We start from the raw sequence: 1,153,433 nt of genomic DNA, 5'->3' as shown, positions 1-1,153,433 counted from the left end.
AAGCCCCACAATGGCTCTCAAGGCCGCGTTCTGCACAATCTGAAGTTTCTGAACACTTTTCAAAGGTAGCCCCATGTAGAGAGTGTTGCAGTAATCGAACCTCAAGGTGATGAGGGCATGAGTGACTGTGAGCAATGACTCCCTGTCCAAATAGGGCAGCAACTGGTGCACCAGGCGAACCTGGGCAAACGCCCTCCTCGCCACAGCCGAAAGATGATGTTCCAATGTCAGCTGTGGATTGAGGAGGACGCCCAAGTTGCGAACCCTCTCTGAGGGGGTCAGTAGTTTCCCCCCCAGGGTGATGGACGGACAGATGGAATTGTCCTTGGGAGGCAAAACCCACAGCCACTCTGTCTTGTCTGGGTTGAGTTTGAGTTTGTTGACACCCATCCAGTCCCCAACAGCCTCCTGGCACCGGCACATCACTTCCACTGCTTCGTTGACTGGATTAACATCTCCCCCTCTTGAACTGAAGTGATATGAGCTGCTAATTAAATGCAGGTAGCAAGCTGTTTCATAGACCATCACAGAAACAAAAAAAAATAAATCTGGAATTTGAATCAGAAAGCTATTACAACAGGAAAATCCCAAGAAGAGTTGTCCACAAACATAAATTTCATTTAAATTTGGTGAGAGGCAAGAGAGAATACCAGACCTTGTGTCAAGTTCACACACCCAAAAGACACTTAACTAAATATGGACTTTTTCATGAGAAATGGAGATAAAGGGAGACTGGCAAACAAAAACAACCTGATGCAAACTTTAAACTTCTTCAGATTGGAACTTTCCAAGCATCATTTCTCACATACCTAACTAAATTTTCAGAACCCAAAAAGAGAGCACCACTGAGAATGAGAATTCTACAGCCTCATCCAAGCCAATTCTAAACACCTATTTTTCAAAGTGCTAATAAAGCAGGGGTGAAATTCAGCATGTTCTGACAGGTTCTGGAGAACCAGTAGTGGAAATTTTGAGTAGTTCGGAGAACTGGCAAATACCACCTCTGCTGGCCCAGAGTGGGGTGGGAATGGACAGTTTGCAATATCCTTCCCCTTGAAGTGGGGAGGGAAAGAGAATTTAGCAGTATCTTTCCCCTGCCACACCCACCAAGTCATACAGTCTGACAGTCTCAAAATGGGTGAACAGTGCAGTCAGGCGGTAGGGAAAGTAGGATGCTTGGCTGCATAGCTAGAGGTATAACAAGCAGGAAGAGGGAGATTGTGATCCCCTTATATAGAGTGCTGGTGAGACCCCATTTGGAATACTGTGTTCAGTTCTGGAGACCTCACCTACAAAAAGATATTGACAAAATTGAACGGGTCCAAAGACGGGCTACAAGAATGGTGGAAGGTCTTAAGCATAAAACGTATCAGGAAAGACTTAATGAACTCAATCTGTATAGTCTGGAAGACAGAAGGAAAAGGGGGGACATGATTGAAACATTTAAATATGTTAAAGGGTTAAATAAGGTTCAGGAGGGAAGTGTTTTTAATAGGAAAGTGAACACAAGAACAAAGGGACACAATCTGAAGTTAGTTGGGGGAAAGATCAAAAGCAACATGAGAAAATATTATTTTACTGAAAGAGTAGTAGCACCTTGGGACAAACTTCCAGCAGACGTGGTAAATCCCCAGTAACTGAATTTAAATATGCCAGGGATAAACATATATCCATCCTAAGATAAAATACAGAAAATAGTATAAGGGCAGACTAGATGGATCATGAGGTCTTTTTCTGCCATCAGTCTTCTATGTTTCTATACCTACCAAGCCACACCAAGCCATGCCCACAGAACCAGTAGTAAAAGAATTCACCACTGCTCTCAGCTATGATTGACAGCCCAGCCTGCTGGTAGGTATTTCTTTCTTAGGTTTTTATGGTTTAGCTTAGCTGCGGTTTGTTGCAAATTTCCTTTTGCAATCTGCCCTATCTCAACTGTTATTAGCCATTTCTAAAACTGGCTGTGATATTGATTTAACACCAGAGACAGGGAATAAGTGTGTAATATTGCCTACTGGTGGTTACTATCTACATTTTTACTACACTGTCATCAAAATATGCCATGCTCATTATTTTAGTTTGTCCTATGACTGGATGTTGGATCCTATGTCCCATTGTGCTCATTGTGTATCCTATCATGATACTTTCTTCAATAGTCTCTATAGTCTACTTTCTTTTCCTTTGGAAATGTAGCCATATATTTTATCTCCCAACCTTCTAATATAATTTATACTGCACTTGCTGCAGAATGGTGTGGAAATGGAGATTCCCCCAGGAGTTGGGACTCGGGAGTGAATGGGGAGTTTGCAGTATTCTTCCCATGCCACAGCCACCAAACCTTGCCCACAGAAGCGGTAGGGAAATTTTTTGAATTTCACCCCTGAAATCAAGACTATCCAGCAAAGGAATTAATTCACAAACCCAGAGTTAATCTCACCTGTGATACACCCAGCAATGAACTTTCATGGGCAAGACCACTTCCTCTGGTTAAATGAGCCGGGGTGGCGCAACAGGTAGAGTGCTGTACTGCAAGCCACTGAAGCTGACTGTAGATCTGAAGGTCAGCGGTTCAACTCTCATCACCGGCTCAAGGTTGACTGAGCCTTCCATCCTTCCGAGGTGGGTAAAATGAGGACCCGTATTGTGGGGGCAATAGGCTGGTTCTGTTAAATAGGGCTATTGCTAACATGTTGTAAGCCGCCCTGAGTCTAAGGAGAAGGGCGGCATAAAAATTAAATAAATAAATAAAATAAATAAATAAATAATCAGTTTTGAAGATTGGGCGATAATTTGATGATGTCTAAACCAAATTGTGTGGTCTGGAAAAAAAGGTTAAAATCACCAGACATCTGTTCCACATGTTGCCCTTTGCAAGAGGGAGCAGGGGAACACACTGTTCATGATGTCATATAAACACCGTGACTTATATCTTTGTAGAAGAACTCCACATGCTAATAATAGTAGTGAAATTTGTATGAAGACATGATTGCATGCATCATTCAGTCGGTGCTGTAGACACTGCTGACTGGAGTTTAATCGCTTGCTCTGAGCAGATGCAACACAATCCAAATAAGAACATATAAACATTAAAAAAAAAGCATAGCAACCAAATATAACAAAGCAAAGAGGACACTCGTTCTGTTTCCAGGTTTATCCTGGGATACTGCAGGAGTTGAGATTTTCTTTCAAAAACACCAGCTGCTCCACCTGCCCAGGTCCTAGGAAGATGGATTCCAATCACACCTGCTGCTGCATAACTTTTCACCTGCAGTACGGGCTGATGGACACGTGGCAGCAGTGATTAGTAAAGCATTTTGTTATAAAAAGTCTTCGGAGAGGGGCGGCATACAAATCTAAATAATAATAATAATAATAATAATAATAATAATAATAATAATAATAATAATAATAATAATAATAAAAGATTTCAGTAACAAAAGCTTGCAAGTCTGAAAGTACTTCTTACGTTTATTCTCCCAAAAACAAAGGAGGGGCCCTTCTTAGATATTGTCTCCACTCCTACTACTCTTTCAGGAATTGTTTATCAGAACATTGTCCAGGTGACTCTTTCTCCCAATGATGGGCTCCTACGGGTTACGGTCAGGTATGCAGAACTGGTAGAAAAATTTTGAATTTTTTTCTTTTTTTCCCTTCTGGGTTCCTGGGTGTTTTTCCTATCACAATAAATGACGTTGAATGTGTATAATTTTAGAAAAACTGTGCATGTGTGTGTGTGTACATACATATACAGTTTATATAGTAGATGTATATTTTTGTGTGCCTGTGTATAATAGGTATGTACACATATGGCATATATACATAGAATTAAATAGCATCTTTTGGATGTTCAGTAATAGTAAATAGATAGGGAAATTGTATCACTTTGAGGCGAGGAGAGGCCAGGCACCCTTGCCCTAACCCAAACCCTTGACGTGAGTGACGTCAAGTTGGCCACCTTTAAGCCAGTCACATGACCTTTAAGCCACTCCCTGGTCACATGACTGGAAAGCCACCCCCACAAAATAAGCCACAATCGCAGTGTGGTAGTAAATTTTTTTTGCAGCCCTTCACTGCTTTCTTCTGTTCTTTAATGTCACTTCCCACAACCAGTATAATAGGTGTTTGTCAGTGGTGAAATCTAGTTACCTTCCCTACTGGTTTGGAGGTGCGCGTTTTGCATCATATGTGTTTTTTCACCCTCTGCACATATGCAGGTTTTTAAAAAGGAAAATTGCAAAATCTGGGTGGGCAGAGGCTCACACGGTCATTGCTCCTAGTTCTCCAAACCACCAGCACCTGCCGCTACCGGTACATCCAAACTGGGCCAAATTTATAGCATTTCACCTCTGGTTTCTGGGCAGTTCCTTCAGCAGATTCAGAACTTTAAGGGAGTTTCCCAAAGACTTTTATACTTCTTCTCATAAGTAGGTGGCATGAAATGTCTCAGTATTATTCAACTTCCTTGGTTGCCTACACTAAACCCCACCAAGGATTACAACCCCTTCAACCTTCAGTGAGGACTCTGGGAAAGGAGGCTGTCAACTGCTACTACTAAAGAAGTCTGCAGACTTTAGCTACTACTAGGAATTGCTACTAAGAATGTGCTGAGGACTTGCTATTAGGACTAGGTCTAGTTAAAAAATGAACCTGCCCTTCTACCCTTTTTTGCTGCCAACTCTGTAAATCCTAGGCTAACCTGATCAACTAATTTTTCCATTGCCTTGGAATACTGTTGCCATACAAGTTCCTTGTATACATGGCATTAACTTATTCTGTCATATTGCATTACCGTCTGGTTTGGAAGCATTAGTGTTTCAGCCAGGAAGGCGGTGAAGAGGGTGGTAAGGATGACAGATGAGATCATTGGTAGTTCACTTCCTTCTATCCAGGACACGGCATATAAGTGATGCTTGAGCAGAATCCAGAGGACAGACTGAGATGCTACACATCCTCTTCATGACCTGTTTTCCTTGTTACCTTCAGGAAGGGGGCTTCGTGGTATCCGAAGCAGAGCACCTACATTCAGTCACAGTTTTGTTCCACACAGCATCAGCTTTGTGAACTCTCAAGTTTCCTCTTTCGCTACGTATTCAAAATGGAAAGCGATTAGTGTGTGTGTGTGTGAGAGAAAGAGTGTACACACACGCACAGGCACACATATATGTATGTATGCATTGTGCAGGTATATATTTATGTATGTATATAGTATATGTATATGTATCTATTTGGATAGATATGCACTTACTCTTGAGAGCAGGCAACATTAAGAATTTCATTTTTAATACGGGCCAGTAAAAAAAAAGGACAAGTTGTCTGTCTGTCTGTCTGTCTGTCTGTCTATTTATCTATCTATCTATCTATCAATCATCTATCTATCGCTATCTATTTGACGGGCCCCAGGGGAAGAGCCTTCTCTGTGGCGGCCCCGGCCCTCTGGAATCAACTCCCCCCGGAGATTAGAACGGCCCCCACCCTCCTTGTCTTTTGCAAGTTATTCAAGACCCACCTATATCGTCAGGCATGGGGGAACTAAGACATCTCCCCCAGGCTTTCTTATATTTTATGTTTGGTATGTATGTGCTGTAAGGTTTTTTAACAGTTGGGGTTTTTTATATAATTTTTATTATTAGATTTGTTCCATTGTTATACTGTTTCTATTACTGTTGTGAGCCGCCCCAAGTCTTCGGAGAGGGGCGGCATACAAATCTAATAAATTATTATTATTTTTTATTATTATTATTATTATTATTATTATTATTATTATATTATTATTATTATTATTATTATTATTATCTATCCATTCATTCATCCATCCACCCATCCATCTACCTACCTACCCATTCATATAGTAGTCAATCCTTAAATACCTTCTCAGATACAGTCACTTAATAGAGATACTGTATACAAGAGCGCACAAAAGGACTTTTGCTGGGATGAAGTGGGAAGAAATAAAGGAAAGACGAATTAAAAGGAAGGAACTGAAAGAACTGCGATTAGAGAGACATAAGCAAAATCTGGGGGTTAGGTGAGATGGAAATTTAATACAATGGAATTTAGATGGAAAGAAAGTGTCTTGAGCAAAGTCATCCAGTGATGAAGGTTAACTTAGATTCCATGTGTCAAGGTCCAAAGCTGCAACCACTACCTGATGCCGGTAGTGTGTATTACAGATATCTTTCCAAATATATTTAGAAGATATGTGAACAGTGATGAACGACGGTCTTGTATGAAATTAGTTTTCTGCAGCAAGGGCCTTTGGGGGGAAAAAGACTGACCTTCAGGGAAGAAATGGAAAACTCAATAAGGCTCTGTTAGAAGCAATGCAGCCATTTCCAGTGGATTTAGAGTACTGGAAGATGGGGAGATATCAATCTTGCTCAAACCATTGTTGGCACCATTGAAAGGCCATATACTTTGTTTTCTAATCACTTGTGAGTAATTAATGTAACCGCACTGATTTTTTTTTAAAAAATAAAATTTTGGCACTAGATCTTCCTTATGATAGTTTAGCAAAACTTGGCAACCTTCTGAGATATTCCAAGAAAGTCATGTGCTCATAAGAAACAAACTTCTTCCTTATTCTGTTAACGCAATCAGCCAGCCAATGGTTTTCACATTAGTGTTGAGCAGGGCTGTCAAACTCACAACTCACAGACCGGATGTGTCACAAGTTGGCCATGTTCATGCCAGGTTTAGTAAAGGGGGAGAAAGTCGTAATACATCATATGACAATGTGAGTTTGACACCCTTTATGCAAAGTGTTGAAACTATTAGCTGAAACGTTACCACGAGCCATATGGGAAAAACTCCACTGATCTGTTTAGACAAGGGTGCTGGGTCAATGTTCCAAATAGCATCCGAAAAATAAATCAGAGTCCAAGGCTTCGCCTTCTTCAAAGTTTCAATTTATTAACAGGGCCATGTTAGCAGAATTGGAGAAACCTGAATCTTAAGTTACAAGGGTATCTACACCCGGGTTAGAGTTCATTTCCTTGCATCTCCTCCCACAAGTCCATCCCATGAACCATGCATCTTCTGCCAGTGTATCCTGCAACTCCCAGCAGCTTCTGGCCAGATGCTGAACAAAAGCTGACCTTGAGAACCTAAAAGGTATGTGTTATGGCATTCAGCCACACACACACACACACACACAGAGTTCCCCTAGCAAGAAACATTCTAAACCATTTAAATGTGGGAGGTCAAAGGCTTCAATAAAATATTGCTGACAGATGTTTCCTTACCCAGATGCAGCTTCATTTTGTTTTGACCATATGAAGGACCAGTGTTGCAGCAGGATATCCTAAAGTTCATCTTGCAGTGAAAAAATAAGCCTATAGAGCAGTGGCTCCCAACCTTTTTTTGGCCATGCCCCCCCCCCAGCATCTCTAAAATCCTGATGCCCCCTCCCCCATGACATATAATTCTTACTATTCAAAAAGTGAACTCTACACATGTAGAGGAAGCCTAAAAGGTCATTAACTTGATTTAAACAAGGCTCCAATTGCCCCAATTAAAAATCAAATTGCCCCCCTGTGGGGCGTGGGCCCCACATTGGGAACCACTGCTATAGGGTAACAGGATGGAGCAGAAGTTTTCAAACTTGGCAATTTAAAGACCTGTGGACTTCAACTTCCAGAATTCTCCAGCCAACATAGCTGGCTGGAGAATTCTGGGAGGTAAAGTCCACAAGTCTTAAAGTTGCCAAGTTTGGGGAGCCCTGGATTGGAGGCTGCAAATCTCCTCTCATGGAGATTGTCTGGATCTACACATCCTGACTTGTTTCCCACCTTGGTTTCACTGTTGGTGATTACTGCTGCCACCAACTACCGGTACTTTTCAGATGGTCCTTCGACTAACAGAGATGGGGCTCTCGTACTTTGTCCTGTCCTTTGTCTACATGAGAGGAGTTAAGTGAATGGAATTAAACAAAATTAAACTTTGAAAAACAACAACCTTGAAATATAAGATATATGAAATTTGATATGCAGAGATAAATGCAGTCGTTTGGCAGACTGTATGCCCTCTATAATTAATAATCTAGGCAGGATCTCTGCTTCCAAATTAAATTCTAGGGCACAAGAATTTAATGAAAAGCACAATAAAATGTACTTGTCATGTCCAAACATTACTCAGAATATTCTTACCTGTGCAGAGGAAAAACAACAAGGGACAGTAAGATATAACTAGCACATATACACAAAGAAAGGTTAAAATGTTCACATTACTTCCTAAACAGAACCCTTTCAAAACAAATGGGTTTTTAGATGCTTTTAAAAAAATATTAGATTTGTTTCTTGGTCATATTGTTATTATTATTGTTGTGAGCCGCACCGAGTCTCTGGAGAGGGGTGGCATACAAATCTAATAAATATTATTATTATTATTATTAATAATAATAGTAATAATAATTATTATTATTATTATTTTTGTTGTTGTTTTCTTCTTGTTCTCCTGGATCTTCTTAGGCTTCTTGAGGAAACTCCAGCCATTAGTCAATGCTATGAGGGCATGGTAAACCCCATTCACTTTCCCATTTCAGGCACAGCAATGTGTTACTCCATTTCTCTTCAAGTTCTTAAAAAAACACGCTTTTCCAGGAGGGGGAGTTAGAATGGCATCTAACTAGGCCAAAGGACAAATTTCCTTCTTAAATGTGGATTGCAGTTCAAATGTTGGCTACTGGCCAGCCAACCCATCAAAAAAAGTGGGGTTGCAGGATGTGCATATATAACAGTATGTGTTACATGTGGACATTGAACTCACACATAGGTGACAAGCTGGTGTTTCTCAAACCTGGTCACGTTAAGATGTGTGGACTCGTTCCCAAAGGGTTGAACTCCACACCTCTCAGAGAGCCCAATTTAAAGAATGGTGGTTTATGTATTGCCATCTAAGCCTTTCAAATTCAACAAAAATAGTTCTTATATTTACCTCATGTTCTTTCCTTTGGAGTTCTAGGAGGCATATGTGATCTCTGCTAATTTTATCCATATTGTTCTCTGAGGGAATTTAAATGGAAAGAAAGTGTCTTGAGCAAAGTCTTCCAGTAATGAAGGTGAACTTAGATTTCTTATGTCAAGGTCCAAAGCTACAACCACTACTTGATTCCAGTAATGTATATTACAGGTATCTTTCCAAATATATTTAAAGGATATGTGAACAGTGATGAATGATGCTCTTGCATGCAATTAGCTTTTTTGCAGCAAGGGCCTTTGGAAAAGAAAAAAATAGGGAAAAAAAGACTGACCTTTGGGGAAGAAATGGAAAACTATGAGGAAATGGAAAATGGAAACAATGCAGCAGTTTCCATCGGATATAGACTACTGGAAGATGGGGAGATAGCAATCATGCTACTGGAAGATGGGGAGATAGCAATCTTGCTCAAACCATAGTTAGCATCTTTGAAAGACCACTGGGTTCATATACTTCCTTTTCTAATCACTTGTGATTAGAAATGTTGTTCCGGAAAGTTTAGTAATGGACTATGGGTCCACATAAATTTGAAATAGGATTTTAGAATTAACTATGAAGAATCCTCCCCATGGGAAAATGCTTTTGTTTTGAATTCTTAATAAGACTTTAAAATTTGAACACTAGAGGGAACTAGAAGGATTTAAAGGTTACAATTAAAGAAGAAAAACATTCAATCTTAACTTAACAAATACAGAATGAAGAAAAATATTTTGACACTAAGCCTGTTGAAGAATAAGTTTAAAGAATGGACCCAGAAGTTAATTTTAAGAATGTCTGCCTCTATATATAACCCTGTATTTAAAAGATATTAAGAAAGAGGAACAAGTTTTACCTGACAAGATTTAGACTGATATTTTTATTTTTTATTTTATTTATTTATTTTGACCAATACTACACAGTGAAGAGAAAGATATGTAATAATATAAGTAAAGAAAAGAATAGAAGATAAGATATAAAAGTACTGTATAGGTGAACATATTTGAAAGGAAGAAAAGATAAATGATTTAGACTGAGATGAAAGTGGATTTAAAAGCAACAGGTTAGGAGAATGACACGAAAAAAAATGTTAAACTGGACATACAAAGAAATTGACTGCTATTTTAATAATGAATATATAAATAACAAAAGAAGAAAATAACCTGTATAATTTTCCTATATTGGACTTACCAAAGCTTACTTATTTAGTGATTTGAAGGATTTTCCCTAAACTCTACTGAAGATGTTACCTAACCTTGGTAACGAAATGCTTGGAAACCAACCCATAAGCTTGGAGAATGAACCTTTAACCTTAAGGAATCCATTTCTAGAAAATCATTTTATTCGAAAATGAACTTCTGCTTGAGCCACCCACATTTTTTTTTGCCATCCACAGGCTCTGGAGGCTTTCCTGAAGCCTGGGGAAGGCAAAAATGATCTCCCATCCTCCAGAAGGCTGAAAATAAACTGGAATCTGGTTTTCACCATCCACTGGCTGTGGAGGGGTTTGTGTGTGCATGCATGTGGAGAGGGCATTGCATTATGTGTGTTGTCGTGCCCCTTTTAGCATCATGCTGAAAATGGTTTACCATCACTGGTATAGGGTCTCCTGCTTGGGCAGAGGTTAGGTCTAAGAGACCTTCAAGATCCCTTTCAGCTCTATTCTGATTGATTGATTATTTTATGTGGTGATGTATATATGGTTATTTACCAATACCATATTTAACTTATAAGACTTAAAAATGTTCACGCAGGTTGTCAGGTAAACATTCTCAACTTAGTGTCTACTACAGTTCTTAGGGGTCAGTTCTGAATAAAGCATGTCAGATCAAGGCTCTTTCTTTACTTTAAGGATCTTAGAATCACATTTAACCTTTGATTAAGAGGTTGTACTGATTTTGCATTTAAAATTTATACACGACAAGCACTTTTGTTTACGTTTTAATTAAAATTTATTCTATGTACAGTTCCCAAGCCTAAGTCAAGGAAGAAAATTCACAACATTGAACTTGACACATTCACCAATCAAATACGCTTAATGTTGCATTCATAAATTTAAAAAAAGAAAGAAAGGAGCAGATTTAGCTATCACATCAAACCAAAATACAGATGATATAATGTGCAGGGAAAATGGGATAAACCACATTATATTTCTGGCTTCCAAGAAGCTGCGTTCATCCACCAATATCCATATGTTCGATACATGATCTGCATTTTATTTAATTAATTAGTTGCCCATTTTGATATACATTCTTAAATGTTGCACACTCTTTGAGGATCAACCAGAAAAGAGGAAAGCGGTAAGAACTTGCTTACAGAGGCTGAAAAATATCTTACTTACTATTCTGGAAAGCTGTACCAGGGGGAACATCTCTGAATTATTTTTCCCTCCCTGGTCAGATTGTTCCAAGTCTCTTCTCTACTAAAAAATAACCCTTTTTCTCCCTGAACAGAAGATCAACAATCTGATAATGAAAGAAAGTCTCTTCCTTCTTTTTTTGTGAGATGTGGATTATTATCAATCTTTCACAGTATATCGCCTCCAACAATCTGGTCCTCATTTTACCTACCTCGGAAGGATGGAAGGCTGAGTCAACCTACATAAACATGACAAGATAAATAAATACAAAATTATGCATGTACCCACATATGTTACATGGAGTAACATGTTTGATACAGTTGATATAGTTGACACAGTTTGGATGTATAAATGTACATAGCAAGAGAAACGAAATCCTGCAAATTTACCAGACCGGTGGGCATAGGGAACAAAGCTGTTACAAGAATCCTGCTAGAAATACTTTGAAACCTCCTGCCAGAGGGTTGGAAGATTGGATTATGCTCCCGCCAAACACTAACCGGGCCTGAGCCTGCTTAGCTTTCTCAGCACAGAGAAAACAACTTTGAACGAGCCACCTATCTCAAAGTTCCACCTTCCCATCCCTTCTCTTCCCCAAAGATAAAAAAAGGCGTTCGTCTTTCTCTGAAATCCAAACAAGCTTCTGGGGGCTCTGTTCTACCAAGCTGTGCCTAGTTTCTCTCCAAATCTCCCCAGGTGGACACATCTCAATCTAAAATAACACCCCCCCAAGTCTGTTGCAAGCATCGATTAAATCATGCTCCATTAGTTTTTTTAAAAAAATATTTTTTATTTTAAAAAGGCCCTCTGTTAGTGTGGGTGGCACCATGTTCGGATTCCTGGAACCGCCGTTGAACAAAAAAGGTATCATCTAGATCCGGACACAAGAGATATGCAAGGTTTTAAAATGGGTTTTAAATTATCTTTTTAAATTTTTCTTTTTTGATGTTTTTCCTTTATTGTAAGCCCCCCAGAGTCCTTTGGGAGTTGGGCGGCATATAAATTAAACAGATAGATAGATAGATGATAGATAGATAGAAAGTTCCTTCCTTTTAATTTGTCTTTCCTTCCCACTTCATCCCAGCAAAAATCCTGTTGTGTGCTCTTGTATACAGTATCTATCTCTATTGAGTGACTTGTATCTGAGAAGGGATTTAAGGATTGACTACTGTATGAATGGATAGGTAGATCGATAGATCAATAGATAGATGACAGGTAGATAGACCGATCAATAGACTGATGATAGGTGGGTAGGTAGGTAGGTAGATATAATAATAATAATAATAATAATAATAATAATAATAATAATAATAATAATAATAATAATAGATTTGTATGCCGCCCTTTCCGAGGGAGAGTGGCGGATAGATAGATAGATAGATAGATAGATAGATAGATAGATAGATAGATAGATGATAGGTAGATAGACCGATAGATAGGTAGATAGGTGGATGGATGGATGGATGGATGGATGGATAGATAGAATAAATTCCCTGCCTCTCCGCTGTCCAACCCAAAGCACTGTGGAAACCCTGTTCGCCTCTCTATGGCAGCGTTGGGTTCCCTACCGCAGCATCTCCCCTCCGCTTGTCTCACGCCACTCACCTGCACGCGAGAGCCCGCATCCCACTAAAACACGTGGCCAGGCGCCCCGACATGCAGAGGCTTGCGAGAGAGAGAGAATGAGAGAGAGAGAGATCTGCCAGCTCCTTCCTCCACGTCTCCTTTCCCCCGCGGATCCTAAGGGCCGGCCGCCCGCCCTCTTCGCCGAATCCTGCCTCGATCGCTCCCACTTGCCCTCGCCCCCCCGCCCACTTCCTCCGTGGAATCTCCGGGGGGGGGGGCGAGGAAGAAGCCGAGGGAGGGGAGGGGTGGACGCGGCATGAGTCACGCCCGAGCGAAGCGGGGAAACTCCAACTCCTCCGCCGAGGCCGACGCTATTTCGAAAGCGCATGCGCGGCCGGAGCCTCTGCTCTTTTCTCCCCCACCCTCCCTTCCTCGCTTCCCCCCACCCTCTCCCTCCTTTCCTCCCTCCCTCCTTCCCTCCCTCTCTTTCTCTCTCTCCCTCTCGCTCTCACTCTCTTTCTCTCGCTCTCTCTCGTCTTTCCCTGCCGGCTGGGTGCTGAAGCTGGGCGGATGGCAGCAAACCAGCTCCGCTAGGGACCAAGCTTGCACCAGCCTTTTTTTCCCCGGGATCGTTCAGTGCCAAGCACAAACCGTCAGGCGGGGGTGGGTAAGATGGACCGCTTTTTTTTTCTTTCTTTCTCTCTCTCTTTCCCTCCTCTTCTCTCTCTCCTTTCGACCCTCCGCCTTGAACAAACCGCTGGCACCAAAATGTCTGCTTTATTATTAAACCGGCGCTTGGAGATAGAGCTCGGGCTCGACCAGGCGAACCGCGAGGGAGGCGAAGGGCAGGGAGGGGCTGCCTGCCTGCCTGCGTGGAGTGCCAAAGCGGGAAAGTGGCGGGGCTGAGGGCGGCCAGAGGTGCACGCCTGGGTTTCTTGGGTTGCTGGCTCTGTGTGTGTGTGTGTGTGTGTGTGTGTGTGTAAGTGAGTGTGTAACTGAGTGAGTGCGCGCGCACGCGCTGGTGTGTTCGAAGAGTGTGTGTGTGTGTGTGCGCGGCGGTGGTGGTGGTGGGGAAATGTTGTTTCTCTCCAGTGATACAGAAAAGGAGTGGGAGGGAGGGGAGAGGCTCGGCGTGGTGGTGGCTTCCCTGGACCTGCCCTCCTCGCGCTCGGTGGTGCCGGCGGGAAGATGCTGAGGGGCTGGAGCGAAGGACTTGAGGCAGGAAGGCAGAAGACACTGGGGAGGGCTGAAAGAGGAGGACCTGAGGAAAGGAAAGGGGGGGGGGGGAAATGGGGAGGGGAGAAAGGTGGGGAGGTAGGAGAGAAGGGGAAAGCTCCGTAGAAGTGCAAACGTCCTTTGAAGATGTAAAAAGAGACACCCACCCCCCTTCTCACCAGGAAATAATACAACATTGGAACTTGCTTTGCCTTCACCAATCTCTTTGGCAGCTATAGGATCATCTACTTCTCCTCTCCTTCTCTTTCTCCTCCTTTCTTTCTCTTTTTCTCTTCTCCTTCTCTCCTTCTTTCTTTTCTCTTATCTTTCTCTTCTCCTCTCCTTCTCTTTCTCCTCTTCTCTTTCTCTTGTTCTCTTTCTCTCCTCCTTCTCTTTCTTTTCTCCTTCTCCTCTCCTTCTCTTTCTCCTCTTTTCTTTCTCCTCTTTCTCTTCTCCTCCTCTCCTTTCTTTTCTCTTCTGTTTCTCTTCTCTCCTTCTCTTTCTCCTCTTCTCCTTCTCTTGTTCTCTTTCTCTCCTTCTCTTTCTCTTATCTTTCTCTTCTCCTCTCCTCTTTCTCCTCTTTTCTTTCTCTTCTTCTCTTTCTCTTCTCCTTCTCTTCTCTTTCTCTTCTCCTCCTTCTCTTTCTCTCCTCCTTCTCCTCCTTTCCTCTTTCTCTTCTCTTCACTTCTCTCCTCTCCTTCCTTCCTTCCAAATTTTATCTCCTCCACCACTCTCCTTTCCACCACTCTCTGTAAAGAATTGCCATTCTTTTTTTTAAAACAGCCATTCTTTAAAAACATCCGTAGAACTGGTCAGAAGGAGAAGGAAAAGAAACGAATCCTAGAGTAGCACCTTTGAGGTGAAGAGGACACCCGCACCCACATGTAACACACACATGCTTATAACTGAGGAGGTGGGGCACAGAGCTTTTGTACGGTCAGCCAAGAAAACATTTCCTGCCCTTGCCAGTCCACTGGAGTTTCTTCTGCTTGGCTTGAGACCTATTTAGCTTCTTCTCCCCGACTGAGAATGCCTGAAGTTGGAGGAAAGGCTTAGATCCACCGAGAGACCCAGAAATGTCAAGTGAGGTGTGGGGAGGGGGACACTAGCTGCTGTAGAGATAGACAACCAAGAGGATGGTTGCTTCTGAGAAGTGGAGTCAACTCGTTTGGAAGTGGCACCTGGAATTTTGGCTGCTTCATAGATTGTCTTTAGCAAGATGACCAACCACCCTGCTGGTATTGAAATGCAAAAGAAAAAAAAAAGAAGTAAAGGGAAGGAAGGGCCTAGTCTTTGATCGATAGCTTTCCCCCCACAGAATCTCCATCTTTCCCTCCAGGATATAGCAGAGTGTGATGAATCAACATGCTTTATTTGTAACTATCTACTCTGCTTCTGTTATTCCTTTTGTAGTTTCAGATTGCTGTAATCTCCAGCAGCTTTAGACAGAGAGGTGGCTCAAAATCTTTCCTTTCAACCTAACTTAAGAAGTGGGGATCAAAAGCTACTACTTTTGCGTATAGTTTTCTTATAATCTGTTGTGTTACAGAGCACTCCAGAGTTACGGTACTATTTTAAATTCATGCATTGGGGATCATGTTCAGATTTAAAACAAAAAAGCCTATTAAGCCTTTGGTTACACTATATTTGTAAATGTACGTCGCAGAATCTTACTTTTGAATTACGATTCTTGTTATTCTAGTGTTCATAAAGACAGGTATACTCAGGGTAGCCCCTAGCAAGTCTCCAACCTGTTCTGAATGTGTTCATTTATTGTAACAGATGTTCATATAAACAGCATTTGAGCCTTGATTCATCATGATTGGGTTATAGTTTGATTTGGTTAATTTAATCTTATCTGTGGTTTTCATTAATTTGTGGGCGTTTACCGGAATGTTCTTTTTCCCCCCTTATGTATCTTTTCTTATTCTTGTGGTAGTTTTGGCACTCAAAATCAAGCCCTCCTACACTGGGTGTTTCAGCACCATCATCAAGGATGGGTCAATGTTGATACCACGGTTTCAGTGTGGTTTGGGTTCCACTTGCTGTTTCCATAGCAGTCAGGTTTTAATAGGGTAGGGTTGCTAGCCCTATGCCTAACTCTCCTCTTTTATCAAGGCTTAGAACCAGCAACAACAGCTGCTAAACTATTCAATCCATCCAATGCCCACTGCAGGTGGAGTTATCTTCCCCTATTGAAGAGCCCTTAGGGATTCAACAATCTATAAATGCAAATCATAATAATAAATTCTATAATATGCTTTGGCAGATAGTTTACTCAAATAATAACATGGAATTTATTGGGAAGTTAATATCAGTGTGGTCATTTCATTTCATTTTGTGTTATCTGAAATTTGCCTTTTCCTTCCTATCTCCCTTCTCTTGCATATTTATTCAAATGAGCCCCAAATGTGAGGGTTGTTTCCCAGTGGATGTTCATAGGACTGCAATTTTAGATTGAAATTATAAAAGTAGATTCCTTTATGATCCCTTCAGAAAAAAACAGATTAGCTAAGGTTCAGCATTCATGGAAGAGTTCTCCAACAAATTGTGTTTTATATAAGTGAAAAGTATGAATAAATTTCAGTGGGTAATAGAATTTGATCGGTGTATCATCAGAAATGTTCTGTTCATGAGTGTTGGGATAGCAAAGCTTCACACAACTGTTCCTCAATTTGGCAGTCTTTTCAGTGTGACTCATTGTTAAGATCTTCCTAGGTTCCACATTTTGTGTTTCTCATGCTTGTGTGACAACGTGTCACTTTTAACTACTTTGGAAATTTTGTTGAAAGGTAGTAAAATATTTATAAAAATAAAATATAATATTTTTGAAGCTATGTGAGGTATGTGGAAGTTCTCACATTGTCCCCACATAAATCAGATTTATTTATGATACATATAGATGTTATCAGTGTAAAAAAGGTGAATTTTATTTTCGAGACACCAACAAATTTGGATTTTGCCTAATTGATACTTTATCCCATTCCACCTTTTGCTAAAAGACAGAGAGTCACCTGAGTTTCACTAGGTTTTCTCTAGAAGTTTCATTTTTATTTTCTCCATAATTCCCATCTCAAAAATGAGGAGTATAGTTGCAGAACAGAATGCTTCTTCGAAACATAGGCAATGCCACAAAGGAAAGCATTAGATATAAAAACATCAGCCTTGCCTTTCTTGCTCAATACATTTGCTCTTAGTTGGAAAAATCCAATACGTCCATTTAATTCCCAATCAGGCCGTTCACTGGGATTCTTAAATTTAAGAGATTATAAGCAAGTTGCTATTGACCCTTTGTACTAATACTCTTCTAGGATATATTCTGCTTTGAGTTTAATCAATAAAGAGAGCTTTTCTCTAAGCACTGCTGCTTGCAATAGAGCCAAATGGACTGATGGATAACTCTTAGTACTGTTCTAGGAATATGAGTGTATTTGAACAAACAGGATAGAAAGGTGATCCTAGACAGCAATAGCAATAGCACTTAAACTGCTTCACAGTGTTTTACAGTTTGTTTGTTTATTTATTTATTTATTTTATTTTATTTGTCAAACATGTATAGGATAGTAGTAGTTTGTATAAATATAACATAAGTAAAAAGTAATGATAAAAGAGGACAGTAGGACAGGGACGGTAGGCACAGTGGTGCACTTGTGCACGCCCCTTACAGACCTCTTAGAAACAGGGAGAAGTTGACGGTAGACAAACTAAGATTAAAGTTTTTGGGATTTGGGGAAAAAACCACAGTGTCAGGTAGTGGATTCCAGGCATTGATCACTCTATTGCTGAAGTCGTATTTTCTGCAGTTGAATCTGGAGCGGTTTATATTTAGTTTGAATCTATTACATGCTCGTGTATTGCTGCGATTGAAGGTGAAGTAGTCATTAACAGGAAAGACTTTTTGGTATATGATTTTATAAACTACATTTAGATCAGATCGGAGGCAACATCGTTGTAAATTGTGTAATCCCAGTATTCCAAGTCTGGTGGAATAAGATATTTTGTTGTGAGCAGAGGAGTGAAGGACTCTTCCTGTGAAATATTTCTGGACTCTCGATTGTCTTAATGTCTGATATGCAATGCAGATTCCAGACAGGTGAGCTGTATTCCAGAATTGGTCTAACAAATGTTTTGTAAGCTCGGGTTAGCAGTATAATATTTCCAGAGAAGAGGCTATGTAAGATTAGATTAACAACTCTTAGTGCTTTTTTGGCAATGTTGTTACAGTGAGCTCTAACACTTAGGACATTGGATATGAGTACTCCAAAGTCTTTGACAAGAGTGAGGGTCATCTACAAGTTTATTTCCTCCAAGTTTGTATTTTGCATTTTGATTCTTTTTGCCAATGTATAGGTCAGAGCATTGTTGACTGAGAAAGCGGTTTACAGAGTCAGCATATTGCCTTCACCAATCTGGGCCCTCATTTTACCGACCTCAGAACGAGTCAGCCCATGAGCCAGTGAGGATTGAACCCCTGGCAGTCAGCAGAATTAGCCTGCAATTCTAACCACTGCACCACCATGGCTCCTAGGATTGCATTGGCATCATTCAGTCTCGAAAGACCATGGTACCATGCTCTGGATTCCCCAGAGCATGAAGCCTGGGTAGGTTAGCTCCTGTTATAGTGTCACTAGAAAGGATGCAAAAACTGTATATCCCATACAACAGGAAAAAAGCATTGATATTTGGCTTATTATTTTCATGGTCTGCATTTTTGATTGGAGTATTCTAAAGTAACTCTCAACCTGTATTGCTGAAACTAGAGGTAATTCATTCAAATACTGCAAGTGGCCCCTGGAAGGATACGTATGAAAAAATGAAATGGCCAAAACTTTGGAAAATTGCCAAATCTTTTGAGAGGTTGAAGCAGTTTGCAAAATTACAGGTAGGAAAGCTATTTTGAGATTCTCACACAATCTCACAATATTTTGGCCTTTAAAAAATGATATGGGGTCTATGGACACTGCTGAGATCGGTCATTGTGCTATGGTGCCTATAGGCATTATACTTCAGATTCTTTGGGTTATGCAATTGTCTTCAAATAATAATGAAAGGAATGGAAATGTTTAGAAATCACTGTTATGGAGTCCATAACTTTTACAGATAGCGAAGACCTCTTCCCATTTTTTTCTATTATCTGGTAATCTGTGATTATCTTATTTCAAAGGTTTCTTTGAAACGCTGCGATTTTGACATATTTATCTGAGCCACCAGACTGTTCATCTAAAAACATCTCAAAACATTTCTCAGGTTGTTTTCTGATATCTGGTATCTACTACATTCAGTAATGGGCAGCCCAAATTTTTACTGCCACACTGTGGGTGTGGCTTAATTTGTGGGTGTGTTTTAATGGTCATGTGAATGGGTAGGAGTTGCTTGCCAGCCATGTGACCAGGTGGGAGTGGCTTGAACAATCATCATCGCTCAAGTGAACTGTTAAGTCCTTGACTTACAACCTTACCAGTGTCGCTCGCTGGGGTGACAATTTGCTTTGTGTTTCCCGCGCTCTCCTTCCTGGGTGCCCCCCCGCCTCAGGATGGGTAGCTAGGTGAACGGGTGCTGCCAGAAGCATAAATGCTGTCAGCGTCACTTCCACCCACACCTTCTGCTTGCACCTCAGGCAGGAGGTGGCCGCGTGAAGCTGGAGGGGAGCTGGGCAGGAGAGATGGAAGCTCGTCTGAGGCCAGGAAGAAGGAAAGAGGAAAAAAGCAAGGAGCGCAGATGCAACAGCAGCAGGGGAAAAAAGGAGAGTCAAGCCAAGACCGGTAATCCAGGAAATGACAGCAGCCAATCAACTGAAGCTGCGCACACATCTTCATTTCCGCCAGTGGAACTGCGTTCCACTCCGTCCTGCCTGCTGCCCACCCTGACTACATTTCTTAGGAATGTCTCCCACAAGTTTAGCACAACTGTAGCACTCCTTCCTTCATTTTTGCCACATGACAACAGTGTGAGTTAAGTTGAGAGAGGGTAACTGTTGAAAATCATCAAGTGAATTTGTGTAGCTGAGGTGAACTAAACCACAGGAGCCACAACACTACAATGGTTCTCTTTTACTGCTTCTGTTGAAGGGATATTTACTGCATAATGATGCTATATAATTACATAATTATGCTATATAAAATTGTTTTCCCTAAAAGAGATTAGGGAGGCAGGCCATTAATGTTCTTGACAGAAGATGTTTCAGTGACATCAAAATAGATGAAGATGAAATATATTTATATATATTTGCACACTATAAATATATTGTCTGAAAAAGAAGTGTTCTTATTTTTTGTTGGGACGTTTTACCACAGAGTCTCAAATCAGATACTTCTTTAAACTGTAGGAAAACTTAAAAATAAACCTCAGCAGACAAAAGAAGCACAATTAATTATATTGCAGCCCATTTCTTAAAGGTGCAGTAACAAACATTACATCTGCCTTTTTTCCAATTTTGAAGTATATCTGCTTTTCTTGGCTTCGATAGTGTTATCAGTGCAGAGTAGCTAGTAGATAAATACTGTACTTGAATCTTGGTGAAGCTCAGCCTTTACAGTTACTGATATTGTAGCCTTTATACTTAGAAACATAGAAACAGAAGATTGATGGCAGAAAAAGACCTCATGGTCCATCTAGTCTGCCCTTATACTATTTCCTGTATTTTATCTTAGGATGGATATATGTTTATCCCAGGCATGTTTAAATTCAGTTACTTGGGATTTACCAACCACGTCTGTTCCAAGCGTCTATTACTCTTTCAGTAAAATAATATTTTATTACGTTACTTCTGATCTTTCCCCCAAATAACCACAGATTGTGCCTCCTTGTTCTTGTGTTCACTTTCCTATTAAAAACACTTCCCTCCTGAATCTTATTTAACCATTTAACATGTTTAAATGCTTCAATCATGTCCCGCCTTTCCCTTCTGTCCTCCAGACTATACAGATTGAGTTCATTAAGTCTTTCCTGATAAGTTTTATGCTTAAGACCTTCCACCATTTTTGTAGCCCATCTTTGGACCCATTCAATTTGATCAATATCTTTTTGTAGGCGAGGTCTCCAGAACTGAACACAGTACTCCAAATATGGTCTCACCAGTGCTCTATACAGCAGGATCACAATCTCCCTCTTCCCGCTTGTTATACCTCTAGCTATTCAGCCAGGCATTCTACTTGCTATTCCTACCGCCTGACTGCACTGTTCACCCATTTTGAGACTGTCAGAAATCACTACCCCTAAATCCTTCTCTTCTGAAGTTTTTGCTAACACAGAACTGCCAATACAATACTCAGATTGAGGATTCCTTTTCCCCAAGTGCATTATTTTACATTTGGAAACATTAAACTGCAGTTTCCATTGCTTTGACCACTTATCTAGTAATGCTAAATCATTTGCCATATTACATATGCCTCCAGTAATATCAACCCTATACCTACTTGTTAGGTAATCATATAAACTCATCTTTCCTGGACTATTGCTTGCCCTAATGGACACATGTGGCAGTTCCTTCTGAGCCTTGGGGAAAATGAATCTCGCATCTGATGTTTTCTAAAGATTCTGCTGGACTCTCAGATGTACCCATAGCAGTGGCCAAATATCTTCTTGAATATCTTGTTTTTTTCCTAGATTAGTTCTATTTTCAGATAAACACCCCTATGAATAGGCTTCACAATTCATATATTTCGAGTTTATGTTCTTTGGACACCCTGAATGGGCTGCATCTCTTTTTGTCTTCAATTGCTGGTTATCATTTTGATGATAGCCTCCATTTAGTTCTTAACCAGTTTCACATTACTATAGCAATGATATGTCCCACATACTGTAGCTCACTTCATTGATGATAGCAGTAGCACTTAGGCATATATAATGCTTCACAGTGCTTTACAGCCCTCTCTTTTTTTTAATGATAAACTGTATTTTGCCTTTGTTGAAATACCCATTGCCAGAGGACTCTCCATCACCTTCTTTCGAAGGTCATCATGCTCTGCTTTGTAGAAGCAGCAGTTATCAGATCATCACGTGCAATTCTTCGATATTTTCCAAAACATTCGTAGTTCTTGTCTTAGAATATTTCAATGTGTTGATTTGATGACAAAAAGATAATGTAATTAAAGTATGCTGCCTTGATGGAGAGTTCAGTGGGCATAGCTATGTCCATGTTGCATGTAGTGATATTTATTAATCATAACCTTTCTCATCTCAGATGATGAAGATATGGTGGAGTTATTTTTATTTTTGGCTCCTCTGATATTCTTTTCTTTTGGTATGGGGAACTGTTTTCCTTTGAATGCCTTCATGAAATTTTTGGGACACACTCAAGAGTTGCATACCATATACCCATTCATTCATTCATTCATTCATTCATTCATTCATTCATTCATAGAAGACTGACAGCAGAAAAAGACCTCATGATCCATCTAGTCTGCCCTTATACTATTTTCTGTATTTTAACTTAGGATGGATATATGTTTATCCCAGGCATGTTTAAATTCAGTTACTGTGGATTTACCAACCATGTCTGCTGGACGTTTGTTCCAAGGATCTACTACTCTTTCAGTAAAATAATATTTTCTCACGTTGCTTTTGATCTTTCCCCCAAATAACTTCAGATTGTGTCCCCTTGTTCTTGTGTTCACTTTCCTATTAAAAACACTTCCCTCCTGGACCTTATTTAACCCTTTAACATATTTAAATATTTCGATCATGTCCCCCCTTTTCCTTCTGTCCTCCAGACTATACAGATTGAGTTCATTAAGTCTTTCCTGATACATTTTATGCTTCATTCATTCATTCATTCATTCATTCATTCATTCATTCACTCACTTGATTTTTATGCCACCCTTCTCCTTAGACTCAGGGTGGTTTACAACATGTTAGCAATAGCACTTTTTAACAGAGCCAGCATATTGCCCCCACAATCCGGGTCCTCATTTTACCCCCTCAGAAGGATGGAAGACTGAGTCAACCTTGAGCCAGTGATGAGTTTTGAACCACTGCCCTACAGATCTACAGTCAGCTTCAGTGGCCTGCAGTACACCACTCTACCTGCTGCGTCACGCCTTGCCATTCCATGCACTTCTATGCACTTCTATGTTTTTTCCATGACCCTTTAAGCTACCAACAATAGCAAAAGGAATTTTCCTGTATACAAATCTGTGGTTGTGATATTTTCCTGGAAAACAACCTAGTCTTAATACACCTGAATTAAATCCCCTTTATATTCTGGCTTTGGGGTGAATTCTGGCTATATGTATTATGTGTATGAGATTTATGGCAATGTGAATCATGCTGATTAAGTAGCAATGGCTGATTGTCAATGATTATGAGGATTATGAGGTCAGTGTCTTTTGACTTTACATGAGATATCGGAAAGGCAGATAGTAGTGTTTTGATAGCCCACCCCTAGTTGTTCAGTAGCCCCCGTAGCATGGTGTTTGCGTTTGAATAAATGAAGATTTGAAGCTGATCTCCCATTTTGTTTGTGTATTATACTGTACTTCACCATAAACAGTTATGAGAGTTTATGTTGTCCCTGAGCATAACCTGAATCTATACTCTTGGTTCAGGTTAAGAACTTTGTACTGTACCGTTGGGTGAAATGATTTGAACCTTCATACTTCCAACATAAAATAGAATAGAGAAGAATAGAATTCTTTATTGGCCAAGTGTGACTGGACACACAAGGAATTTGTCTTGGTGCATATGCTCTCAGTGTACATAAAAGAAAATATAGATTTGTGAAGAAACATGTAGTACAACACTCAATGATTGTCATAGGGGTCAAATAAGCAATGAAGAAACAATAAATATTAATAAAAATCTTAGGATATAAGCAACAAGTTACAATCATACAGTCCTAAGTGGGAGGAAAAGGATGATAGGAATGATGAGAAAAAACTAAAACATTGTAAGTATGCTCTAGGTTGATGTATTAGTTCATAAGTACATGTGATTTGACTTGTCCCTAACAGAACATCCTATTCATTTGATGGTCTTCTCAGCAGGATTCACTTTACCCATGTGATAGGTATCTCTTGACATGCCTTTTAGCTGAGTCTAAATTAATGGCATAGGTTCTGCAAATATCCACCGCCTGTGAATTTGGGACAATGGCATCCTCAGGTCAGAAGAGAGGGCCAGGCATCCTCAGGTCAGTCTAATTAAAACAGCATAGCTCAATTGTGATTTGAGCACATCTCTTTTATGCATAAATTGGAGAATGTTGAATGTATGACCAAAATGGACAGAATTTGCATTTCATAGTGTGACACTTTTATCATTTTGACAAAAGTAGCAGGAGCCTGGGGATGTATGTATCTAAGGACAAACATAGTGAGATCAAGTGCAAGAAAAACCAACCGCTTAGACACTGGTTTGGCCAGAGAGCTAATTAGTGGAATCCCATAATAAAATTTTATAAGGAGGCTCAGCCATTGTTTCTAGTTGAATTTGTATCTTTCTCATACTGTCAAGCTATCTCATGCCTGTTTAGCAGAATCTTGGCTTTGTTGAATGATAGCAGAACTGCATTACATTAGGATTCTGGACATTTCTAATGAATCATCCAAGCATCTTGTCTGTGCCATACAAGTAATAAGAACAACGTGAAAGGACTGAATGCTAAGTTTTGTGATTTCTAATTTTGTTTGCACTTTGGCAAAAGTAAGTAAAGCTTCTACAGGTTGAACATATATCTTGGTATTTTCATGAAGGGACACACGGGTGGCACCCGGAGCCATATTGGAGGGCTCTCGAAATTTTGCCATGTTTCAGTTCCAGCGCATGCTGGTCAGCTTATTTTCGGCCTTGCGAAAGATCATTTCGTCCTCCAGACACTTCAGGGAATGTTCCCTGAAGCCCCAGAGACAAAAAAAAATCCCCCAATGGACAAACAGGAAGTTCAGAAAAATGTACTTCCAGTTTGCCATTATGCTGTTTTTTGCACTCTGGAGGGTTCGGGGAAGCTTCCTGAAACCCCAGAGTGTAAAAAACAGCATAATGGACAAACCGGAAGTGTGTTTTCCTGAACTTCCGGTTTGTCTGTTTGGGCATTTTTTTTCACCTACCAGGCTTCAGAAAGGCTTGTGCGCATGTGCGGGGGGCAGAGCAGGAGGTGTGCATGCATGGGGGAAGAGGGAAGGGGCGAGGGCATGCGTGCACATGCTAGCACACCCACCCACACCCTTTTTGGCATGCAAATTAAAATGGCTGTAGACTGGCACTGGTCTGTGGCATTCCAGAAACCAAGCCATGCAAACAAGTGAAGCCCCATCTACAGAATGCAGGCAGCCCATGAAACCACGTCCCTTCCTGTCCACAGAATCAGTCCTTAGTGCCCAAAAGCTTGGGGCCGCTGCCCTAGAGCTAAGCTTCTCAGCCCAGACAGTCCATGTACCGCCTCTATGTTGGTCAAGGCAGGCAGGATTCCCTTGAGTACCATTGGTTGGGGGTCAGGGGAAAGGGAGGGTCTTGCCTCCTCTTTCCGCTCAAGATCCCCATGTACAATTGGTGGGCCACTGTGTGACACAGAATGCTGGACTCGATGGGCTTTGGCCCGATTCAGTATGGCTGTTCTTATGTTAATTGGTCAGGTTCCATTACAGCAGCACCAATATTTCTGATAAAAACACTGAATTCAACATTTCACCTTTTTAACCCTGCTCCTATGCTCGGGTCTATATGACCCGAAAAGAAAGTTGAGACCTTGTAGATTATTTTTCATGAGGATCTGAAACTTGTGATTAATTGACTTTTCCTCATTTGAGGGGTTCTTACCATGAGTGTGGCTTTTTTCCCCATTTTGTTTACTTTTTGCCACATGCTGATTGTTACATTTCATTACACCCAAAACAGTACAACTGTATAGTAAATGCGAACACAGCAGGGTTTAAAAAAAAAAATGAGAAGAGCAATTTTATCTGTTGCTACGCATTAACATAGGAGGAAATAAATCAAAGAAAATATCCCGAATAAATACAAAAAAGGATGCAGGTTGGAGATTTCTGCTTTTATTGAAAAAGTGTCATATTTTGTTTTTTTATATAATACTATGGAAATGATAAAAGTATGGTTTTACATGCAATTGTCTGTATCGATGGACCTGTCATTGCCCAAAACATCAGCAGCAGCATAAAATCGCAGCTGCACCGTCTGTGGAGTGCATTTGTCTCCTTTTTCCACTTTTCTCAATTCCCAGAAGAAAAATGGTCAACACTTACCTGCCTTTTCTTATTATGTTTGACTTAAAGCAGGTCTTTCTAGGTTGTGACCTGCCAAGCTAAGGATATTGCACTTAGACTTGGTTTTCTTCTTTTTCCTACCTATTTGAGCTAAATGGTAAAAGCAGGAGGTTATCAAGAACAATAAGCTACTAACAAGGAATTTTTTTGCCCTGAACTTGAAAACCATTAATATTTTCTAGGAAGTGAAACAGAAGCATGCTCCCAAGCTTATATGACAATTAGTAGCTCCACTCAGCATACATAGTCTTTCTCAGAATCAATGTCAGTGGCTGAAGTATTTAATGAGAAAGATACTCCTGCAGTCATGTCCTGTTTGTAGGTTTCCCTCTGTCACTGTTTGGACTCTATGGGAAAGAAAATAATTGAATAAATATGCCTTGCCTGGCCTTTTTATGTTTTTATGACTAATTAAATGGAAAATGTTATTGTTTCTTTTCTTTTTTAGTCATTATGCATTGTGCTACAAAGGTATTTAGATGTCCTGAACCACAGTTTAGAAATGGTCCTCTAATAGTTTTTAGAGGACACGTTCTCATGAGGCAGCCTTGGTCTCCTTTCAGCCCACTCTTAATTCCTAGCAGTAATCAATTTAAAAACACAGTTTTCTGGCCCTTCCCAATACGAATCTGGGTGTATCTACAATCTTTAAAATCTTGGGCATTAATTTCTGTTGAAAGGCTAAAGTGAGTGTGGACTACTAGAATAGACATGGGCATAGACATAGGAGTAGGAGAATAGAAAAGAGAATCGAACTGAATAGAATAGAATAGAATAGAATAGAATTTTATTGGCCAAATGTGATTGGACACACAAGGAACTTGTCTTGGTGCATATGCTCTCAGTGTACACAAAATATAAGTTCATCAAGAATCATAAAGTACAATACTTAATGATAGTCTTGGTACAAATAAGCAATCAAATCATATTATGAACCAGTCAATATAAATTGTAAAAATACAAGCAGCAAAGTTACAGTAATACAGTCATTTGTGGGAAGAGATGGGTGATGGGAACAATGAGAATAATAATAATAAATTATATAATAATATAAACCATTATTATGTATCTTTGCAATTTATATTGACTGGTTCATAATATGGTTTGATTGCTTATTTGTACTCAGACTAGAAGATTAGTAGCAGTGCAGCAATACTAGCCCCATGATCTTTTTGCTTTGGATCACAGGATACCAACCTACTCATTTAAGGTGCAAAGTTCCGTTCAGGTATTATGTGGTCTTCAGCTATACAGGTAGTCCTTGACTTACAACAGGTCATTTAGTGACCATTCAAAGTTACAACGGCACTGAAAAAAATGACTTATGACTGTTTTTCACAGTTACAATCTGTACAGTATCCTCATGATCAATATATCAGATACCTGGCAACTGGTTCATATTTATGATTGTTGCTATGTCCCAGGGTCATGTGATCACCTTTTGACAAGCAAAGTCAATGGAAAAACCATATTTACTTAACAACCGTGTTACTAAGTTAACAACTGCAGCAATTCACTTAACTGGCAAGGAAGGTTGTAAAATGGAGCAAAACTCTCTTAACAAATGCCTAATTTAGCAACAGAAATTTTGGGCTCCATTTGGTCATAAGTTAAGAACTACCTGTAATTACATGTTCTGGAAAACTGTCCGCCTTGATAATGAGGACATATATTCAGTGGTTAAAAAAAGATTGTTTTAAAAGATGAGACATTTACACTAAGAAATGGATAGATTCCTGGCCCCATCCTATTTGCATTCAATTCTGCCAAGGAGTTTTACATAGCAATGCTTTCTGTTATTATTTTGGGAAATAAGCAGTGTCAATTTTGCCCACCCTACCATCATTTGAAATACATCATTTTTGTGAGATACATCCGGTTGTTGTCCAATGCCATTGTCAAATGCAGCCACTCATTGCTAATTATGACATTCACTTGCCAGTTTATTTATTTAGGAGCTGGAATGAAATTGTTGTGCTATTTGAGTCAGGCTTTCAAACAATTTCAAAGTGAAAATCTGAATTTATTTGATTTTAACTTTAAGTACCACTAAGCATGTTCATATTTTTCCCTACCAAATATTTTAGTTTAATTATTTATTCAGTTTAAAGTTATTTATAATAATATTCTAAGCATTTGCTTAGAATGCAAAATGGAATACATTTTACAAAGTTTAATTCAAATAAACTAAAGACATTAGAATATGACCAGCTCTACAACAACAGATGTTTACATTATTTTTTAAAACACTACTTTTAAAAAAAAACCATATAGCATTATAGCTGATATGGCCCTGCTATATATATATTGTTTTTAATAATTGCTCTTTTTTTGCTGTATCTTTTCTTGGAATCATATAACAATGGGCTGGAAATTCAGCTGAGAAATCTGCGACTTAGACATTCTTAATATTGCTCACCAGAGTGTCATGTCTTTCAAGGTCTTTATGACATTTTTCAGATGTATATGTATTAATGCTCAGATCCATATCACAAAGTAGAATATGCAAACCATCTCACGCAGGGGAGCATATGTCATAGTTCTTCTATTGTTCCTCTTAGCTAAATAAGTTTCATGACTAAGCTGGACTACTTAGTTCTAGCAAATATTCAGTTGCCGGTCCAATTGCTTTTATATGTAAGCACAAAATAGATAAAGGCAGCATCTTGCTCAGCAAGCAAAATGATGACCTAGTTTAACTCAGAAATTACAAACCCAAGTTATGATGCTATCTTTAAAACAATCTTCTATACCTTTCAATGGGAAATCCAAAACCTCAAACATAAAGTAACAGAATGACAGAGTTGGAAGGGACCTTGGAGATCTTGTAGTCCAACTCCCTGCTTAAGCAAGAAACCCTATACCAGTGATGGCAAACCTTTTTTTTCCTTAGGTGCCAAAAGAGCATGCGCACCCACTATCACACATGTGTGAGTGCCCACACCCATAATCTAATGCCTGAGGAGGGCGAAAACAGCTTTCCCCGCCCCTCTGGAGGCTGGAAATGGCCTGTTTCCCAACTTCACCCTCCCCAGGCTCCAAAGGCTTCCCTGGAGCTGGGGGAGGGTAAAAACAGCCCCCAGAAGCCCTCTGGAAGCCATGAACACCTCCCAGAGCCTCTGTGCGAGCCAAAAAGCAAATGGCCAGTACACACATGCACATTGAAGCTGAGCTAGGACAACAGCTCGCGTGTCAACATATATCTCCTATACCTTTCTTCTATTCCTATATCTCTTCTTCTATTCTTTCATTGATATGTTCTATTACTATACTGTACCTTCTTTTCTATTGTTTCATAGATATATTTTACTATATCTCCTCTATAACCTTCATCATGTATTTTACTATGTGTATATAGATATATACCCACTAAAACCCTCATTGTGTATTGGACAAAATAAATAAATAAAATAAAAACGGCTCACGTGTCAACATATATGGCCACCCGTGCCATAGGTTCGCCATCACTGCCCTATACCATTCCAGACAAATGCTTGTCCGATCTCTTCTTAAAAATCTGCAGCTGGAGAACCTATAATCCTGTAGGCAAGTCATGCCACTAATTAATTGTTCTGTCAGGAAATTTCTCATTAGTTTTAAGTTAGTTCTCTCCTTGATTAATTTTTATCCATTGCTTCTCTGTTGGAACAGATTTTCCTTAGCATCCGCCTAAGATTTGGACTGCAGAGCTCTTGAACATGCATAGATACAATCAGGATGAAATTGACAGAAGAATTCAGAATGAAAGAAAAATTCTGGGTTGAGAGGCTTTTACAGTAAAATGCCTTTTGAACGCGGGCGCTGTTCATCTAGTGCACATTTTTCTTTGTATAAAAATTATAAAGGCTTCACACTGCAGACATTGGACTGATGTTGATCTCCTTCGTTCACGGCCTAGTACTGTTCTCCACTAATTACCACTTGCAAGGTGATATATTTAGTTCCATTCATTTAGTTCTCGTGTTATATAGTCCCTTGGGGTGGTGGTGGGGAGAAATCAGTTGTTTCATTTCATCAATTCAATAGCAGGATAATTTCAGGCAGAAATAATAGAATTCTGTACAAACTTAGAATTGCTTGCAGAAAAAGAATGCATATTATTTTCAAGCTTCTGCTTAACATGATTTTGATTATCTATTTTGTAAGTGGTTTCAAATCCTTGTGATCATACTTATATAACTGTAGAATGTTGAGAGCAGTTCATAGCATTTGGCAGATATTCAATATCTACATAAATAGCAGCTTTATATTGGGCTATAGAAGAAAATACTTGTTTGGCTCATAGGGGACATCACTGCATGCTCAATAAGCTTAATTGAATCTACCACACAATATAATAATGTGTAATGTGGAAGTTATCAAAAAGCAAAGCTCCCTGCAAAGAGACAAAAGGTTTGAAAATTAAAGCTACTATTTTTATTGTGAAAGTTTGGAACTGATGTGACTGAAAATTCCCTCCCTCCCTCCTTCCTTCCTCCCTCCCTCCCTCCTTCCTTCCTTCCTCCCTCCCTCACTTTTGTGGGATAATTATGAACTCAATTCTAAAATCAGAAATATAGGCAATGTTTCATATTTATTGAGTGTATTAATTTGATGAGCACATCTCTTCATCCCTGAGTTCAAATCATCAATGAAAATGATGAGCAGACTCCAAACTGGGACAGTTACTTCTTGGACCTTCTTGACAATAATTACTCATACTTGATAAGTACTCAATTGATAACTACTCTTTCAAAACAGCTTATCAACACACTATATACATAAGTGATAATAGCTTTCTTCTGCCATAATACCATATTTTTCAGAGCATAAGATGCACCAGAGTATAAGATGCACCTTAGTTTTGGGGAGGAAAATGGGGTAAAAAAATCTACTTACCAAGTATTCATGTGGCTAGCATCCTTAGTCTGGTCAGCTTCAGCACATTATTTTATCCCCTGCTTAGGGCTTTAAAAAAAAAAACCTATTCAGAGAGAGTAACAACAAAAGAGCTTGCAAGCCAGTAATAGCTGGGAACATCGTTAGCACCTGAAAAAAAAAATTTGGGAGCAAGTAGAGCAATGGAAAAATCCCTGCAAAGACTTAGGGCTTGGAAAACATTCTTGACAGAGAGTAACAATGAAAGAGCTTGCAAGCCGGTAAGAGCTGGGAACAACGTTAACACCTGATTAGGGCTGGAAAGAAACTTATTCAGGGCAAGTTAGAGCAATGAAAAAACCCCTGCAAAGACTTGGGGCTTGGAAAACATTATTCGCAGAGAGAAAAACAATGAAAGAGCCTGCAAGAAAAGAGCTGGGAAGATCATTAGCAGCTAGTTAGAGCTGGAGGGAAAAAAACCCCCTACATTCACAGTATAAGACGCACCCAAATGATCAGCCTCTTTTAGGGAGGGAAAAGGTGCATCTTATATTCCAAAAATATGGTACTTTCTTTTGAATCATAAAGTTGCCATATAGGAATTGATGGTGGTTATCTTAGGCTACCATCCTGCACATCATCAGGATATAACACTCACAACAGAATTAAATGCTTTATCCTTTCCAATCTGGTATGTCAGCTTTCAATTTACATAAATATTAGCCAGTACTTTCAACATGTCTGGATGGATGATTTGCAGATGGCTTTCTTTTTTTCCATTACTTCTTTTTTTAAAATCCCACCCTCACTCTCACTCTTCCTTTCATTGACTTCAGACAGCTTCCTTCCTCTTCCCTTTAGCTAAGTCTCATCTTTTCTTTCTTTTTTTGGGAATCTCAAGCCTTTCTATTTTTTTGTTCTCTTCCACCTTTCTCTCAGTTTGGGATCCCCTGACCTTCATAAATTAGGCTGAAGGCCACATTGCATAGATTGCCCTGGATGTCTCAGGGCTGAAGAGCAGATCAATGAGAACATTAGATGAGTTTGATCCCACTGCCAGCAACCCTGGTCCTTTCTGTGTTCAGTGATGTCATAACTCTTTTCAATAAATATACTTAACTTCGTTGCCAGGAAAATAAATTTGGACACCATCCCTATATCTACTGATGCAACTTAATTCGGTGGCACTACTGAATAGATGTTATTCATACTTTTATAATGATGGCTTTCTCTTTAATTGCATATTTAGCCCATCTATCTCAGTTCTTTTTCCTTGTCTCTGTCTCACAAAAATCTTTTGTAACCCATTTCCTGAATGTAAGTGTTTCCATTCCCAAAATTTCAACCTTATCTGTTATATTTTGGCTACATTTTTAAAAAATACTTCCTTTTCCACTTCAAGGTTGACTCAGCCTTCCATCCTTCGGAGATGGATAAAAGGAGGACCCAGATTGTCGAGGGCGATGTGCTGATTCTGTAAACTGCTTAGAGAGGGCTGTAAAGCACTGTGAAGCTGTATATAAGTGCTATTTCTATTGGTATTTTCATAATTGCATCTATGTGCAATCAACAACTGCTGAAGGAGATGTGTGTTTAAGACAAGGATAGTGACTATTACAAAGTATCTGAATTTAGTTTCTTTTACAATAAAGAATTATCTTGCCTAAATAACATTAAAAATAAAATCTAATATTAAAAACAGAGCAAGTTATATCTTGCTATCTTTGAATGTTTCCCAAGAGCACAACTTGCATGGAGTCTCACTGACTGACAGTATTTGTTTCCTTTTAAAAATCTTAATGCACAGCCCAGAAGGATGTACTAGCATACTTCCTTAGCCCCCTTCCCCAGGGCGGGGGTGCTGGTGGTGGTTGAGCTTCCTTCTGATATGCTCATTTTGTGATATTGCAGTTATTACAGTTCTTTGATCTGTAATTTGTTCCCATATGTATCAGTGGGAATGGACAATTGGCAACAGACTTGGTAAGCCTTGAAAGCTGTTTTGTCATGTCCTTGATCCTTGGTCTCGTAGACAACTCATCTTCTGAATTGATGGGTCCATCTGATATATGATTGCTTCAATTCCTCCTGGTAATGAATCACCAACTACCATGATTCCTTTTTTTATTTTCTTATGGGGTACAGCAGTGTTTTTCAACTTCTGCAACCTGACGATGGATGGACTCATGGTTGAAGTCCACCCACCTTAAAGTTGGCAAGATTGAAAAATAATGTGGTATTTTTGTCTCTGGGATCATTTTTCTATTCTGCAGTGCCTATTCTCTGAATGCTCAAAGCCAGCTCGATCGGCAAAGCCTGTTTCTGAGTTCTAACAATGCAGAATGACTTCTATGCCTCCTGTGTCTGGTGGTTATTTATTTATTTAGAGGTTGATTTATTATTATTTATTTATTATTTATTTATTTATTATTTGGATTTGTATGCCGCCCCTCTCCGAAGACTGATGCAGCCACTCACTCACTTTCAGGGGGACTTTCAAACAATAAAAAAACCACAATATAGAAAAGAATAAAAACAATAACAATGGTGACAACAAACAGTCAAACAAGCTACCATTTTCTCTGGTTGAAACTCCTTTTGTTGAATATGTTACTCTTTCTGATCAACTGATGTGTGGTCCTCTCACTGTTCCAGTCATTTTATATTCACTTGAAGGGCTTCAATGGCGAACCTATTTCGAGCATTAGCAGGGCACAATTTTAGACATCTATCGATTCGGGGGGGTGGGGGGTTCCTTCTTAAGAAGCTACCAACAGGAAAAAAAATTCTTATTGTACTTTCTCAGGATCTTGTGTTATTCAGCTATTTGACCCCAAGCAAACTGCTGTTAGTTCCCCCTTTTTGCTGGTTCAGTGAGCCCATGTCCTACTGCCAGACCTGCTTATACAGTGGTACCTCATCTTACGAACGTCTCTTCTAACGAACTTTTCAAGATACGAACCCAGTTTTTTAGATTTTTTTTGCCTCTTCTTCCGAACTATTTTCACCTTACGAACCCAAGCAGCTGCTGCTGGGATGAAGGGGTTTCTTTTCCCCCTTTTTTTTGAAGAAAGAAAAGGGAGGGGCTGCTTGGAGTAGGAAACATTTTACAGAGAACAACGTGCTTGCAAAGAAACTGAAAGGGTGTCTTTTTAAGCAAAAAAAGGGAGGAGGGAGGAGCAGCTTGGGGGAGGAAATTTTTTGCAGAGAACAACGTGCTTGCAAAGGAACTGAAAGGGTGTCTTTTTAAGAAAGAAAAGGGAGGAGGGAGGGGCAGCTTGGAGGAGGAAAATTTTTGCAGAGAACAACATGCTTGCAAAGGCACTGAAACGGTGTCTTTTGAAGAAAGAAAAGGGAGGGGCGCCCCCCTTGCCTTTCTTCCTTCCCACTCACCCTTTAGCCTAGCCTTGCTTCTTCCACCCGCCCCCTTTAGCTGCTCCTCCCTGCCCTCTGTTCGCCTCCCTTCTAAAGTTTGGGATTTTCCTGAAGGATTTGCACGCATTATTTGCTTTTACATTGATTCCTATGGGAAACATTGTTTCATCTTACGAACTTTTCACCTTACGAACCTCCTCCTGGAATCAATTAAGTCCGTATGATGAAGTACCACTGTATTTCATTTCTCAACTGTGGGCTCATCTTTTTATCCTGTTTATATTAATATAGAGGCACGTAAGTACAGTGGTACCTCTACTTAAGAACGCCTCTACTTAAGAACTTTTCTAGATAAAAACCAGGTGTTCAAGAATTTTTTGCCCCTTCTTAAGAACCATTTTCTACTTAACAACCCGAGCCCGGAAAAATTTCCCAGGAAATTTGAGAGCAGCACAAAGGTCTGGCCAGTTTCCTTGCATTCCCCCTGGATTTCTCTCTCTGGTGCAGTGGGTGGGAGGCAGCCTCGCACCCGGTGTAGAGGAGGTGTGTGCTCCTCCTTGCTGTCTCAGAATCCCTCTTTAAAAAAAAAAAAAAAAAAAAGCCTTAAAGTTTTAGATTTTTTTTATTCCCCTCACCTCACCTTCTTCCTTCGGCAGCAACTGTCCTCCTCCTCTTGTTCTTCCTCTCCCTCCCACCCAAATTCCAAGCTTTTATTTCTTTCCTAATGGGTTTGCACGCATTATTTGCTTTTACATTTATTCCTATGGGAAAAATTGCTTCTACTTGCAAACTTTTCTACTTAAGAACCTGGTCAAGGAACGACTTAAGTTGTTAAATAGAGGTCTCACTGTAAATGATTTAAGTGACGTGTCCTCCATCTCCTCTTCAAATCACTGTAGAAGCAGAGTTTTTTCAACTGTTTTTTCCCCTCTTGATTGAAACTTTGCAATTTGAAAGTTTCTGATGCTTCATTGATGATAGAGTCAGTGACAAATTTGGGCTGGGATCTGCTCCACATCACATTAGATACTTTACTCTGCTATCTTTTTAATCACTGACCATTGCTTTTTGTGTCCATTTTATTTGGAGATGCAAAAAATACTAGAATCCTGGGTTAGTAGACATGCTAACAAGGATGGATGGATGGACAGACGGATGGATACAAATAGAGGTGGACATGACAAAGATTATTGATCTTCTCAAAAATCAATATACCAAAAAAAGGTGAATTTGATTGGTGAGGTGTAGGAGAAACATGGCATAAAGCAGAAAAGTGGCACAACTCACATCTTAGTTGAGTAAGGCTTTCCAAAGCAAAGCTATTTGCATGGTAGAGACATGAAACAGAGAGTTAAGGAAAAAACAGAGGTGCAACAGGGATGGGGAAGCGAATTAAACATTTACTTAAAGAGAAAAGATTCTGTCAACTTAAAGATGCGATCTCAAAGTTGCAACATTTGGTGCCAATCCTTTGCAAGACTATAAACTCCATGTGACTTGCATCTAAGGAGATGTTGCTAAATTTTTCTTTTAATAAAATTTTGTTACTGAAAAGGTGATAACCAGATCCCTGCTGAATATCAGTGAAATATTACTTTGTGATATAAAGAATTAGAATTGATTTCTGATTATTAAGGAAGAGGAAGAGGGGATATTTTGTTTGGGTTGGATTTTTATCTCAGGATATTGGCAGGGGGAAGGGAAGGGACCCATTTGCCTGATCAGAAAGGCATGCAATTTGCAAAAAAAATACCTAGAATTCCCCATCATTAATCTATCATAAATTCTAGAAAATGATTGATACTTTTTTTTTCTATCTGTAGGAATTTGAGAGTGAAAGGGGGGAAATTTTCTTTTAATGTCCCAACGACTGATTAGGTCGCACAGAGTTGGCATGCTCCAGGTCCCATCGGCCAAACAATGCCAGCTGGTGGGACCACAGGGTCCTTCTCTGTTGCAGCCCTAGTCCTCTGGAACCAACTGTCCCCAGAGATTCGTACCACCCCCCACTCTCCTTGCCTTCCGAAAAGCACTAAAAACACATTTATGTTGACAGGCCTGGGGTTGTTGAACGATAGCTCTCTGTTCCGGCCATTAGTATATATGGGTGATGACTGTGTGTTGTTTTATTGGGTTTAAACCTTTCTGTCCGTTTTTGTTTTATGTATTGGTGCATTTTAATTTTTGTAACAATTTTACTGTTGTAAGCCACCCTGAGTCAGCTAGGGGAAGGGCGGCAAATTAAATTAAATTAAATTAAATTAAATTAAATTAAATTAAATTAAATTAAATTAAATTAAATTAAATTATTAAATTAAATTAAATTAAATTAAATTAAATTAAAAAATTAAATTAAATTAAATTAAATAATTATAAATGGATGGATGGATGGATGGATGGATGGATGGATGGATGGATGGATGGATATCCCTGTCCTCAGGCAGTCTCACATTGAAACTGCCTCTCTCCATTTAGTCTTTCTTAATTTTTAATTGTTTGTGTTATTATTATTTTATTATGCTGTGTCACCCAGAGTCTCTATGATAGCAAGATGGATGGTATTTAAAATAAACAAACAAACAGTTCAAGAATATCATCCTTGATGGGCCTCATTGGTGAGGCACAATAAAGTTCAGTCATGAGGTCAGTGTAATCTGTGTTGGCATACTTTTTGTAGACTCCAGGACTCACCTGCCCATAGGAATTATCCAGATTATTCAGCAGGAAGCATTCATCTTCTAACCAAACACAGTGCACAAAACAGAAAGTATCCCTTGTGTGGTCCTTGATGCTCTCTGAGCTTTCTTGCTTCCTCGCACAGACATTTCATGACCCAAACCAGGTAACATTAACGTGATATTACCAGTTCACTCAAAAGCATGCATACCACACAAGGGGAAAGCAATAACAGACCCATCACATTCCTTTGTTCCAAAGTAGATCCCTGCTTTGGCTGTTTGCTGATAAAACAACCTGGGAAGAATTCCAGCAGCTATATTGTGCATGCTTTCCTCACATTGTTTATTCTTTCCAAGCCAACAGAATGCTGGAATGAAATTTTGTAAAGGTATAGGTTGGAGGGAGGTCAGATCTTTTTCAGCACAAAAACACTCGGAAAGCTTCAAAAAATGGGGCATAAGGAAGAATGGTGGGGAAAGAACGATTGAGTTAAATAATGGGGGTAAACAAATCCATAAACATCCCCCACACAATGAAACTACGGATTTCTCCATTCAAAGCCTCTTCTATCCTCCCCATCAAATGGCCTAGAACCGAGCTATTATTAAAGGACTGGAAAGAAGTCCAGGAGTTGTGATATTCACGTGACTTATTATTAACTTTCTGTTTCAATTCAGTAAGGCTGGGCAAAGATGCTCCACAAAGCATGTTATTGCAAATAATGCCCCTCTCTTAGAATGGAGAGAGTGATTTGTTGCATGTTTCTTTCGAAAGCCATTTCATGGGGTTGCACACAAGTACTTTGTTTTGCCTGCAGTCCAGTAGAAATAGTGCCTCTGCGTTGCACACCCATGTTCAGGCACTGCAGACAGTTTTCAAAGCAGCTGGTGAGCCTTGCAAAGGACATGCCTGTTTTAATGTTTCAACAAGAAGTGCTTTTTCACCCTGAAGTGCCTTACAAACCATCTCTTTTATATTCTGCACAGAGCCCAACCATTCAGTGCATTTGAGAACATTCCCAAGTCTGAATGTGGAATAATGGCAAGATAGAATTGCAGTAAATGTTATAATTCATAGCACTGAGTAAGACCTATTTACATCTCATTTGAAAGGTACTTTGACAAACAGACACTTTATACTTTAAAAACAAATTTCCTATACTATTATTCAATATAATTGTTCCATTTAATTTCATAGTTTTTACACCTAGTAGTCTGCCACCTATCGTAGAATCATGAGTCAACTCTGTTGCAATGACATTTCTTTTTTATAATAGTTGACATATAGTTGGTTGATAGTATTGTAGAGATAGATAGATGATAGATAGATAGATAGATAGAGAGAGAGAGAGAGAGATAGATAAAGAGAGACAGACAGACAGACAGACAGACATTAATAATGCAGCACACAGAAAGCCTGTCTTTCATTTGTCCTTTGAATGTTTTTCTAAAGACTACACTTGTACTGGGCATCGAATTTCACTGAACTGGATTTCAGTTCATATAGAAAAAAATGCTGGGAAAGCTATTAATAATCAAGTTTGTATATTATTAGATATCCCATGGGATTTAGTATTATGTTGCAAGTTGTCTGTTGCTTGGGGAGTGTAAGTCCCAAGAATATTTAAAGTAACCTAAATTCCAGTAAGATACAACGTCCAATGTTTTTAGTAGCCCAAAGAATGACTTGTATGATTTATGTTTGCGTTTTCAGTCTGAACTTTACTGGGTGTTTTGAAAATGATAGGCTACTTTTTCTAAGCTAAATTGTCCAATCTTACAGATCTACATGGAATCTCTGAATTTCACTTTCTAATATAAACCTGATGTTACCTCTAGAGATAATGAAAAAATAATTGTTGTGAGCATTTATCCCTAGCACATCAATATATTGAGGGATGGGTTCTATTTACTTTCCCCACCGGTTTGCATCACAAAAAATGTGCATGTTTTACACGCGCTTACACTTGCATTGCTCACACGCACATGTCACTTCCTGAAAATGACCTTTTCCACATGTATAGAAGCCTTTGCACATGTACAGAGGGGTTTTGGGCAATCTGCAGTGACCGGAGGATCGGTTCAGAAGCATGGGCCACTGATCATCGGTGCTGGTTTGGCGAGTGGTGCTAAATTTCTGCTACCGGTTCTAAAGAACTGGTCCAAATCTGCAGCAACCTACTACTGAGTATATCCTGACTTTTGAAGAGAGGCAGAAAAGTTAATATCTATATTGAAATCCACACATAGAAAAGTAAATTCCCAACGTAACTATACTTTCAATGTAAGCTAATATCAAACCACAGTAACAAAATCAAAGTAGTAATTTGGGAGTCTCTGTTCTGGAAAGAATCTTCCTTCATCTGTTTTTCCTTGAAAATATGTAATGTTTCCTTAATTATTTGCATTAATTCCATAAAGTAAAAGTGATAATTCTACAGCTTTGTAGTCTCGTATAGCCAAGAAATAAAGCTCAGTGTATTCCTTATAAGGTATATCTGAGTTTACCTTTAAGTATTTTAAGAATGCTTGGAAACTGCAAATATTTTTAGCATTTGCTGGTGTGTTTCTAGAAGGATTACTTCTAACATGCTAGATTTTATGTTTGAACATAATCCAAATTGAAGTATAAATCCTTTCACTGAGAATTTCATTGCATCCTTCAATATTAATAGAATTAATTGCGCTACCTTAGAAAGAGAAAACAATATATGCCTGTAAAATTATCTTGAAATATATTGTTCAAAACGAGACACTGTTTAAAGTAGAGGGGAAAATTTGCCAACTACATTCCTTCATGTCAGTAAAGTGTATACAAGCATATAGATGTGGTCAAAAGTGATAAAAGAAAGAAAGAAAAAAGAAAGAAAGAAAGAATGAGAGAGAGGAAGAGACACGAAAGAAAGAAAGAAAGAAAAGAAAGAAAAAGAAAGAAAGAAGAGAAAGAGAAGAGGAAAGAAGTACAACAAACCTTGCACTAGAGGTGGTTTCAGAAGATGCTTTAAAACAACATAGCAATCTAGGGCTGGAAGGGATCTCCAAGGTCATCTAATCCAACCCTCTGCTCCAAAGGGTTACTTCCACCTTACACCATGTGGATTATTTCAGTGCCTCTAATAGAGAGGAAAATTTCCAGAAAGGAAAAGGAGTTTGCTAGGACAAGGCTGCCATACAGAGGAAGGCAGAGATAGTCCTTTACTTATGATCACAATTGAGCCCAAAATTTTGGTTGCTAAGCAAAAACGTCGTTAAGTGAGTTTCACATTTTACTCAATCCATGACATCTCCTGGCTCTAATAGTCATGTGCAAACTAGGGAAGTACATCTGAAGGCATGTGTAATGTTCTAATATAGAGAAGTTATAGTTAAATGTGGGGCAAAAGTGGACTTTGGGTGTGTTTTTCCAAATGCAGTGTGAGATTAAACTCACTTAAAAGAAAAAAAAGATAGCTGAATCTTTAGCTATAAGCATAGCTTCTTCTTGACTCTCTTGTGCCTACTCTTCTCTGGCCAAAATCCAAATTCATGGCAGCTGTTTAAATCTCAATCCACACACTAATGTTCCTCAACCTTTTCTCCAACTGACATACCAAAAGGATATTTTTGTGGGTGGAACATGCTTGACAGTCTACCTTCCTTGAACCCAAATGAAGGACAGATGCACAAACAGGGCACACAGTGGCAGGCAGAACACACTGTATGTTTTATCTCTTACGAGTCCAGCATGCTTTGTTTCCTGTCTTCTTTATATTTTCTTAAGATGTCTGATTTATGAGTAATCATTCTCTCACTTTACAGCTTTGCCCCCTTTCTCTTGAATAATCTTCCTGTATTTTTTTTTAACTGAATTTTCTTTGCTAAACTAGTCACTTCCTTTTCTTTTCCCAACCAGTCTTCCTGGCTTGGTCAGGCATGGTTGGATCGGACTCCTTGGTCTATGTGCTTTCCATGTACCTAGGTCTGCATGCAGTCTTCATGTGGAGTTAGAGAGTTCAGCCTGACACAACACAAGGGGGGATGGGAGGGATAGTGAGTAGTCAGAGGGGAAAGTTACTAGACACAACCAAAGATTCCTTTCTCCAAGCCAAGATCACAGTTTTTTCTGCCTCAACTGAAGAGAAGAGGATGTTGATAAGCCCCTGCACACAGACTGGCTCTCGTGATGAACTCGTGGGTGTCGGGGATGTAAGATGAACCTTAACCTAGGTGGGATTCTGGGAACTATGCAAAATCGGAATGACAATGGCGTAGCCAACATGGTTCTGTTAATAAATCGAGCTCTGATTGAGAGAATTGGACTGGGACTTAGTTTATTTCTCAGATGCTATTTGGAATGCTGACACCATTGCTACCAGCTCATGTGTGCACTCGTGTGCGTGCATGATGCTTCTGCACATGCACAGAAGCATCTCAGGCGGGTGGACATAGCCTCCGACTATCGCCGCACCCCATTCGCAGAAACAGGCCGAACAGGAACAACCCACCGCTGAACTCTGTATATTTTGTATCTTTTAAAAACTCTGAACCTCAACTTTGTTCCTTCCTCAGTTTTCTTCAGTCTCCTGGAATACTGGCCACCTACTTCCTTAATGGGAAGAGTGTCACGCTGTGTATTGCCAGCCCCAGAGACATTCAGAGACATTCAGTAATTAAATAGTTAACTCCATGTATGTTAATTTAGCTTTGCCCATTATGATGTAAATCCTGTCTAGTCACTTCCTCTCAGTTTGGGGAAGAAGGAGGAAAATCTCCATCTTGTTTTAACTTTCTAGCCATGTAGACATGCGTGAAAGCCTGTGATCAGGCAAAAACTCATTTATTGTTTTCTATTAATAAAAGTAACTTCGTTTTGAAGCTTTTCTCTTATTTCATCCATCGACCTCCAGATTACATCTGTTGCAGCTCACGCGGGCTGTGATTGATGATTTATAATCTTGACAAAGAGGGCTCCACAGTCCTCCTTTGTGCAGGCTTTAACAGCTCTAGACCTGATCTGTTATCTTGCTCTTCTCCCTCCCCTAGTCTTTAACACAGACATTCATAGAAAAAGAAAACTAACCTGGAAAGCAAATTGGTAAATTTGGCCCAATCGCAAAGATAACATTTTCAGTCTGAAAATTAACTCTTTAAAAAAAAAAATCAGTTGGGAAATGTCAAATGTGTAGTTATTGGCAATAACCATTTTATGAAACAAAATGTTTAAAGAAAAGCAGGTGCACCATCATTCAAAAAGATGTTGCAATTCACAAAGACAGGTTGTTTTTGTGGAATGTACATCAAACAACTAATCAAAGGGTTGGCAACCATGGGCGCTGAGAAAAAAAATGGCCAGAGCCTTGACTTGAAGAAAATTATAGATAACTCTGCCACAATGAAAGCTATCGCCTGGTTATTAGTAAGACAAATAAATTATCAGTCAACTTCCTTCTGTAATTGCAGCAAAATCTTCATTTCTTTCAGAGTGCTAGAGTGATGTTTTTCCCTGTCTTTCTAGCCATTTGCTTCCCTGACTTAATGGTACCATGTTTTCCCAAAAATAAGACCCTGTCTTATATTTTTTTTGAACCCTGAAATAAGCGCTTGGCCTTACTTATTGCCATGCACTCAAAAGCCTGGTTGGGCTTATTATCAGGGGTGGTCTTATTTTGAGGAAAACAGGGTGCTTATATTGCCCCTGCTATCAGGGTTGGTTGGAGCTTCATTTAAAGCTCAGCTAGGACTTTAAAAGACTTTAAAGGTAGGTTAAAAAACAAAGGTTTCTCTTTGCCATTGTATTTATGCTCAGCCTAGTTGCTCAAAAAGGTGCAACCCAGTAAGTTCGATTCAGTACGTATTAATTCAACTAGCTCAGCTTGATCTGCCACTTATTACTCAATATTTTATTACTTGTTGCTTTATAAGTCGAAATGCCAGGGACTGAACCTGAGGCTTTTTCACTGAATTATTCTCTCTTTCTAAGCAATGGATTTACGCTACGTTTCCTACAATTTAATGTAGCTGCATTTTGGTGGTGGTTGTTCTATCAAGTCAGCTCTGGCTCCTGGTGACCATAGGGACAAGTTCCTGCAGGGTTTTTTTTTTAGTAAATAGTATCACCAGTATCTTCTTCTTCAGAGAAGGACAGTGTTTATTTGTTTGTTTGTTTGTTTGTTTGTTTGACTTTTATGCTTCCCAATCCTGAAGGACTCAGGGCGGCTTACAACAATAGTATGAGTACAATATAAATAGATACAAAACAGTAAAAGAAGTCGAACATTATCTAAGATTAAAACATAACAAAACTAAAACCCTGTTAAAAGTTATTATAAAAAATAGTGATCACACTCATATGCTATACACCAGTGTTTCCCAACCTTGGCAACTTGAAGATATTTGGACTTCAACTCCCAGAATTCCCCAGCCAGCGAATGCTGGCTGGGGACTTCTGGGAGTTGAAGTCCAGATATCTTCAAGTTGTCAAGGTGGGGAAACACTGCTATACATACAATTGGCCATCGAAGATGTAAATTTATGCCTCCCAGGCATGCCGGCAAAGCCAGGTCTTCGTGTTGAAGCATCCTCAAGCATTTGCCAAAAATCCTCAAGCATTTGCCAAAAATTGGCAGCAATTATATAATACATACTGTAATTTCTAGAATAGTGATGACAAACCTTTTTTGGCTCAGGTGTCAAAAGTGTGAGCCCACATTCATAATACAATGCCGTTCCCTCACGTACAACTCCCCCTGCTGCTCCCTGCACATGTGCACAAACTCCCCATGCTTCCCCCACCACGCATGCTCACAGGCCTCACTGAAGCCTCTGGACTTCCAGTAGGCCTGTTGGGCTGTTTTTCGCTCTCCCCAGGGTATAGAAAACCCTCCCAAGCCTGGCGAGAGTGAAAAATGGCCGAAAAGAAGGGTGAATATCAGCTGGAGCTGACATAGGGCAACACCTCACATGCCCTCAGATATGACTCCATGTGTCATCGATTCGGCATCACTGTTCTATAATCATCAGATGTGAAAAGAAGGTAGAAGCTGAGCACTGAGGACACGATCCTGGCAATCATACACCAAGTAGATGGCATCTGAAACAAACCTGGGACTGCTTGCTTCTACTGTGTAGGTTTGACTCACTGTCCTTTGGGGCTATTTATTATGTATTTATTTTACTATGTTTAAATTTTTTCTGCCCTGTGTCTTTGGATGAATATAAATCACTGAGCCTAAATGTTGATTTTCAGATGCTGAATTCTGATAGCCCTAGCTGCTTTTGGAGCTAATTTCCTTATTTCCGATTTGAAGCCTGTCTTTGGTTCAGTTGCAAGCAGCTCAAATATGTTGATTTCCCATTGAGACTGGTTTATTGGAAAATCTCTGAGATAACTGATATCCTTGTCATAGTTTATTCAGCAGTCAACGAAGGAAAGCATCCTAAAAGTATCTTGATCTTTATCTTCTTTATCCAAATTGAATGGATTCACTGTTTCTAACTGTTTATAACTGGAGGAAGTTCTTAATAGTTTGTATAATAATAATAATGCAGCTAGTGAGTTCTAATTTTGTGCTAATATTCAGTATAATATCAGAAAACTGGGGAATTGACAAAATATAATATTTATGTGGTAGAATTTGAATGCACTAATATGATTTAAAACATGAAGCTGGAGATACATGGATATGACTAACTTCAACCAATTTCTAAGTTTTGCACCACTAGTGAGTAATTTCATTTCAAGATATTTACTACTACACGTTTTTATTCTCTTTAACTTTCAATTTGTATTGGACAAAATAAATAAATAAATAAAATTTAAAAAATTCAAGCATTACATAAATTATATAAACAATTCTTTCTTAATATGAAATTATTCACCAGTAGTACAATATTTAGAAATAGGTCATGGATAGTATTTGAATTAAATCACTGGAAAACAACTTGAAGATCCATCATTTAAAAAAATATTGCTAGCAAAAATAGTTTTGCATCTTTTAAAACTGATGTATAAAGAAATTTGAAAGAATTCTATTGTCTCTAGTAAATTTCTGAAACAGTAAACAGGTGGATACTGATTTTTCCTGGGCTACAAAAGATTTTACTCATTTCGGCATTGAATTCATAAAATAGGACAGGATTAGGGCTGGCTTTAGCCAAAGAGTACACAGGCACTAGCCTGGTGTTCCACAGTTGATAGGCTACTCATTCTTCAGAAATACTAAAAATGCAGATTTTTAGATCCACAAGTGTTCCATCAATGTGGCTAGGGATACGTTTATCTTACTGTGAAACATTTACTGTGCAGTGATGGGCTACCAAAATTATTACTACCACACTGTGGGTGTGGCTTATGCATTTTGTTTCAACATCTTTCAGTGCAAATTGGGTGCACTGGGGTGGAGCTCCAAATTTTGCTACCAGAACTGCGTTCCTGACCGTTCCCGTAGGAGCCCATCACTGATAGTGTGTGTGTGTGTGTGTGTGTGTGTGTGTGATAGTACATATTTTTAATGTTATGTTTAAGTATGCTACACATATAGAATATAATTTGTCAGCTATAAAAATTTAACTGCCTTGGATATGGCTCCTGGAGGGACCACGAGGCGAAAAGGAAGCAGTATGCTCCCTCCCATATTTGGGTACACCAGGGTGATTCGACAGAAGGAATATGTGTGTGTGCGTGTGTTTGTGTGTGTACATACATATTTGTTTTCATAGATTTTCACGGATATAGACCTGCATACATATATACAGTGATCGGCTACCATTTTTTTTACTACCACACTGTGGGCATGGCTTATGCAGGACGCCCTGCATTTTGTTTCAACATCTTTCAATGCAAATTGGGTGCTCTGGGGTTGAGCTCCATTTTCACTACCCTATTGTGTTCCCCCCATCCGGGCAGTAGCCCACCCCTGATTATTTACTATATAAAGTGTATGTACGCACCCACAGCTCATCTAAAATTATACACATTCAACCTCATTTACTGCGATAGGAAAAACATACCCAGAGCTCAAAAGGGGAAAAAAGAAAAAAAAATATCAAAATTTTGCTACCGGTACTGTGTACCTGACCAAAATTTTGCTACCGGTACTGCGCACCTGACCTTACCCGTAGGAGCCCATTGTTGCATATATTTACACACAGAGAGAGACAGTGTGTTTGTGTGTATAACATCAGGGTTGTGTGCATATACATACATAGACACATTTATATTGTAAATTTTTGTGTTTGTCTGTGTGTGTATGTGTGTGTACACACACATATACATACACTGTAAGCAAATGGTTAATTGTTATTTTGAAATAAGCATCAATGTGTGTATAGGGGTTCATACTCTTCAATTTCAAAAATGGGTTAAGTGAGGAAAATAAGAACAGCAGATATCAGCTTGGCTTTCTTGTGTCGTGGCTGTCAAGGTAAATCTTATTCCTTAATTTAAGAAAACCTGTTTGCTTGTAGTTATTCCAGTTTGGTATAGTATGACATCTGGGTACAATATTCCTGTTTGATGGTGTTAAAAGTTAGCTGAAGTCAATAACAGTGACAAACATGTAACTTGCTCAGAGCCATCTACGATGCTTTCTTTTGATATATTGTTTTCTGAAAACTTTGTACTGAAAACAATTATACAAATCCTATTTCCCTTCACTTATATTAGTTCAAAGGATGAGGAAATCATAGTCTCTCCTTATTTGCAGCATTCATCTCAATGTTTAAATTATTTTTCAAATGGGAAAAAGCAGCAAATAAATGTACATTTGAATGTGTCAATTAATTTAAATTAAAGAGTGTCGATAACTAATGAAAATGATGTGCCTCTTCCATAGGAATATCATCCCAAGGCTTAAGAAGCCCAAGGGTTTTTAAAGATATCTAGAAAATTTTCTTTTTACAACAAATCTATACCTTTGATTTAATAAAAGTAATATTATTACTTAATATTATTAAGAATCACATATGGTATAAAAAAATCAATAAATATTTCTCTCCTCTTGTTCTACTATCAGGATTACTCAGAAAAAATTATATGAGGCTCTAAGAGTTTTTCTATTTAAATCCATTTCTAGTTTCTGTGCCCACTATGTCCTTGTATTATTATTATTATTAATAATAATAACAATAACAACAACAACAATAACAGTAACAACAACAAAAACAACAGAGCTGGAAGGGACCTTGGAGGTCTTCTATTCCAACCCCCTGCTTAGGCAGGAAACCCTACACTACTTCAGACACATGGTTATCCAACATCTGCTTAAAATCTTCCAATGTTGGAGCATTCACAACTTCTGGAGGCAAGCTGTTCCACCGATCAACTGTTCTGACTGTCAGGAAATTTCTCCTTAGTTCTAAGTTACTCCTCTCCTTGTTCAGCTTCCACCCATTGCTTCTTGTTCTACCCTCAGATGCTTTGGAGAATAGGTTGTCTCCTTCTTCTTTGTGGCAACCCCTGAGATATTGGAACACTGTTATCATGTCTCCCCTGGTCCTTCTTTTCATTAAACTGGCCATGCCATTATTCTTCATAATAAGTCCATTCTTTCTAGAATATTTTTTCCCTACAGTACTTTTTCTCTCCACTAATACTGATTTTTGGAAAGGTTATGGCAATTTTAGTCAAAAACACATGCATTGTTCTTTCTATTACTAAGAAGTGGTCTTGTCATTCTAAGAATTTTGTACTAGGTTTTGTTCTTCAAAAGTGAAGAATACAAAAGTAGAATAGAAGAATATTTGCTTCAATACATGAATACTCGTAGACAACTTTCGTGATAATATTTCAACTGTTCACTTTATAGAAAGTTATGGTCACAGTGGGATTCAAGTGGACAAAAATATTCCAGGTATCATACTGAATTAAAATGAACCATGGACAGAGAAATAAAAACACAAAGAAGCAAAAGCAAAAACAGAAAACCAACAGATTTTAAAGGCTATTTTCTGTCAAGGAAAAGTTTTGTGTGTAAATGTGGCATAACTTCAAATAAGAAAAGTATCATTTTAAAAAATACCTTCTTCTTATTTGCCAGATGGTGCATATTTAATATTGGCAAGCTTTGCTAATGGTTCTTCAGAATCTAATTGAGAAAAGGGAAAAGAACTTGATTTAAAATGGTCAAGAGATCAATGGCTACCCTATCGAAGTAAAATAGGCTGATTAGGAATACTACATTTGATTGTAATCCTGAACACATGCATTAGAGAATTGGACTCTCTGAAGTAACTGGGATTAATCTGGAGTCAATATAACATTGCACTACCAATCTTTGACTTTTTTGGGAAATAAATGTAAAATAAGGGTTGAATGGAAGATAAATTCTAAGGCTGTACTAGTGTAGATTAGTTTAGATATTCAAGTTAAATGTCCAATAAAATCTTCAAATCAAACCAGCTTTCCAAATTGAATAGGCTAGATGAGTGATGGCGAACCTTTTTTTCCTCGGGTGCTGAAAGAGCATGAGAGCATGCTATCACACCCATAATTCAATGCCTTGAGGGGACAAAGACACATTGCCCCATCCTCCGGAGGACCTGTAGAGGCTGAAAATGGCCTGTTTCCCAACTTCTGGTGGGCCCAGTAGGCTTGGGTTTTGCCCTCCCCAAGCTCCAAAGGCTTCCCTGGACTGGGGGAGGCTAAAAATGCCCCCGGAGGCTTTCTGGAAGCCAAAAATGCCCTCCGAGAGCCTCTGTGTGAGTATAAAATCAGCTGTCTGGCACACTCATGCACGTTGGAGCTGAGCTAGTGTAACAGCTCGCGTGCCAGCAGATATGGCTCCGCATGCCACCTGTGGTACCCGTGCCATAGGTTCGCCATCTAGATGATCTGAATAATCAAATAAGATTCTTTAGAATCAATTCAGATAATTTTGTATATGCAACAACAGTGGATTTTTCTAGGTTAGTTTGTAAATCTTAATTAAATTAACCTAAACTGATGGTTTGGTAGGAACTTCTGAATCAAATCAGATTCATTTTTCAAATCAAATCAGTATTCAAGCTGAATTTTCTCTGGGGGTTTTTTGCCTTTATTTATGATTTTTTTTTCCTGTTTGCATGTAGTAACTGATGCTGTTTCTGGTATGATAAAGCTATAATCAAAATATAGGTCTGGTCATATCATAATTTGTATGCCGCCCCGAGTCTACGGACAGGGGTGGCATACAAATCTAATAAATGAATGAATGAATGAATGAATAAATAAATAAATAAATAGTTTTCTGCAAATGAAATTATGGGCCCTGGCTGTAGGAAGTGCATAAACCAGGATATTTTACATGCCACTTGCTTAGTACCTCACTGTTGGAATTTATAAGAATTGTAATTGAAATCACCTGAAGTAGGTTGTCTATCCAGCTGCAGAAAGTCAGAGAATCATATAATTTATGAAGGCTGGTGGGTTCCAATTTACCTCGCTTCTGGTTCACTTCCTCCCACACCTCATGGGCGTGCATATGCGCATGCACAGTAATGAAAAATCCAGGGGAGGAACAAAGCCAAAAAAAGATGGCGACTGCATGCACAGTGCCGGAACTGGGCTTTGGAGCATGCTCAGAAGGGGGAAAAGTTCAAAAAATAATAATTTTTTTTTAAAAAGATGGCAGCGCTCATGGACCGATACTGACCCAGTTTGGTGACATCATCATGACATCACCAGCAGGTCGCTACCAGTTTGGGTGAACCGGTCTGAAGGGAAGGAACCCACCTCTGGGTGGTACGTGCAAGAACCACAGTGGCACAGTGGTTAGAATGCGGTAATAGCAAGTTAACTCATTGCTCACTGCCAGAGTTTGATTCTAACTGTCTCAAGGTTGATTCAGCCTTTCATCCTTCTGAAGTCAATAAAACAAGGACCCCTATTGTTACAGGGCAATATGCTAACTCTGTAAACTGCTTAGAGGGGGCTGTAAAACATTATGAAGTGATATATAAGCCTATTGCTATTTAGTTCAATACCTGCTCAATTGAGGAATCCACTAAATAAGTTTTAAAACATTCAGAGAGATAAGGCACAACTTTTCTTACATCTGCTCTGTTGGGAAATATATCCTAATATCCATTCCAAATTAACTTGCTTTCAATTTTAACCTGTTGGCCATTGTCCTGTTTTCAAGTTTAATAAAGAATTAATTCAATAATGCACCGGGACCAGATTTTTCAGCCAAAATCATGATCATCATGACAGAGAAATCAGCAGGATTGTGGTCTAAGTCTTAGCAATAAAAGGCATATTCCCTTGCCCCCAGAGGCAACTACTGATTTGTGTAATGGAATGGAGAAGAGGGATTTTCTGGCATGCACAATTTTGTCTTTGGTGAGAAAGGGTTTATGGCTTCTCAACAACTGCTATGTGGGACAATTGCCATACTCTGTCTAATTGTAGAACTGGCCCTGTCTACGATCTTTACACTTTGTTGAGTCATAGAATTGCGAGTGTTAATGAGGAGGGTGGAGCATGTGTGAATATATAGGTTAACAGTACTGGTGGCAGTCTTATATCTGTCAAGATTCTATTTCATGACATTGTTTCAAGGCCGCAGGGATCGTTCCATGCTAATTACTTTTATGGGCAGAATGCAGTATGTGGGAATTAATTATTCCTAAATGTGGCACCAGGCTTCTGTGCAACGTCTATGCAGTTTGCAATGAACTATGCTTCGTAGGGCAGCTTGCTGTTTAATTATAAAGGACCACAGAACAATTTTGGTCTATGAATGAAATTAATAATAACATTCTCTAACTTGCTTCTGCTTAATGGTGTCCATCAGTGGCTCAGCTGATTGATTGCTTCTCTAAGTAGAAATGACAATACCAATATTAGTGACAACTAATAGAGGATGTTGCTGGAATAAATTATATGTGCAGTTGTGCTTCTCTTAGAAATAGAAATACTTGGTTGTTTCACTATCAATATGTTGCCTATAAAGATTTGATCTATTCTTTGGGCCCTATGCATCTAAAGTAGAAGTCATATACAAATTTAGACTACTGAAATCAGTAGGATATATTTTGGGGCATAAGTACACTTGGATATGAACTATAGAAAATTGTTTTTATCTATTCATCCATCTATCCTTGGTGGGTTTTTAAAATCATTCATAAATTTGCTTAGGCTCCAGACAGCAAACAATAAATTGGATCTTCTAAATATGGCCTTCTTGCTTCTTTAAATATTATATAAGACTAGACAGAAACAACGGAAAAACGTAGCATGATAAACCGAATATGGTTATTCACAAATTTCTGCTGAAACCAATTAAGAAAAACTTAATTGATTTTAACCCAGTTTAACTATTATGGATATCTCTAAAGGATACAAAACAAAATGCAGAATTATTTCTTTCGGACTGAAGAATCTTGCTCCCATAATTTGGCAATGAGGGAGGCAAAAGGAATAGTCAGCATAAAACAATGTTATTGTCGTTATACAGACCTATGCATTATTCATCTGCTGCGTGTATAGAGCACCAGAATCTGAATAAAGATCAAAGCTGCCCCGAGTCTTTGAAGAGGGGCAGCATACAAATCTAATAAGTTATTATTATTGTTATTATAATTTGCCTATAATAATAGTAACAATGACATAGCCAAGAGTCTGGCAGAATAGAGTTCCTAGATCAAGGCTGTCAAAATCAACCCATGGGCTGGACATGTCACATGTTGGCCACGCCTATGCCTGGTTTAGTGAAGAGGGTGAAAATCCCAATATGCCGCGTGACACTGCCATGACGACTTGAGTTTGATACATCTGTCCTAGATGGTAGCATACATCTCATTTTGTATGTTATAAAGTTAAATTGTACTATACCATAATCTCCTACATTACCTAGATCAGTGATGGTGAACCTTTTTTCCCTTGGGTGCCCAAAGAGCATATGCGCACACTATCATGCATGCGTGAATGCCCATACCCGTAATTCAATGCTTCCCCTGCCCCCCAGAGGCCCTCTGGAGGCTGGAAACAGCCTTTTTCCCAACTCCTGATGGGCCCAGTAGGTTCCTGTTTCGCCCTCCCCAGGCTACAAAGGCTTCCCTGGAACCAGAGGAGGATTAAAAAAAACCTCCCGCATCCCCCCCCCCGGAGGCCCTCTGGAAGGCAAAAATACCCTCCCAGAGCCAAAAAATTACTGGCCAGCATACACATGCACGTTGGAGCTGAGCTAGGGCAATGGCTCATGTGCCAGCAGATATGGCTCCGAGTGCCACTTGTGGCACCCGTGCCATAGGTTCGCCATCACTGACCTAGATATTAGATATATTTTTCTCTTTCTCATTGTCACGTTTCATGTAAACAATGCCTACATCCTGGTATCTCCAGTGCAGTCATTTTTCTGAACAGAAAATGCAAAATGCTACAACAGTTTTATCACTTTGTCTTAAATATCACCTAGTGTTACATAAACTGTGAGATGCACTTCCGAGATTATGAATAAGAAAAAGAGCTCCTGAAGCTAAATGAATTTTGAATAATAAGAAAGGACCTGTGAAGGATTTTAGTTAAGTTTTGCAGTCTGAATCTCAAGTCTAATAATCTCACTGCCTCTGGGCCAACAATAGGCATTTGGCTCTTTTTGTTCTTTTTGTTCATTTGGCTCTTTTTGTTCCACCTTGCCTATCCCAGCTCTGCTCTTCAAAAGCATCTGGGCAGGTAAGGAAGTTTGCCATTTCACCCTTTTGGTTCTCCATCCAATCCCAATGGTACCTCTACCTAAGAACGCCTCTATTTAAGAACTTTTCTAGACAAGAACCGGGTGTTGAAGACTTTTTTTTTTGCCACTTCTTAAGAACCATTTTCTATTTAAGAACCCGAACCCGGAAAAATTTCCCAAGAAATTTGAGAGCGGCACGAAGGCACGGCCAGTTTCCTGCCATTCCCCCTTTAATCCTGGCCATCTTGAGCTTTTCTGGGCTGCCAGAGGAGCCTTTTGGTGGCGCTTAAGGAGGCTTTGGCAGTCCAAAGTGAATGAAGCATTTTCCTTTCTCTGGGCGCTTGAAGAGGGAACAAACCTCTGCCAGTGCCCGGAGAAAAGAAAGGCTCCCTTCACTCTGGGCAGCCCAGAGCGAATGGAGAATTTTCCTTTCTCTGGACACTTGAAGAGGGAATAAACCACTTCGCTGTGGTGACTCCCTCACGTTGCCTCCCATACACCCGGCATGAGGTTGCCTCCTGGAGCATCTGGATGTGGAAAGGCAAAAGGGGGTGCTTCACCCCACCCGGATCAACTCAGCTTCAGCCAAACTAAGGAGTCACCACAGTGAAGGAAAGGCGCTGGCTACAAAGCGAGCGAGAGGAGTGGGGAACCCTTCAGCATGGGAAGGAAGAGGAAGCAGGTAGAGCAGCAGCAGCCACTTTTCGGTCAAAGGATTTGGAGGTTCCCCCCTCTCGCCCGCCTGGGTTTCTCCCTCTGGCATAGTGTATGGGAGGCAACCTTGTGCCGTGTGTATGGGAGGCACATGCTCCTCTTCGCTGTCTCAGAGTCCCTCTTTTTTTTTTAAGCCTTAAAGTGTTGGATTTTTTGATTCCCCTCACCTCACCTTCTTCCTTCAGCAGCAACTGTCCTCCTCCCCTTCCTCTTCCTCCTCCTCCCACCCAAATTCCAAGCTTTTATTTCTTTCCTAATGGATTTGCACGCATTATCTGCTTTTACATTTATTCCTATGGGAAAAATTGCTTCTTCTTAAGAACCTGGTCATGGAACGAATTAAGTTCTTAAGTAGAGGTACCACTATAAATATTTTAGTGAAGTAATGAACTATCTTCCAAACATCTCATGGATGGATAGGATGTCCTTAAACCTGAATTCTTGCTGTCTTGGCCTGAAGGGCAAAACATGAATTAGGAGAAAGGTAAAACTGTTCAGTGGGTAGATAAATACTGCCAAGTTTTATTCCCCATAGACATGAAAGTATTTGAAGAGAAAGGAAAATCTTTTGGTTCCCTGAACACTTCCTCCAAGGCTAGAGGTCCTTTATGATTACTACCCAGCAATTTTCCCTCCTTTTTTCAGCCAAAGGAAATCCTGCTTTATTAATTAGGGACAGCAAAACTCCTGAGATAAAATTTGGCCCCTGTTAAGTCTCTTAAGCCCTGCTGTGGTTGATGGTATCTGTAATTTTGAGTTTGAAGGTGGGTCTGAGCTATTGGGATGTGTTTAGTTGCATTCCCTTGATTTTCTCTTATGTCTACATTCTTGTACCCACAGAGGTGCTGAAGTAGCTGAGATGAGAAAAAGGCAACAGTCCCAAAATGAAGGACCATCGGCTGTGTCTCAAGCTCCTGGAAACCAAAGGGCCAACAACACGTGTTGCTTCTGCTGGTGCTGTTGTTGCAGCTGTTCATGGTATGTCATGCCATCTTTTGCGTACCCTTTTGATAGGTTATATGGAAGAGTCAAACCCATCAGTTGCCTGATGCAGAAATTAGTTGGGGGTGGTGGGAAGGGACAGGGATGTTCTGCTGATAAAAGACATTGTACAACAAGTGCTTATTTGGTGCTGATTTGTTAGGAAAAGCGCTCGGGTTTCCCTTATATCTTTGTTCGTTGTGACCTTTGTGTGACTTCAAAAATGTGATTAGTTGCCATTCCAGATACGGTAATAACATTGCTACCTCCAAGAATACATTCATATCTGAGAAAGGATACTTCGTTTGACATTTTCACACTTTGTATATAACTTGACTTTATTAATTGTCATTGGGTCAAAAATTAGATCACTTTTAAAGTGCCTTGAATCCTGGGGTATTTGATCAGTCTTCTTTCTATGATCTTCTTAATATTGCCATGCTGTTGTAAAATAATTATCTGGTAACTCCCACTGAGTTTGGATAAAAGTGTGCTACGCTTTCTGACTTTTGAAAGGATTCCAATTCTTGGGGTGCAGGTGGGGTTGGATGAGGAGCAGAGAGAAAGCCAGTGCATGTTGAATGAAAAGCAAATACGAGCAGGATCATCCTGTTTATTACTACAGTATTTGATAATTTGATGAATAACCTACAGAACATATTTATAGTCTGGAAACATTCAAAATCCGCTGAGATTCTTCAACTGGCAAAAAGCCATCATTTTAATGGGGATGGGGCCAGGAAAATTGTTGCTACTCAGCTCTTCCTACAAGAATCACCAGCTCAGGAAATCTGAGGCTAAAATCAGTGTTTATTTTCTGTTTTTAAAATAACCTCAGATAATCATGTGACATTTCCAGTATGTCCAGGGTGCCTGTCACTAAAAAGCATATAAAACTTTAATGTAACAACATTTGTATGTGTGCGAAACAGTCCAGCGACATCAACAAGGCTGTATGAATTTATAGAAGCTACTTCACTTGCTGAGGGGTTCCATACAGCTGACATAACCTCTTTCTTTCTGTGAAATTCCATTTCCAAAATTTCTTTGCACTGTAGCACTGGGACTGGTAAGCTGTAGCTTCCAGAATAACTTTATACAGCTCTCAGCCCAGTTTTGAAAGACCTCTGCCAAAAATCAGTTTCAGAGCCCTGGCAGGAGAAATTTGTTCCTTTTCCAGCAGTCTCTTGCTTGAGGAATGAGTGATTATCAGAGAAGGGAAATGGGAAGTTGGAAAATGAGAGAAAGAGAATCTGTATGGAGTAATGGTTAAGACACCAGGCTGGAAATTGTATGAATTCTTGTCTCTCCTTAGGCATAAAGTCTCCGGAGAGGGGCGGCATACAAATCTAAATAATAATAATAATAATAATAATAATAATAATAATAATAATAATAAACATCGCAATCCCAGGAGACAGCAGAATTGAGGAGAAGCAGCTAGAGAAATTAGTGAAATACGAAGATCTAAAAGTCGAGCTGCAACGACTCTGGCATAAGCCAGTGAAAGTGGTCCCAGTGGTACTTGGCATGCTGGGCGCAGTACCAAAGGATCTCAGCGGACATTTGAAAACCATCGGAATTGACAAAATCTCCATCTGTCAATTGCAAAAGGCCGCTTTACTGGGATCGGCAAACATAATTCGCTGCTACATCACGCAGTCCTAGGTGCTTGGGAAGCGCCCGACTGGTGATGAAATACAAAATTCAGCATAGTGATCTCGTTTGCTGTCTTGTACTGACATAATAATGAAGCTAACTTGGTGACCTTCGGCCAGCCATTCCCCCTCGCTTCCAGAAAGGAGGCAATGGCAAACCACTTCTGAAAAATCTTGCAAAGAAAACTGTAAGGACAGTCACCAAAATGTCGCCAGGTGTCAACACTGACTTGAGAAAGTGAGAGAAGGGGAGAGAGGTGGAAAATCCCAATCCAGAGGAGGGTTTCAGCAGATTCTGACCAGTTCTGGAGAACCCGGTAGTAGAAATTTTGAATAGTTCGGAGAACTCATAAATACCACCTCTGACTCACCCTGCCCCTGTCTATTCTCTGCCTCCCGAGTCCCAGCTGATTGGGTGGGAATGGGGATTTTGCAGTATCCTTCCCCTGTCCCGTCTACCAAGCCACACCCACAGAACCGGTAGTGAAAAAAAATTGAATCCCACCACTGTACCCCTTCCCCCCTAAAGTCCTCTAGAGGCAGGCTCCTAGAAAGACTAGAAAGCCTGGGGAGAGTAAAAAATGGGCATGCCATCATGTGCTGGGAGTGGGGGAGGTCACATGTGCATGTGCAGGGGGGGTTCATGGAATCATGGATGTGGACATATGTGTGCGTGACACACACACACACACCGCTCTCCCCTTTTGGCATGCAGATCAAAAAATGTTTGACATCACTGTTATATATGATATAAGAACTGCCAAGGACTAATAGCTTAATTAAATTATATTTCCACTCCTCTTTAAAAGCAGACTTAATTTATGTTAATAATTCTTGACTGGGACTTTTGAAGCATGGAGTTCTTAAAAAGCCATATTGGCAAAGTTCCAAAATACTATATGTCTTTCTATATACAAACTTGCAAATATTCGGAGTTTACATACCATCATTCTTTACTTTTCTAGTGCTCCAGTGTATGTGTTTTTCGTCAACACTAATACTGTGTACATCTATACAACATTCTTTTTAGAATTGGGACACGTGAAGTTCCATTATCTAGAAAATTAGCAGGGTAGATTCAAGGTTGTGGTAGAAATACCACTGCTGATTTTTTGTTTTTTCATCTCTGTTGCCATCCAATGGGGATCCAGATACAGTATTTATATCCTCATCATTAGGGTGGTCCATTGGGAGGGCTTACCTGTGCATCCAAAAGCAAGCCACTCTGTGTGATTTAAGGATGTTCATAGAAGATAGCTCTGATGGGTTAAGGCACACATAGATTCAATTACAAAGAAAGCAAGAAAAGATAAAAGCAACTTGTTTGGAGCAGAATTCAGATCACCTTTCTCCTTCTGGATACTCCATAAATCCCACAATTGGCACAATAATTTTGAATACATCTAGAAAGTGCCAGCTTGGAAAAGTTATTTTTTAGGGAGCACTTCATCCTGTCTTAATCAGTGGCAGTGGGAATTTGCAGGTTCATATTTATTAAGGAATTGGAAAATACATTACTAAACTAGTCATCGGAGAGGGACGGCATACAAATCTATTATTATTATTATTATTATTATTATTATTATTATTATTATTATTATTAATCAGAAGGCAGACTTTAATAGCTACGCTTATAGGGAACACAACAATACAAATTAGCCAAGGATATGCTGCAGAGGTGGGTTCCTCCCGGTTTGGACCAGTTCACCCGAACCAGTAACAACCCACTGGTGATGTCACAATGACATCAAGGAACTGGTTTGGTTGGTGCCGGTCCGTGGAGGTGGCCATCTTTCTTTGAATTTTTATTTTTGGAATTTTTTTTCTTTTTTTTTTCTTCTGAGCATGTGCAAAAGCCAAATTTCCAGCACTGCACATGCGTTGCGATCTTGTTTTGGGAATTTAAAAAAAATTAACACGAGGCACAGGCACGCATCATGGGAGGAAGCAAAGCAGCAGCGAGGTATGTTAGAACCCATACCTGGTATGCTATATGCTTGAGCAGTATTATTGATTCAGCCTAAGGTTCTATCTCTGCAGTAAACCTTTTATTGGAAGTTGGATTGGCAGAATAGAAGGTGGAGTTCACTCCAGCCACAATTTCAGTCAGAATGAGAATGAACTGTTCTATATAGTTAAATAATTCATACCTTCTTTAATGGATGGTACCTTTATACCATGAATAGAAATACTAGATGTGGGTGGACAGAGTTTTGCCATTCAAGGACGCCTCTGTTTTATTCTATCTTTTAAATTGCTTTGATATTAGGAAACTACTAGACTATGCAGTAAGGTACACTGTCATTAAAAAAAGACAAATAATCCTTCTACTGGCTGGAAAGAGTTCATTATTGAATCTCGGTATTTTGGCATTTTTGTGGATATTTCCATCTGAGGAAATATTAAGTCTTTTGTATTTGTATTCTTCTAAAGTTCATCTACATATTACCTGCACCAGGGGTGTGTTCCAATTTTATTTGCTGCTGGTTTGTTCAGGGATATGGTGAGGGTGAACTCAGGGGCACAGTACCTAAAAAAGCTATTGCACATGAACAGAATCTAAAAACAATATGGCGGTGCCATAGGCGCCACCAGGGGTGGGTAGCAGGCAGGATGGGGTGGAACACAGTTCTACCAGCGGAAATGAAGATGCGTGCGCAGCTCCAGCTTATCGGCCGCTATCACTACCTGGATTACTGGTCTCGCCTTGGCTCTCCTTTTTTTTCCTGCTGCTGCTGCTGCGTCTGCACTCCTTGCTTTTTTCCCTCTTTCTTCCTTGGTGGCCTCAGACGAGCTTCCCTCGCTCCTGCCTGGCTCCACTCCAGCCTCACGCGGCCACCTCCTGCCTAAGATGTAAGCAGAAGGTGTGGGTGGAAGCGGCGCTGGCAGCATTTATGCTTCTGGCAGCATCCGTTCACCTAGCCACCCAGCCTGAGGTGGGGGGGGGGTGACCCAGGAAGGAGAGCATGGGAAATACGAAGCAGATTGTCAGCCCAGCAAGCGACACTGATAAGGTTGTAAGTTGAGGACTTAACAGTTCACTTGAACGATGATGATCGTTCAAGCCACTCCCACCTGGTCATATGATCAGCAAGCCATTCCTATCCAGTAACATGACCATTAAGCCACACCCACAAAATAAACCACACCCACAGTGTGGCAGTAAAAATTTTGGCTGCCCATTACTGGGCGCCACTGATAGAACCAGCTCAGGGGGTGTGGCAGGCCTGGGTTGTTGCCAATTCTAGCGACTCAGGCCACCAAGTTACTACTGGTTCTATAGAACCGGTCCAAACCGGGAGGAACCCACCTCTGACCTATACCCACCCAACTACCAATTCACTTGGTACAATTCAGAGGTGGGTTCCTCCTGGTTTGGATCAGTTCTTTTGAACCAGTAGCAACCAGCTGGTGACATCCCAATGATGTCACAGAACCAGATAGGTCAGTGCCAGTCTGTGGAGGCCGCCATAGTTGTTCTAAAATGTTTAAAAATTTATTTTTTTGGATGGGGGGGTGGGTTTCTCTGGGTTTTTTTCTTCTGCACATGTACAGAAGCTGAGTATCCAGCACTGTGCATGCATCATCATCTTGTTTTCAGCTTTAAAAAAAAACACTGATTTTTTGCTACAATGCATGCACGGCCCCATGGTGCAGGAGGAAGTGAACCAGCAGCGAGGTAAATTAGAACCCACCCAGGTGCAATTGTCTTAGAGATTTGAGGCTGAAAGTGAGAGAATGTTATGACTGAGCACTCCTATACTTGTCTAACATTTCCTGACTCTGGAAAGGCACTATGTTTTAAGATGAACAATGTAAATGGTTCATTTTCTTCCTGTGCGGATTTGCATGTTTGACATGGTTTAATTATTCAGTCACTAAACTGCATGTTGAAGTCATATCTTCATTTTCTTACTACCTATCAGAGTATACTTTTCATACGGAGGGGTCTATCCCCAAAAAATGAGTCAGAAATAATACTATGTTACTTTAGTAATATAGCTTACAGTAAGTACAGCAGTAAACGTTTGAGAAAAGGAAAGGAAGGAAGAAGTACATGCAAAGATGTGGGTCTATTCAAGATATTTTAAATTTTATTTTCTGGATTTAAGCTGTAAAGTAATACAACTGTACTCATCCAGTTTATATTCCATGACTTATAGAAAGATAACAGCATTCATCTGAGATATAGCTAAGATGCAGTAGAGGCTCCTTTCCCATTCAGTTAGGATGACAGCTTTAGTACTATCCCTCCCCTCTCCTTCAAGGGGCAACCAATGAGAAAATGAAATGGGGGGAAAAGTCCATGCTTTACACAAGGTGGAAAATGTCTTCTTGTATTTTTGGCCTATGGCTGGGCCTCTTTCCTTGGCTGATGCCTTTCCTTCGCTATTCATATTGCGCTGGCCTTCCTGAACCCATGCCAACATCTAATAACCATTTTGCTTGTTCCAGGAAGAAATGTTACCAGGAAAGATGACTGTATTTCTTTGAGTGAAGAGAGTGCCAACCACTCTCAGATGGCAAATAGGGGGGTTTTGCATAAAGGTTTTGCATAGATTTTTCACACATAATGTTTATAAAAGCTTTGCTATGATCAAAACAAAGTATTATTCAAAATCCTGAAAGGAAAAGACAGAAAGAAGGAGAGAAGTTGACACTTAGCTGTACGATGTGTAATTGCAATTTTTCCAAATTGGTTGAGGATCCCTAGCCTTCCAAACGACACATAGTTGTGTGATTTTTAGTCAGCTTCAGGGTGGATATTTTGGGGCCTATAACAGTAGTATATCAGTATTGGAACTCAAGATCCCAACAGCTTCCAGGAATGAACTAAGAATCAGCAGCTGGCATAAAACCCCAAAACAAAAATTGATTTTCTTTCCCACACACTGCTTTGGTAATCTGAAAGCACTTCTTCCTGACCTCGCTACACAAATATAAGTATTTTATTAAAAGGACAATTTCCCTTGTATGGGTTTAACTGCGAATAAAATTACAGAAAAGTACATGAGCCATGCTTTTGTCATTATTTTTACAGCAATTTGGGAACATGTTTGGCATGTATGTGTTACATTATTAGTCAGATCTTTTTTTCTTCTGAACTGAGAATGGATTGAAATCGAGGATTTAAGCTAATCATTTACACATTTGTCTTACTGATTTGGAAGGGGGGTGGTTTAACACACAAAATCATGCTTCTTTTACTTTTAACACTCTTAAAAACTGTTGGCTATTCTCAGTCCATTACTTTAGGTAGGATACATTTATAAAGACCAGCAGCAGACTAACCCAACTTGTGCTTGAATGTAACCCACTCTTTGCACATAACACAATCACAAGAACTTTGTTGGTGCATGATAGATGCTGTCATGTTTTTCAACCGCTTAAGCAGATTCATTTCTATGACTTCTTTTATTTTGATTATTTATATAAAATCTTTTTTTTATTTGGCGAGGTTGATGGCTCATTTGAAAAGCTCCAATAATTCTCAACTCAAATTGAAGAAATTTAAATTACAGAAATTTAAAAGTTACTTTTCTCCTGCTGAAATCTTTGAGTTCCTTCCAGATAGCTTTCATTATGTTATTTTTTTTTAAATCAAGTGAACAGGCTTTTCCAAAGCAACATAATTCAGTTAGTGCTGGCTTCCCTCAGAAACTCAGTGTTTGTACTTCCTTAATATTGTGCATTGCACAGATAGCCTTTATTATACAATTGCCCCATTTCAGCACCACATTTTATTTGGGTTGAGACCAGGGATGGGTTCCTCCCAGTTCGGACCGGTTCGCTCAAATGGGTAGAGACTAGTGATGGGCGAACCCAACGGTGTTCGGGTTCGGCAAATTCGGATGAACTTTACGCAAAATTTGGCTAAACCTGAACCGAACCCGAACTCGAACGGGGAATCCCTCCCACGAAGAGATTCCGGGGGCAGAGCTTTGATGTCACCGGCAGGTTGCTAAGGATGCCAAGGTGATCACTTCCTGGATTCCATGGGAGGAATTCCATGGGAGGGATTCCCCAGCTCCTTCAAAGGGAGGTCTTCACGTAAAAATAAACATTGTTATTTTTACGAAAAAGGACACCGCAACGGTGCTGCAAGCAAAGGGCGGTCCTTTCACATAAAAATAAACAACCTGGCGGTGACGTCAAAACTCCGAACACCGAACACAACCCCGAACTTTGCCCGAAGTTAATTTTGGGTTTGTGTTCGGCATACCGAACACCGCAAAATTCGGTACAGACCCGAATTTATTTATTTTATTTATTTATTTATTTTGTCTCATATACAATGAGGGTTTTAGTGGGTATATATCTATATACACATAGTAAAATACATGATGAAGGTTATAGAGGAGATACTCATAGTAAAATATATCTAAGAAATAATAGAAAAGAAGATATAGTAATAGAACATATCAATGAAAGAATAGAAGAAGAGATATAGGAATAGAAGAAAGGTATAGGAGATATAGGAGAGCAATAGGACAGGGGACGGAAGGCACTCTAGTGCACTTGTACACGCCCCTTATTGTGCGAGTTCGGTTCACCCATCACTAGTAGAGACTGCTGGTGATGTCACGATGATGTCACAGACTCGGTTCGGTCAGTGCCGGTCTATGGGTGCCACCATCTTTTTTTAAAAATTAATTTTTTTTTTTTATTTTTTATTTCTTCTCAGCATGTGCAGAAGCCAAGTTTCCAGCATTTGGCATAGAGTTGCCATATTGTTTTTGGCTTTTTAAAAAAAAAATATATTTGGGATGCTTTGGTACTGTGCATGCATGTGTGCGCAAAGTGCATACGTGCCCATGAGGCTTGCCCACATAGCATAAGAGGAAGCGAACCAGCAGCGAGGTAAGTAGGAACCCAACCCCGGTTGGGATGTATGCAGAGGTGTCACTGATATATCTATGCATACAGGTACAACACTGATGATGTCATGATGCATGTTTATTTATTAATCATTTATTATTTATTAATGAGATTTGTATGCCGCCCCTCTCCGCAGACTCGGGGCGACTCACAGCAATAATAATACAATGTAAACAAATCCAATATTTAAGTTAATTTAAAACCCCAATTTAGAAACCAATCATACATACTAGCATACCATGCATAAATTTTATAAGCCAAGGGGGAGGGAAAGTATCAATTCCCCTATGCCTGACAACAGAGGTGGGTTTTAAGGAGCTTACGAAAGGCTAGGAGGGTGGGGGGCTGGGGGCAACTCTGATATCTGGGGGGGAGTTGGTTCCAAAGGGTCGGGGCCGCCACAGAGAAGGCTCTTCCCCTGGGTCCCGCCAAACGACATTGTTTAGTTGACGGGACCCGGAGAAGGCCAATGTGATGTCACTTACTTCCTCAGTTTTCCATTTGGAACCCTTCCATGCTTTCTCACAGCTTCTTTTCATCCTGTCTGTCTCAAGGCATTCCAGTGATTTAGGCCTCTTCCTCTGGCAAGAGTACGCAGTTGTGTGAATCATAAAGCAGCAGCCTGATTGGCAATTTGATAGAGAAGATGACAAAATGCTGCTGTGATGTTGGCTGACATTTATGACTGAACATGGGTGAACTGACTGCTTAGTATCTTGATATAGTGTCCTTGGATTTCATTCAGCAAACATGTGAAGTGTTACCAGTTGCAAAATGAGGGTGTGAACCCGGATTTGCAGCATATGTATTTACTATTCTGCAGAGACACCTGATGTGCAAATACATTATATATCTCCTCTCCCTCGCTCCTGCCTTTCATTCCTCGCTCCCTCCCTCCCTTCCTCCCTCTCTCTCTGTCTCTCTCTCTCTCACACACACACCAGGTTTGCTACATCCATTAAAATTAAGAACCCAACCTACTGAGCACAAACCTACTTTGTGTAAAGCAACATTTTAGGAGAATTGAAGAGCAATGGTTACGAATCCATTGTCAGGTGTTCATTGAACAATCATTTCCAAGGATATTTTTCTGGTCATAGGAGAATCACATAGGGCATGGACAGGCAAAGTTGGCTCTTTCAGGTGGACTTCAACTCCCAGAATTCCTGAGCTAGCATGAAGTCCACTAGTCATAGAAGAGCCAAATTTGCCCACCCCTGACATGGGGAAACCTGTGTGCTTGCGTGGTGGGGTGCATGCATGGGGAGCACTTGCATTGTATTTTGGGGGCTCATATGGCACCCCCTGGGCCCCGTTTTGGCTTCCAAGTTGGTGCAGGAGGCCTTCCAGGCCCAAAATAGGGCATGGGGGTCATGCAAGGGTCTTGCCCCCCAGGGGGGCGGTTACATGTGCATGCATGGCAGTCACATGCATGGGGGTGGGGCATACAGGGGCACATAGGAGGTTGCGTATGCATACATGGGGGTCACATGCATGGGGATGGGTCGTACAGGGGGCATACACATACAGGGCATGGGTGGATCGTGCACACATTGCATTATAGGTTTAATTTAATTTAGTTTAGTTTATTATATTTGTATGCCGCCCCTCTCCAAAGACTTGGGGCGGCTCACAACATAACAGTGATACAATACATTACAAATCCAATAGTAGAAAGTTAAATAAATTTTAAAAAACATTAATACATAGTAAAATCCCTAACTATACAATCATACACATTCAACCTAATCCATCATACAGTAAGGCTGAAAACATAATAAAAAGGGGGAGAAGGTGGTAATTATCCCCACGCCTGGCGACTAAGGTCGGTCTTCAGCATTTTACGGAAGGCGAGGAGGGTGGGAGCTGTCCGAATCTCTGGAGGGAGTTGATTCCAGAGGGCTGGGGCCGCCACAGAGAAGGTTCTTCCTGTGGGTCCTACCAGCCGACATTGTTTGGTCGACGGGAGCCGGAGAAGGCCAACTCTGTGGAACTTAATCGGTCGCTGGGATTCGTGCGGCAGAAGGCGGTCTCTGGTCCGATGTGCGAGCACACATGCTTTCAGCACATGACGACTAAAAGATTAGCCATCATTGCTACAACATACAATAGTGAACATCTCCCTCCCTATGAAAAACAAAAGTCAAGCCGAGCTCCTTAACAATTCTTTCGGTACGTTGCCATCTATAGCTTCTTTAAAGATAGGATATATTTCCAGAAACAATGGCTACTTTTCCATTATTTTCATTTTTGTGGCATTCCTAGAATCAATCAACTTAATGTGACCAAAATATTTATTTATGATTTCCAAATAAATTGAAGCCATCAAACATACTTGTGGTGTTTTCTTAGGCATGAATCAGAATGATGACATTCAGAGCCAAATTTTATCTTTTTACTGAGAAACTCTGCACAACTTGGGTGCGGTGCCCAAGTTTGATAGCCTATAAGTCACCCCACCTGTCAAATATTTACTCTGCAAATATATAATAAGTTCTGATTGAGGAACTGTTTTCTGGAAGGCATTTTTAAAATAGAGACATCGGGCTTGGCGATAATGATCAAAATGATAATCTGTCTGATGTGAATGATTTATTTTTTTTATTTTTTTTGTCTTTCATGGCCACCTTTTACAATAAGACTGAAGAAATTGCATGCTGTGTTTTAAGTTTGATGGATATCTCTGATGCATTTTTTAAAAGACCAGCTATTCCAAGGGTGTCAAACTTGTGCTGTCACGGCGGCTTCATGTGATGTATAATGACTTTTCTCCCCTTTGCTAAACTGAGAGTGGGGGTAGCCAGCACGTGACACAGGCCATGAATTTGATCCCTCTGAGCTAATCAAAAACATTTTGCAAGGAATCCACAAGCAGACAGCTGTATTTATGATTTCTAAGCACTGTGATCTGCATCAGTTTGGAGGCCTAATCAAAAAATCTGTTAGGTGTCAATTTTGCTGAAGAAACAATATCATCGTGATAGTTGATGGTATAGGAATTCTATGTGTAATTGCTTAAATTGTGCAGGGATATGGAAAGTGTCAACACTTGATTGATTAAATGTTATGTCTTTTTTTGGATAGCATTATGGAATCATTTTTGTAGATCAATTATTTACTGTATTTCTATTTCATTTATATTGTTTCCAATGCTCAGAACATCCAGAAGCTTTATCTAGAATCATATGGCTGGAAGGCATCTCAGTGGTCTTCTAGTCCAGCCCTCTGATCAAGGCAGGAGCCTTATGCCATCCTAGTCAAATGGTTGTCTAGTCCAGTGTATCCCAACCTTGGCAACTAGGAGATATCTGGACTTCAACTCCCAGAATTCCCCAGCCAGCATTTGCTGGCTGGGGAATTCTGGGAGTTGAAGTCCAAATGTCTTCAAGCTGCCAAGGTTGGGAAACACTGGTCTAGTCTACTCTTGAAAACCTTCAGTGATAAGAGCACTCACAACCCAGGATTCAAGCTAGTCCATCGATTAATTGCTCTCATTGTCAGGAAATTTATCTTTAGTTCTAGGTTTCATTTTTATTTTATTTTTTAAAAAGTAAGTTTTTAGATTTAGTATTTAAAAACTAATTAAAAATCTAATGTAAACATTTTTAAAATGAGAAAGAGGTGGATATACTCACAAAACATGTGTGAGTGTTAATAGCATAATCAAGCACTAATTCTTAGGAAGTTAGATGCTAATACCAATACCTTAGATTCTGGTTTGTAATTTCAGAAAGACAGACTGTTCTCATCTTACGATCATTCAGTGACTGTTTGAAGTTACAACAATACTGAAAAAAGTTATTTATAACCAGTGAAGGGCTACCAAAATTTTTACTACCACACTGTGGGTGTGGCTTATACAGGGCACCCTGCATTTTCTTTCAACATCTTTCAGTGCAAATTGGGTGCTCTGGGGTGGAGCTCTACCCCACTGCATTCTCCCCCCCCCCAGTTCGGGCAGCAGCCCACCCCTGCTTATACCTGTTTTTCACACAATTTTCAATTTCAATTTTAGTACAAATTGAAATGTTTGAGAAGTGTCTTTATGATGGGTTGCAATGAACCCAGGGGTGGGTGTGGCTTTAGGGTCATGTGACTGGGTGGGAGTAGTTTGACAGTCATGTGACTGGATGGGAGTAGTTTGGCAGTCATGTGACTGGGCGGGGGTGGCTTGGTGATCGTGACTGGGTGGGTGTGGTCAATTTGATGTCACTCAAATCAAGGGTTAGGATGCCTGTCCCCTCCTCACCTCAAAAGCTTCAACGAGCTATTACTACTACTTAACATCCAAAATATACTATTTAATCCTATGTATTTATTTATTTATTTATTTTACCTATTTTATTGGATTTCTAGGCCGCCCTTCTCTTGTGGACTCATGGCGCCTTACACAATAAAATCAATGGAAGTACAAAATATGGAAAACCCAATATAAAACTGAATGTAAACACCCAAACAATTAAAAAATCGTTTAACTAACATCCAATCATAATCATTCACTCATACTGTCAGCCGGAGCAAGAAGGCCATGCTCAATGGCCCCAGGCCTGCCGGCAAAAATGTGTTTTTTAGAGCCTTACGAAAGGCTAGGAGGGTGGGGGTGGCGCGAATCTCTGGGAGGAGTTGATTCCAAAGGGCCAGAGCTGCCACAGAGAAGGCCCTTCCCTTGGGCCCCACCAGGCGACATTGCTTGGCTGATGGGACCCAGAGAAGGCTGACTCTGCGGGCTCTAACCGGCTGCTGGGACACATGAGGCAGTAGACGATCCCGTAAGTAATCTGGTCCTAAGCTATGTAGGGATTTATAGGTAAAGCATGCAAGAAAAATTAAATTTAAAATAAGATTTAAAAATTTAATTATTATTTTTTTAAAAAAAAAGAAACTCAAAACAAGAGGGAGACTGCATGCAGTGCCAAAAACTACAGAAGAAAAGAAAACTAAAAAAAAATATTCAAAGAAAGACAGCGGTGCTCATGGACTGGCACTGACCCAATCGGTTTGGTGATGTCATCGTGACATCACCGACAGGTCGCTACCAGTTCAGGCGAACCAGTCTGAACCAGAAGAAACCCACCCTTGGATGTCCTGGGATCATATGATTTGCAACCTTCTGATCAACAAAGTCAATGGGGAAGCCAGATTCACTTAACAACTGCGTTAATAATTTAATAACTAATTTAATAACTAATTTAATAACTAATTTAATAACTAATTTAATAACTAATTTAATAACTAATTTAATAACTAATTTAATAACTAATTTAATAACTAATTTAACAACTAATTTAATAACTAATTTAAGCCAGATTCACTTAACAACTATGGTAAAAAAAGGTTATAAAATGGGGCAAAATTCTCTTAACCACCATCTTGCTTAGCAATGGACATTTTGGCCATAAGTCAAGGACTACCTCTAATGACCTAGTCCTAGCACATTTAATTCAGAAACCTGACCATGGTATTCTGCCTCTGATTACCGTCTGCTTTTAAACATTTAAAGTTAAATCAGACCAGGTTATCTGATTAATATTTATTCACTGGTTTGGAGTTCAACTTATGGCACTGTTTTGAAAAAAATATTGATAAAGTAGAATAAATTACAGTTTAGTATTTTTAAACACTTGAGACTAGGGCACAGATATCTGGGACCGGGAAAGCTCGAAATCACTACTTAATAAAATAAAAGTCTTGAGTTTCATAGAGATGCACATCTGGTTTTATTGAGTGGCTGAGCAGAATTTAGTGCGTTATGGCCAGATAAAGAAAAATTACCACCCAATCTCCTGCAGTGTAAGGTAAACTAGGAAACTTTTGACTTAATTTATTTTCTCACAGCCCAATTTCCTACTTGCACAAGGATTATTTTCTAACCACATATCATTCCAAATCAGCTTAATATGTCAGTTACAGCAGAAATAAGAGTCTTGAATTTTGGAACTATTTTTGGAAACAGTAGAATTGGGCAAATCTTTCAAGACTGCCTCTTTTCTTAGATACCAAGAAACTCTCAGTTAAAAAGAAACATTGCTGTCAGCTTTTGCCCTTCTTAGAAATCAATATAAGTAATTCCTTCACCACACAGACTCAACCGGTCTGCTTAAAGAAACTTTCATAGACTCTCCCATAATGTATGTTTATTTTAATTTAAGCACCTTTTCTTCCTTTTTTCCCTTCATGGTTGCATTTGTTTCATTCACTCAGTTGAATGAGTATTGGAAAGAAATTACCATATGTAAAAGGTTCCATCTGTCAGTAGGAGACAATTGCAACCAGCCCCAAAGAAACATTTATTTCAACCTGTACTTAACATCCCTACAATAAGCACTTGTCTCAGGTGATGGATTGGGAAGGTTGATGGAATTCCTGATTACCACTCTTACTGCTCAAGTACTTCCCTCATGGCCAAAACAATAACATGCCAAGTTTCACAGCAGTTCCATCTCTTTCCCTTCAGGCTATGCGAGGACCCATCCCTCTCCAAGCTTTCAAGGCTGATAAAATTCAACAATTAAGGCAATCTCTTTAATTTCACAACACATGGACAGACTTCCACACAGTTTCATCTGGGGAACTGTGACTATCCTAGACTAAGCCAAGTCCAAAAATGATACAGAAGCCAGGTACTCTGACAAATTGGCCATCAATGGGCACATAGACATAAACTTTATCTACATACCATTCAAAAAAGACAATCAACAACCCCCCAAAAGAGGGGAGGGATCAAAACAACCTCCCTCACCAGTAATCAACACCCAGATGAGCAGAGATTAACGCCAAGATTAACATCAGAGCAATAAACAAGAAGTAAATAATATTCCAATCAAAGAACTATTGAATAAGATAACAGTAAACATTCCAATCAGAAAACCTCCAAAACCACTTCTCCTAATACTGATGGGCAAGCCACTGAAATATAAAACGAGATCAGACCCCATTCTCTTCCAGCAGCGATGATGTTATCTCGTTTGGGTAATGAAAAGAAAACAATCTAGGCATCGTCTTTAAGGCTCAATGATTGGAATTGAAACTTGGGTGACTGGCAAGTCAAAACTGATCACAGTTCTTGTTTCCCTTAAGCAGACCATGACTTTTCTACTACACTCTGGAAATACATGTCTATTTGCCAGCCTCCTGGGAGAAGTTCAGCTGGCCCCTATCCTGATCAGTTGTCAAAGAACAGCTTAAGACAGCGGTCCCCAAACTACGGCCCGCGGGCTGGATGCGGCCCAACGAGGTCTTTTAACCGGCCCGTGGCAAGCTCACGAGATTTTACTGGTCGATAAAATAAGCTCCCGAATCTCCTGTCAACTCACCGCGGTCGGCTGCTCAGCGAGGAGAAGGTGGAGAGGAAAGGGGGCGGGGAGGAAAGCGGGCCTGCAATTGGCCCCTTCCTTTGTCGCCTTTAGGGAGAGAAACTGTTGCTGCCCTATGGCAGAGCAGCAACAGTTCCTCTCCCTAAAGGCGAGAAAGAAATTGGCCAATTGCAGGCCCGCTTTCCTCCCCGCCCCCTTGCCTCTCCACCTCCTCCTCCCCTCCTCCTCCGCGGTGAGTGGACGCGAAATTCATGAAAAGGCGATTGGCAATTGAAAAACTGTCCACTGAAAGTCACAGCTAAGTGCACCATGGCTAAGTTTGTGTGTGTGGGGGAGGCGGCTGCTTGAAAACCCCTGACCTCCATCGCCTCCCCCCCACGGCACAAGGCGAGCACACCTCGCCGCTGACACAGGCGGCAGGGACTGCCCTGTCCCCCTGTCCCCCCTGCGCAAAACTACGCAGCCCCAGATCGCTCGCTTCTCCAGCCAGCAAAGCCGACTGCCCGGCTTTGCTGGCTGATGCAGGAAAGGAAAGCGTCACATTTAAAAAGCACGCCACTTTCTGGGACTGCGGCGCCGTGGTGGCCTTCAAGCGCGGCCCTTCGTGGCGCCCCACCACCCATTCCTGCAGGAAGAGATCGGGCACTTTACCGGGAGGTGGAGGCAGCTGGGTGCCGGGGAGGGCGAAGGAGTGGACGTGCCTCTCAGCTGCAGAGCGGAACGGGGGTGGAAATCAGTGGCGGAGTCCGGCGCTGGGGCCATGCGGGACCACTCATCCAGGCGCGTGTGGACCAGCAAGCCTGGATGAGCGGTCCCGCATGGCCCCAGGCCCCCAACGCCGGACTCCGCCGCTGATTTCCACCCCCGTTCCGCTCTGCAGCTGAGAGGCGCGTCCACTCCTTCGCCCTCCCCGGCACCCAGCTGCCTCCACCTCCCGGTAAAGTGTCCGATCTCTTCCTGCAGGAACGGGTGGTGGGGCGCAGCGAAGGGCCGCGCTTGAAGGCCACCATGGCGCCGCAGTCCCAGAAAGTGGCGTGCTTTTTAAATGTGACGCTTTCCTTTCCTGCATCAGCCAGCAAAGCCGGGCAGTCGGCTTTGCTGGCTGGAGAAGCGAGCGATCTGGGGCTGCGTAGTTTTGCGCAGGGGGGACAGGGGGACAGGGCAGTCCCCGCCGCCTGTGTCAGCGGCGAGGTGTGCTCGCCTTGTGCCATGGGGGGGAGGCGATGGAAGTCAGGGGTTTTCAAGCAGCCGCCTCCCCCACACACAGAGATAAGGGAGAGAAAGAAAGAGAGGGACAGAGAGAAAGAAAGAGGGACAGAGAGAAAGAAAGAGAGGGAGAGAGAGAAAGAAAGAAAGAGAGGGACAGAGAGAAAGAAAGAGACAGAGAGAAAGAAAGAGGGACAGAGAGTAAGAAAGAGAGGGACAGAGAGTAAGAAAGAGAGCGACAGAGAGAAAGAAAGAGGGACAGAGAGAAAGAGAGGGACAGAGAGAAAGAAAGAGAGGGACAGAGAGAAAGAAAGAGAGGGACAGAGAGAAAGAAAGAGGGACAGAGAGAAAGATAGAGAGGGACAGAGAGAAAGAAAGAGGGACAGAGAGAAAGAAAGAGAGGGACAGAGAAAAAGAAAGAGAGGGACAGAGAAAAAGAAAGAGAGGGACAGAGAAAAAGAAAGAGAGGGACAGAGAGAAAGAAAGGGACAGAGAAAGGGAGAGAGAGAAAGAGAAAGAAAGGTAGAGAGAAAGAGGGAGAGAGAAAGAGAGTGAGTGAGAGAAAGAGAAGAGAGAGAGAAAGAAAGAGAGAGGGGGGAGAGAAAGAGGGAAAGATAGAGAGGGAGAGAGAAAGGAAGAGGAGAGATAGAAAGGGAGAGAGAGAGAAAGGAGGAGACAGAGAGAGGGAGAGAGAAAGAGGGAGAGATATAAAGAGAGTGAGTGAGAGAAAGAGAGAAGAGAGAGAAAGAAAGAGAGAGGACAGAGAGAAAGATAGAGAACTAGAAAGACAGAAGGACAGAGAGAAAGGGAGAGAGAGAGAAAGAGGAAGAATAAATATTAAATATTGTATTTGTTCCCATTTTGTTTTTTACTTTAAATAATGTATGTGCAGTGTGCATAGGGATTTGTTCACATGTTTTTTTAATAGTCCGGCCCTCCAACAGTCTGAGGGACAGTGAACTGGCCCCCTGTGTAAAAAGTTTGGGGACCCCTGGCTTAAGATCCTGTTCAGCTCGGCAGGAGAACAACTGCTCCCGGACTCATCTGCCTTTTAATTGAAGTTTGTTTTAAATATTTAAACAGCCAAACAGCGTCCTTTTTTTTTTTTACTGTGGATTATTTTATTTAATTGTTTTACGGTTTTTGCTTTTGTATACTGTTCTGGGACGTTCCCTGTTCTTCATGGGACAAAGAGCTACGCAGAAATAAAATAAACAAAGGTATTTACCTAAGATATTACCTGCTGAAAAGAAAAAAGCATAGAAACACACACACACCTATTCACAAAGTGTTAACATTTAATGTACCTGTGCATTACTGCTCAATATTTTAATCCCTCAGAAGGCAATTTTGTTGGGGAGTGTCAATAGTCACAAGGAACAAACTTCACTAGGAAGCAGTTTCTTTACTTACATTTTAATATCCATCTGCTTACAGAAAAAGCATATTCAACCCTTTTTAAAGGGTGTCAAACTGGTGCCCACAGGCTGAAGGCATCACTTGCAGGCCATACCCATCCCAGCTCCGCAAATGGGAAAACCATCACAACATGCCATGTGATGGCCACATGATGCCACAAGTTTGACAACTATGTTCTAAGTACTTTATTTTTTCTATCTGTCTCCTGTTGTTCTCAATGCCCTACTACTACTTTTCACACCAATCACATCCACTTATATTTTTTTTTTTAAATCGGCCTCAGTGATAGTAGCATAATTCAGACCAAGAAACATGACCAGACCACAAAACCTCAGAAGGTTCCTAGCAGTGCTGGATATATCGCAATTAAATATTTTGACATATGATGCCAATTATCTGCATTGCTTATTATAGTCTACAAATTTGAATATTTATTTATTATTTATTTATTATTTATTTATTTATTTATTGGATTTGTATGCCGCCCCTCTCCGCAGACTCGGGGCGGCTAACAACAATGATAAAAACAGCATGTAGCAATCCAATTAATAAAACATCTAAAAACCCTTATAATAAAACCAAACATACACATATAATAAAACCAAACATTTTCTCTTGTAATACACAGGATGAATTATATCATTGTACTGAAGTTTTCAAAGATTTCAAAGGAAAAAGCAAGTGCTTAGAAGAAAATGATAACCAATTTGAGTACTTCATGTAATGTTTATAACACAGCCTACAGGGTCTGATTTTTTATAATCTTTGTACATATGAAGGTATCAGCATTCAATAAGCATTTTTCATATTATATTTCTTTATGATTAACTTATGATTTAGGCTCCAATATGTTGCCGTGCTATTTATTTCAATTTGTTTGTTCAACAACAAAATCACACTAAATGAATGAAACAAATTGTAATGTTCATTTCTCCACAGTCAAATGCATATTATCTAACATGAATGTTGATTTCTTGAATTTGGATTATTAATCTCATTATTAAAATTCTAGACCTGGAAGAAAAGGATCCATTATAATCATCAATTCTAAACAATTTTAGCTAGTGCCAAGCTACACTGGTTCTCTGAAGTTGTCATGTGCCATTTTCTTTACCACATATCGCAAAAAGGGAAGGTTAGATTACTGGATGAAATTTGTCTAATATGGTGGGACCCAGGGATGGCTTCTTAAGAAGAGGTGAATCAGGGCCTCCTTTAGAGATAAAGGAAATATTCCCACATTCAAAGGATTGACCACACTAGAATGGACTCAGGCGACATAACCCATGCTGCTTTAACAAACCAGGAAGTGCATGGATCTAGAGAACTAATGGCCGAGCTCACACTCCTAAGTTTATTGCTGAATTACTGTGAAATCTCCATTACTGTCCAAAGGCCATGGCATTATGGTGTACCTGGAAGGACGAAACGTGTCCAGGAAATTCATACTTTGGAAAAGTAGATTCTAGCACACACAGCTCAATCACAGCACAGAATTGGTTAAAGAAAAATTAAGAATCTTGGAATTACAGTTTACTGCATGCACTAGACTATGATTATAATCCTTTCCAATGCATAACCTCCTCATTAGAAAATAATTCGGTATCTGGCCAAGATATTCTAAGGAGTAACAAATCCTCCATACACTGTTCACTTAAAGTGCAAAATAATATAGGTGGCAGTTAAATAAAGAAATAGCAGCAGACCCCTAAAAAATTAATCATTTTCTGCCTTTTTATGATCATCCACATAAACTAGTAGTTTTCTCAATGTTTTTTCCTTAGTCTTAAAAGGTATTGTTCAGTTACTCTAATAGTATTAAAATGCCATCCATGCATCCTATTTGATTGTGATTTTATCCATTTATGGAGGGTGTTAAGGAGTGTGAGAACCCTTGAGTTATCAAGGACATGCACAGAGGAAAGGTGGAAGTCCAGCAAACATCCAGGAGATATGAGTAATTATTCAGTCATACAAAACAGATATATTAAAGTTCACTTAGTGTTTACTTTAGAAATAGCACAGTCAAATTAAACAGTCTGATCATACACATTCAAATCATCAATATCTATCAATACAATAAAAATATTGCAAGCCTGTCTTTATCTTACATATCAGACATACATTATATCTTATAAATACATCACAGAACTTACTACATCAGTCACAATGAATCAGCAGAAAGAACAGAGAGAGAAGAGAGAGTGAGAATCATGTTTTCGGCTCCCTCTTGTGGCAATTTGCAACACTACCTCTTAAAGCTACAGTACTTAAATACATACAGGCATTCATTGTTAGCTTGTTTATATATTGCCAACCCAACTGTTTGTACATAGTACTAACAGAGTGCAACATTTCCATTGAGTTGAACTCAACTCTGTAACACAAAAAATGTTTCACGAAAGCTATGTTGACTCTCGGTTTTTATTAGAAATCACTTGTAATAAAGAATTAGGTTTTTGGACAAAGACATTATCTTATGAATAATATGCCCTCATAGATATGGATCACTCCACTTCCACTTCTATTTATTTCTGAAAAATAAATATCTTGCTCTGGTAGAGAACATTGAAGACATGTTAAGCCTTGTATCCGTTTCTTTTGGATAGTGACATTATGTTTCGCTGTTTTCAGGCTTATTTTTGCTCAGATTTGTTTGGAGTGAAGCAATATAGAAATATCAATAATAAAAATATGTATATATATTCATATTATCAAGATCTAATAATGGGAAGTAGTTTATTATTAAAGTAAACAAATTTGTATTGGCAAAGTTTCCGAATCAAAATGTTATTCATCATTTTCATGGTATATATTGAATACATTCTGCCAAGAAATCCTCTCGTCTTAATATATACAGTGTGTGTGTGTTTGTGTGTGTGTGTACACACACACCTATCTAAAAATGATTGCAGGCACCTGGAGGCATATGTTTTATTCATTTAAAATGATATATAACTTGATTAATTCTCAGGACAATGTCATCAGTCATTCTCTGACAAGCTCCTCATACTGCTGAGGTAATGCTATTGTATGTTTCCCCCTTGTTACTTTTTGGAGAATATTTTAACTCCTTGCAGATATACATTGAACACAACTTCTGCATTTGACACAGAGGGGATAAGTTTAGACTGGGAGTGGTTTTTCTTGTCCTCAAATCTTAACAGCTGAACCTCAAGATGTGTTTACCTTATGGGTGGCTGGCTAGTCTGTGGTCTCAGTTGGTTTGTTCTTCACTTTATCCTTCTGCAACATGAGTTTTCTGCTCTGGTATCGGCCTATTTTGGAAATGCCACATGTGTCAATAGGGAATCTCTTCAGCAAATTTTCAACACAGAAACATTTAACTTCCTTATTCCACCGTAGCATTAATTAAAACACTGGTGATAATTATTCAGGATTAAAACTACAGCTTGATGTAGCTGTTTCCCATCCTGCCTCCAGGATCCTCGTGTCTCCCCTCTTCTCTGGATTATGGGGTTTCCAGAACATATAAGACAGGTTGTCAAACTCAAGACCCACAGGGGCCTTGGATCTGGCAAGCTGAGTGCTTCGATTTTCCCTGTGGGCCCATCCTGGAAACAGTAAAGGACTAGCCCGTGGTGCCTCTACCAGACATAATGGAGATCAAGGAGGGCCACACGCAGGCCTCCTGGCTCTGTTCGTGGTCATGATGGCCTCCTGCAGCCCTCTGCCATTGAAAACGGAGCTAGGCCAAGCGGGGCACTCCCAGGCTCAGTTTTCATTGGCAGAGGGCTGAAGTAGGCCGTAATGGCCTGAAACAGAGTCTTGATGAGTGACATTCATCTGGCCACACCCATCGTGGCCATGCTCACATGCCCCTCGCCCCTGAGGTCAGCCACAACCCTGATGCAGTATAAGATAACTAATGGCACAGCACTGAGACAATGACTCATGTCTTAAATTGTGTTTGTTACTTTCTTATGTTATATATGCATGCCATATAAAAATACAAATTAGGCAGTACAGTGTTCCCTCGATTTTTGCGGGTTCGAACTTCGCGAAAAGCCTATACCACGGTTTTTCAAAAATATTAATTAAAAAATACTTCACAGTTTTTCCCCTATACCACGGTTTTTCCCACCTGATGACGTCATATGTCACTGCCAAACATTCGTTCGCCTTTAATAATTTTTTAAAATAAACTTTAATAAATAAATATGGTGAGTAATAATCTAAGTGGTTGCTAAGGGAATGGGAAATCACAATTTAGGGGTTTAAAGTGTTAAGGGAAGGCTTGTGATACTGTTCATAGCCAAAAATAGTGTATTTACTTCCGCATCTCTACTTCGCGGAAATTCGGCTTTCGCAGGCAGTCTCGGATCGCATCCCCCGCAAAAAGTGAGGGAACACTGTATATTCTGCATAAAGGATTGCAATTAAGCAGGGGCTCGGATCAGCTCTGAATTTTAAAAAAAATCCAAGCCCTTTACATAAAAAAAGGAAAGAAAATGTTCTGACTTTAAATTTGGGGAATTAAAGACCAGTGCCACTAGGACCTAATGAACTGACTAATAGTACTGCTAAATTAGAACTATTAAAATATGTAAAAAAATATGCCTGAGTTAGAATTTATGTAATGGTTTTCAATTCTACTGCTCGATCTTGAATTAGAGCATAATAAAACACCTATACTTTTTCTTTCTCAGCATGTTTCTGTGCATGTGGTTTGACTTAATGCAGATAGAAAGATGTATTGGAGATATTTAGTTATCCTATTGAATGAAATGTTATGGAAATTGTACTTGTTTTTTAATTTAAAAAGGCATATTCTCCTTCTCTTGATTTTATGACAGTTGAGGAAATACTCTCGATGGGAGTCTTCCAAGACCAGGGCACCCTCTTATAGGGGAGTTCAACCATTGGTTTCCACTTGCTCACAGAAAAGTCTCGCCTTAATTCTGCCATTTCTCTTAAAGCTCTGGCTTGCCTTATATGTGTTACATTCATTACTTTACATTAATTTTCTCTAGACAAAATAAAGTGTTGTACTACATTGCAGCCTCACTGTTAGGAATGAAGATAGAGGAGACAGCACAGGAAGACCGACACACACTAGCAAACTGGAGAGCATCCATGTCATTGAAGAGTGGTAAGTTTTTCATTTGTACTGTTATTTATTCAGTTAGTTAGTTAGTTAGTTAGTTAGTTAGTTAGTTAGTTAGTTAGTTAGTTAGTCAAAATGTGTACAAAATACAGTGGTACCTCTATCTAAGAACACCTCTACTTAAGAACTTTTCTAGGTAAGAACCGGGTGTTCAGGATTTTTTTTTTTTTTGCCTCTTCTCAAGAACCATTTTCCACTTAAGAACCCGAGCCCGGAAAAATTTCCCAGGAAATTTGAGAGCTGCATGAAGGTCCGACCAGTTTCCTACCATTCCCCTTTTAATACATCCGGTGTGAGGTTGCCTCCCGGAGCGCCTGGGTGCAGAAAAGCAAAAGGGGGTGCTTCACCCCGGCCAGATCAACTTGGCTTCAGCCAAACGTCATCACAGTGAAGGAAAGGCGGCGGCTACAAAGCGAGAGAGCATGGGAAGGAAGAGGAAGCAAGTAGCAGCAGCAGCAGCCACCACCTTTCGGTTAAAGGAGCAGGAGGTTTCACCCTCTTGCCCGCCTGGGTTTCTCTCTCTGGCGCAGTGTATGGGAGGCAACCTCGTGCCTTAAAGCCTTTGATTTTTTTTCCTCCCCTCACCTTCTTCCTTTGGCAGCGACTGTCCTCCTCCTCTTCTTCTTCCTCCTCCTCCCACCCAAATTCTGAGCTTTTATTTCTTTCCTAATGGGTTTGCATGCATTATTTGCTTTTATATTGATTCCTATGGGAAAAATTGCTTCTACTTACAAACTTTTCTATTTAAGAACTTGGTCACGGAATGAATTAAATTCTTATGTAGAGGTACTACTGTATTAGGTATTGGTCTAAACATAAACAAAAGCAAAATAGGTACAAGTAAATTTGGACAATAGGACAGTAAGATAGGGACGGTAGACACAATGATTATTGCAGAATTATGCCGAAATAAGAATTATTATAATTTAATGGAGGAAATGATTATTTTATTTTTATGTATTTGTTTGTCAAATATTTACAAGAAAGCAGGTATAGGCATAAACATAAACATAAACAAAGTAAGTACAGATAAATGAGGACAATGGGACAGGGATGGTAGGCGTACTGGTGTGCTTATGCACGTCCCTTACGACCTCTTAGGAATGGGGTGAGTTTGACTGTAGACAGTCTAAAGTTAAAGTTTTGGGGGTTTGAGGAAGAAACCAGAGTCAGGTAATGCATTCCAGGCATTGATCACTCTGCTGCTGAAGTCATATTTTCTGCAGTCTAGTTTGCAGCGGTTTACATTAAGTTTGAATCGATTGTGTGCTTGTGTATGTTGCAGTTCATGACGAAGTATTCATTGATCAGTAGGACATTGTAAGCAGATGATTTTATGAACTACATTTAGATCAGATCAAAGGCAGTGCGGGTTCTAGACAGGGGAGATGTATTCGAGAATTGATCTAGCAAATGTTTTGTATGCTCTGGTTAGCAGTGCAATATTGATTAGGGAAAGTGCTGAAGTTCATTCTTACTTACTCTCTCCTTGCTTAGTGTCTGCATTCCAATTCAGTTTTGTGAACACATGACACAGAGAGAGAGTGAATACATGACACAGAGAGAGGGAGAGAGATGGGGAGAGGGAGGATGAAAAGGAGAAGAGAAAGGGAGTGGGAGAGAGAGAAAAAGAGAGATGCTGGGGAGACCCCAGGTTGCTGTTGTCCCATTCAGATAAAATTATCTCAATTTTATCTAAAGGAGGCAAAAGCAATCTGATGTCTGGTGCCTGGCCTGTTTATTCACCTTTTCTGTCCCTTCAAAAGGGGGAGGGCTTGCTTACATTAACCACAGTGTCTCTTCCTGAGCTACTTTTCTCCATGACAAAGTGCTTTCTTACAAAATGCTAATGGGAAGTTAACAAGCTGGGCTCTGTGACCTTAATTAGTTGATTAGAACATTCTTGCCTCCCACTGCTGCCTGAAACTGATCAGGCCCTGTTGTCATTAATGGACACACTGGTTAGAAAATATATATTTTTTATTACTGTTTATTACCATCTATTTGCAAATAGTCACTACCTAAAGTAGTTGCTCAATGAGGAGTGGCTATATGCCTTATCTGATCTTAAGTCCACAGAGATTTTTCTATTTATGTGCATACATAAGAAAAAGTCATGTAACTGAAATGCATCAAACCAGAATAATCTTTTCTTCCATAACTATGAAAGGGCACTTAAAGCATAGAAAAGGACATATGCACTGTACATACAATCACATACAACGGTTTGTTAAATAGCTTACTTTAAAATATGTCAATAAGAATGGAGGAAGTGTCTAAAATTCAGAGATTTTATTTAATGGAACTTATGAGTTTTTCAGGTGAGATTTTGGGAAGGCAGGAAGCATTTGTATCCCTTAAATAGCACACTTCACTTCCTGCTATGTTATAGAGCTCCCGATTATGACATCACATCGGCGAACAAGTTAATTTCACTACTAACGTGGGCAACCTCTTACCCACACTCTCTTATTTTTCTTGGTGATGTCAACCTACCTCATATTAACTAGACACTGAATGAATGTACAACTGAATCCATTCATTCAACCCTGTACAATGCTATTACCAATCTAGGGCTCAATATATGTCTTATAAAAATCAATATAATGATGGGATAACCAATTATAATTTTAAAAAAGCAAACTATGGTAACATGGATGCTGACCTCTCATCTCTTGTTTGGCAAATACTATTCTCTGGCCATAATACTATTGAAGACCACTGTAATATCTTTTTGCTTGAAATCAAAAGAGTCATTAAACTATATGTACTACTAATAACCACCAAAACCAAGAAAAACAAATTACCGATAAAAGTAAGAAAGCTCCAATCCAAAATAAGATCTCTTTGGTGAAAAAACAAAACTGGCTACGTTGCCAACTTTAAAAGGCGCTACAAAAATCTATGCCACCGAATAAAGACTGAATGCACCAATTATCACATTAATCAAGAAGAAAACCTTCTACGCATAAAATCCACCCATGCTTCCTATAACTTTGTAAACAACCAACTCAAAGACTCAAGATCCATCCCATGACCTAAACGACATAATGGTAAGGACTATAACGATGAAACTGTTAAAGCCAAACTCTTTAACACATTATTCGGTTCAGTCTTGTAAACAGCAATGGTTCATGCCCAATATTTCCTAGTAACACAAATAATTACAATGATCTAACACAAATTGATTTTACAGAAGATATTGTTGAAAGGCATTATGCAACCTAAAACCATCTCTATCTATTAGACCTGCTGGACTATCTGCATCCTTCTTTAAAAAGCTCTCCACAGCCTCTAAGCATAATCTTTGATAAATCTTTCAGGACTACCTCCTTACCCAATTTATGGTCACTAGCCACAGCCATCCCTATCTTCAAAAAAGGAGATCTCAGCAACGTCAAAAATTATAGACCAATCTCATTACATTGTGTCACTTGCAAAGTCATAGAATAAATCATAAGCCAATCTATAACCATCCACCTAGAAACTAACAACCCATTTAGGTTGTTAACAAACAATTTGGTTTTAGGGAAAAAATATCCTGTAATCTGCAACTTCTACACTGTAAAAACATATGGACATACACAATAGGTGCAATTTACATAAACTTTTGTAAAACCTTTGATTCAGTGGTACATGACAAACTACTTCTGAAACTAAAATCGTATGGCATGTCTGGAACACTACATGATTGGATAACTGTGTTCCTGTCAAACAGACAAGTGGTTAAAATACCAATTCCTATTTTCTATCAAATCCTGCCAATAGTGTGTCCCTCAAAGCAGTGTTTTAGGACCCACACTCTTCCTACTTTATATAAATTACTTTTGTGATCATATTATAAGCAACTCCGCTCTCTTCGCCAACAATGTAAAATTATTTAACACCACAGAAAATGCTGCTGCCCATCAGACCTTGATTAGAATAGAATGGAATAGAATTTTATTGGCAAGTGTGATTGGACACACAAGGAATTTGTCTTGGTGCATATGCTCTCAGTGTATATAAAAGAAAAAGATACATTTGTCAAGAATCATGTGGTACAACACTTAATGATTGCCATAGGGGTCAAATAAGCAATGAAGAAACAATCAATCTTAATAAAAATCTTAGGATACAAACAACAAGTTACAGTCATACAGTCCTAAGTGGGAGGAAAAGGATGATAGGAATGATGAGAAAAACTAGTAGAAATAGAAGTGCAGATTTAGTAAAAAGTCTGACAGTTTTGAGGGAATTATTTGTTTAGTAGAGTGGTGGCGTTCGGGAAAAAAATGTTCTTGTGTCTAGTTGTCTTGGTGTACAGTGCTCTGTAGCGTCGTTTTGAGGGTAGGAGTTGAAACAGTTTGTGTCGTGGATGCGAGGGGTCAGTAAATATTTTCCCCGTCCTCTTTTTGACTTATGCAGTATTACTGGTCCTCAATGGAAGGCAGGTTGGCAGCAATTGTTTTTCTGCAGTTCTGATTAGCCTTATTATTATTATGTATTAGAATGGTCATACAAGTGGCAACTTCAAATCTCAACCAACAAATGCTTTTTACACATTGGCAAAAAGAATCAGAACACAAAATACAAGCATGGAGGACACGACCCCCTTTCTGTCAAGAACCGTGGAGTACTCATACCTAATGATCTAAATGCCAAAGCCCACTGTAACAACATTGCCAAAAAGGCACTAAGAGTAGTCAATCTAATCTTGCCTAGCTTCTTCTCTAGCAATATTCTATTGCTAACTAGAGCATACAAAACATTCGCTAGACCAATTCTCGAATATAGCTCACCTGTCTGGAACACGCACTGTATATCGGACATTAATACAATTGAGAGAGAGTCCAAAAATATTTCATGAGAAGAGTCCTCCACTCCTCCGCTCGCAACAGAATACCTTATTCCACCAAACTTGAAATCTTGGGCTTATACAACTTAGAACTATGTCACCTTTGAACTGATCTAAATGTAGCTGATAAAATTATCTGCCACAAGATCCTACCTGTCAATGACTATTTCAGCTTCAACCATAACAATACATGAGCGCACAATAAATACAAACTTAATGTAAACCGCTACAAACTCAACTGCAGAAACTATGACTTTAGCAACAGAGTGATCGATGCCTAGAATTCACTACCCAACTCTGTGTTTTTTTTCTCCAAACCCCCAAAACCTTAACCTTAGACTGTCTAGTGTTGACCTCACCCCATTCCTAAGAGGTTTGCAAAAGGCATGCATAAGAACACCAATGTGCCTACCATCCCTATCCTACCATCCTATTGTCCTCATTTATCTGTATTTACTCTATGTTTATACCTATACCTGCTATCCTGTACATTTGACAAAAAAATAAATAAATAAAAATAAAATAATTATTTCCTCCATTAAATTATAATAATTCTCATTGCATTCACTTCTGACTTATGTATATTGGCATAATTCTGCAATAATCCACAATATCCTTGGTGATACATTTTCCAATTGTAGGTGTTTTTTTAAAGCCACTTTTGTTAAAGTGAAATTACGTATTCTGTGTTTACAGTTTTCATTCCGAGTTTTCTCTGGGTTTGCACTCTATCATAGTGCCATCTTGTGGCCAAAACATGTTTCTGTAATACTTTGTCTAATTTCAAAGCATTTCCCTATTATCTACTGCCAAGGATTCATATTTTGATCCTTTTTATACTATTTGGATAATGTATTTCTCCTCACAAATAGCTGGTAATATACATTTTCAAATTCATTCATACATATAGCAGAAGTCCTGATGTTGTGTGTGACTGTAGCTTGACTGTAAAGACACATCCTTGCTATTTTCTGAACAGCAATAAGAAACTGATTCTCTCATCCCTTTCAGGTTATTCTAACTTCCCAGTGTAAGTTACATGCCTAGAATTCCTGTGTGATTTCTTATCCAAGTATGAACCAGAGTCAACCCTGTTTAGTTTCTAAATCCAAACAAAAGTCAGGCAATTATTGCCACCTACTACTGTGAGACATTTTTTATAGACTGCGTACAACAGCATAAATTACTAACTAAAGGAGAAGGGGATGTCAGAGGAAGAGATGATTAGATAATATCATCAACACAATAAACATGAATTTAGGCAAATTCTGGGAAACAGTGGAGGACACGGAGAAGGAGGCTGGCATGCTATGGTCCATGGTATCCCAAAAAGTTGGACATGATTTAGTGGCTGAACGATAACAATTCTGTCTTCTTTATTGCCAGTTTTTTTTTTTTAATTTATTGGATTTGTATGCCGCCCCTCTCCGTAGACTCGGGCAGCTAACAACAGTAATAAAAAACAGCATGTAAATCCAATACTAAAACAACTAAAAAAAACTTATTGTAAAACCAAACATGCATACATACAAACAAACATACCATGCATAAATTGTAAAGGCCTAGGGGGAAAGAATATCTCAGTTCCCCCATGCCTGATGGCAGAGGTGGGTTTTAAGGAGCTTACGAAAGGCGAAGAGGGTGGGAGAGTATCTGAGCTTCAGGCTTTTTTTTCTTAGAACGTTTTAAATGTAAAAAAAAAAAAGATTTGTATCTTTTGTATCCATTTCTGAATAAATGTTTATTTTTAAAAAAAACAACATAAAATGTCCCGCTTGTCCTTTGACATTTCAATTCTCCAAAGACAGACTTTAAAAATATAAGTGCCCTGCAATTTAAACTATTTATAAAAGATATACCTGCAGCTGTTTGAATCTATTTGCATACTTTTGAAAATATTTTTTTGAACAATTTTTGATCTGGGAACCATAAAGCCAATAGAGTATGCAATAGCAAAGTGATGCATAAAAGCATCCAAATTCAGAAACTCATCAGGGAATAATAAGTAATAGTGTGCTTTGATGTCAGTATGCCATTATAAAGTCTGATAGCAGCAAAGCATACAAATTTGCTCCCAATTGAATAAACATTTTGTTTTGTATATCTTTAAATTCACCTTTCCCTATGAATTGATCTGTGAATTTTATTTTATTTTTTATTCTGATAATTCCACTTCTAACCTATGATAGCAATGATTGGCCAGTAGGCACCAATAAACAGAATAAACAAAGAACAATGTGCCAAAGAAACCATATATTATTTATTTAAAGATTTGCAATCCGTATTTGGGTTATAAAATTGATTTTAAAAACATGACCATTCATAAGTATATAAAAATACATGATGAATATTATCAAACATAAATAAAAGAACAGGGTAGAATAGAATTTTTTATTGGCCATGTCTCATTGGATGCACAAGGAATTTGTCTTGGTGCATATTTTATTTATTTATTTTATTGGATTTATGAGCCACCCCTCTCCGAAGACTCGGGGTGGCTACAACATATAAAATCGCAATGAAATACCTCTTAAATACAATTTATCTTAAAATTAACTAGTCTAAAAACCCATTTAATTTCCAATCAATCACTCCCATTCACACAGCAACCATACATTTCATTCATTGGCCAGGAGGCAAATAATTAATAGCCCCAAGCTTACATTGAGAGCATATGCTCAGTGTACATAAAAGAAAAGATATGTTTGGTAAGAATCATAAGGTCCAAAACTTAATAGTCCAGGTACAAATAAGTAATCAAATCAGATTAGGAACCAGTCAATATAAATTGTAAGGATACAACTAACAAAGTTACAGTCATACAGTCATTAGTGGGGGGAGATGGGTCATGGGAATGATGAGAAGATTAATAGTAGGGCAGACTTAGTAAATAGTTTGACAGCGTTGAGGGAATTATTTGTTTAGCAGAGTGATGGCATTCGGGGGGGAAAACTGTTCTTGTGTCTAGTTGTTCTGGTGTGCAGTGCTCTATAGCGTCCTTTTGAGGGTAGGAGTTTGAACAGTTTGTGTGTAGGATGTGAGGGGACTGTAAATATTTTCCTGGCCCTCTTTTTGACTCATGCAATATACAGATCCTCAATGGAGGGCAAGTTGGTAGCAATTGTTTTTTCTCCAGTTTTAATTACCCTTCAAAGTCTGTGTCTGTCTTGTTGGGTTGCAGAACCCAACCAGACAGTTATAGAGGTGCAGATGACAGACTCAAATATGCTGCACATCATCAATTTTCCCACTTCTTTTAATTATAAAAGATATATTTTGTCCCTTAATAAAAGATGTTTTATTTTTCATTAAAAGCCAAGATAAACAGATCAAAACAGAGGGACACATTAAAAAATATTTGTTACAAAAACAATGATTGAAGCATTTAGCAGTAAGGAATTTCTCATCATTCCATCATGAATTCAATTGGGAATCAATCCAGGACATTTTTGGTTGCAGTAGTAGATCTCTCTCAGGACAAATAGTTGCTGGAAAAGATCAGTGAGTCTATAAACCACGCAATATTCAGAACTGTAGAAAAAACAATTGCTGCCAATCTGCCTTCCATTGAGGACCTGTATACTGCACCAGTCAAAAAGAGGGAGGGGAAAATATTTACTGACCCCTTGCATCCTGGACATAAATTGTTTCAACTCCTACCCTCAAAATGTCGCTACAGAGCACTGCACACCAAGACAACTAGACACAAGAAGAGTTTTTCCCGAACGCCATCACTCTACTACAAGGTTCGACAAACCCAGGCGCCTGGTCGCCAGTGGCGCCTAGAAAATGTTGTCTGGCGCCTAGAAAATGTTGCCTGCTGTACTGTATGTCAGCGTTTCCCAACCGGTGTGCCGCCTGGGCAGGGCGCTGCGGTGCCTCTGACCTCTCCGCTCCTGCCCGATGCCACGGTTTCTGGCGCTCTCCTGCTGGGTCCCAAAGAAGGCAGGCAGGAAGGAGAGCTCCATTCTTCGCGCCTTTTTCCCGCCTTCCTTCTTTGAGGCCCAGCAGGAGAGCGCCAGAAACCGCGGCATCGAGCAGGAACCGGGAGGTCGGAGGCACCGGCACGGCAGCGCCCGCCCAGCTGAAGGTTCCCTGTCGTCATCGGCAAGTGTCCTTTGGGGCCCGGCGGGAGGGCACTGGCGGTGGGAGCGGGGGGGGGGCCGCGGCTGCAGCGGCACAGGCAGTCGCGGGGAGATGGCGGGGGGAGCGGGGGGCGGCTAAAGCGGCCCCGGGCACCGTTCCCTGTACGCTTTTCCAGGGGCGCGCAGGGAGCCGCGGCCACCCGCCCGCCTACCGGATTTCCCTCCGCGCGGCTGGGGAGGTGGATTCGCCGCCCCCGCCAGCCCGATCTCCCTCCAGTGGCTGGTGACGTAGTTCTACCGCCCTCGCCAGCCTGATCTCCCTCCGTGGGGGGGTGGGGGGCGACGAACCGACGACCGGGGGCTGTCCGTCCGTGTTGGGTGGTGCAGGGCAGGCACAGGCAGCCCCAGGGGAGAACAAGGGAGGGAGAGAAAGGAAAGAGAGAGTAAGGGAGGGAGAGAAAATTGAATGAAGGAGGGAGAGAAAGAAAGAGTAAGAAGCAGAAAGGATAGAGAAAAAGGAAGAGAAAGGGAGGGGGAGAAAGGAAAGAGGGAGGAAGGGGGGGAGAGAAAATTGAATGCAGGAGGGAGAGAAAGAAAGAGTAAGAAGTAGAAAGGATAGAGATAAAGGAAGAGAAAGAGGGGGAGAAAGGAAAGAGGGAGGGAGGCGGGAGAGAAAATTGAATGAAGGAGGGAGAGAAAGAAAGAGTAAGAAGTAGAAAGGATAGAGAAAAAGGAAGAGAAAGGGAGGGAGAGAAAGGAAAGAGGGAGGAAGGGGGGGAGAGAAAATTGAATGAAGGAGGGAGAGAAAGAAAGAGTAAGAAGTAGAAAGGATAGAGAAAAAGGAAGAGAAAGGGAGGGAGAGAAAGGAAAGAGAGAGAAAGGGAGAGAAAGGGAGGGAGAGAAAATTGAATGAAGGAGGGAGAGAAAGAAAGAGTAAGAAGTAGAAAGGATAGAGAAAAAGGAAGAGAAAGGGAGGGGGAGAAAGGAAAGAGGGAGGAAGGGGGAGAGAAAGAAGATATGAAGGAGGGAGAAAAAGAAAGAGAGATAGGAAGGAAAGAGGGAGAGAAAGGAATGAGAGAGAAAGGGAGGGAGAGAAAGGGAATGAAAGAGGGAGAAGGGGTGAGAGATAGAAAGGATAGACAGAAAGGGAGAGAAAGGAAAGAGAGAAAGGGAGGGAGAGGAAGGAAAGAGATGAGAGAGGAAGGAGGAGACAGAAAGAGAGGAAGGAAGGAAGAGAGAAAGAAAGAGGGATGGAGAGAGAAAGGAAGGAAGAGAGAGAAAGAGGGAGGGAGAGAGAAATAGAGCGAAAGGGAGGAAGAGAGATTTTTTTTGTCCAAACTTTTTTTAGCGCCCCCCCCCCCCATGTTCCCCAGGATTTTGAAAATATGAAAAATGTGCCGCGGCTCCAAAAAGGTTGGGAAACACTGCTGTATGTGTATACAGTATATTTTTCCCGCCTTGTGTTTACGCCCAGAAATGGTACATCTTGGCTTCCGTAGCTCCGCCCATCAACCTCGGAGCGAGCTGCTTTCCCAGCGTCCCCTGCGCTTGCGTGCGTCTCTCCCTCCCCCCCTTGCCTCCATTCCGCCTCCTACTCGAACCCCTTCACTCCCCCCCACCGCACACAGACGCTCCGATCTTGGCCGCTCACCCGCCTTCGGAGAGAAGCGGAAGCCCCTCCCCTCCCGGCGTGAGGTTTTGTTCATTCCTCCTCCGGCCGCGTGCGCGGTGACTTCCGACCAGTAACCCCTCCTCCCCCCTCCCCCCCTCACCCGCGTCCCCGGCCCGGTCTCCCTTTCCTTCTTCTCTGTTTCGGTTTCTGACTAACGGTCTCCCCTCGGATCCCGACGGGAGTACAGCAGAGCCGGCTCGGCGGAGCCAGGCCTGCGCCGGGGGGGAGGGGGTGAAAGCGATGTCAGGTGGAGACTCGGCAAAAAACCAAGTTTGCTTAAAAAAAATTCTGGCTCCTAAATTTTTTGGCTGGCTCCTAGATTCTGAACAACTTTGTCGACCCCTGCTCTACTAAACAAATAATTTCCACAACACTGTCAGACTTTTTACTAAATCTGCACTTCTATTCTACTAGTTTTTCTCATCATTCTTTCATCCTTTCCCTCCCACTTAGGACTGTATGACTGTCACTTGTTGCTTGTATCCTAAGATTTTTTATTAATATTGATTGTTTCTTCATTACTTATTTGACCCCTATGACAATCATTAAGTGTTGAACCTCATGATTCTTTACAAATGTATCTTTTTCTTTTATGTACACTGAGAGCATATGCACCAAGACAAATTCCTTGTGTATCCAATCACCCTTGGCCAATAAAATTCTATTCTATTCCATTCCATTCTATTCTATTCTGTTCTATTCTATATTCTATTCTATATGAACTAAGCCATAAGTTGCATAGATATGATTTATAGACTTAGTACAACTTTTCAAGTAATTTGAAGCACACATTGGTTTGTTCTTATTGTTTCTATCATGGGGGTTAAAGCCAATCTGAATAGGGTTTCAGGTGCCTGTGCACAATAATGTTTTAAATTAGTATTCCAAGCATAGCCCAAGATGAAGAAAGGGTGCTGACTTTAAGGATCAAGTGATTCAGGGATGGGTTTTAACTTACCCTGCTGCTGGTTCACTTCTTCCCACACCTCGTGGCAGCACCTCACAGTGGCAAAAAAATAAAAAAAAATCCCTTCCCAAAAAGCTGAAAATAAAATGGCAACTGCATGCACAGTGCCAGAAACTTAGCTTCTGTGCATGTACAGAAGGGGAAAAAAAACCAGAAAAAAATTAGATTTTTTTTTTTAAAAAATCACCCCGCAAAAAGATGACGGCGCCCACAGACCAGCACCAATCAAACCAGTTCTGTGATGTCATTGTGATGTCACCAGCTGGTCACTACCGGTTTGGGTGAATCAGTCCGAACCACCAGGAACCCACCTCTGAAATGATGGGTCTCTTCCAATTTCCCCTTCTTTATTCTGGAAACATTTACAATTTTTCACCTCAAAAGAAATGCATGCTAATTAAGTTCAAGCCAATAAGGTCTACATAAAGAGAACCATTGGCGTGCTGGAGTCAATACAAAAAAGAAACAGCTTCACATTAAATTTTCATTATCACTGGGATAACTCACTGGGATTTCTCTTTCCACTGTTATTTTCCTTCCTTCCTTCCTTCCTTCCTTTCCTTCCTTCCTTCCTTCCTTTCTTCTTTCTTTCTTTCTTTCCTTCCTTTCTTCTTTCCTTCCTTCCTTTCTTCTTTATTTCCTTCCTTCCTTGCTTTCTTCTTTCCTTCCTTCCTTCCTTCTTTCCTTCCTTCCTTTCTTCTTTCTTTCCTTCCTTCCTTCCTTCCTCCATCCCTTTCTCTGCCAACTGTTTCTACCACGTATACTTGCTGAAAGGAAGCAAAAGGCAACCCACAAGGCCAAAAAGTTATCAATTCCAAGCACCCTTATAAAGTTTCATTGGTTCATTCTTGAAAGAGAATTTGATTCTGATGCAAGAGCAATTTCACTGATTAGATGCAAATTTATTTTCGTGGGCTTTGACTCACAATTCACAGCATGTTGCACATCTTTCCTCTACAGTCTATTATTTTTTAATCCAGTTGGAAGAAAGCGAAATCACTTTCAGAGCCTCTTCAAAGGAAAGTTAGAAGGTGGTTCAGATATGAGTTCATATCCATTTCACTATAAAGTCTTCCAATGCTATTTTTTTTACTGCCTGTGCTCACTAAATCCCAAAGAAATACATTAGCAGGCAGCTCTTCTAATGTCTGGTGTTTTTAGCAGTCAGGCAAGTTGCGAAGTGGTGGAAAAGTAGCTAATAAGAAGAAAAATAAACCTACGCAGTACCAACGTACTCTGCTGCCTCGCAACAATAAAGTAAACTCAAAAATACAATTAAAATAAATTGAAGGATAGTGAGGTATAATGGGGAAGACATTGAACTGGCAACTTGGGAATCTAGAGTCTAGTGCAGGAGTGAGGAACAATGGTGCTTTTATGACTTATGGTCTTCAATTCCCAGAATTCCTGAGACAGCAAGACAAGTCTTCATGACTTGTCTTGCTGTCTCAGGAATTCTGGGAGTTGAAGTCATAAAAAGGCCATTATTCCCCACCTCTGGTCTAGTGCCTGTCTAGTGCGTCCTCAGCCACAAAAAATTATTCTGAGAGAGTAACAATGAAAGAACTTGCAAGCCATAAGAGCTGGGAACATCATTAGCACCTGGAAAAATACAGTCTGAGCAAGTAGAGCAATGGAAAAAACCCTGCAAAGACTTAGGGCTTGGAAAGTATTCTTGGCAGAGAGTAACAATGAAAGAGCTTGCAAGTGGGTAAGAGCTGGGAACATTGTTAGCACCTGGTTAGGGCTGGAAAGAAACATTTGAAGCAAACAGAGAATTAAAAAAAATCGAAGACAGGGTTTGGAATACATTCTTGGCAGAGAGTAACAATGAAAGAGCTTGCAAGCCGGTAAGAGCTGGGAACATTGTTAGCACCTGGTTAGGGCTGGAAAGAAACTTACTTGGAGCAAGTTAGAGTAATGAAAAAAACCCTGCAAAGACTTAGGCCTTGGAAAACATTCTTCACAGAGAGAAACAATGAAAGAGCCTGCAAGGTAAGAGCTGGGAAGATCGTTAGCAGCTAGTTAGGGCTGAGGGGGGGGGGGGAAGCTACATTCAGAGTATAAGACGGACCCTAATTATCAGCGTCTTTTTGGGAGGAAAAAGGTCTGTCTTATACACTGAAAAATAGGATAGGAAGGCGTGCTTGAGTTCCTGAACAAGAGGCAGCAGGATGCTTCATAAATAAATGTTTGGTAGGGAAAAATACTTTTTTCAAAATTTGAAGACATTTCAGTCTATTATTATTATTATTATTATTATTATTATTATTATTATTATTATTATTATACAACTAAATCCAATAGAAAATAAATAGACTTCAGTGAGATTGTAGATTACAGAGAGTGGCTCAGCAGAATTGAATTCAAGAGAAACAAGTTAGTTGTAACTGGCTTAAACAATATGGCTTTGTCAGATTTCAGGTTTCATCACTATGTCTTGGGATACATCCCACTAAACAATATAAGACCACCTGCAAATAAAACCACTGTATAACAATATATGTAGTGGTCTGACATTTGGGGGTATTGTCTTTGTGATTGCTTTTTTTTTTTTTTTGCAGCCAAAATCCCACCGCTGATGAAATTCTAGCTTGGGCTCAGAATTTTGACAAGATGATGAAAATACCAGCCGGTAGGAATATTTTCAGAGAATTTCTTCGAACAGAATATAGCGAAGAGAACCTCCTATTCTGGTTAGCATGTGAAGACCTGAAAAAAGAACAGAACAAGGATGCTATTGAAGAAAAAGCCAGACTTATATACGAAGACTATATCTCTATACTATCGCCAAAAGAGGTAGTCTTTTAAAACCTACCAAAGAATATTAGATGTGCACCATGCTCTGTTTGCATATACAGTGTGATACATTTAGAATATTTCTCACCACCAGAAATCTCTATCAGAAAACGTTACCATATGATGGACAGTAGGGTAGTATAATGAATAAACTGTTTGGATAATCCTAGATGGAAACATGCTTGTCTGTTTGTGTGTGCGTGTGTGTGTTCATATATGTGTCTGTCTGTGTGTTTATTGTTCATATATATATAGTAGGATCTTTGCAATGGATTGAGAATTTCCATGAGAAAAACTCTGAAATAAGGATAAACAATTTTCAGCTAATTGTTCCTCTATCAGCCTTTATATCCCCAGAAAACATGATTTCCCATCCTTCCATTTCTTCTAACAGGAGGCATTCTTGATTTCTTTCTACATGTCACAGGAAACTCTGGATCCAAACAATTCACATGGATTTATTCTACAGTAAAAGTGTTTAAGAGTGCATGCTTGCATTTTTAACATAATTTATTCTCACATCCATTAAGACATTATTTCATTTAGTGTAGCAGAGCATTCATTACTTACATTGATGTCTATAGAGATTTTCAATCATCCAAGTTATTGTTATCCCAAAGGTGCTTTGCCAAAAGGTTTTGGGTGGACTGGTTTTGTTTTGTCTTTTCCTTTGAAAATATTTCACTCCTCATCCAAGAAACTTCTTGTTAGAATGGAAGAAGCTTCTTGCATGAGAAGCAAAATGCTTTCAAAGAAAAAAACCCAAGAAAGTCCAGTTCTCTTTGGCAAAAGCAACTTTGGGGCTATCCGGAGCAAATTTAACGTTCAAATTTCAGAATTCTTTTCTTCACATGAATATTAGTGTTTTGTTTCAGTTAACATTTCGTCAAAATTTTTAAAATCTAAAGTATGGTATTTAGTACCAAGATAAATGCAAACATTTTCCCAGTTAAAGATTCAGTGGTAATTTGATTTTGGTACCAATATGGTTTTTACATGTGTCCTGGACCTAAAGAATACTATATTTAACATCAGTGTTGAAATGATATTATACTAAGGCAAATATCTCTCTGTAGTCCAGATAAGTTAAATCTATAGATATAATTTTGGTTTCATTGATTTTAAGACACCCTGGAGAACACTTGTAATTGGGTTTATGAAGATAATTCTTTATAGGTAAAGTCCCAGTTGAGTGCAGCTGTATTTAATCTAAAAATATGCTGATTGGTCTGCATAAATTCTTCAAAGTGATCATTTAATTGTCTTTTCCTCTCCTCTTTAGGTTAGCTTAGATTCACGGGTGCGAGAAGTGATCAACAGAAATTTGCTGGACCCCAACTCTCATATGTATGAAGATGCTCAACTTCAAATCTACACATTAATGCACAGAGACTCTTTCCCTAGGTTTTTGAACTCTCAGATCTATAAATCTCTTCTCGAAAGTACAAGGAGCTCTACTTCTGAGACTTAAGAGTAATTTGGGGGGTTTGAAATCTTGATTTAGCTTTTGGGGCATGGGTGGGGTCAGGACTATTAGGATGAAGACAGAGGTAAAATTTTTGAAGCAACAGGGCTGCTCTGGAAGCACCTTCACTGCATTTAGTCCAAAATGTACCCTTCCCCTCCAGAGTCAAGCTCTGGGGAAACCGGTCCTGCCCCTTAAAGCAGAAGCCGGATGTGCATGGTGCTGATTTGTGAAGCCCCGCCCCACCCCGTGATGTCACCAAGAAACCTCCCTTGCAATAGCTGGAACAATTTTGCACTTTAAGAAGAGTTTCCTTTTTAAACGAAGAAGGCAGGAAGTGAACAGAATTAATAGTCTAATGTTCATCCGCCCTTTTGTTTTGGGTGGACAGGAGTAGGAAAAGTGACAAGACTGGAAAGCTTGTGCTTTTTTCAATTCATTGTTCTTCGTGGCTGCCATTTCAGCTGCCGATTCTGGTGGGAAGATGGGCTCAAGCAGAGCTGAGGGACGAACCGAAAAGCTCTCTTTTTATATTACATCTGTCTTCACCTTAGTAGTTCAATAACACCTGGAACTGAGTTCCTGGAGAACTACAGTTTGGCACGAGTCTGGCTACTGTGAAGCAAACGAATATACACAAAGGTCTTTGTCTACATTTACCAAGGTCTATAATTCTTGATTTTGGAAGGGAGAGAAAGTAGATTTGCCAAATCACACTTATTCAAATACTTTTACACCTGCAGTTAAGATTACAATGATGTTCTTTCCGTTTTAATGAAGGGTGTCCTTGTGTATCCTCACACTGCATGTGCAAAGCAAAACTGCTTCACTTTATCACTTAGTTGTTGCAATATTTAATCCAACAACATAAATTATATCTATATTTAAGAGCATTGTGTGCAATATGGTCTTATGGTACACACGCAGGGATTATTGCAGTGAACCTGAAAACAATATGACTTGCGTTTAGCAATGTTAATCCCCATGATCTGTGGAGAAAAATCCATTGCTATATAAGACAGACAACATTTCTATGTAAGAAAAAGAGCAAGAAGTGAATGTTATTTATCATCCTTTATTTAAAATTCAAAACAGAGGATTCCTCTGGTTATTGACTGCCAGAATTGCGGTATTTTCATTACAGAAATGTCAAAACTAACAACAAACATCAAAGCACAAGCTACATGAAATAAATCAAATGGAGAGACACAATCTATAAGCTGACATTGTTTATAATTGTTATAAAACAGATAATCAATGTACATTTCAGATGTCAGATACTGTAATGGATTTATTAAAGACTGGCTATCCAGTTATTTAAAATTGTTGTGTAATGTTATGTAATTCGCAAAAGGAAAGAAACAAAAAAAAACACTTCCATTCAAAGAATCAAGTCTAGAAAAAAATTATGGTTTAAATTTAAAAGATACTTTTTTGAAAAATGCATGAATGTAGCATTTTGGTCTGCATTGGACACTAGCATTTGTCTATACATTTGCTTTTCTTAAAACTTACGGTATGTCTTGTGAAAAGGAAAATTTATATTTTCAAAGAAAAAGCTAAGGAAGAATTTCTTCTGGCATTGCTAATTTGAAAGGGTTCATTTATGGGCCAGTATTGTGGAAATTTAATAAATATTAGATTCAAAACTACTGGCCCCAAAACAGTGGCAACAGTTGTTCTTTTTTTCTTTTTTAAACAAACATCTTTCTAAGCACTAGTAAAACTGAAGACATTATGGGGTCTTCTGTTTATCTTGAGTTGAATTTGCCAGGGTCAACCTTTTGCACAAGGCATCCTATAGTGAATATGGATTTAGCCAAGAGCTGTTTTTCCTCTTGTGAAATTCCCATTTACTTCAAATGTGCAATTGAAAAGTCCCTTGGAGATCCTTTTCTTTGCTGCTAGTTCAATTTCCCTAAGTATATGCTTGCATCTTTAAAAAGAAATAGCAAATTTCTAAACAAAACAACCAAAAAACCCTTGTCTTAGAACCTGTTCATTTTAATATCCAGTCTTGAGATTTTCTTTGAAGAATTGTTAAGGTGCCACAAAACAGATATATATATATATTGAAGGTATTATGAACTCTAGATTTGATGCTTGGGGATATTCTATAAACCGATTCTTCTCCCTGAAGTTAACTTCTTGTTACTGTCCATGATCAAGATGGTGATAAACAAATAGAATCAAGTTATTTCATGTTAGCTACATGTTAGTCTGCAAGTTATTCCCGAATTTATCTACAACTTAATGTGAATGCATTCGCTGAACATGCTGAGTCTCATTCATTGAAGGGGAAATTTTGTTGGAGCAAAGTTGTGAATTTTGCCCTCTGAGGTTGCAGTTACATTACATAATGTATAGATGACATTAAGCACTGGATTGTTCATTCTAGTCCTAAACATCTGTGCCAGCAGTGCCCCCTACGTGCTTGCATAATACTGGAATCTCTTGACTATCTAATGTCCTTGAGAACTCTATTTCCCCAATGTAAGTCCTTCATTGCTAGTAATTATGTCATTCACTTATTTTGGAAGGGACTCAATTCTTTTTCTCTTTCACTGCCTCTTCATATTTAATTTATTGAACATGTGTCAAAGGGCAGAGGTTTATGTGGTTGGGAATATACCTATTACTTTACTTACAATACTTGAAATCTGTAAGCTTAAGAGGCATGTTGGGGAGATGTGGACAATTTAGCTAACCATTTCTTAAGATCTTTTGGTTTTGTAATTTATACAGAATTCAGGAGACAAGACTTTTGTAAAAAAAACAAAAACAAAAAAAACCCCAAGGGCTATTCTTTATTCCCTATGCAACTCTTTTAACTGTTGTAGTGTGTGATGAAATGGGATTTTTAAAAAAGGCAAAAAAAGTGAGAGAAAATTCTGCAAAGTAGAAAAAAATAAAAGGTCTGTTTACACTGGCGTTTGCTGACTATCCTACCATACTCAGCACTTTGAAATATTGTTGTGTATGAAAATGTAGTTTAAAATGCAAGACAAATTATTTATAAAGGACATTCTTTTAATAAATACCTGTTTTATCTGAAAAGTGTTATTGTGTTATGATATACTTTATTCATGTTGGTTATTAATTTACCATTATGAATAAATTGTAAAGGTATATTGATAGAATCATATCTTCAAAGATGTTTACATAAACAACCTTTTTTTCTAAAGGAGAAGGTAGCAAGAAAAAAAAAGCAAACAACTGCCTCCTCCTACTGTGAATTTCTCATAATGAAATAATTTAAGGCTCATTATCTGAAATAACCGTGGTATTCCATATTTATAACACCACAGTAAAAATTACATTTCCTATGGTACTCTGTATGTGCGTGTGTGTGTATATATGTATGCATATATGTATGTATGTATATATTTATATTTATATTTATATATATATGCATATATATACACATGCACACACACACACAGTTTTCCCCAAAATAAGACATCTCCTGATAATAACCCCAATTGGGCTTTTAAATGCATGGCAATAAGGCCAAGCACTTATTTCTGGATCCAAAAAAATATGAGACAGGGTCTTATTTTCGGGAAAACACGGTATACAGTATATCTGTCTGTACATATTTATATGACGTGGATTCTGGTTTGTTATGGTGTTTGAGATACAACTATCTCTGGTGCACAAAACTAGGTCTATGTAATCAGAAAATCTAGCATGTATTCAATATTGAGACTTCATATTTTCAATGTTACTATTTGATGGTGACCTGTTAACCAGAAGCTATATTTATAAGATACTTTTACTATAGTAAGGCAGATGTCAGCTTGACAGGACACCTTTCCTGAGGAACCTTAACCAAATAAAATTTGTGAGGGTCTGCCAATAGCACCTAGAATTATGGTACTAGACTTCCTTTTATGAGTATTTTGGTCATGATATGGGAGATATCATTATGAATAAGATGTCACATTTGAACTGTTTCCAACATTACTAAGTGTGTTGTTCCAGTGAGATTATGTTACCATAAGAGCCTATATCCTGATTTTTGTTGGATTTATAGGTTGGCCTATTGTATACTCTGTATTTTATATATACTTCCTAGGAATGAATGTATATTTTAAATCCATCTGGCAAATAGATGTAGACACCCACACCACATAACCCTTGTGTCATTTAAAGAGATGCAAAAACAAAGGTGGTTGTTGATGTCAACTTTCTGCAAATAAAAGAAATAGCCAAATTTATCTCATTCTACTTTTGCATACCTCAGTTTTCAGTTCTCTGAAAGGAATATTGACAGTGTATTAAATGACAACATAATCTCATTGCTCTCGGTCAATTTGCAACATATAAGCAGCCAATGATTACACTTCTAAAATGATTACTGTGCATGTACTATACAATACTTTTAATATAAATGAATTGCTTAATTATACTTACCACAGGCAGAAATAGACTGAAGATGTATTTACTTCTTGTTTTGGGATTTTAATGAGATCACAAATATATAAAATAAATATAATGCTTTTGATTAACAGATCATTGTGACGAAGTTATATGTACAAGTTGTCATGAAAATATCATTCAGGTCTCTAATTCATCCAAGTCAGGAATGGAGGTATAGCAAGAAGGAAGAGGGAGATTGTGATCCCCTTATATAGAGTGCTGGTGAGACCACATTTGGAATATTGTGTTCAGTTCTGGAGACCTCACCTACAAAAAGATATTGACAAAATTGAACGGGTCCAAAGACGGGCCACAAGAATGGTGGAAGGTCTTAAGCATAAAACGTATCAGGGAAGACTTCATGAACTCAATCTGTATAGTCTGGAGGACAGAAGGAAAAGGGGGGACATGATCAAAACATTTAAATATGTTAAAGGGTTAAATAAGGTTCAGGAGGGAAGTGTTTTTAATAGGAAAGTGAACAAAAGAACAAGGGGACACAATCTGAAGTTAGTTGGGGGAAAGATCAAAGGCAACATGAGAAAATATTATTTTACTGAAAGAGTAGTAGATCCTTGGAACAAACTTCCAGCAGATGTGGTTGGTAAATCCACAGTAACTGAATTTAAACATGCCTGGGATAAACATATATCCATTGTAAGATAAAATACAGGAAATAGTATAAGGGCAGACTAGATGGACCATGAGGTCTTTTTCTGCCTTCAGTCTTCTATGTTTCTATGGATTCTACTTACCTTCCCTAACAGTTCGCATTGCGTGCATGCTCCCATCATGTCATGCAAATGGCTCTCTGCACATGTGCAGAAGCCTCTGCGCATACGCAGAGGGTTTACCAGCCGCTTTCAGGAAGCAGCAACCAGAAAACTGGTATGGGGGCGTGGCCAGATGGCCATTGCAGCTGGTTTGGCGAGCAGAAACAAATTCCCGCCACCGATACAGGCAAACCGGTCCAAACTGGCAACAACCCACCACTGATCCAGAATGGAACAGAAGCGGGAAAATTCTGAATGCATGGTCAAGTCCCTTTTGAGACAAGCAGAATTCCCGTTTCTGTTCCATTAAATTAAATTGAAGTAGCAACATCTGGGCTTCTTGAGAATACATTGGCTCAAATAGCACGTTGTGTAGTGTGTGAGCCTAGATCTAGGACCCGGGGACAGTGGGGTGTCAGTGGAGATTTGTCTTGACATTTCTCAGACTCCCTCAACCATTTGATTTCATTGTTATATGATTCTTTTAATCAAAAAAAAAATCAACGAAGGATCAGAAATCTGGGATGGGCACAGCAAAGCACCTGGCATATGGGAAGTCTGGGAGATCGGTCAGACCAAGATAGTTTTCTTCTGTCCCATTCAATTAAATTGAAGTACCAACATGTGGTCTTGTTAGGAAGGAATACAGAAGGTGTTTCTCCTCTTTTCTTTCTGGGGCAATTCTCACTGCCCATATTATGCAATGAAATTTCATTTTAATATACCAATTGTTGTACATTCAAAGTGATAAAGTTATTCTAAATCTATTGTCTCACACTAAAATTCCTAAGACGCCTCTCATCCAAATATTAACTGGAATCCATCCTGTTTAGTTTCCAAGCACAAACTAAATCTCTCTCTCTCAATCTCTCTCTCTCTCTCTTATTTTTATTTATTATATTTGTCAAACTAGTATAGAATTATAGTTTGTATTAACATAATAAAGTATAAAGAAGTGACAAAAAGGATAATAGGACAGAAGGACAGGGACAGTAGCCACAATACTGTGCTTATGCACGCCCCTTACTGACCTCTTAGAAAAGGGGAGAGGTCAACAGTAGATAATTTAAAGTTGAAGATCTTGGGGTTAGGGGAAGAAACAACAGAGTCAGGTAGTGAGTTCCAGGCATTGATCACTCTGTTGCTGAAGTCATACTTCTGCAGTCAAGTTTAGAGCGATTTACATTTAGTTTGTATCTATTATGTGCTCTTGTGTTCTTGTTGAAGGTGAAGTAGTCACTAACAGGAAGGACGTTATGGTGTATGATCTTATGAACAGCAGTTAAATCAGTTCGGAGGCAACGTAGTAAATTGGCTAACCGTAGTATTTGAAGTCTGGAAGAGTAAGATAGCTTGTTTCAAGAGGAGGAGTGAAGGACTCTTCTTGTGAAGTATTTCAGGACTCTCTCAATTGTGTCAATGTCATTTATGCAATGTGGGTTCCATACAGATGAGCTGTATTCGAGTATTGGTCTGATTAATGTTCTGCAAGCTCTGGTTAGTAGATCAGTGGAGAAGAAGCTGCATAAGATAACTCTGAGTGCTTTTTTGGCCGTGTTATTACAGTGAGCTCTGGCTACAGTAGGTCATTGGATATGTGTATTCCAAGGTCTTTGACAGAGTGAGGGTCAGCTATGAGTTCATTACTTCCAAGTATGTATTTAGTATTCTGATTCTTTTTACCAATGTGTAAGACAGAGAATTTGTTGGTTGAGATTTGAAGTTGCCAGTTGTTAGACCATTCAGCGAAATGATCAAGGTCCTTTTGAAGGCTAGCAGCGTTGTCGGTGGTATTAAATAGTTTAACATCTTCAGCAAATTAACATCTCTCTCTCTCTCTCCCCTCTCTCTCCCTTACTCACTCTCAGTCTCTCTATCCTCATGCATCTAGTTATCTGTCTGTCTGTCTGTCTGTCTGTCTGTCTGTCTACCTATCTATCTATCCACACTGCTAAAAAAAATAAAGGGAACACTCAAAGAACACATCCTGGATCCGAATGAAATATTCTCATTGAATACTTTGTTACGTACAAAGTTGAATGTGCTGGCATGTGAAATTTATTGTCAATCAGTGTTGCTTCCTAAGCGGACAGTTTGATTTCACAGAAGTTTGATTTACTTGGAGTTATATTGTGTTGTTGAAATGTTCCCTTTATTTTATATATATATATATATATATATATATATATATATGTATATGTATATGTATATGTATATGTATATGTATATGTATATGTATATGTATATGTATATGTATATGTATATGTATATGTATATGTATATGTATATGTATATGTATATGTATATGTATATGTATATGTATATGTATATGTATATGTATATGTATATAATCTGCTGCCCATCTCATTGTTGGAAGCGACTCTTTAAATCCAACTTAGTTTTTATTTATTGAATATAAAGCCTGCCTTTTGCACATGAGCTTATGATGGCATGCCATATGCAGTGTCCTTTCCTCATGTCTGTCTCCACAGCAATATTCCTGGGAGATGGGCTAGGTTGAGATAATAATAATAATAATAATAATAATAATAATAATAATAATAATTTATTGGATTTGTATGCCGCCCCTCTCCATAGACTCGGGGCGGCTAACAACAATGATGAAAACAGCATGTGACAATCCAATAATAAAACAACTAAAAACCCTTATTATAAAACCAAACATACACACAGACATACCATGCATAACTTGAAATGGCCTAGGGGGAAGAGCTATCTCAACTCCCACATGCCTGGCGGTATAAATGAGTCTTGAGTAGTTTACGAAAGACAGGGAGGGTGGGGGCAATTCTAATCTCCGGGGGGAGTTGGTTCCAGAGGGCTGGGGCCGCCACAGAGAAGGCTCTTCCCCTGGGGCCCACCAAACGACATTGTTTAGTCGACAGGACCCGGAGAAGGCCAACTCTGTGGGATGACTGGCCTAATGTCATCTAGTGATCTTCTGTGTCTGAGATGTATCCTAAGGACCACAAACAGATTTCTTTGTGGTTGGAGAAATATCTCCAGTCTTGACTGTCAGAAGCTATCTCTGTCTACAGCCCCCTAAATAATAATGCGGAGATAAAAAGATTAAAAAGCTTAATACAGTTTCCTGGCATGTTGCAGTGATTTCTTCCTTTTGAAAGAATATTTTCAAGTTCATCCCTGGTTTCTTTTACCTGGGCTTCTCCATTCAAGGGAAATTCTAAACAAGCTAGTGAGAGGCACAAATTATTTCCAATGATTCTATTTCTTGCAATTATCACTTGGGGAGAAAATGACTTCCCAAGAGGGAATAAAAAATAACTCTCCACAGAGACTTTCACCTGCTGGTCTGTAAACAGCAGAGCACTTGTTTCCTCGGGAGCTCTGATATTGAGCCTTGTTTGAAATTACTCTGTAAATGTTTACTGACCATATTAGAAATCCAAATTATTGTGTACACATCATGTAATCTGCTCCCATGGGGATTAAACAAGCTCAAGAGTTCCCCTATAGTGCCTCAGAAATAAATGGTTATTAAACTAGTCTTCTCTAAATTTCTCTAAACCAATCTAAATTCACACATGAAGTTTGTTTAAATTGTTAATATAAAAGGGAGTGGCTATTATAGCCAGGGAAGGGGGGGAGGAGTGGCTATTATAGCCAGGGAGAGCCTTTGCCTGCGTAGACTCATTGCTCCGGAAATTGCAGGTTGTGAGTCTCTCTTGCTGAAGTTGGACTTAGGGGTTCAGGTGGGCTTATTTCTCACGTACCTGCCTCCCAGCTACGTGTCAAAATCCCTGCCTGTGCTACTCGAGGAGGTAGCCGGGTTGGCGGTGGAGTTCCCCAGACTCATTGTCTTGGGGGACTTCAATCTGCCGTCACTCGGTGAAACCTCTGGGTTGGCACAGGAGTTCATGGCCACCATGACAGCCATGGACCTGACTCAAGTAATACAGGGTCCGACTCACGAGGGAGGGCACGCACCTGACATGGTATTCCTTTCCGAGCAATTGAGTAATGGTCCGAGATTAAGGGGCTTAGAAGTGTTGCCTTTGTCATGGTCTGACCATTTTCTGCTACGGCTTGACTTCCTGGCTCCAATCCTTCCCCGCAGGGAGGCGGAACCAATGAAGATGTTCCGCCCCAGACGCCTGATGGACCCAGAGGGCTTTCAGACGGTGCTTGGGGTTATTCCAGAGGCACTCGTCCACAGTTCGGCGGAGACCCTTGCTGAGGTCTGGAACAGGGCTGCGGCAGGGGCTCTCGACCGGATTGCGCCTTTGCGACCTCTCCGCGGCGCTAGACCCCGTAGAGCCCCATGGTTCAACGAGGAGCTCCGGGTGTTGAAACGCCAAAAGAGACGTCTAGAGAAGCGATGGAGGAAGAGTAAGTCAGAATCCGATCGAACACTTGTAAGAGCTTTTATTAAGACTTACAAAGTGGCGCTCAAGGCGGCAAGATGCGCGTACCATGCCGCCTTGATTGCATCAGCGGAATCCCGCCCGGCTGCTCTGTTTAGGGTGACCCGCTCCCTTCTTAATCAGGGGGGAGTTGGGGAGCCCTTGCAGAGTAGTGCCGAGGAGTTTAACACGTTTTTCGCTGATAAAGTCGCTCAGATCCGGGCCAACCTCGACTCCAATTGTAAAACAGAGTCGACTGACAACGAGTCAGTCGAGGTGACTGGGGCACGTACTTGTCCACCTGTCTGGGAAGAGTTTGATCTGGTGACACCTGATGAAGTGGACAAGGCCATCGGAGCTGTGAGTTCTGCCACCTGCTTACTGGATCCGTGTCCCTCCTGGTTGGTCTCGGCCAGCAGGGAGGTGACACGGAGCTGGGCCCAGGAGATTACCAACGCTTCCTTGGGGAGGGGAGTTTTTCCACCACTCTATAAAGAAGCGCTTGTGCGCCCCCTCCTCAAGAAGCCCTCCCTGGACCCAGCCGTACTTAACAACTATCGTCCAGTCTCCAACCTTCCCTTCATGGGGAAGGTTGTCGAGAAGGTGGTAGCGCTCCAGCTCCAACGGTCCTTGGAAGAAGCTGATTATCTAGGTCCCCGACAGTCAGGCTTCAGGCCCGGTTACAGCACGGAAACCGCTTTGGTCGCGTTGATGGATGATCTCTGGCGGGCCCGGGACAGGGGTTTATCCTCTGTCCTGGTGCTCCTCGATCTCTCAGCGGCTTTCGATACCATCGACCATGGTATCCTTCTGCGCCGGTTGGAGGGGTTGGGGGTGGGAGGCACTGTTCTTCAGTGGTTCTCCTCCTACCTCTCTGGCCGGTCGCAGTCGGTGTTAGTGGGGGGTCAGAGGTCGGCTCCGAGGTCTCTCCCTTGTGGAGTGCCTCAGGGGTCGGTCCTCTCCCCCTTGCTATTTAACATCTACATGAAACCGCTGGGAGAGATCATCCAAGGACATGGGGTGAGGTATCATCAATATGCCGATGATACCCAGCTTTACATCTCCACCCCATGCCCAGTCAACGAAGCGGTGGAAGTGATGTGCCAGTGCCTGGAGGCTGTCGGGGCCTGGATGGGTGTCAACAGACTCAAACTCAACCCGGATAAGACGGAGTGGCTGTGGGTTCTGCCTCCCAAGGACAATCCCATCTGTCCGTCCATCACCCTGGGGGGGGAATTATTGACCCCCTCAGAGAGGGTCCGCAACTTGGGCGTCCTCCTCGATCCACAGCTCACATTAGAAAACCATCTCTCAGCTGTGGCGAGGGGGGCGTTTGCCCAGGTTCGCCTGGTGTACCAGTTGCGGCCCTATCTGGACCGGGACTCATTGCTCACAGTCACTCATGCCCTCATCACCTCGAGGTTCGACTACTGTAATGCTCTCTACATGGGGCTACCTTTGAAAAGTGTTCGGAAACTTCAGATCGTGCAGAATGCAGCTGCGAGAGCAGTCATGGGCTTACCTAGGTACGCCCATGTTTCACCAACACTCCGCAGTCTGCATTGGCTGCCGATCAATTTCCGGTCACAATTCAAAGTGTTGGTTATGACCTTTAAAGCCCTTCATGGCATCGGACCAGAATATCTCCGAGACCGCCTCCTGCCGCACGAATCCCAGCGACCGATTAGGTCCCACAGAGTGGGCCTTCTCCGGGTCCCGTCAACCAAACAATGCCGGTTGGCGGGGCCCAGGGGAAGAGCCTTCTCTGTGGCGGCACCGGCTCTCTGGAACCAGCTCCCCCCAGAGATTAGAACTGCCCCTACTCTTCCTGCCTTCCGAAAACTCCTCAAAACCCACCTTTGTCGTCAGGCATGGGGAAACTAAACATCTCCCCTGGGCACGTCAATTTATGCATGGTATGCTTGTGTGTGTGTCTGTTATCATATGGGGTTTCTTTTCTTAAATCGTTAAATTTTAATTACTGTAATTGGATTGTTGTGACTGTTTTTACATGTTGTGAGCCGCCCCGAGTCTTCGGAGAGGGGCGGCATACAAGTCCAACAAATAAATAAATAAATAAATAAATAAATAAATAAATAAATAAATAGTCAGATTTAATTGTTTCAGCGGATTATAGTTTAAGATTACCTAGCACAGATTTATAACACTCAAAGCATAAACAAGTTTTAATCTTCACATTTAGGTTAAATACCCTGCATTCTTATCGCACTTTCTCCAAAGTAAATATGTCCTGCACAATTTGCTTTAAGTCCATCAGACTTCCATATGTTTTTGCAAAGAAAAAACAGAGGCAAAGAAAAAGCCTTGTACAGTATTTGGAAGAACTACTCAGGAAAAAAACCTTGCATCCTATGTTTTACAAACATCTGTTTCATATTAAACAGGATAAACAATGCAAGGCTCTTGTGTTACCCCTGGGCTCAGCAGCAGAGTAGGAAACAATCGCTGTTTGATTTTCCTCAGAAATTGAAAGAAAAGTGTCACTCAATGAGTGACACTTTTGAACTTAAAATTTCTTTGAGAGCCTTAAAACCTCAATAGTTTTTAGGCTCTTTCTCATATCGTGGTACGGTGTCCTGCTCCCAGCCTTGTGATAGAAAGAAATAAGAAAATTAGTAGTACTTTTACCGGATCCAGAAAAAATGCTCAGCAAACTTCCTTCCCTCACACGAAGGCCGCTGGTTTCTGAAGCAGCTTTTGGGAAAATGGGTAGAAAACGGGACAGACAGTCGAATCTAGCAATAGTAATGCTGGCCTTGTGAAATATTTTCCATGAAGGTTATAAGTCATTAAAAAAGGAAGGAAAAATTTGGCTGCTGGCTCTTTTCTCTGATAGATTAAAAAAAAAATACTCACACACCTTCATGGTTGGATGAGAGGATGAAGTCATACAGCAGACCAGTAGAGCCATGCAGTTGCTCAACCTCCATTATATTCCCTTCCACACAAATCAGGAAGTTTGAAGGCTTGTTCCATTCAGTTGGAAAGAACTAGTTCTAAACTGCTGATAAAGCAATACCTCTATTTACGAACTTAACTCATTCCCTGACCAGGTTCTTAAGTAGAAAAGTTTGTAAGTAGAAGCAAATTTTTCCATAGGGATCAATGAAAAAGCAAATAATGTGTGCGATTGGAGAAACCACAGGGAGGATGGAGGCCCTGTTTCCTCCCAGGAGATTCCTAGGGAGGCCCCACGGAGGTTTCTACTTGCCTTTTCCAGCCCTGTTTCCTCCCAGGAGATTCCTAGAGAGGCTCCACAGTCTTCTCCCTGACCGTTCCGGTTATAGATTCGGAGGCTCGGGTTCTTAAGTAGAAAATGGTTCTTAAGAATAGGCAAAAAAATCTTGAACACCCGGTTCTTATCTAGAAACGTTCGTAAGTACAGGCATTCTTCGGTAGAGGTACCACTGTATAACAATTCAATGTTTTTAAACCAGGGGTCGGCAAACCACAGCTTTGGAGTCAAATGTGGCTCTTTGGGGGCCCTGCTGTGGCTCCCCGCCCATCACTGGTTGGGTTTGCCCTCCCCTCCCTCACCTAGCCTGAGAAGGTAAAGGCGATGGCAGTAAGGGCAATGGCGGGGCTGATTCTCCAGCACTGGTTGAGGAAAATAACCATCTTGGCGAAGGCTTCCCTTCGGGTGACCCTCCTCCCCCTCTTGTGACTCCCTGACTGGCAGTAGCAAGGCCAGGAAGCAAGCGAATGCCAAAAAGCAGCAAAGGTACACTCAGAGGGCAGGCAGCTGCTTGCTTAGGGAGGATCTTTGGATGCAGCCTCCTTTACAGCCATAAGGATCTGCCCATTGCCTTGCTGTGTCCCATCCTGTCTAACAGCGCCCCCAGCAGTTCTTTGGCCAAGTGGGGTGGGCTTAAGCTCCAGCCAAAGCGGCAGGACGTGACAGCTGCCTTTGCTCCAGTGACCAGTGGGTGGGGACGGCATGGCAAGGCGATGGGCTGATCCTTAGGGCAGGAGAGAGGCGGTCCTGTAACTGCCTTCATGCCACATTTGTGTGTAAGGCAGCCTTCGTGTCCTGCTGCTTCAGGCTGGAGGTCAAAGAGCTGCAGGGAGAGGGCAAGACACAGTGGACAGATCCTTAGGGTATGCCGCCCCAAGTCTGCGGAGGGGGGCAGCATAGAAACCTAATAAATTATTATTATTATTATTATTATTATTATTATTATTATTATTATTATTATAGGGTAGGAGAGAAATGTCGAAAGACCCTCTTTAAGCAAGCAGCTGCCCACCCTCCGCATGTGCCTTTGCTGCCATTGGCTGCATCTCCCCACATGCCACAGCCAACCAGGCAGTCATGAGAGGGGAAGGAGGGTCATCCGAAGAGAAGCCAGGGGTTGCAATCATTCCTCAGTACACAGAGAAGGGGAGAGAGAGGGAGAGAGATGGGAGAGAGAGATGAGGGCAGGAGGGAGGGAGAGATAGGTGGGGAGGAAGGGGGAGATAGGGAGATGGGGAGAGGGAAAGAGAGAAAGAAAGATGAGAGGGAGAAAGAGATGGAGAGGAAAAAGAGAGATACCTTTTTCTCATAGATAACAAAACAGAGCCACAAAATCTGGGTAGTCGTAGCAGGGGGGGGGGGTGTCATGTGACTCGGTGGGAGTGGCATCAAGTTGTCACACTCACCCAGGTTTTGTGGCTCTGGGTGTTTTGTTTTCTCTGGGAAACGGGTGTCCAAGTGGCTCTTTGAGTTTTTAAGCTTGCCGACCCCTGTTTTAATCATCTGAAACTAGGGAACTAAATATCTTGGAGCAGGGAAGCTAGAAATCACTACATAATAACATACAGTCTACGGAGAGGGGTGGCATACAAATCTAATAAATAATAATAATAATAATAATAATAATAATAATAATAATAATAATAATACAAGTTGCATAAGGAGATGCATCATAAGGAGATGCATCAAAGCAATGGAAACTGCAGTTTAATGTTTCCAAATGTAAAATAATGCACTTGGGGAAAAGGAATCCTCAATCTGAGTATTGTATTGGCAGTTCTGTGTTAGCAAATACTTCAGAAGAAAAGGATTTAGGGGTAGTGATTTCTGACAGTCTCAAAATGGGTGAACAGTGCAGTCAGGCGGTAGGGAAAGCAAGTAGGATGCTTGGCTGCATAGCTAGAGGTATAACAAGCAGGAAGAGGGAGATTGTGATCCCGCTGTATAGAGCGCTGGTGAGACCACATTTGGAATACTGTGTTCAGTTCTGGAGACCTCACCTACAAAAAGATATTGACAAAATTGAACGGGTCCAAAGACGGGCTACAAGAATGGTGGAAGGTCTTAAGCATATAACGTATCAGGAAAGACTTAATGAACTCAATCTGTATAGTCTGGAGGACAGAAGGAAAAGGGGGGACATGACTGAAACATTTAAATATATTAAAGGGTTAAATAAGGTCCAGGAGGGAAGTGTTTTTAATAGGAAAGTGAACACAAGAACAAGGGGACACAATCTGAAGTTAGTTGGGGGAAAGATCAAAAGCAACATGAGAAAATATTATTTTACTGAAAGAGTAGTAGATCCTTGGAACAAACTTCCAGCAGACATGGTAGATAAATCCACAGTAACTGAATCCTGGGATAAACATATATCCATCCTAAGATAAAATACAGAAAATAGTATAAGGGCAGACTAGATGGACCAGGTGGTCTTTTTCTGCCGTCAGACTTCTATGTTTCTATTTTTCTATTTTTATTGAATGATGGAACTGAATTTAGTGGTCAGAGCATTATAACTACATAAACAAAAATGATCATCCAGCCCACTGTAGTGAAACATGAAATAGGAAGTTTAGGTCAGGGAATACTGTACAATAGAATAAGAGTTGGAAGGGATCTTGTAGGTCATCTCATCCAATTCCCTGCTCAAGCAGGAGATACCAGGGGTGTCAAACCTGTGGCCCATAGGCTGAATACGTCATGCGCTGGCCACGCCCACACCCAGTTTAATGAAAGGGGGGAGTCATGATATGTCACATGACAATGCTGTGACAATGCAAAATTGTCACCCCTGCCCTACACTATTTTCTGACAGATTGCAATCCGTTCTCGGAAGCTTCCAGTGACGACGCCCAAAGACAAACTGTTCCACTGGTTGATTTTTCTGTCAGAAAATTTTTGATTTCTAGGTTGAATCTCTCCTTTATATGAGGACTGAGTCAACATCAATTTGATAGCAGATATACAGTCAACACTGAGTGGACTTGAAAAGTATTTAAGTCTATTCTCTTCCATGTAAATCAGCATGTTTGAAGAAAGGAAGGCTTGTTCCATTCAGTCGGAAAGCACTAGTTCCTTAACACAGTGTTTCCCAAGCTTGGCAACTTGAAGATATCTGGACTTCAACTCCCAGAATTCCCCAGCCAGGGAATTGAAGTCCAAATATCTTCAAGTTGCCAAGGTTGGGAACCACTGCCTTAACAGATTGGCCTGATCTAGCTTCAGCCTTCCTAACCAGAAAACTGGACCAAGTGGAAGATCCAATGTGAGAACATGTCCTCGATAAAAGGTAAGCTGACCACTTTGGAACCTTGCAGGTGAGTCCTTACTTTATACAAACAGTTTTTGGAGAGCCAGTATATATATTTTTTATCAGACACATAGAATAGACAACTAAGAAATAATCTATCACTGAGAGAGGTGGAGAATAGCAAGATCTGCCCTTGAAGATCATTAGGAAGCTTCAACTTCAGATTACAGCTGCACAAAGTGTGGTGATAAGATAGGTGGTGGCACAGTGGTTAGAATGCAGTACTGCAGGCTACTCCTGCTGACTGCCATCTGCCAGAAGTTCGACAGTTCGATTCTCACTGGCTCAAGGTTGATTCAATCTCCCATCCTTCCAAGGTGAGTAAAATGAGTATCCAGATGGTTGGGGGCAATATGCTGACTCTGTAAACCACTTAGAGAGGGCTGTAAAGCATTATTAATCAGTATATAAGTCTAAATACTATTGCTATTGCTAGTAACTGGAGCTAAATATATGGCACATGTAACACCACTCCTGCGTAAGTTACCATTGGATTTCAAGATGCTGGTGATCACCTACAAAGATCTACATGGCTTGGGATGAGGATACCTGAGGAATCAACTTTTTTCTAGAGTTTCTACCCTCCAACTAGATCAAACAGGATGAGCATGCTGCAAATCCTGTCAGCCACATAATGTCAGCTGAGGGGGACTAGAAGAGAAACTTTTTCTACAGCAGCCCCTGCTCTGGGGAACATCTTTCTTTTGGAAATTAGAAAAGTCCCAACCCCATTAGCCTTCTGTAAAGCTTTAAAGAGCTGGCTATGTTCCTGAAGCTAAGGCGAAACAAGGCGTCCTGGCTATAATATTAACAGGTCAAATGTCTTATTTGTATGTACTTGAAGTAGACATTTTAATGGGTTTTTTCCCATGGTTTTTACTGTTTTTATTTTAAGATGTTTTTACGATTTTAATTGTAATATATGATTTTGAATTGTGAGCTGTCCAGATATTTGCTGAGAAGCTGAGCTACAGAAATCAACAACCTCTCCATCGAGGATTCCATTCCAGTGTTAATGCCTTCTGACATATAGGACATATTCCTTTTAAATTCATTCCTCTAATTGTGTCACAGTCTGTTTGATTTAGAAAAAGGGTTTTGTTTTTAAGAACAGCTGTAATATTTCTCTGTGGTTGTACTTGGGAGAGATTTCAAGATAACACCATATGACTTTGACCTCTTGAGGTCTCTGAGAAATTTAATTAGCTAGTCCACTGTACCCAGCTGTTTCTCAATTCTTCCCTCTTCCACTACTATTTGTTATGGATGGAAATGATGATCAGAGGCACAGAAATATGTTTAATGTACTAATTAAACATATTTCTGTGCATCTGCCTTCAGTACAGACTTTCCCTGGCTTACAAAGCACCAACACAAGTTGAAACATCCATGACAAGATTAATACAATTGCAACAATATGAAAATGAAATCTGTGCCATATAAGCCCAGATAAGATCTATAAAAGTAGAGTTGGCAGCAGCAGTCCCATCAGCAAAGGTTCTCTGACAGTTTGGTCTTTGTGAGTTTTTGTGACTTTCTGAAAGACCAGTAAACAGGGATGCCTAGTTGCAGTTGTGGAAAAGTCTAAATCAAGCTGTCGTCCAATAGACCCATGCCACATAGTTTTGACATTCATCTCACTCCGGTCTCTTCCGACCCATCCAAGGCTTGTTAAAGCCAGCGTATTTCCAATCATTGCCAAGCTAACCAGAGGAGGCTAGTCAAAATTTGGGACTACCTTGGGCAATTTTCGGCATTTGTTGCAGTTCATTGAGCCGGGATTATGAGCATCGACAAGGACCAATTAGCCTGGCCCTAGCTTTCCTTCCTTCCTTCCTTCCTTCCTTAACGTGTCAATGTGGACCAATTAGCCTGGCCCTAGCTTTCTTTCTTTCTCTTTCTTTCTCTTTTTCTTTCTTTCTTTCTTTCTTTTTTCCTTCCTTCCTTCCTGAACGTCAATGAGGACCAATTAGCGTGGCCCTAGCTTGCTTTCTTTCCTTCCTTCCTGTCTTTCTTTATCCTTTCCTTTCTTCCTTCCTTCCTGTTGACGAGGACCAATTAGCCTGGCCCTAGCTTTCTTTCTTTTTCTTTCTTTCTTTCTTTCCCTAGTTTCCTTCCTTCCTTCCTTCAAGCAGGGGGAAACCCCACTTTAAGATTTGGGGTCTGGCTAGTATAAAGAAAAAAAATAGGGGCAGGGATGAAATCCAGCTGGTTCTGAAGAACTGGTAGCAGAAATTTTGAATAGTTCGGAGAACCAGCAAATATCACCTCCAGTGGTGTGGGAATGGAGATTTTGCAGTATCCTTCCCCTCAGGAGTAGGAAGGGAATAGAGACTTTGCAGTATCCTTCCCCTGCTATGCCCACCAAGCCACACCACACCCACTAAGCCAAGCCACAGAACCTGTAGTAAGAAAAAATTGATTTCACCGATGATTAGGGGTGACATGATAGCAAAATTTCAGAATTTGAGGGGCTTCCACAAAGAAGAAGGCGGGTGTCAAATTATTCTCAAAAGCATCAGAGGGCAAGGTAAGAAATACTGTTAGAAACTGATAAAAGAGAAAAGCAACCTGGAATTAAGGAGAAACTTCCTAACAATAAAGACAATTAACCAGTGGAACAGCTTGCCTTCAGAAATCATGGGCGCTCCAACACTGGAGGTTTTTAAGAAGATGCATACTGGACAGTAACATGTCTGAGATTGTATAGGTCAGGAATTCTGGGAGTTGAAGTCCACATGTCATAGAAGAGCCAACTTTGCCTGGAATAGGTTCTCCTGCTTGAGAAGGACTGGACTAGAAAACCCCCAAGGTCCCTTCAAGCTGTATTCTATTCTAAGGGGCAAATGCTCCCTCTTTTTTGGTATCACAGTACCTCGCATAGAAACGCGAAATACAACCTGAACTAACTCTCGTCCTCGTTCGTTGGTATCTACCAGCGTAGGAGTAGACAAAGTTGGCTCTTCCATGACATGAGTACTTCAACTCCCAGAATTCCTGAGCCAATTATGCTAGCTCAGGAATTCTGGGAGTTGAAGTCCATATGTCATACAAGAGAAAACTTTGCCTATCCCTGCACCAGCGAGAGTGGAGGAAAGAGCGGCAACTTCCGGTAGTCATTGCTCGGTCTAAGCGACGCGCACGGGAAGCGGAAACTTGTCACTGAGTTGACCTCAGCATGTGGTTCTTCAGCCGGAGTCGAACGGCCTGGCGGAAGTTCGCCGTATCTTTTCCCTTGGTGCCCGCCGCCCGTTCGCGATGCGGCGGGCAAACCTTTACGCGACGTTGGCTCAGCAGCCAGCCAGATTTGCGCGAGTTGTTCGCCAGGCCGGCGCTTCGGCGCTTCCTGGACCATCATTCCCGGACGGAACAGCAGCCCGGCGGCTTCCGTTCGGCATTGGCAACGCGGATTCGCCTCTTGGAAGACAAGGAAGAAGAGCTGCGTGAGACGGAGCGCTTGGCGCAAGAAGGTGAGACGCCTGATGGCTGGATTGGTAGAGGACGGTGCGCGGTAGGACCAAGGTTAGGGGTAGGCAAAGTCGGCTTTTCTATGACATGTGGACTTCAACTCCCAGAATTCCTGAGCTAGCATGATTGGTTCAGGAATTCTGGGAGTTGAAGTCCACATGTCATAGAAGAGCCGACTTTGCCTACCCCTGACCTAGGTGACATCACCAGCCCGCCCAGCAGGGTCCCTGAACATATCCGAACTGCATTCTAACCACTGCGCCACACTGCTACCGTATTCTCGCAGCCCCATTCTGAAGTTGGGAGTTTCCTAATGGTCTTAAGTGGTCTTCAAGGGGAGATGTTTGACTTCCCCACCCTCCCAGGATAGTTTAATTCTCAGTTGTCTTATTCTGTATATCTGATCAAATATATCCCAAATAAATATATGATTTGGGACAAAAATAGCAATAGCATCTAGATTTATATATCGCTTCATAGTGTTTTTACAGCCCATTCTAAGCGGTTTACAGAATCAGCATATTGCCCCAAACAACCTGGGTCCTCATTTTATTTATTTATTTAGTCAGTAAGTCAAGTATTGGTAGTATACAAAGATATAACAATGTTTACATGCATGATACTAGTAAGAGAGAAACATTAGGACAGGGGACAGAAGGCACACTGGTGCACTTATGCACGCCTCTTACTGACCTCTTAGGAATCCATTGAGGTTAGGTCAACAGTGGATAGTCAAAAGGCATAGTTTTGGGGCTTAGGTGATGATACTACAGAGTTAAATAGTGAGTTCCATGCATCAACTACTCGGTTACTAAAATTGTATTTCCTGCAATCGAGTTTGGAGCAGTTTATTTTAAGTATGTATCTCTTCTGTGCTCGTGTATTGATGTGGTTGAAGCTGAAGTAGTTAACAGAAAGGAAGTTGTAGCAGATGATTTTATGGGCTAAGCTTAGGTCGTGTTTAAGGCGATTGGAAGGATGGAAGGCTGAGTCAACCTTGAGCCGGTGGTGAGATTTGAACTGCTGAAACCCCCCAAAAGTGTTTATATAAAGTAAGGACTCATCTTGAAAGATTCCAAAGCCCCAACACTTGTGAGCTTCAAGGCGAGACTGGACTTCCATCTGTCCCAAATAGTGTAGAACTCTTGCTTGGGGGAGACTGGAGTTGGACTAGATGACCTACAAGGCCTCTTCCAACTCTAATAATCTAAGCACACTTTGGGTTAAATCTGGCCCCTGGTCCTTGAGTTTGACACCCCTGGTATAGGGTCTCCTGCTTCGGGAGGAGTTGGACTAGATGACCTACAAGGTCCTTTCCAACCTTGTTAATTGTATGCTATTCTATCCCAGGACATAATCTTCCTGTCTCATCTTTCACTGTAGGGGACTGGATGATCATTTTTTCTTTATCTAGTTATAATGCACTAATCACTAAATTCGGTTCCATTATTCAATTAAAAAAATGCATCTCCCTATGAAAATCAATATTTTATTACTTAGTGATTTCTGGTTTCCTTGCTCTAAGATATTTAATGCCCTAGTTTGAAATGTTTAAAAATATTGAATTGTTATAGTGCTTTATGAACAATTTAGAGAAAATGTGCAATTAAGAGCAGTGAATAAGCAGATTCACTAGCAGTGAATAAACGTAAATGATTGGTTTGGTTTACTCTCTCTCTATATATATATATAAAGCAGATGGTAATCTGATACAAAATGCTATGCCCAGATTTCTGAATTAAATGCTAGTTTATTACAGATAATCTTGAACTTACGACCACAATTTGAGCCCAAAATTTCCATTGCTAAGCAAGACAGTTGTTAAGAGAGTTTAGCTCCATTTTATAATCTTTCTTGCCAGTGTTGCTAAGTGAACCACTGCAGTCATTAAGTTAGTAATGTGCTTTTGAATCTGGCTTTTCCATTGACTGTGTTTGTCAGAAGGTCACAAAGGATGATCATGTGACCTTGGTACACTGCAACTGTCATAAAATAATGCCAGTTGTCAAGCTTTCAAATTTTGATCCCATGATCGTGGGAATGCTGCAACCGTCATAAGCATGAAAAATGATCATAAAGTCACTTTTTTTCAATGCTGTTGTAACTTTGAACTATCACTAAATGTATAGTTGTAAGTTGAAGACTAGCTGTATGCCTCCAATTCTTGTGGTTGATATCTGAATAGGGGAAGAGTTAAAAATACTAAATAGTCAAGAGAGAGGAAAGGAATTGTGAACCAGAGAAAAAAGATTAATAGTACCGGTACTATGATAATAGTGTGCAATCCTATTCTAGATGAAAACGAAGACTTGCGGAAGCTTGCAGAAAAGGAAGTTATTTCCTGTGAGGAAGAGATAGAAGAATTGAGACATCAGGTAAATTACTTATTGAAGCATGACATTTAAATTCAAGACTAACTTCTGTTTTGATAAGGTACTATTCAAATGCTATTATTTGGAAGTCTTCCTCTCCTGACCACTTCGTTTATTTTTTCCACATGCTGCTAAATTTCAGTTCTTTTCAGGATTTAATTTCAGGGAAGAATCCCATGAATCTGAAATAATTTTTGTTATGAATTGAAGAGAGTGTGTATGGTTTAGGAGTTAACTTGTTATTAATACTTTCTGAGCTTAGTTGGTTTCTTAAAGATGTTTCATTACCAGGCTAGTTTCAGTGAGTTGGTAGAGATTTGATGTTGAATCTTATGTATACTTAACTCATCTAAACCAATTTATCAACTAACACTAACCAATTGCACAGTACGTGTATTTGTTGGATTTAAGGAAAAATATAGCACAATTGTAATATATAATGCTTAAAATATATGTACTGACGTGTTTTTGTGTTTGTAAATATATGTACTTTTTAAAAATTTCAGCCCATTCTGGGCAGCATTCCTTTCTGAGGGAAATTTTACTTAAGTAAAAAAGGGCTTTTTATGTATTTCAGATAGTATCACTTTTAATTCCTTCAGAAGAAACTGACAAAAATGATCTTGTCATGGAGGTGACTGCTGGAGTTGGAGGGCTGGAAGCAATGTTGTTCACTGCTGAGATGTTTGATATGTATCAACAGTATGCAGCGTATAAAAATTGGACTTTTGATATTCTGACATATACTTCCAGTGTTATAGGCAAGTATCCTTTTGAAATTCTACGATATACTTCCAGAACTATCAGAAAGTTGTCTTGAGATAACAAAAGAAATTCTCAAACTCTATAATATGTAATGGAGAGTGAAGATTCTCATCATCAGTATCCTTTCAGGGATGGAAATCATATTATTTCAGTACTGGTTTTTTTAGAGAGTTTAAGAATGCTAAAGGTACCATATATACTCGAGTATAAGCCGACCCGAGTATAAGCCGAGGCACCAGTTTTGCCACAAAAAAACCCTGGGAAAACTTATTGACCCGAGTATAAGCCGAGGTTAGAAAATGCAGTGGCTACTGGTAACTTATAAAAATGGAAACCAATAAAATTACATTAATTGAAATATCAGAAGATTACATGTTTTAGAATATTTATTTTAAAGAAAACCAGTAAACTAGCTCTGTAAATTTAAAACAGGATTCCTTCTCATCATCTCATCATTAATTGGATTTACATTATTGTTCTGTTTTTATATATGCTGTGAGCCACCCTGAGTCCTTGGAGAGGGGCAGCATACAGATCCAGTTAATTAATTAATTAAATAAATAAATAAATAAATAAATCTGTATATCCAAACAGAGCTTCAGCATTAGCTGCTGTGAGGTTATCAGCATAGAAAACCAGATAGGTAGGTAGGTAGGTAGGTAGGTAGGTAGATGATAGATAGATAGATAGATAGATAGATAGATAGATAGATAGATAGATAGATAGATAGATAGATAGATAGATAGATAGATAGATGATAGATAGACAGACAGACTAGTGAGACAAGCAAAACTTGCAAAACACAGACAGCTCTTGTGGTTTTGTATCCTAAATATGCAGGTCCTATTAAGAATCAAACTCATTTTTAAAATATGTAAAATGCTTCCCCTCATATTTGTTAATTGAAACTTGCTCTCAAACCCACTTTATAAAAGGCAACTTTTAAAGATCCACAAACACACTTTAGGAATTCCTGTCTAGCTCTTGCCTTATTAGTTCCTATCCAAGCAAGAATAGCAACTACCACAAAATACCATTTTTTAAACAGTTTAAATCCTTTCAAAGGAGGGGGAGGAGAATCTAACAGCAGGGGGGCTTTTTAATCCAACTAAGGGCAATGCAGAGAGAGCAAGGAATAGTTACTGTAAACCTGTTGACAAATACACACAGGGAGTAAAAAAAAAAAAGCCTCCGGGTTTCAGCAAGAGGTAGCTGGCTTTTTTCACGGTGGGGGGGAGAGGGCATACACACACACACACACACACACACACACACACACACACACACACGACCTCACCGGCTTTCCATTGCTTTTTCCCCCTCTCGGTTGGAGCACATGGCTGGCTCCTTTGCTTGAGCCAGGAAGAGGAAGAACCAGCCCCACCCCTCCCACAGCTCCCACGGCAAGTGAGAGGGGGGAAAAGCTGGTGCCTCCTCGCTCTGGCTCAAGCAATGGCGCCCTCTTGTGGTGACTTTGTCAATGACCCGAGTATAAGCCGAGGTTGTGTTTTTCAGCCCATTTTTTGGACTGAAAAACTCGGCTTATACTCGAGTATATACGGTACCTTATATAGTGATCATTTGCTTTTTTTCTCATTGTCACATTTTATATTGTTTTTAGCTGTTGTGAATATTGTGAGCTGCCCAGGGTCCTGCTGGAGTTGGGCAATATGTAAATATCACTAAATAAATAAATAAATATATTTTTATTTTACTTTGACGTTGCCTGTTTCCAAGTAGCTCACAATATAAAAACACAAAACAGTACAATAAATAAAAATGCAATAAGGGAAATAAACAACATATTAGAACCATGTAAGGGCATTGTATATGTTAGAAGTCAGACAAATGGGAGACATGCAAATGAGACACAAAAACCTACACAAAAGAACAACTATTCTTTCTTCATGAATGCCTACATCTGCATGCCCTGCCCACCACTGTAAAATGTAGACCTCCAATAAATTGCAACTAGGTGAATCATAGTTCAACAACAGACACTCATGAATACAGACAATGTGTTTCTGAACTTTTGAATAACTTTTTTTTTCTGGAGGCTTAAATTTTGTGTTCGCTTTTACTGTTTTTACAAAATTAAGGTGGCTTAAGACATGCTTCTGCCAGCATAAAAGGCCTTGAAGCATATGGACATTTGAAGTTTGAAGGAGGAGTACATCGTGTTCAACGCGTCCCAAAGACTGAGAAGCAAGGCCGCATTCATACCAGCACAATGACTGTAGCAATACTACCACAACCAAGTAAAGTATGTGGTTACTACAATACTTTCTGCATTCTGATAAGAGGATTCCATTCTGTTACACTTTTTCACCCTACCTATTTAGTACATGAAGACTAATTAGGACAGCAAATTAATTTATAGTTTGTTGAATTTGGAGTTCAAGTAGTCTGTTGTTAGAGAATAAGCAGTGTTTATTTCCTGTTCCAGATAACTCTGACAATTAATCCTAAAGACTTAAGTATTGAAACTAAAAGAGCCAGTGGAGCTGGTGGCCAGCATGTGAATACAACTGATAGCGCCGTACGGATAGTCCATATTCCTTCAGGTATTGGAACATGACTTTCAAATGAGTGATTTTTTTTTTAATATGCTCTCGTGTTTTATATATTGCTCAGTAACAAGGTACATGCTTTATAGAAAATCATAGCTGTCATTGTTGTCTACAACTTGGACTGAGGATGTTATTGAATATAGAACATTTCAGCAATGTAGCATAAGGAAACTAACCAACCAGGATAAGCTCCAGTGAATTCTCATTCTGAATATGCAGAAGGACATTACCTGGAATCTGTTTTTTCAGTGTTCCAGTTAAGATTGGGGAGAAAAATATTCTTTGCTTTGTAAAGGATGATGTAATGAGATTGTACATTGCCAACAATGCAGCCCAGTACATCTTTATGCAGAAAAGTGTGTGTGTGTTGTATAAAACAATTTTATTTGCAGCCTTCTCTCAACATTCTTTCAAACTTTCTTTTTCTACTTGTACCTATACTACATTCATTTTCTTAGAACTAATAATGTATAATAGATTGTATCTTTCACTGCATACAAACCTGTTACAAAAAATCATAGAAAAGATCAATATATAGCACATATATAAAAATATATAACAGAATTGTCATTCTAATCAAGTTCTGTTCTGATTCTGCTACAGCTTCAATAGCATATTTGTTTCCAAATCCTGGAATCTTATTCTTAAGTTTAAATATAGAGCAGTTGTATCGTTCAACTAAAAATGCAAAGTACTGTAATCTTCTGTACTTATTATAACTTAATATCTAAAATACATTTTCGTGCTTTACATATTTCTAATTTTATTTTATTTTTTGGCCTAACTTCTACATTTCTTCTGTCGTAGGTGTAGTATCTGAATGTCAACAAGAAAGGTCTCAAATTAGAAATAAAGAAAGAGCTATGGCGCTTCTTCATGCTAAACTATATAGTATCCAACTTGAAGAACAAACAGCAAAGATACATAATTCCAGAAAGATTCAGGTAAAATACGCTAAATTGTTCTTCGGATCTAAGGATGTTCTGCTGTAATACTGTAACTATGGATGAATTTGCAGCTGAGATGGGGGATGGAGTTAAAAGAATGGCTGCCTTGGAGTATTTGCAGAAGAGAAAGCAATGGAAAAGTGACTTCCCACCCAGCCACTCTAAACAAACATTATCCTGGAAGTGCTTATCTGGTTGTTCTCAAGAGAGTGCAGTTAGTCTAGTGAGATCAGCTCATGGTGTCATTCTGGTTCCTTGCATCAGATTTTCTGAAGGCAATCAGTAGTGCACTGATACCCAACTGTTTCTCTCAAGCTTCAGTTGTAAAGAAAACAAGAACTGGTGAGAAAAGCTGTTTTTGCTAACATCATAAAGAAATAAAAATAATTGAAAATACCATTCATTATTTATTCGCTGTATCGGGTCAGAGAATAGTGAACATGATCTAAACGGCAGATGCCAGCAGACTTTGTTAATAAGCCATAATATTTTGTGGTGTTGGCTAAACCAGCTCATGTTGAAAATTGAATTGAATTTGATTTTATTTGACTTCTATGCCACCTAATCCCGTAGGACTCAGACGTGGGTTATAATTTTGATAGATGTGGTTGAAACATAAGTGATGCACAGTGAACCCTGAAATGTTACTGAGCATTGGTAAAAGATGCAGTTGTGTAGAACAGCGTTCTGCTAAATAGGTGCCCTGTGAATGTTGGTCTTTCGAAATTCCCAGCCAACAAGCTGGGTAATAATGGAAATTGTGCTCCATAATATTTTGATGGAACTTGGGGCAGGTTGTTTAAATTGTTTTGTCTCGGTTTCTTTATTTCTTTTTCTTCTCCCAAACCACTTTATTTAAAATTTCTCCTTGGCTGAGAAAAAGCATATTTAGATGGAGATATGTAAAAGAGGTATTAATGCATATGTGTCACGGTTAAAATAATTGCCTATGAGTAAATGTAACTAACCTTCCTCCAAATTTCCTGTCCCTTTCTTGAGCAGTTTAGAGTGGAAGCTCTTCAGAACAATGTAGGCAAAGGGGGATTTTGGATGGGAAATTGGGCGAAGGAAGCGGCCTACGATCTGAAATTCCCCCCCCCCCCCGCCTGCCCCTTTTCTTTGCCCGGTTTTTCATCCAAAATCCTCCCTTGCCTGCCCCTTCTCTTGGCCCAATTTCTCATCCAAAATCCCCCCTTGCCTACCTCTTTTCTTGGCCCGATTTCCCATCCCCCCTTGCCTGCCGCTTCCTTTGCCCGATCTCCCATCCGAAATTCCCCCTCTGATTTCGGGCGGCTACGGAGAGTTGCTCAGACATGCTGTTTTCTAGCAGAAGGGATGGGGGGTAGAGCCCCACACGGCAATGCCTGGCTCCAGTTTCCTTGTGATCATCAGAGCCTGCAAACATAAAAGCACTTGTTTTGGCTGCTGAAAATGGTTTGTGAGTAGAGGGGGGAGGAAATCTTGAATACTCTGTTCGTATCTCAAAAAGTTCATCAGTAGAGAGAGATGTTCATCAGTAGAGGTACCACTGTACTTAACTATTAGGACGTGTAAAAGGTTTACTGATTAAATTTTTCCCTCTGTTTAGATTGGGACCAAAGGAAGATCAGAGAAAATCAGAACTTACAATTTTTCCCAAGATCGGGTTACTGACCATAGAATAGGCAAGTCAGTACATCACATCGAAAGATTCATGCTGGGAGAAGAACTGCTAGATGAAATGATAGAATCAGTAAGAAAATACAGTGAATATGAGGTGTTAATGGAAGTTATTTCAGAAAACGATGCAAGCAGACCAAAATGACCTTCATCAAATCCCAGGCCATAGGTAGGAAAGTGCTTTCCAAACTAGTTTGCTGCATATCTGCTTGCACAGAATTGATTTACAATCCCATACATATTGTATATCAGTTTATTTTGGTACTGCTTAACACCCAAACAAATATTGATTACCTCTAACGAAGGGGTTGAATACACCCTATCCCATGGCCTGGGAGAATAGCCAGGTATTTAAGGCCATCATGATACGAGCTGTCCATAACTTAGGGGGACCTTATTCTACAGAATAGATGCCACAACAGAGAAGCTAGGCTTCCCAGGTTCTGAAAAATGATATGATCAAGGGGAACTGGAGCATGTTGACTCTTAATGACTGAGCAGAAACCACAAGAAATAGGCAGTCTGTCAAATAACCAGGCTCTATGCCATGCAGGGTTTTATAGGTGATAGGTGATAACTTGCACCTTAAATTGCATCCAGAGGCATACTGGCACTCTAGTGCAACACCAGGAAATAAAGTGTGCAAGGCTAAAAACAAGCTGACACTAAATGGCTAAGCAGGCCTGTTTTCTAATTTGTTTTTGAAGGATTTTTGTGTGTATAAAATTTATATGCTGCCTAATTCCCAGTGACTCTGGGTGGCATGAAGGCCTACTGCTGTTGTGAAAAAGCATCAATGTTCCTGGTAGAAAGTGCTTTCTTGATGTTCTAAAACTGTAGTCAGCCTGATTGAAATTATTTCCCTTAATTAAGGATTTACTCTTTGCTAATAATTATTGGTGGAGTTCTTTATCTTACATACAATAGATTTTTGTCAGCATTGCATCAAAGATGGGAGAATCTAGGATTTTACTGGTTTAGCAGTTTAAAAAAACTTTTAAAACTCTGCGCCTGAGTAGCAGCAACGCTTTTTGAAATTCTTGAAGAAAAAAAGAATTCCCAAATTCCTTTTCCATTTGAAGAGAAACTCTGAGGTGCTTTCGGAGCTTGATTGGTTTCTTGCAAATGTTTCATTATCCAAACTATATAACATCTTCAGGGCTGGTAATGGAGTTTGCTCTCAGCTTTCCTTTTCCATTTAGGTAATCATATATCCTTGTAAAAGGCAAGTCAAAGCAATTGTCTATGTTAAGAAAAGAGGAATCTATGTCTAAATGCTAAAGAATGTATATTTTGTAACAACTTTTATTTGAAATAAATTATATTGAGAAATGTCTTTAAGAATCAGATTTTTCTGAATACTAATACCATACTGAACACAAGTATACTAAATATCAAACCAGAAAAATTTCTTTGACTACACAGCCTTCATTCAAGGCAGATTCAGGTTCTCACCCATGCTTCTATTTATTGTCTTATTTTGCCACCTGATTTTGCACAAAAAGTAAATAGGGCAGTTGTAGAAGATCAAACTCTTCCCAGCAACTCTCTCATTGGGCATTTAACTGCAGAACTACTCTACCAGAAATAATGGGGTTTGTATCCCTTTATAAATGCATTAGCTTTCAGTTTAAAATTTGAAATAGCATGAATATGAAAAGTAGCTGCACCCCAGGACTGAAAAGTTCCCCAAACTTCTTGCATAAGATAAATAGGGAATGTATTATTTTATTCTAAACAGTCTAAAAATATATAACAAAAAGTAAATGATGTGGAAAGACTCAGATTTAGTTCCTAATATTTGATGAGAATGGGTTCTCAAGGGGAAAAAACTTGATTACTATATCCACATACAGACTTAAATAGATGTCACAATTCACTGTCCTGGATGGAACAGAGCTACCCTTTTAGTTCCAGTTTATAAAGTTAGTACAGAATACCATATTTCAATCTCTCAATATAAGAAAACATAATATAATGCACTCATTTTAGCATTTACATAGAAATTATTTTCTTTATTATATGGTATTTTCAAATTTGCAAAGTGTTTGAGTTTTTCAAAATAAAGGTAATATCTCTTGATGTTTTAAAGCTGTACTCAGCCTGATTGAAATTATCTCCTTTAAGGATTTACTGTGGCAACTTTAAGTAGAACTACCAAATTTCAGACCCTGTAGCCTGTGCATGTAGCCTCGACTTATGACCACAATTGAACCCAAATTTTTTTGTTAAGTGAGATATTTGCCCCATTTTACAACCTTTCTTGCTTAAGTTGTTAAGTGAATCCCTGTAGCTAAGTTTGTAACCTGGTTGTTAAAGTGAATTTGGCTTCTCTACTGACTTTACACGTCTGGTCGCAAAAGGAGATCACATGATCTTGGGACATAGCAACATCATAAATATGAATCCATTGGCAAACATGAATTTTGGTCACATGATCATGGGGATGCTGCAACAGTTGTAACTGTGAAAAACGGTCATAAGTGGCTCTTTTCAGTGATGTTGTGACTTTGACTCACTAAATGATCTGCTGTAAGTCGAAGACTACCTGTATTCTGCCACAGTTGATGGTTTCACAGGTTGCTTAAAGAATTCCAAATGTTATCCCTCTTCGAGTCAGTAACTGAAGCCATTTGTATCTCTGAATGGCACTAGCCATCCTTAGATCATGCTAATAGTAAAGTATCTTTATAGCTAAAAGAATGGAATACAGTAGATGTATTGTTTAGATTTTTAAATACATAATATACTTTCTTGAATGAGGTAGTTATATACACCTCCTGGAGAATATTTACTTTGATGAAAATAAGTTTAATTAGAAGCCCTTTTTCTTTCCTTAAACCGCTTCATTTTATATTTTGAGAAATTGTATTATGTTGATATCTGAAATATATGGCTTTAATTCATCTGATTTTAGTGTTGACATTTCTTATAATGATAATATTGACAGATCATCTCCAAAGAAATTTTAATGAAAAATTGAAGCATTAAATGTTTATAGGGTATCTTTTTAACTTTACTAAATGTGATTGGATTTCTTCATAGATTAATCAATATCCTCTCTGTGGGCTTTTAAATAAATAGCCTTGGATTTTAAAATATATTATGTAAAAACAAAGGGAAGAAAATACAGTAACACTAAGCCCAAATCCTAAGGGCAAGCTATTTATTAATTATTTATTCGACTTCTACGCCGCCCAATCCCGGAGTATTCAGGGCGACAATAATACAATATAAAAAGGTACAAAGCAATAAAAGAAGTGGAATATAATATCTAAATATCCAAGCTAGTCTTTCCATTTCTGATAAATGCCTTTACTTTGAAGGATATAATTGTGGGACATAAGTGCTTCATCCCAAAGTCACATATACATAATTTAATAAAGCATGGTTTTCCAAGTAACACGGGCAAGATTCAAACAGTAAAATAACACAGGGTCACTGTTGGGAGGTCGAGAAATTTTCTATCATGTACCATGCATATAAACATCGTTAGATTTTTGTATACCACCAATATGTACTTGACAAAACAATAAAATAAAAATAATAAATAAAAATCGGGCCAATGCTTTGGATGGCCATAGGTTGCCTACTGATGTCCCGTGCTGAGAATCGCAGCGGTCCGAATTAAATGGCCAGCAAAACCTGCAATTAAAAAAAGCCAGGACTGAAGGGAGATGGGATCGGCGCCTTATAATACGGGCCATAGGGTCTCTTCCCCCCACACGCACACTTCGCGCCCTGTAACCACATCCTGTCCCCGCGCTCGTCGTCTCAAGCAGGCAGGAACCCGGGGGATGGGCGCGAGACGCCCAAAGGGCCACGTCCAATAGAACGTCCCTGAACAAGGGAGAGCGCGCGAGCCCTGCCGCACTCTGGGCAGGCGCCGCAGCATCTCCCGCGCTCTGGCAATGCCTTAGTCAAACTCCCCCCTCAAGCCCGCAAAAGAGGGCGGGAGCGCGCGCTTAGCCGGCCTCTCTTTCTCCAACCTTTCCCCGCGCGCGCGCTCAAAGTCTTTTTAAATCCCTTGGCTGGAGCTGAAAGCTGGCGGGCAGAAATGGGAGGGGGGGGGAGGGAAGAGTCCCTTTCAACGGCAAGGCACACCTCGCGAATCGGCATTGGCCGCCGCCACTGGCTTCTCATTGATTGGCTACCCGGCTGGCTTAGAGCTCCTCCTAATTGGCTCTTCGGTTTTGGATACCAGATTTAAACCTTTTAAAAAGTGCCCGGAAAAAAAGATTTCACTCAGAGCAGACGGAGCCTGGTCAGTCAACACCCAGAGACTGACTTGGGGGAGGGGGGAAAAAAGAAAGCGCGAAAGGAAGCACCGCTTTTTGCCTGCTAAGAAAACCAGCCGCTTCAGGTACCGGGGCATGTTTAATTAGGAGGCTTATTTTGCAGGAGGATCGTGGTTCTGTTCATGATTCGACCATAAGCGGATTGCTGATAAAACGAGGCTCGGATGAATGGGCTGGCCCATAAGGGGGTACTCAGCTCTGTGATGGGGGGAGGAGAAGGAATATGGGGCTGCAATACTGCAAAGCCGACCCCCAATTGCCATGGATTGAGAAATTGACGCGGGCAAAAAGTCCCGCCAGCGGAAAAAGCCCATCGGCTTCTTCCCGCGTCTTGGCCGCGGGTGCCCGCAGGAAAATCTGCATCGTTCCCCAGCATGTTCTTAATCTACTGTACGAATAAAAAAATATTCTGGGGGTTGGGAAAGGACGATCATTCCCCCCACACCAAATCCTCAAGTTGGCTTCGCCCTCCCACAAAAATGCAGCCTTGGGGTATGGGGAGAAGCGTGGCCCTTTACTAATGGAGGTAGGAAATGTTCGATCGCGCTGGGGGACGTTTATCTCCCCACCCCACCCCATTTCTTTTTCTTAGAGGCCGCCTCGCAGTTAAAGCGCGCCCGGCGGACTCCATTTCCAAAAGCGCGGGGCGAGTTTGAGAAGCTCCCTCGCTTTTTGCTGGAGCGCGCCAGTAAGTCAGATTAGATGGCAAGGGGGCAGTTGGCGTGGCTTCTGAGGCCCCTGAGCTTCCCCCACCCCCGACCTTGAATTAGCACCAAAAGAAACGGCGGGGAAAGCTCCATTTTTGAAAGGTTTTGAGAAAAGAAAATTTAGCCAGGGGCAGAACTCTCCCGCCCTCCCGCTTGTCCTCTGTCTGCCTTTATTAAAGGGATCTTTTCTGTCAAGTTGGCAGCTTTAAAATTTTGGGAGGAAAGAAAAATGATCTGGAGTAATCCCACCAGGTGAGGCAAAAAAAGGGTTGGTTTGTGGCCTCTGACATATGTATGAATACGTGGTCTATACTAGTCTCCATTTTCCTTATCAGCAAAAAAAATGTTATAAACATACAGACACATATATATTTATTTATGTATTTATTTATGTATGTATGTGTGTATATATATAAAGTCCAATTCATAAATATGTGTGTGTGTGTGTGTGTGTGTGTGTGTGTGTATATAAAGAGAAGAAGGGGAAATCACAAATAGGCAGAAATTTATATTTGCTGTGATGGTTTACTTTGGAATGGGCCATGTTCAGGCCTTTTGTCATTAACCTGAACCCTGAGTCTCATGAGGCTACATAAACTAAAAACTTAAGCATTGGATTTGGCTACATGCATAGCCTATGTGTCTGTAATCAGTTCTAAAATGTGCTATCCTTCCCTGTTCCCTTACCAATAATAATAATAAAATAATACCTTTGGTAATCCCTTACCAATAATAATAAAATAATACCTTTGAAACTACCTTTATGGCCCTCCAGGTTTTTTTAAAACTCCTTGAGTTAAAAAAAAGTTGAAATTTAAGTATTCTCATCCAAGCTGATTAAAAAGTATACGTAGTACATTTTTCACCCCAAGCACATGTCTTTAAATATCTCTTGCCATGCAGCAGTTGTGCAATTCAGCCGGTTTCAAAAATGATTCTGAAACTGCATCTGAAGGCAATATAACTAGGTTAGCACTAGATAGCATAACCTGGGTGGTGGCTTCATTGTACCATCTATAAATAATAGGCTTCAATTGATCCTTTTTCAAATGATATGATATCCTAAATGTGTATAACCTATTAAATACTTCTGGAACAACTTCCATTAGTAAATTGGGGTAAGGTCATTTTCCCTCCCTTTATTCATCCATTGTGTAACCTCCACATCTACACAACTCTAGGAACAGAAGGGAGAGAAAATTATGTGAATGGGAGTTATTCATGCCCAATCCAGCTTTATGAAAAAAGATATCTAGATTGCATTGCTAGCTTGTTTGAAAAAAGTTCTTACTTTGTATTTTGGGGTAAAAGAAAATTGTCTACTTACCTTTACAGCACAAGAACAGTTGGAAAATGTGTTCTGATTAAAAAAGTAGATCAAAAACTATTCAATCTTGCCCATACAGGAAAACCACTATTACAGAGTCTGAAAAATGGCTGACCAAATTCAGAGTCCTTAAGCAGATGTGATTTGCTAACATCTTGCCAATGCAGGAAAACCACTGCTACAGAATGTTCAGGAAAACTCACAATCCTTAAGATTTATTAACTACTTAATAAGTTATTGTATACCAACAATGTGTGTCTTAAGTTCCTCTAATCAATTTTGTGATAAATATACCATATTTATTGCCATCTTTAATTTGAGTTCTGTTGAATTGGTCTGTATGGAAATTTTATTGAGTTACTGTATATGCAGAATAAAACAGTGTTTTCTTGTTTTGTCTGAAGTCTTGCCACTTGTATTAACCCTTTTTATAGAATGCCACATTTCCACAGTGCTTTTAGAGCTATTTACAATTATCAACAAAATTATCAAGAATTATCATAAAGTTGTTGATTTTGTTTTTTAAAAAACTGTCCTTTACTTTCAACCATTCTCTAGTTTACAATGCTTTGGACTAATACAATATATATATTTCTTAATTTCAGGGAACATTTGAAAAGCTACCATAACCACTGAAAATGAAACGTGATTTTAATTATACCCATGTTTACTGTGGATCTTCACCATTAAAACTAACTGGAAAAGAAGCAACACCAAAAGAGCCTTGCTTTGAGACTTACAGTGAAAAATACAAAGGCTCTACCCAAGAAAAACTATTCTATGGTGACCTGAATCATGCAAGTCCCAATAATTTTAACCTCAAAAGTGAAGGAAAACCTATGCATAACAAAGAAAACAAAAAAGTATCATGGGGGCATATTGAGACCGCCAATGAAATTGATAATGAAAATGAAGACAGTGGATATTCATCTTTGCTGGGTATTCAGCACAAACCCATTGATGATGACGACAGCGTACTGTTAGCAGGGAATATCAACAATTTACCAAATCATCCTTTCAGTCCAAGAAAGAATTTACTACCAGTCCTCCATTTTGAAGAGCTTGTCTGCTCAACTTTGAAAAAAACTAGCAAACGGAATCCAAAGTCATGGGCTCTTGTCTTAGATAAAGTGGCTTCAAGGAAAATGGACTTTGTGAATCTGATTGGCAAAAAAATGGGATTAGATAAGATAGATATTCTTGGAGAATTATTTCATAGGAAATTCAGACACCTTTTAGCAAACATCTTAATACATCTTAACTATACAGACCTAATAAAGTAAGTTCACAATGTTGTGTTTTCCCTTGGCAAAATAAATATAAATATGTTTCCCTGGGCAAAATGCTAGTTTTCATTATGTGAAAATATTTCACAAGGAGACTAAAGCTATATTCAAAAACGTATTTCACAAATAGAACAAGATTTGCATATACTTTACAGCATGGGCTGTATGTTCATATAAAATAACCATGGAGGCCATTTTTTTCCTAGTTATAGCATTGAGTACATACAAAGTTCTGAAGAGAATTCTGACCTTTTCAAATGTACTAGGATAGTGATGGCGAACCTTTTTTTTCTTGAGTGCCGAAAGAGCGTGCATGCGCTCTATCACGCGTGTGCAAGTGCCCACACCCATAATTCAATGCCTGGAGAGGGCGAAAAAAGCTTCCCTTGCACCCCAGAGGCCTTCTGGTGGGCCAAGTGGGCTCGTGTTTCATCCTTCCCAAGCTCCAAAGGCTTCCCTTGAGGCAGAGGAGGGTGAAAACGCCCTCCCCCACCCCCCTGGAGGCTCTCTGGAAGCCAAAAACACCCTCCCAGAGCTTCTGCGAGCCAAAAGTCAGCTAGCCAGCACACACATGCATGTTGGAGCTGAGCTAGGGCAGATACGGCTCCGGGTACCAGCTGTGGTCATTGTTAGTGCAAAAGAAAATGTATTCCTAAAGGTTAAAGCAATGCAATTTTTAGAATCATTTTTCTTTTCTCTCTTTAATGAAATGGAGATCTTTTCAAAAAAAAAGGGTAGGATTTTTTTCCCGTGTCTGCATTGCTCTACTGTCAAACACAAGGCCCAATCTGGCCCACGAAGTACTTAGATCTGGCCCACAGAGGCATTCTGGAAACAGTGAAGGATCTGCCTGTGCATCTGCCATTGAAAACTGAGCTCAGAAGCGCTGAATAGCCATTCCGAACTCTGCTTTTGCTGGTAGAGAGTTGCAGTAGGCATGACAGCCAAAAATGGGGCTTGGGATCCCGTTTTTACTGGCAGAACGCTTGGGCCACCACAGGCACTCCCAGCAGTGATGTTGGGCTGGCCACTCCCATCCCGGCCTCCAAAAGTTCAAAAGCAATCCTGATGCGGCCCTCAGTGAAATCGAGTTTGACATCTCTGCTCTAGTTGATACTTTTCTATATCTTTAAGGAGAGAAGTCGACTAAAAGCAGTAAAAATGACAGTTTTTTTAAAAAAACATTTGTATTATATGTGTATTTAAAGTTTCTATGGTGTTTGTTAATTAATAATTGGAATACTTTCTGATTTTAACTATGGCTTTTCATTCCACAACAGCATGGCTAAAGTTAGCATTACTTGGAAGAAAATTCTCCTTAGTGACAAGTGGGCTTTCCAGATGTATAGCAAAGCACTAAAACTCAGTTTGGTAAGTCTAGTGCTTCTTCTCTATCTTTACCATAGAGACCTGAATTTTTATAAGCTGAATCCCCTGTAAACTATATAGCAGGATTGAGGAGTTTAAACATGCAGTTTTTGTTTGTAAACATAGAAGTGGTTCAAAGAACGGTATGCCACAAACATTTAATTTTTGTACATAAATATTTTTTTAAATGTAAAAATAATGCGCAAGAAAATAAAATTGTCAAAACAACCATCAGGGAGATCTTTCTGGAGAATTGCTTTCTCCAAACATTACTCTGAAGCTGTTATGAGCAGACAATGTATGTAACAAGTGGTCCCAAACTGACTGATTAGATAGAGGTTGAGTGACTGGCTTTGGGTAAAAAGGCTAAAATAAGAAACCACTTTAATTTCTATGACATAAGTTATTTTTCTGACAAACGCGTCTTCGGAGAGGGGCAGTATAGAAATCAAATAAATGAATAAACAGAAAACAGACTTCTCCTGAGTGAATCAAGCTGGGGATTGTTTTCTGGATTGTTATGTGTGTTGGGCCTGTTCTTTGGGCATTATATGAATTTCGTTGTATGGGTATACTATATATACACGTGCAATGAAAATAATAAAGTAATTAATTAAAGTAAGGGGGGAATTAGTTAAATTTTCAATTCCCCAGTCATTTCTGAAAGGCCTATTTACTGTACAATGTATGGAGAGATGAAAACGTGTTATGTGCAAGCATAGTAATGAATTGTTATATTTTCCAACAAGCAAATCATTTTATTGTTTGTTAACATTTTATTTTCTCCTCAGAATAGCAACACAGTAGCTGTCAAACAGTCTGATACAAGAGAGTATGCTCTCCATCGTGAACCATTAATGTATATTCAGAAAATAGCAGCTACACAAATCAACTTTTCTAAAAAAACATCCCGAATGAAAGCAAACAGTCAGAGTAATCAGACCCCTTCTTTCAGCCGGCATTCACAATTTTCTGAGGTAATTATAAATTTTTTAATCTTGATTTAATATACTGAAAGTACTGGAAACCTGTTATTAAGATTGTTAGACTTAGCTGCAGAATCTTTTGGAGCATAAGCAAACAAAGACAGGAGAAAAAATTGACTATGTCTCTGGGCAACCTCATAGCAACGAGTTTTAGTATGACAAAGTTTGAGAACCTTTGATATCCACAGATTAATGTGTAATAATGAAAAGTGATGAACTTAGTTTGAATGATTCAATCAAATCATTAGCAACCTGGGCAAGAAGTTGCACCAATTGTTATTTTTAATATTTTTTTAAAAATGTAAATTGCCAGGGTCCCTGGGAGTTGGGAAGCATATACATATACATTAAATAATTATATTCTACCACAGTAAATTATTGGTACAATACTCCATTTTGAGGAACTAGTGGGCATTTGCAAATAAGATGGTAATTTTTTAAAAAAATCATTTCCTAACCAATAGCAATATCATTTAGACTTATATATCACTTTATAGCATTCTCTGGGCAGTTAGAAACATTATTTGCATATTGCTCCCAACAATCTGAGTCCCCATTTTACCGACCTTGAAAGGATGGAAAGGTGAGTCAATCTTGACTTCTATCAGGAATAAAGTCAGAATGCGGGCAGAGTTTTGCCTGCAGAACTGCATTTTAACTTCTGTACTTCCAGGGCTCAATGAAGTATTGATCACTGCAGTATTTGAAGCCAAATTTCATGTGCCCAACAACAAAAGCTTTCAGTATGAAACTGATTGTGCTCTAGTCAGTTTGAAGCTACTGTGCCAGGCTAGAGACTTCTCATCAATTAATTTAAGCTCACGGAACTAAGCTTATAGGCTTAAAATTAGGACTTTTAAAGAAAATGCTATGTTATTGAGAAAAGCAACTCAGAAAGCTATACCCTTTTTATGAAATCTATCATAATGGGAAATAAATCAGGCACAAGGTATTGTATTAAAAAACCTCATCTGTATGAGATGGTAACAGCATTTCCTTTTCTCAATCACATGTTTAGGAATTTTACCTATTGAAAAAAACACAAACAGGTTGGTCACTAAACAAGTACGGAGTATATTGTGAAATTACTTTCTAAACCTGTTCCATATGGTTATTCCAGGAAAGTGGTTTAAAAAAACTTCAAAAGTACATTCTGGATTATATTGTTTTTGTTTTGCTTTTTTAGGTTGCAAAGACTTTGAAAAATACTGACAGTTTGAAAGTTTGCCATCGCTGTGGTTCCCCTGCAAAATACGATTCCCATCTGCAAAGGGCCACGTGTGTCCGAGAAGGCTGTGGTTTTGACTTTTGCACAAAGTGCTTGTGCAGCTACCATAGTGCCAAGGATTGCCTCACTGGGAACCCTGTAAAAATGTCTTTCAGACTAGGACCTCCTCCTTGTAGCAAAAAAAGCAAACACAATTTACGGAGGCTATAATTTCCCTGACATAAATTTGAGCTAGAGTATCGTATTTTGATTTTAAGTTCTGAAGAGGAGTGAATGTGAAAGTTGTGGTTAAAAAATGCAGAGGTTTTTTTTATCAAAAAATCTATTTTAAAGAATTTTTTCAGATGTCTTCCTCTCCCCCTTTTAGAAGAATGTTTAGAATTTTTAAACTAGTTTTACATGGGAATTGTACATGGCAACCTTGACTTAACAAATAGACTGACTGGATTTTTATTAAGTTGGGGGTAGTAACATTTATTTTAAAGTTTCTTGTTATATGGCCTCCAACGTCAGGCCTTTTTAAAAAGCTTTTCAGAGTTTTTACAGTACCACCTATAATAAGCAAATAATATTTAATGTACTTACTATGCCATGTTTTTATTAAATGAACATCTGATTCAATCATTAATTATATGAGACCTTTTTATAGATACCCTTGTTCTGATAGCTGCTGAAAGTTCATGTTGTCCTGTCCTATTTCATCTCCATTACTAGGTAAAGATGCCTAGAAATGTGTATATTTGTAAATACTTAAATATGTGTCTGTCAATGGAAAAAATAAAAATTATCTTTATTAATAAAATCATCTCTGCTATTTTGAATGTTATAGCTTTTAAAGATTAATGATGCTTCCATGGTAGCCAACTAATCACTTCAATTCAATGTTCATTAGTTTTCCCATTGACATACCTAGGTTGTACATGAGTTCATGCATTTGGAAGCTATTGTTTAGCATGAGCACAAACTTGTGCATGAGGGTGTGCCCAGATTTTTTTTTCTAATTACCATGTTTTTCAGATTAATGCACCAAGAATTTGAAGAGGTAAGTAAGGGAAAAAAGTTTTTGTCCTCCCTGCCCCCCAGGCCTCCCAAACTCTCTGTACACCCCATTTTTGCAAACAAATGCATATCATATTTAGGGCAGGACAATGTATTATTCCCCTTTGCCCCGAGATCTCATCTATTCCATTGTGCCCTTTATTTTACAGAACAACACAACATTTACCGTAATAGCTACAAAAAGCAACCAGAAACCCTCTTTTTAAATTTTTTTATTCCAAAGCTTAAAAAATACATGGCTGGTAGTTCATACTGACAAACTACTACTTTACTATCCAATATGTAGATTAAAAACTGGCCAAGGGGAAGGTTCTTAAAAATCTCTCAGCCTAATTCAACCTCACAGGATTGTAGTAGAGAAAATGGGAAGTGGAAGGATCATTAGATGTTTGCTAGCTTTTCTGTGGACCAGTGGGGATGTGGTTTCCTGTGCTGCCTAGTTTCTGGGCCAGGGGTTGGGAACCCCCGATATATGGAATAAAGTTGGGTTTTTAAAAATTGCCTTCCAAGCGATATGTTAGCAACCAACCCAATGTAGATCTTCATTCACTTAAAAACTCTTCTGAAGCTCAGTCAGGCACATTTAAAATGCAGTGCTATTTGTTGATTTTCATCTACTGCTTTGTGTAAAGCAACACCTACTCGGGTTTGGCTCTAGCAAGATGGAGGTTCTGTTAGTCACTACCAGGAGCAGCTTAATGCCGTCAGTATATAGACCAGTGACAGCAAACCTTTTTTTGCTCGGGTGCCGAAATAGCGTGCATGCACACTATCACACATGCGCAAGTGCCCATACCCATAATTTAAACAGCCTGTTTCTCAACTTCTGGTGTCTCAGTAGGCTCATGTTTTGCCCTCCCCAGGCTCCAAAGGCTTCCCTGGAGCTGGAGGAGGGTATAAACGCCCACCCCCACCTCCAGAGCTCTCTGGAAGCAAAAAACACCCTCCCAGAACCTCTCGGAGCCAAAACTCAGCTGGCCGGCACACATGCACATTGGAGATGAGCTAGGGCAATGGCTCACATGCCATCAGATATAGCCCCACGTGCCACCTATGACACCCCTGCCATAGGTTCGCCATCATTGATATAGAGGCAGAGGTGGGCTGCTAAGGTGGAATGGTGACGTGGTCACCTCTGGCTCTGAGTGCTAGCGGAGTCCAGCGCAATTAGCTACTGCACCTGTGCCGGTAGAATCATGCACGGAGACGCAGGTACACCCATGTTTCGGGGCGGCTTTTTGCTTCCACGTGCGATGTGAGAGGTCAGTAAATATTTTCACAGTCCTCTTTTTTATTTGTGCAGTATACAAGCCCTCAATGGAAGGCAGGATGGTAGCAATTGTTTTTTCTGCAGCTCTAATTATCCTGTAAAGTCTGTATCTGTCTTGTTGGGTTGCAGAACCAAACCAACAATTAGAGAGGTGCAGATGACAGACTCAATAATTCCTCTGTAGAACTGTATCAGCAGCTCCTTGGGCAGTTTGAGCTTCCTGAGCATATTCCCATTATCTCCATATTTTCAACATATTTATTTATAACAAGATTTATTGCAGCCTTTTCAACTTGCTTCTTTTTAAATAGGTGTATTGCAATTTTAAAAAAAATAAAATTTGGCCATCGAGTTTCATTTTGTTTTTTAAACTAGAGGAATTGCTTATTCTTAAGCAATTTTAAATTTTCCTGAAGTCTTACATTCTTAGCTATTCCACAATACAGTATTAGCTATTCCACAAAGAAAGAACCACTGGATGGTGCTGTTGCATATTTTATGACCAAACAAAAATAGACGTGGCTTCAGGGAAGCAATTTCCTTAATCTCAGATGGATATTAAGGAATCAGAAAAGGTCTTATTCATTGTTTTCTTTATGGTGCTATTATGTGCTAAGGTACAGCCACCTCGACAAAGTTATAGAAGAACAGAAAGGAAATGAAGTGTAGGAAAAGAGGGAGGCATGCACATATTTGTAAGATTCTAAAACTTCACAGACTTCTAACTATGGTGTTATTAACATTCTATTGATACATCTACACCAGTGGTGAAATCTACTTACCTTCCCTACTGGTTTGGAATCCGACGCTTTTTCACCCTCTGCGCATGCACAGAATGCTTTGTGCATGTGCAGAGGGTTAAAAAAGAAAATGGCGATGTCCGGGTGGGTGCGCGGACCCTTGCGCTGTCATTGCTACTGGTACGCCCGAAACAGTAACATTTCACCCCGATTTACACATACATACATAACTTTCACATTTTAAAAATACTATACTCCTACCATCACTAACACCAAAAAGTAAACGTCCAGAAAGGAAGGGAAGTATTGTAGGGAAAGAGGAATATATTTTGAAAAAGTGAATGGGAATTTGTGGGTTAATACTGGAATGTTTTGATTCTTGATTCTGTTTACATCATTTGATTGTTCAGAATATCAGAGTTTGTTGCATAAAAATGAAAACCAGAAGCTCATACAGATAACTGATTCAGCTGGATTCATTAACTTCTTTAGAAACATAGAAATATCTATACAATACAACAAGTAGATTATTTCTTCAAGTAAACACAAGTAGAGAGTTAGTTTCATTTCGGCAGAGCAGAAGAACAGAGTGGGCTGAGGGAACAGAGTGGACAGAAAGTACAGAGTGAACTGAGCCACCTCCAGCCTTAAGCTTAAGTATTCAGTTTCGCTTCTCTGCACAGACTCCTATTGGAGTTAGCTCCTATTGGATGACTGAGTTTCTATGCCTATTCATTGGCTGATCTTGTTACCATTGGCTCTTCCAGTTCATGAATATCTTAATCTAGAATGAATTTTGTGTGATTACATTACTGTGATAGGGAAGAGAAGTGTGGACCTGGCAATTTCTGAGATAGGCCTGAGTCTAGGCCAGTGATGGTGAACTTATGGCACACATGCCGGAAATGGCACGCAGAGCCATCTCTCTGGGCACGCCAGCTGTCATCTGTTGCTCTTCTGGGTTCTAGTGCACATATGCACACCAGTCAGCTGGTTTCATGGTTTCGTGCATCAGAAACCAAAAGACCAGGTGAACAGTGCGCCGTAAGTAGTGGGTTCTACTTACCTTTGTTGCTGATTCGGGAATGGGAACATGCAGGTGCGTGCTTGAAATACTTTTGTTCATGTGCAGAGCATTTTTTGATGGTGTCCAGGTGGCCAGAGCCTCAAGCCTCCACCACTACTGGTTCACCAGACTAGTGAGAACCGATAGCAACCATCCCTGGTGTGTATGCCAGATACTGTGTCCTCGTGATAAAGTTGTGGGTGTGGGGTTGAGGGATGAACTTTAGCCTGGGTGGGATACTGGAAGGAAGTTAGTATCAGAATGGCCATGGTGTGACCAACATGGCTCTGCTAATAAATCAAACCTTGGATGAGAGACTCGGACTGGAATCAGATGCTGATTTGGGGCACTGACATCAAATTCCGATACTAACATTCTTCCAGTACCTTATCCAAGTTGAAGTTCATCCCACATCCCTACACCCTCAAGTTCATCACGAGGACCAGTCCAAGTGCAGGGATTACACTGACTTCTTCTTTACTTCAGTTGATGCAGAACAAAAGATGACCTTGGACTCTAAGAAAGGAATTTTTTGTGGCTAGTGACTTTCCCTCTCATGCAACAACCCCTACCAGTTCCCCTAATACTATTCTATTGTGGCAGGCCAAAGTCTCTAACTCCACATGATGGCTTTGGCCTGACACACTGGATGCTTGGTTTCCCTGCGTGAGCATGTGTGCCGGGGAACTGCTCTTCTGGGTTCTGCAGCTCCTCCGCGTGTACACGTGCACTCCCATTTTGGTACTTGGTGCTGAAAAGATTCGCCAACACTGGGCTAGGCTATAGTTGCATCATTACATATCTTACCAAAAATTCTTTCATGCAGTAGCTAGAAACACAAAACAATTGAAATGGTATTTCGGTCAAGCTTAATGTTGTTTGGATAGTTGCTAGAGCATAACACCTCAACCACATGAAGAGTTTATTTTTTTTGGACAGGTGTCAAAAGATTGTGGTGGCATAAGCAGTCATAAGAGTAGTACACTTTTTAAAATTTCCATTCTCTTTTGAAATCTAGGATAGTTGATTGGTTAAATATAAACTCACAATTTAATTTTTCTTTCTGAGCATCAATTGATTATCCGAAATTTTAAAAAAATACTTGATTTTTGAAAAAACAGGATTAAAATATAAAAACTCTTGTTCTAGACCAGTGATGGTGAACCTATGGCACGGGTGCCATAGGTGGCACACGGAGCCATATCTGTTCATTTCAGCAGAGCAGAAGGACAGAGTGGGTTGAGGGAACAGAGTGGACAGAGAGTACAGAGTGAACTGAGCCACCCTCAACCTTAAGCTTAAGTATTCAGTTTCGCTTCTCTGCACAGACTCCTATTGGAGTTAGCTCCTATTGGATGACTGAGTTGCTGACAAGCCATTGCCCTAGCTCAGCTCCAGCACATATGTGTGCAGCTGTGTATATGCAGCCAGCTGATTTTTGGCTCACACAGCCAGGGCATTTTCAGCTTCCGGAGTGCCTCCGGGAGGGTGGGGAAGGGCGTTTTTGCCCTTGGGGAAAACCTCTGGAGCCTGGGAAGGGTGAAAAACAGGCCTACCGGACCCACCAGAAGTTGGGAAATGGGCTGTTTCTGACCTTCAGAATACTTCCGGGGGAGACAGTGGGGGTGATTTTCACCCTCCCCAGGGATTGAATTATGGGTGTGGGCACTCACAAAGGTGCAATAGTGTGTGCGTATGCGCTTTCGGCACCAGAGGGGAAAAAGGTTTGCCATCACTTTTCTAGACATTCTGTCATTTATTCTACTTCCATCCCTACCTCATTTATCTCCCCCCCCCCCGAAGTTTAACTCTTTACTCTTTTGATACTTATATAGCATTTGCAAATACATGAATGAACGGTCTTGTTTCTTTGTTCCAAAAATGCCAGAGTATGTCATGGAAATCTGTGGGCTGGATGGGATGGAGGAAATAAAAATATGAAGATAGCTGGTGTGGCATTACACCTGAAGCTCTACCAATTTTTTTTAAAGCATCTACATCAGTAGTTGGGTGATGCTGACATGCTGAAACAAAAAGAGATGGGAGAAAATGAAGTGTGGATGATACTGTTGGATATAAGAAAATTCAAAAATAAAATAGTATACAGAAATGTATATAAATGTAGGAGATTTCATTCTGCTTGGGCAGGAGGTTGGATTGGATGACTTACAGGGTCCCTTCCAACTTGGATTTGTTAAATATTAGTTGCTTTACGATAGTTGGAAAAAATATGCTGACATATATCCTTTTGTTAATTAAGAAAGAGGCCCAACTAAGGGACATTCCTTAATGCTAAGGGAAGACTTATAAGAACGTGTTGTATTTGCAAAATTATGTTATTGGAGTGGTGATGAAAGAGATGCTGTGGTCCCTGAGGCATCTTCCGAGGTGGATAAAATGAGGACCCGGATTGTGGAGGCAATATGCTGGCTCTGTTAAAAAGTGCTATTGCTACCATATTGTAAGCCGCCCTGAGTCTAAGAAGAAAGGCGGCATTAAAAAAAATCAAATCAAATAAACAAACAAACAAACACATAAATAAATGACTAGATGTGATCGGTGACTATATCTGATAAGAGGGGCATGGGGGGGCATCGAGATAGAAACTAAAATGTAATGTTGTGGAAATCTTAAGTGTGGCTTTTGGCTCAAACCTCAATTTATTTAATCAATTTATAATCAATTTATAAACTGCCCAATTCCTTCCGAACTCTGGGAAGTTTAAGGTCAGACTAAATGGTCCACTGTGCTTTGCAAACTGCTATTATTATTATTATTATTATTATTATTATTATTATTATTATTGTCAGTGCAACACAGCAAACAAGATCACTATGCTGGATTTCGTATTTCATCATTAGTCGGGTGCTTCCCAAGCACCTAGGATTGCGTGATGTAGCGGCGAATTATGTTTGCCGATCCCAGTAAAGTGGCCTTTTGCAATTGACAGATGGAGATTTTGTCAATTCCGATGGTTTTCAAATGTCCGCTGAGATCCTTTGGCACTGCGCCCAGCGGGCCAAGTACCACTGGAACCACTTTCACTGGCTTATGCCAGAGTCGTTGCAGCTCGATTTTTAGATCTTCGTATTTCACTAATTTCTCTAGCTGCTTCTCCTCAATTCTGCTGCCCCCTGGGATTGCAATGTCGATGATCCATACTTTCTTTTTCTCCACGATCACAATGTCTGGTGTGTTATGCTTCAGAATTTGGTCAGTCTGAAGTCGGAAGTCCCACAGTAGTTTTGCTTGCTCATTTTTGACCACTTTTTCGGGCTTATGATCCCACCAGTTCTTTGTCACTGGTAAATGGTAGTTCCGGCACAAGTTCCAGTGGATCATCTGTGCCACAGCATCATGTCTATGCTTGTAGTCAGTCTGTGCGATCTTTTTGCAGCAGCTGAGTATGTGATCGATTGTTTCATCTGTTTCTTTACAGAGTCTGCACTTTGGATCGTCTATTATTATTATTATTATTATTATTATTATTATTATTATTATTATTATTATTTCTTTCCAATAAATACTCTATTTTTTCAATTGATCCAAGTTTCTTTTGTTATTTCTAACAATACAAATGTTCCTGTTGCTTTCAGATGAAAAATTGGAAGGAAGGCATGTCTATATCAAAACCAGTTTAATTGCATGTTTCCCCAGGAAGGAGTTAGTAACCTTAATAGCACTAATTTCCATAATCAGTCTGGAGAGGAGTTTAAGAAGTTTTCAGTAAGCAATTTTCAGCCTTGGTATATTAATGAAAATAAAAGAAATGAATGCTTTGTCTGAAAAAAATGTAGATAGTATACATTAATAGGGTGATATTAAATTGTGGTAGGGCATTAAGCAAGAAACAGGCAAGGAACTCTTTTTACAGTCCCTGAAGTTGGAACTTAACTAAGCCCTCTTTATATCACTACTATAAAGTCTTTTTCCTTCTCTTTCCCACTAGAGGGCCTCCTTCCTCTTTCATTTTGCATCTTGTCAAGAAGCAAAATCAGTTAAAGATGTGTCCAAGATAATTATATTCATAGTTAATCAGGCTTGAATCATAATATGATATAAGTACCATGTTATGTTTACGATTATTTTATAAGGACTTGCCTGAATCTTACTGAATCGTAAATATAAAATTGCCTCCCAATATCAAGTAACAACAAAACAGTTAGTCACACCTTGCAAATATATTTTATGCATCAACGTGTTTATACATCTCAGGTTAAAACACAATAATCATTTGGGTTAAACTATGGAAGCATTTTTTGAAATATATGCCCTGATCCTTAATTATATCCCCAAAATAACAAAGGAAAAGGTTGAATTCTGTGATCGGTCCAAATAAATGCTCATTTACATATTTATTCATCCATCTAGAAACATAGAAACATAGAAGACTGACGGCAGAAAAAGACCTCATGGTCCATCTAGTCTGCCCTTATACTATTTCCTGTATTTTATCTTACAATGGATATATGTTTATCCCAGGCATGTTTAAATTCAGTTACTGTGGATTTACCAACCACATCTGCTGGAAGTTTGTTCCAAGGATCTACTACTCTTTCAGTAAAATAATATTTTCTCATGTTGCTTTTGATCTTTCCCCCAGCTAACTTCAGATTGTGTCCTCTTGTTCTTCTCTTCACTTTCCTATTAAAAACACTTCCCTCCTGAACCTTATTTAACCCTTTAACATATTTAAATGTTTCGATCATGTCCCCCCTTTTTCTTCTGTCCTCTAGACTATACAGATTGAGTTCATTAAGTCTTTCCTGATACGTTTTATGCTTAAGACCTTCCACCATTCTTGTAGCCCATCTTTGGACCTGTTCAATTTTGTCAATATCTTTTTGTAGGTGAGGTCTGCAGAACTGAACACAGCATTCCAAATGTGGTCTCACCAGCGCTCTATATAAGGGGATCACAATCTCCCTCTTCCTGCTTGTTATACCTCTAGCTATGCAGCCAAGCATCCTGCTTGCTTTTCCTACCGCCCGACCACACTGCTCACCCATTTTGAGACTGTCAGAAATCACTACCCCTAAATCCTTCTCTTCTGAAGTTTTTGCTAACACAGAACTGCCAATGCAATACTCAGATTGAGGATTCCTTTTCCCCAAGTGCATTATTTTACATTTGGAAACATTAAACTGCAGTTTCCATTGCTTTGACCATTTATCTAGTAAAGCTAAATCATTTACCATATTACAGACGCCTCCAGGAATATCAACCCTATTGCACACTTTAGAGTCATCGGCAAATAGGCAAACCTTCCCTACCAAACCTTCCCCTATGTCACTCACAAACTTATTAAAAGAATAGGACCCAGAACAGATCCTTGTGGCACACCGCTGAATAGATCTATCCATTTATTCCAAGCATTTTTATATTGTTCAATAAGAAAGACCTCCAGAATGGCTTGAAAATAAAGTCCATGTCCTAAAGTGTTTAACCAAGAAACAGGAGCCATAAACAGATGTATTAGAAGAGAGAAGGAACCAAGGCAAACTTAGGTAAGGGTTCTGTCAGACATTCAGTAACCAGATCTACATGTATAAGGTTCAAACTCAGTACTTTATTATATGTTGCATATTATTCAGCTTTCTCCCAAGAATACTAGTTTTAATCTAGGAACAGATAGATAAGGTTCTAGAAAGCTTAAGAGGGGGTCAGTTCTGGGCTTGTAAAGGCTACATAAGGACTTGAGGCTAATTTGGTACTTTGAGGCTTCCTCACCCATGTGTAGCTGAGTGTTTCCCTACAGGTTCTTTGTTTTCATATATTTTTGGAAGATAAAAAAAATATGCCTTTCAGCTTATGGACCTGCTTCTCATCCCCCCACTCTCTACAATTCCATAGAAAGGAAGGGGGAACTTTGGTCAAATTGGGTTCTCAGCAGAGTCAGTAAAATGCTCGTTTTACTGCCTCCTTTTTTTAATCACTTTGTATTCCATGTATTAACACAATTACTTCGATACAACATACAATTCATATTTGCCCTAGTAATAGCCAATTATTTTAGTTTCTTCTTAATTATAAAACCAGTTTTCCCCCATCAGCTCTACTTGATTGTCCAATTTCATATTTTTGAAAGGTATTTGTACACAATGGACTCAGAGGTTTATTACCAAACAGTAGAGGAATTGGATTACTTTCTTACACTGGAGAGTTGAAAGATTTTCTGAGAAGGGACAAAGAAAAAAAATGAAAAGTTGTGTGCTCTTGTGTTGTTGTGGTTGAAGCTGAAGTAGTCTTTGACAGGCAGAACATTGCAACATATGATCTTGTGGGCAACACATGTGGAAGGGGTCGTGCGTGCATACACAGGATGGTGGGGTGCATGGAGGAACCTTGAATTATGGGTTTGGGCATGCACACACGTGTGATAGCACACACTTGCATGCTTTTGGCACCCGGGGAAAAAAAAGGGTTTGCCATTATTGCTCTACCCCATTGACTTACATATGTAATTTATCCATGTAATCCTCTTAGCAATAATTCACGGTTGCCTTATTCTTTCAGCCTACACCCTTAGTATTTCCTGTCAGGTGTCATCTAAGAATTAATCAGGCCTAATCCTACTTTCCAGGTCCAGACAAGCCAACCTCTCTCCTTGGTGTTCTATAATGTTCTCTGTGATATCAAGAATGTTCTGCTGAATTCTCTACCACTTTCTGTTATTATTTTCCAGGTTAAGACCAAGTAGACTAAGAGTTGCACTTGTAATGTGAACTTTGAGTTTAAAAAGCTATATCCTCCATGGATTGGCCTTGTGAAGGGCCAGCATTACTTCTAGGTGTGCCCAAGGGTGGGCTTCAAAAATTTCAGCAATGGCTTTTCTATCCAGTTGCTGGATGGGCGTGGCTATGGTGGGCATGGCCTAGTCTGCCTCTTGCACCATGGCAGGGATATGCAGATTTTTGCCTTCCCCAGGCTCCAGAGGTTTTCCTTGAGCCTCTGAGAGGACAAAAACTGCTTCCCCGGATTCTGGAGGCCCTCCGGAACTTCCAGGAGGCCCATCTTTCCCCCTTTCTGAGCCTCCCCGCAATTAAATGTAGATAAAAGTAAAGCCCTACACTTAGGTAAAAACACCAAAGTTATACATATAAACTGGTTGAAACCAGGCTTAATAGCAGTGACTGTAAGAGAGATCTTGGGGTCCTTGTGAACAAAGAGCTAAACATGAGCCAGCAGTGTGCAGCAGCAGCCAAAACAACCGACGTAATCCTAAATTGCATTAACACAGCAATACAATCTAGATCAAGTGAGGTACTAATACCACACTATAAAGCCTTAGACAGACTGCACCTGGAGCATTGCATCCAGTTTTGGTCACTACACTATAAAATAGATATTGTGACTCTAGAAAAAGTGCAGAGGTGAGCAACCAGGATGATCAGGGGACTGGAGACTAAAACATATGACGAGTGGTTGCAAGAATTGGGCATGGACAGAAGGACCAGGGGAGACGTGATAGCAGTGTTCCAATATTTGAGGGAGAGAGGAAGAGGACAAGCTATTCTCCAAAGCATCTGAAGGACACAAGGAATAATGGATAGAAAATGATCAAGGAGAGATTCAACCTGGAAATAAGGAAGAACTTCCTGATGGTCAGAGCGATCAACCAATGGAACTGCCTGCCAGGGGAGGTGGTGAACTCCCCAACTCTGGACACCTTCAAGAGGAGATTGGACTTCCATTTGGCTGGGGTGCTGCAGGGTTTCCTGATCAGGCAGGGGGTTGGACTCGATGACCTAATGGTCCCTTTCAACTCTATTAATAAATAAATAAAACCTAGAAATGAGGAGGAACTTTCAGACAGTGAGAACAATCAACCAGTGGAAGAGCTTGCCCTCGGAAGTTGTGGGAATTTCATCACTTGAGACTTTCAAGAAGAGATTGGACTGACATTTATCAGAAATGGTATAGGGTTTCCTGCTTGAGTAGTGGGTTGGACTTGATGACCGCCAAGGTCCCTTCCAACTCTATTCATCTGTTAATCTAAAATGGGCTGTGTGGAGACTCTTGGGGGGGGGCAGCCATAACATTAGCTAGGGGTTCTCCCAAACTCGGGCGAACCCATAGCATCCCACCCCTGGGTGTGCCTCTTCAGTAATGGGAGGAATTGCTGTCACTAAATGGTGGGGATGACATGATGTTCTGCCTAATCACTGCTTCACTTAGTGATGGAAATTCTGGTCCTGATTAAGGTAATTAAGCAAGGATTGCCTGCATCATCATAGAGCCAGTTTGGTCTAGTAGTGAAGGCATCAGGCTAGAAAATGAAATACTGTAGTTGTGGTCCCGCCATAACCATGAAAGCCAGCTGGATTATCTTGGGCCAGTCTCTCTCTCTCCCTCTTTCCTTCCCTCCCCCCTCCCGCTCTCTCTCTCCCCCCCCCTCTCCTCAACCCACCTCACAGAACTGTTGTTATGGGGGGAAATAAAAGGAGAAAAGGGTGTTGGATATATTCATCACCTTGGATTAGTTATAAAAAATAATAAAGGTGTGATCCCAGCGACCGATTAGGTCCCACAGAGTTGGCCTTCTCCGGGTCCCGTCGACTAAACAATGTCGTTTGGCGGGTCCCAGGGGAAGAGCCTTCTCTGTGGCGGCCCCAACCCTCTGTAACCAGCTCTCCCCAGAGATTAGAACTTCCCCCACCCTCCCTGCCTTTCGTAAACTCCTTAAAACCCACCTTTGCCATCAGGCATGGGGAAATTGAATCACCTCCCCCGGGCCTATACAATTTAAGTATGGTATGTCTGTGTGTATGTATGTTTTAATAACGGGGATTTTAATGTTTTCTTTTTTAATTGTTAAAATTATTAGATTTGTTATGAACTGTTTTCTATTGTTGTTGTGAGCCGCCCCGAGTCTATGGAGAGGGGCGGCATACAAATGTAATAAATAAATGAATGAATGAATGAATGAATGAATGAATGAATAAATAAATAAATAAATAAATAAATAAATAGATACATATAGATAAAATCAAGACAATTAGGATGCTATCTTCTATACAAGGCAATCAATGTCTTGCTTATCTTTAATGTGAAGATTGTGACCATGTGATGCAGATGGGGGAATGATGTGTTCTCCACTGAATCACTCTGCCAGTAGCAACTGGCATCAATATATTTAAGATGATTTAATAGCAATAGTTAAGACCAAAGCCCTAGAAAATTAACTGGCAGGTAATGTGTGGGGGCAACATTTGTAATGATTACCAGGATTACCTATGGCCTTCTTGATGCAGTTCTGCGTAATAGCCATATTGGAGAAGAGTTAAGAGGCTTCAGATGACATTTAATTTTCTTCTGAGAATATTCAGACTTGTAAAATTCTCTGCAAATGTAATTGGTCTGCAGACTGCAGAAGAAGCCCATATTGAAGTAAAGGCCAGTCCCAGGAGATGTTTTCTCCTTATATGAACCTTGAAGATTGTGAAATTCTTTGCTACCTCCTTAGAAGCCTCATATTCTCAGCCATACAGGGTTGTTCCAAAAATGCTTTTTTTCCAAGAAGTAACTGGACTTTCTTTGAAGACATTTTTGCTTCTCATCCAGGTGGCCTTAAGAGCTTGCTAAAAGAATGCAAATGACCAGGTGACTGCAAGGAATATAAATCCTTCTATTTCCCACTATCCAGTCAGAGCTTGGATGAGAAGTGAAACATCTTCAAAACCCCCCCAGAAAATCCAGTTGCTTCTTGAAAAGTAAGAAAAGCACCTTTGAGTACCAGGAGTCCAGGACAATGCTGCACTTTCTCCATCTTTTAAAACATCTTCCCTGGCCTTCACCATTCTTTAATATACTGTCTGCAAAGTTAAAAGCAACACCGATAACTATGGACATTACTTATTACACAAAATCCAAAATTGTCAAGTACACTACATTTCTTGAAAAGTATATTCAAACCCTATTTCTTGAAAGCATATATGAAACTAATAGCATGGGCTGTAACATAGATTTAGTTAAGACCAAACTAGGTGTGGGATGCAAATATTCTTATTCTGGTTAATTTCTTCTTTTGCAATGGAGGAACTTCAGAGTTTATCAACAACTGGGGAGAATTTTCCATTGAACAAAGAAGAAAGAGTCAACCTATTCTCCAAAGAACCTTAGGGTAGAACAAGAAGCAATATATGGAAGCTGAACAAGGAGAGAAGAAACTTAGATCTAAGAAGAAATTTCCTGATAGTTAGAACAATTAATCAGTGGATCAGCTTGCCTCCAGAAGTTGTGAATGTTCCAACACTGGAAGTTTTTAAGAAGATGTTGGATAAATATCTGTCTGAAGTAGTGTAGGGTTTCCTGCCTAAACAGGGGGTTGTACTAGAAGACCTCCAAGGTCCCTTCCAACTATGTGAAGAAAAAAAAAAGAACCATTCTTTTGAATATGTTAGTTTGGTCTAGCTCAGCCCAGGACAAAATTAAGCTTTCAGCAAACTTAATGCTTAGCAGAAGAGTTTGATACTAATCAGCAGTTGGTCCTTCGTTGGTTTTCTACTCATAGAAGACCCAATTGAGTTTCTATCAATGGCAGTAATCTTATACAAACTTATTCTATAGAATCTCTACATGTTTCTAGAGACTGAAGATCATTGTTATTTCTCACTCTACTTTTCCAAGCAGTGAAATGTTCCAAAGGACTTTATACCCCTTGGAGGGAGAACTGAACAAATCATAAAATTGGAAGACACCATTTTGGACCATCTAGGTCAACCAGAGTAATACAGAACAATAACTTCCTGTGATTTAGAATTATACTTCTGTTTGATGCAATCTAAAATTGCTGTTGGCAATTATGTCACACCCCTGGCTCATACTGCCTTTGTATTCCACTACTATTCAAATATCTTTTTTTTAAAATAAATTTTTCAAGTAACTTTAACAAGCCAGGTTTACATTTCCTTCTTTCCTTCCTTCCTTCCTTCCTCCCCCATCTTTATTATTATTATAAATAACTCATGGTGGTGAACACATGAAATATTCTTCCTTCCTTCTTTATACCTTGATTAGATTTTTTTTGCCCATCAGGAATTTTGCACTTGTCTCTATTAAATTAGTTGCATCCCATTTCTCCAACCTTATCACTTCAACATTTATTTCTGTTGCCTGGAATATTAATGATCTAACATGATGCTGTGTCATCTGCAGATCTGATGAGTAATTTTTCTATCTCTCCATCAATATCATTAATGATTACTCTGAAGAGTGGGAGGTCTGAGGTGGGTTCCTCCTGGTTGGCCCAAACCAGTAGCAAACCACTGCTGATGATGTCATGGAATCAGTTTGGTCAGATTGCTGGTCCATGGAGGCTGCCATCTTTTTTTGCATTTTTTTTTCAGATTGTTTTCCTTCTGTGCATGCACAGAAGTCAGGTTTTTGGCACTGCGCATGCGTCGCCATCTTGTTTTGGGATTTTTGGAGGGGGATTTTTAATTTTTTTTTTGTTACTCTGCATGTGCACACCCATGAGGCATGGTCACGCAGAAGGAAGTAAACCGGCAGTGAGGTAAGTTATAATTCACCCCTGTGTGGGATCCTTGTGTCACAATAGATACTTCTCCCCAAGAGAAACCTCTAGTAAGCTTGAAAACTTAATAAGATTTTCAAGCCAACAATGTATCCACTTATTTATCATACCAACTAACCTATATTTAACTAATTTGTTTTTTTTAAAAAATATATATTTTATTAGATTATAAAAAAAAGAAAAGAATATTTAACTAATTTGTTAATCAGCATGTCATGTAGTATGTTGTTACATGGTTCCCTGAAGCCAAGTTATAAATACAGTTTTTCCACAGTCTCTTAATCTAATCAGAAAATGAGATAAGATTAGCCTGGCAAGATTTGTTCTTGACAAATTCAGTCTGACTTCCGGTAATTACCATATTGATGTTCAAGTTGGTTAGAGATACTTTTACATTCCGTACAAATCAAACTAACTCACAAAAGGAATGTGGCTCTCTCTATTTGGCAGCTCTCAGCATGTGCCCCTTTTACCACCCAAAAATGTTTCCTTGTTGCTGTAGGACATAGGATTAAATCAATGGAGTGTAAAGAATTACTAACAATTGGGTGGATTCCTATGTAATAGATACTTTAAGTTGATATCTGTGTATAAATTAACCTTTTAATGTTTGCAAAAACTGTGACTACCTATACCAGAGGTCAGCAACATTAAACAAAGAGCCACAAAGGTCCTAACCAGAAGCCCTCTGTTCAATTCTAGAGCCAACTGAAGTCCACTTCCCCCACCATAGAGTCTCCTCCTAGCGTGGCATCCTTTTTCCACTGCTGACTGGAAGTCTGGTTCCACCACCATAGAGTGTCCTCCTAATGCAGCATCCTTTTTCCTCTACCTGTCCTAGCCAAAAGCCCTATCAACTGTGAAGCCTACTGGCAACAGGGAGCTGCAGCAGAGGGATGAAAGACCAACATGCGGCTCCAGAGCCATGGGTTGCTGACTCCTGACGTATGTCAACATATCAATATTTTACTTGTTTTTAGATAAGAGATATCTTAGTCCCATTAAGTAGACCACACAGCAAAATCAACTCTACAGGTTACCTACAACTACTTATATTGAGGTTAGTTATGATAACAGAATATTGCATTGTGATGTACCTCCTCTTGTTTCTTATAATTTAATGAATTCTGGAAGTATTTGTCTGAACTTCTTCCAAACATTACCTGGATTTTAAAAATGTGGAACCTTGACAGGAATCCTCTTTTTGCCATATAGAGTAATCCCAATATTATTAATGGTTTACTAATATATAAAATTTACTTTTCAAGAATAGTCAGCATGATTGCCCTCATTTTAAATTAGCTTCATTAGGCTCAGCTTTGATGAGAATTATCTGCTGAATTATTTAGAAGAGTATGCACTGAAGCTATTATGTACAAAATTGCACTTCTCTCACATTTTCTTCTGCTTGAAGAGGCCTGTCACTTTCAATAAGGCTCTCGAAGATTAAGCACAATTCTTGACATCAACCATCAATGTTTGACTCTGCAAGAATATCTAGTGGAAGATAAAGGCGTGAACACACTCTTACACTGTAAGGTTGTGATTGATTCGAAACACTCACTGATTAGACATTATTCTTTTCTCTGTCTTCTATTTACATAGTGTCAGATTTTTGATTAACTCAAAATACATCAACCTTTTGGCCAATATCAGACTAGATCCCATTTTGGACATTTGATTTTTTTAAATTCCCTATAAGCTCAAGTAATTCACATCAGCACATATATACATCATAGCTAGTGGTAAAATCCTTTTTTTTACTACCAGTTCTGTGGACATGGCTTGGTAGGTGTGGTGTGGCTTGGTGGGAGTGACTTGGATGTGGTAGAGGAAGGATACTGCAAAATCGCCATTCCCTCCCCACTCCTGGGGGAAGGATATTGCACAATCTCTGTTCCCACCCCACTCTGGGGCCAGCCAGAGGTGGCATTTTCCAGTTCTCCAAACTACTCAAAATGTCTGCTACCAGTTCTCCAGGACTGTCAGAACCTGCTGGATTTCACCTCTGAACTTAGCAGTGAACATAATTTTTAGCAAACAATTTCTTTTCTTGTTTCTATTCAGAAGCGTATCTTAACAAATAAAGGCCACTACAACCCTATAGTCAATGTCAGATTAAATCAGGTTGGCCTATTCTCTCTGTGTGTAATTATGCAGCTGAATAATAGTGTATTAAATCTTGAACATCAGACATTTAAAGAAATTGAAGAGAGGAAAGTCAAGAGACAACAACAAAAAGAAACAACAAAAACACATGTCAAAATCATTCAGCCCCTTTAAACGTTAGAGCAGGTAGCATATCAGATACATTGCATTTAACTGAATAACGTAATAAATTTCCAAACTGTTTTACTGCGTGTACTAATATGGTGTTATACTAATAAATATGTAATCATTAGTATATAATTAACAAATTGTATTCTGCTCCTGCTAGTAATATGCACAAGCATCCTACTGTTCATCTGATACAGCATACCAATTAATCGAAATCAGTATTAAAAATAAAAGATCATATGGAACACCCATAAAAAGTTCCAGAAATTTGTCTCTGGAACTTATTACAGATGTTCTGCATACTTTCTTTGTTTATTAATTGGATTGAATATGAAGGTGTCTGGAATAAATGGATGAAATGAATGGAGTTATTCATTTTCTGATGACTGCGCTAAAAAAAAGATGTTGAACTGGGAACAGCAGATTTGTGTAATCAAGAACCAAGTGATTAACCTGTATCAGCAACCAAATTTAAAACTTAGTCTTCAATAGGAAACGACATGACTACCATTTTTGGAAGAGAAGTGTATTCCCTGAATTACTGACCTGCAATTCTTGACACACAAAACTCTGAAATAATGATTAGGCAAAACTTGGAAGTCAAGAAAGAAATTTTGCTACACATGATAATGCTAAGTCTTATTCATCATGAGCTACCCAAGGGACAACTGCAAAGTTGGATGACACCATCTTCAATGGTGATGGAGACACTTCTCCATCATGCAATCCAAATTTGGTGTCCGGCAATTTCCCAAAACTGATGGAATAGTTTTGTGGGCATTTGACAGAAATAAAGAAGTAGAAAGAGTTCTTAGGATCTGTTTGAGGTATGGAGTTCTACTAAAGTTATGGAGGTAGAGGCACTATTTTTCATTTGGCCTTGTAAATATGAAAAATTGTAAGATTTTCTCCCCCTGAGACTATTTAGAGAGCGTACAAGCAACCAGTCTGACGCTTTGTAGGGAATATTTATATAGACTCCTAGGTTGATATAATATTTTCTTGAAAATCTGCACATATTTTTCAGGTTTGTTTGAGAAAGCAGACCAAAATGTTTTGGCAACATTTTAAGTTGGTTGGGTGGATAAATTAACATATGAATTGTTTTTTCTGGAATTGTAACACACCTTAATTAGAGAGAGTATAATAGTTTGCAACAAGAGGCAAATATTTTATTCTGACCGTTACTGGCATGAAAGCCTTTTATGTTTCCGACATTGTCATCTTCTTCAACCACATTAAATTTCAATTTGTTGACATCTGGTCCCACACAAATCAAATCAGAAAGATTTGACATTACCAAGCTGTGCTCAACACAATCGCAACAAAGAACTGAATTTGAGAGACACAGAACTTCAGAAATGATAGTAATTGCATTTTCTTCTCGTAGGGAGAATTCCAGTCAGGCACATTTCCACAGGGGATTTGAATTTCCTCAGCTGTTGGGCTCCTTCTGATTTCCAAAAGATCTACTCTTATGAGTTGGGAAACCCTCTGGATTAGAATACAAAATATACTGCTGGAGGCAGACAGCCCAGGGGTCTGGGTTGATAAGGTTTTTTTCAAAAGTGAATGTGAAGGACCTCTAATAAAGAAATTAAAGCGATGCAGTCAAACAAGAAACCAGGAGTCCTTGAATTCCTGTCCCGCCTTAGGCTACCTGGTTGACCTTGGGCCAGTTCCTCTCTCTCAAAACCAGCTCACAAAACCCTAATAGTAATGGTTCCCAACACACAAACGGTTATTAACAAAAAATAAATAAACATCAGGTGCTTGAAATGTGTTAATGTCTAACCACTGAGTGGTGGTGTAGTGGTTAGAATGCAGTACTGCAGGCGAAATCACTGCTCACTGCCAGGAGTTCGATTCTAACCAGCTCAAAATTAACTCATCCTTCCAAGATGGGTAAAATGAGGAGCCAGATTGTTGGGGGCAACATGCTGACTCTGTAAACGGCCTGGAGTGAGCTGTAGAGCACTGTGGGGCAGTATGTATGTCTAAGTGCTACTGCTATGCAGGGGTGGGCTGATTCCCGGAGAGGAGGGAATGCAGTGTGGTAGCAAAAATGGAGCTCCATCCAACCAATTTGCACCAAAAGATGTTGAAAGAAAATGCAGGGCAACTTCTTTGGGCAACCTCTGCGTTCTTCCTGAAAGCCTTTAGCAACTCTAAAGCCGGCGATTCTGCTACAAACAAAAGTGTCTAGGAAAAGTATAAGGAAATAAGATCTGGAATTAATTCTATGTGATCTGAGTTTCTGTCACTTCCTTCTTTCCGAATGGCTATAATATTCTCTAGAACAGAGGTCTTTATAGCTGTCTGGAGAATTCTGGGAGTTGAAATTCATAAGTCTTAAAGTTGCCAAGTTTGGGGACCCCTACTCTAGAAAAATAAAATGAACAATGCTTGAAACCTAATGCAAGCCACTCCTACCCGGTCACATGACCATCAAGCCACACCCACAAAATAAGTCATGCCCACAGTGTGGTAGTAAAAATTTTGGTAGCCCTTCACTGCTGCTATGTATACAAATGTTCTGTACTGTCGTTACTTATTTATTTCATTGTTATTATTGGTAGCAGCCATAACGTTTAACAATCCCTTTTTCCACTAGAAATAAATGTTACTGATTTTCACAATTGTTGCCATAATTTAAACACTTCAGAATACTATGATCTCTGTTCTATCTTGGGTTGAGTTAAGGCAGAGCTGGGCATTTTATAGTCTGCAGGCCACATCTGGCCCTTTGGCTGCCCCTCTCCAGCCCACAGCATTGGGGCATTGGGGAAGTATCAGCGAGGGGAGGATGTCAGCAGCAGACTTCCACAACAATCCCAGTTTTTCGTGTGGTCCCTTGGGAAAATTAATTGCCACCCCCTAATTAGCTAGTAAAATTAAGTCATACCAATATTTCAAGAATCAAAATTGATTTAATTGGTGGTTGACCCAGCAGACAAAACTAGGGGATTAGGTAGCATTAGAGTGGTATAACATATGCCAAGGTTACAGAAATTATAAACATAGAAATGAAACAAAAATAATTATGTGAGAAGTGGCATCGTTAGTATAAAACTAAGGAACATAATAGCAGTCTGCCAAATATAAGTTGTGCGAGGATGAGAGACACCGGGAACGGTATCAAGGGAAGGAAGAGAAAGTAGAAGGGGGAAGTAGAGGAGTGGAAAGAAATAGAAAATAGAGAGAATAGAGAGAAAAGGAGAAGGGGGAGAGAAAGAGTAAGAATGTAGGAAGAGGGGATGAAGGTTGAGAGGGAAGTGTTGAGTCAGACTGAAGAATAGGAGCTGAAAAAGGTGCAAAATAAGATATTGGTTTATGAAATATTGAAAATGTATTATTTATATATTTTAAGGCATATGTGTTTTGTTATAGAAATGGAATTTGTAGATTTTTATAAAAACATATTTTTTTGAAAATTTTGAAAAATAAAAGGGAAAGACATACATGTGTCCATAACAAGTGGTGAGATATTTCCAAATAATACTTTCTTTAAGTAAATATGGTTTACATTCTTTCAAACAAAATGAGGTACCCCTGCCTATTTATTTAATAGAATTAGTTAAATTATACATAGCAATTAAAACTTCACTGCCAGGGAATGTGTTTCCTACATTAGATGCCTCACTCAGAAAGAAGAAGAAAAAACAATTACATTAATTTTTAAAAATAGCCAAGAAGGAAGTGCACATTTTCCTTCACAATCCAAAACCTTTTATTTTGTTTAAGTACATTGTATCATAAAATATACCATGTTTCCTAAACATTTTCCAATATTGAAAAAATATTGAAGAATATTGATCAAGTGTTAAGATATGAAAGCCTTTTTTTTTTAAGGGATAAAAAATTATTTTGTTTTCTCTGAAAATTTGCTAACGGAATGTGAACCAAGAATTTGAAAATTTCTGTGTCTAGGCTATAGGTGTCCAACACTGACAACTTTAAGACCTGTAGACTTCAACTCCCAGAATTCTCCAGCCAACCCCAAATGCCCAGAATACTCAGAATTGAAGGCCCCAGGTCTTAAAAAGGTTGTCAAGGTTGGACACCCCTAGTCTAGTTACACCTGTTCTCCAGAAGAGGGCAGCACTTAGAATGCTGGTGAGGAATATCAGAACCGCCAAGCTGATCTGTAACATCTTTTGCCTTGAGAATGTGTTTTCATAGTGCCTTATTGGAGACCCTTTATCTGTTCAAAGATAGATAAAGTGTTGTAGGCAAGGCTTTAAGGAATAAATAACTATACAATAAATAACTATAGAATAGAATTCTTTATTGGCCAAGTGTTATTGGACACACAAGGAATTTGTCTTTGGTGCTTATGCTCTCAGTGTACATAAAAGAAAAAGATACATTGGTCAAGAATCATTTGCTACAACACTTAATGATTGTCATAGGGTTCAAATAAGCAATGGGGAAACAATATTAATTTAAAAAATCTTAATGATACAAGCAACAAGTTGCAGTCATACAGTCGTAAGCTGGAGGAAATGGGTGATAGGCCTGATGAGAAATAACTAGTAGTAATAGTAGTGCAGACTCAGTAAATAGTTTGACAGTGTTGAGAGAATTATTTGTTTAGAAGAGTGATGGCATTCAGGAAAAAACTGTTCTTGTGTCTAGTTGTCTTGGTGTGCAGTGTTCTGTAGCAACGCTTCTATCTAGACCAAATGCCAAATTTGTCTTTTCTCCACAGACTGTTGTGTCTCTTCATGCTCACCTGTTACTCTTCTAAAACTCCAATCCCCTGTCTCTTCCATTTAGATCTCATTCTGAGCTATTATTCCTGATGCACATTCTGTGTTCCCCACCTTCTTGCTTCAAGGCATATAGTTTGAGCAACAAAACTTCCTATTCAAAAGTTTCCTGGGGTGGGGGGAAAATAACAATGACGTAAGTAAGATGAGAATTATATAAGTAACTGTATGATTACAAGACATTACAAGAAAGGAGAAGAAGATTGAAGCTGGCAGTGAGCGTGTCCATAAAATCTTTACACTTCTCTGAATCAACTCCAGACCTATATTCTCTTGTTATCTGCATTCATGGTGGCACAGTGGTTAGAATGCAGAACTGAAGGCTACTTCTGCCAGTTGCCTGCAATTTGTCAGTTTGAATCTCACCAGGCTCAAGGTTGACTCAGCCTTCCATCCTTCTGAGGTCAGTAAAATGAGGACCCAAATTGTTGGGGGCAATATTCTGACCTTAAACTCCTTGAATGGGCTGGAAAGCACTATGAAGGGGTATATAAGTCTAAGTGCTATTGCTATTGCTATCATATAGCTGGTGATGGCAAAAAAAAGTGATCTTTGTTGATTGTAGTATGTGTGGTCACTTGATTACCCCACTGAGGAAAACTCCTGCATCTCCCTCTCTTCCTATTTGTTCTGTCGAGCTCTCTGGTAGAATCCTCCCGAAAATGCACAGATACAATTTCAGACACACACACGTTTGAAAATTCAAAACAATGTTCTTTATACCGAAAATGCAAATAAATGAAGCACTCTTTTTGTATAGCAAAGAGCACTCGTCTCCAAAACAAACTGGTAATTTGTACAAGTCCCTTATCAGTTCTGTGATACTTAGCTTGCAGCTGTGAGGCAATTCACAGTCCTTCTTCTTTCACAAAGTGAAACACACTTTGCTCTGGTTTAGTTTCAAAGCGGGGGGAAATCAGCACACAAAGGTCAAAGTCAGCAAAGCAGGCACGAAACACAATGATCAGATAATCCTCCACAATGGCCAAACCCACAGGCTGCTATTTATAGCAGCCTCACTAATTACCACAGCCCCACCCAACCACAGGTGGCAGGAATTGGCAGAGCAGTGTATCATATGCTTAGAAAAGCACATAAATAACATCAACATATATTAGAATAGTTGCTGAGTAGAAGGACCTGTCAAGTGGTCATGGTACTTTTCCCTTTATGAAGCTATGAAAAAAGTGCTCTGCTGCTTAAGCTCATGAATGTGGTTAGCTCTGGCCCAGCTCCTGCCCCAAGGACTGTGGATGTCATTTTCTTTGATAATAATCATTTTCTTTGATAATAATCTCTCAGTTGTTGCTGTCTATGCATCGCTCTCCGCATGCCTGGCTGTATCATTAACTCTTGTTCCGAATCCAAAGAGGAGCTAGATAATTGATCTCCTTCTGAGCTGTCTGCCACACTCTCCTACTCCCTGTCACTCATGTCTTCGTGGTCAGAGGAGCCTTCATCAGCAGATTCCACTGGGAGCAAAACAGGCCTGCAGCATGTGGATGTCTCCCCCACATCCACAGTCCTTGGGGCAGGAGCTGGGCCAGAGCTAACCACATTCATGAGCTTAAGCAGCAGAGCACTTTTTTCATAGCTTCATAAAGGGAAAAGTACCATGACCACTTGACAGGTCCTTCTACTCAGCAACTATTCTAATATATGTTGATGTTATTTATGTGCTTTTCTAAGCATATGATACACTGCTCTGCCAATTCCTGCATTGGTTGCTGATCAGTTTCCAAGCACAATTCAAAGTGTTGGTAATGACCTATAAAGCCCTACATGGCATCGGACCAGAATACCTGCGAGACCACCTTCTGCTGCACAAATCCCAGCGGCCAATCAAGTCCCACAGAGTTGGCCTTCTCCGGGTCTTGTCGACTAAACAATGCCGTTTGGCAGGACCCAGGGGAAGAGTCTTCTCTGTGGCAGCCCTGGCCCTCTGAATCAACTCCCCCCCGAAGATTCGAATTGCCCCCACTCTTCCCACCTTCCTCAAGATGTTGAAGACCTTTCTATGTCACCAGCCATGGGGGAACTAACTATTACCACAACCTTTTTTCTGACTGTAATACATGAGAATGGTGTGATTGTGCAGTAACGATTGTTTTTAATATTTATGGGTTTTAAATTTACCTTGTTATCTAATATTGGATTTGTATTCTGTATATTGTGTTATTGTTGTTGTGAGCCACCCCGAGTCTTCGGAGAGGGGTGGCATACAAATCTAATAAATATAAATATATAATATAAATATATATTTGAGAATTCAGACAGTATTGACCTAAATCATTTTGAATGTTTGGGAATCTTTGCAACTATTTCCCTGCACCAAAGGAGTAAGAGTAAATTCTGTCTGCTTTCCTCTTTTCTTCACTAGACATGAGCCCATGTACAAAACAGCAAAACTTACTTACTTACTTACTTACTTACTTACTTACTTACTTACTTACTTACTTACTTACTTACTTACTTACTTCTTCCCTCCCTCCCTCCCTAATTACCTGTAATGCTATGTATTAATTACTTTGGGAGACAGGAGGAGAACCAGACTGAACAACCGGCAAATACAAGTTGTTTTAGCCCCCAGAAAGATGTAAAAGCAAGAGTAGGTCCTGACTTACCTTGCTGCCGGTTCACTTCCTCCTGTGCTGCGTGGCCACACCTCAGAGGAGTGTGCGTGCAAAGTGCATGCGCATATGCTCAGTGGCAAAAAAAATCAAAAAATATCCCAAAAATCCAAAAACAAGATGACAATGCAGGCACGCTGCCAAAAACATGGCTTCTGCACATGTGCAGAAGAAAAGAAAACAGAAAAAAAATTCCCTCAAATTTTTTTCCCAATTTTTTTTAAAAAAAATATTTTAAAGATGGCGGCGCCCACAGACTGGCCCACGACCAAACCGGTTCCATGATATCACCAGCAGCTTACTACTGATTCAGGCAAACCAGTCCAAACCAGGAGGAACCCACCTCTTTCTAAAAGATTTCAATCCACAGAAAGAGGGAGGGCACAGAAAATGTTTCAGAGGGGATTCTTCCTAGTCTTCTGATAAGGAAAAGAAAGGGAGGGGAGAAATACTTTCAATCTTACAACATTACAATAAAGATAAGTCCAGTTCTTCTAGTTGTACTTCCTGTCTGGATTACTTGGCTGATCTAACAGCACCTTTTTAGTAAGTACTCCTTTCATCTGAATATATTAAGAAGGAAGTTGGGTCATAATCTATGACTAGGCTAGCTGTCACTTATCCACCATCTCAATTTAGAAGTTCAGATTCTATTTCATCTCTCCACCTCATTTAGTGATTACATTATCCAAATCCTAATGTCTTTAGAAATTAGTATATTGTAGCCAATCTTGTATAAAAAATACTTTTAAATTTTACTGTCTGCATCAGCGTGCTATGACTCCGTATTCATCCTGAGTCAGTTCTTTACTTCTTATGGGTCCTTGAAATAAAGTCGTCCTAAGCTGGGAAGTGAATCCCTTCTAATGCTTTCCCTAAAAATAATTATTTCAGAAAAACATGCCACTTCACAGAGCATACGTAACTACCGGCTGAGTTTCTATTGACATGTGATGCTTTTCATTCTCAAAGATACTGAGTTTATATGGAATTATTAAATAGAGGCACAGGTAAGAGAACGTTGGTGCCTTCTGTACATATGAATTATAGTGGCACTGGAATAATTTGTTCCCTGAGGCATTTCCCAAGGATTCATAAATCTCAATTACACTTAATTCTGTTTTGTGTAAGAAAAAAAAAATCTTTAGGAAAGCAGTCCATTGGTAGGATTCCTACAGGTACAGGCATCCTCTATTGCTTCTTGTTTTCTGAAGGGAAGGCCTCCAGTTAAGTCAGGCCTAGGGCTAAATTTGTACCAGCTTTCCTGAATTCCAAGTCATCAGCTTCATTCCTGTGTTGTCCCATTCTCTGTCTCTGTTTCCCTTCCCCTTCCTCCCCCCCTTTCTCTCTCACACACTTGTGCTTTAGTGGGTTAATGAATAGTTCCCTGCAACTCCCTTCATCAAAAACTCAGAACTATTCCATTGACGTCCAGCCACCAGCAGCCCAATGCTAGTCCACAGAGCAATGAGCCCATAAGGCCTTTGAAAGTTTCCCAATCAACATGAACCACCAGGGAAAATTAAATCCACAGTGCAAGAAGGTTCATGAGGCAAGAAAAATCTGGAATTCACAAGGCATGATCCAAGTCAACCCAAAGCAAGGCAAGAGTCACAATGACCAGAAAACACAAAGCTAGGGACATGTTGCTCCCAGCATCACTTCCATCTGTCTGCTATTCATGAGGAAAGACAAATCTGGCCAGCTTCAAGAAGGGTGAGACTTTATCCTCATGAGTAATCTGGCCAACCTTCTCTATTCTTGCCTTTTCTTTACCCTACATGTTCTTGGATTATATATAGAAGGCAGTTCCTCATAACTGACCATCTACAGATGCATACTTTCCTCTATTTATTTATTTGTTTGTTTGTTTGTTTACTTACTTACTTACTTACTTACTTACTTACTTACTTACTTACTTATTTATCAAACAAGTATAGTATTATAGTACATACTAACATAACATAACATAAGTAAAACGTAGTAACAGAAAGGATAATAAGACAGTACGACAGGGACATTAGGCACTTCTGCCCGCCCCTTAGAGATCTCTTAGAAAAGGGGAGAGGTCGATTGTAGATAATGTAAGGTTGAAGATTTTGGGGTTGGGGGAAGCAACAACAGAGTCAGGTAATGAGTTCCAGGCGGTGACATCTGGAGAGGTATCTCGGAAAGTGTTATGTTATGAGGTGGTGGTGGGTTTCCATCACCTCCATTTCAAGAATTCAAGTGCCAAGCAGGAATTAAAACAGACTCAATGTCTTCAAATATGAACCAGGGCTAATTCTATTTAGCTTCTAGGATCTGAAGTCTTACATTGGGTTGTTATGCTTCTTGGGTAGATTTGGTCCAGTTTATAAATGCTTAAATATTTGTTTATTTATTTATTAATTCAATTTCTACGGCTGCCCATCTCAATCAATGATTTGGGGTGGTTCATAAAATAATTAAAAATTTAAACAAATAAAAACCGTTAAAACAGTAAAACCAATAAAAGCCATTAAAACATCCAGTTTAATAGCACTTAGACTTATATACTTCTTCACAGTGCTTTACAGCCTCTCTAAGCATTTTACAGAGAGTAAGTATATTGCCCCCAACAATCTGGGTTCTCATTTTACCCATCTTGGAAGGATGGAAGGCTGAGTCAACCTTGAGCCTGGTGAGATTAGATCTGCCAAACTGCTGGCAGCCAGTGATCAACAGAAGTAGCCTGCAGTACTGCACTCTAACCACTGCGCCACCAAGGCTCAATATTAATGTTAAATAAATATACAAACAAGATTTTCATTTTTCTGTAAAGAACAAGGCCAATGTAAGTCAACAGGTCCATCTGAATCAAGCTCTAATATATCTGCATTGTGATTTAAGAATTTTTGATACACAAGGGCACTTTGGCTGATCCTAAATTTGAATGACTTCTGGTCATAGAATTACATGTTATTTACCCTGTAGATGCTCAGAGGTCAACAGAGGTCTTTAACTCACCAAAAATGTTCAGAGAGTTTTCAAGTTCAGTATTTTTATAATGACACTTCTACTATCCTAAAAGTCATTGGTTAAAGTGGACTCTGGTTGAGTTGATGATTTCAGGACTAATTGGTCCATTCCACTTAAATTTCATCATCTAGCAATGAGATATAACACAAACCATTTTTTCCACAAGCCTAATCCTCCTTTGGGGTCCTTGGTGCTCCTTGAGCTTGCTTGTTTTCTTGTAGATGTTTTATTACCCTAACTAGGTAACATCATCACCAATGCTAGTAAGGAGTGCTGGTTGTTTGCTGTCAGCTTATATTCTGTTCTCTTGCCTGTCTATGTAGATGGGGTCTATTTTAGAGATTCTTGGGTTGGGCTGTTTACTGATGGCTTTTTCGCAGTTTCTTGATTGGAGTGTTGCTTACTTGATTGTTGGTCTGAAGTTCATCTTGGAGTTAATCTATGCTGATCTGATCTGAGTGCTGATTACTGGAGAAGAGATGCTAGAGGTTTTTTTCTCTTTTGGGCTGGTTGATTGTCTCTTTTGCATAGCCTATAGATGTTATTAATATCTAGGTGTCTACAATCAATTAGGAGATAATTGGTTTTAATCTATGGAAGATCTACTATAAATATCTATATAGAATCAATTATAAATGTTTCAATACAATTATTTTAATTTCTAATTAATGTTAATATTTACAAAATAAATTTATCTAATAGAGATTCAAACAATTCATTAGTTAATGTTGTATGTAAAGGGTAGAAAGGAGAGTAAGTATAAAGTGGTAGGTTTAGAAAAGGAGTAGATTTAAAAAGGAAAAAGAAAGTAGAGAGAGTATATATATTTTATATAAAAAGAGAAATAACAATCTAATTGACAATCGATTATATCAGAAATATTATATGTAATAAAGTTTTTTTCAGTTAATTAAGTATATAAAGTATGCAAAAAGGATATATATATATATATATATTGCTACTAGGTTTCTAAATCTTTTACTATATTAATCTAAATATTAATCTAAATTATTTAAATACAGAAAAAAAAGGAAAGAAAGGAGAGAAAAGATGTTAAGTAAATACAATTATTACTTTAAGTAACAGTAAACTATTATTATAATTGCTTATAAAATTAATTTAATAAACAGTTAATTTATTAATTTAATAAACAGTTAATGAGGTCGTTTTCTTATCTTTTTCAACGAAGTATCTTCAGTATGTTTGGATATGAAGTTTAAAACGTTTCAAAGATATTCCAAAAAAATGTTCCACCGGTATTGTATGGACAAATACCTGAAATGTATATACAATAATATATATAAGCTGTGATATAACAATACTGTTTACCCTACTCCCCTCCCACTTTTCTTTTCTGTACTCCCATCCCCCTTCCCCGTTTTATTCCTTTTTGTATAAATTAATAAAGTATATATTTTTTTAAAAAAAATTATATCTAGGTGTCTACTGTCCAATCCTTCTGTACTCTGGATTTCTGCTCTAGCACAAAGAACATCCCCCCCCTCCCCAGTGATGGGTTTCTTTTTTTTTTTACTACAATTCTATGAGCATGGCTTGGTGGGCATGGCAGGGGAAGGATACTACAAAATCTCACCACTCCAGGGGAAAGTTACTGCAAAATCCCCATTTCCTCCTGATTAGCTGCGACTCTGGAGGCAGAGAATAGATAGGGGTGGGGCCAGTCAGAGGCGGTATTTACCAGTTCTCCAAACTACTCAAAATTTCTGCTATCGATTCTTCAGAACTGATCAGAACCTGATGAAAACCACCTCTGATTCCTCCCTCAAGCAGTGCTGTACTTCAGTTGCCAAGTACCATAGATGTCATAGATGTCATTTTAACACAGTTTCTTGCGGGGTTCCCAGTCATCTAACCAATCTTGTTCTGTTCTCTACAATTTTACTCACGTGTTAATTACTCAAGTGTTCCTTTATGTTGAGTTCCAAATGTACAAAGGAGTACATTTGCTATCTAACATCCAAGAAGGCCAAATTTTTAGGACTAATATGCCTAATATTTACCTCTCACTGATGATTTTTACTTGACTGTAAAAAATATGACTTCAGTAACCGAGTTGTCGAAGTGTGGAACTCATTACCGGACTGTATAGTGTCATCCCCAAACCCCCAACAGTTTACCCTTGGATTATCCATGGTTGACCTATCCAGATTCCTAAGAGGTCAGTAAGGGGCGAGTACAAGTGCACTAGAGTGCCTTCCGTCCCCTGTCCTATTGCTCTCCTATATCTCCTATACCTTTCTTCTATTCCTATATCTCTTCTTCTATTCTTTCATTGATATGTTCTATTACTATATCTTCTTTTCTATTATTTCTTAGATATATTTTACTATGAGTATCTTCTCTATAACCTTCATCATGTATTTTACTATGTGTCTATAGATATATACCCACTAAAACCCTCATTGTGTATTGGACAAAATAAATAAATAAAAATAAAAATAAATAAATAAATAAATAAAAATAAAAGGTGTGGGTCTTATTCTCTACAGTGGTGGGTGTGCCAGCAAGAAGTCTGCTGTATTGTCTGGCCGTCAGGATTCTGCTGTGAAGTCTCATAGCCTGCCTGTTGGGAAGAACAGGTTTTTCTCTGTGTTTATTTTTCAAACTATAAAGTGCCTTTGTTTGTACCAGCGTGTCTGGCTGTTTTTTCCAGTTGGTGTTGAAGTCTGGGGGCACCCAGACAGAACATTTTTATTTTTATTTTTATTTTACAGTCAAGTAAAAATCATCAGTGAGAGGTAAATATTAGGCATATTAGTCCTAAAAATTTGGCCTTCTTGGATGTTAGATAGCAAATGTACTCCTTTGTACATATGGAACTCAACATAGGAGAGCATTAATGCATGCAATAGTGATATTGGCCTTAAAACTATTTAGTTCCACATTGAAAATGATCCATGAATAATTGAAGCAGGAAGAATGAACATAAATAGACTTGATTTTCAAACTTTCCTGAGAAAAATAGACATCATCAGGATGAATCCTCAGATTGGTTCTGCATGTTGGGGCTGCTTGGCATTTTCACTTGAGAGCCTCTTATTAAGGAAGGATTTTATGCTTCTCCCATTTTAGCTACTTTAATTTGCCTTACTGGAGCTTTGCTGGAAAACTAGAATACTGATTTTGCTATGCTTAATATACACGCCAATTCTGAGTACTTGTGGAGCGTGCTCTTTTTCAGTGAGAAAGAACAGAAAGGATTTATTGTATGATTATTAAAATATCCTGCTGGTTCTTGTTAATATACCCTGCCATTTTTTTTAGCATTCCTCATATGCTCTAGAGCACAGGTAGTCCTTGACTTATGACCAGAATTGAACCCAAATTTTATGCTGTTAAGTGAAAACATTTGTTAAGGGAGTTTTGCCCCATTTTTATGATCAGTTGATAAGTTAGTAATCTGGTTGTTAAGTGAATCTGGCTTCCCCGTTGACTTTGCTTGTCAAAAGTTTTCAAAAGAAGATGAGAGGAGTTTTCAAAAGGAAATCACATGACAATGGGACACGGCAATGTTCATAAGTATGAACCAGTTACCAAACATCTGAATTTTCATCACTTGGCCATGGGGATGTTATGAAGCTTATAACTGTGAAAAATGGTCATAATATTCTGATCTAGGCTTCCTGATAAATCATAAATGACAAATGTAGTCCCAAAACCTCTTTTTTATTTTAATGGCTATGAATTCTGTTCATTCCCAGCCTAATAAGTCCCAAACAATTTCATCTATCTGTCTGTCTGTCTGTCTGTCTGTCTGTCTGTCTGTCTGTCTGTCTGTCTGCCTGCCTGCCTGCCTGCCTGCCTACCTATCTACCTATCTATTGGATTTATTTGCCGTCAGAAATCTACCAGTCTTTCAGAAGAATGTTGATAAGCACCAACCTTTATCTCTCTTGACATGCTGACAAAGACCTAATCCGCAAGGAGCTTTGAAAGGCCAAGCAGAATACAGAGTTCTGAGCTGCTGAGTTATACCAATCAGAATTGAATAAAGTTGCTTCTTGCAACGAGCACATCTATTTGCTCAACTTTTGTATCCAATGGGAGGGGCTAATAATCTCCATTCTTACTCCAGAGTAGTCTTTTTACTCTGTAAGTGTTCTTGCCTTCTGGCAGCTCTGCGCATACGCCCATTGGGAATAGGCTCCCCCTGTTCCTCTGCCTCACTTATGTCAGCCTCTGAAGGCTCTGAAGTCAGCACAGACTTCCCAGACATCCTGGGCTGGATCTCTGCCTTTGGCACCAAGCCTTCTCCAGACTCCAGGCCTGGTCCATGTTCCTCCTCAGCCTCCTCACTGTCTGACTCGGCTGCTGGTGGACCACAATACATAAGTCACTTTTTTTCAATGCCATTTTAACTTTTAATGGCCACTAAATGAATTGTTGTATAAGAGTCTAATAAGATCTCTTGCTGAATTCAAACCTCCAACACAAAGCAAGACCAATTAAAGAAACATATGTAGAATACTATATAAAAATACTATATAAAATATCAGGACATAATTTATCTTTTCTGCTATTGAAACATGCCCTACCCTACTTGTTCAGTCTTTGTGACTCTCTTCACATGATTAGTATTATCTTCTACAAAGTTATTGTCTTAATCTGCCTTTGCTAGTTAATGCTTAACAATCATGTTCGGAAGGGCAAAATTAATCTCCAATGGAATCTAATTAGATTCAAGTTTGAAATTTGACTACATTGTAATGTGCTGACTTATAATAAAGCTCTGATGCAACTGTGGTTTTCTATTTTTCAGAATGACTCTTCAACATAAATGGCTTAAAAATAAATATTATTATTTATTAAATTTATATGTCGCCCAACTCCCAAAGGACTCCTTAACAACAGAATAAATATTAAACATATCTTAAGCATTTAAACAATTAAAATCCATACATATCAATCCATGGCCAGATCTTGACGATTACAACTGCGAGCTCAATGGCCCCAGGCCTGCCAGAAAAACCAGGTCTTAACTGCTCTTTGGAAGGTCAATAGGATGGGGGCAGGCCTGATCTCTGTTGTGATTCCGTCTGAGGCCCCTCAGGGAACTGCTGATCCTCTGCCGGCTTCCTGCTCAGAGGGGGAGGATGAGGAACAGGAGGTTCAGGCAGACGGGGAGGAGGAATCTCAGGCTGAGGGACAGGGAGGACAGCCAGAGTCCCCCGAGAGGGAGCTCTCCCCAGCAAGCAGCCTGGAGTCCTTAGATGAAAATGCCTGGAGTCCTTAGATGAAAATGCACAAGCAATAATCAATCTCCGGCAGAGAAGAGCAACACAACGAAGGGGACAATTAGCCAGGTACTTTCAGCACTAAAGAGGCAACAGCTGGGTTTGGGTGTGGTGCTCTCTGGAAAGGCTGAAAAGGCAGACCCACCCTTCCTGGCTTGTGGAGTATTATCTTTGGGAGTCCTGGGACCTGGCTGTAATCTTTGGCGTCTTGGAATTCTGGTTTGTGACTTTGAATACTGAAACCTTGGGGGGAAAAGGTTTGGGTCTTATTCTCTACAGTGGTGGGTGTGCCAGCAAGAAGTCTGCTGTATTGTCTGGCCATCAGGACTCTGCTGTGAAGTCTCATAGCCTGCCTGTTGGGAAGAACAGGTTTTTCTCTGTGTTTATTTTTCAAACTATAAAGTGCTTTTGCTTTTACCAGCGTGTCTGGCTGCTTTTTCCAGTTGGTGTTGGTCTGGGGGCACCCAGACAGAACAATCTCCAGAGGTAATTAGTTCCAGAGGGGCAGCCACAGAGAAGGCCCTCCCCTGTAGGCCAGTCAGCTGACACTATCTAGCTGACAGGACCTGGAGGAGACCAACTTTGCGGAATTTCACCGGTTGCTGGGAGTCATGTGGCAGAAGATGGTCTCAAAGATAACCTGGCCCCAAGCCATGTAGGGCTTTAAAGGTAATGACCAACACCTTGAATTGTGCCCAGAGACCAATAAGGAGCCAGTGCAGTTCACAGAGGATTGGTGTACCTAGGTGTACCCACAACAGCTCATGCCACTGCATTCAGGACCAGTTGTAGTCTCTGAGCACTCTTCAAGGGAGTGTAGAAGCGCATTGCAATAATCTAATCATGAGGTGACACGGGCATGATTGACTGTGAGCAGTGCCTCTTGATTCCGCTAGGGGCACAGTTAGTGCACTAGATGAACTTATGCAAAGGTCCCTCTAGCAACAGCTGCCAAATGTTGACCTCGTTTTAACCCCAAATTTCGAACCCATTCTGAGGGAGACAATTTTCGCTCTCCCCCAAGAGCCATAGATGGACAGTTGATATAATCTTTAGGAGGCAATATCCATATCTACTCAGTCTTGTCTGGTTTAAGTCTGAGCCTGTTGACTTCCTTCCAGATCTTCACAGCCTCAAGGCACCAACGCATCATATCCACTGCTTCACTGAATTGACATGGGATGGAGATATGTAACTGGGTATCATCAGCATATTGCTGATACCTCACCCTGAATTATCAGATGACCTCACCCACTGGTTTCATGTAGATATTAAATAGGAGGTGAGAGAGGACTAAGCTAGGCACTCCACAAACGAGGGGTCTAGGAGTCGATCTCTGTCCTCCTACTAACACTGACTGAGATTGACCAGAGACATAGGAGGAGAACCACTGTAACATGATGCCTCCTAACCCCAACTCTCTTAGTGATCCCAGAAGGATACTGTGGTCAATGGTATCAAGAGCAGCTGAGTGGTCAAATAGCACCAAGATTGAGGAGTGACCCCCAACTCTAGCTCACCAGAGATCACCCATCAGCATGACAAAAGCGATTTATTTATTCGTTCGTTCGTTCGTTCATTCGTTTGTTTGTTTGTTTGTTTGACTTCTATGCTGCCCAATCCCCAAGGACTCAGGGCGGCTTGCAACAGCAGTACAAGTACAATAAGAATAAATACAAAACAGTAAAAGAAGTCGAACAGTTAACTGAAGTAAAAACATAACAAACTAAAAAAAAACCATAAACAGTTATTATAAAAAGAAAATCACACTCATATACATACACACCATTCTTACAGTTAGCCATCAAGCTGTGAATTTATGGCCCCCAGGCCTGTCGGCAAAGCCAGGTCTTCATGGCCTTGTGAAAGGCCAGCAGGGTGGGAGCAGTACGGATATAGGGGGGAAGTTGGTTCCATAGAGCCGGGCAGCCACAGAGAAGGCCCTCCCTCATGGTCCCGCCAACCAGCGTTGCTTAGTTGATGGCACACAGAGGAGGCCAACTCTGTGAGCTCTTATTGGTCTCTGGGAGGTATGCAGCAGGAGACGGTCCCATAAATAGTCTGGCCCTGAGCCATGTAGGGCTTTATAGGTAATAACCAACACCTTGAATTGTGCCCGGAGACTAATAGGAAGCCAGTGCAGCTCGCGGAGCAAAGGTGTTATATGGGTGTACCGAAGTGTACCCATGACAGCTCTCGCAGCTGCATTCTGGACTATTTGCAGTCTCCGAACACTTTTCAGGGGTAGCCCCATGTAGAGCGTATTGCAATAATCAAGACAGAAAGTGATGAGGGCCTGAGTGACTGTGCAGAGAGCCTCCTGATCCAAGTAGGGCCGCAACTGGTGTACCTGGCAAACCTGGGTGAAGTTCCCCCTGGCCACAGCTGAAATGTGATGGTCAAAACTCAGGCGTGGGTCCAGGAGGACACCCAAGTTGCGGACCCTATCTGAGGGGACAATATCCCCCCCCCAGAACAATGGAGAGACAGATTGAAAAGTCCCTAGGAGGGAAAGCCCACAGCCACTTGGTCTTGTCTGGGTTGAGTCTGAGCCTGTTGGCCTCTATCCAGATCCTCACAGCTTCCAGGCACCGACACATCACATCCACCGCTTCACTGAATTGGCATTCAGTGGATCTTCAGGGCCTTTCGAAAGGCCAGGAGGTGGGGGCAGTACAAATTTCCAGAGGGAGTTGGTTCCAAAGGGCCAAAGCCACCACAGAGAAGGTTCTTCCCCATGTCCCCGCCGGACAGCAGAGAAGGCCGACTCTGTGGGACCTGATTTCCGTGCTGCAGCCAGGCCTGAAGCCAGATTGAAAAGGGTCCAGATAATCTGTTTCATCCAATAACCAAAGGAGTTGGAGTGCTACCACTTTCTCAACAACCTTCCCTACAAAGGGTAGTTTGGAGACTGGATGAAAGTTCTTTAATTCAGCTGGATCCAGGGAAGGCTTCTTGAAAAGGCGTCGCACAACCACTTCCTTTACTGGTTGTGGAAAGGATCCCTCACTCAAGGACACATTAACTAACGCCTGGAGCCAGCCTCGTGTCACCCCCCTGCAGGCCAAAACCAGCCAGGAGGGGCACGGGTTCAACAGACAAGTGGAGGAATTCATCACTCCTACTGCCTTGTCCACTTCCTCAGGAGTCACAGATTCAAATTCATCCCACACAAAGGGACTAAGACTCGCCCCTGGGTGTCTTAGGTTTCTGCTACAATGCAATTTATTTCTGAAAGTGCGCAGTTAAATATGCTCTTGTCCTTTTATAGAGAAATAAGCTATGCTTGAAGTTGCATGCTCATTAAAAGGAAGGAGCTTCATTTGGTTTTGGAAGTGTCATGGCCATAGTTCCCTCTAAGCTGAGCAGTGACTGCCGCTCAGACACTATACTTTTCCGCCCACCCCCCAAAAAATTAGAGGGAACACTGGTCATGGCCTTCATATGTAACTTTATTATCTCTCATTTAAACTTGCTAAGTATCCTGATATTCTACAAATAATTAGTCATCTTTTCTAATAGTATTTTGAAATGCTGCTGTTTCAATTGTTCTTCTGATACCATAATGTTCATCTATTACTCTGATTTTCTAACAAAAGTTCGTAATTGTTCTGTCTCTTGCCCAAAGCATGATAACTTTTTGCAGGAAAAACATACATTATTAATAGTTAGCCTCACAAAATCCAATTTAACCAGATAACCAGAGATGGCTTAATTATTACATGACTGAAATTTTAAGAAAAATGCCACCCTTTAGCTGCAAAATAATCAATACTTAGACCAAATAAATATTTGTACAGAAAAGCGATTAAACTCACACATCATTTCTGTTCATACATAAAATTTCCCCATATACCCATTAGTTATTGGTCAAGTTGGTCTCTAAATTTGTTATTTCAAAGTCATCCTCAGATGCATTGTAGTTTTAAATTGATTTATCATCAGTTTTGTTTTTGTAATATTTTCATTACAGGTTCACTTTATCTGATTTTTTTCAAATAAATAAATAAATACCTAAATATTAAGAGTTAGGTGGCATGCAAATTAAATAATAATTTCAGATACTGGAAATTTATCAAACATAGATTTCTGACGTGTCTACCGTCCTCTAAGCTGCTTCACACATGCTTTGTGTCTGCTTCTAGCAATGTTTTTGAACTTCCATATAATTATCATAAAGTGGCTGAGGATGTAGTGCTTATTATTTACTTTTATGCTACTTTTGTGTCTCTAGAGCAGTGCTTCTCAAATAGTGGGGTGGCCCCCACGGGGGGGGGGGGGAACAGAGCAATGCCAGGGGGGTATGTGTGACTCCAGGGAATATGTGTGGTCCCTCTTTATTTATTCCCCTAACTAAAAACAGGCTCTACTGAGTTCTGCTGGACTTACTCCCAGGTAAAAGGGTAGTGCAGCCTTCCCCAGCCAATAGTTTGCTTGCAGCTTATAATAAGTAAAATAATAAATATTAACATTAAAATTCCACTGGGGCCCAGATCGGAGAGTTGAAGGGTGTGTGTGCAAAAATTTACTTCTTCCAGGAGGTGTGTGTGTGTGTAACAGAAAATAATTGAAAAATTCTGCCCTAGAGCAAGGTTCCCCAAAGTGGTCAGTCAGTCTCAAATGATATTTGATGGGCATATCCAAGGGGTCAATCTGGGTTCAAAAGAGGTTCATAAAATGTCTGGGAGTCAATAAATGGTCAATAAATGATGGAACATCAGTTGGAATCAAATCATCTCTGCAGAGCTCCATGCTTAGGACTGAAAGCAAAATGGTTTCATGGCAGGTCAGAGTTACTCTGAGTTAGATTGTAAGTCACCAGCAAGTATGGCCTTGAGTTTTCTCTTAATTTCCCTTAAAAACATTGCTGTTGTTTTTTTGTTATTGTTGTTCACAGCACTATTAAAGTAGTATTTATTCAATTATTTTCATATAATAAAACTTTGGGGGCAAGGAACAACCTGAAACTTTGGAATGAAGAGACAATTAGCAGGGGATCATAAGTATTTTATTTTGCTTTATTTATTTGTTTGTTTGTTTGTTTGTTTGTTTGTTAGATTTGTATGCCGCCCTGCTCCGCAGACTAGTTTGAATGAAAATGGAGAAAAAAAATCAGGCAGTTTACTGTCTTCTACGGTAAAGATAGTATTCAAAGTACTAAGGGGTGAAATTCAGCAGGTTCTGGAGAGCCGGTAGCGGAAATTTTGAGTAATTCAGAGAGCCCGCAAATACCCCCTCTGCCTGGCCTCAGAGTGGGGTGGGAATGGAAATTTTGCAATATTCTTCCCCTGCCACGCAGTATCAATGGGGATTTTGCAGTATCTTTCCATCAGGCCATGCCCACAGAACCGGTAGGGAAATTTTTTGAATCTCACCCCTGAAAGTACTCCATATTAAATGGGATACGCAGTGAAATACCATAGGTAGCATTTGCACAGGAACTGCTGGTTTCTGGTTTGTAGCATTCCAATGGTCACCAAATGCTTCTAGTTCCCTGAAATATAATTAGACAGGGAAACCTCAACTGAGTGGCTCTTGGTACACCAGACTTTTCAAGCCACAGACAGAGGACCAAATTTCCATGACAAATTACCTCAGGATGTCTTCACATCATTTGCTTCAGTTTATGTCATTTGCATAATGATTTGATCACACAAATTGACACAAATCACTGCAATTATATACTTTCGTATTTAACCCACAATTTATGAATGAAGGATACATCCTTGCCACAATTAATCCATTAAGAGGAAGTTGTTTGCAGATTGGAGAATTAAAAAGGTGTTATTGCTTACACTATATTTGGGAGAGCTTGAAACTGATACAATTCTAGAGAGACATGGTCGTTTTCAACCTTTAGTACTGGTCCATAATAAACTTGAAAGAAGAAGGAGGGAGAGAGGGAATTGATTTAATTTGGATATTATTGTTGTTATTGACTTTATTTTAGCTTCAGGTGGAAGCCAACAGCTATAATCTTTTTTCATTTTAAGATGCCAGGATATCAATTTTTCCTGAATTCAGACACCAAGTTTCAAATTTTGGAATGTCTATACTGTTGAAATTAGAAGACAGTGTGTTTTTAGGACTAGATAAAATGCAAGCAGTACTTGGTAAGATAAAAGGAAGGACCAGCAGAAGATACCTTACATTGTTTGATATCAATCCTTATCCGTAATGTATATCCAAGCACATACCATTTATTTGTCTGTTTATGAAGTGCAGTATGGGCTTTCCTTATTTGTTAATTTTTATCTGAAGTAAAGATGAAAGTATTTTATGAGAATAATATGTACCGTATTTTTCAGTGTATAGAACTGTTGTGGTTAGCTCTGGCCCAGCTCCTGCCCCAAGGAATGTGGAGGTTGATGTGGGGGAGACATCCACATGCCGCAGGCCTGTTTTGCTCCCAGTAGAATCTGCCGACAAAGTCTCCTCTGACCAAGGAAGCGTGAGGGACAGGGAAAAGGGGAGTTTGGCAGACAGCCCAGGAGGAGATCAGTCATCTGTATCATCCCTGGATTCTGAACAAGAATTATTGACACATCCACGCATGCATAGAGTGATGCATAGGAGACAACAACTGAGGGATTATTGCAAGAGAAAATGAAGCCACCTGTGGTTGGGTGGGGCTGCTGTAATTAGTGCTACAGATAAAAGTGCAGCCTGGTGTTTTAGCCTCATGGCAGTTTATCTGATTCATTGTTTCGTCAAGATCATGGTTTTTGCTCTTCAGGATTGTGTGTGTGGACTCTCTGGACTTTAGAATTGGACTCAATTTACCAGTTATTGGGTGAGCAATTGGACTGCATTTAACCTGTGCTTTGTGTGTACCAGAAAATCCCTTTGACATTTAAAAAGGGAGCTGTTTCTGTTTTTCTGTTTATAAAAACTTTTGGGTTTTCCTTTTATTGTGTGGTGTGTGTCTTCATGGACTAATTACCCTGTAATTACGGGCGGTTGAGACACACCGGCAGAACAAGGACACAACTTTTTCCTCCCTAAATTAGGCTGATAATTAGGATGCGTCTTATACACTGAATTTAGCTTTTCCCCCCAGCCCTAGCTAGCTGCTAACGATCTTCCCAGCTCTTACCTTGCAGGCTCTTTCATTGTTTCTCTCTATGAAGAATGTTTTCAAGCACTAAGTCTTTGGAGAGTTCCTTTCATTGCTGGAATTGAAGTCTACAAGTCTTGAAGCTGCCAAGTTTGAAATTTGTAAAAGGTGTACATGGTTTTTAAAAATATACCGTATTTTTCGCTCCATAAGACGCAGTTTTTTTTCCTCCCAAAGTAGGATGAAAAATCAGCCTCGTCTTATGGAGCGAAGATGCAGGCAGGGAGGGGGGGGAGGCTGCGAATTCGGAAGCGCCATCCCGCCGGCTGGCTGGCTAGCTGCTGCCTGGCCCACCGTTCCCCGTAAGCTACGCCCGTGAGCAGGCGTGCACCCCCAAATACACCCGAGCGCCCTTTTCCACGGGCGCGTGCTCCCCATCCCCCTGCCAGCCCGTGGGGAGGTGGGCGGGGGCGGGGAGGTGTGGCAATAGGAGTAAAGGGAGCCGCGGCCGCCCCTGCCTCCCCACGGTGCCTCCGGCCAAATGCGCCCCTGGCTTCTCCACGCTGCCCTATTGCCCGCCCGAACCGCCTCCTCTGCCACCTCCTGCGTTTGGGCGCGATCTGCCTCCTCTCCTCTGCTGCCTCCTCCTGCCTTGGGGCGCAATCTGCCCCCTCTCCAACGTCGCTGCCTTCTGCCTTGGGGCGCGATTCACCCCCTCTCCTCCTCCGCCGCCGCCTTCTGCCTTGGGGCGCGATTCGCCCCCTCTCCTCCTCCGCCGCCCCCTGCCTTGGGTGAGCAATCCGGGAGTCCGGGACAGGGTGGCTTTACGCCATGAAGAGAAAACGGCCGACTTTTCCCTGCTGCCGGAGCCGTTTCCTCTTCATGGCACAAAGCCACACAGTCCCGGACTCCGGGATTGCTCGCCCAAGGCAGGAAGCGGCGGAGGAGGAGAGGGGGCGGATCGCGCCCCAAGGCAGAAGGCGGCGATGGCGGAGGAGAGGGGGCGAATCGCGCCCCAAGGCAGAAGGCAGCCATCTGCCCAGACAGAAAGGAAACAAGAGAGAGAAAGTGAGAAGAAGAGAGAGAAAGAGGGGGAGAGAGAGAGAAAGAGAGAGGGGGAGAGAGAGAAAGAGAGGGAGAGGGAGAAAGAGAGTGGGAGAGGGGGGAGAGATAGCAAGAGAGGGAGAGAGAGAAAGAGAGAGGGAGAGGGGGGGGAGAGAGGGAGAGGGGGGAGAGATAGCAAGAGAGAGAGAGAAAGAGAGAGGGAAAGGGGGAGAGAGGGGGGAGAGAAAGAGAGAGGGAGGGAGAGAGAGAGGAGATAAAGAAAGAGGAGAGAGAGAAAGGAAGAGAAAGAAAGAAAGAGGGATAGAAAGAGAGAGAGAGTGAGAGATGCTCAGTGAGCCTTTCTTTGAAGTTGCCTTTCTTTCTTTCTTTCTTTCCTTCTTTCTTTTTCTCTCTTGCTCTCTTGCTCTCTTGCTCTTTCATTCTTTTTTCTTTCTCTTGCTTTCTTTCTCTCCTTCCTTCCCTCATTCCATTTCTTTCATTCCCCCTCTCTATTTTTATTTCTCTTTCATTTTCTTTCTTTCTCTCTTTCTTGCTTTCTTTCTTGCTCTTTTTCTTTCTCTCTTTTACCTTCCCTTCCTCTATTTCTTCTTTTCTTTCTCCTTCCTACCTTCTTCCCTCCCTCCCTTCAGTCCTTCCTCTCTTACTCTCCCCTTTCATAAGTTTCCTTGCTTCCTTCCTCTGTTCCTGTCCCTTCCCCCTTTCTTTCTTTCTTTCCTTCCTTCCTTCCTTTCCTCCCTCCATTTCTTGCTTTCCTTTTCCTTCCTCCCTTCCTCCCTTCTTCCCTCCCTCACTCCCTTCTTTCACTCCTTCCTCTCTTCCTCTCCCCTTTTTGGCTCAAAATATTTTTTTTCTATTTTCCTCCTCTAAAATCTAGGTGCGTCTTATCAGCAGGTGCGTCTTATAGAGCGAATAATACGGTACATGGTTTTAAAAAGTATACATGGTTGTAAAAAAGTATTCTGCTACACTTGTATTTTATTAAACAATATACTATTACATTATTTGGTTCAGAATACTTTTTTCCTTGTTTTCCTCCTCTAAAATCTAGGTCGTCTTATAAACTGGTGCATCTTATACACCAAACAATACGGTAATTATTCTAAAAACAGCCAATACAGGTAGTTCTCAACTTACAGCCCCATTTCTTTTTCTTTTTACAACCCTGTAGTCCTGTATTGGGTTCCTACCAATATGGGCCACTCTATAGCGTGGTAGCGAAAATAGAGCTGCACGTACAGTTCTGCGTGACCGGCAGGTGGACGCGAACACCAGCGCAAGGTTTGGCTTCACCATATGCGCAGGAAGCCAGATCTTGCTCGCACAAGATTTTGCCGATGTTCACTGATTTCTTTGCTTCCACACATTCCGAAGCATTCTACACTGAAGCAAAACAACACCGAAAATCAGCAAAATCAAGCACATGAGCATCTTTGTGCAAGCATGCAGGCACAGCTGGTCACACAAAGCTAAACACGCAACCGCACCAGTAGCAGTGGCAACAGGGAACCCTTGCCTGCTGTAGTTCCTGAATTCAGGGTAGAGTCAGGGTGACTAGGTAGAGCTGAGTATTACTGGCCGGATGCCCTTCCTGACACCTACCTGGAATTTGCAGTAGTTATTCTTCTTTGTGCCCTAAGGGAATAAACATCTGCCACTACCTAGGATGAAACTTGCAATCTTCTAAATGGGAAGGCAAATTTCTTCACCATTACATCACCATTCTGCTCTTTGAGCTGAAATTTTCCATTGCTAAGCAAAACAGTTATTAAGTGAATTTTACCCCCCTTTATAGAAACATCGAAGTCTGACAGCAGAAAAAGACCTCATGGTCCATCTAGTCTGCCCTTATACTATTTCCTGTATTTTATCTTACAGTGGATATATGTTTATCCCAGGCATGTTTAAATTGAGTTACTGTGGATTTATCTACCATGTCTGCTGGAAGTTTGTTCCAAGGATCTACTACTCTTTCAGTGAAATAATATTTTCTCACCTTGCTTTTGATCTTTCCCCCAACTAACTTCAGATTGTGTTCCCTTGTTCTTGTGTTCACTTTCCTATTAAAAACACTTCCCTCCTGGACCTTATTTAACCCTTTAACATATTTAAATGTTTCGATCATGTCCCCCCTTTTCCTTCTGTCCTCCAGACTATACAGATTGAGTTCATTAAGTCTTTCCTGATACGTTTTATGCTTAAGACCTTCCACCATTCTTGTAGCCCGTCTTTGGACCCGTTCAATTTTGTCAATATCTTTTTGTAGGTGAGGTCTCCAGAACTGAACACAGTATTCCAAATGTGGTCTCACCAGTGCTCTATATAAGGCTTTATGACATTCTTGCCACAGCTGTTAAGTGAATCTGGTAACACAGTTGTTCAGTGAATCTGGTTTCCCCACTGACTTTGTTTGCCAGAAGGTCGCAAAAGATCAATCGCATGACCTAGGACACTGTAACCATCATCGATACATGCCAGTTGCCAAGCATCCAAATTTAGATCCCATGACCATGGGGATGATGGAAAAAAATGATAAATAATAATAAATCACCTTTTCAGTGATTTTCACGCTGTAACTTTCAATGGTCACTAATAAATGGTTATAAGTTGAGGATTACCTGTGTTGTATTTTGAATTAGGTAAATGTGATAATGGCATGCCAACTCATCATATAAGAAAATCAAACTCAGGAAAGTTTGATAAAATTATTGCTATATGAAGTAAATGGTCCAAAGAAACATTGGAATAATTGGATGGAGAAAGACCAGTTCCAAACTCTTCATTTTTAATAAAAATGCTACAACTGTGGGTTTGTTTGTTTTTTTAAAAAATGATATTGTAAAGTTGTTGCTGCCACCATTAAAGCTGCTGGTAAATATCCTAATAAAAAATCCTAATATCTTCAGTACAAACTGAACCATAAGTCAGCTTATGATTCAGCTTGTCCTTACCATTTTTTAAAAAAATGATAATAAATATCAGAAAGAAATATAGGCAGAGGTTAGGCATCCTTGGATTCTTATTTATAATTCAAAAAGGAACATTAAGCTTTACCAGTGCTTCTCAAATAGTGGGGTGTGCCCCATGGGTGTGTGTGGAGTAATGTCAGGGGGACACGTGTAACCCCGAGGAACATGTGTGGTCCCTCTCAATCAATTCCCCTGGATGGGGAGTATTTTTCCAGTTGCACACTGTTTCAAACCTGGAAGAGAAGATGGTGGGGTGGCTGCATGGGTTCTTCTTGTTCTCAGCAGGCACCATGGTAGCCATGAACGGCATTGCAAACCTGCTGTTGGACAAGGAGGAACATCTTCTGCAGCTGGGTGAAAGCTTCAAAGGCACCCTAAAGCCTCCTTCCACACCATTTGCTGTGAGTGCTCGGCAGAGGTGGCACTTATGGGCCAGGCTGTTGATCTCAAAACATCAGCTTGAATAAGCTGGCCTGGCCCTGTGTCAAAAGAGGGCTTTAAGCATGGTCGCCTATGCCTACCTAACCAAAAATAGGCTCCACTGAGTTAAGTGTAACTTACTCCCAGGTAAGTGGGTAGAGCAACCTTCCCCAGCCAATAGTTTGCTTGCAGCTTATAATAAGTAAAATAATAAATATTAACACTTGTTGTGATTAGCTCTGGCCCAGCTCCTGCCCCAAGGACTGTGTATGTGGGGGAGACATCCACATGCCGCAGGCCTGTTTTGCTCCTGGTGGAATCTGCTGATGAAGGCTCCTCTGACCAAGATGACATGAGTGACAGGGAGGAGGAGAGTGTGGCAGACGGCTCAGAAGGAGATCAATTATCTATCTCTTCCTTGGATTCAGAACAAGAGTTAATGATACAGCCACGCATGTTGAGAGCGATGCATAGGCAGCAACAACTGAGAGATTATTATCAAAAAAATGAGGCCACCTGTGGTTGGGTGGGGCTGTGGTAATTAGTGAGGCTGCTATAAAGAGCAGCGTGTGGGTTTGGCCATTGTGGAGGATTATCTGATCATTGTGTTTCGTGCCTGCCTTGCTGACTTCAACCTTGGTGTGTTGCTTTTTTCCCGCTTTGAAACTAAAGCAGAGCAAAGGGTGTTTCACTTTGTGAAAGAAGAAGGACTGAGAATTGCCTCACAGCTGCAAGCTAAGTATCTCAGAACTGTACCAATTACCAGTTTGTTTGGAGACGAGTGCTCTTTGCTATACAAAAAGAGGGCTTAGTTTAAGTGAATTTTCGTTATAAAGAACATTGTTTTGAATTTTCAAACGTGTGTGTGTCTGAAATTTGTATCTGAATTTTCGGGAGGATTCTGCCAGAAAGCTCGACAGAACAACACTGAAATTCCATTGGGGCCCAGATCAGAGAGTTGGGGGGCATGAAATATTTACTTCTTCCTAGGGTGGAGCATAACAGAAAATAATTGAGAACCACTGAGTTATATTATCAGTCTGGCTACATATTATTTCCATTAACTTACGGAAACGCTTTCATCAGTTTCTATTATAATGTCCTTTACCAATCTAGGGCTTTGTATTATAACTTACATATTACACACACACACCGGTAATACCTTACTTATTGGACCTTGCAGATAGAGTGCCTAACTGGGTTATTTGGGAGGTTAATATGAGGTACTTTGGGTTAAACCTACTTTCCTCGATCAGCTGTGCCATTTCAATGGCTAAATGGAGTAATTGGGGGATTTAACTATAGTATTTCTTTGCACATCTCTGGTCTCAATGGTCATTTAGGTTCCTATTCCTCAGCACCATATTGGTGAGGAGGAGGAGAGAGAAGTGAAATAGGAGTGAATATGGTTTCTTTTATCTGTTCACTGTACACTGAATTGGTAAAGCGGCCACCACATTCTCTAGACTCACAAAGAGAGAATGGCTTAATAAGAAGCTGACAGAACATAGAAAGATCCAGGTTTATATAGTCTGTTTCCTGAGCACACTCTTCTATTGCAGTGAGTCTTGGATCCTTTATGCATGGAAACAGGGAAAATTGAATACCTTTCATATGTGCTGTTTCCAAAGTATTCTTGGCATCACCTGGCATGACAGAGTTCCAATAATCTTGGAACGTGTTGTGGTTAGCTCTGGCCCAGCTCCTGCCCCAAGGACTGTGGATGTGGGGGAGACATCCACATGCTGCAGGCCTGTTTTGCCCCCACCCCGGTGGAATCTGCTGATGAAGGCTCCTCTGACCAAGAAGACATGAGTGACAGGGAGGAGGACAGTGTGGCAGACAGCTCAGAAGGAGATCAATTATCTAGCTCCTCCTTGGATTCAGAACAAGAGTTAATGATACAGCCATGCATGTGGAGACCGATGCATAGGCAACAACAACTGAGAGATTATTATCAAAGAAAATGAGGCCGCCTGTGGTTGGGTGGGGCTGTGGTAATTAGTGAGGCTGCTATAAATAGCAGCCTGTGGGTTTGGCCATTGTGGAGGATTATGTGATCGTTGTGTTTCGTGACTGCTTTACTGACTTTGACCTTTTGTCTGCTGATTTTTCCCCGCTTTGAAACTAAACCAGGGCAAAGTGTGTTTCACTTTGTGAAAGAAGAAGGACTGTGAATTGCCTCACAGTTGCAAGCTAAGTATCACAGAACTGATAAGGGACTTGTATAAATTCCCAGTTTGTTTGGAGACCAGTGCTCTTTGCTATACCAAAAGAGGGCTTGGTTTAATGAATTTTCATTATAAAGAACATTGTTTTGAATTTTCAAATGTGTGTGTGTGTCTGAATTTTGTACCTGTGAATTTTTGGGAGGATTCTACCAGAGAGCCCGACAGAACAGAACGTGATGGAATTTCTAGCATGTAAACCCTATTGAAACAACGACATCTTCATTGGCTTGGGCATGTTGTGAGAATGGATCATGGGCGCATTCCAAAAGATCTCCTGTATGGTGAAGTAGTGCAGGGAAAGTGCCTCAGAGGGAGACCACAGCTGTGATATAAGGATATCTGTAAGAGAGATTTAAAGGCCTTTGGAATGGACATTAACAGCTGGGAAACCTTGACTTCTAATCATTCAGCTTGGAGGCTAAAGACGCAGCATGGCCTTCTCCATTTTGAAGAGACACTTATTTATTTATTTATTTGTTTGTTTGTTTGTTTATTTGATTTGTGTGCCGCCCCTCTTCATAGACTCAGGGCGGCTCACAACACAATAAAACAGTTCATAACAAATCTAATAATTTAATTTAAAATATTTTTTAAAACCCATTATTAATCAGACATAGGTACAAACATAAACATACATAAATTGTATAGGCCCGGGGGAGATATTTCAATTCCCCCATGTCTGATGACAAAGGTGGGTTTTGAGGAGTTTACGAAAGGCCAGGAGGGTGGGGGCAGTTCTAATCTCCGGGGGGAGCTGGTTCCAGAGAGTCGGGGCCGCCACAGAGAAGGCTCTTCCCCTGGGGCCCGCCAAATGACATTGTTTAGTTGACGGGACCTGGAGAAGGCCCACTCTGTGGGACCTAATCGGTCGCTGGGATTCGTGTGGCAGAAGGCGGTCTCAGAGATATTCTGGTCCGATGCCATGAAGGGCTTGTTCAGCCAGCTGAGGTAAATAGGCAGTCCCGGAATCAGTGAAATCTAGGGACCGGGCATGGGGCAGAATGGATTTGCCCTCAGTGTGGAAGAGATTGCCAATCTAGAATTGGCCTGTTTAGCCTCACTAGATGCTGTTCTGGGAACTCTTTCCAGAGCAAACTCTTTTCAACCTCAGCCTATTCCCCAAAATTGGTTCTGTTCCATTTTTATCATTACATTTATCTTGACCATGTTGGGAGAGTCTCAAAGATGACATTCCATTAGGCTGGAAAGAATAAAAATGGCTACAGGGAAAATGTCAACCTTCTAACCTCCTTGGTAACCAATGGGAGCTCTAAAAAAAGGCAGGGAGGTGAGCGATTGAATTATCCCATTTGGGCACTGGGGATGAAAGAAAGTGGCCTTGGGGGGAGAATGACTCAATCTGATGAAATTTACAAAGTGTCATAGATAGGCAGGGTCATAGTGGCATCAATGCCCTGACTGATTAAGTAGGAAAAGGCAATGGAGAGTACACTAGAATAAATATTCAATATGTAGTAGCCTTGGAAAATATTCATCTTCCATTAAATAGCCCTTCTAGATGCTCCTCCCACCCCCAATTATATATTAGCACCCTTTAGTTTAGCTCTTCCAGATAAGACTGCAAAATCTGGCAAACAGAAGGGAAATGCTCTAAAAAACATTTAGAAAGGCCCATTTTGCCAAATGAGGTCAATTATTTCAACTGAGAAATTAAACATTAAATTTTCCATTCTAAAGTAGTCAAGAGACTCTCTTCCCTTTGGGAGAAATGATGCTATGCATCACTCCCTCCCACATAGGAAAAGTTTGATGAGAATACACTTTCTATGAAGGTAGCTTTCTTCCTGGCAGGGATGTAGAGGTCTCTGGTGGTAAATATGAATTTTGGGGGTCAAGAAGACATGTTTTTGGCCTTCTTCTCCCTTTTTTTGTGTGCTTTGAGTCAATGTTGAAGTTTTACAACATCTCGAACAAGTTCCTATAGTTTTCTTGGCAAGGTTTTTCAGTAGTGGTTTGCCATGGTCTACTTCCTAGGACTGAAAGGGACTGCCCAAGGTAGCAAAACTAGCTTCAGTCCAGCGAGGACTGGAACTCACAGTCTATTGGTTTTTAGCCTAGTGCCTTAACCATTACACTGAGCTGGCTTTCTGACTTTGGTCTAGAGAATCTATAACATAAGTTCTTAATTATCTGCCTGAGCACTCGAGTCACTATTTTTGAAATCTATCCTGATAGTACACAGGGTTTGAGAACACAAGTGCATATCTTGGGGGTTCCTTGCATTACAGATGTAAGGGAGTTGTTAGTTTTGTAATAGCTATGAGAGGTTCAAACTGAAAGCCCAGTAATGTTATGGTGAGTTTGCAGAAGAGACGGAGTAACGACACGGACACAAGAGCTGGATTTAAACTGGGTCATTTTTATTAATAATAAATTAGCATAATTTACTCAATTAAATTAGCATAAATTAACATACCTAACTATGACCCAAACAATGGACCTGCAGGGTCAAACAATTGCTTCCGGGGCGGAAAGTGACGTCAGATAAACTTCCTGGGCAACTTATGGGTGTAGCTCCATGCTAGTCCAGGTGAGGGACCTCTCCCTCACCTGAGACCCTGCCATGCACTTGCATGAGGGGGGTCCCGCCGGCTAACCCCTAACAGGGGACTTAAAGGTGCGGGACCCAAAGACAGGTTCCCCCCAACTGCTCAGGTCGCTTCCACCAAAAGCTTGGAGAGAACCTGTCAATCATCCCCAAAGATGCCCAACGGAGAACACGCAGTTGCTAAACCACCACCCAGTTTTCCGCCCCTAACCTGCCACGGAGCGGGGGTCAGATCTCTATCTTGGCCCCCCGACTCCCCCCTCTAGCTGCGCCAGCTCACGCAGAGACCGCTGCAGGTCCTGTAAGAAAATGGCGTTCCCCTGTTCTGACAGGTGAACGCCGTTGGCCAGGTAAAGCCACGGCCGATCTGCAGTGATGAGGGGATGGGCCACTACAACCCCACCTAATTCCCTGACTATCCTGCCCAGGGCCTTATTTACTCTACGCCTGACCCGGTGAATGGCCCTAAGGGAAATGGTGTCCCTCCACGTGATCCTCGGGAGGATCTCTGACCACACCACTTGCGTGTTGGGCCACACCGTGCGAAGCCGCCGCAGGTCTTCGCTCGCCTGGATGATCAATGGCAGACCCCCAAGCAGGCACAGGTCATTGCCACCGAGGTGCAAGACCAGCCATCTGGGCGCAGCAATGGGATGCCACCCTCCCAGTCCAACCTGGGCGCGGCCGTGGGAAGCCGCCCGCCCAGTACCGCTGGGTGCAGCCGTGGGATGCTGCCCCCCCAGCAACGCCGGCAGGAGTCTCTCTCACCACATACCTCTTCGGCCCATCCAAACGACCTTGACCCACCATCCCAATGACAACTGGGTCCCGATGGCACTTCTGGCTGCTGAGCGGCCGGCCCAAAATATCATGCTGTGGCCGCACAGCAGCGCCGTCGGTTTCGTATTGGCATGGGGACCTGGAAGAGGACACAGAGAGGTTACCTAGCCTAAGCCCTGCCCTGAATCCTCAGCGGGCCTAACATAACCCAAATATGCCACCGACCACCAGCGGCCGATCTCCCAAATCCTCTGGGCCAGGAAACCTGAAAGTGCATCGCTAGTGGCGGCACCGATACGGAACGAATGCGTTCCATAGCCGGCGGGATCCATGCCTCCCTGAGCCACTGCTCTGGACACTAACACCCAGAATTGATAACGGGTCAGCGGGGTACCGTCTTGATGTTTAAAAAAGTACCCTTGCCCCGACCCCCTCAAGCTACAATAGTGTTGTAAAGTGGCCACCGGACACACAGACTGGTCTGTGGCCGCGCTAAGCTCTATGCGAACCCCTCTGTGCAGCTGATCTGTCTTGGAATGCCTCACTAAAAGGGAGACACCCCCCTGCCTAAAGGCTAGATCAGTGTACTGGAAGGCACGGAGTGACGTGTCAGCCTGTGAGGAGGCCATGGCCTCGCTGACCCTAAGGGCCCCAAAAAACATGACACAAGTAGCTGCCCTAAAAAGACGGGCCTCGTACAGAGAGGCACACAAACTGTCCAAAGCTTGATTAATAAGCGACAGCTGCTCAACTGTCAGGGCCTGGCGAGTGTCAGAAGGGGTCCCCTGTCGCTCCCTCACCCAGCCTTCCAGCATCTTCCGAATGCGGAAATCACTGGAGAAATCTGCAAACCCCCCCGCCTTGGACCAAAAGGCGAGGCCGGCTAACCTGGACCTAATCGTCCTAACTGAAAGGCCACGCTGCCTAAGCTGGACACAAAATTCTGCCAGGTGTTCTACTGGGGCAGGCCAACTATGGGGGTAACCCCTATCTAGCCGGAAATCCCCAAACTCCTTACCTGCATGCTGGTAAGCCCTCAGGGTGCCTGGTGCTACCGAGAGGGCAATAGCCCTGGAGGCCTCTTCTCTCCACTGCTCAGGAGCCCGCCCAGGCTCCAAAGATGGCCGGGGAATGCCTCTGGCGCCTCTCGGGCCCACGGGGCCAGGGTCCAAAACCTGGACAACTGACCACGGGACAGGGCGTCAGCCACCCCGTTATCTAACCCAGGGATATGTCTGGCCAAAAACAACGCGTTTAGGGACAAGGACCTGTGCACAAAATGGCGGACAAGCCGCATGACCCTGTCACTCTTAGAGGACAGGGCATTCACAACATGGACAACCGCTAGGTTGTCGCACCAAAAATGCACAGTCTTGTCCCTAAACTGCTCCCCCCAAAGCTCTAGGGCCACTATCAAGGGGAAGAGCTCCAAAAAAGTCAAATCCTTAACCAGTGTAGAGGCGCTCCATTCCAGAGGCCAAGCCGACCAGCACCACTGGTCACCTAACACTACCCCAAAACCACAAGTCCCCGCGGCATCTGAACAGAGCTGCAACTCAGCTTCCAAAAGAAGCTCGTGCCTCCAAAAAGACAGTCCATTAAATTGTTCCAAAAACTCCCGCCACACTCAGAGGTCAGCCCTGACCCCTGTGCATAAGCGGGTATGATGATGGGGCAAACGGAGCCCCTTCATCGCAGTGTATAACCTCCTAGAAAAAGCCCTGCCCGGTACAATGACCCGGCAGGCAAAATTAAGGATCCCTGCTAATTCCTGGAGCTGCCGAAGGGTGACCTTCCTGCAGCCCAAGATGAGATCAAGCTTACCCCTGATTTTATTCAACTTGTCCAGGGGCAGTCTAGAAGACTGCTCCTCTGAGTCCAATTCAATACCAAGGAAGGTAATCTTGGTAGCGGGGCCTTCGGTCTTCTCAGAGGCCAAGGGCACTCCCAACTGAGCACAAAGGGCTTCGAAGTCCCGCATTAGAGCAAAGCATTGCTCTGAACGCGCAGGCCCCGCCATCAAGAAATCATCAAGGTAGTGAACGACCGAGCCCAGACCACTGCGCCTCCTGAGCGCCCACTCTAAGAAGGTGCTAAAGCTCTCAAAAAGAGAGCATGAGACAGAGCAACCCATGGGTAAGGCCCTGTCCACATAAAAACCACCCTCAAAGTGGAAGCCCAACAGCTCGAAGTCGTCTGGGTGTATGGGGAGGAGCCGAAATGCCGACTTAATGTCGCATTTACCCATAAGGGCTCCAACCCCACACTCCCTAACCATGGCCACGGCCGCATCAAAGGATGCATACTGGACTGAACAAAGTTCGTCAGGAATGAAATCATTCACTGACTCCCCTTAGGGAAAAGACAAATGGTGAATCAACCTAAATTCACCACTCGCCTTTATGGGGACCACCCCTAAAGGTGATACCCTAAGATTCGGGAAGGGCGGCTCCGGGAAAGGCCCGAGGACCCTGCCCTCGGCCACCTCCTTCCGAATCTTCTCCCTAACGATGTCTTCATGTCCCACAACCGATCTAAGGTTGTCGGACATGAAGGCTTTCCTGACCCCCATGTAAGGGATCCTGAATCCCTTTGAGAAACCTAGCAAGAGAGCAGCCGCTCTCGATCGAGGGTGGTAGTCCACCAATCAACCCTCAAGTGCCTTTAGATTAATTGGGCTGGGCCCCTTTTCCCCCAATAGGCGGGGGCGGCTTTGCTGGACCCCCTCCCTTCCTATCTGCCCCCTTTTTGGGGTGGGGGCACACCGCAGCAGCGTGGGTACCCCTACAATTCCCGCATGCATGTTTGTACTTGCAAAAGGGGCGAAAACACACCCCCTTTGCAGCAAACTCGTGACACGCAGGGGAGGCTCCCTTCCCCGCTCCCCCCGTAGCCGCCTTGGCTGGTGTGGAAGCCACAGGCTCCTCCTCCATAAAATGACCGCTATCGGTCCTGTCGCACCCTTCCTTGCCTGACATATATGTGGCCTGGAACCATAGGTCCGGCACAACCATATCCCAAGGCAGGGAGGGGTCGTAACCCAGCCGCATCCTAAAACCTTTGTTGTAATGCTGCCAGATAGTACCCTTATACTCAAAATGAGCCCTAGCAATTAGGTCACTATATTTGAGCATGGCAGCGGCCCTAGCCGGCTGCCTCTGAATAACAACTGAGGCATAAGTCAGGAAAGCGTACAGCCATGAGCTAAAACACTTGCTTACTTTGGTCTTTTTAGGTTTCTCCCCGGGCACTACATCCTTGTCCTGCTTGGGGACCTCTCTGTTCAATAGGGAGAAGAGGTCCACATACTCCCCCTTCCAAATCGCCTCCTTCACCGACGGGTGGAGGTGGAACCCAAAGGGAGTGGCTGGTAACCCGCATGGGATGGCCCCTGCCTTGAGGCTGACAAACGGGTCCCACATGGTGGAGGCCCCCGTCCCCAACACCCCTAGCCTCGGTGGGTACACCAAAGGGGGCGGGGGCATAATAGCAGGTGCTGGAGGGGTCCAACCCCCCACCCCAGGCCCCGGTGGAAAAACTACCCCCGGCGCCACCGCCGGCTGAGCCGGCGGGGACCAGACCTGGCCGCATGTACCTGGCAGGGACCCCATAAAACTAGCCCCGCTCCCCAAACCCGGCGGGTTAAGCCCTGAACCGGGCAAGGGAAGGAGCGAAGTGGAGGACAAGTGTGGTGCAGCCTCACCTGTCCCGTACGGGGTTGAAGACATCCACGGGGGGCCCATCCTTGCAGGGCCCTGCAACGCCGCCATCTGCCCCGACTGGGCCATCCGCTCGGTCTGGGCCATCTGCCCGGTCTGGGCCATCTGCCCGGCCTGGGCTACCTCCTCCTCCTCCGGATCTCTTCCCCAGGCCGCTGATGCAGGCAGGGGGGGCTCGCCCAGGCCCGAGCCGGACCGCCAACGCTCCAACTCGTCCAACCTCTCCAGGACCCTGGCCCAAGAAAGAGAGGGAGAAACATCGGGGTGAGGGGCTGGGGGCATAAACCCCACCACCCCCTCTGGTGGGACCACCCCAGGGGTCCCCTCCATGCTAGCCTGAGCCCGGGCAGAAGGCCTCAGAGCCCTCCTAGGCCGCACTGCTGGTTGGGCCGGGGGGGGGCGAGCTTGCCTCTTCTTAGGGGCCATACCTTGGTGCAACCCCTACCCAGGAAAAACCAGGCTGACCAACGAGCCCACAGGCCTTACCAGGGAAGGCCCGACGGCAGGCAACCCCCAAAGTGGTGACAGGGAAACTCCACCGCCCTGTCCACCCCACGGGGCACAAAGTGAAGGCCCCACCCGGGGCGAATGAAATGAGGGGAAATTAAATGCTGAATGTGGCTTTATCCCCAGCCACAATCCTTTGCTAGTGCCACACGCCGCTCCGCCGAAAATGGGCGCCCCCCCCACGACCCGCCGCGCTGAACAGCTCTCTTCGCCCAAAGCCAAAATGGTGGCCGCAACACGAGGCCACCCAAAATGGCTGCCACAAGCAGGCACTCAGCCGAGTGTCTGCTCTGCTGCTGAGTCTGGCCGAAAAGGCCGAACCTGGGCCTGCGCACCCTTAAATAGGGCCAGCAAGCCCCACCCAGACACGTCAGCAGTCAGGCCACGTTGGCCTGACTCTCGGCCGAAGTCTCGCCTCGCGAGACTTCGACCGAGACCCAAGATGGCGGCCGCCAAGAGTCCGGTGTCGGCCCGACCCTCCTGCAAACGTCGCCAGAGGGTAAGTCCGCTGGCGCTATTTTATGAGAGATTATAATTGTCTATAATGGAGAATTGGATCTAAGCAGTGAAGGGCTACCAACATTTTTACTACCACTTTATGGGTGTGGCATATGAAGGATGCCCTGCATTTTCTTTTAACATTTTTCAGTGCAAATTGGGTGCTCTGGGGTGGAGCTCCATTTTCGCTACCCCACTGCCCCCCCCCCCCCACTGTCCGGGCAGCAGTCCAACTCCCTGGATATAAGAAAGTTCTGATGAATGAAATCTAACTTCTAAATACAAAATGGGTGATACTGTATTTTTCAGTACATTTCTATTGGATCCTCCATTTGGGAGCAGGGTTTTGGGAAATTAAAAAGTGGATAAGGAGAATTAGTGTCATGTTGATATTAATATCCTCCTGCAATCTAACACAGGATTAAACAGATTAAAGGTGAAGAGTCGAGACAATGAAGGAATACTTTATTCCTGTATTTTTGTCATATTTGACTGAATTTTCAGGATCTTAACTGTCAAGTGGGTAAAATAACTTAGACTTTACAAAGGCCTCTCAAATCATTGTGCATTAAGGAAGGATCTTTAGAGAACTGAAATGGAGGCAATTCAATTTTCAATTCAATTCAATTTATTAGATTTGTATGCTGCCCCTCTCCGATGTAACAACATCATGTGATGTTTTTGGATCCGAAGGAACAGTTGATCACATCATTTGGGATTGTTTGCATTATGACAGTTGTGCGCTGTTGCAGAGATTCTATGATGTTGGAAGGAGAATTCTATTTAAGTTTTTTGGCTTTTTTAATTTTTAAGTTTTCTTTCTCTCTCTCTCTCCCTCCTTCCCTCCCTCCCCCTCTCTCTCCATTGAATCTGAAACATGCAATAATAGGTTCCTCTGAAATTCTTAATCAAAATTCTTAATCTTATGACAATGAGCCTTGAAGAATGACTTTATATATCCATTATTTTAGGTGCAAGCCCTCTACATATGTTTTCAACATCACTTCCCAGTAGGACTGAAAGTGGCTTGACTTCAGCCAACCAGCAATTTTACTTGTTGATTTTAGAAATATGATTAAGCATATGCTAACAACTCTCCTGCTAAAATCAGTGGGATTTCAAAATGACAAATTAAATTTGGATACTTTCTGTTTCATATATTTTAGAGGCATGCCTGAGATATTTGAAAAAAGTCACTTACATATGACTTGCCGTGTATAAATAGAGATACATTTGTGAAATTGACTATAATTACTGATTGTCAAGTTTCTTGCTTCATAATGCACTGCTGTTTTACATTCTAGAACTTAACAAGATTTTGATTTCTAAATGAATTAAAGTATCAGTAAGGCATATAGGAAAAATTAGATTCTTTTTTTAAAAAAGAGCTAGGCATAGAGATTAAAATAAGAGGATTTGGAGCATTCAGGAGATGAGGTTTATTTGAAGACAGAAACTGGTTAGGCTGGACCAAACAGGTGTATTGACTGAAATGGAAAATATGCAAGTCAAATAACATCCGGTTTCTTTCCATCCATTTCATTAGACTGGTTGTCCCTGGATGCCAGCTCTCAGAGTCATCCTGCCACCAGCCAAAACTGAGAGTGGCAGTTCATTGACATTTGGATGGAGATGATTCAGATTCTATGAGGACGGATTTAGATGGTCTGCTTCCTAAAACGTTTAGACCTACATTTAACAGAGTTCCTTGAAAAAACCACACATTGACTGGGTAATATTCCACAATAGATCTGTGCCTATGAAAAAACTAGCTCAGTCCAGGGATTGTGTACATAAAACAACTGTATGAGATGTTTTGATATAGGCTTGCTGTGTTTTGAAATAGTTCTAATAGGCTGAAAGTCCTGATTACCATTAATGGTCCTTTAAAACTTACTCCTTACACTAATGAAATGGGAGCAACTTCAAGTGGGTAAATTCACTTTTCCAAGGCAGAGGAAAAATATTGTCATATTTTTAAAGTTAAGGTTTAGCCAACTTAACTTGCTCCCCTATGCTTCATGGATTTACCAGTTTTCACAGGCAAATGGGGAAAGACTGAAGACATGTGCCCTTACTCCTACTGTGAAAATCCTGAAAACCTGGCTCTTCTGGTAACCCTGGGTTAGATTGAATAAGGGTCTTGGGTATTGCATTGTATTCTTTCGGAATGGATGCTTTCTGCTTTCATTTCACAAAACTGTAAACTGACACAATTCCCAATGGCATTTAATCCAATTAAAAAAGCCTCAAGATGAAAACCACAGGATATACTTTTACAATTTTCAAGTCTGCATTAAGTATTTTGTGTGTGTGTGTGTTCAACATTATGTTTCCATTTGGGTTTTGATTCTTTTCTGCATTGCAGAAAATGGGTGTGGTTTCACCTAGGAAATGAAGCTCTAGGGCATGTTTGGAAAGGTTATTGACTGGCCTCCCATGTGTTGCGGTATAAACTGAGACTTTAACTATACAGTGGTACCTCATCATACGAACTTAATTGGTTCCAGGAGGAGGTTCGTAAGGTGAAAAGTTCGTAAGATGAAACAATGTTTCCCATAGGAATCAATGTAAAAGCAAATAATGCGTGCAAATCCTTCAGGAAAATCCCAAACTTTAGAAGGGAGGCGAACAGAGGGCAGGGAGGAGCAGCTAAAGGGGGCGGGTGGAAGAAGCAAGGCTAGGCTAAAGGGTGAGTGGGAAGGAAGAAAGGCAATGGGGGCGCCCCTCTCTTTTCTTTCTTCAAAAGACACCGTTTCAGTGCCTTTGCAAGCATGCAAAATCTTTACTCCTCCAAGCTGCCCCTCCATTTTCTTTCTTAAAAAGACACCATTTCAGTGCCTTTGCAAGCATGCAAAATCTTTACTCCTCCAAGCTGCCCCTCCCTTTTCTTTCTTCCAAAAAGGGGGGGAAAAGAAACCCCTTCATCCCAGCAGCAGCTGCTTGGGTTCGTAAGGTGAAAATAGTTAGGAAGAAGAGGCAAAAAAATCTTAAACACCGGGTTCGTATCTTGAAAAGTTTGTTAGAAGAGGCATTCGTAAGATGAGGTACCACTGTATTCTTATAATATGGTTCATTGCACAATCAGTCGGATGTTCAGACTAGATTTGACATTCACCTATTGAAGCCTTCTCAAGGACCTGGAATAAGGAGGTGTTGTTTGATGGTGTTACATCCTGGTGCCACAGGATGCAAACACTGCAAGTAAAGTTGACTGATGGGGATGTTTTGAACGTCAAAGGTCTTCAAGTGGTGCTCCAGATACTTTGGGATTTAGGCACCTATTACTTATTGGTACTATCTTTGCCACAGTCACCCTACTTCTATTTGCAGGCCTTTACATTTTGTGATCCCCCCCCCCAGGTCTTTCTCTTCTACTCTGCTGTCTCCCAGTATTCTTATTATTATCAGGCAGGTTTTAACACAGTAATCCTCTGCATGTTCTAAGAGTGTTATAACCACTCTGTTGTGTTTGTTTAAAAAATAATCACAGAAAATCTGTGATTGGTTAAGACGCGGCTATTCAGAAAATAGCCGCGAAAGTTAAATACTTGTCAGTTAAAAGAAGCCCGCCGTTTTAAGAGAGTATAAAAGGGCAACGGGTTAGCCGTTGCCCTCATTCGGGAAATCTGCTGTTCCAGTGCTTGTGATTTGCCTCGTTATGAATAAACCTGTTCTGATTAAACTACCGGAGTCCTGACTTTTCAGTGGCGACGAGGAGGTCGAACTCCCGCAACGCAGCCATGAACTCGGCCATGGCTCCACCACCGCCTGTATTCAACTCCGAGACGGAAGCTTGGACCTCATACATGTCCAAATTCACATTTTTCCTGAAAGCGAGCAATCTACATGACGCCGATGACGACAGGAAGAAAGCTATATTCCTCGCTTATTGCGGCACAGAAGTCTACAGCCTAGCCTCTACGCTCGTTGACCCAGACACTCTGGAAACCATCGCATGGTCAGCTCTACAAGCAAAACTTGCCGCTCACTACCAGCCGACGACTCCTGTCCGCGTATACCGCCATCAATTTGCTCAAATGCGGCAAGCGGACGGAGAATCTACCAACGATTTTATTACTCGGCTACGCGCACTCCTTCCAAAGTGCAAATACAAGGATCCAGAGGAACAGTTGATTGACCGCCTTATCTTCGGTCTAACCAATATCACGCTACAGAAAAAATATTTAGTTGATGAGGATGCCTCCCTCCAAGACATTCTTAAGGCAGCAAAAGCCTCCGAGGTATCCGAAACGTCTGTTGCCGAAATTAAACGCACAACCTCAACCGTTCATCACATCCCCGATGAATCACCTTGGCACGCCTGCTCTCCCGATGAAAAACACTTGGAATCCGCCACTCCAGAAGACACCTGCCTCCAAATCCGAAGAGCTCCTGACCATGACGCCAAAGAAGCACCCCGTGCAGACAGATGCGCCGGCTGCAACGGGAATCATCCTCGTTTTCGCTGCCATTTCAAGGACGCCTATTGTCGCCGTTGCCAGCGCCGCGGCCACATCGCTGAAGTCTGCCGCGCCGCCAACCCTACTCCAGCAAATCCGCAAAACCAACGACCCTACTTTTCACCAAGGAATCGACGACCGCCGTTTTCACGCAACGTTTCCCGCCCGGCTGACAACTCGCACTCTTCAAACCAACGAGGTAACTCCCCTTCTTCTGTAAACTGCAATTTTCCCGCTGCAGAAAACAAGCTATTTGTTTCTCTTTTCCTCAACGGCCGTCCCTGCGAAATGGAATTAGACACTGGCTCCAGACATTCCATAATGCCTTGGGGAAAACTTAAATTATATTTACCTCGTGTAAAACAAACTGACTTAGAACCTTGGGAACCGGGTTTGAGTGATTTTCAGGGTCATAAGATTCCAGTACTAGGATGTTTAAATGTTCCTGTTGCTTTTAAAAAATTTCAAGGGTTTTTACCTCTTCTAGTGGTTGACGGTCCTAAACACACATTACTGGGACTTAGATGGTTACAACCCTTAGGCATTGAAATTTCAGGGGTTAACAATGTATGTGACTCTTTTGACTCAAATGACTTATTGAAAGAATTCCCCGAAGTTTTTTCTAGCACTCTGGGTAAATATACAGGCAGCCCCATATCATTTAATTTGGACCCAAATATTTCTCCCATCCGACTAAAGCCCCGCAGAATTCCCATCCCACTTTTGCCTAAAGTGGATGAACAATTGGATAAATTAATAGCTCAGGGCATCTTAATTCCCACTGATCATTCTAAATGGGAAACTCCTATTGTAACACCCGTTAAACCGGATGGATCTATTAGAATTTGCGCAGACTATAAAGCCACGATTAATAAAGCCTTACAGCATAATGCCTACCCAATCCCAGTCGTGCAACAACTCTTACACACATTAGGAAATGGGTCCATCTTCGCGAAGTTGTACCTAGCCCAGGCATATCAACAGCTTCCCGTTGATCAAGACACCTCTGAGGCCCAGACAATTGTAACGCATAGAGGTGCCTTTAAATGCACCCGGCTCCAGTTTGGAGTCTCTACCGCCCCTGGCATCTTTCAGGGTCTCATGGAACGAATTTTAAATAATATTCCAGGGGTCGTCCCATATTTCAACGACGTATTAATATCAGCCACATCTAAATCTGAATTATGGGACAGAATCAGGCGCGTTTTAACTAAATTTAAAGACACAGGACTCCATTTAAAAGCAGACAAATGTTCCTGGGCCGTTCCCAAAGTAGAATTCTTGGGCTTTACAATAGATAGATTTGGAATTCACCCCACAAACGACAAAGTTGAGGCTATAAGAAATGCTCCCACCCCCTCAGATAAGACAGATTTGCAAGCATTCCTAGGACTCCTTAACTTTTATTCCGTCTTTCTTAAACAGAAAGCGATGGTGGCAGAACCGCTTCATAACCTCCTAAAGAAAGACTCTGCCTGGACGTGGGGACCAAAAGAACAAGCCGCTTTTACTGCAGTAAAAAATTTACTTTCCTCCAACAGTGTTTTAGTACAATATAATGTAGCTATGCCCTTGTCCTTAACCTGCGACGCTTCACCGTTCGGCATAGGAGCTGTCCTCAGCCATAATTTTCCAGACGGCACAGAAGCCCCGATAGCCTATTACTCTAAAACTCTCTCTTCAGCGGAAAGAAATTACTCCCAACTCGACAAGGAGGCGCTAGCCCTTGTCGCTGGAGTTAAACGATTTCATTATTATCTTTGTGGTCGCCCCTTTACTTTAATCACCGACCATAAACCGCTTTTAGGCATTTTGGCGGGAAACAAACAAACTCCCGCCTTTCTCTCCCCTCGCATGACTCGTTGGGCTATTTTTCTTGCCGCTTACAATTATACATTAATCCACAGGGGGGGGAAAGAGATAGGGAATGCCGATGCATTAAGCAGGTGCCCCCAAACAGAATTGGTCAGTGATCCAGCCCCTGCCTCAAGCATTTTATTAATTGAAACTAGTAAGCAAACTTTATTAACAGCGACAGAAATAGCCAATCAGACACAAGTAGATCCAATTTTAAAATATATTAAACAATGGATATTAAAAGGATGGCCAAATGAACAGCAATCAAATCAATTTCAACCCTTTAAGAATAGACAGTTTGAATTAAATGTGTTAAAAGATTGTATATTATGGGGAGACAGGGTTGTTATTCCAAAATCCTTACAGAAGCAAGCATTGCAGTTATTGCATATAGGTCACCCAGGAATAGTCAAAATGAAAACTATTGCCAGAAGTCATTTATGGTGGCCGGGATTGGATAAGGACATAGAGTCATGGGTTGGTGGTTGTGTACCCTGCCAGAGAACAAGACCCAACCCACCAAAAGCCACACCATCAGAGTGGCCAACACCAAGAGGGCCCTGGTCCAGAATACATATTGACTTTGCGGGACCAATCAGGGGCCAATCCTTTTTACTAGTTGTAGATGCATACTCCAAATGGCTGGAAATTGAATTCATGGCATCTACAACTACTAGCGCAACTATAAAGGCATTAAGGAAAATGTTTGCCACACATGGCATTCCAGACATTTTGGTATCTGACAACGGGCCTCAGTTAACAGCCCGTCAAATGGAACTATTTCTTGCAGACCAGGGCATAAAACATGTGCTCACCCCACCTCATTTTCCCCAAGCTAATGGGCAAGCAGAACGAATGGTTAGAACCACAAAGGAAGCATTAAACAAAGCACCATTAGGAGATTGGCAACAACAAATCGATGAATTCCTAACCATTCAGCATATTACGCCATCAGCGTCCACAAACAAAAGCCCGGCAGAACTTTTAATGGGCAGAAACCTTCGTTCTAAATTGGACAGAATTCACCCAAATTACCACAATGACCAAAAAGAAGTAAAATTACAAAGCGAGAGACAGTTTAACATTGGGGATTTAATTTACGCTAAAGACTATGATTCAAACGATAAATGGAAAGAAGGAACGGTATTAGATAAAACCGGGTTAAAAACATACATCATAATATTAACAGATGGGCGCCGTTGGCATCGGCATGTCGATCAACTTCGCAAAAGAATTAAGACTAACCCAGACATTTTGCCTACTGTAGACAAACCAATAGAGGACTTACCAGAACCACTTCGAGACTCCAGCGATGGCTGCTTGTTGCCCCTGGCGGCCGGCGAAGATCAAAATGCATCATCGCAACCAGGCCCGTCAGAGACTAGCCTTAGCGGAGCAACGGAGCCGTCCGTCCAGGAAAGCAGCTCCCAGCAAAATGAACTGCGCAGGTCCCAGAGATCTGTAAAGCCACCAATCCGCTTGCAGGACTATGTGACGTGGATTAACACGTAATCATGGTCTCAGCCAAAGAGGGAGGGGTGTTGTGTTTGTTTAAAAAATAATCACAGAAAATCTGTGATTGGTTAAGACGCGGCTATTCAGAAAATAGCCGCGAAAGTTAAATACTTGTCAGTTAAAAGAAGCCCGCCGTTTTAAGAGAGTATAAAAGGGCAACGGGTTAGCCGTTGCCCTCATTCGGGAAATCTGCTGTTCCAGTGCTTGTGATTTGCCTCGTTATGAATAAACCTGTTCTGATTAAACTACCGGAGTCCTGACTTTTCACACTCCACTATTGCAATACCATTGGTGACAGTTGCAGCAGAGGTAAGAAAACTATAGGGTGGTGATATCACTGAAGCAGATGGGTAGATGCTAATAAATGCAGGTGGCTGCCTAGAAAAGAAAAAGAGAGAGGCGCATCAAGCAAAATGTGTTGTGGTTAGCTCTGGCCCAGCTCCTGCCCCAAGGACTGTGGATGTGGGGGAAACATCCACATGCCACAGGCCTGTTTTGCTCCCGGTGGAATCCGCTGATGAAGGCTCCTCTGACCAAGAAGACATGAGTGACAGGGAGGAGGAGAGTGTGGCAGACAGCTCAGAAGGAGATCAATTATCTAGCTCCTCTTTGGATTCGGAACAAGAGTTAATGATACAGCTACTCATGCGGAGAGCGATGCATAGACAGCAACAACTGAGAGATTATTATCAAATAAAATGAGGCCACCTGTGGTTGGGTGTGGCTGTGGTAATTAGTGAGGCATCCTGTGGGTTTGGCCATTGTGGAGGATTATCTGATCGTTGTGTTTCGTGCCTGCCTTGCTGACTTCGACCTTTGTGTGCTGATTTTTCCCCACTTTGAAACTAAACCAGAGCAAAGTGTGTTTCACTTTGTGAACAAAGAAGGACTGTGAATTGCCTCACAGCTGCAAGCTAAGTATCTCAGAACTGATAAGGGACTTGTACAAATTACCAGTTTGTTTGGAGATGAGTGCTCTTTGCTATACAAAAAGAGTGCTTCATTTATTTGCATTTTCAGTATAAAGAACATTGTTTTGAATTTTCAAACATGTGTGTGTCTGAAATTTGTATCTGTGAATTTTCGGGAGGATTCTACCAGAGAGCTCGACAGAACAAAAATGAAAGCAATTACTTAGCTATCACAAGCCAGAAAACACTCCTTTCCCTTTGGAGCAAGAAAATTGCATTTATGGTGGATTGGGAAATGTATGACGACATCTATTCCTACCTTCCAAAAACAATGGATAGACCATACTCATGGCAAGACAAGCTGTCAGTATGGGTATGCTCAGATATTCTGAACAATCGTCTCAGAATTATTCAGACCTCACTGTTAGATTTGCTTTTGGACATCTGCACTTTCTCATTACTCTTCTGAAATTCATAACATTGTACTTTGCCTACCTCAATGGATGAGGACGGAGCCAAGAGTCAGTCAGTCTGCCCTCTGAGCTAAATCAACACTTAAATTTATTTGTTGGTCCTTCCCTGCCTGTTTTGATCTGAGTAAAACCAGATCTTGAAGACACTGCCTTGGTTTAGATAATTATTTTAGAAAAGAATTTGCTAGCAGTTTGCTTCCTATTTACACTCTCCCCTCCGCCATTAACTGTCCACAGTAATTATAACCCTAGTTTTTTGGAAGTTAGCCAGGTGAGCAAATAAGTTCTAAAAGGGGATGAAATATAATGAAGTGAGATTCTGAGAAAACTGCAGTATTTGGATATGATACCAGGAATGTAGTAGATACCTGATGTGCATTTGTGTTTGTCTGTGTGTGATGGTGACTTATTTATTTGTAAAAGTATTCTCCCAAAAGGAAGACTTTCTAGACCAGTGATGGTGAACCTGTGGGATGGGTGCCACAGGTGGCACATGGAGCCATATCTGCTGGCTGATTTTTGGCTTACACAGAGGCTCTGGGAGAGCACTTTCAGTTTCCAGAGGGTCTATGGGGGGATGGGGGAGGGCATTTTTGCCCTCCCCAGACTCCAGGGAAGCCTCTGGAGCCTGGGGAGGATGAAAAACGGGCCCAACAGAAGTTGGGAAATGAGCTGTTTCTGGCTTCCCGAGGGCTTCCGGGGGGGGGGGGGCAAAGATGGCAATTTTTGCCCTACCCAGTCATTGAATTATGAGTATGGGCACTCGCGCAGGCACGGTAGTGTGTGTGCATGCACTTTCAGCACCCGAGGGGAAAAATGTTCGCCATCACTCTTCTAGACAATCAGAATGATACCAGGAATATAGTAGATACCTGATGTGTGTTTGTGTTTTTCTCTGTGTGGTGGGGATTTATTTATTTGTAAAATTTAATGGCCACCCAAGATAACTACACTTATGTCAGGCTACATATTACAAATATTGGGATCACCAGAATAATTGGTAAATAGGCTATTCTGGTTGCTTAGTAAACTGACCATCTGGAAGATTTTCAACCAAATATTTCTATTTTATAAAATGAGAAATAACAATCTACTTTTCATGATTGATTGGCAATAAAACACATGTTCGAAAGTACATTGAATATGATATGCATAAATATATAGTCAACCTTATAATAGTGATTTAAGTCGTATGGTTCTTTTCTTTCTGATAAAATGGAAACACTATTATATTGTTTTATGAATTTCAGATGTTTTAGTCCACTGTTTTCTCTGACTCACTGACTGGTGATTTTATTTTGTATTGAGCACCAGTTAATAAATTCACTTATATTATATTCCCTATCCCTAAAGAAAAATGTTAAGAAACTATAGATAGAAAGTTCCATATGTGTAAGCGATGATGACTGTTCAAAGTGATTTCTATTGAAAAAATAATTAGTTTGCTGGAGTTGAAATTCAACCCAGGGTATATTTTTCTTCTGTTCACAATCTTATTAAATTGGCTTCGTTATGTTATTGCAGACAACCCAGCTGCCTTTATCACAAAGCTTAGGCATCCTTTATTAATTATGCACTTACACATATAAACAAAATACTTGAAAAGTATAAACATTTGCACTATGAAGCTTATAAGTATGAATCTTACTATGTAACAAAAACATATTATGTTTGAAATGATATGCATAAATATAAGACTGAAATCATGATATGATCACATGGCATACATTCTAGGAGTAATTATCACGTTATACTTCAGTGGTCTGTAGCATCTGTTGTACATTCATTCCTATACTTGAGAATCACTTCAGTTCCTTTCAGCCAGCTGTCCTTTATAAAGCTCACCGTATCTCCCTTTGAAAATTTTATGAAGGATTATTTGAAATATCACCTGCCTCTCAGGAGTCTGTCCATGGTTTCAAAGATTGTTTGTTCTGTATAATATGAAGTTCAAAATGGAAGACTGTGACAGATCTCCATGTAAACTCTAGAGCAGTAGTTCCCAACACGGGCCCCATGCCCCATGGAAAGGAGAGGGACAATTTGATTTTTAATGGGGACAATTGGAACCTTGTTTAAACCAGGTTAATGGCCTTTTAGGCTTCTTCTGCATGAGTAGGAGTTAAGTTTTTGAAAGTAAGAATTATATGTCAGGGTGGGTGGGTGGGTGGGATAGAATCAGGATTTTAGAGATGTTTAGGTGGGGCACTGCTAAAAAAAGGTTGGGATCCACTGCTGTAAAATATCCTATTTTCTAAGGGACTTTTGGTCTTTTTCATGAAAGATCTGCATGAAGAATCTTATGAAAATCTTATGAAAATTAATATTTAAGTGCATTTCTCTCACTGAATACATTTATATGCATTTTAGTACATATGTTTTGGTACAGAGATTTTGTCCCCAAACTAATCTTAATATTTATTCTTCTGTAAATATATGCATCAATGTACATAGTGTAAATGCTTTTTTATACTTTAGTAAAAATACAAAATGAATCACAATATTAGGAAAGATGTAGATATAAATATTTATTTATTAATTCAGTCAATCAATACAAATGTATAGTCATGTTCAGATTCATATTTATGATTCAGATACAAAAAATAAACAGTTTATTACTAACATAAAAATCAAACCATTCTCTCATAGGAGGGATGTCAGTATAGTCAGAAACTGGATGTTCCATTCAAACAAATATTCTTTCCAACTGACAGAATAAAATCTGCTCAAATACAAGGATTTCAAAGTCATAATCTGATTGGTTTCTTCTGCAATATCTGGATATGCTTTCTCATCTAAACCAACTGAAAGTTTTTGGTCTGGAAGTATTTTTCTACAGTAGTGATGCTCACTCATTAATAACTGAAGCCCCACTAATAACTCGGTTGAAGAATTTGGACCTCATCATTAGACTTTTAAATGTATTATCGTTATTTTTAGATTTTAATTATTAGATGTGTCATCATGTACTGTTTTTATCACTGTTGTGAGCCGCCCCGAGTCTCCGGAGAGGGGCAGCATACAAGTCTAATAAATCATAATCATAATCATAATATAAACAAATTATGTTTACAGACATTATCTATTTACAGTCAGTTTTAAAGTCATTATTTTTTTTTTACTTTGTGAATCACTGAGAGTACTTTTGAGCACCATTTAGGGTTGCCACTGGTTGAGAATCATCATCTGCTATGCATAACTTGCTATCAGAAAGAAGAAGTTTGTTTATATGTTTATAGCCATTAAGTTACTTATCCTGTGTCAAATATTGATCTCCAAATACCTATTATATAATTCAATGAAATTGCTTGAGACATACATTTTTTTCATTGTTACCCAAATTTGGGTAAACACCTGGAATTTTTTTAGTTGCTATAAATCTCAGAACAAGATAAAATCAATCCAGTCTGCATTACTACACTGTGATTCTCTAAAAGATTTATGAATTTTCTTTTCTATAAAGACCAATCCCAGTGTTCTTCCAAAGTTCCAGTGAAAACCCTAATATATTATATTTTTAGTGTTGGTTTATGAGACCTGTAATACTGAGTCTTATCTCAGATATTTCCCATGTGTTAAGAATCTGGATTTTACAAGGGGGCTTTGTATTGTTTTGTTGTCTTCAGATCACTGTATTCTGAATTTCATAGGTTGCTCTATCGCAAGCACCTTTCATATACATTCTCAGGATATATAGTCTTCGCTGACTGACTCCTCTACCAAATAAAAGACTGGGACATGTTGAACAGATCACCCCATATCAAATACTACATTCTTCCATCACTAGACCATGGAGGCAATGCATGCAAGAATGCTTTTATTACTTCTTCATGTCTTTTCATGTCTTTTTCATTTATTAAAGGCAATTTTAAAAAGAACCTCACCCACAAATACCCACTCATGATATGATAAAAGTTTTTGAGCCTTATTCACAGTAGCATCTACAGGGGAGTTTTCAAAAAAAGATTAAATGGGGGTGGAGCATTGCAATGCGTCCTTTGTAAATATGTGCATTTGCAATCCTTCCAAGGTGGGTAAAATGAGGATCCAGATTGTTGGAGGCAATATGCTGATTCTGTAAACTGCTTAGAAAGCACTGTGAAGTGGTTATGTAAGTTTTATTGCTATACAGTATTTGCCATTGAAATACGGTAATATGTATAGGAGGAGAAATACAGATCTGGTCTAATTTTCTAGGAGTATATAATAAATTTTGGAGTATTAAAATGAGGCAAACATTTCAAAAAGGAAATTTAAAATGCTAAAACTATCACTACAATATAGCATAAGAGCCATAAATATGATCTTACCACTTGATATATTCGGATTAAATATTTGAAATATTCAAATGTTTGAGGATGGCATAAAAAATCAACATTCTCAAACAAAAATGTTAATATCATTTGTTTCATTTCTCCATTTAAGAGCCTTCATTTTAAGAAAAAGTAAGTAAATACACTTTTAAAAAGTTTTTTATATGATAATTTTGAAGGGATTTAAAATGGTTGCAGGTTGTCCTTGTTTAATGACTATCAAAATCACAATATACCTCCCCAAAAGGTATAATTTGATTTCACAATTTTGGCAATCTCACACACCCTCATGGTTACATGATCTGGGCAACAGGCTCACAATTACACCAGTTTGTAATGCCGTGCAGTTACTGTTAAGGAATGTGCAGAATGCTTGAGTTATCAAGGACATTTACAGAGGAAAATGTGGGATTCCAGCAGATATCTAGGAGATATAAGCAATTATTCATTCATACAAGACAGATACATTGAAGTGTATAAAATAGTATTTACTTTAGAAATAGCACAGTCAAACAGTCTGGTCATACACATTCAAATCAGTCAATATCTCTCAATACAATAATAAGATTACAAGTCTGTCTTTGTCTTACATATCAGACATACATTACAGTTTACAAATGCAGCAAACTAACATCGAACACAGAGAGCTTACTACATCAGTCACAGTGAATCAGCAGAAAGAACAGAGAGAGCAGAGAGAGAGAAAAGCATGATTTCTGGCTCCCTCTTATGGCAATTTGCAACACTACCTTTTAAAGCTGTTGTACTTCAATACATACAAGCATTCATTGTTAGCTTGTTTATATATTGCATATATTGATATGTACTTTATGGTTTTATCCAATAAACAAGATTCCCTTAATGACCACAGGGTTCCTTTAATAACTGCAGTGTTCATTTAACAAGTGCCACAAAAGTTGTAAAATAAGTGCAATGATGTGGTGACTCATTTAGTGACTGCAAGGACTTACAATGGTAATTCCAGGCTGAAACATTAGATACTATCTGCATTGATTTTATCCACAATTGTTGCTTAACATTGTTTGTACCTTGTCATGCTGAATATTTTGTTAGCAGCACCCAGAAGGTATTGAATAGGCAGAGACTGAAAATGACTATCAGTTACATTTATGTGTTCAATTAAAACAGACTCACTCTCTATATTGCAACAATCTCTGGTGCAAAATAAACTGCACACATGTTAGTCAGAAACTCCCCCAAATAAGAATTCGTTCTGGTTTATGTTCCAAAGTGCACCAGTGATATATAGTTTAATTACAGAGTGGGTGATAGTTTTACTATCTATTAGTATTGGATGCTATTTTATTATCTAAAACTGCCTCTCTTTTCGCTAAATATATATACAAACAGGTTTCAGGTTACAGTGCAGACAATGCACAAAAGGGCAAAGAACAGGTTAAAGTATAATATTGGGGTGATCTACTATTAATTTGGTTCCAACCTTTTTCTTCAAAATGCTTTAAATTTTGGTGATTTTTTTCAATTTATTTTTAAAATGTTTAAAATAGAAACTTCAAAAATTGTTTCAAATTTTTTTGTCTTTACACTACTTTTAAAGTGACAGATTGTAGTCCATCTTTTTGAGCACATGACTAGAGGGTACTTCAAGAAGTTCCCTGTGGCCACTCGTCTCATCTATTTATTTTATTTTTATTTATTCATTTGTCCAATACACAAGTACATATAAAGAAAATAGACATGGGATAATATAAAAAGGGTGAAAGTGGACTTAGAGGAGAGGAAATATGACAGGAAGAGAATATATAAGATAGGTGAAAGAAAGGAAAGACAATTGGACAGGGGACGAAAGGCACACCAGTGCACTTAAGTACGTCCCTTACTGGCCTCTTAAGAATCTGGAGAGGTCAATCATGGAGAGTCTGAGGGAGACGTGTTGGGGGTTAGGGGTTGACACAATTGAGTCCGGTAATGAGTTCCACGCTTCGATAACTCGATTGTTGAAATCATATTTTTTACAGTCAAGTTTGGCGCGGTTCGTATTGAGTTTGAATTTGTTGCGTGCTCTTGTGTTGTTGCGGTTGAAGCTGAAGTAGTCATTGACTGGTAGGACGTTGCAGCATATGATCTTGTGGGCAATACTCAGATCATGTTTTAGACGCCGTAGTTCTAGGCTTTCTAGGTCTAGTGATATGTCAGGAAACAGATTTCTAATAACAAGATGAAACCACAAAGGCAATTTTGTGCCAATCATGGCTCTCTTGAGCTGATGCAATAGAGAAGAGGGTACAAAGTAGTTGTGCAACAATCACAATTTCAGCTAGTGTTGTGTCTCATCTAAGCCATGCCTATTGCAATTCACTTTTCAACACATTGACTTAACACATCTCATGCTCCATCCTTATCTGCATCTGGTCATTCTAACAATGACTAAAGTATGGTCAATATCATCTTACTATCTATTTAAATTTTTCCCTTTTGCAAGAACATAAGAAGAGCCATGCTGAATCAGACCAAAACCCATCGAGTCCAGCATTCTGTGTCACACAGTGGCCCACCGATTGTCCATGGGGATTTTGAGCAGGAAGAGAAGACAAGACCCTCCCTTTCCCCTGACCCCCAACAAATGGTACTCAAGGGAATCCTGCCTGCCTCAACCAACATAGAGGCGGCACGTGGACATCCGTTTCAATAACCACCGATACACTTGGCTTCCATGAATCTGTCTAATCCTGCCTTGAAGCTATCAAGGCTGACAGCTGTCACAACCTCTTCTGGAAGTGAATTCCATAAACCAATGACCCTCTGGGTGAAGAAATATTTCCCTTTATTTGTCCTCGCTTTCTTACCAATGAGGTTTAGGGAGTGCCCCCTTGTCCTAGTATTGTGTGATAGAGAAAATAATTTTTCTCTATCCACCTTTTCTATCCCGTACATGATTTTATACACTTCAATCAAGTCATCCTTTAAACGCCGTCTTTCAAGGCTGAAGAGACCAAGGCTTGGTATCATAAGGGAGGTGCTCCATTTCCTTTATCATTCTTATTGTCCTTTTTTGCACCTTTTCCAGTTCCATTATATCCTTCTTGAGGTGACCAGAACTGTACACAGTACTCCAAGTGTAGTCTCACCATCACTTGGTTTATCTAGCAGCAAGTTTATAGTCAGCGGTGGGCTACGAGCCAGAACACTAAATTGTGCTCGCTGACGCAGCTCATAAGTGCTTGCGGGGCCAGTGTGATTTTGCTTCTGCACCTGTGGAAATCTCGCACGGAGCCGCAGGCGCACCCATGTTTTGACAAGATTTTCCCTGCAACTCCATGTGAAATTTTTCTACCTCCATAGGTACAGAAGCAAAATCGCACTGGCCCCGCAAGCATTTACGAGCCGCGGCGGTGAGCACAATTTAGCGTACTGGCTCGTAGCCCACCCCTGTTTATAATAGTACATAAGACTCAAAACAACTTTTTTTTTCATTACTGATATATTACTGATACACCAAATAATATATTAATATACCTTGTCGTATCTCCTGATAACTTCTGCTATTTATGCAGATTTCCCCTTTACCCTCCCCCATTTATTTAACTTTTTTTTCTTACTCCTTATACTTTTCTTTTCCTAAATATTTTATAGAATTCTAATCTTACTTTTCTACTTACCTTTCTAGAAATAAGTCTTCCACTATTATTACTAACATTTATTATCCTTATAGGTTTTAATTAACATGATAAGATAGATAAATGAATTATTGATAGTAATAAGATACAAATGTGAATATTGAATTTTTGTTACATTTTGTTACATATATTCTGAAATATATTATCATGTAATAAATACCCTTACCCACTTTGAATCTATGCACCCCCTTCCCCCCCATTAAACCTTCGTTAATTAATAAACTTAATTTTTTTTTAAAAAAAAAGACTCAAAACAACTACATTTTAAACCAATATTTAGTATCAGATTTGAGATACTGTAATTGCTTCAAAGTTATATACATGATTACAAATTGTAAAACCTGAAACCAAACTGAAGGAATCCATATGATCAACTTATCCAAGAATGAGTGGAAGTATATGAAAGCTGTTTGTAATTCTATTCTTGGTCCAAGGAAGATTTCCTTAAATGAAGTCTGGCATAATCCCTGTGGAGATTCTCAGTCATTCAGGACGTGGTTGTTTGAGCTGAGCTGAAGAAGCTTCATGAATGAGAAGCTAAATGTCATCAAAGAAAAACCAGAAAGTCCAGTTGCTCTTGAAAAAACACCTTTGGGACAAGTCTGGCATAGGTTATTTAATGACATCCTAGGTTCATCTGATGAGCCCTTTCTTGCTTATTATTAAAACCCTTCTGAATGTTTGGGATATAAATAGCCCCAGCTAACAGCATCTGATTAATAATTATGGAGAAGACTTCTCAAAATGCATCAGTTTACCTACTCAATATACCATTAAAGGAAATAGTTGAGAAAATAAATAATTAGAATGGGCAGAACTGAATGATAGGAGGAGTTGCAACCAATACAATGTTCAGATAAAATAAATCTGAGTCCAGGATAGAATTATAATTTAATAAAGCATGTCAGACATGACCTTTCCCAATTCTCATGCAAATAAAGGAAGGAAGGGGGAAATGGCTTTCAGATTTGCAAGATTCTGTTACTGTAACCATATAATAAAAGAACTATTGATTTCCACATTGTTGTTTGCTTTCAAGTTGGGTATACCTTGGAGAAATGACAGTAATTAGTCCTACTTCCTTATCAACTAATTTCAGTTGGAACCTCTGAAAGTCATTCAAGAGCATAGGATTTAGAAGTGGACCCAACCTACTTATGGACTCCATAGCAGCCAGATATGATAGCATCCAGGTTGAAGCATATATGAATAAGAAATCACAATCTGCATCAGAGTTCTTTCAAACCACTCTGATCAGCAAGAATATCCTTTCTACCCAATCCACCCCCTGGACTATTATTGGGGAAAAATTGTAGGAAAGAATGTTACTCTCCCCTCAGTTCCTGAAAGAAAGGCAGGACCTAAATCTAACAGACAAACAAATAAAACATTTTCTAGACCAATTCTTGAATACAACTCACCTGTCTGGAATCCGCACTGCATATCAGACATCAATACAATCAAGAGAGTCCACAAATATTTCACAAGAAGAGTTCTCCACTCCTCTGCTTGCAACAGAATATCTTATTCCACCAGATTTGAAATTTTGGGCTTAGATAGCCTAGGACTTTGCTACCTTCAATCTGATTTAAATGTAGTTCATAAAATCATCTAACACAATGTCCTACCTGTCAATGATATCTTCAGCTTCAACCGCAACAATACAGGGACATACAATTGATTCAAACTTAACGTAAAATGCTGCAAACTCGACTGCAGAAAATAAGACTTCAGCACCAGAGGGATCAATGCCTGTGGTTTGTTCTCCAAACCCCAAAAAACGTAACCTTAGATGTGTAAGGGGTGTGAATAAGTTCACCATTGTGCCTACCGTCCCTGTCCTATTGTCCTATTGCCTAATTTACCTGTACCTACTTTGCTAATGTTTATGTTCATACCAATAGTTACTACTTTGTACATGCTTGACAAACAAACAAACAAACAAATAAATAAATAAATAAACAAACAAACAAACAAACAAACAAATAAATAAATAAATGGAGTTGGTTTAAAACTCAGTTTTTTCTTGGATTTGATGAAATTCACTAAGTTTTTCCTTGTTTGAATCCCATTATTCCCACCCATTCTCCTGGCAGCTTTCCACTCCTCTACTCCTCTATGATCCAAGATGTTGAGCTTATCGACAAAACAGTTCTTGATAAGCAGCCCATCTTCTTAATCTCTGAGTAAACTGTACTCATGATATTTTGTCAGGAGCTGGCAGGCTACATTCTGCAATTACCTCATGTTCTTTACACAACCTCATTATACATTTACACAAAGTAAGAGTTGGGCAAGCAGCTGCAATGTCTCTCCTTCTCTATGCACTTGGCATATTTATAAGCATTTGCAGGTTAGCATCCCTTTGGACTTCATCTTCCCAGCATTTCCTAAGCAAAGGGGGCAGATTAATTGTTATAATGATCTGAATCACATAGACATTCATCAATGCAGTTGCTCTTTGTCTTGAGAGAGAGAGAAAGAACAAGTTAAGAACCTGCTCTTATCCAGACTAAAAATTAATTTAGTAATTTACACACAAAATAGTGCCTGGAAAAAAATTGCATTTTAGTTTGAATTAATTGCTTTCTTTTATTTTCAGTTGAAAGACCAGATGTTCACTTTGGAAGGAAAGTCCCAAATGCAGAGAACATTCTCTAAAATGACCATCTCTTTGGTTCTTTAAAAGTTAAGTTCTTTGAAGTTAAGATAGTCATTGCAACCTCAGGACAAAACTCTTCCCTTATTGCCATTAACATTAAAAGGGCAGATGTGGCAGAATATAGTTGGGAGTCATAGGAGGAAGGAGCTTTTTTCCCTAGAGGACAAAGAAAAGGTACAGCTTGGAATGTCTGGTAGGCAGAAAGAGGCAAACATGGGCCCTCCCTAGCAATTCACAGAGTATGTTAGATTGTTATGCGGACAGTTTGTTGCTTTAATCTGGCAAGATTCTGTTGCATGAATCCTGAGAGTTGAAGAGCACACATCTTAAAGTTGCCATGTTTGAACAACACTGATCTAGAGTGACCAATAATACAAACATTAAGTCTACATCACAGAAGTTGATAGATTCATCATATCACTTTCAATCATTCAATCATTCCCATGTTGGATGAGGCATTTGCTTTGCTTAGTTCAAACTTGATTAAATCTACTGCTGGGGAACAGCAGAGATTCATTTCTTCCCACATTTTTCATCACTAACCAGTGTTTTATTGAATTCCATGCTTGAATTCAGCTGTAGAATGTATTAGCTCTCTTTTCATTCAGCTAGGCTTTTCATACTTTAGATAATACCTGTTTAGACTCTGTATCAAATGTACCATGTGCGCAGTACAGCTTGCTATTTTAACCTCTTCAAATGTAATCTTCAAATTTAATCCGTAGCTTTATTTTATTACTTATCGCAAAGTGAACAACTTTTACCATATTGCATGCCTTGCACATTACCGAAATATTATCTCTTTCATGCCTTTTTTCTTTAATGTAACAATCATTTTCTAAAAATAACAAATCATCCAATGAAGCCAGGACAGCTTTTTTCTTTACTTTTTTTACTGTCTGGTTTTCTTTGAGGTTGAAGACATCAGCAGGAGACAGTAGAAGGACTGCTTCTCCATGGGGCATTAAAATGTTCGTTGGCCCCTTTGGCCCCCACACGATTGGCTAAAATATATCTAAATTTAAATTTGATTTGATGGAAGTGCAAAAAAAGAGCAAGGCACCTTCTTTCATCCTTGGTGGTTATGGCCTGAAGCAAAGACATACAAAATGGTCAGACAACCACATAAATCTCATGGCCACCTATATCAAGCAAAGAAATGTGGCAAACATAATGTCAAGACCAAAGATAAGAAGGATCCTTGCAGCATCATTTTAAGAAGTAGGGAAGATTATCAGCCTCTGAATAATTCTAATCATCTAACACAGTCATCCCATAGATTTAAAAACACACACACTACAGGATTGTCTATTGTTTTGTTAATGTTCTCAAGCAGCCTTCTTAAATATAGTCCCCTTCTGATATCTGGACCCCATGCATCCAGGACAGCTGTAAAAGGAAACATTTGGAGAGCATGAGTTTGAAGAATGTTAATCTAAGACATTGCATGAAGCTGATGATTTTTACCATATCCTCACAGGTTCTGTTTACCAGAATTGGCCACTTGAAGTGAACTATTTGATTTACTTGACATTAAAATCATTCTCAGTGGTTCTCTGCTTGCCAGCAATTTCTGAAATAATTTCCTGTGGCATCTGGTTTCAGAGAACTGGAAAAAGAAAAGAAAGAAGAGGAAGGAAGGAACAGCCACTTAAAATATTCTGGTTATTCAAATTATACGTATTATTGTTAGCATCATTATTCATCAGGAAACCTTTATTTATTTTTTCTGTAAATCATGTAGGTTCGGGAAATAAAACAGATGAATACTTTACTGGGAAGAGAAGAGGAAGAAAAGATTCAAACAGCAGCTATATATTTGATTGATAGAAGGAGGTATTCTGGTCTCCTGTCTGTCATAATAAACCTTTTGGTTACTGGTTGGTAGTGTAGGTCAAAAATGTGACTTCTCCCAATGCTGGCATACCAGTTTAGGCAATTGCCACTCCATTTATTAATTCCCCACACAAATCTAGCAATGGTTAGCATTAGGGTTTATATTTTGTAACATTCTCTGCTAATATGAATATTCATGCATCTTGTAGCCCTAAGACACCTGAAATCAAACAGATTTTTTGCCAGATCATTTCCCCAAAAATCTGTTTTGAAAGTGAGGAAACGATTGGATATACAATGGAATAAATGCTCTTAGATCAGATTTTTGTAATCTACTTTAGGATAGGCAACTGTAGGAACTAATGTTCCCCCCAGACACTTTTGTCCCAACTGACTTTTCAAAAGATTCTTTTAATAAAAATGCACAAGGTTGCAAAGCTGCAAAGCTGAGTACTAGCTTCTAACAACCTATTTATTTGCAGCAATGTGTCCCACCAGGCTGGTAAAGAGCATTCCGGGAAATTAATTTGCTTTTTGCTAAATGTGTGCTTTGTAACTGGCAGGCAAGTGTACTATATTTCCTGTTTTATAAAAGCCCTCATCACTAATTCCTAAAATCACAGATGTTTTTCCAGTATAAATGCACCAGTGTGCCTACCGTCCCTGTCCTAATGTTTCTCTATTATTAGTGCCAATATCATGTATATAAACATTGTTATATCTTTGTATACTACCAATACGTAATTGACAAAAAACCCGGTTTTCTAATCCCTGAATTCTATTTTATAAAGTTTTCATGGTTCTTGGATCCCTTTTAGAACATTTTTCTCCTAAAGGTAACCTGCCTAATTACACATTTTATTTCAAGTGATTGCACGAATAATTATTTACAGTCTTCTTTTGGCACCATAGAATATTTCACTCTGTGATTTTAGATTTAAATTATTAAGCTTGGCAAGATAGCTAAGGAGGAACAGCAGACAATATTTGAAAAAATATACCCAGGGGTGGGCAGCAGGCAGGACGGGGTGGAACACAGTTCCACCGGCAGAAATGAAGATGCGTGTGCAGCTCCAGCTGATCAGCTGCTATCACTTCCTGGATTACTGGTCTTGATTGGGTTATCCTTTTTTTTCCTGCTGCTGCTGCTGCAACTGTGCTTCTTGCTTTTTTCCTCTGTCCTCCTTCCTGGCCTCGGACAAACTTCCCTCTCTCCTGCCCGGCTCCCCTCCAGCCTCATGTGGCCATCTCCCACCTGAGGTGCAAGCAGAAGGCGTGAGTGGAAGTAGTGCTGGCAGTTCACCTAGCTACTCAGACTGAGACGGGGGTGGAGGCAACCCAGGAAGGAGAGCACGAGAAACATGAAACAAATTGGTAAGGTTGTAAGTCGAGGACTTAACAGTTCACTTGAATGGTGATGATCATTCAAGCCACTCCCACCTGATCACATGGCTGACAAGCCACTCCTACATAGTCACATTAGTATTAAGCCACACCCACAAAATAAGCCACACCCATAGTGTGGCAGTAAAAAATGTTTGCTGCCCATTACTGCCCAGGTAGCAACCACTCATGTGGTGTACAAATCAGATGGGTAGAGTTAACTCGGGTATTGCCTGATATGACCCTGTATTGTGCCTGACTATATAGGCCTTCAAAGTAATGAGAAGTATTTTTTTTAACAATCATTATTATTACAATTGACGATCAGTTAATCAAAGTTAATATGTATATTATTTATATATCCCTCTAATAATACAAATATTTATATTTTCTGCTCTTCAATATGTACACATTTACTTTCTGCTCCTAACTGATATATTAATATTTACACCTCACACATTCTTCTCCTTGTTTTTTAACTACTCGTACAGTCTGTTCCACATTACGTAATATTCAGAATCTTCTTTATCCTGTAGCTCCTTAGTCATTTGGTCCATCTCTGCACATTTGAGATTTTTTTAAATAATTTCTTCATCATTAGGTATGTAATTTTGTTGCAATTTTGCTGCATAAGTTATTCTGGCGTCTGTTACTTTATGTAATACTAAATAATATATTTCTTTTGAATAATAATAATAATTCCTAACAAGTAAAGTTCTGATTTCCAATCAATACAAATTTTTATTATTTCCTCTATTATTTTTCTAATTTTTATCCAAAGTTTCTTTGCTTTTTCACATGTCCACCACATATGAAAATATGTACCATGCATATTATGTCACTTCTAGCACAGCGATGAGATTTAATTTGATATTTTTGCCAATCCTATGGGAGTTAAATGCCACCTATAAAACATCTTGCACTGATTTTCTCTAAATGCCGTGGCTACTATTAATTTTGAATTTCTTTTCCAATTTTTTTCCCCATCTATCCAATTCAATGTTGTACCCTAAATTTCGTGCCCATTTGGTCAAAGTTTCCTTTACAGTTTCCTCTTCCAATTCATATAATAATAAAAATAAGTAATGAGAAGTATTTTGAATTGGGCTTCAAAGCTATTAGGAAGCCAAGGAATAACCTCACAATTTGTGTTACTTTACAATAATAGAATTGGTCCATCACTAGTGTTACCATCGAATTTGGGACAAATTGGAGCTTCTGAATCATCTCCAAAGGCTGCTATGTGTAGATGTAACAATAGTCCATGGGGATCAAGGCATAAATTACTGTCAGAACCACATCTTAACTGAGTTTAGGGCCTAAAACTGTTCATCAGCTGGTGCTTCAAATTTACCTACTGCAGTAATAGACTACCAGCCTTCGTAGTTCATTAACTGACCTTACATTCTGATTTTGAATCTATCACTTTTTGCATTCTATAAATTTGAGAGTGGAATGTATTTGAGATCCTAAAAATATGCATAATCCAAAATAAAGAAACAAAGATGTCTATATCACTGTCATATTGGCAGATACCATTGCTTTGGCATTTCCAGGTCTCCTTATCTGTTTAGCACTTTTCTGCAATATCAAATGACCGCATTGCCTTCTATATTGTCCAGATCTTAGACAGACAGGGTAGGGGTTTCATGTCACAATTTCTCCTAGAATTGCCATACTGGAAGAATAACCTGCAGGGGTTGTTCTAGGTTCTTTTGTGATATATTGCCAGCCTGTGTTTTGCTGAGCCACAAGCCTTTCTTCAGGTTGGAAAATTTGATTAGCACTCAATTGAACAGTTGGCTCAAATCGGAAAGGGTAAATTAAACAATGGGGATAATTTGTAATTAGATTTAGCACTAGCTAAGTAGCCAGAGCATATTCAACATTTTCAGCTATCAGGAAAGGAGGGTTTTTTTAAAAAAAACAAAACACGGTGCATGTTTTTCTTCCCAAATAATTATTTTAGGCTGTTGCCCTCATGATATATAAAAACAAACTAAAGGAATTCACCAGGTCTTAGCCCAAATAAATAATGATATGGTGGGATAACAGAGAAGCCACGCTATAATTTGTGCATAAACCTTTCAATGGGTAGCTAGATTGGAAGACAGAGATATGAACTCCCCTTCCCCTTTCTTTCTTCCTTTCCACAGATATAAAGCCCACGTTTTCATAGCAAAAAGTCATTCTAGGAAGCCTTGCAATGTGGTGAACAGACTGATTTATGGAAAGAAAAGAAAAAAAATAATCAAAAGTAACTGCCTACTAATTCACACCCTTAAAATATTAGAGTATCTATATGGATCTGTTCTATAAATTAAGCAGTAAACCAGTTCAGATTTACTGCATATTAATCTCAACATCTATAATCTGAGAACGTGTTTAAGATGAAGGCAAAAACAATGCAAGAGTTTATTTTATTTTATTTATTTTATTATTTTATCAGTATTTTTGTCAGGGAATTACCCAGCAGCAGTCCAAATGAAGCCACAGAAGCTTACACAAACTTGTAATTTTATGTAAATAAATATATTTTACATCTATACCTACAGCAAACTAAATAGTCGGAAGCATCATGAGGTAAATCAGAAACCACACAGGGCTCATAGAAGAAAAAGGTGGGGAAAAAGGGAAAGTCCCCCTCTACATACACAGCAATCGTTCACAACTGTGTGTTCTGGCTCACAGCACAACCCTTCTGCTCCAGATATTAAATCTAAATATTTTTATTTATTTAATGGAAAGTAAAACCAGATTATTTGACTGCTGGTAAGAGGCGCAAAGCTGGAAACTCATCCGTAAATAAGAAAGGGGCTCGGGTTATCTATGCTGGAGAACTGGAAAAGAAAATACTGTATATTCTGAACATGTTCAAAAAACTTCCTCTCCAGTACCTCAGTACCTATTTAAATAACAATTACAATTTTCAGTCAAATCAAGCATGTTGTCTGTCAGGTCATCAGGATTTGAGAACCATGATCTTAATTGGGTTCATTGTTTTTATTTGGAAGCATTTAGGAAAAAAAATGAGTGTTTAGCTACAGTGCTAATGCTAGTTGTATATATGGTTATGGAGAAAACAGATTAATGGAGGGAACTAGAGATTGACATTTTACATTTTGATTACACAAGATATCAAGCTTAACATTCATGACTGCCCTGCAGCCTTCAGATCAGTACATAGGGGAATTTTCTGCTCTGTCAACTACTCTGATTGAATCTGATTTACATATCATGTTAGACTTGGGAATGGGGCTGTTCCAAAAATGCATCATTGCACTTAAGGGTGAAAGCAAAGAGGACGTCCTTATTTCACTAATCATTAAAACATATAGGAATATAAGCAAAGAAACGTTGGACTTTAATTTCAATTATCATTCAAGAAACTCCTCAGTTTGAATTCAAAGCTCATTCAGGAGTCTAAAGAGGTTATTAAAGCTTTTATTTTGTATTTAATAGGAATTCTCCCTTGTTTCTTTTTACAAGTGTTTGCTCAGATGTTTGGAAGTTCTCATTTTTATCTAGATAAGCCATTTTTACATTGCGGAAAGCTTCCACCGGACCAGAATATCTCCGGGACCGCCTTCTGCCGCACGAATCCCAGCGACCAGTTAGGTCCCACAGAGTTGGCCTTCTCCGGGTCCCGTCAACTAAACAATGTCGTTTGGCGGGACCCAGGGGAAGAGCGTTCTCTGTGGCGGCCCCGACCCTTTGGAATCAACTCCCCCCAGATATCAGAGTTGCCCCCACCCTCCTAGCCTTTCGTAAGCTCCTTAAAACCCACCTCTGTCGTCAGGCATGGGGGAATTGACATGTTCCTTTCCCCCCTAGGCTTATAAAATTTATGTATGGTATGCTAGTGTGTATGATTGGTTTTAACTTGTGGTGTTTTAAAATTAATTTAAATATTGGATTTGTTTACATTGTATGGCGATTGCTGTGAGCCGCCCCGAGTCTGCGGAGAGGGGCGGCATACAAATCTGATTAATAAATAAATAAATAAATAAATAAATCTCCTGAATGAAGATTAGAGATATGAATGGGCACTCACAATCTGCACTTTTCTTCTGCTGAATTTGGCCCATTTTTTTTATCATTCTTATCTGACTCATATCTGATATGGATACATATTATAGAATCTGGTTTTTTTTCTTTTTTTAAATTCAGTCGCTGCAACTATTGGACCAGGTGGAAGAGAAGCTTGTTCCTGATAAAAATAGGATAGAATGCAAACAAGCATTGCTGGAAAATTGGGCTAATTTTTAATGCAACAATATCTCATCTGGACATCGTGGCAAGGAAGGTTGCTTTGAAGAGAAAGTGAAATGGTGTAAAGTAACTATTATAGAAACATAGAAACATAGAAGACTGACGGCAGAAAAAGACCTCATGGTCCATCTAGTCTGCCCTTATACTATTTTCTGTATTTGATCTTAGGATGGATATATGTTTATCCCAGGCATGTTTAAATTCAGTTACTGTGGATTTATCAACCACGTCTGCTGGAAGTTTGTTCCAAGGATCTACTACTCTTTCAGTAAAATAATATTTTCTCATGTTGCTTTTGATCTTTCCCCCAACTAACTTCAGACTGTGTCCCCTTGTTCTTGTGTTCACTTTCCTATTAAAAACACTTCCCTCCTGGACCTTATTTAACCCTTTAACATATTTAAATGTTTCGATCGTGTCCCCCCTTTTCCTTCTGTCCTCCAGACTATACAGATTGAGTTCATTAAGTCTTTCCTGATACGTTTTATGCTTAAGACCTTCCACCATTCTTGTAGCCCATCTTTGGACCCGTTCAATTTTGTCAATATCTTTTTGTAGGTGAGGTCTCCAGAAGTGAACACAGTATTCCAAATGTAGTCTCACCAGCACTCTATATAGAGGGATCATAATCTCCCTCTTCCTGCTTGTTATACCTCTAGCTATGCAGCCAAGCATCCTACTTGCTTTCCCTACCGCCTGACTGCACTGTTCACCCATTTTGAGACTGTCAGAAATCACTACCCTAAATCCTTTTCTTCTGAAGATTTTGCTAACACAGAACTGCCAATACAATACTCAGATTGAGGATTCCTTTCCCCCAAGTGCATTATTTTACATTTGGAAACATTAAACTGCAGTTTCCATTGCTTTGACCATTTATCTAGTAAAGCTAAATCATTTACCATATTACAGACACCACCAGGAATATCAAACCTATTGCACACTTTAGAGTCATCGGCAAATAGGCAAAACTTCCCTACCAAAGCGTCCCCTATGACGTTACTCACAAACATTTTAAAAAGAATAGGACCCAGAACAGACCCTTGTGGCACGCCACTTGTAACCTGTCTCTGCTCAGAATACTCGCCATTAACAATAACTCTCTGATGTCTACACTTTAGCCAGCTGCAAATCCATTGAACTATCCAGAGATAGTTTATATTATAATGGTGGAAAAGGTGGTATGTCCTCTTCTAAGTTATAGCTAAATAAGTACAAATTCAACGCGTACCACTGTTAATTTTTTTGTACATATGAACTACATTTATGTATTTCTTACTACAACAATAGAATTCTCGCAATAAATTCCACAAAGTAAGATTCTGTTTACATGGTGTGAGCAAATAAAGAACTGAACTTTGGCTGGATTGCTCTATGTTATTCTGAGACTGGGACTGACATTGGTCTTGTCAGACTAAATCCTTACTGAGGAGTCCTTGGTGCTTTCTGAACTTGCTTCTTTGCTTGCATTTCATTACCCAAACTAGATGACATCATCATTGCACTGATGATATTACCTAGTTTGGGTAATGAAATATTTGCAAGAAAACAAGCAAGCATGTCAACCCTGAGATACAAATATTCTCCTTTATTAGTAAATCCTTACTATTCTCACCCTAATTGATTTACTCTGCAAGATTCTAGGGAGTGGCTATGTTAAATATAAAAGGCCAGCCGCTCAAGGCCGGCCAGCAGTTGCAGCGGGGCCAAATAACATAGTCACCGGCGGTGAGTATCTGGGGGGACGGTGATCACCTGGCATGCCCAGCACTTAGTGCAGGGCATGATGAGGCATGAGGGTGGGGTGGCAAGATACAGTATAAAAGGCAGGCTCCCCGCTCCCTGCCCTCTTTTCATTTGGCTCGTCGGCATGGTGGCAGGCACCCGCCCACCTTCCCCTTATCACAGTGTGACCCTGGGGGGGGAGGCAAGTTGGATTTTTTTTGCGGCCACAATGCATTTAAGTTTCAGCCATTTTTTCGCCTACTCCACACTGGGGATGGATGGGGAAGGGAATGGTTAGGGGGTACTTAGCAGGGTCATTTCACTCGGATTAGGTCAATTGGATTAAATCCCTTTGGTCACTGGGGAAGTTGATATGGAGCAGAAAAAAGGGGCTAACAGCAAAAGGGCATCTCCTTTTGGAAAGTGATGGGCTGCCCCTCACCAGGAGCCCAAGGCCTACATAGGTCCAGGTGATTGGGGAGCGGGTGCTCTTGGGGCTCATCTGCCACAAGCATACAGGTGACAAGCCTTCCCACATGCCTTGGGAGTGGCTAAGAGCAAGGAAGGTCAAGTTCAAGGCCAAGGGCATCATTCCTTCGCTCAGCAAGGAGCTTTGCCATAGTTACCCAAGAATGTTTGAACATGAGTTCTGCCCCATTTGATTCACCTCTTTAAATTAATAAAGTGATCCATAAATCCCAGCTCTGTGTGGTCCGTGTGTTTATTGCAGCGTCTGTCGCAACTCTTCATCTCTCTCCAATCTAGCTCCAAATTGTGTTGTTTCTTGTGTCGCCCCACTCCTTGGAATGTGCAACATACCATGTCCTTTTTCGCAGACACAATCCACCATAGATCTATTCATGCCGAAATTGGATCTATTAGGAAAAATTTAGTTTTGATCCTGGCATTGAGCAAGGATTTGGATTCAATACCTTAAAATTATGCTTTCCAACTCTGTTATTCTATCTGAACAAACAGGCGTCACTGGATAACATTGATATTTCATTGCATTATACAGTACTTTATAGAGTAATGAGCTATTACATTAATGGGGGTGTTTATAAATCAAAGTTTGCCTGCTACATTTTTTTAGTGTCCACAATAATAATAAGCAATGCTTCAAAGGCACTTTATATTAGAATTGCCTTAAAGAGATATATTTATAGTTTTTATTATTATTTCAGTGCCCCCCTGTTTGATCTTCTCTATAATTTATATGACTCATTCTATTCACACTAATTTAAAACCACAAACATAATCTTGGTATTAAAGGGCAGGGATAACCTTAATACCTATTAGAGGCAACTTGCAAACTGAAAAACGGTTATAATATTCTATGAATAGTCACTGCTATCATTTTTGTAGAAAGGATATATTCTTTTCAATTATTTCTCCTTTATCAGCCAAAGTCCTCTCTTTCTTTGCAAGTATTCATTGAGTCCCTATTCTCAAAGCATCATGGAATGACTCTGAGGTCATGTGCTTGCAAAGATGTGGTGTTCCATCCTTTTCCCAAGCATGTATCTGCGTACGTGGAAGCTTTTTTTAGACATTATGTGGCAAGGGAAAGAAGTACATCATTTTTTAAAAAACTTTTCCAAGGAATATATATACCATCATCCTCATGCTTCAAGAAAATGCAGAGAGTCAATGTGATGTAGTAGTTAAAATGTTAGACCAAGATTGGTAAAGCCAGTTCCAGCTCCTACACACACACACACACACACACACACACACACCACACCTACACACACAGAGCAACATCTTCCTGGTCCATGCCAAAGTTCAAAGCAACTGAAAAGAGCAGGCAGAGCTGGGGATGGGAGGGTGAGGGAGACGGAGTTAAACATGTCATCAATCTAGAATCCTTACATTGCCACAAATAGTTCAAATCCAGCCCCTCTTGAATTCTGTTGACCCTTATCTAGTGCCAATGTAATGCTGATGGTAAATTGACTAGAGCCTTGTGTATAAGCTTGATGAATCATTTGTGCTGTGTATAAGCTTGATGAATCATTTGATCCCAATCCTTTGCGCCTGACAGATTAGATTAGATTAGATTTATTGGATTTATATGCCGCCCCTCTCCGTAGACTCGGGGCGGCTCACAACAATCCCATGCCCATTGTTTATTCTTTTTTTTAAAGGCAGGGTATATAAAGAGTACCACACCTAAAGATAGTTTGGTGGCCTGTTTTATCAGTGACATCATTATAATCCAAGACATTTGATTTTTCTGCAAAAAGATATCATTAGAGAAATATTTTTAGAGTGCCACTGTTAATTCTTCCCTTCTACAGGTGTTGGACTAGGGAGCATGTGTAGTTCTCTTTACCTTAACTGTTACAAGCTGTGATCCTGATGAAAGGCTCAAAGGCAAAAATGATTGCACATTGAAGTTGGGAATTGTTCAAACTTTTTAAAAGCAGTCAGGTTTTCACAAGCCTTGCTAAACTTGGTGGGATTTATTCTAAAGGATACTAACATAGGTTTAGTCATGGATCTTTAAAAAAAAATTGTCTGAGCAAACAAAATTAGTCAATAATATATCCAGTGGCTCTATAAAGTGAAATGTAGATATCCATTTTAAATTGTTCACATAGTTCCCTAACAATTTTATAGGCTTAAAGATTTTACCTCCTCAAATGTGAAAAATGAATTTGAAAAACAGAAAGCTGCCACATATAGATTTGGCAGTGGGAGGCATGAAAAATCATGGGCCTGAATCTTGCTTTGGATTTGAGTTTCTGCCTGGTTTTATATTCTCTCAAATACTAAGTTGAAATAGGCTATTGCCTGAATCATCAGACTGGATCCCAACTAAATCTGTATATCACTACACTGTAGGACTCCAAAGCTTGAACTAGTAGGTGTTATTTATGTATCTCTGTCCGTCCCTTTTCCAAAAAACAATACTGTTTACACATCATTTTTCAAAAATATATATCAGATGATTTCACCAGGAAGATTTTTGTGACCATATAAAAAAGTTGTGGTCTTCAGTATCAAAGGCCAGTGAAGTTTACAGCACAGTCTTTAGAATAAATTGTAATCTGATTATATGAATATTGCCTGCTTTTTAAAATTAATGTATGTTTTAGCTGGAGGGATGAACTATTTAGTTTAAAAGTTGATTTTAATGAAAGGAAGCAATGAAGGAGGGAAATGAAAAGATTGTCACTTGTAAAGTTTATAATACAATATTCTGCACTTGTTTAATGTAAAAGGAATCAAGTCCGCTTTATGTTCCATGTGACTAATAGAATAAGCAATAAGAGGTAACACATGTCAAAAAGAGCCAGTGTTTGTTGTTATCATTTTGGATTGACTCCAGGGGTGAGATGCTACCGGTTCGGCCCGATCTTGGTGTGCCAATAATAATAATAATAATAATAATAATAATAATAATAATAATAATAATAATAATAATACAGCAGAATTGAGCAGAATAAGACAGCAGAATTGAGGAGAAGCAGCTAGAGAAATTAGTGAAATACGAAGATCTAAAAATCGAGCTGCAATGACTCTGGCATAAGCCAGTGAAAGTGGTCCCAGTGGTACTTGGCACGCTGGGCGCAGTACCAAAGGATCTCAGCGGACATTTGAAAACCATTGGAATTGACAAAATCTCCATCTGTCAATTGCAAAAGGCCGCTTTACTGGGATCGGCAAACATAATTCGCCGCTACATCACGCAGTCCTAGGTGCTTGGGAAGCGCCCGACTGGTGATGAAATACGAAATCCAGCATAGTGATTTATTTGTTTGTTTGTTTGTTTGTTTGTTTGTTTATTTATTTATTTATTATTTATTTATTAGATTTGTATGCTGCCCCTTTCCGTAGACTTGGGGGCAGCTCACAACACAATAAAACAATTCATGACAAATCTAATAATTTACAATTTAAAATAGTTAAGAAAACCCCATTTTTAAACAGACATACCTACAAACATACAATACATAAATTATATAGGCCAGAGGGAGATATCTCAATTCCCCCATGCCTGACGACAAAGGTGGGTTTTGAGGAGTTTACGAAAGGCAAGGAGGGTAGGGGCAGTTCTAATCTCTGAGGGGAGCTGGTTCCAGAGAGTCGGGGCCACCCCAGAGAAGGCTCTTCCCCTGGGGCCCTCCAACCGACATTGTTTAGATGACGAGACCCAGAGAAGGCTGACTCTGTGGGACCTAATCAGTCGCTAGGATTCGCACGGCAGAAGGCGGTCTCGAAGATATTCTGGTCCGATGCCATGAAGGGCTTTATAGGTCATAACCAACACTTTGAATTGTGACTGGAAATTGATCGGCAACCAATGCAGACTGCGGAGTGTTGGTGTAACACGGGCATTTTTGGGAAAGTCCATGACTGCTGTTGCAGCTGCATTCTGCACGATCTGAAGTTTCCGAACACTTTTCAAAGGTAGCCCCATGTAGAGAGCGTTACAGTAGTCAAGCCTCGAGGTAATGAGGGCATGAGTGACTGTGAGCAATGAGTACCGGTCCAAATAGGGCCGCAACTGGTGCTCCAGGCGAACCTGGGGCAAACGCCCCCCTCGCCACAGCTGAAAGATGGTTCTCTAATGTGAGCTGTGGGTCAAGGAGGACGCCCAAGTTGCGGACCCTCTCTGAGGGGGTCAATAATTCCCCCCCCAGGGTGATGGACGGACAAATGGAATTGTCCTTGGGAGGCAAAACCCACAGCCACTCCGTCTTATCCGGGTTGAGTTTGAGTCTGTTGACACCCATCCAGGCCCTAACAGCCTGCAGGCACCAGCACTTCACTTCCACTGCTTCGTTCATCGGACATGGGGTGGAGATGTAAAGCTGGCTATCATCAGCGTACTGATGATACCTCACCCCATGCCCTTGGATGATCTCACGCAGCGGTTTCATGTAGATATTGAATAGCAGGGGGGAGAGGACCGACCCCTGAGGCACCCCACAAGGGAGAGACCTCGGGGTCGACCTCTGACCCCCCACTAACACCGACTGTGACCGACCGGAGAGGTAGGAGGAGAACCACTGAAGAACAGTGCCTCCCACTCCCAACCCCTGCAGCCAGCGCAGAAGGATACCATGGTCGATGGTATCGAAAGCTGCTGAGAGGTCAAGAACCACCAGGACAGAGGATAAACCCCTGTCCCGGGCCTGCCAGAGATCATCCATCAACGCGACCAAAGCAGTTTCCGTGCTGTAACCGGGCCTGAAACCCGACTGCTGGGGACCTAGATAATCGGCTTCTTCCAAGGACCGCTGGAGCTGGAGCACCACCACCTCCTCAACAACCTTCCCCATAAAGGGAAGGTTGGAGACTGGACGATAGTTATTAAGTATGGCTGGGTCCAGGGAAAGCTTCTTGAGGAGGGGGCGCACAAGCGCCTCTTTATATGTTGTTGGAAAAAACCCACTCCCCAAGGAAGCATTTGATCTCGTTTGCTGTGTTGTACTGACATAATAATAATAATAATAATAATAATAATAATAATAATAATAATAATAATTTATTAGATTTGTATACCACCCCTCTCCAAAGACTTGGGGTGGCTATCGGTGGTTCGGAGAACCAGTAGGAGCAGCAGGGCAAGGCTCTGCCTACCCACCCAGACATTGCCATGTTCGGTTTTTTAACCCTCTACGCATGCGCAAAGCATCTTGTGCATGCACAGAGAGTGAAAAAGTATGCATGCACAAGTGGAGCAAGTGTGGAGTGAGAGCACACACACAAATCGAGAGCACAAGCGAACCTATAGGGAAGTTAAGTAGATTTCACTGCTGATTGACTCAAATAAGCACGTTAAGTCTCATACCATGTGTCAATGTCACTTTTATGCATTTAAGACCCATGCACCGAAAATATCTGTAATTTGTATCAGCAGCTCAAAACAGTAAATATTTTGAAAGTTATTTATAGAGAACTAAATTTAAAGCAGGAGTGCCTTACAGGAGATTAGAGTCTGCTGATAAATTTCTGAGTGCTTTGCAATCAATCATAAGAATGCAATGATGCCTTGTTGTTTAAAAGCAATAATAACTAGATGGCACAGCTCCCCACTCCTCTTCCAAGCCCCTGCCCACAAATAGAAATAGAGCATAGGGATGAAGGTAGTTTAAATAAGCAGGCATTGAAACATCATCAGTACACAACAGGGTTTTTCTGTATAAGATCTCTGGCTGAGATTTCAGGTAAATCCAGTTATCAGGTCAAACTTCCTTGCCTGTGGTTACCAGATATCCAGCAAAAAAATGAATATCTCCTTGTGGTTATCCTAATGGTCTCCATTCAAAACAAATAATGTCTGACTTTCTAATTGAGCAGTTTGCTCTGGCACAGTTTCCTGATAAATATTAAGGGCAAGTTTGAAGACTTTTGCACCTAACAGGGCAAACAACTAGAGCTAGTACATTGCACCAGAGGCGGAATAAGAACACAGACAAGAGCTGGGTTTAAATGGGTTACTTTATTAAAGTTAAATGATTATCAACCAATAACCAGGACCTGCAGAGGCCACTAAAAAATTTGGGGCGGAAATAATTCACAAATAACCTTCCTGGGCAACTGTGGGCATAGCTCCTTGCTGAACAAGGTGAAGGTACCACTCCTTCACCTGGTTCCTGGCAATGCCCTGGCATGTGGGAGGGCTCACCATCCCATCCCCTTCCGGTTATTGGGATAGGTGAGTCCAAGGGGCACCCCCTCTCCAATCTCCCAGGCCAGATAGACACCATGAGCTCCTGGCGAGTGGCTGCCCGTCATCTTTAAAGTTGCCCAAAGTGCTCCCCAGTGTGGGATAAGTGAAAAAACGGTCACTACTAAAGCACTGTGACCACAAAAAATTCCTATTCAGCCCCCGTGGGCGACACCTTCAAGGCACACTGTAAGACAGGGAGGAAGGGAGGTCTTCCGCTTCTTCAGGAGTTGGAGGGCGAAGGAAGAATGACCGAGGCACAGCCCTATTTATAGAAGTCGCCCAGGCACACCCCCAACTCCAAAAGGCAGTGCGCAGAAGCACAAAGCCAGGCAACAGTGATCTCATGATCCCCCTGAGATCGCTAATGCCTCATTGGCAAAGCACCAAGGCCATGTTCTTCCTGGGCCCGGCGCAATTTCAGCTGGCCGTTAAATCGTGCATTTGTTATCCATGTGTATTGTGAGATGTTAATTGATTTGTTGTCCTTTTCTCTCTCATCAGTATGTAAATACAATTATTTAATAGTAACTATTTCCTTCTTTCCTCCATTTGTAATTAAAACTGTGCTAGCAGTGTGTGCAATATGGGTGTATATAGGTGTACCAAAACAGGTGACATTGGTGCCTTTACACCATGTCCAAATCTCATATATTAAGTATACATGTCAGGGATGTGGTGGCTCAGTGGCTAAGATGCTGAGCTTGTCAATCAGAAGGTTGGCAGTTCAGCATAACAAAGTGAGCTCCTGTTACTTGTCCCAGCTTAAACCAACCTAGAAATTTGAAAGCATGTAAAATATGCAAGTAGAAAAATAGGGACCACTTTGATGGGAAGGTAACAACGCTCCATGCGCCTTTGGCATTAAGTCATGCTGACCACATGACCATTGAGATGTTTTCAGACAGCATTGGCTCTTTGACTTAGAAATGGAGATGAACATTGCCCCTAGACTAGCCCACAAGTGTGGGGGGACCTTTACCTTTCCTTTATGCATAAGCATCAATCATGCTTCCTGCTACACCACAGAATTCTTTAATTCTGTGTTTTTAGAATTTTGCTTCAGCCGGAGAACATTCTAATTCTAACAAGGAGAAACTAGAAATTAACTATAAATTCTAGCCCTGATTAAAAGTAAATATATGTGGCATTTAATGTTAAAAATGGGAGGATACATTCGGCTTCTGAGCAAGATGTCTATCTGCTTCAACTACACAGGCAGATATTTCAGAGAATATTAGCAATTACTATTCAACTCTATACAATTTATATAGACAGAACTTAGGTATTGTATGAGCCATGTTTTTTCTTGGGTTTTTTTATGTGAAAGCAAGAACAATGCCTTTTGGAAGAACTAAAATTAAATGACAGAGTGTATTATTTTTTTGCAGTCTCCATGAAAATACTCTCTCTCATTTATCTGTCAATGCTTTTTCATTTTGATAAACTTCCATTGCTGCTATGAAATAAAATGATAGAACCCTGTTTGCAATGTGACATTATTCAGTATTCATAAACAAGAAACCTGTTTCACATCATTCCAATCACCTATCTAGTGAAAATATTTAGTTGTATCTCCAACTCATTAAAGCCTAGATTGTAACTTAAAGGAGTAAGCACGACAATTCATCTTCACAGCCATTTCTGTTCAAAAATCCACATCACTAAATGAGGCCCTTTCCTCTGTCATTATTCTCTGAATATCTCAACAGCTTTTTTACGTGGAATCTCCCTGTAAAATTGAAATGGAAGAAATGAAGGCATCTCCTTTTCATGTTGTTGTCATTGACATACTGCTATCCCATGGTCTACTTTAATGCTGCAGTGATAATATAATGGCTCTCTGGACATGCAACACCAGAAGTCCTGTTGGAATCATGTTCCCAAACATCCATGGTTTATTACAATGACACAGCTATAACTAGCAGGAACTTTGAGTTGAGGTTTGATTACATTTAGTAGGAAAAAAGATCCCTAAAGAATAAATATAATAGTATATAAAAATTATTTTGTTCGTCTTATGAACGCCTCTACTAACAAACTTTTTGAGATATGAACCCAGTGTTTAAGATTTTTTTGCCTCTTCTTCCGAACTATCTTCACCTTACAAACCCGAGCCGCCACCACTGGGATTCCCTGCCTCCAGACTTCCGTTGCCAGCTGAAGCGTTGGGATACCCCTGAGCCTCCCCTTGCTGGGAATCCCCGCCTCCAGACTTCCGTTGCCAGCCAAAGTGCTCGTTATTACATAGCTGGGATTCCCCCGAGGCTCCCCTCACTGGGAAACCCCACCTCCAGACTTCCGTTGCCAGCCAAAGCGCACGTTATTGCATAGCTGGGATTCCCCTGAGGCTCCCCTCACTGGGATTCCCTTCATTTTTGCCAGTGCTGCTTTGAATCCCAGTGAGGGGAGGCTCAGGGAAATCCCAGCAATACGAGAACGGGTGCTTCGGCTGGCAATGGGAGTCCGGAGGTGGGGATTCCCAGTGAGGGAAGGCTCAGGGAAATCCCAGCAATGCAAGAACAGGCACTTCAGCTGGCAATGGAGGTCCAGAGGCAGGGATTCCCAGCAAGGGGAGTCTCATGGAAATCCCAGCAATGCAAGAATGGGTGCTTCGGCTGACAATGGAAGTCCAAAGGTGGGGTTTCCCAGTGAGGGGAAGCTCAGGGAAATCCCAGCAACACAAGAACAGGCACTTCAGCTGGCAATGGAAGTCTGGAGGCAGGGATTCCCAGCAGTGCAAGGCGGGACCCAGGGGAAGAGCCTTCTCTGTGGCAGCCCCGACCCTTTGGAACCAACTCCCCCCAGATATCAGAGTTGCCCCCACCCTCCTTGCCTTTCGTAAGCTCCTTAAAACCCACCTCTGTCGTCAGGCATGGGGGAATTGAGACTTTCCCTTCCCCCTAGGCTTATAAAATTTATGCATGGTATGTCAGTATGTATGATTGGTTTCTTAAATTGGGGTTTTTAAAATTAACTTAAATATTAGATTTGTTTAGATTGTATTATTATTGTTGTTAGCCGCCCCGAGTCTATGGAGAGGGGCGGCATACAAATCTGATTAATAAAATAAATAAATAATAAATAAATAAAAGGGGTGACTTTTGGGATGGGGTTGCACACATTATTTGCTTTTACATTGATTCCTATGGGGAAAATTGCTTCTTCTTACGAACTTTTCTACTTATGAACCTGGTCACGGAACGAATTAAGTTTGTAAGACGAGGTACCACCATATAGGGTTATTTATTATAAGTGCACCAAAGTTTATTACTTATTTATTTATTACTTAGATTTGTATGCCGCCCCTCTCGGAAGACTCGGGGCGGCTCACAACACGTGGAACAAATCATAAATAATCTGACAAATTTAAAATATTTAAAGATTTAAAAAAGACCCCATATACTAACAGACATACACACAAGCATACCATATATAAGTTAAACATGCCCAAGTTGCTAAGGAATTGGATGGCCTCTAAATGTAGATAACTCAATCAATAGTCACATAAGAAGAAATATAAGAAGTTAACAGAATCCACCTAAGCAGTATAAAATAAGATGAAATGTCAGCCATCTCTGTCTACATATACACTTACATTTATCCAGTCTTGTTGCTCTTTTTCAGTTTCCTCCTTCATGAAATGTGAACAGTCATCCTGTTATGTGGTGGGTTTAGAGCACAGTAGAAAGAGGAGCGTGCTTAATCATTTATTAAAAATAAATGTTGCCAGTTTGAAATGAAGTTTTTACAGTGGTACCTAAAAGAGAATTTGTTCGAGTGAGGCTTCCTCCATTCATGAGATTTTTTTAAAAAGCTTCATCACTGTATTTTCAGATTTCGAAATGCCAGTAAAGATCTGAGAAACAGATGTCAAGTGGTTTTTGCAAATCCCTTTCAAAGTCATCTTAAGCCCAGTGGGAATGGCAAATCAAAGTTTATGTCATTTTGAAAACTTCCAGAACCAGGCTCTGCCAAGAATAATCTTACCTATTGCCTCTAAATCATCAGTCTCATCCAGACAAGCCTGGATAGTTCTTTGACTCTCTTTACGGGCCAGGGCAATGCCTTGGCCAGTGAGCCAAGTTCGGCTTGTTCAATCTCTCATCCTTACAGCACTCAGGAAATTGTCACAAACCTGTTGTTCTCCAGGTCTTGAGACAACTGTATTTATGTGGTCCCCTATTTCAGGGGTGAAATTCAAAAATTTCCCCTACCACTTCTTTGGACGTGGCTTGGTGAGTGTGACAGGGAAAGGACACTGCAAAATCCCCATTCTCACCCCACTCCTGGAGGAAGGATACTGCAAAATCCTCATTCCCACTCCTGTCCAGGGGAAAGATACTGCAAAATCCCCACTCCTGGGGGAAGGATATTGCAAAATCTCCATTCCCACCTCACTCCTGGGGGAAGGATACTGCAAAATCCCCATTCATGCTCCTCTCCAGGGGAAGGATACTGCAAAATCCCCACTCCTGGGGGAAGGATATTGCAAAATATCCATTCCCACCCCACTCCTGGGGGAAAGATACTGCAAAATCCCCATTCCCACTCCTCTCCAGGGGAAGGATACTGCAAAATCCCTAATCCTAGGAGAAGGATATAGCAAAATCTCCATTCTCACCCCACTCTTAGGGGAAGGATACTGCAAAATCCCCATTCCCGTTCCTCTCCATGGGAAGGATACTGCAAAATCCCCACACCTGGGGGAAGGATATTACAAAATCCCCATTCCCACCCCACTCCTGGGGGAGGGATACTGCAAAATCCCCATTCCCGCTTGAAGTTGTTTTAATTAATCCAGAGTTGTTGGTTTTGTTGTAGAGAGATTCTTGACCCGAGAAGAGGGAGTCAACGTATTCTAAAAAGATCCTGAGGGCAGCATAAGTTGTAAAAGATGGAAAGATCCAATTTAGAGTTGGAAAGAAATTTCCTGAAAGTGGAAGCAATTAACCAATAAAACAGCTAGCCTCCAGAAGTTGTGGGTGCTGCATTATTGGAAATTTTCAAGAAGAGATTGGAGAGTCATTTATCTGGAATGTATGGGATCTTCTGGTTGAGCAGGGAGTTGTACTAGAAAGCCTCTCAAGTCTCTTCCAACTCTGCTATTCTGTATTATATTCTGCTGCTCTTCAATCGCTGTTATCTTGGTACCACATATCCTGCTTACTCAGGAGTGGTTTCAATTTACCCTGCTGCCAGTTCACTTCCTCCCGTACCTCGTAGGCAGGCATGTGCTTTGCGCATACCGCACGTGCAGTACAACATACCCTCAAAAAATTTTAAAAGCCAAAAACAAAATGGCAACTGCATGCACAGTGCCGGAAACTCAGTTTCTGTGCATGTGCAGAAGAAAAGTTGAAACGCCAGAAGAGACGTCTAGAGAAGCGATGGAGGAAGAGTAGGTCTGAATCTGATCGAACACTTGTAAGAGCTTTTATTAAGACTTACAAAGTGGCGCTCAAGGCGGCAAGATGCGCGTACCATGCCGCTTTGATTGCATCAGCGGAATCCCGCCCGGCCGCTCTGTTTAGGGTGACCCGCTCCCTTCTTAATCAGGGGGGAGTTGGGGAGCCCTTGCAGAGTAGTGCCGAGGACTTTAACACGTTTTTCGCTGATAAAGTCGCTCGGATTCGGGCCGACCTCGACTCCAATTGTAAAACAGAGTCGACTGACAACGAGTCAGTCGAGGTGACTGGGGCACGTACTTGTCCACCTGTCTGGGAAGAGTTTGATCTGGTGACACCTGATGAAGTGGACAAGGCCATTGGAGCTGTGAGTTCCGCCACCTGTTCACTGGATCCGTGTCCCTCCTGGTTGGTTTCGGCCAGCAGGGAGGTGACACGGAGCTGGGCCCAGGAGATTACCAACGCTTCCTTGGGGAGGGGAGTTTTTCCATCACTCTATAAAGAAGCGCTTGTGCGCCCCCTCCTCAAGAAGCCCTCCCTGGACCCAGCTGTGCTTAATAACTACCGTCCAGTCTCCAACCTTCCCTTTATGGGGAAGGTTGTTGAGAAGGTGGTGGCACTCCAGCTCCAGTGGTCCTTGGAAGAAGCCGATTATCTAGGTCCCCGGCAGTCGGGTTTCAGGCCCGGTTACAGCACGGAAACTGCTTTGGTCGCGTTGATGGATGATCTCTGGCGGGCCCGGGACAGGGGTTTGTCCTCTGTCCTGGTGCTCCTTGACCTCTCAGCGGCTTTCGATACCATCGACCATGGTATCCTTCTGCACCGGCTGGAGGGGTTGGGAGTGGGAGGCACTGTTCTTCAGTGGTTCTCCTCCTACCTCTCTGGCCAGTCGCAGTCGGTGTTAGTGGGGGGACAGAGGTCGGCTCCTAGGTCTCTCCCTTGTGGGGTGCCTCAGGGGTCGGTCCTCTCCCCCTGCTATTTAACATCTACATGAAACCGCTGGGCGAGATCATCCAAGGACATGGGGTGAGGTATCATCAATATGCGGATGATACCCAGCTTTACATCTCCACCCCATGCCCAGTCAGTGAAGCGGTGGAAGTGATGTGCCGGTGCCTGGAGGCTGTTGGGGCCTGGATGGGTGTCAACAGACTCAAGCTCAACCCGGATAAGATGGAGTGGCTGTGGGTTCTGCCTCCCAAGGACAACTCCATCTGTCCGTCCATTACCCTGGGGGGGGGAATTATTGACCCCCTCAGAGAGGGTCCGCAACTTGGGCGTCCTCCTCGATCCACAGCTCACATTAGAACAACATCTCTCAGCTGTGGCGAGGGGGGGCGTTTGCCCAGGTTCGCCTGGTGCACCAGTTGCGGCCCTACCTGGTCCGGGACTCATTGCTCACAGTCACTCATGCCCTCATCACCTCGAGGTTCGACTACTGTAATGCTCTCTACATGGGGCTACCTTTGAAAAGTGTTCGGAAACTTCAGATCGTGCAGAATGCAGCTGCGAGAGCAGTCATGGGCTTACCCAGGTATGCCCATGTTTCACCATCACTCCGCAGCCTGCATTGGCTGCCGATCAGTTTCCGGTCACAATTCAAAGTGTTGGTTATGACCTTTAAATCCCTTCATGGCACTGGACCAGAATATCTCCGAGACCGCCTTCTGCCGCACGAATCCCAGCGACCGATTAGGTCCCACAGAGTGGGCCTCCTCCGGGTCCCGTCAACTAAACAATGCCGGTTGGCGGGCCCCAGGGGGAGAGCCTTCTCTGTGGCGGCACCGGCTCTCTGGAACCAACTCCCCCCGGAGATCAGGACTGCCCCTACTCTTCCTGCCTTCCGTAAACTCCTCAAAACCCACCTTTGCCGTCAGGCATGGGGAAACTAAACATCTTCCCCTGGGCACGTTGAATTTATATATGGTATGCTTGTGTGTGTGTGTATGTTAGTATAGGGGTTTTTCTTAAATTTATAATATTTTAATTAATTGGATTAATGTATTGGATTGTCTTTTCACTTGTTGTGAGCCGCCCCGAGTTTTCGGAGAGGGGCGGCATACAAATCCAAATAATAAATAAATAAAATAAATAAAATAATAATAAAATTTCAGAATTTTTTAAAAAAAGATGGCGGCACCAATGGACCAGCACTGACTGATCCAATTCAGTGATTTCTGTCACACTGAATATTTGCCAGCCCCTCAGAGACATTCAGTAATGAAAGAGTTAACTGGGTGTGCTTTATTAAAATCCTCCTATTATGATGTAATATCCTGCCAGCTCACTTCCTTCTTCTTCAATTCCTCACTCTCTTCTCCCCTATCCTCCATTATGTAAAGACGTATTTTTGAGTTGTCCCTCGAGACATGTTTTATTTCTGTTTTTACAATAAAGATATCTTGTTTTGAACAAATGACTAAGGCTTTTATCCATCGACTCCGCGGGGTTAAGGTTCTAACGGACTTTAATCACTTACAAACCGCAACATGGTAGCAGAGGATGGTTCTCTTAATTAAGCCTAAAAATAATTGTGATGTCATCAGCGGGCCACTACCAGTCCCGGAAAACCAGTCTAAACTGGGAGGAGCCACTCCTGCAGTTACTCCTCAAAGCATTCATTTCCTTTCCCTGTATAAAAGAGACATTGACAAAAGTGAATCAAAAGCTGTCAGGAAAAATGTGAGATCATAGAATCTATGAGACCCTTGAATTGGCTGAGGTAATTAAGCAGTTATTCTATTAAAACAAACAACTAAATATTCACCTACCTAAGTTTTGGATCATTTCAGTAATTTGGGTTAGCTATCTTTGGGAGATTCACCCCTACATTGTGGAAGCAGACAGAACAATGGGTTGGCTGAAATCAATATGTCAATCAAGAACAAAATGGTCCTGAAAGAGGAGGCAAGTGAGAAGACCTCAACATGCATTGCCTCACCAAGACATCTTGTTTTTCAGTTCAAAAATTCAGTAACATGATTCCTCTCAACAAATGGATTCTGGAAGATAAACTTAGTGAGAGACTTTTAAAAGCTCCATTGTGTATTAAAATGTTTTTTAAAATAAAATTTAGAAAGCTAAAAATAATATACTCCACCTCTTTTCTTAATTCACACTTTATTCTGTGTAAGAATTATTCTTACAACCAGCTACATATTATTTTCAAAATGGCAGTGTGCAAACCAGTTCTGGAAAGGAATCAAAAATGGTTTAATTCTCATGTTTCTGTTGTTTATCAAAGTTTTGTAAAGGACTACTCATGATTCCACTAGCAGGTCTTGGCAAATTGTTTGAACAAAATCATTAGAAAGACAGAGTTTGAATTTATCAGTTGGACAGTTTCAACAAAATTATTTTCACAGCCATGACCAATGGCCATTTTCTTGCATTATAGCTTGCTAGAACTGCTGTATATACATTTTCTATATCACAGCTTGCTAGAACTGCTGTCTAATTTGTAACCTCCCTACTTTTAGTAGCTGAACTGTGAAAGAGCCAATGTGTTTAAACTTGTGGATATGCATTTATTTATCAGTTTTGTGGTGTCCGCTGAGCAATTTAATAAATCAAGGCATGCCCCTCTCTCCCTTCTCAACATATAGTAAGATTTTTGAAGATTTGGCTATCACTAAACCAAGTTTTTCCTAGTTAGTTTACAAATGTATTGGAACAATATAAAATAAAAATAAAATAAAAATCCATACATCCCAGCAGTAATGAGCAATTCACTGCTTTCTGTAGTTCTGCATCCACTGTAATAGAAGTTCCTGTGAATCTATTCAAGGGCAATTAGGACAAGTTATCACAGACTAATGTCATGATTTGAAAGATAATACCCATAGTAACTTCTGTAACTTGGCTGGTCCAGTAATACACAAATTGTCAGCTCTCTTTATAGTGCTAAATGATAGAAAAAGTCCAGTGTTCGCTTGGTTTTAAAAAAATAGTGTCATACTTTAATCCTTTGAGTCATGATGCAGAACTAACCATACATAGAGGATACAGAAAGAGAGATTTAGTGAGATAAATCAAGCTGAAAGCTCTGAGTCATTGGTACTCCAGAAAAAATGCAGGCAAGGTGGAGTAAGATATATTTTGACTGTTAAAATAAAAAGAGGTTATTTTTTTAAGGAAAATCAAATCATGCAATCTATTATTTAAAAATGTGAAAATACATAAAATAAGGATTAGCATGCTTTATTGCTCCACCTTACAATGTAACTAAGAGCTAAACAACTGAAGGCACTATTTTTGTTTTATTGGACTTTCAGATTGGACTGGCCTTGTTAAACTCCCAGGAAATACAGAAACAGTAAAATAAAAAAAGATTACAGACTGAAATGGAATATGGAAAGACACATGGATTTCCTGATTTTAAAAAATCTCCACTTCTAAAGGAAGGGGTTAGTTTGTTCAATTTTTCTGTCTCAAATTTCTCTTTCTCCAATAAGTAAATAGCAACTTTGAGACAGGAAAACAATTTTTTAAAAAAGCAATTCTGTCATGATAAATACGGTAACTTACTCTACTCTATTTTGATTGCGGTTTTTTAGATCTTGCAGTCACAACTTTTTTACTCCTGATTTACTACTAGTTAATTACATTTGATTAATTTATAATGGAAGCTTGATTATCCTGATATTTTATTCCAAATATGTCAAATATCTCTAAGAGATTTCTAGATAGCATTAAAAATACAGAATTATGCCAAAACAGAAAATGATATTTGCAATAAAAAAAGCTCAACTAACACACAGTAAAAAAATTGGCTGTTCAGACATTTAGACTTTGATTGATTGAGTGATCATTCAGCTATGTGTCATCAAGTTGCTGCCTACTCCTAGTGATCACACAGATAGATTTTCTCTAGGGCGATCTGTCCTGAGATGAGTTCATCCTGGTTTGCACCGGTTCAAAAGAACCAGTACCAAACTGTTGGTGACATCATGGAGGTGCTTCTGTCAGGCTAGTCTGTGGATGCCACCATCTTTTTTTAAAAATTATTTTTGTTTTGGAATTTTTTTAATGATTTCTTTTCTTCTGCGCATGTGCAGAAACCAAGTTTATGACACTGCTCATCCACCGCCATCTTGTTTTTGGCTTTGGGGGCAGTGGGCAGCCCTTCATATCTCCAGGACCGCCTTCTGCCACATGAATCCCAGCGACCAGTCAGGTCCCACAGAGTGGGCCTTCTCGGGGTCCCGTCGACTAAACAATGTCGTTTGGTGGGACCCAGGGGAAGAGCCTTCTCTGTGGTGGCCCCGACCATCTGGAACCAGCTCCCCCCAGAGATCAAAATTGCCCCCACCGTCCTTGCCTTTCGTAAGCTCCTTAAAACCCACCTCTGTCATCAGGCATGGGGGAACTAAGATACTCCTTTCCCCCTAGGCCTATGCAATTTATGCACAGTATGTTTGTGTGTATGATTGGTTTTTAATAAGGGTTTTTAAATTATTTTAAATATTAGATTTGTCATACACTGTTTTATTATTGTTGTTAGCCGCCCCGAGTCTACGGAGATGGGCGGCATACAAATCAAATCAAATCAAATCAAATCAAATCAAATCAAATCAAATCAAATCAAATCAAATCAAATCAAATCAAATCAAATAAATAAATAAATAAATAAATAAATAAATAAATAAATAAATAAATAAATAAATAAATACTCTCCTAAAACATTAACTCTATATTTCTTAAGCGCTAAACAGAATAATTTAACCCTAAACTTTTCAATTTCAGAACTATAGTACAACAATCAAAGGATCAAAGTGCCATGGTCATTTGATGGGTCTTAAAGATCCAGTTGTGGATGATTTTAATTTATGTACATTATAGCATGTCTGGGTTAAGGAAAAAAGGTTTTGATTTTTATCTTAAAATATTTCCCTTTTGCAATGTGAACAGGGCTGGATTAATTCCAGGGGTTTTTTTCTTTTACATAGCCACCTATACCATTTGTCCCAGACTTTATAGAAGACTGTGTCTTCTCTGTCTTTAATACTCATAGTCACCTGTTCATTTCAGCCAATTCCATTCCATTATTTTGTTTATAATATGTGTATTAGTAGGTATAGAATCCTTTTTCCAATTTTGAGCATAGCAAATTTTTGCGGCGGTAATCAAATGTGTGATTAGGTATTTATCATCTTTTAAAATATCCATATCAACCATTCCCAACAAAAGTGTTTCTGGTTCAAATTTAATCTCTATTTCAGTTATTTCCTTTATCCATTTCCATACTTTTTTCCAAAATTGTCTGAATGAATGTTTTTTAATGCTCCAGGGTTTTCAGAATGGGTTTTAGAATAGTTAATTATATTAATTGGATTTTAGTAATTTATATTGTATACTGTTTTCTTTGATGTGTTGTGAGCCAGTCCTTGGAGAGGGGCAGCATGCAAATCCAATTAATAAATAAATAAAAGATCAAAGGATGGTGAAATGAAGACCTGGGGGATTTTATAGAGCTATTGATGATTCTCCCTTCTGGCTTCCCATTTGACTTTGCAAGTTGGAATGTTGCAAGTTGGGATCATGGAATATTGCAGCCAGATGTAAATGCAAACCAAGCATCTGAATCATTGATTATGTAACTGCGGGGGATGCTGTAATGGGCATAGTTCATGGTCATAAGTTGTTCAACCCTGAATGAGTAGTCAGTACTTGAGGATTATAAAGATAATTATAAAACACTGGAATTATTATAATTTTTCACTGTGTTCAGTGGATGTTTGGTGTTTTTGCTTCGCTTTCTTCCCAATTTAGACTACAGTCCTGGGCTGTCCAGGTGATCTCCCATCCAAATATTAAGCAGGTTAAACTGTGCTTAGTTTTTTCCCCCTGAAATCAGCCAAAGAATAAAAGTGCTAGCAACAGGTTTAACCAGCCAGCAGTGATTTGTAGTTGCTATAACTCTTTGCGCAATCCGGATAGCTATGGAAGAGGGCTCGAGGGATAATATTGGTCTTTTATTTGTCCTCGGTTTTAGCTACGCTACTTCTGTCATAGCCTTAATCCACAGTCACAAATAATATGAGACACAATTTTTCCCCAGCCCTTAAATGTAGTCTTTTCTAACATGTTGCCCTCTGAAGTATTAGAGCTGCAGACATAAGATACCTTTAGAGTTTCAGGTTGGAGGAGGTGGTTCAGAGTTGAAATTCAGCAGGTTCTGACAGATTCTGGAGAACCGGTAATGAAAATTTTGAGTACTTCAGAGAACTGGAAAAAAACACCTCTGGCTGGCCCAAAGGTGGGGTGGGAATGGGGTTTAAGCAATATCCTTTGACCAGGTGTCGGAGGGAATGGGGATTTTCCAGGGTCCTCCCCCTGCCATGCCCACCAAACCATGCCCACCAAGCCATATCACGCCCACCAAGCCACACCCACAGAACTGGTAGTAATAAAAGTTGGATTTTACCAGAATTTATCATTTCCTCATGAAACATCTACTTAAGTTTCTAAAATATTCACATTCCTGTAACAAATGTGTAGCTGATCATGGCTGATTGATTATGTGTCATCAAGTCATTTTAACTTCTGTTGATCACAGAAGCTAGATTTCCAACCATGACAATGTATCCCTAGGCTGGCTCTTCAGTTCTTCCATTGGTGTACTCGTCTTTACTATAGTGAGTCTATCCACCTTGCTGTTGATCATCCTCTGCTTCTCTTTCTTCCCACCTTTCCCAGAATTAGATTATTTTAGTGGGACTTGTTCTAGATAAGAACAGAAACAAGTTTATCTTTTTTTAAAAAAATATTAAGATTCAGAGAATAGATGGGAGCGAGTCCAATCAGAGGTTGTATTTACCGGTTCTCTGAACTACTCAAAATTTCCACTACTGGTTCTCAAGAACTGATCACAACCGGCTGAATACCACCTCTGAACTAAAGGTATATACAGGTAGTTCTCAACTTACAACCTTTCATTTAGTGACCATTATAATTTACAACAACTCTGAAAAAAGTTACTTATCACCATTTTTCACATTAATGACCCATTGCAGCATCTTCATGGTCACATGATCAAATGTTTGGTAATTGGCTCATGTTTATGATAGCTGCAGCTTTCCAGGGCAATGTGATCACCTTCTGTGACCTTCTGACAAGCAAAGTCAATGGGAAAGCCAGGCTTACTTAACAACCATGTTACTAACTTAACAACTGCAGTGATTCATTTAACAGCTATGGCAAGAAACATTGTAAAATGGGATGAAACTCACTTAACAACTTGCTTAGCAACAGAAATGTCGGGCTTAATTGTGGTCATAAGTTGAGGATTAACTGTAACTAGATACCATTATTTCAAATGGTTAAATGTTTCTGAATGATGAATTGGATCATTAAAATATCGAGAAGAAAAGCATTGTGAGTACATATGTGTGTGGAGTGCTTGTTTTGATCTTTGTGGGTGATATTATGCATGATCCAATATAAAAAAGCTGCCTGGTGAGTTAATGTTCTATCCATTAGTAATACTCTCAAAAAAGCAAATAACCTGGCAAGTTCATTAAAACCTGGGAAGTCTACTTTTCCAGTTACTCAGCCTTGAAGGGAAATATTGTTGAACAGAGATTTGCACTATAGAACCCAGTATGTGCAGCAATACCGCCTCTTTGAAAAGTTGGCTCAGTTTCCAGAGGAAGAAGGCAGAATAGTAACTTGTGGAGTATGGAATGAATCATAAAGTTATAATGCAAGCTGCGGTTTCAACTGAATTTCTTTACAGCTGCCCAGCTGCAAGCTAATTATTTGATAGGTAATCCATCTGATAATCTTTTTAGCTGAGGATAAAAAGAGGCTATGCTATTCTTCCTGTCTTATTAGTTATTACCAGCACCGTGCTTTCATATTACATCTATCTATCCACCCACCCACCCACCTATCCACCCACCTATCCATCCATCCACCCAACAAATCCATCCATCCATCCATCCACCCAACAAATCCATCCATCCATCCATCCATCCATCTATCTATCTCAGTCATTGTGAACCTATGGCACTGGTACCACAGGCGGCACATGGAGCTTATCTGTTGGCACGCAAGCTGTTGCCCTAGCTCAGCTCCAACATTCACGGGTGTGTCTGCCAACTGATGATTGGCTTGCATAGGGTCTCAGGGAGGCCCTTTTTGGCTTCCAGAGAGCCTCTGTGTGACATGGGGAGGGCATTTTACCCTCCTCTGGCTCCAGGGAAGCCTTTGGAGCTTGGGAAGGGTTAAACACAAGCCTACTAGGCCTACCAGAAGTTGGGAAACAGGACATTTCTGGCCTCCAGAGGGCCTCCGGAGGGGGGAAGCTGTTTCCACCCTCCCCAGGTATTGAATTATGGGCGTGGGCACTCATGCATGCCTGACAGTACACACACACACACTCTTTCAGCACCCGAAGAAAAAAAGAATTTTATTGTATAGCACCGAATATTTGGTGACATTTTAGGAAGGTTGAAGTTTTTCCCAATATTTTTTTCTCAATAATTAAACTTAAGGATAAAATATTTATTACTGTGATTCTAAGAGGACTGGTAGCTGGATGCCCATGCTTCGCTACGAAACTGAACTCCTTAGCATGGAGTTGAATGTCTAAACTTCATTGTTTATTTGCATGGAAGGGTAAAACTCCACTGCTATAGTTAGCTATCATCGACATATGGAAGGAGATACAAGGGACTAGCATTCTCCCATTGAAGATAAGCAGAGAACCATCAGAATAGCAAATTATAACTATACAATAAGGTTTTCTAACAATTGTCAATATTAGAAATTGAAGCCCTGGCTACCTCTGTTGAAAAATAATTTAGATGAAACAATATTTAGCTTGTCAGTTTTCAGTCTTGAACTGGCAGGTAGTTTATTTATGGGTGCTGAGCTTTTTCCAGTTTGAAAACGATCAATGGCGATTTGAGTAAGTCATGTCTCAAGAGGCTTCACTTGCTGGCTCTACAAAAGCTAGGCTCATTGCTTGAAAAGGTCAGCCAGTAAACCAAACTTTGTTAAGCTGGGGAAGCACTTGGGAATCAGGCAGACTGTGTGCAGACAGAAGATTTCTACTTCCCACATTCTGTTTTGCCAGTTTTCTGGGAAAGTAATTTCACCACCAACCCGTATGTGTTTGCCTCTCCCTCCCTCCCTCCCTCCCTCCCTCCCTCTCTCTCTCTCTCTTTCCACATATTTAGTCCATCAAAATATTCCCATATCTACTATACCTTGCTATAGATTTAACCATTGCTCCCAGTGACAAGGCAATGTTCCTAAAAGCTCCATTCCAAATTCAATCAACTTATTTTCTGGGGTGATGCCCTGTGCTTCAGGAACATCATTTTTCTGCTGACATTAAGGAATTTATTTTGACTTGGTGAAATACCTTGCTTCCATCCAAGTTTGGGCATGACTGTTAAAAGTCAGGACTGCAATCTTTTTTATACTGATTGTTCCCAACTTGCGACCACAATTGAACCTAATTTTCTGTTGCTAAGTGAGACAGCCATTAAGTGAATTTTGCCCTATTTTACCACCTTCCTTGCCTCAGTTGTTCAATTAGTAGCATGCTTGTTAAGTGAATCTGACTTCCCCATTAACTTTGTTAGTCAGAAGGCTGCGAAAGGTGAAGTGATCTGGAATAACCGCAACCATCATAAATATGAACCAGTTGCTCAGGACCCACATTTTGACCACATGACCATGTTGCAACAGCCATAAGTGTGGAAAAATGTTTATAGTCACTTTTTTCAGTGATATGGTAACTTGGTCACTAAACGAACTGTTGTAAGTTAAGGATTGTTTATATAACGATGGGAGGCAGCAAAACACTGCTATGTTTCAGATGGATCCCTTTGTGCTTTATTGCTGTCTATTTCTGAAATATCTTGCTTCTTCTCCCTTAAGGCGGAGTTAGCAAGGATGAAGGAAGAACAAGAGAGAAATCCCTGAATTATCCAGCTAAGAGCCTAAGTCCCTTTCTGTATTGACTATAAACAGCAACTTTTGATGTATTTTGCTTCTCTGCGTTATTTGTCTTTACTGAAACTTCAGGCATCAAAGCAACAGACAGCAACAGGAGACAGAGAGTTTGTATGAGTTAAACCAGCATACATACAGTATGTGCAGTCCGACCACTCTAAAGTTATTATTTACAGTGTAAACATCCATTTTTATTATATAAGAATCATAAATATCACAAATTTCACTCCACAATATATATTCATTTTGATTTTAAATAATGAAATCATCTCTTTGAAATACTATGAGAAACTCAAAAAATAGCTTGATCTTTTTTTAGGATTTTTATTCTTGCAGGATTTCTTTTTTTTAATGAGTCATCTTTAGAGGTTCTGGGGAAGAAAACAAAAAAAATGATTGTAAGTGTTTAAGACAATTCAATGAAGAGCAATGACATTTCTTAACAATTTGGTCTCATTAATTAATAACTGTTAGCGTGTATTCGAGGTTTTATGTATTCCCAGGAATGGAAAGAAATATTCATCAGTTGATTTACAATTCCAACTACGATGTCTCCCATAGAATAAAATCATAAACACCAGACTATATGGGTCCCACAGCCTCTCCTCCCCCCATCACCCACTTGAAATGTCTTGACAAACAGAATGGCTGCACCATGATTTTCTGCTAGGTTCTATTTTTCTCAAAATAAAAAGATACACACACACACAAACACACACACATAAATATGTATAAATGCCAATATTGTTTAAGGGATGTCTAGCCATTGATCATGCCAACTGGGTTGACGGGAGCCAAAGTCCAAAACAATTGATGTCTCTGAACGAATCATTGTGTCTATAATTAGACAATGGATCCTCACATTGAAATAAAGGAATAAAGGAAGAACCAGATTGGATAAAATCATGGGAAAGTAGCATCCAGAGGAAGCTACTGTTTTCCAGATAAAGGAGAGAAATTTCATTTTGTCCTTCCCTTCATTTCCAAAGACCATAATTGCTTATTTTCATATTATTCCATGGATAGTTCTTATAGCATGCCCCTTACATAACCTCTTAGAAAGGGGGAGAGATCAATTGTAGATAATCTTTGGTTAAAGGTTTTGGGGTTAGGAGTAGAAACCACAGAATCAGGTAGTGCGTTCCAGGCGTTGATTATTCTAATGCTGAAGTCGTATTTTTTGCAGTCTAGTTTGGAGTGGTTGATATTTAGTTTAAATCTATTTTGTGCTCGTGTATTGTTGTTACCAGAAAAGCTTTAAAGGGGGATTAAACAAAAATCATGGTTGATAAGACAATCAATGGCTATTGACCTATATTGCCTCTAGTATGAGATATATGTCTGTTCAATACTTGTTGCTCGGGAACAGCAGTGGTGAAAAACGATGCCCAGAAGTAGCTGTTATGATTTATAGAAGAATTAAATTGATAACCTTGGAAGCAGAATGCTGGGTTAGATAGCATTTAAGCCTGATCCACCATGCTCCTTTTTATGTTCCAATGCTACATGTATAGTCCAGTTTAATGTCTTTTACGTAGGGTTTAATATTTTCACACTTGTCAAGACATGGCTCTTCCCTATGTGCATCGATAATTGAACATTATATCAGGGGGAAGCAAATTATAGCAACATTATATCAGAGGGCAACAAATCAAAGGATACAGAGCATGTTTAGAACTAAATTAGTCTATGTTGGATCCTGACAAGCATGCCTGCTGGCTGGTATCCTAAATAGAAACATGCTTGTTAAGATATTGCAAGGCCAATATTTTGAACTAGGTACAGTTGTCTGTCATGAGAGTCCACACTTTCTCCAGATATATCAATTCCCACTATTTATGTCTGATAAGGTTCTTTGTCTCACTAAATTCCATCTCCAATAAAAGATCTAGACAAGACTGTCCATTTTAATCATAATCCATTGAAAAATGTATTTTCCTTCATTGATTGCTTTTGACTGGCTTAATGCAGAACAACTCTCTGCTTTGAAACTATTGCATAGTTTCAGTCTCATAGTTTGAGAGTGATTGACAGGCAATCAAACTATGAGGCAATAATCGGTAAATGCTGGTCTGGTATGTCGGGGTAAACTTTGGGGATTGTCAGCTACAGATTCAGTTTCAATTAATGAGACGGATATGAAGGAAAAAGCTATGGCTTATCTATTTGTCTGTCTGTCTGTTTGTCTGTCCTGCTAAGTGGACAGTTTGATTCCACAGTAGTTTGAATTACTTGGAGTTATATTATGTTGTTTAAGTGTTCCATTTATTTTTTGAGCAATGTTTCTATCTATCTATCTATCTATCTATCTATCCATCTATCATCTAATGTGTTTCTCCAAAAATAAGACATCCCCCAAAAATAAGGCATCCCCAAAAATTAGCCCTTCCCTGTAAATAACCCCACCCCAAAATATTTAACCGCACGAGCAGCCAATCCCCACTATTTCCCCTGGTTAGGGTTATGGATACAGAGCTGGAAATCAGGTAAGATGGCAAAAGGAGACCTGTCTTGCTCCATGCACCCCAAAATAATAAGACCTCCTCAAAATTAAGGCCCAGTTCTTATTTTGGAATCCCCAAAAATATAACACAATTTCGGGGAAACACTGTATCTATCTACTATCTATCTCATTAAAGGTAAGTGCTTGTGCCATGATCTTCAAAAAAATGACTCTTAGCTTAATTAAGGAGGAGACACATTGAGCTACAGCAGCTTAATATTCACAGTTTAAGAAAAATCCCAGGAAACTGAGTAAGTTAACCATATCAAACTACTAATTTTCATTAGCTTACATATATTTAAGCCCTGCTGTTATCTTCTTGTGATATGAAGTGTTATAATTCATTATATATATAACTTTTCCTTTTCATTAACAGCAAAAATATGTTACTCTCTCTCTCTCTCTCTCTCTCACACACACACACACACACACACACACACATCTGGATTACAAGGCAGAGGCTGCAGGTTCTAATTCCAGTAAAGGTATGGCTGACTGACGAGAGCAAATAAGCTTGAAGTAGATCTATACTAGTCTCCCTTCCTTTTCATTATCAGCAAAAATATGTTACACTTATAGATTATAATTGTCAGCTATAAAAAGTTTATCTGCCTTGGAATATGGCTCCTGGTAGGGCCGAGAGGCAAAAAGGAAGCTGCATGCTCCTCCCATGTCTGACTATACCAGGGTGACTTGACAAAAAAAAAAATCACATATAACCCTTTCCTCGTACAAGCTAACAAGGAGATAAGCCTGCAGTCAAGTGGCTAAGGCCACTGCCTTACAAGGCAGAGGCTGCAGGTTCCAATCCCAGTAAGGGTATGGCTGGCTGACGAGAGCAAGTAAGCTTGAAATAGATCTATACTAGTCTCCTTTCCATTTCATTATCAGCAAAAATATGTCATGTGCACAAACACATACACACACACAGACACATATGGAAGCAATATGCTCCCTCCCATATTTGGGTATACCAGAGTGATTTGACAGGGGGGAAAAAAACATATATAACTCTTCCTTGGTACAAGCTGAGACAGGAGGAGAACCTGTGGCCTAGAGGTTAAAAGTTACTGCCAGGGGTGGGCTACTGCCCGGACAGGGGGTAGCGAAAATGCAGCTACCCAATTTTCACTGAAAGATGTTTTTAAAAAATGCAGGGCCTCCTGCATAGGCCACGCCCACAGTGTGATAGTATAAATTTTGGTAGTCCTTCACTGGTTACAGCCTTATATGCAGACTCCCCAGAAATCCCAGTAAGGATATGGCTAGCTGATGAGAGCTAAATAGCTTGAAATGGATCTATACTAGTCTCCCTTCATTTTCATCATCACGCACACAAACACATACATGGAGGGGAAAGGAGTAGCCACATCAGGGGTGTGAAGGATTGAAGGTCAGATCGTTTCTGTGATTGGAAAAAAAAAATCAACCTACCAGTGGAAGGCAATTCGGAAGACGCAGATAATCATACAGCGACATCCCCATTATTTTCTAAAAAGACTGGTTCAAGCAATTCTCCTCCATCTGGAAGGTTGGGTCGGTTGGGATCTTCTTGGCTAAATGGCAGAGAAACAATGCAGAAATTGTTGAATTCATGGAGTGAATTAATCTTAGTGCTTTTATCTATTATTGTGCCAAACATTATAGTGCTTTACTGAAAAGATACAACTCAGCAGCTTTTGTTATATAAAAGATCATATAGCTATTCTATGAAAACATAACACAAAACTTTTTATTTAGTAATTATCAAACTACCATTTGAGAGTTAGGTCTCCAATTCTTTGCTAAATAATTCCTTTGCACACAGAAAGATGTCAAAAAATAACAAATAGAAGATGCAGAAGTCATGCTCACCTTTCTTTCAGTACAAAAATCTTCTGTGATTTAAAACTATTTTTATTATAATTTGTCCTCAAATTACAATAAAATAACTGAAAGCTGCTGTTATTAACTGTTTTTTCCATGCATTAAAAAGAAGATTTTGTTCATAGGTTATTACTGTCTGATCCTTTTAAAACCCAGATATTTTTAGGAATTTCCTCTGCCTACCTTCTTTTCCCAGCAAGAATAGAGTCCAGGTACTTCTTCGCTGCTATCTGTTGTAATAAACGGCTGTAGCTGTCAGTGAAGAGAGCATCCGAGTGACGTTTGACAGGCATCTGCTTATCAACGGGATTGTTGTTTCTTCAAATAAAAATAGAGTTGCAGGAAGCATATTAATGCACAAGCCTTTCAAAGACTGGGCCAGTCAACATTCATACTTTATTTATTTTTATTTATTTATTATTTAGATTTGTAGGCCGCCCCTCTCCGCAGACTCGGGGCGGCTCACAGCAAGATACAGCAAAAACATGACAAATCCAAATAAATTTAAAAGATTTAAAAGATTTAAAAAGAACCCCATTTACATTTACTAACAAACACACACACAAACATACCATGCATAAATTGAACATGCCCGGGGGAGGTGTTTCAGTTCCCCCATGCCTGACGGCAAAGGTGGGTTTTAAGGAGTTTACGGAAGGCAGGGAGAGTAGGGGCAGTTCTAATCTCAGGGGGGAGTTGGTTCCAGAGAGTCGGGGCTGCCACAGAGAAGGCTCTTCCCCTGGGGCCCGCCAACCGACATTGTTTAGTTGACGGGACCCAGAGAAGGCCCACTCTGTGGGACCTAATCGGTCGCTGGGATTCGAGCGGCAGAAGGCAGTCTCGGAGATATTCTGGTCTAGTGCCATGAAGGGCTTTAAAGGTCATAACCAACACTTTGAATTGTGACCGGAAATTGATCGGCAGCCAATGCAGACTGCGGAGTGATGGTGAAACATGGGCATACCTAGGTAAGCCCATGACTGCTCTCGCAGCTGCATTCTGCACGATCTGAAGTTTCTGAACACTTTTCAAAGGTAGCCCCATGTAGAGAGCATTACAGTAGTCAAACCTCGAGTTGATGAGGGCATGAGTGACTGTGAGCAATGAGTCCCGGTCCAGATAGGGCCGCAACTGGTGCACCAGGCGAACCTGGGCAAACGCCCCCCTCGCCACAGCTGAAAGATGATACTTTTCTTGTAAATCTCACTTTAAAAAAACAACAGCAGCAAAACCACTTGTCTTAAACTTACCCTCTGGTCTAATGGATTACCCCTGATTAAATGCTACTTGGGTTTGTGAACATATTGACTCTGAAGGGAAATCATAGCTAGAATTTAATATCCAAATATAAATTGTGGAATTTGGGCCATGTGGCAAATAATTATTTTTTTAATTGGTCTTGAAATAGTATCTGTCATCAATAGGTGCCATCCCCAAAGTATCTAGCATATTTAAGCACAACAGTGAAATGCCTGCAAATGAATGATTGACATCACTTTTCCAGTATAAAACGAAGGAGACCAAAGGCAAAGGATGTTTCTGGACATGTGTTCTGCTCTTCCAGAGGCATCAGGGTTCTTAATTGATTTGTTCACAGTTTGATTCAATTGTTCACAGTTTATTCAATATAACTGGTTTGTACCTAATGCAAAGTCATAATGGGCAGGTTTTTGGGTCACCACCATTTTGCATAGAGCACACTATCAGAGCTTTTCCTAAGTTATGTTCTAGCTTTAAAAGTTTCCATCATATAAAGCTGAAACTCAAAAAATTAGAATATCATGCAAAAATGTATTTATTTCAGCAGTGCAACTTAAAAGGTGAAACGTAATATATGAGAGAGACTCATTATATGCAAGGCAAGATAATTCAAGCTGTGATTTGTTATAATTGTGATGATTATCTCATAAAATTAGAATATTACATGCAATCAATAAAACAAGGATTATACATAGAACAATATCGGACCTCTGAAAAGTATAAGCATGCACTTAGTACTTGGTTTGGGGCCCCTTTGCAGCAATTATTGCCTCAATATGCCATGGCATGGAAATTATCAGCCTGTGGCACTGCTGAGGTATTATGTGTTACTGAAATAAATGAACTTTTGCGCGATATTCTAATTTTTAGAGTTTCAAACACCCCCCCTCTATCTATCATCTATCTATCTATCTACCTACCTACCTACCTACCTACCTACATACATACATACATACATACATACATATGTACATACATCTGGATTCCCCAGAGCATGAAACCTGGGTAGGTTACTTTGGGAGATAGCCTGTTACCCAAGCAGCAGATCCCCCCTCTCCATATTCCAACCTCAATTTCTTTTATAAATGTATTCTTGTATTAGATTTATATCCCACCTGACACACACACACACACACACACACACCCAGGAGCTCAAAGAATCATGTAGAACAATGCTTTGGGGTTTTTTTTTCCTCTCTCTCTCTCTCAGGCTCAGCCTGGTGATCTCCTATATTGGTGGTGCTAGGCAAATCCATTGTAAAACACACATCAGTTTCTGAATGGTCTTTAAAGCTAATCCCAAACATAACCTATTGCAGCAGATAGTCAAGACATGAATAATTGAGAGAAGGGCCTCCCATTCCAGGAAAGGTCATGTTGTACCAGATGGAGTTGTGTAGTCTTCCTTAATATGTCTCCTACCATCTCTTTTTTTTTTTTTTGCAATAACAAAGTTAATAACAAAATAATGTGCTATAAATATCTCCTCATCTATAATTCAAATTTCTAAATTCCCTGCCTGGTTCAGTTAAAGGCTTCTTCTTCACCACCACAAACCAAAACATAAAAAATTACAAAATTCTGAATTCTATGAACCATATAGGAATATTGAAATCCCCTCCACTGGAGAAACAGGTGGTACAACGACTTACCCAGTCCTTTTTCCCATTAGGGATTCCAAATACTTCCTTGCAGAAAGCTGACCCAAAAGTTTGCTGTAGCCACTTGTAAAGAGTCCATCAGCATGTCTTAAATTTCTATAATGGATTTAAAATGTATGGTCAACATTATTATACGGAAATGAAAAATAACATTTACTGGTGATATGCATAAAAATTGCTATGAATTCACTATTTGTTGCAAAATCTTTGTTTCAAACAGGACAAGCCGAACTACAGATCAGAAAGCATCAGTGATTTTATCAACATTACTTTACAAATACTTCCCCACCCCCCCAATGTTTATTGGATTTCAAATACCTGTCAATAGCACTGGACATATCAAAATAGAACTTCTCATTATCAGGTACAGCAGTCTGAAGAAGGTCCGCCTCGGGTTTTAATGAACTTTGGGTGTCATCAGATTCACTTTGTCCATCAAATGGCATTCTGTATCCTAGTCTGAGAAAGATTGGAGGAGAGGGAATAGGATAGCAGATAATTTTGAGAATGATTTGGAAGGAGGGCATTCTCATAGGCAAGGACTTCAAAGATATTTTAAAGTCACCTACTCATGTCATAATGGTGGCATGCCTTTGCATTGCCTGATAGCAGAAGGAAACCATGCTGTGCTCTCTGAGATTTTGAATCCTTAGCTTAACTGAGCTATATAGATCAATTACTTAAATATGGATAATTTTATTGAGATAAGCTATGAGGAAAAAGAACACATACATCTGATGGTAAATATATAGGAGTTGAAATCCCCACTCTAATCTTAAAATAAAATAGGAAAGGGATCGGTTTTTGGGACAATATTAGATCAGGAATTCATTGCAAATCCTGACTTTTTGTTACATATTTCTTAAAAATAGCTAGCTAGCTAGGTAGGTAGATGATAGATAGATAGATAGATAGATAGATAGATAGATAGATAGATAGATAGATAGATAGATAGAGCCTCAGTGGTGCAGTGGTTAGAATGCAGATCACTGGCTGACAGCAGTTTGGCAGATCGAATCTCAGTAGGCTCAAGGTTGACTCAGCCTTCCATCCTTCCAAAAGCAGTAAAATGAGGAGTCAGATTGTTGGGGGCAATATGCCTACTCTCTCTAAACCGCTTAGAGAGGGCTATATAAAGCTATCTGTCAAAGTCATTCCCAAGGACCATTGCATAATAGAATAATAGAGTTGGAAGGGACCTTGGAGATCTTCTGATCCAAACCCCCTGCTCAAGCAAGAAACCTTATATCATTTTAGACATTTTAGACAAGTGGTATATAAGTCTAAATGCTATTGCTATTGTTACTGTAGATGCATGGATAGATAGATAGATAGATAGATAGATAGATAGATAGATAGATAGATAGATAGACAGACAGACAGACAGACAGACAGACAGACAGACAGACAGACAGACAGACAGACAGACAGACACACACAGACACACACAGACACACAGACAGACACACAGACACACAGACACACAGACAATCCTAAATATTTCCTTAACACCTTTTCCAGGACTAATCAAAAACTAAACACAAAACATAAATTTTAGAATTACTCTATGAATTATGTTTTGGCAGATGTGATGGGTTAATATTGAATGCAATAAACAAATAGGTGATTTGATATAATATAGCAATAAGTTCCCTTTCATGAGAAATCCTTTTCTATATCAAAAAAGAAATCTGAAAAAAAAATAAAAATGCTAATATAGTTAGTAAAAGTGAGCTAGCAATTTGCCCCATCCTGTTTCTGATTTGTTCTCTTATTATGGTTAGTTTAAATAAATAGGGCTGCAGTCAATTTGTGGCGCATACATGTTAATGTGAGGGTTATACATGCAAGATTGATGTTAGCTAGTCCAGACAAGCACAACCAGGGCTAATAGTTTTATTTTTATTACAAGGTCAGAGACTTTTGCAAGACTGAAAATATTTATCAGAATATTTACCCTCTGAAAAACTAAGGAGACAGACACCTTCTCTTCTTCAGATTTAATTATTAATTATCAGACTGTTTTCTTGGCTGTGGGTCTTCCCTGCTATCTATCAAAGTCATTCCCAAGTACCATTACATAATAGAATAATAGAATTGGAAGGGACCATGGAGATCTTCTAATCCAACCCCCTGCTCCAGCAAGAAACCTTATTTTATTTTAGACATATGGTTGTCTAACCTCTTCTTTAAAATCTCCAGTGAAGTAGTCCCCCACAACTTCTGAAATGAAAGCATTCCACTGATTAATTCTTCTAAACTGTCAGGAAGTTTATCTTTATTTCTAGGTTTTTCTGTCTCCCATTACTTCTTGATCTGCCGTTAAGTGCTGTAGAAAATAGATTGACCTCCCACTCCATCTTTGTAGCAGCCCCTTAGATATTGGAACACTGCTATCATATCCTTCCTAGTGCTTCTTTTCATTAAATGAAGCACTCCCAATTCCCAAAACCCTTCTTCATATGTTTTAGCTTCCAGTCCTCTAATTATCTTTCTTGCTCTGCTCTGCATTCTTTCTAAAGTCTCCATGTCTTTTTTATAATGTGGTGATCAAAACTGGATGCAAAGTAATTGCATGAATGAATAATACACTGTTTTCTGGTCAAAGTAGTGCAACTTCCAGAAAGTTTTTCTCTGTAATTCTAATCTAGATTACTATACTGATATTTCCTTTTGGTCTTACATCTAAGTACTAACCAGGCCAATCCATGCAGGCCAACCCTGCTTCATTTCTTAAGATTTATAATACAATGCTTTCTGAATATCTCAAATATTTCTGAGACTTATTGCTAAAGGAAGTCCCTAAGTGAAGGTGTGTCCGTTTTATTACGTGTGATATAGTAAGGTGTGCTCTTTTATATGAATGAAACCATGCAAAACAAGCTCATAATCCAGATCCCATAGCTTCTCATAAACAAATATAGTGACTACTTGAACAATTTTCCAAATAATTAAGAACATCTTATTTATATTCACAAGCTAGCAGCTGCATAATGACATTACCTGCTTACAGTTGTATGTGCATTTGCATATATAGAAATCTATCCACACACACACATATTAACCCCAACTTTGTGTTTAATAATTTAAAGACACCCAAACTGAAGGGCAGTAAATCCCCCAGTTAAATCTCTATTATTCTTTTTTTTAATGTTTACGGAACTAGTTTATCATTTCTATCCTACTCCATTATACAAGTAAAATCCAATTGCAAATAGCTCAAAAATACCTAATTCATTTACCTAAATAAATACTCCGGATCTATTTGTTAAAAATTAAAAAGTAATACTCTTCAGATGACTTTGGGACAGTGGAAGAAATATTTAGATTTGCCTATCGTTAGATATGCCTATCAACACAAGTAATAATTTGTCTTAATTCAGTCAATAGGATTCAAGTAGTTCTTAAATTTGCAAATTATCAATTGTAGGAGAGATTGCTTAGGATTTTCTTACCTTATAGCTGAGTATGATCCTAAAGGAGGCAAGGCAATGGCTTGAGAGCAGAAAACATAGAGGAATGTTAAAAAGAGGAGAAGATGGGAGCTATTTCTGTGTTCCATCTCTTGACCTAGATTGGCAAAAAGACAGAAATATACCTTTTATGCTACCAATGTTCAATGTTTGATAAATAAAGATCTTGTCAGAAGTTGTTTGCCTTTTGTGGAAAATCGGTACCATTGATATGATGAGGGGGGACGGAGGGAGGGAGTGGGAGAGGGAGGGAGGGAAGGAGAGAGAAAGAGAGATATATTTATAATAAATGAGAACTACTATAAATGTAGTTGTAGATCTCTCTCTCCCCCCTCCATCCTTCTCTCTCTCTCTCTCCCCCCTCCATCCTTCTCTCTCTCTCTCTAGCCCTCTCTATCTATCTATCTCCCTCCCACCCTCTCTCCCTCTCTCATTCTCTCCCTCCCTCTCTCCCTCTTTCTCTCCCTGTGCTCATTTATAACTTAAATATGAATTAAGAATGTGGTCTAGACATTTTCATTAAATACTCAAAAGGATAGAAATTTCTTCATTGCGAATACACTTATACTGATTTATACAGAGAAACTGTTACTAGTAATTTGAATAACACCAATAATATATTGAATATCATAGCTATGCTCAGCTACTTGATAAATGCTTTTTTTCATGGGATTAGGCATATGGCATACAGAGAAATTTTAAATGAATCCTGACATTAAAAAGCCATGACTGAAGTTGAGGTACAAGAGGATATGTGGGTGTGGGGAGGAAATAGAGTGATTGACAGATAAACAATTCTGCTAATTATATATAATTAAACTGTCAAAATATTAACTTAGATCATCTTGATTTTCAAAGTAATTTTATCCTGTCATTAAAAATAGAATCAAAGAACTTGTATTAGCTGAATTTGTTTTGAAGTTATGATGGAGAGTGGAGCCAAACATTTGAAATACCAGTAAACTCATTGAAAATTAGTCCATAACGTCCACATAAAGACATCTGAAATTGGAGACAAGAAAGAGGAAAAAGCTTGTTCATGGTGATCCATTTTTCTGAAAATATTTCTCCAAGGAAGAGTATGATCAAATAAAAAACACATAAAACTTCAAGCTCCTACAAAATTTTGTTTTTACTTCCAATTCACAGCTTCCCCTGAGGAATATCTTCACATTGCTCTACTGAAATTGTATGCAAACAACTATGCTTTATTTCATTGCTTTTTTAAAAAAAGTATTCATTTTGTATGATCATAAGAATAGAGCTAATATAAAATTATTGTTTTATATTAACTCTATTCTTATGATCATACAAAACAGTACCACTGAAGAGCAGAGTACCACTGAAATTGAATAGTGAATAAATAAGTGAATAATTTTAGAGAAATGGGAGCTAAACTATATATTAGTTATACTCTTTAAAAATGTGAAATGTGAAAAATGATGGGAGGAAAGCCTTCATGATTTATTTTAAAAGTTTTAAATTGTATATAAATATAAAGGAAATAGTTTAAATGATCAGAAGGAGGCGAATAATGAGAAGAAAAGGAAAAGGGAAATTCAAAAATAATATGAAATAATGAGTATGAAGTATGCATTTTTAAAAGATAAACTTTTGTTATTTGAGAAAGAAATCAGAAAATCATCCCAGAAGAGAAATTCATATTTTGAATTCATTTTCAGCATTCTTACACTACATTGTGATAACTGTTTGCATTATTATTAAATCACACCAACTTCACATACATACAGAAAATTTAAAATGGGTTTAAGGCAAAAAATATTTCTCTCGACTGAAATGAACAAATATCAACTTTTACTTACAAAGGCAGAAGATGAAATTTTGGATTCTTCAAAAATACTTCAGTGGTAATTTTTGCACAAGGGAGACGTGGAGCTCTCCTTGGTGCTGAATTTCTTTTCAACGAGCCACACTTTCTTCTTCTGATACCGAGCAGAGTACTCAAAGGCAAATATCTGGTCTGCTGGTCTGAAGTTTTCCAGCCTGCTTTTCTTTGTGCTTAGTGCAGCCTTTCCAGCTGCCTCATTTCATAGGTTTATATATACAGGGCCACTTTTCCACTTCAGAAACAGCTATCGCATTATGCAGGAGACGTCACATTCCCCAGGGGGTGTATGGAAATATCCGTCATGGTTTTGTTAAGGATATTATGAGACAAAGGAAGTTCATATTTAATTCAAGGAAGGCAACCTCCCCCCCCCTCCCTGATTAGTCGATTTATCACTTGACTGATGAACAACTCAAGATGAGTAAGATTGGGACAGGCAAAGTGTTCAACTGTTTTGGGGAATGTGGAATTTAACTGGTAAGACAGAAACCTTATCAACTCATATTGATTGGGATGGCTACCCCTTTCCAAATTCCTTGAGGAGAAAGATGGTTACATGGGTCTAGCATTCATACAGAACATCAGTCCAAATTGTAAGAGGAATTGAGAGATGTTTGATGTTTTCAAAGGCGTCGCATTTGTTTGAATTCTATCAGCCATAGCTGAGGAATGTATTAAGATGAATATTTAGGAGGTTAAACAAATGTGTGAAAATAAACTCAACTGTTCTAACTTACAAAACAGTTCTGAAAAAAGTTCACTGGAGAAGGGAGGCCTATAAATTTGATTAAATAAATAAATAAAATAATGTACAAGTGACTTTAAAGATGCATGGGCTAGAAAAAGAATTACTTCCTAAGTAGAATTTCCTACTATTCTCAATTTTAGCAGAAATAATGTGTTCTTTTAATTTTTATGGTTTATGAACAGAGTAAAAGAGAATTTTAAGTAAAGAATTTTAAGTAGAGAATTCAAGTAAAGGTTCCTCAATAGATTGTTCATTTTGTTTCTATTAAACACCTAATCATAGGATAAAGATATAATTAAGTTGAGATACAGATAAAAATATGTATGATGTACATTTATAGATATATAAATGTACCTACTATTTCAAACAAAATATTTTCTTAGTACATTTACAAATATATTGTAGAGGGATAAAAGAGAGGCTATCTAAAATGTAAGTTCGTCATCAGCTAGGGAATTTTGTATTTCTTACAGTTAGTGATTATCTGTTCAGGATAGTATCTGTTTGAGCAATTAAATAAATTGTTGTATTTTAAGGTACATTTTATAAAGCACACATGTCCACAAGGGTGGTGGTGGGTGTATTTTCAATGACCTATTATTAAGCATGTTAAGCTCAGTCAGGTTTACTTTTTTCCCCTAACTGAGAAACCTGACAGAACAAATTGTCTCTAGGTGCATCACCAATATTTCCTATGTCTGACATATTTGTAAAAAAAAAAGGAATACAAATATCACCCTACCTAGCAACAGAGGCCTTATCATAACCAATATTGTTAATTTATACAGTTTTATATAAATGCTTTGAGGTGTGTGTTTGTGTGTTTGTGTGTTTGTTTGTGTGTGTGTGTGTGTGTGTGTGTGTGCATAGCTGGGTATTTACTGTTCACATATAATTCCTAATCTGTGGCTTCTGGACAAGGCCACAGTTGATGGACAATTAGGAAAAATTGCTTAGATTAATTTTAACAAGAGCATCTTTGGTTTTATTTTTTAAATTTTTTTAAATTGATTTTTAATACTTACATCTTAATACATTCTAATGCTTTCAGGTGTGTCAACATCCATATATTCACATTTACATTGATATATTATAAATTTTTATGTTTGTACACATATTTCTTTATAATGTTCTATCTCTTATTGTTGATTTGCATTCCATTTTTGTGTCCAATTGTATCACTTCGTCCAGGTAGCATAGTCATCTGAGTCCTTTTGATCGTACAATTCCATAGTTAACATTTGTATGAGCATCTTTGATTTTAAGTTGATGTGATGGTGAGAAGAGGTGAGTTAATGAGATAAAAATATTACTTGTGGTGAATCTGTACTAAAAATAGAAAACTGTGATACTTTTTAAAGCAATCATGGTCTTAATATTCAGAAATAATACCATAAGTATGTGAGGCATTTATATCTACAAGACTAACCAGTCAAGCACAAGTGATTTTCCCCTCCAACATTCATTCCCACAAAATGTTGTAGACCTCCACTTCCAATGTATATTTTGCATGTAACCCTTGTGAAGTAACCACTTGTGAAAGCTGCAATAAACAACCACTGCTTAGTTTTGAAGATGAAAGCATGATCCAGCCAAATTAAAATATTAATACTAAATTCCATCAATTCCTATGGAGAAAAATAAGCATGAAGCTAAACAATGCTTTGGAGTGGGTTTTTTTTTCTTTTTTTCAGTGGAAAACTAATTTTCACTGAATGTTTGGCCAGTAAGTGTTGGAAGATAAGTTCAAACAACCATAAATAAAATACCACCGAAATTAGAAGGACGTATTCAAAAGTAAATCCGTTTAGTCTCAGAGCCTACCAAACAGAGAAGATCTTCTTCCTTCTAATAAAGTTTTCATCTTTTTATCTTGCCTCTGATTCATGAGTTTGTAAGATTAGACAAACCGGGTGGAGAACCTTCAATGATCTTTAATCATATTTTCTAATTCATTTATTGTAAAAATTAAATGAAGTACGGTCTGGAAATCTGACAGCTGTGACCTAAACCAGAATGCCTACAAAATACTAATTCCCCAGGAAGCTTGTTTCCTTTCTTATTTCATGATTGTTCAGGGGGGGGGGGAACCCCTGTTCTGCCTTAGAATGGAGGGAAAGAATCAGGGGTGGGCTACTCCCCCCTCCCTGGACTGAGGGGGGAGAGGAATGCAGTGGGGTATCAAAAATGGAGCTCCATCCCAGAGTAACCAATTTGCACTGAAAAATGTTGAAAGAAAATGCATAAGCCACGCCCACAGTGTGGTAGTAAAAATTTTGGTAGCCCTTCACTGGAAAGACTCTATCTCTTGCAGTCATCAAAGTTCTCCTTCTCACATGGAAAGAGAGAAAAAGAAGAAAAGGGGGGTAAGCAATGGATTTGTCAAACCTGCCACAACTTAAACCTATAATTAGAAACAATCCTTGGTTCTATTTGGTGAGAAAGGTATATAGTTAATTAAAGGTTGGATGTATTGCAATAAAGCAAAGGCAGAAAATAAAATTGCACGCCAAAATCCTTAAGTTCTACTTTTTCCTCCACTATCTGTTTCTCCTTGTTCCCCTCAGTGTAGCAAATCTGATTCAGACAAATTGTTTTCCCAATGGACAGTGCAAGCCTACGCAGCCCCCTTCTTCTTCCAACTGGGTAACCTTAAGGCATCCTGTCGAGCAGATACAGCATTATCTTTCATTTCCCAAATCATTCCTTTCTTCATACCCCGCTCCCTGCATATTAATTTAGCACAAGCATAAGCATAAGGTGGCAACTGTCAGGACTCAAATCAAGATCAAAATCTAGGGGGAAGTTCCCTTACTTATTAAATTAATAAATATATCCCACTCTTCCATGGTTCACATAATAACCGAAAACCTTCTGCATCCTCTTTCCGATAGTGGTCTGTGAGAGCCGGGGTGGCGCAGCAGGTAGAGTGCTGTACTGCAGGCCACTGAAGCTGACTGTAGATCTGTAGGTCAGCGGTTCAAAACTCATCACCGGCTCAAGGTTGACTCAGCCTTCCATCCTTCCGAGGTGGGTAAAATGAGGACCCGGATTGTGGGGGCAATATGTTGGCTCTGTTAAAAAGTGCTATTGCTAACTTGTTGTAAGCAGCCCTGAGTCTAAAGAGAAGGGCGGCATAAAAATTGAATAAAATAAATAAATACACTTGTTTGTTATATTTGTCCAGGTTCTTATACTGAGAGGCACATTTCTCAATGTGTATATTCCATTTCACTTTCATGGATAACATCCATGGCTGGATAGATTTAACCTTCACATTCAACATTAACATACCTCTGAAACTGGACGTTGCATTTAGCCATGTACAAAAATGGACTAATTAAAACAGAACCTGCATTTACTTATTCATATACTGTATTTTTATTTGTTGGTGTGTTTGTTTTGTCAAGTACGTATTGGTGGTATACAAAGATATAACAATGTTTTTATACATGATACTAGTAATGGAGAAACATTTAAACATTTAAAGATTATTAGAAGAGCATGGAATAAGTTACCATGAAGGTGATAGACATAGGAGCAAAGGCAAGTAAAATGATATATGCTATTGAAAAAAGAACATAAGAAATTAAAGAACACAGAGGAGCAAACAGGGAGGAGGAAAATGAGGAACAGCAGCACATTAATCACTTTTCCAGATTGCTAATAGCCACAAATAAAGTTCCACGGCTTTCAGAAAGCATGCAAAGAAAGTTTGAAGCTTTGGAATAAGAAAACAATTGTGCTTCCGTATAGCTTAATAGCACCATCTAGCTGTTAAATTAAGTGTTTTACTCCTGGCAAAACTGCCTGCAGGATTTACAACATAAATTATTAGTAATATCTTTAGTTAAAATAAACATGCCATTCTATAAAACCCCATAATGCCACATTAGGAAAATCAATAAATATAATAAAGTGCTCCTCAGAAATGGAACACCAGAACATAAAACTAGATTTCAAGTACAGTTTAAAAGAGATTTTAAAAGTGTAGAGGTGGAGGAATCTTGCAACCATCATAGGGAAGGCTCATGATTCCAGCCAGATCTCATTCCTGGGTGGCAAAATCTCATTCCAGAGGGCTATCATTTCCTTTGGATGGAGTCCCAGTAATCCTCGATTTATGACCACAATTGAGCCCAAAATTTCTGTTGCCACAAGCAAGACAATTGTTAAGTAAATTACCACTTCTGACTGACCTTGCTCCCATCTGCCTCCTGAGTCCCAGCTGATCATGAGGAAATTGGGATTTTGCAGTAATCTTATTTATTATTATTATTTATTAGATTTGTATGCCACCCCTCTCCGCAGACTTATAACCATATTACTAACTTACCTGTGGCGAGAAATGTTATAAAATGGGGCAAAACTCACTTAACAACTGTCTCACTTAGCAATGGAAATTTTGGGCTCAATTGAGGTCATAAGTTGAGGACTACCTGAAAACCTAGGTCTGACATTAATCAGCATGTTAAAAGATTGGTTTATTTGCTTCTGCAATAACTTTAGTTAATACAACTGATCTATGCTCCAATTCAGTGCATGTGTTTTTCTACATCATAGATACAATATATATTTTTATTTAGGAGTGTTTTATATATATGTATGTATGTATGTATGTATGTATGTATGTATGTATGTATGTATAGATAGATAGATAGATAGATAGATAGATAGATAGATAGATAGATATCATCTATCTGTCTGTCTGTCTGTCTGTCTGTCTGTCTGTCTGTCTGTCTGTCTGTCTGTCTGGCTGGCTGTCTATCTATCTGTCTATCTGTCTGGCTGTCTGGCTGTCTATCTATCTATCCCATCTATCTATCTATTGATCGATCTATCCATCTATCCAGGAGGGATGGGACAGTGGGGCAAGGAGAACTGGGGGGGGCACGGCAGACAGAATGGGAGATGCACATCTCCACTCACCTGCAGGTGTGGGGGTGGGAGTTTGTGAGGCATTTGTGAGGTGAAGTTACGGGAGAGCCGGTGGGCTCCACTCAAGGCGGCGGGGAACGGAGCTATGGCAGTGGCATCCCAGCTTTGGGGTTTTTGAGGGGAGGCTCAGAGAAGCAGGGAGCTGCCGACTTGGCTTGGGGGCACCGAGGTGGGGCGACTCCGGTCCCCGAGCCGGTCATCCCCTCAAGCACTTTGTCGCCCCCTGGGCAAGAGGTGGGGGAGGCAAGTGCGGCTGGACTGGCTTCAATGGGCAGGAGGGGCGAGGAGGCCTTGGAGCAGACGTAGAAGGATGTCTCCCAGATGTAGAAGCCGCACAGGGTCACCAGGGCTGCTGAGGATCAGGCGGAGGGAGGTGAAACGGTGACTGGGTTAGGACTCCAGGCCACAACTTCAACTGGCCACCACTTCTTTGGCTGCAGAGATGAAGGGCAGTGTGTGGCTGTCCCCGCGGGCTCCAGAGGAGGAGGAGGAAGGGGGGCATCTTGCCCAGCTGCTCGGTCCCTGCTTCGGCATCTTCCACCATCTGACCAGCTTCTCAACTCTCCTTGGCGAAAGTGGGTGGACAAGCCAGGCTCTCTCTGCCTGCTTGGGTGCCAGGCATGGAGCCAGGGTGCCTTGGCTGAAGCCAAAGCGCTGGGATTCTCCTTTGCCACCATCGTCAAAAACTTTCAAGGAGGGTGGAAGCCCCCCAGTTGACAATCCACCAGGCAGCTTTCCACATTTGTCAATCTACCCACAAGGCTCCCTCCGGGCAGCCTCCGCTGTCTCCCCCCCTCCTCCACCCGCCCCCGAACAAGGATCCAAATGCCAGCGGTAATAAGGCAAAAGGGGTGAGTTTTGGGATTGCACATATTATTCACTTTTACATTGATTCCTATGGGGAAAAATGTTTCTTCTTACGAACTTTTCGACTTACGAACCTGGTCACGGAACAAATTAAGTTCATAAGAAGAGGTACCACTGTATTTATTACTATTTCATACAGCATACATTTCAGACACCAAATTGCTCTATTCAAGTATATTTCCAGTAGAGGGCAGTGTTGCTATAAACATGTCACAGAGAAATGGTTTATTCTTCCATTTTTAATCACTGACATTGCAGAGCAATATGGAATAGAATAGAATAGAATTCTGTATTGGCCGTGTGATTGGATACACAAGGAATTTGTCTTTGAAGCATATGCTCTCAGTGAACATAAAAGAAAAGATGTATTTGTCAAGAATCATAAGGTACAAGAGTTAATGATTGTCATAGAGTACAAATAAGTAATCAGGAAACAATAGTATTAATATAAATGGTAAGAATGTGGGCAACAAGTTACAGTCATACATAAGTGGGTGGGGATGGGTGATGGGGATGATGAGAAAACTAATAGTAATGCAGCCTTAGTGAATAGTTTGACAGTGGTGAGGGAATTATTTGTTTAGCAGAGTGATGACATTCAGGAAAAACTGTTCTTGTATCTAGTTATCTTGCTGTGCAGTGCTCTATAGTCATTTTGAGGGTATGAATTGAAACAATTTATGTCCAGGATGCAATGAATCTGTAAATATTTTCACTGCTCTCTTTTTGACTCATGCAGTATACAGGTCCTCAGTGGAAGGCAGGTTAGCAGTAATTGTTTTTTCTGTAGTTCTAGTAGGGCTACTTCTGTGATTGAGTCCTTGATTTATTCACATTTGAGTCCTTTATCCATTATACCTATAAAATGGGAACTTTTATTGTCCAGTGAGCTGAATGGTATCCTCAAGGAGAATGTTAAATTGGGGGGGGGGGATTGATTTGATTGTGAAGAGTAACTTAAAATTAAAGTTGATATTATTCCACATACAATTTCTAATTTTTATAAGTAGCTTGTGGGTAGGCATTTTTCCTTACTATAATTCAACCCAAATACTGACAGAAATATCCATTTATGTGTGTAGTTAAGTTAGGAAAGCTGAAGCATCAATTTTTAATTTCATAACAATTTATGAAATAACTGTCTATTGGTAAAGTTAAAACATTTTATGTTAAGTTACCTTTGAAGAATGAAGGACGTCAGGTCAATAACAGGAATCAACTATTTATTGAAGATCAAGCAACAGGAGAACCACGCAGGAATTAACTGGAAAATACTGAACACCTCAGGCCATGCCTGGCAGCTATATATACCCCACTGCCACATGCAGCCAGCCAATCAAAACTTTCGTATTTTCCCTCCTGAAAGCTGGGACGTAACATTTTAGAATCTATATGTCATGGGTGCTGTGGAAATTATAGAAGAATGGAATGGAATGGAATGGAATGGAATAGAATAGAATAGAATAGAATAGAATAGAATAGAATAGAATGGAGTTTTATTGGCCAAGTGTGATTGGACACACAAGGAATTTGTCTTGGTGCATATGCTCTCAGTATCCATAAAAGAAAGGATACATTTGTCAAGAATCCTGTGATACAATACTTAATGATTGTCATAGGGGTCAAATAAGCAATGAAGAAACAATCAATATTAATAAAAATCTTAGGACAAAAGCAACAAGTTACAGTCATACAGTCCTTAGTGGGAGGAAAAGGATGATAGGAATGGTGAGAAAAACTAGTAGAAATAGAAGTGCAGATTTAGTAAAAAGTCTGACAGTGTTGAGGGAATTATTTGTTTACTTCGGGAAAAAACTGTTCTTGTGTCTAGTTGTCTTGGAGTGCAGTGCTCTGTAGTGACGTTTTGAGGATAGGTGTTGAAAAAGTTTGTGTCCTCAACTAAAGCATATATTCGCAGACTGACCATATCTTATATCGCAAGAAAGAACAAAGAGAAGAAAAATCAATTCCAAAAACTACAAACAGAACTAAAAAATTTAGAAGCACCATCACAGAGCAGTCAGAGTGAAGACGAAAATAAAAAAAAGGGGGAACTAATTAGACATAAAATAAATGTAATAGAACAAGAACAATTGGCAGTAAAAATTAAGCAGGCTAAACAGGAACATTTTGAACACGCTAATAAACCAGGCCAATGGTTAGCATATAAATTAAGGAATCAAAAAGAGTCCAGAATAATAAAAAAACTAGAAGACAGTAAAGGTACATGTAGACATCAAACTGCTGAGAAAAAAGAGATAGCGCTAGAATTTTATTAAAAAATTTATAAATTTTTATAAATTTTATATACATTTTATATACATTTTATAAAAATTTTATATACATTTTATAAAAAAATTTACCACAAAGAAGACAAAAATTAGGATAAGGTCTTTGACTTTTTAAGCTCCATTGACCTACCTTTCTTAACAGACGAACAGCAACAGAAACTCGATGCCCCATTTACTATGATCAAATTACAGCAAGCACTTAAAAATAAAAAAAAATAACAAAGCTGCTGGCCCTGATGCTATACCTGCTGAACTTTACAAGTTAAATATTAACTCACTTTCAACAAATATGCTAGAGATTTTTAATAACATAATTTTAGATGGAAACATCCCCAAAACTTGGTCTGAAGCTTTGATAACCCTAATACATAAACCCGACACAGAAAAAGAAAAAAAATCAAAATTATAGACCAATTTCATTATTGAATGTAGATTATAAAATCTTTATTTCAATTTTTGCTTGTAGATTAAAAAACATCATGACTGGGATAATACATGAAGATCAAAATGTATTTTTACCAGATAGACAGATTAAAAATAATTTGAGGACAATCATAAACACACTAGAATATTATGAACAACATCCAGAAAAGCAAGCGGCCTTAATATTCTTAGATGCAAGAAAAGCAGTTGATAATGTAGACTGGTCTTTTATTAAAATACAACTCAATAAAATGAACTTTGGAACTGTTGTGGTTCCGTCTGAGGCCCCTCCGGGAACGGCTGACCTTCTGTCGGTTTCCAGCTCAGAGGGAGAGGCTGAGGAACAGGAGGTGCAGACAGACGAGGAGGAGGAATCCCAGGCTGAAGAAGAGGGAGGACAGCCAGAGTCCCACCAGGGGGAGCTCTCCCCAGCAAGCAGCCTGGATTCCTTAGAGGAAAGTGCACAAGCCATAATTGATCTGCGACAACGAAGAGCTACTCAGAGACGGAATCAATTGCCTAAATACTTTCAGCATTAAAGTGGCAACAGCTGGGTTTGGGTGTGGTGCTCTTGGGAAAGGCTAAAAGGCAGACCCACCCTTCCTGGCTTGTGGAGTTTTATCTTTGAGAGTCGTGGGACCTGACTGTGAACTTTGGCGTCTTGGAATCCTGGTTTGTGCCTTTGACTATTGAAACCTTGGGGGGGGGGGGTGCCAGCAAGAAGCTTGCTGTATTGTCTGGACATCAGGACCCTGCTGTACCGTATTATAGCCTGTCTGTTGGGAAGAACAGGTTTTCCTCTGTGCTTATTTTTTCCAGTTATAAAATACTTTTGGCTTTTACCAGAGTGTCTGGCTGTTTTTTCCAGTTGGTGTTGAGGTCTGGGGGAACCCAGACAGAACAGGAACCAAATTTTTTAACATAATTGATGCTATTTATTCCACCCAAATAGCTAAAATTATTATTAATAATGACCAAACAGAAACGTTTGACATACAAAGAGGAGTTAGGCAAGGCTGCCCAATCTCCCCATTATTATTTATTTTAACATTAGAAACTTTATTGACAAAGGTGAGAAAAGAAGAAAATATTAAAGGCTTAGAAATTAAAAAAGAAATATATAAACTACAAGCCTTTGCAGATGATGTTGTCTTCATATTGGAAGATCCAATAGCTTCGATTTCAAAGTTAATAGGTGTAATAGAAGAATATGGGAAAGTAGCTGGTTTGAAAATCAATAAAGATTAAGACACAAATATTAACTAAAAATATGACAGACTGTCAGACAAAACAATTAGAAAACAAATCAAATATGAAAATAAGTAAGAAAGTAAAATATTTAGCTATTTGGATATCAGCAAAATCCATGTCCTTAAAAGAAGATAATTATAATAAACTCCTAAAGCAAATCAAAAAAGATTTAGCAACTTGGAAGAATTTACAATTATCATTTTTAGGTAGAATCTCTACAATTAAGATGAATATTTTGCCTAAAGTTTTGTTTTTATTTCAAGTAATTCCAATAATCCCTCCCTGCCTTTCGTAAACTCCTTAAGACCCACCTTTGCGGTCAGGCATGGGGGAACTAAAGCACCTCCCCCTTGCCCATGTTGTTTTGTTGATTGATTGACTGTGTGCCTGTTTTTTATATATACTGTTTTTATGAGATTATTAATTTAAATTGTAACTAGATGGGTGGGCATTGGATTTGGTATTATGTACTGTACTGTTTTTAATTTTTGTTGTGAGCCGCCCCGAGTTTGCGGAGAGGGGCGGCATATAAATCCAATAAACCTAACCTAACCTAAACCTAACCTAACCTAACCTTTTCACAGAATTAACAAGAATAACAACAAAATTCATATGGCAAGATAAAAACCTAGAATAAAACAGTGTGCAATAGAGGATATAAGAGAAAGAGGCGGTCTTGCCTTCCCGAATTGGAAGACATACTACCAAGCTGCCTCTTTAACTTGGATTAAAGAATGGCTTACTTTACAAAACAGAAGATTATTGAACTTAGAAGGCCACGATTTAATGTTAGGATGGCATGCTTTTGTATGGTACGAAAAGTATAAAACACATTCTTATTTCAAAAGACATATAATTAGGAAGGCACTTATTGATGTTTGGATTAATATAAAGAAAGTTTTAACAGAATGGATATCTTCTTTAGAGGCCATAACCTACCCAAACTTAATACAAGAAGGCAGGATCTGGAACTATAAGGACTTAGTAGATAATCAGTGGAATTTAAAGATGAAACAGGAATTGCTGGAGACAGGTATCATTATAGATTGGTGGCAATATACACAGATAAAGTCTAGGTTTCAGAAAGATAAAACAACATATGTACTTAGAAAGGACAATAACATTTTAGGTAAATTATTAACAACACATCAAAAGAAGTTAATTGGAAAAATGTATAAATTTTTAATTAATTGTAAAAATACAGAATGGACATTAAAGGACAATATGATAAGCTGGTGTAGAAACTTAAACAAAGAAATAGACTTAAATACTTGGGAAAAAGTATGGACATATAACTGGAAATTAACAAGGTCAACTTCTTTTAAAGAAAATCAAATCAAAATGTTTTATAGATGGCATCTGCCGCCTAATAGAATTTCAAAAATGTTCCAAACAGTGTCACCTAATTGTTGGAGACGTAAGGAAGAAATAGGTACGTACTACCACGCTTGGTTGACATGCCCAAAAGCAAAAAAATACTGGAATTTAATAGAAAAATGGCTAAAAGAAATAACCCAGCAAGAAATTAAGAAAACACCAGAATTCTTTTTATTAGGCATTTCAAATAAGAAATACAAAAAAGACATATATTATTTAATAATCCACATTTTAGTAGCAGCTAGGATAGCTTTTGCTCAAAAATGGAAAGACTTTGAGATCTCAAAAGAAACTGATATATTTAAGAAAGTCTTAGAATGTGCTGAGCTTGACATGATGACAAGAAGGTTGAAAAATCAAGAAGAATCAGAATTTTATGAGGTTTGGCAAAAGGTATATATCTGGTGGGATACAAAGAAACAGAGATAACCTTATTTTTACATTATTTTAAACATATTTGTACTTAGTAGTTATATTGTATTAGATAGTGATTATTAACAAAAAAAAATCTTTCTTCATAGTTTATTTCAAGTTATAATTTTAAAATTTCTATTAAATGTTTTAGATGTGTTTTTTACTTATTATCTTACAATTGATATATTCAAGTATTTTAAAATTAATGATAAAGTTAGGGTTTTTTTCTTTTTTACTTATTAAAAATATAAAGATGACTTCTACTTTGAGAGGAGCGAATGTTGCTCCACTAAATGTTACATGTAATGTATGTTTTGTCTGTCTTTGCAATTTAATAAAAAATATTATATAAAAAAAGAAAAAGTTTGTGTCCAGGATGCGAGGGGTCAGTAAATATTTTCCCCACCCACTTTTTGACTCGTGCAGTATACAGGTCCTCAATGGAAGGCAGGTTGGCAGCAATTGTTTTTTCTGCAGTTCTGATTATCTTTTGAAGTCTGTGTCGGTCTTGTTGGGTTGAAGCACCAAACCAGACAGTTATAGAGGTGCAGATTATGCAATTTAAATAAATTTCTGACCCTTGATATGTGTTATAAGTTAATTATTTGTTCTACATTATATTTTAAAGGAATTCATTTTGGGAAAGGGAAGAGTACTGCATTTTGTTAGATCCCTGAACGTTTACATTTCTTGGCTTTTCAGAAGACTAGTAGAATATGGGCAGTATAGATATAATTAATAATAATAATAATAATATCAGGGGTAGTTGGTTCCAAAGAGCTGGGCCACCACAGAATAGGCCCTTCCACATGAGATCTGATTGGTCTCTGAGAAATATGTTGCAGGAGACAGTCCCATAAATATTCAGGTGAGTATTCATCCCTAAGCCATGTAGAGCTTTATAGGCGATAACTAACACCTTGAATTGTGATCAGAGACCAATTGCTAGTCAGTGCAGGATGCAAAGTATTGGTTTTATGTGGGTGTACCTAGGTAAATAAGTGAAGTCTGCAGAGAGGGGCGGCATACAAATCTAAATAATAATAATAATAATAATAATAATAATAATAATAATAATAATAATAATAAATGCTCTTATAAATAATTTTTCATGGAAGTGATAAATGTATGCTTGGGCTGATTTTACCTTCTTTTGCAAATAGAAATTTGATTGGTTTTGGAAAAGAAAATCCTTTGCCGCACGATAGTGGAGAAATGTCTACAACATCCATGACAGTTTCTTTGTTTATTTTGATAGTGGAATTTCCATCTATCTGTAGCTATTCTTTTTTTTTCAAAGGCTATATTTGAAATATGTACAGTAAATTGAACCAAAATATATACACACATAAACACATGTTCCAATTTTACCAGTGTTAAGCAATGAATCAACGTTAATGATTTGCAGAAATACTTCTGCTGTTATATCTCGTAGTAAATTGTTAACATGTTAATTTAATAATCCTTTAAGATAAATTAGAGTGCTCAAGACTGTATAATCAAATGTCAACCATATCATGATTTCAAAGTCCTGACCAAATACTAGATCTTGTAAGTGAATGACAAGTTATATCAGGCAAGTCCTCAACAAGTCTTCCCTATAGCATGTGTGGAGCATCTATTTCTTCTTTATGCTGGAGAAGGCTCCAGAGCATCTTGGATGTCATGCTAATATTAACTTTGCTAGGAAAGGAAGATTGGTAGGTTTTTTATATATACTTATGGAATAAGGATGTTCCCTTGCTGCTGATAGTAATAACGAAAGCAACTACAACATTGCTCCAAGTTGGTCAGCTGACTATCACATCTGTGATATGAATTTGGCCAGTTTACCATGTACTATATTGAGAACATTCCCCTAAGTTCTTTTGCAAGCTGAGGGTTTTTTTCCCACTTGTTTTTTCAAGAAAATTGCTTGGATCATAGAAGGGATTGGGAAGCAACATCTTTCCAGCCAATTCTAACCTACTCCAATGCTCCTTTCTCATTTTCCTATAAGTCTCACCTACTTTTTGTAACACTTATGTTCTGTCTGGGTCACTCCGGAAGCCAAGACCAACCCAAAAAGAGAAGCCAGACACACCGGTAAAAGGCAAAGGCAGTTTATAAAATTCAAGAAAAACACAGGTAACAGAAAATGTCCTTACAAAGAGGAAAACGCTGTATCTTCAAAAATATCCACAAAGGCAAAAGTCCATGCAGCAATACAGGATTCTTGCTGCCAAGACGAGGCTGTAGATAGCAGACCTACACCTCCCACGGGTCTTCCAAACTGCTGGGCCACAAGCCAGGAACAGAGATGTCGAGAACAAAGCAGATCACCGTAACTCCAACTGATAACACTCCACATGGCTTCAAGTGCTTGCCTGCCTTTTAAACCCTGCTAAGGAGGACCACACCCAAGCCCAGCTGTTCCTACTTCAGTGCTGATAATACTTCTTTAATTGCTCCTTTCTTCTGTCTCTGTCGCAAGTCAATGACAGCTTGTGCTTCATCCCCTAATGACTCCAAGCTACTGGCTGGGGAGAGCCCCCCCCCCATGGCTCTCATGCTGTTCTCCTTCATCCCATTCCTGATTTTCCCCTCCCCCATCCGACTGCTCAGCCCCCTCCTCTTCGCTGTCCTCCTCCGGGCATGGAGCCAGCAGAGACACAGCTGGTCCCTGAGCAGCCTCAGCCTGAACCACAACAACTTAGAGTGTAAGATATGCAGATGCTACAAGCTTTGGAACATTACTTCTTCTTTTTTTTAAAAAAAAAATCTGTTTGGGATGCTCATATTTCAAATTCCAGGAAGGAAGGAGAGGAAAAGTCTACAATTTATAGTTAACTTCACTGTTCACTTGTTATTTGCATAGAAGGGTAAAACTCCACGGCAATAGTTAGCTATTATCAACATATAAAAGGAGATACAAGGGACTAGCATTTTCCCATTGAAGATAAGCAGAGAACCCTCAGAATAGCAAATTATAACTATACAATATAGTTTGCTAGCAACTGTCAATATTAGAAATTGAAAATTGAAAAATACTTTAGAAGAAACAATATTTAGCTTGTCAGTTTCTGGCCTTGAACTGGCAAGTAGTTTATTTATGGGTGCAGGGCTTTTTCTGGTTGAAAAGAATCAATGGCGATTTGAGTAAGTTATGTCTCAAGAGGCTTCACTTGTTGGCTCCACAGAAGCTGGGCTCATTGCTTGAAAAGGTCAGCCAGTAAACCAAATTTTGTCAAGCTGGAGAAGCACTTGGGAATCAGGCAGTGTGTGTGTAGACACAAGATTTTTACTTCCCATGTTTTGCCAGTTTTCTGGGAAAGTAATTTCACCACCAAACCACATGTGTTTGCATCTCTCTCCCTCCCTCCCTCCCTCTCCACATATTTAGTCCATCAAAATATTCCCATATCTGCTATACCTTGCTAGAGTTTTAACCATTGCTCCCAGTGACAAGGCAATGTTCCTAACAGCTCCATTCCAAATTCAATCAACTTATTTTCTGGGGTGATGCCCTGTGCTTTAGGAACACCATTTTTCTGCTGACATAAAGGAGATTTTTCCCTGTTCTTTTTTTTTCTTTTTCTTTTCTTGTTTTTTTTCTTGTTATTTTTTTTTTCCTCTTTTTTCCATTTCAATTTTTAATTTTTTATCCCAGGATTAGTGATGGGCAAACCCAACAGAGTTCGGGTTCGGCAAGTTCGAACGAACTTTACGCAGAATTCGGCTGAACCCGAACCGAACTCGAACCTGAACGGGGAATCCCTCCCACGAAGAGATTCCGGGGGCGAAGCTTTGACATCACTGGCAGGTTGCTAAGGATGCCATGGTGATCACTTCCTGGATTCCATGGAATCCAGGAAGTGATTACCTTGGCGTCCTTAGCAACCTGCCGGTGACGTCAAAGCTCCGAACGCTGAACACAACCCCGAACTTTGCCTGAAGTTTGAAAAAATTTCGGGTTCGTGTTTGGCATACCGAATACCACAAAATTCAGTACGGACCCGAATTGTGCGGGTTCGGTTCACCCATCACTACCCAGGATCACTTCACTTTTTGCAGCCTTCTGACAAACAGAGTTAATGGGGTGGAATTGTGCTAAGATTGTCGCCTTGTGTCCATGTTCAGTACCAAGCTCCATCAAATTCAGCAGAAAGTTACAGAAGTTTTGGATGCTCCATCACTGGAAGTTTTCAAAAAGCGATGGTATACGTCTTCTGCTCGAACAAGCAATTGAACTAGAGCAGTGTTTCCCAACCTTGGCACCTTGGAGATATCTGGACTTCAACTCCCAGAATTCCCCAGCCAGCCAACTAGAGGACCTCCAAGGTCCCTTCCAACTTTGTTGTTCTCTATTCCAGTGATCTTAAGGTAAGTGATGAGGCCTATTTCCAAGTCATCACTCACAGGAAAGGGATCTTCATTATTGCCTTTTTTTACCCCCATCCTCCAGATTCATTTGTTGTTGTTTTTAATGATGTTTTCAAATATAGTTGAAGGCTATTGCAAATGGACAGAAAGTGGATTGAAATGAGGCACAAAAGGCCTTGTATGATGAAAACCACCAGAGAAAGGGAAGAATCTGCATTCATATACTGTATTGGTAACTGATATATACATCACAGAGAAAAAATCAAGTTTGGAAATTCATATTCCCAGGAAAAAGGCTTTGAAATTAAAATCCCATTTTAAAAGAGAAAACACCATTACGTTCTTTTAATAGCAGGATATTTATCATTGTGTTTATGCTTTGTGTCTGTACTGCAAGCCATTTTGTATTGTCTAAATAAAGGACCATGCTTAATAAGCAAAGTTAATTATAAACATGCATTAAGCAGACATAGCTACAATCATGAGACTGATCTTCAAAGTTGAGAAATATACCACACTATCTGCACAGGTTTCATTAGATCCCTTCTGTCCCAGTTCTGTAGTTTCTTCTGGCCATAGTAAGCTTCCCAGTATCTTCAACAGTCCACAGAAAAATCATAGAATTTAGATTCATGAATTGAAATCAAGAGTCTGGAAAAGCCTTTATGATAGAGTCATAGGCAGGAGGCAGAGTTTGTGTTGAATGACCGACACGAAGACTGTTACTTGGCCAAGTGAATTCTGGATGAGTGAAGCTGTTGGTGGAAGTTCCAGTAAGTGTGGTGGTGGTGGTACTGGTGGGGACCAGGGTGATCAGCTGACTCTCGGTTTCCACAGGAAGTGGAGGGCATTGGAGGAAAGGGTGAAATGTGGAGGCCCGAAAACTTGATTTCCTTGGGAAAGAATTATCCTGATCTAAAGACGCTTGCCTTTGGAAAGTGAGGCTGGCTAAGCTGAGATTACTTCGGCGCTCACAGCTGCTGTTGCGATAGAATCCAGGCCTGCTGGGCACACAACCATGAGCAGCTCTCGTACGTCGGCTGGATGAGGAGGTGCTCCAATGGGAAATGTGGGCACTGGCTCTACGGCCAGACAGGCAAGTCAAAAGGGCCCAGATTATGCTTCCAATGACAAGTCCAATGACCATAGAAACCGAAAATGCTATTATTATTTGATCTAGAAAAGAAAAATAATGGTCAGGCAATGAATAACAAATTCAATAGGGGGAAATGACATTTTTGCAATGTAGTTAATAGTACATACAACTCTCATGAAGAAATTATTTTTCAAATGAATAGACCAGATTTTTCCAACCTGTTTCTCTTCAGAAACATTGAGACTAAAAGTTCAAGATATCCTTCCCACCCTGGCCAAGAGTTATGCTAACTGAGAATCCTGAGAATTAATCTCAATATACAGAGAACAAAGATTTCCAGGGCAATCTAAAATCTTTGCCAAATCATGACGGTTGATACCTGCTGGGTACCAAAATAGTTTTGTAATGTTTTTCCGATGGCACTATGCACCAGCGCGCTTAGCCAAAATAAATGTGAATGTAAGCAATAAATGTTCGAAGTGCAAAGAAGAGGTAGGAACATACTACCACATTTGATGGCGATGTAAGGAAGCAAAAAAAAAATTGGACCCAAATTCAGACATGGATGGAAGAAATATTGGATTATAAACTTGAGATGAAACCATAAATGTACTTATTAGGAATAATTAGAGGCAAACATAGTAAAGAAAATTATTACTTAATAAATCATATACTCACAGCTGCAAGATTAGCATTTGCACAAGTATGGAAGCAAGAAAAGACCCCAAACGAAGAAATGGTGATTAAAAAAATATTAGACTGCGCCAAATTTAGCAAATTAACATATGAGATACAAAACCAACAAAATAAGAACTATTACAGAGTGTGGGAGAAATTACACAACTGGGTGGAAATTTAAAAAAATGCATAGTAAATAGAATTGTAAAAGATAAACTTTGTATACATGTTTAATGTTTGTAAATGTTTAATGTTGTTTGTATGGTGTTTAAATGTTTGTATGTTAAATAAAATCATTTTAAAAATTATTTAAAAATAAAAACAAAATAGTTTTTGTTTTGCTTTTAATGGCCATATTAAAAACTGACTTTCTCCAAAGTTTGGTAACTCAAGATATAATCTTCTAAGACTTCATCCACCTATCATCATCATCATCGTCATCATGAAATTAGGGGAACTGTTGATGCTGTTTAGAGGAAAAACATGTGTCATGGTCCCTGAGTGAGATGGAGTTCTTTTAAAAGCTTTCAGTAATCTTGTAGTGATCACCTAAAAAGAAACTTTGGAACCACTGAGGTAGAGGACTCCGTTTAGGGGAAGATTTATGGATTTAATAAACTGAAGAAGGGAGGAGGATAAAACATGGTGAGGAGGCAATATTCCTCCCATCCCCCCACCCCGCCAAGAATATGATTAGCAGGAAATTGTGACAAATTCTGAGAAAAATTCTGAATTTCTGAAAAACACTGTTCTGGAGTTATTAATTTTGCTAAGTTTCTGGATCACTTAATATAAATACCTGAACATGAAAAAAAAAAAACCTCTATAAATATGTACAGGCCATAATTCATTTTATAAATCAAGATATTGAAGAATAGGAACAAAAATGAGATATTATGCATGGCAGTTTACTATCATGTAACCAGGCAATTTAAAAAAGAAATAAAAATATTGGCTGTAGATGATGAAGTTTCTTGTTAATTGAATTCACCTTTCCATGTGCATATATCAGGTGTGCTAATCTACTACAGCAAAACTGTTTAAATAAAACAAATATGTGCCACAAGATGCTTAATTTTGCTCTGCAATGTCAGGGATTAAAATGGAAGAATAAACCATTTCTCCATGACATGTTTATGGCAACACTGCCCTCTACTGGAAATATGCTTGAATAGAGCAATTCAGTGTATGAAATGTATACTGTATGAAATACAGTGATACCTCGTCTTGCGAACCCTTCGTCATACGAACTTTTCGAGATTTGAACCTGGGGTTTAAGATTTATTTGCCTCATCTTGAAAACTCTTTCTGTCTTATGAACTCGACGAAGGGATTCCCCTCCCTTGTGACTGCCACCGTCTGGATTTCCCATTTGCTTGCTGCCCCCGCCTGAATTCCCCGACCCCTTTTGCTAGTACCTGAGGCGGGGAATGCCAGAGCTGCCCCATTTCTCTGCCACTTTCCCCTCTAGCCTTCTACTTCCTCTGCTCCCCACAGCTGCCCCATCCCACTGCCAAAATCCCACCTAGCCTGCTGCTTCCTTCGCCCCATCCCGCTGCTAAATCACCCCTCCAAAATCTTCCTATACCACTCCAAATTGCCCCCAAAATCACTCCACCAAAAGCTTCCTACACCACCTCAAATTGCCCCCAAAATCACTCCCCCCAAAGCTTCCTACACCGCCTCAAATTGCCCCCAAAACCACCCCTCCAGATGCTCCCAAGCCACCTCCAATTGCCCCCCAAGTCACTCCCCCAAAAGCTCCCTAAGCCACCCCAAATCACTTCCAAAGTCTTCCAAACTCACCTCTCCTTTCAAAACGCCTCATTTCTCCTTGCTACCTTTCTTCACTCCATTTGCCTTCGTTAGGACCTCGATTTGGGTGGCATAGGAAGTGGCTGGAGTGGTGATTTTTGGGGCAATTTGGGGCAAGGTAGGAAGCTTTTGGTGTGATGATTTTTGGAGCAATTTGGGGCAAGGTAGGAAGCTTTTGGTGTGGCGATGTTTGGAGCAATTTGGGGCAGTGTTAGCGTTCATTAGGACCTCCATTCCTCGCTTCTCCTCGCTGTACATCTCCACTCCGTTAGCCTTCACTTTGTCCGCCCACCGCTTTTTTTTTAAGCCTTAAAGTTTGGATTTTCCTAATGGGTTTCCACGCATTATTTGCTTTTACATTGATTCCAATGGGAAACAATGTTTCATCTTACGAACTTTTCACCTTACAAACCTCATCCCGGAACCAAGTAAGTTTGTAAGACAAGGTATCACTGTAGCAACAAATACTATTAGAAAGACATTTATTCCTTTAGCTCCTAATGTAATTTGGAATCTTATTATATCTTGTCATAGACAACAATGTAATAGACAAGTTTTGTTTGTTAACATTCCTATTGTTACCACTTTGATGTCACTGTCATATTGTTTTATTTTTCCAGCAAGTCCAAAGTGATGGGTGGGGTGGGGGGTGTACAGAAAGGTTACAAATGGAAAATGAGAGTGTTTTGTTATCTCCTGAAATTCTACTAATCATGCAAAATGATTACACAAATGGTGTAATTAGTGTTAGTCTTATTGCTTTCACATCTACACTGTAAAAATCCAGATGACCATTTAATGAAAGCAGGGGCAGAATTTTCTGTTTCTTTTTATTGCCACCTAGTGGTTACTTAAGCATTACATTGATATGGTTCAGTCTACTGAGATTCATTTGAAAATATCCTGAGTAGCAATATACCCTGGGTGTCAAACTTGCTGGGTCATGTTGCCGTCATGTCAGCCCAAAGCAAATGGTTAACTTCTAATTGTATGCAGTTGCTGAAGGATTTATTTCAGAAGCAGCTGCTTTACCTAATGCAATGCAGTCTACATTACTTTTGGAAACCAAATTGCATCTTATTTTCTAAATAACTAAGAGTAGACCGAGTCTTTATACTACATATTGTAATTTTGTGTTAGGCCTTGAAGTCCTTTTACTAAAATGTTCAGGCATGGAAAGATATTGTCTTTGATTTTCAACCAGTATTCTGCCGCATAAATCCCAGTGGCCAATCACGTTCCACAGAGTTGTTGTCTGGCGAGGCCTAGGGGAAGAGCCTTCTCTGTGGCGGCTCTGACCCTCTGGAACCAGCTCCCTCCAGAGATTCAGACTGCCCCCACCCTCCCTGCCTTTTGCAAGAGCCTTAAGACCTATCTATGTCGCCAGGCATGGGACAACTAGCACATGCCTCCCCTTCTGACCATTAAAAGTTATGTGTGGTTATGATTGCAATATTGAGTGTTGATTGTGTATTATTGCTTATTTTTTAAGATAATGGGTTTTAGCCATAGTTTTAATTATTAGATTTGTACTTATATTGTGTTATTGATGTTGTGAGCCGCCCCTAGTCTCCGGAGAGGGGTGGCATACAAGTCTAATTATTATTATTATTATTTATTATTATTATTATTATTATTATTATTATTATTATTATTATTATTATTATTCAAAAGAAGGCATTTCTTTCTGCCTTATTTAAACAAAATCATTAGAAAATGACATTTAATATGTACTATGCTATCAATCTAAATAAAAAGTATCTAATGCGTGTAACCACTAAAATATTAGTTCTCTTACAAAAATTACAGTAACATCATCAAGACCTATGTTCCTCTCCTAGAAAATGATGTCTGTATTCCAACAGATCTTGATTTATTATTTTCAGTTATATACAAAATTAAATTAGATGGAAGTAGCAGTTTCCTGCTGTTGTTGAGCGGCTAACCAATAAAAATCAGTTTTGCAAAAGTTGGCAAGCACAAAGCTTATTGTGGAGCCAGGCTGCTTCAGGTGTCTCTTAATAACAAGGAAATTTAACAGCATTGCAGTCTGCAAAATATCCTGCTGAAACATTTGGCAAATACATTATAAATCTTGCTGTGAGCCTCTTTGAATCTACGGAGAAGGGTGGCATAGAAGTCCAAATAATTAATTAATTAATTAAAACAGAGTTTAAAGTAAGGTTCAAATTTACCAGTTAAAAGTAAAAATAAATATCTTCTTTTTTGTTGTTTATTTATATTTATTTATAAAAAATAATATACTGATTTATAAAATAAGTTTTATAAATTATGGCCTGTCCATATTTATGGAGGTTTTTTAAAATATTGATTTATTCTGTTAAGTGACCAAGAAACTTGGCAAAACTAAGCTAAGAAATTAACAAAGGTAAATGTTTGACAAGTCGGGGGATGTGTCCTGAAGCCAGGGATGGGATTCTACAAGTTTGGACCAGTTTGGGCGAACTGGATGTTCTGACGATCAACTGGGAGCAATCCAGTTTGCTCTGATGATCAGATGGGCCACCTGCCCGCCCATGTGCTTTAATGACCTATATGTTCTCAGCTGATTTGCGCAGCAGAACGGATTGCCATGCCTCAACTTTGTTTCTCCCCAGCGGTAACACGGAAGGTAGGTTTTAGCAAAACTGTGCATCCATGCACAGCACGCAATGCATGTACACAAAGCACACAATCATCAAACCAATTGTTAAACTGGCAGGAACCCACCACTGCCTGAAGCCCCAGAATTGCATAATACTCTTAGACCTACAATGCTAATTGGTAAATCCAGGCCTTAACACTCTTCCAGAAGGCTAGGAGAATAGAGACCACATCTTGGGGGGTAAGATGTTCCAAGGGTTGGGAGCAGTGGAAAGGCCCTCTTCCCACATCCTGTCAGTCAAAATTCTTTAACTGACAGAATCTACAGCATGCACTCCCTGTCTGATTGAATGAGAGAAATTGGGATGAGATGGGTTCTCAGGTAATCTGGACCCATGGCATGAAGAACATTAAAAGTGATAGCCAACACCTTGAATTGGATACAGAAGCAAACTGGCACACCATGTATTCATGTAATAGAGGTGTTACATGCACAATTCTAGGAGCTTGTCAGAGGTGGGCTACCAATGTCAGCCCTACCGGAACGTGCCGGGAGCGCGCTCCTACGCATGCCCCTGGTGTGCCCCTGGTGTGCGCCCATGCCGGGCGCATGATTTGGCTTCTGCACATGTGCAGAAGCCAAATCTCACACAAAGACAGGCGCACACATGATTTCTGGGGGTTTTGGTTCCGCCCTCCTGCTCCCCCGGCCCGCTGCCAGCTCCCATCCGCCTGCCGCATTGCCAGCCACCACCATGCCGTCCCCAGCCCCCTAACACCACCATGAGTGGCCTGCCCACTCCACCATGCCACGGCTCTTACTTTTGGTCTTCTGGTCGATGGGCCATGGCGCGGGGAGCAGGCAGGGCGGCCCCGAGCTCTGTGCTCTCCCACATGCACCGAGAGATGCAGCATGGGAGAGCAGACAGTAAGCCACCCGGATGGAGCTCGGGTGGGTGGCTGTTGCTTGCTGGCCCCAGCTGCCACTCTAGGTGCCACAGCGAGGTTTGGCTGCTGCGCATGTGCAGCAGCCGAAATCTCACGTTGACGTCCTTGCGGCAGTGAGATTTGGGTAAAAATTGCCGTTTCTTTGCTTCTGTGCATGCGCAGAAGCAAAAAACCAGTAATTTTTAACAGAATCATGCTAGCTACATGTGCATGGCGCGTGCATGCCCAGCGGCAACAGAGCAGGCCTACGCGCTCCGTTGCCACTGCCAGAATGGTGTTCCTGCCATTCCAGGTAGTAGTCCACCACTGCTGCTTATGTTGCTGCATTCTGCACCACTTGCAGCCTCTGAATACTATTGAAGGGTAACCCCATTTATACCACATTGCAGTAATCCAACTGGGAGGATACTAAGGCATGAGTGTGCACAATACACTGAACTGCAAACTGGCTGGTTCAGGCGAAATGGTAGTGGCGGTAGCAGGAGGCTCCACCCACCCACTGGAGGTCATTATGGGCAATCTGTGCACGTGCAGAAATGGCAAGCGTATGCGTGATTGAAGCAAGCACACATGTGTTTACATCTCCAAACTGGTAGCAAAGGTAAGTGAAACCCATTACTGTTACAAAGAGAGCAAAGAAGCATCACCAACCCTTAAATGGAAGAACAGATTGTGAGAAAATGGGAAACAATTCTACCTTTACCTAAAAGGGAAATAAACTGATTTGCTGCAGATTCTCTCCCCACCCCCTCACTCTCTGTCACCAGATTTCACTTTCTTGGTTTATATTTATTACAATATCATTTGCAATATTATTGGAAATGTAATTGCATCATAAGCCCCAAAGTAATTAAATGACACTAATATGCTCCTTTGGTATTAACATGAACTGGTAAGCATAAATTGACAGATGAGACATAGGATGAAAGCAGCTAATATTATTCGAACAGAGCCTTTGAACTGAAAAACTGCCACTTTTCTTATTTTGAATGTTCCGGGCGGGCTGGCAGGGGGATGGGGAGCGCGCCCAACATTGAAAATCACCTTCGCCGGCCTCCACTGTGAGAAGAATGGAGAGAGAATGAGAGAGAGAGAGCAACAGACAGAGTAAGATAGAGAGAAACTGAGAAAGAGAGAGAGAGAAAAAGAGGGGGGAGAGAAAGAGAGATAGCAAGAGAGAGAGAACAAGCGAGAGAAAGAGTGGGAGAGAGAGAAAGAAAACAAGAAAAAGAGTGAGAGAGAGAGAAAGCAAGAGAGAGAGATGAGAGAGGAAGGAAGAGAGAGAGAGTGGGAGAGAGAGGAAGAAAGCAAGAGAGAGAGAAAGCAAGAGAGAGACAAGAGTGGAAGGAAGAGAGAGAGAGAGAGAGAGAGAAATGTTGTTAGCCACCCCGAGTCTGCAGAGAGGGGCGGCATACAAATCCAATAAATAAATAAATAGATAGATAGATAGAAAGAAAAAAGGGGAGAAAAAAAAGAGAAATGACAAAATGATTGAGGCAGAGAATGACAGGAAAGAGAGAGAAACACAGAGAGAAGCGACTCTTGATTTAAAGCATATGGTAAAAACACTTAAATAATAACAGAGAAAAAAACCCAGCCCTCACCTGTTTTTATTAATAGTTATGTTTTTGGTTTTGCTGGTTGTTTTAGTTTTAATAGTAATGGATTTTGGGGGTTTTTTTAATTGTTAATTTCTTTTAATAAAAAAGAAGGGGTTTTTTCTTATTTATTTATTTATTTATTTATTTATTTATTTATTTATACTTCTATATACTTTCCCCCCCACACTGAAACAAAATTAGAAGGAACATTGCCTACCGTACCTCCACGAAATATCTTTTCTATCTGCAAAGAACTATAATGTAATTGTGAGCATTTTCCTTCTTCTATCTTCTGTAGGCATCTTTCCATTTTGGTAATTCCTGTTGCCTAAAGTTCATATCTATGCATATTAGACAATAACATATATTGCAGTCATGGTGAACCTTTTTTTCCTTGGGTGCTGAAAGAACATGTGTGTGAGTGCCCCACCCTGGGGAGGGCAAAAGCAGTTTCTCCCACCCCCCCAGAGGCCCTTTGGAGGCTGGAAACAACCTGTTTCTCAAATTCTGGTGGGCCCAGTAGGCTCGTGCTTTGCCCTCACAGGCTCCAAAGGCTTCCCTGGAGCGGGGAATGGTAAAAAACCCTTCCATCATACCCCCAGAGGCTCTCTGGAAGCCAAAAGTGCCTTCCCAGAGCCTTTGTGTGAGCCAAAAATCAGCTGGCCAGCACACACATGCATGTTGGTGCTGAGCTATGTCAACGGCTCATGTGCCAGCAGATATGTCTCCACACCCATGCCATAGGTTCACCATCACTGATCTATAGGCTCTTATAAACTGAATGGGACCAATAGAAAGTTACAGGAATCATCAGTGCCCCAATGTATCTTGCAGAAATCCTGTCGCTTTATCATAGCAAGCAAACACTCTGCACCAGAGCCTACAAAACTTTCTTAGACCCATCCTTGAATACAGTTCATCTGTCTGGAACCCATACCACATCTCGGACATCAACACCCTTGAAAATGTCCAAAGATACTTCACCAGAAGAGCCATTCACCCCTCCACTCAAAACAGAATACCCTACGAAAGCAGACTATCAATCCTAGGTCTAGAAAGTTTAGAACTACGTCGCCTAAAACACGTTCTAAGTATTGCCCACAAGATCATATGCTGCAACGTTCTACATGTCAATGACTACTTCAGCTTCAATTGCAACAACACAAGAGCATGCAACAGATTCAAACTTAATATTAACCGTTCCAAACTTGACTGTAAAAAATATGACTTCAGCAACTGAGTTGTCGAAGCGTGGAACTCATTACCTGACTCAGTAGTGTCAACCCCTAACCCCCAACATTTTTCCCTTAGACTATCCACGACTGACCTCTCCAGGTTCCTTAGAGGTCAGTAAGGGGCGTGCATAAGTGCACCAGTGTGCCTTCCGTCCCCTGTCCAATTGTCTCTCCTTATCTCATTTATCTTTTCTTCCTTTCAAATATGTTCACCTATACTTTTATATCTTTTCTTCTATTCTTTTCTTTATTTATATTATTACCTATCTATTCTCTTCAATATGTATTATGTATTGGACAAAATAAATAAATAAAATAAATAAAATAAAAATGTGAGACTAGCAAGCAGATCCAGAGAAAGTAGACATTCTTAAGGTAAAGATAAAGATTCCCCTGGCACATATGTGCTAGTTGTTCCTGACTCTAGGGGGCGGTGCTCACCTCCGTTTCAAAGCTGAAGAGCCAGCACTGTCCAAAGACATCTCCGTGGTCATGTGGCCAGTATGACTAAATACCGAAGGAACACGGAATACCTTCAAAGGTGGTCACTATTTTTCTACTTGCATTTTTACATGATTTCAAATTGCTAGATTGGGACAAGTAATGGAAGCTCACTCTGTTATGCAGCACTATAGATTCAAACCACCTAACTGCCGACCTTTCTGATAGAGAAGCTCAGCGTCTTAGCCACTGAGCCACTGCAATCCCTTCTTTACTTCCTTCCTTCCTTCTTCCTTATTCTTACTTGCTGCTGAATTGCTGCATGATTGACAGCTTATAAGACACAGACACTTGCACACACAAAGGTGGCAGCCTTGATTGAATTGTGATTTGGGGGGACACCTCTCTCACCCTCTTCTGGGCATGCATGGTTTTTAATTTAATTTGAATAGCTGAATTACTTAATGGAAAACATTGTGTATTCAGTGACATTCCATTGTGAATTTGAACAAAGGTTGTCCTTTTATTCTTTAATGCCACTTGCATTTAACTGATGCCTTTGAGGTATAACATTCCACAGATGCTTTAAACATTTCCTCCCCTTTTCTTTGAAAGAAATAGCTTATGGAGAACAAATATGATGGCAGTACAAACTATATTGAAGAGCTGGGTGAGGTTGATCTCTCGCAATTAGAAATAAGATTCATTTTCATTTCTATCTGAGAGACTGTATTGTGGAACTGAATATTTTCACTACATTTCTCTAAGTTGTCAGAATCATTTTGATTTTATTTCCTTGTTCTAAAATATTAATATTACATGTCCATGTGACTGGACAAAGAGGTTAAACAGTACCTGCTAAAGTACTTGATGACACCCCATACAGTGTAATATTAATACTTTAGAACAGAGAAATAAAATCAAAATGATCCTGGCAACTTACAGAAATGAAGTGAAAATATTCAGGAAGAAGACAGAAATCAAATGTACAGATTTAGCAGATGATGCATGGATTGGTAATACCGGTAGTTCTTGGAAATAATTTGGGCAAACTGAATATGAGTCAGCAAATGTAATTTTAGTCTGTATCTACAGAAGTGTAGTTTCCGAATCTTGAAAAATAAAAATCCCATTCATTTTCCAGTAATCGGACTTGTCTGTACTACTCGTCTCATCTAGTCCTCCTCTCTAGTTCCTCTCAAAGATTTAGACAAAATAGACAAGAAACATTGAGAAGGATATCCAGGAGATTAGATATTAGATTTGAAATGGACACCTAACATTAAAACCATCATTAAAAGGAACAACAAACAGTGTTCTTCCTGAGTCAACTCAGGAAGCTCAGCCTGCCCTTGGAGCTGCTGATACAGTTCTACAAAGGAATTATTGAGTCAGTCATTTGTACCTCTATAGCTGTCTGGTTTGGTACAGCAAACACGAGGAACATCATCATCACCATCATTATCATTGTCGTTATTATTATTTATTTATTTTGTCAAGTACATATTGGTAGTATAGAAAGATATAACAATGTTTATATACATGCTGCTAGTAAGAGAGAAACATTAGGACAGGGACGGTAGACATGCTGGTGCACTTATGCACGTTATTATTAATATTGTTAATATTGATATTAATAATAAAGATATCAATATAAATTATTATTAATATTTATTAATTAATTATAAAAATATTAATATTACTAATAAAATGTCAATGTTAATATTATTATTGTTGTTATTTTCACAAAAAATAATACACAGCAAACAAGATTTATAGGCTGGATTTTGTATCATAATATCGCAAGTCGAACACTTCCGAAGCGTATTGGGAAGTGATGTAAAATTATTATTATTATTATTATTATTATTATTATTATTATTATTATTATTATTATTATTATTATTCCTGTCTTCTTTAATACTCCTTTTTATTGGTTTCATTATTATGATTATTATTATCTGTTTCTTTGCATGTATACTGAGAGCTTTTCTACTGGAGACAAATTCCTTGTCTAATAAATAAATCCCTTCTCTAATAAATGGCTAATAAAGTATTACATTACTTCTATTATTATGAAAATGGAAGAAATTGGGATCTTTCAGGAGAGAAGACTGATTTTGAGATATTTTCAAATACCCACAAAGATATCCACATAGAATCCATTATGTTTTCTCCACTGATATACGATATTCAGACTTAAAAACTTTAGACTTGAAATGAGGAACCATGTAATAGAAGCAGAGTAGTCACCCACTTTGTACCTGTGTCCTGATTCTTAAACTATATCTTTTCTGGATTTGCATAGTAGTCGTGTACCCCAGAGATGGGTTCCTACAAGTTCTAACTGGTTCTTTGGAACCGTTAGTAGCTCGGTGATGATGTTGCGAAGCCGGTTCTGTCTAAGTGGTTTACAGTCAGCATATTTAAATAAATACATAAATAAATACTTTATTGTCATTATATGTATATACATAGTATACCCATATAACAAAAGTCACAAGACCAGTCCCAACACACAGAACGATAAAAAAAAACATGCCCCACCCACCACAAATTTCCCATTTTGAACCACCCAAACATTTACACAACAGACCAAGTAATACTGTCCAACAGCTCACTGATGGTGACCCTTTCGTTCATTGTTAAGTGCGAGTATAGCTCTGGGATAAAAACTGTTCAGCAAACATGTGGTCTGAGTTTTAATTATTCTGTATCTTCTGTCAGAAGGCAACAGTTCAAAAAGATTGTAAGCAGGATGAGAAAAGTCTCTGAGAATGTTATGCACATTCCTAGAACAGTGAGATGTGAAGATATCATCCAGGGCAAGTAGCTGTAGCTCAATGATATTCTGAACAGTTTTAATAATTCTCTGTAGTGCTTTTTTATCTGCTCTACAGGAGTCCCCAAGAGTCCTCATTTTACTGACTTCAGAAAGATGGAAGGCTAAGTCGAACTGTCAGTTACTCTGTAGGCGCCATCTTGGATTTTGTTTCTGCACATGCAGAATAATTTTTTAGTGCTCCATGCATGCTTGCATATGTTGTGTGTGCACACATGGCACAACTCTGAGCGAACCATCAGCAAAAGGATGCAGAACCCACCCTGACGTGTCCTCTATATCCTCTAAGTCAGAATCCTATAATATAACAGTACTTCAGATATTAAAAGACAACTATCATGATCCCTCTCAACCTTGTCTTCTGTAAGCTGTGGAACTTTTAGCCATCTCTCTTAGGACATAATTCTTTAAGAGCCGTGGTGGCGCAGTGGTTAGAATGGAGTACTGCAGGATACTTCTGCTGACTTCCTGCTATCTGCAGTTTGGCAGTTCAAATCCCACCAGGCTCAAGGTTAACTTAGCCTTCCATCCTTCCGAAGTCAATAAAATGAGGAATCTTGGGGGCAGTTTTCCAATGTCTTTTTAAAAGTGGGTATCCAGATGAGAGCTGACCATAACAAGGCCTAGCAGGATAATTACCTCCCGTAATCTGTACTCTGAACTCTTATTGATGCTCTTTGACACATCATTGTTTGAATTTCTAACCCTGCAAATGCCTGATGCAGTTTTGCTTGACAAATATTATGCTAAGTAGAATTTCTCTTCTTCCATTTCTATGATGACTGATTATCTTGATGCGTAGAAATGCTTTCAAAGAAGACATTACAAGTCATGCTCAAGTTATGACTGTTAGGTCACTGACATTTTAAAATTACAGTGGTTCTGAATAGAGGTGGGTTTCAGCAGGACCTGACCAGTTCTGGAGAACCAGTAGCAGAAATTTTGAGTAGTTCGAAGAACCGGCAAATACCACCTCTGACTGGCCCCACCCCCATCTATTCTCTGTCTCTTGAGTCTCAGCTGATCGGGAGGAAATGGGGATTTTGCAGTAATCTTCCCCTGGAGTAGGGAGGGAATGGAGATTTTTCAGAATCCTTCCTCTGCCACATCCACCAAGCCATGCCCACCAAGTTGCACCACACCCACCAAGTCACACACACAGAAGTGGTACTAAAAAAAATTGAATCCCACACTGGTTCTGAATGAAGGAACTTACAATCCCTGCTCACAATTATGTTCCTTGCGGTTTCTCGCAGTCACATGAACAAAATTTGAGTGCTTGATAATCCAACCATCCTTACGACTGACCTCAGGCATGCCGCAACAACCCACCCACCCAACTATCTTCTCCTCATCCTTCTCTGCTGGTTCCCCTCAGGACTTGGGTCTGCTTTCCATTCTTCTGAGTCCCACAACTTTCTCCCTATCCCCTGTGGCACTTTGGTCACTTATCTTTTCCATACATCTCCTTCAGGAAGCAGCAGATCTCCCAAAGACCTTCCTACATGGAGGCCACATGGTACCATCCTGGAAGGAGATGCCATTTTGGGAGGGTCTGTGATGAATTATCGTCACTCCAAGATGGTGCCCACTTCTGGGAGAGCATCATGTAGCTCTGTAATGTGTAGAGAAGCTGAGGAGTAGAGCAGTTGGATCTGCTTCCAAAATATGACATCTGGGAAGCTAAGGAGGTGTTGCAGTGTAGGCCTGGGCTTGCATTAGGCTTCCCAGGGCCTTCCCCATCCCTGAAGCACCATGTGCTCTGCTTAATGATTACTATGGGGAGAACACTAATTGAGGTTGTTAAGGCAATCCCTTGGTCCCTCCTTTAATAACTGTCATGACTTGTGACTGTAACAGAGGAGCTCTCTTTATGGCTACTATTCACATATATCATCTCCAAATAGGTTGTACTAATTTGTGACAAGGTTTTTAGACAATGCTATAATAAGTCCCATATTCAGTGAAGTAAGTTATTTGAACTTTCTGTAGTTCAATTTTCTAATAGTATAAAGCATTTCCTGCTTGAGCAGGGGGGTTGGACTCCAAAGATCCCTTCCAACCCTGTTATTCTGTTCTATCAAAATTAATCTGAAGTGGTTAATAATAAGAGCTCAAAATAAAGGTCCTTTATGACTACTAATCAATATAATTTGTACTAACAGGACATTCACTGACCACTCTTCTTTATACATCTAGCTTATCTAAAAATTCATCTCTTTCTTTACAAATTCCCAAGAGTAGTAAAAACAGACCAGCATGGATCTTGATCACTAACCCACAATTTCCCTGCCTGTTTCTGTTTGATCTTTGCCCAGCACATCAAAAGGTAGAACACTGTATAGCAGTAATGAAGCAGCTGGAATAAATCAACAGTTACGTCCAATAGCAGAGAAATGTGGCCATTCTTTCCAAAACAAACAACAATACCTTCTTGGAACTTGGAAAACTAAACAGAGGCACCACACTGGTTGGATAAAGGCAGAGAAAGAATAACAGTAATGAGGATTTATTAATTTATTGGATTTCCATCCCACCCCTCTCAGAAGACTCCTAAGGGTGTCTAAGAATATCCCCCAGTTTTGTAAAACAAGAATCAAAGTATTCCATTATTTTTATAGTTTCCAGTTTAGGCTTTTAGTTTGTGGTTAAAAAAAAAAGTCTATTTCTCTACTGGATTCACCTCTGTAGATCTATTGAACAGGAAAGTAGCAATCCTGCTCTCTTTGCTGTCAGCATGAAATATCCCTTGAAGGTTAGTGATATATTTATACCTAAAAACAAACTGAGCTTCATCAAAGGCATGGAATTTGCCAATATCTGTCTCAGTTTATGATTAGTGTCATTGTTATTACTCCAACATTGCACAAACTAATGAAACTTGATTTCAAATATGGGCCAGCAACGTTAAATATTTTTCTACTTTGCAAACACTTTGTTTACCGTGAAATATTCTGATTTATACTGAATACACTAGCTACACTGGAAACAATATAGTTGCATAAGCAGAGAGAATTCAGAGCATGCAATTTAGAAACACTATTTGTATAAATAACAAGTCGACCAGCATACTTACTCCAGAAATTGGGTGGCCAGAAGTTCTCCCGACTTGTGCTGTTGTTATCCATAGCATTCAACGTGGATGAAGAAAGTAAATTTAAGAATAAAAGGGGAGTATATTAGAATTTTGATTTGGGAAAACAAAAATACCGTTACACATTCCCTAAACTTGTTCTGTTTTCATGAAAGGAAATCAGTGTATCAGATTTCCTGCTTTTATACTCAAATTAGCAACCGTTTTCCTTATCTTGCATTGCCACATGTTTCCTGAGAAAAGGAACAATTTCCTTCTCGTCATTTCCTTGACTAGTCAGTGTTTCAAGTGTGAACAGTATCTCAATCTTTTGTTTACAGCTTGTTGTTGGGTCCAGCTCATCTCTAAGAGGAGCAGAAAGATTTCCATCCCTTCTCCAGAATATTTCTATAAATGGAGCAGTTCACCCTGCATTCTGAAATCATCAAAAGGACACATGGGACTTACTACTTTCTTCATGGTGATGGAGCCATTTTAAAACTTTGTCTGCTGTTGTGCTTAACTTTTTTTAAAATTGCATTTTTCTTCTCTTGTGCTTTAGTTTGGGGCCCTAATAGGATAGCTCTTCTTGCTGTTTTGTTTTGCTTTGTTTTTTTTTTCTAATTGTTGTAATATGACAGTTTAAGTGCTGGTGCATTTTATTTTGATATTAATTATGTAAGTCCCCTCTTGAGAGTTGAGATCAGCTTCAAAATATTCCAACATACGTAATATTTTAATTAAAAATGAACACAAAACCATTCCATGTGCATTATTTAGTATTGTATTTATTTATCTCGTTTTTCCATCAACAGCTGGCAATAAAAAAGGCTCACTAAGCATTAAAATGCAATTTATAATGCATTTAAATTTACAACCATAATTGAAAAAAACAATAAACATTCAAACATCAGAAAGCCTACTTTCTGAGTGTAGATACAAGGCTAAGAAATTAAGAAGCTCTAAAACCTATTATTATTATTATTATTATTATTATTATTATTATTATTATTATTATTTAGATTTGTATGCCACCCTTCTCTGAATGCTTGGTGGAAATATTCACATTTTAGCTAAACACTGACTGGTTATTTATTATTTATTTCTTGTCTCATGTTTCTTTACTTAATAGGTAAACTGAAGACTACTTTTGCAAAAGTATATGTAATTTATGTGAAAGCTTGCAAGTGCTTTCTTCATCAGAACTCATGTTTCTCTTCCATCTCTTTATGGGGAGAAAGCATAGCAGAGTAAGCTAACATTGTCTAATCAATAATTAGAAAATACTAAACTGTTGTTTAATACCAATAATCAGACTTTAGTTTTCCTTTTTGCTTCTTTATAAAAATAAAAATCTGAGAAATGCTGCTCTGGTCTGCAGAGCAACCCAGGTTCCTAGAAATGATCAAAGGTGGCTTGTTCCACTTTAGCTTTTTCTTTTAATTAAAAAATGCAATGTATAGAATAGTTACTTGGTCACTTTGCTAGCTCCTTCCATGAAGCATGCACATATTTATGAAAACCAGCTGCTATCATCTTTACTAATAATCATATGGATTTTCCTTTACATTTCATTGTCTTTTTCTCAGTTGCCAATTCCTGCAGCTGATCACATAAAAAAGATGTTTTGTCTTTTAGATAAAATATGTGAGGCAATTGATATGAAGAATTTAGAGAGATCAGCATCAAATGGGTATTGGTAAGTGGGGATATTGTACCTGCAAACAAATCAGAAGAACTAAATGTTTTGGTCTGTAAATGTGTGTGTAAGAAACTAATGTCATTATCGTGTTTCCCTTTTAAATTCAGTGTAAAGAAGCTACAATGGAAGTTGTACCAAGAGTGGCATCTTCTGGCGTACACCCTAGTTGCACCATGAATTTTTAGTTACACAAATACAAGATCTTAGTATTATTCTGAAGTACACTTTTATAGTTCTCTGCTGGGGATGGAGATAAGTTTGTGTATGTATGCTTGTGTGTTTGCTTATTATTTTACTGTTGCATCTATTAACGTGAGTATTGGGTTTAACAGATTAAATAATTATTGATTAAATACTCAGTGTAACTATTTTGTGATTTTTGTAATTTAGATACAGAAGTATTCTAGGTGAGTTTCCTTGGTTATTAGATAGATGAAAAGAGTAAAAATATTTAAATTGTGCCTTTTAAAGAACTATTAATTCTGCTTTTTATTATTGTTTTGAACTAAAGTGAACTTGCCTTGATGCAGCCGAAGAAGAGCTGTCACAGGTTAAGGCAACCCAGGAAACACAGGTTTCTTAGTGCTAGGGATTCCAAGTGTTCATTTCAGTGACCCACAAAGCAGGTCCATTGAGTGATTTTTGGACAGCCAGGAAGAAATTACTGACTTTATTTCAAAATCATTCTGCAAAACAGGGTTTTTCATCCTTGGCTGGCTGGGGAACATTGGGAGTTGAAGTCCACACATCCTAAAGTCGCCAGGACTGAAAAATACTGCTGTGGACTGAAACCACTGAACTGCAGTTCAGCTAGTAATAAAATTCTATTATTTAAATCTTTGACTACCAAAAGAGAAAAAAATAGATTCCTCTTCTCCAAGAGATGCTTTACTAACTCAGAACTGCAAAGCTATTTGTGTTACCATCTACCACCAGTGTGGTGAAAAGTCGGTATACAGTATTTATTTTACCTACAGGCAGACAGTAGTCTCTCTACATTCTGAATTCCATTTCTCTGAATTTCACAATCACAAAGGTAGATTAGCTGCCGGATTCCATTGCACAAATAATTAAATATACAGTAGTTATTATGGGTAAATGGCGGAAAGGTGGAGAAATTAGAGGGTTATGCTCAGAGGTGAAATTCTACTGGTTTGGACCAGTTCAGGAGAACTATTAGTAGGCATGTGGCCGGTTCACTGAATCGGTCCCCTGGTCGCTGCTCGCTCATCCTGCCTCACCCAGTCTCTGCTCTGCAACTTCCCTGCCTGAAGAGCTACATCCTCAGAGAGGACAGCATATAAATCAATCAATCAATCAATCAAATAAATAAATAAATCCCTGATCTGACTGCCAGATAAGCCTATGAAGTCATAGCCTACCTAGCTGCCCCTGCCCCTCCCCCGTCCCAGCCTGTCTTCTCTACTCTCTTCCCAGCACTCCCCCATGCCCGCTTGCCTTCTGAGGTCAGCATCTAGCCCATAATGGGAGACACACCGCTTCTGATGTCTTCCAAGCTTTGCAAGTGCTTCCTGCGGAAACCCAATGTGGCAGAGGCATCAAAGCAATTCTCAGACCTGGTGCAGGAACTGCGTGCCCAGGAGATCATCCCTTATGTGGCCTGGTGCCAGCTGGTGGTGGCACGCTGCACCCAGATTCTGGGCCACCCAGCAGGTAAGGCATCTAATCATTCTTTTTTTTTTTCATTTATTCGATTTGTATGCCACCCCTCTCCGGAAACTCAGAGCGGCTCACAACACAAAACATGATACAAATCCAACAATAAAAAAGCAATTTAAAACCCTATGTATAAAAAACAATCATACATCTCAGACAAACCTTGCGTAAAATGGGAAACGGCCCAGGGGAGTCAATTTCCCCATGCCTGACGGCAGAGGTGGGTTTTGAGGAGTTTGCAAAAGGCAAGGAGATGAGTTGATTCCAGAGGGTCGGGGCTGCCACAGAGAAGGCTCTTCCCCTGGGTCCCTCCAGACAACATTGTTTCATCGACGGGACCTGGAGAAGGCCAACTCTGTGGGACCTAACTGGTCGCTGGGATTTGTGCAGCAGAAGGTGGTCTCAGAGGTATTCTGGTCCGATGCCATGAAGGGCTTTATAGGTCATAACCAACACTTTGAATTGTGACTGGAAACTGATCAGCAACCAATGCAGACTGTGGAGTGTTGGTGTGACATGGGCATACCTGGGTAAGCCCATGATAGCTCTCGCAGCTGCATTCTGCACGATCTGAAGTTTCCGAACACTCTTCAAAGGTAGCTAGTACTCTAGTCCTCATGCCTTGTCATCTTACATACTCTACATCAGGCTACCTTTGAGGATCACTTGGTGTTATGTATGTAAATACACCTTCATCTATATACTGGCCATGGATTGGACAAGGCGGGGCCGGGAAATTCAAGTGGCTGTCAAAGCCGAGCCTCCAAGGAATTTTTTTTTAAAAGAAGCCGCAAGCTACATTTTTGCTTTTTTCACTTGTTACCCCTGCTGTTACATTTTGTTTGTTTGAGGTTCATTCCAGACGATCTTAAATAAATCACTTAAAGCTATAACATGTCCTCCTCTGATTTCCGAACTAAACACTTGGAGACCTGAACTTATCCAGAATTCAATGATAAAATCAGTGATGGGTTGAATCATATTAACCCTCTGTTTGTGAGCTCCATTGGTTGCCAGTGTGGTTCTGTATGCATTTCTTTTAAGTCATATTAGCTTCACATGAACATGCATAGAAAAATGGATGTCACCGATGAATTTGCAGCACATCAGTATGCTTAGGAGGGTGGGGATTTTTTCTATCAGGCTTTTCTACCTTTCCAGGGAAAATACATGAGAAAATCCTATTGAAGGGTAACTCACTTAGGGTTAGGGTTACATCAACTGATGGGCTCCTATGGGTACGGTCAGGACTTTGGAGCTCCACCCCAGAGCATTTAATTTGCACTGAAAGATGTTGAAACAAAATGCATAAGTCACGCCCACAGTGTGGTAGTAAAACTTTTGGTAGCCCATCACTGGTTACATCTCAATGAACTCATAGAACAAAATGGATACCACCAATGAATTCACAGCACATCGGTATGCTTAGGAGAGTGGTGACATTTTCAATCACACTTTTCTACCTTTCAAGCTAATATACATTGAAAAATCAATTTGGAGGTAAACCCACTTAGGATTAGGGTTATGTCCCCGTGAAGTCATAGAGCAAAACAGGTGTCACCAATGACATTGCACTACATCACTATGGTTAGGAGGGGGGTGATGTTTTCAGCCTAGCTTTTCCACCTATCTATGTTACATACATGGGAAAATCCCAGTGGCATGTAAAACCTGTTAGGGTTAGGGTTTGGTCTCCATGAATGAATGAGAGTAAAATGGATGTCACCATTGTATGCGGATCCGTATGCTTAGGAGGGGCCTGAAATTTTCTGTCTAGCTTTTCTCCATTTCCAAGTCAAATCATGAGAATATCTAATTGGATGATAAACCTACTTAGATTTATGATTAGGTCCCCATGAACTTGAAGAGCAAAATGCATGTTGCCAAGGAATTTGAAGCCCATCTGTATGTTTAGGAGAGGGATGAGTTTTTTAGTCCACCCCTGCAGCCTCCAGGCACTACACAATTACATCCATACCTTCATTCACTTCATCCAGAATGGAGATGTATACCTCTCACATCTGACATCATTTTTGACTGATCAGTAAATAAGGCAATTGGAATGTTGTAAATCATTTCAATTGTGTAAAAAACTGGTACAGGAAATTTTGAGTTACCCAACCTTAAACATCTCCCTTTTATATAAGGTAACTAATAACTTTGTTGTTTTGTGATAAAATGTGAAGTAATTTTGAGCAATACAGTAGTCATTTATATAATGGTAGAAGTATTCCAAATATCAAGCTGGTATGGTAATTGAATTTTGTTTAAAAAGACGAAGTATTTATATGATAGAATTACCAGCCTGCAAGTGAAACAAATTATTGGGAGTTGAGATGGAACTAATAATAACAAGAGCTCTATTTCAACAAATCAATAGTCACTCATCAATATTATTGAATACAGTGGCATTTTTTTCCATTAGGTCTTCGGAATATTTATTTCAAATCAGATTTACAACTGTAAGCCATCCTGAGTCCTCTTGTAGGGCAGATTGATGGCATAAAAAATTAATCAACAAATAACTAAAAATATAAAATGTCCACATGGATTTATTTTCAGGTAATTTCAATTCCTAGCAGAGTGGTTATATAATGACTTCGCTATTGTCCAGAAGGTGGCAATATATTGTTATTTTTCCTTTTAAAATTCAAAAACTAGCACATTTTTTACACATTTTGGAACAGCTGATATTTCAGATGATGACTTGTTACATATGGTTAATGTGGTAGTGTGAGGTACACAGTGCAAAACATGTTATTTACCGTCAGCCATCATTATCTTTTTTTTCTGTGAATTATTTTCTGTTATTTATATTGATTTTTATAGCCATCTTGTAATTGCAATTCCATTTGTATTGAACATAGGATTAAAACCTACAAACAATAAAAGCAAAACATACATTTGTATGTGTGTGAGATAGATTAAAATGTTAGTTAAAATATCGCAAATGAAATGCAAGAATAAAAACTAAGACATTTCAAACCAGTCTAATTTTTCTATTTCTTTTGCCCCTTGATGCAGAGAGCAATGGATATGGGTTTGAAGGAAATATTTAGAAACATATATTTCTTTAAAAGGGCAGAAGCATTCCTTAAGTCCTGGGTAGTAGTATAAAGATAGTTGTGGAAAATGATTGGCTCCTCTCTGACTCATTGAGGTATAAGAGGGAAAGGCTGAAAAATACAGGATTGCAAGGTTCTAGTTAGATAGCCAATGTCAATAAAACTTGGTTCTAGTCTTCATGTAGAGCACTGTTTCCCAACCTGTTTTTGGCTATGCCCCACCTAAGCATCTCTAAAATCCCGATGCCCCCTCCCTGTGACATATAATTATTACTATTCAAAAAGTGAACTCCTACTCATATAGAGGAAGCCTGAAAAGCCATTAACTTGGTTTAAACAAGGTTCCAATGGCTAACATTGAAAATCAAATTGCCCTCCCTGTGGGGTGTGGGCCCCACATTGGGAACCACTGATGTAGAGTCTGTATCCTGTTTTGGGCAACCATGAAGGACTGACACTATGTGTTTAAAGGGAAAATTGATGTATCTTACCCGAATGATGTGATCTTTCTGAAAGATAAATGAGAAACATGTCTGATCTATCTCAATGTGCAAAACTTTTACAGTGAACAGAAGTATGTACCCCATCAGCCATTCTGAACATGAAATCAAACCCATATTTATTTTTCTGAAGAAAGTATGGAAATGTAAGATATGTAATAAAATGTAAGATGCCTACTAAAGCCAAACAGCATTGGGTTTGCAAACAAGGCACTATGAAATCAACCACTTCCTTTTGCAAACTTCCTTCGAGTAATCAACATAATGCAATGTTCAACAGAAGACCAGGTACTGGAAAAACTCGTATTATTTCTCAAGAATCTCTTGTGGTTAGGGCAGCATGGGGATCTTCTTCAAAGTTAAATTGTACTATTAATTTGTAGCGTCCCTGAGGTCATGTGATCAAAATTTGAATGCTTGGCAACTAGTTTATGACAATTGCAGTATTCCAGGGTCATGTGATCTCCTTTTGCGACCTTCTGATAAGCAACATCAATGGGAAAGCCAGATTCACTTAACATCTATGTCATAACTTAACAATTGCAATGATTCACTTAACAACCACAGCAAGAAAAGTGGTAAAATTGGGCAGAGATCACTTAACAAATGTATCACTTACACACAGAAAGCCTGGGTTCAATTGAGGTCATAAGTCAAGGACTATCTGTACTATATATTGTTATTGTCATCTCATACAAACTTCTAGCTGATGTGACCTGTCAATATAGAGATTGCATAAAAAGCAAAGTTGAAAAATGTCCAGTGCATATGGTATGTACATTATTTTATGATGTATGAACTCAGGATTATGGACTCAGGTCTTGAGTCACATGCTCCGTTAATATAGTTGATAGGTTCTCTTCTAAAACACACAAATATTGCATTCAATTTACATGTCTATTATCTTGTCTTGTCTTATCTCATCTAGTCAAATAATCAACAATTAATCCAGATTTGTAGCTTCGGGGTTGTTTGGAACTAAAATAACTGGTTACACATCATCTATTTCTGTGATGGTGCACCTATGGCACGCATGCTCCAGATGGCATGCAGAGCCATTTCGCCTGACATGTGCGACAGTGCCCACTCTTGTTCTCGGTTTTTGCACACACATGCGCACTTGCCAGCTAGTCTTCTGCTTACTGGTGCACATGTGGACATGATGATCAGCTGGCCTTCCTGCATGCAGCTAGTGCCAGAAACCGGAAGATCAGCAGGCCAGCTGATTATTGTACAAGTATGCGCACCAGTAACCAGAAGATTAGCTGCCCGGTGTGCATGTGTGTGCCAGAAACAGGAAGTTTATTTTCTGGTGTGTGCATGTCCACTGGGCCGCTCCTCTTAGCGGACATGCACAACAACCATACCATCAACCCCTGCTGCCCAGGATCTACATTGAAAGCCGTTCATGTTGGCAAAACAGCGCTCCCTCTTTGCTGGTGCTGCTGCCTCTTTCCAGAGATAGCGGCAACTCCTCCTCCTGCCAGCCTCAAGGAAAGCCTCGGGTTTTGCCTTATGGGGGGAGAGAAAGGTCTTGATGGGGGGAGCCGGGGTGGTGCAGCAGGTAAAGTGCGGTACTGCAGGCCAAGTTGACTGTAGATCTGTAGGTCAGCGGTTCAAATCTCATCACCGGCTCAAGGTTGACTCAGCCTTCCATCCTTCCAAGGTGGGTAAAATGAGGACCCGGATTGTGGGGGCAATATGCTGGCTCTGTTTTTAAAAAGTGCTATTGCTAACATGTTGTAAGCCATCCTGAGTCTAAGGAGAAGGGCGGCATAAAAATTGAATAAATAAATAAATAAATAATTCCTCCACCTTCTTCTCCTGCCAGCCTTCCTGAATATCTGAGGTTTTGCCTTACGCGGGGGGAGAAAGGTCTGGTGGTGTGGGGAGAACATCATAGTGCCAGTGACTGCAGGGATGCTCCAGAGAAGACCTATTGGAGTGCCAATCAGCTGTATATATGGCGGTGGCCAGCACAAGGGAAGCAGAATGCCAAACTCTCAGCTCTGCAGCTCTGGCAAACATTGTGCCAGCAAAGTTACATACGCTGGCATGCTGGAAATTGCCCAACCAGCTCTGCAGGGATGATGAACGTCTTGCATGCCACTTATCTTAGGCTGGCCGTCACCATGCACACAGCTGATCAGCACTCCAATGGGGCTTCTCTAGAGTGTGGCTGCAGTTGATGGCACCACAGACATCTCCCATAACCAGGACCTTTCTCCCCCTGCAGTAAGGCACACCCTGAGGTTTTCAGTGACTGACAGGAGGGGGGAGGAGCTGCCACTGCCTCTGCAAAGAGGAAAGCAGCAAAGTCCGTCCGGAGTCTGCAGAGAAGGGTGGTCTAGAAATACAAATAATAAATAAATAATAAGGCAAAAAGAACCAAGAAGCAGTCGATGGAGCGCAGTCGGAGTTGTTGCAATTTTTCAAGCCAAAGATGCTTTTGAGGCACATAAACACCCAGGAAGGGAAAAGGAGTGATGGCTGTTGTTCCCCTCCCCTTTCCAGAGAACAGTCCCCCACTTCTTGCTCTTCTCTGGATCTACATCGCCCAATGGACGGCTCAACTTCAGGCAGCTTGCAAACGCGCCATGACCAAGCGCCACCACCTTCTTGGCCCCTTTCTCGATGATTCCCACCTGGGCTGGGAAGAAGAGGCAAGCGGGCTTTTTATCCTAGCCCAGCAGTGGCCGCCCGTCCGGTCACCTCTCATCCAATGGAATGAGAGGGAGAACCTTTCCCCAAGAAGTCGAAAGGAGCGTGTAATCGATGAGCCAAATGTTTTTCCAGAGGCTGCTGGAGCTCCGGTTTCCTTCCTTCGATCCTTGCCCCTCCTCCTCAAGTGAAGCAGCTGCTCTGAGCCATTGGCTGAAACTCGGTTGTGTGAACTGATTCAGCTCTATCTGTCTCACTAGGCATAAACTAAGAGTGATTGGTGGGGTTGGGAGAAAGAAGGAGGAAGGGACAGAGTTTGGCTCAGTTTCCTATCCTGCCCCAGCCTTTCCATCTCTTCCCCTACTTGAGAAGCAGCTGTGAAAGGAGAAGTTTAGCTGCTCAGGTAGGATTAACTACCAGACTGGGGGAGCTGGAGCAACTGGAGAAAGGTACTTTTCTCGGCTGCCTCATGAATCAGCCAAGATCAGACCTGGGCAAGATGCGGCCCAAGGGCCTGATGCGGCCTGCCCGCTGTCTGTGACCGGCCCGCAGAGGTCGGTCCAACTTTTCTAAATAAGAACAAGGTGTTCAAGATATAATATATAATATATAATTATATATATAAAATATATAATGTATAATATAATTATAATTTATAATTATAATATAAACAACTCAGTTCTACCCAATAATATACAGTATTGGGTAGAACTGAGTTAATTATATTAGTCCGGCCCTCTAAAACCATCCCAATTTGTCATGCGGCCCCATGGCAAAATTAATTGCCCACCCCTGGCCAAGATTATCTTCTGCCTCTCCTTCATTGGTTGCTGCATATCTGTGGGCAGAGCAGAGTGTTGCTCCATGGACAACAGGCTGGTTGGTTGGCATGGCTGGCTGGATGCTGCCCAGAGCACAAGGCTAGCAGGAGCCCCCACTGTCTCTGCAAATGCAGGTCATTTGCACTGGCAAAAGTTGGTTCAAAATGTGGTGTGGGGAGCACATACGGATGGGAGTTGTGGGCATGCATGCACAGGGGCGCACATTGTATTATGGATGTTGGCACCTGGGAGTGCTGTTGTGTGCGCATGCACATACTTTTGGTACACGCTGACAAAAAGGTTCGCCATCACTGATCTATATTATGAAAATATATGATTTCTCGGATAACTGATCGCCCATAGTCTCTTCAGAATAAAAACAAAATATTTCAGGCACTACAAAATACGCTTCATTAAGAATGCCTGGTTGTTGTTGTTCTTTTTTACACTACGATAATATGCAGCAAGGGGGGGGGGTGTTTGAAATTCAACCATTCTGTTCATAGTGGTACTGACCCACAATGAGGTTATTATAGATTTTCCATTTCAGCAAAACATTCTGCCGAAAGGAATGGAAACCTAGGGAAGTGGCAACATTGCAAGACTAGTTATGATGCCTGGGACAGCGGTGGGTTGCTTCTGGTTTGGCTGAGTTCTGCAAACCAGTAGGGGCAGCGGCAGAAGGCTCCATCCACCTGCCCAGGATAGCAATAACAATAGCATTTAGACTTATATACTGCTTCACAGTGCGTTAAAGCTCTCTCTAAGCAGTTTACAGAGAGTAAGCATATTGCCCCCAACAATCTGGGTCCTCGTTTTACTGACCTTGGATGGATGGAAGGATGATCAATGTTGAGTCTTCTGAGATTCAATCTGCCAAACTGCTGGCAGACAGTGAACAGCAGAAGTAGCTTGCATTCTAACCACTGCACCATCAAGGCTCTTCCTATCTATCTATCTATCTATCTATCTATCTATCTATCTATCTATCTATCTATCTATCTATCTATCTATCTATCTATCCATCCATCCATCCATCCATCCATCCATCCATCCATCCATCCATCCAAAGTAGCAATAGCAATAGCATTTAGACTTACTGTATATACCACTTCACGGTGCTTTACAGCCCTCTCTAAGCGGTTTACATTGCCCCCAACAATCTGGGTCCTCATTTTACTGATCTTGGAAGATGGAAGGCTGAGTCAACCTTGATCCTACTGAGCCTACTGAGATTCGATCTGCCAAACTGCTGGCAGCCAGTGATCAGCACAATTAGCTTGCAATAGTGTAGTCAAACCACTGCACCACCAAGGCTCTTCTGCACATGCATAAGCATCATGAGAGTGCACACGAACTGTTAGCAACTGCATTTAGAACCCACTACTGGCTCGGAAGGGCTTAGAAATTGCCCAGTTGATGGGTTGCCAGAGATTGTGTATTTCTAGTGCGTGCCTGTGAGTTTTTTAATTGGAGGAGTGACTAATTGGGTCAAATGATGTTATGTAAATACAGCTTGTGAAATGTACAGCATTTGAAAACGATTCCATTTGTCACAAATAATGTAGTGAAATGATAATGAAAACAACAAAAATACATTTTCTTGCTTCCCTGCATAAGCAAAAGCCAGAGAAGAGATTGGTGTTTTATTTTTAGCCCTTGTATACATTTCCACCTGTCACTAATCACCCATTATTGCAGCTTCCTTTCTCCCGCTTGACTGATTGTTAAAAGAGAGGAACTGAAAAGGGCTCCACTGAAAAGATAGCTCAAAGTTATGTAAATACTGGACAAGCAAATTGTTGTCCTCATAACCTAGAGCTGTGAATAATTTTTAGGAGAAAATAATTAAGAGTTGCTTAATCTACAATTAAGGCATTCTGGACAAAAAGAACGAAACAATATGTACTGGAACAATTAAGGATAGCTTAGTCTTCATTGTCCATCAGTAGTACACTGATACATAATTTGAAGACTACTTAACTACCGGTAGTGGAAGACTGAAGTGATGAATATTTAGATACGGATTACAAAATGATCCAATAATGTTTAATCAGTTATTAAGCTGGTGTTATTATATTTGAACAAATTGGCGGGTCATCAAAACCTAAGCAAAGATATTATTTCCACATGTCTTACTACAGCGGACCCTAATCATTCTGGATTGGTGGCCTGGAATGGGGGAGGGAAGAGGGGATGATTCTGTGTGTAAATGGTAGGTGTGCACAGCTCCACTTGTGTAACTGGCATGGGCATGTGCCACTTGCGCAAATGGAGCTTTGCACATGAGCAGAAGTACCTATCATTCATGCCAATGGAGCTACGTGCAAGCATTTGCCTACTGCTTGTGGGGCCCAGTTCCAAACAGTCTGTGACCCACTAATGGGCTGTGGTCCAGAGATTGTGCACCTCTAGCTTAATATCTACCTTTCATTGTTTGGCCTTGGCATCTCATTAACCAAAATTTTCTTAACAGCTGCCACTTCTAGAAGATCCTCTAGCTTTCTGGAGCTACTTTTGGGGAGGCATGTTGTTCAGTTGCTAAGCTGCGTCCAATTTTTCATGACTCCCTGTCCTTTACTGTCTCCCAGAATTTGCCCAAATTCATGTCATTGTGTCTTGACAAATGTATATTTTATTTTATGTACGTTGAGAGCATATGCACCAAGACAAATTCCTTGTGTGTCCAATCACACTTAGCCAATAAAATTCTATTCTACTCTATGACACTAGCTAACCATCTCATTGCCTGCCCTTCTCCTTTTGCCTTCAGTCTTTCCCAACATCAAGGTCTTTTCCTGCTAAGCTCTCATTAGGAGGCCAAAGTATTTGAGATTCGTTTTCAGTGTCAAGGAAACAGAGCAGTACAAATGGAATGAGAAATTGGCAAATATTTCCACTCGCTAGCTTCTAAGAATGCAAGTAGAATTCCACAGAATTCAAATCTGAATCTAACACTTTAAATAGTTAGTCAGTTAATACCAGATCTCCAAACTATAGGGGTGTTTATCAGTGGTGGGTTTTACTTACCTTTGCTACAGGTTCAGGAATGGGAGCATGTGCGCATGATGCTTCTGCACATACAAAGAACCTTCTGCGCATGCATATAATACCTGTGATGATGTGTGGGTGGGTGGAGCCTCCCACTGCTGCTGCAACCAGTTCGCCTGAACCACGGCGAACTGGTAGAAACCCACCACTGATGTTTATCCAGCAACTAAATGCTATAAAGGCTATGAATCCACAAATCAATGATTATCCACTATCAATGGAATAAATTTCCAGGTGGGGGGGAGGGGAGAAGATGACTTTTCTATATCCCTGTCTCTAAAAATGTGAACTGGAGGGTCAACAATCAAAGACAGCACAAACACATTGGAGGCTTGGGGGAAAAAGGATTTATGTACAGTACATTTATTAACAATTACTTTACTTTACATTTTACTTTACTTTACTTTTTACTTTACTTTACTTTACCTTACCTTTCTTTACTTATTTATTTATTTAGACTTCTATGCTGCCTAATCCCGAAGAACTCAGGGCGGCTTACAACAATATAAAATTACCATATAAAATTACAAACAACAATAAAAGAAGTCAAGAAAAAAAATAATCTAAATTTTAAAACCCAATTAAAGCAACTCAACAACACGCCATTCATACAAAATCATATTCATACAGGTAGTCAAGCTAGCTGTTGATTTAGGGCCCCATAGAGCAAATATGTAAAAATCATAAATCAACACCCAAATTAATTAATGGTCAACTTTATTTTAAAGTTAACTGTTATATAAAATTAAAGTAAAGGTAACAGAAATATATAACGGATAGACTCTAATCCTAAAAGCAATCAAACCGTATCTTAAATTACAATTAGAAAAACATATTGATGCTTTCTCTCAGCCAAATTCAAGGGTTGTTGGGGAGAAAAGAAATGGAGGAAGAAATATTAGATATATTTACTGCCTTGAGTTATTTATAAATAATAATAAAGGTGAGATTAATAAAACCAAATAAATATTGAGGACACTTTTTTTTTAAAAAAAGAAGCCCTTCTGAGCAGCTGTTTTTAAAGTTTTCCAAAAGTCAACAGTAATGTTGCCATCTGGATTTGTGGTAGGGGAATATTATTGGATTTTTACTGGATTCACGATAAAATGAATATCATTGAGTTTTTTTAAAAAAGAGTTCACCTGCTTTCTTCTGGATCTCAGGGGGAGGGGAGACTTAAATAACTATTCCATTTACTGCACAAGCAGGATTTATTTGAAATCCTGTAGGTGGCCTGGTGCCAACTGCCAAGCAATGTGTAATTTGAAGTTAAAAACAAACAAACAGCACTACTGGTAGCCTAATGTAGAATCCACAGCAGGAGTGTTATGTGTGAACAGAGACTCTTAACTGCAATAAGTGCAGATGACTAATTGCAGCTTCATATACGTGACATACAGTATTTCGGTAATCTAACAGGGAGTTTACAAAACTGCAGCTTGATGTTGCCAAGCAGGGCTTCATTCTCCAGGAAAGCCAAAGCTGAGCAGTTTTCCCCCTAAACAAATTGTTCTGTCCCAGTGCCGAGCCCCCCAAGAATCAGATACACACCATCGGATTAACTAATAAAAGTTTTACTATGTACAAAAGTCTTATGCGGTTGAGATTTTTTGGAAAGAAGTTAAATGCTAGCAAAAACTTCACCTCTCTGATCATAAAGTCGTAACAGCTGGCTAGAGTCCCAGGAATAGATAAATACAATAACTAAATACTGGATTGCATTAGGCTTTCTTATCGTCGACTTATAGAATTTGGCTGGAAGCCCGGAGCTCATTAAGGAAACCAAGAATGTAGTCCTTTTAAAACACAAGCCGAAATGCAGGAATGGAAACTAGATTTCTAAGATGAATGACGTTGTTCTCTGCACTGGTGAGATACATGCCACCATCTTAAATAGCCTGAGGGTATGGCCCAATAGTCAGCAGTGCTACCCATGAGTAAACTTCATCCTGAGTAACCACTCATGCCTCCTAGAGGTCCTGCGAATCCTAGCATCAAGAAGAGGCTTCTCTTCTTCTCCTGAGTCACTCATCTCAGGAAGTGCAGAAGGCTCTGATTGCTCTTCAGCCTCTGACACCATGTCCTCTTCACTGTCAGTCTTGGGTGCCAGGAACACAGGAAACCTGTACTGCATCTCCACTGTCCCTGAGTCCATTGCTAATTGCACAGGATGCAAACGGACCACAATCTAACAGTCTTCATCTTATCCAGCAGTACCTGGGTAAGTCTATAACAAGAGTCAGCAATCTTAAACACTCAAAGAGCCATTTGGACCCATTTCCCAGAGAAAACAAAATACCGAGAACCACAAAACCTGGGTGGGCATGGCCAACTTGATGTGACTCACTCCCACCAAGTCATTTGAAACCCCCCAGCCTCGCCTACCTAGGTTTTGTGGCTTCCTATGTTTTCTTTTCTATGGGAAACAATGTGGCAATTGTTCCTCAACCAGCATCGGAGAATCAATCCTGGCTGGTTCTCCATTCCCTTCGCCCTTACCTTTTCAGGCCAGGTGAGAAAGGGGAGGACGAGGGGCATGGCCGGCCAGCGAGGGCCAGGGAGCCACAGCAGGGGACCCAAAGAGCTGCATGCAGCTCCAGAGCCGCAAACCTTGGTCTATACCTTCAAGTCACACACCTGCTACTTTCAGTGTAATGCTATCTCACCCAGAGAACCACTGTAGTTGAGAGAGAACCAGACAGTGGGTGCTCCAACACAGGAGATTTTAAAAGAAGAGATTGGACAATTGTCTGAAATGGGGTAGGGTCTCTTGCTTGAGCAGGGAGTTGGACTAGAAAGCCTCCAAGATCCTTTCCACCTCTGTTTTTCTGTTAATTCTGTCTAGTTTGGATTTAATTTTAAATGCTGTATTTTTTGGAGCATAAGATGCACTTTTTTCCTCCCTAAAAGAGGCTGAAAATTTGGGTGCGTCTTATACTTCGAATGTAGCTTTTTCACAGCTCCCCCCTCCCCATCCTTAACTAAGTGCTAATGATCTTTCTGGCTTCCTACTCCCGCTGAAGGGTTTTCCTGCCCCAAGACTTTGCAGCTTGTTTTCATTCCTACTCCCTCTGAAAAAAGGCTTTTTCAGCACTTACCAGGAAATAAAATAATGTGCTGAAGCTGAACAGACTAAAGACACTAGCCAGATGAATACCTGGTAGGTAGATTTCCTCCATTATTTTCCTCCCCGCAAAATAAGGTGCGTCTTATACTCTGGTGCACCTTATACTCCAAAAATATGGTAGTTTTTTCCTCTTTCAAATTCTCACAGCCTTCAAGCACTAGTTCTGGAATTCCAATATATAACAGCTAGAGCAGTGATGGCAAATCTTTTAGGGACCAAGTGATCAAACTGAATCCCCAAACCCATTTATTTTTCACAAAGTGCCAACACTTTGATGAGCCGAGGTGGCGTAGCGGGTAGAGTGCAATACTGCAGGCCACTAAAGCTGACTGCTAGATCTGCAGGTCAGCGGTTCAAATCTCATCACCGGCTCAAGGTTGACTCAGCCTTCCATCCTTCCGAGGTGGGTAAAATGAGGGCCCGGATTGTGGGGGCAATATGCTGGCTCTGTTAAAAAAAGTGCTATTGTTAACATGTTGTAAGCCGCCCTGAGTCTAAGGAAAAGGGCTGCATTAAAAAAAAATTGAATAAATAAATAAATAAAATAAATAACACAGCAATTAAGGTGAATAATGTTTTACTACCAGTGGTGAGATTCAAATAATTTAACAACTGTTTCTACCTAATGACCAGGTAGGGGTGGGGTCATGTGACTGAGTGGGCATGGCCAACTGTACATCACTCATGTGAGTGATGCCTGTATGAGACACGCAGGGTTAGGGAGGGAATCCAGGGGTCTCTGGTTGAAGGAAAGAAAGACCTAACATGTGTTTATGTGTATGAGAGAGAGAGAGAGAGAGAGAGACCCCACAGCTGTCAACCCTGATATAACTCTCTGAGATTATGAACCTTTTTTTCCACAGATGCTGAAAGTGCGTGTGCATGTGCTATCGTGCATGTGTGGGTGCCCACTCATAATTCAATGCCTGGGGATGGCGAAAATGGCCTCCCTCGCCCCCTGGAAATCCTCTGGAGGCCTGAAACAGCCCATTTCCCAATTTCTGGTAGACCTGATAGGCCTGGTTATTGCCCTCCCCAGAGGCTTTTCTGGAGCCTAGGGAGGGCAAATATGCCCTCCCTCATCCTCTTGGAGACTCTCCGGAAGCCAAAAATGCCCTCCCAGAGCCTCCAGGCAAGCTGAAAATCAGCTGGCTGGCACGCACATGCATATTGGAGCTGAGCTAGGGTAACGGCTCGTGTTCCAGCTGATATGGCTCTGCGTGCCACCTGTGGCACCCTTGTCATAGGTTCACCATCACTGGATTAATTGTCTTTCTCTTGGGGGAAAAGAATCTCAGAAAGGGAAGGCTGCATGCAGACCCTCAATTTATCATCATTTGTTTAGCGACCATTCAAAGTTACAATGGCAATGAAAAAAGTGGCTGACAACTGGCCAGAACACTTAAAAGAGAACTGCAGCCTTCCCCCAGTTACACAATCAAAATTCAGGTGCTTGGCAACTAGCATTTATTTATGATGGCTGCAATGTCCCAGGTCATGTGATCACCATTTGTAACTTTCCCAGCTGGCTTCTGACAAGCAAAGTCAATGGGGGAGCTTTGCTTAACAACTGTGGAGTCACTTCACAACTGCAAGGAGTCACTTACCAACCGTGTGTGGGGGGGGGGGGGGGGGGGGCGGGCTCGCCCTTGCTTACCAACGGAAATTCTGGTCCCAGATCGTAATGGTAAGCCAAGGACTTCCCTGTTTAAGTTTCATGAGAGCCACACCAAATTGCCAAATCTACCTGTTATATACGTACGTGAGACTTAAAATGCCCAGTATATTAAGCCGAGTGAAAGTATGTGATGTGCATCTGACATTTCAAGTGCAAGCAGAATAAATGAACCGCTTTTATTTCCTTTTTTTGGCAGAGGGTGGCCCTTATGGAACGCGAGGCGCACGTTTTGCTACCCAAACCGTAACTCGCTCTTCTCACTAGCTCGGTCACGCGAGAGGCTGTGTCCTTGTATTAAAAAAATGGAGGCTCTTCTTCATCCGCCACCTTCTACTATAGGTATATACATATGCATATATAATACATGCATCATCCTTCCCCCCCCCCCCCCCCGGAAACGTTACACGCTCGCCGTGGCTACCAATTTAGCTCTACACGCTGCGGCTAAACCACTCGATTAAAGAGAAAATTCGGGAATATTTCTGCTGAGGGGCAGAGGGAGAGGGAAGGGAGAGATGGAGAGGGAGAACCCGCGCTCGGCGCTGCCACAAATGTCCCCAGAGCTGCTCCTGGCTGGCGGCCAATTTGCCACAGGCAAGATTTTCCCGGGCAGGTGCGCGCGCGCGCCCGAATCCTCGGCCTCAAATAGGGCGCCCCGAGCCTGCCTCGCGCCCTAGGACGGTACTGCGCGTGCCCGGTCGCCCAGACCCGGCTCTGGCGCAGCATCTTTGCTCAAGCCTCATCTCGGAGAGGCTGTCGAAATCGACCTCCTCCTCCCTCCCCCCGCTGTCCTAGTAGAGGCGCACGCACCTGTTCTCTTTCCTCCCTTCCTTTCTAGCCCCCCCTCCCGACCAGGGAGGTTAAAAAAAAAAGAGTCAGCCGCTAAAGGAAGAAGAGCCCTGCGTGCTCCGCTGAGGGCGCAGAAAGAGGCGGGGCTTCCCGAGACCCGTTCGCTGCTAGGTGCAGTAGTGCCTGATACCTCTCGGCGGCTGCGTTGCGCGTCTGGGTGGTTTGTTTGCATGCGCGAGCGTGTGTGTGTGTGTACGCGTGTACGAGGCTGTCGCTGGGGTGGGATTGTTGCCCTCGGTAACCAGGGAACCTGCCGTGGCTTTCCGGCCGCTCCGGAGCTCTGGGAAAATTCAAGCGGGAAGGTTTGTGTGGTGTCGTTTTGAAAAGAAGGCAGTTTTTGGAGAGTCGGCGAGGGACGACCGCCGTCGCCGGCCGCCCCGGAACGTGAAGAAGGTACGGACGGCACGGGTTCTGCTCGCCTGCCTTGATTCGCGGGCGACGCTTCTGCTTTTCTTGCGCTGTCATGCCCGCGAAAGGAGGGAGAGGGGAGCTTGAATTGGGGCAGGTACAGTGCGCTTTTGGGCATTTCCGGAGTTAAAAGGAGCGAGTTGCGGTTAAAAAAAAAAGATGCGGGGGCATCTCCAAAACGAAATCTGTAGCTGCTCTGGCGATCCCCAAAGCAGTTGAGCCCCACGGTATAGTTGGACCCCGAGATGACTTGACTAGCGGCTAAGGGAATGGGGGTTGTGGTGTGATGATTTATTTATTTAAGGATGATTGACTGAATTGGGTTGCAAAGCTAAATCCGGAATGTGGCAATGTTGGGTTCCAAATTGAGTAAAAAAAATTAAAAAAAACTTCAATTGAAGGAGGGCAGGAATGTTGCCAAGATGGGCACTTTGCAGAGTGGATTGCACCTGTAAATTCTGAATCTTGATATTCAACTCGTGCAAACTGGAAAACAGGACAACTTTTGCCTAGGAAGAACTGACTCACTTCTCCTCCCCTCACCCCCTGCTTCTTTTCCTTTTATCAAATGACTGTTAGATTTATAGTATCTTCCACACATTTTAGACAAGAAGTGGTACTGGATGGAACCACCGGCAGTAATACATATTCAGATTTAAGCAGACATCGTGACTGACAATCAAATTGTTGAGCTACTTGCCTTTTGAGAATTCAAGGACCAATTCATTTAATGCAGTTCAGCTTTGTAGGGAGGTTATCTCAGGAAGTTAAGTTATTTTGGTCAGAGGATGCTATGAAACATTTTTATCTACCAATACTTTAAAAAAAATCCTTATCTCTAGATTGCTATAACATGTAATATCTTGTACAGATATTACAGCTTCACCTATAAAACAACCTGAATAAATTTCCAGGAATTTTAAAAGTTATTATTATTATTATTATTATTATTATTATTATTATTATTATTATTATTATTATTATTTGTATGCCACCCCTCTCTGTAGACTCGGGGCGGCTCACAGCAATAATAAAAACAATGTACAATAACAAATCTAATATTTAAAAATATCTAAAAACCCATTATTTAAAAAGACATACACACAAGCATACCATACATAAACTATATAGGACTGGGGGAGATGTCTCAATTCCCCCATGCCTGATGGCAGAGGTGAGTTTTAAGGAGTTTACGAAAGGCAAGGAGGGTGGGGGCGATCCTAATCTCCGGGGGGGGGGAGCTGGTTCCAGAGGGTCGGGGCCGCCATAGAGAAGGCTCTTCCCCTGGGTCCCAGCAGATGACATTGTTTAGTCGATGGCACCCGGAGAAGGCCAACTCTGTTTATGTGGCTTTTATTTTTAGACATATTATTGTGGACACCTAATAGAGTTTAGAATGTTTTGTTATGATTAAAACACAAAAGAGTAGTAATATGAGTCAGCATCTATAGTTAATCCAATAATTTTCCAATAGAGGAAAATCTTCCAAATAAGGGAGAGGGCCTAACAGATTAAAAAAAAACTTTTTGAAGAACAGGAACTCCTTAGATTTAAACCATTAATGAAGTTTGTAGGTTTTAGGAATAGTTATGTTTAATTTGGAGCTTCACCCGGCTAAAATGCAAGTTGATGTTATTTTAAACTATATGCTTATTTCAGTGAAGTGATTGGAAATAAGTACCCAAGCAAGCAAACACACAAACAATAAGAATTGGAAGTAAGTATGCATTGTAAGAAAATGCTTCTATGGAAAAATAGTAATAGGTTATTTTAGTGTACATAATCAATGGAATAGAACTTGAGTCCTCAACATGGTAGTATATATATAATACACAGTTGAAGGGATTGGATACTGTAGCCTAGAGGTTAATTTTCTGCCTTACAAGGCAAAGGTTGCAGGTTCAAGCCACAGTGAGGATAGGGCTAGCTGATGAGGCCAAAATAAGGCCGAAATAGATCTATCCTAGTCTCCCTTAATTTTCAAATTCAGCAAAAACATGTGACACACACACACACACACACACAAGCTGATACAGGAGTTGAGCCTGTAGCCTAATGGCTAAGCTCTGCCTTACAAGGTAGAGGCCCCGGGTTCAAATCCCAGTAAAACATGGTGTGGCTACCTGATGAAGGCTAATAAGCCTATAGATCTATAGTAGTCTTCCTTCCTTTTCATTATCAGCAAAAATATGTTACACACACACACACACAAGTGATTGTGGAGAGATATTTAGACATGGGTATGTGAATATGGGCTGCTTCTGTGAAAAAGAAATGAGACTATCCTTGGAGTAAAACAGGACTAGAACCGGATGTATCTACATTCTGTTTTAAACCATTTATATAAAAAAGAACAAATTAGGGAAAACATGCAGAACATGATTACTGAAATTCTTTTCAATCAATCTCTTAATCTTAGCTCTGGGGGTGGGTGGGTGGAGGTGTCATGTGACCTGAAGGGAGGGGCTTAGATTGTAACAGTGAGCAACATTCTGTGCCAATGTCAGCTTCCTCTCTCGGGGTGATGTACTGTGAAATCTGTTTTCTGGATTTTTTGCTCCACAGCCTCCAGCCAGCTCTGGCTCATTTTTGAACATGGTCTTTCTTTTGTTGTCTTCCCTTTACCATCCCTAACTAGATCCCATTCTTTTCTGATTGTCAGACAGACGGGCAGAGTTTTGAACTCTTTTTATGTAATTCCTTTCAAACATTCTCTGGGATTGGGAAGGCTAAAAAAAGAACAAAAGAGTAATTGTTTCTCAATGCCTTTCTCCCTAAACCACCTTGGGATGACGGGGCAGAAAGCGGTGCCCTCAAATTCACAGTACTGTAAATGTATTCAGACTTTTTTTTTTTTTAGATCTTAGCTCAGTTCCACTATACAGGTAGTCCTCGACTTACAACCCAATAATTGAGCCCCAAAGTTTTGTTGCTAAATAAGACAGTTGTTAAGTGGGTTTTGCCCCATTTTAGGACCTCTTGTGCCACAATTGTTAAATGAGTCACTGGAGCTGTTAAGTCAGTAACAGTTGTGTTAAGTGTATCGGGCTTGTCCATTGACTTTGCTTCTCGGAAGGTTGCAAAAGGTGATAACATTTTCTTGGGACACTGCCACCATTATTTTAATATTGGATTGTTATATGCTGTTTTTATTACTGTTGTTAGCCGCCCCAAGTCTACGGAGAGGGGCGGCATACAAATCCAATAAATAATAATAATAATAGCAATAGTAATAATAATAATAATAATAATAATAATAATAATAATAAATACTATGAATCAATTGCAAACATCTGAATTTTCATCACGTGGGGATACTGCAACTGTCATAAGTGTGAAAAATGGTCATAAGTCATTTTTCTCAGTGTCGCTGTAACTTGAAAGGGTCACTAAATGAACTGTTGTAAGTCAACAACTACCTGTATTAGCAAATGATGTAAGATAATATAATATGAGTCCTAATTAAGGAAAATACAATATTTTCTGTTTGAAAGGTAACTAACTATTTAACCCTATATCTCAAGATATGTAATTCTGAAGTAGCAGAGACAATTTTTTTTCTTATGCTGTCCTATTAATTTTATAGTCATATGTAATTCTCACGTTATGTCTTATTACCATACATTTCTGCATCAATCATCTTTGATTCTGACAAATAGGTTGCAATAGCAGGATTACCATTGATGGCTGCAGTCATATATTTACTTGCATGTGTTTCTTTGAATTTAGTATTTAGGTCCGAATATATTTGGGGGAAATACATTATTACTCATATGTAATTTCAACTAAACTCAGATGTAATCATGCTTAGGGACAGAAAATAATATTTTTTTCTTAATTTAAACTTTCATTTTTGGTAATCTTGAACAAGTTGCTAGAAAAATGTTAACACTGCTGATGTGAGTGTGTTTGTGCAAATGAGTGTGAGACTCATTTACTGTTAGGGCATAATCTCTATTTTCATCTTTAGAAAAGCTTGTCTTATAATAAACCAATACTTGGCTCTGATTGCTACACTACTTTTTCTATTGATGGTTTGTTCTGACATAGCTCTTTCACTAGAAATTGTTTTATGCTCATTACATATGGATAAAAATTACAAATAAAGGTTTGAAGATTATTATATTCAAAGTAGCAATAGAAAATAAATGGGCTTCTTAATATGCTGAAGCTCTTAGCACGCCTTTGATTTTATATTATGGTTGGAAGAAGTTTTTTTGGTTTTTATACTAATGCTGTGCCAAAACTAATGTTGTTGGTTTGGATTTAGTGTTCATTTGGCACAGTAGCGTGATTGTCTTGTCCTGAATTAACAAGATGTGCTGAAGAAGTTTGGACATCAACCATATACAGAATAGCACTGTGTAACAATATTTTGGGCTAAAATTACAGCTTGTGCAATTGTGTGCAAAGCCATTCTCTAAAGATGGTCAAGATAGGCAATGATATATGTATAGACAGCAAGTTAGATTATCTTAATTTTCGGGCATTTGACACTGCTTTGGGATATGATGCCACAAGTCATTATATGCTCCTCTTCCTATCAAATCAGAGTGGAAATTGAGATTGAAGGGCTAGATATGTTTAGCCTTCAGAGGGAATAATTTCAAGGATTGATAGCACTTTTTGAATACGTGAAACGATGTCATACTAGAGAAGGAAGGTCACGACTGTCTCTGCATTATTTTAGAACGGATCTGGGCATTTTACAGTCCTTGGGCTATATCCAGCCCTTTGGCTGTTCCTGGTTGCCCTACATGGGATCACTCTAAAATTGGAAATTGAATATAAATAACTGTATGGCATGCTGGCAGTACTTTTATTTTGCAGCATTGTTTTTATTTTGAATGCTATTTTTTTTCAATTTATGTATCTGCCTGCAATACTATACACCTTCACAGTAAGGTGTTGGTCCTATTGATTTGGCCCTCCACAATTTTTCTCCCTTGAGAAAATTAATTGCCCACCCCTGTAACCTTTCTCAACTGGGCTCCATGGAATTTATACTGTAGGTGTCACAAGAGGTTGCTAAGGATGCTGTAGGGATTGAATAAAATAAACATTTTTTGAAATTCATGTAGTGGGGGGAATTTTATGGGTCTCAAGTCAGCTGCCTGCCTACTGCTTTGCTGTTGTATATATTGTAAAATGTGAATTACATAGATTAGAAGTGAACTGTGTTATGGTCTTCATATTTTTATGCATGAGCTTCTCTGAGACCTGAAAATTCTTTTCCTGGATTCATCTGGAAAAATGGTTGAGAAAGGCTGTTCTAGAGTATGGGAAATGGAATAATGTTTGTAAATTATAGGAAGGAAGATTTCACGAGAAGGGTAGGAAAGAATCCCAATTGAAAGAGCAGTTTATCTAGAGTGGTTGTCATTTGATATCATCAGAGAGAGGCTAGAAAGACATTTTGGTGATGTTTAAATCTGAATTCCTGCATTGAATGGAAGGAGATAGACTTGATGCCCCAAATATCTCTTTCCCACACTGTGACTCATAAACAAAGTATGTTGCATTTTGCATTTCATTATTTTAAAACACCTGCTAATATTTTTTGTAAACCTTGTTCTCATCCTGTATCTCTAGATTGTTGAGGGTAAGAAGAAAACATGAGAGGAGAAAAATATTGTGTGAACTTAGATGTCAATTTTCATGTTCTGCATGTGATGATCAGCATAATTTCCATTCTAGTGAAGATAATTGCTTTAAATTAATATTGGAAACTTTCAATCATTTAATTTAAGCATCCAAAGGGCATTGTGTAACACAATTATTGTAATAACTGATTACTTGCATCCCATCTTATCCCAGAAATGCAGATTCAGGTTTAGCGAATATAACTTGTGAATAGACTCTGTTTTTGTTTTTGTAAAAGAGTTGATGTCTAACAATGTCTACTTTTCAAGAGAAAAAAAATCTAGTTTTCAACTAGATTGAGCATATAAAATTTATTTATTTTATTTCAAAAACCAGATTTTAAATGACAACAGTCAAACTCTATTGGACAGTCAACCTAAGGTATTAGGCTCCTTAGGGGGAAATAACCATATCACTTTGAAATTCAATATATCTGTGTGGAGAAACCGAGACAAATGAATCACAGATTTTGATTTAAGGAAGTCCATTCATCCTGTTATATATCACCCGCTTTCATTAGGTTAGGCATGTCCCTGTCCAGTTGACCGCTTCCCCAATGCCAGAAAGACCTGGCACTCTATCATCCTCAGCCTCTGGGCTCTTGAGATGTTTCTGGAAAGACATGCAATCCCCATTGGATGGTCTTAATTCCAGATTCTCCTATAAACCAGCTTCCGATGTGGCCATCAGAACCACTCATTCAGCACTGTCATAACTTCAAGTGATTGTTAAGTGAGGATTCCTTGTAAAATGTTTGACAAAGTACCTCATGATATTTTTTGAGGACTAGAAGAATAAATGTAGGTTGAAGCGTACCCAAAAGGCACTTGTAAATGAGCCATCAATCTGTGTGGTTGAGCAACTTTATAAATGACCTAGAAGATAAAATATTTATGATTTTTGCAGATGATGCCAAGCTCTAACTCTTTAGAGGACAAAATAATGATTCAAAATGACCCCTACGGTCTTGAACATTGGGCCATATCCAAACAGGATGATAATCAGTTATATTAGATGTAAGATCAAGTGGCAGGAAAAGTCAAAAACTGTACATGGATACAGGATTGGGGAAAGCTGGCTTTTGAATGGGATCTAGGGGTTTTAGCTAACCGTTGGATGGACATGAACAAATAGAATTATGCAGTAATTTATTTATTTATTTATTCGATTTTTATGCTGCCCTTTTCCTTAGACTCAAGGCGGCTTACAACATGTTAGCAATAGCACTTTTTAACAGAGCCAGCATATTGCCCCCACAATCCGGGTCCTCATTTTACCCACCTTGGAAGGATGGAAGGCTGAGTCAACCTTGAGCCGGTGATGAGATTTGAACCACTGACCTTCAGATCTACAGTCAGCTTCAGTGGCTTACAGTACAGCACTCTATGTGCTGCACCACCCCGGCTCATGAGAAAAGGATTATGCAATGCAATGCAGTATCAGAAACACTGAGTCTAGATAATGGGCAATAATTTGCAATTTCCTCAGTTGCCTTATTTGTATTTGTTTTAAGATAAATCTAGATGTTAGTATTATAAATCTCAAGAGTTAGGTGGTTAGCTGTCTCACACAGTTTCATTATATTATAAAGGGTTTAGGTAACACATGTAGTAGTATCCATTGTTTTGCACTGCCAATAGTCATTTTGGTGAAATGGACAACGATATATATTTGATGAATAAAATACATAAAAATTAATAAATTATTAATCCTTTTCTGGACATTGCACTTCAAAAAGGGATTATATAAAATCTAAAGAGGGTTCAAAGGATACCAGATTCATACTTGGAATAGGTCCAAGCCCTATGACGAATCATCAAAGAGCTATAGATCATGCCCCCCACCAAAAATCCTATAAAAGATATATGTTTAACTTGCAAAATAGAAAATGTTGTGGGCAAGAGGTGGTGGACCTGTTTTCTCTTGAAATCGGAGGCTAGACAAATCAAAGGGGTTGAAATTAAATACTTCAGCTTACTCAAGAAATCCCTGAGATAAAATCCTCTCTGTTGGAAATGTCTACCTGTTGGGGACGTTTAATAGATTCTTGCAAGGTGTTAGATTAGTTGACAGTACACCAGATATTCTAATTACCTGTGACTCTTGTGAGTAGCTTTAAAATACTATAGGAGTTCATGTACAATACAAAATTAGCCACATGTATACACAATATTTCATGCTATAAAATTAGTTGTACAGTAATACCTCATGATACGAACTTAATTGGTGCAAGGAGGAGGTTCGTAAGACGAAAGGTTCGTAAGACGAAACATTGTTTCCCATAGGAAACAATGTAAAGTCAATTAATCCGTGCAAGCAAAAAAACCCCCGCAAAAAAACGGCTTTCGGCGACTGCTGGGAAGCCGCGCGGCTGTTTTAAAAGGTGACAGCCGGCCTGGGGGGCTTCCCAGCACCCCCCGAACCCGGGGGGGTGCTGGCAAGCCCCCCAGGCCGGCTGCGACCTTTTAAAACACCCGCGCCACTTCGCAGTTGTCTCCCGAAGCCGAACGCGGAAGTTCGGCTTTAGCGTTCGGCTTCAGGAGACAGCTGCGAAGCGGCACGGGTGTTTTAAAAGGTTGCAGCCGGCCTGGGGGGCTTCCCAGCACCCCCCCGAACCCAGGTGGGCGGAGCAGCAGGGCGGAGCAGCGTGGAGCAAAGGGAGGCTGAAACCGCCGGTGGCTTCAGCTTCCCATTGCTCCGCGGGAGCGGCAGACTGCCTTTGTATTTTTGGCTGGGGGGGAAGCAGGAGGCGCAGGATCGGGCCGGCGGCGGGCGCACCGCGAGGTAGCAGGTCAGCATCTTGGGCGGCTGGGCAGCGGGCGAGGAGGCGCGGCCGAGCGGACCTGGCTCCGGCTAGACCTCCAGCGAGGATGGGGTGGGCAGTGGGCGCGGCGGCAGCGGTAGCGGCAAGGATGCGTCCAATTTGGGGCTAGCGGCCCCCGACGCAGTGGGGAACATCGGCGCGGGAGGCAGGAGAGGACCGGGCGACTGGAGCAGCAGCGCGGCTTCTTTTTGCCTGGGAGGGAAGGTGAAATGCCAGCGGCTCTAGCAGCTGCTACGAGCGGCATTTCACTTTCCCTCCCAGGCAAAAAGATGCCGGCATTCTGGGATGATGGGGCCGGACTTCCCAGGCGGAAGGCGTTCCCCTCTCCCCGGCATCTTTTTGGCTGGGAGGGAAGGTGAAATGTCGGCAGCTCTAGCAGCTGCTACGAGAGGCATTTCACAGCCGGGCTGGGGGGCTTTCCAGCAACCTCCCGAACCCCAAACTTCCGCGTTCGGCTTCGGGAGGCTCCTAGAAAGCCGTGCGGCTATTTTAAAAGGTGACAGCCGGGCTGGGGGGCTTCCCAGCACCCCCCCGAACCCCGAACTTTTGCCAAACTTCCAGGTTCGGGGTTCTGGGGGGTGCTGGGAAGCCCCCCAGCCCGGCGGTCACCTTTTAAAACAGCCGGGCGGCTTCCCAGGAGCCTCCGAACGCCAAACCCGGAAGTTCGGGTTTGGCGTTCGTAACTCGAAAAACGTTCGTAAGAAGAGGCAAATTTTTTCTGAACCCCGGGTTCATATCACGAGTTGTTCGTAAGACGAGGGGTTCGTATCTTGAGGTACCACTGTATTTTGTATCAAATAAAGTAATATAATGTATTATATAAAGTAATATAATGTATTATATTAGTAATACAGTATAATGTATTATAAAGTAAAATAAAGTAATACAGTGATCCCTCGATTTTCACGGGTTCAAACTTCGCGAAACGGCTATACCACGGTTTTTCAAAAAATATTAATTAAAAAATACTCCGCGTTTTTTTTTCCTATACCACGGTTTTTCCCACCCGATGACGTCATATGTCATCACCAAGAGTCACTTCTCTCTCTCTTTCTCTTTCTTTCCTGTCATTCTCTGCTTCAATCATTTTCTCATTTCTCTTTTTTTCTCCCTTTTTCTGTAATTTTTCTCTCTCTACCTTCCACTCTCCCCCCTCTTGCTCTCTCTCTCTTTCTCCCTGTCTCTCTCCCTCTCTGTGAGAACGTCTGCCCCCACCTCTCCTGCAGCCCCCTCGCTGATAGCTGGGACGAAAGCGCTCTCAGTTAAGGGACTGTGAGAGGGCGGGGCTGCCATTCTCAAAGCGCTCAGAGCGGGTACCGGCCGAATGAGGAGGATGAGAAGCCGTAGCCGCCAGCGCTGCTGCAGGAGGACCCGTGTCCCAAGAAAGCCGGTGAGAGGGGTGGATCAGGCGGGCGGGCGGTAGCGCGAGGGGGCCAGAGGCGCTGGGGGGGCGGGGGCAGCCGACATTCAAAGCAATCTTTGCCGGCCTCCGCACTTTCGTCGCTCCCTGCCCTAATTTCAAGCCCGGCTCCTTGCGCTGCCTTGAAAAAGGGTGCGTGGGGGTAGTTTTTGGCTGTCCATAGCCAAAAATGGTGTTTTTACTTCCGCACCGCTACTTCGCGGAAAATCGACTTTCGCGGGAGGTCTTGGAACGTAACCTCCACGAAAATCGAGGGAACACTGTAATGTTTTATATTAATGCACCCTTTTCCTCCCTAAAAGAGGCTGAAAATTTGGGTATGTCTTATATTCTGAATGTAGCAGTCCTAAAAAAGTGCTAACAATCTTCCCAGCTTCCTGCTCCCTCTGAAGAAGTTCCCCCCCCATTTTTAAATCTTTGCAGTCTTATTTTCATTCCTACTCCCTCTGAAAAAGGCTTTTTCAGCATTAACAGGATGCTAACGATCTTCCTGGCTTGCAGCATTTTTTTTTATTGCTACTTCCTCTGAAGCAGTTTTTCCTGCCCTAAGTCTTTGCAGGCTTATTTTCATTCCTACTCCCTCTAAGAAAGGTTTTTTCAGCCCTAACCAGGAGATAAAATAATGTGCTGAAGCTGAACAGACTTAGGATGCTAGCCAGATGAGTACCTGATAGGTAGATTCTCCCCCGCCCCCCCCCCCATTTTCCTCCTCCCAAAAGTAAGGTGAGTCTTATATTCTAAAAAATAGGGTAAGACTAAATAGAAATGTATTATTTCGTGGTGATTTTGCTGAATTTTTCTTATTGCTAAAATGAACATAAAATGAACATAAGATTTGATTAAAGTAGTATCCTCTTAAGTATTTTTTAACTTTATCTATCCATTGCAATTTAGTTTCTATCTTTTAAGATAAATATAGATTTTTGTATTATATAACAAATCTTTTCCACACATTTGTGTGTAGGAATCTTCTTTTGCTTAGAAATATGCTCGTTTGTTGCAAATTTTAGACTCTGTGCCCACTTGTGCTTAATCCTGGCATAATCATGTCCAGAGATAGTTTATTTTTTTCCTTGCTTTCACAGTTGCCCTCATCTTGTCTCCAACCCATAAGTGAGTTAGTTTTAAGTCGTTCTTAGTAGTATTGCTATAAATCATGGGTGTCAAACTCACCATGTCACATTGCTGTCATGTGATGTTTTGTGACATTTTTCTCCTTCGCAGAGCTGGGGTGGGTGTGGCCTATATGTGATGCATCTAGCCCGTAGACCACCAGTTTCATATCCCTGCATATGAATGTAGTATCTAACAAGCACACTGCCCTTCCAACCCTTCCATAAACTCTTTCAACCAGCCATAAGCTGTTAACCAGTTCAGCTTTGCTAACAGGGCTAAGCAGTGACAATGGAGGTTGGATGGAAGTTAGCACAGAAGTTAGCAGTTTCATACCAATATAGTTTTCTGCTGAAAGAAGGGAGGTGAGTGGGAAAGTCCCTCCCTTAATAGCAGGTGGGAAAGACTCTTAATATCCTTGACTAAAGTGGATAGACTTGACAGAATTAATTATCAATCAACCAACAGCTCATCTTAATAAAGTATAAATACTGCTCAAAATTATAAGTAGTCCTCAACTTATAATAGTTCATTTAGTAAACATTCAAAGTGGAGTCACGCGATAGTGATCTGGGGTTTCATTTCAGGATATGATAGGAAAGGATAGGATAGGATGATGTTTGTCCAAATTTTCAAGGAGGTCCTTGACATTGTGGATTATGGGTTGTGGGCTGTACACATTGTGTCCACAGGTGGCTGGTAAGGCCTATATGGGCATGAAATGTTCTGCCACATGTTGGGCAGACATGTGTGAGCACCATTGTCACAGCACAGCACAGAATGTTTGCTGGTTCATTTGTTGAGAACTGATTCTTTAGCTTTTCAGAGCAGCTTCTTTTTTAGTACATTTCTGGCCTGGTTGTACAGCATTTTATCACCTTTTCTACAGGCTTCCTCTTTGGAACGACATAGCTGCTTAACTTTAGCTGTGAACCAAGGTTTGTTGTTGCTGTATATTTGCAAGTTCCTAGTCGGTACACATAGGTCTTTACAGAAGCTGACATATGATGTTACAGTATCTCTGAGTTCATACAGGTCTGCAGAGGTATCTGCAAAAATATTCCAATCAGTGCAGTCAAAGCAAGTCTGTAGCTTTAACTTTGCCTCCTCAGTCCAAGTCTTCACTGATTTAATTGTTGGTTTTGTGGTTTCAAGTCTTTGCCTGTAAGCAGGTACAAGATGAATCATGCAATGATCAGAATGTCCCACAGCTACTCATGGTAAAGACCAATAAGCATCTTTTAGTGTTGTGTAGCAATGGTCTAAAGCAATGATGGCAAGCCTTTTTTCCTCGGGTGCCAAAAGAGTGTGGGCATCCACTATTGCGCATGTGTGAGTGCCCAGACCCATAATTCAATGCCTGGAGAGGGCGAAAACAGGTTCCGTCGTCCCCCTGGAGGCCCTCCGGAGGCTGGAAACAGCCTGTTTCCCAACTTCTGGTGGGCCCAGTAGTCTCGGGTTTTGCCCTCCCCAGGCTCCAAAGACTACCTTGGAGCTGGGGGAGGGTAAAACATCTTCCCAATTCCCCCGGAGGCTCTCTGGAAGCCAAAAACGCCTGTGCGAACCAAAAACCAGCTGGGTGGCACACACTTTGCACATTGAAGCTGAGCTAGAGCAACAGCTCGTGTGCCAGCAGACATGGCTGTGTGTGCCACCTGTGGCACCCATGCCATAGGTTTGCCATCACTAAAGTATTCTTGTCTCTAGTGGAACAATTGACACTCTGAAAGTATTTTGGTAGCTCTTTCCTTAAGTTTTCCTTGTTTAAATCTCCCAAAATAATAGCCAATGAATTGGGGTATTTGGCTTCAATCTCCATAATCTGATCAGCTAGATTTCTTAATGCCTTGTTTACACAGGGTTGTAGATCAATATACATAGCAATTAGTTGAAATGAAGTAAACTCTCGAAGAGAATAAAAGGATTTGCAGTTGATAAGTAAGGACCCCAAATTTTCATCACATAAACCATTTGAGAGCATTTCATTGAGGAAGCCATTATCATCGCCATGTTGGAGAAGTTAGGCTCAGTGAGGTCAGGCTCACAATTACAACATTGCAGAGGGCTACAGTCATAAGATTGCCATTTGCATCCTTCCCTGCTAGCAAATTTAGTGGGGAAGCCAGCAGGGATAATTGCAAATCGCTTCAGAAGTTGCTCCTGCCTCTTGCACCCTCCAGTCTGCATACAATTTCTACCAGCCCACCCACGGCTGATGAGCCACCTGCGTCAGGCCTTCCTTGGCCTTACTGGGTTTGCATGCAGGCTCTGTCAGACCTCCATAGCCTTCCCCCAGGCTGCTCCATTCCTCTGCAACACCTCCACAGTCCTTACCTGGTATTCCTCTCACTTGCCTAAGCCTAGCAAATATGTGGTAAAAAGCATTTAAAATAGTAAAGTGGATGAAGAAATTTATGAGAGCCTCAGCTGGTCTTTGATTTGTGAACCCCTTTTGTATAATAATAATAATAATAATAATAATAATAATAATAATAATAATAATAATAATAATAATAATTTATTAGACTTGTATGCCACCCCTCTCCGAAGACTCGGGGCGGCTGACAACAACAATAAAACAGTACAATACAAATCTAATAGTTAAAGCTATGACTAAAAACCCGCTATCTTAAAAAACAATAAATACTATACAATCACAGCCACACATAACTCTTAATGGTCAGAGAAGCCTTTTTGAAGGAACCTGCATTTTCCAGCATCACTATATTGATTTTTATGAAGCATTTGTTCAGTTATTTTGCTAATTCTCAGCTGGAACAGGAAAATGAGAATTTCCTACCAGTAAATAAACAATCCGGTATTTTAGAGCATAACAAATTTTCTGTGAAAATGTGCAAGTATCAATCACTTTTTAGAAACAAATAATGTCTTTAAGCTGTGTAAGTACAGAAGAAAAATATGCTGGTATTGTTGTTATAGTAGCCTGGGTTACAATCTCAAAATAATTGAGATCTCCATTAAATAGTGTGTTCTATTATATTCATTTGCTAACCACTTAACGCCTTTCTGGAATATTGTCATTAAACTTCACATTTTGACCTATTGTGCTACGTTAATGTGTATTCCAAGGTTTGTTCAAAATATAAGCTCACAACAATTTGTTAATCTTAGTGTTGATGTAGTGCACGATTTCTTGTTCTATTTTACCAACACAAATTTATGGTATTAAGTCATTTAGTCACATGGAATAGCCAATCAACTAGATTTCTAAATGCCTGATCTGATGAAAATATGGAAACTGTTTTTATACCAATGTACAGGTGTTCTCTCAAACTTTCTTCTGTATTTCTATACCTTTACAGGTCTGAATTGCAAACTACTGGATGAAAACAACCCTAAAACAGTGGCAAGCTGGACAGCTATATGTCTACTGCTTAAAGCTGCAATGACTTGCTATGGCATGCCATTCTGCAGCTAATAATGTTTTATAAAAAGAACTGTTGAAACATTGCACTCCAGGTAGACAACCATGCAGAAAAAAACAACACCATTGCCACGAGGCACAGTGGCATCCTCAAGACTAGCAGGAAGAACATCTCGAGATATTGCTGGAGTGATGCAGAGACTCCAAGGTAAGTGATTAAAGTAGAACATAAAAGGTTTATTTTGAGTTTTCAATGAAACATAGGGATCTGTTGTGTGTAGAGCCTAAATACATAGACTTTAAGCATCTAACCTGAGTGTTTAAAATTTGATTATTCTTTCCTCCAACATGCTACACCCACTTTTCTGAAATTATTTCTGAAGTGGCATCTAGTTCTTTTTTCCTGCTTTCCTCTCAGAATACGCTAGTATCCAATCTTAAATTTTGATATGACAAAAAAAGTGACATGACAGACAAAAAAACAGACATAGAGAAAATTAAAGGAATTCCAAGAAGTTTGCCAGTTTTTAATGCTAAATGTTTTTGCTTATTTTCTCATTTCTCAAAAAAAGGGGGGGGGGGTGTCAGTTTGTAATACCTGATTTCTCCTGCAAGTCAAGAAGATCAAGCAAGAGTTTTAAAAGATTTCATTTCTGTTGTGCTTATATACAGTTTTTTTTTAGTCCATAGTCCTGAATTATGGATGAGCAGACAATCTGTAGAGCAGAATGTTTCTGGCTTTATGAATTAGGAATTTTATATTCTGGAGACATCAAACATAAAACTGAAGACTGAATTTATAAATCTGAAAATGACAACATGTACCCTATTAGGACAAAGATAATTACTGATTGTATATTGTGGTTTGTAAGGCATTTGAATCCATTTTCCTAATTCTGCTTCTAGAACAAAAATGGGGAAAAAAATATCCACTTACTCTTTATGCTTGCTTTTTATACATGAGTATAATTTGGTGTAAACCATAATAAAACACCTATTTCACTTTTTTTTATTTTTAAATATATATTAGGAAGTTGCTGCTGACATTAGATCATTGTCTGCTTCTCACAGTAGATGATTGTTGTAAGCTTTTGGGAGAGAGATTTTTGGAGAGATTTGGGGCAAGAAATGAAGTTTTTGGGAGAGAGATTTTTGGAGAGATTTGGGGCAAGATCCGAAGCTTTTGGGGGAGCGATTTGGGAGAGATTTGGGGTGGCATTAGCCTTCGTTAGGACCTCCATTCCTCACTTCTCCTCGCTGTCTGTCTCCACTCCGTTAGCCTTCACTTTGTCTGCCTGCCACTTTTTTTAAGCCTTAAAGTGGGTTTGCACGCATTATTTGCTTTTACATTGATTCCTATGGAAAACAATGTTTCTTCTTACAAACTTTTCACCTTACGAACCTCGTTTCGGAACCAATTAAGTTCGTAAGACAAGGTATTACTGTATATTGTAATGCTTCTGTTACTTTATAGTCTAATGGTGTACAGAATAGTGATTCATATATTCATTTTCTTAATGTATTGTCTTTCTGTGGGTGTATAACGCACTTAATTGTCAAATAATTGATGTACTTAATTGTCAAATACTTTAAAAAGTTAAAGATGTAACAAGTAATATCTTACTAATAATAAGCCTCATTCAATGATTTTATGAGTTAGTATATTTAAAATTTAAAGCCTCAACTGGGACATAGATTTTAATTCACAGAATTGTTTTACCTTTTTACCAAAACTTGCATACGCTTTATTTCTTGCATTAATCTGACTTAAGCAATTTTACTGTCATTATTTATGCAAGATATTTAGTGACATTAAACCTGAAGCTATTAAATTATAGGATAGAATTTAGATTTCAAAATTCTGTTTTTACAGATGTTATATGGTATAATTACATTAGAACCTACTGTCTATTCAAAGGTAAGTTCTAATGTAAGGATGTGTAGGGCAGAGAGCAATAAAAGACAAAACCAAGGTCTGTATTTTTTCTTTATGGAAAAAGCTAAACACAGCTAGCAACTGAATATGATAATTTGGATCTGGTTGCCATAACTGAGACATGGTTTAAGGATTCTAATGAATGGGAAATATCCATACCAGGATATACACTGTATAGGAAGGATAGAATAGAGAGAAGGGGAGGTGGAGTAGCCATTTATGTTAAAGAAAGTCTAAAAACAACACTAATTCAAAATATATGTAAAGATCTGGAGACTCTCTGGATTTGCATGCAAAATAAAGACGGTTCTGTCATTAGAATTGGGGTGATCCAGGGCAATCTGAGGAATATGACAAAAAGATGGTGGATGAAATTACCCAAATGGGTGATTTCAACATGCCTGATGTTGAGTAGAATATCCCCAGTGCCCTTACATGCAAAAGTAAGAATATAGTAGAGGCCTTTACAGGAGCAGCTCTGGCACAGCTGGTTAAGACACCAACTAGAGGGGAGAATATTCTAGATTTAGTTTTTACGAATGGGAATTGGGTTTCAGAGGTCAAGGTGGGAGAAAATTTAGGTTGCAGTGACCATCTATCTTTGAGGTTTGATGTAGAAACTGATTTTGTCACAAAGGTGTTGGATCAAGGTGGTGCCATGGATATTGCCTATCTGGACTTCAGCAAAGCCTTTGATACGGTTCCACATAAAGAGCTGATAGATAAATTATTGAAGATTGGTCTTAATCCCTGGATAATTCAATGGATTTGCAGCTGGCTGAAGCGTAGACAGAGAGTTATTGTTAATGGCGAGTATTCTGAGCAGAGACAGGTTACAAGCGGTGTGCCACAAGGGTCTGTTCTGTGTCCTATTCTATTTAATATGTTTGTGAGTGACATAGGGGAAGGTTTGGTAGGGAAGGTTTGCCTATTTGCCGATGACTCTAAAGTGTGCAATAGGGTTGATATTCCTGGAGGCGTCTGTAATATGGTAAATGATTTAGCTTTACTAGATAAATGGTCAAAGCAATGGAAACTGCAGTTTAATGTTTCCAAATGTAAAATAGTGCACTTGGGGAAAAGGAATCCTCAATCTGAGTATTGTATTGGCAGTTCTGTGTTAGCAAAAACCTCCGGAACAAAGGATTTAGGGGTAGTGATTTCTGACAGTCTCAAAATGGGTGAACAGTGCAGTCAGGTGGTAGGGAAAGCAAGTAGGATGCTTGGCTGCATAGCTAGAGGTATAACAATCAGGGAGAGGGAGATTATGATCCTGCTATATAGAGTGCTGGTGAGACCACATTTGGAATACTGTGTTCAGTTCTGGAGACCTCACCTACAAAAAGATATTGACAAAATTGAACGGGTCCAAAGATGGGCTACAAGAATGGTGGAAGGTCTTAAGCATAAAACATATCAAGAAAGACTTAATGAACTCAATCTGTATAGTCTGGAGGACAGAAGGAAAAGGGGGGACATGATTGAAACATTTAAATATGTTAAAGGGTTAAATAAGGTCCAGGAGGGAAGTGTTTTTAATAGGAAAGTGAACACAAGAACAAGGGGACACAATCTGAAGTTAGTTGGGGGGAAGATCAAAAGCAACGTGAGAAAATATTATTTTGCTGAAAGAGTAGTAGATCCTTGGAACAAACTTCCAGCAGACGTGGTTGGTAATTCGACAGTAACTGAATTTAAGCATGCCTGGGATAAACATATGTCCATCCTAAGATAAAATACAGAAAAGGCAGACTAGATGGATCATGAGGTCTTTTTCTGCCGTCAGTCGTCTATGTTCTATGTTTCTATGAGTATGTCAGAAAAATACAAGGGCAAGAAATAGATTGACTCGGTTTACCTAAAAACATGACACATTACATGCCAGACAAAAGAATTATAGATAGATTATTTATTTGTTTGTTTGTTTGTTTGCCTGCTTGCTTACTTACTTACTTATTTAATTAATTTGACTTCTATGCCGCCCAATCCCAAAGGACTCAGGGTGGCTCACAACAATTTAAAATTACAATGACAATGACAATAATAAAAAGAAGTCAAAGAAGAAATGAGGAATTACTAAAATCCTAATTATGCCTGCCAGCATAGCCAGATTTTTGTTGCCTTACGAAAGGCCAGCAGGGTGGGGGGCTGTATGGACCTCGGGGGGGAGTTGATTTCATAAAGTCGGGGTGGCAACCGAGAAGGCCCTCCCCCACGGTCACCCAACCTACATTGTTTAGCTGACAGGACCTGGAGGAAGCCAACTCTGTGTGCTCTAATTGGTCTCAGGGAGGTATGTGGCAGGAGACAGTCCTGTAAATAAGTAATAAATAATAATAAGAACTGCCAATGGCAATTGTAAATGTATGAAACACAAATAACAATGTTCAGGTTAATATAATATTCTGATAATTTATTGGGTGATGGTTGGCTTACCATGATACATAAATCATTATTAGTAAATCGTAAAAACACTCTTTAAAATCATGATTTTTACATGTTGTACAAACCTAGCATGGAAACCTATATTGAAGAACAAAGTATTGTATATCATTAAAATTGTTTAAACATACTTCCTTCTTCCCTTTTTAAAGTCAGCTTTGGAGAATCTAGAATGTAGTGATTAGAAATGAGAGTAATTAGCAGCAGAATGTGATCTTAACATTTTACCTATGAAGTAATGAGAAAGATGCTCTCCCAAGAAGATTTATTAACATCTTTTTAAATTGCCAGACTTATTGATTCCTAGACATGTTTACAATAAATATCATAACTTCTGAGAAATCATAAAGCTATCATGGATGTGATTTAGTTGTAAATAAAAGTAAAAATTAAAGAAGTGTGACAAACAAATTACTAAAGCAGCTGTTGCAATATTATTAAATAGTTTGAGTGTGAAATTTGCAAGACACTTTAGTCAGCTGCTTTGCATAGTTGGGTGTAAGTGTCCTGGTTTTAAAATACCTTATTGGTTTGAAATATAACTAAGCAAAATTAAATTAGGTGCAAACCTTCATACCCTGAACTACTCCTATTAACTATATATAATCCTAAATATACGCTGCACTTCATCTTTATTGCTAGAACATAGAGCTATTTCGGTGGTTAAGAGGATTACGTGTGATCTGAGAGACATTGATTCATTATAGTTTGACATTTTCTTTTCGTATATATAATTTTCTCTCTTTAATTATGGCACAAGAACAACCCAGGTCAATATTAAATTTGGGAAGTTTAAAAACATTAATAGACAATTATATGCTAATGTTTATAAATTAATGCTTAGTCAGAAAATCCATACAGAATTCAGCATATATTTAAGAAAACAAAATTGTATCCCATTCCACTAGTGCAAGGAAGTAAGGATGGTTGAGCCTGGAGCATGCTGCTTTGTATCATGTTGTTTGAGCTTCCTGCTATTTGGCACTTCCCCCATCCCCCTGCAGCATCCTTGTGCTTTTTAGGTGGGACTCCCCCCCCCATATAATGACCCCTGTGCTGAATTACTGTACATTCACAACTAGAAATGCTGGGATTTCAGTCTCTTAGCAATGCAGTCAGGTGACGTTTCACTTTATGACTGCATCACTTAGCAACATAAATTCAGGTCTCAATTGTTGTAAGTCAAGGACTGCTTGTACTGCTGTGAAATGGCTGGCTTTATTGCAGTAGAGTGATAATGAATTTTCTGGAATTACGGTATTCTATATATAAAATAATGCTGCATAAAAATACATTTATTAAAAACTTTAGGAAGAATATAAACATAATACAATATTTTGAGAAATTGTTTTTTTTTAACTTATTTATGTATCGAATTTATTTGCTATCCATCTCACTGTCACATGATTCTGGATAGTTTTCAATCTGATAAAATGATATATGAGTAATGAATGATTAAAACAGTAAGACAAATACATTAAAATTAGTAAAGAAATAACTAAAATAGTAGGAGGTATACAATAGAATAGTAGGTGGGCCCCAGGCTACCTTAGGAATAATTTCTAAACAGAGAAGTTTATATAAATATTGAATTCTTAAGTGATACATTAAAGCATGATATAAACTTTACAACAAGAATAAGGTTCTGAGTCATCTCTGGTTGGGGTTTCCGACAAGCAGAACAAGGAAAATAAATTTTTAGCAAAAGTTAAGTGTCAACCCTGAAGCGAACCTGGATGAAGCCATTTTGTGCTGCTTCATAATTGCCATGAAGCATGAGAGAGGGAAAGTAGGGGAGAAGTAGATAGACCAATCTGCAGTCCAAATGACTGTAGGAATAAAGGTCATTGTAACAGCTGGCTGGTGAAGGAGTAGAAGAGCCTGCCAGCTATATTCATTGGACAATATGACTAATGTCATTGGGAATGGGGCAGGTTTTACTCTTTTAATTAGGTGAAAATTGCAGGAATTTTTAGAGTTGGTTTTCACCGGCTGTGCTGACATGAGGTATCCAGTAAAGATGTTCTTTGAGACTTCTACCTGCTTTCAATGGATATTATTCAGAATACTGACATTAAGCTTTGGATATAAATAGTATCTTTTCTTGAAAAATCTTGCAAGAATACAAACATCTTCAGCATTTCAGAGAATAAAATCTTACCACATTTTTCTTTGTTACCCCAAACTAGTATGGTAGCACAGTTATTAAAATATTGAATATGGAAGTCTTATTGCAATGTTTCAGTCAGCACCTTACAGCCTGAGTTTGTGTATCCTTTTTTCTGTCAAGGTCTTCTTTATTTTCTTTCGTTGTCCATAATATTAATAAGTATTTGGATTATTTATATACTTTGGCTTAATTCATATGGCCAGGCATGGGAAACCTTAACAAATTTCAAAGGAAATTGGCAAATTAGTTATGTTCTTTCTTTCTTTCTTTCTTCCCCTCCCTCTCTCTCTTTCTCTCTCTCCATCCCTTCCTTCCCTCCCTCCTTTCACCCTCTCTCTACACACACACCTTTTTCATGAATCTTCTTTTAAAATACAATTAAAGAAACCACTTTTTAAAAAGGTAAATATTTTTAGAATGAATTATAATGATGTCATATTAAGCATGACTAGTTAGATAACTGGTGCTTTCTATGTGTTTTGGACTAAAATTCCATCTTTAGATGCCACAAAACATGCCGTAAATCATGAAAGCCAAAGTGAGCATACTTGTTTTCATTCATCATGAGAATGAATTGTAATAAGGTTTTATCTATAACAGATGTTTACGCGAAATCAGTGCCAGAAAAATATTTATTAGTTGATGCCCAAATACTTATTCAAAGAATGTGGCACGATCAGGATTATTAATATAATTAATCAGACTCATTATGATGATAAGATTGAAAGAAGCTTGTTTGAGATAAAATTTGAGCAAGATGCAAAGTATAATTTAGGTGACCTTGGAGAAACTATTTATCTATGCATCTTCTCAAAAGATGTTTGAGATAAAATTTGAGCAAGATACAAAGTATGATTTAGGTGACCTTGGAGAAACTATGTATCTATGCATCTTCTCAAAAGATGTTTGAGATAAAATTTGAGCAAGATACAAAGTATGATTTAGGTGACCTTGGAGAAACTATGTATCTATGCATCTTCTCAAAAGATGTTTGAGATAAAATTTGAGCAAGATACAAAGTATGATTTAGGTTACCTTGGAGAAACTATTTATCTATGCATCTTCTCAAAGCTGTGTTCCAAGGTAAATGTAGCTGAAGGTTTGTTGCAGTTTAGTCTGTAGAAATTAGTATTCATCTAATTCCAAATTATTGAGGAATAGTAGAAAGACAAGAAATGCTTAGTCTGAACTCTTAGGTGCTGGTAGACATTGTCACAATGTCTCATATATATAAATAGAAATTGGCAATTTGCAACATCTCAACCTAAACTGTGATACAGTAATTTGCAGATACTGTATGGTCTTTTTAAAGTTATGTTATATATTATAGACCAATTGGGCTCTGAAGTTCTTCTTTTTCCAGTAATTACATAGAATTTAAATGGTTGACTATGACAACTGCCAGCTTTATGGGTTTGATTTTCATCACATAATAGAAAGTCATATACTAGAAAATATTTTGAGAATAAATAGGCAGTTCTATCTTCATACTAGCACTAAATGATTTTATTCCATTTTTAAAAACTTTTTCACACGTAATGGCTTAGGGTTTGGAAAATACACTGCTCAAAAAATAAAGGGAACACTCAAAGAACACATCCTAGATCTGAATGAATGAGATATTCTTATTGAATACTTTGTTCTGTACAAAGTTGAATGTGCACAACAGCATGTGACATTGATTGTCAATCAGTGTTGCTTCCTAAGTGGACAGTTTGATTTCACAGAAGTTTGATTTACTTGGGGTTATATTGTGTTGTTTAAGCGTTCCCTTTATTTTTTGAGCAGTATATTATAAAATACCCCAAATAACCTCCTTTTCTTAGTACATAAGAAATAAATGCAGTTGGAAGCAAGCAATAGTAAATTCATGCTGGAATGCCAGTAGGTTTTCAGAGGCTGAAAATTCAATAGAATAGGCATTTTGCAATATTTTCTGCATTTTTCAAAAGATAATGAAAGTTTAAATATTCTCAATAAAACCGTACAACAGGGGTCCTCAAACTTGTCAGCTTTAAGACTTGTGGACTGCAACTCCCAGAATTCTGGCTGCAGAATTCTAGGAGTTGAAATCCACAAGTCTTAAAGTTGCCAAGTTTGAAGACCACTGCCTTACAATAATGGGAAAAAAATCAAATAGATTTTGTTATACGAATACATTCTAAAATATATGTTAAGCATCTGAGGTATAAAACCTCTCGAATGCACATTGTGTTGGACTCTGTCCTTGAAGCACGGCCAATAAAAGTTCAAAATACTGAAATCAACAATTCAGGGTTTGCAGAAATGCAATTTTATTGTTGCAGAATATTTTAAGAAAATTTTGAAAGCCTGCCTATGTTTATTTCTGTCCCATCTTATCCTAAACCAAACCAGGGTGATTTTGAATTTCTTCCTCATGATTCCTTCAGTCTCCAGACAGTGTAATCTCTTGTCCTTAGTATCTCTGTCACATTTTCCCAAGGTTAGCTCTTAATTCCCTTCATAAGATATCAACTCCTATCATTCCAAATCTGCTTGCTAAGGAAATAAGAAGTAAAGTTGTAAGAATTCGTAGGAAAAACCAATTGCTCCGTTCCCTAACCTCTCAGCAGCCCAAGAAGCCCCAAACGTGTGCAAATGCATGGAATCCTTGCTGCATAATCAGGGCTTCTTGGGCTGCTGAGGCGGGGGGGGGGGGGGGCACGGAGATAGCTCCTGCTACCTGTTGGGCATTTTTTTTTTTGCTTTCAGTTCGCCATCATGGAAATATTATTATTATTATTATTATTATTATTATTATTATTATTATTATTATTATTATTATTATTATTTCAATACAACACAGAAAACGAGATCACTATGCTGGATTTCGTATTTCATCACCAGTCAGGCGCTTCCCAAGCACCTAGGACTGCGTGATGTAGCGGCGAATTATGTTTGCCGATCCCAGTAAAGCAGCCTTTTGCAATTGACAGATGGAGATTTTGTCAATTCCGATGGTTTTCAAATGTCCGCTGAGATCCTTTGGTACTGCGCCCAGCGTGCCAAGTACCACTGGGACCACTTTCACTGGCTTATGCCAGAGTCGTTGCAGCTCGATTTTTAGATCTTCTTATTTCACTAATTTCTCTAGCTGCTTCTCCTCAATTCTGCTGTTTCCTGGGATTGCAATGTCGATGATCCATACTTTCTTTTTCTCCATGATCACAATGTCTGGTGTGTTATATGCTTCAGAATTCAGTCAGTCTGAAGTCGGAAGTCCCACAGTAGTTTTGCTTGCTCATTTTTGACCATTTTTTTGGGCTTATGATTCCACCAGTTCTTTGCCACTGGTAAATGGTAGTTCCGGCACAAGTTCCAGTGGATCATCTGTGCCACAGCATCATGTCTATGCTTGTAGTCAGTCTGTGCGATCTTTTTGCAGCAGCTGAGTATGTGATCGATTGTTTCATCTGTTGTTTGTTTGTTGTTGTTGTTGTTATTATTATTATTATTATTATTATTATTATTATTAATTAGATTTGTATGCCGCCCTTCTCCGCAGACTCGGGGCGGCTCACAACAACAATAAAACAGTATACAATAAACAAATCTAATATTTAATAAATATCTAAAAACCCATTATTATTTTTTTAAAAAAACATACACACAAGCATACCATGCATAGCACTATATAAGCCTGGGGGAGATGTCTCAATTCCCCCATGCCTGACGGCAGAGGTGGGTTTTAAGAAATTTGCGAAAGGCAAGGAGGGTATACTGTACCTGTGCATTTTGTTTTTCTTAACTAAATGTAGAACCTTAATTTTTTCACCATTGAATTTCATTGTGTTTGATGGCACCCAATGTTCAAGTCTGTTAAGATCCTTCTGTTTCTTGAGCCTATCTTCTGGTTAATTAGGATTATTCTGGTAAACAATCTATTTTGTAGGTTTCTATAAGTAGAAATAATAGTTTCTGAAAGTTTCATAAGAGATCACAACACAAGAAGCTTCTGACTCCCAAGTCTTCTAACTCCAAGTGAATATGAATAATTTTTTTCCTCGAAGAATCTGGCAAACATGTCCTAACAGCCAGTTGAAGAATTTAACTCAGCTGTTTTTCTGCAGAGTGGATGAAGTTGTTATCCTAAACAAATGAGAATTTGTGGATGCAATAAGGGTGGAGAAATAAATATGCATATGGGTTCATACTTGCACTTGGACAGATTCATTCCTTGTTTTTCACCACCATTACTTAGCCATCTCTATTGCCGAGTCATTTCTCTGATATTTTTCATAAACCAACAGTCATACCCAACCATTTTTATGCCAGTGAGGTAAAGTGGTCAGTTTGAGTGAAATATAATACATTTAACAATCTGCTGCTTATCTATCTATAAAAAAGAGATTTAAAGCTGATATTGCGGTTATTTTGATTGGCTATCTTTTTTTTTAAAAAAAATCTTTATTAAGTTTTCACATATAATTCAACTCACACATTATTCTGATTTACAGATTATAGACCATCTCTAGTAACATTCTTATAATAAATTTTTACCTGTTACATTCCATTGTACACATTATATTTCATGCTTTTATGTTCTAATATTTATTACTTTCACTAAATGATAAATAAAACTTTTTACAAGATAACTAGATTATTTCAATTGTACTGTTGCTTCATATTAAATTATTTCTATATTCTCTTTTGAACCCATTCATGCCATTTTTGCCATGTTCGTTTAGATTCCATGATTTTGTTTCCCTTGATTGAATTAGTAAGTTCGTCCATCTCTATGCATGTATATATCTTATCTATAATTAAGTTTTCTGTTGGGGTCTGGTCATTTTTCCAGAATTGTGCTATCGCAATTCTTGTTGCACTGTTTATATGTGTTGTAAGAAGCATTGTTTGTTTTGAGTAGTGATTGGCTATCTTATTGCAATGCTCTTTCCAATGGAAAACAAATAATGATGAAATTAGAAATATTTAAAATTACAATTTATTTTGTTTCATTTATTTTGTTTGTCAAACATTTACAAGATAGCAGGTGTACATATAAACCTAAACATAAATAAAGTAAGTACAGATAAATGAGGACAATAGGACAGTAAGGATGTCTAGGGATGGTAAGCCCAATGGTGCGCTTATGTATACCCCTTACAGACCTCTTAGGAATGAGGTGAGGTAGTGAATTAATCATTGGAAGACCTGAACAATCAGGCTGGGATAGATTCTGTTATTTATGTAGTTGCTAAGAGTTGACACTGTCTTGAAGGCATTCAGTCAAGATTCACCTAAAGGAATTCAGAAATTTGTTCCTCTTTTCAAATTACTTAATGTGAAAATTTGCCCATCAAAGCATAACCTTGTTAGCAATGACACCTTGACTGGTGGCTTCTCACTTCTTCCTATGGTAATCGCTATAAAGCACAATAGTATTCATCTATATTTGATATGTTTCATATTAGTTCTGGGAAAGGATTTTCCATTTTTTTTAAGACCACAAAACCTACTTGTTAAAAAAAAACCTAGTTTCCTGGATCTCCTGGTTTCTGCCTCTCAGATATACACAAACAATGAGTCATCATGAGCACAAATACTATTGAACGTTAGCTGAGAAATGCTACCCTTTTCAGAAAAAAAATTGATGTCCCTACTTTTGTTCAAGTACATTATTTTTCTGTCTATAGTCTTTCTCTGAAGTCCCTTAAATTTTCTGCACAACACAGCTCCAAAAACCCCAATTAGGCAAAAATAGACTCAGGTTTAAAACATGGTTAAGTGTTATAGATGTCTATCCTCAATATCCAAACCTGTGTATGAATTTGTAGCTAATAAGATAGAGATGAATATTCTTTATATGATACACCTATTATGTCAAGTTCACAAATAATCTTACAAAACTATAGCAGATTTTGGTGCCCTAGTCCTTTAACATGTACCTTTTTTAATCTCATGAACTTTAAAACTATAAAAAGAATCCTGCTTGCAGTTGACTAAGAAAAGAAATTTCATGTTGTAGAGACTGTAAGATATACATGGGTATATAGCTCACTCTATTAAGAGAAGCCAGGAAATGTTGTCTTTTTCCCATCTTAAAAGACCATTTGTTATCTTACTGCTCTATTTACAGTATAGTAGAAAAATACAATAATACAAAAATCCAAATAGATTTCCACTTGTATTAAATTTATAAATCTGTTGAACAAAAAAAAGGAATGGTTTACTAATACCCAGTGATCATTTGATAGGATTGTTGGGTTTTGATTTTACAATAGTTAATCTTAATATACTAAATATTGTAAATGCCAAAAATGAAAAGCATTGTTATTCTTGCATTGGATTGTATGTGCAGTTTAAAAAAACCGAAATTTTTTAATTTTAAGAAATTTATTTTTTTATTTTTACATTGATTTACAATTTTGCTGCCAAAAATGTGAACAAATTTATACTGTGTATAAATTTGTTCGTATCTCTGATTCCAGTTGATATCTTTTTATTGAACTGTCTCAAATAGTCATTTCTTCAGTACTTAGAAGTTATTCACTTAGGGACTATTTTAAGAAGGAAAGTCACACTTGGTAAGACTAACATAATCAATTCTACTGCTGATACTTGTATTGATCTGCCCATAAATAAAGACAGGTCAAAGAATCCAAGGGCACCTTCAATTTCTTTCGCTCTAATAGCATGCGAATATGCTTTGTTAAACTGATAGAAATGTTGCGTAAAACCAAGCTGACAGAGGTCAAATTTTCATGGGTTCCCAAATTAGTACCAAAATGCCATCTTTAAAATATATTGATATATTTTTATTTGTAGGTTTTTCAAACATAAGAAAAAAAAATTCTCTCTAAAAGGGGAAAATATTTTCAATATAATATTTCAAAAGTTTTTGTTAGCTTACTATTGGGATGGGTAGTTTGAATAGTTAATTTTATATTAGTTGGCGAAGTTGTCAAACCATATGGCTGTGCATCGAGGCATGCCTGAGTGGTTCAGAAATTTTTATTCTGGCTGAAAAGTATACATGACCTACAGTTTCTTTCTTATTTGCCAAGTTGTGTTCTTTGCTCATAAGTCACATTGAAATCGGTTCAAGGAAAATGCAGGAAGAACGGAAGGAAAGAGAGAGTTAGGTAATTATTCTTCAGTTACAGTGCTACTTTTCTGAAATGGATCAATCACTCTTTCTACTGCCTTGTTCTAGTAGGAGTTGTGGTAATGTATTGAATATTTTATTTAGATAATAGAAATAGAATTCTATTTCTATTATGCTTTGGAATAACCCCCAGAGATCCATTAAGTTTCCTTTCTACTGACATTTCACAGAATAGTTATTCACCTTGGTGGGTGTATTGGGGTGGGGAGGCAAAAATGTTCTGAGTTTTTTTAATAATGTATTTGCATAATTGTATCAGATCTTCATTAGGGGCAGGTTATAAAAATTGTAAAAAGACAGTGACTCAAACAGGGAATGGACTGCTGCTGGTTCCAGTTGGGTTGATTTGTTATTGCGATCCCATTTCTTTCTTGCCTCACTTTTAGTATGGATACATGCAAAAGACCACCCTGAGTTCTTTGGCTAGCACTGCTTCACGGGGGGATTATAACCCCTCTACCCATCGACACCTGCCTTAGCTGGAATAACAATGCATTTTGAGGATTCTGGCTATTTTGCCACGGCTGCTAAATATTCCAGGGTCCAACACATTTCCATCTGGTCTGAGAATTAGGAGACTTGATCTACTAGCCAGCAACTCCTACCTGAGAACATCTGAATTCTCACTTGAAGACTCTAGGATCTTCACAAATATGTTTGTTTGTCAACCAATACAAGGAAACAGGACACATGAAAAAATGGCACAAATAAATGGACATAAAGAATGTAAAACATAGCCATAAACACATAAAATGAGTACATACAAATGGGTACAGTAGGACAGGGATGGTAGGCATGCTGGTGCACTTATGAACGCCCCCTTAGGGACTTCTTAAGAAACATGTAAGGTCCATGGTAGACAGTTTAAGGTAAAAAATATGGGACTTAGAGAAACTAACAAAGGGGTCAGGTAAAGTGTTCCAGGCATTTAATACTTTATTGGAGAAGTTGTATTTTCTGCAATCAAGATTACAGTGGATTACATTTAGTTTGTATCTATTGATAGCCCTAGTGTTGTTGCGGTTGAAATTAAAGTAGTCATTAACAGGTAAGACATTAAGGTAGATGATCTCGTGTACTAAGCTTAGGTCGGGACATAGATGGCATAGTTCAAGGTTATCCAGGCTAAAATTTGAAGTCTACTGGAATAGGGAATTTTATTGCGAGCAGAGGAGTTGAGTACTCTTCTTGTAAAATACCTCTGGACCCTTTCTAAGGTATTAATGTCCAAAATACAATGTGGGTTCCAAGCAGTATTCAAGGATCAGTCTGGCAAAGGTTTTTTATACCATAGTTATAAGTATAATGTTACCAGAGAGAAAACTTCATAAGATTGACAACTCTTAATGACTTTTTAGCAATGTTGTTACAGTGAGCTCTGGAGCTTAGATCTTTTGAAATGAGTACACCAAGATCCTTGACAGAGTGTGGGTCATATTTTATATCATTTCTGTCCAGCTTGTATTTGATGTTCAGATTTTTATTGCCAATGTGCAGGACTGAGCAATTGTTAGCACAGATTTGAAATTGCCAATTGTTTGACCATTCAGATACATAATCTAGGTTGTTTCTGGGGTAGTAGAATTGTCTGTGGTGTTAAATAGTTTTACCTTGTCGGCAAAGAGGACACAGCTGCTTACAATAAGATCATAAAGGTCATTTATATTTGGCAGAAAGAGTGTTGGTCCTAGAATGTTGCCTTGGGGAACACCACTATTAACTGCTGCTGGGTTTAATATAGTGTTCTCCAATGCACTTGCAAGGAGAGTCCAGGATGGGTTATTCTCAGCCTGATTGGCTGGGACTGAGTTTAATTTAAATATTTAGATATTAGTCAGGCACCGCCCCTCCTAGCCCTCCAGTCTAAAAAAACTCAGTTGCAGAATGGGAGTTCAAGTTTCTTCTCCTGTTAAACTTGGTTTAATGGGGGTTCTTACAGTATGTGTTTAATTAGATATTAAAGTGTTTTTCTTGTATTAATTTCCTTTTTTTTCTGTCTTCTTTTTCAGGCACTGGGGGAGGCTTCGCTTTGTTGAGCAGCGTGGGTTGATACCCTCCGCGGGGTTAACCCACTGGGCTGCAGCTTCTCTGTGGGAAGGCCCCTCGCAGGGGGCCTGAGAGGAGCGCCCGGGTTGCTGGCCTCCGCGGCAGTGCCCGGTGGATCTGGCGGTCGGCTGACGCCATGGGGGGCCTGCCCTCCATGACGGATATGCCGCAAGAAGAGGATAAAGCGCGAAAAGCCTTGGAAGACCCCCCCCCGGAGAGCCCCTCTACCCCCCCATTCCCCGCCGCTGCCGGGCTCAGGAAGGACGCGTTTACCTCAGAAGACAGCCGGCAGGGTCGGGCGCCATTTTGGTGGTGGGGGCGATCGGCGGAGCGGAGGAGGAGTTCCCGCCCACTCTTAGTGCCGCCGATATAAAACCGCTGACAAGGGAGCAGTTGGCAGGCCTCTTTAGGCCAATCTTTGGCAGCAGGCCAGGAAGAGGGAGGAGTTCCCGCCAATCTTCCTCATTAGGCAGCAAAGTCGGCCTGCCTGTCAGGGCCAGGGGGCCGCTGTCAGGACGCCATGGAGGTTGCCAGGGGGATGACCAGCCTCCCGAACAACCGGTCTTTGCTGGTCTCTTCAAGTCCTCCCTGTTCCAGGTCTTGCTGAACAAAGCCAAACTGACCATAGAACAGGCAGGGGAGAGTGGACACCAAGATCCGTCTGCTGCGGTCCAGAATACGGGGGGACTGTTTGTCCTTCCGAAACAAGAAACAGTGAACATCCCTTCCTCGCATCTGTTCTTAGAGACCATTCAGCGGCCTTGGGAGAACCCAGCGGCGGCTCAGGGACCCTCGAACCTTGACCGCAAGCTCTACTCGTTTGACCAGCAGATGGAGGACTTGCTGGCTTTCCCGACGGTGGACAAACCGGTTACCAGTCTGGTTTCCAATGCCCTGGTCCCTTCTGAATCTCAGGAGGGCCTAAAGGCAGAGGACAAAAGGGCCGAAAACATCGTACGGAAAACTCACCAGATGGCGGCCTGGGCCATACAGGCCGCCTCTGCAGCCTCTTTCTTTAACAGGGCAACCCTACTTTGGATCAAGGAGATCCAGTCGCGGGTTGACCCCGAGGATTCCCGCCTACGCCAGGACCTTAATAAACTCCTGGCAGCCACCGAATTTTCCGCTGATGCGACGGCTAATGCCGCGAAGTTTGCTGCCAGGGCTATGGCTTCGTCACTGTCATCCCGCCGTTTAATATGGCTACGCAGCTGGCAGGCAGACGTCAAGTCTAAATGGAGCCTGGCCTCGGCCCCATTTAAGGGCACGAAACTGTTTGGGGAGGTTCTCGACGACGTCTTAGTCGAGGACAAGGATAAAAAGAAGGTCATGCCCAGGTCCAAAAGGCAGGATAGAAGGTTCACCCCATATCAGAGGCGCCAGCCCTTTCGCGCAGAGCCCTCCTCGAGCACCACCCAGGCGTCGAGGCCTTTCTTCCAGGGCTCCTTCAATCAGGGGTCCTTCCGGTCGGACAGATCAGCTCCACAGGATCGCAACAAGGCCTACCAGGGACGCCGGCCCTTTAGAGGGGCTAATCGGGGCTTCCGAAAGAATAAGTGACTCTCTCACCACAGTTTCCTTGGGGGGCAGACTAGCCCACTTTGCGGGACCCTGGGCTACGACGTCTTCGGACGCCTGGGCGATGGCCACGGTAACAGAGGGTCTGAGAATCGAGTTCCTCTCTTTACCCCCTCATCGCTTCATCCCATGCCGGGTTCCCTCAGACGCCCAGAAGAGAGCCCTTTTGTATCGAGAGATCTCTCATCTTCGGGACATAGGAGCCATAGAGGAGGTGCCTCTGGAGGAGCGGGGCAGGGGATTTTACTCCGTGATTTTCCTAGTCCCCAAGGCCTCCGGAGGGGTCAGGCTGATTCTGAACCTGCGCCACTTGAACCTCTTCATAAAATACAGGAGGTTCAAGATGCACTCCCTCAGATCCATCCTCGCATCTATACGGCACAGGGACTTCTTAACATCCATAGACCTCAGAGAGGCCTACCTGCATGTGCCCATTTTCCCACTGCACAGGAGGTTCCTGCGGTTCAGTCTGGGCGGAACTCATTTTCAATATCGGGCAATGCCCTTTGGACTCTCGTCGGTGCCGAGAATGTTCACAAAGCTCTTGGACGTTCTCACGGCTTCCTTAAGACACCATTCGGTACGCATCATGGCGTATCTCGACGACATCCTTATATTGGCAAGGACAAGAGAAGCAGCCTATCGGGACCTGCAATTGACTATCCGGACCCTCGAAATCCATGGCTTCACAGTGAACTGGGAAAAAAGCCATGTGACGCCTACGACGAGGCTAGCTCATTTGGGGACTACCATAGATACCACCTTGGGTATGGTGTTCCTGTCCCCGGAGAGGCGGTCTTCCATCAGAGGACTTTTAAGGGAGCTCTCCGGTCAGAGGTTTCCGAAACTCTCCTTCCTATCGAAGCTCTTGGGGACTCTAGTCTCCTGCATCGAGGTTGTACCATGGGCGAGACATCACTTAAGACCACTTCAGTGGTTCCTGCTTCCGTTCCAACGGTCAAAGTCAATCCACCTTCACAGGGGGGTCTTTCTTACCAGCGAGGTTCGCAACTCTCTTCGGTGGTGGACCTCTCCGGCGCTGGAGAAGGGCTCCTCCTTCATGCCCAGCAATCATCTCATAGTGACGACGGACGCCAGTTTAACGGAATGGGGAGCCCACCTTGCGTCCCACCTGGCGCAGGGCCGTTGGGAGAATCAGGACTTGAGGGACTGCAACATAAACTTTTTGGAGTTAAGGGCGGTTTTTCTGGCCCTCCAGAGCTTCGTGCCCTGGGTGAAGGGACACCATATCCTGATTCTTACAGACAATGTTTCCACTCAGGCCCATATCAACAGGCAGGGGGGAACCCGCTCACGGAGACTCATGGCGGAGTCGGAGTCCCTGCTAAAATGGGCGGAGGCCAATTTAGCCTCACTTTCGGCGGAACATATTTCTGGGGTGGACAATGAATGCGCGGACTGGTTGAATCGGGAGACTCTGGACCCTGGGGAGTGGCGCCTCGACCCCACCATCTTCCAGGAGATTGTCGAGAGGTTCGGCAATCCGATTCTGGATCTGTTCGCTACCTACCAGAATACCCAGCTTCCCAGATTCATCTCCCGCTTCCCCTCCCCAGGGGCGGAAGGGGTGAATGCTCTACATCAACCCTGGCCATCCGGACTGCTTTACGCTTTTCCACCTGTACCATTGATCCCGAGGGTGATTCAAAAGGTGTTGGAGGAACGGGCAGAGGTTCTCCTGCTGGCTCCGTATTGGCTGAGACGCATCTGGTTCGCCGATCTGATAGAGTTGTCGGTAGCGCCCTACTGGAGGATTCTGTCCCATCGAATACTCCTCACTCAGGGGGCAACAGAACATCCAGACCCTCAGTGGTAGCAGCTAACCGTATGGCGCTTGAGCGGGAACATCTGAAGAGCCAGCTCGTGCCAGAGGAGGTCATAGACACTATGCAGGCTGCCCGTAGGCCTTCTACCAGGCGAGTTTACCAAGCCACCTGGGCGGCATTCTGTGACTTTTGCCAGCAATGACAGGTTGATCCGCAGGGAGCTTCGCCCTTGATGGTTCTTTCGTTTTTGCAGGCGGGTTTGGAGAAAGGCCTGGCGCCAAACACGCTTCGTCGCCACGTTGCAGCCCTGTCGACCATCCTCGTCAAGGATTACTACCGTCCTCTCACAAGGCATCCCTGGATCAGAGACTTTCTCCGAGGAGCCGCGAACATACGGCCTCCCACACTTCACCGTTTTCCGTCCTGGGATCTGTCACTGGTGTTGCACGCGTTGACAGGTCCCCCCTTTGAACCGTTACGTCAGGTTTCTCTCAGGTTCCTTTCTATTAAGACCACTTTTCTGGTGGCTATAACCTCGGCCAGGAGAGTGTCCGAAATTTCTGCATTATCAACAAGGCAGGACCTCTGTCGATTTTATCCGGACAGGGTGGTACTACGGTTGGACCCGGCGTTTGTGCCGAAGGTCAATTCCTCCTTTCATAGATCCCAGGACATTGTGGTCCCAGATTTCTGTATGCACGGGAGCCACCCTTCTGAGCTGAGGTGGCATAAACTGGACGTTAGACGTGCGTTAAAAATATATATCCGCAGGACTCAACCGTTCAGAGCGTCTGAGGCTCTCTTTGTGTCTTTTGCCAGTAGAACCTTGGGGAAGAGGGTTTCCGCTCAAACGATTAGCCCTTGGTTGCGGGAGTGCATTTCTGAGGCTTATATCGCCAAGAAAGCTTCTATTCCACCGGGGATTACTGCACACTCAACCCGCAGTGCAGCCGCATCTTCGGCTTGGAGGACTCAGGCTTCCCCGGAGGACATTTGTAAGGCGGCCACGTGGGCGTCCCCGTCTACGTTTATAAGACACTATAGGATTGATAAGTATGCTTCTGCGGAGGCAGCCTTTGGGAGGAGAGTTCTGCAGGGGGTGTGTTCTTTTCCGACGCCCCTGGTCCAGCCTGCTCCCTCCCTCTAACTGTAACTTGGGCATATCCCATCCTGGACTCTCCTTGCAAGTGCATTGGAGAAGGACCGTTGAACTTACCTGAACGGTCTTCTCGATGCACTGCAAGGAGAGTCCAGACCCGCCCGGCTTTGGGACCAGGGTCGTAGTTTATTTCTTTTTCTTGTTGGAGTTTTTTTTCTCCAGTGTATAGTTAAATAAATGTTTTGGTGGTTCATTCTGCTCCTTCGTATTATTCAGACTGGAGGGCTAGGAGGGGCGGTGCCTGACTAATATCTAAATATTTAAATTAAACTCAGTCCCAGCCAATCAGGCTGAGAATAACCCATCCTGGACTCTCCTTGCAGTGCATCGAGAAGACCGTTCAGGTAAGTTCAACGGTCCTTTTCAATTTTAATTACTTGTTGCTTGTTTGATAGGAATGCAGCTATCCACTTGTGCTCCAGAAATGCCATAAGAACTTAGTTTTAACTTACTTTTGTCATGTACCACAGAATCAAAGGCTTTGCAGAAGTCTATTTAGCTTGCATCTATTACTTTACTCTGATCAAGTTAAGAGGTACAAATGTTTTTGCAATGTATGAGTTATTATTATTATTATTATTATTATTATTATTATTATTATTATTAAATCAGCATCTAAAAAAAAAACAATAACTTATTGGACCCAAATCAGCATGGCTTTACTGAAGGCAAATCGTGTCAGACTAATCTCATTGAGTTCTTTGACTATGTCACAAAGGTGTTGGATCAAGGTGGTGCCGTGGATATTGCCTATCTGGACTTCAGCAAAGCCTTTGATACGGTTCCACATAAAGAGCTGATAGATAAATTAGTGAAGATTGGACTTAATCCCTTGATAGTTCAGTGGATTTCAAGCTGGCTGAAGCATAGACATCAGAGAGTTATTGTTAATGGCGAGTATTCTGAGCAGAGACAGGTTACAAGCGGTGTGCCACAAGGGTCTGTTCTGGGTCCTATTCTTTTTAATATGTTTGTGAGTGACATAGGGGAAGGTTTGGTAGGGAAGGTTTGCCTATTTGCCGATGACTCTAAAGTGTGCAATAGGGTTGATATTCCTGGAGGGGTCTGTAATATGGTAAATGATTTAGCGTTACTAGATAAATGGTCAAAGCAATGGAAACTGCAGTTTAATGTTTCCAAATGTAAAATAATGCACTTGGGGAAAAGGAATCCTAAATCTGAGTATTGCATTGGCAGTTCTGTGTTAGCAAAAACTTCAGAAGAGAAGGATTTAGGGGTAGTGATTTCTGACAGTCTCAAAATGGGTGAACAGTGTGGTCGGGCGGTAGGAAAGGCAAGTAGGATGCTTGGCTGCATAGCTAGAGGTATAACAAGCAGGAAGAGGGAGATTGTGATCCCCTTATATAGAGCGCTGGTGAGACCACATTTGGAGTACTGTGTTCAGTTCTGGAGACCTCAGCTACAAAAAGATATTGACAAAATTGAACGGGTCCAAAGACGGGCTACAAGAATGGTGAAAGGTCTGAAGTATAAAACGTATCAGGAAAGACTTAATGAACTCAATCTGTATAGTCTGGAAGACAGAAGGAAAAGGGGGGACATGATCGAAACATTTAAATATGTTAAAGGGTTAAATAGGGTTCAGGAGGGAAGTGTTTTTAACAGGAAAGTGAACACAAGAACAAGGGGACACAATCTGAAGTTAGTTGGGGGAAAGATCAAAAGCAACATGAGAAAGTATTATTTTACTGAAAGAGTAGTACCCTTGGAACAAACTTCCAGCAGACGTGGTTGGTAAATCCACAGTAACCGAATTTAAACATGCCTGGGATAAACATATATCCATTGTAAGATAAAATACAGGAAATAGTAAAAGGGCAGACTAGATGGACCATGGGGTCTTTTTCTGCCGTCAGTCTTCTATGTTTCTATGTTTCTATTATTATTATTATTATTTATTAGATTTGGATGCTGCCTTTCTCCGAAAACTGACAATTTTTACCTGAAACCAAATTGCTTATTAGAGAGTAGGTTATTTGTCACTAAGTGGAGAGTGATGGATTGGTTTATGATGGCTTCCATGATTTTACAGGTGATGCAGCAAAGGGAGATACTCAATAAGACCGGGGTCATCGTTTTTGAAGAGAGGTATGACTACAATGTTCCCTCAATTTTTGCAGGGATGCGTTCCGAGACCGCCCGCGAAAGTCAAATTTCCGCGAAGTAGAGATGCAGAAGTAAATACACTATTTTCTGGCTATGAACAGTATCACAAGCCTTCCCTTAACACTTTAAACCCCTAAATTGCAATTTCCCATTCCCATTTAGATTATTACTCACCATTTTTATTTATTAAAGTTTATTAAAAAAATATTTCTTAAAGGCAGATGAAAGTTTGGCAACGACATATGATGTCATCGAGCGGGGAAAACCGTGGTATAGGGGGGAAAATGTGAAGTATTTTTTAATTAATATTTTTGAAAAACCGTGGTATAGACTTTTCGCGAAGTTTGAACCCGTGAAAATTGAGGGAACACTGTATTGCTAATGACCACAGGACAGGCAAGGAGCTCATTCTAAAAGATACTTCATAGATGGTGCTTAGAGATTCAGCTATGGCATAGGAAAGCTTTTTTAGAAAGTAGGCACATATTCCATCAGGACCTATTGACAGAAATGGGTTTAATTTTTGTAATGCCCTTTTGACAGTATCTTCAGTAAAATCAATGTGGATTAGATAATTGCAATGACGTACAACTAGGTTAAACATGGTTTATGGATTCTCTGTATGTGGATTTCAAATACTCAACTAGTGATTCAGTTTATCTTTTATAGTTTTCTTTCAGTGATTCACTAGTATTTGATCTCAGTCATTTAAAATTGAAAATTATGAGATAATTTCCACTCTAGTTGGCACCCAAAACACTCTAAGTAAATCCTCTATCTAGATAAGAACAAATGTACCACTCAGTTCAGCTGGCAACAAATATAGTTCGATGTTTATTCAGTAAGCATCAGCAAACATGACAAGAATGATGGTGCAAGAACCAAGTAGAAAGAAGGAAATAAGCATAGCCTAATTTTTTTTACATCATTAAAGAAACAATTTGGTGGACTAGTTTGATGTAGCCAAGAAATATGTCATATTACATATGGAGGAATACTGTCAAAACATTTAATTCTCTCATAAAGTAGGCTAAAACTAAATACTATTCAAAACAATCATAAGAATTATGTAAACATTACAATTTCATCTTCGCTGGTGTCTTTTTAATATTTTAGAAACTTCTCAAGTTTGTTTTCTTCTGTAGAACTGTACTTTAGTTTTATATTTTTTGCCAATCATCCATGTTAATTTGTCCAAAAATTGATGCAGTATTTCAATCAAATCATCTAGTCAATTTAACCCATTAATTTACTAAAGCATGATTTGATTTGGTGAATCAGTGTGATGTAGGGATTTGATTACATCACTTTGAACTGAAATGAACTGACTCTCCATGTTGAATCTTCATACAGTTCCAAAAACATTGGCAGGAAGAGCTTTGGGTAATTTTCTTGTAAAAGGTGTTTCAAATTGAATCATATAGTTTAAACCACAGGAAATGATTTATTTTTGAGATTACAATCAGTTTTTGTCCTACTGCTAGAAACAAGAAATTCTGAAATTATATTCTTTCTCTTTTAAATTTCCATTTCAGAGAATAATAGCAGTATCTGAAGATAATAATTTATCAGTACTATCTATCTATCTATCTATCTATCTATCTATCTATCTATCTATCTATCTATCTATCTATCTATCTATCTATCTATCTATCTATCTATCTATCTCCCCTAAAAGGCATACTTTTTTCTCCCTATCAGGATTTCCTTTTGTAAGAAAGTGTATACTTAACTCTAAAACAGGGGTATCATATCAAGGTGCTTATATCTGGCCCAAGGGGCCATCCTGAAAATAGCAAAGGACCAGCCTGCTGTGCCTCTGCCAGCGAAAATGGAGCTTGGGAAGGCCAACAAACTAAAAACAAAAGGATAAATGTTTCCCCTTTTGCATTTGAGCATGCAAGAAGGAACAGGAAAAGAGAAAGGGAAAGAGGAAAGAGAAAGAAAAAGGAAAGATGGGAAGAAATAAGGAAGGAAAAATAAGGAAAGAAGGGAAAGAAGAAGAGAGGAGAATAAAGAGGGAAGGAAAAAGAAGAAAAGATTATAATGAGAGTGAGGGAGGGTGTGAGGAAAGGCCTGCTTTAGCACTTGGCCACCATAGGTACTTCTGACACAAGTGATGTTGAGCTGGTCATGCCAAACCCAATGCGTCCCTCAATGAAATTGAGTTTGACACCCGTGCTCTGGAAGAAGTAATTTAATTACACGCGACTTTTTTCCATGGTAATACTGTGATGAATAAATATGCCTAATATTATTTTATATTCATATGATTCTTACTGGGGATAGAAATCATTTTATAATCTGGATAGGATAATCCTCCTTCCTGTTTGTCATGCCCCCCTCCTCCCAATTGGAAGGCTGATTTATTAATTAATTAATTTGTTTGTTTATTTGTTTGTTTGTTTGTTTGAGTTGAAAGGGACCATGCAGGTCATCTAGTCCAACCCCTGCTAATGCAGGAGACCCTACATCACACTAGTCCAATTGAGTCCAGACTCCAGTCTTTTCCTGAAGGTCACTAGTGTTGGTTTGTTCACCGCTTCTGCAGGCAAGCCGTTCCACCGGGTGATTGCTCTCACAGTCAGAAAGTTCCTCCTTATTTCCAGGTTGAATCTCTCCTTGGACAGTTTCCAACTATTGCTCCTTGTTTGGCACTCTGGTGCTTTGGAAAATAATGTGTTCCCCTCCTCCCTGTGGCAGTCTCTCAAGTATTTGTAGATTACTATCATGTCACCCCCGACTTCCTCTTTGCTACACTATCCATGCCAATTCCTGCAACCTTTCCTCATATGTTTTAGTTTCTAGTCCCTTTATCGTTCTGGTTGCTCTCTTCTGCACTTTTTCTAGAGTATCAATGTCTCTTTTGTAGTGTGGTGACCAAAACTGAATGCAGTACTCTGGGTGTGGTCTAACTACGGCATTATAGAGTGGTATTAGCACCATCCTTATCTTGGAGTGTATTCCTCTGTTTATGCAGTTTAAGATTGTGTTGGCTTTTTAAGCCATCACTGCACATTTGTACAATCAGCAGGTTTTTTTTAAAAAGCCTACTCTATTCATCATGCGTTCAGTCCAAATTGCTTCAACATGTGGATTAAGAAACTTTAATCTCTTCTGTCTATATTACTGGAATCCCAATTTGAACTAAATTCATCCCTCCCCACTATTTGCTTGTGGGGTGAACAGTGAATAAAGCTTCCATTGGGCTAAAAGCATACTTACCTACTAGAAAGACATTTATTTGAGCATTAAACTTGTTATTTCCATGGTGGCTGTTTCATTATATCTTGACTGATTTGATTTTTATCTCACATTATATTTTATAGAACTACTCAAATGGTTAGCCAATAACAAGTGTATCATGCTTAATATATTTCTTTTTAAAAATATATATATTTATTAAGTTTTTCCATTTTTTAAAAATGTACATGATCATATTTACAGATGAATCTACATCATATATACATTCCTATGAATATTGTCTTTTAGTTGCTTTTGAATTTCTTAATATTTTATTTCAATGCTTCTTTAAAGTTTCTTTTTTTTTTGTCCATTGGTACCATTTTGTCCAGGTTTCATAATAATCCGATTCTTTTCGATTATTAAGCTCCATTGTCAATCTGTCCATCTCTGCACAGTTGTATATTTTCTTGATGATTTCATTGTCTTTAGGTATTTGCGGATTTTTCCTGTTCTGTGCAAATACAATCCTTGCAGCTGTTGTAATATGCAAGCTTAAATATTTTACATTTTTAGAATAAGTACCTCTCATAATACCCAGTGCCATTTCTTTTACTTCCCCTTTATCCCAGTTCCATCTACTTTTACATACAGAGGGTCAGATACTTTAAATTTGATGAAATGGCACTGTATTATCTAGGAAAGTATTCTACTATGAAAGATTCAATCCATCATATTCTTTATGGCAAATAAATCAATGCTGATAAGAAATTATACATGGAGTGCTAACAAAGCTCTAAAGTACTGAAAGCTATACAATAGAAGAATAAAATATCTGTGCTCTGCCTACCATGGTATTATGTCCAGGAAGACATGTTTGGGCATGTTTGTTTATGAAACGCTGTTTGCTTTTCTAACAGTGACAATAAGAAAGAGTACTTTCCCACATTAGCTAAATACTGAAGGAACAGCTTGTCTTCAAATAACTAATACACTGTATATTCAGAAAATATTTTACGACTGAGAAGTGAAAAGGTGTACGGTAGTTGTTAGGAAAATCAGGATCCTAACTGTTTCACAAATGATATTCCAGACAGCACTATGAAGTTCAATTTTGTTGAGAAAATACTGGATAGGTTATGACTTTGTAAAATTAAACACACAAATGAACATGACTGACACTTGAACAGTGAATAGATGCAGCTCTACCACATAGCAAATTTGGCATCACATTAGCATGGCAGGCAGCGACAGCATCTTTACAAGGGATACATCCTACCTTAGCTAATTTAAATAATAATTCTCAGTTTTCTCTGGTCCAGAAGTCAAGAATGCTAACTGCTCTGCTGTTCCCTACGTATATATGCAGATGTTTCAACTCATCCATTCTTCATGTGAATTTTCATATGCATAACCATTACAGTTTTTATCAGAATTCTTACCACTATGGGAATAATCAAGTTGACCAAATATACACTAGGCTGACTGGCCAAAATCAAATAATGGAGCCAAGCCTATCATTGCTTTTATTCATGTTGAGAGCATCTTTTGTGACACCCCCACCCCCGCTGAAGAATTTAGTAACTGAGCATGCGGATGGGTTTGGTTCTATTGGTGAATGATAAAATATTTATAAATACCATGCATGTCTTTCAAAAGTTTGATTGACATGTATCTTGTGACCCTTACTTGTTAAAAATATGCAGCCATTGTAATCTACGCTTTTGTTACATATAATGTAAACAGGGAAATGTCTTTTTAGGCTGCTATCACCTTTGAAAATTGTTCAGAAATTAGAAAATTTGTAACTTTAACATTGCTTGCTATTAATTTCTTGTTTCATTTCAATATTCAAAATGCCTTTCTTGTCTCTTAAAAATTAAGTCCAATTTCCAATTTCCCATATTTTGTGTCGTCCAGGTTATATTTGACTTTAACCTTCAAAAATCCCAAAATGGTTATAAATCAAAGGATGGTAGCTGGGAATTAACAGGAATGGAAAGCCTAGACATCTGGAAGATACCATATTGGCAAATGTGCATGTCATCTAATATTGAAAACTGTTGCTGTTACAGAGAAACCTGACTGATTTAGATGGCGCAATGGTCTGGTTTAAGATGAAGTACCTTCCTGTGGTTTTATAATAAAAAGGATAATGTTTATCTGGTATTTTGCAGATTGTATTAATCAATGTGTATGATTCACATTGGCTGGTGTATTATATGTATTATGTGGCTTATTTAACAAGCTATACTTGCAGTTTGCTTAACATTAATGCTTAAAATGTGAGGCTGATGTCTGTCGTATTATAAATATGGCAACTTTAAGACTTGTCGACTTCAACTCCCAAGTTTTAAAGTTGCCACGTTTGAGGACCTCTGTTATAGATGCTTTCAAACAGTACAATATATTCTAGCTTACTGCGTTCATAGATGGTGACTGGAAATATTACAAAATAATATGAAGATACAGTATATTTACAATATACTAAGTAATATAATAAGATACAATATATACTGAGCCCTAGACATACATTGTTTCAACTATTAACCTCAAAATGATGCCACTGAGCACTGCACACCAAGACATTTACTGTAGACACAGCAACCTGTTGTGTCTACAGTAAATGTCTTGGTGTGCAGTGCTCTATGGCATCATTTTGAGGGTAATAGCTGAAACAATTTATTTTCCCCCAAACACCATCACTCTGCTAAACAAATAATTCTGTCACCACTGTCAAACTATTCACTAAGACTGCATTAATATTACTATTAGTCTTTTCATTGTTCCTATCACCCATCTCTTCTCACTTATGACTATGATTGTAACTTGTTGCTTGTATCTTTATGATTTAGATTAATATTATTTTCTGATTGCCCTAGTACAGTGGATGGCGAACCTTCTTTTTCTCGGGTGCTGAAAGAGTGTGCGTGCATGCTATCGCACACGCGCGATTTCCCATACCTATAATTCAATGCCTGGGGAGGGCGAAAACAGCGTAGGCCCTCTGGAGATCAGGAACAGCCTTCTAACTTCTGGTGGGGCCAATAGGCTCATGTTTTGCCCTTCCCAGGCTCCAAAGGCTACCCTGGAGCCGGGAGAAGGTAAAAAATGCCCATCCCTGTGGAGGCTCTCTGGAAGCCAAAAACATCCTCCCAAGAGCCTCTGTGCGAGCCAAAAATCAGCTGGCCAGCACACACATTTATTTTATTATTTATTTATTAAATTTGTATGCCGCCCTTCTCCGTAGACTCGGGGAGGCTCACAACAGTAATAAAAAAACCCAATGTACAATACAAATCTAATAATTAAAACTAAAAACCCATAATTTTTAAAAAACATGCACACAAGATACCATACATAAACAATATAAGCCTGGGGAAGTTATCTCAGTTCCCCCATGCCTGATGGCAGAGGTGGGTTTTAAGGAGTTTACGAAAGGCAAGTAGGGTGGGGGCAGTTCTAATCTCATGGGGGAGCTGGTTCCAGAGTTCCATGCATGTTGGAGCTGAGCTAGGACAACGGCTTGCGTTTCAGCAGATAGGGCTCCGCGTGCCACCTGTAGCACCCATGCCATAGGTTTGCCATCACTGCCCTAGGAAAATCATTAAGTGTGTTATACCACATGATTCTTGACAAATGTATCTTCTTTTATGTACACTGGGAGCATATGCCCGAAAAACAAATTCCTTGTGTGTCAAATCACACTTAGACAATAAAGAATTCTATTCTATTTCTCTTTTTCATAGTTGTGACCCTATGTTATGTATAGCTTAATACTCTCTATGGAGAAAATATTTTCTTAATTTTTTTAAAATTGCAAATAATTATGAAGAATGATAAGGGGAACAGAACTATACCCATCAGAATCACTTTGATGAGCTGGTCAGCATAGAAATGTAATACATAAATAAAAAAGTAAATAGAGTCTCATGACTATTGTGTTTATTTTAAATATTTTAAATATACTACAGCACTGAAATATTTCTTTAAAATTATTTGATAATTATTGTTCCCAGGTTTTAAAAATTCAGTTCAGTTTTTCTTGGAATGCAGTTTCTTTGAAGTGTTCATTCATGTTTCATGATATGGTTTATGTCTTGATTGTCAAAACTCTTTAGCCCTCTGTAGTTTGAGGGGTAAGTAAAATAAGTAGTATAAGGAAGCTAAAGTAGAAATACATGTTTGCTATTATTAAAATGTACCATGTGCTGCAAATCTTTGTATCTTTTGCTGGTCTGTGAAAATGGGCAACAACTATATCCTGACTGTGAGTTGTGGTTTGACTGGTTTTGTTTTCAACAACACAGGAAATGGTATAAAATCATTCTGCCTTTTGTGAATCACCATTGCTATTTTGAAACAGACTATTTATCAATTCATATAAGTTATATAAAATATATAAGCATTGTATCAGAGCTATGGTGAAGAATATGTATAAAGCTATGGTGAAGTTATGTATAAATGCTTTTTATGCATTTATACATAAACTATTTAGCCTAGAACTCCATATTATTGAAGTCAGCATGGTTTTAATGCTGTATAATCTATATACTCCAGTAAAGATAGACCTTGACTTGGGACCACAACTGAGCCAAAAATGTATGTTGCTAAGCAAGACAGTTAAGTGAATAATGCTCCATTTTATGACCTTTCTTGCCACAGTTGTGAAATGAATTATTGCAGTTGAATTAGTAGCATGGCTTCCTCATTAACTTTGCATGTTAGAAGATTGCAAAAGGTGATCACATTACCCAGGACTTTACAACTGTTGTAAGTAAGAGTCATTTGCCAAGTTTCTGAATTTTGATCATGTGACTATAAGAGTGCTGCAATGGTTGTGTGAAAATTGTCATAAATCAATTTTTAAGTGCTGCTGTGACTTCAAATGGTCACTAAATGAAATTCGTAAGTCAAGGACTACCAGTATCAGAAAATAATGTGAAGGGTGGAACTCTGTAAAAATAACCTATATTGTGATATTTTCACCCAAGAACAATATTCCATGTTATTGTTCAAACTTCCATGTTCAAATTAATTTATAATTGGGAATAATAGCTTCAAAATAATAGGAGACTATTGCTTAGACAGCATAATGGACACTTGTGAATCTATCAAAATAGCATTTTAAAATAGAAAGTAAACATTGATTCAGTTGCAATAAAAATTAATCTGTACTGCAAATAATTTTAATGCATTCATGACTTATAAATAGAGCAAATACAATAGAACAGATAAAATACTTTTTACTAGAAGTTGATAATGGGCTAGATTCATTCCTACTCAAGAAATAAGCTAATTATTTAAATAATTAAGTCTCAGGAGAAGAGCGGCATAGAAATCTAATAAATAAGTAAACAACCAAACAAACAAACAGACATTGCAATTGCTGTATGTACATGTAGGCTTATTTGCACGGGATCCTTAGTGTTCTCTGAGCTTGGTTTTTATTTATTTATTTATTTATTTATTATTTCTTGCACATATTTCAATACCTTCAATGAAACATCTGCAAGGTAAACCACAACACTCAGAGAAAATCAATTTAATTCAGGGACTCCAACCCTGAATTAAAAATATTATCTTCTATTGATGCTTGTGCATACAGAAGATCTAGATAGAAGAGTGTGCATAATAAAGCAAAAGTTCATATTCAGGATAAAATGTGGAACATAAAACATCTTTTTGGTATTGTGTGACTTCTTCCACATACCTTCAAATTCTGATGTTGAAAATACTTTCATATTCTTCCTAGACAAAATAAATGGACTCCTTTGTTTATTTGATTTTATCAATGGGTACTAATCGCTGATTGCCCTAGTTCTCAATAATAGGAAAGTCGATTGTTCATTTTAAATATTTTTATACCCACTCATTTCTGATTAATAGTTAACAATGTTTATACATACTAAACTATTACCAGAATATAACTTCAGTAAATATAGCATTGTGCAGTAGAATCCTAATTGTATTGTTAGAAAAGGAGGGAAATTTAATTGTTTTCTAGAATAAATTTACTTTAGTCACCTTGGAGTTTATACATTGGAATTCAAAATACACACCTAAATTGTCCGTTGCATTTCTCAATTTCTTTTATTATGCTGTGTGAATGTACAGTGGTCCCTCGATCATCGCGAGGGTTCCGTTCCAGGACCCCTCGCGATGATCGATTTTTCGCGAAGTAGCGGTGCGGAAGTAAAAACACCATCTGCGCATGCGCAGATGGTGTTTTTACTTCCACCGCAGCAGCGAGGAGCCGAAGATTGGGGTTTCCCCGCCGCCTCGCTGCTGCCGCTTATCCGCGCGCGCGCCGCCGGGGCTTCCCCCACCCACCCGGTTCGTGTTGTTGCTTCCCAGCTGGGAAGCGGGCCTCGCGCGCGCGCCGCCGGGGCTTCCCCCACCCACCCGGTTCGTGTTGTTGCTTCCCAGCTGGGAAGCGGGCCTCGCGCGCGCGCCGCCGGGGCTTCCCCCACCCACCCGGTTCGTGTTGTTGCTTCCCAGCTGGGAAGCGGGCCTCGCGCGCGCGCCGCTGGGGCTTCCCCCACCCACCCGGTTCGTGTTGTTGCTTCCCAGCTGGGAAGCGGGCCTCGCGCGCGCGCCGCCGGGGCTTCCCCCACCCACCCGGTTCGTGTTGTTGCTTCCCAGCTGGGAAGCGGGCCTCGCGCGCGCGCCGCTGGGGCTTCCCCCACCCACCCGGTTCGTGTTGTTGCTTCCCAGCTGGGAAGCGGGCCTCGCGCGCGCGCCGCCGGGGCTTCCCCCACCCACCCGGTTCGTGTTGTTGCTTCCCAGCTGGGAAGCGGGCCTCGCGCGCGCGCCGCCGGGGCTTCCCCCACCCACCCGGTTCGTGTTGTTGCTTCCCAGCTGGGAAGCGGGCCCCGCGCGCGCGCCCACGCCTTTGCTCGCGCCACTTACCGGGGCAAGAGGGGGAAGACCCAGGGGAAGCCGCTCAGCCCGGTGGGGAAACTCCACCATCTACGCATGCGTGGCCATAGAAAAAAAAGGCCACGCATGCGCAGATGGTGTTGTTTACTTCCGGGTTGAAAACTCGCGATATAGCGTTTAGCGAACATCGAGGTCGCGAAACTTGAGGGATCACTGTATTACATAGTAAGTTTCATTTTCACAAAGCTGGAAGATATCCAGAGTAATCACTGAGTGAAAGCAGCATGAGTATCATATTCATGTATGTAGCGGGTACTGATTTAGGTTACCTTACTAGTGCTTCACCGCCTTACAATTTTATCTTGAATAGTTCTTGGGAAAACCACATTCTGTACAGCTCAATAAAAATGCCATCAATATGCTATATATAAGAGCCAGATTGGTCTTGTGATAAAGGCACTGAGCTGAGAACTGGGAGCCATAGGTTTTTGTCTTACTTTGGCAAGAAGCCAGCTGGGTGACTTTGAACCATTATTTCCTCAGCCATAGGAATAAGGCAAGGACAAAATCTACAGGGATTCGTCCAAGGATTGTGAGAAATCAACACTGACTCGGCAGAGTTTTTTTTTAAATTTAGCATATTTATTTGGTTGCTATTTGACCAGAGCACCCAGGCAAATAACAAAGATAAAACCAGGATCAAAGTCACAGCCCTTTACAGCAGGGGTCCCCAAACTTTTTACACAGGGGGGCCAGTTCACTGTCCCTCGGACTGTTGGAGGGCCGGACTATTAAAAAAAACTATAAACAAATAATAATAATAATAATAATAATAATAATAATAATAATTTATTAGATTTGTATGCCGCCCCTCTCCGAAGACTCGGGGCGGCTCACAACAAGCGATAAAACAATATTGTACAGGCACAAATCTACTATTAAGAAAAAACTAAAAACCCTATCAATTTAAAAATCCCTATGCACACTGCACATACCTTGTTTTAAAGTAAAAAACAAAATGGGAACGTACTATTTAGAGGGGGGAGAAGATCTGAAATTCATATATGTTTATGTTTTGTTTTTAATTTTCTTTTGTTAACATCTGATTGGCTATACAAGGTTTTCTTGGCTTATGAAAAATGTATAAAGAAAGAAGGAAGCACTTTGGCATAATGGTTAATAAGTTAGAAATATAATTGGTGTTGCACTTTTTGAAGGAACATTAAGGAGGGAATTTAATTAAAAGAAAATGAATGTAACTGGATGACAAAATTAGAAAAAAAACCTTTTGCAACTTTTTTGATGATTGATATTAATTACTAACAAAATACCACATTTTATTCATGGAAAATTAGATGGTACACTGTGTTGTTTGAATGTATGTTGAGAGAAAAATTTAAAAAAATTACCCCCCCCCAAAAAACCAGTCCTTCCTTCCTCTGTCCCTCCATTTCATTCTTCCTTCCTTCCTTTCTTCCTTGTTCCCTCCATTTCTCCTTCTTTCCTTCCTTCCTTCATTCCTCTCCACTTCTCCTTCCCTCCCTCTCTTTCCCTTTTCTTTCTTTCTCTCTCTCTTTTCCCTGTGCTCTTGTCACTCACTGGCGGGCCAGATAAATGGCCTCAGTGGACCGCATGTGGCCGTGGGCCATAGTTTAGGGACCACTGCTTTACAGTATGGGTGTCAAACTCGTCATGTCACTTTTTCATCATCTGATGTTTCACGATGTTTTCCCCATTCGCAGAGATAGGATGGGTGTGGCCTGCACATGATGTAGCCAGTTTGACACCCCTGCAGCAGGAAAAAAATACACTGAGGTCCCGTAACTGATGTGCACACTCCAGACATACATTAAGTCCATTGATATCTTGGTTCACAATTCTTGTCTGGAGCAGGATCCGTATCTTTGTGGTCTTCTAAAAGGCAAGCAGAGATGGGCCTGCTAGAGAGACCGAGGCTATTCCACACAATAGAGATGCTTCTGAGGATCCACCAAGTGTCTGTTTCACCAATGGGGCTAGAGCATGCCCATTCTGCCGAAACTGTTGGGATGGGCAGGAACCAGGAGAAAGGCGGTCTAGAAATCGAATTAATAAATAAATTATAAATTATAAGCCATTGAGGATAGGTGTTCCTGCAAGTCACTGGCTTCATGCCATGTAGGACACACTAGCACCATGCTCAGTACAGCTCCCATGGCTGCAGTGTTATATGGATATACCATGGAGTGGCTCATATTGCATTCTGGACCAGCTGAAGTTTAGCTTTAATTCCATGCCTTTTAGCCATTCCACTCTCATATATTAAGCAAAAGTATTGGACTACAATTGGGTTTTAAAAAATTAAGGACATTATTTTTCTTATGAAAGTAATGGTGTAAGGTTCTCGGAACATGAGTTATTTGTTCAATCATTATTTTCCATATTAAGCCTTGATTCTGTGTGACATTATATACAGTATGTAAAGTATTTGTGATTATTTTAATAGAATACTTTACAATAGAACAGACGCACAAGGAATTTGTCTTTGGTGCATATGGTCTTAATATTAGATATTCCAATCCTAAAATATAAGGTATTTGTTAAATTTATTTGAAACATAGAAACATAGAAGACTGACGGCAGAAAAAGACCTCATCTAGTCTGCCCTTATACTATTTTCTGTATTTTATCTTAGGATGGATATATGTTTATCCCAGGCATGTTTAAATTCAGTTACTGTGGATTTATCTACCACGTCTGCTGGAAGTTTGTTCCAAGGATCTACTACTCTTTCAGTAAAATAATATTTTCTCATGTTGCTTTTGATCTTTCCCCCAACTAACTTCAGATTGTGTCCCCTTGTTCTTGTGTTCACTTTCCTATTAAAAACACTTCCCCCCTGGACCTTATTTAACCCTTTAACATATTTAAATGTTTCGATCATGTCCCCCCTTTTCCTTCTGTCCTCCAGACTATACAGATTGAGTTCATTAAGTCTTTCCTGATACATTTTATGCTTAAGACCTTCCACCATTCTTGTAGCCCGTCTTTGGACCCGTTCAATTTTGTCAATATCTTTTTGTAGGTGAGGTCTCCAGAACTGAACACAGTATTCCAAATGTGGTCTCACCAGCACTCTATATAGCGGGATCATAATCTCCCTCTTCCTACTTGTTATACCTCTAGCTAGGCAGCCAAGCATCCAAGAAATATTATAAAATATAAACAGGATTTTTTTCTGTACTTGTTTTTCAGTTTTGTCATTGTCATTTACTAGGTTCTCTTTCATTGGTTTGTTATTTTCCTCTGCAGCATTAAGGTCTGCTATGAATTCAAGGCAAGAACTATGTTTTTAAATTCTTACCTGCAGATTTCAGTACCCAGTTATATCGAGATCATTATCAATTGAACAGGTTATGGATGCAATGTTATTAGTCATGAAAGAAAAACTTGTGCAACTTGCTCCCTTTGCTGAAAAGCCAAGAATGAAAACAATGATAGAGACACTTATTGTCATGGCAACACCCAAAAGGAATTTCTTTGGTTTCCTTGGTAAAAATCCTCTGTCTGATTTAGAGTCTGTTTATAGGACAGTTTTCAAAGTACCAAAGTCAATGAAACGAAGACAGTGTGTTCAGAAAAAAAGTAGTCTGGGCCTTTTGTTTGTTTGTTTGTTTTTCTTTGTGGTCTAAAATAGAAAGATGCATGATAGTAGTCTCTCTGTGTTATACAGATAATTACTGACGTATGACCAGTTGCTTAGCGATCATTCAAAGTTACAACAAGCTACTTATGACCCATTTTGAAGTTATCTTGGCCACACACACATCACATGCTCACATTTTGGGCACTTTTCAAACCAGCTCTTCTGTTTGGCCATTTGCAGCAGCCTATGGTCACAGAGTTGCAATTTCTGATGGTTTTCGCCAGGTTTCTGGCATTTATTTCCAGTTTCTGGCACAAAACGCCTATTAGGTAAAATTGATTGATTTAACAGCCACTGCAAAAAAGGTCATAACATTGGGTCATAATATGATGACCTACTTAATGATTGTGATGCATTACGACCATAATTCTGGGCTCAATTACTGTTATAAGTTGAGTACTACCAGTAACTGTAATAGAAGTTCTCCAGGTTTAATAGCATACAGTTTTACTCATGGACATTGCAGTTGGCTTTCATGAACCTCAGAAATCTAAGCAAGAGTAGACCTATTTAATTAGGTGGCAGACAATTAAGAAATACCACATTAACAACATACCAGAAATAAATATATCACTTCTGTTTTGGTGCCATGAAAACTCTGTAGAATTATCCTCAATCATAAGGAGCTAAACTTGACTGGAAGGAGGTTTTAATGTATCTATTCAACATCCAAATAATTGTCTACCATAAATTGATGCAGGGAACAAATGTGATTTTCTTTTTGTGTATGCTGCTAGTTCAATTAATTCATCTAATTTGTTACTAGACTTTTTGTTATGCTGGGCTTCACCTTACGAGCCCCAATTAAGTCAGAAATGTAAATTCAAACATACATGCTGTTGTAAAATAAATTGGGGAGTCAGTTTATCAAAACTAAGGTATTGTACGCACACACGCACTTTAAAACAGCCAAAGTGCTCTCCCACAAACTACAAGCCTTGAATGCTGTGAAAAACAAAAACAAAACAGAGCAGATAAAGGCAGCTGTGAAGGCGTCACAGCCCCCTTCAAGAGTCCACAAAATGTACTTAACTGTGAAATATCCAAAAAGTCTTTGTAAATCCTGAAACAGCCCAAATCAAACAATACTCGTCCTTCTCCAAACAGATAATCTCCCACGCACACTCTCAGCGACGCTGGCAATTTATCAGCAGCCCCATTAGCCTAATTGCCCCAGCCACAGGTGTTCTCCCTTATCATTTATAATACTTGCACAGTTGTTCCCTTCTTGTCATAAACCTGCGCCTGCGAGCATCTATTAATCTTCCTCTGATTCTGATGATGACTCACTAATGGGGTCATTAGCTAATGGGCTGCCTGCACCATCCGATTCTGCTTCACTCCCAGAGTCTGCCCTTGACACAGAATCTTCACTGTACGAAGCTGTTGGCAGTAAAACCGGTCTCTGAGAACGTGAGAATTCTCCCAAACCAACATCCACAGTCAACTATGAAAATGCACTAGGATATTGTACATTAAGGCAATGACTCTAAATCATGGGTATCAAACTTGCTGCATCATGTTGCCATCACGTGACAGATGGTGAGGTTTTTCTCATTCACGGAGCTGGGATGGGTGTTGTTTGTGCACAGTGATGGGCTCCTACGGGAACGGTCAGGAACACAGTTCCGGTAGCAAAATTTGGAGCTCCACCCCAGAGCACCCAATTTGCACTGAAAGATGTTGAAACAAAATGCATAAGCCACGGCCACAGTAAAAATTTTGGTAGCCCATCACTGCTTGTGCATGATGCGTTCAGCCTGCAGGCCACCAGCTGGATACACCTGCATCAGTTATATGTTTATCCGAGGTAGGATTCATAGAAAATTTTGGTATAATATAGAGTTAATTATTAAAATTATAACCAAGTGATTTCAGTTTTTGTTTTGGTTACAACACTTTGCTAGAGATGGAGAAGGTTAAGATAGGAAAAACTGAGGACAATTGCAGAAGTGAATGAATGAAAATGGTCATGGTTGATGTTTACCGTTTTAATTAATCAAAATCCCAATCACAGGCTCCCTGTACTGGTGTTATTTTCTTTTATCTATTTATATTCTGAGAAAAGAAACTATGGATACTCCCCTCAAATGCACTTTATTGTGGTTGTGACCTTCGAGTAGTTAATTGAATATGGATAGCATAACATTGCCCAAGTGCTGGAAAACTTCCAGGCATTATATCAAAATGACAGTAACATTAGACAAGCTGCTTCGGAAAGTAGATTTTATTTTGTCTCTCCTGAGAAGAAAATTCTGAGGATAAAGTGGTAGGTCCCAATTTTTCAAGGAAAACCAGCTTGGCATCAACCCCTGTGGATGTTAAAAGCTTTGTCTAACTTCAAAGTGAAGTTGAAGCAACAGCCATCCCTAGGGAATGCGGCTATCAAATGATGTATAAAAAGCTGATTGTCACACACAAGGAAATGTTATTTAAGGAACTCAAAATAGGACTTCTTGTGAATGAGAACAATATTTCTTACAAGGAGGAACTCAGCAAGTGCTTTTCTGATGAATGACAGCTAAATCTGAGCAGGATGTTGAGATCTCAAGTTTAATAATTTTTAGTGTCAAGTTTTTGCTGGAATAATATTCTATTCACGACCTGATACTGTATTTTTTATATAGCAAATAGCAAATACAACTGTTTTGCAGCTTATTTGGTTTTTGTTTAGTATGTGATCTAAATCTCCTAGCTATATTTTTTCCAGTTTAAATAAAAGCAAGGTAAAATAAATGATTCAGCCTGACATAGGACCAACTAAAATGTTTTGCAGCTGTAGTTAATTCAGTTGTGATTTTGCTTAAAGCGGGGCTGTCAAACTTCGGGCCATGGGTTGGATGCATCACACGCCACACCCATGCACAGTTTAGCGAAGGGGGAAAAAGTCCCAATACATCACGTGACGCCACCATGACAACATGAATTTGACACCCCTGGCTTAAAGGTTTGCAGTAAATCCTTTAACATATTTTAATGTCACCTGTTTGAGAAATTGCTGCCATAGAGCTGACAAGGCACAGAATGTTGGGGCAGTCTTTCTCATTGCAGCCTCTAGAGTAGTGTGTGCAACCATTATAAATTTAAAAAACCCAAACAGGTCGCATGTAGCTCTAGGAAAGTCTGTTGTAAGTTAAATCTGTTGTTAAGTGACTGGTTACTAGTCGAGGATTAGCTGTAGTGATACTGACATCAAAAACTATGGAGGGCCACATGCCACCTTTCTCTGTTCTTACTCTTCTATATAAAGAAGAGCTAAATTGACTAGATCAGCTCATGACATAAAGAAATGTATCTGAAAGTTTATCATTTTTCACTTTTTTCTTCCTTTTTAAGATGAACAAGAATCTGTGCAAAAGCGAACTTTCACAAAGTGGATCAACACACATCTAGCCAAGGTAAAACATCTTTATGCTTTTTATAGAGTAAAAATGCTGAAGTAGTAAATCAGGAGACTTGAAACAAGATCTACCACTTGTAAAAAGAGAGCATTATCTCTAAAGGAAAAGTGGATAAAATGGATAATGTTGTTCTGCCAATTGAAGTGATTCTGAAGTGTTCCATTTGTATAGTGAAAAGGGAGCTGTTATTATTACAGCATGTGTTTCCTGTATAATGCTGGACAGGAAACTAAAAAGGAAAAGGAAAGTTTATATATACTTGTCTTTCAAAACTATTACTCTCTTTTTTAAAAGTATCTTAGAAAATTATAAATGTTTTCATGAATTATTAATTATATTGATTTTAAACCGCAAACAAAATGATACCAGGTTTTTTTCTAGCTGGTATTTTCAGAACATCACAATATTTTTTTTTCTAAGAAAGTTTACAAAATTATGCCTTTAGTATTAGAAAACTAACAGATATTTTAATACCCCACAATCCAGTTTAGAAATCGGAAGTCTCTGCTCAGAGATTGGAAGAAAGTTCTGGAATTTCATTCACATTCCCTCTCTCATCTTTTAAGAACAAATATCATTAGTGAAACCAGCATACCACTTTTTAGAGGTGTGCCATTGGAAGTTTAGTGAATGAAGCCTACATATTGTTGTGGTTAGCTCTGGCCCAGGTCCTGCCCCAAGGACTGTGGATGTGGGGGAGACATCCACATGCTGCAGACCTATTTTGCCCCCCCCTGGTGGAATCTGCTGATGAAGGCTCCTCTGACCAAGAAGACATGAGTGACAGGAAGGAGGAGAGTGTGGCAGACAGCTCAGAAGGAGATCAATTATCTAGCTCCTCCTTGGATTCAGAACAAGAGTTAATGATACAGCCACGCATGCGGAGAGCAATGCATAGGCAACAACAACTGAGAGATTATTATCAAAGAAAATGAGGCCACCTGTGGTTGGGTGGGGGCTGTGGTAATTAGTGAGGCTGCTATAAATAACAGCCTGTGGGTTTGGCCATTGTGGAGGATTATCTGATCATTGTGTTTCATGACTGCTTTACTGACTTTGACCTTTTGTGTGCTGATTTTTCCCCACTTTGAAACTAAACCAGAGCAAAGTGTGTTTCACTTTGTGAAAAAAGGACTGTGAATTGCCTCACAGCTGCAAGCTAAGTATCACAGAACTGATAAGGGACTTGTACAAATTACCATGTTGTTTGGAGACGAGCGCTCTTTGCTATACCAAAAGAGGGCTTAGTTTAAGTGAATTTTCATTATAAAGAACATTGTTTTGAATTTTCAAACGTGTGTGTGTCTGAAATTTGTACCTGTGAATTTTTGGGAGGAGTGTACCAGAGAGCCCGACAGGACACATATGAGGAATTTTTTCCACTTAAAAATGGCTCTGGATAATTTTCCAATCTTCTGGAGCAAATTTGGGAGAAATAGCCCTGAAACAAGAGACATGATGGCACAATGGTTAGAATCCAATACTGCAGGCTAACTCTGCCCACAGTCTGGAGTTTAATCTTGATGGGGTTCAAGGTAGATTGAGACTTCCCTCCTTCTAGGATTGGTAAAATGAGGACCCAGATTGTTGAGGGCAATACGCTGACTCTGTAAACTGCTTAGAGAGGGCTGTAAACAGTGAAGGGCTACCAATTTTTTTACTACCACACTATGGGTGTGACTTATGCAGGATACGCTGCATTTTCTTTCAACATCTTTTACTGCAAATTGGGAACTCCATTTTCACTACTCCACTGCATTCCCCCCATCTGGGCCCAACCATGGCTGTAAAGCACTATGAAGTGGTATATAAGTCTAAATGATAGTGCTATTGCTAAAAGTGACACACTATGTGTGGAAGGGGAATTGCTGGCTGGTGTATATGCATAGTGCTAATTTCATATTATCTTCAGAAAATTGGAACTGTCTGATTAATTTATCCCATGGAACCATGGGATAAGAATTCTTATCTGTCTTGTCTGTCCAATTATTTTATTTCTTTATCACACACACACACACACACACACACACACACACACACACACAAAATGCCACCCAACTCACTATGACCTTCGGCATATACCCCACCCATTAAAAAGCAGCAAAAAAAATTACAGTGGCAACCCATCAAAAATACTTAACAACTCAAACTATTGGGAATCCATTTAAACAGGCCTGTCCTTTATCTCTATGCAAGTCCACAAATCATCAACTTTTCAGTCCTAGAGTTGGCAAAAAAAAAAGTCTGAAAAGATTTCTCAGAACTTTATAGAAACTTTTCTTATTTTAATCTTGGTCAAATAACCAAATTTTATTTTCCTTCCTTTTACTTCTAACAACCTTGATCTTTAATTCATTCTAATGCTATCAGAGATTTTTCTCTCTCTTATGTTTTTATATTTTCCATTCCAAAAATTACTTTGAGGTATCAATCTCTTTTGTAAATTCAATACAAATTATTGTCCTGGTTGTTCACTTGGCTTATCATTTGTATTTTCACTAAATCTTCAAACTTTAACCATTTTCTTTTGTATATCCAATAAAACGTCCCTACCCAGATCATTTTCTTGGCTTTAACTGCCTTCTTTGTCTTATAATCCATGTTTCTTCTTATTCGGCATTTCTGCTTCTAATATTTCTAATCTACATTCACATTTGTCATTCCTTAATTAATGTATTGTGGACATAATCTATCCATAGAAACAGATAGCGTTGCTGACATTGGAACTGCTAAACTTTGAACCTATTCTTTAAATATCTCTAGGAACACTATTCATTCAAACTTGTTCATTTATAGAGTGCATTCAAATCTATGGGGGATCATTGTCTTGTAATCTCCTTTTGAAGAGCACGTGGGTAATATCCAGTCCTCTCCTTATCTGGAGACATTCCATAGAACTCTTGGTTCTTCAATGTTTGCCATGATCGGTGTCTCCACTCATTGCCAGTTTGCTTCCCCCACAATTTAATCATGGAAAGATGCTGATTGTTAACTGCCTTTCTATATACAGACATATATCAGGGGCAGATTGTTCCCAAATATGTTTATTCACATGTATTGTTTTAGAAGAAATACTGTCTCTGATCTCTGATCACCAACAGACTTGTTTTATTTGAAATCTGAGGTGGTATTCAGCCGCTTCTCATCGGTTCACACGAATCGTTGGTGGAAATTTGGCCAAGGTCACCAAACTGGTAGCGATGGCTGGCTGGCCACACTTCTGAACTGGTCCCCCAGTAGCCACTTGCTTGCCCCACCCGCCATGTTTGTAGCTACCATGTTCTTCGTGCACATGCTTCTCATTGCCTTGCAAGTCCAATGGGATGCGCATGCATGAAGAACATGGCAACAGCACAACAATAGTTTTTTCCCATTACCTCCGATACTTTTCACCAGCTTGCGGGCTTCTTTGCTGGCTACTTTCCAGCAGCGGCAGCTGGCTGGAGGGCCACCATACTCTAGTCAGCTTGCCTTTAGGACTTGGAGCAGCCACTGCAGAGGGTAAGAAGCCTAAACAAAAAGGCAGTGATGGGGAGGAAGCAGGGATGGGCCAAGGCCACTAAAGAGTGGCGAAGGAAGGGTAGGGATAGGTAGGTGGGGGGGAAATTCCTTCCTTTTCCTGTGGGTGTGGCTAGGTGGGGGGGGGGGTCATGTGACTGAGTGGGCATGGGCGTGAGTGATGACAAGTTGGCCATGCCCATACAGTAATATACCCCCCTCCTAGCCACACCCATTGAAACAGCAGCAAATTTTTTTGAAACCCACCATTGCTTAGACTCCATAATAGAGGATAGAGCAATTTTGAATATAAAGCAAAATAGGAGGCGGTATGAGAGGTGTGAAGCCAAGGAAAAATCTATAATATAAAGATAAGACAGGAACTTGGAAGAGTTAAACAAGAGCCATAAATCTTCTTTGACAGTTATGCTTTATCATCAGGGAAGAGGCGATTAAATTGTTAATATAGTTCTTAAATAAAGCAGATACACAGAAGGTTATTAAAGAGGATTACATTTTGAGCTGTATTGTTGGGTGTCCTGGAATTGATTCATTAGAGATAAAACCTGGAGAAGTGGGAGTTAAAATTAAAAAGTCTCATTTAAGTATATATTGAATATTGGATCATCCATACCATTAGATCTGGATATTAAAGGAACAAGAATTAAAATAGATGTAACTAGTCCTCAATTAACATCCCTAATTGAGACTAAAATTTATGTTTCTAAGTGAAACATTTGTTAAGTGAGTTTTGTTCTGATTTTTTTGGTCACATTTGTTAAATGAATGACTCAATTAATAACATGGTGGTTAAGTGAAGCTGGTTTCCCCATTGGCTTTTCTTGTCAAAATGTTGCAAAAGATTTTGACCCTGGGACACTGCAAACTCATAAATATGAATAAATTGTCCTAAATATCCGAATATAAATCAATATAAATCATGTGACCATGGAATTATGTGTGAAAAATTGTCATTTCACATTTTTTACGGCTGCTACAACTTGTGAGTAATCATTAAGAATTGTCGTCCATGAATCTGTCTTCTTAAAATGAGATCTTTCTCTATCCTTTAATCCTTTTAAGAAACAGCAGTTTACATTATTTAGAATTCTACAGTAATTTTAAGTATGATTGCATTGCAGAATGTTTTAAAGACATGACAATCCTGAAAAATTTAGTATTGGTTTTTTTGCTAATGTTACATGGCCTAGTAAGCTTTTTAAAAGAGCTGCTGAGTGGATTGACATTTTCTCTAAATTGTTTACCTTACTTCTAAGACCAATTTTCTGGTTCCTCTTTGCTAGTGAAGTTTCCGTTAATATTTATGTATAAAATTTTAATATGTTACGTTTACTATAAAAATATACAGTATTTATATATAATAATATAACATCTTTTATATTTTTGCATTTTGAATTGCATTTTTGTGCACCTTAGAAGTTTTTTCCCCTTTAAAAAAAAATTCTTATTATTCTGAATAATTTTGTATCATCAATAAATGTGCCCATCTGATTCCTACTCACTCTTAAAACCATGTTATTTTATAGTATCACTGCCAGGTTATCAGACTCCACATGTTTACTTGTTAAACATTTCTAAATTAGCATAATTGAAACTAATAAACACCAGTGAGAGATAGGGGATCAATTTAAGGCCTTTTAAGAGATTCCCTGTTCATTTTTAATGCTTTCTATTACACATGAAAATCATTAATAATATTTTACATTTTCTTACACAATTTTAAAATATCATAGTGTCAAAATGAAAACTACAAATAATTATTGAGATAATGTCGTTAGCTCTTACATAATATCCTTGTGTTTAATTATTTCTGAAAATAATTATCATGCTCATTAAAAACAGACATATAGGTAGCCCTCGATGACAAGTGGGACTGGAATTTCCGTCACTAAGCAATGGGGTTATAAAGTGTGACACTTTGTGGTTCTCACACTGAGTGACAGCAGTTCTGGCATGTCATTAAGCAAATCCTGCACTGTCATTAAGCACAACATCACATGGTTGCCATTGTAACCTACTGGCTTCCTCGTCAATTTTGTTTGGAAGCTGGCAAAGTGGGTGAGTGGTGGTGTGTATGAATGCAGGATGCTGTGATATCACAATTGCAAGTGTGTAGTTTGCAATCATGTGACCATGGGAATACTGTGACGGCCAGAACCTCAAAGACAGCTTGTAAGTACCACTTGCCCAGCACTGTCATTAAGCGAGCACCATCTGAATTTGGATTGAATTTGAACATTTAAAGATTCTTTAAGAAGCCATGTTCCACCACTGTAGTTTCACTCAATCAATCACAACAGAGATGGAAGGGACCTTGGGCATCTTCTAGTCCAACTTTCTGGTTAAGCAGAAGACCCCATTTCAGACAAGTGACTTCCCAGTCTCTTCTTAAAAACCTCCAGTGATTGAGCACCCACAACTTCTGAAGGCAAGTTGTTCCAATGGTTAATTGCCCTTACTGTTGGAAAGTTCCTCCTTAATTCCAGGTAGCTTCTCTTCTTCATTAGTTTCCATCCATTGTTTCTGGTCCTACCCTCTGGTGCTTTGGAAAATAATATCCCCCCCCCCCCGCTTTGTGGCAGCCTCTGAAATACTGGAATATTGCTATTATGTCCTCCTAGGCCTTGTTTTTTCTAGACTAGCCAAACTCAAATATTGCAACCATTCTTCATGTGTTCAAACTTATATTACAAAGTAATATATTAGAAAACAATGTGCTTCAGAAATCAATTAATCCATATAACTTTATTTCAGATAATATATCAATAGAAAAAAATAAATTCATATTTATTCTAATGTAGTGAATAAGCAATAAATTAACACGCTAGCTCAAGTCATCTGTTGTGTAGTAACATTCTTGCATTAAAAGAAATCCATACACAATCTCCCAGTAATAATATTACAGAAAGTAATAGTTTGTCTTGCAAAGACAAGTCAGACTGTTGTATTTCTGTTTTCCTGTTTTGTTCTTTTTAATCATATTGAAACTGCGTTCTTGGATGACCAATAATGGGACATGGATGGAGAGAGTATGCTATCTTTCCAATGGATCCCTTATGGGCTTTTTGATTCTGTTGATCACAGTATCCTTGTGTGCTTCCCTGCAAAGATTGGAGACATTTATACTCTGTTTATTCCTTCATAACATATGATGCCAGTCTATGTATGCAATAGGAGAGTGGGAGAGAAATCAGGTCCTTTAGTACTCCATGATGGTCGTCCCTGTCCCTTTTCTTGTTTAAGATCTACATAAAACTATTGAGAAAAGCAGGGGCCGTGAAAGCCTTTGGCTTACCATTTTTAGGGTATAGAATAGAATAGAATAGAATTTTATTGGCCAAGTGTGATTGGACACACAAGGAATTTGTCTTGGTGCATATGCTCTCAGTGTACATAAAAGAAAAAGATACATTTGTCAAGAATCATGTGGTACAACACTTAATGATTGTCATAGGGGTCAAATAAGCAATGAAGAAACAATCAATATTAATAAAAATCTTAGGGTACAAGCAACAAGTTACAGTCATACAGTCCTAAGTGGGAGGAAAAGGATGATAGGAATGATGAGAAAAACTAGTAGAATAGAAGTGCAGATTTAGTAAAAAGTCTGATAGTGTTGAGGGAATTATTTGTTTAGTAGAGTGATGGCGTTCGGGAAAAAAATGTTCTTGTGTCTAGTTGTCTTGGTGTGCAGTGCTCTGTAGTGACGTTTTGCGGGTAGGAGTTGAAACATTTTATGTCCAGGATGCGAGGGGTCAGTAAATATTTTCCCCGCCCTCTATTTGACTCGTGCAGTATACAGGTCCTCAATGGAAGGCAGGTTGGCAGCAATTGTTTTTTCTCCGCCCTCTTTTTGACTCGTGCAGCATACAGGTTCTCAATGGAAGGGCAGGTAGGCAGCAATTGTTTTTTCTGCAGTTCTGATTATCCTCTGAAGTCTGTGTCGGTCCTGTTGGGTTGCAGGACCAAACCAGACAGTTATAGAGATGCAGATGACAGACTCAATGATTCCTCTGTAGAACTGTATCAGCAGCTCCTTGGTTGCAGCTTCACCTAGCAAAAGCAGCACTGAAAATTCTCCCTATTACTTTTGCTAATTTTACCTGGATTACTATAAATCACTTAATATGGGGCTTTTCTTGAAGATCACCCAGAAACGTCAAGTGGTACAAAATTCAGAAGGCTCTGGGCTTGTGTGCTGATATGGAAACTCCATATCAGCACAAAAGTGCTTGTGTAGTGCATGTCTTGTGTATATAAAAGGCTGCCTAAGTCAGCAAGAAATGATTGCTGCAGTCCTCCCCCCCCCCCGCACATATCTTGGGGTAGAGGAAAAATGAGTGAAAGCAGACCTGGTCCAGGTGACTTTGCTTCCTTTGAGACCCCTTATCAGTTCAAGGGAAGGATAACTCCCATTCTCCTACCTCCCCTGTTTCAGAAATGCTTTAGATGATAATATAATTAGTGCTGTAATGTAGGGGGTACTTGGCACAGATAGATGAGTGGTTTACTGCTGATTTTGAATAATGATTTATTATTTTAATAAGATGTTGCATTTGTACTACATTACTATCACTTTGTGCACAACGCTCAGAATCTTTTTAGATTGAAACCGTTCATACATTTTCAAAACAATCATGTGTGCTACAGTACGCTCATGTGCACAAAACCATAATGAAATGTGCACATGACTCCCCCATATGTGCCCCATTCCCATGCATGCACGTTACCCTGTGCATGTCCCACCCCTATGCATGTGCGCATGAACCCTCAAGCTCCCTGCCCCCATGTATGCACAAATTTGCTTGCTTGTTTTTTCATTCATTCATTCATTCATTCATTCATTTAACTTCTATGCCGCCCTTCTCGAAGTGACTCAGGGTAAATGAAAATAATATGTATGAAGAAATCTAATTTTTTTTTTAAAGAATTATTAATAAAAAATCCTAAAACCCCCATATACAGTCATTCCCATTCATTCAATTAAATCATTCACAACATCAGAGACAATCTTGTCTCTCACAGCTCCCATGCCTGCTGGCAGAGATAGGTTTTCATTCATTCATTCATTTATTCTATTTTTATGCCGCCCTTCTCCTTAGACTCAGGGCGGCTTACAGCATGTTAGCAATAGCACTTTTTAACAGAGCCAGCCTATTGCCCCCACAATCCGGGTCCTCATTTTACCCACCTCGGGAGGATGGAAGGCTGAGTCAACCTTGAGCCAGTGATGAGATTTGAACCACTGACCTACAGTCAGCTTCAGTGGCCTGCAGTGGCCTACAATCAGCTTCAGTGGCCTGCAGTACAGCACTCTACCTGCTGCCCACCCCAGCTCTCTGGAACCATCACGGCCCTATGGAAATTATGGAAGAGAGGCAGCAAGAATCAGAAAATAAGATAACTTGTAACAAAAACACAAACCTGTTGTTGAGGATAGGTACGTGTATTTTTAGTTTTATGGGACCATTAAGGACAGGAATATTCTATCTCTCCTGCCAATGTTTTAGTTACCTGAATATTTTAGAAAGGAGACTTTTATGTGACCTCCAGCTTTCTAACTTTAATCGTTAGGAACTGAACAAGCTAAAAAGGTAGAAGGTATAGATTTATGCTAATAAAAAGAAAGCCTTTTAAAGATTTATGGTATAGTATGTGCTATTAGCTAATGAGTAGCAAAAAGAAAATAGAGAAAATATATACTGCATATATTTGGAAATCATTACTTGAATTAAGCCAAGTGCTGATGTAAGTCAAATCATTCGGCATCTTGGAACATACGGGAGAAATCGGGTGGAATAAATGATGCGGGTATATGAACTAGTGATTTATTATTAATCAAATATGTGGAATAGTAGAAGGCGAACATTACATAGAATTCTTAAAAATGCATTTTACAAAATTGATTTGTCAGCCAAAAGTAAAGCAAAAGGGCTATATAATTGTTTGGGTGAAGGGCAAAAGGGTCATGATGGAGCTGTATATATACAACTTATTGTTTGCTTGGCTATGATATAGGAACGGTTGTTGGTTTGGTTCTGGTATAGGGCATGTATGTATTTAAAAGCTGTATATTTTTAAAACAATAATCTTTGACTCCACTTTCTCTTCTGGTGAAAAGCTAAACAAATCTAGAGCCTAGTTATGCATAATGTTCATATTTTAAAAGTCCTATTTCCAGTTACACTTTTCAATCTGTGTGACAAGTTTAAAATAATATTTGGTTCTTCTTAAGAAGTATCTGTTCTGTTGCTGCAATAGCATAATTTGAGATCATTGTTGTTAGAAGTTAAGCAGTTTCTTCCCAAGCCAGGGTACAATAAAAAGCAAGAAGATAAGGACATTGTTTGTTGCAATACAACCCAAAACAACCAATAGGCAGAGATGAACATTTGTTCCTTGTCACTCTTACAGGTTTCTAATTCAAAGATGTAAGCCAATCATTAATATTGAGCCTGAATGGCATTAGCCAATCACACACAGAGACACAGACATGCAAACGCACATACAGACACATAAAAGTTATATGGTGTTGTGGTTGGCTCTGGCCCAGCGCCTGCCCCAGGGAATGTGGAGGTGGATGCAGGGGAAACATGTCATAGGTCTGTTTTACTGCCGACAGAGTCAGGTAGCATAGTTTCCTTGAACGAAGAAGAAGGTGACTTGGAAGAGGGGGGCTTGGCACACAGCCCAGGAAGCCAATATCCATTATCTTCGGTCGATTCAGATGAGGAAGTGTTAGACCCACGCAGGCACAGAATTATGCATTGAAGAGACCAATTGAGGAAATATTACAGGAGATAAGAGAGGCCACATGTGTTTGGGTGGGGCTCCAGTAATTAGAGCTGCTGATATAAATAGCAGCGTGCTGGTTTGGCCGTTGTGGAAGATTATCTGATCGTTCTTTCTTCAGGACCGTGCCTTGCTGTTTCCAGACTTTGTTTGTTGATTTTTCACGACTTTGAAACCAAAGCAGAGCAAAGTGTGGGGGTCTCACTTCTTGGAAGAAGGAGGGCTGTGACGTTCCTTCACAGCTGCTAGCTAAGTACTTAAGGACTGATTAAGGGGATTGTACAGACTACCAGGTTGTTTTGGGACGAGTGCTCTTTGCAATACAAAAAGGGTGCTTTGTTTCTTTTGAATTTTTGTGATAAAGAACATTGTTTTTGAATTTTCAAGTGTGTGTGTGTGTGTCTGAAATTTGTGCCCTTGAATTTTCAGGAGACTCATACCATAGAGCCCGGCAGAACATATAGGCTTTCTGATTATGAAGCCTCACCTGTAGGCTTCCCTTTTTATTTATGTAGCCATGACTACAAAGACATTGTCTGCATTAAACAACAATGCCTACAATCTTCCTTTCATGTAACTTTTCTGACATGCTCACTTACCCTTGACAGAGCTAGCTCTCCCTTCAAAATGGCATCACTGTTTCTCATTATAACCTATTTTCTCACCAATTTTTGTGCTATTTTAGATATTATTATAAGAAAATATTTCAGTATTATAACTGATAGATTATGCCACAGACCAAGGGAAGAAGTACTCAAGTAGAATAATATCCTATTTGTGGACGCATCTCCCAAGTTATTTCAAATCTAAAATAAAGGGTGTGTGATATATAGAATTTGTGTACATATCCTGTAATACTTATTGACATATAAAACAGAAGAACTCTGTTGCTTTTTAGTGTTTTCACCATTTGAAAGACTAGTCTAGAGAGAAGGCAAAATTTCCAATCCAATGTTTTCGATGTTCCAATTTGGGACATTGGTTGTCCCAAAGTTATTCTCCAGCAATATGCGCCTGGAAAGGACAAGTTGAAGAGAGGTGCTACATAAAAACAAAAATGGAAGCAATAAGAGGAAATGCACAAACCAAATGTGAGAAAATAAGGGGAAAATTGAGTGAGAAAAATTGATCTAATAAAGGATCATTTTTACTATATAAAGATATACAGTATAGTTAATTAATCTTATACAGGTGTTGCTTGGGAAGGAGTATACAAGAAGTATTGTTTGCACTGTAAATAAAGATGTTTTGGAAGACTAATACCTTATGCACCTTCCTTCTATTATTTATTTATTTATTCATTCATTCATCAAATTTATAAATGTTGCCAATTACACACGAAATTACTGTAATATACCTGTCTTTATATTTTATAAGAAAAATAAACTGTGCTCAGAAAATATTAAGTATACACAAGATAATTTTTCCTGGATAATTTTGTTTCATCAAGAAAAGTTTTCTTGGTATATTTTTAGACTAATTTTTATATTTCTGTATAATAATATTAATAATAATTAAGAAAAGTAGACATATTCTAAAGTAAAGTTTGACTTTTGGTGACTGCAGAAGTAGAGCCATAAAGGAATCTTGATAAGAGTATAAGAAGTGATTCTCCTGGAATGCTTTCCAATTTTCTCATTAACACACTTTCTCTGTCACGCAAGACCTTGGACATGCTAACGATAATGGCAAAATAGGAAGGTAGAAAATCATGATTAAATTGAAGAAGATACAACGTGAAAACCGTTTGTAACTAAAGTTTTTTACTTCCAGTTTTTGTACTTTTTATTCACAGCGCACTCCTCCCATGGTGATCAAAGATCTATTTGAAGACATTAAAGATGGAATTGTATTGATTGCTCTTTTGGAGGTCCTTTCAGGACAAAAATTGGTAAGTATTTTTATATATAAATACTTATTTGTTGTTCTTGTTAATTGATCTTATTCATGCTTTGTAAATAATGGCCTTTCCCTAAAACATTGGCATGCTAATATTCTTTCCATCTGCATAATAAATAATGCATACTCTATAATATTGATCTTGGTATAATAGATGGATTTATGGATTGCCGATCATCCTGTATACTTAACCCATGCTAGAAAAGCAAATGAATGAAAAAGCATTAAATAGTGTAAATATTTTCACATTAGCATTATAGAGTATCAAGAGAGTACTGTTAAGAAATCAATCTATTTTTGTTTTATTTTGATTTAGTTCTGTGTTAGTCACTGTGATTTATAAATCACAATCTGTAATTTATTTTAAAACAAGCCATAATTAAAACAAGACCTTACAAGTTCAGTTCTCCTGGTCAGTAAAAAAAAAGATCCATGTTAGAGACTGATTTCAGACAACAGCAGTCTTTCATATCTTAAATCTAACCAATCTCCTGTAAGCACAGTCAACATGGGCACGGATCATGTTAACTGGGATTCTGAGATAGCTGGAAACATTATTATTAGGGGCTGTAGTAGTGCAGTGGTTAGACCAGCTATAAAAGCACTATGAAGACATACAGTGGTACCTCTACCTAAGAACACCTCTATTTACAAACTTTTCTAGATAAGAACCAGGTGTTCAAGATTTTTTTGCCTCTTCTCAAGAACCATTTTCAGCTTACAAACCCGACCCTCCAAAACTGTAACTGGAAAAGGTAGGGAGAAGCCTCCATGGGGCCTCTCTAGGAATCTCCTGGGAGGAAACAGGGCTTCCACCCTCCCTGTGGTTTCCCCAATCGCACACATTATTTGCTTTTACATTGATTCCTATGGGAAAAATTGCTTCTTCTTACAAACTTTTCTACTTAAGAACCTGGTCACAGAACAAATTAAGTTCGTAAGTAGAAGTACCACTGTATATAAGTCTAAGTACTAAGTGCTGTTATGCAGAGGTTTCTCTTAGAATAATTGAGCAGAACTAGGCAAATTTAATCAGAAGCCAGTTGAGATAAAATGGTATCACTGCTCAGAGGAATTTGTTTCAGGACCTTGGGAACTAAACTGCTGAAATTTTGAACAAATTAGAGCTGAAGAACAGGTATTTTATACAAGTAAGATGTGAGTGATATCTGTGAGTTAATATCTGAGAGTTAAAAATTAATTTGCTCCAAAATAGTGGAATCCTGCCATATCTATGTTGAAAGAGTAGATTTATAAAGATGCTGTTAATGTGATATCTTTTGGAGTACAATAATGAGAGGAAAAAATCATTTTTTTTACTAACGGAAAAAACCTAGTTTGTTAGTTTGTTTACTAAAAGCAAACCAAAGTTTGTTTTTTTTACTATTGGTTTTGTACCATTTACTTCTTGGATTTATAATCCAGTAATCCATGGTTTCCATATAAAACGTGCAAGCAGTTTTTTTATGGATTGTAAAATTAGATCATTCATTGCAGTCCAAATGCAATTGTCTTTTTTGGAGTGCAGACAGCTCTTTGGTTCCTATTTATTAACTTTCAATCATCTTCTTTTATGATAAGAAAAAGTACTCCCTCTTGTGGTAGAAAAAAAATTTAAACAAAGTTTTGGGGTTACTTTACTTTTATTGAAAAATACTACAAATTAATTTTATTAAAGTGAAGTATTAAAAAATTGAGCCTGAATATCAATTTTTTAAAAAATCAGGTTTTAGTCCAAATCAAAATAAAATATATTTTAGCTGTTATTTTTTTATTCACATTATGAATACAATCTGTTTTAATACTGTGATTTGTTAATGGTCCTTTTTTATTTATATTTTTTAAAAGCCTTGTGAACAAGGGCGAAAATTGAAAAGAATTCATGGAGTGGCCAATATTGGAACTGCCCTTAAGTTCCTAGAAGGACGTAAGGTAAATTTCAGAGTTTTGTAGCCATTTGCCTCTTTTGAAAGAAACTTAACCGCCTTAACTAGTAAAAAAAAATTCCCTATTCTGTAGCTGGGATGAAATTAAATGAAAGATAAAGTAAGAATCTCAGGAACTAAAACAGTAGCAATAATAAAGATGATAGAAAGTGAGTTTAATGCACTAATTTAGAACGCACTTTTCATGTTAACCTGTTACTCTGTATAAAGCATATTTTTAAATTTCATCTTCTTATTCTAAACATAATCGACATATAGGATTTTAAACACATATTTATTTGTTTTCCATGCTAGTCCGTGTATAGAAGATCACCGGTTAGTATAATACTTTTATCAAACATTCAACAATTTAATAAATTTAAACTAAAATTAATTGAAACCTTTGAAAAACATAATTAGCTATATTATTTAAGTACGCTATATAGAGAGCAAAAGGTACATAGAAATACATACTGTAGGGAATATAATGAGCAGAAATATGTTATCTAGAAAGGTAGTTGTAGTTCATCAGGCACACTTCAGGAGCAGTGGAGCTCAACCAGTTAGGACACTTGGCTGGAGGTTAGCAGCCCCACATTCAAGACCTGAGAGCTGCTGTGGGACGGGGTTGAGCTCCCATCCTTTGCTCCAGCTCATGCTGGGAACATCAAAAGAGCCCTCAACAGGGCATCCACAGGGCAACAGTGTCATCACCGCTAATCTTTTCGACCTGGAAGCACCTCAGACCTCAGTGCTTCTGACAGGAGTACAGCAGAAGGCATGCTGCCCCATACTATCTTCTCAGATTGGGGCAAAGATTTCTAGTTCTTGTCAATAGTTGTTTTCTTACCTTGCTAGTTTCCTTATATTATTTGATCTTGGGAGTGAATGCATTCTGGAGAAGAGGGCAAGCTCAAGTGGCTATGGTTTCCTACTTTTGGCAAATGGATGCAGGGAATTTTTATAAGTAAAAGAATTTGTGGGATCTAGTAATTGAAAAGTGAAGTAAAGATTTATATATCTAAAAGGTCTGTTTGAAAAGCATCCGATGCAGCATATTATTTTCTCCCTAATCTATAGAGCTGACTGCCCTATGCAGGATTTTCATGGTCTACTTTCATGTATGTTTCATTCCATCTAAGAAATATAACATAAATTGACAGATGACAAATTGACAAATTTTATGGCATTTTTTTAAAATTCAGAAGAGTAACTGTAAGTGTAGGAAAATATATTGATTTTGAGAATATATACTATTTACATTAAGGCTCATAAACATGTTCACAAATGTTTCCATCTTATATCAAACTACCCAATTGTTGTGGGCTTTCTCTAATCCATGATGATAATGTGTTTACATCTCCCTATCCAAAAATAGATTAAGCTTGTCAACATTAATTCAACTGATATTGCCGATGGAAGACCCTCTATTGTGCTTGGGTTGGTTTGGACAGTAATTCTGTATTTTCAGGTTAGTATTTTCATTTTTTAAAAATTATAGAAGACAGGTTATTACTGTTGATTGCACAAGCCAGCCAGATGTTTAGATTGGATTTAATATTTTAAACCCTTCCCATGTCTTTCCTAAGCCATAGGTATAGTTTGCTCTTCGATGGTATTAAAAGTAAAGCTGCCTCTTGCAACTGACTGATGATGATTTTGTCAATGCCAGTGGTATTCAAGTGGTGTTCCAAATGTTTTGGAATTGCACTCAAGGCATCTGTACCTATCTTCACCTTCGTTTGCCATAGTTATTCTATTCTTATTTGCAGCTTTTTATATTTTGCAATTTACTTAAATAATAAAACATCAATTGTGGGTTGTCATACAGTCAGCAAGACATTTAGATTGGATCTGGCATTTTTATCCATCCATCAAGCCCTTTCCAAGATTAGCTAGGACACAGAGCTAATAATATGCTACTATAAATAAATAATGGAGATATTTAGCTCAGAACTCATCACTCACCATACTACTATTCCAAATCCTGCTTTTTCATTCCCTAAAAGTCTTCAACTGATTTTTTTAAAAAAAACATTTAGGAGCATTTGTCTTTGATTAAATGTGTGTACATATGTGAGATGGGGTGTTCCTAGTGTCAGGATATTGTATATGTGCTGTAGTTGCTACAGTTTTCCATGCTTCATGAAGAACTTGGAGTACACTGGAGTACAGTGTTAATTACCAGGGTGGCACAGGGGTTAGAATGCAGTTTGATTCTCAACAGCTCAAGGTTGACTCAGCCTTCCATCCTTTGGAGTTCAGTAAAATGAGGACCCAGCTTGTTGGGGGCAATATGCTGAAAACATCTTAGAGAAGACTGTAAAGCACTGTGAAATAGCATATTAGTCTAAGTATCTTGCTATTGCAAACCAATTTGGAGCTCCCTGCAGCTGAATATAAATAAAAATACAGTGGTACCTCATCTTACGAACGCCTCTTCTAATGAACTTTTCAAGATACGAACCCGGTGTTTAAGATTTTTTTGCCTCTTCTTCCGAACTATTTTCACCTTACGAACCCAAGCTGCTGCTGCTGCTGCTGGGATGAAGGGGTTTCTTTTTTTTCCCTTTTTTGAAGAAAGAAAAGGGAGGGCCAGCTTGGAGGGAGAAATGACTGCATTTAAATAACTAGGAGAACAGCATGTTTGCAGGCACTGAAAGGGTGTCTTTTGAAGAAAGAAAAGGGAGGGGCGGCTTGGAGGGGGAAATGACTGCATTTAAATAACTAGGAGAACAGCGTGTTTGCAGGCACTGAAAGGGTGTCTTTTGAAGAAAGAAAAGGGAGGGCCAGCTTGGAGGGAGAAATGACTGCATTTAAATAACTAGGAGAACAGCATGTTTGCAGGCACTGAAAGGGTGTCTTTTGAAGAAAGAAAAGGGAGGGGCGGCTTGGAGGGGGAAATGACTGCATTTAAATAACTAGGAGAACAGCGTGTTTGCAGGCACTGAAAGAGTGTCTTTTGAAGAAAGAAAAGGGAGGGGCGGCTTGGAGGAGGAAAGATTTTGCAGAGAACAACGTGCTTGCAGAGGCACTGAAACGGTGTCTTTTGAAGAAAGAAAAGGGAGGGGCACCCCCCTTGCCTTTCTTCCTTCTCACTCACCCTTTAGCCTAGTCTTGCTTCTTCTACCCACCCCCTTTAGCTGCTCCTCCCTGCCCTCTGTTCGCCTCCCTTCTAAAGTTTGGGAATTTCCCGAAGGATTTGCACGCATTATTTGCTTTTACATTGATTCCTATGGGAAACATTGTTTCATCTTACGAACTTTTCACCTTACGAACCTCCTCCTGGAACCAATTAAGTTCGTATCATGAGGTACCACTGTACATGTAATAATGTTGGAATATTTACTAGATAGCAAGATGTTTTTGGATTCATATGTGTTCAAGAGAAGTTTTATTGTTTATAAAACCACATTTATTTAAACAGGGGTGAAATGCTCCCGGTTCTCTTGTGCGTTGATTGCTGAAAAGCCAGTTGTGAAGGGAAGACGAGGGTCCACCCACTGGCCCAGACACTGCCATTTGGGTTCTTTTACCCTCTGTACATGCACACAAGGCTTTGCCCATGTGCAAAGGGTAAAAGAACCCAAATGGTGGCATCTGGACAGGTGGGTGGAGCCTCATGCTCCCTTCACAACCGTCTCTCCAATGACTGACAGGCACAAGCGGACCAGGAGCATTTCACCCCTGTATTTAGGGCATATTTGACTTGCTGTTCAGTTTTAAAAAACAAATTCCAAAATGAGGGAAACAATGGACTCATTTTGCAATCTCGAGAGAGTGTTTTTTCTCTGCTCTCTTTTGGAGAGCTGACCAACAGAATAATTAATATAAAATTGCTTTTTGCTTTTGTTTCCTTTCATTAATTAAGTTGTACAAGTACTCTTTGTTTAGCAGCTTCATAATTTGGCATTTTCACTTACAGTGATAAAAAGTAATTTTATAACCAATTCTCACAGTCTTTGAAGCAAAGTAAAACTGAAGTAAGATAATAAGCACGGTTGCAGTTTCACTTCGCAACTTCTTTGCTTAATGACCAAATTGCCAGTCTCAACTGCAGTCACTAAACAAGTACCATTTTATATTACCCACAATATTTCACCTGTACATATTTTTGATATTCCAATTATTCAAGCATACTACACCTATCAAAGCAATAAGGCAAACCTAGCCATTTTATTGAAAAGTTGTCGCGATAGTGAAGATGATTAAAGTCCGTTTGAACCTTAATTACCGCGGAGGTGATGGATGGAAGCTGTTTAGTCATTTGTTCAAGACAAGATTTCTTTTTATTATAAAAGTAGAAAATAAAACATGTCCTGGTGGACAACATAATAAAATACATATTTACATGATGGTGGATAGAAAGAAGAATGGAGTTTTAGGATGAAGAAAAAGGAAGTAGTGTCAGATGTGGCAGGATATTACATCATAATAGGAGGAACTTAATAAAGCACATACAGTTAACTCTTTGATTACTAAATGTCTTTGGGGCTGTCAATATTCAGCGTGACAAAAGTAGATTCCTCTGAATTTTAGTTGTTGTTGTTCAGTTGCTGAGTTTTGTTTGACTCTTTGCAACACCATGGACCATAGCAAGCGTGACCCCCTCATCCTCCCCTGTCTCCTGGAGTTTGTCAAAATTCATCTTCATTGCGTTGATGACACTATATAACCAGCTTATCCTCTGCTGTCCCCTTCCCCTTTTGCCGTCACTCTTTCCCAACATCAAGGTCTTTTCTTTCCAATGAGAATGAGTCCTTTCTTCTCAATAGGCAGCCAAAGTATTTGAGTTCCAGCTTCAGTATCAGTCCTTCCAAATAACGGTCAGGGTTGATTTCCTTTAGAATTTAGGTAAGCCCTAATGAGTTCATGGACAGTTTCTCCCAAGATGAATTAAGATCTGTCAGAACTCTGGGCACGAAGGAGAATAATTTTTCAGTCTATAAAATAGGATTTGTTCTAACACAGTAGTTCACAACAGCTTCATGTTGTTCAGTAGTTATCTTTTTTCTATGTATGTACCAGTTTGTAATACAGTAATACCTACTCTCATTTATATCTCAAGAATGGTCTCACTGCTCAAGGAAATCTGCTATACCTTATAAAAGGGAATTAGTACGCCTTAGCATTGTGTGAAGGATCAACAATGTACACATTAATGGTGATAGATGGAGATTTTATATTGCTTATAAAGATTGTCATGTTCTTCACAGTTGGTTCCGAGGTCCTGAACAGTCATCAAAATTTTAGTAATCATATAAATTTGTAGTTTTTGCGAAGGTATAATTCATCTAGTTTAAGTTTTATTAGATTTGTATGCCGCCCCTCTCCGAAGACTCGGGGAGGCTCACAACAACAGCAATACAAAGTACAAATCCAATATAAGTTAAAAGCAATTAAAAACCTATAAATATTAAAAAACGATCATTACTACACAATCATACCAATCTCATATATTACAGTCAAAAAAAGGTGGTGCTGGGACGACAAGATAGTTATTCCCCCCATGCCTGACAACATAGATAGGTCTTCAACATCCTACGGATGAAGAGTAGGGGCAATTCGAATCTCTGGGGGGAGTTGATTCCAGAGGGCCGGGGCCGCCACAGAGAAGGCTCTTCTCCTGGGTCCCGCCAAACGGCATTGTTTAGTCAACGGGACACAGAGAAGGCCAACTCTGTGGGACCTGATTGGCCGCTGGGATTCGTGCGGCAGAAGGCGGTCCCGGAGGTATTCTGGTCCAATGCCATGTAGGGCATCTAGTTGGTTCTTGCATACAAATGGCATTTGGCCAATTCAATTAAGTGAATATGACTCTGCTTTACATCCTTTAAGATGTATCTTCTGAGAATGCAGTTTCTTATCAGGCAATTTTTGATTTGCACCTGTTGATGATAAATTTTCATGTCCTGTTAATTAGATGTTGAACAAAATGCTAACCTCAGAATTCCCACTACCCATAATACAAGGACTCCTCGACTTACAATAGTTCATTTAGGGTTAAGGTTGCAGCAGCACTGAAAAAAAGTGAGTTAGGATCATTTTTCATAGTTATGTTTGCAACATCCCCATGATCATGGGATCAAACTTCATACTTATGACTGTTGCTGTGTCCCAAGGTCATGTGATCACCTTTTGCAACTTTCTGGTAAGCAAAATCAATGGGGAAGCCAGATTCACTTAACAACCAAGTTACTAACTTATCAACTCCAGTGATTCATTTAACAACTGTGGCAAAGAAAGGTCGTAAAATAGGACAAAGCTCCCTTAACAAATGTCTCGCCTAGCAACAGAAGATTTGGGATCAATTATGGTTATAACTCAAGGAGTACCTGTACCCTGAGAATTTTTTCTTCTACACGCAGATAGAGGAACTTACAAGCAACCTACCACAATTGCAGTCACTCTGCAGTAGTACATCATCTGTGGATAGTGTCGTCAGTTCTGAAACTTCCAGTCCACCCTCTAAGAGGAAAGTTTTCACTAAAGTCCAAGGAAGTGCAAAGAAGGCTTTGCTAAAATGGGTGCAGTACACATCAGCAAGGTAAGCATGAGTTAACCAATATATCAAAATCATTTATATCAGGGGGATGAATGAAAAGTGAGAAAGAAATACATCTCTGCATACTTTATTCTATTGAAACCCTAAACAAAATTCTTCATTTCAGTAGGAGTTATTTTAAGGCAGAAGTGGCACAGTTTGAGGAGAAAGACACTGTAATTCCTACCCCAACTTGTTTCAATTGTCCCCTAAAGGTGTTTTTTTTTAAAGGCAACCAGACTTTTGCTTTTCCTTGAAGATGTTATGCTTCCAATCCAAGTAACCTTCTTGCAACATCTTCAAGGAAAAACAAAGTCCAGCTACCTTTTGAAAAATCATCTTTGAGATGACCATGACTTGGATGACTGAAAATCTCCATAGATGTCCTTCAACTGAGCTGTCAATTTTGGCATCAAAGTTAGTTAATTTTGTCACTGCTGTTTTTTGCAGCATATGAGGAGTTTTGTCAGCTAGTGTTAGTAGCATTATAAAGTGCTAAGGATTTGTACGTGGGTTGTGGGTTTCCACCTCTGCTTTGAGAAGTTATTTTCTCTTCTCTTGTCAATATAGAATATATTTATGACAGTGATGACAGGGATGAAAAAAGTAACTTTACAACCAATCTTTGCTTTTGTGATGTTGGCGTTCTATAAAGCAAAGGAAAACTAAAGAAGATGATAAGCACAGTCACAGTTTCACTTAGCAACCACTTCAATTAACAAACAAGTTGCCAGTCAGAATTGTAGTTGCTAAATGAGGACTACACGTAACTATGTTAGACAATATCTATGTACTAATGTGACACAGCAAGGGATATTGTTTTGTATTTATCTATGGCATCTTGATAGTATTTCGTACAGTGGGGGATTATATTGTTTGATGTTGTGATATTCAGACTTTGGTCCTAGTGCTGCCTTAAAGAAGCTGATGCAGGCATACCTGCTATAGGGAAAACCTTAAAAACCATCTCCAGTGACTTCCTAAGTTGACTTACTGCTTTTCTTTGACTTAACAAGAGCTTATGAATTCACATTACATCTACAGTGGGGGGGGGGGGTATTTAGTCAGACACCGATTGTGCAAGTTCTCCCACTTGAAAAGAGGCGACAGGCCTGTAATTGACTTGCAGAAAACATTTGACCTCTGTCATTGCCCACAAAGGATATATAAGGAAGTATTGAGATGAATTTTTGTTATTGACCAAATACTTATTTTCCACCATAATTTGCAAATAAATTAATTAAAAATGAGACAATGTGATTTTCTGGATGTGTTTTGTCATGTTGTCTCTCATAGTTGAGATTTACCTATGATGTCAATTACCTGGCCTCTTTCATCTTTTTAAGTGGGAGAACTTGCACAATTGGTGCCGGACTAAATACTTTTTTTCCTCACTATAAATCCCCTCTGCCTTATTCAGGCCACTTTTTTTGGGTAGAACTGTACTGAACTGTGGACCTAATCAGTCTATGTAAAGTTTCAAATAGTGTCCGATGTCTGTTGAGGTATCTTTTCTATGAAGGTATCACTTGCTACTTTCCATGTGCCAAATTATATTGGAAGAAACCTGATTTAATTCGATATGGTCTGACCTAGCCTGATTTTCCTTGATGTACTCTGCTTAGAAGAGATTTTGATTGACTACTTTGTCTGAACATCTAATTTGCAGAAGAGCACAATACTTGTGTTTCCATGTCACTGTCTGAATATATGATTAGAACTTTGAAACATGAGATAATTGGACAATAATTTAACAACATAAAACTAAATGTCAATGTGTAAGAACAAATTAATGTTTTTTCCTACACAAATTATATCCCGCTTTTTATTTCAACTGAAAATTCAGGACAGCTAATAGGTATAAGAATACAAAACACATAATCATACTAAATGATAATAAAGCCCTAGAAAAACAGATGGAGCTTTCTAAAGAGTAGGAAAAAGACCACTTTCATAGACAATGCATTCCATTGTTTAGGTATGATGAACTAAAAACCCTACTAAATGCCTGATAAGAGATCAGGGGTAAAATGCTCTGGTTTGCTCATGCCTGTCGATCGTCAGAGAGCCAATTGCGAAGGGAGCATGAGGCTCTGCCCACCCACCCTCTGAGTGTGCACAGAATGCTTTGTACATGCACAGACGGCAAAAGAACCCAAATGGGGCAGGTGGGCAGAGCCTCGCACTCCCTTCGCAACCAGCTCTCCAACGACTGAGAGGGATAAGCGAACTGGGGGCATTTCACCACTGTAAGAGATGTCTCTAAATTTGAACAGGGTGGATTTGATTTAAATCAAGTCGATTTAAATGATGATTTAATTTACTAGTAAAAAAGGCTTGATTTAAATCAACTTGATTTAAATAATAATTTTTAAACGGCAACTAATCTTTAAAGAAAAAAAAAACTCATCTAATTTTATCCACCCTGAATTTGAAGGCAATATTGATAGGAATGTCCTTGCAGATCTTGTTATACATTAATGCAGACAAAATATACCACACCCAGGGAAAATTGCAAAGAATATTACTGGTTACAGTTCTCAAATACTCTGAAAGTTATTGTGCCAAGGGCAGAATTTCTAAATTTATCATGTAACAATTCCATAGATATAAATTAAATTATATTTAAATGAGAGTTTGTTTAAAAGCAAAAATTATAGATAATTGAATAAAAAATGAAACATTCATTTCAGAAACACTGCAAATACACAATATAATAGTTTAATACTAGAAGTTCAGCTTGCTCAAGTTAGTAGTGTGTTATTTTTTTTAATTTTTAAGGCAAACTGGGATTGAAGTCAAGGATTTTGGACAAAGCTGGAGAAGTGGTATTGCTTTTCATTCAGTCATTCATGCTATCCGTCCAGAACTAGTGGATTTGGAGAAGGCAAAAACACAATCTAACCAAAAAAATTTGGAAGAGGCCTTTACAATTGCAGAATCAGAACTGGGAATACCAAGACTTCTTGATCCTGAAGGTAGGGTAACATTTAATGTGTAATTTAAAACAATTTATAAATGTTTTGATTTTTTTAAATTTCACATGTGACAAGCATTTGTTTTTATGTCTTGTTTTTACTCTATATTTTAAAAAATTGGTTCCTCATTTTTTTCCAGATGTGGATGTGGATAAACCAGATGAAAAGTCAATTATGACCTATGTAGCACAGTTTCTGAAACATTATCCAGATCTTCATAACACAGCAGGCGATGCACAGGAGGCTGATGTATGTTTTAAATTACAATATATAATAAAATTTTCTGACACAATAGTAAAGGTTTAAAGGGCATCTAAGTATAGTTTGAGTTAATGAGCATTGGGGCCATGGATGAAAAAAATGCAATTTTAAAAAATAAAGTAAAAAGCTTCATTGGTATCACAAATATGGAAAGATGGTAGATGATTTCAAAAGTTGTTTTGGGGGATCTCATGGTAATAATTTTTCCATTTTTGTCAACACTTTTTAAATATATAATTTGAATTAAAAATTGTAATTACACTACTAAAAATTAATACAAATTAAACTTAGAGAAAGAAAAGACAATGGAAAACATTAACAATGAAGAAAAAGGGAAGAAAGAAAAAAGCATATAATAAAGAAAAATATAAAGAAGTTACTTCTGATCTCCATTATAAGAATAATTCTCTACTCCCTATAAGATTAAACATTTATTAATCTTCATTACATATCTTATATGTTATGTGTAAGCAAACCCACTGTATATAATTTTTTCAAACCTGCCAGAATATTGCAAAACAAATCTTATTTTCACTTTGATTAAATAAACCAACTGTCTGATCCCTCTTTTATTTGTAACAGCCTTAATCTATAATGCAATCCAAAACTAATAGTACAGTATTTGATTTCTCTTCAATTCTTTTTTATCCCATGTCACAGTCTTTCTCAAGGCTTTAACAAGTCTTTTTTTTTTGTAGATCCAATGAGAAAACTCTTTCTAGGTCATTTTCCTGGTTTATCATTTTGTATTCCCCTTTTACTTTTAAACACCTCAGCGTCTTTTGTACATCTAATAAAGTGCCCTTTTCCATATTCTTCTCTTGGCCTGTCATTTGTAGTTTCACTTGCTGTTCTTTCTTTATCTTGTTAGATAAAATTATTCCACATCTGTCATTCATTCTTTAACATCTTTTAGACACATTCTATCCAAAGAAGCAGACATTATTGCTGACACTGTTGACATTTAGTTACTAACTTCTGGCTACATTCTTCAAAAATCTGTTATTTTGAATGTTTAACATTTTGTAACATTTTGTACCTTCCAGTGTTAACTGACAGCAGGCATGTATATATATATATTTTTCTTGTGCTTAAAATCTTTAATCTGTTTCTCATGATTTGTTTATTTATAATGTTAATTCCAAAATCTTACAGTAAAAGTCAATATTCCATATTTATCTGGACTTTCTTAATCCATTTATATGTTTCTTACATCAGAATCTTGCTTAGCATTTTGCTGTTTATTTAATTGCTGGATCTTTTTAAAGGTGGGAGTTTCAAGTTAAATACATGCAATTTGGTTGTGAGTTGAATGCTCTTTTTATTTGTCATAGAAAGATCAACCGATATTAAGAGATCTGAAAATTTGGATTGAACAATTTGAAAGAGATTTGTCAAGGACACAAATGACGGAAGCAAGCTTACAAGAAAAATACCAGGTATTTCTGATTTTCTAGTTCTAGGAAAAGAACAGATTGTGATTGAGAAAAATCATGATGACTGTAAAGTAAAGGAATTTTAATCCAACAAATAAAGACGCAATGGACTGATGAATGCTGCATTTAGATTCTGCACTAAGATTTTGAAGCGGTAGCCTTGAACAAATGTTTCTTTTTATAAATATTCTTTATGTTTTTGTACCCTTTTTAAAGCTGCATGCTGCCCATGATCACATTAAGGACAGCAGCCTCATAAATTTGGAAGATGAATAAATAACACTGTGTCCTTGTTCTTACATATTTCCTGCAGTCATTCAAACATTGCAAAGCACAATATGAAGCAAAGAGGAAACAAATTGAACGTGCAATCCAGTCTTTAAGAAAGGATGGAAAACTTTCCCTTGATCAAGCTCTGGTGAAGCAAGCCTGGGACAAAGTTACTTCTCAAGTAAGTTTCGAAGGCATAAGTATTTCCTACCAATTTTTATCTGTATGTAGAGCTAAGCAAAATGTTTGTGAGTGTTCATATTTCATATTAATACATGCATTTTTCAAATATGCACATTATTCAGAAATTGAACAAAAGTTGCTGTACATTTTTTTCATCTCTTTCACACATATTTATCTCTAAAGTGATAAAGAAAGAAAGCATCCAAAGATGGATTTACAAAGCTAGATGACATTGCACAGAGCCTGAGATAGTTATTGCAGATATTTGCAGAAATGTATGTCATAAAGAGCTATGGCATTTTCAATTTTCTTTTTTATCAAATTCACGATTCTCCAGTGCGCTGCTAAGGAGAGTCCAATGTGGGTTCAACTCTTGTGGGTTGCTAGGGACTGAGTTTTAATTGATTCAAATTGAATAGCGCCCTCTAGCTGCCTAGCAGGTCAGTTTTTTAAACTCAGTCGTAGTGTAGAGACGTTCTTTTTTCTTTCTCCTGACTATCACTACTGCAATGTGTGCCATTGTCCTTCCTCTCTCGTCTGTTGGGGATGTTCGTTTCTTTCATCAATGTGGTGTCTTGGGTGAAACTGCATTTCCACTGTTCTGTTCTACTACAAGTCATTTTTCAGAATTGCTAGATTTTATAGGCATGCCACCACATATTTTTTTTCTAAATATAATCTTCATAGTGAATTTCCATTGAAATTCCAACTTTCATCTTTAGTACTATATTCAAAATTTGATCATATAATATTTTAAAAAATTGCATTCTAAATGATATTTCACTAGCACTTTAAAAATTAACTCAATAGGTGTTTGTCATGGTTTAGGTTTAGGTTTATTGGATTTATATGCCGCCCCTCTCCGCAAACTCGGGGCGGCTCACAACAATAATAAAAAACAGTACAGTACACAATACCAAATCCAATGCCCACCCATCCAGTTCCAATTGAAATTAATAATCTCATAAAAAACAGTATATATAAAAAACAGGCACACAGTCAATCAATCAGCATCACATATTTAGGGAACAAAATAAAGCTTGGAAATGGTATACTAGATCTCTTATTGTCCTGTTTTCCAGCTTTTTGAATGGCACTTGTATCTTGATAAATCTCTTCCTGCACCTCTGGGCCCTATCGCAGCCTGGCTTTGTAAGGCTGAAACTTCTCTTAGAGAAGACCTTTCCATTCAGCAGTCTCATGAGGAAACAGCAGATACGTTACACCGGAAACTTGAACAGCAAAAGGTTTGTATATTTTAGTTAAATGATATTATTTCTAAATTTTATTATACATACGGGAACATGAGGATTTGAAAGTATTGTAAGTGTTGTGGCCCGCCAGCAGTCCATGCAGCTGGTAGTTAATTCAGGCAATGCAGAGGCTGATATGGTGATTTGGTACCCAAATCAGACAGTGAGGAGGCTGGAGATAACTTGGAGCCAGAGATTTAGTCAGGGCTTCAGAACCTCCAGAATCTTCCATCAGTGATGAGGAAGAAGAGGAGGAGCCTATTCTCAATGCACGGGCATGCAGAACTGCCAAAAGGGAGGAGGTCTCCTTGAGAGTAAGGCTTGGGGCTAATTGGACATTCCCTTAGCCTATTTAAGGGATGATGACGAAGGCAGCAATTTGCAGGAACAACATTTGTTCATATTTCTTTGTGTCTTGACTCCAGAAACAACTGATTGGCTCTTGTTCTGTCTCTTGACATTTTCCTGCAATTGCTTCTGGGCATTATGGCAACCACCGTTAGCTTGCTGATATCTACAAGCCCGTTGTCTCAGAATTGAGTTATTAATGTTAATGAAATTGAATTAGCTGCCAGTGTTCAGAAAAGACTGCTTTAAACTGTATTTGTGTTTGACAACTACTAAGTAAGCTCATTAGTGGTCCTTAATTAGTAAAGTAAGGATTTGTACAGACTTTGCATTGTATGCTGTGTTCTTTGTGGTCCATAGCTGGGGAAGAACAATATAGTCCGGTGATACGCTTAAACCCACAATGATCCTTAAGTGGAGACTTGATAAGAATCAGTGTTTAATTTGTACAAAACAAAGGCTGGGTAAAACATTCCCAACATATACAAAAGAGACATGTAAAGAAAGGCCACACCTTGGGGAAGGTATGTAGTCCTGTGATACCTCCAATTCTGCCCCCCCCCCTCGCCTATGCCTTCCTTGTAGCCCTGCATTGACTGTGCAGCAAGTAACGGGGGCTGAGTGCTTGGCAACAGGGAGCTGGGTGCTTGAGATATCCGCCAGGCACGGAGTAGCACAAAAAACAAGATGATAACAGATAGCAGAAGTTAGATCACTGGTAAAAGCAATTTCAATTCTTACAGGAGCAAAGCGATTCTTACAGAAGCAAAACAGCCAGTTATTATTATGTCCCAGTAATTCCACTTATTCTATTATTATTGTTATTATGTCCCTACAATATGAATGACTTCTGATATGCTGTAAGTACATAAAGTAGGCCCTGCTGGTCTATAACCATAGTAAACATTTGATTGATTTAAAAAAAGGCTAAGATACAGTATATTTACAGGGATAGAAGGAAGTCTCTTCATTGAAAAAGTACATGGATTTTGCTTCCTGGTGGACTTATTGTTGCATTTTGCAAAAATGTTTTTGAACTTCATTTCTCCTGAGTTAGTAATTCATTCCAGGCTATACATTCAGTGTGGCAAACTGCTGGGAACTTTGGAGAGTTTCATTTTAACAGCCTGGAGGGCATCTGGAAGGATAAGGCAATTATGTGGCATTTGTAGAAGGAAACAAAAAGTGGGAATTATGCTTTATTCTTGAAATTAAATGTACATTTCAAGCCATCCCCAATAAAAGGAGAGAAAGAAATGCAGTTATGCAACTTTGTCCTATTATATTTATGAAAAGACTTCAAAATGATACCCTATAGAATTATGCTGTTGGATCAGGTTTTTCTCTTAACAACGATGCCTAGACCTACATGTGTGTGTGTGTATGTGTGGGTGTGTGGGTCTAGGCATATTCGGGTCTTTTCCTGTGTAAGATTGATAGACTCCTGGTGATGTTTCAACGAGATCCCACTCATCATCTTCAGGCTGTTGACTTCAGTTTTGTGCTTGGGCGAACAAAGCATGGTCTGAGCTGCCGTCCCTCTATAAATACTGCTGGGTGGGTGTGGAGTGCTGGCTCAGCTGCTGCAAATGGGTTGGTTAGCTGTATCGAAACATCCTGATTAGTTGGTGGGGTAACACCTTGAGTAATTGATGTAGTTAGTTGATGTTTGCACATTAGTTGATGTTTGCAGATTAGGAGTGACACCCCGAGTAATTGTGGCAGTTGATGTCTGAAGACTAGTCAGCTGTTTTGTAATATATATCTGTGGTGGCTCCGAGTTTGTGGTCTGGCTATGTGTTTATGGCATGTGTCAGTTTGCTTTGTGTGTGTGTCGGAGGGGGGTGGAGCAGTTGGAGGCACTGCTGTGGTTTGGCTTCTGGGTGGTGGTTGTATTTTGTCTCTGAGGTGGGTATGAGTTTGGGTCTGGTGAGGGTGATTGGTGGCGGCCTCCTGTGCTGTTCTGGGCCTGGTATCAGTTTTCGTGGCTGGGATTCGTTTGTTGATTAGGGCTAGTTTCCAGATGTCTGGTAGGCGGGAGGTATCATTACGTTTATTCATGTTGTGGGGGTGTTTCTCTATTTCAACGGCATCCATGATTATTCTTTTGTTGGAGTGTTCAATTTTTGAAATTAATTTAGTTCTTTCAAAATCAATTTCATGTCCTGTTGTTTTGAGGTGTTGGAAAAGGGTGGAGGTTTTTTTTTCTTTTCTGTGTTCTGTGATGCATGTGTTTATTCTACTATTTGTTTGTCCAACACACACACACAAACACACACACCATATTTTTCGGGGTATAAGACGCACCAGAGTATAAGACACACCTTAGTTTTGGGGGAGGAAAATAGGGAAAAGAATCTTCTTACCATCTGGCTAGCGTCCTTAGTCTGGTCAGCTTCAGCACATTATTTTATCCCCTGGTTAGGGCTTTAACCCTGTTGCTCTGTTCAAATCCACTATACACTTGTACTGTTTACGAGTCTGTGATTTGCACCGAAAATTCTTTATTTTAAGTGCTTATATTGGTCAATTAAAAAACTTCGTTCCATTGGAAACTAGGTTGAACACACATGCACACAATGAAATAAAAATTGAAATTAAAAAAACAATGCTTATTGGTTTAGTTTGCTCATAAAAGCCTCCCCCGCCCCCTTTCTTGTGAATTGTTTTCCAATTTATAGATAGTTTTGCCTGCAAACAACGTACAATTTTAGTAAATTTGGTATGGAATTACTAGTTTGAACATTTCTGAACATAATGATATGAAAATTGAACTGAAAAAAATGATGCTTATTTGTTTATTTTGCTCATAAAAGGGCTGTTGGCCCCCCCTCATTTTTTCAAGCATGTCACTTTATAAATTTTTCTAGGCCCCTAATTCCAAATACTTTCAATAACTTTGGCATTGAATGACCAGTTTGGACATTTATGAACATAATGAAATGAAAATTGAACTGCAAACATTGATGCTTATTTGTTTATTTTGCACATAAATGTCCCCCCCGCTGTGTTCAATTATTTCAATTTATATAAAAATTATGCTGTTAATTTCAAAATTACATACAGTGGAACCCCGACATAAGAGCTGCTCTACTTAAGAGCAACTCGAGATAAGAGCTGGGAAGGGAGAGATATTTTTGTTCTACTTACAAGCCCAAATTTGAGATACAAGCGCCAAGGAGCTGTCTCCTGAAGCCAAACGCTAACTTCCGCGTTCGGCTTCAGGAGACAGCTGCGAAGCGGCGCGCGTGTTTTAAAAGGTTGCAGACGGCCTGGGGGGCTCGGGGGGGTGCTTGCAGCTTTCTTTCTTGCTCTTTTTCTTTCTCTCTTTTACCTTCCCTTCCTCTATTTCTTCTTTTCTTTCTCCTTCCCACCTTCTTCCCTCCCTCCCTCCTTTCACTCATTCCTCTCTTACTCTCCCCTTTCATAAGTTTCCTTGCTTCCTTCCTCTGTTCCTGTCCCTTCCCCCTTTCTTTCTTTCTTTCTTGCTTTCTTTCTTGCTTTTTCTTTCTCTCTTTTACCTTCCCTTCCTCTATTTCTTCTTTTCTTTCTCCTTCCCACCTTCTTCCCTCCCTCCCTCCCTTCACTCATTCCTCTCTTACTCTCCCCTTTCATAAGTTTCCTTGCTTCCTTCCTCTGTTCCTGTCCCTTCCCTCTTTCCTTCCTTCCTTCCCACCCTCCGTCCATTCATTCACCCATTCCTCTCTTGATCGCTTAAAGCCGGTCCCTGGTGCAAAAAGGGTTGGGGACCTCTGTCCTACAGGATTGGGTGGCAGAGAAGTTGAACATATGTAAATTTAAAAGTTTAAGAAAGTTTACAAGTTAAGTGAAAGAAAATTCATTATTCATTTATATGTACATGTACATTTCTTCATTAAAAACATGTCTTTCTGCATAATTTAGACTAACTTTGTGAGTTTTTTGAGGGCTGGAACCAATTAAAATTATTTACATTAATTCCTATGGGGAAAAGTCGTTCGAGATAAGAGCTGCTCGACTTAAGAGCCCAGGTCCGGAACGAATTAAACTCGTATCTCGAGGTACCACTGTACTTGTTTTTAGTAAAATAGATTTCTTTCATAAAATTAGTTCTCTGGCTATCATGTGCTTGCTTTTCAAAAGGATATTCCCAATATTTCTAGCCAAATCTACATAAAAAGTGAAATTAATGTCACACAGCAAGGCCGAGGATGGTGGCACTTTTGTGAGCAAAATAAACAAATAAGCATCATTTTTTTCAGTTCATTTATATTTTTCTTATGATCAGGAATGTTCAATTTAGTATATCAAAACTTTTTTGGGGAAATTCCTTAGAGATTTGTAGCCTAAAATATATATAAACTGACATGAAATGCTCAAAAAATGGGTGGGGGGGCATTTTGATCAAAATAAAAATATAAGCAGCATTTTTTTTCAGTTCAATTTTCATATCATTATGTTCAGAAATGTTCAAACTAGTTTCCCAGTGAAAAATTTAAGTACCTAAAAAAAATCTTAATACAGTTCCTCATGTTGTGGCGACCCCCAAACATAAGTGTAGCACTAGTTCTCCCAACAGAGCTTTAAGTTGATTGGCAGGAACGTCAGAGGGATACCCTTAATGTAAATGCCTGATTGGTTGGATTCTAAAAATAGGTCCCAAGGCGCCAGAATAGAAGCTTTAGTTCCTAACACCATGGGAAATTTCTCTTTTTCCATGGTCTCAGGCAACCCCTGTGAAATGGTCATTCGACCACCAAAGGGGTCCCGACCCCCAGGTTGAGAACCACTGCACTACAGGATGAAGGGCTCTTCCACCTGTTTCCAAACAATATAGTCCTGAGCATTTTTTTGCCAATTGGGCCCACAATACTTGCTGATATTGTTGATCAATCTTGTTTTAGATCGCTTTCGTGGACACTTTTTTAAAAGTGAGATCCACACCTATCTATACACCATCCTGTATTCTTTAGAGGGGTGGCATACAAATCTAATAAATAATAATAATAATTTTTAAACTACCCGGAGTGCTAAGAAATTAGGGTTCCCTATAAATTTAATAAATGAATAAATTTAAGCAGCAGGAAGTCAAAAGTCGCTCCTCTTCAATTGCTTTTTTACTTGTCCTTCATCATCTTATTTCTCTTTCAAATAAGGTAATATCTCTGGAACTGTGACCCTGTGGGGCACAGGCTTTCTATTGCTCAGTAAAAATAAGCATTATAAACATATGAAAACAACAGCTATGTATCAGTCTATGAATGACAGATGCCTACGTTCCCTACCTCAAGTGTAATGCTAGAGAAGTCTGCTTGACCCTTTACAGATGTCGTCTATTTACAAATGTAATGGAGCTTGCCCATAACCTGAGTATTTGTGGGAGTGAATCTCATACCTTGAACATGATTCCTCCCTCTTTTTACCCACACACTCGATAAGTAATCGATTACGCAGCTCGTTAAACACACAAGAGGTATTTCAATGTGGGGAAGGCCATGGGGCCCAGTGATAGAAAGGCTACTTGCTTAAGACCATCCAAGGCCATCCTGACCCATTGAAATACCTCATGCTGCCCACAGTTGCTTTCCCCCTCACCCAACCTGTTGTACCAGGTCACTTACGGTGCAAAGAACTCCTCCTCCTCCAGCCTGTCAGCTGCGTGCGCCTCCCCGAAATTCCATTTTGGTGTGCACAAGCATCTCTTATCACATAACTTCGAATGTTCACTAAGGGAACTCTTGTAACTCGGGGATTTCCTGTGTTCAGAAGAAATGCAAAAAGAATGTTCTAGAGCAGTGATGGTGAACCTATGGCACGGGTGCCACAGGTGGCACGCGAGCCATTGCCCTAGCTCAGCTCCAACGTGCAAGTGTGTGCCAGCCAGCTGGTTTTTGGCTCACACAGAGGCTTTGGGAGGGTGTTTTTGGCTTCCAGAGAACCTCCAGAGGGATGGGGAGGGCGTTTTTACCCTCTCCCAGCTCTAGGCAAGCCTTTGGAGCCTGGGGAGGGCAAAACACGAGCCTACTGGGCCCGCCAGAATGTGGGAAACAGGCCATTTTTAGCCTCCAGCGGGCCTCCTGCAGGTGGGGGAAGCAGTTTTCGCCCTCCCTAGGCATTGAATTATGGATGTGGGCACACACACACGCTCTTTCTGCACCCAAGGGAAAAAAGGTTCGCCATCAGTGTTCTAGAGCAGGGGTCTCCAACCGCCGGTCCGCGGACCGGGACCGGGCCGTTGGGGGTTTTCAGCCAGTCCGCGGCGCCAGGGCCCCCTCGGCCTTTCCGCGCTGCCCACCGCCCGCCCGATTTGCCCCCTCTGCTCCTCTGCCACCTCCTGCCTTTCACCGCAGCTCCTCCCGCACCCGGAACGCACGCCCTGCCCGCCTCACATTTGCTGAGAGGACTTTCGCCCCGGGCTCTCAGCAAGGGGGCTGCATGAGAGGCGGGGCCGGCGGAAGGTGATATTCAATGTCGGGGGCGCATGGGCGGTTTTGCGCGCGCTCCCTATCTCCCTGCTAGCCCACTCGGAATACTGTATTCAAAATAAGAAAAGCCTTCGCCGGCAAAGGCTTTTCTTATTTTGAATACGTATTCCGAGAGGGCTAGCAGGGAGATAGGGAGCGCGCGCAAAACCGCCCATGCGCCCCCGACATTGAATATCACCTTCCGCCGGCCCCGCCTCTCATGCAAACCCCCTTGCTGAGAGCCCGGGGCGAAAGTCCTCTTGGCAAATGTGAGGCGGGCAGGGCGTGCGCGCGTCACCGCTGAGAAGAACGGAGAGAGAACGAGAGTGAGTGAAAGCAACAGACAGCAAGATAGAGAGAAAGTGAGAAAGAGAGAGTGAGAGAAAGGGGGGGAGAGAAAGAGATAGCAAGAGAGAGAGAACAAGAGAGAGAAAGAGCGTGAGAAACAAAACAAGAGAGAAAGAGTGAGAGAGAGAGAAAGCAAAAGAGACAGAAAGAAAACAAGAGAGAGAAAGTGAGAAGAAGAGAGAGAAAGAGAGGGAGAGAGAGAGAAAGAGAGAGGGGGGAGAGAGAGAAAGAGAGGGAGAAAGAGAGGGAAAGGGGGGAGAGATAGCAAGAGAGGGAGAGAGAAAGAGAGAGGGAAAGGGGGAGAGAGGGGGGAGAGAAAGAGGAGATAAAGGAAGAGGAGAGAGAGAAAGGAAGAGAAAGAAAGAAAGAGGGATAGAAAGAGAGAGAGAGTGAGAGATGCTCAGTGAGCCTTTCTTTGAAGTTGCCTTTCTTTCTTTCTTTCTTTCTTTCTTTCTCTTTCTTTCTTTCTTGCTCTTTTTCTTTCTCTCTTTTACCTTTCCTTCCTCTATTTCTTTTCTTTCTCCTTCCTACCTTCTTCCCTCCCTCCCTCCAGTCCTTCCTCTCTTACTCTCCCCTTTCATAAGTTTCCTTGCTTCCTTCCTCTGTTCCTGTCCCTTCCCTCTTTCCTTCTTTCTTCCTTCCTTCCTTCCTTTCCTCCCTTCCTTTCCTCCCTCCATTTCTTGCTTTCCTTTTCCTTCCTCCCTTCTTTCCTCCCTCATTCCCTTCTTTCACTCCTTCCTCTCTTCCTCTCCCCTTTCACACCTTTCTTTGCTTCTTTGCACCCTTCTTCTGTTCCTGTACCTTCCCTCTTTCCTTCCTTCCTTCCCACCCTCCGTCCATTCATTCACCCATTCCTCTCTTGATCGCCCCTTTTACGGCGCCGCTGACAGCTAGCTCCCCCCCCCCCACCGGGCCATGGAAAACTGGTCTAGCTGAAAGCCGGTCCCTGGTGCAAAAAAGGTTGGGGACCTCTGTTCTAGAGAATAACTTTCTAACTAGAGAATAACTTTTTTTTATTATTTTTAACTGCACTCAGTTGGAACCTGGCTGACCAGAATAGGGACTTAAAAAAATTCCAGTGTTGATGGTATGGAGATATATGCCAATTCATATACAGAGCAGGTGCAAAACATAAACTTACCTATTTGTGTCACCTTGTTGCTAGTCTAATTAAATTGCAGCTAGTAGAAAAACATCCTCATTAAAAATACTTGTTATCTGATGATTACCAGCAATTTATTTTAATAACTGTCACTAAATATTGTTGCTTAGATACTGCAGAACCCCCCCTGATATTAGGCTCATTCTGGTTTATCTTTTACCAAATGCATGATTTAGAAGATACAGTGACTTCTGAATGGGTTACAGAATTCAGCTGTTCAGTGTTCCTGAGTTCACTATGCATTAAAAGATGCAGTGACTCTTAAAGGTTTGACTCTAATGAAGGAAATATTTCTCTGTGTGCATGCTCTAGATCTATGTGCAATGTGCAATAGGTAGAATAGAGTTCATAACTGATAGGTAAGTGGATTGATTGAGGGTAGCAAGCAACATGTTTTCCAAATGCTTTACGCAAATGCCCTGATCTATAATAAGCCAGAATTACTAGGGAACAGCACAATATCTCGAAAAGCACTTTTGTTCTGAAGAATCTCAAGCTGCTATAAACGCTTTCCCTTCACCCATAAGTGTGACAGCCTGAACAAACCTTTTCATATATTGAGTCATCAGTGCAGCTTTAAAAATTATACTCCTTAAAATTGCCAACTGTGAACCTTTTATTTTTCTTTCTCTCTCTCTCTTAAAAAAAAAATCCAAATTAGGACATGCTTAAAAATGTAGATGGGTACAGAAGGACATTTCAGGAAATCCACCGAGCTCAGTCTGTCAATGGAGTCCCTATTCCGTTAGAGCAGCTTGATGATATTGGTGAGAGGTAAGTCCGGATTCATTCTTGAATGTTGCAGTGATAAAAGTGTTGTTCGTTTCTGTTAAAATCGGTCTCTGTTTTTCAAAAGGGGGTTTTAATAGCAGAGGAAATAAGTGTTCCACACTGTAATTATCTTTTCTGGTCATCGACATGATTGAGAAAAATACTTGAAAGTGAATTAGCTATAAAATTTGAAAATGAAATACATCTGTTTGTTGTTGCTATTTGCCACCCAGCAGAAGGAAAAGCGTTCTGTAACATCATTGGGAGCTGAGAGAAAGAAATCACTGGTTGATTTAAAATATTTTAGTTTAGTTTGCCATTCTTTTCAGTATCTTTACTGGAAAACAAGCTCTATATGATAGGTTTTTCATTCTGTGTGAACGTGCTTAGAACGGAACAGTGATTCATCCCTTTCTTCACTTTATAAACCGACTCAACTAGTTTACTTTTGGTTATCAAACAGCAAGCTACAGAATAAGGAAAGTTCAACATTTAATGTCTTCATGAATTGTAATTTTATGCTCATTGCATGTTTCTGTGCTTAACTATGGGGTAATTCATGTCTAGGTTTAATTTTGTTGCCTCTTCATCTGATCTCCATCTGCTGAAAATGGAGTTCTTGGAATTGAAGTATCGCTTGCTGTCACTCTTGGTCCTGGCTGAATCAAAATTAAAATCATGGATTATCAAATATGGAAGAAGAGATTCTGTTGAGCTGCTTCTTCAGAATTATATGGCAAGTTAACCATGGTTTCTGAATGTGCAATTTTAAGAAAGAAAATATATGAACTGAAAATCCACAAACAGCTAATATGATAGTATAGTGTTATTTTTTCCAATTAATACTCCTGGTTTGATTTTAAACAGGGAAGAACTGTATAAGGAAATAGGTGGGCATGAAGCTTCCCATCTTGTGATGAGTCAAGGCACACACTCTGTTATATTTTTTATCATGCAGGCAAGGCATGCTACATGAAGCACGTTGCAGATGGATCACATTCCCTGGAACAGAGCTGGTCACTCAGCAACAATATTTAAATTTGTGCGTGTGTGTATGTGTGTGGGTGTTTATTCTGTTCTCATTGCTATGGAAGAGGTTATTCTAACCTGAATCTTTTAGGGAAGGGTTGTTAGGACAAGTAACTTTAGAATTTATCAGGGTTTTTGCATAACTCACTAGTAATTCTTTTGGAGATTGGGACTGAAACTTGATGATCAATACAGTTCATTTAGTGACCATTCAAAATTACAACAGCACTGAAAAAAGTGACCTATGACTGTTTTTAACACTTACGGCCAGTGCAGCATCCCCTTCGTCACATGATCAGAATTCAGATGATTGACAATTTGTTTGTATTATGAAGGTTGCGGGATCCCAGGATCATGTGATCAGCTTTTATGACCTCCTGACAAGAATTTGGAATCCAAATCCTCTTAACTAACTTAATAACTGCAATGATTCACTTAACAACTGATTCACTTGCCAACTGTGGCAAGAAATGTTGTAGAATGGATCAAAAGTCACTTTAAAATGTTTTACTTAGCACCATAAATTTTGGACTCAATTGTGACCATTTAACTCAAGGACTACCGTACTTCTTTTACATACAGAAGGTCTTTCTTCATTCTGCAACCTCATCTAATAGAACTGGAAAATGCAACCTGTCCTTGACTTATAACTATTCGTTGAGCAACTGTTTGAAGTAATTAAAGAAATGACTTTCAAGCAAACCTCACATTTACAATGGTTACAGCATCTCTGTGGTCACGAAATCAGAATTCCGATGCTTGGCAACTGGCATGTATTTATGCCTGCAGTATGCCAGGATTATGTGATTGCCATTTGCATTCTTCCCAGTCAGCTATAGACATGGAAAAAGTCAATGGGGAAAGCCAGATTTGTTTAATGACTCTGTGATTCACTTACTAACTGCAATTTTTCATTGATAACATGGCAAAGAAGACCATAAAAATTGGTGCAACTCAACAACCAAATGTGGGGGGAACACAATTATATAGAATAACAGAGTTGGAAGGGACCATGGAGGTATTCTAGTCCAACGTCCTTCCCAGACAGGAAACTCTACATCATCCCAGACAAATGGTTATCCAATTTCTTCTTTAAAAATTCCAGTATTGGAGCCTGGAATTCCCTCCCCTAGTCCTTCTTTTCATTAAACTGAACATACCCAGTTCCAGCAACCGTTCTTTATATGTTTTAGCCTCCAGTCCCCTAATCATTTTAGTTGCTCTTCTCTGCACTCTAGAGTCTCCATATCTTTTTTACATTGTGGTGACCAAAACTGGATGCAGTATTCCAAGTGTGGCCTTACTAAGACATTATATTATGGTATTAACACATCATGTGATCTTAATTCTACTATTCTGTTTATGCAGCCTAGAACTGCAATTGGCTTTTTTGGCAGTTGTTGCACATTGCTGGCTCATATTTAAATCGTAGTCCACTAGGACTCCAATATCCCCCTCACAGTTACTACTTTGAGCAAGATATCACATATATTATACCTGTGCATTTTGTTTTTATTGCCTAAATGTAGAACCTTACTTTCTTTAACTTTACTTTACCATTTTGCTTAGCAATGGAAATTCTGATCCCAGTTGTTGTCATGTCAAAGACCACCTGTATTCTTTTCTTAAAATTTAATTAGCTGCTGTCAGTCAGTACAGAAAGTATTTAACTAGCTCAACTTTTGCAAAAGACAATATTATATATCTGATAGGTCTAATCTTTTAATATGGCAATTTCTCCATATGTTGAATGCCATTCATCATAAATTACGTAGAATAGCGGGATAGCAAACAATTTAATTTCCATTGAAAGCTATCCAGAACTAAAATGAATTGAAAACTTAGTAGTAAGTTTATTTATGCTTACTTGATCCATTCAACTGATCCATTCCTTTTAAATGGACTGAAACCATTTAAATCTTCTAAACTAAATTAGTTATTAGCTCTTTCGTATGACAGTGAAACGACTTGCCTCCAGAAATTATCAATGGTCCAACACTGGATGTTTTAAAGAAGGGATTGGACAACCATTTGTCTGAAATAGTACAGGGTTTTCTGCTTGAGCAGAGAGTTGGGCCAGAAGTCCTGCAAGGTTTTTTCTAAATCTGTTATTCTGTTCTTCTGCAAATATAAAGAAGCACATAATATAATTTCCAAAAAGGCAAATTCCCAAGGCAATGGAAAGAGTATGCAACTTTTCAAGTTCTCTAGAGCATTTTACTGTATCAGATAAAATGTAATTATAAGAATGGAAAGAAGGAAGAAAATCCAGAAATCTATTAGGCTCCAGACTGTCTCCTGCTATGGGCTAAATTGATTGGGCTCCTGGTGCAAAACTAAATGCTTAACAGAATATAAAGCATATAAATATTCTTTTCATGCATATACATATGGAGAAATTAGAAAGATAGCTTTTCAGAGTTGTATGATTAATATTTTAAAGATCTCACACATATGCAATTTGGCCTCTTTAAACCAGTTTGAAAAAATAGCTTGTTGGAACTTTAAAAGTCGTATATTATTGTGTTATTCTCCTATTAATCATATATTATTAATTTAATTTTCCTTTAATGCTTCCTCAATGCTAATAAATATTTTCACTAATATTTTGGTCTGTTGATGTTGAGGCATTTAAATGCAAAATTATAACTATTGCATATTTTTCAAGAACTGCCTAACCTAAGTATGTGACATAGTTGCAATGCCATAGTGAATAATAACAAATATTTAATGATCTACGATTACTAAAGTTTATGTTTATATCTAAACTTTTCCAAATCAGATTAATCTGTTATCAAGCAGAACCATGTTTGCTCAAAAAAACCGAATGCTGAAGAAATCCATAAATCTTATTCTGGCCAAAAGTATGCATTGTTCTATCATGGCCTTCAGCTTGCTTTTAACTTTTTGCCAAGTATATTCAAGAAAAAAGATTAATTTTATTTTCTTATTGTTACAACTGATTTAGGTCTTAAAAATAAATATTACAGATTGATTTAAAATATCTTTATTTTAACATTTATCTGTGTCAGTATGGTTTAAAAGTTCACAAAACAGGTATGAAACCTATTTTTTCAGTTAAACTTTCACCCTCCTGTGGCCTTTGGGACAAATCACATGTTACATAAATTAGACTGCAAGCTACTAACAACCTTCTTTCTCTACTAAATGAACACTTTGGGAAAGAGAAGGACATAAGATGCATGCTCATATGCTTTGATTAACTTTTGCATGAGGGTTTAAGAAAAAGAGCTGGTGGTATTATGTGAGAGGATGTCATGTGTGAAAAGTATGAAGGTTCAATTCAATTGATTTAGTGCTAAAAACCTATGCACATGAATTTTCTCAACTACTTCTCATTCAACAACTACTTTAGTTAACAACCATCCACAGATACCATGATAAAAAATCATTTTCTAAACAATGCTGCATTAAATATCGAATTTTGTCTGTCTGATAGGTTCTGTGTGAAACTGATTAATATCTGGTCAGTTTCAGGTTGTAATTGGAGCTATTCTTCTGTGTGGCCGGGGCAGGTGGGTGGAGCCTCCTGCTGCTGCTGCCGCTGCTGGTTCATAGAATACTGGTAGTAACCCACCACTGGTTCTAATCCACTAATTAAAGTCACAGAGCTGAATTTATGAACTTTTGGTTAGGTCTTTTTAAGGAAGTGCTGTGCTGCAAAGAAAAACAACTCAAGAAAAGATAGCTTAAACAATCTCTCCACTCTGTGAGGGGCAAAAAAGGGTCACACATAGGACACTGAGTGAGAGAGCAAAGTTTCATTTATCTGAAGAAGATCATAGCAACCAGTGATCTACATAACATCAGTTTTCTCTGACTCTTTCTCTCAGTCATATGTTCACTTAGCAACCATTTTCCTTCACAACCAAGTTGTTGCAATGGAATGCAGCTGCTAAATGGAGAAAGGATGTACTAGTTGAACTAGTTCAATAGAACTAGAATAACTGGTCTTTTTGTAGTTTTATAGATTTGTTACCACTATCTTCCACCACTCTCTGATATTTATTTTTCTTTTCTTTGATTTTTCTGGCTTTGTAACAACTTAATTATAATTACCATATTTTTTGTTCCATAAGATGCACTTCCTGTCCCCCCCACCCCAAAACTGGGTGGAAATATCTGCATCTTTTGGAATGAATATGGGCGACAGGCAGCAGCGGCAAACTGCAGCAGCAATCCCCACAGCCTGGAACAGCTGATCGGTGGTATTTTGGGAGGCCGATCCAACCGATCAGCTGCTTGGAGGCAAAGGCTCCAGTGTTCCCTGGTGGAGGCAGCAGACATGGAATAGGCAGGCTTTTTGCTGTATACTGCAAGGATGCTAGCCAGATAGGATGGATGCTGGGAGGCAGAGGCAGATTTTTTGTCTTGCTTTCTCTTCTAAACCTAGGTGCTTCTTATGGACAGGAGCATGCTATGGAATGAAAAATAGGGTAGATTGTGCATGAGAAACATGTTTAGTAATAGAAGACATAATTTGCATATAGATAATCACAGATTCATTCTGTAGATTTCTCTGCCTGGCATCCTGAATGGCTGTTGAAATCTTCATTGACCTTCATGATCAAAACTGATCATTGGTCAACTTTTCTTTAAATTGCCTTATGATAATGATTTTGTCCTTGAGTCAACAAGTCCCTACATTTTTCTAGGCAGCTTTTTCCTAGGGCCAAGAGAAAATGGCTTGCATCAAGTACACTTTTCTATCCAAAGCAGGTCTCCATGTCCCCAATTCAATTGTTTGATTACTAGCCCAAATTGGATTTCATAGATTAATTTGTTCTACTATAATTCCACATCATCCTTAGTTACTTTTTAAATAATTAATATGGATGTGGTGACAATGAGGTTAACATTGGGGGCATTTTTGCACATATTTTTTTTCTCAAAGTGAAAGATAAAATTAATGAAAAGTTTAATATATATATATAATAATTTTTTTAAAAAAAAGATCTGGCAGATGAACTTGTTATATCTATTAAGCTCAAGATGAACTTGAGCTTAATAGATATAGTGAATGTTTAAAAGACTATTATCTTATCTTATTGGAGATTTCATTTTTCTTCTCTTTTTTCAGACTGTTATAGAAAATAACAAATTTTTTGAGCAGTATGAAATTACATACCAGATCTTGAAAAAAGCAGCTGAGATGTATGCCAATGCTAATGGCTCACGTAAGTAGAAGTCTATTTGTTCAGTATTATTCTTATTGTTAGATCAAGTAGAGCTGTTGCTAAGCAATTTGGAAAATGACAAAATTGGAAGCCATGTGTTTGAGAGCAGAGGACATGAATAACCACGTAAAAGACATTTCAGAGCAATTATTTTTTCTTAAGGTGATAAACATTTTCTAATATTATTTTTTATATGATATGTGGAATTTATAACCATGCTAGGATACATATCTGAATGTCACGCTAATGTCCCAATTGCATAAAAAAATTAGATTTCATGTAGCTTTTTATGATGTGTATCAACATTGATTTCAATATGAATCTAATTTCCACTTTGAAAGTTTGGTTATTCTGTTTCCCCTCTTCTTATTTGATCAACTGCAACCATCTTTTTTTAGGGTGATTAAGGTCATTCTCTTCATCCCATCTCTGCAATGAGTCAAATCATTTCAGCCACAAATGCTCTACCTCAGGCTGGGAAAGAACACTAGAGATTGTCAAAGCATTTAAAAAACTTTCTTTGCAAAATGGACTAGCTTTACTTTATGATGTGTTAAACCGTGTGTGCCCCTGAAGGCTCATCACAGCTGCTTTACATCATCACAACTGACTATCCTGGTTATCTCTGCAGATGTACCCATGCACAGATAACTCATCCATTTGGGTCACCAGTGAAACAAATGCTGTGTGAAGGCAACCAGAGAAAATATTTGGAGTAGCCATGCCAAACATTCTGGTTGCAGATGTGTTAGCTCCTTTAACTTTCCACATGGCAATTCACTTTGCAAAGTGGCTTCCCATACAGTGCACAGTGCACTTAGGTACTAATGCCTCTTATTTATTTATTATTATTTATTTATTACTTAGATTTGTATGCCGCCCCTCTCCGAAGACTCGGGGCGGCTCACAACACGTGGAAACAAATCATAAATAATCTAAACAGATTTAAAATATTTAACAATTTAAAAAAGACCCCATATACTAACAGACATACACTCAGGCATACCATATATAAATTAAACATGCCCAGGGGAAGATGTTTCAGTTCCCCCATGCCTGACGGCAAAGGTGGGTTTTAAGGAGTTTTCGGAAGGCAGGAAGAGTAGGGGCAGTCCTAATCTCCGGGGGGAGTTGGTTCCAGAGGGCCGGTGCCGCCACAGAGAAGGCTCTTCCCCTGGGGCCCGCCAACCGACATTGTTTAGTTGACGGGACCCGGAGAAGGCCCACTCTGTGGGACCTAATCGGTTGCTGGGATTCGTGCGGCAGCAGGCGGTCTCGGAGATATTCTGGTCCAGTGCCATGAAGGGCTTTAAAGGTCATAACCAACACTTTGAATTGTGACCGGAAACTGATCGGCAGCCAATGCAGACTGCGGAGTGATGGTGAAACATGGGCATACCTAGGTAAGCCCATGACTGCTCTCGCAGCTGCATTCTGCACGATCTGAAGTTTCCGAACACTTTTCAAAGGTAGCCCCATGTAGAGAGCATTACAGTAGTCGAACCTCGAGGTGATGAGGGCATGAGTGACTGTGAGTAATGAGTCCCGGTCCAGATAGGGCCGCAACTGGTGCACCAGGCGAACCTGGGCAAACGCTCCCCTCGCCACAGCTGAGAGGTGTTTTTCTAATGTGAGCTGTGGATCGAGGAGGACGCCCAAGTTGCGGACCCTCTCTGAGGGGGTCAATAATTCCCCCCCCCAGTGTGATGGACGGACAGATGGGATTGTCCTTGGGAGGCAAAACCCACAGCCACTCCGTCTTATCCGGGTTGAGCTTGAGTCTGTTGACACCCATCCAGGCCCCAACAGCCTCCAGGCACTGGCACATCACTTCCGCCGCTTCGTTGATTGGGCATGGGGTGGAGATGTAAAGCTGGGTATCATCCGCATATTGATGATACCTCACCCCATGTCCTTGGATGATCTCGCCCAGCGGTTTCATGTAGATGTTAAATAGCAGGGGGGAGAGGACCGACCCCTGAGGCACCCCACAAGGGAGAAACCTAGGAGTCGACCTCTGACTCCCCACTAACACCGACTGCGACCGGCCAGAGAGGTAGGAGGAGAACCACTGAAGAACAGTGCCTCCCACCCCCAACCCCTCCAGCCGGCGCAGAAGGATACCATGGTCGATGGTATCGAAAGCCGCTGAGAGGTCAAGGAGCACCAGGACAGAGGATAAACCCCTGTCCCGGGCCCGCCAGAGATCATCCATCAACGCGACCAAAGCGGTTTCCGTGCTGTAACCGGGCCTGAAACCCGACTGCCGGGGACCTAGATAATTATAATCTATAATCTAGGAGGAATGCTTAATCATTGTGGACTTTGTTTCCCTAATATTGCACAGGGCAGCAGTAAGGTGCTGCTATGCTTAAATATCTATGCATGCATGTCTCCAAATTCTTCAGCTCATTGACCCATCCATGAAGTTTTAGATTGCTGATCAATCCCCAAGTGTTTATTATATGAAAATTAATAAATGTTACTAATAGTAACATCAACCCTTTGGATACTCTCATTGACCCTTGGAGATCGATATTGATCACTTTGGATAAATTGCGTGTGTGAATGTAATGCAACTAAAGACATACTTTTGTTTCTTCTTCTTAAGATTACATTTAATAGTAAAGATAGTACATTTATCAGCAATAAGTAAGCTACTGCTATTTAGCTTCACAATACTATAAGGAGAAATTTCCTGACAGTTAGAACAATTAATCAGTGGAACAGCTTGCTTCCAGAAGTTGTGTATGCTCCAACGCTGGAAGTTTTTAAGAAGATGTTGGATAACCATTTTTCTGGTGTAGAGTTTCCTGCCTAAGTAGGGGGTTGGACTAGAAGATCTCCAAGATCCCTTCCAACTCTGTTATTCTGTTCTACTCTCGCAATCTCTGAATGGTTAGGGATAATGTCAACGTTGCATGACTTGAGTAAAACAGTCACTAAAATAACGTACATGACACTGTACTTGTACTAATTATTTGTATTAAGACTGTATTACTATTAGAGCTTGTTTGTTCTTAATGTTATTTCATATTGGGATTTTCATTTGATGTAAGATTTATGTTAAAGCCTCAATGCTATATTTCAGCGGAAGAAATAGAGAACATTACAAAGTTCATGAATGATACAACTACACAGTGGAGGCACTTGTCAGTTGAAGTGAGAAGTGTTCGGAGCATGTTAGAAGAAGTCATTTCTAATTGGGATCGATATAGCAATACAGTCGCCATTCTGCAGGCCTGGCTGGAAGATGCTGAAAAAATGTTGAATCAACCTGAACATGCTAAAAAGGTAAGGATTTTTTTTACCATGTACATATTTGCTAGTTTTATATCCAAGAACTGTGACAACAGGATGAACCAAGAGGCAATAAATGTCTCAACATAACCCAGTAAGCTTCTATTTCTGAAATAGAACTACCACTATTTTATTTATTTGTTTATAAAATGTACTGGCTGCCTATCTTACCAGAGGGTAATTCTGGGTGGCTTTACAGTCATAAAACACACAAACACACACACACACACACACACACACACACACACACACAGCTTTTTGCCCTGAACAATCTAGATCCTCATTTTCCTGACCTTGGAAGGATAGAAAGCTGAGACAACCTTGAGCTGGTCAGGATCGAACTCCTGGAGTAAGCAGTGAGTTAGCCTGTAGTAGTGCAGTATTACATTCTAACCACTGCTTCACCATAGCAAACATTACAATCCTATTACAGATTGGGAGAGTGGGTCTGGGAGGGGGGGAGATGGGATCTATTGTTAACCAGTCACTTCCACTATGATGCTCTCCAACTGGCGCCTCAAGCTAACTCGCAGAGCCTTCTTTTTCTCCAAACCTCAGCCTTTAGTCCAGAAGCTAAAAAGCAGACTGAAAAAACCCTGTCTTCATCCCTAGTTCCTGGTATAAAATGAAGGGAACCCACTTGATAATATCATACATTGTAGCACTTGTTTTTTTAGGAGATACAGTTGTTAAAGTATCTTGGACTCAAAGCATTTAGGGGAAGGTATATGAAACTTGTGTTCCTCTAAATATTGCTATATTTCATCTCTCAGTATTTCTCACCAGTGTTTTTGCTAGCTAGAATGCTAACTAGAATTATTGACATTCAGAAGCATGAGACAAGGCTTCAAAGGGTTTGCATTTGATCTTTAAAGCAAATTGGCTTTGATCTCATCTTAGGGGAAAAAACTGTTATGTTATATTCCAAATACCAATTTCTATTGCCTGTAAATGAAGGAGCTGTTTTTCTAGAAGCAGGAACAAGAATTGGTGCTCAAAAGATTGGGGGCCACTGGTATACATATACCAGTTGCCCCCCAAAATGCAGAATACTTAACATTGTTTACAACATTTGTAAACTGGGAGTATCCATGCAAATGAGAAGGTGACTTATTTATATTTCGTGTTGATGGGGACAAAACGTCATAGCGTGGGGGCCACAGCAGAAAAGGTGGTTTAATTTCCTGAGAAATATTTAGCGTAAAGAATAGAGTGATCATTGCATTCTTATGATAAGGGGAAATTAAACTTTCATATAAGTGTGATTTACAACTTTTTTCCAGCAATATTAACTAATGTTCTTCCTAGGATTTCTTCCGGCATTTACCACAGTGGATTCAGCAACATACTGCAATGAATGATGCTGGTAATTTTCTGATTGAAACATGTGATGAGACTGTTTCCAGAGATTTAAAACAACAATTGCTCTTGCTAAATGGACGATGGAGAGAATTATTTATGCAAGTTAAACAAGTATGTCCTCGGAGACTTTCTTCCTATAGTTTAAAGCCACTGTTGCACAGCATTATGTTAATAAGTAATTTAATTTTTTAAATTTAAATAAAGATTTGTATATCACTCATTCTATTTTCTGTGTGAAGAATTATGAAATATGGGTCTATAATTACTATAGAATTATGTTTATTATTTATTTATTTATTTATTATTTATTTATTTGACTTCTATGCTGCCCAATCCTGAAGGACTCAGGCGGCTTACAACAATAAAATAATTACAAAACAATAGAATAAGTCAAGAATATTATCTAATCTCTAAAATCCTAATAAAACTAGCATAAAATGGACATAACAACATGTATACATGTTGAACGGAATGTAAACCTTTGTCCCTTCTGTGCTTAGTGTTCTGCTGACACTTACTTCTATATTGTTTTATCTATTTTCTGTGCTTTCACAGTACGCTCGGGCTGATGAATTAGACAGAATAAAGAAGGAATATTTGGATGGAGTGGCTGCCTTGTCTGCTTTCATTGATGACGTAAAGAGGAAAATCTATGCAGATTTAGAAGTGTCCTTTCTAAATGTAAAGTTATTTGTCCAAGAAATAGAGGCAAGTTAATGAGAAACTGGGCATTATTTCTATGTACCACTGCTATATATTCTTGTTCTGCTTTTTGGGGTAAGAGCATTTTCAAGGACTTTTAAGGCAATACACTCATAATTGTTTTCAGGGGTGGGCTTCAAAAATTTCAGCAATGGGTTCTCTGCCGGGTTGCTAGGTGGGTGTGGCCATGGTGGCGTGGCCTTATTGGCCTGCTGCACCACAGCAGGTGGGGGGGGGGCGTTTTTGCCTTCCCCAAGTTCCGGAGGCTTTTGTCAAGCCTCTGGGAGGGTAAAAATTGCCCCCTGGTCTCTGGAGGCTCTCCAGAAGTTGCAACCTTGTGAAACTTTTGAGAGGCCTGTTTTTCATCCTCCCCTCCGCATAGGCCCTGCATCTACATCACATTCAAAACAAGCAGTGGGGAGACTCCTGGGAGGGGCAGGGTAGGCGGGGCCAGCCAGGAATGGGATTTGGAGGTTTTCCAAACTAGCCATAATATTAGTTATGGGTTCTCCCAAATCTGGGCAAGCTTGGAGCAGCCCATCCCCTGGTTCTCTTAACTGCTGCATCACTTTCCTGCTGTGACTTTACCATTCTTTGTTTTTTGTAAATCATATGCCTCTCCCTGAGCTTAAGTGTTAAACAAAATTTCCAGTGTGAACTATTTAAATAGAATTGTTACCTTTTTCCAACACATTGTTTTCATTGTTTTTTTAACATATATTTTAGCAGTATAGAAGTGAATCTCTAATCAATGTTCTAATAAAATAATTTCACAAAAATATTACATTAAAAATCTTCAAAGTTTGCATCCTGATATGTATGCTGCTTAAATGGTTATGGTATGTTGCATTTAATATGAACTGACATTAATTAATGCAACTGAAGGAAAGGATGCTAATTCTTAAGGCTCAGTCTTCTCCCCTACAACTGATAGGAGATTGAGCTCAATTTCTTAAAAGCCTTGTATTTTATACATAATTATTTGGAACAAAAATATTACAGGATATTAAACAAAAAGCACTCATTATGGAATCCCAGTACAAGATGATAACAAGGACAGCACAAGTGGTTACCAAGGAAATTCCACAAGAAGAAGTCAATGAAATGCTTGCTAGAATGCAGAAAATCAAAGGACAGCTCAGCAAGGTAATTACTATTCAAGTAATTTCTTAAATTACTCTAAATTACCTCCCTCTAGTGAGAGATAAGGGTGGGATTGATTTATGTTTCTTCACTGTATTTAATTATTCTGTCATTCCCAGTTTCCTTAGGGCTAGCCCAAAGACTTTCAATATGTTCCAACTGCTTCGATCTAATGATGACTTCCTTAAATTTATTTTACAGAAGAAATTATTCCTTCTATTCATTTTGCTGCCCCTTTAGGAACTGTAATTATACACAATGTATCAGGCATTTTTGGAAAAACAAAAGGGAATATAAAGATGACTAGAATTTTTTTAAAAAGAAGAAATTGAATGTGTATGCAAACCTTGGAATGAACAAAAAGCATATTATGCAAATCTTTTCGATACATATACTGAAGTCTTTGTCCTATCATTCCTCCCTCCCAAAAGCAAATTTGTGGGAAGGAAGATAATAATTTTACTAAGGGTGCTATATACGGGTCATCACTAGATATCAGAAGAAAATGATTCTATTTGTGCAAATATACTAAATGACATATTGGCTATACAGGTGGTCCTCATTTAGCTACTGCCTCATTTAGCAATCATTTCCATTGATGACAGAGATGAAAAAATAATGACCAATTATTGAATTTCCAACTTCCACAAAGCAAAGAAAAGCTGAAGTGAAAGACCATAAGCATAGTTGCAAGTTTGCTTAGATACTACGTCACTTAACAACAGGACCAACAATTGCTGGTCCTGATTTTGGTTGTTAAATGAGGACTACCTGTATTTGAAAATCAACATAAAATTAAGTAACTGTGTTAATATTTGAAGAGATTTAGCTTTCATTAGATATGTACACACGGCATTTTAAAACTCTGATGAAGTTAGCAGCACGCTAACGAAAGCTAAGTGGTTTTATTAAAGTTTCTATGTTCCGGTGATCGAGATGGCTGCTGCCTCATCATTCACACACATATATACACCAATACACACAATGGTATCTAATCATTGTATATATCTCTGTGTGAGAGGTTTGTGTTACATTTTCATCCATGGTTTTTAAAATATTTCTGTTGGTGTTAGGTTAAGGAGACCTGCCCAATTGTGCTCTTTGATTCACAAGAATTACTTCCTCATCTTGAAGAATTGGAGAAACAAATTACACATTTTCATGAATCTCTTGACAAGATCAATGAAATTATTTCTGTATTAGATCCTGAAGCCCTGCCTGCTCATGTTTTTAAACAGAAACATCAGGTATTTCTCATGCAAATACTCCAAATATGTTTTGTTTTAGTATTTATTGGGAGAAAAAAAGTATAAATGATTGATGTCTTGAATATCTTTCAACTTTAAACAAAATTTTAAGTGATTTCTAAGTCGCATAGTTCTCTTTTATAGGACTAGTTAAACCTCAAGTTGAAAAGTGGGAAGAGGATAGAATGGGAGTAACAGCCATGTCTAATATGCAAAAATCCCCATAAATAAGAATTCTGGCAATTCAGAAGCCTAGGAAAGATTTGATGTGAGCCGCCCCGAGTCTTCGGAGAGGGGTGGCATACAAATCTAAATAATAATAATAATAATGATAATAATGATAATAATGATAATAATAATAATAATAATAATAATAATAATAATAATTATTATTATTATTATTATTATTATTATTATTATTATTATTATTATTGGGACACTTATTTCTCAACCCATATGACTGGATGTTTGAACTTCCTCTAAAGTACCTGAAGTAGCATCCTTTAGACATCCACTGAAGTACCAAAATATAGCACTTCAAGCTAATAATTCAGTATCATGGGGTACTGAATGAAGAATTTGAATACTCAATATTGAAGAATCAGGGTTCCAGATGCTAAAATGTGAATATATTTCTAAAATTTTCAAGCATTGGATTCATTCATCAAAAATATTGTTTCATGGTTAGTGGACTCATCAAAGAATGTACAAGAAGGGATGGACATTAGATGCCTTACACTGGACACATTAAAAAAAATAACATTCTAAGACTCTTATGGTTTGTTCGCAGATTTCTGCAATTGGCAAAAACATCCATTGAATAAAACATGTTCACTTAATTATTGCAGCATTTGCTGAACAACCATTGTAAAATGGGCATAGTATATTTAATGAGAACTACTCATATATGATCCATAGCTCTATTATAATCCATTGCCTAAGTTCGTGATGGTGAATCTATGGCACACGTGCCACAAGTCGCAAATAGAGCTACATGGGAGCACATGTGAGACTTTTCTGTTTCAGCTCCAGTACGCATGTGCGTCCTGGCAAGCTGATTCTTTTTGCCTTTGGAAAGACAGTTTGGTCCTCTGGAAGCTTCCCTGAAGCCCTGGAGGCAAAAATAAAAAATCCCCCAATGGACAAACCAGAAGTTCAGAAAAACACACTTCTGGTTTGCCAGTCTAGGCATTTTTTTCACTGGTGGGTTCATATCAGTGTGATCTGGCGAGGCCCACTGGTATGAACCTACTGATTTGGGGCAATTTCCCCCCCCCCAGCATCTCCATGTGGAGGAAGCCTCAGCTGTGCTTCAGACGAAGAATAGAGGTCAGCATTAAGACGAGGGGTAGGTGGGAAGGCTTCTTCTGACATGGAGGCGCCAGGAAAAAAATCGCCAATAATCAGTGGGTTCACATTGATGCAGCTCTCTGGACCACACCAGTATAAACCCACCACTGCCTACCAGGCTTCAGAAAGGCCTGTACATGGGTGTGGGGAGAGGGAAGGGATGTGAGCACATGCTAGCACACACACACACACCCATTTTGGCACACAAACCAAAAAAGGTTCACCATCACTACCTGAAGTAATTTTTTTCTAATTAGATTTCCTAATATTGAAGATTCAGCTTTACTTTTCAGTTACTCCAGATAACACCTTATGTTACTCCTAATAAGAATTTGAGATATTTTAACACATATGTTTGCTGTATATTCAATTACTGGTTTTGTTTTTGCTGTTTTACTAAGTTACAAATCTTCAAGTGACTTGCATTCCAAAAAAATAAATATTTTAATGTACTAGTAAGGTGTGGGGTTTTTTTTCATCTTGGTGTATAATTTTTTTTTTAATTTGTTTAAGATATTAGAGTTTAATTACTTCTTGTAAAGAACACTTGTCAGTCTGGAAATAGACATTGACATTTTGTGGATTTCAATTGCTATCATTACCTTTTTTTTCCAAAATTAAAAGAACGGAGTTAAAATCTTATTTCAGTACCAATTCTCAAGAATCATTCAAAGCAATAAATGTTACCTGGATATGGAATTATTTAAAAAGTATTGTTTTATAGAAAATAAATTAGGAATAAAAGAAACACTGTTTGAAAAGAAATGCCGTCTTAGTGTCCAAAATATTCTTATTTTAATATTTTCATCTTTTTAAAGGATCTGGTAGCTTATCAAGAAAACTGCAAAAAAGCCCTGTTATTAATTGAAAGAAATAGTCAAATTATCACAAAGATTCTAGCTTCAAGTAAAGTGTTAACTCACTTCAGCTTTTCTGTACTTCAGAAGAAAGTGGTAGAAATGCAGGCTGCTTTTCAGGTAATCTTTTTCAATTGTAGTAATGTCACAAAATGTTTAACATTATTTCCCAACGTGAACAAAAATGTGGAAAAAAAGCCAATTTGACTAAGGTACTGTATATTACGATAAAGTAACTAAACTAAAAACAGTAATTCAAAATAGTGTCTGATAAATATTATTTGAGAATAACAATACAAATAATAACAAATTCGAAGACATGGTTTGCAAAGCTAAGCACACAAGGTATATTCAGGGATCATTGCAAACTTTTTAAAAAACAAATTCAGTTTTAGGGGAAACAAGCAATTAAGATAGAAATCACATGTGTTTGTTTACAGAGCTTAAAAATACTAGGTCAGTGAGGCTTTTAGGAATTTGGTAGTATTCATCTTAGAAAAAAGATGAGTTAAATGAGATGTTTGTAGTCTTTCTCTTGCATATTCCTTACTCAGTATTTTACTGTTAAATTTTGCTGAGACAGTTGCAAAAGAAGAGAAATGCCTGTCCGATGTAAGCGCAAAAACAGATAGTTGTTGATGTCAGTATCAGACCCCATACAAAGGAATGTCTTCCTTTCTGTTTATGTTGAACAATATCTATCACTCTTAATGTCACATGTCCTGTTGAAGCTACACTTAAATATTTACTCTGAGTAGGTGAACTAAAAGGAGTGTAACTAAAGGCTATGGAGGGTACAATTATTATTCTTAATTTTGTAGGGGAATAATATTTAATGATGTTGTAATAATGATGTCTAGTAATTCTAACTACCGTAACAAAATCCATCTCTGAACATAGCTTCTGCACTAATTAAATTAAAATCATATAACTACAATTATTTCCAGAGCCCATTCACATTAACTTAGATTCAATTTCAGAGAAGTGAGATTGTTTATACTGTATATGTCACCTGAAAATATAAAAAGGAGTGTGTAAGCTTTTTTATTCCTCATGAGTCAAAATACAGTATTACAGAAAAACAGAGGAAATAACAGCTCGAGTTTGCTGGAGAGACGGAGTAACGACACGGACACCAGAGCTGGATTTAAAATTGGGTCATTTTTATTAACATAAATTTGCATAATTTATTCAAATACTTTGCATAAATTAGCATAAACAACTATGACCCGGAAATGGACCTGCAGGGTCAAACAAATACTTCCGGGGCGGAAATGACGTTATGCCAACAAACATTCCTGGGCAACTCATGGGCGTATCTCGATGCAAGGTCCAGGTGAGGGCCAGGCCGTCACCTGTGACCTTTTTCTGCCATGCTATGCATGAGGGGGGTCCCACCGGCTAACCCGAATCGGGGAATTAAAGGTGCAGGACCCAAAGACAGGTTCCCCCCAGCTGCTCAGGCAGAAACTCCCTCCATGAGCTTGCGGAGAACCTGTCAATCATCCCCAAAGATGCCCAAGGGAGAACGCGCGGTTGCTAAACCACCCAGTTTTCCGCCCCTAACCTGCCTACCCAAATGACCAAAGGTAAGCCAATTAACCTAATTAATGCAAGCACCCCCTAACCGCACATCCAGCACCTCAGTGTGGAATGGGCGAAAAAACAGCTCAGCTAAGAGGCAGAACTGCAAAAAATTCCCATTCGGCCCCCTAAGGGCGACCCCTAAGCACACTGCAAAATAGTGGAGGGCGGGCGGGTGTCTGCTCTTGTAAAGCAGTCCGGGCGAAAAGGGAGAGCCCCGGGCCTGCTCGCCCTTATATAGGGCAAGCAGGCCCCGCCCGGACCAATCAGGGACCTGGCCAATCAGGTCCCGATCTCCCGAGCGAAGTCTCGCATCGCGAGACTTCGCCCGGGATCCAAGATGGCGGCCGCCATGAGGGACCGTGTCTCCCGGTCCCTCCAGCAAAGCCTGCCAGCCGGGTAAGTCCGGCGCTGCCCTTTTGGTGGTTGTTTTCAAAATCCAGATATTTAAGCCATTTGGAGTATAGTTTGAAGCCTTTCCCAATAGATTGTAGACTGCGTGCAAAGTCAGCATAGTACTGTTGATTTCAGATAGTAATTAATCTTGAAGAAAAACGAAAAAATATTTTTCCTTTCTCAATACTGAGGGTACAGGGATGTGAACTCAGTTTGGTAAAGCAGAAATAAAGAAACATAATATTTTTCCTCAAGTGTGAATTATAATTTTAGTTAGTGCATAAAATGGGATATAAGTCAAAATGTTTAGCATTGCAGGATTTTCTCCCCATTTTCATTTATGAAGGATATGGTGCAGAAGACCAGTGATTGGAAGAAAAATGTTGAGGTAAATAGTCGGTTGATGAAGAAATTTGAAGAATCTAGGACAGAATTGCAGAATGTGCTTCAGACTGCCCAATACTGTCTAAAAGAAAAAGGCAAACCTGAAGATCTTCTCCGAAAACATACAGTGAGTATAACTTTATAAGGCATGTTTCTGTTATAATTCATATTGCTATTGGTGGGCATAGGATTTTTATTATGTACTGTTTTTTATTATTGTTGTGAGCCGCCCCGAGTTTGCGGAGAGGGGCGGCATATAAATCCAATAAATCTAATCTAATCAATAAATCTAATCTAATTAAAATATTATTGTAGGTAGTGGCACCTAGCCAACTATAGTGAATGCCAAAAAAGCCACCAGGATGGAAATTACTTGGAGATACCAGGGCTACCAGAGTCTTCGGAGAGGGACGGCATACATATCTAATAAATTATTATTATTATTAAATTATTATAGGTCTAAATAGGATATCAAAAGCATTTGTTGTGAGCTGCTCTGAGTCCTCGGAGAGGGGCGGCATACAAATCAAACAAACAAACAAACTCCCCCCAAAAGCAGGAATTAGTTTGTTTTTGCTTTAATACACATTTATTTAACTGAATTTAATTATTTGATTTAAATATTAATCAGCACTTGTTTCTACTGTGTGTTTATTGAGTGGGTAATTTGTTTTTGGTTTTTTTTAAGGATAGATTTAATGTATTTGCTCCATAGGAATATATTTAGGTCATTTGTGAAAGCTGACATACAATTACTGGTAAGTTTAGAAATAATGTTTAGAAGTATAACTTGAGAGTCCTTGAATATTTTTACTTCTTTACAATGGAAATTAAGAACGTACAATAAATTGGAATGAGCGTAGATACCCTCAAGTCATTCATCATTCCTGTGACCATTAAATGAACACAGTCATATAATTTTTATTGGCAATAATACAGAATTGATTTTTATTGCCCTCTTCCAGGATGCTTTTGAAAGTCCCAGTTTAGATGATGGCGATATTTTCTGATGTTCTTCCATCCAAGTAATAATTGGACCTGAGGCTGCGTTGTTATAAAACCAGACAAGACATCCAGAGAGCTTTTGCCTTCTAAGGGTATTAATCCTCTGGTCTGCTCTTTAGTCTGCTCTTTATAATCTGCATAAGAAAAAAACCCCAACCTTATACATCCAAATTGCAGCTTCTTATTATGGGTTGGAGTCCTATGGAAATTAAAGGATTAGCCTAGCCCTATTCTTATAATCTAGCACTAAAGAGTCATAGAGGCACAGTGGTTAAAGTGCAGATCCTAACCGCTTCAAAGTTAACTCAGTCTTCCCTCCTCCTGAGGTCAGTAAAATGAGGACCCAGATTGTTGGGGGCAATATGCTGGGTCTGTAAACCGCATAGAGGATCGGAGTGGCGCAGCAAGTAGAGTGCTGTACTGCAGGCCATTGAAGCTGTCTGTAGGTCAGCGGATCAAATCTCATCACCGGCTCAAGGTTGACTCAGCCTTCCATCCTTCCGAGGTGGGTAAAATGAGGACCCGGATTGTGGCGGCAATTTGCTGGCTCTGTTAAAAAGTGCTGTTGCTAACATGTTGTAAGCCACCCTGAGTCCAAGGAGAAGGGCAGCATAAAAATTGGAATGAATGAATGAATGACTGAATGAATGAATAAATGAATAAATAAATGAATAAATAAATAAATAAATAAATAAATGTGCTATTTATGTATTTATTCATTCATTCATTCATTCATTCGGTTGGTTGGTTGGTTGGTTTATATACCGCCCCTCTGAAGACTCGGGGCAGCTTACAACTAATATTTAAAAAGATGCTACTCTTCCTGTGGCCAGTGCCCGCCCACTTCCATGTTTTTCAATAAAAGTAGCACAGATATAAATTGCATCCAGTTATTCATAAGATCAACCTCAATCATCCATCTAAATTTCCTGTATTAGTAAAATGTAAAGGTTCCCCTCACAGATATGTACTAGTCATTCCTGATTGTAGGAGGGTGATGCTCATCTCTGTTTTAAACCTGAAGAGCCAGTTCTGTCTGGAGACGTCTCTATGGTCATGTGGCCAGCATGACTAAATGCCGAAGGCGCACGGAACATTGTTACCTTCCCACCAAAGGTGGTCCCTATTTTTCTACTTGCAATTTTTACATGCCTTCGAACTGCTAGGTTGGCAGAAGTTGGGACAAGTAACGGGACCTCACCCGTTATGTGGCACTAGGGATTTGAACCGCTGAACTGCTCACCTTTTGGCATTAGTATTTTGTATAAAATTTTGGAATTAACCTCCTGCTTCCCATAGCAACAATATTAACGCTTAAACATGTGATAAATTTCAAAACCAGGAATTTTTCAGTCAGTTGGACCAAAGGGTGCTTAATGCTTTCCTGAAAGCTTGTGATGAACTTACTGACATCCTTCCTGAGCAAGAGCAGCACACCCTTCAGGAAGCTGTGCGGAACCTGCATAAGCAGTGGAAGGTGAGTTTTGCCAACCAGCTTTAGTTATAAGTTGTTTTTCTCTCTGTGTAGGCCCTCAGGTCTAGTGACTCCTGGACTAGTTCCTGCAGTTTTCATGGGAAGATTCCCTAGATTTCCAAACAAGTGACTGGCCCAAGGTCATCCAACTGGCTTTGTACCTATGGTGGAACTAAAGTATTCAATTTCCTAGTTTCTAATTTGTCTCCTTAACCACTACACCAAACTAGTTCTCCTTGTTTAAAGTATGCAGCCACAAAATCCATTCTGAAAGAAGAATCACTTGTGCAATTAGTGTTCTCAGTTATTCCTCTCCAGGCATCATGGAAAATTATTGTGCACTTTCCCAAGTTTACTCAATTCTGTTTTTTAAATTAAAGATACCAAAAAGGAATAAGTTACTAAGCTGGCGGGGGTAGCCAATACCCTAGAAGACAGGCTCAAATTACAGAAAAATCTAGACAGACTAACACAGTGGGCCCACACCAACAAAATGATGTTTAACATTGACAAGAGCAAAGTCCTTCATCTAGGCAGAAAAACCCCTGGACACACATACAACATGGGAGAAACCCCTCTTAGCAGTAGCGACTGCGAAAGAGACCTTGGAGTCTTGGTGGACAATCAACTAAACATGAGCCAACAATGTGCAGCAGCAGCTAAAAAAGCCAACACAATCCTAAGCTGCATCAACAGGGGAATACACTCCAAGACCAGGGAAGTCTTAATACCACTCTACTACGCCCTGGTATGACCACACCTGGAGTACTGTATTCAGTTCTGGTCACCACACTTCAAAAGAGACATTGAAACTCTGGAGAAGGTGCAAAAAAGAGCAACCAAGATGATTAAGGGATTGGAAACCAAGATTTACGAAGAGAAACTGAGGGAACTGGCAATGGATAGCCTAGAGAAAAGGAGGGCCAGAGCGGACATGATAGCAGTCTACAAATATACGATGGGATGTCACAGAGAGGAGGGGATCACTTTATTCTTCAGGGCACCAGAGGGCCGGATGAGGAACAATGGCTGGAAGCTGACCAAGGAGAGATTCAACATGGAGATAAGGAGGAACTTCATGACGGTCAGAGCGATCAACCAATGGAACAACTTACCAGCGGAAGTTGTGAACTCCAACACTGGACATTTTTAAGAGAAGATTGAACTGCCACTTGACTGGTGTACTATAGGGTTCCTGCTTGGGCAGGGGGTTGAACTTGATGGCCTTCATGGTCCCTTTCAACTGTAACAATCAATCAATCAATCAATCAATCAAATCAATCAATCAATGTTTAAAAGTATTTTTAAAATCATAATGTGATAGGTTACACAATTATTTTATTTCATGTTTTAAACTCCTTGTTTGTGCTGTGATTATGTGGTGCGTAAACAACTTTTTTTCCTGTTCTTTTTTATGATGTAACACTGCGTTGTATTTTCAGAGAAAGTTAGTCCCCTGAAATTATTCAGAAAAACAAGTTAAAGTATCTTAGTTACTGCTTCTGATACTAAATCATCTGGTTTGGTGTTAGTTAGTTTGCTTCTTTTATACCTTTATAAATACTTTCTTAAAAAGAGAACCTGGCTGTGTTTTTTATTAACATCTTTCCCCACTTTTAATTATGATGCAGGATCTCCAGTCAGAAGCTCCATACCATTTACTTCGCTTAAAAATAGAAGTGGAAAAAAGCAAATTGCTAGCAACAGTGCAAGAATGTCACACTGAACTCACTCGCCAGCATGAGCTCATGACCAAGGAGAGCAGTGAAAAAATAATTAAGGAACATAAGGTGATTCTTCCTCTTTCTGTAAATAGCCATGGAGTTTTTGTTATCTACATTGACACCTTAAAAATAAGTATAGAAAACATTGCTGTCCTGATCTAAATTTTTCTGCTTGGTATTATACCTATTATTCCAGTATAAAAAATGATATATTAATAAGTGATTTTTTTAGTATTGTATGGTAGTGATTGATCTATTGCTTATTGATCTTAGAATTTCATCTACATTGCTATTCAGCATATTTGTGCAACTTCTATGAGTAATGTTTACTTGGAACAATAAGAGTTTGAATTAACAAAAATTATAATTAAAATACCATGTCTCAGTCATATTGATACAGTGAATTTATTTATTTATTTATTCATTCATTCATTCATTCATTCATTCATTCATTCATTCATTCATTCATTCAATTTCTACAGCCACTCAGCCCAACTCTGAGTGGCTTACATTTCTTTGAGCTTAACTGCTATTTCAAGAATTTTTATTCATGCAAACAATCAAATTCATTTTGAAATATGTTTGATAAAATATGTTGCTGCTTTGTAGGCCTGTAAAATACAGCATCAGATACCTTAATGTATCTTTCCAGAATCTATTGTTTTCCTATGTCCTTTGTTTATTATTGTTCAGTAATACAAAGCACCATTTTCAGTATTAGCGGAATTTATATACTGACTTAATAATGCTATAATTTGAAAAAAATATTTCTTAGGAGATGTACAATGTACTGTACTTCATATAAAATCTTTCATGAAATTCCAAGATCAATACAATTAGACAGCTTCATTAGATATTTTTAAAGATGGGTAAATTATCCTAACTATAAAATTTCAATAATGCTTTTAAAAAAATGTCTTCTGGATACCTTGAAACTGAATGAATTTAAACTCTCTTCCACAATCAAAGTTAAGAAGCACTGCCATTTTCTTCACAGAGATGAAGTATCTTGTCTTTTTTTTACATTTTTAAAAAATAGTGAATGTATTTAGTTCTTGAATACCAAGTAGAAAGTAGATTTCTTTAACTTCATTTGTACACCAGTGGAGTGAGCAAGCGTTTCTCTTTTTATGCCATCAGATGTTTTTTGGTGATAAAGGGCCTTTACAACTGTCCGAGAAACGACAGCAACTGATTAAAGAATTGTGCTTGAAACTACCAGAATGGGATCCAATTAAAATGACATCTGAAAGTACCCAAAAAGATCTCAGTGAACTTAAAACTCAGGTTGCCAGGACTTACATGAAACTAATAGATCAACCAGATAAATGGCAAGAATACAAGAAGAGGTAAACAACTGTGTGAACAGCAAAATAAAAGACATGGATTTAAAGTACTGAACTAGAACTATAAGGTCCTTTAATGTTGTAAAGGCTATATTGCTTGTCAGCAACATTAATGTTTTAAATTGTACAAATAGAACATCAAAGAGCAATACACATAAGAAGTATAGCATCTAGATTAGAATGATTTGGAAAATTGCTGTGACTTACTAGTCATTTGAACAAGCATATTCCTCCCGAAGTGATTAAAATCCTTTGCTATGCCGAAATTTCAGATGCTAACTTGTTGAGTTCCCTTGAAACATTTTTCATTAATTCATCCACTATTGTTTGTTCGCCTATTGTTTTGCTTATCCTTCTATGACTATGTTTCAGATTTTCTGAATTACGAAGCTGGATTTCATCGAAGGAAACACAACTTAAAACAATTAAGAATGATTCAGCTGATACTACTAAATACAAACATTTTAAAACATCAATAGAGGTATATTAAAAATGATTTGAAATGGATATGTTTTTGTAATACTAAAATGTTGATTTGAAGTGGATGAAATTGATAATGCAAGCTGACATTTCTCTGCTTTTGGTATTTTAAAGATAGGTCAAATAATTCACAATAAATAGAGATGCTTGGAACAAACCTCTAGCAGACGTGGTTGGTAAATCCACAGTAACTGAATTTAAACATGCCTGGGATAAACATATATCCATTCTAAGATAAAATACAGGAAATAGTATAAGGGCAGACTTGCTGGACCATGAGGTCTTTTTCTGCCATCAATCTTCTATGTTTCTATATAAATAGGGCAATCCGAGGAATATGACAACAAGATGGTGGATGAAATTACCCAAATGGCAGTAAAGGGAGATATAGTGGTTATGGGTGATTTCAACATGCCTGATGTTGACTGGAATATCCCCAGTGCCCTTACATGCAAAAGTAAGAATATAGTAGAGGCCTTTACAGGAGCAGCTCTGGCACAGCTGGTTAAGACACCAACTAGAGGGGAGAATATTCTAGATTTAGTTTTTACGAATGGGAATTGGGTTTCAGATGTCAAGGTGGGAGAAAATTTAGGTTGCAGTGACCATCTATGTTTGTGGTTTGATGTAAAAACTCATTGTGAGCAATCCTATAATGCAACCAAAGTATTGGATTTCAGAAAAACAAATTTTAATGCAATGGGAGAATATTTAGATAATGAATTAAAGGGGAGGGATAAAATGGCAGGAGCGAGCATCCAGTGGACTGTATTAAAAAAGGCCATCTTAAAAGCCACTGGACTGTATGTAAGACAAATAACTAAAGGTAAAAGGAAGAAGAAACCGCTATGGTTTAGCAATGATGTAAGGGCTATAGTCAATGAAAAAAAGGCTGCCTATAGGAGGTATAAAGAGTCTGCAAGTATAGCTGATAGGGAGGTATATAAAATGAGACAGAAGGAGGCGAAACAGATAATATATGCTGCTAAAGCCTCAAAAGAGGAAGAAATTGCCAAATCTGTAAAGAAGGGGGATAAAACCTTCTTCAGATATATTAATGATAAGAAGAAGAAAAACTGCGGCATCACGAAGCTTAGTACCGGGAATAATACATGCATTAATGGGAATAAGGAGATCGCTGACCATTTCAATAGCTACTTCTGTTCAGTTTTCTCAAAAGACACCTTACAAAATAATACTATAGAGGGATATAGCGTTGCTTCCAGCTGTACGGATTCAGCTCCAGTGATCTTAGAAGCCGATGTCTTAGAAGAACTTGAACGATTAAAGATAAATAAGGCAATGGGTCCAGATGGCATCCACCCCAGAGTTCTTAAAGAACTCAGATCTGTCATTACTACCCCCCTGACTGATTTGTTTAACCAATCCTTGTTAACAGGAGAAGTTCCTGAGGATTGGAGAATGGCCAGTGTTGTGCCTATTCACAAGAAGGGCAGTAGAGAAGAAGCTGGTAACTACAGGCCAGTTAGCTTGACATCAGTTGTGGTTAAAATGATGGAGACTCTACTCAAAAAGAGGATAAATCAGCACCTAAAAAACAATAACTTATTGGACCCAAATCAGCATGGCTTTACTGAAGGCAAATCATGTCAGACTAATCTCATTGATTTCTTTGACTATGTCACAAAGGTGTTGGATGAAGGTGGTGCCGTGGATATTGCCTACCTGGACTTCAGCAAAGCCTTTGATACGGTTCCACATAAAGAGCTGATAGATAAATTAGTGAAGATTGGACTTAATCCCTGGATAGTTCAATAGATTTGCAGCTGGCTGAAGCGTAGACATCAGAGAGTTATTGTTAATGGCGAGTATTCTGAGCAGAGTCAGGTGACAAGCGGTGTGCCACAAGGGTCTGTTCTGGGTCCTATTCTTTTTAATATATTTGTGAGTGACATAGGGGAAGGTTTGGTAGGGAAGGTTTGCCTATTTGCCGATGACTCTAAAGTGTGCAGTAGGGTTGATATGGTAAATGATTTAGCTTTACTAGATAAATGGTCTAAGCAATGGAAACTGCAGTTTAATGTTTCCAAATGTAAAATAATGCACTTGGGGAAAAGGAATCCTCAATCTGAGTATTGTATTGGCAGTTCTGTGTTGGCAAATACTTCAAAAGAAAAGGATTTAGGGGTAGTGATTTCTGACAGTCTCAAAATGGGTGAACAGTGCAGTCAGGCGGTAGGGAAAGCAAGTAGGATGCTTGGCTGCATAGCTAGAGGTATAACAAGCAGGAAGAGGGAGATTATGATCCCACTATATAGAATGCTGGTGAGACCACATTTGGAATACTGTGTTCAGTTCTGGAGACCTCACCTACAAAAAGATATTGACAAAATTGAACGGGTCCAAAGACGGGCTACAAGAATGGTGGAAGGTCTTAAGCATAAAACGTATCAGGAAAGACTTAATGAACTCAATCTGTATAGTCTGGAGGACTGAAGGAAAAGGGGGGACATGATCGAAACATTTAAATATATTAAAGGGTTAAATAAGGTCCAGGAGGGAAGTGTTTTTAATAGGAAAGTGAACACAAGAACAAGGGGACACAATCTGAAGTTAGTTGGGGGAAAGATCAAAAGCAACATGAGAAAATATTATTTTACTGAAAGAGTAGTAGATCCTTGGAACAAACTTCCAGCAGACGTGGTAGATAAATCCACAGTAACTGAATTTAAACATGCCTGGGATAAACATATATCCATCCTAAGATAAAATACAGAAAATAGTATAAGGGCAGACTAGATGGACCATGAGGTCTTTTTCTGCCGTCAGACTTCTATGTTTCTATGTTTCTAAATAGTATAAATAGTAACAGAAATAGTGAAATGTAAAAGGAACTGGATAGATTCCAGGATAAATAAAATCAAGAAACTTTGTCTAGAAATGCTACCCTTTAGAAAGAAATCTGTACAATGTAATTCAGAAGCTTTTGAAGCTTTTCAATCTATTGACATGTTTTATACATTGCTTGATAGAAGCTTGTGTCCTGATACAGCCTTAATTGACTTACCCATGCAAACTAATGTAAACCCAGTTTTCCCTGATTTACATTAGACCTCTAATGATGCTTGTTTGCTAAATCTAATTTTCATATTGATTTTGTTTCAGGAAATTAGGCAAGATGCCTGCAAGAAGGGAGAAATTATCATCTGGTTGAAATCTAGGCTTGTTGCCTTATCTGAAGTTTCTTCTGAGAGTGAAGTAAAAAAACAAGGGGATGAACTTTCAGTGCTTGCTAGTGATGTTAAGAAAATTTTAGCCTTGTTGACAGAGGTATATTATAATTATATTATATTCACTCCAGAAGCTGTCCTTTTTTCTGTTGTTGTTGTTGTTGTTGTTGTTGTTGTTATTATTATTATTATTATTATTATTATTATTATTATTATTTAGATTTGTATGCCACCCTTCTCCGTAGACTGGCCAATTCTACAATTAATTGTAAAAATGTCCAAATTAACCTTTGAAAACAGGTCAGGTATCACAAAGTAGACTCACAAAATAATAATAGAATACAGTGGAATAGCAGAAATCTATAGATTATAGCAAGAGGTTTTTTTATCACTTTTATATCATTGGAAAATAATATAGAAACAACAAAATGAGTTGGTTGATATAATCGTATTGCATTTTGAACTGTTTAAATCATAAGTCCTACTTATTTGGCACTGAATATTTTAGAGCTTTAATATGGTTTCTGAATACAGATTGAGAAGACATTGGGTGCGGTTGGAGATTGCGTTCAATATACGGAAGAAGTAAAGGGCACATTAGAAGAACTTATCACAAACTCAAAAGAAGCTCAGACAGAAGTTGAAAAAATCTTAGATGTTGATAACTTGTTACAGGCCCAGCAAATCTTTCTCTACCATCAGGTACAATCGCTCACATACCAACTTTCATTGAATATCCAACAAGTCCTTACTGCATATATTACTGTTGCTGCAAAGATTAATATCTGAACTGTAGATAATATTTCTTTTAAAAAAATAATAATAATACTTCGTTATTTTGAATACAAATAATGCAAACTAACACATCTAAATACAAAAAAAAGAAAAAATATAAATATTACAGTGCACACACACTCTGGAGACCATTTTTTTTCTATAACAACTAAGAGATATACAATATATTCCAATTGTGCCCTTAACCACTCCAAAACAACATTTATTCTTGAGTAGGTTTATCCCCTTTGCCTACTGTAGATAATAATTAAGAACCCCTTTCACACAGGTTGAATTAGAAAGAGGGGGATATTATAATTTTCTGTAATAAAATGTTGGAGGTGAACATTTAATATTTATTTTAAAAGAGGAAAGTGCACACTTTTTGAAGTGTACTTTGCCAAGGTGCCACTGTTCTCTTCCCGTTCTCTTCTTGTCATTGTTCTTCTAATAAGAAATAGCACTTCTAAGGGTCATTTCACAATTTATACAGGGAAAATTGGGAACTGTCATCATCTTGGAAAACTATATGATAATGGTATATTTCTCAGACCATGCTTAATGTTTACAGGACTGCCTCTATTATCATATCTTGCTGCAGCCAGTAAGGGCCCACAGAGTCGGCCATCTCCAGGTCCCATCCACCAAACAATGTCAGTTGGTAGGACCTCAGGGAGGAGCCTTTTCTGTGGCAGCTCCAACCCTATGAAATCTCCTCCCTACCAGTCTTCCGGAAAGCTGTTAATACCTGGCTTTTCCGGCAGGCCTGAAATTAGAACTAGATTGATTGTAATGTATGCATGGTTTTCAAATGATGTTATCGTTTTTATTATATTGTTGATTTTATTATATTTTTTACTGGTTTTTTATTGTTGTATTTACGATTGTTGTTAGCTGCTCTGAGCCCATTTTGGAATGAGTGGCATATAAATACAATAAATAAATACAATAAATAAACAATGGTGGCATTAGATTGCTGGAAAGTATTTGCTCACCAGGGTTTTCCCTGACATTTCTATGGCAACAGCTACTAGATTAGCCTTGAAGAAAGAAAGGGAAACTGTAAGAAAGTCAAATGTCAAATGTGATCTTTTTTTAAAAATTTTTTTTGAGAATTTTACCATTCTTTGTTCTAGAATGGTAGAAAAGTTTTGAAAATTATAGATGAACTAGACCTTTCTGGTGCTTCAATAAATGAGCAGAGATTATTTAATGCTTGTTCCCTAAAACACCTTTGTATATGCCTACAGTGCAGTTATTTCTGCATTAAGACATTGCATCTGTATTTTAAATGTTTATTTTTAGCAAAAGTCAAAGCGGCTTCATGCAAAAAGGCAAGATGTGCAACAACAAATTGCCCACAGTAAAGAGTTACAAATTGAAGGTGGTCTGTCTCCTGCTGTTCAAGAAGATTTATGGAAGTTGGAGAGTACATTAGAAAGCATGCAGCAATCTATGGGACAACGTGGAGATCAATTGCAGGTATATATTCTTCTTGTAACTCTCGAGATAAATAAAGAAATGTTGGTTTACTCAATTGCTTTATACTTAATATGAGATGTTTTCTGGCAAGCTTTTTTTGGGCTTAACTCAGGTTTTAAATGCAAGATTCCTGCCAATTTTGTCAGACGGTGGGGTCAAATTGGGGTACATGGTTGGGACCCCATTGGATGGTACCAGGTTATAGCTATAGTTAGCTAAAGTAGGAAATAAATCCACCCATAGTAATGCTGTTTTAGTATTTCTGCCAAGAGACCTGCATGGTTGTGTCCATGTAGCCACCAGGAATAGAGACTGACTGCAGGCCATGTCACCCTTTTATTCTGTGAAATTATTAACTTTTCATAATATAATTATGAAGTTCAGGTATTAGGTTAATCTAGAATTTATCTGCAAAACTAAGTATCATCAGACTTAGTGAATGGTCCTCAACCTTAAGATACTGAAGGAGTCATTGACAATTTCATGGAAACTATTCCTATCCATGATTAGATGACGCAATTTTTTAAAATAATTTTCTGAAGCCCACAATAAGTTAAAATATTATATATGTGCTGTAACATGGATGCATACATAAATCTCTAGGAGTATTGAGATAAAAACAATTAATGTTTACATTTTTATTGTTGTAAACTGCCCTGAGTCCCGTGGGATTAGGCGTCATATAAATCAAATAAATTAAATTAGATTAGATTAAATTAAGAAGATAACAAAAACATTTAAATAGGGAATTAACTCACTTAAAGAAACATAATTATTTTAAAAGTTCTATTTTTGCATGCAAAAATAGAAGTGGAATTCTCATAAGACTTCATTAACGTCTGTGAGAAAGAATGTTGGACAAAATTTGAACTATTCAAATAAGGAAAGACAGATGTTTAAAAGAGGCGAACCATATTAAAGGCCATTATCACATGGCTCTTACACACTTATTTTATTCTTAAGGCTTGGAAATAATCTAAAAGATTAGTAATAATTCAATTATCAGACAGTTTTGGAATAGAGTTTAACAATTAAACTTTTGAAGCTACTTTACAATGGTTGTTTGAACTGTAAGAAGTATATAAATACTACATACTACTTACAACCTAGCTAAGGTGTAATACCACACAAACTTGGTTAATTTGACAAAAGCCTCTGGAGTCGTATTTAGATAGTACATGGTGGGGAAACAACCAGCAAATACCAGCACTACTAGCAGATGGAAATGCTATTGGGAAAATTTATATAGGATGAAGGGAAGGGCACAGAGATTTGTTACCTAGATAATTACAAGAATTTATCATTGAATTCATATAGGATTATCAACCCAGCACAGAAGACTCTTTGCTATTATTTTCTGCATTTGGACTTCCTATTGATCTTTGCTAATAGGATGCACAAGTCTTGGATCTAGCAAGGAATTTCAGTTGTATTTAATAATTGAGGTTTTGAACAGGATAATGAAAATTCTGGTAAACATGTTTAATCCAGCCTAATTGTATGAGCCAGAAAACAATAGTATTTATGCATGTTGATTATGAACTTTAATTTCCTGTCCTTCTTTTATTGTTCTGTCACTTTGCCTTTTTTTTTTTTTTAATAGCTCACAATAAACACATGGGAACAGTTTGAAAAAGACAAAGAAACAATTGTCCATTATTTGAGTCACGCAAGCTCTGCCCTTGAACGCATCTTAAGTTTTAGCAGCTTGGAGAGTTTGTCATCAGAATTAGAAAAGACAAAAGTATGTGTCCTGTAGGACTTTTACTATTCTATCTGGTATTATATTATGTTCTTATGTATTACCTTTTGTTTTTTTTAAATGTGTATTTTATTAGTGACTCCTTGTCTTGAACAATGCTCAAAGCAGGTAAATCAGTAATTTTAAAATAAATGTATACCTAAACACTTTCAACGTAATTGGTTTTTAAAGCTAAGCATCCTTTCCCTTTATGTTTTGCATCTATTGCTGATTATTTCTATAAGTCATCCAGAATGATGGTGAGCTGCAACACCTTATTAAAACTGTAAATAAATTAATAAGGGCTCAATCTGGAACAAACAGCAAATACAGAACATAGTAATTAGGATTCCTAGGTTGAAAAGATGCACATCTTCCCCTCCAAAATGCTGGGAATGGTTCCAGTCTTAAGAAAACTGAAACAGAAGGAAGTTCTGTATTATTTAGCAAAAGTGCCATTAAGTTGCATATAATGAAGAATTCCTCATTTAAATCAGATATTCTTGAACTGGTAATTTTTAAAAACCTACTTGTTGTGAGCCACCCCGAGTCTGCGGAGAGGGGCGGCATACAAATCTAAATAAATAAATAAATAAATAAATAAATATTTTGGTATTTCATGTTTACAAGAATATTCAGCTAATAATAATAATAACAACAACAATGACAGCAACAGTAATAGCAATAGCACTTAGACTTATATACTGCTTCATAGTGTTTTACAGCCCGTCTCTAAGCTGTTTATAGAGTTAACATATTTCTCCCAACAATCTGGGTCCTCATTTTACTGAGCTCAGAAGAATGGAAGGCTAAGTCAACCTTGAGCCTGTGAGATTGAAACTGCCAAACCTCTGGCATCTGGCAGTCAGCAGACATAGCAGGCAATACTGCATTCTAACCACTGTGCCACCATGTTATACTGTTTTACTGCTGTTGTTAGCCGCCCCGAGTCTGCGGAGAAGGGCGGCATACAAATCCAATCAATCAATCAATCAATCAATCAATCAATCCATACATACATACATACATACATACATACATACATACATACATACATAAATAAATGACTCGTAATAATCCGTAATAAACATCTGGAGCACCACTTGAATACCATTGACATTGAGAAAAGCACCATCAATCAGTAGCTTATATCCAGCAATGCTACATGTAATACCATCAAACAATAATTTCTGCCTCTGGTCTTTGGGAAGAACTTGATAAATGGGTATGCCAATCCCAGTCTAAATATCTGGATGATTGTGTGATCCTGGATGGTGATAATAATAATTACTTCTTGGCAAAATGTTACTGAGAATTATGTTTAACTTGCACCTCCCCCTTTTCACAGGAACTTTCCAAGAGGACCGTAGCCATGGCCATGGAAGCAGAGAATCTGGTCAGGAAGTCTTTAGCCATACAGCTTGGTCAGAGGAGCAAAGAGAGCCTTCAGCAGCAAGCAAAGTCAATTCAGGAACAAGTTAAAAAAATAGAAGCTACACTTGAAGAAGAGTATGTCCTTAAGTAGTCATAATACATTTGTTTCCTGACACAAGGAATGTATCTTTTTTGCCTTATATTAGTGCAGTGTTGAGTCTTAAAGACTTTGTAAAACTCTGTCATAAAATAATAACTACCAGAAACAACTGTTTTAATACCAAGTGCAGCAGAAGATCTGAGAAAAAAAAAGAAAGCATCAACACATTCCCTAATTGAATTTTTTTTTGTCCTTTAAGTATCCTTATCATTGTTATGTGAAGGAGCCATTGTGAATCAAATTGTATGCATTTAGGATAATTCTCCTCAATGAGAGAAATACTTTGAATTAACTACAAAACTAAAGTCATAATAATGCACTTCAATATTCAATACAGGAATAAAAAGAGAAAATTACTTGATAGATGTTAGCATAGATAAATAATGGCATTTCCTAAATGCCTGAGGGCATTTAGAAAAATCTATTATTGGTCTGCTTTTTAAAAAAAATTCTTTACAGTTCAGCTGAGTGCGTGAGAACACAAACTTTGCTTTCCTCACCCTGAAATGTGCCCTATTTCTTTTTCTCATGCTATTACCACTGATAGATAAAATGCCTATCTATCTAGTATAGCAACTTTTATGACAGAGTGAATTTAATGCTTTATACTTTGTTTCATCTTTGCTAGAACTTTAGGAGACAGGGCAACATTATTCCCATTTTACAAATAAAGTCATGGGGTTGATTTAATAATTAAAAAAAAATTTAGGCTCCAAATCAGAAATATTTTTAATATCTTAGGCATTGATTTACTACATTTAACATTGCTGATCATCATAAAAATATTTTTGGGGGTGGGGGCTAACTTTTTTCTGGACAAAACTTTACCTACACTTGTACTGTTCCTGGGTCTATTTGACTCAAAACAAAAAAATTCTTTTAGGTACTTAAATTAGGTCTTTTCGAAAACGTTTTTCACCAGGAAACTAGGTTGAACATTTCTGAACAAAATGATATGAAAATTGAACTGAAAGAAAATCGATGCTTATTAGTTTATTTTGATCAAAAGGAACCCCCCCCCCCATTTTTGAGCATTTTGTGTCAGTTTATATTTTTTTAGGCTACAAATCTCCAAGGGATTTTCCCCCAGAAGGTTTCATATACAAAATTGAACATTCATGATAATAAAAAAAATATAAATGAACTGAAAAAATTGATGCTTATCGGTTTATTTTCGAACATAAGATCATATGGTCTTATACTCGAGTATAAGCGTACTCGAGTATAAGCCTATTTGAGTATAAGCATGGGGACCCTTTTATGAGCAAAATAAACCAATAAGCATCAATTTTTTCAGTTCAATTTTCATATCCTTATGTTCAGAAATGTTCAAGCTACCAATCCCACACCAACTTTAGTAAAATAGAACACATTTTGCAGGCAAAACTATCTATAAATTGAAAAACAATTCACAAAAACGGGGGGGGGGGATTTTGTCAGCAAAATAAACCAATAAGCATTAATTTTTTCATTTCAATTTTCATTTCATTGTGTGCAGAAATGCTCAAACTTGTTTCCAAGTGAAATAAAGCTTTCAAAAAGATCAAATATAAGTACCTAAAATGAACAATTTGCGGTCTGGGTCAATTAGACCTGGGAACAGAAATTTAGGGTGTGTTTTTGAGCAGAACAGCAGGGTTAACTTAACCATTCCCTGTAGTTTAATATGATTTTTTTTCCTTGTGGATTTCTTCATCTTTTTCATTTGCTCTGTCCTCTCTAAATTATTATAAAATGAATAATTGTTTTCATGAATCGTACTCTTACTTTGTAAATTATTTAGAACTTATTTCTCCTTTATAACAAATGAGCAATTATTGTTTCTACTACCTATGAATTGCATTGTGTGACCTTATTTTTCTCCCCTTCTGAAATACCTAAGTAACTGGGCCTTGACCCTTTTTAGTACAAGTTTTGGTAAACATAATATAGCTAGATAAAACTAGATGGTTGTTATTTTAACAAAATATGCATGCATATCTACCTGGCTGGTTAAATAATTTGGATTTGAGTTTGCACATATGTATGGTTCAGTTGTATAATTCTATGGTGTCTAATGCATTCGCATACTGTGTAGGCTTGCAAAAGGGATTTTGAAAATGCCCAACTTCTTTATCTGGGTTGATAGAATCTATCATCAATCATACAGAAATATATATTGATTATCTTGGTATTTCAGTTATTTTTATTTACACTACATAATTTTGAAGAAGCTTTCTTGTTTTCTTCTAATGCACATAAACACAATATATGTGTGATTGATCATAATATACGGTAATAGTTAGTTAAAACAGATCAAGTGGAAGGGAATGGTAATATGTTAACTAGAAGCACAAGTGAAGGGTTTATTAGGAATATTTGTAAATAAAGATCAGCATTTATTTATTTATTTATTTATTTTGTCCATATTGAAGAGAATAGACATGTAGTATTATATATAAAGAAAAGGATGGAAGAAAAGTTATAAAAATAGAGGAGAAGATATATGAAAGGAAGAGAAGATATATGATATAAGGAGAGACAATTGGACAGGGGACGAAAGGCACATTAGTGCACTTATGCATTGGCTGCAATCTGATTAGATGTTTCATATAAACTTTCAAGATTTCTTTAAAGTTTAAAATTAACAAGTAATTGCATTTTAGGAAACAGTTTTCAGTGATGAAAGTACATATTAGTACACAAATAGCTTCAAAAGCTATTTGCAAAATTGTACACATAGCTAAACACACTGCCATTTTTTCACCTGCAATAGAAAAATATTCGCTGGATTCACACATTGCAATATTGCAAGATGTTTTAAACTCTAATTTATCTTGTGAGCTTCAATATTTTGAGGCATTATTGGATAGAGTCATGTATCAGGAGAGCCAAAAATAAACTAGTATGGCTAACAATTAAGCATACCTATCCTATAAAGTTAATATCTGCTTTGGACAATTAGTTTGCACATCAATCAATAAACAAATAAGAATATTCTATGTAGAATTATATGAACATATTCAGAATCTTCAGTGGCGTTTCTCTATTTTCTCCTTCATCGTAACTGTGACATGTAGTTCACTATCAAAACTTCAGCTTACTTTAATGGTTAACGTTGCACTTGCCTTACACCACATTTAAAACGATAACAATCTTTAATTCAAAACCACCCATGTAATAGCATGGTGGTTAATTTCCATGCTGCTGTAAAAATACACCTTTAAAAATAATACTTCAGAAGATGATTTGTACTTCCCACACCAGTTTTGTTCTTTTCAGAAAATGGAAAAATATATCACTTCCTACACTTTGAAGGTGATTAAAAACCAGATTCCTTGGATGCTAAAATTTTAAATTTAGAAACAGGCATTTTGTGGTTTGGTTTCTAAAATGGCATGGCATTATATAAGCATTTCTTTAAATTGGACATGTAAAAATGGGCATAGTTACATAGTAATAGAGTGTTAATTTTTTTCACTTAATATGGTTGATTTTAGTATTAAAACCATGGAAATGGTGAAAGACAAGTGGGATCAGTTTGGGAAAAAATTTGAAGCATTGTCCCTCTGGATCAATGAAAAAGAAAAAACGCTGGATGCCTTGGAAATACCATCATCTTCCCTGGATGTGCAAATCAACCAAATTAAGGTGATTGGTTCGCATTTTATGTAACCTTAAATATTGTTTTATCCCCACCACCTTCATTAAAAATCTGTAGCCAGAGGAGTAGGCTTTTAACAGCAACAGCTTTGATATTAAAAAAAATAGTAAGGCAAAAGGTTTTGCAAAAATAGTAAGGCAAAAGGTTTTAAAATAAAATACAAATTTTTAAAGTTTTAAATTAAATGACAAAAAAATCTTTGGTATATGTGAAAAGTTCAGTGGATTGTTTTTTGGTTGATGCTCTTTACATGCAAAATATCATCCTGGATATATTTTCACAGAATGTAGAATGACTTCTATTGTAATCTGTATTACAGTTACAGTATTTTATTCCAATATGTTAGATAAATTGTGTATAATTTTGTGTATTTTCTCAAGTAATGTTGAAATAATAAAGGAATGCCTGGATTCAGTATTGGTAGCTAAACCTTTTGTACATACTCTGATTTCTTTATATTATATCTATTTTCCCTCTGGAATATTACCACACATATATAGAACTTTATAACTTCGCTATCAACCTGCTGAAACTTGTTAAAGTAAGAATACTGTTAGTTCAGGTGTAGAGAAGAAGATCTAGATGTAATTTTTTTAATCGATTATGATGAGAATGGAGACTGACATATAGCAATGGAAGACAATACCTATGGTGGTGTATACTGTTCCATGGTATGTTGGACTTATCTACTGTATACCCCTCAAAGGACAGATGGAAGATTTACTTATTTGGCTGAATTATCTGAAGTTAAACATTGTGTCCTTTATCACAGCATGTATTGTACTACAGTATTAATAATATTGAATGCTTTATGTCCAACCTTTTGGACCTCAGGGACCACCAAGGTCATAATTTTAATTTCTGTGCACCACCACATTCATAATTTTAAATTTCACTTACCCTAATTTATAATTTTAAGTCCAGCAGACCGCTAATATGAATTTTTAAAAGATAAATACATTTGTAAAATAATGAGAACTTCTTTTATTAATATGAAATGTTAATCTATTTAACATTACAAAATTATAAATGTTTATTTAATTATAACAAAATATTTAAAGGTTGCTTAATTGTAACAAATTATTAAAGGTAGTGTAATTATTACAAAATAATTGAAGCTTATTTGACGGTGTCTTGTTGATGTTGTTGGGAAAGTCAGTCCCATATTCCAGAGCTAGAGCTGTAGTCCCTCCCCTCCGGTCTCCTCTCCTCTCCTCTCCTCTCTTCTTCCTGGACTGGGATTAATTGCTCTCAGCCATATCTGGCCCAGGAGCTAAGATGTCTCCATGGACCACCAAAATTTTCTCATGGACGTAATATGTATAATAAGATTGTTGTCTTTGCAGTAAGGATAAAGTAGTCCTCAGTTAATGGCTATAATTAAAACTCTACTGCCAAGTCAATTAACAACCTCAATTCTGCTACTGTCATTAAGTGAGACATCATGTGACTTGTCATTTTACACTAGTTTCTCCAGTCAGTTTGCTTGCCAGAAGCCGACTGTGATGCTTACAAATGATAAGCACATGACTGTAATTATGAGAGCTGCTCATAAAATTACTTTTTCAATTCCTTTGTAATTTTGAAAAGTCACTTCATGCACAGTCTTTAACTGAGAGCTACATGTATTTCATCAAGGCCATCTTACATTAGTTAGGGTCAATCACTCATTATTTTGAGTGAAAAAGTTCTAACACTGATCATAAAATGCATAGGAGAGAGGCAGTTGGCATTTAAGAATGTTGGTAGAACAACATTTCTTTCAGGTGGGTGGGGACATAATAAATAATTACTGTATCATTATTTACCCATATTTTTTGAATGTGGAAATATAAAAGATGGCTATCGTTAATTTAATTTCAATTAAATTAAATTAGTTCTCTTCTTTACACTTTACCTCTTACTGAGAATAAAAGTAGTTTTTTTTATAAATCCTTAAGTTTTTAAAGATAAATGATCAACATGAATAAATTCCATTGTACTAATCCATAAAGCTGCAGTTAGAAATCACTTTTCTTCTTTAAAATACATCAATTAGGGTACACTTTTGCTTTAGCATGCTTTAGCAAGAAGAGGTTGGAAGCATCAAATTATTTAAAGGGAAGAATACTAATGGTCTCCATATGGTCACAACTCCATATGTTCAAATCAAAGACATGCATGACAGCTGTATGCGAATATATTACAAATAATGTAATTTACATTACATTATAGTAAAGCACGATCTTAAAAATAAAGATTCTATCACAAGGGGAGAGTATTTCTGCGAACACTTCTTTCTTCTGAAGTCCCAACACCATAAATTCTACCATTTATAAGAGTAATCCAGACTTCAGGATCAGAAGCAACCTGAGATGATAAAGCTTTTTCTCAGAACGAGAACGTATTCTAGTTGTAGCTCAAGTTAAGACATAATATCTTATATATTTTTTCTGTTAAGAATGCTTTCACTCAAAGTATCTTTGCTGTTTATAGTAATTCTGAAAATCATATTTTAGGGCAATCATAAATAATTAGACATTATTAGACATTATTTTGTTTTATATTTACTTTATATAATTTTATCATCATGGCTTCCTTCAAAGATCCATAGCCTTTGAAGAACACAATGTAAGCTGTGTTCAATGTCACAAAACTTAGAGAATCATTGGCAAAGGTAATTATAGGTAACACTGTAGTCTATTTCATTTTGAGGGAACACTTATTCTCACTACAGCAATTCCCAATTTAGTTGATAAAGTTGGTTCTGTCTCTTATCTGAAATTCAGCCAACAAGTTGACCATCTTCTGTCCAAAGTAGCAACAAGCTTCATAGAGCATACAGCGTATAATTCAAAAGTACTCAGGGACAGGATCTAAAATGGATTTGACTTTGTGGAGGGAGACCGAGAATTTAAAGGGGCAAAAGGAGTACTTTAAGTGGTTGATGCCATTCAGTTCCTCCCTCCACCTTAAATTTTGTCTTATCTCCCAAACAACTGAAAAACAAAAGTGGTGGGTCACATTCAGCCTGTGGTCTCACATTTTTCACACTAGTTTGTAACAGTGTAAAGAGAGATGGACGAAGAATCCAAGTTAGTCTAGGCTACTTTTGTATGTTACAATGAATTCAATCATAAATCATCATTTTCCAGCTGTATGCCTTTTGCTGTGATCAGCGTGGATTAATTATTGGCAAAATAATAGAAACTATTAATTGAACCATGTGTGTGTGTGTGTGTGTTTGTCACGTACATATTAGTGGTATACAAAGATATAATATTTATATACATGATACTAGTAAAAGAAAATCGTTAGGACAGAGGACAGAAGGCACTCTGGTGCACTTATGCACGCCCCTTACTGACCTCTTAGGAATCGGGAGAGGTCAACAGTGGATAATATAAGGGTAAAGTTTTGGGGGTTAGGTGATGATACTACAGAGTCTGATAGTGAGTTCCATGCATCAACTACTCAGTTACTAAAGTCGTATTTCCTGCAGTCTAGTTTAGAGCGGTTTACTTTAAGTTTGTATCTGTTGTGTGCTTGTATGTTGTTGTGGTTGAAGATGCATATTCGACTTAAATAGCTAACTAGCTAATTCATGTTAATCTGGATGTTTTTATAAACTAGTTAGACAATACTTATTGCAATTAGAGCAAAGCCAAAGAATTCCAATCAACAAACAACTTATAATTAATTATTATATTAGCTGTACCTGAATTAGAATATATTAGCTGTACCTGCATTAGAGCAAATAAAGTATTTGATTACAAAAATGTACAAGAATGATGATTACAAGAATATTAACAACCAATGTTTATCCTAAACTACATGGACATATGATTGATAAGTGCAAATAGTCTATTAGAATTGAATCAATTGCATAGTACTTCACCCAAAAATTCCAGTAATCGTGCTATATAGAAACATAGAAACATAGAAGACTGACGGCAGAAAAAGACCTCATGGTCCATCTAGTCTGCCCTTATACTATTTCCTGTATTTTATCTTACAATGGATATATGTTTATCCCAGGCATGTTTAAATTCAGTTACTGTGGATTTACCAACTACGTCTGCTGGAAGTTTGTTCCAAGGATCTACTACTCTTTCAGTAAAATAATATTTTCTCATGTTGCTTTTGATCTTTCCCCAACTAACTTCAGATTGTGTCCCCTTGTTCTTGTGTTCACTTTCCTATTAAAAACACTTCCCTCCTGAACCTTATTTAACCCTTTAACATATTTAAATGTTTCAATCATGTCCCCCCTTTCCCTTCTGTCCTCCAGACTATTCAGATTGAGTTCATTAAGTCTATATATGCTATATGACAATTGTCTGATTACTATAGAATCATTTAAAAATTGAAAATTGTGTTACATAGGGAGAAGAATGAATACATGGTTGCAAGAAAAATAGTTGTCCAACAATTACGTTATATCAGTAACATATTTAAACTTGATAATGTAATAGTGCATGAATTATGTATAACATGATAGATAAAGATGATTGTTGAGTGCCCTTTTTTGCTTGAAGCAAAAGTGATTTCCATGTAATGTATGAAACAACCTATGATATGGCTTCTTTATGTACACTTATTTATATTTTAGGCTATTAAGAATGAAATAGCTGAAAAGGACAACGAAATCCCAAGGCTAGAAGAGGATGCTCAACTTTTCTCTCAGTATCTTACTTCTGGAGAATCGGCACATATTAAAGCCAAGATGACACAGATTAGGAGATACTGGGAAGAATTCAGAGACCATACAGAGAATTTGGAAGGAACCATCGCAGGAAGGGCATCGGTGCAGCAAAAATTTGAGGAAAACTTTAGAAAGGTAGAACACATCGATTTTGTCTAGTCCATTCAAAGAACGCAGTGGCAGTTGAGTGCTAAACCACATTAAGACACAAAGGGTCTACAGGTAGTCCTTGACTTACAACAGGTTCTTTAGCGACTGTTCAAAGTTACAATAGTACTGGGAAAAGTGACTTATGACCGCTTTCACACTTATGACCATTGCAGCACCTCCATGGTCACAAGATCAAAATTTGGATGCTTGTGGCAACTGGTTCCTATTTATGGCAGTTGCAATGTCCCGGGGTTCATGTGATTCCCTTCGGCAGCCTTCTGACAAGCAAAGTCAACGGGGAAGCCAGATTCATTTAACCGTGTTACTAATTTAATAACTGCAATGATTCACTTAACAACTCTGGCAAGAAAGTTGTAAAATGAGACAAAATTCACTTAACAAATGCCTCACTTAGCAACATAAATTTTGGACTCAGTTGTAGTTGTAGGTCAAGGGCTACCTGTATTTAAATATTGTTTTAAAAATAATGAATGGAGAATTCTGGAAGATGAAATCCATGCTCTTAAACATGCAAAGGTTGAGAAATATTGATTAAAGTATTTACTTCAAAAATAGTTGCTTCAAAATACCTTCATGGATAAAATGCTAAAATTAAAGATAAAACTAGATTGTTCGGACAGAACCAGAGATGGGCTGCTGCTGGAACGGCTAATTGTGGGGAAACAAAAACCTTGTCGAAACACGCCCGCACAAGCATCCCTGTGCAAGATTTTGCTACCTACACAGGTGTGGGAAGCAAAATTGCACTTGATCCCGCATTCATGCTCCAGAGCCGCAGAGCTGTACACAATTAGCTGTTCCGGCAGCAGCCCACCTCTGGACACAACCAAATAACAAATATATCATACACTCCTATATTATGAAAAGATTTTAACTTTTTATTTTTATTAATCACGATCTAAAGTTATATCCATATAAAGTCATTTTTAAAGTATGGATTGCTTGGGAAAAAAGGGTCAAATTAATAATCAATGATCTGAAATTGGATTTCTTCAAACCATGTTGGATGCTTTTAATGAACTGTGTGGAAGATGAAGTGCGAGTAGTGGGAGAAAAAATATGCTCTTCTGAGGCTTCCTGTGATTTATTATGTTATTTTAGTTATAGTTATTTTAGGTTAACTTATGTATCTTTAAATCAGCCCTTCTAGTCAAGAATATTGTTCCTATAAACTTCTGTTTTAAGCAAATTTGCCTGAAGCTAAATCCTCCCGTAATTTCCTACCAGGTTAGCATATATTTCTGATACACACACACACACACACAGAGGCGGGGGGGGGGGGGGGCGCAGCGGAATGCAGGGAGGGAAGGACAACTCTGCAAAAATGTTAGGCAGTTGTGCAAAAATAATGTAAATTAGGAATGCTTTCAGAAATAGAAGTGTTAATAGTCTATTTTTATCAATTAAAAGAATAGAAAGTGAATGAACAGAAGATAAATTCAAATCAAACAGCATTTATTGTGACCACCCTTTGCCTTCAAAAGAGCATCAATTCTTCTAGGTACACAGTTTTTGAAGGAACTTTGAAAGGTTCCTTCAAGATTGTTCCAAACATCTTGGAAAACTAACCACAGATCTGTAGGGTGCCTCAAATTATTTTGTCTTTTCATGTAATCCCAAATAGACTCAGTGATGTTGAGGACTCTGTGGGGGAACAAGAACAAGAAGTCTGTTTCCAAGACTACTTGTTCTTCTTTACACTGAAGAAAGTTCTTAATGGCATTGGCTGTATGTTTGAGGCTGTTGTCCTGCTGCAGTATAAATTTGGAGCCAATCACACATCTCTGATGGATAAATATATTTCTCAGCTTTAAAGACACATTGATCCTGATCAAACCTTCATTTGCAGTAATGCAGCTCCAGACTAGCAAGGAACCTCCACCATGCTCAACTATTGCCTGCAGATACTCATTACTGTACTGTTCTCCATCCCTTCGGTGAAAAAACTGTTTTCTGTTATAGCCAAATATTTCACATTTTGACTTAATCAGCTCAGCTAAGTGCTGCCATTTTTCTGTACCCACTTCCTGTGTCTTTGTGCATAGTTGAGTCACTTACTGTTCAATTCCTGGACACAGCCTGGTGAACTCCCTGGTGTGGTTTTATTGGCATGGTTCTTTAAAAGTGCTTTGCCCATGTTTCCTTCCTAGCATAAGAGAAAATAACTGGTTTAAGATTCCTCACTTAAGTTTTGTGCTTAAAGCAAGACTAAAACTCACAGTTTCTAGACTGATGCCTTAACCACTTCACCATATAGACTCTCACCTTTAGCACAAGATATTGCTACTGATATTTTTTTTATCAATATAGCACAGTAATCCTAGTGGTATGGAAGAATACTACTTCAAAAACATAAATGATTCTTAAAATCTCAGAATTAGGATTAACATAAGTGACAAGGACCAATTTAATTGCATGAACTGTTATTACAGAAATGCCATCCCTGTCCTATTGCCCTCATTTGTCTTTATTTACTTTGTTTATGTTTATACCACTACCTGCTATCTTGTATATGTTGTGAATAAATAAAAAAATAAAATAAAATAAATAAAAAATATTAGTAAAGTGCAGACTACTACTTTCACACCATGTTGACCTTATGAGCTATTGCAACTTATAAGATATACTATGAGGAATCCATTTAATTATTTAAAATGATAGAAAATGGCAGTGTAACCTCCTCTTCCTTTCCTTCCTTTTCCTTTTCCTCTTCCTCTTGTTTTATTCATTCAGATTCAAGAAGACTTAAGCAGTTCTGAAGCTAAACTGATGGAGCTTGATATTTCATCCTGTTCATTAGCAGAAACTTATAAGGCTCTCCAAGACCTTATGGTAATAAAACTTTCCATTCAAACAGCAAACATACATTGCATTCATCGGCCAGGGGACTAGAGTCTAATAGCCCCAAGCCTGGTGGCATAGATGAGTCTTCTGCGGAAGACGAAAAGGGTGGGGGCAGTGAGAATCTATGGGGGGAGCTGATTCCAGAGGGCTGGAGCCTGCACAGAGTAGGCTCTTCCTGTAGGTCCTGCCAAGCGACATTGTCTAGTTGACGGCACATGGAGAAGGCCGACTCTGGGAGACTTAACCGGTCACTGGTGCTCATGCAGCAGGAGGCGATCCCATAAGTAATCTGGTCCAATGCCAAGTAGGGCTTTATAAGTCATAATCAACAATTTGAATTGTGTCCAGAAACCGAAATATGTCAGGAAACATATCGCTTATAGACAAATTGAGAAAATATGTATTCACAGATTGGGAAATAATATACTGTACTACATCTAAACATGCTTGAATTAAGCATGTTTCTTTGTAAAATTGCTTGAATTAAACAACTTGAAATTTAATTGTAACTTTTTATTACTACATTGCAGTAACTTTTTATTACTACAATGCAGTAACTTTTTATTACTACAATGCATCTGGGCTGCTGCTGCTGAATGGCTTCTGTTTTGTGCCTTTGTATTTAACAGGACCTCTCACAAGAACTGGAAAAAACAAATCAAGCACTGATTTCTTTATCATCTTGCTGTCGCAAACTTGCAAACAAAGAAAAAGCAAATCAAGATATTGTCATGCTTCAGCAAAAACACGAAAGTATTATGAAACAAGTGAAAAAGAGACATGACTCTTTAGAGACTCATCTAGTACAATGTCAGAGGTAAAAAGTACCCCATGTTCTCTTCAGCTACAAAAGTTTTTGCAGATTTAATTTTTTTTAGTAGCACTGGATTAACAGAATTATTTATTTATTACAATATTCCACTAGATTGGAGAAGGAATTGTCTACCTTTTTGACTTGGTTAGAGAAGTGTGAAACTGCAGTCAGACCTACAGAACAGCATGTTTCTGCTGACAAAGTTAAACTAGAAAATGAACTACAATTACTTCAAGTAAGATTTCCGGGTTGGCAACTCAAATGTTTCCCTAATTTTATAGTGGCTTCATTTTTATAAAATGACATGGAACTCTCTGCTGAGTATTTGAAATTAAGCAAACCAGAACATAATGGAATAATCCATTCCTTGAAAATAACTCAATGTATTGAATTTGGTGAATAATTTAACAGAGGTTATATGCATGGCAAGTCTAGTGTCATAAAATTGACACTACAATGAATTCATTGAATGAGACATGAAAACAAAACTTTGAGTATTTATTGATAGCCTTGGAGTTTCTATGCGGTAAATCCAATAATTTCTTATATTTCAATTCGAAAAGGTAATTCACTGTGCTTTTCAGTCTTTAAACCATCATTCAGTTGCCATTGTAAATCAGGTGAATCCTTCTCAGTTGTCTCAAGAGGGATCTGTTCTAATTCTAGTAAAAAGTACAATTCTTAAGCACTCCAGGAGCTCATAAACCAAATGTTTCCTTTAATGTTTTAAACTCTCAATTCTAGTTCTCAGTTTTTTGCAAGACATGTAAAAATTAGTAAAGTTCTCAAACATTTCTAAATATAATCTCAGAGATAATGAAAAACATCAAACAGAGACAACTTTCTGAAGAAAGTCTCCATTTAATTGAAGAAATTGTAATACAAAAAGTGTATGAGGAAATGAGGAAGATCATTTCTAGTGTTGCTAAATTTGAAGCCTAAATTAAGAGATTTAGCTTCCATGTTTTTGATAGCTTGGTTATAGTTTTAAATGTGTAACAAGTGGCACAGCTTTCGAAATGACACAAATGCCTATTTTCCTAGCCAGCAGTCAGGGTACCATCTTGAGTGTTCCTGAAAAATTTGGTAAGTACCGTATTTTTGGAGTATAAGATGCATCCCCCTCCCAAAAGAGAGAATAAAAATCTGGGTGCATCTTATACTCTGAATGTAGCCCTACCCAGCCTCTCAAATGGAGATTTCAGAGACTGAAAAAAGCCTCTGAAACGAAGCTTCATTAAAAAAAGGCTCTGAAATGGAGCTTCAATCCTCTGAAATGAAGCTTCATAAAAAAAAGGCTCTGAAATGGAGCTTCAGAAAAAAAGCCTCTGAAATGGAGGTTTGAGTAGCAGGAAAAAAAGCAAGGCATAGAGCTCATAAACAACAAACCTGTTGCTAAAATTCACCTCTGGGAACAGCTGATTGGGAGTATTCCGGGAGGCCTATCCACCCGCCAATCAGCTTTTTTCTCATTTTCTTCCCAAAAAACTAAGGTGCATCTTATATTCCAGTGCATCTTATAATCCAAAAACATGCTATTCTTATCTAAGAAAAATTCCCTAATTTATGTTGGTCACCATTGGGTAATGAATAGTCAAATCTTTTATTGAGGTATCGATATAATAAAATTATGTAATACATATGAAACTCATATTGGACTGTCTTTTACTTTCTTTGTGTATTTTTCAATATTGGTTTTCAGAAACAAATTCTGGGCAAGTTTCTGTAGAATTTCAGGCAACTAGGTTGAACATTGCAAAAGCACCTTCCTGAAACCAGGAGCTAAGGCTCTTGCATATATTTATACTTGTTTTAGATTCTTTACTGTTATTGTATACTTATTTCTTAATTTCCTTGCTATATAAGCTATCTAATGCATATTTTTATGCTTCTCAGGATTTGAAGGTGGATATAGCATCTCATGATTCACATTATATCAGCTTGTTCCAATTGAATGAGATGCTATTTAAAGCAAGTTACAATGAAAGTCTGAGACCAGTTAAAAAAGAATTAGAAAAAGTTGATGAAAGATGGAAAATTCTGCCTCAGACCATTAACCAGAGGTTTGCATTTATGTATTAGTGCTTAATGATGCACACATTTATGACTGACTTAATATAATACAAATCCACAAGTTTCATTACATGTCCATAGAAAGGAGCCTACGTAATCTGAATATTCCAAGTTTATGGAAAATACAGGAAACCAATAAATCTCTCCAGATGTGGGATCACTGCAATTTTTCTTCTTATATTTTGGAAGAAGTTTCAACCATTTTTTCTTTTGAGCTATAGAGGCAATAGAGTCTCCCTTCTGTAAGCACAGCCAAAGGTCTATTTCTCTGGTTTGCTTTACAATTTTGATGTTTTTCTAAGCAATTTAATGATTAATTGTAATGTTATGCTAAATCCAAGCCTCATTATGGCTTTGCATTACGTGTAAATTTAGCTAGAATTATGCCCACATTCAGATTTCCAAGTCGGGATATAGTTCTAGATGTTTTTACTATGGCCTGGATGTTTTCTGGAAAAATGAATAATGAAAGTAATATTGATTATTTATTGATAATTGTCCACTGTGCTTTTTGTCACCTTTTCCTGGTCTTATGCTTTAGTATAAACTGAGATAACTTGGAAGTGTGCATGTGCGCACAAATGATTCTTCCAGTTGTTCATTGTAAGAATTTTATATACATTGAAGGTTGACTTAGTCACCTTTTGGATTTTTGTGCATTTTTGATTTTACTATTTATAGTCATGTGAAATGTGTATAAACATCCATGCACATTGTCACACCCACACATTGCCATATTTATTTATTTATTATTTACTTTGTCAAGTACGTATTAGATAACATATCTAAGTGTAAACATGATTTGAATACATGAAATGAATACCAATAAAATGGAACATTAGAACATGGACGGTAGGCACGCTGGTGCACTTATGCACACTCTTTACAGACCTCTTAGGAACAGGGTGGAGTCAACAGTAGACAGTCTAAGGTTAAAATTTTGGGGGTTTGGGGATGAAACCAGTGTCACCTAGTACATTCCAAACATTGGTCACTCTGTTGCTGAAGTCGTATTGTCTTCTGATTCTTTTTGTCAATGTGTAAGACAGAGCATTTGTTGGTTGAGATTTGGAGTTGCCAATTGTTTGACCATTCTGCCACAAAGTTTTTTTGAAGGGTAGCAGCATTGTTGGTGTTGTTAAATAATTTTACATCACCAGCAAAGAGAATATAGTTGCTTATAATATGATCGCAAGAGTCATTGATGTAAAGTATAAAGAGTGTTAGTCCTAGAACACTGCCTTGGGGGATATCTATGTTAACAGGTGCAGGAATTGATAGGGCACCCTCTATTTTGACCTCTTGATGTCTGTCAGGAATGTAGGGATCCAGACATGCCATAGAATTTTAGTTTTAGTAGTAGTGGATTATTCAATATTTTTATTAATTTTCTTTTATTTATTTATTTTCAATATTTTTATTAATTTTCTGTAGTAGTAGTGGATTATTAGCTGCCCAGTATCGTGTATAAAATCTTTGGCTATATAAATTATCTAAATTAATGAATTAAATAATCCCATTATTAAAAAGAAGATTACAGATTTAAAAAAGAAGGCTTGGAAGGCTGTTTAAAAATCAAGTTGCACAATGAGTGATTTTTTAACTTGGTCAATTATCTGTTTCAGTAGTTTGGTGTACTTTAAGCAGGGCCCATTCAGTACATCTGGGGATCTGTAGAAACATGGAAGGATATGCAGAAAACATTTCCTGAGATTGATTAATAATTTGAGTAGACATGATACTGTATATATATGATTATATGGAAGGATATGCAGAAAACATTTCCTGAGATTGATTAATAATTTCAGTAGACATGATGTATATATGATTATGCTGTGTTTTTTAAAGCATAATCTCATCTGAGTTGTATGAATCCTCCAATTCCTTATAGAATAGAATAGAATAGAATTTTATTGGCCAAGTGTGATTGGAAACACAAGGAATTTGTCTTGGTGCATATGCTCTCAGCGTACATAAAATAAAATATACATTTGTCAAGAATCATGTGGTACAACACTTAATGATTGTCATAGGGGTCAAATAAGCAACGAAGAAGCAATATTAATAAAAATCTTAGGATATAAGCAACAAATTACAGTCATACAGTCAACATGGGAGGAAATGGGTGATAGGAATGATGAGAAAAACTAGTAGAAAAGAAGTGCAGATTTAGTAGAAAGTCTGACAGTGTTGAAGGAATTATTTGTTTAGTAGAGTGATGGCGTTCGGAAAAAAACTGTTCTTGTGTCTAGTTGTCTTGGTGTGCAGTGCTCTGTAGCGACATTTTGAGGGTAGGAGTTGAAACAGTTTGTGTCCAGGATGTGAGGAGTCAGTAAATATTTTCCCCGCCCTCTCTTTGACTCGTGCAGTATGCCGATCCTCAATGGAAGGCAGGTTGGCAGCAATTGGTTTTTCTGCATTTCTGATTGTCCTCTGAAGTCTATGTCGGTCCTGTTGGGTTGTAGCACCAAACCAGACAGTTATAGAGGTGCAGATGACAGACTCAATGATTCCTCTGTAGAACTGTATCAGCAGCTCCTTGGGCAGTTTGAGCTTCCTGAGCTGGCGCTATACTGTATAGATTGCTGTATCCCATCATAATGTCCCTTTTTGTTGTATTGTTTTGTTGTTTGTTGATACTGTTTGTTGTATTATAGCACATGTCCTCAGGCATAAAGGCAAACCTAGAATTCTGACAAAATTTCACCCTTTTCTAGTTCTGCGGTTTTAAAAACAAAAATGATTAAAAGTATTGGTGAAAGAGTAAATGCCATATACTTACTAACCCGTGTGTCTCCTAGGATAATTTTCTTCCAATCTGTGCTTGATGAACACAGACAGTATGATGAGCTTCTCCTCAGTTTTTCTGAATGGATCAAGCAATTTCTTGGTAAACTACAGCTAACATCGGAGATTGATATAACTGATCAACAGCCCGCTATATGTCAAAATAAGGTAAAATACTTCATAGAAACATAGAAGTCTGACGGCAGAAAAAGACCTCATGGTCCATCTAGTCTGCCCTTATACTATTTTCTGTATTTTATCTTAGGATGGATATATGTTTATCCCAGGCATGTTTAAATTCAGTTACTATGGATTTATCTACCACGTCTGCTGGAAGTTTGTTCCAAGGATCTACTACTCTTCTAGTAAAATAATATTTTCTCATGTTGCTTTTGATCTTTCCCCCAACTAACCTCAGATTGTGTCCCCTTGTTCTTGTGTTCACTTTCCTATTAAAAACATTTCCCTCCTGGACCTTATTTAACCCTTTAACATATTTAAATGTTTCGATCATGTCCCCCCTTTTCCTTCTGTCCTCCAGACTATACAGATTGAGTTCATTAAGTCTTTCCTGATACGTTTTATGCTTAAGACCTTCCACCATTCTTGTAGCCCATCTTTGGACTCATTCAATTTTGTCAATATCTTTTTGTAAGTGAGGTCTCCAGAACTGAACACAGTATTCCATAATGAACCAAATAATGAACCAAATAAGTGCATTTTACCAGAAAAATTCTGGGGCATCTTCTTCCTCTTAAGTACCCATAACATCCCAAAGAACCATCTCCATCCATCCTGTTATTTCTCAGAAATTGCAGTGGCAGTATAAAGACAGGCCTTTGCATTCTGTCTCCTGCTCCAAACCAAAGTGAAGGGTGAGCTATGCAATTTGTCAGTTTCCAAACTGCTATTGCAATAGCAAGAGATATACATCTCATGTCACCAAGCAAAGGCTTACACATTTTTTAAAAAATAATATTTCTCTTGTTCTTATAGGAGCACAAATTAGAAGTGGAAGGAAAAGACAAAGAGCTACAAAGTCTGAAGAGCCATGTTGAAAAGTTATGTTCTTTCACTCAGCCAGAAGATCACAGTGTATTCCAAAACAAGGTTGAAGACTGTCTCCAGTTGTACCAAGAGGCTGATCAAGTAATCAACCGCCGTCAAGATGTTCTTCCTCATCTCAAGGCCTTTTTAGAGCTTCATCTCTCTGCATCACATGTACTTCACCAGTTAAGACAAAGAGTAGAAACAACGAAAAACATAGATAAGTCAAAATCAGAAATGCTGAAGAAACAGCTAAGTGAGGTCGTTCAAGATGTCAACAAACTGGAATCTACAGCAGCTAGTTTAGATGTATCCCTTACTAAGGCCCACTACCATCTAAAACAAGGGAGGTCTCAGCAGAGGACTTCAAGCAGTAACATGGCCGACAGTGTCTGTATAGAACTGGAATCCGTTCAGTCTTTGCTTGGATCTAAGCAAAGTGAAGCAGAGGCCCTTAGTGCTCTGTGTTCATCCATCCTAGAGCGTAAGGAACATCTCTTAAAACGAATTGAAGATATTGAAGAAAGGGCTGACAAGGAAGGACTGAAAGAACCAAACCTTCAAGAAGTTCAGCAAAGGTAAACAAAAACCAGGTTCTCAGCAGCATATTGGATTTATAATACTCGTTTCAGTAAGCAAGCATCTGTTTCTTAGTCAAAACTTCATTTTGTGTATTTTCCCCCTTATTGGACCCAAACCACTACACCCAGACTGATTTCTATATTTGCTGTGTGTTTATGCTCTTCCCTCATCCTGTAAACAATGCTAAATTTAAGTAGTTGCAATGACTAAGCATCTTCAGACCAAGGATTGAAAGAAATTGTGTATATATTTTGTTACTGTTTTCAATATAGTCTAAAAATAATAGCACGCATAATAATTCTGGAATAAAGTATAGATTGGAGCACTTTTTCCTACAAAGATTTTCTTTCTCATATGTTGGATTTGAATTGTACACTAAATAAAGAGCAGACAACTAAGTGTTGCACATAGTTCTAACTATAATCCTTGATATGGCCAGGCTGGATAGCAGTAGTGGCTTGTTATATAAAGTGCCTTTTTTATTTGTTTTGTTCAAATATACTATTTCAAGGCTGCCCTTCTTACCCACAGAGTGGCTCTGTGTCTTGTTAAGGTATAAATCCCGATTCAGTTAATCAAAACAGAAATGACTGTACCATAATGTTTTGTATGTTATAATTTACATTTTGTAATAGGCATGCATGTGGTCTGTAAATGTTAAGTATATTATATTGTTGTGCCTTCAAGCCAGTACTGACACCTAGTGATTGCCTGGCAAGTCTCTGCAATCTTGGCAAGATCTTCAGAAGGTGCTTTTCAATATCTTCTTCCTAGTTAAAGGCTTCTAATGTAATCCTTACATCCATTGTACATATTTGCTTAGATAGCTTTGTGATTAAGTTACTCTTGGATTGGAAACATTAAGACATTTCCTAGTACAGTAGATGATTTATCACTCTATATATTCCCTAGACGTAAATATAATAGCAAAAGTCTAAACTCATATTTGTTATATGCCCAAAATCTTGTATTACCAAAAGAAATATTGTTATGCTGGGGAAATATTCTCAACTAATATTCTCAACTAATTAATCAACTAATTAATTATTTTTTTGTTTATTTTTTGGCTGTAAGTGCAATGTACAAACTAAAACCAATTACCTTAACCACTACTTAATGTAGACTGATTTTGAACTGTAGATATTGTGGTTAATGCATCTAACCTGATTAAAAGATTTTCTTCCTTCTGCTGCTTTTTGTAATACCAGATGAAGAGATCAGGATAAATCTGATCCTTTTGTTCTATGTTAATGGGTTCTGATAAAACAATACCATGATATCTGAGTATAGAATTCCAGATGTTAGTGTTTATGTATAAGAATATTATAATGCAACTGAATTTATTTACCCTTATCTAAATGCGTTTGTTTGCAATAAAAATTAAGTTTACTATGTTAAGGCAGAGGCTGTTAGATCATATTAAACAATTACAGTATTTACCTTTTCCAAAGCAAAGTTTGAAAGTGTGGTATATAATTTTTTAATGATGGTATTGGTAGAAATGTTAAAACTCTCATTAATCAGGCTTCTAGAAAAATGCTATTAATATAAATCAGTTTCCTCCAGAGTTTCTTTAAAGATGCCGAAACAGATGAGCATGCTATATTTATGTTACTTTTATTTTATAATAATAGACACCAAAGCAAATTAAAAATATAATTAATGTTTTGATTTACAGGTTAAGGATTTTTAACCAGCTGGATGATGAACTGAATTCTCACCAGCATGAATTGAAATGGCTAATGAGCAAAGCAAAGCAAACTGCTTTAAAAGATAATAATTTTGCCCCAACAATTGACAAAGAAATTAATTGTTTGGAAGCAACTTGGGATGACACAAAGAAACTAATCCAAGACAGGTAAATTAGTTATATACTTATTTATGTTCCATTATACCAAGCCTTTAGTAATAATATATACATAGATCTGATGTAAAATCATGACGCTTATATTTGGGATTATAAATATAATTTTCAGAAATACAGTGTTCCCTCGATTTTCACGGGTTCAAACTTCACGAAAAGTCTATACCACAGTTTTTCAAAAATATTAATTAAAAAAATACTTTGCGGGTTTTTTCCCTATACCACGATTTTTCCCGCCCGATGACATCATATGTCATCGCCAAACTTTCATCCGACTTTAATAAATATTTTTTTTAATAAACTTTAATAAATAAACACGGTGAGTAATGATCTAAATGGTTGCTAAGGGAATGGGAAATTGCACTTTAGGGATTTAAAGTGTTAAGGGAAGGCTTGTGATACTGTTCATAGCCAAAAATAGAGTATTTACTTCCGCATCTCTACTGCGTGGAAATTCGACTTTCGCGGGCAGTCTAGGAATGCATCCCCCACAAAAATCGAGGGAACACTGTGTGTCTTTATATATTTATATATTTATATATTTATATTTATATTTATATTTATATTTATATTTATATTTATATTTATATTTATATTTATATTTATATTTATATTTATATTTAGAGAGAGAGAGAGAGAGAGAGAGAGAGAGAGAGAGAGAGAGAGAGAGAGAGAGAGAGAGAGAGAGAGAGAGAGAGAGAGACTTCTAGGACAAAGAGAACAGTATACTGGAAAACCCTAGAGTAGATACCCTTCCCTGCTCTTTCCTCCCTACCTGGGAGTAGGTAGCAATGTAGGTAGCAATGCAAACAATACTCTGATCAAGTAGGTTGCTAATTGCTTACTGTAATATAATTACAATACTTTAACTCCTGCTATGTAAACTTCAGTTTTCTAATGCCATACATGATTGTAGTGAATGTCTCATACTTGTGAAAGTATCAAAGGAATGAAGTCATAACCCAGTAAGAAATATGTATTGAAATGTGAGCACTGCACACCAAGACAACTAAACACAAGAACAGTTTTTCCCCAAATGCCTTCACTCTGCTAAACAAATAGTTCCCTCACCACTGTCAAACTATTCACTAAGCTGCATTGCTATTATTATTAGTCTTCTCATCCTTTCTATCATCCATTTCCTCCCACTTAGGACTGTATGACTGTAACTTGTTGCTTGTATCCTTATGATTTATATTAATATTGATTGTTTTTTGATTGCTTATTTGTACCCTATGACAAATCATTGAGTGTTCTACCTCATGATTCTTGACAAATGTATATTTTCTTTTATGTACCCTGAGGACATATACACCAAAGACAAATTCCTTGTGTGTCCAATCACACTTGGCCAATAAAGAATTCTATTCTAAATTCTATTCTATTCTACCTATCAAACCACTGTCAGCCATCAATATGTGTTTGATGTCGATGTCACAGTGATTCTTTCCATTGCAGGCAGGAACAGTGTTGCATCCTTCTTGATATTATAAGACAATATCACAATCTGAGAAGTGCAGTTTCTAAAGTAATAGAGGTTGCCAGTTCTGTAACGGTGGCCAAAGCCATGCTAAAAGACCAGGGAGATGTGCGAAGGGCCTTATCAAAGGTAGTTTTAAAATATATTTTCTTTTTAAAAAATGTTTGTGGAATTAGTTTCTTAAACAACTCCTTAAATCTTCACTTTTGAGGACATATCTTTATTTCTTTGCAATGAGTGATTCGTTTTTAATTAAAATGAAATGTGCAGCAGAGGACATATTTCAAGTATTCAAATAAAAAAATGTGGTATGTTCACAAAAAATAATACTACCTCCAAAGTCAAACAAATGCATTTATAAACAGGGTGCAAAACACAGCACAATGGGCAAACCGAAAGTGCATTTTCTAAACTTTGCCCGTTATGCTGTTTTTTGCATTCTGGAGCTTCAGGAAGTTTCCATGAACCCTCTAGAGTGCAAAAACAGAACAATGGCAAACCAGAAGTGCGTTTTTTCCAAACTTCCGGTTTGCCCACATGGGCATTTTTTTTCACCTACTAGGCTTCAGCAAGGCCTCTGCACATGCGCAGGGAACAGCTTAGAGGTGTGTGCATGCATTGGGGGGGAAGGAAAGGGGTGTGGGCACGTGCATGCATGCTAGTGCAACCACACCTATACCCCTTTTGGCATATGAACCAAAAAAGATTCACTATCACTGCAATAGTCAGTTGTTATTGAAAGCTGCAGCTACATTAGCAATAATTCTTGAGCAGTGAGCAGTGAGTGAGATAAGAGGGACTTAGAATTTTATGGTTTGCCCTAAATATGTTGTACCTCCACAGTATGCAGCGGTGATTCCCTCCCCCCCAATTGCGGTCTAAAATAAATTATGGAGGAGGAATGGTGGATCTATTTATGCTGTGGATAACAATAATATGTTCCTGTTTGTAGCATGAAGCAGCCAGGAACGAGCTGAATGATAGACAGACTGAATTGGATGCCTTCACTAACAAAGGAAAACACCTTATTGCAGAACTGAAAAAGATACCAAACTGTGATGCTCGGGTGATAAAAACTGAGATGGACAGTACTGTGGACAAATGGCTAGATGTAAGTGGCATATTTGAAATAAAATTCAGATAGCTGAATAGTCCAATAAAATACAAACTAAAATAAAAGCTCCTTGTGGGAAACACAATACAGGTAGTCCTTGACTTACAAACATTCATTTAGCAACCATTCAAAAGTATAATGGCATTGAAAAAAACAATTGTCACAACATTAAAGCGTTATAAAATTTTAAGAATTTGACAATTTTGAAGAAAACAACACTTTCTTTTATTTTTGTCAAACTTCTTTTTCACATATGGTGAAAATGATACCAACTACCCTTGTTTCACCATAATATTCCAGAGACCAGGGGTGGGAAATTATTATTATTATTATTATTATTATTATTATTATTATTATTATTATTATTTAGATTTGTATGCCGCCCCTCTCCGGAGACTTGGAGCAGGGCGGCTCATCGAATAGTTAATAAATTAAAGACAACTCATGAGATCCATCAATCGAGAGTTATAGCATTGGGGCTTGATCCTTTCTCTCCTGATAGGAGAACCCCTATAGTCACCTCTGCACCTTTACTGGACAAGCAATGGAGTGGATGTTCTAACTCTAACCCAATGCCTAGAAACTGTAACTAGACTCAAACTGAACCCATAGCAGTTGATTATGGGTGATGCCCCTCCCTCCTGACATCCAGATGATCCCCTCTTTGCTGGGCTTACAAGGAGTCTTGATGACATATCTCTTTAGGAAAGCATTGGAGACGATGAAGATGAACCTGCCTTTGTTAGGTAGTATCACTGGGCAATGTTGTTTTGTAGATTATTATTTTTTTCAATATGTTATCACTTGATGTAAACTAGTTAGAGCTCTTTTGAAATGACTGGCTTACGGACTACAATGGATTGAATAGAATGAAATGAAATGTTTTCTTTCATTGCTTAACAGGTTTCAGAAAAAATTGAAGACAACATAGATAAGTTGAGCGTTAGCGTGACTTTGTGGGAAGACATACTAGCCATTCGTGATGATATTGAAGGATGGTGCAATAACGCCATCTCCCAGTCGAATGATATTATAAACAACTTGGCGAGCTGTCAGGGAACTGAAGTTTTCTTGGATGAATTTCAGGTACCATAATACACAATATTTATTATTTCCAATTTTAAATTCTTAGCATGTGTTAAGATTAGGAGAATTTACTATAATATTATTAGACATTCTAAGCTGTGTACTTATATTTTTGTAGCAGAATGCCCCTAATATGTTTAATAAATAGCAGCACATTGAAGACTTCTGGAATATCTAGTTCATCTATTGGCATATTATAGAATAACAGAGAAATCTTCTAGTCCAACCTCTTTCTCAGTCTGACAACCCTGTACAATTTCCGACAAATAATTGTCCAATATCTTCTTAAAAACCTCCAGTGTTGGAGCACTCAAAACCTTTGGAGGCAAGTCATTCTACTGTGTGTTCTAATTGTCAGGAAATTTCTCTTTAATTCTAGGTTGGTTGTCGGCTTGATTACTTTCCATCCATTGCTTCTCATCTTGCCTTTGGATGCTTTGGAGGATAGGTTGATCCCCTCTTCTTTGTGGCAGCCCCTTAGATATTGGAACACTGCTGTAATGACACCCTTAGTCCTTCTTTTCATTAAACTAGACATACCCAATTCCTACCCAAGTCTTTCATATGTTTTAGCCTCCAGTCCCCTATTGTTCTTCTCTATACTCTTTCTAGAGTCTCAACATTTTTTATATAACATGGCGACCAAAACTGGATGCAATATTACAACTATGGTCTTACCAAGGCATTACAGAGTGGTACTAACATTATTCTATTTACTGGCCATTCAAAGTTACAATAGTGCCGAAAAAGTAACTTTACAAGTGGCCCCCTACACTTACAATTGTTGCCATGTTGCTATGGTAACATGATTGAGATTTGGATTCTTGGCAATTTTCAGTTTTTTACGACTGTTGCAATATCCATAGGTTACCTCATTGCTATTTGGCCACTTCATAGCCAGCTCCCAACAGGCAAAATTAATGAAGAAACCAGCACTATAAAATCACAAGGCACGGTTAAGAGATGTCTAACCTAACAACCATCTAATTTAGCAATTGAATTATTGGTCCCAATTGAGATAATTAAGCAAGGACTACTTGTACACAGAGTGGTATAGCTTTGTTGTATTTCTTTCAGTTGGAGCAAGAGTGTGTCAAGAACAAAATATTTGCTATATTCCGAGTACTATCTTTTAAATTTTCCTTATCTGAATAATGGTAAATGTTAACTTTGACAGAAAGGGAGAAATTCATTTCTCCATGTTTTCCTTTGCAGTCTCAGGTGAAGCACAAAGAAGAGAAGTTGGAGCAAATGACTTCCAAAATGAATGAGCTTAAAAAATTGGTAAATTCAGAAGAACTTCCTCCAATTCTTCTGGTAAGATAGGCTTTTCTGATTAGGGAGAGGGGTATCAAGTCCAGGAAATCAGAAGTCCAGAATGTTCAAATGAATATAGGTTACTATACAGTATTCCCTCGATTTTCGCGGGTTCGTACTTCGCGGATAGCCTATACCACGGTTTTTCAAAAAATATTAATTAAGAAATACTTCGTGTTTTTTCCCTATACCACGTTTTTTTCCATCCGATGATGTCATATGTCATCGCCAAACTAATAATTTTTGCAAATAAATAACAAAAAAAATAATTATTGTTAATAAATAATTATGTTTACAAATATCAGGATCACTATTCAATGGTGAGTACCAGTAATAATGGTGAGTAAATGGTTGTTAAGGGAATGGGAAATGGTAATTTAGGGGTTTAAAGTGTTAAGGGAAAGCTTGTGATATTGTCCATAGCGAAAAGTGGTGTATTTACTTCTGCATCTCTACTTCGCGGAAATTCAACTTTCGCGGGCGGTCTCGGAACGCATCCCCTGCGGAAATCGAGGGAACACTGTATACTAATGCTGTCTACATGAATCTGTTCTACTAAAGGTCAAAGGAAATAAGCGGTAAATAAGTGGAATTCAAGATGGGTCAGACTTAGATCTCTTGTGGGTACAAAAGGACCAATTCTGATGACATATTTGACACCCTCTCTTGTATTCTGTCTGATTATCTCCTACATTGGGCATGATTTTGCCCTGGAACCTTTTTCCATGAAATGAGAAAAATCATGGGGAAATTGATTCCCCTGGGCCGTTTCCGCTTTATGTATGGTTTGTATGAGATGTATGATTGTTTTTTATATTAAGGGTTTTAAATTGTTTTTAACTATTGGATTTGTACTGTTTTGTTGTTGTGAGCTGCTCCGAGTCTTCGGAGAGGGGCGGCATACAAATCTAATTAATAATAATAATAATAATAATAATAATAATAATAATAATAATAAAAGGCCAAATAGAGTTCAGATATTTAAGTTCTGTAGAGTTCAGGCATGAATTTCGCCCTTTAAAATCTCCCCAACAACCATAAATTAGAGGAAGTATAAATTGTTCACCGATTAGTTGAAAGGTGCTATTAGGTTTTTGTAATCTACAATTTATTTGGAGCACTGGATAAAAGCATTCTATTTGCTAAACATTGTTTGAACCAATAAAAAATATTTTTGGAAATGTTACAGTTAAAAGATTATATTTAGAGACAGAATTTACTCATTATGTAATTTTTTCTAGGACATAGCTACTGAATTTGATTCTTCTATTATTAAATGCCATGTTGTGAAAATTTTCTTTTAACAAAGCATAATATGAAACAATGCAGAATATGCATAATTTCTAGCATTGTAATCAAATGTATTTATATATTTATGAAATTTAATTAATGCCCATCTCAGTTCCAGTGGTCCATCTCAAATACCAATCTGAAAGCAAAATTGGAAATTTAAAAATAATTTTTACATATACAAACTATATATAAGAAATTTAAAAGTAAGGAAATCAATACAGTTTGTACATAATTTAATAAGTGTCAACACATACATCTTTGATAGCAAAGAGGTACAAGTTGGATCTGGTGATTAGCCATATTGATAAGTATCTATAAATTTCTAGGTTTATAGAAAGTTCTAAAGAAGTTGATTTCATAGTCTGTGGAAAAAATATCAGAGTTCATTCAATGACAAGGAAAATTCCCTTCTTTGTTTTCAGGAGCATTTCAAAGTGATTTTTCTTGTTTTCCCATTTCAAATTTTTATCAAAAATAGAGCTAAAGTTCACAACGAACTACCAGATTGACAATATTAGATGGTTTAGGTTTATTGGATTTATATGCCGCCCCGAGTTTGCAGAGAGGGGCGGCATATAAATCCAATAAACCTAAACCATCCAATACTGTGTGGTGGAGGAGAGAAAAATAATATAAATATATTTTATTTTTAATGAAAATATAAAAAATATGCATCCCTGATCAAAGACATTTTACTTGTGGACTGAAAAAATATGCCATAATATTTGATTAATAACCACCATTATATTATAAAACATTTTTTTTTAAAGTTAGGCCTAAAAATGGACTTTAAAAGTTTCCTTTTACTTTTAGTGGAGTGGTTTGTCTATTTTATTTTTTTGAATTTTTCCAAAACAATTCAAATACACCTTATTGTTATATGACTGTCACTTTTATAACTTTATATTGGAAGAGTCTTTTATTGTTATTTTAGTGTATCTATATTTAATTCTAGTTTTTAGATGCTGATTTAAAGAAGAAGATAATGCATAGCAAAACAATGTATGATACAGCTAAAGAAACTTTGAAAGATTTTAATTCTCAGAAGACACAGTTATATAATTTTGTTACTCAGATGGAAAACTGGTTTGTCAATACAGAAGAATCACTATTAAACTGCATTCATAGTCAGGTTCCATCGGATCTTGGTACAGTCAATGTAAGTAGCATAAAACTGGACTTGCTGAGCAAATTGGAATAAAAATATGGGGCATTCACTTTGTTATCAATCCCTTAAAACCGACCCTGTGAACAAATCCATTACAGTATTTGAAATATTCATCTATATTTAATTGAAAGAAAAAAAGTGAAATTTGAGTTAATCCTATGCTGTTGAAAGCATTTAAAATATCCCAGATCACATGGCTATAATGAATATCTTTCGAGCAAAATAGACTTACCTCAAAGAAATACACTTTTGTTTCTAGATTAAATTTCCTCAATCTCCAAGAAAAATTAGAATTCAGGCTGAGGAAATAAGAGCACTTGAGAAAGTGTTCTGTTCATATCATGTAGATATAGCAACATGATCAAGATCATTCTTATATTAAAATGCAGTACTTTGGGCTGCTTGATTCCACCCCCCCACCCCCCCGCCAGATTTAGGGATTATTCAGTTTGTGTTTAGTCCAGTATTGCCCTAACTGGATGTTTTAGCACAAAAAATTGGGACTTAAGTATCTTGAAGTTTGGTAAAGTAGATCCATCAACATTTCTATTAAAAGAAGTTGCTAAGCTTTGGCTATTAGTTAGTATTCCAAGGGCTTCCCCCATTTTCGGATTTTATTCTCGGATGAGAAGTGAATAACTTTTGAATTAAAAAACCTAAGAAAGTCCAGTTGCCTTTCAGAAAAAGCACCTTTGGAACACCCATGACCTGTATGATTGAGAATCTCCACAGACAGTCAATAAAACAGCTTTTAAATAATGTTCTAATGTATTTAAATATTATAATGATATCATTGTTCCTTCAGAAAATACAGAAGGAGATTCGCCAACAGCAGAACAATTTTGATTCTACTCAGGAAATGCTTAATGCCCTCTGCCGCAAATATCCATCTTTGGAGTTGGAAAGTCTTGGAGGCACAATAACATCCCTGATAAAGAAGTATGAAGCTGTGAACCAGTTGAGTTTGAAAACACAGGCTTCTTTACAGGAGTCCCTAGAAAAACATTTCTTACGTGAGTTCTTTTCATAGATACATGAATCATCTAGCCCACAGGAATGTATGCTGCAGACAAATAGGCCAGTATTAGAATAAAATTTCCATTTACATCATGATTTAATTTGGGGATTAGGTTTCCATACAATTCCTGTTATAGGAAGTATATTTTATAGATGTTTCCAAGTCATCTACTGCTTGGTTTCATGACAGTAATGCTGGAAAAAAAATAACCTTGCTATTACTAATATTATAATATGTGGATGGGGGCAAGCACAAATTTTGGGCACATTTTATGCAATATGTGTGCAAATATTCTTTCAGTGTTTTTCTGACAATATTCTTCACTTCCTCTATGAATTGCACAATTCTATCCTGGCTACTTAACTTCTCATCTTGGCTTCTCTAATCCTTATTCTGTATTTCTGAGATCATCGTGGTCTCCCAGGCTTCCTGTGACTTTTTTCACTATCCTTATTTTAGACTAGCAGGAATTAGATAATCCAGTTCAACTTTTATTTTCATTTTGTTCTGTTTGTTATATTTGCAAGGTACAACCTGCAGTCTCTTGCCACCTTTTCTATAGGCTTATGTGGGATTTCGTGAGTCCAGAACCATTGTATTGTTACATTCTTGGTGAATTATAAGTATGGAATATATAAACCAACGTCACTGTATTATATGATAATGCTTGATTTCTCCTTTTTTCTAATAAAAAGAAACAATGGAGGAATTTCAAAACTGGTATTCTAACCTGAAGATTGCAATAAAAGATATAAATATTGCAACTGGGGACAGTAAAGCTATTGAAGCAAAACTCCACAAACTACAGGTAAGTATGCTGGAATGAGTGAGTTCCATGTTGCTCAGCTTGGAAACTTTTCAAGATAATATTTGGAAATTATTGAGCAATTTTTTTGTGTGCTTGATATACTGTTTATATTGTCAAACCACTATCTTACAAAGGTCAAACAGTGGCTTTATATAACAATGTGCAACAGACAATATGCATTATTAATGACCTTTTATATTTATTTCATAGAATTCTGTCCCAAACAAAGAGTGTTGTTCAAAATCTTTTAACTCTCTTATGATATTGGTATTGTGTACAGACAGTTTGGTATAGTGGTTAAGGAACGCGAGTAGAGCCTGGGAGACTGAGTTTTAGTCCCACCAACAGGAAGCCAACTGGGTGTCCTTCAGCCAGTTACTCTCTCTCTCAGCTCTAGGAAGAAAGCAAAAACAAAATTTTCCCCCCAAATTTACCAAGAATCTGTTATGGGGGGTGGGGGGGGAGGAATTATGTATCAAAATCATAAATCCTTTCTGGGTTTTCAGACAGTTTTTCATAATTGAAAAGTTCTATATTAATAAATTATATTTGTAATTTCAATTATGGCATATTAGTTGCTATATAAAACTTAATTGTAGTTGTAAGTCTATAAAAGTACATATTTGATTGGTAAAATCAAAATCAACAAATCAACTAGTAGTGTTTGTACAATTCAAAAAATGTTTCTTGAATGTAGAAGAGTTAAAAAGTAGCATATTGTTGGGAGGTACTTATTTATTTATTCTGTCACAAATCAAATTACATAAGTAATTTGCCACTTTGTTTTTCATTTGTCCAGTCTGAAAAACATCCGTAGTATGTTATTCCAATTATTTTTCTAATGCCTTCAATAAATGTTACTGTTACTACTTCTATATTATTATTCCCTTTAGATTAATTTCTTACATGTATAGATTAATAATGTAGATTGTTATAATTTTGCTTCTTGAAAGTCAAATACAAAATAAAAATTAGGTATAAAGTATCTTCATATCTGTTTGCCTTCCCATCATTCTTTACCCTTATAAATTTGTCTATTTGTTTTACTCAGAAAGTGCTAGACTCTTTTAATGAAGGAAAGGCTAAACTGGAGTCAGCCAGCCAGGAAGGGGAAAATCTGTATACTTACTTGCCTAAACCATCTGTGAATGGTATTCAAGAACAGATAACTAAAGCTCATCAAGCATTTGAAGCATTTCTAAAACAATGTTTGAAAGATAAACAAGCTTTGGAAGAATGCATTGCAGAGCTGGAAAGGTAAATTTCAGATATCCATATTTTATGTAACATATAGGTATGTTCTTTATGCTATTCCTAAATTAAATGGAAAAAATACAAAATACAGGGGTACCTCTACTTAAGAACTTAATTCGTTCTGTGACCAGGTTCTTGAGTAGAATAGTTTGTAAGTAGAAGCAATTTTTCCCATAGGAATCAATGTAAAAGCAAATAATGTGTGCAAACCCATTAGGAAAGAAATAAAATCTCAGAATTTGGGTGGGAGGAGGAGGAGGAAGAAGGGGAGGAAAACAGTTGCTGTCGAAGGAAGAGGTGAGAGGAATAAAAGAAAATCCAAAACTTTAAGGCTAAAAAAAAAAAAGAGGGACTCTGAGGCGGTGAGGAGGGGCATGTGTCTTTCATACACCCAGCGTAAGGCTGCCTCCCATACACTGTACCAGAGAGAAAAACCTAGGTGGGCGAGAGGGGGAACCCTCCTTTGACCAAAAGGAGGGTTGCTGCTGCTACCTTCTTTCTCTTCCTTCACATGCTGAAGAGCTCCCCTCTGTTTGGCTGAAGCTGAGTTGATCCCCCTTTGCCTTTCCATGCCCAGACACTCCTGGAGGCAACCTCACACCGGGTTTATGGGAGGCACCGAAGTGGTTTATTCCCTCTCCAAACACCCTGAAAAAGGAAAATGCTCTGTTCACTCTGGGCTGCCCAGAGTGAAGGGATCGTTTCTTTTCTCTGGGTGCTGGAAGAGGTTTATTCCCTCTCCAAGTGGCCAGAGAAAGGAAAATGCTTTGTTTGCTCTGGACTGCCAAAGCCTCCTTAAGCACCACCAAAAAGGCTCATCTGGCAACCCAGAAAAGCCCGAGATGGCTGGGATTAAAAGGGGAATGGCAGGAAACTGGCCGGACCTTCGTGCCGCTCTCAAATTTCCTGGGAAATTTTTCCGGGCTCGGGTACTTAAGTAGAAAATGGTTCTTAAGAAGAGGCAAAAAAATCTTGAATACCTGGTTCATATCTAAAAAAGTTCTTAAGTAGAGGCCTTCTTAGGTAGAGGTACCATTGTAGTCTCAATAATGATTGCACATTAATTCTATTATTTCTGCCTAGCCATCTTCAATTGTAGTTTTAGGATATAATTGGGAAAAAAGGGTATAATGGCCAACACAATGGCAGTGTGAATGTTCTGTAAGATGTATTATTGCATTTTTTTTCAACTAGAAATTTAGGAGGTAAATTGGCCCATTTTGGATGCCGGTAAGTGCAGGGGGCGGATGGAGGCTCAGAAGGGTGAAAAATCGGCCTCCGGAACCTGGGGAGGCTGTTTTTGCCCTCCTGGAGGCTCAGTGAAAGCTTCTGGAGCCCAAAGAAGGCAAGAACGCCCTCCTGTTGTGGTGCAGGAGGCCAATTAGGTCACACTCCCCATCACTATACCCACCCAGCAACCAGGCAGACAATCCCTTGCTAAAATTTTTGAAGCCCATTCCTGGACAAGGTAGTATTGAGTGTTCACTGCAGAAATACATAGAAAGTTGATTGGAGCTCCTTCTTGCCATCTACTTTTTGAAGAGGTTGCTCCCGCTTTAAAGAACCTCTGTATGATTTGCAACCTTAGAACATTCCACCCATTAAATGCACTGGAGGAGGGAGACAAGACTGTTGGTGATTTGTAGTAGAAGAACTCTTTGCTGCTCACATAATTATCATATGAAGGTTTAATTGCTTTATTTTTTTGGAACAATCTTTGCCGTGTCTTCAGTTTCTTCCTTGACTGCAGTAATAAATGCACACTGTGCCAGTTGAGAATTGGTAAAGTTCCAGAGTTACAATAATTCTCATGGTTTGCTTTGCCATATTTAGATGCTTGCTAAGTATTTTTAGAATGTTTACAACTATAGAGAAGAATGTTTTTTTTGTCAGGGCTGTTCAAAACATTAGAGTTCTTTATAAGACACATCTAGATCAAGAAGGTGCATGTTGCATCCTGCATTTATTTAACAATAGTGGTACTGTTTTATTTGCTTGCTGTCTTACAGTTTTGAGGACCAGTGCAAGAGCTGGAGTTTATGGCTTCATGAAAAGGAAGAAAGGATAAACACAGAAGCTCTAGGGGAACACAAACAGCACATCCCAGATAAGAAAGACGAGGTACAGAAGGTAGAAGCCTTTTTGGAAGAACTTCTGCTTGCAAGGTATAAATGCAGATTTATTAACTACCGTAATTTTTCTCTTTTTACTTGGCTGTAGATTATAACAATTACCCTTCATTTTGTTCGTGTATTTCAGCTGTTCTGAAGTACAGCTGCAAAAAACTACAACTCTGCAAGTTTCGTTATTTACAGTATTCAATAAATAACAGGAGTTTGAATTTGGTTCTAATAATGAACTATTTTATAAGGGATTTACCTTTTTCTATTGAGAAATAAGTGAAAGTAGTTCATGTATTTGAATGTGAGGCATGTAATTTTTATTCTAGTTTTTCCTAGAATTTCTGAAAAGGGATGATTTCATCATAATGCACATTTAAAGCACAGATTGCCACTTTTTCAGCTGTATTCATTACAACTGACTAATATAGTGCTTATATTGTTGCTATCAATTAATTACATCAAATAAAATAGCAAGGTAGTAATTTAAGTTAGCTGAGATTCAGTGCTCATCTTGGGGACCGGGAATAGAATTTAACATCTTCTAGTAAGTTCCAAATTTTTATGATTGTGATTTTATCTTTTGTGTTAATCTGATTCAAATATCTTTCTTCGACAGCATGGTTCGTCTATGTGTTTTCAAAATTTTATATTTATAGATGCATTTATAACTCAGAGTTTTATTTTTTACATTTTACGTTTTTTCTTTAGAGAATCATTTGATAAACTCTCTCAAAAGGCGCAATTTTTAAGTGAGAAAGACTACAGTACTGGAATGGAGGTTCGCCTGGCCTCTCAGCAATTTTCTGCTTATCAGAATTTAATCAAGGAAGTAAAGGAAAAGCTGCGGCTCTCTCAGATAGCTCTCCAAGATCACCAGACTTTGGAAGAAGCTCTGCAGGATATGTGGACCTGGGTGAAGGATGTTCAAGGAAAGCTCAGCTATGCTGAGGGCACCCTTGGGGACAAAGTGACCTTGGAGAAACGACACCTCCAAATTCAGGTAATACAGCAACAGAATAGAAGATCTAACTTCAGAGAATATTTGTCTTAATAAAACTTTGAGTGAAGTTTAGATAAAACCGAAACTGTTTCCCAGAGTCAGTGATTGACCAGCAAGGACCAGACATGCAAGCCTTCTGAGTGATCTTGGGCTGGTCATTTTCTGTCAATCCAATTCACCCACAGGGTTATTGTTGTAGGGAAAATAGGAGGAGGAAGGTGTGTTGAATATGTTCATCACTTTGAGTTAAAGGCAGAAAACAAACAAACAAGATAGTTAAAGTCTCCAGAGAGGGGCGGCATACAAATAAAATAAAATAAAATAATAAAATAAAATAAAATAAATAAAATTAATTAAGTAATTAATTAATTAAATAAATAAATAAATAAATAAATAAATAAATAAATAAAAATATATTTCCATCATTTTTTTCTACTTTGTCCTTCATATTTACATTTTTTTTCAGTCTTCTTATATCTGGATAAAAGTTAACACAGAATATTTTTAAAGAAAAGAAATTGCATCATTTTAATGCCAGAAAAATTTAAATGTCATCATGAAATGAGTATGATAATAAGAAATGATGACAATCATCAGTGGTAAAGTGTCAATCCAATATTGATTCCCATATAAGAAAATATCCATGAGTTTTTGTCACCAACAACCCATCAATTCCCAAAATATTACTGCAAGATCACTACTAAATCTCTCATAACAGCAAATACCTACATAATTTTATATTGATAATCATATAAGGGACAGTCAACAGAAAGCAAAATCTAGGTTACTATATTTCCCTTAGAAAAGGCTACACAGATAAAAACCTTTGCTTTTTTCATACTGCAGAACAGTTAAAACAATGCAAAAGATGTTGGATAGGTATTCCTTTTTTCTGTAAAGTATTGACCTTGAACTTTTGTGTCCTAGGAAATCCTATTAATGAAAGGAGAAGGAGAGGTCAAGTTGAACATGGCCATTGGCAAAGCTGAACAAGCCCTTAAGACAAGTAATGAAGAGGGACAGAAAGTGATTCAGAGCCAGCTGCAAAGATTAAAAGACCTCTGGGGCAGCATTGTCAGCACCTCGATGAGCTGTCAAAGGTAAATCTTTATGTTGCTGCTTTTCATTCTGATATTTTTTTACCATTCAGAGGACACTTTTAGGAAATAATAATGGATTTCTCAGAACCCACAATGAATGATAAGGGGAAATTCATAGAAGGAAGTTTCCTTGTCTCTTTTTCATTTGACTGTATTTTCCTCCTCACTGGAGGAAATTAGGCCCTTTGCAAAAAGTGTAATGTGAAACACAGGGAGTTCCTGGAAAAACCATCTCAAATCCAATAATGGCAGTACAGTAGTACCTTCTGATACGAACCCCTCATCATACGAACTTTTCAAGATATGAACCCGGGGTTCGGAATTATTTTGCCTCTTCTTACAAACTTTTTTTGCCTTACGAACCCCCCACCGCCGCTAGGATGCCCCACCTCCGGACTTTCATTGCAAGCGAAGTGCCCGTTTTTGTGATCCTGGGAATCCCCTGAGGCTCCCCTCCATGGGAAACCCCACCTCCCAGGATTGCAAAAATGGGCGCTCTGCTGGGCGCCGCCTCCTGGCTGTCACCTTCTGAAACAGCTGGGGCGCTTCTCGGCATTCTTCCAAACACTGAACCCAGAAGTTAGGCAAAAGTTCGGGTTTGGGTTCAGAAGAATGCCAAGAAGCGCCACCACCTGACTGTCACCTTCGCAGAAGAGCCGTGGAACTGTCGGCCAGTTGGGAGGCTCAAAGGAAGGTGGGGAATCCCAATAGGGAATTCTAGGGGCGGAGCTTTGATGTCACAGAGATGTCCTTCCTGGGCGGCCGAAATGTGGACTCCAGGAAGGATGTCTGCGAAGGTGACAGCCGGGTGGCAGCGCTTCTCAGCTTTCTCCTGAACCTGAACGCCGAACCCGAACTTTTGCTGAACTTCCGGGTTCAATGTTTGGGAGAACACCGAGAAGCCCCCCAGCTGTTTAAAATGTGACAGCCGGGTGGCGGCATCCAGCGGAGCGCTGTTTTCGCATTTTTTTTGGGGGGGGGGGGCTTGCACGCATTAATCGGTTTTCTGTTGTTTCCTATGGGAAACATTGTTTTGTCTTACGAACTTCTCACCTTACGAACCTCCTCCCGGAACCAATTAAGTTTGTAAGACAAGGTATCACTGTATTAATCTTCAATCCCACCCACCTAACAGAAATATTGTTAAGAAAAAGGAAGAGAAGGAAGGGATGCCACTATTTTATATAAAAGATATATTAACCTAACCTTTCAATCCTGAATCATTTGGGATGGCTTTTCTTCCTTTCCCCATATTCCTTATGGTTGCTTATCTACAAACAGAAAATCATATATTGGTGCGTATATTTTGCAACATTCTAGATGTTTAAACTCAATTTATTTCCCTAAGACCTTTCATATTTTGATTTCTATGTTTCTGTTATATTAAGCTTGCTGGAGTTTGTGATAACTCAGTGGAATTGTCACCTGGAGAAGAAAAGTCAGTTGGACCAGTGGTTGGATTCAATAGATCACAAATTAAAAGAGCCTTTGGAACCTCAGAATGGCCTGAAAGAGAAATTTTCCCAGCTGGATTGTTTCCAAGCTATTGTGTCAGAAGTGGAAGAACGTTCTAATGACCTACATCAACTCATAGTAAAAGCCAGAGAAATGCACGAGAAAACACAGGATGATTCTTTTGGAGAAACTGCTCAAGAGGAGTTGAAAACACAATTCACAAATATTGCAACAGTTGCCAAGGTGAAGATTTTGCAATATGTAGGCCACCCAGAATTACAGAAGTGTTAATCAAGAAGTTTTAATGGTTAAAATGTATGCTAATATAATTATATAGCCAACACAAGTAAATGAATTACAGAACAGGTCCAATGAATCTGACAGTATTCCCACATTATGCTAAACTGTACTGTGCTTTTAAAAAAATCAGCTGAACTTATTAATTCAATCCAGTTATTTGTAATTGAAGTTAAATATAAATTAGTGTGGTCCTGATCTCTGATTTGAAATAGAACTAGAGATCTCATAGGAAAGAAATAGCAAAAATCCAACATGACTATCACTCAAAATGAAACAAGTAGGGTCAAAGTCATGAAAACAACTAAAACATAACAAAGGAAGGGGGGAGAGAGAGTTTAGAACAGATAGCAGAAAGAGAGTAGAAGACAGATCACAAATTGAATAGAAAATTGAATAATGAGGGAAACCCAATGCTTGTATATAATTTATTTTATGACATAACTATATTTTGGAAAGCTATTAGTTCCAATTCATAAGAATACCTTAACCCATACAATAGTTACAATTCTGGAAAACTATCAATACATTCAGAAAATTTCCAGAGTTTAATGTACAAATAAGTTTTGCAGTCTCTGAGATTGAATGGCTAAGGACTAAAAAAACTCAGTGTTTACATATTTTGTATTTAATCACTTCTTCCTTCACTTCACTAGTGTTGAACACTTCACAGTTTGCTCATAATGTACCATTGTTAATAGCAAATTGATGCTAATTTACTTGAATTATTTCACAAAATTCCGAAGTTCTTGGCAGGAAGTTTGAGATTAACTTTAGAGTTAAAGACCAGAGAGCTACAAAAAGCTTGTGCATGAATTGTGTCTTGTTTAGATTGGGGAGCTTTTCTTTATTTAATCAAAAAAGCTAAAACATTACATGGTTACTAATCTTTTGTACTAATAATAAATCTCTTGTTTCTCTTTAACAGATAGAGCCATGCTTGGCTAGTCTTATTATATGAGGTGGCAATAATGATATTAGGGCTGGACATACTTTGAAAATGATTCAAAAGAGTGCTTCTTCATAGCATCCCTTTACTATTCATCCAGCAGATGAAAGCTACATGAAATCTTAACAATGTCCATACAAACATGAAAACGATATGGCTGCTTTGAATGAATTTACTTTAATGAATGAACTTACTTAAGTAGCTGCACCTAATTTCAAACTTATACAGTCCCTGAGCTTAAAAATAGAGGCTTCCTTAATGAGTACCAGAAATTTATTTATTTGTACACATGCAGTTATTTTTGAAATCAATTTTGAAGTGTACAATGTTCTAGATTATATTATTGATTTTTAACTAACAGTATAATTAGGCAAAAATAGTGGTGCTAGTAAACCACTTCTCTTCCACTTATTTTCAAATTAACAAACCTGGGACGATTAGAAAAAATAAAATTGATTTTTGATTCCTTAAACTTAGTTTTGAAAAGTCTCCTTTTGATTTACAGGAAAAAATGAAAACAGCTGAAGATATTGTAAAAGACCATTTGTTATACCTTGACTCAGTGCATGAATTTTCCGATTGGCTTCATTCAGCAAAAGAAGAACTTCACCGCTGGTCGGACACATCAGGAGATTTATCTGCCATACAGAAAAAGTTAGCCAAAATCAACGTGAGAAATTGTTTTGTAGTTTCTTTTTGTACATGTATATTAAAATGTTCACATTTAATTATTTTTTTTTTAAACCTCTAATTTCTTTAGAACTAGATTGAGCACTTTTTAATTCCTCTGACTGTTTTCCTGCAGCCGAATGGAAGGCACTGAATTCTCTTGTTCTCTTTCTCTCAGTAATATTTTCTACAGGAAAAAGAGGGAGAGGACTTTTGCAAAAAAAACCCTTTTATTTTGCTAATGGGCTTTTATTAACTTTTAAAGTTGATCGTTGTTTGTTTAGACATGGTTTGGCTTTGTTTTCTTTCTGCCTGCGCTTCTGTTTTTACTTCTTCCTTACACTTTTGGTGAAACTGCCAACAGTTGTGGAACGAGCAGTTTGCAGCTCTTTAAAAAAAGCTGCATTTTGCTTGTTCGAGGCTGAAGTGGATCCCGGCCATGTCAGTTACCATGGTGATATTCCATTGCAGGAGCTGATAGATTCCAGACAGACTGGTGAGGGTCGCCTCCACAGGATCCAAACGCTGGCTCCTGCCGTGAAAAAGAACACAAGCGTTCAAGGGGGCAAAGACATGGACGCCGAAATGCAGGCCCTCCAGTCAGACTGGAAGCAGTGGGAAGAGAATGGTTTCCAGTCCCGAAACAGGCTGCAAGAGCTGGAGAGTCAGATGGCTCGGTCAGAGCAGGAGTTTGCAGCCCAGGCTGTTCTCCTGGAAGAGGCCTTGCAACACTTCAGCACGTTGCTTGCAACCTGGTCTGAAGGACGGACCCCTCTGGACAATAAACACACAGACCAAGAGCTGGTTGAATGCTGGCGGCGAGAAAAGGTAAACTGCTTTCTTTCTGTTTGATTGGTGTGTGTGTGTGTGTTTGTGTGTTGTGGAGGGGTGCAGTGGGAGGAAAGAGAAGTTGCTAATGGCCAGACAAAAACAATGCAGAACACAAGAACTGCAAAACGAGAACTTTAAATGCTCTCTCGACTGAAAAGTTAATATATTGCAGCACTGGACTGGCACAAACTCCAGCGTGGAGCCCAAAGGAAGGAACATACTTTGTGCTTGTTCCACCTATGTTTTACTTTCTTTGTTGTATATATTTTAGTTTCAGAAAGCAGAATGTTTCAAAGCAAAAGGTACCTGCTTCTAGAACGGTAGCATCTTTATTGCCAATCCAGCCCCCCTCCAAACCCACCTCCCCCCAAAAAAAAACCTGTCTGGTTCCCAGAAGTTCTCATAAGCTATTCAGAAACATAAAGATAATGAGTACTATCCACCTTCCCATAGAAGGGGAGAAAATAGAAACAAGCACTCTGGTCTCGTCAGTGTTGGGAGAAATGGGTTTTTCATTATGTTTCCATTTCTTAGAGGAACCACTTTGTGAATTTATCCACAATGTTTTCAAATTTTCATATGATCTGGTTATGGTTTATGGTTTATTGGATTTATATGCCGCCCCTCTCCGCAAACTCGGGGCGGCTCACAACAATAATAAAAAACAGTACAGTACACAATACCAAATCCAATGCCCACCCATCCAGTTCCAATTTAAATTAATAATCTCATAAAAAACAGTATACTGTATATAAAAAACAGGCACACAGTCAATCAATCAACAAAACAACATGGGCAAGGGGGAGGTGTTTTAGTTCCCCCATGCCTGACGGCAAAGGTGGGTCTTACTAGTCATTACAATTTCAAAACACCTGCGTTTACATATAAAACTGCAGGATGTTACTAATGTTGTGGAATTATTTCACAGCTTCCTGTCTGTATTCACATTGCATTTCTTTGCTCTTTTAAAAACTAAAAAAGTGGAGCCTCTTAGCAGAAGCAGAAATAAGCACATAGAAGCCTATTTAACTCAGTTTTCCAAGATGCTTTACTCAATGGTGTGCATAAGTCTTTTTGTATGGGGGAGAAAGGCTTCTTTTGCAAGTGTAATGTAAAATACATTCAACTAGTTTGTTTGGTTTTTGTGGAATAGCAATGGGTGCTCTTTGTTTTTTCCAAATTCTATAATTGCCCTCACTATCTCTGCTTACTGCCCATAGGAAACATTCCCTACACTCTTGGAATTTAAACGAAGCAGAAGGGAGTTTTGTAGGAATGTTGAACTCTGCTAGAGAAGCTGTAGTTCAAAGGGAAATAAGACTTTTTTATACTATCCTGTCACTTTGGAATTAAAGTGTGAGAGCATTACACACAGGCAATGACAATTGAACTGAAATCTTCTTAGAGGGGAAAATATATTTGAACACTTTTTTAATGTCCATTCAAAACACTGAAATAAGTGACTGATGACCAGTTCTCACACTTATGACCGTTGTAGTCACAGGACCAAATTTCAGGGTTTTGGCGACTGGCATCTATTTAGGATGTATGCAGTGTCCCAAGGTCATGTGATCACCATTTTTAACCTCAGTTGGCTTCTGACAAGCAAAGTCAATTAGGAAAGCCAGATTTGCTTAATTACTGTAAGTCACTTAACAATTGTGGTAACTTGCTTAACAATTGTAGCAAAAAAGTTTTTTAAAAAAGGACACAACTCACTTAACAACTGCCTTGCTTAGCAACAGAAGTTTCTGGTTCAGTTGTGGTTGTAAGTTGAGGACTATCTGTAAAAGCAATCATTTGGTATCAAACTAACCTTTAATGAAAAAATGTTGAAAATACTTGCTATGTCACAAGTTCCTAAACAATTAATATGATTAAATCAATTTTCATTCCATTTAAAACATTGGTTCAGTAATGCCTTCTTTAATTTCATGGGTGCAGAAGGGAATGGAGCATCACATGGAAAGGATGTGGAACAACATGGTTTTGATCAAAGCTGGAATTAGAAAACTATGATTAAATCTTATTTTTTGTTCAGTCTAATTTATTCCATTACTCCTTTCCAATTGACCAATTTCAAAATCATTTCAACTTGCCTAAAGATATTAGCAATGGACAAGGAAGGAGATAGGAACAATACAAGAAACCTTGCAAAGCTGCAATTTTGCAGTTACACTGTGTCTTCCTTAAATGATTTCTTACTTAAAAGTGTTGTGTTTCCAAGAAGAGAATGTCAAAATTGTTTTAAATTGTAAATATTATTTCTAATTTCTTACTGTATGTATAATGTGTAATATGGCCGGTACAATGTAAATTTAAAACTGATAAATCAGCACCTAAAAAACAATAAATTATTGGACCCAAATCAGCATGGCTTTACTGAAGGCAAATCATGTCAGACTAATCTCATTGATTTCTTTGACTATGTCACAAAGGTGTTGGATGAAGGTGGTGCCGTGGATATTGCCTACCTGGACTTCAGCAAAGCCTTTGATACGGTTCCACATAAAGAGCTGATAGATAAATTAGTGAAGATTGGACTTAATCCCTGGATAGTTCAATGGATTTGCAGCTGGCTGAAGCATAGACACCAGAGGGTTGTTGTGAATGGCGAGTATTCTGAGCAGAGTCAGGTTACAAGCGGTGTGCCACAAGGGTCTGTTCTGGGTCCTATTCTTTTTAATATGTTTGTGAGTGACATAGGGGAAGGTCTGGTAGGGAAGGTTTGCCTATTTGCCGATGACTCTAAAGTGTGCAATAGGGTTGATATTCCTGGAGGCGTCGGCAATATGGTAAATGATTTAGCTTTACTAGATAAATGGTCAAAGCAATGGAAACTGCAGTTTAATGTTTCCAAATGTAAAATAATGCACTTGGGGAAAAGGAATCCTCAATCTGACTATTGTATTGGCAGTTCTGTGTTAGCAAATACTTCAAAAGAAAAGGATTTAGGCGTAGTGATTTCTGACAGTCTCAAAATGGGTGAACAGTGCAGTCAGGCAGTAGGGAAAGCAAGTAGGATGCTTGGCTGCATAGCTAGAGGTATAACAAGCAGGAAGAGGGAGATTATGATCCCGCTATATAGAATGCTGGTGAGACCACATTTGGAATACTGTGTTCAGTTCTGGAGACCTCACCTACAAAAAGATATTGACAAAATTGAACGGGTCCAAAGACGGGCTACAAGAATGGTGGAAGGTCTTAAGTATAAAACGTATCAGGAAAGACTTAATGAACTCAATCTGTATAGTCTGGAGGACAGAAGGAAAAGGGGGGACATGATCGAAACATTTAAATATATTAAAGGGTTAAATAAGGTCCAGGAGGGAAGTGTTTTTAATAGGAAAGTGAACACAAGAACAAGGGGACACAATCTGAGGTTAGTTGGGGGAAAGATCAAAAGCAACATGAGAAAATATTATTTTACTGAAAGAGTAGTAGATCCTTGGAACAAACTTCCAGCAGATGTGGTAGATAAATCCACAGTAACTGAATTTAAACATGCCTGGGATAAACATATATCCATCCTAAGATAAAATACAGAAAATAGTATAAGGGCAGACTAGATGGACCATGGGGTCTTTTTCTGCCGTCAGACTTCTATGTTTCTATGTTTCTATGTAATTTATTTTTTCAGATAATGTGTTTGACTGATTGTACCTTCCCTAAAACAAGTCATATCATGATTTGGACTTCAGGGATCTCATTGCACTTTGCTATCCTATCAAACATTTTAAAAGTTTATATGAAAATGGTGAGATCACTTATGCTATGTTTTATAATTTTTCATTATGATTTTGTTTTGCAAAGGAAACTCTGGATGCCCTAACAAAGGCAGAGTCTATTAATGATGATATTAAAACTCAGTTAAATGATCTTTGCCGGTTTTCCAAAGATTTGAGCCCTTATTCTGCAAAGGTTTCCCAGTTATTTAAAGAATATAATAGGTAAGTTTCCATCTTCAGTGTAGAAAGTTCTTGATTTATGACTGTAGGTTTAATAACTGTTCAAATAGTTGAACTTATGACTGTTGTATCCCCCATGCTAACATACTGATAAACAAAATTCAGGTGTTTGTCAACTGGCATATATTTATAATGGTTGCAGCATCCCAGAGTTACATTTACAACTTTCCCAACCAGCTTCTTTCTGACAAGCAAAATCAATGGAGGAAGCTGGATTTGTTTACTGTTTGCACAATTTACTTTATGAGTGTTGATGATTCACCTGATGACCACAGTAAAAAGGTTGTAAAATCAGGTGCAACTGACTTGATGACCACCTTGCTTAGCAACAGAATTGTGGTTGTAAATCAAGGGCTTCCAATAGAAGGTTATCCTTGTTTCCAACTACATTGTGAAGTGTTGCTGTACTGTAATTACTGTTTAAATGTGTTCCAAAGCAAATTAAAATATTACACCAGTACAAAATAAAATGAATCTCTCTTTGAGCTAACAGATGCCAATGCAAGGGACACTAATTTTTTCTGAACTAACTCATGAAAACCCTATATCAGTGATGGCGAACCTATGGCACGGGTGCCACAAGTGGCACGTGGAACCATATCTGCTGGCACATGAGCCTTTGCCTTAGCTCAGCTTCAACTTGCATGTGGGTACTGGCTAGCTGATTTTTGGCTTCCAGAGAGCCTCTGGGGTGATGTGGGAAGGTGTTATTACCCTCCCCTGACTCCAGGGAAGGGTTCGGAACCTGGGAGGGCAAAACACGAGCCTACTGGGCCCACCACAAGTTGGGAAACAGGCCGTTTCCAGCCTCCAGAGGGCTTCTGGGGGGTTGGGGAAGCTGTTTTCGCCCTCCCCAGGCATTGAATTATCGGTGTGGGCACTCGTGCATGCGTGATAGCATGCACACATGCTTTTTCAGCACCCAAGGGAATAAAGGTTCACCATCACTGCCCTATATTGATCTGTTAAATAAATAGCTTATATAAATATTTTAATATTGATGTATTCGAATATTGACATAATATCAACTTTTTATATCCGCCCCGAGTCTATGGAGAGGGGCGGCATACAAATCTAATAAATAATAATAATAATATCACCTTTTCTCAACCTGATAACCTTAAGATAAGTACAAGTCGAACTCTCAAAATCCCTGGGCCAACATAATCATTGGGATGAAGTCCAATGTAGTGGTCAACATTTTTTCTTGGATCATTACAATGTTAGAGAGCCACCCTATAAATCAGGGGTAAGCAATATAGTGCTTGTAAGTACTATTAATTTATGCCCAGGTGTATCTCCTATCTCTGTCTGTCTGTCTCTCTCTCTCTCTTTCTCTCTTTGCAATCTACCCATATCTTTCTTCTTCTTTCTCTTCTTTGTCCTCCTCCTCCTTCTCCCCCCCCCCTTAAAATTGGTGTATTTTCCAAAATCTTATGACATTCAAAAACATTCACAACTTTTAAACATTTGGTAGTCTTGTGAAATATAGGCAGTTTTTAAAGAATGTACTTTCATTTTGTTGCCCAAGTCAAATATCATTTTTTCATCACCCTTACTTGAAAGACCATCCCTTGGTGCATCATGTGAAAAGTTGTAGCTATTTCTTTCTTCCTAATGTAACCACAATCTATATTTCCATTTGTCTAACATGGTACTCAAAGTCTTTGTCTACAAGCTTCAAAGGGATGCCAAAGTAAAGAGCAGGCCTTGCAACAGAGATTCAGGGCAGCCTTCAGAGACTTTCAGCAATGGCTGGTCAATTCCAAAATCACTACTGCCAAATGTTTTGATGTGCCTCAAAATGTCAGTGATGTTACAGCTAACATACAGAAAATACAGGTAATTCTTCAAATTCAATCCAGTATTTTCGGAACATTAATAAAATGTACTTAAAATGGAATGTTTCTATCTGAACCTTATTATAATATTATGAAAAGAATCTGTGACTAAAACCATGATAGACTTATACGGGCCTTAGCAAAAAGTTATTTTTTATAGTATTATCCAGTTATAAATACTTCTATTCAGATGTGTTGCTGGCTGTTTCCCCTGCTTCCCTCTTTGAAGTAGCATTTGAGGAAGTCAAATGATTGTGCTTTCATTGTAGCTATAACATAGTTATGTTACATGAATACAGAAAAATTGTGGCTAATTTGAATTATGTTTAGTGGAAACAAAGTATTACTTTGATTGCTTTTACTAAATGTCATAGTTAAAGTTTACATGTAGTTTATGACTTGCAACAGTTCATTTAGTGACTATTCAAAGTTACACCACCACTCAAAAAAGAGACACATGATCATTTTTCACGTGACCTTTATAGTATCTTCATGGTCATGTGACCAAATTCAGATGCTTGGAAACTGGTTCATATTTATGAGAGATCTTGGGATCATGTGATCACCTTTTGTAGCCTTCTGACAAGTAAAGTCAAGAGGAAAGTCAAATTCACCTAACAATCATGTCACAGTCACGGCAAAAATAGTCGTAAAGTGGGCAAAATTTACTTACAACTTTTATCATTAGTCTATATATGTGTGTATTTTGCTTACAACTTTTATCATTAGTCTATATATGTGTGTATTTTGGCTTAGGAATTCTTATCTGAAACTGAGACTGGTCAACATAAATTAAATTTAGTGGTATCCAAAGGAGAACTGTTAAGTTCTATATTACCTAAAGAAAAAGTTAAATCCATTCAGACCAAAATTGCTTCAGCTAAAGAGGACTGGAAGAAATTTATTTCCACTCTGCACCAAAAGGAAACAACTTTAGAGGTATGAGATCAATTACAAAAGAAATCAATAAGTTGAAATCATTTTTTTTTACTTTTCATTCTAAATATACTTGCACTTAATTCTATATTAAGTCTAAATGATGGATCTTATCTTTTATCTATTTTGTCTCCATCTTTAATAAAAATTTTAAAGCCATTTTGGTTTTGATCATTTTTAACATAATTACATTTTGGAAAATACAAAGGAGAATTTCTGAGAACAATTACTAAAGCCAGGCAGATAGATTCTAAAATCCAAACCTTTGTCTTGTTTACACATTAGTAACTAAAGCTTGTATTATGTTTTGAAAGGACTGGGAGGCCGTATTCCAATTAATACAGGGAAGATATGTTCCATATATCTGGCGAGTTTATTTAGCTTTTCATTAACTAAAGATTCTGGATGAATTTTAAAGACAGTCTTATATATATTCTGTTTCAGTAGTTTGGGCCAGTCAGTACAAATCGTTGGTTCTTTCTCTAAGCAAAGTAATATCTCATTTGGAACAGAAATCCCATTGATGACAATGTTAGATATAACAGCGCTTCTGGATAATGGACTGTATGGTAAAAATATTTTATGCAAAATTATGGACTTTCAATAAATGCTCCCTATTGGGATTTTTTTTTCTAGAATTTAAAGGTACAGATGAAAGACTTTGAAACAAGTGCTGAACCTCTTCAAGATTGGTTAAATAAAACCAAAGAAATGGTACAAAGCAGTAATAATAATCTGCATGACCTTTCCACTAAAAGGAGAGAGCATCAGAATCTACAGGTAATATTAAGATAAGATATCTCTATTTACTGAAGCATGTTTGGGGCCAATATATTTCTTTATGAATGAAGGCGGAGACACATGTCCCAGGATGAAATTGCAGGATCCAATCTGGCTTGGTCACTGAGACCAAAGGTTTTGTCTTCCAAGCCTTTGGATCCATGCTGGTGCACATCTTCAAGGAACTTCTCTCTAGCAGAATATGTGCTATTCTCTGTGTGGCATGCAGCGAAGAGCTACCAAAATTTTTACTACCACACTGTGGGCGTGAAAATGCACTGCATTTTCTTTCAACATCTTTCAGTGCAAATTGGGTGCTCTGGGATGGAGCTCCCTTTTCGCTACCCCACTGCGTTCCACCCCCCACCCCTGTCCTGGCATTAACCCACCCCTGGTGCTATGTGTCTGCTGTAATTGGGTTTTTAGGCATTAATTGATGGCTGGCTTTTAAGTTAGCTGCCTTTTGCTTGTGCTGTCCAGCCCTTGCCTTCTAAGTACTTGATAAGACTGATGATAAATCAGAACCCCTGTTGATTGATTAGGGGCCTGTTTCCGAGACCTCAATCACTTCCGTTACTATTTTTCTGCCTGCTCGTCCAACAATCCTGGCAGCTGCAAAATTGAACGTGTGTCCCTGTTCATTACAGTGTGAGGCTACCAATGAGTTTAGGTCTCCTAATCTGACAATGTTTCTTTTGGTTATATGTTCTTATGTATGAGCTGATTCATACGATCAGTTGAAAACATGCCATATGCCAAAACATATCATCATACCTGTTGTGGAAAAATCTAGCAAATCTCATTTCAAAGTTCAAATCCTTTTGAAAACCAGACTATTCAATCCAGTGCTGATGTGCTCTTCAATGCTGCAAGAGTAGTATCGGGTTCCTACTAGAATGGATGAGAACGCCACACCAGTAGTAAAACTGGAGCTGTGCGCACAGTTTGGGTCTCTGGCACGCGCGTGGTCACCAGGATTGGTGAGATTTTGATGACTTTTTGCTTCTGCACATGTGTGGAAGCAAAAAATCGCCAGAATCTCATGCATGTGTGCATCCCCTCGCAAGATTTTGCTTCCTGTGCATGCAAGAAGCAAAATCTTGCTGGGATGAGATCTGAAGCTGCTCGCGCGGCACATTGGTAGCGGTGGGAATGGCAACCCCCGCCTGTGCAAGGGGATATTTAATTTGTACTGCAAAAAGAATCCCTCACTCTTAGCAAAGAAAAATGTTCACAGAACAACTAGGACAGTGATGGAGAAGCTTTTTTTCCCTCGGGTGCCAAAAGAGCATGCATGCATGCTATTGCACATGTGTGAGTGCCTACACCCATAATTCAATGCCTGGGGAGGGAGAAAACAGCTTCCCCTGCCACCCAGAGGCCCTCTGAAGGCCGGAAATAGCCTGTTTCCCAACTTCTGGAGGGCACAGTAGGCTCGTGCTTCACCCTTCCCAGGCTCCAAAGGCTTCCCTGGAGCCGAAGGAGGGTAAAAACGCCCCCTCTCATTTTATTTATTTATTATTTATTTATTATTTAGATTTGTATGCCGCCCCTCTCCGGGGACTCGGGGCAGCTCACAACAAGGCATAACAAATCGTAACAAATCCAAATAAATTTAAATATTTAAAAAAGTTTAAAAAGAACCCCAATATACTAACAAGCACACACACAAACATACCATACATAAATTGTACATGCCCGGGGGAGGTGTTTCAGTTCCCCCATGCCTGACGGCAAAGGTGGGTTTTAAGGAGTTTACGGAAGGCAGGGAGAGTAGGGGCAGTTCTAATCTCCGGGGGGAGTTGGTTCCAGAGAGTCGGGGCTGCCACAGAGAAGGCTCTTCCCCTGGGGCCCGCCAACCAACATTGTTTTGTTGACGGGACCCGGAGAAGGCCCACTCTGTGGGACCTAATCGGTCGCTGGGATTCGTGCGGCAGGAGGCGGTCTCATCCCCCTGGAGGCTCTCTGGAAGCCGAAAATGCCCTCCCAGAGCCTCTGTACAAGCCAAAAATCAACTGGCTGGCATACACATGCACATTGGAGCTGAGCTAGGGCAACAGCTCGCGTGCCAGCAGATATGGCTCCACGTGCCACCTGGGGCACCCATGCCATAGGTTTGCCACCATTGAACTAGGCAATATCATAGAATAAAAAGTGGCTTTATTCGTGTTTAGCACTTTGAAAAACCCAAATTTCAGGTTATTTATTTTATAATCCCAATGTTAAGTATGGGGCTCAAAATAGCACATGTGGGAGAGAGAGAATGTTGATCAATAACAACAGACTAGGCTTCGCAGAAGGTTTATAACCTTGATTAATATGTGCATTTTACATTTTATATTTTATTTTATATGCATCACGGGCATTTTATCCTATTTTTCATTAACAAATATTGTGATTAAATTGCTGAAAAACTGCTTGGAATCAAAGCGCTATTTTGAGGAAAGGTACTTATTAATACCCCTGCTGAGGAAACAGTACACGCTGTCACATGTCAATCTGATCATTAGCAAAGGCTTAGCATTTCCAAGTCTTTTAACAGACCTTTTCTGTCCATCTACCTTTCTTGCTGCTTGCTCTTTTTTCCCCTGCATTAGTACTAAACAAACATGTGCTTATGCTTTGCAGTCTGTCCTTGAAGAAATAAAATGTAATGAGCCTCAGCTCAGCAGATTAAAAGAAAAAGCTCAGCAGCTTTGGGAAGAACAAGCTGCCAGCAAAAACTTTGTGCACAGAGTTTCTCAGCTATCATCTCTCTATCTTGCTCTGAGCAACCTGACAAAGGTAATGCTCCTATATGTGCTTTTATGCAACAAATCTGTTAAAAAGTAGTAACCTGCCTTCCAAAATGCTGCAGATCTGTTTATGAAATGGCTTCTATCTGTATTTTAAAACCAGTATGGTTGAAGGCTTACGGTATCAAGATAAATATATTAAGAAATAGAATACAAATAGGTATTGTTTTGTAAGAAAGGAACATTGTGAACTTTTAAACTAATAAATACAAGATCTAACCAGCAGGAGAAAGAAGAACACACTGCTCATTTAATGCATGTTCTCCTTAAATGATTATTTTATTTATTTATTTATTTTATTGGATTTATATGCCGCCCCTCTCCGAAGACTCGGGGCGGCTAACAGCAATCATAAAACAGCGTACAATAATAATCCAATACTAAAAATGATTAAAAACCCAGTAATATAAAAAACCAAACATACATACAGACATACCATGCATAAAATTGTAAAGGCCTAGGGGGAAAGGGAATCTCAATTCCCCCATGCCTGGCAGCAGAGGTGGGTTTTAAGTAGCTTACGAAAGGCAAGGAGGGTGAGGGCAATTCTAATCTCTGGGGGGAGTTGGTTCCAGAGGGCTGGGGCCACCACAGAGAAGGCTCTTCCCCTGGGTCCCGCCAAGTGGCATTGTTTAGTTGACAGGACCCGGAGAAGATCCACTTTGGGTGGATCACCATTTTACCATTCTGTTCATATATAAGTTTATTTTATCTTTTATCTGTTCATATATAAGTTTATTTTATCTTTATTAAATTTACTTGCTGTCGATCTCTCCATGAGAAAACTCTGGGCAGCTTACAACATTAAAAATGGTAAAAACATATATAAATATTTTGAGCTTATTATGCTCTCATCAGCTAGCCATATCCTTACCAGGATTTGAACCTGAAGAGTCTGCCTTGTAAGGCATTCGACAGAAAAAAACATATTTGTGTGTGTTTGTGTGTGTATACACACGCACACACACTCACACATACACACACGGATTCATGGGGGAGGGGGAATGTGGGATCTACTAGTGGTTCATCAGCCACCTCCAGCATGATACTCCTTCATTGAGGCCCCAGGCCATGTAGCAGAGACAGATCTTCACACCTTTATGGAAGGTATGATGGGGGCAGATCTCACCCATCAGGGAGGCAGGATGTTCCAAAGGGCTGGAGGTATAGCAGAGAAGGGTCTTTTCCTGGAATTCCTTGACCAACGGGATCTGCGGAAGGCCTACTCTGCTGGCATAGGTGGGACAGGCCTATCCCATTGATAAATAATGCATATTGAACTGAATAAAATGTGCATACTATATAATTAGCAAGTACTGTATATCCAATGTATATGTAACTTTTAAAAAATATTTCTACAGAGATACATAACTTGTTGCCATATGTAATTTTTCTTATAAATGCAAGAAGCATTTTAAAAGTATAATAAAAAGTCATCCAGCCACATTCATTAGATATGTCAAATGTGTACACTCACAGTAATCTAGTTCCAAGCCAATTTTAGTCCTTGATTCGGTTCTGTAAATCGTGGAGAAACACAGAGAAGGAAAAGTGGGGCAGTTAAAATTTTGCCCATTTTCTCATTCTGAACTTAGTTTTCTGAGATTTCCCTTTCTGATTTTTTTCAACTCTAGTGGAATGATAGATTATCTGAATGGTTGGTAATGTTAACATCTGTATGAATTTAAGGAAAAGGTCTCCAGAATGGACAGAATAGTAGCAGAGCATCAACAGTTCTCACAAGGACTGAAGGAGCTTCAGGAGTGGATGGCAGATACAATTCAGGTGCTTGAATCTTACAGCTGTCCCACGGCTGACAAAAACGCCCTGGATAATAGAATGGCAAAGCTTGAGGTAAGAGATAAGATGTCAAAGAATCCTGCACATCAGGATTTCCATTATAAAAGTTTTTATTCATTGTTTTATATTATATTTTCTAATAGTGTAAAATGGATTATATAAAATTATCTAATTATGTGTGTATTTTTTCTCTGTGTGTATGTGTATCTTATACATTTTATTTATTTACTTGGCTGGTTATTTATGTTACATATTTTACTGTAACCAAAAAAATCAATTTAGTGTTGAAATAGTTGGAGACCTATTCAATAAACTATATGATTGTTTGCAAACAATTGTGATTTGGGTCAGTATTGATATGGACACATGTATGATCTAGTTGCTAAAGAACCTGACTACCAAAGTATAAATCTCCAGTAGGCAACATCCTTATCCTGACTCTATTAATTTTAAGGAATAATGTACAGTGATCTCTCGGTTAGCGCGGGGGTTACGTTCCAAGACCTCCCGCGCTAACCGATTTCCGCGTTATATTGGATGCGGAAGTAAAACCACCATCTGCGCATGTGCGCCATTTTTTTCATGGCCGCACATGCGCAGATGGTGGAGTTTGCGTGTGGGCGGCGGGGAAGACCAAGGGAAGATTCCTTCAGCCGCCCAACAGCTGATCTGCTCCGCAGCGCGGAAGCAGCGAGGAGCCGAAGATGGGGTAAAGGCAAAGGGGAAACCCCATCTTCGGCTCCTCGCTGCTGCCGCGCTGCGGAGCGGATCAGGTGTTGGGCGGCTGAAGGAACCTTCCCTTGGTCTTCCCGCCAGATCACTTGCCGCTTGCCGCTTGCCAGTCCACACACGCCCCCCTGGATGAGCGGCCCCGCATGGCCCCAGCGCCGGACTCCGTTGCCGAACGCCGAAACCGGAAGGGGCGAGGTGGGGGAGAACGGGAGGCTCAGCATTCCGGCAGTCGCAGCGCTGGCTGTCAACTTTTCTTTTTAGCACTGGGGAGGCAAGTCAGCTCCTGCCCAGTTTTAAAAAGAAAAGTTGACAGCCAGCGATTGTTCCGCTGCCGCCAGCATGGCCTGGCTGGCAGCGGAAGATGTAACCGAGCCCACGGGGGATTCGCCTTCCTCCCACCCGCAGCCGAGACTGATCGTGGGTTCCTTCGCAACCTCGGAGAGCTTCCAGGGCATGAAAGCTCACGAAAACCAGGAAGCTCTCCGAGGTTGCGAAGGAGCCCACGATCAGTCGGCTGCCGGCGGGAGGAAAGCGAATGCCACGGGGCTGGGCTCGGCTCGGCTCCCCCCTCGGCTCCCCCCCTTACCAGCCCCGCCGCGGAAGGCTCCATTCTGTTCCCTGCCGGCCCGATTGAGCGGCCGGCGGTCTCCATTCAGGGAACAGACGTCCACCCCCTCCTCGGAGTCCCCGGCACCCAGCGTCCCCACGCCGCCTCCACCTCCCGGTAATGCGCCCGACCTCTGCCTCTCTCTTTCTCTCTCATATACCACGCCGGCAACAGGGAGAGAAAGAGAGAGAGAACTAGCGTGGACTTATTTTTTATTTTTTAATATTTTATTTTTTTAATTAATATTTTTTGAAAAACCGCGTTGCAGCGTTTCGCGCTAATCGAGAACGCGCAAATCGAGGGATCACTGTACATCGACTTTACCTTTATAAGTTTTTATTTTTTATTTTTTTAAACATTTGAATTCTGCTTCCCATGTTAAAATTGCGGATTGCTTTATAGCAGTGGCTCTCAACTTTTCTAATTCAGCGACCCCTTAATACAGTTCCTCCCCTTCCTCAAGTTTAGCACCAATTCTTCCAACAGATCTTTAAGTTGATTGGCAAGAGGTCAGAGGGATACCCCCTGTAAATACCTGATTGGTTGGATTGTAAAAATATGTTCCGAGATACCAGAATAGAAGCTTTAGTTGCTAACACCATTGGAAATTTGTCTTTTCCCATGGTCTTAGGCGACCCCTGTGAAATGGTCGTTCGACCCCCAAAGAGGCCCTGACCCCAAGGTTGAGAACCACTGCTTTATAGTGATCAGTATCTTATAGTGATTAATGTGTTTTCTCAAGGTAGTTATGCCTACCTAAGGGTTTGTTTGTTGTTAGTCTATTGGAACAGACATTTAATTGACCAAAAATACTGCTGTGTACAGGAATTTCATTGTCCTTTCTTAATTGTTGAAACACCCAGGTATCAATGAGCACTGTGAGAACAGAAAAAAACTCCTTTATTTCCAGAAAACTGTAAATATTCTTTCTGAAAACTAGATTTGTTCATTTTTTTCACTAATAACATTTTTCTCAACATTTTTTAAAATTAAATTCCTTTTTGGAAAGCCCTTAGAAAATACTGGTGAACAAAGAAAATGAAGAAACATTTAAGAAAATAAGAGGAAGATGTATTGGATTGTTTGATTCGTTAAATTATTTGTACATGAGCCGCTTTGGCACAGTGGTTAGAATGCAGTACTGCAGGCAACTTCTGCTGACTGACGGCTGCCTGTAATTTGGCAGTTCGCATCTAACCAGGCTCAAGGTTGACTCAGCCTTCCATCCAGGTCACTAAAATGACGACCCAGATTGTTGGGGGCAATATGCTGACTTTTTAAACCACTTAGAGAGAGCTGTAAAGCAATGTGAAGCAGTATATAAATCTAAGTGCTATTGGTAGTGCTATTGCTATAAATAATAAAGATGAGACACAAATATATAAATAAATAATTGGGAAAAAGGTACAAGATGACAATAAGAATAGAAACAGGGTCTCTTTGCTTTTCAGGCAATCGTTTCATTAAAGCAAGAGAAAGAAATTCAAATGAAAATGGTGGTGACAAGAGGAGAATCTGTTTTGCAAAGTACGTCAATAGAAGGAGCATCTGTGATTGAACAACAGCTGAAAACGCTTAAGGACACATGGGCTTCCCTCTTGTCTATGTGTATCCACTGCAAAAGGTAAAGCACAATATGGATATGAAAGAATTTATAAAATGCACAATATAAACTTCAGCATAACAAATTACAGAGAATAATCTACATCAATGTTTCTTAAGCACTGTGTATGTACGGTGCTAAAAACATAGCTTCTGTGCTCATGCAGAGAAGCAAAAAAGAAGATGATGACACTTATGGTGCTGCCAAGAGAACCAATTCGGGGGCCTGGCAGGCCTGAGTAACTGCCGGTTCTAACGACCCAGGCCACCAAGTTACTACTGGTTCTCTAAAACCGGTCCAAACTTGGGGGAATCCGCTTCTGGTCCTGGCAGTTCCTCAAGACTCTCTCAGATATCCCACAAATTATTTGACAGCTGTGTTGAAATGTAACACAATATTAAAATTCCATCAAACGATGGTAAGAAACAGTAGCTCTTTAAGAGTCTTTTTTTCTTTTTCACTTGCCAAAAGAACCTAATTCAAAAATTGACAAGCAACATGTATCAACAATCAGTTGTTGTTGATCAGCTATCAGGTATAAATTTTTCCTTCTTGTTGTGTATGATAATTTCCTTAGGCATTTCTCCCAATTCCACAGATTTCAGTGTTTTATTAAAAGACCAAACTCTGGGGATGTCGGCTAAGTAAAATAGCTGGGCTAGTATAGACATATAGAGACAGCCAGATTATTTCAAAAATAACCCTTAAGAGCTTTGCAAATAGCACAGCTGCTTTAATAGTTTGTAATGTGTTTTTTATGAATGCATTGTGCATCTGTAATTTAGGTATTAATATAAATAGACTAATTGGAACCATTTGTTGATAATTTATTTATTTATTTATTATTTATTTATTCATTTGTCCAATACACAATACATATGGAAGAGAAATAGACATGAAGTAATATATATAAAGATAATATGTAAACATAGAGGAGAAGATATATGAAAGGAAGAAAATATATATGATATATGAGATAAAAGAAAGACAATTGGACAGGAGACGAAAGGCACGCTAGTGCACTTATGTACGCCCCTTACTGACCTCTTAGGAACCTGGAGAGGTCAATCGTGGATAGTCTAAGGGAGAAATGTTGGGGGTTAGGGGTTGACACTATTGAGTCCAGTAATGAGTTCCACGTTTCGATAACTCGATTGTTAAAGTCATATTTTTTACAGTCAAGTTTGGAGTGGTTAATATTAAGTTTGAATCTGTTGCGTGCTCTTGTGTTGTTGTGGTTGAAACTGAAGTAGTCATTGACCGGTAGGACGTTGCAGCATATAATCTTGTGGGCAATACTTAAATCGTGTTTTAGGCGCTGTAGGGTATTTTGTTTCGAGTGGAGGAGTGAAGGGCTCTTCTGGTGAAATATCTTTGGATATTTTCAAGGGTGTTGATGTCCGAGATGTGGTATGGAATAACGTAATTGGAATTATATTATTGAATTATTCTGATACAGAACTAAGTCTATGTATTACTTTTAACATTTCAGCCAGCTTGAAGGAGCTCTCTCCAAGTGGACAAGCTACCAAGATGATGTTCAGCAGTTTACTAGTTGGATGGACAAAATAGAAGCAATTATGAATGCCTCAGAAAGACAATATTCTGAACTGAGGGAAAAGAAATCTGCACTCAGCAAATCTAAGGTTTGTAGAAAGTCTTTCCTAAAAAAAATATAATTGCAATAGCACATTTTAGTAGTAGCACTATTTTGGTCTATTGGTTAAGGCATCAGGCTAGAAAGCAAAAGACTGTGAGTTCCGGTCTTAGCCGTGAAAGACAGAATGAGAACCCACCTCAGAGGTTTGTTGTTGTGGGAAAAACAGGAGAGGGAAAGAGTATTAGGTATGTATGCCATCTTGAATTATTTATAAAAAATAATAAAGAGGAAAGAGACGGGGAGAGAGAGTGGGGGTATATAATAGATATTCCCTTGCAGAATTTAAAAAATGCTATATTTACTCTTGGCATATTGGTCTATTTCTCAACTCTGTGAGAAAGTTTCTTTCTTTAATGTGCAGTAAATAGTTCCTATTTTCAAAATACTTTAAAAAAACTTAATATATATCTGTATTCTGATTACATGTGTATCTTCAGAAATTAAATTCATTTTTTACTTCTCCTTATTGTTTAATCAACAAATTATTCTGTAAGCCACTTTGAGTTGCCATGGGCGAATAGGTGGCAGTATTAAATAAAGAAACAAATAAATAAAGCATTATTGTTACTATTTTGACCAATCCCTAAGAAGTCTAAAGAGTTCACAAATAAAATAATGGCAATATATAAGAATGCTATGGGCACAAGGTTTTAAATGTTTTATCTTTTTTAATTCAAATATTGAAAAAAAAGCTGTCAAAAAGTCTAGGACTAGGACCATAAGTCCATTTCAACATGGCTCAAGCAATATTCTGTAAGATTATTAAGTGCAGGTTTGTTATATGCTGTTCCTTTCTAGAGGTCTATTAATCTTCCACATTTTGTTTTGCACAGGTTCTGAGTTTCTTATGACCAATATGATTAATTCACAATCCAGAATGCTAACCCTTGTTTTAAATTTTGCTTTGGATTAGCTTCAAAAACCTACAATTACAGTGATCCCCCGATCATTGCGAGGGTTCCGTTCCAGGACCCCTAGCAATGATCGGGTTTTCGCGAAGTAGCGCTGCGGAAGTAAAAACACCATCTGCGCATGCGCAGATGGTGTTTTTACTTCCGCAGCAGCGAGTAGCTGAACATTGGGGTTTCCCCACCACCCACACAAACTCCTCGCTGCCGCTCGCCCGCCCTTCGCCCGCCCACGCCGTTCGCTCGCGCCGCTTCCCAGCTGAGTCCTGAAGCCAATTCGCTTCAGGACTCAGCTGGGAAGCAGCGAGAATGAACGGCGTGGGCGGGCGAAGGGCGGGCGCGCGGGCAGGCAGGCGGCGGACAAGCCGTTCGCTCGCGCTGCTCGCTCGCGCCGCTTCCCAGCTGAGTCCTGAAGCCAATTCGCTTCAGGACTCAGCTGGGAAGCGGCGAGAGTGAACGGCGTGGGCGGGTGAAGCGAGGAGTTTGCGTGGGCGGTGGGGAAACTCCTCGCTGATGCCCGCCGCTCGCCCTCCCGCCAGCAAGAGGGGGAAGACCTAGGGAAGCCGCCCAGCAGCTGATCTACCCAGCGCCATCTACGCATGCGTGCCCATAGAAAAAAGGGCGTGCATGCGCAGATGGTGTTTTTACTTCCGGGTTGCAAAATCGCCATATAGCCGTTTCGCAATGATCGGGATCGCAATACCCGGGGGATCACTGTACTACATTTACTATTTAGCTTCATTTTGTTCCTTTACAATTGTAGGCTGGGTTTTGACCTTGGCAAAGCAATTGTAGGCTGGGTTTTGACCTTGGCAAAGCAAATCCTTTTGTTTCCTGTAGTTAGGTTCTAATTATATTCCGTTTACAATACATATTATTTTAGCTGGTTAAAATGATGTTTGTCCCCTACAGTTACTTAAAGAAGAAATATTTAGTCACAGTACACTGCTGGAAGCTATTGAAGTCAAAAGCACGGGCATGACCGAGCATTATGTCACTCAGCTTGAATTGCAAGACCTTCATGAGAGATACCAACTTCTCAAAGACAGAATAATGGTATTGCTGCATTTTACAATGCTATGTTTATTCTCCTTTACCATAATTGGTTAGTGAAGGTGTTAAACAAATGCCTTTGTTTCTTTGCCCACCAATTTCATAGTACAGTGTTCCCTCGATTTCCGTGGGGGATGCGTTCCGAGACCGCCCGTGAAAGTTGAATTTCCGCGAAGTAGAGATGCGGAAGTAAATACACCATTTTTGGCTATGAATGGTATCACAAGCCATCCTTTAACACTTTAAACCCTTAAATTACCATTTCCCATTCCCTTAACAACCATTTAATCACCATTATTACTGGTACTCACTATTGAATAAGACACTTAGTGATCCTGATATTTATAAACATAATTATTTATTAACAATAATTTTTTTTGTTATTTATTTGCAAAAATTATTAGTTTGGCGATGACATATGACATCATTGGGTGGGAAAAACCGTGGTATAGGGAAAAACCGCAAAGTATTTTTTAATTAATATTTTTTGAAAAACCGTGGTATAGGGAAAAAACCGCAAAGTATTTTTTAATTAATATTTTTTGAAAAACCGTGGTATAGGGAAAAAACCGCAAAGTATTTTTTAATTAATATTTTTTGAAAAACCGTGGTATAGGGAAAAAACCGCAAAGTATTTTTTAATTAATATTTTTTGAAAAACCGTGGTATAGGCTATTCGCGAAGATTGACCCCGCGAAAATTGAGGGAACACTGTATTTGAATGATTGGATACATGCATGCATAGGTGTACTTTGAATGCATTTCTATTAGTTAAAAGGATCGCTTTTATTAATTGTGTCAATTAATTTGATAAAATAAGTACTAACATTGGCATATTAATCTCTTAGCTATTTATGGATTAATCACTGATTTAAGCACATGAGAAGCAGTACAGGAATAAAACGTCACCATTACATGCAATACAGTGTCAGGAAAATTTGTTGATTTACACCATAACGGGATATTTCTGATAACAATAGGAAACAATAACTAAAGCTGAAGGATACGTTCACTTGCATCAAGAGTACCAAAAGAATTTGAAGGCCTTTGAAGTATGGCTGGAAAAGGAACAGGAAAAGCTCAACTGTTTATCACCCCTTGAAGGTGATACAGAGAGATATGAAGCAACACTCCAAGAACTCCAGGTAGAATTTTAAAACACTCTTGTCCCAATAAAATCTTAACTTGCAGTTTATACTTCGTTTTTTAAACTCCAATTAACTTGGAGCAGGCATTAGATTTTATTTTCCAGATATATCTTGTTTCAGAATTAATATCTATGGCAGGGTCAGGCCTGGTTAGTACTTGGATGGGAGACCACATCGGAATACTGGGTGCTGTAGGCTTTAAAATGTTAGCTGCTGTGGCCTAGAGGTGGAGCTCTTCTCTCACAATCAGGAGTTTGTGAGCTCGATCTTAGGTAGAGGCAGATGTAGACTCTCCTGCTTGGGCAGGGGTTTGAACTAGATAACCTGCAAGGGCCCCTCCAACTCTGTTGATCTGCTAAATGCAGTGGCTAGGGAATTGTGGGAGTTGAAGCCCACACATCTTCAAACTGCCAAGGTTGAGAAACACTGTGCTAAAGCAATATTCTGCAAGCTTCTCAGTCTTTGTAAGGCCATCTTTTAATGTTTTAAATTTGTTCAAAGTATACAAAAATCTTATTTTGAGCAAATTTATATTGTTTCCAAACTAACAGCAATCAACCATATGAGCTTGTGAATAAAACAACTAGTTTGTATTAATTGGCTATATAATGTAAAATTCTGATCCTTTATAAAGCTGTGTATGGTTTGAAAATAATTTGGGAATTGTTCTGTCGGGCTCTCTGGTAGAATCCTCCCAAAAATTCACAGGTACAAATTTCAGACACACACACACATTTGAAAATTCAAAACAATGTTCTTTATAATGAAAATTCACTTAAACCAAGCCCGCTTTTGGTATAGCCAAGAGCACTCGTCTCCAACCAAACTGGTAATTTGTACAAGTCCCTTATCAGTTCTGTGATATTTAGCTTGCAGCTGTGAGGCAATTCACAGTCCTTCTTCTTTCACAAAGTGAAACACACATTGCTCTGGTTTAGTTTCAAAGCAGGGAAAAATCAGCACAGAAAAAGTCAAAGTCAGTAAGGCAGTCACGAAACACAACGATCAGATAATCCTTCACAATGGCCAAACCCACAGGCTGCTATTTATAGCAGCCTCACTAATTAGCACAGCCCCACCCAACCACAGGTGGCCTCATTTTCTTTGATAATAATCTCTCAGTTGTTGTTGCCTATGCATCGCTCTCCTCATGCGTGGCTGTATCATTAACTCTTGTTCTGAATCCAAGGAGGAGCTAGATAATTGATCTCCTTCTGAGCTGTCTGCCACACTCTCCTCCTCCCTGTCACTCCTGTCTTCTTGGTCAGAGGAGCCTTCATCATCAGATTCCACCGGGGGAGGGGGGGACAGGCCTGCAGCATGTGGATGTCTCCCCCACATCCACAGTCCTTGGGGCAGGAGCTGGGCCAGAGCTAACCACAACAGGAATAAATAACTATATTTGTAGGTTTGTAGAAACAATTTTACCTTAAACAATCTAGTACAAAATTTTGATTTGGAAAGTATAATATGCAACAATTTTGCATTTCAGGAATTGCAGGTACATTGTGCTGAAGGACAAGCATTGCTTAATGCAACAATCCATGCTAGAGAAGAAGTGATCCCATGGGGCGCGCCCCAGTTGGAGGAAAGAGTATTGGAATCTCTCCGTCAGGATTGGACAGGATACCAACACAAGCTGTCTGATGTTAGGGTACAACTGAATACTACTTTAAGTAGACTAAAACTGATGGAGAATAAATTTCTGAAGATGAGTCAATGGCTTAAAACTCTGGAGGAGAAAGTTAATATCAGGACTAGCCGACAATCTGACAGAGCCACAAAGGAAATCCAGCTTCAGCAGTTGAAGGTGAGGAAATGATACAATATATGAGCATCAGTAATCTTTTCTTTCTGTTTATTGCAGTCCTTGATAAGTCATACAACTGAAAGCTGAAATTCACTTCAATCTATACAGATATATTCTTAAACTAAATGTGACATATTATTATTGTTTGATATGAGCATAGAATACCTATTTGTTGTTAGTTGCAAAGTCGTGTCCAAGCCATTGCAACCTCATGGTCAACGTTATTTATTTATTCATTCATTCATTCATTCATTTATTCATTCATTCATTCATTCATTCATTCATTCATTTATTAAATTTGTATGCCGCCCCTCTCCGCAGACTCCTGGTTTCTCCTGGCCTACCTTTTTCTATCATTCTCTGGAGTCCATTTAAGATCAAGCCAACTGCTTCAGTTACTCCATCCAGCCATCTCAGAATATTCCTACTGATTTTCAAATACAAACTGAATAATCAAATTGTCACAGATAATCCCCACTCGGTTAAAGACCTCGGTATACTAATAACAAAAGATTTAAGTGCCAAAGCCCACTGCAACAACATAGCCAAGAAGGCTTCAAGAGTTGTAAACCTAATACTACGTAGCTTCTGCTCTGGCAATATCACACTGCTTACCAGAGCTTGCAAAACTTTTGCCAGACCCATCCTCCAATACAGCTCATCTGTTTGGAACCCATATCACATCTCAGACATTAACACCCTTGAAAATGTCCAAAGATACTTCACCAGAAGAGCCCTTCACTCCTCCACTCGAAACAGAATACCCTACGAGACTAGACTTTCAATCCTGGGCCTAGAAAGCCTAGAACTAAGACACCTTAAACATGATCTAAGTATTGCCCACAAGATCATATGCTGCAACGTCCTGCCTGTCGGCGACTACTTCAGCTTCAACCACAACAACACAAGAGCACACAACAGATTTAAACTTAATATTAACTTGACTGTAAAAAATATGACTTCAGTAACCGAGTTGTCGAAGTGTGGAACTCATTACCGGACTCCATAGTGTCATCCCCAAACCCGCAACACTTTACCCTTAGATTATCTACGGTTGACCTATCCAGATTCCTAAGAGGTCAGTAAGGGGCGAGTACAAGTGCACTAGAGTGCCTTCCGTCCCCTGTCCTATTGCTCTCCTATATCTCCTATTCCTTTCTTCTATTCCTATATCTCTTCTTCTATTCTTTCATTGATATGTTCTATTTCTATATCTTCTTTTCTATTCTTTCCTAGATATATTTTACTATGAGTATCTCCTCTATAACCTTCATCATGTATTTTACTATGTGTGTATATATATATATATACTCACTAAAACTCTCATTGTGTATTGGACAAAATAAATAAATAAAGTAAATAAATTTTTATGAAGCTTTTGTAATCCAAATTATAGCAAGGAATCTTTATACAACTATGTGAAAATTTTATGGGTAAGAGGAGAGGGAATTTGTATGAGTCAATGGAATAATCTTTGAATATTTGAAAACAAAGGAAAGACTGTTGACAGAGCAGGCCTTTTGGATTTACATATCAGATTTGACTGACAAATTAAAAGCTAATGTACAGTACAATAAAATAAGAAAAAACATTTTCATAAAAATGTATTTAGTACCACCTATGCAACAAGATTCTGCTTCACCATTTCTCTATTTAATAACTAAAAAGAGTGTTGTGTCTTTCTGTAATGTTGCAGCAAATATAGTCTATAAATATTATGTAAATTAAAGCCACAGGCTTATAATTCTTGATTTTATAAATTGAGATTTATGTTTCCATATTTTTGTTATTTTTAAGTGTTCTATAATCTTAGGTCATTTCTGAAATATTTTAAAAATATTTCTTTATTTCAGAATTGGCACGAAGAAATAACAGTGTATAAAAATGAAGTTGAAGAAGTCGGATTGTTGGCGCAGCATTTCCTGGAGGAAATTCATACTTCTAGTAGAATGGGAAGACAAGCAACCCAACTTGCTTCTCGATACCAAACTCTCGTTCTTCATGTACTGGTAAATAGTGAAAATGTTCTGAAAGCATTACGTAATAATTGGGAAAGATTAAGTGATTTTTTTAAAAAAGATTACTTCTAAGTGCTTTATTTTTAGGAATGAAAGTCATTCAGCTTCTCTTATCTCTATATGTCTGAAGATTTAATTATACAGCTAAATACTATGTTAAGGATCACTCACCAGCTATTAATATTCAACTGTAAGATTAGACTAAAATTAGTTTCAGTCACTTATATCATGCTGAACTGTTCTCAATCTACCTTTATAATTTTTATCTATTTTACAATTCATATTCTAAGGCAAGAGCTCTAATTCTTTTTATATAAGAATGTTAATTCAGGAAATAATGGTAGTCCTCAATTTACAATAGTTGACTAAGTGACCGGTCAAAGATACAGTGACACTGAAAAAAGTGGCATCTGACTGTTTTTCCCACTTACAACTGTTGCAGCATTCCCGTAGTCATATGATCAAAATCCAGATGCTTGGCAACTGACTTGTATTTATGATGTATACAATGTCCTAAAGTAATTTGCGACCTTTTTAGAAGCAAAAGTTACCGTAATGGGAAAGACATTTTCACTTAACAACTGGTCTGCTGATTTAATTATTGCAATTATGTACTTAACAACTGTGTCAAGAAAATCATAAAATGGGGCACAATTCACTTAACTGTCTTGCTTAGTGAAGAATTTTGGGATCAATTATGGTTGTAAGTCAAGGATTACCTGTAGAAATTGTGATTAAAAAATAACTAGTGTTTTCTGAAGAAGTCAAATTAATTCTTACAGCATCTATGTTTATTGTTGCATTTTTTCAACCTATAGTTAAGAAGACTCAAAATGTAACTACATATTGTTCTGCCGGGCTCTCTGGTAGAAGCCTCCCGAAAATTCACGGGTACAAATTTCAGACACACACACGTTTGAAAATTCAAAACAATGTCCTTTATCACAAAATTCAAAAGAAACAAAGCACCCTTTTTGTATTGCAAAGAGAACTCTTCCCCAAAAAGCTGTACAAGTCCCTTAATCAGTCCTTAAGTACTTAGCTAGTAGCTGTGAAGAAACGTCACATCCCTCCTTCTTTCCACGAAGTGAAACACACACACACTTTACTCTGCTTTGGTGTCAAAGGCGTGAAAAATCCACAAACAAAGTTCAGACACAGCGAGGCACAATCCTGAAGAACTGCGATCAGATAATCTTCCACAACGGCCAAACTAGCACGCTGCTATTTATAGCAGCAGCTCTAATTACTGGAGCCCCACCCAAACACAGGTGGCCTCTCTTATCTCCTGTAATATTTCCTCAATTGGTCTCTTCGATGCATAAGTCTGCGCCTGTGTGGGTCTAACACTTTGTCATCCGAATCGACCGAAGATAAAGGTGATTGGCTTCCTGAGCTGTGTGCCAAGCCCCCCTCTTCCAAATTACCCCCACCTTCTTCTTCGTCCGAGGAAACTGCATTCCCTGACTCCGCCGGCAACAAAACAGGCCTAGGACATATTGACGTTTCCACTGCTTCCACCTCCACATTCCCTGGGGCAGGAGCTGGGCCAGAGCCAACATCAACACATATGAAAGAGTTTTCTCAGGCACATTGATAGATCTACCATCATTGTACAGTTTCCTGGCCCTATACTTTGTAATCCACAGACTGAGAATAGATTTCTAAGCAAAGAAATTCTACTTGGATAACATGTTATGCTGTGTGATTACAGAGTCCCTTGTGAGTGGAAGCACATACAACTCTCTGCATCCTTGGTCATCTGTCTATGTCAGACCAGGAGGTGTGCAATATTGTGACAGGACAATGTTATGTTAGAGGTAGCATCAAAGTTCAATTAGCCTTTCAGCATATGAAGCATTTTTATACCCATAAACAGTGAATGGGTATTAAATTGTCAGCATACACAAGGCATAATTTTGCCTTACAAGACAGATGATCCATGTGACCTAAGACAACCAGTGTTTGTGTTTCCATATTCCATAAGAATTGTCTAGTTTGTATTAAGAATGATCTAATGGCAGCAGTTGATTTCCCAACTATATATTGCATCTTATTGATAAATACAATATTTTGCACCTTTAATAGAGGTGTGAATATAAGGAATGGATGAATAATAAATCTCACTTCTCATCTGCTTGCAGGAACAAATAAAATTCCTAGAAGAAGAAATTAGAAGTTTGGAAGAATCTGAACTAGCTTTCAGTGCTTACAAAGATTGGTCTGAAGCTATCCTTAGAAAATTCAGAAATGTTGTGACAAAATGTGATGTAGCGGAGAGAGCATTAATGGAGAAAAAAATGCAGAAACTTGAGGTAAACTCAATTGCAATTTGTCACTGCATATCTAATATAACTATATATGATATTAATGTTTATATCATACTTCTAGCACTACGGAAATGCCTAGTCGGCGGATTTACCCACTGGCTGAATTTGCACCGGGGCCGGGAAATGTGGCCTCATGGCGCGGCCGCCATTTTGAGGCCGAGATCTTGTGATTTTTCACGAGATCTCAGCCAGGCCTGGCAGCGTCGCTTTCTGATGATGCTACCGGGGCGGGGCAGGCCAGTCCTTTATAAGGTGCTGTGCCTGCCTGGGGCCTTCCTTTTCACCCCGGCTTTCAAAGAGCAAACACCCACCTGCCCTCCCTATCTTGCAGTATGCCTGGGGGGCCGAATAGGAATTTTTGGCGGTCACGATGCTTTAGTTGTGACCGTTTTTTCACCTATTCCACACTGACGTGCGGGATGGATGGTTCGGGGGTGTTTTCGCATTTAGTTTGATTTGGTTAATTTGTCTTACCTTGATCATTGGGTAGACATGTTGGGGCGGAAATTGGGAGGTGGTTAGCAACTTGTGTTCTCCTTTGGGCATCTTTGGGGATGATTGGCAGACTCTCTCCAAGAGCTCATGGTGTCATAAACCAACCTCAGCGATTGGGGAGAGGTTGCCTCTGGGTCTCGCCTCACTCAATTGCCTGGGATTGGATGGCGAGACCTCCCACATGCATGGCATGGCTTGGATACAGGTGAGGGTGTGGTTCCCTTCACCTGGATCAGCAAGGAGCTATGCACATAGTTGCCCAGGAATTTTATTGACATCATTTCTGCCCCAAAATTCTTAGTTGAACTCTTCAGGTCCCAGTTTTATTGATTAATTAAATAAATTAATTGGATTAATTGGATCACTTTTATTAATTAAATTATATTTAATTAATAAAAGTGATCCAATTAAAATCCAGCTCTGTGTCCGCGTTTTCACTCCGTTTCTGGCGCAATGTAGAAATCTTTGAACAGTGGATTTCAAACTACCTACATTAGAAAATAACTTTTTCATTGATTTACAGAAATACTGAATTTATAGAGCTATTTTAGAGAATGAAATGCAATTAAGAATGAGATTTGGAACTGGGAAATAACAATACCTGGAGAGAGAGAGGACTGAAATAGCAGAGCAAATTGTCCAACACTGCTTTTTATTTAAAGAAATGTTAACAAAACTGATTAATTACTGAGATAAAGCAGGATAGGATACTATTTGAAGGATGTTATAGATGTTATAATTTCCATCTTTCTGGTTGATCACTCATGCTTCAGAGAGAATTTGAAGCGCTCTGTGTACGAATAAAAACCCTGTTTGAATTCAGGTAAATAAAAATGTGATCAAGTGAACCAATTTCTAGCAATAGAATATCTTTGAATTTGTACAAATGATTTATTTTGATTTTAAATATTGTGCATTTTTTGTTCACAGGATCTCATGAGTGACATGGAAGTTGGTCACGGTTTGCTCAAATCCGCCCGTGAGAAGGGAGAAAGAGCTATTAAGTACATTGAGGAAAATGAAGCTGAACAACTAAAGAAACAGATCAGTGATTATGTAGAACAACTTGATGAAATGACTTGCTCTATCAGAAAGGAATGTACAACTGTAGAGAAATGTCTCCACTTAACAAAGGAATTCTTAGATAAATACAAAGTACAGACACAGTGGATAACAGATTATCAAATCATACTGCATAATACAGTAGATCCCAAAATGGAATTATATGAGAAGAAGGCACAGTTATCAAAATACAAGGTAAAGATAATGTTGTGTCTAACAAAATAAAAGGATTCTTCAATTAGAAACTTAATTCTCAGTAAATATTTTCGGACATCCAATTTGACAATCTAAATTTTACTGATGCTTATTACTACAAAAAGATTTTGACAAAATTGAACGGGTCCAAAGACGGACTACAAGAATGGTGGAAGGTATTAAGCATAAAACGTATCAGGAAAGACTTAATGAACTCAATCTGTATAGTCTGGAGGACAGAAGAAAAAGGGGGGACATGATCGAAACTTTTAAATATGTTAAAGGGTTAAATAAGGTTCAGGAGGGAAGTGTTTTTAATAGGAAAGTGAACACAAGAACAAGGGGACACAATCTGAAGTTAGTTGGGGGAAAGATAAAAAGCAACGTGAGGAAATATTATTTCACTGAAAGAGTAGTAGATCCTTGGAACAAACTTCCAGCAGACGTTGTTGGTAAATCCACAGTAACTGAATTTAAACATGCCTGGGATAAACATATATCCATCCTAAGATAAAACACAGGAAATAGTATAAGGGCAGACTAGATGGACCATCAGGTCTTTTTCTGCCATCAGTCTTCTATGTTTCTATGTTTCTAAATATCGATTCTTAAACATATTATCCATCTAATCATTAAATGAGAAGACCATCACAAAATTTCAATCATCTCCATAAGCTGCAGTCATGTAGTGTGCTCCAACAGTTTCCAGTGTCCCTGCATCTGTAATGCTGGTTAGTGAGATTCATTTTCCTGACTAATCTTCATATTGTGAGTATTAAACCCTTGTCCTATTGCAAGAGTACTTAGACTTACATAGCACTTCATAGTGCTTAATAGCATTTTCTAAACAGCTTACAGAGTCAGCATATTGCTCCTAACAATTTGAGTTCCCATTTTATCCACCTCAGAAGGATGGAAGGCTGAGTCAACCTTGAGCCATTCAGGATGGAGGGAACAGAACTGGCAAGTGAACAGACTTAGCCTGCAGTACTGCATTCTAACCACTGGGGCACCATGGCTTTTTTTTTTAAATATCTGAAAAGTGGAGATTTACCACATTTTCCACTTTGTTTACTTTTCAAAATATCTATTGTGTCAAATGCCTCCTGAATAGATTTTTTTTTTTACACAGACATACACACACGCATAATGGGAAAATACAAGATTCCTTCTATCACCTAGTTAAAATGGATAAAGTTTTGAAAGCCATCTTCAAATGTTTAAGATTATATATATTTTGCCCAGTTCTGTCCCATACAGAGAATTTTAAACTGGATTTTAATTTTAGACAGTGCAACAGACCATACTATCCCATGAACCTTTAATCAAATCTGTTGTGGAAAAAGGAGAAATTCTTCATGAATTGATATGTGATGCTAATGTAGCTAAGAATATTCAAAAACTTCAGAATGAATACCAGGAGCTCTGCAACATAGCAAAGGTATTTTTAATCGGATATACAATATTAATACTTTTTGTTATAAGTAAATTTACTGTATGTTTGTAATATGGATTATAAATATAAATTAACTATATTTCATTAAGAGAAGAGAATTCTCTTTTCTAAGAGTAATTCTTGAACCTCTTAAAATCCTGTTGAACCTGATCTTGTGTTGAGAGACGAGTCAACATCATATAAAATATCTTATCTAAGGTAGCAGTTTACAAATGAAATTAAAAAAGGATTGCCACACTGATTAATAAGAAAACTGGGCAGTTGAGGTTATAGGGATCCCTCATTTTTCGCGGGGGATGCGTTCCAAGACCAACCACGAAAAATGAAAAACCGCAAAGTAGAGAAGCTATATTTACAACATAAATATATCATTATTATTATTTATTATTATTATTATTTATTAAATTTGTATGCCGCACCTCTCTATAGACTCATAAAAACGTAAAAAACGTAAAAAGCATGGTACCCCCCCACACCGATGCCGCTCACCCCTCCGCCACCTGCCTCTCGCCCAGTGCTCCATTTAAACCTGTGCCTTAAACCAGGAGAGAAGGGGAGGAGACGTGTGTGTTCTGATGCCGATGCCACCCCCTCCTAAGAGGACGTGGGCTGTTTGGCAGAAGCTGAACTGGGTGGAGGAGGAAGAGGAGGAGGAGGAGGAGGAGGAGGAAGCCAAGCCTGTCCCCTGGCAGCTGGACCCGTGACTATGGCCATGTTCTGCTATGTGCTCAACAATCTAGTGATCATGAAGAAGAGTAGCGAGGAAGAGGAGGAGGAGAGGATGACGGGCGGGGGCTGCTGAGGAGGAGACAGGAGCAAGATCCTGCCTGCCATGCACAGACCAGGGCCACCTGAAGCCGTCCAGGGAAGTGAGAGGCACAGCAGCTATTGCCCTTTGCCTCTGGGCAGCAGCAGCGGTGGCCGTCCCGGCAGCCCCCCCCCCCCGCGTTCCTCTTCCCGCCAGCTGAGCTGCTGTGGCCCATGGAGGAGGCTCCGTTTCTCCAGTCCCCTCAAGAGCTCAACAGCCCTGTCTAGAGGAGCCCCCAGAGCCGGTCTCCTTCACCCGGCTGGAAAGAGGCTTGTGGGATGTCCCCAGTCCTCCAGTGGGAGTTGCAGAACATGTTTGAAAAGCTGCAGCTTGGGTGCAAGAGGAGGGCAGCTTGGGGTTCCTCTCTCTTTCTTCTCCCTCTCCTCCGCCGCTGTCGCCTCTCCTTCTGAAGCTTCCAGGCTTCTTCAAGAAAAGAAAAGCCGCGGCTTGGCTTCCATGCTCGCCCCCGGGGGAGGGGCAAATTGGGAAAACCCATGATGTTAAAAAAAACCACAGAGTATTTTTAAAATTAATATTTTTTAAAAAAACTGTGGTATAGGCCATTCGCGAAGTTCGAACCCGCGAAAATCGAAGGAACGCTGTATTCTCATTTGAAACAATTGAAAAGTCTCTGATTTATGTTAATGCAGATGCAAGTCACAAGCTTGGAGGAGAAAGTGAAACAACATGAAGACTATAATAGTGTCTTACAGGAAGTGGAAAAGTGGTTATTGCAGATGTCCAGCAGGCTGATTACTCCTGAACTCATGGAGAACAGTGATCTAGAAGTGATAACACAACAATTAGCCAATCACAAGGTAGGTCTATATAGTCACCAACTCTCTAGTAGAGAGATGGTTAGTGTAGTTTATAGTTCAAGTAAAGGACTGTTAGTCTTCTAATATTCATAGCTGTTCTTTAAAACGTTTTTGCAAAGATTAACAGTTGAAAAGAAAATAGAAAATACTCCTATGTAAATTGATTTCTACTAACTTAATTGGTTCCGGAAGGAGGTTGGTAAGGTGAAAGGTTTGTAAGACGAAACAATGTTTCCCATAGGAAACAATGTAAAGCTGATTAATGCGTGCAAGCAAAAAAAAAAATCGCAAAAATGGCATTTCACTGGGCACCACCGCCCGGCTGCCACCTTTTGAAACAGGCGGGCGCTTCTCGGCGTTCTGCTGAACGCCAAACCCAGAAGTTCAGCAAAAGTTCGAGTTCAGGTTTGGGAGGCCGCCGAGAAGCGCCACCGCCCGGCTGTCACCTTTGCAGAAGAGCCGTGGAGCTGTCGGCCAGTTGGGAGGCTCAAACGGAGGTGGGGAATCCCAATAGGGAATTCCAGGGGCAGAGCTTTGACGTCATGAAGACATCCTTCCTGGAGTCCACCTGGAGTCCATGTCTTCGTGACGTCAAAGCTCCACCCCTGGAATTCCCTATTGGGATTCCCCACCTCCGTTTGAGCCTCCCAACCGGCCAACAGCTCCACGGCTCTTCTGCAAAGGTGACAGCCGGGTGGCGGTGCTTCTCGGCGTTCTCCCGAACCTGAATGCCAAACCCGAACTTTTGCCGAACTTCTGGGTTCGGCATTCGGGAGAATGCCAAGAACCCCCTCAGCTGTTTCGGAATGTGACAGCCGGGCGGCGGTGCTTCTCGGCGGCCTCCCAAACCCAAACTTTTGCCGAATTTCCGTGTTCAGTGTTTGCGGCAGCGGGTTCGTATGGCAAAAAAAGTTTGTAAGAAGAGGCAAAAAGTTTCTGAACCCCCCCCGGGTTCGTATCTCGAAAAGTTTGTATGACGAGGGGTTCGTATCACGAGGTACTACTGTATATCTTTTACAGTCTGTGCTCCAACACTCCTATAACATATTTTAAGGCATTTTTACATTAACATTCAATTGTAATATATTTTCCTCTTATTTAAGAGCATTCTGACCTACTTGTAATCTATGACTTCATCATTATGTTTTAGGCAATGATGGAAGAAATTGCTGGATTTAAAGATCGTCTGAACATCCTTAAGAGCAAGGGAGATTCTTTAATTGAAGAGTGTGCAGAACATCTCCAAGCAAAATTTAAACAAAATGTAGAAACCCAGCTGCAGGGAACAAGAGATAGCTATTCAGCCATCTGTAACACAACTCAAAAAGTAAGCATCAATCTTTTAATATTTACCAGGCCATACAGGAACCAAGTGGTAGAAATTAGGTAGAAACTGGCTCAAAATAAATAAGATACTGGAATGATTTCTTAATAATTATTAAAAATTGAATTTAATAACAATTGTGAGTGGGTGGGATAACCTTGAAAACATGTAGAAAATTAGCGCTTTTTGGAAAGGCAACTGGATTTTATTTTTTCTTGAAGACATTTTGCTTCTCATGCAAAAAGCTTCTTTCTTGAAGGAAGGAAAAATTAAAAAACAACTGAATTTTGTTTTTCAATAGTCCAATTGGCTCTTGAAAAAGCACCTTTGGGACAGCCATGACCTGGATGACTGATAATCTCCATAGATACTTACAAAAGTTGAATATTTCAAGACAAACTAGAATAACGTTTAGGAAATATTCATTTTATATTAATTAGCATAGACATAGAAGATTGACGGCAGAAAAAGACCTCATGGTCCATCTAGTCTGCCCTTGTACTATTTTCTGTATTTTATCTTAGAATGGATATACTGTATGTTTATCCCAGGTATGTTTAAATTCAGTTACTGTGTATTTATCAACCATGTCTGCTGGACGTTTGTTCCAAGCATCCCACTACTCTTTCAGTAAAATAATATTTTCTCACGTTGCTTCTGATCTTTCCCCCAACTAACCTCAGGTTGTGCCCCATTGTTCTTTATGTTCACTTTCCTATTAGAAATACTTCCCTCCTGAACCTTATTTAACCTTTTAACATATTAATATTATAATGCATTATAAAAGGTACAATGATTTCTACAGTCTAGCACTCAGTTTAGCCTGCTAGACTATATTTTTGGCTGAGGGTTTATTTTCAGTTAGTAATAATCATTAATGTTAAAGGAATTCTTACTTCTTATTCTTATTTCTTGAAGGTGTATCAAAGTTTGGAGCACGAACTCCAGAAACATGTTAACCATCAGGATACTGTTCAGCAATGCCAAGCTTGGCTCTGTACCGTTTGTCCAGAGTTAAAAGCCAATTCTCATCAACCTTCCTGTTCAGCAGATGCCATTAAGCAGGTATCAGCAGTCTAAAGGGAAATGTTTCTCTCCACTCCACTCCATGCTCTCTCTTCTTCACTGTCCTCCCCTTTTCATTATCTGCTTTAGCCATCAGTTCTTTAATTTTCCAGTATCTCCTATCCAACAAATTAAGTTTGACCTTATTTTTTTTCAACAGCCAAAGCTACTTGGGAGGGAATATATTCCAAAGATTGATAAGGCCATTAGAAGTATCAACTCTGCTTTCCCAGAAGACAATCCTGGGTCAAGTGTAGATGAACCTTCTCAAACAAACTCAATGAACAGAGTAAACATAAGATATAATCCCAGCCATTGTGCAATCCCAGCCAATGTACGCTCACTCTCAGTGTGTATTATAGGGCCCCCAGATTCTTAAAAAATGTTAAGCATGTCTTTTGGTCATCAGAAGCCTCCTCATTCCTGCCCAGTGATCTGAAAACAATCACACAATTTTGTATTAAGCAAAACAAGCTCACTTGTTTATAGCTTTTGTAAAATTGGGTAAATTGATTAAATTGATAAATAGAGAGAAATGCACATAATAAGTATGCTTACTTTACTAGCTACTTTTAATCTGGGATCATTTTTCCAAAATGATATTTTTGGGTATTTACTAAGCTTCAACCTTTAAAATATGCTGCTTATAAATTTAACATGGAATAGATCCATGAAACCTAATGGCATTTCTGTTGTGTTCTACTATACAGTGATCTCTCGGTTAGCGCGGGGGTTACGTTCCAAGACCTCCCGCGCTAACCGATTTCCGCGTTATACTGGATGCGGAAGTAAAAACCACCATCTGCGCATGTGCGCCATTTTTTTCATGGCCGCACATGCGCAGATGGTGGAGTTTGCGTGTGGGCGGCGGGGAAGACCAAGGGAAGATTCCTTCAGCCGCCCAACAGCTGATCTGCTCCGCAGCGCGGAAGCAGCGAGGAGCCGAAGATGGGGTAAAGGCAAAGGGGAAACCCCATCTTCGGCTCCTCGCTGCTGCCGCGCTGCGGAGCGGATCAGGTGTTGGGCGGCTGAAAGAACCTTCCCTTGGTCTTCCTGCCGCCCAGGCAAAGGGGAAACTCCAAGATCGCTTGCCGCTTGCCGCTTTGCAGCTTGGAGCCTTGCTTCGCCTCCTTCGCTGCAATAGGCAAGCGGCAAGCGGCAAGCGATCTTGAGAAAGAGAGAGAAAGGAGGGCGACTTGCCAGTCCACGCCCCCCTGGATGAACAGCCTCGCATGGCCCCAGCGCCGGGCTCCGCTGTTGCCTCCGCCCCCATTCGGCTCTGCAGCTGAGAGGCCTTCCCGGCAGAGCCCTCCCCAACAGCTCCCGCTGCCAGCGCAAAAAAGAAAAGAAAAAGAAATCCCCAAAAGAGGCAGGCACAAAGCGGGGGCAGAAGGGGAGCTGCCCGGCAGAGGTTGCTTTTTTTCTTCTTGTGGGCAAGTGGAGGGGGGGAGAGAGAAGGGAGGAAGAGAGTGTGAGAGAGGAAGAAAGAGAGAGAGAAATGATAGAAAAAAGGGGAGAAAAAAGAGAAATGAGAAAATAATTGAAGCATAGTGACAGGAAAGAAAGAGAAAGAGACAGAGAAGTGACTCTTGGTGATGACGTATGACGTCATCGGGTGGGAAAAACCATGGTATAGCAAAAAAACCGTGGAGTATTTTTTAATTAATATTTTTTGAAAAACCGCGTTGCAGCGTTTCGCACTAATCGAGACCGTGCTAATCGAGGGATCACTGTATACCAATAATTCTTCTAAGTTTACTCTGCAAATACAATAGCACTTGTCCTTTTCCTTCAGTAAAGCTAATAAATGATCCAAACCTCAGTTGGGTAATCTACCAAAAGATACATACAACATATACGCGCACACACACAGAGTTATCTCTATGGAAGTCAATGTTACTTTTAATTAGAAAGTTAAATGTTATCTGAATTATTCATTTTAAATGTTGTGCACAATGCAGATGCATAAGCAATACAGGGTTACTTTATTAATATTTACAGAAAATTTTTTTGTCATTTCTATCAATACCATGAGCAGTTTATTATCTTGCACTATTTTTTTTAAAGCAGCAATGTCGCTATGTTTTATAACTTCCGAAGCATTTTCAGGGGAATCTGAAAATCTATGTTTTGTTGATAATCTTTTCTTCCTGTTTTTAGGTTAAACATTTTAGAGCCCTGCAAGAGCAGGCAAATACCTATTTGGATCTATTATGCTCCATTGACGATTTATCAGACAGCACAGTAAAAAATGCAGCAACAGATATTCAAGTAGCAAAGCAAATGGTATGGCATAAACTATAACAGCTGTTTTGTAATTCTTCTTAGACGTGTAATTAAGTTTTTTAATAGGTTCATATTAGGTAATATTGGTATGAAGAGATGACTACTGTACTTAAATTAACAAAGGAGATTGTATGGGATAAATTGTAGCAGCTGCTCTCATTCTTCTTAGACATGCGATTATCTTACTTTCTCATCAGTTAGGTAATAAAGAAACATGCTTAAAGCTATGCTTGCAGAAGTTATTTCCTTAGATTCCAGAATGGAAGATAATAAAGAAAGAGGAAAGAATATAACTCGGGACAGAATTCAAGGATATTCATTTGTTATGTTTAATTCTTTAAGAAAATCTTTTGTTTCCTGACAATGAGGTTCATCTAACTTGTTAAGGATGCTACATTAATTAATTTATTTTTTCATATTGAATTTTTATTGAGGCATAACTGTTATAAGGATGTCTACAATTGTATAGAATTCATGTGCAGAACTCATATAACATGAGCATTAGAGACTTATGCATGCTCTGTTTATCTTCCACTCTTATACGTTGTCTCCCCACCCCCTTCTAATGTAAATCTCCTGACCTACATAAATGGATAGTGTACATCTAAGACAGCTCTGAATTAATTACATTAAAATATTTCCATTATTCCTCCCTGTATTTTCCAGATTGAAGATAGGATAATGAACTCCCAGCATCTTGCTCAGGGCTGGGAAGAAATAAAGCAAATGAAAGAGGAACTTTGGATTTATTTCCAGGACGCAGAACAGCAATTGCAGAATATGAAGAGACGGGGGGCAGAGCTGGAATTAAATATCGCTCATAATATGGTTTTACAGGTGAAGGTAAGAAGCATCTCTCTTTTTAATAACAAGAAATACATAATTAATAGCTGGCTTCTTTGTGACAATAGAAAATTAACTAGCAGTAACATTTTTAAAGCCAGATAGAAACCTGAAAAAGATTTAATGAACTGCAGCAAAATTGCTGCACTTCAGAAACCCAGGCACTTTTCTTATAATTCATTTGAAACATGCACCTTGCTGTTCTATATTATCAATTTTGAACAAATGAAGGTGCTCGAAAAGAATTGGAACAGGAATGGCGTTTTATCATTTAGGTTATATTGTTTTTAGAAGTTGCAGAATTGAAAAGCATTTTTTAAATTCTGTAACCGAATTTGCTTCCATAAAATTCACTATAATCTGTAAATAAGAGGTTCTCAGTTTATAATTAAAAAAATGTAAGAAAATAAAATTTCAGGAAATACTTTATAAAATAAGTACATAAAATTGCATGTACATGATGTTGCTCATCCAAAGAACTTTGAAAATGGAATATATACACCACAGTGTAATCCAGCATTAGGATATTGAATTAGTAAGAAGACTCAAATAATCACATGGAACTTACTCAAGGAAGAAAAACTGTATAGCATTAGTACTAAAGAGATTTAGTATTTGGAAATCTATTTAACTAAAGTTACTAAACTAATATATAATTTATGTTTAAGAATAGCTACTTCCAGACCTACAAAAGTGTAAGGGGAAATACTTCTAAAGTATGACATTAGTGTAGGGCATGGCAAACTTTTTCTATACTATAAAGCAGTGACCTCCAACCTTTCAAGCTCTGTGGACAACCAGCAGTGGCAGGGAAAGGGAATTGTTCTGCACAAGTGGCAGGCGCGCGTGCACATGAGCAACTCCTTTTGCACAAGTGGTGGGCATGCTTGCCAACTCCCTGTATGGCCCAATGAGCCGCACCCTGCTACAGTGCCATAGCCTGGAGGTTGGGGATCCCTGCTACAAAGGGCTGGATCCAATCCTTCCTTCATCTCTACAGTTGTATCTGACCAGTTTTCAGTCCAAGGAGTGTGACAGCCATTGGGCAGTGCCAACCAGTCTACTACAGCCTATCAGTAGGAGGCTACTGATAGACTGTAGAAAGGGTAGTTTAATAGTAGTAGTAGTAGTAGTAGTAGTAGTAGTAGTAGTAGTAGTAGTAATAATAATAATAATAATAATAATAATAAGAAGAAGAAGAAGAAGAAGAAGAAGAAGAAGAAGAAGAAGAAGAAGAAGAAGAAGAAGAAGAAGAAGAAGAGTTGGAAGGAACCTTAGAGGTCTTCTAGTCAAAATCCCTGCTTAGGCAGGAAACCCTACACTACTTCAGACAAATAGTTATCCAACATCTTTAAAATGTCCAATGTTGGAAAATTCACAACTTCTGCAGGCAAGCTGTTTCACTGATTAATTGTTCTGTCAAGAAATTTCTCCTTGACAGCTGCTGCACACTGCTGGCTCATATTTAAATGGTTGTTCACTAGGACTCCACGATCCCTCTCACAGTTACTATTGTTGAGCATTTTGTTTTCTTGCCTAAATGTAGAACCTTACTTTTTTCACCATTGAATTTCATGTTTGTTTGTTAGCGCCCAATGTTGAAGTCTCTCAAGATCCTTCTGTATCTTAAGCCTATTTTCTGGAGAGTTGGCTATTCCTGCCAGTTTGGTGACATCTACAAATTTCATGAGTTCCCCATCTATCCCCTTGTCCAAGTCATTGATGAAGATGTTGAAAAGTACTGGGCCTTAAATGGTATTGGGTTTCCTACTTAAGCAGGAGTTGGAGTAGAAGACTTCAAGATCCCTTTCAACTCTATTATTCTTATATTATTCCAAAAAGTCAGCAAAACAAAAAAAAATACTACAATCTCATGAAAGGGAAAAATGCATTTGTCTTAATTTAAGACTTTGTCATAGCATCTGATATACAATTCAGTAACCCGTTTTAGATATTAACACAACTCTTTCATGCTATTTCCTTTTTGTATCTCCTAATATTAAGGACTTCAGCGAGCAGCTGCAATCTAAACAGACCGTTTTGACTGCACTGACTGAAAAAGTGAGCAAATTGGCAGAAGGGCAGGAGTCACCAGAGCACAAGGAAGTAGGACGCTTGAGCAACTATTGGCTTGATCTTTGCCTTCAAACCAGCAATGTGCTCTTACGTAGAAAAGAAGATTTTCAGAGAACAACAGACTATCATGATTGTTTAAATGTGGTAGAAGTATTTTTAGAAAACTTTACGCAGGAATGGGATCACTTGGCAAGGTAAGAATGGTCTCCTTGCCTTATTTTTGACAGATTGAATCAAGATCAACTACAGCTGTGCTTTGTTAATAGATCAGCAGTAATAATTACTAAAAAATCATTTTTTTTTTCATTTAACTTGGTACTCCCTCTTCTATCTCAGCATGTTTTATTATACCATTTAGATCTTTTTCCCTGGGAATAGAATAGGATAGAATTTTATTGGCCAAGTGTGATTGTACACATAAGGAATTTGTCTTGGTGCATATGCTCTCAGTGTACATAAAAGAAAAGATACATTTGTCAAGAATCATGTGGTGCAACACTTAATGATTGTCATAGGGTCAACTAAGCAATGAAGAAACAATCAATATTAATAAAAAGTCTTAGGATACGAGCAACAAGTTACAGTCATACAGTCCTAAGTGGGAGGGAAAGGATGATAATAATGATGAGAAAAATTAGTAGAAATAGAAGTGCAGATTTAGTAAAAAGTCTGACAGTGTTGAATAATTATTTGTTTAGTAGAATGATGGTGTTTGTGAAAAAACTATTCTTGTGTCTAGTTGTCTTGGTGTGCAGTGCTCTTTAGCGACGTTTTGAGGGTAGGAGTTGAAACAGTTTATTTCCAGGATGCAAGGAGTCAGTAAATATTTTCCCCGCCCTCTTTTTGACTTGTGCAGTATACAGGTCCTCAATGGAAGGCAGGTTGGCAGCAATTGTTCTGAATATTATTATATAGCACAGGTTTTGCACATGTACATGAAAAAAGCACTGAAAGATATCAGTGGGGTGAAAGGTAGAGTAAGACCAACCAAAGCAATCCGTGGGTTTTCCCCTACAACAGTTAATGTTCTAACCGACAGGCCTTCAGCCAAAAGAAAATCATATCAGCTTAAAATTTGATGCTAAATTTGCCAGTTTTGATTCTGCAGGAGCTGAGCCTTTACCTACCATGTCTCTAATCCTATGGACTACGTAATCCATGAGACTAAAGATCTGCTAGAATTTAAGAAACAGACTATAATCCTTCTAACTCCTCTTCCAGACTGGGGATCAGTTATCAGGACTAGAAGAGGGATAAGAGAAAGCCGAGAGTTATCTCTGCAGTCCCACAAACTGATTCTTGTGGCTTTCTTTCTCGCATTTCATCATGTAGCCTATCACCACCACCAGTTTTCATTTACTTTGATCCTGCCTTCTAGCAAGCAAATATTGTGGAGGAATATCTGGATTGTTCCACTGACCAAAACTAGAGTGATGCACAAAACTAGAGTGATGCAATGCGCCTTGGCTAATTAAGGTTGGGATGAAGGCAACAACATAATAATGCAAGGAAAAAGCAATTTGTTAGGATATGTTCATTCGGCAGCTATGGTCAAATACCAGTAGGAAAAGAATCTGTGCCAATCTCCAGCATTCCTTTTATTTATCACATAGACCTCTAACTTTTTTGCAGGCACACTTTTATATACACAGATCTATATTTCAAAATAAACTTTGCAGTGTTTTGATGAATAGAGGCAAGAAGATACACACACACCAAAAATATTTCTCCTTCCAACAATAGCTGAGCTGCTGAGTGTAGAGGCTCATTGGAATGAATTTCATTAATAAATTAATTTGTTTCTTCCTTTTCCAACTCTAAGTTGAATGATTGATGCTTTAATGGTGAAATTATAGGTGGGTTTAATATTACAAACTTTGCAGGTACATGTTGTAAGTCAAAACATACATTTACATAGTACTTTGCAATAAGAATCAATAAGAATATATGATGAAAATGTTTTCTCTAAAACTTGCTATGTAATAGAAATATTTACTTCGTTGTATTGCATTGTTGTATTTGCTTAATAGATCTGATGCTGAGAGTACAGCTACACATCTTGAGGCTTTGAAAAAGTTGTCAGTGACTCTACAGGATAAGCAGCTTGCTCTTGAAAACTTAAAGGAACAGAGGCAAAAAGTGATTGAACATCTAAATTTGGATGATAGAGAACTCGTCAAAGAACAATCAGGATACTTTGAACAGTGCTGGATCCAGCTGGAGGACCAAGTCAAGAGGAAAATACAACTGTCTGTCACCACATTACAAGAGTTGAGTGTTGTGCAAGCCAAACTTCAAGAATTAATGGAGTGGGCAGAAGAACAGCAGCCCAGCATTTCTGAAGCCCTTAAACACAGCCCGCCTCCTGAGCTGGCTCAAAATTTTCTCATGGATCACCTCACCCTTTGTAGTGAAGTAGAAGCCAAGCAGCTTGTTTTGAAAACATTAATAAAGGATGCTGATAGAGTGAAAACTAATTTAGGCCTTAATGAAAGGCAGATGCTCCAAAAAAGTCTATCAGATGCCCAAAATCATGTGGATTTCCTTAGTGATCTGGTTTGGCAGAGAAGAAAGCACTTAAATAAAACATTATCTGACAGGACTCAGTTCTTCCTAGCAGCCCTTCAGGCTATGAATCAAATTAAACAATATGAGAAAAAGATAATATCCCATGAACATATCTGTCTGCTACCAGAAGATGTGAGCAAACAGATCAAGTCTTGTAAGAGTATACAAGCCAGCCTTAAGGCCTACCAGAGTGAAATCTCTGGACTGTGGTCTCAAGGGAGGAACCTTATGAAGGAAACAACAGAACAAGAGAAAAGTGAAGTGTTGGATAAACTACACATGCTACAAAACATGTATGATATTATTTTACAAAAATGTGACCAGCGATTAATGGATCTGAAAAAACATATAGTTTCTAGGAAGTACTTTAAAGAAGATTTGGATAAAGCATGCCATTGGTTAAAGCAATGTGATATTGTTTCATTCCCAGAAATCAATTTAATGAATAGCAACACAGAACTTTATTCTCAATTAGCTAAATATCAGCAGATTCTTGAAGAGTTTCCTGAATATGAAAATCTTTTGTTGATAGTTCAGAAAGATGGCCAGGAAATTTTACCATCACTTAATGAAATGGATCGATCCTATCTTGAGGAAAAACTCAGTGCCTTGCCTCAACAGTTTAATACGATCATTGCTTTGGCTAAAGATAAATTCTGTAAAGTCCAAGAAGCAATTACAGCCCGTAAAGAATATGCCTCATTAATTGAACTGACAACAAGGGCGCTGTCTGAAGTGGAAGATCAGCTTGTAAATTTCCGTAAAACCCCGTCAACTCTTACAGCTAAAGAAGTTGGGTCACTTATGGAAGATTACAAAAATGTCCTAAGTGAAGTCATAAGTCTTGGCAGTGCAGTAGATGAATTAAACCAGAAAAAGGAAGCTTTTCGAAGCACTGGGCAGCCATGGCTACCAGAAGAGATGTTAATGCTTGCTACGCTGTATCACAAATTAAAAAGGAGGATAGAACAGAAAGTTAACCAATTAGAAGACATGACGGTGACTTATCAGGAACATGAAGAAATGTGTAAGCAGCTTGAGATGAAACTAAATTCCATAAAGGAAAAAGAAGCAGAAGTGAATGAAGAAACCCTTCCAGCTGAGGAAAAGCTAAAAACGTATCATTTCCTAGCTGGCAGTCTTCAGGATTCTGGAATCCTTTTGAAACACATTGCTGAACATCTTGAAGGGCTTTCTTCCCAGCTGGACCCATCTGTTCATGAAGGAGCTGATAATCAAGTGCGAAATTGGCAGGAAATGCTGAAAGTATTGCACACTGCCATTGGGGATAAAGTGGTGGAGTGTGAAAACAGGCTGGTAGAGAGCATAGATTTTCAAACTGAAATCTCTCGCTCTCTGGATTGGCTGGGACACATCAAAGCAGACCTGAATGAACCATTAAACATGGATACAAAACTGAACAGCATTCAAGAAGAAATTCGCACAGTTCAGATCCTACAGGAAGAAGTACAATCCAGCGTAAGGATAATGAGAGCACTAAGCAATAAAGAAAAGGAGAAATATGTGAAAGCCAAAGAACTGGTTCCTGTGGACTTGGAAAACAGCCTTACTGAGCTCTCTAAACTCAACAGTGAAGTCCAGGAAGCAATACGAAAGAGGCAGGTCAGTATGTCCTGCATTCCTATTGTTAATTATTTACCACAATATAATGGATGTGGAATACTAATCTGTTTAGGCTGCATTTCAGTGATATTAGGTACCAGATCTTCAGTATAATAAAGCAAAAAGATGACTTAAAGATTAAAAATGCATCAAATTGTTGCTCCAATTCTGTACCTTGTACCTTAAATCCTGGAAAAGTCCATGTATGTCCAGGACCACAAAGTAGAAATGCCATGCAAACACATTTCATTTTTTCCCTTTAAGTAATTAAAAGCTTTCTTGATGTCCTAAATCAAGGGTTTGATCCTAGAGTACATAACCTATGAAACAAGTTTATAATCAAATTATTGTCCTGGTATTGACATATATTCCACAGTGAAAACAGGGCTAACAAACAGATACTAAACTGTTATCTCGGGAATCAAGAATTTTCAAGAAGTGCGATCTGTGAAGTTGTCATTTTCACACAGTAGAGATGTCATTCCCCTTATGAAGTCCAGCACAATATTTTGATATATAGTATTCTGGAACAATTTCCTGATTGTAGAATTCCAGTTTGTATAATATTCTCCATTACCCTGAACTAGAATTATAATTGTTATTATTCCTGTAATGATAAGATGGAGTGGCTGTGGGTTTTGCCTCCCAAGCACAACTCCATCTGTCTGTCCATCACCCTGGGCGGGGGGGAATTACTGACCCCCCTCAGAGAGGGTCTGCAACTTGGGTGTCTTCCTCGATCCACAGCTAACATTAGAGAACCATCTTTCAGCTGTGGCGAGGGGGGCATTTGCCCAGGTTCGCCTGGTGCACCAATTGCGGCCCTACCTGGATGGGGAGTCACTACTCACAGTCACTCATGCCCTCATCACCTCGAGGTTCGACTACTGTAATGCTCTCTACATGGGGCTACCTTTGAAGAGTGTTCGGAAACTTCAGATCGTGCAGAATGCAGCTGCAAGAGCAATCATGGGCTTCCCTAGGTATGCCCACGTTACACCAACACTCCGCAGCCTCCATTGGTTGCTGATCAGTTTCCGGTCACAATTCAAAGTATTGGTTATGACTATAAAGCCCTTCATGGCATCGGACTAGAATATCACCAGGACCGCCTTCTGCCGCACAAATCCCAGCGACCAGTTAGGTCCTACAGAGTTGACCTTCTCCGGGTCCCGTTGATGAAACAATGTTGTCTGGCAGGGCCCAGGGGAAGAGCCTTCTCTGTGGCAGCCCCGACCCTCTGGAATCAACTGCCCCCAGAGATTAGGATTGCCCCCACCCCTCCTTGCCTTTCACAAACTCCTTAAAACCCACCTCTGCCTTCAGGCGTGGGGAAATTGATTCCCCTGGGCCGTTTCCGTTTTATGTATGGTTTGTCTGAGATGTATGACTGTTTTTTATATTAAGGGGTTTTAAATTGTTTTTAACTATTGGATTTGTACTGTTTTCTTGTTGTGAGCCGCTCCGAGTCTTCGGAGAGGGGCGGTATACAAATCTAATTAATAATAATAATGATGATGATGATGATGTTATTTGTGTTGTATTATTTTGTTATGTTTTTAGGAAAATTTGACTAAGTTATATAGTCTCTGTCAAAGATACTACCAAGTTTCCCAGACTGCTAACAACTGGCTTGAAGATGCTCAGGTATTGCTCCAATTTTCACAAAATGGCATTGATACAGAGAATTCAGAAGAAAACCTAAGAAACCACACAGAATTTTTTAACACTGAAAAACAGTTCCGGCTGCATTTGAAAGAAGTAAAGATGCTTGTGTCTGACATGGAGCCATTCATCCAAACTCTCAGAAAAGAAGATCTGGAGCAGAAAGTGAGGGTTTTAGAAGATAAGAGCATGGAAATAGAAAAAGAAGAACAATGTCAGAGAGAATTATTACAAAGGTACCTTTTTATTCATTCTGTTTCAGCCCTGTGGTTTTTGGTGCACACAGAAGTAACATGTACAAACCTATCTTGATAGAACCTTCACAACCCCCCCCTCTTCGTCTCCCCCTCCCTCCCTCTCTTACACCTCCCAACCCCCCACCCCCCGGTAGATTCTGAGTTCATACCTTGCTGCTGGCTAATAGAATTTATTTAAATCCTATGATCTCAGAGACTAAGCATGGCAAAATATCACATTGTTAACCCACCCCCATCAAATTAAATCATTTAAAGTTTCTGCTTAAATGTTGGCCATTTAGTTTAAAGGCAAGAATATTTGTTAGCAATACATAATTTTTATTTATTTATCTTCAATACATTCTAATATTATATGTTTTATAACTTATGACTTTTTATTATATTTAATTTTTCAAGATGTGCTTCTGAGTGGCAAAAATACCAAACAGCAAGACAACACATCATTGACTTGATGAATGAATCTGAAAAGAAGTTGTCTGAATTTTCTGTGGTTAAAACTTCTTCCCAACTGGAAGCAGGAGAAAAATTAGTATCACATAAGGTAAAAGTTTTAAAAGTCGTTTTTCCCCCTAATTAAATCACAAACATTTGTGTACTGGATTTAGGGGTTTGTGGTGTAAAAAAGGGCTGTTCTCTAAAATGTGATTCTTACCTAAAGATATCCAAAAACCTCAGAACTGATTAAATTTATGACATGGTTTTACCATTGCATAAATTGTATTTTTCAATATCAGAGTTTTATTTTTAGGCAAGTGAAAACATTTCAGTGCTGATTTTATTTTTAAATCAAATATGTACTTTCTAGGCGGGGGTTTCACATCTCCGACACTACTGGTGTGCTTCCAGAGATGTGCTCAAGATTTTGCCGTTGTTTGGCGATTTTTTTGCTTCCGTGCATGCGCAGAAGCAAAAAGAACACCAAAAGACAGCAAAATCTCATGCGTGCAAGCATCCTCGTGTGAGATTTGGCTTCCTGCGCATGTGCAAAAGCCAAATCTCATGCAGATATGCACGCACACCTGCCGGTCATGCACAGCTGCGCACGCATCTTCATTTTTACTACCACTCTATAGAGTGGCCCATACTGGCTGCAAACCATTACTGGTTCTTTCACAAGTTCACTGCTCTTCCAGAGTTGCAAAAAGTATTGTTTCATACTTGCTTGTAATATTTTGAACATTATTCAGTGAAATTACGATTAAATTATTATTTAAGCCAAATAGCTTATAAGATGAGCTTTGAATAATACATATTACATTGGAATATGACTACCCAGAAACATATTTGCACACCTGTATTGATTCACCTATATCTACTAACACTATTATCTATTAACACTATTATCTATTAACACATATAAAAACAGTGGATGCTTCTGTGTATAGTAAAACCTACATCCTTGATAGTATAAACTTTATATGTTAATATTATGTCTAATGGAAAGAAGAATTATAATATTGCAGCAAAGAGTATATTTGTTTTGATTCTGCTATAATGCATAAACATTTGCTTGAAATTCTAAAGCTGTCTTGTGAAACAAGAATTTCCTTTGGTTTTTCAGTCTCTAGTCTCCATGGTGAACTCTTTTCATGACACAATCACTTCACTAGAGGAAAAGGCATCTATCCTGGAAAAAACAGGCAATATACCCAGTAAAGCAACCATAAGTCGGTCTATGACAACTGTCTGGCAGCGGTGGACCAGACTCAGAAGCATTGCCCAAGAGCAAGAAAGAATTTTGGAAGAATCAGTGCAGAAATGGAATGTATTTGATGATAAGGTATAAGGATGAAGTTTATTCAATATCTGTAAATATTCTTAATAGCCGTTAATGCATCATATCTGCACATTGCATATATGAGGTTAACATTCAAACCGTTTTATCCAGTATTGCCATTTTGCTAACTGCAATCAATGCACTGACCATCAGCATTTTCCTTATATTTTATTATGGTTCTGAGTTTTTTAAAGCATAAAGGGGTATAGTATAGAGCGTTGATGGTGAACCTTTTTTTCCTTGGATACCAAAAGCGTGTGTGCATGTGCTATTGTGCATGCGTGAGTGTACACACCCATAATTCAATGTCTGGGGATGGCGAAAATGGCTCCCTGCCTCCTCTGGAGGCCAGAAACAGCCTATTTCCCAAACTCTTGTGGCCTGGTAGGCCCATTTTTTGCCTTCCCCAGGGTCCAGAGGCAAAAATACAGCCCCAGAGACTCTCCGGAAGCTGAAAATTCCCTCCCAGTGCCTCCGGGTGAGCCAAAAATCAGTTGGCCAGCATACATATGCACATTGGAGCTGAGCTAGGGTGCCAGCAGATATGACTCTGCGTGCCATTTGGGGCATCCATGCCATAGGTTCACCATCACTGGTATAGAGGAATGTAGAAAGCTCATTTTAGGAAGCTAAGATTAGCACTCTCAGTAGTTTTAACAGAAATATATTCTGCTATTGCAACATATACATTGTTTTGCGTTACATTGTTTCATTGATCAAACAGGAAACAAATAAATGCTTTAATGCATTAAATAAGCAGTAAATTCCAATTAACAAATAGGGCTGAATTAAAGAAACTTAAATTTCAGAACATTCATATGATTAGTTCAATCTTTTCACATCAGGCACGCCATTTAACATTGCACTTGTTATTTAATTGTATAGACCAGTTTCTCTCAACCTCTTTACCATGGAAGAACTCTTGAAATAATGTCCAGGACTTGAGGAAACCCTGCATAAAAATCACACATGGACCCATCCCAAAGTTTCACAATACAATTGGTTTCTAATCTGTACAATATACTTTTTATAATGTTTATAGCAATAACAAAGTGGCAGATAAGCAGCTGAATCACAGCAGGAAAAATTTCCACCACTATGAGTGCTAGCATTTCATGGGAGAAAAAAATGATGGTTTTTTTTCAGTCACAATCCCTTATAGAACACCTAACAACCTCTCTGAGATACATATACATACATACATACATACATACATACATACATACATACATACATACATACATACATACAAGTTGCCCATGTAAGTTTTAAGTAATATAGCTTTAATAATGTATCATACTTTTCAGATGATAAGACACACTTTTTTCCACCCTAAAAGAGGGTGGAAATGTTGGTGTGTCTTATACAACAATTACAGCTATTTTTGGCCTCCAAAAAACTCTGTCCTGTGTGTCCCATTTTTTTTGCAAAAACATGGTGTGCAGAGGGCTTGGGAGGCAAAATCTGCTCAGACCCCATTACATTCTAGCTTTGCCTTAGATTCTTTGTCTAAAAGTCAAACTATCATCTCAAAAGAAAATTAGTGAAGATTTTAGTATACCATGTGTATTGTAACAGCATATTCATTAAGGCCAAGATGGGTTATGACAAAGCCAGTTTAGTTGGTGCATAATGTGACAGTAGTACCTACACACATCTATCCAACATGTGGCAGAACATTTTGTACCAGACACCTGTGGATACATCATGGATAGCCCACAACCTGTTAGATGTCAATGGCTGAACACCATCATCAATGTGTAGATATTGAATTTGAGAATATTATAGATTATAATGGGGTGGGTGGGTGGGTGTAGTTATGGTACCTTGAAAAAAATAATAGATTGGGTTCCATTTTTTATTTAAAATTGATATCTTTAGATGCAAAAAGCAACAGAGACGCTTGATCAGCTGCACGAACGCTTACCAGAGGGCTCAGTAGAAAAAGCTTCAAAGAATGAACTTCTGGATCTTCTAGATTATCACAGTAATTTCATTCTAGAGCTGGAACAGCAACTATCATCCTTGGGTCTACTCAAGCAGCATTCTTTTAGTTTGCTCCAAGATATAGAAATAACACCTAGTTCTCAGGAACAAATGCCCATCATGCAAGAAATCAAAGCAATGCAAGACCGATGTCATAAGTAAGAAAACATTTTATATTTCTGCATCTCCTTATAGCAGAATAGTGGAACATACAGCATTGATGTCATGTTCCATTCTACAACTTGTAGCACATAGCCAGAAATCGGCTTTAGAATTTTGTCCAATTTGGAAGGCAGTGCTGCAGGAGGAGGGGAAAAGAAGAAGAATTGTCTGATTATATAAATGTGCTTGCATTAAATTGAGTTTACTTCAATGTGCAAATATAATTATCATAGTTACATTTTTCCACTATTGCTGAATGTGAGAGTTATTCAAAAGTCCTGTATAAATGATTACTTAAGCTTGTCCTTTGCTTGACAACCTGCTGCTAGGAATAAAGTGACAAGAAGATATTGCAAAGCAATTTTGATTCACTCTCCTCCATACTTACCTCAGGCCCATTTTCCAAATATTGTAGAATCTAGAATAATTTTGATAGAAAAAAAATTAATGGTTAAAACTTAGCATTATTATCCTGCCTATTAAATAGCAATAGCAATAATATTAATATTACTTGTTGTATTACCATCCTAAAATATAATTTCATCCCTGTTACATTTTTCTGTTTTGTAAATTACATTGATTACGGTAATGTTTTCAGATGTTATAAGATGAATATGTGAACTAACATCTAAACATTTTTAAAGCATGCAACAGAAGGTGAAAAAAAGTGAGAAAGTGGTTAAACAAGAATTAAAGGAACGTGAAGAAGTAGAAAAAGAGATTAATAAAGTAAAAACCTGGATTCAGGAAGGAAGAGAATATTTATTAAATCCTACAATAGAAAGTGATATTCAACTTGAAAAACTTCAGGTATGCCAAACAGATACCAATTATTGAAAACAAGTTGATGCTGTGAATATTTATTTATTTATTTGTTTTGTCCAATACACAATAATACACAATGAGGGTTATAGAGGATGTAATCAGGTAGAATGTATTAAAGAGGGAATAGAGGAGAAAATAAAGGAGTGAAATATAACTATGAGAGAATAGCAAAAAAAGATATAGGTATAGAAGAGAAGATATAGGAGAGACAATAGGATAGGGGATGGTAGGCACTGTGGTGCACTTATGTACGCCCCTTACTGACCTCTTAGGAACTTGGTGAGGTCAACCGTGGATAGTCTAAGGGTAATGTGTTGGGGGTTAGGGGATGATACTACAGAGTCCGGTAGTGAATTCCACACTTCGACAACTCGATTACTAAAGTCTTATTTTTTACAGTCAAGTTTGGAGCGTTTAATATTAAGCTCCTATATGTTGTGGGCTCTTGTGTTGTTGTGGTTGAAGCTGAAGTAGTCTTTGACAGGCAGGATGTGAAAGCAATGAGTATTTCTATTCATTTTGATGTTTTTTGTCTAAAACAATCACAGTCTCCTATTGTGACTAACCCAATGAGAAGCTATTACTATGCATACATATCAGTGCACAATCCATACAGATCTGTGAAAGACTTAACATAAAGATTATATAGTAGTCTATATAAAAGCAATGACAGCCAGTTAACAATACTTCGTAATTGTATCAAAATTTATTTCTATGCCACATTTAATGTAAAACAAGACACATTGTAGATTCCTTTTTTGTCTTCCATATACTTTAGACGCTCCTGAATGATGCCGCTATGCACCGTCAAGCAATTGAGAAAATGGCTGAACAGCAGCAGAATAAATACATGGGGCTTTACACCATTTTACCGTCTGAGCTATCTCTTCAGTTAGCAGAAGCAGGCTTGGCATTAGTAAATATACATGAGCAGGTAAAAATTGTTTAATATGACAATTTTACAACAGCTTTCAGTGCTAAAATTCCACAAGAATCACTGAACTGAGCTGTAGCGGTAAATTAATGAATGCAAAAGTAACGAAATCATCTACACCTCATAACTATCATCTACTCCCCACAACCATAAATATGGTGGCGATCCAATTTCTCAATAAAGCTGTCTACCTCTGCAGTATGTATTTCCTTGAAATCAAAGAGTCTGCATACTTTTTGTAAATAAACCTGTGGTATGGTTAGAAACACCACCATCATTATATATACATACTATACGTACAGCCAGATTGCATATTCAAGGATCATATGGAGCGGAAGGAGGAGATAGCACAGCTCTAGAGCAATCTCTTTTCCTATATTTAGAAATATATATAAGAAAATCACACAAGTCTGTTAAAGCTAGTTTTGTACAAGGATTAAGGCTAAAACCCAGAAGGTGTATTTCAGATCCATTCTTAGCTACTGAATCTCAATGTGTGACCTTGGATACTAATTGATCCTATCTCACAGGGCTACTGTTGTTAAGAAACATGGTAGAACTTATTTTGTATTCTCTAAATTGTAATATCTTGTATTCATTACAAATTCATTATAAATGTTTGTGGCTTTTTCAATATGTTCCGGTAATGTAATTTTTGTTATTTAAAAAAAATCATCACATTGTCTTTTGTATGCGCTGTAAAATTTGTCTCCTTCCTTTTTTTAACTTGTTATTTTTCCATCTGGCAGATTGAAGCCAAAGTAAAAGAAGCTCAGCAGCACAAAACATTAAATCAAGAATTTAACCGCAAAATTCAAGATGTAGCCAAAGAGCTTGATTTAATTCAATTGAAATTGAAAGAGAAGACAAATAATATAACACAAGCCAAAAGAGATCAAAAGGTAAAATATTTTGTTTAAAATGTAATTTTTGTTCAGAAAATTGAGAAAAGATGGAATTAAAACTATCTTTCATCATCAATTAAAACATGCCTTTTTCTATAAATTGTAACTGAAATGTTGAGAGTGTACTTTTATCAATTAAAAGATAGAGAGTAAGGAGTCCTCAGAATCATAATATCAGGAAACAACAACTTTATGAGGTAGTCTAGTATGAAATAGTTTTAATTATGATGGATTAATATGTGGATGCCTCATCACTTGTAGGAACAGTGGAATGTGTGTAGTACAGGTACTCCTTGGTTAACAGTAATTGAGATTGGAAACTTCATTGTTAATTGAAACAGTCATAAAGCATGACACCACATGAATGCATTGACTTATAACAGCAATCCCAGCAGCATTTGGCACAGTGGCACATGATCAACACTTGTTACTTCTTGCTCGCTTCCCCACTGACTTTGCTTGTCAGATGTTTCCAAATGGCAATCACATGGGGTGTGTGATATAATTGCAAGCTCGTTGCCAAGCACCTTGTATTCTTGAGCCATAAATGGACTATAAGTGGCAATTTATCCTTTTGCCATGTGTGATTTTTTTTTAAAAAAAAAACCTTGAGCTACTTGACAAAATAAAGATCATTTAAAAATGTAATTCTGAATAAAAATAACTTTTCACCACTTTTCTTGTGACCAAAATATTTCCTTTATTATAGAACCTGGATGAAGAACTAGACAGCTGTAACATAAAACTTCTGGAACTTGAGGCAGCTGTCCAAAGCTTTGCAGAGCAAAATCCTCAGCTAGGTAAACAGCTGACTGGCAAAATTAATAAACTGACAGAATTCCATCAACAAATAATTAGGGAAATGGAATACAGGGCATCAAAGCTAAATCAGGTATGATATGTCATCATATTGGACTGATATGTTCTGAAATTGTATCATCCAGAGTATGTTCTCATTGTGTAGGACTCAAGTTCCATAAATGATCCTCCATTCTGTTTTTACAAAATTCAGTTTCCTAATTCTTTTATTTTCTTCTTTTTTAAAAAAAGTCATAATTAATGCAAATATGTGACCCATACATCTGAGTTACCAGAAATTATTACAATTATTATTATTATTATTATGCATAGCAATGCAAATTCACAGCTGCCAGTTCTTTAGCTGGTGTTGGCCTTCATATGCCTCAAGTTCTTCCCAAGAACCTAGGATATCATTATAGTATATGTATGGATCAAGGACTGTACCTTTTTGTAATTGATGCACAGATTTTCTAAATGTTACTTGGATTTTTGGGTTATGGCACCCAGTGTCACTGGAACCATCATACCCGGTTTATGCCACAGTCTTTCAACTTCGATTTTGAGATTTTGATACTTTGTGATCTTTTCCAATTCTTTGACTTCTGTTCTACTATTCTACTACCCCCTGATATTGCCATTCCTATTATTCTTATTCTTATTATTTAACTCCATGAGAATCATTAAGTGTTATACCTCATGATTCTTGACAAATGTATCTTTTTCTCTTATGTACACTGAAAGCATATGCACCAAAGACAAATTCCTTGTGTGTGCAATCACACTTGGCCAATAAAGAATTCTATTCTATGCTATTCACACTTTCTTCTTTTCAACCATAGTTAAATCTAGCATTCACACAAGTTATTTTCACCCACCGTTCAACGTCAGTGTTTTGCATATACCAGATTTGAACACTTGAAATATAATTATGTGAAACACATGCTTAACATGCATATATGCAATTCATTAATTTTAATGTAAGTTTAGTAGAATAATACTACATTTGAGAAATGTAAATATTAAGATCTAAGTCCTGTGTATATTTGTTCTTCAAATGTTTTTTTTTTTTTTGCAGGCTGTTTCCCATTTAGATGAATATAATGAAATGCTAGAATTCATACTAAAATGGATTGAAAAAGCAAAAATTTTATTACATGGTAACATAATGTGGAATTCTGCTACTATACTCCGCAATCAATTTATATCTCATCAGGTAATAATAGCCCAGAGACCTTTTTTTTACTAATAACAATAAAAACAAGAATTGCTGCATCAAAAAACCTGTAAGCGCGCGGAAGCAAAAAAAAACCCACGCCAAAACACGGGCATATCTGCATCTCCGTGTGCAATTTTGCTACCTGCAAAGGTGCAGTAGCATAATTGCGCTGGACTCCGCTAGCACTTAGAGCCACAGGGGTGAGCAACAAGTCACTGTTCCATCTTAGCAGCCTACCTCTGGTCAAAACCAATAGCTTGAATTGGATATGGAAGTAAACTGGCATGGAATCAAACTGGCAATGCACTTGCAGAGCAGAGGTACAGAATGATGTGTGCTATTCTTGAGCCATATATGATTGCCTACGTCACTTGCATCAGCTGACTTTTCCAGTTACTCTTCAAGGGCAACTCCATGTAGAACATTACAGTAGTGTAATCAGGAGGTGATTGGGGTATATATGACCATGAGAAGAGCCCAGTGGTGAAATTGCATTTTTAAAATTACTGATTCTGTAGGTGTGGCTTAGTGGGCATGGTATGGCTTGATGGGCATGGCAGGTGAAAGATACTGCAAAATCTCCATTCCTATCCCATTCCAGGGAAGGATACTGCAAAATATCCATTCCCTCCTCACTCTTGGGGGAAGGATATTGCAAAATATCCATTCCCACCCCACTCTTGGGCCAGCCAGAGGTGACCGATTCTCCGAACTAGTCAAAATTTCCACTACTGGTTCCCTAGAATCTGTCAGAACCTGCTGGATTTCACCCTGGAAAGATCCTCCCAATATTTGAACAGGTACAACTGGCAAACTTACAAAGCTGTACAAAGGCCCAGTTAGCTACAATTGCCATCTGATGGTTGAGCAGAAGTTTAGGAGAACCTCGAGGTTGCACAGCAAATTTGTCTGAGGCAGTGCAACCCCATGTGGAAAATTGTTTCCAAAATCGATCCAGTATAGTTCAATAAAACATACAAGGATAGATATCTCCCAAAGCATATGTTCAAGCCATTCTTAATATATATATATGTCCCCTGAAGACTGGATGATTGGGCTTCTTCTAGGCAATGATTGACTTAGTAAGGAAAGGAAGATACCTCATATCAGTGGTAGGTTGCTCCAGGTTCTTAGAACTAATAGCGGTGGTGGGGGAGGCTCCACCCATCTGTGCATGTGCAGAAGCATCGCAGGCATGAGCGCAAACTGGTTAGCAAACTAATTCAAAACCCACTACTGCCTCATAAGTCCTTGACCATGGACTGCAAGTGATCTATTTAAAGTAGTTTAATAGAAATATTGAACTTTTTAAAAGATTGATGAAAAGCTAATAAGAAGCTTTGTCTGAGATCAGGTGTTTCATGCACTGGAAATTCCAAGTTGCTAATTTACTTAAATAAATCTGCATGGAGTTCAGGTCAACAACTTTTCGCTTAGCATCTTTTCACGTAATGGGGTGATTCTATATAAGTGTTTCAAGAGGTAATAACAGGCAACAGTAAACAAAGAGATTATGCAATCTTATTTCACTAATAAACACTGCTATATTAGCAATAATTAAAAATGTATTTCCAAAATCCAATTTGATATTTCAGCAAAGTTATAACATATAGGTTTTTTTTAATCTTATGTATGATTTAAAAAAGGAATAATTGCAATAATTTTGAGCTTAAAATTTAGTTCAGCTGCAGCTGGAAAAGTAAAACATCATCTATTTTATACAATTTAGACTATGTTTGAAGAGGCTGGTGAACTTCCTAGGGATCTTGAAACCATGAATGAAAAAACAGAATACTTGGCAAGTGTATATTTCACGGAAGAGATGTCTCAGCAAGTATCAGATCTTCGCAGGCAGACTGAGGATTTACAGCAGGCTATCAAACAGCGGCTACAAAATATTCAGGATGCAGCCAAAGTATGTGAAAAGCATTTTACATATACATCATTACTGTATTAGGAAAGCACAATGCTAGTTTAGTTAATTTAGATGTAACTACTCATTTTTATTTTACAAAATGTATTCTACTATTGTAATTAATATTTTAATGTATTATTTTTATTTACTTATCACATTTTGGAATACACACCCCATGAAGGACTCTGGGTGGTGTGCAATAAAATATTAAAACATAAAATTAGGATGTAAAAGTTAAAATTTGAAAAGGAACAAAAGTTGATTAGAAACATTCTTAAAAAGTAATTGAAAGATGAAGGAAAGACGTTCAAGGTGCTCTCCATTCCCAAGCAAAATCACAAAGTACTGTATGTAGATTTATTTTATTGATTGATTGATTGATTGATTGATTGATTGATTGTTAGAGTTGAAAGGGACCATGCAGGTCATCAAGTCCAACCCCCTGCCTGAGCAGAAATCCTAAAGCACCCCAGCCAGGTGGCAGTCCAATCTCCTCTTGAAAGTGTCCAGAGTTGGGGAGTTCACAACATCCGCAGGCAGGTTGTTCCACTGGTTGATTGCTCTGACCGTCAGGAAGTTCTTCCTTACTTCTAGGTTGAATCTCTCCTTGGTCAGTTTCCAGCTGTTGTTCCTCATCCGACCCTCTGGTGCTCTGGAGAATAGAGTGGCCCCCTCCTCTCTATGGCAACCCCTCATATACCTGTATACAGCTATCATGTCCCCTCTGGCCCTCCTTTTCTCTAGGCTATCCATGCCAGTTCCCGCAATCTCTCTTCGTAAGTCTTGGTTTCAAGTCCCCTAATCATTTTGGTTGCTCTTTTCTGCACCTTCTCCAGAGTTCCAGTGTCTCTTTTGAAGGGTCGCGACCAGAACTGGATGTTTATATATCACTCATAAAACATTAAGATGCTGAAATCATGTTTTCTGGTTTTGCTTGAAACTCATATTTTCTGCAACACATTTTATGTTTATAGGATATGAAAAAATTTGAAACAGAAGTGAAAGCTCTTCGTGCAGCTTTAGAGCAAGCTCAAGCCACTCTGACATCTCCAGAAATTGGCCGTTTGAGCCTGAAAGAACAACTTTCTCACCGACAGGTAGACTGATCATACCATCGAGATACTATTTGCAGAAGCCCAGTTGTGAAGCATTAATTCCTGGGTTACTTTGAGACTAGGCACTTTTCTTCAATTACTAGGATGAATGCTAATAATAAGACTCCTCCTGATATTGCACTGTGGGGTATCTATTTGTCATCTTCCATTTGGGTGCTGGAAGAGCTAAGAGAAAGGAATGTTAACTTTCTATGTTTATGTTAGCTCACAGTAGTTTTGTAGGGTATTGTACATGTGTACTGTATTTCAGAATACAGTCAATCCTCATTTAGTCAGCACAATTGGTACCGAGTTGTTGCTTACTTTATTAAGTAAAATGGTAACTACATGAAGCATCGTGATTTTACTTCAGTTTTTTTCCCTTTGCTTTGCAGACCTGCAAATGTTGTAAATGTGGGTATTAGTTATTGTTTCATTATCATCCTAACTGTTACTTTGTGAGGCAATTACTAAATGAGGACTTCCTGTATTTCAAATTTTAGATACATGTTTAACTGGAGCCACTAACCAAACAGATACATTTATTAAAGCCTAACTTTAATAAATGGGGCGAGTACAAGTGCACTAGAGTGCCTTCCGTCCCCTGTCCTATTGCTCTCCTATATCTCCTATACCTTTCTTCTATTCCTATATCTCTTCTTCTATTCTTTCATTGATATGTTCTATTACTATATTTTCTTTTCTATTATTTCTTAGATATATTTTACTATGAGTATCTCCTCTATAACATTCATCATGTATTTTGCTATGTGTATAGAGATACATACCCACTAAAACCCTCATTGTGTATTGGACAAAATAAATAAATAAAACTTCCAACTGCTTTGAATCTTTGTGATTACCATGTTTCTTAGGTCTCCTATCCCATTCATTATTGTTTTAAAATGTTCCACTGTACAATTCATTTTGAGCAATTGAGATCTAGAATTAATAATTAAATTAACTTTTAGCTCACTTTTGCAAAACACATATAGTAACATTGCTTATGTATGCTCAATGTTTCTAGCATTTGCTTTTGGAAATGGAATCGTTGAAGCCAAAGGTTCACGCAGTTCAAGTTTGTCAGAGTGCTTTACGGATTCCTGAGGAAGTTCTCACTACTCTACCAATTTGTCATGCAGCTCTTAGGCTGCAGGAGGATGCCAGTCATCTACAGCACACAGCTATCCAGCAGTGCAATATAATGCAGGCAAGTGTATATTCAAATAAGACTCAAACTAATACTTGACTGAGGAAGAATTTAGAGAAGGAAGGCTGTAAGTTTAATGGTGAACAAAAGAGCTAAAATGTATGTGAAAAGTATGAATTATTTGTATTTGTATTGTATTTGTATTTATTAGATTTGTATGCCGCCCCTCTCCGCAGACTCAGGGCGATTCACAACAGTGACAAAAACAATATATATTGACAAATCTAATAATTAAAATCTAAGATAACAATTACACATTTAAAAAACTAAAAGCAAGGAACCCCAATATAAAAAACATACATACGGTCATATCATACATTAGTGTCATTGAAGTTGACGTGAGTGTGTTTGAATGTAGGAAAGTGTACGTTGTCGCTAGTAGCATGTTAGATTCATAAAAATGATGATAATGGATGAACCAGACATAGATTTTTCGTGAACATGTTGTAGCATTATGTGAAGGGTGAAGAGAGCTAAACTAAGAACCATAAATGGAGAAACAATATCCAATAATTTGAGATGAAACTCAAATCTTGCAAGGAGTCTACGTTTGATTACATTTATTCAATAGGGTATACAGTGTAGGTAGTTTTGACTTACAATCATTTGTTTAGTCACAATTCCAAGTTATACCAACACTGAAAAAAATGACTAGTGACTGATTTCACCAAACCGTTGCAGCATCCCTGTGGTCATGTGATCAAAATTCTAACACTTGGCAACTGACATATTTATGATGGTTGTAGTATCCTGGGGTTACAGGATCATGTGTAACCTTCTGACCAGCAAAGTCAGTGGGAAAGCCAGATTCACTAACAATGTCGTTTGGCGGGACCCAGGGGAAGAGCCTTCTCTGTGGTGGCCCTGGCCCTTTGGAACCAACTCCCCTCAGAGATTAGAATTGCCCCCACCCTCCTCGCCTTTTGTAAGCTTCTTAAAACCCACCTCTGCCATCAGGCATGGGGGAACTGAGATATTCTATCCCCCTAGGCCTTTACAATTTACGCATGATATGTCTGTATGTATGTTTGGTTTTATAATAAGGTTTTTTTTTAGTTGTTTTAGTATTGGATTGTTACATGCTGTTTTTTATCACTGTTGTTAGCCGCCCCGAGTCTACGGAGAGGGGCGGCATACAAATCCAATAAATAAATAAATAAGCACATTACTAAATTAACAACTGCAGTGATTCACTTAACAACTGTGGCAGAAAAGGTCATAAAATGGGACAAACTCACTTAACTATCTTACTTAGCAAGAGGAATTTTGGGCTCAATCAGTTGGGGACTATCTCTGGTGTAATGCATATCTATTTAGAAATAAATAGCAATAGCATTGAGACTTATATACTGCTTCACAGTGCTTTACAGCTCTTTCTAAATGATTTATAGACTCACCATATTGCTCCTAATAGTCTGGGTCCTTTTTTTTACTGATCTCGTAAGGTTGGAAGGTTGAGTCAACCTTGAGCCAGTGGGGCTTAAACTGCCAAAGTGCAGTCAGCAGAAGTCACCTGCAGTACTGCATTCTAGCCACTGTGCTGCCACAGATAATCCTATTGCAACTTTGCCCTCCTCATTTTAGGTGATGATTGTAGTGATGAAGCTAAGTTAATGAAGTAGTTGTCTTATTTTACAGGCTCAATTATCTATTCTTTCTCTGTAGGAAGCAGCAGTACAGTATGAGCAATATGAACAAGAGATGAAACATCTCCAGCATATGATAGAAAAAGCACATCATGAGATTCAAGAGAAGCCCATATCAACAAGTAACATACAAGAATTGGAAGCCCAAATTTCATGCCACGAGGTATTACAACTGAGATCCAAGGCTGACTTTTGTTTTTTAAAGGCTAAAAATTACTTTGCTTTCCTATCTCATCATTTTGTCCTTTTTCATAGTAGGTAGTTGAAATTGGTAACAGCTCTTAATATAGCTACTATAGCTACATTCACCTGACGCCATTTTGATATAATCAATTGTCTTCTAAACTCCTTATTTTAAATACTGAGAGTTATATCCTACTCACTTTTAAACGTCTTTGGGGATGTTAGATTCCCAAAGACATTAGATTAACAACTTTATGCCATACATTTATTGCTAACATGTTGTAAGCTGCCCTGAGTTTAAGGAGAAGGGCGGCATAAAAATCGAATAAATAAATAAATAAATATAGCAAATTCTGTAATGTGCCATATTAGATTTATTGGTCTCCATTTTTGTTGCACAATCTTAGAAATACAGAAACATTCTACTTGCTTTCCCTACCGTTTGACTGCACATCTTCTATATTTTAATGTCAGTTGTTTATCCCTCTACCACTGTTACCAATTTAACAATCTTTTCCTATAAAGATATAAATATCTACAGACAACTTCTAATCACTCTATCTTATCTAATGTTGTATAAATAAGAGTCAAGAGTTTACTTACATAGGAATTTATTTATTTATCTTTATTTATCTTTTTCTAATACATTGACTTTTTGTTTTTAAGAAACATAGAAAAATAAAAATTGTTGGTGGCTTTTGTTCAGGGACAAATAGCTCTCTTCTCCCTATTCCCTTTTATTTATGTTTTTGTTGAGTTTCTCTTTTTACTGCACTGACTTATTTTAGGTAAAATTTAGGTAAAATAGGTAGTGTAAAAACCTGCTAGGCAACAAAAATCATGAGATCACTTTGTTCTAACTGGAAATATTTAAAAACAAAACAGGTTATGCCTACAGGCTTTTTTTTGAAGAGCAAAATATGAGAAATTACTATCATAATAGAAAGCATGTTGTTCTGGGGGGGGGGGAAACTCAGTTATGAAGTAATACAGTAAGAGTTAACAAATGTATTTTCATCTTGAGAATTTGGTACATAGTGAATATTTCTATGGAAGTTGATGCTATCACTCTCAAAAATTGCTGTGAATCAGTCTCAATATTCATCCTCAATTTCTCTACGGAGTTTTCTTTATTTGGATACATTATTTGTGAAAAACCTCTTTATATAATCCAAACCTAAAGAAAAAAGATTGATTGACATGTACAAGTTACCTGTATAAATGTTGCTGTGTCCATAGTTGCTATATGTAAAGAATTTCTTTCACGTATGTATTTATAAGTCTTCATAGAAACATAGAAGTCTGACGGCAGAAAAAGACCTCATGGTCCATCTAGTCTGCCCTTATACTATTTTCTGTATTTTATCTTAGGATGGATATATGTTTATCCCAGGCATGTTTAAATTCAGTTACTGTGGATTTATCTACCACGTCTGCTGGAAGTTTGTTCCAAGGATCTACTACTCTTTCAGTAAAATAATATTTTCTCATGTTGCTTTTGATCTTTCCCCCAACTAACTTCAGATTGTGTCCCCTTGTTCTTGTCTTCACTTTCCTATTAAAAACACTTCCCTCCTGAACCTTATTTAACCCTTTAATATATTTAAATGTTTCGATCATGTCCCCCCTTTTCCTTCTGTCCTCCAGACTATACAGATTGAGTTCATTAAGTCTTTCCTGATACGTTTTATGCTTAAGACCTTCCACCATTCTTGTAGCCCGTCTTTGGACCCGTTCAATTTTGTCAATATCTTTTTGTAGGTGAGGTCTCCAGAACTGAACACAGTATTCCAAATGGGGTCTCACCAGCGCTCTATAAAGCGGGATCACAATCTCCCTCTTCCTGCTTGTTATACCTCTAGCTATGCAGCCAAGCATCCTACTTGCTTTCCCTACCGCCTGACTGCACTGCTCACCCATTTTGAGACTGTCAGAAATCACTACCCCTAAATCCTTTTCTTCTGAAGTATTTGCTAACACAGAACTGCCAATACAATACTCAGATTGAGGATTCCTTTTCCCCAAGTGCATTATTTTACATTTGGAAACATTAAACTGCAGTTTCCATTGCTTTGACCACTTATCTAGTAAAGCTAAATCATTTACCATATTACAGACGCCTCCAGGAATATCAACCCTATTGCACACTTTAGAGTCATCGGCAAATAGGCAAACCTTCCCTACCAAACCTTCCCCTATGTCACTCACAAACATATTAAAAAGAATAGGACCCAGAACAGACCCTTGTGGCACACCGCTTGTAACCTGACCCTGCTCTTCTTTGTACTCAAGACAATTTGACAATTTTGCATTTCTTTCTCTTACATATAAGTCATATTGGGTTGAGGTCCATTCATTTTGAGGGAGAAATAGTGGTTGGTGCCTATACAGTAGTCTAATCTCAGGTGCTTTGCTTCTAACCTTGCCTCACAAAAGTATTCCAACAGTTGACTGGAATACAATTATCAATGACATTATACTTCTCTGTCTAGTCCATCTTTTGGGCAGTTGTCTTATGAATTATAAGTTCACCATAAAGGAGCTTATTAAATACCAGATGGAGGCATAGCTGACAAAAGCACATGTAAAGAAATTAAAATGTCCAGGTCTAGTTAGGTGTGTGTGTGTGTGTGTGTGTGTGTGTGTGTGTGTAAACTCATTTTGTATTCTTTGATAAGAGTTAGCAGCTATTTTTGTTTTCACTTTTTACACAGCATTATGAAGCTAATACTGTACTCTAATTCAGTATATATACATTAGAAGCCCAACACAAAGTACTCGAGTTAAAGGGTTAAACAGCTACTTCTATATCGTAGTAGCTTTGTTTTGCAATCTTTATTTGCTGTGCCAGCCAGGTTGAGTCAACATTAAGCAGATCTAATCCTAAATTGTGTATTTGCTGTAGAAAGAGAGGCTTTGATATTTGGATTTTAGTTTTAAATAAACTTGCTTGTTTGTTTTAATTCTAAATGAAACCTGGAGATAACCCCAGTTACTGCTGCACTTAAGCAATTATAAAAAGGGGCCTTTTTTCTAACCACATTTATTTTTGCTATATTTGTACAGCCAGCATATTAGAACAGCAAGAAAAAAGTGACAGCATTTGTTAGCCTTGCTTTTTATTGCCTTCTCTGTTGACTATTGTATATTCACAAAGAGAAACAGCAGTTTTTAAAAAACCACTTCTAGTTATTGCATGACCTCATTTCCCTAGTATGTGGTATCTGGAGACATTCAGCTGGTTTTGGTGCCTTGCAGGAAGGCGACGGCATAAATTATTCCCCCTGTCCCTCCCATTTTGAGCAGAATCCTGTGTGGAAATGCTTTGTCTCTGCCACCAGCTTAATCTCCTTGTCTGTGATAAGTGAGCAGTTGATTTGCATACCTGTCTCTGTTAAAGGGTTAAGTCTGCATGTGATGCAGCCTGACTTGTTCTTTTTTCCACAATCAACATCCTGTGGTTCAGCTATTGCTGTGGCTAATGTGGAGCGACTGAAACACAGAGCTGTGATTTCATTGGCTGATCTTGAAGAAGGGAGCCGGGTTTTTCTAACGGAAGCAGAATTGCTGCTAGCTTGTACTCCTTATGGCCTTTACTGATCCTGCGGTTTTCTCAGGAGCTGGCAGAGAAGATCAAAGGCTACCAAGAGCAAATTGCGTCTCTCAATTCAAAGTGCAAGATGCTAACCATGAAAGCCAAGCATGCTACTATGCTGCTGACAGTGACAGAGGTGGAAGGGCTGTCGGAGAGAATGGAGGAGTTGGATTCAGAAGACATGCTTCCTGCACATAGTGCTCACCCGTCTGTAGTGATGGTAAGCAGTGGCCGTGTAATCCACATTTATCTGTTGGGATCGTATTTTGCAGTACCACTTTCTCATGCTATTGTGGACAGGATTGCAATTATTTAGATTGTTTACTTTTTGTTAGGAGATCCCTGAATATTATGGAATAAAGGATAATAATCTCAGTTTGTGCAAAACAGTAAGGTGAACAGAAAAGTGAAGAGAAATTAGTCAGTTATCTTTGTTGGCTATCATATGGAAGGGGTGTAAGTCAACCTTTTAAAATATGTGTACTTATTTTAAAATAAGCAGTAAATCGTTCACTCTAAATAACAGTAAGTTAGGTTGAGGCTTATACCTCTAAAAACTCATTTTAAAATTTATATGTCAAGATTTTTAATATCAGATGCAGATTACATGTCTAAATGCAGAACTTGAAGAAGAATTAAAACTAAAATGTTATGTTACATATAAATTATTTAACCACCTGCAGCAGTGGTAAATTGTTACAGAAGTTTATACTGTACTAAAAACATTTTATAGATAAGTAAAATATTTCCGTGTTAACTATTAACAGTAAACAGAAGAGCATATTTAAAATAAAAACATTTTATTAGGATCATAGATCAGAAAATTAAAATTTAAAATATAAATTACACAACAAAATTAAAAGTATTTGATGGGATCTTCATCCCTGCCTGGCAATATGTGGCATTTTTCCTAGCTACATTTTGGTTGATTTCTAGTGATATGGTATTTCTAGTGATATGGTATTTAACTCATCTGGGTTTTTTCCTTGGAATTACTGGAGGAAGTGCTATACAATACTTTTGGAACTCTCAATAATAATTGCAATAAAAGAGGACTTAGGTAAAGGTTCTCCCGCACATGCATGCTAGTCGTTCCCAGCTAGAGGACTTAAGAGAACTTAAATTTTTCTATTTGTCCATTTTTGTTGGTTCCTAGGTTCCTGTACTTAACCTCATATAAGATGCCTTAAATTAATAGGCCCAGACTCAACCCCAACAAGATGGTATGGCTGTGGGTTTTCCCTCCCAAGGACAATCCCATCTGTCCATCCATTATTATGGGAGCAGAGCTCTTGCCCCCTCAGAGAGGGTCCACAACCTGGATAACTGCATTGTTTTTAGCTCTATGTTCTAGTTGTTTTTCTCTGTAATTTTTCCCACATAGTTTCCTTCTTGGTAGAATTAATACCTATCTTTTATTATTATTGTGGCTGCACTAATTTTTACATAGAACTGTTACGTAAATTCCTTAGAAATTCATCCCTCATCAGCTTTACTAACATACTTTTGGTGAATATATAGTGATCATCAGGAGGAAGAAAAAAAAGTAAAAATAAAAATTTGATTGTGTAAACGAGATTTTGACAGGCATAGCTAATGATACAGAGGTAGAGAATGTTTTGCCTGCCAAAACCAACTAAATTCAAGGATTAAGTAGCATGAAGAGTAGAACTCATCCTTCTTTATAGTTAGTCTGTGTACAGGTTTGAGAAGGGACCGCAGTCTCTTATAAACTATGTTCTGATGAAACTCCACATTTTTGAAGACATGAAATGCAAAATCTTTCTGGTGTCTGAATGATCTTCCTGTCCTTTGGGATGAATTTCCCATGGCAGATGACTGCTGGTCGCTGTCACACACTTCTGTCACCAGTTACTGAGGAATCTGGGGAAGAGGGAAGCAACAGTGAGATCTCTTCTCCTCCTGCCTGTCGCTCTCCTTCACCTGTGGCTAATGCTGATGCTTCTGTTAATCAGGTATCTTCCTCAGCATTCATTCATCTGTGCTCTCTGCAAACATCTGTGGTCCTCGTACAGTGTACAATGTCTCATTTGTTCAGTAATGCTGAGTGTAGATCATTCAAGCTGTGCAAATATAGAGCCTTTATTTTATCATTAAGAAATCACCATTCATTCTCACTTTCAAAATTAGTTTAGCATATCAAAATTATAAAAGTTCTTGCAAAAGCACAACTTTATACTAACATGTTAGATATATTTCATTATCTCTTTGTTTTGATTCTGTCAGTAGATTGTTGTGGACAGAGATAGAATATTTTCCATTGTTTTGTTTATGTGGGAACAATCCAATTTTTTCATATGATTTCAGCTGTTTTCTTTGCATTATTTTCATCTCAATAGAAAAGTTCTTTTAGTATGTATCTGCAAGTATCTCTGTACATATGGTTCCAGGCCTTCTATCCATCAAAAGTATTTCAGAATCATTTCATACCATTCTTTTTACAGTGAAAAGAAATATAAAATGGAATAAAACAGTGGAAGTTGTAGATTCTAATGTCTCCTTGCATGTATACTTGAGATTTTCTTACAGATTTTCAGTATTATTCAAGTTGTGGGACTATGAATGACAATCCAAAACTTTACCTTTCGTTTAAGTACTTCACAGGCAGTTTCAGAATATTACCTCTCTGAAATATGCAGCCTTTTTTTTCAGCCTTCATTTTTAAAATTACAGTAGGTTATTGTTATTACAGTAGGTTATTTGCTTGATAGCTAGGAAAATCTAGATGTCCAAAACTAAGCTTTGATTGCAAAAGACATGCTGAAAAATTCAATGGATACTGTCCACTGCACAGAGTGTCTCGTACAACAATGACCTTCATGGGAACTGTCTGAAGCAAATGTCATAAAAGCAGTGGTGGGCAGCACCTGCTGCGCCCAGGTGCACGGCTCCGGTAGTTCGGCTGTGCCCAGGTGCACAGCTCTGGTAGGTCAGTGGCCATGCATGCGCACAACCAGCAAGATACTGGCAATTTTTGGCCTTTTTTTTGCTTCCGTGCATGGACGGAAGCCAAAAATCACCCAAATCTCATGCACAGACGCTCACGCAAGATTTTAGTTGCTGTGTATCCGCAGCAGCTGAATCTTGTGTGAGCGCACGAATGGAGCACACTGGAAACGCCAGCGACTGGCAGCACATCACTGTCCAAAAATAAATGCCATCACAATTTTTGAAGCAAATATGCTAGAATCAGTGAAGAAAATGGATCTTATTGACTGTTTTATCAAGATAATTCAAAGTTACATCTAAAACAACTATGAAGTACTTAAAGGGAAAAAAGGTTTAAATAGTTGTCAATGATACTTTAAACTGTATCAGAAACTTGTTAATAAAAAAATCTTATTTGCAGTGTAAGTAATGAAAAAAGTGGGTATCGTAATTATATATGTAACATCTGAAATCAAATATTTATGTTATCTTTGTCATTGGCTTTATGTATATTTTAAACAGCATGTGAGTGTTTAAAGTTAGTTCTTGTCTGGCTGATAAGGTTTCCTGAATTGCAGTGCTATATGTTTATTATGTTAAATCAAAGATTGGCAAATTTATAATTCTACAGTTCTGTGTTTGCTTAAATCAGTCATAGTCATCTTCAAAGTTATTCCAATGTGTCTGGTGGTGGTGACGTTTTTTATTTTTTAACATAAAAAGTAAAAGCTATAATGATGGGAAGAAAATAAAATAATGCTGTTAAAACATCAAAAACAGGAGCTAGTACTAAAATATTAGTACTAAATTAGAATATATTCAAATTTCAAAAATAAGCTGAACTTTCAGCACTTTTGAAAATACAATGTTTTACCTTATGCTCATAGGACATTGCTTATTATCAAGCTTTATCTGCTGAACAGTTGCAGACAGAAGCATCCCAAATTCAACCTAGCGCTCCAATTGCTCAAGAATCCTATGAACCAAGATTAGAAGCCCTTTCCAGTACTAAATTGGATGATTTGCAACGTTCTTGGGAGACCCTGAAAAATGTGGTAAGTCTTTTGACGTAGGGAGGAATGGAGCAATATGGCCATTAATGGGCATGGGGATTCGTATTTATGTCAATACGAATTGACATAAATACGGAGAGGGGCGGCATACAAATCTAAATAATAAATAAATAAATAATAAATAAAATAAATACTTCCAAATTATTTAGATTGAAAATTAGCTTGCATAGGAACTGTGAGGAAACTTGCATATAGAAGGTTTCAAGGCCTAGAATAACCTTTTCAATTTAAAATTCCAGAGGTTACAAAATATTTCTAAAGTGTTAGATATGTAAACCTGACCTGTTCAACTCTACAGGTCCTATTTTTTATGTATCCTAAATAGCGCTACCCATAAACCAAGTACTAACATTAACAATTTCCCCCTCAGATAGGGCTCACAACTTGGGAGTCCTCCTAGATCCACAGCTGAGGTTAGAACAACATCTCTCAGCTGTGGCTAAGGGGGCTTTGGCACAGGTTCGACTTGTCCACCAGTTGCAGCCCTCCCATTTTTTATCAACTGCTGTAGAAATATCTTTCAGATGTGATTAAACAGTATTTGAAATTAGTAAATAGTTCAGGTACTTGTCAGATTCCAAAAAAGTGACTTCATGCCAACATGTGGGTATCAAGGAATAAAAGCAGCTGCATGCCTATTTTAAATTACCAACATTATGAATCCATATAGTACAAAGAGGAGTTTTGACAAAAGAATTTATATGAAATTTGAAAATATTAGATTTATATCATTAAATGTATCAACTAGATTCTAGTTGATAGACTACTAGGAAACTACAACTATATAAGATAAATGCAAAGTAATGTCTATTATAGTGATAATAAAAGTTCAGCAACATCTCCTGTTTATTATATAGGCTAAAAGCAATTTAATTGTAGACGGAGAGCTGTTTTGTAACAATTTAGAAACAAATTTCATGCAATAATGTTTATGAAAAAAAGAACCTCTGCATTAGTATGTCTTTTAAAAGCCTAAGGTACAATCACAAAGTGATACAATCACTAAGTGTATGTGTGTCAAAAAAAACCCTATACGAATTTATATCTGCATGCTTCCTTTTTCTTTTTAATGACATTTGTTAAAATTAACTTTCATTAAAATATTATTAATTCACTGTGTTTTCTCATTATTTAATACAAAAGTTTAATCTCTATTTACAAATACATTTTCCTTTTAGATTAGTGAAAAACAGCGCACACTTTATGAAGCCCTTGAACGTCAGCAGAAATATCAAGATTCGCTTCAGTCTATATCAACAAAAATGGAAGCCGTTGAAGTGAAATTAAATGACACTCTCGATAATAATAAGAGTCCAGAAAGCCAGATGGCTGGTCACCAGGTAAAATAAATAAATAAGCACCTTTCTTGTTCAGTTTCAAGGGCCAGGTCTTCATATTCAGCTGTACGGCAAAGTTATGTCAGACATGTTTTCATTTTTTGCCTTCTTTTAGAAAGTGATGGAAGAATTTTCTGTTTTTTTAAAAAACAAGTATTTTAAAAGGAAAGGAGTATTACTTTAAAAGTATTATGCATTTTCCAAGTGCTCATTCATTATCTTTGTTTTTACTGTAGTAATGTGCAGGTAGGGAAATAAATTGAACTTTTAGTCTCATTCCAGATAGGCTGGGGAGGCCCATACAATCTTCAAACAAGTTTGTTTGAATGGATCATCAAGTAAAGCAAATCCTCTTCCATTAACCAAATGTGCATTAGCCTCTCGCCCCCAGCCTTCTTCTTCATCACCATCCATCTTTATCTTTGCCAGTCCCTTTGAAGTACTGGCAAAGCCTGGAAAGAGGGAGTGTCCTTTTCCTTTTTTTATGAAAGGAAAGGGATTTTTCCCACCCTTCCATTGGCTTAGTAGAGAGAGCTCTGATTGGATGCTACAGAGAATGGAATGTAAAGTAGAGAATACAGGACAGTGGTGAAATCCAATTTCTTTTACTACCATTTATGTGGACATGGCTTGGTGGGCGTGGTGTGGCTTGGTAGGTATGGCAGGGGAAGGATACTGCAAAATCCCCATTCCTACCCCACTCTGGGGCTAGCCAGAGGTGATATTCTCCAGTTCTTCAAACTACTCAAAATTCCCGCTACTGGTTCTCCAGAACTTGTCAGAACCTGCTGGATTTCACCTTGATACAGGAGCAATTGAGGATAAAGTCATTTTCAGGACTGGTCATTTATTTATATGGAGGTGCCACAAGTCTGAATCTTAACTCATTGATTTTAAATAAATTAACATATTGTAGTTATAAATATCAATTCCTAATAGAGTATTTTGATCTGATTTTATGACTGTGTAGTTCTGATGTGCCTAGATGCTTAAGTGAATATTTAAATAAAGCAATTAAATATTGTATTCCTCTGTGGTACTATACACAGGATCCAATGGCATGTGCTACTCACTTTATAATACAGATAATTTTTGATTTATGAGCACTGTTGAGCCCAAACTTTATGTTGCTAAGCGAGACATTTGTTAGTTGTGCCCCATTTTACAACCTTTTTGCCACAGTTCTTAAGTGAATCACTGCAGTTGTTAATTGAGTAACTGTACGAGTCTTCGGAGAGGGGCAGCATACAAATCTAATAAATAAAATAAGTAAAATAAATAAATGGTTGATAAGAGAATTTCCCCATTGACTTTGCTTGTCACAAAAGGTAATCATCTGATCCTGGGACATGGCAACCATCATAAATATGAAGCAGCTGCTGAGCATCTAAATTTTGATCCTACGACCATGGGTATCCTGTAATGGTTGTAGGTGTGGAAAAAAACACTTTTTCCATTGCCATTGTAACTTTCAATGGTCACTAAATAAACTGTTGTATGTCAAGGACTACCTACTCTCATTGGGACTCAGCAGTTCAAATGTATTAATCATTTTAAGATATGTTTATTCCCAGAAATAATGGACTAAGTTGGTCCTGTTTAATCTCTGTCTTAAATAGGCTTTGATGGATGAAATTCTGATGCTCCAAGAAGAAATAAGTGAGCTACAAACCGCATTAGCAGACGAATTGGTGTCTGAACCATTAGAGGCAGATGCTGCCGAGCGGTTGGCTTTGCAATCCACGCTGACCGTCTTAGCAGAGAGAATGGCCACTATTAAGATGAAAGCTTCAGGAAAACAGCAGCTTCTCGAGGTACCAGGATGCTGATAGAAAGTTTTAACTATACAGTTCAGTAGTATAAATTAAAATTTTCAATGGGGACTGCAGATGTGTTGATGGATTAAGATGACACTATCCAACTCTCTAATCCAAAAACTCCATGGCTGGATGGTTTTAATTGTACTAAGTCCTGACTCCCTCATGTTTCAGTTGCACAGTTTGCTGCACATGAGAAATTTCCCTTCTGCAATATTGCTGCAGAAGCAACAGTCCTTCTCTTTATTTTCCCCATAGGGCAGGGTCAACATCTCACAATGTTGTGCAGCAATTACTAAATCCTGAATAGATTTAATTTAAGGTTGTGTGTTAAGAATAAGTCTCAGGGCCAGCAAAAGAATTAATATTCTTCTCTCCTGGGAATTGTGGACTGGGATAAATTAATCTCTCAAACTATTATCTTCTCCCTGTACATTGTGCTAACTCCTCTTTGGTGGTTTTCTTTTGCCGAGGAACGTGTACATCGTCAGAAATCTGAAACTACTTCAATCCAATCCAGGCTAGCCATTTTCTCCCATTCCTTCTCTTAGGCTAACATTTCCCTTCTGTCAGCTCTGTAGCCCATTTCAACCTTTTCCCCATTCTCCTTGAGAAACATAATGTGTGAAAAGCCCTTATTTTTTCCTATATTGACTATTTTTGCACCTTTCACCTAGGTCAAGGGTGTCAAACTCTGGGCATCACAGTGTTGTCATGTGATGTATCGGGACCTCCCCCTCCCCCTGGATGTGGGCATGGCCAGCACATGAAGCATCCTGCCCGCAGTCCAGATGTTTGATGCATCCGGCCTGGGGCCAGGAAATTACCTAACAGGATGGCAGATATTTGAAAACAAATACATTACAAATAATAGCGTGTAATTCACAGGAGAAACTCAACGAGCAACTAGAAGAACAGCGTCAAGAGCAGGCCCTGCGAAGGTATTGTTCTGAGGCAGATGAACTTGACCATTGGCTTCTGAACACACAAGCATCTGTAAACACTACATTGGTGACTGATGAGGAACCCATGGATATGGATTCTCAGTTTGTTGACTGCCAGGTGGGGAAAAAAATCTACATATTTAAATATTATTTCTGCTGTAGATAGCAGAGATCTCCTATGTGTTATTAAATTAACATTACTATGAAAAACCTAATAAACTTGTGTTTATAGAAGCATACAACTATTTAGTTGGAAGATCTTCTAGAAAGAGAATTGACTTATCTGTTTCATTTTACCTGTTTCTTGTTTGTAATAGGAGAGAGTAATGTCATAGCTACCATGCTATTTTTGCATGCAATGAGAATGACTAGTTGCATACAATAGTTTGCATCATATTAATTTCATTGTAATGTCTATCAGACATCTATGCTTCATTATATAATGGCCTTTGTGTATAGTCTTAGACAAATTGCTAGCCTGCCTCAAATTTATGTAAACTTCAGAATTCTATAAAAATATAATGTGATTCAAGCAGCAAATGATTTAACTCAGAAATCCTTAAACTTTATTTTATTTATTTATTTTATTTATTATTTGGATTTGTATGCCGCCCCTCTCCGAAAACTCGGGGCGGCTTGTCAATGTCAGAATATTTAGACTGCATATAAATAAATTATCTGCATTTCAAATTAAATATGCCAGAGATTTGTCCCTTTAAGTCGCTCTAAGTGAAAGAAGATTATGCAGAGGATCTTAGGCCATTTTGCACCAATCAGAAATATCCACTGTGAGAAGAAGCTTATCAATTCAAGAGAGCAATGAGGGAAGGAAGGGTGAGAAGTGCAGAAGTACACGAAGTAGAAAAGTAAGACGCAAGCTGTCCTAACTAAATGAGATCTGCCTATTGCAATAATCTAGGGATGTCATTGGCTGCCAGAATACTGCACTAAAGAAATGGAACATAAGCGAGCATATAAGCAACAGTGACATACAACATATATTTATCACTTACGTCTTTCTTTTCAAACAAAGTTGATTTTTTGAAGATTTTTAACAAATGAAAATTAAATGCAAAATATCTTAAGCCTGTTTCTGAGAACATTGGGTTTGAGAAATACTCAGCAGCAATGTGAAATTGTTTGAATCATTGAAGAAAGAGCGAGATAGGCTTTTGATGGATCCTTCAGAATGTATGAATTTGCTTCGTTGTTTTTGCTGCTTCAGAATATGCTTGTGGAAATTGAGCAGAAGGTGGTGACTTTGTCTGAGCTGTCCGTACACAATGAAAACCTCCTCATGGAAGGAAAAGCTCAAACCAAGGATGAGGCTGAGCAGCTGGCTCTGAAACTCAGAACGCTGAAGGGAAGCCTTCTGGAACTACAGAGGATCCTTCATGACAAGCAGATCAACATCCAGGTAAAGAACTCTTTTCAATTGGTTTTAAAGGTGTTTTGGGGGTTATAGATAACAATTAGGAAATAGTACAATGTTTACTGTTAAGAATACTCTGAGATAACGTTTCCTCTTTCTATAATTAAATAATAATCTGCCTGAGCTGATTTACTAGCTCAGTTTTATTCCCTGCTTTCTATTTTTGTCTCTCTCCATGTGTGTTTGTGCCAGCTTGTAGACACACCTTTGAGTCAGTCTTACTTCTTGGCAACGGCTCTGAAAGAGAGTAAAGAGTGTGACTGGCCCAAAGAGATCCAATTGGAACTGGGACTGACATCCATAGTCTCCTGTTTTAGTCTGGTGCCTTAAACCAGTGTTTCCCAACCTTGGCAACTTGAAGATATTTGGACTTCAACTCCCAGAATTCCCCAGCCAGCATTTGCTGGCTGGGGAATTCTGGGAGTTGAAGTCCAGATATCTTCAAGTTGCCAAGGTTGGGAAACACTGCCTTAAACAGTATACCAGTATCTGCTCAGTATTTTTTTTGTTTCTGGATAAATTTTCAAATACTGTAGCCTTGGCATAAAAATCAGCATCAATCAAATCATACATCAAATACAGTTCTGAATTCATGGTTAATTGGTTAAAATAAGAGAGAAGTGGCAAGTGGTGTTTTGTTCCAATACAGCATTTTTTGTTTAGGTAGATAAATAGATGAGGAAAGATCTGCTTTCATTAGTAGACACCTTTAATTTAATAATTCATTTTAATTCTGGAGTATTAATTTGATATAACATTTCCATATGAATGTTTTCTGTGATCATTATGGATACAATACTTGCCAGTGCACATTAAGGCTTCCCATTTTTCAACATAGTTTTTGAATTAGGATATCATCTGCCCGGTTGGTTGATTTACTTATCAGAGTGAGATGGGCAGTATATGATTTTAATCAATAAATATTTCTATATAGAAAAGTTAGTATGCCAAATGAGCCGTTCATTTATACACAATACCATTTCAAACTTCTTTTCACATATTTAGAATATCTATCCTTCTCAATTTTTTTCAACAAGGTGGTTTGTTCCAGATATCTGTGATCTTTTAGTAGGCGCATGTGTTTTATTATTTATTTAATTCTTAGTTAAATGATAAAGAATATGAATTTTTGCTAATAACCAGAGACTTATATTTTTGATCATAGTAGAGGAATGATAGTAGTTACTATTGGTCGGCATGCCAAATCACATTGCCAAATAAACAAAACATTAAAATTAGGAATGCCATCCTTTTTAAATTCCAACTGTGACATGTGAAAATAATTTAACAAGTTGTTTTGATTAGTTTGATACAGATCTGACTCGGAATAGCATAAAATAGGCATCACTATAAGTAAGGTATGGTAAACAAACATCCTACATTCCCAGATGAATTAGTCATGTTTATAAAGAGGTTAAATAGAGCTGTGTCTTGTAAAGATGAGATCATCTCCATTAAGATATCTTTTCTTGTCACATCTTCCTCTTTTATATCCCCTTTTGCTTTGTCTTCTGAGTAAATTTTCTTTAGAGACCCATTTTTGAAGCCTTAAATCTATACATAAATCATTATTATTATTATTTATTAGATTTGTATGCCGTCCCTCTCCGAAGACTCGGGGCGGCTCACAACAGCATATAAAAAACAGTATAACAATGGGACAAATCTAATAATAAAATATATAAAAACCCCAACAATTAAAAACCATGCAGCACATACACACCAAATGTGAAATATAATAAGCCTGGGGGAGATGTCTTAGTTCCCCCATGCCTGGCGATATAGGTGGGTCTTGAGTAACTGGCAAAAGACAAGGAGGGTGGGGGCCGTTCTAATCTCCGGGGGGAGTTGATTCCAGAGGGCTGGGGTCGCCACAGAGAAGGCTCTTCCCCTGGGGCCCGCCAAACGACATTGTTTGGTCAACGGGACCCGGAGAAGGCCAACTCTGTGGGACCTTATTGGCCTCTGGGATTCATGCGGTAGAAGGCGGTTCCGGAGGTATTCATCATACTAAGAAGCCAGAAATTTATACTTCAAATAGTAATCCTACTTCTATTTGTATTTCTTACTCACAATCCATCCCATTCCCTTCTTTTTCTTTATTAAAGCAGGGCACTGTACAGGAAAAGGAAGAATATAAATCAGATCTGGTCACATCTCAAGATCCCAGTGTCCAGGAGTGGCTGGCTCAGGCACAAACAACCCGTTCGCAACAACATCTAAGCATCGTACAAAGACAGAAAGTGAGCATGTTGCAAATAAAAGCAAATTGTGTATGTGTTTAGGGATATTTATTGTGTTCATTTCAGCACAGATATATGTAGATGACTTTTAAACTTGCTTCAGTCATTAATCACAAACGAGGCTCTGTGCAGTTGAGGTACACTTTGTTTTATTTCATTAACAATATTCTCAGTAGGGTAGCTTTTCTAGCTCTCTTCCTATTTTCATATAGAGAACACAGATATCTGCATTCAATCTAAATTGGAACCATTATGTAATTTATAAATTGTCATTAAAATGGGGACTATATATGGTGTTCTCAATTGTAAGTATCTACAATAAATATATGGATGGGCCAACTAATCCATACAATACTGAAGTGCAGCCTACAGAAAATAAAAGTAAAGGTTCCCTTCACACATATGTGCTAGTCATACCCAACTCTAGGGGGCAGTGTTCACCCCTGTTTCAAAGCCGAATAGCCAGAGCTGTCCGAATTTATCTACATAGTCATGTGGCTGATGCACCGAATACTTTTACTTCCCACCAAAAGTGGTCCCCCTTTTTCTACTTGCATTTTTTACATGCTTTCGAACTGCTAGGTTGGCAAAAGCTGGGACAAGTAATAGGAGCTCACCCCATTACGTGGCACTAGGGATTTGAACCGTTGAACTGCTGATCTTTCAATCGACAAGCTCACCACCTTAGCCACTGAGCCACTACATCCCTTTAAATATATAGTATATAGAGACTGCATAATAATGGAAGTTTATTATTAAATGAGCCCCATTAATATGCAATAAGATCTTACTGTGCAATAACAGTTTTTACTATTATAGATTAACACAGCTCTCCTCCTACAATCCTTCCACAGAAGTTATTGTTCTGATGCATCCTGTAATTATTTCCATTTTCTAATAAGCAGCATTCTAACATCTGCTCTAAACATGTTGTTGTTATTTCTGTTGGAGGTAATAGAATAGTAATAAAATAGATACAAATATTGCCGGATACATTTTAATAATATATATGGGTAGAGATGAACTAATCTTTCTGGAAATTATGACAGCTGCTGCTTACCAAATCTTGTTACAAATGTGCTTCTTTTTCTTTACTGTGAGAAATAGCAGTTACATGCTTAATTATATGCCTACTGCCTGAAACTGGAAAGCCTCTGAGAATGGAAGGCACAGGAGGCACTATCATTTGTCTCATTGTGTTGGAAAGGCTATAGGAGAGAGTACATTCCAAAATTAGAACTTAACCGTAATTGAAATAATTCTGTTAGTGACTCTGAAAAAAATTATATACAGTGGCGGTAGAAAAAAAGTACATATTTTGATTTCAGCTCATTTTTTTCCTTTCTTGGTAAATATCTCCAAACCGTTATAAATTTATTTATTTATTTACTTATTTATTCAATTTTTATGCCGTCCTTATCCTTAGACTCGGGGCGGCTTACAACATGTTAGCGATAGCACTTTTTAACAGAGCCAGCATATTGCCCCCACAATCCGGGTCCTCATTTTACCCACCTCGGAAGGATGGAAGGCTGAGTCAACCTTGAGCCGGTGATGAGATTTGAATCGCTGACCTACAGATCTACAGTCAGCTTCAATGGTCTGCAGTACAGCACTTTACCTGCTGCGCCACCCTGGCTCTTAAATCTAGTATTCATTGCTAGAAATATGTATTTAACGCAGTTGCTTTTGTTTGTGTTTTTTTAGGAACTAGAGAAAGAATTAGCAGAGCAAAAGAGCCTTCTTCGTTCAGTGGCAAGTCGTGGAGAAGAAATTTTAACTCAATCATTTTCAGATATGCCTTATTCTAGGTGAATATTTATGCTTAAATACTTCAATTAAGTGGATTAAATTAAATTTCCTGACAGTTAGAATAATTAATCAGTGGAACAGCTTGCCTCCAGAAGTTGTAAATGTTCCAACATTGGAAGTTTTTAAGATGATGTTGGATAACCATTTGTCTGAAGTAGTGTAGGGTTTCCTGTCTAAACAGGGGGTTGGACTAAAAGACCTCCAAGGTCCTTTCCAACTCTGTTGTAATTGTTGTTGACCATGTTTATATATTCCCTTGTAGGGAGATTGTATTAAAAAAACCAGATTATATTTAAAATAACAGATTCAATTTAAGTGTTTGTCATCTGCAGATTAAGTAAATATTTGAGTATTTTTTTCTAACTAACCATTTTATGAGAATGTTCCAATAAGATGATGCACATAAGATTGAATGACTCTACTAGTGGTAGGAAATATCAGAGAGCATCCAATTCTCACATAGTGAGGATCTCTTCAGGCAAACCTTGTCTGAAATGAAGCTCCTCAACGTGAACATGCACTGGATTTTCATGAAATTATAGTAACTTTAGATCTGATGGATAAAATTTCAGGAAAACTCTTTTGTATCTAAATCACACAGTGTGGGCTTTGCTTTTTAGGAAAGATTCAAAATTATCATTTCTCAGCATTATTTAAGATAAATTTGTTACATCTAAAACTATTAGCCTTAACAATTCATTAATATTTACTCTATTTAATTTACAACTCCTCTTGGATTGTTAGATTAATGAATTTAACTCATTTATATTATCATTATGAAAAATGGTTTTAAACAGTGATATGACAATATTATAGTCATGCAGTAATCCAGATATTTAGGCTGAGTTTGGCAATTGTCCAGCTATTGAACTTGAGATAGACAGATGTTTCTATTGCATTTGGCATTTTTATCCACCTATTAAACCCACTTCGAAGACTTGGGATAGGTAGATATTGTCGTTTGATGGTGTTAAACATCTTATTATGGTTCATTACATAGTCAGCCAGGTATTTAGCCTGGATTTGGCATTTTATCCACTTAATTGAGTCTTTCCTAACAATTTGGGATAGCCAGATGTTGTTATTTGATCCCGTTAAAGGTTATGTTACCAGGTGTAAGCGGTTCCAAGTAAAGCTGCCTTTTGCAATTGTCTAATGGTGATTTTGTCAATGCCAATGATGTAAGTTCAAGGAGGCTCCAGATTCAAATCTCATTTTAATGGCACAATTAAGGATCCACCCTAATATGCATGATTTGGAAAGTCATTAAAACTTTGGTATCTTATATGAAATTCTTACTGAAAAATCACAGTAATTCCATTCTCATGATTTGTATTTATATTTTATATGTTAGCAAGAAGCCAGATAAATTAACAGAAGAACTGAGTTTAGAAGGAGAAAAGCCCTCAAGCGAAGATCAGATGAAAATGAAATGGCAAAGCCTTAATCAAGAATTCGGCATTAAGCACAGGCTTCTGCAGAATGCTCTGGACCAAGAACAAGAACAGTCAGTAAGTAACTTTTCAGAATTATTTTTGCCATTCTTCATATGAATAATGTTAAAGGTATAGCTTAGCAATGTTTCTTATGCAGATGGAAAAGGACCTAATTTATCAAACATCTAAATAGGGACTACAGGTAATCCTCAATTTACGACCACAATTGACCCCAAATTTTCTGTGGCTAAGCCAGACATTTGTTATGTGAATTTTGCCCCATTTTAGAACCTTTCTTGCCACAGTTATTAAGTGAATCTGGCTTCCTCGTTGTCTTTGCTTGTCAAAAGGTGAGAAAAAGCAATCACACTGCAACCGTCATAATTAGGGGTCAGTTGACAAGTGTCTGAATTTTGATCACATGGCCATGGAGATGCTGCAATGGTCATGTATGATAAATGGGCATAATTTACTTTTTTTAGTGCCTTTGCAACTTTCAACAGTCACTAAATTAACTGTTGTTAAGTCAAGGACTACCTGTACTGAAGCTCACTTTATATGGTGAAGATGCTCAGAAGTTCTTGCTGGTGCAGAATGCATCAGGCAGACTGCTAATGAGAGTAACTTACTATCTAGAATTACTCCTATCTTGCAGTTGCTGTAATAGATGCATCATTTCAAGATGCTGGTTATTACCCATAACCGATATAGACTGCTCAAAAAAAAATAAAGGGAACACTTAAAAAACACAGTATAACTCCAAGTAAATCAAACTTCTGTGAAATCAAACTATCCACTTAGGAATCAACAATGATTGACAATCTGTTGGCTTATCTCGGTTAGCTAGGCTTGAAACCTTCGACAACACCGAGCAGAGAATTTTTAACAGAGCGTGGATGTGTGATAAAGCCAAGACACAGACTTAGTTAAATAAGTATTATTTACATATAAACAAAATATAAACAATCCAGAATAAGCACGAAGCAAATACAGAATAATACACACTGAGCAATTACAAGATTAGCACAAAGCAAAATACAATATAGATAATAAGCACGAAGCTAAAATACAATATAGATAATAAGCATGAAGCTTATACAAGCACAGAGCTTGGACACAACTCCCCCTTCTCTCAGGCAAAAGTAAAGGAAGTGACTGAGCAAAATAATGAGCTTTTATAGCTTCAATGAGGAAGTGACAAAACAGCCTTGACTATTAACTTCTTCAAGTACAAATTAACTCTTTGAGTGCACATTAACTCTTTAAGTACAAGTTTGGTACAAGTATACAATATGCAGTTTACAATGGCAATCCCTAACAACCATGTACCCTGTACTAACACAATCAATTTCACATGCTGTTGTGCACATTCAACTTTGTATAGAACAAAGTATTCAATGAGAATATTTCATTCATTCAGATCGAGGATGTGTTGATTTGGGCACAAAGCAAATTTTAACAGTTTGAATTGTTGGTTAATAGGGGTTATTTTTGTAATTCGCTACCCAGTGTTTTTCAGTTGGGTTAGTCTATAAGTATTGTTAAATAAATAAACATCTAAAACAATCCTAACAGGGTAAGTAAAAAAGTTTCATTTAGTTTTCTCATATGTCTGCAGTATTTTAATTTTCCCCCTCCTCTAACAGGTTTACAATAGGCCAAACCGGCTTATGTCTGGCATGCCATTGCACAAAGAAGAAGGGAAAGCTCAAGATAAAGCATCAGTTAAATCTTTACTGGTTGGTTTGAATGAGGCTTTCAAAAGTGTTCCCTCCCAGGTACAATATTTTAATTTTAATCGCTTAAAAATCTTAGCTGTTTTGTAGAACAAGTTAGACAACATTTAAATTTATTTTTTTAAAAAATATTTGCAAAGATAAATCTTGCCCCTCTATCTCTCACCAGATATATAACTAGAGTAACAGTCTTGTCTTTTTTTTCCTTGTTATTGATTTTTTTTCCAGGCTAGAGGTGCTGAAAAAGAGAATCTGCAGTTTGAGCAAAAACTATATAGAGGTGTTTCAGCTACCTCATCTTGGCTAGATGGGGTTGAACAACATTTGTTTGTTGCCACAGCCCTATTACCTGAAGTGACAGAAACGTGCCTTGATCATCAAGAAGTAAGGCAATCATTAACCTATGAGTTTAATTTGACCTCTTTTCAGTTTATTTATTTTATTTATTTATTGGATTTGTATGCCGCCCCTTTCCGGAGACTCGGGGCGGCTAACAACAGTAATAAAACAATGTACAATAATAATCCAATAAATACTAAAAATGATTAAAAAACCCATTTTATATAAAAAACCAAACATACATACAGACATACTACACATGAAATTGTAAAGGCCCAAGGGGAAAGAGCATCTCAATTCCCCCATGCCTGGCGGCAGAGGTGGGTTTTAAGGAGCTTACGAAAGGCAAGGAGGGTGGGGGTAATTCTAATCTACTTGAAGAGACAACTATACAATATATGTTTATTAGCATTAATTGAGGAAGAAGCTATGCAAAAAAAGTCTTTGTGCCTTTATGGCAGAAAGGCATATTTCATTTGCATTAATGTAAATTCCTGAGGTGTACTATAATATTTATGGAACTAACTTCTGAAGGGATGTGACAGTGAAATGAAAATTTGTTAGGGAAAAGGTTAGTGCCACCCTTTGCATTCCTAGAAAGTAAATCATAACAGACCAAATAATTTCTACAGATACAGTATGTCACAGAAATGAGCACACTCCCTCACATTTTGTAAATATTTAAATACAGTCCTTCCTTCGATAATCCAACATTCCAGATTCTCCAATGTCGCAGCTGCTTGGGGGCATGGCTGTAGGCATTTCTGCACCCCCAGACACGCCCCTAAACATGGCAGTCGTGATGGGGAAGCAAGTTGGGAGGAGGGAAGCGGGTGAGCGAGTGAGAGCCGAGGAGTGAAGCGGGCAAGCGAGCAAGAGAGCTGAGGAGTGAAGTGGGCGAGCAAGCCACATACAGTAGAGTCTGGATTATCTGACATTTTTGTATTGCGAAATATTGCAAAATATTAATTTTAAAATTTGTTTTTATTTGAAAACATTTTAGTCTCTTGCTAAAGATATCAAGGAAATGACAGAAAAAATGGATAAGAGCAAGGATTTATTTTCTCACGTGTTTCCTGAGAGCGCTGATAACCGAGATGTTATAGGAGACACTTTGGACAGTTTGTTACAGAGATTAACATTACTAGATACACTCGTAAATCAAAGATGCCAGCATATGAAAGACAGACTTCAGCACATACTAAATTTTCAGGTAAATTTTGTCCTATTCTCTTAAGATTTTTCACTGTACATTCTATTAAAGGTTGAAAAGTGGGTAATGTAATTATATTTCTCTGAGCCAGTTTGGTATAGTGCTGTGATGGCAAACCAATGGCATGCCCGCCACAAGTGTCCCACGGAGTCATATTGGTGGGTGTGCAAGCTCAGGTCATGCATGCACCAGCCACCTGATTTTTATGCCTTCTGTGCCCACTGGGGATTGGGAAACAGCCTGTTTTCAGCCTCCGGAGTGAGTGGGGGAGGTCTGTTTTTTGCTCTCCCCAAGCTCCATAATCTCTCTATGAGCCTGGGGAGGGAAAAAACAGCCTTCTTCACTCACCCAGAGGGCCTCTGGAGGCCAGAAATGGCCCTTTTCCTAACTTCCAGCTTGGTGAGAACAAAAAAAAAAAAAAAGATTCTCAGCCTCTTTTAAGAGGGGGCAGGGAAGTGTATCTTATATTCTGAAAAAATATGGTAGTTCAGTTCAGTTCATGATATACAGATAACTAAGGATGACAAGAGCTATCAGCTCAGGTTGTTGATAGTATAGCCAATGTACAATACAAATTGAATGGTGCTAGTCACTCAGTAACTGTATAGGAATTGGGAGTTCTTCTGACTTATAATAGTTTCTTCTGAAGATTTGAATCAATCTCAAAGTTTTATTACCTGTAAATTGCTTGTTATCACAAAAAGGTTGCCCGATAGAAAACTTGAAAAATAATGACAATAACATTCTGTTATTTTGCATATATTAACTTTGTTTTCAATTACCAACAGAATGACTTGAAGTTGATGTTTACTTTATTAGCTGATAATAAGTATATTGCACTGCAGAAACTAGCAGAAGCAGTTGAACGCCCTGAAACAGAACAAATACAGGTACTATTGATTGAATATTTTTATATTCTTAAAGATGGAGAAAGAGTATAATGAATACCAATGAATGAATATAATGAACAGTATAATGAATACAAAAAAGTTAGTTAGAAGATAGTATCAGACTACAGGCGGTATCCATCAGTATTTATTCTAATTAATAAATAACACCTGGAATACTTTTTGTATTGAAGTAAATAGACATGTCTTTGAAAAATAATTAAGCTTGGCAATGTTATAAATTCCAACAATAATTTAGTTTTCTTTTCTTACAATTTGTCAGATTACGTGTACAATATGAATTTATGTTTCTTAACCTGACTGAGCAGCTCTAAAGCAGAATATATATATAAAATTTACTTGGTGAATTTTTAGAACTTCAATTTTACTTGGCAAATTAGAGAAACATTTAATTGCGCCAGATGCGGAGTAACAACACGGAAACCAATAGCTGGGTTTAAATTGGGTCACTTTATTAAAGTTAAATGAACTTTAACAGATTGTCAACCAAATAACCAGGACCTGCAGAGGCCACTAGAAAATTTGGGGCAGAAATAATTCACGAATAACTTTCCTGGGCAATTATAGGCGTAGCTCCTTGCTGAACAATGTGAAGGTAGCTACCTTCACCTGGTTCCTGGCCACGCCCTTAAAGCGTGTGGGAGGAGCTCACTGTTTAATCCCCTCCAACCCAGGTCATGCGGACCTTATAGTTCCTGGTGAGAGGCAGCCCATCATCTGTCAAAAGATGCCCCAAAGGAGAACACGCAGTTGCTACCGCTGCCCATTTCCGCCCCTAACCTGCCAACCCCAGTGACCAAAGGGAAAGCCAATTATAAAATTGTAACAAAATGCGTCCCATTCCCTAACCAGGCCATCCATACTCCCTCTCTAGTGAATTTCCATTTTTGACATCAGGGCTCCTTGAAATTTAAGGTTTTTTAAATTACAGTGAATTGTTATTCTTTATATAGGCTATTGAGCAAGTAGAACAAGGGCTGAAAGAATTAGATGCAAGTATCACTGAATTAAAGAAACGTGGAGATAAACTGCAAATTGATCAATCTTTCATGCAAGAATTATCCAAACTTCAGGTAATAAAACTATTAGAAACAACTTTTTACAATTATCAGCATAGTATTTGTTTTCCTTTTTTGCTGAATTATTTGCTGAGTTGTTTATTATCTATTATCTATTTACAGATAAATAATTCATTTTATTGCTGATGAATTATCTATTTATTATCTACTATCTATTTATAGATAAGAAATTCATATTAGAAACAACTTTTTACAATTATCAGCATGGTGTTTTTTCTTTTGTGATTATAATTTAATTTAATTGACTTTATGACGCCCAATCCCAGTGGGGTTTTGATTTTTTTAATTTTTCTTTTGATGTATCAGGATATGTATGATGAGTTGATCATGATCATAGGATCACGGCGCAGTGGATTGAATCAAAATCTGGCCCTGAAGGGTCAGTACGATCAAGCTTTACAGGACTTGGCTGACCTGATTGAAACCGGGAGAGAAAAAATGGCAAGTGATCACAAACTGATAGTTGCCTCTAAAAACGAAATCCAACAGCTTCTTGACAAGCACAAGGTAAAAACAATTCCTAGGTTTATAATTTACTCTTGCTGCCATTTAGTAGAATCCTTTTCTGTAATTATCCTGTTACCCAATCTGGAAAGAGAGTAGTTATTTCAATATTATTAAATGCCACGTGGAATAATTTTAAAGCTAATGATGGCTTAAATAAATATTTTTTTATTTATGCAAATATTTACCTCAAAAGACTCATATACTGATTGACTCTTGTACAATAATAAATGAACCCTTAAGTTAAAAAACAAGGAAGACTCTGATTATTATAAAACATGGAATTCTTTTTATGATTGGTTCAATAGGAGAAACGAAAGTTCAAATTAAACCACAACAATAGCAATATATTATGACATGTGGTTTTTGATACAACAGATTAGATATGATATGCACACAGTTCTTTTGTGAAAACAAAATTTTTATGAAATTAAATCTATTAACAAAGCGTGTACAGAAGGCGGCTAAGAAAACAATAATAACAAATAAGATATTGATAATCAAAAGGAATAACAGTGAATACCGATTGTCTTTCACCAGAAAATAATTTGATACTAGAAGATATTGTATTTTTCCTCCTCACATGAGAACGTCAATAATATATTCTTCGTTATTTGGTTATTGTTGTTATTGTTGATATTGTTTATTGGGTTTTTGTTTTTTGTTTTTCATTTTTGTTTGTATTTTCTTTTTTTTGTATTTTGCAAATATGTAAATGTATATATGTTTGTTTGTTTTTCATTGGTTATTATGTTGTTTTTTAAATCAATTTAATAAAAAATATTTTTTTTAAAAAAAGAACTACATAAAATATAGAGATGATGAAAATAATTGTCAAAATGCCAAACTATGAAAAGCAGACTGTTAAGGGCTGCCTTGATATTTTGGCATCTTGTCGATTATTGCTTAATAAAATGCCAAACCATGAAAAGCAGCTCCTGTCCCTCATTTGTGTCAAACAAGCTATCAGAATAAAATGCTTTTGACTGCAAAAAGCAAACAAGACAGTGGTTTCATGTACTTCAAGGTGACAAAATATTCCCTGATTTGGGTTGTCACCTCTTTCATGTCACATGAGGTAGAGATTTTCAGCAATCATTCTCAAGACAGGATAGGTTAAATCATGTAGAATTGTATAAATTAAAATCAGTCACCTTGGATTTGACCCAGAAACCTATTTGTTTGTTTAATATAATTTAGAGTCTACCAAGATCCAAATACTTCTGGGCAACTTGTACATTTTTAAAAATAAGAGAGATCTAAAAGGCAAATTCTCTATGGCAAAAAAGAATCCTATCAACTCCCACTCTGTGCCAATACTTTGGGAAATAAGCAGTGGTGGGCTATGAGCCAGAACACTAAATTGCGCTCACTGCTGTGGCTCATAAGTTCAGAACCGCATGTGCGTCCATGTTTCAGCAAGGTTTTTTTGTTTCCACACATGCTGGAACACAGGTGCACCTGTGGTTCCGTGCACAATTTTGTTTCCTCCACAGGTGCAGCAGCAAAATCACGCTGGTCCCGCAAGAACTTACGAGCCGCGGTGGCAAGCGCAATTTAGTGTTCCGGCTCGTAGTCCACCACTGGGAATAAGTCAAATTTTAGTGGCTTTATGAATGTGGTCATAATGTGGTCAGGGTGGGAACCTTACAGATTGCTTAGCAATCATTGCTATAACTGAAAGGCAGCTGTAATGAAGCTACTACATTTTGTTCTAGTCACGTCTGAGTTGTTTAAAATGTAGCTCCATATAAAGTGAATTGGAGTAGTCTAAATGCAAAGTGATTAAGACTTGAGTCATAATGGGATAGCTTTCCCCCTCCATAAGGTTTAGACATGTTTTGACAGTACAGTAACCAGAGTGTATAGGAATATTTCAAATAATCATGTTTCAAAATTGTGTTTTAATCTTGGATATATTTAAATAACCAGTGCTATTTTGTTTTATGATGCAAAATTAGTTTAAATGCAAAACCACATTATTTTAAAATGTCAAGGATGCTTGCTTCTGACCTACTGGTAGTATACCTGTGAAGAAGGAATGTAAATTCAATCTTCTCTGAAAGATAGAAAGTTTTTTTAGCTAAGCAAGATGCATACTCTGAATAGAGCCTGCAGCAAAGTCTGTTCCATTGCCGAGAATATAAATGCGACACAAACTATGGGGAAATCAGGACATTAACATTTTAGATTCTTTGTACGACAGCAGTATATTAATGAAATATTATGGTCAATAACAAATAACGATAATTTTCTCAGGAATATTTCCAAGGACTGGAGGCACACACGATTCTAACAGAAACGCTTTTTAGAAAAATAAGCAGCTTTGCTCTTGTGAAGGAAACTCAAATCCATGTAGATTTAATGGCACAAGGCTCTGCAGTGTTAAAACAAGCTCATAAGAAAGGAGTGGAGCTGGAATATATTCTAGAGGTAAAGCCTTATTTTTTGCTTTAAATTTTAACTTTTCATTAAGTTTGCCTGTGGCATTAAAAAGTTTCTTTAAAAAGTTATTCATATTCTAAGCTGAATGATTGTGGTCTGCTTTCCTTTTTAAAGGCAAAATGAGCTGCTTTTTTGTGTACTGCTCAAGTCAACAGAGTATATTGCAAATATGGTGATACCTCATCTTATGAACCCCTCGTCATACGAACTTTTTGAGATATGAACCCAGGGTTTAAGATTTTTTTGCCTCATCTTCCCAACTATGTTCACCTTACGAACCCGCCACTGCCGCTGGGATGCTCCGCCTCTGGACTTCCGTTGCCAGCATAAACGCCCGTTTTTGCACTGGTGGGATTCCCCTGAGGCTCCCCTCCATGGATTTTGTGATGCTGCAGGAGAATCTCAGCAGGGGAATCCCACCAGCGTGAAAACGGGTGCTTCAGCTGGCATCACAAATGCTGCGATTTCACTGAGGCTTCCCTCACTGGGAAACCCCACCTCCGGACTTCCGTTGCCAGCCGAAGCGCCCGTTTTCGCACTGGTGGGATTCCCCTGAGGCTCCCCTCCATGGGAAAACCCACCTCCGGATTTTGCAATACTGCAGGGGAATCCCAGCAGGGGAATCCCACCACCATGAAAACAGGGGCTTCAGCTGGCAAAATGGGTGAATTTTGGGCTTGCACGCATTAATCGCTTTTCCATTCATTCCCATGGGAAACATTGTTTTGTCTTACAAACTTCACCTTACGAACCTCGTCCTGGAACCAATTAAGTTCATAAGACAAGGTATCACTGTATAGGAAATAATCAACTAACAAAATAAAATAAAAAGGGTCTTTTGAAATGTTTTTGAAGTTTTAACATAAATGTTTTTAAGATGCAAACAGTAGCAAAAGCACTATTACAGCCTTTTCTAAGCAATTTACAGAGCCAGCTTATTGCTTCCAACAATTTGGGTCCTCATTTTATCAACCTCAGAAAGATGGAAGGCTGAATCAACTTTGAGCCGGTGAGAATTGAACTCTTGGCAGTTGGCAGAATTAGCCTGCAATACTGCACTCTAACCACTGTGCCACCACAGCTCTTGCAGCATGATTCTGCTTTCATTTTTAAAAATGTTAGCACCAAGAAAGTACCAAAATAAGTTTGAGGAAAAAACGGAACCCAAATAGCTAATAGTGTTTTTCAGAAAATTTGGAACATTTGAAGGACTGAAGTTCCTGTTAAAATGATTTTTTAAGATGACCTATCTCTTTTTAAAAAAAATTAATATTTTTATTGATTTTTTAAAAATATGAACACACACACAACATAAAACAGGTGCTTTGTGAATAGTGCCCACCACTACTGGTGACCTATCTCAATCAATTCAGTGTGGAACAATTTTCTGTTAGAGATGTATTTGAAAAACACCTAGAAATTATTTGGCAATTATTTGGTTTACAGACTTGGATGCATTTAGAAGAAGAATATCAGGAACTCACACAGCAGTTGGAGGCTGTTGAAACCAAGATTCCAAGTGTTGGCTTGGTAGAGGAATCTGAGGAAAGGCTTACTGATCGGATATCACTTTATCAGGTAATGGCAGTAATTTGTCCATCTGCATTCATGCACATTTTGTACACACAAATTTTTTAGGGGTGACATTGCAACTCATCCTGCCATCCGGCAGCAGGTAAGAACAGATGAGACTAATGGATCAGACCAGATGTGTTTCTAGTTGAGTTAACAGCACTGAATGGATGCTTGAAAGAGAATACGAGCAGGACATCATGTCAGATATCTTTTGGATTTTGTACATTGACACTAAAAAATTAAAGTAAACATTTATTTGATAAGATGATAAAATGTATATGTGCAATCCAATGCAAATGTATGCCAATTTTTTTTTCTACTTAATTATGTATATATGAAAGGGATTTATTCTCTTCGTAGAGAATCCTACATGGGATTATTTACCTCCCCCCCCCCCCAATATCTGTTATAACCTGGAATATAAATAATTTTTGCTATTTTGGGTGGAGTTTCTTTTTTCATTAATTAGATAATTTACTTAGACATAAACGAAGTAAATGGCATATATTGCAGCACAGAACTTAGATAATCTTTTATGGGAAGCTTAAGAGAAATGGCTTTTCCCTTCTATTCCTAGCAAGACCATGCATATAAATGTATGAACTACTAAGCTTTAGACAGGAATAGTTCTTGTGCATCCCAGTGGAAAATTTTTCTATAGGTATACAAGCCCCATTTGCAGTTACATTTTGCTACTGATTGTTCTAAGGAGGAGAAAGGGAAAGTCTTCTGTCCCAAGCACAGTATTTTGGTTATGGATGACTCTTAACATCTGTCATTTATTTAAAGAAAAGAAAATAATGACTGAATATTATATGTTGGAAATAAAGTTCTCTATACTTTTCCTAGATTACAGCCTTTGTTAAGAATTTGCAAATATCATCCAAGCCTGTACCTCTATTATTTCCTGTGGCAGTTCATTCTAATTTAGTTTAGGCTAAAAGTCAACCCATACGGTTGCAACAATTATGTAGGATGTAAGTGTATGATATGTAGAATAATTGAATGTGTATGTGTGGCATGCCAGTACATGAGCATGTGTACATTTGAGTATGCATGTATGGAAAGTTAAAGTGTCTGAGTAAACTAAAAGCAAAGAATCCATTAACCAAAGAAAGAAATCATTGCAGCTTCATATTGTCTCTTATTGTCTTTTGTTATCAAAGCACCTGAAATCTAGTCTTACTCAACACCAATTCAAACTTTACCAAGTGCTGGATGATGGGAAAAAACTATTGTTCTCTGTCACGTGTTCAGAATTGGAAACTCAACTGAACCAGATAGGAGAGCATTGGTTCAATACTACCAACAAAGTTACTAAGGAACTGTACAGACTGGAAACTATACTTAAACTCTGGACAAGGTATTGCTAATGACATGAAAAAACAATAGGTTTGGATTCTTTATCATTTTGTATTTTATAGTTACCTGTAGAATATATTTTATTACTTTTTGAAATTGGAGAAAATTCCAGGAAAACAATAGTAGAGTCCAGCCTTTAAACCTAGCTAACTATTATTGGCATCCAACCCGGGAAAGAGTTAAATTATTACAGTATTTTAAGGGATTTATATACTTTTGGTTTATTGATATAGTTGCTTTATAATTTGATCATGTTGGATATATAAAACGTAAAACGTATCAGGAAGGTGCAAATTTAATTTTTAAAAAAAACCATGCTCCCATGAGAAATTCTGTATTAAAAAATTTACAGGACCAAAATATGTTTGAGATGTTATCACAACAAAACAAAGCAGGAAAAACACTTTAAGGTTTTTTATCCTGTAGAAAAAGAATCTGGTGAGCCGACCTATCATTTATTTTTCATAAAAGATTACATATAATTTTAGTACATGAATATATGCATAGATTGTTGATTAATATGATAAAACTAATGCCCTTTAAATTTAGATTTTTCAGTTTGAAAAGTTCAAAAGTCAAAAGGGGGAATGGGATGAAACACTAATTTTAAATTTATTTATTTATTTATTTATTTATTTTATTGGATTTGTATGCTGCCCCTCTCTGTGGACTCCACACCATAAGCATAGACAAAATTGAACGGGTTCAAAGACGGGCTACAAGAATGGTGGAAGGTCTTAAGCATAAAACATATCAGGAAAGACTTAATGAACTCAATCTGTATAGTCTGGAGGACAGAAGGAAAAGGGGGGACATGATCGAAACATTTAAATATGTTAAAGGGTTAAATAAGGTTCAGGAGGGAAGTGTTTTTAATAGGAAAGTGAACACAAGAACAAGGGGACATAATCTGAAGTTAGTTGGGGGAATGATCAAAGGCAACATGAGAAAATATTATTTTACTGAAAGAGTAGTAGATCCTTGGAACAAACTTCCAGCAGATGTGGTTGGTAAATCCACAGTAACTGAATTTAAACATGCCTGGGATAAACATATATCCATTGTAAGATAAAATACAGGAAATAGTATAAGGCCAGACTAGATGGACCATGAGGTCTTTTTCTGCCGTCAGTCTTCTTTGTTTCTTTGTTTCTATATCTCATCAATAATGTTTTGGGTTGGGTAGGCTATAAAAACTGTAAAATGAATGAATGAGTGATGAATGATTGAATGAATTATACAGAACTAATCAAGTATAATTCAAAAAGTCCAGAGCAACCTAAATTAATTATATTTCTTCTCCATCTCCAAACCAGATAATTTGGCTTGCAGATGCATTATTTACTTTAGAAATATCATATTTCTAAATTAAAAACATTAAGAAAGTGTGGAATCTAAGATACACTAGAAAGAAACTATAAAATACCTTCCAGGGAGGGGAAAAGTTAAATCGTATGGTTCATTGTGTAACATTCAAATTACATACTATCATGGCTCTTGATTACCATTTGCTTTTTAAAATAAGGGAGTCTTTGTTAATCTTAAAATCTGCCTACTCCTACGAAGGGAGGAATTGAAATTGATTGTATATATGTATTAAGTTTCTGCTTGTGTACAATTTTACCTAAAAACAATCCATTAATCGTAAATTAATGTGAATTTCAGGATAAAATATTGTATCAGGAACCTTTTAAATCATGAGAAATGAAAGACTATTGACTACCTGTGGCTTAATGTGAAGTAAATTTGTCCATCATGTTTATAGATATCAGAATGACTCAGCTGAGCTGATCCATTGGCTCCAGTCGGCAATGGACCGTCTGAAATATTGGAGCCAGCAATCTATCACAGTTCCTCAAGAACTAGAAATGATCCGAGATCATCTGAATGCATTTTTGGTAGGTATGAATTTAAAAAATAGAGCCATTGACATTTCACGATGTAATTGTTTAGTAATAACGGTATATTACTAAACAATTACATTGTTTCAGCTGCAGAATAACATTTATAAATCAACACATAACAGCAACATCCATAACTATTGTATATGTGGTGGCTAAATAATCATGCATGTATATATTACAATGCTGTGCACTCTTTATCATTTCAAAATAAGCCCTTTCCATTCTATTCATACTCCAAGTTTATTGATAAAACTGCTGAAATCTGCTAGTTATACCAAATTACAATTATTTCAGGAATTTTCCAAAGAAGTTGATGCAAAGTCATTCCAAAAATCTATTGTTCTAAGCACTGGAAATCATCTTCTCCGCCTGAAGAAGGTGGATACTGCATCTTTGAGGGCTGGACTGTCCCAAATTGATAATCAGTGGACAGAACTGCTCGTACAAATTCCAGTAGTTCAGGAAAAGCTGCATCAGGTATGGAAAATTCAGTTCATTACATTTAATTTCATTCAATGCACAGGCAAATATGTATTATTACTTTTTCTGGCAAACTTCTATTCAGGCATTGCTCATAAATTTCTTCTTTCCAGAAACTCAACACTGTTTTCAGGAAATAGATGGCTGCAAAAGCTTCAAAGACATGACCCAACTGGATAAATTATTTTAACATAGATAAAAAAATAGTCATATATATTCAAATGTCTGCATACTGAACGGCACAGAAATAAAATCCTGTGCATTTGTCAGCCTTGTTTGAATTGAGAGTTTTTAGTCCATTGTTTGCCCAGAGGTATACAGTGTTCCTTCGATTTTCGCGGGTTCAAACTTCGCAAATAGCCTATACAATTGTTTTTCAAAAAATATTAATTAAAAAATACTTTGCGGGTTTTTTTCTATACCACGGTTTTTCCCGTCCGATGACATCATACATCTTCGCCAAACTAATAATTTTTGCAAATAAATAACAAAAAAAATAATTATTGTCAATAAATAATTATGTTTATAATTATATAACTTATTATATCAGAATCACTAAGTGTCTTATTCAATGGCGAGTACCAGTAATAATGGTGAGTAAATGGTTGTTAAGGGAATGGGAAATGGTAATTTAGGGGTTTAAAGTGCTAAGGGATGGCTTGTGATACTGTTCATAGCCAAAAATGGTATATTTCCTTCCGCATCTCTACTTCGCGGAAATTCGACTTTCGCGGGCGGTCTCGGAACGCATCCCCCGCGAAAATCGAGGGAACACTGTATTATCTGAACCAGTGGTTCCCAACCTTTTTTTGGCCATGTCCCACCTAAACATCTCTAAAATCCTGAACCCCCACATGACATATAATTCTTACTATTCAAAAAGAGAACTCCTTTTTGTTCTTGTTATTGTTCTGAGTATGAGCAGAAGCTGAATTTCCAGCACTGTGCATATGTCACCATCTTGGTTTTGACTTTTGACGGGGGGATTTTTTCATTTTTCCAGCACTGTGGAACGCACTCCTGATATACAGTGTTCCCTCAATTTTCGCGGGGGATGCGTTCCGAGACTGCCCGTGAAAGTCGAATTTCCGTGAAGTAGAGATGCGGAAGTAAATACAGTATTTTGGGCTATGAACAGTATCACAAGCCTTCCCTTAACACTTTAAACCCCTAAATTACCATTTCCCATTCCCTTAGCAACCATTTAGATTATTACTCACCATGTTTATTTATTAAAGCTTATTTTAAAAAATATTTATTAAAGGCGGACGAAAGTTTGGTGATGACATATGATGTCATCGGGCAGGAAAAACCGTGGTATATGGAAAAAAGCCGTGAAGAATTTTTTAATTAATATTTTTGAAAAACCGTGGTATAGACTTTTCGCGAAGTTCAAACCAATGAAAATCGAGGGAACATTGTACACAATGATATACTTATCAAGAAAGTATGTATTGGCTCTTAGTTTCCGTTTGATTGACTTTTTTGTAGCACCAGATGGATAAGCTTCCTTCTCGCCATGCAATCACAGAAGTCATGAGTTGGATTACTTTGATGGAAAATGCTATTTCTAAGGATGAGGAAAACATAAAAAATATAGTGGGACACAAAGCTGTCCAAGAATACCTCCAGAAATATAAGGTATTTAAATAGGAAATAGTTGGAAAATCGCTTTACATTGATATCTGCTACGTAATTGCATTGGATCTGGTTTAGACAAGTAGATACTTAACTTGTGAAGTTGCAGTTGAAGATTGTAAAACCCTATTGATTTAGGATGAAAGTTTCTAATTACTGAACATTTGCCTGTAATTACCATGTAGAAATGCTTCAATGTTTATCTCCTGTCTGGGTTGATTCCAGCTAGTTTTAGAAGAGGGGAAGAGATCACACCTGATACAATTTCTTTGTGTGGTTCTCAGAACAAGGTGCTCTCTCTACTTTTGTTTAACATCAATATGAGCGCATCAGGGAGGTCATATAAGAACAAAGGGTCATCGATCAATATCATTGATCATCAGATATCATCAATATGGTGATAATAACTAGTTATACATACTGACAGGGCTGAACAGATATTAGTGTTATTATTGTTCTGGATATCAATATTCCATCTTCAACCCTGGTACCTGTTGGGGTATGGATTGGAAGGAACTAGCTCGGGCATAGTACTAGCAAGACTATGTCTGGGATACAAGGGCTTTCTTTTTCCAGACATTTTCAACATTTATTTTTCATAGGACATACTGTAATTCTCTACAGGATTATTTTTTGAATTATCTCTTTCCAAAAGAAATATTATAAGAGGCAATAGATAATGCCATCATCATCAGATACATATCTTACTATGTAGAATGCTGAGAACAATTTATAATTTCCCCTTCTTCAATGAATTAAAAAAAATACAGCATACTGCTGAATATTACAGCAGAAGTTTTAGCAAAGTTTGATGTAACAAAGTTTAAGTACAAACACAGCATGTGCTAGCCAGAGGTGGATTCCTCCCAGGTTGGACCGATTTGTCTGAACTGGTAGCAACCCAGTGGTGATGTCACGATGACATTATGGAATTGGTTCAGTCAGTGCCAGCCTGTGAACGCTGCCATCTTTTTTTTAAAAAAAATAAAAAATTGGGGTGTTTTTTGGGGTGGGCGGATTTTTTTCCTTTGAGCATGTGCAGAAGCCAAGTGTCACCATCTTGTTTTGGCACTTTTTTAAAAAAAATTCAGCACTGTGCATGTGTGTGCAAAGTATGCAAGTGAACATGCGGCACTTGCACACAGTGGGAGGAAGCAAACCAACAGCAAGGTAAGTTAGAATCCAACCCTGGTGCTAGCATACATATTGTACTACATGAGAATTTCTCTTCTGTCTATTTTTCACAAGGGCTTTAAGATTGATGTAAGCTGTAAGCAGTTAACCGTGGACTTCGTTAACCAATCAGTGTTACAGATTAGTAGCCAGGATGTGGAAAGCAAGCGTAGTGACAAGACAGATTTTGCCGAACAACTTGGAATGATGAATAGGCGGTGGCAGATTTTGCAGAGTCTGATAATGGAAAAGGTAATGAAATAAACTTGAGATGTGTGAACATAGCTTATCTGAAACTTTAATTGCTGTTTAAAAGTTGCAATTCTGAACAAAGAATTAAGATACGGTCTGTGTCTTCCACAGATAGGAATGTGTATACCAACTGCAGTACGGGCACATTTGTTCTGATGGTATCAGACGCTATCCATCAACAAAGCCAGATTGATGCAGTCTTATATACTGTATATCTATGTTTCCAGACAGCAGCAATGACAAAAAATGACAGCGCTAGTAGGGTTCAGTTGCTAGTAATAATACTGTGTTTAATTTAGTAAATACTGCCATTTTTAAAAGTAATTACTTTTTTTTGTTGCTTAGTTATAGTCTAACATTATTTGTCGTGTAGTAGTTTTTACTGTGTTCTTAGTATTTCTTTTGCAAATATGTTGAACATTCACTTCCCTGTTTGTCATAACAAACTTTTTGCTGAGATACAACAAAGGGGGGGAGGGGTTGATGACATTGATTCTAACAATGGGTTAGTTGAAATGCATTTCACAAAATGTGTAGAAATGTTGGCTTGATGGAAGAAATTATATAAGAATTTAATTTCAGGATCATAACTAAATTGCACAAAGCACTGAAAAGTAAAATCTTCTCATCTTCAGTTACTTGAATTCAGTCATTGTAGTATTGATCATTCCAATGAATTTGATTGATTGCTTTTGCTTGACTGAAACTTTAAAGTATGCAGTGGATTTTCATTCAATTTCAAATTCATGATAAAATAACTTGTTTTGTAAAAAAAAAAATCAGTTTTAGAAACAACTTGATTGTAAAAAGCTAGGACCAATACCCATGTATTTTTTCCAGTGAAATGTTTCTTTGTTTAACTTAGTGGAAATTAAGAAATATGTGATCTTCCTTCCTTCCTTCCTTCCTTCCTTCCTTTCTCTCTCTCTCTCTGTGTGTCTTTCTTTCTTTCTTTCATTCAGATTCAGTTGTTGGAAGGTTTCCTTGAATCATGGACAGAATATGAAAATAACATCCAGAGCCTAAAAACATGGTTTGAAAATCAAGAGGCAAAACTGAAGGAACAACAGAGAATTGGAGATCAAGTTTCAGTTCAAAATGTCCTAAAAGACTGTCAGGTAAAAACAACACCATTAATTATGAATCAAATCTGTTTTGTTAGTTAATATCACTGTAATGCATATCTGGATAGATATAAATCCCACTTAGTCAATACAATAATATTATTAATATAATTAGTAAGGTATGTTAATAAATGATGTATGAATATTCCCTATTTGGTAGAATTCTTATTTATTGGTAAATAAATTGATAAAAGAGTTGGGGATGTTTAATCTTTGGTAATATTATTGGTGCCTCTTTTCTTCCTTGTTTTCTCTATCAGTTCTTTTCCTTCATTTGTGTTGTTTTTGTCTTATATTGTTTTTTGTTTTAAAGTGTGTATATAAATTTGTAAACCACCCAGTGCAAGATGGGATAGGAATTTAATTTATTATTATATACAGAATAATGTAAAATCATAGCTGCCAATTTTTTAGCTAGTTTTGGCCTTCATACACATCAAGTTCTTCCCAAGAATCTAAGATATTGTAATTTATCGGCCTAGGTCCAAGCAGTGTGGCCTTTTGTAATTGACAGATGAAATTTTATCAATGTGCAGATTTTTTTAAGTGCCATCCAAGATTTTTTGGTATGGCACCATGGCCAAATATGCCATAACCTTTCCACTTCAATTTTTGAGATCTTTTTGATCTTCCCCAATTCATTGCTTTCTGTTCTACCATCTTCTGACACAGATGTTCTTTACTTTTAAATAAATTAGTATATTTATAATAGATATCGGTATTTCTTATTGATGATGCAGTTTATTTTTTGTTGTATTGAATGTGAAAACTCTAATCACAAATTGTTAGTAATTAGTGATTTTACAAAAGCCTTATGAGTTACAACACAATTTGACAATTTTTTCCTCTTCAGGAACTTGAAGATCAATTAAAAACAAAAGAAATAGAACTTGAAAAGGTTGAACAGAGTGGCTTTTCCTTAATACAAAATAAAAAAGAAGAAGTCTGTGTTACTGTTATGGATACCCTCCAGAAGCTAAATAATTCTTGGGCAAATTTGGACCATCAGGTAAGTAAGAAGAAAAAAGTGCCATCCTTAAATTAGGGCAGTGATTGCAAACCTTTTTTAGCTGGGTGTGCCAAAAGGGCGCACATATCCCTGCCCACAACTATAATGCAATGCCCTCCACCCGTGCATGCACACACAACCCCTCACGATGCCCCACACACATATTCATGCAGGCCTCACCAAAGCCTCAGTACTTCCAGTAGGCCTGTTGGGCCGTTTTTCGCCTTCCCCAGGCCTCAGGAGGCTTTCCTTAAGCCTGAGGAGGGTGAAAAATGGCCCAATAGGCCTAGCAGAAGTTCAGAAGCAAACTTCCAGTAGGCCCATTGGGCCCATTTTTCACCATCCATATACTTTGAGTCTTTCCCCGCCCTCCAGAAGGCCAGCACTTGCATGTGCGCTGGAGCTGACATAGGGCAACACCTCATGTGCCTTCAGATATGGCTCCACATGCCACAGGTTCGCTATCACGGAACTACTGGGTTTCAAATCACTGATATCAGGAAAGAAGTACATATATTCCGAATGATAAAAGTAAAAATCACTTTCAATAAAGAGCTGTGCCTCCATGTTCCTCTTCTCCCAACCCAATTCAAATGTTGAAGATGATTCAAAAGCTAGAAATGCAGAATAATTGATTAACTAATAAAATCCTTATGCTATGCATCAAATTAAATATAGATTAGACTCCTGAAATCATTTTACTATTTGTTTCCACTATTGATTGATTATGTGCCATCATCATTTTCAAACCACATGAGTAGATTCTTTTTCTCTATAGCCATTTTCTCAATGACTAAATGACAATGACCCTAACTTGCTCTTTCAAGTTCCCAATGATACACTAATGACAGTTAATATTAACTACATTTCTTAACATGACATAGATGTTCAGATGACAGAAACTTACAGCTGATCTAAAATAGAAGCGGAATTTCTCGTACAATTCAAAAAGGGAAGGAATAAACATATCAGAGGCTCAATCTGTTTTTTCTTTTATGTCTGAATTGCAATAGAAGAGAATCTGTGTAGCACAGGGTTGAACTGTGAAGTCTTTGATGTTTTCTAAGATTTTTTTTTTGCTTGCAGATATTTTATTTCTTAACAAGGATGCTAATGAGTGTGTGGTTTTTTTCCCTGTTTATATATAGAAGTCTGCCTTAGAAGTGTTGAGGGTGTCCTTTTCTCCTTGGTTAAGGAGAAACTTCCTAACAGTGAAGACAATTAACCAATGGAACATTTTGCTTCCAGAAATTGTGGGTGCTCATTACTGGATGTTTTTAAGAAGAGTCTAGACCAGTGATGGCAAACCTATGGCACGGGTGCCACAGGTGGCACGCAGAGCCATATCTGCTGGCACATAAGCCTTTACCCTAGCTCAGCTCCAATGTGCATGTGTGTGCCAGCCTGCTAATTTTTCACATAGGCTCTGGGAGGGTGGTTTTGGCTTCCAGACAACCTGGGAGGGGGAGGGGGATGGCATTTTACCTTCCCCCGGCTCCAGGGAAGCCTTTGGAGCCTGGGGAGGGTGAAACACAAGCCTACTGGACCCATCAGAAGTTGGGAAACAGGCCATTTCCAGCCTCCAGAGGGCCTCTGGGAGGTAGGGGGAAGCTGCTTTCGCTGTCCCTGGGCATTGCATTATGGGAGTGGGCACTCATGCGTACACGATAGCATGCGCATATGCTCTTTCCACGCCCAAGGGGGAAAAAGTTCACCATCACTGGTCTAGACTGTCATTTATCTAAAACAGTATAGGTTCTCCTGCTTGAGCAGGGGGCCAGACTAGAAGACCTCCAAGGTCCCTTCCAGCTTATTCTATTCTAGGACATTGTAAAATTGATAACCCATCTGCTTATATATCCACTATCTATTCACATGCACAGTGTTCACACAAAGGAAATTGCATAAATTTGGCTCTCCAAAGCACTATGTCTAGTCCTGCCTAGTATGTCCAGTTTTCCTGTTAGTATATCAGCCTTATTCACTCCTCAATTTTCTCCATCTCCCCAATTGAATATTCTGATTTTTCAAAGTCTTCTTTCATATGGAGTATGTCTTTAGGTAGAAGAGACTATTCATTATAGATGTGTATTTCCTGCACAAATAAAGTGATGGGGAAGCAAGAGTAACATACTCCTGTACCATTTGTGTTCTTGGCTTCTAGCCTTCATTTAAATGTTGTTAGTTTTAATGCTCTTATATTTATTATTTTATGAAAATGTAAGCTGCACAAAGTTGCTTTGGTTAGCGAGTGGGATAGATAAGTAAATTAATTAATTAATTAATTAATTAGACATCTTGCTTAAAGTGAATTTTTTTCTCTCTTCCGTTTCCATTTCAACTGTTTGCTTTCAATATTTGTACCTTACTTCCATTTGCCAATTTTCCTTTAAAGCTGTTTTCTATGCAAATTTTTTAAAAGTCTTGTCTTCTATTCACAGTTCATCCCTCTCCCTCCCTCTCCCCCCCCCCAAAAATTATCTTTCTTTCAAAGTAAAATTATTGATTTGATTATCTCCAGCAAAGTAAGCAGTTGCCCATAACTTCTAAATAAGAATTAGGGAAGGGACAGAAAATAGCTGCAATAATTACTGCATTCTTAGCTAAATAATCACTTGTTTTTTAAAAAAAATTCTGCTATAGACAGAATATGTTGTAGTAAAATATGACAATTTTTTAAAAAATTCAAATTTATTTCAGTAAATACAGTACATTGATATTTTTAATACTTCTTATATTTCTTGTTTCATTGTGACCAGGTTGGTCAGCTGAAAAAACTGTTACAATCTGTCCTTCATCAATGGAGGGTTTACAAAGCATCTTATGAAGAACTTAATAGCTACATAATGGAAGCAAGGTATTCTCTATCTCGCTTTCATCTTCTTACTGGCTCTTTGGAAGCAGTGAAAGTCCAAGTAGATAATCTTCAGGTAAGCCATAAGAACAAACACATTTATTATATTAAGCAAGATTATGGAATTTTGCCAGAATGTTAAGAAAATAAACAATTGCCACTCTAAGTGTAGTTATGAAATAAATTTAAAATTAATCCAAGGCAACTACCAACATACCAATCTTTATTCAATGGTACTTCAGGATTTCATTACTTCTTAGATTCCATCATTTAATATAACTTACCTATCATTTGTGATTTTGAAAATGAGATTATTTGAAAATGAGATTTTTTTAAAAAAAATGCTATCTTTTACATTTTAAAAAAACTGCATATTTCTGTTTGCTTGAATCTTATTTTTCTTTGTTTAGAACTTGCTAGATGAATTGCAAAAGCAAGATCATCGCTTACAAAAATTTGGGTCAGTGACCAATGCACTAGTGAAAGAATGCCATCCACCAGTCACAGAGACACTTAACAATACTTTGAAAGAAATGAACTTAAGGTATGAAAACACAGCTGTTGTTTTAAGTAAAATCTACAATATGTACCTACCAACAGATTGGAAATCTGGCGTAATGTAAATTCCCCTTTGGCAAATATTTTCCAAATATGTAGTAATTAATTGAGAAAGTAGTCTAAAAAATTCTGGACGCTAGACTAAGATTAGAATTTTTATATGGACTTTTTGTTGAAGAAAGAAGACAATGAATAGATGGTTCATGGATTTAGGGATTAAACAATGTTCAAATAAAAGGGGAAAGTTAAGGTGTCAATTACCAGATCAGGGGTCCCCAAACTTTCAGTCCTCAGGGACTACTAAATTCATAATTTAAATTCTATGGACCACTAATATGATCTTCCTAATGACCTGCTGGGTGGGCAAGGCTAGAAGGTCATGTAACTGGTTGGGCATGGCCAACTCGATATCACTCATGTTGATGGGTGCCTCACCGGCCTCTGTTAAACCCCTGCCATACACTCCTCACTTCCCTGCCCAGGCTTCTTAGAGCCCCAACAGGAAGTAGTTTTTGGAGCTAAGCAGCCCTCATGAGAAAGAGTTGGCAAAACAGCTGGCTCAATTCAAATTGGTTCTCACAGATCACCAGTAGTCCATGGACAACTGGTTGGTGACCACTGTACTACATGACAAGAAGAGCAGAAGTCATAATTCTATGTTTTCCTTTTTCCTTTTTCTTATTTTCTATCTCTTTTCTTTAACTTTTAAAACTTTTATTGTGTTGAGAATTTCTAAAGAAATAAAGGGGAAATAGTAAGTTTTGGAGGTATGTTTTGAATTACATATAAAATTCCAATTTTTTGAGCTGAAATCATTTTGTGAATATATATATGTGGAGATATATATATATATATCTTTTACATATTTACATATTTTGCTACTCTCCCTCTCTCTCTGTCTCTTTCTCTGTATGTGTGTACAGCATTTGCATATCCTTAAAGAAGTAAAATCTTGAATTGTGTAAATTTACGGTAGTTGTTAATTCATTATATAAAACACTTTGCAATTTTCAAATATATTTTTAATGTTTCTTTAAAATATCTAGCTCTAAATGCTTTTTATATCTGTTTCTTTTTTAAATTTAGAGTCCTTCTCTCCCTACCATGCAGCCAAATTGAGCTGCATTTTTGTTTCAGATAACATTGTAATAGTAGCAAAGATTTCATACATCCTTGGTGTAGTTTTCCTTTCCCAGAAACAGTATAATAATAAAAATACTTAATTTTGGAAGAACAGATAGCAATATGTAGCCAACCTTTACTAATCCTATAAAACACCAACCAAATTAAGCTTCATTGTAATTAAGCTATCAGGAAGAGTAATTCAATTTCAGTATTTTCTACTTTGTCTTCCGACTTCTTTGATTCTTTCTTCCAGATTCTCTTAACTGAAGACTACCTATGACAGGGGTCCCCAAACTTTTTACACAGGGGGCCAGTTCACTGTCCCTCGGACTGTTGGAGGGCCGGACTATAAAAAAAACTATGAACAAATTCCTATGTACACTGCACATACCTTGTTTTAAAGAAAAAGAAAATGGGAACGTACTATTTAGAAGGGGAGGGAAGTCTGAAATTCACAAAACTTTATGTTTTTCTTTTGTTGACATCTGATTGGCTATACAAGGTTTTCTTGGCTTATGAAAAATGCATAAAGAAAGAAGGAAGCACTTTGGCATAATGGTTAATAAGTTAGAAATAAAATTGGTGTTGTCCTTTTTTGAAGGAACATTAAGGAGGAAATTTAATTAAAAGAAAATGAATGTAACAGAATGACAAAATTAGAAAAAAAACTTTTGCAACTTTTTTGATGATTGATATTAGTTACTAACAAAATACTGCATTTTAATTCATGGAAAATTAGATGGTACACTCTGTTGTTTGAATGTATGTTGAGAGAAAAATTTAAAAAAATTACACACACCCAAAACAATCCTTCCTTCCTCTGTCCCTCCATTCATTTCATTCTTCCTTCCTTTTCTTCCTTGTTCCCTCCATTTCTCCTTCCTTCCTTCCTTCCTTCCTTCCTTCCTTCCCCCCTTTATTCCTCTCCACTTCTCCTTCCCTCCCTCTCTTTCCCTTTTCTTTCTTTCTCTCTCTCTTTTCCCTGTGCTCTTGTCACTCACCGGCGGGCTGGATAAATGGCCTCAGTGGGCCGCATGTGGCCCACGGGCCGTAGTTTGGGGACCACTGACCTATGATATCCTGACTGTAAATATTTAGAAGTACTTTTATCATTCTAGTTTTTTAAATCCTATATTTCTACGAAGTATAGTGAACTACATTTGTAGATGGCATCTGTTATAAGGCTACAATTCAAAAGATTTTTCTCATCTACCATCCATTATTTGGAGGATGTTCATATCTTACGTAACTTTTGCACTATTATCTGTTTCTTTTCATTTTCCAGATGGAACAATCTTCTAGAAGAAATTGCAGAGCATTTACATTCCAGTAAAGGTTTGCTTCATCTCTGGCAGAAGTATAAAAACTATTACTTGCAATGTTCTTCTACTGTCCAACAGTATGAGGATCGAACAAATGAACTTTTGAAGGCTGAACCCAATAAGGACACTGTTGATGATGAAGTTACTGCTTGGATTCATGACTGCAATGTATGTTTAATAAGCTTGTGGTGTAAACTATTGTTCTGGCTAATAGAGTCCTCTACTAATACACCATCACACAAATAAACATATTAAACTAGTATAGATTATTACAAATTAGGAAGACAGTGATAGTGAAAAGAAAATGTCTAGCTTTCCTTCTGTTATTTGTCATCACATCATTATTTTTTTCTCCAGGCCATAAGAAATAAAGGTCTATTTCAAATCAACCCACAGATGCATGTGAGTTGAGCAGAGAATACAGTAAACCCAGTTTTTTTAGGGGATGGTGACCATACTGGTCCAGCTCAAGAAACTTGGAAACTGTGGCTTTCTCCTACTACCTGATAGTATCCAGTGACAAGCTGAAGAATTTTGCTTCTTCAAGAACCTTATTCATCTTTTAGTCTTCAAGGTTCTTCTTCAAGAACCTTATTCATCTTTTAGTCCTTTAGTTCTGTTTTGTTTGAGACAGATTAAAGCAATATAGTTTGGAGGGTAAAATAATCTCTCCTCATGTGATTATTAAAACCCTAGTTTTGTTAGATAGATTAAGTGGAAATAGAAAGTCACTCAGGGAACTCCGCAGTTATGTAGATACGTGAATCTGAGTCTTTCTATTATATCTTACATATACACTTTCGAACAGTCACAATGGTTTATGTCACATTAAATCTTATCAGGTTTTTGTAAGGATTGGACATAGTTGTGCCAGGATGACATACTGTTATTATGACAAGTGCTTATCTTCAAGCATAAAGATTGATAAGAGCCTTGGTGGCGCAGTGGTTAGAATGCAGTACTGCAGGGCTAACACCACTCACTCCAGGAGTTCAATTCTGACCAGCTCAAGGTTGACTCAGCCTTCCATCCTTCTGTGGATGGTAAAATGCAGACCCAAATTGTTGGGGGCAATGTGCTGACCCTGTAAACCGCTTAGAGAAGGTTGTAAAGCACTCTGAAGCAGTGTATATGTTTAAATGCTATTGCTATTACTATATTCAGGCCCCATTCATTTACTAAAATGAATTCTAACACTATAGTTGTCATCTACAACTTTACATTTGCTGTGATTTCCATAGGATCTGCTTAAAGGCATGAAGACAATGCAAGATTCCCTGTCTGTTCTACACGAACTGGGAGAACAGCTGAAGCAGCAAGTGGATTCTTCAGCAGCAGCAGCTATCCAATCCAGCCATCTCTTACTAAATCAGAATTTAGTTTCTTTAGAGCAGGGACTCAACAGGCAGCAGTCAATATTACAGGTAGGGAAATGCTCCTTGACATGTCCGAGAAAGTAGTCTCTTATTGTACTTTCAACTAGTCACAGGGTTATAATTTTTGTGCTGCCTTAATATCATGCTCAGGACATAGTAATGTAAGCAATCAGTTTTGGAGAAAAGAACAATTCTCAAAGGATATTTATTTATTTATTTATTTATAAATTTATTCATTTGTTTGTTTATTTATTTATTGATTTGATTTGATTTGATTTGATTTGTATTCCGCCCCTCTCCGTAGACTCTGGGCGGCTAACAACAGTAATAAAAAACTTCATATAAATCCAATACTAAAACAACTAAAAAACCCTTATTGTAAAACCAAACATCCCTACAAGCAAACATAGCATGCGTAAATTGTAAAGGCCTAGGGGAAAAGAATATCTCAGTTCCCCCATGCCTGATGGCAGAGGTGGGTTTTAAGGAGCTTATGAAAGGCAGGGAGGGTGGGGGCAATTCTAATCTCCTGGAGGAGTTGGTTCCAGAGGGCCGGGGCCGCCACAGAGAATGCCTTTCCCCTGGGCCCCACCAAACGACATTGTTTTGTTGACGGACTCGGAGAAGGCCCACTCTGTGGGACCTAACCGGTCACTGGGATTCATGCCGCAGAAGGCGGTCTCGTAGATACCCTGGTCCGGTGCCATGAAGGGCTTTATAGGTGATGACCAACACTTTGAATTGTGACCGGAAACTGATCAGCAACCAATGCACACTGCGGAGTGTTGGTGTTACATGGGCATTTTTGGGAAAGCCCATGATAGCTCTCGCAGCTGCATTCTGCATTTTTTTTATTCAGACACTTACAATATTTGAGAACTGCTATATAGACCGATTTTGTTGTTGTTGTTCAATCGCTAAGTCATGTCTCAGTCTTTGCAACCCCACGGACCATAGCATACTAAGCCTCCCTGTCTTCCACTCTCTCTCTCTGAATCTACCCAAGCTCACACCCACTGTGTCAATGATAGTATTTAACCCATCACATCCTCTGTGGTCACCTTCTCATTTTGCCTTCAGCCTTTCCCAACATTCAGAGTCTTTTCCAATGAACCTTCTCTTCCCACTAGGTGGCTACTATATTTGTGCTTCAGCTTCAGTATCTTATGCCCTTCCAGTCAGGATTGATTCTTTTTATACAGACTGATAGTACAGCCTTACTTTATGTTTCTGTTTGAACTAAAAATCATTAGGTTTAAATCTTAGCAGTTCACCTTTTTTTCTAAAGCAAACAATCTGTAAATAAATATCCACATTCATTTGGCAACAGAGCTTTTAGGGCACCATTTGAAGTATGATCTTAATCAGCATAAGGTACAGCTTGATTGATTGATTGATTGATTGATTGATTGATTGATTGGATTTCTATGCCGCCCCTCTCCGCAGACTTGGGGCGGCTAACAACAGTAATAAAACAGTATATAACAATAATCCAATACTAAAAACAGTTAAAAACTCATTATGTAAAAACCAATCATACATACAGACATACCATGCATAAAATTTTAAAGGCCTAGGGGGAAGTGTATCTCAGTTCCCCCATGCCTGGCGGCAGAGGTGGGTTTTAAGCAGCTTACGAAAGGCAAGGAGAGTGGGAGCAATTCTAATCTCGGGGGAGTTGGTTCCAGAGTGCCGGGGCTGCCACAGAGAAGGCTCTTCCCCTGGGTCCCGCCAAGTAACATTGTTTGGTTGACAGGACCCGGAGAAGACCCACTCTGTGGGACCTAACTGGTCGCTGGGATTCGTGCAGCAGAAGGCGATCACTGAGGTAATCTGGTCCGGTGCCATGAAGGGCTTTATAGGTCATAACCTATAAACTTTATACTTAAAGTTATACCTTTACTTATAATGTTTCCCGCTTCATATCATTTAAACACCCCCTTTTTAATTTTTTTTTATTAGAAAAAGCTTTATTGACTATATAGACCTTTAAAAAGACAGTACATAATCTTTAGCATCCGTTTCATACTTATTTAGGTTAATCTTGTATTGTGCAATGTCTTAAACAAATTACACCTACAACAATAGAAACAGAAAGAACGAAGAAAGAAGATAATAAAAGATAAAGAAAAACACCCCCTTTTTAAATTTAGAAATATAATGTTCCTTTTTTATATTGGATTTCATGCCGCTCTAACATGGAAAAAAACCCCTGTATTAATGAACCTCCCGATTTTTAAAAATTTAAGGCAGGAGTTCAAGACTACCAGACTTTTAATCTCAGTCTGGGAGGACTGGAGCAGTGGACAAAGCAAGCGGAAGAGATGCTGAAGGTGCAAGATCCAAGTCACTCATCGGACTCCTCCATCATTCGGAATAGAATGGAAGAGCTTAAGGTGAGTTTTTGAAAATGCTTTTAAAAAAAAAATTCAAAATATTTTTTATTTATTGTTATTGGGTACTTATGTATTTATAAATTTATGTTTTTTTAAAAAAACTGAATTTTTTTTTAGAATAGAATAGAATTTTATTGGCCAAGTGTGATTGGACACACAAGGAATTTGTCTTGGTGCATATGCTCTCAGCGTACATAAAATAAAATATACATTTGTCAAGAATCATGCGGTACGACACTTAATGATTGTCATAGGGGTCAAATAAGCAATGAAGAAGCAATATTAATAAAAATTTTAGGATATAAGCAACAAGTTACAGTCATACAGTCAACATGGGAGGAAATGGGTGATAGGAATGATGAGAAAAACTAGTAGAATAGAAGTGCAGATTTAGTAGAAAGTCTGACAGTGTTGAGGGAATTATTTGTTTAGTAAAGTGATGGCGTTTTGAAAAAAAAAACTGTTCTTGTGTCTAGTTGTCTTGGTGTGCAGTGCTCTGTAGCGATGTTTTGAGGGTAGGAGTTGAAACAGTTTGTGTCCAGGGTGTGAGGGGTCAGTAAATATTTTCCCCATATTTATTTGAGAATAATCAAGTAAATTAAAAGAAGAGTGAGATTAAATACCAAGTAAAATAGGTTCCTAGCAAAGAAGATAGAATAAAGTGTTCTTATGCATGTATATAAACAGCCATTGGCTTTGTGTTTAACTTGCATTTAAGTAGTCTCATAAAATAACAAGATCTGTTACAGTAAATGATGCTCATTGCTGACTTCCTCAAGAGATGTATGCTTTTTTCTCAGTAGTCATAACATCAAAGTGTTATTAGCACAGTTAAGAGTTCAAAACTTTTATTAGGATGTATTCCAAGGAATAGTTTCATATTTGTTGCACTGAATTCCTTAGAGAGAGATCAGATATGTTATTAATTTAAAAAATACATTAACATTCTCCCTATGTCTGTAAGCCATGGGCACTTTTATCAATCTTCTTTAAAAAGGAAAAGTTATTTCCCCCCCTCTTAAATAGAACTTTGCTTGTGAGCTATCCTTAATTACAATATGGGTAACTATATAAGTTGAAAATAAAATATATTTTATCATTGTAACATAAAGCATCTAAAATAGTACTCCGGTATTAAATAAATATTTTGCAGTAATCTACCCATATTAAAAATATGACAATTAAAACTATTAAGAAACCTTGTTTCCTGTTACTTTACAGTGCCAGATGCTAAAATTCAGTAGCATGGCACCAGATTTGGACCGTCTAAATGAGCTGGGGTATAGGTTGCCCTTGAATGACAAAGAAATCAAAAGGATGCAAAATCTGAATAGATGCTGGTCAGTGATTTCTTCACAAACTACTGAAAGATTCAGGTAAGTCAGATATTGACAAAATAGTGTGATTTACACAGATTGGAGTTTTAACAAAGCATTATTGTCAGCCAACAATTCTAATCTAATGTTCAAACTAATTCTAGAATTGCATACGGTTCGGAAAGATGTAAAAATTTACTTCATTCTGTTGTATGATTTCAAGCAAGACTATTTCTACTATGAGTCAAAAAAGGTCCAGAAGAAGTCTATCTTGCCAGAACATTATTAAAATCTAAATTTATCTACTTCACTGACTGAAAGATACTTTGTGTATACCTACTTTACAAAAGCCAATTGAACTTGCCAAGGCAATTAGATGACACAAATAAAGCAAATTAGATATAAAATGTCAGAAAACTCAAACAAAAAAAGTGGTGGCCCTGGAAAAAAAATCACTCAGGAGTTAGCTGCTAGTGTCTTATCTGCAGAATCATCTCTTTAATGAAGAAGCCAAAATGACATTTCAGTGTTCTTCAGATTCTGGTCTCATTGAAATTACTTGCTGTCTGTTTTTCTGCCTTAATTGATGCTCTGTGACCTAAGGATCACTAATAATGAAAAATAATTGTCGCAGTAGGAAAATTACATGCAACAGAATAAGGCACTCAGGGTGCGAATATTATAGCAAGAAACATTACCGTGTATACTTTTTGCTTCAGATATGCTAATTAGCTGCAGGAAATCCCGTTCCTTGAGCTGTCAAATATTTTATAAGTTCATTTGATATGTATACAGTATGTGAGTAATGAAGAATTAGGGCCTTTGACTATGTTTTTGCTTATAATGCTTTTGGATCTATCTTCTGTTATATGGAAAAAATTCCAATGAAAAATAAACTAACCTTTTTGATCTGCACCTTCAAATTATGTCACCTGCTCTGCCTTTAAACAAACAAACAAAAAAGTGGGAACCTTGTCACAACTAGATTGTCTAGTCTGAACCCTCAACTATGGTTTCTTTTTAAATATTATACTGGAAATATCACACTAAGACCCTAAGCCGAAGAAAATTGAATTCAATTGAATTTATTAGATTTATAAGCGACCCTTCTCCAATGGATTCAGGATGGCGTACAAAAATAAAAAAACAAGAATAATAAACAGCATACAATCATTAAAACCCCATTAATTTAAAAATGCTCATCCATCAATCATTCATCGCTTAGGCCAGAGCAGTATGTTGATTCTCAATGGCCCCAGGTCAAACAAACTGCTTTGTAGTTTAACATAATACATGAGCTGAAACAAAGAGAGGGGGAAGAAAAATCTGATAAAAAGTAAGGTTTATAGAATTAACAGATTAAAATGTGTCTTTGATTATTGCTATCCTTTTAATTTCTCTGCAGAGAAGGCTCTTAACAAATCTATTATTAATGTGCTTAGAAAAATAAAAGTACTCCCCAACTTTTTTCCTTTAGGAATTAAAATACAGTTTTAAGTGAGACCAACAGGTTCATTAACTTAAAATTAAAGAAATAGGCATCCCTAAATATTTGTGCTTATATTCAGTTTGTTTCTATTTCCTTTTTATCAACATATTTTTTAAAATCGTAGTTGAAGTCAGTAATATTGTTTAGATCAGGTTGTCATGTTTTTTAAAACATGAAAACCTGTATGTTGAAACACCATAAGTTTGTTGTTTAGATTCAGATGAATATTGAGTTCTTCTTTATCCTTGCAGTAAGCTACAGTCCTTCATGCTGCAGCAACAATCCTTCCTAGAAAAATGTGAGACTTGGATGGAGTTCTTGGTTCAAACAGAGCAGAAACTGGCTGCAGAAATTTCAGGAAACTACCAGCTTCTTTTAGAACAGCAGAGGGCGCACGAGGCAAGTTATAATGACAGAATTCTTGAACTACTGTATCAACTTTTATTTATTGTCAGTGAAGTGGAACTATACTAATAGGGATTTGTTCAAACATATTTTGATCTCTGTTCATAATCACAGAGCACACAGCTGGATTATATAGGAGATGGAGAGACACAGACGTTAGATGGTATAAAAATGAAGTAAACTAAATGTTAAAAAGTTACGATATTTATGTAGTTACTTACTACATACACCTAACTTATATTAAACTAGCTGAAATATCTTTAAGATCCCCGAGGCATGTCACAACATTTGAGTATCACTAATGTTTGGAAATTGAAAGATGAAAAAGTGGACAAATTTTTTTAATCTGGGGTTGTAGAGAGAGAGATGGCTGCTTTTGATATTCGTTAGTTAGTTAGTTAGTTAGTTAGTTAGTTAGTTAGTTAGTTAGTTAGTTAGTTTATTCAATTTTTATGCCGCCCTTCTCCTTAGACTCAGGGTGGCTTACAACATGTTAGCAATAGCACTTCTTAACAGAGACAAGCCTGTTGCCCCCACAATCCGGGTCCTCGTTTTACCCACCTCAGAAGGATGGAAGGCTGAGTCAACCTTGAGGCAGTGATGAAATTTAAACCGCTGACTTACAGATCTAGAGTCAGCTTCAGTGGCCTGCAGTACAGCACTCTATCTGCTGCGCCACCCCGACTCATGTTAGTTAGTTAGTTAGTTATCAAACATGTATAGGATAGTAGTTTGTATAAACAGAACATAAGTAAAATTAATGATAAAAGAGGACAAGGACGGTAGGCACAATGGTGCGCTTATGCACGCCCCTTACAGGCCTCTTAGAAATGGGGAGAGGTCAACTGTAGACAATCTAAGGTTTTGGGGGTTTGGGGAAGAAACCACAGAGCCAGGTAATGCAATCCAGGCATTGATCAAAGTTGTAAGATCAAATGCAACACCAATAATAGTAGGCCAGATGTGCAAGAAATAACCCTGTAAAAATCAGTGTCTTGTTCAAAACTAAAATAATAATAATAATTACTCCCCTCACCTGCAAATGGGTGGTGGTGGTAAATTACTGCTTCAGCCTGATATGAATGTAAACAACTAGAAGAAAAAGATTGATGGAGAGTTTCCGCCTACGAAAGAGTTTGACTTGGCCCACAGTCACTGATTCATATATCAGGGCTAAGAGGCAGGTGTTCTTCCACAAACTTAATTTTGTTATAGAAGATTTAAGACTTTTCAGTGTAACCGAGCAACATTTAGCTAAACAGATGAAATGCACAATGTAGGATTGCACAATCTAAAACTAAGTTGGCAAAATCTGTGATTGAATACAAGAATTCTCCTAATTTGGGAAGATTAAATTTGGTTTCATTTCAGATAATAAGTAGACTTGAAAGGTTGGACATCAGACCCATTCTGACATTCATCCCAACATGTGGAAGCTTGACCAAAAAAAAAAAAGAATAGGGGCCATTCACATGCAGAAATTCTGCCAACCTAGCAGTTTGAAAGCATGTAAAAATGTAGAAAAATAGGGACCACCGTGTGGGAACATTTAGGCATGCTGGCCACATGATCACAAAATCATCATTAGACAGCGCTGGCTCTTCAGCTTAGAAATTGAGATGAGCACCACCCCCTAGAGTCAGGAACAACTAGCACATCTCTGTCTGGATTTTTAACTACCTCACAAGAGCTAAGGAAGAGATAAATGAAGCTTATTGGGAAAAGAAGTTCTAGAGAGCATGCATGAAATATATCTACGAATGTTCATCCATGTAGAAAATTGGAAAAATATATTATTCATAAATTACAAGCCTTTTTCCATGTTCTCTTTGGTATTATTACTTGATTTTTTTCTGAATATGTCTACAATTATATGTCTTTAATTTGATAAAGAAAAAGGGGAACTGTTACGTACAGTGGTACCTCTACCAAAGAATGCCTCTACTTATGAACTTTTGTAGATAAGAACCAGGTGTTCAAGATTTTTTTTTTGCCTTTTCTCAAGAACCATTTTCCACTTACAAATCCGAGCCTCCAAAACTGTAACCAGAAAAGGCAGGGAGAAGCCTCCGTGGGGCCTCTCTAGGAATCTCCTGGCAGGAAACACGGCTGGAAAAGGCAGGGAGAAGCCTCCATGGGGCTTCTCTAGGAATCTCCTGGGAGGAAAGAGGCCTCCACCCTGTGGTTTCCCCAATCACACACATTATTTGCTTTTACATTGATTCTTATGGGAAAAATTGCTTCTTCTTACAAAATTTTATACTTAAGAACCTGGTCATGGAATGAATTAAGTTCATAAGTAGAGGTACCACTGTATTTGTAAATTACACATTTGCATTTGTATTACCTATATGTCATATTTGCAAGATAAAACTTAACATGAATATAGACAGTGATATAAAAGCCATTAAAATGGACCACTTTCTTTATGGCTATTAGGTTTTTAAAACTATGCTGTAGACCAGAGGTCTCCAACTTTGTCAACTTTAACACTTGTGGACTGCAATTCCTAGAATTCCTTCAAGTCCACAAGTCTTAAAGTCGACAAGGTTGGAGATCCCTGCTGTAGACCAAATTAACCTATAATTAGCTACTTTGATCTTTTAAAAAAAACAGTTTAATAACTTATCTGTCTAAAAATATAATACATCCTAAGTATATTAGAAAGGTTAGAAAGGTTAAACTTTTATTTTGGAATCAGATTTTGATCTGTTTAACTCATTTGGAATTCTTTTTTTTTAAATTGTTCTTTAGCTGTTCCAAGCAGAGATGTTTAGTCGGCAACAAATTTTACATTCTATCATCACGGATGGCCACAACCTTCTTGAGCAAGGGCAGGTAGATGACAGGTATTGTAAAAAGAATTCTGACTTTCCAACTGTTTCATGTTTGAAAGATTTGCCTTTTTAATCTAATATGCATTTATTTTCCCAAAACTATTGGCACATTATAATAATGGATTACCACTATTTGTGAGATTGTATTTTTACATGACCGATATCACTATTAGTGCATTTGCTTTCTATTACATATTTATTTATTTATTTATTTATTTATTTATTCATTTATTCATTTATTCATTTATTCATTTATTCATTTATTTATTTATTCATTCGATTTTTATGCTGCCCTTCTCCTTAGACTCAGGGTGGCTTACAACATGTTAGCAATAGCACTTTTTTAACAGAGCAAGGCTATTGCCCCCACAATCCGGGTCCTCATTTTACCCACCTCGGAAGGATGGAAGGCTGAGTCAACCTTGAGCCGGTGATGAGATTTGAACTGCTGACCTTCAGATCTACAAGTCAGCTTCAGTGGCCTGCAGTACAGCACTCTACCTGCTGCGCCACCCCGGCTCATATTACGCTTGTTCACCTCCATTCAATATAGATTTTAGCTGTAACTGCAGTTCCTAGTTGCCTTTATTTTATACATATGAATTTGGATTGGCATTACTGTTTTCCACAGGGAAAAAAAATGTAACTATGGCAAACCTTTCATCCGACTATTACCGTATTTTTCAGAGTATAAAACGCACTGGAGTGTAAGACGCCCCTTACTTTTGGGGGGGAGAAAACAAGGGGGGGAAATTCTGCCTCTGCCTCAGAGCAAATAACAAACAGCACAGATGATATACACTGTTTGCTGTGTATTACTGTGCATATGTGCTTGACCCATAGAAATAGCAAAAATTGGAGAAATGTACATTATGGAAATATATTAATGCTAGAAAGTTTTCTTAAATGTAGTCACACTAACTTCTCCCAATTATTTAAATAGATCTACTCCAAACATGACTAAGTCAGGGTTTAACACAACTGCCCTAGCTTAATACTAAACATGACACTGCTACATTTCAGATTATACTTGTACAGATGCTGTTGAAATTGATGTGGCTTTCTAGAAGTATACATTACTCTCTCCTACTTAAAAGAAGATATAATAGATACAATAGCAATGGGTCCCTTCAGATCAAACATTTATTTTAAAATGTCCATTTTGTTAAGTTGTCTAAAACAATAATAAAGCAGTCTTTTAAAAATAAGTCTAATAATTAAACATTCTATAGACATTTATAGTTATTTACTTACCTCCTTGCATCCAGTTTCAGCAACTGATTAGCACAAGAAAATAAAATTCTGCCTCTGCCTCTCCGTCCTAGCAATTTGCCTCCTTGCAGCTTTAATTTCACTTTAAATTTAGCACAATGGCCTGTCTGCAGCTTCAATCAGCTGCTGGTCAAGAGGACAATAATCAGTTGCTTGTGCTAATCAGGCTCTGTGCTTCTTTGCTGAAAGGAGGTAAAGTTCTGGGAAGCAGAGGCCAAAGGGAGGGGATAGTGTATTAGACACACCCACGTTTTCCTCCAGTTTTTTGGGGGTAAAAAAAGTGCATCTTATACTCCGAAAAATATGGTACATAGTTAATTTTAGAAGTTCTCAATGAGAGCATTTCAAAGGCAAATGGATTCTACAATATAGTTATAGAAATAAATGTATTATAGTTTTTAGCCATTCTGGATGTTTTGTTTGGCTCACTTTGTTTGTATATTAAAAACTTATGTTGTGTTTCTCCTTTTTTAAAGGGATGAATTCAATTTGAAACTGGCATTGCTCAATAATCAGTGGCAAGGGGTAATTCGTAGAGCCCAGCAGAGAAGGGGCATTATTGACAGTCAGATTCGTCAGTGGCAACGATACAGAGAAATGGCAGAGAAACTGCGCAGTTGGCTGGTGGAAGTGACTTGTCAATCAGCAAGTGGGCTGGGCAGTGTTCCTATCCCACTGCAGAGAGCTAGAGCCCTATTGGACGAAATGCAGGTAACTATTGGCAGACTATTTTCAATCTAAATAGATTTTGATATCACTTAATGGAACAAATTAGATATTTCACTGTACTTATTTAGTCAAGTATAACTGCAATTATTAAGCAAAGTGAAGACTTTCTTAACAGAGCTTAACTCTGAATAACCACACAATAGGCCTGTCTAGGTTGTCTCCATGGCTCAAAGAGTATTTATGAAATGTGTAATGGTTTTTCCCAGGGACACTTTATTATAGGCTCCTCAGTATACAACAAAATTTGGATTTCCTGGACTGAATATGATTCTGGAAAAATTCCTTTGTATCTTATGTTGCAGCAAAGACCTTGTTTTTATATAATATAACACTGAAGGGCTTTTTCTACTAAAAACCTCAGCTTTTGAATCTTCTGAACAGATAGTGGGGAAATTACAAAGAGTTCATTAGGCAAGAAAGGGGGGGGAAAGAAAGGAACAAAAGAGGAAAAACAAAGTACAATAACAGCTGATGAAAGACATGCTACAAAGTTTCATTATGAAATGACTTTGAATATTAGTACAGTGATCCCTCGATTTTCGCGGGTTCAAACTTCGCGAAACGGCTATACCATGGTTTTTCAAAAAATATTAATTAAAAAATACTCCACGGTTTTTTTTCTATACCATGGTTTTTCCCACCCGATGACGTCATACGTCATCACCAAGAGTTACTTCTCTCTCTCTTTCTTTCCTGTCATTCTCTGCTTCAATCATTTTCTAATTTCTTTTTTTCTCCCCTTTTTTCTATCATTTCTCTCTCTCTCTCTACCTTCCACTCTCCCCCCTCTTGCTCTCTCTCTCTTTCTCCCTCTCTCTCTCCCTCTCTGTGAGAATGGCTGCCCTCTCCTGCAGCCCCCTCGCTGATAGCTGGGACGAAAGTGCTCTCAGCTAAGGGACTGTGAGAGGGGCGGGGCGGGCATTCTCACAGCGCTCTGAGCGGCTAGCGGCCGAATGAGGAGGATGAGAAGCCGTAGCTACCAGCGCTGCTGCAGGAGGACCTGTGTCCCAAGAAAGCCAGTGAGGGACGAATCGGGCGGGCGGGGGGTAGTGGCGAGGGGGCCGGAGGCGCTGGGGGGGCGGGGGCAGCCGACATTCAAAACAATCTTTGCCGGCCTTCGCACTTTCGTCGCTCCCCGCCCCCAACTTCAAGCCCGGCTCCTTGTGCTGCTTGAAAAAGGGTGCGTGGGGGTAGTTTTTGGCTGTCCATAGCCAAAAATGGTGTTTTTACTTCCGCACCGCTACTTTGCGGAAATTCGACTTTCGCGGGAGGTCTTGGAACGCAACCCCCGCGAAAATCGAGGGAACACTGTAGCTCCGATTGATAGTTATGTTGTTGCTTTAAGCTCAGAGCTTGGCAATTTGGCAATTCATCCCCATTCAAGGATTGTTTCATTATATTACCTGCTTTTCTTTAAAAATAATTTTTATTAGGTATTTACAATTAAAAAGGTAAAACAAAAAACAGTAGTACATGGTATAACGGTATAACAATAGCAGATATAGAGAAGACAAAGGGGGGGAAAGGAAGAATGGGGGCGAAAGGGATGAGTTGGGGATAGGAAGATATGGGAAAAAGGGGGCGAAAAAAGGAAGGGGTGTATCAGCTATAGACTGGCACTTCAGTATTATACGACCAGTGGTTTCAAATAGGTAGTATGTGTAGATGTTCTCTCAATTAAATTTGTTAGGATAATAATATACAGTGCATTAAAAATTGGCATATAGATAACAGTAACAATAACAATAAAATACTATTATTATTTTATGTTTGTATTCGATACCTGCTTTTCATGCAGAAGCAATTCTAATGGCAAAGCTTAAAAGTCCTGCTTGGATTTTGATATTACTGACTGACGTATCTGACAATGTTATGAAATTAGAGTGATGTTTCTGGAATGTCTTTGGTCTTCCCAGCTCAAAGAGAAAGTGCTTCTTCGCCAACAAGGGAGCTACATTTTAACAGTGGAAGGTGGGAAACAGTTGTTACTCTGTGCTGATGGTGAGACAGAAGCCTCTCTACAGAAGGAACTTACAGAAATCCAGGAGTGCTGGAAATTAGCAAACCTCAGACTTGAAGAACAGAAAAAGCAGCTCAGCTTACTATTAAAAGTGGGTTCATTTAAATTAATATTTATAAATCAAATAAGACTGTAATTCTTTTAAAAGCTGAATTGCCAAGACATTGACCTTGCTTATATTTGTTCCGTGTTATAGGTAAATAGATAAAATTCTTAGATTGGTTTTGTGGGATTTTATGTCTTACCTATGGCAACATTCCCTAACCTAGTGTCTTCTACATGTATCGGTAAATTCAGAAAGTTGCAGAAGTCTGACCTATGGCACCAGGTCTTTACTGTTGTTGTGTGTATTTATTCAGGCCTTCCTAATTTAGGAAACGTTCAGAGTACATTGTAAAAAACTTTTATATTGACAGTCCCAGTGCATTTGGACACTACAGTAGTATACATCCATTGTTTCAGCCACTGTTCAAAGTTACAGCAGTGCTGAAAAAAATGAGTAGTCCTCAAAGTTCCGGCCATTGCAGCATCCTTGCAGTCATGTGATCATCTTGACACATGGGTGTGTATGAATGATGCAGAGAGACACATCATGATCCTCATTTTTGATATTCCTTGCCAGTTTCTCAGAAGCAAATTCAGTGGGAAAGCCAACAAGGAACATTACAAGTCACCCCAGTAAATACGAATCCTTCACAGCATCCCTGTCCAAAGTACCCTTTTGCTGACTCTTCCAAACCCTTTGCTAGCCTTCCCATGGCCTCCACCAGCTCACACACAGTCTTCATCAAGTCATTTGTGCTCCCTGGTGTCTGCCAGCAACATTCCCCACCCCCAGCTTCACCTGTCTGACCCCCATGTGCTTTAACTGGACTCCTGCCTCTTCCCACTTAATGATCAGTTAGAACAGGGGTAGGCAAAGTTGGCTCTTCTATGACATGTGGACTTCAACTCCCAGAATTCCTGAGCTAGCATGATTGGCTCAGGGATTCTGGGAGTTGAAGTCCACAAGTCATAGAAGAGCCAACCTTGCCTACCCTTTAGTTAGAACAACACCTGGGACTTTGGAGGTTGTTGTTGGTAAATAAGCAATGTTCTAACATGACATTGTGCTTTATTACCGCATTGCTTAGTGACTGCAATCCCAGTCCCAATTGCTATTATATAACCCAAGGACTATGTGTACATGAATGAATGAATGAATGAATCGATTAATAGAAAGCAATAAGTAGGAAAACATCTCTTTTGTGAATGTGAAGTCATGTAATCCTTATTTGCAAAACAAACCCATTTTCTGAGCCTAATTAGTTGATTTTGGGGATCACTTTGACCAAAATTATTTCTTTTATTGATTATTGATGAAACAGAAACTTTATTTTCAACAGAACAGATAACAATAGATAATACTGGAATGAAATTACCAATTTCAGAGAAAGACACAGAGGTTTTAAACAAAGTATATTTTTGATATAAGGGAATGCACGTGTGTGCCTGCATAACCTTTCTGTTTTGGGGAGTATAATTATGTAATATTCACAGCCATTTATTATTTATTAATTCAACTTCTATGCTGCCCACTCCCAATAGGACACACTTATCACTACAAATATAAATTCCAACCAATTTCATATAAATTGGAATTTTGTTCATAATAAGTATATATAAATATAAAGGAAGGGAGAAGTCTTTAAACTCCCACATTGCAAACATGACAAGAAAAAGGAATGAAATAGAATTTTGCAATTTTAAGCAATTGTTTAGATGTGAACTTTCTAATTTTTTAAATGACCAAATTTAATCAATGGATAGCAGTGAGTATTCAACAGCTCTCACATTCATATACTTGTTATTTATAGGGAATCCAAAATGCCCTAATAAACCATTCCTGTGATTAAAGTTGTCAGTTACAATATTTGTTGGTATTACATTCAACTTTCCCCTTTCATTATGCTTTCTACTTTTCTGATGGGAAATTAATACAGTGTTAACTGTGTTTGTAAATTCAGGATCTGATTTTATAGAGTATTACAAAATAGTAGCTCTCAAACCTTATTAGATCTGAGTCACATGCCCCAAAGGTGCTTTTTCAAAAGGCAACTGGAGTTTTCTTGGAAGTCATTTGGTTTCTTTTCCAAGAAGTTCTTCAGCTCCGACATCTTAGTCACTAGTGAATAACCCTTGTGCCTTCTATAGACACAGATTCAATTTATATATTGTCATGGTTTGGTCAAATCTATTGTGTTGTGTAAGGGTTAAAATGTTGGATATAGGTTCAACTCTACTCTTGGTCAATGACTTTACTGAGTGACTTAGAGCCACTCACTCTTTCATGTCCCAACAAAGTTCAGTGAAAAAAAAATTACTATATTTTTCAGAGTATAAGACGCACCGGAATATAAGACACACCTTACTTTGGGGGGAGGAAAATAGAGGGAAAAATCTACCTACCAAGTTTTCATCTACCGTGTTTCCCCGAAAGTAAGACAGTGTCTTACTTTCTTTTTATCCCCAAAAGCCCCACTATGTCTTACTTTCAGGGTATGTCTTATATTGGAAAAAAATTGTCGAATTTTTTGTTTTAACCATAAAATTAACATTTAGACGCGGTGACGTATGGAGGGGGGTGGCGCGGAAGTGGGCAGGAGGCGGCGCTCATTAAGATCAGAGGGAGGTGGCAGACGTGGCGACGTATGGAGAGGGGGACGGTGCGGACGTGGGCAGGAGGCGGCGCACAGCTAGATGAGAGGGAGGCGTCAATACCCCCATGTTTCCCCGAAAGTAAGACATATGTCTTACTTTCGGGGTACGGCTTATATTAGCCGACCCCCTGAAACCCCTGATACGTCTTACAATCGGGGGTGTCTTACTATCGGGGAAACAGGGTAGCTAGTATCCTTAGTTACTTAGTTACTTAGTTATTGGATTTGTATGCTGTCCCTCTCCGAGGACTCAGAGTCTGTTCAGCTTCAGCACATAATTTTATTCCCTGGTTAGGGCTGAAAAAAACTTTTTCAGAGGGAGTAGGAATGAAAACAAGCCTGCAAAGATGTAGAACAGGAAAAAAACTGCTTCAGAGGGAGTAGGAATAAAAATAAACCAGGAAGATAGCACAGCATTAGGGCTAAAAAAGACCTTTTCAGAGGGAGTAGGAATGAAAACAAGCCTGCAAAGATGTAGAGCAGGAAAAAGCTGCTTCAGAGGGAGTAGGAATAAAAATAAACCAGGAAGATAGCACAGCATTAGGGCTAAAAAAGACTTTTTCAGAGGGAGTAGGAATGAAAACAAGCCTGCAAAGATGTAGAGCAGGAAAAAACTGCTTCAGAGGGAGTAGGAATAAAAATAAACCAGGAAGATAGCACAGCATTAGGGCTAAAAAAGACTTTTTCAGAGGGAGTAGGAATGAAAACAAGCCTGCAAAGATGTAGAGCAGGAAAAAAACTGCTTCAGAGGGAGTAGGAATAAAAATAAACCAGGAAGATAGCACAGCATTAGGGCTAAAAAAGACTTTTTCAGAGGGAGTAGGAATGAAAACAAGCCTGCAAAGATGTAGAGCAGGAAAAAGCTGCTTCAGAGGGAGTAGGAATAAAAATAAACCAGGAAGATAGCACAGCATTAGGGCTAAAAAAGACTTTTTCAGAGGGAGTAGGAATGAAAACAAGCCTGCAAAGATGTAGAGCAGGAAAAAACTGCTTCAGAGGGAGTAGGAATAAAAATAAACCAGGAAGATAGCACAGCATTAGGGCTAAAAAAGACTTTTTCAGAGGGAGTAGGAATGAAAACAAGCCTGCAAAGATGTAGAGCAGGAAAAAACTGCTTCAGAGGGAGTAGGAATAAAAATAAACCAGGAAGATAGCACAGCATTAGGGCTAAAAGACACTTTTTCAGAGGGAGTAGGAATGAAAACAAGCCTGCAAAGATGTAGAGCAGGAAAAAAACTGCTTCAGAGGGAGTAGGAATAAAAATAAACCAGGAAGATAGCACAGCATTAGGGCTAAAAAAGACTTTTTCAGAGGGAGTAGGAATGAAAACAAGCCTGCAAAGATGTAGAGCAGGAAAAAACTGCTTCAGAGGGAGTAGGAATAAAAATAAACCAGGAAGATAGCACAGCATTAGGGCTAAAAAAGACTTTTTCAGAGGGAGTAGGAATGAAAACAAGCCTGCAAAGATGTAGAGCAGGAAAAAACTGCTTCAGAGGGAGTAGGAATAAAAATAAACCAGGAAGATAGCACAGCATTAGGGCTAAAAAAGACTTTTTCAGAGGGAGTAGGAATGAAAACAAGCCTGCAAAGATGTAGAGCAGGAAAAAACTGCTTCAGAGGGAGTAGGAATAAAAATAAACCAGGAAGATAGCACAGCATTAGGGCTAAAAAAGACTTTTTCAGAGGGAGTAGGAATGAAAACAAGCCTGCAAAGATGTAGAGCAGGAAAAAACTGCTTCAGAGGGAGTAGGAATAAAAATAAACCAGGAAGATAGCACAGCATTAGGGCTAAAAAAGACTTTTTCAGAGGGAGTAGGAATGAAAACAAGCCTGCAAAGATGTAGAGCAGGAAAAAACTGCTTCAGAGGGAGTAGGAATAAAAATAAACCAGGAAGATAGCACAGCATTAGGGCTAAAAGACACTTTTTCAGAGGGAGTAGGAATGAAAACAAGCCTGCAAAGATGTAGAGCAGGAAAAAAACTGCTTCAGAGGGAGTAGGAATAAAAATAAACCAGGAAGATAGCACAGCATTAGGGCTAAAAAAGACTTTTTCAGAGGGAGTAGGAATGAAAACAAGCCTGCAAAGATGTAGAGCAGGAAAAAACTGCTTCAGAGGGAGTAGGAATAAAAATAAACCAGGAAGATAGCACAGCATTAGGGCTAAAAAAGACTTTTTCAGAGGGAGTAGGAATGAAAACAAGCCTGCAAAGATGTAGAGCAGGAAAAAACTGCTTCAGAGGGAGTAGGAATAAAAATAAACCAGGAAGATAGCACAGCATTAGGGCTAAAAAAGACTTTTTCAGAGGGAGTAGGAATGAAAACAAGCCTGCAAAGATGTAGAGCAGGAAAAAACTGCTTCAGAGGGAGTAGGAATAAAAATAAACCAGGAAGATAGCACAGCATTAGGGCTAAAAAAGACTTTTTCAGAGGGAGTAGGAATGAAAACAAGCCTGCAAAGATGTAGAGCAGGAAAAAACTGCTTCAGAGGGAGTAGGAATAAAAATAAACCAGGAAGATAGCACAGCATTAGGGCTAAAAAAGACTTTTTCAGAGGGAGTAGGAATGAAAACAAGCCTGCAAAGATGTAGAGCAGGAAAAAACTGCTTCAGAGGGAGTAGGAATAAAAATAAACCAGGAAGATAGCACAGCATTAGGGCTAAAAAAGACTTTTTCAGAGGGAGTAGGAATGAAAACAAGCCTGCAAAGATGTAGAGCAGGAAAAAACTGCTTCAGAGGGAGTAGGAATAAAAATAAACCAGGAAGATAGCACAGCATTAGGGCTAAAAAAGACTTTTTCAGAGGGAGTAGGAATGAAAACAAGCCTGCAAAGATGTAGAGCAGGAAAAAACTGCTTCAGAGGGAGTAGGAATAAAAATAAACCAGGAAGATAGCACAGCATTAGGGCTAAAAGACACTTTTTCAGAGGGAGTAGGAATGAAAACAAGCCTGCAAAGATGTAGAGCAGGAAAAAAACTGCTTCAGAGGGAGTAGGAATAAAAATAAACCAGGAAGATAGCACAGCATTAGGGCTAAAAAAGACTTTTTCAGAGGGAGTAGGAATGAAAACAAGCCTGCAAAGATGTAGAGCAGGAAAAAACTGCTTCAGAGGGAGTAGGAATAAAAATAAACCAGGAAGATAGCACAGCATTAGGGCTAAAAAAGACTTTTTCAGAGGGAGTAGGAATGAAAACAAGCCTGCAAAGATGTAGAGCAGGAAAAAACTGCTTCAGAGGGAGTAGGAATAAAAATAAACCAGGAAGATAGCACAGCATTAGGGCTAAAAAAGACTTTTTCAGAGGGAGTAGGAATGAAAACAAGCCTGCAAAGATGTAGAGCAGGAAAAAACTGCTTCAGAGGGAGTAGGAATAAAAATAAACCAGGAAGATAGCACAGCATTAGGGCTAAAAAAGACTTTTTCAGAGGGAGTAGGAATGAAAACAAGCCTGCAAAGATGTAGAGCAGGAAAAAACTGCTTCAGAGGGAGTAGGAATAAAAATAAACCAGGAAGATAGCACAGCATTAGGGCTAAAAGACACTTTTTCAGAGGGAGTAGGAATGAAAACAAGCCTGCAAAGATGTAGAGCAGGAAAAAAACTGCTTCAGAGGGAGTAGGAATAAAAATAAACCAGGAAGATAGCACAGCATTAGGGCTAAAAAAGACTTTTTCAGAGGGAGTAGGAATGAAAACAAGCCTGCAAAGATGTAGAGCAGGAAAAAACTGCTTCAGAGGGAGTAGGAATAAAAATAAACCAGGAAGATAGCACAGCATTAGGGCTAAAAGACACTTTTTCAGAGGGAGTAGGAATGAAAACAAGCCTGCAAAGATGTAGAGCAGGAAAAAAACTGCTTCAGAGGGAGTAGGAATAAAAATAAACCAGGAAGATAGCACAGCATTAGGGCTAAAAAAGACTTTTTCAGAGGGAGTAGGAATGAAAACAAGCCTGCAAAGATGTAGAGCAGGAAAAAACTGCTTCAGAGGGAGTAGGAATAAAAATAAACCAGGAAGATAGCACAGCATTAGGGCTAAAAAAGACTTTTTCAGAGGGAGTAGGAATGAAAACAAGCCTGCAAAGATGTAGAGCAGGAAAAAACTGCTTCAGAGGGAGTAGGAATAAAAATAAACCAGGAAGATAGCACAGCATTAGGGCTAAAAAAGACTTTTTCAGAGGGAGTAGGAATGAAAACAAGCCTGCAAAGATGTAGAGCAGGAAAAAACTGCTTCAGAGGGAGTAGGAATAAAAATAAACCAGGAAGATAGCACAGCATTAGGGCTAAAAGACACTTTTTCAGAGGGAGTAGGAATGAAAACAAGCCTGCAAAGACTTAGGGCAAGAAAAAAACCTTCGGAGGGAGGAGGAAGCCAGGAAGATTGTTAGCACCTAGTTAGGGCTGGGGGAAAAAGCTTCGAAAAGCTACATTTGGAGTTTAAGGCGCATCCAAATTTTCAGCCTCTTTTAAGGAGGGAAAAGGTGCACCTTAACTCTGAAAAATATGGAAGATGAAAATATGTACTCTGCTTTGTGCTGCTGGAGGAAACCTAAGTAATTAGGTTGAGAACCCATATTCTCTGTTCTTCCTTTGCTTCAATTGAGAGACATTAAATTTATATTCTACCATTCAGGACTGGGAAAAATGTGAAAAAGGCATATCAAATTCCTTGGAAAAGCTAAAATCTTTGAAGAAGAAACTTTCCCAACCATTGCCAGACCATCATGATGAGCTCCATGCAGAGCAGATTCGCTGCAAGGTACAGTAGTAATGCACATGGCAGTCTGATCCTAAAAGGAGATAATATAACATAGAATGCGATCAGGACAGATCATTTCCATCTTACTGTTACGCATGGAGCAACAGGTGACTTACATACAAATGTATTTTTTTTAAAAGTAGTTGACTCTTTCATGCTTGGAATATTTGTAAAAAGCTGAAGAGCGAGGTCATTCTTAGCCTTGCCACTACCATAGTTTAATATTAAAAATCCACATATTTCAAGTTTTCTTTAAAAGTAATTGTCTGAATATTGCCAGTTTTACCAGCGAGGAGCAGGAGTATATATGTGCTTGGGGTGGAGGCTGTTTAAAATCATGTTTTTCTATTAAAATCTCTTATGGAGCTATTATTTTCCCTTACCCTTACAGGTGGGTGAGTATACATCCAAAATATATGTTTCTTTCCTAAACTCCAACTTGGATCACAGGCAACTTATCAAACAACGTAATTTAAAACTATATTGCATAATACACTGCAGATACAGTATATGCAGCATAGTTCCCTCTAAGCTGAGCAGTGAGCAATCGCTCACTTAAAAACCATCATCAACTCAGAGTTTTCCAAACCTGCCTAGAAGCCAAGAGGGAAAGAGTGAGAGGGAAGGAGAGAGAGAGGAAGAGAGGAAGAGAGAGAAACAGATAGAAAAAAGAGAGGAAGGAAAAGAGAAAGAAAAAGAATGGGAGTAAGGAAGAGAGAAAAAAAATCAAAATCTAGTTTGAAACTAGCTCAACTATTTAAGTGGCATTTTGATATTGAGAGTTGCCCTATTTTGATTTGAGAGTTGCCCTATTATGAGCTCACTGTTATAGACACACAGTACAGTATTTTATTTTGAAATTCTCTGAGGCAAAACAGGGTGGGTTTTTTATTTGTTTGTTTGTTTGTTTGTTTGTTTATTATTTTTGTGCCGCCCAGTCCCGAAGGGACTGCCGCTCAGACACTATACTTTTCCACCCCCCAAAAAAAAAAATTAGAGGGAACACTGATATGCAGTATAGCAGCTCCCACAGAAAAAAGAATTTCTGATATTCTCTTAGGTGAAAGCAATTAAGAGGAACATGCATTTGAAATAAACCAAAACACTAAGTCTGGAAATTGCTTTTGATCATCATAATTATTCATTTTGATTTTTTTCTTTTTTTCTGCAGTACTGTACAATTTTTTAAAAAAATAAATGTTTACTTCTATATACTTTAAAGAGTTTCTTTCTCCAAAATAGGAACTAGAGAGTACTGCTGAGGGATGGACCCACGATCTTTCTCATTTGAACTTATTAAAGGAGACCCTGTCTACTTTCATTAGTGCAGAAGACATTTCGGTACTCAACGAACGTATTGAATTATTGCACAGACAATGGGAAGAACTATGTCACCAGGTACAGTAATATCACTTGCCAAAAAAATAAAAAAAATAACTATTTTTCTGCTAGGCCAGTCTGATTTGTGCAGACTACCAGGCAATTGCTGAGATACACCCTAGTTTAATGTCTGCAACATTAGGTTTAAATATAATAAGCTTGAATTTGAATGCTCAATTAGCTAGTTATGTATAATTCTTTAATCTTCATAGTTGTAATTCAGGATATATGTCATAAGTACAGGATCAGAATGCCACTCCTACTAAATTACTGCATAATGATAAAAAATCTTAATATCACAAGTTACAAGTCAACTGATAAAAAAATTTCCTAAGTGCCAACTCTCCCCACCCAAAAATCTGCCTCAACAAATCTTGGTTTGTTTTCTTAGCAGAAAAAAAATATGCCTTCCTGGGTATATGAAAATAAAATAAACCTTCTTTCATCCTTTTTTCAACTTTCCACCCATATATTTCAGTTCAAATACATTGAGACACTCCAGATGGATAGATAGTAAAAGAGAGATGCCTATCTTGTGCTGATGCCAAAATTCTAAATAAGCAAATCAAGTCCTTGCTTTCTATTAAGGTTACTTTTTCTACTTACAAATATTTAGCTGCTGTTTTGAAAAGTTCAACAAAAGTATAAATGCCCACTCAAAGCTGTTTCCTGATGCTATATTATTTTTCTGCTCTCTGAAAGCATAGAAACTCCCCATTTGCATGAGATTTTACCTAGTGTATTTGACGATGGAATAGATATATTTGATTATTCAAAACAAAGCTAAGACACTTACAAGCAAAGCATTTAAAATTCTCAATGAAGGCAGCTGTAATAATTAAAAAATCATCTGTAAGAAAGAGGTGTAGGAAGAGTCCTGAGGTTCAACTGTTCATATGTGTTAAGAAACGTAAGATAGAAGATACATATAAAAAAACAAAAAAATTGATAAATCAGGTAAGCATCCTGGATGTTTATTTTATGTTATTATTATGCCAAACAAATGGAGTAATATATGTGCTGAGTCCATTCAATTGTTTATTCAGTTTGGTGTCTAAAGTCAGGGATGGGTTAGTCATTTTTAGGCCTTTTCACTTTCTAAGATTCACAAATAAACCTTTCACCAGTAGGTAGCAGCAAAGAATTAAAATATTTATATTTCTTGGCTGTTTGTTCAACTGTATGTCAGTATATAGATCAGTTACATGAAAAGACAAGCAGGCAAACACATGGCAATTCATAGAACCTAAGTTTTTATATCGTTTCTTCCAGAGCATTCAGAAAACTCAGAAAGCATAGTTAACATCAGGAACATTTGCTTTGCTAATTACTCAGATACAGAGGTGGGCTGCTGCCAGAACGCCTAATTGTGCACAGTTCTGTGGCTCTGGAATGCGAGTGCAGGATTGAGTGCTATTATGCTTCCTGCACCTGTGCAGGTAGCAAAATCATGCACAGAGATGCACGTGTGGGCACGTTTCGGCAAGGGACTCACATGCAGGGAAGCAATCCCTTTACAAAGAAAAAAAGAAAAAAAAAGTTTCAGGCACCAGGAACCTAAGCTCCATTACAATCAATTGTTGTCTAAAGCAGCGTTTCCCAACCGGTGTGCCGCGGCACACTAGTGTGCCGCGAGACATCGTCAGGTGTGCCGCGGCGAGAGGCGGTGGAGGAGAGTGGGCGGATCGGGCGGGCAATGGGGCAGGGCGGAGAAGCCAGGGGCGCGTTTGGCCGGAGGCACCTACTGCCGCACCTCCCTGCCCCTGCCTCCCCACGGTGCCTCCAGCCAAACGCGCCCCTGGCTTCTCCGCCCTGCCCCATTGCCCGCCCGATCCGCCCACTCTCCTCCTCCGCCGCCTCCTGCCTTGGGGCGAGCAATCCGGGAGTCTGGGACTGTGTGGCTTTGCGCCATGAAGAGAAAACGGCCGACTTTTCCCTGCTGCCGTTTTCTCTTCATGGCGCAAAGCCACACAGTCCCAGACTCCCGGATCGCTCGCTTCTCCGGTCAGCAAAGCCATCTGCCCAGGAAAGCGCCGCGCTGGCCAGAGAAGCGAGCATTCCGGGAGTCCGGGACTGTGTGGCTTTGCGCCATGAAGAGAAAACGGCAGCAGGGAAAAGTCGGCCGTTTTCTCTTCATGGCGCAAAGCCACACAGTCCCGGACTCCCGGATTGCTCGCTTCTCCGGCCAGCGCGGCGCTTTCCTGGGCAGATGGCTTTGCTGACCGGAGAAGCGAACGATCCGGGAGTCCGGGACTGTGTGGCTTTGCGCCATGAAGAGAAAACGGCCGACTTTTCCCTGCTGCCGTTTTCTCTTCATGGCGCAAAGCCACACAGTCCCGGACTCCCGGATCGCTCGCTTCTCCGGTCAGCAAAACCATCTGCCCAGGAAAGCGCCGCGCTGGCCGGAGAAGCAAGCGATCCGGGAGTCCGGGACTGTGTGGCTTTCGGCCGGGCTAATGGGAGGCGGCGTGAGGCCGGGCGCTGGGGACGTCTGGGAGGGCGAGGAGGCTGATGGCTGCTGCGCACTCCACTCTCTCTCCGGCTCTCTCTCGCTCTTTCTTTTTCTCTCTGTTGCTGGCGTGGTGAACGAGAGAGAAAGAGAGAGAGAGAGAAAGGAGGGGAGAGAGAATGACAGAAAGAAAGCAAGAGAAAGAGAGGGAAAGAAAGCAAGAGAGAGAGAGAAAGAAAGGGGAGAAGGAGGGAGAGGGAAAGACATAGAGGGAGGGAAGGAGGGAGAGAGAAAGAGAGCAAAAAAGAGAGGAAGAAAGAAAGAGGGATGGAGAGAAAGAAGGGAAGGAAGGAAGAGAGAGAAAGAGGGAGGGAGAAATAGAGTGAAATGGAGGAAGAGATTTTTTTTGTCCAAACTTTTCTTTAGCCCCCCCGCCCCCCCTTCAGTGTTCCCCAGAATTTTGAAAACATGAATAATGTGCCACGACTCAAAAAAGGTTGGGAAACACTGGTCTAAAGCATGGCCAAGAAGATCAGTGACCAGTAGAAGATCCCAAGGAAACCAGCAGAGTTGATTAGAATTGCATGATTGCTGATACAGATCATGTCATTTCAGGGCACCTCCCTGTCACTCCCATTGCAATAGCTTGATGCCAAATATTAGAAAGAAACCCCAACCATGAAATCTTAAGCCATCCTTAGACCAAAGAAAGACACTGACATACAGGCAGAGAGGCATGTGCAGATGTGCTTGGGCTATCCTTGCACCTTGCACCAGGGGAGACATGATAGCAGTGTTCCAGTATCTCAAGGGTTGCCACAAAGAAGAAGGAGTCAACCTGAAGGTAGAACAAGAAGCAATGGGTGGAAACTGAACAAGGAGAGAAGCAACTTAGAACTAAGGAGAAATTTCCTGACAGTCAGAATGGTTGATCAGTGGAACAACTTGCCTCCAGAAGTTGTGAATGCCCCAGTACTGGAGATCTTTAAGAAGATGTTGTCTGAAGTAGTGTAGGGTTTGCTGCCTAAGCAGGGGATTGGACTAGGAAACTTTCAAGGTCCCTTCCAACTCTGTTGTTGTTGTTGTTGTTATCTCAAGGAGGAAATTAGGAAGTACCGTATTTGTTTCCCCCCACAATAAATTAGACAAATGCTGATTTCTGGCAATTGTGGCAATGCTTTTTAATTGTTATTAACAAGATAGCTCTGATTCCTTGTGATTGAGAAGGCTATTATAATTTCTACATTTTAAAAAGGAGCAAAAGATGATCTAGGTAATGAGAGATTGATAAACTTGTTGAGTGTTGTAACTAAATGATTGTGTCATATGTATGTTGGAAATACAGGCGGTCCTCATTTAATTATCACATGTTCACATGTAATGATTGACTGTTTGACCTTACCACAATGCTGGGAGAATGGTACTTATGACTGATCCTTGCACTTATGATACTCATTCTTTATCTCTGTAATCAAGTAATCATAATCTGGGCACTTAGTTCCCTACTCAGAGATACAGTATTAAAACATCTTGCAGTCACCTGCTCATAATTCGCATCCTTCTTTGTCCTCACTTAATAATGGAATAGAATTCATTTAATGACCCCAACTAGAGGTGTGTGACTGTCTTTTGTAAAGTAGTATATCACATGACACTGCACCATAGTTCCCTCTAAGCTGAGCAGTGAGCAATCGCTCACTTAAAAATCATCATCAACTCAGAGTTTTCCAAACCTGCCCAGAAGCCGAGAGGGAAAGAGTGAGAGGGAAGGAGAGAGAGAGGAAGAGAGGAAGAGAGAGAAACAGATAGAAAAAAGAGAGGAAGGAAAAGAGAAAGAAAAAGAATGAGAGTAAGGAAGAGAGAAAGAAAATCAAAATCTAGTTTGAAACTAGCTCAACTATTTAAGTGGCATTTTGATATTGATAGAGTTGCCCTATTATGAGCTCACTGTTATAGACACACAGTACAGTATTTTATTTTGAAATTCTCTGAGGCAAAACAGGGTGGGTTTTTTGTTTGTTTGTTTATTTATTTATTATTTCTGTGCCGCCCAGTCCCAAAGGGACTGCCGCTCAGACACTATACTTTTCCGCCCACCCCCCCAAAAAATTAGAGGGAACACTGGTTGTGAGTCCTATCTGAGGGGGAAATTGTTAATGTTAGTACTTGGTTTATGGGTAGCGCTATTTACGATCATAGTTCCCTCTAAGCTGAGCAGTGAGCAATCGCTCACTTAAAAATCATCATCAACTCAGAGTTTTCCAAACCTGCCCAGAAGCCGAGAGGGAAAGAGTGAGAGGGAAGGAGAGAGAGAGAGGAAGAGAGGAAGAGAGAGAAACAGATAGAAAAAAGAGAGGAAGGAAAAGAGAAAGAAAAAGAATGGGAGTAAGGAAGAGAGAAAGAAAATCAAAATCTAGTTTGAAACTAGCTCAACTATTTAAGTGGCATTTTGATATTGATAGAGTTGCCCTATTATGAGCTCACTGTTATAGACACACAGTATTTATTTATTTATTTATTTATTTATTTATTTATTTATTTATTATTTCTGTGCCGCCCAGTCCCGAAGGGACTGCCGCTCAGACACTATACTTTTCCGCCCACCCCCCAAAAAAATTAGAGGGAACACTGCACTGCACTTTATGGCCACATCACATAGTGGTGAAAATTCCAGTCCCAATTAGCATAAATAAATGAGGACTATCCATGAGAAATGCCCTTTCTCTGACTGATTAAAGAATGACAGAAGGTTTGATTCTTTTATTATTTTTCTTTATTTGTATCTGAACATCAGTATCTTACTATCTTGACTTTAGCATACCCTGTTGAAAGTCTGTTTGGATTGGGGCATGTTATAAAAGTTTAGAAACAAATAAATATAGAAATGCTTTAACTTTTGTATGCCATGCTAGATTGGCCAAGGAGAGCATACCAATACTGTTACATGTTCTTTTTTTAACACCTTTCATTTATTTTTTTATTTATTGTTAGAGTTGAAAGGGACCATGTAGGTCATCAAGTCCAACCCCCTGCCTGAGCAGGAATCCTAAAGCACCCCAGCCAAGTGGCAGTCTAATTTCCTCTTGAAAGTGTCCAGAGTTGAGGAGTTCACAACCTCTGCAGGCAGGTTGTTCCAATGGTTGATCGCTCTGACCGTCAGGAAGTTTTTCCTTAGTTCTAGGTTGAATCTCTCCTTGGTCAGCTTCCAACTGTTGTTCCTTGTCCGACCCTCTGGTGCTCTGGAGAATAGAGTGACCCCCTCCTCTCTGTGGCAACCCCTCATATACCTGTATACAGCTATCATGTCCCCTCTGGCCCTCCTTTTCTCTAGGCTATCCATGCCCAGTTCCCGCAATCTCTCTTCGTAAGTCTTGGTTTCGAGTCCCCTAATCATTTTGGTTGCTCTTTTCTCCACCTTCTCCAGAGTTTCAATGAAGTGTGGTGACCAGAACTGGATGCAGTACTCCAGATGCGGTCTGACCAGGGCATAGTAGAGTGGTATTAATACTTCCCTGGTCTTGGAGTGTATCCCTCTGTTGATGCAGCTTAGGATGGTGTTGGCTTTTTTGGCCACTGTTGCACATTGCTGGCTCTTGTTTAGTTGATTGGTGTTAGAAAGGAATTCAATTGTTTTGAACAGGGAACACATGCAAATAAATATATTTGGTTGGATTTATTCTTTGAAAGCTCAAGAGACAGAATGTATGCTAGCTGTGTTGGAAGGTGGGGAAGGGGGACAGAGATAAATATTTTTTTACGCCGAACATACTGAGCAACTAATTCCTTATTTCTGATCTTGAGGCATTGGCAAATTTACATTTTTACCTAATTGGCCTGACCAATTCTCCATGTAATAGAGGAGTTTACAGAGAAGAATTAAAACACGGGTGTGAAAAAAAACAAAAAAGGAAATTAGAATCACTTGTATCTTGTTTTACATATCTAAATATGGGCTGAGGTTTTTTTTTTTTTAAGTGTTTCCTTTCTCAGTAAAGGAAATACATAAGCTGAGAAGGAACTACATTTATAGAAAAGAAGAAACAGGTGCAGTAAGTAAAGCTTGGATTGTTGAAATGTATAAAAATATTTTTCCCCTCTAGGTCTGGTTTGCTTTCTGTTTAATCTTCTTTTGACCTATATTTTAAGATTTAAAAAATCGTGTTATGCATTTATTCTAAGGTCATTTTGTTGCCATTCTTCTATTTCCGTTTCAATTACATGTCACATCTAATGGGATCAGCTGAAAGTTTCAGAGACCCTAAATCTTTCTTTATTACAAGCCATCCTTCTGGACTTGCAGGATGTGCTCCGTGGACGGCCTTCTAGAAGTTGGTCAATACTTAGTCCTTTTGCAGCCACAGTGGACTGATTGAGTGATTAGGGGTGACAATAACCTAATCTGCTCTTGTAATTTCTAATTCATTTAAATGTCATTCCTAGTTTGTGTGAGGTTTTTTTGTTAACTGTATCCACCTTCTCAGTCACTCTTTAAAAAAACTAAGATAGGACTAAATCGCATAAACAAACCAATGTATAAATATGAAATAAATTCATCAATATTTGAGTCATTTATAGGAGATCACTTGGTGCAAACTGTTTAAATACTATTACAGTAATGGCTTTTTTTATCAGTGGAGGCCACATTTTTTAATTCAGTTGCTTACCATGTTTGTATGCTTACCATTTTTTAAAGCTAGTGGGGTTAGAGTAGAACAAATTAACAGCAGCAATAACAACAGGATCAAAAAATCTGATCTCATAGTCTTAGAAATTATTGCATTGGGGAAACTACTTCACACCCTTTTTCTTTTTAATGGCATAGTTGTTAAAATATGTCTCGGTGACTAGTTACAGCTCTGTACGTAAAAGTAATATATATATTTATGTGTAATCTGAGACGTAAGCATAGTTGTCTAGGCCATTGTTTTTCAACCAGTGTGCCGTGGCACACTAGTGTGCCGTGAGACATGGTCAGGTGTGCCGTGGGGAAATTAAACATGGGTCCCCAAACTACCATTCCTGCCAGAATATCCCTTTTGTGTTCATTGAAACAGGACCAGGTTTCACACTAAGTGAGTATAAATACATTTAGAAACTATATTATTAACTATATGTATAATATGTACTGCGTTAGAGTGTCATTTTGGTTGGTGGTGTGCCCCAGGATTTTGTAAATGTAAAAAATGTGCCGGGCTCAAAAAAGGTTGAAAATCACTGGTCTAGGCTATAGATATGTACCTGACTGTCATTATATGAGCTACACCTTTATCTGCAGCTGATAAGCCTCAATTCCTTTATCTTTCTCTGGAATCTAATTTTGTGTCAGGTAACTTTTCATATTTGTGTATACACTTGTCTTTCTCATTACAAATTGGCCAGAAGTAACCTAAGTAACCTACTATTGTTAAGTTTTATCTCTCTTTTAACTTCAACAATCGTCTGAGTGCAGGGTAAATGTTATGCCTATTTTTTCTTGTTATCATAATCTAGCTTTCTTCCTGTATATCTTTAAAGGTTTTCTTGAGGAGGCAGCAGGTGAGTGAGAGACTGAATGAATGGGCCGTCTTCAGTGAGAAGAACAAAGATCTCTGCGAATGGTTGACACAAATGGAAAGTAAAGTTTCCCAGAATGGAGATATCCTCATTGAAGAAATGATTGAAAAACTCAAAAAGGTACAAGGATCCTGCTTTACTCTTGCAGGCCATTCCATAAATACAGTGTTCCCTCGATTTCTGCGGGGGATGCGTTCCGAGACCGCCTGCGAAAGTCGAATTTCCGCGAAGTAAAGATGCGGAAGTAAATACACTATTTTTGGCTATGAACAGTATCACAAGCCTTCCCTTAACACTTTAAGCCCATAAATTGCAATTTCCCATTCCCTTAGCAACCATTTAGATTATTACTCACCATGTTTATTTATTAAAGTTTATTTAAAAAAAATATTTATTAAAGGCAGACGAAAGTTTGACGATGACATATGATGACATCGGGCGGGGAAAACTGTGGTATAGGGAAAAAACCCGCGAAGTATTTTTTAATTAATATATTTGAAAAACCGTGGTATAGACTTTTTGCAAAGTTCGAACCCGCGAAAATCAAGGGGACACTGTATTCATAGTTTATTAGAACTGCACCATGCAACATCCCAGGAAGCTTTCAGTGTAATATTGGCTATGATCCTGTAAGCTATTTTATAATTTGTTGTTCTTATAAAGGCCACAGTGGCTGAAAAATCTGCGTCTTATATTTCAACACACCTGAGTGTCACTAATTTGGCTAAATGGAACAATTTGCAAACTTTGGGGGATTTTATTTTCCTGGTGTCTATGCATATTATCTCCTATAAACACTTTCAGAATCATAGAACAGGATCAGTAGTGGGTTCTAAAATCCTTTATTACCGGTTTGCGCATGCGCGCAGAAGCGTTCCAAGTGGGTGGGTGCAGCCTCCCACCGCCAGTGCTACCAGTTCTAAGAACTGGGCCAAACACATTGAACAGGATATTTATTTATTTATTTATTGCCCACATTTATTGCCAGCCTATTGCCCCCACAATCCGGGTCCTCATTTTACCCACCTCTGAAGGATGGAAGCCTGAATCAACCTTGAGCTGGTGATGAGATTGAACCGCTGAACTACAGATCTACAGTCAGCTTCAGTGGCCTGCAGTACAGCACTCTACCTGCTCCCCCTCCCCGGCTCTCATGTTTATATCATATATTTATATGATATCATGTTTAGGTAGTATTTAGAGAAGAGCAACTATCTAGATAAGAGCAACTAGGCAACCATTTGTTGCTGTAAACAAGATCTTAGATGCTTACTGTGTTTTTTTTATGTTCTTCTGTCATTTAGGATTATCAAGATGAAATTGGAGTTGCCCAAGAGAACAAAGTGCAGCTTCAGGAAATGGGAGCACGGCTTGCTAAAGCAAGCCATGAAAGCAAAGCTCTGGAGATTGAGTATAAACTTGGCAAGGTCAATGACAGGTGGCAACATCTTTTAGATCTTATTGCAGCCAGGTATGTATGCTATGTATGCATGTGTTTAATGGTACTTCTTATCTTGGTATATTGCAAGTGGGATACAAACACAAATATTAATTTTAAAAAATCAAAACAAAACAGCTTAATTTTTGTATTAAGACTCTGTCAAAAAGAAAGATTTACAGTGATCTTCACTTTAAATAGGATATTGTAAATGCACTTCTTATTTACAATATCCTATTTTTCCAAAATCCTCTGCCTCTCATCTCTAGAACAGGATCTGTTCTTTTTTCTGCTACCATCAGAAGAATAACACCACTCGCATATCAGAAGTATCTACAGTATGTTACCCATTTTTCAGTGGTACTTAACCATTGGTTTCCATTTAAATATTTTGTAATTTTCTGTGATTTATTGGTATATAGTATTATGTTATGGCAGAATAAACCTTCTATAAAAGATTTTCGTATCTGCTGCAAAGGCCAATTCAAATAGATTAACTAAAGCAGAAATTGTTATTTTTTGTGCTATTAAATAGTTCCTCAGGAAGTGGTTTTTCAAGCAAATAATACCATAAAGATAGAAAAACTAAAGCAGCAGTATTTAGTCATGTTTTTATCATCCTGTTGTGACTGAAAGGAGCATTATACTTAAGACACATTTATAGTTTTTCATTTTTCAGCCATTGTAAATTATAATGGGACACCTTCAATATAAATATACTAATTTTATTAAATAAATGCTAAAATTAACTTACCTAAAGTTTATTTATCTGGAAAAAAAACCAGTATGAACGATGGATTGTTATTTTTACTCTACTATTTTCCTTTAGCTTTGTACCTTTGTTGAAATTCAGTTATTTTAGATGGTTCAAAAAATCTCTTTCTTTGCTACTTTAAAGGCCTTTAAAGGCCTCCCAACAGTTGGAAAGATTCATAAAAATTATAAAATAGGAACAGGAAGTCCAGATAGCACCCAGCAAAGGAACAAACCAAACAAATAGTCCACTCTTTATTTTTATTTGATTACACCAGCCAGACACACTTTTTCCTGGATTGCTTTTTGGACAATTGAGTCCACAGCTGCTCAGAATTTATAGTGGATGCTTTTTTACCCTTCCCCTCCTCCATTCACAGCCTACATTCCTGAAGATCACCCTGACACATGTTGATGAATGTAAGTTTTATTTAGAAACATGACCACTTGTCACGCAGCTGAGTCTCATGTTATCAGGCAGTGACTTACTAACTTTTGTTTGGAGGGTGAGCACTGTTTGCACAGTACTGTAAAGTACACAGTTTCCAGTAATAATTGGATTGAAATTGAATGCTATTAATTATTATCCTGGAAAATTTAATGCTTGTGCTGGTGGATTTACATGCCCTGAAAATGGCAGACGATCACAGTGTGGATTCAGATCTTCCTGACTGCAATTGTGATGTGTCAAGGCAAGCAAAATTTTGAATCTTTTATTATTATGCTTTGTCGTATTGCTGATCCTGATAAATAAAGGGTTCCTAGTAATGAAGAGAGCCATAAAAAATAATGGGCTCCATTGGAAAAAAATATTTCTATATGCATGGTACAACACAGAGGAAGAAAATAGAAAATGTATTTGAATGTCAGACTTTTTCCTGCTGTAAATGTGGCATGGAAAAAGGATTGTGTGGGGAATGATTTAATAAAAGTATTTCAAACTACAAAAAATCAATGTTAAAAAAAATAGAAAAAGAGTTTCAGAAAGTATTTCAAAATTTTACTCAGATTAAACAACCAAGGACTTTTGCAACATCCATATTATTTGATATTAAGACTAATATTTGGGGGGTTTGCTTTCTGTTTATTTTATTAAACAGTGTAACTGAAATTTTTGAAATCACGTTCTTGCTCCTTTTTAAAGATGGTTATTATTAGCAAACAGTTGTCTTATTTATACATAGTTGTGACCTCATGGTGCATTATAGTGCAGTTGAGTCATAATATATCTTTTAATTAAAATATACTTTAAGGTTTACATATCTGAAAAAGTTTTCATAGTATTTAATGAATAATAATAAAGCAATAAATTATCCCTGCATATATTTTAACCTTAAATATGTTTCCAGTACTGTATTTAATTCAAGGTAATACATTTAAAGTATTAATTTAAAGTTAAGAATATTTATCCAACAATAAAGATACTTCTAAATAATTGCAACAGTATCAGTGTTGAACTGTAGGATGTATTTACAAAGTTTGGCAAATTTACTGTAGCTATAGATTAAAACTGCTAAATTTAGACCTATCCTGTGCTGAAATCTGCTCTTTTTGGTACTTTTTTATCAGGAGAAAAATCCTCCCCAGCTTCTTGAAGCAATGTGGGGGAGATGTTACATTTTGCTAAGAATGTTAGCTTCCATAAATATTGTAGTTTTATCTGAGAGATCATATCGCTTTGGCCCCCAATTATTTCTTGCACGATTGTATATATTTTCAGTTGAAATGGATATATGTTATAGTGAAACTGCAGGTTTCCAAATAATATACACTCAAGTACAGTAAACTTCTGGCGAGAACATGCAGAATGAGTATCTGACTAAGACTCAAAATATGTTGTTACACTAACGTGTTCATTTCATGAATAAAGGACTGTTGACAGTTCTGTTATGATAAGTATTTAGTTTTTTTTAAAACCAGACATGCTAAAATAAACCACAAACTTTGACACTGTGACACTAAGCAAAAGAGAATTGCAATAGTATATTAAATTGAATTACTATAGTTAATTTCTGGTGGGTTTTGCCAGAAAGAGAAGAAACACATTGCAGAAGTGTGCACAGAAAGAAGCATTGCTTTCCTTGCACTAGCTTTAGCCCAACCATACAAAAAAAGAACAAGCTTATTTTCACACAATGAACAGTATTTTTGAATGATGGACCTAGAATTAATTTTAACAGTGTTTGTACATCTATATAATATGTGACTAAGTTATGAAAGAGGAAATTCTGCCTGACAAGATTGAGATTGAAACAATAGGCTGACATAGAAAAATATTTTACATTGGACATATAAAAAAAACTATCTGATGACTTAATAATTAAAAGGGATATACAAACAACAAAAATGAGAGTGACCTGGACAATTTTTATATGGGATTTACAATAGAGGCATGTTAAAAGTTTTGAAAAATTTTGTGAGAAAGAATTAAAAAAATATGAATAGAAGTTAAGTTTTACATCATTATTTGAAAGGACTAAACTAAAGAATGGGGTTGATAGAAGTAAAAGGAAGGAATATAAAGTTGGTTTATTTGAGCATAGTTAAACTTAATAGTTAGCTCACTCTGGTAACACTTAATATTTTTTTTACATCAGAACTCAATTGTTTATATATCTGTTTATAGATGAGAGATAGGACATGGCAGAAGAGTAAAAAGAGATCATTTATTGTAATTTAAGAGAAGGTGATAAGTTACTAAAATTGTTTACATTGTGATGAAAATGTGAAGGCACTTTATAATATATTTCTTTTTATATATTATATTCTTATTGAGACAACTTCAGGAAGCTTAAAATAGCTATAAACAGTTGAATAGTCATAGCAGGCACAAAAATTTCTGACTCTATGTTGGGGAAAACTCAGGTCTTCAAACTCTTTTGAAAGACAGGCAGGGGCTGGGTCCATTCAAATCTCAGAGGTAATACTAAAGTGATGGATTCATTCTGTAATATCTTATCAGACAGGCATAACACCTCTGCATTTTGTACCAGCTGTCCAAGTAGTTTGAGCACATTCTTCCCCATCCAGAGTGCTACAGCCACCAGATCCTGAGACAGAACCTTAAAACATGGCTTAACTAGCCAAAGGTTGAAATTCACAGTTTGGTATCATCACCACAAAGATTATCTCTAACTCCATTGTGACAGATGATGAGATCCTGTTGCCCAATGTCAATCCTAAGCAGAAGCAATGAAAGAGTTGAGCCTGCCACAAAGCAAGGGCCAAGGACTAGACCTCTGCCCACAATAAACTGCAACTGAATCCATTTCTAGTGGAAGGAAAATTAACTACAACACTGTACCTCCAACCCTTGAAGTCAGAAGGATCAATGGTATCAAAGTTGTTCAGTGATAAAAAAGAACCACTTCTAAGTGTGTCATAGGTCCTCCATAATTATGATTAGTGCCATATCTGCACTACACCCAGGCTTGAAACTCAACTGGAAGAGAGTTAGATAATTGGTTTTCAGTACAACAGTGTCTTATTGAAGATGGGACAAACCACCACCACCTCAACACAGATTGAATTCATCATCCCATCTCTCAAGGATGAACCAACTAGGGAATGACCCCATCCAATCCCTCAGAACTAACAAACACCAACTCTTCCTAGCTGATAGACCGTATGTCAATCAACTTTACATGTTCTGCACAGTTGGAGTGATAATCCAAATTCTTTTCCAGCAGACACCTAACTCCACCCTCCCCAGTCCCATTTATTTACCACATTTAAATGGACACCCATCTGACAACAGCAACTCTGGGCAGTATTAACCTTTCAGATGGTTTTTCTTATTCATCTCTTCCTTAAGGACTAGGCAACCTTAAACAAAACTGACAGATGGCACTCCCAAAAATAAAGTGGAAAATGATAGTGTTTTATCCCCGTTTTTTGCTACTGTGTAATCCTTAATAAACATTTTTCCTGTTATCAGAGTTTTTCTTTTTCCTCCAGAGATGCTGTTGGTGCAATATTTCTTCTGTCACCAGCTTGAAATTTTATTTGACAATTAGGAGGACTTTCATAATGTACACAAGTTACACAAACTTAAGCAAGACCTATCACCAACCTCTCTTCTCAAGAAGTGACTAGGGCTTAGTCAAACTGCACACTAGAAGATAAGGATGTTCTCCAGTGCCTTCTGAAAACTAAAAAGAGTAATTAGGCATCATATATACTTTAATATATATGATTTAAGATCTATTTTTGTTCTGATCCTCACCCTTAGCAATTTGTCAAGTAGATTGGAGACAGACAGATTGACTGGTCCAAAGTCATCCAATCAGTTTGCATGACTGACAATAAAATAGATCTACAGTTTCTATTCTTAAACACTATTATTATTATTTTATTATTATTTATTAGATTTGTATGCCGCCCCTCTCCGGAGACTCGGAGCGGCTCACAACAATAAACAGTACAAATCCAATAATTAAAAACAATTTAAAACCCTTAATATAAAAAGCAATCATACATCTCATACAAACCATGCATAAAACGGAGTGGTCCAGGGGAATAAATTTCCCCATGCCTGACGACAGAGGTGGGTTTTAAGGAGTTTGCGAAAGGCAAAGAGGGTGGGGGCAATCCTAACCTCTGGGGGGGAGTTGATTCCAGAGGGTCGGGGCCGCCACAGAGGAAACTATACCGCACTAATTCTTCCGTTCACTAGAAATATTGAACCTGAAGAACTCATTGCTAAATGAAAACAAGCCTTTTCCTATTTCCATGATCTAAAAATAATTATTGTAAACAATATATTTTAAAAGTATTCTTTTAATAGGTATCAGTATTATTTGTACTTTTATGCATACTTTTTATGCTTGCTGATGAACACACTGAGTTATGTTATTCATATCCATTCTAAAAATCAAGACTACATCGATACTAAAAATTGTTAAAATATGTCAGTTAAATAGATCTCCTGAGAAAATATGCTCATGATGTTGTCTGTGGTTTTTAACAGGATGAAGAAACTGAAGGAGACCTTGGTGGCAATCCAGCAGTTGGATAAGAACATGAGCATCTTGAGATCTTGGCTCGCCCATATTGAATCAGAGTTATCCAAAGCCATTGTCTATGAAACTTGTGATTCCGAGGAGATTCAAAGGAAACTAAATGAACAGCAGGTAAAACAAAAACATGAGGTAGAAGAGCAATCCAAACAAAACAAAAAATCCCCCAAAATGAAATATTTCCCATTGCATAATGGTGAAGGTGATCCAAGTGTGGAGCAGGTTTGGGTCTGCTGTTTCCTGTTGTACAAGAGGGCAGCAAGGAAGATGCCCTTAAATTTCAAGGCAAGTGATGCTTTTAGCATTATTCTGGTAGAATCGTCTGCTGGCTTGACCACCAGTCAACATGGAACTGCTTACTGAGCCTGCCAATTGGAGGTAAGGCACTATCATATTATGTACAGAATGTTAGCTTCTGGTTTGATTGGCTTTTTATTGTGTAGAAGTGAAATGCGAGGCATTCTTAACTGCCTTATATACAAATGAAATCTTTGTTTTAGTATTTTACAACTTTAAAAGTTGGTGAGATGAAAACAAATGTTGAATTTGGGAAGGCCAAATTATACTTCCTCCCATTGGCTGTTTCTACGTTACTGTTGTTTTTATTGTTTTCCATGCAGAGTTCAATTATGTAAACAAATTTGGATACACTGTCGGGGAAATTAAGAGAGTAATTCTAATATTCTAATATTTATAAAATGCTTGTATAAAATCAAAAATAGCTGATAGATATTCCTACCCAAGAACAGAATATTTTTCCGTCTACCTAAATGAGGCACTTGGAAATATAGTAGTACCTCTACTTAAGAATGCCTCTACTTAAGAACTTTTCTAGATAAGAACCAGGTGTTCAAGATTTTTTTGCCTCTACTTAAGAACCATTTTCTACTTAAGCAACTGAGCTGGGAAAAATCTCCCAGGAAATTTGAGAGTGGCACTAACGCCCAGCCAGTTTTCTGCCATTCCCCCTTTAATCCCTGCCATCTGGGCTGCCAGAGGAGCCTTTTGGTGGTGCTTAAGGAGGCTTTGGCAGTTCAGAGTGAACGAAACATTTTCCTTTCTCTGGGCACTTGGACAGGGAATAAACCTCTGCCAGGACCCAGAGAAAAGAAATGCTCTCTTCACTCTGGGCAGCCGAGGAGTCATCACAGCGAAGGAAAGGCGCCGGCTACAAAATGAGTGAGTGAGAGGAGAGGGGAGCCCTTCAGCATGGGAAGGAAGAGGCAGCAGGTAGCAGCAGCAGCAGGCAGTGTATGGAAGGCAGCCTCGCACCGGGTGTATGGGAGGTGCGTGCTCCTCCTTGCTGCCTCAAAGTCCCTCTTTTTTTTAAAGCCTTAAAGTTTTGAATTTTTTTGATTCCCCTCACTTCACCTTCTTCCTTCGGCAGCGACTCTCTTCCTCCTCTTCTTCCTCCTCCTCCTTCCACCCAAATTCCGAGCTTTTATTTCTTACCTAATGGGTTTGCACACATTATTTGTTTTTACATTGATTCCTATGGGAAAAATTGCTTCTACTTAAGAACATTTCTACTTAAGAACCTGGTCACAGAACAAATTAAGTTCTTAAGTAGAGCCACCACTGTATATTCTTAAGCTAAGCATTTGTCAGGTGCAAACAATCAAGACCATACATTCAGTTGAGGTTCAAAAGATTGATTGATCAGGCACAAGAATCTAGTCAACTATAAGTTCAGCACCATATTTTCCCAAAAATACGAAACTACCCCAAAATAAGGCCCAGCCTGTTTTGTACCTAATATAAGCCCTACCCTAAAATAATTCCTAGTGAAGGGGTGGACATGGCAGCGAGCGCCTGTGAGCCGACGGTGTCTGGCAGTAGTGGCAGCCCGCACAACATAGGTGAGTTGAGTACCTGTGCAAGCAGCAGATGGAAGCAATGGCAGGGGCAAGGCAGGTGATTCAGACACACCATGTGGGCCACAGGAAAGCCGAGTTTCTGTGCGCTGGAGCAGCAGGCAGCTGCTGCTCCAGCCAACTGACATCACGTAGTGACACCAGCAACAGATAGAGACAGAGGCATGGGGCGGGGGGGGGGGGGCAATCCAAATGCACCACATGAACCACTGGAAAGCTGAGCAGCTCTGAGGTGCAGTGTAGGGCAGCCGCAGGAGGCTCATCTTTGCATCTCTCAGCTTGCCCGCAGCCTGCTCCATACAGTCTGCTGTATGCCTTCTGCTCTGTGCAGCTTGCTGGCTTTTGTGTGTGCACTGAGGGGCAGAGCGCCTAGCTGGGCTGATCATCCTGAATCGTGTTTCCCCAAAAACAAGCCCTAGTGTTTATTTTGGGGCCCAAAAGAAAACAAGGGGTACTAAATTGTGACAGATAAGGGTTAATTGAATTTATTTATTTATTAGATTTGTATGCCGCCCCTCTCCGTAGACTCGGGGCGGCTCACGACATACAATAGAACAATTCACAACAAATCTAATAAATTTAAAAAGCATTAAAAAACCCCATTATTAAACCAGTCATACACACAGACATACCATACATAAATTGTATAGGCCCGGGGGAAGGGGGAATGCCTCAATTCCCCCATGCCTGACAGCAGAGATGAGTTTTAAGGAGTTTACAAAGGCAAGGAGGGTGGGGGCAGTTCTAATCTCCGTGGGGAGCTGGTTCCAGAGAGTAGGGGCCGCCACAGAGAAGGCTATTCCCCTGGGTCCTGCCAGGCGACATTGTTTAGTCGACGGAACCAGGAGAAGGCCAACTCTGTGGGACCTGATCGGTCGCTGGGATTCGTGCGGCAGAAGGCGGTCCCAGAGATATTCTGGTCCGATGCCATGAAGGGCTTTATAGGTCATAACCAACAAGAGGGGTTGGACTTGGACCATTGTGGGAACATAACAACTCTAAGTTAGTAACACACTTAACTCTTAAAATATTCAAGGAGTAAGATTCTTTCATTGAATAGACCTTTATTACAGTCAAAGACCATCAATATAATAATAATTTTAAAAAACAGAACATCCAAGAACCATTTCAGATTCTTAGAATCTAGACATTTTAGTATCTCTTTGATCCTAGTAGCAGATTCTTGGGTGATAAATGTAGTCCTTGACTTACAGCAGTTCGTTGACCATCCAAAGTTGGTCGTCACCCTGTTGTACATACTCCTGATCAGTTGGAGGATGATGAAGATATTGAGGACTCGGATTCAGATAGTGTTTATGAATTAGTGGGGCCCCCGGGGTTACAGGTAGTAGAACAGGCGGGAGGCCAGCCACAGGATGGGGCTATGAGTTCAGGATCTAGTGAGGGAGAATCAGACGCTCACTGGGTTAACCCTAAATTCAGAAGGGCCCAAAAACGTAGAGAACAGAGGTCTGGAAGAAGATATTAAGGAGAGGAATGGGTTAAATATTGTAGTGATGTATTTGGCACATCAGGGGGTCAGTGGAGAAGAAGGGTGGAGTTTCAACATTGCCGAAAGGAAAATGGATGTGTTTTTGCCATTCTAAAGTAAGCCAAAGTATTTTGTATTGTTATCAGTCAGTGCTGCTGTTTTTCAAAGTTATGTGCTTAGGAAAATAAATCTTGTTTAAGTGAAGCAGGAGGAGGAATGTGAGAAATGCAGCTAAGAAAGATAACGGACAGAGTGCTGTATGGAATGTGTTTGAATTACAGGAGAGCAGAGAAATAAATGGAATTTCTTTATTCATGAAATGATGCATTTAATAAGAGTTATTTGTAATTGCTAAACTTCTACCAGAAACCAGAACACACCCAAGTCAACAACGACTTGCTAGGTGTTGAAGTTCTTGGACATCTGGAGACAAATGACTTACAAAATTTATGACTTTTGGCTGACCAACCAAAATTGACCCATTGTAAATATACAAAAGATGTATATATCTCGCTATGATGAAGGCACACATTTGCGACGAATCACCACTGCTGCTACGCAGAATCTGGCATTGTGTCATATAACCATCTATCATTTCCATTACATATATCATAAAATATCATTTATGTTACCTTGTGTCCAGTAATAGGTTACAAATTCCGTTGCTCTTGTTTGCATGCACACTTGTGTGCGGAAGCATCCAGGGTCGATGGGTGGAGCCTCCCGCTGCCACCGCTACCGATTCGTAGAACTGGGCCATATTGGTAGCAACCCACTACTTCTTGTGTCCTGTAAAACAAATTATTGTGGGTTAAAAATATAAATATAAATATTGCATCAGTCAGAAAATTTCACCCTTTTGCTTTTCTCTTCTCTTTTTAAAAAGAGACTAAACAGCCACTTATCTGAAATGGTATAGGTTCTTCCTCTTGAGCTAGAGGCTGCACTAGAAGACCTCCAAGATCCCTTTCAGTTCTGTTCTGTTCTATTCTAGTTCTTAGCCTTGCCATATAGTCCTTACCTCAAATCATTCCCCTCTGATTATCCAAATATTTTAATCACCCCCCATTTCCCTCTCTGTCCACCGTCTCCTCTGCATTCAATTGCAGATCAACAATAAATCTACAGGATAGATTTGGAGCCCCTTCTTGATTTAACAGTTATTGCTTTTTGCCACTCTGTCATCCCCTTATCACCCAATCAATTCAGTTAAAAAGCTGACAGCCAAGATTCAAGATCCGAGTGCTGTGCAATAGGGTGAGCTCCCATTCCTTGCTCTAGTTCCTGCCCAGCTAGTAGTTCGAAAGTATGCAATACAAATAGAAAAATAGGTACCACATCAATGGGAAGGTAACAGCATTCCATGCACTTCGATATATAGTCATGCTAGCCTCATGACCATGAAAATGTCTTCAGATGATGCTGGCTTCCTTGGATAAAAAATGAAAATTAGCACTGCCGTCTACAGTCAGACACGATTGGACCTCCTTATAATTTTATTTTTATGTGCTTTCTTATATTAATTTTCTGCATCCCTCCTCCTAAATAATTGTTATCTTACCCATTTATATCTTAATTCTAATCTGAACTAATATTTTAACACCATACAAGAACTTTTAGTCTAAAGGGTTAATATTTCCCCCATTTTGTTCTTATTTGTGTCCGAATCATCTTCCATCTGGGAGCTTCATTTTGCAGCTGTTTCTCCTTGGCTTCATTTTCAAGATCATTCCTATTCCAAGTACCATCAGAGGGAATCTTCTGATGGCTCAGCCAGTTTTATTCATAACCACCGTAGAATAATATTAATTGTTTCTATTCCTTGTGGTTTCAATCTATGTTTAAACGGAAATTCCTATTTCCATTTAAACTAAATTGAAATTATCAGCAATCCTGTGAAAAGCTTAAATGTCATTATGTTTTTAAGGCGGTTAGCTAATATCTTGATTTTAAAAAATTACTATGTCTTTCCCAGTTAAATTCCTTTTCCAGCTTGTGACAAAATAATGTCTCTATGAATGTCTCTAATGGACAAATATGAACTGTAAGAAATAAATTTTACCTCAAAGAATTTTTATTCACTAAGAAATTTAATTATAATATGTCTTGGTTTATTCAGCTTCACAAGCTTGGTATTACAAATTCTGTGTGCATGTATTTTTTTTCAGAAAAGTATAATTTTGGGAGGAAGTCATTAAGTCTTCTTACTGTGTAATCCATCAGGTTGCCATTCTCAACCTTTCACTAATACCTTTGATAGACAGCTTGTTTCATCTGTTATGACAATTAATGCCTGCCTCAAATACCCTTCTCAATCTTTTTTATACTGGAGGCACTTTTAATACTTAAGCTCTTAGTTTAATTATCTTCTTGAGCAATATCTTGTATTTGCCTTAGGGTAAAATAATTGATAGATATTTATTGCAACATTTTAGACTTTAGTGTTGATCAGTTTGGAAAGGACTGTGTGAAACTGCTGCTATTTTTAATATTTTAAGATGCTTCACTTCAGCCATTATACTCAAATACTTAGTCTTAATAACAATATTTCACAAGAAATAGAATAGAATAGAATAGAATTTTTATTGGCCAAGTGTGATTGGACACACAAGGAATTTGTCTTGGTGCATATGCTCTCAACGTACATAAAATAAAATATACATTTGTCAAGAATCATGTGATACAACACTTAATGATTGTCATAGGGGTCAAATAAGCAATGAAGAAGCAATATTAATAAAAATCTTAGGATATACGCAACAAGTTACAGTCATACAGTCAACATGGGAGGAAATGGGTGATAGGAATGATGAGAAAAACTAGTAGAATAGAAGTGCAGATTTAGTAGAAAGTCTGACAGTTTTGAGGGAATTATTTGTTTAGAAGAGTGATGGCGTTCGGGAAAAAACTGTTCTTGTGTCTAGTTGTCTTGGTGTGCAGTACTCTGTAGCGACGTTTTGAGGGTAGGAGTTGAAACAATTTGTGTCCAGGATGCGAGGGGTCAGTAAATATTTTACCCGCCCTCTTTTTGACTCGTGCAGTATACAGGTCCTCAATGGAAGGCAGATTGGCAGCAATTGTTTTTTCTGCAATTCTGATTATCCTCTGAAGTCTGTGTCGGTCCTGTTGGGTTGCAGCACCAAACCAGACAGTTATAGAGGTGCAGATGACAGACTCAATGATTCCTCTGTAGAACTGAATCAGCAGCTCCTTGGGCAGTTTGAGCTTCCTGAGCTGGCGCAGAAAGAACATTCTTTGTTGTGCTTTTTTGATGATGTTTTTGATGTTAGGTGACCATTTTAGGTCTTGAGATATGATAGAAGCTAGAAATTTGAAGGTCTCTACTGTTGATACTGTGTTGTCTAGTATTGTGAGAGGTGGAAGGGTGGAAGGGTTTCTCTTAAAGTCTACCACCATTTCTACAGTTTTGAGTGTGTTCAGTTCTAGATTGTTCTGGTCACACCACAAGGATAGTTGTTCAACTTCCCATCTGTATGCGGATTCATCATTGTCTCGAATGACTCCGATCACTGTTGTATCATCTGCAAACTTCAGTAGTTTAACAGATGGATCGTATGAGATGCAGTCATTAGTGTATAAGCAATGAATTAGTGTAAAAGCAATGAATGATCATTATTAGAATTTTAAGCCCTTTTCCTGAGTATCACTGCAATATTACGACAAAGGTCAATTAGAAACAGTTCTTAAATTTTAAATCCCCACGATATAAAGTGTCAGCTAGACAGAATAAACATAAATTTATCTTGAAGCTAGCAGATTAACACGCTAAGGGTCTCTTTAACAAATGTTACTCAAAAAATATATACCTTTTAAAATGATTTACATAGCTGTAGGTGACTTGTTACTAGTAGTGTATAATTGAGGAACAAAAGTAATAATGAATAAGAGTCATAGATTTCAGCCTCTAGACCAGTATTACTCTACAGACCTGAATCATTCACATTAGCGATTATTCCTGAAAGTCAGTACAGTGGTCCCTTGACTTTCGTGGGGGATACGTTCCAAGACCACCCGCGAAAGTCAAATTTCCGCAAAGTAGAGACACTCCTTTCCTTCCTTCCTTCCTCCCCCTCCCTCCGCCATTCCTGGTTTTACTTACCCCCAGAACCTGCAGGGGCAATGGGGCGGCAAGCTGGGGGCTTTGCTGCACTCGCTGCTGGTGTCTCCTTTGGCGGCGGCGGCAGCAGCACCTGTGTTCAGGGGCAGGGCAGGGAAGGGGAAGCTCAAGGCAAGAGAGATCCAGGCCAGGACTCGAAGCTGGAATTCCAGGCCGATCAGCTGGGAGGTCGGACACTACCACTAAGGGAGATGGCTTTGGTAGGTGGGGGAAGAAAAGGCGGCAGTGGGCGGCAGTAAGGCTCGGCTTCAAGTGGAGTGTACCAACACTCCGAGAATTAAAGGGGAGGGATCGGGAGGCTGGGGCGGAAGTGGAGCTTTTATTTAAAGAAGCAGGACGGCTGAGGGGGAGGAGGAGAGTTAAAACGCACAGTATTGTACATCGGGCGGCCACAGGAAAACCCATGGTGTTCAAAAAAACTCATAGAGTATTTTTTTTATTAATATTTTTTGAAAACCTGCGAAAATCGAACCCGCGAAAGTCACAGGACCACTGTAGTAGTGAATCTATGGTGAATCTATTGCTCTTCTGGGTTCCGGTGGGTTGGCCAGCTGGTTTTCATGTGCACAGGCATGACAAAAAGTGGAAGATTAGCCGGCCATTGCTCATGCACACTCCAGGAAGATTATCTTCCTAGAGTGCACGTGCACCGGCCAGCTGGTTTGGGTTTTGGTGCTCATGCATATGCGAAGACCAGCAACAGATGCGAAGACCAGCCAAAAAATGCAGAGAGGGGATCGCTTCCTAAGGAAGCAGAGCAAGATAAGCTGGGCTTTCCTCCCTCCCTGCCCCAGGTGGTCTGGAGCACCGGAGGTCAAGCAGCCAATGAGGGTGGTGTGGTGGTGGGGTGCTACCTGCATAGATGAGTCCATGGCCTGGATTCCTCCCTGCTGGGAGCCACCATTCCCTGGTTAGCAGCAATGCTCTCTGCTCCCCCACCTCAGCAGCGCCATGTACCAGCTGGAGGAGCTCCGAGTGTGCAGCTTTGCCAGGGCTTCTCCCCGCTAGGAGTCGCAGGCTGAGCAGCCGCAGCTGGCAGAGTTTTGACAGACTAGTAGCCCGTGAGGCAGGGTGGTGGGGAGGCTGTCTACCTGAAATTTCAGGGTGGCTGCTATAGAAGAGGCTTGTCATTTAGCAGTGGGTGTTCCCCTCCTTGCTGGAATGACATCCCCAATGGTCAGAGCTGACTGCAGGGCTGATATGCTGTTGTTTGCTCATTCCACCAGCTGTGCAGATCCCCCGGGCTGTGAGCATCACTGCCTCTCTCTGGCATTTCTTCTGCATAGCCCCACTGCCCTACAAGAACTGTGGCAGCTGGAGGGAGTAGGGCAAGAGGGATCAGCTGGCTCAGGTGCACAGGGTAGCATTTGCTGGCTGGGCGGCCAGTGAGGCCCTCAATGAAATCAAGTTTGATACCCCTTGGTTAGGGTAACAGACTAGAAACCAGCAGACTGCGAGATCTAGTCCATGCCTTGGATATGAAGCCAATTAGGTAGCCTTGGGCCAGTCATTCTCTTTCAGCCATAGGAAGCAGGCAAACTCTGAAATCTTGCCAGAAAACTTGTTGGGACGTGTCCAGGCAGTTACCAGGAGTCAACAATGACTGAAAGGTGCACATATACACATGTGTGTTTGCACGCACAGAAAAACATACCTTTGTTCCTCACACAAAATTCTTTCCAAAGAAATTTTTTTTGTCAACATTTCTTAGAATAGGGTTGTAAACTATGTTCAGCAAGTTTGATATTTAGACTTGATCAGTCTACATGCCAGACAGACACCGTAATAGAAACCACATATCTTGAGGATTGTTTGTTATATATTCTATCACATTAGTTCAAGCCTCTGCCCTAGCACAAAGAGTTTGCATTTTAAAAACAAAGCTTAGTTGGGCAGAATTTGTGCATAGAGTTAGGGAATTTTTTTAAAAAACTTCCATGTTTCCTGTGCCTCATAATTAATTTATTGACATCGGCAATTGGGAAACCAAAGAAAAAGTATGCAGAAGAACAGAAGAAAGTATGCAGAAGAACAGAAGAAGTAACTGTGGTGTTACTTTTGAACAATGGACCACAAATCTAGCTAGGACTCTTACGTAATTTCTTCCCTTCCCCCCCCCCAAATTTTGTGTTAAATGTCTTCATTTTTTCTGAAGAGATTATAAATATTACTTGTCTTTAATTTCCTGCTGTGTTAATTTGACTTCTGTTCCAAATGCAAGAAATTAAGTTAAATCACATTAAAATGCAAATATATTTCAATTAGTGCTATTCGGAGACTACTTCATTAGTCTTTAGAGAATTATATTCAGTGCATTTCCAAGTTTTACAACTCTAGTTAAATCTCACATTGCTAGCAAAGTCAGGAAATATGAATGACGTAGACTTCAACAGCATTTTTAATGCTGTAAATTAAAAATACATAATTGAAAACTGTTCCAAGTGATCTATAACAAACTAATTAAGATAGAGCGTCCCCCCCAAATAAAATGTGTCTCTTGCCTCTTAATGAGTTTGCTCCTGAATTTTTTTGCCCCTGGCTAATATCCACAATTTCTCACAATTGGAATCTTAATTTTTATCACTCTGAAATAGCCAGTAAAATAGTTGCTGTTTCTTCCTCTCAGACATCTTTTGTTTTCTGGCTTCCTGTCATCACCAATACCCCCTTATCAATAACCTATTAGCTATATAGTCAGGAGGGCTTTTTAGCAAGCAATTATTCCTGATGAAATATTGGACTAAATAGTATCCAGTGGAAAAGGAAATGTCACCTACTGAAGTAAATCTAGAAAAATGAAATTGAAGAATGAGGCCCCCAAGCAAAAAGGTATTTAAACAGTTGCTGGGGAAAGCAGAGGACAAATAGACATAACATGTATGCACACGACACATCTGGATTAAAGGTGAAAAGATATAAATTGCTGATTCGCTCACAAGCAAAAGCAAAATAAAAAATTCATGCTTTGAACAGGGAATGTCAAAGCAATGAACCAAGTTAATCTTGATGTTATCAGAACAGCAGTGTCAGGAATGGCCACTGACCTTCTGGGAATTAGCAAACTGGATGGATGATTTTATAGCGAAGAAAAGAAAATTATATTAAAAAATAGCAGAGCCGCTTAAATAAACAAAAGATGCTAAAATAATTTATGGGTCGATTAATTGTTTAAGTGCCATCAAATTGGTGTTGATTCTTAACAACCACATTGATAGATGTTTTCCATGATAATCGGACCTTAACTTCTCCTGCTGGTGCTACTGTAACTTGAGTCTATTACATTGCTGTGATTGTCCTCTATTTTTCTTTCCATCCACCTTTCCCAGCATTTTATGGTTACACAAAGCATATGGTTGGAAACATGACAAAATGTGAGTTAACTGCACACATTTTGAAGAAATGCAATATGACAAACCAGCTTCATAGTAAAGCTAGACCAATTCTCGAACACAGTTCACCTGTCTGGAACCCACACTGCATATCAGACAATACAATTGAGAGAGTCCAGAAATATTTCACAAGAAGAGTCCTCCACTCCTCTACTGAAAACAGAATGCTGTACCTTTATTTCACCAGACTTGAAATTTTGGGTTTAGATATCTTAGAGCTATGTCATCTTCAATCTGACCTAAATGTAGTTCATAAAATCATCTACCACAATGTCCTACCTGTCAATGACTACTTCAGCTTCAACCACAACAATACATAAGCACACAATAGATTCAAACTCAATGTAAACCACTCAAAACGTGACTGCAGAAAATACGACTTCAGCAATAGAGTGATCAATGCCTGGAATGCACTGTGCCTGGACTCTGCGGTTTCTTCCCCAAACCCCAAAAACTTTAATCTTAGATTGTCTACAGTTGACCTCTCCCCATTTGACAGAGATCTGTAAGGGGTGTGCATAAGCGCACCATTGTGCCTACCATCTCTATCCTATTGTCCAAATTTACCTGTATCTATGTACTTTATTTATTGATTGATTGATTAGATTAGATTAGATTAATTAGATTAGATTAGATTTGCCGCCCCTCTCCGTAGACTTTTGCTTTTGTTTATGTTCATACCAATACCTGCTATCTTGTACGTGTATAAATAAACAAATAAATGAAGGACAAGACAATCAATATCAGGGATTCAAGGAAATGGGAATTGAGCAGTTCTATGATGATTTGCAACACCTCGTTAATACAAAACCAGCAACATATCTCATTATAGATAACTGGAAGACTAAATTGAAATAAAAATTCAAAGTTTGAACCTGGAATAGTGGAAACTTTTATCTTTGTATACAGATGAAGTAGGAGACAAATAGCTGTGACAAATTTAGTCATAATACTATAGCAAATCTGTTTCTCAAGCAATTCTAAAATGCAATTGTACACATGGACATTGCTGCATAAACAACACTAAAATCAAATTGACTGTATGATGTGCAACCAAGTGGGTGGAGCTCTATTCAGTCAACAAAACCAAGACATAATGCTAACTGAAGCTTGGCCCTGATCTTCTTGTAAAATTTCAGCTTAATAAACCAAGTGATTGACAAGATGTAATTTAAATAATATTCTGTTATAAAGATAGAGAACTGAAATGCATTTGAATTGTATGTCTGAAGAATTCTAGATTGAAATTCACTCAAATCATTAAATGAAGTAAACAAAAGTATTACAAAATGTAATTTTCATAAGAAGACAAAATGCCTAGTGATAGATTGAAAATTGACTAAAAAAGGCAGAAAACAAAAGACAACACATAGAAAATTCCTGAAACTAAAAATCTTCTATGACCAAGAAGAGTCAAGGAAATCTATTTACACAAGCAAGAAAAAGAAAATGAAGATGGCAATTGAATAAAAAGAACAATATAATTCTTTAAAGTAATTACAGAAATCCAGGAAATTTTTCCTGCCAAGATAAGCATAATAGACAAGGCAAAGTTCTCCTGGAAAAGAAGGAACAAAGAAGAGTTAATTAAAATATGAAGCAAAACTCTCCAATCTTAAATATCTAGATAAGGTGGTTAAATACAATCACTGCTGACATGAGAATGAGCTTACAAAGATTCAAAGAAAAGGTCATTGACAGACAATCTTGGTGAATTGATGTACTCATTGAGCAATGGATCATGGAGGGTTGAAAGAGACTGATGAGCATCATATAACAAACTAATTTTGACATTTTTTAAATTTATGTGTCCACTAAGCTCTTAGAATTCCAAATTTCTTATTGCACCAAAATCTACCTATCCCATTCTGGAATGTCAAGTGTACATCAACGTTCTTGACATTTTTAAGAGAACCGTTACATGAATACTTCTCACTTTGTGTTCACATACTCCAGTTACTATGTTTTCATAAAAAAAAGATTATCTATTATTTTCCTGCTTGTTGCTCCACCTGATTCAGTGACACGAAAAGAAATAAAGCATATGGTTGGAAACATGACAAAATGTGGAGATAACTGCACACAATTTGAAGAAATGCAATATGACAAAGAACTTAATAGTCAAGCTCAACATTTATTTACTAATCCCATCATCATAGTCAAGGCTGTTTGGGAATGGATATAATAAAGAAAGCACTTCTTGAAACTCTCTTTGCTCCTCCCATTCCGGGTTTTAAAAGTCAACATCAAACCATGAATGGAGTCCAAAAATGCAGTTGGCAAATAGTTATTGAGATAATTGATGGTATTAATATTAGATTCTTTGAAATTACCTAAAGATATGTGTCAATAATACTTAATGGATTTCAGTTAGTATACGTGTAGCCTGGTAGAACAAAATGTTTCTCAATAAAGAAATATGAACACCAATAACAATATTATAAATTCAGACAATCTATGCACTCTTTTTATCTTATTATGTTTAATAAATAAGCCACTTGATTAGAAAAATAGAAATATGTGTTGGAATTATTGGTCTCTGGCTCCTCACCCCATACCTCTGTGTGTACATGATTGCATTACTCCTTATTTTTAAATATACAGTGTTCCCTCAACTTTCGCGGGGGATGCGTTCTGACACCACCCGCAAAAGTCGAATTTCCATGAAGTAGAGATGCGGAAGTAAATACACTATTTTTGGCTATGAACAGTATCACAAGCCTTCCCTTAACACTTTAAACCCCTAAATTACAATTTCCCATTCCCTTAACAACCATTTAGATTATTACTCACCATGTTTATTTATTAAAGTTTATTAAAAAAAATATTTATTAAAGGCGGACAAAAGTTTGGCGATGTCATATGACGTCATCGGGCAGGAAAAACTGTGGTATAGGGAAAAAACAGTGAATAATTTTTTAATTAATATTTTTGAAAAACCGTGGTATAGACTTTTCAAGAAGTTCGAACCCACGAAAAATGAGGGAACACTGTATCCACTTGGAATCTAAGTCAAAAATCTTTTTTTTTGTAGAACAATTTGGTATTTTTATTAGCCCCCAAGTAGCTTTTTATTTTCCTTCATTTGTATTACAGTTTTGCTTTGCATGTTTACAATACATACAGTATTAATTAACTTCATTTTTGCCTAAGACATTCACAAGTTTATCTATTGACTTGCAGGAACTTCAAAGAGACATAGAGAAACATAGCACTGGGGTTGCATCTGTCCTTAATCTCTGTGAAGTTCTTCTCCATGATTGTGATGCTTGTGCCACTGAAACAGAATGTGATTCCATTCAGCAAGCCACAAGGAACTTGGATCGAAGATGGCGGAATATTTGTGCCATGTCAATGGAAAGGCGACTCAAGTAAGTATTTAGTGAAAGTGTAGATGATTTTCCAGATTTTTTAGAATGGAATGAAATCTAGCCAATTCTTAAATTAAGCATCTGTTAAAGGATATAAGTTACATAGGTTAAGGGATAAAAGCTACATAGACTAGCATGTGACTTCCATATGGACCAAGCATCATTACATACCCTGTTTCCCCAAAAATAAGACAGCGTCTTATATTAATTTTTGCTCCCAAAGATGTGCTACGTCTTATTTCCAGGGGATGTCTTATTTTTTTTAATGAAGAAGTCTTCCACTAAACAATTAATTTATAATAAGCTTTAAATATGGTAAATTGGAACTATTACGTCTAGCAATCAAAAATTTAATAAATAGAAGCAACATATATCAAGCACTATCAATGCCACCAATTACTAGTTTAGGTTATAATTATTAAATTATAAAATATACACAATAAAATTATTCTAAAGATTATATAGATTCCTAATACAGTGGTACCTCGGTACTCGACCACAATTCGTTCCAGAAGTGTGGTCGAGAACCGATTTGGTCGAGTACCGAATTTATTTATCCCATAGGAAATAATGGAAATGGATTTAATTGGTTCCCAGCCCCTGTTAACTCGCTGGGAACCAATTAAATCTATTTTCTTTATTTACAATGGGATAAATAAATTTGCTATTCCAAGCTGCAGGAAAGGTGGGGGCTGCTGCAATCCCGGAAGCTTTGGGGGGCTCTTTCCTCATTGCTTCCTTTTATTACCCGTAAGCAGCTTAAAAAACTTTCTCTTTCCCTGTGGCTGCAACAGCGGCGGCTTCCCTTCCAGTAGCAAGAGCGCCGGGAAGTCACGTAATGAAGGGAAGCTGCTGGAGCGGCAGCAACTGCTGAGATGGCTCCGGCGGCTTCCCTTCATCGCGTGACGTTCCCGGCGCTGTTGCTACTGGAAGGGAAGCCGCCGCTGTTGCAGCCACAGGGAAGGAGAAAGTTTTTGAAGCTGCTTACAGGTAATAAGAGGAAGCAATGAGGAAAGGAGCCCCCAGAAGCTGCCAAGATTGCAGCAGCCCCCACCCTTCCTGCAGCTTGGAGCTCTTAGAGAGCTCCTCAGCCCCCTGAAGCTGCCGGGATTATATTTCGGATAATGAACAAAATTTTCACTGGCTGTTCGGTATCTGAATTTTTGTTCAGATACCGAAGCAAATTTTTGCCAAAAATTTTGTTCGTTATCTGAAATGTACGAGAAAGGAAGCGTTCGAGTACCGAGGTACCACTGTACTATAGTTGTAAATTATAATAGTTCTTAGCAAATCTTAATTAGCAAATCTTATTTATTATTATTTATTCATATAAGTACTTATTGATTAAATTAACCTTATGAAATCAATTATATCAAATTGTAAAACTACAGTATGCGTAGTTTTGGGGGTGTCTTATTTTCGGGGAAACAGGATAGAGATTCTGCAGTAAGAGCTAAAATTTATCTAAACATTTCAATGTTCTGCTTCCTGATATGAACTATATTCTGCAGAAAAATCAATTGCTACCAACCTGCTTTTCGTAAAGGATCTCTATACTGCACGAGTCAAAAAGAAGACTGTGAATTTATAGACCCCTCACATCCTGGACACAAGCTGTTTCAGCTCCTACCCTCAAAACGATGCTATATGGCACTGCACACCATGACAACTGGACATAAGAAAATCCATAATTATTTTATTCCAGCTCAAGCTCCCCTTGGCAAGTCCACAACATATGCCCAACAATTTTAACATTGATCCCCAGTGGGAAGCCAAATGGGTGTCTGAATGTGCAGACATTTATTTATTTATTTATTTATTTATTTATTTATTTATTTATTTATTTATTTAATTTGTATGCCTCCCCTCTCCGTAGACTCGGGGCGGCTAACAACAATGATAAAAACAACATGTAACAATCCAATCCAATACTAAAATAACTAAAAAAAACCCTTATTATAAAAACCAAACATACATACTATGCGTAAATTTTAAAGGCCTTGGGGGAAAGAATATCTCAGTTCCCCCATGCCTGACGGCAGAGGTGGGTTTTAAGAAGCTTACGAAAGGTGAGGAGGGAGGGGGCAATTCTAATCTCTGGGGGGAGTTGGTTCCAAAGGGCCGGGGCCGCCACAGAGTAGGCTCTTCCCCTGGGTCCCGCCAAACGACATTGTTTAGTTGACGGGACCCGGAGAAGCCCACTCTGTGGGACCTAACTGGTCACTGGGATTCGTGCAGCAGAAGGCGGTCCCTGAGATAATCTATCTAGACATAGAAGACATGTAAATGACCCGCAAAAAAGGTGCCAGGCTTTGAATTACCCACATCACCAGTGGACAATCCTGAATAGGATTTGCACCTCACATGGTGTCTGCCAGGAATCTCTGTATAACTGGGGCATAGTATCCTCCCCTCCTTGTGAGTGTTGGAATCCAATGTCGAACCGTAGATCACATCGTGGCTGGCTGAAAGCTGAGGGCATATTCTTCTCCAGTATCTGATTTTTAAAAAAATATAAAGAATGTTGTGTTTCAATGGTTAGATGATTTAGACATTAATATTTAAACATAGATCTTTTTGACATTTATATTTTATTGTGTTCTACTAATCTAGTTGAAATGTTAATTGATATTGCTGGTTGCTGTATAGCATGCCATATGCTAAATAAATAAATAAATCCAGCTCAAGCGGGATTCAGCCAATGAATTATGTTTCTTGTTAAAAATAGTTCTTGTCAAAAGTACTGTCAGCATGCCAGTATTGTTCAATACACTATTTGTCTACTTGGGCACGTTAGAATAGGCAACATTCTTTCTTTATTACAGTTGGTAACTGTTCTGCCACAACAGTAACTAGATTAGATACCAAATAATTTCAAGGTGAAATTCAGCCTCTCATATTTTTATCTTTGTTTCAGAATTGACGAGACTTGGAGACTATGGCAGAAGTTTTTGGATGATTATTCTCGCTTTGAAGATTGGTTGAACATTTCTGAAAGGACGGCTGCTTTCCCTAGTTCTTCCGGGGTATTATATACAGTTGCTAAAGAAGAACTGAAGAAGTTTGAGGTGATTTTATCCGTCAGAAATATAACCTGTTCTGATGCAGTCACGGGATCAGATTTATTCTATTGTATTAATTTAACTCTGTTCATTTTATTTCCGTGAAAGATCAAATTCTACCTTAGGACTTGGAGCAAAGGACTTTGAAACTTCAAAAATAGATCACAGATTGTTTCTCCTGCACTAAACTGTAATGAAAATGAATCAGTGCATTGGTCATTGTATGGCTACACTAATGCAATAATTTAACTTATGGCTTATGCCCAATGGCTCCTCCTGTACACAAATGTTACAATTGACTTTCACTGGGTAATTATGTCATCCCAATGAAAAAGCATATTCAGAGGTGGTATTCAGCCAGTTCTATCTGTTTCAGGCGAATCGGTAGGGCTGACTACGGGAGGTCCTACCCACCCGCCAGGATGTAAGCACATCCCATTTATCCATGCTTTCTAGGCTGTGCGTATGCACGGAAGGCTTTGCATATGCGCACACTTACATTTGCGAACGGGTAGGGAAGATAAGTGAATAGCACCCTTGAGCATATTACTCTTTTTTAGCAAGGAGAAGGTACCTATGGTTTCTTATTGTTGTGCTATTCTTTGGTTTGGTTTGAATAAGCCAGAAAGTTTCCCTTTCTGGCTCTTTGTGCCGAGGAAGAAACGTAATGCCACTTGGAAAATGGAAGCTTTTCCCATCTCTTCCTTTCTTTCAGTTGAGTCAGAGGAGAACAAAGGAAGTGGCAACTGCATCAGCCAAAGTTAATAGATGTAATGGAAAATATAATTATGACCATCAGAAAGGGAAAATATAGGAAAATGACATAAAAAGACATGATATTACTATCCAAATTATAAAATTTGTCCAGATAAATACATTCTGTTTTTGTTTCAGAGTAAAGATAATGGCCTAGGCTTGAACTCATCCTTAACAACAATACAAAATATCCTTTAGTGTACATTACAAAAATACCCTTTTTATATTTTATTTCTTTTAATTTTGAAACTCTCATTTTTTCTTTTTCTTACCATTTCAATTATTTCAAACCATTGTCATTATGTCTAAATAGGACTTATTCTTAAGATACCCAAAGATCCATTTATATGAATGAGTCAATCAATTTATTGGATAAAAACATTCCTTACTTTCCATTCCATTTCCCTTTTACTTAATGAGGAATCATGCAATTTACTCTATTAAATAAAACTCAACAAAGTATATTTTAGTAGATGTTAAATACGTGTTCATCTGTGAGCTTTTTCTATGTACTTCATGTCGTTTTCTTTCATCCAAATGCATTTCAACTATCCACTTAGGCTCCCCTAAATATGTGGTTGCTGCAGGTATCTTAAAAAAGATATTCAAGCAGATTTTTACTTGGCTTTTAACTTCGTTTACTATTTTACATGCTACAGTAGACATTATAGAATGAGAGGAAATAAAAGAAAACTCACTTAAAAGTTTATAAAGAGAAACATTTCAATATGCATGATAGAAGAAAAGTTGCATTCCAGAAATTTTATCTTTTGGATATTTTTTATAGACAACAGAGTCGTTTACAAAGGCAAAACAATTGTTGGATTTAAGCCTTGCATTTTCCAAAATAAATACAATGTTAGTTTTTATTTGAATAGTAAAATGTGATACATATTTGAAAGAGTTTGCTTTTTTGAAAAGTCTCAGCTAAAGTATAGTTAAATTGAGTAAACAAGAATTTCAGTATAGAAGCATATCATTGTAGGACAGTAGAAAACCTTACAGCTGCCATTCCTCTGGACAAATGTTAGCAACAGATGAAATTACACATGTGGTTGACTCAACATAAGCCTCCTTGTTTAAAATCTGTCCTCTTTCTTATTGATTCAAACAGGTGCATTTGCTCTTCTGGATTTGTTTTATTTATGTTTTTTGTTGTTGTTCAACTGAATTCTTCATATAATTTCCGCTGTAGCCTGCCTTTTTTTTACTTAATCTCCCCACCCATCTACCTTCTGCAGTGACATTTACATTGAGTTGATTGATCATTTATGAGATGAAGCCTTGGAAGATATTTGCTGCTTCAGATTACATAGCTCCCTTTTGTCCTTGGCTGCAACCTGCTGCACAAATGATTGTTTTCATTTTAATCCTGTTGAGTGCTTATAAAAATGAGCAGAAATAACTCAGTTAATGTCGATGGCCATGAATGTGCCTATAGATCATTTTGTTCTGTTACATCTGGTTATTCAAGAATAGCATTTAATCCCCTCACCTCTCCTTGGTAGATCCTGAATGCACATACTGTTTTCTCCTCTCTCTCTATTGTGGTCTACCTACGCAGGCTAATTTTATGTGATAGAATAATATTACCATGCTTTCAAGCTTATTGACCTAACAAACTATGTCTATCTTTTATTCTGAAGTTGTAAGAAATCCATTCCATTATTTTAATTGTGTTAGCACTTTGTCACAAAGTAGAAGTCTATAAAGACACTATTAAACATGTTTGTATAAAGATATTTGTTTGGGATGCCATTACCAAATGGTTGCTTGCTTCCCAAATACCATGTTTTAGAAGCATGTAACACTTCATCCTAAGTATCAATATGCACCATTTTTAAAAAGTTCTATTTGACAATAGTTTGTATGGCATAGTGATTTCATGTACTACATAACAAGTAGTTCTTAATAGCTCAAGAAAATTGTTGCCTATAAAGATACTTTGCCATACGAGAAAATATACTTCAGGTAGCAATCTTTAACACTACTTTTATGTAATTAAAACTCACACTTTTTTCTCCAATGTGGCAGGGGATTTCTCTTTGATAGAAAAGTAACTAGGTACAAGCAAAAAAAAAATCAAAATCCTATTGAAGGTAGTGATTATAAGGACCAAAGTTTAATGGGTTATTTTGCTGCTGTTCTTTTTTGTAGGCTTTTCAGCGTCAAGTACAAGAAAGTTTAACTCAGCTAGAACTGATCAACAAACAGTACCGCCGCTTGGCTAGGGAAAATCGCACTGATTCGGCTGGCAGCCTCAAGTTGATGGTTCACGAAGGAAACCAGAGATGGGACAATTTGCAAAAACGAGTGATCTCCATCCTCCGCAGGCTTAAAGTATTCCTCCATTTTCATTCATTTATTTTTTTTCTGCAGTTGAAGGAACAATTTTAAGAATATCAGTTTTAATTGATTTCTTTGGATTTTGCTTTAAATGTTTAAAAGTTATGTACTGATGTGAAAAAGTTGAATCATCACGTTTCCTTTTTTACAGCATTTCATTGGCCAACGTGAAGAATTTGAGACGGCACGTGACAGCATTTTGGTCTGGCTTACAGAGATGGACTTGCAGCTCACCAACATCGAACACTTTTCAGAGTGTGATGTTCAAGCAAAGATAAAGCAACTCAAGGTACAGAAATACAAATCTAGATGATCACAATAATAAAAAGCAGAGCAGATTTTATCATTAGCTAAAATTTTATGCAATGTGATGTGTATGAAAGAAAAAATAGTAAGCTTTAAAATTATCACACACTCATAAGCAAGGTTTTATATAGTAATGTTATTGTATGACTACTACAACAGTGCCACCTAGAGTCATTTTGAGATGGGTAGCTATGTACATTTGATATATAGAAATAATAACAAACCCAAACAAGCTGTACTTAATACAAAAATCCTCTCTTCATCCATTGCTTTTTCACTGCAACTCATCCTCCTAACTATTTTATACTATATGTTTGTCACATCATAAAGTAAAGCAATAGTTTGCCAGTCAAGTCTTCTGCCTCAAATTCATTTGTTATTTAGGAATAAAACACATTCCTAAATCACATTTTTATTTTTTTTATGTTAGCTTTACAATTTAAAATAATCAAGGTAAACTCTCTGTATGACCTGGATGACTGAGAATCTCCATAGGCATACAGTATAGCAAATGGCCTCTGGCTCCTGACTTTTCTTATGTCCTGTATAATAAATTACACATTGTGTTTCAGGCTTTTCAACAGGAGATCTCTCTGAACAGCAACAAAATTGAGCAAATAATTTTCCAGGGAGAGTTACTGTTAGAAAAGAGTGAGCCTTTAGATGCAGCTGTCATTGAGGAAGAGTTGGACGAGCTGAGACGATATTGCCATGAGGTCTTTGGCCGAGTAGAGAGATACCACAAAAAGTTAATTCGTCTTCCAGTAAGTGTTAAATTTGCTGTATCAATATTTGCACATTTTGTTAATTTTAGACTTCATCATAGACTCAGTGTTCACTTCTTCAAGCATCTACAGAGTTATAGCTGTTTTGGATAACTCATGTCCTAAGTGCAGCCCCTTCAAACCCCATTCTTTTGTATTCAATAGGGCACAAATTGTAGAGGGAAAAAAGCCAAACTGATAATTGAAAAACAATCATGGGCCACTAAGGAATACCTGTTGAATTCTTCAGGTGTTCAGTGGCTACAAAACAAGAGCAGCACTGAAACTGGAGACCTAAGTAAGGCTTTTACAGGAGGGGGTATTTTTAAAAAAATTGTGGCTGGGCCTTACAAAGCTACTTGGCAGGTAGCATATACGTATTGCAAACCTGCCTTTGAGCATCTCCAAATTACACTGCTGAAGTCTGGCAATGGAACTACTGTATATGATTGATATAACTTTTTTGGGGGGGACACAAAAAAAGATGCATTAAGCCTTTTACACCTTCATATCGTTCTTTCAAGGCCCCCTTCCACTACTTAAAACTAACATTGAAAAAAAAAAAAGTCACTTATCTCTCAACTAAAAGATGTCTCTTTTAAGTTTCATATAGATGTAAGCTCTGAGCTACCCATTTATCCTAAAACATTTCCCATGTTTTTGTGAGGAAGTAAACATTTTTACATGGAGTCTTCTTTCTTCCCCAGTTTCTTGAGTGGTCCTGCAAAAATCAGCCTAAAGTAATAATAATGTGTAATAAAGAACTGCAAAATGTGAAAGGGAAAACAAAAGATCTGGTGCTTTTCCAACTTACCTCTTTCAATCTATTTATATATTTTTAATCTTGCACGAATGGATGTCACATAGCGAGATTTTTGTCCTCTTGACCTAGCAAACAGTAAAAGGGCTCCTTATGAAATGCATTCATTATTGTTTTAATGTCTCCTTCCAGCTCACAGATGATGAGCATGAGTTATCCGATCGTGAAGTGGATCTGGATGAATCAGCAGATCTTTCTGAGTTGCACTGGCATGACAAATCCGCAGACAGTGTCCTTTCCCCACATCCTTCCTCTGTTCTCTCGCTGTCTCTTCCCCAGCCACTCCGAAGTGAAAGGTCAGGGCGGGATACACCAGCTAGCGTAGATTCCATCCCTTTGGAATGGGATCATGACTATGACTTGAGTCGTGACCTGGAGTCCGCAGTCTCAAGAGCCCTTCACTCTGATGAAGAAGGGAGGGACGACAAAGATTTTTATCTTCAAGGAGCTACAAGCCTGGCAGGTAAAATCTATCAACAGATGTTTGGTCTTCTTAAATAAGATCATCTCTCTTCAATCGGCCTTCATGCTTGAGACGTTTGATGTAAGGTTATAGGGCCACCTTCTGACTTTGAAAATCTTTACTAATGTTCTCCAACTGGCACACAGAAGTAATTAGTGAGATACAAGCAGTCCCTAGATTAAGAACAAGTTCCTTTCCCAAGGTCTGTCCTTAAGCCAAATTTGTATGTAAGCTGATATACTGTGCAATGAACTTGAACTATGGCATATTTAATTTGAATCATTTTGTAATTACATTTTGCTATAGTAGGTCCCGTACTTAGCTGTAGTTGTCCTTAAATCAGAATGTTCTTAATAAAAAATGGATTTATTAGGTGACATTGCACAGTCTTTACAATTCTAGGGGGAAAAGAGAGAAGATACATTTAGGTAAAATAATTGGACCTATACTTAATTTTATTTATTTGTTTGTTTGTTTTATTTTATTGGATTTATATGCCGCCCCTCTCCGAAGACTTGGGGCGGCTTTGCATTGGCATCCTTCAGTCTCGAAAGACCATGGTATAATGCTCTGGAGCGTGTAAGGGGCGGCTTACAACACATAATTTACTGTATGCATTTGGTAATTATAGTTCCTTGTCATTTCCAATGTGTGAATTAGTAAAGGGAATCGTGTTGTCTCCTAATGCAGCAAGCCCACATGGACATATGCATAACGCAATGACTGGTTTAACATAGGATAGCTTAACCCAGGTAATCCTCAGTGTGCTGTGATCAAATCAGAGCAAGCTAAATTTACCAAGTTCGATTGATTGGTTTTGAAGAATAAAAATACAACGTAGGTAACAGAGCATCTTTTCATGTAAGAGCCGTGGTGGCGCAGCAGGTAGAGTGCTGTACTGCAGGCTACTGGAGCTTACTGTAGATCTGAAGGTCAGTGGTTCAAATCTCATCACCGGCTCAAGGTTGATTCAGCCTTCCATCCTTCTGAGGTGGGTAAAATGAGGACCCGGATTGTGGGGGCAATAGGCTGGCTCTGTTAAAAAGTGCTATTGCTAACATGTTGTAAGCCGCCCTGAGTCTAAGGAGAAGGGCGGCGTAAAAATCGAATAAATAAATAAATGTAATTTTCTATTCTGTGGAAAAATGAAAAGTAGAAGAAAAAATATTAGATCTTATCTCCAGTTATCTAGAAATAAGTACCATGAGTTTCAATAAGATTTTCTTTCAAATGCACATAGAAATGTGATCTAAAACTCAGTTTACATTTAATTCTTCATTGTATTCTCTGAATCACACATAGGAATTTCTCTGTAACTATGATGCTTTCCTTAGAATACTCAGATGCTGAAAAAGAAACTTTTGACAGGAATACTGTAATTGTGTGGCATAGTGCATACAATACATGCAGGCATGTTTTCCACTATCAGTTTCTCCTTAAAACCAAAAAGAGTGATTTTTGTTTGATGTTTTCCTTGGCACACTGCTAGGCATTAGTGCACTGCTGTTAATTTCTTTAATCAGTAGGTGTGATCATGTCCAGGCCAGGTGTTGTCCAGCTGATCATGTTGTTGACCTGCTGTTGGATGCCTGCTTCTTTGATGGGGACTAGTTCCTATTCTGGGAGATTGCTGTGAACTACAGTGGTACCTCATGATATGAACCCCTCGCCATACGAACAACCCAAGATACGAACTCGGGGTTCAGAATTTTTTTGCCTCTTGTTACGAAGTTTTTCCGTCTTACGAACTCGCCGCCGAGAAGCCCCACCACCCGGCTGTCGCTTTTTGAAACAGCCGGGGGGCTTCTCGGTGTCCTCCTGAACCCGAACGCCAAACCCGAACTTCCAGGTTCGGCGTTCATGAGGACGCCGAGAAGCCCCCCGGCTGTTTCAAAAGGTGATAGCCGGGCGGCGGGGCTTCTCGGCGGCCACCCGAACCCAAACTTTTGCCGAACTTCCGGGTTCTGCATTGGGAGAACGCTGAGAAGCGCCCGGCTGTTTCAAAAGGTGACAGCGGGGCGGCGGTGTTTTTTTGCAGGGGGGGGGGGTTTGTTGCATGCATTAATTCATTTTACATTGTTTCCTATGGAAAACAATGTTTCGTCTTACGAACTTTTTGCCTTACGAACCTCCCCCGGGAACCAATTAGGTTTGTAAGATGAGGTATTACTGTATTCAATTTCTGTGTTGTTGGCTGTGCTGCTATTAGGCTGTTGCACTGAGTATTTGGATGGTTCTTTGGAGAAGAAGGCATTAATCTTGGCCTCTGCTTCTCTAGTGCATCTCCTTAACCTGGTAGCAATTGCTTTGAGCCTTTGTTTAGTAGTCTCTAGGATTCAGATGGGATCCTGGAATCTTGTATTTTCCAGGAGCCGAGTCTTAATTGTCACACTCATCTATAATTCTATATAAGCAAATCTGAGTTGCTTTGATCTTAGCCTCTGACTTATTCTAAAGAGGGGGTATATACTACTATTCTTGACTTGTGTAGCCAAGCATCTCCAGAATTATAGTGTTGTAGCATATAACATTTCCTTGCTGATAGAAGTTAATATCTGTAGCTTAGGGTTGAACTCTGGGATCTTTGGTGCTGTCTGAGTTTGATTGTTTTCTACAGATGTTGGTAATGTCTACAAGAAAACACCCAAGCTCCGAAAGCACCAAACACCCCACCAGTTTGTGGGTTTTATCCATGATCTTATGCCTCAATATCAACATCTATGTTCTGTAATGGAGGGAGTGGCAGTGACATTCCAGCTTCAGGTCCCTCTCCAGTTGTTCTTCCAGGTCTTCTTCTTGAGTCTAGGTTAGGATGTAATGCATAGTTGGCCTATCTCAATTTGTGTGAGCAGCTTCATCTTCACTATGTTGAAGTGTTCTCAGTTGGTGTGGATGCAGGTTTTCTACCTATGTATAGTTCTTACATATCCCTTCTAGATGTACTGTTGTAGTAGCATTCCATCAATTAGAGGTTTCCTTGCTTTGTCCATGTATGGTTTGTTCCAATAGCCTACTTATTACTTATTGTCCTGGTTCCCCAACATCTGATGCAGATTCTGGAATAAGGACATTGATATAATGTTCTAAAAAGAGAAGAACATTTTTGATGTTCCATCAGATGTAGTCATCTCACAACTTCTCCATGTCCCTGAAATCCCCAAACCTGTTGACAAAGCCGCATTTTGAGGGACTTCTGTAAGGCAACCATGGCTACATACAAAATAGGGAATGGAACTCTGGTCAGTCTGTCTTGTATTGGCAGTTCTGTGTTAGCAAATACTTCAGAAGAAAAGGATTTAGGGGTAGTGATTGCTGACAGTCTCAAAATGGGTGAACAGTGCAGTCAGGCAGTAGGGAAAGCAAGTAGGATGCTTGGCTGCATAGCTAGAGGTATAACAAGCAGGAAGAGGGAGATTATGATCCCGCTATATAGAGCGCTGGTGAGACCACATTTGGAATACTGTGTTCAGTTCTGGAGACCTCACCTACAAAAAGATATTGACAAAATTGAACGGGTCCAAAGATGGGCTACAAGAATGGTGGAAGGTCTTAAGCATAAAACGTATCAGGAAAGACTTAATGAACTCAATCTGTATAGTCTGGAGGACAGAAGGAAAAGGGGGGACATGATCGAAACATTTAAATATATTAAAGGGTTAAATAAGGTCCAGGAGGGAAGTGTTTTTAATAGGAAAGTGAACACAAGAACAAGGGGACACAATCTGAAGTTAGTTGGGGGAAAGATCAAAAGCAACATGAGAAAATATTATTTTACTGAAAGAGTAATAGATCCTTGGAACAAACTTCCAGCAGATGTGGTAGATAAATCCACAGTAACTGAATTTAAACATGCCTGGGATAAACATATATCCATCCTAAGATAAAATACAGAAAATAGTATAAGGGCAGACTAGATGGACCATGAGGTCTTTTTCTGCCGTCAGACTTCTATGTTTCTATGTCTCAGCATTATGTTTCAAAAATGGCATGCATATGTGACAATTCCCACGTGTATAATAGCATAGATGACCAATTGAAAAAGTTACAAGCAATAAGTTCTTAGAAAAATCATTGAATTTGAATGAGGTAAGCATCATGGAATATACATATTAGCTTTCCCAAGTAGACCAGACAGGAGATATGACCAGTTGATATAATTTTACTTTACGTTAACAAGTCTGAATATTCAATTATTTCTCATTGAGAGACTGAGACACTAGGGAGAATCCTTTCTGAACCTCTTTTTCCACTCATTATGCTGCCCCAGGCTATGCATTCTGCTATCTGATCATTCCCTAGGTAGCATTTCTTCACCCAGTCTCTCTAGGGATTTGTCACATATCATTACAGTACATGTGTGGCAATTTGCATCTGAAAGTGGTACTTTCTTGCACTACGTTATCTCCAGGCATGAAATTATAGAATAAGTGCTAACATGATGATACTGGATTTAAGATCTCTCTTTAATTGAAGTACAGCGGTACCTCTACTTACGAACTTAATTTGTTCCATGACCACATTCTTAAGTAGAAAAGTTTGTAAGAAGAAGCAATTTTCCCCTTAGGAATCAATGTAAAAGCAAACAATATGTGCAATTGGGGAAACCACAGGGAGGGTGGAGATGCCCACAGAGGCATCTCCCCGCCTTTCTCCAGCCCTGTTTCCTCCCAGGAGATTCTTAGAGAGGCCCCACAGAGGCTTCTCCCTGCCTTTTCCGGTTACAGTTTCGGAGGCTCGGGTTTGTAAGTGGAAAATGGTTCTTGAGAAGAGGCAAAACCCCCGGTTCTTATCTAGAAAAGTTCATAACTAGAGGCGTTCATAGGTAGAGGTATCACTGTACTTAGAATAGAATGGAATAACAGAGTTGGAAGGGACCTTGGAGGTCTTACAGTCCAACCGCCTGCTTAGGGGGCTATTGCACTTTAATATAAGGGTTTTATTTGCATTGCATTCCCCTTACACAGCCTCTTTGTACCATCCATGTTTTTGTCAGATGTGCTCTGGAGTTCCCTAAACATGTAAAAGAGCTCTGGGATCACTGGATGAAAGAGAAAATCTATTTCATTAATAATTTCTGTTATTGCAATATAGCATTGGACCAGACACTATGATTAATGTCAGTTGTCTTTCTCTAAGCAAAATGAAGAATGAACTTAATCTTCTGTTAAAATTCACAGATTCCCTTCAATAATTATTGCTAAGAATCAATGGCTATGTTTTATCTTTGCAGATGTAGTGATTCCTGAGAGCCCCGAAGCCTATATAAAACTTACTGAAAATGCTCTCAAAAATGTCTGTGGTAGGCATTAAAAAGCCTAAAATTGCTATAATCCTAAAATATCTCTCGTAGAGCTTTCTTAACACATCTGCTGCTTTACTCATTACTTAACCAATCACTCTAATTTACTCAGACACACCAGCAAATTGAAAACTATTTCCTCACACAAAAAGTATCTTGTAAAATATTGTTGCTTCCAACCGGATATTTGGCAAACTTACAAAATTTGAGTTCTCTCTTTTTTAAAGTATAACAGAGTAATAGTGCTAACGTCCCCGCTCACAGTATGTAAGTTGGGGGGAAATTCATCAGTATATCATATTACATTCAGATAAGTATTAACTTTTTTCACCAACTGTATAAATTTTTATTGTGCTGTACTTATAAGGAAGGTTTTGCAGGGCCAATAAGGGTTATATGGGTGGAACTGAAAGAATATACAGGTTGCAACCGACTGTTCCAAATTTCATCTCCATGGTAACATGATCAAAATCCAGGAACTTGTCAATCGACATGTATTTATGACATTTATACTGTACAAGGGCCATGTGATCCCCATGTATAACCATCCCAACTGATTTCCAACAAAGTCAGTGGGGAAAGCTGGATTTAACTGTGATTGATTTAACAATTGCAGTATTCGCTTAACAACTGTGGCAAAAAAAGTTATAAAATGAAGCCAAACACACTTAATAACTGCCTTGTTTAGCAAACAGAAATTTGGGGCAGGGTGGCATTATGGACTCTATACAGAATAAAAACAAAGCTGGACAGGACATTGATTATTATTCTAAGGATGAACCCAAATTTTTCTCATTGCCTGATGCCTATATTAACATATCTATAAATATAAACTTCCCATAAAACTATCAGCTTGAAAAGAATAAATGCATTTTGTAAAGCATACTTCAGTAGGGCCTTGTAGTTTTGGCCCTGTAGTGTCAGGCTGGCTTCCCCTCACAGCATTATCAGATCTTCTTGTACAGTTTGAAATATCCAATATTTTCAAATATTGGATGGCATCACACATTGCACAAGCTGATTTCTACTCTCACAAGGTCTTCACCCTCATTTACATCCCACACATAGACAAACACCACATCTTTTCCGTGATTTCCCAGTTTTACTATTTCTATTTGGAACTTGCATCCAAAGAGAGGGATTAATGCCGCCAATAATTTCTACTGTGCTGAGAAGTGGATATAATTGGATTTTATTCTGGAAGAGGTTTTTTTAAAAAACCATGAAATATGAATGCTAATATTCTCCAAATATTTCTGATTATGGCTATAATTTAAAAAAAGGTGCTGTGTGTTTTTTAAAAAAGCAAATATGTATCTTGGAGTATTTTTGCTGCTTTGCAGTTTAATTTTCTACTTTAAAAAAACTCTGTAAAACTTAGACATACAAAATGAAAATATTCAGGGTTTGGGAAATTCTGTTTTCCTCGCATGCTAAAAAACTAGAAATATACCTAGGGAAGCATTCCATTTCTGAATTTGAAAGAAAATTAATGGATCGTTCAAATTTCTGGGTTGTTGGGTTGTTGTTTTTTGTCAATTATCCAAGAGAAGCCATTTGTGTTCATGTGGGATATACAACTGCAGCCTGAGCCAAATTATAGGATATATATGAAATTGAAAGGATAACAGAATGCAGTTTTCTTTTCTTTCACACACTCCCCTTTTTTGCCTAGTGAGAATATCACAAATACTTTAAAAAAATGTCTGAAGATGCAATAATATATGTAGAATATTTTGCCATCCATTTAGAGCTATTTCTAAAAATGGATTGCTTCGGTCAACACTGTATATTTTCTCCTTAAAAAATAACTTGTCCTCAATTACTGACCCATTTGCAAATTACTTATAGATTTAATTTGTCAGACATGCTATTCAGTCAACCTTTCTCATGCTTCCTAACCTAATTAACCCCACTCTCCATTTTATTGGTCTGAGATATTTTAGCTGCTCAAGTTGATAACATCTCATTTGTATAATTACTGCAGGAGAACCAGGTTCCTTGGAAACACATATTCGGCAGCTTGACAAAGCTTTGGACACAAGTCGTTTCCAAATACAGCAAACAGAGAATATAATCCGCAGTAAAACCCCTACAGGGCCTGAGCTAGATTCTAGCTACAAAGGCTATGTAAGTACTATGAGCATTGCCACTTAGTAGCTGGATAGAAAATTAAACTTCTTGAAGTACAACAATGGTAACATCATGTTCTGTCGGGCTCTCTGGTAGAATCCTCCCAAAAATTCACAGGTACAAATTTCAGACACACACACACACACGTTTGAAAATTCAAAACAATGTTCTTTATAATGAAAATTCACTTTAAACCAAGCCCTCTTTTGGTATAGCAAAGAGCACTCGTCTCCAAACAAACTGGTAATTTGTACAAGTCCCTTATCAGTTCTGTGATACTTAACTTGCAGCTGTGAGGCAATTCACAGTCCTTCTTCTTTCACAAAGTGAAACACACTTTGCTCTGCTTTAGTTTCAAAGCAGGGAAAATCAGCACACAAAAAGTCAAAGTCAGTAAAGCAGTCACGAAACACAATGATCAGATAAACCTCCACAATGGCCAAACCTACAGGCTGCTATTTATAGCAGCCTCACTAGTGACCACAGCCCCACCCAACCACAGGTGGCCTCATTTTCTTTGATAATAATCTCTCAGTTGTTGCCTATGCATCGCTCTCTGCATGCGTGGCTATATCATGAACGCTTGTTCTGAATCCAAGGAGGAGCTAGATAATTGATCTCCTTCTGAGCTGTCTGCCACACTCTCCTCCTCCCTGTCACTCAAGTCTTCTTGGTCAGAGGAGCCTTCATCAGCAGATTCCACCGGGGGCAAAACAGGCCTGCAGCATGTGGATGTCTCCCCCACATCCACAGTCCTTGGGGCATGAGCAGGGCCAGAGCTAACCACAACACATCCAAGAAAAGAATGTGAAGTCCTGCAGTCCTAACAAATTAATTGTGGCATAAGCAATCACCGGTCACGGATGGATGGATGGATGGATGGATGGATGGATGGATGGATGGATGGGTGAGTGGGTTGGGTATGGATGGGTGGGTGGATGGATGGATGGATAGTTCCAAATGCTAGCCTAAGTTATGAATTCTTAACGTACACACAACAAATAAGTGCTATTTCTATCTCATTTGTTTTGCTCACTCTCAACCCAACCAACAAATAATCATCCACACATTCTTATAATGAATCTTCTGAGTTTTATCTAGTTAAAGAGTTTGTAGAACAATTGGCAAAGAACACTCTATTTTTTAATTGCTACAGTGTGTTTTCAATGCATTGTATGCCCTTCTAATTAATATTTATCATATAGTACAAATGCAATGATACAAGTAAGTTAGTATATATATATTAAATAATTGTCAAAATAGTGACTAAACCCCACATTTCTGTACAACTAAAATGTTAGTTTGCCTATAGAAGTGTTAGCTATTTCAAGTTAAATTGTGGAAACATGACTATTGAAAAGTTTATCTGGGGGATTCTTTTTTTAAAAAAAACACAGATGAAGCTCCTGGGTGAATGCAGCAGGAGTATAGATTCAGTAAGGCGGCTTGAACATAAACTGAAGGAAGAAGAGGAAAAGGTGTGTGGATTTATTAACCTGAACAATGCAGAGCCACAAACATCTGGTAAGTAATAGTCAAATCTTCCCACATAAATATATCAAAACAAGCAGTAATGATTTACCACAGGGCACTATCCATACATCTGAATGCCCTCTCTTTTCTAGCCCTGTTGTATTCTACCAGGACCTATGGTGAGATTAAATATGTGGCCCTATTTGATGGGGACAAACCTTAAGATCAGTTGAGAATCACACAATTAATGTTTCTAATCACTTTGAAGCACAAGCAGGCACTAGCACTAAGGCAACTTCAATATGCTTGGAACTGAACTCTTTATCAGGGTAATAATTGTAGATATTTAATTAGTTTCTGAAACAATAGCTAAATCTGGGGATATTATCTCTTCTGTTAATAAAAACAGTGGCATCCAGGAGACGAGGAAACAGAACAACTGTGGCAGATTCAGAACTTAATCCTCCTGTATATACAAATATTTTCTGTTCCACTCTTATTAATTTTGTTTGTAAATTAGTTCCTGGTTATTTTTTTATTTTCTAAGAGTATATTGTGGTTTTATAATTTTGCTGTTCTAGAATCTTGTTCAGTTCTGGATTAAGTTGGAACTATTAATACAGGTGAACACATTGAAAATGAATTTGAACAAAAAGCCAGGTCCGGACTACTTATGTGGCAATGTAGTATTTTGGTTGTAAATGTATTTATTAGATTTGTATGCGGCCCCTCTCCGGAGACTCGGAGCAGCTCACAACAAAATACAGTACAAATCTAATGACTAAAAGCAGTTTAAAAATCATTAATATAAAAACAATCATACATCCCAAACAAACCATACATAAAATGGAATGGCCCGGGGGAATCAATTTCCCCATGCCTGATGGCAGAGGTGGGTTTTAAGGAGTTTGCGAAAGATGAGGAGGGTGGGGACATTTCTGATCTCCGGGGGGAGTTGATTCCAGAGGGTTGGGGCCGCCACAGAGAAGGCTTTCCCCCGGGGCCCGCCAGACGACATTGTTTCGTCGACGGGACCTGGAGAAGGCCAACTCTGTGAGACCTAATCGATCACTGGGATTCGTGCAGCAGAAGGCGGTCCCGGAGATATTCTGGTCAGATGCCATGAAGGGCTTTATAGGTCATAACCAACACTTAGAATTATCACCAAAAACTGATCTGCAACCAATGCAGACTGAAGAGTGTTGGTGTGACATGGGCATTTTTGGGAAAGCCCATGATTGCTCTCGCAGCTGCATTTTGCACAATCTGAACTTTCCAAACACTCTTCAAAGGTAGCCCCATGTAGAAAGCGTTACATTATTATTATTATTATTATTATTATTATTATTATTATTATTATTATTATTTATTAGATTTGTATGCCGCCCCTCTCTGTAGTCGAACCTCAAGGTGATGAGGGCATGAGTGACTGTGAGCAGTGACTCCCGGTCCAGATAGGGCCGCAACTGGTGCACCAGGCGTACCTGGGCAAATGCCCCCCTCACCACAGCCGAAAGATGGTTCTCTAATGTGGATCAAGCTGTGGATCAAGGAGGACGCCCAAGTTGCGGACCCTCTCTGAGGGGGTCAGAAATCCCCCCCCCCAGGATAATGGATGGACAGATGGAATTGTCCTTGGGAGGCAAAACCCACAGCGTCTTATCAGGGTTGAGTCTGAGTCTGTTGACACCCATTCAGACCCTAACAGCCTCCAGGCACCGGCACATCACTTCCAACTCATTTTAATAGAAATTGATATAATCTGGTCAGATTGAACATTCTATAATACTTCTAGAACTCATAGTAATAATAGCATGGTATACAGTTTTTAATGATAAACCTTCCCTTATTAATAGTGTAAGTTAGTGACTTAGTAGATTTTGCCTTGGAAACAATGACCCATTGTATCTGACCCAATCTGAAGGTTTTGAGAGTGTAGTATAAGGGATAAGAATACATACCTTCAGATAATTTTCCATTTTCTTGGTGTTAAATAATAGATATGAGGGAGTGTAACTTTTCAAATGGGTACTATTCCTAACTCTACGCTCCTCTGAGCTTAAATTTGGATCAAAACTCAGGAATCTACATAACCATTCCTGCCGATATCTTGTATGGGGTAGATGGAGCTATTATGATAACCCCCTGTTTCTGTTCATATTATGGAGCTGAATGTCATTTGTTTACTCATGTGGTTAATTGAAGTCAGAAGGCAGAGTAGGAAAGGCAGAGATGGAAACTCATTCTGGTGCCTTCATCATTCTTAGTGTGATGAAACATTGCAAAGTTCAATTGAACAGAAGGTTCAATTGAACACAAAGAACCAACCTAGTAGATGTGCAAGCGATGAATATAGTGGTGATTATAAGGAAAATTAATAATATAAGGGTTATGGAGATGAAAGGGAAATTCTACATAAGTGGTATCACACACCCACTCAACTTGCATAGTTTTAGCAGAATGTTAAGAATACTTGTTGGTACGGGTGTCAAGAGAGTGTTTATGCATATGTTTTGGGAATGTCCGGTAGTGCAGAACATTTGGAAAGAAGTGCAAGAGGACACTAATAGGATGTTAAGTATACGATGGACAATTACAAAGGAAATGGCGGTATTAGTCAAAAGGAACGAGATGGGAGAATTTAGAGAAAGGAAAAAAGTAGCGATAGAAAGCGCTCAGGTGGTAGTAGTCCCAGGCTGGAAGGATGTGACAAACTGGACAATACAAAATTGGTATTGGTACATGGTGGATCATATTCAGTTTGAGATTATGGATAAGAGGATGAATTCGGCCAATGAAACTAATCTGCGGGAAATGATGGGACAAGGTAAGAGGACATGTAGTTAGTAGAATTCGAGACCTAGGTATAAAGAATAAATTAGAATTACTTTATTTTTTTATTTTTTAAAAATATATTTTTTTTGATTTTGTAAATATGGTTACATAAAACAAACATAAAACAGTGCACAGTGCGTGTGCCCATCACCCGACCGACAATACCATCACCACCACCACCAATTGCGGGGGGTTCAAATATTTACTAGTTTATATATATATATTTCCTTGGCTCTACTTTGCATTTGTTATTATTGAAAGAGTGATTGGAGTTTATTTTTTACATTTGCGTCACAGATTCTACTCAGCATATAACCTTTCACCTTATTCCATTGTGTCATCAGCTTCTTCAGTTTATTTTCATCAAAGTTGTTTAATCTTATTTCCATGATTTCAAAATGTATGTGATCTACCATGTACCAGTACCAGTTCTGTAGTGTCCATTTTATAGACTCTTTCCAACCCAATACCACTACCGCTTGAGCACTTTCCAGTGCTGCAGTTTTTATTTCTCTAAAATCTCTTAGTTCTCTTTGTTTAATTAATATCGCTATTTCTTTTGTAATTGTCCAATTAATATTTAACATTTTATTTATTTCGTTCTGCACTTCCTTCCAAAATTTCTGAATTTCTACACACTCCCAGAACATATGCATGAAAATTCCTTTCTTTTGGCAACCATGCCAACAATGACCTTTCTCTTTCCCCTGGAAGTGTGCAAGTTGTGCTGGTATATAATACCATTTATGTAAGATTTTTCTTCTCATCTCTTTAACTCTTGTGTTCTTAATCTTATGTATATTTTCTACTATTTCTTTCATTTCACTTTCATCTATTTGTAAATCATTTTGCCAGCATCTTGTCAAGCCTTTTATTACTTCCTCTTCTGTTTGCGATAACATTCTATATATATTACTAGCTTGTGCTTTTGTATCATTGATCTTTTCTTTTAATATTTTCTCTAAGCAATTTTCTTCTCTCAAGAAAGCTTCTTTATTCTCACTTTTATTTAAATATTTACTTATTGCATTAATCTGCAGCCATTTCTGTTGACCCAGCCACCATTCCAGCCGACTTCTGCTAACTCTCCTGTCCTTCTTAGAATTACTTTATAATATGTAAATAGATATATTGTTCTTGAGTTAAATGGTATATAGAAAATATGCCCCCATTTTGGTGGAGGGCTATGAATGATGTTTGGTAGTGGGCACTTTGAGCACTGAGCACATTGTTATGTGTTGTGTGAATGTTTTACTGATATATTGTTACTATAAAAATCAATAAAAAATTAAATATTAAAAAAAAGGTTAAGAACCAACTCTTTTATAAAGCAAGGTCTCTTTTTTTAGGTGTGATTGATCGATGGGAGTTAATTCAGGCCCAAGCTTTAAGTAAAGAACTGAGAATGAAGCAGAATCTTCAGCAGTGGCAGCAGTTCAGCTCCGATCTGAACAACATCTGGGCTTGGCTGGGAGAAACTGAAGAGGAATTGGACCAATTACGTTGCCTTGATCTTAGCACAGACATACAGACCATTGAGTTCCGGATTAAAAAACTGAAAGTAGGTTTTCACTTGGAATTTGTTTTAACATTCTCTTGCTTGTTTATTTATTCAGATAGAATAAATTTAATTTCCTTCCATGGATGTTTTCCTGAAGTCGGCAGAAGCGGAAATGGACTGAGAGGAGATTTTGACCTTTTTTAAAATCATTTATTTATTCATTCATTCATTCATTCATTCAATTTTATGCCGCCCTTCTCCTTAGACTCAGGGCGGCTTACAACATGCTAGCAATAGCACTTTGTAACAGAGCCAGCCTGTTGCCCCCACAATCCAGGTCCTCATTTTACCCACCTCGGAAGGATGGAAGGCTGAGTCAACCTTGAGCCGGTGATGAGATTTGAACCGCTGACCTTCAGATCTACAGTCAGCTTCAGTGGCCTGCAGTACAGCACTCTACCTGCTGCGCCACCCCGGCTCTTTTATACCAAGGGTTTGGTGTGTTTTTTTAAAATGCTTTAGTGTTAAGATTTGAAACACCCCCCTCCCCAATTTTATGAAGAAAAATTATAAAGTTAGTTTACAAATTCCTTCCTAAATTTTCATTGATGCTACTTAAATAATGCTATTTCTTCATGAGTACACAATCTTTAATAGGCCAGTTATTAGCTCAGCTTGATGTCTTCCAAGTGTTTTTCGCATACCGCCGTGCCTATAAGCTTTACATTATAAAACAATGTATTCGTTTGTTATGCATTCTCTTAATAGTAAGAGGTTTTAGAAGTACCTATTACTACCCACCTGTCGAACATAATTTTCAAAACATAGCACAGTAACAATAACTAAGAAAAAAACACATTTAACTACTTTTAATGGAAATGAAATGTTGAGATGGAAAAAAATGTTTTCTGAAAAGGTTCTAGAAGTGTTTGTGTTTTTTTCCCCCTAACTTCTTTTCCTTTTCCACCCACGTTGCTATTTTCAAGGAGCTGCAGAAGGCTGTTGATAATCGCAAAGCCATCATTTTGTCCATCAACCTGTGCAGTTCAGAATTCATGCAGTCGGACAGTGAGGAAAACAAGAAATTGCAAGAACAACTGTCTCAGATGAACATGCGCTGGGACCATGTCTGCTCTGTGTTAGAAGAATGGCGCTGCTCTCTACAGAGTGCTCTCATGCAATGTCAGGTCTGTTCTGGCTTTTACTTAATCTTCGTCTTGGTGTCCTGGATGTAGCGCAGTAGGTGTGCACATAATCAGGGCCTGTTTGAAAATTTTTGGAGTTGTTCTTTAAAAGATATTTTGTTTTTCACCTTGAAAGATAGATTTTTGTAAGATTTAAATTATAATTAAATTATAATTATATATAATTATAAATTATAATTATATATTTTTTAAATTATAATAATTATATAAAATATAAAATAATTATAAATTATATATCTATCCTAAGATAAAATACAGAAAATAGTATAAGGGCAGACTAGATGGATCATAAGGTCTTTTTCTGCCATCAGTCTTCTTTGTTTCTATGTTTCTATAGTTTCCTAATACCGCATAGCAAACTAGAATAGTATCAAGCCTTATATATAGGGTCCAGCACTTTTTAAAAAAAGGTTCACTCCAGGGTGTAAAAAACCCATTTAAGATAAGTTTATGTTCCATTCCCATACTATCTTCATAGTCTAGTTTTCCAAATCACAGCCTGGAGTATCAAGAAACTGACATATTGTATGCATTTTTCTTTCCTTTAAAAAAAATAATATTTATTTATTTAAAACACTTTCACTTAATTGTCTTAATTTGGCTTAATTAATTAATCTGGCTTAATTAATTGGCATAACAAAACTCTAGCATTGCAAATTTTGGTTTGCTTCTTGCCTGCAGGAATTCTTTATGTCAGACATTACAATGAGCTACAGTTTTCTTACATCATAAAGTGTTTTGTTAAAATAAATTTTAAGGGGAGAAAGAAGATGAAAGCACAATGTTAGTTGTTAACTGATTTTAAGCAATAACTTAGAACGGGTGTCTCCAAATGTGGCAACTTTAAGACTTGTTGACTTCAACTCCCACAGCCAGCAACAGCAAGGTAAACAAGAAACTGTAGGAACAACTGTCTCAGATGACAGAGCTGGGTAGCATTATTGCGCTCTTACCTTTTGTTTTTAGGATTTCCATGAGATGAGTCATGGCTTGTTATTATGGCTGGAGAACATTGACAGGAGAAAAAATGAAATCTTACCTATCAATCCAAATCATGACTCTGATACTCTGCAGGATCATCACAGGCTTCTCATGGTATTATCCTTTTATTTTAATAACCGGAGGTCTAGGGATGTCTGGAGAACATTAATGGGGAAATAAGTGACCGTATCAAATCTTGTTTTGGGGGGATTTATTGGTTAGTGTTCATTCTTTATTTCTTCCCAGAAAGTTGTGCTAAATTATTTCCCAGAGGGCATTAATAATCCCTTCCTATCAGACCAGAAGAAACTGTTATTCTTACAGAATGAATTTCATTGTAACATTATTTTCAAGTCCAAAATATCTCACCTTTGTTCCCAACAGCAAATACGACGTGAGCTTCTAGAATCTCAGTTAAAAGTGGCCTCTCTCCAAGACATGTCCTGCCAACTTCTAGTCAATGCTGAAGGCAAGGATTGTCTAGAGGCCAAAGAAAAGGTGCATGTCATTGGAAACAGACTAAAAATGCTCCTGAAAGATGTGACACGTCACATTAAAGAATTAGAGAAGATTCTAGATATTTCAAGCAGCCAGTTGGTAAGTCTTTTCTATGATCTTCTGACCATGGCAAGTTGCAATAGCCAATTTCTTTCCAATTTGCATTTTTGCTACCAGAATGCCTTCATATTCCTTATACTGTTGTTGTTGTTACTACTACTACTCAGGTTAAAAATCTGTAAATCTTAAAAGTTTTATCATACTGTTGATAGCAAGACATCATATGGCTTACTACCTCTGTAAAGACAATTTTTATTTCTACTATTCATTGCTTGAAGGCAAGGAAGTAAACTTTTCTTAATATATTCCCAAGCTAACATTACTTTAAATAGAACTTGGTTTCTAAGAATTTGGATTGCATAGACATAAATTTGCTGAGTCTGAGTTCTGCCTGAATTTCAAGCAATAAGAGACTTCTCCATGACCAATGAAGAAAGACAGTATTTGGCTCTTGTCTTTCAAAATGAGTATTCACCATTATTTGGTATCTAAAAATCTAATTCACCATTTTGCAGACATTTGGCATTAATGGAATCTCCTTTTCCCCCTTTTAAACAAAGATTGTATTTATTTTGCTCTATATGACACACAGCTATGTTTTGTTACTGACTTTTCTTGTGTGAACAATTTTCTCACACATTTGTTGCATATTATTTATAATACATTACAGTGAAGGAGATGGTATAATGCAGAGATGTCACCAAATACAGGTAGCCCTTGATTTACAACCATAATTGAGCCTAACATTTCTGTTGTTAAGTGAGACATTTGTTCAGTGAGTTTTGTCCCATTTAATGACTTTTCTTGTCATAGTTGTCAAGTAAATCCCTGCAGTTGATAAGTTAGTAGCCTGATTGTTAAGTGAATCCGGCTTTCCTCATTGATTTTTGCTTCTCGGAAGGTCGCAAAATCACATGACCTTGAGAAACTGCAACCGTCATAAACAGTCAATAAATGAACTGTTGTAAGATAAAGACTACCTGTAATGTTGACATCCACCACTAGTTTTTTTATTCAGCTCAGGTAAGCATTAAAGGAGGGCAGTAAGCTGAAATTATTTCAGAGAAGATAAGAGGGGCTAATTACGAGTCATCTACCTAGCTGAGTGCTATTAACCTTGTTTCCCTGTCGAGATGACTCCTCCACGTTACCAGGTGTGCAATTTTGACTGCCACAAAGGGTCACGCTGGGGGGAAAAATAAGCCTTGTGCTGCTGCTTTGCTGTTTTTTCCCAAAAGAAAGTGAAATGAATGTGCATGTACACAGATTAAAGAGAGTGAGGAAAAACTTCCGAAGCGGACTGGAAAAGTAGGGAGGGAAGTGGCTGCCCACATGATTAAAGAAAGATGCTTCCCATTTTTCTGAAGCCCTTAAAAATAAATACCTTGAGCCCTGCTGTCTCCTTTCGCAGGTACCTCTCTGTATCCCAAAGTTTTGAACCACTGAACTACTCTCCAAGTGCTGACCCAGCTGCTGTGAATCAGGAGGTTGTGAGTTTGATCCTAGATCGAGGCAGGTGTAGGGTCACCTGCTTGGGCAGGGGGTTGGACTAGATGACCTGCAAGGTCCCTTCCAACTCTGTTAAATTACAACTGCTAAATCTGTTCCTACTGAATAAGAAGCACCTGGAGAGAGCAGTGATGGGAGAGAGGGGCTCAAGAGACTTGCCTTTTGGGTATCACAGGAAGACTTTTTTTATTTATCCAGGCACGATAGTTTTACGGCTTTATGTTTTTAAATTGCATACCATCCAGAAAACTTCACTTGTTTTGCGAGTTAAATATGGTGATGATCGATTGATTGATAATTGATTGATGGTGGAGGTGATGATTGTAATTGTATAATAACTAACTACTCAGGACTTATCCTCCTGGTCTTCTGCTGATGAACTGGACACATCAGGATCCCTCAGTCCAGTATCTGGAAGAAGCACTCCAAGCCGACAGAGAATGGTAATGTCACGCCAAATAATTTTTTTTGCCAGTCCTTGGGTGGAATAGCAACAACATTTAGACTTATATACCGCTTCATAGTGCTTGTACAGCCCTCTCTAAGTGGATTACCGAATCAGTGTATTGCCCCCAACAATCTGGGCCCTCATTTTACCCACCTTGGAAGAATGGAAGGCTGAGTCAACCTTGAGCCGGTGGTGAGATTTGAACTGCTGAACTATCGCTAGCAGTTAACTGAAGTAGCCTGCAGTGCTGCACTCTAACTGCTGCGCCACCCCGGCTCTTGATAACTGTAACCAAGGTAAAACGTCTCAAACGCCTCCTGTCATAGCCCTCCCCCCACAAAGAAAAGCACCAGATCAGAATAATTCCTTCCCCCACTTCCCAAAAAAACCCACCGCTGCTTCCTCAACTTTGTACATCTTTTATCCTGCATTGAGTCAGAATTTTTAAATTCTGTATAAAGGTATACGAAATCAGGACTCAAAGTGTAGCAGGTATATACATGATATGCTACTTCTTTTGAATGGGAAGCACAACTGTAAGGGATGGAAGCTTGTCTTGCCTCACAACTCCTACATCTGACTGCTCGCATTTTTAATTCTGGAGTAGTTTAACCAGTTCATGAATAACAAATTAATACATAACCTGAGTTTAAGCAAACATTACAATGGAATTTCGTACATTAACGTTTTTCAGAGTTTTGGCTCTGAGACTGACTGCTCAAAGTAGAAACCTGGGAGGCAACAACCTTGTGGGACTAGCCATTGTACTCTGGTCTTGAGAAATGTGGCCCGAATTTAAGCTTACAAACATTTGTCATTTGCAACAGCAGTCACGCAAATAGCCCCTCCCACACACTCGGCCTTGTGAGATACAGCGGACCTTGTAAGAGCTGGAAGCAGTCTGGTGACATTTGCAGAGATGGACTGAAAATATGATAAGATTGCTCTTGATAAAGAGCAGCACAAGGAAAATGATTCAAATTGGGAGGATAAAAGGAAGTAATTTTATTATTTATATTAAATTCAACACACGAGTAGTCTTCACTTAGCAACCACAATTGAGACTTTAGAATAAAATAAAGTAGAATAGAATTCTTTATTACCATGTGTAATTTGACACACTAGGAATTTGTCATTGGTGCATATGTTCTCAGTGTACATAAAAGAAAAAAAATACCTTTGTCAAGAATCATGAGATGGGATAATTACTTAATGATTATCATAGGGTACAAATAAGCATAGAGTAGAAATAACATTGCAGCCCTGTGGCCTGACATTTCAGCCACTGAGCAAAATATCACATGATTATGACTTGACTTTATTTTTGCCTTCTCAATTAACTTTGTGTGACTTAAGCCAGTTGCAAAGAACACAAATGTGGATCACGTGACGGCAGAACATTGCAACGATTGTAAATGCACATCAGTTGTGAAGTACCTGAATGGCAATCACATGATGGCAGGACACTGCAACAATTATAAATGCAAAGATTGGCCTCATTTTTTAAATACTGAGGCATTCGGTAAGCGAGGACTACCTGTATACAGATAGAGAATGCTTGCAGCATTTGAGGTACAAAATTAGATTCTTTATGTTCTTGGAAAAGAAAACTAGAAACTTGACCAAGCTCACTACAATTGCTACTCTTTAATTCTCACCAATTAAATAATGATGTCTCTGAAGAGAGAGAAAATAAGCTATTTTTATTGTGAAACCAACTGTTTTCTTCACAAAAGCATAAATTTCCCAAAGCCCCCACATACACACTTGTAAGGAATAGCAATTCCCTTCCAAGTGTGTCAGACTGTGTTTTACACAATATTCAATTCCTTTTCTTGCAGATCTGGAAATGCCTCCTACCACTTTCAATTCTTTTTTCTGTTCCCCAAAATAAAACAGCTTGTGTGTACTATAGTATATCTTGTCCTATGCCTCACTTTGACTCCTGGAGTGTACTTGATTTTAATTTCTCTCCCTTTTAAATTATTATTTCATTTATTTAATTATTATCCAGCTTTCCTTAACTTTTACAGAGCTGTCAATTTTCATTTGCTTTCTTATAAAATTACATCTTAGTTCTGTCATTATGAGCTTTATGGCCTCTAAAAATTGATTTCATTGCCTTATAGGAATATAAAGGAATACTGGCTTTTCGGGAGAGAAAACTGCAAAAATCCCAACAGCTGTGGCTCCTAAGTCATTATTTTAAACTGTGTTAAATATTTTTAAATACGTTTCATGTTCGTTAACATGAAAAGAATTATTAATTTACTGGATCAAGGAACTTTTACCAAACCATTGTTGGAAATATATTTCCAAGTTCCATTTTTAACGTTTAAAATCTGCATTCATCATTTCTAACACAATGTCTGTTTAGTGGTCATGTCCATTCATAGCATATGAAATAGTTTCATGCAATTTAGCTTTAAAAATAGTTCAGACTTAGACATTCTTTTTCTTTTTCTTTGAAATATTACAAAAAGGAGAAAAAAATCCTTCTAGCTACATTCCCTGATGCTTTAATAATGTGGTTTATTTAGCTTTATTTGTATTTCTTTGTTATCATACCATTATTACTTTTGAAGTAACTCAAACATACATGATACTTTTTCCTTCTCTTTTTCCCTACAACAACCTTCCTATGAAATAAGTTGGGTTGAGAGAAACTGACTGGCCCAAAGTCACTCATGGCTTTCATGGCTATGACAGGACTTGTGCTCACAACTTCCTGGCTGACACCTTAATCAGTCGTTGCAATTTATAAACTGTGGTTTGTTGTTTAATACTGTATGTGAATCTAGCCATTATGACATTCTCACAGCTTCTTCCCTTACTTGCCAGTTTTAATCACTTCGGTCATAGTCCAATTCCTGGTTACACACATAATCTGCATTGCTATTGAGTCTATAGCATTTTCTGCCCACCCAGGAGCATAATTGAACTGGAACAAAACTGTATTAATCATGCGAAATAAAATACTGCTAGTATAATACTGAAACTTTATTTACTCAATTTCTAAAGTTGAGGAAGATTAAGAAAAAAAATCCAATACTTAAAAAAATTAAATAGTAAAACAAAATATTTCCCATAGCTTTTTTTTAAGCTGCATTGCATTTCATGTATATTGATTTATTAGCTAGAATGTCATTTTTAATTTTACATTGTATGTTCCGTTTCACGTTCAGTTAAAAGTGGGAAAAGAAAAGCCAGTTTCCTTAATTCGTGAGAATTAGTTACTTCATTTGATTTTGTGTTTCCTTTGCTGCTCTTTTTAGTTTGATTTCATCAGTAGCTTGTCTTTATTTGCCTGGACTGAACATTCTTCTTTCTTTACCCCTGTTCATTGCAAACAGACACGAGGCAAATGTAATGTCTCACAGCCTGGACCCTCTGTCAGCAGTCCGCATAGCAGGTACCTTATTCTCCTAGTTTCTGCACTCTGTTCTAGAACTCCAAGAGGATGATGGAAATTGCCCACTACAAGGATGCTTGGCCATTCTGATATCAACAGCTTGAGTATTTTCTTTCTATAATTATTAATTTTTTCTTCCAGTTAGAATCTGATTTGAAATAGTAAAAACTGATCGCTCTTCGTTTTAACTTTGGCTTCTTCCAGAAAATATCTAAATTCTTAGATGCATTGGAATGCCTTGGCATTAAATTCATGATACTGCATTTAAAGTACAAATGGAGATTCCATTCCCAGATTCATGGCAAAAAAAAAAAATTCTTTATCATCCTCTTTGTTTCTAGAGATTAAATTAAAGCAGGTGATAAGCCAATACAGCATATCTGAATTCAAAGAAACCCACAAACCTGAATAAAATGCATAACACTCCCTTTTATTATTTTCCTAAACTTACATTCCTCAAAGTTTTGTTCTGTTTGTGGGTTTTCAAATTTCGTGAGCCCAACCAAATTTCAGGAGCTGAAACGAAGATCGCATATGAAGGTATGGCAGAAACACACCTTCACTCTAAAACAGCTTCCCTGCCAAGCCAGCGTCCTTACTTCAGCTTTAATCTTGCTTACTTAGGACCTTCCGAAAACAGCATAGGCACCCTCCACCTAGCTACTAGAAAGCAGAGTTAACAAATAAAGCTTTCATTGTTCACACCTGTCTAGAAACCTGTCTTGCCTGCAGCTAACAGTGCTTCTGCATTTCGTTGTTGTGAAATACGTGTGCTTTTATCTATTTATAATCAACAATATACTTTTCGTTCCTGGCTTTCTTTTCTTGCATGACCCAAATCAGAACGAAGATTCCAAAACGTATAACCACACTTATGTTCCAGGGCATGGATGTCAAACTCATCGCATCACGTTGCGGTCATGTGATGTTTCGTGATGTTTTTCCCCTTTGCAGAGCTGGGGTGGGCATGGTCTAAGTATGATGCATCCAGCCTGCGGGCTGCCAATTTGACACCCCTGTACTAGGACCCCCTTTCAATGTCAACAGGTGTTGTTTAAATACAGATAGCACAACATAAAATAAACACGGAACCTCAGAAAATATAGACCACACCTGCCCCTCTTTAGTGACAGAGGCTTACTAAATCTCCACAATCAGTTAGATCTCCGAGAATTGTGCAGCTAAAGTTTGCACTGACAGGAGTCCTCTGATATCACTGGAACAGGCATACTAGCATTTGTTGAATTACATTTCCAAATGCGTTGTTTGGGTTAAATTATTTTATATAGCAAATCTATAATTCATGCAAGCATAGAAGAAATTAATTGTGCAAAAGCAGAAACTACACTCAGCATTTGGTAGCAGTCTGTCCCTAGATAGGTAGAATTTTTTCCTCAATCAAAATGTTTTGAAATGTAGGAGCATGGGGAGGAATAAGGAATGTTAGCCAGCATTTATTACCATTTGTTATTCATAATGCCCAGTGTTTTTCAAAAAAAAGATACAGTTTTGTCTGCATAACTGAACCACTTTACTGGCAAATAAGGCAGAAAAATGTACCAAGCCGCCTGCTTAATATTGCGCTTATTATTATCCCTTGCAAATAGAGCCATTCTTCTTCATACATTGTGTTTACCCTTCCGCTTAACTGCTATCTTTCAGTTGCGTTTTGTTTTTAATCAAACATCAAACTAAGATATACAGTGTACCATTTTTTTCCGAGGCTGCAAATTTTCGGCCACTCAAAAAAGAACGACCCACTCAACAGAAATGGTGCTATTTTTGATGCCGTTGAGGAATGATGATGGTTTTAGGGGGGAAATTGCAGCTTGGGCTGTAAGGCAAACACTGTGTCTGTGGCCAGTTTTCTTCCTTTTCTCTTGACAAATATGTAGCATTTTTCTGCTGCTTTGGGAATTATAATGAGCAAGCTAGTGCATTTCTGGAGCATTTGGCAGCTCTTTGGAATTTGTCCGCGTTCTGGCTGTGGTTTCTATGCGGCCCTCTCAGATCTGCTTTCTCAATCGGTGTTTACTAACACATCTGTTAGCAGTACAGCATCGGTGCAACACAAAACCCAATTTGTCACCCAGACAAGCATGGAATACAAATGGGTTTCTACTGAATAGAAAAGTTAATCAAGCATAGAAGCCAGACAGGTTGTGGTTGATATGTAATGCAGTTTTAACTGATAAAAGGGGCCAGGCTGTCATTGTGTCCTTTAATATTTTGACATGCCTCTGATCTAAACATCTTGTGTTTGATCTTGCACTGGATCAGCAACCTTTAGTAGAGTAGTTTTGCTGTATGAACTAAAAACTAAGTAACCCACACAATTTTAGATTAGCTGGGTAGCGATTTAGATGAATAAATATGAAAGCATCTTATTTGCCTATTACAAACAGAATCTTTTGGTTCTCAAAACAGACTAAAGCTACCAGTTTCATACCATCTTATTTTGCTTTTCAACTATTTCTTTATATTATTGGAATCTAGCCATGGATTTAATTCTGTGTAGATATTTTAATGTGATTAAAGATTAAAGTAATTGTGCTCTTTTCTCCAGGGTGTTTACATTATGGGCTGCCTTAAACTACCTGTTTAGAACTTGGCGCCAGTGATCCAATCTGAAGTCTTAGAACCTGTTCATCAAGTACATGTTCTTTCATCCCACACTGCCTATCTAATGATACCCAGTTTCTAAAGGAAATATTTTTTTTAAAGCAGTGATTATATGGTCAGCATAAATTGCGATCAGAAATCAACTTTTGTCTCCCATTAGTGTGGCATTGCCCATAATTCCTAGTTTTCCTGTTTTACGATTGCAAAATATGTGTTAATCGACTTCAAGTGATTCAGCTACACATATATAATTACCAGAACTAGTATAGGTAAAGATTGCTTCTTAAATATGTAGACAAATGGGAGAAAAGCATTCCTTGGCAAGCAGGGCAGTTAATTAATTCTGCAGCATTTAACAAAGCAAAGAAGTTCACATAAAGCTTAGATTTCCCATATGTCAAAATACTTTATTCCTCCATATATAATATCTAGAGTTTTATTTCACTAGTATATCCCCAAGGAGAGTTCCTACCAGAACTGATTTACTAAAGTAATTTTTTGCTAGTAGCTGCTCATTCTGTTTACTGAAATAGCTTGTTTGCTACTGTTCTGGCAGTGAGGAGCAATCGGGGAAGAACATATGCTTCTCCACTAAAGAAGCAGAAAAATTTACTGGAACAAGAGTCTTCTGTCCACTGAAAGTTTTTCCTGGCTTCAATCCAGGATCAGATAGAATAATATTGTCAAGGGCATGATTTTTCAAACTGTTTTCTGCATAATCCTGAGATTTAACGAGATCTTGATGGGATTCCACGTGACAGTACAGGCAGAAAAAAATAAGTTAACTAGAACACTGTCAAATTTTTGTCACCAGGTATTTGCCTCCTAATCAAGCATTTGGGGGATTTTTTTTTTTAAAGTACTGTAACAGATTTACATTCTTAAAATTTGAAAGCCTGTATTTATTTATTTAATTAATTAATTAATTAATTAATTGTATTGATTGATTGATTACTATGATTTTGTTCTTTTAATTATTTCTTCCTGATACATAGCAATTATCTCAGATTAGTTTATTTTAAATGTTTAAAATTCAATTTAGTGAAATAGTTCAGGTCTCATTAATTAAATTGTTTCAGAATATTGTTATGCAATCAATGGCAAGAAATAGCAACACAACTACTAGTTGAATCCAATCAACTAGTCTAATCTAATTAGATCCCATTGAAATCATAGCCAATACTAATTCAATTCTACTAAATTAAATATAAGCAGATAGCATAAGCAATTACAAATCTAAAATGAAAAAAGAAAATAAAGACAAAATATCCCTTTTTTCAAGAGGCAACTAGACTTTTTGGTTATTTCTTTGAAGGCATTTCAACAATTAAAATAGAAATGTTTTTACACATTGGCAAGTTAAAGCTTGCCATTCTTTTCCTTTATTTTTTAGGGAAAATAAATATCATTTAGCCATAAAGAAAGAGCCTTGAGAGAAAAAGCAAATGTCAAACATGGGGCTTTGATGATTCACAAAATAATTGCTTAATAGACAAGAAGATGTATATGCAGAAATCAGAAACAGAGCTAGGGAATGACCGTATTAAACGTCAGATGACATTGAAATGAATGGGAAAGATGAGGATAGTGAAAGCACGTGGGGACACAAATTATCACTGTGTTTAGAAATAAATAGTACGATATCAGATTGCAAAATAGAAACAAAAAGCCTTAAAAGAAAAATGAAAAATGCCTAACAGCATTACAATCCAAAGAAGAAAGTAAATAGCCATATGAATATAGTGGATTTTGGTGTTCATTTTAATAAACTGCTATTTGATGCAGAAGGTGTCTCATGTTTCCAGTTATTCTGTTTATTCTGCCTTATATGTCCCTCCTCCAATTGCATCACCTCCTGAATATTACTTCCTTGGGTTCCAGCTCTTCATTCAGTTCTGAAGCAGAGAATAAACTTCACTCCTGCAGTCTTTCTGGAACAGCAAGAAGTACAGAAAATAAAAGTTCTTTAAAGAGAACATGTGTTTCTATAGTATTCAGAGAAAATTCCTGGAATTCTACTTCCATTGACAGTGAATTCTACTGACAATGCAAGTCAATTTAGACACAAAAGAAAGCAGTAATCAGTAAAAAGTATACATTTCAGTTTACTTTTAAAAGAATTGAACACCACTATTTGATGAAAGTCTGAAATTAGAGTCAATGGTGACTTAATTTGTAGGACTGCAACCAACCTAAGACTCACAGGTAAAGACGGATTTGAACCCAGTATTTCAGTTCTGAACATTTTAGGAAATCGGGACTATGCCACCCAGGTATTCCAGAAGTGCAAAAATCATTCCAACAGAGGAAAACCAATCCTATTCTTCATTAATTTCCACACAATCCCTGTAGTCCTCAATTTATGATCGCAATCGAGCCTAAACCTTTATGTTTACTCTGGGAAAAAATTGTTAAGTGAGTTTTACCCCATTTTACGATTTCTCTTGTCCTATTTGTTATGTGAATCACTGCAGTTGTTAAATTAGTAACCCGGTTGTTAATTAAATTTGGCTTCCCCATTGACTTTGCTTGTCAGAAGATCACAGAAAAGAATGGTGTGACACTGCAAGCATCACAAATATGAACCAGTTGCCATGCATCCCAGGTGTAAATCATTTGACCATGCAATAGTTGTGTGAAAAATAGAAGTTCCTTTTTCCAGTTGTTTTGAATGGTCACTAAACAAACTGTTGAAATTTGTATGTGCCTAATTCTAGGATCTAAATACAATCCATACTTTCCTTTTTTCAAAAGGTTTGTGCAATCAGACCCTGTACTCTTTACCACACTAAATGCAAGTGGAAAAGAGGACAGTAGTATAATGGAGTAGTATAGGGTTTCCTGCCTAAGCAGGGGGTTGGACTAGAAGACCTTTTAGGTCCCTTCCAATTCTGTTATTGTTATTGCTGCTATTATTATTTTAGTAGTAGTAGTGGTAGTAGTAATAGTAGTAGTAGTACAGCAGTAGACACATAGCTGAGGATTGAAAGCCATGAAAATAAAACTGTCTGTCAATATGAGAATCTATGTACAGTCTCAGGTGTTTGGTCTTTTTGTTTGTATTTTGGCCAATTGATTTCCTTAAGGTCCTGGAAGGCTGGGTTTAATTAAACTTTAATACAGAATGCTCTGATGTTGCTAAACATATTTTTTCAATACTTTCATAACCCAAGGCCCTAGAAATAACAAGAGATTGCCACTTCTCATCTTAACCTTGGCAGTGTTTTGATAATAATTTGCAACTTTTATCCTTTTAATCTTGGATCTCTTAACTAGCCCTATCATCTTAAACAATAACTTTTTAACTTTGAATATTCCCGTCTCCTTTTGTCAGGTGAAACTAGCAATCCAGTTCGTGATTTCAGAAGGTTACGGAGATGCCCTAAATTGCCCCCTAGTAATAAAATTAACATAGACGCACCCTTTAAGGTTAACAATGCTGCAGTCATTTTGATGAATTACTAGATATAAAGGTGGATATGTCTTCTGAATTAGCAATAAATGCTTGCCATGGCAAGCAGAAAGTCATTCTGTTAGGTTTTGCTGAATAATTTTTTCTAGGGTTATAAATCATATGACAATAAAAGAGGAAAAAAACATTATTGGTTTGATGCTGATTCAGTGCAAAAAGAGGCTATTATGTACAATATGTACTTAACTGGATGATAATATCTTCTGATTGTGTGTTGACAATATTACTGTTCTCTCGCAAGAAATGTTTGGGGGTTTTTTAAAAAAAATCTGGGCAGCTTCTTAAAGAACCATTGTTAATGCATGGCTCCTTCAATCTAATTCTTAAAATTATGTATTATAAAGCCATATCATTTGCATTCATAGACATCGATGTGATCAAGCATATCTTAAATTAGTGTGAAAGATGATTATTGTGGTTGGTAGTATTGGACATACCAGATAATTTTTAATAAAGATGCATTGGATTTCTGAACCTCACATCCAAAAAATTTGAAACCACTAATTATGAATGCCACATGTGTTTCTACAGTAAATAGTATTTGGGCAACACACGGATCCAGCTACCGTTTTCCAGAGTTGCATTGGCTTACTTCTGTTTTGGATTCTCTCTTTAGGCCCACAAGAGGTGGCTCCGGTTCCTTCCATTCTGAAAACCAGGGGCATCCGTCACGACCGCAACACTGCTTCTTCCTCAGGGTACTGAGAGCAGCTCTTCCTCTCCAGCTTTTCTTGCTGCTTCTGATTGCCCTCGCCTGTTTGGTTCCAGCGAGCGAGGAGGACTATAGCTGCACCCTCTCAAATAATTTTGCACGTTCCTTCCATCCCATGCTTAGATACACAAACGGCCCGCCACCTTTATGAAAAGATTGCCAGCAGCTCAATGATATGGCAAATGCAATAGCCAGAATTCAGTAGGATTTCCATGACCTCCCTGCTGATGTAAATAAATTAAATGTCTGTCAGTATCAAAATAAGCCATGGAATACATCAATTGGGCCTTTAAAGACTTGCATCTCTTCCATGGACTTTGACTAAGTAGTAGAAAGTTTTTCTCCCCAAACAGCATCCTGGATTTTTCAGCTACTTTTATAATTTTGACCATCGCACTATACAATATCTTGTGGAAGGCCATTTGAAGAAGGACCAGAATGTACTGCTCATTATAGAGCTATTATATACAATCTTTATTTAACTGCTCTACTGGCATTTTGAACTAAACTTACATATAAACCTATATACTTGTAAGAAACAAACTCGAGTGATTTTAGAAACCATTGTAACATACAATTTTAAAAGCTTGCAAGGCAGCATATTATTTTCCCCATTTTTGGTGGGGTTTTGAGTGAGGCATGGTGTTCTAATCTTGGCTTTGAATGCACAAATTGTAAATGGCACATTTTATAATTTTAAAAAAATGTAAGAAATGAAATCATGAAAACTTTATGAAGAACCATGGATATTAAGTATTAAAATATTTATGTATGTACAGTTTGCTAAGACTAAGTGTACTTATTTCTCGATAGAGAAACCAGGAAAATCTTTGTCTTCTTTTTAAGCAATATGTTTTGGAGCAGTGTGTGTGTATATATGTGTCTATGCGTTTTATTGATTATGTGCCATCGAGTTGGCAACCGCATAGATTTTTATCTATGATGATCTGTCCATATCTATCAGCTCTGCAAACTAACCCAGACAAGAAACACAGGCAGAAATGCCAGTTCTAAATTTAACTCAGCTGGCACTTGTCTGACTATTGTCCACACTGTGGCTTTTCTATCGGTCTCCCAAGTTCATTTCCAGATATCAGTTCATTTACCAGATCTTTCAGCAGTGGTGGAATCCAATTTTTTTTACTATTGATTCTGTGGCATGTGGTGTGGTGGGCATGGCTTGATTGTGGCAGGGGAAGGATACTTCAAAATCTCCATTCCCACCCCTTTTCAGGGGAAGGCTACATCAAAATCCCCATTGGGGAGAAGGATATTGCAAAATCTCCATTCCTACCCCAATCCGGGGCCAGCCACAGGTGGTATTAGCTGGTTTTCCGAACTACTCAAAATTCCCGCTATTGATTCTCCAGAACCTGCTGGATTTCAACCCTTATATCCCACACCGATGTAATGTTCTCTTTGTCCTCCTATTTTTCCTTTCACCTTTCCCAGCATTAAAACCTTCTCCAGGGTGGGAAGTCTTCTCATAATGTGTTTGAATTTTTTTAAAAAATCAGTCTTGCCTTCAAGTACAGTGCCGAATGGCAATGCTTTGAAAAGTTGTTTATAGATATAATTGGGAAAAGAGGTGGGTGGGGTGTTATTTCTATTATGTGTTAAACCTGTGAAGGAGTTTTTTTAGAAGAGACAAAGAGAACATTATAATAAAATCACATGGGATGCTATTGAAAGGCATTAAAGATTAAGATTTTTAATATGTTGCTGGTAGCTCTTAATGGGGTTTTCTTGACTAAATTTGAATCAAGGCTTTAAAGATATCTTTGTCGATAAGATATGGTAAGAAGAAACTTTTGTTTTATTTTTAAAGAAAGAAAAAATATGAAACTGATTTATTTGATTAAAGTTAAAATTTATGTGTTTTTACTTCTGGTAACTCTTCATGGACTTTTGCTTATCAAGATTGAATAATGAAGTTTTATAATTAGTCTGCAAATAAGAGATGAAATACAGGAAGAAGAGATCTTTGGTTGAAATGTTAGAGTTGGTGAAAATTTGTGCCGTAATTTCTTTGCATACACTTTCCTCTTTTCTCTTGTATTTATTTAAAAATTCCTGTTCCCATTTCTCTGAACATTTGAATTTCTTTTTTACTTTTTATATTTTTCTTAGTTTGTCTTGTTAGTCTTTTATCTTTGATTTTAATTTTTTTAAGCTTTAATGTAAGCCTTATAATAGGCACAAGATACCTTACCAAGCAAAGAAACCTCTAAATAGCTTCTTTACATTTATTTATTTATTTATTTATTTATTTATTTATTTATTTATTTATTTATTTATTAATTAGATTTGTATGCCGCCCCTTTCCGTAGACTCGGGGCGGCTCACAACACAATAAAAACAGTTTATAACAAATCTAATAATTTACAATATAAAATATTTAAAAACCCCATTATTAAACAGACATACACACAAGCATACCATACTTAAATTGTATAGGCCCGGGGGAAATATCTCAGTTCCCCCATGCCTGACGACAAAGGTGGGTTTTAAGGAGTTTGCGAAAGGCGAGGAGGGTAGGGGCAGTTCTAATTTCTGGGGGGAGCTGGTTCCAGAGAGTCGGGGCCGCCACAGAGAAGGCTCTTCCCCTGGGGCCCGCCAACCGACATTGTTTAGTTGACGGGACCCGGAGAAGGCCCACTCTGTGGGACCTAATCGGTCGCTGGGATTCGTGCGGCAGAATGCGGTCTCGGAGATATTCTTTACATCCAGAGTAAATAGAAAATCCAACTCCGACTACAGCTTCTTCTGCATTTTCTGTACATCACCTCATATACATTCAACCAGTCTAGTGATCCTATCCAGCAAGTTGTACAAATACATACAAACCCTGGGTTTGTGATATATCAATAAAGCAGGGGTGAAATTCAATTTTTTCCCCTACCAGGTTCTGTGAGCGTGGCAGGGATAGGATATTGTAAAATCTCCATTCCCATCCCACTCTGGGGCCAGCCAGAGGTGGTATTTATTATTATTAATAATAATAATAATAATAATAATAATAATAATAATTTATTCCTTTCCGAAGACCTTGCCAATTCTCCAATCTACTCAAAATTTCCACTACCACTTCGCCAGAACCTGTCAGCCTGCTGAATTTTACTCCAGTAACAGAGGCTTGTGGCTCTGTCCGGAAGCCCATAATTCTTTAGGTACACCCCCATATACAGTAGATGATCTAAACATAAATACCAGCTATCTGTTCCACCTAGGTCATCTTAAAATGCAGATTCATTCACACAAATACATTTCCTTCAATGAACTCTGAACTGGAATCAAATTGGTTTCATATCTTAAAACTTAATTTTATTATTTTAAAATTTGGTTGTATTGGTACCTTTTATTAAGTGGGTTATATGGGTTTTTTTACACATACACACTATCTACACGCCATCATTTTAGGATAGACAAATCAGATTACCTGCAGAAAATTCATGACAGACAAAAACGTATCTGAATCTCTTCATTATTGCTACAATGGATGTTAGGCTACATTCTTCTGTTTCTTCATTTGAAACTACGTTACTTGAGTAAAGTATTGTAATTCCATTTCTCACATTTAGGTACATATTGAGTACAGATGTTATAGCTGGAATTCCAATTTTAAAATTGGAGAATTTTTTTTGCAAAAGTTATTTCCATATTAATTTTCTTTTAAAAATTGGCACTGCATACTTTACATACTTTGAAAAGACAAATAGCTATTCACAGGACTAGAAGACAGAAATTGGAGAGAGAAAAGCAATTTGAAAAAAATGCAATTCCTTTATATTTATGAGACAAACAAAGAGTAAATTACTGTTATTAAATTCTGTAATAAAAATTGAGTTGATAATCCTTGTTTTTCCTCTAGTAAAGTCTGGAATTCTTCAAGAAGTTAGAAATCTTTTAATACCAGAATGGCACATAATGATAAATATTAAGATGGATAGACATGTCATAGAAATATATTTTCCAGTAATCTGTGTGCAAAGCCGTAGAGAATATAGCCAATAAAGAGAAGCAAGAAGCATTTCTTCCTTTAAAAATCTTTATGAAAAGACAGCTGTTAATGGATTGTCTACAGTGGGGAACAGTTGTCTACAGTGGGGAACTTTGCTGTAGATACATGAGCTGGATTACGCCATAAATCTTTATGTAAAATTAGGAGAGCTTCCCCATGAATAGCACTGTGTTTGTGTACAAAAGAAAGAAAATGAATGAGGCAAGCTTGCAATTCACCATTCCTCCCCTTTCCTCTTGTCACACCAAACAGTTTCTAATTATCACTTCCACATATCAGTGTGTGGGAGTTTACTATTCTGTCTTCCAGCTAAGAGAACACCACGTTTAACCATATCAACTCTAGAAATGATGGCTTAATGAGCAGAGCCTCTATTTGATAATAAGACTTTTTAAACTCAGAGATAACATGAATCACTCATCAAGTAAGGAAACAGAAACAAAGAACTGAGGGTAAGGGGAAAATATGAGTTTTTCTAAATAAGATGTGCAGTTTCTATGCAATGTAATCTATATAAAGGGATTCAAACTCATCACTTTTGATGGGCAGTGAGCAGACAAAATAGTTTTGTGTGCATAAAGTTACCCTATAGTTGCTTGCAACAAATTGGAGAATGTTTTATGATTAATACAAAAATGTAAAAATGCCTTTCTCTTCCCCCATCTTTCCACTGGATCTCTCCACTGGATCAAATGGATCTTCTGCTTCAGATTCAAGAAATCTGACTCAAACACATGCTTGCCATATGGTTCAAGAAGATTAAAGTACAGGATTAATAAATTCTTCAGGACTAGAAACAAATGAAATGCTCAATTACTTCATCATTTCCAAGGCTTGGACTTTGAGTTTATAGTTATTAAACATCATGCCCCAACCCACATAACAAAGCATTTTAGTTGGGGAAAAATTATAAAGATCCAACATCCTTGGATAAATCACAAATATAGTTCTTTTGATCTTGATGTGTTATAATATACTAAAGCAGTGTTGAAATCTAAATTTTTTAACTACCAGTTCTGTGGCTGTGGCTTGGTGGGCATGGCAGGGAGAGGATATTACAACATTTCCATTCTCACCCCACTCAAGGGGGAGGATACTGCAAAATCCCCATTCTCTCCCGACTCTTGGAGGAAAGGTATTGCAAAATCTCCATTCCCACCCAACTCTGGGGCCAGCCAGAATTGTTATTTGCCGGTTCTCCAAACTACTTAAAATGTCTGCTATTGGTTCTTCGGAACATATTAGAACCTGCTGGATTTCACCCCTGCACTAAAGGATAGTTTCTGTTATTCTTCAAAACATGTGGTTGATGGTGAACAAGATCCTCTTCATTAATAATTAGTGATGGGCGAACCCAATGGTGTTCGGGTTCAGAAAATTCGGACGAACTTTACGCAAAATTCAGCCAAACCCGAACTCGAACCCAAATGGGGAATCCCTCCCATGAAGAGATTCCGTGGGCAGAGCTTTGATGTCACCGGCAGGTTGCTAAGGACGCCAAGGCGATCACTTCCTGGATTCTATGGAATCCAGGAAGTTATCATTTTGGCGTCCTTAGCAACCTGCTGGTGACGTCAAAGCTCCGAATGCCGAACACGACCCCGAACTTTGCCCGAAGTTTCAAAAAATTTCGGGTTCGTGTTCGGCATACCAAACACCGCAAAATTTGGTAGGGACCTGAATTGTGCAAGTTCAGTTCGCCCATCACTATTAATAATTTAATGACATGATTTTCAATTTAAATACCTCTATTCTAACCACTGCTTAATTATTTTATAACAAAGGGAAATGTTTCAGATTAGAGAACATATAAAGGGTAACACGCATTTAAGAAAAATGCATTATGTCAAAGCTTGTCTGGTAAGGCTGTTCAAGACTGCAGAGTCTTGACATGGCTGCTTTTAAAGACCATCTCGTGTTATCTGAATCTCCACAGATGCACAGAAGCAATGCCCTGAATGAATCATGCCTCCCCAAGATCTGGCATTAAATCTGTTGAAAGAAAAAAAGCAAGGCAAGGAAAACTTTGAGTGATCTTTCTTCTATTCGTTTACTTTGAAAGCAAATAATTATAGAACCAGTTGACTTTTTTTGACTTTGCCAAATAAATAATTGTACTCATAAAAAAGTGATAAATGTAATTCATCTGATCACCAGTGAGCTGCGGATGCTATGTCTTGTAAAAACTTCAGTGAATCAGCAAAAAAAAAAGAAAGGCAAAGGAGATATAGATCATCATAAACGTCAACCACAACTCATATCAGATCCAGTCAACAACAGGCTGAAAAAAAGCTACTCTAAAGAACAGGATACATAGTTCTCAACAGAACAGTCCATGGGGTTCTTGTGTCTTTGATGTAGGAGTTGGCATGCTTTTGTGTTGTTTATTTATTATTTATTAATTTGATTTCTATGCCGCCCATCTCCGAGGACTCGGGCAGCTCACAACGTATAAAATATACAATACAAAATATCTTAATCCAATTGTTAAACCAATTTTTGGGAGGGGGTTGGTTTTTGTTTTGTTTTGTTTGGCTCTTGGCAACTGCCTGGACTAATCCCTGGACTTTTCTTGTTAAGAGCTCAGAAGTGGTTTGCTCTGGCTTCTTTCTTAGGGCTGAAAATGACTGGCTCAAACTCATCCAGCTGGTTTTGTGCCTAAAGGGGGATTAGAAGTCACAGCCTCCCAGTTGATGGCTTTGTATCTTTAATCACAGCACCAAACTGGTTCCCTAGTCCAATGGATGATTTTTTTTTTAAAAAAAAGAAGTGACCACTACCGTACATATATAAAATATATGCAATACTTGTACAGTGTTCCCTCGATTTTCACGGGGGATGCGTTCCGAGACCACCCGCGAAAGTTGAATTTCCGCGAAGTAGAGATGTGGAAGTAAATACACTATTTTTGGCTATGAACAGTATCCCAAGCCTTCCCTTAACATTTTAAACCCCTAAACTGAAATTTCTCATTCACTTAGCAACCATTTAGATTACAGTGGAACCCCGACATAAGAGCTGCTCTACTTAAGAGCAACTCGAGATAAGAGCTGGGAGGGGAGAGATATTTTTGTTCTACTTACAAGCCCAAATTCGAGATACAAGCGCCAAGGAGCTGTCTCCTGAAGCCAAACGCTAACTTCCGCGTTCGGCTTCAGGAGACAGCTGCGAAGCGGCGCGCGTGTTTTAAAAGGTTGCAGCCGGCCTGGGGGGCTCAGGGGGGGTGCTTGCAGCTTTCTTTCTTGCTCTTTTTCTTTCTCTCTTTTACCTTCCCTTCCTCTATTTCTTCTTTTCTTTCTCCTTCCCACCTTCTTCCCTCCCTCCCTCATTTCACTCATTCCTCTCTTACTCTCCCCTTTCATAAGTTTCCTTGCTTCCTTCCTCTGTTCCTGTACCTTCCCCCTTTCTTTCTTTCTTTCTTTCTTGCTCTTTTTCTTTCTCTCTTTTACCTTCCCTTCCTCTATTTCTTCTTTTCTTTCTCCTTCCCACCTTCTTCCCTCCCTCCCTCCCTTCACTCATTCCTCTCTTACTCTCCCCTTTCATAAGTTTCCTTGCTTCCTTCCTCTGTTCCTGTCCCTTCCCTCTTTCCTTCCTTCCTTCCCACCCTCCGTCCATTCATTCACCCATTCCTCTCTTGATCGCTTAAAGCCGGTCCCTGGTGCAAAAAGGGTTGGGGACCTCTGTCCTACAGGATTGGGTGGCAGAGAAGTTGAACATATGTAAATTTAAAAGTTTAAGAAAGTTTACAAGTTAAGTGAAAGAAACTTCATTATTCATTTATATGTACATGTACATTTCTTCATTAAAAACATGTCTTTCTGCATAATTTAGACTAACTTTGTGAGTTTTTTGAGGGCTGGAACCAATTAAAATTATTTACATTAATTCCTATGGGGAAAAGTCGTTCGAGATAAGAGCTGCTCGACTTAAGAGCCCAGGTCCGGAACGAATTAAACTCGTATCTCGAGGTACCACTGTATTACTCACCAAGTTTATTTATTAAAGTTTATTAAAAAAAATATTTATTAAAGGCGGACGAAAGTTTGGCGATGACGTATGATGTCATCGGGCGGGAAAAAACATGGTATAGGGGGAAAAACAGCAAAGTATTTTTTAATTAATATTTTTGAAAAACCGTGGTATAGCCATTTCGCGAAGTTCGAACCCGCGAAAATCGAGGGACCACTGTATACATATCTCTGTACACATGAATTATACATTATAATGCATATAAAAATGAGTTGGCTACCATCTCCACTTTTATAACATCCCTCCTACTCAGGGATTGTATTGCTCTTTTTTAGACAAGCAATCACTTCACTAGCTAAGAATCTTGCAGACACCAACCTTAAGGAATTGGATTCTTCCTCTTGGCCTTCCCTTTTTCAGCATTGAATCTTTAGATTAAAAATAATTATTTATTTTTTGTAATTTGTCAACAAAAATGAAAACAGGAATAATATAAAAATACAATGACAGAGATGATAGGCATGTTAGTGCACTTATGCATGCCTCCTCTATGGACCTCTTAAATATGAAGTGAGGTCCATAGAAGTCAATTTGTGACTAAAACTGCAAATTTGTAGTGGAGACAATTGAATCAGGTAGAACATTCCAGACTTTGACAAACTCAGTTACAAATATTGTATTTTTTACAGTCAAGTTTAGAACAATTTACATTGCATTTAAAGCGGTTGTTCACATTATTATTGTGATTAAAACAGAAAAAAATCATTTACAGGTAAAAGGAGGGAAGTGTTTTTAATAGGAAAGCGAACACAAGAACAAGGGGACACAATCTGAAGTTAGTTGGGGGAAAGATCAAAAACAACATGAGAAAATATTATTTTACTGAAAGAGTAGTAGATCCTTGGAACAAACTTCCCGCAGACGTGGTTGATAAATCCACAGTAACTGAATTTAAACATGCCTGGAATAAACATATATCCATCCTAAGATAAAAATACAGAAAATAGTATAAGGGCAGACTAGATGGATCATGAGGTCTTATTCTGCCTTCAGTCTTCTATGTTTCTATGTTTCTAAAACATTACATACAATTTTGTATGCAATACCCAAACCTTGAACTTGGGAAACTAGAAGACCTGGAAAATCATTCCTGAGGTCATTTAGTAACAATGACCACCTACAACCTGGTCATCATTACTCTTGTATATTTTGGGACTCGTCAGAAATGAGAACCAAAATCCTTTTTTTCACCCCAAGTTGAACATGTTTTTAAAGCAATCCTACCATCTGAGTTTGCAGCCCATTCCTAATTCTTCAGGTTTGAAGAACTGAAATATAGCAGGTTCTTCTGTGCTGATCCTTCAAAGATTTCTCCCACTATATATGGTTCAGGGATGGGTTGCTACCAGTGTGGTGGGCAACTGAGGACCGGTAGCGGCTGCCAGATTGCGCAATTTGTGTGCGACCATTCCGGTGCCAATCGTATGGATGCCACCATCTTTTTTTTTTTACTTTTTCATATTTTTTGCTTTGCACGCATGTGCAGAAGCAAAATCTCAAGCGCATGTGTGTCCCCTCGTGAGATTTTGGAATATTTTTACTTCCTGCACATGTGCAAAAGCAAAATCATGCTGGGAGCATATACACACAAGCGCATGTAGCACATGCTCACCCATGAGTCGATCGAAGCTGCGCACACAGCACACCAGTAGTATCCCGTAATAGCAATCCACCCGATATGGGTATATACTGCAGGGGAGGGGGTTATATAGAACAACATGGTTAAATTTGCTTTTTAAAATGGAACTAATAATAATATATGTTGCTGTAGGTTCAGAAGTTAACTTTGGTCTACAAATCACTTATTTCTGTAATATCACTGATCTCTGCGGCAAAGGAAGCAAAGTATACAACAGAAGGCTAACATAAGAAGGAAGCTTCTTTATTTGCTAAAAATATTTTTTCATCCTTAGCCATGGCCAGATGCAAGAATATGACCAGATTGGACAGACAGAATATGGACGGAATACAATATCCATCCCAAGGCCTTAGGTAGAATCCTGCATGACAATTATTTTAATCTAGGTATTTATTCATTTGTTGGTTGGTTTATTTATTGCATATTATACCGTTTCATCCTCTACAGGTTTTTAATGTCTCTTTTTTCAAGGATTTGATTTGATTTGTATAACTGCACATCTCAACTCTCAGTGGTGTACATCATAAAACGTTAAAACGATACAAAATATATAAGGTAGCTGAGTAAAGCTATTGCCATAGATGTTAATATAGCCACAAAATGGGACTCTTAATTCACTCTGTTTTACCCTGCTTTTGTCCCAACTGCAAAAACAATTGATTGTGGAATATTCTTTCCCCAGTGGGGAGCTACAACTTGACCTAAAATTGATCTCCTTACTCCAGTGGCAGCCTCTTTTTTCCTGGCTTAGAAGTGCAATCCTTACAATCCAAAAAATAAAAAGGTAAAGAGAAAGAGAAACAATCCATTGGATTGTGAAAGAAATAGCGCTGAGGGTCTTCATCCCCCGGCGCCTTTTGCTGGAGGCCCGGGAGACACTGGCACTCGGCGGAGCCGCCATCTTGGTTCTCGGCTGAGATCTCGCGAGACTTCGCGAGATCTTGGCCGATGATCAGGCCGGAATGGCCTGATCAGTGACGTGGCCGGGCGGGGCCAGCCAGCCCTATAAAAGGGCTGACTGGCTTGGATTGGGCCTTTTCGCCCGGACATCGTACAGCAGACACCTGCCTGCCCTCCCTATCTTTCAGTGTGCCACTTGGGGTCGCCCTACGGGGCCGAATAGGAATTTTTGGCGGCCCTGGTGTTTTAGCAAGGGCTGTTTTTTTGCCTATTCCACACTGCAGAGACGGATAATCGGTTAGGGGGTGCTTGCACCTGTTTTAGGTTATTTGGCTTACCTCTGGTCATTTGGGTAGGCAGGTTAGGGGCGGAAAACTGGGTGGTGGTTTAGCAACTGCATGTTCTCTGTTGGGCATCTTTGGGGATGATTGACAGGTTCTCTCCAAAGGCTTGTGGTTCTGACGGCCTGAGCAGTTGGGGGGAACCTGTCTTTGGGTCCCGCCCATGTAATTCCCCTTGTACAGGTTAGCTGGCGGGACCTCCCACATGCAAGTGCATGGCAAGGTCTCAGGTGAGGGAGTGGCCCCTCATCTGGATTAGCATGGAGCTACGCCCATAAGTTGCCCCGGAAGTTTATTATATGTCATTTTCCACCCCGGAAGTAATTGTTTGACCCTGCGGGTCCTTGTTAGGGTTATAGTTAATTATGATAATTATGCTAATTTGTTTAATAAATTATGCAAATTTATTTTAATAAAAATGACCCAGTTTTAAATCCAGCTCATTGTGTCTGCGTCGTTACTCCGCCTCTCTTGCAAAAGAAAAGAAGAAAGAGAAAGGAAAGGAAGGAAAGGAAAGGAAGGAGAGAAAGAAAGGAAAGAAAGAAAGAAAGAAAGAAAGAAAGAAAGAAAGAAAGAAAGGGTCCCAACTAATAAACTGGTAGTTACAAAGCTGATGTGGAAGCATTAGATATGATGGCTCAACAGTAGTATTAATATATTGTTTGAAGAAAGGATTCTTGATCTTAATCACAGTTAAGTGATTTGTATACAATGCTAAAAAAATAAATGACAACCCGATGAAAGCCATTTATTTAGCCTGCCAAATTTAAAGTTGCTTCAAAGAGATAAATAAATGACAATGTTGGTAGAAGCCAATCTTTGCTATGCATTGCAAACAGCAGATAAAAATCAGAATTTTATGAAATGGCTCTTCATCAGAGTAGAAAGAGACATCTTAAAGGAAAACTAAAAGTGCTCTGTGTTGTTTTAATGAATTTTATTTGAAGAACCAAGATGTTGACACCACTATGTTTGTTCTATTAACATCAGTATACAAAACTGATAGATTCCAGATGGGATGAGCAGGCACTTTGGGAGATGGAGCAGGTGGCCTTCTGGAGATTGCCAAATGACAAGTTTCAGCAGCAGGTCCAGCCAATAGGGATGATGATAGTGAGGGATGCTGGGAGCTGTTAATTTTATGAATGTTGGAGGGTCCAAATCTCCTGATCCAGGGTTATCAATGCGTAGATGTAGCCAATCAGAGTGAAAGAAAACTAATTTAAACCACATGGATCATGATGTCACATCATTTTCCCATTTCCAAGAAGAGAATATAAATACAGTGGCACCTCTGCTTATGAACTTAATTCATTCCATGACCAGGTTCTTAAGTAGAAAGGTTTATAAGAAGAAGCAATTTTTTCCCATAGGAATCAATGTAAAAGCAAACAATGCATGCGACTGGAGAAACCACAGGGAAGGTGGAGGTCCTGTTTCCTCCCAGGAGATTCCTAAAGAGGCCCCATTGAGGCTTCTCCCCACCTTTTCCAGCCCTGTTTTTCCCCAGGAGATTCCTAGACAGGCCTCACGAAGATTTCTCCCTGCCTTTTCCAGCCCTGTTTCCTCCCAGGAGATTCCTAGAGAGGCCCCACGGAGGCTTCTCCCTGCCTTTTCCGGTTACAGTTTCGGAAGCTCGGGTTTGTAAGTGGAAAATGATTCTTGAGAAGAGGCAAAAAACTACAACATCTGGTTCTTATCTACAAAAGTTCATAAGTAGAGGCATTCTTAGGTAGATATACCACTGTATGGGCAGTAGATTCTTGGGAGTGGGTGCAACTAGCTTTTCCGGGACCAGTGTCAGGCAAGTTGAACAGGTATTTGGCAAAGGTGAACTGATTATATGGATTCAACCCCCATAAACCTCTGGAATTAAAGTATGGCCAGTCTCTTTTCCGATTTTTCTCCAAATATTCTTTTTTGTTTCCATGTGTGAATTTAGACGTGTACATATTCTCCCTCCTATTGCAACCACAAATTGAGAATATGCAGCTAATGTGGTGTCCTTATAGCTAATAAACAAGGACACTTATTCTGGACAAATCTTTATGCACAACCCCATAGATATGGTCACATGATCACAACCTTCTGGTTTTATAAAAGTATATAGCTCTGTGATAATCCGATCAATCATGATCTCTAACTGACTCAAAGGTAAAAACTTATGCAGATTAGTTTGGAGGAAAAGTAAATCTGAGTCTGATCAAACACTTGTAAGAGTTCATATTAAGACTATTTATTTATTTGTTTGTTTGTTTGTTTGTTTATTAGATTTGTATGCCACCCCTCTCCGGAGACTCAGAGCGGGAGTGGCGCTGAAGGCGGCAAGATGCACATATCATGCTGCCTTGATTGCATTAGCAGAATCTCACCCGGCAGCCCTGTTTATTGTAACCCGCTCCCTTCTTAATCAGAGGGGAGTTGGGGAGCTCTTGCAGGGTAGTGCTGATAAAATTGCTCAGATTTGGACGGACCTTGACTCCAAATGGACAGCAGAGTCGACTGACAATGAGTCACTCGAGGTGACTGGGGCTCGCCTTTGTCCACCTGTCTGGGAGGAGTTTGACCTGGTGACACTTGATGAAGTGGACAAGGCCACTGGAGTTGTGAGTTCCGCCACCTGTTTACTGAATCTGTGTCCCTCCTGGTTCGTCTCAGCCAGCAGGGAGGTGACACAGAGCTGGCTCCAGGAGATTGTCAACGCTTCTTTGAGGGGGTGTCCTTCCCAGCTCCCTACAAGGAGGCACTCATGTGCCCCCTCCTCAAGAAGCCTTCTCAGGACTCAGCCGTTCTCAACCATTATCGTCCAGTCTCTAACTTTCCCTTTATGGGGAAGGTTGTTGAGAAGGTGGTGGTGCTCCAGCTCCAACGGTCCTTGGAAGAAGCCAATTATCTAGGCCCTTAACAGTCAGGATTCAGGCCCGGCTACAGCACGGAAACTGCTTTGGTTGCACTGATGGATGATCTCTGGGGGGGAGATTATTGACCCCCTCAGAGAGGGTCCACAACTTGGATGTCCTCCTCGATCCACAGCTAATATTAGAACATCATATCTCAGCTGTGGTGAGGAGGGCGTTTGCCCAGGTCTGCCTGGTGCACCAGTTGCTGCCCTATTTCGACAGGAAGTCTCTTCTCACAGTCACTCATGCCCTCATCACCTCGAGGTTTGACTACTGCTATGCTCTCTACATGGGGCTACCTTTGAAGAGTGTTCAGAAACTTCAGATCGTGCAGAATGCAGCCACACGAGCAATCATGGCCCTCCCTAGATATGCCCATGTCTCATCAACACTCCGCAGCTTGCATTTGCTGCCAATTAGTTTCCGGTCACAATTCAAAGTGTTGGTAATGACCTACATGGCATCGGACCAGAATATCTACAGGACCACCTTCTGCCGCATGAATCCCAGCAACCAATTGGGTCCCACAGAGTTGGCCTTCTCTGGGTCCTGTTGACTTAACAATGTCATCTGGCAGGACCTAGGGGAATACCCTTCTCTGTGGCAGCCCCGGCCCTCTGGAATCGATTCTCCCCAGAGATTCGAATTGCCCCCACCCTCCTTGCCTTCCACAAGATGTTGAAGACCCATTTATGCTGCCAGGCATGGGGGGATTAATTCTCTCCCCCACCCTTCTGACTTTAGCATTTGAGAGTGGTGTGATTGTGTAGAATTGATTGCATTTTAGTAGTAATGGTTTTTTTAATTAAGTTTTTTAATATTGGATTTGTATTATATTATATTATTATTGCTGTTGTGAGCTGCTCCGAAATCTAATAAATTATTATTAAATTATTATTATTAAGAGCCTTGAGCTTGTTTGAAAGTGGTTCATTTTCATTCAGTAACATAGCAATGCCAAATCCCACATTTTAGCTATATTATCAATTCCAGCAGATTGCCATTCTCTCAGAAATAACTTGGACAACATTACCCATAATTCAATGGCCATTGCTGAGCAGGGCACAGGTCTGCAGGTGATTTTCCACAAAGCATTATCTTAATGGCTTCACCTTCTGAGCATGGATGAAGACGACGATGAGGAGAAGATAGAGGGGTGGTAATGGCACTGATGGTATGCACTGAACATAATTGTTCATGACTGGATTTCTTTCATCAAGGCAGCCCAGTTCTATGTATCATTGCAACCCAAACTGCATTTTGCCTCAGAATCCTTTGGAATTTTGGTCTGCTGTGCTCAGTGAACCTTGGCTTTGAATAACAGGTCTTCAGGACCTGCTTTGCTAAAGGCAAAATCCAAACTGCACCACAGTTTGTTTTCCATATTGGAAAGCAGCTCAGAATGTAGGGACCTTAACATTCCTTTTTCAATTGGATCAATTGTGTGAATTGACATAACCTTCCGTTTGCTGAGGGTTTTGTGACTGCAATCTGCCTTGACAAGGTAATCTGAGTAATATACATGCAGCTTTGGAGTCTTCAGAGAGGGGCAGTATACAAATCTAATAAATTATTATTATTATTATTATTATTATTATTATTATTATTATTATTATTATTATTATCTTGCTATTTTTTAACATTCCCCACATTGTGTGCCTTTCACCTGAACAATCCTCTGTATTCATGCCAGCATATTGAAAGGGATCTATTGAAGGTCTGAAGAAAAAGTACACTTTGGGTGATAATCAACTTTTTTAAAAAAATTCAGAACGCTAAAACCTTTGTGAGTCTTGTCAATCACTTAACTGTGGAAAGTTGCAAATTGTTGGCGTCTAGAAAAGAACGGCACATTAACCAAAAATTGTCTAAAGCAAACTTTCAATGCATGAGGCATAGGCACAAACAAATAATGCTTTCACATAAACATTTCAGTAAGACTGAACAAAGCTAAACAATGTTATTTGTTTTATTAGCCAAGTCACATTTAGCAGTCTGGCCTAGCGGTAATGAGATAGTACTGGGCATTATTCACATATCTGGTCAGTGTTTGCCAAGTGTAAGTTAAGTCCATTTCCTCCCCACACATAGTCATACTACTATTTTATATAAGCTAAGATGATTGAACTCAGGGGTGGGCTACTGCCTGGACCAGGGGGGAGAACGCAGTGGGGTAGCAAAAATGGAGCTCCACCCCAAAACACCCAATTTGCAATGAAAGATGTTGAAACAAAATGCATAAGCCACGCCCACAGTGTGGTAGTAAAAAAAATTGGTAGCTCATCACTGATTGAACTGTAGACTACCTGTAAGCCAATGTACAGATGCCTGAATCCCAATAATCAGGAGGTACATGCAATGCATTAATATCCTCCTAGGCTATGATTAATTTGTTTAATGTATGTATTAAATTTATTTGTTAATAGCTTCAGTATAAATTATAGTTAATTTTAAAGCAATTTCTCTCATCTTGCCCCGATTTCTCTCCTAAAATCTCCCCCCCCCCTTTATTAATTGATCTGGAATTTACTAATATCTATGTTTGTATAGCATCTGAAAATAAATTATTGTTTCATTTATGACCAGGTTACAATAAGACAAATGATGAACACATCTTTTAATATTTAGCCTAAAATGGGATTTGTTTTCTTCCTATTTTTTTCTATCCCAGATGTAGTATTAATTCAGAAAACAAGTTCTAAAAAGCCGTTTCTTTCATAAAGGATGCTTCTGAAGCCTTTGAAATAGTCCCAAAAAAGCTATGAAAAGATTGTGTACTCCTGCCTAATTATCTGATTTGGAAAGCATTGTTCAACTATACCAGAACCATCAGGGATCAATATTATAGACACCCTAAAATTAACCCCTTCAGGAATAATGTTGATCTCCTCAATAACACTAAAACATTTTAAGCTTGAATGCACAAAAGTTAAAATTAGGATATGCCTCATTTTAACATGATGTCAGTTAATCCAATGTAGATCTGAAATTCTGACCAAGGAGAAGAAACTCACTTTGACACTAATACATATCTGAACCCGTACAGATCTCCAATCCTGAACTGTGCTTCATAAATCTTAGGAGTGCTGCAATTTTGCTTACAAATTTGTTTTTGCGATTATTGATGGTGTAAGGGATAGATGAAGAATGAACAGCATGTGATGTGAGTAACTAGAGGTGATCAGAGTTTTTGACTGAAACCAGCCTAAGATTGTATATTGAATAAATCTTCTTTAAGAGGATATATTTCAAGATTTTACCACTTCTATCTACATTTTGAAACCATTGGAATTTTTCTTTGTTTTGTTTTAATTATTCTTATGTTGTTTATTTGTTTGTTTGTTTGTTTATTAAATTAATTAATTATTCATCTTTTTCTTCACATCATTAAGCATTCTATAACATGACCTTAGATTCTAAGAGAAACAAATACAAACTACAGCTAAATGAGACAAATGTAACTGTTAATTAATTAAACGATTTAACCCCCTCCGAGATAAACTTAAAAGAATCTGTTGACATATCCCAATGGTGTAATTCACTTTTTTATTTCAACATCAAAGCTGAGAAAATCTTGACAGATAAGGTATCTTGCTGATTTTTTAAAAAAGCTATTTGTAACATTCTTTCAAATGTGCAAAAAAAGAAACAAAAAAAGGATTAAACCTTTTTTTTCTCATTTAACAAAGCAACTCTAACAAAACAGATACACCAATTATGCTACTGTATTATGTGCTTTAGCAAAAGAGCAGAGTAATTCAACAAATACATTATGGCACACGAGCCTCATAATAAAGGGAAAACTTTACAATGAAAAGGTAATGTAGTGCACAAAGCTTCATTTAAAAAAAATACAATAATGTGGCATAAAGTAGCCTGGTTTTTTTTTCTAACTAGCATCTATTGACTATTCATGTTTATCATAATCCAGCGGACACTTCAAGATTGAGGAGCAAACGACTTTGTTTTAAAAGGTGCATTGCAGAATAACATTCCTACTAAAGACAGATTGGCAGCATGGCAGCATATAAATTCAGGCACATTTGAATGCAAAACAAATAGGTTCCTTACAAAAATCTTTCCAGGACAGTGCAAAATTGTAAAGTCCCTCAAAAGGCAACAATTGTTTACAAAACATAATTCAAGACCGAAATACATCCAGAATTGAATTGAAATGAGAGAATGCACCAATGACAGGAAAAAGGGTTTTGAACATTAAAAGTGTTTTTGGTACCTCCAAGGTTTATATGACAATTATACTTCAACAATGTTAGGCTGATAGCTTAAAAGCATTGCATGAAGTTCACTTCAGATCTGAAAGGTCACATTACAAAGCCACAGTGCATTTGAAAAGAGCTTTCAGAAGAGCAAGGCATTAGACTGATTCTGCAAAAAATATAGCTTGAGATCCAAAAGTCCACTGGCCAAACAATTGGCTTCTAGTTTGGGTGTTAAAAAGCAATAGCATTAAAAAAATATGTGTATAAAACGAAGGCTCAGGTTCACACCAAAACATATGGCAAACACTAGCACCAATATCCAGCAAGAGTTGGGCACAGGATCACTGTGTGAATGAAGACAGACTTTGCAATGCTTATTTAGATGCCTTTTAAACCAGGTGGTGATGTAAATAGGAATGCACATTTCAATTCAGGGTGATTAATAAGGCTGTGATATATGCGATAAAGGCCTAACTGATTTTCAGAGGTGCTGAATCAGTCATCCTGATGTTCAGGGCAGGAAAGATATGGCAATTTGGTGGTGTCCACCTTCCAAAATCATAGCAACATGATTGATTTTAGAAAATGCATCTCACAATGTTTGCTTTTTTTTTTCACAGAGAAGCAGAGGCTTGTTGTATAGGGTTATCAGAAAGCTGAATGAGGACAAATAAGGGAAAAGGTAACACGATAATTGTTGCATTTTCATTGCATCTGTGACAAAAATTACAGGGGAGGGAAAGCCCCAAAAGCTTAAGCCTGCATGTAAAAGTATATGAAAATATTTTTCCAACATCAGAAAGATTACTTTTCAATTGCAGAATATGCTAGAGGCATGTAACTGATTAAAGTCTTGTCAGTTTCAGATAGCAGCCAAGCCAGTAGGAGGGTATTAATCAAGTTCACAGTGTGGAGCTTGTTAAATTTGCTGTTAGCACTCATTAGAGGAGTGCTGCACTCCGGAGAAAAGCTGTTCAAGAAGTGATAGTTTTTAGATACTCAAAAAGCCAACGATATTTGATTTTTAAGGCTGTGCCTGCCAGGCAGAGGACCTGAAGGCAAAAAGTAGGACATGCCCTCCTTTTGCCAGACAACTGGTAATCTTACATTTGTACTTTTGTTCCAGAGCTGTTTTGGAACTTAATCTGTGTTTAAGTTCTAAAACAGAACTTAATCTGTCTTTCTCCTGACCATCAAAACATCACAAAAGGTGAATGTTTCTTAGCCGGAGCCTAAGAGGACAATCATGGGTGACACTCCCTTATTCGTACAAAACATAAGGAAATCTTGAAGTCTCAAGGGCTTAAAGAGCAGAGAGAATCCTGGGCTTTCTACAGCCATGGGACTGCAGCGTGGCTACGTCTCATGGGCGTAGTGCACAGTGTCCCCAAAATTTAAAAAATCCCCCCCAAAATATAAAAAAACAAGATGGTGACACATGCACAGTGCTGGAAAGTCAGTTTCTGCACATGCTCAGAATGCAAAACACCCGAAAAAAATTCAGCCCCAAAATTACTCTCCAAAATTACATTTTTTTAAAAAAAAAATTGTGACATCCATGCACCGGCACCAACTGAACCGATTCTGTGACATTGTGACATCGCCACCGGGTTGCTACCAGTTCAGGCAAACCGGTCCAAACTGGGAAGAACCCACCTCTTGTTGCAAATAATGGCAACTTGACCAGAGGGGCTAAGAATATCTTGCAGCGCCCCAAAAGAGGAGGGCTGGTAGCAGTGCAGATGGCCGGGGGAAAATCTGCCTGAGCTGGAATCCGTAATGGCACTCAAATTTAAAGAAAGATTTAAAAATCGCCCTTATAAAAGCCCAAATAAAAATTTACAACTCCCTCTTTTCTTCTTTGAGCCTCTAAATCAGAAGTGTCCAACTTTGGCAACTTTAAGATTTGTGGACTTCAACTCCCAGAATTCCCCAACCAGGAAGATGACCAGCAAGCCAGCAATATTTTAGGAGTTTGCAACCCATATAGGAACCTACTTGGGGCAATGTCCTTTGGATGGGGACAACAAAACAGAATTAGCTGCCGTGAAAGTCCTTTGTTAAAGGACAAGGGTTTTTTGTGTGTTTACTCCTAGACCAAACGAAGACTGTCTTGTCTCTCAGGAATATAACATTTGATATGCAGTAATGATCTTTAACCATCGCTAAGGCTTAGGCATACATAATTGTAGATGAGAGAAGATAACTGAAAAGGGTATTTTTCCCACCTGTGGTTTTTGTTGTATTTTAACCTGTCAGCTGGTTATATAGAAGAGCTACATTCAGTTGTCTGATAGGTGAGCTTTGCATGTGTGTATTATATGCACAGAAACACACACACTGCATTCAGTAAGGTGCTTTCAACAAACAATAGCAATAAGGATAATACAATGGTTCCAGCAAACTAACAATAATGACAACTAGATATTTTTCTTAAGTTTCATACATTTAACAAAAAGTGATTTGAATTTCCAAGCCAGACCTGTTCCAGGTATGCTGGCATTAAAGCTAAAAACATCTCACCTTCCCATGCTAAGGGCCTAGTCCCATCCCTTGCCATTTCCAGCTTCCTTATTTGCATCCCTTTTGCCTGTTAATTTGTCAAGTCAAAATCATGGTTTCTGTTAGGAAAATAGATGTAGTGTACGTTACTTAAATAGACCGAGACCAATTTTAATCTTTTGCACTGTATGAGGATAGACAGAAACTGAGTTACGGTTACATATAGCTACTCCAGAGGTGGGTTGTTCCTGTGTTGGAACAATTCTATAGAACCAGTAGAGCGAATTTCCCCCAGATCGCCAAACCGGGAGCGACTGCTGGCTGGCCACTCCCCTGAACTGGCTCGCTCAGTGGTGCCATAGGCAGCACCATCTTGTTTTTGGCTCCTGTGCACACACAGAACCTGTTTTTTTGCAGATTTTTGGTACTGCGACGGCATGGGAGAAAGCGAACCGGCAGTGAGGTAAGTTAGAACCCACCCCTGATCTACTCAATTGGCATACAAAGGACCAATTGAGATCCTATACTTGAAATGTTCACCATTCACTTGGATGGGGAAGAAAGCTTCCACGACCTTCTTTCAAGGACTTAGATGGAAGTTCCAATCCATCAGAAGTGAATGGAGGAAAAAAACAACCAAAGCAAAAATACAATTAAATCTTTCTACCCTTAAGGAACCAGTAGAAAAATAGCAAAAGTGTTTTCCCTTATAAAAATAGAAATACAGAATTATATTACTGTAGTCTGATCCTATGCTTGTGTATTTAGAAATATTTTAAACTGCATTCTGTGGGGCTAAACTCCCAGTTAAAAATTTCTAGATTTGCAGTAAAGAGCTGGGTATAAAAATATCTAGATTTGCAGTAAAGAGCTGGCTATGATAAAATTTGCTTTCTTTGATTATGACCCTAGAAGAACTTTTGTTGTTAATATATCATGCAATATATTACAATATAATATGAACAATGTAATATATTGTATATACAGCATATACAGTGTGGGCATTTTGTCTTATTTGAAAGGATATCACTGTACCCATTTTCGGCAGGGCACTTCATATCAAATGTCAAAGCAGGACCATTGATTTTTGTTCTTTTTATGTTTTGAAAATAGGTACTTTATGCTATTAATAAAAAGCAAGGCCCCACTAGCAATGAAGCTCAGGCTAGACATATTGGCAAAACAAGAGGAGATCCACAACATTTAGGCATATATTTGGGAAGGGAATATGTTTTAACAAAAGTGGTTGCTGTTGACCATTTGTAGATTTTGACCTGACCTGATGTATGCCCTTCGCTTTGGAAGGGGTCAATATGTGCAGGACCCAAAGGACAGGATGTGATCTCAGCTGCAGTACAAAACTTTCTTGTCCTTTCTTCATTGTTAAGAGCCTCGGTGGTGCAGTGGTTAGAGTGCAGTACTGCAAACTACTTCTGCTGATCACCGGTTACCAGCAGTTTGGCAGATCAAATCTCACCACCGGCTCAAAGTTGACTCAGCCTCAGCCTTCCATCCTTCCAAGGTCAGTAAAATGAGGACCCAGATTGTTGGGGGCAATATGCTTACTCTCTGTAAACTGCTTAGAGAGGGCTGTAAATCACTGTGAAGTGGTATATAAGTCTAAATGCTATTGCTATTGTTCTCCCCCCACTAGTTGTAAAATTATGTTGTTTTATGTATAGAGATTCTCAGTTATCTGGATCATGGTTGTCCCAAAGGTACTTTTCTCAAGAGGAATCTGGACTTTCTGTTTTTTTTCTTAGAAGACATTTGGCTTCTTATGCAAAAAGCTTCTTCAGCCCTTGTCCAGATGGTGGAGAATGGAAGGATTTTTCTGAGAAGCAAAACATCTTCAAAGAAAATCTCAGAAAGTCCTATTGCCTTTTGAAAAAGCACTTTTGGGACTCTGTTGCTTTGGCAAATATTGGAGAGCATCACATGCAAATCCAGGACCTTGGTCAAGGAGACTGAGTGACTTTCCTACTGTGGGGTGCTGATTGGATTGAATAGACCTGGAATTTTCTGAAAGTTACCATATTTTTCGGATTATAAGATGCATCTTTTTCCTCCCTAAAAGAGGCTGATAATTTGGGTGCGTCTTATACTCTGAATGTAGGTTCCCCCCCCCAGCCCTAACTAGCTGCTAACGATCTTCTCAGCTCTTATCTTGCAGGCTCTTTTATTGTTTCTCTCTGTGAAGAATGTTTTCCAAGCCCTACGTTTTTGCAGGGTTCTTTTTTCATTGTTCTAACTTGCTCTGAATAAGTTTCTTTCCAGCCCTAAGGATGTTCCCAGCTCTTACCGGCTTGCAAGCCCTTTCATTGTTACTCTCTGCGAAGAATGTTTTCCAAGCCCTAAGTCTTTGCAGGTTTTTTTCATTGCTATACTTGCTCCGAATGTTTCTTCCCAAGTACTAATGATGTTCCCAGCTATTACTGGCTTGCAATCTCTTTTATAGTTACTCTCTGACTAAGTTTTTTTTTTTTTAAAAAAAAACCTAACCAGGGGATAAAATAATGTGATGAAGCTGACCAGACTAAGGACGCTAGCCAGATGAATACCTAATAAGCAGACTCTTTTCCCTATTTTCTTCCCCAAAAACTAAGGTGCATCTTATACTCTGAAAAATACGGTATTTTCAATTATCACCTAAATATGTATAGGTGCAGCTCTCCCAAAAAGTTACCTCCAGTGGAAAGCGAGTGAGTAGAATGAGCAGGCCATTCCATTCCTGGCATTTGGCAGCATCGACATAATTTTTCATATGATCAGTTTTCACAGTTTTCTTATGTAACCTATCAGTTAAGGTATGAAGTAGATGGTTATACGATGTACAACTGATCCATTATATTTTCATCCAGAGGTCCTTAGGTGTTTTACAATTAATTGATACAAGTTCATATTTTAATTGGGCTATGGTCTATTAGCTATTGTAATGGTCAGCCCTGAATTTCACCCTCAGATAGACATGGGGAGATATCTGTTATGTTTGGACTCTCGTTGTGAATTTGGCAGGCCAGTGAATTGAATTATGCCAGTTTTTAAAAATGATAGTGTGAATTTTCAGTCTACCTGCTTATCTTTACTTTGGTAAACTCTGTAGGGCTGAGCCATCCCCCTTGGGGGTATCTCAAGAGATTAGCATCTCACAGTTACCTTAACAATTTAACTGGGGGGGGGGGGTTCTTGCTGAAATAAACTGGAGCATCATATTGTAAGTGCGTTATTAAAAGGAATAAATTCCAACAGAGAAATCTTAAATTCATATTTTCCCTTGTTTTTTCTCTTAATTTTTTTTTAAATGGGAGTCTAACAGAATCTTAGTCCTTAACTACCATTGCTTTGTATAGTGTACTTGTCTTGTATCCACCAAACAGCCACTGAACGTTACATGTAAACATCACCTACTCAACTCAGCTGGGATTTTTGCCCAATTGATTTTAAAATGAATGTTCATCCAACTTTTCTATATGATACCAGCAAACAGAGTACAGAAATCCTCAGGCTTGTGTTTTGCTAACACAAACACACTTTTTTTTTTAATGAAACCATCTATTATGTCCAAAATTATGAATGTTCTGCCATTAATGAAGTTGACCATCATTGTTTTGGGAATCACTGGTGATTGTTGAGCATTGGAGTGCTTAGACATGGTAACAGTTCATCTAAGCCTGGTGTTGTTTTGCTTTGTTTGATGGGATGCTCAGAATCCTGTAGGCTGTTTGTAATCTGAATTCAGACTGCTTCTTGCACAGGTTCATCTTCCTGTTTGTTCACATAGCAAGGTGGTAAGGAATGCATTGAGGCAGGTGCCATGGCCAGCTGGTTTGAAATCTCCTCTTCATTGTGGGGCGTATTCCTAGCCGCAGGAGCATGCAGGCGGTGAGCATCCAGCATTTCCAGCAATAAATCATAAAGTGGCACCACATTCTTGCACTTCATGTTATAAAGGTGCTCCATCCCTTTATTGCTAGAGGTTCACATAAAAATAAAATTAAATATCATTATCCCAAGGGATTCCAAGTTTGACTCTACTATTGCTTGGGGATTTGTCTTGAACGATGCAAAGCATGTTCAAATATATTGATGAATAGCCTGTTTAAGTGGGGCAGTAAAACGTAGATTCTGGATTATAGGAGCAAGCTGACTGTGGAGAATTTATTCATTTAATTAATTAAATTTAGGCTCCACAAAATTCCAGATTCCTCTGGGTGGTTTAGTTTAAAGAAAGAAAAAGAATCATGCACATCCAGGAAAATAATTCAAAACAACCAACAGGGACTCAACACACACCCTACCCAAAATTTGGTAAAATAACAGGGATTCAAAGACTTCTGGAATTCATTGGGGAGGGAATTGTGCAAATTTCAACAGAAGGAGATAGTACTCCAGAGAGAAGGAATCAGGACCAAGGTGTCATCTTCAACCTCATATTAGTACCCCATTTTAGGAACAATGGTATTGTAGCACATTTTAAAACAAACACAGAATTTTCTAATCTCATTTGACTTTTACAGTGCATTTGAAAATACTTGGGCACTGTATAATGGATGGATCTGGAAAGAATGAAAAATGGAAAAATACAAATGCAATGACAGAAATGTGACATGAAATACATTCGGCTGTCACAATAAAATTAACACATTTGCCATTGCGCTCTCCAAAGTAATTGAGATCAGGCTCAAATAAATCTTGAGAACATCATCCGACACACCTGCTTTTGCCATTTGCAGCACAAATGAATCCTGAAGTTTAAATGATTTCTAGTATTTTAGTGACTCTCAAGGGATTTTAAACATTGGCAAAGTTTACCTTGTACAATTTTCCATGACTCTTATAATTCCCTTAAGTTTAACCATGATAGCACATTTCAGGAAGGGGTCTCTTTTACACTGAAGACAATACCAATCAGCCATGTGCTAAAGCCCACTGGGTAACCACTCACCTCATGTGCCTGATGTGGGAAAGGATGAGGAGGAGCTGAGCCAAGCGCCTATGTTGCTGCTGTTGGGAAAGGCCGGATTTGGCCATTAAATGCATCAAAGTGTCAGTAATCTTATCCAGAACACGATGGATATGCTCTTTTTCCTCCAGGGATTTCAAGGTGCTAGAAAGAAATGTGTAGATCCCTGTGGGAGGAGAGGAGAATTAGAGGAGAGGAGAGAAAATGAGAATTAGAGGAGAGGAGAATTAGAGGAGAAGAGAGGAGAGGCCAGAGAAAACAGGAGAGGAGAGGAGAAGGGGAGAGGAGAGGAGAAGAGAAGAGAAGAGAGAATTAGAGGAGAGGAGAATTAGAGGAGAAGAGAGGAGAGGAGAAAAAAGGAGAGGAGAAGAGAAGAGAATTAGAGGAGAGGACAGGAAAGGAAAGGAGGGGAGGGGAGGTAAAGGGAGGGAAGGGGAGAGGAGAGATGCCTAGCATTATCAGTATATTGTAGCAGATTTATTTATTAATCTAATGCACAGATAAAAAATAGGGTGATATAAAATATTCATTTAAATAATCAGGTAAGATCATCCCTTAGTAAGCTGATCATAATCTGATCTAGACAGATAACTCTCAGTTGAATGGCTTTAGCTTCAAATGTGGCAGATTTTCTTACTACCCGTGTATTTGAACCCTGGGGGAAGTACAATAAACTTTTTAATGAGGTCCCAATGGGCTCTCCAGTCAATTAGAAGTTTTAAATGATGTTCTATGGCTAAAACCAGAGGTGGGTTCCTGACCGTTCAGACTGATTCGATAGAACCAGTATCAGGAATTTCCCCCTGCTCGCCGAACCGGCAGTGGTGACTGGCTAGCCACACCCCCGAACCAGCTCTCTTGGCTACGCCTACAGCGGTGCCATCTTGTTTTTTGCTTCTACACATCCACAAGTGCTCTCTTTTATTTTGCTCCTGCGCATGCGCAAACCATCAGTTTTGGGCCCTGTGTACAGTGAAGGGCTCCCAAATTTTTTACTACCACACTGTGGGCGTGGCTTATGCACTTTCTTTCAACATCTTTCAGTGAAAATTGGGCGCTCTGGGGTGGAGCTCCATTTTCGCTGCCCCACTGCATTCCCCCTCATCCGGGCAGTAGCCCACCCCTGCCTGTGCACGTGTGCACGTATGGTATGGTCATGTGACATGCCATGTGGCTCGCAATGCGCACATGTCCACACAGCATGGGAGGAAGTGAACTGGCAGCAAGGTAAGTTAGAACCCACCCCTGGCTAAAACATTCAGTTGGTAGTCAAAAAAGTAATGAGTGACCTAGTAAACTGATTGTTACTGGAATGCAATTTATACATTAGAATTTTTTTAAAAAAAAATTCCCTGAAAATAAGACAACGTCTTATATTAATTTTTGCTCCCAAAGATGTGCTACGTCTTATTTTCAGGGGATGTCTTATTTTTTTCAATGAAGAAGAATTCACATTTATTGCCGAACAAAAAAAATGAACATTTATTATATACTGTACAGTAGTTGTCATCACAAACCAGCATAACCAGACATACTCTAAATCCTATCAAGAATTTTTTACTACTACCGTACCATTATGTAGTACTATGGTACTACTACCGAGTTGGATGTGTTTTAAATCTGATTGATGCAGCGTCTTGGGATGCAATTTATGGACAGCAGTGTTATATATGTTCTGTTCGGGAATACTGGGAAATGAAACGTCTCCTACATCTTACTTTCGGGGGATGCCTTATATTAGGCAATTCTACGAAACCTCTCCTATGTCTTACTTTCGGGGGTGATTTATTTTTGGGGAGTCAGGGTAGCTGATTAACACACTGTGCTCACCTTCAGGAGGTTAGATGAAGAAATTACTACAGACAGAAGCTTAATTTTGTATACATGTATCTGAGAATAAGGGCCACAAAAATCAATTAGTCATCCTTCTCAATAGGAAGAAAGGAACAAATGTTCAAGGCATCCTTCCTCAACCTCGTGCCTTCCAAATGAGATGGGACAAAAGCTTCTGAAGTTCTGGAAGCCTAACGTATCTGGAGGGCACCGACTTAGAGAAAATTTTCTCAAACTCTCAGTGAGCTAAATAAATGAAAACTAAACTCAACAGATTTGGGGGGGGGGAAATGTTTTTTCAACATTTTAAAATAAATGTTAGACAAAAATAATATAATTTAAATTGAGGTTCTGATTCTGACATATAGATATACAATAGAGGAAAATAACTGTATGACTATTAGCAAGTCAAGTAGTTTAGCACTGATCAAAACATTTTGTGGTAAGATGTAAGAACATAAGAACACAAGAAGAGTCCAGCATTCTGTGTCACACAGTGGCCCACCAATTGTCAATGGGGATCTTGAGCAGAAAGAGAAGGAAAAACCCTTCCTTTCTCTTGACCCCCAACAAATAGAATCCTGCCTGCCTCAACCAACATAGAAGCGGCACATGGACATCCGTTTCAATAACCACTGATACATTTGGCATCCATGAATCTGTCTAATCCTGCCTTGAAGCTATCAAGGCTGACAGCTGCCACGACCTCTTCTGAAAGTGAATTCCATAAACCAATGACGCCCTGGTGAAGAAATATTTCCCTTTATTTGTCCCCACTTTCTTACCTATGAGCTTTAGTGTATTTGTTTGTTTGATTTTTTTTATAGCTGCCCATCGCAGTAAATGACTGGGGTGCTTACAATTCAAAGATGGCATAATCCTGCCATAAAGTGGTGAAAATTTTGAATAGTTCAGAGAACTGATAAATAGCACCTCTGACTGGCCCCGCCCCCATCTATTTTCTGCTTCCTGAGTCCCAGCTGATCGGGAGGAAATGGGTATTTTACAGTAACCTTCCCCTGCCACACCCACCAAGCCAAGCCACACCCACCAATTCACACAGACCAGGTAGTAAAAAAAATTGAATCCCACCCCTGAATTATTGGTAGTGTCAGTCTGACATATTGAATCACAAATGATCAACCTATGGCTCAATAAAGTGAATAAATCAAGATTAAGTTAATCGTAAGTTTCTGCATCATGATGGCCAATATGGTAATAAAGCATTCTCTCATAGATTTTTTTAAACAACAAGCCATTTATTCAGAGAAGAAAAAGGAACAGAAAGAAAAGAGAGAACCTAATATAAACATTGATCACTCTCATAATAAGAAAATCATATTGTCACAGGCTCCACACCCCTTTATCAGATCATCAGTATTCTGGCTGTATAACTCAGATTCTGCAGCTGGGTGCTTGGACTACAAGCTGAAACACATTAATTCCAGAGAATTCCCATAAAAGTCAATCCATCTCTTTCACAATATAGGAGGGACCAGACTAGAAGTCAAGTTCTTAGTGCCATCAGTCTAAGTGCTGAGTATATGTAAGAACATGAATAAGAACATCCTACTGTAGTCTTAAATCTAGTGTAAGTTATAAGGCTTCTAAATAAAATCAAAGTACAGTGGTACCTCTACTTACAAACTTAATTCATTCCATGACCAGGTTCTTAAGTAGAAAAGTTTATAAGAAGAAGCAATTTTTCCCATAGGAATCAATGTAAAAGCAAATAATGTGTGCGATTGGGGAGGGGGGAGGCCCTGTTTCCTCCCAGGAGATTCCTAGAGAGGCCCCATGGAGGCTTCTCCCTGCCTTTTCTGGTTACAGTTTTGGAGGCTCAGGTTTGTAAGTAGAAAATGGTTCTTGAGAAGAGGCAAAAAGAATCTTGAACACCCAGTTCTTATCTAGAAAAGTTCGTAAGTAGAGGCATTTGTAGGTAGAGGTACCACTGTATTTATTTTAGGTTGAGACTCTTTGAAGAGTCCAATGTCATGTTTCAGAGTTGCTTTGAAATGAGATGGGCAGCAAGTACATTTAATAAATATGTCATTTTATTTTTATGAAAACAATAACTTTACATAATTAAATGGGCAGTATTTATGCTTAGTAATCAACATCATGCTTGTTACTGAAATGACATCTTGATTATGCTCTTATATCAAGAAGCAAGCTGTTCATTTAATACCTGAAGAAATTCCACTTGTGGTGTCTTGGATTACCAAGGATATGTGTAAAAATCTGCCCTATGCAGTTAACCCATATGCAGTTAATCCACCACATTTAACCCATTTTAACATGTACCCCGTCAACATGTTTGTCAGATTTCCCCCCAATTTTTAGTTGGGCAGGACTGAGCAAGTCAACATACGTAGGTGGTGAATTGTATTGACCTTCACAAGACATTAATTGTATAGGTCTGTGTAGAGGTTTTTCCACTTGGGACTGTGTGGACTGTGGCGGATTGCGTTACGGACATTTAATATACAGTAATTTATGATTGTAACTAAATTATATTAGCAGGCTGCACTATATTTTAAAAAATTGAAAATTGCTTTTAGCTGTAATTTATTTTAATTAGAAATAACATGTGTTCACTTTGGGATTGTTCCTCAGAAGAAAGTAAATATATTATTCATTATATCTGATAATTGTATGTTGCATTTAATCCTGCTTTTCCTTTATGAGTTTACATTAATAATATAACATGCAGCCTGGCTCTAAGGTAATTTAACTGCAGTGGTACTATGTTGCTTTTGATTGCCTAAGTCAGAGTCAGCCATTCAAAGTTCATTTTCTGCCTCTTGTTCTTGATTTTCCTGATAACCTGTGAATGCTGTCTTGTCTTCTAACAAATCTTCCTGTTCAAGCAGTTTCCAAAATAAAGTATGTTCGCAGTGGTGTATCTTTGTTCTTATTGAACATTAGTGTTGCTATCCTATTTTGTATATTTTAATGGTGGCTTGGTTTGGTTTTGCTTTATGCGAAAACAGAAGCACTTTCTACACGATCTGTTCAGAATGCTGATGCCACAATAACTTGTGTTGTTGGTTGCTTTGGCTACAGCAGCTTCAATCCACAGAGAGTAGGCTAATGAGAATAAAATGACACTCAAGCAAAATGAATAGCATGCTACATCCATAAGCACCTAACATCAAAATGTTAGTTGTAAACAATAAGAGCCAGTTACTATCCTAATAAGATGGGCCTGGAGGTAAGATTGCATTATGGGAGTCCCTGTTGATTTTACTCCGCTAGTAGTGGATAGTGCTCATTTCCATTTCAAGGCCACTGAGCCAATGCAGTCCAAAGACATTATTGCAGTCATGGTGTCCAGCTGTTAGAACAGCTCATAGAATGCTGTTACCTTCAAACCAAAGTGGTACCTATTTATCTACTTGCATTTGCGTGCTTTTGAACTGTTAGGTTGGCAGAAGCTGAGGCTGGAACAGGGGTTCACCTTGTTGTGTGATTCTCGAGTCTCAAACCTGGATTGCTAGCTATCCAGCTGACAAGCCCGGTGTCTTAGCTGGTAGCTACCATGCCCCCCCACCAATAATGCACTATACAGAACATATTTTTGAGTATTGTTACTATAGGACAAGATGGTTTTCCAAAACATTGTTTTAAAGACAAGTCTCTGTACTAACAACAATCAAATTTCTTCTTCTTCTTCTTCTTCTTCTTCTTCTTCTTCTTCTTCCTCTTCCTCTTCCTCTTCTTCCTCGTCTTCTTCTTCTTCTCCTCCTCCTCCTTCTCCTTCTCCTGCAATATCCGTCATCGGACATTGGTGATCATGTTGGTGATCCTATTTTTATCAACAACTGCATGAAAAATGTGCTGTTGAGTTTTGTCCAAACCAGTCCCTTAGATTTTGAAGCCATAATGTTCTTTTTCTGTCTGGACCTCATTTGCTTTCAGCCTTTCCTTAGAGGATTAAGCATGCTGTATTTTTCTGGATGTCTCATCACACATCACAAAGAACTACACAGAAGAAAAATATTTTCTTCCTGGAGTTGTCTCTATGGAATTTCCTATTTTGTACAGAGCAGTCCAAAGATGTACATGGAGTATTATTCATGGAGCATGCTTTGCAGTGAGGAAGAGGAGAGAATACAAAACTTTCTATGCTTGAACACCTGAACTACAGTAGCCACCGTCCATGCTACTATGTCAAAGGCAAGCCACAAATAAGGCCAACATCTTAGAAACTCCTTTGCTCTCTTTTCACACCTCAGATAATCTCCTCAGATATGTACGGTTAGTCCTTGATTTACAACCATTAGTTTAGTGACTGAAGTTACAATGGCAATGAAAAAAGTGATTTATGACTATTTTTCACACTTATGACAATTGCAGCATCCCATCCAATGGTCACATGATCAAAATTTGGATGTTTGGCAACTGGCTCTCCTATTTATGATGGTTGCAGTGTCCCAGGGTCATGTAATCATCATCTGTGACAGCCCGACAAACAACGTCAATGGGGAAACCACATTAACCTAATAGCCTTGTTACTAACTTACCAACTGCAGCGATTCATTTAAGATCTGTGGCAAGCAAAGTCATAAAATGCGACACAATTCACTTAACAACTATCTCACTTAGTAACAGTTGTGGTTGTAAGTTGAAGACTACCTATTTATCATATTAATGGTAAAAGGACAGCCAAATAGAACAGAAACTTGACAGGTTCACAGCAGAATGCCAGGGATCAAAGGGTTAAGTGTCAAGAACCATCTTCTGGAGTCACCTACCGTATTTTCAGAGTATAGGATGCATCATTTCCTCCCTAAAAGACACTGAAAATTTGGGTGTGTCTTATATACTTTGAATGTAGTCTTTTCAAAGCTTTTTTTCACAGCCCTAACTAGGTGCTAATGATCTTCCTGGCTTCTGACCCCCTCCAAAGAGGTTTTTTTTCAGCCGTAAGTCTTTGCAGGCTTGTTTTCATCCCTACTCCTTCTGAAAAAGGCTTTTTCAGTCCTAACCAGGGGATAAAATAATGTGTTGAAGCTGAACAGACTAAGAACGCTAACCAGATGAATACTAGTAGGTAGATTTCCACCCCTATTTTCTTCCCCCTAAAATAAAGTGCGTCCTATACGCTGATGCGTCCTATACTCCAAAAATATGGTAATAATGCTAGAAAGGATACAATGGTTGGTGATATCTGAAGCCACTGAGGAATAAAGCCAAGGAAAAAAATACGTTCTTCTATCCTTCTCTCGGAATAAATCATCCATAAGGCTAAATTGTAACTTTAAAGACACATGTCCTACTTACCAGAATTGAGTAGGATGATAGATTTAAGGCATACAAATTCTTCCCCCTGGACATTCATCATTCGAAAGCGAGAAGAAGCAGCCAGCAGCATGTCAAATATTTCTAACATGCCTTCAACACACTTTCCTTGATTCCTGCAAGAACAAATGAGAATCTAAATGCATGAGTGTTTAACCAAGAGAGCTGAAATAGTCGATTTCATTTGTCCAAGGCATCTTTTGTCCAAGACAAAAGGTTCTAAACTTGATAACTTTAAGACTTGTGGACTTCAACTCCCAGAATTCCTTAGCCAGCTGCCATCCCTCCCCCTTAGTCTGCGGAGAGGGGTGGCATACAAATCCAATAGATAGATAGATAGATAGATAGGTAGGTAGGTAGGTAGGTAGGTAGGTAGATAGATAGATAGATAGATAGATAGATAGATAGATAGATAGATAGATAGATAGATAGATAATTCATAACCATTCTCATGCTAACATTTGAAGTTGGATACAGATGTTGGGTAAGATAAATACTAGCTTACAGAAAACAATAGAATGATATATACAAGCAAGCAATTCATAAATGCAACCATCCATTTTAAAATTCCCTTGATTCCAATACTGTGATCCAAATACATCTATTTGAGAAAATTCCATTTTCGTTTCAAAATTCCAAACACTAAATAACGTCTATACAAATAATACCAATGTAATGTTGGAATTCTTACCTAATCTTCCAATTCTACACATAAATAGCTCACTGCTGTAGAAACCATTAGATACTTTTTCCTCCAACTATCCTGTCTACAAGCCAAGGTTGGAAATTTACAGCCATTGCAAAGGTTTTCAACATTAATCCTGACCATGTGGCAGTGATAAAGCGGCAGGATGTTTAATTCTCAAAAATGCATTTGGTTTTTTTTATAAATGTTCTTATAGGTTGCTATAGATCAGTGGTGGCAAACTTTTTTTTTTGCTCAAGTGCCAAAAGGGTGCATATAGCCACACCCATAATGCAATGCTCGCACACATGCATGCACGTAGGCCTCACTGAAGCCTCTGGACTTCCAGTAGGCCCGTTGGACCGTTTTCTCCCTCCCCAGGCTTCAGGAAAGCCTCCAGAGCCTGTGGATGGTGAAAAATGGGCCCAACAGGCCTACTGGAAGTTTGGAAAACAACTTCCACTAGGCCCATAAGGTCTGGGTTTTGCCATCTGCAGACTCTGGAGGCTTTCCTAAAGCCTGGGGAGGGCAAAAACAGCCTACCACCACCCTCTGGAATGCCAAAAATCAGCTGGCCAGTGCACACTGGAGCTGACATAGCGCAACACCTCATGTGCTCTCAGATATGACTGCGTACACCATCATGACTATAGATAGAAGACGGCTTCAGAAGTTTTTCATGTCCTATATTAATTAATAATAATAATAATTTATTGGATTTGTATGCTGCCCCTCTCCGTAGACTCGGGGCGGCTAACAACAATGATAAAAACAACATGTAACAATCCAATAATAAAAACAACTAAAAACCCTTATTATAAAATCAAACATACATACAAACATACCATGCATAACTTGTAATGGCCTAGGGGGAAGGAGTATCTCAACTCCCCCATGCCTGGCAGTATAAATGAGTCTTGAGTAGTTTACGAAAGACAGGGAGGGTGGGGGCAGTTCTAATCTCCGGGGGGAGTTGGTTCCAGAGGGCTGGGGCTGCCACAGAGAAGGCTCTTCCCCTGGAGCCCGCCAAACGACATTGTTTTGTCGACGAGACCCGGAGAAGGCCAACTCTGTGGAACCTTATCGGTCGCTGGGATTCGTGCGGTAGCAGGCGGTTCCGGAGGTAATCTGGTCCCATTGCTATTGCATAGCTTTCAAATCTTGATTCAAACATTTCTTTCTTTGGTGATGTCTCAACACAATATCTACTGTGAGATGATAAATCACATCATACAACCAGAGGCAGACATTTCATCCAAGTGACTGAATAGATTTTCTTATACAAAAGTAAATGGATATATTTTAAGTATGCAGTTAGAGAAGTTTTACAAATAGTTTCTTTCCCAAAAAAGGGAATGATTAACAGCAATTATTTATGACTGCTGCTTAGACTTCTGAGCAAATATTCAAGTACCGGTAATAAGTAGTTAGCCAATATCTTAATGTTCCTGAAAAAAGTACATTTTTAAAAAAGATTTAAAACAATCCTTAAAGTAAATCAATCCCTTTGAAGGTGTTTCTGCCGTTTCAGAGAGTGGCAATGTGTCTATTGAGTCTTCCAACTAAACTTTATTCTGGTAAATGGTAAAGAAATTCTGCAAAATATGATCTAAAGGACATCTACAGATTGTGCTGTGTCCATGTCATCCAGTAACAAGGGAATTAGGTTAGGGTTTTTAACTCCCTGGTTTCACAAAAGCAGTGTGAGTCTAATCCCTGAATAGATTCACTTTTGCCAACTTGGATGCCTGAGAACAAAGAACAACATAATTCCTTCAATTGGTTGACAGGAGAATGTGGGGAGGTGAAGGGAGAGCATTTAATCAGCGCTCTGCCTTGCCTATCCCCTAAAAGGATGGTAAAGAGATGCACGGCAGCAATAAGATGATTTTTATTATACTCAAAGTAACCACATTATCAACAAATTTCAATAGTATAGTTTAAGAGTGGTAGGAGGATACAAATGCATGCAGCCCTATAAACAATTGATTTGGCCTGGAGATATGTATGCAATGCATAGGTGGATATAATTTCAACAGTCTGCAATTAGTCTCTTTCTATGAGACTAATATATGAGATATATTGTAATTGGTGCCTTCAAATACTGTTTAAATAGCAGACCAATTTATCCAAGACTCTAATCCAGCTACCCGTGGCTGGTTAGATAAATATAATAACAGATCCATCACAGTCCCCACAATCCCAAGTGGAAAAACCTTACACAGATTCATAATTATGTTTTTTATTTAAAACATATTTAAGTAAAACATATTCATCAGGCATATTATCTAATACATGCCTGATGAAACAAACAAACAAACAAACAAACAAACAAACAAACGCTGGTTTTTTGGACTATAAGACGCAACTTTCACCCCCCAAAAAGAGGGTGAAAATCTGGGTGCATCTTATACTCCAAATGTATAAGTGGTGGGTGGATTGGCCCATCCTCTGAAATGGAGGTTTCAGAAGCTGAAAAAAGCCTCTGAAATGGAGCTTCAGAAAAAAGCCTCTGAAATGGAGCTTCAGAAAAAAGCCTCTGAAATGGAGCTTCAGAAAAAAGCCTCTGAAATGGAGCTTCAGAAAAAAGCCTCTGAAATGGAGCTTCAGAAAAAAGCCTCTGAAATGGAGCTTCAGAAAAAAGCCTCTGAAATGGAGCTTCAGAAAAAAGCCTCTGAAATGGAGCTTCAGAAAAAAGCCTCTGAAATGGAGCTTCAGAAAAAAGCCTCTGAAATGGAGCTTCAGAAAAAAGCCTCTGAAATGGAGGTTTCAGAGGCAGGAGGGGAAAAAAACAAGGAGCCGAGCTCACAACCAATGAACCTGTTGCTAAAATTCACTTGTGGGAACAGTTGATTGGGGGCATTCTGGGAAGGCCAATCCACCCACCAATTCCCACCATTCAGCTTTTTTCTTATTTTCCTCCCCCAAAACGGTAAATGGCTAGTATATTAGAGCAGTGGTTCTCAACCTGTGCATCAGGGCCCCTTTAGGGGTCAAACAACCGTTTCACAGGGGTCACCTAAGACCGTGGCAAAAGACAAATTCCCCATGGTGTTAGGAACTAAAGCTTCTATTCTGGCGCCTTGGGACATATTTTTACAATCTGACCAATCAGGCACTTACAGTAGGGGTGTCCCTCTGACATTCCTGCCAATCAGTTTAAAGCTCTGTTGGGAGAATTGGTACTAGATATGATTGGGGGTCACCACAACATGAGGAACTGTATTAAGGGGTCGCGGCATTAGAAAGGTTGAGAACCACTGCCTTAGAACAGCAACAAAAAAAGATGATTCAAAAGCATCTAGACTGGCTTGATCGCTGGCAATTAAAAATATACCTATAAAATTCTGCCTTCTAAATATGGAAAACTAAAACCCTTAGTATAGGTTGGGGAAAAAAACAGGCTTTTCAATAGTGCATGTGAAAGCAATCTGGATAGTTTGGTTAGCAAGTTCAATAGATGAGACAGCAGTATGATGCAGCTTTTAAGAAAACCATTGCTATTTTGAATAACATTACCAAGAGCACAGATTTGGGCCCTTGGGGAAGGAATTATTCCACCCTACCGTTTCCTAGTCAGATCCCACTTGCGGTATCCAATTCAGAAGAGGGCAATGAATATAATAAACACCTTGTTATCTACCCTATCAGGATTGGTAAAAAGATGTTTTTATTCAATATATGTTTGACTTGAGAGAAGAGCTAAGCTGAGGGAGCAGTTGAAGTGTAATCACTAGAATAGAACAGAATAGAATAGAATTTTATTGACTGTGTGATTGGACACACAAGGAATTTGTCTTGCTGCATGTGCTCTCAGTGTACATAAAAGAAAAGATAAGTTCATCAAGAATTGTAAGGTACAATAAATCAAATCATAGTAGGAACCAGTCGATATAAATCGTTAGGATATAAGCAACAACGTTACAGTCATATAGTCATTTGTGAGAAGAGATGGGTGATGGTACTGATGAGACGATTAATAGTAGTGCAGTCTTAGTAAATACAGTGGTACCTCGGTTTTCGAACGCCTTTGTTTTCATATATTTCGGATACCGAACAAAATTTTCTGCAAAAATTTGCTTCAGTATGCGAACAAAAATTCGGATAATGAACAGAAAATTTTGTTTACTACCTGAAATGTAAGATCTGAGGGGACGAGGTGAGAGGGGATGGCAGTTGGAATCCCGACACGCCCCTCCTGGCTGCCCTCTTAACAGCCGCCCATTCTCTACCTTGTAAGTGCTCCAAGCTGCAGGAAGGGTAGGGCTGGCTGCAATACCGGCAGCTTTGGGGGGCTCCTTTCCTCAGCGGTTCAGTTGGTTACATGCAGGCAGCTGCACCAACTTTTTCTTTCCCGCCGCCGGCCGCTCCGGCAGCTTCCCTTCGAGGAGCAGCAGCAGCGTCAGGAATGTCATGTGATGAAGGGAAGCCGCCAGAGCCGCCGCTGGGAAAGAAAAGGTTGAGGCAGCTGCCTGGAGGTAATGAACTGCTGAGGAAAGGAGCCCCCCGAAGCTTCCGGTATTGAAGCCAGCCCTACCCTTCTTGCAGCTTGGAGCAGTTACAAGGTAGAGACTGGGCAGCTCGAGGAGCAGCAGCAGCGCCAGGAACATCGCGTAGTTCAGTTGGTTGCCTCCAAGCAGCTGCATGAACTTTTTCTTTCCTGGCGGTGGCGGCGGCTTCCCTTCATCACGTGACGTTCCCGGCCGCCAGGAAAGAAAAAATTCGTGCAGCTGCTTGGAGGCAACCAACTGAACCGCTGAGGAAAGTAGCCCCCCGAAGCTGCCGGTATTGCAACCAGCCCTACCCTTCCTGCAGCTTGGAGCAGTTACAAGGTAGAGACTGGGAGGCTGTTAAGGGGGCAGCCAGAAGGGGCGTGTCGGGATTCCAACACCCCTTCCCTCTCACCCCGTCCCCTCAGATCTTTATCCCATAGGAAATAGAGGAAATACTGTAGATTTAATTGGTTCGCAGCAAGTCAATGGGCTGGGAACCAATTAAATCCATTTCCATTATTTCCTATGGGATAAATGAATTCGGTTCTCGACCAAATCGGTTCTCAACCACACTTCTGGAACGGATTGTGGTCGAGAACCGAGGTACCATTGTAATTTGACAATATTGAGGGAATTATTTGTTTAGCAGAGTGATGGCATTTGGGAAAAATGTTATTGTGTTTAGTTGTTCTGGTGTGCAATGCTCTATAGCATTGTTTTGAAGGTAGGAGTTGAAGCAGTTTATGTCCAAGATGTTAGGTGTCTGTAAATATTTTCACAGCCCTCTTTTTGACTAATGCCTCAATGGAAGGCAGGTTGGTAGCAATTATTTATACTCTGAAGTCTTGTTGGGTTGCAAAACCAAACCAGATAGTTATAGAGATGCAGATGACAGACTCCGTAATTTGTCTGTAGAACTGTATCAGCAGCTTCTTGGGCAGTTTGAGCTTTCTGAGTTGGCGCAGAAAGAACATTCTCTGCTGTGCTTTTTTGATGACATTTTTAATGTTGTGTTCATTTTAGATCGTCGAACCCGGAAATTTGAAGGTCTCTACTGTTGATACTGTGTTTCTAGTATTCTAAGAGGTGGAAGTATGGGTAGGTTTCTCCTAAAGTCTACCACCATTTCTACAGTTTTGAGTGTATTCAGTTCCAGATTGTTTGGGTCACACCACAAGGTAAGTTGCTCAACCTCCCATCTGTATGCAGATTCATCATTGTCTCAAATGAGTCCAATCACTATTGTGTCATCTGCGAACTTTAGTAGTTTCACAGATGGATCGTTAGAGATGCAGTCATTGGTATATAGAGAAGAGAAACAAAGAAAGCACATAGCTTTGGGGGGGCGGGATATGCTAATTGTGCAGGTATCTGATGTGATTCTGTTTAGCTTCACCTGCTGCTTCCTGTCTGTTAGGAAGCTTATGATCAACTTACAAATGTGTTCAGGTACCATTAACTGGTTCAGCTTACTTAGAAGAGTGTCTGGAATTATGGTATTGAATGCTGAACTAAAGTCTACAAAGAGGACCCTTGCGTAGGACTTTGGAGATTCAAGATGTTGTAGGATGTAGTGCAGAGCCATATTAACAGCATCATTTGTTGATCTGTTTGCGTGGTGTGCAAATTGCAGGGGGTCTAACAGTGGATCTGTGATGGTTTTCAAGTGGGACATCACTAACCTTCCAAAGGTTTTCATAAATACAGATGTTAGAGCAACTAATCTGCAGTCATTCAGTTCCTTGATGGCGGGCTTCTTTGGAACTGGGATGATAGTAGAGCATTTGAAACAAGAAGGAACATACCAATCTCTAGCAACTTATTGAAGATTCAGGTGAAGATGGGGGCCAATTGGTAAGCACAGACTTTAAAGCAAGAGAGAGTTATCTTGTCAATAAAGAGGACTTCTTTATTGCCCAAGATCAGTAATGGTGAACTTTTTTCCCTTGGTTGCCGAAAAAGTGTATGTATGCACTATTGCACATGCACAAGTGCCCACATCCATAATTCAATGCCTGGGGAGGGTGAAAGCTTCCCCCACCCAGTGAAGGGCTACCAAAAATTTTTCTTCCACACTGTGGGCATGATTTATGCAGGACACCCTGCATTTTCTTTCAACATCTTTCAGTGCAAATTGGGTGTTCTGGGGTGGAGCTCCATACAGTGCATAAACTACAACAAAGTTGATTCAGGTTCAATATGGGAGAGGGGGGGCGCATCCAGATTGTATGAGTTGTCCCTGGCAGACTGGACTCCCACTTGATTTAAAGCTCTCCTTCCCTTGAGGATTTTAAACAGAAGCTGGATAATCAGAGATGCTCCATGATGGTTCTTGCATTGACCAGGAAGTGGGACTAATTCACTCTCAACTCCATGAGTCTCAATAAAAGAGTGTGGAATAAAGGAGACCAGGAACATTTACATGGGAACAAATCAAAGCGCTTGATTATATGGGAAATGGTAGGTGGGAGATTATTACTGATGAACAACACAGCATTATGAAACCTTCAGTTTTCTTCATGATTTAACATAGTGTTGCTGTAAAGATTTGCTCGGAGTAATTTTGAACAGACATTCCAGCTATTACATTCCAGATGTGCTGAGATTACAATTTCCAGATTTCCTAATCATCCTGGCCAATATTCTTATTGGCTGGGAATTCTAGGAATACTAATTCCCACACATCCAGAAGGCACCAGGGTGGGAAAGGATAATATATGTTAATGGAATGAATCACTGCAGTCTCCCTGTTTTGAATGAGGGTAGCAAGTTTTCAGTTAAATATATAGTAACTTTTGGCACAAGTTAAATGTAGGAAAAGTAGAGAATAGGTTCAACTACACTAAAGCATGAAAGAAAACAAAATAATTGCTGAAAGAGAAGTGGCAGGTTGGATCAATAATTTATTCTATCTGAGAATTTTAAAAAATGTAGAATTGAGGCATTACTCAAAACAGTCCAGTTTTTCTTTCCAAAGAAATGGTAAATTACTATTTCATCTTTAGAAATAGCTAAGCATTGTTATTGCTGACAAAAATATTTCCTTTAGAAATAATGGAGGCATGTGGTATTTGATGACAAGAGATGAGTGGTCCATCACAACATATCCACAACATTAAAAAAAAAACTGCCTTTTAGCAAGTGTTTCTCATGATGTTCTCATCAATATCACTCTATTTTGCTTTTACTGGGTGATGTTTTATAAATAGTCCTGAACAAAATTGCCTCCAAATCTGAAATTGCAACTTGGAACACAGTCAATATAGGAAGCGGACTTCGTATACATTGATTCCTGAAGAAGTATTTGGGCAAATGGAAAATTAATAGCCTTGTGTTTTTTAAAATCAATATTTCTTCTTGTTAAACAGTCAATAAAGTATAACTCTGCCCATAATATCATGTTTACTCAAAAATAAGCATCCCTGTAATCGATATTGCTTACTTCTTATTTAGTGTGCTCAAGAACTGCAGTCTGAATATGAACCTAGTCTTCATTTTAAAAAAAACACATTATACCTTGTTTTTAGTGCCAATACACACAGGGATAAAAAAACCTCTCGATGGAAAGTTAGACAAGTTTAAATTTTTCCTGAAAAAATAAATATTTCTGTTCTGTCTCCTGCCTTACTGTCTTTCATATAACTACTATTTCACAAGTAGACAATATTAATTCAGGAATATATTTCTGTCCATTATCAGATAGTGTTCCAAAAGAAGAAGGATGAAATATTGTTGGCTAAGTAACAGTGCAATCATAACTCTTATTTGCACAAAAGGAAGTTGCACTGATTTCAATCAGATTTGTTGCTCCAGAAATCTGCTTCAGACATTGACCTAGATATTCCAAATGAAAAGTTCTTTCCATTCATTCTGTTCTCCACAAACATAGGCTCCACTAACCTTAAATCTATAGTGCCAATCTTGGTTAAGACTAACAGATTTACTATGGCATAGGTTTTCACAAGCCACAGCCTACGTTTGAAGTTATCAGATACTATTTCATAGCAATCATCGAAGACACTTTTAGTATTCCTGGGGTGTCATGTGAATGACTATCTTATCAAGGGGTAATTCTGGGGAAGAACTGATTGTAGAGGCTCTTTCACCCAAAATTACATTCCTTTGAATCCACACAATATGGTTGTTGTCTTGCCCTTCATGAGAAGTGGCCCCTCACCCATACACATCATGGCAGCTGTAATGAGCAGAAGAAATCGCCTCTAAAAACAGGAGGAAGAATCACAATCAAGATAGTGATCAGATAAAAGAAATTTGAGACCAAAGCAAAGATGTAATTTGAGAAAGCATCTCTGACATGATTGTTCCTAGTTTTTTTTAAAGACAAAGGCAGGGATAGGGGAAAACACATTCAAAAGAGTTGCTTTGAGGTACAAGGGGCTGTGTATAAATTTTATCAACACAAGCATACATGAAATAAAGGCTCAGCAGGTCCCACAGAAGAAAGAAATCTCAGAGCAATAAACAGTTTATGCTGTAACTTTTCTAACGCAAATATCCATGTTTTTAGGTGCAGAATTCTTTTCACCAAGCCTTCTGGGATAGAGCAGGTGGTGTTTTCAACATGTCAAATATCACCAAGTGAAGTTTAAGAACAAATCTCCTATTTTCATAGCAAGACAGCTGACAGACAGATGGATGGCCTCTTGCACTTTCCTTTTCGACATCCACATAAAACCATTTATATTTTTTACATAAATCCATCATGTTATGTTTTACATAACATGCTAGATGGAGAAAATTAAGACTATTAGGCAGTAATTTTTATAATAATTTCCGAGTTGGAACTTTAAAAAAAATATTCACAGAATAGAATAATGGCTCCTGACTCATAATTTAGATCATTTGGAGTAATGGGGAAAAACATTGTCAAAAGAGAAAAAAACATGGGAGACATTTTTTTCTTGCTTGTAAGCCTTTGAGTACTGGCAAGACAAACAGAGAAATGGCGACAATACAAATAATGTATTGTTCCTGCACTTCCAAGTGGAAAATCCTGTCTTTGCTCAGAATTATATACCTCAAGCCAAGAAGAAATTTTCTCTGGGGTTTGAACCTTCTTCTTAGCTGATTTTGATCTCTGCAGTGGAGTTTTCTTGTAAATAACATTTTAAACAATATAAATCTTTAAGATTTGGGAATCACATTTTCTTGATTATTTTAATTGGAATTTTTATAGTTTTGAATTGCAAGATGTTTATTAGTATTATATTTTATGGATCATATTAAATTCCTTAACTATCAAATTGCTTTATACCATATAAACTCAAAATTTGTTATCTTTTAATATTGGTTGTAAACTGTCTTGAAAGACTTAACCATTGATGTGCAGATAGTGGTTGAGACAGAGGATTGCCTAATTCATATCCCCACCACCATCAACATTAGTATTCCCACAATTCAAGAGACCCAACATCAAAGTTGTTTTTGTCTATTTTCCGTTTCCCTAATTTCATATGCTAAGGTACATTGAGTTTAAGATCACTACCACAATATCAAAGTTGGGTTCCTCTTGATTCGGACCCGTTCTTTAGAACCAGTAGCGGGAATTTCCCCCTGCTCTCCAAACTGGGAATGATGGTCTGCTGGCCACGCCCATTTCAACTTTATTATGGCCAATGTAATTATAATTATCAAAGGATCTTCCAAAGTCACATGATAAAGGGGGGAAACACACAAAACCAGTCAGAGTATAGTTGACAACTGCCTTTGCTGGCAGGAATAATCAAAATAATAAATAAAATCTTTGAGAATACATACGGTAATAGGCCAACTAATCCTAATTATTTAAATATTATGGCTGCCCATTCCAATATGCTATGGGCTGGTTAAAACATCTTCATAAAAATAAAGATACAATCTTAGACTCAAAATTAAACTAGACTCATTATACAATTATCCTATATAAAATATACTAGGTGATGCAAAAATAAAAAGTGTCAGTTCATAAGGAAGTGAATCTAAAAATCCAACCACAAAACAAAGGCATAAACATAAAAAGTGTTTCACAGTTCAAAAAAAAAAATTATTACAAAGGAGTTTAAGAGGCTTGCATATTTTAGGAGGTGTTTTTTTTTATTACAGTAGCCCTTCCCTCTTTTTGGCTATAGGATCTCTTCAGTAGCAAAGAGGTCAAAATGGCTGCAGTTATATCGCATAGCATGGCATTTACAACAACAGCAGCAATAACATTACCAAACTGCAGACTAACCTGTCCAACAATAAGTTGGGGGCAAACAGCAGCTTTCCTGGATGTTCCACAGATCTCCACACTAGGCCAATCATCAATATCTCTAACCAGGCACATTCTAGTAGATGAACTTGATCATGGAGTGTTAAGTCCACAAAGCCTTAAAAAAAAAGGAAAGGCAAGATTTATTCAATAAAGAGAACAATTTATGAGAATTTTGAGGTCTGTGCCAAACTGCAAAGCTTTGGTTGACTCATTCAGTTGCAACAGGTTCATGGATCAAAACGAAATCCACTTTGATGTGCTGAATTGGATCAGGGGGGCAGAAATAATTGGTAAATATATACGAAGACAAGGCTGGCAATTTGAGAAGTTGTTGCTTTTCTGTGCTTTAACAAAGTAGAAAAACAAAGCATACATGTTATCACAGAGTCATGGGGCTGGAAAGGATTTCAAAGGTCTTTCAATCCAACCCCCTGTTCAAGGCAGGAGTCATATGCCATCCCAGTCAAATGGTTATCCATCTATTTTTGAAAACCTCCAGTGATGGAGAATCCATAACTCTGAGAGGCACACTATTCCACTGAATAATTGTTCTCACGGTCAGAAAATATCTCCTTACTTCTAGGTTGGATCTCTCTTTAACAAACTTCCTTCCATTACTATTTGTCCTGCCCTCTTGCGCTTTGGAGAATAAGTCAATCCCTTCTTCTCTGTGATAGCCCTTCAAGTACTAGAAGACAGTTATCATATTTTCCTTAATCTGTCTCTTTGATAGGTTGGACATACCTTGCAGTCTCAACCATTCATCATAGATTTCACCTATAGACCCATCTTTGTTTCCTCTCTCTGCAAGCTTATGATTATGGTGTAAACATTATAAGTAGTAGTGGGCTCCAAAACCTGTTGCTACTGGTTCGTGCATGTGCTTGCACACGACACCTCTGGGCATGTGTAAAAGTATCCTAGGTGGGTAGTGCAGAGCCTTCAGCTGCTGCCACTACTGGTTCTCAGAACTGGGCCAAACCAGGAGCAACCCACTGCTGATTATAAGGCAATTTCCTGTTTTTATAGTAGAATCCTAAATGAAATGTGTAGTGGAATAATAGTACTTCTACATTTCCAAACTATTATGTTTTACAATGGCGTACTATTCTAATGTCTTAAACCATGTACTGGAATCAAGCATGCATTATATGCAAACACTCAAGACTAGCAAGTGCCCTACATGGAATTATGTTTGTATGCATGTGCCCACATTCATGTACACTACAGGCTTTATAAATGTATGACTTTTGTTATTAGACAATCAGAACTTATTTTTCATCTATAGGAAAAAATATATTTTTAAAAATTCTCTCTGCCAACTTCCTAATACTATTATGAAGAAAACTCAAATGTTTGTAATCTTGACTTATTTTTTTATTTTGGGATTAGTCCATTTTAAGATTGCTTTATCAGTACTAAGGTAGTGGTCTCTTTGACAAAATATTCACCATCTCCTGTTCATATTCTTGTTCTGTCGGGCTCTCTGGTAGACTCCTCCCAAAAATTCACAGGTACAAATTTCAGACACACACACGTTTGAAAATTCAAAACAATGTTCTTTATAATGAAAATTCACTTAAACTAAGCCCTCTTTTGGTATAGCAAAGAGCACTCGTCTCCAAACAAACTGGTAATTTGTACAAGCCCCTTATCAGTTCTGTGATACTTAGCTTGCAGCTGTGAGGCAATTCACAGTCCTTCTTTCACAAAGTGAAACACACTTTGCTCTGGTTTAGTTTCAAAGCGGGGGAAAATCAGCACACAAAAAGTCAAAGTCAGTAAAGCAGTCACGAAACACAATGATCAGATAATCCTCCACAATGGCCAAACCCACAGGCTGCTATTTATAGCAGCCTCACTAATTAACACAGCCCCACCCAACCACAGGTGGCCTCATTTTCTTTGATAATAATCTCTCAGTTGTTGTTGCCTATGCATCCCTCTCCGCTTGCTTGGCTGTATCATTAACTCTTGTTCTGAATCCAAGGAGGAGCTAGAGAATTGATCTCCTTCTGAGTTGTCTGCCACACTCTCCTCCTCCCTGTCACTCATGTCTTCTTGGTCAGAGGAGCCTTCATCATCAGATTCCACCAGGGGCAAAACAGGCCTGCAGCATGTGGATGTCTCCCCCACATCCACAGTCCTTGGGGCAGGAGCTGGGCCAGAGCTAACCACAACAATTCTTAAATAGGAAATTGAGAGATTATATGACAGACATACAGTATTTCCCCATTGCATAACATATTTAGATTTTCCTGCTGCATTAAAATATCAGATTTATCACTGAACGCAGTGTAGAAGTAGCTCCTTAGCATAAATCTAAACCATCTTCTCTTTTTAAAAGATACTTCTTTAGACAATGGGTTTTTTTTCAGATTCATTCTTTCCCTCATTAAAATTTTAATTCTTTTGTCCTCAGTCAGCCAACATTTTATCCACATGGAATGTTTTGCCTTCCATTACTAGTGCTCCTCCATGTCCACAAGAACTGATGGATCTCCAAATAGCCACAATTAAGGATATATCCCACATTCATGGTAGAACTTATGACTCCTATCCACAAGTACTAAGAATACATATATATGTATTGTCTGTCCAAAGTAGAACTTGGATTATTATGAGCAGTACTATATTCTGCCACAAAAGCTAATTCTCCACGATGGTACAACTGTTGTATAGATAGTCCTTGTATAGCAACTGCCTTGTTTAATTAGTTTGATTTGCAGTTAGGACTCTGGTGAATCATTATTTTTACAACCTCCACAGGTCTTTAAAACAAAAGAAACCTGAAGCAAGATCATAAGCACAGTCACAGTTTCACCTACTGCTTTACTTTGATTAATGACCAACTTGCTGGTCCCAATTGTGATGACTAAACAAGGACTGAACAATATGTTTGTCCAAGAAAGAAAAATAATCTATCTAACTTGAGACACTAAATAGCTCATCCTTACATTATTTGATAATAACAATCAAACTTTAAGGATAAGCCAGAATGTAGCCTAGTCAACAGTATCTATATCCTCCTATATCTCAGTCTAGTATAGATTTCTGCTGTAGTTTATATTTGAACAGTATGCTAATTAGAAGTTTAATAGGACACCTGTAATAATTGATTGTTCGGAGCAGTTAGTTGCGCAATTGATTACTAAAACTCTAAGTTCTACAATTGATTGCTTAGAACTAGGAACAGGATGCGCTGATTAGATCTGAGAACTATATGTCTTCTTCCTGGAGCGGGGAACAAAGCATTCTGCTGCAGGATAGGAACTGTTCTTTCTTCTATTGGAGCTTAAACTGATGAAATACTGTTTCAACTAATCTGTCCATTCTGGTATATGTAAATAAAAATAGAAGCATTCCTTTTTCTTCTTCCCATTCTTCGAAATACTGTTTTCTAGTATATCCAGAGCAGAGATCTTGAAACTTGGCTATGCTGGCTGGAGAATTCTGGGAGTTGAAGTCCACAAGTCTTAAAGTTGCCATGTTTGGGGACCCCTGATCTAGAGAGTACTAACATTATCAACAAGATGAGAAATAATAGCCATTTAAGAAGACTACCATATTTTTCAGAGTATAAGACATGACTCAGTTTTGGGGGAGGAAAACAAGGGGGGAAAGGTCTCTGCCTCTCAGCAATTTGCCAAATAGCAAATAGCATACAGCACAAATGACATACACGGTTTGCTGTGTATTCTGTGCATGTGTACCTGACCCATAGACATACAAAGAAATGGAGAAATATACATTATGGCAGTATGTTGATGCCAGAAAGTTTTCTTAAATGTAATCACATTAACTCCTCCCAATTATTCAAATAGATCTACTCTAAACATAACTAAGTCAGGATTTAACTCAGCTGCTTTATCATATAATACTAAACAGGACACTGTTACAATTCAGAATATACTTGTACAGAGCTGTTAAAATTGACATGGCTTTTGTAAACTATAAATTATTCTCTGATTTTTAAAAGAAGATACAATAGCACTGGGCCTCTTCAGATCAAGTATTTATTTTAAAAAGCTTCTTCATTTTGTTAAGTTGTCTAGAACAGAGGTCCCCAACCGCCGGTCCGCGGACCGGGACCGGGCCGTTGGGGTTTTCCAGCCGGTCCGCGGCGTCGGAGACCCAAAGCCCATGTGGAGGAAGACGGAGCCAAGCGGGGCCACCCGGAGACCTTTTCCCGTCTTCTTCTCCTCGCTCGCTCCCCTCATAGCCAGCAGCCCCGCTCGCGGGGGGATGCCCGTTCGTAGCTACCAGCCCGCCAAGCGTCGAGGGGGCTTCCGAGGCTGAAGGGAAGAGCCGGAATGCCCTTCCCGGGTTTAGATTGCTTGCTGTTGGGGGAAACGGAGGAGGCGGCGGCGGCGGTGGGGCGCGATCGCCTACTTTCTGGAGCGAGGAGAAAAGAACCGCCGCCTCCTCCGTTTTCCCCAACAGCAAGCAATCTAAACCCGGGAAGGGCATTCCGGCTCTTCCCTTCAGCCTCGGAAGCCCCCTCGACGCTTGGCGGGCTGGTAGCTACGAACGGGCATCCCCCCGCGAGCGGGGCTGCTGGCTGTGAGGGGAGCGAGCGAGGAGAAGAAGACGGGAAAAGGTCTCCGGGTGGCCCCGCTTGGCTCCGTCTTCCTCCACGCAGGATGGGCTTTGGGTCTCCGACGCCCTCGCCCGTTCCCTCAGGAGCGATGAGTGGGACGTCTTCTTCTCCTCGCTCGCTCCCCTCATAACCATCCCTCCAGCGTCGAGGGGGCTTCCGAGGCTGAAGGGAAGAGCCGGAATGCCCTTCCCGGGTTTAGATTGCTTGCTGTTGGGGAAAACGGAGGAGGCGGCGGCGGCGGTGGGGCGCGATCGCCTACTTTCTGGAGCGAGGAGAAAAGAACCGCCGCCTCCTCCGTTTTCCCCAACAGCAAGCAATCTAAACCCGGGAAGGGCATTCCGGCTCTTCCCTTCAGCCTCGGAAGCCCCCTCGACGCTGGAGGGATGGTTATGAGGGGAGCGAGCGAGGAGAAGAAGACGTCCCACTCATCGCTCCTGAGGGAACGGGCGAGGGCGTCGGAGACCCAAAGCCCATCCTGCGTGGAGGAAGACGGAGCCAAGCGGGGCCACCCGGAGACCTTTTCCCGTCTTCTTCTCCTCGCTCGCTCCCCTCATAGCCAGCAGCCCCGCTCGCGGGGGGATGCCCGTTCGTAGCTACCAGCCCGCCAAGCGTCGAGGGGGCTTCCGAGGCTGAAGGGAAGAGCCGGAATGCCCTTCCCGGGTTTAGATTGCTTGCTGTTGGGGAAAACGGAGGAGGCGGCGGCGGCGGTGGGGCGCGATCGCCTACTTTCTGGAGCGAGGAGAAAAGAACCGCCGCCTCCTCCGTTTTCCCCAACAGCAAGCAATCTAAACCCGGGAAGGGCATTCCGGCTCTTCCCTTCAGCCTCGGAAGCCCCCTCGACGCTTGGCGGGCTGGTAGCTACGAACGGGCATCCCCCCGCGAGCGGGGCTGCTGGCTGTGAGGGGAGCGAGCGAGGAGAAGAAGACGGGAAAAGGTCTCCGGGTGGCCCCGCTTGGCTCCGTCTCCCTCCACACAGGATGGGCTTTGGGTCTCCGATGCCCTCGCCCGTTCCCTCAGGAGCGATGAGTGGGACGTCTTCTTCTCCTCGCTCGCTCCCCTCATAACCATCCCTCCAGCGTCGAGGGGGCTTCTGAGGCTGAAGGGAAGCGCCGGAATGCCCTTCCCGCGTTTAGATTGCTTGCCGTTGGGGGGAAACGGAGGCGGCGGCGGCGGTGGGGCGCGATCGCCAAGTTTCTGGAGCAGATAGGCTTTGAGTTTTTGGCTGGGGGGGGAGAAGTAGGACCTTCCTAAGTTCCCCCCCCAGTCAAAATCACAAAGCCAGGCAGCCCCCAGCCGCCAAAGGAGCCTCCTCATTCTCCCTGCCCTGTGGAGAAGTGTGGAGGGCTGCGTCACTAAGCTCCACCCCTCCATAACCCCACCCCCATATGACCAAAGCCCCCCCCCACCGGGCCGTAGAAAACTCGTCTAACTTAAAGCCGGTCCCTGGTGCTAAAAAGGTTGGGGACCTCTGGTCTAGAACAATAACAAAACAGACTTAAAAATAAGTCTAAAATAAAGTCTAATAAAGTCTAACAAATTGAACATTCTGCAGACATTTATAGTCTCCTATATAAACTCCTTGCATCCAGTTCATCAGAAAATAAAAATCTGTGCATCCCTTCCAGCAATTTGCCTCCTTGCAATTAGTTTCACTTTCAGTTTAACAGTGTCCTCAAATCAGCTGAAGGTTGGTAAGCTGATAATAAGTTGATTGGCTTAACAGGCTGTGTTCTGTTTGCTGCAATGAGGTAAATTGCTGGGAGAGTAGTTGGGCTACATTCAGTATATAAGACACACCCATGTTTTCACCCTCTTTTGGGGGTAAAAAGATGCATCTTATACTCCGAAAAATAATCATTCAAAAACCTACCAATTATCATTTAATGATAAAACAGAACAGCTATCAGATAAAACATTTGAGGAATCAGAGGAACCTGTTCAAAAGTACCTTTGAAACATATTTAAATGAAATTGCAATGTACTCACAATGAACGGAATATAAGGTTTTATTCTAATACTTCTAGCACCTCTGTTATGAACTGGCTGTATTTTTGCACATGTATTTGGCACTCCTTAGTTGCCAAAAGGTATCAGCCAGTGCTGGATCACATCTAAGCCAGCTATAAATAATACACAAACGCCATTTAAAGAAAGGCCCAATATCTGAAAATAACAGATAAACTGCATGAATTTCAAAAACATTACTGAAATTTCACACAGAGAAATGATTCCTCACATATTATTCATCAACAAACTCTTGAATCAATGAGTTGTAATAATAGCATGCATTCAATGAGTTTTGAATTCAGATTAACATCGTGGTTAATCTGCACATAACCATTGTGCAATGGTTTTGTAAAACAATGAATGTATTTAGTAGTACAAAATTGAATATCAATTATCAAATTAGTAGCATTCATGAAAGATACTCAAAAAGATTTGGTAGGTTTAATTATCCTACATGAACAATATTTCAAAACAATCTGATATATTTCTGTGTGCTATATATGATTCTTGTGCTCAATCTTAAAAGGGTAGAGATAAGTACATGGCGTTCTAATTTATTGCAGTAGAATAAATGATGAGTTATTCTATTTAACCCTGCTATTCTGTTCGAAAAAAGTTCCTAATGTTATGTTCGGGTCACATACGACCCGGACCGAAAACACTTCATTTGAAGTGCTTATGTTTGGTCAATTTGAAAACTTTTTTCACTTGGAAAGTAGTCTGAACATTTCTGCACACAATGATATGAAAATTGAAATGAAAAAATTAATCCTTATTGGTTTATTTTGCACATAAATGTGCCTCCCCCCCCGTTTTTGTGAATTTTTTTCAATTTATGGATAGTTTTGCTTGCAAAATCCATTCTATTTTACTAAAGTTGGTGTGGGATTGGTAGCTTGAACATTTCTGCACACAATGATATGAAAATTGAACTGAAAAAATTAATCCTTATTGGTTTATTTTGCACATAAATGTGCCTCCCCCCCGTTTTTGTGAAATAGTCTTTACTTTATGGATAGTTTTGCTAGCAGAATGCATTCTATTTTGCTAAAGTTGGTGTGGGATTTGTAGCTTGAACATTTCTGAACATAATGATATGAAAATTGAACTGGAAAAATTGATGCATATTGGTTTATTTTGCATATAAATTTATTTCAATTTATATAAAAATTATGCTGTTAATTTCAAACTTACATACTTTTTTTAGTAAAATTGATTTCTTTCATAAAATTAGTTATCTGGCTACAATGTGGTTGATTTTCAAAAGGATATTCCAAATATTTCTAGACAAATATGTATAAACAGTGACAATAATGGCACACAGCAAGGCCGGGGGGGGCCTTTTGTGGCAAAAATAAACCAATAAGAACCATTTTTTTTCAGTTCATTTATATTTTTCTTATGTTCAGAAATGTTCAATTTAGTATATCAAACCTTTTGGGGGGAAATTCCTTAGGGATTTGTAGCCTTAAAAAATAGAAATTGACACGAAATTCAGAAAGGATTGGGGGAGGGGCTTTTTGATCAAAATAAAAATATAAGTCTCAATTTTTCCAGTTCAATTTTCATATCATTATGTTCATAAATGTTCAAACTAGTTTTCCAGTTGAAAAAGTTTTCAAAAAGATCAAATTCAAGTACCTAAAAAAAATATTTTTGGTCCGGTCATATACGAACAGAAACAGATTCGAAGTTATGATTTTTTTTTGCCCAGAAAACAATTAGCCACCACCCCAAAAATATTTTTTGATGATCAGCATTGTTAAATTGAGTAAATGAATGCCTAAGATTTTAAAGAATATTTCAGATTTGGAGCAGCCGAGGGGGGGGGGGGGGCTTATTTCTGATGTTAAAAAACCAGTAAGAATCATTTTTTTCAGTTCCTTTATATTTTTGTTATATTCAGAAATGTTCAAGCTACCAATCCCACACCAACTCCAGTAAAATAGAATGGATTTTGCAAGCAAAACTATCCATAAATTGAAAAGAATTCACAAAAATGGGGGGGAGGCACATTTATGTGCAAAATAAACCAATAAGGATTAATTTTTTCATTTCAATTTTCATATCATTGTGTGCAGAAATGTTCAGACTACTTTCCAAGTGAAAAAAGTTTTCAAATTGACCAAACATAAGCACTTCAATGAAGAGTTTTCGGTCCGGGTCGTATGTGACCCGAACATAACATTAGGAAGTTTTTTTGCCCAGCAAAAACTAAGCCCCCCACCCCCCCAAAAAAAATTCTCATAGAGAGAACCCCTGAAATGATGAACAGTCATGAAATTTCAAGTTTCAGATATGCAGGGAAAATTTTTTACAGGGACTCAAACTTGGCTTCGGGTCACATAGGACTCGAACAGAACAGCAGGTTTAAATATGTATTGTGTTGGTAAAAAGAATGCTAATTAGTTTCCCTCACATTGATCATGCTTCAAGCAAATTGCTTTTCAAGTCTCATTTGAGTGAGTGGCATACAAAAATAAATAATTAATAAATAAAAGAAAATAAATCAAAAGTCTGGTCTCTTTAATGAAGTCATTGTAGAAGGAGATTTTATCAGAGGACTGAATTCTTCCATGAGTTAGCCTAAGTACAACTATTTCATTGTTAGGCTCAGGGTTGGCTGCTGAGGGTTTGCAAGGGTTCGGGAGAACCTCTAGCTAAGATTCTGTGCAGTTCAGAGAACCCTCCCAAATCCCACTCCTGGCCCTGCCCATCCCAGGATTCCCCACATGGACCATTTTGGATGCAGGTAAGTACATGCTGCATGCAGAGGCTCATGGAGGGCGGAAAACAGGCTTACCAAAAGCCTCCAGAACCTGGGAGAGTGTTTTAACCTCCTGGGGGGATGGAGAAAATCCTATGGCGCAGCAGTGGGTTCTCCTAGTCTGGACCAATTTTTGGAACTGGTAGTGCTGGCAGCAGGACGCTCCACCCACCCACTCAGGACACTTCTGCACATGCGCAGAAGTATTGTGCATACACGCAAGCAAACCAGTGGTAAAAAAATTCCCAACTCATCACTGCTACGGAACCTGGGGTGGACAAAAATATCCCCGACTGCAGTGGTGCCGGAGACTGACTGGCAATCTCACGCTACTCACCAGACCCTACAAAACTTTTACCAAACCCATCCTTGAATACAGTTCATCTGTCTGGAACCCATACCACATCTTGGACATCAACACCCTTGAAAATGTCCAAAGATACTTCACCAGAAGAGCCCTTCACTCCTCCACTCAAAACAGAATACCCTACGAAAGCAGACTATCAATCCTAGGTCTAGAAAGATTAGAACTACGTCGCCTAAAACATGATCTACGTAATGCCCACAAGATCATATGCTGCAACGTTCTACCTGTCAATGACTACTTCAGCTTCAATTGCAACAACACAAGAGCACGCAACAGATTCAAACTTAATATTAACCGCTCCAAACTTGACTGTAAAAAATATGACTTCAGCAATCGAGTTGTCGAAGCGTGGAACTCATTACCTGACTCAGTAGTGTCAACCCCTAACCTCCAACATTTTCCCCTTAGACTATCCACGATTGACCTCTCCAGGTTTCTTAGAGATCAGTAAGGGGCGTGCATAAGTGCACCAGTGTGCCTTCTGTCCCCTGTCCAATTGTCTCTCCTTATCTCATTTATCTTTTCTTCCTTTCAAATATGTTCACCTATACTTTTATATCTTATCTTCTATTCTTTTCTTTACTTATATTATTACATATCTTTCTCTTCAATGTGTATTATGTATTAGACAAAATAAATAAATAAAAAATAAATAAATAAACTCTGCAGGAGAAAACACCACATTGTATAACTGCTGCCTTTCCCCAAATGTGTATTCCCACAAATACAAATTTTTCTCAGGTAATTCCACCAAATGTATAGAAAAGACTGCATCATCCATCAAAGGGCAGGCACTTTCTGGCAGACTGCACTCTCTGTAAGATTTAGCTTTCAGTTAATGCATATAGAGTTATTTGCATTCTTGGTTTGCCCATGCAACTATCTTGGCCACAATAGAAAAAAAAAGATCATTCATAAGAGGACATAAATTGTTTAATCTTATGTATCCTTTCCCTCTGCAAATATTTAAGCCACTCAATTGGGTATTTTGGCTGGGGAAATCACTTTGCCAGAAATGATGAATGAAGCTCTGCCTGTAAGTACAAGACACAGAAAGATTTCCTCTTCTGAATAACATCATTTTAGTTTTACATGGCCTAAGTCTAAACCAGCTGTAGGTTGTTTAAGAGATAAAAAACATTGTTGACAGTTTTACTGTGTGTATATTGTTTTCTGAATAATACAAGCAGAAAAAATGAGAGATATAGCTTGATGCTATCAGCAAATGCAAAGCTTCACGTCTCCATATTTTATTCTTTCTTAATAGAAAGGGATCAAAATTTATGAGTTGCCTTTAGCAGCACAGAAGAAAAACAAACATTAGTATGGGTTCCATGGTACCTTGCTAATTATTTAGTTTAAGCCTCAAATAGGAATCCAAGGGATTTTTTTGGGGGGGGGGGGAGAAATTGTGGTTAGTTAAAAACTGAGGCAACTTGTTTCCCCTATATCCTATAAAAGTATGGATTATATCTAGAGTTTAGCTGTAGCATGCTCAGTGGCCACACCCTGGGCTACAGCTTTGACAGCTGGCCAAACCAGGTTGAGAGTAGGTGTTGGGTCATTGACCTTCGGTGAGATACGGACTTGTCTATCCTGAGTATGTGAAGACAGTTTCTGGCGGACTGAGTGGATGAAATCTACTAGAATAGGACAACAGTCAGGAAGGTGGTCTCTGCAAGTGATGTGGTATGCTAAGAGCACGGCAAGACACAAAAGATTCCCTGGTCAACCACTGTACCCAGCCCACCACCACTGTCTTGACTCTTGTCCTGCTATTGGAGCAAGATGGAATCTGGGAAGAGAATGTGAGGCTGACTATGCGCACCTCTCCCTCGGTTTAATCAAATTCACATGCCCAAGTCTTGACATCCCCCCGTTTAGATATCAAGGTCCTTTTCAAACACAATGGATGAACATCATATCCAGAGTCCAGTGACTGAAGCCATAAAGGAATATAATAATAATAATAATAATAATAATAATAATAATTATTATTATTATTATTATTATTATTATTATTATTATTATTTATTGGATTTGTATGCTGCCCCTCTCCAGAGACTCGGGGCGGCTAACAACAATGATAAAAACAGCATGTGACAATCCAATAATAAAACAACTAAAAACCCTTATTATAAAACCAAACATACACACAAACATACCATGCATAACTTGTAATGGCCTAGGGGGAAGGAATATCTCAACTCCCCCATGCCTGGCGATATAAATGAGTCTTGAGTAGTTTACAAAAGACAGGGAGGGTGGGGGCAATTCTAATCTCTGGGGGGAGTTGGTTCCAGAGGGCTGGGGCTGCCACAGAGAAGGCTCTTTCCCTGGGGCCCACCAAACAACATTGTTTAGTCGATGGGACCCGGAGAAGGCCAACTCTTTGGGACCTTATCGGTCGCTGGGATTCGCGCGGTAGCAGGTGGTTCCAGAGGTAGTCTGGTCCAAAGCCATGTAGGGCTTTAAAGATCATGACCAACACTTTGAATTGTGACTGGAAACTGATCGGCAGCCAATGCAAGCCACGGAGTGTTGAGGAAACATGGGCGAATCTTGGAAGCCCCACGATGGCTCTCGTGGCTGTGTTCTACATATCCTGAGGATATGGGTAAAATATGGCAAGATGGCAGGAATACCATGCAATCAAATTTCCTTCTGTCTTTTTTTATGTGCATCACACAGATTACCCAGATAAAAAATAAATAAGCAGTCCTTCAATTGAGCCATCATGGACACTATTGGCTTTTTTTCACTCTACTTGAGGGAAACCTCTGAAGCCATCTTGTCTCGTTCAGATTTGTCAATTTGCATTTTGTGTTAGATTTCCTCAATCAGAGTTCAGAACAATATTTGAAATTATTTTACTCCCCAGCAAATTATCTCGCTGATCTTTTCCCTCTTTTCAAACGTATATTTTTTTACTTGTTCTTCCTTTCTTCAAAAAGATTTCTCTGGAGTTTTTTCAGAGCTGCTGTTTTATACCTTTATTACCATTGTTATTGTATTGTAAGCCACCCAGACTTACTATATGAGTGGAACGGATTGTGGTGTGTGTCCATGTGTGTGTAAATAAATATGTCCAATTACAAGTTTGAAAGGAAAAGGAATGGGAGAAAGAAAGCTAGTACAGTGTGAAGGAGCTAAAATGAAGCACATGGATTTTTTAAATGTTAGTTATTTGTCTAGAGTTATAAATTTATTTATTTATTATTTATTTATTTACTCGACTTCTATGCCGCCCAATCCCGAAGGACTCAAGGCGGCTTACAACAGTGGTACAAATATAAGAATAAATGCAAAACAGTAAAAGAAGTCAAATAGTTACCTGAGGTTAAAACATAACAAACAAAAAACCCATAAAAAGTTATTATTAAAAAAAAGAAGGGAAAAAAGGAAAAAAAACAAGAAAAAAACACACTCTCATATATATACACATGTGCCGTCTAGTTCTCTTTCTCAACTCTTTATAGTATTCTGGATACATCTTTCTTCTTTTGTTCACCCATATGCCAATACTGTAAGGTGTTTACAAAGTTGACCGTTTTACATGCTAAAAAGTTCTATTTGAGGAAATTTGTAAAAGGGTGATTTCTACTAAAATTAGAGATACAGTGTTCCCTCGATTTTCGTGGGGAATGCATTCTGAGACCGCCGCAAAAGTCGAATTTCCGCGAAGTAAAGATGCGGAAGTAAATACACTATTTTTGGCTATGAACAGTATCACAAGCCTTCCCTTAACACTTTAAACCCCTAAACTGCAATTTCTCATTCCCTTAGCAACAATTTAGATTATTACTCTCCATGTTTATTTATTAAAATTTATTAAAAAACATATTTATTAAAGGCGGACGAAAGTTTGGCGATGACATATGACATCATCGGGCGGGAAAAACTGTAGTATAGGGGAAAAAAACGGCAAAGTATTTTTTAATTAATATTTTTGAAAAACTGTGGTATAGCCATTTCACGAAGTTCGAACCTGCAAAAATCGAGGGACCACTGAACTATATCTTAGCTACAAAACTCCTGGTGATTATTTAGATGGCAACTCTATCTTCTAAGTGCCATCTAGCGATCCTCCAGAATGTCTGAGTTCTGGCAGATGTAAAGCACAATGACTTTATTTATTATTAATTAGATTTCTATGCCGCCCTATTTCTCGTACTTTATTTTGTACATAAATAGTCTTCTTTTTAAAGTATTGATACATGGGTGTGTAAAAGTGTCATCCGTGAGTGTTGCCAGAAAAATAGTCTGTTGCAAATTGCCAGCTCCAGAACATATCACCTTTTATTTAACTAAAAAAATTGATATCCTTAAAAAAAAATTGGCAGGGAGTTTTGTTTTGGGCCCTTTCCTTTTTCATCACAAAACAAATCTGTGCATGTAGAATGATATGCTTTAAGCCTAATTATTTTGTAGTCTGCATCAGGGTCCAAGATACCACATCTGGTGTTAATTATTTTAAAAGGTCATTTTACATTTGCTATTATGAACTATCCTATATAAAAGTCAGAAGAAAACCATTTAAAGGAAAATGGAGATAGTATTTACAATTGTAATTATAGAGATGGCCATAAAAATTGTCAACTTTGCATTAAGTCCTCCTTTTTAAAGGCCATGATAGCCATTTTATCTAAACTGGTCAAAATTATGACTTCAGCAGAAATTTGCAATAATCCATCTGTACAGTGTTGAGACAAGACAGAGAGGGAGAGAGTCTCTTTATATAATCACTTCATATAATTAAATGATTGCTTGTTTCATCAGGGTACTTAAATATAAAGGAAAAAAGGCAGCAGCATCTTTTACAGAGACATAAGCCAAATTTAAGCCAATATATAGTTGTTTTCAGCAACTGTTATAGTTGCACAACATTCTTTAGTTTAAATTTTTGTAGTAACAACTGTTCCTCTTGAAAGAAGATAGACAAAAGCCAGACAATATTGTCACAACAGAAAACGTCTCCTTAATTACAACCATTTATTGTAATATGTTAATACATATATATGAGAGAGAATTTGGTATAATGGTTAAAAATTGGGGAACCATGAGTTCTGGTCTATCTTAGGCATCAAGCCAGTAGCATAACCCTGAACCAGGCACTCTGTCTCAAACCTAGGAAGTAATGCCAAGCCATTTCCAAACAGCTTGCCAAGAAAATTGCAGAGACTTGTTGGTTGCCTGGAGTCAAGAATAGCTTGAAGCCATGAAAAAAGCAAAATTCAACCTGTTGGAAGTGCAACAAAGAAATAGGATCCTTATTTCACATATGGTGGTCCTGCTCAAAAGTAAAATAATTCTGGAAAAAAATTCATAAGTGGCTGTTGGAGATAACTGAAACAGATATAGAATTTACTCCAGAATGCATGCTCCTAGGAATAAAAATGAAAAAAATACCTCTCCAAAATACAATATTTAATTACCCACATAATTACGGCAGCACGGATATCCTACGCACAATTCTGGAGAAACAAAGAGATCCCGCCAGAAAATAACATCATAAACATATTTATAGATGTGCAAAAATAGATTCCAGATTCAAACCAGATTCACGGAACAATCATATTCTTCATTTAACAACTGCAGAAATTCATTTAACAACTTTGGCAAGAAAAGTTGCAAAATGGAGCAAAACTCAATAAATTTCTCATTTAGCAACATCAAATCTGGGCACAATTGTGTTCATAAACCGAGGACCAAATGTACCAAATGTACAGTTCAGGTGGATCAAATACAGCCAACTCACATAGACCATAGTTCCCATCTCCAGTTCCTATGAATTTCCATGCAAATGGAAATGCATTAATGGATATCTTCCACATTTATTTATCTTCATAGTTGGGCATTTATGAAAAGTTCCTATCCAGAATGAGTTAAGTCAATATTTGTGAAGCAATCTTCACATACTTTCCTGATTTGTAAGTGCTTTATAGGCTAAGAGTTTCACAGTTATGTATTTTGATCCCAGAATAGTATGCCTAAGTACCTCCATTCAAATCCTAGATTCCAGATTCCAGCACATCCTCAAGCCCCGTTTCTTTCAAGAGGAACCAAATTTTAATCACCTCATTAAACAGTATGATCGGTAGAAAGCAAGGCTACTTACACTTCTCTGCCAAAGAAATGTTTCAGACAAGACACTGTGTTTTAAATTTGTACTTGGTAAGAAAACAATATTTGAATAAAATCCTTCATGTTACTACTATTATCTTTTCACCTTCTGTACCAGCCATAAAAGACAACAGCTACTGAACCTCTCCTTCTGGCCGATAGCAACTGCTACTTACTAAGGGCTTCGTTAGATTAGTATCCAGGGCGATGCTATTTTGGAATTTCAAACTGGAACCACAGCACAAAAATGATTCTTTTTCTCTCAGGCATTTATTCAATATCCCCATGTCCTATTAAGAATCAGTAAATTTGTAATACATTTTACAGCAGAAATTTCAAGCCCTAGATGCAGATCAATGTAGAGGAATAGAGTGGTTATTAGGATAGCCTACATTTAATAGGTCATACCTTGTGAGGGAGGATGCCAGGTTTCAGCTTATTATTATTATTATTATTATTATTATTATTATTATTATTATTATTACTACTACTATTATTATTATTATTTATTTATTTATTATTTATTATTTATTTATGCCGCCCCTCTCCTTAGAAGGAAGTCTTATTTGATTTGATTTGATTTGATTCGATTCAATAAATTTATAAGTCACCAGAAACTGAGGCATGTTCCTGGGTTGTAAGGTTTATTAACCCATAAATGTAGGCTAAATATCTGGTGAAATTCAGCAGGTTCTGGACAACCAGTAGTGGAAATTTTGAGTAGTTCGAAGAACCGGCAAATACTATCTCTGGCTGTGCCCAGAGTGGGGTGGGAATGGAGATTTTGCAGTATCTTACCCCTGCCATGTCCACCAAGGCACACCACGCCCACCATGGCACGCCACAGAACTGGTAGTAAAAAAAAATGGATTTCACCACCGCTAATTATAATATGTGACACCCTCAAAAGATGCATCCAAAAGTTTTATTTACCTCAAAAAGAGTGTTTGGGGGTTTGTTTGTTTTATACCTCATCCTTTCCAGGCATGTTTATACCTCCTTGCCTTTCGCAAGCTCCTTAAAACCCACCTCTGTCGTCAGGCATGGGGGAATTGAAATTTTTTCCCTTCCCCCTAGGCTTATAGAATTTATACATGGTATGCTTGTTTGTATGATTGGTCTCTTAAATTGGGGTTTTTTAGATTACTTTTTAGTTTGTTACATTGTTTTCTTTATTATTGTTAGCTGCCCCGAGTCTTCGGAGAGGGGCAGCATACAAATCTAATTAATAATAATAATAATAATAATAATAATAATAATAATAATAATGTTATAATACTAAAATTTCATTTCCTTTCCTTTCCTTTCCTTTCCTTTCCTTTCCATTCCATTCTATTCCATTCCATTCCATTCTATTCTATTCCACCACACCACACCATACTACACTACACCACACTATACTACACCACACTACACCACACACCATACTATATGTATTTCAACCCTGAGAAATTTGAACCATAGAAATTTCTTTTAAAGAATTCCCTACACACTATTTTTTATATCAACCTGAATGAAAATTATTCACCATTTATTTTTATTGCAAAAATAAACCTCTTTCCCCATCTGACTTCCCCAACTCCAAGAATTATTATCAATATCATCATCTATTTATTTAGATGTTTACCTTATTATTATTATTTATTAGATTTGTATGCCGCCCCTCTCCGTAGACTCAGGGCGGCTCACAGCAATAACAAAGACAATGTAAAAACAAATCTACTAATTTAAAAAACACTAAAAAACCCATTATTAAAAGCTCTCTTTCTCTCCATCTTGGTTATTTGAATTTTAACTTAATTTTAAATGTATGGTTTTTATTTATTGTTTTAGTGTTTTATATTGTAGTTTAATGACTGTATAAAGCTCAGTGATATGGGCAGCATAGAAATTTAATAATAATAATAATAAATAATAATAATAATAATAATTTCTAGATATTACAGGAACTGTCAGTTTCCTCTTGAGACTTATTTCATTGGAAATCTGTAAAGAAAAAGGATGAATTCATCCTCTGATTTGGATTCAAATCAGAAGACTCTGCATATAGCATAATTTAAAAACAAATAAAATATGTAAATTTAATTCCACATGAATATGTTATCAGGTCTCTATATAATTCTAAGCATTGGGTCTTTTGAAAGAATCATGTGTGTAAGATTTCAAAGAGATTGGGAAAATAAATCTGTTTCTCTCCTAATTCATTCACTCAGGGATCAGTTTCAGGTAGGATTACGGATTTTAACTGAAAACAACCTTGGAAAACAACATGATAACAACATATTTGGCTGTGAGCTGTCCAGAGTCCTCTGGGAGTAGGGCAGCATATAAATCCAATTAAATAAATAAATAGACGATGTTTTTAGGTTTATTCACGGCCAAATCTAGAAAAGAGAAAAGTAAACAACTGGCTTAATCTATTGCTTGGGGGGTGGGGGGGCATAAGGATGATTTCTCAGAAACAGTATAATAGAATGTTCTGTCACTGAGTATGACAGATGACACTGGATTAAAAATAATAAGTGAAGAACGGCCTTCATTTTAGATAATGTAATAGCTAAATAAGATGGAGATAGATGATCCTGACAGGTTCAAGGTTGATTCAACCTTTCATTCTTCTGAGGGTGGTAAATGAAGATCCAGATTGTTGGGAGCAATATGCTGACTTTGTAAATTGTTTAGAGAGGGCTGTAAAGCACTGTGAAGTGGTATATAAGTCTAACTGCTATAGTGAAGATGGGGTAAACAGCCAGGAGTATTTTAGCTGCCACTGATAGCCTGGCTGTACATAAATCTGCTAGAGCCTTTTAAAATTATGCAAATTGATTGCTGTTCCCTCAGTTGCTGACAGACAATTTCATAATAATAATCTCTGTAACAAAGTACATTAAAGCTTAATTTAACAGACGTCAGTTTAATGGACTCTGGATAGCTCAGAGACATTTTTCACCTGAACTTCACCCGCATTTGATGGACCGTTATCTGTTAAATCAAGGTTAAATGAAATTGGCACTATTTATGTCAATTAAGTAATTACACAAATGATGTCAATTGACACAAATAATACATATTCAAGTGTAACGGATACTCTCTGCCCTGAGAAAAGTCTATTAAATTTAGGTTTTACTGCATTTTGTCTAGCCTGGAACTTCGTGTGTTTAGTTTCAATGGATGACCTCAAATTCTAACATTGTGAGGAGAGGTAAATATGAAGCTGCGATTTAAGAAAAGAAAAGCATTCGTGTAGTTATTTAGAGCTTATTACCACCCCTTTTGTCCAATTGTGAAATTACCTGTATATTGTAGGGAAGTACAATATTTTCATAAAAACATGAGGAGAAGAGAGGAGGGGAGGGGAGGGGAGAGAGGAGAAAGAACAGGGGAGGGGAAGGGAGGAGAGAAGATTTACACTCCTAAGTGTAGATTGGAGATATGGAGCATTAGCTTAATTTCAAAATTACACCAAAAGAGAGATTAACTCCAATATCTGAAGTGATCTGTGTGGTCTCCAGAGTCTGATGTACTGAGACCAAGGAAAAAAAGCTGTTAAAAAGAAAAACCAGAAATAGGAAAAAGTAAAAAAAATGGGCGCTCCCATCCTTTATGTATCTGGTTCTTCCTGCCACTTGTTTCAGTCCTGCCCAATGCTGGTATGTAGTTAAATCCTTCACAGTTGACTCCCGTGAAAATGGAGTTCTCAGTCAAGCGAAGTTTCCCACCCATATTCTAGACAATGGGAGAACATAACCAAATATGTTTGCCGAGTTTGCGAGGCAATTTATAAAATTTACTTTTCAGCAGCAAATTGTTAATTCATTTTTCACAATGCCACTGAAAGACGTTGACAATGACATTGCTTGCATTTTCATCCTTTATTTCAGCCAGAAATAAATTTCCTGTATTTCTGCAAATGTAAACATATCTCAGCTACCTAGGCTCTGACTGTGCCTAAATGTTCCTTTCACTATGATCTTGTTAAAACCGTCAGCAATTTGGCTTTCACTTACAATTCATTATAAATGGACTTTGCTCCCAAGAGCACTTTTTTCTCCTCACCTCTCCCACCTCCCTTCCTCACACGCTTTGAACAATTGCAAATCTTACCACTCTCATCCTGGGAGCCAAACATTATTCAGCTTTTTTGAAGTTTATCAGTGCTCAACAGCAGACTTTAAACTGTAATAATCTGCGTAACAGACTATAAAGTTAATAGTAGCTGGGTTTAAAAGTCAATAATATAGTCTACATTCAACAACTGGATTAGGATTACAGTGTTCCCTCGATTTTCGCGGGTTCGAACTTCGCGAAAAGTCTATACCACGCTTTTTCAAAAATATTAATTAAAAATACTTTGCGGGTTTTTTCCCTATACCATGGTTTTTCCCACCCAATGACGTCATATATCATTGCCAAACTTTCATCCGACTTTAATAAAAAAAATTTTAATAAACTTTAATAAAAAAACATGATGAGTAATGATCTAAATGGTTGCTAAAGGGAATGGGAAATTGCAGTTTAGGGGTTTAAAGTGTTAAGGGAAGGCTTGTGATACTGTTCATAGCCAAAAATAGTGTATTTACTTCCGCATCTCTACTTTGCGGAAATTCGACTTTCGCGGGTGGTCTCGGAATGCATCCCCCGCGAAAATCGAGGGAACACTGTATTCAAATTAAGACACAATTACAGTAGGAGCATAGAACATAAGAAGCAGGGACAGAGTAAAGATTAACAATGAAAAATAAAATAAAATATGACTATATGAATTGAACTCTTTGGCATCAGTAAATTGAGATTGAATAGAATGGGACATCTTTAGCCAGAACATCACATGAGTTATTACTCAAGACATGAAAAATTAAATAGTCTTATACTTATGAAGAGTATAGCAAGAATAGTACTTGACAACATTCATTCCAATAACCAAATAATATCTAGTAGATTTTATGGACAATCCTTTTATATGACGATCATTCAAATTTATACTTGGACCACCAAATCAAAGGATGTTCCTCTATGACTAAGTTCAATTTGAAATTTACATAACATGTGCTGCTTTTGATTGGAGACTGAAATACCAAAGTTGGAAACACGAAACAGGAAAATGTAGTTGGATTGTATGTCTCAGAAAACTGAAATGAAGCAAGAAGTCGATTTATCAATTTCTGCCACTCCAATGATTCATAGCTAACCCTGTCTTCAAACAAGCAAAATGATTCCTAAATACATTGACATCATTAGATGAATTACATAGAAATAAATTTGTCTCCATGATTTCTACAAAGAGGTGGAGGATGTTAATTATAGCATCAAAGACATGTCCAAATGCTCTCTGTGAAACAGGTCAAGAACTTTTCAGGTGTGGATTACAAGTGAAGCTAAAAAGAAGAAGAAAACCAAACAATTTTCACAACATGATCTTGAATCACTGTTTGCAAGGAAATGCTTTGAAGTCCTTAACTTCATTGAGGAATTATGGAATGAACTTAAATGAATAATTAAGGATGGATATGAAAAGAGACTGTCAAAAAATTAAGAAAAAAAAGAGAGTAAACTAGAACAGAACAAACTATGAACATTGCCAAGAAAAGAAGAGAATCAAAGCCAAGGAAGACAAACATTTCAGAAAGGAACTTAACAAAAGAGTTTCAGACAGCTGTCAAAAGAGACAAGACAGCATATTACAATATTGTAATATTGTAATATACCTGTAAAGACACTAAAGATGGAAGCAGGCATGTAAAAACAAGCAAAGCATATTACAATACTTGTAAAGGCACTGAAGATGGAAGCAGATATGTAAAAGCGAGCAGTCTTTGAAAAAAATCTCTGAACTCAGAAGATTGTTCCAATCTCTAATCTCTAAAGGATGCCAATGGACATTGAAAAGAAATTAAGGGAAGGTGGAAAGAATATACTGAAACACAAATTTGTCCAACAAATTATTCCTTACTTTTGAGAACATTTAGTATTAGAAGGTGAAGTTAGAACAGCACGATCATCATTATCTAGTTGGAAGATTATAGCAACTGATGGAATACCCATTGCAAGCAGAAGAAGAAATATCAGTTAAGTTTATAACCAAGCTATGCCAGCAAACCTGGAGGATACAATAACCAAATGAGAAGATTAGAAGATCTGCAATCCAATATCAAAAAAGGAGGAGTGTGCAAACAGTTGTGCAATATGCTTAATAATAATTCCACATGCTAGCAAAATAATGTTTAGGATCATCCAATGCAGATGGGAGCCTTACATGGAAAAAGAGACCCCAGATGTTTATGCTGGTTTTAGGAAAGGAGCATAAGATCTTATTGCTAATGAAAAATGAATAATTGAGAAAGCCAAAGAATACCAAAAATAAGTAAACATTTGCTTCATTGATTATAGAAAGGCCTCTGATTTTGTGGAAAGTGCTCAGAAAAATTGAGATTTTAGACGAGAAACATATGTACAGGTCAGGAAGTCACAATTTGGACAGAATTTGGTAAAACAGAATGACTCCAGATGATATAGGAATGTGACATGGCTTAATATTCTCCACATTTATTCAACTTATATGTGGAATATGTATTTGGAGAAACTAAATTGGAAGAAAATGAGTATGGTTTTAAAACTGGAAAAAGAAACATCAATAACCTGTACTACAGGTAAAACTCGAGTAATGCAACTTAAAAGGTGAAATGTCAGATATGAGAGAGACTCATTACATGCAAATCACAGCTTGAACTATCTTGCCTTGCATATAATGAGTCTCTCTCATAGATTATCTTTCACCTTTTAAGTTGCATTACTGAAATAAATGAACTTTTGCACAATATTCTAATTTTTTGAGTTTCACCTATATGCTGATGGTACTAGGTAATTATGTTAGCTGAATATGCAAAGGACTTGCAAGCCAAAGTGCTAAAGATCAAAGAACATGGGGGGGGAGGAGGAGAATGGAACTAAAATTAAATATAAAGAAGACCAAAGTAATGACAATAGGTAGAATAACCAATCTTAGAACTGACAATGAAGATATCAAACTAGAAGACAGGTTCTGCTTTTTAGGATGAACCATTAACAATTAAAAAAAACAAGCAATCAAGAAATGCATTGCATTTTAATATCCAGAAAAGCAGTCTTAAAGGTGAAACAACAGAGTTGTAAGGAACTTTGGAGCTTTTCTAGTCCAACTCCCTGCTTAGGCAGGAAACCTATGCAATTTCAGACAAATGGCTATGCAAGATCTTCTTTAAAACTTCCAGTGTTGGAGCATTCAAAACTTCTGAAGACAAGCTGTCCCACTGATTAACTGTTCTAACAGTCAGGTTATGTCCCCTTAGTTCTAAATCACTTCTCTCCTTGATTAGTTTCCACCCATTGCTTCTTGTTCTACCCACAAGTGCTTTGGAGAGTAGTTTGACTCCCTCTTTTTTGTGGCAAAGTCTTGGAAAAGATATTCATGAGTTATATCTACAAAGATCTGAATAATACAAGCATAGTATTCTCTGTGAAACACTATGGGAGTGAAAGTTGGACTTTAAAGAACCAGGATAGGAAGAGTATTGACAGCTTTGTACTTTGATGTTGGAGAAGATTCCTGAGAATACTGTGGACAGTCAGGAAAACAAACTGATGGATCATTGAATAAATCAACCCAGAGTTTTCACTCAAGGCAGAAATGACCAGACTTTTATTCTACTGTGGACACGTTATACAAAGAGCCACGTCTTGGGAAAAGTCCTTAATGCTGGGAAAAGTGGAAGGAAAGAGGAGAACAAGTTCACAGTGGTGATGAGCTAACTATGTGATTATTAGGAATCAAATACGACTTTATGGCACTCAACTAACACAATTTTCTCAGGCTTTAATAAATAAAGAATTTTATATCCTACCCAAGGGAATCAGTAAATTTCTTCTTTAAAAAAAAGACAGAATTAATGAATTTTCTATCAAACTAAATAACAGTCATTGAAAGAAACACAGAATTTTTGGGACACTCCTAATTAGAAATACTTTGGACATGATTACTTTACTATACCACTGTGTACTAATACATTCATTTCAGAGCAGTGAGGGAAGGGAAGAGATAATGAAACCTTGGCTACAGAGAGAAAGAAAAACTATGGAGAAACACAGAAGAAAAGAAATATGGGGGGGGGGATATACTTATACTGAAAAGAAGGGAGTTCATTACATTACTTCATTTCCTACAGCAGCTACAGGATTAGAGTATTTCGTGAAAATGACAAAAGCAGCATCACACCTTTGTGAGAGAAACTCTGTCCCTTTTATTCGTGCATGTAAGAACACATGAACAAAAGGGGTTGAACTGCATTGTGCCATAGTGGTGCCATGCTCATCGTTTTGTCATCCTTGTCCACTCACCAATGGTTGGTGAAAGAGACTTCTTTCTATCTCCATTCTGTATTAACCTCTCTAAAGAACTTGAATTAATTAGGGAGTTACAGGTTCTGGTATCCTCCAGCCTGAAACACAATCAATACATCACCCAGACTGAAATTGGAGCTTTGAGCTATAGTTGTTCTCAGTCTTCTTTATTAGAGTTGTGCACTCTAACAAAACCAACAACAATTCAGAAGTAATTTAGCCCATAGCACTTCACCGTTACTCATTAAATCACTGCAACTTCCTTTCAGACTTCTAGAATAAAGGTGTGGCTTATTTAACAAATCAATTCATTAATATTAATGAGACTTTTGAAGCAGTTATGTAGAAGGCTAAAAAAACCTCACACTTTTCTAGAAATGCCACAGACGTGCAGTGCAATGCACAAGGATCATAGCAATTAAAAATGTTTTCAAATCATGCACACTTCTCTTTATTTCATTTCCTTTATCATCCTTTAGGAAGTTTATGATAAAATCTGCTCATTCTGTTGCCATTATCTAACTTTAACTTGTTGCATATATCCTACGATTTTTATTAATATTGCTTCTTCATTGCTTATTTGACCCCTATGACAATCATTAAGTGTTGTACCACATGATTCTTGACAAATGTATATTTTATTTTATGTACATTGAGAGCATATGCACCAAGACAAATTCCTTGTGTGTCCAATCACACTTGGCCAATAAAAATTCTATTCTATTCTATTCTATTCTTAAGCACAGCTGCCTGAGGACATAAGGGGGTAATTGGTGAAGACACACAAAATTTCACCCAACTAACCAAGAGATAAATTAGCTACACTAATTAGATGTATCCAGAACTATCACTATCTTCCTGGTATGGTAATAGAAAGGGGGGGAAAGTACATTTTTATTTTTAGGATTTGTTTGTTTTTTATCAGAGCTAAAGTTCAAAGATCAGTTCTCCTCAAATATTGGGAATATTTCTAAATCGTGAGATTCACGTCAAACAGTGTGCATATGTACATATGCACAAATATATCACCAAAGATTTACTTGTGGGAGAAATAATTTGTGTTACATAGGGGTTGGACAGATAGGTTAGCAATCATTTAAAACCCTAGGAAATCTCACTGTGATAGAAAGAAGGAAGAAAATACTGTCTGCCTTTCTATCACATGATATTCTGTCCGTCTGTCTGTCTGTCTGTCTGTCTGTCTGTCTGTCTGTTTCTCTCTCTCTCTTTCTCTTTCTCTCTCTCTCTCTCTCTCTCTCTCTCTCACACACACACACAAACACACAATTCATAGACATGCCTTCAAATCATTCTTAACTCCTAACAATTGCCTGGACAAATTCCTGCACTTTTTTTGGTAAGATTTTGGAAGCCATTGTTCCTAGAGCTGAGAGAGAATAATTGGCCCAAAGTCACCCTGCTGGTTTTGTCAGTCGTCTGGTTAAAACTATAATACACAAAACTGGTTAGAATAGAATAAAGTAGAGTAGAGTAGAGTAGAGTAGAGTAGAGTAGAGTAGAGTAGAGTAGAGTAGAGTAGAGTAGAGTAGAGTAGAGTAGAGTAGAATAGAATAGAATAGAATAGAATAGAATAGAATAGAATAGTTGGAAGGGACCTTGGAGGTTTTCTAGACCAATCCCCTGCGTGGGCAGAAAACCTTATACCACTTCAGATAAATGGTTATCCAATATCTTCTTAAAAACTTCCAGTGCTGGGCATAGTTCCCTCTAAGCTGAGCAGTGAGCAATCGCTCACTTAAAAATCATCATCAACTCAGAGTTTTCCAAACCTGCCCAGAAGCCGAGAGGGAAAGAGTGAGAGGGAAGGAGAGAGAGAGGAAGAGAGGAAGAGAGGAAGAGAGAGAAACAGATAGAAAAAAGAGAGGAAGGAAAAGAATGGGAGTAAGGAAGAGAGAAAGAAAATCAAAATCTAGTTTGAAACTAGCTCAACTATTTAAGTGGCATTTTGATATTGATAGAGTTGCCCTATTATGAGCTCACTGTTATAGACACACAGTACAGTATTTTATTTTGAAATTCTCTGAGGCAAAACAGGGTGGGTTTTTTATTTGTTTGTCTGTCTGTCTGTCTGTCTGTCTGTCTGTCTGTCTGTCTGTCTGTCTGTCTGTCTGTCTATCTATCTATCTATCTATCTATCTATCATCTATTTATTTATTTATTTATTTATTTATTTATTATTTCTGTGCCGCCCAGTCCCGAAGGGACTGCCGCTCAGACACTATACTTTTCCGCCCCCCCCCCCAAAAAAATTAGAGGGAACACTGGTGCTGGGGCATTCACAACTTCTGGAGGCAAGTTGTTCCACTGATTAATTGTTCTAACTGTCAGGAATTTTCTCCTTCCTTCTATGTTGTTTCTCTCCTTGATTAGTTTCCACCCATTGGTTCTTGTTCTGCCCTCAGGTGCTTTGGAGAATAGTTTGACTCCTTCTTCTTTATTGTGACCCCTGAGATATCAGAACACTGTTATCATGTCTCCCCAGTCCTTCTTTTCATTAAATTAGACATACTCAGTTTCTGCAACGGTTCTTTATATGTCTTAGCCTCCAGTCCCCTAATCATCTTTATTGCTCTTCTCTGCACTCTTTCTAGAGTCTCTACATCTTTTTTATATCATGGCAACCAAAACTGAATGCAGTATTCCAAGTGCGGCCTTACCAAGGCATTATACTTCACGAGATCCTGATTCTATCCCTCTGTTAATGGAGCCTAGGACTGTGTTGGCTTTTTTGGCAGCTGCACTCCACTATAAACTCCACTTGTGTGAAAGCCCAACACTTCAGAAGAACTTGAGGATGTTGGGCAGCTTAGGTTTTTCAGGTTTTCCAGTCTCTCAACAGGAGGGGAAAGAAGGAAGAGACTTGGAGCAGAACTAGAAGATAAATGGCTAGCAATTTAAGTAATCATGGGTTCCTGAACAGATGCAGATTTCAGGCTGATTTGAAAATTCCCAAAGAGGAGTCAGCATAGAAACCATTATGACAGGCGGACAACTACATGGTGTGAGACCTGTCTCCTGGTACAGAGATTCAGAGAAAAAAGAGGTTAGGCTATCCATGAACGCTAAGCCAGCTAACCTTTATCTGAAAGCTTTGATTCACTCTTTGGGAAATTTAATTATAGCTATATACTTTTAGGATATGATGCTGCCACATTAGCAGAAGTAATTTGGTTAGGCAGGGCACTTATCTTGGAGCAGAAAATTGCATAGACAATGCAATTAGGCCATAAAGCCATTTACCACATTTATTTAAAAGCAGAAGCCAGAAAAGGGAGGGGAGATGAAGTTCTGGCTGTATAATCTTTGTCTAGTTAATTAACTGGGGGTGGGGGGGAGGGAATCAGTCAGAGAAACTAATATTTTGTAACTGATGAAATAGTACAAATAAATAACAAAATGACCTGGTGTGCACCGTGTCTTGTCAGTTCAATCCTAAAAGTTCACAATAATCACAGCAATGTTGACTGGTATTCAAGCTGAATTCCACCCAGCATCCAAACAATATTTGTTTTGTTTCAGATCATTTCCTGCCAGAATAATCAAATTATTGCAAGACATATCTCTGGTACTAATTTAGAAGTACACAATATTGATTGTAATCTAAATATTGTGTGAATGGTTTTTTTTAAAAAAATGATTCTCATAATGACATTCTAGCACTGCATCTTAGGAATTGCAACTGGATTGTTTTTAAAACTTGTTATAAATGCATAAACCAGCAGCCTTCAAACTATGTTCTAATGAAAAGTGGAAATTTTGGTGGAAGTAGGAACATGGGAGGACCATATGGTGGAGGAAACTGTGGTCCTGGAGGAAGTGGTGGAAGTGGGGGATATGGAGGGAGGAGTCGTTATTGAACTTCTGTAAGCTTTTTATGGGCTTCACTGTATAAATAGGAGAGGATGAGCCCAGAGATAACAGAACAGCTTCAGGTTTTCGAAATAACTTAGTTAAGGAAACACTTATCTCAGTCATGCATAAATATGCAGTGATATGGCAGAAGACACCAGAGCAGATGCAGAGAGCCATTTTGTGAATGGATTGGATTATTTAATATCATACCTTACTGTGGAGGAAGGATTGTAAAAATGCCTTTGAGACAGTTTCTTAGCTTTTTCATTGTTGTTTCTTTTTAGTGGCCTTTGTAAGAGTGTAGAAGCATTCCTAATATAATGTTAAATTTGTAAGTTTCAGGTGACATGTAAAACCTTTTTAAAAAAAAATTCTCTAAAAGTTTTGAAAAGCTATTAGCCAGGATCATGGTGTAATAAGACATAACGTTTTCCTTTGAAAAAAATTTAAGTACGTGTGTAGAGTTAAGAAGCTGTTGTACATTTATGATTTAATTAACAGCCCCGAGTCTATAGAGAGGGGTGGCATTCAAATCAAATCAAATCAAATCAAATCAAATCAAATCAATAAATCCAAAGAAGTAGTAACTCTCATTAATATTCAAATGACCAAATTCGCGGTAATTATCACAGTATCTACTGCAAATCCCTGAGAACAAATATTTAGGGCATTTTTAAATGCAGAAAGATAAAACTGTTTAATGTGGCCCAGACTTTCTGGGTGTTGGATGGCATATATAGTTTCTAAATTATTATTATTAATATTAAATCCAAGAGATAACTGTCAATTATGCAGTTTTTAAATCAGGATCATTGGTGTCAGATTAAAAACACAACTATTATTGTTTCATCATAGCATTCTGAATTTAATAAAACTGGTGGTTAACTAAGACGGTTTTAAAAAGAAATGAGGTCTTTAGAAAACCAGTAGCTTTGGCAGCTTTTTTAAAAAAGCCAGGTATTTATCTTTTCGCTTCAGAAAACCACAAAAAATAACTGCAATGCTGTGAATAATCTTGAAACTTCAAAGCTTACATGCCCAATGCAATGTTTTAAGATCATTAAACTACAGAGCTACTATAACGAAAGTCAATAATTACCCAAGCTCTTTATGACCAATGCCAAACATTTTCCTTATGGTTAACAATAACAAATTGTTACAAATGGAATCCTTTTCCAACTTCAGTAGCTACTTTGTAGTACCCTGAGCTACAATTGAACATTACTGTCTCCCAAAGAAGAGGGCAGTAGTTTTCTCTATATGCTTCAGCAACAAATTTGGCTTACACATTATAGTTTATATTGGATTCAAGAAAGAGAAACTATAGGAAGTGAATTTATTTATGTTGCCTTCTCATTGAAAAAGTTCCAGAACAGAATGGATCTTTCTTTCTCCCATCTAACTGGCCAGAGCTGGTGGGAGCTATAGTCCAAATTATCTAACAAGGTCAGTTTGCTTACCCCTGAGGTCAATAGATTGAGACACAAATTCATTTCCCACTTGCTACATATGGGAAGCTCAGTTGAACCAAGAACCTTTTCTAACTGAAAGGAAACAGTTAAATATGACCCTATAAAGAAGTTGCAGGAGACAATTTAGGTCACCTACAGCAGTGATTTTCAACCTTTTTTGAGCTGCGGCACATTTTTTACATATACAAAATCATGGGGCACATTGAGCGGGGGGGGGGGGGGGGGCTAAAAAAAGTTTGGACCAAAAAATTATCTCTCTCTTCCTCCCTTTCAGTCTATTTCTCTTTCTCTCTCTTCCTTCCTTCCTCTCTCTCTCCATCCCTTTCTTTCTCTCTTCCTTCCTTCCTCTCTTTTTTGCTCTTTCTATCTCTCCCTCCTTCCCTGCCTTTCTTTCTCTCTCTCTCTTTCTTTCTCTCTCTCTCTTGCTTTCTTTCTCTCTCTCGCTGAGCTTCGCGGCACACCTGACCATGTCTCGCGGCACACTAGTGTGCCCCGGCACACTGGTTGAAAAACACTGACCTACAGCAAGACCTTTGCTCAGTGCTGCTTTCTTAATACGTTTAATGGTGATGCTATTGTCTGCAATGACATATAAGTACCATATTTTTCAGATTTGGGGGAAGAAAACAAGAAAAAAAAGAATTCTGCCTCTGCCTACCAGCATCAGGATTAGTGGGGTCCTCGCTTCCACTCGGATTTTGATAATAGCAGCACAGATTTTTAAATCTGTTCTAACAATAAAAATGAATTTTGCTTTCTAAGATTACAGAAATGCAAAGTGAATAAGAAATTACAAGTAGTCACATATGATTGTATAATATTCTGTGCTTTGTATTATTAATAAAACATATTAGTAGCATATATTTTTCAGAATCCACTTTTGTTGCATAAGGTAAATCTCCAATTTCTGCGATGGAAGTAATCAGTTTACTTGTATAAGGTGACTAACCAAATTTCCCAATAAAAGCCTCCTCAGATAATACTAGGAAATGCTAGGAAAAGAATAATGAGATTTCTTTAAAACACATATTCTTCAAACTTTTAATCAGACTTTCTGTTTTACTATGCATCTGTTGATATTTTTTTCTGCAGAAATTGGGATGGAATTTAACTGGAGTGGTGGGGTGAGGTATGACTTTCATGGGGGCAGAAGACAGACTTGGCTCCACTCCAAAAATGCCCCGATCTTCTTACCTATTACCACAGGCATTAAACAAAAGCATTTTCAGGTGGCAGATCCCTCTCTCCAATTGTAAAAAGGGTGCAATTGAAGGAAAGAGTTTCCAGCTAGCAGATTCCCCTCCATTTTGGGGGAGGGGGAATCTTCCAGCTGGAAACACTTTCTTCCACGATCCTTGTGTTTCAGGCACCCTTTTTACAATCGGAGAGGGGGACTGGCACCTGAAAACACTTTCATTTAAAAGGCTTTCAACGCAGTTCCCTGGGCTGCCTCGGGAATCAGGCTCTGATTAAGGCAGCCAAGCCGCAGGGGCTTGCTGGAAAGCCTAGTAGCACACTCACAAAATGGCAGGTCCAGGAGGACTGATGTGCTGCCTCTCTATCAGGCCTTTTTGAGAGGAAGGCCGGCATTCAAAGCCCTTTCCCAGGAAGCTTTGGGAATCAGGCTCCATGTGGAAGTGAGGATCCCTGTCGCCTGGAACCACCCGAAAGTGCAATGTTCAGAGCGTTTGGGTGGGGCTATATTCGAAGTATAAGACGCACCCAGATTTTCACTCTCTTTTTGGGGGAGGGGGGCGAGGTGCATCTTATACTCCAAAAAATACAGTAAATCAAGGTAGTCAGCTTTTAGGTTTCAGTCCACTATCCCAAAATAAGAAGAATCAGATATCAATGAGCTGCATTTGGAACAAGAGAAAAAATAACAGGAAGAATCTGCATAAAATGACTATACTCCCTCCCCATGCTTTTTGATAGAAACATAGAAACATAGAAGTCTGGCGGCAGAAAAAGACCTCATGGTCCATCTAGTCTGCCCTTATACTATTTTCTGTATTTTATCTTAGGATGGATATATGTTTATCCCAGGGATGTTTAAATTCAGTTACTGTGGATTTATCTACCACATCTGCTGGAAGTTTGTTCCAAGGATCTACTACTCTTTCAGTAAAATAATATTTTCTCATGTTGCTTTTGATCTTTCCCCCAACTAACTTCAGATTGTGTCCCCTTGTTCTTGTGTTCACTTTTCTGTTAAAAACACTTCCCTCCTGGACCTTATTTAACCCTTTAATATATTTAAATGTTTCGATCATGTCCCCCCTTTTCCTTCTGTCCTCCAGACTATACAGATTGAGTTCATTAAGTCTTTCCTGATACGTTTTATGCTTAAGACCTTCCACCATTCTTGTAGCCCGTCTTTGCACCCGTTCAATTTTGTCAATATCTTTTTGTAGGTGAGGTCTCCAGAACTGAACACAGTATTCCAAATGTCGTCTCACCAGCATTCTATATAGTGGGATCATAATCTCCCTCTTCCTGCTTGTTATACTTCTAGCTATGCAGCCAAGCATCCTACTTGCTTTCCCTACCACCTGACTGCACTGTTCACCCATTTTGAGACTGTCAGAAATCACTACCCCTAAATCCTTTTCTTTGAAGTATTTGCCAACACTGAACTGCCAATACAATACTCAGATTGAGGATTCCTTTTCCCCAAGTGCATTATTTTACATTTGGAAACATTAAACTGCAGTTTCCATTGCTTAGACCATTTATCTAGTAAAGCTAAATCATTTACCATATTACAGACGCCTCCAGGAATATCAACCCTATTGCACACTTTAGAGTCATCGGCAAATAGGCAAACCTTCCCTACCAAACCTTCCCCTATGTCACTCACAAATATATTAAAAAGAATAGGACCCAGAACAGATCCTTGTGGCACACCGCTTGTGACCTGACTCTGCTCAGAATACTCGCCATTAACAATAACTCTCTGATGTCTACGCTTCAGCCAGCTGCAAATCCACTGAACTATCCAGGGATTAAGTCCAATCTTCACTAATTTATCTATCAGCTCTTTATGTGGAACCGTATCAAAGGCTTTGCTGAAGTCCAGGTAGGCAATATCCACGGCACCACTTTCATCCAACACCTTTGTGACATAGTCAAAGAAATCAATGAGATTAGTCTGACATGATTTGCCTTCAGTAAAGCCATGCTGATTTGGGTCTAATAAGTTATTGTTTTTTAGGTGCTGATTTATCCTCTTTTTGAGTAGAGTCTCCATCATTTTAACTACAACTGATGTCAAGCTAACTGGCCTGTAGTTACCAGCTTCTTCTCTACTGCCCTTCTTGTGAATAGGCACAACACTGGCCATTCTCCAATCCTCAGGAACTTCTCCTGTTAACAAGGATTGGTTAAACAAATCAGTCAGGGGGGTAGCAATGACAGATCTGAGTTCTTTAAGAACTCTGGGGTGGATGCCATCTGGACCCATTGCCTTATTTATCTTTAATCGTTCAAGTTCTTCTAAGACATCGGCTTCTAAGATCACTGGAGCTGAATCCGTACAGCTGGAAGCAATGCTATATCCCTCTATAGTATTATTTTGTAAGGTGTCTTTTGAGAAAACTGAACAGAAGTAGCTATTGAAATGGTCAGCGATCTCCTTATTCCCATTAATGCATGTATTATTCCCGGTACTTTTGATGATAAGAAAAGGGATTTGACATTGCTGAAAGTGAGGAAAGATGGCAATAATCCTAAAAATGATCCCTAGGATATGTAGCAAAACTAGCCTGCTGCCATGCATTCTTCCCTAATCCAACCTAAGAACAACACAGAACAATCCAGCCCAAATAGAGTTATTTATTTGCTCTTTCCCTATAGACAGACTCTTGCTAGACTATACCTCTGCCATAACAACTAGACACAAGGACAGTTTTTCTCTGAATGCCCTCACTCTGCTAAACAACTATTTCCCACAACACACCCAATTATACTTGGCCAATAAAGAATTTTGTTTATTCTATTCTATTCTATTCTATTCTATTCTACTCTTCTCTACTCTATTCTATTCTAACCCAACCGATGTACCCAGGAAAATGGCTACGCTAAATCTTTCCCTCGGACTCCAAACCAACTCTGAGCTGTGTTGTTTCATCTCATCCCTCTCCTTAGAATATGCTCCTTCCTTCCTGGGAAAGTGCCACTTCATGGTAGTCCATCATGCCACGTCCTCCTTCAGAGACACAATTCATCACACATATAGTCTACAGTGAATAGCTATGTTAATATTTGGCTACTCAGCTTCTCTCTGCTTCCAATAGATCGTTTTAGCAGTTTTAATTGCCGCCATTTAGTTACTGGGCTAACTTCAAAGGGTTTGTTTTAATTTTTGAAGCTTTAAGTCCAAGGAGTTGTGGGGAGGGATTTTCCAAGAATTTCATTTGTTTTTGGCTGGATCTGTTGGGAGTTTATAGGCATGCCAGGAAATAAAGCAGGTTCAAAACAAGAAGAAACCATGTCAAATATACAGTGAAGTCCATATGTATGGTAAAGTGAGATAGGCCAGAGCTAATGGCTGAAAGCAGTATTATGCAAAAACAACTAAAGCTACAATCTTCCTGTATTGCCTTATCAAGTACACTTGAGTCCTGATGAGGGCAGCAGTTCCTTAGTTTTCTAATTATTTTTGCACAACAGTTATACTCATCTTTACCATGTGATTTACAATATGGATTCCGCTTTACAAACCATAACCCATTTTAATTACTATTGTTGATGCAAAGATGTGAAACAAGCATCTTATGCTGCTATATACCATCTTGTGGAGCGAGGCAGAAAGAACATATTAAAACCTAGTCACATATTTACCAAACTTTGGTTGCAATAGAAAAAAAATGATCCAGATATCTCTTTGAAGTGATCGACAAGTCAATTGCATCCAAAATAATTTTGATGGGAAAGTTAAATTTGAATTACCGGTAATTTTATCTTAATGCTGTGATATCCATAATGATTTATGTAATTTACATCATGATGGAAATTATATCATTTATAAAACAATACAGTAAGCATGTGTCTATATGTGGTAGTATGTTTTGAAATTTGGAACAATGTGAATAACTGTTTAAATATCTTTTGCTAGTATTCTTACCTGGAACTCTTTTGGCCCAGTTGATCATATGAACCAGTTCTCGATCAGCAAGGTTGGTCAACAATGTCATCATTGAAGCTTCGTTGAAAGGTCTGTTAGGGTCGTATTCTGAATAGACAATAGGAGGTTCTGCCTCTAGCAAAGCAGAAACCATCTGATCTGCAGAGAGGGATAGGGCTGGGCTGTTTTTTTTAGTATGTTTTATCATTAGTGGCCCTGGCCAAAGATTTGGGCTCCTTGCCTCTGCTACTGTGCCTATGTTTCTGCTATCATGTTCTTCTCTTTGACGTTTGTGCTTCAGTATTCGGCCACCTCTACGATCTTTTCGAATTCCTGGAAGAAGATATAAATGCAAAGAATATATATTATCCACTGACGTCTCTAATGTGACAGCATTGAAACATAAATCTGGAAACCATGCAAGGTTTATTTAAGCCATCTTCAGACATGAGATACCCTGCAATTAACAACAGGCGATTCATAGCATCAAATCTTACAAAACTCTCAGCATCTTGATTATAGAATGCAACAAGCAGCATGCAGAAATAAAATACAGTGTTCCCTCAATTTCTGCGGGGCATGCGTTCCGAGACCACCCGCGAAAGTCGAATTTCCGCGAAGTAGAGATGCGGAAGTAAATACACCATTTTTGGCTATGGACAGTATCACAAGCCTTCCCTTAACACTTTAAACCCCTAAATTACCATTCCCCATTCCCTTAACAACCATTTACTCACCATTATTACTGGTACTCACCATTGAATAAGACACTTGGTGATCCTGATATTTATAAACATAATTATTTATTAACAATAAATTTTTTTTGTTATTTATTTGCAAAAATTATTAGTTTGGCAATGACATATGACGTCATTGGGTGGGAAAAACCGTGGTATAGGAAAAAATCCGCAAAGTATTTTTTAATTAATATTTTTTGAAAAACCGTGGTATAGGCTATTCGCGAAGTTCGAACCCGCGAAAATCGAGGGAACACTGTATAAGGTACTAACCTATATTTGAGCAAAAAGCATTTTATAGGAGAATTGTGACACATTAATTGCAACATTGTAAAGCACTATGAGGAGCCTAATGCCCCGCAGGAATAAAATGCCTTGTGCCAGTTCTGAAATAAATTATTTTATAACCAGTTATTTATTAGTTCAGTACCTACTAACATAGAGGCAACCCTAAATTTACAAACACTTTCTGGAAGATCTGATCAGATCATACTCTTCTGTACAGAACATTAAACTAGTCCTAGACAGCTAGGAATCACTATTCAAATATACTTCCTGATTATTTTCAACTTTATAACATTTGGTTTTGAAGTGAGTCTTCTCTCAAATGAGCAAAGCATACCCTTGACAAGAAATAATTAGGAATTAGAGAACAGCTTTTAGGCCTATTTCCTCAATGGGAAAGAACACTGCAGAAGCAGAGTCTGAAAGAAAAGATTACATTATTATCTGAGAACTTTTTCACAAGTAAAATTTTTGTTCTGATTTCTTTCTTAAATGCTCAAACAAAACTTGTTTTATGATTCCTGGAGAAATTTTATTCAGGCTTGATATTGTTTAGTTTCTAAGTTTTAGCATTCTTTCAAAGTTTCACAAAAAAATGTTTTCTCCACGTTTACAAATGTGCATGAAACTTTGTGAAACTTTTAGAAAATATATTTGCAAGAAAACATATCCCCAAAGATCAACAATGATTCAACTGTGACAGTCACAGATAGAAAAGCTTATATTTACTTAAGCTAGAGAAAGATGCACATCATCTGGTTGAATCATGAAGTATATAAAGTTATTAATATCAGCACATCTAGAACTGAAGACTTATCAGAATGTCTATACCAGTATTATTTTTCATCTGGCGAGCAGTGAGGCTGAAGATAAGCTTTTAAACTTGTGGGAAATTGAAGGCAAAGTGGAACACATAGTTTTGTGATTCTTTTGATCAGAAGATTAGAACAATATTGTGACAGGTTCGTGTTGGGGGAAAATAGCAATTATAAGTACAGTTTTGGCTTTTCTAGAAATAACCTAGAAAATACGGATGCTGAGTTAAGAAGCTGTATGACAAGAAGGAAATGAGCAAGGATGAAACTGCCCCACTTTTCTGTTTTATTCAAATACTGTATTAAGATAAAGATTTTCTTGATTTGAGTTTGATTCCTAGTGATTACATAGATGGATCCATCAGGGGTGAAATGTAAAGTGTTTCCCTACCAGTTCTGTGGGTGTGGCTTGGTGGGAGTTGGCAAGCGAAGGGTACTGCAAAATCCCCATTCCTTCCCCACTCCTAAGGGAAGGATATTGCAAAATCTCTATTCCCATCCCACTCTGGGGCCAGCCAGAGGTGGTATTTGTCAGTTCACCTTGATGATACCTTACCCATTGGAATGAATGATCTTGCCCAGTAACTTCATGTAAATATCAGATAGAAGTAGAGAGAGTATCAAATCCTGTGCCCAAGGATAATTCTACTAAACCTTATTAAATGATAAGACGGAATTCTTTTTTTTCTTTTTCTCTAGAGCTAAATCTGTTTCAGAGCAAGAAAGAGAGACAAACTAGAACTATGTGAACATTTAATTAATTAGCTTTGCTGCCAATGAGTAATTAAGTAAGAATGCTTAGGTACATTTTTTTTTCATTTGGACTTACCTCCCTAAAAGAATTTCCCCAGCAACACAGACTAAAAGACTAATTCATTTCAAACAGTGTCAGATTCTTTATCAAGATTAAAAACTCCAATTACTCATAAATAAATGGTATGTACCTTATGTTTGTCTATTGCCAATGAAACACATATCACTGTCTCTGTTTTTTACCCTAGCAAACAAATAAAAAATTGCATATACTTATAAATTTCGTAGACATTTCCCCTGGCAGCTTTTTATGCTGTAATTGTGGGCATAATTTATGTATTCTGTTTCACTTACATCAGCAGTGGAAATGTACTGCCTTATAGAAATCGGTATATGCACCACTTGCTCATAAGAGATTTATACGATTTTATTTCTAACTTGTTCTCCACTTATCCCATAGAAGGATAGGAAACAAGAAGAGAGCATTATTTATTCTCTGGTACAGAAAAGGGAGTATGAATGCTTTTTCACTTGAAGGACAAAAAAAAAGGCAAGCAAAAAAAAAATCCTATTTTTTTTTCAGTTCATCAAATTTTGTCATGAATTCCTGATATAATAAAAAGAGATAGAATCTCAGCAGAAGAGAAGAACAGATATCTAAAGCTCAAGGGCAGGGATGAAATGCTCGCCTGTGCCTGTCAGTCATCAGCGAGCCAGTCATGAAGGAAGCGCAAAGCTCCGCCCACCTGCCTGGATGTCACCACGAGAAAACTGAGAGCATTTCACTCCTGCTCCAGGGCCAACTGCTATGCTAGCATCTGAAGGAGTCATTTCTAGTCCATTCTTTTTCGAAAGCTTAAAATAACTATGTTATTTTAAAAGGGAAGGAAGGAAGCAGGGAGGGAGGGAAGGAAGGAAGGTTTCAAATTTATTTTTAAAAATTGTGATTGCCACATGTTTTACTCTAATTCTGCTACTCTAAAAGAAAAATTAGGCAAAATCCGTTGACTTTCTTAAGTTAATTTTTTTCTACTTTTCGGTAAATCAGTATAATTGTTGGACCTAATGTTTGCAATAAGGCAGTTTTCACATTCTTGGTACAGCACTGGAATATGTTATAAAGGGAATTTAAATATAAATAAGTATTAATAAAGTACTTCCTCCATATTTCCTATTCCCGTTGTTATTCTACTATTACACTTATCAGCCAGATATTTCAAATAATCTGATAAATATGGGATTCAGTCCCAGATCCTAGTACAATCCACGCAAAGAATTGGTATAGTATAATATACTAAACACTAATTTTCCTGATCCTCCAAACAAAACAGAGCAATCCCTTCAGAAAATAATCAGCAAACTCCCCAACTGCACATCAGACTTCTGGTTTGCTTATTTGGCAATTTTTTCACCATCCCAGGCTTCAGTGAGGCCTGTGTGCATGCGTGGGGAAGGGATTGTGAGCATGTGCAGCATGGATGGTGTGCATGCATGGGGGAGAGAATGGATATGGGTATGGGCATGTGCGTGCATGCTAGTACATGCACACACACCCTTTTGACCCACGAACCAAAAAAGGTTCACCATCACTGCTCTAGATTAATCCATGCAATATTTGTTTACAGCTACCTCTGAAGAAGAAGCAAAATTTTGGAAAGATGTGTTAAAACTCATCAAGTAGACAACAAGTACAAGCTGGCACCTATATACCGTATTTTCCAGAATATAAGATGCACCCTTTTCCTCCCTAAAACAGGCTGGTAATTAGGGTGCGTCTTATGTAGCTTTCCCCCCCAGCCCTAATTAGCTGTAATGATCTTCCCAGCTCTTACTTTGCAGACTCTTTCATTGTGTGAAGAATGTATTCCAAGCCCTAAGTCTTTGCAGGGGGGGGGGGTTCATTGCTCTAACCTGCTCCAAATAAGTTTCTATCCAGCCCTAACCAGGTGCTAACGATGTTCCCAGCTCTTATTGGCTTGCAAGCTCTTTCATTGTTACCCTATGCAAAGAATGTTTTCCAAGCCCTAAGTCTTTGCAGGGGGTTTTTCATTGCTCTAACTTGCTCCGAATAAGTTTCTTTAGAGCCCTAACCAGGTGCTAATGGTGATGATGTTCCCAGCTCTTACTGGCTTGCAAGCTCTTTCATTGTTACGCTCTGCAAATAATGTTTTCCAAGCCCTAAGTCTTTGCGGGTTTTTTCCATTGCTCTACTTGCTCCAAATATTTCTTTCCAGGTGCTAATGATGTTTCCAACTCTTACTGACTTGCAAACTCTTTCATTGTTACTCTCACTGAATAAGTTTTTTTAAAGCCCTAACCAGCTAGCCAAATGAATACCTGGTAAGCAGATTCTTTTCCCCATTTTGTTCCCCAAAAACTAAGTGCATCTTATACTCTGAAAAATACAGTACTTCTTATATATTTCTTATAAGACTCAAAAATTGATTTCACGATGTGTGTACAAATTACAAAAGGCAGCAACTTTAAATGCAGATTATTCATAAAGTGTGGTAAATGAGTAATTACAGACATTTGTCTGAATTGAAAATGGACAAATTTAGAAGGTGTGGGAATCTTTCAGAACATAAAATAATCAGTATCAAAAAAAGCAAACATTTTCCTTAGTTAAATCAGTATACACCAGCCAGCTATGCTATGCTGGCTGGAGAATTCTGGGAGTTGAAGTCCACAAGTCTTAAAGTTGCCAGGTTTGAAAATACTGTATAAATGAGACGACATACATTTGAAAAAGAACCTATTAACAAATGCAAATCTCATTTTAAAAAAGAATTAACTATTAATTATATCTACAACTAATGTCATCTGTCAATATTTTAGACAACATTTTAAAGTTTACAAATCACTTTCCTTATTTTCAAGCATTCCAGGAGATTTTTCATCCTAGCTGCTTTTGGATTGATCTAAATTTATACTCCAGTGTGTTTTAAAATACGGTAAGCCAAAATAAATTTATCATACAAAATTACAAGAAACGTTTGAAAATTAAGTCTCTTCAGTTTTATATATCAGCTGTCACAGTCTTTTCCAGTCCTTCAGCAGTCCTGGAAAATTGTGTGCATTTGTGGTATGTATCAATATACAAAAGTGAATCTGAGGAAAAAAGATATTCATCTCATATTAACTTTAACGATGCAAAAAGGGTGTTGAGACTCTAGAAAAAGTGCAGAGAGGAGCAACAAAGATGATTAGGGGACCAGAGGCTAAAACATATGAAGAACAGTTGCGGGAACTGGGCATGGCTAGTTTAATGAAGAGAAGGACCAGGAGAGACATGATAGCAGTCTTTCAGTATCCCAGGGGTTGCTACAAAGAAGGAGTCATTCTCCACAGCACCCGAGGGTAGAACAAGAAGCAATGGGTGGAAACTGAACAAGGAGAGAAGTAACTTAGAATTAAGGAGAAATTTCCTGATAGTCAGAACGGTTGATCAGTGGAACAACTTGACTCCAAAAGTTGTGAATGCCTTAACACTGGAAGTTTTTAAGCAGATGTTGGATAACCATCTGTCTTAAGTAGTGTAGAGTTTCCTGCCTAAGCAGGGGGTTGGACTAGAAGACCTCCAAGGTCCCCTCCAACTCTGTTGTAGTTGTTGTAGTTGTTGTAGTTGTTGTTGTAGTAGTAGTTGTTGTTGTTGTTATTATTATTATTATTATTATTATTATTATTATTATTATTATTAACTTTATTAAAAATGACAAGAATACATGGATGAAACAATCTTAGAGACTCAACTAAAATGTACCAAAATTTCCTATCCTAAATATGGAAGTAATTTATTATAAACATGTATGTAGTTAAAAAGATTACAAGTTTTTTTTTCCTTGACCATGTTATAGTGCTGTTGAGGGAGAACTATATTGGCATTGAAATGTAAGGATAAATGTTAAATAACAATAGCATTCAAAAGGAAGAGGGATGCTACATACAGTCTAATACCAGCATGGCATAAGAGTTCAGGCCATTCCACAGAATAATTTAAAAACAATTCTAATGGTTTAATATTATGACATACATCTATCACAGGAAGCATTAACATACAATTTCAGGCATATTTACAACCAGCTGTTATTTACTTGCAGTAGCATTTTTCTTGTAGCCCAATACAATCAAGCACCTGTTATTTTACTTGCTTGCAGAAAAGTGTGGAAATTGCCAGGATATTGGCATTTCACACTTTCATTCAATGTTCTGCAAAAATGCTCAGAAGATTTTCTCAGATGATTTTCTGAGAAAATTCCAAAAACTATGGTTGCTTAGTTGAGTGCAGAGAATAATATCCAAATCCTATCCAAAACAACCAATGGATAGCTAAACCATTTGATTCTCTGCTGCATGTGAAAAAAACACATATAGAAAGTTCCTAAGACTGGAATTAGAATGATGATTACCATATTTTTCTGAGTATAAGATGCACCTTTTCACCCTAAAAAAGAGGGTGAAAATTTGGGTATGTCTTATACATTGAATGTAGCCCCACCAACTCAGCCACCCCCACCCTTTGGCCTCTGCCTCCCAGCAATTTACCTCCTTTTCAGCAAACAGTGCAGAGCCTGTTAAGTCAAGCAATGGATTAGCAGCTTCCCTAAGGCTGCAGGCAAGCCAAGCTAAAATGAAAGTGAAACTGAAGTGCATCTTTAGCTGCAGAGAGGCAAATTGGGAGGACGAGGTAGAATTTTATTTTCCTGTGCTAATCAGTTGCTGAATCTGGATGCAAGGAGGTAAGTCAATAACTATGAGTATGAATGTCTATAGCAGTGATGGTGAACCTATTTCTCCTTGGGTGTCAAAAGCGGATGTGCATGTGCTATCACGCATGCGCAAGTGCCCACATCCATAATTCAGTGCCTGGGGATGGCAAAAATGGCGTCCCCTGCCTCCCCAGGAGGCCCTCTGGAGGCCCTGAAACAGCCCATTTCCCAACCTCTGGAGGATCCTGTAGGCCTGGTTTTTTTGCCCTCCCCAGAAACTCTCCGGAAGCTAAAAATGCCCTCCCAGAGCCTCCGGGTGAGCCAAAAACCAGCTGGTCAGCACGTACATGCACATTGGAGCTGAGTTAAGGTAATAGCTTCTGTGCCAGGAGATATGGCTCCATGTGCCACCTGTACCACCCGTGCCATAGGTTCGCCATCACTGGTCTATAGAATTTTCAAATTATTAGACTTATTGTTTAAAAACTGCTTTATTATTGTTCTAGACAGTTTAACAAAATGAAGACGCTTTTAAAAATAAATGCTTGATCTGAACAAGCCCAGTGCTCTTGTATCTTCTTTTAAATAACAGAGAATAATGTATACTTCCAGAAAGCCATATCAGTTTTAAAGATCTGTAAAAGTATAATCTAAAATGTAATAGTGTCCTCTTTTAGTATTAAGATAAGGCAGCTGAATTAAACCCTAACTTAGTCATGTTTGGAATAGATCTATTTAAATAATTGGGAGGAGTGAGTGTGATTATATTTAAGAAAACATTCTGGCATTAATATACTGCTATAACATACATTTCTCCAATTCTTTGCTATTTGTATGGGTCTGGCACACATGCACAGAAATACATAACAAACAGTGTATATCATCTGTGCTTTTTTTCTTGTCTTCTTCCCCAAAAACTAAGGTGCGTCTTATACTCCAGTGCATCTTGTACTCTGAAAAATAAGGTAAGTATGCTGCCCATGGCAGAATTTGCTTTCATTGCCTGTCCCATATATAGAGATTGTTGATGATGAATTCTTTCAACAATAAGTGGATGACTCATTTTTACACACACACCAATATGAAAAATAAGTGTGAATACTACATGGAAAATGTATTTTGTTTTGCACATGGACAAAACAACCCCCTTCGAAATGTTTTATTGGATTTTTTTAAATATTTTGACTATTTTTGCTTGAACAAATTTGGCATTCACTGAGTTTTGTGGTCCATATAGAACAAAAGCAGGGAGTTTTTAAATGTTCTAGCTACTGGAAACAGTGGGAACTCAAAAGAAACCTTTTTTGCTTATTTATGTTTACTTCACAGCTACAAAAGAAGCTGAATACTACTCCCTTTTGATTGCTCCTTTATCACACAACTTGTCAACCCCAGCATGGAAGGTAAGGGTTAGGCAAAAGAGTTCTTCCACAAACGACATTAACTTTTTACTGGTAATAGCAACAGTTAAGGCATTTTATCATTTGTCAGCTCAGTAAACTAACTGCATATTCACCAAAGCTCAACAAACCAACACCACCAATATTATAATCATTGTATTTACTGGACTGTCTGGTTTTTTCTTTGAAGACATTTCCATTCTCATCCTTTTTTCAAAGAAAAAATTAAAAAAGAAGAATAAAGGGTTCTTCTGACTTCCAAATCAGTGATCTTTCCCACCAAGCACAACTCTGTAATCTATTATTTCTCTGCCATTCATCTCTCCATTCCTCCACTTGGAAGTAATGGATCTTAGAGATTGAGATAAGAGATTAAAGATGACGATTCATGCGATGATATAGAGATTGGATCTGATATACCTCTGAATCTTTGATCAGGACAGGAATCTCAAATTCCATATGAACAGAATAGAATAGAATAGAATAATTTATTGGCCACGTGTGATTGGACACACAAGGAATTTGTCTTGGTGCATATGCTCTCAGCGTACATAAAAGAAAAAGATACATTTGTCAAGAATCACGTGGTACAACACTTAATGATTGTCATAGGGGTCAAATAAGCAATGAAGAAACAATATTAATAAAAATCTTAGGAGACAAGCAACAAGTTACAGTCATACAGTCCTAAGTGGGAGGAAAAGGATGATAGGAATGATGAGAAAAAACTAGTAGAAATAGAAGTGCAGACTTAGTAAAAGGTTTGACAGTGTTGAGGGAATTATTTGTTTAGCAGAGGGATGGGGTTCAGGAAAAAACTGTTCTTGTGTCTAGTTGTCTTGGTGTGCAGTGCTCTGTAGCGACGTGTTGAAGGTAGGAGTTGAAACAATTTGTGTCCGGGATGGGAGGGGTCAGTAAATATTTTCACTGCCCTCTTTTTGACTCGTGCAGTACAGTGTTCCCTCACTTTTCGCAGGGGATGTGTTCCAAGACCGCCCGTGAAAGTCGAATTTCCGCGAAGTAGAGATGCGGAAGTAAATGCACTATTTTGGGCTATGAACAGTATCACAAGCCTTCCCTTAACACTTTAAACCCCTAAATTGCAAATTTCCATCCCCGTAGCAACCATTTAGATTATTACTCACCATGTTTATTTATTAAAGTTTATTAAAAAAAATATTTATTAAAAGCAGACAAAAGTTTGGCGATGACATATGACATCATCGGGTGGGAAAAACCGTGGTATAGGGAAAAAACCCGCGAAGTATTTTTTAATTAATATTTTTGAAAAACCGTGGTATAGATTTTTCGCGAACTTCGAACCCGCGAAAATCGAGGGAACACTGTATACAGGTCCTCAATGGAAGGCAGGTTGGCAGCAATTGTTTTTTCTGCAATTATGATTATCTTCTGAAGTCTGTGTCAGTCTTGTTGGGTTGCAGAACCAAATCAGACAGTTATAGAGGTGCAGATGACAGACTCAATTATTCCTCTGTAGAACTGTAGAATCCTCTAACCAGGGGTGAAATGCTTCCAGTTCGCTCCTGCCTGTCAATCATCAGTGAGCTGGTCACGAAGGGAGCACAAAGCTCCGTCCATCCACCAAGACACCACTATTTGGGTTCCTTTACCCTCTGTGCACACACAGAAGGTTTTACATATGCACAGAAGATAAAAGAACCTAAATGGCAGCGTCTCAGCAGGTGGGCAGAGTTTCGTGCTCCCTTCGCGAATGGCTCTTTGATGACCAACCAGAGCGAAACCAGGAGCATTTCATCCCTGCCTCTGACATCTCTTTATCTCAGGAGGACAATGAAACATAAGGCTTGCATGAGGCCAGCAAACCTTCTTACATAGCTCCAAAGATTTAGAGATAGGCAACATTTTCTCTGCTTGAGAGAAGATTCCTTTTAATTCAGAAGAGACTAAGAAACGGGGTGGGCTACTGCCTGGACAGGGGGGGGGGAATGCAGTGGGGTAGCGAAAATGGAGCTCCACCCTTGAGCACCCAATTTGCACTGAAAGATGTTGAAAGAAAATGCAGGGCGTCCTGCATAAGCCACGCCCACAGTGTGGTAGTAAAAATTTTGGTAGCCCTTCACTGCTAAGATACCTTCAGAGATATCTGTTTCAATTTTACCTTTGGCCTTTATTTACAAGAGGCAAAGATCTCTCTCTAGACTCCCTATTCACATTTAATCTCCCAGCCAAATTTTGCTCACCGATTTGAAACATAGAAACATAGAAGTCTGACGGCAGAAAAAGACCTCATGGTCCATCTAGTCTGCCCTTATACTATTTTCTGTATTTTATCTTAGGATGGATATATGATTATCCCAGGCATGTTTAAATTCAGTTACTGTGGATTTATCTACCACGTCTGCTGGAAGTTTGTTCCAAGGATCTACTACTCTTTCAGTAAAATAATATTTTCTCATGTTGCTTTTGATCTTTCCCCCAACTAACTTCAGATTGTGTCCCCTTGTTCTTGTGTTCACTTTCCTATTAAAAACACTTCCCTCCTGGACCTTATTTAACCCTTTAATATATTTAAATGTTTCGATCATGTCCCCCCTTTTCCTTCTGTCCTCCAGACTATACAGATTGAGTTCATTAAGTCTTTCCTGATACGTTTTATGCTTAAGACCTTCCACCATTCTTGTAGCCCGTCTTTGGACCCGTTCAATTTTGTCAATATCTTTTTGTAGGTGAGGTCTCCAGAACTGAACACAGTATTCCAAATGTGGTCTCACCAGCATTCTATATAGCGGGATCATAATCTCCCTCTTCCTGCTTGTTATACCTCTAGCTATGCAGCCAAGCATCCTACTTGCTTTCCCTACCGCCTGACTGCACTGTTCACCCATTTTGAGACTGTCAGAAATCACTACCCCTAAATCCTTTTGCTTTGAAGTATTTGCTAACACAGAACTGCCAATACAATACTCAGATTGAGGATTCCTTTTCACCAAGTGCATTATTTTACATTTGGAAACATTAAACTGCAGTTTCCATTTCTTTGACCATTTATCTAGTAAAGCTAAATCATTTACCATATTACAGACGCCTCCAGGAATATCAACCCTATTGCACACTTTAGAGTCATCGGCAAATAGGCAAACCTTCCCTACCAAACCTTCCCCTATGTCACTCACAAACATATTAAAAAGAATAGGACCCAGAACAGACCCTTGTGGCACACCGCTTGTAACCTGACTCTGCTCAGAATACTCGCCATTAACAATAACTCTCTGATGTCTACGCTTCAGCCAGCTGCAAATCCATTGAACTATCCAGGGATTAAGTCCAATCTTCACTAATTTATCTATCAGCTCTTTATGTGGAACAGTATTAAAGGCTTTGCTGAAGTCCAGGTAGGCAATATCCACGGCACCACCTTCATCCAACACCTTTGTGACATAGTCAAAGAAATCAATGAGATTAGTCTGACATGATTTGCCTTCAGTAAAGCCATGTTGATTTGGGTCCAATAAGTTATTGTTTTTTAGGTGCTGATTTATCCTCTTTTTGAGTAGAGTCTCCATCATTTTAACTACAACTGATGTCAAGCTAACTGGCCTGTAGTTACCAGCTTCTTCTCTACTGCCCTTCTTGTGAATAGGCACAACACTGGCCATTCTCCAATCCTCAGGAACTTCTCCTGTTAACAAGGATTGGTTAAACAAATCAGTCAGGGGGGTAGTAATGACAGATCTGAGTCCTTTAAGAACTCTGGGGTGGATGCCATCTGGACCCATTGCCTTATTTATCTTTAATCGTTCAAGTTCTTCTAAGACATCGGCTTCTAAGATCACTGGAGCTGAATCCGTACAGCTGGAAGCAATGCTATATCCCTCTATAGTATTATTTTGTAAGGTGTCTTTTGAGAAAACTGAACAGAAGTAGCTATTGAAATGGTCAGCGAACTCCTTATTCCCATTAATGCATGTATTATTCCCGGTACTAAGCTTCGTGATGCCGCAGATTTTCTTCTTCTTATCACTAATATATCTGAAGAAGGTTTTATCCCCCTTCTTTACAGATTTGGCAATTTCTTCCTCTTTTGAGGCTTTAGCAGCATATATTATCTGTTTCGCCTGTTTTGCTCAGATAAAAGTGAGAAAAGCAAGTTTATAAACACAGAAGCAAAAAAATGCAAAAGCACTTGATCAGCCAGTAGTCTATTTAAAGTAAACAGCTCCTCCAAACTCAGTTCTGCATTTATTATATCCTTTACACAATAGAAAAGTGAAGAGTTGACATAATCACAAAACTTTTCACTTTTCATTTAATTAACAAGCACAGGTAACAAGCAAGTGTAATGATACCTTTCACCCGTACCAGTTTGCATTTGAACAGATTTATTTCATAGATATAATTGAGACTCAGTTCAGAACCATACAAATAGTTTTCCGCACTTTCCTCTTTCACTAGTTTAAGTATACTGTACTGTAAAACAGCAGCATAAAATAATTGAATGGCAAATTAGAATTCTTGGAATCAGTTCAGATGATGCATTAAAATAAATGCATCTGTGTTTCTGGAGAAAAATAAAAATAAAACATCTGTTTCCCTTGTTTTATTTGTCATTCAATATAATCTCATCATAGAATGACAGAAAACAGAGAAAGGGTAGATATAAACTTTCGATAAAACTGTTTTCCACAGGGGAAAAATGTTCATCTTTAAAGACAATCATTGTGAATTAATAGCTAATGGTTTTAATTTAAAACATTTTCATTGAGTTAAATGTGAATTTAAGTTTCTCTAAAATAATTACGGTAATCTCTGCAAGCTTCTTTAATACGGACTAATAGTAATATTAAAAAAATATTTAATTAATTACCGTAACTAAAAAATGAACAAGCTTCTAAAAGACTGCTTTTAGTAACAATGCTTAAATTTAGTTCTGCTTGGGTAAGATTATGATCTTCAATTAACAAAATGAAAAAGAAATTATGAGTTTATTTCTCTGATAGGCTGATATGTAACATAGCCTTTCAAACAAATACTGTAAAATGGACTATAAAAGATAATGAGATCTAAGGAATGTTTTCTTTTTCTAACCAAAGTTAGAAAGCACCAATTAAATTATTATTTGTAAACACCAACCTATGAGTTAATCATTTTACATCTTTTCCCATTACAGAAATTGTATTTCCAGTTAGGGAAAATAACTATTTACCACGTATGCAACATTCCATCATCAAAACCTGAAACGACTGTGTGAATTGGTCTTAAGTCATATTCATTTTCACAGCATTTATTGAAAAAGCATTTAATCAAAAGCACTTGTCCATGTAAAGAAAGATGATAATCATCAGCCCCACCACAATTTGTGTTACAGAATAGCAGAAGTCCTAACATAAATTAGGTCAGACCCAGAATTTATTTTGAGTGGGAAAAGAAGGAGCGAAGCTTCACCATACAGTATATACCCTGTTTTCCCCAAAATAAGACATCCCCTGATAATAAGCCTAATCGGGCTTTTAAGGGCATGTCAATAAGGCTTATTTCAGGTTCCAAAAATTATAAGAGAGGTTCTTATTTTCGGGAAAATAAGATGGTACTCATTTAGAAAACCATCTATGGACAAGCCAAACTTCAAATTTTAACAAAAATACCATTAAAAGTATACCATCCACAGATAAGGCTGTATTTTTCATACGTAGTATTTTGGTTAAAAATTCAAGGATGGGCTTATCTGCCTTTTGGCTTGTATATGAAGATATATTGGAACTTTTTAAAAGCATTACCATATATACTCACAGATATAGGAAGTCCTCAATTTACAATCACCCAATTTCCTGTTGCAAATGAGACACTTGTTAAGTGAGGTTTACTCCATTTTACAACTTCTTGTCACAGTTGTTAAATGAGTCAATGCAATTGTGAAGTTACTACCATAATTAAGTGAATCTGGCTTCTCCATTGACTTTGCTTGGCTGAGGATCACAGGATCCCGGGTCACTGCAATTGTCATAAATATGAGACAGTTGACCAGCATCTGAATTTTGATTACTTGACTAAGGAGGATGCTGCAATGGTCGTAAGTGTGGAAAATGGTCATAAGTCACTTTTGTTTCATCCCATTCTAACTTCAAACAGTCACTAAATGAACTGTTGTAAGTCGAGGATTACCTGTGTGTTGCACTCCATTTGTGGGGAAATATTTTGGCATCTAAAATTCTTGACTTACCCACAACTATATACAGATAGTCCTCGACTTACGACAGTTCACATACTGACCATTCGAAGTTACAATGGCATCAGAGAAAGTGACTCATAACCATTTTTCACACTTATAACCATTGCAGCATCCCCATAGTCATGTGATTTACTTTCAGATGCTTGATATCTGACTTGCATTTATGATGGTTGCAATCAAGGGTGGATTCCACTTACTTTCACCACTGATTCGCACCAGGACCAGTATTGGGTTGCTACCAGTACAGATAAGGACAGCGCACTGGTAGTGAAAGTTTCACTGCGCATGCAGCTTCTCTTCTCCTACAAGCACGCATGTGCATCCTAGTTTATATTTGCTTCTGTTCATGCTCAGGAATCCAAATCTTACAAGGGGATGCACATGCAAGATTTTGGTGGCTTTTTTGCATCTGCGCATGCATGGAAGCCAAAAAAATTTGCTGAAATCTCACACACGTATATTTTGCTTCCTGTGCATGCGCAGATGCAAAAACACACAGCATGTGCACATGAGGGACACAAAAACACACTGCATGTGCACACAGCATGTGCACGTGAGGGAGAAGCAAAGTTGTGCATACAGTACACCGGTAGCAGCAGGAATAGGAATCCACCCCTGATCGCAATGCATCGCGTGCATGTCCCCATGTGAATTTTCATTTTCGCGCATGCTCCATAGTGGGATATACCTGAGGAGCTCATCATCTGTGCTTCAGGTGAAGAAATAAAGGTGAGTATTAGCCCAGGGGCAGGCGGGAAGGCTCTTTTTAAAGCAGAAAGAAGAGAAGCCATCCAAAGACATAAACTTCTGCCAAAAATTCAAAAAAAAAAAAAAGATGGAGGCACCCACAGACCAGCACTACCCGAAACAGATCTTTGATGCCATTTTCACATCACCAGCAGGGGGTTAATGGTTCAGGCAATCTGATCCGAACTGGGAGGAACTCGCCCAGTGAAGGGCTACAAAAAATAGGCTACCACACTGTGGGCGTAGCCTATTTTATGGGTGTGGCTTGCAGGCCATATGACCAGGTAGTAGTGGCTTGATGGTGATCAGGGGGTGGCTTAAAGGTTATGTGATTGGCTGATAGCTGGCCAACTTGACGTCACTCATGTCAAGGGTTAGGGTGCCTGGCCTCTCCTCGCCTCAAAGCGACACAATTTCCCTATCTATTTACTATTACTGAACATCAAAAATATACTGTTTAATTCTACATATATGTATGCCATATGTGTCATCCATATTACAACACAGACACACAAAAATATACATTATCTACTATATAAACTGTATGTGTATACACACACACAGCTCTTCTAAAATTATATACATTCAACCTCATTTACTGCGATAAGAAAAACATACCGAGAGCCCAGAAGGGGGAAAAAGGGAAAAAATTCAAAATTTTTCTACCGGTTCTGTGTACCTGACCAAAATTTTTCTGCCGGTACTGCGTACCTGACCGTTTCCGTAGGAGCCCATCCCTGAACTTACCCCTGGTTGCAGTGTCCCGGAGTCCTGTTATTCCATTTTGTGACCTTCTGACAAGCAAATTTAATGGGGAAATCCAATTCACTTAACAACCATGTTACTAATTTAACAACTGCAGTGATTCACTCAATAAATGTGGCAATAAAGTTCATAGAACGAATTCCAGCGACTGATTAGGTCCCACAGAGTGGGCCTTCTCCGGGTCCCGTTAACTAAACAATGTCGGTTGGCGGGCCCCAGCGGAAGAGCCTTCTCTGTGGCGGCCCCGGGGATTCATAGAACAAATCCCAGTGACCGATTAGGTCCCACAGAGTGGGCCTTCTCCGGGTCCCGTTAACTAAACAATGTCGGTTGGCGGGCCCCAGGGGAAGAGCCTTCTCTGTGGCGGCCCTGACTCTCTGGAACCAGCTCCCCCCAGAGGTTAGAACTGCCCCTACCCTCCTTGCCTTTCGTAAACTCCTTAAAACCCACCTTTGTCGTCAGGCATGGGGGAACTGAGATATTTCCCCGAACCTATATAATTTATGTATGGTATGTTTGTATGTATGTCTGCTTAATAATGGGTTTTTAAAAAATATTTTAAATTTTAAATTGTAAATTATTAGATTTGTCATGAACTGTTTTATTGTGTTGTGAGTCGCCCCGAGTCTACGGAGAGGGGCAGCATACAAATCTAATAAATAAATAAATAAAACTTACTTAACAAATGTCTCACTTAACAACCCCAATTTTGTTCTCAATTTTGATCGAGGAGTTTTCTTTCTTTCCTTTAAACGTGAGATTTTGTAACAACCTCAAAAATAGGAATTATGCATTGAAGATAAGCGTTAATTGAGCTCTAACCGTATTCCAATTTACCTCAAGGTAAATATTTCAAGAGGCAATGCGATTAATTACTGAAATGTTAATCACATATGGGATTATAGGGGATGAAAAATATTTGTAATACAGATTAAGATGAATAGCATCATACATACCACCTTTCATCATTCCAACTTCATAACATTTTCGGAGCCTGCAAGCCTGGCAGCTTTTCCTTCTGTTCTTGTCAATGGTACACTGGTTGGTAGCAGGACACATGTAGTCATTATGACCTATAAAATAAGTAGGGGGGATCTATTATTCTTGAATGCATCTATAGTACCTTCTGGTTTAGAATTTGCTGAATAGTTGTCCCTGAAAATCACTACTAAGTTGATTCAGTACTGAATAAACCTTAAATGTGCAATTTTTAAATATCTACAATGTAAACTGGTATAAGTATGATTGCAGTAGTTTGGTTTTCAGTGCTATAAATGGTTACCACATTGTTACCCTTTGGAAAAGCCTAACCGCGTTAGACTTATTTTTTCTGATTATAAGACCATAGTTTATCCAGGTCTACTTATCCTTACTGCAATTCTTGAGACAACGGTGAATCCGCAAAACATATACAGTGTTCCCTCGATTTTCGCGGGGGATGCGTTCCGAGCCTGCCTGCGAAAGTCGAATTTCCATGAAGTAGAGATGCGGAAGTAAATACACCATTTTTGGCTATGGACAGTATCACAAACCATCCCTTAACACTTTAAACCCCTAAATTACCATTTCCCATTCCCTTAACAACCATTTATTCACCATTATTACTGGTACTCACCATTGAATAAGACACTTAGTGATCCTGATATTTATAAACATAATTATTTATTAACAATAATTATTTTTTGTTATTTATTTGCAAAAATTATTAGTTTGGTGATAACGTATGACGTCATCGGGCGGGGGAAAACGTGGTATAGGGAAAAAAACGCAAAGTATATTTTAATTAATATTTTTTTGAAAAACCGTGGTATAGGCTATTCGCGAAGTTCGAACCCACGAAAATCAAGGGAACATTGTACTAGCATTCACCTGAACGTTTTATAATAGGACAGATTGGATTCAAATAAAAATCAACAAACCAATTCTAGTCATAATACCTTTTTCAACTGGATACATAGTTTAAAGTGCATCACAAAATATTTTACTTGTAGCAGCTGAGCTGTTAAAGATGACTGGAACTTGACAGAGCCTGAATCTCATCAGATCAAGCACTGAAGCTTTTCTTACGTATTAAGAAACAGAAAGTTATAAAAACAGCTCTTAGATTGTAACCAGGGGCATCTGCTGACTTGTACCAAATAATGTGAACTGTCCTAGAAGGCTCTATGTAAATGTGTTAACTTGTGCCACTCACTACTACCCTGTTTCCCCGATAGTAAGACACCCCCGATTGTAAGACGTATCGGGGGTTTCAGGGGGGTCGGCTAATATAAGCCGTACCCCGAAAGTAAGAAATATGTCTTACTTTCGGGGAAACACGGGGGTATTGCCGCCTCCCTCTCATCTAGCTGCGCGCCGCCTCCTGCCCACGTCCGCACCGTCCCCCTCTCCATACGTCGCCGCGTCTGCCACCTCCCTCTGATCTTAATGAGCGCCGCCTCCTGCCCACTTCCGCGCCGCCCCCCCCTCCATAAGTCACCGCGTCTAAATGTTAATTTTATGGTTAAAACAAAAAATTCGACAATTTTTTTCCAATATAAGACATACCCCAAAAGTAAGACATAGTGGGGCTTTTGGGGATAAAAAGAAAGTAAGACACTGTCTTACTTTCGGGGAAACACGGTATGTGTGAAAAAGAAAGATTCATTGATGACATTTATAAAGCAGCAACAAAATCTCAGAAATTAACATTTCTTAAATATTTCGTTCTTGATTTTGACCTATAGTTGGTCATATACAGCAAAGTATATTCCCCGTTTTCAAAGATGCTTCTGGGAAAGTGTATGAGGGGGGGAAAATAAATATGATAATTGAGACCGGGGTGTTGGTCTCACCTGATATGACTCTTCTCGTGGAGTGGAGCTAGCATTCAGGTTGTCCACATCCATTCAGAATGAGGACTGTCAATTTTGACAGGAACCACCTTGCTAGTTCTACCTACTTTGACGAATCTAAAGACACAGAATTGACGTGGCTGCTCACTTAACAATCACTGCCTTGGCAGGAACCGAAGCTCCACTGCTGAACTCCCCACAATCCTCCAATGTTGCTGAAGATGCTGGGGAATCGACTCACGCTTGTCCAGGAACAATCGTCCATTGGAAATGGTGGAAACACCAAACAGGAAAGGAGCTAATGTTAGCCACGTCAGTTTCATTTCATATTCATGGAAAGGTTTCTACCCAATACTTGCCTCTCATTAATTACTGGATGTGCCTTTCCAAAATTTGGCACCAGGTCGTAATACCTAATTATCAAATGAATGCAAAATAGGCACATTTATGGCTTAAATCTGCTATTTCATCAGTGAAGACAATGAAACACTAGAGACAATGTCTTGACATTCCACTGCAATCTTCAATCCAAAATCAGTGAAGGAAGGCCTACCTTTGCCCCCAAGAGGGTCGGAGGGAAAGGTAGCTTATGAATTTAATGCCTTGATAATTAAGCATGATTGAACATTTCAACAGAATCATACCGGGATAAAATGCAGAAGCCCACCTAAGTCAATATGCCGGGGGTCCCCAAACTTTGTAACTTTAAGACTTGTGGACTTCAACTCCCAGAATTCTCCAGGCAGCTGGCTGGAGAATTCTGGGAGTTGAAGTCCATAAGTATTAAAGTGGCCAGGTTTGAAGACATCGGCAATATACAAAGTACAATATACAATATACAAAACTGCAAGAAACGTTTTTTTTGGGGGGGGGAGTTAAATGCAAGGGGAACAAAGACTCTTGATATTCCCAGATAAATATGGTCCACTGTGAATTCTTCTTTTTATAATATTTATTTTTTTAATTTTATTTATTTTGTCAAATACGTATTGGTAGTATACAAAGATATAACAATATTTATATACATGATAGTAGTAAGAGAGAAACATTAGGGGAGGGGACGGTAGGCACACTGATGCCCTTATTGACCTCTTAGGAATTGGGTGAGGTCAACAGTGGATAGTCTAAGGGTAAGGTTTTGGGGTTTAGGTGATGAAAACTACAGAGTCAAGTAATGAGTTCCATGCATTAACTATTCGGTTACTAAAGTCGTATTTCCTGCAGTTGAGTTTGGAGTGGTTTACTTTAAATTTGTATCTGTTGTGTACTCCTGTATTGTTGTGGTTGAAGCTGAAGTAGTTGTTGAGAGGGAGGACTTTGTAGCAGATGATTTTATGGGCTATGCTTAGGTCATGTTTAAAGTGACATAGTTCTAAGCTTTCTAAACCTAGGATTTTACGTCTAGTTGCGTAGGGTATTCTGTTGTGAGTGGAGGAGTGGAGGGCTCTTCTAGTAAAGTATCTCTGTAGTATCTAGTAAAGACATTTTCTAAAGTGTTTATGTCCGAAATGCAGTGTTGGTTCCAAACAGATGAGCTGTATTCAAGAATTGGCCTGGCAAAAATTGAATATGGTCAATTTTCTCCTAACAGGAAATTTGCTATTAGCAATATAATTACTCCTATAGACTGCCATCAATTTCACTTCACAAATCTTTCAAAACAGTATAAAAGAGATCTGCAATCCCTGTCAGTCCTGCTGACCTTAAAAAAAACTGGGAAGAGACAATGAACACCATCAGCCAAACAACAACTTTTCCAGTTTCCTCATGGGACCATAAAGGAATGCAGAGCAATGTTATTTAATCAGTGTGCTGTCCCCTCAACTCTAAAAGTAATAAAAATGTCCTAATCCTTTCTACATATTTCAAAAAGCAAATAAATTATTAGTGCTTCCCTATCCATTTTAAGTACCTATTGCATCCAACCAATTAGCTGGCTATTTATAAATTATTGCAGCTGCATTTTCCCCCAAATGGTTTGCAGAAACTTGCAATTCTGCGAAGGCGTACAATTGCCTGGGCTAAGCAAGAGAGTATGAAATCAATAACAGTTCTACCTGCTTCCTCTGGCTATATCCGAGAGGAGAAAAACAAACTGCAAAATGAAGGCTACTGGTTTGACACCTTGAAAAGATGCATTTTGAAGCAGAGACAGTGGAAGAGAAAGTAATGGCTGCTCTCAGTTTTGAAGGCAGGGAAAGGCAAGAGTTCATGTATTTATTTACTGCTGTTTTTATACCCCCATACTCTCCAAGGACTCAGGGCAGCACAGTGTTAAAAAAGAGTTTTACTGTGAATGTCTAATACGTTGAATATTACCAGTTGTTCTGTCAAGAGATTTCCAGCTGTTTTCAAACTGGTGCAAAAATGTGCATCTCCTTTCAGTAAGATGTCCTCTACTGTAGATAGGTTCCCAAATATGAGAGGGTTTTTTTTCTTATTAATATTATTATGTATCATCTTATTGTCTGTTTGCCATTTGGAGGGGAAAAAATCCATCTGGAATTCTTCACCATGCCTCTGTTACCACGGTCGCCATATCAACACTGAGTTCATGATTTTTATAAAATAATTATTGATTTGGATCCATTAAGATTTTTATAGCATCTATCTTTCCCCCCCATTTCAGACAGTTAATAAAAAGGCAACATTTATGTCCCAATGACAATGATATATATATTTTTCTCATCCCACAAAATGTTGCTGGTGCAACTGGCCATTGGAGATTCCAATCTCTGGATTTCTGGCTCACACTTATGATATCTTGTCTCACTCTTCCCATCAGATAGATCACAATTGCTTTCAGTATGTGGCATATGATCAAACAGCTGGTGTATTGGCGTAAGAAAACATAATTAATCATTCATTTTTATTTTTCCTCCGATCACCCTTGACATAATCCACATTTTCAAAAACACATATGGCTGAATAATAAGTTATATAATTAGGCAGACATGTGGATTACTTTTCTTATGTGATGCAAATGATACATTGATATCTTAATTTCTGAAATGGCTTTTACATAGTGGCAAAAATGTCACAATAATATGATTGCTTATAAAAGCATCTCAAATGGTACAAAATAAATTTGAAGGAATTTACTGTTTGCAGATTAAGCTTTCATTAGCCAATAAAGTGGGAGTGAGTTTTTTTGTGGTTGAAATGACAGGAAAAATATTTTCTGTTTATCTAAATTATTTATACATTACAGTTCTGCAGTTGTCACTGAGACTATTTACTTCAATTGAAGACTGAGAAAATTAAATATATATATTTATTGTGCCTTCAAGTCAGTCTTTTATGCTTGGAAACTGCTTGGCCCTGGACTACTGTACTCACTGGAACTTTTTTCAGAAACGATTTGCCACAACCTCTTTTTCTAGAACTGAGAGTGACTGCTTCAAGATCACCCAGCTGTCTTTGTACCTAAGGTAGGGCTAGAACTCTCAGTCTCCTGCTTTAACCATTACACCAAATTGGGTATCTGAGAACAAAATTAGCATGATGAAAATTAGCATTAAATTGGAACTACCATTTTAGCTGAACTTTCTTTTTCTTCTTCAGAATCTGCGGCATCCTTTTTTATTTATTTTATTTTATTTATTTATTTATTTGTCAAATATGTACAAGATAGTAGGTATTGGTATAACCATAAACATTAGCAAAGTAGATACAGGTAAATTAGGCAATATGACAGCAGATCAGCGACAATAGGCACAATGGTGCGCTTATGCACACCCCTTACAGACCTCTTAGGTATGGGATGAGGCCAACTGTAGACAGTCTAAGGTTAAAGTTTTTGGAGTTTGGGGAAGAAACCAAAGAGTCAGGTAGTGCATTCCAGGCATTGATCACTCCGTTGCTGAAGTTATATTTTCTGAAGTTGAGTTTGGAGTGGTTTTTATTATGTTTGAATCGATTGTGTGCTCGTGTATTGTTGCGGTTGAAGGACATTATGATAGATGATTTTATGAACTACATTTAGGTCAGATCGAAGGTGACGAAGTTCTGTCTGTCTGTCTGTCTATCTATTTTCTTGTACAATTACAATTATTAGTGGTAGGAGAAGCAGGTAGAATAGCTAAAACCCAAATTGGTAGTAGCTTGCAAGAGTGGGATGCATTCACACAAACTGCCTACACTGAAATTATCCTAGACATTTGGACACCTAATTCTCACTACTGTCTCTTGCTGGTAAGCACATGTTGATCAGATTCCTTCTATTCCGCAAAATCATTTTTCAGCAGGAATAGGAAGCTTACACATTGATCATTCAATGTGTAAGCTTCCTATTCATTCAACTTTCATTCATATTATCTTTCCTTCAAGATGTCAGACAAGGATGATAAGCGGCAGTATTATACATTTGACAGTAGTATATTTTTCACATTCTGATGTACTGTTGTAATCTTAGATATACCAGATTACATTTATTACAAATACATTATTTGAAAGGGAAGAATTGTACCATAGAATTGCTTTAGTAAAAACTAACCATTGTTTGCTGGGGTAAACTTTATCTTATCAAAGAAAAGAATTAGTTTCCTTCTTGCACAATCATGAGCAATTATTGAAGTAATGAGCAACAATAATCAACCTAACCATTAGCAATGTTGTTATTTTACCTAACTGCACTAAAGCCTAAACAAAGCAAAAATTGAGACAAATAATAAAATTTCCTATTCCAAAGAAATAATTTCCCTCGTTCTGCCTTCAAATCGATACTTTTAGTTGAATCCCTTTTATCAAGCTGTTTCCCCCCACTATTTTCTCACATTATAATTTGTGCCATAATAATTTTTACATCTTCTACTACTGTAATTATAATATGCATAGCTTCTGATTGTTTATAACCAATTTAACTAAAATTCACTATAACCTTTTAAGTGAAGCAATTTTATGCATATCAAATAAACATCTTGACATCCTGACGAAGAAACATATAATTTAAAAAAAAATAAATGTCAGTATTTATGGGTATCTTAGAACCAATATGTACTTCACATTATCCTAAATTAGATAATAACCTGCACCTTCCATGTAGTTGATACATTCTGAATGTGTACTAGAAACTAGAAACAATATAATTATTTTATCATTGTGGAAACAATACTAATGCCACAAAACTGGAGTCAAGTGGTTCAACTTATGAGAACAATTATAATTACACTGAAATTCAATAATGGAACCTAGATAAAGCTACAGAATGAAAACTAGTGTGGTGTGATTAGTAAAGTGCTAAATAATGAGGAGACATGGGTTCTGGTCTATCCTTTGACACAGGAATTTTGGATGGTCACTTTTCTAAACCTAAGACTGAAACTGGCATGATTTATTATAATCCATAGTCTTCAAATGAAGAGGACTTTATCCTGGAGTGTACTGATGCAGCTTCCTTTTCCTCCTCTTCTTCATTATCATCAACATGTGCTTTGTGTGTGTGCATGCCTTTGTTTTAAACTCAATCTTATCTTCCTCTGAACATTCACTAATATTCTGCCTTTCGTCTAGCAGCTGAAATCAGTGTATACAGTACTGCAATGTCTGATTTTTGCCATAATGACCACCATGAAAAACAGGTTAGACTGAAGATAATAGCTGACACACAATGATCTACTGATTTTCCATAGCTGAGGATGGGTCTGCCCAGTCCTATTCCAATAGAGCCAGGGTGGCGCAGCAGGTAGAGTGCTGTACTGTAGGCCACTGAAACTGACTGTAGATCTGTAGGTCAGCGGTTCAAATCTCATCACCGGCTCAAGGTTGACTCAGCCTTCCATCCTTCCGAGGTGGGTAAAATGAGGACCCAGATTGCGGGGGCAATATGCTGGCTCTGTTTTTAAAAAATGCTATTGCTAACATGTTGTAAGCCTCCCTGAGTCTAAGGAGAAGGGCGGCATAAAAATTGAATGAATGAATGAATGAATGAATGAATGAATGAATAAAAATATGTAATTAGTACAGTACACCAAAGAGGATGAACCATTAAGGAAAGTGAAGTAGCTACTGCACTGATTGCATTTTATTTCAGATACCAAACTAACTAAACCTTTCTTGAGTACTATGAATCTTGATCTCATATATAGTCCTGGAACTAGAAACTGCCCCATTCTCCTCGGCTTTTGAGAACTGTTTGATTGTTGTAGATTTCCCCCCAAGACTTGTACCATGGGGGCTTTTTTTTGGGGGGGGGGCTAAATCTCTCTGGTCTGAGTTCTGTTCTAAACACTTATACCAGTGATGGAAAATCTTTTTGGCACAAAAAGGCAGGGGTGGGCTAATGGCCAGATGGGGGGGGGGGAATGACACAGTGGGGCAGCGAAAATGGAGCTTCACCCCAGAACACCCAATTTGCACTGAAAGATCTTGAAAGAAAATGCAGGGTGTCCTGCATAAGCCACGCCCACAGTGAGGTAGTAAAAACTTTGGTAGCCCTTCACTGTGAAAAGGGAGCACTTCACAAATGTGAAGTAGTGAGCCACAAGAAGAGGAGCTGCCAAGAGATCATACACATGCTATAAAACAGAAGACTAGCTCTTCTGGTTTTCAACACTGCTGCACACACAAAAATCAGCTGATCCATGCATGCGCACCAGAAGCCCAGAAGAGGAATGGGCGACGCTGCACATGCCAGGCGACATGTCTCTATTTGGCACTTCGGGCACACGTGCTATAGGTTTGCCATCACAGATCTATACAATTTTTTTTAATTATTATTATTATTATTATTATTATTATTATTATTATTAATTAGATTTGTATGCCGCCCCTTTCCGGAGACTCGGAGCGGCTCACAACAACAAAACAGTACAAATCCAATAGTTAAAAACAATTTAAAACCCTTAATATAAAAAACAGTCATACATCTCATACAAACCATACGTAAAGTGGAAATTTAGCTGCAGTAGAGGTTAACAAAATGACACAACTACTATTACGCAAACTCCATACACCAAGCCTGGCATACAAATGTACAATGTTGCTTCAGCGAAATGTAATTAAATCATTTGTTTGGCTAGGAAAGTAGCCTGGGAAAGTAGCATAGTTAGTCCCTTCTAACTATGTGTATGGAATACATAGAATATACACCTTAATGCTTTTCTTGATATTCATGATAAATCAGGAGATGGGATAGAGCATCTGTGGAGAAATGTTTGCTTAGCAAAAGAAACAAACGGTGCCTTCCCCCCCCCCATTCTGTTAGTGCATTAATAGCCAAGATCAGCCCAAAGATACATGATATTTTAATAAGGTGAGCATTCTAGAGAACAGTAAACGAACAAACAATAAAAACTAAACAGAACACTTTTCTGGCTAGTGAATTAAGGACTTATTAATACAAAATATCTCCAAATGGAAGGATATTTACACTTTAGTGAGCTAGGACCACACACAATCATGACAAAGCTCTAAGTAACACAGTCAAGCCTCTTGATGAATTCCAGTTGCCCACTATAATTGCCTTTTGAAATATCTTCCATTAAGTCCCATTTATATTTATTGGCCTAATGTTTTGTACCCCATTTATTAAATGACTCTCAGCAAAATATTGCAGTGTTTCAAATTATATATGTAGCAGACGTTTCCATGAAGAGATCAAAGAAGCGACATATTAAACTTTGTATGAAACATTATATGAACTAAATAGAGGCTTTCTATTCTTTACTTTAAATACATTTTACTTCCAACCACAATTTTTTAAAAAATACAGATTGCATACTAAATGTTGGTCTGTTGATTTCTACTTTTAGTACATGAGGAGGTTTAATTCCTTTTTCAACTTGCCCAATGTTAAAAAAAAGTAGAGCTAGGAGCAGTGTTCTCTCTAATTTTTTGGGGGGGTGGGCGGAAAAGTATAGTGTCTGAGCGGCAGTCCCTTCGGGACTGGGCGGCACAGAAATAATAAATAAATAAATAAACAAACAAACAAACAAACAAACAAACAAAAACCCACCCTGTTTTGCCTGAGAGAATTTCAAAATAAAATACTGTACTGTGTGTCTATAACAGTGTGCTCATAATAGGGCAACTCTATCAATATCAAAATGCCACTTAAATAGTTGAGCTAGTTTCAAAGTATATTTTGATTTTCTTTCTCTCTTCCTTACTCCCATTCTTTTTCTTTCTCTTTTCCTTCCTCTCCTTTTTTTATCTGTTTCTCTCTCTTCCTCTCTCTCTCCTTCCCTCTCACTCTTTCCCTCTCGGCTTCTGGGCAGGTTTGGAAAACTCTGAGTTGATGATGATTTTTAAGTGAGCGATTGCTCACTGCTCAGCTTAGAGGGAACTATGGCTAGGAGACTGTGAAGAAAGTCCTAGAGCTATCCAATGCCTTACCAGTACAATTGTCCTCAGGGCTTTGACAGTTCATCTGAGTAGGCTGCTCTCCTGAATTCCAGGAAAAGCCTGACAATCTGGCTGAAAGGAAAACCCTAAGGGCTGTTGGCTTGTCCAAGTAGTTAGACTTGCAACATTTCTCATTTGTGCACCCATTTCAACACACACACACACACACCACACACACATCTCAGTGAAGGGCTGCAAAAAAATGTACTACCATACTGTGGGTGTGGCTTGCTTTGTGGGTGTGGCTTGCCAGCCATGTGACCAGGTGGGAGTGGTTTGACGATCATGTGACTGGGGGGTGGCTTAAATGTCATGTGACTGGCTTAAAAGTGGCCAACTTGACGTCACTCATGTCAAGGGTTTGGCTTGGGGTGCCTGACTTCTCCTCACCTCAAAGAGATACAACTTCCCTATCTATTTACTATTACTGAACATCCAAAATATGCTATTTAATTCTATGGATATATGCCATATGTGTACATATTACACAAAGGCACACAAAAATATACATTATCCACTATATAAACTATGTGTATGTACACACACACACATACCCATACACAGCTCTTCTAAAATTATACAAATTTAACCTCATTTACTGCAATAGGAAAAACATACCCAGAGCCTAGAAGGGGGTGGGGAAAATTTTAAAATTTCTACCGGTTCTTCATATCTGACTGTACCCGTAGGAGCCCAGCACTGAACACAACTAAATTCATGGTGCCATATTGATGTCAGCACTTGGTCCTGTTCTACCTCAACAAGCTAGCATAATTGAGGTTTCTCTCCTTCCAGGTAAGGCAAGTCAAAGTTACTTTTGAGCAAGGATAAGGTTTTCCTTCACCTTATAAACTGTGAAACAAGAACTTCCTGCTCCTCCATTGAGGACATCGAGAAACTCCCCATAGGTAAGGATGTTTCTGTGGGTTCTGGTTCTCTCTCTCTCTCTGAACTGTTTTTTAAATATGTTTTTTAAATATGACTAAAGAAACATTAAATTTACATTAAATATATAATTTATATTAAATAAATATTACATTAAATAAATACATAAATTTACATTAAATATGTAAAAGGAAAATAAATCAGCTTATAAATATATTATTGTAAATTAAACATAAGCTGTTGTCAAACAGAAGAATACTTGTTAATTAAACATTCTTAGAAACTCTACTGTGGGCAGAGGACCCAGAAATGTTTTATCTGTTATTTATTTATTTATTTATTTATTTATTTATTTATTTATTTATTATTATTATTATTATTATTATTATTATTATTATTATTTATTAGATTTTTATGTCACACTTCTCCAAAGACTCGGGGTGGCTTATTTATTTATTTATTTATTTAATTGGATTTGTATGCCACCTTCTCCGAGGACTCGGGGCGGCTCACAGCATATATGTATAATAACAGTTATGTATCTGTTATTTAATATTCTGATTTATTTTTTAAAAAATCAGAAAACTGATTTATTGAAGTGAAAGGGATTGTTTTAACGATAGCCTTTAATGGGAGTGTATTTCATATGATTACATAAATAAGCAATAATTTATGCCAACTATATTCACGTGAGATGTTGATTACATGTGGATTAGAAACAATTCATTTTATGAAGCTGCAATATTATTACCCCAAGCATCAATTAAAAGTAGTTATGGGTAATTTCTGAAATGAAAATAAGAATGTGACTAGGAATATAGCTATATGAAAACATAAAAAAGAGAAGGGCATGGCAACAAACCGCAGTGAACCGTGATATCCACGTCACTTGGGGGAGGGAGTCTGGTTTCATTGGAACTAAACCAGATCCACCCTGGAGGGGTGATAAAGAAGTGGGACACATTGGTGACCTGGGAGGGGTGGCAACCCCCCCAGGCAGCTGGTATAGAGCCTTCGACCGGCAGCACTGGAAAACGGCTTCAAGGAAAACATCCAAGCCACAGCGGCCACAAATGAACAGAGTGTTTATTTTGGAAGATTGGATACCATCTGCGTAAGAGAATTTAAGAAATCATTCAGGAGAGAAGAAATTTGAAATGGTAAGATGTATTGCTGAAAGAAACTTTTGGATATTTTTAAAACTTTAACGGGGAACAAAAGGATTAAAAACTGATTAAGCGGCTATCTAACACATTGAAAATCATAGATGAGCTAATACCTGTATATAAAAACTATGAGAGTTTTTAACTTTGAATTGTGGAACAAAAGATCCAGTAGACTTTTTAAAAGTGTTTGGGAGAAGAGAAAATAAAATATTTTGATTTGTTTCAGTTGATTTAATGGTAAATAAGGAAAGACTTTTGGGAATAATGGAGAGCGCCACCTGCTGTTTGGAGGAATTATCCTTATATAATTAATGGTTACTTTAACATCTTATACTTTAACATCTGCTGGCCTTGAATGGAGAACTATTTTGATAGTCTGGAAGAATAGAAGATCTGAGCAACTTGCTAGGCCTATTAGATATATTATTACCATCTGTTTGAACTGAAATTTTTGGAATAAACTCAAGCTAAAAGGAGACATTTTAATAGGTTGTTGGAACAGATTATGTTGTTTTTATTTATAGTTGGATTGCTGTCAGAAACTATGGACTCTCATATTGGTTTTATGGAGGTATCTGAATATGAGGAACTTATAGCCTCTTTTAAAGCTTTGGACTGGGCTGGAATGACATTTTGGATGACTAGGGATTTATGTTCATATGCTTGGATTGGAGCAAATAAACTTGGAATGAACTCCGATACATCAAATATTAAAGATAAATAATCTATCTAAATTTGTTTAAAAGGAAATAATTATAAAGACTGTGAAACAAACACTTCTTGACAGCTGGATTTATTGTGAAAGCTTATGAATTGTTACTTGGCCGATGTAGAAGTAAGCAACTATGAAGAGTTGATTGCTCTTTTGAAAGACAGTCTTGAAGAATTTATAGAAGTAAAAAAAATGTTTCAGAATTTGCAGATGGTGTAAAAGATCTTCATACTATAATGATAAAGAGAGAAAATGAACCAAAACAAAAAGGAAGCAAAAAGGAAAAGAAAACAGAAGAAAAACAGGTAGAAGACGATTTTGAATTCAGCAGTGGAAAAACAGAAGAAGACATAGAAAATGAACAGTTTAATGATAATTTTGATCCTTATGATCATTACTTTGGGTTTAATAATGATAGAAAAAGAAATAAGCAAAGTTATGGATATTCAATAAGATAAATTTAAAAAAGAAGAGATAGGGGGAAAGGATCAGGAAGGGTGGAAAATGATAATGATAATATATGGGAAGGGGAATTATGATATATGGTTTGTTTGATTAAAAACTGAGGTTCAATACACACTTGGTATTGTTAAGGGGAAATAGGGGCCTATGAATCTAAATAACTATTACTTCCCTCCATTTTCTAAAACACTTAAATTTGAAATTATATTTAAAGAAAGTACAGTATTATGGTTTAATCTTGCAATATCAATGATGCAAGTAAAGGTGTATGTTATGAAACAAAGGAATTAATGCAAAAACTGAATATACTATTTAATATTCTTTATTAAACTATGTAATCAAATGTTGATTTGGGGTATTAACTTACAGTTAAAATAGGAGGTAAGAAAAATGAAGGATGAGTAAGAATCTAAGGAAGAAGAGAAAGCACTATGGCTTGAACTTAGGAAGTAGGAGAAAAAAAGGATGAGAAATTAAGTTAATTTGGTACAACAATCTGAAATTAATTGGTGGGATACCCAGATGATGAAAACGTATCTTTTTTAGTGGTAGCACTAGGGAAAGAATGCATACCCATAATATGATAATAGGTTGGTATCTTTAAAAATACAGAATAATAGACATAGAACGATATAAACAAATAATAATAATTTTAAGAGGGGGCGCTATAAGAATAAAAGTGGAGAAGAAAATTTCAGTCTGTCATTTATGATATGAGTTAAGGAGGAGAAGCACTCAAGAGAAGGTAAAAGGAAGAGGAAGAGGAAGTAGGAAGTGAAGAGTGGGTAGAAGATAGGAGAGAGAAGAGGAAGAAAGCAGAAGAGGGAGAGAAGATGGAGGGAGGAAAAGAAAAGGAGGAGAAAAGAATAAGAAATAGGAAGGGGAAAGAAAGGTAGAAGTGGGGAGTATAAAAGACAGACTGAAAAAATAGAATGGAAAATTGATGCAAAGCAGGATATTGATTTATGGTTGATTGATTTAAAATATATGTACAGTGGTACCTCTATATACGAACACCTCTATTTACGAACTTTTCTAGATAAGGACTGGCTATTCAAGATTTTTTTGCCTCTTCTCAAAAACCATTTTCCACTTACAAACCCAAGCCTCTGAAACTGTAACCAGAAAAGGCAGGGAGAAACCTCTGTGTGGCCTCTCTAGGAATCTCCTGGGAGGAAACAGGGCTGGAAAAGGCGGGGAGAAGCCTCTGTGGGGCCTCTCTAGGAATTTCCTGGGAGGAAACAGGGCCTCCACCCTCCCTGTGGTTTCCCCAATCGCACACATTATTTGCTTTTACATTGATTCCTATGGGAAAAATTGCTTCTTCTTACAAACTTTTCTACTTAAGAACCTGGTCACAGAACGAATTAAGTTCGTAAGTAGAGGAACCATTGTATATGTATACCACTGATTATCTCAAGGTATATTGATGCCTGGATGGAGTTTGTGTGTTTGTGTGTGTATGTGTCTATATATATATACCATGTCTATTGTTGTGAAGCTGAAGTAGTCATTGACAGGTAGGACATTGTGGCAGATGATTTTATGAACTACATTTAGATCGGTTTGAAGGAGATGTACTTCTAAATTGTCTAAGCCCAAGATTTCAAGTCTGATGGCATAAAGTATTCTGTTGCAAGCAGATGAGTAGAGGACTCTCCTCGCAAAATATTTTGGACTCTCTCAATTGTATTAATGTCCAATATATAGTGCTGGTTCCAGACAGATGAGCTGTATTCCATAATTGGTCTAGCAAATATTTTGTATGCTCCAGTTAGCAATGTAATATTGCCAGAGAAGAAGCTACACAAGATTAGATTGACTACTCTTAGTGCCTTTTTGGCAATGTTGTAAAAGTGGGCTTTGGCACTTAAATCATTAGATATGAGTACTCCAAGATCCTTGACAGAATGAGAGCTGCCTACAAGGTCGTGTCCTCCAAGCTTATATTTTGTATTCTGATTCTTTTTGTCAATGCATAAGACAGAGCATTTGTTGGTTGAGATTTGAAGTTGCCACTTGTTTGACCATTCTGATACATAGTCAAGGTCTTTTTGAAGGGTAGCAGCATAACTTCGCCTCAATCCAAGATCGTTTGTACAATACCCTTATAACCTGTGTGACTGTCGCATACAACTAAATGGGATTTTTTTAATGATTAACAATGGAATGCCTGTATTTATGAATAATGTACAAAAACAGATGTGGGCTGGAAACGCAGCCTTCTTAATTGTGTGACATCTGTGTTTGCAAGATAAGATGGGACTTTCTTTTCCCAATACTTCAGAGTATTGGATTCTGATTGCTCTCATTCTACCAGCACAGGACCTGGGTCACTGCCCCTGCACTGGAACATCTGAATTACAATCGACTATTGCCTCAAAAGGAAAAGGGAAAAAAAGAGGGGGAATACATGAGATACCTTTGAAATCTAATGACAATATGGCAGGAAATTATGAACACGCTGTGCTTCTTTTTCAGCCAACAGTTTTGATCTATGATTCATTCAGAATATAAAACAATCAAATTTTTTTAAATACATGTTGTTATGTCACATTTACAAAATAGAAAGCTTTTTGCTTTCATAAAATGAATAATCAGTATGTGTTGAGAATATTCTTCATTTTCTGGGCAAGACTTCAACTGTGACTCCAGCCACAAGTGTTGTTTTATTTCTCCCAGGAAGCTCAGACTTAAAGAAGAGAAAATGGGTCTAGATCAGGGGTGGGCAATTAATTTTGACATGGGGCTGCATGAGAAATTGGGATGGTTTTAGAGGGCCAGACTAATATAATTAACTCAGTTCTACCCTCTTGTTTTCTTCCTCCCAAATTATCCCCCCAATACACACACACACACACACACACACACACACAAAGCGCAAATCTCCCCCCTGTTCCTTATTTATTTATTTGCCCCTCCACTCTCCTCCCCCTCCTCCCTTCACTTCCTCACTTGCACTGCCCCTCCCCAGCAGCCCACACCCCCACTCCCGGCTGCTCCCCTCCATGCATTATCACAGTAACACTCACTTATGGCACAATAACACCCAATATGGCATGAAGCCACCCACCTGCCTTCTTCTCCTCTGTGTCGGCCCACCGCCACCTCCCCCAGCAGCCGTCCACCCTTGCATCCTATCCTCTGGGCTGTTGTTTCCCCCCCCCCCCAGCTCGGCTACCCAGCCTATTCCCGGTTGGGCTGCTGCTGCTGCTGCCCTAAGCCTCAGTAACTGCCCCCCCCCAACCTGCTGCCTTTTGTCTGGCACTGCAGAGAGGACAGAGCCCTTAAGAAGGAGGGATTGTTGCTTTCCTGTGGCAAAACGGGACTAAAAAGGGCAACCCCGATTAGTCCTGCAATGGTGAGGCTCCAAGAGAGCCTTGTTGGTGGGTGCTTTTTTGTCCTGTTCATTCGAGGCGCTTGTTCACAGATAGCAGGTGGGCCGGTCACAGACAGCGGGTGGGATACATGCGGCCCATGGGCCGCCCCTTGCCTAGGTCTGGTCTAGATCATAGTCATAGGCCAACTAATCATGCTCCAACAGAAGTGGTAGTCATAAACTACAACAATGGCTTTAGTACTGTTTGTGATGGTTCCTTTTTCCCTATGTAATTTTCATGCAAAGGAGATTTAACAAAGCAATAAGACTAAGTGATTTTTCTTTCTGGCGGATTCATGGAAACAGCGGCTAAAGCTGAAAACAAACAGCTTTTCCCAAAATACAATGAGATGAAAAGAGCAGGAAGGAATAACAAGTGGAATGATGTCTCCAGTTAGCTTTATGGGGCAATAATCAATAGAAACTCAAATTACGCAGACTGGCCTTGGGATCACTACTAGGTTTTCATGCATCAACACAACACAGACAGGTGTTCATAGAAGAAAACAATCAAACATATAGGTACTTTCAACTTTCAGGAGTCACTATAGTCAAGGGGGGGAAATTGAGCTAGGCATATGACAGAGAACAAATGCACCCTGGACTAAGCCTTACCAATGTTTGAAGGATTGTTTCATTTCCTGACATTATTATAAAACTATTCATCATTGTTCCAGCAAGCAAATGAAAACCAAATGAAATTTTACTTCATTTGACTCATTTCCACTCTTTTTCTCACTGATGCTCTTCTCTAGGATAGCTTTCAATGTCACCCATTCAATTAATATTTTGTGAAATTAACAATAAATACTATTCTTTTGGAAGGAGCAACCAAACCTTATATTTACTGATTCCCTAACACAAAAGTACCTTACATTACAAAAAGCACATACTCTTTTTTGGCTCATTTGCATTTTAGGTATAATAAGTTATAGGCTAAATTTGTTGAATACTTACTAAATTTGTGCTGCAAAAGGCAGACAAATACTAGACATCATGGTTATATCGAGTTTTACAAAGCACATTTAGTACTCTTCTCAAAGAACACAGCTCCTAGAGCTGTGGTGGCAAACCTATGGCACACGTGCCAAAGGTGTCACACTGAGTCATAACTGAGGGCATATGAGGCATTGCCCTTAGTCAGTTCTAGCAAACATGCTGATTTTCAGCCTTCCAGAAGGCAGGAGGGAGCTACTTTTCGCCTTCCCCAGGCTTCAGGAAAGCATCCGGAGCATTTAAATTGGGAAAAACAGACCCAATGGGCCTATCAACTTCCAATTGGGTCATTGGGCCATTTTTTCACCTTTCCTGAAGCCTGGGGAGGGTGAAAAATGGCCCAACTGGAAGTTCATTTCTGAATTTCTGGTAGGCCTGTTGGGTCCGTTTTTTGCCATCCACGGGCTCCGGATGCGATAGTGAGCCTACAATGATCCTTACGCACATACACATGGGGGTGCAGGGGATTGTGTGTGCATACATCAGAGTTGCATTATGGGTGGACACGTGCGCACATGCTATCGCGCACGCATGCACCCTTTTAGCATCCAAGCAAAAAAAGGTTCACCATCACTGTCCTAGAGAAACCTGCAGCTGCTACAAAATTAAACTGGAATCCATGCAGAAATGATTTCCTAAGGAAATTCAAAGTAAATCATCAGGAATCATTCAGATATACAGTAGCAGCATGTGGGGCTGATATTGTGAGTAATTTGGCAACAAATCATACTTAATATATTTCACAGCTATGTTCATAGGAAACAAAGCTATATAGTTTATATTCCATGTTCTTAGGAGAAAATATAACTTTTAAAAATTCCTGTTCATAGCCCAATCATGAATGTCCTAAGGAATGTTGCCTTGCTTTTGATGTGTAGAAGAGCAAATAGCTTGCTCCCTTCAAATTCCTATCCAAGCTCTCCACTCTATGAAAGATGTTGGTGGAGAATCAGTGAAAGGAGAGATTGACTACAGAAATTGCTTGTCACCTCCCCACAAAGCAGAGAGATTGGAGAAGAGACATTTGCATAGGCCACCTGCAGCTCCCAAGATGCTAACAGGATCACATTGCTTTCAATGTGCCCAAGAGTAGACACAGTAAGTAGACTCAAACAAAAGCCAAAAGTGTGAAACTGAAAAGTCTTGTCTCTTTACATCTGGAAAAAATGCAGTTGAGTTCATGTGATTGCCCACTTAGCGATTGCCTTGCTTAGTGGCAGAGTTGCCATTCAAAATTAGGGTCATTAAGCAAAGGTTACTTGTTTGTATGTTTATTCTTGGTTGTAAGCCGCACAGGGTTTGGTTTAAGATTGGTGGGTATAAAAATATTTTAAATAGATAAACAAATGGGGAAATGAATAAAATGCTTTGTTATTTATCAATTCAAGGATAAGAGAGATCAAGAGAGAGTCCTTCTGTTTTTATTCCTTTGATTCCATAGATGAAAGTTGTAAGAAGGGATTAATTGGACTTGTATGCTGCCCCGAATTCACGGAGAGGGGTGGCATGCAAGACAAACAAACAAACAAACAAACAAACAAATAAATAAAATACTAGTTTGCAAAGCTTACATATTAAAAGTACCATGCAGGACCCAAGAAGAAATCTCAATTTTGTTGGCCTTTAAAAGAGCATGAAATTATGGTTTCTTCCTTAGATCTTGAGCTAGGGTGTAGAGCAGTGTTTCCCAACCTTGGCAACTTGAAGATATTTGGACTTCAATTCCCAGAATTCCCCAGCCAGCAAATGCTGGTTGGGGAATTCTGGGAATTGAAGTCCAAATATCTTCAAGTTGCCAAGGTTGGGAAACACTGGTGTAGAGCATTTCTATAGAAATATAGAGCACAGATGAATGGCAGCAGTTAGCCAATCTTTCCTGATCTTGGAAATGAAGCAGAACCAGACCAGTTGGGATTTGCACAGGAGACCATTAGGAAATACTAGATGGGAAGCTAAAAAACAAGTGAAGGCAATGGGAAACAAGAAAACTAAGTCCACGGCATCACCAGAAGTTCAGCTTGATAGATGTTTTATGTCTACCTTTCCCCAAAATGTTCTTGATGGCAAATACTATTCACAAAAAATTGCTCAGATTGTCAATGTCTGTCTTTACATAAGCTGTGCCTGATTTTATATGCTATAATAGAACACCTAGAGGGTCTCTTCATTGAAAGTACACATTGTCTATTCAGATCTGCACTTGATGGTTTCTATTTTAAGATTACCTATAAGTGCATTAAGTGGAAACTTAACATGAATGACTATTATTGCTTGCAATAATAGTTTGCACTTACATACCACCAACGCATATTAAGAATACTTCAAATGCATTAACTGGTAGCTGTAATCTTAACAAATATGTCATAAATCAGAAGTCTAAATATTATCCCCATAATAGGAAATTTGAGGAGATGGAGATGGGAGAAAAGTGGCTTGCTTAGTTCAATGGCTAGTTCCTATTGGCAACCAGCTGATTTTCTGATTCATACCATAATGTTTTCTATTCTAGTCTTCTGTTAATCTGAAGCATGGATATTCCAGTGAGAGCACTATACATTTGAAATATGTCATTGCTTACTGGTAGCCCCTTGGTTTAATTTGCATCTTTCTGAACTGGACCAAGAAGCCTATTGGTAACTCCAGTGATTTCAGAACTGAGGTTATCCTTCAGTGGCAAGATTAACCTCTCTGCATTGAATCCAAAGATACTGGGACCAGGGCCACCAACCAATCAATTCTATCCTTCATATAGAGACCACTTCAGAATAAGGATTGGAAATTTTTACAAGATACATCTGTGTCCACAAGCATTACAAAATTCAGAACATCCACACATGTGAGCTAAAAATAAACTAACACTGGCGAGACTTCACACTGTCATTGGCTCCTTCTCCATTGACAAGACAAGATACAGTAGTGTGACTTAGTGGATGCAGTCTGGTGACATTTGGAATGGATCATATCTCTCTCTCTCCAGACTTTGGCAGTCAGTTGCATAAGTGAGATGCTTGCTTTTATCCTCATTCTTTCTCTCCATGCTTTTTCTTGGAGGACTAGATAATCAGAATAGGTTAACTGACTAGATTTACATATTGCTACAACATGTCCAATGGAATGATCTTTGTCCATGACTGAATCACTTTGGGGTTAAATTAACCGAGTGAATTGACCTCTCCTTTTTGGGCAACCTTCCCAGTTTAAGTACATTATGGAAAGAAAATAATTGAAAATAAAGGGTCGCTATAGTTCTAAGAACTTTGAAAAAGAGAGGAGGATACAAATTGGAGACCAATTTGATTCCAAGGAGTCTTAGACTCATGACTAACTGAGACATCTCCAGACATTTTACATCTCCAAACTTATCTCACCTACTTTGTTAAACAGGGACTAAACATGCATTTTTAATACGGTATGAACAATTAATTTCATTTATTTCTTTATTCTAAAAGTTTAATTTTATGAGCTATATACCAACCCACAATTTCAATCTGTTCAGAAATAAACAACACTCTGGAATCAATTCCCCCCCAGAGATTGGGACTGCCCCCACCCTCCTTGCCTTTCGTAAGCTCCTGAAAACCCACCCACCTATGTCGCCAGGCATGGGGAAATTGATATACCCCTTAGCTATTATGGTTCATGTATGGTTTGTTTGGGTTGTGTGATTGCTTTTTATTATAAGGATTTTTAAAAACTGTTTTTTAAACATTGTGAGCCACTCCGAGTCTTCGGAGAGGGGCGGCATACAAATCTAAATAATAATAATAATAATTATTATTATTATTATTATTATTATTATTATTATTATTATTATTATTATTTGATTAGAATGTGCATTGAGCAACATGGTTTTAGGTCAGGTGTGTCAATGTTATATTACCTTGAATGCTCCTTTTAAAAAAGGCCTTGCAGCCCTCGCAGGACCAAACCCCATAATGGTAGCCAGAGGCATAATCGTTGCAAACAGCACAAAAGCGGGTCTCCTTGGTAGACTCCATCGACAGGTTTCCCCTTTCATTGGTGCTAGTCATTCGCTCTCTGCCATTGTGACGTCTGGTCTCCGAGCCAGGCCTGCAAAACGAAAAATAGTGAGTTCAACAGTGAAGAATAGCTCAGGGTGAAAATACTGGGAATTTAGTAACCTACTTTGGTAATAAAATGTTTGTAAGACGAAAAATAAACTCAGCAAACACCAAGATCCCAACATTAATGAGCCGCTTGGCTCTACAAGTCAATACATGAAAATGTCATTGTGGTTGGGAGTAAGAATTCTCCAAACTAATGAAGTATGTTCATTCATTACAAGGAGCTGTCAAATTTGGGAGGCGTGGATTGATGCCAACTGTAAACATTGGGGTGTCCTCAGAAGCTGAGTTCATCTCAGGGAGACTTTATTTATATCTGAAAGAAACTGTGTGCTGAGAACATAATGCAGACAAGACTATTAGAACCATTTCCTCCTTCATGCATAAGCAGCTAAAATTTGCACCTCTATTATCACCATTACTCTAACTTCCTAATGGTGCCTTTGCTTATCTGCTCCTTCAGCTTTTTCACAGTGATTAATATAACCAATGGGACAATAGCTTGAAGAGAGTCCCATTTCCCGAATGACTAAACAGGAAGTATAAAAAGTTATTTCTTGAATGTTCTGGCCAAAATCAATACATTTAGATGGCACCATCATAATTAAACTTTAGGTACCATGAAAAGAGGGGGGTATTGAACTGGCTATATCATCCAAAGGAGTATTAAACTCACAATCATTCATTCATTCAGCATCTTTTCTAATGGTGCTGAAAAAGTTATTTATGGCCAGTCTTACCACACCACTTATAACTGTCCCTGTGTCCCTGGGGTCACATGATCATGGTTTGGGTGCTTGTAGCCAGCATGCATTTACGATGGTTGCCGCATTCCAGGGAAATGTGATTGCCATTTGCGACCTTCCCAATTGACCTTCTAACAAACAAAATTGTTGAGGGAAATCAATTAATTTAATGTCCAGTTGAGTTGCTTATCAATCATGGAAAAAATGGTTATATAACCATTCATGGTTATATAATAACTCACTTAACAATTGCATTGCTTAATGATCGAAGTTCTGATTTGAATTGTGGTCAGATAGTGACCACAATAAGAATAACTCTCTTTTATTCAACAAAATCTGCCTAGTCTACTATCAAACTTTACATAGAATTCCAATAGAAGTTTCCATTTCTTGATCAAACATTTCTTGATCCCAAATGTTCAATTTGCAATGGTATGGAGAACAGCGTGTTTGCAGTCACTGAAAGAGTGTCTTTTGAAGAAAGAAAAGGGAGGGGTGGCTTGGAGGGGGAAAAGACTGCATTTAAATAACTAGGAGAACAGCGTGTTTGCAGGCACTGAAAGAGTGTCTTTTGAAGAAAGAAAAGGGAGGAGCGGCTTGGAGGGGGAAAAGACTGCATTTAAATAACTAGGAAAACAGCATGTTTGCAGGCACTGAAAGAGTGTCTTTTGAAGAAAGAAAAGGGAGGGGCGGCTTGGAGGGGGAAAAGACTGCATTTAAATAACTAGGAAAACAGCATGTTTGCAGGCACTGAAAGAGTGTCTTTTGAAGAAAGAAAAGGGAGGGGCGGCTTGGAGGGGGAAAAGACTGCATTTAAATAACTAGGAAAACAGCATGTTTGCAGGCACTGAAAGAGTGTCTTTTGAAGAAAGAAAAGGGAGGGGCGGCTTGGAGGGGGAAAAGACTGCATTTAAATAACTAGGAAAACAGCATGTTTGCAGGCACTGAAAGGGTGTCTTTTGAAGAAAGAAAAGGGAGGGGCGGCTTGGAGGGGGAAAAGACTGCATTTAAATAACTAGGAAAACAGCATGTTTGCAGGCACTGAAAGAGTGTCTTTTGAAGAAAGAAAAGGGAGGGGCGGCTTGGAGGGGGAAAAGACTGCATTTAAATAACTAGGAAAACAGCATGTTTGCAGGCACTGAAAGAGTGTCTTTTGAAGAAAGAAAAGGGAGGGGCGGCTTGGAGGGGGAAAAGACTGCATTTAAATAACTAGGAGAACAGCATGTTTGCAGGCACTGAAAGAGTGTCTTTTGAAGAAAGAAAAGGGAGGGGCGCCCCCCTTGGCTTTTGTTCCTTCCCACTCACCCTTTAGCCTAGCCTTGCTTCTTCCACCCGCCCCCTTTAGCTGCTCCTCCCTGCCCTCTGTTCACCACCCTTCTAAAGTTTGGGATTTTCCTGAAGGATTTGCACGCATTATTTGCTTTTACATTGATTCCTATTGGAAACATTGTTTCATCTTACGAACTTTTCACCTTACGAACCTCCTCCTGCAACCAATTAAGTTCGTATCATGAGGTACCACTGTATTTTGTACTAAAAACTTTCTCCTTCATTTCTACCACCTTTACTCACGGTCAAAATATGAAAATAATGTGCTAATTACTTATGACTATATATCATTTTTGGATATCTAACAACTCAGCTTGGACAAAATGAGAAATGTTAGTCATTTCCATTAGAATAAAAAGTAATGTAGTAATCCCAACCTAATCTAAAGAGAGATTGCATTTTTAAAAGAAATTAAAAACATAATTCTACACATTTCTGGATACAAGTTGCATTGATATAATTTTGGAGAAACATGTTAGTAGCTGAATTTCTACTCAGAGAACTCAAATGTATGATGTAAAAGATACAAACTCCCTGCCCCTTTTGTCTCTTTGTGACAAACCTAGTATAAGAACATGAGACTGATGTAAGCACACTACACATCTATATATAATAACAAGCATACACGATTATAATTTAGTAAAAACATGGCATGAAAATAAGTACAAGATTTATTTCATTTGTTTATTTTATTAATTGGATTTCTATGCCTCCCCTCTACAAGGACTCGGGGCGCCTCACAAGATTGTCCCAAATGACTTCAAAATTTAACTTTGTGTTGTTTTTGTTCAGTTTTCTTTTGTAAAGACAAATGTACTTCTTTCTCATACTTGGGGAAAAAACAGCAGTGCACAAATAACTGAAGTGTATGGAGACAGCTCGTTCTCAGCCAAAATACCCAGACATTTCCCTGTTAACTCCTACTCTCAACTCTTTTGAAGAAATATTAGCCTTACTTGCCTAGTTATCTCCTCATTTCTATCCTCCGATGTTCCTGGAAAGTTTCCCACTTTTCTGATACTCATATTCCTTTGATGACTGGTGCTTAAAATGGGATTTTCCAAGTACAATTAAAAAAAAACTTGGGAAGAAGAATGATGAAAGACAAAAATAAATAAATAATGAAACATCTGGAAGGAAAGCTGTACAAAAACCTCGAAAGGTGTTGAATGTTCCTGTTTATTCCATGATATACCTCGTTAGCTAAGCAATTAGAAGAGTAACCCAGGAGCAATTAAAGTATAAAACAGAGGTACATGAAAACAGAAAGGAATCAGGTTAGCAGGTGAAAGGAATTAAATGACCCTGGGCCTTGTTTTAGTCACCACCCTTGGTGCTCCCTGTGCTTGGTTGTTTTTTTGCAGATGTTCAACACTAGTAAGAATAATATTGATTGACATTGCTCAAAATATTATCTATTCAAAGCATGAATGGTTTTTAATAATAATATATATATTATGTTTAAAATCTTTTTAAAGTTTGTGACTGATACCTATGTTTTGGAGTAAGTATCTTTGAAAGTCTTTGTTAGTAAGGAATTAATATCTTTTCATATAAGATTTGAATTGGCTTCAAATTTCATCTCAAATCAGACAACACAAATATATTAACTAATTGAAAGCTAACATAATTATAAGTTAAGGACATAGGTTAATTAACAAGACTTAAGCCTCTATTTAATTTTCATTATAATTTGCAGAGTAACGTGATATTACTTCTGGTAGATTGCAACCTTATGACACATTGAAATTTCTTAGAATTATATTGTAATCATTCATTTCATGCTGTCAAGTGCTGTTCTATAAAATCTGGGAAGATTTTGATGATTTAATAGGGCTCATTGTTATAGTTTGCATGAGAAGAAACTTCTTGTTCAACAGGGACCAATCCCGTTGAAAGAAACTAATCAGGGAGTCACAAAAATTATAGTTTCCAAAAGAAACCTGCATTTTCTTAAGTTTCAAATCACTCTATTAAACTGAATTGTGCCGTGTGCGTGAGAAGGGGGAAATCCTTTCAAAAAATACATCTATAATTTGATTAGACACATTTTGAATATTGCTGATTAGTAAATATATTTGGGGGGGAGCAGAGGAAAAAAGCTCTCAGAATTCTGGGAAATTATGAGGGTTTTTTGCCCTCAAAAGCAGGAGGAAAAGTTATTGCTTCTTTGGGTAACCACTAGGCTGCATAAGTTGGGTGACTGACCCTTTCCCTGAAAAATTATTCAAGAAAATATCACTCAGGAGATTGAATGACTACCCAGGAGGATATGTGAGCTATAAATTTGTTCCCACTGCAAACTGGTAGCAGTGGCAGCGGAAGGCTCCGCCCACCCACCTGGAATGCTTCTGCACATATGCAGAAGCGTCATCCACTCACAAACTGGTAGCAATGCCATTTAGAACCCACTACTGGGTATGCCAATACACCATATATTATGTCTCAAAGTTGGTTAGCAGGCTAGTTGATATGGAAAACAGTTAGATAGCAAGAAAACAACTACAGTATGTGTTCTGCCGGGCTCTCTGATAGCAGCCTCCCGAAAATTCAAGGGTACAAATTTCAGACATACATACGTTTGAAAATTCAAAACAATGTTCTTTATCACAAAATTCAAAATAAACAAAGCACTCTTTTTGTATTGCAAAGAGCACTCTTCCCAAAACAACCGGGTAGTCTGTACAGTTTCCCTTAAGCAGTCATTAAGTACTTAGCTAGCAGCTATGAAGAAACTTCACACCCCTTCTTCTTCCAATGAAGTGAGACACACACATGTTGCTCTGTTTTGGTTTCAAAGGCGTGAAAAAGCAACAAAGTCCAGCAACACAAGATTCCTGACGAACTCCGATCAGATATTCTTCCACAATGGCCAAACCCACATGCTGCTATTTATAGCAGCAGCCCTAATTACTGGAGCCCCACCCAAACACAGGTGGCCTCCCTTATTTCCTGTAATATGTTCTTACTTGGTCTCTTCTACGCATAATTCTGTGCTTGCATGGGTCCAAAACGTCATCATCTGAATCAACGGAAGATAAGGGATATTGACTGCCTGGGCTGTGTGCCAAGCCCTCCTCTGCCGAGTCACTCCCACCTTCTTCTTTGTCCGAGGAAACTAAATGTACTGTACTGTTTTTTTATTGTTGTTGTGAGCCGCCCCGAGTTTGCGGAGAGGGGCGGCATATAAATCCAATAAACCTAACCAATAAACCTAAACTCTGAACTGATTCTGTCGGCAATAATACAGGCCTGTGACATGTTGAATTTTCCCCTGCATCCACCTCCCCATTCCCTGGGGCAGGAGCTGGGCCAGAGCCAACCAAAACAGTATGTAGGATTGATCACAATATAAAATTATCTGTGAATGGTGCTGTTCAAGCAAATACATCTTGGTGACATGCAATTAAATGGCTTCATGGCTTTAAGGGGCTTACATCTCACTGCAAGTGTTCCTATGGCTAAGAGACATAATTAATTAATTTTGTCTCTAAGATTAATTTCCATCATATACCTGTTATGTAATTTCCATCATATACCTGTTATGTACAGTAATGGGCAGCCAAAATTTTTACTGCCACACTGTGGGTGTGGCTTATTTTGTGGGTATGGCTTGATGGTCATGTGACTGGGCAGGAGTGGCTTGCCAGCTATGTGACCAGGTGGGAGTGGCTTGAACGCTCATCTTCGTTCAAGTGAACTGTTATTGCCGCACGATGCCTTTTCATCTCAGCTGTGGGCAGAGTGAGGGCTTCGCGATGGGAAAAAGACCACACTCAGACTGCTGCAGCATGGCGTGGCTCTTCTGGCCTTGGGAGGTGGCTGCGTGAGGCTGGAAGGGAGCCGGGCAGGAGAGAGGGAAGCTTGTTGGAGGCCAGGAGGGAGGAAAGAGGAAAAAGTGAGGAGTGCACAGCAGCAGCAGGAGGGAAAAAAAGGAGAGCCGAGCTGAGACTGGCAATCCAGGAAGTTACTGCCACCAGTCAGCTGGAGCTGTGCATGCAGCTTCATTTCTGCCTGTGGAACTGTGTTCCACCCCATCCTGCCTGCTGCCCACTCCTGGTTATGTACATGAGAGCATATATACCAATGACAAATTCCTCGTGTGTCCAATCACATTTGGCCAATAAAGAATTCTATTCTATTATTTCTTTCGTGGTTCTTGTATATTATTAGAGGTCCCTATCCTTGGTAACAAACAATTCTTCTTTCATATCGAGCATTGAGACCAAGTGGGCACAGGTCATGGCAAGTCCTGCCTCAGTGGTGCAGTGGTTAGAGTGCAGTACTGCAAGCTACTTCTGCTGATCACTGGCTACCAGCAGTTTGACAAATCAAATCTCAGTAGGCTCGAGGTTAACTCAGCCTTCCATCCTTCCAAGGTGGGTAAAATGAGGACCCAGATTGTTGGGGGCAATATGCTTACTCTCTTAAACTGCGTAGAGAGGGCTGTAAAGCACTTTGAAGCAGTATATAAGTCTAAATGCTAAATGCTATTGCTACTCTCAAGTAGTGAATTTAGATATGATATCTAGGAGCAGTGACTATTCCTGCCCAGAGGAAGGAAAGCAAGTAAACAGGAAGATGATAGCAGCTTGTTCTCATTTACCTGCCAACTTGGGTTGGTGAATGACCAACAAATAGTTCTGGTTAAAAAAAAAAAGCCAGGTTGCCTATGATTCCTGTGGGGCAAGAGTGGTAAAATCACCATAGAGGAGTTATGGTCCTTGGAAAAGTGCTTCCCAAACTTCATACTCTCAAACAAAGAATCATGGCCTTCTTTTCATTTGTGTGGGTATCTTCTCCTCCTCCTCCCTCTTCCTCAAAGAATGTAATAATAACTTCCCCAAAAATGAAATGGTATATTCTAAGTATAATATATTATTATTACTTATATACGATTTCCAATGTGCTTGTATATGTTCTTGCCCTAATCAGCCTACAATTTAAAATCCAAACCAAGGACAGTAGAAGATAGGGAAGCAGCAAGTGGTTTTTCTTGGTAATGCTTACTTAGGCTTACATAAATAGCCTGTTACAAAACAAGATTAGAACTAAAATTTCATTTATAAAATTGCAAGTTTTGTCCATTCTTTAATGGAATAGGGATATTTATACTGATGTCTGAACAGCAGGACCAACTATGTAGAGAAAATTTATTGCATATTACCACATAATCTATTGGTTGTTTAGATAATCTCTCACTCAGTTATTCCTTGAAATCTTCTATTATGTCTTGCTAAGAAAAATATTAAATTCAGTAAGAACTAGCCCAGAGGCTTTGAAGACTGAAATTGCCAGGAAATACAATTTTCAGATATTGAGACAAACATCCTTGATTTCTTCTACATTTATTTATTTATTCCATCCCCCCCCCATATCTCCCCCCCTCAGTTTTCCTTCTTTATTCTTTTAAGATTCCTTCTTCTTTATTAGCAAGAGAGTAGCAAACCAGTAGCTATAAAGTACAATTTAAACTTTTAAATCTCAGACATGAAAAAAAAAATTGATGAGGTCCTCAAGAAAATATATTTCAGGATGTTTCAGGAGGATTTTTCCTTGGGCACCCATTCAACCTCCTCAAATGTAATAGATTGATAGCTAAAGCTGTATTAACAGAAAAATAATGTACTGTTCAGTGTATTATATCTTCACACCTGGTATACCCAGATAACACTTTTTATTGTAAGAACATCATTATAAAAAACCTCTAGGGTCTATGCAAATCTCTATTATTTAATGCCTTACATCAGTGGTTCTAAATCTGTGGCCTCCGGACTGCTGGTGGGAAGGCGCAATATCATTGCAGAGAATCCACAAAAGACTGAAGAAATGTTATGACTTAAATCTTTGGTTAAGTCTTGGTGGTCTGTGCCATGGTCCATGACCACAAAAGGTATTTAAAGGAGGTCCATGATTGAAGAAAAGGCTGAGAACCACTACATTGTTTGGATATCTTCACCTTTGAAGATACGGCCATCGTTTGCTTTAATAACTACCAAGATAACTCTGAACAGTTTTATTAGCAATAAACAATAGCCTGAATATAATTCAATAGCTGGTTTAGACCATGAAAAATGCATGCAATTTGTTCTTGATTTGCTTGATTTAAACATTAACTGAGATGTTTTTCACTGGAGGCATTAATTCTTCTTGTTTCAAGACATAAACTACTTATAGAATAAACTCTACCTATCAAAGATGGGAGTGACAACTCATAATTCTAGTAAAATCAAGTTAATCACCCGTCTTAAGCACATACTTTATTTCAGGAAATCATGTTTTCCATTCCACTGCCAAGCAATAAAACCAAAGGTTATGTCTAGACTAAATTTGTGCAAATTAACGCCAAGGAGATCTATGAGTGAATAAGAACACCAGCCCTAAACACAACTTGATGCTGTTGCATTCAGTACACCCTCTTCCCTGGAACTTCATTGTTCTCTCACCTGAAGAGTTTACTAGTCTAAGAAACTTCGTTGACAAATAGCTATAGTTACTAAATGAAGTATTTCACAGCAGTCGAAGTACATGAGACCCTTCTATAAAAAGAAAAGTGAGCATTTTTTGAGAATGTATTTAGGTTATTTAATTCAAAAATTTTAAAAATGGAAATAGTTTGAGACTATGGGGAGGTGTGTGTGTGTGTGTAATAAGTGCCTGTAACCATAATAACCTCCATTATCTTAAAATAGAGGTAAAAATTATCTCTCAGGTTGCTAGCAGCATCCAGTTACATTTCAGGGTAACTGACAGAGAGGAAGCCCTGAAACATTACAGAATCATAGAATGTTTTGCACATAACAAGTTTTTAGATATTAGTAGCATATCTAACTCGGTCTTCCCCTAGCCAGATTATCTCAGGGACCACCTTCTGCTGCACGAATCCGTGGGTCTTCTCCGGGTCCCGTCAACTAAACAATGCCACTTGGCGGGACCCAGGGGAAGAGCCTTCTCTGTGGCGGCCCCGGCCCTCTGGAACCAACTCCCCCAGATATTAAAAGTGCCCCCACCCTCCTTGCCTTTCGTAAGCTACTTAAAACCCACCTCTGCCGCCAGGCATGGGGGAATTGAGATACCCATTCCCCCTAGGCCTTTACAATTTTATGCATGGTATGTCTGTATGTCTGTTTGGTTTTTATTATAATGGGTTTTTAATTGTTTTTAGTTTTGGATTATTATTATATGCTGTCTTATTATTGCTGTTAGCTGCCCCGAGTCTCCAGAAAGGGGCGGCATACAAATCCAATAAATGAATGAATGAATGAATGAATGAATGAATGAATGAATGAATGAATGAATAAATAAATAAATAAATAAATATACTAATAACTTTAACCATTTCTTAGTAAACTTCATTTCCAGTCTGTTTCATCCTAAACCCAATTTCTCTATGCCGCTTTAGTACTGGATATTATTACTGCATCTTGCTGAAGATCACCCTATGATCAAGCTAGCTGAGGTAAATTTGAATCATGATTTTTGTCCTCTAAAGAAGGGTTTTTTAATTTTGCTCATGAGTCCTTCTGGAAAACATTTACCATCTGATATGATCTCCCTCTCATAGTTACTGTTAACTGGAAAAGGGTTACTTTAACTGCACTGTTTATTAATGTCAACTATTTGGTATAAAGACAAAATGTTTGGAGAATTAGGAGAAATTAACCTAGGATTTCAGTTTAAGTAACCCCTAAGAAACCTACTGTGGCCCCTTACAACTATAGCAGAGTCCAGATGAGAACCATTGTTTTAAAGCAGGGGATGCCACCCCCCGGCTCATGGACTGAAACTATTCCATGGCATGCCAGCAAGCAGGCTGTGCAAACATGTGAAGCATCATCCATGGGATGCAGGCAACACAAAGAACCACACCACCTCCAGCCCACAGAAAAATCTCTCTCCAGAAAACCGGTATTTATGCCCAAAAAGTTGGGGGCCGCTGCTTTAAAGTATTAACCAGGCCTATTAGATTGATGTCACCTGTAAACCAAGTTCTGTAAGTATCCTTTTCATTCCATCTCTTGGTATATAGCAGCACAGGACTGTGCATAAAAATCTGGAAATTCGTATCACTGTTCACATTGATGCAGAATCATATGTGAATATTAGTAAACTTAGTTATTCAACTAGTGGCAAATCCATTTAACCCATGATGACGAACCTTTGGCACAGGTGGCACGAGGAGCCATATCTGAGGGCATGTGAGATGTTTCTCTATGTCAGCTTCAAAATACATGTTTTTTGGCCTTCTGGAGGGTGAGCAGAAGTTATTTTCCCCTTCTCCAAGCTTCAGGAAAGCCTTCTGAAGTCTGAGGAAGGTGGAAAATGGCACAATGGGTCTATCAAAAGTTCAAAAATGAACCTCTGGTAGGCCCTTTGGGCCCATTTTTCACCATCTATAGGCTCTGGAGGCTTCAGTGAGGTGTGTGTGCATGCATGAGGGGGCAGAGCTCAGGAAGGCTTGTACATGCATGCATGGGGAAGGGCATTGCATTATGTGTATGGGCACATGCATAAATGTTATCGCAGGCCCATGTGCCCTTTTGGCACCTAAGCAAAAAAGGGTTCACATCACTGCATTCAACTATATTACCTGTTAGATCCATTTATCATTTTGCCACAAGGATATCATGAGAAGCCTTGTCAAATAAACTTTACTAAAATCAAAATATATTATATCGACAGCATTTCCTTGGTATACCAAACCAATCTCAATATCTTTTTCTCTCCCTCCTCCCTTCTCTCATGTGTCTTTGATGCTCTCTGAGCTTGGTTGGTTTTTTTGCAGAAATGTTACAAGGAAACTAGGTAACATAACCAGCCCCATGATGATGTTATCTAGTTTGTGTAATGAAATGTCTGTAAGAAAACAACCAAGCTCAGAGACCAATCAAGGTCTCTTTATTTCAACCCTAAATTACAAATGTTTAGTTTTATTGGCTTTGGATAATAATAGATTTGCAAACATTAAAAATGCTTGCTTGCTTTAGAAGATTGTTCAATTATCTTGCTCTATATTTATTATTTTATTTTATTATTTTATTATTTTATTTTATTTTATTTTATTTTATTTTATTTTATTTTATTTTATTTTATTTTATTTTATTTTATTTTATTTTATTTTATTTTATTTTATTTATTTGTTGAACAAGTATAGGATAGTAGGTTGTATAAGCATAACATAAGTAGAAAGTAATGATTAAAAAAACCCAATAGGACAATAGGACAGGGGCGGTAGGCACAATGGTGCGCTTATGCACGCCCCTTACAAACCTCTTAGAAAAGGGGAGAGGTCAACTCTAGATAATCTGAGGTTAAACATTTTGGGGTTTGGGGAAGAAACCACAGAGTCAGGTAGTGCATCCCAGACGTTGATCACTCTATTACTGAAGTCGTATTTTCTGCAGTCTAATTTGGAGCGGTTAACGTTTAGTTTGGATATGGATGATAAACTAAATGTTTTGTCTAGTTCTAAATTCCTTGGGTGCTGCTTCTTCAAAGTTTATTACAAATGGTTCTGAGAGTTTCAATACATTAAGACCAGGGGTGGGTTCCAACTTACCTCACTGCCAGTTTCATTCCTCCTTCAGCACTGCACAGTGCTGAAAAATTGGCTTCTGTACATGCGTAGAAGTGAAAAACAAGGTGGTGCCATCTATGACGTCACTGAGAGAGCCAGTTAAGGGGCATGGCCACCCAGCCAGCCATTGCTCCCGGTTTGGCAAGCAGGGGGAAATTCCCGCTACCAGTTCTATAGGAACCCACTTTTGATTAGGACACAGTTTGGTTCTGAAAACATATATTTAGTTAAAGACACAAGAATGACACTGTCACTATTCCTTTTTCAATCCTGAAATGTACGGTATACTTCTCCTTTCCTCTTGTGTTGGAAATTATGTTTTGAGAGCAGATGGATGCAAATAAGTTATTCCATCTCTTTTCTATTGCCTATCATTACTCCTCCACATTTCTTACACACCAGACCAACGGTCTCCGTGAATCTACTGCCCTTCTTATTATATTTGCATTCCTCACCAACCACATCTCATTCAGAGCTTTAGCCTTCCTGACTGCATCTGTCAAACCATGCCAGCCATGTCAATAAATCTCAGCTCCCAGACACTCAACCCTATATTCAGGAACATATTTCCAGCAGGAGCTCACATATATGGCATGACCAGTTCTTTTTATTTCTTTAATTCTTTTTTTTCTTCACAAAAGCCAGTTTGGTAAACCAAGGAAATTTACAGAAACAAAACCTTTATATCCTGCATATCTGTTCAGCTGCCAATTGGAGACATTGGGCTCTTAGTTATACACAAAGTACACCAATGATGAAACAACCCACTGGTTGGCTAGCCAGGTTCAAGGTTTTGCTCTTGGAACTTTATACCCTAAAACCTTACACTGAGGTTATTTGGCAGATCACCTCTGCACATATGGTTTCTAGTGACTATTAAGATGATCAGAGGATGTGTTTGTTTTTTTGTGATGCAATTTTTAGACTCTTGTTTGATACTTATTGGTCCCCTGAAATATCTAAATGCTGCTTATGGTGCATATAAGAGGTCCATCCAGGTTTTCCTAGGTAAGTGAAGTGTGAAAGTTAATTGCAAATGCTTTCTCCTTTTTATAATATTTTATTTTGCAAGAAACTATTTTGACTGCCGTAATTTAATGTTAGGTTTTTAACATAATCATGTATGACTAATTAAATATTAGATAATGAGGTACATGATGTATAGAAACGAGATGGAACTAATTGAATATGAGATAATATTCACTCTTCCTAACACAAAATAAAATTGGGATTCCTTAGTACTGTATATAAAGCTGTATGATCTATGCATATCTGTGTAAAAAGAAGACTCACTATATATTCAATAGTTTTAATCTCAAACCAAGTAAAAATTGTACCCTAAAGAGATCTATCCAGACTAGATTTTATAAGAAAAATGGATCCTTGACAAGGAAAAGAAACATAAAACTACTGACTCCTGAATTACAAAAGCAGCTTACCTCTGCCCTTTACAAAATACTAAAACTTGCACAACGTTTTCCAAACTATACTGAGGTCCACTAATCACTGAAACCTTACATAAATAGCCAGAGAGAATGAGTTTATAAACTTGAATTAATCATTGACTGTGGGATTGGTCTATCATCCAAAACAAATTAAAAATGCATTATCGAATGTGGATTCACTGCCGATCCAAAAAAGGCCAGTAGATAAATTGAACATTAACAAACATTTCCTATGGCAAAAAGACATATTTATGAAGGGTAATTATAAGTGTAGGGAGAAAAACAGGAAAAAAGATAAAAGCATAAAATAATATGGTAGGATATTGCAAACAAGTTTTAAAAAGTAAGATGGTGGGGAAGGGTTTAATTGAGCCTGTTAAAAATTCAAATTTACAACATTATCATTATTATAACAATTCTACAGTTATTGTAATTTGGTAAATCGTTTGTAAATAATCATTTATTTTTGTAGAATTCTGCATTTCATAAAAATTATAGGTACTTGGGAATCCCATGTTATATATAGTGTATACCAAGATATAGTCTTTAAATTGTTAATACGGTGAAGAGAACCAGAGATAACAGCAAAAAAGAAAATAGGGTGGTGATATTTATGTATTTGTTAGTTGTTAGGATTATATTACATCTCTTCCCAAGGAGCTCAAGATAGATACATGGTCTGTTATTTTATCTCCACAATAACCTTAACTTTGTGATTTGGGCTAAATAGAATAGAATAGAATAGAATAGAATAGAATTTTATTGGCCAAGTGTGATTGGACACACAAGGAATTTGTCTTGGTGCATATGCTCTCAGTATACATAAAATAAAATATACATTTGTCAAATGAGAGGGAGAATGACTGTTCCAAAGTCATGCCATGAACTCTTGTGGCTAAGGATGGACTTGATCCTGGGATTCGCCAATCCTAATCCAAGATCTAAAGCAGGGTATCCATACTTGACAACTTTAAGACTTGTAGACTTGAACTCCCAGAATCTAGCTGGCTGAGAAATTCTGGGAATTGTGTGCAGAAAAGTATAGTGTTTGAGCAGCACATTTTTATGCCTGAGCACCTGAATTTTTTTCACAGATGTCACTAAAGACAACAACAAAATCAGTGTTATTTGAAACATAAAGTTTGCATTTTGTGGTTGACAAAGAAAAGAATAATAAAATACTACAAAAAAATAAAATACAATGCCTCCCTAATATTTAGGTAGAGGCAAATCTGAACAATAAAATATCATTTAATAAAGTACGTTAACAATAAAATCTGTTTGGTGTAGAGGTTTAAAGCACCAGGCTAAAAAGTGGAATGTGCAAAGATGTCTTATTTTCTGTGGGCCATGATAGCTCTTTATTGTTTTTCCATTTGTCCATACGAACATAAGAAGATAAAGAGTCCTTGTACAACTGGGACAAAAGCTTGCCTACAGTAGTACAGTGGTATCTCTACTTAAGAACTTAATTAGTTCTGTGACCAGGTTCTTAAGTAGAAAAGTTTGTAAGTAGTAGCAATTTTTCCTATAGGAATCAATGTAAAAGCAAATAATGCGTGCAAACCCATTAGGAAAGAAACAAAAGCTCAGAATTTGTGTGGGAGGAGGAGGAGGAAGAAGAGGAAGAGGACAATCGCTGCTGAAGGAAGATGGTGAAGTGAGAGGAATCAAAAAAATCCAAAACTTTAAGGCTTAAAAAAAAAGAGGGACTCTGAGGCGGCGAGGAGGAACATGCGCCTCCCATACACCCAGCACAAGCCTGCCTCCCATACACTGTGCCAGAGAGAGAAACCCAGGGGAAATGGCAGGAAACTGGCTGGGCCTTCGTGCTGCTCTCAAATTTCCTTGGAAATTTTTTCCGGGCTCGGGTTCTTAAGTAGAAACTGGTTCTTAAGAAGAGGCAAAAAAATCTTGAACACCCGTTTCTTATCTAGAAAAGGTCTTAAGTAGAGGCGTTCTTAAGTAGAGGTACCACTGTATAACGGTATAAGGAATGTGGGGAAAGGCAGATTTAAGGCCTTTTTCAGAGCACAAACTCCAATTTCACCCGCTGGAATTTACAAATTTGGCTTGCCAAAGTTAATGAATGAAATGTTAAACAGGCTTTCAAGTTTTAATATTGTTTGTGACAGATTGCCATAGCGAAATTAAAAAATGAACAAAATAATCAAGTAAAGCCATGAACAACCTCCTTTTATTATTCAATAAACTTCCATGCAGCATTTTCCAAGTACCTGGCAATCAAATCCACTCCGCGAGCATACCTGTCACCAGCCTGTTTATGATTGTTCTAGCTATGGAATGAATGTCAGCCTCTGAATGCTGTCTGGCTTTAAATCGAATGGGGTCTTAGTTTTGTGGTGGGCGGTCTCCTAATATTTGTGTGTGTGTGTAGGTGTAGGGGAAGAGTATGAGAGTGGAGGGAGGGAAGGAGAAGGAGGATGTGTGTATGTCCATACACATGCTCAGATGGTGGTGGGAGATATAATAATAATAATAATAATAATAATAATAATAATAATAATAATAATAATAATAATAATAAAATAAAAATAAAAATAAAAATAAAATAAAAATAAAAATAAAAATAAAAATAAAAATAAAAATAAAAATAAAAATAAAAATAAAAATAAAAATAAAAATAAAAATAAAAATAAAAATAAAAATAAAAATAAAAATAAAAATAAAAATAAAAATAAAAATAAAAATAAAAATAAAAATAAAAATAAAAATAAAAATAAAAATAAAAATAAAAATAGATAGATAGATAGATAGATAAATAAATAAATAAATAAAAGCTCTGGAAATTGTAAAGCAGCAGATAACAGCAACAGCCAGAAAAATTGAGCGATATGAAGCTAGGATCACCCAGTACAGGCAGAATCAAACATTTCAATCCAACCAGAGGCAGTTCTACCAGAACCTGCATCAGCAAACAGATAAGAAAATTGAAAAGCCAGAGGTGAAAATAACAACAAAGTTCTGGAAAGATCTCTGGGAGGTCGAAAAGGACTATAACAGGACTGCTGGGTGAATAAAGGAGTTTGAGAAGGAATTCTCAGGGAGCAATATGCAGCAGCTGGAGATAACATCTGAAATGATTGCAGAAAGAGTGAAGAGGGTAAAGAACTGGACATCCCCTTGCACTGATCAGGTGCATGGGTTTTGGCTGAAATACCTGACCAGCCTGCATGCAAAAATGGCCGAATTGTTCAACAAAATGCTGCAGACAGGAAATATCAGTGAATGGCTTACAACTGGCAGAACATATTTAATACAGAAAGACGCAGCGAAATGAGCCATACTAGGAAACTACAGGCCAATAACATGTTTACTGACCATGCTCAAACTGCTGACAGGTATCCTAGCTGACAGAATTCAGGACAACCTAGAAGAAAATGACATCATGCCAGTGGAACGAAAGGGCAATAAAAGACGAAGTAGAGGTACGAAAGACCAGCTTCTAATTGATAAAATGATTTCAGAGAACTGTAAGGACAGGGAAACAAACCTATACATGACCGGGATAGACTACAAGAAAGCCTTTGACTCATTGCCACACAGCTGGATCATAAAATCCCTGGAAGTCATTGGAGTCAATAAAAACATCAGGAAATTAATAGAAAAGGTGATGAAATATTGGAAGACTGAGCTTTTTGTTGGGAATGAAAGCTATGGATTGATCAACATCCGAAGGGGCATCTTCCAGGGGGACTCTTTGTCCCCATTGCTATTCATCATCGCTATAATCCCGCTGTCACTCATCCTACAGAAAACAAACCTAGGCTACCAAACTTCTAGGAATTCACCAAAAATTTCACACCTGCTGTCTATGGATGACCTGAAGTTGTAAGGAAAATCAGAAACTGACATCAGCATGGAGTTTGGCCTGGATAAATGTGCCACAGCGGCACTGAAAAAGGGGAAAATCACTGAAAGTGAGGGCATTGAAATGCCAAATGGTCAAACCATCAAGTGCCACCAGCCAGAAGTATACAGATACTTGGGCATCATGCAACTGGATAATATCAAGCATGGCCATGTGAAAACTGTGATCAGCAAAGAGTACATCCAGAGGACCAGAAAAAATTTGAAGAGCAAACTGAATGGTGGCAACACTATCAATGCTATAAATAATTGGGCCATACCTGTCATTAGATACACAGCTGGCATAGTGAACTGGACTCAAGCAGAACTGGACAACTTGGACAGGAAAACCAGAAAATTAATGACAATCCATCATGCACTACACCCCTGCAGTGATGTTGACAGGCTTTATTTATCAAGGAAAATAGGTGGCAGAGGACTTTTGCAAGTGAAGCAGACAGTGGAAGAAGAGAAGCATGCATTAGCTGACTATGTGAAGGAGAGCAAAGAGTCAGCGTTGATGGAGGTCAACAATAGGAAGCTTCTCAAGGTGAAGCAAACTAAGGACCAGTACAGAAAAAATGTAACTCAATGTCATATGGACAAAGCATTGCATGGCCAGTTTTGGAGAAGATTGAAGGCAAAGTGGATAAAGAAAAGACCTGGTCATGGCTTACAAGTGGAACACTCAAAAAGGAGACAGAAGGACTGATACTGGTGGCACAAGAACAGGCCATTAGAACAAATGCTGTCAAAGCCAGAATTGAAAAATCAACAGACGATCCAAAGTGCAGACTCTGTAAAGAAACAATGTGAAAAGAGACACTGGCCAGGGTGTGAATCATCCCTAAGTATCTTCCTTATGATCATTTTTCACACTTATGACCAGTGATGGGCTGCCAAAAATTTTTACTCCACATTGTGGGTGTGGCTTATTTTATGGGTGTGGCTTGCCGGTCATATGACCGGGTAGGGGTGGCTTGCTGGCCATGTGACCAGGTGGGAGTGGCTTGACAATCATGTGACCAGAAATGGGTTAAAGGTCATGTCACTGGGTGGGAGTGGCTTACTGACCAAGATAGGTTTTGAAAAGTGACCGGGTAGGGGTGGCTTGCTGGCCATGTGACCAGGTAGGAGTGGCTTGACAATCATGTGATCAGAAATGGGTTAAAGGTCATGTCACTGGGTGGGAGTGGCTTACTGACCAAGATAGGTTTTAAAATAGGTCCTTTTCAGTTGATTAAGTCACATTATTTGAATAGTCACAAGAAGGACAAATGATAGATGTATGATTATTTGTTGAGGAGCACAGTAACATTTTAAGGTTTTGTACTGAATCCACAAGGTTCAGTATGATAACAGATTAGGCATGTAGCTCAATTTTATTTAATTGCTATAAAAGTTCAGTTCTAGATAATGATTAAAAAGATTATAGATTTTATGGGTAAAAATATACTATTTAATCATTTCCTATCTTAAAGGTAATTAAGGATCATACTAAGGTACTAGAGAAGGAAGGGCAATTAAAAAAGCTATTAAGTATTCAATAAATACTACCCATATTGTGTCCCCCCCCCATGGGGGCAGCAGACCATTATTGCTTATGACCACTGCAGCATCTCCACAATCATGCAAACAATATTCAGACTTATGACCATTATCCCATGGACACATGATCAAAATTCAGATGCTTGAAATTTGATTTGTTTCTATGACGGTTGCAATATCCTGGGGACATTGTAAACTTCTAGCAAGCAAAATCAATGGGAAGTCAGATTCACTTAACAACTGGATTCACTTTAACAACTGCAGCAATTCATTGAACAACTGTGACAAGATAGGTCATAAAATGGGGCAAAATTCACTTAACAAATTTCTCACTTAGAAACAGAAATTTGGGGCTAAACTGTGGTCGTAAGCTAAGGACTATCTATACTATTAAATCTGGATGCAACTAGGGGGAAAACAAATTCTTTATTCCAGGTTGCAAATGTTCACATTTATCTGTAACAGATAGAGAGGAATGACTAAACAAGCATGAACAAAGTTGTCATTTTAACTGTTAATTTTTTAAATTGTTCCAAACACAGAGATACAGAACCCAGGAAACTGCTAAAATACAAATAAATAAATAAACCATAATTTGCAATCCAGCCTTTAGATTGGTTTCTGAATTTTTCTCTTGGACTACGTGGAGCACATAGCACATTTCAATATTCATGACAGATTGCTCTGGTATCAGATCCTATACCAAAAAATAATTCAGGTCTGCTACTAATTACAGGTTGTATTTTTTTAAAAAAACAAAAAAACAAAACCCGTTCCAAAATCTCTTAAACAAGAGGAAAAGTTTCAAAGCCAAGTATTTGGAAGATCAAAGAGTCCATTTTTTGCGCAACCTGCTTCCATGTATTACAGTACACATCTACTGATAGGTAATACACTCCCTACATTCCTTTTGAAATGAGAAGAAAGTTTTGTAGCTTTCATACTTTCTTTTAATTATTAGCACTGTTTCCCAAGCTTTATTTTGGTGTTAAATAAAAAAAGTTGCTTTCTGCCCCTCCCAAAAGAGCAGGAAGCAGTTTCTTTATTACTTCCCGCTCTCTTAAAGATTTGCTTGTTATTAGTCTGATCCCAGATACACCTTTTAAATATGTTTTCTTCTTATTGTACATAATATAATGCTGCCATTATTATCTGAATATAATTGATATTTTGGTCCTCTCTGAAAGCAACTGTTGTTTTCCAGCTGTTCTAGTTAACTCTGTTTTCCTGAAAATATATTTCACATTTATTTTTAAAAACAATTGATTAAGGAGAGGGGCAGTTGAAAATGATTTACCATTTCTAAATTGATTTGCTAAGGTAGAAGACAGCCATCCATTCTTTATCTCTTTCTGAAAATTAGATGCATATATTCAACAGAGAATTTCTGATCTTTTGTAACACCATCCATCATGAGAAAGGTGGGTCTAGATGAATCATAACTTGGAATTAAGATTGCCAGGAGAAATATTAACAACCTATGCAGATAATACCACTTTATTGGCAAAAAGTGAAGAGGAACTAAAGAGCTTGATGGGAGTGAAGGAGGATAGTGCAAAACTTGGCTTGAAACTCAACATTAAGACAACTAAGATCATGGCATTTGGCCCTCAATTCCTGGCAAATAGATGGGGAAGAAATGGGGACTACACCAAGAAATTAAAAGATGCTTGTTCCTGGGGAGAAAAGCTATGGTAAATCCATACAGCATACTAAAAAGCAGAGATATCTCCCTGACAACAAAAGTGCATATAGTCAAGGCTATGGGTTTCCAAGTTGCCCAATGTATGGCTGTGAAAGTTGCCCAATGTATGGCTGTGAAGGTTGGACCATACAAAAGGCTGAGCACCAAAGAATTGAGGCCTATGTTGCTGGAGAAGATACCTGTGAGTTCCTTGGACTGCAAGGCCATCAAATCAGTCAGTCCTAGAGGACATCAACCCTGACTGCTCTTTAGAAGGCCTGGTGGCAAAGATGAGTTTTTTAACTCTTCCGGAAGGTGAGGTGGGTGGGGGCAGTGCGAATCTCCTGGGGGAGCTGATTCCAGAGGGCCGGGCCCCCCACAGAGAAGGCTCTTCCCCAGGTCCTGCCAGCCGACATTGTTTGGTTGACGGGACCCTAAGGAGATCAACTCTGTGGGACTTCACCGGTCTCTGGGATTCATGCGGAAGAAGGCGGTCTTGGAGATAGTCTGGTCCTGTGCCATGTAAGGCTTTATAGGTCATAACCAACACTTTGAATTGTGTCCGGAAACAGATTGGTAGCCAATGCAGTCCACAGAGTGATGGTGAGTTGTGGGCATTTCTTGGAAGTCCCAAGACTGCTCGCACGGCTGCATTTTGGGCGAGTTGAAGTTTCCAAACACTCTTCAAAGGTAGCCCCATGTGGAGAGCATATAAGCATATATTAAGTCAAAGTGCTATTGCTATGAGTTCTGTAAACAAATATTTACTGTAAAGGTTCCAAATCTATAGATTTATACCATTACAGACCTACATCCAGAGGTCTAAGGCAAGGTCTTTTGAAATCTTGCCAAACTTTTTCCCACTACTGAAGACCTTCCTTCCTGAAAAATTGCATTTGCACGAGCTTCCTCATTTATACAACAAGAAAGAAAATGAACATCATTTCATGTAATATTGAATTCAAGTGTCAATTGCTGACAGAACGGAGCCACAGCGGGTGGGTTTCTACATGATAAACTGCAAGGTTGATAGGAGTATAGAAACATTTGTAAAGAGGAGAATATCTTCCCACAGGCAAAGATATTGAGTGTTCATGTTTGGGAATATTTGGAAAACAAAATGGAAGGGAGCAGGCAGACTGAATGATATACAGGAGGAAGACCCAGACAAACAAGCCAGAAATCTCTTAGAAAATTATGGTACATTGTAAATAATTCTACCTGTTTGTTAATAACTATCCTTAACATAGCTAGTCTGGTTTAAGAAATAAAATGAAGCTATGCTATTATTCTAAATCTTGCTTATTTAATCTCTATTATGACTAAAACCAGAGCTATTTGCATTTTAACTTGAACTGATGTGGAATGATCTAAGCATGACCTTAATCTTGGCATATTTCAGACCAAAGTATCAAAATATGCATTTTCCATATCTTAGACAGATTTTCTAGCAAAGGTGCAATGAGGACATTCACCAATTTTGTGAAGTTATTTTGTAAATCATACTTCTTTTCGACCTTGAATCTGTATAATTGAACAAGACGGCTTGGTGGTCACATTGTTTCTTTAATGAAGGTATAAGCACAGTTTATGGAGAGCACACAATTGTCTAACAATCATCATGATAATTTTAGCCTGAAGGATGAAGGCCTCCTGGGCATGTTTCCAGCCAATATGGTCTTGAGCTTTCCTTTGCCAGCTGGGCCAAGGGTGAAATGTTTCTGGTTCACTTGTGCTTGTCGGTCGTAGGAGAGCCAGTCGTGAAGACAGGGCAAGATTCTGGCCACCTGTCCTGCCATTTGGATTCTTTTACTCTCTGCACATGCGCAAAGCAGAGGGTTAAAAAACCCAAATAGCGGTTTCTGGGCAGATGGGCGGAACCTCCTGCTTCCTTCGCGACCAGCTCTCCTATGACTGACAGGCACAAGTGAACCTGGAGCATTTTATCCCTGAGTTGGGCCCACAATTATTGTTGATGTTGTTGCTCTCTCTTGTTTGGGCCTCTTTTGTGGATGTCTTTTATCAAGTGGTATCCATTTTAATTGACTAATTATAAACACAGGAAAAGAACAAAAGTCTCACCAAAGAAGCTGACATTTACTTTTAGATCCAACAGGGTGTGAATTTACTACTACTACACATTAAGAGCAATAGTAGAATGAAATTTCTAAAAGTGGACAGTGCAAATAAACAATACTATTGAAAGAAATTTGGAAATTTGTCTCGTTTTATGGGTGGGACTGGAATTTAGAAGAAGAGAACTTGAATGAAGAATGAGAAGTAATCAGCCTCATTCCAGCTGCTTTTCATATCTCATCTGAAAATTTCATGGTTGCTTGAGGGAGTCGACTAAGTAAAGGCGATATACAGTTTTAGGTCATATCTGATTTAACTCTGAAAATAAAACAGTTGCTAAAAAGTTTCTGTGGTTATTTGAATTCCACGGAAATGTTGGGCGAAGTCCTCCTGGCTCTGAGAAGGAGGAAAAAAACTAGTGAAGTATTTCCTGTACCATTGATATATTACTGCCCTACTTTATTTGAAGCAGCACAATTTGAACTGATGTTCCAATACATATCTTCATTTTGCTGTCTGTCAAAATAATATTATATAATTCCATGCTATATGTTCAGAGGATTTAGGAGATTATATCTTTATTCTGTACTCTGGGTAAAAACCCTGTGCTGCATATTTAATACTAATATAATTTTTGTATTGTCATGGTGGCTACATTGCATCCAAAATTGGCAACAAGGTCCTGTAAGCTTCAGGAAAGGTCCTGCACCACAAGATGCATTCCTCCAGCGACTAACTGAAATATTCATACAAGATTGCAAAATCATGCCAGTTTTTTGAGATCTCATATGAAATTGGCAAAATTTTCATGAATATAGAAACCTCACAAGATATTGGCATTCCACGAGTCGAGAATTGTATGGTTTTCCTAGGGCTTACCAGTACAGTGGTACCTCAGCTTACGAACTTAATTTGTTCTGTGACCAGGTTCTTAAGTAGAAAAGTTTGTAAGAAGAAGCAATTTTTCCCATAGGAATCAATGTAAAAGCAAATAATGTGTGCAATTGGGGAAACCACAGGGAGGAAGGAGGCCCTGTTTCCTCCAGGAGATTCCTAGAGAGGCTCCATGGAGGCTTCTCCCCGCCTTTTCTGGCCCTGTTTCCTCCCAGGAGATTCCTAGAGAGGCCCATGGAGGCTTCTCCCTTCCTTTTCCGGTTACAGTTTTGGAACCTTGGGTTTGTAAGTGGAAAATAATTCTTGAGAAGAGACAAAAAAATCTTGAACACCGGGTTCTTATCTAGAAAGGTTCGTTAAGTAGAGGCATTCTTAGGTAGAGGTACCACTGTATTGCCATTCTATGAGAGAAGTTGGCAAATATATTGTTGGGGGTCAATAATGAAAGAGACTCTGTAACTAAGACCCTTCTGGGGTATTTTATACATTCCTCCTAGCCACAAACTAAAGATGGAAAATGGTAGCATTGATGCAAAGGAAATAAAACAAGTGTTTCTTTTGAGCATTCGTAAAATCTTAGCAAAAAAATCCAAGAATACTGGATTGTGAAGAACCTCAATTTAGAGGACACAAGGAATGGTTTTAGAATACAGGAGGAAGAGCAGCGGTCAGATAAAAATGTCCTGAGCTCAGGCCAAAAAAGTAATTTGAAAAAACATCTCAGATAAGCTGCTTGTGAGTTCACATGGAGATAGAGTGAGGGAGAAAGCACATTCAGACTCACAACACTTTGTTTCTATAGCTTTTACATCCTGGCCTATATGGCATTGTTTTCTTAATCTGGTCTACAGGGTAGGGTTGACATTCAACTGCACATCACCTCTATTGTGACAGAATAATACACAATCTGGCATTGTAGGCATTAGGAAAGATGTGCTAAGTGTAATTAGAAAATTCCAAAAAGAAGACAAGTCATATTTGCTAAGCGAAATCAAGCAAAACATGCCGGGTCCCTCCCCTTAGGGAAGGGGAGGGACCCGGCATCTGGACTTGGCCCACCCACCCTAGGGAAGGGGAGGGTTAGGGTTAGGGTTAGGGATAGGGTTAGGGTTATTAGGGAAGGGGAGGGTTAGGGTTAGGCTTATTAGGGAAGGGGAGGGACCCGGCATCTGGACTTGGCCCTCCCACCCTAGGGAAGGGGAGGGTTAGGGTTAGGGTTAGGGATAGGGTTAGGGTTAGGGGTAGGGGTAGGGGTAGGGGTAGGGTTATTTGGGAAGGGGAGGGGCCCGGCATCTGGACTTGGCCCACCCACCCTAGGGAAGGGGAGGGTTAGGGTTAGGGTTAGGGTTAGGGTTATTAGGGAAGGGGAGGAACCCGGCATCTGGACTTGGCCCACCCACCCTAGGGAAGGGGAGGGTTAGGGTTAGGGTTAGGGTTACTAGGGAAGGGGAGGGTGGGGTTAGGCTTATTAGGGAAGGGGATAATAATCCCTGACGAAAATATTTTTTCCTAAGGGAATTTGTTTATTTGATTTATTAATATGGCTGCCATCTTGCAAATATAAGTCTGGGCCGCTAACAACATGTAAAAACAATTTTAAAAACAGTATTAACAAAGAGTAAAACCTTCCTTATCTCTTTATTGCTCCTGGCCCAATTGCATCAGAATAAAGCTCAACTGGGTGTGAAGAAACACACACTCCCACCCCCAAAATATATATACCTTAGGCATAAGTGAGATAAGAGATTTTGATTTCCACTCTGGACAAAATCAAAATATTAATGTTTGTTTGTTTGTTTGTTTGTTTGTTTGTTTGTTTAACCACTCATATTACTCAACATTTCTCTGAGATGCATGAATGCTTATCAGTAAAAAGCAGGACTGTGCACTGCTTCAATTTTAACATTAAAATGTTCAGAGTGTGCAGGGGCATGAATGCAGCCTTCACTATTATGTATTAAAATAGCCACATCTAGCTGCTTTTAAACTGACTGCTTCGCACTAGGATAAAACCAGCCAAAAACAAATGAAAGATCAGAAACTGCTTTCATATAATCTGTTATTATCGTCCATAAAGACAACTAAGGAGATATGTATACTTGAGGACAAAAAGCTTTCATTTCAAGAATTCAAGGTGCTGATTGCCACCTTTAAAGTCCTATATGACTTGGGCCAGACCCATCCTTGAATACAGCTCATCTGTCTGGAACCCATACCACATCTTGGACATCAACACCCTTGAAAACGTCCAAAGATATTTCACCAGAAAAGCCCTTCACTCCTCCACTCAAAACAGAATACCCTACGAAAATAGACTAACAATCCTGGGTCTAGAAAGCTTAGAACTACGGCGCCTAAAACACGATTTAAGTATTGCCCACAAGATCATATGCTGCAACATCCTGCCGGTCAATGACTACTTCAGCTTCAACTGCAACAACACAAGAGCACGCAACAGATTCAAACTTAATATTAACCGCTCCAAACTTGACTGTAAAAAATATGACTTTAACAATTGAGTTGTCGAAGTGTGGAACTCATTACCAGACTCAATAGTGTCAACCCCTAACCCCCAACATTTCTCCCTTAGACTATCACCATTGACCTCTCCAGGTTCCTAAGAGGTCAGTAAGGGGCGTACATAAGTGCACTAGTGTGCCTTTCGTCCCCTGTCCAATTGTCTTTCCTTTATCTCATATATCATATATATTTTCTTTCTTTCATATATCTTCTCTATTTTTACATATTATCTTTATATATTCATGTCTATTCTCTTCCATATGTACAGTATTGTGTATTGGACAAATGAATAAATAAAAATAAAAATTTGAAGGACCGCCTCTCCGCTATTGCACCCATCAGGATGGGAAGGCAGGGCAGGTTATGGCGGCCCCTTCTTTATGATCTATCATTCCTCCAAGGCTCAATTGGCCCTCACTCTTTTTCTCTGCCAAAAAGTCCTTAAAAATGTAGATTTGTCAGCGGGCCTGAGTACCGCAAATGGAGACAGAGCCAATTAAGTCTCTGTTTTGACTCTGTTGTTGTTGCCATTGGGGGGAGGGAGCTATTTATAATAAACTATTATAGTTTAAACAGCCAAAAATCAAACCATATGATAAACTATTATAGGATTGATTTTCTAAATCCTGTAAGTCACTCAGAGTCAATTATATGTGAGTTGGATGGCTATATAAATTTGTTTAATGAGTAAATATTAAATAATTCTTCCCTACTTCATCTCTTTTCCTTACAGAATAGAAATTTCTTCCCAAATTTTAGTTCAGTAAGAATAAAATAATTTCCAATGATCTAAAATCAGCTCAGAAGAAAACCCTAGTTTATAAAGATCATCAGCATCTTAAGATGAGAGACCAGTCAAATCAAAATGTGCATTATACAAATAATTAAGATTTTTCTATGGTATCCAAATCAGATACAGTATATTTATTTATAAAGCAATTGCTCTAATCTTTGCTCTCTTTCTTGGTCTTCTTTTTTATGTTTCATTATTTTAGACAGAAAACTTCCAACAGAAGTTTTATGATTGTTAAAAGCAAACATGAAAGGGATATAGGCTTTTGAAACAATTTCTCTAGAGTTTATGAACTCCTCACTAAAATTATTTTTTTAGTCAAGGCTCTTCAACTTGCTCCTGACATTCTCTGACTCTGAAAAAATAGTAGACAGTTGGATGAAGGTAATCCCATCTCAAAGCTGCAGATCATGTAATATTTTATACTGCATAAAATCCCTTTTCTAGGCGTTGCATTACTGAATATACTAACACTTACAGTAATTCCCAGAGAAACAGAATCTCTTATTTCTTAGGGGCAGCTTTCCTATTCTGCAGAAAACAAAACAAAACATTCAGGAATGATTTCTGAAGACTATTATGCTTTTCCAGAAATTTTGGGGAAATTTCCAAGTCCAATTCTGATGGAATCTGTGAATGTATATGGGCCGCATATACATTAGTTATTTATTTTGAAGATTATGCCTCACTCCAAAAACCAACTGAAGTCTTATTGAATGATTTTTTTCCCCCAGTCTGATTTGTGGAATATGTTTTTGGGTGATATATGTTCTCTAGTCATAAAATGGTATAATCCAGGAGCTGCAAACTCAGAACGGCATATTTCTGACTTTTCTTAAATTGTCGTAAAATCACATTATAACAGTCTTAGAGGACATTTCTCTTGCATTGTGTGACAAACCACTCATACAAGCAATTTTATACACAGCTGAATATGATTTTAATGGTCAGGAATGATGAATGAAAATTCATCGAGGCCTGTATAAACCAATAAAATAATAAACAACATTCGGCCTTTGATCGTTATTCTCCACTGTATTCATCACTTTTCAAAGTCCCTTCTATTCCATGGCTATTTTTACTTTCCAAACCTCAAAAGCTATTGCAAGCAGGCCAATTTTGTCGCCAATCAACAAATTCTGGTAGCAGCACAAGAGGCAATATCATCACCCAATTATCTGGCCAAGAAGAGGGTATTAAAATGGCATTCAATCACTGTACTTTGCACTTCATGCTGTGGTTGGCATTTGATGCTTTGCAAAAAAACAAAACAAAATCTGAGCGCTTGGATGGATGGAAGTGTGCAACACTGCTCAAGAAATCATTTATAATAGCTTAATGTGTCTAGGGAATAAAGAGGAATCAGTAGTAGGGATGAGTTCCAGGTTTTTTCACTGCCTGTTTGCTCAGTGATACACCGCACGGACACATGCATGTGCAGTGCTAAAACAAAACTTCTGCACATGCGCAGGAGCAAAAAAACAACATGGTGGTGCCTATGGTGCTCCCGAGAGAATCAGCTCGGGACCATGGCAGGCCTGGGTTACTGCCAGTTCCAGCGACTTAGGCTGCCAAGTTACTACCAGTTCCATAGAACCAGTTCAAACCAAGAGGAACGCACCTCTGGTCAGGAGGCAGAGTGGGTTCAACCAACTACATTCCACCAATGGGACAATAAGAACTTCAGCAGCACTCCAGGGCAGAGGTGTCAAACTCACAAAGGCCAGATTACCTCTGAGACCACCTTCTGTCGCATGAATCCCAGAGTCTGATCAGATCCCACAGAGTCGGCCATCTCCAGGTCCTGTCAACCAGACAATGTCGTTTGGCAGAGCCTAGAGAAAGTGCCTTCTCTGTGGGGGCCCCAGCCCTCTGGAATCAGCTCCCTCGGGAGATTCGCACTGCTCCCACACTCCTCGCCTTCCGTAAAAGCTTAAAGACCTATTTATGCCACCAGGCTTGGGTCCGTTAGATCCTAACCCCCTGACCAATGAGTGTATTAGTATGTTTGGTTGAGTGAATAGTGATGATGAATGTTTTTAAAATCATATTAAGTTTTTAAAAGTCTTTTTAGCCATATTAATTGGATTTTTAGATGTATTTGTTATATTGTTTCTGATATGTTGTGAGCCGCCCCGAGTCCTTGGAGAGGAGCGGCATACAAATCCAATCAAACAATCAATCAATAAATAAATTGTCATCATGTGACATTACTTTTCCCCCCTTCTCTAAAATGGCTGAGGTAGGTGTGGCCAGTGCATGATATATATGGCCCTGCTCCTGGCCTTTTGCTGGAAAAAAGATATTCTTGCTCTATGGACTTTTTCAAATTCTAAACTATTTGTTTCTCGTGGCTGCATCAAGGATTAAGGCCATAATATACAAAAGTATTTAAACAAGCATGATTATTTCTCATATTTTATTTTTTTAAAAAAAACAAGGGTCCAGCATTTTTGTAAGAAAATCCATGTTTCTGAACTCTGAATATTTTGGGGCTATAATGAGATCTACTTTCTTTCTGCTATGTTTCATAAAAATCCTTTTAGCATGGGTAATCGATGTGCATAATTCACTTAATTAGCCTAATTATGCTTTAACCATTAATTGAATGAGCTTAAATCACATTATTTCAAAGTACTGTATGATTTTACAGGACATTCAGTATCTAGGTCAATTTTAATGAAAACCAAATTTTGTCCATATTTAATTTAAAAATGTTCTCTTGAGTTTACCCACTCAAATAGTTTCTCGTTCAACTGATTTATTTCCTGCTGAATCAGAAGAAGGAATGTTTTCTTCAATACTGCTCTCAAGTTTATGGACATTATGAAATATCTGATCATATATAGTGAACCAATAGAAGCAAGCAAATGTATCAGCATCTATAACAAACAGAAAGCTATTGCCCAGCCAGAAAAAAAGAGATTTCCCTAATCTAATTTTCTCCATATCTATTGAACTACAATTCCATCAATTCAAAATCCGGAAGAACCCTTGACTAGATATCAAATTGGAGGAGAATTCATTAATCTTTTTTTTTAAAAAAAACCCCACAACCCAGCAAGATCCCCACAGACTTTACCAAATATTGTTAATAACTAGTAGTGCCCTCTTAAAGATGAAGAGAAGTAATATCCCTTTCAGGGAATTGAAGTTTGTCACAGAAGTTCTCAAATTCTAAAAGCAAGGATGCTGTTCTGACGTCTTTAAATTGAGGTATATTGAAATAGGATATATCTCATAATTATGGAGTTAGTCAGCCTTGTTCAATAGATGGATGGATGGGTGTATGGCATGGTCTATTATAACTGGGCAATAAAAGAAGATAAGAACAGATCGGTAACATATATTGCATATGAGATATAATGGAGACCTCTGGATAAGTGAATGTCTAATTAAACCTACTGACTTCCTATTACCTATATAAAAAAGGCAGCAATTTGATAAACATTCAGTATGTGTAATAAAAGTGATTATGAGCACAACTGACCACAACATTTCTGTTACTAAGAGAAGCATTTGTTAAGTGAATTGGTCATGCCCCTGTCGGTGTCTGACTCTTTGCTACCTTGGGATTCAAAATTGGGAACAATCTCATTCTGTCTGGTGATGGAATTAACCTTGTTATCATGACCCCGTTGGAGTCTGACTCTATGGGGAAAGATAAGCTGGAACAAGGACTGAGCTCCTTTGGCCTTGGAGGAAACTGGGGAACAGTAGAGTCAGGATAGGACAGGCTGTTTGGAATTAGCAAGGCCAGCAGGAAGCAGAAACAGTGTTCAGCCCAGGAACCGGTAGTAACAAATACTTTCAGTTCACTGAACCAGGAGTAAAAAATGCTTTTAAAAAGTTTTTTAAAAAAAGGTTCTGATGATCAGGGGTCACAGCTGATTGTCACAGCTGATGAACCTTTTTTAAAAACTTTTTTAAAGCATTTTTTACTATCTATTTGCCCGAACAGTGACTCTGTGAGGTTCTTGATTGTTCCAGGTGCCATTTTGTGTGAGATCCAGCTGCTTCTGCAGCGTGTGTGAATCAGTTGTGTAGGAGTAAGTTGTGTCGCATTTCGGTTGTTTGTGTGTAAAGTGTGATATCAACATAGATTGTGGAAACTTTTGCATCTCATTTGGAAACCAAGGACCCACAGTATGGAAAATGAATGGAGAGGGACATGCTGCAAGATGCCTGATGTCCAGTGTGAAGTTTCCGCAGTCTGTGTTGATTTGGGGAGCCATGTCATCTGCTGGTGTTGGTCCACTGTGCTTCATTAAGTTTAGGGTCAACACAGCCATCTACCTACCAGGAGATTTTGGAGCATTTCGTGCTTCTTTCCGCAGACAAGCATTATGGGGATGGTGACTTATATTGTCCAACAGGACTTGGCACCTGCCCATATTGCCAAAAGCACCAAAGCCTGGTTCAATTACCATGGGATTGCTATGCTTGATTGGCCAGCAAACTTGCCTGACCTGAACTTCATAGAGAATCTATGGGGCATTGCCAAGAGAAAGGTGAGAAATATGAGACAAAACAATGCAGAAGAGCTGAAGGCCACTATTGAAGAATCCTGATATTCCATAATACCTCAGCAATGCCACAGGCTGATACGCCACATTTTATTTTTATATATTTATTTATTTATTTATTTTGTTCAATACACAACGAGAGTTTTAGTGGGTATATATATATACACACATACATAGTAAAATACATGATGAAGGTTATAGAGGAGATACTCATAGTAAAATATATCTATGAAAGAATAGAAAAGAAGGTATAGTAATAGAACATATCAATGAAAGAATAGAAGAAGAGATATAGGAATAGAAGAAAGGTATAGGAGATATAGGAGAGCAATAGGACAGGGGACGGAAGGCACTCTAGTGCACTTGTACTCGCCCCTTACTGACCTCTTAGGAATCTGGATAGGTCAACCATGGATAATCCAAGGGTAAAGCGTTGGGGGTTTGGGGATGACACTATGGAGTCCGGTAATGAGTTCCACGCTTCAACAACTCGGTTACTGAAGTCATATTTTTTACAGTCAAGTTTGGAGCGGTTAATATTAAGTTTAAATCTGTTGTGTGCTCTTGTGTTGTTGTGACTGAAGCTGAAGCTGAAGTAGTCACCGACAGGCAGGACGTTGCAGCATATGATCATGCGGGCAATACTTAGATCATGTTTAAGGCGTCTTAGTTCAAAGCCCAAGCAAAGTACTGAGTACATATGCATACTTATACTTTTCAGAGGTCGGATATTGTTCTATTTACAATCCTTGTTTTATTGATTATCCATAATGTTCTAATTTTCTGAGATTGTGGATTTGGGCTTTTCATGATCTGTGCCCCACAATCATTGCAATTATGACAAATCATGGCTTGAACTATTTTGCTTTGCATGTAATGAGTCTCTCTCATATATTACGTTTCACCTTTTAAGTTGCATTACTAAAATGAATGAACTTTTGTACTATATTCTAATTTTTTGGGTTTTACCTTTATGTGAAGTGTTTAGAGCTTGAAATCTCAAACAGCTCACTCCCTGCTTCATACAACCCAATGCTCAAAACAAAACAAAATTAAAAAAACATTATTTTGTCCTAGTAGCTGAAGCATCTTATATTCCAAATGCAAAATAACAGAGTTGGAAGGAACTCTTGTAGGTTATCTAGTTGAACTTCTTACACAAGCAGGAGACTATCATTTCTGACAAGTAGCAATCCAGTCTCTTTTTGAAAATCCAGTGATGAAGCACCCACAACTTCTAAAGGCAAACTATCCCATTGGTTGGTTGTTCTCATTTTGTCAAAAATATGCCCTTATTTCTAAGTTGAATCTTTCCTTGATAGGTTTTTATCCATTGTTTCTTTTCTTGTCTTCAGGTGCCTTGGAAAATAAGTCCCTCTCCTCTCTGAGAAAAGTTCCTTAAATATTGAAACACTGCTATCATGACACCCCTGTGATAGCAAATAGTTGTTTTGAATTCAGAACAGTTCTGTTCAAATGTTTTTTTCAATTACCTGTTTGATTTCTAGGCTTCAGAATAAGCAAGCTATATTTCCTGGATGGATCAAGAGACTTGTTTTTAGTAAAGATTTTGTCATGAACAGTAACAATGTTTGAAGTACTGTATTTTGAAGATGTGAACTCAGTCCTTAGTGCTGTGTAATATTGGTCCATGTTATAATAATAATAATTTATTAGACTTGTATGCCGCCCCTCTCCGAAAACTCAGGGTGGCTTATGATCTTCATATTATAGTTTGCTACTGAAAGATATCAAAACAATACCCAACCAGCCACATTCCATACACAATCAATATGTCAAAATCAAAGGAAAGAATATTTCTGAGATATTAAGGTCCAGAGAAAAGGAAAGGCTAACAAGGTACAGTTGTTTTCTTTTCAATTGTATCAAATATTGTGCCACAAAAATTTTTCAAGGGATTTCCTTTTAACAGTATAGTTGGCTCAATAGCCAAACATAATCTTCTTCTATAGTTATGGCATCTAGTCTCAACATGATATAAAGATTAACGTATTTGATAACATCAAATTCAACAAAATAAATATTCATAAATAACTTGGGTTTAAAGTTGACAATAAATGTTTCAACATTTTCAGCATTTCAGAACGATTAGGAAATGATGCCTGGAGATTTCTGCAATCTTTTTGGAACCAGGGGCAAGGGAGAGTAACCTGGGCTTATGTTCAAACCACATAAGTCTTTAGGATCATTAAAGTGAGAGTCAAGCATAATATTGCAGCACCTCATCAAATGTGGAAGACTGGCAAAAGAGGTACAAATCCTACATTAGGATCTAGTAATGTTACCAGAGTCATTTGCAGTTAGGAAAAAAGTTAAGTCTGGGGGTATCCATGGTGGCATATTTATTTTTATTTATTTATTTTGTCAATAATATTAAAATACAAGGTACACCTAAATGTCTAAATATTTAAATACATGCAACAAGTTAAAATCAAGAAACAGTAAGGCCAGGGGATGGAAGGAACGCTGGTGCACTTATGCTCGCCCCTTACTGACCTCTTAGGAATTGAAAGAGGTCAATAGTGGAAAGTCTAAGGATAAAGTTTTGGGGGTTAGGAGATGATACTACAGAGTCTGGTAATGAATGCCATGCATCAACTACTCAATTATGTGTGTCTTTGTGCGTGTGTGAGTGAGTGAGCGTGTGTGTGTTTGATAAAGTCAAGATGCTGACTTTAATGATCTAAACCCTGCCCTCCCTTCCATGGATCAAACTGGACATACAGAATTAGGCCAACACAGAAGAGAGATTACTGAGTGGGTGGATCAAAAGATAATCAACACATTATCCCACATAAAACATTTTTTGTATTCGAACTACAATCTACACTTCTCACAAAGTATAGAAAGGATCCTCTAAGGTGTTCTGCTATCCATATGGCATTTGCTTAAAAAAAGCTCAATATATTTTAATGTCATAATTTTTCATCCCTCAAAATTATGTTGCTTGGCAAGAAATATGACTTGCTTTGAATGAAGCTGTTAAGTCAGATTTATTTCATAACCACCATTCTCATGTTCAGTTCTGTGCTGTGTATGATTGCCAACAGTGCAACAGAAAATACTTCTAATTCCAATCATGTGGCTTTTTATATCTTTTTTATATCAGCTGTCTATCCAGATATATAAGAGATGGGTGGAAATTTAAAATCATTTCTAAAATAAAACAAATGTGGATTGTAGAACTTTGTTTTCACTTGCCCACATCAAAAGACTTTTTTTCCATGTAATATTTTATGCTACTTGTAGTTAGAAAAAGAAATTTCCTTCTGACAATTTTATTTCTGAATTCTTTGCAGATTCCCTTCTTCCCAGTTGACATGGAGAACGTGTCGACATTCTAGATTTTTTTTTTAGTGCAACTTTTGAAAAACAGCTCTTTACAGTTACAATTTAATATCTTCCTGAACTAATAATAATAATGAAAAAAATTGCTTAGCAAGTGAGGTACGAACCAGGCTGGATTTGTTAGCAATTATCGCAAAGGAGAATTTTTCAGTATCCCCCTTTTTTTTAGGAAGGAGGATTATCATGCCTGAACTTTTTCCTTCACAACACAATTCTTCTGCTGCTCTTTTATAAGAACTGGAGCTCAGTTAAAATAATTTATACCTAGATATTTCAGAGTTGAGTGTATTCCACAACTAATAAATCTGATGGCCCAAACACGTCATCTAATCACAAAGTAGGGATGGGACTATTTGCAGTAGTTATTGAGGAAAGCACTCTTTTTTAAAACGTCACCTTAATGTAACACCTTCTCTAAAGAAAAAAAAACATTAGTCAAATTTAAGCATTAAAAATATTTGCTCCATGTATGCATGCAATGTACACACACTAGGGTCCTGATTACTGCTGTTTTCATGGAAATGTCTTACTCTATTTCAATTTTTTTTAACATTTCTAGTTTATAATTGTTTTATAGAGTTTTAAGACATCCTGACTGAAGTAAAGGGTGAAAGTTTAGAAATTGCATTGTTTTCATATCCTTACTTCTATAACCATTTTACATATACATTCTTCTATACTTCGAAAGATTTTCTCATCATTTTCATTACATAGCTATCTTGGCAGTTAAAGCCATTCATGTTTATGTTGGGAGAAGCTCCACAGCTCAACGGGATAAATCCTTAATATCTGAATTCTTAATATCCAGAACAAATGAACTGTCAATATAACAAATACAGTATATACAGATTATTTTCTGCTAATGGGTTAATTATGATAACTCTCCAGAAACAGATGCATGGGAAGAATGGAGAATAATATTTCTAATGAGCTATGATTACAGTATCATCTATACATATGAGATTATTCATATAGTACAGTGATGAAATCTACAATTTTTTCTACTGGTTCTGTGAGCATGGATTTATGGTCTTGGCTTGGCTTCGTGGTCATGTGACCAGGTGGGTGTGGCCAACTTGTAAAATGTGATGAAACTCACTTAACAATGCTCTTGCTTCGCAAACAAAATTTTGGGCTCAACTGTAGTCATAGGTTTTCTTTTCATTCCTTTTTTCCTTCTTTATTTCCCTCTTTCCTTCTTCCTTCCTTCCTTCCTTCCTTTCCTCCTTTCCTTCTTTCCTTTCCTTATTTTCTTTCCTTATTTCCTTTTCCCTTCTTTTCTTTCCCCCTTGCCTTACCTTACCCTTATCTGACCTTACCTCTTCCCTTCTTCCTTCCTTCCTTCCCTCCTTTCTTTCTTTCTTTTCTCTCTTTCCTTTCTTCCTTCCCTCCTTTCTTTCTTTCCTTTCTCTCTTTCCTTTCCTCTTTCTCTCTCTCTTTCTATTTCTTTCTCTCTTTTTCTTTCTTTTTATTTTGTCTGGTCCGTCTTCTCTCTCCCTCTTCCTCCCTTTCCTTCCTCTTTCTTTCTTTCTTTCTTTCTTTCTTTCTCTCTCTTTCTTTCTCTTGGCATCCTTTTTTGGTGTTAATACTATAAGGTGCTATAGGGCTTCACAGAACCAGTCAACTTCATCCTCTTCAGCACCAGTGGTTGGGGCTTAGACTTGGCTAATGTGGTGTTGAATGGTTTGCCTTAGATTTGAATTGAGATCATTCTGTCATTTTGGAGATTGCATCCCAATATTGATTTCCCTATTCTTTTATTGACCTTGAATGATACTCCATTTCTTCTGAGGGATTCTTGCCTGCAGTAGTATACCAATTGGTCTTCTGAATACAATGCACCCATTCCTGTCCATTTTAGTTCACTGATTCTTAAGATGTCAATGTTCAGTCTTGTCATCTCTTGTTTGACCACATCCAGCTTTCCTTGATTCATGAATCTTACATTCTAGGTTCTTATGGAGTATCTTTACAGCATCGGACCAGATAAAGGCATAACTTAGCATCCTTTCAGCTTTGGCCCAGTCGCTTCATTCTTTCTGGCGCTACTAGTTCTAGCCGTCTGCTCTTTCCGAGGGGCATATTAGACACCTTCCAACCTGAGGGGCTCATCTTCTAGAATTATATCTTTTTGCCTTTTGTTACTGTCTACTTTTGGTTTTCCTGGCAATGATACTGGAGTGGGTTGCCATTTCCTTCTCCAGGGGACCACGTTTTGTCAGAGCTCTCTGCTATGACCTTCCCATCTTGGGTGGCCCTGCATGGCATAGCTCATAATTCCATTGAGCAATGCAAGCCCTTTTGCCACGACAAGGCAGCACTCCATGAAGAGGACCCCCACCTTACTAACATTATTAATCCCAATGTTATTTTTATAACTAGTTATTTGATTAAATTAGGGTGCCTATTATGACTGACAACCCAAGACATATGGAAGGTATCAGATTTAGGAAAGCTGTGGAGAGTTTACTGACCCAACTATGGGACAGAGTATAAAGACTTCCTGATCTGGTAGAAGGATACAAACTACCATAGGCATATTGATACAAGGTAATAAGGATTTGAACAACAAATGGTCAGAATAGGAATAGCACCAGCAATGGTACTTAGATTTATATATCCCTTCACAGTGCTTTACAGTCCTCTCTAAGCAGTTTATAGAGTCAGCATATTGCCCCCAACAATCTGGGTCCTCATTTTACTGATCTCAGTAGGACGGAAGGCGGAATCAACCTCAGCTGGTCAGAATAGAACTTGTGACTGTGGGCAGAGTTAGCCTACAATACTGCATTCTAACCACTGTGCTACCATGACTTTTTATAATAATGTTTCTGTCTAAGGCCCAAATATTTTTTCCCATACATTTGAAAGTAGAAGATACTCCAATTTCTAACAGGAAATATAACAAATGATACAAAAATGAACTTTTTACTACAATGGCCATTGCGGCTGAAGCCACACATGATATGCTCAGCCACTTCTCCTATCTTAGTTATGGCTCAGTTGTCTCTGAAAAGCATTTCACAAAATGCAACTATTCAAGGAGACCGAATAAAGGTTTTTCTCATTCATCTTCACTTTGGTGAATACCGTATTTTTCAGAGTATGACACACCTTTTTATCTAAAAAAAGAGAGGTAAAAAGAGACAGGTGCATATTTTTTTCTGCTGAACTGGATGCAAGAGGGAAAGTCAATAACTACCATATTTTTCAGAGTATAAAATGCACTGGACTATAAGACGCACCTTAGTTTTGGGGGGAAGAAACAAACATAAATGCTTGATCTGAAGAGGCCCAGTGTTATTATATCTTCTTTTAAATAGCAGAGAATAACTATACTTTCAGAAAGCCACATCAATTTCAAAGATCTGTAAAAATATAATCTGAAATGTAACAATGTCCTGTTTTAGTATTAAGATAATGCAGCTGAGTTAAATCCTGATTTAATCATGTCTGGAGTAGACCTAATTAAATAATTGGGAGAAGTTAGTGTGACTACATTTAAGAAAACTTTCTGGTATTGCCATAATGGTCATTTCTCCAATTCTTTGCTATTTCTATGAATCAGACATGCGCAGAAATACCCAGCAAACAGTGTTTATTATCTGTACTATTTGCTGTTTGCTGGGAGGCAGATTTTTTCCCCCTTTATTTTCCTCCCCCAAAACTAAGGTGCGTCTTATACTCCAAAAATATGGTATTTCCAACTTGAAAGTGCAGTGAGAGAACAATAAAGGGACAGAAGCAAAGAATTGAGAAACCGTCTAAAGATAAATCACTAAGCTAAAATATAAGTAGGAAAATACAGCTGATCAACAGATTAGAAGGACAGATTGGAAGGACAAAACTCAAAAACAAGCAGTGAAAACAGATGTAAAATGATGATTCCAGAACAATCCTGTTGGATTCTATATCCGTGCAGCAAGTGTTCAAATAAAATCTTCATGGTCCCACAGATTATGGCAATATTTCTCAACCTTAGGAACTGGTTGGGTTAGGGACAGGATGTCTGGTGGGGGAATTCTGGGAGTGCATACATCTTAGAGTTGTCAAGATTGAAAAACACTGGATTGGGGATTGGCTGTCTAATTTAGATTTAGATAATTTAACCCTGATTGTTTTTGAACAATTGAGAGACATTTGCTGTTCTACTGAAAATCACTGCTCAATTATATTCCCATGACTAGTCTGACCTCAACAATAACCTCGACAATGAGACATTGCAAGCATCCTCTCAACTAAAAGGCCACTGAACTGCATGTACCTTCAGATCCAACAACTAGGTGATCAGTAGAAAGTTACAGAAAAGCAATTGTCAGCTGAGGATTCTAGTACATCTGTTTCTGTCTCCTGCGTTTTATTTATGAAGCATCGAGTAAGCCGACCCGAGTCTTCGGAGAGGGGCGGCATACAAATCTAATAAATTATTATTATTATTATCATTATCCAAAGGTGGGAATCAACACTGCCAGCTATAAATGTCCTAATCTCATCAATGCTAATGGGAAGGTGAGCGGGGAGATTGGAACTAGATTAAAAAGTGAACCCAATCATCATTGGCACCAAGTAAAATTAGTTGGATACATATCATGTTTTTCTTCCCATTTTGCAGCCAAGAAAAGGGGGGAAAAACTTTTAGAAGACAGAACATTCTTCTTCAGCTGCCACCATGAGCTAATTTCACAGAGTTATTTATGAGAGGCGAAAATGAAGGTAATGAAGTTTAAAAACAGCATTCCTCTACTATCTTTATAATCTTTGCATATCGGAAAAAGTGAATTCATAGCAGACTAGGAGAACAGAAAAGTGTCAGTAGAAATAGTAGCTTATCAATGTCACTAGTGTATACATATTTCAGACTAATGTGATATTTAAAAGATCATAGTGTACAACTATAAACTTTTATAGAAGCATCTTCATAACAGACTCGCAGTAACAAGTATCAATGGTAAAATTGTCTTTTGTTCTCTGTAGACATCTTTCAGTTACTATATGAAATTTAGAATTAATCATAGGAAAACATATTTTTTCTGCCCAGATCCTATGCAATTCTATATTGGTCATTTTGTGAATCATGAATGCAAGGCTAAAATCTCTCCTGTTTTATTAATTCAACACCCGAAAATAAAAAATAATAATCCGGCTTTATTGTAGTAACATCTAGTCATAATATCTAGTACACTACTTAGATTTGCATTAGAAAAAAATTCATAGGCAAAGTCTATTACTCCCTCTGAACCTGGGAATAATTCATTTCTAGCTCTATAATTCAGGGAAGATTGTGAATATACAATCATTTTGGCAAGGCTATAATCAAACAAAATAGAATTTGTTTTCAATAAACATGACACTAGAGCAATCAATCAATATATATATAATAGAGTCCCGTAGAATATAGACTTACATTTCAGGGAAATTTATTTCTGAATGAATCATTTCCAGGATGTGTTACATTAACATTACCAAAAATAAAATAAAATAAAATAAATCTGCAAAAAATTAAGCCATTATAGAAGGAAAATACAGGGAAAAAATTTCCTGACCACAAACATAATAAATAACACTTTATCAAGACTGAACTGTTTCCTTCAAGGCTAATGAAAATTTAGCTTTAAAAAAACAGCCGCAAAAATATAAGAGACAGATAGATAAAGTAGTAGTCATATCCTCACTCTTTTTGGGAATAAATCTGATGGCCATTTGGATTTATTTTTAAATAAACCTGTGCAGAATTGCACTGCGTGACTATTAAAATAATATCACAATTCATGATATAGGTGCTATAAGTACTGCATACTATTAAAAGCATCTAGATTAACAAATCAGAGCAGTAATTCAATAATTCAACTTAATATCAGAGACTTTAAATTTACCAAGAATATTTAATTTTTTAAAAAAGAATGGATGCAAAATCTTTTGGAACTGAAAAATGTCATAGCAACAAAATGCACCATGCTCCCTATTGCTCCTGAGGCAAATCTAAAGAACAAAGCCAAGACCTTTTGAAATATACTTACAGTATATAAATCGTAATATCTAGTACTTTGTTTGTTAAAATGTTCCCATTATCTGAATTAGAGAAAATTAGAAAAATTAGAAAATTACACCACAATGAAATACTATGTTTCACCACAAATGATAAAATCACATCCTAAAATATCACGTATTTCACTTCCCCAATAAAAATGTATTGAGGAAAGACACCTCAGATCCTCCAGTCAAAGTAGTTGTTTGAGCAAAATTAGAATAGCAGACATCTGGGTAACATCAGAGGTAGGTGTTCCTCCTAAATTCACCGGCTTATTGAAAGTAAAGATATATGCCCATGTCAATATGTTGGCGATCAAAGTCATTAAAATGGTCTATACAGTTTTCTCCCCAATAAAGAGAAGCAGCCAGCAATTCAGGCGATTTCATCCCCTGGTGTCCTTAACATCTGCTATAAATATGCTGCCTCCTATACATGGGAGGAGAATGGTATCCTTCTGCTCAAACAAAGAAAGTTAGCCTTGTCTAGAGTTAGCCTTATCTTGAGTCTGTCATCTGTACCTCTATAACTATCTAGTTTGGTTCTGCAACCCAACAAGACCGACACAGACTTCAGAGGATAATAAGAACTGCACAAAAAACAATTGCTGCCAACTGCCTTCCATTGAGGGCAATGAAAATATTTTCTGACCCCTCGCATCCAGGACATAAACTATTTCAACTCCTACCCTCAAAACGTCGCTACAGAGCACTGCACACCAAGACAACTAGACACAGTTTTTCCCCCGAATGCCATCACTCTGCTAAATAAATAATTTCCTCAACACTGTTCAACTATTTACTAAGTCTGCATTACTACTAGTTTTTTCATCATTCCTATCACCCATCTCTTCCCACTTATGACTGTAAACTTGTTGCTTGTATCCTTAAGATTTTTATTCATATGGAGTGTTTTCTGATTGCTTTATTTGGCCTCTGTGACAATCATTAAGCATTGTACCTCATGATTCTTGACAAATGTATCTTTTCTTTTATCTACACTGAGAGCATATGCAACAAAGACAAATTCCTTGTATTCCTTGTATGTCCAATCACACTTGGCTAATAAAGAATTCTATTCTATTTTATTCTATTCTATTCTATTCTATTCTACTCTACTCTACTCTACACTGCTCTACTCTACTGTACTCTACTCTATTCTATTGTATTCTATTCTTTGAGTTCCTTTAAACTACCCAAAGCAGTCAATGACAGGGAGCTATTCTGTATGCTACCTGTCTGGGGACACCCATCATCGTCTGCTATGTGGTTTTAAACAAGGTTTCTCAGCAAAATCCCCACTTTGAAGGATTTGGCTAATGAAATTACCGGCATTGGGCATTCCTCAAGTGCAGTATAAATCAAGTGCTGTGTTTTTGTTTTTGTTTTCTTTTTAAAGGCAGCCAAGAAGACTATTGCCGAGAAGGAACATGGAGTGCTTTTTCCTCAACCTACAGTCACCAAGATATGGCCATTCCTCAAAAGCCATGTGTGGTTTCACTATACATGGCATATCTTCCATTCAGGCGAAAAACACTCTCAGATCCTGTCTTCCTGATTTCAGTCTTTCATCTTGTACTTAAAGTAAGTTTTTCTTGTTATCCCTACATAATTGGTGCATCCGTTGGATCTTTTATTTGATTTCTTTTCGAGTAACGAAATATCTTCCAAGTTCAGAGAACATCAAGGACTCCACAGTTTCTATCCTCCCCCCCCCCGTAACTGTCATTTCACCTACCTGATTTCATTTCTGACCAGTATCTAGGAATATATTTAATTTTTAATATTAGCTAAATGTTTAAAATTAGCGAGGACAGTATTTAATCCAGAGATCAAGGATTTCTTTTAAAAACATTCTGCAGTATAAATAGGGCACAAAATCAACCACATAGCAATTATGGTTTGCGAAGCAGAAATCGCCAAATTTTCTAAAATGTGTAAGAATGGAAAGTGAAAAGCAGAACAAATGAACTGTTAACACAGGTTCATTGCCACCTGTGCAAATTGAGCCCATATTTTAGGGCACAACATTAAACAAAATAACAAATGGAGAACAGATCCGATTGGGATATTCTTTTCAGTAATGCAGACATATTTTTATGCATGTATTTTAAGTTCTGCTGCCTATTCCGTGTGCCGGTGTGTGTAAGGTATGAATTTTTGTCCCGCTGTCTTTTTTTCCAAATTCTCATTCAGGAACCAACGGAGGCTCCCTTTGCTTGTTCTTTTTAACTAGGAAGACATATAGCTACGAGATGAACTGAAAATCTTTACATGTCTTGACTCAGATTAGGAACCACACATACTTGCTTTTGAATAATTAGAAAGCGAAAGAGCAGCTGTGCACTGCAGATATATAACATGATAGGTAGCTCGATCATAAATCCAATTTGCATAGTGCATATATCTGTATTTTTAAAAAAAATTAATTCTGCATTAGCTTATTATAAACCTGACAAGAGTGAAACAATGGCTACTATGTTTTGTTTTTATTATCTTGACACTGTTGCAGCCGCCACCGACTTCAAAGACCTCCAGAGCCCCTTTACAGCTGTCGGCCTACTAGAATAGTAATCTGGTACTCCCCCTTGCTTTCCTAAAAGTGTACGTGCGACTGTTTAAAATTAGGTCTTAACTCTTCAATAGGAATATGAAGGGTTATAGAGAAAATACATTTGGAAAACACTGTTGTAAATCACATTCTATGTGCAGAACACAGAAGCTTTCAATTCCAAAGCCTTTAAATATACTTTCCAAAGGCCATTTTATGTTCTCATTATGTCATTTATGACTGTTTGGGAAGGTGAATCATCAGGTATCCTGAACGTTTTATATAAAAGTCACTCAGTGCAATATAAAGGTAGACAAGGAAGAAAATATTTCTGACAATGGAGTGCAAATTCAGCTACATAAATTCAAAGCCTGGACTGAGAGGAGACAAAACCTGAAGTTTGCATCGCTCATTTTAATTTCCCGGCATCTCCGCTTTGGGGAGTTTTTGTTTTGCTTCAGTTTATTGTTTTTTGCAACTCAGTATTGGGGCTTCTGTTCTGGTTTTTCCCCAGGCTGCAGATTTTCTGTATGAAATCTGACTTGTTTTTCATAAGCACTTCATTTCTAGCATACACAGCAACAACAGTTGCTTACTAGTCATAACAGAGATTTTAATTTTCAAGACGTTAACACAATGCCTAATTATTCAGCAGTGACTCAACCATCCTGAAGGCATACCATTTCTAACACTGAATTTCCCCCTTCCTTGCCTTAACTCTTTTTTATATAATGCATTTTTTGAAGGAAAGAAGGAAAGAAGGAAAGAAGGAAAGGAAGGAAGAAAGAAAGAAAGGAAGGAAGGAAGGAAGAAAGGAAGAAAGAAAGAGAAATGAGAGGATTTACCTGTAGAATGCTGTTGGGGCAGCTTCTCGCATGGCAAAGCTGGTTGCTTCGTTCTCAAGGTAATAAGGTACCTGTTGGCTGTGGTGATGAATAAAAGGTGAAAGTTGTGGAGCCGACTGTAAAAAGACAACAGGGCTTGGGGGAACATTGTTCAGGGAATGAAATCCTCCCAGGCTGCTGGTGCCAAACGATTCACTCGTAGGGGCATAACTGAGGCTGGTTGAGCTGTACACTGGAGCGGCAGTAGAAAAATCGTAGGCAGCACCATCTGGGTAGTTAAACCCCCCAGTCTTGCTGCTGTCCACATACATTTCGCTGATCGGCCGTTCCAGAGGAATCTTCAGATGTGGTCTGCTGAGAGGCTCTAATTCATTGCCTTGTATTTGGTGCAATAAGGCAACCCCGGAGCTTTTTGTGTGAAGGGTCATGGTCATTGTCAGTGGCAGTGAACACGCATTATCTGGGCTCCGTGCAGGAAGAGGAATCAGCAGCCACCTGTCCACCTGGAAAAGGAGCAGAAAACAAGTTGAAACATTTGGCAAAAGTGTGCTCCTCAGCCACGTTATGCAACCATGCATGCATCCAGCTAATCCCAGCCCAGAAGAAGACACAAGCAAGGTAAGCACAGGGAGTTCTTTGGCTTGTTCTTTCTGCCTTGGAGTCTAACTTTTCATCTGAGCTAATATGCTTTACAAAGGTGTTAGCATTGAGCCAGGTATTTGCCTTCCCTGACATTGGTTCAAACATCACTCCAAGCACAATTGCTTCTGGATCTCTACCAAGTAATTGTTCCAGTATTCTAGTCATTTCATTTTTCACTATATTTTCTCTGTGGTTCTAATAATCAAAAACAGGCACCGGGGAAAAGTCTAGAGAGGCGCCGATTCAAAGCTCTGTCCATTTTACATTGAATTTAGTAATGAGCTGGCTCCAATTTATCTCCGCTTATCTAGACTCCTTGTTTTGTTCATCTTCATGTTTGCTGGAAATATGTAATGTGTACAGTGCAGTGACCCTGAGTAGGACTACAGTGTAACAGAGATACAGTTTGGCAAAGTGTGTTTGTGTGGCTGCACTTGCTCCTTGGTGCAGACAGCCGCAAACCATCAAATTCCAGCAAACAGAAATGAAAGTGCGAACTATATCTATGTAGGAGAAAAGGCACACAAACATACTTGCTTGCTGCAGTTATCCTGATTTCTGTTATTTAGCTACAGCCCAGTACTTTTAAAAAAAAAACAAAAAGGAAAAAGGAAGATAAGTCACCGTACTTATTATCAACAGAAGTCTTTGATGTGAATTAGAAATGAAGGAAAATATATAGAAATGAAAGCTAAACATGCACCCGTCATATAATTGCACATTAGCTATAAGAAAAAAAGAAATCCAGAAAAATAAAAAATTACTCATTGGGAATTTTTGAGTTTCCTATTGAATATTTAGTTTGGAGATTAAAAAATATCATTTTGGAAAAATCAGCGTAAATAGATTTTGTCACACTCAAATAAAAAGTAATTAAAAGAGAATTATAATATTTATTCAATTATATCATACACTTAAATCTATTTGTCCAGCATATACTTGCCAATGGATAACTATGTACTTCTACATCATTCATAAATGTCTATAGTAATATAACAGCTGATAAAATGAACTTTTTCCCCAATATGAAAATATACAAATTTTAGTTAGCCAATTTGAATTAATCAGATTAGGTTATTTCAAAGTGTTTTTTTTATTACGTACTCTAAGATCTCTTGCTTAGTTAGACATAAATGTAAAGGACTGAACTGATAATCAGTTCTGATAAGAAATATTTTTAAAACAATGTTATGAATCATGACAAAAAATGTCTCTGTTTGAGTATACAAGATATATTTGCCAATTCTGCAGGAAACAGGTTAATTATATGAAGTCCAATGAAGTCCTAGATTTTTTTCAAAATATAGCAAAGCAATCCCAACATGGCATTGGTCATAACTAAATAACTTTTCACACAACTGCTAAAACATATCTAATTATCACAACTGAAAATCATTTCAAGTATTATTCTAAATCTGAAACCTTGATCTATCTGTGTAGTTTGTACTGGTCTCATCTAGTTTAAATTTTGAAAAAGGAAGGAAGGAAGGAAAGAAAGAAAGAAAGAAAGAAAGAAAGAAAGAAAGAAAGTCACATACCTGACTATAGAGAGGCAAATCCTAGAGAAATTCTACCAATCTGAATTCAACGCAGGCATGCTTCTGAGAATAAGTGAACCGATCAGTGTGTAAGTCTTGACAGTTTTCATGAGACAGCAATGAAACTCTCTGCTCACGTATCTTCTGAAATTTGAAACGGAATAGCATTGCTACATAAAAGCTCTAAGTTAAAGGCTAGCTAATGCATGCAGAAAGTTTATTTGTTCAGCCAATCATGTAATGCAGCAGTATTGTACTCTCCTACAGGAGACTAGTTAAAGAAACAGATGTTTCAGCTGGCAATTATTTTGAAGCTGGAATCAATCCTGCATCAGAAAACAGGTTACGGTTACCACAGATGCAATTTTATAATCTCTGAACCATTTAACAAGATCTGTATGATGAAGGGGTGTTGCTTGTTTTTTAATGCAGTTTTATCAAGGTACAAGAGAAAAGACTCGCTTTGAAGTCAAGACCAAACGGCTGCATTAAGGTGTCCACAGAAGAGGAGGTCCAGATAACTGGAAAGCAATTATAGTTGCAGCTGTGAAAGAGTGGGAAACTCAGTGCAGGCATGCTTCTGAGAATAAGTAAACCCATCAGTGTGTAGGTCTGACTAGCACTTAATGACTAGCACCTAATCATATACCATCCCTAACTTAACCACGCACCAACTATGCCAGTTTTGCTGAAATTGTCATTCTGCCCAGCACAGTTGGAATGCGTGTAGGTTGACATACAACAATAACAACAACAACAATAACAACAACAACAGAGTTGGAAGGGACCTTGGAGGTCTTCTAGTCCAACCCCCTGCTTAGGCAGGAAACCTTACACTACTTCAGACAGATGGTTATCCAACATCTTCTTAAAAACTTTCAGCATTCACAACTTCTGGAGTCAAGCTGTTCCACTGATTAATTGTTCTAATTGTCAGGAAATTTCTCCTTAGTTCTAAGTTGCTTCTCTCCTTGTTCAGCTTCCACCTATTGCTTCTTGTTCTACCCTCAGGTGCTTTGGAGAATAGGTTGACTCCTCCTTTGTGGCAACCCCTGAAATATTGGAACACTGCTATCATGTCTCCCCTGATCCTTCTTTTCATTAAACTAGCCACGCCCAGTTCCTGCAACTGTTCTTCATACATTTTAGCCTGTAGTCCCCTAATCATCTTAGTCGCTCTCCTCTGCACTTTTTCTAGAGTCTCAACATAGATTCATTGAGAGCACAGCAAAAATGGAAGTTGCTACTGAAAGTAAGGGAGCAAGGGAGGAAATGAAAGGACAAGCCAATGGAAGAAAGGAAAGAGAACTAGGCAAAAAAAATTAGTGCCTCTGCTTTAAGGGGGCATCCCCAATGTCTTTGGGTCTACCTTCTTGCTCATGAGGCTATGTATCTCCCTGCCTTTTTTTTTAGTTTTGTGCATGTTTGAGTATACATATTTGTAAACATGCAAATGTGTCACATAGCCACTTTTGTTTTGGGTATGGCCTGGATTGATTGTGGTGGGAGCTGTCATCTAAGCTGAAAAGTTAAAGGAACAGGGTAGAGGCAGTCCTCACTTACAGCAATAGAATAGAATAGAATAGAATAGAATAGAATAGTATAAGAAATCTTTATTGCCCAAGTGTGATTGAACACACAAGGAATTTGTCTTTGGTGCATATGCTCTCAGTGTGCATAAAAGAAAAGATACATCTGTTGAGAATCATAAGGTACAACATTTAATGATTGTCATATGGTACAAATAAGCAACCAGGAAACAATCAATATTAATATAAATTATAAGTATACAAGCAAAAAGTTAGAATCCTGAAGTGGGAGGAGATGGGTGATAGGAAAAATGAGAAGACTAATAATAATAATAATAATAATAATAATAATAATAATAATAATAATAATAAATAATAATAAATAATAATAGTAGTTGTAGTAGTAGTAGTAGTAGTTGTAGTAATTAATGCAGCCTCAATGAATAATTTGACAGTGGTGAGGGAATTATTTGTTTAGCAGAGTGATGGTGTTTGGGCAAAAAACTGTTCCTGTGTCTACTTAGAATTGTGTATGGTCTGTCTGAGTTGTATGGTTTTAATAATGGGTTTTTAATGTGTTTTTAATGTATTGGATTTGTGACATTGTATTTTGTTGTGAGCCGCTTCGAGTCCTCGGAGAGGGGCGGCATACAAATCTAATAAATAATAATAATACTTGTTGTGGTGTGCAGTGCTCTATAGCATCATTTTGACGGTAGGAGCTGAAACAATTTATGTCCAGGATGTGAGGGTTCAGTAAATATTTTCACAGCCCTTTTTTTGACTCATGCAGTATACAGTCCTCAATGGAAGGCAGTTTGGCAATAATTGTTTTTTCTGCAGTTCTGATTATTCTCTGAAATCTGAAATATTTTGCTATGCAGCGTGGTCACCAAAACCAATGTCATGTGACCGCATGAACTTCTGATGACTGTTCCAGCTGTGACCTTGAAGAAAATCAACCCAGTCATTAAGTGCAAGGTCATGTGGCTGTAACCTGCAATGTCCTGCTGGCTTCTCCCTTGACTTTGCTTCTTGGAATCCAGCTGTGAAAGTCTCAGCGGGTAATCATATGAATGCAGGATGCTGTAAATGTCATAAATGCACACTAGTTTCCCAGCACCCAAATCATGATCACATGACCATGGGGACACTGATGGTCCCCAATTTTGAGGACCTGTCAGATGTCTGTCTCTTCAGCACCACAATAGTTTTGAATAGATGCTGAATGTGGGATGGCTAAGTGAGGACTACATGTAGTTTGTAGAATATTTGAGTGGGTCTGCATTCGCTTTTCCTATGATCGTTCTTTGAGAGAGAGTCATTTTGATCATCTTCCTTTTGCTGGTATATTCTTTCCTCACAGAAATGGTAAGGCTTGACATTTGCTCAAAGGTTGATAAGGTGATTGCAAAATCATTTGTATGATTGGAGCTGAATCATTTGTTTCAAAAGCTAATGTTTTTGAAACATAATTCTAACACAAGTACAGTGATACCTTGTCTTACAAACTTAATTGGTTCCGGGACGAGGTTCTTAAGGTAAAATGTTTGTAAGATGAAACAATGTTTCCCATGGGAATCAATGGAAAAGCGATTAATGTGTGCAAGCCCAAAATTCACCCCTTTTGCCAGCCGAAGCGTCTGTCTTTGCGCTGCTGGGATTCCCCTGAGGTTCCCCTCCATAGGAAACCCCAGCTCCAGACTTCTGTGTTTTTGCGATGCTGCAGGGGCATCCCAGCATCACAAAAACGAGTGCTTCGCTGGCAACGGAAGTCAAGAGGTGGGGTTTCCTAGCGAAAACAGCGCTGTGTTTTTGCGATGCTGCGATTTCACTCAGGCTCCCCTCGCTGGGAAACCCCACCTCCGAACTTTCATTGCCAGCGAAGCACCCGTTTTTGCACTGCTGGGATTCTCCTGCAGCATCACAAAAACACGGAAGCCCAGAGGTGGGGTTTCCCATGGAGGGGAGCCTCAGGTTCCCAGCAGCGCCAAAAAGGGTGCTTTGCTGGCAACAGAAGTCCTTAGGCGGGGCATCCCAGCAGCAGCGGTGGGTTTGTAAGGTGAAAATAGTTTGTAAGAAGAGGCAAAAAAATTATTAAACTCCGGGTTTGTATCTCGAAAAGTTTGTATGACAAGACGTTTGTAAGATGAGGTATCACTGTATTTATAAAACCAAATGGGTTGAAATATGGCCATGATTTTTAGAACTGTCTATGTCAGGGATAGGCAAAGTTGGCTCTTCTATGACATGTGGACTTCAACTTCCAGAATTCCTGACATAGCATGGTTGGCTCAGGAATTCTGGGATTTGAAGTCCACAAGTTATAGAAAAGCCAACTCTGTCTATCCCTGGTCTATGTATTCATTAAGACATCCACCGCCAGCAAGCTTTTATAAGTAGGTATTTATACTACTGCCTACAAAGCAGTGCAAAAACTCAACAGGAGCAAACTGCTGAATAAATATATACATAACGGGGGAATAATAACCTACTATATATTTAAAGTAAAATAAATGGCTAATAAGCTCTGTTCAAGTATAAGTAGCTACACTTCTTGAGACAAAGCAGAAAAATAAGTAATTTATGACAGAAGATCAGAACTGTCTAAATATGTACCTCTCTTGATACATGCAATAATCTACTGAGCCAAAGAGAGTTTCCCTATCCACTTATTCCTTTGCTACCAATGGTGCATTTATTAATAGCAATTGAGATATAAAATATGAAGTAGTGGGACAGCTGAGAAAAATAACCTGGTTGAGGCAGAATGGCTGCCAAAAAAGGTTTACTGAGCAACTTGTTCTTCTCTACAAGTCTTTTCAAGCATATCCTTCCTTGTTAAAAAATTGTTCTTTCCAAAAGCATTCTCTTGAGTAATGTGGTTACGTTTTATGAGCTTCAAAAGATGGGTTGGATTATGTTGCTTATATTTCCATGGTGGTTGTGACAGTAAGAGTATTCAGTCCTCAAGTGGTGTGTTTTCAAAAGATTACCCACAAGAACCTCATGAAAAATGGAAGTTTAGGAATCAGTCCAAGCAGTGTGGATCTTCAGGAACAGATGTGTTATTATAAATATCCTGGAAACAATAGGTGAAAGGAAACAACAGGTATTTTGAATGATGATGGCCTAGGAAGGTGAGACTGACTGGAAGCAGCATTAGAACAATTCTTCTAGCTCCTTTTCTCTGTTGATGTGCTCAACTAAACTAGGACTTCGGATCTAACTGCAAAAATCCTGATTTTAAAGGATAGCAAAAAATAGAGGAACCTCTAAACTATCATATCAGTACAATTTGCCTTTTAAAATATCCAACAATTCTTAGTTCTCACTTCAGTTTTATAAATAAATAAATTCTCTGTTTAAAATTCTTTTATTTATAGAACTAACTAACTAACTAACTAACTAACTAACTAACTTATTCATTCATTCATTCATTCATTCATTCATTCATACATTCATTCATTCATTCATTCATTATTTGGATTTATATGCCGCCCCTCTCCGAAGACTCGGGGTGACTTACAACATATAAAAAGGCAATATACATCAAAATTAAATAAATTAAAATTAGAAGTTATATCTAAAAACTAAAAAAAACCCAATTAAAATACAAGCATATGCCTGCAATCAACAAACCCACTATACATTTATCGGCCAGGGGGAAGAATCTAATGACCCCAAGCTTGGCGGCATAGGTGAGTCTTTAGACTCTTACAAAAGGCGAGGAGAGGGGGCAGTACGAATCTCTGGGGTAAGCTGATTCTAGAAGGCTGGGGCCCCCACAGAGAAGGCTCTTCTCCTAGGTCCCAAGCGACATTGTCTAGTTGACGGGACCTGGAGAAGGCCAACTCTGTGGAAACTAACCAATTGCAGGCGGCAATCCCATAAGTAATCACTCATTTAAGTGTGAACTAACTAGAATGTCTGTTAAAACAAAGTTCAAATAAAGACGTCTCCTATATGTTTAAGAAAAATAATCACAGTTAGAGAATTTAACTCAGTTCAGCTTTAGAATTTTAAGTTCACCACTATTTTAATTAGGCAGATAAAGAAAGTTATCATCAAAGAAAGAGGATAGTCATCTTTCTACCAAACGAGAAATCTTGTGAAACCCTAAAGACTTATAACACAATTGCACAAATTGCCATCATAGTCCACTTAATCAGATGCATGGAAAAGGCAATAGTCAATCTGTAGTTTGTTTTTTTTAACATGTCACAAAACTCCTAATTGCTTTTACAAGAAAGGAACACTGTTAAGTAATGTACCCAGTCATAAACCTTTCTGTGTACTTTCTCATTATCTCTCGCATAATGTGGCTTTTTTTAAAAAAAAAAATCAACAAATAACTGCACACTAAATAGCATATTTTTTTTCACCTTAACAAACCTGAAAACAACTTATGTGATTACTTAGCTAAACTTTATAATTTCAGAGGTGAGAGAACTATTTTAGGACAAAGCTACAGATGTTTTAAAAGAATTTGCTTTAAATTCTTTTAGGGGGGGCAGAATCACAAGGGTGTTGCTAAACAAATACTAATATATAGAATGAGAATGAAGTGGATCCTATTCCCAGCATTTTGATAGGCCCTAAAAAACAAATTATTGAGATTCTACTTGTGTGTGTGTGTGTATTATATACTACAATGTTCTAGGTAAGGCTGGGTAAGGTAAGGTAGGGCTAGAATATGAATTCAGTAAATGTGAAAATAAAATTACACGTACCTTTATTATACATTGCAGTATATCTACCAGCTGGGAGAAGAGAAGGAAAAGGAAGGGAACTATCCCGATTTTAACTTACATTTATGCTGGGGGAAAACATGTTTAAGTATTCTACGGAGCAAAAAGCTTTACATTTGACATTTTGATATGATACAGGATTCAGAATACACTGAATCATGCTATTGATTTTTGTTCCCTTTTAAACAAGAATACATTAGTTCCAATAAGTAAGTGAAGATTGCCATGTCTATCCATTAATATCTAAATATCTAAAAAAAATTGAAAGACTAGAAAGCTGTAGGATTATAACTCTCTAGTGAAAAGAATAGGCTTCTTAAATTTTGTTTCATTTCCGCCAAAGGAAAACAGAATCATAATTGCTTCTATTTCACTAAAACGATAAAAACTCACACAAATGTCGGTCTCTAAGGGACCAATGCCAAGATGATGAAATGTGTTTTGTAACATGATGTTGCAAGCTTTGCCCTTTCATACTTGTGTTGCGATGTTGCCTACAAATAACTGAGGAGTTGAGTTTGCATTGCAACAACACAATACATTTTCTCACTTGCCTCCTATTCTATCCTGCCTGTGGACATCTATCAATAGGGAGTTAGACTTCAGTTCTGGACTACCATGCTACAAAACAGGATAAAGCTTGCAGCAATAGAATTTGTATTGTGGTGAAGTTATTTCTACACTCTTCCACTAAAATCTATACATATATAAAAGCTGAATGCCACTCACACATCATCATGAAATCTGCAGCACCGTTAAGCCTACAAACTAGAAACTTGGCATGTATGTTCCTCTTGGCTTCTAGGTGCTTGGCAAGAAAGGATTTTTTGAAATGACCATCAGATCATTAGTTATTTCTTATATTATTATTAACACACTCTAATGCTAAGAAGCTAGACATTCTACTCCCCCTCCTCACCTGAAAAGAACTCTGCTCCAACTGCAAGTGTGTGTCCAGTAGATTACTCATCCAGCCTGTGGACTGGGAGTTTAGACATTCTACTCCATGCTAAGGAGTTCAGTTTCATAGTGAAACATAGGTTTCCAGCTACTACTATCATATAAAATTGTAAGATGAACTGTCATAATTTTTCAGTAGAAAACTGTCATTCATTCAGAGATACATATAGATAGAGAGACCCTCTAGCTTGCTAGCCATGATGAATTATCAAACCATGCCAGGCAGTTTGTCTCCAGTCCCATTCATCATTGGAAGGGAAACCACAAATAAGCAGCTTGAAGTATGCAACAAAACATTATCATCATAGTAGTTAGATATAAAATTTGATTAGTCCCAGACTCTGTCTGAATTCCATCTTGCAGATGCTGTCTTTAGAAGAACAGTAATATACAACATCATTATGAATAAAATCAATATGAATGAAACAATATAAAGCAATTATGCTAAGAGGTAGGGAACAAAACTGAGATCAACAACGCTGGTTTGGTGAAGGTACTAACAGTTGAATTTTATTTTTCACTGATACTCAAACTACCAAGTATAGTGAATTCATTATGTATTTGTTGTTTTCTAGCATTTGCTCGACTTGATAGCAGTGTACTCTTGTTTTGCACTGTGCCCTCTGCTGTTCACACAGTGAAGCAATCAATGCACATTGTGGCAAAGGGTTTTTGTTTCTCAGCCAGCTGTCACAAAGCCTGACAATACTTATGGCTTAGAGGGAATGACTGGCTGGCACTAGTGCAGATGATGGGAGACATTAATATTTGGAAGGTTCATAGCTAGAGACAGAGATGGGTCCCTACCAGTGCACCCCAGTGTGCTGGTCCAGTAGTGGACCACCAATTGTGCAATTTGCATGTTTATTTATTATTATTTTTATTTTTATTATTTATTAGATTTATATGCCGCCCCTTTCCGAAGACTTGTTTATTTGTTTGTTTGTTTACTTATTTATTTATTTTATTCGACTTCTATGCCACCCAATCCCAATACCGATAAAATGAAGTCCAACATTATCTGAAACTAAAACATTGTCTAAAACTAAAACCCCATAAAAAGTTATTAAAAGACAGACACAATCATGTACATACACACCAGTCATAAAGTTGGCCATCAAAGATGTAAATTTATGGCCCCCAGGCCTGCCGGCCAAGCCAGGTCTTTGTGGCCTTACAAAAGGCCAGCAGGGTAGGAGTCGTGCGGACATCGGGCGGTAGTTGGTTCCATAGAGCCGGGGCAGCCACAGAGAAGGCCCTCTCCCATGGTCCCGTCAACCTGCATTGCTTAGTCGACGGGACCGGGAGGAGGCCAACTCTGTGAGCTCTTATTGATCCTGTAAATAGTTTGCCAGTCCATGCGCAGCGCCATTTTTCCCTCTAATTTTTGCTTCTTTTTTTACTCTCTGAGCATGCACAGAAGTAAAATCATCCCTCTGCACATGCACAGAAGGAAAATCATCCCTCTGCACATGCACAGAAGGAAAATCATCCCTCTGCGCATGCATAGAAGGAAAATCATCCCTCTGCGCATGCACAGAAGGAAAATCATCCCTCTGCGCATGCACAGAAGGAAAATCATCCCTCTGCGCATGCACAGAAGGAAAATCATCCCTCTGCACATGCACAGAAGGAAAATCATCCCTCTGCGCATGCACAGAAGGAAAATCATCCCTCTGCGCATGCACAGAAGGAAAATCATCCCTCTGCACCTGCACAGAAGGAAAATCATCCCTCTGCACATGCACAGAAGGAAAATCATCCCTCTGCACATGCACAGAAGGAAAATCATCCCTCTGCACATGCACAGAAGGAAAATCATCCCTCTGCACCTGCACAGAAGGAAAATCTCATGAGGGGACATGCATGCACATGAAACATTGTGATGAGCACAAGGCACACCAGTAGGCAGGCAAGAGGAACCTGCCCCTGGCTAAAGAGAGAATAGTTAGTTATCTCCTTACACATCCTGTGTGGTCGTGATCCATTTCAGACAGGGTCATCAAGCTGGCTTCTGGGCCCAAAAGACAGCTAGAAGCTGGGTCTTCCTCCTTAAATTCTTTAACCACTACTCCCTATTGGCTTTCATAAGACCCATGTATGTATCCTGGTGAAAATAAGAAGTCTTTTGGTGGCAACATAAAGTAACTGAACTTTCTTTCCAAACGAATTACATTTGGTTCCTCTTCTCTTTGCGACTGCTTTTCCTTCCAGGTACTAATGGTTTTACAGGGCTCAGGGTCAAAAGGGCAGGCTCTATGTAGTCAGGCCATGCAATGTTTCACAATCTATTAAATACAGTTGATTCTCATTATTTGCGGTAAGGAACTTTATATAAGACTTTCTGTTTTATAAAGTTGTGGGTCGTTCATCCCAAGGGAAATATAGCTCATTTCTTTACTGTAGGAGAACTGTAACCAAAAGGCAACTTGTTCGACCACAGCTGGAAATGTGAATGTCAAGGCAAGTCGCGGTTTTTTCAGCGCATTTCCACAAATGACCACAGAAGTACTGCATGTGTTAATTTTGGGGTTACAATTAGAAATGCATTATAGCAAGTAGGCAAATTTGCAAATTCAGAATCCGCAAATAATTATAGTAATGCAACATACACAGAGACACACAGACACACGGGGCATCATACAGGAATGCAAACATTTAGTTATTTATGAGATTTATGAGGTTTGAGATTGATAAGATGCCCAATTTGCTACAACACCTGGCAGCTTACAAAGTAAAATAAAACACAATATAAGCAGAAAATAAATGATCAAAGCACAGTCTAGAGAAAATTAACACTCAGTTAAAGGACTAAAACAATCCCCCCAGCCCCACCGCCAGGGTCTATTACCCCTTCTAACTCAGTCTGGGGACAGAGCCAAGTTTTAAAGGCTTGTTATAAACATTGCTACAGTGGGAGCCAACATAGAATTGGTCTGCAACTTTTAAAGCAGCTATGTCTCTTCTTGGGAGATAGCACCTATTCTATCCATTTTAGGGTTTGTAAATGCAAATGTCAATTTTGCTATCTAAACCAAATGGGAATTGTGGCATGTAATATTTTCCTTCTCGTATGAAAGTCCCTTGAAATTCACATACAAACACATGCACGAGAAAGTACTAGTAAATTTCTAAGTGCCAGATGGGAGAACCTAAATTTGGAAGGTTCATAGCTAGAGAGGGAATAATTAAATCTCTCCTTACACATCCTGTGTGGCCCTGATCCACTTCAGCCATTCTCTCTTTTTTTTAATTAAATAAAAAGCAGATGCAGATATATAGTGAGGCTTATGTGACCTTCCAACAGCTTTCTCCTAATAATACTATATTTTCCTGGTGAGTGTAATAAATTCCTTTCTCTGATGTTGTGTTGTGAAGGCTTGGACTTGAAAATCAGCTTATAAACATTTCAAAAATATAAATCAGGGCATGAATTCATTTAGTTATTATTGGACAAACCACTATTCTTGTCTCTCTCTCACACACACACTCACACACAGCTGCAATATGGAGTAATTCTTTCCAGGGATTCAAGATTATTGTACAGATTACTAACATGAAGCTTACCAACTACTTCAAAAGGTACAAAAGGACAGGGCCAACATCACTAACACAAGATTTTATATCTCCAAAAACAGAAGGTTTCCTCTCTTCCAAGAATGAAGTCATTGTTACCGCAACTACCAACATGGGACATCAATACGTGAGCACACAAACACGATCTCTTTACCTAGCTAACTTTAGGGGTATTTTTTCCCTGATCATTATCTACCTTTGCTATCTGCATGATTTTGATAAAACTATAATGGCAGGTGACCATTGTTTATTTCAGTTATGAAATAAGAAAAGAAAGCAGGAAGGGGCAGAATGGGACTTTAGGGCTAGACCACTCCGTCCCAGCAACACTGACAGTAATTGACCCTAAAGGAAAGAGAAACATCATAATACATTCCTACTCGAAGGTTGGTACCATATTACATCTTCTTGTAACATCTGCTTGTTAGAATATGTAAAAATATTTTTCAAATAGCCTCAGATGGAGATTTAGAGACCTGAGATTTAATTTCAGTGTATCACTGGTGTCACTTAATCTCTTAGGAACACTGTTCTACTGACTGTAAGTTCAGCCCATATAGTTAATTGTATGTGATACTAGGAGCATTAGGCAGAATAGAGTTTTCCCCATCTTGCTTAATAGCAATATCATTTAGATGTACTGTATATACTGCTCCATAGTTCTTTACAGTAATGGGCAGCCAAAATGTTTACTGCCACACTGCGGGTGTGATTATTTTGTGTGTGTGGCTTAATGGTCATGTGATTAGATAAGATTGGCTTGCCGGCCATGTGATCAGGTGGGAGTGGCTTGAATGATCATCATTGTTCAAGTGAACTGTTAAGTCCTCGACTTAAAACCTTACCAGTGTCAGTCGCAGGAGTGACAATTTGCTTCGCGTTTCCTGCACTCTCCTTCCTGGTTTGCTAGGCTGGGTAGCTAGGCAAATGGGTGCCGCCAGAAGTATAAATGCTGCCAGCGCCGCTTCCACCCACGCCTTCTGCTTGCACCTCAGGTGGGAGGTGGCTGCGTGAGGCTGGAGGGGAGCTGGGCAGGAGAGAGGGAAGTTCATCTGAGGCCAGGAAGGAGGAAAGAGGAAAAAAGCAAAGAGCGCAGATGCAACAGCAGCAGCAGGGGGGGAAAGGGAGAGCCGAGCCGAGACCAGTAATCCAGGAAGTGACAGCTGCCAATCAGTTGGAGCTGTGCACGCATCTTCATTTTTGCCGATGGAGCTGTGTTCCATGTCCTGCCTGCTGCCCACCCCTGGTGCTTTATAGCCTTTACAGAGGTGGGTTCCAGATTCTTCTACTGCTGGTTTGTTCAGGGATGCACTGCACCGGTGTGTATGCGTTGCATGTTGCACATGTGCTTTATGGGCATGCATGCACAGTACTAAAAAAAAAGCTTCCATGCATGCACAGAAGCAAAACACAAGATGGCGCTGCCCATTGCGCCACCGAAAGAAACGGCTCAGAGGCGTGGCATGCCGGGGTCACTGTCAGTTCCAGCGACCCAGGCCGCCTAGTTACTAATGTTTCCATAGAAACAGTCCAAACTGGTAGGAACCCAATCTATTTACGGCATTCTCTGTCAGCGTATTGCCCCCAACAATCTGGATCCTCATTTCATTGACCTCAGAAGAATGGAAGGCTGAGTCAACCTTAAGCCTATCAAGATCAAACACCAAGCTGTGACAGAGGTGGTAATACTGCAACCTAACCACTGTGCCACCAGGACTTAATTGTTCAATGCTACTATAGAGCTGACCAATCCATTGCTACCTTTTCTAAATAGCCTTAAATTTGATCTGGAATTCAATATCTCGTGTCTGATTATAATCTCCAATCCCCTCTGCTATGAAACCAATCTGGGAAGGGAGGCTTAGATAGGAAATCAGCATTTCTGGTGTCATAAGAGTTTGATAATTGTGCTCACAAATGCTTTCTTCGTGAAGCAGAAATATGTGTAAAAGCTCTTTGTTTCTAGCAATTGGAAAGCAACCAGATTTGCAGGTAGTATGAAATCAACAACATTATCTCCCAGAGTAAGAATCAAATTTTCCTTCTATTTAATAGTACTGTATGGTTATTCTTTACTGAAAAGCTTTCCCAAACTAATACTACCATTCTTGTTTCATTCAGATCTTCCTGCATCTAAATGCGGAAATATTTGTTTAAAGTGTGATCTTCTAAGCAAAAGTGAATGGATTTGCTCTTACAGATTTTGAAATCCTTTTGCCCCCCACTACAGATCATCTCAACCCACCTCTTCAAATCTGCTTGGGTCCCTCAGTGCAAGTTCAGAACAAAGTGTGACTCTGGGAGCAGGGGCAAAGAGAAAGAAGGATAACTTAGGAAGGAAAGATTCACTTGATACGGTTAACTGGCCCCCATTTTGGAGAATACTTTCCTCGGCTCACATTGGAACAAATGTTTGCCTTCTGCAAAGTTCTTTAATACATAACTATTCAACTGAATTTCAACACTGCTAAGGATTTATTGCATCAAATAACAAGCTACTTCTTGTGTACTATTCCACTACTAAGAATCACATTATGACTGAAATATGGAACCAGTAGTTTGCCAAACAGTAAGTACTCCAATCAAATTGGAAAAAAACCAAAACCAAAACGGCTATCCCCTTTTTGCACTGACAAAGGAGCTAGTAAAAATGAACCTTGTTACTAGCTATTTGGCTTTTTAATGTGTTGTGTAAACACAAGAATGTATTTTCATCTCTCAAGTGGAACAAATCGGACCTCAGTGCCTCAGTAACCATTTCTTTTCTTTTTTGGCAGAAATCTCAAGTCACAGATCAGAAAAGATCAAAGAGCAGAGTGCAGTGACAAAGGAGTGAACATTGGGGTTACTTATTACTTTAGGAGTGTTTGTTTGTTTCTTTTTCTTTGGTTTGCATTGTTTTTGACCCACACAAGATTGATTTGGCTTTTCTGAGAGGGCAGCAAAAAGGTGCAGAGTTCTTTTGCCCTCAACGTCTCTCAGCCTTTCCTTCTAGCCCACAGACGGTCACATACTGCTTTAAAGTACCTAAAGTGCCACTTCCTGCCATAATTTCCTAATTACTAATTCTACCCAATAACCATGTTTCTTTTGTTTTTTTCTGTTTTTTTTGGCCTCGGTCATCCTGTCTACCTGATCCTTATGTCCTCACTATGAACTTTCCTTCTCTGAATTTCCTGGGTTTTTTTCCCCCTCCTGTCTCTTCTTCCAATCTGTTTTGCCCTCTTACAACTTCTCACCTTATTTCCTGCAAACAACCCACATTGCTTCTCCCAGCTTGTCATTAACTTCTCAGATTTCTGCAGCTCTTTCTATCTGATCCCAAAGGACAGAAATGCACCTTTCTTCCTCATCACAGAGAAGACATTGTGATCTTCAATGCAACATTCCCTCTAGTTTTTTTGTTTTCTTTTTGTAATAAATTGTCTAGAAACATAGAAACATAGAAGTCTGACGGCAGAAAAAGACCTCATGGTCCATCTAGTCTGCCCTTATACTATTTTCTGTATTTTATCTTAGGATGGATCTATGTTTATCCCAGACATGTTTAAATTCAGTTACTGTGGATTTACCAACCACGTCTGCTGGAAGTTTGTTCCAAGGATCTACTACTCTTTCAGTAAAATAATATTTTCTCATGTTGCTTTTGATCTTTCCCCCAACTAACTTCAGATTGTGTCCCCTTGTTCTTCTCTTCACTTTCCTATTAAAAACACTTCCCTCCTGGACCTTATTTAACCCTTGAATATATTTAAATGTTTCGATCATGTCCCCCCTTTTCCTTCTGTCCTCCAGATTATACAGATTGAGTTCATTAAGTCTTTCCTGATACGTTTTATGCTTAAGACCTTCCACCATTCTTGTCTGAAAGATTCTCTCTCTCTCTCTCTTTCTCCACCCTCTGTTGACAAAGAAAAAAGCTACAGTATGTTTTTAATGTTATTGTGTTATCCTTTATTTTATAAAATAAGAGCAAAAAATAGAAACATTTTAAAAATCCAATAATAATTAACCACTTCCCAGTAAATTAGAAATATAAAATGTGGCCCCAGCTACTCTGGATATTGTTTACATGCATTTGCCGCCCCGAGTCTCTGGAGAGGGACGGCATACAAATCCAATAAATAAAATAAATAAAAATAAATAAATTTGCAAATGCTCAAATGCTAGGCAAAGCTCCAGCATGGCTGTCCCAATGGCTGTCCAAAAGGTGTTTTTTTCAAGAGGCAACTAAACTTTCTGGTTTTTCTTTGAAGACATTTTGCGAAAAGCCTTCAAAGAAAACCCAGAAAGTTCAGTTGCCTTTTGAAAAAACCGCCCTTGGGAAAAAGTGTGAGCTGGATGAATGAGAATCTCCATAAATCTCCAGTATGGCTGTCAAGTCAACAGAAGCTACGCTACCTTCAGCCTCAAAGCCGCTAGAGTAAAATAAACAATGTTTGCCCTTTCACAACCTGGCATTTCCAGCCGTGCTGGACTTTAGTTCTTACAGTTCTGGCAGTCACAGTGATTATCAATGCAAACTAGGAATTATGAAAGTTAAAGGCCACCACAGTTGAAGAGCATCTAATTGGAGAACCTGCATGTCCACTAGCCTTTAGGAGAAAGCTCATAAATGCTTTCTCCTTTCATAAGTGACTAATTTTCAGTGACTAATAGATCATAGTGAAATGCGATTAATTTCTGTCAGGCAATTTCTGACGCGATATCAATGCAAGAGTTTCTACCTATCCAATTTGATCCAGTAGTTTGCGCAATGTATAATAAGGCCACTAGGGGCTGCATCAAGTGCTGGAACGTTGAAGGGTTTGATTGGGTTGTTCAGTTATGTTTGTCAGGTATAAAAAGAGACCTGTCCGAGGATTACCTCAGTTGCGGTTGTGTAGTTATTCAGTTAAGCTTCGTAATTAAAGAGCTATTAATATTCAAGGAGTTGCCTCCATCATTGCTCTCATTACTATACTATACTATATTATTTATAGTATATAAGTATTTTTTTCTGAATTTCTTTGTTTGTTTAGGGTTTTTTAAAAAAAATTTAAGAATTATAAGCCAGTCAGAGTCATTTGGCTGAAATGGGTTGCTATAGAAAGTGAATGAATGAGTCCGGGAATCAATGAACAATTGAACAAACAAATATATAATTAGATAAATGCTTTAAAGACTTAACTAATCATAATTTCCCCTCTAACTATCAAATGTAATGATTCACAGTATATTAGTTTGCCCAAAGGCACAATATTCTATAACTTTACTCTTAGATATTTCACAGTATGCTTTAGGAATAGGATTGCATTGGCTGCCAATCAGTTTCCAGTCACAATTCAAAGTGTTGGTCATGACCTTTAAAGCCCTACATGGCATTGGACCAGATTACCTCCAGAACCCCCTGCTACCGCACGAATCCCAGCGACCGATAAGGTCCCACAGAGTTGGCCTTCTCCGGGTCCCATCGACTAAACAATGTCGTTTGGCAGGCCCCAGGGGAAGAGCCTTCTCTGTGATGGCCCCGGCCCTTTGGAACCAACTCCCCCCGGAGATTAGAATTGTCCCCACCCTTCCTGTCTTTCGTAAACTACTCAAGACTCATTAATACCACCAGGCATGGGGGAGTTGAGATATTCCTTCCCCCTAGGCCATTACAAGTTATGCATGGTATGTTTGTGTGTTTTGGTTTTTATAAATAAGGGTTTTTAGCTGTTTTATTATTGGATTGTCACATGCTGTTTTAATCATTGTTGTTAGCCGCCCCGAGTCTACGGAGAGGGGCGGCATATAAATCCAATAAATAATAATAATAATAATTATTATTATTATTATTATTATTATTATTATTATTATTATTACACGTTGCTTTCTTTTCAGTTATGAAAAGGTCTTCTGGAGTTTGCGGGGTCACAAATAAGCCATGAGGATGAAATTTCTTAAGCAGCTATGTCTTTTCCTAAAGGATCCTAGAGAAAGACGCAGTTATGTTAAGAAGTCAAATTTGTAAAAAAAATTGGATTCATCCACTCTGAAGCATTTTTTAAAAAATAAAATACAAAGCATTGCACAGTCATTCTTATAAATGTGCTACAAGTTTAGTTGGAAGTAGAAATGTTGTAATACATCAAAACAGTTGGAAGTGAGAATAGACAGTGACATTGCACACATCCAGTTATAAATAATTACTATTGTATAGTGCCCATTCTTTACAATATTTATACATGTCTCTTCATTCCAATAAAACTTGAACAGAATATAGTTTAGGACAGCAGCACTTTATGTTTTTTTAATGGTGTGATAAACAAGTAGTTCAACTCTTTCATTGCTCAGTCACAGAAAATAGCTGTCTATTTAGGTGCACAAGAAATCATTAAAACAACAATTTAAGAGGATATCAAAGTTCTTTACCCTGAGACAAACCTTCCAGAACAGAAAAAGACTGAAGTTTGGCAATTGCTTATATTTTCTCCTGAGTCCTCTTAATTGTCTAGGTGCTAGTGAATATTCAATAATCTCAATGGGGATTTCCTGGTGATTTTCACATGAACAAAATTAGAGTTGGATAGGCCACTAATTTACTTATAATAATTTTTCTGGTTCTTTTTTTTCTAGACTCTCAGCAATGTTCGTAGCCACTTGAAACACTCTGAAGAGGAATTAATCAGATTGACCCATAATCAGCTTGATGATTAAAATATAAATAGGATGATATTTCTCTTCATTACTTGTGAAGATGTGAGGTTAGCTAATTGGACAAGAGCTTAGGAACAGAGGCTCCCAGGAATGTTTTATATCTGCAAGAATCTGACGGCTGCAAGCTGTAATTATATAATATCAGTCCTGTAAGGATTACTCTGGATATCCATTTGTTTCCAGGTATAGTGCAGAGAAATGAAGATTTAAAAACTCTGAAGAATTTTAATCCAAGACTCGCTCTCATATCAGACTAATTGGTCATAAGCCCACTGCAACAATATCACCAAAAAGGCTTCTAGAGTTGTTCACCTGATCCTACATAGCTTCTGCTCCGGCAATCTCACACTACTAACAAGAGCCTACAAAACTTTTGCCAGACCCATCCTTGAATACAGCTCATCTGTCTGGAACCCATACCACATCTCGGACATCAACACCCTTGAAAACGTCCAAAGATACTTCACCAGAAGAGCCTTTCACTCCTCCACTCGAAACAGAATACCCTACGAAAATAGACTAACAATCTAGAAAGCTTAGAACTACAACACCTAAAACACGATTTAAGTATTGCCCACAAGATCATATGCTGCAATGTCCTGTCAGTGACTACTTCAGCTTCAACCGCAACAACACAAGAGCACGCAACAGATTCAAACTTAATATTAACCGCTCCAAACTTGACTGTAAAAAATATGATTTTAGCAATCGAGTTGTCGAAGCGTGGAACTCATTACCGGACTCAATAGTGTCAACCCCTAACCCCCAACATTTCTCCCTTAGACTATCCACGATTGACCTCTCCAGGTTCCTAAAAGGTCAGTAAGGGGCGTACATAAATGCACAAGTGTGCCTTTCGTCCCCTGTCCAATTGTCCCTCCTTTATCTCATATATCATATATATTTTCTTCCTTTCATATATCTTCTCTATTTTTATATATTTTCTTCTATCCTTTTCTTTATATATATTACTACATGTCTAGCAATATCCTACAAATTGCTGAAAAGATCCTTCTACAGTACTGATGGCAAACCTTTTTTTGCTCAGTTGCCAAAAGGATAGGCAAACGCCCGATAGCGCATGCGCACTTGCCAACATCCATAATGCAATGCCCTCCCCGCATGCATGAGTGCACCACCCCCACCCTGCTGCTCCCCCATGCATGTGTGCAAGACTCACTGAAGCCTCCAGACTTCTGGTAGGTCCATTGGGCCATTTTTCACCCTCCCCAGGCTTCAGGGTGCTTTCTTGAAGCCTGGGAAGGGTGAAAATGGCCTCGCCCCACTCTCTGGAAGGTTGAAAATCAGTTGGCCAACACACACATGCATGCTGGAGCTGACGTAGGGCAATGCTTCACGTGCCATCAGGTATGGGTCCATGTGCCACCTGTGGGACATGTGCCATAGGTTCTTCATTATGGTTCTATAGGCTCTACCTGTGTAACAGACCTGTTTGAGACTACAGAAAGAGCTTTTCCAGTAGCCATATTGGATGGAGTCTGGAAGTCTCCATATTGCAAGGCCAAGAAGGCATTCTTTCTGCTGGAACTTTACCAATTAGATCCTCTGTAGGGAATTATTCTCTCCTACAGCAAAGTAAAAGGAAGATGATATTACCTTTGATCTGTCAGGAATTAAAAATCCTGAGGTAATATCTTAATGCAGAAGGAAGGCCTATGTTGAGAATGCTGAGTCATTCTGAGGCAATTGAGCATGCAGCAACCTAGTAATTATGTAAATAGTATTTAACTATGCAAGGGCTCTCTGTTCTCTGTTTTCTGTTAGCTGTGCTCTGCTGCTGTCGTGAGACGTGTGCTCTGAAGCTGCTGTATTGCTGTATTGATCAGTTGGTTCCTGTGAGTTATTGTAACTGAGATAGTTGTAAGGAGATACTAGTGAGATACTAGTGTGATGGAGGTATAGTATAGATAGTATACAGTAGTAGTGTAAATAAGAAGTAAATAAATTTTTCTAAGACTTCCTACTGCTGCTGTGTTTCATTGAAGACTTCAACTAAACTCCATATTTACTGGCCTGTGGCTGGCTGGTTGGGTTGGTTAGCTGGTTGGGCTGGTTTGTTGCTTGGGCTGGCTAGCTTCTGCAAATGCAGCTCTGATATTATATTTATCTGTTTATAATTTTAATTAAATATTATTGTAATTATTAGTTTTGTCCACGTGCATAGGTTTTCGGTTCTGTTTTCCCAAATATTTAATATGAATTGATCTTAAATGTGGTAAAATGTATTAAGTAATATTCTGGCATTTGAAGAGTAGCATATTTTTGTACAATAGCATTATGTATTGCTATTGTTTTATTGCCTTATTTGATTTATTTGTACACATACATCTTTTTCTACTTTAATAAGCATTCACGACAGCTAAAAAACTACAGGGGGAAAAATGCAAAGATGTAATAATAAAGTAATAATAAATCTACATGTTACACAACCTTCACAACAACAAAAGAAATTACAATAAAACATAAAAAGTAAAGAAAAAAAAGATAATGAGCATGATGAAATGAGGTTTCTCACCCTCCTTCACCAAAGGCCTTCCCAGCTCTTTTATACAACAACAGAACTGGGGACATTCACATCTTAAAGGGAAACTCATTCCAGAAGACAAGGGCTGCTGCAGAAAAAGTACCCTCCTGCGATCTGGAGAGAGGTGACATTGTTTAATCAAAGGAATACACCAGCCCTGCAAGATCTAATTATCCTGACAGTCCCTCGAGTAATCAGGTCCGTAAAGCCATGTAGATCTTTACAAATAACAATCAGTATCTTCAACCGCATCTGGAAGCACACTGGCAACCAGTGCAACTCACAAAGCAGAGGTATTACACTGACATCTGGAGGCATGTCCATTGCTGCTTATGCTGTTGCATGCTGGACCAGCTGAAGCTAATTAAAGTAGAAAAATAATCTCACTCTTAAAAATGATGGAAAAGATGTCTAAGCATGAAAAAGGGTGGGCAAAACGTGTTCCTTAGCATGGGGACCACTATTTTCTCCTGCCCCTGACACATCAACAGAGCTTCAACCAACTAGAGATATTAGAGTTTCATTGTAGTGTCAATTATATGGACTGATGAGAAGGCAAACCTTGATGAACAAAGCAAAAGCATTGAATTTTTATTAATAAACACATATATAAGAAATACTAACATTTAAAAAAGGATTGGATTTTTGTTTCTAAACACATATGTAAGAAATGCAAACAGATTAGATAGCTTATATCCAGAAATGTGTGTCTCATGAAAGAGAGTATCTTTAACAATAATTTAATAATGTTACACATCATGTAACAGGAGAATAAGGAAAATAGATGGCCATATATCTTTGGCTGTTTCTTTACAATATGTCAAACAATTCTCAAGGAACATATCCAGTTCCATGAATAAGAGCTGTGTGGAAATCCTCTAGTCAAGAACAATAAAAGCACTTTGTTTCTGGCAACCATCCATTCCGCTTCCATTACAGATGCTAAGTCTTGGATGATAAATGGTTATCCCAAGAAACAATTAGAATGATTTACAATAGGTGGATATGACAAAGTCTTCAGTTGGTTGGGCTTCTCTACAATGTGGCAAGATGAAGTTAGAGGAATATGCTCCAATTTGGTAGTAAAAGAATTTCAAGCGGTTTAGCACAGATTGAAAGACTTAATACTGCAGGCCTACACTTGCCTGGTCTTCATACATAAAATGGGTTGGCTTCATCAGAGTTTATTTCAGAACAAGTGTAAACCCATGGAATGGCACAGAGATAACACAAACAGCTGGCAGTTCAAACCAGCCCTTTTAGTCAGAGGTCAGATCCTCCTGTTTCGGACTGGTTCTATGGAACTAGTAGTAACTTGACGGCCTCGATTGCTGGAACTGGAAGCAACCCAAGCCTGCCATGCCCCCGAACTGGCTCTCTCAGTGATGCCATAGATACCGCCATCTTCCTTTTTGCTTTTGTGCATCTGCAGAAGCTGTTTTTTGCTTCTGCGCATGCCCAGAAGTTAATTCTTTTTTTAGCACTGCACGACCATGCTTGCACATGCAAAGTGGACCTGCAGTGCACAATGCACATAGGCCCATGTGGTGCACCAAGGAGAGAACTGACAGCAAAGAAAAGCAGAACCCTTTTGGTTGTGTGCCACCCAGAGTCCTCTGGGAGTAGGGCAGCAAATAAGTCAAAAGAATAAAATAATAAAGCAAAACAAAACAACACAATAAAATAAAATAAAATATAAAACAAATAAAATAAAATAAAATATATACCCACCCTTTCTTTTAGTGCTCCAAATCTCCCCCAAACAAACCTCAAACAGCCTCTAGTCCAGCCCAGCACTCTCTACACCAAGGCTGCACAGCAATAAACCCCAAATTTATCTAGCAAAACAAGAATAAAGGACTTCAGAGAGGAAAAGATCCAGATAATCAGTCCAGAACACTACACAGGAATGCAAGGATTCTTGGCAAGTTCAAACATCAGGACACAACACTCCAGGAACTCAGCATTTGCTACCAAAAAATGCCCCTCCCCACAGCATCTCTTTAAGTCTCATTTCCCAGGTGTGCCTGATTAAGCTGGGCAGGGCACTCTCCTCATGAGTTGCCTCCTCCATCTGAGTTGATCCTGCCTCCTTTGCACTCTCCAAGCCCATGCATCAGAAGGGTGTGGTTCATGCTCCTTGGTTGAGCTCTGTTCCTTCCTGCCTGCAGACCTTGCTAATTCCGAACAGCCTGGCCTAGATTGACTCTGTCCTTCCCCAGTTTCCTCCAAGGCCAATGGAGCTGCCTTCTCACTCGCTGTTACTTCTTGTTCCAGCTCATCTTCTGGCACAGAGTCAGACTCCAACAGGGACATGACAACAAGGTTAATTCCATCACTAGACAGAATGAGATTATTCCAATTTTGGATCCCACAACAAGGTAGCAAATTATGTAATTATTTTAAGACTCGGGAAATGGAAGCCATGCTTACAGGTAGTCCTCAACTTACAAAGTTCATTTAGCATCTCCATTGTCACATGATCAACATTCAGATTCTTGGTAAGTGATTTATATTTATATGCTTGTAGTGATCTAGGTCATATGATCAGCTTTTGAGACCTTATGACAAGCAAAATCAATGGGAAATCCAAATTCATTTAACAATCATTTTACTAATTTAACAAATTCATAACAACTGGGGTAAGAAAAGTTGTAAAATTAGCAACTTAAATTTTGGGTTCAATTGTGGTTGTACCTCAAGGACTATCTGTACATAATTTTCTGTCCCATGTCATCTGGCAGGACCCAGGGGAAGAGCCTTCTCTGTGGTAGCCCTGACCCTCTGGAATCGACTCCCCCCAGAGATTAGAATTGCCCCCACCTTCCTTGCCTTTCGCAAACTCCTTAAAACCCACCTCTGTCGTCGGGCTTGGAGAAATTGATTCCCCTGGACCGTTTTCCATTTTATGTATGGTTTATATGAGATGTATGATTGTTTTTTATATTAAGGGTTTTAAATTGTTTTAATCATTGGATTTGTATTGTTTTGTGTTGTGGGCCACTCCAAGTCTCCGGAAAGGGGCGGCATACAAATCTAATAAATAAATAAATAAATAAATAAATATGCCAAATTGATGTGACTAGCTTCAAGTATGGGTCTGATATGAAAAGAAGAACAATAATTACAGCCTTCCTTCACGCATCAATACTTTAGCTAATATAGACTATAGATAAACATTTATAAAATAATACACAACCATAACTTCCAGGTAAGTGATTGTAAGCAACAAAATATAGCAATCTATTAAAAAGCAATCAATATTTTTCCTCATCAACAACTGCGACATGATGCTTGGTGTCCTGATGGAGCGAGCGGTGGAGGAGAGCAAAGAGGTGGAGAGGTTCCAGCAGCTGCTCAATGGCCGGATACAAGAGTTCATTGAGGAGCTTCTGGCACCGGGGTTCGGGGGCATGATGGCCTTCATGAAGGAGGTGGAGGGGTTTGCCGAGTGGGGCCAGCTGGAGCACCTCCGAGGGGAAGAAGCTCGGGTGATGCAGCTGGTGCATGGCTTTGCCACAACCTGGAAGGCCTCAGTGGAGACTCTCAGCCAGGACAAGAACAGGACCAACATCATGCAGGGGGCGCTGACGCATCTGATCCAGTACTACCACTGCTTCCACAAGGTCCTGGCCCTGCCCCCACTCAAGTCACTGCCAGTCTGCTCAGAGCTGATCAACATCCACCACCTGATGGTCGAAGTGAAGAAGCATCAGCCCAACTTCTGAGCCCTTCCCCTCACTTCTCTCCCCCCACAGCCCCCTTCCCCTTGTACAGTAATGTGAATAAACTCTCTTCTAAAAAATAAAAATAAAATAAAAAACAACCAAATATTCAAATTCCAAACTCGATTGCAGAAAATACAACTTAAGCAACAAAGTGGTCATCCCCTGGAATGCCCTACATGACTCCATTGTTATATTTATTTATTTTATTTATTTAATACATATTTGTCAAACAAGTATAGAGTTATAGTTTGTATTAACATAACAAAGTATTAAGAAGTGATAAAAAGGATAATAGGGCAGAAGGACACGGACGGACAAACCCTCACAGCTTCAACCTTACACTATCTATACTGGAGCTCACCACATTCCTAAGAGCTCTGTAAAGGGGGTGTGCATAAGCACAACAGCATAACTACCATCCCTGTCCTATTGTCTCCATTTATTTCCTCAGAGTCCTCGGAAAGGGGCGGCATACAAATCTATGATGATGATGATGATGATGATGATGATGATGATGATGATGTCAATACAACACAGCAAACGAAATCACTATGCTGGATTTCATATTTCATCACCAGTCAGGCGCTTCCCAAGCAAATTATGTTTGCCAATCCCAGTAAAGCAGCCTTTTGCAATTGACAGATGGAGATTTTGTTAATTCCGATGGTTTTCAAATGTCCTCTGAGATCCTTTGGTACTGCGCCCAGCTTGCCAAGTACCACTGGGACCACTTTCACTGGCTTATGCCAGAGTCATTGCAGCTCAATTTTTAGATCTTCGTATTTCACTAATTTCTCTAGCTGCTTCTCCTCAATTCTGCTGTCCCCTGGGATTGTGATGTCGATGATCCATACTTTCTTTTTCTCCACAATCAGGATGTCTGGTGTGTTATGGTTCAGAATTCGGTCAGTCTGAAGTCAGAAGTCCCACAGTAGTTTTGCTTGCTCATTCTCGACCACTTTTTCGGGCTTATGATCCCACCAGTTCTTTGCCACTGGGAAATGATAGTTCCGGCACAAGTTCCAGTGGATCATCTGTGCCACAGCATCATGTCTATGCTTGTAGTCAGTCTGTGCGATCTTTTTGCAGCAGCTGAGTATGTGATTTATTATTATTATTATTATTATTATTATTATTATTATTATTCATTTCCTTCGTTCACGTCCACGTTCATATTTTATACCTGCTATCTTGTACATGCCTGACAAACAAACAAATAAATAAATAAATAATCTTCCATTCTTGAGCTTCTATTTTTATAACTATATTCTACATGATTTCTCCAAAGTCATCTCTGTGGTTCCCTATATGAAGTGGAATAAAATCATTCCAAAATGGCTGCATCTGGGACTGATTTTGCTGACAACCAACAAGACAAATTGGGTGGGGGGTGAAATTAGTAGGTAACTAATATTTGCCTCTTAAGATTGCTGATATGCTGGATCATTGTAATTTTTGACTTCTTGGGCTTTTGCGGTAGTACCCATCATTCTTGTGCCTTAAGAGGAAGTAGCAGATTGAATTTCCGTGGTGTTTTTCTTTCTACGCACTACAGCTGGCTGTCTCCACTATGTGATATGTAAACTTTCCTCTAGAGGTCTCTGACAAGTATTACAAGCTTTTGAAACCTGTGTGCAGCTATGTAATAGAACTTTAAAGCCAAAGCTTTAAGATGAGGGTCTGAGGGTTGGGTTATATTAATTATTATGGCTTTATTTAACCAGGTTTTGCATATTTTTTCAGCATGAATCTAAAGTATATATACACGTTCTATACATAAATTATGGAACGTATACCCACTCACATTTTATAACTATTTAAGTATACCTTTTCATGTGACAACACTAAAGAAATGACACTACAATGTAAAGTAGCAGGTATACAGCTTGTATAACAGTGTAAATCTGCTGTCCACTCAAAATAACACAACACACCGTCATTAATGTCTAAACAGCAGGCAACAAAAGTGAATACATCCCTAAGTGATAATGTCCAATGGGGCCAAAGTGTCAATATTTTGGCTTCTAGGTTGGTGCAGAAGGCCTTCCAAGCCCAAAATGTGGTGCAGGGGTACGTGCAGTAAAGGGCAGTCATTCCCGGCCCCACCGGAATGCTCTGTGGGGGGGAAGTGTGTGTGCATACCCTTCAATTTCCTGCACATGCAGGGCTGGGCCCTGCGATGCATAGCAGCAGTGGCAACTGTCAGTTCCAGCCAGGAGTCAGCCGGGAGCCAGCAAGGCAGGCCTGGCAGGCAGGCACGGCTGGCAGTAACCATCTCTCCGAGCTGCTTCTTGTGCTGGCTCAACCAGGAGACACGGCTGGCACCCTGCCTGCTCGAGCCACCTGACCACAGCCAGAGTGGAAGTGGGGCGGCTCGAGGAGGCAAGGTGCTAGCCACGTATCCTGGACAGCTCAGAGAGGTGGCCAATGGTCAGCTGCCACAACTGCCGCCTGCCTGCTCAAGCCATCCCGCTGCATCCAGACTGAAGTCTCCTGGTCATCTGCTACATCAGCCACCTCTCCGAGCTGCTTCTTGTACTGGCTCGGCCAGGAGTCATGCCTGCCGCACCACCTGCTCGAGCCACTCCACTCCCACTCTGGCTGCGGTGGGGAGGCTCAAGCAGGCAGGGCTGCGGGCACTTCTCCTGGCTGAGCCAGTGCGAGAAGCAGCTCAGAGAGGTGGCTGCTGCCAGCTGTGCCTACCCACCAGGCCCGCCCTAGAGCATTCTTCCCTGCTGGTGGCTCCTGGCTGGGACTGACAGCCACCGCTGTGCCTCGCAGGACCTAGCCTCGCAGCCGCCAGCCAGCCCCAACAGCAGCAGAGGCACCTCACATCCGACAGATGTATGCCACCCTCTCTGGGCTTGCAGGGGGCACTGTTGCTGCTGGCTGGGGCAGCAAGATTTAGCTTCTGCATATGCACAGAAGCCGAATCTTGTGTGCATAGTGCAAGCAGGTCCATTTCCACCGGTGGAATGGCGTTCCATGCTGTCCCACTTGCTGCCCAACCCTGGGCATGTGCACATTATTTCATAATGTCCTCTATCCAGTGGAGATGGTTTTTGATTTACAACCATAGCGAGCCTGGAATTTCCATTCTAAGTCATGACAGTTGTAAGCCAAGGTACTAACGTGAACAATTTATTTTGCATCTTGTTTTGCAATCTAGAAATGGGCACAAAAAGCTGGAAACTGGCAAAAAACATAAATCACAGTTAAATGACTGCAGAATGCCACAATCAGTCATAAAAATGAGCTGATTGCCAAGCATCTGAAAATGCAGCCATGTACCCATGAGGTATGCCACCATCACAATTCCAGAATGAGGGTCATAAGTACATTTGGGGAGAGTCCATCATAACTTCAAATGGTTGCTATGTGACTTTAAGCAAGGACTATTTCTAGAGGTCTAATTTATTGGGATCTATATGTACATTTTCCTGTTTCTGCTAAAGGGATTCCTTAAGAAGTAACAGTTGTCAATACAGCAAAGCCAAAGTTCTGCCTCTTCCATATACACATATAAAATATACAGAACTTAAATTACTACATACATTTTTCAAATCAAATGCCCTTTCTTTATGACCACTGTTCCATCTCTGCCATGGCTTGAAATGTGGTGGGGGAGAGGGGACAGTTAGGATACTGGTCAACATACTTGAGTTCACAGGAGAGCTTCATTGGTTATAGCTGCATAACCTCTTTTTGCTGAGGGCAATTCAACCTGTCCTGGCCAGTATAATGTGATCCTTATGAAATGGCACATATTTAATCTTCCTCAGTCCAGGCTCATTATGTGCTTTCTTTGTCAACAGAAAAACAAAGGAAAAGTGCCAAGTTGGGCAGGTGCCTTCTCTTATCTTTGTCTCTTACAACTGCTGTTCCAGATTCTTGGTTACCCAAACTTTTGGTCTGAGGAGTGAAATACTGACCAACAAGTTGCCTGAAAGTCAATTACACAGCCAAGTTCTAAGAGGGACTGATATGGGAAGCCAAACTCGTATCTGGTGGAAACCTTGACCTTCTTTCAACTATTCTTTACATTAGATTACTGGAGTTGGAAGGGACTTTGTAAGTCATCTAGTCCAAACCACCCAGTAAAACAGGAGTCCCTACAACATTTCAGACAAATGGCTGTCCAATCTCCTCTTGAACTTCTCAAGTGTTGGAGCTCTCACAACCTCTGCAGGAAAGTTGATCACTCTCACTATCAGACAGCTTCTCCTTATTTTCAGATTGAATCTCTTCTTGGTCAGAAGACATGAGTGAAGACTTAAGAGTTCAGGTCCAACCCTCCTCACTCCTGACTTCTAGAGTATTAGTTGGGTCTCTGAATGTTTCCTTACCAACACATCAAGAAAATAGTTTCTATGATCTGCTCAACAGTGGAAAGATAAAACTTCCTTTGTCCATGTATGTTGACACCAGCACAATGCTCTCCTACTACTACTACTCCTTCTCTTCCTCCACCACCTCCTCCTCTTCCTCCTCCTCCCTGGTAATGTTTAGTTTCCCTGATTGGCAGCTGACCAGCTGAACCATAAAACATTCAGCGCAATGTTGAGTGAATTTGATTATTTATGTAACTCAAATAATAATTACCTGCATTCTTAGCTGAGTATAGCCTTCAGGGAAATCAATCAAGTTTGCTTTTAGGGAGGCGTAAACTGGGTCATGGTCTAGGTTCATAAAATAGTAATAAAAATAGAAAAAATATTTTAAAATACTTCTAGCTGATGTTTAAATATGCATCATTTGCTAAAATAATTTATCCCCTATATCAGTGTTTCCCAACCTTAGCAACTTGAAGATACAGTATTTGGACTTCAACTCCCAGAATTCCCCAGCCAGCAAATGCTGGTTGAGGAATTCTGGGAGTTGAAGTCCAGATATCTTCAAGTTGCCAAGGTTGGGAAACACTGCCCTATATGATTTAGCAGGAGGGAGTTGTATTTGAGATTAGCAGGAATTGTCCTTTTCACCCAATGGTAGCGTCCCTATGCATAAGAGTTAAATCTATACCTGTCTATGAACTTCTTTAGCTAAAAGATTTTAAAACTTAACTCCAACACTTCAAAATAATACAGTGCAGTACAGTATTGCACGAGGGGAGTGATTCATTTCCTTCATCTCTACCTTTGTTTTCACTACTAACTTTCAAAATAGTGAGAACATTGTCCTGGGTATATCTGGATGTAGATGACCATATGTTAAAAGAAAATTATCTCATGTTGTATTCTGGCATGCTAGTGTAATGACATGGATTTTGAGGAAAGGAAAGAGATTCAGCAAGCAGTATTTGTACAGAAAAAAAAAGTCTCAATTTTTGCTTCCTCCTCTTTCATCAGGAAACGATATTTTTTGTCTATGTCTACAGTTGGAACTTTGACTGCATATTGTGGATTCTTTTGGAAAATATTGCCTTAGAGTAGGCTTGCCTTTTCATGAAATAGATCACAGGAAGGTAAATGTTGTTTTTACCAAAAAGATTATAATATTTTTACTTTATAATTTTTTTAAAAAAAACCTACCCCCTTTCCCCATCCTTAACTGCCTCGTTTCCTTTTCCAAGAGAGAATGGATGAAGCTACAGTAAATGTACAAGAATCCATACAAACACTAAATGGCAGCGAAGAGTTAAGGTTTTTTTCTGCCATTTAGCAATTGTCTACAATAATGATTCTCAATTTCTTGACACTTTTAAGTAGTGTGGATTTCAGCTCCCAGAATTCCCGAGCCAGCATGACAAAGCACCCAGTGGATATCAAGAAGACTCCATTTTAAAAATCCCCTTATATCTATGTTTTATAATAGACCAGTGATGGCTAAACTTTTCCAGACCGAGTGCCCAAAGCGTGTGCATGCCCGACCCCCCAAAATGCAATGTGCGTGTCCCCATACATGTGCCCTCCCCACATATGTGCACATACCCTGCATACATCCCCACATGCCTGCATGCATGTATGCCCCCTGCACATGCCCTGCCCATGCATGTACCCCTAGGCACATATGTTTGTGCCTCCCACAAGCTCCTCACCCTCCATACATGCATGGCAGAGACCTGGTGGAAGAAACACGCACATGTGCAGTCAGTAATGGGCAGCCAAAATTTTTACTGCCACACTGTGGGTGTGGCTTATTTTGTGGGTGTGGCTTGATGGTCATGTGACTGGGTATGGGTGGCTTGCCAGCCATGTGACCAGGTGGGAGTGGCTTGAATGATCATCATTCCTCGACTTACAACCTTACAGTGTCGCTCTCTGGGGTGACAATTTGCTTCGCGTTTCCCGCGCTCTCCTTCCTAGGTCGCCCCCTGCCTCAGGCTGCGTAGCTAGGCAAATGGGGGCCAATCAGCTGTTGATAAAAGAGAGCGGAGGAAATGGGCCCCCTTCAACTCCTGCCGGTGCTGGTCTCCCTGCTGCTTTCCGAGGAGGAGGAAGAAGATGAGAGGGGGAATAGTCAGCTGGAGCTGGGCACACAGCTTCATTTCCACCGGTGGAACTGTGTTTCCCCCATCCTGCCTGCTGCCCACCCCTGTGCGCGGTGGAGGTTGTTCTGTCTGACTGGCTCAGGCAATGCGTAATAGTCCAAGGAAAAGAAATCAAACACACACGTGCTCTGCTAATCAGCAAGCTTGTATTAAATAAACAAAAAAGGGTTACTCAAAACAGTTCTTAGTGTCCAAAAATAATGAGAGTGCAAGGCTTACTTTAGCTGCATACAAAAACACAGGAAAAAAAACAAACAAAGACAACCTGGAATGAGCTAAGACGTTTCAGGAGTCCTTTTGAATCTTTGAAGCAAACAGCAAGTCCCAGAGTTTTCACCTCCCACTTGTCTGAAAAAGCTGGGTTGAAAACTCCAACGGCACGGAACAGAAACTTCAGAGCAAGAACCACAAAATAACACAGATAAACAGCCACAGTTTGCCTTGGGCCACTGTTCCCTTTTATCCCTTTTGCCCTCATTAAGGAAACCACACCCAGCCCTCAGTATAAGAACCACACCCAGCCCAGGTGCTACTATGATGACTTGTAATACTCCTTCAGTCGATCCCTTCTCTGCATAGCTCTTCTGCTACGCAGATCAATATATTGATCTGCAGAAGAATCCAGAGACGAAAGACTGTCTGAGGGACTGAATGCTAAATCCCCTGGGCTGTCCGCTGGCTGTTTGCCACATCTTCCTGGCTGTCTGCCATGTCTTCCTGGCTGTCTGCCACATCTTCCTGGCTGCCAGCCAGGCTTTCGCATTCAGTGTGTGCCGTGTCTCTCCCATCTGTGGGAGCAACGGCTGGCCCAGGCCCAAACACAACAGAGGTGAACTGGCGCAATGGCTCGCATGGCAGAGAGGATGCTGCATGACACCTGTGGCACACGTGCCATAGGTTCACCATCACACTTCATTTTTTATAAAGTCCAATTAATATAATCTCCAATAAACTGCACTGGAACTTATATCAGAAATGTCATATTAAAGCAAAAAGGACTTCTGATAGTAAGAATCTCCTTTTCATGAAATGTCCGTTCTTACCAATTGATTAGATTTTCAAGTAGTAATCCTTAAGTGCCTTACAAAGTCCACTGTTCTGTGGAATGATCAGAAATATCTGCCTCTCTGCCTCCTGGTCGTAAGGACTTCATAAAGCCCTGCTGGCTTCTGTATGCATACGTTCTGCCTATAAAGCAATATTTTATTTTAACCCCCTGGAGTGTAGTATCTGGATTTTAATTAAAATACAAATTACCTTACAAAAAGGTATTTTAAATGCCAAGGTTCTAGCTTAGTTTTTTGTTTTTTTAAACAAATTTTATTACATATACACACATTTACAAAAATAAGATAAATAGTCAAATCATAAGTTGAAACAATACCAAACTAGCACATACTAACAAACAGACAAACAAACAAACAAACAAACAAAAAATAGGATAATTCTAGTAGTATAGCCAATTACTTTTTTAAGTACACTAAACAATAATAACAATAACAATAAACATATAACATAGTATATAATATTTATACTTAAATTCCCTTGAGAGGGTAAGTTATAAATCAACATATAGTTTTAAATTATCTTCTGGTGAAGTATATCATATCATCGGTATCTACCATCTTCTCCTTTTGGTTATCCATATTTTTAAATTATTTTTATTTTCTTAACCGCCTTCATTCATTCATATTTAATTTATTTAGATTCATACAAATTTTCCCTGAAAAATTACTGTATATAGATCTTTTGTGATTTGTCCTATCAAATAAAAAGGATATAAAGTATTATTGTTGTTGTATTTCAATTTCAATTTTTGTTTCTTCTCTTGAACCAATCATAGAAATATTTCCAAGTTTTATAATGGTCAGATTCTTCTTTATTTTTTAATTTGAGTGATAATGCGTCTGATTCTGCACAGTCTAAAATTTTTTTTAGTATTAAGTTTTATACTAAGTAAAGCATCACCAAAGGCTTTGCCAGGGCTTGAATTCTTTCTAACGCATGGGTGGATCAGGGCGCTCAGAACATCAGAGCCTTCTTGTCAATGACACCCTCTATTTTTAAATCAACTTAACTGTTAGCATTTGATAATTACTTTTTGACAAGGAGATATTGCTCTGGTTCAGAATTCTGTCAAAATGCTAGTAAAGTCCTAGGAGTAATCCAGTTCTTGGAATCTCGTAAAGCATCCTTCCTTCTTTGCAAAGTTAGCATGGAAAAGAGTGTTTGGGATGTGCCAATATTGCTGCTACAAATCAATTGCATTTGGCAGAGTATTCTAGAAACCCCACTGATGTTACCAAAAGGAATAATGAGGTACTATCACAAAATTCTGAAGTTTGGACGGAGGGTTGGAGGCGATTAAAAACATTTTAATTTCACTATGTTTTTCCTCAAATGAAAACCCTGCACTATTTTTTCCATTCAAGAAACAAGTTGGTGGACTTCACATGCAAGTTCTTTATCAAACATTTTCCTCCTCCCGATTCAATAAATATTTTAATAAACACATAACGTGCAGGGGTAGTATTCACTTAGTTTCCCTACCAGTTTGCTTCAGTCATGCGCTTGCCTTCTACAGAGAAACATAGAAACATAGAAGACTGACGGCAGAAAAAGACCTCATGATCCATCCAGTTTGCCCTTATACTATTTTCTGTATTTTATCTTAGGATGGATATATGTTTATCCCAGGCATGTTTAAATTCAGTTACTGTGGATTTATCAACCACGTCTGCTGGAAGTTTGTTCCAAGGATCTACTACTCTTTCAGTAAAATAATATTTTCTCATGTTGCTTTTGATCTTTCCCCCAACTAACTTCAGATTGTGTCCCCTTGTTCTTGTGTTCACTTTCCCATTAAAAACACTTCCCCCCTTTCCCTTCTGTCCTCCAGACTATTCAGATTGTGTTCATTAAGTCTTTCCTGATACGTTTTATGCTTAAGACCTTCCACCATTCTTGTAGCCTGTCTTTGGACCCGTTCAATTTTGTCAATATCTTTTTGTAAGTGAAGTCTCCAGAACTGAACACAGTACTCCAAATGTGGTCTCACCAGCGCTCTATACAGCGGGATCACAATCTCCCTCTTCCTCCTTGTTATACCTCTAACTATGCAGCCAAGCATCCTACTTGCTTTCCCTACCGCCTGACTGCACTCTTCACCCATTTTGAGACTGTCAGAAATCACTACCCCTAAATCCTTCTATTCTAAAGTTTTTGCTAAAGTTTCTGCACATACACTGTGCTCATGCACGCAGCTTGCAAGCATGTGCGGTGCTTCAAAATGTGCCTAAATAGCACATCCACAGGTCACTGCCTGAACCAGTCGGTACTGGCTGACTATCACCTCTGATAACATGCAAATTATAATATTAACAAGATGCAAACATCTTCATATAGAATACCCTTGCCTACAAAGATATTCTTCACAATTCAGCAACATTTCAGAATATTTACACCAAGGCTTCTATAGGTGAAACTCGAAAAATTAAAATATCTGGACACTGGACCTCAAGAAACTTGCAGAGTCTGCCTCTCCATTCTTCCTCCATACTCTGGGTCCTTGGTTTCCAAATGAGATGCAAAAGTTTCCACAGTCTATGTTGATTTGAGGAGCCATGCTGGTGTTGGTCCACTGTTGGTCCACAGTCCCACGGTCAATGCAGCCGTCTACCGGGAGATTTTGGGGCACTCCATGCTTCCATCTACATACGAGCTTTATGGGGATGGTGACTTAAATTTTCCAGCAGAACTTGGCACCTGCCCACACTGCCAAAAGCATCAAAACTTGCTTTAATGACCATGGGATTACTGTCCTTGATTGGCCAGCAAACTCCCCTGACCTGAACCCCACAGACAATCTATGGAGCATTGCCAAGAGAAAGATGAGAGACATGAGACCAAACAATGCACAAGAGCTGAAGGACGCTATTGAAGAATCCTGGTATTCCATAACACCTCATCAATGCCACAGACTAATAGCATCCATGCCACGCCACATTGAGGTAGTAATTGTGGCAAAAGGGGCCCAAACGAAGTACTGAGTACATATGCATGCTTATACTTTCCAGAAGTCTAATGTTGTTCTATATATTACATGCAATCAATTTAAAAATCCTTTTTTTATTGATTGCATGTAATATTCTAATTTTCTGAGATGGGGGGTTGGGGTTTTCATGAGCTGTATCCCATAATCATCACAATTATAACAAATCACAGTTTGAACTTTCTTGCCTTGCATGTTATGAGTATCTCTGATACATTCAGTTTCACCTTTTAAGTTACATTACTGAAATAAATGAACGTTTGCACGATATTCTAATTTTATGAGTTTCACCTGTATTTGTCAATGAAATTTCAGGTAGGTTAATTGTTGTTTAAACATAAAGCTGCGCATATTGATTTACTGATTAAATTCTTTCTCAGCTTCTCAATGGAACTTCTTATAAAGTTATGGTTTCTAAGAATAAGTAAAACAGTCCACACCTTCTATAACAGGGGTGTCAAACTCATGGCCCGCAGGCAGTGGCCACACCCAAGCCTGGTTTAAGCGAAAGGGAGGGGAGTTGCGATACATCACATGACAATGACACGAGTTTGAAAACCCCTGTTCTATGAAGTCAGTAGGTTTTATCTGAGATATTTTCAGATTCAAAAGGGTGGACCTAGCATAAAGCAACTTCATCATTTTGGCTTTGTTGTGGTTAGGTATGGATAGCTATGTAGAGAATAGCATAACACCTAAAAAAGAAATTGCTAAATGCTAGCAAGAACTAGGTTTTATAGTTTACTTACTTATATGGTAGTAAGCCCATTAACTGTGCTAGTATTGTCACCCAAAGCCCCATCAAAATAGGGATAAAGGCATCAACTGAACAGCCAGCACTGGAGCATTCAGTGGATAAGCTCAGCACTTTCTGTACACTTAAACTTTTAGAAAGCTGTTAATTGAATGATCTCTCTAGCCATAGATTCCACACATTTCATATAATTATTAAACTCACTTAGAACCCCACATGCTCTCCCTCGGGCTATAGAACATTTCCCTCTTCCTTCATCTAATAAGTCATAACAGCAGCTTTTTCCACGAAGCAATTTCCAACTCGTCTAAACTAGTCTGACAACATTTGAGCTATCCATTACTATAAGCGTGAAATGTACTTACATGAAGATAATTTATGATGAACCTGGTGGGCTATATTTGGTTTGGCCTAACTGTGTTAACAGCTGGTGAGTCATAAAAAGGACAGATAGGGGCCTGCAGCATGGGGAAAAAATGGTGCAGGATTCCTAACAATAGCCAGGTAAACTGAGTCAAGCATCAGTGGAAAGAGAAAGAGAATTAAGTAAGTAACTAGAATACAGTACAGTAACTTCCAAGAATCCATGGTACTTCCAGGAATGGTGTTTTCAAGCTCTGAGTCAAATCCACAAATCCTATTAGGAGTCTTTGAGTAAGTGATGAGGACTGGGATGCTAAATCCTTTTTGAGTGATGTTTCCTTTGTCAGCGTAGGAATAAGATTCCCAGGGAACATATTGGGATGGGGATAGACAGGAGTGGGCTACTGCCCAGATGGGGGGGCAACACAGTGGGGTAGCAAAAATGGAGCTCCACCCCAGAGCACCCAATTTGCACTGAAAGATGTTGAAAGAAAATACAGGGAGTCCAGCATAAGCCACACTCACAGTGTGTTAGTAAAAGTTTTAGTAGCCCTTCACTGGGGATAGGGCAGGGTGAGGATAGGAATGAAGTCCTATTTTGTCTATGGAACAATGAGTTTAAAAACAATTAATTGTCAAGTATCTTGTTACTTGCTTGTTGACAAGAACTTTGCACAACTGACTGTCAAGGCTTTTCCTGAGCTTGTTTGTAGAGTCACAAAATCAGTCCCATTACCAATAATAATTGAGAGTCTATAGCGCAGCTGGAGTAATCATTTTAAAAGCCATCAGAATGTTCAGAGTTCTTCCCTTAATAACATATATGATCCATTCCCAAAAGGTCATTCAACAGAAAATCGAATACTATTCTGAGAACAATGTATGTCTCTTAAGAAAAAAAAAAACCAGCTAATCTGAGAGGCATGCATCTGCAGTACAGATTGTTAGCTGTTCAATTGTAAAATTGTAAAAGGTAATACGTTTTTGACAACAGTGACATCTGTGAATCTCTCCTCCTGCTCCTCCTCATTTTGCCTTCTTTTGCAAGAAGTATATTAAACAAATATCTTATATTTCTCTTAAATGGTACCTGCACAGCCCATTACTCTGGGCATTCTCAAACTCAAAAGAGTTTTTCCTAAATCCCTACAAAAGGATTCCCAACTTCTTGGGATCTTTGTACACATACGTAGCATTTTTCAAAGGTGTCACAACTACTGTATACATTTTGCTTGCATTTCTGATCTCTTGCAAATAGACAATGTTGCAAACCCTATGCCTACATGCAGGGGTGGACTACTGCCGGGACGGGAGGGGAGTAATGCAGTGGGGTAGCAAAAATGGAGCTCCACCCTGGAGCACCCAATTTGCACTGAAAGATGTTGAAAGAAAATGCAGGACGTCCTGCATAAGCCATGCCCACAATGTGGTAGTAAAAATTTTGGTAGCCTTTCACTGCATGTGAATAACTGAATGCAAGCATGAAACAGCAGGCCTTGCAGTGTGATATCACAAGGTGGGTTTCTCCACTTTAGCATCCTCATGAATTTGGAACAGATGTCTATGGAATGTGGGATACCGCAAGAAACAGGCAAAGACAAAGCAACTGACATGATTGAAACAAAAAGAGAAAGTGGGGGAAGAACAGGGGTGGGTTTCTCGCAGTTCGGACTACATCATCTGAACCATTAGTGACCCACTGGTGACGTGAAGATGTCATCACAGATCCAGTTCTGTGCCTGTCCATGTGTGCCGCAATCTCTTTTTTTGTAATTTTCAGTGATTTTTTTTTCAGTGTTGGTTGGATGGTTTCTCACCCATGGGTTAATACCAACGTTTATTTCTTTGCCCAAAGCACAGCTGAGCAGCTCCTCATCTGTGTTTTCAGGTGAAATCACCTTCTCAGCATGCACGGAAGTGAATTCACACAAAGACACATGCGCACAAAACGGTGGCAAAGGTAAGTGGAACCCACCCCTGGGACACAGGTGCAAAAACAGATGATTATCTATCCATAGGACAGATGGAAGATCAAATGCAAAGATGATTGAAAGGAAAACATATACACAACTGTAGTGAGTGAATCAAAACTATGTAGTGCCATAAACTCCAAGAGTAACAGAGACTCTTGGTGATTCATGCTCTTCCACACATCATCAGCCTATTTCCAATATGTTTCTCACTACCCAGAATTGTTAGACTTTGCCAGAACAGAAACTTTATTCACAAATAACCATTTATACACCATTTAAAAATTGCAACCAATTGCATAAAGAATATTATTGTTACCTAACTGGTGGGGGGGGATCAATTTCTGAGCCCCCCAAAATTAAGAGTTTTCTACCATAAGTATTTTATGGAAGAGGAAAAAGATTTTGCTGTCCAGGGCTTGTTTCCCCCAGGAGAAAATTAAGAGCTATCACTTTTAGGGCCACATCTGATAGTTCATGGGCATGTACATGACACCTGTTGGAAATCCTTAAAAAAAACCATATACAAGGATACCTGATTTAAAGATGGGCCAAGAGACACAAGATGTATGAATCTTCTTTTTCTAGATTACAGCATAACTCTGATCCAGGGGTGAGTTCCTTCCAGTTCAGATCAGATCACCCAAACTGTTAGCAACCTGCTTGTGGCATGACGATGGCATCACAATCTGGTTCAGGCGGTGCTGGTCCGTGGATGCCATGTCCCCCCCCCCCATTTTCGGTGAATTTTTCGTGATCTGATGGCTTCTCTTCATCCTCTGCTTCAAAAAAAATTCCTCCCACCCACCCCTAGGTTAATATTGACCTTTATTTCTTCACCCAAAGCGCAATTGACCAGGTTCTCAGCTGTGTTTCAGGCTGAATCCACCTTCTGAGCGTGCACAGAAGTGAAATCACACAAGAGGACATGCAAAATGCTACAATACGAACTGATGGCAAAGGTAAGTGACATATCACATGGCCAACAAGCAGCAATTAACTGCCAATTTAACATAGACATAGAGGTTCAAAATGCAATGGTCTATTTACAATAAGGTTTGTTGAGAAGCACAAACTAGGACAAAGGAATGTCTTTCAGCTGCCAAAGTTCAAAGCGGGAGGCAGAGCTGATAAGCTAGATTTCCAAACAAATGTTTTCAAAGCCAAAATTACTCACAGGATTCTTTAACCCTATAATTGTCCAGAACTGCAGGCAAAACCTCTTAACATTCTCTTTTCCTTCAAAGGATCAAACACTGATTTTCTGGAAAGGGAACCTCCCAACTCCCCCCCCCCTTATGTATACCCTGGGAGTACATACTGTGCACAGCTGTGCTCAAGTCCTACTTCTGAGTCTGCATAACTGCTCTTGCCTCCCCCACATCCTTCTCACTCTTGCATCCAGGATAGGATTCCTCATCTCCTCTTACTCTTTAGACCCAGACAAAGCCCCAATTGGGGGTTGCAAAACCCCAATTGGGGGTTCTATAGCCTCTGCAGGACTCTCACACTCAATCTCTCCCCCCTCCTCACTGTTTGATTCCTCTGACAGCCACACAGGTTGACCATGCCCAGATGGACCCAGTTCATCTGGCTTGAAGTCTGTTATCAGAGGACCTGGCTGTGATCCAACCACAAGAGTAAGTAGAATCCGGTCCTGCTCTGATCTGTATCCCTAAAAGATTGCATCAAAGACTTGGTGAGTTGCTTAAGAATAGTCTGCTGGGCATAGAAGTACTTAATCCACTTTTAGAAAGGCTGGTCTAATCAATGCAGATACTCTCAGTCTGATGGGAAAAAAGGCTTCTTAAGGATTCCAAATAAAGGTTCCTGTTCCTCATCCAGAGGACTTCTCTACATATTTGTTCACTTGCATGCAGCTTCTTAACCATCAGGTTGTACAGGTTTTCCATGGGTACGCTGTAGGTCAATGCCCAAACCTTGTCATGCTCTCTATAAAGCAGGGTTACAGACAGCAATAGAAAGCATCCTGTATCTTTTTCAGAGGTCTGCAATTCTAAGAAGGATTTGTCAAGTCAGGCCTATGGTGCTAGTTAGCCATTATGTATAATCTAAACCTCACATCCTAGTAGTGGTTGCAACAAAGAAGGATAAGCATACTTGTACCTTTATCCAAACAGAACTGCAGTGACTTCTTTGACAAAAAGTATCGACTCTCTATTTCAAATATTTAGCAAGAAATTACACCTAAGAAGTTACCATTTAATGCCCATTAGTTAATTATATGAATCGGTTTTCCTACCACCTCTTCATATTCAGTGCTTCAAGTGCAACTGGGTGTATAATGCCTAAAATAACCCTTACATAGTTGGGCTGACCAAGAAGGCATGATTTGTCCTATGTCATATACCAATAATTATGGAAAGTGTGTGCTATATCAGCAATCAATTTACTCTCGATCACCGGAACATAGAAACTTTAATAAAACCACTTAGCTTTCGTTAGCGTGCTGCTAACTTCGTCAGAGTTTTAAAATGTCTCCCACGGCATTTTAAAACTCTGACGAAGTTAGCAGCACGCTAACGAAAGCTAAGTGGTTTTATTAAAGTTTCTATGTTCCGGTGATCGAGATGGCTGCTGCCTCATCATTCACATATATATATATATATATATATATATATATATATATATATATATATATATATATATATATATATATATATATGTAGATTGTTCTGAGTTCGGGTTTTGCCCTGTGTAATATTTTGCATGTTTATGCGACGTTTCGGTGAAATCACATTCACCATCATCAGGCTGGAGTTCCAATCTTTGTGTTTTTGCAAATGAATATTAGCAACTGACATTTCTTCTTAGCATGTAGTGTGGGGGTGGAGATTTGCTTTGAATGTAGCAAATAGATTGGGTGACTATGCTTCCGTGATCTGATTGGTTGGTGTAATCATGGTTATAGAAGGAATGGCATGAAGATTATGAAGTGTTTTGTTTAAGTCTGATTTCCAAATATAAAATTCTAAAATCATAATAATTAAAGGATTGACATATTGATTATAATGAGGTGTTTATTTTGTTTAAGGCTGGTTTCCAAATCTCTGGCAGGCGCGAGGTATCATCCCTTTTATTTAAACAAAAAGATCTTTTTTCAATTTCAATAGCTTCTAGAGAGATTCTTTTATATAAATTCTCTGTTTTGTGGAGTAATTTAGTTTTTTCAAAGTCAATTTCGTGCCCTGTTTTTTTAATGTGCTGGACAAGGGAGGAGGTCTTCTCCTGTTTCTTGACTGCATTCATATGTTCTGCCATGCGCTGGCTCACTCTTCGGTTAGTTTGTCCAATGTATGTGGCTGCACATGTTTTGCAAGGGATTTCATAGATACCTTGGTATTCTAATTGGATTTTATCTTTGGGGCTCCTTAGGATATTAGATATTTTTTGGTTAGTGCAAAATGAGGTTTTGATGTTATGTTTTTGTAGAATTTTACTAATTTTATCCGTGGTGCCTTTGATGTAAGGAGTTAGGGTTACATCAAAGGCACCACGGATAAAATTAGTAAAATTCTACAAAAACATAACATCAAAACCTCATTTTGCACTAACCAAAAAATATCTAATATCCTAAGGAGCCCCAAAGATAAAATCCAATTAGAATACCAAGGTATCTATGAAATCCCTTGCAAAACATGTGCAGCCACATACATTGGACAAACTAACCGAAGAGTGAGCCAGCGCATGGCAGAACATATGAATGCAGTCAAGAAACAGGAGAAGACCTCCTCCCTTGTCCAGCACATTAAAAAAACAGGGCACGAAATTGACTTTGAAAAAACTAAATTACTCCACAAAACAGAGAATTTATATAAAAGAATCTCTCTAGAAGCTATTGAAATTGAAAAAAGATCTTTTTGTTTAAATAAAAGGGATGATACCTCGCGCCTGCCAGAGATTTGGAAACCAGCCTTAAACAAAATAAACACCTCATTATAATCAATATGTCAATCCTTTAATTATTATGATTTTAGAATTTTATATTTGGAAATCAGACTTAAACAAAACACTTCATAATCTTCATGCCATTCCTTCTATAACCATGATTACACCAACCAATCAGATCACGGAAGCATAGTCACCCAATCTATTTGCTACATTCAAAGCAAATCTCCACCCCCACACTACATGCTAAGAAGAAATGTCAGTTGCTAATATTCATTTGCAAAAACACAAAGATTGGAACTCCAGCCTGATGATGGTGAATGTGATTTCACCGAAACGTCGCATAAACATGCAAAATATTACACAGGGCAAAACCCGAACTCAGAACAATCTACATACATATACCCGTGAAAATTTACGAAAACAAATATATATATATATATATATATATATATATATATATATATACACATATACATACATACATACATACATACATACTGTACATACATATATACATACATACATCAACAACAGGTGGGCTCAGGACATAATTATAATACATAAATTCTGTGATAAAAACTTTACTTATCAACTGCAACCCATTTTATTTTCCATGCGAGTTCACATCATTTCTATTAATTGCAGTATATATCCCACTAAAACAAAGCTTTACGAACTCTAGCTGATCAGATTATGGAGGCTGAAGCCAAATACCCAGATTCACTTGCCATTATTCTAGGTGATTTTAACAAAGGTAATTTAAGCACACTGGAAGCAGCAGGTAATAGGAATCCACCCCTGAATACTTGTACAATTAGACATGGCCCTTCAAAGGCTGTGTGCTCTCACCACTTCTTTCTATATATCAATGACTGTATTTCAAATGATCCATCTGTTAAACTACTGAAGATTGCAGAAGATACAATGATGAAACCACATATAGACAGGAGGTTGAACAACTAGGCTCGTGGTGCGACCAGAACAATCTGGAACTGAACACACTCAAAACTGTAGGAATAGTGATAGATTTTAGAAGAAACCCTCCCATTCTACCATCTCTTACAATACTAGACAACACAGTATCAACAGCAGATACCTTCAAATTTATAGGTTCTATCGTATCTCAAGATCCAAAATAGTCACCTAACATCAAAAACGTCATCAAAAAAAGATAACAAAGAATGTTCTTTCTACACGAACTCAGGAAGCTTAAACTATCCAAGGAGTTGCTGATACAGTTCTACAGAGAAATTATTGAGTTTGTCATCTGCACCTTTATAACTGTTTGGTTTGGTTCTGCAACCCAACAAGATATACACAGACTTCAAAGGATAATCAGAACTGCAGAAGAAACAATTACTGCCAAGCTGCCTTCCATTGAGGACCTGTATACTGCATGAGTCAAAAAGGGGGCCATGAAAATATTTATGGACCCCTCACATCCTGGACATAAATTGTTTCAACTCCTACCCTCAAAACGATATTATAGAGCACTGAACACCAAGACAACTAGACACAAGAACAGGTTTTTTCCAGCATGCTATCACTCTACTAAACAAATAATTCCCTCAACACTGTCAAACTATTCACTAAGGTAGCATTACTATTGCTTTAGTCTTCTCATCATTCTTATAACCCATCTCCTCCCACTTCTGACTGTATGACTGTAACTTGTTGATTGTATCCTTACAATTTATATTAATATTGATTGTTTCCTGATTGCTTATTTGTACCCTATGACTATCATTAATTGTTGTACCTCATGATTGTTGACAAATGTATTTTTTTCTTTTATGTACACCGAGAGCATATGCACCAAAGACAAATTCCTTGTGTGTCCAATTACACTTGGCCAATAAAGAATTCTATTCTATTCACTTGATAGCTTATGATTAACATAGAAACATAGAAGACTGACGGCAGAAAAAGACCTCATGATCCATCTAGTCTGCCCTTATACTATTTTCTGTATTTTATCTTAGGATGGATATATGTTTATCCCAGGCATGTTTAAATTCAGTTACTGTGGATTTATCAACCACGTCTGCTGGAAGTTTGTTCCAAGGATCTACTACTCTTTCAGTAAAATAATATTTTCTCATGTTGCTTTTGATCTTTCCCCCAACTAACTTCAGATTGTGTCCCCTTGTTCTTGTGTTCACTTTCCTATTAAGAACACTTCCCTCCTGGACCTTATTTAACCCTTTAACATATTTAAATGTTTCGATCATGTTCCCCCATTTCCTTCTGTCCTCCAGACTATACAGATTGAGTTCATTAAGTCTTTCCTGATACGTTTTATGCTTAAGACCTTCCACCATTTTTGTAGCCCGTCTTTGGACCTGTTCAATTTTGTCTCCTTATAGTTAATATAATGCTTCAATAAATGTGGAGTTCAGCCATTTTTGCTTGTAGAGACAGAGAGGAAGAAGAGAGAACAAAAATAATGTGAGATCAAAACAGGAAGAATTTATGAACATAATCAAAAGAAGACTATAGGAAAGGAGGGATTATTCCATATAGAAATCAAACTTAATCTCTTCTAGGAGACAATGAAAACAAAAGTATTTAAGCCCATTGATTTTATGGCAGTTCAGGTCTCACCAAGTTCAAAGTTGACTCATCCTTCTAACCTTCCAAGGCCAGTAAAATGAGAACCAAGATTTTGGGAGACAATATACTGACTCTGTAAACCACTTAGAGACAGTTGAAAAGCACTCTGAAGCAGTATATAAGTATAAATGCTATCGCTACTTTTTTATATAACTTAAAAAGTATACTTTTCACCTAAAATATCACATAATTTGCTAGCTATATTATTGTTGTAAAATCCATTTCCCGTACCCAGAAGATAAAATAGTAATTTGAAAATATTTAGGTTTGAAGTATTTTAAATAAATGTGAAGGTTTATATCGTATTTTATGATATATAAAGTAGCATCAATCTTTTTCAAATTTCTATGTAAAGAAAGCACGAATGAGAATTAAAATTACAGTTTTTCCCCTTTATAGGCCAAACCAGGACACTGGTAATTTTGGCAAACAAAATAAATCAACCTAAGATTTTGTTTACAATCATAAATCATTGCATGAGCCAATGGAGCAAGGAAAAAGAAATACAATGCCTGCCTGAAATAAAAAATTTCAAATTTTCTCTTTCACCCACACTTCTTGCTCTTCTTATACCTTCCCTTCCTTTTCTGGAGTGGAAGAAGAGTGTATTCTTTAAGTAGTACAGCCTTATTTGGAATATTCTTTCTTCTTCAAACTCTATTTGGAAGAATTTTCAGATTGTGTTCAGTTCAAAGAATAATAGCAAGCTTCTGCTAGAAGGCCATAACATTCCTTTAAGCAATGTGGATGAAGATAAGTAAATAAATTAATTGCATCGCTATGTTATTAGGAAACAAAAAAGCCACCGAGTCATTTTGAAAATTGTACAGGCATACTTCAGAGATATTGTGGGTTCAGTTCCAGACCATCACAATAAAGCAGATACTGTAACAAAGCAAGACACACATATGTTTTGGTTTTCTAGTGCATATAAAAGTTATGTTTACTCTATACTATAGTCTACTAAATTTGTAGTATTGCATTATGTCTAAAAAAGTCCAACGTACATACTCTAATTAAAAAGTACTGTATTGCTAAAAATGTTAATCACCATCTAAACCTTCAGCAAGTTGTAATCTTTTTGCTGGTGGAGGGTCTTGTAAAAAAGTAATGTCTGCGAAGTGCAATAAAGCAAAGCAACAATAAAACAAGGTATGCCTTTACTTCTGAAAGTCCTTCAGGTTTTATCATCTTTAGAATCCAATTGTCAAACTTACTTCTAAACTTCAGGCTCAATTTTTTCCTTCCCCATGGAGGGAAAAGCTTCAGTAAATGACCTCATTCAAGCATGTTAAAATATTTCAGATGTTGTGCTTTGGATAACAAGCAAATGAGCAGGTTTGACTCATCCCAATAAATGCTACTGCTCGTCACAATAATTTTGCCCTAGCAAATTGCCCTACAGGTGGAGATATGGGTGTTCACAAAAAGCAATGATGATAGCCATGAACACATAACCAACTGCTCACCTCCTTTTTTGTGAATTACAGACAAAAGTCCCTGCCAATAGCACATCTAACCATTGCATCTAGTTTGAAGCTCTATTGCCTACTTAGAAAATGTAACAACTGAGGGGGGACACAAAGATAGTGGGACAAAAACAAAATCCAGAAAACGTGATACTGTATCTGAATTCAGATCTGACAGTGGTAGGAATATCTGTGTGAGAGGGGCCAAATTTTAATGGTGGTGGCTAATTTATTTAATTTATTTATTTATTATTTATTTTGTCCAATACACAATAATACACAATGAAGGTTATAGAGGATAGTAGTAGAGTAGAGAGTATAGTAGAGAAGAAACACGAGATATAGGAGAGACTATAGGACAGGGGACAGAAGGCACTCTTGTGTGCTTATGTATGCCCTTACTGACCTCTTAGGAATCTGGAGAGGTCAACCGTGGATAGTCTAAGGGTAAAATGTTGGGGGTTAGGGGATGATACTACAGAGTCTGGTAATGAGTTCCACACTTCGACAACCCGATTACTAAAGTCATATTTTTTACAGTCAAGTTTGGAGTGGTTAATATTAAGCTTGAATCTGTTGTGTGCTCTTGTGTTGTTGTGGTTGAAGCTGAAGTAGTCTTTGACAGGCAGGACACTGCAGCATAAGATATTGTGGGCAATACTTAGATCATGTTTAAGGTGTCATAGTTCTAAGCTTTCAAGACCCAGGATTGTAAGTCTAGTTTCGTAGGGTATTCTGTTTCGAGTGGAGGAATTAAGGGGTCTTCTTGTGAAGTATCTTTGAACATTTTCAAGGGTGTCAATGTCTGAGATGCGTTATGGGTTCCAAACAGATGAGCTGTATTCGAGGATGGATCTGGCGAAAGTTTTGTAAGCTCTGGTAAGTAGTGTGAGATTTCCAGAGCAGAAGCTATGTAGGATTAGATTAACAACTCTTGAGGCCTTCTTAGCGATGTTGTTGCAGTGGGCTTTGGCACTTAGATCTTTATTTATTAGTATTCCGAGGTCCTTGACCGAATGGGGATTGTCTGTGATAATTTGTTTATAAAATTTGTATTTGAAGTTCTGATTCTTTTTGCCGATGTGTAGGACAGAGCATTTGCTGGTTGAGATTTGGAGTTGCCATGTGTTGGACCAGTCAGAAACTGAGTCTAGGTCTTTTTGTAGAGTAGTTGTGTTATCAGTGGTGTTGAAGAGTTTTACATCATCTGCAAAAAGAACACAGTTGCTTGTGATGAGATCGCAAAGGCCGTTGATGTAGAGAATGAAGAGCGTAGGTCCCAGTATGCTACCTTGGGGGACACCACTTTTAACAGGGACTTTTAATTGGAGATGTCATGCCCAAAGATCCATTCATATACCTTAAAGACCTTTATTTGTATGTTCTTATATAAATCAAGTAGGTTGAAAAATTGTTAATAATGCCATCAGCTTCTTTTCCCAACTAAAGTATATGGAAACAGGACTTCCGGTGGCGAAGTTGAGGTGATGTGGAGGAAGGAGGATGGTTTCTGTCCTCTAACTCTGATCTTTTCACGATCGGGATCCCTTCGGGGCATGGAGAGCCTAGAAGCCACATGAAATAAAGGGGAAGCCTGGGGGGAGATGAAAGGCGATCACCCACTGCAATGAAAGGAAACCGCTTAAACCTGGCATGAAAGTGTCTGCTATTGCAAGATGGCAGACTCGAGGCCATGACAAGCCACAGCAGATAAAGAAGCAAAGGTACATTTACCAGACTGTGTCATTTGAAATAAGCAAAAATATTCCAACCTGTATAGAAGAAAAGCACCTAAAGAAAAGGTGAAATCCATGATTTCTGGTGAGAGAAGGAAGCTCAATTGTGAAGGAAGCCTCAATGCAGCTATGACTTAGTGGGAAGAGCTGTGAGTCAGCAAGTTAAAATACCTAAAGACTGAGCGAAGGGAGACAAGGAACTTTATGATAAGAGCTTCAGGAGGAGGAGATTAGTATATGGTAAAGAAAGTGGTTGGGAGAGAAATAGAAGAAGCAATTTAAAAACCAGAGATCCAGTTTGATGAAAGAGTGAACTAGAAGAGAGAGAAAAAGGACATGGTACAGTGAAAAAGAGAGATGGCGGAATGAGCAAGGCAAAAGCAAGGCAAGATGATGGGTGATAGATGACAGAAATTGGTGAGAAATTGGTGGTGTGGGAGTGCAATGAGAGAAGCTGGAAAACTAAAGGAGAGTAATTTGAAAATGGAGAAGGAACAATATGTAACAAACGGTCGGATAAGAAATTCATTCTTATTTATGACAAATCATAAAAGATCTACAAGTAGATGCAATTTTTTGCAAAATTTTCCCATATTTATTTTAAAATATTTGAAATGACTAAAAAAAGCTTGCATTGGATGAGCATAACATAGATTACTTCATTGTAACATCAGACAATATAAGTTTGTATTATATTTTTCAAGTAACATGTCACTTAGGCAGGTTTCTTTTAGTAAAAGAGAATTTCTACTTTATCCCAGCTACTATTAGAAATATCTAATTTTACCATCTAGTATAATATCTGATTAAACAATCCCCTGGTAGTTCCTTTTCATAGCAATTGTAACTTTTTTTTAAAAAGCATTTATTATATGATTTTTATTGTAGCTAGCAGACAGAATTGCTAATGAACTTATATTGATTCATTACATGAATAATCTGCAAATATGTTTCTGAAAAATATTTCCAAACCATTGCGCTCAAAGAAACTTATTTCTACAAACAATTAACGATTACACCATACACTGTAAATGGTCTAATTATTTTCTGAAATGAATTCTGTGCTTCTTGAACATTAAAATATTCTTCTTCATCATGAATGTTAAATCCAATCTCATCACTACTCTCTCTTTTAAAAAATTTCATATTGGAGATATACCAAGAACTATTTGGAAAAGTTCAGAACATATCCTAAAAGAACAGAATATAGAAGAATAAAAATAAATCTCAGAAATAAGGGACAGTTTCTAAGAAAAGAATGACAGAATTAGAAATTTTCATACCAAATCAAAATCAGGACACATATACAAATTTTTACTCACAAAACAGAGTACATAAAAAAATTAATAAAATGCATGCAAAACAGTCATAACACAACAATGAGAAAAGTTATGAAAAAAAATCTATAAAATTTGCTCCAAGTAAAAGCCTAAAAGAAAACTGATAAAATGTTTTATAGGCAGTATACAACTAAGTCAGTAAATTGCCAGGGTAGACAAAAGATATAATAATAAATGTTGGAAATGTCATGACACAAAAAGAATATTTTATTACACATAGTGGACATGGTAAAAACAAAACCCTCAAAAGTACTGAAAACAAATACAAAGCACTATTCAGAAAGTTTTAGAAATCAAATATGTAAAATAAAATCACAATTCTCTTTACTAGTCATAATTCAAAACTATTTCAAAAATATTCTAATTTAATAAGGTACATATTTGTGGCAAGAAGGATAACTTGAGAATAATATAGAAAAGAGACATAGTGCACAGAAAGGCATATATGAGTACTAGCTGATAACCCAGTATTGCCTGGGTATTTATTTATCCCAATCCTAGACAAAATATTGTGGAGGTAAGACACTCTAGCATCCCTAGTGGTGTGTGAGGGTATGTATGGCTGTGTATTCCAGCATAACTCTGGAACGCCTCAAGGAATTTCAACTAAACGTGGTACAAAGATGACAGGCCCACCATGCCTCAACCACTCAGCTCAGCCTCTTGTCCTTTGCAGCAGGGCTAGTGAGTGCCATCGCCACCAGGGCCCCCTCTCAGGTGTGGAATTCCCCCAAAAGATCAAAGTAAGGATCAATGAGAATATTCAACAGATCGGTGTTATTATGGTTGGTCACATAATGAAACAAATGTTTAAATTGGCTTTTGTGGTTTTATCAAATCCTTCCTAAAGACTTTAGATAGAATAGGTGGTATTCTATGGTATTAGAATACCATATATGGTATTAAAGATATCATTTTAGGATATAAATTGTTCTAAGACCGATGATGATTTTATAAATGTTGTTCAAGTGGTGTTTCAAATGTTTTGGGGTTGCATCCATAGCACCTTATTATAAGTATGGGGTATTGTGTGGCAGGTGTTTGACTGTTTGAATTCTAAACTTCCAGAGCACTTTAGTTTCTTCACTCTCTAATACTTTGTCCATTTTGTTTTCCCACCAATTCTTACTTTCAGGCAAATTTCTTCTAGCTATTCCCATGCACCATTGTTGTCATACCGTTGTTTGTAGTCAGTCTATGTGATCTTTTTTGCAGCAGCTAAGGAGGTGGTCCACTGTTCATTCTGCTTCTTTGCGAAGATGATATTTATTTTCTGTTGCTGCCTCCTCAATTCTGGTTTTGCATGTAATTAACATGCAAAAAAGGGCAACATGAATGGTCAAGGGAATGGAGTATCTACCTTATGAAACCAGGTTGCAATGCCTTGGACTCTTCAGCCTTCAAAGACGGCGTTTAAGGGGTGACTTGATCGAAGTGTATAAAATCATGCATGGGATAGAAAAGGTGGATAGAGAAAAATTATTTTCTCTATCACACAATACTAGGACAAGGGAGCACTCCCTAAAGCACATAGGTAAGAAAGTGAGGACAAATCAAGGGAAATATTTCTTCACCCAGAGGGTCGTTGGTTTATGGCATTCACTTCCAGAAGAGGTTGTGACAGCTGTCAGCCTTGATAGCTTCAAGGCAGGATTAGACAGATTCATGGATGCCAAGTGTATCGGTGGTTATTGAAACAGATGTCCAAGTGCCACCACTATGTTGGTTGAGGCAGGCAGGATTCCCTTGAGTACCATTTGTTGGGGGTCAGCAGAAAGGGAGGGTTTTGCCTTCACTTTCTGCTCAAGATCCCCATGGACAATTGTGGGCAACTGTGTGACGCAGAATGCTGGACTCAATGGGCTTTGGCCTGATTCAACATGGCTCTTCTTATGTTCTTGTTTTTAAAGCTTTGTATTGTGCAACCAGAATTAACCTGTCTCTTTCTTCAACTCTCCTGCTCTTAGCAATTGCCGTGTTTTGTTGTTATCTACTTTGTCTGCTATTTTTTTAATGTACTGGCCGTGTAATGCTTTGCCTTACTGTGTCTTTTCTATTATTGTTTTGGTTTTCCTTGTAGATCCGTTTCGGTGATATACCAGTATTTAGATCTTCATTCATTATATGTTCATTTCTAACCTTCTTGATCTTGACAGCATCAAGCATCAGTGTGCTTCATTTAGACCCTTAACGTGGCTTCTATAGGGCATGCTGATTCTTTCAGTTCTCACCATTTTCCCCGTTGATGGTAAAGGTGGCATATTTATCCAGTCCAAATTCCATTGTAATATTTTCGCTATATATATGGTGTTGAGCAGTGACTCCATTTCAGATAGTATTTTTCCAAAAAGCTTCAGATGATCCATGTAAAAGAGACGGATAGCCTGACAGATATTTTGGATGATTGATAGCTATGCCCTAACTTTTTCAGTATTGTTGATAGAGGAATCAATGTCCTCCTCCTCCTCCTGTCAGCCAGATGTTGGGATGTGGTTGACTCATCAGTTAGGAATAATGTTTTGACTGAAGGCTTCATTCCCCCCCATCAGCTCCAAACTGTGTCAAACTGAATTCGTGTCAGAAGGCCCAAGGATGCAAACAATCCCACATCCCAATCAAATTCAGGCTTGACATTATGTGCTGTTGCCCATGGTTCTTTTCTTTTTTTTATCTCACTATAGGCTGGATTTCTTATTTTATTTTTAAGCTGCTCAAAATCATAAATTATTGAGTGGACTCTACATGTGAATAAAATAAAATAAAATAAATGAACTACTTTTATTTTACCCGTACAGGCTTACCAAGGAGTAAAACTGTCATGAAATAAAATAGTGCTACATAATTTAAGAAAAAGAATGGGTACAGTTAAAATTCAGCAGATGGACTGCACAATTCCCTTCCCAAAAGCCAGCATGCTATAGAAATGAACAATGCTGTATTACAGAAGTCTGCTGGTGTTAAGACCTGCTTTTCCTTTGCATTACTGTACTACAACAAATATGCTCAGTAGAAATATAAATTAATTCTGCGAGTTTTGTTAAATATACATTACCTTTAGAAATGAACATTAAAAGATCTTTTTTACATTGCTCTAAATTACAGTTTTATAGCCAAGAATATATGGAACTCAGCAGCGAATCTATATTCATCTAATGGTACATTCATGAGTTGTTTGTCTTTTCTGCAATGAATGTTCCTTACTCTTATTTTCAAGAAGGGATATTCCACTAAGGAAAAGTTGCAATTCCTGATGTTTGTAGCTCCAAACACACAAATCTGTGTGCAAAGATTATGGCTGAAAAAAGATCAGGAGGCTGCCTCAAACAACCACAGAAGCCCACAACAGAAATTGCTTGGCAACACAATATAATCTCTGTCTGTTGCCTCATAACCTAAAGGCAGTAAACAGCAATAGAGGAAAGTTGTAACTGAAACATAAAGATACCTTGTCTTATCTTTTAAAAAATAGCACTGAGGGCATGTAATGTATTCCAATTTAAGATTCAAAGACTTTAGACTGCCATCACCATCACCTATTTATAAATTGGAAATGAACTTGTCTATTAGTGATTAATTAGAAATCTTGCTTTCCTGCACTCTGACCTTGCAAAGGAATGTTCTTGCATCAAATTAGTGAGATAGGACTTGTCTGAAAGAGTTACCATGCCAATCTCCTTAGTTTATAGTTTATAAGAAATTAAAAGATGCTTTGCTCCTGGGGAGGAAAGCTATGGGAAATCTAGACAGCATGCTAAAAAGCAGAGACATCACCCTGCCAACAAAAGTGCGTAGAGTCAAGGCTGTGGTTTTCTCAGTTGCAATGTGTGGCTATGAAAGTTGCATCATAAGAAAGGCTGAGGGCCAAAGAATTGAGACCTTTGAATGATGGTGCTGGAGAAGACTCCTGCGTGTCACTTGGACTGCAAAGCGATCAAACCGGTCAATCCTAGAGGACATCAATCCTGATTGTTCTTTAGAAGGCCAGATCCTGAAGGGGAAACTCAAATACTTTGGCCACCTAATACGAAGGAAGGACTCACTGTAGAAGAGCCTAATGCTGGGAAAGATTGAGGGCAAAGAAGAAGGGAATGACAGAGAATGAGTTGGCTGGATGGAGTCACTGAAGGTGAACATAAATAGACTCCAGAGGACAGTAGAGAACAGAAAGGTCTAGAGGAATGTTGTCCATGAGGTTGTGATGGGTTGGACACAACTTCACAACTAACAATGACAAATAGTTTATAAATGCAACCATTAGTTTTGAAAAATAGGTACAAATAAGTACAATAAAAATAGGAAAATTGGGCAGATATTTATTTTAAACCTGTAACATTAGCTTAGCACAGGCTTGGTCAAATCCTAAACATTCTCCTTGTTCTTCCTCCAGCATAAAATAAAAGAAATGGGTTGAAAGGAGCTGGTCATCTTATATGAAACAAATCCTAGTTAATTTTAGCCAGAGATACATAATTGGAGTTTGGAATGTGAAAAATATGTAATATATCAGAAATGAGCACATTAACTCAAATTTAGTTGCCTTAAATTTTAAGTAAATGCAAAAGCTATGCATAGTCCCAAAGAGATTGCAGACCCTCTTTAAACTATTGTTTATTGCAATACAGAAACACTGATTGAGAGGCTGTGCCCCACCTTTGACACAACACCAGTTGTGTGTTACTCTCTCTCAGCCCTATGATGGAGGCAATGGCAAACTACTTCTGAAAAACCTTGCCAAGATAATTACAGAGACTTGTCAAGGTAGTCTACAAGAACTGGACCTGGTTGAACAGAAGGGGGGGGGAATACTATACGGTAAGCCAGAATCATCCCTCTATTCAGCCAGATAGAAGCAAGTCTTCATATGCAAGAAATTGAAGTTAATCTTTGATGAGTGTTAAATTTATGTTTTACTGACAAAGAAATAAAGGGAGACTAGTATGGCTCTATTTCAAGCCCGTTAGCTCTCATCAGCTAGCCATAGCTTGAAATACAGTAGCTCTATACTAGTCACCCTTTATTTGTCAGTAAAACATAAATTTAACACAAAAATAGTTTTTCGCAAAAACAATTGCCTGCAAAGGCTTCTTGATTGGGGCTGAAAGGCAAAAACAGAAGCAGTATGCTCCATCTCATAATTGGGTAGACAAAGTTGCCCTGATAGGACAGTCCAACCAGAGAAAAAACACTCTTTGATGAGTGGTTGATAAAGGGCATAAAAATAAAGGCTATGAGAAAGAAGCAAAGAAGAACTTAAAGCAATTAAAATCCCCACTATAACAATATTGGTCAGTAATATTTTTTTTAACTATTTCACTCTAAAAGCCTACTGCACTTTTTGTCCAAGTCAATTGCATTCCTTAATTTTTAATGCATCCCAATTTGAACCTATCCCCCAACAATCTAGGTCCTCATTTTACCCATCGTAGAAGGGTGGAAGGTTGAGTCAGCCTTGAACCTGGTGAGATTTTGAACTGCCAAAGTGCTGTTCTCTGGCAGTCAGCAGAAGTAGCCTGCAGTACTGCATTTTAACCACTGCACCACCACGACCACAGATGCCATGGATGGTGGATTATGATTATGATCATCACAGACTCCACCTTGACTGCGCACACATACCTGGGGATCATCATAGCAACCACAATGTTTAGTTTACTATTCAGCAAACTGCATAATGCAACATGAATTACACTGCTCAAAAAAATAAAGGGAACACTTAAACAACAGTATATAACTCCAAGTATTCAATGAGAATATTTCATTCATTCAGATCTAGGATGTGTTATCTGAGTGTTCCCTTTATTTTTTTGAGCAGTATATTTCTATAACCTGTATATTCAGTTCATACCATAAAGTAGATACCTCATGTTGCATTGTATACACCAAGTAACCGACAAGAGATAAAAGGATTTAATCACATTTGATCCTCACTGAAAGTTCAATCGAAATATCTTTTTTAAAAAACAAGGCTCGTCCACTTTTCTCAGCTATTCAATCCAAACTACCTACAATTATACCGTAGCTTTATTTTGTAGATACTTCTTCCCAAAATTAACTTCTCTTGACACCAGCTGGCAATTGATAGAGGTGGGGGGATTTTTTGGCTTTGTTTTGGAAGTGAAATGTAGACGTTTTCTCCCATGGCAGGAAAATTATTACTATTTAGTGCTTCACAATAAAGCTTTGAATTGCGCGTTGTTAGCGCTAACTGAATTTCTGTACAGAATTTCTTCTTAAGAAAGGAAAAAGGGGCAGGCATAGGGTTTTTGCCACTCTCAAAAGGTAGAAGAGTGAGCAGCAATAATTTGTTGTTCAGGAAAAAAAGGAAATGTTCTTTGCTTCAAGTACCTGAAATAGTGGCTGAGCAAGAAGCAATGAACATCTTGTCAAGGCAGAATAGGTTTTTGCTATTTTTTTTAAAATCTCAGTTGCCCAAAGAAAATTCTGTTAAAGAATGAAGTGTTTTTATTCATCATTTTTCTAATACCATTTTATGCATAGACTTTACCATTTTGCTTCCTTCCATCCATGACATGCAGTCAGTGAAGTTAACTTTTTTTAAAGGGAATACTGAAACTGCAAGGAAGTTGTTGTTATTGCTGCTGCTGTTGCTACTGTGCTGCCTGGATCTCAAATGATTCTGGTGGCTTTCCATCCAAATCCTCCCAGGACTAACACTGGCTAGCTTTTCAATATTTGTCAGTCATTGAAATGCTGTCACCATCTATGTGAGAAAGACAAGAACAAGGACAACCAAATCAATTGCAATAAACAAAATGAATAGAGTTGCAAGACACTCAAGATTTCTTGGCCGAAGAAATCATTTTTCTTTTCTTTATGGTAAGATGGCTACAAAGCTCTACATTCCACGCTTAGGCTCACTACCCCGCTTGAAACCTTGTTCATCCATCCAACTTGGAAACTCACACATATTGCACAGAACTTTTACAAAAATGATGGCTGAGGCACTCAATTCCGCCCATATGCTAAAGCACCTTAAATAACAACTGAAAGCACAGCTATTAAAGACCACTTCCAAAATGCTTAGAATCATTCTGTTTACCAAATAGTTTCTTAAAAGGTTTGTTCATTGTTGCAAAGGTGCTTTTTCTTTTGTTGTTTTTTTATTTTTTTTCTACATCCTTACACACTTACAAAATCACATGCCTTCAAATTTCAATACAATACAATATAATATCAATCACCAAATTCTTCATTGAATTTCTTAATTTATATCTATATTGTTTCAGTGTACATTATTTATCTTACGCTATATCTCCTTTTCTGATTTTGTCCCTTGGATTTCAAAGATTGTTTTCTGTTCTCATTCAAATTCAAAACGCTATTATCTATCAAAATGTATATTGGCTATTTGCTTTTATCTAATAAATGTATGCCATAGTGCTTCAATCCATTTCTTGTATTCTTACTTATCTCATTCTTTTTTTTCCTGAAAATTTTTTTATTTTTTTCACACCAACATTTTCATTCATATTTTTTAACCCTTGTTTTAAAATAACTGGCCTTTAAGAGGAAAGATCCAAATTTACTTCTCTTCAAACAAAAAAATATCAACTATCTCATGCCTTAAATCTAATTATAACAATAGCAATAAAGGGGAAAAACAAAAATTATTACAACCAAAGGCGCTTTTTCAGGAGGCAACTGGACTTTCTGTTTTTTCTTTGAAGACATTTCGCTTCTCATCCAAGAAGCTCTTGAAAAAGCACTTTTGGGATAACCATGACGAATGCTGGCTGGGGAATTCTGGGAGTTGAAGTCCAAATATCTTCAAGTTGCCAAGGTTGGGAAACACTGGTCTATAATATAGATATTTAAATGCTTAGATTAGCATCCCCAGTTTGGTGTTCTCTCTGGATAACTTTAACATACAGTATTTGAAAGACACAAGGTTAGGGAACACCTTGACTTACAAGATGATCTTTTCTTTGCCAGGAGCAGGTTTGACCTGCAAAACGTTCAAATATCACAGCTTTTAAGAGTATTCTCTATTCTAATCCATATCACTCCAATACTTTATTTTTGTACTTTTGGCCCTCATGCCATTATGTGGGGAAATGCTAATGCAAAATAATTATGTCCAACTAGTAGTTGCATGCTAATTAATATCTTTTGTCCTGTGTTTCTGAATCAGAGCTACAGCTCAACTCTAATTATTTTTAAAGTCAAGTTGCTGATCCACTGTCTCAGATACATGGTCTTTTTTTGCCGGTAAGGAAGTCTGTTCACTTTCTGAATCATCTCATTGGAAAACAAACAAGCGACAAGAAAACCTTAAATCATCATCCCTCTCAGAAAGCGAGGATGAGTAGTTTACAGAATAAAACAAAAGGGATAAAGTAGAAGCAAGATCATTGGCAAGAAGGGGAAGGTATGGAGAAGTATAGTAAATGAATTTAGTTTTAATTGTCCTTCCATATCTTTTTCTTATCTCAAGCCTTTCATTTTATTCCTTTTCCAAGCTCCAAATAGGAACAGTGTACAGTGGTACCTCTACCTTCAAATGTCTCTACTTACGAACTTTTCTAGATGAGAACCGGGTGTTCGAGATTTTTTTTGCCCCTTCTCAAGAACCATTTTCCACTTGTAAACCCAAGCCTCCAAAACTGTATCCGGAAAAGGCGGAGAGAAGTCTCCATGGGGCCTCTCTAGGAATCTCCTGGGAGGAAACAGGGCCAAAAAAGGTGGGGAAAAGCCTCCGTGAGGCCTCTCTAGGAATCTATTACACACAGGCAAACACAGAGCTCTTCTAAAATTATACACATTCAACCTCATATCCTGCGATGGGGAAAAAACATACCCAGAGCCCAGAAGGGAAAAAAAGAAAAAAATTCAAAATTTTTCTACCGGTTCTGCGTACCTGACCAAAGTTTTCTACCAGTTCTGCATACTTGACTGTACCCGTAGGAGCCCTTCACCGGTATGGGTGTATGCATTCATTTTTTAAAAAAAATTAATTCCTAAATATGTTCTTATGAAATGAAGCAAGAATAGAAATCCAGCCGAAGTGAAGAATGGATCATTATGTTTAATGCTGCAGAGATGCATTTTCACCCCTGCAATCATTAGGTGACAAAGCTGCAGCCAGAAACAAATTCTAAAGAACCAGCTTCGTATAATGATTAAAATGAGAGACTGTGAGTTCTAGTCCCACCTTAGGAGCAATGTCAGTGGGGTGGTCTTAGACCAGTCACTCTCTCTCAATCCTAGGCCAAAGGCATTGGGAAAACTAAAAATATTGCAAGAAAATTGCAGGAACTTGTCTAAGCAATCGCCAGGAGTTAAGACTGACTTTGAAGCACCTCCAAACCAAAACAAGTTTTAATTAGTATTTGATGTAATATACTTACCTGAAATCTTGCACGAACCAGTATGGCATAGTGGTTAGAGGGCTGGGTTGGTCCTGGGAAGACTCAGGTTGCAGTCCACCCTTAGCCACAGAAAGATTTTGGTAATTTTTGGACAATTATCCAGACTTTCAACATCTAAACCTTTCCCAAAAATGTGATTGTTGTGGGGGAAAGTGAGAGAAGAAGCAAGATCATGTGAAGTGTTAATATCACTTTATAAGGCCTTGGTAAGGCCACACTTGAAATACTGCATTCAGTTTTGGTTGCCACGATGCACAAAGGATATTGAGACTCTTGAAAAAGTGCAAAGAAGAGCGACAAAGATGATTAGGGGACTGGAGGCTAAAACATATGAAGAACAGTTGCAGGAACTAGGCATGGCTAGTTTAATGAAAAGAAGTACCAGGGGGAACATCATAGCAGTCTTCCAGTATCTCAGGGGTTGCCACAAAGAAGAGGGAGTCAATATATTCTTCAAAGCACCTGAGGGTAGAACAAGAAGCAGTGGGTGGGAACTAAACAAGGAGAGAAGCAACTTAGAACTAAGGAGAAATTTCCTGACAGTAATAACCAGGTGTGGGCCACCAATCCTGGCCCTACCAGAACGGGCTGGGAGTGCCCCAGCCCCCGCCACCACTCACGCTCGCACAGGACTCAACTTCTGTGCATGCACAGAAGCCAAATCTCATGTGAGCGAGTGAGATTTCTAGGGAGGGTGGCTTCTGCGCATGCGCAGAAGCAAAAAGAACCCAGAAATGGGCAAAGGTAAGTACTCATTTGCCGGTGCCCACTGCCGTTTGGCCCCCCCCACTGCCCACTCGCTGCCGGGTGTGTTACATGGCGGCTTCCCCCCCACCGACCATTCACCACCATTTACACTACACGGCAGCTTCCCCCCACTGACCGCTTGCCGCCATTCGCCCACCCCTGCCCACGACACGGGCCTCTCAATCTGGCTTCTCCCCCCACTCCCGCCCACCATGCCATGCTGCAAGTGGCCCACCAGGTCTTTACCTTGCCTGCAGGGGTGTTGCAGGCATGGTGCTCTCCTGCGCCACAGGCATCTCTCTCCTGCAGTGTGAGAGAACATCGCATAGCCGGAGATGGGCAACAGCCAGAATGGGTAGGCTGCTTTTGGCAGCTGCCGCTCTAGATGCTGCAGCAAGATTCCAGCTGCTGTGCATATGCAGCAGCCAAAATCTCATGCGCGGACATCTTTTTCGCAGCAAAAATTGCCGATTTCTTTGTTCTGTGCATGCTTTTTACAGCGGAATGATGGTTCCGGGCGTACTGGCTGGAGCCCATGACTGGTAAGAACACCTAATCAGTGGAACAGCATACCTCCAGAAGTTGTGAATGCCCCAACACTGGAAGTTTTTAAGCAGATGTTAGATAACCATCTGTCTGAAATAGTATAGGGTTTCCTGCCTAAGCAGGGGGTTGGACTAGAATAGGCGTTGATTGCTTACCTGAACGCCTCTTCTCGTACGGTGAGCGGGTACAGCAGTCACATGGGTTGCTCATGTCCAATCCGGTGGAACTGAGCCTAGTATTAAAAAAGCTTGCCGGATCCGCCCCTTCCCCAGAATTCGCGAATCCATAGACTAGGCTCAGTTGTGAAGCTCTGTAGTGTTCAACTCTCATTGTTAGAGGAAGAAGGAGATAGAAAGGTAAAGAAGACACATACAAGGGCGGGAAGTGACTGCTGTACCCGCTCACCGTACGAGAAGAGGCGTTCAGGTAAGCAATCAACGCCTATTCTCCGTACTGAAGGAGCGGGTCCAGCAGTCACATGGGACATACCCAATAGATGGTCCCTAGGGTGGGATTAGCTTGCTATCGTGTGAGATAACGGATTGGAGTACCCTTCTGCCGAAGGCAGCGTCCGCTGAAGCGTAAGAATCAATTTTGTAGTGCCTGATGAAGGAATTTGGCGAGGCCCAAGTGGCTGCTTTGCAGACCTCCTCCAACGGGGCTTGAGTCGCCCAAGCGGCCGAGGTGGCTGCGCTCCTGGTGGAATGCGCAGTGATGTTCCTTGGAACTGAGAGGGAGGCCGACTCATAGGCCTTAGATATAGTCCCTCTGATCCAACGGCCTATTACTGTTGAAGACACTTTGGCCCCCATGACTCTGGGATGATAGGCTACAAAAAGTGCTTCTGACCTCCGAAAGGGTCCTGTGCGTTGGATATATATTCTCAGCGCTCTGGTGAGATCCAGGGTGTGCCATCTAATTGCCAAGGGATGGTCTCGTTGGAGGCAGAAGGAAGGTAGGACAATATCCTGAGATCTGTGGAACATGGAACTGACCTTGGGTAAGAAGGTGGGGTCCAGTCGCAAGACTACCTTGTCCTGATGAAATTGGCAAAGGTCCTGCCTGATTGAGAGGGCAGCCAGCTCCGAAATGCGTCGGGCAGAGGTAATAGCCACCAGGAAAGCTACCTTAAAGGATAGGTACCTGAGGGACGCCGATTTTAGGGGTTCGTATGGTGCCTGCGTGAGGGAGTGGAGAACCCGTGGCAAATCCCAGGATGGATACCTGTGGACCTTGGAAGGTCTGAGGTTGGCTATGCCCTTGAGGAATTCCTGAACTTCAGGGAAGGATCGGAGAGGCTGTCTGCGGGGGCCCCCTAGGACAGATGAAATGGCTGCCAGATGACGCCGGAGGGTGCTGGTGGAGAGTCCTTTATGGAAACCTTGCATAAGGAAGGGAATAATTCTGTGTATGGGGATGCACAGAGGGGAGAGACCTTCCTGAAGACACCACTGGTGAAACTTGGACCACGTGTGGTCGTAGATTCGATTGGTCGAGCCCCTTCTGGCCTTTAGAATGACCTCCACTGAATCAGGGTCATGCCCACGCAGCTCTAAATCTCTCCTGATAACAGCCAGGCGGTGAGGTGGAACCACTCCGGGTCTGGATGGAAAGAGGCCCCCTGCCGCAGCATATCCCCCGAAACGGGGAGTCGCCAAGGGTCCTGGACGGACAGCTGTTGGAGATCTGCGAACCAGGGCCGGCGGGGCCAATGAGGGGCGATTAAGATTACTCGGGCCCTCTCGGTGAGGACCTTGTGAATCACGTCCGGGAGGATTGGAATTGGAGGAAATGCATAGAGTAGGCCTGGAGGCCATGGACTCCGGAGGGCATTGATCGCTTCCGCTCCCGGGGATGGAAATCTGGAATAGAAGCGAGGGAGTTGGGCGTTCGCATTGGTCGCGAAGAGATCCAGGACTGGTAGGCCGAATCTGAGGGTGATTTGATGGAACAGGTCTTGATGGAGGTTCCACTCTCCTGGGTCTATCGTTGCTCGGGATAGCCAATCCGCCTGGATGTTGAGACTCCCCGAGATGTGATCGGCTAGGAGCGACTGGAGATGTTTTTCCGCCCAAAGGCCCAGCTTGAGGGCCTCCCTCATGAGAGCCTTGGATCTCGTGCCCCCTTGCCTGCAGATATGGCTTTTTGTGGCAATGTTGTCGGTGAGAATGAGAACGTGCCGGTTGGGGATGCGAGGAGAGAAATGCTTCAGAGCCAGGGAGACGGCTCTTAACTCTAGCCAATTTATTGGCCTGGAAGCTTCCTCCGGGGACCACGTGCCCTGGGCTATCATCCCCTGGGCGTGGGCGCCCCATCCCGATAGACTGGCATCTGTGGTGATGACAAATTGATCCGGGCACCTGAACGGGGATCCTCTGTCCATGGCCGGAGACTTCCACCACTTGAAGGATCTGCGAACACTCAGTGGGATGACAATGCGTCGATTTGAGTTGCTGTGCCCCGATCTCTGAAAAGGCAACAGAAGCCACTGGAGTTCCCTAGCATGAAGGCGAGCCCAGGGAATGATGCCTATGCATGACACCATCTTCCCCAAAAGAGAAGATAGAGTAACTATGGATACTGAAGGATTAGATAAAATGTTAGAAATTAACTCCACTATACTGAGTTTTCTCTCGGGAGAGAGAAAAACCTGGGAAGATTTTGAATCAATAATGGCTCCCAGGTGAGGAATGGAAGTGGAAGGTTGGAGGTGACTTTTTTCAAAGTTGATGGAAAACCCATGGTCCTGAAGGACTGACATGGTGACAGAAAGGTCTGATTTCACTCTCTCTAGGGAGTTCCCATGAATTAAAATATCATCAAGATAACATAAAATGTGGATGGGAGACGCCCGGATATAGGCCGCCAGGGACCCCAAGAGCTTTGTGAAGACCCGAGGGGCCGAGGAAAGGCCAAATGGCATCGCCCTATACTGGAAATGCCTGCCTTGAAAGGAAAAACGTAAAAATTTTCTGTGGCATTTGGCTATAGGAATGTGAAGGTAGGCCTCAGTGAGGTCTAAGGAGACCATGAAATCTCCCGAGTGAATGGCGGCCAAAATAGAAGACAAGGAGTGCATTTTAAACTTCCTATATTTGATGAATAGGTTTAGTTTCTTTAAATCCAAAATGGCTCTCCAACCTCCGGAGGACTTTGGAACCATAAATAGGATGGAGTAAAAACCTAGGCCCTTCTGACCGGAAGGGACCGGCTGAATGGCTCTAATGGACAATAGATGAGAAATGGCCTCCTCCATACGGTTACAATCTGAGGATGACCTGGGCGAAGGGCAGGAAATAAAACGTTTAGGGGGAGGAGAAATAAATTCTAAAAGAAGGCCTGATTGAACAGTGTCAATGACCCAAGGGTCCTTGGAGGTGAGACGCCAATTTGCAGCGAAATGAACTAGGCGACCCCCTATGGGAATGGAGGAAAGGTTACCATCTAGGTTTTTTTGAAGCCCTGTTAGAGGCAGCTCCCCTTTGGAAACGAAAACCCCTACCCCTGGAGTTCCTACCTTGGGAACGAAAGCGGGGGGAATACTGACCTGGAGATCTCTGATAGGAAGCCGCTTGATCTTGCTGGCGCCCTGGGCGACGAAAGGACTGCGTTTTAGTAACCTTTTTTGTGGTTGGGCCCAAAACCTTCTTCTTGTCTGTGGTCTCCGTGAGGAGAGGATCCAGAAGATCACCGAAGAGAAGGTCGCGCTTTAAGGGGCCCTGGGATAACTGCCACTTTTGGCGAACTCCCGCTTGCCAAGGGCGAATCCATAGGAGTCTTCTTGCCGTTGTAGAGGCTGCAATAGACTTAGCAGAAAATCTAGTAGATTGTAAGGTGGCATCAGCCACGTACTGGGCAGCTGCAAAGACCTTGTTGAAGTCTTGTTGACCTCTCAAGTCATCTGGAGGAATGTGCTGTTGAAGTTGGCGAAGCCACAGCAGCATGGCTCTGGAGAAGAAGGAGGCTGCTGCAGAACTTTTAATGGCCCAGGAATCAGCGGAGAAACCTCTTTTGAGCATTAGCTCGATGCGCTTGTCCTCTGGACGGAGGACTTCCTCCGCCTCGCCTGGCACAGCCGCTGCCGAGTGAAGAATTTTGACAGGTTCATCTGGTTTGGGAAAAGATAGAAGCTCTTCATAGGAAGAGGAGAGTTTATACAACTTTCTGTCCTTGGTAGAGGGATTAAGGCCAGAGGCTGGAAAATCCCACTGTTTAAGTAAGGCATCTTTAAATAATTTAGGCATAGGGATTACCTCGTTATCCTCCTGTTCCTCTGTGAAGTAAGGTAAATTCTCCTCCGGGGGATCAGTGGAAGTGGAGGCTTGTTTCTCCTGGGCCGCTAATCCCGTAGAAATTCTAGCTTTGAGGAGGAGAGATTTGAATAGTTGAGAAGGGAAAATAGTAATAGGAGGAGGGACCTTTATTTGGGATTCCTCGTCCTCAGATAAGCCCTGGAAAGGGTCTTCATCCTCCTCTACATCCTCATATTCATCTTGGGAGGACTCTGAGTCATCCTGAATAGGAGCTCTGACCGCTGGGGAAGAACCCAAGGGGCGGGAGGAACGAGAAGGAGGAAGAGGTAAAGGAAGCTCATTGATGGAGGAGAGTTTGGCATCAATGGCTTTGGACAACACAGCAAAAATAGATTGGAACTCAGGAGGTAAACTGGAAATATCAGCAGAAATGGCAGAAGAATCCCTAAAGGCCTGGGAGGATCCTGGCTGGGGGGAATCTTCCATAATATCTGGTTCCTCTGGACCTATGCCCCATAGGTTAGGTTGGGGTCTGTCTAGGTTTGGCTCATCCAGAGATAACACAGGGACCCCAGAAGGAGGCAGGCTAGAGGCCTCTGGTGGGTCTTGACTACTGATTACTTGGGCCTGCACTTTCAAACGTTTTGCTGATTTATCATGAATCTTTTGTAGGGCTAGGTCCCTTCTCTTCTCGGCCCTGGTGACCTTGGTCGAGGGGCGGGCCCCTGGAGAAGAGGAGGAAGAGGCCTGGGGGATACTAGTAATCTCATCGCCTGTAGGCCTGGCCTCTCTGGGACCTTTAGTTGTGCCTCTCTTGGGAAAGGTAGCCATAGTCTGACAATTAACAGAAGACAAGGCTGAGCCAATAATTAAATTATAAGGAGAAGATTTCAAGGACTTCCCAAGAGGAATGGATCCTGCTTCGAGGCCTCGAAGCTGCTGAAACGTGAGGACAATCTGGGCAAACCCAGAGTTCGTGCCCCCAAATCCAGCGGGGCCAGCCTCCCTAAACTTTGCAATTAAGTAAAACCAAGGCACTCTGGTTGGAGGCTAGGCCGGTGGAGAATTTAGCCTGGGACCCCCAAGGCCCGCTCCCGGATCCACGCGGTGGACTGAGGCCTACGCGGCTGGCAGAAGGCCAACACGAGAGGCCTAGATAATTTAAGAAAGGGCGCGAAGGCCTTCGCGCCAAAAAATCGCTTCGTAGAATTTCTTAAGGGGAAAAGCGATCGACTAAGTCCAGGAGACTAAAGGCGTCCCACTCCGCAGGAGGTATTTTATAAGCCCTTAAATATATTTTTATACGATAATTAAGCAATAATCCAATAATAAATACTTGCACCAGGACCTCCAGGCCAAGGGATTAGAAGAATCCACAAGCGGCCGCAGGAATCGTAACCGGCAAAACCGCCGGGGGAAAACGAAACCGCAACTTCTCCCAAGTAAAAAAGCCTAGCCGCTTTTTATTTTTTTTCCTTTTAAGACGGCTGGCGCAAATAGTGCAAGTAATACAATAAAGACAATAAATCTTACTACTTTTTTGAAGGAAAGATCGAAGGGAAGGTGTTAGAATGTTGAACGAGCTATCACATACAACCGCAGGATATGCGAACTGAGCGAATTCTGGGGAAGGGGCGGATCCGGCAAGCTTTTTTAATACTAGGCTCAGTTCCACCGGATTGGACATGAGCAACCCATGTGACTGCTGGACCCGCTCCTTCAGTACGGAGAAGACCTCCAAGGTCCCTTCCAATTCTGATGTTATTATTATGGTTATTATTAAGAATGTGTTATGCATGCTGCACTAAATATTTGAAAGACACTATACAAACAGCACCCCAGCACAGAAGATATACGAAACAAATAGACCATGACACTAACCACTAATCGACAGAATTAAAACTTACTTCAAATAAGACCTAACAAAACTAACAAATACCATATTAATAGCCAGTAGATCACACGACAACATATATTATTCTAAATAATGTATCTTACTGCACAATAACTATGTATTTGCAAATTAAGAATTCACTAATTGCATAAATACACTTAGAAACAGTTTGCTTAAATTTGTGAGCCAACAGAAATAGTTGACCAATAGTATTTCTTTCTTTTTCTTTCCTCTTCTTTTATCTTTCCCTTTTTCTTTTTTCTTTCTTTTCTCTCTTTTTTCTTTATCATGCATAAATTTAGTGTAGGCTTAAGTGATAAGATAACTAGGTAATTAAATAAGAACAAATTATAGCAAATATACTTAATTGATCTAGAATGTATATAAAAAAAAGAACGGTAAACTGCTGAAATGTAAGCCTAAAAATTTTAACCAATGTTAGAGCATGTTTGTTAATTTTGTTTATTTTAATTGTTTAAATAAAGTCTATTTTTAACTCCCCCCCAAAAAAGACACTATATAAGCTCTGTGTGTGTGTGTGTGTGTGTGTGTGTGTCTGAGTGTTTCAAACTCTTGTTGTCACAGCATTGTCACATGATATATCATGACTTTTTTCACTAAACCGGGTATGGGCTTGGCCAGCACAAGCCCATGTTTGACAGCTTTGATATAAGTCTATAGTAGCACAGTGGTTAGCTTAAAGCAGTGTTTCCCAACCTTGGCAACTTGAAGATATTTGGACTACAACTCCCAGAATTCCCAAGCCAGCAAATGCTGGCTGGGGAATTCTGGGAGTTGAAGTCTAGATACTGTATCTTCAAGTTGCCAAGGTTGGGAAACACTGGCTTACAGTATTGCAGGCTGATTCCACCCACTTCCAGGATATTGACTGGCTCAAGGTTGACTCAGCCTTCCATCCTTCTGAGGTTAGTAAAATGAGGACTCAGATTGTTGGGGGCAATATGCTGACTCTATAAACTGCTACTTGCATACTAACAATGGCTAATTGCCATTGTTAATAAATATGTAAATAAGATTAACCATACAAATGTTGCAAAAATTTTCTGAATGTTTTAACATTGTTTAAAATGTGGTTTCCATTTGAAGAGTTCCATGGCTCTCATCTGGAAGAGGCAGATGCTTTGATGTTTAGCCATACTAGACTTTTTATTAGAACTTCAATTCATTGATTGAAAGGGGAGATAAAATTGATTTGTTTCTGAAACCAGATCACATAACCATATTCATCAAATCATAAAGTGAATTGTCTCCTGCACTGTAAGACTTCAGGAAATACATGCAAACAGCTGTCTGCGAGATTTTGTTTTCAATGCAAAGATCCATCTTTCCAAGGGATCACAAGAAGTAACTAAAATTAGAGTGATACCTTGTTTTATGAACTTAATTGGTTCCAGGACGAGATTCATAAGGTGAAAAGTTCATAAGACTAAACAATGTTTCCCATAGGAATCAATGGAAAAGCGATTAATGCGGACAAGCCCAAAACTCACCCCTTTTGCCAGCCCAAGTGCCCATTTTTGCACTGCTGGGATTCCCCTGAGGCTCCCCTCCATGGGAAACCCCACCTCTGGACTTCCATGTTTTTGCGATGCTGCTATTTCTCTGAGGCTCCCCTCGCTGGGAAACCCCACTTCTGGACTTCCGTTGCCAGTGAAGCGCCCATTTTTGCCCTGCTGGGATCCCCCTACAGCATCGCAAAAACATGGAAGTCTGGAGGTGGGGTTTCCCATGGAGGGGAGCCTCAGGGGAATCCCAGCAGCACAAAAACGGGTGCTTCACTGGCAACTGAAGTCCAGAGGTGGGGTTTCCCAGTGAGGGGAGCCTTCGGCGGGCAATGGCAGTCCGGAGGCAGGGCATCCCAGCGGTGGTGGCTTAGGTTCGTAAGGTGAAAATAGTTTGGAAGAAGAGGCAAAAAAATCTTAAACCCCAGGTTTGTATCTCAAAAAGGTCATATGACGAGGGGTTCATAAGACAAGGTATCACTGTACTAGAAAGTACTAGAAACATACTCAGTGGTGAATTGCTTCTAAATGGGAAGTAACTCTTTTGTTGTAATTCTATGTTACTCTCATTCCTTTTATGATAAGCAATGTTAAAGAGAAGTTAAGATCTGGAAAGAATTTCTTTCAGTTTGGGAAGCTTCCAAATAGTTTGATAAGGTGGTTGAAACCCCAGAAATACTTTGATGCTAAAAGGAGGAAGGGAGGGAGGGAGGGAGGAAGAAAGGAAGGAAGGAAGGAAGGAAGGAAGGAGAAAGGAGAGGATTAAGAAAGGAAACATTAGGTATAATTTCAACTATAAATAGTATAAATTTGCACATTTGACTTTTTTATCAGATTACATCCTTAGGTTGTTCACTTTGGATGAAACAATGGTTGATTTTCCCAGTTTGATACAAATAAGGTTTACTATTTTTAACAATTATGGAAACAGTCTTGTGTCTTTTATTATTTTCTAGCAGAATTCAGATTAAAGCAAGGTTTTCCACTGCTGTGGTTATAGAGAGACAGAGATACTCATAAATACATAGCCATACAAACATAAAGATATATGTCTTTGTAGCAGAACTGTAGCAGAGTTCAATAATTCTTTGCTTTAAGAAGCAATGGCCTCATACAATGAATAATGCTTGTTAAAAATTGAATCTGTGTTTCTCCAATTGGATACAGCCAACACATTTTGCAGGGGTCGTTCAAGGTTCCTTGTCCTGCAGTCCTTGAGCAGTCAACATCTTATATATCATGTCCAAGACTTTTAATTTAAAAGCCTAGAATTTATCTTTTCTCTTCAGACTCTGATTACTTAGCAAAATAACTGGGGGTCAATGGCCGAAGTAATTATAATGCTACAGTTTGTACTTTGAAATTGAAAGCACTGACTTGTCCATTTGTTTTGTCTAGTTTTGGGGGCCCTCAGCCCAGGAGTACATAAACCTCCTGCCACAATTTATTTTGGTTTTGGCCCTCCAGAGTTTCTGTGCTAATATTCATGTTTCCCACATTATGGAGGAGAAAATTTCCAGCCGGATACGTCCTATTTGGCTGTGGTTCTAGGGAATTAATAGTTTCAAGACTCACTGTTAGAACCTTATTTTAGTATTTCCTGATTCCATACCCTTGGGTTAGGACAAACGTTCACTATGCTATTATTTTTATAGGAATTCTTGAGCATTCACCTATTTAATAAGCAATAAAAACATTATTTTTTTTTAAAAGGCATACATAAACATAGCCTTTATAAACTACAGAAAGAATTATATGACAAGTATTGTGTATTTTTGATAATAGTAGTGAAAAGAAGATTTCTTTTTAAAAACTTGCTTATACTGCTAGGGCAAAAAATGGTTTCACAAGGAATACATTGCCAACCAAAAAGATGCCATAGGAAATTAATTCCAACAAGTAGCAACTCCAATTTGAGATGTCAGAACATTGCATTTTCCCTTCTGTACAGATGAGGCTCCATACAGAAGTTATCCCACTGACATACAGAAAAAATACCAAACAATAATTGTCATTAGGACCATAAAGACTGAAATACAAAATGCCTGCCTGCCTCCCTTTCCATTTAAGAAAGATAATTTTGTATCCAAGTCAGAAGTAGCTAATTCCAACAGAATGGTTACTTGGGAGGATAAGATCATGGCTTGGCATACCCCAAAGACAAACATACTGTAGAGAACTTCCTGAGATTTATGATGTTTCCAGAACAGCCAAATTAATGTAATAAATACTTACTTGAGAAACATGCACTAAACCTCCAAATGAGCCAAAACTATTTGTTTCAACCACTCCCACCACAATTTTTCTTATTAAATAAAGAATTGCATCCAACCATCTGAACTTTGCAAAAAGTAAAATCCAATTGGCCTATTTTGTATTAATTCCTGGTTTTGCTTGTCTCTAAATGAAACAAAATGAGAAGCATTTCATTTCTCTTCTCAGGAATCTTTCTGGGTTCAATTTTCATCCCATAGTTGTAACTTACAGAACTGAAAAATGAGGTTGATAAGGCACGGGGTGAATATTCAGACCAGTGTTTCTCAAGCTCTGCTGGCTGGGAGTTGAAGTCCACACATCTTCCAGCGGCCAAGGTTGAGAAACACTGACTCAGACAATTGTTAGAAAGCACATTAATTGTTTTCGCGATCTTTTTGCGACATTGTTAAAAAGAACAAAAAATGCAGATGGGGGAGGGGGGCTTTCAAAATATTCTTTTTCAGGAGAACCTGCCTGACACTGGAAGATAAATCAAATAAAATGTGTGTAAATGCTTATGTATTTAGCCATCTCCTTTCCTGTTTTTTTTCATTCCCTCTTAGTCATAGAAAATCAGATTTTAAATAAAAAGAAACTAGCTAGAGAAACTGCTCTGTCGGGCTCTCTGGTAGAATCCTCCCAAAAATTCACAGGTACAAATTTCAGACACACACACGTTTGAAAATTCAAAGCAATGTTCTTTATAATGAAAATTCACTTAAACCAAGCCCTCTTTTGGTATAGCAAAGAGCACTCGTCTCCAAACAAACTAGTAATTTGTACAAGTCCCTTATCAGTTCTGTGATACTTAGCTTGCAGCTGTGAGGCAATTCACAGTCCTTCTTCTTTCACAAAGTGAAACACACTTTGCTCTGGTTTAGTTTCAAAGCGGGGGAAAATCAGCACACAAAAAGTCAAAGTCAGTAAAGCAGTCACGAAACACAACGATCAGATAATCCTCCACAATGGCCAAACCCACAGGCTGCTATTTATAGCAGCCTCACTAATTACCACAGCCCCACCCAACCACAGGTGGCCTCATTTTCTTTGATAATAATCTCTCAGTTGTTGTTGCCTATGCATCGCTCTGCACATGCGTGGCTGTATCATTAACTCTTGTTCTGAATCCAAGGAGGAGAGAGATAATTGATCTCCTTCTGAGCTGTCTGCCACACTCTCCTCCTTCCTGTCACTAATGTCTTCTTGGTCAGAGGAGCCTTCATCAGCAGATTCCACTGGGGGGGGGGGCAAAACAGGCCTTCAGCATGTGGATGTCTCCCCCACATCCACAGTCCTTGGGGCCAGAGCTAACCACAACAGAAACCAAATTAACTGAATAGGCAGGACCACTCTCAGTAAATGTCCAATTTAATGTAAAACAAAAATAAACATGTGCCATTCAAAATAATGAACCAAGTTAAAGTCACCCATGTTATACAGCCAGATGGGGTTTGACTAACACTCGGTTAATGAGGTCTTCACACAGAGAGAAATAAAGGCTTTCTCTATTACCTCTAAACAGGTCATGTGTAAAACAAACTAAGGTAACTAATTAGTACACAAGTTAGAATATTTTGAGATAGGAAAGTGATCAGTCAGCATTCTAAAATGCATTAGAGGACAAAGTGAGTCATTAAGCACCAAAAACGTAAATTCTGAGTGTGTAAGCCACAAAATAATAGAATAGAATAGAATTTTTTATTGGCCAACTGTGATTGGGCACACAAGAAATTTGCATATGCTTTCAGTGTACATAAAGGAAAAGATACATTTGTCAAGAATCATGAGGTACAACACTTAATGATTGTCATGGGATACAAATAAGCAATCAGGAAACAATATTAACATAAATCGTAAGGATACAAGCAGCAGTCGTACATTCATAAGTGGGAGGAGATGGGTGATAGGAATGATGAGAAAAACTAGTAGTAATAGTAATGCAGCCTTAGTGAATGGTTTGACAGTGACGAGGGAATTATTTGTTTAGCAGAGTGATGTAGTTCAGGGAGAAAAAGCTGTTCTTGTGTCTAGTTGTTTTGATGTGCAGTGCTCTATAGCGTAGTTTTGAGGGTAGGAGTTGAAACAATTTATGTCCAGGATGCGAGGGGTCAGTATTTATTTTCACTGCCCTCTTTTTGACTCAAGTTAAAGCAATACAAAATGGATACATTTTGCTATGCATGCTTACATGCAGGGGTGGGCAGCAGGCAGGACATCGTGGAACGCAGTTCCACCGGCGGAAATGGAGATGCTTGCACAGCTCCAGCTGATCGGTGGCTGTCACTTTTTAGACTACTGGTCTCGGCTCGGCTCTCCTTTTTTATTTATTTTTATTATTTATTTTATTTATTTATTTTGTCCAATACACAATGAGGGTTTTAGTGGGTAGATATCTATATTCACATAGTAAAATACATGATGAAGGTTATAGAGGAGATATTCATAGTAAAATATATCTAAGAAATAATAGAAAAGAAGATATAGTAATAGAACATATCAATGAAAGAATAGAAGAAGAGATATAGGAATAGAAGAAAGGTATAGGAGATACAGTATAGGAGAGCAATAGGACAGGGGACGGAAGGCACGCTAGTGCACTTGTACTCGCCCCTGCTGCTGCTGCTGGTATGTCTGCGCTCCTTGCTTTTTTCCTCTTTCCTCCTTCCTGACCTTGGACGAGCTTCCCTCTCTCCTGCCCAGTTCCCCTACAGCCCCACACAGCCACCTCCCACCTGAGGTACAAGCAGAAGGCGTGGGTGGAAACGGCGCTGGCAGCATTTATGCTTCTGGCAGCAACCGTTTGCCTAGCTACCCAGCCTGAAGGAAGGAGACCATGGGAAACGCGAACCAAACTGTCACCCCAGCGAGCAACACTGGTAAGGTTGTAAGTCGAGGACTTAACAGTTCACTTGAACGATGATGATCATTCAAACCATTCCCACCTAGTCACATGGCTGGCAAGCCACTCCTACCCAGTCATAAGCCACACCCACAAAATAAGCCACACCCACAGTGTGGCAGTAAAAAATTTGGCTGCCCGTTACTGCTTACATGTAGTCATGGTTTAGCAACTGTAATTGCACCAACTCAGTCATTAATCAGTCAGTAATTGAAACTTCAATTGTGTTTATGACTTACTTCAACATTCCATTGCTTTATAGACCTCATAGGTCGCAAATACAAGGATTGATCATAAAGTTACTTGTGCATCATCAAATGGTAATTGCTAAATGAAGACTACCTGTATAAGTGCTGTAACAATTCTAGAGCTGATATTGGCTCCTGCAGTGTAGATTCACAATAATTGCTGGATAAACTTTTCTTGACCTCCTCTACTCTTTGGGTGCAGAATCATTATTCTACAACACTTATATGATGAGGGGAGTCATAGTCTACTTAAATAGCAGACAAACAAGGGTATATACATTTATAATCATTTAGTAACTCAATGTCTCAGTCATGGTTAATATTATGAATCTCTCCGCTGGGTACTTGGAATTAATTCTGAATTTGGTATTCTAATTCTTCCTTCCAGCAACTGATTCCTATTATGTACTAATTATTACTGAAGTCAGTCTAAATCTGTGGAAATGCCAAGTCATTGTCTAAACTTCTACTGATTGAATCTACAGTGGACCCTGGATTTATTTCACAAATCCAGGGTCCACTCCATATTATTCTCAACTGGCCTGAAAGTTTCCTTCTAAAATTAGATTCAAAATCCATCTTTCTGACTACTGGACTGCTGGATCAAAAATAATCACTCACAGTACATAATAAATGTTTTGATCAAAGACTAAATCAGTGGAAAGGGATAGAACAGTATTCAGTGTTCTCCCACAATCAAAAAGAATCTTAGTGCCCAGAGGGGAAAAACATATAGATAATAACATCCAGAAAAACAACAGTGTCTTAAGAGACTTCCCAACATCTTGAAGGGCAGTAGCTCATCCCATTGAGATTGGACCCATGACAGCAGCGAGGCATACCCTAGCCTAGCCAAGACCCCATTGGCTAGGCTAGGGTATTCCAATTGGCGGGTCCAGAAGAAGGGTTTCTCTGCCATTGCTCCTGTCCTTTGGAACATCCAACTATCCTGACCTTCAGCCAGAGCCTAAAGTCCTGGTTCTGCCAGTTGGCTTGGGGCTCCAAAGGAGAGGCTTCATGTTGTGGGTAGTTGATAGATTAATATCAGATTCCACTTCATCACTTGCTCATCCTACTCCCACACACACACACAAGAGGCAATGCTGTTCCAAAGGGAAGGGACCACAACAAAGAAGGCACACTTCTTCAGTCCCACAAGATGACAACATTTAATTGAAGGAACCCAAAACACACCTATTCTTCCCTGATTGTACTAGGCAGGCAAAAACCAGATGGGACATTCCCACAGGTAATCAGACCCTGTGCCATGAAGAGCTTTATAAGCAACAAGCCAGGCCTTGCACTGCATCCAAAAACAAAGAGATAATAAATGCATCTTGAAAAGCAACAATGACAAATGGGCACATTGAAAAACACCAATACTGCTGCATTTTAAACAAGCTGTGTTTAAACCATTCATGACTATGTGGGCAACTGTTGATTTGTTTCCATTAATCATTTGTGCCAAGCAAATCCTCATTCGTTTTCCAACTTTTTAAAGATTTTCTCTTTTTAAAAAAGTTATAAAGCAAAGGATGGTCACATATGTACATAAATGAGTAAATAATGCACTTATCAGACTAGAACAAGATGATCTGCTTCTTGCAGCTTTAAAAACACACTGAAACCAAACAAAAGTTGATTTTCCTACTGAGTACTAAAACTAAGATTGCCAGGGGTATTGTATGTTTGTTTGTTTGTTTGTTTGTTTGTTTATGTACATATGTACGTATTAGTAGTATACAAAGATATAACAATGTTTATATACATGATACTAGTAAGAGAGAAACATTAGGACAGGGGATGGTAGGCATACTGGTGCACTTATGCACGCCCCTTACTGACCTCTTAGGAATCGGGAGAGATTAACAGTGGATAGGTTAAGGGTAAAGTGGATAGGTTAAAGGTAAGGTTTTTGGGGTTAGGTGATGATACTACAGAGTCAGGTAGTGAGTTCCATGCATCAACCACTCACTTACTAAAGTTGTATTTCCTGCAGTTGAATTTGGAGCAGTTGACGTTAAGTTTATATCTGCTGTATGCTCGTGTGTTGTTGTAGTTGAAGCTGAAGTAGCTATTGACAGGAAGAACGTTGTAGTAGATGATTTTATGGGCTATGCTTAGGTCATGTTTAAGGCAACATAGTTCTAAGCTTTCTAAACCTAGGATTGTAAGTTCTCTCACCATTCTTATTTTTCTAATTTAGAGGAGTGACTATTAGTTTCTGCAGGTGAGAAATGCTTAAACAAAAGTATTCTTTTATATTTTATCTACAATGTATTGTCCAGGATAAATAAATATAGATTATTTTTATTTCCAAACCTAGTGAGACTCTGGGAAGGGGAAATAGAAGAAGGCCTCTAGAAATACAAACAAATATTAAAACTACTATAGGATGGTATCTGAAGCACCTTGTGGGATTTGTTTTCTCACACTCTAGGAAGAGGAAAGTACAGTAGCAGTTGCGTAAAGAAAGTGTTTAAATATATTTATCTTTTTACACAAACCAGGAAATTAATCTACTAGGCCAAAATTATCAAAATATTTTTAATGTATAGCACACCTACATTTACAACTGCTAGAGGAAGGATATAAAACTAACAGTGCAGACCCAGATACATTCTTCTGTCCAGATTTTTACCTTAAATCTAATTTCATGAAATATCTGCTGAGGACCTGAATATCTTTTTATCATGATCTTTGGGGTTGTGGGCACTTCTGGAATCTTGAGGATAATAATAATAATAATAATAATAATAATAATAATAATAATAATAATAATAGTTATTATTGTTATTGTTATTATTGTTATTATTATTTAGATTTGTATGTTGAAGGGTAGTGAACTGTTAGTGCAGAGCAGTGTGTGTGTGTATGTGCTAGTGCACATATATTCTTGCACTTATGTCTTCATGCGATTTTGTTGCTCCTTTCATCTCATCCCCTATAACTTCCTGTTGTCTTCACTCTCAGCTAGACTTTCTGACTGTTTTCTTTCTTTCTTTCTTTTTTTGCCATAATTTTTACTGAACTTTTTAATATTTACATTTTAATATTTTCAGGTAGATTGGCATCCATATATTTACATTCATATTATATATTGATACATTGCGTACACAATCATTCTTTATATTCTTTTCTTTTTCCATCCATCCCTTACTGTTGTTTCACATTTCTTTTTTGTATCCATTTGTACCATTTAGCCCAAGTGGTGTAATAGTCTGAGTCCTTTTGGTCATTTAGTTCCATCGTTAATTTGTCCATTTCTGCGCAATCATATACAGTGATCCCCCGGTTATTGCGTCCCCGACCATTGCGAACAGGGTCATTTGCGATTTTTGAACCCGGAAGTCAGAACACCATCTGGGCATGCGTGCCTTTTTTTTCTATGGGCACGCATGCGTAGATGGGCCGGGCAATCAGCTGCTGGGCGGCTTCCCTGAGGAGTTTCCCCACCGCCCACGCAAACTCCTCGCTGCTGCAGCTTCGCTCGGGCCGCTTCCCAGCTGAGTACTCAGCTGGGAAGCGGCCCGAGCGAACGGCTTGTCCGCAGCCTGCCTGCCTGCGCGCCCACGGCTCGCGCGCCCTTCTCCCACCCACGCCGTTCGCTCCGGCCGCTTCCCAACTGAGCTCTCAAGCCAAGCGCAGAAGTTCGCTTTTGGCGCTTGGCTTGAGGGCTCAGTTGGGAAGGCGCGCAGGTGTTTTAAAACGTCCCCGCCGACATGGGGGGCTCGCTAGCACCCCCCCAAACCCGGGTTGGAGGTTCGGGAGGGTGCTAGCGAGCCCCCCCATGTCAGCGGGGACGTTTTAAAACACCCGCGCGCCTTCCCAACTGAGCTCTCAAGCCAAGCGCAGAAGTTCGCTTTTGGCGCTTGGCTTGAGAGCTCAGTTGGGAAGGCGCGCGGGTGTTTTAAAACGTCCCCACCGACATGGGGGGCTCGCTAGCATCCCCCCAAACCCGGGTTGGGGGTTCGGGGGGGTGCTAGCGAGCCCCCCATGTCAGCGGGGACGTTTTAAAACACCCGCGCGCCTTCCCAACTGAGCTCTCAAGCCAAGCGCAGAAGTTCGCTTTTGGCGCTTGGCTTGAGAGCTCAGTTGGGAAGGCGCGCGGGTGTTTTAAAACGTCCCCACCGACATGGGGGGCTCGCTAGCATCCCCCCAAACCCGGGTTCGGGGTTCGGGGGGGTGCTAGCGAGCCCCCCATGTCGGCGGGGACGTTTTAAAACACCCGCACCGCCCCCAATCTTCGGCTCCTCGCTAGCGCTGCGGAAGTAAAAACACCATCTGCACATGCGCAGATGGTGTTTTTACTTCCGCAGCGCTACTTCGTGAAAACCCGCTCGTTGCGGGGGGTCCTGGAACGGAACCCTCGCAACGAGCGGGGGATCACTGTATAACAGTCAGACTTTCTGACTGTTTCCATCCTCCCACTTCCCACAGGTCTTTCTCACTTTCTCTGGCACATTGGGAGTTTTTTTCTCAATGTGTCAATACAGCATCATATGACATCCTTCTTATTACTCATTTATGTAATATTTAATGTTATTAAAGAAGGTCCTCACAATCGTATTCAAGAATGAGAATGTCTTCACAAATCCATTGTTGTCACTCAACTTAGCATTATTTAAATAATGTCTTCTTCTGAAGTGTGTTATAAGTAGACAAGGATTAAGATGTTGCTACAGAAACCAGACTGGATGAAATCAATGCTCATGGTCAGATGTTGAACTTTCATGACCAGAGTCTGCTACCCATGCTATGATCAAGTATAGAGTTGAACATCTCTGCAAGCTGTGTTTATATCTCTGTCTCCTTTTACAAATTAGGACTCAGAATTGTTATCAATCCTTTTACAACATCAAAGATTTACTAACCTAATGCACGTCCAAGGGTTCTTTTGAAAGGTCCCTCCATTTGGAACATGAAAACAGAGCAAGCCCTAACACACTATTTCTGGGTACCCTGATGTTCCAGAACAACTGCTCCTTCTTCTTTTTCCCCCTGAGCTTTACTATTTAGGTCAGTGTGCTTTGATTACTGAAAAGCATTGGCTATAGGGAAGGTCTTTGGATGGCCTGTATCTGCTGTTGGATACATTTGACATTTAGAAATATGTTTTTACTTTTTATAAACACTTGCAGTGTGGTTTATCCTCCTTTGCTGCCTTATGGTAGGGAGATGTGGCTAGGAGGCATTAATGAAGAACAATTGAAGAATACACCAAAAGTATATACTCCCAGCAGGATCAGTTGCCCTAGTTGATCTGCTAAAAGAAGCAAGCACCTGTATCATGCAGCCGATATAGGAAGATGCTAGAGGCAAATGATTGCTTTATTGACAAGGGCAAAGGCATCATTTTGTACTGCATAGAGGATGGCAATGATAAACCGCTCCTGTACTTTACCAAGAAAGCCACGCAGACAGAAAAAGACAAAATAATTGATGGTATAGGGCAAATTGAAAGGGACTGGAGTTCAGTCAGAGGATCACATTCTTTACTACTCCAGCGAGAAGAACAAAGTAGGAAGAGTGTTAGTTTCATAGTCCGGAAAAATATATCAAGAATCACAATGGCTACAATGCCATTAATGATTGAATAGTATCAATTAGATTTGCAGACAATGTATCAATTATATGTACAGACAATTAGTCAGGGGCTGATTAGAGAAAAGATCAAATATTCATGTGCAATGTACAAATTAGGCTAAAGTAGTAGAAGAAAACCAGTCCAAGTCTGTCTGGTTCCTTGTAAAAACAACCTCTTATGGTCTGGAACCTCTATCAGTGAAATGACTGAAGCACACCTGGTGATACCTGAACACTTGTGGCTAGGGGGCTGCGGCCCTCCCTCCATTAGGGAAGTAGAAACCTCTGGAGGGACCTGGCATGGAACCATGCCCAAGGTTCCATGCCTATGGCAATACAATATATCATTTTGCCCTGGAGCTGAGATAGCACTGATATCAGAACTACTCTGTCCACCCAAATCTGGCCTCTCAAGACCTTGATGCTGTCTTGGCACTCCTGGGATAGAAAGACCAGTCCGGTTAAGTTGTCTATGAGTGCCCCCAAATGCAAAAACTGTAATAGATGCAAATACACGGTTCCAATGAAAGTCTCTTTATTTTCTACAGGCATTAACAAGCGGCTGTAACACTTTCTCTCAGCCGCACTTTCACTAACAGAAAACGCGTAAGACCGGGAGCCGCGCTATTTATATGAACTCGCCCAGCAACAGCGGCGGCTGACAGCTCCTTATTCTTGGCGCCAGAATACAACAGCCAATCAGCAACGGGTAAACATTTACAGTACTTCTACTTAGTTCTGCTTAACAACAAGTGTCATATTCTACCCAGGAACAATTCCTAATATTATTATCTGATACATAACACCCCTCCCCTTCTGGTTACTTTATTGTATAATGATTTATTCAGACAAATAGGTAATGTAATCATTTAACCGCGCAGGTCTTCTGGATGTTCTGTCGGACCGACGAGGCTCCTGGAAGACTTGTGAATCAATGGAAGAGGACGGCTCTTCCTGTCCAGAGGAATACGAATCTCCACAGCTGGCATGCTGCACAGAAGGGGCTGCACTGGAGAGGGCAGTATGTCCAGGTAAGTCCCAGTCTATTTGTTCGATTTCTGCCCGATTCCTGCTCAGCCTGTTATAACTCCCTGCAGGGAGTGAATGATTAGAGATCCCATTATTATCGTCCCCCTGTTGTGGAGTCCCTGGTGTCTCTTGCCTGCCCCTAATATGGTCTATATGACGTTGCCAGAGACGACCATCTAGTAAAGTGATTTTGTAGGTTTTTGGTCCAGTTTTGTCAATTACTGTACCACGTTCCCATTGCTTTCCCCTGTCAAAATTTTTGACAAACACGTGCTGGCCAATGTATACTTCTCTTTCTGGCATAGATATAATAACACTTTTATGTTGAACATAAGAGGGGTGCAGTCTGTCCAGAGGCTGCAAGGAGTCCCGAGATAGGGCTGGCACATAAAGGTGCAACTTGTGCCAAGGCATTAATGTATATTTGGAGCCAGTGTCAAGCTCCATGGGGCATGGCTTGTGATTAAGTAGGATGGGGACAATAATTTTATTAATGGGGGAGAAACAAGAGCCAGAGTTTGGGCAGTAAATGTTACCTCAAGGGTTCCATGGACGCCGGTTCCCTCTGCCTTGCAGTCTCGGGGGCCGAGAAAAGCGCTGGGAAGAAAATGTAGGCAGGAGATCTTGAGAGCCAGAGAAGTCATCTGGAAGGACGGCTCGGCAGACAGGAGCGATGTGTCCTCGCTTGTCACAGCGTCGGCAGAAGGCGTCCTTGAAAGGGCACCGAGATCTTGGATGTTGCCCTCGGCATCCGGCACAGGGCTGGTACGAGGGACGGGGCTGTCTGGATGTCGGTCCACGAATCTGACAGCAGTAGTCATCAAACGGGTCTTGATCTTGTAGCTGGTAGTCGTACGGTCGAGTCATCTGGGAACGGTGGCTGTCCGAGATTTTGCAGACTGTCGGTAGTTTATCATTAGTTTTAAGATCGGCTGCTGCGGCTTCGGCCACCTCAGCCGTTTGAGCTGCTTTGATGACATCTTGAAGTGTTGACTCTTCGGTTGCCAGCAGTTTATTGCGAATAGTAACATTTCGCATGCCAAAAATTATTGCATCTGTCAATCTCGCCTCAGGATTCTCAAACTGGCATTTCGCTAAAATTGTCCTGAGGCGAGTTGCAAATTGATTAATTGACTCGCCTTCAGCCTGTGCTGTGCGCGAGAATTGGTGCCTGTAAACTCGAGCAGGCTTCGTTGGCTTAAAATGAGAAGCCAGTTTTTCTTTTAAAATATCCCACTGTACAGAGTTAGCGGGCTCAGGATCTGTTAAAGTGCCCGCTAATTCAAAAATTTGAGACCCACAATAATTCAAAAAGAGAGCCCTTTTTCTGCTGTCTTCAGCATCACGCATGCCTGCTGCCTTGAGAAAAATGTCAAATTTCGCCATATAGGCTGTCCAGGTAGACCTCTCGGGGTCAAAGAGCTCGGGAGGCTGGATGATCGAAGGGGTCGACATTCTATATTTTCTCTAATTTTTTTCGAGAGAAAAAAAAATGACCTCGAGACCCTCGTCGCCAATGTAATAGATGCAAATACACGGTTCCAACAGACTGCCCCTAACTGAAGGCAGGAGCTCTGACTCCACCGCAGCTGCGGGTGATAACTGGGACCCTGATCTTGAAGCAGAAGGCAATAGGATGACCTGGCAAGATTGGAAATTCCCAAAGCTTGCCAATGATTGATGGCCTCACTGCTAATCTCGAAGCAGACTTAAGAGCCTCGCTGCTACCACAGCGAAATGGAGACCCAGGGAGCATGGCCAAACAAGCAACCAGTGACTGTGTCTCCTAGGGATACTTGTCCAAGCAATCCCCAAGATGATGATCCAAAGAGGCAGGCTTATGCGCCAAGCAGTTCCCACAGCTCCCATGGCTTTCTTTGAAATGGAGTAAGCCCGCCAAAGCGGTTGGGCACTCCCTACCCCTATCTGCAAATGTGGGAGTATAACCATTAAAGCTGTCAGGAACTCCCTGCCCCTTTCTGCAACCACAGATAGTCTGGAGACATTTTTTTTGTCTCTCTCTCTCTCTCAAACCTTTGCATGATCAAGTTTCTCCAAAAAATTGAAGCCTTGTGAAAATCCAGGGGTGAGAAATCTGCCTCAAAAGCTCTCAGAGCTTGGGAAAGCATCCAAAAGAGCTGAGAATGAATTGAAAACTGGGGAATACTACCAGGGAGGCATGCCCTCAGAATTTTAACTCAGTCAATAGAGGTACAAGACTAGAGCAACCTATCCTGTCGACCCAATGGAGAAACAGTCTTTTGAAAGCTCCTGCAGGCTGACATCCGCACCAGACAGGCAATGCTGCGTTTCTTTGTTTCCTCTGCCTCTTTGTATTTTAAAGGTCAGGGACAGTCCAACACATTGGCATCCCTGAGGTATATCCAGTGAAGGGCTACCAAAAATTTTAATACCACACTGTGGCCGTGGCTTACGCAGGATGCCCCGCATTTTCTTTCAACTTTCAGTGAAAATTGGGTGCTCTGGGGTGGAGCTCCATTTTCGCTACCCCACTACGTTCTCCCCCGTCTGGGCAGTAGAGGAGGAGATTAAGAAAAACTCTGAGACACACATGTGTGGAAGCAAAAAATTGACGAAATCTCTCTCTCGCATGCATCCCCTCACAGGAATTTGCTTCCTGCACATGCACAGAAGCAAAAACTCATGGTGATGTGCGCACACACAAGTTGGAGACCCTAATCTGAGCGTGCCAGTAGCAGGGCAGCGGCAACCCCCTGCCTGTAAATTAGATGTAATAGTGACAAGAAGATGAACTGTTTAAAATTTGATAAATATAATTAAGTTAATTATTGGATTTAGAGGTTTTGTCTTTCTTTTATATAATAAAATATTGCATGTTAGGGAGGATTGAACAATAATATTAGAGTACAATGGTGCCTCTACTTAATATTGACAAAATTGAACGGGTCCAAAGACGGGCTACAAGAATGGTGGAAGGTCTTAAGCATAAAACGTATCAGGAAAGACTTAATGAACTCAATCTGTATAGTCTGGAGGACAGAAGGAAAAGGGGGGACATAATCGAAACATTTAAATATATTAAAGGGTTAAATAAGGTCCAGGAGGGAAGTGTTTTTAATAGGAAAGTGAACACAAGAACAAGGGGACACAATCTGAAGTTAGTTGGGGGAAAGATCAAAAGCAACATGAGAAAATATTATTTTACTGAAAGAGTAGTAGATCCTTGGAACAAACTTCCAGCAGATGTGGTAGATAAATCCACAGTAACTGAATTTAAACATGCCTGGGATAAACATATATCCATCCTAAGATAAAATACAGAAAATAGTATAAGGGCAGACTAGATAGACCATGAGGTCTTTTTCTGCCGTCAGACTTCTATGTTTCTATGAACTTTTCTAGATAAGAACCGGGTGCTCAATATTTTTTTGCCTCTTCTTAGGAACCATTTACTACTTAACAACCTGAGCCTGGAAAAAATTCCCAGGAAATTTGAGAGCAGCACAAAGGCCTGCCCAGTTTCCTGCCATTTCCCCTGGGTTTTTCTCTCTGGCGCAGTGTATGGGAGGCAGCCTCGTGCCGGGTGTATGGGAGGCGTGTGCTCCTCCTCGCCGCCTCAGAGTCCCTCTTTTTTTTAAAAGCCTTAACGTTTTGGATTTTTTTGATTCCCCTCACCTCACCTTCTTCCTTCAGCAGAGCTGTCCTCCTCCTCTTCTTCCTCCTCCTCCTACCCAAATTCCGAGCTTTTATTTCTTTCCTAATGGGTTTGCACGCATTATTTGTTTTTACATTGATTCCTATAGGAAAAATTGCTTCTACGTACAAGCTTTTCTACTTAAGAACCTGGTCACAGAACGAATTAAGTTCTTAAGTAGAAGTAACGCTGTATTCTCTTTTCTTTCTTTCTTTCTTTCTTTTTTGATTAAACAAATATATAGATGTTATTTTCTCTATATAAGAAAGTTGTTTAAACAAAAACTTTAAAATGTATTGTGTGAAATTCTAAACAATTAAATGATTTGAAATAATATAATGAACATAACAAGATAATCATGTAATGAACTTTGATGCAACTACTTGATATATATACACACACACATGATACATAGTATTAATTATATATATTAATTAATTCTGTTAAGAGCGGTGTTCCTTTTATATAACACAAATACTGTATAACAGAGGAAGGAATAAATAATAATGGTTGATTGATTTTTGATTTAACATTTAATGAGGTAGAAATTATTTTTATAAGCGAGATCGGTTTAAATGGAAAATCTGAAATGTGTCAAATGGAAGTCTGAACAAATTAATTGACTTGATGATTAATAAGAAAAGTTGAAATGTATAATTAATAAGAGTATAAGATAACATGATTAACTATAAGTCTAAATGTACTTTCAGAGGCATTTAGTTATGATAAAAGAGGGGGATTAGAAAAGCAAGGAAAGAGATCAAGGAAGGAGAGGAAACAATAGACCTAAAATTAAGAAATAGTAATTATTTTGGAAAGTTAAGCCAAAAGCAGTTAAAATTTGGATTCAACTGACGGAAAACCCAGAAGACAAAATTAGATTTTCTTTCTGGGGGTAGCTTTTTTTTCCAGAGTTATATATATTTTTCGGAATATAAGATGCCCAAAAAAATTTTACTCCCCCAAAAGAAGGTGAAATCTTGGTTGCATCTTATACACTAAATATAACCCCACCCACCCACCCCAAAGAATAATTTATCTCCTTGCAGCAATTTACCTCTTTGCAGCAAACAGCTGCAAAGCCTGATTAGCACAAGCCAATGATTATCTGCCTCCCCACACTCAGTTGATTGATTGCAATCCCATAGTGCTAAAATGAAACTGAAACTAAAATTGCATGGAAGCAAATTGATACAGGGAGAGGCCACTGCTGAAACTGGCTGTTTGGTTTTTGCTGCAAGGAGGTAAGTCAATAGCTATAAATACCTGTAGAATATTCAAATTATTAGACTTATTTTTTAAAGACTGCTTTATTATTGTTCTAGACAACTTAACATATTAAAGAAGCTTTTTAAAATATGTGCTTGATCCGAAGAGGCCCAGTGGTATTTTATCTTCTTTTAAATAGCAGAGTATACAGTGGCCCCCCGATTATTGCGAGGGTTCCGTTCCAGGACCCCTCGCAATGATCGGTTTTTCGCAAAGTAGCGGTGCGGAAGTAAAAACACCATCTGCGCATGCGCAGATGGTGTTTTTACTTCCGCTGCAGCAGCGAGGAGCCGAAGATTGGGGTTTCCCCACCGCCCACGCAAACTCCTCGCTGCCGCTCGCCCGCCCTTCGCCCGCCCACGCCGTTCGCTCGCGCCGCTTCCCAGCTGAGTCCTGAAGCCAATTCGCTTCAGGACTCAGCTGGGAAGCGGCGCGAGCGAACGGCGTGGGCGGGCGAAGGGCGGGTGAGCGGCGGGCGCGCGGGCAGGCAGGCGGCGGACAAGCCGTTCGCTCGCGCCGCTCGCTCACACCGCTTCCCACCTGAGTCCTGAAGCCAATTCGCTTCAGGATTCAGCTGGGAAGGGGCGCGAGCGAACGGCGTGGGCGGGTGAAGGGCGGGCGAGCGGCGGGCGCGCGATCAGGCAGGCGGCGGACAAGCCGTTCGCTCGCACCGCTCGCTCGCGCCGCTTCCCAGCTGAGTCCTGAAGCCAATTCGCTTCAGGACTCAGCTGGGAAGCGGCGCGAGCGAACGGCGTGGGCGGGCGAAGGGCGGGCGAGCGGCAGCGAGGAGTTTGCGTGGGCGGTGGGGAAACTCCTCGCTGATGCCCGCCGCTCGCCCTCCCGCCAGCAAGAGGGGGAAGACCCAGGGAAGCCGCCCAGCAGCTGATCTGCCCGGCGCCATCTACACATGCGTGGCCATAGAAAAAAAGGGCGCGCATGCGCAGATGGTGTTTTGACTTCCGGGTTGAAAAATCGCCATATAGCCGTTCGCAATGATCGGGATCGCGATACCCGGGGGATCACTGTACTTCCAGAAAGCCACATCAATTTTAAAGATCTGTAAAAGTATAATCTGCAATGTCCTGTTTTTATATTAAGTACTGTATTAGTATTGAGTATTAGTATTAAGATGAGGCAGCTGAGTTAAACCCTGACTGAGTCCTGTTTGGAGTAGATCTATTTAAATAGTTGGGAGAGTTAGTGTGATTATATTTAAGAAAACTTTCGGGGATTAATATACTGCCATAACGTACATTTCTCCAATTCTTTGCTATTTCTATGGGTCAGGCACACATGCACAGAAATACACAGCAAATGGTGTATATCACTTGTGTTGTTTGCTATTTGCGGTGAGGCAGAGGCCTTTTTTTTTTTTTTCTCTCCCAAAACTAAGATGCGTCTTATACTCTGAAAAATATGGTATCTAAAATAAAGACTCTTTTTTTTCTTTTACAAGTAAATGTTATAATAATAAGAATTTTATGGAAGAGACAATGTTAGTTTTAAATGTTAGTTTTAAATACACCATCAGCCTGCCAGCCAGGAGGAGATGGAAGAGGAAGGCGAAGGGGGAGGAAGAGAAGGAGAGAGAGTTAGAAGAGGAGTGAAGGAGTAAGTAGGTAGGAGGAGGAGATAGAGAGGGATGAAGGGGCAGTGCAAGAAAAGGAAAAAAAGGGACAGATTATATGGATTTTTGGTTTTGGGGTTTTTTTGTTTTTATTTTTATTTTTATTTTTTATGTGCACACAAACATAACAATGACAAACAAAACAAAGAGAAAAAATATAAAACATAAATTTGGGGGATTTACATTCCCTGCTCATTCAGAATTTCAATTGGAGAATTTTCCATTTTTTCCTTATTTTTTGTTAACGTACTGCTTTGCATTTTTACATTTGTACATACAGTATTTATCTTTAAATTTTATTTTATTTCTTGGATTATCTTTCTATGTAATTTCTTTTCTTTTATTCTTTCTTTCCTCTAGCCAATTATATAAAAATTCCCATATCTTATAATATTCTGAGTCTTATTTACCTTCTAGCTTCTTTGACAGCCTATCCATATCTGCGCAAAATATGGATTTTTGAACAATTGGTAAAAATGTGTAATTATGAATGTTATTTTTAATATTTTGTATGAACATTGTATTTTATATTATTTAATCTCTTTGTGACATAGTGGAGAAAAATAAAAATAAAATTAAAATGAACTGCGCATGCGCAGAAGTGCCAAGAATGCACACGCAAACAAAGCAGGCACACACTACTGTATAAAGTATTACAGTGGTACCTCGAGATACGAGTTTAATTCGTTCCGGACCTGGGCTCTTAAGTCGAGCAGCTCTTATCTCGAACGACTTTTCCCCATAGGAATTAATGTAAATAATTTTAATTGGTTCCAGCCCTCAAAAAACTCACAAAGTTAGTCTAAATTATGCAGAAAGACATGTTTTTAATGAAGAAATGTACATGTACATATAAATGAATAATGAAGTTTCTTTCACTTAACTTGTAAACTTTCTTAAACTTTTAAATTTACATATGTTCAACTTCTCTGCCACCCAATCCTGTAGGACAGAGGTCCCCAACCCTTTTTGCACCAGGGACCAGCTTTAAGCGATCAAGAGAGGAATGGGTGAATGAATGGACGGAGGGTGGGAAGGAAGGAAGGAACGAGGGAAGGGACAGGAACAGAGGAAGGAAGCAAGGAAACTTATGAAAGGGGAGAGTAAGAGAGGAATGAGTGAAGGGAGGGAGGGAGGGAAGAAGGTGGGAAGGAGAAAGAAAAGAAGAAATAGAGGAAGGGAAGGTAAAAGAGAGAAAGAAAAAGAGCAAGAAAGAAAGAAAGGGGGAAGGGACAGGAACAGAGGAAGGAAGCAAGGAAACTTATGAAAGGGGAGAGTAAGAGAGGAATGAGTGAAGGGAGGGAGGGAGGGAAGAAGGTGGGAAGGAGAAAGAAAAGAAGAAATAGAGGAAGGGAAGGTAAAAGAGAGAAAGAAAAAGAGCAAGAAAGAAAGCTGCAAACACCCCCCCGAGCCCCCCAGGCCGGCTGCAACCTTTTAAAACACGCGCGCCGCTTCGCAGCTGTCTCCTGAAGCCGAACGCGGAAGTTAGCGTTTGGCTTCAGGAGACAGCTCCTTGGCGCTTGTATCTCGAATTTGGGCTTGTAAGTAGAACAAAAATATCTCTCCCCTCCCAGCTCTTATCTCGAGTTGCTCTTAAGTAGAGCAGCTCTTATGTCGGGGTTCCACTGTATCTTAATGCAGTGAAAGTTTAGAACTAAGACGCCTTAAACAAGATCTAAGTATTGCCCACAAGATCATATGCTGCAACGTCCTGCCTGTCGGCGACTACTTCAGCTTCAACCACAAGAACACAAGAGCACACAACAGATTTAAACTTAATATTAACCGCTCCAAACTTGACTGTAAAAAATATGACTTCAGTAACTGAGTTGTCGAAGCATGGAACTCATTACCGGACTCCATAGTGTCATCCCCAAACCCCCAACACTTTACCCTTAGATTATCTATGATTGACCTATTCAGATTCCTAAGAGGTCAGTAAGGGGCGAGTACAAGTGCACTAGAGTGCCTTCTGTCCCCTGTCCTATTGCTCTCCTATATCTCCTATACCTTTCTTCTATTCCTATATCTCTTCTTCTATTCTTTCATTGATATATTCTATTCTTATATCTTCTTTTCTATTATTTTTTAGATATATTTTACTATGAGTATCTCCTCTATAACCTTCATCATGTATTTTACTATGTGTATATTAATATTTTATTAAATAAAATAAATAAATAAAATGATTCAATCAGTGCCTAATATTACAGAGCATATGGAGCAAATGGTATCCTCTACCCGATACAATTAAAATATTGGAATGTTTCAAACAATTTCTGTTTTTATAGACTTAGCCACTTCTTATTTTTTGCCAAAGGCAGCATCTCTGTAAGCTTATAAACTTTTTTTTATTGCTGTGCAGAGATATAACAGTCCAATAAAATATATCACATTATCTGTTTCAGATTTGGGATTCAGAAATACTGAGTTGCACTTGAAAGCTAATAACATCAATCTGACTTACTGAAGGGAAAACATTAGCTAAATGCAAGGAAGTCTATTTGGACAGAAATGTCATTTCAAATGTCCAGTGCTTATCAAAAAGAGATGTGATTGCTTTTCGTACAAAAAAACATATGAACAGTAGAAAATCATCAAACCAATTTGAGAATATATATCAGACCAAATGGGGGAGACCTCCCACACAACACACACAGAGCAGAGTAAGAGATCGTTGTCTGAGTTCATTGTTTACTTCAGGCAAATTTAATAATTTTTATTCCTGATATAACAAGCATTATATAAACAAAAAAGCTGCATCATTTTCAGATCTGAGATTGTTTAAGTTTATCTTAAATGAAATGTGCTAATAAGGCCAGAAGTTTGAAGCCACCGAGGAACAACATGTTGTCAATTTTAGCAAACAATCCTGATTCCAACTTTATGTGTAATTGGCTAAAACTGGATCATGGGATGTTTATGATCACCATTTCCTCTCTTGCTCTTAAGGTAGAGAAGAGGTGGGAGTGCCTGTCACACAAATGCTTGCAAGTGACAATTGTCAAGCTCTTAGACCAGATAATTGGAGGAAGATCGCTAAAGCTGGCATTTCTCTATAAATCACAGCTTCTGAATCTCATTCCTTTTTTTTTTAAAGAACCCCAATCTGCCACATTGCAAATGCATGAGAAACACCGTAAGGAAAAGTGACATGACAATAAAGCTATTTAAAAGAAACCGCCTAATTCTTCCTCTGAGCACCACGAGTTGTGTTTAGCCTAATAAAAGCCAGGCAAGCCATAAAAATGCAAATCTGAGGAGCCATGAACCCGAACAGCAGAACGTGAAAAGGCTGAACTATTCTGACTTACTTTCATCTCAGAAACAAGTTTCCATTCCTCCTGCTGTGTTGCAATTGGCTGACCGGGTCACATGACCTTGACAACTAAAATAGAAAAGCTTCACCAGAGGGAGACTGAAGCAGCAGAATGCCGAGGAGTGAAAATGTGAAAGAGCTTCCAAACTGACCCACAAACCAGTTGGACCTGAACATGAAAAGTTTCAAAAGACTCCCTGTCACATTCCCATGCATTCCCCAAGCAATAGCTTTCTAAAATGCTTTTTAAAAAAATAATTTTAAATTGTTTTTTCCATAATGCATCTATACATATATCTTAATTCTTAGCAAAATACACATAATTTTACTTTTCTATTTAATAAAACATACAGTACATCAATATCTTAATTTGCACTTTTTATACTGAGTTGCATTAACTTTTATACCTTAATATACTTTTATCCTGAGTTGCATTAACAGTGGGATACAATCTAGGACGGTGAGGGGGAAAGATCAAAAGCAATGTGAGAAAATATTATTTTACTGAAAGAGTAGTAGATCCTTGGAACAAACTCCCAGCAGACGTGGTTGGTAAATCCACAGTAACTGAATTTAAACATGCCTGGGATAAACATATAGCCATCCTAAGATAAAATACAAAAAATAGTATAAGGGCAGACTAGATGGATCATGAGGTCTTTTTCTGCCATCAGTCTTCTATTTTTATATGTTTCTATGGCGAACCTTTTTTCTCTTGGGTCCTGAAAGAGCATGCATGTGCATTATTGCGCATGCACGAGTGCCGACAGCCATAATTCAATGCCTGGGGAGGGTGAAAGCAGTTTCTCCCCCACCCAGAGGCCCTCTGGAGGCTGGAAACAGCCTGTTCCTCAAATTCTGGTGCACCCAACTCAGGCTCCAAAAGCTTCCCTGGAACTGGGGGAGGGTAAAAAAAATCCTCCATCATCCCCCCAGAGGCTCTCTGGAAGCCAAAAACGCCCTCCCAGAGCCTTTGTGTGAGCCAAAAAATCAACTGGCCAGCACACACATGCATGTTTAACATATTTAAAAATGATCTAGATGAAGGAATTGAAGGAAAAGTATCAAATTTGCTAATGACACAAAGCTGGGCGGTGTTGCTAATACTAAACAAGATAGAGATAGGATTTGAAAAAGATCTAGACAAGCTTGAACAATGGGCTGAAACTAACAAAATGGTATTTAACAGAGAGAAATGCAAAATCCTACATCTGGGCAAAAATAATGAAAACAGCACATATAGAATGGGAGGAATATGTCTGAGCAGCAGCACAGGGGAGAAGGACCTGGGTATATTGGTAGATCACAGATTAAACATGATTCAACAGTGTGAAGCAGCTGCAAAAAAGGCAAACACAATCCTGGGATGCATCAAGAGGAGCATAGAATCTCGCTCACATGAAGTATTATTATTATTATTATTATTATTATTATTATTATTATTATTTATTAGATTTGTATGCCGCCTTTCACCAAACCTTCGGGGCGGCTCACAGGATACAAAAGCAACACAACAACAAATCTAATTAATTAAAAATTACTACTAAAATCCCATATATAATAAAATCAGTCAGCCAATTCATTGGCAACAACACATTACATCTTGTAAACAGAGGAAGGGGGTTAGTAATTATTCCTCTCTACAGTACTTTGGTACGACCACACTTGGAATACTGTATTCAGTTCTGGGGGGCCCAATTTAAAAAGGATATTGATAAACTAGAGCAAGTTCAAGGGAGAGTTACAAGAATGGTGAGTGGTCTGGAAACCATGTCATATGAGGAACGGTTAAAGGATCTAGGGATGTTTAGTCTCAAAGGAGAAGACAGAGAGAAGATTTGATAACTGTCTACAAATATCTGAAGGGCTGTCACAGAGCACAGGGATCAGCGTTGTTCTCATTAGCACATGGAAGGACTAGAAACAATGGAATGAAACTGCAAGGGAGTAGATTTAGATTAGATATCAGAAAAAACTTTCTAACAGGGTGATAAACCAGTGGAACAGTTTCCCACAGGAGGTGGTGGGCTCGCCTTCACTGGAGGTCTTCAAACAGAGACTGGACAGTCATCTTTCTGGGATGGTTTAATGAATCCTGCATTGAGCAGGGGGTTGGACCCGATGACCCTGGGGGGTCCCTTCCAACTCTATGATTCTATGTTGGAGGTGAGCTAGGGCAATGGCTCATGTGCCAGCAGATATGGCTCCGCATGCCACCTGTGGCACCCATGCCATAAGTTCCCCATCACTGATCTAGGACTAAGGTGGTACTAATACCACTCTATAATGCCTTACTTAGACCACACCTACAGTACCGCATCCAGTTTTGGTCACCACACTACAAAAAGACATTGAAACGCTAGAGAAAATGCAGAAGAGAGTAATCAAGATGATAAGGGGACTAGAAATTAAAACATACGAAGAGAGATTGCAGGAACTGGGCATGGCAAGTTTAGCAAAGAGAAGGGCCAGGGGAATCATGATACCCTGTTTCCCCGATAGTAAGACACCCCCGATTGTAAGACGTATCGGGGGTTTCAGGGGGGTCGGCTAATATAAGCCGTACCCCGAAAGTAAGACATATGTCTTACTTTCGGGGAAATACGGGGGTATTGCCGGGGGGGAGCCCAATGACGTCGCTTCCAAGCTCCCCGCGCGCCCCTCGCCTTCGCCTCGCCGCGGCGCCACCGCCTCTTCCCCGGCTTGGCAAAGCGAAGGACGGCGCTGGTCCGAAGCGAGCCGAGCAGGCGGCAGCTTGCAGCGAAGGCGCTCGTCCCAGCAACCGAGTCCTGCCGAGGCTCGGCTGCAAGCGGCCAGCGAGGCCGACCAGCTCCGAGGCGAGAGGCCGGAGCTGCGCCCTCCTTCGCCCGCCTCCTTTCCGGCAGGCAGGTGGGGCTGCCCAACTGCACAGAGCGGCTCCTCCCCTCCAGACACATGCTTCCCCGACACGTGTCTGTGGCTCCACGCGTGCACGTCGCTTGGAGCCCTGAGGTTGAACTTGGAAAAGGGCTCACGAGGCTCCTGTCCCGCGGCTGCCCTTCTGGACTCTGGGGAGATGCCTTCGGGAACGTGACCCTTTCAATTTTTTTCCAATGTAAGACATACCCCGAAAGTAAGATGTAGTGGGGCTTTTGGGGGTAAAAAGAAAGTAAGACACTGTCTTACTTTCGGGGAAACACGGTAGCAGTGTTCCAAAACCTGAGGGGCTGCCATAAAGAGGGAGGGATCAGGCTGTTTTCCAAGGCACCAGAAGGCCAGACGAGGAATAATGGATGGAAACTGACCAAGGGCAGATTCAACCTGGAAATAAGGAGGAATTTTCTGATGGTGAGATTGATCAACCAGTGCAGGGGTAGGCAAAGCTGGTTCTTCTATGAATTGAGTCTCTCCGAGTCTCCAGAGAGGGGTGGCATACAAATCTATTAAATTGTTAAATTGTTAAATTGTTAAATTGTTAAATTGTTAAATTGTTAAATTGTTAAATTGTTAAATTGTTAAATTGTTAAATTGTTAAATTGTTAAATTGTTAAATTGTTAAATTGTTAAATTGTTAAATTATTAAATTTATTATCATTATTAAATTATTAAATTTATTAAATTTATTAAAATTATTATCATTATTATCATTTATCATTATCATTATCATTATCATTATCATTATCATTATCATTATCATTATCATTATCATTATCATTATCATTATCATTATCATTATTGACTTCAACTCCCAAGATTCCTGAGCCAATCATGCTAGCTCAGGAATTCTGGGAGTTGAAGTCCACATGTCAAAGAAGAGCCAACTTTGCCTATCCCTGAACCAGTGGAACAGCTTGCCTGCGAAGGTTGTGAATGCTCCAACATTTGAGACTTTCAAGGGGAGATTGGACTGTCATTTGTTGGAAATAATGTAGGGGCTCTCGCTTGAGCGAAGGGATTGGACTAGATGACCTACAAGGTCCTTTACAACTCAAATAAACAAACAAACAAACAAACAAACAAATAAATAAATAGTTACCCACCTGTTTTCCTCTTTATGTCATATCACTCTCTCCCTCTATCTCCCTCTCTTCCCTCTACCTACTTTCACCTTCTCTCCCACTTCCTTACTTCCCTCCTCTCCCTTTCTTTCCTTCTAAAATTCCTGTTGGATCTCAACTTTCAAACTAAGCAACTAAGATGATTAAAGGCCTGAAGACTAAAACGTATGAAGAATGGTTGCAGAATTTGGGTTTGACTAGTGTAGAGAAAAGAAAGACTAGGGGGAACATAACAGCAGTATTCCAGTATTTGAGAGGCTGTCCCAAAGAGGATGGGATCAATTTATTTTCCAAAGACCAGATAGCAGGACAAGAAACAATGGATGGAAACTAATCAAGGAAAGAGCTAAATTGGAATTAAGGAGAAACTTCCTAACAGTGAGGACAATTGACCAGTGGAACAGCTTGCCTTCAGAATTTGTGGCTGCTTCACACTAGCGGGTTCCACTTATCTTTGCTACCAGTTCAAGAACGGGAGTGCGTGGGCACTCTTTGAACATGTACAATGTGCACAGCATTTTTTATGGCATCTAGGTAGATGGGCAGAGCTTACTGCCACCACTACTGGTTCATTGAACCGGTGAGAACCGGTAGCAACCCACCACTGCTGCTACATCACTGGAGGTTTTTAAGAACAGACTGGAAAGTCACTTGACTGAAATAGTATAGGACAATGATGGCGAACCTTTTTTCCCTCTGGTGCTGAAAGAGCGTGTGCGTGTTGTATCGCACACGCACGAGTGCCCACATTTATAATTCAATGCCTTGGGAGAGTGAAAACAGCTTCCCCCAGCCCCCAGAGGTCCTCTGGAGGCCGGAAATGGCCTGTTTCCCAACTTCTGATGGACTCAGTAGGCTCGGTTTCACCCTCCCCAGGCTCCAAAGGCTTCCCTGGAGCCAAAGGAGGGCAAAAATGCCCTCCCCTCACCCCTCTGGAGGTTCTCTGGAAGCCAAAAATGCCCTCCAAGAGCCTCTCTGTGAGCCAAAAATCAGCTGACCAGCACACACATGTACGTTGGAGATGAACTAGAGTAACGGCTCGCTTGTCAGCAGATATGGCTCCACCTGCCACCTGTGGCACCCATGCCTTAGTTTCACCATCACAGGTATAGGATTTTCTACTTGAGCAGGAGGCTGGACTAGAAAATTTCCAAGATCCTTTCCAGCTCTATTTTGATTATTTGCATTAGCAAACCCTTACTGCAGATCAGATACAGGTAGTCTGACTTATGGCGCCCTGAGTGCCTTTGGAGAAGGGTGGCCTAGAATTCCAAATAAATAAATGACTGGCCATTTAGCAATCATTTAATATTAGGACACATTGTATGTAATAATGATCCGGTTCTGAAATTCTGATGCCTCCCTCCTGAAGGCATGTTGGGCACTTGGCAACACGATGCCCCACAGTCACATTATTGTGTTTTATATCAGTTTTGTCTAAATATCACATTTATTTCCAGTTTTTGGCAAAATAGATCCCTTGTGAACTATTGATTTATTTAATAACTGCAAAAGTTCACCGCAACTCCAAATCTCAACTACCAAATGCTCTGTCTTACACATTGGGAAGAAGAATGTGAACTCCAAATACGAACTGAATACTCAAATTATCACAGATAATCCCCACTCGGTTAAAGACCTTGGTATACTAACAAAAGATTTAAGTGCCAAAGCCCACTGCAACAATATAGCCAAGAAGGCTTCAAGACTTGTAAACCTAATCCTACGTACCTTCTGCTCTGGCAATCTCACACTACTTACCAGAGCTTACAAAACTTTTGCCAGACCCATCCTCGAATACAGCTCATCTGTTTGGAACCCATATCGCATCTCAGACATTAACACCCTTGAAAATGTCCAAAGATACTTCACCAGAAGAGCCTTTCACTCCTCCACTCGAAATAGAATATCCTATGAGACTAGACTTTCAATCCTGGGCCTAGAAAGTTTAGAACTAAGACGCCTTAAACAAGATCTAAGTATTGCCCACAAGATCATATGCTGCAACGTCCTGCCTGTCGGCGACTACTTCAGCTTCAACCACAACAACACAAGAGCACACAACAGATTTAAACTTAATATTAACTGCTCCAAATTTGACTGTAAAAAATATGACTTCAGTAACCGAGTTGTCGAAGCGTGGAACTCATTACCGGACTCCATAGTGTCATCCCCAAACCCCCAACACTTTACCCTTGGATTATCTACGGTTGACCTATCCAGATTCCTAAGAGGTCAGTAAGGGGCGAGTACAAGTGCACTAGAGTGCCTTCCGTCCCCTGTCCTATTGCTCTCCTATATCTCCTATACCTTTCTTCTATTCCTATATCTCTTCTTCTATTCTTTCATTGATATGTTCTATTACTTTATCTTCTTTTCTATTATTTCTTAGATATATTTTACTATGAGTATCTCCTCTATAACCTTCATCATGTATTTTACTATGTGTACATAGATATATACCCACTAAAACCCTCATTGTGTATTGGACAAAATAAATAAATAAATAAATAAATGAGTAAGTAAGCAAGCAAGCAAGCAAGCAAGCAAATAAATAAATAAATAAATAAATAAATAAATAAATAAATAAATAAATAAATAAATAAATAAATAAATAAATAAATAAAGATAATAAAAGTAGGTCAGTCATGTGGCTTTATGACTGCAAAATTCCAGTGAAAAAAAGAATTTCACTGTGAAAAATCTGAGATTGCAGAATCAGAGTGATTATATTTATTCCTCAAAAGTTTTACAGGTAGTCTTCAGCTCACAGCTGCCCTGATTATCTATTATTTGAAGGTGCTAAAAAGGTTTGTTTGTTTATTTATTTAATAGGCTAGTCATCTCACCATCAGCGACACTGAAAATTGTAAAAGTAACTTTACAATCCTTATAGATAGAAACATAGAAGTCTGACAGCAGAAAAAGACCTCATGGTCCATCTAGTCTGCCCTTATACTATTTTCTGTATTTTATCTTAGGATGGATATATGTTTATCCCAGGCATGTTTAAATTCAGTTACTGTGGATTTATCTACCACGTCTGCTGGAAGTTTGTTCCAAGGATCTACTACTCTTTCAGTAAAATAATATTTTCTCATGTTGCTTTTGATCTTTCCCCCAACTAACTTCAGATTATGTCCCCTTGTTCTTGTGTTCACTTTCCTATTAAAACCACTTCCCTCCAGGACCTTATTTAACCCTTTAACATATGTAAATGTTTCGATCATGTCCCCCCTTTTCCTTCTGTCCTCCAGACTATACAGATTGAGTTCATTAAGTCTTTCCTGATACGTTTTATGCTTAAAACCTTCCACCATTCTTGTAGCCCGTCTTTGGACCCGTTCAATTTTGTCAATATCTTTTTGTAGGTGAGGTCTCCAGAACTGAACACAGTATTCCAAATGTGGTCTCACCAGCATTCTATATAGCGGGATCATAATCTCCCTCTTCCTGCTTGTTATACCTCTAGCTATGCAACCAAGCATCCCTAGAGGTATAACAAGCAGGAAGAGGGAGATTGGGATCCCGCTATATAGAATGCTGGTGAGACCACATTTGGAATACTGTGTTCAGTTCTGGAGACCTCACCTACAAAAAGATATTGACAAAATTGAACGGGTCCAAAGACGGGCTACAAGAATGGTGGAAGATCTTGCCCTGAGCATTGCAATGTTCCTATGGTCAGGTGCTATGGTTTTGCTAATTGTTTTATTCCAAAAGTGCCGCTGGAAAAATTCCAGATATAGTGTACATAATTTCAAATATCTAATCTTGAAATATTTGTGGAGTATCAAATAGGAATCAAAATCGCTAGCAATGTTTGAATGTGCAAATAGCAGGAAACTACTGCTCATATTTAATATTTAACTTGTCCATGCTTGATGTTATCCAGCTGTGAAGTTCTCTGATACTTGAAGATTTACTCCTGACAGTTTAGCCATTTGGATTTCAATTTCATTGCTGTTTATGCTTTTACCCTGGTTTATTGCTACCGCAGCACATTTCTCTAGGCCAAATTCCACTGCTCTATCTGTACTAAAAATTCTTAGTGTTTGTCAAGTTTCTTCTACTGTTCTAATATAGTTTTTGGTCCTTCCATTTTCATAATTTTTTTCATATCTTCCAGTCCTGCATCCCTGAATAATTTATTTCTGATAATGAATCTCCTTTGATCTGCTAAATGTTGTTCAGTGATAATGTCCTGATAAATTATAAATTATAAATAAAAATAAAGAGCCGGGGTGGCGCAGTAGGTAGAGTGCTATACTGCAGGCCACTGAAGCTGACTGTAGATCTGAAGGTCAGTGGTTCAAATCTCATCACCGGCTCAAGGTTGACTCAGCCTTCCATCCTTCCCAGGCAGGTAAAATGAGGACCCGGATTGTGGGGGCAATATGCTGGCTCTGTTAAAAAGTGCTATTGCTAATATGTTGTAAGCCGCCCTGAGTCTAAGGAGAAGGGCGGCATAAAAATTGAATGAATTAAATAAATAAATAAATAAATAAATAAATAAATAAATAAATAAATAAATAAACAAACAAACAAACAAACAAACAAACAAACAAACAAATAAATAAATAAATAAATAAATTATTTTCCACAGTTCAAACATTTAAGGACACCCACTTTGTATGTCGTGATTTATAATAGGTGGCTGTAATGTTATAATTTTCAAACACAGTATAGTTTATCTGGTCTATGGTTGTTCTTCTAAATTCTAAAAACATAATAGTTCAAGTCCTAACCAAGAACCTAAATGCTACTAAGGTAATGTCTGAATATATAGGCCAGTGATGTCGAACCTATGGCATGGGTGCCACAGATAGTATGCGGAACCACATCTGCTGGCACAACAGCTGTTACCCTAGCTCAGTTCTAATTTGCATATGTGTGCTGGCCATCTCATTTTTGGCTCACCGGGAGGCTCTGGGAGGGCATTTTCAGCTTCTGGGGAGTCTCGGGGGGATGGGGGATCGAATTTCTGCCTTCCTCAGGCTCCAGAGAACCCATTGGAGCCTGGTGAGGGTGAAAAATGGGCCTACTGGGCACCAGAGGTTGGGAAATGGGCTATTTCAGGCCTCCAGAGACTTCCCGGGAGGTGAGAGAGGCCATTTTCACCATCCCCAAGCATTGAATTATAGGTGTGGCTACTTTCATCTGCGCGGTAGCACACACCCAAGCGCTTTTAGCACCCGAGGGGGAAAAAATTCACCATCACTGATATAGATAGTTCCGAGGAAGGTGGTTTTTTGCAAAGTCAGAATATTCAAGTCTGATAAGTTCACAATTTCTATGTATCTAGGCAACACTTTGGGTATTGGTCCAACGCTCCTATTACTATTATACAACCATTGATTTCTTCCTCCACAATCGCTCAACTACAATTTGCAGATCACAGTATTTTGTTATTTTTTTCTAATTGTTTCTCTTCAATTTGTGCATCACCTGATATTACAATATCAATGAAACAGACTTTTTTCTTTTCCATAATAGTGATGTCAGGTGTGTTGTGAGCCAGATGTCTCTCTGCTGGTATTCAAAATTTTTTAACCTGTTCCATTTTCAAGAACAGTGTCCATTTGGTATTCCCAGTAATTTTTGCTGTATTCAAAACCAAACTTCTGGCAAAGCTTCTAATGTATGGCAACTAAATCATGATATTGCAGATAAACAATTGCTGCCAACCTGCCTTCCACTGAGGACCTGTATACTGCACGAGTCAAAAAGAGGGCGGGGAAAATATTTACTGACTCCTCACATCCTGGACACAAATTGTTTCAACTCCTACCCACAAAACGTCGCTACAAAGTACTGCACACCAAGACAACTAGACACAAGAACAGTTTTTTCCCGAACGCCATCACTCTACTAAACAAATAATTCCCTCAACACTGTCAGACTTTCTACTAAATCTGCACTTCTATTCTACTAGTTTTTCTCATAATTCCTATCACCCACTTCCTCCCATGTTGACTGTATGACTGTAACTTGCTGCTTATATCCTAAGATTTTTATTAATATTGCTTCTTGATTGCTTATTTGACCCCTATGACAATTATTAAGTGTTGTACCACATGATTCTTGACAAACGTATATTTTATTTTATGTACGCTGAGAGCATATGCACTAAGACAAATTCCTTGTGTGTCCAATCACACTTGGCCAATAAAAATTATATTCTATTCTATCAGTTTGTGATATTTTATTGATCATTGCACAGTCAGCCAGATGTTCAGACTGAGTTTGGCAATTTTGTCTACCTATCAAGTCCTTACCAAGGACCTTGGATAGGCAAATCTGGATGTTTGATTATTTTACAGATGTCGTCACAGGATTTATTTATTTATTTATTGGATTTGTATGCCGCCCCTCTCCGGAGACTCGGGGTGGCTAACAGCAATAATAAAGCAGTGTAAAGTAATAATCCAATACTAAAAATGATTAAAAACCCATTAATATAAAAAACCAAACATACATACAGACATACCATGCATAAAATTGTAAAGGCCTAGGGGGAAAGAGCATCTCAATTCCCCCATGCCTGGCGGCAGAGGTGGGTTTTAAGAAGCTTATGAAAGGCAAGGAGGGTGGGGGCAATTCTAATCTCTGGGAGGAGTTGGTTCCTGAGGGTCGGGGCTGCCACAGAGAAGGCTCTTCCCCTGGGTCCCGCCAAACGACATTGTTTAGTTGACGGGACCCGGAGAAGACCCACTCTGTGGTACCTAACTGGTCGCTGGGATTCGTGCAGCAGAAGGCAGTCCCTGAGATAATCCGGTCCGGTGCCATGAAGGGCTTTATAGGTCATAACCAACACTTTGAATTATGACCTAAAGGATGGAAGCTGTTCCAAGTAAGCCACCTTCTGCAATTGACTGCACATGAACCACCATCTTGCTTTGGCTGGGGGGGGGGGACAATTTAGAATTTTTTGCAAATTTTCAGCACTGCACAAGCAAAATGTGCACGCATCCACATGGAATGGCCATGTGGCATGGGAGGAAGCAAACTGGCAGCAAGGTAAGTTAGAACCCACCCCTGGACAGATGCCTGCCAGTCTGAATCCTGCCACTCTTACCTAATTGTTTCCTAGGCAGCATCTCTCCTTCTCTTTATTCAAGGCTAATAAGGCATCCCATTACAACTACTCTGTGAGTTATAATAGGGCAGGAAGCTGTGCAACATCTGTACGCTGCTATAATTCTCCTGCCATTTGCTTGCATAAACTCCATTTCATGTGTTACTTAAACATAACCTAATAAAACCAAACACCTGAAAAATTATTACTTCTCCATTCTCAGTGTTAGCATTCACCCACTGATTTAAATATGCTACTGGGAATACATTCATACATATTTTTTACTCCCATCTGTTCTGCTGAAATAAGAACCTACGTCTTCTATTAAAAGATATGTGCATATGCTTAAAACCTTTTTTCTAAGTCGCTTCCATGTGTGAACCATATTGGAAGTTATTAATTGTCTAATGCTGTGATTATAATGGGTATTTTGTTTATCCTATCTAACTAATTTACTCTTCATTCCATCTAACTTAAACAGCCAAAAGGATCTACTCCCATCTACCATTTGCCATGCATGCAGAGCAGTAATGGGTTGCAGTTGGGATTGGGGTTCTGGTAGCGGAAATTGAGATGCCCATGCATCTCCATACCCCCAATACGTGCACATGTGAGATTTGGCTTCTGCAAATGCACAGCAAATAAAATCTCACATGAGGATGCTCTCGCGCATGAGATTTCGCCAATTTTTGGTGGTCTTTTGCTTCTGCACATATGTGGAAGGAAAGAAATCTCCCAAAATCAGTGAAATCTCATGCACACAAAGGTCCTCATGTGCGATATTGCTTGGGGCACATGTGCACAAACCAAATCTTGCGTCAATGGGAGCATGCATGTACACCAGTCATGTGTGAAACCACGACGGTCCCGGAAAGTGCACCAGTAGCGGCCGGTAAGTGGAACCCCTGCCTGATGCAGAGATAAAAGGGAAATTTCAAAACACCCCCAATGAAAGGGAAATTTCAAAACACCCCCAATGAAAGGGAAATTTCAAAACACCCCCAATGAAAGAAGATTCCGAGGCTTGAAGTTCCTCAAAGTTCCAATTTATTAGAGATGTCATATTGACGCATCTGGGAAAGCTGAATCTGAAAGCTTCCAGGATTTCCCCACCCAAGGAAAGTCCAAGACCCTTCCCTTGTGCCCACATGTCAATCACATGATCTAATCAGGGCACCGTCCCAACTGGAGGTGCCTCCTAGTCATGCCATTCCAGGTGCAGGCCAAATGTCCTTGGCTCTTAGAGCAAAGAATGTTATTATGGCAAGATATCCTTGCAACTCACTTCACTCTCCCCTCTCTCCCAGTTTACCACAGCACTGGCAGCCCTGAAGAAAAAGATGGCCTCAAGAGCTGACAGCATTGTCAGCATTGTCTAAGATCTACTTATCATGCCATCTAGTCTATGTTTAACTAGTTTACCAATCAGAATACCATGGGCTACTTTGTCAAATGCTTTACTGAAATTAAATATATTATGGAGGGTGGCTAAAAGTTAATGCCTTTAATGTAATAATGATGTTTTGACACATTCTTTAGTATCTGTTCTGTCACATGCCAGAAATTAATTATGAGAAAAGCTATACAGTGATATCTTGTCTTACAAACTTAATTGGTTCTGGGACGAGATTCTTAAGGTGAAAAGTTTGTAAGGTGAAACAATGTTTCCCATAGGAATCAATGGAAAAGTGATTAATGTGTGCAAGCCCAAAATCCACCCCTTTTGCCAGCCGAAGCACCTGTTTTTGTGCTGCTGGGATTCTCCTGAGGCTCCCCTCCATGGGAAACCCCACCTCTGGACTTCTGTGTTTTTGCGATGCTGCAAGGGAATCCCAGCAGGGGAATCCCAGCATCGCAAAAACAAGCTCTTCGCTGGCAACGGAAGCCTGGAGGTGGGGTTTCCCAGCGAAGGGAGCATCAGTGAAATCGCAGCTTTGCAAAAACACTGAAGTCCTTGAAACTCCACCTCCAGACCTCTGTGTTTTGGCAATGCTGCAATTTCACTGAGGCTCCCCTAGCTGGGAAACTCCACCTCCAAATTTCTGTTGCCAGCGAAGCGCCCGTTTTTGTGCTGCTGGGATTCCCCTGCTGGGATTTCCCTGCAGCGTCACAAAAACACGGAAGTCCAAAGGTGGGGTTTCCCATGGAGGAGAGCTTAAGGGGAATCCCAGCAGTGCAAAAACAGGTGCTTCGCTGACAACGGAAGTCCAGAGGTGTGGCATCCCAGCGACAGCGGTGGGTTTGTAAGGTGAAAATAGTTTGTAAGAAGAGGCAAAAAAATCTTAAACCCCGGGTTTGTATCTTGAAAAGTTTGTATGATGAGGCGTTTGTAAGACGAGGTATCACTGTATTTTGTAAAAGGAAACCTGCAGTGGATATTCATCTATGTGCTTTGAACAATATGATGTAATTGAACTTTTACCACATGACCATGGAGACATCTTTGGACAGCACTGGCTTTTCGGCTTAGAAACAGAGATGAACACTACCCCCTAGAATCAGAAACAATTAGCACTCATGCGGGGGGGGGGATGTTTACCTTTTATAGACGGATCAATAATATACAAACAAGCTTTCAGTTTGCATGTCTTTTAAAAAGCAGTAGGCAGAACTTGATCCTGAGAAAGCAATTCTCTAGTTACCTTGAAGTGAACTGCATAACTGTTTGACCATTTGATCCTTTCTCTCATGTGGCATTGATTTTTCTGCTTGAAGACTAAACCCTTCAGGCTTCATTTTATCTTACCAGCTAAAACTGAGTTAGGACATCATCCTGAATCAGGTAAACTGAGAAAATCAGATGAAAACCAATTGAAGTAAAAAGAAATCCATTTTGTTTGAATGTAAACTGTTAAGCTAATAGGGCTATAGATCATATCATAAAAGATTAGATTTATCCCATTTATACTCTATATTATTAAAGATATTTTAGCTTTGTTTTGTAGAATTGTATAGTGCAACCTGAGACTAACTGTAGGGAAAGCTTGCATTGCATATTACCAAGATAGGGAGATATATTATACATTATTCAGTTGATGAATTTTCATATCTGAGCAGTATAATCTAAATGTGACAGGTTCTTTTATCTCCCCAAAATAACTGATCCCAAGTCAGCTGTTATTCATAAGATTTGTACCTCACCATTCATAACCTGCACTTGTTCCAAAAAATGGAATATGTTTGGAGTTATGAAGAGGGGGGAAATGAGATGAAAGGAGAGAAATATATTATGTTACTATCTGATTAAGTCTTCTATGTAGCTATATAGTTCTTACAAATGTATCTTTACAGATGCTAACCTTGAGTGTTAACCTGGACATAGCAAATAATAGATAGTTCCCATTATTGCCCATCTTGTGGGTAAGAGTTGGAAAAGAGTTCTTCTAAAACTCTAAATGACTTCATGAAACAAATCAATAGTCCTTGATTTGCAATCACAACTGACCCCAAAATTTATGTTACTAAGCAAGACTGTCATTAAACTACGCCGCCTTCAATCCGCCCTAAGTGTGGCACATAAACTTTTCTGCTATAATGTCCTACAAGCTTCAACCGCAACAATACAGGAGCACACAAGAAATACAAACTTAATGTAAACTGTTCCAAACTTGATTGCAGAAAATACTGTTCTTCCCCAGCTATGGACCAAAAAGAACTTCGCATACGTGCAGTTTGTTCAAACCAGTGATGGGGTACTACGGGAACAGTCAGGAATGCAGTTCCGGTAGTAAAATTTGGAGCTCCAACCCAGAGCACCCAATTTGCACTGAAAGATGTTGAAACAAAATGCATAAGCCATGCCCACAGTGTGGTAGCAAAAGTTTTGGTAGCCCATCACTGGTTCAAACCGATGTTTACTCAATGAATGATTACTAAGTCAATGGGGCAATCATATGGCTGGTGCAGGGGAAATTGGTCTACCTCTTTCTCGCTGAACATGTCCGTGAAGTCCAAGAGGTCGGCTGGCAAAGACACCTTTGGTGGGCCCTGCATCTGGTCTCTGCAGACTTGATGAATATTTATTTATTTATTCATTCATTCATTCATTCAATTTTTATGCCGCCCTTCTCCTTAGACTCAGGGCGGCTTACAACATGTTAGCAATAGCACTTTTTAACAGAGCCAGCATATTGCCCCCACAATCCGGGTCCATATTTTACCCACCTCGGAAGGATGGAAGGCTGAGTCAACCTTGAGCCGGTGATAAGATTTGAACCGCTGACCTTCAGATCTACAGTCAGCTTCAGTGGCCTGCAGTACAGCACTCTACCTGCTGCGCCACCCCAAATATGAGCCACACACTGCAAGTTTGGGAAGGACATGAAGTTCTGAGACCAGATGTGTGGTTTGTTTGTTTGTTTGTTTGTATGTATGTTTGCCGCTCATTCCAAGGCAGACTCAGAAAGGCTAATAACAGCTATAAATACAACAATAGTAAAAAACAGTAAAAATACAACGCTAAAAACAACAGTATAATAAAATCAATAATATCATTAAAAACCCTGCATGCATTACAATCAATCTAGTTCTAATTCCAGTCTGAAGCCAAGCAATCCCCAACATTATGAATCCGAAGCCAAGCAAGACCCAATATCATCAGGAAATGTAAGCCGAACATGATGTAAAATTGGATGGCCTTCTCATGCCTACCGATAGTCAGGCGCACGGGTTATGTGGCAGCCGTAATAATCCCAGACTAAAGCATCCAACCAACCAGTGGGTTACAAACACTTCATCTATGAAATTAGTCATCATGCCAGAATTCACCAAGGCATGGGAATCCCTTGGGGGCGATTGGCCATGAAGACTTTGGCATCCACAATCAGATGAAGAGGGGGGCTGGGATCTACATCTGCAGAACATGAGCCAGTGTTGGTGCGTGCCCAATCCAGTGTCTCCCTTAGATCAGGCATCGGCCGTTTCCTGACAGGGTATGGTTGCAATATATTTTTGCTGATAATGAAAAGGAAGGGAGACTTGTATAAGATCTATTTCAAGCTATTTTGCTCTCATCAGCTAGTCATACCCTTACTGGGATTTGAACCTGAGATAGCTTTAACCTCTAGGCCACAGGGATATCCTCCTATCTCAGCTAGGGAAGAGTTATATGTTTTTCTCTCTCAAATCACCCTGGTAGGAGGGAACATACTGCTTCCTTTTTGCCACTCGGCCCCTCCAGGGGCCATTCAAGGCAGTTAAAGTTTTTGTAGCTGACAAACTATTTTATATGTGTAACACATTTTGGCTGATAGTGTGTGTGTGTGTGTGTGGTTAGAATCTTTTAGTTAGAATCTTCTAGGAGCAACACATCCACGACAGTAGATTTTCATTACATGAGCCCAGCTGAAATCAGTATTTTTGAACATAGTAATTGCATTTGAAGAATCTCTTGAACTCCTTCGTACTTCTGGATTGATTCAGCTAAAGAACATAGCTATTTCAATTTTCAATTTTCTAAGCTTAAATCACAGATGTTTCATTTTGGAGACACACAATCTCACTCTCCTGGGTATTTGGATTGAATACACCAACTCAAAAAATTATTTGCTCATAGTTGGCTTGAAAAGCATTAAGATTTACCCTTATTAAAAAATAGATTAATTTTTTCCCACAGTATTCTGTACTTAGGGAGGCACAGAGACCCATACATAAAGTAAAATAAAAATATTTGACCAGCAATAGTTTTATATCTGTGATTTATAACAAAGTTTATAGGAAACACTTATTCTTTTTCAACATTTTCATTATTTTGCTGCAAATATTTCTTCACTAAATACTAATAACTAAAAAAAAGGCAAATGACCTGTTATGAAGAGTGAAAGAAACTTCCTTTGGTTTTGAGTTGTAACAAGATATTCCCAGTTATATGTCTCTTGCCTTGCTGAAATACAATTTATTACACTTAGCATGTAGAACCAGGTAAAAATTGTAATTCCAAATTATCCACATCTCATGAAATGTTTTGGAGGAAAATAGCTAAGGGTGTAATTTGATTGCAGAAACAATGTCTTAAAGCAATTGTCTCGTTCTTTTAAGACTGATCGGCAGATTTAAAATCTTACAAACATATTGTCCATACTCACATAAAATAACTTATAGGAGGCTTGACAAAAAGGCTACCTTGAAGAGCAAGTTAAAAAGCACTGATAAAAAGAATGCTACTATACCCGTTAATATTTCTAAGATAATTCTTATTAACCCACTTTTGTCCATTTTCTGCACAGGTAGGCATACAGCACTGAGCATAATCGGAGCATCATATTTATTTCTAATCAAATTACAAGATTTGCTTGGAACCTGATGAACATCAAGATAAATTACTGTAGAAATGCCAGCATCTTAAGTATTAGAGCATTGATTTCAGTTGTGGAAGTTATACATTCAAAATGAAAGTGGGGAAATAGTCAAATCACCATTGGGAGACAAGTCCCTTCTGCATTTTTGAAATCTGGACCTCAGAAAAGAGTATACTTATGACTAACATATATGAATAAATGGAGCTCAATAATTGATGAATCATAAATCAACTCCCAGATTTCATGATTTTGATCAACAAAGTCTGGCAATTTTACCTCCTGTTGCTTGTAAAGGGAGGGGAAAATGGTGTGGTGTGGTGGTGGTGGTTTTTTTGTTCAAAATTAACTCTAAAGAAAGTTATAACCATCTCTCCATCCCCATTTCCATCCTGGCAGATGCAACCAGCAAATCAGCTGCTGCTGAAGGACATTTTCCACATTTGAGTTAGGACTGCTTTGCTTACAAATCAACCAACCTACCAAACAATGAAGAATATATTCTGGAGGTGTCTGGGGAAGTCTGTAGACTGAGGAGTAGTCTGACCTTGATGGCATCATCCAAAAAGCAACAAAAAGGACCTGGTCAACAAGCTCCTTTCTTGGGAGTCTAACAGGGAATCTTTTTGATTCAAACTCAGCACATTTTTCCAAATTATCACGTTATCTAAGACTGATTTGATCTATAAGAGGAAATAATTTTGCCTCCAATTGGGAAAGTGAAAGGAAGAACACCAACAGAAAGATAAAGATAGAATATTTTGGCACTTCAAGCCTGGTAGGTCATCAGAGAAGCAATAGTTGACTAAATAGTATTCTTTTTCCCCAAGCCATCCTCTTGCATTCTTGCATCAAGAATGATGATCAATGGAATATAAGCCAGGCAGACCACAACTTCTAGGATGATGAACTAGTAGACCAACATCAAAAATATGCAACTGATTACCTTAAAATAGGTTCTTGTAGTATAAATAGATGAGCGCAACCTTGTCACAATTGTTTCAATAAATATGCTGGTCATATTCTTCAATGAATCCAGTATACTCATTATCTGTTTTGAGTCTGCCAGTTTGATTTTCCCTTACATTTAATCAACAGCAGATGTTGGAAAATAAATATAAAACTCATTTACTTACCTATCTTTTATTTGACTGTTCCTATTCCTTCGGCAATTTAAGGTGACTTACATGATAGTCTTCTCTAGATTTCGTCTTTACAACCACAATCTTGCGAAGTGAATTTTGCTGAAATATAAAAATTGACTCAATTTCAATCAGCTCCATGGTGAATTGAACAACTGAACTGGAACTTTCCCTAGTTGCAGTTCAATATTTTAATCACTGATCACTTTACATCTGTTGACAAGATTCTACAATTGACTGATCAGGAATAGCAACACATGGTAATGGTGTATCTATTCAGCTATGATTAGCTATTGCAGTCTTTAGAAAGCAGAAGGATTATATTCTGAACATTCCTGAAACCTATGAGGTGGTGGTGGTAATGCATTTATCATAAAACTCAAAAGTAACAATTGTTTTAATCAGGCCACAAATTCCAACAGTCTAAAGCAGTGTTTCCCAACCTTGGCAACTTGAAGATATCTGGACTTCAACTCCCAGAATTCCCCAGCCAGCATTCGCTGGCTGGGGAATTCTGGGAGTTGAAGTCCAAATATCTTCAAGCTGCCAAGGTTGGGAAACACTGGTCTAAAGTATCTAAAAAGTATTATTGATATCAAAGTTCTTGCATACTAAACTTTTCTTTTCTACATTCAGGATTAGCTCTATAGAGCCAGGAGGAGATTTGGCTCAGATTCCAGAATCTTCAGAATCACATTTACAGAAAACTGGAACAGGTCAATGTACAAAGAGGGCATGTACACTGATTGTGTCAATATAGCATTAGTCATACATAATGTGTGCCAGCAGACAGTCCATATTTATTACGTCTCTGTTAGAGTTTCTCAGTGAGGCCTTTTTAAGCCTAGTTCCCTCCAGATGCATTTGGATTATAATTCCCAGAATCCTAATTGTCCTATTGAATGGTACTGACTTTATACACAGTGGTACCTCTACTTACAAATTTAATTCGTTCCGTGACCAGGTTCTTAAGTAGAAAAGTTTGTAAGAAGAAGCAATTTTTCCCATAGGAATCAATGTAAAAGCAAATAATGTTTGCGATTGGGGAAACGACAGGGAGGGTGGAGGCCCTGTTTCCTCCCAGGAGATTCCTAGAGAGGCTCCACAAAGGCTTCTCCCCACCTTTTCCAGCCCTGTTTCCTCCCAGGAGATTCCTAGAGAGGCTCCACAGAGGCTTCTTCCTGCCTTTATGCTCTGTCAGGCTCTCTGGTAGAATCCTCCCAAAAATTCACAGGTACAAATTTCAGACACACACACATTTGAAAATTCAAAACAATGTTCTTTATAATGAAAAGTCACTTAAACCAAGCCCTCTTTTGGTATAGCAAAGAGCACTCGTCTCCAAACTGGGAATTTATACAAGTCCCTTATCAGTTCTGTGATACTTAGCTTGCAGCTGTGAGGCAATTCACAGTCCTTCTTTCACAAAGTGAAACACACTTAGCTCTGGTTTAGTTTCAAAGGGGAAAAATCAGCACACAAAAGGTCAAAGTCAGTGAAGCAGTCACGAAACACAACGATCAGATAATCCTCCACAATGGCCAAACCCACAGGCTGCTATTTATACCAGCCTCACTAATTACCACAGCCCCACCCAACCACAGGTGGCCTCATTTTCTTTGATAAGAATCTCTCAGTTGTTGTTGCCTATGCATCGCTCTCCTCATGCCTGGCTGTATCATTAACTCTTGTTCTGAATCCAAGGAGGAGCTAGATAATTGATCTCCTTCTGAGCTGTCTGCCACACTCTCCTGCTCCCTGTCACTCATGTCTTCTTGGTCAGAGGAGCCTTCATCAGCAGATTCCACCGGGGGCAAAACAGGCCTGCAGCATGTGGATGTCTCCCCCACATTCACAGTCCTTGGGGCAGGAGCTGGGCCAGAGCTAACCACAACACTTTACTGGTTACAGTTTCGAAGGCTCAGGTTTGTAAGTGGAAAATGGTTCTTGAGAAGAGGCAAAAAAAAAAAAATGTTGAACACCCGGTTCTTATCTAGAAAAGTTTGTAAGTAGAGGCGTTCTTACGTAGAGATACCACTGTATAAAGATTGGCTGCATTTCTTTGCTTAGAATGGGTGGCTTTTTTAAAAAAAGACGGTCACATTAGGCATCGATTATAATAGCTTTGGCAAAGATTGCTTCCTTTATGCAGCAGTGCGTTGCTCCCAGTTCAGCCCAGTTTTGTGAACTGGTAGCAGTGGGAGGCTCTGTCCACCTGCCTGAACAAACCACGCACACAGGTGAATCGGTAGGGACGGCTTTTAGAATCCACTACTGCCTCTGCAAGCAATTACATCCAACCTGCAAAAGGATTCTTTTTCATGAGCAGTCAGTCCTTGGTGCTCCCTGAGCTTCACTGTTTTTTTCTTGAAGACATTTCATTATCCAAACTAGGCAACATCATCATGAGGTTACCTGGTTCAGGTAAGGAAATTTCTGCAAGAAAACAACGAAGTTCAGAGAGCACCAAAGACCTCTCGTTTCAACCCTGAGCTACAAATGCTCTCCTTATTGATTCTTTTTCTCAGCTGAATAAGAACAAGTTAAAATTAACACTTACGTGTGGTTTCTAAGGCTCCATAAGTTCACTCAGTATGTAGTCTCTGTTTTCTTGCCTATTAACTACGTGTCAATTTCCAAGGCTAATAATAATGTGCATCTACTGGAAGCATTTCAATAAATCCATGTGTAAATTGAAGGAAAATCAAGGAGACATCAGGTTTACAATAGGGGATCTCTTCTGTTCACCTAGACCCTCTGGGCAAATTGAAATCCTGGCCTTCCCAAGCTTTGGAATCACATAGCCAATCTCCAGAGGAGAATGTCTTACTTTGCAGAAAGTTTCCCTGTATACCTGGAAGCTTTCTTGAACCCTGAAGGATTAATAACCCTTATTTATAGCCTCTTACTCCTCCCACAATTGCTTTTAAAAGATACAGTTATTATCTCATTTGTTTTGACTCCTACAGACTTCATTCACATGGTCATGTAATAGCATTTGGCAATAATAGGAAGCGTCATGCCTTTGCCTTTTCTGGATTTTATGTTTCCATTTTATGCCTCCCAGCTTATTTGCCCCTATGGTCTCCTATCCATGTACGAAGCAAATTCAACTCTGCTTCACTTCTTCTGAGATCAGCTCAAGTCCCTAAGCTGAACTTGGAACTTCTGCTCGCCTAAAAAAAATAGTGACTTTGCTCAAAATGTAACTGATAATACAACTTGAGCCTCTGTATTAAGCAATTAGCATAGCCCTAGCAATTATCTATCCTGAGTAACATCCCTGATATCCTAAAATTTATTTCTGAAAAATTATGAACAAAAGGAAGGTAGCATTTTTTGTCACATAAAATGTTCTCAAAGATACCGTATTTTTGGAGTATAAGACGTACCTTAGTTTGGGGGGAGGAAAATAAGGGGGGGGGATCTACCTACCAGGTATTCATATGGCTAGCATCCTTAATCTGGTCAGCTTCAGCACATCATTTTATCCCCTAGTTAGGGCTTAAAAAAAACCTTTTTCAGAGGGAATGAATGAAAACAAGCCTGCAAAGACTTAGCACTTGGAAAAAAACTTTTGGAGTAGCAATGAAAAAATTCTGCAAGCTGGGAAAATCATTAGCACCTTGTTAGGGCTACATTCAGAGTATAAGACACACCCAAATCTTCAGCCTCTTTTAGAGGGGGAAGGTACGCCTTATATTCTGAAAAATACAATATATACCCAGTTCACATTTCTGCCAGCCCACTGAGGTGGTCCAGACAAACTAATGATGAATATAACAATTCATTTAAGACGACAGTAACATAATCTTGCATGTATGAAAGTACATCTTCCTTCACTGGCTTTTACTTTCCCCCAAACTCTTCTGAGATATTTCTTCCCCCCACTCCTCCTGTTGTGGTTGGCTGTGGGCCAGCTCCTGCAACAGGGAATTTGGACATTGGTTTAGGAGAATCCTCAGGTTCCCAGAGACTTGTCTTATTGCCAGCGTCTTCTGATAGTGAAGATTGATTGCCAAGGTCAGACACTGGGGAAGTGGAATCAGACGGAGAGGTGGATGCCAGTCCATTAGGTAATGACCCCATCAGTGAGACGTCAGACTCAGAGGAGGATTGGTTGATAGATGCTCGTATGTGCAAGCTCATAGCTAGAAGGGACCAACTGCGCAGGTATCATAGAAGATAATGGAGAACACCTGTGGCTGAGGCAACTAGGTTAATGGGGTTGCTGATAAATTATGGGTGTTGCGGAATGTGCATGTGGGCAGTTATCCATTTGGAGAAAGACCATTGTTTTGATTTGAACTGTTCCAGGATTTACACAGACTTTTTGGATATTTCACAGTTAAGTATATCTTGTGGACTCATTGAAGGGGGTGGGGGTGGCTGTGATGCTTTCACAGCTGCCCTTATCTGTTCTGCTTGTTTTTGCCTCTTGTAGCATTCCAGGACTGTTATCTGTGTGAGAGTAATTTGGGCTCTGTTTAAAGTGCGTGCATACAGCACTATTTTTGGATAAACTGATTTTCTTTTTACTCCAAGACAGTTTGTGTGTTTGAATTTACATTCCTCTCTTAGTGAAGGGCCTGGCATAACACCTTCTAACTCTGATTTTGTTTATCAGAGCATTGTCTAGGCTACAGCTTTTCTTCCTGGCCCCCAATATCTCTTTAAAAAAAATGCTGCCTTTCTTCATGAACAACTCAAGGAGGCAAACATACAACTATTTCTTCCTTCTCCTATTTTTCCCACAGAAAAAAACCTGTGAGGTAAATTGGGCTGACAGAGAAATGACTGACCCATGATCTCCCAGTCAACTGTCATGGGTAATGTGGGACTAGAATTTAAAATCTCCTGGTTTCTAGGTCAGCACCTTAACCACTACACCAAAGTGGCTTTCTATATACCATTACAATTTCCAACAACCACAGCTTTTTTTCAATAGGCTCTTCAGGAAGGCACAACCTCATACGTACACATACATGGGCTGTAAAAGCATTATGAAGTGTTATATAGGTCTAAGTGCTATTTCAATTTCAGTTGTGCCCTTCGATATATCAGCATGGCAACACAAAGAAACAAATCACGAGCGTCATAGTTTACCACTTCGCTTTCTGCCTGGGGAAACGGCTTTATTCCTGTATGAAACCAGCAGAACCAGTGATACTACATCCCACCGCGTGCAAAATTATACAAACAAAACACGAATACTGAAGTAAAGCCTGCAACAGAATTTTAATCATTCTATAAAGTGATCATTCTCAGGTTTAGGCCTTGGGGAGAAAAAAACCTTTTTACGAGAAGTATAATCATTTTTAGTGTTGACTGCATTTGGATTCTTTAATTAATTGGTTATTAAGTCATTTTGAACTCCTAGCAACCACATTAAAGTCTTCAACAGAGAACTGGATCTTTCTGCAACATGTCCTAAATAGGGCACCTTCTCCTGGTAATCTGTGTCTCAAGAAAAAAAACAAGGGGATTGAGTTGTTCAATGAGCCATCAAGTTGCTTTCTTGGCTGTCCACAGTATTCTCAGGAGTCCCACACCAAAGTTCATACTGCTTCTTAAATTTCCATTTTAACTTTTACTGAGAGAATATCAAGACTTGCATAATTCCAAACTTTGTAAGTACAGACACTTTATAGCATTTGAACACCAATTCAAAAGCCTTTGTGGCTGCATTCTATTGAGTCCCAGTAAATTTTTGTCCCTTTTTTTTCCCCCTGAGCTTTTTTAGTTTTAGTACTAGGGCTTGCAGATACTTTACATTTTCAGCTATCAGGGTAGCCATCCGCATATCACAGTGTTTATTCCTGTAGTTTTTGTAGGAGATGACCAGCCTGGGGGAGGGGTCAACCATGCCACAAGATATCTAAGTCCAGCCCACCTTGAATTCCTGTGACTTATCTTGGACTGTTAGTAATTCAGATTCTTGTAGGGAGCTTAAGCTTGAAGCTGAGCCGGGATGGTACAGTTGTTAGAGTGCAGCACTGCAGGCTACTTCCTCTAACTGCTAGCTGTAGTTCAGCAGTTCAAATCTCACCACCAGCTCAAGATTGACTCAGCTGTCCATCCTAACAGACAGGAAGCAGCAGGTGGTAGACTTTAAGAGAAACCCTTCCACCCTTCCACCTCTCACAATACTAGACAACACAGTATCAACAGTAGAGACCTTCAAATTTCTAGGTTCTATCATATCTCAAGACCTAAAATGGTCACCTAACATCAAAAACATCATCAAAAAAGCACAACAAAGAATGTTCTTTCTGCGCCAGCTCAGGAAGCTCAAACTGCCCAAGGAGCTGCTGATTCAGTTCTACAGAGGAATCATTGAGTCTGTCATCTGCACCTCTATAACTGTCTGGTTTGGTGCTGCAACCCAACAGGACCGACACAGACTTCAGAGGATAATCAGAATTGCAGAAAAAACAATTGCTGCCAATCTGCCTTCCATTGAGGACCTGTATACTGCACGAGTCAAAAAGAGGGCGGGTAAAATATTTACTGACCCCTCGCATCCTGGACACAAATTGTTTCAACTCCTACCCTCAAAACGTCGCTACAGAGTACTGCACACCAAGACAACTAGACACAAGAACAGTTTTTTCCCGAACGCCATCACTCTACTAAACAAATAATTCCCTCAAAACTGTCAGACTTTCTACTAAATCTGCACTTCTATTCTACTAGTTTTTCTCATCATTCCTATCACCCATTTCCTCCCATGTTGACTGTATGACTGTAACTTGTTGCGTATATCCTAAGATTTTTATTAATATTGCTTCTTATATTTTATTTTATGTATATTTTATTTTATGTACGTTGAGAGCATATGCACCAAGACAAATTCCTTGTGTGTCCAATCACACTTGGCCAATAAAAATTCTATTCTATTCTATTCTATTCTTTTGAAGTGGGTAAAATGAGGACCCAAATTGTTGGGGGCAATATGCTGATTCTGTAAATTGCTTAGAGAGAGCTCTAAAAGCACTATTAAGTGGTATACAAGTCTAAATGCTATTTCTAAATCTTTATACCCATTTGAAGTGCTTGAATCTCCTGATTTCCCTGGCACTTGACAGTTTTAAAACTGTGCTTACCTTCTCCCACTCTTAACTTCCCTTAACATATATTCAGCATACAGGTTGAATAAATAAGGGGAGAATATGCAGCCTTGTTGCACTCCTTAGCCAACCTGAAACCAGTCTGTCTCACCATGTTCTGACCTGACTATGACTTCCTGATATGTATGCAAGTTTCTCGTGAGGATAATGAAATGTTCGAGGATTCTCATTGGTCTGAGCACTTTCCACAGCTTGACATGATAACACAATCAAAGACTTTTCTATAATTGATGGAGTACATACTGATTTCGGCATTGTTACTTTCAGTAAACATAATTTCAAAACACTGCAGGACATAGACAACTTGTTCAAATTATAGTGGTAGATACTATTCTAATGCCACTAAGCTGTGTATTTAAAGAGCATTCTCAAAATCTTATTTTGAGACGACAGCCTGAATTATCAGAGAGCTTTTCTATGTAAAATAGAGCCATTGGAGAAGTATTTTTTCCAACTAGTTGTTAGGATGCCATCACACAAATATAGCAGTTTGAAAAACCTTTGTAAACCGTATTGCATCCAATCAGAATTCACCCACCCCAACATTTGCACACTGGGAGAAACTGCTGTGATCCATCTTTTATTCATTAATCAACTTTGTAATGCTGCCTAATTCTAGGAAATATGTGGGATGGAGGTTTTTCAGTGGCAACACCTTGCTATGGAAAAGTCTCAGCTTAGAAATCAGGTTGATCCCTGCACTGAGGGGCTGCCCATCATCGGCACTACCGGTACATTCCTGGTGGTGGGTGTGCAGGCATCTGGTGCAGAAACGCGCCCCCGGCACAAGATTCCGCTTCTGCGCATGTTCACAGAAGTGAAATCTTCCATGAAGACATTTGCATGCACGAGATTTCGGCAATTTTCGCTGATTTCTTTGCTTCCGCGCATGCATACAGAAGCAAAAAAGCCCCAAAATTGCCAAAATCTTGCACATTCTCACAAGAGGTTTCACTTGCTGTGCATGCGCAACGGCCAAATCTCATGTGGAGACATGCAGGAATGCATCGGGGGTGCACAGCTGTGCACGCATCGCCATTTTTACTAACTAATTGGCAATCCCAGCCGTAACACCTGTGATCCACTACTGGATCCGTGTAATTTCTGCCCTTTGGAAACTTTTGAAATGTGAATTATTGCAGAGGGTCAATAGCAGGTATTACTATCCAGGATTGTTAGATGCTATTTTATGTTTGTGGTTTCATAATCTGATATGCTATTTAATCCTACGACAGATGTTTTAATACGAACTGCTTTCTTTTTTTTTATTGTTGCTCTTAATTTATTCAGAGAATCAGCTTGATTACAACAGGTATATATCTGATAAAATAAATGAGTGGAAAGAGGAAAACTGATTGATTCGTGTTTTGATGGGAACTTATCAACATATTTTGTCTATCAGGGCATTAGCACTTAAAAATTACTTTGATTGCGAGAAGACAATGGAGAAGGTAACAAATGGTAATCTGGGACACTGTAATCATTGTATATTACCCTGTTTTCCCCAAAATAAGACATCCCCTGATAATAAGCCCAATCGGGCTTTTGAGTGCATGGCAATAAGGCCAAGTGCCTATTTCAGGGTTAAAAAAAAAATCTATGACAGGGTCTTATTTTCAGGGAAACATGCAGGGGTGGTCTACTGCCAGGACAGGGGGTAACACAGTGGGATAGTGAAAATGGAGCTCCATCCCAGAGCACACAATTTGCACTGAAAGATGTTGAAAGAAAATGCCGGGCGTCTTGCATAAGCAATGCCCACAGTGTGATAGTAAAAAATTTGGTAGCCCTTCACTGGAAACATGGTATATATATGCCAGTTACCAAGCACCCAAATGTTATAATGAGACTGTCAGATGCTGGAAAAGTCATAACTGGGAAGACTAGTTATAAGTCACTTTTTTTAGTGCTGTTGCTAACTTTGAATGCTCGCTAAAGAAAACAACCAATTGTAAATCAAGGATTGTACTACATGTACAGTACTTAGAACTGATTCAGTTGATGATGGGGAAGACACTAGAAAACTATTGTCAACTGGAAGAGACATTGAGTACCCAAGTTGGCAATTAAACTTAATTGATACAATGTGGTAAAAAATAATGTGATGTGTTTAGCTATGGCTTGGTGTACAATAGCTAACAGTGGCTTTTAGGTAATGTTTAAACTCACCAATTATTTTTTTTCATTACAAAAATGGTTTAAAAAAACTAGTTTAGTGTATGCATAACTCAACTATATATAGTACTATTTACAAGAAAGGAAAAATATATTCAATTTGAATAGCAAATGTTTTCTGGCTATGTTATCTGCTCTCCTATGTTGCTTAGAGTCTCTGCAAATGAACTACTACATAAATTTAGTAAATAAATAAATGAGTCTAATTATGTTATGATACCTAGGAGGCAGGGGGTGAAATCCAGTAGGTTCTGACAGGTTCTGCAGAACCGGTAGCGGAAATTTTGAGTAGTCTGGAGAACCAGCAAATATCACCTCTAGCTGGCCCCCATGGTTGAATGGGGAATGGAGATTTTGCAATATCCATCCCCCTGGAATGGGGGTGGGAATGGAGATGTTGCAATATCCTTCCCCTTCCATGCCCACCAAGCCATACCACGCCCTCCAAGTCACGCCCACAGAACCAGTAGTAAAAAAATATGGATTTAATCACTACTAGGATGTGAATATATTTTCATAGAATTTCTATTAAGCTTCCAAGGTCACCTTATAGGGGAGATGGGAAGCATAAAAAATTAACAGATATAAATAAATAAAATGTTATATAATTATAACATTTATATGTATTATTTATGTAATATAAATAAATAAATCATTACCAGGCAAAATGAGAGATAGAGAGAACCGTAAATTTGACCAGCCATTGTGGCAGAATTTTCTGAACACTTCAAAGATTGCTAAGCTTAACCAACATGTGATAAAAACTGACCCTGGACCCATTTAATTAAGAACTGCCTAGGAAAATTATAGACAGCTATTTGATAATCTTTACAAATATAATTGAGCCTTTACCATATTTCAATCTTACAGAAATAAAGTGAGTTTTAAAGAAACTAAATTAACACAGATTCTATTTTATTCCGTGTTTTCCCTGAAGTTTTAAGATATTTTATCATTATTCCCTTGTCAATTTCTTTTTCCTTAACGATTTACAATGTATTGTCTAATAAGGAGATCGTTCCACTAAATTCCTTAGGCTTACCAACAAAGAAATATAATCTGTTTCTCCCCAAGTCTTAGAAGACATCCATTCCAACATTTAAATGTTCTGCATACCACTTAAAAGGTTTTCTGCGGGTGTGATACAATGTCAGTAATCACATTTCCAATTAATCATTTAGTCTGAATATTTATTCCAGGGAACCATTTGACGCTAGGTTGCCAAGCAATTAAGACAAAAATGAACTTTTCTATTGAGGCATTATGTGGTGAATTTGATTTTGGCTTAGCGGGGTTGTGTGGACCCAGCCATTATGGCTAGTAAACTGAAGTTTATGTTTTCCTCCGATATATGAACTGGGTCACTGAGCCATTCAAGAAAATATGCTTAAAACAAAACACAAATTAATGCCATGTATGACTGCCTCCATCAAACAAACTTCAAACTCGCCAGGTTCAAGTCAATTTGGGAGCTGGCAGATGAAAGAAATTTTTGCAATGTCGTGTTGGCCGCCGTCAGAGTTGTCTCTCAATAAGATTATTTTCAACAAGAAAGAAAAGTTGTGTCAAGCTGGAGCCTGTTGGCTTGCTAATTAGCTACGTTTCCTTTCCACACACCTGCTTAAAAAGTATATAATGCTTACTAAAGTGAAAAGTAACTTAATGATCTTTTCTCTTTAAAGGCAGTTTTATATGTGCACATGGTTTCAAAGTTGCATAATACTTGAACACCAAAGCAGTGGACTTAGTTCTGTGTTCATTCATAAATAACTGAAAAGAAAGATGGGGTTCAATGTATCATTTCCCTGAGGTGAGTTTCATAAGAGATCATGTTAGTGACGTTCTAACACCAAACTGTAATTTCCTCCCGTGGAAAAGGAAGTACTTCCCTCCCCCCCTGCATTTCCAGTGAGTACTATTCCAGAAGTCTGTTTTCTATATCAGGAAAAAATACATTCCCACAATCAACACCACAAGTGACAGAAGGGCGGAACCTGCCTGCAGCCCTTACGGAAAAGGAGTAACTGAAAATTATCCACGCAATTCCTGAGATGAACTTAAGTTACAGCCAGTTGTTTTTCAGAAAATGTACAAATACAGCAAGCCTCCTACCAGGAAAGAAAACGGTTACTTACTTTGACAGGATTGTCTGAATTGCAACCAGTCTTCTCGTGTTGAAAGAAAAACAGAATCATGAGATATTAAAATGTCTCTCCCATTGAGTGATCCCTGCCACACGTGTGCTTGTATTTTCAGCTCTGATGAGATCTGCTTGCTGGCAGCTACCAGGAGGCTGATACAACAGGAAAATGAAGACATGTCATGGATGAAAAATAAAGTACTAGCACCACCATATGCTAGAGGTTGGAAAATTGATCACAGCTCAGAAAAAAAAATACTCTGCTCATCCAATTTTCACTGTTTCTCTTTTCTTTTAAATATCTCTCTCTCTTTTTCTCTCTTTCTCTCTCCCCCCCCTCTCTCTCTCTCCCTCCCTTCCTCTCTCTCTTTCTCTCTCTCTCTCTCCCTCTCTCTCTCCCCCCCTCTCTCTCCCTTCCTTCCTCTCTCTCTCTTTCTCTCTTTCTCTCTCTCTCCCCCCCTCTCTCTCCCTTTCTCTCTCCCTCCCTCCCTCTCTCGCTCCCTCTCTCTCTCTCTCCCTCCCTCCCTTCCTCTCTCTCTTTTTCTCTCTCTCTTTCTCTCTCTCTCCCCCTCCCTCCCTTCCTCTCTCTCTCTCTCTCTCTCTCTCCCTCCCTTCCTCTCTCTCTTTTTCTCTCTCTCTTTCTCTCTCTCTCTCTCTCCCCCTCTCTCTCTCCCTCCCTCCCTCCCCTCCTCTCTCTCTCTTTCTCTCTTTCTCTCTCTCTCTCCCCCTCTCTCTCTCCCTCTCTCTCTCCCTCCCTTCCTCTCTCTCTCTTTCTCTCTCTCTCCCCCTCTCTCTCTCCCCCTCTCTCTCTCCCTCCCTCTCTCTCTCTCTCCCTCCCTTCCTCTCTCTCTTTTTCTCTGTGTATCTGTTTGTTGCAGGTAAAGGCAATACAATTTTGACAGGATTACTACCAATAATTTGCCAGGAAAATCCTAAAGTGGTCCATCTGAATTTCCCTTCCCATGGTATAACCCGGGACACTTAAAAAACCCATTAAATGGGGAGCAGGGGGGAAATGGATGCTGAAAAATGTGGATATTAGACAAACACCCAGATATTAATAAAGCTTTCTATAAGTCAATATGCCAATGCTATGTCTCCTTTGGAGGAAAAATGATTTTATAGCCATTTTATTGCCCTTTCTTCATCCTCCCCTTTTTTGCTTTCCAAGGAGTACAGCTTTGTCCAAAGTGGCATTGAAAGGATTAATTTCCTACCTACTTGTCTATGGAGATTCTGAGTCATTCAGGTCATGGTTGTCTCAGAGGTGCTTTTTTCAAGAGGCAACCAGACTTTCTTGGTTTTCTTTGAAGATGTTTTGCTTGTCATAGAAGAAGCTTCAGTCAGAGTTGAAGGAGTTGCTTGGATGAGAAGCGAAATCTTTTTTAAAAAAAGAAAGTATTTATAAGCTCTTTCCATCTATCACACAAAAGGTCCATTCCTGACCCATTTTTACCAATTTACCTGTGGAGCAGAAAGTAAGCTCACAGGTTATATTTAATAATAATAATAATAATAATAATAACAATAACAATAACAATAACAATAACAGTAACAGTAACAGTAACAGTAACAATAACAATAACAATAACAATAACAATAACAATAACAATAATTTATTAGATTTGTATGCCGCCCCTCTCCGAGGACTTGGAGTGGCTCACAACAACAATACACAATGTACATTCCCAAAATTACATTCCAATTTAAACAAGAAAGGGATGATTACAATCTGATTTTAAACTGAAAAGTCCGGTTTCTATCTTTGAAAGATCTTTTTAGCATCAGATACCTCAGGGACCGCCTTCTGCTGCACGAATCTCAGCGACCAGTTAGGTCCCACAGAGTGGGTCTTCTCCGGGTCCTGTCAACCAGACAATGTCACTTGGCGGGACCCAGAGGAAGAGCTTTCTCTGTGGCGGCCCCGGCCCTCTGGAACCAACTCCCCCCAGAGATTAGAATTGCCCCCACCCTCCTTGCCTTTCGAAAGCTGCTTAAAACCCACCTCTGCCGCCATGCATGGGGGAACTGAGATACACTTCCCCCTAGGCCTTTACAATTTTATGCATGGTATGTCTGTATGTATGATTGGTTTTTATATAATAGGTTTTTAACTGTTTTTAGTATTGGATTTTGTTATATAATGTTTTACTGCTGTTGTTAGCCGCCCCGAGTCTGCGGAGAGGGACGGCATACGAATCCAATAAATAATAATAATAATAATAATAATAATAATAATAATAATAATAATAAATGTCATTTTAAATTGCTCTTGGTGTTCTACTGCTTTTGTGCTTTTCCCACTAACCTTTTATTATCTGTGGTTTTTAAGAAAACTGTCTTCTAAAACCCTATGACACAGCACACAGATACACTATTTGGAGGGAGTACAGTTCTGATGTGGATAAATTATAAATGACTTAGCATGTCAATAAAAAGATCCACAGACAATTTTCAGTTACAATTATTCAAAATAACAGGATTCAAAATAATTAAATCTTGCCCCTGTTGGAGAATTGCTTACTACTTAGATGCAGTTACAAATAATAAAGTGATTCACTTTTATCCCAAAATATCTCAAAAGCAAAGTAATAACAACATTTTATCAATGTCTATTTTAGTTATGTTTGCTACACAAGTAATGGAAAGCAGTAATGAAATTACACAGAACTGGCAATAAGAAATTTCTCCCCATGTGGATATTCAGAATTGATGGCAACTTGAGACTTGTTAGGATTCTTTTCTCCTTTCTGTTTTCAATATCTCTAACACTCTTTTATTTCATTCATGCATTTTTTTATTTATTTTTTTATTTATTAGAATTGTATGCCGCCCCTCTCCGAAGACTCGTTTGTTTGAAACTTGACTTAAACATAGATAGATGAGACAGAGGGGAAAGGAATTTCTTCTCATTCATATTCAAAGCAATATCTCACAATCTGCGCTTTTGCTCAGCTGCAAACAAAACTGAAGATCTCAACATATTTGTTCATTCAATGTTTCCTTTGTTAATCCACATATACTATCTCCTCTACATGTTTTCATGCACAAATATCATAAATATGTCATAATCATGTCTCCAAGGCTCACAAAATTTCCTTGTATTGTGTAGATCACCTGTATTGCTAATCCAAATGTTGAATCCTTGCAGGAATGAAGGACTGCAGACTTAGGGTAAGTAACGGTTCTTTTATTAACAGAGCAGAAGGTAATGGTTTAAAGAACAAAACAAGACAACAACATGGCCGTGCCTGGCAGCTATATATACCCCTTGCTGCCAGGCTCAGCCAACAAATCACCTTATAGTATTTTCCCGCCCAAGGAATATGGGGGGGGGGGTACAAGGCCTAACTGTCCTCTGGACACAACACCAAAGATTTTGATTCCTTCCCTATATTCTATCCCTATTCAGGACTTCCCTTGCTTTGATCAGCTTCCTGATGAAGATCATGCTTTAAAAAAAAATTAAACAGATGTTTTTAATAATTTTACCGTGTTTTAATTACTTTTGTTGTCTCCATTGGAAATCATTTTTTAAATATTTCTGAATGAAAATAAATTTTGTAAATAAATAAATGTTTTATCATTTATTCTGCCTAATGCATGTCCATTTCAAAGCTTTGAATAAGCGTGCAGAATAAATATTGACATGAGCTTAATTATTTTAGAAACAAAAATAAAACATGTTTAATTATTTATTAGTATCCTTTTAAAAATCTAAAGCTTTCTATCTGATAGAATAGCTGATTCCAGTCTCTAATAAGAAATATATTAATGAACTTTAACAGACATTGCATTCAGCGAACAAGGGCTGCAGTATCTCACAATTTCAAAGTGTTGACTTTTGATTGATCACTTGGTTGAATTGTTCAATTAATTGACTAAGTAGTAAAGATTTTATTGAATAAGTTTTCAGACTATTGTAAATATACTGTAGGTAACAACATTACATACCTGTCTTAAAAGGAGACATTGGTAAACCTAAAAATTAATAAATTATAGTCATTACAATTTAGATATAAACAATAACAATATTAACATTTTATGTAAAACACAATACTTTAATTGATTCATGATTAAAACAGATCAATTTTATCTTGTGAACCATGTACAGTAGTTGATAGAGAATTGGAAGCAATGAATAAGACTGCTGTGAAATCAGGTTAAATAAATGAATTTCTATCCAAACTTGGCACTGAAAAATATCAATCCTGTTCCCGGATCTCAATCTGAATGCCATTTTGCCTTTCCATTAATACACTTTTAAGAATTTATTTGTACTTTTAAATTCTGTTTCCAGCAGTTGTTTGCTTAGTGAGAATACATTGTCCTGCCATCTATTTTTTTTTACTCTCGTCTGTTTCTATATCAGTTAAAATGTTTGGGGTTTTTTAAAAGAAATCTTACCCACTGCCATAAATTCTGCTTTGGTCTGCTCTGGTCAAACAAGCTAATATATCTGCAATTGTGACTGTATAAAATCCACCAGAATTTTGGATCAGATATCTCTGAGCTGAAAACAATAAATTCAGCAACTTTAAATTATTTCAGGCCTGATATTCTTGCAGAAGTTGGCAACACATACTTACTTTTAAAAGAAGTTAGACAATTTATTCTATAGAGCAGTTTTTCTCATCTTCAGCAACCTTAAGGTGTGTGGACATAAACTCCCAGCATTTTCCAGCCTGCATGGGAATGCTGGGAGTTGAAGTCCATACATTTTAAAGTCACTGTGATTGGGAAACTTTGCTATGGAATAATGATCATTATAGTTATCTAAATATATAACATTTATAAATGGCTTTTTTTTAAACCAGGAAAATATTGCTCCCTTATAAATTGTGGAGTTTGAGGTCTGTTGCAAACCCTAAATTAAATCCTCTGAGGATGGGATGTTTAAACCAGAAGAGCCCTCCACTCCTCCGCCCGCAACAGAATATTCTACACAACTAGACTTACAATCCTAGGTTTAGAAAGCTTAGAACTATGTCGCCTTAAACACAGTCTAAGCATAGCCCATAAAATCATCTACTATAACATCCTTCCTTTGAACAACTACTTCAGCTTCAATCACACCAACACCTGAGCACACAACAGATACAAACTTAAAGTAAACCGCTCTAAACTCGAGTGCAGGAAATACGACTTTAGTAACTAAGTAGTTGATGCATGGAACTCACTGTTAGTATGTCTTGGTACAAAACCTTCACACACATTAAGCAGAGTTGTTGTGGTATAGGAAATGTGAATTAGCCAGACAATGACTCAGACTTAGTATCAATGTATATACAACAATATTATTATTTACAAATATACAGAATCAACAATGTAATACTCTAATAGTTTACAAACCACGCACACAGCAAGAATACAGCTCACGGCAAAATATATCTCTAACTAAGTAGCTCCCCCCAGAGGGAACGATGTTGGCACCCTCTTATGGTCAACCAGTAATATTTCCTTAAAGGTACAGTCTTTACTTTTATACAAACTGTTCTGTCAGGCTCTCTGGTAGACGTCTCCCAAAAATTCACAGGTACAAATTTCAGACACCCACACGTTTGAAAATTCAAAACAATATTCTTTATAATGAAAATTCACTTAAACTAAGCCCTCCTTTGGTATAGCAAAGAGCACTTGTCTCCAAACAAACTGGTAATTTGTACAAGTCCCTTATCAGTTCTGTGATACTTAGCTTGTAGCTGTGAGGCAATTCACAGTCCTTCTTCTTTCACAAAGTGAAACACACTTTGCTTTAGTTTCAAAGCAGGGAAAAATCAGCACACAAAAGGTCAAAGTCAGTCAAGCAGTCACAAAACACAACGATCAGATAATCTTCCACAATGGCCAAACCCACAGGCTGCTATTTATACCAGCCTCACTAATTACCACAGCCCCACCCAACCACAGGTTGCCTCATTTTCTTTGATAATAATCTCTCAGTTGTTGTTGCCTATGCATCCCTCTCCGCATGCGTGGCTGTATCATTAACTCTTGTTCTGAATCCAAGGAGGAGCTAGATAATTGATCTCCTTCTGAACTGTCTGCCCCACTCTCCTCCTCCCTGTCACTCATGTCTTCTTGGTCAGAAGAGCCTTCATCAGCAGATTCCACCGGGGGCAAAACAGGCCTGCAGCATGTGGATGTCTCCCCCACATCCACAGCCTTGGGGTAGGAGCTGGGCCAGAGCTAACCACAACACAAAGTAACATAGTTACCTACTGTATGTCAATGCCCAAGTAGTCTACTAACACAGACTCTGTAGTATCATCACCTAACCCCAAAAACTTTACCGTTAGACTACCCACTGTTGACCTCTCCCGATTCCTAAGAGGTCAGTAAGGAGCATGCATAAGTGTACCAGCATGCCTTCCTTCCCCTGTCCTAATGTTTCTTTTTTACTAGTATCATGTATATGAATATTATTATATCTTTGTATACCACCAATATGTACTTGACAAAACAAACAAATAAATAAAAATAAAATAAATTCTGTTTATACTTACAGACTAAAAAAGCTACATAAGTTACAGATACAAGAGGCCTGAGAAAGTCTCAACTTTTGTTTTAAAGGAGGGCAAATTTCATTTTTAAAAAGATGTAAGGTAAATATCAGATTGGAAGTTATGCTCATGAAAATTTCAAAAGCCAGAAACATAATTAACACCAATGAGAACATTTTCCTCTTCCTAAATCCAGGTGAAACAGTCAAAATTAACAATAATACAGTATATATGCAGCTTACAAACCCTTATTGTCACCAAATTGTGATTACTAGTGCATAAAATTTTGCTCGCGAATCCATATTTATCTAATAACTATATCTTCAATGCCTAACAGAAGCTGGATGCGAAGGAGAAGCTTTTAAACCTCTATCCAGGCCAATGGCTGAAAGCTGACACCAGTTTATCGCTAGCTTAGCTGTGTCCTGTCCCTGACATTTCTTATGTTTATTTCAGTTTTTCTGGGGGGAGGTTTAAACCTGATACATAGTCCACTCCACCATTTTATTGTCACGAAAATACTGTTTTATTAGTGTAGAAATATATTGTTCTCAGTTCCCAATATTGAATCAATCTCTCAGTAGAAAACCTGATTTTATTTTTACACTATCCTATCGAGGGGTTCCTTCTGCTTTGGACCAGTTTGCCCGAACTAGTAGCGACCCGCTGGTGATGTCACGGTGATGTCACCGAACCGGATTGGTCAGTGTCGGTCCATGGGCACTGTCATCTTTTTTTTAATTTATTTTTTTAATTTTGATTTTTTTTTTCCCTTCTGAACGTGCGCAGAAGTTGAGTTCCAGCACTGTGCATTTGGTCACCATCTTTTTTCAGATTTGTTTTTATTATTATTATTATTATTATTATTATTATTATTATTATTATTATTATTATTATTATCATCGTTGTCGTTATTTATTTATTTATTTATTTTGTCCAATACACAATGAGGGTTTTAGTGGGTATATATCTATATACACATAGTAAAATACACAATGAAGGTTATAGAGGAGATACTCATAGTAAAATATATCTAAGAAATAATAGAAAAGAAGATATAGGAATAGAACATATCAATGAAGGAATAGAAGAAGAGATATAGGAATAGGAGAAAGGTATAGGAGCTATAGGAGAGCAATAGGACAGGGGACGAAAGGCACTCTAGTGCACTTGTACTCGCCCCTTACTGACCTCTTAGGAATCTGGATAGGTCAACTGTAGATAATCTAAGGGTAAAGTGCTGAGGGTTTGGGGATGACACTATGGAGTCCGGTAATGAGTTCCACGCTTTGACAACTCGGTTACTGAAGTCATATTTTTTACAGTCAAGTTTGGAGCGGTTAATATTAAGTTTAAATCTGTTGTGTGCTCTTGTGTTGTTGTGGTTGAAGCTGAAGTAGTCGCTGACAGGCAGGACGTTGCAGCATATGATCTTGTGGGCAATACTTACGGTAGATCTTGTTTAAGGCGTCTTAGTTCTAAACTTTCTAGGCCCAAGATTGAAAGTCTAGTCTCATAAGGTATTCTATTTCGAGTGGAGGAGTGAAGGGCTCTTCTGGTGAAGTATCTTTGGACATTTTCAAGGGTGTTAATGTCTGAGATGCGATATGGGTTCCAAACAGATGAGCTGTATTCGAGGATGGGTCTGGCAAATCTGGGTCTGTTGTTGTTGTTGTTGCTGTTATTATCCAGTTTTTCATTATTGCCCACAAGGCATGCCCACCCACAAGGGAGGGAGGAAGTGAACCAGCAATGAGGTAAGTTGGAACCACCCGTGTATCCTATGTATCCTATACTAATCTATGAGGTAAAAATAAAGTCATATTTTTCTACTGAGAGATTGATTCAATATTGGAAACTGAGAACAATATATTTCTACACAAATAAAACTGTATTTCTGTGATAATAAAATGGTGAGGTGGACTATATATCATGCTTATAAAAAAATAAAAACTGAAATAAAGAGCTGGAAATGACTAGCATGCATGTGTGGGGGAAGCGTTACTTCTTTTTTTATGCTACCTATAAATTATTTCTTTCAGTCCTGAACGTTTTTCCTCTTCAAAGTACTCCTTTCTCATTTGCCTCTGTCTCAAACTCAAGGTAACGATTTCTGCTTGTAGTCAAAACAGACACACATCAAGGTACTATTAAACGGGATGATCAGCTTGCAATCAAAGTGTGGGTTTTGTTCCCTGATTATATTTTCATCTCTTCTTTCAGTTCTAGCAATCAAGTTAACTGAGCATAGGGGGGGGGGGCATATATATTATATGACACAAGGCTTCTGTGGGTGAAGAGAGAGAAAATTTTAACAAGTTATTACAAAGGGATTTGATTGCCATGGTATTTCTGAAATTTGTCTCGCTGAGAATCACGGGCAATCCTAAACCAGCTACTAATAATGACACTGTTGGTCATACGCACAATTAGCACCTCCATTCGACAGACAGAAGACTGACACTCTTTTTTAATATTTTTTATTTGAGATTTGGCATACAGCTCAGTGTCTGAGCCGACTGTTTGATACACATAAATGACTGAGTAGCTAGTGTTCATAATGAACCTTAGACCTCTATTTTGATCTAAATGGGTAGATAGATCAGTGGATGAATAAATGCATGGAGGAACAGACCCAAAATTTATCATTTATACCTGCTAACTTTGATGCTCATGTTTCTAAAGTTCCATGCTGCTTAGGAAAAACATTATCTATGAGACAGTCTCTTGATGCATACCTCCCAGAGACCAATAAGAGCTCACAGAGTTGGCCTCCTCCGGGTCCCGTCAACTAAGCAATGCAGTTTGGTGGGACCACAGGGGAGGGCCTTCTCTGTGGCTGCCCCGGCTCTATGGAACCAACTACTGCCCGATTTCCGTACTGCTCCCACCCTGCTGGCCTTTCATAAGGCCACAAAGACCTGGCTTTGTCGGCAGGCCTAGGGGCCATAAATTCACATCCTTGATGGCCAGCTCTATGAATGGTGTACATGTGTATGATTGTGACTGCCTTTTTAATAACTTTTTTATGGGGTTTTAGTTTTAGATAATGTTCGACTGCTTTTTATCACTTTGTATCTATTTATATTGCATTTTTATTATTGTTGTAAGCTGCCCTGAGTCCTTCGGGACTGGGCGGCATAGAAGTCAAATAAATAAATAAATAAATAAATAAATAAATAAATGAATGAATGAATGAATGAATGAATGAATGAATGAATGAATAAATAAATAAATAAATAAACAAACAAACACACACACACACACACACATACATACATAAACAAATAAAGAAATAAATAAATAAACAAGCAAACAAATAAATAAATAAATAAATAAAATCTGACTTTTAACCTTAGATAAAATATCTTCCCCAATATTTGAAATTATGATTTGTACTTGGTATATTTATTTAAGCTATGGTGCGCAATGGTTGGTGTATAATACTGCAAGTTACTTCTGCTGATCACCAGCTGCCAGCAGTTTTGCAGATCAAATCTCACCAGGCTTAAGGTTGACTCAGCCTTCCATCCTTCTGAGGTGGGTAAAATGAGGACCCAGATTGTTAGGGACAATATGCTGATTCCATAAACCGCTTAGAGAGGGCTGTAAAGCACTAAGTCTAAGTGCTATTGCTATTGTTACAGTCTAGCATGTTATTCAAACCTGGATCAAACCTGGATGTGGAAATTAATATATGTTATTCTTGGTCCACTAAATTCTCCTTTATGCTACTGTAATGTATTATATGTTTATCTGCTCTTGAAAACTTTAAAATAGTGCGGGGAAATATGGCAGTTGTGATTGAGAGTGCACATTGTGAATATTCCATTTTTAATTAATTTTATTTCTTTATCTATTAATAAGAAATAATATTCTTCCAATTTGCACAATGTTAACTGGCTCTCAGGTTATTTTTAATCTCAGATGAAGGGATAGCTGTTAAATTTATAAAGTCTACCATGATTCACAGCCAAAGATCTAAAAATACACTTTCCAGAAGTTTTTATCCATATCCTCAGATTATCTTCAGAAGTTCTGCCTGGGTGTCTTTCCATACAAAGACAGTCAACCTTACCAGCTGAACCAAACAGGAAGCATGACAAAACAAGCTAATTCAATTTTATTGTAAGGCTATGTTTACAAGTAGCCCTTGATTCATGGCTACAATTGGGACCAGAATTTCCTCATAAGTCATTGCTGTCATTAAGCAAGTCATTATCTGACCAGATTGAATTTTACAACCATTTTTACCATGGTCATTAAGCAAATCGTGTGAATCGGTGATTTTTAACTAAATCCAACCCCTCCCTCAGTTGACTTTTTTTTCCAGAAATTGGCCGGGAAGGTCATAAATTGTAATTACACAACCTGGACTATAATTTACAGAAAAGTGCAGTCTGAAAGTTCTTTACAGCCAAAAAACTAGGGAGAGTCTCTTTTGCCCCATTCATTATCCAGTTTTAGGCAATGCTGACTCTTGTCTGACCATTCCCTAGACAGTATCTTCTTTGTCCTGTCTCCCAAAGTACAAATACAATGGTACCTCTACCTACAAATGCCTCTACTTACGAACCTTTCTAGATAAGAACCAGGTGTTCAATATTTTTTTAACCTCTTCTCAAGAAGCATTTTCCACTTAGAAACCCGAGCCTCTGAAACTGTAACCGGAAAAGGCAGGGAGAAGCCTCCATGGGGCCTTTGCTGGAGAGACGGAGTAACGACACGGACACCAGAGCTGGATTTAAAATTGGGTCATTTTTATTAACATAAATTTGCATAATTTATTCAAATAATATTGCATAAATTTGCATAAACAACTATGACCCGGAACTGGACCTGCAGGGTCAAACAAATACTTCCGGGGCGGAAATGACGTATGCCAGCAAACATTCCTGGGCAACTCATGGGCGTATCTCGATGCAAGGTCCAGGTGAGGGCCAGGCCGTCACCTGTGACCTTTTCTGCCATGCTGTGCATGAGGGGGGTCCCACCGGCTAACCCGAATCGGGGAATTAAAGGTGTAGGACCCAAAGACAGGTTCCCCCCAGCTGCTCAGGCAGAAACTCCCTCCATGAGCTTGCGGAGAACCTGTCAATCATCCCCAAAGATGCCCAAGGGAGAACGCGCGGTTGCTAAACCACCCAATTTTCCGCCCCTAACCTGCCTACCCAAATGACCAAAGGTAAGCCAATTAACCTAATTAATGCAAGCACCCCCTAACCGCACAGCCATCACCCCAGTGTGGAATGGGCGAAAAAACAGCCCAGCTAAGAGGCAGAACTGCAAAAAATTCCCATTCGGCCCCCTAAGGGCGACCCCGAAGCACACTGCAAAATAGTGGAGGGCGGGCGGGTGTCTGCTGCAGTAGATCGGTCCGGGCGAAAAGGAAGAGCCTCGGGCCTGCTCGCCCTTATATAGGGCAAGCAGGCCCCGCCCGGACCAATCAGGGCCTCAGCCAATCAGGCCCTGCTCTCCCGAGCGAAGTCTCGCATCGCGAGACTTCGCCCGGGATCCAAGATGGCGGCCGCCATGAGGGACCGTGTCTCCCGGTCCCTCCAGCAAAGCCTGCCTGCCGGGTAAGTCCGGCGCTGCCCTTGCTGGAGAGACGGAGTAACGACACGGACACCAGAGCTGGATTTAAAATTGGGTCATTTTTATTAACATAAATTTGCATAATTTATTCAAATAATATTGCATAAATTTGCATAAACAACTATGACCCGGAACTGGACCTGCAGGGTCAAACAAATACTTCCGGGGCGGAAATGACGTATGCCAGCAAACATTCCTGGGCAACTCATGGGCATATCTCGATGCAAGGTCCAGGTGAGGGCCAGGCCGTCACCTGTGACCTTTTCTGCCATGCTGTGCATGAGGGGGGTCCCACCGGCTAACCCGAATCGGGGAATTAAAGGTGTAGGACCCAAAGACAGGTTCCCCCCAGCTGCTCAGGCAGAAACTCCCTCCATGAGCTTGCGGAGAACCTGTCAATCATCCCCAAAGATGCCCAAGGGAGAACGCGCGGTTGCTAAACCACCCAATTTTCCGCCCCTAACCTGCCACAGGAGCGGGGGTCAGATCTCTATCTTGGCCCCCCGACTCCCCCCTCTAGCTGCGCCAGCTCACGCAGAGACCGCTGCAGGTCCTGTAAGAAGATGGCGTTCCCCTGGTCAGACAGGTGAACGCCATCATTACGGTAGAGCCATGGCTTATCTATTGATATAAGGGGATGAGGTATTACCACTCCACCCAATTCTCTAACCGTTTTCCCCATAGCCCTATTCACCCGTCTCCTAGCCCGGTGAATGGCCCTAAGGGAAGAGGCATCCCTCCACACAATCCTAGGTAATATGTCTGACCACACCACCTGGGTGGTGGGCCAGACCTCACGAAGCCTTCGCAGGTCTTCGCGTGCCTGGATGAGCAGCGCCAGGCCTCCCAGCATGCACAGGTCATTGCCACCTAAGTGCAATACCAGCCACCTGGGTGCGGCCACAGGACGCTGCCCACCCAGACCCCTTTGGGCGCGACTCCAGGAGCCGCCCCCAATATTGCCGGGCGCAGCCACAGAATGCTGACCGCCCAGCAACGCCGGTAGGAGACCCTCCCACCGCATACCTCTCCGGCCCATCCAGGTAACGTTGACCCACCGCCCCAGGGACAGGTGGGTCCCGATGGCGCTCCTGGCTGCCGCGCGGCCGGCCCAGAAAATCATGCTGTGGCCACACAGCAGCGCCGTCGGTTTCGTGTTAGCCTGGGGACCTGCAAGAGGACACAGACACAGAGAGGTTACCTAGCCTAAGCCCTGCCTGGGATCCTCAGCGGGCCTAACATAACCCAAATATGCCGCTGACCGCCAGCGGCCGATCTCCCGAATCCGATGGGCCGGGAAACCAGAAAGTGCCGCACTAGTGGCGGCGCCGATACGGAACGAATGCGTTCCATAACCGGCGGGATCCATGCCCACCTGGGCCATCGCCCTAGATACTAAAGCCCAGAATTGGAAACGGGTCAGCGGGGTACCGTCACAATGCCTAAACAGGTACCCCTGACCTGACCCCCTCATACCACAATAAAGCCGTAGGGCGGCCACCGGACACACCGACTGGTCGGTGGCCGCACTAAGTTGTAAGGCAACCCCTCTGTGCAGCTGATCCGTTTTAGACCTTCTCACTACAAGGGACACCCCCCCTTGTCTAAAGGTCAGATCAGCGAACTGGAAGGCCCGGAGCGAAGTGTCAGCCTGAGACGAAGCCATGGCCTCGCTGACCCGAAGGGCCCCAAAGAACATGACACAAGCCGCTGCCCTGAAAAGACGGGCCTCGTACAATGAGGAACACAGACTGCCAAAAACCACGTTGATTGATGACAGCTGCTCCACCGTCAGGGGCTGACGAGTGTCACCTGGGGCCCCCGCTTGCTCCCTAAGCCAGCCCTCCAGCATCTTCCGGATGCGAAAGTCACCCGAAAGATCTGCAAACCCCCCCGCCTTGGACAGAAAGGCGAGGCCGGCTAACCGGGACCGGATCGTCCTAACTGACAGGCCACGCTGCCTAAGTTGGACGCAAAACTCGGCCAAATGCTCTACAGGGACAGGCCAACTAAGCTGGTAACCCCTGCCCTGCCTGAACTCCCCAAACTCCTTACCTGCACGCTGGTATGCCCTGAGGGTGCCGGGCGCTACAGACAAGGAGATTGCCCGGGATGCCTCGCCTCTCCACCACTCTGAATCCCTCCCAGACTCCAGAGGTGGCTGGGGAATGCTTCTGGCAGTTCTCGGGCCCACGGGGCCAGGGTCCGAAACCTGGACAACTGACCACGGGACAAGGCATCAGCAACCCCGTTATCTAACCCGGGGACATGCTTAGCCAAAAACAATGCGTTTAGAGACAAGGACCTGTGCACAAAATGGCGGACAAGCCGCATGACCCTGTCGCTCTTTGAGGACAGGGCATTCACTACATGGACAACCGCTAGGTTGTCACACCAAAAGTGCACAGTCTTGTCCCTAAACTGCTCCCCCCAAAGCTCTAAGGCCACTATTAAGGGGAAGAGCTCCAGGAACGTAAGGTCCTTAACCAACGAAGTGGCACTCCATTCCGGAGGCCATGCCGACCAACACTACTGGTCACCTAACACTACCCCGAAACCACAAGTCCCCGCGGCGTCAGAGCAGAGCTGCAACTCAGCTTCCAACAGAAGCTCGTGCCTCCAGAAAGACAACCCGTTAAACCTATCCAAAAAATCCCGCCACACGCCGAGGTCAGCCCTGACCCCGGCGCAAAGGCGGGTACGATGATGGGGCAAACGGAGCCCCTTCATCGCATCATACAACCTCCTGGAAAAAGCCCTTCCAGGAACAACTACCCGACAGGCAAAATTAAGAATGCCTGCCAGTTCCTGAAGCTGCCGTAGGGTCACCTTCCGGCAGCCCAGGACCTCATCGAGCTTCCGCTTAATCTTTACCAACTTCTCTAGGGGCAATCTGGAAGATTGCTCCTCTGAGTCCAATTCAATACCCAGGAAGGTAATCCTGGTGGCGGGGCCTTCGGTCTTCTCAGAGGCTAAAGGCACCCCTAATTGAGCACAAAGGGCTTCGAAGTCCCGCATCAAAGCAAAACATTGCTCCGAATGCGCAGGCCCCGCCAGAAGGAAATCATCAAGGTAGTGAACGACCGTACCCAGACCACTTTGCCTCCCGAGCGCCCACTCCAAGAAGGTGCTAAAACTCTCGAAAAGAGAGCACGAGACAGAGCACCCCATGGGCAAAGCTCTGTCCACGTAATAGCCCCCCTCGAAATGGAAGCCCAACAGCTCAAAGTCATCCGGGTGTATGGGGAGGAGCCGGAATGCCGACTTAATGTCGCATTTACCCATAAGGGCTCCCGCCCCACACTTCCTAACCATAGTCACGGCTGCATCAAAGGATGCATACCGGACTGAACACAACTCGTCAGGAATGAAATCATTCACTGACTCCCCTTTTGGAAAAGACAAATGGTGAATCAACCTAAATTCACCACTCGCCTTTTTGGGGACCACACCTAAGGGAGACACACGAAGATTCGGGAAGGGCGGCTCCGCAAAGGGCCCCAGGACCCTGCCTTCGGCAACCTCCTTCCCAATCTTCTCCCTAACAATGTCTTCATGACCAACAACCGACCTAAGGTTGTCAGACATGAAGGCCTTCCTAACACCCTGATAAGGGATCCTAAATCCCTCTGCAAAACCTAGCAAGAGAGCGGCCGCTCTCGAGCGAGGGTGGTAGTCGCCCAACCAACCCTCAAGCACCCCTAAATTAATTGGGCTGGGCCCCTTTTCCCCCAGCAGGTGGGGGAGGCTTTGGGGGACCCGAGCCTTTCTTTTCAATCCCCTTCTTGGGGCGGGGGCACACGGCTGCGGAATGGTTTCCCCCACAACTTCCGCAGGCGTGACGAAACCTGCAAATGGGGCGAAAACACGCCCCCTTTGCAGCGAACTCGTGACATATTAAAGAGGCACCCTTACTAACGGCACCCGCCACGGCCTTGGCCGGCGCGGGCGTCGCAGGCTCCTCCTCCATAAAGTGACCGCTATCGGTCCTATCACAGCCCTCCTTCCCTGACATATGAGTGGCCTGGAACCACAGGTCCGGAACCACCATATCCCAAGGCAAGTAGGGGTCATGGGCAATACGCATACGGAAGCCCTTGTCATAGTGCCTCCATATGGTCCCCCCATACTCAAAATGGGCCCTCGCTATCAAGTCGATGTACTTCAGCAAGGCAGCGGCCCTCCCCGGCTGCCTCTGAATGACCACCGACGCAAAGGTCAGAAATGCATACAGCCACGAGCTGAAGCATTTCGTGACCTTTGTCTTTTTCACTTTCTCCCCAGGGACAACCTCCTTATCTTGTTTAGGGACCTCCCTATTCAAGATGGAGAACAAATCAACGTACTCCCCCCGCCAGATTGCCTCCTTAACTGACGGGTGCAGATGGTACCCTAAAGGTGTGGCGGGCAACCCACAAGGGATGGCCCCAGGCTTGATGCTGGCGAACGGGTCCCACACCGTGGTGGCCCCCGAGCCCAGCATCCCAAGCCCCGGTGGATACATGAATGGGACCGGTGGCATAATGGCCGGTGGAGGAGGGATCCAACCTCCCACCCCCGCCCCCGGTGGGACAGGCACCCCCAGCGCCCCTACTGGTGGAGCTGGCGGGGACCAAACCTGACCACAGGTGCCTGCAGCAGTCCCCGTGAAACTGTTGCCACCCCCCATAGCTGGCGGGATGAACCCGGGACCCTGGATGGGCAGTAGCGGAGATGTGCCTGTATGTGGTGCAACCTCACCTGCCCCGTAAGGGGTAGACGCCATCCATGGTGGGCCCATCCTGGTTGGGCCCTGGAAAGATGACCATTGCCCAGGCTGGGCCATCTGTCCAGCATGGCCCGTCTGCCCGGTGCTGCCCGCCTGGCCGGTTCCCGCCATCGGTACTTCGTGGGCCACTTGCCCAGCTGGGGCCGACTCCTCTTCGGGGTCTGCGCCCCAAGCTGCGGTGGCAGCCGAGGAAAGCCCCTCCGGGCCTGCCCCCGACCGCCACCTCTCCAACTCGTCGAGCCGCTCCAGGACCCTGGCCCAGGAGAGAGAAGGGGACACCTCGGGTTGAGGGACTGTGGGCATAAACCCTACCACCCCCCCCACCGGGATCCCCCCCGTGGGCCCCTCTGCCGCCGCCCGAGCCCGGGCAGACGGCCTGGCAGCCCTCCTAGGCCGCACCACAGGTTGGGCCGGGAGGGCCTTAGCTGGCCGCTTTTTAGGGGCCATACCAACAAAATCTATCTTTTACACAAAAAGGAATAGGGGGGACCAAGCCCTCCACCAACTGGCCCTGCACCCCGTGGGCAAAGGCCTGCCCGAAGCAGCAGGCCTCCACAGAACCAAGCCCCCCAAGAGGCTAATCCCACCTCCCAGTGGGCAACAAGGCCCGACACCAGGCCTTTATCCCAGGCCAGAAGCCACCCCCAGGACACCACAAGCCCGCGGGGCCCCCCAAGGGCAGCACCCCCACCACCCCAAACAGGCAATGAGGCTCCAAACCGGAGCGGAGTCCAGCCGATGCTGGCTCCGCCAAACGCTGAAAAAAGGCTCTTCGCTTAAACCGCAGGCCACAAAATGGCGCCTCGCACGAGGTCGCCACCTAAAATGGCCGCCGGAGCAGACGAACGAACGTCTGCTGCAGTAGATCGGTCCGGGCGAAAAGGAAGAGCCTCGGGCCTGCTCGCCCTTATATAGGGCAAGCAGGCCCCGCCCGGACCAATCAGGGCCTCAGCCAATCAGGCCCTGCTCTCCCGAGCGAAGTCTCGCATCGCGAGACTTCGCCCGGGATCCAAGATGGCGGCCGCCATGAGGGACCGTGTCTCCCGGTCCCTCCAGCAAAGCCTGCCTGCCGGGTAAGTCCGGCGCTGCCCTTCTAGGAATCTCCTGGGAGGAAACAGGGCCTCCACCCTACCTGTGGTTTCCCCAATCGCACACATTATTTGCTTTTACATTGATTCCTATGGGCAAAATTGCTTCTTCTTACAAACTTTTCTACTTAAGAACCTGGTCACGGAACAAATTAAGTTCATAAGTAGAGGTACCGCTGTACCATGACATGGAGCAGCAGGTTTTCTAATGTTTTCAGTGATGGTACTCCCTACACAGAAACACACACTCAAATTGCAACTTTGAAATGCCTTTTCTGGTCTGGTATAAAAGCTGGTTATGGGGAAAAAACATAATTTGATTTTTCTGGTCATTTGATGTGAGTAGTAAATGGTACTATACTAATCACATCTTAGTGATCTCATTTATTTCAGCCTGCAGGTAAATAAAGGAGCAAAAGGAGAACACAAAGGATTACAGGAGATTCTTTTACACTCTTTTACATCTTGAGCAGGGCTCCACACTAGTCTGGCCATGGTGGATTCTTATTTATTCCTATGAGTAGAAAAATAAACAGACTATCTTACATATTGGATACCATCCAATATGCAAACTAAGGAAATAAGCCCAGTACAAATTGGTTGGAGAAAAGTTGAAGGTTTATACATCAATATTTTTTTTTTGCAACTTACCATTTTCCTAACTGCAGAATTGATGTGCTTGATGCATATTTAGTTGAGATGTTAACAAGTGAAATTATAGTGTCTGGATTCAATCAGCAATGCTTTTTAGAAATATCTCTGCTTTGAAGTTTTGTGCCTGATCTAAATCCCATCAGATTATCATTTTATAAACATGAAACGAATTACAAAATTAACTGGAAATATCTGGGGAAAACAACTTGATTGGAGAAACAACTAAAAAGTAAAACTTGTCAAAATATTATTTACTGTGGACAACCCTTTCGAAAAGATGATAATTAAATCAAGATGACATAATGATAAGGCAATGTAGGATTAAGGCTGTCTATAGTTAATTTGGAAAGAACACTATTTGTTCATGTAAATAGTAAACATTCCATTAATATCACATCATGTGTGTTAGATATCCCAACCCTACAATCTAATAACCACAACATGTGAAATATTTTTAAATACATAATACTTTCAATATACTATAAAATAGAATAAAATATTGTTTATAGATAAAGGTGTAAAATATACCATACATACAACCTGCCATTCTGGGTGATAGGAGTGCACCATTATGAGGTGTCAAATACCAAAACAAATAAAAAGATGTCAAGGTACATCTATTGTAGGTTGGAACCAGGGGTGGGCTACTGCCGGGGTGGGGAGGGATGCAGTGGGGTAGCAAAAATGAAGTTCCACCCCAGAGCACCCAATTTGCACTGAAAGATATTGAAAGAAAATGCAGGGTGTCCTGCATAAGCCATGCCCACAGTTTGGTAGTAAAAATTTTAGTAGCCCTTCACTGATTGGAACACTATTTTCTCTAAGAGTTTGGAAATTATCGATACGTTGTTTTAAAAAGCTTTATTTAATTTCTTCTAGTCTATAATGCTGGAAAAAGTGGATGAAAGAGAAGAGAATTACCAGCAGCAAAACAGATGGACTTGATTTATCATGGCAGTGGATGCATCATTAAAAGATTTAGAACCACGTTGGGGATAGACTCTCTTGAACAAGGTCTAACTATAAAGATGTGTCCCCAACTTGATAGTACATAATCAATTTCATTCCCAAAAATTGTAAAGTAGGAGGAAAAGGATAAAATAGCATTGTAAGAGAGTGTCTGAATGTAGTTCTAGAGCAGTGATGGGGAACCTTTTTTTCCTTGGGTGCCGAAAGAGGGTGTGTGCACGCTATTGCGCATTTGTGAATGCCCACACTCATAATTCAACGCCTGGGGAGGGCTAAAACAGATGCTGAAAATGGCCTGTTTCCCAACTTCTGGTGGGCCCAGTCGGTGTGTGTTTCGCCCTCCCCAGGTTCCAAAGTCAGAGGAGGGTAATGAGCAGTAATGGGCAGCCAAAATTTTACTGCCACACTGTGGGTGTGGCTTAATGTGGGTGTGGCTTAATGGTCATGTGACTGGATAGGAGTGGCTTGCTGGCCATGTGATCAGGTGGGAGTAGCTTGAACGATCATCAACATTCAAGTGAACTGTTAAGTCCTCGACTTACATCCTTACCAGTGTCACTCGCTGGGGTGACAATTTGCTTTGCGTTTCCTGTGCTCTCCTTCAGGCTGGGTAGCTAGGCGAATGGTTGCCGCCAGAAGCGTAAATGCTGCCAGCACCACTTCCACCCACGCCTTCTGCTTACACCTCAGGCGGGAGATGGCCACGTGAGGCTGAAGGGGAGCCAGGCAGGAGGGAGGGAAGCTCGTCCGAGGCCAGGAAGGAGGAAAGAGGAAAAAAGCAAGGAGCGCAGATGCAGCAGCAGCAGCAGACGCAGCAGGGAAAAAAAGGAGAGCCGAGACGAGACCAGTAATCCAGGAAGTAACAGCCGCCAATCAGCTGGAGCTGCGCACAAATATTCATTTCTGCCGCTGGAACTGCATTCCACCCTGTCCTGCCTGCTGCCCACCCCTCTGGAAGCTGAAAACGGCCTCCCAAGAGCCTCTGTGCAAGCCAAAAATCAGCTGGCAAACACACACATGCACATTGGTGCTGAGCTAGGGCAACGGCTCACGTGCCAGCAGATATGGCTCCGTGTGCCACCTGTGGCACCTGTGCCAGAAGTTTGCCATCACTGTTCTAGAGCATTCAGCTAACTGCTTTATATCTATCATTTGTGAAATTATACAGAATTCAGCGAAAGGGGTGATAAATGTAAGTTCAGTAGAAACAATATCCAGAATGTTGACATTACATCAGTGGAACCAAACGTAACTACAATGTCATGAAAGCAACTTACCTGTACAGAATAACACAGTGGAGAAAACAATATCTTGATGGTGGTAAAAACCTATTATCGACTCAGAAATGTCTTTCTTTTGCAGCCTCATACCCTCATACCCTCATATCTTGAAACTTTATTGCTGCTAGGCAAGCTTTAAAGAGCCACCCCAGGGATAGCGACTGAGCATATGCCATGAAGTTAATTTGCATTTTAAAATATAGTTTTAATCTCTCACAACTAGCAAGAGGCTTCTTTTATCACTCACAGCTTCTAATCACCTGCTGCTTCTCTATTGGGTATCGGCTTAGTGTATACCACATCAGCCTAACCCAAATTCAGAAAAGAAATGGCAAGGGAATTCTTTGAACTTTGCATCTTAGTGTATTTTCTACTCTTCCTTTATATAGGAATTCATACTGTCAAAAGCAGCTAAGAGAGGACCATTTTAACTAAGAAAAATGGTCAAAAATTTAGAAACCTGAATGATTTTTTTACTTGGTTTTCTAATTCATGGAAAAGGGCTTCATTGTAAGGAAAATAACTTGCTTCAGTAAATTCAGTAAATTCAATCAGAGATTTGACTTAGGGCAATGTTTCTCAGCCCCAACACCTTTAAGATATATAGATATATTAAGATATATAGATTTCAACTCCCAGAATTCCCCAAGTAGCATTATAGAGGTTAAGATAAATTCAGGAATGATTAAAACCACTATCATTGCCAAAATTTACTCTCATGTACTCAATCAAGGAAAACTTTTTTTTCCCAAACGCAATTTGCAGAATTTGCAAAGGCAACAGGTAGCATCTTGTCATAGGAGCTGACTGGGCAAGGCTGTAATGTGTGCAAAGTCACACTTCAAACAATGATAAAAGTTTGACTTACAAGATTATGTTACTATAGTTCTACAGCAGTATTCGCCTACAAAGCATTGTTTTTCCAGTCTGATTCACTTTGAAGGACTGATAGGATATGACTGGCCCAGCGGTGAAATGCTACCGATTCGGACCGGTTTGGGTGTACCAGTAGCAGTGGTTACCGGTGGTTTGGAGAACCGGTAGTGGCTGCAGTGTGAAGCTCCACCCATCTGTCTGGGTGTCGCCATTTTCTTTTTCTTAACTGCTTAACTGCATGCGCAGAGGGTGGAAAAGTGTGTGTGATGGTGGCACGCACATGAGCCGAATCAGTAGCAAAAGTAAGCATAGTAGTACCTCTAGATACGAGCTGCTCCACATGCGAGTATTCCAAGATACGAGCCACGAGGGGAGAGAAATTTCTTTTCGAGACCCGAGCTCAAATTCGAGATACGAGCCGAGTGTCCACTAGGTGGTGCAAGAATCCTTGCTTCTGGTTATCTCGGAGGGGAAAAACAAAGTCTAAAGCCATTTGTTCCAGATACGAGTTGTTCGACATACAAGCTCCCTTCTGGAATGAATTAAACTCGTATCTAGAGGTACTACTGTAGATTTCACTGCTGGACTGGCCCAAAGACACGCAGCTAGTTTCCGTGCCTAAGGAAGAACTGGAACTCAGATCTTTCCACTCACAGTCTGGGACCATTGCCACCCCAGCTCTTAAACAGAAACTATTCCACAAAATTCCTCATTTCCTTGCTGACAACTTTCTCCTTTGCTAAGAGGGCGAAGACATAAGAGGGTCATCTATTCTTGACATGATGCTAATGGAGCAGGGGAATAATGTTTCAGTTGAACAATGACAAAATACTTGCTAAAAGAAAGGTATGACCGCTCTATTCATTTTCCTGGCAAAAGAGGAGGACCGCAGCACGATGAAGAGTCCTCCCTCTTCCTCCTCCACTTCTGCCAAGAGGAAGGAAAAAAACAGTGAGTCACTGCCTTCAAAATGACAAGTCATACTTAAAAAGACAGCAAGCATTTTATGGGGAGATGGCTTTTAGTCTCTCTTTGAAAAGTACTTGTCAAGGAACAGAGAAGAATCACACTGCCATTCATGTCATTTCATTTGCCAGTTTAAAAGAAGGACGCTTGGAGGGACTTGGAGTGAGATAGAAGTGGAGTAAAAAATTGGGGAGAATGAAGAAGCATATTTCCTTTGACTGATATTCTTCCGTTTATTGTAAATGATTACAACATATATGGAGACAACCGCCGTGTAAACTAGAGGGAACAGTGATGGGCTTCTACGGGTATGGTCAGGTACGCAGAACCGATAGAAAAATTTTGAATTTTTTTCTTTTTTTCCCTTCTGGGCTCTGGGTATGTTTTTCCTATCGCAGTAAATGAGGTTGAATGTGTATAATTTTTCAACAGGTGTGCGTGCATGTGTCTGTGTGTACATACACTCTATATAGTAGATAATGTATAGAATTAAATAGTATATTTTGGATGTTCAGTAATAGTAAGGGAAATTGTGTCTCTTTGAGGCAAGGAGAGGCCAGGCATCCTAAACCTAACCCAAACTCTTGACGTGATTCACGTCAAGTTGGCCACCTTTAATTCAATTCAATTTCAATTCAATTTATTAGTTTTGTATGCCGCCCCTCTCCGAAGACTCAGGGCAGCTCACAACAATAATAAAAACAATATTCCAGCGATAACAAATCTAATATTAAAAAGCACATAAAACCCTATCATATTTAAAAAAGCAAACAACATATACATAGCCAAACATAAATATAAAAAAGCCTGGGGAAAAGGTGTCTCAACTCCCCCGTACCTGGCGGTATAGATGGGTCTTGAGTAATTTACAAAAGACAAGGAGTGTGGGGGCAGTTCTAATCTCTGGGGGGAGTTGATTCCAGAGGGCCAGGGCTGCCACAGAGAAGGCTCTTCCCCTGGGGCCCGCCAAATGACATTGTTTGGTCGATGGGACTCGGAGAAGGCCAACTCTGTGGGACCTTATCGGTCGCTGGGATTCGTGCGGTAGCAGCCAGTTCCGGAGGTACTCTGGTCCAATGCCATGCAGTGCTTTAAAGGTCATAACCAACATTTTGAATTGTGACCGGAAACTGATTGGCAGCCAATGCAGGCCACGGAGTGTTGCAGAAACGTGGGCGAATCTAGGAAGCCCCATGATGGCTCTCGCGGCTGCGTTCTGCACGATCTGAAGTTTCTGAACACTTTTCAGAGGTAGCCCCAGTCACATGATCTTTAAGCCACTCCTCCCCAGTCACATGATCATCAAGCCACTCCCACCTGGTCACATGACCGGCAAGCAGGGGTGGGCAGCAGGCAGGACGGGGTGGAACACAGTTCCACCGGCGGAAATGAAGCCGTGTGCCCAGCTCCAGCTGGCTATACCCCCTCCCATCCTCATCCTCCTCTTCCTCAGAAAGCAGCAGGGAGGCCAGCACTGGCACGAGTTGCAGGGGACCGATTTCCTTCCCCCTCTTTTCTCAACAGCTGTTTGGCACCCATTTGCCTAGCTACCCAGCCTGAGGCAGGGGGCAACCCAGGAAGGAGAGCGCAGGAAACACAAAGCAAATTGTCACCCCAGAGAGCGACACTGGTGAGGTTGTACATCGAGGCCTTAACAGTTCATTTGAATGATAATGATCATTGAAGCCACTCCCACCTGGTCACATGGCTGGCAAGCCATTCCAGTCACATGACCATCAAGCCACATCCACAAAATAAGCCACACCCACAGTGTGGCTGTAAAAACTTTGGCTGCCCATTACTGCCGGCAAGCCACACCCACAAAATAAGCCACACCCACAATGTGGTAGGAAAAAAAATTGCAGCCCTTCACTGAAAGGGACCATAACCATACAATCCAAACCATAGGAGTGTATGCATTCCATATCATAGGTGTGTTTCAGCAGTTTCTGACCAGTCCTGTAGATCCAGTAGCAGAAATTTTGAGTAGTTCGGAGAACCAGTAAATACCACCTCTGATTGGCCTCAACTCCATCTATTCTCTGCCTCCCAAGTCAGGGAAGGAATGGGAATTTTGCAGGAACCTTCCCCTGGAGTGGGGAGCAAATTGAGTTTTTACAGTATCCTTCTCCTGCCATGCCCACTAAGCCATGCCCACAGAACCTGAAGTTTAAAAAAATTTGAATCCCACCACTATTCCATATGTGTGTTTGTGTGTATGAATATATAAATCAATGTATGAATTGGGCTGCTGTGCACCACTAACCAAGAAAAGCCATCATCTAGTTGAAATGTCCTTTTAAACCCTTCTGCAATAATTAAATAATTGGGAAAGATACTCACAGTCTGTATACATAAATAATTGTGAAACAGACAGACTGCTATTCAGAAATGCTTTACGGCTTCTTTAGAGAGATATTAATGTCTAGGTGATTTTTGCCAGCCACACTGCAGCTATTTAATGTCTTTGGTTAAATATTTGCTGTTCCCAGAAAATAGCTCCTTTAACGGCTCTTGATTTCCACAAAGGTAGTTTAAAATGAAGCAAGCAGACATCATTAAGATTTTATTTTAATATACTATGCCTGAAAATCTATATGCTTCTCCTTGACAAACTGGAAGGAAAGCTTTGGAGCATTAGCAAAGAAACTCTCTCAAAGTGGATTCTTCATTTTGGAACCAGCCTTCATTCCAAAAGTGGAAGTTTTAGAAATGGGTTTGCGAACTTACATTCATAACGCACAAACACACATACATACATACACACAATGCTGGGATTCAGCATTTGTATCCTATGTAAGCAGAGGAATTTTATTCCAAACAACACAAATCTCAAGGCTAATAAAAATTATTAAATCCTTACTTGTCTATATCGTTTTTAATCCACTTTCAATTAAATTTAATTAAATATCATGAGGGGTTTTTTCTCAATGTCGACAGCATGTCCAAATCACTTCATGTTCTGACCCTATTTGAGTGTTCAAGAGCTGACCTTTATCAGATTGGCAAAGCCTTGGTTGATCTTTCTGTTAAAAGATAAATACTTCCCATCTGCTGTCCTAGGGGCTGAGGTGAAAATATTCCAGTATTACAGGTGATTCTCCAATTAGAGCCACAATTGGCACCAGAATTTCTGTTGCTAATCACTTAAAGTGATTCTAAAAGAATTCTTAAATAAATTTAAATTTAACTCAGTTAAGATTAAGATTTAAGATTTAATTGGATTTGTATGCCGCCCCTCTCTGGGCACTCAGGGCGGCTCACAACTTATACAAAAACCAGAAAACAGTAGTAAACAATACAATTAATAGTACATTTAAAAAACAATGCTTTAAAAAAAAATCTAATTTAAGAAGTTGTCATTACTATTCATTCAACAATCATACTAAACATTCATTGGTCAGGGGGGACAATCTAAAAACCCCAGGCCTGGTGGCAAAGATGAGTTTTTAAACTTTTTCAGAAGGCAAAGAGGGTGGGGGCAGTATGAATCTCCAGGGGGAGCTGATTCCAGAGGGCCGGAGTCCCCACAGAGAAGGCTCTTCCCCTAGGTCCCGCCAGCCAGCATTATTTGGTCGATGAGACCCTAAGGAGACCAATTCTGTGGGACCTCACTGGTCACTAGGATTCGGCAGCAGAAGGCAGTCTCGGAGATAGTCTGGTCCTCAACGTGCCACAACAAATATTATGAACTTTTTGTCATGATTAAGTGAATCACTGTAGTTCAGTATTGGGTTGAAAATCCTGTTGATATCAGTCTACTCCTGCGTGTATGCATGCACAGAAGCTTCCCGGGTGGGTGGGCGGAGCATTCCAGGTGGATGGGCGGAGCCTCCCATCATGCTACCAGTTTGCCGAACCAAGCCGAACTGCGAACAACCCACTGCTGCTGCAGTTGTTAAATGAATGATGTGGTTACTAAACAAATCTGGCTTCCCTCATCAACTTTGTTTGTCAGAAACCAGGTAGGAATGCTGCAAATAGCAACCAGGGGGTCTCAGACCATCACACAACCATCATAAATATAGGCCAATTGCCAACTACCAGAATTTTAACCAGATGACCACGGGGGTGCTGCTATGGTCTTAAGTGTGAGGATTGTTTGTAACTCACTCTTTTCAGTGCCATTGTTACTCTGAATGGTTGCTAAATGAATGATTGTAAGTTGAGGATTACCTACGGCTATCTCTAAGAGGAGTGGTCTCCATAATTCAAATGTCTTTATTTTTTTACTTTCAAACACATAATGTATAAAAAGCTTGGAGCAACTAGAACAGCATAATTCTAGTACAAGAATAAAGTCAGTTGCAACTTCCCTTTAAGGCAGAAGCATTGAAATACCAACATAACATTTTATATCTTCTGAATCGAGTGTTCAAAACTTACTGGCTGTTTGCGCTTTACATTTCCACCGCCAAGGTGTCTATGTTTATTTAATAAAAGAAACAACATCAGGACAACACCGTTTTTTTTTACATGCTGAAAAATTAGGCCTACCATATATAGGTGGCCAATAAAACCTCAGACCTGCATGAAATGATGATACAGAAATGTAGAATGACTCTTTGCTGTCACCTTGTGGATCAGACCTGGACACCTGTCAAAAGTAAAACCAAATTTCTTGTCTTTTTCCTTTCAACATGTTGACAGAACTTGAAACCACTGGAGTGCTTGCCAATTTGCATATGTCTTACATAGCTTCCATATTCTAATAGAGTTTAATTAAATAGAGTATTATGGGTTAAACAGTTCTTTCCTCTTGTTGTTTTCTTCTCTCTCTATTTACGCAAGGGTCCCCTTTGTAGACTTTAGTTCAGGATTCAATACCAACATACCGGACAGTCTTCTAATTAAACTAAATCAGCTAACGGTACCTGAACACTTTTGTAAGTGGCAGTGTTCCCTCTAATTTTTTGGGGGGGTGGGCGGAAAAGTATAGTGTCTGAGCGGCAGTCCCTTTGGGACTGGGCGGCATAGAAATATTAAATAAATAAATGAATGAATGAATCAATGAATGAATGAACGAACGAATGAACGAACGAACGAACGAACGAACGAACAAACAAACAAACAAACAAACAAAAAAACCACCCTGTTTTGCCTCAGAGAATTTCAAAATAAAATACTGTACTTTGTGTCTATAACAGTGAGCTCATAATAGGGCAACTCTATCAATATCAAAATGCCACTTAAATAGTTGAGCTAGTTTCAAACTAGATTCTGATTTTCTTTCTCTCTTCCTTACTCCCATTCTTTTTCTTTCTCTTTTCCTTCCTCTCCTTTTTTTATCTGTTTCTCTCTCTTCCTCTCTTCCTCTCTTCCTCTCTCTCTCCTTCCCTCCCACTCTTTCCCTCTCGCCTTCTGGGCAGGTTTGAAAAACTCTGAGTTGATGATGATTTTTAAGTGAGCGATTGCTCACTGCTCAGCTTAGAGGGAACTATGGTAAGTGGATCCACAAGCTTCCTAACAGACAGGAAGCAGCAGGTGAAGCTGGCAAAATCACATCAGATACCTGTACAATCAGATACCCTAAGGCTGTGTATTCTCACAACTTCTCTCCTTTTTATATGCCAATGACTGCATCTTACTGAAGTTTGCAGATGATACAATAGTGATTGGTCTCATTCAAGACAACAATGAAACCGCAAACAGACAGAAGGTTGAACAACTAGCCTCATGTTGCAACGGGAACAATCTGGAACTGAACATACTCAAAACCATAGAAATTGTGGTAGACTTTAGGAGAAACCCTTCCACTCTACCACCTCTTACTATACTAGACAACACAGAATCAGCAGTAGGGACCTTCAAATTTCTAGGTTCTAACATTCTCAAGACTGAAAATGCTCACCTAACATCAACCTATCTTACCCATATCTCATATAACCTATCTACTATTCTTCTATTCTATTCTTCTTATACTACTCTCATAATATCCTTCTATTCTCTAATTGATATATTCTATTCCTAAATTTTCACTTCTATTCTTTCTCTAATATATTTTACTTGAGTATAACCTCTATAACTTTCATTATGTATTATTGTGCATTGGACAAAATAAATAAACTTTCCAAGGAGTTGCTGATACAGTTCTACAGAGGAATCATTTGAGTCTGTCATCTGCACTTCTATAAGTGTCTATTTGATTCTGCAATACAAGACAAAAATAGATTTCAAAGGATAATCAGAACTGCAGAAAAATGTTACTGCCAAACTGCCTTCCATTGAGGACCTGTATTCTGCACAAGTCAAAAAGAGGGCTGTGAAAATATTTACTGACCCCTCGCATCCTGGACATAAGTTGTTTCAACTCGTACCCTCAAAATGACACTATAGAGCACTGCACACCAAGACAACTAGACACAAGAACATTTTTCCCCCAAATGCCTCAACTCTGCTAAACAAATAATCCTCTCACCATTGTCAAACTATTCACTAAAGCTGCATTACTATTACTTTAGTCTTCCCATCGTTCCTATAACCCTTCTCCTCCTACTAATGATCATATAATTGTAACTTGTTGATTGTATCCTTATGATTTATATCAATCTTGTTTCCTGATTGCTTATTTGTGCCCTATGACAATCATTAAGTGTTGTACTTCATGATTCTTGACAAATGTATCTTTTCTTTTATGTACACTGAGAGCATACACACCAAAGACAAACTCCTTGTGTGTCCAATCACACTTGGCCAATGAAGAATTCTATTCTATTCTGTTCTATTCTATTCTATTCTATTTTATTCTATTCTTCCCTTCCATTTCTCGTGTGACTCAATTCAACCTCACAGTCTCAAAAGCTAGCATTTAGTTTAATTATCTGGCTGTAGCTGGGTGTTTTCTTCCCTTCCTTTTTTCTTGGGAAGGGGGTATTGAAAATAATCGTGGAAGTTTCTTATATTATCAATCCTTCCGATTTATTTTCCTTTGTCTTTGTATTCATCTCTTCTCCCCCTTTTCTTACCTATTCTTTTAAAACTTATAAAACTGGTCTCTTCTCATTAGTTCCTGTTCTGGGTCTTTAGATTTGTTTTTTTAAAGGTTTATTTGATCCTTCTATTGCTCTAATTTCATCTCTGTATCTCTTTTTTGCCTTTTTACTGTAGATCGCGTTAATATTTCTCTTTCAATTTTCTTCCCACTTTTCTTTTAATGATGTTTCAGACACATCTAAATCCAGTTCTTCACTGGGTCATGTCATTAATGATATGTCGGTGGCCAAGGTGATCCCTGCCCTCTCAATACTGGGGCTTCTAAATCCATTTGCCTCATTTAATACCTTGAACTTTCAAATAGTATTAACATAACTAACATCCCCTGGCATTGCTGGTATGAAAATTCCATGTTTTCAGTTTTCTGTCCCTTACAGACAGTTTATGAAATACTTCTTTAGGGCCCAACACTGGGTATTTTATCAGTTAATTTTTTTACATGTGCTTATTGAATCATTCCCCCCCCCCCCCCGCTCCTCAGTTCAGTTATCAGACATAACACCAATGACTTGAAAGTTTGTTCATCTATGGGCCTTTTCTGGATAAGTCTGAAAATCTCTTTCTAACTGTAGCCAGAATTTCTCACTGGATGATGTTGCTGTTTCTGGCTTAAATTGAACATGCATAAAACAAAGATTATCCTATTCTAGCCACATCAACTCATCTCTCCCTTTGCTTGGTTTGGTATTCTGGTTTTCAAAGCTGCAAATAGAATAGAATAGAACAGAACAGAACAGAATAGAATAGAACAGAACAGAACAGGGCTACCCTCGAAACAGAACAGAACAGGGCTACCCTCGAAAAGTGTTCGGAGACTCTAAATGGCCCAGAATGCAGCCGCGCAGGTTTTCATGGGTGTACCTCGGTACACCCATATAACACCTATACTCCATGAGCTACACTGGTTCCCTATTAGTCTCTGGGCACAATTCAAGGTGTTGGTTATTACCTATAAAACCCTATATGGTTCGGGGCCAGATTATTTGTGAGCCACTCCGAGTCTACGGAGAGGGGCGGCATACAAATCTAATAAATTATTGTTGTTGTTGTTGTTGTTGTTGTTGTTGTTGTTGTTGTTATTATTATTATTATTATTATTATTATTATTATTATTATTATTATTTACAGGACCGTCTCCTTCCACATACCTTTAAGACAGTTGGCCTCCTCCAGGTCCTGTCAGCTAAATGCAGGTTGGCGAGACCATGGGGGAGGGCCTTCCCTATTGTGGCCTCGACTTTATGGAATCAACTCCCCCCGTATGGCCTCCACCCTGCTGGCTTTGGGTAAGGCTATGCCGGCAGGCTGAGGGCCCCAAATCAACCACTAGCTTGCCCATATGTTTGAATTTGGTATGAATGATTAGTACGTGTGTTTCTGAATTGTTTTTTAAGTTTTAATTAGGATTTTAGATATTGCTCATTTTTTTCCTTGACTTCTTTTTATTGCTATTGCTGTTGTTATTGTAATTTTATACTGTTGTGAGCCACCGTGAGTCCTTCGGGATTGGGCAGTATAGAAGTCAAACTAAATAAATGAATAGAATAGAATAGAATAGAATTCTTCATTGGCCAAGTGTGATTGGACACACAGGGAATTTGTCTTTGGTTGCATACACTCTAAGTGTACATAAAAGAAAAGATACGTTTTTCAAGAATCATGAGGTGCAACACTTAATGATTGTCCTAGGGTACAAATAAGCAGTCAGGAAACAATCAATGTTAATATAAATCATAAGGATATGATCAACAAGTTACAGTTATACAATCATAAGTGAGAGGAGATGGGTGATAGGAACGATGAGAAGACTAATAGTAATTGTAATGCAGCCTTAGTTTGACAATGGTTAGGGAATTATTTGTTTAGCAGAGTGGTGGCATTCAGTGAATATTGTTCTTGTGTCTAGGTGCCTTGGTGTGCAGTGCTCTATAGTATCGTTTTGAGGGTAGGAGTTGAAACAGTTTTCAAGAGGTCAGTAAATATTTTCACAGTACATTTTTTCTGCACTTCTAATTATCCTCTGAAGTCTTTGTCTGTCTTGTTGGGTTGCGGAACCAAACTATACAGTTATGGAGGTGCAGATAATAGATTCAATAGCAGATGGTTTGGTTTGCAAAGAAATTGGGAGTCCTAATGATGTACTATCTAGAAATGGCTAGTATATATTATTACCCAAAAGTAAAAAATTGAGGCTGTATTATCTTATTGGTGTTGTGATTCCGTCTGAGGCTCCTCAGGGAACGGCTGAACCTCTGCCGGCTCCATGCTCAGAGGGGGAGGATGAGGAACAGGAGGAGGAGGAGGAGGCCCAGGCAGACGGGGAGGAGGAATATCAGGCTGAGGGAGAGGGAGAACAGCCTGAGTCCCCCGGGGTGGAGCTCTCCCCAGCAAGCAGCCTGGAGTCCTTAGATGAAAATGCACAAGCCATCATCGATCTCAGGCAGAGAAGAGCAGCACAACGAAGGGGACAATTAGCCAGGTATTTCCAGCCCTAAATAGGCAACAGCTGGGTTTGGGTGTGGTTCTCCCCAGAAAGGCTGAAAAGGCAGACCCACCCTTCCTGTATTGTGGAGTATTATCTTTGGGAGTCCTGGGACCTGGCTGTGATCTTTGGCGTCTCTGATTCTGGCTTGTGGCCTTAAAGGCTGAAACCTTGGGGGGGAAGGCGTGGGTCTTATTCTCTACAGTGGTGTGTGTGCCAGCAAGAAGTCTGCTGTATTGTCTGGCCGTCAGGACTCTGCTGGGAAGCCTCATAGCCTGCCTGTTGGGAAGAACAGGTTTTTCTCTGTGTTTATTTTTCAAACTATAAAGTGCCTTTGCTTTTACCAGCGTGTCTGGCTGTTTTTTCCAGTTGGTGTTGAAGTCTGGGGGCACCCAGACAGAACAATTACCTTATGCTACTGTGCTAAAATGAGTTTGAGTTTTCCCCCTCCTGTACACTTTTCCCCCTTCTCTTTTCCCATTATTTCTCTTTTTCTTTTTTTCCTATAATTTAATACATTAATAAAATTTTGTCACACAATTTTGTCACATGCCTGGTCCTGGATTATTGCACAAGCCTAATGGCTGAATGGCTCATGTCATCTTTTGATTCATATCCAGAGGGCTGCTGTTCATAATAGTCGAAATCTTTATCTTTATCTTCATCCTGTGTGTGTTAGCAAGCAAGCTAGTTGAAAATGTAATGGTTCGTGATCATGTTTTTCCTCTATTAAATATTTCCAAATATGTTCCCATGCACCTTCTTTTCTCCATCTACCAACTTTTGTCAACAGTTGAGACAAGGTTTAGCACAGTAGTTCTTACTAAAAAGTACAGGAATAAGATAGGTATATTATTGAGTATGCTAATAGTCACTTAGTTCCAATGAAGCATACAATGTAGGCCGCTGCAATCACAAACAATCTGTTTCATGCTAAATTAGCTGTGTGGAAGTGCACTGACCCATGTATAATTTTACCATATGTTCTGTTGTATTCGTCATCTTTGAAAAGACAACAGTATGGTAAAGGTAGTCTTAGTTACTGCAATGCATATGTATGCATGTAAGTCTATAAGCATTGTGTGGACAGTGCTTACGTGCACACATGCACACATGTACACTTTATGAATGTAGTTCAGAACCCAATTCAAGAAATAATACAGATTACTTGAAAAAGTCAGGTGATCTAATTGGCTATAGAATTACCGCCATAGCAAGATGTGAAAATCATAGAAACATAGAAGACTGACGGCAGAAAAAGACCTCATGGTCCATCTAGTCTGCCCTTATACTATTTTCTGTATTTTATCTTAGGATGGCTATATGTTTATCCCAGGCATGTTTAAATTCAGTTACTGTGGATTTATCTACCACGTCTGCTGGAAGTTTGTTCCAAGGATCTACTACTCTTTTAGTAAAATAATATTTTCTCATGTTGCTTTTGATCTTTCCCCCAACTAACTTCAGATTGTGTCCCCTTGTTCTTGTGTTCACTTTCCCATTAAAAACACTTCCCTCCTGGACCTTATTTAACCCTTTAACACATTTAAATGTTTCGATCATGTCCCCCCTTTTCCTTCTGTCCTCCAGACTATACAGATTGAGTTCATTAAGTCTTTCCTGATACGTTTTATGCTTAAGACATTCCACCATTCTTGTAGCCCGTCTTTGGACTTTACAGCATCTATTGAAGATATGGAATACTGGAAGCAATAAGAGACGGAGAAATGAAATAGCAAAGCAGTGAGCATTAGTTTAAAAAGTTTAATGTAAGGATGGGAACTCCGAGGTGCAAAAAGTGGACTTTCAAGTCCATCCCGTTGCTCTACCAATTGAGGTAGTCTGGCATCTGCAGTTTGCCCTGCTCCTGGAAATTTCCACTTATGCAGACACCCACCATCTAACATCCGGTAGAGGGGGTCCAGACCTGAAAGAATAATCAGGTCTTGGTGAACTCTCTAAAACACCAGCAGGATGGGAGCCATTTTGATCTAAAGGGGAATCTCATTTCAGAAGGCAGGCATTATGTCAACCTGCTCCCTGGTACAGTGATAAACGGCATGGTTTATTTGAAAAACCTTGAAATAAAGTCTGGTGTGCCAAACCTGTGAGTCTGAGTAAGGCATGCATATATATGAGAGATAGGTGACCTCTCAAATAATCAGGCCCTATGCCATAAGGGCTTTGTAGGTCATGAGTAGCACCTTGAATTATATCCAGAAGTGGTAAACAATGTAGCATGTGGAGCATACCAATGCATGCCCTTAACTGCCTACACCAATTCATTGTGGATCAGTTGTTACAGTAGTTGAGCCTTAGGATTATTACAGCATGAATGATGGAAGGATGTCCCAGTCTACAAAAGGGTGCATCTGCTACACATTCTTTACATATTTTTTTACTCATATGGGATGAAATAGAGGTTCCGTGGTCAGCTTTCTTTAACCACTTTATTTATTTATTTATTATTTGGATTTGTATGCCGCCCCTCTCCGAAGACTTTCTATAGTTTTGCTGACAATAACGTGCTTTGAGTTCTTGCAAAAAAAGGGGAAGTTATAAAAATCTTAATTATGTTAGCGAACAATAAAAAATAATCTTTCCTACTGTGTTGGACAATTCTCAGAATCTCCGGTGAGGTTGACAATATATATGGAAATATACTCCAATCCTCTTCCAATCTAGCTCCTCCTACAGACCCATTATGATGGTTTGCTGTGATTCTTTTTCACTCTTAAATAGAATATTGTTCATAGAGCTTACATCCAACATTTCTTCAAAAACATAAAGCATATGTGGTCTTCAAGTGTTCTACAAATCAGTTTCTGACCTTTAAAGATGCCAAACATTTTTTCCCGATAGGTTTTGTTTAGTATCTCTTTGCTATTTCATGGCTTTCTACAATTCAAAGCCTTTTGTGTTAAATATTGTTCATTTTGACAGCACCCTATAATTAATTATCTGCAGCATAGCCAAAATATTTTGGAGATTGTTCTTTAGAGGACTATCAGTAGCAAATGGGTGAAAATGTCTACATGCCACTTGATAATTATGAGCAATATTCATCACATTCTCAGCACCCTCTGGGTGGTAGTAGAGAAACTGCTATCCTTACTTCCTGGAAGAAGTAAATTTATAACAGATACGGTCCTTTGCAAGTACGCTTAGAATTGCACATTTACTTTTTCTTCCCGATACCACTATATCCTTTTGTAAAAAGCAACACTTATTTTGCATAATTCTTCCACATATTGTTTGTTTATTATTACTTCTACTAAGCCCTCTATGATGAGCAGAATGCTTTTACCTTCTTTTGAGGATTTCCCATTAGAATCTAAATGACTTTCCCAGAAGTTATAGATTATTTGTCTCATATTACCTGATTTTGGGGCACAATAGCTGACAAATTTCAAGAACTTCAGTTGAAAAAATCTGAAAGGAGTCAGTTTGGGACATGCTGCTATGAGCCACATCTCATAATACCAGAAAATACAGATAGTCTCTTATGCTTGGAGATACACATGGTCAACGGTTTTGAAGGCAGAAAGGGGGGGGGGGTCTACGTCCCAACGGTAGATAAAGTGGTAAAACCATCTTCTAGGAGAAGGGAAACTCTGACTGCAAACCTCCACTGCCTTGTGGTTATATCCATCATTGGAAAAGGCTTCAGGAGTAAACCTTGAGGCAAAATCTGGAGCCGGAGTCCCAGAAGCTGTTCATGACCATGTACTGTACAGCCACATTCTGATAACTCATGTGATATAGCTGGAACTAATCGTATTGGCTTTGCCATTCCATTGGATTATTTCAGAGACATGGAGAGTGGGGATTTGCTGCTTGGATAACTGTACATCCTCCATACTAACCTACCTAAGCCTCATGCTCTGGAGATGTTACTCCAGCTTTGAATATGGTATTTTAAGAACTCTTTCCAGAGCATGATATCATAGTATTTTGAGACTGAAGGATGCCAATGAGAGATACATATAAAGACATACATCAGTAAAACCGTAATGCATAATACCACCTATGCTTGGTTTTAATTCTGGTAGTCCTTTAATACCCACAAAAAGTGTGCCAGAATATTTAATTACTCAATTTGTTTGTGACATTACATTTCAATTTTCATTCAATGTAGTTATATTTGTTTTTCATCTGGCTATTGTTCTGCCAGCATGTCCCAACTGCCCGTAATTACAGGGTAATTAGTCCAAAAAGACACACGCCACACGATAGAAGGAAAACCAAAAGTCTTTATCAACAGAAAAGCAGAAAAAACTCCCTTTTTAAATGTCAAAGGTATTTTCTGGTACACACAAAGCACAGGTTAAATGCAAGCCAATTTCTCAACCAGTAACTGGGAAATTGAGTCCAATTCCAAAGTCCAGAAAGTCCACACACAATCTTGAACAGGGAAACAGCAAAACCACGATCTTGCCGAAACTATGAATCAGATAAAACTTCCACAGTGCTAAACCAGCACGCTGCTCTTTTTATCTGTAGCACTAATTACAGCAGCCCCACCCAACCACAGGTGGCCTCACTTATCTCCTGTAATAATCCTTCAGTTGTTCTCTCCTATGCAGCACTCTATGCATGCGTGGGTCCATCATAAGTTCTTGTTCAGAATTCAGGGATGATAAGGATGATTGATCTCCTCCTAGGCCAGTGATGGCGAACCTATGACACACGTGTCAGCACTGACACGCGTAGCCATTTCCGGTGACACGCGGCGGCCGATATTTGCGATGGCTGGGAGGGGCGAGAACACCGCCTCCCAGCTGGGCGTGCCTGCGCATAGCGCAGGCTCGCCCACATGCTGCCTTTGGCAGCACAAGCATGCCTGTCCGGCCGGGGGAAGAATCGCCCCGGCTGGATGTCAGTTTCAGCTTGGGGGGCGAGAACACTGCCTCCTAGCTGGGCGCGCCTGCGCAGAGCGCAGGCTTGCCCACACGCTGCCTTTGGCAGCACAAGCATGCCTGTCCGGCCGGGGGAAGAATCTCCCCGGCCGGACGTCAGTTTCAGCTGGTGGGAGGGCGGCGGCAGCGGGAGGGCGGCGCGCAGCGGGAGAGTGATGGCAGCGGCAGCGGGCAGTAGCTGTGTGGCCGTGCCAGGGTGGTCAGCTGTGAGGCGGAGCTCTGGAACAGAGGCACCGACGGTGGCGGCTGGACATGCTGGAATTGCGTGCCTGGCACTTGCCTGCTGGCTGGGCTGGGACGGAGGCTCCAGCCCCACGTCCATGCCCAGCGCAATGGCAGCATGTACGGCGTCTAGCAACATGTCTAGCCGCCGTCGGTGCCTCGGTTCCGGAGCTCCGCCTCACAGCTGATCACCCTGCTGCCGCTGCTGAGAGAAAAAGAGAGGGAGAGAGGGGGGAGAGAAAGAGATAGCAAGAGAGGGAGAGAGAGGGGGGGTTAGCAAGAGAGGGACAGAGAGAAAGAGAGAGGGGGGATAGCAACAGAGGGAGAGAAAGAGAGAGGGAGAGAGGGGGGAGAGAGAGAGAAAGAGAGGGAGAGGGGGGAGAGAAAGAGAAAGAAAGAGATAGCAAGAGAGGGAGAGAGAGAGAGAAAGAGAGAGGGGGATAGCAACAGAGGGAGAGAGAGAAAGAGAGAGGGAGAGAGGGGGAAAGAAAGAGAGAAAGAGATAGCAAGAGAGGGAGAGAGAGAAAGAGAGAGGGAGAGGGGGGAGAGAAAGAGATAGCAAGAGAGGGAGAGGGAGAAAGAGAGAGGGGAGACAGAAAGAGAGAGATAGTAAGAGAAGGAGAGGGGGAGAGAAAGAGCGAAAGCATAAAAAAAAGAGAGAAAGAGAGATAGCAAGAGAGGGAGAGAGGGGGAGAGAGAAAGAGAGAAAGACAGCAAGAGAGAGAGAGAAAGCAAGAGAGAGAGAGAAAGAGGGGGAAAGGAGGGTGAGGGAAAGACATTGAGGGAGGAAAGGAGGGAGAGAGAAGGAGGGCAAAAAAGAGAGGAAGGAAGGGAGAAACAAAGAGAGATGGAGAGAGAGGGGGAAAGAAAGAGGAAGGAAGGGAGAGAAAGAGGGAGAGAGAGAAATAGAGCGAAAGGGAGGAAGAGAGATATTTTTTTGTCCAAACTTTTTTTTGCCCCCCCCCCCCCCCACCGCTCAATGTTCCCCAGGATTTTGTAAATGTGACTAATGTGCCGCGGCTCAAAAAAGGTTGGGAAACACTGATTTAAACTATAAATATCACAAAATTATGTTTTTTTCTCAAGGTGACACACCACCCGAGTTATGCTTGGTTTTTTGGTGAATTTTGACACACCAAGCTCAAAAGGTTGCCCATCACTGTCCTAGGCTGTCTGCCAAACTCCCTTCATTCCTGCTACTCACGCTTCCTTCGTCATAGGAGCTTTCGTCGGGAGATTCTGTCGGGAGCAAAACAGGCCTGTGGCATGTGGATGTTTCCTCCACATCCACATCCACATCCACATTCCTTGGGCCAGGAGCTGGGCCAGAGCCAACCACAACAGCTATCTCCCATGTTTCCCAAATAATTCTTCTCTTTTTTTCTCCCAGCTAAACAATGTCTTAAGTACCATACCAACAGCACTTTATTTCTAAGAACCCAAATTCATTCTTTTTTATTTTTTTAATCCCCATTTGTTTTACTACGTAATTGGTTTTAGTGGGAGGTTCACCCACCAGCCTATCACTTTTTAAAGTTTATACTGATATCCTGTTACTCTTTTAAGACACGAAATCTGTCAAGTTTCAAACACATTAGAAAAAAAGCTTTCTGTTTTGTAGAAAAATGGGTAAAATCATGCATTGATCTGCAGGCTTGTAAAATAATTGATTACTTCTAAGTTAGTGATTTGTTAACTGGTATCTTTGAAGTATTCTATAATTAAAACACTCTCAACAAGAGAAGGAGATGGGAGTCAGGAAGTGAATATACCGGTATTAGAAATTCATTTTCCCCAGGTGATCTGGTGGGATAAACTGCAATCTGTTTCCAGCTTAGGTGTGGATTTCAGACCCAAAGCCCGCAAACCTCTCGACAAACTGGAACTAATGACACAAACTTGGCAGGAAAGAATTGGGGAGATACATTAGTAATCTCTCATTTTCCATTCAGCTTGCTCAATATGTGTTCCATTCTTTGCCACCCTATCTCATTTGTTCAGTCTATTTACAGATGACTATCTTTAACATTTTTATTTATTTTTTATTTTATTTATTTGTTTTGTCACATAAGTATTGGTGGTATACAAAGATATAATATTTATATACATGATACTAGTAAAAGAGAAACATTAGGACAGGGGATAGAAGGCACTCTGGTGCACTTATGCATGGCCCTTAGGAATCGGGAAAAGTCAATAGTGGATAATCCAAGGGTAAAGTTCTGGGGTTTCTCAAGAATGCCCTCATTTTTTAAAAAAATCCATTCATTTGTATTATTATACTTATTCCATAATCCACCTTGTTTGATACTTCTGGTTACATGAGCAAATAAGTGTCATTTATTTAAAAGCTTAATCATTGGGGAAAATGAATCTTTCATTCTGTCCCCTTGAGATTACAGATGAAGGGGTATTAATATGTCAGTGTGGAATGCTTTTGGTCCATACTCATAGACCAAAAAATCAGGTAAAAAGGATGGGAAGATGTACTCACCAGAGGATCAGGCAGGTTCATGCCATTACCAGTGACAAGATACTCTTCCCTGCAATTGAAAGCAATCTTATAAACCATCCACCTATTTCACAGGAAAATGAGCAGATGTTTTGACTGCAGACTGTGTTGATCTATTAATCTGACATTCTGTTACCTGTTCAGTATGTCAGACATGTGAAACTTTAAACAAATATTTAGATATTCTTTTAGAAAATGGAGATATATACCAGATAGAAGAGTATACAAAACATTTGCTAGACCACTTCTCGAATACAGCTCACGTATCTGGAACACGCACTTCACATCACACATTAATACAATCGGGAGAGTCCAGAAATATGTCATGAGAAAAGTCCTCCACTCTTCTGCTTGCAACAAAATATGTTATGCCATCTTATGCCAGACTTGAAATTTGGGGCTTAGACAATTTAGAACAATGCCGCCTTCAGTATGACCTAAGTGTAGTTCGTAGTGCATTAGCTGCAACAATGTCCTACCTGTCAATGACTATTTTATGTTCAACCACAATATATGAGCACAAAATAGATAATGTAAACCACTCCAAACTTGATTGCAGAAAATATGACTTTAGCAACATAGTGATTGTCTGAAATGCACTGACTGTGGTTTCATCCCCAAACCCCAAACCCCCAAAACTTTAACCTCAGACTATCAACTGTCGACATCACCCTATTCTTAAGAGGTGTGTAAGGGGTGTGCATAAACGCACCATGGTGCCTACTGTTCCTGTCTTACTGTCCGCCTTTATCTGTTCTTACTTTGTATATGAGCCGAGGTGGGTAGAGTGCAGTACTGCAGGCCACTAAAGCTGACTGCTAGATCTGCAGGTCAGCAATTCAAATCTCATCACCGGCTCAAGGTTGATTCAGCCTTCCATTCTTCCGAGGTGGGTAAAATGAAGACCCGGATTGTGGGGGCAATATGCTGGCTCTGTTAAAAAGTGCTATTGCTAACATGTTGTAAGCCACCCTGAATCTAAGGAGAAGGGCGGCATTTTTAATAGATAGATAGATAGATAGATAGATAGATAGATAGATAGATAGATAGATAGATAGATAGATAGATAGATATGTTTATACATATATCTGCTATCTTATATATGTTTTACAAACAATAAATAAAAAATAGATATATGAATCAATCACTTTTCACATATAACCAAAAGAGAATGTTTCAACAGTCCAAAGAAAATAAAAGAACTTTTACAAAATGACTCCAAAAAATTCTATCCAGCAATGATTAATTCTCATTAAAATCTATAAGTTTATTTTTAAAAATGCACACTGTTAACAGCTCTTACAAATGACAACTATTTTCCAGAGAAAATAGTAGCAGACTTGATTAGATAGACCTTTTTAAAGCATTTATTTAAATTACTAAATGGGATTTAGTTCAAAATAGTAGACGCTAGATTTCTTAAATTAGCAAAGTATTGAACCTTTGGTTTTCAAAATCTTTGCCTGATACTGAGTTATGGGAACTGTCCTATGATGAATGGATAGTCACTTCTAAATCTCTGATCCTGTAACATTACTAAGTCTTTGATTTGGAAGATTGCTAGAAATTCAAAGTACCGGTATCTATGTATTTAAACTTAAACAAGGAAGAGATGCCACCATTTACCTTCCTGTAATGATTTTTCTTTGTCTTAACTTGTTGTCACAAAGAGAGAAATAAATGAATAATGTTAATTTAAGGACTGACATAATGCTCCCCAATTCTGGGTCATAGTAGAGCACGGAATGGTTAGGAATGCTACTTATTCATAGTCCGTCTTGGCAAATGTTAACATTGGAGAAATACTGAATGTGGATATTGCTATTATTTCACATATGGAACTTGAGGTATGAAGTTTCTCCTATTAAATGAACATCTTTTCTTCTTTTAGAAACTAAGATTCAAGAAATCTGAGGACCCCATGGGCAGTATTTCATGGAACACGGGATTAAAGGCTAAATGGATATTTTAAATTTTAAATCAGCTATTATTTAAATTTTAGCTCTCCAAGTGCTAATTGTATCTGTTTAATTTGTGCCGATGTGATATTTCTTCCATATGGAATTTTCACATGGAATGTTCTAGCCTAAAACTCTTCTTTGGATTTTAGTAATTCTTTGACATGTTAAAATTGGGTGCAATTTTAAAGAACTCTTGTAATATTTAAAACCACTATTGTAAACATATTAAAAAATTGGACTGATATTGTTTGGAACTTTCTATACACATCAGAGGTTCAAAACAGGCAGACAGAAAAACTGCAGACATAGGAACATCTGTTTCGTAACTTGCCGATGACTTGTGAAATAATCTTATCTCTTGTTTTACAAAGCAAGTGCGTTGACACATGCTATAAGCTTGTATCCTAAGAGTATCTGTTGCATCTGGAAAGATCTGTTCACAGGAGATTTTCCTCCTTCTACCCTTCCACTCTCAGGATAGTTTTTATGTGACAGAGAGAGTGGGGAGAGAGAGGGAGGGAGGGGAGAGATAGATGCTGCTCAATATCAGGCCTCTGTGAGATTCCACTCACAGAGGCTTGGGTTGCTACCAGTTCGCCCCGATTTGGGCGAATCTGTAGCAGCAGCAGCAACAGGAGATGGCTCTGCCATGTAATCATGTACAATCTGCGCATGCACAGAAGATTCTGCACATGCACAGAAGTGCTGCATGCGAGAGAAGTGAGAGTGCGTATTCACAGTTCCGAACCAATAGCGAAGATATGGGAAACTACCATTGATTCCACTGATGGATGATTATGAGAATTTTGTTACATTTTTGATGCTGAGACCATAAGCTGTTCACATGATTATACATATGTTATTTATTAAGAGATACTTTGATACTTCTTAATGTCCTTTTTCCTTGGAGTAAGGCCGCAGTTAAGTCATTACATTTATGAAGATCAGACAATAGGCTGTGAGTAGGGGCCTTATTCACTATCTCTATGTCTGACTCATATTCACTAAACTCAATAGCTTCACCTCCCACCATCCCAAATCTTCTTATCTTTAAAATTGGGATCCCAAAATCTGCAATTCCCTTTTGGCCTTTAATGCATAAAGGGCCTTTCTATTTAAAACTTCATGAAAACAACATAAGCCATTTATTTATTTATTAGATTTCTATGCCGCCCCTCTCTGCAGACTCAGGGCCATCCTTGTAGGTTGAAGCAAACTGAGCAAGAGAATTTGTGTGCATGCAAACTTTATTTTTAAAAAATATCTGATTCTTATAGTATGCAAATGCTCAAAAATCAATGACAAAGAAAAACAACCATACGCTCACAATGCAGATATCTAGATTAAAATAACCTCATTGCTTTTTTTTTTTTTTAAAAGGAAATCTTAATCATTCTCTAGTTTACAAAAAGAGATAAATGGAAGCTATTTCAAAGAACCGGACTCTCTTAAAATCCTTGAGTATTGTGTAGATGTATGTTTTTTCTTAGATCACTGATTTTATAGATTTTTTTAATGCAGATAGAAATTGTATGTCCCCACTTTGGTGCCCCCTTCCTCATATTTTGGAACAATTCTCTCAATTGTTTCAATTTTTCAATCTTTTAACTTCTAGCAGTGGTTCTCAACCTGGGGGTCAGGACCCCTTTGTGGGTCAAAAGACAAATTTCCCATGGTGATAGGAACTAAAGCTTCTATTCTGAGGCCTTGAAACATATTTTTACAATCCGACCAATCAGGCGTTTACAGTAGAGGTGTCCCTCTGACCTTCCTGCCAATCAGCTGTTGGGAGAATTGGCGCTAGACTTATGGTTGGGGGTCACCACAACATGAGGAACTGTATTAAGGGATCGCGGCATTAGAAAAGCTGAGCAGCACTGTAGGCAATAGTTTAACTCCAACGAAATGTTAACTTTTGGAACATCCAACCAGATTTCCGCTGTTTTAACTATTATTTGTAGAAAGAAAGAAGGCAAATCAGTGGAGAAGCTATGAAAGTCCATCTTCTTTCACTGACACTTGAAGCAGGCACAAGGAGAGCAATGATGCTGCTGAGAATGGATCAACCCCTCGAGACGAGTTACTATTTCATAGTCAGGAAGAGCCACGGTGGCAATATTGAGACCCAGCATGCAAGAGATGACTCTTCTGAAATCTGCCAGCTGCAAGGGCAAAGGAAAGAAAATACAGTAAACTATATGGCATGCCTTCTCCCAAATCAAAATGTTGGTTTACAGCAATCTACAATCTATAGCAATCGTGATATTCCCATTATCCAAAACGATGTCAGGAGTGGCTAGCAGATGACTATGGAGCAAAAAAATAAATTATTTTGTTTCTTTCTCAAGAATTCTCTAAGTTACAGGAATTGAAGATCAGCTAGTGAAACCTTGTTTAAAGAACCCAGTATGTTTTGTAATTCAGTGACATATTTTTACCAAACTTAGGGAACCTCTGAAGATGACGCGCTACACCGTCTCTTGAGTTTCATAGCAATACACAGGTAGTTCTCAACTTACAACAGTTCATTTAGTGATTGTTCGCAGTTAAAATGGCACTTTAAAAAGTGACTTAGGATCGTTTTTCACAGTTACAACCACTGCAGCAAGCCCGTGGTCACATGATTGAAATTGAGATGTTTGGCAACTGACCCATATTTATGATGGTTGCAGTGTCCCAGGGTCATGTGATCACCATTTGCAACCTTTTGAGCAGCATGGTCAATGGGGAAGGCCAGATTAATTTAACAATCATCTTACTAACAATTGTGGTGCTTCACTTAACAGCAGTGGCAAAAAAAGTCATAAAATGAGTAAAAATTCACTTGACAACTATTTCACTTAGCAACAGAAATTTCGGGCTCAAATGTGGCCATACGTCAAGGCCGAACTATAGTTGCTGTTTGCTTATTTCTCTACCTTCCAATCAGTGTTGACTCCTAACAACTGCCTGAACTAGTCCTAGCAATCTTTTTGGCAAGATTTTGCCCTTGTTGCCTTCTTAGGGCTGAAAGACAACAATTGGTCCAAAGTCACCCAGTTGGCTTTGTGCCTAAGATGGAAGTAAAACTCATAGTTTCCAGGTTTCTAGCCCGGTGTTTTAACCACTGATTCACATATATATTTACTTCCCGGTAAATTATTGTCTCAAAATTATTGTCTTAGCCGCCCTGAGTCTACGGAGAGGGGCGGCATACAAATCCAATAAATAAAATAAATAAATAATAAATAAATAAAAATAGCTGCCCAAGAGAATAAAAATTAAAAAGAACCCTGTGTTAATATTGCTGAAATCTTTATATTATTATATTTTGTACTTCAATGTTGGTTTTCAGTTTTATATGCTAAAAATCAGCCAACGTAAATTCAACAAATCAATGTAAATGTGTTGGAACAAAGGTGAAATGCTCATGGTTTGCTCATGCCTCTCAGTTTACGGAGAGCCAGTCGGGAAGGGAGCGTGAGGTTCCATCCACCTGCCCAGATAGCGCCATTTGGATTCTTTAACCTTCACCCACAAAGCATTCTGTACATGCACAGAGGGAAAAAAAACCCCAAATAGCCGCATCTGGGTGGGTGAGCAGAGCCCCACACTCCCTTCGTGATTGGCTTTCTGATGACCGACAGGCACAAGCGAAACCAGGAGCATTTCACCCTTGTGTTGGAACCCTTCTTCATGACACTTTGTTTAAAAAACAAACAAACCTATAGAAGAACCCCCCCCCCCCAAAAAAAAGAAACACATTTTCCTTCTCCTGTGTAAAGTTGTGATACCTGGGCTTAGATCTTCAATAAAGTCAGACAGACATCAGTTAGATAAACAGATAAATGTTCAATTTAATCTACTTTATTAATGCAGGAATTAATGAAAGAAAGAAGGTTGAAAGCAATTGTTTTGTGCCACAAACATTGGAACATATTGTGATTTTTTTATAGAACAAATCAAAATAGAGGAGAAATTTTAAAGTTCTGTGTAATTTGTATTGCAGTCACAGATTTAATACTACACACCTCACTGCATGATGTGAATTAATCTTAAAATACGTTCAGACCTTTGTTTGTGGTTCAGTGTGTTTGAAAGGTCGCATGCCAAATGCTTACAATTATTGTTTGTTCTTTAGTCTTGTGCTATTAAAATAGATGACATTTGATATCACAGATTGCAATGTTTTTGTTTTTGAAAGAAAGGCAACTTTTGAAAAATAAGTTCATGAGGTATCATGAAGTAAAACTCTACCTATTAAACATTGCAGTTACATTCACACCAGGTTCATCTGTTCCATAAATGGGCATTTGTGGCTCAAAGGCCTTATTTGATCATTCTGTATTGTTCACAAAAATCATTTATCTGGGAAAAGTGTCATGAAGACACCAGTGGTGGGTTGATCCCGGTTCGGCCCGGTTCACTGAACCGGAAGCAATGGGTTTTAGAACACACTACTGGAAGACACCTATCATGGATGAAATTTCAAAAACATATTAGGCCTAAATTAGATTGTGCAAAAGTATAATAATGGCAAAGTAAAGGATTTAAGAGAAAAACTCTCTCCGTGCCCTAGGTTTGTTTTGGAGCTTTTTGTTTTGTTTAAAATAAAGACTTTTCCAATATAGTCTTGAGACCCTATAACAGAGGTGCAGAAAGATATGCAGAGGTGACATTTTGCCAAAGAACTTCTTAATAATTCATACTTGCACAAGTCTCTAAATAATAAAACATGTCTGACCCCACAGCACAAAGATGACCCAGAATAATTGAAGCTGTGACTTGGTCAATAATCAGTAATGGAAAAGGCCACCAGAGTGCAACTTTTTAATTGCTTTGTCTTAATTAAAACTCTTGAAATACGTTCAAAAATCTGTAGGTGATATTCCATTCATATCTCTTTATCGTAACGAGAGAATCCTGCTTTAGGAAAAGTCTCATGAAGCTCCCAAAATTTCGTAGCAACCATAATGGTTTCACAGTTCACTGCAAATTTCTTTAAGCTTCTGGCATGCCAATAAATCCTATGAGTTGCACTAATGCTTTGGGTAATGCAATTATTGATACTCTTTTCAAGGCAACTGTACATAGAGTTTTACTTGTTCCCCAGGTAACTGGTACTACACACTAGCGTACATGCATAGATGAGATTAAATGAGGCTCTTATTCCTTACTGCCTAGATCAGAGGTTTTTAAGCTTGGCAACTTTAAGACTTATGGACTTCAACTCGCAGAATACTCCAGCCAGCTATGCTGGGAATTGCTTCAATTCTGGGAATTGAAGTCCACATGTCTTAAAAGTTGCCAAGTTTGAGGACCTCTGGCCTAGATCTTCTTCCTTACTCTTTTCAATTGAAAGATAATTTATAAAATTGCTTCAAAACCCAAGTTGACACACTTTCTGTCAGAATTTTTATAATGCGCTCTACATGGAGCTGCCCTTAAAGACTGTTTCTTACAGGTGGTGCAGAATGCAGTGCTTCAAATGGTTATGAAAGTATATGGCACAATAACACTAACTACTATGATGTGTTTCTGAGCTGCACTGGCCCCAGTTGATTTTTGAATCCAATTCAAGATGTTAGCTATTAACCCTAAAACCTTTCATGGCATAGAACCATGTTATTTGCAGGGATTACCTGTCTACAATTATTTCTGCCTATCGCTGTCAGGGGACACTGAATCCTTTCCATCAAACAGGTCCTGCCCTATGGAACAGTTAACCCACCAAGATTCAGGTGGCCCCAATCCTGTCAGTCTTTCGTAGAGCCGGTTCTTCCCTCAAGTATCAGGTCAAGATAATGGTTGAACTTATTTTCAGATATATGATTGTGTGGTGTATGACTCACCCTGAATGCAAGGTGTTGTTTTGATTATTCTAGATAATAATCTGCATTAAGTATGGTTCTTTTTAATAGACTGTTACCTGCCCTGTGAATGGACAAATATCTAGACTGATGAATGGATAAAGGTGACAAATAACACGTCCCCCTTATTGGTAATCTTGGCACATACCTGTTTCTCTCTTTTCATGACTTCTTCAAGGGTTGATTTAAGTGCTGTTGCTTCTGTAGTCACAGACTCCAACAAGTGTTTAGCCTTTTCTTTATCTTCCTTTGCTTCGCGTTCTCTAACATGTAGCTCAGACTGGACAGAGGTTAATTGCTTCTCAGCTTTAGTCTTCATCTTTTCCAGTTTCTCTTGAGATTTGCTTAGTTCTTCTATGGTTTTGTCTTGCTCCAGTGCTTTGATCTGAACAAAAATTCCAAAGAAGAAAACATGGAAGTGGCCAGAGGGAAACATCCCATAATATGTCAAGAAGCATTTCGCTTTTCCCTGAGCCTCATCTACCCATATCAGGCTCACTTGCAGGAGGAGCATTGCACACATGTGTCAAGTACGAGCTAGCTCCTAAATGTCAGGTTCTGGAAGAAGGCACGTCGCTAATGTGGAGCAATTAGGATGGGCAGGCTAGGCATAGCCAGTAATGGTTGCAGCCGGGACGGCTGGAATTGGGGCTCCGGTAGTGGAAATGGAGATGGGCACACATCTCTGTGCCCCCGACCCATGCATGCAACGCTCTCTACATGGGGCTACCTTTGAAGAGTGTTCGGAAACTTCAAATCGTGCAGAATGCGGCCGCACGAGTAGTCATGGGTCTTCCCAGATACACCCATGTTTCTCCAACACTCCACGGACTGCATTGGCTGCCGATTGGTTTCCGGATGCAATTCAAAGTGTTGGTGATGATCTATAAAGCCCTACATAGCATCGGACCAGATTACTTATGGGACCGCCTTCTGCCGCACAAATCCCAGCTGCCGATCAGGTTCCACAGAGTTGGTCTGTTAGCTGTTAGCCGCCCCGAGTTTTTGGAGAGGGGCGGCATATAAATCCAATAAAACTTGAAACTTGAAACTTGGTCTTCTCCAGGTCCCGTCGACCAGACAATGTTGTCTGGCGGGGCGTAGGGAAACAGCCTTCTCTGTAGCGGCTCCGGTCCTCTGGAATCAGCTCCCTCCAGAGATTCGTACTGCCCTCACCCTCCTTGCCTTTCGCAAGAGCCTCAAGATCCATCTATGTCGCCAGGCATGGGGCAGCTAGATCTTGCCCCCTTTTCTCTGACCATTAAATGTTATGTGTCAATGTGATTGAGTAAATTGACTGCTTTTTAATGTAATGGGATTTTAGATTGCAGTTTTAACTATTAGATTTGCATACGTATTGTTTTCTGTACTGTATTTTGTGAGTCGCCCCGGGTCTTTGGAGAGAGGCAGCATACAAGTCTAATAAATAATAATAATAATAATAATAATAATAATAATAATAATAATAATAATGTGCAGAACAATGTGAGATTTGCCTTCTGCGCATGTGCAGCAAGAGAAATCTCACACAAGGATGCTCTTGTGCATGGGATTTTGCCAATTTTTGGTGGTTTTTTGCTTCTGTGCAAAGCAAAGAAATCGTCAAAAATAAGCGAAATCTCACACGTGGGAGCATCCTCATGCAAGATTTCGCTTGCTGCGCATGCACAGAAGCCAAATGTGGTGTGCGTTGAGTGCATGTGCACCCACTGGGTACACACGCCCCCGCAATGATCCCAGACAGCATACCAGTAGTGGCCAGTAAATGCAACCCCCTCCTGGGCATAGCTATTATGAAGTTAAGCGCAAATCCACTCACTTTCATTCATACCCCTCTAAATATGGTTTGAATCACTCTATTAGCTTTGTTACCCACCTTCAGTTCGTTCGTGTCAGCAAGTTTAACTTTCAGATCTGTGTGCGTTTCTCTCGCCAACGAAAGTTCGTTCTGCAATCTGTCTATTTTCTTTTGTAACTTTCTGAGTGTGAGGTTGGCCTCATCCCTTTCCACTGCCAGGGCTGTGCGTACTTGCTTCTCTTCTTCCAGCTGGACGATCTTCTGACGCAAAAGCTTCACATGTAATTCTTTGTTCTCAAGTTGCTCTTTCTGAGCTTTTACCTACATTTCCAGTTTAAAGAAAAAACATGTCACCTGTGATAGTGAATATTCATTTATTAATATGCTGGATTCCTCCTCCGGGGGAAATGGAGCTACAGTGATCCCTCGATTTTCGTGGGTTCAAACTTCGCGAAATGGCTATACCACGGTTTTTCAAAAAATATTAATTAAAAAATACTCCACAGTTTTTTTTCTATACCACGGTTTTTCCCACCCGATGATGTCATACGTCATCACCAAGAGTCACTTCTCTCTTTCTCTCTCTTTCCTGTCATTCTCTGCTTCAATCATTTTCTCATTTCTCTTTTTTTTCTCCCCTTTTTCTATCATTTCTCTCTCTCTCTCTACCTTCCACTCTCCCCCCTCTTACTCTCTCTCTCTCTCTCTTTCTCCCTCTCTCTCTCCCTCTCTCCTTTCTATCTCACTCTGTCTGTTGCTCTCTCTCTGTGAAAACGTCTGCCCCGCCTCTCCTGCAGCTCCCTCGCTGACAGCTGGGATGAAAGCGCTCTCAGCTAAGAGACTGCGAGGGGGGCGGGGGGGGGCATTCTCAAAGCGCTCAGAGCGGCTAGAGGCCAAATGAGGAGGCCGAGAAGCCGTAGCCGCCAGCGCTGCTGAAGGAGGTCCCGTGCCCCAAGAAAGCGGTGAGAGGGGCGGATCTGGTGTGCGGGGGGTAGCAGTGAGGGGGCCGGAAGTGTTGGGGGGGCAGGGGCGGCAGACATGCAAAACAATCTTTGCCGGCCTCCTCACTTTTGTCACTCCTTGCCCCCAACTTCAAGCCCGGCTCCTTGCGCGGCCTTGGAAAAGGGTGTGCGGGAGTAGTTTTTGGCTGTCCATAGCCCAAAATGGTGTTTTTACTTCCGCATCTCTACTTCGTGGAAATTCGACTTTCGCGGGCAGTCTGGGAATGCAACCCCCACGAAAATCGAGGGATCACTGTACTTCTTTCCCTCTCTTCACTGTGATGGGACTTGAGTAAGACATAAATGAGTACTATCCCATCCCGAGTTCAATATTATGATACTATTTTTAAAAATGAACCAAGCATTAACACCTCTGCTGTTTAGATATTTTTCCTACCTTTCTCTGCAGGTTTCGGAGCATGATCTTATTGTCAGTCAATGTGTCTCGTTCCAACTTGATCAACTGCTCTGCACGAGCCAGCACCGCATCTAACCTCATGTCAAACCCAACTTCCACTGCTATTCTATCCAGGTTCATCTTTTCAGAGAGTTGATCCAGAAACTTAAGATACTTTGGAAAGAAAATATGAGGAGAAAAGCATCCAGTTTGCTCAGAACAAAGCTTGCATTCTTAGCCTCTTACAATTGCTTTAACAGAAATAAAGATTTATTAATGCAATAAAAATGTTACATTTTTATTACTTCATGTTTTCTTGCCATGCTGCCTTTTACTGTTTAAAAGGCATATATTTTCAGACATTTGCAAATAATCTAATATGGCTCAAAGGGGCATTTAATCTAACATGTGAAAAATATTTTAATTAATTCATGCTTTCTAAAAAGACTTTTATGGGCAAGACTAAACCAACACATGTAAGTCTTTTTTATTCTTTTTAATTACAATAGGCTGGTCCCAAAAGAATTTTTTTTTCTTTCCATGCTCACTCTGTCTCATGGTTGTCCACGTCTTCAGACTTTAAAAGAGAACACCACCTAATAAAACTGGGGCAGGCAGCCCACCAGAGAATGCCAATATTTAATATGCATTAAATACAGCTTGCAACCTGTTGTGGTTAGCTCTGGACCAGCTCCTGCCCCAAGGACTGTGGATGTGGGGGAGACATCCACATGCTGCAGGCCTGTTTTGCTCCCGGTGGAATCTGATGATGAAGGCTCTCTGACCAAGAAGACATGAGTGACAGGGAGGAGGAGAGTGTGGCAGACAGCTCAGAAGGAGATCAATTATCTAGCTCCTCTTTGGATTCGGAACAAGAGTTAATGATACAGCCACGCATGCGGAGAGCGATGCATAGGCAGCAACAACTGAGAGATTATTATCAAAGAAAATGAGGCCACCTGTGGTTGGGTGGGGCTGTGGTAATTAGTGAGGCTGCTATAAAGAGCAGCCTGTGGGTCTGGCCATTGTGGAGGATTATATGATCGTTGTGTTTCGTGCCTGCTTTGCTGACTTTGACCTTTGTGCGCTGATTTTTCCCCGCTTTGAAACTAAAGCAGAGCAAAGGGTGTTTCACTTTGTGAAAGAAGAAGGACTGTGAATTGCCTCACAGCTGCAAGCTAAGTATCACAGAACTGATAAGGGACTTGTACAAATTACCAGTTTGTTTGGAGATGAGTGCTCTTTGCTATACAAAAAGAGTGCTCCGTTTCTTTGCATTTTCAGTATAAAGAACATTGTTTTGAATTGTCAAACGTGTGTGTATCTAAAATTGTATCTGTGCATTTTTGGGAGGATTCTACCAGAGAGCTCGACAGAACACAACCTATGCCATAAGATTCTAAATACATGTATCACTGTCAAGGTTCCAGGTAACATCCAAACTAATCAGAGTCCAAGTCAAAATACTCCTCAAAGTTCCGATTTATTTCCAGAGCCATCCTGGCACCTACACTGGGAAACCTAAATCTGAGTTTCCCACTCAGTTGAACGTTCACATCCCTTGTCCCCCCACCCACAAAATTGTCACGTTGCCCACTCAGATTGTGCTTCCTCCGCTTCCGCCCAGGTGGGTGGGCATAGTATGTCCTTGAAACCACTCAAAAGAATAGTGTGTGCACACGCTTTGGGGCACTATTCTGGGAGTTATTGTTGTAAGCCGCCTAGATTGGTAGATAGGTAGATAGGTAGATAGGTAGGAAGGTAGGAAGATAGGTAGGTAGGTAGGTAGGTAGACAGACAGACGAAAGGAAGGAAGGAAGGAAGGAAGGAAGGAAGGAAGGAAGGAAGGAAGAAACCCTCCCTAGGGTCCAGAGACTTCTCTGGTGCCTGGGGAGGGCAAAAGTGCTCTCCCCATCCCCCCAGAGGCTATCTGGAAGCCAAAAATGCCCTCCCATAGCCTCTGTGCGAGCCGAAAAACAGCTGGCCGCTGCACAAATGCGTGCTGGAGCTGAGCTAAGGCAACGGCTCGCGTGCCAGCAGATATGGCTATGTGTGCCACCTGTGACCCCCATGCCATAGGTTCGCCATCACTGGTATAGGGAGTATGAGTGGACATTTTGCCTAAAAATGGCCAGCACCTGTGCTTCTGTTAAGGAGCGCTCATTTTAGGCCTCTCCCTAGCCAGAATAGCAACTATTGGCTATAAAAGCTAAGCAGCTGGGACTGGAGTATTACTATAAGGAGTAGTAGCTGGAGGAACAGGAGCTGAAGGTGTAGAAGAGTGGGGAAGAGTAGAACAGAGAGCAGTTAGTATCAGCCTATGAGTACCAGCCTGTGAGCGCTTGTGTGGGTGTTGTGTAGGACCTGTGTTGTTGGGTTGGCTCTCTGGTGTTTTGGAGCCCACTGACTTGAGTCTACATAAGAGAACCCATAACAGGGAGGTTGAGGGAGAGAAAAGCCATCTCTCTTTCCTAAATATGATCTTCATTTGAGCATTTTTCTCAGAAACTGGCAAACAATGCTGGAAACCAGCAAAAATTATGACTTCTGGTCGTGTGGCTGTTGAACGCCATAACTTGTCATAAAGCTGATCTGCACAACATGCAGTCATGCGGTGGCAGCCCAACTATTTATATTGGCTAGGGAACTTTACGGGCTATTAAGGCACCCATTCCGTGGTTGTTGTAACTTTTTGTTTGTAAAATGATTGGTTGTTAAGTGAGGACTATTTTTGAATCTATCAAGAAAACTGAATGGATATTTCTAGGATGTCAGCAGAACTAAACCTGATGAAAAAGATTTTAAAAAACCCAAATGTTTAAGATACCACAAAACACTTGTGTTCTACATAAATAATAAGGTTTGAGACAAAAGAGGCAAATTATGCCAAGCTTTTTTGCTACTGTAAAACTCTTTTATCCATACATTTTATTAACCCAATAAGGATCATTCAACAGACTGAGCAATTAAACAATTGCTTCACTTTCAGTGGAGTTTATTTGCCTCCAATGATTTACCACATCCAAACTGGCCATAATCTGTGTTACTGTGATCATTATGTCATCACTGTAAAGCTGAAGAAGAAAATTTCAAAAAACAGAATCAAGGAAATGTTGACATATTCAAATTTGGGATCAGGTTTATATGCTGAAGTTAGGGAAACAAGCCCTTATTGATAAGAATAAGTAAGTAAAAAAGTATTTTTTAAAAACCTAACTGAACAAACGTTTCATCTTTTGCAAAGGTCCTACAAAACCGATGGAATTTCTGTAAGCTTTAATAATATAATTAGTTGAATAAGACTTAGTTTTGATTCCATTCTTCTTTATCTGGTAAAGAGCTGATTTCTCAGTAACGTTTTATTTTCATTTAAAATATATTTAGTTCACCTGCTATATCCTCTATTATACTGGCAACTTTCAGGAAGATATACTTGGAATATTAATCACAAAACAGATTGCATCTTGGGGTCTAGAACTGTCTAAATTGTTTTAGTAACTTACCTCTACAAGATACAAAACACCAATACATTTCCTTAGATATTTTCATGGTTGGTTGCTTACCACACTCCCTAAAACCTCAGACTTATAGTACTTTTTAATACGGTCCAAGAACCCTGAAAGCTTATGTATATATTGTATGTTCAAATCACCACTCTGACCATGCTGAAAAATGATTTCCCCAACTAATTTTACTGATGTGAATATGACTGTACCAATCAGACCATACATTTACTTTCAATAAAATCAGGACCGCATCATTAAATTAAGCTTTCTCTACTTTGCCTTATACCCTTCCTATAAACATAAGATATTACTTGTTGTTTCTCAAGTTTCCAAGCATCTCGCATCACATCTCCAGACAGCAGCTCTCCTTCTAGACGCATCAACTGATCATGAAACATTTCTGATTTATTTTCTGATTTTTTGGCTCTTTGCAAGGCCTCCTGATGCAACATTGTCTGAGTCTCCAGAGTCTCGGTAAGTTTGCTGATTTGAGCTTCAAGCTGGGATACCATCTGGGAAACAAAAGTAAACTCAAATCAGACTTAATATGATACTAATCTGTAGCACAAGAAAATCACAAATTTTAGAAGGGCAGCAAAATAATCACTTTCTATTCAACAAACAGGAAAACATGAAAAAAAAAAACCCATTGAATTCATATATCATTCAAAGCTATAAATTTCAAAAGCTAGATTCATACAATATGCTACGCCAATTGCAAACAAATCAAACTTGTGAAGCAGACATTATGTTAATATGCCCCTTGTAAATTCGAATAAATATTCTGCTAATGAAAATGGGTCAATACATACTCACTTAGTTTATTGATAAATGATGCTATAAACCTACCAGATCAACATTGTTACACCAACGCAATAATATTTACAGATATACCAGAATCTGATATGAATTTAAACATTGTAAAACATTGTTTTAATTTCTGTTCAATCATGCCTGATTCTTGAAGAATTCCTGCACAAGTCCCCACACTTTTGGGGGGCAAGATTTGGGAAGACATTTTTCCATTGCTTCTCTCCTAGAGCTGAGAGAAAGTGACTCGTCCAAGGTCACCCAACTGGCTTTGTGCCTAAGGAGGGACTATAACTCACAATTCTGTTTTCAAACCTGATGCCCTAATTCAGTGATGGCGAATCTATGGCATGATTGCCACAGGTGGCACGCGGAGCCATATCTGCTGGCACGGGAGCTGTTGCCCTACTCCCTACTACCTACTGTTGCAACTCCAAAGTGCATGTGTGTACCATCCAACTGATTTTTGTCTCACAGAGGTTCTGGGAGGGCATTTTTGGCTTCCAGAGAGCCTCCAGAGGGATGGAGGAGGGCATTTTTACCTTCCCCCAGCTCCAGGGAAGCCTTTGGAGCCTGGGGAGGGCAAAACACGAGCCAACTGGGCACACCAGAAGCTGGGAAACAGGCCGTTATCAGCCTCCAGAGCGCTTCTGAGGGGGTAGAGGAAGGTGTTTTCACCCTCCCCAGGCATTGACTTATGGGTGTGGGCACTCACACAGGTATGATAGCGTCTGTGCATGCTCTTTCGGCACCTGCGGGGAAAAAAAGGTTTGCCATCACTGCCCTAACTGCTACACCAAATTGGCTCTCAGAGCATTATGTATTCATTATTAATCTTCCAGTTATGGAAAAGTGAGAAATTAATGCAAAGTTTTGGTGTACAGTGCTTCCCTTATAATGTCCCATGCTTTCATTTAATTCTTGAAAATTCTATAAAATTCACATAAAACCCTTGCTGGTACCACATCTGTCAACACAGCATATATTAGGAACTATTTTCTCCAAATGGCAGATGCAGCCTGCAGGAGGAATAAAGATTGGGAAACTCTCTTTTTTCATTGGCAAAGTTAGACTTTGGATAAATACCATCTCTTTCTGTATACAAGTATGAAAAATCTTTTAATTACTTCAAAACAAAATTACATAAAAGGATAGAGGTTTCCTAAATGGATGAATGAATAACAAGACAATGGGCAGGAAAATAGGATAGAAGTAAAGGTGAGAGATGATTCCAAGCACTACCATCTGTAGGAACCTGAAATAAAGACATACATAATTATAGGTCTCCTAGGATTTTCCTTCAAAATTATTATGTAAAAAGTTAGTAAGACCATATTCTGATCCATATCCACACCCGGAATCAAGGTTAAGGTCTATTAAATACATTGGCTTGATACCTACCAATATATAAGGCAAACACTTACTGTACTTTATATAGCTAGGTAGGGTTGAATTTGTTGAAAAGTAGTAAAACATTTTAAATGAAGGTTGACAGGCTTGTGATGCCACATATTTTAAGCCAAAAGACAGTAATAAATAAAACCTAATCTAGTGCAGTCATAGCCAAAAACAAAATAAATCCCATTACACAAAACCATAGAAACAATAACATCTGTCTTAAGTAAGCTTTATTACTTGTATGAAACTTCCATAAATTTCCAAATGGATAAAATGGAGATTATTGGCTTCTATTCATAGCATTGTTCAAAATTAATTGTATTTCTCTGCGGAACTTTATAGCTTTTTTTTTTGGTTCATACTCAGTCTACATCCCTCCCCACCACCACCACCACCCTGAAAGCTGTTAAAGAGTTATCCTGACTAGCAAATGCAATCCCGGTCTCTGCAAGGCTGACCTCAATTTTGCCAGCAGTGTTCACTTTCCCACTAAAAGCTCCAGCATTTAAAATTACAATATTCAAATACAGATAGATAATGTTACCCCCAAGATAAGATCCCAAGGAAAAGTCTGTATGGAGAAATTATCAAATGTGTGAAGAGCAAATCAGACAAGCACATAGAAGAACTGGATGGAAATTGAACAAGGAGTGATTCAACCTGGAGATAAGGAGAAATTTTCAGACAGCGAGAGCAATCAACCAACGGAACAGCTTGCCTTCAGAAGTTGTGGGAGCTTCAACACTGGAAGCTTTCAAGAAGAAACTGGACAGCCAGCTGGCTGGAGAATTCTGGGAGTTGAAGTCCACAAGTCTTAAAGTTGCCAAGTTTGAGGACCCCTGACCTACAAGGTCCTTTTCAACTCTGTTAATCTGTATTTATCTATCTGTAACTCCAGCTAAGCACACCAGCCAAATTTAGGCACAACATTAACCAGCTTCTAAACCTTGGTTTCTCCAGATGTGTTAGGTGAGAGCTCTCATTCTTCCCTGCCAACACAGCTGAAACCATCTGTGGAATTCCAGACCCAAAAAGATGAACGTGGCCATTTGTTCTCAGCTTGAAAAAAAAATGGGCAAGGGAGAGGGAAGAGAAAACCCTTCCAATTCTCTACTAAGATGCATATGCGCCCAACACAGCTGAAAACATACCAAAAGGACTTCAGATGCCCTGCAATATGTTTATAGCAATTCAAACTGCAATGATTCTTTAGCTTAAGATGGGAGAACTTGTTTTCAACAAAGATACTCATTTCAGCAAGGATAATAGTCCAAGCAAAGGAACAATCCATGCAAGTTTTCATTTTAACTCAGTGAGTACACTGTGCACCGAAACATTTCTTCGGTAATAAGATTGAAAGGAACTGGAAACAGGTGGCTCATTGTAAGTTAGTTCTGATCAAACAAAGTGAAGAACAAATAATTTAAGACATTGCCCAAGGGACGGAAATAATTAGCTATAGCACAAACCTCAGATTGTACTCTCCTTTTGCAAACAACCAACCAAAATAAGTCCTGCAAGATGCTGAAGCATAGCCAGATACCTGAAATAATTTAATAGTATATTTTTATACACAAAGCTATACGTAGGCATGTATACGGTGTCTGTATCTACACATGCATCGTATGGATGATGTTTCTATATGTTAAAAACTCCATACACACTTTTAATACAAGCTTTTTTAGATTCAGTAAACCAGTTCTAGCCAGAGTTTACTAAATTCGTGAACACATCCAAACTAACCCTGTAGAACACAATGTTCTTTCCTCCTCAGGAATAATAGCAGATCATGCTAAACCCGTCTTGCTGTTATATAGCAGCCTGAGTTCCTGAGCTTCAAATTCAAGCTATCCAAAAGCTAATGTGAACACTTCCTTACTAGTGGTCATCATTCCATACAATATAAATACGGCATTCGTCTTTTCAAATCTATTCTATGCTAGCAATGTGTCAGAGATTTTTGGCAAATGCATTTGACTTTTTTTCCCCCAACCCTTGATTTTTATGAAAAACTTCAATTTCCTTTTAGTGCTCTTAAACATTTCTGCCAAATGTATTCAGGGCCAGGTGAAGCATTTTGCTCCAGTGTCCCCTTGTAGACCCAGAAAAATAACTCCATTGTTAATCCTAGCGGTGTGCTCTCTTTTCACTAAGGAAATAATTTAATACGAAAGTGAACACAAGAACAAATGGGCACAATCTGAGGTTAGTTGGAGGAAAGATCAGAAGCAACGTGAGAAAATATTATTTTACTGAAATTTGAAAAGTGCGCATTTAAAAAGCTGCATTTGAAAAGTGCGCATTTTAAAAGCGCACTGTTTTCCCAGGCAGCCGGCTTGCTGGCCAGAGAAGCGAGCAATCCGGGACTGCGTGGCTTTGCGCCCTGATGACAACAGTGCCGTGGTGGCCTCCAAGTGCCGCCCTTCATGGTGCCCCACCACCCGTTCCTGCAGGTAGAAGTCGGGCGGGATACCGGGAGGCGGAGGCAGTGCGTGGCCGGGCGCTGAGTGCCATAGACACCCGGGAGGGCGAAGGGTTGGATGTGGCTGCTGCCTCTTAGGCGGAGGCGAAGGCAACGGCGGAGTTTGCGCTGGGGCCATGCAGGGCCGCTGATCCAGGGGGCCGCGGACCAGCAAGCCGCCCTCCACTCTCTCTCCGCTCTCTCTTTCTCTCTATGTTGCCGGCGTGGTGCATGAGAGAGAAAGAGAGAGAGAGAAGGAAAGCAAGAGAGAGAGAGAGAGAAAGCAAGGGAGAAAGAAAGAAAGAAAGAGAGAAAGAGAGAGAGAGGAAGAGAGAAAGAAAGCAAGATAGAGAGAGAGAGAAAGCAAGAGAGAAAGAGAAGGAAAGCAAGAGAGTGAGAAAGAGAGAGAAAGCAAGAGAGAGAGAAAGCAAGGGAGACAGAAAGAGAAAGTGTGTGTCTGAGAGAGAAAGCAAGAGAAAGAAAGCAAGAAATAGGGAGAGGAAGAGAGAGAGAAAGAGAGAAAGCAAGAGATAGAGAGAAAGAAAGCAAGAGAGAAAGAGGAAGAGAGAAGGAAAGCGAGAGAGAGAAAGAGAGAGAGAAAGCAAGGGAGAGAAAAAGAAAGAATAAAAGAGATAGCAAGAGAGACAGAGAGAGAGAAAGAATGCAAGAGAGAGAAAGCGAGAAAGAGGGAGGGAAGGAGGACAAGAGAAAGAGCAAAAAAGAGAGGAAGGAAGGAAGAAAGAGGGATGGAGAGAGAGGGAAAGAAAGAGGGGGGGAGAAATAGGGCGAAAGGGAGGAAGAGAGGGGTTTTTTGTCCAAACATTTTTACCACCACCCCCGCTCGCGCCCCCCCTCCCTGCGCTCAATGTTCCCCAGGATTTTGTAAGTGTGAATAATGTGCCGCGGCTCAAAAAAGGTTGGGAAACACTGCTCTAGTGCACTTGTACTCGCCCCTTACTGACCTCTTACGAATCTGGATAGGTCAACCGTAGATAATCTAAGGGTGAAGTGTTGGGGTTTTTGGGATGACATTATGGAGTCCAGTAATGAGTTCCACACTTCGACAATTCGGTTACTGAAGTCATATTTTTTACAGTCAAGTTTGGTTAATATTAAGTTTAAATCTGTTGTGTGCTCTTGTGTTGTTGTGGTTGAAGCTGAAGTAGTCACCGACAGGCAGGACTTTGCAGCATATGATCTTGTGGGCAATACTTAGATCTTGTTTAAGGCGTCTTAGTTCTAAACTTTCTAGGCCCAGGATTGAAAGTCTAGTCTCGTAGGGTATTCTATTTCGAGTGGAGGAGTGAAGGGCTCTTCTGGTGAAGTATCTTTGGACATTTTCAAGGGTGTTAATGTCTGAGATGCGATATGGGTTCCAAACAGATGAGCTGTATTCGAGGATGGGTCTGGCAAAAGTTTTGTAACCTTTGCATTTCTAACGGAACCCTTTGTCATCAGATGCAGTGTAACTAGGATATTCGGTATGGTTATTTTTCTTCTTTCTACTGCAGCCACTTGGAGAGGAGTGGCATAAAAATGTTAGAAATGAACAGAGAATGATGAAAGCTTTTACAACATCTCCCCCTTCCCCCTGATCCTGTCCAAATGTGCTTTGGACTGTAACTTCCAGGATTCTGGTTGGGAATTGTGGGAGTTAAGAGTCCCAAGACACAGCCAGAAACAGGTTGGCGTAAAGTATTTCTGCCTCTCTCTCTCTCTCCCTCCCTCCCTCTCCCAACCAAATACATATGTATTTCTCTGCAATTGTGTATTATCAGGGCTATTCAGGAAATAGCTGTGGTATTGCAGCATAGACTATTGAGCCAGCTCATTGCAATAAATCACACAGGCAACTGTTTACTAAACATCAAGCACTCAACTTTATATCCTGAAAGTTTAGTGGGCCATTTTACTGCTCTAATAGCTACACTAGGTTTCCTGACCACAAGCTTGGATTATTCAATTGGAAATTTGCTTGTTAAGGAATTAATATATATTTTTTTTAAAAGCATTTTATAGCACCTGTGGATTATCCAAAGTTACTTAAACAACTATTAGGTCATCCTACAGAAAACCAAGAAATTTTAAAAGTGTCCATGAGCAACCTCTACTGGATCTGTGAAGTAGTGATAGGATTCAAAAAACTTTACTACCGGTTCTGTGGGTGTGGCTTGGTGGGTGTGGTGTGGCTTGGTGGGCGTGGCAGGAGAAGGGTACTGTAAAATCTCCATTTCCATCCCACTCCAGAGGAAGGTTACTGCAAAATCCCCATTTTCTCGTGATCAGCTGGGACTTGGGAAGCAGAGAATAGATGGGGGTGGGACCAGTCAGAGGTGGTATTTACCAGTTCTCTGAATTACTCAAAATTGCTGCTACTGGTTCTTCAGAACTGGTCAGAATCTGCTGAATTCCACCTCTGCTGTGAAGTAATGAACACTCAATGCAGAGGCATCTTGCAATACTCCTCGACTTACGACCACAATTGAGTCCAAAATTTATGTTGCTAAGTGAGCCACTGGCTAAGTGAATCTTGCCCTCATTTTATGAGCGTTCTTGTAACAGTTGCAAATCCAATGGGACATGCATGAGTGAAGAACATGATCACCTTTTCATTGCCTTTTGTCTGTAATTATTTTGCGTATAGGATTAGAGGTGTGGGTCTAGGGATCCCCCCACCCATTTTACTCACTTAGATTTTATTCTGCTTAGGGTTGGCTCAAAATGAGCAGAATACAGTGTAAAATGAATAAATAAATGTCCCCATGTGCTCCTTTTAAAAGATTGCAATTTAACGATGTGCTTTTCTTTAACGGGCTCCGCTTTTTTGGTGATTTTTTTCCTATGATCATTAGATATTGAGCAACTGCAATATAAACTATTACATCAAAATAAAACAATGGTGAATCTTGTCAGTTCAGAACAATTGTATCAAAGTTCATTCTGTCACCACATACAATTAGATAATCCTGTCAATTCATGAATTATTTTTTAAAAAATATTTCTGAAGTGAACGAAAATAAAATCTACGCACCAGAATAAATTATGCACACTAAAGAAAAATAAGACAGGTTTTAACATACTCTTTTTTTGCTCTCCTCTCTGTGGCACAACTCTTGGATTTTTTCCAAAATATCTTCCTTGGATAGAGTTGCCACAATGGGGTTACTCCACAGTAAAGTCACTATTTGAGCTTTGAATTTATTGTGCAGCTTTTTTTCTTCTCTGGCTTGTTCTAGATTGGTTCTCAATTCCGCTTCTTTTTCATTGCAATGGACCTTTAGTTGGCCCAATTCTTCCCAAGCCCGTTGGCTAGCTGCCAATCTGTCTTGGAGGCTTCTGATCTCCTCCTCAAGATTCTTCTTGGCTCCTGCAATGTTGCTTAAGTCCTAAAATCAAAACAATACCAATATTTACCCATCAGAGAAAAGAGGAAAACAACAGTTATTTCACAATACATTTCCAGGAGAATAGCAGATGCAATATGCATTATTACTAAAACTTGCTTACAAGAGATGTATGGATAGTTTCTGCTGAAAGAAAATAAAACCGTTAATCCAGAGAGTTGGAACAATCACCTCATAGGGTGAGGTTGGGTAAACCTTCAAAGTTCCACCATTGACTTTTGACATGATTTTCTTTCAATATAATGTAGGCTGGACACAGCAGTGAGATCTAACCTTTCCTAGCGGTTCAGAAGTGCACATTTTTTCACCCTCTGTGCATGCACAGAAGGCTTTGAGCATGTGCAGAGGGTTAAAAAAAGAAAATGGTGGCATTCAGGTGGGTGGGCGGAGCCTCTACTGCCATCACTACTGGTTCTCCAAACCACCAGTGCCCGCTGCTACTGGTACACCTGAAACGGGCCAAACCGATAGAAGTTCACTCCTGGATGAAGCCAAATAATTTGATATGTATAAAAGACTTTTCATTTATAGAAGGCCGGCATGGATCCAGCCCATGAATGATTCAACATCAGTAAAAGAGTAGGAGGAACGTTTTATTTATTTCTTGCCATACTGAGTAAAATCAATCCCCCCCAAAACCATAAGGCTGAAAGCACTATTTTTAACCCTGGTAAAGTCTTCACACCACTTTGACTCCCCAAAGAACATTAATTGGGGCAAATGATCCAATTCTTGTCATTTTAGAATGCAAACTGGTGTGGAAGGTATAATTTGCTTCACTTGCTAAACAAATTAATTTCTGCAAATAATTTATCTTAGATTTAACAAACGTTCAGAATTATTAGACAACTATAGACAATTATTACATCTGTTAGATGAAGGTTTTACTGTGGGGAATTTTAATTCACTTTAGATGGCTTCCCAACTATCTATAGTTATTCTAGATAATTAAAAACAGTTAAAAACAAAACTGGCAATTAAAATAAAATACATAAAATGTTATTTGGATTTCTAGGCCGCCTTTCTCCAGCAGACTCAGGGTGGCTTATAAGATAAAATCGAAACAAAATACAAAATTTATGAAACCCAAACATAAAACCTAAGTCTAAAAACTCCATGCAATTAAAATCATTCAACCAGATTCATCTAATCACAATCATACTATTATCTGCTTTCCTGATCATGGCATGCTTCCATTTAATTTCATTTATGTTTCCTGCTACTTTTCTTTAAAATGTTTGGAAAGTTATTCTAGTGACAAGAATCAAACTACAGTTTTTGTGTAACATTTTCAAATTGCAATATTATTTCAATAAATCTTTCCCCTCTTTGTCACAGGTTCAGTGCAACATTGCTTCCCCACTCCATAAACCACAGCAATTATCTCATTTTTTTTAAAAAAAATGTTCTGTATTGATACCACATCCAATATGATAGGCTTCAAGAAGGGGAACTGTATACAGACGGGAGGTTGAACAACTAGCCTCTTGGTGTGACCGGAACAGTCTGGAACTGAACATACTCAAAACTGTAGAAATGGTGGTAAACTTTAGGAGAAACCCTCCCATCCTACCACCTCTTACAACATTAGACAACACAGTATCAACAATAGAAATCTTCAAATTTCAAGGTTCAATCATATCTCAAGACCTAAAATGATCACCTAACATAAAAAACGTCATCAAAAAAGCACAACAAAGAATGTTCTTCCTGTGCCAATTCAGGAAGCTCAAATTGCCCAAGGAGCTGCTGTTATAGTTCTATAGAGGAATCACTGAGTCTTTCATCTGCACCTCTATAACTGTCTGGTTTGGTTCTGCAAGCCAACAAGACCGACACAGACTTCAGAACACAGATAATCAGAACTGCAGAAAAAACAATTGCTGCCAACCTACCTTTCATTGAGGACCCGCATACAAGTAGAGAAGTTACTTGTTGCTTAATCCTTCAGATTTGTATTAATATTTATTGTTTCCTGATTGGTTATTTAACCCCTATGACAATCATTAAGTGTCGTACCTGATGATTCTTGACAAATGTATATTTTCTTTTATGTACACTGAGAGCACATGCATCAAAGACAAATTCCTTGTTTGTCCAATCACACTTGGCCAATAAAGAATTCTATCTATCTATTCTATAAGCCATTAATAAGAACCAAAGTACTTATCCATTTACATTAATTAAAAAATGAATTATTACAACATTTGAAGGACTTTCAAACAATTGATTGGATCTCAAAGTGGCTTTTGAGGAAGGGATGAGAGCATTGTAAGAGAAAGAAAAGAACAATAAAGAGAGAGGTGGCAAACCCAGAGACCAGGTTAAACATCCATTTGGCTTTTCTTTTTTCCAAAGCGTGATCTATAAGTAGTCCTCAACTTACGACCATAACTGAGCCCAACATTTATGTTGCTAAGTGAAATGTTAAATGAGTTTTGCCCCACTTTATGACTTGCCACAGTTTTAATTGAATCGCTGCAGTTGTTAACTAGGTAACATGGTTGATAAGTGAATGTGGCTTCTCCTTTGACTGCTTGTTAGAAGGTCGCAAAAGGGGATCATGCAACCTCTAGGACACTGCAACCATCATAAATATAAGTCAGTTGTCAAGTGGCCAAATTTTAATCATGTGATCTTGGGGATGCTGCAATAGTCATAAGTCAAGACTTCTGGTTGATATCGTGGTGGTACAGACATAGAGGAACGGGTCCCTACACTTCCTGTGCTGAATTCTTCCTGCTTGTGGGCTACAGAGGGAGCCAAAGCCATCCTGTGGGGGTGATGAAGCAAAGAGGGGCACCCTGCAAGGTTGGGGAGAGTCGCAGCTCTCCAGTCCAAACTAGGGTTTTTTCCCCCTCTCAACCACGGCAAGAAGAAGCAGCCTAAAGGTGGCTGCTGCACAGCTGGGACAACCAAAGAACAACAGCTAAGATTGGTGCTGGACAGAAGAAGGTGACCCGTATTAGAACTGGGGGAGAAGATTTTTATGTCACTTTAAATTCAACCTCCAGAAACAATTCAGAATTATTAGCTCAAAACTATGTGTTTAAGTGGCATATAAGCATTTTAGGAGTGCTCTGAAAAAACAACTAAGTAGAAATGAAAAGTGCAGAAGAGTAAATAATAGACTTTGAAATAAACTGAAAGTTGGACTCCCAAATTGGGAAGAAGCTGTACTGGGAAGGCATTTTTAAACATTGGAATTACTTATTCAAAACTTATTCTACTTTTGTAAGTGTTTTTTAAATTAAAATGATGAACTACTAAACTGAATTTTAAGTGGAAAGTGCCTCCTGCTGACAAAAAGGAAAATTACAAGCCTTCTACTTATATGAAAGATGGTAAAAGTGAAATTATCCCTAGCTATTCTTTGAGTGCTAAAGATCCAAATATAAAAATGAGGAAATGATTCAATTAAAGAAACATTGGAATATTAGAGGATTTAATTTATAAAGAGGACATAAAGGGATTTTTGAAAACGTGTGGGACCCTTTAAATGAACAGATTGTTAACCTATGAGATATAAAGAAGTCGGACTAGTGTACTCCTTGAAGGTTAACAGGGGCGGCATACAAATCTGATTAAATTTAAATAAAATTTATTAATAACAATAACAATAACAATAACAAGAAGAGGAGGAGGAAGAGGAAGAGGATGAAGAAGAAGAAGAAGAAGAAGAAGAAGAAGAAGAAGAAGAAGAAGAAGAAGAGTTGGAAGGGACCTTGGAGGCCTTCTAGTCCAGCCCCCTGCTTAGGCAGGAAACCCTACACTACTTCAGGCAGATGGTTACCCAACATCTGCTTAAAAACTTCCAGTATACGGGCATTCACAACTTCTGGAGGCAAGCTGTTCCACTGATCAACTGTTTTGACTGTCAGGAAATTTCTCCTTAGTTCTAAGTCACTTCTCTACTTGTTTAGTTTCCATCCATTGCTTCTTGTTCTACCCTCAGGTGCTTGACTCCTTCTTTGTGGCAAGCCCTGAGATACTGGAGGATTGCTATCATGTCTTCCCTGGTCCTTCTTTTCATTAAACTAGCCATGCCCAGTTTCTGCAACCATTCTTCATATGTTTTAACCTAAGTCCCCTAATTATCTTTGTTGCTCTTCTTTGCACTTTTTCTAGTCTCAATACCCTTTTTGCAGCGTGGCAACCTAAACTGAATGCAGTACTCCAAGTGTGGCCTTACCAAGGCCTTATAAAGTGGTATTAACACTTCATGTGATCTTGATTCTATCCCTCTGTTAATGCAGCCTAGAACTGTGTTGGCTTTTTTGGCAGCTGCTGGATACTGCTGGCTAATATTTAAATGGTTGTCTACTAGGACTCCAAGATCCCTCTCACAGTTACCACTGTTGAGCAATGTACCATATATACTGTACCTGCATGTTTTGTTTTTCTTGCCTAAATGTAGAACCTTACTTTTTTTCACCATTGAATTTCATTTTGTTAGATAGCGCTCATTGTTCACGTTTGTCAAGATCCTTCTGTATTTTACAACTACTGTATCTTCTGGAGTGTTGGCTATTCCTGCCAGTTTGGTGTCATCTGCAAATTTGATAAGTTCCCCATCTATCCCTTCGTCCAAGTCATTGATAAAGATGTTGAAAAGTACTGGGCCTAAAACAGAGCCTTGGGGTACTCCACTGCATACATCCCTCCATTAGCCAATTTTGAATCCATTTGAAGGTGTTGTTGTCCATTCCACATTTTTCTAGTTTATTTAGTAGTAGGTTATGGTCTACTACTTTGTCAAAAGCCTTACTGAAGTTCAAGTAAACCACATCAATAGCATTCGCCTGGTCCACTAATTTGTCACTTTGTCGAAGAATGCTATAAGATTAGTCTGGCATGATCTGTTTTTGACAAACCCATGTTGGCTTTTGGTTATTACTTTGGTTATTGCTTCTAGGTGTTCATTGACTGGTTGCTTGATTATCTTTTCCAAAATTTTCTCTGGTATTGAAGTCAGGCTGATATGTCTGTATTTTCCTGGATCTTTTTTCTTATTTTCTTGAAGATTTGAACTACATTAGCTCTTTTCCAGTCCTCTGGCAATTCCCCGGTGTTCCAGGATCTTTGAAAGATATAGTTCAGTGGTTCTGAGATCTCGTCAACTAGTTCCTTCAGAACCTTGGGGTGTAATCCATCTGATCCTGGTGATTTAAATTCATCTAGGGTGGACAGGTGTTCCCTTACCATTTTCTTCCCTATTTTCTTCCCTATTGTGTTCCTAATATGTTTTTTGTGATGCTGTTTTTGATTGGTTGGGCTGCTTTTTTCCCTTTGTGTAAAGACAGATGCAAAAAACATGTTGAGTAGCTCTGCTTTCTCCCTGCTGCTTGTCATCTTCTTGCTGTTTTCTCCCTGCAACGGACCAATTGTTTCCTTGACTTTTTTCTTGTTTTTAATATGATGGAAGAAGCTTTTTTGGTTACTTTTTACTCTTGTTGCACGCCTTTATTCATTGTGAGCTTTAGCTTTCCTCACTTCATCTTTACAGGCTCGGGCTATCTGCTGGTATTCTACTTTAGTTATTTCCCCTTCTTTACACATTTTATACTTGCCCCTTTTGTCTTTTAATTTGTCAGAGAGTTCTTTATGCAGCCATGCTTATTTCTTTTGTGACTTATTATTTTTCTTCTTCATTGGTATTGAATTAGTATGGGCTTTTATAATCTCACTTTTCAAAATTTCCCAAGTTGCTTTCTCCTTGAGGATTCTCATCCATGGAATCTTTCCCAAATTTTCTCTGAGTTTATTGAAATTAGCTCTCTTAAAGTCCAAGACGCTAGTTTGACTTTGTTCTATTGTTTGTGTTTGCATAATGTTGAATTCCAATATTATATGATCACTTGCCCCCAAAGTTCCTGTAGCTTCAATACCTTATATTATTTCATCTTTGTTAGTAAGAATTAAATCTAATATGGGTGATCCCCTTGTTCAAATAAAATGAAAATGAAATAAACCTCATAAATGAGCTAAATAGGCATTTGATCTGGAAAGAAAATATACAAGAAAGATAGGAAGAACAGGATCTTTCTGAGTGTAGTTGTGCTGTTTTTATTTTAGAAACAGCACATTCCGTTTAAACAGTATGGTAGATAAGCACAAAAAGTATCTTGCTCCAAATAAATGGGCAAAATAGAAGCAAATAAACCCCATAGTTAGGCTCTTTTTCACAATGTTTTTTTTGTGAAATACATACTGGGGAGGAGCTTCTAGATTGAGTGTATATGTTAAATAAACTGATCTTCTGAAAAATAATTTTCTTTAGAATTAAAATGTACCAAGGGTTGGCATGGGTTTTTAAAACTTGAAATACTCAAGGAGAACAGAATGATTACAAACAGCCAGCATGGATTTAATGACAGTGAACTAAGCATTCCAGAATACCCTGGTTTGCTTCTTTGATAAACCATTACAACCTTCTTCTTGGCACTGTAATTTGAAGAGCTTTACAAAGGGAAATTAATTAAGGAGCAACATGATAAGAAGATTGAAAGAAATATCATATGAAGCCAAGGGAGTTTAATGTTTATTGCAGAGATAAATGTTTTTTCGGATATTTTAAAACTTTGTAAGGGAAAAAAAAGCAGCAAAGTTAATGCATCAGACCAGCAGGGGAGTTAAACGGAAGACTTGATTAAAAATGGAAAGTCTTGATTGTTCTAAAGCATCAAAATAATACATTGCAAATCTCTTTGTGAATAAAGTCTCACATTTTTTTTCTGACTTAGATGCTAAAATGTATTAAAACCCAATAGAAATACTACTTGCAATCCTGTGTCTCATTATTAAAGATGTTTTTAGTAAGTTCAGACAGGGATGGGTTTTTCCCATTCAGACCAGTGCGCTCAAACCAGTAACGAGTAACGACCCGCTGGTGATGTCATGATGATCTCACTGAATTGGATTGATTGGTGCCAGTCAATGGACGCCACCATCTTTTTAATTTTTTTTAAAAAATTGCTTTTTTTCCCCCTGCACACACGCAGAAGCTGAGTTTCATGCACTGCGCATATATATATACAGTATATATATAACACCAAAAAGATCAAACCCCAACAAATGTAAAATTAGTATAACAAATCATAACTCTATATTCATAGGTAACACTGGAAATAAATACTCCCTAACAAAACAGAACAGGCTCAATTATCACCCCAGCCCGATTAATCTATCACAGTTCATTATTATTATTATTATTATTATTATTATTATTATTATTATTATTTATTAGATTTGTATGCCGCCCCTCTCCACAGACTCGTATAATTTCTGTCCACATAAACATATATTTTTACCTCATAACATAACAAAAAGCACATCAACAACCAAATGACAGTTGTATGAGGAGAAACTCAAATGTTCAAAACATTGCATATTAACATCTGTTGAAGTTTCTAATGCCTCATAAAAGGCTAATGGCAAAAACAAAATAAAACAAAATGTTCACATTTGTAGTAAAGTCATTGCCGTATTTCCCATTGTGGTTTTATCCATCTGGCACCCAGACACACTTGTCAGACAGTGTATATGTACAAAACCTATAGTCCAAAAGGCCACCTCCCTCACTTCAAAAGAATTCTTAAGTGCTCAACAGTTCCTGTAAACAGGGGTATCAACTATCCTGATCACTTTTCAGGACTTGTGCTGAAAAGCAAAATAAAAGAAGAGAAAGCCGGTTCCACCTCTGCTCTATTCTATCTACACAACTGCATCATTCCAAATCCAACTGTCAGGAAGAGAGTTGCAGAAATGATCATTTATAACTAGCAACATGGTCTCCCCGCAAAAAGAAAGGTGATCTTTGACTTCTTTCGGTTTGGTTTCCAATACTTGACAGGTTTCTATATTCCAGAAGTCTTCAAACTTGGAAATTTTAAGACTTCTGGACTTCAACTCCCAGAATTCTCCAGCCAGCATAGTATAACTGGCTGGAGAACTCTGGGAGTTGATGTCCACAAGTCTTAAAGTTGCCAAGTTTGAGGACCTCTGCTGTATTGCATTGAGTTCAAATGAGATTTTAAGGCTTTGGCAGAAGCTAAATTTGTAGAATGTTCAGCTCCTACAGTTCTGACCAAGGTTTCATTAACAATCCTTTCATTGAGAAGGCACACAAATTGCAGAATGGAAATAATGCCCCTCAAACTATTAAATGTTCTATAATGGGTGTTAATGAGGGTTTTATTGTTTAGATTTTATATTCAACTTCTTTTTTATTGCTTTTGTATTTATGTTGTTTATTGTAAGCTGCACTGAGTCCTTCAGGATTGGATGGCATAGAAGTCTAAATAAGTAAGTAAGTAAGTAAGTAAGTAAGTAAGTAAGTAAGTAAGTAAGTAAGTAAGTAAATAAATAAATAAGTAGGTAAATAAATAAGTAAGTAAATAAATAAATAAGTAAGTAAATAAGTAAGTACGTAAGTAAGTAAATAAATAAGTAAATAAGTAAGTAAACAAATAAACAAACAAACCAAACAAACAACTAACCAACCAAACAAACAAACAAATAAATAAATAACTTTGGGTTGTTCTAAATATGCAGAGGGTAAGCCTGGATTATGATGAACTGTGACCTAATTAAGCAGGTCTATTCTTATATTCTATTATTATTATTATTATTATTATTATTATTATTATTATTATTATTATTACAGTACTACTACTACTACTACTACTACTACTACTACTATTATTATTATTATTATTATTATTATTATTATTATTATAATCCTACTTTCCTTATGTTTGCAATATTTTCCTCCCATCCTTGAATGTTGCCTTCACAGACTACATTTACAATGCCTGGTAATGGGGCTGGTTAATGTTGCTGCCTCTACACATTATAACAGGGAAATGTTTCGGGGCCATGGTTGGTATAATCCCTGCTGTACTTCCCCCTCTCATCCCGTATCACCGACTGGTAGAAAACAGAAGGGTCTATGACAGTGCACTAAGAGACATACATCACTTAGCTTTTCTATGTCTTGAGAGTAAGCGGCTGCTTTTTTTTGCTCCTTGTTCACTTCTGACGCAAGCCTCATGATGGTTTCTCTGTTGGCTTTCAGTTCCACCTCATGAATTGTTACGGTCTCTCTGAAGGCATCTATTTGTTCTTTTAGCGTGTCATTTTCTTTACGCAGTCCACGGATCTGGAAGCACCAGGGAGAAATGGTGTTCAAATGGGTAATTTAATTGATGTTTTCAAAGTCACTAAATCAATATTTAAATAGTTTTGCTTTGTCATATTACAGTAGTACCATTAAAAAGTGGATTTGAAATGGAGCATTTTAGTGTCTGCACTGTCCTCTATGGCCATACTTAACATTGGCAGTAGAATTTAATCTAGACTTCAGGAGGAGAGAAAAGCCGAGGGAAGAGGAGGAAGGAAGGTGACAGAAGAAGAGGGAAGTAGAGAGGGTGTTATGTACTGAAGTACAGAGTATAGATTTGCACAACCACTGCTGATTGCTAATGTAGCGGCAGGAAAAATAAACTACTGCCAGTAGCCAGCAGGCTTCAAGGAAACCCTTAAAAGGAGCTTCCCTGCAGCCAGCCAGCAGTCTGTATTAGTTTATTTATTTATTTATTTATTTATTTATTTATTTATTTATTTGTTATATTTGTATGCCGCCCCTTTCCGTAGACTCGGGGTGGCTCGCAACACAATAAAAACAGTTTCTAACAAATCTAATAATTTACAATATAAAATATTTTAAAACCCCATTATTAAACAGACATACACACAAGCATACCATACATAAATTGTATAGGCCCGGGGGAGATATCTCAGTTCCCCCATGGCTGACGACAAAGGTGGGTTTTAAGGAGTTTGCGAAAGGCGAGGAGGGTAGGGGCAGTTCTAATCTCTGGGGGGAGCTGGTTCCAGAGAGTCGGGGCCGCCACAGAGAAGGCTCTTCTAGTTCTAGCTAATAGACAATAAAGTGCTGAACTTTTCCTGCGACTCATCTCTACATTTACATGTGAATCTAACAGAGGGGAAAGAAGAGAGGGAAATGGATGGAGAGGAGTAGGAGACAGGGAAGGAGAGGGAAGTGGAGAAGAGAAGAGCGGAGAAAGGAGGAGAGAAAAAGGGAGGAGAGCGAAGGAGAGCGGAAAGGAGAGAGAGAAATATATAGAACACTGGTACAGTTATGAAAACAATAGTTATAACTATGACATACAAGATTATGCATTTAAAAGAGACTATAATATATAATTAAGAGAATACTGGTTATAATCAGGGTGTATAATACCATGTACAGTATACTTAAAAAGGACTGAATACAGCCAGTACAAAGTCGGTGCAAAACTGAAAATGTGATATATTATAAAGAAAAAAATATATAATAAAAATATTTATTTTAAAAAGTTTTTAATCTAGACTTCCTTGTATAGAGATGCAAGAGAATTCATATTAGTTTATAAAATAGATTTTTTTTGCTTGCTATTAGAAACTGGGGAATCATCTCCACTAGCATTTATGTTGCTGTTGTAAATTTAGTTCATTTTTACACCACATTGTCCAGTCTCCAATCCTTGATATTATTTCTCCCCCAATATTCCATTTTATCCAGACTGTTTTTATGACCCTTTTTGCATTTTTCATTTTCCATGTTCCAATTGTGCAACTTACATTATAGGTATGATATCACTCTCACCAATGGAACAGGTTTTAATGATAAGAAACATTCTTCTCTGGCTTCCAGAGGGGGAAGTAAGATCTATAAGCAGGAAATCAAAGATCCCCCTCCACCACAAGCTATTTGTCAGTGCATATGGACACAAGTGCACAGCTGTGACTAACCCTCAATCTTTATTGTAAAAAGCCTATATTCCTTGAACAGCTGCTCATATAATTATTAGATCAGACTATATCTTTCAAAGATCCTGGAGCACCAGGGAACTGCCAGAAGACTGGAAAAGAGCTGATGTAGTTCAAAAAGGGGGGGGGAAATACATCCAGGAAACTAAAGACCTATCAGACTGACCTCAATATCAGGGAAGATTTTGGAAAAAATAATCAAGCAACGAATCAATGAACACCTAGAAGCAAACAAAATAATAACCAAAACCCAACATGGATTTGTCAAAAACAGATCATGTTAGACTAATCTTAATGCATTCTTTGGCAAAGTGACAAAATGAGCGGACCAGAGGAATGCTCTCAATTTAATTTACTTGGCCTTCAATAAGGCATTTGATAAAGTAGACCATAACCTACTACTAGATAAAGTTGAAAAAAGTGGGCTAGACAGCAACACCACCACATGGATTCAAAACTGACTAACCAACTGCACTCAATGCGTAGTGCTCAACAGAACTGCATCTACATGGAGAGAAGTATGCAGTGAAGTACCCCAATACTCTATTTTAGGCCCAGTACTTTTCAATATCTTCATCAATAACTTGGATGAAGGGATAGATGGGGGACTCATCAAATTTGCAGATGACAATAAACTGGCAGGAATATCCAACTCTCCAGAAGATAGGCTCAAGATGCAGAAGTATCTTGACAGACTTGACAGGCTATCAAACAAAATGAAATTCAACGGTGAAAAAAGTAAGGTTCAAATCAAATCAAATCAAATTTTAAATTAAATTAAATTAAATTAAATTGACTTATATGCCACCCAGCCCCATTGGACTTAGGGACTTTAGGCAAGAAAAACAAGATGCACAGGTACAGGTATATGTGGTACCTTGCTCAACAGTAGTAACTGTGAGAGGGATCTTGGAGTCCTAGTGGACAACCATTTAAATATGAGCCAGCAGTGTCCAGCAGCTGCCAAAAAAGCCAACACAGTTCTAGGCTGCATTAACTGAGGGATAGAATCAAGATCATGTGAAATGTTAATACCAATATATAAAGCCTTGGTAAAACCACCTGAGAATACAGCATTCAGTTTTGGTCACCATGATGTAAAAAGGATATTGAGACTCTAGAAAGAGTGCAAAGAAGAGCAACAAAGATGATTAGGGGACTGGAGGCTAAAATATATGAAGAACAGTTGCAGAAACAGTGCATGTCTAGCATAATAAAAAGAAGGACCAGGGAAACATGATAGCAGTGTTCCATTATTTCAGAGGTTGCCACAAAGTAGAGGGAGTCAAGCTATTTTCCATAGGTTTGAATATATGGTCTTTGGATTATTGGATAAAAGAGGGATACAATAAAATTTAATGAAGTGTTTCATCAAGGAGAAAGGAATGGAATTTGGGAAGTGATGGTGTCAGCAATTCAAAGTACAAGGGAGACATAGATAAGGCATTTAAAAAAATTATGAACTGAATAGAGAGCATGGATGGAACAACAGGAAATATAACACAAAGGACAATGAGTGACCAAGATGCCCAGGAAGAAGAGGAGCCAACTGAAAGAGTAGATTAAAAAATAGGACATAACAAATGAAGCAAGATGATAAGGAGGAGATAATAACAAAAATAATAAGGATTAATGACATAAGCCAAGAGGAGAGTATTCCAAAGGAATTAAAAAAGGAACTGGAGAACCAGGGAAATTCTTATGGGCGAGAGATAGGGGAAAGAATAGATATTTTGAAACTAGACAATGGATAGGGACAGAGAAGGAAGAAATGTTTTAAATGGGTAGCCAAGATGTGGAAGCAGACAGAAATAAAGATTCAAGAAAGGAATATGGGAGGCAAGCTAAGAAACAAACAATTATACCTTTAAAGCGGACAAGAGATGATGGCTGGAAAGTGGTACCTCTACTTATGAACTTTTCTAGATAAGAACAAGATTGCTTTGCCTCTTCTCAAGAACTTTTTTCCACTTACAAACCTGAGCCTCCGAAACTGTAACTGAAAAAGGCAGGGAGAAGCCTCCTTGGGGCCTTTCTAAGAATCTCCTGGAAGGAAACAGGGCCGGAAAAGGTGGGGAGAAGCCTCTGTGGGGCCTCTCTAAGACTCTCTTGGAAGAAAACAGGGCCAAAAAAGGCGATGAGAAGCCTCTGTGGGGCCTCTCTAGGCATCTCCTGGGAGGAAACAGGGCCAGAAAGGCAGTAGAAGCCTCCATGGGGCCTCTCTGGGAATCTCCTGGGAGGAAACAGGGTCTCCACTGGTTTCCCCAATTGCACGCATTATTTGCTTTTACATTGATTCCTATGGGAAAAATTCTTCTTCTTACAAACTTTTCTACTTAAAAACCTGGTCTTGGAACAAATTAAGTTTGTAAGTAGAGGTACCACTGTATGTTTAAATACAGTAGTGACATAATCAAAGTTAGAATAGGGATGGAAGCTAGAGATAGGGAGATTAATAGAATACACATTCTTATATAATAAGGAGAAGTAATAATAAGAGGGGAAATAGTTGAATGGCGGTATCATTAAGAATACTTTAAAAATATGGCAACTGGCATAAAATAAAATATCGAAATATTAATTAAATAAATAATGAAAGATTATAATTCAATATGAATATGTGTATGTTTGCTAAATGTCACAAATATTATTAAAATATTTTATTTGTATTAAAATGCATGACATGCAGAATATGATAATTGAAATAAAAATAACATATTTAAAATATTGAATAATTTAATAATGAAGAATTATACAGTAAGTCAAAAAAGAAAATAATGGAATATTTTAATTTAATATGTTATTATTATTATTATTATTATTGTGTTGTTGTTGTTGTTGTTGTTATTATTATTATTATTATAAAAGCTTGTTAAATGTAGTAAATATGATTAATAATATTCTTTTTGTATTAAAAGGTTTCATCAATCCTGAATAGGGTGAGTGGCATAAAAATGATACATTGAAATATTGAATAACTAAATAACAAAAAATAATTTAATAAAAATGTGTATATTATCACTAGAATTATATAAACATGTTACATGAAACAAATATGATTAATACTATTTTATTTGTATCAAAAGGTATGACACTCAGGTGCCACTCTGTTCACATAGAAACATAGAAGACTGACGGCAGAAAAGACCTCATGGTCCATCTAGTCTACCCTTATACTATTTCCTGTATTTTATCTTACAATGGATATATGTTTATCCCAGGCATGTTTAAATTCAGTTACTATGGATTTACCAACCACGTCTGCTGGAAGTTTGTTCCAAGGATCTACTACTTTTTCAGTAAAATAATATTTTCTCATGTTGCCTTTGATCTTTCCCCCAACTAACTTCAGATTGTGTCCCCTTGTTCTTGTGTGCACTTTCCTATTAAAAACACTTCCCTCCTGGACCTTATTTAACCCTTTAATATATTTAAATGTTTCGATCATGTCCCCCCTTTTCCTTCTGTCCTCCAGACTATACAGATTGAGTTCATTAAGTCTTTCCTGATACGTTTTATGCTTAAGACCTTCCACCATTCTTGTAGCCCGTCTTTGGACCCGTTCAATTTTGTCAATATCTTTTTGTAGGTGAGGTCTCCAGAAATGAACACAGTTCAACATGGATATGTTAGTAAAGAAACAAAAAACAAAAAACTGATTTTTTTTAAAAAAACAACAGCTCTGTGATTTAACAGTCCCTCTCTCTGATGCATTGTCAAATCCAGATAAAAGTAAATAAGTGTTCAGCAAACTCCAAACAATTTTCCCAAAAAGTACAAGTAGTTAAGATAAAGTTCTGTGAGTGAACAGAAATTCTGATTGGGATAGAAGCCTACAGTCAATTTCAAAGAGATTGCTCCCCAATATGAAGTAAAGTAGAGCTACAAGATCTTGGCTGCAAAGCTCCAAATCACAACATAAATAAGAACAAACAGCTCAGTGCTCCATATTTTTCTGCTGCCGTTATATAGTTGTTTGGCTTTCTGCAACCAAGATCTGGCACAAAACTGATGATACTTCTGCTCATGTTGAAAAATTGAGCTCCCAACTGCCTTTAACTTGCTTGGCTGAATTTGTGCATTATTTAAATAAGAAAAAAATCTGCAATTGACATAAACAGGTTACACCCAGATCAGATTACTATTTACTTTGAAGAGCTGAAAACAAATTTGAACTGTAGGCTGCCAGAAAACTCAGAAGGCATATGGAAACTATGTAGATTGATCATATAATACCAATTCTGCATTATTTACAAGCTTAGTTCAAAGTCCTGAATCAGGTGAGAATGCATTTTTATTTCCTGGATATATACACACTTGCCCAGATTGTACTTGCCCAGATTGTAAGAATGGCTTTAATAGCCTGTCAGCGCCACCAGGAAAAGTATTTTACAGGCAGAACTTGACCAACAATCAATCCCAAAAGTTTTGTTGCTAAATAAGAGAGTTGCTAAATGAATTTTGCCCCATTTTGCAATCTTTCTTGACCCATTTGATAAGTGAATCACTGTTAAGTTAATAACTCAGATGTTAAGTGGACCTGCTTTCATCCTTGACTTTGCTTGTCAGAAGGTCATAAAAGATGATCACGTGACCCTGCAATTATTCATTTAGATTCAGAATAAAGGCTAACAAATCACTTCCAGAAAGAAGTGACCAGGCAATTGACAGCTGGTCAAAGGAACAGAGTGTGGAAGGAACAGGGCAGGGGAGGAAACAATTACTCTGACAATATGTCTGGAATTAAGCATGGAGGAAGGATTAGGTTCAGGGGCAGATTCCTATTCCTATTACCACTGCTACCCATGTGCTGCATGCGCAGCTTCTGTTCTCCTGCGTGCATGCACATGTCCTAGCATGTTTTCCTTCCGCACATGCACAGGAGGCAAAATCTTGTGACGGGATGCACACACATGTGAGATTTCAGCAATTCTTTGCTTCTGTGCATGCACGGAAGCAAGAAAATCGCTGAAATATTGAGTGCACGTCCCCTTACAAGATTTTGCCTCCTGCGCATGCACAGAAACAAAACCACAATTGGACACGCAAGTACACGTGCAGGAGAATAAAAGCTTCACGTGCAGCGCAACATTCGCTACCAGTGTGCTGTGCTCATCCGTACCAGTAGCAACCCAATACCTGTTAGGTTGGTGTAACTATTGAAAAAAAAGACTTCTAAACTGTGCTATATCTGCTCGTGAAATTTTCTTTTTGAATAGTTATATGATCTCTAAGATACTGCCTTGCCAAGAAAGCAGCAGACAGACAAGCAATGTAACCTCAAAGCTCAATATACAATCAAAGCTCAATATAAAATATATATTTATTATTTGGGGATAATGGCAGGCAGCTGTCCTTAAAATAAGCTTGGGTTGAATTATGCCATATCTATCTGTATTATTTGATTGGATTGGATTTGTATGCCGCCCCTCTCTGTAGACTCAGGGCAGCTAACAACAGTAGAAAACAGCATATGACAATCCAATATAAACAGTTAAAAACCCCTATTGTAAAACCAATATACATACAGACATACCATGCATAAAATTGTAAAGGCCTAGGGGGAAAGAGTATCTCAATTCCCCCATGCCTGGCGGCAGAGGTGGGTTTTAAGAAGCTTACGAAAGGCAAGGAGGGTGGGAGCAATTCTAATCTCTGGGGGGAGTTGGTTCCAGAGGGTCGGGGCCGCCACAGAGAAGGCTCTTCCCCTGGGTCCCGCCAAGCGACAATGCTTAGTTGATGGGACCCGGAGAAGACCCACTCTGTGGGACCTAACTGGTCGCTGGGATTCGTGCAGCAGAAGGCGGTCCCTGAGATAGTCTGGTCCGGTGTAAAACACCTACCCGAGGTGGGACTTCTTCAGTACCAGAGGTAGACCTTTTAGGGCAGTGATGGTGAACCTTTTTTCCCTCGGGTGCCAAAAGAGCATGCATGCACGCTATCGCGCATGCACGAGTGCCCACACCCATAATTCAATGCCTGGGGAGGGCAAAAACAGCTTCCCCTGTCCCCTGGAGGCCCTCTAGAGGCCAGAAATGGCCTGTTTCCCAACTTCTGATGGGCCCAGGAGGCTTATGTTTCACCCTCCCCAGATTCCAAAAGTTTCCCTGGAATCGGGGGAGGGTAAAAACATAGAAACATAGAAGATTGACGGCAGAAAAAGACCTCCTGGTACATCTAGTCTGCCCTTATACTATTTCCTGTATTTTATCTTAGGATGGATATATGTTTATTCCAGGCATGTTTAAATTCAGTTACTGTGGTTTTACCAACCACGTCTGCTGGAAGTTTGTTCCAAGCATCTACTACTCTTTCAGTAAATTAATATTTTCTCACGTTACTTCTAATCTTTCCCCCAACTAACCTCAGATTGTGCCCCCTTATTCTTGTGTTCGCTTTCCTATTAAAAACACTTCTCTCCTGAACCTTATTTAACCTTATTTAACCCTTTAACATATTTAAATGTTTCGATCATGTCCCCCTTTTCTCTTCTGTCTTCCAAACTGGACCCGTTCAATTCCATCTTTGGACCCGTTCAATTTTATCAATATCTTTTTGTAGGTGAGGTCTCCAAAATACCCTCCCCCCCGGAGGGTCTCTGAAAGCCAAAAATGCCCTCCCAGAGCCTCTGTGCGAGCCAAAAATCAGCTGGCCAGCACACACGGAGCTGAGCTAGGGCAACGGCTCACATGCCAGCCGATATGGCTCCATGTGCCACCTGTGGCACCCATGCCATAGGTTCGCCATTACTGTGTTAGGGCTTAGTCTCATTTTACATTAACTGCAGCACAAATATGTCCCATCAATTACTTCCATAGGACCTGCTCTCATGATGCAGAGTGTCTTATCCTCAGTGGATTTTGGAAGGGATATTGCTTCCATTTACCTAAGCCCCATTCACCACACTTACAGGGAGGAGGGAAGGCCAAGGGAATCTATTGATTGCTACTTGTAAAGTATAAAGACAAGATCATTCACAAGCTTTATTACTAGGGTAAATTAGAGCCCAGGTGTCAGGATAGCAGAGTGCAAATTATGCAGATATATTGTTCTGCTCATCTGAGGAATGCAAGAACTCAAATTTACATTGCCAGGACTGTAAAACTCTCTTCCCTAATAACATTGCCTTTCTGGCAGCTTTAACCAGCCCCTGAAGATTTCATTTTTATCTTTCCTTAGCTTTTTATTAACTTTCTGGGCCCCTGATGTTTTCAGGTTAATATTGCATTTTATTATAACAACATTTATAGCATTTTTATAGTAAGGGCCCACGTGAGGATCTATAATAAAGCCCAGAGTGGAAATAGATTTAACAAAAAGTCCTGGAAAAAATATCTGACATCATTCACAGAGTTCCACTCATATAATAGATGTCTTCAGGTGCTTGGCTACTATTTCGATTACTATTAATTTGAAGAGGCACATTTTATTATTGTATAATTTTAAAAAAGAAAACCTTGGAGAGCAGGCGTTCCGGTGACTCTTCATTTCCTCCTGTGCCCAGTTCCAGAAGATGACAAAGTTGTGCAATGAATTCATTTTGTTCTCTGCTGACCTTAGATGCATAGGATTTGCTTTCTTCGGATTTATTCAAACATTTTCTAATTAGGGTTCAAGCCAAAGCATAAATAATGTTATGGGTAAGAAAAATATGACCTGTTATCATTGTTTATATTAACTGTATCATGACACCATTAGGTCAGACCAAGAATACACAATTTCATTAGCTTAGCTAAGCATGTATTTACCACATACTGCTGGAGATTTAATTAATCACATTCTCTACTGTGAACGTATAAGAGAACAAATAGTAGAATAAGAGCCAGTTTCGTGTAGTGGTTAAAGCATCAGATTAGAAACCAAGAAAGAGACTGTGAGTTTCCAAGAAAACTGCAGAGACTAGTTTGGGAAATTGTCAAATTCACACACACACACACACACACACACACACACACACACACTACTTCCTATTTTTTCCTATTCTAAAAATGTTGTGTGCTGTTCAAAACTGATCTTGTTCCTGTATCCCAGTAGAGCAGCCTTTTGCAATTGACAGATGGAGATCTTGTCAATTCTGATTATTTTCAAATGTCCGCTGAGATCAGAATCAGAATGGCCTCTCCATGAAAGGGATCCTAGTCAAAAATTGATCTGTCTATTATTGTTGTTGTTGTTGTTGTTATTATTATTATTATTGTTGTTGTTGTTGTTGTTGTTGTCAGTGCAACACAGCAAATGAGATCACTATGTTGGATTTCATATTTCATCATCAGTCGGGCGCTTCCCAAGCACCTAGGACTGCGTGTCGGAAGTCGGAAGTCCCACAGTAGTTTTGCTTGTTCATTTTTGACCACTTTTTCGGGCTTATGATCCCACCAGTTCTTTGCCACTGGGAAATGGTAGTTCCGGCACAAGTTCCAGTGGATCATCTGTGCCACAGCATCATTTATTTATTTATTTATTGGATTTGTATGCCGCCCCTCTCCTCAGACTCGGGGCGACTAACAACAATGTCTATGCTTTATTATTATTGTTGTTGTTGTTGTTGTTGCCGTCAGTACAACACAACAAATGAGATCACTATGTTCAATTTCGTATTTCATCATCAGTCACACGCTTCCCAAGCACCTAGGACTGCGTGATGTAGCAGCGAATTATGTGTGCCTATCCCAGTATAGTGGCCTTTTGCAATTGACAGATGGAGATTTTGTCAATTCTGATTATTTTCAAATGTCTGCTGAGATCCCTTGGCACTGCGCCCCGTGTGCCAATGACCACTAGGACCACTTTCACTGGCCTATGCCAGAGTCGTTGCAGCTCGATTTTTAGATCTTAATATTTCACTAATTTCTCTAGCTGCTTCTCCTCAATTCTGCTGTCTCCTGGGATTGCGATGTTGATGATCCATACTTTCTTTTTCTCCACAATCAGGATGTCTGGCATGTTATGCTTCAGAATTCGGTCAGTCTGAAGTCAGAAGTCCCACAGTAGTTTTGCTTGCTCATTTTCGACCACTTTTTCGGGCTTATGATCCCACCAGTTCTTTGCCACTGGTAGATGGTAGTTCTGGCACACGTTCCAGTGGATCATCTGTGCCACAGTATCGTGTCTATGCTTGTAGTCAGTTTGTGTGATCTTTTTGCAGCAGCTAAGGATGTGATCAATTGTTTCATCTGTTTCTTTACAGAATCTGCACTTTGGATCGTCTGTTGATTTTTCAATTCTGGCTTTGATAGCATTCGTTCTAATGGCCTGTTCTTGTGCAGCCAGAATTAGTCCTTCCATCTCCTTTTGAGTGTTCCACTTGTAAGCCATGACCAGGTCATGCTGGTGGCTCCGCGTGGGAGGGCCTTCTCTGTGGCTGCCCCGGCTCTCTGGAACCAGTTACCTCCTGAGATCCGGACTACCCTCATCCTATTAGCCTTCCTGTAAAGTGGTAAAGACCTGGCTTTTCCGACAGATCTGGGGCCAAAAAGTTTATGGTAGTAACCATAGAGATCAGGCCATGAATGGTATGCAGGGGTTTAACTATTTGTATTGTAAATTGTTTTTAGGTTTATGTACTATTATTGATGTTTCATATTTTTGCTATGAGCCACCTAGAGTCCCTAGGGCAGTGATGGTGAACCTATGACACGAATGCCACAGGTGGCACACAGAGCCATATTTACTGGCACATGAGCCATTGCTCTAGCTCAGCTCCAATGTGCATGTGTGTGCTGGCCAGGTGGTTTTTGGCTCACACAGAGGCTCTGGGAGGGCGGTTTTGGCTTCCATAGAGCCTCCTCGGGGATGTGGGAGGGCATTTTTACCTTTGGAGCCTGGGGAGGATGAAACATGAGCCTCCTGGGCCCACCAGAAGTTGGGCTGTTTCTGGCTTTCAGAAGGCCTCCAAGGGTGACATTGAATTATGGGTGTGGACACTCTTTCGGCACCCGAGGGAAAAAAGGTTTGCCATCATTGCCCTAGGGAGTTGGGTAGCATAGAAATTGAATGGATGGATGGATGGATGGAAGGAAGGAAGGAAGGAAGGAAGGAAGGAAGGAAGGAAGGAAGGAAGGAAGGAAGGAAGGAAGGAAGGAAGAGCAAGCAAGCAACTTATCTAAGAAAAATTTCAGCAAGCTGTAAAGCCGTCTTTAATCGTTTACAGTTTATGAGATTATGCAGTTATAGATTTAAAAAGTTTCTTCCAAGTGTCAAAAGAGCCCAGCTGAGGTTCCAGCCAAGGAATTTGCACATATGCTTTTAATATGGAGGGGGGGGGAAACCCTTCTATTCACATTTCAACATTGTATTCAACGCTTCTGCCAGGCAATTTACATTATTGATGCTCAGACCTTTAACAAAACCTCGTTCTCCCTTAAGGAAGTTGATGTCTGTAAAAAGCTTATATAATGACGATGAACCTTTATTCTTGATGGGGTTAAAAAAAAAGCCATGACTCCTTTTAGTTGAAGTTAAAACTTTCTGAGAAGAAAGCAGCATTTTTAGAATCTTTGCTGGGCCACCTCTGCTGACACAGCTCTTCAACCTCTACTCCAGGTGTGCACATCATGTAGAAGATAGAGTCACATTAATAAACTAAAAATCATCACTGGCCACAAAGTAATGTGTGATCGGGCTAGTTGCCTTCTGCCGCACGAATCCCAGCGACCAGTTAGGTCCCACAGAGTTGGCCTTCTCCGGGTCCCGTCGACTAAACAATGTCATTTGGCGGGACCCAGGAGAAGAGCTTTCTCTGTGGCGGCCCCGACCCTCTGGAACCAGCTCCCCCCAGATATCAGAGTTGCCCCCACCCTCCTTGCCTTTCGCAAGCTCCTTAAAACCCACCTCTGTCGTCAGGCATGGGGGAATTGAAAATTTTTTTCTCCCTTCCCCCTAGGCTTATAGAATTTATACATGGTATGCTTGTTGGTATGATTGGTCTCTTAAATTGGGGTTTTTTAGATTACTTTTTAATATTAGATTTGTTACATTGTTTTCTTCATTGTTGTTAGCCGCCCCGAGTCTTCGGAGAGGGGCGGCATACAAATCTAAATAAACTAAACTAAACTAAACTAACTAAGTTGAGCAGCTGTAGTTCCAGTGCTGTTAGCGAAAATGCCTGGCAGTTTTGGAGGCACTTGGGTGTGCGACTTTTAAGAGGGCAATAGTGGATCTTTCTTGGTGGTGATGGCATATGATGGCAAATATACTGATTTTTTTTTTAAAGTGTTTGTGGAATACAGTAGGGTACATTAGGATGCAGAGGTGAGTTCCTCCTGGTTTGGACCACTTCTATAGAATTGATAGTAACTTGGTGGCCTGGGTCATTAGAACTAGGCCGCCAAATCAGTTTTCCTTATCTTGTTTTTAGCTTCTGCACATGCAAAGCTTTTTAAACACATGGCCCACCCACACAGTGCATCCCTGAGTGAACCAGCAGCAAAGAAAACCAGACCCCACCCCTGCTAGGATGTGAAGTGTGAGATATGTGGTCCACAGCCATGTAGAAACATAGAAACATAGAAAATTGACGGCAACAAAAGACCTCAGGGTCCATCTAGTCTGCCCTTATACTATTTCCTGTATTTTATCTTAGGATGGATATATGTTTATCCCAGTCATGTTTAAATTCAGTTACTGTGGGTTGACCAACCATGTCTGCTGGAAGTTTGTTCCAAGCATCTACTACACTTTCAGTAAAATAATATTTTCTCATGTTGCTTCTGATCTTTCCCCCAACTAACCTCAGATTGTGCCCCTTGTTCTTGTGTTCACTTTCCTATTAAAAACACTTCTCTCCTGAACCTTATTTAACCCTTTAACATATTTAAGTGTTTTCATCATGTCCCCCCCGTTTCCCTTCTGTCCTCCAGACTATACAGATTGAGTTCATTAAGTCTTTCCTGATAAGTTTTATGCTTAAGACCTTCCACTATTTTTGTAGCCCATTTTTGGACCCGTTCAATTTTGTCAGTATCTTTTTGTAGGTGAGGTCTTCAGAACTGAACACTGTACAGTATTCCAAATGTGGTTTCACCAGCGTTCTATACAGTGGGATCACAATCTCCCTCTTCCTAAGAGAGAATAAATTGTTCCCTTGTGCCCCCTATGCTTTCATTATGCATTCTTTCTGTCTTAACCCTTCCCCCCTCCCCATTTTATTCCCTAGCTTTACCAACAAAAGATATGAACGCTGCTTCAAATTTTTGCAATTGAAAATGTCCTGTCCATATAAGAGCAAAGTCTATTATCAAAAACCCACTTATACTGGGCACACTCCAGAGGCTCAGACAGATGAATGCAGACTGGAGAAATTTATCGAGTTCTAAGCAGCAACACTGGAATGAAGGAGAAAATTGGCCATACAAACTACATTATCATTATGAAAAATATACAAGTGGAAATTAGCAGAAAGTGGTTCCAACTATGCACAGCTTCATCTAGTGCAGTGTTTCCCAACCTTGGCAACTTGAAGATATTTGTACTTCAGCTCCCAGAATTCCCCAAGCATTCTACTCGCCACATGTTGTGGAGGCCTCCTATAGGTTTTCTATTAAACAAAAAGGCATGGGTGGGTTCATGAATCAACAGATTCTCCCAGAGTGTATCCTTCAATAATCCTGACTGCCTCATTCTAGGAATTTTGAAAACCAAGGAAACCAATCCAATTAGATGCCACTAATATATTTGAATTCTTTTTGCCTGGTTTTTAAAAATTATTTATTACATAAATAAAGAGCCTTGGTGGTGCAGTGGTTAGAATGCATTACTGCAAGTTACTTCTGCTGATCACCAGCTGCCAGCAGTTTGGCAGATCGAATCTCAGTAGACTCAAGGTTGACTCAGCCTTCCATCCTTCCAAGTTTGATAAAATGAGGGCCCAGATTGTTGGGGGCAATATGCTGACTCTCTGTAAACCGCTAAGAGAGGGCTCTAAAGCGCTGTGAAGTGGTATGTAAGTCTAAATGCTATTGCTATATCAATAGCAATAGTTGTGCTTTTTTGATGTTTTGCTATATCAATAGCAAAACATCAAAAAAGCACAACAAAGAATGTTCTTTCTGCGCCAGCTCAGGAAGCTCAAACTGCCCAAGGAGCTGCTGATTCAGTTCTACAGAGGAATCATTGAGTCTGTCATCTGCACCTCTATAACTGTCTGGTTTGGTGCTGCAACCCAACAGGACCGACACAGACTTCAGAGGATAATCAGAATTGCAGAAAAAACAATTGCTGCCAATCTGCCTTCCATTGAGGACCTGTATACTGCACGAGTCAAAAAGAGGGCGGGTAAAATATTTACTGACCCCTCACATCCTGGACACAAATTGTTTCAACTCCTACCCTCAAAACGTCGCTACAGAGCACTGCACACCAAGACAACTAGACACAAGAACAGTTTTTTCCCGAACGCCATCACTCTACTAAACAAATAATTCCCTCAACACTGTCAGACTTTCTACTAAATCTGCACTTCTATTCTACTAGTTTTTCTCATCATTCCTATCACCCATTTCCTCCCATGTTGACTGTATGACTGTAACTTGTTGCGTATATCCTAAGATTTTTATTAATACTGCTTCTTCATTGCTTATTTGACCCCTATGACAATCATTAACTGTTGTACCACATGATTCTTGACAAATGTATATTTTATGTACGTTGAGAGCATATGCACCAAGACAAATTCCTTGTGTGTCCAATCACACTTGGCCAATAAAATTCTATTCTATTCTATTCTATTTTCAGGCCACTTGACCCCAGGCTATTATGGGCAGCTCACATTTTAAAAGTAAACAATAACACAACAAACAAAAAAAGGTCAAATGCACCCAGAAGAAATAGACACACCACCTGCTATACATGAGTCTGGTCAAAGCATTTCTTCTTAATAAGTACAGTGTCTATATTCAGAACAAAATGAAGGACATCCCTCACTGCTGGTAAACATGGCTGATGTAGAAGAAAGCCGGCTATGATGTAGAAGGCAGCCTCAGCATGGAATGAGATAGGCAATCTTATTTTTTTAAACAAGGGGGTTTTAGAGACTTTTTAATATTAGATTTGTGATACATTGTTTTTTGTTATTGTTGTGAGCCGCCCCGAGTCTGCGAAGAGGGGCGGCATACAAATCTAATCAATAAATCGATCAATCGATCAATCAATCGTTTGATCAATCGATCAATAAATAAATCTTCAAAATGACAAGAATATATCAAGACTCTTGACTGATGGAAGATTGGGGGGGGATTAAATGGTATTGTAAGAACCTCAGTGGAGAAGAGGAATTGCAACAGACCAGTTGATTTGCTTGGTAAATGCTTGGCAAAGCCGAAGTGACCATGAAAACACACTGGATGTGATATCTACTCGGACAAGAGACCACCCAAAATCCTGTAGTTTAAATAAGCCAAAAGTCCAGCTGGACTGCTATTGTGGCAGATATTTGGTATATTTTCCCTCAAGCAAGAAGAATGTACAGCTGGCTGTTGGGTTGCAATTCTCCCTCCTGTTTCTAAGGAAAAGGATATGTTGACTTGGAATACAATACAAGTCTTGTTACTGAATGTAAATGCTCGGTGAATCTAGGAGTCTATCTTCCTGCTTTCAGTGTCTCCAAGCTAAAACAGCTAGGAAGGGGTGGGAGACAAAGTTTTTTAGTGAGATGGATCATAATGGACAAAGTAATCAGGATCAGTAAGGGGCGAGTACAAGTGCACTAGAGTGCCTTCCGTCCCCTGTCCTATTGCTCTCCTATATCTCCTATACCTTTCTTCTATTCCTATATCTCTTCTTCTACTCTTTCATTGATATGTTCTATTACTATATCTTCTTTTCTATTATTTCTTAGATATATTTTACTATGAGTATCTCCTCTATAACCTTCATCATGTATTTTACTATGTGTATATAGATATATACCCACTAAAACCCTCATTGTGTATTGGACAAAATAAATAAATAAAATAAATAAAAATATAGCCATCAATCTGCTTGTACTTCACCGCAAGAATAGTGCTGCTACAATATGGCCCAATATATGTTGGCAGTTATTTTCACAAATCCAAGAAACAAGAATGTCCACACCAGAGGTAGGTTCCTCCCAGTTCGCACCAGTTCTATAGAACCGGTAGCAAACTGTTGGTGACATCAGAGACGGTTCTGTCGATGATGACGGTCCATGGATGCTGACATCTTTTTTTAGGATTTTATTTGGGGGCGGGTGTTTCTGATTTATTTCTCTGTGCATATGCAGAAGTTGAAATTCCACATGTGCCTCCATCTTGTTTTTAGCTTTTGGGGAGGCAGGGTTTTTTTTTTTGAGTTTTTGGCACTTCGCATGTGCACACGAAGCATACCGACGCCCACAAGGCACAGCCATGTGGCGCAGGAGGAAGCGAACTGGCAGCGAGGTAAGTTAGAACCAGTATTGGGTTCCTACCGGTACACTTGACGCCATCACAACGGTACCAAAAATGAAGCTGCACGCGCAGGTCCAGGTGACCGGAGGGCAGGCCCATCCGCCCGCATGAGATTTTGCTTATGCACATGCACAGGAAGCCAAATCTTGCACGAAGATCCTCGCGCATCCCACCTGTGCCTCCTTGTGGCATATAGATATGCTTCCAGCTGTACGGATTCAGCTCCAGTGATCTTAGAAGCTGATGTCTTAGAAGAACTTGAACGATTAAAGATAAATAAGGCAATGGGTCCAGATGGCATCCACCCCAGAGTTCTTAAAGAACTCAGATCTGTCATCGCTACCCCCGACTGATTTGTTTAACCAATCCCTGTTAACAGGAGATGTTCCTGAGGATTGGAGAATGGCCAGTGTTGTGCCTATCCACAAGAAGGGCAGTAGAGAAGAAGCTGGTAACTACAGGCCAGTTAGCTTGACACCAGTTATAGTTAAAATGATGGAGACTCTACTCAAAAAGAGGATAAATCAGTACCTAAAAAACAATAACTTATTGGACCCAAATCAGCATGGCTTTACTGAAGGCAAATCATGTCAGACTAATCTCATTGATTTCTTTGACTATGTCTCAAAGGTGTTGGATGAAGGTGGTGCCGTGGATATTGCCTATCTGCACTTCAGCAAAGCCTTTGATACGGTTCCACATAAAGAGCTTATAGATAAATTAGTGAAGATTGGACTTAATCCCTGGATAGTTCAGTGGATTTCAAGCTGGCTGAAGCATAGACATCAGAGAGTTATTGTTAATGGCGAGTATTCTGAGCAGAGACAGGTTACAAGCGGTGTGCCACAAGGGTCTGTTCTGGGTCCTATACTTTTTAATATGTTTGTGAGTGACATAGGGGAAGGTTTGGTAGGGAAGGTTTCCCTATTTGCCGATGACTCTAAAGTGTGCAATAGGGTTGATATTCCTGGAGGGGTCTGTAATATGGTAAATGATTTAGCTTTACTAGATAAATGGTCAAAGCAATGGAAACTGCAGTTTAATGTTTCCAAATGTAAAATAAGGTACTTGGGGGAAAGGAATCCTCAATCTGAGTATTGCATTGGCAGTTCTGTGTTAGCAAAAACTTCAGAAGTAAAGGATTTAGGGGAAGTGATTTCTGACAGTCTCAAAATGGGTGAGCAGTGTGGTCAGGCAGTAGGAAAAGCAAGTAGGATGCTTGGCTGCATAGCTAGAGGTATAACAAGCAGGAAGAGGGAGATTGTGATCCCCTTATATAGAGCGCTGGTGAGACCACATTTGGAATACTGTGTTCAGTTCTGGAGACCTCACCTACAAAAAGATATTGACAAAATTGAACGGGTCCAAAGACGGGCTACAAGAATGGTGGAAGGTCTTAAGCATAAAACGTATCAGGAAAGACTTAATTAACTCAATCTGTATAGTCTGGAGGACAGAAGGAAAAGGGGGGACATGATCGAAACATTTAAATATGTGAAAGGGTTAAATAAGGTCCAGGAGGGAAGTGTTTTTAATAGGAAAATGAACACAAGAACAAGGGGACACAATCTGAAGTTAGTTGGGGGAAAGATCAAAAGCAGCGTGAGGAAATATTATTTCACTGAAAGAGTAGTAGATGCTTGGAACAAATTTCCAGCAGACATGGTTGGTAAATCCACAGTAACTGAATTTAAACATGCCTGGGATAAACATATATCCATCCTAAGATAAAACACAGGAAATAGTATAAGGGCAGACTAGATGGACCATGAGGTCTTTTTCTGCCGTCAGTCTTCTATGTTTCTATGTTTCTATATATATAAATTTTAAAAAATTGCTGATTTTTGACATTTTTTTGCTTCCATGCAGCAGCAAAATGCAGAAAATCGGCAAAATCTCACATTCACATGCAATTTGGCTTCCTGTGCATGTGCAGAAGCCAAATCTCGGGTGGGCATGCCCACCCTCCCACCGGTCTCCCGGAGCTGCGCAGGCAAATGAACCAGTAGTGGCTGTGACGAGGAGTCCCTGCCTGGTTAGAACCCATTCCTAGTCCACACCATCATGTTTTTGCATCTACTAGAAGTTCTGGCACAAGGATGACAGGGAGAGGAGAAAGATTACATAACTGAGGAGGAACACAGGGAAAGCAACACCAAACGTGGTGGATAGAGAATTTTGAAAGTGTGAGGTTTTCACAATGAGGCCCTGGTGATGGGGAGGGAGGAAGCACTCCATTCTGGCTGGTTGAAGTTGGAGAAGGAACAAACACCAAGTATTTCCAGACATTTTTTTGAGACAGGAAGAAAGGAATGGAAGACAAGATGATGGAGTGTCAAGCCGAGAGCCAGAAGTTCTTGCATCAGTTATAAACACAACTGGCAGCTTCAAGGCCACCAAGCACTGTCCCAAGACTCCATGAATTTATGAGATGAAAAAGAACTAAGGGTTTCAACTTTCATCGATACAAGAGGATCTGGCAAACTGATGGTAGATAGTCAAGTATTTTACTTGGCTCGGCTCTTGTCTGCAGTAATAATTCTTATCTAAATAAGCCATGTTTATGAAACACCTGCCAAATCAAGTAGCAGAGATCTGTGATTTACTCCAGAAGCTTGATTGGAGAAGTCTGGCAGCTGAAGAACAAATTCCAGTAAATGACCGTTTTGAAGTTGTATCTTCTACCCAATGATTTTAAATTATTTTCAGCTAAAGGTGTGTAAAGTCTAGGAGAAAGTTGCTTATGGTTCCATGGACTGCTTTGGCATCATATAGACTTGTATATCTTAGTGCATTTCAAGACATAAGCAGAGGAGCAGCAGAAACTTTGACTATAATTCTTGAACTTCACTTTGTTCTACAATTGTCCAGAGGTTTGATCCAGGGGTGAAATTCAAAAAATGTTCCCTACCGGTTCGGTGGGTGTGGCTTGGTGGGCATGGCAGGGGAAGGATGCTGCAAAATCTCCATTCCCACCCCACGCTGGAGCAAGCAAGGTCATATTTGCCGTTTCTCCAAACTACTCAAAGTTTTGGCTACTGGTTCTCCAAAACCTATCAGAACCTGCTGAATTTCACCCCGGTTTAATCCTACAAGGAATTAAAAGATGCATGCAGGGGGCAGGGCACACAGGCATGGGGTCGGGCGCATGTTGGGACTGCAGGGGGTAGGGGGAATGCAGGGGGTGGGGCATACACCCACGGGGGCACAGGTGGGGTGAAGACACAGGTGGGGTGCAGGTGCAGACATTGCACACGTGGGGTGCAGGCGCATGCAGGGCAGAGGCGCATGCTGGACAGGGCGCATGCACAGGGACAAGACCCATGTTCAGGTTTCATTTTAGGGGTTACGCGCACTCATGCGCTTTGGAAACTTTGTCCGGAAAAATTTAGCCGTCACTGCTCTATAGGTTTACTGTTGAAATAACTGCCCATTTCACTGAGGAATGAAAGCAGTTACTTTGATTGGAATTGTTTTCTGCATATCGTAATCAAATCCTTATCTGTAATTAGACACAGGAGGAATAGCCCATCAGACCATCTCCTTGTGAGATACAGTGGTACCTCTACTTACGAAATTAATTCGTTCCGTGACCAGGTTCTTAAGTAGAAAAGTTTGTAAGAAGAAGCAATGTTTCCTATAGGAATCAATGTAAAAGCAAATAATGCATGCGATTGGGGAAACCACAGGGAGGGTGGAGGCCCTGTTTCCTCCCAGGAGATTCCCAGAGAGGCCCCACGGAGGCTTCTCCCTGCCTTTTCCGGCCCTGTTTCCTCCCAGGAGATTCAAAGAGAGGCCTCACGGAGGCTTCTCCCTGCCTTTTCCGGCCCTGTTTCCTCCCAGGAGATTCCTAGAGAGGCCCCACGGAGGCTTCTCCCTGCCTTTTCCGGTTACAGTTTCGGAGGCTTGGGTTTGTAAGGGGAAAATGGTTCTTGAGAAGAGGCAAAAAAATCTTGAACACCCGGTTCTTATCTAGAGAGGTTCGTAAGTAGAGGCATTCTTAGGTAGAGGTACCATTGTACTTAATCCACTGACTGGAAGAGTGAGGGAGAGATTGAAAAGGAAGAGTATAAATTAATCAAAGGGTATAGCAAGTTCTTACAAGTTCATGAGCCAACAATTTTCTCCAATAAATTGGGCTAGTCTAAAGATTAGGATAATGTGGATAATTTCAGAGAGGCGAGACTGTATTGCTAGAGCAGTGTTTCTCAAACATTTGGCAACATTAAGGTATGGACTTTGAGTTCAAGAACTCCCCAGCAGCATGGGTTAGACCTTACCGTCTGCTGCATAGGCAGGTATCATTCCCAAAAATTAAAAGGTCCTCTGTGGGATTCTCAAGCACACAAATTAATGAGGTGTGAGAAAAGATCGAACCACCGCAGGGGGAGTGAGTTACATACTGACCTCAATGCAGCAATGAGGAAATGGGAGTTACCTACTCTCCCCAAATACCTTTTTATTCTCCCCCTCCATCTAGGTTTCTCTGGTTCCAAATTTTCCATTTTAAAAGCCCTGAGAACAGGACAATAGGAGTATTCACGAGCCAAAGAAGTTAAATAAAAGTCTCCAAACCTAAATCTTGTACCTTACATCAGAAATGTAACTAATACTAAACAGGTGCCTTGAGAAAGACTTTTATATCACAATAAAATACTTCCTTTCCTCGGTAATAAGATATCTCCCAGTGCCCTCAGAGAAATAAAGAAAATCCAAATGGTTTTTGGAGGGCTTTTTTTTTTAATGACCTGGGTTGAAACTTAAGTTTAAGTTTGTTGCATTTAGCTAAAATTTCGCTTGTGTGATTCTGAGGACTTGAGGAGTTTCAAATATAAAATACATGCAATACTTTCTCATAAGTAAGTTCAAATAGCATCCTATCTACCAACCAGTGATGGGTGGCTTCTAATTCAGACCAGTTCTTAGAACTGGTAACAGTGGCAAGGGGAACCTCTGCCCACCCGCCCGGGACGCTTCTGCACATGCGCAAACCAGTAGCAAACTAATTCAGAACCAACTACTGCTACCAACCTCTACATCAGAGATCTTCAAACTTGGCAACTTTAAGACTTGTGGACTTCAACTCCCAGAATTCTCCAGTCAATATAGCTGGCTGGAGAATTCTGGGAGTTGAAGTCCACAAGTCTTAAAGTTGTCAAGTTTGGGGACCTCTGCTCTACACACACACACACACACACACACACACACACACACACACACACACCCAATTTATTTTTTAAAAGTAGAAACATTCAAAATTAGTCCTTATTTTTTTGTAATAAAAGGAACTCAATTATTTCAGCCCAGCACCCTCACTTAACACTCATAACAAGTACAAGTGTTTTTCTTCTGCTCCATTGCAATTACTTTATATTAAAAGGTAGAGTTTTGTGAAGTTCTTACCTAATCTGCTCTTCTTGTTCGTGGATTTTCTCCTTTAGCTCCAAGTTCTCTTGGAGAATAGCTTGTGATTTTAGCTCTGCTTGATGTTTGGAAATGGCAATTGTGCCTGATTCCTTCTCAAGTTCTTGGAATTTGTGTTGCATGGAAAAAAGGAGAGAAGATTGTCGAGCATCGTTCTCCTTATAGCCCCCAATTTCAGCTTTACATTCTTGTATGGACACTTCCTGTGAGGCTATTCTGGATTTAAGATCTAGAATCTATAAATAAAAATAGGTAATCAAATATAACAGGGCTAAAAATATTAATTGATTTTATCCTGCTTGCAAAGACAGATTTAATAGCAAAATACATGCATCCCGTGTATTACTCAAGCAATTGAATTTTCCACTTACTTTAAATATTTCATATGTGATTAAAGAGCACAACTATCAGGCTGAATATATATGGCAGAAAAACAAGCAATCTGAAGAACTATTTTCTTATAAATGTAAGTCTTCATATTAGTTATATTCTGATAGAAACCTTAGTGGGAAACTAAATTATATGAGCTGTCTTATTTGTCAATCTACTCAAACCTTAAAAGTGTTTTTCAGGACTCATATTCTCAAAGCTCCCACAAAATCCGTGTCTAAAGAAATGCATACAGTGGTACCTCTACTTACGAACTTAATTAGTTCCGTGGCCAGGTTCTTAAGTAGAAACGTTTGTAAGAAGAAGCAATTTTTCCCATAGGAATCAATGTAAAAGCAAATAATGTGTGCGATTGGGGAAACCACAGGGAGGGTGGAGGCCCTGTTTCCTCCCAGGAGATTCCTAGAGAGGCCCCACAGAGGCTTCTCCCCATCTTTTTCTGACCCTGCTTCCTCCCAGGAGATTCCTAGAGAGGCCCCACAGAGGCTTCTCCCCATCTTTTTCTGACCCTGCTTCCTCCCAGGAGATTCCTAGAGGCCCCACAGAGGCTTCACCCCATCTTTTCCAGCCCTGTTTCCTTGCAGGAGATTCCTAGAAAGGCCCCACGGAGGCTTCAGTTTGTAAGTGGAAAATGATTCTTAAGAAGAGGCAAAGAAATCTTGAACACCCAGATCTTATCTAGAACAGTTCGTAAATAGAGGCGTTCGTAGGTAGAGGTACCACTGTATTATGAATGCCAGAATGCTTAGAAGCACGTAGCATTTCATTTTTTTTCCCTTGGTTGTTAGAATTTATTATAATTGGGAGGGGGGGTATTTCTTGGCGTGATCCTTTTAATACTACTTTTTATTGTTAATCATTCAAAACTTTGGAAATGGGTGATAAATCAATTAATTAAATACTTTATGTGGATAAGAATCAGGAAGAGGAAGAAAGCCATCGTAACTTCACCCTAAGTTGTCTTCACCGTTGCTTTAGTCGCTGTGTAGCCAGCACCACTGCTCAGAGCATCACCACACCATAGCCAGCCACTCCAGCACCACAGTACAAAACCGCAACTATCCTATTGCCTTGCATTCCACAGAGTTTGTCACACCCAGCTGACCATCGCCATCTTCTTCCTGTTGCTGACTAGTCACGCCTAGCCTGCTTTTTATTTTATTTTATTTTATTTTATTTTATTTTATTTTATTTTATTTTATTTTATTTTATTTTATTTTATTTTATTTTATTTTATTTTATTTTATTTTATTTTTATTTTATTTTATTTTATTTTATTTTATTTTATTTTATTTTATTTTTATTTTATTTCATTTTATTTCATTTCATTATTTCATTTCATTTCATTTCTTATTTTATTTTATTTTATTTTTTTATTTTATTTTATTTTATTTTATTTTATTTATTTTATTTATTTTATTTATTTTATTTATTTTATTTATTTTATTTATTTTATTTATTTTATTTATTTTATTTATTTTATTTATTTATTTTATTTATTTTATTTATTTTATTTATTTTATTTATTTTATTTATTTTATTTATTTTATTTATTTTATTTATTTTATTTATTTTATTTATTTTATTCATTCATTCATTCATTTATTTATTCATTCATTCATTCAACTTCTATGCTGCCCAATCCCGAAGGACTCAGGGCGGCTTACAACAATATAAAACACAAGACAATAAAAAGAAGTCAAATATAAAACTAAGTTATAAAACCATTAATTAAAAACCCTAATAAACATAATAACTAATCCAACATGCATACTAAACATTCATACAATTTGGCCATTGTTGTTGTTGGTTCATGGCCCCCAAGGCCTGTTGGCAAAGCCAGGTCTTTGTGGCCTTATGGAAGGCCAATAGGGTGGGCGCAATATGGACATCAGGGGGGAGTTGATTCCATAGAGCCGGGGTGGCAACAGAGAAGGCCGTCCCCCACGGTTCCGCCAGCCTGCATTGCTTTATGCTGTGCTTGCCGTGCTAGGCCTTCCTGAGGCCTCGTGCACCGTTTATTTATTTATTTATGTGGTTGGATTTCCATCACACCCTTCAGGTCAGCTTACAACAATTAGAATAAAATACAATGCAATATAACAAGTGAAACCCAACTGGATGAGCCGGAGTGGCGCAGCAGGTAGAGTGCTGTACTGCAGGCCACTGAAGCTGACTGTAGATCTGTAGGTCAGCGGTTCAAATCTCATCACCGGCTCAAAGTTGACTCAGCCTTCCATCCTTCCGAGGTGGGTAAAATGAGGACCCGGATTGTGGGGGCAATAAGCTGGTTCTGTTAAAAGGTGCTATTGCTAACATGTTGTAAGTCGCCCTGAGTCTAAGGAAAAGGGCGGCATAAAAATCAATCAAACAAACAAACAAACAAACAAATAAACAAATAAGTAAAAAATAAATAATAAATAAATTAATAAATAAATTAATAAATAAATAAATAAACAAACACGTAAATAAATAAATAAATACATACATACATAAATAAATAAATACATAAATAAATAAATCTAATACTTAAAACCCCAATGACATAAAAAAAACATTCGTTCAACAACAGTCACGCAATCACATCTATGACCGGAGCAAGATGTTAAACTCAACATTCTCCAAATCACACGTGTTGCCTTCCAAATAGCGCACCGTATTCTCATGGTCCTTCAGAAAACATTTGGAAAGCTTCTGAAATCTTCCAAAGCATCACAAGAACGACGTGAGGCCATCTTCTCCAGGACTCACAAAGAAACCACAGTGTGTGACCTTGAGAAGAAAACTTCATGCAAGTGGAAACTGCGTTGTGAAAGGCAGTTTCCAGTGTGTTTGTTCAGCAGTGGGAGCAAGTAGACCACAAAGGTCCACTATGGTGGGAAAGGCCACAGAATGCAGATGGCCAAATGGGCAAAGATGGCCACGTGATGATGATGATGATGATGATGATTATTATTATTATTATTATTATTATTATTTTATTATTATTATTTATTAGATTTGTATGCCGCCTCTCTCCATAGACTCGGGGGGCGGCTCACAACAGTGATAAAAACAATACATGGTAACAAATCTAATAATTAAAATCTAAAATAACAGTTTTACATTAAAAAGTCTAAAAAGAAAAAACCCCAATATATAAAATACATACAGTCATATCATGCACAAAACTACATAGGCAAGGGGGGGATGTCTCAGTTCCCCCATGCCTGGTGACAGAGATGGGTTTTAAGGAGTTTACGAAAGGCAAGGAGGGTGGGGGCAGTCCTAATCTCTGGGGGGAGTTGATTCCAGAGGGTCGGAGCCGCCACAGAAAAGGCTCTTCCCCTGGGTCCCGCCAGATGACATTCTCCGGGACCCGGAGAAGACCAACTCTATGTGACCTAACCGGCCACTGGGATTCGTGCGGCAGAAGGCGGTCTCGCAGATATCCTGGTCATAGGGGTGCTGCAAAAGCCTTGATGGTGGGACTCTGGTTGTAAATTGTTTTCAGTACATTTTAAACTTCAAATGGTTGCTGAGCTAATGGTCATAAGTTGAGAATTGCCTCTTATTGGACTGTCTGGACCAGGGCCAAGAATTAGTGATAAGGATTGTTTTCAGAAAGTATAATGAAAATGAATTAAATATATAAATGATTATTATCAAACAAAGTCCAGTTCAGAAATGGATTTGAAAAGGAAACTTCAAACAAAGATATAACAATCCCCTTTTATTTCACCACATAAGCAATTAAACATTATTCTGAGCAATAAATGAATATATTGTTTACAGAAATCAACAGAATTGGCAACGGTGGAAGTTTGAAAAGCTTGCAAACAAATAATAAACATTTCCTTTATGTTGAAATGTTGCATTTTCTCTTTGAAATTTTGGGAGCTATTAACAGAATGAAATAAAAAAAGAAAATTGCTTTTGACTCTCACATTAATTACCGTATATACTCGAGTATAAGCCGACCCGAGTATAAGCCGAGGCACCAATTTTTGCCACAAAAACTGGGAAAACGTATTGACCCGAGTATAAGCCGAGGTTAGAAAATGCAGTGGCTACTGGTAACTTATAAAAATGGAAAACAATAAAATTACATTAATTGAGACATGTTTTAGAATATTTATTTTAAAGAAAACCAGTAAACTAGCTCTGTAAATTTAAAAGAGGGTAAACAAATTAACAATATTAACAATAAATTAAAAAGTAAAAAAAGTAGCTCGATCAGGAACAAAGCTAAAACCTAAGAGTTAAAATCCTTCAAAACTGGATTCCTTCTCATCATTAATTGGATTTACATTATTGTTCTGTTTTTATATATGCTGTGAGCCACCCTGAGTCCTTGGAGAGGGATTGCATACAAATCCAATTAAATAAATAAACAAACAAACAAACAAACAAACAAATAAGTGTATCCAAAGAAGAGCTTCAGCATTAGCTGCTGTGAGGTTATCAGCATAGAAAACCAAATAGATAGATAGATAGATAGATAGATAGATAGATAGATAGATAGATAGATAGATAGATAGATAGATAGATAGATAGATAGATAGATGATAGATAGATAGATATAAAGATAGACAGACAGATAGAAAAATAGATAGATAGATAGATAGATAGATAGATAGATAGATAGATAGATAGATAGATAGAAAGAAATAGATACAGATAGATAGATAGATAGATAGATAGATAGATAGATAGATAGATAGATAGATAGATAGATAGAAAAATAGATAGATAGAAAAATAGATAGATAGAAAGATAGACAGATAGAAAAAGAATTCCTGTCTAGCTCTGCCTCATAACACATTATTAGATCCTATCCAAGCAAGGACAGCAACTACCACAAAATACCATTTTTTAAACAGTTTAAATCCTTTCAAAGGAGGGGGAGGAGAATCTGACAGCAGGGGGCCTTTTTAATCCGACTCACCATTGCAAATGGCTGCCTTCTTTGCTTGAGTTAGGGAGAGGAACTACAGCGTGCCAGAGGGGACAAAAGCTGGTGCCTCCTCGCTCTGGCTCAAGCAATGGCGCCCTCGTGTGGTGACTTTGTCAATGACCCGAATATAAGCCGAGGCTGTGTTTTTCAGCCCATTTTTGGGGCTAAAAAACTCGGCTTATACTCGAGTATATACGGTAAATAAATTAAGAGTCTGGCAAGAACAACTGCATGTGTAATTCACAATTAATGACTCATGCAGTAAATCTAGGAATCAGTATAATGTTCAATATATTCACACAGACAAAAATCATGCAAACAAAAAAAAAATCTAGACAATGAACCTACCCTTGGCAGCATTCGTTTTTTCAAAAATAGTCTAAGTCTCTTAAGAAATTTCAGAACTCTTTTCTTATACAGTATTAATTTTGTCGTGGCTAGGATTCCACTCCTCAACATAATGGACACATTAATACAGTGGGGTAACTCTACCTAAGAATGCCTCTACTTAAGAACCCGAGCCGGGAAAAATTTCCCAGGAAATTTGAGAGCGGTACAAAGGCCCGGCCAGTTTCCGTTCGTTCCCCCTGGGTTTCTCTCTCTGGCACAGTGTATGGAAGGCAGCCTCGCACCGGGTGTATGGGAGGCGCATGCTCCTTCTCGCCGCCTCAGAGTCCTCCTCCTCCTCTTTTTCCTCCTCCTCCCACTGAAATTCCGAGCTTTTATTTCTTTCCTAATGGGTTTGCAAGCATTATTAGCTTTTACAATGATTCCTCTGGGAAAAATTGCTTCTACTTACAAACTTTTCTACTTAAAAACCTGGTCATGGAATGAATTAAGTTGTTAAATAGAGGTAGACTCCACTTGGAATGTGTCTAATTTTGGGAACTGTAACAGTATGAACAAACTGGAAAAGTTTAGAGGGGAGCAACCAAGATGGTGAAGGAATTGAAAACCCATTCCTCTGGAATTGGAGTTCTTTTTTTTAAGCCTGTAGAAGAGGACCAGAGGAGAGAAGGAAAGTCTTCAAATATCTAAAAATTTGTCACATAAAAAGAGGAATATTCTGGAGGATAGGTTTATTACCAATGGTTTGAGACTATAGGGGAACAGATCCAGGCTGGTTTCTAAGAACTTCCTGACACTAAGAAATTGTGGAATAAGCTGCTTCATAAAGTGGTACAACTTATTTCATTGGAGAGGGGATGAATAGAGGAAGGCTGGACAGCCACTTGCCCACAAATATTTTAAAAGATCCTGCACCGAGGAGGGGAATGGATTAGTTGACCTCTTGGAGCCTCACAAATCTATGATTCTAGAATGCCTGGTTGAAAATTTGGAATGTTAAAAAAACATTTCTAAACACATGCAGGATGTAATAGTTAAAATGCATAAGCACTGTACCAAAGAAGAGAGCTTTAATTAAGCATTTAATGGTATGTACCATGCAATAAACATATGAGGTCGCCCAGAAAGTAATGCATCACTTTTTTTTTCTTCAACAATTATTTATTGAACACAATGAAACTTACACACAAGAAAAAATTATGTTTCTTCTACACTCCCTATTTTTCCACGTAATCTCCGTCCTGTTCTATGGCCTTTCTCCAGCATACACAAGGGCATGTATGCCCTGTCGATACCACTCCTTGTTCTGGTCACGAAGCCATTTCTGCACTGTGAGAATCACCTCTTTGTCATCCTCAAATGTCTTCCGTGACTAACTGTACTTCTGTCGACTGCAGATTCTCCATAAACTACACACAAACGTTTGTAAATGTTCCCAACAGTTTCTTTCTCCACAGTGAGAAATTCAATGACAACACGCTGCTTGTAATGTACATCACTTACAGACGCCATCAGCTGCAGCTACGCTGTCTGAAGAAACGCAAAAATTACACATGCACTCCTGAGAATTCAAATAATGTATATCTAAAGTTTCGCATTCGTACCATTATTGTAGGCTGAGAAAAAAATGTGGTGCATTGCTCTCTGAGCAATCCTCGTACTATGTTATTTACAAATATTTCATGCAGGGGAAAACATTTGTTTCAAAACATACCTCTGCTTGAGCGCATTCGAACTTCACTAGGAGTGCGGCAAGCTCACTGTTGGCTGTTTCTGCTGCCTTCCGATAATGGGCTAGCTGTTCTCGAGTGTCAGGAACATCCAGTAGCATATAATTATGAGTTCTCTGCTGTACAAAAAAAAAAACACCCCAAGGATTAATGGCAAACAATCTGAATTCTTCTTACATGTTTTATTGCTTTGCTCAGTTCTTTAAAGGAGATTGTTTTAAATCAGTTTAGTTTTAAATTTGAGTAACTTTAAACCCGATTTTCATTCCAATCTGGGTGGGGAATGGAAAATGCCTTGGAAGATAATTTGCACAACACAATGGAGTGCAATGAATTTAATTTGCTCAGATGGTTATTAACTTTTATATTCTTGAGTAATGGGGTTTTTTCCCCAATACAGTGATACCTCGTCTTACGAACCCCTCGTCATACAAACTTTTCTAGATACGAACCCAGGGTTTAAGATTTTTTTGCCTCTTCTTCCAAACTATTTTCACCTGATGAACCCACCGCTGCTGGGATGCCTCGCCCCTGGTCTTCTGTTGCCAGCCAAAGAGCCCATTTTCAGGCTGGTGGGATTCCCCTGCAGCATCGCAAAATCCAGAGGTGGGGTTTCCCATGGAGGGGAGCCTCAGGGGAATCCCACCAGTGTGAAAACGGGTGCTTCGGCTGGCAAAAGGAGTGAATTTTGGGCTTGCACGCATTAATCGCTTTTCCATTGATTCCTATGGGAAACATTGTTTCGTCTTAGGAACTTTTCACCTTACGAACCTCGTCCTGGAACCAATTAAGTTCGTAAGACAAGGTATCACTGTAGTTTTACAATGGGATGACCATGGATTTCATCTGTACTAGAGTCCACATTGTATGGAAGACTTCTGTTTTCCTCAAGGCCAATAAAATGTGAGATACTTCAGGAACCCAGCACTGAAATCTATATGAACCTCTGGGACACCAGCTGGAATTTGAGTTGATGATCCGTGGTTAGGACACACCATCTTTCCCCCCTCTTTTTCCTTCAAATACTCTACCATACAGATGGTACAAAACATGAGTAGGTGCCTGAAGACAAACAAGCTGAAGCTTTCTCCATAAAAGACTGGGATACTGTAAATAAGGTAAACCGAGAGATATGAATTGCCCACTGAATTTCCCAGCTGAGTAGAGCTTTGAGCCTGTATCCCATCAATCCTGGGCCAATACTAGCAATCTCTGATTCAACCAGCAGCTGCATCCAACATTAGAAAATACATAAACATAAAAATAAGCTATAATCTAGCTATAACTATTGTTACTTCTTCACTTTATCATTTTGCATAGTTTTCAGCACCGAAACTGAAGAAGTTGCCATTGCTTATGCATCAGAGATGGTTCTGGTTCTATAGAACTGGTAGTGGAAATTTTCCCCCATTCGCCAAACTGCCAGTGACCCAGGTCTGCCACACTCCTGAATTGGTGCTCTTGGAGGCTGCATAGGCACCAGCATCTTGTTTTTTGTTTCTGCACACACGCAGAAGCTGTTTTTTGCTTCTGTGCATGCGCAGAAGCTGGGTTTCTAGCACTGCACAGGTGTGCCCATTCGCACGAAGTGTCATGAAGCAAACTGTCAGCCAGGTAAGTCAGACCTCACCCCTGTTATGCATCCATCTCAAATGATGCTTATTTGGCTTGATTGTAGAGATTAGCTCTTACACTGCTGACACGGATGTCAGTTCTCAAAGTTGAGATCAGAGGGAGGCCCCAAAGGGTGGCGGTGCTATACTCTCTAAAGCAGTGGTTCTCAACGTAGGGGCCGGGACCCCTTTGGGGGTCGAATAACCATTTCACAGGGGTCACTTAAGACCATGGGAAAAGACAAATTTTCCATGGTATTAGGAACTAAAGTTTCTAATCTAGCGCCTTGGAACATATTTTGACAATCCGACCAATCAGGGGTTTACAGTGGGTGTGTCCCTCTGACCTTCCTGCCAATCAGCTTACAGCTCTGTTGGGAGAATTGGCACTAGACTTATGGTTGGGGGTCACCATAATATGGGGAACTGTATTAAGGGGTCACGGCATTAGAAAGGTTGAGAACCATTGCTCTAAAGAACTGGAGTTTGGTGTCTTAAATGTTGTCTATGCACATCTGCCTTACCTGAAAGTATTCCCTTGAAGTGTTATTAACTTTTTTACTTCTAGTATTATTAATGAGAATTCCTATTCACTATTTTCAATACTGACTGCCAGAGGGAAAGTTTGATTAGGCTGCAGTTTAATGTTTGATATGCTTCAGAAGTGAAATGCCGACATTTGCAGCTTTGGTGATCACTAAAGTTGGAAGAATTATTTTAGAGCAATACATACAATGTATGTTCCAATCAAAATTGTATAGCTTGCTGCTGAGCTTTCTTTCTTTCTTTCTTTTTTAATTGATTTTTCAAAAGACATACAAAGAACAAACAACATTCAACATTTAAGGAGCTACCATTGCTCCGCTTATCATAGAAGTCTAACTAATACAAAAAAGAAAAAACCTAACTATGATCGGATCGATACAAAAGCATAACATACATACTCTATATTCTTATTAATTTTAACTCTATATTCTCTGTATTAATTAATTTTCTTATCTATCAAATCAAATATTGAGTGTTATAATCTAAAATAAAATATAAAATATATCACTTCTAAATTTATCATATTGCAAAACTACCCTATGTTTATGTTATTTTTAAAATATACATACGGTTTACCGTTAAATTAATAAGTACAAATAATTGTAAATTCTTACTTATTTAATTTTTACAACTATTTTTAAAATTCCACCATTTATATACTTTATCCCATATTTTATAAAATTCTGTTTCAGCTTGATTATTCAAGCGTTTTGTCATAATGTCTAATTCCGCACATTCTATAATTTTTTAAAATACTTCTACATCTTTTGGTACTTCCTTTTCTTTCCATTTCTGTGCAAATATAATTCTTGCCGCAACCGATATATGTATGATTAAATAATAAATTTCTTTTTTATACCTCATATTTGAAATACCCAGTAGGAAAAATTCAGGAGATTTTTTGATCTTCTCCTTTGTTATTTCATTTATTAAAGCTGAGCTTTATTTCTTATTACTGTGACTTCTGTTAGGGCTATGCAATGCTTCAGGGAGGCATTGCATAGGGAAAAAGATGCTCTGGAGTGCACAGAGAAGCTTATGGAGAACATGACAACAATTCATTAGAGCAGTTGCATCTTTTTTTCCCTTTGAATCAGAAATACTGCACCACTCGCATTTAAATGACTGCCCTTATTCTATGAGTGAGTCACAAACCAAACGCAACAAAAAATAAAACACAGATTATTATTGCTGTTTTGGTTATTTATGACTGTTTAATAGTTATTAAGTGAAAAGAAAGCTTTCTTTTTTCAACTGCAATGGAACATATGGAAGCTAGCTTATACTTCAAAATATGCAACATATGTGCTCAGGCTGATATTTTTTTTATGGCGATTGCAATCAGGGTTTTTGGCTAGTATTCAGTGTGTGTACCGTTCTCCCACTTTACTTTTCAGTGTCAAAATCCGGAATATTGTTTCTATTCTGAGAACAGCTGGCAGCACTTATCCTAGAAAGCCCAATTACCTTAAATAAAGCAAGGGTTTATGAAAAGAGAAAAGTGAGAAGAAACAACATTGTGTGTTCTAAATGAGTTTTTAACATGATGTCTGCCCAGCTGTTACACTGTCTATTTGCCTAACATTTAGCTTAAAATGTTTTCAGAGGAGGATTTGATTTTATTCATTTAACCTTAGCAAGAAAACATAAACAGTGCAACTCTGACTGCATGCAGAGAGATAAGGTTGGGGAGGATTCTTCTTTAAGTGCTTTTCAAATTGCACAAAAGCTTCAGCGCAAAGCTGAGACTGTAAACTTTCACTATGGGACTGTCGGCTACCTACCTGGCTGGTGGCGTTTGCAACGGGGACAAGGGAGCGGAGGTCTCCATGTTGGGGTCGGGGCTGGGACCATGCTGCAGCAAGTCGCTGGGATGATGCAAATAGCGCTCATAGCGCTGGTTGATTGAGGGGCGGGCCGGGGAGGCAGTTGATAAGGAGCCTCCGACTGGCACCGCCTCGTCTTTGCCAGAACTGCCACGGAGACACCCACCCGCCTTCCCTCTGTTACAGGGTGCATCTGATGGGTCGCCCCTCGGGGGGCCGAGTAGGAATTTTTGGCAGTCACGGTATATTGGCTTCACCATGGTCATTTTTTTGCCTACTCCACTCTGTGCGTGGGAGTGTGGCTAGGAGATGTTCTTGCCAGCTAGCCATGTCCTCCCCCCCCCGTGGTCACTGGGCGGGGGGCGGTAGGGGTGGAAAGGGGCGCAAGCAGCAACTGTGTGATCTGCTTTAGGGCACCTCTTGTGAGGTGATGGACGACCCCCTCCCTGTATTACAGGGCTCAGGTGGCTTGGGAGGAGGAGGGGGGCTGCCCTTGGGGCTCACTGGCTGGTGTTTTTTCAGAAACCAGCAGCGTGCTATCCCATATGCCAAGGGCCGTGGCTTGGGGATAGGGGCAGGTGTAAGGAAACCACTCCCCTTCGCCAGGGCAAGGAGCTTTCACCCTATAGTGGCTTAGAAAGGTTTGACATCGGATTCCGCCCCCTTTTGATTGATTTACACCTCTGCAGGTCATAAATTTAGTTAGTTAGTTAGTTAGTTAGTTAGTTAGTTAGTTAGTTAGTTAGTTAGTTAGTTAGTTAAATAATTTGATTAATTAATTAATGATTTAAATTACAATAAAGTGACCCCGTTATACCCACTATCTGTGTCTGAGTGTTACTCCGCCTCGGCCGCAAATTATTTGATTGTTGTTCCCAAGTTGGGAAAGTAGCTTTTTAACAATCTTAGCTGTAGAAGTTGGAAAGTTAGTAACATCACCCAGGATTCAATGAGGCAATTAGCCTTTTAGTCAGCCAAAGCGTAAAGTGCAAGTTTTTCATGACCAGGTAAACACTGTGCAAATGTTACTGAATAGACATTGCCTGAATTTGGAAGAAGCATTGAAGAAAGGGTTTTGATTTCATGGCTTTATGCCAAAGTATACCTTTAGGTGTGTAAATCTTCCTGGTAATGCATAGATGTGATTACCATTTCCTTGGCGTGATCCTCATCTCCTCCCCAATTACAGGAAACTAATCATATTGCTGAGGGCCATAGAGGAAAGAGTACTGTCGTTGTAACAATCATAACGATTCACATATAAACTTTCTAAGAAGTGTGGTTTTGTTTGAAAGAGTTATGGCATTTTTCTATCCATTATACGAAGGAGCGTAACTTTCACTTCCGTTAGTTCGTAATTTCTCATTCAAACCACTGTTTGAAACACACGCTTAATATAGTGTTCAATACTTTTGCATTGGCAGTTCTGTGTTAGCAAAAACTTCAGAAGTAAAGGATTTAGGGGTAGTGATTTCTCACAGTCTCAAAATGGGTGAGCAGTGTGGTCGGGCGGTAGGAAAAGGAAGTAGGATGCTTGGCTGCATAGCTAAAGGTATAACAAACAGGAAGAGAGAGATTGTGATCCCGCTATATAGAACACTGGTGAGACCACATTTGGAATACTGTGTTCAGTTCTGGAGACCTCACCTACAAAAAGATATTGACAAAATTGAACGGGTTCAAAAACGGGCTACAAAAATGGTGGAAGGTATTAAGCATAAAACGTATCAGGAAAGACTTAATGAACTCAATCTGTATAGTCTGGAGGACAGAAGGAAAAGGGGGGACATGATCGAAACATTTAAATATGTTAAAGGGTTAAATAAGGTTCAGGAGGGAAGTGTTTTTGATAGGAAAGTGAACATAAGAACAAGGGGACACAATCTGAGGTTAGTTGGGGGAAAGATCAAAAGCAACATGAGAAAATATTATTTTACTGAAAGAGTAGTAGATACTTGGAACAAACTTCCAGCAGACGTGGTTGCTAAATCCACAGTAACTGAATTTAAACATGCCTGGGATAAACATATATCCATCCTAAGATAAAATACAGGAAATAGTATAAGGGCAGACTAGATGGACCATGAGGTCTTTTTCTGCCATCAGTCTTCTATGTTTCTGCCTGTTTCTGTCATGTTCTATACTTTTTAAAGCAGGATAGAAGAAGTGATTGCATTAGAAACATAACTCTGGTCTCTCCTTCTGTTAGCCATTGTGCCACCTGCTGTTTAAAGTATTCAGCATCTCTGATCATTCCTTCACTGTAAATAAAAATCCCCAATTATTTTAAAACAGCATGAAAAAGGAAAGTAACAGAAAAAAATATGTATCACTATCATTTTTTTGAAAATGTACATAAAATTAAACAAATTTTGTTTAAATTAAACAATATGCTAAAGCTTTAGAAAATGACACTGCTGAGAATATTCAATGTTTGTATAGCACTGAAAGTTTAATTTTTTACAGAAACCTTTAAATTATCAGTATAATTTGTGTTGTGATTTTATTATATGCACTTAGTTATGATTAATCAATAAAATCACTACCATTGCTGCTATGTGCTGGTGAAAGTAAGTCTGTATCAATGCTGTATGCATGGGAGGGCTACTAGGTGGAACGGGGGGAATGCCTGTTCTGTTGATGGAAATGAGCGCATAGGGTTGCTCTATTGCTGTCCAGCGTGCACGCGCTAGGCACAGGCACTGGCGCAATTTTGGTGAAAATTACCACATTTTTTGGTTCCACGCGTGAATTTTTTTGCTTCTGTGCACACAATTTTTCCTGCCAGAAAGATCCAGCTAAGCAGGGGCGGCAGCATGGCGGGGGGAGTGGGGGGGAGCGAGGCCGAGCAGCACAGCGGGGGGAGTGAGGATAAAAGGCGACTGGGGGTTGCAGGGAGCTGCTGCTGTGAGAGGCGCAGGGACAGCCAGGGCGAAAGGTGACCGGCGGCGCGCTCCCAGCCCATTCCGGTAGGGCTGGGAATGGTAGCCCACCCCTGGCTCTATGTATTATTATTATTTGGCCATATTCCCCCTAAAGAAATATTAATTCTCTAGAACAGGGGTCCCCAATTCCCCTGGGCCACAGCCAGTTTGGAACTGAGCAACGGAAGCTGTGGACAAGCACAAAAATAAAACATGTTATTTCAACGAATGAGATTCTTCCACATTTAATCCTAGGAATGTTGAATGCTGAATGTTTTTCTTTTTTAAAGAAGAAAAGACAATGAATGAAAACAGTATGTGGTTTGTAGCAGGGGTGGATTCCCATTCCTGGTGTTATCAGTGCACTGTGCGTGCAGCCTCGCTTTTCCTGCAGACTTGCGGGGGCGTCCTAGTGTGTTTTTGCTTCTGTGAATCCACAGAAAGCAGAATTTTGCAAGAGGATGCACGTGCACCAGATTTCAGTGATTTTTTTACTTCTGCGCATGCACCGAAGCAAAAAATCACCAAAATCTCGGGCACGCGCACATCCCCTTGCAAGATTTTGCTTCTTGTCCATGCGCAGAAGCAAGAACATGCTGGGACGTGCACCCACGCCTGCAGGAGAAGCAAAGCTGCGCGCACAGCTCAACCTTTACTACCAGTGTGGTGTCCTTTACCGCTCCGGTAGAAACCCACTACTGGTTTGTAGGGATAATAAACTAAAGAGAGAAAATATGAATGTGGTTTAGAAAAAATCAGATTTAGCCATATTTCATTTTCTTACCTCATGCCTTCAATTTCTCCAGGTTAATATTTGTTATTTCTTTTCTGCATTTTCCATATTATTGCTTAACCCAAAAGGGAATACTTCGTTGCATGCATGTTGAGTTTCTGTTTAATAACCTTTCCCCCAGACTTTTTTATATTTATGTTTTATATTTATGTTTATGTTGTTTGCTTTTTTAAATATGATAGGGTTTTATGTGCTTTTTAATATTAGATTTGTTTTTGCTGGAATATTGTTTTTTTTATTATTGTGAGCCGCCCCGAGTCTTCGGAGAGGGGCGGCATACAAATCTAATAAATTGAATTGAATTGAATTGAATAATATTCTGTTGAACATATAAGTGCACTGAGGTAATTAAACAAGTTACCTCAGTGTGTACCTCAACCTCAGGAACTTGAAACTGGGTGAACCTCAACCCAGAATCCTCCAGTCATCATGCTGGTTGGGGAATTATGGAAGTTGAAGTCCATGCGACTTTAAGTTGCTGAAGTTCAGAAACACTGATCTATATTGTTGGGGTGATGCATAAAAAACCTGCATGATTTCCCCCCCAAGAAATGCAGGCCATGATCTAAGCATTACCTATTCTCATAAACATTATCCATTATTAGCTGCTATATTGGACAACTTTCAATGCCAGAATTACTAATCACCTTCCATAGCATTCCTTCAGGGGGGGGGGGGGAGTATTTAGTCAGACATCAGTGGTGCAAGTTCTCCAACTTAAAAAGATGAGAGAGGCCTGTAATTGACATCATAAGTAGACCTCAACCATGAGAGACAACATGAGAAGAAAACACATCCAAAAAATCACATTGCCTGATTTTTAACGAATTTATTTGCAAATTAGGGTGGAGAATAAGTATTTGGTCAATAACAAAAGTTCATCTCAATACTTTGTTATATATCCTTTGTTGGCAATGTCAGAGGTCAAATATTTTCTGTAAATCTTCACAAGGTTGGCACACACTGTTGCTGGTATGTTGGCCCATTCCTCCATACAGATCTCCTCTAGAGCACTGATGTTTTGGGGCTGTCGCTGGGCAACATGGACTTTCAACTCCCTCCAAAGGTTTTCTATAGGGTTGAGATCTGGAGACTGGCTAGGCCATTCCAAGACCTTGACATGCTTCTTACAAAGCCACTCCTTTGTTGCCCTAGCGGTGTGTTTGGGATCATTGTCATGCTGAAAGACCCAGCCACATTTCATCTTCAGTGCCGTTGCTGATGGAAGAAGGTTTGTATTCAAAATCTCACGATATATGGCCCCATTCATTCTTTCATGTACACGGATCAATCGTCCTGGTCCCTTTGCAGAGAAACAGCCCCAAAGCATGATGTTGCCACCGCCATGCTTCACAGTAGGTATGGTGTTCTTTGGATGTAACTCAGCATTCTTTCGCCTCCAAACACAACGAGGTGTGTTTCTCCCAAACAGTTCTACTTTGATTTCATATGACCATATGACATTCTCCCAATACTCTTCTGGATCATCCAAATGTTCTCTAGCAAACTTCAGACCGTTCCGGACATATACTGGCTTAAGCAGGGGGACATATCTGGCACTGCAGGATCTGAGTCCCTGGCAGCGTAGTGTGTTACTGATGGTAGCCTTTGTTATGTTGGTCCCAGCTCTCTACAGGTCATTCACTAGGTCCCCCGTGTGGGTCTGGGATTTTTCCTCACCGTTCTTGTGATCATTTTGACCCCACAGGATGAGATTTTGCGTGGAGCTCCAGATTGAGGGAGATTATCAGTGGTCCTGTATGTCTTTTATTTTCTAATTATTGCTCCCAGTTTTTATTTCTTCACACCAAGCTGCATGCCTATTGCAGATTCAGTCTTCCCAGTCTGGTGCAGGGCTACAATTTTGTTTTTGGTGTCCTTCGATAGCTCTTTGATCTTCAAAGAGTTTGGAGTGTGAGGGTTTGAGGTTCTGGACAGGTGACTTTTATACTGATAACAAGTTCAAACAGGTGCCATTATTACAGGTAATGAGTGGAGGACAGAGAAGCCTCTTAAAGAAGAAGTTACAGGTCTGTGAGAGCCAGAAATCTTGCTTCTTTGTAGGTGACCAAAGTACTTATTTTCCACCATAATTTGCAAATAAATTCGTTAAAAATCAGACAATGTGATTTTCTGGATGTGTTTTCTCATGTTGTCTCTCATGGTTGAAGTCTACCTATGGTGTCAATTACAGGCCTTTCTCATCATTTTAAGTGGGAGAATTTGCACAACTGGTGTCTGACTAAATACTTATTTCCCCACTGTACATAGGCAATTAGCATTACCGGTATATCTATTCTGAGTCTGTGGTAGAACCATGATATAAGCTAAGATATATAATCAGTTGAAGTTGTTCAATGCCTTTAAAAGTGAAATTAGGCCAAATAAATAAACATGTTTCTATATCTGGGACACTGTTTTTAAAATACAGAAGTTCCCATGTTTATTATCAACGTTCAACATGTTCACAATGTATTTTTTTCCCTATAAAAATGGAAGAAAATGCAATATTTAGATAAAGGAAATAAACTTTTCAACAATGTTGATTATCTGAACCCGACTGTTTTTTAGAGCTATATAGAAGTTGGATCTGCAAGTAGTGGATGCATTATCCTACATTTAACATCCTAATTTTAGGGTCCTGACCTGGAAGGATCCCATGAGAAAGCTATGTAAAAATCTTTCGGTTTCTCTGAACTTTAGATCAAAGCATGGGGGAAGGAAAGATAAAGAGCAGAAAAGCAGAAATCTTAAGATAAATGTACTCCCTTTGCTACGTTTAGTTTAATAAGAAACAGCTCAGTCCTTGAATGCCGAAAGATAAAACTGTACCAATATATAATTGAAACTATAATTGTTAGGGCATTATGCAAAGTACCGCAGCTGTTGAAATAGTGTCCTATGAAGTGAATGTTTAACCTAATAGTATTGATGTATTTACAATGAAATATTAAGAAGCAATGTAGACAATTTCCAGTACTTTCATTAGAACAGCTTTCCCCAACCTTGTGTTGCCCAATGCTTTGGGCCACATCTCTCTTAAATCCCCAATCAATATGTCTAACATTCCTGTGGTTGGAGAGCGCAGAATTGTAGATTGCTGTTGTCTAAATTATTGAAATTTAAATGAAGCAAATTATACTAAAAAGTAACTAATCTGCTTCTTCATTCTATGGAGATTCTCCATCATTCAGGTCATGGTTATCCTAAAGATGCTTTTCTAAAAGGCAACTAAACTTTATTTTTTCTTTGAAAGCGTTTCGCTTTTCATCCAAGAAGTTTCTTCCTTTCAGAAGTAAAAAAGCTTTTTGGATGAGAAGTGAAATGTTTTCAAAGAGAAAAAAAAATCAAGAAAGTCCAATTGCTTTTAGAAAAGCACCTTTGGGACAGATTCGTCGTTCCTTCTTAAGGATGGATAATACAGTGACTAGGTTCTAATCTAGTTGTAAAGATACTAGGACCATGATGGTGAACCTATAAACCTATAAAATGCTGAAGACCCACCTTTGTCGCTAGGCGTGGGGATAATTACCACCTTCTCCCCCTTTTTATTATGTTTTCGGCCTTACTGTATGATGGATTAGGTTGAATGTGTATGATTGTATAGTTAGGGATTTTACTATGTATTAATGTTTTTAAATTGATTTAACTTTCTACTATTGGATTTGTAATGTATTGTATCACTATTATGTTGTGAGCCGCCCCGAGTCTTCAGAGAGGGGCGGTATGCAAATTTAATAAACTATAAACTATAACTATAAACTATGGCACGCCTGTCATAAGTGGCACACATAGCCATATCAGTGGGCATGCAAGCTCAGATCTGTGTGCGTGTGTGCACCAGCCAGCAGATTTTCGGGCCTCCTGGGCCCACTGGGAGTCGGGAAATAGCCTGTTTTCAGCCTCCAGGAGGGAGGAATCATTTTTGCCCTCCTCAGGCTCCTAGAAAGACTCTGGAGCTTGAGGAGAACAAAAAAAATGGGACTTCTAGTTCAACCGGAACTTGGCCAATGGGCCATTTTCTACCGCCCAAGGGCCTCTGGGGAAGTAGGGAAGACTGTTTTCACCTTGCTCAGGCTCCTAGAAAGGCTCTGAAGCTTGGAGAGAGCGAAAAACAGGTGTGTCATTGCATACCAGGAAGGTTACGCACACATGCACTAGGGGGCGCATGGAATTATGTATGGGCATATATGTGCATGACTCCTCTTATGCCCCTTCCTTTTGGCATGTAAACCAAAAAAGGTTCGCCATCACTATTTATTTATTATTATTTATTTATTTATTGGATTTGTATGCCGCCCCTCTCCGTAGACTCGAGACGGCTAACAACAATGATAAAACAGCATGGAACAATCCAATAATAAAACAACTAAAAACCCTTATTATAAAACCAAACATACACACAAACATACCATGCATAACTTGTAATGGCCTAGGGGGAATGAATATCTCAACTCCCCCATGCCTGGTGGTATAAGTGAGTCTTGAGTAGTTTACGAAAGACAGGGAGGGTGGGGGCAATTCTAATCTCCGGGGGGGAGTTGGTTCCAGAGGGCCGGGGCCGCCACAGATATTAGGGCTTCTGACTGCCCTGGATTTAGTTCAGAGACTCCTAAAATTGATTATCAGAATCTTTTTAATATGATAAAGAAAAATGAATTAATAAAATGATTTGAGAGCAATTGTAACAAAGAGCCAATTGGTTCACAGGATAAGGCACCATGCTATAAACCAGTAAACTGTGAATTCCAGTGTCACCTTAAGCATATAAGCTGATCAGGTGACTTTGGGCCAGTCCCTTTTTCTCAGCCCAACCCACTTCTCAGGGTTCTTGTTGTGTGGAAAATAGGAGGAGGAAGGAATATTATGCATGTTTATGAAGTAATAAAGCTGGGATAAACTAATCCATAAAACTTTTTATTTTAAATATTGTATACAATGCTGCATGCTGCCCAGAGTCATATAATGGAGTTGAGCAGCTTAATATGTTTAAAATATTTCTTCACATGCCAGTTGATACAATCTGGAAATACAATATAAAACCTGTAGTATGTAAATCTTTACAATAATTAATATATAAATTACATATATTACATAAATTATTTTGGTGGCGCTTAAGGAGGCTTTGGCAGTCCAGAGTGAACGAAGCATTTTCCTTTCTCTGGGTGTTGGACAGGGAATAAACCTCTGTCAGCACCCAGAGAAAAGAAACACTATCTTCGCTCTGGGCAGCCGAGGAGTCGCCACAGCGAAGGAAAGGTGCCAGCTACAAAGCGAGCGAGCGAGAGGAGAGGGGAGCCCTTCAGCATGGGAAGGAAGAGGAAGCAGGTAGCAGCAGCAGCAGCCAGTGTATGGGAGGCAGTGTATGGAAGGCAGCCTTGCGCCAGGTGTATTGGAGGCGCGTGCTCCTCCTCGCCGCCTCAAAGTCCCTCTTTTTTAAAAAAAAGGCTTAAAGTTTTGGATTTTTTTTATTCCCCTCACCTCCTCCTCTTCTTCCTCCTCCTCCTGATACCCAAATTCCAAGCTTTTATTTCTTTCCTAATGGTTTTGCATGCATTATTTGCTTTTACATTGATTCCTATGGGAAAAATTGCTTCTACTTAAGAACGTTTCTACTTAAGAACCTAGTCATGGAACGAATTAAATTCTCAAGTAGAGGTACAACTGTATCTGATATTTTCATTGACATCCCACTCACTTTGAATTTGTTGGCTGTTGGATACCTTAAATCAGTGGTCCCCAACGTTTTTTCCACCAGGGACCAGTTTCAGCAAGACAATTTTTCTATGGCCCAGTGGGGGCGGAAAGGGGCGTGGTTGGGGGCGGGATTAAGCATGGGGGTGCTGCTCCTCCCCGCCCCTCTTTCCCGCCATCGTCCTGTGGCCGGCAGAACCTGCCTCCCAAGCCCTCTTGCCCAGCGGGAGCTAAGCGCTGGAGAGAGGGGGTCAGGCTGGCCCTCCTGCCTCCCCCCAGCCAAAAACGCAAAAGCGCCCCGCGGCAGAAGCCAAAAGAGGCTTGAGCCTCTCGGTCCTTCCCGCCCCTCTGTCCCATCCATCGTCCTGTGGCCGGTAGAACCTGCCTCCCGAGGCCTCTTGCCCGGCGGGAGGCGAAGCGCTGGAGGGAGGGGGTGGCGGCATGAGGGCCGGCAGCTGCTGACTCCATGGACCGGTGCAACATGCCCCGCGGCCCGGTACTGGTCCGCGGCCCAGTGGTTGGGGACCCCTGCCTTAAATAACACATACTGGTCTTCGACAAAAATGAACTTTGATACCTTGCCCACCCTCCCGAGTTTTTCAATGTAGAATCTAATTTATTACTGGGCAACCTCACTTTTTAGGTATGTATTTTTATTTGAATTATGATACATATATGACATGATTGTACATATTACGATTTTAAATTAACTTTTGGCACATAGTTTTCATTTCTTGATATAATGCCAGGAATGTTTGAAAAAACATTCTGAGTCTACAGATTGAAGTTTGAGAAATATTCTCAGATCTGAGTAAGATTACTCTCCTGGGAGCTGCCAATACTGAGAAACTTCTTGAGCCATGAGATGATTAAGAAAGATCAAAAAGTTCAATGTCAAAGAAAGCTAAAACTATTCCTTAAGATTGAAAGGGATTGAGCAAATATGAAACGCTTATAGGTTTGACAAGGCATAAGTAATCATAAAGTATAGGCAGATTTCTTTCCAAGAGAAAGGAATGTGGGTGGAAGACTTAAAAGTCCTATGAAAATGTGTACTGATTTAGAATGTGTAAATTGGTAAAAAAAATATAACCTGGCATTGCAACAACACCTTCCATACACTTCAAAGAAAAAAAATATCATGCTGCTGTATTGAGTCCAGTGCAATAGCTCTATGAGTATTTGTCATAAAGCAATAGATCAAATTAGATAATTCTCACTATACAATAATAATTATCACTAATAATTATCACAACTCAGAAAGCTCAAACTGCCCAAAGAGTTGCCGATACAGTTTTACAGGGATATTATTGAGTGTATCATCTGCAGTTCTATAACTGTCTGGTTTAGTTATGCAACCCAACAAGACAGACACAGACTTCAGAGGATAATTAGATCTGCAGAAAAAACAATTGCTACCAATATGCTTCCATTGATGACCTGTATACTGCATGAGTCAAAAAGAGAGCTGTGAAAACATTTACCTATTCCAGGTCCAGTCAGTTAGGCAATGTCACCTGGTGGGGCCTAGGAGTAGAGCAGGGGTGGGCTGCTGCCCAGACAAGAGCGGGGGACACAGTGGGGTAGGAAAAATGGAGCTCCATCCCAGAGCACCCAATTTGCGCTGAAAGACGTTGAAAGAAAATACAGGGTGTCCAGCATAAGCCACACCCACAGTGTGGTAGTAAAAATTTTGGTAGCCCTTCACTGGGGTAGAGTCTTCTCTGTGGCAGCCCCAGACCTTTGGAATCAACACTCTCCAGAGATTCGGGTCGCCTCCATCCCCCTGGCCTATTGTAAGTCTTTAAAAACTCATCTTTGTCAACAGGCTTGGGCCCATTGAGCAATGGTACTCTGCTCCGGCCATACATATATGAGTGTAAATGGAATGAATGTGAATGGTTGTTTTTAGATAAAATTTAGATTAGTTTTAATTAGTGGGTTTCTCGCATGTCTTTTGTATGGTTTTCACTTTGTAAATCGCCCTGAGTCTATGGAGAAGGGCGGCACAGAAATAATAGATAGATAGATAGATAGATAGATAGATAGATAGATAGATAGATAGATAGATAGATAGATAGATAGATAGATGAATGAATGAATCAATGAATGAACGAACGAACGAACGAACGAACGAACAAATAAATAAATAAATAAACAAACAAACAAACAGCTCCTACCCTCAAAACGATGCTATAGAGCAGTGCACACCAGAACAACTAGTCACAAGAACAGTTTTTCCCTGAATACCACTACTCTGCTAAATAATTCCCTCAACACTATCAAAATATTTACTAAGTCTATACTACTACTAATCTTCTCATCGTTCCCATCACCCATCTCCTCCCATTAATGACTGTATGACTGTAACTTTGTTGCTTGTATCCTTACAATTTATAGTGACTGGTTCCTAATGTGATTTGATTGATTATTTATACTTGGGCTATCATCAATTGTACCTTATGATTCTTGACGAACGTATCTTTTCTTTAATGTACATTGAGAGCATATGCACCAAGACAAATTCCTTGTGTATCTAATCACACTTGGCCAATAAATATATATGTGTGTGTGTGTGTGAAAATATTCCCCATGCCATCCATTTAATGGCTAAAGCAGGTTTTTAATATGGTTACCCTTCGAATGTTGTTGTTGTTGTTGTTGTTATTATTATTATTATTATTATTATTATTATTATTATTATTATTATTATTATTTTTAGATTTGTATGCCGCCCCTCTCCGTAGACTCGTGCCAGACTACAACTCCTATGATCCACTACTCATCATGGATAATGGATGATGGAACTTAGATTCAACACATGTTCAACATAGGTCTCTTTTCTAGGCATATGTGTAATCCAGAGAGACTTCTAAGGCATGAATATTAACTAGACTTAAATATTTTTTATCTGCTGAAGAATTTCAGTAGGTAAGTCATAAGTCATCCCCTATTCTGCTTAATAGTGTGGCTTTTTGTACAAGGCTGTTTATGTAACCATGTTCTATCATTCTGACATGATTGATTAGTGCTACTTGTGTAACTGTAGTAGTTCAGATCTATCATTAAGAGGCAATTGTCTAATTGTTAAAATATAAAATAAGTCGGATTTGGATGTAATGGTTACTTTAACTAGGTGTTTTTTTAAAGTACGGTATACTCTTCTTAGCCACTAAAATCTGGGAGATAAGCCACAAGCTACTTTGCATTGCTACTTTGGACTTTACATTTTGCAAACAGATTCACGTTTTCCCCTATCCATTTTCCAAAAAAAACAAGACTAAGGAGGAAAGGGGCACCAGATAGATTTCAGACTTCTGAAGATCCAGAACTTTTGGGCCTTTTTAGGGTGTGGGGGGGTGCTGAAAAGCACTGTGAAGCAGTATATAAATCGTAAGCGCTATTGCTACTGAGAAGCCTTCTGCTGCTCAGATGCAACACAAGGGCTGTATTGGCCTCTTTAGTTCGGACCCCAATAAGATATGATATGGTGTGCATGATATGGTATGACTGCATTAATGTGATTTTAAATTGTTTTACACTATTCCATAATATTTTATTGTTGTAAGCCACCCAGAGTCCTTCAGGATTGGGCGGCATACAAATTAAATAAAAAGAAAGAAGGAAGGAAGGAAGGAAGGAAGGAAGGAAGGAAGGAAGGAAGGAAGGAAGGAGATAGACAGACAGACAGACAGACAGACAGACAGACAGACAGACAAATGGATTGATGGATGGATAGAGATAGATAGACAGACAGACAGACAGAAAGACAGATAAATGGATTGATGGATAGATAGATAGATAGATAGATAGATAGATGGATGGATGGATGGATGGATGGATGGATGGATGGATGGATGGATGGATGGATGGATGGATGGATGGATGGAAGGACAGGCAGACAGAATTAGCAGTGTGGGGATTTCGGGGTCCCGAATGGTTTTTTTTTTAAAAAGAAAAAATCTCCATTCCGCCAAACTACACGGCAGGTGTTTGCTGCAAGATTCTCAGTCATCCAGGTAGAGCCGTGGGAAAGTTGAGGGGACTTCATTTTCTTTTCTTTTTCTTACGGGTTCGAAACTTTTCGCTGCTTATTTCGAACCCGCAAGAAAAGAAGACTGGTTGTCCGCCTCCGCCGCCGCCACCACCACCCGGCTCAACTTGCAAACACGCCGTAGATGTTGCTATATAGGGACTGCAAGCCCGCGAGGAGCCTACCTCCGCTTCGGAAGAGGCTGAGGCGCCGGCGGGCGAGCGCAGCAACGGCGCGTTGCTGGTCACGTCGATGAGCCTGAAGGAGGCTGAGCCCGCGCGGGAACCGCCGGCGCTTCTCATGTTCCTTGCAGCGCGCGAGGCCCGGGGCTGCTTTCCTTCGGCGTTCGGGGAATAAGCCAGCCGGGCGCGTCCCTAAGAGCCGAGGCTCACTTGGCTACCTGGGTTTCTATGTCAACCGCCCCGTGGATACACACAACCGGGGCTGCCGATTAAGAGAAACCCGCCCTCTAGGGGATTCTCGCGAGACGCGTGCTCGAAAAGAGCGCGATCCTAAAAGTTTGCTTATACTGTACTGTATTTTGGTGGTTTTGAGGGAAAAGTTTTTTCCTTCCGTCCCACCTTTGGAAGGCTGTTGGTGCTTTTCGCCGTTCGCAGGGGCCGCCCGTCTCACGAATGCGACTCGGGAAAGCTAAAGAACCCATTAAAAATGACGAGTTCGACAAAAAAATTCTTACGCAACAACACAAGAGCACACAACAGATTCAAACTTAATATTAACCGCTCCAAACTTGACTGTAAAAAATATGACTTCAGCAACCGAGTTGTCGAAGCGTGGAACTCATTACCTGACTCAGTAGTGTCAACCCCTAACCCCCAACATTTTTACCTTAGACCAGGGGTCAGGAACCTTTTTGGCTAAGAGAGCCGTAAACGCCACATATTTTGAAATATAATTCCGCGAGAGCCGTACGTATCTCCCTTTCTCTCTTTCTTTCTCTCTCTCTTTCTCTCCCCCTCTCTTTGTCTCTTTCTATCTCTTTCTCTCCCTCCCTCTATCTTTCTCTTTTTATCTCTCTCTTTCTCTTTCTCTCTCTCTCTTTCTCCCCCTTCTCTCTGAAGTGGGGAGGGCCGGGTTGGCACCAAGGGAGCTCGAGACGGGGTGCAAAAGCAAACTACTCTGCTGGCCCAGGCCCACATCGGAAGGAAGGAAGGAAGGAATGGTAAAAGAGGCGATCAAGAGAGGAATGGGTGAATGAATGGACGGAGGGTGGGAAGGAAGGAAGGAAAGAGGGAAGGGACAGGAACAGAGGAAGGGTGCAAAGAAAGCAAGGAAAGGTGTGAAAGGGGAGAGTAAGAGAAGAAGGAGTGAAAGAAGGGAATGAGGGAGGAAACAAGGGAGGAAGGAGAAGGAAAGCAAGAAATGGAGGGAGGGAAGGAAGGAAAGAAAGAAAGAAAGAAAGAAAGGGGGAAGGAACAGGAACAGAGGAAGGAAGCAAGGAAACTTATGAAAGGGGAGAGTAAGAGAGGAAGGACTGAAGGAAGGGAGGGAGGGAAGAAGGTAGGAAGGAGAAAGAAAAGAAGAAATAGAGGAAGGGAAGGTAAAAGAGAGAAAGAAAAAGAGCAAGAAAGAAAGCAAGAAAGAGAGAAAGAAAGAATGAAAGAGAAATAAAAATAGAGAGGGGGAATGAAAGAAATGGAAGGAGAGAAGGAAGGAGAGAAAGAAAGAGAAAGAAAGAAAGCAAGAGAAAGAAAAAAGAATGAAAGAGCAAGAGAGAAAGAGAGAAAGAGAAAGAAAGAAAGAAAGAAAGGCAACTTCAAAGAAAGGCTCACTGAGCATCTCTCACTCTCTCTCTCTTTCTATCCCTCTTTCTTTCTCTCTCTTCCTTTCTATCTCTCCTCTTCCTTTCTCTCTCCTCTCTCTCTCCCTCTCTTTCTACCCTCCTTTCTCTTCCTTCCTTCTCTCCCTCCTTCCCCTCCCTCCCTCCTTCCTTCCTCTCCATTTCTCTTTCCCTCCCTCTCTTTCCCTTTTCTTTCTTTTGGTCCACTTCTCTCTCTCGCCGCTTCTCCACTTGCCTCCCCCTCGCGCCTCGCCCTTCCCACCCGGCCACCCGCGCGCGCTTACCAGCAGCAGGAATTCAAGTAAGCCCAAAAGAAGCCATTGGCTCCGGGCGGCGTTCATGGCCCCCCCGAACCCCCAGCCCAGCTGGAGCTCCCTCTCGCCGCCGCCATCTCCCTATGACTGCCTACGGCCGCTGCAGCTCCCCCCCCCCCCACCGGGCCACAAAGGACACTTGCCGACGCCAGTGAAGCTTCAGCTGGGCGGGGCGCTGCCGGTACTTCCCTCCTGGGGCTCCCGCTCGCAGCTGTCCCCCGGCTTCTGCTCGATGCCGCGGTTTTCGGCGCTGTCCTGCTGTGCCCCAAAGACGGAAGGCGGGAAAAAGGCGAGAAGAATGGAGCCGGCGCTGGGTGTGAGGGAGGATGCTTTCTGTGCGGGCGGAGGACTACCCTCGCCGGAAGAGCTGCCCATCTAGCAGTCCCGCTGCCCCATTGGCCGGCAGGGGATGATGGGCAAGGGACGCCTCGGGGAAGGTGGGCAGGGTGGGAAGGGAAGGAGGGGGCTGGCGGGGGTTTAGGGAAGGGGAGCCGAGGCCAGCCTTGCAGCTCCTCGGCGGGAGGAGTCGAAAGCCACCGGGAGAAGACTGGGCTCAGCAGCAGAAGCGCCGGGCCCGCCCCCCCCATTATCCCATAGACAGGCAGGAGTCCTGTCTGCGAGCCAGATACGGCCATCAAAAGAGCCATATCTGGCTCGCGAGCCATAGGTTCCCGACCCCTGCCTTAGACTATCCACGATTGACCTCTCCAGATTCCTTAGAGGTCAGTAAGGGGCGTGCATAAGTGCACCAGTGTGCCTTCCGTCCCCTGTCCAATTGTCTCTCCTTATCTCATTTATCTTTTCTTCCTTTCAAATATGTTCACCTATACTTTTATATCTTTTCTTCTGTTCTTTTCTTTACTTACATTTTTACATATCTTTCTCTTCAATGTGTATTATGTATTGGACTAACTAACTAACTAACTAAATAAATAAATAAATAAATAAATAAATAAATAAATAAATAAGATTTCAAAGACGTGTACGGGAAGGGGGGGGAAACAAAACGAAGACTAAGGAATACTTTTCGCTGTTCCAAAGCTGTGTTTTTAAAGAATATTTTTTTATCCTAGGCATACAGAAAGATTTATTTGATTTTTGCTACAGTATTTAAGTTTACACCTCAAAAGAATAGTCTGCTTTTAAACTTAAAGTATTGTGTGTGTGTATAGGACATTATTTGTAAAGGTGGCATATTTTTTTAAAGTTTATTTATATATTTCCATGAAATAAAAATAATATATCACATGTGTTTTTACAGATCATAACCCCACATCCACCTCTACATTCCTTGGGGCAGGAGCTGGGGCAGAGTTAACCACAACAACAAATAATAGTAGTACAGTGGAACCCCGACATAAGAGCTGCTCTACTTAAGAGCAACTCGAGATAAGAGCTGGGAGGGGAGAGATATTTTTGTTCTACTTACAAGCCCAAATTCGAGATACAAGCGCCAAGGAGCTGTCTCCTGAAGCCAAACGCTAACTTCCGCGTTCGGCTTCAGGAGACAGCTGCGAAGCGGCGCACGTGTTTTAAAAGGTTGCAGCCGGCCTGGGGGGCTCGGGGGGGTGCTTGCAGCTTTCTTTCTTGCTCTTTTTCTTTCTCTCTTTTACCTTCCCTTCCTCTATTTCTTCTTTTCTTTCTCCTTCCCACCTTCTTCCCTCCCTCCCTCCCTTCACTCATTCCTCTCTTACTCTCCCCTTTCATAAGTTTCCTTCCTTCCTTCCTCTGTTCCTGTCCCTTCCCTCTTTCCTTCCTTCCTTCCCACCCTCCGTCCATTCATTCACCCATTCCTCTCTTGATCGCTTAAAGCCGGTCCCTGGTGCAAAAAGGGTTGGGGACCTCTGTCCTACAGGATTGGGTGGCAGAGAAGTTGAACATATGTAAATTTAAAAGTTTAAGAAAGTTTACAAGTTAAGTGAAAGAAACTTCATTATTCATTTATATGTACATGTACATTTCTTCATTAAAAACATGTCTTTCTGCATAATTTAGACTAACTTTGTGAGTTTTTTGAGGGCTGGAACCAATTAAAATTATTTACATTAATTCCTATGGGGAAAAGTCGTTCGAGATAAGAGCTGCTCGACTTAAGAGCCCAGGTCCGGAACGAATTAAACTCGTATCTCGAGGTACCACTGTAGTAGTAATAATAATAATAATAATAATAATAATAATAATAATAATAATAATAATAATAATAATAATGTTTCTATAATAATTAGATGTGTATGCTGCCCCTCTCCGAAGACTCAGGGCGGCTCACAACACAATACACAATGTACAAATCCAATATTTTAAAAAACAGATTAAAACCCTTATAACAATCACACAACCCAAGCAAACCATACATAAATCATAGTAGCTACAGAGAATATCAACTTCCTCAAGCCTGGCGACATAGGTGGGTTTTTAGGAGCTTGTGAAAGGCAAGGAGGATGGGGGCAGTTCTAATCTCTGGGGGGAATTGATTCCAGAGGACCACCACAGATAAGGCTCCTTATTCCTTACAAGAGTGGTCTGAAATCAAGTCATCTGATGAAACCATTCCTTTGTCTTCCCCCATGTGCAGATATTTTAAAAGCCCATGAATAAAGTACTTTGGAGCATGCTAATTGTCACTACAGTAGCCCCTCGCTATACCGCGCTTCACCTACTGCGGCTTCACTTCATCGCGGGTTTCTGAGGAAGTTGATCGGCAGATTTAAACAACCCGCTGAACTCGATCGGCAGGTTTTTCAAAAAAAAATAATTCTAAAATTGTAAATACTGTATTTAAATACTGTATCTAAAATAAATACTGTGTGGGAAGGGTTTATAAACACTTAAAACAACAAAAACTTACCAAACAATTACAATATAAATACTTAAATAAGTACTATCAGTCGATAAATTCCCCATTGCGGATTTCACCTATCGCGGCCTGGAACGTAACACCAGCGATAGGTGAGGGACTACTGTACTTTTAAATAAAAGTCTTTAAAGCAGCTGTGCCCAACCTTGGCAACGTACGACTTGACTTCAACTCCCAAAATTCTCCCAGGCAACTAGCTGGGGAATTTTGGGAGTTGAAGTCCACAATTACAGTCTTACAGTTGACAAATTTGGACTCTCCTGCTTTAAAGGAAGGTGGGGCAGGGAGCTAAATAGGGACCAATGCAAAGATCCTGGCAACGCTTGTCAAATTAATTTGCTTTTGGATTATCTTGCCTAAAGAATATAACTGATCTATCCTTTATTACCTTTTGTTATATCAATCCTGAGAAGCATTTCATTTGAGGAACTTTTCTATTCCCAGGAGATTTTCAATGTGTTACCTCAATCTTCTTTTAAAACCATAAGCTTCTACTATGTTACACAGTGTTCTGGTGGGTTGTTTTTATAGTACAAATATATGGGCCGCTAATTACTAAGGTGTGAAATTGTGCCTTTTATTATGCCTTTAATTACTGAGATGTGAAACATAGTAGCAGTCTCAATTCACACTGTGAAGTGAGTCACAGTGAATTGAATCACCATTATGATATCCAAAGGTAGATTCAGAATGTTTTAGAATATATTTTATTTATTTGTCAAAACATGTACAAGATAATAGATATGGTATAAACATAAACAAAAGCAAATATGTATAGGTAAATTTGGACAATAGGACAGTAGGACAGGAATCGTAGCCACAATGGTGTGCCTCTTCTTTCATGTGGCTGCTGAATTTAATAATATTGGCTTTTTAGTTGAAAAATAGGTAGCTCAAAATAATCTTTTTGGAGATATTTAAATTCCTGAATGGATTTTCAAGAAAGATTACTATCTTTCCTATGCTGGAAATGTAATAATTGATTTTAGTGTATCCTCGTCTGTCCACTGGTAGTTCTTTTTGGGTTAGATTTTATTACTATGGTGCACAGACAGTTTAAGGATCTTAAGGTTTAAAGACATCATCATATTGAATTATATTCCCAAACATAATTTGTCTGTTTAGGTATATTGCCTTGGGACTGTTGCAAAACAATGTGATTATGAGCTCCTGGAAAGAAATAAGTTTGAAAAATTAGTGAGCTCTTAGCTCTCAGCCTTTGAACTGATGCTTTGTTTGTAGAAAGGCAAGTGTTTAGTTTTTATTTATTTATTCAATTTTTATGCCGCCCTTCTCCTTAGACTCAGGGCGGCTAACAACATGTTAGCAATAGCACTTTTTTAACAGAGCTAGGCTATTGCACCCACAATCCGGGTCCTCAAAAGTTCAAGCAAAGCTATTCTATACTTTAAATTTGAATTGTTGGTTAGAATTTGATTTGTGTTTATTGTTTTTTAAAAAGTAGAGGAATATGTTGCTCATTCCTTTTATGTTAACTCCCCTCTTACATTTTAGTAGGTATTACATACTGCTCTTTTAAGGATATAATTGAATAGTTTGAAATAAAACCGTGTAAGTTTTCAATTTCCCCCCATTTCATACAAAATTCAATTTGCTGTCTCATAATCCCACTGATTTGAAAAGCAAGCTTTTTAAAAATCAACTTTCAGTACAGATTTTTTTTCACATACTGTATTAAACATCCTTCTAGTTTACAGCATATTAGGACTGGACTTAATAGTTGTTTGTAAAATTCATTGTTCCTAAAAACTGTCTTTTGCACATCTCTATTGGTTCTTCTTTAATGGGAGAGCACCAGAAAATAAAAGTTCTGGAGCTAATCGTAAAAGTAAAGTAAAACAAAACAAGATAATAAAAAATCACTTTTATATCATTGTCAATAAAATTACATGGAAGCAGTGATGAAATAATCAAGAATCAAGCTTGTCTTGAAGAAGATTATACTTACATTCTTAAATGTGGATGCTAATCTTTGCCCTCTTCAATATAAGTCCTAAATTACATTATATCAACATTTTTTTGCACAAATAATAAAAAAGCACATTTCTTAGAGTTGTTCTAATTCAAGTTATTTGTTTCTGACTTATTCCACTTCTTTGGTCTTTGTTGATTTCTACAATTCAAAAAAATGAAATTGTAAATGAGAATTTATGACTTATGACTACTTAAAAGACATTAACAGTATGAAATTTTTTTCTGTAACAAAACATGGTGCAAAAATGTTTTTTTAGATGCTCCAGGATTATTCATATAAAAAATTCACCAAAAAAAAACCATCTTGGGAGAAATGTAGTTATATATAAAAAAGCAGCATCTCTTTGAGACTGTAATACAAGTTAAATGTGAAAGCTGAAGGTCATCTTCCTTAAAAATCATTTTTCAGCTTATAAAGTCTACTTGTAAGAGTTTGTAAAATCCAGAGCACTTAGCAAAAAACCCCCAAAAAACCTTAGATAAGCTTTTATCCTTTTTTGTGGAAACCTAGAAAGCTGTTTCAATTTTCTACTTTGGCAAATTTCCACTACAGACTACTATTTTTTTTTAATTATTTACTAGTAGAGGGAGTGTGGGATTTTCATGACCCTGTTAGATATATTTCAGCTGACTTTTTAAAGTCTGCTAATTTCCTTTCCAAAAGGAGAACTATCCATCCTATTAATAAAATCAGAACAATGAAACAAAGCCTTTGTTCCTTTTGTGGACCACTTTGCCTGGTGTATGATGATTGCCAGAACTTTGGAGAGGATGTTACAAGCAGATTAAAAATGTTTCTGATGACTAGTAAACATTCCAGCACCCAGAATTTATTACTTTTCCCCAAAACCTAGGAAGAATCCTGTTTACAGAAATACTTAAAATAAATTGAAGAAAAATAAAAGGTCACAATTACAGAGAATACTAAAAAAGATTTTTTCAGAATTCTGTTCATTAACAAATGAATATAACCCTGTCACATTGTATCTTCAGATCTTATCTTGTTCCAAGAGGCAAACACCAGTGTTTCTAATTTAAGTAATAAAGTAAACAAAACATGGACAGAGTTGGAATTTTTTAAAAAGTGTGCCTGTTGACCAGAAGTTCAGGCACGTAGCTGTGTTAACGTGCTGTCCGTTCATGAGTAAGCCAGAATCTCGAAGAATTTACTTTGTGAATATTTATTTCTTCATATTTGCTGTATTCAGATCTGTTCTAATGTGGATCTTTGTGCATATGTCTAGAAATAATAATGTTCCTCAAAAATTCTGCCTTTCAATTCCATGAAAACATAACCATAGCAACTGCGGAGGCATTCTTTTGAAAGATCAAGTTGTTGTTGAGTCAAAGGAAAGCATTATTTTCTGCAGAAAACATGTAATTCCTATTATTTTGTCTAGTTAAGAGAAAGAACATTAGCATTTATTAGATCTATGGCATGCTTTCCACCTGTGGCACATGGAGGGCACGTAAGGTGCTGCCCTATGTCAGCTCCAAAGCGCATGTGGGTGCTGGCCAGCTGATTTTCAGCCTTCCAGGGCGTAAGGAGAAACATAGAAACATAGAAGTCTGACGGCAGAAAAAGACCTCATGGTCCATCTAGTCTGCCCTTATACTATTTTCTGTATTTTATCTTAGGATGGATATATGTTTATCCCAGGCATGTTTAAATTCAGTTACTGTGGATTTATCTACCACATCTGCTGGAAGTTTGTTCCAAGGATCTACTACTCTTTCAGTAAAATAATATTTTCTCATGTTGCTTTTGATCTTTCCCCCAACTAACTTCAGATTGTGTCCCCTTGTTCTTGTGTTCACTTTCCTATTAAAAACACTTCCCTCCTGGACCTTATTTAACCCTTTAATATATTTAAATGTTTCGATCATGTCCCCCCTTTTCCTTCTGTCCTCCAGACTATACAGATTGAGTTCATTAAGTCTTTCCTGATACGTTTTATGCTTAAGACCTTCCACCATTCTTGTAGCCCGTCTTTGGACCCGTTCAATTTTGTCAATATCTTTTTGTAGGTGAGGTCTCCAGAACTGAACACAGTATTCCAAATGTGGTCTCACCAGCATTCTATATAGTGGGATCATAATCTCCCTCTTCCTGCTTGTTATACCTCTAGCTATGCAGCCAAGCATCCTACTTGCTTTCCCTACCGCCTGACTGCACTGTTCACCCATTTTGAGACTGTCAGAAATCACTACCCCTAAATCCTTTTCTTTTGAAGTATTTGCCAACACAGAACTGCCAATACAATACTCAGATTGAGGATTCCTTTTCCCCAAGTGCATTATTTTACATTTGGAAACATTAAACTGCAGTTTCCATTGCTTAGACCATTTATCTAGTAAAGCTAAATCATTTACCATATTACAGACGCCTCCAGGAATATCAACCCTATTGCACACTTTAGAGTCATCGGCAAATAGGCAAACCTTCCCTACCAAACCTTTCCCTATGTCACTCACAAATATATTAAAAAGAATAGGACCCAGAACAGACCCTTGTGGCACACCGCTTGTAACCTGACTCTGCTCAGAATACTCGCCATTAACAATAACTCTCTGATGTCTACGCTTCAGCCAGCTGCAAATCCATTGAACTATCCAGGGATTAAGTCCAATCTTCACTAATTTATCTATCAGCTCTTTATGTGGAACCATATCAAAGGCTTTGCTGAAGTCCAGGTAGGCAATATCCACGGCACCACCTTCATCCACCTTCATCCACCACCTTCATCCTTTGTGACATTTTCATCCTTCCAAGGCTTCAGGAAAGCCTCCAGAGCCTGGGGATGGGGAAAAATGGCCCAATGGGCCTACTGAGTCCTTCGAGATTGGGCGACATAGAAGTCAAATAAAATAAATAAATAAATAAAATACTGGAAGTTCTTTTTCAAACTTCCATTTTTTTAATACCATCCCTAGTCTCTGGAGGCTTTCCAGAAGACTGGTGAGCGTGAAAAATGCCTCAACGGGCCTACCGGAGGTCCGGAGGCTTGCTTGCATGTGTGGGGGGACAGTACAGGGGTGGGTTGTGCACGCATGTGTGGGGGAAGGCATTGCATTATGGGTGTGGGCATGCGCACACGTGCTATCTAGTAGAGAAAATTTTGTGGTTTTAATCTGAAGGAGCACAATAATGAAGAAAACCAGGTTTTGTTACAGCAATTGTTGGGTGCCACCTTTACAAGAGGGACTCCGAAGGTTGGAAAAGTGAAGATTTATATAGCTGTCGAGGGTCACAAGGAGGGAAATCTTCGCAACCTGATTTGCTAGCCCCTGGACAGATCCTTGTCAATATATTTGGCGTTCTGTTGTTACGCGAAATGGGCCTTTCAGGAGTGCAACAGAGCTGGGGAAATCCATTGATGAAGAGATGGAATGTTGAGGTGATATGCTGATAGGAGATGAAAGGTTGGGGTTTCTCTAGGTTGCAATTTCCTTGTATTGTTGCCCTTGGGCTGAGGTGAGAAGCTTCTATTGTTTAGTTTAGATGGCATTGCACAGTCTAGAGCAGGGGTGTCAAATTCAAGGCTTGGGAGCCAGATCCAGCCCATGGGGGTACTTAGATGTGGCCCACAGGGGAGCCCTGGAAAAAGCAAAGGACTGCCCCGTGGTGCTTCTCCCAGCAAAAACGTGGCACTCCCAAGCTGCTTTTTTTGCTGGCAGAGGGTTGCAGGAGGCCGTCCCAGCAAAAATGATGTTCTGGCAGAGCGCTAGGGCCACAGGCACTCCACATGAATGATGTCAAGCTGGCCATGACCACCCCAGTCCTGAGGTCAAACACAACCCTCATGCACAATGAAATTGAGTTTGACATCCTTGATCTAGAGCAGTGTTTCCCAACCTTGGCAACTTGAAGATATTTGGACTTCAACTCCCAGAATTCCCCAGCCAGCAAATGCTGGCTGGGGAATTCTGGGAGTTGAAGTCCAGATATCTTCAAGTTGCCAAGGTTGGGAAACACTGATCTAGAGGGTCAGTTTGTGTTGTGATTCAGTCTGAGGCTCCTCAGGGAACGGCTGGAAATCTGCCGGCTCCATGCTCAGAGGGGGAGGACGAGGAACAGGAGGAGGAGGAGGACCAGGCAGACGGGGAAGAGGAATGCCAGGACGAAGAGGAGGGAGAACAGCCTGAGACCCCTGGGGGGGAGCTCTTCCCAGCGAGTAGCCTGGAATCCTTAGATGAGAACGCACAAGCCATCATCGATATGAGGCAGAGAAGGGCCTCCCAACGAAGGGGACAATTAGCCAGGTATTTCCATCCCTAATAGGCAACAGCTGGGTTTGGGTGTGGTTCTCCTCAGAAAGGTTGAAAAGGCAGGCCCACCCTTCCTGTATTGTGGAGAGTTATCTTTTGGGAGTTCTGTGACCTTGCTTCGATCCTTGGCGTCTCTAATTCTTGTTTGTGGCCTCGAAGGCTGAAAACTTGGGGGAGGCGTGGGTTTTATTATCTACAGTGGTGTGTGTGCCAGCAAGAAGCCCGTTGTATTGTCTGGCCGTCGTGACTCTTCTGTGAAGCTTCATAGCATTCCAGTTTGTAAGAACAGTTTTTGTTCTCTGAGTTTGTTTTCAAAGATATAAAGTGACTTTGCTTTTTACCAGCGTGTCTGGCTGCTTTTTTCAGTTGGTGTTGAAGTCTGGGGGCACCCAGACAGAACACTTTGGGTCTGATACAAGGCATTAAATAGAGTTATGGGAGTAGGTTTAACTCTTAAATATGAAAAATAATTCCACCATTTTATTAGAAATTAATTTCGGGCTTTTGCTTCCATTAAACTTTGCAACAGCGCAAATACCAACATAAAATCAAATTCACCTAGCATTCAGTTTTTCTGAATCAAAAATCCACCTACATGCAACAGAAAAGGTGTTAGCCACTGAAAGTCATCTAGAAACAATGGCGCTTGAATTTTTAAGGAAAAATTCTGTTTGAAATACTGACATGAAAAAGCTTGTGGTGCCAAAAAAAGATGTAACAAATAGAAGGAATTTATAGTTTTTTAAAAAAATGAAAAGAAAAATGTGAAAAGCCCATATTAGACTATCCAAATATAATCAGTTACAAATTTTTTAGATTAAAAAAAAGACAAAAACAGTTAACTCAATATGCATTCCTACTGTATGAATGGCTTTTCTGGCCGTTTCCTCCTAGGAGATTCCTAGAGGCCCCAAGGAGGCTTCTCCCTGCCTTTTCTGGTTACAGTTTCATAGGCTCGGGTTTGTAAGTCAAGTCTACGGAGAGGGGCGGCATACAAATCTAATTAATTAATTAATAAATAAATTAATTAATAAAATGGTTCTTGAGAAGAGGCAAAAAAATCTTGAACACCCGTTTCTTATCTCGTAAGTAGAGGCGTTCTAAGGTAGAGATACCACTGTACAGGCAAAATATTGATAAGAGGTTTGATAAGTGTTTTGCTCGAAGAATAATTTCTCATACAATACTGGCATAAATCAACAGACAAGACATTCTGGTGACTGAGAAACAGGTGAGTATACACATAAGCCTTGTACAGTCATATACAACAGCTTTTATCATGATGAAATTGAATATCAAATGCCCTTAATATTAATTTTGCGTCTATTGTTGAGCCTTTGGACATATTAGGTACAATTGAAACATATAAATTCCTGAACACCTGTGCATGTTCTCTGTTAGAGGGGTCACAGTGCTTTCTAAACTTGCATTTCTTTGTGGAAGAGTTGAAAGCACCAGGACTGATGGCAAGTTTTAATAGGCTCAAAAAGTATTCTCCCTGGCAAACCATCTTAGCTGTAATTCATACTCATATTTTTGTTACATTTTATAAGGATTGCTTACATTTTTAAAAACGTTGAAATAAATGCCAAAAAAACATAAGAAAAACAAAGCAATTGCTAATACAGGCAGTGCTTGACATAGAACTTCATTCGAAGTTATGACACTGAAAAATGTGACTTGTGACCATTTTTCAGTTACGATCTTTACAGCATCCCAATGATCACGTGACCAAAATTTAAATGCTTGGTAACAGGTTTCATATGTATGACTATTGCTGTGTCCTGGAGTCACATGATCTCCTTTAGCGACCTTCTGAGAAGCAAAGTCAATTGGGAAGCCAGATTCACTTAGCAACCAGTTTATTCATTTATCAGCTGTAGTGATTCATTTAACAACTGTGGCAGGAAAGGTCATAAAATGGGACAAAAGTCACTTAACAAATGTTTCACTTTTTTTAATAAAGTTTTTTAAATTAGTTTTTATAGTAATAATAAAACATTCACACAACACATAATTATGTGCTCAATGCTCAAAGTGCCCACCACCAAACAACATTCATACCCTTCCACCAAGATGGGTGGATATTTTCTATATACCATTTTAACTTAAGAGTACAGTAATATATATCTTTACATATTATAAAGTAATTCTAATTTATTCTTTGTACCTTTGTGCCTCATACTTCCCAGGGGCCGATTAGAGCCCAGAGTTGGCCTTCTCCAGGTCCCGTCAGTCAAACAGTGCTGGCTGATGGGACCATGGGGAAAGGCCTTTTCTGTGGCGGCTCCATCACTCTGGAACCAACTGTCCCTAGAGATTTGCACCACCCTCACCCTCCTGGCCCTCCAGAAGGTCTTAAAAACATGGCTCTGCCAGCTGGCCTGGTGCCATTGAGCTATAGCATTCTACTCTGGCCCAAAAGTGGTTGATTGTTTTTTATTGATAGTTTTTACTGGGATTTTTCATTGTTATATATTTTTATTATCCACAGTATTTGAATTTAAACATGCTCGGCATAAACATATGTCCATCCTAACATAAAAAACAGGAAATAGTATTAGGGCAGACTAGATGGATCATGTGGTCTTTTTCTGCCGTCAATCTTCTATTTCTATGTTTCTGTTATTGTTCACCACCCAGTCTGTCAGGAGTTGGGCAGCCTATACATACAATAAAACCTAAAACCTAAACCTCGCATGCCATTTGTGGCACGCATGTCATAGGTTTGCCATCACTGTCTGCAGTCCTGTCTTTCCTTCCTTCCTTCCTTTATAAAACACACTTGAAAGATACTGCCTTCCGTTCTAGTTGTTATTATAAAACAAGCACAACACTTGTGAGCCTTGGAAAGAGCTTATTTTAAGATGAGAAGGAAAAAGGAGAGTGGGGTTAAGAAAAATAATAGTATCACAACCTCCATTAGGCTCTGTCTCCATCTGCTGCTTGCTTCAGCACTGCCCACCACAATCTCTAACAAACTATCTCTGAGGGGACAGCCTTTAGAGACAAACACAATATGTTGTCCACTGCTGTTATGGCTATCAAGTGATCAAAGCAATAAAACATTACTGAAACAATTCCATTTTCTTCAATTAAGAATAATGGAATCTTTTTGTGAACTGAGTATTCTTTTCCAAGTAAAGGGAGAAGTAACTTAAAGCAGGACCAAAAAAGGACGGTGAGAACAGAGACTCAAAAAGGAAGAAAAATACTGTTTCAAAATCACCTTCACAGACTTTGTATGTCAGATTGTACCTTCCACTATTTCCTGTGGTGAAATGTATAGAATAAGACTTCCATTAAAGTAATCAAAGGAGTAGCAGTGATAAACAGTTCTCTAATGCCCATTATAACTCACCAACCAAGCTTAGGTGGAATCATTGTAATATCCATGGCTTAAAATCTATTTAATTAGGAAATAACAATTGACTATAAATGTATTACCTAATCTATAAACAGTCCAGTGTATAGATATCCCCCATGGCTGTTAACCACGATTCCTTCCTTCCTTCCTCCCCTCTTACGTTTCCCCCTTTTCCCTCTCATTTCTGGGACTCTTCCTGGAGTTTTTACCCTTCTCAGCATGCCATTAATATAAATGAGCATGAAAAACCAGGCAGATGTGAAGATGTAGTCCCATCACCTTGACGGATAGTGACAAAGTCTGCCGCCTTTGATCAGTTTTCCTGCAATGTTAATTAGTAAAGCAAGCCTGAAGAGACAAGGGCATTCATGACTGGATTATTTATTTTTAATACTGTGCAACCACACCTGTGGTTCTCATATTAGATAATTTAATTTAAAGCATTTCGTTTTGCCATTTGAAAAGTCATTTTATTTAACTTTTTTTTTCTGAACAAGATTAAGCTCAAGCAGCATTGTGTTTTATGTTAACACAGCAGAGCCAAACACATATCAGCTAATGTAGTAGCTTTGGCTGTTGTTTCTTGTTTTATATCTGTTTAAAATAAAGTACGGTAGAGGACAAATTTGATCTTTTCTGATGATTTAAAAGAGGTCACAATTGCGTATCACTTTAAAATAACAGCATGGCTCATGGAAGAAAATAGGAGTGCACAATGAAAATCAGTGGCCTTCCAAATTAGACCATTAATCGGTTTGTAGCACAGTGCCATTCTTCATATTTTGCAAATCTATCAGGAAGTAACATCAAACTGAATTATTCCATATTTACCACTTATCATCCACTCAGGATCAATATTCATGAGCTGTTCACCTTGCCTAGGTTTCAAACCAACCTGGGTATCAGATTTTAATGTCCTTAAGCTACAGAGTGGTGCAGGATGAAAATTGTTCAAGGCTTGATGGAATGGCACTGTGAATTGCCACTGTCGATCACCTGTTAGCTTTCTATAGTTCAAATCACCTTTGAAAATAATTAAGCTTGATTTCTGCAACTCAGTGTATAAATCTGGAGCAATCTGAGCCATACTAGAAAATTCATGTGGCAAAGTCCAGAACATGTGATCATGATAAATCCAAACCCCTTTTTTCAGATACCCCTCCCAGGAGACACCACATTTAGACATCCATTTATGATTAGCTGCCTTCATCTGTCCAATTGTCCAATCCAGGTCTTGTTTTGTAGTATCTGACACATACCATGGAATACTTTTCCCATGAAAATGAATTTCAGTAACCAATTTTGAGGACATCAAAAAATCAGCCAAAACAAGATCAGTGATAAGTTCAAAACCAGCATTATCCAGGATTATATCAAGCCTAGTTGTTGTTTGTTTTCTCTTTTTGTTTATAAGCAGTGACCAAAGTTTTTCCATATGATCCACCAAAATGAATTGTTTTAATTCTTCCACAGATTGTAATGGGTCAGACTTCTGAGAATTATCTGCTCCAGCTGAAATGGATAGATCACATTTATTGCCCCATAATGAAACCTAAAAAAAGAAAAGATTGCTTGTTAATTTTTGGTAAATATGCAATTATTTGGTCTGCTAAACCTAACCCAATAGCCTGCCAAAGCAAAACTGTATTTCTGGCAAATGAGGAAATGACATACTGTACAGCTTCCTCCTAAACCTCTGAAAAGGTAGTGAACTAGTGTAGCCCAAAACAAAATCAGAACATTCCCATTCTAGTCCCAAGATATGCTTTACATATCCTTAGCTTTCAGTCATTATTTTGAACAGTTGGGATGATATTTGTTACTTTGGATAAAACAAACTTTTTAAAATTCGGATAGTATGTGTAGTTTTGCAGCAGTTATTGGAACTGAAAACATGGTATTGCTTACTGTTTGTGAATATGGAAATATAAACAAGCATCAGTTTTACCTGAATTAGGTTACAAAATTCCTCTTTCAAATGTTTTTCATCTAAACCATCTGTATTTTTCAACATCTCTTGGAGACAAGTACTTAAAACAATCACAGCTTGCTGAGATTCAAGAAAAGCATGATGCTTTTCTTCTTTAAATACATCATAGTTGCTGATGGGTGGACTAAACAAAAGATGTTCTTTAGATTAGTTTCTGATATAATTAGCATCTAAAACACATCCATATTAAACTATTTTATCTTCAAGACTGTTTATCACATTGATCATCACATCAATTATTTTTGACTAAAGAAATAGTTAGAAATGCACAGCATGAGATTATATTAACATTTTGAGTTATACCTAGTATTATTTTTCAATAACAATCCATACTGGGAGTGTATATTGTTTTGTTCCATGTTTGAAAAAAGGTCTTTCATTTGATCATAATAAGGTTGAAATGGATTTGCCAATGGCTTAACTTATTCTTAGTTTCCTCCCCCCCCAATTAATACATAAATATGGACACACATCTTTTTAACTTAAACAAGTTAAAATAATTTTAATTCTCCCCACTTCTTAATGTTTCTGCTGTTCTTTGTCAGTTTTCATCAGCTAAAATAATTAAAGGAATGTTTAACTAAAAGATATACACTGCTCAAAAAAATAAAGAGAACACTTAAACACAATATAACTCCAAGTAAATCAAACTTCTGTGAAATCAAGGAAGCAACACTGATTGACAATCAATTTCACATACTGTTGTGCACATTCAACTTTGTACAGAACAAAGTATTCAATTAGAATATTTCATTCATATCTAGGATGTGTTTGTTCCCTTACTTTTTTGAGCAGTATATTTCTCAAAAAGATGTATATAAACATGTTACTCTACTGATCAACCACTGTATTCTAACATAGAAGAGAACATGGAATAGGGCTACATAGCATCTTTGCATGAGTGAATAAGCAAGAGAGAAAAGTCATTGTTTATTATTTCTATTTTAAGTTGAACTACCAAATAGAATTACTTTACGTGCAATCCTGAATGATATTGAAGTTCTGAACAGGTTAGTTTTATGACAAAGTCCTTCTCCAGTCTCAATAATGAAGGTGAGTTTGAATCCATGCTCAGGCTCAACATGATAGGAACTCGGAAGCTCATTTCAGACAAGAGTGAAACCACATCAAATTAGCTTAACTTTACCAGCCTGTACTTCAATATTTGTAGCAAGCCATTACTAAGATTAATTATATTTATTAGTCCCCTGTATTTAATAGAACACTGAATGATCTCAAATAAAATAAGTTGAACCCAGTTAGTACTGGAATTTTAAGCTGTTCTCTAGAATGGAAAATCAGACAGCCTTGGCAGCGGGGGGGAAACAACAGCAAGCACTTTTTGAAGTGTGGCTATGGGAATTGCATGGATCAAGCTTGACCTGAGGGTATCTTTTTCCTCAAATGTTTAAATAAAAAGAGACAGGAATGGAATATACAAGCTTACCTCTGAATAACAGCTTCATGGATTCTACGATACATGTAACACTCTGTATACAACCAAGGAGATTGAAACCAGCTTGGTGGTTCATTTGATATATTTTTATGATATTCTAAGTACTGGTTCCACAGAGGGGTATCGGGGAGATTATCATTCAATGCAATCAGCGGCTTGTCTGTCTGCAACTCATTCCTCAACTTGGAAAGATAGGATATAGCTTTCTTTTCTGCTTCAATGCCTTTCTAAAATAAAGTGAAAATGTTTCTAATCCAAGTGTTTATGCTTACTAAATTCACACTGCAATAAAGTATATTTAATATGTTTTAAGCAGATTGAAAATATTAGTGTTGAAGCTCAAAAATATCCAGACCCAAAGTTCAGCATGGCAACTATTTAAGTGACCATAATGAATTAATAACCAAATGAATATTTGTGCTATGTCGAACATGGAAGCAAGTGAATAAATGTGGCCTCAAGAGGAAAATAAAAGTGGGATAGATTTTAAAAGAGGGTTTTTTGTTATTAACGTTTACATAAACTGAATGTAAGAGTAGAGCAGTGGCAAACAATAAGACAATGGCAAATTAAAATGTATCTTTCATGAATCATCAGTTTGTGCTGGTGGTAGGTTTGAATATTCCAATGATGCTATGAGATATAGTATTGAAAATGTCCATACTCAAAATGCAACAGGCAGGTTATATTTAAAGGATTAAACACAATTCATTGAAGAAGGAGATCCAACACATCTAATATTTTGCCAAAATGGCCACTTACAATCAGGGCAATGTCAGCATAATACTGGCAGATGATCACAATTGAGCCCAAAATTTCTATTGCTAAGTTAAATATTTTTAAAATGAATTTTATCCCATTTTATGACTTTTCTTGCCCCAATTATGGTATTATGTAAATCACTGCAGTTGTTCAGTACCATATCTTTCAAAGTATAAGACACATCTTAGTTTTGATCATGTGACCATGGGAATGCTGCAATGGCTATAAGTGTGAAAAATGGTCATAAGTTATTTTTTTCAGTACTGTCTTAACTTTTGAATATACTAAATGAACAGTTGTAAATTGAGGATTACCTGTACTGTCCCAATACAGTCCCAAAAACTGATAACATAATTTTGAGTTCAGTGCAAGTTAATTGTTGTTAAAGTGATCCAATCAGAAATGCAGAGAAAATACCAAGTTACTGAAATGCTAAAATTGGAAGTACAGTATCATTTGGAATTAAATTAAAAATTGGTCGTAACATATGAAACAAAGTGGAAGAAACTAAAATGTGTTTTAAGAAGATACAATATTTATCACAAATATCTTCTTCCAATAATCTAAAAGATGATGGTACATATCAGTATCAGTGAATGGATCACACCAATGTAAACTATATACTTACCTAACAGGTACTTAACAGTTATAAGTAACAGGCACATGTACAATGGCCTACCTACTACAAGGTTCTAAGAGTTGATTAGTTTAGAAGACTTTAAAAGATTTGAAACATGAGATGATGCTCAGCAAGACAAATTTTAGCTAATCCAGTATATGTCTTTGTCATTTGAAACAGGAAAACTTATGCCTAAATTATGCAGAACGAACTATAGAAAGCAGCAAGCAAAAATTCGTATTAATACAAAAATAAAACAGAAAGGGTCACATTTCTTACTTCTCCATGTTCTTCAAAGAACTCATGCTTATGTCGATGTAGAGTATCAACAACACGAGTCACGATAAGAGGCATCCTGTCTTTAATTGTACTATATGCAAAAGATCTATAAAAAACAATATTGCAGGCTTGTAAATAGCTTGAATATTATCAAATACAGTACAGTATATACATTTAATATAAATTAGAATGTGGATTTTATTTTTAAAGTTTGGGCCTCTGAAATGCTTAAAATTAGTGTACAATTTAAATCTAACAAATTATTCATTGTCACAGCCTTCCAGCTTTAAAAATAAGGGTGCCTAATAAAGTTGGAGGGCTCTGATACTATGAACTGATTGTTTAGACTAAAATTGTATGCTAATTTTAGACCCTTCAAGGGTCCAAATTTTCAAAATAAAAAACTACCCTATTTTTTTTAATGTGCTTGTTATGTACTATATATTTTGTTCAGTCTGAGCAGGCCATATATATGTCTCTGCAATTTTCTCAACAAGGTTTTCAGAGAGTGATTTTCCTGAAGTCCCCCAGTTGGTTTTGCACCTATGACAGGACTGTAAGTGAGCGTTTCTGGCCCTGCACATTTATTTATTACAACAAATCAATTCTTTGGGAGTGAACTGGCTGACTGGAATAATGAAATTCCCGATACATTTTTTCAATAAATACAAATATAAAATTGGGAGCATTACGCAGACCAAGCTCTTTATCAGGGTGGCACTGCTTAATTTTAACGCCAGTAACTGAATGAATAATAAACACAGCCGATTAATTTATACATGGCCGCTTTTAAATTGAGGCAAATATTTGTAGCATTGGTCCAAATCGCTGGGTTTCGTTTATGGTTAAGTGCCTCGTGCAAACTCACAAAAATTGAACACATCATGGTTCAAATTAAGCATGGGTTAGTTAAGCCACGTCAATCTAACCAAAAATAGCAATAAGCAAAGTGGCGCAGGTCTTCTGCAACCTGATGCCTTCCCAACATTTTGGGATTGCAATTTCCCCTCCAAATCAACTCTGAGAGCTTTCGCAATTCAAACAAGCAGCCCCGGGAAAGAGGATTTTCAGAAACACTCGGACATTAACTCCTCATGTTGTGACATTCCATAATTTCAACCTTCCCACGTTTTATTCCTGCCTTTCCACCCCCTTCCTCCCGTTTCCGAGCTACGAGGAGCCGGCGAGGGAAAAGAAACGCACCCCTTGATCTTGCCCGCAAGAGAAGCCGGTAACCCCACCAACTGCGGCGTCGCCATTTTAATCATTATGACCTCAGCCCCCGCCGACTGCGGCTGCGCGACTTCCGGAGCCTACGCTCCTTTCTATTGGTCCGTTGCTTTGGTTGAGTTTATTGGTGAAAAAGGAGAGAGGCACGGGAAGACTTGCGGGCGGGGGCGGGGACAGGGAAGCCAGGCAGTAAACCACGTGAGGTCACCTGACGGCGAGGTGCAGGCTTTTCTTCCGCGCTGTTGCGGGGGTTGGGGGGAGGGAGGGGCGGATCCAAAGAGAGGCGAGGCGGAGAACATGATTGGACGGCACCAGCACGTGGCGGACGGGGGCTGAAATCGGTGTGGCGTTTTGCCGCTCTTAAAGAGGCGCGAGCGGGTTTGGGATTCAGGTAACGGAGTTGGAACCCGGACGTTTGATCTGTTCCCCCCCCCCCCCTTCTCCCTTGTACTTGGCTGCTGCCATCTCGGCCTAGAGGAGCCGGGGAGCTTCCTACCTGGACGGGCCACTCTAGGTCAGGGCCTGACGGAGGTTGTGAGGAAGGAGAGTCGCCTTTTCCGACGGAGCTGCTTAGCTTCTGTTTTTCTATTGCAAGGCTAGGCAAAGTCGGCTCGTGTGGACTTCAACTCCCAGAATTCCTGAGCTAGCATGAGTGGCTCAGGAATTCTGGGAGTTGAAGTCCACAAGTCATGGAAGAGCTAACGTTTGCCTACCCCTGTTCTATTGGAATCAAAAATATGGCTAAAACGGAAGGTGGGGTGTATTTTATTTTATTGTTGGGCGGTCCCTGTTTTGTTTTCCTCTCACAATCGGGAATTAAGGAAGAGATTTAGCATTTTATTTCAATCAAGACGATTTTCGGATGTAATCCAGTCAGTTGCACCGTTTTGGTAGTGAGTCCGCACATCCTTTATAATGAGACGAATTTAATTAATTAAAATACCCGCCAATTTTTTTAAAAAAAAAAATACAAACGGTTTCGGGGTTGGGTCAGACCTCCCTTTTGAAAACCTTCCGGCGACGTAATTCAAGAGTCGTGAGGTTATTTATGTCGTCAGCACAAACTGATGGATGGAACAAAGCTTTATATATGTATGTATACAATGCTCAAAAAAATAAAGGGAACACTTAAACAACACAATACAGTATAACCAAGTAAATCAAACTTCTGTGAAATCAAACTGTCCACTTAGGAAGCAACACAGATTGACAATCAATTTCACATGCTGTTGTGCACATTCAACTTTGTACAGAACAAAGTATTCAATGAGAATATTTCATTCATTCAGATCTAGGATGTGTTCTTTGAATGTTCCCTTTATCTTTTTGAGCAATATATATAGATGGGTAATAGGCAAGCCAGTATCCTGATGTTTTTGAGGATTCATTTTCTGCCTGCAGTGGACAAGGTCATCGTGAGCAAATAACAGTGCCAAGCATCCATTGCGATTTTAAATTCTTTGTGAACTAAATGAGAACCCAATTGGATGGTTTGGGGCAGAAGTCTGGATGGGACTTAAATCTGAGATGTGAGAGAAGATAAGGCCATACACTGTTTGGTATACTACGAGGGTTATCCAGAAAGTAAGATTTCAAGGCACATAGCTTTCACAGGAAATGAAGTTGGTATTAGCAACTCGGAGAGGGGTGGCATATAAATCCAATCAGTCAGTCAGTCAATGAATCAATCAAGAAATAAATAAAAATAAATATATAAATAAATATATAAATAAATAAATAAATATATAATACTGTTGTGTAACAGGAAGCCAGCAGAAAAGAACAAGCAGTGCCAGTGGTCAGTAGATCATCAACTGGCATTGTGGTGAAAGTTAGAGATGAGCGTTCTCATTCCGTTTCCCTCCAAGTGCGAAGTGTGCGCTATAATACACTACCTGAATGCTAAGGGCATGAACGCTGCTGCAATGGGTGCCCAAGATGCTTGCTGAAAGTACACAAAATCGACAGTTAGTGCCCCCTGAAAATTTCTTGACCATTTAGAGATTGAAGGTGAGGCTTTTCTAAACTGTATAATGACAGGAGATAAAACTTGACCTTATCACAAAACTCCAGAGAGCAAACATCAATCAATGCAGTGGCGCCATACCAATTCCCCTTCAGGCAAAAAATTCAAAACTCAGCAATCGGTGAGAAAAATCTTGGGCATCCATCTTGCACAAATCTTGGGCACCCATTGCAGCAATGTTCATGCCCTTAGCATTCAGGTAGCGTATTATAGCGCACACTTCACATTTGGAGGGAAATGGAATGAGGACGCTCATTTCTAACCTTCACCACAATTCCAGTTGATGATCTACTGACCACTGACACTGCTTGTTCGTTTCTGCTGGCTTCCCGCTACATGATAGTAATACCAACTTCCCCCATGAACATCACCCGTGAGAGTTTTGTGCCTTGTAACCTTACTTTCTGGATTATCTTCGTATATTAATACAGTGCAACCCATTATGTTTTGTAGGTTACATTACTCTCATAGGATCTGCATTTAACAATTCTTGAAATTGTTTTACAATGCAGGTGACTAAAACTGTTACTTCACTTTCATGTAGATCTATTTTTGATGAAAACACATGGCGGATTAGGTTAGATTAGCCGCCCCGAGTCTGCGGAGAGGGGCGGCATACAAATATAAATAATAAATAAATAAATAAAACTCTCTGATATTGGACCACCGATACCATTGATAGATTCTTTAAAATAGATCCTCATATCTAATAAAATTTAGACTTTACTGAGTGGTCTGTGATTTGGCAACGGAATGTTTTTAGAAATAATAATAATAATAATAATTATTATTATTATTATTATTTATTGGATTTGTATGCCGCCCCTCTCCATAGACCCTTCAACTTTCTGAATTGCTCAACTGAGAAGAATCTGTTTTGTGACCTAACTCTAAAAACATGCTCAGGTTTTTGTAAAATATTATTTTGGATAATTAGCCTCAAACTGTTAAAGTAACTCCATTCAAAACAATATGATTAGCTAATCCCCGTACCTCTGAACAAATCAACTATAGGACTTCAGTCTTGTTGAGATGCATTTTAACATTAGTGGTCCTTATCCAGTTCTTTATTGATGGCAAACTTTGATCCAGAATGAGAGTAGAATATTTCAGTTAACATGTATTAATTTGTTCAATTCATCTAATGCATTGGTTCTTACTGTGCACATGTACTAATTAAAACAAATGCAAGTAGTAGTCATAATATTACAGGCAATAATATTAACACTTCAAAAGTCCTCTAGAAAATTCACCTTTTTACAAGCTTCCAAAAGGCCTTGACATTGGGAACTATCCTTTTCGGGGTTGTGTGTGTGTGTATGTGTAAATGATGACACCCTCTTCAGCATCTCTCAGAAATACCCAAAGTTGCTTTCTCAAATCTCTATAGATATTTCCCAGAAATGCACTAGTGAAATTTGCAAAAGTAGCAATCAGCAGTTTGAATTACATCCAGAGATATACCAATAATTAGTAGCTTCATAGCAATGATATAATACATTACTGTGGTAATATGATTGCCTAATAAGCACATAGGTACTGTCTTTGTACTAGGTGAAGTTTCTGAGCTGTCTTTAAGGGCAGCTCCATGTAGAGTCAATTGTGATAATCCATGCCAAAAATAATAAAAGGCATTAGAAATTGTTTTCAGTGCAGTGAATTGAGGCCTTCCTGGTCATCTGTTCTTTTAGCAAGAGCTGTAAGTCCAGAAGGACCCAACACTGCTAGCAAGACTCTCTTTTCTAACCCCCTTTAGGTTAGTATGGTGTTGGAATCAGTAGGTTTCTGAATCAATAGCTATTCCATCTTCCTTGGATTGAGTCTGAGCTCAGATTTTCCCATCCAGACATCAAATAAGAACTTCTGGCACATCTCCCATTGGGTTGGAGGTGGAGATACATAACAGGCTTCATTTATCTATTGATGATCTTTCGCCATGAAATTAATTATTAACTTCCTCAGAAGTTTCATTTATATATTAAGCAGGGTAGGATAAAGAATAAAACTCTGTTTTATAACAGAGACCAAGAATCCCAGCTCTCTTTTCCTACCACCACTGATTGGCCCCACACAGGAAAGAAAGAACACAACTAAAGGATAAGCATGGGTAACAGGATTGAAGGATGCTGTGAGGTCCAGCAATACAAGGATGGTCACTCTCCTCCCTACACATCCTACAAAAGTTAACTGTGAGTACAACCAGTGCTGTTTCCATTCTATGCCCAGGCCTGAATCCAGAATGCCACAGATCCAGATAATCTAAAGACTACTTTGCTCCAAGTACTCATTAGAGAAATGGATAATTGGGGTTATTATGGGTATATAGTCCACATGATGAACTGGCCTAACTGAAGACTGCAGATATCTTAAATCAAGAAAATATTGATGAAGTGAAGTGCTTTAGAGATATAACAAAATATGCAGAACGAAATTTCAAAATAGAAGTTTGAAAGCTTTGGTTTACGAGATAACTTTCTATGAAAAACTTTTGTACCATTCTCAGGATCAACAAGGTAAATAAATTTCAGTATATAGACAAATAGTAACATAGGGAGAAGAAGTTAAATTTTTATACAAGGAAATATTTTGGGTCATGTTGATCCTGAACATAGACTAAAAGGAATGGATCCCCTTGAATTGAGATGGTATAACAATATTGACAGTTAACTTCAACAAGATGCAGCAACATTTAACCCAAACCTATTATAAGATCTTGCGGTTTATGTAACACATTTTCAGTCAACAACATTTATTACTTAGATTTGTATGCCGCCCCTCTCCGAAGACTTGGGGCGGCTCACAACACGTGGAAACAAATCATAAATAATCTAACAAATTTAAAATTAAAAGATTTAAAAGACCCCATATACTAACAGACATACACACAAGCATACCATATATAAATTAAACATGCCCAGGGGAAGGTGTTTCAGTTCCCCCATGCCTGACGGCAAAGGTGGGTTTTAAGGAGTTTACGGAAGGCAGGAAGAGTAGGGGCAGTTCTAATCTCCGGGGGGAGTTGGTTCCAGAGGGCCGGTGCCGCCACAGAGAAGGCTCTTCCCCTGGGGCCCGCCAACTGACATTGTTTAGTTGACGGGACCCGGAGAAGGCCCATTCTGTGGGACCTGATCGGTCGCTGGGATTCGTGCGGCAGGAGGCGGTCTCGGAGATATTCTGGTCCAATGCCATGAAGGGCTTTAAAGGTCATAACCAACACTTTGAATTGTGACCGGAAACTGATCGGGAACCAATGCAGACTGCGGAGTGATGGTGAAACATGGGCATACCTAGGTAAGCCCATGACTGCTCTCGCAGCTGCATTCTGCACGATCTGAAGTTTCCGAACACTTTTCAAAGGTAGCCCCATGTAGAGAGCATTACAGTAGTCGAACCTCGGGGTGATGAGAGCATGAGTGACTGTGAGTAATGAGTCCCGGTCCAGATAGGGCCGCAACTGGTGCACCAGGCGAACCTGGGCAAACGCCCCCCTCGCCACAGCTGAGAGATGTTTTTCTAATGTGAGCTGTGGATCGAGGAGGACGCCCAAGTTGCGGACCCTCTCTGAGGGGGTCAATAATCCCCCCCCCAGGGTAATGGACGGACAGATGGGATTGTCCTTGGGAGGCAAAACCCACAGCCACTCCGTCTTATCCGGGTTGAGCCTGAGTCTGTTGACACCCATCCAGGCCCCAACAGCCTCCAGGCACCGGCACATCACTTCCACCGCTTCGTTGACTGGGCATGGGGTGGAGATGTAAAGCTGGGTATCATCCAGCTTTACATGGTATTATGGTATTATCTATGGTATTATCTATGTGGAAAGGTGCATATACATATATGCACTTCTGACTTCAAGCATTCTTTATATTTATATAGAAATGAACAGCAAAAAAGATACATTTCCCTGTCTTATACTCCGCTCAGTGATAAAACATTTACCAGTCATTCTATTTATTATGCATGCTTTGCTTCTTTATTTGAAGGACTGCCTCTTCCTGGTTATATCGAACTATCCACTCAAGGGTTGGCAGGAGAAACATGTATAGATCCCATCTATGAAAGAGTATCATCTAGCAGGAGTAGGACCAAAGGCATCTCTGCTGTGGCACCTGTCTTTTGGAATACCATTCCCAAAAAACTTAGATTGGCCCAGCCTTCAAGAAGGCCATGTAGATTCCACCGTACTTAATATTCCAGCAATGGTGGGGAATATTTACAGTGTCTGTTGAGCTGACACAAGGATGGATTGTTACTTACCATGATTATTTTGAAAGTGATTATTGATGCCTTTATATGCTTGTATATTTATTTTTAACTAGTTTATATTTGAGTCTTGGTTTTTTATTTGTTGTGAGTTATTCACAACATGAGGTATTACAAATGAATAAATTGTATACCAATCTTACCCAATTTAGCAATTTACATTTGGGGACATTTCTGCAAAATACAGTTCAAGATTAGTGATTTGGCTATGTTGTCTTTAAAACGGTAAATATATAGTAAAGTTGTTTTCTCATTAACCTACTGAGGAACAAAATTATGGTCTGCATACCCATGTTTGGTGTATTCAGACTGCTCTTGAAATGTTGCTCCTTTTCCTGTACCCTGTCATTTGGAATTGTACAAGTATTACTTTCCAGCATTACTTAACAATTTTATCTACAGTTTTTGCATCCCTTCTTCCTACTTTTCCCTTTGGAAGAATGCTATTACTATTCCTCTATACAGCTTTTATGCCGCAAACAAGTTTTATAACAACTTACATAATGGCCATATTTAAAAATTTTGTCTGCTAAATCATGTTCTATATACTATGTTTTAAACAACTTACTTTTTTAACATTCTCAAAAATGTGTGGTTTCATTTTCATAACTTCTTTCCTTAGTGCTAACATTGAAAAGATTCATTCCAATGTTACTTTTCTGTACATGGTTAGCACCCCTATAGATATATTTATATTTTATATAACTTTATATTATAAACATGTATTATTTTATCATTAGCATGTATGTGTTTATATTACAGTATATTATAATAACTTTATATTATATATTTTACATTATATTTTTTGTCATGTGTATATCTGAATAGACTTATGTTTAATCTACATTTGGAAGAAATAGGCATTTTCTAAGCACACATTTTTAAACGTTTATTTATTATTTGTAGTTCCCTATAGTCATGTGATTATGATTTACATCTGGTGCTTATTTCCAGTTTCTGAGAAAAAAATGACTCCATGTAGAACAATAGAATCACTTAATGACAGTTGCTTTATGACCACAGCTTTTGCTGAACAGCCAATGAAAAAAAAAGGAAAAATCGGGTGTGATTACATGGTAGCCCGCTTTACAACAAGGTGGATTTGATTTAAATCACTAGTAAAAAGGCTTAAGTTAAATTAATTCAATTTAAATCATAATTTTTAAAGCAACTGTCCTCTCTGTCCCACAGTAGGTCCTCCTCTGACCCGTTGTTGACTCACGGACAGTCCCAATGTTGCAGAATACTGTACAGTATATAGCCTCATACTACGTAACTAAGCTCCATTTCATGCTTAGTAAACTAAATTATGAATGTATCTTAAATAGAAAACTATCTTTCAATAGATTTTTACTCTAAAATAATTTTATTAAAATAAATTTGATAATAATAAAAAAATCCAATTTAAATTTTTAAAAAAATCAATTTTTTAAAAATAAATCATCATTTTTTTAATCCACCCTACTTTACTATCAATATGACATGATCAAAATTGTGGGTTCAAGTTGGGAACTACTTGTAGATAGTTCACAGTTTGCTTAAAAATTTGATATGACTTTGGTCCAAGTTAACCGAAAGATTGCATTCCTCCCTATCAGCATATTTGAATTTTTAAAAGCCTTATACTCTATGATATATTTCATTGAAACTACAGATACCTTTCAGTCACTGTTCCTAAACTCTGGACTTCCATCCCAAAGGAGAGTTATAGGTTATTCAAAATAAGAGAGCAGAATTTGACAGGTACATATTGTTAAATTCTGCTCTCTTATTTTGAATAACCCATAACTCTCCTTTGGGATGGAAGTCCAGAGTTTAGGAACAGTGACTGAATAGCCACTGTAGTTTCAATGAAATAGAAATGAAACACAACTCAATCATGAAAACTTATAGAAAAGAAATTTTGGAGTTGTCTTTGATTTCTAGTTGTGCAATTGTATATATTGTTGCAAATCTTAAGGAAGATTTCAATATACAATGCATGCAAGGAGACCTGAGAATATTTCTGAGCTAGATTAGTTATTTAAGAGTAAAGAAAATTTAAGATTTAGCCATGGCAAACACTTGGAATCTGTTATTTCTGCTAAAGGAAGCATTGCGTAATATTGGGTGAAAATATCCAAACATTCACACCTTCTATGTACACAGCACAGAAATAGTAAATATGCATCGATTGAGTTTGTCCAGTGTTGAGATGGTGTCAGCATTTTTTTTCATTCCCTCATTGAAAGAGACAGTTTGAGCAGGATTATCTAAACTTTTGCGTGCAAATGTGCAACTGTATCTAGAATATTGGAAATAATTTGATTAGGAACAAAATTTCATTATCTGCGGTGTTTTCAGAATCTTTCTCTTTGAGGTTGTTCTTTATTCTGTCATGTTCGATTTGTCCAGTCATGTACAAAGCAGACAAATCATTTGCACATAGGTGTGCATTTATTTAAAGGACACTGGCTCCACTGTAGAAAAAAATGTCTATAGTAGGTCTTATAAGTGCACGACTTTGTAACATTGTTTCGGTTTCTAGGATTCATTTTCTCTTCCCTTTATCTCTTCAGATTTCAAATCAAAACTATTTCTTAATTTGAGACAGTTCTAATTGTCTGATTTTAAATTTTGTTTTGCCAAGCAAGTTCCGAAATATTTTGAGATCTGATGGCTCTGCCCTCCATGTTTTCTATTGTTTTGAGAACCTGAGATGTAAGGATATATTCCACCTTGTTTAGAATAGCAGAATGAATAGAGTGTGCAAAGTATTTGAAAGGGGGTTTCACAAAGTGCATTGAAACAAGGGCTAAATACCCCCCTTTTAAAGTATTAAAGAAACCATATTAGCTGGTAGGCTCATGCATTTATTTATTTATTTATTTATTTATTTTATTTATTTATTTATTATTTAGATTTGTATGCCGCCCCTCTCCGAAGACTCGGGGCGGCTCACAACAAGATAGAACAAATCATAAATAATCCAGATAACTTTAAAATTTATACAAGATTTTAAAAAACCCCATATACTAACAGACGCACACACAAACATACCATGCATAAATTGAACATGCCCGGGGGAGGTGTTTCAATTCCCCCATGCCTGACGGTTGTTTGAAAGATGTCATCCTGGTTGTTTGAAATATTTTGCCCATATGTATGCATACATCCCAAAGAAGTTTGTTTGATAGAGGGAAAATAAATATCTTTCTTGATAGATGTTATTCAGTCTGTGAATATGATGGTTAACACAGAAATTGTTATTCCAAAGGAATTTTAAAGTGATCTTAATATAATAAGATCTTTAAAACTGAGATTACAAACACAACATGGGCGGTAATAATTATTTTTTGTAAGGTGATCTGCAAACCTCTTTTATAAACTTACATTTTTTTTTCCTTTTTAGAAAAGTAATGTTCTGTAATTCTCTTATTTAGGTCTCAATGAAAAGATGGCAATGAAACTATTGGGATTCCTGGCTAGATCTTCTTATACAATAAGCCAGTGCCGATACTTCCCTACATATGGATATTTAACATCAAGCAACAACTTGCTATCAGTAAATAGACATTGCAGACTATGCATCCCAAAGGGAACTTCTAATTTTACTAGCAATTGCATAGACAATTCAAACTTGTTCAGTCCACAAACTACTATTGGTTCTACAGCAAAAATTATCAATTACTTGACTATGGATGCTTGTCCTTCATCCAGAGAACTTCATCCTTTTAAAGCTTCAATTTTTAAGCAGAAATTAAAACATATAAGAATATTTACTGGAATACCAAATAGACATTATTCAGTTTTATCGCCTAGTAAACTTCAACCAAAACAAGATATTGTACCAGTTAAGCGTCTACCAAAAGCATCACGGACTAAGCAGCCATCAAGAATTAATCTGCCACTACCATCTGAAGCTAAGGTAAACTGAACTCAGGATGACATTTCATACATCTAATGAAATAGTCTAATCCACAACCTTTTATGCCGTACTGAATAACTAATACAACTCTATCCAATGGATTGCTGCTATTTATATTTATAATACAATCTCATATTAAGAATATAAATATTGGGGAGATATTGTCATAGTTGTGACATGGAAAACTATTTCTAAATTACTCTGCATAATTAACGATGCAGTGATGCTAATAAAGAAGATACACTGCATTTAGGGAATTACTGAAACTCAGGAGGGAAAGCTTTCGTAAGTATAATTTTGTTATGGGATTCTCCCTCCTTCCCCAGAGTGGTAATACAAATTTCAGAGTTGAAAGAATAGTTACTTTGAGCAAAAACTGCCAATGGAAAAATCTTTTGCCAGATAAGAACATAAATGAAACATTTGCAATTTGAAACATAAATTTGTTTGTTCTTTTTTACTGAAGAGGAGCACCACCTGCTGGAAATCAGAGTGCTGGGAAAAATCTTATTTTTGCAAAACCTAGAATTAATTTTTAGGTAGTACATTTTAGAAAATAAAATACAAATCTTAAGGCATACAAGTCTAATAAATCAAATCAAATCTTAAGTGTTACTAGAGGGAGATTTTAAAAAATCTCTGAATATAAAATTGAATGTCTATTATTAGGTGAAATAAGAAATAACTTCTTTTTGAACATAAGTCTTTCAACTTATCTTTTAGGACAATGATCCTCAACCTTTCTGGGTCTATGGAACAACAGCAGAGGGGGAGGGGGTTTACATGTGCACTTGCTACTTGCGCAAATGGAACTGTTATCACACACACCCATTGCTTGCACAGCGTGTTTCCCAACAGTTTCAGACCAGGTCAAAGCTGTTGATTGTGGTTGGGGACCCCGGGTTTAGGGAATAAGGCCATATAGAATGACATCTTATTGGCCTTTAATAAAACATCTTAATGTCAATGGCACATTTTGGAACTAAATCATATTTGCATTGAATTGATAGTGTAGTGTGAAACTTGTAATGAATATATAAACTTTTATCTTTCTCTAAATTATAATATTCCAAAGAACATAATAGAAGTTGCTCAGTAGATCCAGAAGAAATATTTGTCTATTTATATATTAGTGAATCAAATTTCAGACTCTAAAGACTTTTGAAAAACAACTATGGTTCCATGAAAAATTTTAGCCATCTAGTGGCGAAATGCTAGCAATGAGTTGTGTGGCACTCTTTACTATAGCAGTTCTAGTGAATGAGGCAACTAAATGGTTTCTAAAGAAAATTCTGTTCTTTTTGGCATAGGATGTGATGCAATGTATAGCCTTTGCAACAGCAGATGCCTATCATCTTGGTAATCTATGCCTTGACCTGGCCTCATCTGGATATGTTGAAATCACATTACCTAGAGGTAGAGCTCTGAACAGTTATTTCAAGTAGATCATTTATTGTTTACTGATGCTTTTTCAAATATCCATCATCAAGCAGGTTTTATACAAACATTTGTACAAAAATAGAAATATTGCTTGATACTTAAGTATGTGCTGTAATATGGCTTAGAACAGTGATGGCGAACCTTTTTCCCCTTGGGTGAAAGGCGTGGGTGGGTGCTATTGTGCATGCATGTGTGCCCACACCCATAATTCAATGCCCTGGAAGGGCGAAAACAGCTTTCCGCCACTCCCTGGAGGCCCTCTGGAGGTCTGTTTCCCAACTTCTGGTGGACCCAGTAGGCTCGTGTTTTGCCCTCCCCAGGCTCCAAAGGCTTCCCTGGAGCCAGGTGAGGGTAAAAACTCCCTCCCCCATCCCCCTGGAGGCTCGCTGGAAGCCAAAAACGCCCCGAGCATGTGTGCGAGCCAAAAATCAGTGGACCAGCACATATATATGCACATTGGAACTAATATAGATCAACAGCTTGTGTGCCAGCAAATATGGCTTTGTGTGCCACCTGTGCCATAGGTTCGCCATCACTGGCCTAGAAGCTAACATTTACTTAAAATAAACGAAGTGAATACTGTTATTTTTTGCACTATAATATGCACCAGACCATAAGATGCACATTAGCTTAAGAAGAGGAAAACAAGGGGAAAAAATCTGCCACTGCCTTCCAGCATCCATCCGGTATTCATCTGACTAGTGTCCTTGCGGCAAACAGCAAATAGCCTGGTCAGCTTCAGCGTGTTGCTCATCAGATTTCTGCTCAGTTGGGCCCATCACCAGCGAACTAAACTTAGCTGCTGCCACTAGCGGGAAACATTGGAGCCTTTGCTGTTATAAGCAGTGATAATTCTCAGTAGGCCGATCCAATCACCAATCAACTGCTCAGCAGTGACGACTCCAGCATGTCCCACAGCGAACAGTGGCAGCAGTGATAGGCAGTGGTGGCAAATGCCACCGCCTCACCAACCCCTCCCCCCTCAATATTTGCTCTATAAGATACATAGACATTTTCACCACACTTTGGGGGGGGGGCAGTACATCTCATAGTGCGAAAAATATGGTAATTGGTGAAGAAGTACAGCTATATAAGTGTTTGTGCATGGTGCGCTTTCAGGCCAATTTTCCTTCCCAAATCAGGCCTCTTTTAAGGAACTAAAAAGTGCACGGAGTTTAAATGAAAACTGTTTTAAGGATATAATGTCACATTATAAATTAATTCTATTAAATGTCATACATGCATTAATACCTTTAGGTTAATGAATAAGTTAAAGATGGAAGGCTGTATCAATCTTAAGCTAGTCTGAATCAAAGTCCTGACTGTATGCAGACAGCCTGCAATATTGCATTCTAAATACTGCACTACCACGGCTGATGTTAAGTTTGTAGCTTAATTTAGAATATGGAAATTGCAAATGTCTTTCTCTGTCTTCACTTCTATTCTAATAGTCTGTTGCTGGGAAACTACTGGAATTGTCAGAGTGCTCTAATAGATAGATAGGTATATGCTTGCATTGCATGTGACACACAGCACAATTTTATTCATATTTATAAGTTGTAAACCCACGGAACCTCACCAGTTAGCTTTTAACTAAGCAAACTGAATTGTCCCATCTTAATATTCCAATGGGATCCTACAGGGAATATGAGAACCACAAGATAGATGGGAAAATAAAATTATCTTGGAAGAATGCCATTAAAAAAAAGTATAGACTTATTGATAAAGTAACCAGGAGATCAGTTAGATTTGAAAGAGACATACAGTACTTAATTAAAAATTATCTTGGGTAATTACATATAGGGTGGTGCTATATGTGATTGTTTCTATTTTTATACTGTAATTTCACATAAGATTTTTTGAAAACTAGATGCAGCAAATGTTTTGGTGGTTGGCACAGAAAAGACAGCCAAAGATCATGATTTGGGGATCATATTTTTCTTCAAGTAAGTAAAGACAATTAATGTGCCATATATGAGCTAAATTTTTCATTTCCATCTAAAGGAAAATTACAGAATCATTTCTTCAGTATCATTCAGAATTTTAGTGATGATTATTTATTTACAATATTTGTAGAACTGCCCAACCAAGCAACCACAGGGTATTTACAAGGAGAAAAGATCAAGCTTATTAAAACCTACAGAAATAGTATAAGTAATAAAATATAATCAAATGACTGGCCACAGCTTTATGAATCAAACATTATTAAATAGAAATAGTTTTCAGAGCGAACATGAGATTTTGTTCTAAATCAGAGGTCTCAAACCTGGGCCACTTTAAAACTTGTGGACTTCAACCCCCAGAATTCCTCAGCCAGCTTTGCTGAGGTGAGGTGTTGAGCTTTGCTGGCTGAGGAATTCTGGGAGTTGAAGTCCACAAGTCTTAAAGTGGCCCAGGTTTGATACCCCTATTCTAAATAGATTTGAAAAGCTTCCGTGGTGGTTTTTATTGAGAATACCTACCTTCTAACCCATACCTCTCCTACTTCAGGTGGAGGTAGGGCTTCCAGCAAGCCCAATTTTAGCATTTGGATCAAACAGACAGAATCTTGTTTGGTAAGTTGGTCCCTGACAAATCTTGATGCCATGTTCTTTAGGGCTTTAAGGGTAATGATCAATAATAACAGCACTTAGACTTATATACCGCTTCACAGTGCTTTTACAGCTCTCTCTAAGCAATTCACAGAGTCAGCATATTTCTCCCAACCACCTGGGTCCTCATTTTGCCCACCTCGGAAGGATGGAAGGCTGACTCAACCTTGAGCAGTCCAGAATTGAACTCATGGAGTGAACAGTGAGCCTGCAGTACTGCATTCTAACCACCACAGCTCTTCCAATACAGTGATACCTCATCTTACAAACCTCTTGTCATTCAAACTTTTCAAGATACAAACCTGGGGTTTAAGATTTTTTGCCTCTTCCAAACTATTTTCACCTTACAAACCCAAGCCACTGCCACTGGGATGCCCCGCCTCCGGACTTCCGTTGCCAGAGAAGCGCCTGTTTTTGCGCTACTGGGATTCCCCTGAGGCTCCCTTCCATGTGAAACACCACCTATGGACTTCTATGTTTTTGCGATGCTGCAGGGGAATCCCAGCAACGCAAAAACGGCCGCTTCATTGGCAAAGGAAGTCCGGAGGTGGGGTTTCCCAGCGAGGGGAGCCTCAGCGAAATCGCAGCATCACAAAAACACGGAAGTCTGGAGGTGGGGTTTCCCATGGAAGGGAGCCTCAGGAGAATCCCAGCAGTGCAAAAACGGGTGCTTCAGCTGGCAAAAGGGGTGAGTTTTGGGCTTGCATGCATTAATCACTTTCCCATAGATTCCTATAGGAAACATTGTTTCGTCTTACAAACTTCTCACCTTACAAACCTCGTCCCGGAACCAATTAAGTTCGTAAGACGAGGTATCACTGTACTTGGAATTGAGTCAAGAAGCCTATCAATAACCACAAGTGATCCTCAAAACCATTTCATTTAATGGTTATTTGAAGTTACAATGGCACTAAAAAAAGTAACTTACTGCCAGTTCTCACACTTATGATTGCTGCAGCATTTCCATGTCACATGATCAAATTCGTGCACTTGGCAACTGACATGTATTTATGACTTGTTCTGTCCTGAGATCAACTGATTGCCATTTATAAGCTCCTCATCTGGCTCTTGACAAGAATATCAGTGAAGGAAGCCAGATTTAATGTCTGCATAGTTCACTTAACGATTCTGGCAGAAATCAATTGAAAATGGGGCAAAACGCACTTAACTGACTTCCTTGGCAATGGAAATTGTGGTGTCAGTTGTGATCATAAATTGAGAATTACGTGTAGTGCAGAAAGTAAGGCACAATTGAAACCTGTATCCATAGTTAGAAAAATATTGCTGTTTCATTTGTATCATCAGAAATGTCAGTTCTGCTAAACAGAATTAACTAAGAAAAAGAAGAGCAAGAAAAAATAATAAGACAGAAAAAATATGTACATATGAAATGGCTTCTAATCTTGTTTACAGCAGTTATAAATACATTTATAGAGAGTTATTGTTAATGGCGAGTATTCTGAGCAGAAACAGGTTACAAGCGGTGTGCCACAAGGGTCTCTTCTGGGTCCTATTCTTTTTAATATGTTTGTGAGTGACATAGGGGAAGGTTTGGTAGGGAAGGTTTACCTATTTGCCGATGACTCTAAAGTGTGCAATAGGGTTGATATTCCTGGAGGGGTCTGTAATATGGTAAATGATTTAGCTTTACTAGATAAATGGTTAAAGCAATGGAAACTGCAGTTTAATGTTTCCAAATGTAAAATAATGCACTTGGGGAAAAGGAATCCTCAATCTGAATATTGCATTGGCAGTTCTGTGTTAGCAAAAACTTCAGAAGAGAAGGATTTAGGGGTAGTGATTTCTGACAGTCTCAAATTGGGCGAGCAGTGTGGTCGGGCAGTAGGAAAAGCAAGTAAGATGCTTGGCTGCATAGCTAGAGGTATAACAAGCAGGAAGAGGGAGATTGTGATCCCCTTATATAGAGCGCTGGTGAGACCACATTTGGAATACTGTGTTCAGTTCTGGAGACTTCACCTACAAAAAGATATTGACAAAATTGAACGGGTCCAAAGACGGGCTACAAGAACGGTGGAAGGTCTTAAGCATAAAACGTATCAGGAAAGACTTAATGAACTCAATCTGTATAGTCTGGAGGACAGAAGGAAAAGGGGGGACATGATCGAAACATTTAAATATGTTAAAGGGTTAAATAAGGTTCAGGAGGGAAGTGTTTTTAATAGGAAAGTGGACACAAGAACAAGGGGACACAATCTGAAGTTAGTTGGGGGAAAGATCAAAAGCAACGTGAGGAAATATTATTTCACTGAAAGAGTAGTAGATTCTTGGAACAAACTTCCAACAGACGTGGTTGGTAAATCCACAGTAACTGAATTTAAACATGCCTGGGATAAACATATATCCATCCTAAGATAAAACACAGGAAATAGTATAAGGGCAGACTAGATGGACCATGAGGTCTTTTTCTGCCGTCAGTCTTCTATGTTTCTATGTTTCTATTTGGATTTTACTCTCTCTCATTATGGTTATATTGTGGCTTCCTTCTTCCCATATTCTATTCTTTCTAATCATCAAAGACATTAATCATAATTTCATATTTTTTCTATTTTCAGCAAAATGTCCATGAGGGGTTTCCAAGTTGCTAACAAATATTATTTTATCCCTAACCAAACAAATCAATTTTGCCCTCTACAAATTCTGTCATCTTCACCAACATATCTTTATTGTAGGTAATTCAGAGTGTTTCGACTTTGGCCATATTTTGTGGATTAGCCGCCCTGAGTCTACGGAGAGGGACGGCATACAAATCTAATTAATAATAATAATAATAATAATAATAATAATAATAATAATAATAATATCACATAGAAAAATAATCTTCCATAACTCTTTTCCAGTTGTCTATTTGTCCCAGCAAGAAAAGGTTTTTATTTCAGTCAAATATTAATCTTTAAAACTTGGTATCACTAAAATTCTTTGCATCATCCCTTGTTCTAAAGATCCCTAAAACAAATATCATTCATATACTATAATAATAGTATACTGGTTCAGCTTTTAAAGGCAAGCAAGAATGGAAAGGGAATTGCTTCCTTCTAGGAATTGCATTTTTGAAACTTAAAATACAACCCATTAGTCTAATACTAATTTGTGTTTTTTTACTTATAGGGAAGGGTCTGTTGTGTTTTGGAATGTTGAAGAAAAAACAGTAAGTGGAAGGCAGGTTTCTGGAGGTAAACTATTTTTGGTGTATGAATGAGGGTAATTAACATATTAATAAATTACTCATAAATTAACCTTCTGAAATTGGATAAGGGTTAACTACAATATTTCTGGCATAACTTGTTTTCTTAGACTGTTTTATTTTTAGATACTGTAGTATGATACAAACATTAAAAAATGGCATCTCCTTCCTTGAATACATTGAGAAACAGAAGATGTAATTGCATCTGTTGGATGAGCATCCAGCTATAGGAAATACCATATGGCTTGTTGAAGTAAAAGAGCTTTCCAGAAAGTATAATAAAGGAGGAAATTAGCTAGCTAATCTGAACATAATCAAATCAGAAAAAAAAATTGATGATTAAAGTAAAGTGAAATTGCCCTACATTTTTTGTAACCTTTGTTCTAATTCAGAAGGAAACAGGTGAATAACGAGACCAAGCCTGTTAACTAAAGTAACACTTAATCAGACTTTATGAAATTAACTGTTACATAGTTAATCACTGTAACATCATTAACCTTGTAAGAGCCATTTGAAAAGTCTGAGTCGGCATATTTCTAAACAATATCCTTGTAAAACCATGTAAATATTAAGATGACATCTAAAATGAAAGAGTTTTCTCCTTGATAATGGTTAATAATTCTGACATATCTGTCTATTTCAATCTGCTTTTTAATGAAAAAGAGAAATGGGTTTATTAACCTAAGAGCAGATTGTATGCTATCAAAAGAAATTGACTCAGGGATCTTACAGTTAGTATATAATGAAAAAATGATTAATTCAATCAATATGATGGCACACAACTTGTAAAAATAGATAAACGAGGAAAGCTTAATATTCAGCATAACAACAAAAGGAAGAAAAGAAGATACAGATTTCTCATGTAGATTAATAGTTCGTATTTTATTTGAGATTTTATTTATTGTTAGATTTTTGTGATTTACCCTATCTCCACAAAACATTTAGCAAGTGTTACTAATCATTTTTATATTTAACTTTCTAATCTGCTTTATTACTATTGTTCTTTTGTGATGCCATGTCTTCCAAAGAATTCTAATTACATAACTTCCCAACTATTTCACAGTAGTTTTATATCTAGCTGCAGATATTTTTTTTGAGAATATAGTAAAGGTTTTTTATGATATTCATCTTGGTAAATATCAGGAATGGTATATAGCAATGATGACAAACCTTTTCCCCCCCAGGTGCTAAAAGCATGCCCAGACCCATAATTTAGTGGTCCCCCCACGCCCTGCCTCTCTGTAGGTTCCTTTTTTCACCCTTCTCAGGCTCCAGAGGTTTCCCTGGAGCCTGGAGAAGGCAAAAATGGTCTCCCCACCCCAGGACCTCTGGGAGCCCCTCCAGACCCTGCGGATGTCCCCCAGAGACTCTGCGCAAGCCAAAAATCATCTGGTGGAGTGCACATGTGCAATCGAGCTAAGCTAGGCAATGGCTCACGTGCCAGTAGATATGGTTCTGCATGCCACCTGTGGCATCTGTGCCCTAGGTTCGCCATCATAGGTGTATAGAAGTGAGGTTGAACCTTTTTTTCCTATGTACACATTCATAATGCAATGCCTCTCCGGTACATCCTGCCCCTGCACATGCGTGTGTGACACATGTGCATGCAACACTTTCCCCCCATCTTGACCTCACAACCCAAAACAGCAGTGGGAGGGGGAAAGCCTCCAATCTTCACATAGACCTGTGAGGGGTGGAAAAGCCTCCTTATCCCAAACAGAGTTGGGGTGGGGGGAAAGCCTCCTTTCCCTAGACTGAGCTTGGAGGCGGGGGGATCTCCTTTCTGCAAATGGAGCTGGGGGGAGGAAACCTCACATGTCCAAACAGCACTGGGGTGGAATCTCCAGAGATCTGGGAAGGCACAGGAGGTAGAAAATGAGGAGAAAGCATGCCTGTATCTGACCTGAAAATCAACTAGCCTGCAGGAGGCACGTCTACATGCGCAGTGGAGTTGAGCTGGTCAACTGCTCACGTGGCTGCAAAGAGGGCTCTACGTGCCACCTAGGTTCACCATCACGGATATATAAAGTAGGTTGTGGAAATGCAGAAGTACAGCCAGATTTTAGAAGGAAACTTGCATTGTTTTGAGAAAACAAGGATTTCCAAATTTGCCTTCATCAAACGTTGGCTAAGATGGCACTTATAGGAAGAAAATACATAAAAAGTAAGTTTTTAAAAAATTGTGTGATTTTACTAATTTTCTGTAACAAATTCGTATTTTAGAAAAAAATGAAAAGGCTGCTTTCAGAATTTTAATGCAGTAGCAGTAGCAATCGCACTTAGAGTTATATACCACTTCATAGTGCTTTACAGCCCTCTCTAAGCATTTTAGAGTCAGCATATTGCCCTCAACTATCTAGGTCATCATTTGATCAACCTTAGAAGGATGAAAGTTTGAATCAACCTTGAGTTGATCAGGATCAAATTCCTGGCAATCAGCCGAATTAGCCTTCAATACTGCATTCTAAGTACTGTGCCACCACGGCTCTTATAACCTGGGTTATTAACAAATAAATGCATGAGGGTGTTTGTGGGCACAAATTTACAACTTCTAGCCAATTCTTCCTTCTAAATACTTCTCTATCTTTTGCATATGGAATTATTTTATTTTCCTTATTATTATTTCTTGTTGACATTTTCTTTTCATAAGAGAGTGAGGGCACTTTGGTCAATAGTCTAAATATTTACAATCTGTTTCCCCAGATAAAGAATATTTTTAAAAAGCTGGAAAAACATGAGATCCAGCCTTATGAAATTGCATTAGTTCACTGGGAAAATGAAGAGATCAGCTATAGAAGAGGAGAGTAAGTATATGAATGTCATAAACTCACAGAATTTTTCATTTAAGCCACAGGCTAATAAGTGTAGAAATTTTGACAAATAATTATTTCTGGAACACATATTCAGATACAAATTGTATCATAGCATCTAGGTATTTCATGAACTTCTACATAAAAATATTGATAATTCCATTGTTAAAACAAGAAACTAGTGATGTTTTGGGGAAGCTGTTGCTGAATGTCCTCCAGCCGCACATTCCATCACATAGGCAGCTGTTTCATTCCGTCTGCTCAATGATCCAGGAGATAGTTTAGCAACTTGAATTGGGAATACTGGATTGCAGTTATTGAATGAAGCAGTTACATGGACATCTCACTTAATGACCCCTTCACTCAATGACCGAGATTCTGATCCCGATTGTAGTTGTAAGTTGAGGACAGCCAGTATATTCCAATTGTTAAAAAAATGGTCCTTACTGTCAGAACCGTCAGTGTTCTGTTTGGACATCTTCAAGGCACTTAACTATGTACAAAGTATTACCACTTTTATGTGGATTGAATATGCACAAAGTTTTAAGTGAAAAAAGATACAATAAAAGAAATAGAAATTCACATGTGGAATAAGACCTATGTTAGGCCAAGTACTCTTAAATTTAATTTTTTTATATGAACAGGCTGAAGGATACCTGCTCATGTTTTATTGCACAGTCGTACCAGTTCTAATACTCACTTGATTCACTATTAAACCAATGATAATGCTGGCTGGCACTGATGGGGGAGCAGTAAGTTGCTTGAACCTAATGTAATCCTTTTATTTTTATTTTTGCAGAGGGCAGTCAAAACTTCATAAAGGAGAAATCTTGATAAATTCAGAATTAGAAATGGATGATTTAATTTTAGAGAAGTTTGCTTTTTCCAATGCTCTCTGCCTTTCTGGTAAGCTGTCCGTTATATAATTTCATCTAATGATATATATTGTTACTTAAATTATGGGAGGAAATGGACTTCATGAATGCATTTCTTTAAAAAAAAATGTTTTTTAATTAATTAAAATACACACGCCTTGTATTTACAGATATGCATATGGGTTCAAGAAAATAGCATGGTTACAACATACAAACAACAAAACAAAAAAAAAGAAAGAAAGAAAGGGAAAAAAATACAAAAATCTAAAAGAGTTCACTTGATTAAAAATAGGAGAGAAAGCTCTCTTTCTCTCTTAGCTATCAAATTCTTATCTATAAATTTTTCTCTTTTCAAAGAATATGTTACAATCTCATTTTTGGTGTATTATAGATCTATCACTTTAATCATGCATTATTTCTATTCAATAAAATATACTATAATTAAGTAACATTCACTATCTTTCACCTTTGTATACTAAATGTCTTTATCTATACCAATTTTCCTGATCCTGTGTATTCTCTCTAAGGTCACTTCTATGCAATGTAGTTGATTCAATTTTTCTATTTTTTTGTCTATCCAAATACAGTGATACCTCGTCTTATGAACTTAATTGGTTCCGGGAAGAGGTTTGTAAGGTGAAAAGTTTGTAAGATGAAACAATGTTTCCCATAGGAATCAATGGGAAAGCGATTAATACGTGCAAACCCAAAACTCACCCCTTTTGCCAGCCAGAGCGCCCATTTTTGCAATGCTACAATTTCGCTGAGACTCCACTCGCTGGGAAACCCCACCTCCGGACTTCCATATTTGTGTGATGCTGCAGGGGAATCCCAGCAGCGCAAAAACGGGCGCTTTGCTGGCAACGGAAGTCCGGAGGAGGGGGGTTCCCAGCGAGGGGAGCCTCAGTGAAATTGCAGCATCGCAAAAACACGGAAGTCCTCGAAACCCCATCTCCGGACTTCCGTGTTTTTGTGATGCTGCAATTTCACTGAGGCTCCCCTCGCTGGGAAACCCCACCTCTGGACTTCCGTTGCCAGCGAAGCGCCTGTTTTTGTGCTGCTGGGATTCCCCTGCTGGGATTCCCCTGCAGCATCACAAAAACACGGAAGTCTGGAGGTGGGGTTTCCCATGGAGGGGAGCCTTGGGAATCCCAGCAGCACAAAAACGGGGGCTTCGCTGGCAACAGAAGTCTGGAGGCGGGGCATCCCAGTGGTGGTGGCTTGGGTTTGTAAAGTGAAAATAGTTTGGAAGAAGAGGCAAAAAAATCTTAAACCCCGGATTTGTGTCTTGAAAACTTTGTATGACGAAGGGTTTGTAAGATGAGGCATCACTGTATATCATTTATTCCACACTTTGTAATAGTCAGTATCTTCTTTCTCTTTTATTCTCATGGATAATCTGTTCATTTCCGCCACTTCCAGTATTTTATGAATACATTTCTAATGTACAAGGTACTCAAAAAATACTCTGCATGAAACATCTATAGTTATGATTTGCTCAGTCTCACTTTTTCTTGCATACTGACTGAAAAAAAAAAGAAAGAGAAAAGGAAGGAAGGAAGGAAAGAAAGAACCCGTTCCCTGTTGAGTCATTGTTATATATATATAAATATTTCCTTACCTAAAGAGGGAACACACATGACCAAGAGTAGCCCCAAAGATAATGGGAGCAGCCTATTTCTTGCCAGCTTCCCCGTTGTGTTGTGGAAATTTGGCTGGGAACAACAGAAATCTCCATTCCCTTCCTTTCTCTCTTCCCCTTTCCCCCTCCAATAGGCAGGTAAGTGGCTGTTCCTGGATGGGAGAAGGGAGCAAGGGATTGTGAGACTAACTGGCAAAGTGTCTACAGTTCACATAACCACAATAGCCAGTACCACTGAAACAGCCACAATTTTTCAAAATTCATTCCCTCAAGGAGTCATCATGCCAGATTTTGGACACCTGTTCATTTGAGGTATCTTGGCTCAAAATATGTTACCCTATGAACAGTGTTTTACCTAGTTCAAAGTGAAGACAAACAAGTTTTAATACCAAAAATAGTTTTTATTTTAAAAAAGGTCACTGGCTTTTCAAAAATAAAAACACTTTTGATACAATTATAAGCTGGATGACTGAGAATCATGATAGACAGAAATTTTAGTAGTACGTAGATTATGCCATTGCAAATAGAACCAGTTTTATGAAGATAAAGCATTATGGGGAAGGTTGTTGAGAAGGTGGTGGCGCTCCAACTCCAGCGGTCCTTGGAAGAAGCAGATTATCTAGGTCCTTAGCAGTCTGGATTCAGGCCCGGCTACAGCACGGAAACTGCTTTGGTCGCGTTGATGGATGATCTCTGGCGGGCCCGGGACAGGGGCTTGTCCTCTGTCCTGGTGCTTCTTGACCTCTCAGCAGCTTTCGATACCATCGACCATGGTATCCTTCTGCACCGGCTGGAGGGGTTGGGAGTGGGAGGCACTGTTCTTCAGTGGTTCTCCTCCTACCTCTCCGGTCGGTCGCAGTCGGTGTTAATGGGGGGTCAGAAGTCGACCTCTAGGTCTCTCCCTTGTGGGGTGCCTCAGGGGTCAGTGCTCTCCCCCCTGCTATTTAATATCTACATGAAACCGCTGGGTGAGATCATCCAAGGGCATGGGGTGAGGTATCATCAATACACAGATGATACCCAGCTATACATCTCCAACCCATGTCCAGTCAATGAAGCAGTGGAAGTGATGTGCCGGTGCCTGGAGGCTATTGGGGCCTGGATGGGTGTCAACAGACTCAAACTCAACCCAGACAAGACGGGAGTGGCTGTGAGTCTTGCCTCCCAAGGACAATTCTATCTGTCTGTCCATTACCCTGGGGGGGGGGAATGTTGGCCCCCTCGGAGAGGGTTCGCAACTTGGGCGTCCTCCTCGATCCACAGCTGACATTTCACTTTGGGCCAAAAGGGACATGAAATGGAAGAATATGGTTGAATCTTATGTGAATTGGGAATAGAATATTTTGATTTGAATAGGGGCAGCAGAAATTTTAACTTTACTTTTTTAGTAGGAAAACTATTATCGATCAGAATAGAGCTGGAAGGAACCTTGGAACTCTTCGAATCCAACCCTTATATCATTTCAGACAGGTGGCTTTCGAGTCTTTTCTTAAAAACCTCCAGCGATGAAGCATCTACAACTTCTGAAAACAAGCTGTTCCACTGGTTAATTGTCCTCACTGTTAGGAGGTTTCTCCTTGATTAGTTTCCATCATTTCTTGTCTTGCCTTCTGGTGCTTTGGAAAATCAGTTGAGCCTCTTTTCTTTGTAGCAACCCCTCAAATACTGGAGTACTGCTATTATGCCACCCCTAGTCCTTCTTTTCTCTAGACTAGCCATATTCAATTCCGGCAACCATTCTTCATATGATTTTGTCTCTAGGCCTTTAACCATCTTATTTCTGCTTAGAGCAAAGAAATAATTGGTAGGTTCATATAAAATGGTAAAATAGTTCATATAAAAATATGCAAAGCTTTTTTTAAAAAAAAAACTTGAAATAGCAATTTTGACTTGATTTGCAAATTATACTGTATCATGCAAGGTGGGTTTTTATATTACACTATGTCAAAAAGAACATACCAGACTAACAGAGGACAAATTCCTATATCTCAGTTAAAATCAGAAACTTGTACCTACTTTAAAGTCTAAAAGCAATAATCAGCATACCAGCATTTTTGTCAAGCATTGGACAGTAAAAATTTAAATATTTTATTTTATTATAAAACATGGAAGTATCATGCATATGAATAATACATTTTTATACTTTTCTCTAATGTAGTAAAACTGGCCATTTGGGAAGCATCACTGGATAATTTTGTAGAATCTATCCAATCAATACCTCAGGTACTTAGCTATTTTTTTCATTCTTCCATAAAATTAAGTGTGGGAAATTTGCAGATTTTTAAAACCAATGGGTGAATTGTTGTATTGACCATTTGTTCTTGGGCACAATAAATGAATTGGGATTTGTTTGCCAGATCAAAATTTCAGTGACACTCTATTAAATTTGAACACTTAGATGTGAAACACTTCCAAGTTAACTTCAATGACTTTACAAAATGCCTAATTAACTTAATGTGTCTAACTTTGTTGCTTTAATTATACCTAATTTATGTTTGTCCTGGGAAACTCTTTGCTTGAATGTAGATTGACATGTTTATTATGTATGCTCATGTCAATAAGCTTCAATATATAGGATGCCAAGAAGAAAAACCTTTATGCAAGTTTGAAATACAAAAAATTAACTTCTCAGTTATTTAAACTTAGAATTGTTTCTTCCTCCCTTTGAAAGTGATAGAATATGCTAAAGTTGATCCTTTTGTTAGAAACTTCAGAATGATTGGCATATTATAGTAAGAAAAGAAACAAGTTATTTAGATATGTTCAAGTAAAAGAAAAAAAAAGAATCAGTGCAGCAGTTGTATGTTGAAGATGGCAAAATATTGTAATCCCCAGATAGTAGTGAAGAGCAAAACGTAAGGACTTGAACTGAAGGTCAGTTCTTATAAAAACATGATAAGAGAATATCTAATTACTTTGAATAAATCCTGGGGATTTGTCATCTTTGGTTTTGCGTGGGTTGGTTTGCATTAGGCAGAACCAGTGCACAATCTGGAAGTCTTCCCAGTCTCATATCTCCTGCTTGATTTAGATAAATGTGTTTTGAAAAATATTCTTTTTTCAAGGACACTTCTAATAAGTTGTGTGTTCTGCAACATTGTTTGAGGTGGTGGTGTTACAACAGTCTCAAAGAGCAGCAGAGATCTTCCATTTAGGATAAAATGCATTCAGTATTTATCCACCTGGACAATTCTCCCTTGGTTGGTTGGTTAATTAGCTATGATGGTCAAGAATCAAGAGAACAATAGGTAGGTTGAACCATCACTTCCTTGTGGTCTGCATACTCAGGCTAAAAAGGATTTCAGTAAATTAGAAAAGACAATGAATTTGGACCTGGAATAATGTGTTTACATTACTGTGAAGTATTCTGTTCTTAAGGTGCTATTCACACCTATCACAGCAGGATTTTAAGTGCATTTATGAGGATAATGTCGACCCTTTGGGGCAGGCAGGATCAAGAAACAGGCACAGCAGTTGTTATTATAGATAGAATGACTGAATCTTGCAAGCCTGTTAGAGTTTGTCTCTGCCCCATTTTACATGTAACAAAATCAAAGCAAGCTTATTTGGAAAAGTTCCCCCTCAGCAATTGACTCACTTTGTTCCCATTTCTAAGCCAGATTTACATTCCTTCAAAATAGATAATACTATAGATTTTGTGTTGCTTTAAAAGCTTGTTGCGTAACTACTTGAGGATTCATCCTCTTTGTTTCCTGGAAACTCTTGTAGAATGCTGAGATATTCATCAGATAACATGTCTTTGTGAATAGAGCATTTTAATTGATCTCTCTGTCCTGTAGGTTAGATCTTAATTTTGTCAGGAAGTTCTCCATCCACAACAATAGGGTTATCACAAATCATCTATGGCAAAATTGCCTATCCCACCTCGCAAAGTTAATATGACATTCAGGATAGATCTTTATTGTCACCAGGATTGCTTCTACCAGTTCAAGTAAAGAGTGCAGTTGGCATTGGGGTGAGTAATGTTGTACATCTAAAAAACATCAATGTTCTTACTGGTTTATTTCTCCTGTTACAGATGCTTAAATTAAGAAAGAAACTGAAACTGTCTCATGCTGATGTTATGCAGAAAATTGGAGAACTCTTTGCCATGAGGTATTTGAATTAAAGACAAGCAATTTTTTTTTATTATAGTCAGTTTTAAAAGCAATCTTTAACAACAAAATATGATAGTATTCACATATATTTGTATGCAAAATGTGCTTTTAAAATGTATGATATCTCTAAAGTGGTACAATTATATTTCTCTCTTCTGCATCTAGACTATTGTCCTTCTGTCCTTTAACAGAACTAAGTAATTTTTAACAGAAACCAGAGCCTACATATATCAATCTAATACCAATAAGCATCTTGTTATTTTCCTGTTAAAATGTGATTTATTTGCCAGGTCCTTACTTCTGATTATGTGTCACCACATAATATTAACTATCAGCACAAAGATAAATCTTTTTCAAACTAATCCCATGTTTGGGATTGTGTGTATGTGTGTGTTTGTTTATTTATTAATACCAGTAGATTTTTTAATGTAGTGATAACTTATATTTCTACTTAGAAATCTAGCATAGTCTTTTAAAATGTTTTATGTTTGTAGTAAAAAGTAACATTAATTCTTTAAGAAGCCAGTTCACTATGAGAGAACTAGCAAACCCTTGTAAGGAACCGAAACCTAAAGAATAGGAAACAGTCTTAAATACAGGTAGTCCCCGATTTATGACGGGGATCCGTTCCCATGGCCTGTTGTAAGCCATTTATTTATTTATTTATTACTTGGATTTGTATGCCGCCCCTCTCCGAAGACTCGGGGCGGCTCCATGTTTGGTGTAAGTCGGAATATTCCAATTTACACGAATATTCCGATTTACGCAGCGGGGTGGGGGCGGCTTCTTCAAGGAACCAACAGCCGGCGAAGCAATGCAGCCCCGAGAAGGAGAGGCTGTTGGTCCCTTGAAGCTGGTCCTTCTTGGCGCTGCATTGCTGTAGCCTCTGAGGCTGCCCACCGCGGAGATCCCCTCACCTGAACGGAGGCGGTGGCAGCCTCGGAGGTTATAGCAATGCAGCGCCAAGAAGGACCGGCTTCAAGGGACCAACAGCCAGTCCTTCTTGGCACTGCGTTGCTGTAGCCTCGGAGGCTGCCCACCGCAGAGATCCCCTCGCCCGAACAGAGGCAGCGGCAGCCTCGGAGGCTGCAGCAATGCAGCGCCGATAAGGACTGACTGTTGGTCCCTTGAAGCCGCCGCTGCTGCCTCCGTTGGAGCGAGGGGATCTCCGCGGGGTCTCCGAAGCCGCCACCCACTGCGGAGATCCCTTTGCTCAAATGGAGGCAGCGGTGGCTTCGAAGCTGTCCCCGGGTCATAGTAATGACGAAACGTCATAGGTCGGGGAAGACATAACCCGGGGACTACCTGTACAATGGAAAGACTCATTACAGCTAAGCCTGCCACATGCCATTAAAATGTCAAGATTGTTTGAATAACTAGAATATACCCCATGAAATGCTGAAAAAATCACTATGCGAGGATTTTCTGTTGAGATGTGACTCATAATATAAATGTATTAAAAACTGCAAATGATAATGTTTATGCCTTTAAATTGTAAACTTGATAAATTCTGTATTTTCTTCAACTCCTGATAACCTGAGTTGGAAATACAGTGGTCCCTCGATTTTTGCGGGTTCGAACTTCGCGAAACGGCTATTCCATGGTTTTTCAAAAATATAAATTAAAAAATACTTCGCTGTTTTTTCCCCTAAACCACGGTTTTCCCCGCCCGATGATGGAATGGGAAATGGTAATTTAGGGGTTTAAAGTGTTAAGGGAAGACTTGTGATACTGTCCATATCCAAAAATGGTGTATTTACTTCCGCATCTCTACTTTGCGGAAATTCGACTTTCGCGGGCGGTCTCGGAACACATCCCCCGTGAAAATCGAGGGAACACTGTAATACACATATATCAGAATAAATAAAAGGTGATAACATGATGCACATAAAGCTTTAAACAAGTTCTAAAAGAATAGAATGTTTATTTGGAGATTGAAAACTTAACCTTTAAATTCTGTAGCTGTGAGAATGTAACAAGGTTTTTTGTAACAAGATTATTTGTCCAAAGACTACTTGTTTGTCTCGACTTATAACAGTGTAGTATGCAAAATACAATTCATTAACTGGCTTTTAAATAAGAATGTAACTTTTCTTCCTCAGGCATCATATAAATCTGAGTTCTGATCTGTTGATTACCCCAGATTTCTACTGGGACAGAGAACATCTTGAACAACTATATGATAAAATGCATCGGTTTCTCAGTATTGATCGCAGAGTTAAGGTATTATTTTACTATTTTTATCTAAGGTTTAGAGGATTTTTTAAAAAAGAATTGCTTCTCTTAACACATCTTATTTTTCTGTTTTTAATCCACATTGTTTTTGGATAAACATTATTATTCTGCCAGCTGCACTATTTTGTTTAGGGACAATTTATAAATATTATTTTCTATTTGCAAGAAATGATAGGCCAACAATTTAGCAAGTGGAGTTTACACAGAAACTTGCTTTTAGAGATTCTCTGCTCTTTTGTTTTTTCTAGAGTATTTATGATTAATGATTTACTCTAAAAATTATTTGAATGTTTTTTTTTCTTAAAATATGTACAACATATTGCTATGGGCATATTGCAGAAGTGTATCTTGGTGTCCCCTAGAAAAAAGATGATTGTTAGATGGTAAGAAAAAAAATCTTTAGAAATGAAATCAATAACGTGAAAATAAAGTACTACTTTCCACAAAACTCACTTTTCAATAGAAGAGAATATAAGTAGGTCAGAGTTTAAATGTGGAGTCATTGGTGCTCTCTTAAGAGTAGTTGTTTGCTTGCAGATGTTTCATTATTAACGAAGTAATAGCAGTGCTATGTGGGGCTTGCCCTCTCTTTATATATACAGCAGCTTGCCTTCCTGGTGTTAGTGAAAGTGTAACTTTTTCTTTGGTAGTTCGTTGTTTCTTTGCCTGGTGTTAATCCCTGATTAACTGGGTGTAATTTGATAGAGAGAATGTATTCTGGTCTTTTTCTTTCTTAACTTTTTAAATTGTCTCCTTTGAAAGATGTGTAAATGAGATTTATCTCTATGTGTCTTTTAATGGATGAACTTGTCTGAAAGCTAAGCTTCCAGGAATTCCATAGGATTTTTTAGATTTAGCTTGGTCTAGAATGCCGAGTTTTCCAGTTGAAATTACAGTGATCCCTCGATTTTCGCGATCTCGATCTTCGCGAAACGCTATATCGCGATTTTTCAAAAAATATTAATTAAAAATATTTTCCCACCCGATGACGTCACTCTCTTCCTTTCTCATCTTTCTTTCTCTCTCTCTCTTTCTCTATCTTGCTTCTTCCTCTCTCACACTCTCTTCCTCCCTCTCTCATCTCTTTCTTTCCTTCTCTCTCTTTCTCTATCTCTCCCCCTCTTGCTCTCGAGCGGCGGGCGGCGGGCGAGCGGCGGGCGGGCAGCAGCGAGGAGCCGAAGATCGGGGTTTCCCCTTTGCGTGGGCGGCGGGGAAACCCCGATCTTTGGCTCCTCACTGCTGCGGCGCTGCCGAGCAGATCAGCTGCTGGGCGGCCGAAGGAACCTTCCCTGGGTCTTCCCCACCGCCCACGCAAACTCCACCATCTGCGCATGCGCGGCCATGGAAAAAAAGGGCACGCATGCGCAGATGGTGTTTTTACTTCCGCACCACTATATCGCGAAAAATCGATTATTGCGAGGGGTCTTGGAACGGAACCCTCGCGATAATCGAGGGATCACTGTATAGTTCAATCTTTCTATGTGCTGTGAGTTTTCATTGTACCTTCCAGTTGCTAAATAATGTTCATGGATGCGCTCTGCTATCTTCTGCCTGTCTGTCCCACATACTAGCTGCTACAGTCCTTACACTTTATATTATACAGTGATCCCTCTATTATCGCGAGGGTTCCGTTCCAAGACCCCTCGTGATAATTGATTTTTCGGGATGTAGTGGTGCGGAAGTAAAAACACCATCTGCGCATGCGCGCCCCTTTTTCCATGGCCGCGCATGCGCAGATGGTGTTTTTACTTCCGCATCTGGGAAGACCCAGCAGCTGAGGAGCTGCCCGCTTGTCCGCCGCTTGTCCGCCGCTTGTCCGCCCGCCGCTTGTCCGCCGCTTGTCCGCCCGCCGCAGCTGATCTGCTCGGCAGCGCAGTAGCAGCGAGGAGCCGAAGATGGGGTTTCCCTGTTGCCCACGCAAAGGGGAAACCCCATCTTCGGCTCCTCGCTGCTACTGCGCTGCCGAGCAGATCAGCTGCTGGGCGGCCGAAGGAACCTTCCCTGGGTGCCGCCCGCCGCTCGAGAGCAAGAGGGGGAGAGATAGAGAAAGAGAGAGAAGGAAAGAAAGAGATGAGAGAGGGAGGAAGAGAGTGTGAGAGAGGAAGAAGCAAGATAGAGAAAGAGAGAGAGAAAGAAAGATGAGAAAGGGAGTGACGTCATCGGGTGGAAAAATCGCGATATAGCGTTTCGCAAAGATCGAGATCGCGAAACTCGAGGGATCACTGTAGATGAGTCCTGTTCCTTCTTCTTGGGCTACTAAGTCATTTGGTTTACATAACATGGTTTGTAGGGCTTCAGTTGATGTACTACGTGGTTGTAATCATCTGTTGATTGTTTCTTAAATGTTTTGATGTATAGTAACGTAGTAGGGATTAATTTAGCTTTACAGAGCTAAAATGAACCAGCTCCACTGGAATAGCAATCTGTAACTTCATGTAACTTTATCTAGATTCCACATATTCTTACTGGTTTCTGGACTATATTATAGGTAATATCAGCATGTACAGTAAATATATTTTAATTCAGTAACAGATTAAACAGGTAGTTTTTGGATGGTCTTGATATAGCCCAGTTGTTTGAAATGAAATTAAGTAACCTTTTTTTATATAAATTTCTTTTCTGAGTTGCAATGTGTATGAACAATGGGATTCAGGGAAAAAATAGCCTCATTAGAAATGGGTTCAGACCAGTTCCATGGAACCGTTAATAACTGGTGGCTTGGATTGCTGGTACTGCCAGTGATCCAGGTCTGCCACACCCCCAAACCTGTTTTCTCAGTGGTGCCATGGGTGGCGCCAGCTTACTATTTTTAAGTACTGTGTATGTATGCATGCAAAGCCTGTCCACACGGCGCATCCCTGAGCAACCAGCAGTAGAATCCAGAACCCACCTCTGCCTCACTACTGTCTTTAAATTAATGCACATGGATAAAAATGTCTGGCTTTAAAAAAAAAAACTTTGCAGAATCTTCGCAGTCCAATAAAAAATGATGAAATTGATAATTCCGTTTGAGGAACCTTGGATTTTTAAAAATAAGATTTTTTTATATACCGTAATTCACATTATGTATAGATCCAAGTATGACCTGGCCCAAAAGTTACATAGTGCCTGCATGGAATAACTATTAGTAATAATCTAATAATCATAAGATAACTTTGATACTGTATTTTTCAGAGTATAAGATGCACCTTTTTATCCTGAAAACCTTGGTATGTCTTATACACCAAATGTAGCCCCACACAGCTACCCCAGCCCTTTGGGCTCTGTCTCCCAACAATTTACAGTGATCTCTCGGTTAGCGCGGGGGTTACGTTCCAAGACCTCCCGCGCTAACCGATTTCCGTGTTATACTGGATGCGGAAGTAAAAACCACCATCTGCACATGTGCGCCATTTTTTTCATGGCCGCACATGCACAGATGGTGGAGTTTGCGTGTGGGCGGCGGGGAAGACCAAGGAAAGATTCCTTCAGCCACCCAACAGCTGATCTGCTCCGCAGCGCGGAGCCGAAGATGGGGTAAAGGCAAAGGGGAAACCCCATCTTCGGCTCCTCGCTGCTGCCGCGCTGCGGAGCGGATCAGGTGTTGGGCGGCTGAAGGAACCTTCCCTTGGTCTTCCTGCCGCCCAGGCAAAGGGGAAACTCCAAGATCGCTTGCCGCTTTGCAGCTTGGAGCCTTGCTTCGCCTCCTTCGCTGCAATAGGCAAGCGGCAAGCGATCTTGAGAAAGAGAGAGAAAGGAGGGCGACTTGCCAGTCCACGCCCCCCTGGATGAACAGCCTCGCATGGCCCCAGCGCCGGGCTCCGCTGTTGCCTCCGCCCCCATTCGGCTCTGCAGCTGAGAGGCCTTCCCGGCAGAGCCCTCCCCAACAGCTCCCGCTGCCAGCGCAAAAAAGAAAAGAAAAAGAAATCCCCAAAAGAGGCAGGCACAAAGCGGGGGCACAAGGGGAGCTGCCCGGCAGAGGTTGCTTTTTTTCTTCTCGTGGGCAAGTGGAGGGGGGGAGAGAGAAGGGAGGAAGAGAGTGTGAGAGAGGAAGAAAGAGAGAGAGAAATGATAGAAAAAAGGGGAGAAAAAAGAGAAATGAGAAAATGATTGAAGCATAGTGACAGGAAAGAAAGAGAAAGAGACAGAGAAGTGACTCTTGGTGATGACGTATGACGTCATCGGGTGGGAAAAACCGTGGTATAGCAAAAAAACCGTGGAGTATTTTTTAATTAATATTTTTTGAAAAACTGCGTTGCAGCGTTTCGCACTAATCGAGACCGTGCTAATCGAGGGATCACTGTACCTTCTTGCAGCAAACAGCATAGAGTCTGATTAGCACCAGCAGCTGATCATCAGCCTCCCGACCAGCAGCTGATTGAGGCTGCAGGCCAGCCCACTTGGTAAAACAAGGCTTAGGCCCAGGTTACTTATGGTCTTCTGCTTCATGTATCCCAGCAGCCGGTCAGGTGCCAGTTGGCCTTCTCCAGGTCCCGTCAGCTAAGCAATGCTGGCTGGTGAGCCTAGGGGAAGAGCCTTCTCTGTGGCTGCCGCAGCCCTCTGGAATCAACTCCCTCCAAAGATCCGTACCATCCTCACCTTCCTGGCTTTTTGTAAGGCCCTAAAAACTTAACCTCTGTCAACAGGCTTGGAGCCGTTGAGCCTTGCATCTTGCTCCGGTCGTAGATGCGATTATGTGATGGTTGTTGAATGTATGTTTTTATATTATTGGGGTTTAAACTATTAGTTTTAGTGTTAGGTTGAGTTTCACTCAATATATTGTATTGTATATTTTATTCTTTTGTTTTAAGCCGTCTTGAGTCTGCAGAGAAGGACGGCATAGAAATCCGACCAAGTAAATAAAGTAAATAGAATAAAAGTGAAATTAAAACTGCAAGGAAGCAAATTGCTGTGAAGGAGAGACAGAATTTTATTTTCTTGTGCTAATCAGTGGCTGAAACTAGATGCAAGGAGGTATATCAATAACTAGTCTATAGAATGTTCAAATTATTAGACTTATTTTTAAATAGTGCTTTATTATTATTCTAATAATAACAAAATAAATAATAAGTCTATAGAATGTTCAAGATATTAGACTTATTTTTAAAATATTGCTTTATTATTATTCTAATAATAACAAAATAAAGCTTTAAAAAATAAATGCTTGATCTGAAGAGGCCCAGTGCTACTGTACCTTCTTTTAAATGGCAGAGAATAATGTATACTTTAAGAAAGTCACATCAATTTTAACAGTCTTTGTACAAGTACAATCTGAAATGTAAGAATGTCCTGTTTAGTATTAAGCTGAGTTAAACTCTGAGTTAGTCATGTTTGGAGTAGATCTATTTAAATATTTGGGAGGGTTAGTGTGGCTATATTTAAGAAAACGTTCTGGCATTAATATACTGCCATTATGTACATTTCTTCTTCTTTATTTCTATGGGTCAGGAACACATGCACAGAAATACAAGCAAATAGTGTATATCATCTGTGCTGTTTGCTGGGAGGCAAATTGCTGGGAATCAAAGGCAGATTTCCCCCCTTTCCTCCAAAACTAAGGTGCAATTTATACTCCAAAAAATAGAGTACATAAAAGTTACCATAGGTATTCTGCAGCATTTTAACTACAATTTCATAGTGAAATCTAACACATTTGTGCTCCATGTATCTAAAAATTGTTACCGGTAAGTAATTTTTTTCAGTCAGCAAGTAAAAGAGCACAGAAGCTTTTTTGCTCCCTTATGTTCCATGATAGAGAACCTTCATCTATGGCTTTTCAGGAGTAAAATACTGCAATTAAGCAATCTATGTGAATATCTAAAAATAGATATTAAACTGTGAAATTGAACTATTTTACATTCGGCTTTATTTCAGGATTTGCTTCTAATTTTGTGTTGAAATTCTCTGCTGTTAACTTTAGTAAAGGTTTTGGGCATTGCTACCGGAGCTTTGCTAAACTAGACTTAAACCTTGATTATTTGAAGTATACTAGGCTATGATAGGTATTTTACATGATTTAACTAAATGCTTCAGAGGGCAATTGTGTTGAGGGCTGACACCTAAATATTTCCTTAAGTTCAATACAAGAAATACTCAATAGAAAAATATATTTCTATTTAAGTTTATAAATGCATGCAAGTGGAGAAAGGAAATTAAAGCCTGGGATTATGTGAGTGATCTACACATTGCAATCATTTGTGTGAATGCTGAAAAATAACACCTCCCAAAACTAAGAATTATTCTGAGTGCTCAGTCTTAGCTACTCTAGTGTATTCGGTTTATAGAAACATTATGATATAATTCTCCATATTTTTTATTTCAATAAATTCACCTCTGGAAATAATTTATATTAAGAAATTGTTTATTTAAGGTTTTCTGAAACATCATCTTTTCTATCCTTACTACTGAAGGTAGTAAATGAAAAGCTCCAGCAGTGCACAGAACTGACAGATCTGATGAGAAACCATTTGAATGAAAAACATGCTCTGCGCTTGGAATGGATGATAGTAATACTCATCACAATAGAGGTTGGTTTGTTAAATTGTTTACTAAAACATATGCAGAACGTTGACAAGTTCACTGAAGAGTATTTAAAAATTCAAAGGACAAGTTTCAAAATAACTTTAAAATACACTGCTCAAAAAAGTAACGGGAACACTTAAACAACACAATATAACTAGTGTTGGGCGAACCCAACGAAGTTCGGGTTCGGCGGGTTCAGACAAACTTAGCAGCAGACTTTGGGTAATTCGCCGAACCAATTTCCAGAAATAAAGCCACGGGCCAGGAACGAGTCTCCGTGACGTCAAAGCCCCACCCCCAGAATCCTATCGTGGGATTCCCCACCTCCTCTTGCTTGCAGCGCCATTCCCAAGGCGGGGAAATTTTGGGCTCGGAGACGGCGCAGCTCTCCCCGCGTTGCACTCCAGAGCGCCGGGGTGAGCTAAGGCTGCCTGGGCAATGGGCGCAATGAGGTGGAGTGCTGCGCTGCCTCCAAGTCCAAAATTTTCCTGCCTTGGGTATGGCGCTGCAAGCAAAAGGAGGCAGGGAATCTCACAATGGGATTCCAGGGGTGGGACTTTGACGTCACGGAGACTCCTTCGTGGCTGGGGCTGAAACAGGGGAATTGAGGAAATATAGCCACAGGCCAAGAAGGAGTCTCCGTGACATCAAAGCCCCACCCCCGGAATCCCATCCTGGACGGCAAGCAAATGGGATTCCCCACCTTTCTATATCTACCTATCTGTCTATCCATCCATCCATCTATTTATCCATCTATCTAGAGGCTTGCCTGAGAAGGGAACGGAAACAGTTTGATCCTGGGCAGCCAGGCAAGCCTATGTGGCTTCTCTGTCCAGGAGAAACCACTCTGAATCCTCCCCAGCCCTCTTGCCCATCAGAAAGAGAAAGAGAAAGATAGGAAGGGAAAGAGAGAGGGGGGGAGTGTGTGTGTGTGTGAGAGAGAAAGAAAGAGGCTGACTGCCTCTGCTTTGCAATGACACCCATGGACAAGAGAGCAGTTGAGGGATGGGCAAATGCTTGTTTCTTTATTTATTTCTTGCCCCTCGTTGTTTCAACCTTCTCGCTGCTCCGGCTTCGGGTCCTGCCCGCCTTTCTCCTCCCCCTTTCCCCAGCGAGGAGCGATGGAGGAAGGCACATAGCAGGTGAAAAAAGAGGGGGGGACGATGCCCGTTGCCTGCCAGCCTTCCTTCCCTGCATGGTCTCTCTCCCACACACACACCTACACACAAGCACCTCTCACACACAACTTTCTTTCTCGCACACACACACTTTCACACATATATTTACACAACACTCACACACATACACACTCTCTCTCACACACACACACACACCTTTGAAAGCCACTAGCTGGAACACACACACCCCCCCGTGGGAAATCCACGCCTCCCCCCCTTTTGTCCTCCAATGGTCCGGATTTCCTCCGCCCTTTTAAAGCCTCCTTCTCCCATCTCCCGCCTCCCTCCCAGCCTCCAGCTCCCCGGCATTCGCCTTCCTCCGCCGCCCCTGGCTCCCGGCTCCTCCTCCTCTTCTCAGAAGATGGCAGCTAGGCAGCGGCAAAGGCTGGGAGGGGGGGAATTCCGCTCTACCTGCCGCCGCCCTCTCCCCTTTCCAAAGAGCACCAGGGTGGATTGCAACTCCCAGAGTTCCTCAGCCAGCCAATCTCACTTTAAGATTTTGTGGACTTCAACTCCCAGAGTTCCTCAGTCAGCTTTGCTGAGTCAGAGCCCTCCCCTCCCGCCCTCTGTGGTGTTCGAGCGAACGCCGAACCTGAAAACATACTTTTTTAAAAGTTTGGGTTCGGCATCCCGAACACCGCAAGGTTTGGTACGAGCCCGAACTATGCAAGTTCGGTTCGCTCAACACTAAATATAACTCCAAGTAAATCAAACGTCTGTGAAATCAAACTGTCCACTTGGGAAGCAACACTGATTAACAATCAATTTCACATGCTGTTGTGCACATTCAACTTTTACAGAACAAAGTATTCAATGAGAAAATTTCATTCATTCAGATCTAGGATGTGTTATTTGAGTGTTCCCATTATTTTTTTGAGCAGTATAGTTTCCATAAATGTATTTAAAAATAGAGAAATCAGGATAGTATAATAGCTTGTCAAATTTCCTATACTACTTCACTGTATACCCACAGCCTTATTTCATTACAGTGCACATTAGATCACTTTGCATATTCCATGAGTTGTGCAAAGTATGTAGGCTGAACAAGATTTAATGGTAATTTAATGTTTCACATGCTGTTTACATGTATTGAATATTCTATTGCCTATTTCACTTTGTGTTGCCGATTGTACTGTTTAAGGAATTCACAATGATACAAAATAGTCCCAATCAAAAATACAATGGCAACGTCCTCCTCCATTGTCACTGGAGCAATGTATTCTTTATTAGATATTACTTGTTCAGCAAAGGCCTAGAAATTCTGTCCTCCAGTCTTGAAATTCTTATCTAAAGGTATAGTTTTTGTCTCAACATTATGGAGAGCAATTGTTAGGAGAAGGCTTACATCTTATAGCTGAACATCCGCTCTATTGAATTGGTGGCTAGATTCTCAGTACAGTATATTATCATCCCATGTCATTCTCTCACTGTCACAACTCCAAGCTCACAGAACATGGTGTTGTATCCATACCAGAATGAAGTTTATTCATGCTGCAGTAACCCAAATCATAGGAATGGCCTTGAGTTTCTCCAAATGTATAATGCAAAGGATGAGAACGGATTGAATACATGAGGAGCAATCATAGTAATTATGTTTAATTAAATAACATTTATCTTTTGTTTCTGGCTCCACAACTGAAAGGCTAAATGCTTCCCTCTGGGGGGAGAGGAGGAAAATTGTAAATCCTTATCCTAATGCTAAACTCAGCTAGTATAGACTAAAGCCTTCAGTAAGTACAATTTCTGAAGAGGCAAGGTTATCCATCCCCAAAAAACTTATTTTATATGTAGGCAGAGAAGGTGGACAGAGACAAAAGGGAGTAATAGAAAAGGGTAAATCTCGCCTATCCAGGCCTTCCTAGCAGCAAATGACATCAAAGCAAAAGTGGCTGCTGTGCTGGAGGAGGTGACACTATCTGGTGTGCAACAGGCATTTTCTTAGACTTAGAAACATAGAAGACTGGCGGCAGAAAAAGACCTCATGGTCCATCTAGTCTGCCCTTATACTATTTCCTGCATTTTATCTTAGAATGGATATATGTTTATCCCAGGCATGTTTAAATTCAGTTACTGTGGATTTACCAACCACGTCTGCTGGAAGTTTGTTCCAAGGATCTACTACTCTTTCAGTAAAATAATATTTTCTCATGATGCTTTTGATCTTTCCCCCGACTAACTTCAGATTGGGTGCACTTGGAACTTCAGCTCAAAGAGTAGGTGGCAGTAGTGGCTAGGAGAGCCTTTGCATAACTTTGTGGTGTGTGCCTACTGCACCCTTTCCTGAATTGTGGGGTCTGGTACTCAATCACTTGTTTTTTGTCACCTCATTTGGATTATTGCAATGCACTGTCCATGGGGCTATCTTTGAAGGGTATTTGGAATCTACAGTTGGTCCAGAATGTGGCAGTGAAGTTTTGGAAGCCTCTAGGTGGCACATGTTAACATGTTGCACTGGTTGCTGATGTGCTTCGAGGTCCAATTCAAGATATTGTTATTTAAAGCCTTTAAAGCTCTCCGTGGCATGGATCCAAGGTATCCAAGAAATCTTTTCCCAAAGGGATCAGCCTACTCCCCATTCTGGCCTACTGCAGATCTCATCAGCCAAGGAACTTTGGCTGGTGAGGTCGTGATGATCACTCTTGCCACATATCCCTCATACTTTGGAGCTTCTTGCCATCAGAGAGGAAATCTTCCCTCTCTTCTGGCAAGGTGGCTGGTTGGCATGGGCACCCTATAGGAAAAGCCATAGGTTGGAAGTGGTCGTGCAATAACAGAGAAGGCACCACTGCTGCTCCGCTTGAAATCTGTCATTATGTGTTATTACATTGTAAGCCACTCAGTCACCTCAAACCATGAGATGAGTGACACATAAATTAGTTAATTGGTTACTATTATAAATTAAATAGTCCTCTGTCCTAATGCACAGCCAGTTATGTACAGCCATAGTTAACAAGTGTGAAATAGTTAAAAAGTTCGGAAGGGCTGGATTTCAAAACAATACAGGGAATAAATTTAAATTTAGTAAACTTGCAAAAGTGTAGCAGTGACAAGGTATACTCTTTGTTCAGTCTCCACATAACTTATATTTTTTTCTCTTTTCCATTTGTTCCCATTCCTTGATAGCTGTGTAGGATTCAGTATTAATTCTGGTGTTTTGGGGTTTCCCTCAGCCCCCCCCCCCCCCAAAATATTTTCTGTTTGTTGCTTGGAGGTCACTGATCCTTGATGCCTTGGCATAGAGCACTTTGTGCGGACACTAAAAATAGAAATCAGCCAAATAAGTATGCAAGCTAGCAAAGTTCTGTTTTATGTTGCAGGTCATGTTTGAACTTGGAAGAGTGTTTTTCTGATACCAGGACTACATTGCAACAGACATTTTACTAGTCTTCATCTGAGCAACAGGTTTATTGGACTTCAACTTTGTCCATTTTGGAAAATGAGCAAATGTCATGATAAATTTATGGCCATTTGCTACAAAATTATGGGAGTCACTGCATTTAATTTAATATTTCATCCGTTACTATGTTTAAAAACATTGTGAGACTTGTTTTCTATCTTATGGATGCATATTATCCGTTCCATTACAGGAAAAAGATATACAGTATGTAGGACATTAAGCAGTTTTCTGTATATAAGTTGTACATTTTCTCACAATATATTCAATTGAATTTTTAAAAATATGTATATAATATGCCATTATGTATATGGGGATAGAAAATCTAATCCTAATATAGTTCATTTGTGAAGAAAGTTAAAATTAGGATTCTTCAATAAGAGAAATTTAATCAAAGGAATGTCTTTGACTCTATTGCCTTAGACAAATTTTCCTCAGTAACAATTATGCACGTTTGAATACAAATTGAAAAGCTGTGAAATAAAATAATGGTTGTAAGAAATGCATTAATTTCATTGAAGCAAGATTAAGGTGTTTCATATCCAAAATTTTTGACTACATAATCAGAAAACTCTTTTAAGATTTGTTTTCAACAAGCTTTCCAAAATGTATCATGAATATCAGTTGTCAAATTTTAACATTTTTATAGTTTAAAAGATGTTTGCTCTTTAACTTCAGAAAATGGGAAGAATTTTTGTAATTGAACCAACTGCTGAAATTTTATGATGGGAAACAGAAAAATCTACTGATAGTTCTGTTTATGATTTTGTTTTTTATACAATGCATGTTTTTAAAATAAAAAGCCCAAAGCATTTGTGCAGAAGGTACATTTTATCATTTGAATGAATTTTAAATTTTTCAACTTTGCATCACTTCTCTTATCCTGTCCTCCATAACAATGACAGTACATATTATACACAGGAATAGTCTATTTGCAATTCTTGAAATAATGGTGCTAAAACATTTGAGTTTTTAGTATTTTTACATCAATATGATCTAAAATGTGATATTCACAAAACTAGAGAGTCTAATTAAGCAGTCGATATACTTGATCATTTATTGACCATGATCCAAAGCTACATGTGTGTAAAATATACACACCTTTCAGATTATTAGTTCATTTGAAGGGGAAATTAATCAGATATTTCAATCAATGAGATGATAATGTATTGCCTAACAAAATTCTGGGTATTCTTATCAAAGTCAGTCTTAGCAGCATAATACAGTATATGGAAGTGTGTCATACGTTGACCAAAAGAGATTTCTAAGGACCTCCAAAAAGTTAATATGAGGCTGGAAAAAAATTACATAATTATTTCCAAATAATTTGAATTCCTCAAATCCATTGTTAGGTAGATTGTGTACAAATGGAACCAATTCAGCACCACTGTTATCCTTCTCAAGAGAAGTTGACCAACCAAGATTATACCAACAGCCAAGTGTGTAAATACTCTAAAACAGGGGTCCCCAACCACCGGGCCGCGGACCAGTACCGGGCCGCGGGGCATGTTGCACCAGTTCGTGGAGTCAGCAGCTGCCGGCCCTCATGCCGCCACCCCCTCCCTCCAGCGCTTCGCCTCCCGCCGGGCAAGAGGCCTCGGGAGGCAGGTTCTGCCGGCCACAGGACGATGGATGGGACAGAGGGGCGGGAAGGACCGAGAGGCTCAAGCCTCTTTTGGCTTCTGCCGCAGGGCGCTTTTGCGTTTTTGGCTGGGGGGAGGCAGGAGGGCCAGCCTGACCCCCTCTCTCCAGCGCTTAGCTCCCGCTGGGCAAGAGGGCTTGGGAGGCAGGTTCTGCCGGCCACAGGACGATGGCAGGAAAGAGGGGCGGAGAGGACCAGCACCCCCATGCTTAATCCCGCCCCCAACCACGCCCCTTTCCGCCCCCACTGGGCCGTAGAAAAATTGTCTTGCTGAAACTGGTCCCTGGTGGAAAAAACGTTGGGGACCACTGCTCTAAAAGGTCTCAAAGAATCCCACAACAGCTATAGAACTAAAGACCAACTTTATCGAGCAGGGAAGCCCACCAATATCTTTTGAGTTGAAGCTGTTTGATAAGGAAGAAGTTAAAATTCTTCCAAGTCAACATGCAGAGTTCAGTAGTTATCAAAAATGTTTAATAGCAGTGAATGTACCTTCACCAACACCAATTACTGAAATTAAAGGTTTGGTTTTTTCATACACAAAAGTATTTTTGGATCAAACATTAGAAAAAAGTCTGTTTTTGATTCATTTGTTTGAGATATTTATGCAGAAATATTGAATTTAGAAGGGTTCACACGTTTTTAACCCTGCTGTTCTGTTTCGGGTCTATTTGACCCGAAGCCAAGTTTGAGTCCCTGTAAAAAAATTTCCCTGCATATCTGAAACTTGAAATTTCATGACTATTCATCATTTCAGGGGTTCTCTCTATGAGAATTTTTTTGGGGGGGTGGGGGGCTTAGTTTTTTCTGGGCAAAAAAAGTTAAAAATCTTCTGTTCCCCAGTCACCCTGACCCGGACCGAAAACTCTTCATTTGCAGTGCTTATGTTTGGTCTTTTTGAAAGCTTTTTTCACTTGGAAAGTAGTCTGAACATTTCTGCACACAATGATATGAAAATTGAAATGAAAAAAGTAAATCTTATTGGTTTATTTTGCTGATATAATGCACGCCCCCCCCCCCATTTTTGTGAAAGTTTTTTCAATTTATGGATAGTTTTGCTTGCAAAATGCATTCTATTTTACTGAAGTTGGTGTGGGATTGGTAGCTTGAACATTTCTGAATATAAGAAAAATATAAAGGAACTGAAAAAAATGATTCTTACTGGTTTTTTAACATCAGAAATAAGGCCTCCCCCCCACTCAGCTGCTTGCAACCATTTTCACTTTTTATTTTTTTATGCTCCAAATCCAAAATATTCTTTAAAATCTTAGGCATTCATTTACTCAATTTAACAATGCTGATCATCAAAAAAATATTTGTGGGGGTGGGGGGGAAATTTTTTTTTCTGGGCAAAAAAAGTCACGTTTAGTCTGTTCGGGTCATATAGACCCGGACCAAAATGATTTTTTTTAGGTACTTGAATTTGGTCTTTTTGAAAACTTTTTCAACTGGAAAACTAGTTTGAACATTTATGAACATAATGATATGAAAATTGAACTGGAAAAATTGAGACTTATATTTTTATTTTGATCAAAAAGCCCCTCCCCCCATCCTTTCTGAATTTCGTGTCAATTTCTATTTTTTAAGGCTACAAATCCCCAAGGAATTTCCCCCCAAAATGTTTGATATACTAAATTGAACATTTATGAATATAAGAAAAATATAAATGAACTGGAAAAAATGGTTCTTATTGGTTTATTTTTGCCACAAAAGGGCCACCCCCCCCCCCTCGGCCTTGCTGTGTGCCATTATTGTCACTTTTTATACATATTTGGCTAGAAATATTTGGAATATCCTTTTGAAAATCCTGGCTACATTGTAGCCAGAGAACTAATTTTATGAAACAAATCCATTTTACTAAAAAAAAGTATGTAAGTTTGAAATTAACAGCATAATTTTTATATAAATTGAAATAATTGAACATGGGGGGAGGCATACATTTATGTGCAAAATAAACCAATATGCATCAATTTTTCCAGTTCAATTTTCATATCATTATTTTCAGAAATGTTCAAGCTACCAATCCCACACCAACTTTAGTAAAATAGAATGTATTTTGCTAGCAAAACTATCCATAAAGTGAAGACTATTTTAAAAAAACGGGGGGGGCGTGCATTTCATCAACAAAATAAACCAATATGCATCAATGTTTCCAGTTCAATTTTCATATCATTATGTTCAGAAATGTTCAAGCTACCAATCCCACACCAACTTTAGTAAAATAGAATGTATTTTGCAGGCATAATTATCAATAAACCTAAAAAAAATTCACAAAACGGGGGGGAGGCATATTTATGTGCAAAATAAACCAATAAGGATTAATTTCTTCAGTTCAATTTTCATATCATTGTGTGCAGAAATGTTCAGACTACTTTCCAAGTGAAAAAAGTATTCAAATTGACCAAACATAAGCACTGCAAATGAAGAGTTTTCGGTCCGGGTCAGGGTGACCCAGGAACAGAAGATTTACTTTTCTTAAACAGAACAGCAGGGTTAAGCCCACTTTAAAACTGTTAAACAGTTGAAATAAAAGATCTGGGAAGCAGATGCTCAAGACATCATTCTTATCAAAATTGTAGTGTCAAAAGCTTTTCCATTGCTTTAGTATACAGGTAGTCCTCAACTTACAACAGTTCATTTAGTGCCCAAAGTTACAAGACTTATGATTGCAGCATATCCATGGTCACATGATCAAAATTTAGGTGCTTGGCAGCTGACTTATTTACAGCAGGTGCACGTGTCCCAGAGGCATGTAATCACTTTTTGTGACTTGATAAGCAAAATTAATAGGAAATGGGTAGGTAAACACCTTACAGAACAGTATCATGATTCAAAAGGATTTTGTCAAGCTGGAACAATGGAACAAATCAGCCAAACTGAATTGCAACAGCAAATGCATAATCTTGTATCTCAGTGTTTCCCAACTTGGGCAACTTGAAGATATCTGGACTTCAATTCCCAGAAGTCCCCAGCCAGCATTTTCTGGCTGGGGAATTCTGGGAGTTGAAGTCCAAATATCTTCAAGTTGCCAAGATTGGGAAATACTGCTGTATCTAGATTATAGGAAACCAAAGTAGTAGGAAAATCAAATGTAAAGCCATGGGTTGGGGAAAACCATACTGAACAGCAGTACATACACTGCTGTTGTGAAATCTAAATGCTGAAGTATCACAATCCAAATATAGAACCGTGTGATACATGGACAAAAACTAAAAAAATGAATCGCAGGCAGCAACAGCATGGATCAGATTGCCACTAATGTATGGCATCGTTATTTGCGTATTTTATGAAGGATACTAACAAACTGAAGAATCCTCAGAAATAATGGACCTGTAAAGATAAGCTTGCTAGAAACAATTGGAATTTGTTGTTGGGTATTATTATAAAAGACACAACAGCAGCTAGCAAATATATAAAGGGTGATAACGCACTCAGCATTATTGTTCATAGTTGTTCCGGGAGACAAGATAAGAAGCAATGGAGTTAAATTACAAGGCCATAAATTTTGGACAACAAAGGAAAAAAAATACTGATAAAAATAAACAATGGAAAAGACTATCTGGGGAGGTGGTCAATCTTTAGGAAAAATACTTAAACAGCAGCTGGGTTGCCATCTGTCAGGATACTGCAGTAATGAATCCATGCTCCAGGCAGGCGATTGTATAAGATCTTCACAGTCCCCTTCAAACTGTATGTTCTATTATTCAGAATTAAAAGCACTAAAAATATATATTAGATATTTATACTGAATATATCAACAAAATGAAGCACACTAGTTCAATTCTGCACTGGAAAAATTTTCAATATCTTTCTTGAAAAATAAAATTCTCTAGTTTACTTAAAAAATATTTATGTAAATTTGGTTATTTGAAATTAGCACTTTTTGAAAGAGGCAAAAATACATGGGGACAGCACATTTATGCCCAAATAGAATAAAAGCAAATACTATTATAATTAGAGGCAAAAATGAGATTAAATTTGAATACTTAAAATTTCTCAGAAAGGTCTAAATGCAGCAAGAACCTATTTAAATTAATGAGATCAGTTTTTGCAACTAGTGTATTGTACTTCATTAATAGAAAGCAGCTTTCACTTAAAAAATGTACGAGTGCACTATTTGCTGCCTGGCTAATTGGAGGGAATCCAACACCTTACCAAGCATCTGAGTAAACAGTTACTGAGATAGACATGCTTTGAACTAAGGAACAGGACACTCCTAATGCATTTCAACCTAGAAATATTTCCTCCCACTTCCTTTTCTTCAAAAGCCTAACTTGCTGATAAGGATTTGTTTTTATTTAACAATTAGGAGCCAGAAATCTTAGATCAACAAATACTAATCGGTTCTGCCAATCCGATTTATATGTTTAGCATACCAAGGACTTCCCACAAAACCGGGATAAAACAGATACAATAACACACAATAAAAGGTAATTCAGATACTGATTTATTTTTACATTTGTAAGTTACATTATAATACCTGATAAGTAAAAAAAAACACCTCTTATCCAGAAAGGTACGAGGGTGTGTCAAAAAGTAATGCCATTTTATTTAGGACAGGTATAATTACCAACACAGGAATATGTAGCATACATCAAAATGAAGCAAGTCCTCTGTGGATCACACCCCTACTTCTTAACAGTCACAATTTCTCTCAATAGCAGTGATCCACCTTCGAATGAGAGCATGTATCCCTGCCTCGTAAAATTTTGTTGACTGTTCTTCGAGCACTTCTTTGCTGCAGTTTTCACTTCCTCATCAGTGGAATAATGTTTGCCTCTTTCATGGGGCTGTATAGATAGTCTGAAGGCACTAAATCTGGTGAGTATGGAGGATGTGGTAAAATTGTCCACCTGAATGAGGAGATTGTCTCCCTTGTCCTAATGCTTGTGTGTGGTTGAACATTGTCATGCAGGAGGACTTTTGTCGATTGGCAAGTTGGGTCTCACTAATCAGATCCTTGTTCTGAGCCACCTCAGGGTCTCAAGGTATGCCTTAGAGCAGGGGTGGGCAATTAATTTTGCCATGGCACTGCGTGAGAAATTAGGATGGTTTTAGAGGGCTGGACTAATATAATTAACTCAATTCTACCCAATACTGTATATACTATTTATATACAGTATATACAGTTACTGCACTGGAGTGTTTGCGTGGTTTCTGTGCTCGGCTGCTCTCGCTAGGAGATCGGGATCCGTTCCAGTGCGAGGATGAAAGAGCTCACGTCTGCCGGGACTTCTCTGGTTCCTGCTTTCCTCATGATTCATCAGGAAAGCAGGAACCAGAGGAGTCCTGGCAGACGCGGTAAGCTCTTTCATCCTCGCACTGGAGTGGACCCCGAACTCTGCGGACTGGTCAGATAGCGGGCGGGCTGCATGTGGCCCGCAGGCTGCCGCTTGCCCAAATCTGCCTTAGAGTTTATTGTTTTTCCTCTTGGCAAGAAATCAACCAGAATGACACCTTGAGCATCCCAAGAAAAATCGCCATGATTTTTCCAGCTGATTTTGAGTCTTAAACTTTTTTGGTTGTGGTGACGCAGAGTGGCGCCATTCCATTGACTGCCTCTTTGATTCTAGTTCGTATTGATAAACCCATTTTTCATCACCTGTTACGAGCCTTTGAAAGAAGGTGTTGTCTCTTTTGACTTTGTTCGAGAAATTCAGTCCAGGCATTGACCTTGTCAGTCTTGTATTTGGTAATCCACTTTCTTGGTACCCAATAGGAACACACTCTTGAAAAGCCAAGTGATATGACAATGTTGTAAGCACTTCCATGGCTCACTCCAAGGGTTTTTGCCAACTCATCAAGAGTTATGCACCTGTCTTCTCTGATCAGAGCATCTGCCTTTGCTTTATTGGCAGGATTCACAGCAGAGGCCAGCCGGCCAGAATGGGGTTTACCAGCTACGCTCACAGTTCCCACCTTTTCATCATTAAGATGACGGATCCACCTGCATACATTGCTATAATATAAAGTATTGTCCTCAAACACATTTTGTAATCTGTGAATGTTCACAGGGGTTTCCCCCTCAGTAACAAGGAATTCAATCACTGCTCTGTGTCTGACGCAAATCTAAGGGGGCAGCCATTTTGAATTTTCCTTGCAAGTCTACAAACCTGAAAAGTAAGAAACATAATGTTTCAGAATATAAATGATACAATCATTTATAACTGGGGGGGGGGGGGGGAAATTCAGTTATTTTTATCAAAAACTTCACCTGAAATAAAATGGCATTAGTTTTTGACTCACCCTCAATTTTATGATTCAGTACAAAAGAGTAGTATGTAACCACTGTTTAGAAAAGTTTAGATCAGTTCTCAGATATGTTAATGCCGATTTAAATTTTAATACAAATCTAAAAGTTTAATGCTACATACAAATGTTAATCCTAATTAAAATGCAATCCTCTACAAGTAATATAGCAGATTTACTATACTAGATCAACAATTCACAAGCATCAGTTTATGCTTAAATGCTTACAAGCAGGGAACAAAGCTATGTATTTTCATCATATGTTTTCATCAATGTTTTTTTTACACAGCACTCTAAGTTAAAATGTTGGGCCAGTATGAACCCAGGCAATTCAGTGAATCACCAATACAAATGATACATCAAAGCACCACTGGAGGTATATAGGTAGTTCTCCAAAATCATCAATGGAAGTATATAGGTAGTTCTCCTTTAATGACCATAACTTGTACCAATACTCAATGAGTAAAATGAAACTGCTAGTGTGTTTATTATCTTATTTCAGCTTTCCTTTGCTTTACAGACCTGCAAAGTTACAAAGATTGGTTGCAAAGACACTTTTTCATCACTATCATAATTGCAAACAAGCAGTTACTAAAAAGAGCTACTGTGATAATAATGTTATCTATGACACTGTACTACTTTTCAATACAACGATTTTTCCTTCACCACATAAAATCTACCACTACGAACTCATTTCAAAAGCTTTCAATTGCCCTTTTTAAGAAACTGGGTTGCTTCTTCTATTAACATGAAAATGTTATTTGGGATCCAATTATCAATCACTGAACTTCCATGATGGATTGTCTAGGAGCCAGTAAATTGAAACTCAATCCTTGGAATGCTATGTAGATTTGTTTGCAAAGAAAGTGTCCAACCCAGTTTAGATGGCTTGCACTTTTCAAAGCATCAAGATGTGATTCTAAAATCCAGTTTATTAGCCGAGATCTTAAAACTAAGCTGTACATTTCATTAACTGCACCATATCCTTTCCTAGACCAAAATCACCAAACTGGATTCATGCACTCTAAAAGCAATATATGTCTAATTATTGTAATATAAGTTTTTATTGTCCCACAGAAAATACCTTTGGTGTCATTATTTTGCCCTGCTAACATGTTTTATTTATATAATTTTAAACTGAAAAATCCACACTGAAATGGAAAATGAAAGGCTGTTAATAGACGTTAAAACTAAGCAAAAATTAAGCTTAAACACAAATTTGTAACTAACACCATTTTTACTGGCATCTGAATTTTAAATTACACAAAATACTAAAAACTCAATGCATAAGTCAGTGATGTATTATTTAAACTTTCTGTATTTGTAATGAAATCAGTAGTACTGATCCAGGGAATATCATATAGATCTGTAAATCTGAGACTAAATTTCAATAATTCCTTCCTTCCCTCTTTTTTAGTTCTTTGCTTATAACTGATAAGACAACTACCTGAAACCAAAATTGAACACACATAATCTTAAATATTAAACCATACAACTTTTTCAAGAGAACCTTTTCCCAACTTTAGAGTTACAGGTTCCCACCAAGAAATCCAGATCAGATAAACAACCAATAATGTTTGTGCTAATGTTTACTACAAAATTAAATCTGTACTCCTATACATGCTAACCTCACTGTAATTTATTAAACGCAAAAGGACTAATTTCTGAGCAATGTGTAGAATCACATGCAAATATTTCAATACTTATGTTGTAAGCTGCCCTGAGTCTCAGAAGGGTGGCCTAGAAATTGAATTAAGTAAGTAAGTAAGGGCAGGGAAGGAAGGAAGGAAGACCTAATTACATATCTGTAAAGTAAATAGGACAAAAAGTGAACAACCTGGTAAAAAAACAGAAAAGCTACTTAAGCAATAGTAGAAAGCAACTGACAGAAATCAAAGCAAGTTCAGAGATTTAGAAATGGTTAGAACAAATTCCCCACTTTTTTTCTGGGAAAGGACATCAAATTACTCCAGGGTCACAATCCTATTCATATTATTGATCCTTACTACACTAGAGAGGCACTCTTGAGAAAACTTAATAAAAATTGCTACTGCATACAAGAGGGGCGGCATACAAATCAGATAGGTAGGAAGGTAGATATACATTTTAACTTCAGAGTTAAGTTTACTTTGGTGCAGATGGCTCCATTAACACATCACACTTATAACCATTGATTTATCACTTTGCTTAAGGTTCAGGATTTTTTAAAAAAAATAAATTGCATTCCAGATATTTTATAATCTCTATCAAACCATACAATATTATTTTATTTCAAGCTACAGAAATCAGTTCCACCAGCTAAAAGCATTCAATTCTGCACTTACAAATCTAAATCTATTTTCTTTTATGTACACTGAGAGCATATGCACCAAAGACAAATTTCTTCCGTGTCCAATCACACTTGGCCTTGGCCAATAAGGAATTCATTCTATTCTATTCTATACCTATTTAGTGGAATATTATTCTTTCCACTAAAGCAGGATAAGGAGCTTCCTTAAAAAAAAATCAACTCATTTCTCACCCTAAGTCCTGTTACTGCTGAAAGGGATAAACTTCAAATAAGTTTACTAAAGTTTAAATCCATGTTTATTATTTATCTATTTATTGGTTTTCTATGCTGCCCTTCTTGAAGGGTGGGGTACATTATAAATACAAACAATATACATGAGAAATCTAATTATTTAAAACCATACAAAATTAGTAAAAAAAAACCCCTAAAACCCTTTATACAATCAATCAACCACATTCATCCAATTTAATCATTCATATTGCTTGACCCCTGCACCGAAAAGTGGGATTTCGTATGAAAGTACTTAAATGCATCCTTCAGAAACACTCGGGTGCCAATCATGGTTTTTTTAAAGTTGTCACAAAGAGCCAAATCAAGCGAAGGGGGCCACCCGCAAGACGGTTTAAAATTATCCCTTTTTTCCCCTCCCTTCTAACCAAAGTGCACCTTACTTCAGTTCTTGGCCAACCACCTTCTCTCTCCCACCTGTATCAGAGCAACGGAAGACCATTGTAAAAAAGAAAGAAAAAATAGGGAAAACTAAAGGTGTGTTTAAGCTTTAAAGCGCAGAATGGGCCCCTTTTCCATCGTCGTCGCCCTCTTCCCCCGCAAGTACTGTATACTACTGCTCTCCAAAGCCAGGCGGCTGCCACGGTTCAGCCCAGCCGGTGAGGCCCGCGTCCCGCTCGCTGCAAGGCGCCGCGCGCCAATAGGCAAAGCAGAAGCCAGCCAAGCAGGCGGCGAAGGAGGAAAGCGGGGGGAGGGGAGGCTCCTGCTGCTGTTGCCGCCACAGCGCTCGTCGCCGCCTCCCCCCTCCCCCCCCGTCTCTCCCCGGCGGGGGCTCCTCGCTACAGCCTCTCTGCTCCGCTCTCGGTCATGTGACCCTAACGTAACCGGACAGGAAAAGCCGCCGCCGCCGCGCTGACTCCGTTGTTGGCGGCGCTGCTGCTGCTGCTACTGCTCCTGGGGCTGGCGGAGACCGCGCCCCCCCTCCCCGAAAGCGCGAGCCAGGTGAGTGCCGTCTTGCCTTCCCGCCCCCCCCCCCAGCCGTCCACCTATTCATCCTCCCGAGAAGGCGCGGGCGGCCGGGAAGGGAAAGAGGGGAGGGGGGCGCGTGGCGGCGGCGAGGCCCCTTGGTCTTCCTTCCCCTTCCCTCAAACACACACCTCATCTCCCGTTCACCATTGTAACTGGCGGCCGAGTAGGCCAGGTTGAGATCCGGAATAAAGGCAGGGCCCTGAGGGGGGGGGGACTTTCCCACAGCCGAGACCCCCGAAATGGCGCCGATGGAGGCGGGGAGGAGAGGGAGAAGTCTCCCGGTTGAGGCTGCTAAAAGAAAATCCTTCCCCGGCAGAACCTGGTCTGATTCCGGGCTTGGCTCGGCCCTGAACGCCTTCGCCGAGTTGGGTAGCGGCCTTTCCCCCCTTCTTTTTTTTTCTCTCTCTTTCTCACCCGCGGCGGTAGCAGCCCGGCCTAGGAGGAAGGGGGAGGGGCAGGCGCCGAGGCAGCCGCGCGGAGCGGGAAAGGGAGGGAGGGAGAGAGAGAGGAAAGGAGGGGGGGCTGAGGGTGGGCGGCTCCGTCTGCGTCTCTCTCCTCAGCAGCCTAGGCGGCCCTGGCGACAGCGGCGGTTCCCGTCTCTCGCGCGCCTAGGCGGCCCCAGCCCGCTCGCTCGCGCTGCTTACGTCGTCTCGCGCCGCCGTCCGTAACGCCGCCCCGCCGCCTCCGTGCGTTTTGCGTGCGCGCGCGCACGCGGCGGCCTTCGCGTCGCCTGCGCGAAGGCAGGGAGGGGGAGAAGGAGGAAAAGGCGGGGCCCGTGGCGCGCGCTTGGCCTCGCTCTCTTCCTTGCCCCTTTCGCTTCTGCCGGGCAGCCAATAGAAAATGCCGGCAGGCTGTCACAGTGTGATTCACGGCGGGGACGAGAGAGGGGGAGGGGTTTGAAGGAAGCTTGCGGTCCTCCACCGCTGTAGGCTGCTGTTTGCCCGCCCCGTTGGCGTCTGCGAGGGTTTTGCTGCCTCCTGAGTGGCTTTTTATTGCTGGCGCCTGGCGAGAAGTTCCTCTCTCCAAAGGGAGGGACGAGCCTCTCGGAAGAGGTTCTGCCTTTTTTTTTTCCTGGGGCGGAAGACGCTGTTGAATTTTTGATCCCACCCTTCTTCTGGACTCCGTTGTTTTTTCTGGGCGGTGATGCCCTCACAATTAAGCCAGACAGTTCTCGTCTTTATTTATGCTGCCTATCAATTCCAAAATTGTGAATACTGTATACGTGTACTCCAGAAAACAGATGCATTTTATTTTATTTTTTATTTTTTTACTTTAATTTTTTATTTGAGTCCAACTCAAATGAATGCTGTGTTTTTTAAAAATCTCATCGCCCCCCCCCCCCCGTTTCCTGCAAGTTTTCCTCAACGGTTGATTGAATTTACCGTGCAAAGCATTCATGACAGAAACAAAATATGAAATATATAAAAAACATAGCTGAAAAACTAATGGGGAGAGCAGTACTTAGATATAGCTCTACTCTCAATTCCTACAAATATTCCCAAATATTTCAAAATGCTGTGATGGATTAAAAGTTTTACAGTTACAATTTGGTTTAATTCTATTGAACCTATGCAGTATTTACAATTTTTTTAAAAAATATTTTAAAACTGCATGTATATTCTAACACAAATCAAAACCTTCATTTATTTGCTCTCGAGTTTTTAATAGTCGTATTTCAACCTGTCTACAAACTGAAGTACTGTACTATGAATTCCATGGCTTTAAATGAATTTGATTTTTTTAGTTATCTGAAATATATAATGATACATTGCTGGCAAACAGGTAATGAGCATTGTTGTGCTAATTATGTTATCTATTCTTGCATTTATGTCCTTTGTTGATTTTAATCCTATAGATAGTCCTCCCATGATTGAAATTTGGGTGCTTGGCAGCCCATTTCCTATTTACCACCACACCATGCACTTTAATTTCTCCCACCATCTTTGCCCTTTTAGTCCCTGTGCACCAAAGCCATTTACCCTTCCACTACCTATCTAGTTGATCCTCCTCTTCCTCCTCCTCCTGCTAAGGTTCTCACAAACAAGGCAGCCATTGGCCTTCCTTGTTTTATCTAATGAGCATGTGCTTGATGGAAATTCTGATCCCAGTTTGGATTGTATGCTTGTATGTTTCTTGCTCATTCACAATGGGTAAAAAATAGGGGGCTATAAAAATCAGATTAAATGGTTTTAGTATCTGAACTGTACCCTTTCAAATTTTACATTCTTTGAGTATATGGCAGAATCTTTAAAGAAATGTGTTTTCAAGAGCGTTTTCTACTTTACAGATTTTAAAAGATGGATTTGGCCAACCATGGACTTATTCTTCTACAGCAGCTTAATGCTCAGAGGGAGTTTGGTTTCCTGTGTGATTGCACAGTTGCTATTGGTGATGTGTACTTTAAGGCACACAAATCTGTCCTTGCCTCTTTTTCCAACTACTTCAAGATGTTGTTTGTTCATCAAAGCAGGTACTGTATACATATATATTGTCAAACATTAAGTTAGTATAGAGTTACTTTATCTACCTCAACTGACATGCAGTGCAATAGGCAGATCATTTAAGACAATTAGAATTTAAGTCTTGCTAACTTCATTGGTACTTGATTTATGACCCAGGTTCAGCCACTATAATCCCTTAAAAGGTTCTTTTGGTGTAAATTACAATTTCCTAAGTAGCAAGAAACCAAGGGTTAATGAGGGTAGTCCCTACCCATCTATCCCAAGAAGGACCTAGCTTTCTCTTTACATTGACCATAGGAGAAGTTATAGAGCTTTGTTTGTCCTTTCCAGTCAGATAGTATTCAAAAGCAACACTGTGGAATCAGCCAAGAGAATTTAGGACTGTGAATTCAAAGAAGATAATTAGGAAGGAGAGATCAATCTGTCCTGAAGTGGATACTGATTTCAAAATGGTCTTGAATTGTTTGCCATCTGCATTTCATTCTTTTGCCTTTTTAAACAGTAAACCTGAGGATTAGTCTACTTTCTGGTTTACTCCTTATGAATCACTTTAAGAAGTAATCATTGTCTGAAATGGAATAAAAGCATGGGATATGAAAAAGATAAATTAGATAGAATTATAGATAGAAATTCTTTTTTGGCCAAGTGTGATTGGACACACAAGAAATTTGTCTATGGTCAGTATCTTCAATCACAGCAGATGGGATTACAGATACAGTGATCCCTCGGTTAGCGCGGGGGTTACGTTCCAAGACCTCCCGCGCTAACCGATTTCCGCGTTATACCGGATGCGGAAGTAAAAACCACCATCTGCGCATGTGCGCCATTTTTTTCATGGCCGCACATGCGCAGATGGTGGAGTTTGCGTGTGGGCGGCGGGGAAGACCAAGGGAAGTTTCCTTCAGCCGCCCAACAGCTGATCTGCTCCGCAGCGCGGAAGCAGCGAGGAGCCGAAGATGGGGTAAAGGCAAAGGGGAAACCCCCTCTTCGGCTCCTCGCTGCTGCCGCGCTGCGGAGCGGATCAGGTGTTGGGCGGCTGAAGGAAACTTCCCTTGGTCTTCCTGCCGCCCAGGCAAAGGGGAAACTCCAAGATCACTTGCCGCTTGCCGCTTTGCAGCTTGGAGCCTTGCTTCGCCTCCTTCGCTGCAATAGGCAAGCGGCAAGCGATCTTGAGAGAGAGAAAGGAGGGCAACTTGCCAGTCCACGCCCCCCTGGATGAACAGCCTCGCATGGCCCCAGCGCCGGGCTCCGCTGTTGCCTCCGCCCCCATTCGGCTCTGCAGCTGAGAGGCCTTCCCGGCAGAGCCCTCCCCAACAGCTCCCGCTGCCAGCGCAAAAAAGAAAAGAAAAAGAAATCCCCAAAAGAGGCAGGCACAAAGCGGGGGCACAAGGGGAGCTGCCCGGCAGAGGTTGCTTTTTTTCTTCTCGTGGGCAAGTGGAGGGGGGGAGAGAGAAGGGAGGAAGAGAGTGTGAGAGAGGAAGAAAGAGAGAGAGAGAGAAAAATGATAGAAAAAAGGGGAGAAAAAAGAGAAATGAGAAAATGATTGAAGCATAGTGACAGGAAAGAAAGAGAAAGAGACAGAGAAGTGACTCTTGGTGATGACGTATGACGTCATCGGGTGGGAAAAACCGTGGTATAGCAAAAAAACCGTGGAGTATTTTTTAATTAATATTTTTTGAAAAACCGCGTTGCAGCGTTTCGCACTAATCGAGACCGTGCTAATCGAGGGATCACTGTACAGTATTTGTGATAAGTTGAATAGATGTATATGATACATTTTGTTCTGTTATATATCAGCATTCTTCATCTTAAGTCTTTACCATTAGAAGATTAAGAATCGGAAACTGTTTCATTTGCCTTGCTTATTCCTGTCAAGTGAAAGTTTTGAATTCTTCAATAAGTCATTTACATTTTATTTCTTAAATAAGATGTTAACATACTTCTGTACACCATTCAAGCCAAGATATATAGGTTCTGCATATATGCAAAGGTTCTGCTGCTAAATATATGTTTGCTGAAAAATAGGCTGTAGTGACTCAGATCCACATTATTAAGCCATTTAATGGGTAACCTGTTTCAGATATATTTTCTTGCCAGATGCTTTCAAATGGCAGAATTTCTAATGTAGTATATAAAAAGTATGACAAATATTCAGAGACTTATCTGCCTTGAAAATTGTTCAAGTTGAACTCTATAGCACAGTCAAAATATCAGGAGTTGACCACAAAATGTTTATGAAATTTTGTATTATGCCAAATGTTTTATGATAATTTGTATATCATAAAATGTTTTATAAAATTTCCAAAATCCAATTTCATCTGAGTCATCAGTCCGAGATTTTGAACACATTTTGCAAGTTAGCCAATTTGAGATATCTTGGCTCAAAAAGTTTTGCCCTACTGTTTTACCCAGTTCAAGATTACAAACACAAACCTTTTACTAATATATGTATATAACTCTGAGAATGGAACACCTCAGCTAATTCATAAACAATCATATGAGTGGCAAATAAATCCCAATTGTCAAAATATAGAAAATTTTGTATTTCATTTTTTAAAAATTATTAACAATTTACTTTTTTATAACATTTCCATATCAGTACTGTATACATATATTTAATTATACATATATTTCCCTTATTTTGTTTCTATACATATCACTTCATTTTTGGGTTTCATTAATTTGTTTCTATACATATTGCTCTGTGTGTGTGTGTGTATACACACATGTGTATGTATATGTGTATGTGTGTGTGTGTGTGTATATATATGTGTGTGTGTGTGTGTGTGTACAAAATTACAATCCTTCCTTAAGTGTCAGTTCCCATTGTCTGAATTTATTACTGATTTTTAGCTCCTATTCCTTCTTCTACGTATCTTCCTTAACCTTGACATCTATCTTCTAACCATTCATACCAATCATTCCAAACCATATACTACTCTGTTTCTCCGTTATCTGTTCTTTCTTTTGTGAGCCTGTTCATCTATGTTATGTTATCATAACTTCCTTAACTACCTTTTCCTCCATTCTGTATCTCAATAAGTAGTTATAGATTTTCTTCTTGTGGTTGTTTTTGAAATCCATATTGTTCTATCCATCTTATATCTGGTTTGAATCTGTGTGTATGGACTCTGTTCGATGTTTATGCCTGGTTTTTTTAGTTCTTGTTTTGATTTCAATTCTCCCTATTCCTTTAACTAATACTGGTATCCACTGTTCCCTGTAAGCTGCGCGCGTGAGCGCGCGCGTGCTCCAAAATACCCCCGCGCGCACCCTTTTCCTCGGTCGCGTGCTCCCCATCCCCCTGCCAGCCCGCGGGGGGGCGGGCGGGGAGGCGAGGGCAGTAGAAGGGGGCCGCGGCCGCCCCTGCCTCTCCATGGTACCTCCGGCCCCCTCGCGCTCCTGGCCTCTCGGCCCTGCCCCACGCCCGCCCACTCCACCACTCTTTCTCCTCCGCTGCAAGAGAGGCGGGGCAGGCGTTCTCCGGAGGCTGGCGGGCGCTTGGGCCGGCGCGCGCTCTCCCCATCTCCCTGCCTGCGCGCCCCGCCCGGAACATTCATAGTAAGAGCGAAGGGTTTTCTTATTTTGAATGTTCCGGGCGGGCGGGCTAGCAGGGAGATGGGGAGAGCGCGCGCCGGCTGTCCCCCACCCGCTTGCCCGCCCGCTCTGCCTCTCTTTCTCCTCCGCTGCAAGAGAGGCGGGGCAGGCATTCTCCGGAGGCTGGCGGGCCGGCGGGCGCTTTCCCCATCTCCCTGCTTGCGCTCCCGCCCAGAACATTCAAAGTAAGAGCGAAGGGTTTTCTTATTTTGAATGTTCCGCGCCGGCTGGCAGGGAGATGGGGAGAGCACACGCCGGCCCACTCGCCCGACATTGTAAATCACTTTCGCCAGCCTCCGGAGAACGAGAGTGAGAGCGACAGAGCAAGATAGAGAGAAAGTGAGAAAGAGAGTGAGAGAGAAAGGGGGGAGAGAAAGAGATAGCGAGAGAGAGAACGAGAGAGAGAAAGAGTGAGAGAAAGAAAACAAGAGAGGGAAAGTGAGAAAAAGAGAGAGAGAAAGAGGGGGAGAGATAGAGAAAGAGAGAGAAGGAAAGAAAGAAAGAGATGAGAGAGGAAGGAAGAGAGTGTGAGAGAGGAAGAAAGTAAGATAGAGAAAGAGAGAAAGAAAGAAAGAGATGAGAGGAATGAAGAGAGTGAGAGGAAGAAAGCAAGATAGAGAAAGAGAGAGAAAGAAAGAGATGAGAGAGGAAGGAAGAGAGAGAGAGGAAGAAAGAGAGAGAAGAGTGGAAGGAAGAGAGAGAGAGAAATGATAGAAAAAAGGGGAGAAAAAAAGAGAAATAAGAAAATGATTGAGGCAGAGAATGACAGGAAAGAGAGAGAAACAGAGAGAAGTGATTCTTGATTTAAAGCATATGGTAAAAGCACTTAAATAACAGAGAAAAAAAACCAGCCCTCACCTGTTTTTATTAATAGTTTTGCTGGTTGTTTTAGTTTTAATAGTAATGGATTTTGGTTTTTTTTAATTATTAATTTTTTTTATAAAAAAGAAGGGATTTGTTTGTTTATTTATTTATTTATTTATTTATTTATTTATACTTCTATGCCGCCCAGTCCCAAAGGGACTGTCGCTCAGACACTATACTTTTCCGCCCACACCGGGAAAAAATTAGAGGGAACATTGATGGTATCTCTTTGTTTTGTCCATTTCCAATAGATTAGGATAGATTAATGCTTCCATCATTGACATTTGGTATTTTATTGTAATATTTTTTTAAAAAAAATTTGTCGTACTTGTAATAATGCATTCCTAATTAAATGTCTCTGGAAATAACTGAGTTTTGCTTTTTCTGTCTCATATGAAAGCATGTCATCCTATCTGTAGGTCACGGCCTTCTGGTGTCAAAATCCTTTTTTTTTCTTTTTTTTTTAGTTCTATCCAGTCTTTAATCCATGTAAGTGCAGTTGCCTGATAGTACCTCTCCCAATCTGGGAGCCCAAACCCACCTCTTTCTCTGCTGTCTTGCAATAGTTTTATTTTAATCTGTGGTCTATTTTAATACATAGCAGACATCTTATGACCAATACAACTCACAACTAAAATTGTGGGGTCAATTATGGTCATAAGTTGAGGACTACCTGCAATTTCCTCATCGGTATGTATTAAAAAGATGGATGCCTCACAAATTGCATGTGATCTTTTGTTGGAAGACCTGGGGCAGAGCTCCCAAACACCCTGCCAACTTCATATTATTTAACTGCCCATCTCCCTCATTGTTTGCTAGTGTTGATGGTGCAAAAGTAGGGGTGAAACTCAGCAGGTTCTCACAGGTTCTGGATAACCGGTAGCAGAAATTTTGAGTAGTTCAGAGAATTGGCAAATACCACCTCTGGCTGGCCCCAGAGTGGGTTGGGGATGGGGATTTTGCAGTATTCATACGTTACTGCTCCCACCAAGCCACACCATGCACACCAAGCTATGCCCACAGAACTGGTAGTAAAAAAAATGGATTTCACCACTGTGAAAAAGTATTCCTGTATTTCGGTGGCTGCAGAAATGTAGTGACAGCAAGCAATATGCAGAGGTATGTACACAGGAGGAACGCCTATGCTTTTTGAGTCATAAAGTCTGATTATTCCTGATGCATAGGAGATATACTGCTGCCTTGAGTAAATAGTATAATACATCTTTAGAGGTTCCCCCCCTCTTTTCCCCCCCTTCATTAATACTGTAATTTCTTTTTTTTGCAGTGAATGTGTCCGCTTGAAGGCAGCTGACATACAGCCAGATATTTTCAGTTATCTCTTGCATTTGATGTACACTGGAAAGATGGCACCTCAGCTCATAGATCCTGTTCGACTCGAGCAAGGGATAAAATTCTTGCATGCATACCCACTGATCCAGGAGGCCAGTCTTGCCAGCCAAGGAAACTTTGCACACCCAGAGCAAGTTTTCCCATTGGCATCATCATTATACGGTATTCAAATTGCGGATCACCAAGCAAGAAATCCCACAAAGGCAGTGACAGCACCTGACAAGCCTTTGCGAGAAGCACGTCCCCAGCTCTCAAGAGTGAACCAAGAACAGGTCCATGAACCCTCCCAAATATCCCAAATACCACCAGCAAGTTTGCCTCAAGTGCCCCCAACAAATATAGCTCCCCCTGACCCTCTGCAGTCTTCACTGTCCCCAGAGTTAGTATCAGCTCCTTCTCATCCTTCACCTGGAGATGAAACCAACATGGAAGCCTCTTCCTCAGATGACCAACCTTCCACTCTCACAATAGCGCATGTCAAGCCAAGCATTATGAAAAAAAATGGAAGCTTTCCCAAATATTACGCCTGCCACCTGTGTGGCCGACGTTTCAATTTGCGAAGTAGCTTGCGTGAGCATCTCCAGATTCACACAGGTGTGCCCTTCGCATCCAACCAGCATGGGGAAAGCAGCATTCCCTTGTCCCTGTGTAATAATGCTCCTGAAAAAGATGCTATGGAAGCGACAGAAGCCGGAATGATCAGTGACAGTGAGCTGCAGCAGATCTCAGATTCACCCATAATTGACGGGCAGCAGCAATCAGAAACGCCCCCACCCTCGGATATTGCTGATATTGACAATTTGGAACAAGCAGATCAAGAAAGAGAAGTGAAAAGACGGAAGTATGAATGCTCCATTTGTGGACGCAAGTTCATTCAGAAAAGCCACTGGAGAGAGCACATGTACATACATACCGGCAAGCCTTTCAAGTGCAGTACTTGTGACAAAAGTTTCTGCCGGGCCAATCAAGCTGCTAGGCATGTATGTCTCAACCAAAGCATGGACACCTACACTGTAGTGGACAAGCAGACTCTGGAGCTCTGTACATTTGAGGAAGGCAACCCGATGGACAACTTGTTAGTACAGACCAACAAACCCTATAAGTGCAACTTGTGTGACAAGACGTTCTCCACACCTAATGAAGTTGTCAAACATTCTTGCCAAAGTCAGAACTCAGTCTTTACTTTAGAAGAGGAAAGATCCATTCTACTAAGTGGAGATGCTGAAACTACAGAGAGTGATCATTCAGTTTTAGACTCTATCAAAAAAGAACAGGAAGCAGTATTGTTAGAGTGATCGTAAAACGTGGGTGGTTTTTCTTTTTGTAACAAAAGGTTCTGTTTGTTTATTCATATTTTTAATTAAACTTATCTTCCTCCCTCCCCCATACCATAACTTCACTGACATGAAAGGAAGTCTGGCCCTTTTCCCAGTAAAAGCCTAACATTAATAAAAGGTATTATCAAATTATATCAAATTATAACTATTGATTTTAATGAAAAGTAAGAAAATATGTAAGAGTAATTGCTTAACTTGGAAATTGCTACAGTGATAAATGGCTCGATGACAGGACTGTAAACAATTTGAAAGATTGTTTGATTATATGCTTGAATGCACAGAAGGTGAGAAGAAAACTATGTTGGTCATGTTTCAATTGTTTATTCTCAAACTTAGCAAATACTTGTTAGAGGAGGATTAGTTAAGGAAACTGAATTTCTAAGTGAAATGCCTATTAGTCATTTCAGAAACTCCTTTAATAGAAGCAATCCATTTTTTTAACCTACCCAATTTTTGACAAATGTTTACATCCAGCTCAGTCCACTGATATTATGTCCATCCACAATAAGAATATGATCCTAAGCACAACTGAGTTGGCAGTAGATCCTATCCAGGGCACTCAAACTTCTAAGCAAAATGTGTTTAGTGTCATATTTCATTAAAATAGCAGTAATAATGTGATGGCAATCATTTTATATGCATAATATGTGTGCCTGCGTGCACACATATACTTCAGGCATGCATGTACCGCATGCACCCTTTTCAAATTGATCACTTTTTTGAACAACTGAACTGTTTTGAATATCAGTCAAAATACACTTTTTAGAAGCGTATTTAAATTACACTGACCTGATGACTATTTATATCATTGAATAGAAACAAATAATGTTGAAATTTATTATTGCTCAAAACCTGAAGGAAATGAATTAGAAGAACTCTACAAAGTAGTCCTTGTACCCAGCTCCCTATGGGAGTAACAATTTTCAGCCTGTTTTTGAGATACAGAAAAGAAGAAAAACGATCAAAGCAATTGTCTGAATTCACCTGATTAATATGTGAAAATTAAGAGAAAGGGAAGCTGATCTTATTTTTTAATTACTAGCATAATTTTATAATGGAACAAAATAGAAGAATGACCAAATTATATCATGGTTGGTTTTCAGGTTAAAGTGGAACTTTGAGTGGCATCCTCTCTGTTCTTTGTATCACATTTTCTTAGGTTCCAGTCTGGCAAAATAGGCAACAAATAAAGGGGATACATTGTACAGTCACTTTGATATGGACAGCCTATCCACCATTCAAAATCAGGTTGTTGATTTTTATCTTTAATATATAAATATATGGATATTCTCCAATAGCTTATAAAAACCCTAAATTGACAAGTGTTTTCTAAAATCCCACTGAAATGCAGGCAAGTATTTTGATGGGGGAGAAAGGGGAGCAGATATTGCTCTGCTCTTGTATACATGTTTTGTTTATCATCTTTTTTGTGTCTAGATATGTTCTCCAGTTTGTAAGTTTTTATACTTTATTTCACAGAATAAAAATGATATAAAAATAATTTTAAATTTTGTCAAGTCAGAATGATTTATCGTATTTCATCTCTGCACATATGGTACAGACCTTTGATCTAAGGATTTCCAACTTAGCCAAAAAGAGATTGCTTGCATTGATCCTGGTAGCTAATTCTATGCTCAAGCAGGAGTTGCAATTGGCACTGAAGAAGCAAACCTGCATCTCAGCAGCGCTACACAATTGTTTAACCCAATTGAGTTGCCCTCCAATTCTTGTGCCCCATCTTAAACCTGTATTTCTGCAATTCATTTGGAAATTTAATTCTAATAATAGGCATATAAAATGCAGCTGCCCTGTCATGTGGCAATAAGAGTGGTTATTGCCATCTACGTAGTTTGAAGACAACATGTACCGTATTGAAGATAGCATATACTCCATGTACCGTGAGCCAGCAACTTCCATGATCATCTTATTTATACTGGTTAGAATGTATCTCGAATTGAAGAACATCGTATGGAACACCTTACACGACCCATTCTCTTCTGTGTTGTTCAGAAATGCGATAAAAGTGGAATTCTTAATTCGCACCAATAATACAGTAGCGCTCTTTTTAGCAGAGAATAATTTCCTCCATGCCAGGTTGTAATAATGTGAATTGTTCCTGCAGAGCTGAGCCAGCTTGCTGAGATGGGTCCAATGTTGAACTGACCAATTTTATCCCTCTGATTGTCTTGGTTTTCTATCTCATTTTTAAGATATTTATTAATATAAACTTTCATATTTCCTATCTTTTTTACATAAATTTTGTTGTGTGCCACTCAGAGTTGCTTTTGGTGAGACAGGCAACTAAATTTGATAAATAAAATAAATAACTCTAGCAGATAGAAGGCAAACATTTTCCTGGTCCACTGTCCTATGCTTGTTAGAGACTTAAGATATTAAAGCCAATAGTCCTAATTCAATCTACAGCAGTGGTTTCCAATGTGGGGACCACACCCCACGGGGCAATTTGATTTTTAATGGGGGCAATTGGAACCTTGTTTAAACCAAGTTAATGGCCTTTTAGGATTCCTCCACATGAGTAGTTCACTTTTTGAATAGTAAGAATTATATGTCACCTGAAAGGGAAAACATCAGGATTGTAGAGATGCTTAGGTGGGGCATGGCCAAAAAAAGGTTGGAAACCACTGAAATACATTATCTCACAGCAGACACCAAAATGTCAGGATGGTCTGTTTGAAAATAGCATACCATTTACTAAGCAAAATCTCTACCAAACTTTAAAACCACCTATAAACTAGGATCTGGCTGTTTGACAAGATTTGAAAATGTTTCAAAATGTTAATTTGAATTTAGTAGCACAGTTCCATGTGTCCTATGTATGCAGAGAATTGCATCACACCTTAATTATATTTGATGGGATCAGGTTTCGTGGCAACTGGTCTTTTTCCTAGATTATTATTGTAATCAAGTAATATTCTCATTACTCAATTAATTCAGTAAAGGTGTCTAAGATAGACAAAATCTCTTGAAATTATCAGTGGCGGAAAGATTAGAAATAAAGCAGATTGAAATGCATTTTATACATGACTAGCAGTGCCATAGGTTCTGGTTCATAGGAAGGCGAAAATGGCGCTTTGATAGGAAGCATCTTCTTAACTTGATTATGTTTTAGGAGAAAAGGCAGAGTGTCAGAAATGGAATTTAAAACAAAAATACAGATAGTTAGAAATATACACGGTATATATAGAAACAAATTTTTATGTGTCTAGAAAGTGTAAATAAATGTGGGAAGTGTAAATAAAAATGATTTGAAAAGTATATATACTGTATAGATAAACTGTATCTTATTTCCCAAGTTGTGACATGGCAATTTTTCATTCTTATTCCAAATTTTAAAAATAATATATTTTAATGATAGTCTCTATGAATTTTAATGCAAGCTATGTGTTATGCTTATGCACATTTCAAAAATGATTCAAAATAAGTGCTACAGAAGTTGTGCAAGTACAGTAAATTCATGATATAATCCTTAAAAGAATTGTAATGTTTCTTTTCAGGCTCTATATGTAAAAAATATGGTGTGGTATAACAAACAACATAAAGGAGATTGCTTAAAGATCTTTTCAAAGAATGCACTGTCCTAGTGTAAAGAATTGCCTCTATTTTATTTGGATAATGAGACTGTGAAGTTGTGCAGTGTCAGAGGCAAGCCAGAGGCATGGCTCACTTAACACATTGTATAGTTTATTTATTTTATTTTATTTATTTATTTTGTCAAGTACGTATAGGTAGTATACAAATATATAACAATGTTTATATACATGATACTAGTAGGAGAGAAACATTAGGAAAGAGGACAGAGGCACGCTGGTACACTTAAGCATGCTCCTTACTGATATATAATCTTTGAACACATTAATATTCTGGAAAGGGTATGTAATTTTTGTATAAATTCCAGTTATATTCCAAGTCTAGGGTTGTTGGGACACAAGTGTCATAAACCCAAGTCATGAACTAGACAGACAGATGAAAGGAGATAAGTAAATTACAACTACAATACCATAAATTACTCTAAATTTATTCCAAGTTAGAAAATTAAATCTCTATAGGCCTTAACATTTGAATTAAACCTATGCAGCATTTTCTGAACAGTTGCTCAAAAATAATGACATTCCTCAAAAATCAATCTTGTATTATCAAAAGATCAGAAGTCTCAACTTTTTTCGGAATTCCAAAGAATCTTTCCTATAGCCATTAAATATCTCCTTATCTTTTGTACAAAGGGCCTGCTGTTCTTTCAGCACTTCTGGTTTGTGGTTGAGCTCCATATGCTCTGTGGTAATTTCATTAATGCTGGATATCTGTCCATTTTTATGTAAAATCAACATTGAGAATGAAATACAAGAAGGAAAAGGGAGAGAAAAAATAACAATCAGACAATACATAACAATCTTTTAATTACCATATTTAGTACAAAGATAATGTATTTTAAAATGTGTCTTCTAAAGTTTGGAAATCATAAAATGTACCTCTGTGGCAGGTGACTGGATTGCACTTCTATCTCAGCTTTTCAAAGCAGATGCTTCCAAATCAATCCGACAATTTGGAAGAATTTTTGTATGTGTTGTAACATGCTTATTAACTGAAATATGAAAACAGATTAATTCTAAGATGAACTGTCTATTGGAATGAATACATTACTATGACATTAGTACGGGGAGGATAATTGTGTGGGTCTTTTTTAATATGCTGTAGAAAGTTAAAATCCACCCCTCTTCTAAAAAATGAAATATTTTAGGAAATATTAAAAGGGCAGAATATTTTCCCCTAAAAAGGAGACAGAAAGTCACACCCACCCACCTTTGTCAATGGGCCATTAAGGCCTAAGCCAGCTCATCTGCAACACAAAAGACATGGCCCTCAGGACATGATAGGATTAGCTCTCTACCCATCTAGCAATTGAACTCACCACATGGCACCTGGGAAGATTATATCACCCAGCAAGATTCAGCCAAGCCTGGGACACAGTGAGCCTATGGCAGTGATGGTAAACCTATGGTATGCGTGCCACAGGTGGCACCCGAAGCCATATCTTCTGGCACATGAGCCATTGCCCTAGCAACATTTATTATTATTATTATTTATTGGATTTGTATGCTGCCCCTCTCCGCAGACTCGGGGAGGCCTCTGGGAGGGCAAAAATGCTTGCCCCAGGTCCCAAGAAAGCCTCTGGGGCCTGGGGAGGGGAAAAAACAGGCCTACCAAGCCCACCAGAAGTTGGGAAATGGGGCAACGTTGGGGGGCATTGAATTATGGATGTGGGAACAGGTGCACGCACAACAGCACACACGTATGCGTTTTGGGCACCCGAGGGAAAAAAGGTTCACCATCACCGGCCTATGGGATACATTTTTTGTAGAGGAACAGGAGTCTGACAGCCAATGGGAAGAGCTGGGTTGGGGCAAGTTTAGAGTGCAGTACTCCAGGCTACTTCAGCTAACTGCTAGCTGTAGTTCAGCAGTTCAAATCTCACCACCGGCTGAAGGTTGACTCAGCCTTCCATCCTTCCGAGGTGGGCAAAATGAGGACCCGATTGTTGGGGCAATATGCTAATTCTGTAAACCACTTAGAGAGCTGTAAAAGTCTAAATGCTGTTTCTTGTACAGGAACAGGAAATTCTAAAGTGGGCCCCAAGAGAAAGTATAAAACTCAGGCACTCTCAGCATCCCTGCCCTTTTTCTTCACCAACATCTTGAAGCATGGGATCCTGTCCACCATTAAACCACCTCTCCAAACAGCTGTTTCCAGTATCTCTCTCCCCCCCCCACTTGGAACTGGACCCAGGACATTTCTTCCAACAACCTTTTCTTTTTTAATGTCTTGATTGTTACAATAACTAGTAATCAGATCATATTATAAAGATTAAAACCACTAGACACCATGTTTCGGTTTTTTGAGTACTAGACTATATTGAATTTTATGTCACAGTTCCTCTAAATACCTACCACTTCTTTATCCAAGCAGATCAGCTTTTACATCATGAGCAGTTGCCATCTTTCTACTGTTAACTGAGCCTGGAATTGCAAATAAATGCATAATGTTTTGATTGTTTAATATATTTTTTTTGTATTGGGAGTTTTGCATTTTAACTTTTTCTTGAATAAAATAAAAACCATGCATAATGTTTTAGGGGTTTTTGTTGTTGTTCTTTTTTATCTTGGAGTTTTGCATTTGAACCTTTTCTTGAATAAAATAAAAATAAGATGGTTTTTAAAAATCATCACTTTCTCCACCAGCCAGTTAAAAAATGTTCGAGAAACCAGGGGTTTACTCTTCTTAGCTTTTGGACTCCTATTGCAGCCCATCCTCAGGGACTGTTTCTCCATCGCAAGTGGGCAAGTGGGGGGAGCGCCGTAGAGGAAGGTGCGAAAGAACCCAGAAAGGTTCAGGGCCAGGACGCCTTTCCTCACGCCTAGGAAAACAAGGCGTGAGGTGAGGCGCAGAGGGGCCGATAGGCCGCAACATTCCTGGGATCCAATTAAAGCTCCTACTCCTGACTTAGCGGGAGGAGAGAAGGCTTCTTCTGACAGACAAAAGGTAGGGAAGAGCTTATTAGTGCGGAGGCGGCTGGCTACGCAACGCCTCGCCTCAGGGCAACCGAGTAACTGCCGCCGCAGCGGACCTGCCCCGCCCCCTCCCTCCCCACAAAAGGGCGGGGGCGAGGCAGGCACTCGGGGCTCCCCCGCAAAGTTTCCGCGCGAAGATGCTAAGCGGAACATCCTCCCAGAAAGAGCTGCTTTTGCAGCCTCGCCAAGCTGGCAGCCTCTTTCCAGGCATGCGCCGTGGGACGGAGACCCTCGTACGTTGGAGGAGGCCTCATCGTCGGCTTCCATTGGGCGTCCGCTCTCCCGCACTCGCGGGCTAGGAATCTCAACTTCCGGTGGTCTCATGCTATGCGGTTTCGTAGAGAGCACTGTTTCCCAACCTTGGCAACTTGAAGATATTTGGACTTCAACTACCAGATGGCTGGGGAATTCTGGGAGTTGAAGTCCAGATATCTTCAAATTGTCACGGTTGGGAAACACTGCCGTAGAGCTCCCGTGTCTCTCTCCTCTCTCTGGCGTCCGTTTCTCCAACCCCGGTGAAGGTTTTTAACGCTTTTCAAGCCAGAAAGAGAAAGGCGCTAGCAATAATAGAGCTGTCCAGGCAACTGCGCTCTTCAGCTCTTTAACTTCAGTTGCTCGGGGAAAAAACAACCCTTTAGAAAGAAAACCCATTCCTTGTGTTATTCAGAAATTATTTTTTTTGGGGGGGGGGGGAGGTATTTATCTTGATATGTGAAGGTTTAAGATCTTTCTCTGTCGATTTCTTTTCTCTTTTGGTAGATTAATCCCACCAATTAACACTGGAATTTATAAAGGTGCATAAATTTGTCCATAGGTTTAAGGTTAAAAGATTATTCTGTCTTTAAAATTAAGTTATTACATTTTTATCTTAGGGGAATCACTAGACATATATTCACATATCCACTTTATTGTGGATAAAGATAATTATTCCTAATGCTTTATCTTCTATTTTATTGATGTATTTTACTATGATTATATCCTCTGAAACCAACATTATGTATTGACAAAATAAAAAATAAATAAATACATACATATCCATTTTATCGTGGATATGTCCTATTGATCAGGTCCTATTGTATAACTAAATGTAATTTAGAGCATACAGCTTTATCTTCCCAACATATACTCTAAACTTTATATATCAAATGATGATAAGGAGATATATAATTACTTTCCAAAACATGTATCCAGTTTATTCATTGATTAAAACGTTGGAAATGTTTACAGTCCCATCTATGCTTTACTTTTTATTATAGGAAAACTGCATAAAATACACCAGCATTTAAAACATTGTGCATTACTTCCATTTTAAATAATTTTCAGGGTTGGCCTACAAACCTTTTCTTCTCCCCTCCCCTCTTCTCTGCCTTCCTTTTTTTTCCTTTTCACAAGCCTCAGAATAGAATAATAGGTCTATTTTACACACTTCTATCATTTTTTGATACCATTTCTTTACTGTTTTTCTGAGACTTTTCAGCTGGGTCTTGTATCCTTTGCCACTGCTAGAGTGCACTTCACTTTTTCAACTCATGGAATACTGTATTAGAGCATCATTAGAAGGTCAGTTGATGCCATCATTGACAGTGGGTTTGAGGACATAAGAAAGTCAAAATACTGTTAATTCCTATATCTACCTCCATGCAACCAGTTACAACCAGTACGTATTTTGGATTCCCACTCCTTAGGAATTCATTATATTTGTGGGAGAACACTGCTGTACATCCCAATAACTTCTTTGTTCTATGTAAGTCCTTTATGAGGTTATAACCAAAGTAGCACTTACTCAGCCAATTTCCTTTTATATTTCCACTGTACATGCCCAATTGATTGCTCAATACTGGTACAGTACTATTATTCTTAAAATCAGGGTTAACTTTTACTTTGTAGTACAGTGATCCCTCGAGTTTCGCGATCTCGATCTTCGCGAAACGCTATATCGCGATTTTTCAGCAATTGTGACCATCTCGATCTTCGCGAACGCTATATCGCGATTTTTCCCACCCGATGAGGTCACTCCCTTCCTTTCTCATCTTTCTTTCTCTCTCTCTTTCTCTATGTTGCTTCTTCCTCTCTCACACTCTCTTCCTCCCTCTCTCATCTCTCTTTCCTTCTCTCTCTTTCTCTCCCCCTCTTGCTCTCGAGTGGCCGCCTAGCAGCTGGTCTGCTCGGCAGCGCAGCAGCAGCGAGGAGCCGAAGATCTTCGGCTCCTCGCTGGTGCTGCGCTGCCGAGCAGATCAGCTGCTAGGCGGCTGAAGGAACCTTCCCTGGGTCTTCCCCGCCGCCTCGGATCCCGCTGATGCCCGCCCGCCGTTTGCCGCTTGCCCCGTTCGCCCGCCGCTCCCCTCGTTCCCCCGCCTCGTTCCCCCGCCTCGTTCCCCCCGCCTCGTTCGCTTGCCCCGTTTGCTCACCCCGTTCCCCCGCCTCGTTCGCTCGCCTCGTTCCCCCCGCCTCGTTCGCTCGCCCCCGTTCGCTCGCCCCGTTCCCCCGCCTCGTTCGCTCGCCTCGTTCCCCCGCCTCGTTCCCCCCGCCTCGTTCGCTCGCCCCGTTCACCCGCCGCTGTCGGGACACCCCCCACCGCAGCACTTTGAATCCCGCCGCTTCTGCTGGATACGGGCGTTTCACTTTCCCTCCAAGGCAAAAAGATCCGGCCCCATCATCCCAGAATGCCGGCAACTTTTTGCCTGAGAGGGAAGGTGAAACGCCCCTCGTAGCAGCTGCTACGAGGGGCGTTTCACCTTCCCTCCAAGGCAAAAAGATCCGGCCCCATCATCCCAGAATGCCGGCAACTTTTTGCCTGAGAGGGAAGGTGAAATGCCCCTCGTAGCAGCTGCTACGAGTGGCGTTTCACTTTCCCTCTAAGGCAAAAAGGTGCCGGCATTCTGGGATGATGGGGCTGGACTTCCCAGGCGGAAGGCGTGCCCCTCTCCCCGGCAACTTTTTGCCTGAGAGGGAAGGTGAAACGCCCCTCATAGCAGCTGCTACGAGGGGCGTTTCACCTTCCCTCCAAGGCAAAAAGATCCGGCCCCATCATCCCAGAATGCCGGCAACTTTTTGCCTGAGAGGGAAGGTGAAATGCCCCTCGTAGCAGCTGCTACGAGTGGCGTTTCACTTTCCCTCCAAGGCAAAAAGATTCCGGCATTCTGG

The 1,153,433-nt window shown here is 39.2% G+C and overlaps 11 protein-coding genes and 1 long non-coding RNA gene across 32 annotated transcripts; 7 read left to right on the top strand and 5 right to left on the bottom strand.

The window, feature by feature from the left end:
• The first annotated feature begins 13,411 nt into the window (after nt 1-13,411).
• RGS17 (regulator of G protein signaling 17) lies at nt 13,412-97,029 on the top strand. 5 transcript variants are annotated; one of them, XM_070733736.1, is made up of 5 exons: nt 13,412-13,537; nt 54,404-54,541; nt 78,043-78,132; nt 92,273-92,507; nt 93,790-97,029. In XM_070733736.1, the coding sequence occupies exons 2-5, from the start codon at nt 54,423-54,425 to the stop codon at nt 93,976-93,978; spliced, it is 633 nt and encodes a 210-aa protein (XP_070589837.1). In that variant the 5' UTR covers nt 13,412-13,537; nt 54,404-54,422; the 3' UTR covers nt 93,979-97,029. The 5 variants fall into 5 exon arrangements, with proteins under 5 accessions (XP_070589837.1, XP_070589838.1, XP_070589836.1 ...); XM_070733737.1 differs by having other exon boundaries at nt 13,435-13,541; XM_070733735.1 differs by having other exon boundaries at nt 13,455-13,537; nt 78,055-78,132.
• A 16,206-nt stretch (nt 97,030-113,235) lies between these two features.
• On the top strand, nt 113,236-123,238 carry MTRF1L (mitochondrial translation release factor 1 like). The gene is made up of 7 exons (XM_070733724.1): nt 113,236-113,591; nt 115,885-115,964; nt 116,539-116,722; nt 118,826-118,989; nt 119,173-119,290; nt 120,104-120,240; nt 121,832-123,238. Exons 1-7 carry the CDS (start codon nt 113,300-113,302, stop codon nt 122,045-122,047), a joined length of 1,191 nt encoding a protein of 396 aa, XP_070589825.1. The 5' UTR covers nt 113,236-113,299; the 3' UTR covers nt 122,048-123,238.
• Nucleotides 123,239-125,625: 2,387 nt separating this feature from the next.
• On the top strand, nt 125,626-133,904 carry FBXO5 (F-box protein 5). Of its 2 annotated transcripts, none has more exons than XM_070733723.1 (5): nt 125,626-127,159; nt 128,840-129,513; nt 130,801-130,891; nt 131,680-131,865; nt 133,061-133,904. In XM_070733723.1, exons 2-5 carry the CDS (start codon nt 128,873-128,875, stop codon nt 133,310-133,312), a joined length of 1,170 nt encoding a protein of 389 aa, XP_070589824.1. In that variant the 5' UTR covers nt 125,626-127,159; nt 128,840-128,872; the 3' UTR covers nt 133,313-133,904. The 2 variants fall into 2 exon arrangements, with proteins under 2 accessions (XP_070589824.1, XP_070589823.1); XM_070733722.1 differs by having other exon boundaries at nt 125,949-126,265.
• Nucleotides 133,905-240,809: 106,905 nt separating this feature from the next.
• On the bottom strand, nt 240,810-253,459 carry VIP (vasoactive intestinal peptide). The gene is made up of 7 exons (XM_070740097.1): nt 253,233-253,459; nt 251,392-251,506; nt 248,255-248,395; nt 247,928-248,032; nt 245,199-245,333; nt 244,584-244,705; nt 240,810-241,017 (listed from the first exon to the last, which is right to left on the bottom strand). The coding sequence occupies exons 2-6, from the start codon at nt 251,496-251,498 to the stop codon at nt 244,615-244,617; spliced, it is 579 nt and encodes a 192-aa protein (XP_070596198.1). The 5' UTR covers nt 251,499-251,506; nt 253,233-253,459; the 3' UTR covers nt 240,810-241,017; nt 244,584-244,614.
• A 16,677-nt stretch (nt 253,460-270,136) lies between these two features.
• Nucleotides 270,137-286,681, bottom strand: MYCT1 (MYC target 1). The gene is made up of 2 exons (XM_070740076.1): nt 286,266-286,681; nt 270,137-271,105 (listed from the first exon to the last, which is right to left on the bottom strand). The coding sequence occupies exons 1-2, from the start codon at nt 286,315-286,317 to the stop codon at nt 270,573-270,575; spliced, it is 585 nt and encodes a 194-aa protein (XP_070596177.1). The 5' UTR covers nt 286,318-286,681; the 3' UTR covers nt 270,137-270,572.
• Nucleotides 286,682-287,399: 718 nt separating this feature from the next.
• Nucleotides 287,400-288,203, top strand: LOC139161227 (uncharacterized). The gene is made up of 3 exons (XR_011558083.1): nt 287,400-287,512; nt 287,901-287,961; nt 288,072-288,203. It is a non-coding gene; the product is annotated as an uncharacterized lncRNA (long non-coding RNA).
• A 17,472-nt stretch (nt 288,204-305,675) lies between these two features.
• On the top strand, nt 305,676-660,639 carry SYNE1 (spectrin repeat containing nuclear envelope protein 1). 2 transcript variants are annotated; one of them, XM_070733725.1, is made up of 146 exons: nt 305,676-305,786; nt 320,125-320,394; nt 359,647-359,708; nt 371,818-371,913; nt 373,770-373,853; nt 374,162-374,182; nt 375,225-375,317; nt 380,215-380,393; nt 383,172-383,368; nt 383,508-383,617; nt 384,964-385,068; nt 385,379-385,516; nt 386,601-386,765; nt 395,734-395,846; nt 396,411-396,579; nt 401,974-402,070; nt 405,162-405,364; nt 406,679-406,843; nt 407,288-407,440; nt 408,437-408,580; nt 409,651-409,824; nt 411,993-412,151; nt 414,358-414,522; nt 416,743-416,877; nt 418,506-418,664; nt 419,739-419,947; nt 420,317-420,425; nt 423,551-423,715; nt 424,150-424,317; nt 425,695-425,871; nt 427,475-427,615; nt 428,961-429,121; nt 432,626-432,776; nt 437,381-437,608; nt 440,378-440,476; nt 441,118-441,305; nt 441,414-441,537; nt 443,199-443,365; nt 446,177-446,330; nt 447,159-447,787; nt 449,470-449,649; nt 451,114-451,264; nt 452,088-452,246; nt 453,153-453,335; nt 454,551-454,652; nt 456,901-457,104; nt 457,919-458,126; nt 458,827-458,939; nt 459,991-460,196; nt 462,203-462,358; nt 463,025-463,316; nt 464,244-464,416; nt 465,805-466,114; nt 467,623-467,787; nt 468,258-468,614; nt 472,431-472,567; nt 474,250-474,427; nt 475,183-475,365; nt 475,999-476,142; nt 478,771-478,926; nt 480,627-480,791; nt 483,528-483,700; nt 485,172-485,325; nt 487,160-487,303; nt 488,281-488,445; nt 489,941-490,258; nt 492,112-492,267; nt 494,421-494,591; nt 496,032-496,358; nt 497,647-497,799; nt 499,273-499,440; nt 500,591-500,767; nt 501,683-501,829; nt 503,990-504,115; nt 504,782-504,958; nt 506,963-507,228; nt 509,065-511,225; nt 512,789-513,126; nt 513,544-513,688; nt 514,709-514,927; nt 516,806-517,068; nt 517,717-517,882; nt 518,676-518,831; nt 519,581-519,733; nt 520,446-520,628; nt 521,613-521,750; nt 523,483-523,668; nt 524,643-524,765; nt 525,790-525,972; nt 527,638-527,781; nt 531,419-531,616; nt 533,232-533,372; nt 535,233-535,400; nt 536,597-536,758; nt 538,375-538,569; nt 539,461-539,634; nt 540,742-540,933; nt 543,057-543,191; nt 544,899-545,002; nt 546,358-546,514; nt 548,086-548,217; nt 548,404-548,559; nt 549,518-549,727; nt 550,516-550,617; nt 551,589-551,708; nt 552,021-552,221; nt 554,478-554,651; nt 556,110-556,241; nt 557,405-557,601; nt 559,366-559,498; nt 559,799-559,981; nt 561,476-561,625; nt 562,871-563,047; nt 564,010-564,165; nt 565,025-565,180; nt 567,940-568,110; nt 568,445-568,578; nt 571,003-571,207; nt 572,281-572,463; nt 574,665-574,811; nt 576,033-576,187; nt 577,868-578,015; nt 580,776-580,870; nt 582,607-582,841; nt 584,776-584,970; nt 592,201-592,326; nt 593,569-593,724; nt 601,670-601,828; nt 603,013-603,179; nt 608,869-609,031; nt 622,994-623,181; nt 626,099-626,249; nt 629,157-629,339; nt 629,497-629,634; nt 630,224-630,415; nt 631,368-631,698; nt 636,929-636,997; nt 638,985-639,127; nt 640,528-640,654; nt 644,788-644,999; nt 645,926-646,126; nt 647,111-647,239; nt 647,510-647,722; nt 649,543-649,635; nt 652,994-653,052; nt 659,763-660,639. In XM_070733725.1, the coding sequence occupies exons 2-146, from the start codon at nt 320,292-320,294 to the stop codon at nt 660,007-660,009; spliced, it is 26,481 nt and encodes an 8,826-aa protein (XP_070589826.1). In that variant the 5' UTR covers nt 305,676-305,786; nt 320,125-320,291; the 3' UTR covers nt 660,010-660,639. The 2 variants fall into 2 exon arrangements, with proteins under 2 accessions (XP_070589826.1, XP_070589827.1); XM_070733726.1 differs by lacking the exons at nt 305,676-305,786; nt 320,125-320,394; nt 359,647-359,708; ... (108 more) ...; nt 561,476-561,625; nt 562,871-563,047 and adding an exon at nt 563,240-563,305.
• A 23,193-nt stretch (nt 660,640-683,832) lies between these two features.
• ESR1 (estrogen receptor 1) lies at nt 683,833-942,753 on the bottom strand. 6 transcript variants are annotated; one of them, XM_070733732.1, is made up of 10 exons: nt 942,629-942,753; nt 931,183-931,290; nt 821,730-822,232; nt 777,725-777,915; nt 756,024-756,140; nt 738,649-738,981; nt 703,918-704,056; nt 692,493-692,626; nt 685,356-685,539; nt 683,833-684,380 (listed from the first exon to the last, which is right to left on the bottom strand). In XM_070733732.1, exons 3-10 carry the CDS (start codon nt 822,161-822,163, stop codon nt 684,146-684,148), a joined length of 1,767 nt encoding a protein of 588 aa, XP_070589833.1. In that variant the 5' UTR covers nt 822,164-822,232; nt 931,183-931,290; nt 942,629-942,753; the 3' UTR covers nt 683,833-684,145. The 6 variants fall into 6 exon arrangements, with proteins under 6 accessions (XP_070589833.1, XP_070589828.1, XP_070589829.1 ...); XM_070733727.1 differs by lacking the exons at nt 931,183-931,290; nt 942,629-942,753 and adding exons at nt 878,883-879,098; nt 912,634-912,683; XM_070733728.1 differs by lacking the exons at nt 931,183-931,290; nt 942,629-942,753 and adding an exon at nt 912,634-912,687.
• A 42,897-nt stretch (nt 942,754-985,650) lies between these two features.
• On the bottom strand, nt 985,651-1,061,963 carry CCDC170 (coiled-coil domain containing 170). 3 transcript variants are annotated; one of them, XM_070733718.1, is made up of 11 exons: nt 1,061,725-1,061,963; nt 1,044,095-1,044,229; nt 1,036,686-1,036,942; nt 1,023,335-1,023,479; nt 1,014,020-1,014,205; nt 1,004,722-1,005,027; nt 997,284-997,484; nt 993,467-993,640; nt 992,147-992,389; nt 990,419-990,655; nt 985,651-986,583 (listed from the first exon to the last, which is right to left on the bottom strand). In XM_070733718.1, exons 1-11 carry the CDS (start codon nt 1,061,839-1,061,841, stop codon nt 986,431-986,433), a joined length of 2,154 nt encoding a protein of 717 aa, XP_070589819.1. In that variant the 5' UTR covers nt 1,061,842-1,061,963; the 3' UTR covers nt 985,651-986,430. The 3 variants fall into 3 exon arrangements, with proteins under 3 accessions (XP_070589819.1, XP_070589820.1, XP_070589822.1); XM_070733719.1 differs by having other exon boundaries at nt 1,044,095-1,044,226; nt 1,061,725-1,061,941; XM_070733721.1 differs by lacking the exon at nt 990,419-990,655 and having other exon boundaries at nt 1,061,725-1,061,927.
• A 14,624-nt stretch (nt 1,061,964-1,076,587) lies between these two features.
• On the bottom strand, nt 1,076,588-1,105,250 carry ARMT1 (acidic residue methyltransferase 1). 3 transcript variants are annotated; one of them, XM_070733717.1, is made up of 5 exons: nt 1,105,211-1,105,250; nt 1,081,246-1,081,351; nt 1,079,577-1,079,812; nt 1,078,088-1,078,253; nt 1,076,588-1,077,691 (listed from the first exon to the last, which is right to left on the bottom strand). In XM_070733717.1, the coding sequence occupies exons 2-5, from the start codon at nt 1,081,318-1,081,320 to the stop codon at nt 1,076,933-1,076,935; spliced, it is 1,236 nt and encodes a 411-aa protein (XP_070589818.1). In that variant the 5' UTR covers nt 1,081,321-1,081,351; nt 1,105,211-1,105,250; the 3' UTR covers nt 1,076,588-1,076,932. The 3 variants fall into 3 exon arrangements, with proteins under 3 accessions (XP_070589818.1, XP_070589817.1, XP_070589816.1); XM_070733716.1 differs by lacking the exon at nt 1,105,211-1,105,250 and adding an exon at nt 1,082,972-1,083,067; XM_070733715.1 differs by lacking the exon at nt 1,105,211-1,105,250 and adding an exon at nt 1,082,449-1,082,681.
• RMND1 (required for meiotic nuclear division 1 homolog) lies at nt 1,082,694-1,123,477 on the top strand. 5 transcript variants are annotated; one of them, XM_070733713.1, is made up of 13 exons: nt 1,082,729-1,082,866; nt 1,086,576-1,086,690; nt 1,092,187-1,092,671; nt 1,093,982-1,094,087; nt 1,095,982-1,096,057; nt 1,099,829-1,099,868; nt 1,102,608-1,102,708; nt 1,103,514-1,103,620; nt 1,107,390-1,107,454; nt 1,109,271-1,109,347; nt 1,111,452-1,111,572; nt 1,117,974-1,118,090; nt 1,122,581-1,123,477. In XM_070733713.1, exons 2-13 carry the CDS (start codon nt 1,086,651-1,086,653, stop codon nt 1,122,611-1,122,613), a joined length of 1,368 nt encoding a protein of 455 aa, XP_070589814.1. In that variant the 5' UTR covers nt 1,082,729-1,082,866; nt 1,086,576-1,086,650; the 3' UTR covers nt 1,122,614-1,123,477. The 5 variants fall into 5 exon arrangements, 3 of the variants coding, with proteins under 3 accessions (XP_070589815.1, XP_070589814.1, XP_070589813.1); XM_070733712.1 differs by having other exon boundaries at nt 1,082,731-1,082,866; nt 1,086,523-1,086,690; XM_070733714.1 differs by lacking the exon at nt 1,086,576-1,086,690 and having other exon boundaries at nt 1,082,694-1,082,866.
• Nucleotides 1,123,478-1,133,802: 10,325 nt separating this feature from the next.
• ZBTB2 (zinc finger and BTB domain containing 2) lies at nt 1,133,803-1,145,206 on the top strand. 2 transcript variants are annotated; one of them, XM_070733710.1, is made up of 3 exons: nt 1,133,803-1,134,068; nt 1,136,383-1,136,565; nt 1,142,304-1,145,206. In XM_070733710.1, exons 2-3 carry the CDS (start codon nt 1,136,393-1,136,395, stop codon nt 1,143,661-1,143,663), a joined length of 1,533 nt encoding a protein of 510 aa, XP_070589811.1. In that variant the 5' UTR covers nt 1,133,803-1,134,068; nt 1,136,383-1,136,392; the 3' UTR covers nt 1,143,664-1,145,206. The 2 variants fall into 2 exon arrangements, with proteins under 2 accessions (XP_070589811.1, XP_070589812.1); XM_070733711.1 differs by lacking the exon at nt 1,133,803-1,134,068 and adding an exon at nt 1,134,959-1,135,877.
• Nucleotides 1,145,207-1,153,433: the final 8,227 nt, after the last annotated feature.

The sequence above is a fragment of the Erythrolamprus reginae genome, chromosome 1 (genome assembly GCF_031021105.1).
Source record: "Erythrolamprus reginae isolate rEryReg1 chromosome 1, rEryReg1.hap1, whole genome shotgun sequence".
Taxonomy (NCBI): Eukaryota; Metazoa; Chordata; class Lepidosauria; order Squamata; family Dipsadidae; genus Erythrolamprus; species Erythrolamprus reginae.
Note: the sequence above shows the minus strand (reverse complement) of the source record. Positions and strands in the feature narration are given on the sequence as shown.

Bases quoted from the DNA above. Each gene is read 5' to 3' on its own strand.
- RGS17 (XM_070733736.1), top strand. From the start codon at position 54,423: ATGAGAAAAAGGCAACAGTCCCAAAATGAAGGACCATCGGCTGTGTCT. The intron at 54,542-78,042 runs GTATGTCATGCC...ACTACATTGCAG, and splicing joins TGTTGTTGCAGCTGTTCATG to CCTCACTGTTAGGAATGAAG. The intron at 92,508-93,789 runs GTAGTCTTTTAA...TCTCCTCTTTAG, and splicing joins CTATACTATCGCCAAAAGAG to GTTAGCTTAGATTCACGGGT.
- MTRF1L (XM_070733724.1), top strand. From the start codon at position 113,300: ATGTGGTTCTTCAGCCGGAGTCGAACGGCCTGGCGGAAGTTCGCCGTA. The intron at 113,592-115,884 runs GTGAGACGCCTG...ATCCTATTCTAG, and splicing joins GGAGCGCTTGGCGCAAGAAG to ATGAAAACGAAGACTTGCGG. The intron at 115,965-116,538 runs GTAAATTACTTA...TATGTATTTCAG, and splicing joins TAGAAGAATTGAGACATCAG to ATAGTATCACTTTTAATTCC.
- RMND1 (XM_070733713.1), top strand. From the start codon at position 1,086,651: ATGGTCACTCTCCTCCCTACACATCCTACAAAAGTTAACT. The intron at 1,086,691-1,092,186 runs GTGAGTACAACC...TCTCTTATTTAG, and splicing joins ACATCCTACAAAAGTTAACT to GTCTCAATGAAAAGATGGCA. The intron at 1,107,455-1,109,270 runs GTACTTAGCTAT...CTCCTGTTACAG, and splicing joins CTATCCAATCAATACCTCAG to ATGCTTAAATTAAGAAAGAA.
- ZBTB2 (XM_070733710.1), top strand. From the start codon at position 1,136,393: ATGGATTTGGCCAACCATGGACTTATTCTTCTACAGCAGCTTAATGCT. The intron at 1,136,566-1,142,303 runs GTACTGTATACA...TTTTTTTTGCAG, and splicing joins TTGTTTGTTCATCAAAGCAG to TGAATGTGTCCGCTTGAAGG.
- ARMT1 (XM_070733715.1), bottom strand. From the start codon at position 1,082,513: ATGATTAAAATGGCGACGCCGCAGTTGGTGGGGTTACCGGCTTCTCTT. The intron at 1,079,813-1,081,245 runs GTAAGAAATGTG...ACTTTATTTTAG, and splicing joins TCTTTGAAGAACATGGAGAA to AAAGGCATTGAAGCAGAAAA. The intron at 1,078,254-1,079,576 runs GTAAGCTTGTAT...TCTTTTGTTTAG, and splicing joins CATGAAGCTGTTATTCAGAG to TCCACCCATCAGCAACTATG.
- SYNE1 (XM_070733725.1), top strand. From the start codon at position 320,292: ATGCAGAAAAAAACAACACCATTGCCACGAGGCACAGTGGCATCCTCA. The intron at 402,071-405,161 runs GTAAGTAGAAGT...GCTATATTTCAG, and splicing joins TGCCAATGCTAATGGCTCAC to CGGAAGAAATAGAGAACATT. The intron at 525,973-527,637 runs GCAAGTGTATAT...CTTTCTCTGTAG, and splicing joins AGCAGTGCAATATAATGCAG to GAAGCAGCAGTACAGTATGA.
- VIP (XM_070740097.1), bottom strand. From the start codon at position 251,498: ATGGAACACAGAAATAGCTCCCATCTTCTCCTCTTTTTAACATTCCTC. The intron at 248,396-251,391 runs GTAAGAAAATCC...AATCTTTCTCAG, and splicing joins GGATCATACTCAGCTATAAG to ACTAGGATACAGAATGCCAT. The intron at 244,706-245,198 runs GTAGGCAGAGGA...TCTGCCATTTAG, and splicing joins ATTCTTGCTGGGAAAAGAAG to CCAAGAAGATCCCAACCGAC.
- MYCT1 (XM_070740076.1), bottom strand. From the start codon at position 286,317: ATGGATAACAACAGCACAAGTCGGGAGAACTTCTGGCCACCCAATTTC. The intron at 271,106-286,265 runs GTAAGTATGCTG...TTTCTTTTCTAG, and splicing joins CTGGCCACCCAATTTCTGGA to ATCAAATAATAATAGCATTT.
- CCDC170 (XM_070733718.1), bottom strand. From the start codon at position 1,061,841: ATGAGAAGCGCCGGCGGTTCCCGCGCGGGCTCAGCCTCCTTCAGGCTC. The intron at 1,005,028-1,014,019 runs GTATGTCTCTTA...TTTTGATTTTAG, and splicing joins ACATAGAAAAGCTAAGTGAT to GACTTAAGCAACATTGCAGG. The intron at 992,390-993,466 runs GTAGGAAAAATA...CTGGAAATGTAG, and splicing joins TCCGAAACCTGCAGAGAAAG to GTAAAAGCTCAGAAAGAGCA.
- FBXO5 (XM_070733723.1), top strand. From the start codon at position 128,873: ATGAAACGTGATTTTAATTATACCCATGTTTACTGTGGATCTTCACCA. The intron at 130,892-131,679 runs GTAAGTCTAGTG...TTTTCTCCTCAG, and splicing joins AAGCACTAAAACTCAGTTTG to AATAGCAACACAGTAGCTGT. The intron at 131,866-133,060 runs GTAATTATAAAT...TTGCTTTTTTAG, and splicing joins GGCATTCACAATTTTCTGAG to GTTGCAAAGACTTTGAAAAA.
- ESR1 (XM_070733727.1), bottom strand. From the start codon at position 879,029: ATGGAAAGCCACCAGAATCATTTGAGATCCAGGCAGCACAGTAGCAAC. The intron at 738,982-756,023 runs GTATGTATGATG...ATCTTCTTCCAG, and splicing joins AGTTGGAATGATGAAAGGTG to GAATTCGAAAAGATCGTAGA. The intron at 692,627-703,917 runs GTTAGTCTGCAG...TTGTTCTTGCAG, and splicing joins CCCAACTTATTGTTGGACAG to GAATCAAGGAAAGTGTGTTG.